The sequence below is a fragment of the Columba livia genome, chromosome 8, assembly GCF_036013475.1.
Source record: "Columba livia isolate bColLiv1 breed racing homer chromosome 8, bColLiv1.pat.W.v2, whole genome shotgun sequence".
Taxonomy (NCBI): domain Eukaryota; kingdom Metazoa; phylum Chordata; class Aves; order Columbiformes; family Columbidae; genus Columba; species Columba livia.
This window is the reverse complement of record NC_088609.1, coordinates 12,125,276-12,932,912: the sequence shown is the minus strand read 5'-3', so window position 1 is coordinate 12,932,912 and position 807,637 is coordinate 12,125,276. Positions and strand designations below refer to the sequence as shown.

Genomic DNA, 807,637 nt, shown 5'->3' with positions numbered 1-807,637 from the left:
AAACCATTTTTCCTGGCCCCAATCTCTTACCAGCTCTCCCATGTCACATATTTATTACACCAGTAATAGCTCTTCCTGCTTAATAGGCTTCTTTGATGCAAACCTTGGGCCACTTGACAATGGCTGCCTCAGACATTTTGTTATCCTTAACTTGAGGGTGATAAAAGATGAATAAAGCTGTCAAATATACTATTGATTATGTGATTGAGATGTACCCTGATCGCCCTCCTTACGCTGAGTTTCTTCCACTCTGTTCTTTTCCGGGGTTTGGGTGTGGATGGGAAGAGGAATCATGCCTATAAAACAGCACTAAACTTGCAGTCTGTCTGCCCAATGTTCTCCAGTTCCACTGTGTCTATGTCAGGAATTCAATTACTAGCAAAAATCTTCATCAAATCTCAAGCCCTGCATCCTTTCAGTGTTAAACTATGGTGTTTCTGACTTTGAGGCCCTAACAATTTCCTCACTTTTGTCTTCTTGTCTGGTTTTGGAGGGAGAAGTTTGGTAGGAAATTCATCAGGTTCCCATAGTGACTGGATTAAGCCATGGCTGTAGGTTTGTGATTTACGTACTAATAAAGAATTAAATATATCATGGTATTTGAGAGACCGGGCTTTAGCTTCTAACTCCACTACAGATTCCTCTCTGCTTTTAGCAAAAAATACTTGCTAAAGACAGAATGATCAGTTGAGTTCAAAAGCTTGCTGCTGGTATGATTAACCCCCTGAGCTTTGGGAAAGCTCTCAGCTTGCATAGTAAGAGCATAATGATGCATATCTGTACCAAGAATATCGAATGTATGAATGCTTATCTGCAATTCTATCCCAACACCAAGATACAGAATCAGGAAATGCTTGCAAAAGATCCCTGAAAGAGATCTGTGTGCAAGTGACATTAACTTCCATTCCTTAAATGCAGATATCCGAGCAAAAAAAAAAAGCCCTATAAGTATCTCCGAAGAAGAGAGCACTGGAGTGCTCAGGCAGAGCTGAGCTCCAGCGCCTCAGCGTCAGCTGGGAAGCCAAGTGCCACAAACAGCTGGGCAAGCAAAGGAGCAAGCCCTGGGAGAGGGAGCAGGAGCAGAGATGCTGCAGTGCACAACTGCAGCCAGGGACTGATTATACTCATCTCCGAGCAGGCATAGTTTGAAATGGAAATGAGATTTCCCTGCCACACCACCCAGCAGCTACAGCAAATGTTGCTCTAAGACAAGAGGGAAGCAGGCAGCATGCAGTGTGGACTTGGGTTTGTTTCATCGCTATTCAGCTCATCTCAGAGGTTCATTTAATTGTTACTCAAAAAGTCCCCTTCAGTAATGAAACATGAAGAAAAAACTATTTCTACTTTCACATCTTGACGTTGATATTGAGCTCTCCCTCCACGTGGAGACTTCAGCTTTTGTACTCAAAGCAGAGAAAATATCAGGTTTTTTAATACAAATCCCATCTTTATGGGCTTGGAAACAAAATATCGCCCGTGATGTAATGCAAAGGCCTCTGGAGCTAGGAATTCAAAAGGCCTCAGCTCTGAGCTGCAGAATAAGTGCAGCCAGGCATGTCCGAGGTTATAGTGCCTACTGAACCCAAAATTCCTATGAGGAAACCAAACCCACCTTGGCTGATGTACTTCAGTTCTCCAGACACATAATTTACAGACAAGAATCAATGCAAACATCTAGCAAACTCTTGCCTCTGCCAAAAAGAGAAATTTGACTTGCCTTGTCATCATCCTTCATCAGAGCTTGGGTTTTTTCTTTCCTTCTTTTTTATGACTTTAGGAAACTCCTGGCTTTCTCAGGCAGGACATGCATCTTCTTCTGGCACCTAAAAAAACAAACAAATAAAACCCCCTCTTGATCTCTGTTTGAATTGAGACAGAGCTACTGAATCAAATACATGCCCAGGAACAGCACAAGTCTCATATGCATAGAAAAAAGTTCTGACTTTTCACGTTGCACTGCTTTTACTTTACACTGTGGCTGGAGCTTGATACAGGTGTCACTACCCCAATTTTACCAAAAAAAACAACTGACATGAGGTAGCTGCTGTTTGAGTAGTGGCACCATCTAGAAGTAGATCAGGTGGAATGACCTGACTTTACATCTTTCAAACACACAGAGAATTATTTGGATCCTTAGCTGGACCACAAGGAAGATCTTTCTTTCTAGAGGTTTTGTTATAAAAAATATCCTGTATTCAACAATCAAAACCAGGAGACTCTTTCATTGGACATTTTTGCTGGGGTGACACTAAGTAGGTTATAGTGTCTTACACTTCCCAGTGCTCCAGTTTCCCTCCACTCTGAGCTGCTCCTTTCCAGGTGTTTCTGTTTTACTCCCGAGGTTGGAAGGAGGGGGAGAGGAGGCACATTCAGGGATTATTGGTACAACAGAGCTACCACTTCTATCACAGACAAATGATCGTACTTGTTATGATTTCCAGACCCACACAGGAAGTTAAAAGGGATTTCTGAGATCCTTTCCAATAAAACGTATCACATCACTGTAACATCCACTACATACTCCTACACTAAACTCCAACCTTCAGACTAATATTCAGGTGTAAACATTAGTCTGGATTTACAACCACAATATACACACCCACTCCCTTCATCCACTGAAAGAATAATTCAGTATTTTTATGCAGTTTTCACCTCCAAAAAATACTACTTCCCAAAGTAAAAGTGATTAATAATAATTGCACTATTTCTTCCTTAAGATACATTTCTCATATGATTTCTCTAGAGGAAAACAGAAAAATCTCTCTTGGCTGCCTCACGTTCACTTTCTAAAACATTTAAGAGATCAAACTTTAATAGCTTAAATATGAATCAAGAAAAATAAACTTAAAAATTGAGATTCACATTGCCTAATATTATGTTGGGACATATTTATACCAGTAGCAATACTGTAGTCAGCCAAGCAGGAAACAAAAACAATACATACTTCTCCAGTCACAAATAAACTAATTTTAAAAATCAACTGTTTTCAGACTACACTTTATATTCTATTCATAGAAATAGAAGGATGGTGGCTTACAGGGAATTCACACTTAAAACTAATTTAACAATAAATTAGTGCAAAACATACAGAACATGTATGGCTGTTTTACAGAAATAAGGATGCTAAATTCTGCCAAGAAGTTATTTGCTGTGAATTATTCACTTAGTTCTGGGGGTTCCTGAACCTTTATGAAGGTGGAAAGCAGAAAAAAATAAATCAAGCATATGCAAAGCAAAACAGCATCAAAAGTCAAAGAAGTCTCCAAGGGAGATGAACTTCAATGCCAGAGTAGGGTAAACAAATGGAATTATTTACAATATAACGTTATCATTCGCAACGATATTTTATTCAATATTTAATGGCACACTGAGTCTCCCTTTTAGCCTGTGGTAGACGATTTAGCCATTTTGTTCTGTCTTGCACCTGCCATGTGTGCATGTAAAGTATATAGTTTATTTAACATTTGTGTACATCACACAAGGTACTGCCTCCTGCCAGTGTGTAAAACGTGGGGCACGCAGATCTCCAGGCAGCAAGAAATCGGTAGATGAAATGATCGACTACAGACAACTCCGTGTGTCTTTGATCCCCGATGGCAGGCAGGCACAGCTGCCCCAGAGCTCTTCCTCTTGCCCAGCAGGAAAAAACCCTCAGAAAAAATTCAAATCAAGAGCCAGTGCGCTCGGTGGCACATTGGACTGAGATTCTGTTCATTGTCACTTGTCACCTTCCCTGGCAAACTGAACCATCCACAGCAGCACAGCGAGTGCAGGAAAAGAGACAGATGTTTCCATTGAAACAGATACTAGCGCAAACAGCAGAACTAGAAAATCCAGAACAAGAAAAAAATCAACCTGCTTATCAACACTTGCCATTCATTTTGGTTGGTGCAGAATTTTCTTATTGGCAAGCTGAGAAGGAAAGGGAGCATTTGTTTTTCAAGAGTGGCCTTGCACAACAGCCTAGAAAGGATAAGGGTTTTGTCCCAGCACAGAGTTAAGCTAAATGGGCTCGAGATCATGATTTTTTTGCTATACCTGGGCCTTAGTTTCACTGTCTATTGCTATTTTCTATATGCTATCACGTGGAAGGTGTCCAATATTCAAGCTGAGTTTCAAGAATCTCATCATTTCCTTCCAAATTTGCATAACCATGTGTATCAGTTGAGTGCTAAGCTTAAGCACCTCTTCGCTTAATCCCCTAATTTGCAGGGATGGCGGAGGGCGGACAAGATGGGGCGGTTCTGTTCAGCAATGCAAATCAGCCAAAGGAGGATCCCACAGGATTAGCATAATCCAACAGCTACAACTATTCAATTTGGAGAATAAGAGTGCTAAAACATATTTGCCTAGTCAATCAATCATTGTGATCGACTTCCAAAAAAAATGGGGTACAAATCAGTGTAAGTTAATGAAATCAGCAGAACTATGTCAAATGACACTGCTGAGAATGAGGCCTTGCGTTAGAAGCATCCCATTATTGCTGTGAAGTCAACAAATTATAGGAAACCACATAATTAAGAGGTTATCAAAGCACTTTATCCCATCAAGCACTATCTTACAGATACCAGGTATTACTTTTATTAACACTTAAGGAAATGAAGAGCAATGAGGGTGCTTGAAACATCACAAGGCACTTGGAGTGAGCCAGGAACAGAAGGTGACATGGGACTGCACATCCTCGCTGTTGAAGGAGGTTACCCAGGGAAACAGGAGAAAGAGTCATTGCTGGCTGAAGCTGATCCAGGGAGGGAGTGTCGACCTGCTGGAGGGCAGGAGGGCTCTGCAGAGGGATCCGGATAGACTGGAAAAACGGGCTGATTCCAATGGGATGAAGTTCATTAAGGCCAAGTGCCGGGTGCTGCACTTTGGTCACAACAACCCCCTGCAGCGCTACAGGCTGGGCCCAGAGTGGCTGGAGAGCAGTCAGACAGAAAGGGACCTCGGGGTACTAATTGACAGGAAGCTCAACATGAGCCAACAGTGTGCCCAGGTGGCCAAGAAGGCCAACGGTATCCTGTCCTGTATCAAGAATAGCGTGGTCAGCAGGACAAGGGAAGTGATCCTTCCCCTGTACTCTGCATTGGTGAGGCCACACCTGGAGTATTGTGTTCAGTTCTGGGCCCCTCAGTTCAGGAAAGACATTGAAGTGCTGGAGTGGGTCCAGAGAAGAGCAACACGACTGGTGAAGGGACTTGAACATAAGACCTATGGGGAGAGGCTGAGGGAGCTGGGGTTGTTTAGTCTGGAGAAGAGAAGGCTTAGAGGTGAGCTCATCACTCTCTAGAACTACCTGAAGGGAAGTTATAGCCAGGTGGGGATTGGTCTCTTCTCCCAGGCAGTCAGCAACAGGACAAGGGGGCATGGGCTTAAACTCTGCCAGGGGAAATTTAGGCTGGATATTAGAAAGAAATTCTTTACAGAGAGAGTGGTCAGGCATTGGAATGGCTGCCCAGGGAGGTGGTGGACTTGCCATCCCTGGAGGTTTTTAAACTGAGATTGGACATGGCACTTAGTGCCATGATCTAGTAAATGGACTGGAGTTGGACCAAGGGTTGGACTCGATGATCTCTGAGGTCTTTTCCAACCCAGTCGATTCTGTGATTCTGTGATTCTGTCTGCTGCTGCTGCCAGTTCCATCTGCAAGCAAATCCCAACTGCAAGATTTTCAAGGTTCCTTCCTAACTACTTCTGCTGGCAGCATCATCTCACAACCTGTCGCTATGTGAACAATTACACGCTCTGTCTCCTTTCCTTCCTATTGGATTGTCTTAAATAATAAAGGTGTTTGCAAATATTAATTATCTTACAACAAGCTAGGCCCTTCAGATGGTGATTGCTGAAAACACAGGCTTTGCACTGGAAGAATGAACAAACCTCACCAACAAATGCAAACCTACAGGCTGTGAACAACCCTCTCTGTGTTACAGGGGATGTCGCACTCAGGGTGACTTGACTTTCCAAACTCATTTCATCCTGGTACCGCACACAGCCTAATGAAAACAGAATTAGCTTCACTTAGTGTAGGTGATTTCTTAATAGCTGATTCACATTCCTCTAATAACCCATCCCCACCTTCCTCATCCAGGGTGCACACGCAGCCAGGCAAGACCTTAACAGAGACTCTGACACTGACAAATGCCTCTTTTTGATCACTTGGGCTTATATGAAGCTATGACATACACATCAAAATCCAACACAAAGAGAAGCATTAATTAAACCATATCAAACACAGACCTGACAAGACTATGTTACAAGTATAAAACTGCCTGAAGAATTGTGACTCAATATTTTAGTTTGTAACCCACTTTTTATATCATTGTACAGAACTGAAAAAAGGGAACGCTTTCCCCCCCACTCCCTTCATCTGGTTTATTTTATCTTTCAGCTCGAGCTGGCAAGTCTGTCTCAGCATTGCCTATGAAAAAAGGTGACATAAATTTCTCAGAGAGTTGAAAGAGAAGAAAAACTTGTAAACAAGTTACTATTCTCCTACCCTGTCCCCTCATTCCAAAGACAGAAACAGAACCACATATTTCAGAGAATGCAGTTTCTTCTCCTCTAGCTCCCAAGTCTGAGCAATGCTCCACGAAACTTATGCAGGTTTCCCTGTGATTCTTTATCTCTATAAAGATCATCCCAGATCACAGAAATGTTAAAAAAGAGCACAGCCATTCTCAAAAAGCTGGTAGGCATAGGCAGTTTGATCATTAGAGAACAGTGAGGGCTGACTTAACAAAGGTTTCCTTTGGATGTTAATCTGGTGCAAGTACAAATGCTTTAGACTAGAAGTCTTGAGACTAAAATCTCTTGTGAGATTTCTAACACTCCCTGCTCAAAGTTCAGCTAGAACCTGAAAGTCTAGGGGGTCATGAAAACTATGAAGAATAAAAATTAAACAAACCTTTAAATCTAAATATATATATATCCACATAACAGAAATCACATAACCAGTAGTACTGAACAATCATGGAGGAGTCAGCTGTGGGCAGGAGAGAAAAGACGTGGTATGACAGAGGTAACAGCTGCACTAGTAACCCACAAGTGCTGCAAAGGGCTCACACTGTATGTGGGCAGACGTCACCTCCTGTATTCATTTGTTAAGTGCTTTCCAGCCTATCTCCCATACTTTAATGGCATATTAGAATATTAAAAATGTCAGTCAGGCCAGACATTTGATATGGGGGGTCAGAGACACGACCTCAAAGCCAGAGCCTGGGAGGGTAACGCTAACGTTCATACCTTGCTGTTGCCTTTTCTCTTTGACTCTAGAAACATCCTTGTTCTTCCTCTTGATATCACACCAGGCTTTTCCTTTTTACACCTCTCTCTACGTAACCCTCTTTTGTTTGCTTCTGTGGCTTCATACATAATAAAGAGAAATAATGCCTTTTTTTCAACAGGAATTCATCACTTGTGCTTTTTGATAAAAATAGCTACTCTGACTATCTTATATTTCCACTCATATATCACTGAAATCCAAACCCACCTATCATCTGAACCTTGGCACTGTGAAAAGATGATCTTACACAGGAATAAGATGCAAAATTTTCTCATAGAGTGGTAAGAAACTTCCCTAGAAACCTCCTTGTTTGCTGCTCACTTTGTAACATTCTGCGATAGCCACAGGCTGAGGCCTTTGCATTTCTTCAGTTTTACGATGAGTTTACTACCAAGCTATCTTCAGTGTGCTGCTCCTCACTTGGATGTCACAGGGAATTAAATTTCATTCACAGCAGGATTATTATGATTATTATTATTATTATTAAGCTGGACAGATCTGAAGGAGCACAAACATCATACCATTGCTCCCGTGCATCACTTGCCCTTCTTTGCCAGTTTAATTTCAAATTTGCATCCTCACGTTACCCAGCATGCAAGCTAGTGAAGTTTGTGTGTGTCATTTATCTTACTGTTTCCCCCCAAAAAATGTGTACATTTGGAAATTTGATACTCATTACTCTTTTGGATAGATGCTGGTAGAGCTTGAAAATGCTCCACAAGACTTATCTGCATTGGCCACATTGATTTATCAGATTAATGTAACTTCTTTGAAGAGGCTTTTGGTAATAATCAGCTCTATTGTGTTCACAAAAGTAATTCTAAATGAAGAACTGTTAATTAAGATCCAGAGTTCAGATTTGGCTCATTGTTAAGACAAGGACAGCTCTGAAGTTCAGTTCTGCTTGGCTTCCAAAACCTCAAAGAAGCTCAGGGGTCCCAGAAGCAGAAGATCAGTCCAGCCTCTTCTCTTTCCAAAATACACGCAGCTTGTTCAGATCTCTGCCCTCAGCCTTCCCCCGCATTATAAGGACAAAGCAACAGGCAGCGACAACGTTAATAAGACAGCTGATTTCTTGGCACAGGTAATATAATAAAGATGAAAGCTTCCAAAAACAGGAAAATGCACAGGTAGAACAGACTAAAACTAGACGATACTAGAACATATGTGGGTCATTTCATGAACTACACTAATTGTATTACAATGTGTATAACACACTGCTTTTTCAAAGTTTCCCCCCAATTCTCAGTTAGTACTGAGTTACAGTTAGACCTCTAGTGCAAGTGGGTTTAGCAAAACTGTACCGAAATGTCTACAGACAGTGTCCTTGCAGGGGTTTTCCAGCCCCCACTGGGGAGAAAGGGCTCGGATATTATACTTGTTGCTATGGTAGCTACTAAAACTGCTGCTCACAAGAATTTTTGAATTGCTCTCTGTATTCAAACATGCTTTGAAATAAGGTTAAAAATCAACAGTTACAGCACTATTAAAGAGCCAATTACTGATTTATGTTTCCCAAAATTAAAAAAAAAAAAAAAAAACGGAACAAGAACTTAATGTCTCCTCTGCATCTCAGTTGTGTTAATACTAAATCACATGCAGTCTGTAAAGATTTTTCAGAACAGAGATTTGAAAGAGCCCTTATAAATAATTGAAATTATTTATATAATTAAATTAGAATGCACTATACCTCTTTTTCTTAATAATTTCAGACTCTGAGTGCCTGCTGTAAATGTGATCCCTAGTTGGAGACAAGCTAGATATTGAACAACACTTGCAAAAAATAAATATGAAACCAGATTTCTGGGCATTGTGTGTATTTCTGGGTGTGAAGAGGTGCTTTTCCCAGCATGTCTCACTGCACATTGGCTGCTGGAGCAGAACGTTGCACCGAGGCTCCACATCTGCCATGTGCTCATTCTCATCTTGCCACCCAACGCAAGCAGAGACCTTCCCAGGCCATCACTGCTCATTATTTTGGACTCATCTAATTGCATTTTCGGAGACACCCTCCATCGTCACACTACTCACGCAAGTCAGTATGTCAGACCACACAAGTATAGTTGTCACAGCCAAGGGTGACTATGGATCCGAATGAGTCTCTGGATAGGCAGCCACATCTCTCTAAAGTATCTCTGAAGCATTTTTGTGTCCACATTTTGGTATTAATTTCATTATTACAACTGATCATTTAAAAAGAAACATTAAAATTGGTAGACAGCCTCTCTAGGCTAGTATATCCAGGATCCTGCCCACTTCAGCCAAGACAACACACAGAGTTTTGAGATCCAGCTGAAAAGGGAATTGCTGATGCTTAGAGAAGAGATAAGGAGATTGAGAAGAACATGCATTAAGGAGTTTTCCTCTAAAACCAGCCCTGCAGAAGAGAGATAAAGCAGAGGGCACGGAACAAAGGCTGTGGTGTTCAAGGGACGGCTTTGTTTTGCATTACTCTCAGAGGTTTTTGTCTGAATTAATAAATAAGGCCCTAAGGGAAGAGGTTGGAAGAGCCTTTGGCAAGACGTTAGCCCTTCCTTAGCTGGCGAGACAAGCCAGCAGCCACACGGCACTTCTGGAATAATCTGCCCATAGGGAATCTTCTTCTTAGCTGTCATTAGTTAGAGGTGGGGTTATACCCTCAAGCATGAAGCACAGATCTAGGAATTTTAAAAGCATTAGTAATAAGAAATCCACTATTAGCATTGTTTCAGCTTGTTTTAATTGACCACAATGCAAATATATTAGAGATGTTTAAAAGATACTCGACAGGAATTCCAGAAAACAGTCTTCCCTGCTGGTATGTTTAAATCTGTTACAACGCCCAAAGAAAATTAGCTCATGTCTTCAATAATTCACACATTTATTGGGTCAGAGGCTCTTTCAGATCTGATGCTTTGCCAATAGAAACGGCAGAGATACAAATGAGAAATCAGACAGGAGCATTAGCTGTAAACCTTGAAACTGGATCTAATCCCAGCCTTCTTGAAATAAGATGTATTCTGATGAAAAGCTGGTTTCAGGCTCACTCCTTCTGAAAGCAATGAAGGTTTTCCCAACAGGTGCTCTGCATTCGGGTCTTATTAGTTATAATCGGAGCCACAGAGTCGATAATAGTCATGACAAAGAGATTGGATAAGTTACCTGAATGCAGACAAGAGTCTGACCAGCTACAGCCATGTTAAATCTTTCTGCAACATCAGTAAACAGGCAGCACTGACTTTCTAGAGCTACAGAGAGGATCATATGAACAGTGTGAGGGTGGGAGTACAGTTGTACCTTTATAAAAAATCAGCACAGAGCCTTGTGTGCCCAGCACTATAGGTGCATTAAACCCCCAAAACTTCAGCACCACACAACAATGGCATTTCTCTTGTTTCAGCTCCCTTTAATAGTCTGGTAACTGTTGAACATTCATAACAATGTATGAATGGAACCTGTCTGTTCTGTTATGAAAAATGTCTGAGTGGAACCAAATGAGATGTGCCCAGGAATCAAGCTTGTGACATAACTCTGCTAATTCCCCTTGGCCGTGGCCTTTAACATCCCTAGGCTGGTTTATATCCCAGCCAAACATCCACTAGAGATGAGGTCAGGGCCACCAAACCCACTTTACTCATGACTGTAAGTCTGTTAAACCTTTGTTTTTAGAGATGAAAAATGACTGTACTAACCCACACACTGCAGAGTGAGATACAGCTGTTATCCCACACCTGTAAATCAGCACGCCATACCCCTGGATGAGCAAAACATGTGAAGACTGAGTTAAAATCCTAGAAGGGAAACTTTCATATCAGTTGCTACCCATGAATTGTCTCTGTTGGAAGCAGTCCAGGGAATAGTTGAATTAATTCAGCCACGGTGTTGCAAAAGATGTGGATAAGCAATCCAACATCCATTTGGGAGAGGTGGTAATGCGGCACGGCACTGTTCGGAGATAATCAAATGTCAGCCTGGCAACTCTGCTGATACGGTCATTAAATGATGGGCTCAATTCCATGAACACTCCCAGGTTTTTCATCCCTTGAGATGGAAACAGCTTTACCCCACTTAGAAGAAAAATGAATATTTTGCATATATAAAGCTCTTTTATCCCCACAGACTTCACTCAATATGAACTAGATTTATAAATAGACTCCCAGCAGGTGCCTTTGGAGTTGTGATCAATTACTGGTAGTCTGGCCCTACATGTTCAGTGGAACTTGCTTGTAGACAACCTCAGTATAACCGTGAATACACACAGGGCAAAGGGTTAAGGTCCCATTGCTTGACATGTGCAAGTGTTAGGCAGGCGAGAGGGAATGTTACTTAAAAAGTTGAACAGACTGATGTAAAGCAAATTTTCACTCAGGGCTCAATTCTGCACAGTCTTTACTTCCCCATACCTGAGCAAAAGAAGACACGTTCGAGTCAAAGGAGAGGTCCAAATATAAGGTCACACACTTCTGATGCTCCTAATAAGATTTCTGACAGTATCTTAGATAGAATTATTGTGTCATATGTAGCTTTTTCCAAATAAAAAGCAAGAGTTCAATTAGAGGACTAATTGCTCCAAAGAGAAGCAGGAAGCCTCCCAGGAAATTCTTCACATCTGGGATCTGCCCCTGTTCTCATCTGTAAAACACTTGCTGCCATCCAGTTCTACTTCCCATTAGTAATAAATACACCTGAGGTGACCTGATTCGAGCAGCTGTCACTCCTGTGGACCTACAGAAGCCGAAGTAGTGTTCATCCTAGCTCTCTAAGAAGTCATCAGCACCAAGGCAGGATGTTGTAAGAGCATTAAGAGAATGCCTGGAATACCTAAGTTTCTAAAAAAAAAAAAAAAAAAAAAAGGTCCAAAAGACTAAACCCTGGGATTAAAGTCATTAAAAACAAAAGCTAAAGCTAATTATAACATGTACCTAGCATGGTCATTTCTTACAAAAAGTTTTCTTTAACCCAACCACTTGAACTAATCCACGTGCGTATTAAAGGTTTATCACTTTAAAGGGCGACAGAACAGCTTGTTTCTCACTCTTGAGTTAGTAGATAGCAAGTGGTGAGTTCTCTTGCAGTGAAGCAAGCAAGGCACATCTACTTTGCATGCATGACATACGCTCAGTGAGAGCACACTGGACAGCAGCTACATTACCATTAACCAGCATTTATAAATGAAGGTTCACAGGAAGAGTAATGAATGCCACGGCATTTCTTTTAACATATTCTCCCATTATGCAGCTATCCCAATAACCTCCCAGGAAAATGAGGAGGTCAAGGGAACAGTCAAAGTTGACAATGCTAAATCTCAAAACTACTATTATTAAACACAGCAATTCGGAAACTGAGAATTGCTGAGAGAACGACAATGTGCCAGTTAGACCAAAGGTGACTGTAAGGCCAACAAAGTACTTGAGCAGCACCATCAGCTGGGGCAAAAGAGCAAAGAAAGTCAAAATTGGTCTGAAGCAATCTACACCAATGGTATATTTACAGAAAGGGAGGAATGAGTAATCTGCCAAGTGAAAAGTATATAAAACAAAAAGCAAAGTAAAATGAAATGTTGCATCACACACATCCTCTAGCTCATAAATACAGATGCTGGAAATCACAGAAGGCTGCTGGTCTGAGTCATTTCCCAGTCTCTTGGGAAAGAAAATTGATGTACAAAACATCGAGGCTTCACGCAGAAACTTATTTATAAGGACTACTAAGAAAAGAGTAAACAAAATTTACAAAAACCATAGATGCAATGTGTGAGTGGAAAGAGTCGATTTTTAAAAGAGAGAACTCTGCTGCAAGAATTTCCAGAAGCAGATGGCTGTGGTGTACAAGGGGGTCTCCTGGCACCTTCTCTCCAGTGCTGGTTCTGATGATTGCACCTCCAGAAGGTGCTTTTTGTGGTAGAGTGCTTAGTCCTTTCAGGGCTGGTTCCTGACAATGTCTTGACGAACCAAGAGCACACACACATCCATAAACAGTAGCAATAATGCTCTACTATAGGCAAAGCAGAAATGGGGTTAAAAGTGTCCTCTTCACATTGTATCAACATGTCAAATAAAAGTTCCTTAGCCACCAGTTTTTTCCTTGGCTGTCATTTGTGGTGACTTACCACGACAATTTTACATAAGCACAAACAAGTAAAATATGTCTAACGCTTCTTCCACAGCTTGCAGCCCACTACATAACCCATCCAGTTTCCTTTTCTTTTGCAGATCCTCAGAGCAACAGGAAAAGAGAATACAATTTATTGAAGCAGGTCCAGAAGCCCCCAGATGGCAGGCGATTGCAACTGTCACAAGAAAGAAATAACAGAGCTAAGTAAAAATAAAGCTTACACAGCTATTGCTAAACTTACCAAATAACCATCCCTCTCAGGCTTGAGCCAAAAAAAGGAAGAACTATTCAGCAGCAATTGAAATGAAAACCCTAAAGACAAACTCGGAGCAAGGTCGTTGTTCACATAAAATACAGTCTTAATGTATATTCACAGGGGGAGCAGGGCAACGTGAATTCAGCATATTCTGAATTTCGGGGTCTTTCCAGAAATGCAAGTGATCTGTTAAGACTGAGTAGAGGTTCAGTTGTGCTCTACAGCCCATCTAGAATAATGATAAAGAAAGAAATGCTGAATATCTCAAGCAGGGTCATATCTTCAGGTTAGCATAGAAACTTTGCTCCTACAGAGCCAGAAGCTTCTAATGTCCACACCTGCAGAAGGAGGAATGTCAGGGGGAGGGAGGAGGCTCCAGACAAGGTCACCAAGTGATTTTTTCTTTTTAGGATGTAGGAGAGTTCATATTGGAAGGAATCTTAGAAGGTCATGTAGTCCAGCATCCTGGCCAAAGCGGGGTCAGTTATGACTGTCATGTATAATATACTGCTCTTCCACCTCCTACTCCTAGACAAAAAAAAAAATCCATGAGGCAGCCCCCAGCATGGAGGGAGACTGCTGGGGTACCCTCAAAGCAGGCTCTTTGCTGGCAGCCGGGGAGCGTCTCTTCCCTGTCTGGCACCTCAGGAAAATCCCTTTTCCCAGCTGGGACAGATCTGATCAAACTTCCAGCCGCTGGGACCTCTGAGCAGAGATGAAGAAGCTACACGGCTTCGGGATCTCCATGCATGCCCCTGTGTTGGAGTCATTCACCTGTTCCTACAAGGTAGCATCTGGCTCAAGGACCAAGCATTAACCACAAGCATTTGATGTTTTAGAGGGTAGCACGGTAACAGTTTCAATATTTTAGATTTTCCAGATATGCCCCAGAAAATTCACTCCTTAAGTGTCTTTAAAAAGAAGGGCAGGATTCACCACTGGAGATGGAGTCATGTCTGTACTGCTGTAACAGCAGGTAGACATTTGAATAGTACATCCTAAAACACAAACCTTTCATTTGCCGTTCCTTTCGATTGAAAGGCACAGGGGTTTTACAGCATGGCACGATGGATTGCTTAAACAAATGCTGACTTCTCTAATCTTCAGAGGAAAGGCAATTTCCCTTTCTTAGTGTTTGCTAAACCCCTTTGTTCAAGCAAACATTAAAAAAGACTTCTCAAAGAAAATTTCACTCTGTTCTCCCGCAACCTCTATCTTTCAGCCTGTATTTACAGCACAGAAACATATCATGTAAGATATATGAAAGTAGTTATTGTTATTAGGTATGGATCTGTATTTTGAGTTGTGGTTGTGGCAGCATAATACGTGATGGCTGAGATAGTTCAAAGCATTACTCATGCAGCTCACAATGACTCATGATAAGGACACACTGAAGAAGACATGAGATTAACGTTACACATCTCTGCTACTAGATTCCCAGATCAGTGCTCTTAACCTTTACAAATCAAAGGAAATGCTTGTGAAGCTTTATAATATTTTCAAATTAGTAACTGTGTCCCACTATGCCCCCACTCCCCCACCAGAAAAAATTTAAATTTAAATAAATGTTGTTATCCCAACAGTCAGTCAGGATATTACCTGTTCTGGGACAGGAATGGGAGGACCTTCCAAGTCTCTGGGAGTTTGGTTGAGCTTTTTCTATTTCTCCCATGCACCAAAGACGTTCTAAACCCTTCAGCGTCAATGGTGCACCAGCACTGAAGTCTGAAATCTGGAAGTCTTCAAGGATAGAAAAGCTGCTCTGCTCCCAGTCCTGGTCTGAAGATAAGATGCCAGGATCCGATAGCAGTGAACCTGCATATTCAGGAGATCTCTCAGAGCTTTCACATTTTCATGCAACTGGCACCACTGAATAAGCACTATAAGTACTAACACAGCATATCTGAGCTTACATCTGCTCCTTATTCATCCCATTATTGGCTTTAACTAAGAGAAAGGCAGAAATGAGATGTCATTTAAGATGGATTCTCCTACATTTATTAACTTGCAGCATTATCTAGGACTCACACATATTCAAATCCAGAAGATATGTGCTTGTTTTAGTAGGCCTGACATCCTGATAAGAGATGTAACACTTAACACATTAGCCAGAATGTTACACTGCCCTGAGTTTAAGACAACATCCAGGAGAAAATTCCTTCTGCAGATTTTGAAATCTCAGTTCCAAACAACACATCCTAACACCTCCCGTCATTATCATTTGAGAACGGTTAAAAAAAAACAACCCACAGCCAAATCTCAGGTACTGGATACAAACCCAACCCATATACAGCTTCTTTCCCTTGAAAACTTCCTTACCTCCAAATGCAAACAGCTTTGTTTAATCACCACATACATTTCCACCCTTCTCTCATGTAGTATCTTGGTTTACACCATTCATTCTGCAATAATGATTTCTTTTCAAATATTCATTTCCTTATTCTAACATACTATCAAGAGCCAAACAATATTCAAAATATGGGTGAATCCAACACTAATACATGCAAGTGATTCTCCGTTTTGTCTCATGTATTTCTAACTCAGTTAACAAACATGGTCAGTTCTTCCTTAGCCTGATGCTCATGTACAAGTCAACAGTGATAAGCGAAGTAACAAAATAAACCAAACCTCGAAGGAGGTAATTTCTTTCATCCAGTAGCAAATTATTACCAAATATAAAACATAGCATTTTGTTCACACTTCCTGCATTTACAGGGGGTAGCTGAAATCTCTGAATAACCAGAGCAGGGAATTATTTTTTTTAGAAAATTTGAATCTGACATACTGACACGAAGGCTTAAAAAATGATGTTTCTTTCAGAGATAAGGAGAGACAGATAACATGAGTTTGTTTGGTTTTAAGCTAAATTCATGGTTCCTCCCCTTCTATTTACCTCCCATTATAAAACTCAGCTCCCCCCAGCTACCCCAGATTTAGTGGGAGGCCAGCTGGTTCAAGACCAAGGTAGCGTTGCTAAAACACGGAACCAAATACAAGAACACCACGAAGGAGGAATATGTCGGCCTCACATTTTTTCACGTTAATATATCAAGCAAAGGCAGGATCAGATAAGGCTCTATCTGAAGTCTGGGACCCAGTTCGGCTTATACATGCCCACACTCTCAGGTGTGGACAATGTTTCCTGCACTCCAAGCCCAGAGGGGCAGAGCAGCCCCAAAGACGCCTGTTGGTGCTGGGATGAGCCAGCAGAGGAGAGATGGGACTTACTGGGGTTGTTTGTGTCCTCATGAGTGTGAACAAGCAGCACTGATGCACGGCCACCTCGCTCAGGGAATCAGCAGGGAGAGCAGACACTTGACCCTACAGATGGAACTGCTGCAGCTTCACAAGAGGTGAGGTTGCAGAGTTGTATCAAGTCAGATCAGAAGTCAGTCCAATTTCTCCATACTTCTAACCTAGATCTTTCCTATAGCTGAATTATCCCTTTCTCTCAAGATGCTTTAGTGGAGTAACATGAGCTAACAGATGCAGCAAGGTAACACTCATCTTCTAGGTTACCACTGCTACTGCACAACCTTTGCACAAACAATGGGTGCGATTCCATGCACAGCTGTAGGTAGTTTGTGTCTAGAAGAAGCAGTTCAAACCTGATCACTTGATTTGCTAACATTCCACCAAGGCTTCATTTATTATGGATGCACGGTTTATTACGAAGAGCCTTGGAAAAATGCAGAAGAGTTTGAATAACAGCTTCAAAAACCAATGTGACTTTATAGTATCCCTTAAAGCACTCCCTCCCAGCTCCCATTTCTCTTTAGGAAGCAGCAGTGTCAGAACAATTTCTTTATGTCTATCTTTATGTCTATGTCTACTTTCACAGCCAACTCTTAAATAATTTCTCTCTACTTCCAAGGGACAACCATACATTCCTCATAGAGGGACTTCTCTGACTTCAGTTATGATGCTTTGGACTTCTCTAGGGCCAATGGAGTGAGGAATAAACACAGGCCTATTCCTCTCCCCCTTCCCACAAGCCTTCATGCATCCTTTTCACACGGGGCTGAAATGCCATAGAAACCTCCCAGGTTCAGAGCATCTTCTCAATAAGACAAATATCCCACAATCTTGACATCTTCTTTACCAGGTGGAGAGTAAAGACAGTCAAGCCTTGGTTAGGGTTGAGAGTTTGCTTTTTACTGCTAATGCTGGTGTTACTTCAGTTAGATCACAAGTTCTCTATAACAGTTACCCATGCAAATGACCTTCCAATAGTTGCTGTGCCTACACATGGTCTTGCAGCCTTTCAAATGAGCTTAAATTCATGCTTTGGATTCTATCAGTTCAATATTTTTCATGTGGAAAAGGCTTTGTGGCTTGGTCCACAGGAGGACCGCGACTTCTGGGAAAGAAGATCTGGCAGAATCCTCTTGTGTAAAACCACATATTGATCCTGCAAACTGTTTGCTAAATAAATTCTCATTACTGCAGGAGATCATGGCTTTAGTTAGCGTTAGTTAAACCAGGACCATTTCTTGGACTTAGGCTGCCTGAGTGCAATAGGAGCACATCTGCAGAACATCACAGCTGTGCTGAGGGCCCTGCATTTTGGGGGAGTTACTTCAGATTAGCCTGAGCTTGATGTAAGTGGGCTAGGTGCCCATTAGTGGACAGATGAGAGGCACTCCTGGAGCATCTCTTCTGACTTAGTTTCATCGTAAAGAAATCCACTTTGTGCACTCCAAGAACCACATTGCAGTGAATGAGAATTACCTTAAAAGCTTACCAGTGACCTGAATTAAAACATCAGGGTAAATATCCACCTGACAAGAAGAATTTCTTTTCTGTATCCAAGTGCTGTTTTGATGTGATTTATAGCAATTCCAGCTCGCTGTTGTTAGTCATTATTCACTAATTGAAGAAATAATACATGTAGATAGCTGCTTAAATGAGGTCGATGGGTAAGTAAGAAGAAAAGGATGAAATCAACTTATAAATTCAAAATCTAAGGGGCCTTAAATTACTTTCATTAAAATACATTTCACTAACAAAGAAAGAAAATCAACATTTGAAACAAGTTTTTAAAGTCATGAATCTCCATTCTTTTTTAAACTTTATACTGGCTTTTAAGTAATTTTTTTTAGAAATTAGTGCTCCAGTGACAGCTGTGATCAAAGCTTCTCTTTCTGCAGTCAGGAAATAAGGTTGCTAGAGCTCCCCCAATGACGGATGTGTTCCTGGTGCTCCCACACCCTGTTCCAGCCTGCTGGCTGCAATTGATTTATAGCCTTTCTAAAACACCTTCGATATCTGTCTTTGGGTTTTGTTTAGTTATTTAGCACTCAAAATTTCATTTTATTTGTATGCATTAATAATCCCTGCAGAGGTGCTTCTTTAGCACCTTTCAGATGTGGTTTGAAAAGTAATTTACAGATGCTAATTACTGCCCCTGAGGTTCTGCTCTGGCAGCACCTTCTACCTGCTCCGTGTAGTAGCTGCACAAAGCTGTAACTCATTCAAGCTGGTGCTGGATGAACCTGGAAGACACCAGTGAGGCCTTGACCCCAAAACTACTTGCACAAGCTGCAAATGGATTCTTGAAATCAGGAAAGAAAACAGTCCCAACCATTTCTTTGGGTCATTCCCAGCACAGGTTAGAACAATCCTGTGAAGGTTTTAAGAATATGCAGTGTAATAGTTGTAGCTGCGTAGCTGGAAAAATAAAGGAGCTTGAGAGGGACTGATCAGCAACTGCAGGACAGGCTTGTGAGGGGAACATCAACTGTCTGAGGAGTAACAACGGTGTGTGCTACAGGTTGTGGTGTTGTGTATAAGGAGAGATATAGCCTGGGATGTGTGCAGCTGCAGCATACAGAGACATACAGCATGCACCGAACACAGGGCATGCAATATAAATGAACACTTTGCAAATAAATAAAATATACAACCACTTAGTGAGATAAGAAATAGGTGGAAGCATAAGAGGATTTTTCTGTATAAAGAGGAACTCTAGCTGGAACTGGTTTGGGGTTCAACTCCTTTCTATCTGCTTGATCCCAAATCCCCAGGGTTATGTTTGCTTTCTGTCACACAGACTCGAATAAAGGTTAGTTAAGCCAGTTTCCAGCTGAGCAGAGTGTCTGAACAAATCTCAGCCAGTCTGCTCCCCACTGTTAGTCCTTGGACAAACAGCAGCACCCAGGAGTGGCTGTGGGGAGCAGCAGGATGCGCAGCCCATGAGGGAGGCACCTTGGAGCAGCTGGCGATGCCACTGGTAGGTGTCACAGGACAAGCAAGCAAAGCCACAGATAACTCAGCATTTTCTTGGCCATTCGATAAACTCAAGTTTTAGAAGCAAAATTCAACCTGGAGTCAGAATATTTGCTGTAAGTGTTTTAAAAAAAAAAGTTTCTATTCGTCTATATGTTTCCAATCTATATGTATTTTTAATAAATGACAACTGTGGCACTGACATAACTGGTAGATACATTTTAGCTGCAAATGCTAAAAATAAGAACCTTCAAAATAAACAGCTCCTGTTTTCACTAACCACAAAGAACGCAAAAAAACATCTACAGAAGTCTTAACTATCAAAAGCACAGCTAGTGAAATGCCAGATTTTGCTCGGGTATATAAATAAGCAGTTATAAATCTATTTTAAATGTATATGTAATTTTAAAAAGCAAAATGAAAGCTGTCCTGACATAGTAGTGTTAGTGGATTATATCCATTACACTTATTTGCAATACAACTATATGTATTTTATGAACAGCAATTTGGTTTTGTGCTGAGATCTAAATTTGTCTATTGAAATTTATACTGAGGAGGTCACAGATGAAAAAACCCCTGAGATACAGAGGACTATTTATTTAGTTGGTACAGCATCTAAAAAAATCAGGAATTTTGCCTGGTTTCGGTGGGTTGTTTTTTGTTTGGTTGTTTTTTCTTTTTTCCAAACAATGTTCAAATATGTCAACAAGTATAAGAAAGGCTCTGCCAAAAACACAGCAAAATGCATTATGATTGGAGCTTACAAAAACTGTGTAGACTAATAAACATGGGTCACTGAGATGCATGATTTTAATATAAGTGCTCAGATCAAGCAAATGTCACTTCAAAATGGCAAAGTACAGAGGCAAACACTCAGCCTGCATGCGTGCTTGTTCAGACAGCTGTAATTCTTCCCAGGGTACAGCCTGAGCTCAATTTATCACTCTCTTCAGTTTCAAGGTGTGCTAAAAGAGGGACACAGGAGGAAGAAAAGGTCTCATTTGATAGAGCGCAGACAGCTCGGCGCAGATAGCTGGGCGGTCTAATGGCCAGAGCTGGACACCAGGGGAATGGAAAGAAAACCAAGGTTAGATGGAAATAAAACGCAAGATCCAAGAAGAAACTGAGAGGGACAGCAGTTTCACCTCAAGGTCCCAGTTCCCAGCCAGCTGAGGAGCAGCAGTGACACCTCCCAAAGGCCACGTGTGGTGGGAAGCCTCAGGCCTGACAAAACCCTTCACTTTTTCAAAGATTGGTAAAAAGCCACAGCTGAGAAATAGCTCCTACCCACATCTGTGTATCTCAGACATTCACCTCCACCCCACCATCCTGGAGATGTCCTACAGACGCCTCATAGCACAGGGCCTATTAGAGAGTGAGCAGAAAGCTCCAGCTTTCCATCCCATTTCATATCAGCAGTTACCTTTGCTTCCCATTCTTTAAATCGATCCCTTCAGTGGCAGAGCCAAAGATCCATCCTGCTTCACCACTCAGATTGCCATGGAGAAGGCACACATGTTGGTGTCTGTTAATTAATTTCCACCTCACCCAAAATCAGCTAAATGAGACTCTCAGAATACACTGCAATATTCAGCACAAGGTCTGTGTCAAATCACAGGGCTCTCTTTCTCATCTGGAATTACCACCCAAATGTAAATGCAGAACACAGACAACTTTATCATATAATTTCTGTTGCTTATCCACTTGTCTAACACTTGGTGACATGAAAGCCAAAAAAAATTAAAATCAAGGCACACTTGAGCAGTAGACACTGTGCTGTTTTCCTTCTATGAACGCATTTTTAACTGGATTTTCCCCTTAATTTCAAATGATACCTTGCAATCAGCTGAAGATAAGCAGAGGAATGCTCAATGCTCACATACAGCCTATAGTCAGTTTAGGCTCTATTATTGACACATCTTAGGTTACAGGCATTTTAACACTGTATTGTCTAGCACATAGCTTATAACTGTTGTGACAGCTGTTTTTCGGACTAGGTGTAAGAAAAACATTTTAAGCTCTTGCACACACAGAAATGTTGGAGCGGCTCATTTGATAGCGTGCTCCAAGGATGTGGCAGGGTTAATGAAGCTGCTGCTAGAGTATGGCTACACCAACAAACTGCTGCAGGGCAAAGGAGTGTGGCTCCTACAGCGCTTCAGCTGCTCCGCAGCCGGCTCTTACCTTGTGCTATAACTCTTCTCCATCTTTCTCTGTAGTGACTCGTTCTTGTAGCCAGAAGCCCAGAAATATGTTGGCATGTTAGCCACAATGCACACTTACAGAAAGGAGCAGATATTAAGAATACTTTGAAAGGTTAAGAATCACAGCATGCCTGAAAAGGGAAAGGAACTACACTGTTTATCCTCTTTGTTAGCAAGATGAATGCTTGGTCCCCTCTGAAACCAAAGTTGTATCCCACACATCGGTGTGTGCTGGAGAACCAAGGCTGCAGCTGGGAGACACTGGGGCAGGAAGTGATGTAGTGATGGAAGGAAATAAATTGTTAGGATCTTGAGGCAACTCTTCACCAAGTGACAAGAGTGGGATCAGACCCTCTTGAGTTCCATCTCAGGATCTCAGTAGGAGATGTTAAAGGCAGATGGAGGGAGCAAGAGGTGTCTGTTCTTATAATATTATTTACTCCTTCTTTGGGGAAAAGGTAGCAAATCACATAGAAATATTCCTCAGGCTATACCTGGCCCACAGGCTATACGCTGTGTGCAGTACACTTACACATCAAGCTACTACCAGTAACAGAACACTCTAAGTGCAGCACAAGAATTTACCCTCATGGAAAACAGAGTAAAGGTCTCTGAACAGGAACCAAGTGACAGATGAAGCCACCTTTTCTACCATATTACCTCTGTATTTCAGCTTCCCCACCTCTGGCACAGCTCAGCAAGGACCAGGGATGACCTGCAATGGAGCCTGGGGCAGCAGGTCCCTGCAGGGAGTCCCTGCTCAGGGCAACCAAGAGCTGCTGGTCACTTGGCCATGGGTGAGCAAACATTTCCCTTACTGCCTCCCTGCAAAGAGGAGGTAAGCATCATCTCACTGAAGAGATGATGAAGAAGATGTGAGAAGCTGAAGTTTTAAAGATTTCTAAAACTTTTTCAAGAATGAGGGTGACATACAAGTGCCAATTAGCATAAAACCCACTCATCTAAATACATGTTTTAATTAAAATCATTTAAAAACCCCTTCAAAATAATTTTTTCCTGAGGTCAATCAACATAACAGCTCTTCATCCTGACCCTACAGAGACTGCTGTATTCTTTATGCTCTCTTTGCAGTCCCACTGACTTTAACACTACTACTGCTAGAAGGAATTACTATTAAGGCAATGAAATGCTGTTGCTTTGCAGTGATCAGGTGCACCCTTCCCATTGCACCCTGAATAATAAAGCAAACTCTGTGCAGTTAAGCAATCATCAGCAATACAGGCAAAGTACTGCCCATCCCTCTGTGCTCATCCCAGCCTTTCAGCCAACTCCTCTTTTGGACCAGTTTTCCCTCCCATCTTATTTTTCACCTGGGCTGATCCCCAGTGAGGGTCACTGCACAGCTGTGCCCCATCTGTGCTGAAATACTAAGAGGTGCAAGGTCAAGTGGAAAGGCTGAGGGCTGTTTAGCCTTGTGCTGGATGCTGGGGGAAAGTCCTTGTTGTTGTATTTCATGTGTTGGCCTTGCTTTCTCATGCAACTGAAATCTAAAATGTTGTGGGTGTAGAGAGGATAAACAAAACAAAAGTTCACCTTTAACCATAGGTGTCCATTACAGACTTGATTTTTGTAATTTTAATCTGTTTATTAAACTGGATAGTTAACTTTTCTTAGGTCACATTCTGCAGGTTTTGCTATAGTACTATATCTATCTATCTATCTATCTATATATATATATGATGTTACAGTGGGATCTCTCAGGGGGTGACACTGTGGTAGCAAATGCTAGCAGGGTGATCGGTCTTTACTTTCAAAAGAAAAAGAGCCTAACACAAAAATAATACTCTTGCTGTACCGAGTAAGCTTCAGTAATGAAATTAGGACTTTAACACAAAGCTATGGAGAGTGACAAGTCTCTCTTGCAATTCTTAATTTGTGTTAACCCCTTGACTCGAGCAGGTCTGGAGCTCCTGACATTAAGTGCTAATGCATTTAGCATTAAATGTACACACTAAATGCATTAGAATTATGCCATGCTAATGGAAGCATTCACGGCCTGTCAGATAGGCCAAGTATTTGCTTCACTTGGGTGTTTACTACGAGTGAGGCAGCAATTTAGCATCAAAGCCTTGTCAGAAACTTTAATGATCTTTATTTGGAGAAATTGCATGGCACTATCCTGCATTGCATTGTTTTTTCTCCCATTCTTACCAGCTGAAGATTGGAGTTTGAAAGGGTACTTACTCTAATTAGCATCTTAGCACTAGCTCATTGACATGTCATTTACAGAGAACAAAACTTTTGTTTTGTTACATCTCTGAAGAGGTATATTTTGGATTTAAAATGCAAGGAGCTTACTGAATATTGAATACAACCTATCTTAAGCACAGTAGGAGAAAAGAGTCCTGCAGTGAACCTGCTCCTTTTGGTATTTGAGTTCAGAGGTTTAAAAGAAAGAGGAATAGAAGCAGGAGAAATTAGTATCATAGAGTGTTCAGTTGGTAAAATATTACTCCTATAATATATTATGAAGTGCACTGTCAAGCAAAAACTTGGTATAATTTTTAATACCCAGTGATACCAGAATAAGTGTATTGCAGCATGCAACGTACTTCTATAAACCTCTAAACATTGTAATTCCAATGAACAGATCTATATACTGTCACATATATCACTATAGCAAACAAAACTCCCAAAATATTCAGGCTAAGCAATTCCAGATCATATATAAACATACACAAACACATCAGAGTAACATACGCTTAGAGCATTACTCACAGACTGTAATGGGAATGATGCTTGACTTGAAAAGGGGCAAATTATTCATTACATGAACCAAGAGTTCATGGCCCTTGGGGGTGGGGAGGTTACTACCACGCTCTGCCCAACAGCTGCGGGTCTCATCCTCTCCGCTGTTGGTTTATTTATCAGCATTGCTACGCAAAAGCATCGTGCTCTAGAGAGCTCAGGTTTGCTTTTTAACTTCATGCAGTTAGTCACCTAAACTGTTAAGAATGAAGTACAAGTCATCCTGGTAGCCACAGAACATGTTCAATGTTGTCCTCTGGATTTCAGGTTACAAGGACAATGGAGATTTCACTCCAGAAACAAGCTGACACCTGATTTAGTTCAGACAGATCAGGCAAATTTCTGCGTGAGCAAAGTACAGGGCACAGCAAACATTCTGCCCGTGACATATTCTGAGGTTTGCCCAGGGCAGCAGGCGCTGAGAGCTGACAATGGATGGCATCTGGATTTTCAGAACAAACCCCCAAACGTTTCTTGTTATTCACAGCTGACAAAGCATCACTAAGACATGCTGCTTTTGATTTCTACCTGTCAGGCTACATTCCAGCCCCTGTGATGCATCCACCTGGAAAACTCAGAGAGACATTTTTATGATGGGAGAAATAAGACAGCAACCGAATCTTTGCAAATGAGAAAGCACATGGACTAGTCTGCATTGTTTCCTCCCAACAGCTTTCCTCATAAGCCATCCAACGGCAGTGCCTTGAGTAACTGAACTCCTCACTTTCTTTTCTAAAATGTTCTGTTTATGGTGAAATGCATGTCCAGGTTCAATAATTCAGCTTTAAAAGACTGTGACAGAAACCATAGAGCTTGACTGCCTTTCTTTCCTCGCCATCCCTCACCCCACAACGCCGTGACACCCAAGGAAAGTCCACAAAGAAACCCACAGCCAGGAGGAGCAGATAAAGGCAAACACAACGATATCTGGTGGGAGGACTCTACCCCACCCCACACACTCCCAGAACAGCACAGGGGAGAGATGCTCTCTTTTCTTCAGACAAACCGGCATATCTAGAGGAAAGATGATGTCAGTCTTCAGGATATTCTTTAGCAGGAAAGTATCTGCTGTGTGAAATCATGCTGTTTGTGTGCTTTATCCCTGGCCCCACCTTAAATACATCAATTTTTAGACAGACACTCACTGGGGCAGAGAGCATCTCGCATACAGCGCTTGGCACAATGGAGCTCCATTCTTGGTGGGCTCTTAAGAACAACTATAAACACGATCAGTAATAATAATCCTCACTTAAGTTACTGGAAGTATTTTTAGGCTAATGCCCAGCTTAAAAGCATAATTCATTCACAACAATGAATAGAGCCAGCAGAGCATCAGTAATAATCCTCTCACATTACAGAAAGCATACTGAGACATTAGAATAGCACGGGGCTGATAACTCTTCCTCATTACCAAGTGCAAGCTGCAATCTGTGTGAGATATCTTTTTCAACATCAAAAAGCACACAGTTCTGTGCAGGCAGGGGTAAAAGATGGAGACAGATGCCTTACATTACTGAATTTAAAACTAGGACGTTTACTACAAGCAAAGCAAGCCAGCCTTTGGAAATGGTTGGTTTAAAAAAAAAAAAAAAGGAAAGAAAAAATCTCCTGCTAGTTTCATACCATGGCAAAGAATAACTCCGCAAACTCCATGAGTCAGCACACCATCAAGTAATCTGAATATAAAAGCAAGAGCTCTGCAAAGAAGTGTGAATGCTTCAGCAATAATCCCCCTTCGTGCTCCCTCATCACTATTTTCCCTTTCATTAGCGGTCATGGTGTTTCCCATTAGCTTATTGCTTCTATACCTGCTTTTGTTTCTTCCAGGAATCTCCAGTGACTGCCTATCAAGCAGCTCCTCTGTTAGCCGGTTTCATGGCCTCAGCTTCATTCCTGCAAGTCAACTGTGTTAGTAAATACTGGGTGTGCTGGAAAAGGAGGCTCCATGTTTAAAGAACACACCAAGATTCACTCCAGAGAGTCACACCATAACATGCAACACTCCTGCTTTCCCTCCTAAGGTATCCCCAGGAATCACCCGGTATCTCTGCTCTGGCGCTCTGCTCGAAATGACTTTGTGCTCTAAGTGCAATCAAGTAACTCACATGTGCTGGAGAAATATAAAATGTTAATGGAAACAATGCAGTTGGAGAAGACTGCTGTTTTCTCCCAGTCACAGTTGGTTTCTGCCTGCTCCCTTTCAAAATTCTGTTTCTAAATAATTCATAGTTTTCATGATAGACTCTTCACCAGACAGAAAACCCAGAAATTTATAGACTAATGGCTAAACTCAGCCTCAAGTAAGTGAGTTTCAGTAATGGTGTGGCACAGTGAGATAAATGACATGTGATGATGAGGTCCAATGAGTGGGACATGTGCTAATAGAGCACTAGGTAACCATGGGAAACAACCTGCACCCAAAGGAGCCCACTGCAAAAAGAGTGGAACAAGATAAAACGAGTTGCTCTCCTTATTTGTAATACCTAGAAATTTATGCTGCATTATTTTACCATGTATGTTAGCAGTCTGTAATCTTTTTAAAATGAGCTTCACTTTCATTAATTTTTCTTCTTCCCCAGTTACCCTGGACCCCAGAAGGAGGACAGAAGTAGGAGGTCATTGGAAACTGTGGAGCTCTGAGGATGCTGTGCGGGAACGGACCAGGAAGGATAATGGGATGCAGATCCGGTCACCAGCCTGGCAAATGAGGTGGCAACTCCAGCAGCACTCAGACATGCAGCCAAGCCTGCCCTGCAGCACCAGGGAATTCTGCAGATGCTCTGGAGAAAAGACACAGGGACATCCAGCTACAGTGGGACGCTCGGCTGCTCGGCCAGGGGAAGGAGGGACCCAACACCCAACCTTGACAAACTCTTGTCCCACAAGTGAGGCAAATCCCAGCAGTCAAGAATACCTGGTTTATAACATTTCTGTGCAAGAAACATTTGTGCCAGGAAGAAATTAGGAAAAAAATGCAAATAGAAATGCTGCTCCGCATAAGAGGGCATTGTGGTTGTTCATGGCAGGTCACCCATGTTACAGAATAATTGGAAAACTCATGTTAATTGATTTGTATCATTTCTGTAAGCCAACATCGGCCATTTTTGTATTAGCGTCAAACTACTGAATCTGGGACTTCTGTTAATGGCATCTTCTTGGATATGACACCTAAACGAGAACCATCCTGCCTGCAAAAGCAGCAACAATAGACACCACAGTCAGCACTGTCACAGAATCAAGCATCTTTCAAGAGTAATGAATAGCTTTTGAGAAATGTCATGTAAGTGAGTAACTGATTAAACTTCATGACGAAAAGGAACATGAGCTGCTTTGGCTAATCACTCTCTCTACAAACCCCAGTTCTTCTTTGGGCCAATGAAGATATATCTGAACGTATATCTGAAATTAAAGTGATCTAATGTGTACCAGTAATTGCTTCCCCTCACTTTCAGCAAGAAGCTATAGATTAACTTGTTAATTCAAAATGTAGCACATTGAACAGTCTTCTCTCTGCAAGGATGGTTTCAGAAAGCTCAGAAATAAACCAGGACAACGTTTGTTATTAAATCTTTAAGATTTTCTAAAGTAAACAAGGATCTGTGCAGGTGCTCCACGACTTTCTGTTTTAACTTCCTAAAGGCTCTGGACTGAATTTGATGAGGTCAATTCCACAATCCAGACGTTCTCAGCTTTTTGTTGTTTGTTTGGTTTTTTCTCAAAGAACAAAGAGGTATGCAGCAGTAAGGGAAAATTTAAGAAACCATGTGGATTGACAAACGCACAATAGAAAACAAATGCAAAAAAGATAACAGACTTAGATGCTATCAGAACATATAGAATCACAGTATGTCCTGAGTTGGAAGGGACACACAAGGATCATCAAGTCCAACTCCTGTCCCTGCACAGGACAACCCCACAGTTCACACCACGTGTCTGAGGATGTTAGCTTTATTTCCTTTCACTTAAGAAGAAGATTCAAGCGTAACTGTCCATTACATCTTGTACTCTCTGAGCTGGATGGTTTAGAATGATACCAATTTTTGTAAGTTTGTTTGTTTTTTCCACAAAGATTCAAATGCTTATTTAGAGCAAAACTAAATTAAAGTCAATAGAAAGATGGTGACCACTGTCTTTAGTTAAAGAAGGTAGTAGTTAAACAGTGTTTAATTAACCTGCTGAATTGGAACCTATGGGATGTTGAGAGCAGAGCATGGTACTTAGAAAAGCTCAGTGAGCTGTTTAGTGTTTACTTCATACACAAATACGTGAGCTAGAGTAGCATCACAATAGTGACTGATTAGTATTTATCTTTTAGGGGCAGAAGACAAACACTGGCTGGAAGCAACCTCATCTCTGTAGTTTTAAACTGTTAAATGCATCATCAAGGATTTCTGCCTTTCTCTCCAGCATCAGCCAGTGATGGAGACTAAATGGATCATTGATTTGTTTCAATATTGAAAATTGGCCCAGGATATGAAGACTGCCCTTTTGCTGAGGGAAACATCTCAATACCTTATCTGCACAAGAACGTAAGTGAATTTCAAGCCCTGCTTGTTAACCACACACACTGAGAGAAAACTTAATCTTCCACCCCCCTTTTTCATATATCTTGATTTTCTCCCCCATTTGTCTCTGGAAATTTCTGAATTCATCTCTTCAGCTTTATGAATCAGACCTTAGAGGGCAAGAAGATGAAACCTTGATGATCTAAATTAACCCCTTTGATATTGCAGCTGCTGCTAGAAAATAGAGCAGACCTTATCTCTAGAGTTGCCAGTCATTTTGTGATATTTGCCTAGAATTAAAAAAAAAAAAAAAAGACTGCTAATAACAGTAGAATCCAATTAAAAATTCATTTATAAATTCATTGCAAACATGGAGATGACAGGGAAATGGTTAAGCAGATCAGTGCTGGCTGCACAAACTCAAACATTCTCACAATTTCTCCATGAATATCTATAAATGAACATTTTCTCTGCACCTTCTCCCTGAAATATGTCCTGAGGGTTTCTAATCATTTGATAAGCCAGTGCCAGCTTTCTTCCCAAACAGGCAAGATCATTTACGGCAAAATTTAGGAACTATAAAATCATTGTCTGCACCATTTAAGAATATACTTCTCTTTCCCTGCTTTTATACCTCACTCCTCTTGTCCTCATCTCTTGCTCTTTTGCAGGGCAAACACAATCTGATATCCAAAAAACCTCTTCTAAACCCTTCCCTTTGTCTCATGCCTCCCCTCCTCCACCCCACAGTTTAGCATTCTGCATTTGGAGCAGAATTCTCCCCTTGCTACACATTCTAATATGCCCTGATTCTTCCATTTCTACATCTGATCCCAACTGGAAACAAAAGCAATTTTAAAAATAATAGGAAAGCCTGAGGTTTGGTATGGAAAAGCTGAAATGGGCAAGGGGAAGATGTGATCTTTCTGTGATGCAAATAATGTTCTGCATTAAATGCGTAACCAAAAATAAAGCTCCCTGAGGTATATTTGCTAGTTCAGACAAGAGGAAACATCTTTAGCATATAAACACAGTGTAGATTGAAATATTGCTCTGTGTGAAAATAACCAAGGATATAATTAGCGTGGTTCTTGGACTCAAATGTATTTTTTAAAATAGTTCACTTTTCTGCTGCTTGCATTGAAAATATTGGCATATTGGGGTAGTGGCACAAAGGCAGCACTGTGTACAATCAACCATATTATGTAACTAGGAAAAATGTTAAACCTTTTAAATGCCTTAAACACACAAATATAAGAAGTTTATGGTAAAAGCTGAAAATCAGGGCCAATTCCCCTCCCACAATGCAGATGTCCAGAACTATCACGAGAGTTCGGTAATAGCGGGTAGAGGTTCACAAAGACCACAAGGCACACTAAACCTGAGCTCATATTTCTAGCCCTTTGCTTGATCTTCTGGAGCTTTAAAATAAAAATCAACAATTTAATTTCATTAAATTTTACTATAGATAACTCATTGACTATGGGGAGGGACAGGTTTAATAAATAACTACATTTTGGTGTTTATCTTACTGTAAGGCCAGTGTTGCTGGATTTGATGACTACAGCTGAATCATGTGAAGCTACAGGACTTGCTTGACTGAAGCACAAAAGTAAACGAGGTGGCTGTGCTGTCCTGACTGCTTTGGTTGATTCTGTAGGCAACGGAATTCCACACGCAAGACTTGGAGAAAGCTAATACCCAGCAACATGACTTCAGCACCTCTCAAATGAGTCAGGCAAGACCTTTGGAATCTCAGATTATAACTGCATTTCTCAGGGCTAGAGAATCTATATAGCCTGTTCCTATAAATATTCCCCAGAGGCAACCTGTTTGTATGAGATTTGAGAGAACTTAATGGTCTGTCAGATTTGGGTGAAATTAGTTGAAGGCTTCTAAAGTTTTCAAAGAGAAACAAATAGATCTAGACTGAGTATCAGGAAAAACATCTTCACTGAAAGGGTTGTCAGGCATTGGAACAGGCTGCCCAGGGCAGTGGTGGAGTCACCATCCCTGGAGGGGTTTAAAAGACACAGAGATGAGGTTCTTAGGGACATGGGTTAGAGGTGGACTTGGCTGTGCCAGGTTAACAGTTGGACTTGATCTTAAAGGTCTTTTCCAACCAAAGCGATTCAATGAGTCTATGATCATGCACACAGATGCCTCATTTTCTTACAACACTAGACTAAAAAGTAAAGTCTCTACCCTTTCTGATCACAGTCAGCCCTAGAGCCCAGAAAAACAGTCTACGAAAAGAGCCAAAACAAGAGCTTAGAAGTATGAATTGTCACAGTCAGCTCATGCAGAGTCTAACCCAGACAGCCGGAGCTGGCCATTTAAATTCTAAGACTTTTGAGTGTTTAATTATTCAAAAAATGAAGAAGGATGTGAATCATGCTTCTGTGCAATTCAGTCTGAGTCAGTCTGGTACAAGAATAGCCTGTCAGTCCAAAAGGACAAACACCCAAACAAGTTTGTGACAGTCCCATACTCACCCCAGCAAGGCAAAATGAGCAGGAGGAGACCAGTGAGTCCCCAGCACGACAAACAATCGTATTTTGACTCCTGTGAGCAGCTGAGCAGTAACTTACCTGGGCAAAGGTTATTTGGGGACATGAAATTTTGCTGATTGACTCAGGGATCTTATAGGGAACTATATGCACATGCTCACCTTCAATTTTTCAGAAACCTTTTACAATTTATATGTTGGTTTTCATAACAAAGCTACTGACTGTACACACAAGTGAGGCTGCATTACTATCTCATATATTTATATTAGATAGGTGTGATGTTCAGCCTGCAAATTGTGCATTCTGCTTTATGGTAAAGAGGCTTTTATCTTAATCACATTACTTATAAAAAATCAGTGTAATCAAAGACAACATATAGATCACAAAGGATATAAATATTATTCAAACTAATTTTTAAAAGAAAACTGGATTGTGGGTAGTGGTATCTAAATTAAAATGCCTGTTGCTAGGTAAATATAAGTAAATGTAGAGGAGACTTCTACTAGTTTTGCCATAAGAGAGACGACTACTATGGAACTGATGGAATTTTTGACCCCATTTCCAGCTGCCTGGTGCTCCTGCTGCCAGGGAGGGAATTGTGGGTGAGAATGAAGACGGAGCTGAGCAAGTACCGACAGTTCCTGTACTCCTGCACTCAGGCTTCAGAGTTTGAAAAAAAAAATTCTCCTTAAACCACTTGGTTTTCTTTGATGCATATTCCCCAATCAAAACACCTATTGTACCATCTGTCTCGCACCAAAGGGTATCTGCCACTTCCTCATTAAAAGAAAGTGGAATTATGAATGAGTGAATTCAGTTAATATAAAATCCAACCCATTTGTTCAACAAGGCACCAGGATTATGATATGACATGAATTTAATTCAGCTGTGGGTCAGATCCATGGGACTTGGTTGTGTATCTTTATTTTAATTCAGATGTAGCGAGCATCCTTGGCTGAAAGAAACTCCTTTTGCAACATGTCAGCAGGAGACAATGTATTCAGCTCCATAATTATGTACTTCGGTACAATCACATAGCATTATATACAAAATCACCACACTGCTGAAAAAAAGCCTGAAATGCTAATTAGTCCACAAATTAACATTGATTTGATTTAACGTTGAATAAGGGTTTGCAGCTTATACTTATGAGAGAACTTCACTTTCAGGCATGCTCAGACACTCATGTTTTAAATAATCTTGTGCAGTCTGTACCAGGTGCACAGTGCGTTCATTATCGATGTATAAAGAGGTATGACTTACTCAAAATAAAATCAAGCACAGAGACTCCAGCACAATGTCATCCAGCAATACAACACCCTTTGGGCCTGAGCTACCACGTAAACGCAGAGCGTAACAATCACCTGTCTTTGTGCTGCATCATGTTGGGGAAAGTAAGCAGATCGTATTTCCAGTATAGTGCCCTTTCCTGTCACTGGTGTCAGTACTGACAGGTGAAAACCAAAATAATAATCTATATTCTAATAACATTTTGTACTCCTAAGGCATCTTCATGGAAATAACTCGGCTTTCAAAGAGGACTGATGATTTCAGTCCCAAATGACTCCCATGTAGGCGCGGGAATAATGCCCTCCCCATTCTGTCCTAATTCTGTTCATTCAAGGGGTGTTTTGACAGTGACTGAAACACAGTGATGGCTTCACCCGGGGAAAATGAAGCAGAAAGGAGTTCAAAGGAGAATTTTTAAAGGGAGCTGTTGAAGCTGGGACAAAAATGAACAGTAATATGGGCTGCTCCAGCATCAGAACAGAGGCAACACTGATGATTTCAGCTCCTGCTGCTGGAGTTCCGAATCCAGCCATGCACACAGGTCACCCCGGTTCAGAACGGGGGCTGTCAGAGGAGTTAATGGGGCTGGCAGCTGCCAGTCCTTTAGTCCTACTAGTCCCAATTGCAAGGGTGTCTCTTTGGATCCCGCACACCCAGGCGCTGAAAGAGAAGCCAAGCAGGCTGGGCACAGATCATTAAGAGGATGAGCACTGCTTAACAGCAACATGCTCTGGTCCGGGAAGGGGTGAGACATCACAAGTGCCAATTTCCGTCAATGGGAAAGCAAGGTCCCTCCATGTGCTGGTTACTGCAATTGCTCTGGCTGCTCACAAGGAAAATATTGCAGAAGAACAAGCTGCAGTTAAAGAAAACTCCCTTACATTATGCTTTGGATATGGCTATGCTGCCAAAGGGAGCAAGAAGCTGCTTTCTCAAAGGTGGTGGCCTGGGGAGGCCAAGACAACAGGGTGTGGAGATACGAGTAAAACCAGACCAGTCAATTGATTTGCTCATTCTGGTGAAGAGTGCGGCAGGAGTAAAAGATGCCACGGCTGAAGCGGAAGCAGAAGAAGGAGACTGACTGACCGAGCTGGGCAAAGCAGCATCAACTTGTTTGAAAAGTTCCAACTTCCAATATGACGTGAGTTAGAGAAAATACCCCTTTAGGTTGCCTAGGTAGGAGAGTGAAAAACTAATGTATTTATCTTCTAGATCAAGGAATGGGCACAGCTGCAGACGACCAAATGAATACAACTCAAATGATCAGTTTCTAAGATCCCAAGAGCTCTTTCTCTTTTTCTCTGCAGGCTTCTGTTGGTATTTGCATTATCTTCTTTTGTGCAGCTTATAAGCACGAACATCCTGTCCTATAACATCCCAGTCCATCGCCAAAGCTACAACAGCAACCAAAACAGCCGGCAGACAGCCATTTCAACAAGCACCAGGGAATGAGGAGCTGCAACAGGTCCATGTCCCAGGGGAATAAGGCCCAGAGAGATCTCAGAGGAGCAGTAGCAACTTTTCTAATAACTATTGTCTTCACCCAAGCCTTGGGGATCCTGCTTTCCTGAAGGACTGAAAGGTTTTAGTCTGTGTGCTGAAGAAGACTCACTCATTCTGCTGTCCGGGCACAGAGGACAAATCTCATCTGCCGCTCAGCAAACTGCATCCCTCCTTCCATCTCTTATCCATGGAGGTGCCCCCCCACGACACAAGTAGCCCAGTGGAAAACACAAGGTTGTGCCAACAAGAAAGCAAATATCAGATTTATAAGAGTGTGTCAGGAAATTATTTGTCTTCCATCTGAAAATATAGCTAAACACAAATAATGTAGTTTTAAATCCTACTTGAAAACATGCTTCCTTATTTCTTTATGCTAACTCAACACTTATTAAGAAAATACGGACTGGGTATAAAAACATATTCAGTACAACAGAGCAAATGATAAAATCAGGACAAAAGAATCCAGGGATAAATTTATATTTGCTGGGATGAAAATCTAGATGCAAAATAAGTGTGACATTTTTGCTATTCACAGCTGAGGATTAATTTTATTAAATAATTTCGCAGTTTTCTGGTTCACTGAGTGCATATTTTCTGATAACTCCCCAAGAAGGAAAGTATTTTGTACCTAGCAACTAACACGAATACATTGCTTCATTCAAGCAGCACTTGACCAGCAATACACTTATTCTGTTACAGTTCATTTTTTTCACCCTGTTTGGTTCCATCTCTTCTGCATTTGCTTGACCCAGTAAACTATTCAGTTCACATATACCTTACTACACATAATGTAATTGTTGAGTGTCACAAATGAATAGCTTCAAGAGACCACCCCTAAAAATACATAAAAGGGGGTAAGTCATTATTAAAAAGGTTAATCTGCTGCTATCAGTTTGAATAGATAAATTCAGGACCTCTTTTTGTTTCTTTTAAGCAAAATGTCAGCTTCTGTAGACTGTTGCCCTCTATGCCCCATGCTAAACATGTTACAATTGCATTACCATAAAGCATTATGTAAAATAAAGTGAGATTAACTTTCAATTATTTGGGTCAAAATTTATTCCAAATTGAAACTCATTCCGCTGCAGTGAATCAGGTCAAAGAATAAAAGCTCACAAAGGCAGAATTTCAGACCTTGTGTTAACCCACAGACAGCGTCTTCAAAATTTGTGATCAGCACCCCTGGCTTCCAGATGGCTCAGCCCATATCAGGCTGGCTGTCACCTTAATGCACACACAACCTCTTCCCCTGTGATAATTTCATATGCCCCTCCCATTTGTAACAAAAAGCAGCTCATACCAATGACAGGAACTAGAAGGCATCTGATTTTTTCATTCACTACACACTATAATTGCTAATGCAGTAGTAGCTGTTGCATTAATAAACCAAATCAACCGATCAGAGAAACTTCTTCACTCTCCTCTCTCTCAACCTTACTGCAATGAGTCATTCCTTTAAGAGTGATCTACAGTTGTACTTCCTGCCAATAGACTCAGGTCTTCAAGAGCTGTTATTTACTGGATGGTCACCAGAGATTTAGAGGTGAAGTAACCTTGGCTCTGATTCTATATGTGCAGCACATGGCTAGATTTACATCCAACAAAACAATATACTTACCGACCACTGAGAATGATTTTCAAGATGGAATAACAAACTTGACATCAAAATATACGTACATCTGGCACAGAGCAACATGCACGATCCCAGTCACTTCATCCAGCCCAAGGTCTCCTCAAGATAAAGGGGTAACTATAAACTGGGAGCAGTATGTGCTGGAGTTATTGACTGAAGGCATTAGAAGGGGAATATGCTGTATTCTCTGAGCTGCATTGTCTGGCCAGCTCAGGACCAAATCCTGCCCAGCAGCTCTTGGGAAAGGCTGTGGGAGCTCCCTCCCTGGGCCTCCACCGCAGAGAAAAGGACCACAGCTCAGCACGTGGCTAACAGTAAAGGGGGGTGGGGGCTTTTTTTCCTGGCAGATGCTTAGCTGAACCCAGATCTCTTCAGACAAGTGCTCCAGCTTTCCTGGGGTGCCAGTTACCACAAACTGGGAAGTGTGAAGAGCAGAGAGACATTTTAATATGCTTGGCCTTCCATTCCTCCAGCAGAGCAAAGCCCTGACACATACTGTCCTCTGGGTTGAATGTAACTTGTGGAATAAGGGAAACATATTAGCAAAGCTGTTGGAATTACTGGTGGACAGTAATCTGCATTAGTACCGTCCACTTACAAGGAAGAGCAGCAGCACATCTCTGTGCTAGCGGGAAGACAGAACAGTCTTTAATTCCTGCAGAAGGGGCTCTTCTCAAGGCAGAAAGAGGTCAGTCATGGGACAGAGCACAAAAGAGCTTGTATTCACACAGCTCTAACTCTCAAGGGCAGTAGGTGCCTTAACCTTCACAGGTGCATTGCCCAGTTAGTCAGAAGTTACATGATAAACACAATTTTAAAGAAGTAAGACTCAAAGGAGTCCAGTATTTGTGTAAGGAGCTTGGTTCTGTCAGTGTGGCTGCATCACCCTTCTGTCCTCTGGCTGGCATTCCAAATACAAAGCCCCAAGAAACACTTCTTGAACCACAGAATTAATAAGATTGCTGGCATTTTTAAATGTCAGTCAGTTTTTACACAAGCTTTCTGCCTGTGGAAAAACAGGAGAGTCACAATCCATAATTGTCCAGCAGGAGTGTCTCTTTTTAATGAAAATGTTGAGGATTCATTTAGAGGATGCTCTGGAACGGACATCTCTTGCACTGCTGTCTGGGGGTTGCCCCCAGAGCTCCTCTCCAGCATCAGCAGGGATGTCAGCTCAGACAGATGATAAGATTAAATGTTATCTCTCCTCCTCCTCCCAGGGTAGGCATCAGCACCCCCCCCTCTCCAGGGAGATTCGGCAATGAGAGTGCGAGGATCTCCAGGGCCAAGGAAACAAGGAGGTCAGTGACTTCTCCCTGACAAATATCAGCCTTGGAGACATCGCTACATGTGCACGCTGCTGCCCCGTGCTCAGGTGCTGAGAGGATGGGGGAGCTCCTGAAGCAAATGTGCTTTTACCGCTTACCCAAATGTTGTTGGAATGGTAAAGAGAAAAGGGGAGAGTAAATTTTGCCTGGTCTTTAAGTCTCAAGTTAAAATTTGTGTACTAAAATTCTAGATATGGTGCAAGGGGGTCAGATGTACAGCTCCTCTTAACCCCAACCAAATTCATGGCTCTAAACCCCCAAATATTTTAGAAAAATTCAGCCATACTTTTTAAAAAAATCACCTGATAATTGCAGATGCTTACCATTAGTTTTCTTGTTGAATCCTTCTTAAAGTCATACCATCAGCAAAGCTCTCAAAGCAGCCTGTGAGATTATGCCTCACTCCTGCAGGGAAACACGTTACCAAAATAATCTAACCTTCTGTTTTAATTCCTCTTGTTCTCATTTTTCAAAAACCCAGCAAAGACAAAAGCCAGACAAATGGCAAGAAACAGCCAGCATCGTCCAAGTTCATCGCCAATACGGGCACAGAATATTGAATAAAAAACTGCCTATAACAGAGTGCGGACATTTAAAGGTAAATATGTATTCAAAGCCAGCTCAGAGTCTGCAGCTAATCCTGCAGCCACAGGGGTTCCTACCTGAGGAGGGAGATGCTGATCTTGATTGCTCGTGTGACCTTTCCTGCTTGTGCTCCAGTGCCACATGGTGAGCAGAACAAGCTGCTCTTGCGCTACATGAAAGCTGCAGGGTTAACCCTGGAGGCAATCAACACATTTCATCCTTGGCATGACTGCCATGGAGAATATCACACGCTACCACTGGTTATCAGGAAACCCTCTCCCATTCCTAATTTACATATGCACAAATTAATGATCCTTATAATTTTTATTCTGATAAATGGGCAAGCTCTTGTAATACATGAGAATTTAAATTTTCACACTCATTTTAGGCTTAAATCCTATCCAAATGGGCACAGTGAAGCAGTTCGGCTGCCTGTGTAAAAGAAACCACAGCCTCCATCCCCAGGCTCTCAGAGAAGCCAGGGAAAGGGGTGGAAATCAAACAGCTTCTCTTTGAAGTTTCCCCCGGAAACTTCTAGCCAAACCTCCATTTATCAGGTAAGCTAATTGCTCTCAATATAAATGCTCAATAGGAAAAGGAAATTTGATCAGTGGTTCCTGCAGTCACTTGGGAGTGTAACACCCCCCCTCTCCACGGAATTCCTTCATGGGACCTGGCAAATCACTTTGCTTGAATTCCCACACTATAAACAAGCTACTTTTTTGTCTTTAACACAAACTAGTCCTTTGGCTGTAAACTCTGGGCCAACAAAACTCCTATAGAAATAGAACTAGATGAAGCCTGCCCTAAAGACAGCTTTGCTTAGCTTAGCCATGATAAATCTGCAGCACTTGGTCTCTGTTGGGATTTTACACCATGAAAGCTGTGTCTGTCTTTGTATGGTGAAAACCGTGATTGTCTTCCCCATTGCCAAGCAGCATAAAAACTAAGTGTCTGTATCTCATTTAATAAAACTAATATTTGTACTCTGTTCCTGTACATATAAATAGGAAGAGGTTGTGCAAGGCTTCTAAAACAGCAGAGACACTAGAGTTAGCTTTTTCCTATTCATTATCATTTGAGCTTTTTCAATATCCACAGCAGCATCTCCCTACCTGACAGGCAGCTACAGCATCTAGGGAAAAAGAGAAAACACAAAAAACCACAAAAGAGGCTGGGCAGAGACAAGCCAAGGCAATAATGTTTTATAGAAAATACAAAACATTTCTGGGTTTGAATTTAGGAATACACTTGTCCCCGTTTACAGCCCAAGATCACAGCAATGATTGCTAATAGATTTCTGTGGAGAGTAAAAAATTACGTTGATTAGCTTCCAGCAGAGCCATTTGCCTTTGCAAAAGAGCCTGAAGTAAAATGAGTGTGAGAGCTTGTCCATGCTGTGTGAAGGGAAGAATTCAAATTCCACAGCGCGCTGGGGCAGCAGATCCAAACCCAGAACCTGTGACAAGGGCATCCAGCTGAGCACATGTGCACTGGCAGCCTGTTTCCTCTATGCAAACTCCTACCTACATTTCTTGTCCATTTTAACCTGGGAGGGTGTTTTAATGACGTTCTCCTCTTTTTAAATGATGGCAGCAAAATCTGCTGGTCATATAGTCAAATGCTTAATGCAAAACCACTTCTTGCCAACAGTGAAATGCTAAATACAAATAAATCTACTGTTCATGTAATTCTGCCTAAAAGAGACAGACTGATATTAATTTTTATTAACATACGTGGGAAATTGATAAAAGAGATCTCTTCTGATTGCTCCAGATATATTTTCACCTCAGTCAAATAGTTACTGACCACTCACTGGCAGAACTGGAATAGCAATTTTGCCAGACTGATGTCAAGGAAAAGGATGCTGAAAGTTTCCCAAAGAGAATTCCCTCAGCTAATGCCTCAGCAAGAAGAAAAGTAGTTGACCACATGGTTCGGGAGCTGAAGGGAACTTGTAGGATGCAGAGACATGACAATCTCATGTGGCTCTGGATGTACAACTTTGGACTTGCCTTCAAAATCTTAAATTATCCGTTTTCCCACCTCAACACTTTTGAAATATCTGTTCTTTGATTGCCTGTGAGGAAAATCTCACCCCGAAAGAACAGCTATATGCTATCTCAGAATAATAGACAAGGGTACACTTAATAATGTCTGAGAAACACTCAGGTGCCGTGGTGATAAACAGTACTGAAATGCTGAGGTAGGCAACTGGGTATTAAACACTAACAGAATGCAGAACAATCTCACTGAACAAGACCTTTTTTTAACTCGTCTTTGCTTTCATTGCAACCTGCTGCCATGCAGTGGTGGCCTCAGCCACTTACTCAGCAAAAAGAAAATAAATCAAGACTTACTTCTCAAATGTCAAAAAGTGGTAATTACGAACCTTTTTCAAAATTTGCAGAAATGCTTTATCCACTGTATGTAAGTCATGTAAAAGGCTTTTTGGCTTTACTGTTAATTTTTAAAAGAAAATATTCTTTAAAAGATGTACTCACCATAGCAAACCAAGAGCACAAAAGGTCCAACAACTGCCATAAGTGTGAAATATTTGAAGAATTATAGTTGTTGTACAAACAGTGCCAGCAACTGGAACTACTAATGTCCAGCCTCGGTTGTGTCACAGACACTGGAAGGAACCTTTGTGACAAGGAGCAGCTGAGGAGTGATCTTCATTCCTATCATACAGCTCTCATGCACTGGGATATGTTAATTCAGCCCATCTCACTCACATAAAATTTAACGATAAAATGTTTTATTTTTCAGCCTGTCCACAGAGCACAGTGAGACTCTGACAATCCTGGATCAGATGTACACACCAGCAATGCCACATCCAAGAGCTTATGCTTATCGGACAGTCCTCCTGTGCTGGTGATGCTGATGTGCTTGTCACCCTGCTCAAGAGGAATATGAGTTTGACACAAAAGAAAAATGACATTCACAAGCATCAGGGAAAAGCAAATGGTTTCTGTCCCAAAGCTGGTACAGTTGGAAGATTCCCCTTTCTTATCCCTCTCTTGTTCTTTAGCAGCCTGAGGGTGGATGGAAACAGCGCCCTACTCTAGTTCTCTTCTCCTTTGCCTTTGACTTTATCTTTCACTTCCAGCTTTCCTGCACCAAGAGCACAGAGCGCAGCAAGGAATCGAGCACGGAGAACATTCCCCTCCATGAATCAATCAGTCATTCACATGGAAGGGCTCAAGCTCAGATGAGAATGGAAAGAACAAATCTCTCAGCACTAGAGGCTCTGGGTTAAGAAGAAGGTCTAACTATGTCTTTCCTCTTTGTGTTGCCATGTGAATGGTTCTCAATCTCAATTTCTGGCACTAACAAAGGGCTTTTTGTAATAAGCCCTTTCTAAGAAGTGTTGCCTTCACACATACACACAAAAAGAAGCTAAATATTGGTCTATTTTCCATCCTACTGTCCCTGCCTAACAAGGTAGTTTGACAGGCAGTCTGACAATAAAACTAATCCAGGGTTTTTCCTTCATGCCTCCCTACACACCAGTCACTTCCACGCTCTGGAAAAGGCCATTTGTCCCCTGCTGTGCTGGTCTGCCTCCTTCCATGGGATAACCACCATGGAGACAGCTCATGCCTCTGGTTTTGCTCTCACCTTGCCTTTCACATTGATGGGGTTTGATTTTAGGCGTATTTCTGAGCTGGCTCTGGACAGGGCGCAGACACACAGGCATGCACATACATACATTGACACACACATTTATGTGCCGATTTGAGCTGAATTCTCCACAACTTTTCAGGATAAATACATACTTTGTGTTTGATTTTCAAAGGCAGCTTGTCTTTAAATTCACATTCGCATTCACAATCAGCTAAACACAACATAATAGTGTTCATGTTTATAGCCACTTCACTAGATTTAGACACTAATGCTGTGGCAGGGAATTGGGTTCAGTCAATAGTTCACTGCAAGGAAAATACAACAAAGCAGCAGTTACATGTGAAGTCAGCTAAAAGAAAATAGAGTCTGAATATGTATCACACACTCAATCTAAACTGCACAGCTAGGGACGAGAACTTTCAGAAATCTTTCAGGAAAGATTACAACAGAGCTGTTTTCAGGGAGATTAAGGGCTTAAGGTTCCCTGCTTCTAGAAAGAGCAAAAGAAAAGCCATTTATCTTGACTGGTCAGGACTACATGGGGACACAGAGATCAAAATGATAGAGAAGCACATAGAGAAAGAAAGCTGGGAAACTTGGGAGAGGAAGAAGTAGGACGGGGGTTCTGCACTGCCTGGGGCTGGTATTCCTGTTATCTTTGCAGATACGTGTGTTCAACAGACAAGCAGCCAACTGACTCTCCATTTAAAAATGGAGCCATATGTTTTCACACTGGACTGCCTGCACCCAAGCAGCCAGGCCACAATTTTGAATTTAAATGTGTCTGGCCTCCCTTTAGGACACCAGAAGAGCTGGGAAGGAAGGACAGCCAGGGTGTTGGGAGGTCAAACCCATAAAGCTCATAGAGTTAAACAGAGATGTGACTTAGATGACCTGTGCTGGAGTCCTGTCCCTGAACCAATTTTGGTAAGGTTTATTTTATTTTTAGAAGTATACGTGGTTATGGGGAAGGTCTCTGCCACCATGGGGACTGCTACCAGTTGTTGGGCTGGCTCTAAGAACCAGTAGCCAAAATAACCTCTCCAAAAACCCCCACAGTCCTTCACAGAACTGACACCAGGACACACTTGCTCTCTGACCCTTACTCTTCTGTTGTCCTTCTTCATGGACTCATTCTAATAGTTTAAACTTCAGGGGTGTTTTTTAATAATCCCTAAGATTATTAAAAATCAAGGCCTGATGTAATAGGTGGCTTTTGCAAATGTTGGTCTTTGCTCTCCTGGTTCATTCTTTTCCTACCTGCGAAATGGGAATAATAGTTATCTCACAGAGAGATGATGCAGCTGATGCATCAACACTGCAGTTACCTCACTTAGGAGGCCACTCCAAGGGTGAAATTTGTCCGAGTGTAAACACTACTTTCTGAAAACATTCTTTAGCAATGTTTAGTCTAAGGAAATCTCCCTGGCCATATGGGCTCCAATGGCCTTATTAATCTGCTTCATTAGTGTCAAGAAGAAAGTTGCATTTATTAGACTCAGTCTGTGCTTCTGTTTGCAGGATTCTCTTATGTCCCATGTACCTGCACCTCTTGCTATGGACCTTCCCAACCACACTGATCACAGAGCGACACTTGATTTCATTCACCTCTCCTTTTCTAAAGCATATTGTCAGACATGTTTTTCCCTGCAGCAAGGCTTAGTTATAAAATCATCTGGAATTTTTGACAGTGCTGTTGCATTTGCATGCTGATCAGCAAAGCATTCATCAGCCTAGCCCAGCAGAATGATCAAGCTGCAGGCTCACAGAAACCCTTTGCTGGCAGGGTTAGGAATCCCTTATTACTCTCTGAGTCCCCCTCTGAGCTTCATTTAATCTACCGGATTCAAAATCTGGCCTTTAACCTTGTTCACCCCCTCTCCCCGAGTCCTGGCCAGTATCGCAGTTCAACCTCCCCAGGTCAATGCCATGGATTTTCTGCCTCCAGATGTTTCCTTCTATTCCCCTGTGCTAACACTGGTTACTACAACAATAAGATTGGATTTCTCAGCTCATGGGTGAAGCACTGAAAAGAAATGACCATTTTAACAACTCCTGCTCACTGATGTTAAAGTGATGATATCATTTTACCATCATTCAGACCTCTTTTAGATCTTGGCACGTACCAAGCTAAACAAAACCCATTTTGATGATTCCTAACGAGATGATAAATACATATATACACAGATGCTGCAAAATCCATCTCTTTGCACAAGATTAATAAACACTTTGTTAAAATGTTGTTCTTTTTAACCTTTTTGCTGATAGAAATAATTCAAAATATTTAAAGGGAAACGAAAATTTTCCATGCCTGTAATATAAGCCTTGCCTGATTTTGGTTCAGTAGCAAATGTTCATGTTTGATTTTCTTTATATATTTTTGCTGCCTACATTCAACCACTATTTAACAGCACTTTAAAAATGTATTCAAAGCAGTCAATTCTGGCCTTGAGTTTCATAACAACTGAGTTCAGATTACAAGATCTGAACAGAGATCTGAAGACGCCCACCTTCAGAACTATGAGGCTAGGTTCACCTCCACCACCATCTCATGTAAAGAAAACCAGTCCTTGGTCCTTACAACACAGAAAAACTGGCAGAGTGCAAGTTTCTGCTGCTTTGTGCTTCCTTCAGTTTGCAGAACATACACAGGCTGCTGAGCACTGGCTTTTCCGAATGCAGCAGCTAAAGCCACCATTGGCTCCCCAGCTTAACACCATCTGCCTTTCCAGGCTACCCAGATTAATAATGTGCATGAAGCTATTTGCACATCTTTGTTTCATTAATAGATCAGGAATTTAAATAAGGGAAGATGGTCCAGCAGTCAAGCTGTCCAGAAATCAACTTGGGATTCTCCAACTCCTGTCTTCCCCCTGCTAAAGATTCTGGTCAGGCAGGGTGGCACTGCCATGGCCTAACTCTAGGTGTCCACAAGTTATTTGCCACAGGCTTTGAAAGAAAATTCATCTGCCACTGGTTCACCCTCTGGAGGAACCAGTTATTTCTCATTAACTATGAAGGGTACCCACAGCTACTTTCTAGATTAAGTCAGTGGGATGAATCTCACCTTTGTCATCCAGGTTCCTCCTATAAAACAATAATATTGTCCTACTATCAGCATGCTGGATAGGATCTGAAGTTGAATGAAAAAGGTGGGGTTAGACATTTTTTCGCACAAACTTCCACTACATCCGGTCTCTGATCTACAAAAGAAAGTAATTTCGGAAATAACGCTGGAGAAAGGACCAAGCACCGTAAGCACTAATGTAAATTTTCCTTCTTTTCGGTTGGAGGAAAAATCTTTGTTGACAAGGAAGCCTCTTGCTCCCCTGGGTGAACGTAGTTCTGGCTTTGTTCAAACTGACATAAAGATTATTGCTTGAGATCCCACTCTTTGTGCTGTGGACATCTGGGACAGTGATGAAAGCCACTGAGCTCATTTGACATACAAGAGACCACTACCACCTTGGGAAAGGGTGACAGACACCAGCTGAGCGCTTTCAAACCAGCTGGAAGTTAGAGAAACCAGTCTGTGGTTATTTAACAAACAGAACTATAATTTCAGTGGGACTGAACAGACACATAGAAGTTTCCTGTATAGAAAATGAAACCTTTAAAAGCTATGATTTTATACCAAAAATGTTAACATTAAAACAGATTCATCTTAACAGACATTTTCCCTTGGTGCTTGTTCAAAATAGCTTTTGCTTTTAATATATTTTTGTAAGACTTTACAGGTGGCTTCCATAGTAGCTGTCCTATATAATGTCTTCTGCTTTCCTGATTTCTGAGAATTGAATCAGATGCCATTTTAAGGATTGTAAAACAATACTTGTAAACAACAACTGACCCCACAAAAGAGCCCAGACTCTGTGAATCACAGAATCACAGAATGTCAGGGATTGGAAGGGACCTCAAAAGATCATCCAGTCCAATCCCCCTGCCAGAGCAGGAACACCTAGATGAGGTTACACAGGAAGGTGTCCAGGCAGGATTTGAATGTCTCCAGAGTAGGAGACTCCACAACCTCCCTGGGCAGCCTGTTCCAGTGTCTGTCACCCTCACTGAGAAGAAGTTTCTTCTCAAATTTAAGTGGAACCTCTTGTGCTCCAGTTTGAACCCACTACCCCTTGTCCTACCATTGGTTGTCACCGAGAAGAGCCTGGCTTCATCCTCGTGACACTCACCCTTTATATATTTATAAACATTAATAAGGTCACCCCCTCAGTCTCCTCCAAGCTAAAGAGACCCAGCTCCCTCGGCCTTTCCTCATAAGGGAGATGTTCCACTCCCTTAATCATCTTTGTTGCCCTGCACTGGACTCTCTCCAGCAGTTCCCTGTCCTTCTGGAACTGAGGGGCCCAGAACTGGACACAATATTCCAGCTGTGGTCTCACCAGGGCAGGGTAGAGGGGAAGGTGAAGACTTGGACCAGACCAGGCACAGGCCATAAAAAATGTTAATAGCCCAGAAACAGGCCAGGAAACCCACTGACACCTGACTTGGGAAGCACCATCCTCTTCCTCTCTTCTGGGGTAAGAATTCCTGACTTCAGCCTTCTCAACACACAAATTTATTTGAAAATGGCTGCTTGAGGTTTGAAAGCTGGTAACCTTAGGGCAGCACGGAGCTTTTAAGTAAACCTAAGTATTTCTTCATGTATTTTCAATCCCAGCAATTGACAACCTTAACTGGTGTGTAAAAGCTAATGGACCTCAGTAGGCACCCAGCTGAAATAATAACCATTCCTTGAATATAAAAAAGCAGGAACTCAGAGCATCTACAACGAGAGATTTACCTTGAAAATTAGAATTCATGTAATTGGCATGCTTCCTTCCCACACAGCAGACCCCCAACTCTAAAAACATTGGGTCCAGTTCTGCTTTCACATACTTACTCTATCACACTCAGTGGATTTATACAGGTAGAGACATGGGAAGAATCATACATGCTGCGTTTGGCTTTAATTTTAAAATAAATGAATTTTGCAGAACAGTGACAGTATTGACCTTACATATTATCCAAATAGAAATTTTAATGAAACAAGTATAACACTGAGTATAGCCATAATAGATATGCAAATATTGGTCTTTTCTTAAAGGTCTCCCTATCTGGTCACATGGATTTTTCTTGCATGTGTGGGGGTGAACACAGAGAGTACTTATTAGAAGCAGAGAAGGAAAGGACGGTTGCACAGCCATGGAGAATCAGGCCATCAATTAGATTTTCATTCTCATTTCATAAGAATTATCCCTTGAACAATGATCACAGGAGAGCTGTAAAATTTGCTCCCTTCTTAAATTCTTCTTGCTATGTGACAGTGGCACTCAAGAGCAAGTGCTGCTCCAAGCCAGGCTTAAAAAAATATGCACTTTTATCTTCATTGTGTCTGACTAAACAAGGTAGAGGTGCAGGGAGCAACATGGATGGTGACTCATCCAAATTTATACAAGTCAATTAAAAACCCAGCAAAACCACAAGAACTGTGGCTCCCAAGATTCCCAGCCCCAGGAGACCAAAATTGCATTTTGCTTACTTTAAAGCTCAAAGACACTGGAAAGCGAACAGAAGGCGGTAACTTGGCCTAGATTCATGCATAAGAGTACAAAGGTTATTAAATAGAAGGTTTGAAAAGCAATCAGAGTCACCAGCTGAGAGAGGTTTAAAATAACAGCCTAAAATTGGCAGCTTCAAAATAAAAGTCAAATAAAAAAGACCTATTGAAAATAGCTAAAAAACCATATATTATCTGGAATCACATTGTCTACTAGCCAAAACCAAATTACCTACCTTCTACATGTGCCTAACATTTTGTTAGACCTTATTGCACAAGGCCAGATGGTTAAAGGTATTTAGGTACCTAAAGATGCACAGAGATGCCTACTGGGATTTTTCACTCTTCCTACACATCTAGTTCCAGTTCTGTGATTTCCATGCACTGTTGTGACTGCACGCAGAGCAGCTGTATCACTCAGCACCTCTTACAATAAGGACTTGTGAATGAGATTCCCCAAAAGCTCCTTTCTCCAGCTTTCACTCTCTACAAAAACTCTGGGTGTACATTTCCTGGTGGAACCTGTGAAGGCCACAATGCTCCTGAAAACTTGGGTTTTAACTACCCGAAGTGGTACCTGGGTTGTCTTGAAAACCATCTTCTCCCAGTCATACAAGTGTGGCAGTTATAATGTTTCTCTTCAAAAGAGAGGAGCTACTATGTGTTAAAAGATGGGTATATTAAAAAATCCAGTGGTTATTTATACACGTTTGTATCTAGCAGGTGCATGGAGTGAATCAGAGCAATAACTTTATCTGTTATTCACAAATGACAATTGTCACTTGCAAATGATCATCAGGGTGCAGATCTTAACATTTTACAAGTCTGCTATGGACAGATGCTTGGGTTAGAGAAGAGTTTACACAGGAGTCCATTAATAACCACATCACTGATTCTTTCTCCCAGAATTTGCTTCTAAATGCTCTTGCTTCCTCCATACACCAAACTCTCCAGCCATTTCTCAACTAAGCTCTGAGTCCCTCCTGCCGTTTGCTTCCCAGTGAACATCCTGCTCGCTCGTGAGTTTTGTGGTGATGTTGCTCATTCCTCCTCTTTGGAAACCTCCCAGGGCTCGTTTCTTTTCCCTTCGGTGCTCAGTCTCATGGTGCTCCCGCTGCTCCACTATAACCTCTATGCTGACAACTCACAAATCTGCCTTTCCAACCCTACCCCATACACATAAATCTCTCCAGCACATCACCCACCATAACCCCCTGCCAGCTCAAGGGCAGCTTGGACAAAATTGAGCACCTCATTTCTTATACCCTCCACCCTCCCCCTTTCCTGCCTTTCTCCATTATTTTCTTAATTTCTCCTCCCTCCCTGCTCCCTCCCCTTCTTCCAGGCTGGCAACGTCAGCACTGCCTTTTATTCTTCTGCACCTCTTCACACGCAAGCTGACAAGATTTAATGAACTCTCTTCTCCATAATATTTGACCCTTTCTTTCAGTCATATCAACTCAAACTTTGCCTATGCCCTTTCCATCTTCACAATTTCACTCTTCTTCAACTACAGCCTCCTCCCTCCTTCCAGGCTGTTTAAGATCCATGATGTTTCCCCTCCAGCCCATGAGTCAGAACTTGGTGCTCCTTCTCTATATTGTTTCATTGACTTGTGTTGTAACAACATCCTAGTTGTGTGTCTACATCTCTGCCTATACAGACTCTCTCTTCTCCTATATTCCTTTCTGTTCCTTCAGTTTGCCAGCTGGGGCAATCCTGGCATCCTTCCTCATTCTATCACAGCACATTCTCTGTGCTTCACAGATTCCAAATAACAATGTGCCTTTGTCTTTCCAAAATAGAAAAGCCATAACAAAGGAAATTTTATTTTTGAAGTGTGTGTTGGATGGAGCTGTTTACTCTCTCCAGAAATCCTTTCCTGAAGTACAACAGCCCATGTTGTTTGGAAGCAAATGTAATAATGCTTGCAGGTAAGTTTTATTGCAAGAATTGTTCTTTACTCCTGTAAAATGAAGGTAACAACGCACCAAGACTTTTTTAGCTGCAGAACTTCAGGTGCTTGGTGTAATTCCATTAATATTTGAATTTTCATTTAAACATGCTGGTTCTGTCAAAGCATTCTTGTGTGGGAAAGGGGAGTGGAAACAAGGAGGGTGCATGAGAGTCAAAAGAAGGGCTCCAGCACCATCCCTGGGAATGTCAGCACTGACAAAAGCCACACTCGGCATCCCTTCCAAAGGCAGATTGCTCGTGTGAGGCAAGGTACACAGAATGACATCCCTTTATCGCGTGGAGCAGGCAGACAACAGCCTGGGTCTCAAAAATGTGGGTTAAAAGGGACATGACATAGCTCCTCTGCTTTGGTCAATCGAATCTTTCATTTCTTTGGCTGTTTTTACAAGATGCTGAAAAGAACACATTTAATTCCAAGGTCAAAGGGAATACTTTGTATTTACTAATTAACTTCCCGGTTTTAATTTCAGGATGAAAAACATTAGATGTACTTTGGTTTGATCCATACCAAATTTTGTTCCTCCAGATTTACTCTTTGCTTGCCAAACCAAAAAGCAAATCCTCAGCCTGCTAGATGAAAGCTGATGTGTTTTGCTCCCATTCGTCACTAGGAGTAGTTTCAGTTGGGCCTTTTCATCTCAATGGTATAAAAAAGACTTTTTTTCAGTTCTGTCTGGATCCCTTCCAAGTGTCTTTCATTTTTCGGTCTGTCTCTGAAAAATCAAAAAGGACCCTCTGCAGAAACCTATTTTCTAACCTCTCCTTTGAGTCCCTTCCCAACACAGTCAGTTCAGTGGATTCTCTGTGTTCTTTGTATTTCCCAGTAGGAAATGCCTTGAGTCTCATGTTCCCCTCAAGTGCCCTAGGAATTCCTTCTCCTTACTCAGGGCATTGAGCTGAGTTCTGTGCAAATTACCCTGTCCCACACACTAGAAAAGGGCCTGTTTTGCCCTTTACAATTCCTTAAGACTCTTCCAGAATAAAGCAAAAAATAAAAAATCTATTGCATTTGCTCAAAAAGGAAAACCAGTCAAAGCTGCAGTTCTACAGAGCCCTATAAGCCTGCAGCAATTCAAGACCTGTGAGGTTTCCCGATGTACTTAACGCACTTTTGAAAGACCAAGGCATTATGGCCATATCGAGGGGAAATCCTCTGAACCTTCCCATGGATGTCACTGGGGTTGATGGGAACCCATTTCAGTGGAAGGAACGGTGTATTAACTCTTAATGCAACCAGGTTTTAGCCCTTTTTCAAGTCGCAGAAAAAGCTTCCAAGTGCATGTCAGCCTCTCCAGAAACATCAGCAAAGGAAGAAACCCCCATTCCCATAGAACAGGCATCGTTTGTTCTGGTCAGAACAGAAGCAGAACAGCAGGGAAGAAAACAAAGCTGGGTGCTTCCACAGCTCTCGGAACACGCGTTCCCAGATCCTGCACGGGTCACAAAGCGAAAATGAAGATGTTTTGCACAGACAGGTGCAGGCACTGCTGTGATTAATCAAGCCATAATTAGGGACCTGTCGGCAGGCACTAAATATATGTTCTAGGGCTTCAACCCTCTTAGAAATCTGTGGATGGAAAACTTGCCAAGCAGGAAATTTATAAAAACAGTGAGTCTTTGGATGATGAATACATACAAGAAAAGAAACTTTCACCAGCCTATGATAATGATGTCTCTCTATTGCTTCACATTTATAATTCTTTTTCTTTCTATTTCTCTGAGTTTATCCAAGTATTTTACTATCAATTGACTACCTAGTTTCACAGACAAATTCTACACACTTCTCAGTAAAAGAGGCACAATTTCAGCAACTATAAAGTAGTGGTTTTACTGTTTTGCCTTGAGCCATGTACCTGAACGGTCTGTGGAAGCATCAGGGGGTTCAAATACACTCAGAGAACAAAACAGGTCTCCTTTTCCACTGCCCTCGCCTTACATATCTCTGCATCTAGGCAAAAGTGAAGTATCTCTATTCGACAGTGAACAGAGGGTAGAAGCTCAGTGTCATTTTATAATTAGTGCAAAGTCAAGATTTGAGTTATTGTATTTATTTCTAGGCAAATGTAAGATGAGGGCCCCCCTTCACAGCATACGACACCAACATGGGGCCCCCGCTGCAGAAAGTCATGTGGTTGGTACCCATGGGGGAAGGAAGGCAACTAAACCTTGATCAGATTTGAGAAGTACCATAAGACAGGTCTAGGGGAAGCCCACCAAATGAAATAAGGTTATCTGGGGTGTCTGTGCCAGCTAATGCTGCCCTGTTCACGGTAAAGCAGCTGTGGAGCTGATGCCACAGGTTTACAGCCACCTCTCTGACAGATTTCAAGTCTTCACATGGATATTCTCCTCTCTCAGTTCCATACAACACATTTCTGTCTCGATATGAACTAGTTCCTTATACTATAAGACATTTCTTCCGGACTGCTCTGAGATACATACGTCTCAGTTCAGCAGGTCACTGATGAACTGTCAATAGCACAAAGGTGTAAAATGATGGAAGTCAGTGCTTAATAGAATGTCCAAGCAGCAGCCTCTCAGCAGGGTTTTGTAGCAGGTGCTGACTTTCCCACTAATGCATGTTGCTAATTGGGGAGGACTCATTAGTTTGAAGCGAGCTCAAGTATGTTTTTATGAGCTAAAGTCACTTTTGCATAGACTTCTGATATTAAAATATATGCTATCGTATGTGCTGACACCATGATTTGCAAATAGAGAGGCTGTGGGTGATATGATTAATATCATTATTATATTTACACAATGCTCTACTATGTAACACTACAATATAAATAAAAAGGGATTGCAAGAACGAAAAACACTGCTCTGGACTGAAACCTAACTTACAGACTCACGACCTGGAAATTCCATAGTCTGAATCTTTGTGTATTTGTTTGTCTCAGTGATCAATTGCTCTACCAAATTTACAGCATTTTATTTCAATTGGATATTGGTTAAATTTTTTTGAGGAAGACAATGTATTATGTGTCTGATTGAGCTCAGTGTTATTAAATGCGAGGGGAAGCCATCTAATGTCTGTTTAATTGTAGCTGCCTTTGGTGAGTAATATTGATGATTAATCAATTGACCAAAGGGGACAAGCTGAGAAGGGGAATAAGGCTGAATCGATGTGCAGGAGAGGATGTGAAGTGAGATGGACTCTGAATCGATGGTGTTGCTACTTGCGCAGTTAGGCTGGCGATTGGGATGTGCCCTCTGTGTGAGCTCACGAGCAATGCAAAGAGGCTGCTGCACAACAAAGACATTGCACTGCTTTTTATTTATATTGATTTCCCAGTGAAGTGTGTCTTGGCATTAGGGATTCCCACAGAGCTAGGAAGAAAGATCAGCTTCTTTCCTCAGAGGGTCAAGAAATCCTGAGTGATGAACCTTGTCTTCTCAGAAAAAGAAGCAGGAGCAGAGGTTGGGCTCTGAGTTGCCTACTAGAAAGGAAGAACATTCAAAGGGAAGAAAATGTAAAAGTATCTGAAACTGAAAAGCTGGGATTAGGAGGGAGGAATAAATAATAAATCTGAACAAATGAAAGACTGATGAGACCAGTGTTGTTAAAAGAACCATTACCTGATATGGTAAAAATTGTTTTTGTATTTATTTAGGGATTTTGTAGTTAAGATAGGTGCTTTCTATAAACACCAAAACATCACCAGTGCACAAGCTTTCTCCACAGCCCATCATTGCCCAGCTAAGAAAGCCACCCATGAACACAGCTGGGAGAAGTGCTGTCCTCTGCTGGGAGGAATTCACATGGCTCAGCTGTCTCAGAGTCCCCACCTTCATGTTTGAAGTGTTTGAAAAAGTCCTGTAACCAAGTGATCTCTAACTCAGTGCCACAGTAGAAGGGAAGGGGGCTCCATGGGACTGTGCTTCAGTTCTGAACTACTGTGTTTTAACTCTGAAAGATGTGAAGCTGTATGTGGCTATGAAGTCGCTTCAAGGCCATTCCCTCTTTCTTACTGATGGGGAAATGGAATTAAAATCAGAATAAATGGCAAAATTAAGACTAGCTCAGGCACTTAAGCTGCTGAACACCAGTCAAAACAGTCAGTGCCTGCAGCACCAGGCTGGAAAGAGCCTCAGTTACACTAAGAAATCATTTAGATATTGTTAGAAATTAAGACATGGCTAACATTGAACTCTGTCTTGCTGCTTTCCTGAACTTACGAAAGACTTGGTTGGTTTAAAGCAAAATGTGTGGTATATTGCAGGTAAAACAGGTTTGTGTGTAAATATGCTTCCCAGAGGAGCTCATGAGAATAAGCAGAAAAGCTTGGGGCTTTTCCTAGATTCTATTCCCAGGTGATATTCAAACTCTGGATAATCCTGAGGGCTCACGTGTAACTTAAATCTTGCAGGGTTTGTGTGTTCATGCCCTGTTAGTACTACATAGAACATTTTCCATACTGGCATGTGGCAACAGACACTAAACTTCACTCTTTAAGCTGCTCTTGAATGTCCTAACACAGCTACCTACCTTACCAACTAGAACAAATGAATATGGATATTTTTCTCTCTTTTCTGTTTCCCATCTGCATGAAACATATGCCATGTACAGTGATTCCAAGAGATCAGAACAGGGTCTATAGTCCACATGCTAAAATCCGTAATAAAATATGCATGATAAAAACTTGCAGAGGAAATCGCATTTCAAACCAGGAAAAAAGCCCTTGCTTTTAATGAGGGTTTAATTAATGTCAGCCGGGCTCAGTCAGTAACATTCTTGCCCCTGGTGTAGAAGGTCATGGTTTTGAGCCCTACATTAGGCTCTGGGCTCATAACCGATGCTGACACTGCATTGTACTTCTGCTACACCGTGAGAGGTTCTGACCTTCAAACGAGGTGTTTAAACTCAAATTCCTCCTGCTGGTCTCTAGTGGTTCCTCCAGCTGGAAGCTAAAGATGTCCTGGCACTTTTTAAGCAGCACAGGGAATAGCCCTTGCATCCTAACATACCTTTGCTGCATAAAGTAGGTTATAATATACAAAGCTGCAACTGTCAGCCATTACTGACAGTTGACATTACGCACTAATGAGGCTGCTCTGTTTATTTATGTGCTGACTCCACTTACCACACAGGGAACGCTCACTGCTTTGTCATAAAATGGTGAAGGACTTTTTCTCAGTGTTTGAAGAGGAGCAATATAGGGAAGACGTTAAAATAACATTAAAAGTGTGGATTTTCACAATGAGAATACCCTGTGTATTTTCCAAGAAAAATGGTACCACTTAGAACAGGCTAATATTGTACACAAGGAGAGACAGAGGAGATATGAAAAATGTGAGGCTTATGGAGCAGATAATGGCCATTTCAAGACTTCTTGCAAACTCTGAGTTACATTAAAATCAAGACTGACCTTCAGCAGCAATAGGGTTAAAAATCTCAGGAAAATTATTCATGAAGTAGCAGTCAAATTGGTATTAATCTATGTGATCCTGTTAATCAGCTGAGTCATCACAAAAGACATCATATGAACCCATCTGGAAATTAAGATCTTTATGATGTGTCCATTCAGACCATCACATATGATTTAGAACTAAATATCAGCACTGCTCCATTTCCAGTCCTGCAAGCCCTCCTGGCCCCTGCCCTTCTCCCTCCTCCCACCACACATATTATTTTAGAACCTAAAAAGGTTCTGATTTCTGCTCTAAAGTAACTCTCTAACCTAAAGAAGCATTACATTTGCATCTTAAGGGAGAAGGCACAAATACAGTTCTTAAAAACAAAGTCTCTTTATGCAATGTATTGAACTAGTAAGATAGAAAAAGCAACAGCAAAGCCCAGAGTATCATCCTGGTGTTTCTCACATCCCTTGCCTCCCACAAGAACTTTTGCTACACCCACTTAAAAATATTAGATATCTAAGCTACTGACCATTCAAATGGAATAGAGGCTTTCTAACATGAACCTGACTGTGCTTCTGAAGCACCTTGGTGTCCCCGAATGGCAGCCACAACGGTGTGCTGTAGGACAAGTAATCCTAGCAGAATACCTTGCAGCAACAGCAAATGTTTTCTATTTACTCTAGCTTGGCTTGGAATGAAAACAAAATGGGTTAGGAAATAAGCTCCTGCACACTGTGCCCCCCACAAAACAACTTGTTGAGAATAGCTGAATACAGCGCAGCAAGCCAAAGCTTTGATTATCTAGAATCTGCTTTATGCGTGGGGAAATAAAATGCAACCAATTCACAGAAAGAAATTTAATTGGATTTATTTGTAAGACATCCTATCTCCTCCCTTTGTTCACTCTGCTGGGCCTACTGCCACTTGAGCAGAGAAAAATTGAAATGATGCCATTTACCTTTATGATATGACATCTAAGATATTTACAGAGGCTCACTTCATGAAGATGGACTTTTTTATTCTTCAGCAAATCATTTCTGGTCTTCAGGTAAGAATTTTAACATTAGAAAGGCCTGAAAAGTAATTTATGGCTCTGAAAATCAGAGAAACTTGAAAAGAACAAATGTTTTTAAAGAAGAAGGTAAGCTATAGTCCTATGGAGCCCAGCCGAGCTCCCAGCCAGCCTCCCATGGGTATACAGTCACAACGCATTTGTATGGTTGTGTTATTTGAAACCCTGAGCAGTGATAGTATTCTAACTTCTTACTTGGCTGATAGCATCTGTATAATTCTAGTTGTAGCCGGTCTTTTCTTGAAGCAAGTAAAAGGGCTTTTGTGGTTGCTTCCCACTATATTTCCTGTGATTTTATATGCACCGTTATGTTGAATCAGCTTCTTCAAAGGTACAGGGTTCGAGCACAGAGCTGAACTGCATGAACAACAAACTTAAATGTCCAATTACAGAACAAAAATTAATCCTTGACTATTTCATTGAAACTGGGCAAGTGCAAATGGCATTATTGTTGTCAGAGAGGAAACTAGAAAGCAGGTTGCCAAAGCACACACTGCAATCAGTGAGCATGGGCACCTTGTGTGGGATTTATCTCAACTAACATTTTCAGTCTAACTTCAGCAGGGCATCAAGTCTAAATAAGTTGTTGTCCAGGCCCTCGCTATACTTAGTGAAGAGAGGAGAGGCTCCTCAAAACAGTCTTAAAATGAGTGGGATGAATCATTCTACGTAGCTGCCTATTTCCTTGCACACATTCTAGAGGGAATTCAAAAGAGTGAATGAAGACCTTAATGCGAAGTCTAAACACAGCACATGTCCTTCGTCCAATATTAAAGAGATGTTATTGAAGGTAAGACAGGAAATTAACAGTAGAAAACATTGTCCTCTCTTTGTACTCTTTACTGTATGAGGAATTAAGGGTAAAAATGAAAATAAAATACAGGAAACTTACAGGATTCTCAGATTTGGACACTTGCCCCTTTCACCAGTGACTCTCAGACTAACGCTGATGGGATCACTGGGGGTTCACAGATCTCCTTGAATCCTTCCAGTGCAGTCACTTTTAAGCAATGTCCCATCCCGTTAAATTCCAGCCAGGATTTCTCAAGGCTTTTTTTTTTTTAGAGACATCGTAGCTATAGCAACAGGAACCCAAACAACTCTGTTCCCTACATGACATGACTTTGTTGGGTGATTCTCACAGTTGAGATTCAACTGTGATCAAATGTACAGGTGGCAGCTCTGCTGACCAGGGATAACACACACTCAGCAGGACCTAAACAAGCTGCAAAGTAACCTGAGGAGATGAGATCAGTGGGAGCTGCGGGCAACACAGGCCAATTCAGGAGCAGGGCCAGCCCCACAACACACGGTGAAGAAATCAATTGCACTATCACAAAACAAACATCAGAAATAGAAATTTCTTCCTCCATCAAAGCGACCAACATTAATCCTTTTTATTGCGTTCTTTTATTGAAATGTGCTCTGGCTTTTAATGTGCATAGGTGCTACACTTGTTACAGGGGACATATGGAAATGCAAAATGACTCAAGGAACTCTGCTTTGGTGACTTTTTCTGAAGGCCACCGTCCTCACCCCGCTCTCATGGCTCACTGGCACTAGCGCCAGCAATGAACAAGGCAGTGTCGTGTATTCATCTCTTGGGAAAAGATATTTACACAAGTATTGATTGAGCAGAGTGAAGGGCAGGCAGGCTGAGAGCTGGCCGCAGGAGGAAGATTGCTTTTATAGTATGGCTCACAAGCACAACACTGAAATCTTTTTTATTCCTTATCATCAACTCTGGCAAGGCATTTTAAAGCAAAGTTACAAGATCTAGCCTTTGATTGTCACAGTGCATTTCATGTCTATACGCCAAAATAAAAATATATTCAAATAAACAAAATCTCAAATTACTTAATAATTAAATGATTCATTGGTATCCCTCTAACAAACCTACAGCACCTTTTCCTCGGAAATTCTTCCGGAATGGAACCCATATTGCAGCTGAGCTGTGGGAGCACGGCAAAGAGCCTCTCTGGAAGATGTAGTCACCTCTAGACAGAATATGGGGTGAACAAATGAAAGACTGTGTTCTTTTTTCAAGAGAAGATTCTGTTCTCTAAGTTGTTTGTTTGGGTTTTTTTAAGGTTCTTTTTGTTTAGAATCAAATGGCTGCACATACAAACACCCAGGCCTGGCCTGAAGTCTGGAAAAGGGTGATTTCATTGTTTGCCCACAGCTGTGAAGAAAAGTCAGACATATATCCTTGGAAACGGGAAAAAGTGCAAAGAAGGTGTTATCTCCAGAAGGAAAAGAGAAGTACCGCAGAAAACCTGCTTGTAACAGCAACATTTCTGAAGCTGGCTTTCCAGCCCCAGGAGAATTATTTTAGCTATCTCTTGAGTGAAAATAATGCATTTGCTCCCTGGGTGTGTAGAAAAAAGGCCTTTGGAAAAGTGCATGTGCTGGAGCGAATGTGCTGGGAATGGACAGCCAGGATAACGGCTGCAGCACCTGGAAGAGCTCTGGTAGCATGATAGTCTCCTCCTGCTGTCATCAGCTGTCAACCACACCTTTCAAAATATGGAAATAAGAAATTTATTGGTATTCAGCTACAGTGGGAAGCAACAGGAGACAGAGGCTCACTCTACATCCTTTCTGCCTCTGCTGTTCTTCTCATAATGCAAGGACGTCTCAACCACCAAGATCTAGAATCAAATCCTAAACTGTACTAATCATCCTCAACAAAATGACATTTTTAAATTTTAATTTTAAAACTGCATTTTCAAGAACAAATTCATCTATGTTTCAGTTTAATGTAAATCATTTGGCTAACCTGACAATTGTTTTTAACTCATTTTTCTTCCTATTCAGGGCAAACCTGAAAATTCAATTATTCATCTGGTTCTAGCTTTCAGAACAATAGGTCTCAAGTAGCAAAAAAGCCCATTACTCAGGGGCTTTAATCTGGAGTCTGGTGTCAGAACAGAGACATACAAAAGATTGAGTGAAATTATCAAATTTTTAAAGCCCTTTTTAAGAAATCTCGATACTGAATAGTTGGTAAAGTAGGGCTGTGGAAAAGGGCAGCTGATATACTACAGAACATCCCAGAATACTACTAGCCCTTCCCAAATAAATAAAGATATGCTGGTGTCTGACATAAAAACTGCTGACCAAATCTCAACGCATTTAATTACATTGCTTCAATATAATGTCTCAATATAAATTCCACAATTCAATGGCATGAACCCACTCATTAAGTAGAAGCCTTACCCAACCTGACTCTGATGCAGCAAATAATACCAAATTGGTCATGATTACTACACAAAACTCCTGTTATGCTGTGATTAATTTATTCTTCATTCATGTTTGTAGCTAATGAAAATAACTGACACTGATAACTGACTCTAGTGAAGAACAGGAAAGGTGTGGCCAGGTCCCTGTTATCTAAATGGTCCTGGAGATGAGTTTTAATTTGCCATAAATACTTAATGTCGCATCCTTTACTATTGCATTATTCATTTTCTAGCAAAATCTCACATGGGAAAAGACGGGTATTAGCAAGGTTTTTTTTCCTTTTCCGATCAGGCCTCGGGGTTTTCTGGAAAGCAGGAAAATTTGCTGTGACTGAGAAAACTTGGCAAGAGCTCCAACAAGTACATAGGAAATATTTTTCCTCTATTGGAAAATACTTTAAGATTTTTTAGTTTTGCCAATCCAGGTAAGAATAGAAAGTAAAGTGGTGAATTATATATGAAAATAAATTCCCTTACAGGCCTGTGAAACATTTCATTTAGGTTCCAAATATCCTTAAAGTTACTTCAATAAAAAATTCAAAAGAAGTCATCATTTCACACTAAAAAAACCCAAAACCTATTCATTTTCAAAAGTATTCTACATTAACAGTTTTCAGTTTCTCCTCAAAACTTTACCATAAAAATAACTATGTTCTAATAACCTGCCACTTCGAAAACTTTCCAAGACGTTAAATTTTTGTCATATTGTGAAAATACAGAAGCCTTTACAGTGATTTCTTAATGCCAATTGTTCCTTAAAGTAACCCCAAACTCAACAACAATTTGAACCTTTCACTCTATTCTTCCTGAAATAATTTAACTCTTTAATCTTGAAGCAGCTCACAGGGAACAGGACTTGCTGGTGAACACAGCCCTGGGCAAGAAAGTGATGCATTTTTTTCATGAGGAAGTTCTTGCCTTAGTATTAAATTATCCTGACAAAAAGCACATTAGACCTAGTTCAAAGCACACTGAAGTTATTTAGAATTTTTTATATCTGATTATTGGGATCTAAATGGGCTCCCTGAAAAAATAAAATAAAATAAAATAAAATAAAATAAAATAAAATAAAATAAAATAAAATAAAATAAAATAAAATAAAATAAAATAAAATAAACCCCTGCTGTTTCCTAACAAACAAGGAACCTTTGGTGATGGAACTCAGAAAATGTATTACAGTTCAGACCTTACGAAGCACTCTCAAATCCCCTTGTCTTTCTCCTATCCTGCTCAGAATCTTCTCCTTTCCCCACTCTGAAAAATATGTGTACACAACCTTTCCTACTCTTACCCGTGTATCACAGAGTCCATCCCTGTAGCCGGTTGGCAAATCTGGGCATCTCAGTCATGCTGCCTTTGGATGCAGCTTGGAAATAAATAGATAATAACAACAACAACAACAACAAATGGAGTCCAGGATCCTGCTCCAGCCCTACTGAAATTTATTCCTTTGGAGCTATGGGTGCAGGTCTCCTGTATGATCTTTTGCAGAATAACTGACAAGAACAAAGCCCACAATTATTAACCTTTCCACTTGTTCCCATAGTTTATTGTGACAAGACAATGCAATAAGCTTGGAGGTAATCAAAAAGCAATTTTGTAGTAGTGAGCTTAAAATGACAAACCTTTCCTTTTCTAAATAAATCACCATTATTCCCACATGGTCCCCGCTTGACAACTTTGTTTCCTTAGTAACAGAGTACTTAAACAGGGTTTGTGTGCCAAGATTATACCTTTAGCCACAGAAGTGAAAGAGGAGACAATAGGACAAAAAGTGGTCCACCCACCCACCTAAGGCTGCAGTTTCAATATTTCTCGGCTGGGTAAGGCCAGGAGACAAGGATGTGCAGAACCCAGGGATGTCTCTTCCCTTTGTGCCCTTTGTGCACTTAGCAGGCTCTGTGGACTCGGCGGGATTTTCAGAGTACAGCGCCTAACCTGAATTTAACACTCCCTGATGTTTGTTCAATAGCTCACCTAATGTTGAGGTCAGCTGTCTTATAAATTATTGAGCAGATTAACAGTGTTAGGACTACAATATAAATAAAGGGTATGTACCAGACATGGAAGACATACTGTGTGTCTGGCTCAAAGACAAAAGAGTCAACAGACAGAAGAAAAGATTAGTACACCATGGATACATTTAAGAGCTTTCTGTTTTGTTTCATCAGTAATTAAATGACTGATTGCTTTCTAATAGCAAATGTATTTGACTGGATACACAAAACCTGATGTTATGCGGAACTAAGCTCAGTCCACTACTGGAGAAAATACTTCAGCCCACTCTGGCTGTCGATGCCTAATAAATTCCTAGTTCTCTTCCATCAAATCTAGACAAGGCAAGTAAACACTGAATGGGCAGGCCTTTGGAAAATTTACCCTTCTCTGTAATTAAACAATGACAGTTTTTCTAGTAACAAGTAAAGTTAGTGCAAAGCAGATTGATTTTAAGTCTTTCAGCAATTTTTTAACATATTTCCCCTCTTTTCAGCTGATGGGTTTCAAATTCATCTTGATGGAGCAAATGCCATGAAAGGCTCTACACAGCCAGCATGTTGGTAACGCTAAATCAGATATTATACAGCCTATCAGTTTTACAGCTCTAGATACAGCTACCAGCCAGGGATACACAAAAAACACTGAAGCAACGTCCAGAAAAAATCCACTGTCCAAAACACAACACCCACTTGCCTTCTGACCTGAGCACCTCAGCTGTCCCGGAGAACCAAACCACCCCAGTTTGCCAAGTGCCAAGTAACTTAACATGTTGGAAGATGAAGCGAAGAAAATTGAATGTTTCTATTCCTTACATCACCACCAACATTGAAAGGCAGTGTTGTGTGCTGACTGCAAGTAGCAGAGGCCAAGATTGTTTCTGCTGAGAAATTATCTGAATGAGTTTTAAGCCCAGATTCAAGACTTAATTTTGAATAAAGCTGGTGAGAGTGTAATGGTGATGAATTATGTCTGTTGTTTACAAGTAAATTTTCTCAGCATATGCAAAGGGATGTTTATACATGAATATTAAACTTGTGATTTATAAAGAAGTAAGGCAGTATATATTCCAGCAGACATAGCTTATTTTACATTTCAATCAAAAGCAACAGACTCCAACATTCATTATGACTTGAAGTATTACTCATAAACTTTTCTAAACTACCAGGACGAACAGAAGTATTCACCCATTTCCTTACGCTTTCCAGCAGCCATACAGCTTGCTCACAGGTTTGAATAGGTTCCTCATGATTACAAAATTCCAGAAATATTGCAGAACACTACTGGCCAAGAGGCAACAAGACGGGTGATCTGTGTAGGTCACCTGATAGTTTATTGTAATGAATGAGGGGATGAATATTGATAGTTAAGTTGCTTTCGAGAGGAGATTTCTTATCTTCTTCAATGGAAGTGTAGACATAAGAAGGATTTATGCAATTCGCTTTTGTTCAATCAGGAGTTTTCTCAAAGTGGCCCAGAAAACAAGGCTCATGACATCTGAAGAGCTGATGGTTTCATCAGTTACTGAGAATTACCAAGAACAGCTGAGATGAACCACTTTACTTAGTTTGTTATTGGCTTTCAAATAGTGACCACAACAACCGTGGGTCACCATCAGAGATACCAGCAGTGTCAGAATGTTAGTCCCACCATCAAAAAGTTCCTTTCATATATCTCCTGCCTCCTGAACACCCACTCTCCCTCTTGCATCTTTTAGTGTAAACAACCTTCAGTATTGAGATGTAGGATTAAAATCAATATAGAGTTTTGCTAGTAAGACAATTTACCTCTGTGCATGGAAAATAATGAAACCTATTCCTTTACCTCTGGAAAGTAGGTTGTCTTTTATTAAATGTACTGAAATATAAAATGTGCTAAATCTAAATTACTGGCTTAATAACATATTTGCCCAAATATTCTTGGATGAAATATCAATTTGGAAGAGGCGCCAGATTAGATTCATCAGAAAACATGTTGCAGAGTAATTTAGAAAAAATTAAAATGTCAACTTCTCTCCAATCCTCCCTCTGAAATGCAAGAAGGGACATTGTTCAGCTCAATAATTATATAGGGTTGTTCTCTTTTCCCTTCCCCCACATTATGTTCTCTTCTAATTGTCTCCTGCTACAGGAGATGGGCAAAATGATCCATTATTAAATGTTTTTGCTGAGTGCTTTGTCTTTACCCTCTCCGATCAGGAGTGAAACTGTCCCCCCAAGTACAACTCCCATCTTCCCAAACCATGTACAGAGATAAAATTCTGTTGTTCTACACACTCAGTGAGAACATAGCAAAGTGAAAAATGGTTGCAGAGTTTTTAAGAAATAACACTTTGATCTTCCATCTGTGACAAACCAATGTCTATGAAGTCTTTCAGTAAGCAAGCAGCATTCCGCAATACAGAACTCAAGTGGATAGATATATTTGCAAAAAAATGTACTGTTTGCACCAATTTCAAGAACTGCAGTGCAGATTTATACATTCCCTACTGGCAATTTGCATTAGCAATAATCAGATGAAAAAGCACGAGACTTGGAGATGAACATTTCCTTCTGCACTTAAGAAATCAAGTGTACAAAGCTATTTTCCAGCATTTTTAAAAATATTTTTTTAACCCATCTATCACAGCCAAAGGTAACTGCAAACTACATAGTTAACATGTGGCTTAGAATGCTTTTCCATCAACAGCTAGTAAGTCGACTTGGTTTACTTATTTACAATGTTTTAGGGAACAGGATAAAGTGAATCTTCCTGCTAAGCAAAGACTCCAGGTTACTACTCCTGGTGATCTTTGGTAGATTACTTACCTTACCTTTAAACGTGAATATTTATACCAAGGAACTGTACAGAGTCTTCAATAAAGAGAATGACCAGATCACCAAAGTAAATTTTTAGGCATAGAAAGAATAACCCACATTCTGATGTCAAGGTCATCAGAAAGCTTACGAACTACACTGGCCAGATTTAACATCTGGCAGGGGGATCCTGAAACAATTGGGAAAATAATAAACTGCATTAAAATACTAGGCCTGCATCTCTGTTCCTTTGACTGCAAACTACTGATGCCAGTGACTCAGGAGAGATCTCTCATCCACATATTGACTGAGCCTATTCTCACTTCGCTGATAAATCCTGGAAAGATTCTGATTCTGGGCATAAGAGTCTGAAATTTAGTCTGTGCTAGAAAAGGCAGCAGCCTAGTTTTAGGACACCCTTCAGGGTTGCAAAACTGTGCTGACGTCAACCTCAACTGCCCCATGCTGAGTTTTGCAGGCTCTTGCAGTAGGGCCTTGTCCCTCTTCAGGCAATGGGGAATAAACCGCTTATGACCAGGTATCACCCAAAGACAGAAAAACTACTAAGAAGCATTTTCTTGGCTTCCTGGCCAGAGGGAGGATAATGAATTGAAGCTTGGGTGCCCCGCTCCAGCTCTCTTAAGGCCACAAAGTCATGTATTTACCCACAGAGATCTTCTGCAAAGTTGTGCTTTGGATCTCAGCCATCACAACTGTGCTTCACAAGAAATCAGATCTGTGACAGGAACTGAAGTTTACAGACAGATCAGTGGCATCAGACTATTAATTACCTACTGTCTGTAAGCCTCTTTGAAATGCAATGTGTAAGCTCCAAGCATTATTAATAAATTCTCAGTTACCATGCTGATGTGCAGTTCAAATGGTTAGAATAAACTGTTATTCTAGTCATTATTCAAATCACTGGAATAAACTGTAAAATCCTGAAGCAGCATTACTGAGTGCCTGGCTGGAATCTAATGTCATTTACAACTGAAAATAAAATCCTGATAATACATTCTAAATGCAACTGATACGGTTGTGTCCATCTGAATTTGCAGATGCCTTGAGACAATAATTCTGAGAGATGTGAATATCCACAGCTTCAAGACTTGTTACTTTGAAGGTTCATCAAGAGGACTAGCACATGCACGTGAGAGCACACTGACATCTGAACAAACAATTTTCAGCTGGTGGGGTTAAGTCCTGGCTCTCCCTGCTGCTCCTGAACCAGTTGGGTGAGCATGAGCTGGAGGATGCTGGAGGGGACGGTGGCAGGGAAGAATCAGACAGATGCATGAGGGATGAATCACTGCAGAAACCTCTATTCTGTAGAGTCCCTGATGCCCTGAATTGCTTTAGTAATCACTTTAGTGAGTACTTCACCCTTCTGTGCCAGTATTTCTTACGCAGATATACAATTTTAGATGAATTTCTTGATTAGAAGCTCATAGTTATCCAAGTCCTTTGCTCATCAGCAGTGTGACATTCACAATCTGCCAACACACCACTCTGGGAGATTAAGTAGAATAGATTTTAAATGGTATGTTATTGACATTTCAATTATTTAAGCTTTGGTAGAAAGTGACCAGATGAGATTTAGATTATATGATCCGCCTCACAAAAAACTTCTGCTGGAGAGGAGCAGATGAAAAGAAGGGGTAACGGGCGGTTCAGATGACTATAGATCATAGCTGAAGAGAAGAGGTAGACAAGTTGGATGTATTTGCTAGGAGAATAGATCCAAAAGCGCTTTATAAAATAGTCAAAGTGATACACATTTTTTTCAGAATAGCTCAGGAAGACAAAATACCTCAAGGAGGGAGCATGAAACAAAAGGGCATTAGCAGCAAGCAAGAAATCAAGGGTGTTATCAGCCAAAAAACTATTGGTGCAAATCAACCACCAGCAAAATTAGTAAGCTAGTTAGGTAGTTTCTAATCAGGAGAAGACAAAGATTCTGGAAGACTTCAAGTGCAGGCTAGACAACCTATTTGTGAATGGGCTTATGGCACACGCTTGCCAAAGCCAGCAACAGGCAGGACCCAGGAAACCTTTCCTCGCCCTGTTTTCCCAAGGAACACAGCACTCCATTAAAACCAGTCAGCATATTACTATTACAAAAGTGTAAGATATAAATGTGTAAGATATAAGTGGTATAAAAGCCTAAGATTCCTGCTCATAGAAAATAGCAGAGGATATCTGGGGGTTACACAATGTTCTGTGGGACCTGCATCCTGGATGGAAGGTCCTGACCAGAAAACGTCCAAACCACGAAGAGTCTATCATTATATGAACCTCTCACATAACCGTCTGTCTCAGTTTGCTTAAACCCTCCTTGTAAATGCTCTGTGTTGGAGAAGGTCAAAACAGCTGGCCAGCAACATTTGTATTCTTAGTAATACTGATATTTTCACAATAGCCAGACAGGATGAAGTGGACCTTCTGAACAGGAATAAAATATATGAGGCTTTTGATTTTCATCTAATAGGGTAACATTTCCATTTTCAAATCAGTCCAGACAACTAAACCTCTTGATAATGACTGTGGAGTGGGGAGGAAGCAGTCAAGTATTCCATTTTTGTATTAATAATGATAATAATTAAAACTGTCACTGGTAAGCACTAAAAACATGACGGCCAAAATGTTCAGCTATGCATATCTTAATCCAGCCATCTAAATTCAAATCCAGCCAGATAAGCAGGGGGCTCTTTTTTAGCTGACCACCTCTGGCTTCTAAGGGGCTGATCTACTCAAGAACTTTGATAATCACCTCTTTTATGAACAACTGCAAAATCACTTGTCTTTGCAAGAAAACACTTCAGCACATGCTTAAGTGCTGATGTAAACTGGGACATTATTTGGGAAATTAAGCAGAGTTAAGTGCCTAATTTAAGCATACAAGTTAAAACACTTTGGCATAAATTATGCATTTCTGTGAAGATACTCTCACACAAACAACACATCAGACATTTTTCTTACAGTGTAAAACCTCAAGTTCAGGCATGAAGACGAGGATATTCTCTTCATTTTTAGAGAATATCTGAGGCACATTAACTGCCAGCCTAGGAAGAAAGCTCTGCCAAGAAAAAGCGAAAGATTTTCCAAGTTTTATTCCTGGGGAGAAAGTTTGTCATGCTACCTGAAGCCATGAAAAGAAAACAGTAAATATAACGAAACATTAACACCCCTCAGGCAGGATGTTTATAGGCAATTGTCTGCTGCACACACCTTGAATTGTATAATGAGACCAAGTGAGTTTTACTACCTATGAAGTAGAATAATCATCCTCAAATGAGCTGCCTGGAAAGTATTAGTGAAGTATGAAATTTAATTTATATGTAAAAATAACAAAACAGGTTTGAGTATTAAGTAGATCCTTATTGACAGGACTGGAAGCAATGGAAACCAACTAAAAATTGCCTGTCTGATTTATCACAAGAGAGAGTGGGATCTAGGAAACCACTTTTTCACTTGTCTACAGACCCTGAAACAATTTTTTTTTAAACTTGAATGTTCCTTGATTCATCATCCATAGGGCACCATGAAGTTTCCATTAGGAGCTGTTTGCAAACTTTTCCCTACCTCAAAACTAGTGAATTCCTCTTTGGTCTTAGTTCAAACTGAATTCTTAGAAGCCTTAAAACAGGGTTCATAAAGCAGAGAATTGACTGACACCTCGAGGGGCTCAGTCTCAAGGGAGTGCAGAAAGCTCACCTGGTATCTGCATCTGGAGAGTCAGGAGCGGGTCACAGACAGCAACTCCACACCAAACCAAACCAAACATGACAGCATTATAAGACACTGAAAGAAGAGCGTAAAACAGGCATTGGGCATCAATATAAGACAGATTTTGGCTACAGGACTGGACATCACTTTTACAGCTTTCTCCAGAACAAGGACTGGGATGCAGGGGTGAATAAATGAAGGGGTCTGCGTGTGACAAACCAGTAGCTCAGAGAGGCTGATAAAGATCGGAACAGACTTTTTAGCAGGGCCTGTTGCAATGGGACAAGGGGTGATGGTTTTAAACTAAAGGAGGGGAGACACAGGCTGGGCATGAGGAAGAATTTTTTTACAATTAGGGTGGTAAAACCCTAGCCCAGGTTGCCCAGAGAGGTGGTGGATGCCCCATCCCTGGAGACACCTCAGGCCAGGCTGGACGGGGCTCTGAGCAACCTGATCTGGGTGAAGATGTCCCTGCTCATGGCAGGGGTTGGACTGGATGAGCTTGGAAGCTTCCTTCCTATCCAAACTAGTCTATGATTCTATCATTCTATGTTAAACCACTCTTCTCTTTTACCTTTTCCCTTGGTCTTTCCCTTCTGAGGTTCAGCCAGTTCACTGTTCAGCCAATTGGCTCAACAAACCAGACCTCCTTCCCATGTTATTGAGAGGCAGAGATTCCTGAGTGTGAAGAGTTTCAAAGGTAGCAAAGCAAATCAACCATTATTGCTCAATGTAAAGATGGATGGATGCAGCTCTGAGGGTAAGTAATAAATCTGGAGCTCAGTCACATACCCCTTACGAGCCATAAGAACACAGCTTCCCAGACCTTGGTCCTGCAACTCTACCAGCAGTACCCTTCCCATTAGACTCCAGAAGAAAATCTCTTGGCTTGCACCACTGGAAGAAGACACTGCTAGGTTTTACCTACTCTAACAGAAGGGCCAGACACTGATAACGATGACATGATTAACCAGTGGTTAATTATGGTGTAAAGATGGCAAGTTATGCTGCTGCAAAATCATCCCTTTGTAAGCATAAAGAAATAAAACTTTGTGCTGGACTGGAAAACAGATGTCTGATACCATCTCTCCTGTGGGTTCATTCCAGAGAGCATAACTAAGAAGGGCATCTCTACATGGAGAGAACCAGGCCAGTGAATATGAAAAAGTGGGCAAATTATGACATTTTGCCGCACATGTGGCACTCTGCACGATTACTGATTCCTTTAGAGGAACAGAAAAGGTAGAACCTGAATGTTTTGTGAGCTGGGCCACCTGTCATGAGTAAAGATCTCCTACAGCCCAGAGAATTTGTTTTCCTAAATAAATGTGCAATCATCTGTCTTTTTAAATATAACTTCTGTGACACACAGAGGAAAATCAGAAAGGGATGCTGAAAGCTTTCCATGCTCTATTAATTTTATTATGTAAATCCACTCCCCAATTGATATTTTCATTCAAAACTACCACAAGATCCATCATTATTCCTCAATGTAAAGGGAAGCAAAACAAGTAGTATTCAAGCAAGTACTCTCATTTGGATGATTATTTTAATACAGCAGTATTGTCTGTAGATAATATTTAAAGCATGTTTGCATAGCAATTCTAGGCTACTCCTTCCCAGAGGCTGTTTAGCTTTGTCAATATTTATTACTATTGCTTTTGTAAATACAATAGAAAGTAGAAATGTTTGACTTTAATGTAATGAGCAGATTTTGAGAAAAGGACAGCAAAATCACTTTTTTGCTTTTCGAGTTGCCTGTCTTCATACTTAATAATAAGTGACAAAAGGAAAGCGAAATGCATGAAAATTGAAAACCTGTGGAAATATGTGCAAATCATCCTCAATGTTTTAACAACACTTCTACTGCCACAGGTGAGTAGGAAATAGTTGCTTAAAAACTGCTTTTAAGGTAATTAACGTAACACACACCCATCTAGTCCTATGGACATACAGACAAATGTATATATTTCATTCAGCTGCTACATTCCTTAAATACTTGGAAGAAGTGTTCCACACTGGCATGGTCTGGGAATTGTACTTGGTCTGAAGGCCAAACACAAGGTTTGCCTCCACTGCAAATACTATAACTCAATTAATCAGACCTAAACAAACATAAAGATGAAATTAATTGGAATAGGCAATAAATCAAAGCTAACACAAACTCCTTCTCCTTGTAGAAATGTATCAGTCATGTTTTCTCAAAACTATTATCAAATTATGGTTTATAGTACCAAATCACCTAGCATTTTCAGGTAATTTTTTTTACTAAACATTCCAAAACCACAGAAATAATTAATCACCAAAGCAAAGAACTTTCAGACCAAAAAAGACAAAGTCGGGCAATCAAAGCAACACAAAAGGGATGTGATTCGCTCCACCCAGGAACAGACCCATGTACCAGTTCTGTGCTGTCTGTAACAACCTGGGGAGTCAAAGTACGACTTCTGAATCACATCTGATTTATTGAAGCATAGTATGACACAACATCCAGGTTTACAGTTTCCTACTGGAATTTACCACTACCTGCCAAAGACCATATCAAGATATCTGCCCAAGTGTCATGGCTCTGAGGGCACTAAAATCTTTAATGGCCTTGACAGCCTCACCTGGAGTTTCCACCCACACCCATGAGACCACAAACTATTTAAGCTCCTACCTGAGGTTGGTAGCTCCTCATGTTGAAGGAGCAATGGTTTCTAGTGTGGCTGCAGTTGTTTCTGGCCTTGGTGCTTCTTGATCCAGCCATCAACCTGTAGACTACCTTCCCGGCTTGATTTTGACCTTGGCCCTGCCTTGTCACTGTGGATCCAGGTAGGAAGAGCTTATCCTGACCTGTAGATTGACTTTCTGGCTTGATCTCAGGCCTGGTTTGTCACCATGATGTCTCATGATCTGGGCCTCTCATTTGATCTGCTGTCTATCCTATTTGTCTGGCATAGGTGTGGTGGGATGTGGCTTGGGCTGGTGAAGCCTCTGCCTTGCTGGTTGTTACTGGTCTTGGTTCCTCATCCCTCAAGTAGCTGGGGGCTTTTGCTGTTACCTGACAGAGCAGGTAAGGATGCTGTAATAAAACATTCATGATGGTAATAATGATGTATGTTTAAATTGAAGTATTTTCTGGTAGCAGATTGGCTGACACTAGAGACAAGAGGGTTTTGTTAATATCATCACCAGGAAGAGGAGTTTGGAAAATGGAAAACTTTAACCCCAGAGCCAAGGAAATAAAATACACTGCCTCCAATGTTGGGATTGCTGTTTAGAAACCTTACAGGACAGTTATTCAGAGCTGCTGAGCCAAGTAGGGCGTGTTTGAGGGCAAACCTGGAAAACTTCATATTGTATGTGGGATGGGAAAGGTTGTTTCTCTGTCAAACCTGTCAAGGCTGAATCAAACTGATCAGGAGCATAAAAAGGGGCTAGGATTCTGAGAAAGTCAAAAGCCTGCCTCCAATGTGACATTCACAGTCTTGATGTGGTTGTTTAATTTTTAGGGTTCATAGAACAAAATTTCAGTTGGGGGTGGAAGGAGAGTTTTTGAAAAATTACCTGCAAAATCATATGTCCCCGTTTGGCACTGGGCAACTCAACACTAACAAATTTTTCCGTAGTTCTGTTTTCAGCCAGTTGAGTAGGGCTTAGTTGCTTAGAGTTGCATTTTGTTTATCCTTAAATGCTATGAGCATGTTCTGGGTGTCTGGATTTTATGGCTTAATTATTTTACTATGGAGCAGCTACAACAGTGTCTATGTCTTAGCAAAAGAAAAAGGCAAGTAAATTTTCCAATTATCAAGGCAATGTAACACTTGGTGTATATCATTATGAAGCCGTTAACAAAAATGCTACATTTTCATTAGCTAAAAGGCTATTTATTCCTAATGAGTTCTTAAAGACTAAGGGCAAAATTCTGCTTTCAGTTACACCAGTGTAAATCTGTAATCCATTTGAGTGCCTCTGGATTTATATTGGTGTCAGTGAAAGCAGAATTTGGCCTAAATGCTCTTGGATGTGACTTCGTAATGTTTCCACCTTAAGAAAGTAATTATTCACCAGTAAGGACCAATCAGTAACAGTAATACTGGTTAACGGTTGGGGTCGATGAGCTTGAGGGTCTCTTCCAACCAAAATGATTCTGTCTATTGAAATACAAACTATAGCCTAGGATGTGTAAAGTAAGAACATATTTCAAGACTGCTTTGCAGCCTAGATGCTGATGCACATGTGGATGACAGACACAGAAACAGAAGCTGGCCAATTTCTAGGGCTTCCCTTTTAAAATAATAGTAACCAGCAAGCAGTTGACTAACAGTTGGAACATGTTCTCGGATAAGTAAGAGACTCCTGAACTGTTGTCTACCACAGTAAAACCCCTTTGGCACAACAGTCAGTCTTATAAAACATTTCAGAGATTTTTCTGAATTGTGGCCTTTAAATTGGAGGAAATGCACATTGGGTGACAGTTTGCCACTGGCTTTAGTGAAGCAGGAATCTCTCCTTATGAGATTTATATTAAACGATGGATTTATACAATGATGGATTTATACAATACAGCAAATTACAGGTGTATAAGGGCCTTACAGGCTATAACATGTCCATTAAAGTCAAATATGCTATAACAATGATGCTTACATGACTAGATATACTTAGATATACTTATATACTTAGATATTTCAAGTGTAGAAATTTTGAAAAATGAATGGAAATCATAATTTTGAAAAGCAAACGTCAAACAGGGACAGAGAATCAGTACAAATTACCTGAAAGTAGTTCATGTACTACCTCCTGCACGTGAATACGGCTCTGCCAGGGGCTGACTGCAGGAACCTTCACAACAAAGTATTTATTGATAGCTAGTGACATGTACCAGATGTGGTATGGACTAGTGATCTGCACAGCAAACTTTCTGGTTTTGTCACCAAATTTCTATGTTGCTTTGTAACTGTAGCATCTTGTACCTGATTACACAAACGCTATGTCTGGTCTCTTTGATTTATAAATCTGACTAGTAAATTAACTTTGATAGCTATCAGTGGTACTTTTGTATCCTGTGCTTTTCCTGCGACTCTTTAAAATATTTGGAGTAATAGCTAAGATTCTAGGCCAATGGTTCCTAACTGATGCAATAAATTTCTCCCTAATTTAGCATTATATAAAAAAAGAAGGGTACTCAAGCTTTTATAGCTGCAAAGGTAACACGTATAAAAACACAACAGGAGTTAATATTAAGGATTCAAAAATGGAAATGGGCCTGAGCTGAGAGATTGATCCCAATGTAATTTCCATGAAGCCTACAGATTTGATAGGTTAATGTATTAAAGAGAAGCTGCAATGGCCAAGATTTTAAAAATCTGTAAAAAGATCAGCTTTCTTATGGTGTGAACACTGTATTTCACAACAACGTTTGTTAGGAAATCTGACTCTGCAGATGACTTCAGGCATATTTGCCCACCCTGGGACTGCGGGTTGCATTTCTGGGCACTTGCAGAGGATAACACAGCCATGTCTGACCTTCCAGCTGCCCTCATAGCTCTAGTCTTTCTGAAACTTTTTGGAGGCAAAGGTAAGTTCTGTTTGCTATATTGTATTCTTGTACAGTAACAGTAGTAAGTGTAATAAGAAATTAAGTTCTTGCTTGCCCCAGTTTTTAAAAAACAGCAGATTGTTGCTAACACATGTTTTTCCTATCATCCATGATTGATTCATCTATTCCTCTTATCTACTTTCATCTGTGAAACTATTTGCTATCAGTAAACAAATAATATAAATATAATTAAATACAAAAGGGAGATGCCTCATATTGTATGAATTATTACCCAGGAAAATATTATACTAAGCATGAATAAAACAATGTTTACTGTAAAAGAAGCAGAAACATGTAGATGTATAAACATTTCTCAGTATTAGCAAAAGTATGCTTTCTCACTCTCATTTTCTTAGTTGAATCCGACTCTATAATCCTATAAGCCACTAAACCCTGGAGAGTATAAAGAAAAGTAGAGTCACTGAAGGGTAGCATTAATTCACATTACATGGCAGACAGCTACAGGTAAAATATTAATTTACAATGAAACACAGCCTTGAGAAATCTGAGTCCAGCCTGAATATCTGCACGGAGCTGCTGGGGGAAAAGCCTTTTCAAGTACAAGTTAAGAGAGGAGGTTCCTGTAGTGACTATGGCAGCATTTCAAGATTAAATGCCCCAGAATCTTTCTTCCAAAACGTTTTTACGTTCTCTTGTTTTGATCAACAAGAACAAAAAGTTGCAAGCAAATAGCAAGAGACTAATATGATGATACCACTGAACACACTTTGGTTCTTGTCAACATCAATCAGCTCTGCAGTTTGTAACACAAGTATTTTCATATTCTTTGGAGGTAAAGAGGCAATTATTTCACTTCTCTGCTCTGGACTGGAGCACAACTAAAGGAACTGATTTTCCTGGGATATACAGGAAGCCTGTGACAAAGCAATGACATTAACCCAGAACTCTTGGGTATAGTCCCTGGCCTCTGAACTATTTATTCTTCCACTCTGGGTTTAAAGGGTAGGAAAGCAGATCTGTTTCTTTGATAGTCCATAAAGGAGTAAAAGGGAACCCAGTACACGGGCTCATGAAGCTTAGTCATTTGTGTTACTGGATGGTTTGTACACTTCAGCACATGTGTTAATCTGTCGCAGGTTTTCAGTCTCTGCTGAAATTCTTTGTTTCCACTTGCTTCACTCACTGCAGCAAAAGCCAGTGGAGGAACTGTGCACCCACTGCTGATGTGTAATGTAGACAGGGAATGAATCCAAATCATCTTTGTGTCTGGGGTATCTGAGTAAGGAATAAACAAGGACTCTGGTGATCCCTGGCTCTCATAGGTCGCTACCTGGTACTTGTGTATGGGGGTTTCAAGTCCTGGGAGAACAAGAGCCACTGCGAAATTGGCTTTTAAATTCAAAGTGGGGAAAAAGCAGACTCAAAATGATGATCTCAAAGCCATGGGGCATAAAGCTCAAGCCTTAACTGTTTCCAGGTTGTGATGAATATGAATGTCACAGCAAATTTGCAGATAGTCTTTGGAGAGCATAAGTGAAAAGTCAACCTTGAAAGACAGTCCATGAAAGTGTTACTGAGGACCTTATTAGTGAGCAAAAGTGCTTTAAAATCAATATAAAATGTCAATCATAACAAACAGACTTCAGAACTCCACTTGTGCCTGACATTAAAAGTGAAGCTTGGAATCAAACCACCAAACTAATTGTGATTTAACACTTTGGAGAAGATTTGGCCCCAGGCCTCTCAAGTCAAAGACTAGTGCAACAAATATTCTCTTCCATATATTGTTCATCTTCCTTCTCCACTCAGTTTAACTTCCAAGCCTCATCTGACCTTTAAAAGGCATTCATTTCTTCATCTGTAACCTTAAAGAACTTGCAGCAGTTCTGCGTGGGCTTCCAAATGCCCTGACCACTTTGTCAGAAAGACTTGTTCCAAAACATCATTCCAACCCCTTCTAGTTTGTCTTCTTAGGCTTATTTTCCCATTAGTCTGTTGACCAGATTAAAAAGCTGGCTCCACTGACAATACTCCTTCCAGAAGTCCACGAAATGAAACCTGCTATTTCCCACAAGGATCCCAGCATATTTCCTTTAAAATTTCAGAGGGAAGCTGAATCCTATTATTGATATGCCACTGATTTATATAAGGAAGCCTCAACACCCAGATATAATTTATCTTAGCCTAGTGTTTGGAAAATGAAGCATTCAATATTGTGCCCTTTGACAAATGTATATAGGCACTAGATCCCAGAGGTAGCTCTAACAAATGGTTTTATTCTTGCACCATTCTATTATAGAAATGCCTGAATCCAGCAGCTTCACAGAATTGCTTTTGTAGGTTCACACTAAGTAATCTCACTGCTTTTGGGGAGAATTAAAACCAAACAACTAACCCTCAAGCTCAAAAGCTGCAAAACTCATTTATTTTGAAACAAAATAATTAAAAGAAAAAAACACTAACCATAAAGACTTCACCTTTAGAGTCAAACAGCCTAATTGAATTTGTCCCTGGAAATCTTACAGATTAAAACTAGGGCTTCCCTTCTGAGTGAACGTTCCACCAAGAAGTGAGAATCTCTTTATTTGCCATATGTCTAATCTTGCCACAAATACTGCATGACTGTGTTAGACTGACTTAATGGCAGCTCTATCAATAAAACCCCTCTTGACCTAAAGTAGCAGTTCTGCTGCTGCCATGAAGTGCAGATGCTTGTTGGAGGTGAGGATGTGGGGTGAAGTCCCAGAGCTGTGTCTGGGCCTGGGAGATGCTATGAACAGTTGAAACTTGGATCTCTTCTATGCCAAGTGGCTCATGTTGAGCTAGGACAGGGTGGTCTAGGACAAATTCACAAGTGGCAGGACATAGTGAGTTGTTTATGAAATGCAGACTGCAGACAGATGTACAGGGATTGCCATTAGGATGTTGACATTTACAGCTGGAAGTTCTTTGTGTTACCATGGTATTTGGAGTAGCCAGGGCACTGCTGTAGCTGTGCGTACATGTTCCTCAGAGGACTCTGGGCATCTGCTCATTAATGTCCAGTTGCTCTTGGCTTCACAACAGCCAGGCGGTACGTCAGAGTCCCCACATGACATGGCACCTGGGGGATGAAGTCACCCTTCCTTGCCTGCCATGGGGTTTTCCAGCCTGCAGCTTTAGTCATCAATAGACACCACAGAAAATTCTCCACTGGCTATAGCCACACAGAAACACTGACAGAAGAGAACCAGCCCTGCCTGTGTCCTTCCTCAGCTCCTGCTGACTTGCACGTGACTAAAACTATGAGCTTTCCCAAAGACCTTATTTCCTATACACATATGCTTCCTGCACAAGGCTTGAAGGATATAAAAGTACATTGCATTATCAGTCCAGAGAACAGGACTGGGCTCAGAAATGGAAGCTGAGCTTACTGTGCAGCACAGCAATGTGTCTAACCAACTGGCTAGCTTGAGCAGAGCTGCTTGACTCTGCCTTGGCGTTATCACTAAATTCTCCAGACAGACTCAATGCGCCTCTGTGGAGATGACATCATGATATCAAAATGAAATGAGACTATTTAAATGCAAGACTATCGTGGTCCTAGTACAATGTGAAAATGAAACTAACTCAATGTAACCCCACAGGGAGCAAGTTACAGTTTGAGAGAGAAATAAAACAATGTAAATGCATGTTACACTGGACTTAAAGAGCCCACTGAGGCCAGGGTCTGTTGCTGAATTTGTTTGGGCGTTCAGCTTAATTTGTGCCATATATCTTGAGCTGGATGCATTGTTTTACTGAACAGCTATTAACTAAAATTAACATGCATGAAAGTATGTTAGCGTTCAGGCAGGGTTTGACCTAAGCCATGAAAAGCAAAGACACTGGAAGTCTGACATTTCATTCTTAAGTGGGAAATGTCACTGCAACAACTCAGTGATACAGAATCACACAATTATGAGTATTCTAGCATAGTCAAAGAAAGATGTTGACAAACTCATTGGAAACTAAAATGGGAAAATATAAATGATAAAGGAATGTGAGGAATTCAGTCTGATTTGAGGTGATCAGGGTAGGGAGGGGGAAGCGAAAATGCAGAGTCATCACCAAGCCTTTCAAGGGTGTGAAATAGAAAAAAAAACTAGTTCTCATCCTTAGGAGAGCTATCGAGGTGTAATGATGCACAAGTGAGAATAAGCACTATCCATCTGATTACCAGAAACAGTCTTGCATTAGTGAGATCTGCTGGGCTGTGACAGGGTCTCCCTTGGAAACAGGAGGTTTCAGCTCATCTGTACTGGGTGTGCTGGGATTCTTGGTACAGATATGTAAGTTCACGTGCTGCTTAGCATAACAGCAGTGACATACTCATGAAGCTGCAGCTACCCTAAACACTAGCAACAGAAATATATTAAAAACTTGGCTTTTTGACCGCTATGCTGGAGGTGATGTTGTGTTCATGAGACACCCTGAGGTCTCAAGGTCTGCCCAGGCAAAATTTCCAGTTGGAAAAGGGATGTAAGAGGCAAGGACATCCTCCCACTGCAGCACAGCCATAGCTCACCTTTTCCATATATTCAATAATCAGAAGAATGCAATTAGATACCAACTTCCCAAACCTTAAATGAATTAATGAGCAACAGATCTACAAGGCACAAAAAGATTTTATTATAATTTTTTGAAGAAGAACCTGAAACTTATCAGAAGTCTCACAGGAGTGAGAAGGGATGCTAAAATTTCCCCTCTACTTGGAGACAGAGAGAGACCCGACTGAAATTACCTGGGTCACCCTAGTTCTTTTATTGACATGCATTACTGCAGTGACAGTATACAGATGTTCTCAAAGAAGTATTATAGTTCATAAACCCTATAGTGTCAACAATATTCAGGTAATCTGTAATCCAAATAACCAGGAGTATTTCAACATGTCCTTAAAGAGCACTTAATCTATAGCTATTGGCCTTACTATAAAGTCCCAGGGAAATTCTGGTTTAGAACTATATGCAGCCACCATACATTTAACTCCACTGGAGCAAGAATTGTATCAGCTACCCATTTAATAAAAAGAATAATCTTAAAAAGATAGAAAATCAAACAGAACTCAATTAGTCTAGATTAGGGATCAAAGACATGCTACATGTTAGAGCAGGTTTTAGGATATAGGAGAGTAAAATAACATTAAAACTGTTTGTTGTGCAGCATCATCGTTATGAAACTCTTGACTGCAGAGAACTAAAAAGAAAAGTACAAGTATACAAGGAAACACAGCAGGAGCTAAAAGCACCGAACTGTGGAAAAACCAAAGAAACAGAAGCAAAAAACCACACAACACCCACAAAGCAGCCTTTTAAGATCCAAACCAATTATGATTGCAAAGTATCATGCTGACCATACTTAAGGAACTTACTAAGGGCTAGAAAACAAATGCAACTGAAGGCATGAAGAGACTCAGGAAAATATCTAAGTTCTCAGCTTTCCAGAGAGCAGGAATACGGAAGAAATAAACCACACCTAACCAGACAAAGCCAACCAGCAATGGAAAAATGCATCCTGTACCACATGCAGTTGTTTGGCATCTGGAAGAGCTTGATAAAACACTCTGGAGTTGGAGCAGCAGGTCAGTTTGGGTCGTGTAGCTTGCTGAGCACTTGTTTGCCTAGACCTTAGCCTGAGTTTGTGACATGATTTCCATGCCGTACCCACAGTTCTTCTAAAGTAACACAGCAGACCAAGATCCAAGAGAGAGAATTCCAAAACCAGTGAGTTGAAGTGATTGCCTGTGTCCTCAGATATCAATGGAAAATTAATAGAAACATTTAAAACTACTGTGCTGCAGGCTGGGGCCCACCAGACCCAAACTCTCCAATTCCACGTTTAGGTTCCAGGTCCAGCAGCCTCCCTCACAGCCAGCAAGGCCCGTACCAGGTACTGGGAGCCTGTTCCCAAGCCATCAAAGGTTCGGACTCCGGGAAGATTCTGATCTCCGGGTACGTGACAGTTACAAATGATCTGTGCAGGCCCTTTGACAGGTTGCTCACTTGGTAACTGATGAGCTGGTGTCCCAGAGAGCAGAGCCCATGTATTTAGCAAACGACAGAACCGCTATGTTGATTGAATCTATGTGGATAGTAAAGAAAAGCAAATACAGGCTTTACACTAACTGCCCATGATGGATAGATCCATCTTGCTGTGTGCTACTCTGATTCCAACGTATTCACTCAAACTACATATGTAATTCAAAATTTTCCTTGAATTTATTCTTGTTTACAGGAACTCTGAAGCACTGTGCTTCCAAGTGCTTGCAAATGACTAAGTACTATGCCCTGCTCCAGGGAAGGATGTGAGTCCATATCCTGAATTAAGTCTGTAGCACACTCCTGCTAACTGCAATAAATAAAGAGTAGGCTTTGATTTGTCCATGTGACAGTGTAAATCAAAGGAAGTAGAGGGAACAAGCCCCAGCTATATGGCATGTATAAAATGAGGAGGGGTGAAGATTTTTCTTTGGCCAAAATCTAACTGGCTTTGAAAGAGTAAAAAGCTCAAACCTCCCACCTGCAGGGACCTCTGACATTTCACCTTTGTGTTCCATGAAGAGTGTGCAAATCCACGTTTTACTGTAAAAATTTATCACAATACTGAGGTTTTAAAAAATTCTTTATACTAAAAGAGCGAATTCTGCAAGATCTTTAGGTTTCCTAGATGGCTAGTTTTGGATCTTGGAAGCCCGCCTGTGGGGGGATGAGAGAGAGAGAGAGAGATTCCCTTTATTTTTCTTTTCATAAACTCTTTCCTTTCTACAAATCACACACAGCTTTATGAGGCACCTTTGCAGCAGAATCTCTGAAGCCTCAGGAAGCCTGAGCAAGCTGTAGTTTTGCCAGAGCTTTTTGGGGTGGGTTGGTTGGTTGGTCGGTTTGTGGGCTTTTTGTTTGTTTGTGGGGTTTTTTGTATTCTCTGTTTGGGTAATTTTTTTGGAAGCAAAAAATGCTAATTAGATTGTCTCAGTATTGACATTTTCTTTGTTGCATTTTTTCTATTACCCTTTCACTAGGCCAGCCTCATGGACTGGAGCAGACATGTAAAAACATGATCCCATTGAGTCCCATGAGGCACTGCAGTCCAAACCTATCAGCATATTAAACTGAAATGTTCTATATTCAATTTTCTCTTAAAAGACACAGGATTTCCTATGTTAGCCTTTTAAACTAACAAAGACAGAGTAACCTTATCTCATTGAAAACACAAAACTATTCCTATCTGCTTCCAAGACTAGCTTCAGAATTCAGACTTGCACGGGCCAACCTGCCCATCAGTCTCTGTGACTTGGGAAAGGTCGCTCTCTTGGTGAATGAGTTTTCTGACCTTCTAAAGATGGGGGAATCAAGTTCAATAAGCAGCTTCAACAGCAAGCCTTTCATCTCTGACCTCCAGGCTAGATTACTGCAACTCATTAGACTGTTACAGTGAAACATGCTAATAGATTGCCCATTTAGAGGCACTGATGTCTCAGCACCTGGGGTGAAAGTCTCTATAGGAAGAGTTCAAGATGCCGTTGAGTCACTTGCAGCCACTGCCACACTCCATGGGTTAAGCCACTTCATCTCACTGAGGCTCTTAGCTGTCAAAGCTTTTCTTGTTATTTTAAAACAGAAGCAGAAAAGAGTAGCTATCTGGATTTACCCTTACATTTCCCAAGCAAGCAACCAAGTTTAAAGAAGAAAAATAGGGATTAGGAAAAAAAGGTGAGATGGAAGAAGCGTGAGAGGAAGATGGAGGTCACAAAGCAGCTCTGCCTCATGTCAGAGAGGGGCTGTGTGTGGCTCCTGCAGGAGAGGCCTCAGCACAGGCTTTGCTCCCTTGTTCCAGGAACCAGAACTGTGTACACAGTCTGTAAAACTGACACCAAGTTTAAATAACTGTAAGGAGCATTTTACTGATTAGGGAAACTTGGAACTACTATAACAAAGGGTTTATATGCAGAGAAAGTGATACATGGCAAAAATGCATTTTTATTAGTAACTAAAATTAAGGAAAAGTAGTAGAAATGTTGGGTGGGGGCAAGTGTCTCTAAAGTAGTCATGCTCTTATTATGGTATCTTGACGTGACACCTGTGACCATCAGCAGCCATGTGCCTTCACATCTATGCCTGACAGCTATGCTGGCAGCTGCTGGCACTGAGTTACAGCATATCAATAGCAATAAAACGAGAAGTTTAAAGCCCCCCAAATCTGCAATTGCTCAGGAAACTGCTCAGTGTATCAGATATGAGTGCACAAGTACCTTCTGAACACTTCTCTTTGATAGTGCTGTGCTCATTTTATTAGCTGCCCTTGTTATCCCCATCAAATTCAAGATCCTCCTTCCTAAAGTCCTATATATATCAGCTCATGATAGTCATTAAGAAACATCCTCCAAGATGTGATGCCTCTTGACATGTATGTCCCACAGGCACTATGAAACACTGAAGTGATAAAACTCAAAGTCCCATGTTAAGAGATGGAGATTTCTTCAGGGATAGCCTGATAGACTGAGACCTGCTCCCCGAGAAAAATCATGAAGTCCATAGATCTCAATGGCTTTCATAACCACACAGGAAACTAATTTCAGTGGATCCTCTGTCTTGCAATACTGACAACAAAGATAAGGAAAGGTCAGCATGTCAAAAATAAGTTAGTATTAATAACAGAATGACAAAATAATAGAAATAGAATGACAAAATAATAATAGAATGACAAAAGAGAGCCATGAAGAATTGAAGCTGGAGCCCATCTAAATACTACACCCCGAGACATCCATGAGAAGTTCTTCAATGCCATACAGGGTACATACCCTGTGTAATATGTGTGTCATATTAGCTATGCACACAAACACCGCCAGCCATTAAAGCCGCAGCCAGGGCAGAGGCAATTGAGGTAACAGAGGTGTGGGGATAAATGACGATGCCGGATCAGCAGCATTCATGGCAGCAGTCGCTACTAGAGATAGGGTCCCACTCTTGGCACAGCCCCAGGACACCCCCCAGCTTCAGCTACAATATAAGAATTTGTCCTTTTAATGCCAGAGGTCACAACCCACCATATTGTCCAAGACTGTGTCCATCATAGTTAATCACAATAAAGAAGGGTTTAGAGAAAGCACTAAAGCCTTCCACAGACTTATCCAAACCCTGGCTTAAGGGTTAACCTGTGATCAAATTGGGCCACCACACATGACACCCTTAATGAGTGTGCAGTATGCAAGGAATACCTGATACCTGTGATTCTGACACAGCAGCAGTTACTTCATCTTGGTTAAAAAATAATACACTTCATCTGGGGACAAGCAAGCTTGTCACCAAATCATCATAATTAATTTAACCACTATCATTACAGCTGAACTTTCCAGCCCAGTCAAATGAAGCAAGTCAATTCTTTCTGTGTACTTTTTTTGGATGTTTTCCTTCCTCTGTGGCTAATTATTGAACATTTTTTCTAAGCCCTAATTCATGCCTCCTTCCTGCTTACTGAAGATAAAATGTCATCTGTGCAGGAGCTCATAATCAGCTGATGCTGACAAGCAGAGGATAAAGCACGAAAGGAAGAATATTGTTTTAAGGAGGGAGAAATCCAGATCTAACTACTGGGACCTTTGCCAGAGATTTCAGTGTGAACAGAATAGAGGCCTCATTGTCAACAGCGAAAATTGGACCCTGCTGCTTCTCAAGGGTTTTGTTTCCTTCTAGCTTGTTGGCTGAAAAAATTGTGAAATGCAGACCAGTAGAGCCTCATCTGTATTACCAAAGTAACCGGAGGGTGATACAGCTGGGGATATAGCAAAGAAGTGGGGAAAACTCCACCAAATACAGTGCTAGACAAAGATCTGATTGCTTCAAGAATCATTTGCTGTTCTGTTAAAGTGCTTAAAGAAAACATAGTAACTTTCTCCAGGCTCAGAATCTGAAGATACTCTTCATATACCTGGCAGTCTGAAATCCAGTTGACACATGTTTGGCTCCTCCAAACCTCAGTTATTTCCCTTCACCCTTGTAGTTCATGAATTACCTCACATGGAGTGGGGAAAGAGAGAGAACACCAAGCACTGAGACCACAGAACAAAAGCAGAATCCTCTCATTTCACCATCTCCTGAACAAGTAAGGCTGGCTGATGTGAAGCAACCGCTCTCTCTTCCTCTATTATCCCTCATACTCTAAAACCACAATTACAGAGAAGAAAATACAAACAGCCTATCCTAATATTTTCATTTTCTCCTCACCTCAGATATATATCCATCCTACACATCCACAGCTGGTGCTGCGGTCACCCTCAGCTCCCGGCTCATTTCCCTCAGGCAGCAGCTGCTCACTGCTCACTGACAGGTTGGAGAGGAAGGAAAAAAGCAAGTCCCAGGCTGTCAAGAACACAGGTGAAAGCAGATTTCTCATCTCCTTAGAGCACAGATCCTGCTTTGGTCATTAGACAGAGACAAGCATGCCATCAGCACCAAAATAAAATGTTCTGACTTCATTTGTTATCCTACCGTAGGAGGAAAGCAGACCACATTTGCAGTGAGGGCTCAAAACTGGCTACTACAAGTGTAAACCCAATGGTGCATACTTAATTTTTGCATGTACAACTTTTCACTCAGTCACTCCTTTCTGATAATTTCTATTACGGGAAAGTAAGGCTTGCCAGACAGCAGCTTTTGTTAAAGTTACCTGCTACCCAGATAAAGAACAACCAAAGACCTCCAACAGAATCACCTGAGATTCACTGGCTCACAAGGATGATGTTTCAAGTTAACTCTAGGGAAGAGTTATTGCAGTTAACACTGAATGAAAGTGAAAATCACCTTGATAATTTACTAAAGCCAGACTAAAAATGAAGGTGTTACAACGGATCAGATTCCAGATCAGCTCAGGCAGCCCAGCTGCCATCTCGTGGCTAAAAATCACACTGCGGCAACTTTGCTACAGTATTCCTTCCTCATTTACTCTTTCATTATTTATCCCACATATGTATGGAATAAATCTGACGACAACACATCCCAGGTAGGAATAAGGAACTCAGGTTCACTAGAGTCCAAATATACAATTCAGATCAATGTTGCCAGAAGGGAAAAAGAGATAAATTTAACTACATCAAGTGTAATTTGCAGATTAAGATTGCAGAGAATGGGAGGAGGGGAAGCATCTGGGTTGGGGCAGGAGTCATCTGAATTTGGGTACTATTCTGTACACACTGATCTGACAGAAGAAAACCAACTTCAATACCTACATGAAAAACATCCATTAAAAGTTGGGGGAAAATATTCCATTTGACAATTGGGTCAAATACCCAGTCCTCTATGCAATTATGGAAATTAGGCAGTGAGGGAGTTAAGAAATACCACTTTTCCAACAGACCCTTGCATCTTTTGTAGCCTCAGGTTGACCTCAACAGTCATTTGAAAAGGTCTAAGAAGAACCTGCAATTAAACTTGCGTAGGAACTTTAGAGCTTCCTACAAGGTTTATCAAGTTTTCAGACCATTTAGCGCTTTCAGGAGCTTCTGTTGCTCACGCATGCATCACCTTACAGCCTTTTTCACATTGACTCAATGTTGAAATGTTGGTTTGCTCACCCTACTTCTGTGGTACTTGATGTATTTTCTACATTGGATTGTGTAGCAAAGGCGTGATAAGAACTTGAGAGAAGCTGGAGGGACTTGACCACGTCACTCACAAACAGGAAAAAAAACAATTTGTATCATTTTGATGGAACTCACTTTGGAAAACAGCCTTTTCACTTTGGGAAACAGTCTCTACTTGCCATTACAAACAAAAGACAGAACGACCATAAGGCTGACCACAGTATGTCCAAATACAGTTACAATAAACACATCTTTGCCATGAAAATCCACATGCGAGTGAAAGCTGAAGCAAAAAGTAGGCAGGTCAGATCATACAGCACATGCCACAAGCACAAGTTTTACTTCCACTTGTTAAGTGAATGGTTTCTAAGATGAGCTTCTGTGTACCTGTACCTCCCCTGACTTTCACAGGAAGGCAGCAGCAAAATGACCAGATCCCAAAGAATTATTACCTTTTGCTTTGCCTGTTCCCTGCACTTCCAACTGGAACCACTGTCCTGGACAGTTACCTGGAGCTGTGTGTTCTCAACCAGGTGGCTTCAGCTACAAGCTTGCAAGCGGAATGCTACAAAATAAATTTGTTTAGCACATATTTTGGTGTCTATCGTCAAATAGTGCTGTCAGTCAGCAGTGTTTTTATCAGATTAAGATATAGAAGACAACCATATCACAAAGTTCTTCTTCAAACTTGTATTTTCACCTGTTTTGCTGGTCAACAAAACGAGACTGTGTTAAGGATATTATATAGGTGACTAAGTTACACATCAGGTTTCTATGAACTGTTGTCCCACCAAATGTTGGTTATGATTTGCTAATTAATCCAGTACTGTCAGAATCCCATTTTAAATGGAAATATTTTAGTAAGCTGTAACAAAAGGTTTAGGAACATCATTTTTAGTAGGTGATTGATATCAACAGCCTGAAAAATGTTTATGCTTAAAATATAATGACGACTGCACATATCCTTTTTAACTTCAATGCTCTAGTCAATGTATTATAATTGAGCTCTACTGAATTACTTTTCTAGTGGATAAATACTGTACACGCTGTAGTGTGAAGCGACATCATGTAATGTATACTAATTAAGCCATTATATCTGTAGAGAAGATCGTATCTGAAATATCAAATTAGCAAGAATTAAACATCTCAAAGGATTAATGAAATGTTATGGAGCCATTCACTTCCAGGTCAACAGGTTCAATTTCAGCTTAGTTTAATAGTTATAATGAATTTATGTACTGGAGATAACAATTCTCTGTATCCATTCATAAAGCAGGGTAGGAGCCCCTGGTTTGTACCAAGAAAAGCAGCCTTTAAGCAGCACAGCCAGAAGAAGGCAGGCAGGAATGAGCTAGGCCTGGCTTTGGCACGTAGCCTCAGGCTCCAGGAGATCAAACAGCACATTTACTGGATGCCTGCAATTCGTGTAGGCAGCAACAAGGGACAGCAGAGACACCCAGCTCTCTTTACACATCTGCCAACCATCGCCAGCCCAAGCAATAGAGTTATCACTGGCAGAACATCCAAGTCCATCTTTTACTTCACTTTTTTAAGAGCAGATTCTGCTTATCCTAATTCCCCTCCCTGCAACTCTTGCTACTTCTAGCAGAGACGCATGCAGCATAAGAAAACGATGGAGTGGGGGCCACGAGAAAGGAAGAATTGTAGCCAATTTTTATGCAGCATTTATGACCATAAATACACAACAAACCCTGATTCTGTGGTAGAATCACAAATTTGAGATTAAACTATTTCTGAGATTAAATAACCACCATGTCAACAGATTTAGGCATCAGCTCCTTAGAGATGATGGACAGTAAACAAACAATAACCAGTTTGCACATACAAGAAAGTAGTTAAGAAATAACTACATCAAGAACAAATAGGTATCTTAGTCAAGTATGCATAGAGGTACATCCAACCTCTGAAGATACACATCAAAATGTGAAAAACTATAAATGTAACAATCACCCAAAGCTTATCCCTTGCATGTGCTCCGCAGTGTCTGGTTTCAGACATGCAGACATTACCCAATGTGCCGTGGGAAGCTAACGAATGATTCCCAAAGCCGAAGTTCAACCCCAGAGTTTTTCCACTGATCTTCTCTGAAGCTTTGCTAAAATCACTGTCCTACCAAGCTTCACTACCTCAAATAAAACTGTTACAAAGTCCACCTATGGAGGTACTGCAGAAAAAGTTCATTATTTATGAGGTACTTCGAGGGATCTGGAAATGCAAATTATTAATATCAGTCCTTACTGGGGGTGACTAAACCCTGCTCTGCAATATGGATTGGAAACATAGAGAAGCCGCAGTGTATTGCTGACAGGGAAGTCTTGTCGTGCTGCCTCTACTACCAACCACACTTTGTGATCATCCCCTTCAAATGCTCCCAAGATCTGGGAAAACAACACGGATTTTCAGCACAGAGAATTTTGATGGCAGTGAAATAGCTTAAAACAGACTACTATATAGAAAATAATTTTCAACCAGGAGTATTGTGATACAAACACCACACTGAAAAAAAAACCCTGTGGCAGCCTACACAAGATATGAAAAAAGCATCAAGCTTGCAGGATTGTTCTCTTTTATTGACTACAAACGGAATTCAAGAACAAAGAGCATTCTAACTGCTGTTTGCTTTGCCTTCCTGGCACTTCTGTGTTAAGAAACCAAAACAAAATAAAGAGTAAGCATGACAACCCCGAAGTTATAATGAGCCATTTTTATTCCAGGACTGCCTTGAATGAATGTCCCCTGCTTCTCAAATCTCTCAACACTCCCACAGCAGTGAATGCATTACGAGATTAAAGTGAAATTTGTACGATATATTTAGTCCTTCATTGGGAAGCTGTGAAGTACAACATACAGTATTGGTGGATAAAATGCAGATGCATTTTTATCCATCTCTTACCTTTTTGCACTTCAGCCACCATTCTCCCCCTCGCACAACACATGCCTTTCAAGAACTGAATCCCTTCAACAACACTTCTCAATATAATTTTCCTGTGACAGACATACTAAGTTACACAACTGCTATCTACAGTGAAAGTTTCTGCAACGAAAAGCTTGCAATCATAGTATTTCCTAAGGGATATATTTTAAAAATTATATTATTAGAGTTTTTATAGATTAACTATACATAATAATACATCATTATATGCACACACAACTTGAAATTATTATGTTATTTAATTTTAAAAGTGCTATTTTAATATGACTTGCTAAACCTTTGGAAAGCAACATTTTTTTAATTCTTCTGTTCAGGAAAGAAAAAAATACTTTAAAAATATAGCCAGATGTAACGTATTCAGTAACAATGTAAGAAAAAAGTGCCCTCCAAGAGGCAGAGGAGCACAAAGCATTTGCAGTGTTGGACAGTCAAGAGAAGCAGAAAGGAAACCCACCCAAAGCACTTGAGAAAAATATTACGGATAATTCTAGATGTAAAAACTGAAATTTTCAACGTCCCATTTTGGACTTCAAAGTTTTTTAGTGTAGAGGCCTAACTCTTGTGTTTGTGCATGTTCTTTGTATATATACACACATATACACGTGTGTATGTGCATATGTAAGGTTTTTAAGGAGAGAGATGTTAGATCAGTATAGATGGAAAAAGTACTTATGCCCTTTGTCACTCCAATCTAAGTTACCACCTCTCCCTTGAAATCTTCTCTCTCACATCACCATGATCATGGTTACAAGACCATATATGTTCAAATCGGAAAAAATCTCCCTTGGTGAACTTAAAGATTGTATTTCCAGCATTGCACTGCAGTATTAAAGACACTTAAAACAGGCAGTAGAAATCTGAAACTTGCATAGTTTCATACTTCATCTTGAATGTTATAAAACCCATTCTATGTTCTCCTTAGTCCTAACAGACACAAGCATCATGCTGCATGTCAAGCGGGAGCCCTGGGTAACAAAACAAGCTTTGACACTGGAGCAAGAGAGAGGCGGCACTGCTGGGGTCTGGGTGTTGCCGTATAAACTATGATGTCCGCAGGGAAATCTAAATGGTGTATTTTTCTGTTTACCTTCAGGTGACAATGTCCAAATGCTTCAACACATCACTGAATGTCTGTTAGAAAAAACTCCTGTCACTAGGAATAAGAATGGATGGATGAACAATGGTCAGGCTGGACCTTCTGCCTCTTGCCAGGAGTAGTGAGTAGAGATTTAAAACCAGCTTGCAATATGCAGCCAATCTAGACCTATATGATCAGACCTAGCATCATCAACATTGCAGATACATCAACTTACCTCTGAGTAAAGACAAATTAGATAGTTGCTGGTGTTTCTCAAAGGACCCTGGTTCATCGAATGAAGTCCGTGAAGGAATTATTTGTTTCACAATCTCTTTTTCCAACTATGTTCACTAACAGCACTGAATAGGTTATTTTTTTTTTTCCTTTTTAAAAGCTTGAATTCTGCTTTAATTGAAGAAATTATAAGTTTGCCCCTCTCCATATATAAAAATGTTTAAAAATACAGTGCACTGTAAAATATTTTTAATGTCCTCTTCATGTAAAATCCTACCATACATGAAACAGATTTTTGTTTTAACACCAGCAGCAAAAAAAAAAGTAATGTACTTCTTAACAGATAAAGGAATGGGATTTCCCTTTTTTATTTAAATTCACTGCCGCCTCTTTCTGTGTCTTTCTGGAAGATCAACATGTCAATATTTTCATCAACTGCAAAGCAGGGATAACTCAACAGATACAAATAAAGATGAACATGCTGGCTGTACTGGCCAGTCCAGCACAAAAGGCAGAGCTTTACTTCTACTGTGCATATTGGTCTTCACAGTATAAAATCTGTCACATAGGGAGGTTGGGGGGATGCTGCACATTAGATGCTAGTTTCCTGAAGAAAAGTAATCTTTTAGGATAAGGTACAGCTGCAAAAGCTGTGTAGTCAAGAAACTTTTTTGTATTTGTCTACTACATGATGTATTTCCACGTTCTATCCAGACGGATATACCCAAATCAAATGTTGCTGCCCTCTGATGAGGCACCCTGATCTATTTTAAAAAGCCAACAGCCATCCTTGTGAAACATTCTAGTCCAACCAACGGTGGGTCTTATGCAGTGTTTTCTTCAGAAGAATGACTCGCTTGAACATTATTTAGCTCCTTTTTTTTTTTTTAAATTCAACTTTGTGTAACCCACTCAGGTCACTTTGAAGAAAAATGTTGAATGAATCCTTATTCTAAAATGGCTTAGAAAGAAGAAAAATCCCAGCAGTAAATCCACCTAATTAAGTGGGGTGTATCTAGCCCATCAGCTATTACTGCATCTACACTTAATATTTTTAACCATACTATACGTGGAACAGGCGGTAAGCTCTCCTCATTATTTCTTAAATGAAGCTGAACAGATCTAACCCAAATTCCAGCAAGATAAACCAGACAACTTAAGCGATGAAAATTGTACTTTTTTCCTGTGCTTTAGGGACGCTTCTGGCTCATCCGTCCTCTGATCAAGGTGAGCCTGATAAAGCTGAAAATTACAGTGTGACTGGATTGTATGAGATTATCTTTCCCCTGAGAAGTGATTTATTTTAATAACTCTTGATGAATAAGAAACTTTCTGCTTAACATTGCTGCTCTTCTAGTGTAGGCACAGTTCCTTACTGCTTTGAATGAGAGATCATATAAAAGAAACATAGAATATGAGTGGCCATGTCTTCTTTATGGTTCAAAGACAAATTTGTGTTATAAGATAGACCTTCAGGGACCACAAGTTTCACACAAAGTGAAAATTATTATCACTAGTTTGTAGGTTTAGCTGCAAAAGTTACTGGCATATCTTCTGCTTTTTGAGTGTGAGGAAAATCCAGTTTTGGTTTTGAGAGATCTCGCTTTGTAGAATTTTGAGTTGCTCGATCTTTAGATGAGTCCAGGAGATGTTGCATGTTAAGTCTGAAAATGAGGCGAGGATCTGGTCCAGAAAGAGATGGGCAATTGCAGCTCTCTCTTATTTTAAGAGCCTGTGAATACATAAGAAAACAAATGAAGCCCATTTGAATAAGAAAAACAAATAAAAGGTCTCAGTCAGTGATTTCACTTTCCAGCAAGGTCTGCATTTGCACATAAAGCTTAGTGAGTATAGTAATGAGTCTGAGCTGTTGCTGAACAACTTTTCAATAGAAAACAAGAATTCCTGAGAAGAAAAGCAGCAATATGGTAAAACAATGGGAAAAATGAAAAATGAAGACAATTTTTTCACAGTCTCTCGAAGAATGGATACTCTAAAAGGTACAGCATAAATGAACAGGAAGTTTTTCAACTATTTTATGTGATTCTTGTTCACATTGGTACCTTTTACCTTTTAATTTGCATTCACATGTAAATGAAAATGACTGCATCAAGATAAAAAGGGCTGTGAATAATTTAATTCATCCGACATATTCTATATTGAAGTAATTATATATAGATGTCTGACTCAAAAAAGCAGGGAAAAAATCTCCAATAACATAATGGACATTTCACTGTTTGGCACAGAGATCCAGATGGTTGATCAGTATAGTTAAGGTCCAGTTACACAAAGTGATCTCATCTCCAAGAAGCATTTGAATACAGAGCTTCCCAGTGCTCTGAGAAACCAAGGTGGAAAATTATCTGGATAAAAAGATTAGTAGTAGGATACCGAACTTTAAATTTCTCCTGGTCATTGAGTAAGTGCCATTGAAGCACAAGGAAGCCAAAGAATTTCCCAGAGAATTAAAATCCCACAGGGCAGGCATGCCCCCCCTGACCATTCTGCCTTGTGGGCGATCTGAAAGGAACAACAATGGATGGATTTCATTTCTCAAAGGCACCGTGGAGAAACTGATACAAACCAGAATGAATTTAGCTGTTTTAAAGGATGCTTAAACTGGTGTTCATTGTAACAAAGCTGAACATACTTTAATTAGTTCATGAAAACAGGCAGATCGTTTTAGAGCTAACAATAGATACCATACAACTTTGCAAGTGGCTGTACACAGATCTAGTATCCATGGGTTTTCCTAAAAGATCCATTTAAATTAATCAATAAAAGTTCCTATTATCATATAGCAAAATATTATATGTAGAATTTCAGAGGGTTCTACACCTCCACTGAGAACTATTTTTTCAAGATTGCAAAATGAAACACCAAGAAAATATCAAGTCAAAAACTAGCCTGATATTCAGCATTAATCAATGGTCACTGTGGTACTGTCACTTTTACACAATATTATCTGTATCTTGACCTCAATTAGCATAAAATTATGGGCAGATTAACATTCAGTTCAAATGTTTATTTTGTCCCAGACCTCACCATAACCGTGGATTCCTGAAAAGTAACGGCCACACATGTCCTGCACTGTAGCCGGGTGCCTCCTGACCAGTTGGCGACTGGTCCAGTTGGGATTGTTGGTGGAACGTGTGGGTTGATTCATTTTTTCAAGATGGATTAAACACGAAGAAGAAAGCAACACAGTTTTCATAGTGGTCCTACCACTGCACTTAAAAACCAGTCCAGAAACTGTAATCTGCTTTATATATACTACATTTGGCTGAAATAGCAAATCAAATATTTCAGTATGCCTATGCCTAAGAATTTGCCCATCATTTTGAAACAATCTGGTATTGTTTCACAGGAAACACTGAGAACATCTTACTACAGCAGATTTTAAGAGAAAAGCAGAGTTTCTTAACACATTTCTTTGTACAAGGAGGTATCAAAACATATTTCTCCTAACTTTTCTATGGTGAACTGATAAAGAATTTGCTGTAAATGCCTAGAAATGAGAAGAAATTAAATTTAACAACTGGTTTTGGAAAAAGGTCCATTCCAGGAATGTAGCAAGAGTTTCTCCACTCTTTCTTGCTGAAATATAACATTCAAATTACTGAATACACAAGTCTGGATTAGACACGCAAATATTTCTCTTGTCCAACTTTTAAAAAATATGAATAAAGCCTTCAGTATTCGTGGGGTTTTTTGCTTGTCTGTGGTTTTGTTTATTTTGTGGGTTTTGTTTGTTTGGGTTTTTGTTAGGGTGTTTGTTTTTTTTTTTTTTTTACAGCATGATTGTCCCTGTAGTCACCAAATGCAGCTGTTCTGCTGAACACTCTTCTGCTTCAGTGACCAATTAATTTCTAAACCGACATTTATGACAAACCAAGAGTTTTGTCTTGTTCTCTTCCAGAACATAAGCTGCTGCAAGACTGCATTAATGTCAAGCAGCATTATTCAAGGCAAATGGAAATATAAAGATTTAGGCTGTATCCTGGAAAAGGCAACGTAATCCTCTTTTAAACTAATTTAGCAATTTTACTTCTCTGGTTTTCATGGCTATAAAATGCCTGGCCTATTTCCATGGTTTCACTTATCTAAGATACTGGAGTATTTTAGAATTTACAGAAAAGGTACAAAACAATAATTCAGAGTTAACATTTTTACCCTGTGGATGACTTCGTGCTCTTGCTAGAGGTAAAGCTGTCCAAGGGGGTAGAATGCTTTTATACACCACCATCAACTCATACACCATTAAAAAGACTACGGCAACAAGAACAGAAATTAAGCTGACATGTCATCTCACTGTTAAAGACAACTACGGCCACACGCTCCAATGAGAGTGGCCTTTGTACTTATGTTTGTGACATGCAACAATCAGCCCTAGTCACAAAGTGCTCTTTCCGTGGTGTTATTTTGTTTTGTGCCGGTAGCTCTCTAATATCATTGAAGTGCCAGTAACGGGCTGGTGAGCTTACCATTCAATTTTTCCTGCAAGATGAGCCAGCCCAACATGAGCAGCCATACTGTACTTCCAAAATCACCTCCAACTTTCAATCTGGTAATTTAATATTGCTCAAGTAAACTGGATTTTGACAATTTGGGTAATAGGACAAGTAAAAGCATTGATATTATAGTAAAAACATGTCTCATTGACTGCTTATACTGAAGAGTATTCTCAATAAAGATGGATAGAACTGAGACACGGTTAACTAGCTAGAGTGAGTACGTAGATTCACCTGGGAGTACTTTAACGCCGTTCTTTTCAGGTTAACCTTAAGAGAGAAGTACTGCTGTTCAGAACAAAGACCACCTGCATACTTACTGGTTCAGAAGATCTCAAATAAGATATCAAAAATACTGCTTGTAAGTATAATAACAAAGGCAAAGCTGTTTTTCTTACCAATACAATTGCAGGAGGTGACTGCAATGTGCTAGAAGGGGGAAAGGAGTAAGAACTAGGGAGGACAGCCTCATCCTAATGCTTACATATAAAACCGACCAGCAAAGATGAACAGAGAAACAAGCAATTTTTAGGCCGCAGTCTTAATCCTTCAGGCTAACTGCTGCATCTTGACCCCCTGCAGTCCTTTGGAGTGCATCCCACCTCCCAGGCTGTCAGTTCTCTCAGTATAAAAGTCACATTCTCTTGTCCACAAACCAGGCTAAGGGTTAGAGTTGCTCGTGTCCAACCTGCGATTACCTGGCAGGGCTGACTTAAGCTCTGACCTTGCAATTCTGACAAAAACTAAGAAATAGTGCAAGCATGGAGGGAAAAAAACAAAACAAACAGAAATGCTGAGTTGCAAAATGAATTACAATTAGCAGGCATAGGGAAGACAACAGGTTCTACAAATGAAGTAATAGTAAAAAGATGATTAATAGAATGGGCAGCTTTGTTACTTGATGGAGAAGAAAGGCAACTTATACATAATGTTAATACTTCAAATCTTTCACTACTTCTGTTGACGCAGAAAAGAAAAATTGTGACATAATATTTAACAACTTTACAACATGGTTAGAAACACAACTCAGTATTTTTTATTCTTATTTTCCGTTTTCACATTGATAGGGCTTAATTAATACACTCCAGTACTAGAACTATCTGAAATAATCTTCAAATCATAAGCAAAGGACAAATACAGCAACCTATTTTTGAAAAGTAAGTGAAATAAATATATCTTCATCTAAAAGGCAGCAGACTGAGGAATAAGCAATAACTACCCAAGCAATAATAAAAATAATAAACAGTAAATGTGGATTTGACAAGAACAGGTCTTGTCAAAGTAATTTTTATTTGACAAGTTAATTGATCTAGCAAATGAAAGAGAAGCAGTAGAGGTGACATATCCCAACTTAGTATTACTCTCTAAATGTTCTCAACATGGCATTTCCACAAGAAAGTGTGGGAAATAGGAATTACAGTGAATCAAAAACGGAATCTGAGCCAACAACCTGATGCCAAAAAAGCAAATGTCACGTCAAGATGAATTTTTGTGTCACAGGCAGGGCTCAGTAGATAACCTTCTGCTTTATTCAGTATAGCGGAGCCTTCAGCTGACGTAGAGTGCTCTATTTCAACAGCATATTAGGAAAAGGTAGAAAAACTGTAGCAAGTCAGAGAACATTAAAATAAAAGGTTCAGAGGTGAACAAGAAGATCATATGAGTTCTCTCTGGCAGTACACTTCCAAATTTTTTCTCTCCAGGACAACACTAAGTATCCTTCCTGCTACTACAAAGTTATTTTAAGATTTATTTTTCTGAAAAGAAAATGCATAGGTGTTCGTCGAGCATCTCACCACCTTCCATGTAGGAATTCTATGAAATTTCAGTTTCTTATTTAACAGTATATTCTGTTTTCCTAATTTACAATTCAAATCTCTCCCAGTCTGAAGGGAAAATCCTTTAAAAACCATGGTAAATCTTTTTAATTTTATTTCCTTTGCAGGACAGCACCACCTTGTAACTGCTTATAGGTCCCTTATTAACTAATTCCTCAGCTTGGCTGTAGCTTCAAACTGGTTCAGAAAACCAGATGCAAGATCTTTAAAAGACAGGGAGCAAATCAAATGAGTTTTAATTATGTGAAAACATAATCCCTGTGATATTCCTGCTTTAATTTACATTTCCTGACACTGTTATTGAGACACGCCATTTCATTACCTGAAGGAAAATTCTCACTTTATATGTTCACATCTTATTGTGAACTTGCTTAGAAGTCTGCAGAGAAACATCCATGTGGCCTGAGAAAATCTTATCTCTATTTCCCCCAGCTATAGTAGTTTGTCTTATAATAGATACTATATTGTCCTGAAAACCACTTCAGCTTCAAAACCATCAGTATATGAAACACAACAATATTTGTATCATTATCTTTAATATAAACCATTCTATTGAGTCAAGTACAAAGGCAAAACCCAGCAGAGGGATTATTTTTTAGGATTTAAACCCTTGTTTCTTGCTCACGGTAGATTTGATACTGAGTCTAAGAAGTCCAGTTTCTTCAGAGAGGTACTAGAGAGATAAAAGGCCCTTTTCAAAATTTGAGTTCACTCCATGGGCTCTGAATGTCTAATGGCCATTAATATATGGTAAATATACTGCTCTAAAAGGCTTTAAGCATGTGAACAATGAAACAAAAAGGCACTGATATTGAATAACAACCAAGCGCTGGGATTCCATGGCTTCAGACAAGAAGCCTCCAACAACACCTCTACATACCTTCTTTCATGTTTATTCCACTTTTGTACTATCAACCTCACTTATCTCGTGACTGTTAAAAACAGGAAGCCTTTGGCCCCAGCTTTCTCATCTTAGTCCAAAGAATGTCTAAGGTAAAAGGCAAATGAAAACACCCCCCACTCAACTATCTTTTGGAAGAAAACTTCCTAACCTCCACTGCTCTTGGAGGTGAGAATGGCTATAAATACATGAAGGTTGCTCTGCCTGCTAAACTAGAAGAGATAAGACAAATAACGTAACTGCCAGTTCTACAGAATTGCTCAGTTATTTAACTGATTTGCTCAGTCTGGGGGTAGAACATAAGCAGTAATTTATTTCATTACCACTTTATAAGCCAGTCAGTAACTGTATGAAAATAAAGGATCCTGAACTCTTTATGCTCAATCTAACTAAAATTAAGGCTCCGCAACAAGTATAGTTTTCCATTCAGCTGCTCCAAAGTGTTAGAAAATCCATCAATAGTCTCACAACCTGTCTTTGCAAAGTACAGAATTTGTGTATATGAATTTAAAACATTCAGTCTAACCAGTCTCCACTCTCCTACCCCTAATGTAGATTTTGATTTACGCCATTGTTTAGAATATTCACCACATTCATTCTCATCAAAGGGTTCATGAAAATCTTTTTTCCTCCTTTGAAATCAGCAAACACCTGAACATTTTAGTGCTCCCTCTGCCAATAAATCCTCAGCTGTCTTCAGAGTTTGGAATTGAGAAAGACTTAAAGTGACTGAAAGTTTTTAAAAGGAAAAAAAAAAAAAAAAGAAGGAAGTACCAGTTGGTTATAAGAAAGGGAATTTCCAAACACAGCTTAGCTTGCTGAAAACCAGTGCTGTTATGAAATGCTTTAGCACTATCTTTCAAAAAGAAAAAAATAGGCAAAACCCAATCCATACTATTTTGCTGTAGTTAGAAACCCCACTATCTAAACAAACAGTAAAAAACCTCAGATTACTAAACTTGGAACAGTTCTCTGTTCTACCAGGGAGTAGCACAGCAAATTAGGAGAATCCCCAAGTGGGTACCCACTTGGCATTCCTCTGAGAGGAATTCTGAAAGAACAGTGAATTAGCTCAATTTCCTTGGCGTGGGGTAAAATCTGCTCCCTAACGTGACAGAACAGAGATGTGAAGAAAAAAGCAGGCTGCAAAATCTAAAGAGACCCATCATAAGTAGGCCTATTAGGAAATCTTCTACGGGAGATCTGACCTTCTTTTGAGGCGCAGATAATGGAGGTGTATTCAATCACACATCAGTGAGAGAGACAGGACAGGCTGGGGCGTTCTTGATTTGAAAGCTCAGAGCGAGCTATCAAAGCAAGAAAAGTTGAGACAGTTTAGGGATCCTACTTGAAAACCGGCTTCCAAAGTGACAAAAAAAGAGAAAAGAATGGATGAGACCTGTGACACTGTCACATCTACACTAGGGAGGCTATTCAAAAGCAAAAATACTACACTTCAACCAGAAACAAACAAATAAAACAACATAATTACATTTTACCTGTGCTATCTTAAATTTTCCTCATTTAATAGAACTTTTAAGGTTGAGAACTTTGTAACGGAAATTTTATGGAAGGATAAAGAGAAAGGTAAGTACGATGCTAAAAGAGTAGATTGTAAATCAATACCAAAGTAGCTTGTGAATCAATACCAAACTAATTCTGGCAACCTTCCTAAAAGAAGAAGACACATCTCTGGACTCTGCTTACCTCTGGGATAAGCCGGTCTAAGTGCTCAGCTCTATTTTCATGAGAAGGGTGTGTGGAGAGCCACTCTGGTAACTTGGGCTGCCCTTGAACGGTTTCTGCTAATTCCATCTGTTGCCAAAATACGCTGCTTGCTCTTACATCCACACAAGCCTGGAAAGAGAAAGGAAACGTATACAGCACTAGACTTCTTAACTAATACAACACGCATTCTAATGTATAAGAAATTACAAAAGACATCTTTAATTATTAAATTTAAAGGCCTCTTTAGGTGGTCACCCCTCATACCTGACAGGAAAATATATGTTCTAAAATATCTAATACAATAAAAAAACCTCATCCTGATAATCACTGGATTTATTCCTTCTAACACCTATGTAACTCCACCAATCTTAAAATCCTTATATCTGAATTAGACAATTCAGGAGGAAAACAGATTCACAGTTTCTGGCATGTAATTGTTCTTTAAAAAACTCAGCTGCTTATTCTATTTGCTAGACACAGGTACCGCAGAAGAACAAATTAATCACCTCCACAGATTTAGGCAAATTTACAGGAAGAAGTTTAGCATGAAAAATACAAAGGGATAATGATACATACTCAAATAACTCTAAAAGTAAACTGCAAGTGATTACACTGCCTTTTTCAAGGGTGATCTTTGTAATCCAGAGCAGGTTAAAATAGTAAATTCTGCAGAACTAGGACGCTCCTACCCCTCTCCACAGAAGTACATATTTAACAACGGAAAGTCATGGAATACTAACTTTAAGAATGGCATTTGTATATGAACAACAGCCTCCTTTATATTTGCATTTAAGTGGAGGGGGAAAAAAAGAACAAGATTTCTTACATTAATTTTCATTTATTTAAGAGAGACAAATTCTCAGAAGGCAAGGAAACTACTTTTTTTTGTCCCTCAGAAAGACAGAAGTGCTTACCTGCAGATTATCTGCAGAAGCAGAGAAATGCCGAGATACCACTTTGCTTTTTCTTTCTGGTACGGCCCTACATCTTAGGTCTTACAAAGCAGTGAGTACACACAATAATTACACTTTTTTCATGGTTTGTATTATTCCCTTAGATAACTTTAAACTACAAATGCAGTTTCAATCCCAGAATCAAAGTTAATTTTAAAAACTCTTCCTTGAAGAAATATTAAATAAAGGAAATTTTCCTTTTGAAATATTAACACTAGGTGGTGCTGCTCCCATAGTTATTGAACAGTTATCTAGCTCTATTGCCCTTAGCTAGAAACGGAAGAGTTATTTTGGTTTAGAATTAAAATCCACAGGGACCAAAAAAAGTGACTAAAAAAACCCAAACAATGCATAGTTTCTGAGGAAATTTTGCCTTACTTTAGCAAAGCTGCATTTCTTTACCACTGTATATAGATTAAATCTTTAAATGTCAGAAAAGTATGGACATACTTTGTATTTATCAGCAAACACAGAAAATATTATCACAATATCAAGAAGTTCTTAAATTTTATTCTATTGTTACAAAAATAGATGTTACAGATTAGAATATTTTAAGTGCAGTACAACATAGGAAAGCATTCCTCAGAACACACAATAGATGGAAACTGCATGAAACACAAAAATCTAAAAGGCAATTTGTATTTTTACATGCTTACTGTTTGGCATTGTCCCCTCTATAAATATGTAGCTTTTCCTTCTAATAGTAGTAAGCCACACAGAAAGTATACTGTGCAGTCATTGAGGCACAACTTTACAGTTCAATTTTATTACAAACAATTTAGCCAGAATGACTTTGTCTTTCCCTACAAACTCTTTTATTTCCCATTATTTCACTAATCTATGTACCTTTACAAATTTGGAACCCTCCCACACACAGTCTGTCTCTGTATGTGATGTGAAACTCCCTCTGATTATAATGGGAACTGAAAAATGTCAGGTAAATTGCTGACTTAACAAACCACTTGTAGTTACCTTTGCTGCAAACTGAAGTCCCACTTTATCAGCTTCAGCCTCCAATGTTCTGCTATACGGTCTGTCAAACATAAACTGCAAAGAAGCACATCCAAGCTCTATTTCTTGGTTTTGAACATGTACAAAGCTAGAGCACTGTAGCTATTTTTCTAACCTTCTTATAAGAAATAGTGTTTATTTACCATGTTCACATCACATCTGATCAGTATTAATTTTCTTAATGTAATATTTAATTCCATTGTAAGTAGTTCATTGATCCTGTATTCAGTGGAAATTAACTCAAATTATACATATTTTCATGGCCTCTCTCATCAACCAGTCTCACAGCAACCAAAGGGTCAATGCCAACTTTAAACTAGATTTTTTTCACTTCACTTCATTTCACTCTTTTACTTCCATTAAGATTTTTTTTGGTAGCAACTATAAGTAAAAAATTCCAGCGTCTCCCTTAAGTTTCTACGACAATTGTCTATAAACCTGGTATGATCTATTTGGTATGGTAAACAGTCCAGAGCATGGAATGTAGCCATACGTATTTTCATGCAGTAATTACTCCTCTGTCATTATTATCCCCCAACACAAGGTGCAAATTGCCCTTCAGAAATCAAAATAGAAGACGTCAACCTGGGCAACTCCTCTCCCTTTTTTCTAGGGCGTGAGACTGTATTAATACACACTAAGTGACATATGGTAGTTTTCTCAAACAGTTATTTAGTCATAAATACCACCTTTCGTCGTATGTAATTCATGTAGATTTGGGAAGCCCTGTCCTAGTAAATCAGGGTATAGTAAATGCAAATCAGGACTTGTTAAAACAGCCGTCTACTACAGAAATAAGGAACATGGCACAACATTCTGCTCTGGGTTTCAATTAGGAAATATCAATTGAAGAATGGGGATTTGAAAGGTTAACGAGGCTACTGAAAGAAAAAAAAGAAACCTCTAGAGGCTTTTTCAAGCCAAATATACTAGTTTGTAAGTAAACGCAGACAAGGTCACTTTCTAAATTCCTTACAGACCTTAAACATTTAAAGTATAAATACATTTTTGTAATTCTCTGAAGATAAAGTCATTATTCGAAGTGGAATATATTTTTTCTATTGCCTTAACAAGTGGTCTGGGTCTATTGCAGTGCATATTTTCACTAAACAATAAAAATATCCGTGGCTAGTCTGTCATATATTCCTGACACACCATTTCCCAGTTAGCCAGATAAACTATCGGTTTAGTTATTAAACATTTATTGAACAGGGAAATGAAACTGGGAAGTCAACAAGATTACCCAAAGCACTAACTGGAACAGAGGCAGCAGAAGTAGCATCCGTCTCAAAAAACAATTTGGAGAAGGACTAGGAAATTAATGGTCTGAATGCACGTCTTAGCAGACCATCTAGAAAGAGAGATTTTGGACAGCAAGAAGATGGTAATAAAAACGTCAGTATTTAAACTATTAGCCCTTAGTTTTATTTGCATTTATGGTTAAGCACAAGGATATGACTACTTGCTTGTATGTCTACCCCAATACTGCCAAAAAAATATGGCTGTATTTTTAAAATAAACACAACACTAATGCAATCCCTAGTTCAGGACATACCCATGCTGCAGATTGGCATCTGAGGAAACTACCACCCTATAATTGTGGTTACTTCCTTATGTTCTGATCATTACCCAAATTTCATTAGCATATAAGTGACCTAAACGCATCCTTGGCAATTTTTGAGCTTTCTATGTGTTTCTTCTTCAGATCTAAAATTAAAACTATAAGATAATCTGAATCTCTTGAGGAAACTTGAGCTCTCTGTCACAGTGTGCTTCTAGCCAATGAAGTCTCAGCAGGGGTCACATAAAAGGGTCCTGAGTCATCCAATATATAAAACTATTCACCTGCTGCTGAAAAATGAGTTAAAAAATATTTGTGAATGTGCTGGAATTAAAAATTAGATCTTCAAACTCTGATCCAAAATCCTTGTCAGAAATTGGACAGAATAAAGACGACAGATTTGATTTTTCAAATAAATTATCAGACCTGTCTATGTATGTTAAAGAAAAGGTAGTTCCAGGTAACTCGACTATCCAAAACCACCAGTTTCCACACGAAAAACAAACCTGATGGTGTAAGGTGGACAAGAAAGAGAATATGAAGTACTGTAACTGTACGTACTAGTGCGCAGGACACAGGCAGAACTCAGAGTCACGCTTTCTGCTGTTCCAAGAATAATTTTTAGGCTTTAGTTCCCATATAAAATAACTGCTACTATAAAACCGAAGCCAATATGTTTCAGTTCAGAAAAACATGACTAAAGAACAACCATGAACAAATCCCATAAGAGAACTTAACAATTTCTTACGGCAAGCAAAGCCATTGGCTTTGGAGAAAAAAGCAGAACTGAAGATAACATGCCAAAATGCCAACCAAGAGTCACTGGTAACTACTTACAGTCAGTAATAACAAATAAAAAATAGCTAGTAAGTAAAAAAGTTAAGCCTCTGAGGACGGAAAAGAAAAACAAATACTGAAATAGAAGCAAGTACTGCAATGTGGCTTAAAGAAACCTTTCATAGAGTGGGATGTTAAAACTTTAAAAAGTAAAACAGAGTTATGGAAGAAACATCCTGAGAAAACACGCAGAAAGGTTAATTTTCAGGTAAGCGCAATAGGCAAGCATTAAATGGAGGAAATGAACAGGCATTGCACCCCTGGGTGACTAACAGAAACAAAGATTTCTACCCAGCATCTTTTGTATATGGGATGAAAGCTTTGCCAGTATTAGTAATTTATTCTGTATCACCTATGAATATGTATAATGTTACTGAAAACAAGTTTGATCAGTTTTAAACCAGCACATTACCGTACAGTATCTCATATGCAACATATCTGTCCTATAGCAACAGCGGACTATGAGCTTAAACCCAGATTCCATTTCCAATCCAAAGCACAACTCCAGTCCCCGATGCCAAAACATCAGTTGGAGTTGGCTTGCAGGAGGAGAAGAGATCCTGACAGGGAGTTAAATCTTGCTGTCTAAATTATGAGCCATCTCAGGATTGATTCACACTTTGCTTTTTCCAAATTCAGCTCTTCAAAATGCTGGCTAGCATTCATCAACGTACTGGCTTCTTAGCTACTTGTACAAATATCCAAGCTCTTTAGAGATAATTTATGTTCAGAATCCACACATCTACTCATTAGCATAAGAACTACAAAACCAGATTGGTTATGTTTTATGTTTTTGAGGAACCAGGGGAAATCTCGGGAAAAGTATCAAGAGAAACTGAGGAAACCAGAGAGCTCTTTCACTTAAATGCAGAATCGAGTTTTACAATGCAAGCAAAATTTCTTTTTAAAAGACCCATGTTTTAAAAAGAAATGGATCAATAACTGTCAAGACGCAGAAAGTAAATTAGACTGCTGAAGAAAAATGGCATCACAAAGCCTCTGAATTTCCTTTATTGGAATATATGCTGTCTGAAAAGATTATTTCAGTAAATTTTATGATAGCCTGGTTTATACTTGAAGAGTGTTTAGACTCTCAATTTTCTTATGTTGGAATCCACTCTTACCACTAACAATGTATTTAAAGAATTCCATATATTTTATTTTGTTTAGAAACAATTCAACAATTACTCAAAATTAAAACATGGCATTTCAATATATACAACTTTAAAGTGTGAGCTAAATTTCAAAAAGAAAATCATCTGGCTTAATTGGCGAGCAGGTACTCAGAGCTTGTTCAGCTAAATCAAATCATTCAGGAAGACCTAAGGTTCTTCAAGATGACAAATGAAAATTTGCATCAGCTAAAACAGATGCAGATTTATAGAAACATTTTTCATTCAAAAACATACTCAAATATTAACTTTTCCATATAATATTTCTCCTTTTGCCGTTTTCCTCAAACATACTATTTAGTGGTTCCGCCTCCCCAAGATTAAAAATGTTTTGCCGTGGAACTCCAGAAGGATAATCCAAAATGTCAGTCTTACCTCCTGCAACTTGCCCTGAATCCACTGGCCAACAACTGCCAAACTATCACGAGGACAGATGGCCCAGATCATGGTGAGAAAGATGAGTGATAGAAAATCCAAGAAGTGAACCAGGCTGGCTTTCTCTGCCTGCAAAAAGAAATGGTCCCATTTTCGTTCCTCGCTGTCAGGCATTTTTTTTTAACATAATAGAATTTAAAAACATTGTATAAAACAGCTACAGTTTTTTCTGAGCAGCCACAGAAACAGGGCAAACACAAGCTCCCCTTCTTGCACCAAAAAAAATCCACTTGGATACAAGGTACTTTCTGTCTAGAATCCACACCAACTGCGTAAATACAGCTGGAATAAATACATTTTGGGTCTCTCCCAATTTGAGTTTCACAGCTGGAGATAATATGATGCGAGTGTGCAGTCAGTGTTCTTCAGTACAAAGGCCAAGAAACACCTCAGTTGGAAGGAAAAATCTAGAAAAATATCTAGAAGTCTGTTCTTTACATTAACTTGAGAAGAGATAGACATCATTTCGACAGGAATACTAATAGGATAAGGGGACACTAGGCATAATATATTTATTTTTTATTTTCTGTTGCAGTCCTTTAATTTCAGAAACTGCGAGATCCTGAAGAAAGAAACTGAAATTCTTCTGGTTTTTACAACTCTGTTTGACATATGCAACAAATTGACCTGAGCACTTACAAGCTGGATCATCCAATACTTTTATCTATGCCAGTGGGGTGACACAGGCTCCATACAAACAACGTAAGTTCTCTTTATTATTAGAACTATCTTTTTAGATGTTTAACAAGTTAGTTGGCTCAACTGAGCCCAAGCAATTATGATGTCAACTGCTTGTCATCCAAAATCATACAAGATGCAGAAATTCTCCTGTATTTCCACTGCCTTTAAAATGTATTTACTCATTTCCAAATTAGTTTTCCAATTTTAGCAGGATCTTTATGTTTATAAGCTTCTCAGTATGTCTTCTCAAACTGATGGATAGCTAATAAATACAATTTTCTAAAATGACAAGCACAGAAAGAAACTGATTTAAAAAAAAGGAAGCACCTTCCAGCAAATTGTGGCAATCTAGAAGAGTATGAGCCACATTTCTATGCCATCCTCTTTTTTCACAGTTTTACCTCCAAAGCACAACAAAACTATTACATCCATTCTGTTCAAATGGCAAAGAAACACCCATTTCAACACATCTATGTCAGGATAAGGAAAAATTGAAGTCACCTGTCAATGCAGAATGAAGCTCCAGACATTCTGGAGTTTGGTGTTCTAAAAGTGTGTGCTACTATAAGAAAAGTATAATGCATTTTTAAATAATTTATTAAAGTATATCCACTTCCACTAAGAAGGGAAGTTGCTCTAGTTCCTTATGTCTGTGGTGTAGAAGGAAAGGCACCTCCAGACCAAGTTTGAAATGACTGTCAATAGTGAGCCATAATCCATCCATACAGCTCTGAACAAGGCACTGGCAGACGTTGTGCTAACACTGGCTATTACAGGACTTCTGACAGTTATTGAATATTACATGAGTAATGAGGATATACTGTATCGGAACACTCTCATTTCAAATTCCATTTTTCATTAACTAGAAATAGTCACACTGAAACTTTGGTTGGTAGTGACAAGAAAAACCTTAATTAAAGTAATTAGAATTAATTTCAGAATTTTAGACAGCTTTCTTTAAACACTTACTGCATGTTCCAGCACAGCGTGAGCTATTTCATGTCCCAAAATGAAAGACAGCTGATGAATATCAGAAACTGCATTTAGCAATCCGGTAAAAACAAACACTTGACCATTCTGTAAACAAAAGAAGGATGAAAATGAAGTAGAAAACTACTACTTAAGTAGAAGACTACTACTTAAGTAGAAGACTACTACTTTCAAGACTACTAAGAGTTTTTATACTGGGCTCAACTTACTGGAAGCACAAAAGCATTTACATCTGGTTCATCTACCACATGGATAAGCCACTTGAGCGTCGAGACCTGTGGGATGTCCTTATTGCTTTCAGATAAATGACCAACAACTCTCTCCACGACCTGGTAACGTGCATCTGTCTCAGGTAACATTTTACTTTCGAATTTCTCCATCCACTGAAAAAAAAAAAAATTCATTGATGGTCATGCAGAACAAATACACAGTCAGTTACAGATTTAGTGGCTACACACAAGTTGGTTAAATCTAAGTTTTAATACATAGACAAAGCAAATATATTAAGAGTTCAGGCTTTCAGACCCACAAATTAATGATTAATAAACTTAAAAGGAAGTAAACCAACCACAGATCAAAAATAGGGTAGTAAAACTTTGTCCTAAAGCCTCCTGTATCCAGCATCTTCCTAGTACAGTTAAGCTTGGCACCACAATTTGGCAAACCTTTCTATACTTTCCTGAATAACCATCTAAATTTATAATTTATCCGTGTATTTCTCTTGCAATTTGTAAGGCGGACATATTTATATAAAAGGTAATTTTAATATACCCTTGTACTTTTTCTGTTCTGTTCTTAACTCACATCTGTCAGACAGGAATACAGTGACACTTTCACAGGGGTTATAAAGCTTCACTGGCTTAGAAGGAAGTCACAGAACTCAAAGTTACAGAAATGAGCACAATGGACAGTTTAACATAAAGCAATTAAAGAAAAATGAGCTGATCCAATTACAAAAAAAAAAAAAGAAAAAGAAAAAAAAAAAAAAGAAATAGAATTGAATGCAGATAGAGTATTACCTTACAAAGCGACAGCTTAGGAGAGAGGACCTTAAACAAGTGCCAAAAAATGCTCGAATCAGCACAGAAAATGGGACAGATCTCAGCATATACCTATTATCTATGCTTTTATTGCTTCCACCAGATTTCTGTATTTCTTGTTATATTACAATAATACAGTTAGAAATGTTTGCTACATACTTGTAATGTGCTCTCTAACTATCATGTGCTCCTGAATGGTTTTCTAACAGAAATGGAACTCCTAAAAAAGACAGGGGCAAGGGCGGTGGGTAACTGATGGGGCTGCTCTGCAGGGGTCGGAGCCTGAAGTTCAAAACTTATCAAGGACACCACAAGGTTTGTTTGCCCATCTCATTAATTGGACTACTTCATTGCTACAAAAAAAAAAAAAAAAAAGAAAAAAGAGCATTAACAGTTTTAGAGTATTTTGAATTTTTCTTTAAAATCTTACCATATCGTATTCCATCTGTGACAGTTCTCTAAAATGCTCTTTTCCAAACACCAGCAGTCGAGCACGCCCAGTGATGGGTGTCTCCTCCAAGTGAGTAAAATAGAACATGACAAATAAGACTCCTAAGCTACTGACACCCAGCAGTATCTTCCATTTATTTTTTCTTGCGCTTTCTTTAAAAAGTTCCTGTTTATTAGGAGGAAGTGCCTTCCACCAATTTCTTATGCTCCTGTAAGATATAAATAGTGTCAACTTAGGACATGGTTAAAACAGGGTTTGTTCGTGTGTGCGCTTGCTGTATTCCCACCTCATGGAAGAGCTTATGGAAGGTTATAGTCTAATTGGCACCTTCTCCCCTCCACTTCTTCCCTCGCACAGCAGAAAGAAGAATGTCCCTCAGCGTCTTGGTTTACCTCCCTCTACCATGTGTAGGTGAGAATGAGAAAAGCGAAAGATGCATCTAACACCTCTGAAAATGGAAACAACTTCTAGTTGAGCAAACTCTCAGTCAATGCCTCAGTCCTACAAATTTTGCAGAGATAATAAAATGAAAACACTACAAATACATCTACCATTCTCCAAACTCATGCACACATCTTGGCATGACAGGGTCTTAGGGCAGGTGCTGAACTCTTCTCTTTAGCGACCAATAACAGAACCTGAGGGAATGGCAGGAAGATGGGCCAGGGGAGGTTTAGGTTGGACATCAGGAAAAAATTCTTCACCCAGAGAGTGCTGGAGCACTGGAACAGGCTCCTCAAGGAGGTGTCACGGCCCCAAGCCTGACGTGTTCAAGAAGAGACTGGACAATGCACTCAGACACATGGTATGAACTGTGGGGTTGTCCTGTGCAGGGACAGGAGTTGGGCTTGATGATCTTTGTGGGTCCCTTCCAACTCAGAACATTCTACGATTCTACACCAAGAGAGGAAGTAAGATAGTATTTTACCTGCCGAGAATGATAGCAAATAATTTCTGAGCTGGCTTAACAATAATCCAGAAAAGAGGCACTGGTGCAGCCTGAAAGGATGGTGATGCATGAAAAGACCTGATGATCTGAATGTTCCAAGCAGAACAACGATGTGGAAGTTGCTCTACAGAACCGATCTGGAGGGATGTGGTCTTCTCCCCCAATGGCCAAGAAGACTGGAAGCAAAACCTTCCCCAACTGTGCTCTGCATTCTTGTAAACTTCTGTATTTGAAAAATTCAAAAGACACTTCTGTCCTTTATTGAGGAAGTTTCTGTAGTGCTCAGGGCTTCCAGTCAAAAAACAGTTTCTAGTATTTCCTCTCCAATCCAGCCTTTGGCATCTATCTCGTGTATAAATGACTTGAGTTCGGCAATACGCAGCATAAGGCCTAGAGATATTATTGCATTTTCCCTGCTTGGTTAAAGAAGACAAATGTAAGAAAATACAGCTCCTGCCCGACAACTTCAGGCCACAGATGATATTCATAACTTCTTTGGTTGGTTACCCTAAAACAAAAAAATAGCAGAGAGATATTAAGTAAAACACCCAAACACAAAACTCTGAAACATTACTTCATTTAATCTGAACAGATACCCTGTGTTTGTTTGCCAGCAGTTGCACTGCACAAAAAATGTCAAGTTACAACTGTATCCTGTTGCAGTTTCAAGGTACCAATCCGCTATTGACTGTGAAAAGGTCAATGTCTCGTATCACTGAGAATAAAACAGTCTGATTTTTTTTTCTTTCGCTTTTATTACTGCCAGATCAGAATGACTACAGGTGTCCCTCTGGAAGACGTGTGCAACGTCACCCCTCTGTGCTGGGCTCCTTGCAACATCTGACACTAATATGTACTTTTAAGGAGCCATTGGGGGTGGAATGTTGTTTTTACAAAACTGGGGACCTGTCGCCTGACCCCAGCATGGGGGAAGGACTGAGAGAGATCAGACTATGAATCCTTAATGTAAAACAAAGTCTCTCCAAACTAATCCCAGAATGCAAACTGATTACTGTATTTAAAAAATTAATCTAGGCGAAGGGTAGCCAAAGAGCCAGGAATCCATATTTTAAATAAATCAATAAGGGGAGGGAGTTGTAAGAATTAGATGAATGAGACAGGTAAACTGAGGCAGGCGTCAGGTAGTCTGTAAACCCTGCAGTACCAACCTATGGGGAACAGAGCAGGGAATTTGCATCTGGGCTTTGGGGGGGATACAAGCAGGGACTTTTTGCCCTAGTCCGTGTGCCAACCTTTACGTGGAGCACCCAGCCCTGCAAAATTTTTAATAAAATACGCTTTGGTGAGAGATCCTGCCTGAGCGCATTATATTGGCAAGGTCACTTTTTCCTACATACTGAGGAAAACCGGGATGTGTTACTTTGCTAATACTTCGCTCTGGAACGCAGGGTGCTGGTCTGCTGAACCCGGCCTAGAAGCAAAAGGACTCAACCCGGCCAAACCAAGTCTCCCGCAACCGGTGGCCTCTAACGGGCGAAACCGGGCCGGGCCGCCATTAGAGCCAGCGGATGCAGCGGCCGCCGCCGGGCCCCTCGGCCTCCGCCTCCCCCGCCCTCCCGCTCAGGCAACAGCCGGACCCCGAACCGCCCCGGCTGCTGCCCGCGTCTGCCGCGACTATCGTGATACGAGCAGACATGAGGCGGGGGAAGGGAGGGAAAGCGAGACCTATCGCTCCTGAGGCGGGGGGTGGGTAGGGGAGGAGAGGGAAAGAGGGGAGGTGCGTCCGCCGTCACAGCTGGACGTCCCTGCGATCTGCCCCGGGAAAGGCCTCCTCCAGTGGACTCCCATACTCACCGCCGCGGGAGGCGGAGGAGGAGGGGTCAGACCTGGCCGACGCGGAGACACCGTCGATACCGGGGCGGGAGGCAGGTGGCGGGACGGGCCGGGCCGGGCCCGGCGCCACCACAGCGGCAGCCCCGGCTCTGGGCCGCGCGCCCCGTCCCTCAGGCGCTGCCGGCCCTCGCGCCCCCTCAAAGCGGCCGTTGCGGAGGCCCCGCCCCCCAGCTCGAGCCCCAGCGCGCGAACTGCGCGGAGCGGCTGAGGCGGCTGGAGCCGCCATTTTGTGACAGGCAGAGCGGGCTCGGTTGTGGTGCGAGGCGGGCAGGGGTTCCCTTCAGGACGTGCTGCCGCTGTGCTTTCTGCTGTGTTGCCTTTCCCCTGGCTTTACCTACGGTGTTGCTGTGAGGCCTGTGTGCTGCCTTGTGTTGCTTCACCTCACAACTGGGGTCGGCCCTGACCCCTGTGTCCCTGGGCCTGGCTCTTAAGAGGTCCTGAGTGATATTAGAGGTCCTCAGTTATTAGACCGTGTTTTAAGGAATTCTAGAACTCATAGTTTAGGAGACTATTAAGGTAGCATCTTTTAAAGATTAACCAGGTTTGTAACCACAGAATCTTCGTATAAGCAGACCCTGTAACCATAGAATCTTTGTACTTAGGAATCATACCCTATTCTTAAAATTGACATAGATTAGATTCACAATTTATTCTTTTAAAACAGGTAATGAGAAGTAACTTGAGAAACATGCGACTATTGCTAAGCATTGTTTAAACAGCTTGTGTTAGAATAGGTGTGGAATATGTTAATGAATATGTAATTTTTTTGTCAATGTAAGCCATGTATGACCAACTGGTTGGCAGCAGACCCATGGAGGGACACCCCCGGTCCGGCCCCAGCTCTGGATAAAGAAATGCTACTTTTAAAACCCTAAAACATGGTTTTAAGAGTTTGTTAATTTAGCTGCAAACCTAACATGTAACTTTTGGCCTACTTGTCTCGCTGACAGTACATCGTAAATGATGTGTTGTGAAAACCACGTTACTTACTGAAACAAAGGGTGAAGCATGGACATGTGTGGTAATGACAGGGCAGCGCAGGCTTCATACAAACCCTGGGGCTTTGCATGTAAACAAAGGCCCTCATTGCGAAAGGTAAGGAAACACAGATTTTTGCCTTCAGTAGTCGAATACTCTGTGTATAAGCACAGTCAAGTATCGTTCAGTGTTTGCTGAGATATTCATTAGTCCATCCCTTTTTATTAGGCACTTTCATGACAGTTCTTAAGCATTGATGTCCACTGGCAAGAAAAATACACAGTGACCAGTTCTTGGGAGTCCAGGCCAAGAGGGGGCTTGTGTGGTGATCAGTAGAAAGTCTGTTTTCATGAGACAAAACTCCTTTAAGACCCACCCAGCCGCCATTATCGTAAGAGGCACAAAGAGTAAAATCTGTCGGTCAATTAGCATGCCTTTAATTTCGGTGACTGTCAGCTCCAGTCACAAAACCAGCTGAGCTGCAGCGGCAGAAAAGCGCTTTGTCCAACCTAAGTCCTGTGTGTGTGTCCCAGCTGCAAAAATGCAGAACTGAGATGGAAACTCCCACGAAAGTCTCCTGATGCTTAATGTCTTTATTTCTTATACTTTGTATTTGCTTGCTTTTCTTGTCTTCTTTATCTAGAATTCTCCATGCCCAATCCAAGCATGAATGGAGCTATTTCTGCAATCCTGACTCACCTGAATTCCTGTTAAAGTCAATGGATGCTTTGAGTGTGCAAGGATGGGGCTAAAAATTGTGTTGCACACTCTGCAGGTTCTAATGTCTTCCCAAGTGGCATCATTTATAATCAGACTTTTAGAGCAGACAAGCAGCAAATACAGCACAGGTAATTACAGGATCTCTCTATCAGATACCAACACTGTCTCTCTACTTGAAAATCTGATGAACAATTATCTCCTTCAGCAAAATTGAGACAATTATAAAGCTATCTTATTTCCGACAACAGAAAAGAGCACATGAAGATAGAAAATAAAAAGGAGAACTCAACAGACCTGTGCTAAAAATTAGCACATGTGCACTGCACAGCAGCTACAGCATAGCCACATCCAGTTACCTTCTGGTTGTTCCACTTACCTTTTCTGGGTTGTTCCTTTTCTGGGTGCAACCAGAGTAGCAAAAATGTTGAGATTTCTCATTTCAAGCCTTACAAGGACAGATCTTTATTATATTTCAAACAAAACTTAGCTGAAAAGGGTTGGGTGCCTATGCCACCAGTACTGTTGGGCCCACACGTAAAAATCTCAGGGGAAAATTAGAAATGCATTTTCATTCAGTCATTCATTTAGATATTATGAAGTCTCCCTAATTGTTTCTGTGGTGCTTGATTTGTGCTGGAGTAGGAATGCAAGATTGTTATTCCTGGGGGAACAGGGATCCTCATGAAAATGCAATGTGAATCTTGTCAGGCTGCTACTGTGCATGGAATTTTAACCAGTTAAGTCCTAGTACAAGGAATTTTGTTAGAACTGCTGAAGAATAATGGCAAAAGTTCTAGAAGTTGATTTTTCCTGCTCTGATAGCAATTGTAATGACTCAAGATTAATTTTAGCATTAAGAGAGGTGATTGCAGTACTTAAAACCCTGAGGTAAATCAGTGGAAATGCTTTGGAAAGGATAATTATACCTGCATGAGGAAGAATATTTGTTTAATAGCATTATCTGTTCTAATTAAGGAGAAGTGGAGGAAAGGCCAATTTGTCATTTCTTTAACTGTTCTCTGAAAACGTGTGGGTTTTTTCTAAGGTGATTCCTCAAGTTTTCAACATTTTAAGGACTATTGTGGGGATCTTGTATCTAGTTATCATCATGCACTTAACATCACAGGCGTGCTGGTGTTTTACCATCTGAACAAAAGGGTGGGGGTGTGTTTATGCAGCAGGTGTTTTGTTTCACATCGTTAACCTAATCTGGCCATAATCCCAGTCCAAACATTCATAAAGAGATTATTCTAAAATGGGGGAAGATGGGACAAGAAGAGGATCCTCTTTGTTGTTCCAGAACAGCAGCAGGTTTGGACTATTTTAGCCTGTTAAGAGCAAAAAGCAGGCTGCGGGCTGGATGCTGCATAGGATCTGCTGCCCCAAAGCTTTCCCTAGGGCTTGCCCGCTCTCACAGAAACCACGAGGCGTGTGTCTTTAAGTGTGGGAACATGCGTTTGTGTTCACACACCTGTCATACATAAATGAACACAGGAATTTTGTGTCAATGCCTTGGAGAATACATACTTGTGTAAATAAACAGGCACGTATTTTACCGGGGGAATAGATGGAACAGAGTTTAAGAGGGTTTAAAGCTTTCCGTGAATCCTTAATTCCCTTGCTGTAGTGCTGGCTTTGCTTCTTGCGTTGTCCTCTGATCTTGAGAGGTTAAAAAAGTTTTAAACTAAGAGTTAAATGCGAATGCCCCAACCTGCTTTGTGCAGTTGCACAAAGGTAGTAGCACTGTACAGAAAGGGCAGCACTAGCCTCTTTGGAGCCCTAACATAGAGGCAGGATTTTTTTTCTCTGCTGGTGTTATTTGAGCTTTCTCAGACAGCACTTCACCAGTTGGAATTGCAGAACATAATTTAAACAACAGACGGCTCTACCCTTGTTAAAGCAAACATACCCTCTGTTTTATAATCCAGGCAGGCACTCTTTCATATCAGCCAGGGGTTTGTTTCTCTATTTACCCACAGACAGGTGCATAAATATATGTGTATTTATACCTACAGAGTATTAACACAGCATTCCAAAACAAAACAATCCCTGACTACTTTTATGCCTGAGCAGACTCCACAGAAACAGATATAAGAGTGATGTTAATCACTTGTTGAGGGCACTGGTTGAAAGGTGTCAGCCAGCACTGCCTAAAACATAAACCCACCATCACTGCCACCATACCTGCAGCACCCACTGCAAAGGGTGTAAAGCTTAAATACGACAAACACCCCATTAGAACAGGATGATGTAATCAGGAAACGGATAACTAGAAATTTCAGGGTTAGAAATTTCTAAATTCAAATTAATAATAAAAAGCATTTCAATTTTGCAAAATTTAAAGCTGACAAGGAGTTCATTTTCTCATTTTCAGTGAGAACATTGGCAGTGGACAAACAAGCTAAACATCGTGGGCTGTTACAATAAAATACTTGATCTACCATTAAGATATAGCCCAAGAGGTGGTGTGGCTGGAGCAGCAGGAGAGGAGTGAGTGCTTAGCAGGAGCAATGGGTATGTTCAGTTTATTAAAGCCCAGACCCTACAGTAGCTTTACACAGCCTTATTCAAGTAGAATGATCTAATCCAAAGTGAGGTTCTCTGAGCTCTGCACTGTAATTAATCTTCCCCTTCTTTTGATTAATTGTAGACACACACCTTATCACTCCTATTGAATGACCCTAGTGCCTTCCCAGTCCCTGGGCAGCATGCAGACTGCTGGTACCTGATGACTAGCAAGGAAATAACTGACCACAACACATGATTTCATGGGGCAGTCCTTTAATGATTAATAAAAATATGAATGGCACCACAACAGCCTCTTTTTTCAATCTCAGCTTCTAAAAGAAAAAGCAGGAGGCAAAGAAAAATGCTGAAACTGTTACCTGGTAAGATTTTTTCCAACCATTAGTCAAAATTATGCCTATGTGTTTATATTCTACTTTAATACAAAATCTCATCATTCACCTTGAAAATATTTCTTTTTCTTACAACAGATGTGAGAAAAATGCAGTAATTTTAAAAGAATGTTGAAAACTACAGTAGATCCCCAAAAGAGAGGGCACATCTCACGTTCTCATGGCTTGAACTCATAGCTTTTATCACCTCTGCATCAGCTGAGAAAGTGGTTAGGCAATGTACTTGGGCAATTTTCATTCTGATCCTACATTTCTTCAGCACTGAGAAGTAATCAGCTCCAGATTTTTATTCGAATCCATTTTATAAAATCCTACTTGCAAAATTGTGTGGAGTTAGGCCAAGTTCTGAGTTTTCCAGTGGCTCGGGAAAATTCGGCCTAGATATTAAATTCTTGCTTCATCTTCTATCAGTACTAATGTGACTGAAAACCAACCAGCTCGGAGGCTTTGCTGTAAGACGTACAAGAAGTTGTAGACCCTGCTCCAGAGGTTTTTGGGTATATTAATACTGCTGATACAATTGCAAAAATATCTGATTTTGGGGGAACGTGATGCATCCACCTCACCCTATGTATCCAAAGCCCAAGTTTTCCCAACAGGTGAGTGAACAAGAATGATTTTAAATGGCAATGGTGGATGTTGAGCCAAAAAATATTAAACACCCTCCCATTCCACCCAAAACAGACAATCTTGTCCTCCTTTATACAAACAAAGGCAGGAACAGAATCAAAGCATCTTCAGTGTTTTCCTGGTATCCTATTCAGTCAAATCAGAGACACATATTTAGCAGTTTACCCTAAGAGTAGCGCATTACTGACTGTTATTGTAATTACAAACTAATAATGTTGAAACTAATTAACAGAATAAAAGAGCTGACCCTGCAGTGCATGTGTGTAGAGGTCTCATTTTGAAGATGTGCAGATTAGACTGACAGACCTTCCAGACGTCCACACACAGCATGGAGAATATAACTGCCAGTATTTCAATATTTAACAACTAGCATTATTTTCTTTGAAGTGTCCTTTGTGGTGGATGTGACCTCCCAAACAAGTGCAGCAGATGAGTAGGTAGCAAAGAAGTTCAGTTCTAGTGTCTTGGCCAAATTCCAACTTCAGTAATGACACTCTGCTCTTCAATTCCCTCTGCACTTCTACTACAATAAAGCTCATTTCCAGCTTGTTCTGAAGCATTGTGTAGTATTTCTGCAAAGCTGTACAACACTGAAAAATATCCCTTCCCAATAAAATTGCAAGGGGAGTTTAGGTAGACTATGACCAGAGTTTGGATCTGGGCAGAACATCCAGGTTGTACTGGGATTGGGGGATCTTTGCTGATGAGTGTCAGAGCCCCGTTAAGGAGCACAGGTGGGAACAGTGCCCTGTGCTGCCTGTGTACGAACTTGGAAATGTGGGATCTCCATAACTGGTAATGCCCACAGGAATGTTTCCTAATAAATTACTATATATAAAAGCCTCTGGTGCTATAGCATATCTTATCACAGCCTTACCTGGTTATTTAGTAATATTTCTGAAATTACTTGCTGATGAAAAAGGTTCCAGCAACTTAAAAAACAAACGAAAAAACTACCCACATTAAAATAAAAAAGTCCACCAGCAGAAAAGCAGCTATATAACCCAATTATGCCAAAGAAGTATTTGGGTTTCAGCAAGTAGATATCCCAAGAAGCACTCAGGAGTATTTCAGCAAGCTGAGGCAGGGCTGCAGGGCTGGTGAGAGCATTCCACATTACACTAAAAAAAATGATGTAACAGTTGTCTTAGCCCCTAAATTGGGACTAATTTACAATATTTAGGTAACTGACTCCCAAGTTAGTTTATACCCCAAACCAAGAAAGTAATTCTCAGTAAACTGGAATAATTTAGAGCAGTCACTGTACAAATTCCTATAAAAAGAAAATAACATCTCCAAATCCATCTACTTACACTAAGTCTGTTTGCTATTTGAATTTTATGTCTTTTTAAAAACATTTTCTTCCTGTTGTTGCTTTTCTTTTTTCCGATCCTTTCTTTTTTCTGATCTGGGCAGCTATAAGCTTGGTGTTCTTACTTCATCCATTCCTTCAATCTCATCTTTCTGTTACTGTGCACCGCAACCTGAGAATCACCAGCACAGTGATGCCCAAGCCAGCAGCCAGCACCACCTCTATCACCACAGCAATAACTTCACCAGCCTCTTGATTCAGGGAAAACAGTGATGGCTTTTCATCCATGTACTAAATCCTTTCAATATCCAGAGCATCTCCATTGATAGAGACAGTTAATGTACTGTTAGAATGAAATATGGAGTCATCTTTTATATCTTTCTCAAAGTAACAGGCTACATCTGCTGTATCTACATCACAATTAGATTTCCCAGAGTCATGCTGCTTCAGGTCGATTTGGATAAGTGGGGAATAATACTTAATGGCTGCAATGTACTTGGGGTGCAGTTTGTATCGACTCTCAAACAGCTGTTTCAAAGCGTTTGCTACATGGGCAGCATCCCAGGCCCCAGACATTTTTTTTGTGCTTCAGCTGAATGTAGATCCAGCTTGTTCTAACCACTTCATCACACCTCAGGCTTTTGTCAACCTTTTCAGTGATTCTTATGCCAGGAGTGTTCACACACCAGCAAGCATCGGCTTGATTGCACTGCCTGGCTTTGAAGATGCCACTGTCCTCGCAGTCTGGACTGTAAATGCCATCGATATCTAGCAGCCCACGGGGATGGCCCTGGAAGCACTTCTCCTTTCAGGAGCATCATTTCTGCCTTCATCAGCAACACTGCCTTCATGGCGTCAACATTGAACAGTCTACCTTGTGACTGGAACCCACCAGCGTGCAGGCGCAGTTCTCAGGTCCATTCTGGGCACACACCGTCCACTTGTTGGACGCACAGGTGCAGTTGTTCTGTGCTGACGAAGCTGCCGCCAGTATCAGACCCAGCAAAACCCCCAGCAGCGGCTCCGTGTTGCGGGTGAGAAGCATGGATGGTCCCGAGGGATAGCAGGCAAGATCTGAGGCTTGAACCCATTCACAGAGCTACTCTGTTCCTACACACTGGTGTGCTGCTCCCTTTATTCAGATCCAAATCCCACCAAACAGGTTCTCTTTCTGAAACTAGTTGCAACTCCAACCCAAATCCTAGAAAAGAGCTGCATTTTGATCTCTTACTTCACAGGGAGTGGCACCAATGCTGCCTCCAGCTGCCTCCCATCCCTCTTACTTGATGAGAAAACAACAGAAACAGACAAAAGCCGACCTGAAGCTCCTATCCTGGGCTTCCTTTACGGATTAAAGCCCAAGCCACTTGCCCTTTTCCTTCTTTCGCCTTTAGATGGACTATGCAAACACATTTAAGGAATTTCTTCCATTTCTGTTAGAAGAAATCCTACTCCTCCAGTTCCATCATGGTTTTCCTCCATCTTCCATCACAGAACTGTATCATTCCACTGTATAGATTCTTATTGGTTGTTGTCTTCCTCCTTTCTACTGCCATACATTTATAAAGTAAAGCCTTTTGGAGTTTAATGTAAACCGCCTGGAGCAGCTGCCAGTTCAGGAGGAACAAGTTGCTCAGTTCAGTGGCTGCTCCCCTACACAGAGCACAGGAGCGCAGCCTCGGCTTGTCCTTTGGCATATACTCATCCCAAGGCAGCACTAGGAATGACGATTTTCATGCCTGCATTACCCTTATGAAGTTGTTACCCATTTCTGCAGAAATTTTTCAAACTAAGCTTTGAGTAATGCCTCTGGCAGTACCCTGCAGTAGCTCCCAAGTGCCCTAAGAATCTACAAAGCACAAGTTACTGTTTCCACGTGTTTTGGCAGCCACTGAAAGATCTTTCCCAGTTTGCATTAAGCAAGTCCCATTCATCTGGTTTGTCAAACACTGTCAGGCACTTCATAAATCATTATTTTAGGACCAGTAATGACCACGGAACAGTATATGAGCCATTTTCCCATCCACGCAACTTGTGCCCAGCCTTGCCGTCAGCTCCTTTTACCTGCCCTGCTTCAAATCCATGGCAGCTACTTCTAGAGATAGAACAATTACCCCGGATGCCAGTGAGCATTTATACTGCCATACACATTTACAACTAGAGCTCCATGTGTCAATACTCTCTACTGCCAGAGAAGGGCATAATCTGGAGTTAAACTTCGCAGCTAGAGCTATTTCTAAATAAGCCACAAAAACACACTGTACTTGAGGGAGTAAAGATGAGGCAAGTTCTTCAAAGTATCCCTTGCCTCTTTATAGCACTGTCACACCTTTCCCCTTCCCTCAAGCAAAAATTACAGTAGTTACCTTTCTTACAAAATAAGAGATCTACATTTAAAACCATTACAAAAATCACTAGGTATTTCAAGTTGTCACATTGACAACTCTCTGGTAATAGTTTAGTAACCTTATCCCATTTTAATTTCTAAATAATTCATTAACGTATAGGAATCTGCTCTTTTTAACAAGACTTTATGGTAAACAGTAGTTTATGTGATGTTTGCAGTCAATCACATTTGGTCTCAGCATCATATTATCATTTCACAGTTTCCCCTTTTTACAAACACTTGGAGTAGAAAAAGATAAAGTGGTTCGTCAAAAGTAACACATGGAAGGAAAACCACAGGTAACTGAACAAGATAGTCTGTTTTACCTGCTGGAGGAAGATTCTCGCTGCTGTTACCTTGATTAAAAAGTGCATTCACTGTCTCTTCCCTCCTAGGTAGCCAGTTTTACAATATCACCATCACCAAGCAAAAAGTGTAGAACAGTGACAAGAGAAGGGCAAAGAAGGGATAATTCCAAGTTTCCCTGAGAGAGCTGCATAAATTGCCCAAATAAAAGTGCTCTTTTCCATTGACTTTTTTGTATGGGTGGATTTTCCCCCTTTGTAAATAAGGAGAAAATAATTAAATAAGAAAAAAAGACTTATTTCAAAAACAAAAGTATTTCCAAGTATCTATATGGGTACATATGTATTTATATCTATATATTTCAAAAAATACATAATGCCTCTGTGACACTAAAAAAAAAAATATTACTTGCTTTAATCCATGCTAAGCTGCAATGGCACTACAAGAGTTAGTTATTTAGAACAGCAGGCTGCAAAAGGAATAATCCTGCAGGAAATGTGGAATGCATTATTTCTTTAGTGATCTCTGCTTCCATGGAAACAATTTCTCAGCACAATTCTAAATCTCATAAAACCAGGGCACTAGGTCTATGTAAACCAGCAAGACATTTCCAATTAAACAACCGGAAAGCTTTTATCTAGGCCATTAAATACTTTGTTCGGTATTAGATATGATTACAGCGTTTGCTGGGATTTAACAACCAGCTGCTGCCCATGCACTGGCTTGACGGGGCTGGGTAAGTCACCCCATGCATCCTGACGTCCCTCAGCGGGTTTGCAGTGGCAGGGGACATTCCTCCCCTTCAGACACCGGCTGCCCTGCTCTGCCACTGCTCTGTCCCCACCTCCACGATGTCCTTGCAGCTCGGGGACATCCAGCAGAACAAATTCTCTGCTAATGCAGCAGGAAAGAGTGAATCTGGCTCCTGCCGCTGGCAGAAATAGAGCTCAACCAACACACTTAAATCAAATCTGGGTAATGAATATAGTTGTTTGAAAGGTAGTTTGATCATCATCTTCAGAATTCTCCGGAGTTGCCCATGAAAACCATTATATTACTTTAGTGACCCTACAGCCAGGATCAGTTCTGAAAACAGTAAGGAAAATACTGATCTGCCACCCTGGCATTGTCACCACAAAGTACCACTGGGTCGTCTTCTGGAGACTAAAGCAGAGGGTTTGTATAATAAGAACAAATGGAAAGAAAAAAATCCGTAATGAGGTACACAGCTACTGCTCATAAAATTTAATCACTACCCAGAAGTTTACATGTAGGAACAGTTTTGCTCTTAAAGGTTCAAACCCTTTTTTTGTACCAGTGGTAACAAAGCTCCCTCCAGTGGTATTAACCTTCCTTGAATCACTTTGTTATTGTTACTGATTTGGAGTAAATACCAGATCTCATGCTCAGAGACAAGGGGCTGTTGCAAATGCGGCTCACAGCTTTCAGGGTCCCACATGTACACTCCCTATTAGCAGCCTCCTGTCTGCCATCAAGCAGGAATATCAAAGAAGCAAGCAAAAGGAAGAAAGTACTTCATATCCACGGCAACAGTGGTAACTTTTTTGGTTGCTTTTTTTTTTAATTTTTGTTTTCCTCAACTGAATTGTTCTTGGAAAGTTACTTATTACAAAAAAATAAATGAATCTGTGCAGTCCCTTCCCCAGAACACAAGGCATCCACACATCCCTGTGAAGAAGCGCTGCTGAAAGCTGGGATAGCAGAGCTGCACTCAGCCAACAAAGAAAGGATATCTGCCTAATGTTACATCTTAGGGGTATTTTTGTTTGTTCATTTCTTAATCTTTTTGAACTGTTGATTCTTCCAGTTTAAATTGTACCATTTTACTTGCTACTCAACCATTTCCCATCACCTGAGCAACATCAAGGTGTAACAGCTGCTCTCACCTGAAGAAATGGCATATTAGTCCACAACAAAGTAAAACTAGTGTGAAAAGAATAGCTATGTGGAAAAAAAAAGAAGAGCTTCCCAATAAAAATATTTAATGCCTTATATGTGTTTGGTAGCAGAACTGGTAGAATTAGTAAAATAAATTTTTTTCTTCTTCTTAGAAGCATGCAACTTCCATACTCACATTATTAAACACACAGTCAAAATAAATCATGAAAAGTAGGTTAGATATTTTCTTACCATGGCTCCTGCCAACAAAATGATCACTTAGCATCACACATGTGGTATTCCCAATTCTCATACATTATCATGTGATCATACTGGATTACGATGGTACCCACCGTTATATTTCCTCCCACACCACCCTGCTATTAAACCCTTAGAAGACCTGGAGTCTTTGTATGTGTATCAAACGCTTAGTGCTGCACCTTCTGCTGTTTTCGAGACAAACAGCTTCAAAAAAATGTTTTACTCAAAGCTTTTCTTATGTGACATAACTGTGAAATTCAATTAATATAACTGTATTACTTTAACTCTTTTTAATCATTGCACTTTGTTACCACTAGTAGGGTAATACTGACATCTACCTTCAAATGGCTGGGAACAGACCATACGTGGACAACAAATATTATCTACTTCCTATTGCTGTTAGACAAGAGGTTCAAAATTATCTTCCTACAAATCAGAACTAATTACAGCTTTCAGTACATATGTTTATATGGTGTGATTTTTCTAGAGAGTAACCTATGCAAAAACTGCACCAGAATACCTAGTTAAACTAGGAACAGAGAAAGTCATGCAATATTTTTAATTAGGAAATCCCAAAGATGACATTTTAGAATATATGCAGACTGAGTCAACATGCCTTATGTAGGGGGATACACCAAGTTTGTAAACTCCACACAGTAGTGGGACCTAAAGCTGTGCACCAGCAGATCTGCACGTCAACGACAGCAGAGAATGTTCACTGATATTTTTAAGCCCTCAGCTCTTGAATCTGCACTGGCAGAATCTCTGAGTACCCAGAGCTCATGTTTTCATACCATCAGGTTCTGCACCTTTTACTTCATAACAGAAAGAGACCAACGTTTTATGAGACATGATAAAAAAAGTCCAGTTAATACCTGTAATGGAGTTCCCTTGCTGGGATGCAACTCCAGAATGTTAAAGCTTTTCAAACTCTTCATACAAATGAAAAGCTGAAGTTAAAAATGCAAACATATAAAATCTTAAAATGCCATTCATATTATGTAGAACTAGAGATGTACACACACATGTATATATATATTTTAAATAAGAATTGAGTCCATAGTCACCTCTCTGGATATAAACTCAAGGTCTTGCTTGTTTCATGTTTTCAAATATATTTCAGACCCCTCTGAGAAATTCTGCCCAAAGTAATTCTGTGTAAATAGTAATAACTGTACACAAGTCATGTTTCCTCATGACTTAGAAAGCAAAATTTAAAGCACATTTTTTCCGTAAAGATTCACAGTGATATAGCTCATGAAACATTTCCAAGTTACAATCAAGAAACTTTTCAATCAGGATCAATTTATGACTATCTGAATATACACTTGTATGGAATTATAGCTGAAGAACTGATACAAACTAGTATGTTTTCTTCTCAAACTGCACATTATAGAGAATACTCTCAATATAGAAGTTGGTGTTTTGGGTTTTTTTTTCCTTTAAAAAGACAAATAGATTTCTGCTTGGTGCACAAAGTTTGCCGTCAATCGAGAGCTCTTGTTTCCACAGGAAACAGCAGCAATTAGAAGCGGACAAATCACAATGATCTGGCAGAACAACATAATATCTCCCTGCAGAATGGAAGACCAGAAAGATCACAACCTGTAGCAAGACAGGAATCACCATTTCCACTGGAAACAAGCACAACTGCTACTGAGAAGTCATGAAAACTTGCCAGCTTTTCCTCCCCAATATAGAAGGAGGATGGCCAAGAACAGGCCAAAAAGCTACTTGACCATAGGGATCAATGGGGAGAGAAAAATGAAAAAGGGGGGAGGGGGCAGGGGGGCGGAAAATCAGATGATGTATTAAACTACAACTGAATAAAACTTCAGACTGGATACCAGGGAAGTGTGAAATCAGTGAGCTACAATATTTCATTTTAGTTAAGTTTCTATTTTGTGAATTCATTCAAACTTAAAATATCTAAAGCATTAAGGAACAAATTCATTCAGCATTAGGTGTGTACCTGGAGGGAGCAAGGAAGGGAAAATTCCCAAACCGAATGACTTGAGAGCGGACAAACTCTCCTGGAAGACTGAGGTACAGTATCCTTGAGAGGCTGTCCTCTGTCCCCATGGCAGACTGTTGGTCAATCAATCAGTTCTGTGGCACTCATGGTTTACAAACAGTATTAAGTGCTTCAGCGTGTAGTCAGGTCACACACATCAGGAGTTTTTCAAATTATGTTTAAACCGTAACAATGACACTGGATTCTCTAACAGTAACTACTAGACTGGATAATCATTCTGAAAGAGTTCACATAATGGAGAGGAGGGGAAGAAAACGAAAAAATAAAATCAAAACTCCATCATTTTGTTTTGTTAACATCATCACATTGACAAGTCATTTGAAGGTTCATTCTCATTTTCTTCAGCATTACTCTTTTTTTCACTCTTGTATGTGGAAAGGAATAAGTTTTCTATCTGTGTCAAGAACTCTTCAGCAACGAAGCAGTTTGTTACCTTGCCCAAAGTCTTCCTCATACATTCCAAAAGCTAATCAAAAGAAAAGGAGATTTTTTAAAATTGTCATTTTTCCTGAGGGTTGTTTTTTGTCTTTTTATTCCCCATCCCCCCCTTTCTAGCTGATAAGTATTCCAAAGGGATTTTTTTTTCAATTTATTTAGGATTAACACTACAGAAGTATTCAACTGCACGACATAAATTTTAGACAGGAACAGTCACACAGGAACACATCGGTGATTTAAAACCAATTCTTTACAACTAATTACACAATAGCTAAATTCAAGAGTATTCTACCAATTCAATTTCCGATTTAAATTGTTTATAAGCGAAGTCATCTGGAGAGGAAAAAAAAATAGATGCGGGTAATTATAGTGTATGTATTTTCTGTTTATCTTTTGCTTTAGGCAGATTTTCTGTCTTCTTTGTGCAATTACTATTAGAGCTGTAATTATTTACCATTTCATAACAATTACTACACTGACTGGAAAATTAAAGTTCTCGCTTAGGTGTGACAAACGCAGCACAGCGCTACTTTCCTGACGGAACAAAGGGCTCGAAGTTCAAATTTTCTCCCAAAACACATGCAGCTCTCCACGCTGAAAGCGCACAACGTGCTGAGAGGAGACATGAACAATTTGCCTCATTCTTCTCCAAACTGAGGTTAAAACTTGGTATCTGCACATCACTGTTGTCCCCAGCTCTCTTCAATGAACATCCTTCTTTTCACTGTGTTTGTAAGTAAATAAGCTGCACATTAGATGTCATTTATTGTGATTAGTTTACATCTCTGATTTGTAAAAATGTAACATCAGGTGACTTCTGATGATATGAAACAGATTTGTATTTAAAACAACATTTAGAATTTTAAAAAGTTAAAAAATAAAAGAAGAAAACTTACTTTCTGCAAACAAGTCAAGTCAGAATCTCTGTGAAAGATTTTATCCATGGGGACACTGCTGTTGAGAGAAAAACAAAGAACAGTGCTGTAGGAAGCAGACACACGTCTTTACTGACACAGCAATAACAAACATGCAAAAATTTGAAACTGGCTATTCTTTAGAATGGAAGTAGACATATACCTGTGGCAGAATCTGTATTTTTCAATTATCCATCTCGTTTTTTCAAATACTAATTCCCACTGAGGTTCCTCCAACATCTGCTGCACTTCAAATTTGTAAGGCAGGCCTGTAATCAATGGAACGTGATTATTCAGTGTTTCTAGTTCACTCAACCTTTTTTTTTAGCTTTTTTAGTTTAAGGTGCAATCCTTTCCTTTCCCAGAACTGTTCATAATTTATTATCAACTGCAGCAGCTTGCAGCCCCGTTCCTTGCCAACGTTAAGGAGGTTGAACTAGAAGCATGACGTAGTTTGGATTCCAAATGTAATTTTGCTGGGAGGAGGGAACAAACCTGTTCTCTCCCCGCTCCACCCTCACCAATTCCTCCTACCACAAGGGAGCACACTGAAATCTACATTACAGCAAAATGGCAAAATGAATTTTATTTTTATAACTTAGTACCACTTGTCTCTCCATGTGGTTATTAAGTGAATAAAAAGATTTTGTTTTTCATGTACAAATTGGCTGGTGAAACAGCTGACTATTGTTCTAGATTTCAGAGGAACTTTGCTCCTAAAGGAAGAAATTCTTCTAGTTTATCACAGGTGAGGGAAGAGGAAGGTAGAAAGTATTCTAAAGAAAGACCAGAGAATTACTTGCAGAACACAATGCAGTTACCAAAAATCGGGGAGAAAGAAAGAGGATGTAAATTTCAGTATATCATTAACAACAACAACAAAAAACTTTTCCAAGATCATAAGGATTTAATACGATGAAATACATGCTTTCCTACTAGACCTCAAAGTGAAAAGAAAGCAATAAATACAATTTGCTATTTGAACGCATCTCAAATCTGAAGTGTTCAGTGCAGAATGCAATTCCAAGAGTAAGAATTAATCTACAGAAATATTTATGGATCATATAAAATACGAAGCTTTGTTCATTTGCGCAGTACTATGGTGCTACTGCCACGCTACAGCTTTTCCAAAGAGCAGGATAAGATACTATTTTGTAAAAAGCTGCTTTCAGGAGATAAATATTAAGTCACCTCAGACAAAAAAAATTATGCAACCATAAAATGTCTATTTCTAAGGGCAGATAAAGTTTATAATGATTTTAGCTCCCCACCACAGTGGGAAATAAGGATAAAATGAGGGTACGATCAGTGTGGTAAACAGGAATTACTGCCCAGATGGGGAGCTGTCGGCTCACACGGCCACTGCTGGTGCCTTGCCAAGGAAAACGGAAACCTCGGAGTTTGGATGCAAAAATCAGGACTTAAACATGGGGAGGGAGGAGAAGAGAGAAGAGGCAGCTACCATAACCATGTATGGTTATCATGGAATTGTCCTCAAATTAATGTCAGGCAATGAGCAGAAGACCCGATCATCAATTTTACATAACATCTTCCTAACTATTCAAAAAAGGAAAACATCCCGTTTTCATGAAATGGCAATGACACGTTTAATTTGATCTCTTCGGCTGGGATTCTGGCCAGCACAGCATTTCAGCTTCCGTATCTTGCCTTTTCCTGGACAGCTGCCAAGGCTGACCTTTTGACCTTCTGAACACTCAGGTACTCAAATCAGCATTTTTGGCTACTAAAGCAGGCAATTCTTTGCTATTATACTTTTGTGTCCTTGATCAGAGGATCTGTTCAGAATTTTGTAAGGCAGCAAAATATAAGTAATACCTGTAAAGCAGTTTCTCAGTTATTCATATGGATACTGTATGTAAATAACAGTGACCATTGTCCCAACCCTTTATGGATTGTGGGAAATACTAATACAGAAAATTAATTTTCTGCCTATTTATACCTCTATATTCTTGTCATAACAGCAAGGATTACTTGCAGGGCTACTCTTTAAGTGAAACTCCTGGTTCTGTACAGCACAAGTTACCAACATAAATATATAAATACCTATTTCTTAAGTTCAAGAGCAGACAACATTTTTCCCCTTAGTATTCAAAAGAAAAATTAAGACAATGAATAAAATATCAGTACTTACGGTAGGAACCATCAGAACTGAGCTCATCACTAATTACTAGACATGTAATCTGAGAGTATGGAAGAGGATTATTTCGGTTGTAAGGACTTATAATCATTCCAATGAACATGGCACCGCCCCTGGAGAAATAACTCTAAAAAACCAAAAAAACGCACAAAAAAAGCACATACAAGGAATACAACCTTTTTCACAACAGCATAGAATTTAAGTCAATTTATGAATGATTTAAGATGCATTAGAGCAATCATGTGTATTAACATTGTAAATACAAGGGAGGCATTAAGGTTGGGGGGTGGGGGTTGCTATTTATTTATTTTCAAGGTACAGCCCAGCAAGTACCTGGTATTTAGCTTGAGTGTCAATATCTCGTATGGAGGGGTTGGGGTCGAAGGCCGGGTGGGAATGGTACCAGCCCAGAACGCTGTACCCTCTGGCAGCCAGCGCCTCCGAGGCCTGCGTTTGGGACACCGGATCCATCTCGCACTGCAGGCCTGTGCTGAGGCTGTTGCACGGCTCTGCTGCACAAACCTGTTAAGAAAGCCTCCAGATGGATAAATGCAAGAAATCTCCATCAGTTAAATACAATTTAAAGAATTTGAAGAGTCATATATCAGACCTTCCTCACTATAGAGTTGACAGGCCAACACTTGAGCGTAACTCTAACACTTCAAGGCTACAGTAATTAACTTCAACTTTACTATGTTTAATTAGTTGCCCTTCAGAAATAATACTTACATCTATTCAAATTATATCTATTATCCTAACAGTTTTAACCTTTTACAGAAAATGTAAAGAGACAAACACTTACTTCTACGATTTTATCAGCTTCAGAGTATCTTCCACCTAGCAGGCCTATTACTTCTGCCATAGACACATGAGAATGCTAAAATGATATTAAACAATTATTAAAGTCCAAGTTGTATAATTTCTCCGAGTTTTGATCTGCACACGACAGAATACATTGGCTTCACAGCTACAAGTCAGTAATTTCTCAATGGCATTTAGAAGGAAAACTTCGGAAGCTAAGGACTCTCAAATACCCAGCATTTCAAATGGAAAATAATATGTTTGCTTCCTACATACACACTGGTATTTAGCACATTTGTATAATGATTCCATACATGATGTGATGGCAGCTCCAAAAACTGAAGCCTGTGCAATGTTGTGCAGTGTTCAACAACCACAAGTTTTGGTACAACCTGTTGTTATTAAAAAAGCCACACACATTGCTTTATAAACACTAAATCAATTTCCAGACCAGCAGAAAAACAGCCCATGATGTTTCAAAATGACAGTCTATCTTAGAAGGTAGCTTTAAGAAAATTGTATTTAAAGTATGATGGAGAGTAGTAAATAGTAACAGTCTTATTAGTGCACAATCATTTACCTTCTAGAAAAATTAAGCACAATATAAAAAAAAAGCATTAATCTTAATGGCTTTTATTGAATACCAGATTCTCACTTGTAGGAGGAATGAAGTACTGTATTTCTCAATCTTATATTGCTCATTAAAAAACCCAACACAATATATACAAGATAGCTTTTTGAAATATAAAACTTAGTTCTCACCAAATCCATTATTAAAAGTGCTTCAGAAGACACTTTCACCTGAAAAGGTTCCTGAAATGATAAATGCAATAATGACTATAAAAAGGTAACACAAGTAATGAAGTATTCTTGATGATTCACTGATAGGTACATACCTGTTTTTCTTCAGTGAATAAACAGCATGGTATCAGCTGAAAGGGATCAAAGGAGCTATAAAACGAAAGAAAATTTCTCTGAAGGTGTAGGACAGTCAGGAAACTTTCCAAGTTTCACATTGTGTCCTTGGCAGAGGAGAAATAACCTTGTTTCTCTTTCCTGGATTTTCTAATGCCACACTGGGATGACTTCCACCCAACACAGAGACTTCACCACCCACACTTGTGACTTTCAGTACAAAACCCATGGATTACAAACATGTTATTTCAGACCATAATACATATTACAGATTTCCACCATTCCAGCCCAACAGTACCCAAGACATTTGTTTAATTTCTAGATCTATGTTTGTACATGATGAACATGATCTACGTTATATGATGTAATACCTTTTTATTTGTCTTGAACCTTTAGCAGATTTTAGAGGTTTCAGTTTCTCTTCTTCTCTTCTTCTTGCGAGTTCTTCAGCAGACAGATGCTTAAAAAAAGAAAAAAAAATAAATGTTATTAAGTGCTCTTTGAGTAGTGCTTCCAAAATCAGCTCAGAATAAATTCTGTACATCAGCATCCTCTTGATATACTATGAATTTTTGCATGTTACAAGACTACTCAGGGTAGAGGGCGACAGCTGTAGCTCAACCACACAGTGTGAAAGTAACGACCAGAGGTCTGGTCCACAATATGACTGATGAGAGAAATATTACATTCCCCCAAATCAATCAAATGCAGTAAAATCACAGCCCATCTCACAAACTGTGCATAAATGCACATGTTAGTTATAACTAAGGGGAATATCTGCCATTACAATCAGTGTCCAGAATTTATCATGACCCCTCTCTTTAGGGATGAGTGTTTTCAAACTCAATTTCAAGCCAAATCTGTATTTTGCAGAAAATGTTAGAATTATTAACCAGATTTACTGAAATGGCATTATAACACCATGGAAGTTACAGATATTTATTACTGAAGGCTTCAAATTTAAGAGGTTTTCTGTACAAGAAAAATAGGATGCTTACAGTTCCTCACTTTTTGTGGAGAGAAGGACATGCTCAAGCAGACATTATATTTCCAAGTGTTCTACAAAATATTTAAACTTGTAAGAATTTTTCTAAGAACTTCATAAACTACACTATTTCTGGGGATATTGCTGGTAGTAAAATTAATATTAGGAACTCATATCACCTGCCTTATAAGTACAAAAACCCAGGAGGATGGAAAGAAAAAAATGTAAATCTTTTGCTCCTGTCCCCTCCTGTTAGCATTAGTAAGGCAGCTAAATGAAAACAAAGGGGCATGACATCTCCTACAAGACAAGGCAAAGAGCTTTGCATGCATAAAACCGTGTAGGGCCATCCGTGCTCACACATGAACACCTTTGTCAACACCAAGTACCACCCTATTTAGCAGCAGCAAGAGGTAACAGCTGCTACATTATTTTCAAATTGTTGCTTCCACAAAGAGAGGTTAAGTACCTATTACACAACTGTTTCCCTTCTAGATTTGATGCAACACCAGCTGCAAGCAATTAGCAAGAATTAATTCTGTAAGGAAAGTTTAAACCACAGAAGGGTTACCTCAAATGTCTGTCCTTCCAAATCCTTTGCATCACACCAGTTTCCCCAAGGGTCTCGCACTCGCCGTCTTCTTGTACGCTGCAACGAGCAAATAAATATGAGTCAATGATCATACTCCTGAAAAAACTGCATTTACTTTATTTAATCAGCCATAAGCACATTGCCCATAAGGTTACTGCCACGTGAAAGTAACTAATACTGTGACATATTTCCAGAAAAGAAAGAACACCCTGCAATTCTGCAGAATTAAGTAGTTCACAATCTGTCATAAAATATCAACAGTGAGGCTTTAAGGCTGTAAGGTTTTTAAGGCTATAAAGTGTAACACCTGCTTGATGCTCCATGGATCACTCTGACAGCAACAGCGCATTATCATCCAGCTCTGAATTATAGCTCAGACAACACAAAAAGCTATAAAACCAGTATGTTTACATCTAATGTATGCTACACCTCTTTATCCTTCAATTTATTTTTTTTAGTTGGATTGATTTATTTTTCCTTCCATCAGCTGACTTATTTTGCTATGAAGTACTTAAAAATGCTAAATGTGAATATGAAAATTAAATCTGGCAAGCCTTGGCAATTCATGTAGTAATAAATGAGTCACTACTAATTGTGTACGTAAGGCTCTCAAGCAAGTCCTATCATACACCTAGCATACTTAACAGTTCAAATGCAAGCAACTTAATCACACACTACCAACACACTCCACTATTTTCTGGCTAATACAGGCTAATAAATTAAGGAGAGGTAGGAAGGAAGGGAAAGGTAGGTAGAAAGGTAGGGCTGCAGGGAAAGGACAAACAACTGCACTTACGTATCTGAGCAGAAATACAATGTGTAAGAGAGCAGAAGTTAGGGCAGACACCCGTCAAATTGCAGAACTTGGATTCAGACTGATGCTTGAATTACAGAGCATTCTAATGAACCCACAAAATGAGAAGAAATTTCCTGAGCTGCCCTAGTTTGAAAACGAAAATTGAAAAGCCCTTCTCCATGCTGAATTGTTATTTGTTGCCCCCACCTCCCTTGCCCAAACGTACCATGGACTGCAGGCGCTGAGCAAGCTGGTACGCTTCCACTGTGTCTTTGCCTTCCCTGGAGCGTGCTTTATCAGCAGGCTGGGGGCGGTTATAGACAGCCTGTTCTACAGGATACGGAAAAGATACACACTGTACTTCAGTAAAGTACAAAGCCAATTGTTTCCGACACAGGGCCAAGAACGACATAGATAAATGGTAACAACAAATGCCACAAATACAGAAGCAACAGCAATAATCCCTAAACAAAAGACATCTCTTAGTGGCAATATTACTATTATATAGCCCTCTCCCACTACCACAGCAGTTTTAAGACAGGAAAACCTCCTTCCTTCTTGTTAATTTATTTCTAATAACCTCTACTTCAGACTAAAAGTATTTGCAGGCTATTCATTCTCTGCTAGATGACTGCCATTCAGCTTTGGACCAAAAATCAATCTAGGGACTCTACACCAACATCGACTTATAGGTGCATATATACTTTTAACATGTCACTCCAGTTTAACGTTTGAATCTTGTAAAAACTAGTCCTGAGGATGAAGATACGTTTTTATTATTTATTTGGGAAATAGTTATAATTCAGAATAGGAAAAGAAACAACTTGAATTCTGTCTTACATGGAGGGAGGGCAGAATTTCAGAAACAACAGGTATCACGAAAAAAAAAATCCAATACTAGACACACAGAAAAGCACGAAAAAAGAAAAATACACTCTACCAGTTGGTGTGCATAAGGGGGGGAAAGGTCTTTTGAGCAAAACAAAAAATCCATAATCTTGTAAGCAGGTTACAAACTCCTCTAGGTTTTCCAAGGTCATGAGAGACAATCTGCTGAGAAGGTTCTCCCTAGTAAGGATTAACATGTATCCTTCTGCGTGAGCCGTACGCCCTACACTGACTTCAACATTAGTGTCAAAATAGCCTACAGCCATATTCAGGTTGGAACATGACCACACTAACTACAGTCCAAAGATTCTCTTTTGCAGAACTTAAATATAACAACAATTACTATTTAAGACATTGAATGTCCAGAGAAGTTGAAAGATTATCCACATGGATGCTTGATTCTGTTTAAGTGTGGTCATCCATGCTTCAATGAAGTGAAGTTATGACTTTCCAAGACACATCTACTAACCTTACTGTTTACCCTGTAGATGAAAATACTAATTTTAATTTTAAAAAGCTAACAATCAACAACAGATGTGTTCAGCAAGAGCTGATTGGAATTTAAGTTCTGAACCGATTCCAACAAAAATATCTTTACCACAGCCAAAGTTGATTGCTCCTATTAATTCCAAGTACGTGTGGATCCGTCCAATGCAGTTAACATCGCCACAGTTCTTCAGGCCTGGACGTACCGAAGTCTTATTCAGGTATTTGGGTTTACATCTCTCCCTAAAATAAAGTACAGCATATTGTCAAATAGTAAAACAAATCACAGGGGGAAGAAGGAATTGTGTGACTTAAAGTGAGGTTAAGTGCTCTTTTCTCTCCACAACGCACACACTACACACCACTATGCAAGAGCTATCACAGCAAAAATATGAATTTCACAAAACACATGATTTGCCTTATTATTTATTATGTTTTGCTATTTACACACATGCATACTTGTGCAGAGTGAAACTTATGTCTATGCATTAAACTCTTCAACACAACTGGTGCCAGGAAGTAATGACTTACTCAGAAGTACTACAATACTGTTAAATTGATATAAGAACATCTGCATCACATTAGACTAAATAGTTCATATAATCACAGGCTTCCTTGGTGTAATAAATAAATTCATTTTCACTCTCTATGCACTTACACTTGCTTTTAAACTGATACTGAATCGTTTCAGTTCAACACATCTCTGGTCTGGAATTTGAGAGTTTCTCTGCAAGCAGAGTAAACTGTCAATACTAAGACAACTAAATGAGAACAGAGTTAACTTGGCAATTCTTTCTACAGAAAAGCAAGTAAACCAACAGAGTGAGCACACAGAACTGTGAGCAGAAAAAACTGTATATTGAGCCTGCTACCACAAATCACTAAGGGTCCTTAAAATGATTCTTTGGAGATGGAATATAAAATATCCAAGCGTATAAGCACTAATGCAAATGGATTCCTCATTGGAAGTATTTTTTTTTTGTCAAAACTATCTGTTCTAGCACAGACTATTTCTTCTAGCCGTCCTTCTGTAAAGGTAGTACTACAGACCTCATTCCAGAATTAATTTCATCAGTTACTCTGAGGAAACATTTGTTAAAATCATATATGCATTCTTACATACAGGATGACAAAAATTGGAAGAAAATAGCATAGCCAAAATAGATACAGATTGTTCTGATATGGAACACACATTTTGATAGTGCTTCAAAGTATTTTCACTGCTTAGCTTCCAGAACGTAAGAAAAAAAACAAACTGGAAAGATGCAAAAGAAGCATTAATGATGTGTGCTGTTCACTGGCAATCTTTAAAACACTACCATAAAATTTATTTTACTCTTTTTAGAAGTGAGCTATTAGTAAAAGTGTGTTTTAACTATTATACAACAAAGTAGGACACAAATCATCTTAATTGCTTATTTCAGTAAGTGAAATTAATGCATCTTACCATTGATCCAAAATATAATTCCTAATTTTCAAATAACGCTCTGGTGTTTTGGCCTGGCGCCCTTCAAAAAATTCAGGAATAGCTTGCTTTTCTTCTTCCAGAATGATGCTTCTGTCAACCTCCACTTCTTGCTCAGGTGGTTTAAGCTCCTCAGCTTCTTCTTGAGGATCGTCATCCACTTGGCAGGGAGAAGGAAAGAGCAATCCATTATCAGCCAGCTCTCTCTGCTCCTCGTTAAGCTCCTGATCAGTTACTTGTCTAGTACCACCAGATGTTACTAATCTGCCTTGTTTGGCTTTCTCAAGAAAATTATTGTGCTGCTGAAAATCCAATTTCACAGATTTATCACTGTTCAGGTGCTGAGAGCATGTTGCTGCAAGACCTGGAAATACTAACGCATCCACTGGATCTTGCTTGATATGTTGAGGATATTCTTTAGGTAAAGAAATTGCAGAACCACGTCCAACAGATGAAAAAAAACATTCCATTCCTTTCATTTCTTCAACCGGACTTTTTGAAACAACAGATAACTCAGATTTTCCAGTTTCTTGCTGGAAGGTAGAAGAAAACAGTTCATCCATGTCATCAGTTATGTCCACTTCTTCATCATCTGACAGCTTTTCAATTTTCACTGCATTCAGATTGGGGTCTGCACGGCCTCTCAAGTTTCCAGATGACCATGCTTCTACCTGCATCCCATCTTCAACAGGAAGACTGCTACCACACTGACTTTGCTCTTCTTTTTCAGAATCACCATTTTTTGCCTTAGGAAAATATAAAATAATTTTAGAAGGGAAAACCAAAACAACTCCTTCTGCCTCCCAAATTGTCTGCTGTTCAAGCAAAATAGTTCTGACTTTCTGAAGTGTTTCTCCCTCATCTTACCTTTTCAATACATTTTAAGCCATTGCAATTGACTTTTACACAGCATCATAGGTATACTTTTAGCCCAAGTGTAAATTTACATATAATTCCATTCAAAAAACACCAGACCATAGTAATTTCTTCTTAAATGCCCCTGAAGTCTCAAATGAAGCTAAAACTACAACACAGCCAAAACAGCTGTATAGTGGAATCTAATTATTTTCAGACTAACAACCAATAGTATAAGAAACTAGTTATACTACATTTATTGTTTAGTTATATCAGCAATAAACACACTGAAGTCATACTAGGAATTTGAAACCAGGTCTGACTTCATATTTACATCTGCAAATAAGTATAGACCATTTTTCTGTATATGGGAATGAATAGAGTATGTACTTTAATGGCAGTACTCTGAAAAGACAGATTAAAAATCCAGTTATTTGTACAACAGCACCCTTGTCAACCAGCCTTTTTGCTACATACAGAGATACCCTGTTTACCTTGTTCTTAAAATACTGCCGAGCATAACTCTTTACTTGTAGAACAGTACGACTTCCCATCAACTTGGCAATTTTTGTCCACCGGCGACCAAATTTCACCTGCACAAATTTCACCACAAAGCACTTTTAAGTTACTCTGACTCTAACATTCCAAGCACTGCACTTTACTATCCAAAGAAGTTTAAAAATTCATTTGCTACAAATGCACAAACAGTACAGCAAGCACATGGTAAAGATCCTCACTACTCGAATTCTAACGAGAAGAAAACTGCATCCAACACTAAGTTATTGCTATTCTAAACTATAGGTTTTTCACCCAATTCTGGCACACTGTAAATGATGCTGCCTACTAACCCCAGGAATTCTGCTGAAATGAATTTGTATTTGGCAAAGCAGCCTCCACTACATTCAGCACTATATAAACATATAATTTCTAAAGACCTTGCAAAAGTAGTTAAAGGATTTCACTTTATTAGCTGACTTGTCTAAAGCACACACTATATTTCTTGTAGCTAACCACAGCATTATGATTGTACAATTCATAAAGCTGCATATTTGATATTTTGTGATCTCCAATTGTCATCAGCCTCACATGAACAAAATCCACTAATCAAAGCCTTTTGGGGGATCTATCAACATAAATTTTTTTTTAACACGTTAGATGTACAAAAGCAGAAGCAGATAAATATACCATGGTTATTTGTATTTACTGTTATTTTGTTATTTAAGACAAACTAATGACTTCTGTTCAAAACATGACATATATAAACAAGTTTACCAGTCCTTGTTCAAACAGCTCTTTTTCTTCTGATGTCCACTTTAATGAGTAGCTACCTGATTTTGTAGGTGATCGCACCCTGGGAAAATAGGAAACAGAATTTAGTGCTTTCTTAAAAATATATATTCTCAAATCCTAGTAACTGAAGGCAACTTCTAACAGGAGGACTGCTCCCCATCTTCTGTAAAACTCAAGGTATTGCTTAAAACATGAATGTAGCTGATAAAATATTGAGAATCGTGTCAGCTTCTCCATCACCAATAAAGGTTCAAGGCAACACAGCATTCATGAGTAACAAATGGTACAGAAATACACAAAAGAAGGAAACAGAAAAGTTCAGGCAAGAAAGCCAACTAGAATTAACAGGGTTTTTTTCCCCACCATGCTACAAAAAAAGCAAACTAGTTTACTACAGGCCTGTTAGTACACAGAACAATAAATAAATGCAACTGAATCATTAAAATGTACGTACATGACTCTTCCAGTTTTCTTATGTGGGCTGCAAATAAAAAAAAAAGTGAAAATAAAAATTAATAATTGTGATGCTGTTGCATATCTCAGCAAATAAACCTTATTTTGGAAGGACTTTTCATTTCTTCTCATCTAACAGAATTTTTTTTCCAGAATATAGCTTACCTTTTCAAAGATCTTTTCTCTGCTTCCTTTTGATTGAGCCATATTTTTTCAGAAAGTGATTTATTTGATAAATAATATCTGAAATACTTGCTAAGCAAGTTGTTGAAGCATCAGAGGTATTTGTACACGTAAGAATTCTAATAATCATATAAATTACACTGGTTCATAATTATTCAGCTGTAGAAACAAGTAGGGCACTGCTTTCAAAACTGAAATACAATTTCACACACTCCTCTGAGCTTAATGCATGAGGAAGTGACATTTGACTTCAGCTGTTCCTTCCTGTTTTTGTCTCACATCTTGGCAGAAGTATGAATGTAGCCAGACAAAAATCAGACAGTAAACCAGTCCAAGTGAAGAACAATTCAGAAAAACACACAAACAAACAACTAGCTATTTTGGACCAGATCAGCTGTTCAATCAGGTTCGCTATGACACCACACAAATGGCTGCATCAGCACAATGCTGGGGGTGGCAATGAAAAAGCAGCTGAAGTGGGGGTGACACTACTGCTATTTTTGGTGACAGTGTCAGCTTCAATTCAACAAGTTTTGGAGTCATTTCTTGAAAAATCAGAAGCACCAGAGGAAGTTGCAGGTAGCTAGAGGATTAATTCAGGTGTTCTACCTGACTTCTGCAACCTAACTATAAGATGACAGTGCTTCAGTCATCTTAACAAGAAAAGATTTGTCCAGTTCCTCTGGAAACTGGAAGGTTTCTATTGTTACACAGGAAAACATACAAGCAAATCAGCAAAAGGATACTCTTCTTCCAACAACATTTTCTCAATGACAGCCCTGTTTTCTTCACTAATGCTGCTGTCCAGCGTCCATGGCTGCAAACAATACAAATATGTTTTAATATTTGAATTCTATCACGCTGTTATTTAAGAATCAAGTATCAATATATAATAATTTCTAAAAGTAAGCAGTAACCACTGTTAAAACTGAAAAAAGCACATGCATGGAGGGAAGAGAGTGGGGAAAACAGAAGTTCTGATAACCCTGTTAGAAGTACCGTTCATTTAAAAAATACTTACGAGACAGTTATCAGTTCTCCAAGATGAATCAAGATAGTGATCATGCAGCAAGCTTGAAGCTGTGTTTTCATGATCTCTGAAAAAAACCCCAGTGTTCAAAACAACGCAAACATATTCCGACAAAATGAAGGGTGTTATAAATAATTAACGGTGTAGTAGATAACAAAAAATGTAAAAGAAGATGACAAAATTGGATACTAAACTAAAATCCTATATTGCAGACTATATTAATTTCTTATAATATTCCATTACACATTGTATAAATCCACCTCAGTAAGTCACCTTTCTTAGTAATATCAATAGCAAGTCCTCACCTCACTGCAGAATGCCTGACAAACCAGTAAAACCCTAAACAGTAAAAAGTCTCATCCAGAGCAACTGAAAGCAGGAGGGACCATATAAAATACACACAAATTAAAGAAGCCACCATTTTACAGTCAAATAAAGAACTCTATTGTTAATATTAAGTGTTGGTGCTCTTATGGACTCCATCCAGACTATGCTTGATCTTTTCTGTAAATAACCACTTATTACTTTTAGAAATCCATCACTGATTAACACCATTGATCAACTTTCTTCTGTTTTAATGAAGCATAAAATCTCCTTAGTATTTCATGTAATTACTTATTTAGAAAAATCTTTGCTTCCAGAACATTCAGACTTAGAAAAGACTAATTAGCACTATATTTGCTGCAATGCTACCAAATTAAATTCACCTCCTATTCTGAACCGCTTTGTGCCAGTAGTTCAAACATCTTTTTATAGGTAAGGATAAATCCCCAAGTACAGCAGAAACCATTACAGCTCCTGCTGCTTTTGGAGTGGGTCAAGAAATGGGTCAGATCACCAGTCCCCTTTGCCCACTGTTCTATCTCCACCTGTGGCAGCAGGTGACACCCAGGACATCACGTGAGCCCAGCCACGGCCTTTGGTACAATCCCCTCACACTCTCCCAGCACCTGCAATTGCTCCATTTGTAGAGTTAGCATCACTTCCAATTCAGTTCAGTATCTGTTTACAGATCCCTTACCCGTTAATTTGTTCAATTAGTTTTCTGAACCTCCCTAAGTTCAACTTTCTGAACCCATCTGGCTCTGCAAGTTCACCACCCAGGGAACCACAGAATGTTCTGAGTTGGAAGGGACCCACAAGGATCATTGAGTTCAAGTCCTGTCCCCGCATAGAAAAACCCCACAGTTCATACCATGTGTCTGAGGACGTTGTCCAGTCTCTTCTTGAACACTGTCAGGCTTGGGGCCATGACACCTCCCTGGGGAGCCTGTTCCAGTGTCCAGGACCCCCTGGGTGAAGAACCGTTTCCTAATGTCCAACCTGAACCTCCCCTGGCACATCTTCCTGCCATTCCCTCAGGCTCTGTCACTGGTAACTAAAGAGGAGTTCAGCATCTGCCCTTCCTGCTCCCCTTGTGAAAAAGCTGTAGCCACCATGAGGTCTCAATCTCCTCTTCTCTAAGCTGAACAAACACAGTGACTTTAGCCGTTCCTGATATGGCTTCCTCTCCAAACACTTCATCAACTTCATAGCCTCTTCTGGACACTCTCCAATGGCTTTATATCTTTTTTTATCCTGTGTCCCCAGCCCTGCACACAGTGCTCCAGGTGAGGCTGGCCGTGCTGTGCTGGATGCACCCAGGACACGGGTCCCTCTTAGCTGCCAGGGACACTGTTGGCTCATGTTCAACTTGCTGTTGATCAGAACCCCCAGATCCTTCTCTATGGAGCTACTCTCCAGTATCTCATCCCTTAGTCTGTATGTACAGCCAAGGTTGCCGTGTCCCAGGTGCAAAATCCAACACTTGCTCTTGTTGACCTTCATGTGGTTGGTGATCGCCCAGCTCTCCAATTAGTTCAGATCCCTCTACAGGGCCTCTGTGCCCTCAAACGTGTCAACAGCTCCCGTTATTCAGGACAGCACCTTCTGTCTGCGCATTTGAAAGGAGCCTCCCAGCAGAGCCACCAAGTGCCCCCAGTGCTCGTGCCGGGGACCTGGTGGCAGCAGCTCCGTGTTCACCCCACCGCAATGACCCCACAGGCCCAGTTCGCAGGTCCTTGCCCGACAACGCTCCACATTTGCGCTCCCCCGCGTTCACGGGCCCTCACGAGACTCCAAGGTCCTTCCCTTCAGGCGCTCGCGGGAGCGCGGCCCTTCCCGGGCAGCCCCTCAGCCAGCGGCCGCGCTGCCCCCGCCACCCCCTCACGCAAACCCCGACCGCCGCGGCCACACAAACCCCGCCCGCTGGCGGGAAGAGACGCGCTCCCCGGAGCGACACAACCACCCCTCACTCACCCCGGCGCCGCCTCCCCGGGCACCGCCGCCGAATCCCCCTCGATGTCCACCTCGGGCTCCTCCGCCATGACACGGGCCCCACCACCCTCGCGAGAACAGGCGGCAGCGCCGCGCGGGTGACCGGGGCGTGCGCGGGGTGCCGCGCGTGCGCAGCCCCCTCAGCGAAGCTGCGCCCTGAGGAGAAGCCGGGACGGAGGCGGAGAGATGGCGCCGGGGTAGGCGGGGCGCACAGGGGGCGGCTGAGGGCGAGCCGGGCGCCGAGGGGCAGGAGTGGGAGGGGAACGGAAAGGGGCGAGTGTCAGGCGGGGATGGGAGAGCGCGGGAGCTGCGGGGGAAGTGCCGGCGTGACGGGGCAGAGCGGCCTGCGGCTGAGGGAGGCCCGAGCCCGCCCAGGCCGCGTGCCCCGTGCCGGCTGCTCCTTCGGGTCCGCCGCTCGCTGTGCGGCGGGGGCGGTCGGAACGGGAGGCCGGGCCGGGCCGGGCCGGGTCGTGTCGTGTCGTGTCGTGTGGTGCCTCAGGGCGGCGAGAAACCTGCCGGGAGATTCGCTTCTCCTCGGTTGCGGCTGCTGGAGCGCGCTGGGGCAGCGGCTGTTTGCGGACTGCCCGGGGCGCACCCGGCCCCTTGCATTGCAGTAGGCTTGATACCTGTATTTCTAACTATTGGACTGTATTTTAAGGAATTATAGGACTCACAGTTTAGGAGAATATTAAGGTAGCAACCTTTAAAGATCAACTAACCTTGTAGCCATAGAATCTTTGTATAAGGAAACCTTGTAGCCATAGAATCTTTGTACTTGGTAGTGCTACCTTATTCTTAAAACTGATATAGATTTATGACATTATTTTAAAATAGGTAATTGAAAAGTAACTGAGAAACGTGAATGGTAACTGAGAAACAGGCAAATGTTGCTTAGCATTGCTTAAAAGATATCTTGTGTTAGAACACACATGGAATATCTTAATGGTTGTCAAGAATTGTAATGTTTTTGCCAGTTTTCAGTCACTTGTAGTGTTTCTGTCAATATAAGCCATGTATAGGTCAGCGGCTGATCTATGGAGGGACACCTCCAGTCCGTCCCCAGTACCAAATAAAGAAATCCTCCTTTTAAAACCCAAAAACATGGTTTTAAGACTTCATTAATTTGCCGATTTTACGGTATCAAGCTGACCCAAGAGGGGATGCTTTCAGTACATCATGCTGCAGATTTCTGGTCTGCCAGCCTCTGCACCGCTGAGCTCACCATCGTGTCTTGCTGTTCATCAAGAAGATGACAGCAGCAGGGTGTTGTGCAGGTTGTAACACACCCATAAAAGTCATGTTTTTTTCCCAAACGTTCTTAAATCTGTTGTTTCATTTTGCAAAATGCATTTGTCTTTTCATGGTAATTTAGCTTCTAATCATATAGTGAATGAAAGTGTGGAGAACCATAAGGGTTGATTATCATTATACAGAAAATGACCACAGAGATCCTCCTGTCAACTTGAGAAAGAGTTTCTGTTTTCAGATATTACAATAATGCATATTTTGAACAAGTAAACTCATTACAACCTTTTTAAGCTGAACATTTCATCTTTGTGCTGGAGCTGATTTGAAAGTTAAATTAACAAACAGCAAATATGATTGGTTTTGTTACCTCTACTTAAAAATGCAAAATCTGGAGAAATAGTGTGATAAAGGATAGGAAGAAAAATGATCTATTTAGTCTTGGGATCTGTCAATGCCATGTCATAAGGTATAATATATAAATGACTAAAGAGGGTCTAGCCCGATACTGATTGTCAATGTAGCACATAATAGTGGCCTGAAAACAACATTGTGTTAGCAAAGTTATGGGCACACACTCCTCCTCCAGTTGGTTTATACTGAGCCTCCTGATAAGATTTATTAGCATGGGGAGTGGGTCTAGTAAATCTAGGGTAGAGCAAACCCCACACTAGTAAATTTGCAGGGAGATGCCTTCTGATCTCTAGTTAGCTCAGAGAGCAATATTGTGATCAGCATAAAGCAAGCTAATGTTACATTAGCCTCAGGAGAGCTGGTGCTGTTCAGCTGTTTGCTACCCTCCTTTTCCTCGTGTTCAGTTATAGCTGTGGAGTAGGTTGAATCAGCTCACATGTGCAACCTGGAGCAGACATGCATGACTGGACTGAAAGGGAGAGCAGATTGTGTTGGCAGCACTCTGTGCTTAAGTCTGCCCAAGCTAAACAAAACTAGTGTTATCTACTCTAGCATCTCTATGGTCTATATCCTTGGGGATACAGATGTCTCCTTACTCATAATAGATGGCTTTTTAAAAATGTGATTTTACCAAACAATGCTTAACTGAGCTATCCGTACAGGCTAATATTCACAGACACATGAAAAGTTATTTTCAATCATTTTTTAAAAAAATTTTGATTTATACTAGAGTTTAAGACTGAGGCTTGATGTGTTTAAGACCAAGGTTTTTGAAATAGGTATGAGATTCATTATTGAAGCAAACTAATCAGTACTTGCAAGTTTAACAGTGTCTTTAAGATCCTTTTTGCCATGGCCACCTATGATTGCTAACTTAGTTCTTAACTTAACTTATGCTAACTGCCTTAACATAATTGTCAATCATACTGGGCAAAAACACTATCCAGATTACATTAGAAGAGAATTCTGCTTTTAAATTTAGAAGTTTTTACTTTACATCTTCATTTTGTTATTAACATTTTCTTTTTCAAAAGTGTTACAATTTGAGCCTGATTTTCCGTCTTATTTAATTCTGCCACTTGCAATGGGGTCTTTTTGAGACTGTTAGCAGCTAATAAATTTGCTTTTTCTCCTTGTGACCAGTTTACAAGGGAATTCACAGCATTAAAATGACCAGCCTTGCACGCACAATGCAGTGGGGTATCCTTGCTGTTGTCTAAGGCATTAATGGCTGCCCCGTGGCTCAGCAGTAGATTTATCAGGTTGCTGTGTCCATATTCTGCTGCAATATGCAGGGTGGTCTTTCTCCAGATGTTTCTATCATCAATATTTTTATTTGTCCCTGACGTCAGAAGAATTTTTACAATCTCTGTGTTTCCTTTGATGGCTGCATAGTGCATTGGAGTACATCCATCCATGTCCTTAACTCCAAATCTTGCTTTTTTAGCTAACAGAACTTTCACAATGCTGAGATGTCCTCTCACAGCTGCCATGTGCAGGGGAGTCTTTTTCTCCCTGTCTTGTGCATTGGGGTCAGCATTAGCATTCAGAAGCATCTCTACCATTGTTTTGTCTCCCCTTTCAGCAGCAAAATGTAAAGGTGATTTTGACTGCCTATCCTTGACATTAACGTTGGCTTTGTGGTGCAACAGCTCTTGGGCAACATCACTGTTACCTCTTTGGCTTGCAATATGCAGAGGAGTAGCAAACTCTTTAGTGACAGCATTAATTTTGGCCCCAGCATTAAGTAAAAGGCCAACTAATGCCCCTTTATTATGCAGTGCAGCAACATGGAGAGGGGTTTCATCGGCTTGGTTCCTAAGGTTAACTTGCATCCCTTTGCGCAGAAGCAGATTTGTGATGGAAGCTGCCCCAGCTTGAACTGCCAAATGCAAAGCTGTGTCTGAAGCAGGAGTCTTTATTTTGAAGTCTGCTCCCTTTTTGATTAGAACTTCTGCTGATTCAACTTTGCCTGTTTCACACGCCAGGAGTAAAGGAGTGTACTGCATTTCATTGTAGGGGTTTATATCTGTACCTCTGTCAATTAAAGCTGCTACAATACCATGCAGATTTTTCTGTACAGCTCTAAAAAGAGCTGACTCCATCAGGTCACATGACAAACCTTTAGAATATTCTAGTAGTATTTTGAAGATGGATGGGTGGCTGCTGTTGAAGGCTCTTTCAGCCATGTTGGAATCAACACAGGCTCCAGCTTCTAGGAGCACTTTCACAGTGTTTTCAGACCCCTGAGAAACAGCATAACTGAGAGCAGTCTGTCCTTTTTCATCCTTTCCATCAGTGCAGGCACCAGCCTGTAAAAGCACTTTTGCCAGACTGCTCTCATCTTTAAGAGCTGCCATGTGCAAAAAGTTGTGCTGGTTCCTGTAGCTTCTTCTTGCCTCTTCTTTCAGGATCATCTTCAACACGTGACTGTGGTTATTCTGTGCAGCCAAATGAAGTGGTGTCTTGCCTTCCCTATCCAAACTGTACATACAAGCACCACATTGGAGAAGTTCTTTCACTGCGTCACCGTGGCCGTTCTCCGCAGCCCTGTGCAGTGCTGTTCTTCCTGTCCTGTCCTTTACATCTGTCTTTGCACCTTTGCTGATCAAATATTGCATTACCTTGAGATGGCCATTAGCGGCTGCAACATGCAGAAGTGTTTCACTCAAAGAGTTTAGCACATTAATATCATTATCTTTCAATGTTTTCTGCAACTCAGAAAGATATCCTTTAGCAACCGCATCAAAGATGCCAGCCTCAGAATGATCCTTTCTAGGTTTTGCTGCTCTCGAAAGTTGAGTTTCTTTTCTTTTTTTCTTAATAGTCCATTCTTGCTTTTTTCTTCTAGGACTGTCTTTTTTTTCCTGGTGCTGTTCACTGCTATTTTCAGACCAAACCTTATCTTTTTCGAGTAAATATCCTACCAATTGTCTTCTAGCATCTCTAATGCTTTCATTTACTTCACTGACATATTTTCTTATCTTGCTATAGAGTTGTGGCTCCACTTGCTTTAAACACGGATAAAAAAAGAGCCTGCAGGCTCGTTCACCTTGAGAAATTAGTATGTCTAAAACTCGAGAGTTCTTCTCTGTTCGTGTCCTGTAGAAACTAATGACCATCTTTTTTTCTGGTGTAAAAATACCACTGTCTATCAGCCAGTTCAGAAGATAGTCTGGGTCATTTATGCCTTCTACTAGCTCTTCTTTTTTAGTTCTTAGGACTTCAATTGCATATGGATTTGCAAACAGTCTAGTTGAATGCATGATCATGTTGATAATCAAAAAGTGAATCGAGCTATCGTTTGATGTTTGCAGTTAAATATGAAATATCAAAGCAGGCTCACATAATTTCACACATTCTTTTCATAGACCCATGAACCAGCAACTGTTTAGTCCAGTGATAAATCTTTAAAGAATGAGAAAGAAATCAAAACTCCCTCACCTTTTCTGTTTTTGTTAGAAGTCCTTTGATCTTTTCTGTTCTTCCTTAGCAACAAGTGAAGTTTAGTAACAAAACAAAAATCTCTGATATGTAAGGATATTCCACTTGGAAGACTTCTTCCAGATTTTTTGTGTATAATTAGAGAGAAAATAATTATTTTGTGAATCTGATACTTGAAGAGAAGATACTTGTTTATCGAGTTCCCCTGTGTCCCTGGCCAAGCTGTTTTTGTAGGTGCCTAAATAACCAGTCTATTAAACATGACAAAAGAAAATTCACAGCATAGTTACTGTTGCCATGATTACATACCTTCTATGATCTTAGATGAAAGAGTACACATTGCCAGCTACATAGGTGAAAGCCCTAGAATGTAATGAAATAAAAACATAGAGACGTAGATAAAAATAAACTGTATAAGCAGCTAGTTATAAAAAGTGAACCAGCCTTTCTAATATGAGCTTCGGTCTATGAGGTATATTTAACTTAAAGGCTATTTAACTTGTCATTCCTGCTGTAACCTGGAGTCTGTCTGGAACTTAATTCTTTTACATGAGGTGGATCAAGGCATGTGATTCAGCATGCAACATTTAAAGTATAATTAAATAGAGCATCCAATCTGGGAATACATGTAGTCTTCAACATGGGTGTAGGACCTTTGAATCTAGCTGTAATTAATTTAACTTATTGGTGTTAAAATTCCTTATGGAGAGAAGGAAGTAAAATAATAATAATCTACACATTTTGAAATTGAGATTACAGAGTTCTGTAAGAGCTAGAAGTAAAATGAGCCAAAAAGCCAAAAGCTTGACCTTATTTAAGGAAATGGGAAATTTTGCTGTCTGTTTCTTAGTTCAGTGCCTTTTCTGTTGGGTCGTGCTGCCTTTGTGTGTATTTTCTTTAATACTGTGTACAATGGCACTGATAAGATTTTTTTTTTTTTTTTCTATTCACTTTAGTTTTATAAGTAAGATTGCAAAGCTTTTCTATTAGAAAAAAGATTCATTGAAGAAATAGCCAGGAAAGGCAAGACTTTTAATATATATTTTGAAAGCCAGCCAATTACCAAGTCAGCAAATTTGACAGCCAATTTGAGAGCCCAATAATTCCTCTGAAATGCAAAGAAGGGCACTACACCAAGAATAGCAAAACCTTTGTCATTTAGTTAATGATTGTTAACACATAACATTAAAAACTATGGCTTATTGTAGGGAGTCAGGAGGTCTGAATTGTGTTCCCAAATCTGCTAATGACTTGGTCTGTGATCCGCAAATTATTTAGTCTTCAGATTCGACTTAACAAAGTGCTGAAGATCTGTCTGTCTCATGAGTAAATTAATAGTCCTTTCTTAAAGTTTGGTGAATTATTATCGTTTGGTGAATAATCCCTGTTAAACAGAGATAGCAAAGCTTGATTACCTTCACAGGAGAGTTTTTAGTTCCCGCTATGCAAAATGTCATGTGAGTGCTGAGCAGTATTGTTAGTATAGACAGCACAAGAATGTTTGGAACTCCTGAAAAATTTAAAACCAGAAATTATTATATTCTTTAAGAGTCTGTTACCATGGCAGTAATTTCCTGGTGTTCTGAATACACGAATTTTACAAGTACAAATGAAAGGGTGCAGTACTCCTAACTGGCCTTGAGGAGGAACATTTGAACAATATATGCAGGCAGCATCTCTTTCAGAGCCACCGTGGGCCTTTATTTTGGGAAAATAATATGCAGCAAATTACTTGTTACTAGATGCAAATCACAGCCTTCAAAATATAATTATGCATTCAAAAAAATGTTCTTCATTATAAGTATGTGACTTATGAGGAAATTCTGTCTTAAAACAAGAATCACATTTCACAATCACAAATTTTGGAAGCTTGTATGGATTTATTTTTAGAAATTATGTCTTAGAAGCCTAATTTTTTAAATTAGTATTTTAACTACTTTTAGAATTAAGCCTTTGTTCCAACAATGACTTTACATAAAGATTAAAAACAGATAGTTGAGAAGAAAAGAGATTAAAAATTGGCTATTTGAAGCATGCTTTTTATCTATATCTTTTTAAATTAGTAACTCTATTTCACATATAAATGTTTTAGAGAAGGGAAAAATATTACGGTTTCACACCTCTTCTTTAACGAAGTGCATGACACCACAAACACATGGGATCACCAGGAAGGTCTTAATTAAAAATAAGAATGACAAAATTTAATATTACTAAAGATCTAAGAAAATAAATAAGTTGGACAGAGGAAAAGGTAAATCTTTGGCTTTCTTTGTTATCTTTTACATTTATTTGTTGTTTGAGGGGCATAAGGTGATTTTTTTTTTTTTTTTTGCTAAGTACCTCACAGGCCACTTACATTTCTCCTGGCTTCTTTAGCTCCATGTATCCAAGGACTGTTCCTTATTAGATCTTACTAGATTATTTTGAAAATAAAATGATGGGGTTTGCTTCTGTCTTCTTTGTCAGATTGCACTTAAGGATTTTGTGTTCAGCAGTATAGATATATAGCAGGGATATATAGCAGATCAGCTTGTATGCATTGAGGAAATTTTTCATTTTACTCTGTAAGAACTTAGTAAGAAATTCTGATTGATTCAGCTTCAATGGTGTCATCGGAGAAACTTTACACTGTAAGTGTGCTTATTGTATTTTAATTCAGTGTGCAGGGAGTAGATTGTTGTGAAATAGAAATACTGGAAATCCTCACACAGGCCACTTAAGGTCTAATATAATTGTTAAATGCGGAAGTAAAAGTCTGTGTATATGTAAGATTACTTTAATTCAGATAGATCTATGTATACTTTGCACTGAATTTGTGGACAGGTATCAGCTGAAAACAACATGATGGAGTTTACAGCAGACCTTAGAAAGGACAGGTGATGCTATTGCCTGAAAAGATCTCTGATTTGGCCTCTGCGGAATAAGTGTCCATAAAGGGAGTGTTTGCTCACTGTTTTATTCCAGATTTAGATGATCTGAGAAAGGAGGCTTGAGCCAGTTATTTCTGACATGGAGTCTCAGTTTTGCTACCAACTTGTGTCCTTGGGCAAATCACTTAATCTGTGTGCCCTGTTTACACAAGCATTAAAAAAGGAAATTTTTCTACCTCACAGACATGTCCTAAGTGTTTATTAATGTTGGTGCAGTGCTTTGAAGTTATAGAGTGCTTTGAACTTTTTGTCCTTTGAAGTATTGTTTTCTGACTTCTCAAAGATGAACGTTTATTTCTTAAATTAAAACGTGCCCATGTTTTCTAGCTTATTTTATGTTGCTATGTCATCATCAAATATACATTTAATTTTCTCTATTTTAATTTCTCAAAGATGAAAGCAATCCAAAGTACACCTTGCGTATTGAGAAAAGAATTTGTGAGATGCTGTGGCCATGGAAGTGAGGAACCCATAGAGGTCCCCAGCTCTCCACTGAGGCTTTTCCACTGTGAGCCTGGAGCTTGCAGCTGCAGTTAGTCTGCTGCTGGAACTGCATGTAATGCAACTGAATGAGTTCCAGTAACTTCTTATGTTCTCCAGGGCATTTTCTTGATTAAATTGATGGAATGTCAAACATAAAAATAACATGGTTTCACTCACCGTGATATTTTTATCTTTCCCAATGTGTACTTTAATTTCATTTAAGACAATTGCTTGCAGTAATGCCAACTGTTTATTGAGAACATAACTCACTGTAGGATAACTAGTTTGTGAGACATAATAAAGCTAACATCATTATCTACACATCATGAGGGATGGAGAAGTATATCTGGGTAATCAAGGCATTTTCGTTAATAAACATGGCTGAGGATGAATTTTTGCCTTGAATAACCAGAAGTGTGGCCTAGCTGGTTGAGGTTGAACTATATTTAGATATAGCTAGATTGAGAAACAGCGGTGTTAGAAGTGCTCATGATGATGATTAGAGTGTACTTGGCTTATTATAACAATGGAAGAGAAGCTGACTAGTCAGAACATCTGCAAGAGAGACAAAATCTAGTGCTTAGTGTAGCCGAAAGATTAACTGCAGTAAATTAAGGAAGTCAAAAGGGAAGCTTTGGCACTGACTGATGTTGTTTGTGTTAGTCATATTTCTGTGGAGAGCAGGCTTGGGGCCTTCCTGGTGCTGAGAAATCTCTACCCTGGCTGGTATTTAAATATGAGATATTCCCCAACGTAGTGCCGTCCTCTGAATGCTACTGGCATAGACAGAACATGCGTATCATGGGGGCCAGAGCGGGGGCCTGCGGGAGGGAGGGGACAGCTGATCTGTCCAGTCTCACGTTCTGCATCTCAGACAAGCGCGCTGGGCTCCCATCTTATCCTCTCTGCAACTTCAGCCTTGGCAGGGCATAACCACCCCTGCAGAGTCCTGTGCCAGGCCTCGACTTGAAGGCGGTGCCTTGCAGAAGGCACAGCTTCGCATCTTTGTCCGCTATTTGTGGGTGCTTTCAAAATACTAAGCTGTTATAATAATTCAGGTATTTTATTGTATTTCCAATACAAGTCACAATGTTATCCCAACAATACAGTACTATTTCCTCAAGTATAAACAAATGAAGTATGTGTTAAGCGCTGCACCTCTATGATCCAAAACGTTATTTTTTTCTGAAGATTAACGTGTATTTTTATGAGGTTCCCAACCTGGGCTAACTCTAAGTGGATAATACACAGCTACAAAGTGCCACAGGTAGAACAGGTTGGCTGTCTGGATCAAACTGTAAGAACAAGGCTTGATGTACCAAACTCAGCCAAAGTGAGTATTAGGATTGGTTTTCAGTTTACAATGCATATATTGGTGAAGTTTAAGAAGAGTGACATAGAAACCTCTTTTTTGCCATTCAGATTTTTGAATAATTAGATTTAAGTATTTTTCCAAAGTTCTTCATGGAATTACTTGCCAGATAGTTTTCTGAGAAGCTGCATAGTGGAGGTAGAAAGAAAAATGAACTTTCTTTTTTAGCTTCATAGGGCTAAGGAAAAGTAATGTTCTTGTTTCGGGATATAATAAATAAAGTAAAAGTTGGTTTGAAACAGAAAAACATGTTAGTGATGATATGATGAAATTTAGGTTTAGTTACTGTAATTTTCATAGTACAATGTAAAAAAATTAACATTTCTGTGTCTAAATTATGAGTATTACTAGTCCTTTATTTCTGTACGTATTTATTCTGCAGAAGTCCTTATTGTCATAAGCTTAATTTAAATTTAAGAACTAACATTCCTGTTAATCTATTGAATAAACTTGTATAGACACTAATACTAATTTTGCTAATCAGGAGATACCATTTTCCAATTCATTGGCTTAAAGTTGTACCAGTGTCACGATTTTTTACAATAATTATCATTTTAGATTTCCTTTCAGACCAATGCTAATAGAAAGCAGTTATGGCAAAACACTAGCCCACATATCATTAGCATAAAATGTAAATGATGTAAAAGTATTAAGTTACTAAATGCTGAGGCAGCTTCAAGTCTCAGCAAAACCGAATGGAGAGAGGACTCATTTCTCCAAAATGGGCAGACTTTTTTTCCATTTCAAACCAAATAAGCCCTTGTGGTTTTGAGTCAGGAACACACACTTTGTCAGTGAAATCCTACAGAAGGAAATACTTTGTAGAAGCTCTTTAACTGTTGAAGAGCAAGATCCTTGTGACATCCCCTGTAATCTTACTGGCACCAGTACTCCCAGAAGATGGATATGGTGGTACCACTGGATCTCCCACAGAAGCCTTTTGGCCAGATTTTCTCTGTAGATGTATTTTGTGAAAAACTATTCTGCATTTATACCAGTACACAAGCAGAATTTTGTTCTTACTGATTATAAAATGCTCTAGATATGAATAGAGACTAACGTGACTTTGAAAGGAAATAATGTTTTGCCACATCATAAACCAGCTTTAATTGCTGTTATTTATTAAGTTATTACAGTTAGATGTCAAGCATCAGACATAGTACAGACATTTACCTAAACAATGTCTTGCTAATGAAGTCTACGCACACACATTTGGAAATTTTGCCCTCTCTGAGGAATCCATTTACAGTAAAATGTATATAAATTTTATTTACTATGTCAAAAGAATTTAAAAATACATTTATTTTAGTTCCATATCTGTTTTTTTTTCTGAACTTGAAGAAAGAGAAAACTTACTTCAATTCAGTGTGGAAAACAATATAAGTATTTTTAGTTCTGGTAAGAAAATTATGTTATAATTACTCTGTAAAAAAATGCAGTATGTCTTTTGAGTTAATGATAATAAGATTTAGTTTCTGAAGCTTGGCACCATCTTTCTGCTTTCCACCAGAAGCAAAAAAGATACTGTAGTCTTGTGAGTGGGAGAGCAGATATTAGGGAATAGGGGCTCATTTAATTCCCTCTTTAAATCTATTAGAGGGAAATTGAAACAGTTGGGCCTAACAGCTCCACAGCTCTCATTTCATGCCTCCATAAGATTTTTTTCTTTTTCCATTTTTCTTTTCCCCCTAGATATTCTAGCTTTGTTTCTCATTTTTCTGTTTACCTTGAAAATGGTTCCTGTATTCCCTTCTCTCTGAGTTTGGGAAGGTGGCTATTGCATTGTGAGTCCTTTGAGTCCTTTAGGTTTTTCTTGTTGCCACAATTTTACAGAGGACTGATAATAATCAGCACCATTAAAAAAACCAAACCAACAACAAAAACCAAAACCAAAACAAAACACAACAACAAAAAAACCCAAACCAAACCTGTGCAAGCTTATTTGTGACCCTTGAGTGACTGTAATTCCTACCTTACTTCTTTACTTCTCAGTTTTTCAATAGCATTGCTCACTGCAGTATGGAAAGACAAAGCAAGTCAGGATTAAAAAAGATTGCCTGGCAGTTCTGTCTTAGCTTTTCTCCATTACTTTTTCTTTGTCTAGAAGTCTATACTTAGAGAAGAAGAAAGTTGATTTTGTTTTGTTGGTTTTTTTTCAAATTAAATAGCCAAAAAAAAATTTTTATTTACGTTCTACTTGTCTTAATATTGAGATATCCATCACCAGTACATCTTTACTATTCTAAATCTCCTTATGTGTAGCACTTGTCTAGTCTTTAGACAGTTCAAATTACTCAAGGGGCTCGCTTGTAAACACTTTTTTTCCCTTCTTCCTTCTTCTGAAAAAAAGATGTGGAGGCATTTAATTTTTTTTTTTTTCTGTCTACTTTTATAATCATTCAGTTGTACTCTATGCTGATCAACTAGTTAAAATTGTCTTGGATTTTTAGTTGCATTCAGTTTATATTACACATCAAAATTAAGTTTAACTTTCCTGCTACAGCAATGCTAGAAAGTCATTGGCATGTAATTGTTTCTTTCATAGTAGTGTTTTGATCTGTTAACAATTTTGTAATTTAGTGACACATTTTGTTCAGTTTCGCAGTATTTCTCAGTGCTAGAGGGTTTTCTTAAGCTTATAAAGTTTATTCTTTAACATTATCTTTTTCCAGTTCTGACAGCTTCCCCTGTCTTCTGTTGGAATCCTCTGGCTTTGTCTGACTGTTTTCGCTCCTCCAGAATGTGTGTCTTCTTGTATGTCCAAATCTGGATTTCTGCACCTCACATTAGTTCCAGTTCAGCAAAGTATGTAATTATACATCTGACTATAGAAGGGTGCCTCAGTGAAGTGCAAGTTTGCCTTTCAGAAAGTTTAGTAGGATATTAGCACCCCCTGTCTTTTCCTGAATTGTGAATTATGTTTTAGCATTAAGGAATTAAGTGGAGCACTGAATCAGGACCTCACCTATTCTTCTGTCAGTTTGACTCTGTGACAAATACCCTTGTTGATTTGGATAGCTCCCTAAATCACAAAATCCTGACAACTCCTCCAGATTCATGGTGTTTGCTTTCCTTGGCATATCTCAAAACATCCTTCTCTGTTCAGCTGCACCTGTGATATTCCAGCAGCTCTCTTTGTTCCCAAGCCATTATGTCTTCCTACTCAAATTTCCATTCAAAGAGTGATTCATACAGCAGGGGAAAGGCATGACCTAGCTGCCCCCTCAGTTTCCATCACTTTGCAAATCACGTGCAGTCTCATTTGAACTGAAGCTTTCATTTCAGACTTCTCTTTTTCCGTTCCTGGAATTAATTATTTTATTCCTTACTCCTGTTGTCTGCACTGTGAGCAGGAAAATGTTCACTGCATACAGAGGCATTTGGTTTAAAAACCAAAAACAAACAACAAAAACAACAAAACCCCCACAAGCAAACAAACCACCCAACTAGCTTTGCTCACAGGAGCAATGAGAACACATCAGCGTGGATTATGTTTCCCCTAGAAATGCCTTTTCTCACAGCAGATGAATACCTGTAGTTGTTACCTGTGCTATAGTTACTCTGTGGAAAAAGCACAAGCTTGACTCATTGTACCAGCATCCTTTTATTTTAATAATAGCTTTCACACTCTGAATGTCTGGTTCTGATGTCCAGCTGGGGAGAATTGCACATCTCCACCAGCAGTGTTTACAAGAGCTGCATGCTCTTCTGTCATTCTTGCCCATGCTTTTGATGTCTTCTGTTGTCCTCTGTATTACTCTCCTCTTCATCCTTTGAATGTTACTGCTTTATGCCTTTTTGAGTCTCCTCTTCCACCGTTACTACTGTATCATCAGACCCACTCACAACTTCTATCTCCTTTACTGTGCAGTAGAAGCATTCCCTGTTTGAGAAAGTTTTTAAGGTTGTTGTTTTTCCCCTTGCCTGAATAGCAGTTCTGGATTTACAAGGCTCTCAGGATTAAATTGTGTTCTGTGAGACTTTAGAGACTCCTGCCAGGCGACGTGGTAGATGCTGAAGAGGCATCTACACCCGTTGTAGTCTGCCTCTAGGTGTATTTTCTGCTGCTGTGGTTCCCCAAATTATTTCGTTCAATATGTATAGCATAACAGTACACAGAATAGTAATATGCCCACTAGGGATGTTAGAAGACCCAGCTTAAGGAAAGGATAGTGATTTTTAACAAGTACTAGTGCAGTTATTGGCTACAGTAAGTAAAGACGTAAGGTAGAGAATGAACCTTCTTTTTCCCATGGGTCACAAGACATAGAGAAAGCTTAATTTCAGCTAAAAGTTAATAAAGCGTCATGAAAATCAGATCAACATGACATTAAGAAGTGAAATAAGGGATACTATAGTGACAGCTCAAGCTATATTAGTAACTTCATATTTAATTCAACAAAATATCAATATTTAAAATTTATCTGAAACAGCCAGAGCTTGCAATAGAATGCAGAGCAAACCTACTACAGATCATACATGGCCATGGCAAACTTGCTAGAAATACTGGCAAATTGAACTTAATTATAGCAGATTACATCTCAAGATTTGCACTTCCCATGCTGTTTTGGTTTGGTACCTGTATTACTTTATTTTTGAATGTTTTAAATCAAACACTGTTAATCAGCTTTTGCGCTCTGTAGGCTTGCTTTTTTGTTAGTTTATTTTACAACAGGTTGCATTAATCTTATCTAGATGTGATTTTCAGTTTTGCATGGATTGGCATCAAAACCACCAGGACGGCAGTTTGTTCCCCCTTCCCTTCTTTGACTCACTGGCATAATTTCCATCCAACAAAGCTTTTCAAAAATAAGGAAGGAAAAGGCCTTCCTATACAAGCTTCCTGTGAATCCTATCCAGATATACGAGCCTTGTGTAAGAGCTTGGCAGGCAACCCCAGCATATGCCACTTAGTGACTTCCTTATTTTGTGCTATCATTCCATGCACAGAAAATGAATCTGAAAATCAGAGTAATTTTCATTCATTTTAGAATAAGAAATTTTAAATGGTAGGTTTCCTATCTGTGCAGAACACCCACATTTTAAATTAAAAGTTTTGAATGCTGACAGCATTAGTCATAGGAAATCCTGTATGAACATCCAGCATTTAAATTGGACCTTCCCCTAGATCACACCATAGAAGGAGTTTACAGGAAAACATTCTGTTACTCTTAAATACTGCATTGATTTTTAACCCATTACATGCTATTGCATCTGACATGACAGTGCTTTTTTTTTTTTTTTTAATAGAACCCATTTCCCAATTTCTTGTGATCAAAATGATACTGAAAAACTGTATTTCTCTGCAAAAGTTTTCTGTATTTTAATAATACACTGGTAGCATTCTATAGATGCATATGTGTATGTATATACACCAGCAGATTACTACGAAGAGCAATTTGCTGTGATGGCAGTGTGTGAATGGCAGTGGCACTATCATGGTGCTCAGAGGAGGATTTACAGGACATGAACTTCAGTGCCAGCGGCGTGCTACTGCCTTAAAGAATGACTCAGACCATGATGCTGAAAGGGCAAATATGTTAATATTCACATGTTAATCATCAGCATCAAACTGTTTAGCTCAGTAAAAATGGAAGGCTAAAAAAGCAACATAACTTTGTAAACTAAACCATAACACGGTCAAGGTATGAAAGTAACAAATACAGCTGCGGTGCACAGGTTCATTTTCGTATTACGTGGGTGAACCAACTTTGATACTTTCTTTGTCTAAAGATATTATATCTCTTAAAAAAAAAACAAAAACAAAAAACAACACCTCCTTGTTATCATTTTTATTTAGTGGGAAAATCCCACACATGTTGAGTTATTGTGGAGCAGCTGGCTTAAATTAAGTTTTCAGACTTAAGAAAGGAATCCCAGAGCACAAGGTATCAAATAATGGCTAAATTCAAGATTAGGATGAGGCTTGCGATGTTAGGCATGGCAAGCATATATTGAGCAAATGAACTTAAAGAATCATAGGGTTTTTTTGGTAATGCTGTGAATCATAGTATTCCAGGGTTAGATCAAAGTACAACAATCTTTAAATATTGTTTAACATGGTTTATTACATTAATCAGAATACATTTTATGTAATTGGTCATAGGTGAGAAGCTTTAGATTATGCAAATACTGATGGATGACAATAAAAGTAATGGAAAGCCATTAAAAATTCTCAGTATTCGAGAGTTCTACTTTTATTCTGACTCTTCTTAGGAATTTCAAGAGCCCTTTGTATGTTTTTTGGAACCTTATTATTACAAATAAACGTTTTTGGTTGTATAGGCAAAAATTATATTTTTCACTGGCTACATGGAGAGTTTCTGTTTGGTTTTGACCTATGCTTATAAAACTTCACTTTTTCAACTCATAGACTGTTAGGGAATAGACTGCCTTAGCTTACTGAATTATTGGGTAGACTCAGAGAGTCATACAGTCATTTAAGTCAGAGCGTAGATCTCTGTTAAGTCAATATTATTCTGAAGATCCAAACCAGAGAGAGGATTAAGGCCAAGACATACTTCTTTGGTTTGGAGCTTTTTGGTTTTGTTTTTTAAGCCAAGACCTGGACTGCCTGGAAGTAGGGAGAATTAAGTTCAGTACTTCTCTTCTGCACTGTAGATCTCACTTGTACTTCACATGATCAGCGGTTACAGAAAAATAATGTGTGGGACTATGATGAGAGAATACCGTTAGAAAGGCTTTGGAAGATCAGCAGGCATTATTCTTCACTGGAGATGCTGGTGTTCCTAATTTGCAACAGATTTGGGAATCGAGCTGTTTAACAGGAAAAGAATAACTTTGTAAGATCTTTGCTTTCCTGAGCTTATTGCTTTGTTGCTTTTGTCATCATACTTTGTCATTGTTACCTTTAGAGATGGATTGGAAATGTAAGTGGCTTTGCTATAATAGTAGCAAATAGGTATTACAGATAGCAACTGTGAGAGCATTTTGTTAAACAAGTTGCCACATTCATCACAGGGCACATAACCATGGAAGAAACAACAATTAACATTAAGTTAAAACCCAAGCCTTTCTCTTATTGCCAATCTGGCATTTCCTGTCCAGTGAGAAACACAGAAGCAATTTCTGCACAGAAGAATGATAACACAGTAAACAAAGGAGAGCAAGGAAATAGCTTGAAACTAATTTGAGGTGTGCTGGTGTATTTTGTGAGTAAATTCAAAACAGACATGGAAGCCAATATCAGGAACATGTGCAAGATATTCCATTTATAAGACTTTGAATAATAACCTCACTGCCCTCTTAAATAATTTTAAATATATATGCATAAAGTTAGTCATCTAACATAAACAGTTTTATAAGCAGGTATATTAAGGACTCACAGTTCTTGTTCAAGTTAATGGGTGCATGAAAAAATGTTCACTGTGAAACTCAAACCACGTTTTATAGGTTTGTCCATATGGGAAGTTGAGCTTGTTTAACCAAAAGTGTGAATTCAAATTAAATTATTGAAACTGATGCAAAATCTGCCCAGGCATTTTAGTAGTGTAGTTTAAATTGGGAAGAATGAATTTAAAAGTTCTGACTCAATCTCTGGTAATTTGAAGATTGCTGGTGAGCATTTCTCTCAGAAGATGCCACATCCCTACTGCTCATACCTGCATTTATGTTCCACCTCCCTTATTGCTCCACATCATTTCAGGTGTTTGTAGACTTGTGGAGTTAACCAAATAAGGGAAGCAATACAGATTAAAAGAAGTATTCTGCAATATTCCAAAAAGTGCTACCAGCACAAGTGAGGGGGTGGAAGAGACAAAGGAGGAGAGGAAAGGTGGCTGCCCAGGCTGGCACCGGTGTGAAAAAAATGCTTACACACATCAAAGCTGAGCTCCCCATAGGCCAGGAGGCAGATCTGTCAGTGCTCGCCTGGCGGTAGAGCAGCCAGGCGCTGCTCTTTGGAGCAGCACTGGCCAACTGTTCAGCAGCTGCCCTCCGCAAATGGGCATATAAACCTAAACTGCTTTATTGGTAGCTTCTCAAAACACCACAGCTAAAGCTACTCGAGGTAATGCACCAACGACCTAATATATATCAAAATCAGTAAAGTAAGACTGTGCATGCTTGTGTACCAGTTTGAAACAATCAGTTTTAAAGAGCTAGAGCCATGTAACTTTCTTATGCAAATAAAACTTTGGTATGAGCCTAAGTAAATTCCTGATAAGAAAAAAGTCCCTTGGGACAAAGTGTTTTGCCCTTGCTCATTTTCTTTCTTTCTGCTCTGGAAACTCTGACATCCCTGTTTCCCAACATAAGATAGTATGATTTTTAAACAAGTTTTCTTTCCAATATTTATCAGTGGCCTGATTTCCAAAACTGGTATATCCGACATCCTTTGGGCTTGTACTACTTTTTTTGTGACTGTCAATCAGTATTTTGAGAAAGAATCAAATCAGTCAACTTTATTGTTACTTTCGCAAAATTACACAGAAGCAAAAAATGTCAGTAGTTGTGAAGCTTAGTTGGGGCACTTCCCTAAATATACTTAGGTGGTTTGGAGAAAGAAGAAATGGGAACTAAAATTCAGAAGTCTCTAGCCAAGTTAATATATTGAAAGCACAGATAAATCTGCATAGGGAAAAACAGCCTGCTTTTCCACAGGTCACAGCCTAATGTAGTAGGAAATTAGAGAAAGATGTGCTGCTACCTGCAGTACTGCACTGCTAAGATAGAAAATCTTAGAAGTCTCTGCTTCAAGGCAAAGGAACCTGACCAAAGACCATTAAATTCTGCTCACATTCCATCATTTAAAGAAGGAAACTTTGCTCTTAACTTTTTCCAGGGCTAGCTTTGGTCAGAACCTTGTTGCAGACTAACTGTAACCTGTGCTGTCAGTACTGAAGTCAGCTATACTTAGTGCACAGTTTTATATTGTGGTGTTTTGTTTTGGTTTGGTTTTTGTAATTTTGCATATAAAAGCACGATGTTAAATGATTAGAATATATTTAGAAATACTTTGGTTCAGTGAGGAAGCAGAGAGGGCAGACAATCTGTATGACAGCAAAGCCAAACAAGAAAACTTAGAGATGGATTTTGCCTTGAGAATTTGGGTTCTTTATTTTCCCTTCAGGTATTTGGGTCAGACACTTGGTAATTATTTAGCATGATAAAGATCATATCTTGATTAGGGCCCTGATGCACCACTAGAGGGTTCATAGTAAGTCTTGGTTTTAATTATTTCTTCTGAGGAGTTTTGAACAGTTAATGTTTGGAGTACCTTAGTGTTTGTATAGGGAAAAAAAGAGCATACATTATATATATATGATGCAGTACAGTAAAACTTTGCATACAGAAATTTGTTGAGCACTAATGTGGTGGATATTTGCAGAACTTTTCTGTTTAGTAGAAGGAGGTGTCTCCTGATTCTAATGAGGTAATCATTACACTCTGTTTTCTTCGTATCTGACTAGAGGCTCCTAAGTTAAAAAAAGTAGACTGCTGAGGCATAGGCATTTCCAACTAGCAATTTAGTTTACCCAAATCACTCTCTGAAGAAGCCTGCGCTTTTCTTTTAACGATAAGGAGAACCTGTGGTGCCTCCTAACCTAGCTACATAACTTAGGAGTCAGGAGTCAAAACTGAAGAAAACCTGAGCTATATCATTAACATGTTATGGCTTCATTTAAAAAGGAACTTTACGTGTTTGACTTCTCAAGGTGAAGATAAAACAAGAATCAGAGCTTGTGAGGTAGATGCACTAGCTCACAATTTTTAACACCATTAAAAGTTCTAGAACTACTTTTGGACACAAATGAAAATGAAATTTTCATAGTTGCCAAGGTGCTTTGATTTGTAGTGACACAGAGGTCAGCAACTTTGAGAATCACATCACTCCAAATAGGTAGGCTCCAATTTTGGTAGTGTTAAGCCATGCTTTTAAACCTACTGGTAACCCATTCAGTGGCAATTCAAAACTTCTTACCTCCATGACAACAGCAGATATCTAAAAGTCATGCCCACTAGTGAATCGTGTGGATGAGAATTCTGGAAAATAGCCGTGGGCACTGTTTTTTGAACCCTTAGTGTCCTCTGAAATAACTGATTATTCCGTGATTAAGATCATGCAGGATTGGGGAACAGGGAAGCTGTTAATCTTTTTTAGTACATTTGCATGACAGCAACTTTCATCTGAAGACTTTTCTGGCTACTATACCATCTGAGCAAAAGCTCCTGTTGCAGACATCTGTGCAGCTTGTTCCAGGACTGTTTGCTTTTGAGCTCCACCTGCTGGAATTGTGTCCTATTTCCCACATCTTCGGTGTTATGCTGCCAGGTTTCACAGGAATTTTTTTTAATTTGAAAGAGAATAAAGAACAAAGCTCACAATTCAGAGGAATTTCTACCAAGTCATCGGTGCTTTTGTTTAAGGAATCAGCCTAAAGATTCCTTGGAGAATACAAGGCTCAAAAATAATTGTGAGACTGAGGAAAAGAAATATTAGTTCTTCCTCCACTTTTGTTTACAGAGCTAGTTTCTAGGTATTTTGTAGAGATTTGGATTGATCAGGTCCGTTATAACCTATCAAGTTCTTTATTGGATTTCAGAAATAGGTCACTCACTTTATTATTTTTTGTGAATTAGGTTTTTGTTTTGTTTTCTCCTAATGTCTGTTGTCACTCCATAACTAAGAAAATTAGCAGTGCTTTCAATATTTAATCAACTTTTTATAAAGGCATTCTTCCCCATTGTAACTGTGTTTCTAGTATTTCAGAATATTTAAGGACAGAAGGGACCATGATGAACAGCTAATTTGATTTTTGTAGCTCCATTGTTCCTTAACAAAAATGTACTGCCAAGAATAATGTGCAAAATTGGAAAAAAGGGCCCTGCTGTGCAAAACCACTCTAAAACTGTTTAAGTAGTCAGAGGCTTTCATGGTAAATTATATGATGACTTTCTACAAGTTCTCTTGTAAGAAGCACCATTCTCTGTTCAGAGGATATATTATAATGTCGCCTCAACAATAACGTATATGTGTAGAATTAGGATTGCCACCAGTCCTTGGGTGCAGACACTGGTGTTGGCAGTGTGTGTAATTCTAAAGAACAAGCGCTTTCCTGGAAGTATTACTGTCTCAAAAAGCAAACCACCTTCATTTTGAATTTTTCTTTGCTTTGGTTGGAAGGCTAATACTACCTTGTTTCTGTCCCTAGCCTAATGCTAGATGTTACTAAGATATATTCTGTTTCATAATGGGTTTGTGTATGTGATTATTTCAAATATTATTTCCTTGTTGTCCATCTGCCTGTCAGCAATGTTTTGTGTTTGCTTATGATGTTTGCAACCTTTTTTTACTACACAGTGAGCTTTGCCTGAACTGGTTTTAGTTTCCTGATGTGGGTAACCCTACACTGTTACACCTAAGTCTTAGGGACAGGGCTAGAGAGGAAGAGATGGAAAATAGAGAAAGCGCTAGGCTTCATATTAAAGATAGTTATTATTTTTTTTTTTCAGTTCTGCCTTGTACTTCTCATGGACATGGTACCATACTCTGCAGTGCACTCTACCGATGCCCAAGCTTGTTAAAGCCTGAGCTGGTCCATCTACCTCCACAGTCGATGCAGTGATGCTACCTGGACTGATAACCCCAGAGCCTAGGTCAGGGTTATTGGCTCAGGCAGAGCACTGTGTGGATCCAGCTCTATAACTTCTGATTTTGACACTGGTTCAGGCTCCACACTCCACTGTGCAGTGTCCGTAAGTGCTGTGCGATACTAGATAAATGATGTAAGCCTGACGTATAGTAGCCTGCATGTCTGTAAGTTAGATTCTTTGCTTCCAGCAGAGTTGTGGGGTGAGATCATTAATGCTTATGCAGCAATGTACTTCATTGAAAGGCCTATACACTTTTTTTCAGAAAGTAATTATCAGAATGGATTTCATAGGCTTCTGCATGGGAAAAAAACCTGTCAGTTCTTTTTCCAATAGGTTTGGAGGGATATTATCTGTCTGTATTTCTTGACAACTTCCTATAAAATGGAAAGCTAAGGCATCTCTTGGTCTCCAGACTTCATTGTTAAATGGGTATGTGCTGCCTTAGACTGATATGTAAAGTGCTGTGTTTTGAGGTCAGGAAACGTAGGCAATTCAAGAATGGGGAGTCTATTAGTAACTGCTACTGTGTTCTGAAACTTATTGGTATGTAACTCTTTCCCACCCTAGAATAAGTTAGATTGTTACTGTTATTTCTGTAATGACAAGTACTTTGGATTTAAAATTATTCAGTGAGACATCATGACCAAACCCCTCTTGTAGCCCACTTCTGTTCATGGAATACAAGTGTGAGGATTTTGTTTGGTTTAGTACAGACCCAAATTCTAATTAATATTTCTGTGTCCCAAACATGTTGTTCTGATTAGAGGCTCTTTGCCTAGGCAGTTCTGTGTAGCCTGCCCTGTTTGAAACCCTGCCTTTTCTGACTTCACTTCCTGAATCCGTTGACAACACTCACAGCCAAACAAAATACATGTTCACAATGCTGTTATTTGCAAAATATTCCCTTGTGAGTACAGCTGGGGCAACAAAAAGAGAGTTTCTCTCTGAATCTGAAAGAGACCTGACCATTCCTTATAGTAGTAAGGCACATAATGCATTAAGCAATTTTAATCTCAGCAGTTAAGTAACCATTAAAACTTTGCATTTCACCACATACAAATGCATGCACGTCTTTAATTACAGTTGTGCATATGGATCACTGAGTGATCCAGTAATATATGAAGAGTGCTGAATTTTATTCTGTAGCCCACCACACTGTTTACAAAACAGATGGAGGTGGAGGGAACATAAATTTACTTTGCCTTGTCTTAGGCCTGAGGCTCAAACGAGCTGTGGGACCAAATAAAGTGTTCAGCTTAGTCACCTCTCTTCTTGTGAAACTGTATCGCTGGCACTAAAAAATGCCTTGTTTAATGGTAGGTTACGTGACTGGACATCAGTACCTCCTGAGCTGGACCAAGTCAAGGAACTCATGGCTCAGAAGCCAACCCGTTAGAGGATGCCCACTTAATGAGTTGTGCTATTACGCAGTAACTTCTTTGCCTGTGCTACAGAATGCCGTCCTTGAGAGAGAAAACACATAACTGCAACGCTAAATGTCTCTGTGTGCGTATTAGGATAGGGTGGAGCAGACTGTCACTCAGCTGCGTTTAATTAACATAGTATTTTATATAATGTATTTATTTTTTACGTAATTAGGTCATTAGGCAAAATGCTTGCTAGTAACATCAATTCCATAACCCAGCACTGTTGGGAGTTAAACATGCACCTTTGCATGTAATTTATCTCCTTGCCCTGCTTATTTTGCTAGTTGGCACTTGCTAAATCCCTGTAAAACCACACCCAGCAATGCTGTGTATTATCCCTCTGCTGTCTATTCCTACATATGGTCAAAATCAACTTACCTTCCGGGTTGCTGACATCAGCAGAATGTACTCTTGGCAAACTACAGTATCCTCCTAGTAACCCTTTGTTTGGTTGGTGTTATTACAGTTGTATTCCTCTGACAGCAGCAAACACCACCTAAACAGTGCCTACCTTGACACTTGGATTATGATGTGAAAGGAGATTACCATATTATTGTATTTTAAAGATTAAAACAACCCCTCATGATAAAATGCATATAATATGAGAGTAGGAAAAAAAAAAAAAAAATTAGAGGAAAGATACTTCTATGGTTCCTGTAAGGATGTGACCCACAGTAGTTGCAAGTTTCAGGATATCATTTTGGTAACAGTAAAGGTATTTATATATCTCCATTGATGTAATCTTGTGAAGTGACCTTAAATAAAACTCTCACTTCAGCTAAAATTATGCTTATTCCTAGTCTAAAGAGAAAACGCATTTTTAAGACTGCCTACTCTAAAAATACTAGCATTTACTAATAGCTAATTTCTAATATTTTCTGGCTGTCTTTTGATAGCATCCATTTCCTCTTAGATGTTTGGCTCTAGACAGCAAGCAGGAAAATGTCTGATCTCCTTTAAAATATATGCTTATTGAACTAAATTAATTTGGTACAGTGCTGAAAATCCTGGTATAATTGTTCCCCCCCCCCACAATGAGTTAAGTAGCAAGTTTCTAAGGTACATATTTATAGTGTCACTAAAAACCAAGATTATTTTTCTAAAAAATACAGGGGAAGTGCCAGAGAAGTTGCTATTTTTAAAAAGTTGCTGAAAACAAGGAACAGGAGTTGCTGTTTTTCAACAAGCTGCACTTTTCATGTTGCACTAGGTTCAGTTTTCACAGCTTTTCAATTGCTGAAAAGTTTAGAACCCAGAGTAACACCCAAAAGGGAACGGATCAAGATAGGGAAAGGGTTATAAAATTATTTTCCTGTTGACAGCAGTACTGTCATAAACAAAGATCACCTCCTACATGGGAAGACACACAGGAATAAAGGTAAATGTTCCTATTTTTTAAGTCTATAGCGCTTTTTTTTTTTTTTTTAAATAGAGTCACTTGCCTTATCTTCCTGAGGGTATTAATTTAATAAAAAGCATGAAAGCATGCCAGGTCAAGCAGCCAGTTGCTCCAATTATGGAGCAATTTCTTACACTGCCTTTCTACCACTCTACAACCTGTTTGACATTAGCTGGCTAAACCAGGTCACTAGAATAGGGCCAGCAAGCTACTCAGGTTATGATTGGGGAACTACAACTTCAGAACAATTCAAAAAGTTGTATTAGTTTGGTGATGAGGATCTGGCCTCTCCTTCTCCAGGACATGCCTGTAGTTACAGAGTGAGTCTAACATAATCCTTACCCTTTAGAACTTAGCATAAAGAGCATTTTCCCAACTCAGGTACTAATAAAAAAAAAATGTGAGGGGGAAATGCATTTTAATTATTTTATTTTTCTTAAATATAATAGAACCTTCTAGATTTTTTTCCAGAAACAGAAACATTAAAAAATTATACTTTATTACAAATGGTAAACTCAGAGTGCTAAAAAAAAAAAAAAGCCTCTTATTTACAAACAATACTGGGCAGTGCCCAAATAAACAACATAAAAATAACTTACAAAGTCATGAAGTAGTTTATTGACAATTATCAACTTTCATAAAATAAAATAAAAAAAAGATATGTACATACACAATTTACTTGAAGGCAGGCAGAATAGTTCTTTTTTGTTTATCAGCCTCCCACAAACCTCCCTCCCACAATTTTTTTTTTTTTTAAGGAATACTACATAAAGCAATCTACAGTTTCTATTGCAGTTTAACCTTAATACTGAATGATCATCGAATGTTAGGTCCATGCAGGTCTTGGTCAATGTTAAACGAAGATCTGACATCTCATCTGGGCAGGAACAGCACTTCTCAGAGTGGTGCTGGCCACTTCACCACTAACTCGAGCTGAAGGCTCGCCAGTCTTTCCACACATGCGCTTTGCAGAGCACAGGCAGGACTCAGCCTTTCAGCTTTTCCCATCAGCTCTATGCATCTGCCACTTTTGGTTTTTTGTTTTAGCTATACCACAGTTCTCATTTAAGACAGTCTCTTCAAAATGTTTGCAACTGTTGTGTTAGCATTAGCTGGCACCCGCTGTTGACATGGTTCATGACCTTCTGCTTAAGCTGTGCAACCTGTTCTCTGAGCATGTTGGCAGTGGATGCCAGCTCTGAGTTCTGGGCTTTCAAAGTTTTCACTTTTTCTTCCAACCTGGCAATCCTTTCCAACTTCCTTTTCCGGCATTTGGATGCTGCAATTCTGTTTCTCATACGTTTTCTCTCAGCTTTGATTCTCTCCTGTGACTCCATGTCAATAGGGGACAGGGGAGGAGTTTCCCCTGGCATTTCAGGTACAGTCTGAGGCTCTTCTTTTAAAGCCTGAAGCCTGGGATGCTGCACCGGCATCTGGGGGTTTATGTGATGCTGAGGTGCATAGCCCATGCTGTTTGTGTTGTAGTTAGGTGCAGAGTTGAGTGCGTTGGGGTTGAAGTTGCTGAGATTGGCGTACACTGGCGGCTCGCTGTGTAAATTCGTGTTGAAGCTGCTGTTGCCGGCCATAGAAGACACAGGTGCCATGCCGCTGTTAACAGGTTGAGCAGCGGAGGTGACGCTGGGCATAGTGTTCTGGTTGTGCAGTTCTGCCAGGGCTCTCACAAAGCCTTCCGCGAACCCCTCTTGCTCATCGGTAACGTTTTTGGGGCAGAGGAACTGCGTCGGGGTCGGCGTGGTGGTGATTAACCCGTTGCTGGACTGGATGATGAGCCGCTCCAGTTCAGGCGAGGCCAGTTTCAGGAGTCCCACGTCGGGGGACGTGAGGATGTCGGCGTTCTTGTTCCTCAGGTGCGGCTTCAGGTTGCTGGATGGGTCGGACAGGTTCAGCGTCATGTTCTGCTTCAGCACTTTGGCGTTATTATATCCATACCCGCCGCTCTCCGGCGGCACGAAGCTGGCGTTCAAGGCATCCTCGTAGAAAGTAGGCTCCATCTTTGCACTCATAGAACACAGTCCGCGGAGTGGCGCCGGGAGCTGCGGCAGCGCGGAGAAGCTGCCCGGCCGCCGCTTGCGCTCCGCTCCGCGCGGCCACCCGAACCCTCCCGGCCGCGCAGGGAAGGAGGAAGGAGAAATCCGAGCCTTACTTCTCGCCGGACGCGGAGAGTCCTCCCGGCGCGGGCCGGGCCCGCGGTCCCTGCCGCCGCCGCGCTGGGAGTCCGCCTGGCCCAGCGGCCCGGGACTTCAGCTGGGCGCCTCGCCGCCCTCCTGCTGCTGCTGTTGCTGCTGCCGCGGGGTCGGGACGCTGCTCCGGCGCCACGAGTTGCCGCGAGTACTTTCCCCGCCTTCCTGCGCGCCCTCCCCGGCCCCGCGCTGCCGTGCTGACCGCAGCCGCGCTGTGCCCGTTCCGCTCGCCTCCACCCGGCGGCTGGATTCGCTCTGTTGCCGCCTGCCCGCCCTGCGCTCTGAGCCCGCTCACGGCGTGCAGCCCTTCACTTATCAGCGACCGGGAGCCCGCTAAAAATAGCCCATGATGTCACCCCGCGGGCTCCCCATTGGCTGCCGCCGCCTCTCCCGGGGGAGGCGGGCCGCTGGCCGGGCCCGGTGCATAGGAGCCGGTCGCCATGGCCACCCCGCCCCTAGAAGCTTCTCAGGGCCGGCGCGGGGCCTTGTGGGATGAGGTAATGCTGGCGGCCGCTCGGGGCATTGTGGGCTGACGTATTGTTTTTGAATATCTGGTTACCGCGTCTAGAGCGCGAGCGGGGTTGGCCGCTGGCGGTGCCTCCTCAACGGCCACGTACCAACAGCCCGCCGGAGGGGCGGGGGCGCCGCTCAGCCCCCTCGCTCCGCTGCGGCCGTCGCCCGCAAGCCGTTGCCTCCCTCTGTTTGTTTTCACGTCTGTTTGTTTGTTTTCGGCCGGTCCCTGCGACAGGCTGGAGGCGGGCCGCGTTCCGCCGTGCGCCGACGTGTTTCGACCTGTCGTCCTCCGCTGTTCCTCCCCCATCCGCCGCTGGTGGTACGGCCCTTCAGGTGGTGCTCCGGGGGAGGCCTCACGTGATTTCCCCTCTTCGCCGCGGTCCCGCCGCCCGTGCGGCTTCCAGGCAGAGCCGGGGGTGGTGCTGGGGCCAGGGCGGGCACCAACCGCCGCGGGGCGGCCCCCGCCCACGCGCCCGTCCCGCCGAGGGCCCCAGCGCCTCCCGGTCCCCCGGCCGGGTGTGCCCGAGGCTGGCGGCGGCCGAGGCTGCGCCCGCGGCATCTTTCGAGCTGGGGACGACGGCTGTCGGGGGAGCCCCGGCGTGTGGGAAGGGCGTCCCGGCTCCCGGAGCACCGCCAGCGCCGCCGGCCTTGCGGAGGGCGCTCAGCCGCCTTCCCGCAGGGCTGAGGGCCTCCCGGGCCCTGCGGGACCCTCAGCCCAACGGGAGCCGCGGGGCTGGGTGTTGCGGGTTTCGTCCGATACCGCCTGATCGCTGTGGGGGTGTGCGCAGAGCAGGGCTTTGCCATTATAGTGATCGGCTTTGAGAATTCCCGGCCTCGAAAGTGTGTCAGGACAACAGAGAGGGGAAATAAAACTTGACAGGAAAAAATCTGGTTCCAGATGGGTTTCTCTAAAGTCGTCCTCCAAGGGGAGAGGACAGCGACGGCCTAACTTTAGAACGAGTGCCCTGGTATTACTGTGGAAGTACGGGTTAGCCGGCAGGGAAAATAAAGGCTGGAGTTGAAGGATCCTGGTTGAGGAGAAAAGTCTGTGCTGGCATGTTCACTCGGAGCAACAGATGGGTGATCTCTGGTTCACTGTGACTGCTCTGCGCTGAACGTCGGATGCATCAGTGTAGTACATCTCTCTAATAAAAGGGTGTGCCTGACTGTCTGGGTTTGTTTTTCTTACCTTCCCCCTCCTCACCTTGCCCTGCACACACCCTTTTCTATGGGAGGTTGTGAATTTGTGAATGCTGACGTGCAGCTGCCTCTGGAGTAAAGTGCAGCAGCTATTTAAGGACAGGCGGTGACAATATAGGTAGAATAGGGACTGAGCAGGTGAACTTTTGTATCGTGTTGCCAAGAGTGCAACAAGTGCTGCTTGCACTTGCGACAACACAAAGCTGGTACCTGCTGGTTTTGGGTGGTCCCACTTTTTATGTCAGTGAAGAACTTGGTCTATCGAGTTTGGTCTGTTTTTACAATATGTGAGGCTGACAAATTTACGTCTAGGTTTGAAAAAGCACTTTCAAATTCTCCAGTGCTATTTTTCCCTAGACATAATGACATAATTACCAGTTACAGTATAGGAAGCAAACAGAAACACAAGCAGCTGTGAAAGAGAAGTGAAGGTCCAGCTCCCCTGTTTGAAGTTGTTGATTTTTTTTTTTTCATTCTCAATTTCCCTCTGCTGTTCCCACCTGACTTCATTTGACCACATGGTGAGCACTGGTGCTATTTCATGTGCTAACTGGAATTATGCAAATAATACATGTGCTTCTTTGCACCTTTGTGTGAACAGTCTGTGGCACAAAATACAAGGTTTTGGCTGGCAGGTGGGGTCACTGTGTGCTGTTGGTCTACACACAGCCTTCACGTAGGCAGCACCTGTCTGTGTTGCGGGTAACTCAAAATACTCCACTGCTGCTGTACCTTCTGTGGCAAATAGCTTTGCCAAGCAGCAGTAGGTTACTGCATATGCACAAAAAAGTCTCTAAAATTCATAAATGCAGTGAGTGCTATAAGGAGTTGTTTAACTCCTTTTTAATCTTTACATACAAGATAAATAGAGGCCAGTGCCTGACTCTTCTGGCACACGAGCCAAGGGACATCAAATGAAACTGGCAGGTTCAGAACAAACAAGACAAATGTCTCCACAGAATTGTAGTTAAGCGGTGGAACTCCTTGGCAAGAGTGCTGTGTGGACTGAGGGATTTTAAAGTGATTAGATGAATTCACAGAAGTCACTTAAGGGCTATCGAACACAGTGCATCTCTGGCTCTGGAAATCCTAAAGCTGCAAATGGCTTGTGCCTGGGAGAGCATCCCGAGGTGAAACTGCTGAGTGCTGCCCTGGGTTTGTTTGTCTCTCCAGGTATCCACCCGTGGCTCCTGGCCGAGATGGGATATCTAGTCAGACCTGATGTGTTGGCCCTTGCTGCGTTAAAACTCCCCTAAGATAGTCTGTAAATGATCAGTCTCTGTTGTGTCAGCATGCAGTTTGACGTTTATAAAGGGCTTGTCTATGCAAGGAAGAAATTCTGGAGAAATACAATACATGAATTTTACGTAGTTTGCTGTGTGGAAGTTCTTATTGTTAAATAAAAATTATTTTAAAATTAAGCCAAAAATATCCTGGTTTTATGTTACATAGCAAGCCATGCAAATAATTTGCTTTAGTCAGTTTTTTGTGTAGACAAATAATACTAATTAAATTTGTTCTGGCTAATTGTTGACATATTTAATTTCTTAGAGTTATTTTGTTTTGTTTTATCTTTTTTTGGTGTTCCTGCATTGTTTCTTTTGTACTAGAAAGCCGAGTTCAGACTATAAGGAACATGGTCAGTGTAGCCTTAACCACTCCATTTAATATGTATTTGTGTAACCTAGAAAAATTTGCCCTTGTGGTCTGTCCAGTTCAGCCCCACCGATATCAATGCAGGTTTTTCATTAGCTTCAGTGAGTGTTGGATCAGGCTGGTGATATTAACTTTTTATTATTATTATTTTTTATATTTTTTTAAATCTGCCCATTTCAGTTTTCTACTTCCTTCCTTGAACAGAGGTGGAGTTTCAGGACTAGACATTCCAGTTTGCCAGAGACATGTTGCTGCTGGGGCCTGTAGCTATAGGGGCCACCCATCAGTCCACTCATTGTGTTAATTGCTGCTCACTTGGAGGTTATTTGGTTGAGGCTGGCAATAGACAGTCAAGCTGGTCATGAAGGTTGTGCGTAGCAGGAGAGCTCTGAAATGAAAGACAAATGCTCTTTGCTGCTCTGAGGGGATTTTCTATCTCTCTGTTCCTAATTCAGGACTGACCGGTGAGTGGGTGGTTACAGAGGTCTCAGCTGAGATTTCAGCCCTGGGTTCTTCCCCGTAGTGGGCCCTGTGAATACAGAGACCGTGATCCTTCATGGCCATTAGCCAAGGAACTGGGAATTTTGGTGACTATGCCCTGATTTATTAAACAGCTATTACTCTAGGGCTTTTTTTCCCCTTTCCTGATGTCCTTAAGTAAATACTCCTTTAGCAGTAAGAAAGAACACTTACTGACCCATTTATAAACCAGAGCCATTTACATGTCTCAATAAACTAACTTGTGGGTAGGGATTGGAAATGAACTATATACCTCTGTTGCCGTGAGAGGCAGATGCTCTGAGCAGCAGTAATGTAGATTTTGATTGATAAAGTTCTCTAATCAATCAATACAAGGCTGACTGAGGCGGTCAGATAATCTGAATAATTAAATGGCTTTTCAGGGACAAATTAAAATTTCTTGTACATACCTCATCCATCTAAATTGTATTTGGGGTCCAGGAATAAATGGGTTTGTTATTTTGTTTTACTCCTGTATCAAAAATGCTTTTGGCTTATTTCTAGACCATTTGAAAAAGAAAGAAAAAAACCCACACATGAAAAACCCCAACCAGAACCAAAAAACAACCAAACCCCAAACTAAAACAAAACAAAACAAACAAACAAACAACAAACAATAAAAGATCAATCACAGTTTCTGCTCTTTTATGTTGGAAGCAATGCTCACAGAAATAAAATGCTTGTTTCCATAGTTTTTCTTTTAAACTTAGATCTATTATACCATCTTGCTTTTTCCCCTCATCAGAGATGTTTCCACAGTATTTTTTTATGTAGACAATTATTTTCATTATATAGATTTTTTTCTTATTTTTTCCCCTGAGTTCATGCTTTCAAATGTGACATTCTGCTTCACCTCTGCATGAAGTGAATAAGAGTAGGAATTACTGGATCTTCTCATACTGCTTTTCACTTGCTTAAGGAATTACTATAGAGCAGGTGTCCGCAGTTGAGGGAGGCAAGAGTTGGAAGAGTCAGAAGGAGCAAGTATTCTAATTACTACATCAGAGTATAATAAAAGAAGCTGGGGTGAGAGGACACAGGGAGCAGCGTTTCCTTGGGCCAAGTGGAGGTAAAATAATTCATGGGTATTCTTGCTCCCAGTTCCTCCCTGTTTCCTCAAGGTGTGTTTTCGTAGTCGGCTCAAGTCCACCTCAGTCTGCAGCGCAGCAGAGGTGTGGCAAACAAGTGCCACATCATCCACCCCCAGCTTCCGTGGCCTCTCCTTTTGCTCTTTTCTCCCAGTAGGGCTCTTGTGGCCAGGTAGAAATCCAGGAACTAAATGTGGCTGAAAGCTGAGCTGAAAAAAAACAAACAAAAAAATTGAGCATACAAGAGAAGGGTGGGAATGCATTGGCTGGAGGAACAGTGGGACTCACAGCTTGAAGTAAAGGACCCTGGAACCAAATCTGTATAAGAAGACTGAGCACTAGTCTTGTGCTAGTCTTCAGTTTGCACATGAAAAAGGTTCCTCAGAACTATAGGCACTTGTAAAAGAATATCATGTCCATCTCCTCCACCCTCAATTAGTCATCTCATAACCAAGCTGTACGCGTTTAGTCCTTTTCATCTTTCTTCTTGTCAAGCCCTTTAGCCTGTCCCCCTCACCTACTCATCCCACCAATCATTTTAATTAATCTCTGGATTTCTTTGAAACTAATCGTTTGTGGAATGGAGGAAAATGAGTTGGTTAGAGAGGCAAGATTGTGAGTGATGGAGGTGGGGCAAAGTTAGGAGACTTTGCAAGACCTGTTGGGTTACCTCTGAGGCAGGACAGGAAGAGTGACTCGGAACACAGAGAAAGGCTGCAGAAGTAAGGAAGGAACCACTAAAAACATTTTCCGTTTTCTTTAGAATGCTGTCCGAGCAATTCAAACCCTGGATGTTTATGTGCAACATATGAATGAAAGATTTGATTGTCTCTAAGGCAGATAGGATGGTAGAGTGGTCTCCTCTTTACCCAATAGTTAGTTATACTAGATTTCTCACTATTATTTTTCCCATTCCCAGCTAGCTTTATAGGGGATTTCGGTGGTCACTGCAAGTGTTCAGAAGTAGGTTTTCAAATAAGTAATGAACTATATGTTTTTGTTTGAACAACTGTGTATATTGTATAATTTTTGATAAAAAACTTGACTAAATAGAAGTTAACTAAATTGTCTAGAGAGGAGTCTGAACGGAACCCCGAAGCCTTGCTCCCCGTGCTTTTTACGGTGTTAAAAATCTAAATGTCACACCATTAATGTCTCTGTGTTCATTATTTCTTTGCCATAGCATACCTTGTGCTCCAAGAAACAGAGAAATAGGCAAAGTTCCCATTCTGTGGAGCTTAGAGTCAGAAAAATCCTCTGTGCATGAAGAGGGCTGGCAGAATAACAGTTGATCCATGGCGGGAGCCCAAAGAGCAAGGGTAAGGAGCAGAGGAGGCACTGGAGGACGTGTGGCATATGGGAAGCAGACGGCTGCACTCAGCATTGTGAGCTGACAGCATGAAAAAATGTACCATACTAGTAGAAGCATATTAATGCGGAGTGGTGGGGAGACAGAAGAACACCTTCAAAAAGATATTTACTGTGTTTGAGGACAAAGATCCCTCTGGAAGTGTGCATTTGTTCAGACATTGCAGTTTCACTGTGGAGAACTGAAGGTAGCTTTCTGGCACTTTGATGCGTGAATAAACATGTATTAAAGTAAGTAGTGGCAACAAAATACATTGATTTATGACTGCCAGTTGTGACTGAAAGCTTCAGAATAACTGGATTTAACCATTCAGAGCCCTTGGTAAAATAGCTTGGTTGTGATTAGGGTCTTGGGATGGATACAAAATGCTTGGATTTTTAATTAATAAAAAATCTGGCATCCTGTCAAAGTTGACACCTCACTCTATCTTAGCAGCTGTTGGAACAGTAGGCTTCTGGCAACCTGGGATAAAGCAGCGCTTGCAACAGGAGAAGGAAAGGAAGCAAGTCTGCATGAGACCAAAAAAGCCTAGTGTAAAACACCACAGAGATGAGGGATTTCCAGTGAGCAATCAAGCTTTCCTTCTCTGTGCTGTGGGTTCAGGCTTGGATGTGGACAGGGAGTTTCTGTTACTGAATGTCACCAGTGGTTGGTGGCAGATGTAGGGACACCTGTCTGAATTCCAGTAATGTTTCTGACAGTGGTGGCAATAAACAGAGAAAGCATTCAACAGTGAAAGTAGGTCCTGCAGGTTGCTCCTTCCCAGGGATTATAGTGGCGGAGCCTGTGGGGAAGTTTACAGAGTGCCTGCTGATGACATGCAAATGCAAACATCCACCCTGGATGACAAGTCATTTGTGTTGGAGTCACAATGTGGGAGCACTTAGGGTTACCAAATAGTCAAGGATGGCATTGTAGGGAGGAAAGGGCACGGCCTGGATAGGATGATACCTCAAAGCACAAGGAGACTTAAAGACTTCAGTTTTGGAGAAGATGCTACTAAAATGCTACTCTTCCTTTATCACATCTGATTAATAATAAACCTGATCTCTGATTACAGCTGAAATATCACCCAGTGACTGCGTGGCTGCTCCCCACTGGTCTGGGCAGCCCTGTCCCCCTGTGGGATGGGAATGTCCTGGTCTTGTCCACAGCAGCCCCTTAGGACTTCCACAGGAGAAGAACCAGGATACTTGAAACCCTCAAAATTGCTGTTCTTTCCTCTTGTCTTTGGTACAAGTTGTATGCAGTTGCCAACACTGCAGTGTCTGTACGTCCCCTTGTTTCAGAAGGAAGGAGAGAGTCCACAATCAGTATTGATCCCTACCCGAGATCTTGTTTTTTCAGGAGCACTGTTCACATATGTGCTATAGGAAGTGCTGCACCAACAGCTGGCACGGCATTTGGCAGACGCGTTGGTCAGCTCACAGAACTGTTTAGTCAGACTTTAGAGAACATGTAAAATATGTAAAAATCCATAACATTTGAATATATTAGAAACAAGTTCATGAGATCAAGGAAAATATCTATGATAAAAGGACAATAATAAAGCTGAAGGCCTAAGGGCTGTGATGGCTGCGAATTGAAATGCAGCTTTTAAAAATTTACCTTTTTTTTAAAAAAAAAAAAAAAAAAAAAAAAATTTAGGCAGCACTACTAGAAAGACATTCCAAAAATGGCTGTATGGTATTTAGAGATCTGGGTACCAGTTGCAGTGTGCACATATTTGGAGAGGCTTCTGTTCAGCTGAGAATGGGCTGTGGACTCAGGTAAGTCATGTGAGAGGGATTAAGCACTCATGTTGTTAGAGTTAATGGTACAATGTAGCCTTGTTCTAAATAAGCATGTTTTGTGCTGATGTTTTCCAGTTACTGCGTTCCTTACAGTCAGGATAGGAAAAGGTGTGTGGCTGGCAAAACTGCAAGCCCGGACAAAGCAGTTCTGGGTGTGGATGCTTACAGCCCATTGCCAGGTGCTTCAAATAGGCATTTATGTCAAAGATCTGAGGTCAATTCAATGATAGCCGATTTCAGCCCTAGATGATTACATAAATATTAATAAGAACAGTGGTGTATTTCACATTTATGTTATTGGTCTGTAAAGTGTTTACCTTACCCTATAACAGTAGTTGTGGGGAATATATATCCCTTCAAGAGAACCAAGAGAATGTATGAAGTGAAGTGAAAATTTGTTAACCTCTTTAATGTAACCTTGTGAGTATAATGAGAAATAATCTTATTTTCTGTATGGCAGTAGAGAAAAACAGGAGAACAGAATAAACTCAAATGGGATATAACTGCAGTCTTGCCTGGTTTTCCTCCATGCTGAATGACCCGTAATCACTTTTTGCATCTGTGTGGTTTGGTTTCCCTGCCTGTAAAATGGGGATAATGAGACTGAAGTTCTAGAAAAGTGTGCAGATCTGTGGAGAATAAATGCTATTTAAGTGGTATGAAGTATTTTAATTTTAAAACATGCATTAAGGATAAAGGTACAGAAAAAGAATGGGATTTCATCCAAAAAAAAGATCTAGGATTAACTTATTGGTATAAAATATTTGTTACTGGCCCCATTTGCTTTTCAGATATCAACCATTGACATTTTTACTGGTTCATCAGCCTTGTAGTGCCTTTTGAATCAGACCCAGGACTGTGTAGAGCATATACTGGCACTTAGGTTTATGCCATTTTCACTCTCTGGTTACTCTCTGACATTTGACCAAATATCTGCGTTGCTATCGGCTTGCTTTTTTGGACATGATGTGAGTTTGTTTGTTTGTTTTCCTTTACATTTAGAGTCTCTGCTGTGAGAGGCTCCGACAATGGTTTGAAGTTGTGAATGTCAAAAATGCTGTGTAGGAGGAAGTATTACATGTTGGCTTCCCAGAAGGGGGAAGCTGAGGCACAGCGATAAGCACCTCTCCAGAATCACAGATAGTTTCTTTGAAGAAAAAGCCTTGATATTTAGTCCAAAACTTTGACAAGAAGACGGTCAGGTGAAATACAGGAACTCATTTGTATTACCCAGCCCTTGGGGAAGAGGGGGAGTGCAGCAGCCATTCCCTCCTCGCAGGAATGGGTATTGCCAGTCCCAAGGAAGTGAAGCTTACAGCCCCCCTTGGACACTTCCATCCAATAAATGTGCACCGAAGCTTTCTTGCCTGTTTTTACATGTATGTTACGTTTTAAAATGCTATACATCTAGCAATCATTTTTAAGGACAAGTAAGAAGTACTTTTTAGCAGACATAAATCAGCACAAATTACGATGTCGTTAGTTCCCCAAGTGCTTTCAGCCGGCGCTGCTGACATAAGAGGGAGTCCTGCCCTCTTCCTGCTCCCACGCTGTCCCCTCCCTTGTGCTGACACAGCCGTGAGGTGAAGTGTGTTGGGAAATACATCCCGTTCAAAACTATCCTAGCGAAAAACCTGAATGGCTGGGGAGAGAGGCATTTGCTTCTTTTCAGGCTGTCACCAGCATATCCTGCATTAAAGTCCTCGTGGAACCACTGTGTTACTGCAATTCACTGGTCTCCGTGGAAGCCAGGACCTTCCCTAGTTTGTCCCAGTGGCTTCTGGCTAAAAGTATTGTGCTGCAGCTGGAAACTCGATCAAGCGAGTTTCAAAACATTTCATTCATACGTGGTCCTCAGTTGAGTCTTAAGACACCTTTACTATAGTCACTAGTGCTTCATAAGCCTTGTCAACATTGCAGTGGAACAAAGGTTCCTCTTGAGACTTTGTGTTGTGTAAATAAACCTTGTGCCTAGCAGGGTGTCACTGAGTTAATGTAAAGCCCGAGAAGGGGAGGGCGTGGGAGCAGCATGCCAGTGTTAACGTTCTGTTTTCTGCACAGGATTGCAAAAGGATTGCAACAGCCCAGCCTATCTGAGCTGCTGCACGTACCGTAGACATGTCTCTGCACTTGAATTTGATATGGGTGGTGATAGAACAATATACCTTTCTGGGAAATGGTAATGGGCAGCACGATTTTGTTTTAAGGAAATTCCCCATAAACAATAGCAGTTTTCTTCTTAGAGCACTGATGCTTTCCAGGTGGCCCACCAGACAGTCAAACAAAGGAAATATATATGGCAGCATTTACTCAAGGGTTGAAGTTTCAGGGTAAGGAGGAGGAATGTAGAAAACCCCATGAACTTTAATAGTTACGCTTATATCTTTGTGGTGGCCCTGACTTCTTTTTTTTTTTTTTTGCTTCTCACAGATCAGTAATCGGGGGACAATCGACAGGAATAACCCCCCTGGTAAAAACACACTACTGTTTCTGAAACAAACAGCATTTCATATGCAAAACTGTCTGGTAAAGTGTATGCTTAGGGTGCTTTTTCAGGCCTCATGGGAAGTTTTACAAAGAGCAAGCTACCTTTTAGCAAGTGCTTTTCTGTTAGTTTCAAACTCCTCTGTTGTTGTTTTTTTTTTTTCTTAGAATGATTTTCCCAAAAAAGGTGATACAAACCGTAAGAGAAGTCTCAGTAGAGTTTACTGCCCCCCTATCCCCTTCTCTACTTCCCTCTTCCCCCAAAGACTGGGAGCTCTCAAAAGTATTTTACTATCCTGGAGATTAAAAACAGTGTCTTTAATTTGCATTTGTCTTGTAATAGCTCTGACTTTCACCGCCTTGTCCTCCCCTCGGTTGAGAGTCCATGTGTGAGCACTCCCTCTAATGTTTATACGCTCACTGTCAGGTTCAATAAGCAGTATTTTAGCAGGGCACCTTCCCACGTGAAGGAAAGGTTTCCAGTTCTTGTCTTAGCTCCTGCTCCTCCACATGCAGTGTCTTGACAAGGCACAGCAGAGAAGAAGAGAAATGAGTATTGGCAGTATCACTAAATCTTACCTGATAAATGGAAATTAACTCTAGAACTTCATTAATCCACTGGCAGCTCAGATGTAGGGCAGCTGTTTACAGGGCATTTTATAGGTGTTCCAGTTATGCGAGTTTTGCATAGTACCTATTTTAAGTTCAGGCATTTTATTAATAGTGTGTCTGGAAAATTTTAGAACTGTAGTACAGCAACACACCTCTTAGATAACACTGAAAAGAGTATGATAATCTGTTTAAGGATTCTGTATGTAAATACGGATATTGATAAAGAGAATCAAGATAAAATATAAATGTTAATAATTGCTCCTAAGACAAAGAAAAATTGGCAAGCAGCCGGAGAGGAATTAGAAATTTAACTAGTTTTACACCGCAGGTACTAGATCATACTGGTAGAGCCTCAGGTCTCGTCAGTGAATGGCATAGCGAGGACCAAAGATTTCCCCTTCATGAATGGGTACAGAGAAATAAAATTTCCCAGAGAACAGAAACATGTTAAAGAAGTGGACAGATTTTCAGCTTTGAAGTAGAAGAGATACTTTCATTTTCAGTATCTTTTCCTTTTGCAAGACTAGGAGTGTTAACTCTTGTGTCTGAGCCAAAATTCCAACCTAAGCAGAATGTACTCATCTAAATTTTCCTTTTAGTTTCATTTGGACAAGGTATTCTTTGGTGTAGTGTTGCTGTGTACTGTTACAGCAGTTGCTGTATTGGGAGCTTGGGAAGGCACCCGCATGTAAGAGGCTGCATAAAAACTAGACTATTGTAAGCTCAGAGAAACCCCTAAGTGTGATGATTAGAAAGATAAAACAATTAGGGAAAACACATCAAAGAGTCTCAGGGAGAGTTCTAAAAGGAAAAATACTGATTATATTTGTTTTGATTTTGTCTTACACGAAGTAAAATATGTGTGGTGTGTCCTGGGTCACCACCCTAAGGGGTGTGTACTTAAAGACAACAGAATCAGACTCCAAGACTTCAATGTGGCTTATTTTGGTTGCAGGGCTGGGAAGATAAGATATAATTGTACCATATACATAGTGGTGCTATCAATCTGATAAATTATACTTTCCATACACCCTTGACCACCTTGCCTACCCTCTGCTTGCTAATCTGTTTCTAGCAGGATAACTCCCAGCTTTCTGACCTTCCGAGAAACTTTCAACTATGATTTTTAAAACAGTCACAAAAATGTTCTTCTTTTTCCAAATTGCAGTTCTTCTCTCTGATGAAAGCAGTCAGAGGCACGAGATGGGTAACATTGATTGCTAAAGCTTGTGTGCAAGTTCAGGTTCAATAAACTGTGAATCTTAGAGGCTAAAATTGTTTAGAATTCCATTCTGGATCTGGGAATAAAAGCAGACATTTATGGGTAGTCCTGTTGTTCACACTCCACCAGATTCTAATACTGTTATTTTAAAACTATGTTAGATTTGTTTTTTAAAGTTTGTTAGACTTGCTGTGCCATGGGAACCAGGTTAGAAAAGGTTTGAGCTAATAAAATATGCAAAACGTGGTTTTAGGGCTTTCCTTTAATGTGGAAAGGGGAAGAAAGGTTTTAGTCAGTTACAGCAAATCCAGTAAGGGAACTGTTTATTTAACGCTCTTATAGTTATTTTTTTAATGTACCTTTTCAGAGCTTTTTAGCTGGGTTTAGTTCATACGGACTAGCATATTGAATAATTTCTACTTGATATGTGTTTTTCAGTTGTTACTCTGACTTCAGTAGTTACAGTAATTTTCTTTCTGGCACGCTGGTACAGTAGATCCCAAAAAGCTTAAGGAAAATAAATGAAGAGGACTTTGGAAATGGGGGAATATAAAATATCATCCTGATAGACTTAGAAATTAGGTAGAAAGATTGCATCTGAGTTTATTTTCCTGTGAATATATCTAGCATCTGTAAATTGATGTGGCATTAAGAATATTACAGATTCTTGTTTGATGTGGCTGTATACATTGTGATTTTTTTACTGGAGTGATGCAGCCATCCTAAGAAAATAAAAGCCAACAAGGCCTTGAGACTGTCCTGGTCAGAATGTCATCTCTATTTCTGAGTCCACGTAGTGCTCACTTGTAACATAAAAACACATCCAATAGATCCATGTATCTGAAAATGGCAGAAAAGGTGCTTCCCTGGCTACTTCATGTTGACAATAATTTTATATTTTTTTTTCCACATTGAGAAAGGTGCTGACAATAGTGCATATTATTTTCCTACATCAACAAAAATATATTGTAAAAAGTGTGAGGTATAGCAACATATGCTGTGCCAGTTAGGTGATAGGTTGACTTTGCTGGTTATGCATATTTTGCTTTGACCTCTTTAAAACCCTCCTGAGTTTGGGTCCAAGCTGCTGAAGAAAGTGTCTTGTACTTTATGCTTTTGAGTATAAACAAGAGAGTGGTCGGGACAAAATGTTCTAGGTGAAAGATCCTTGCATTTTCATTGTGTCCTGCTGCTGTCTTGATTTGGCAATGCCATAAAATCCACCTGTTTCCCTGGTGCATTGGGAACTCTGAAGTGCAATGGGTGAGTGAACCAAACATGAGAAACAGAATGGAGAATGGATGTAGGCAGCAACAGCTGCCTTCCGACCTTAAGGGCTGAGAGAATTTTGTCTATGTCAGGGATGTCCTGCTCTTGTGCATTAGGTAGGGTCCCTTTTTGTTCAGATCAAGAGTCTAATCTTTTTTGCCTTGTTGATAGAAGTATAAAGAAATCACCTTCTTTATGTGAAGAGTAGACCTAGATTCCTTTAGTTTTGATCTGATCCTCAGAAAACATCAGATCTGTTTGCAAAGCTAATAGAAGTGTAATGGCAAGAGCAGCGGTGACAAATACGTTTTTTTTTCCTTACTATCAAAGCTAAAAATGTGGTCTTGATTTTTATATACTGTTGTAACTACATAATAATACATCTAAAGGCTAGCACAGTTTACAAACACAGAAAACATATGTAACAATAGTTATTTGTGCCAAATATTTTTTTTCCCCACATACTCCATCCTGCCTTTGTTACTCAGGGCACTAATGCTGCATTAATGTAAGCAGCAAACTGCTGCATTTATCTTTATTTTATTCTTCCAAGTCATAGCAACATGCTGGAACAAAAGCCGTTGTCTATAGTAAACCCTCTGAAGTCTTCTAAGGGCATCCATCTGGATAGACTTTGTGGTTGCAGAAGGGCTGATGCTCTAAGTGTTCATTCCACTAATGGTCTCATTGATTTTTCTTTACACTCTTTGCAGGCTGCACAGAGTCTCTGTTTGAGTAAGAATTGCAGAATATGATGAATTCAAGAATTAGAGGCATGTGTTAAACTAAACCAAGGTTTCTCTATCTGTCTTTAGGATGGTTAATCAAAGAGGTGGCTCAGAAGTAGACTGCTCAGTCTCCAGTGAAGCAGATGAGAAGTGCAGTTGGGAAGCACTGTGAAAAACCAGGTGCATAAGTTTGAAAATGTTCACCCAAATCACATTATTAAAAGTAGTAGGGAAATGTCATGACTTACTGAGATTAAACAAAGACCTGCTTAGAATCTTGTGACTTCAGCTCATAAATGGATTTCATCACTCATTACAGCTGCATAAACAAATGCATGTGGTATACATGCATGTTTTGTTTTTGGAAGCTGTTGTTTTTGAAATCCCCTTAGAGGTTTTGTAATTGCTTCTAATGAGCCAGCACTCCCTAGTTCTGGAGCGATGCCTTGTGTACCTGAGCAGCATAGCACAGTCATTGCTTTTAAGGGAATAGTTTGCCTGCTTTTCTCCCTTTCTGGCAGCTGAACTGCTTTGGCAAACAAGTTATTTTAAAGGAGAAATTTAAAATATGAAACCTGGTGTCAAAACTTTAATTCCTTTTATGCAAGTAGTCTTACACTACTGCTCCTTTGGAGCTATAGAAATTTAATCCCAGCCCAACCAACAATTGGAGAAAGTCCTACACATGTCTGAGCTCATACTGAATAAGTTTGTCATGTATCTAGATTTTTTCAGTTACTTAATCTAATTTTTCATGTTGTCTGTGGCCTTATTTCTCCTGATGGGCCTCTCATGAGGAATCCTAGAAATGGATGCCCTGTGATTATCCATGGTAATTAGTACTTCTTCCATGTTTTCTTGCCAATATGTTGCAAGTGGGATGTGGCAAGATTAATCAAAGTTTGGTCTTCCTGCTGTGTTTATTACCTGAAGGCACTAATGATGGCAGCAGTTTGTGATGTAGAGCAGACACTTGTCTGTGGATTTTAAAAGTAGTACGGATCAAAACTATCAAGCCATTCCCATATCTCTAGGTTAAAAGTTGCTGTTTTCATTTAAACCTGTGCTATTCAGCATCTCAAGGAGGCAGTTATCAAAATGTCACCTCAAGAAACTAAGATGGCAAGATGTATGGGTAATTCTTTGAATTTCAGTATGCCATTTCATACTCAGAACTGAGATGCTGTATTATTCCTGAATGGATAGTGTCTCATTTTAATGTTACACTGTACATTTTTTTTTAACCATTTCTAAAGGTAAACTACTTTTTTTTTTCTTTCTCCAACGGAAAATATTCAAGGACACTCTACTTTTTTGTTGCCGTTTTTGAATAAAGATTTAAAAATCAAATTTAAAAATGGATATTGTTGGGGTGAAATGGTAATTTTCCCCTATTTTACTCACAGCTTCCTCTTTTAGCTTCTAAAAGCTAGAGTCAGGAAAGTAAAAAGAACAATATGGGACTGTTCATGGTCAGGGGTACTTAGACATATATCCTATATAGATGGATTTGGCTTGAAGTGGTTTAGTTTGTTATGCTCCCTAGAAAAACAACAGAGGTAATAAAAAAAATTTAACTTAAACCGAATTAAGCTAAAATCTTTTTCATTTTCTGTCAAGCAGCCTTAAATTTTAGGCAATTTGGGAGGAGTCTTAATTATGTGCATTCCTAAAGTTTGCTTAAACAAATTGCTGAATGTCTGAGGCTTTGAGTGTCCTGCCCCTTCTCTTCCAGTCTTCAGAAAATCCACTGGCTCATCACCTCTGAAAACCTGCCCTCTTATGCAGGTAGCTAAAAAGATGTCTGGCATTAGAGACTCATGCTCCAAAACGTTCCCTTGAATGCCTCAAAATGTCATATTAAAATCAAGTACGGTTCACCCACAAACCATCTGGCTTTACAGATCTGAAAACAACCTTTCAATTAATTAAGCTTCTCTGCTTCCTAATAAGGCCTATTTGAACTGCTCAGCGGCTGGAGACGGCCGGGCTGGGGGTCTGCACGGTGTGTGGCTGTGGCCAAGGGTCCCCGTGGCCGGTGTCGGGCCAGGCCTGGCTGGGGAGCCCTGCCTGGCCGTACCTTTGCTACACTGGCTGGGCAGCTCTTTGTCTGGGGCTGGGAAATACCTGGATTTCTCCTTATAAGGCCAGCGAGTTGCTGCGGGAGCCCCGGTCCTGCCCCAGCGCTTCCCGGCTCTGCTCAGCCACGCTCCTAAAAAGGCAGTTCCTTGCTCCCGCTTCCCCGAGCGGAGCTCCCCGGGGAGGAACGACAGCCCTCCCAAGTCAGGCATTGGACTTACAAGGAGAGCCGTGTTTATGGATTTTGCTGTTGCGTCTCAAGGAAGCTGTTGTGTTTACAAGCCCTGCTGGGGTTATCCTCTCGTTTAGTAGATAAGCAGTGAATAATGAAAAGTACAACAGAGTGTGGCATCTGAGCCTGCGAGCCTCCCCGCACAGGCACATTTCTGCAGTGGTATAGATCTCTATAGGATCCCGCGTGCACTGTTTGAAGCAGTTCAGAGCCGAAGTCTTGAAAGCCTATTAGGTGATGGTTTTATAATAGAAAGTACTCAGCAGCAATATGAGCTCAAAGCAATTCATGTCCTTTTTCCTCCCTCCCCTGGCTGCCATTCCCGTACTGCAGCTTTGCTTGTGCTTGCTCAGTTCTTTGTGGGGGCCACACTGTGCTCGTGGTTCGGTTTGGTCTGAAAGCCAGAAAAGAGTTTTCTTCTCAGATTACAGTGTGGCTTCAAAAAAGTTGTGTTAGTGGAACTGAGTGAGCGGTAGATTAAAAAAAAAAAAAGGGAAAACCCCCATAGTCATTAATGTCCCGTGCTTTTCCTGACATGAAACCAAAGCAGCTGTATTCTCCTCCTGAATAAAAACTCTTCAAATGCTGAATATTTTATTAGATATTTTCACAGGTTTAATTGAAAATTTCTGAAGGATCTGATTATTGGCTTATTTATTTCTTATGCCAAGTTACAAGCTTAGTTACAGTCTGATAGATTTTTAAGGACAAGTTTTTTACTGGAGCCAGATTTTAGAAAGGCTTGAATATGCTAATTCGAAAGGGGGTTTACACTCGCTATTTTTCTTTTCATTTAATCAACAAATCATCTGAGCTTAATATGAAAGAAATAAAGGGGAGTGTTTTTTAAATTTAAGATCTGTGAAATTCTGGCATGTGCAGTGCACCGAGTGGTCATATACTCATTTCAGAAAGAGAATTAAAATAATTCCTTTCCATGGGGGCTGTTTGGGAAAAGTCCCTGCATAGTGTCCTCCTGCAAGCGTGCAAGACATTGGGGTGCAGTTCATGGGGTTTGGACACGCTGTACTCGGGCACAGCAGTTTGTCTCTTCAGAGCCACATATTTCCTTAGTTTATCAGTCTGCTCCTGGCAGTTCTGTTCAACCTTTGGACTTTATGGCCTCTCTCAGGATGTAGCATTGGTTCCCTAATATCTCTTCTCTTGTCTTTTGCCAAGTTTCCAGCAGGCAACGAGGCTGTGACAAGCAGGGTCACAGGTGTTGAAGGAAGTTAGCAGCACAAACAATTATTATTACAAAACCAGATTCTGTGGTTACAGGGATGAAATACTGCTTTTCTTTATGAATGTCATACCATCCCTATCTTCCCTTTTTGTGAGATTATAAGGTGTTTTCTAGCTCATTTTCCTTTTGTATGGGTGCTAGGTGTGTGACTGTGGATTTAGTAGGAGGGGTTAACAATACTGATAGATTAAAAAAAAAAAAAGAATGCCATGCACTCCTTGAATGCACGTTGTTGGCTGAGATCTGTTGTATATTTTTTAATGTTGTTTTTATACTGCTGGTTCCTTAAATGTGTCTGTCATGTAAAACATGTTAAAACAAGTTATTCATGTGTTTGAATGGTAGTAAATGAGCTACATAGGAAGAACAGAGATCAGACAATAAGGAAGAGGGTGATTAGAGAGAAATATCGATGGGGCAATAGGAAGAGGGTGATAGCAGCTCTGATACTATGAGATGGCATGTCTGACCAACAGCTATGGAATTTGATAATTTAGAAGGAAAGCCCATTTACAGCTAGAGGTTTCAGACACTAAATATAGCAGAGGAACTTAACCAACTTGTGGTTGGCCAAGGGATGCTCCTGCCTCTGCCAAACAAGGTAGGGGGTAGTCAGCAAAGATTGTGTTGGAATATGGGAAATACCACTCAGTAAAGAAATTCTTAGCATTTTTGGCCGGCTGCTGGTAGTGGTCCAAACGTACACCATATGTCACGTTTTGTGATCCAGAGCTTTGGAGGATGTATGTTGTTGGGAAGACGCAGACACGAAATGATGGTGGAAGGGCTGCCAGAAGCACAGGAGTTACTTGGAATTCAGAAAGTGCCCACTTGTAGTTTTTAAAGTGAAAAGCAACTGCAAAGTGTCCTGTCTTCCATACTGAATCATTAAAGCAGCCTAAACTGTCAAGGTCTTTTAGAAATTTTAGAAACATTTAGAATTTTTTTTACTGTTAGAAAAGTACTCTGTATACACAAAGTGTTTGAATGCACCCAAACGACAGTAAATTTGAATTAACAGCCCCCATCTCTTGCTCAGTAGAGCCATTCTCAACCTGTGATTGTGTTGCTTTTCTTAGTCCAAAATGCAGCAGCTCTGCATGGGGCACTCACTGGTTTATGTACAAATTTGTAGCAGAGCAAGTCTGTCAGCTTTAGTGATGTTAATATTTTTTTATAGACCATTCTAACTGTGTTCCTTTGCCTGAACACAGTTACAGAGAAATCCAGGACATATTCTCCTTCCAGTATGTGAATTAAGTTGAATTGTAGACTCATGTTTCAGAAAATATAAACCTGCCTACTACAGAAGGTTTCACTGCTTAACCACGCTGATAAAAGTGTGAATGTTTTGAAGGTGAGATTTAGAAAAACTGGGGCATTTTCAATCCCAGAGGTGGTCTGAAGTCCCACTGTCCGATGGTAACCCTCATGTTAGCTCTGTGTGCAGTCTCAGCCCTTTGTTCATTCTCTAATCATCAATCTCCAGTTAATTCAGTGAGACGACTTGTGGAAAAAGGTGACTAAAGGTATCTGACTTTGCCGTTTAACCGTATGAGGCATTCAACTACAATTCTGATAACATGGGTTCAAGCACACTTTAGAACAAATGGGTTCAACAAGCTAATGTTGTTAAAACTGTGCACATTAAATATAATCTGTGCTTATAAATGGGACCTTTATCAGGAAACGTCACTAAGAATCTAAGGAATCTTTAATGAGTAGCTTATTACTTCCAGGGATGGGCTCTGTAGGTAGTTTACATAAAGCTAACATTTTAGTGTTTGTGTATTTGGTCAGTGAGCAAATACACTTTCCTAGTAAGTGTATTTTGATGTTAACAGTACAAGCTCATGTGTTCTAAGCTGTGAATGTCATTGCTGCTTGTAAAAATCAAACTTACAGAATTTACAGAATTAGCCATCACAGCTCAGCTTGCTTGTTATTGCTTTAAAAAAGTATGTTGGAAATCAGAACAGCGGAGTTAGTACTGGAAAAACATTTGTTGTTAACTAAATGCTGGTAGCCTGTGCGTCATTTTCATTGGTATTTCTAAGGCTGTTATAATTTCTTTTTCACTAATTGTGACTCCTTCTGGTTTGATACAAAACCCACACTCTTCAATGCTTGCAATAGACACCCTAAAGGCAAATGGACTAGTTAAAGCCCCAAATAACCTGGTCTGACCTTATAGATGACCCTGCTTTGAGCAGGAGGTTGAACTATATCTCCTGAGGTCTCTCTCAATATAAATTATCCTATGATCTTGTGATTTGTAAAAATAATTAACTCTATTTTTGTATCTCCTTTTGGAGTATCATACTTCGAAATTCCTTGAGACGCTTGCTTTTTAGTAACGGCTGTAACACTGAGCACTGTCACCCTAATCACTCCGCAGGCCTATTGAAGTGAAATGGTAAGCAGATGTCATGTTATCCTTTCAACATGGTTACTCAACCAAGTATGCCACTTTGCACACAAGATAGCGCTAGCCACAGGTCAGGGTGTTCAGTGTGTCGCGGGAGCTAGACCACGTGTGCATTACCCACTTGTTAAAAAGGTTTCATTAAGAATATTTGATCTGGCCTGCCAAAAAACTTAGCAATGTATGATTAGGCTTTTTGTTAAATATCATGGCTTTGGAATTCATTTGAGCCGAGAGGAAAAATATAATATGTCATCTCCAGGCATGTAAGATGTCTTCGTGTTCTTCAGGTTGTACAATTTATTTGCTACTTGTGTTGCAGAAGGCAAAGTAGTAAAATAGTGTCAGGGTGCCTAATACAACTCATGAGGCCTGAGGTTTTTTTCATGGGCCTTAAGTGCATAAAGGAGGGTACCAGAAGGAAGATGGCATTTTCCAGGGCTCTCATCACAGGTGGGTACAGCCCAACTTTTAAAGGTACTAACCAGTAACACCTTGAAGTGCTGGGCTGTAAACTACAGCAGACTGGCGTCTATTATGTAAGCTGTTTGGTTCTTGTGGTGAGGATGAGAACCTTAAAAGCTGGGTAGGGTACAGAGCAGGAAATGGGAGCCATTACAGCCGTCCCAAGGGAAGTGGTTCCGCTCATGAATCACAGTCCTGGTTTCACCGTGCTGCGTGGGAGTGGCGTCCTGTCACAGATGGATATTGCTGGTGTCTGGGGCCTGGCAGGTCTAACTGCTGCAATGGGAAAAGAGCAGGAGACTAGTGGTCCCACCAGCATCACACCTCCACAGCCTGCTAACCATCATTTGGGCAGCTGAAGCAGGGGAGAATCGGGACACGTCAAACCCCGTAGGCTGCTTGAATTAAGTTATATGGTCCATTGCTATTAAGAAGATGACCAGACAGTGACATGGACTAAAGTCCTTTGCTGAAGTGTTTGACCACATGCCACAGAGGCCTTGGGTTATCCTGTGGATAACAAAACCTGTTACTGTGTGAGACAGCCCAGGTTGCCAAGTCTTGCTTTCCCCTCGCCCATGAGTCACACAGCTCTGGCAGAGGCTGGAGCCCATCTCACACTGGCACAACAACCTCCTGGAGCAAACCCTCTGCATAGGCTTCTGGGCCCACTGCTGCTTTGCCGAAGAGCTGCCACACCCCGGGTTCTTCAGGTCTTCTTGTCAGGGCACCACTAACTTACTCATAACGGATACGGACATTGAAACTGAGCGGTCCCTCCCTCCTCTGCTTGGCAGGCTCTGTGGCTCCTAGAGGCTTTTGCACTGCTGGAAAGAACGTGGCCCTTCACTTTGTTCTGTCTAGTCCAAAGCTGGCTACAGGAGCTGTTTCCATCAGTTCTCAGGAAGAGAAGGCAGAGAAGATGAGACAGATCCTGGCAGTTGAGTGTCACCATTATTTATCCTTCCTAAGCTCACTGATGAAATAAATCCCCAAACTACTATTCATCCAAGGCTTTTGTTTATTTTCTGTAGCAGTACTAGCAATGGCTCTGCATTGGTAGCACAAGTCTGGTATTTGCAGTTTGAGAGACCGTGAGTGTGCACAATGGATGACATGGAGAAGGGACAGAGCCGTGTCTCCCACTTCTGTATCTTTCCACACTGATTAAGTGCATCTTCTTCCATCTCCAGTGCAAAGATACACAGAGCTGTACCACAGCTCACTCTCCCATGAGCAGATCATGTAGAGGTTTCTATTGTTCATAAATCACGGTGGAGAGAAAGCTGGGTCCCCGTGGCTTCTGGTAGTGTTGTGGCTCACCAAAGATCTTTAATCTCAGCCCTTATTTCTTGCTAAGAACTTGTCATCTTAATCATGGAGCTAGAGGTGCAGCAGCACCAATAATTTTGGGAACTTAGGTCTTTGATATAAATTTGAGTTAATTTTATGATATTAGGAAGCTGATGCAGTGGAAATTTTGTATCACCAGATGTCTTTGCAGCAACAAAGTCTGTCATTAAATCTTAATGGCAATCCACAGAAGTGCTTGCAGTTTTGGACAAATGGTAGCACTTACCAAGTATGGTTAACAAGACCTGACAGGAGTGACATAGGGCAGGACTGTTGGTCTTTTGTGGATGGACTTTAGCTTTGTCTGCTCATATATCAAGTTAGCCAAGTGTAAACTATTTCTGTTAGAGAAGTTAAGTGCTTATGGCCTGAAACAATAGCCCCTACTAAGGGCCCAAGTTTATAAGGTCAATAATTAGCTTATTAGACATACAGATGTGCCTGTGTAGGTTTTTGAATTTCATGTTCCATCTGACTTGCATCCAGTGAGTTCAGATGAGTTTTTAAAAGACAGTTCATGGATACCATGAAGGGGTTCTAAAAAGATTTGTTGAAGAAACAAAGGGGGAAAACTGACAGGAAGTCTCAGGAAGGAGCACTGGAAAGAGCATCCACACTTGGTGTTTGGAAAAGCTAAACTAGACTGATGCTTGGGCTTTGCTCACTCCACAGTGGCTCACCATACATTGTACCCTATGGGTTCAGAAGTTGATTACATGTTCAAATAGGGAAGGATGATCAGATCTGTTGTCTAGAGACACTGGTCATCTCTGCTTTTGCTAGCATCTCAAGAACAGTGCTTTCAGGTGATTTCCCCACCTGCCTACAAGCTCCGGTAAGAGAAAACAGGCACACAGCAGGGTCTTGATGATAGAAAGGTTAAAAGAAGAATCTTACAGAGAGCTGAAAGCATGAAAAGGATTTCAGGAGTTCAGGTGCAGTATCTTCTGAAAGACAGAATACTTGCAACAATTGATCTGTTCTGATGGAAACAGTTTCTTCTAGGGACCTCTCATAATAGTTTCCACAGCCAAGTACAATTTTTACTTTAAAAAGTGTGAAGATTTTCTTCTGCTTTAGGTTAGACTGAAAGCCACTCGAAACACTGACTATGCCTCAGTATCTGCCATTTTCCTGGTAAAATGTGGGACATCTTTTAATTTCTGTATAATTCAGCAGTCTTCCCAAAGTCATAGTAGGGTTGAATAATAAGTTAAATCAAACTATATGCCTGAACACAAACCCCACCAGTCTTACAAGTTGTTTTGTATTTGTTATTTTATATTTTTGTTAAAGACAAAACAGTAAAGTCAGGAGGGAAGGGAAATTGCTTCCTACCAAGTCCTAGTCGTTATTTTGAATGTAACAGTACCCTGTTCCTGGATGAGGAATACACACAAGGTGACAGGTGGATGCAGATGGAGCACTAGGAAACTGGGAGGTTAGGTCAGGCCACTGGCATCAGGAATTGGACAAGAGCTGAGGCTAAGATTCATAGTAAACCTTCAATTAGATATTCAAGCTAATGAAAGAGCAGCTTAACCTTAAAGACATCCTCTTCCTGGTGGCTTCATGTACTCCTGGGTGCCAAGGCTTGTGGTCTTATGATCACAGGTCTGCAACAGCAGCCTTAATGGAAGTGCTTTTTGTGCAAATGTTCCAAGGTGTTAATCCTTATGTTAGTGTAATTAGCTGGAAAAGCTTTAGGTTGAAATCCAAGCAGCATTTTGAAAAACAGCTAATGTTTTTGTCATTGTCTTGACTGGCAGACTGAATTCAACTTGGTTGGATGATTTTGCAAGTAAGAGATGTGCTTAGACTGACAGCTTGTACATTGTGTTGTATCTTCCAAAAGAATTTTTATAGTTTCTAGTTATAAGCTTCAAAAATAGTGTAGGTTTATAACTGAAAGACTAGCAGATGTTTAGCTGTTGCGGATAAAAGCAAGGTTTAAGTACAGCTATTAATTTCATGTGCTGGTGTCATGTAAAACAGTGCTGAAGACCAATGCATTATATGTGGCTTTTAAGGATACTAGCACCCTAAGAAATTGTTTATATCTCTCTTGCCTATTCTTTGTAACTCTTTGTAATGCTTCCAGTGACTACAACAATATACTTAGATAGAAGAGCTGATCTACCAAAGCCTTACCCTAGAAATGAACTCCACTAATCAACTGCTCATGACTCCAGCAGATGTTTCTGCTTTTCATACAATTGGAACCTCATGTTTTACTATTTTTTTCCTTCATTTTGTACTAGCAGCAAATGCCCCATTACACATATGAGCTTCAAAACCTTGTCACATGATACCAGGAACAAATTGTTAAGCCAGTCAGCAAAGTTCAGGTTTGAAGTGGTGGTCCACTAAAGGGAACCGGGTCTTAGAAGCTGAATGAGTGGTTTATGGAACAACCATGATGTGGTTTTGATGCAAGTGCCAGTACTCTATTTCAGCCTCTTCTATGAAATTTGGAAATGTCAGATGAACTCAGACCAGAACTCTTCTTTCAAAGACTGAATGGCTTTAGGATGTGGAGATAAAGTTAAGCGATACTTTTGAGGATATGATTATTATACTCTTGAAATCACAGAAATAGGATGAAAATTGTCTATATGATGTTGTTATATAAGGTTGTTACCTCTTGTAGTAGAGCGAAATCAGTGAATTTTCAGATATAGAAGAAATACAGATGTGAAGAATTTACTTTTTACTTTGATTTGTTAGTTTGTTGCATTTAACTTACCATTCCAGGTCTTTCAAATTGATAAGTGACTGGCAGATCCTTGATCAATCAATATCTTTGTACGATTTGGGCAGAAGGAAAAATAATGTGAGTAGAAAGAATGACAGATTGTCACTCCACAAAGATTCAGCTTACTCCCCTGTCAGCAAAGTCAGAACTTCTTGGTGGAAACTAAACACCTGTTAAAAGAGTACAATGGAACCATTAGAAGTTGTAGGCACCGGAGACACCATTCTCTGGGATTATAGCGACTCATTTGCAAACCATTTTTCTGTTAGCAGTGAGCAGTTAACCATGAACTTTCCCCTACCCGGAGCTCACCCACGCTGGATTGATTCAGAAGCCATGGCAGAGCACGGCTTAACAGGCACGACCAGGAAGTTTATCAGTATTCACACTTCGCCAGCCAAGCAGGATCCTGAGCAAATGTGGGATGCCATAACCAGAACTTGCTCCTTCCACCCTTTCCCAAAGTAAATATGTTAACCTACTGCTGTTGCTGGCCTCAGTTGTCATGATAAACACAAGTACAAAGAGCTGAATGAGTTGAAAGCTCTTTAAGTGAGTGGAAAAAGGTGAGAGTGAGGGTAGATAGGGGCATTGGCTGCCTCTGTGGTTACTCTTAGGATACTGGGTACTTCTGAAATATTTCTCAGCTGATAAAGATTTAATCAGTTAAGAATATGGCCAATAATATGCATTGGGCATGTTTGTAGTTGATTTCAAGCTGGTGATATGCTCTCTTCTGTGAATATCACATTCTTTCCTGTTGTTGTAAAGCCAAACTCTAACCTCCTGGTGCTGTTTGCATGTATTGAATGGAACTTGAACTTGGAGAAGGTCTAGAGTGCAGAAGGACTTCTGTCTGTGCAGAGATGCTGTAATTTGTTTATGACTGTGGATGAGATTTCTTCTTCGCTGCTTGTGCTCTCTGGGTAGAGGAGAGCGGAACTGAGAAGCCCATAGAAGGTGGGTAATAGAAAGCCAGTGGATGATCCTCATTAGAACCTGTACACAGAGTGATGGGAATGGGAGGAAGAGAATCATTAGAGGAAAGAATCATGTAAGCCAAGGGATGACAGGACTTCCAAAAGAGCTTGACTGGAAGTGCCGAAGCTGGCTGACAAGCCATGGGGAGAAAAGAGAGAGTATTGATTTGAAATTTTGGCAAGTGCCTTTTGAAACTGAGAGAAGAATGATTTTGGTGGAATGAAGACTGAGCAGAGTCTGTTGTGAACCTGGAGGAGGAGACATCCAGATGTTGTTGCAAGTGGTGAGCCCAGTGATCTTAGAAATAAAAAGAGGAGATGGGATGTGAGCGACACAAAATGGGCAGTACTGAAAAAAGCAAAGCCGGGCAAAGAACAGATTTGGGTTCTTTCAAGTTAGCAGAAGTTTAAATGAGTGCAAGCATGTCCTGCAGAGAGAAAGAAAATAAGCACTGGAGCAGAAGAAATGATGTAAGGGTGAACAAAAAGGAAACAAGGCTGATTTGTGGATCAGTGGAGAGGCTAGAGGGACGGCAGATAGGAGTGAGAGGGCCTTATTGGCAGAGAAGAAAAAGAACACATTGTGCATTATCAGTTTATCTCGTGGAAGTGATAAACCAGGTCCAATGCAGGGAGAGAAGTGGGAGGAGAAGAAAGGGAGTATTTGGGTAGCAACAGTTTTGTGGGCTGGTCAAAGCAGCCAAAAAAGACTGCAGGTTACAGCTAAATTAGAGGTGAATTTCTAGTGGTAGAAAGGTGGCAGGACAGCAAGGGATGGAAATTGGTTTTCAGGGTGGACTTTCACCAGGAAATTTCCTCTGCAAAAGCAGAGAAGGCCAGGAGGGGGAAAAAAAAAAGAAAAGGTTTAATGAAGAAGAATAAAACATGGAGAGAATCAAGCTTGTTGATGGAAGAAAGGCAAGATAGAGAGAGAGAGAGATGAAGCTGGGCAAGATGTCACTAATGCTGATGGGAAAGACAGATGCAAGATCAGTGTCAAACAAGCTGGAAGAGACTTGGGCAATGACTGAACTCGGAAGCCCAGCAGCAGAGTGGTGGAAGGTACAAAAAGCTTTCCTGAAGTCAGGCTGGGGAGTCAGAGTGTGCTGCAGGTATATTCTTCTGATGTGAGCAGAGATTCACGGCACTGTCACCCATGTCAAGCTGTAGGGTGTGGCTGAAGTGGGGCCTTCCTGCTCTTAGAATGCTGGGTGCCAACATGACCAGACCTTCTCTCTTGCATTGTCTGTTCTGACAGATTTAGTCTCATTTCTTCTCTCCATATAGGCAATCCTGTAGTGCACATAAGAGACTAGTTTTTAAAACAGTGGCTTCTCAGAGTAGCCTGCCTGTTGGTGATAGAGCTGATGTAGATCCTGCTGAAATAAATGTGAAGATTCCAACGGATGTCAGTAGTATTCAATCAGTAAGTATTTAATTCAAAATCACTTTTCCTTTGGCTGTGTTTTCAATCTCTTTTTCACATGGTTAGGAGAGTTGCACTATGAAAAGCACAAATCAAAGTGTATTTGAAGGAACCTGTCAAGAAGCAATAGCAGTGAATAGAGTTGAAATGTTGAGTGAGTCTTTTTGACTCAAATTCCACAGTGGTGGTCTCATATCTGGAGACTGTGATCAATGGTTGACCTTCTGAAATATTAATATCTAGAGAAGATAGCTTCTTACTGTGTTAAACCTACCTTTTAAAACAGACCTGGGGTGTATAAAGAGACCAAGAAGTCTTAGTAGCCAGTGAGAATAATTTCAAGTGATTTTCCAGACTTGAGTTTGCTTGGTTCAAGTAGTTTCCAGACATACAGAGATGAGAGTGAAGTAACATGGTTAGCCCAATAGAAGCATTTCCCCTCCCCATTCTGAGACAAGAGTAGTCAGTACACCAAAGCCAGCTTTGTCTGTAACCCTAATGAAGGAGCTCCTGTAGATTCTTGGAGGGGTGTAAGAAAACTCTTGTTATCCTCTGCCCTGCTTCCAGCCTTAAGGCCAGGGAGAAGGAGCCATCCCTCCTTCTGGGAAGGATTTCCAAAAGTCTTAAATCTGCCGTAGGTTTGACTTGTAATCTTGTGTGTGTGTGTCTAAAGCACATCAGCTGGGTGAACGGATTCCCTTGAGAGCGCAAGGATGGGACATCTGCTCTGCTAGTAGCCAGTCAGAGCAGTGGTTTGTGGGTTCACCAGCAGAGCTCAGTCCCTGGGGGTTTTCAGTCTGGCACCTCTCGCCACTGTGTTCATGCACTCGCTCACATACACACGGTGCCATCAATGAGGAGTCATCTGCCGGTTGCACGCCCACAGAGCACGGCAGGAAGGAAACGGCTGGGCTCTCAAAGTCAGGAGTATTAAAAAAAAAAAAAGTAAAAGTTAAAAAAAAGCAGCAGGCAGCTTGTGTATTGTACGGATTCCTCCCGGACTGAAGGAATCCTTTGCCCTGTGATTCAGGCTGAGCTGTCCGCCCCATCCGGCAGCCGCCGTGTCAGGCAGCCACCCACTTGTAACTGGGTGCCGGCTCTGCCGCTGCTGGCACCGGAGCCTGCAGCATTTCAGGGTTCTTTTGTTAGTCAAGGCACTGGCACTTCCTTTGGCATTTGTCAGTCTCCAGGAAGGCTTGTGTGTGAGTAGAGGCTTTTTTGTGTGTGTGTTATTATTTTGTTCGTTTACACTTTTGGAACCTGAAGGTTTGATTCAGCTGTCTTCCTTGCTTGCTCTCCGTTTCCTGTAGGCTGAAGGCTCTGTTTTCTGATGATTAGCCAATACCAGCTGTTCTGGCAATGAAGATGTCTCAAATCAATCCTATCCTGTCTGGCTTTCCAGGAAGAGAGCTGCCCCTCCCCTCGTACTCCACAGCCCCTGTCATCTGAGACTGAGATTTATCAGAGCTGCTTTGAGCTGGAAATTAGCTCCTTTACAACTTGTCCTCCACTGCTTCTCATTCATTTTATTGTTTTAACATTTTCCAGAAAATAATGCAGAAAACAAACCTGCTTCCTCTTTAGGGGAGTTGTGCTGTTAACCTGTGAAATGCTTATTTCCCTGGCAGGCTTCTTCTTATCTTTATAGCAGAACCACAAGATTAAAATCAGTTTAAGTTGAACTGAGATAATGAATAAAACACTGGAAAACATTTAGTCATCCTCTAGCATCCTGAAGATAAGGATTTCTACATGTAGGCATCAAAGCTGTAATGAACACCAAGGGAGGGATAGGCTCAGGAAAAATGGAGTGAGGGCTGCTGCCTACAGACTGAGGAATGTGCCTGTGTGGAACTTATTTGGGGGCCTGGGTCTATACACCTATAGTACGTTGACTTGACTTCCCTGAAGAGCTGAGCACCTGCTGCTTCCACGCATGCAAAAGTCACCTTAGAGTTGCATTCAGGTAACAGAAAAGTGGTTTTCACTTATTTTGTTTGACTTTTAATATGTATATATTAATGTTTTCTGTGTGTTTTTCCAACAGCAACACTGGAAGATTATTTTTTTGAGATATGTAGAAGGAAGACACTCTCTTAATTAATATCAGATGTTTTTTGGTGTTATTCAGCATTAAAAATAAACCTCTGCCTTTGCCAGAAGTAAATTTGGCAATCGTGTGCTCCCTGCTGCAGGAAAACAATGTCTCTCTTTAGAGCTCAGAACCAAGCTTTGGCAATGAGATGAGGCCCAATGTCCATTGATCTCAATGGAAAACCTATTATTAGAAAGATCACTGTGACCACATCCTGCCATCATTTTGTACCAAGAACCACCATTGAGGTCAGCAGGATTTTTGTGCAAATATTTATGGCAGGATATAGCCCACTTCAGGGCATTCTGAGGGTTGACGAGCCTTCGGCTGAATTGTTCCGTCTCCTTGTTGATCCTATCAGCCCACTAACAATTCAAAACCCCACCATCCAAGCTGGTGTTGACTGAAACCAAGTCAGTCAGTTTGTGCAGTTTGAATGCAGACATGAGGCAAGACTTTGGCATTGCACAATATCCTCGCCAATTGTGCCATGGACACCGAAAGAGTTGGATCCTTCTAACTTCTCGAGCAAGCAGCAAGGAGTAAATTGCTGCTGTGACAGATAGGCCTGTGGCTTTGGCAAGTGAAAACTGTTGTTAATTGAGTAACTCAAGGTTTTTGTTTTCAGCAAATGCTTTGCATATGTGACTAGTGCAGCTAATTTCCTGCTTGCCAAATTCAGTTCTATCAACACTTATTGGAACCACGAGCTCAGATAGCAGAGGGAATGCTCTCTCCTTTATCCTTTTGATATGGGGAATAAATGAATTCTTTTTAGCTTACTGTACATCCGTGTTTTCACTGGACAGCAGAAAACTGTGTCACTGACTCATTGTTTGATCTTGGGTAAATCATCTAATCCTGTCTATCCCAGTACCCTCATGTGCATAAATAATGTAATGACTCTCATCTGTCTTTACAAGCTGTTAGAATAACTTCGGTTTATATAGTTCTAGCTTTACTTCAGTCTTATCCACAATATTTTATTGGTGAAAGAAGGAAACTCTTACCCAAGTCAAAGCCAAAAAGTTTCTTATCCCTGTCTGGGTGCTGGAATAATCAGTATTCACAGGTTTTTATAACTTGTGTAAATGGTAGCATTTTAGCTCAAGTGTTTCTCATACCTGTAGAGCCAGGCTTTAAGTTTATATGATTTTGACACTGCAGAAATTTCTTTGACAAAATGACAACCTGGCATTTTCAGCGATAGCTGTCAGAGCCCAAATGGACTTGTGAAAGGTGGGAACATACTTGTACTGTGAACTTCCAAACTCTGTGCACAGATTCCCTGTCAAAGGTGAAATAGGCACAACAATGAACTTATGCTCACCTGAAAGATGAGTTACACTATTGCATGGTTCATATGAAGAGTGTATTTTAGATTGAAGCCTAAAAACTTACAAAACAAACTAAAAGCTTAAAATTTTCCCTGTGTATCAACAGCTATGAAGAGGAAAAACAAACAAACAAACAAACCAAAACACAAACCCAAACCAAACAAAGCAGAGCAAAAAAATCCTAACAAAAAAACGCCAAACCCAAAACATGACCTGAAAGGACAAATAAAGATAAAAGGGCCATCCCACACTAGCAAAGCTGCAAGACATTTTCAAGCATAGACCTGCGCAAAATGATTCTTTGCATTATAATTCTTATCTTGAGGCCCAGGACTAACATGGTTCCTGGCCTTCTCCTCTTCCTGTAGTTATATGCCTAAAGAAAATGTCACTGTAGTGCGGGGAAAAAATGCCTTGCTAATTACAGAACTTTTGGTAGAAATGTAGTTGTTTCAGAGAAACTGGTCTCTTGGAAACCTCTCTCACTTGGAGACAGAACTTCTGGAGGGAAGAAACTGCAGGATATGAGGGTGTGAGAGCGCAGGGTAGGGGTGGTATTCTCAGTAATAAGAACACTTCTAAAGGATGTGGGAGAGAAAGATTTGTCTCTCTGCCTTTTTTTTTTTTTTTTTTTACCAGACTTTTCTCTTTGGCTTTGGTGAAAAAAATATTCATTTTTCAGTGTCAGTATTATCCCAATGCAAGAATAAAACTAAATGCTAAAACCTCAGAAATGACTGCAAAATGGAATTCTTGTTTTCCAGCCAGTTCTGGGCCAGAAGAATTCTGTGTTTGTGGAGGGCTGGAGAGAGAGGTTTCCTCTCAAACAGGAAAAGTTTGATCCTGCTGCCGCACCTTAGGCCGTGGAGATGTCTGGTTCCCCGGCCGAGCTCGCTGGGGAGCACTTTGCATTCGATCCCACACAGCAGCCGTAGCATCGGCAGTAAGTGCACTCCTGGCTCTGGCTTTGTGGTTTGTGTGCTGAATTGGGTCTCAGACTAGGTTCAGTTCTGGCTTGCCCAGAGATTTCATATTTCATATTGAACAATGCATTTCATCAGTCTGTGCTTCAGTTTCCTATCTGTGAGAGTTTGCCTGCATGAGGCATCAGTGAACTCCTTTAAGTACAGGTGTGATACTAACTTGGTACAACCTGTTGAGCAAGCTAACCATTTTAAGGTTCATTTAAGCTTTTTTTTGGAATAGGTTTAAGCTATACTAAAGTAGTTAATTTTCAACTCAGAGAACATATTTTGCAAAAGTGCATCTAAAAATCTGATTGAATCAAGATAATGAAGTTGAAAGGTCCATGTACACATGTCCTTGCAGCTAAAAAAGATTTTTTTGTCTAAACTTTGTCTGCAGGAAGAGAAACTACCTATTGTCTGGTTCCCTAGACAAATGGTCACCTAATTTCTAGGCAATCCTGGAGGTGTGAGTCTACCGATAAGCCTCCAAGTTGGGGCCTTTATCCTGTGAGCTCCCCCACCTGAAAAGGCCCTATATTTGTATACTTTTTGTAGGGAGAACGAGATACACAGACTTGAGAAGGGGCACAAAACCTTATGGTAGATGTTTCTTACAAGGCTTTAATAAGTCTTCACATTGGTCTTCATCATTGCAGAGGCTAAAACAGTAGGAGGCTCCAAATTCAGTGATGTTATTCCTGCCCTTAGAATGAAAATGTGCAGGTTCAGTCTGCACAGAGAGGTCTCATCACTGAAACAAAGGGGAATCTTTTAACTGCTTCCTTCTATTATCTTGTCTTACTATCTGCTTTGCCACCAATGTTCTTTTTTGCTGGAATTAGCACCATGTTTTTTTTGTTCCCAGGAATAACAATAGCAATAATAGAAAATTATTGCTTTGCAAATTATTTCGGAAAGTACATACGGAAATCTTTAGTAGTGAAAATAGCTGCAATGGCTGATAGTTGCCACTAGCAATGAAAATGTTTAGCTTAAGGTATTGAAAAAAAAAAGCCTGTCAGGGAAGCTGAAATTTCATCTGGATAGATAGATGTGTAGACCAAGTGCATGATCTTCTCAGACACTGGAAGGATAAAGGGGAGATTGTCAATACCTTGAAGTCCTGACCTGCCTTTGTCAAGTTCTCCTTATCACAGGCACTAAGTGTTCTTTAACACAAGTCAAGCACTCCAAATGAAGAAAGAGAGAGAAATTAGTCTGAACAGGAAGCTTCAAATATTCTGAGACTAATTGAGTTTAGATAATTAAGGGGTTTTAGAGCAGTAATTCAGAGGAGAATGGGAGGGAAGGACAGTTTAATTGAGATTGCCTGTCCATCTGTGAATTCTCCATGCAGCCTTCTGTGGCATGTCCCGCTTGTCATTCATTCTGACCTAAAGGAGTTGATGTCGTTTGGATTGACCTTATTAGTTAGCAACACTGTAGGCTTCCCGTGGCGTTTTGGAGCTATTCATGTCCTGCCTCTGGTGCTGTGCGTGTGTGACAGTTGTCTGTGTTGTCTTTGACTGGAGGAAATGCCCTGCCCTGGTGCCTCTGCCCTTTGGAGACCTGATGGCATGCTCTGGGGTCACACCAAGAGTTGGGGGGATGAGGAGCAGGGTTTGAATGCTGCTTTGTAGGTTAGAAGAGAGTGTTGCATGTATATTGGAGCTAAGTCTTAATCTCTGCTACAGCAAGGCAGCCAAAATTGGAATCAAACCCCAAACCTCTGCTGCTAGGAGCAGTTGATGGTGATGATAAGCCTGCCTGGTTCAGTAGGTGAGAGGAGATGGCAGCCGAGCCTCCTAGCTTGCCAAGGGAAAAGGTTCCCAATAACTTTGCACTGACTGCCACGAAGACAACTACTTTTTTTAAAAGATGTCATTGTATACTCTGCACTTCAGGAACAAACATGCCTCTGCTAGCTGCAGTGCAGCCCCATGGATCCCGCTGCTCTGCAACTCCCTGTGCAGATGCAGCAGATTGATGTCTCACAGATCAAGCTTTCCTGCTGCCTTTAATGGGCAGGGAGCCTGACGGAGAGAGACCCAGCGTGCCAACTTGGGTCATAGAATCACAGAATCATTTCGGCTGGCTCAAGATCATCAAGTCCAACCATAACCTAGCTCTGGCACTAAACCATGTCCCTAAGAACCTTGTCTAAACACCTTTTAAACACTTCCAAGGATGGTGACTCCACCTCTGCCCTGAGCAGCCTGTTCCAATGCCTGACAATCCTTTCCAGGAAGTATTTTTTCCTAATATCCAATCTAAACCTCCCCTAGTGCAACTTGAGGTCATTTTCCCTCATCCTTTCACTTGCTACTTAGGAGAAGAGACCAACAGTGATAAGGTCTCCCCTCAGCCTCCTTTTCTCCAGGCTAAACAGCCCCAGGTCCCTCAACCACTCCTTATCAGACTTGTGTCAGTGACATTTGGACACAATAGGCAGGATGCAGCTGAGTGCAACTGTCCTGCTGCACAGGAGACGTGCTGGTTGTTGAGGATAGTGGTGAAGAGCTCCCAGCCATCGACTCAGCTGCTGCAAGAGCAGTGTTGACATAAGAATTTTGATTTAGTATTGAATAAATGGGAAATAAGATGCTAGAGCTGTGTCCTGCTCAACCATCTCTCTCTTTATCCATGTCCAACCCATAGGCAAGTGGTGTGAATTCTGATTCAATGCTGACTGGTTCCCGTAGGCACTCCAGTGATTTAAATGGGGTTGGCCCAGCACCATGCCAAATGTAACTGAGATCAAAATGCTGTTAAAACTGCAGCTGATCATTACTTAACTTAGAAAGAAGCTAGCAGACACTGAGAGGAAAGGCCTTGAAGCCTCTATGAGCACTGACAAATTGTAATGAGTTTCTTGTGCTGGGTTTGTGAATACAAACAACTTGACTGCATGCTCCACAGGCTGTTCTCTTGCCATGGGGATCTCTGAGAAAGCAATAGAGGCATCTGGAAGTGGATTATCTGGGGTTTTCTCCTCCTGCTCTTTTGCCCGTGTTGCAGTGGAGGAGTTGCAGTGAAGCACGAGGGGCCCTTTTTTGACAGACCATCCTGCTTGCACCAGGAGTCTGCTCATAAAACCAAGGAAACAAACTTTAGGATGTTTTCCTGGGGAGAGCAGGACAAGCGCTCTATACTAACCTGCTATTATCAGGTGTTTTCCTAGTGATTTTCCTTGTTACGGCCCCTCTGGGGCTATTCGGATATGGGAAAGTGGAATAAATAATCAAAGAGGATGTTCCTAGCTGCTAATTTTCAGTCAGATTTGATACTGGTCCAAGACTTAACACTTCCTTTCTTTGCCAACCGCACACTAAAAATAACATATTTTCAGGATATTGGAGACCACTAGAAACCTGTGGTATTTGGCACTTGAATATCGCCTTTCGTCTGAAAATCTCAAAGCAAAAAAGTTGGAGCGTCACCGTGTCTACTTGGAATTGGGAGAATGTGAGACATTTTTGGAGCTGTTTGAGACATAGGTAGGTAAACAGGAGACAAGATCTCGGAGTGGCTCAATAGGTCTGAATTTTCTTCTTGAGTGACATTTATTTAAAAGAAAAAGTACCTTTATCTTGGCAGTCTGATGAGTCTTCTGTCTGTGCCTCAGAGCATGGTTGGTCCTTCACGGGGCCAGGGGAGATGCACACAGTGCGTGTAATGGTGATACATTAATTGACAGGACAGTTCCCTCTGCAGAAAGGTTACAACCCCCAATAAAGATTGGGGAGGAGTTAATTCACATATTGTTGTCAGGTGGGCTTTTTTTAATTTGTGTTTTTGTTTCTTTATTTTGTTTTTCCTTCCAGTTAAGCAGGGCTTTAGACTCCCTTCCAGTAATCAGACTGTTAACTAATACTTCTGGCATGGGGAATGTTATTTTTGACAGAGGGTTTTATTTATTTTGTTTTTATTTTCCTTCTCTGTACTTTATTTTTCTCTTTGCTCTTAGTCATTGGTAACATAGATATGGTGGAAGTAACTAAAAAAATAAAGGCACTGTTTGGCTGGCAGAAAGCTAGAATAAGTCTCTTTGTGTAGGTTGGTTGTAATGTCACCAAGAGTCAGGAGGGTTCCCTGCCTGTTTTGTAGGTTGCCTCTTCTGTCCTGAGTATAAAGTGTCAGATGGGTCTTCTCAGGCCTTGGGAAAGCAGCTGCTTTTTCTCTGTTGGGAAGATAACACATAAGTGGTGGGCTTCAGCCAAAAGTCCAGTGAAAGAGCTTAAATAGAGACTGATCTGAAAGGTGGGCTGAGAGCAAGATGTAAGTTCCCCAAGGAAATGGGATTTATTTGCATCCTCTCTTGGAGTAATGGAGCATTTTTCTCCCCAGACTCAAATTAGCTGTGGAGCCTCTTCCCTCCTGAGCTGAAGCACAACTAGCAGTTTATTGTGTTTGATAGTGTTGATTGCTCTGCTCATTTTTATAATTTGCTTAAGTCTCTCAAAGCATCTCTAATTTAATCTAATTGTCAGTGATAGTCACTTGCATGGAGAACAGCCAGACGATCCATCCCACGATGGTGGTGGACATGGCTCGGCATCGAGGCCACGTCCAGTCACCGAGAGCAGAGCAGATTCTGCTGGGAATCGCTGCCTCTGGCAGCTCACCTATCAGTTGATGTTTGTGTCATGCCACGTCTCACAAAGTGGGAGGAGGATCAGGCCTTGAATTACCACACGTACTGGGGTGTTTTCCTTGCTGGGAAGGGGATGTTCTTACTCTTTGATGTTGGTGATGTGATGGCATGGAGATAACTACATGAGCCTCCTTACTGTGAGCAAGTGTTGGATTGTTTATTTAGCATAGAGAATGAAGTCACCTGCCTGATGAGAGATTTAAATGTTACAAAAATGTCAAAACTGCCTACAACTGTTTGATCTGCCAAATCTTAGGGAAGTTATCATTTCCACCCTGCTTGGAGAAGCTGTTTTTGTTATGTTTTAGCAGAGTGGCTGTACTGTGCTGTCTACCTGAACCAATTTGTTACCTTCTGCTTGCCGTATCTCACCCCATCCTGACAGATGTGAAGGAGTGCAGGTGAACTGCAGATTCTGCCCCTCCCACACACGTATTGATTATAAGGTACAAGTACCAGGTCTGGTTAGAGATATTTCACGCTTGACTCTTGCATCATGCTTAGTGACCTTCACACTCTTGCTTGCGTGGAGACCATGGGGACCTTTTGATTTACAGCATTACTATTTACATGGCTGTACACCTTGGCAAGGGCCAAATTACTATTTCAGTTCAAGTCTGTGTGTGATGAGTGAAGAGACAAATTTTGCACTCCTGTCACACTGCTGAGAGATATATTTGGTTTTGAATGTTACAGATTTCATTTGAAGTAAAAAAAAAAAGACTTTTTTTGCTTAAAGAAGAAAATGCCGTAATGAAACATTTCTGTGCCTCTTACTTCTCACTCCTGAGGAGCTGCTTCCTCAAGGAGCCTCTGTCCCAGCTTTTCCTTCAACTTCTGATTGTTCTGGGCTTTCCTCTTCATGTTAGTTATTTTTGGCTCTTGCTTGGGTTTCTTCCAGTACCCTTCTCTTCATCTCCACTTGAAGAAAAAAAATCTTTTCTTTGCATCTTGACTCTCTTTTCCCTTGGCAGGAGACAAAAGGGAAGCACTCCTTGTGGAAAAGTAACCACTTGCAGACCTGTGAACACAAAGTGAGGCTTAGAGAATCAGATGCTCTCCAGATCAGGAGACACTGTGTGCCTGGTGTAGAGATGGTGAGATAGTAGATGTTTGGGGGAATCCTGCATTGCTTCTGGGCCGGAGGAGCAGAAACAAAAGCCAAGACAGCTGTAGAGGGGAGAAGAATTCATTCCCCGTCTCTCTGTCTGCACTCTCTGGCCTTCTCGGACAGCAAGCAAGCAGGTGCCTGTCGGCTGAATTGCAGTGGCTATTGCACAAGAAACTGTAGGCTGGTGGAAAGACTCCAGGGAGCCAGCTCCAGCCTACGGACAGTAGGTTTGACTCCCTTAGTCTAGACACTCTCACAGGGATTACATCAACAATCATTTGTCAGTCTCTATTTATTTTCCAGCGGCATGGTTAGTATTTACTGGTGCTGAGATTCTCCTTATACTCCTCTATATTCTATCATACAAGATTCACTTCTAGCGGAGTGGCTACCTAGGCCACAATTTCCATGTTTGTTTGTTTTTCATAATATTAGTGATACTATTGCTTAGGAAAAGGAAAGACCCAGAATGTACCTAAACATCCACATCCTACTGAGAATCAAGAACATAATTTGTTTTTTTTTGAGAATCTCCACTTCCAGCTGATAGCTCAGGAACATCAGATGTTTTAATAAGAATTGTAGATATTCAAATACCTACATCAGATATACATATTCATATATGTACATCATATGTACATCATAATATGTATGCACGCAACGGATGAGCATATGTTGCTGTCAGATTAGGAAATAATCCTTTTGGTCTCAAAACCACCGATGAAATGAGTGTCACAATTCCAGGTTTTTACACCACAAACCTACCATTTTCAGGTACAGTAACTTGAGCAAAATTGCACACAATCCCTGGGGAATGTAAATGCAGCCCAACTTTAAACATTAATTTAGGTGCCCAACATAAGAGGCCACTGGCTCTGTGTTCTCTGTGCAGTTAATGAACAGATGACTCTAAGCTGCCTTTTGCAGAAGCTTTTCAAGTAAACCACTCTGAATCACCCTCTGGTAGAGTTTTCCTATGGCCTGGAGAGGCGCTCCGAATTAGGTTGAATAAAGTTTTAAAATAAAGCTGTGCGGGTAACTGCCTTTTTTACTTCCTCCCTTCTTTTTGCAATTAGGATTCAAAGTTCAAGTGCTGACAACATTTTATGCCCTAACTTCTGGACTCCATTCCCTTGATGATTTGACATTTTGTCAAGTCTCCATGATACAGGGAGAGGATGATTGAAGAATTTAGTATGTTGAGGATCTGATATGAAATAACCTAAGTCTACAAAATGTGGACTTCTTAGAATGTGTTTAATGCAGTGCTTGGCTTATACTAGGCAGCAGAATAATGCAACTTTTTCAAGACTGGTCTTTACTCCTTTGGATCTCTCTCAGAAGTACAGAAAGGGCATTAAACTGTGCAACTTGTTGGTTGTTGGGGAGAGGGGAAACCTGTGGAAAAATAAATCTTTAACTCAAAATGAAAATCAAGGAGCTCTCAAACTCAGAGGATTGATGTTGTTTTATTATTAAACCAGTGTGCTGTTGTCCCCATGGAAACAAAGAAACAAATATTTGGAGCTGTGTAACACCTTCCACCAAAATTCCAGTTGAGAATGTTTTGGAAAGTGTTTGTGTCAATGAGAGTCTCCTGTTCTCTGAATGGCGCCTTTGTGCAGCCGTCCTGGCCTCCCGCACGGGTGACAAGGTGAAACTCTGCACTCAACCTCATGAACGTTACTCGTCTTTACAGTTCTTTAAAAGGAATTAATTGCATCAGGAGGTCTTTGCCCAGTACAAATGATAAGTTTGAGGCCGCAGCAATGACCCAAATGAAATGCGTGACAGCAGCAGCATTTGGTCATTTGCTGTTGGTTTGGGTGGGGATTCTTAATCCATAATTTTCTACAGATCAATCCTAGCAACGTGCCAAATGATTTCACCTTGAACCCAGAATGAACTGTTCAGCAATGGAAGAAAAAAACCCGTGAAATACAACTGACATTTTGACTAAAAATTATATTTACTTTACTAAGATAATATGATCCGTCTGCTCATTACCAGTGGGAAGAGATCCTTCCATGCTGCCAGATATCTTTTACCTGAGGCACCCCATCTGTTTATATTTGCAGGCTGGGGTGAGAGGAAGAAATCTGATCAAACTTAGCAGGTGCTCCCTTTTTAAAAATAAAATGCTGCTTTGTCTTCTCTTTGTCTGCACACTTGCTTTCACCTGCAGGTCAACTGGCACATTTTCACCAGAAAGTTTTCTTGTTACCTGGTTTTCCAAACAAGGAGTAGTAAAATACATTGACTCTGGTTTTCTGTGTTGGATTTTTTGAGTGAATATAAGGTCACAACTATAATTAAATATCTCACCACTGGGAAAAGCATAATATTTCTCATTTCCAGTGCGGAAAATACTCAGCGATGTCTCATTAAGTGCAAGCCCATTTTGCAACCTTTCCCTTGCTGGAAGCACTAATCACGTTTTTCTTGTCTACCCACGTACCTATTTTCACACAGTTTATAGGAGATTAATATCTTAGAAATCTCTCTGCTCTGTTAAATGTCTTTGAAATCTGCTAGTTAGTTTGAAAGTTATTAAGGATGGGAAGGGGGAAGGATATTTACATGATGTTTTTGCACATTAGGCTAAAATGTAAATTTCTAATCTGTGAGGAGACATCATGATGAGTTTGAGTCTATAAAATTGTGCTTCCTTCTGAACTAGTGCTCATTATGCTGCATTTACTCCAAGTAATACCACTTGTCCAAGGATGCTGAAGCCCTCCCAGTGTGGAGTAAAACAAATACAGTTGCCTAAAACTTTCTAAATTTTAATGGAATTTTGGTCATCTTTCCCTCCCTAATGAACGTTGACATTATAGTCCAAAAACTACTCAAAGTTGGAAGGTTTAAATTGTAACAGGCTCTAAAAATCACCCTTTTCAAATTACAGACAGGCTAGAATCCACCAGTACGGGAAAACCTTCCTTTGCTGTAGGGCGAACGAACTGTTCAGATGCCTTTGAGGGACCACACACTGTAGTACCTTGCAGTATTGTCAAATAAGAACTCAGAAACCTTTGGCCAGATGCTATTTGAACCGAAGTCAGAGGGCATATTTGGCATGTGGTTTGTGATCCCTGCAATATATCGTGACGGGTGGAACAGACTGAACTGAGGGGCTAGGAAGTAGTGCTTTTTATTTGTAAAATCCTGCTTAAGATAATTAAAGTCGTGTAGAGCAGAAGGAAGTCTTTTGCCTGAGCTGTGGTTATCTGCCTATCATGGCCTGGCATGTCTCCTGTCTCAAAGGCGTATGTAATTCAAGAAGTGTCCCTATGAAAGGGAGAAGTAGCTTTTGTTCTCAAACCCAATGCTGTTATGATTGAGGCCACATGTTCCCTTATGGCCCCTAATCAGTTTGAGGCTGATTCCTATTTAGTTCCTTTCAACCACTGTTATTCCAGCTTTATGCTATTGTAAATTCCCTCCTTCTCATCAAGTTATGCTGGAGTGACTCTCTCATGTGTCAGGCTCTTGGTATCTAAATACTGATATTTTTTCTGATGTACTTTTGCTGCCTTATGCTGGGTAATATTTTTCTACGTAATGATTCACAGTAACTGTGCCTCAGGCAGTGGCTTGAGCCAGAAGGTTATGCAGCAAAGCTACAATACTTTAAATATCAATTTTGGTTTAAAAGAAATGTGTGAAAAGGGGAGGGGGAATGTTCTTGGGCTGAGGATAGTCTGCACAACTTGAACATGTTGCAATATGCTGAAAGATAACCCGTCATCTCATGCAGATGTTATGAAAACTCTTATCTTCTGAGGGAAGATCTTGCTGCAATTGCAGGTACTGGTTCCGAACGTTTGAGGAGACATACTCAATGGATCAAGGGGGCTGTGCATTAATATTGTATAATTATAGCTTATTTTTCACAACTGTAATTTTGCCAGAAAATGCAGTTGTTACTGCTGCCAGTCAGTTTCATCTTTAATTTGTCTGATAATTGGTGATATTTTCTTTGTTGTGAATGCACCGCTGTTTTATCAAATACTAATAATTAGATTTATAGCATTAAAAACAGTGAGTCTAATAAAGGGAATTCTTACCCAGGCTGTATGAAAGTTGAGTTTTAGTCCATTTTCTCCAGAGGGCCTTGAATCTGTATCTCCAGCTTCCAGGAATGGTCTTAATCACTACATTTTAGGATTGGGTTTTCATGTTGAAGAGAGAACATCATGTTTTCTGAATCACTCACTGGTCTCTTGCCCTCCAGGTGCATGTCAGGTCCACAGGGCTGCTGATTTATAGGTCATTCTCATTCTCACTGTCCAGCTTGATGCTTTTTGAGGTTCTTCAAACAAGGGAGGATACCAGTAGAAGGTGCTTATTGGGGCTATGGCCCAGAATATGTTATACTGCCCAGCTGGGAAACTGGTCCAGATGTACTTTCTGGGCATACTTTGATTAGGGGCCAAGGAGCCAGCACGCCAGTTGTTTGCTCCACAGAATTTAGAAGATGTGTTTGTCTGCCAAGCATTTTTTCCCCAAGTCTTTGCAGTACTAATGTGAACTAAAATAATGCACTCTACAATTGCTGTTGTTAAGCCCAGCATGACCCAGTATTTCAGCCAATGCATTTGTGTTTAAACCAGTGAACTAATGATCAAGTCCACAGCTTCTAATTGCAACCAGTACACGGTGGTGTAAGCATGATGCAGATGGCGTTGCTACCCTGTTAGCTTCCAATTAGAAAAAAAAAACAAAAAAAACTTGTCACTTAACCCTGTATGTGTAAAGTCTCAGCCCAATATCATTAATGTGTATTTGTTGATGGGAGGAAGGTACTGGAATTTCCCTTCTTCCACTTTTACTCTTCCTTCTATTAATGTGATCATTTGGAATTTGATGTTGGCTGCAGAATTTGCAGAACTTAAACATGTAATTTTTGAGAAAATCAGAGTTGCTATGGAGTAGTAAAAATTATTATTCCTCCTCTAGCCTAAGTTACTCACTTAGCAACAGTCCTAAATTAGATCTGCTGTGCCTGAATTGATGCTTCTGTGTAGCTGTTTGCCTGTTAAAAATATGATAATATCTTTTTTCTTTCATGGGTGCTAATAGTGTCTTCATTACTTGATTTTGTTGGAGACAAAATTTGTCTCAGCTAATATTATACTTTTCCTTGTCTGATTCAACTGAGTAATTATGTACGTGCCTAACTACAGTAACCTGAGCAGCATGACTAACTAGAGTAGGATTCCGCTTGTACTTGTGAGATTGTGAATATTTGGGTGGGTTGAGACTGTTGTGAGCCAGTTCATGCTTTGATGTGGTTTTTATAGGGAGGGTCAACTATATACTTTTTTGGTGTATTTTTGACAAATTAAATATACTTTCAATGAGCTCCATAAATAGAGAAAGGAAACACTTTTCAGGGGCAAGAGGGCCTTTTTCTGTGCAGTCCCAGGTGTTCAGATTTGTCTGTAATTTTGTCTGTTTTTCTGTGATGAAATGTTTTTGCTTAGTGCATATCACTGTGACTTGAGCCAACTCTGTTTAGGGCCAATCAGTGTAGATTCCCTGAGCTTTGCTGATTTACTCCACCTAAGAATCAAGCTTTTTCTGCTGAAATAAATAGTGGTTTAAACACTGTGACCGGTCTTCAGTGAGCTTTAGGAGATGACATATTTTTCAGCTGGGTGAGTCTCTCCACCTATGGTGTATCTTATTCCAAATACAGTCCAGTCATGCTGCTTTTTTTCTAAAAGCAGATTTAGGAAAAGAAAAAGTAAGCAGTGGCATGTAGGAGGAGAAGGGATGTTCAGGGGCAGCACTGGGATCTCTGCAGCTCTGAAAAACAGGCCACCGACACAGGGGTCAAAGCTGCTGTGTAGAGGCGCAAGGAAGACGATACAACACAAGCTGTAATTGTTGTAGTGAAATATCTCCTCCCCAAATGTAAAGTGCTTTGACACATTGAAAGTCTGGTTTAATTCTGTGTTTATGCAGCATCTGAAACACCAGAGCCCTGAGCGGGACTTCTGGGTGCTGCTGTGATAGAGAAAGTGAAAAATACTGAGGAAAACATGAGATTCTCTGTATTAATGACATTGTAAGACACAGGAATCTAAGAATGTGTTTGACAGTCTGTCACTGTAACCACTGAAACCGTAAAGGTCTGATTAAAACCTCATAAAGAGTAATTCAGTGATGTTTGCAGATGTAAAATAAAATGCTTTCACAGCTCAGCTTTATGAGCATGTATGGACTCTAAGAATCCTGAAAACATTCATGTATTTTTATGGCTGTTATGAACTCAAAATTATTTAGCAAATTTTGCCACTTTTCTTTTTCTCTGCAGGCTTTCACCATTGCTTACAGCCCAAACCACAAATAAAGCATTCAAATTATTGATGTGAGCTAAGCAGGAGGGCTATTGCCAAAAATAGCAGTATTCACTCAGGCTCATTCTATGTAGCTCTGGAAAAATTATTCCCATGCTACAGCAAAGATCACATTTTTTCCTTTCTTCACTAATAGCAAAAATATTACCTTTCAAGTGGTCTGTTATTCCTGCAGCTGGGGGATAAGCAGGTTGGATAAAGTTTAAGGTAGCTAAATGAGCAAGGCTTGCCGATCCAGCCTCCTGCTAATATGGTAGATGATTTATGATGCTTTTCTCTCCTGTTGCCTTCTCACCCCCTATTTTTGCCTTCAAGATGACTGCAAAATGAGGCAAACAGGCAAATGAAACCTCATATTTGACCTAACGGAGCTCTGGGAGCATTTCTCTCTGTTCTTTCCACTTTACTGAAGTGCATAACAGCAGTTTGAGCACATGGCTGGCCTCTCAGAGAGTATTTTCAGAACAGATGCTCGCAGTCCTGCCTTGATGTGACCAAAAAGACAGTTGAACAACAAGAAAAACACGGGCACTCTTAAGTTTGGAAAGAGTCCAAGTATATACATGCATAACACCTTTTTTGTCTAGTTTGTCAACATCCTCTCAAACAGATTCAGTCTGTTTGACAGCAATGGAAAGACTCTTCATTCCTGGATAAAGATCTTTCAAGAGCACCCTTGCTGACCAGACCCCTATTATTTTGTGATACTCTCCTCAGGTGTCTGCATGGGAGGAGCTCAGCTAGCACTTGGGATACAGTGTCTTTCAAGCCTCCAGAAGCAAAGTAGCTGTTTTATGGGGTTCAAACTGCAGCCCTGGGAGCTGTAGCAAATTGTCGTGGTCCCAGGCAGAGGCAGTACCAGTGGTAAAAAGAGCCCACCAGTGCTCAGACAGGGGACTTCGTAAAGCAGGTGGAATTTACAGAGAAATATAAGCGGTCCAATAAAGTGCTGAGAAAGAAGGTAAGACGTGTAAAGGAGAGTTTTCTAAAAGGAAACTGAGAGCCCTGAGTTTTGTTACGTCATTGAAGGGAATGAGAGGCAAAGAATTGATATTGTCCATTGCAATAAGTTCCCTTTGACAGGTAAAACTCTAGTTACTAAGGAAATGCAATTTTATACTTTCTTCGGTCAGTGGGAGTTAACTTTTGCACTAAGCAGTGCTGCTTTCTGCACTGAGATGAACCGCGACACAAAGATTCACATAATTTGTTAGCTGATGCTCAAGTGCCTGACTTTGTGTCTGACTTTGGAAAACCCTGTGTGATACTCAAGCCGGGGACAAATACATAATGATTAAGAACTTAGTAAGCATCACACATCAGGTTATGTGAAGTGAAACTGAGATAATTCCTGCAGTTGCTGTGTGTAAAGCGTTTTACCTCAGAGCAGCAGCAGTTCACAGTGAGGGCAGGTAAAGTGTGGGGGCTCCCAGGGCACCATGGTGAGAGCAAGAAGAAATAATGAAGAAATATTTAGAAATATTTAAAAGATTAAAAGATATTTAAAAGACTGGGCGGGGGGGGGGGGGTAGAGGAAGAAAAACTTGTTAAACTGAGAGAGCTGTGGCAATTAAGGTAGGACCTACAGAAAAAGTAGGATCCTGGGAAAGATGTGTGCTTCCAAACCCCCTTACTAAATAATGTGAAAAGAAACACAGGCACATCATTGCTGTAGGAGTTTTTCTCATTAGATCAAAAGGACAATGTCACAGCAATCTGTTGCTTCTGTAGAAAACACAGCGTCCAAGAGGAGGAGGAGACACATGTGGGCAGCAAGAAAGCTCTTGAAAAACAACTAAAGGGAGAGCATAGAAGAAACAGCTTATGGGGTGGGGTGAGAGCAGCCCCAGCACAGTCAGAGAGGAATGAGAAGGCAGAGAGTGGGTGAGGACAGACCCCTTCTGAATGTGGACTGTGGCACAGCCTCCATCTGTCCTGCATTGGTGCACCCACTCCTAGAGCTAGGAATAAGCTGTGATACCAGGGAATCAGATTGCTGTTTGTAATGGTAAAACTGCTGCTGAGAAACACAATCTTTGTTTCCTAGTGAGTGGTAAAGAAACAATAATAAATGGTGTTTACAGGCCTAAGTTGTTTATCCTTCTTTGCAGCAGCACCCTTTTTCTCTACAAACTGTTTTGCCTGTGCCATCCCAGCCTGGAGGCCCCATGCACTATATGCATGGGTGACTTACCTTTCTTAAGCTCCAGTAATTCACAGCACATACCAAACAACCTCCATATTAAATAGTCACCACATGAATTGATACTAATACAAAGCTACATCCAAGAATTCAGGAACTTTCACCATGACAACCCAGTAGAGTTTCAGTAATTAACACCTTCCTGTTGTGGAGATTCTCCTGGAAGACTATGGAGTAACATAAGTCTAGAGGTGGTTAAATTGTTTATTCCAGTTTAGGCATTAATCTGAAAATGTAAATTAGCTTCAGAAAGTAGAAGATCTTCAATCTTGTTTAATTCTTGATACAACCATCAAAAAGACACTGTAGCCTCACATATCTTCCCATCAAGAAACAGAACAGGAATATCTGATGAAAAAGAACATTTTTTTGCTGCCTGTTCTTCTTGCAGAGAGTTAGTAGGGAGACAACAGAACTGTTCAGGATCAGCCGTATTGTGCTGCCTTAGCTACAGGGCAAGTACTCAAATATCTGCAATATTAGCATAGTATGAAAAGCAGACAGAAAAGTCAGACCAACTTCCAGACTCCAAGTTTGCTGTTAGATTAATTCTCTTGTGTAGTTGACACTTTCCTTTTGACGGCCTTGATATTGGGGATGGCTCTCCAGCTCCAGATGTCTGAGTTTTGTGCTGCTGGTAGAGTCCCGTTTCAGAGAACACTCCTGCTTAAAAACCTGGGGAGCACATGCACAAATGTTAGAATTAAGTAGAGAAATGTATTTTTATTTCAGCACTGAATTTCCTTTGGCAGTATTGGCCGTCGCTCTTGGTATGAGATGACTGACTGCTCTACATGAGGGTTTTACCATGGTCCGAACCCAACTTTAACGTGGTCCATGTCAGAGCCAGGAGAGGTCACTAGCAAAGGTGGGCTATGTGTTCTCCCTGAAGGAACAGTATATGAGCCTGTGTGTTTGTTTTAGGCACATTTAAGGTGAGAAAAAAGAAATCCAGAGAAAAAAAGTAGCTAAATCTTTATGTGTGTTTTCTTTTCAGAGGGAACACCTGTCTGGTGTAATACTTCATTACATGTGTTCATGAGAAGTAGGAAACCAGCTCTGTTTACTTCAACTTCATTAGGGGCAGACCAGCTTCTCAAATGAGCACAAAGTTTCTTTTTGTTTTTGCCAGCTCCAAACAGATAAAATTACTACTTGGTAAATTCCACATAACCTTTAAGGCTTTCAATCACAGCAGTAAATGCTACTGTGCCCCAGCTCCTGCTTTTACTGAATTGTATTATAAGCACCTTAATTATAGTCCATGCTGTCTGATGGGCCACGGAAAAGGTCGTCTTCCAAAGAACGTATGATAACAAGGGTGGAGCGATACTGGTCATTTTTCATCTGTTGGGAAAGAAAGGGCTTTGCAGAGAAGAAGATTAATAGTAAACAATGTCAATCTAAATATATCTCAGACACAAAATGTCACATTCCTGCAGGCTTGCCTTCTCAGGAGGTGCTGGCATTAACCATTCTACCGTGGGGATAGCTGCACAAAGACATACTCCTCCTGTTCAGAGCAGAGCTAAAAATGAGATATGTTTTTGTTGTCATTTTACTGTTGAAGCTGCCGCAGTACAATGAGGTCTCTTACTTGTGCTGCTTTTAGCAATTGAGTTCAGGGCTTCCAGGTTGAGATCTAGTTCAAGGGCAGAGAAGTGAACAGAAACATTTGCGGTGACTTCACGGTGGTTTGAACAAATTCTCCACGCTGCTGCACAAGAGAAGAATAAACCCCGGGTCTTACAGATGGATTAGCCCTCCCATTATAGCCCCTGTCTGCCTCTTCACTTATTTAATTATTTTATAGGTCAGAATAAATATAAGTTGCAGGCAGCTTGCTTTTAAAGTCTCTGCTGTACTCAGGGCAGCAAAGCATCTGGCAGGACAATCTCATTTCTGCCTTGCGCTGTTAACGGCGTGGCCCTGGGCCCTTGGGTAGGCAGGGAATCCTTATCACCTTGGCAGGCTTCCAGCTCCAGATAATAATCCATTAACGTCTGCCCCGCTGGCATTCTTGCCAAATACAAGGGATATCTTTTAAATAAACATTGGCAGTTCCCACTCGGAGGAAAGAGAAAGGGAGTAGAGGAAAAACAATCCTTGACATTTCAGTGACTTTGCAGGGCTAGCTGACACCTGGTACCACCCTTATCTGCGGGTGTTTATGCAGAGCTGCAAAACACAGCTTCTTCTGTTGGCTCTTTTGCTTTCTTTAAATAGAACTGGAAAGGCTTATAATGATAGGAGTAACTTTCTTGGATAGGCACTCTTTCCTTTGCTATTTTTTTTTCCAGGCTGGGGAGACCCCTGTGTTAACATCTGTGCTCCTGTCTTCCTCTCAACTACAGCAAGCAGAGCACAGCAGGCTTTGTGCCTCGTACTTTGCCAGTAAGTTTTTTCCCTACAGTTTTCTTCCCTAGTGGAGAAGATACAATGCAGATTTACTTTCACAAGGGCTCTTTCCCACCTGACTTCCTATCTCTTCATCCATCAAACCAAACACACACATTGACCTGCCAGAAATCAGAACAACCGGAGCTCACTCCATTCTCAGCGTTCCTTGGGAAGTGCTTTTTCTGTTTGTTTCAACCATTTCACTTTCTTTCTCTTTAGCTGAACTGTCAATGGCAGCTTGAGGTTTATTTTTCCAGCTGTTATATTTTGCTTAATAGCAATAAAATGACTTGTTTGGATATTTCACAGTGTCCATAAATGAGCTATCTAGTTTGGTCTTTTTTTCAAGTCCAGTTAAAATCTGGAATAGAATTGATTGTTCCAGAATGTGTTTGGAAGACAGTAAAATATTTATTGTTCGAAGAATAACGTAGGGTCAAACCTAGAGTTTGCTACCCAAGTCTGGAACTGGATTTCACTTATGCTTGTTTTCCCTCGATTCACTGATTGCGCTGATGCTACCTTAGTGTATATCAGAGGTAGCTAAGGGCACAAACTCTTTTATTCCATCTTTATAACAAGTTAATTAAAAGACTGGACAGTAGTTTCAATGATTGGAAGTCTGGATTGTAGGGATATTTTGGTACTTAATTATCTCCTGCTAATGACTTGGACATGGTTTGCAACTACTCCCTTGCCAAAATTTCCTCAAACTTTATATTGCATTTGCATCACTGTATTTTGCTTTCCCCTTTTCATCTGAGTGGTTGAGCCGATTCCTATCTTTCCCTCAGTTTCAAAATAAACACCATTCCCACCCATGATTAAACTTCCAGGCAGGTTAGCATTATTACTGAATTTTCTGATGTGCAGCTACAAGTTTCCTCCAAGCCTGTTCCTTGTGTTTGGGATGAGGCAGAGAGAGGAACCTGCACTGCTAAAGGGCACGGACACAAACTGACAAAGTGCAGGATGCATTTTCTGACCAGATCCTCATTTGGGGGCATTAAGCTTTTATTTCTCAACACTTCGCTTTTTGAAGCATGGTGACATTTGAATATGTGAATGTGTTTTCAATGAAGATAACTTAATCACCAGCACTGGGAGCTTTTCTATGTCCTAATGAAAATGGAACCAATCTGAAGCTTCCCAAACCAATCTTTGCTGTATTTTTAGTTCGATATATTGCTCTACTGCTGCCCAGCCTGTACATGATAAACCTTCTGCTATTTCCTGCTCAGTTATTTAATGCTGGAGCCAAACTTGTTTCAGTTCCTGAAGTAGAACCAAGCAAAGCAAATGTGGTTAGAATGGAGTTAACTGGAAACATTCCCAAAAGATAGCAGATTTACTCCCAAGGACATACTGACACACCTACAGTGGAAAAGAAACAGCATTTGCAAATAATAACCACTTCACTCTGTATAGATTCTGTCCAGACACTTGCAGGCCTCTGTTAATAGTCTGTACTTGAATTATGAAGAAGACGCTGTAGGCTCTTCACAAGAAGTCTATAATTAAAAATACTGTTAAGCATCTTTGCAGTGGAAGTTATCCCCTGAATTGCTGCAACATTGCAGCTGAAGTGTAAAAAGGGGGCAAGAGAAAAAGTGTATAATATTGAGAGTCTGCTTAAAACAGGGAAATGCATATGAAGTAAGTGTAGGTCCCTAAACTGGATGAAGGTGACACATCTGTCACTCTCTTTCATTATTTTATGAGGCTGTACCAAACCCTAGCTGCTGGAACACGTCATGTCTCTAATTTTACTAGTCGGGAAGATCCTTAAATGCAAGTGTGCATAGGTAGAGAGAAAGGAGGCAGCTGCAATTGCCATGTGGGCTCACAAAATGCTTTGGCAGGCATATTTACCAGGGAGGAGCACTCTGGGGTGGCTTCCGTCTAAATCCAAAGCTGGAGCTGTTAATCAACTGTAGATTAGTCAATGAGGGTCTTCTCCTCCAGGGGAAACAGTACTGTTAGTCCCCCTGACGTATGGGAGCGAAGCGTAAATAAATACAAAACCACTACATTCAGTAGAACCTGTGGATTTGTGCCAGGTGTATTCAGCTTTCCTGAAAGTAATCCTAAAAAGTGCTTTGTAAAGTACTGCAGTGGATTTCTGCAAAACCATCACTAGCACCTGATCTCCTTGGATGATAAAGCTGGCCAGACAGAGAGAATGTTTATCATGATTTGCTAAAGAAATGTCTGAAATTCTGCTCCAGTAACGTTTCAATCTGCTCTTCAAATCAGAAGGGTAGAGGTATGGAAAATAACATCCTGGATGTTTAGTGAAAATAAAAAAGCCGAATACAGTGCAGAGGCCCCAGCTGGTTGTGTCTCCCACTGCTGTGCCTCCCCCTCTCCCCAGGGAACAACTGCAGTAGAGGTGAAACATTTACTATACACTGGGGAATCCATGTAGGAGTTAGTCTCAAGGAACAAAATCAATAGCAGATCTGGCTTCAATAGCTCTTCTTTTCACAGGGTTAATTGTTTTAATAAAGGAATGCAATAATAGAGATGCTTCGCTTCAGACCTCTCTTTTTTAGAGGCTCTGTAAGTATTTTCTAACCCAGATTTCAAGAACAACAATGTGTAGCTGTGCTGGAACAAGTGCTATTTTTAAGTTTCCTGTGGTTTGAGAAATTGTCATATTTCTCTGTCTGAAAGATCGAGGGATCCAGAAAACCAGTTCTGAGTTTCTGGTATAAATGCTGAATGAATACAAAAATGAATAGACACTGATTTTCTGCACTGTAGCAAATGAAAGAAGATTAAAGATCTCAGCTATGCTAATGTCGATCCAGAGCAGCTCCTGCAACTGCAGGCTTCAATTAAATAAAGACTATTTAACCTAGTTCAGGAAAATCCCTCCACTACTACAGAACAAGTTTTTCCACTCTTACGGGTCACGACCATACACGGAAGCAACCCACGCCGATAACCTCTTGCACAACTGATAGTGAGTAAGAGTCTTCAAAGAGTGAGTCTGTGCACCTGCTGACCTCTGCTCCGGCTGGCAGGCCTGTCCAGGTTTAAATGATGTAAACTGTGCGTATCTGAGTCTCGCCATTTGTCTGTTGTACACAAGAAATGTCTTTTTTGGTGCAAGCAGAGACAGTTCATATGCAGAGAACTATATATCTTAGTGTATGTCCCGCTGGACATGGGAAGATGCTGATTCCATGGTGCTCTGACCTACCTGCTGCTTTGTGGATTTTGTTATGGAATGGTTTCTGGAGCTCTGCTGGCTCTCACTGCTATGGCTGTTCCTGTGTGCATGTCATTGATCCTGGCACAACGTGTTAAGACTACCCAGTAGAAATACTTGCCTTTTTTGTTCTTATAGCACCATTGGTGGTATTAATGTGTTTGACATGCTCCCTCTGACACAGCCTTTCTTGTTTCACAGCCAGAAGTGCCTATGACCACCTTTCTTCTTTGTCTCTCCTGCCCATGTAGTCATATGCTCCGTAAATGTCAAAAGATATGATTAAATATGAAAGAGATGCAGTGCCAGTACTTGTGTATTGGTACAGGGAAAGAAAAGGATAGAGAAGAGGTGAGAGTTTTGGTTTTAAGAAGATTGAAACATTACAGGAGCAGAAAAGATGGCATTTATATTAACGTCACAGTCTCCTGAATAATAGAATTCTGTCATTGCTTGGAAACTTAGCACTTGTGCAGGGACGTATTTCGCTCTTGAGTAATTGTGTACCATCTCAACAAATGAGATCTCATCCAGGAGATCATAAGGGCTCCAGTATGTTTGTTGACCACAAGATTTCTTTCCAGCAATGCTGCTCGCACAGGCCTTCCCAGGCACCTCTGAACCAACTCACATTGAGACCAGGTGTCACCTGTGCACGGTGCCTCTGCCAGCGGGGGGACTCTGGCAAGGTGGCGATGGGAGCCCATTGCTCACTCTTGTATAGACAAGTGAAAGCACCTGCGTTGCTCCTTGCAATTCAACAAGTTCCCGGAGGCATAAACCAGACTTGGAGACATTTTTTATCTTTGCTTGATATTTTCTGTTTCCTCACCTCAATGAACTTCAAGCACTGACACCTTTCCCACATCCTCTGAGTGTGGCTGGTGTCTTTAAGACCTTCAGTAGTGGAGCACAGCAGCAGTCTCTTCTGGTTCAAATGAATTTGTAAGAATCCAGAAGCCTTCCCTGGGTGACATTAGACCAAGGAAACCTGCAGTGTGGCTCTGCCCATCTGGGGGCATAAGGCAGTATATACACAAAACTCTTAGCAGGGACTTTTGTATGAGAAACATCACATTTTATGCCATACAATGCACCGATCCTAGAAACTTTAAAAATATGATGTGGGAATGGTATACAAACGAGCAGTTGCATGGTTTATAAAACTCTGGTGTGGCTTTACATCGCAAAATGACACATCTGGCATCTAGCTGAGAGAGCTTTTTCACTTTTTTTCCCTGCCGCAAAGTGCTTTCTCCAGGGAAAAAAATAAAAGCTAAATGGCCCAAAATAACATGTTTGCAGTATTAGTAGTATATGGCTATCTGTGCCATGTGAAAGTGGAGCAAATATCACATATACAATCAGCACATTATGTTGTTGACCAAAACAAAACTGGAAAGTTTGAAGAATAACCACTGGATAATGCCGGATTACCACGGTGTCTGGTTTTCGGAGCCTCGTTCTCTTCTTTGAGAGTTATTATGCCAATGTGTGAAAGAAAAAACTAAGTGGAAACCAACAAAGATATAATTTTCCCTCCCTTTTTTTTTCTCCCTTTCTTTCCTGTTGGTAGTGTTTCTATTTGAATAAAACTCACCCATTCCAGTACCTAACTACTATTTACGATTGCTTGCCAGCCTGGGAAGTTGTTATGCAGGTTGCCCTTAAATAGCTTGTGTTTGACTGCAGAGCACCTGTTAGTTGATTGAGAGACAGTAAAATTCAGGGCAAAGGCTTCCTAAACACAAAGGATCACTTGTGGAAAAAGACCTTGTTGATCTTGGATGAAGTTATAACCACTACCTGATGGCTTTAGTGAGGCATTGTATGGTGTACTAAGTCTGTACATGTGTTTCTGTGTGCGAAAAAACAGCACCTGAGCTAAACAGAAAAGAACAGAGCTAAGCCGAGTCTCCTCCTGATGGTCTTTCTTCGGGTGTATTTTATGGAGCACTTTTGAAAGGACTTTTTGTGTGAGCCCCTTGGAAACTCTTTTCAAATCCCCTCTGCAGAAGCGCCGCAGCCTGTGGGCCACTTTTCTGCTCAGAGCTTGCATCTCATTGCTCATGTCTTTCGAGCACGGACCTTGGTCCGTCAGGTCAGGTGTTAGAGAACCTGCAAGGCTGGGAGGTGGAGAAGCTTGAAATAAATGAGAATTTTTACAGAAAAGTGTTCTGTCTTTATCCCAGCCCATGTTTGTTCAACTATTACCACACAGCGCTGCACCCTTAACTTTGCTCCACACCTCCTGTTCTCTGTGCTCTCCAGAGGCATTTATCCCTTCTCTCCGAGTCATCTTGATGTTCTGACTCATTCACTATTGTGTTTGTGGTTAATTTTATGGGGCGAAGCAACTGGGATAACCTTGGGAAGATCAAAACAGTGTACTTTTAAGTGACACATGGTTACAGTATTAACTTTCAAATACATTTAGGAATAATATTGACATTCATTTGTTCTTTACAGGAGCATGCTTGTTTTGAAAGACAGACAAGCAGAAACTTTTCATGATAACATAGTTCATCTATGAAATAACTTGTTCATTTTCAGAAATTTTGTTTTAAAAGAGCTACTCTGAACTGCCAGGATTCATGAAGCTGTTCTCCAGAAAGCATCCGTCTAATCCAAAGCCCACTACAGCCTGTGAACATCTTTTTATGTCCTTTCGACATGGTTTCCAGTAAAGGTCGTAGTTACAAAACATTGTGACACCTCTCGGTCACTCTGGTTTGTATCTGTGGGATATCCTCAGGACCCCTGTTTTTGTGGTTCAGCTGTAGTCTGTTGGAATAACTTTGACTTCCTTAGCAAGAGTTGTTACTGCAAAGCTTGTCAAAATTTCTACTCACTTTCAGAGCTAGAAAATTTGGTGAATTGGCGTAATATAAATAGCAATGCCCGAAATGTTTGTGATGAACAAAGCCGTACCACTGTGTTGCTGGCAAACAGCTGTATTCTGAACACTTGCAGGATCTTTTCAATAACTGCCGTGTCCTTTCCCAGCAGCTCTTGGAAAAGTGAGATTTGCCACTGGACAGGGCAGCCTGCACCATCCATGGTGCCTGCAGGAGCTGGGGAGGAGCTGGGTGTTATTGCTTACCGTTCAAGTTACTTCATACCTACATTTTAACATTTCAGCCAGAAATTAGTTATTTCTTAACCACTGTGCCAGGCAACACCCCTGCAATATTGCCTGCTTTGGGATTTACCACCCCACCACACACACACAATGCCTTTTACCCCACTCCAGATGCCACAATGAGCACAATCCATGCACTTGAAACTAAGGCATCCAAGCTCAGGGTGAGGGAAAGCCATGCAGAACACTGATCACATGCAGCAAGCTGATCTTGTGCTGCAGGTTTTGTTTAAAACCTGATCATTTGTGCAGGCTGGATTCTGAAACATTTGGTTTGGAGCTGGACAAGCAGAACCAACAAACTGGATGATTGCCCGGTGCCAAAGGCAGAGAAAGAAGGAGCCTCTCATATCATTCAAGTACTTGACTGTTTTCTCCAGTAGGTATTTTTTCAGTTCCCAGCAGGCCATTGATACCAGAAAGTGCAGCAACAGCAACCTCAGTGGTGAAACTGCCGATGTTACAATCGGAGAGAGATAAAGTGAAGTATTTGTTGGAGTGGCAGTACCAGGAAACGGCTGAGACATCACATGACAGAGAATGTGCACGCTGTACCAGAGGGACGGATTTACTTACAGCCCAGACTTCACCAGACTTGACCAAAGGCAGTTTTGGCTCGTTATTTGAATTACCTGACCCACTTGCAGTAGGAAGTCATTACATAGATAGCAAATACCTACCCCACCCTAGCAGGCAGACAGACACTTTGCCAAAATGGTCTAGCTCAGCTTTGCAGATTATAAAATATTGTGCCTTTCTAGTTAAAACTGTTGTTGCAAAGACATGAGAAGCTGCTGCTGTTCCAGTAAACTGCTCCGCTCCTCGACATTCAACGAAGTGGAGAAAGCCTCTAGGATTTACCTCTTACCACCACCTGGAACACAAATTATACGCAAAGAATAAGTCTGAAATTTTTCCAAGGTTCAGATCTCGTCTCCCACTGGTGAGAAAAGCTCCCAGGCCCTTGGCAGGCAGAGCAGTGGCCTGTGTCAGAGGATACCAATAGTAGCTTTACAAAAGCATTAATTTAAAATGTTAAATAGAGACCTCAAGATAGTTTTTCCTTGACTTTTTTGGTTTATTTTCTTGCTATAAAATCTGCAGCTAAATTAGCACACATCACATGCTTGGTGATTAATTATTGTTAATTAATGGATGAGTTTATCATTTTAAGCAAAGTGCTTGAAACACTGCTTACAAGTTATCATTAAAAACAAAAAAATCGTATGTCTATTATAATAATTTGTAAGTGTAAATTATTTTCCCCATAAATAGATGAGATTTCACCAAAAGCCATGGGCTACACCTTTAGCGTAACCCTGCAATTCATCACCAGGATAAGATTCTGATCTTGCTCACACCAGAATACAGTTGGAGAAAGTCCATGAGAAGACAGCAGATTTATACTTATGCAGCTATGAACAGATCTGGTCCAAAATAGATTTTAAACTAAGAGGGCATCTTTCAAATTAAAGTGATGATGGCCTTTGCTTGGGCTGTAGGAACAGGTGATGGTAGAAAAGGAAGAAGTACTGTTAAGTCTTTTGCTGCACTTATATCTCCATTTAATTTTGCTTATATTTTATAAGACTTAGGTGAGGCTTAGGTGAGACTTCAGATACTGATAGTCACGTATTGCTGCTGGTTTCTCTGTGCACCACACACCTCCTGCCTGGGTTGAAGAGGCTTAGGAGAGACCACAGCTAAGTTTAAAAGGATTTATACTCCTGTTTTCCTGGATCATTAGTCACGTATGTGTGGTGTTAAGGACAGTGTGTTGCATTGGGCTCAACAGGGGATTTTAATGCACCGATGCAAAGATTCGCAATGGACATACTGCTTTACTCATTCGGATATTTCTTTACTCATTCTATGATTCTAAGCCTTAATTCAGAGACTGCTTTGCCTGCCTGGTGAGTTGGGAGGATTGGGTGTCTATTATTAATAGTAATGGGATTCATATGTACCCCTGCTCTTTGAGTGGGGGGATGGAGTTGGGGAGCTGGAAAAGTGAAAAGTATACGTTTCTGTGCTTCAGTTGGTACCTAAGACCTTTCTTTGGATCTGACCCTGAATGCTGAAGTTTCAGTAAAGGCAGGCTGTGTTTACAATTCCACTGAATTTCCTTAGGGAAATAAATAAAATTAAACTTTTTTCATTTGACCCTGTTATTAAAGTAGTAAGCCCAACACCAAGCTGCACTGGAGGCGCAATGCTCCACTGGAGCCACACTTCCCTTGTTTCTGGTCTGTTTATGAATGCCCTTCATCAACTAATCACAGTTTGGCACAGTATTAAATTTAATCACTGAACTCCAAAATGTTGTATCCTGTCTACCTACTCCATGGTTCCATTTAGATGGAAATTTTCTTTCTCATTTAAAGACTATTAAAGCCCTGCCTTTCTTGTGCAGAACAAAAGGGTATTGTTTACTTTGTGTTTTGTTATTTTCGTATTCAACAAAAGATGATTATTCTGTCTCAGTGCTGAGATCCCTGTGAACATGTAGACCTCCTCTCTTCTTGCTTTTCTTTCCTCTGGTTGACTACAATATAGAAAAATTTCCTTCCCACAGAAGCTGATGGTTGAAATGCACAAAAGCAAATGTTATTTATCTAAAATTTCAAGGTTTTCTTAATGAAGCTATTAATTAAAAAGCTGATGAGAGGCATAATTGAGTCAAGAAAGAATCTTACAAGGCACAGCAGCAGTAGCAATGAGAATAATGCACATTTATGAATAAGAATGTATCTTTCATGATATAAAAACGTTTATTTCAGTCAAAACCTTATGACCTTTTAAGAGCAAACCCACAAACACGTAGTTGTTTGGATTCTATTATTGTCATTATTGTCTATTATTGTCATTATTGTCATTGTAACCCAGGGAGAGAAGCTTTTCTGATCCTCCACCTTGGCAGCCTGTGGGGAGGAGAGCCGGGTTCTTGCTTTTGGAGAGCGAGCAGCCCCTTCACAGCGGGATGACTTTCAAAAGACCCATTTATTGAATGATGCAAAGTACAAATTATGACTCACTCTGCATAGGTTATGTTTGTAAAAAACAGCCTATATCCACCTTCCTAGCACCTACACAGCTGCATAATGTATTTAGTATCTCCAGGGTTCCATTAACCCTTTTAGAGGCTTAAAAGTGATGTGTAATACAACCTAAACAAACTGATGTTCTTATCTAGTAAGTAAAGATTTTCTGCTTTATCGGGGTGGACTAGTGAACAGCAGATTTTCTTCTCTCTGGCCAGGATTAGGTCACAGAGTGGCCCAGCAGGCTGGTTTTGAACATTTGCTCCTGTTTCAACAGCCCTCATAAAAAATACATTGATTGCTGGTGTCGTTTACTGATATGTGGCTCTGTGTTTTCCAGGCCTCAACCAGATGAACCAGGTGCTGTTCAATCTCCGAGTTCTCTAATGACCTTGCAATGATACTGTAAGTAGTCATTCATTATAAACAGCTTTTAAAGCAGAGTTTTGGTGCTAGCCCAACACATTTTATTAGTTGAAACATTTCCTAGCATTTCCCACTTGTATTGCAACCTGCTTTCTATTGTAGATTTAAGCATGGGAGCAGTTTTATTGTATTTGCAAGGCCTTTATAGGGACAGAACCACCTCTTCGCCTTCTCCACCCATCTCCTTTCCCATCTCCCCACCTTTCAAAGAGAGAACGTCAGGAAGTTTGGAAACTCAGACCTAACTCCTATACCTGTGTCACTGAGAAAGATCTGTTACATCACTGGAAATGGTGTGAAGCCACTCATTCCTGTATTTCAGCTCTTCTTCCTCTCAGGAAACCCTGACTTTAAGGGAAGGAAAACCCCAAATGACCCTTGTACGTGTGTGTCATTGCAAAAAATGGTGGTTGCTTAAAAAAAGGGTGTTACCTTATGTGCGTGGCTTCATTTCTCCACCTATTCCTCTGCTGTGCATGGTACAAATAATAACAGCTCTTACAGGACTGGCCATATGGGGTGCACACTAAGAAATAAAGTGTCTCTTTCTTTGACCCCTCGTCTGTAGTCCTAACACAGCAGAATTTTCCTTGTCTGGTAATCTGGCTGGACTAGAGGAGGGATTGACTGTACCTTCTCTTATTACGGTGGGTAAATAAATACTGCAAAAAAGCCTTTCTCCGATGTTGAATCAAACCCTGAAATTAATTTACTTCCTCTCTGTTCATAAATATTGTGTGTCAGCTTTCTGCAACCACAGTATGCTAACCTGCTTGCTGAATTCCTACAGAAAGGAAGCGGCAAAATTGCATATAAGATTATTTACAGCAAACTGAGGTGAAAAATGAACATTGGCCAGATACTTGTCTGTGTCTTTACTCAGGGAACACTTATTACCCTGTGACTTTCATGGTCGATCACATCTAAACATAAAACGTGAGTTTCAGAACACAGGTAGGGAGCAGAATGGCATTGAGTATGAAGATATATATGCTGTTGTTTTAAGTCCATCATAAAACTTAGTGAATAGTGATGAATAATATATGCATTTAAAGGAAATTGCAGTCTGCTCCTGTTTAATCCTTGAAAAAAACCCAAAAAAAGCAAATTCACTTATGAATTCTCTGTAATGGTTTATTCTTTGAGACAGAACAATGGAGGCTTGGTACGAAACTCACTTGAATCAATAAAACGACCCTCATTTTATGCCCCAGTTTTGTAGCCTACAGAGAAGTCTGTTATGGCAGCTGCCACTTTTTACTAACACACCAGGGTTCGGACCAGGTTCCTCCAGAGCTGCAGCGGTAACGGCTCTTAAGTCTGGCTGAAAGAGTCTGATATTCCCTGTGGATCAGGCACAGAGCTGGACCTGTAACACACACTCACCTGGGCGTTACGTCAGTAAGTCTAGTATGTGCTGTTCCAGTTGTAGCTCTTGTAAATTAAACAGAGAAATAAGCTGCTTTTTCGCTTCGTGCCACTGCTGAAATATGATCCAAGACTCAGGTAAGATTCCAGCTGTGATCTTGCTCCTTGGTTATGAACATACATTTATGTTCTCAAGACATTAGAGCTCCTTCTACACGGGCAAAAATTGTAAAAACAAAATGAACAACGTTCTCTGTGTACAGTAGAGTTATTTAAAGTGCCTGAGGGTTTGAACATAAGCAGACGCTGTGTTCGCATACAATATAAGCAAGACTTCTGGGTTTTGGCATTTAAAATGACAATTAAAAATACAGCAGGCATGTTTCAGCAACTTTATGGGATGCCATAAACATCCAGAAAAGGATTCCAGACAAAAGTAAAGATTCACAGTAAGGATTCTTTTCTTCTTTTTGTGTCCTACCTCGGTTTTTAGTGTGATGTTTTGTGACACACCATGAAACTAATGAAACAAAAGCAAAGGGCAGGAGGTGTCTTGCTCATTGGAAATTATTGTTTGACGGAAAATGCTCCTTTGGGACAGTCAAAGTTTAGTTTACAGTGTATATGGCTCTGTTCAGGTAATTGGTTCAACTTCAAACTCAAGATTTTTCTAAAAAGTCTTGAGGAGGAAAAGCCCCAAACAAGTCCATAAGATGAAAAACACTTCTTTTTTCTCAACACAGAAACAGACACAATAGACTCAAAGTCTCTCCCTGGCACAAGTTCATATACCATGATGCTACCTGAATTTTATTGGGTGTATTTACCACAGGAACGATGCTACTGCACAGTCAGGCAGCTGTTCCCACTGTAGCCTCCTGACAGCCTGCCATGGGTTGCGAAATTTTGCATCATATCGTACACCTTTAAGCAACATAGTGTTTACAAATTTATAAGGCACCTCCTGTTGTGAATGTGTTTTAGGCGTTAAGCTAAGGTGAGAATAACCTGAATCTCAGGTTGAAGATGTAATTACAAGGCCTTGCTTCCTCAATACTTTTTTCCTGCCACTTGTAAACCTTTGACAAAAAGAGTTCCTCAGCTTTTTTTTTGTTGTTGTTTTGTTTCGTTACCTGTGTTTCTCTTTGATCAACTCCGAAACCTCCAAAATGCTTGACACTGTTGTCATGATATTGAGTGGAATTTCCCCTAGGATGGTCAGCTCTTTCCCAGCCTTAGGATGGAAGACAGCTCGTGGCTTGCTTTTAGGTGGTTCTGAAATCCGGCTCCTCTTTGTGACACTTTAGCAATGTGTTGAAACCACATAACCATCAACTGACCCACCCACTGATGCTCAACCAAAACAATTAACTCCCAGCTTTCCTGGGTTTCTTTCAGTCCCCTCCTCACCATAGGAGTCATATGTGGCTCCTCTTTTTTTCTTTTTTTCTTTTTTTTTTTTTTTTCCCTGCCTCTCACTTGTGCATTCTGAAAAGTAAAATGTGCATTGTATAGTTTTTGGGGTATTCACAGGGAATTAACTTTCTTCCTCCATGTGGGAGCCAAGGAACAGTTAGTCTCTTCCTTCTTGTCACTGCACACCAGCATTTGGATTGTTTTTTAAGAGCTGGAACAAAGCAAGAATTAGGTTCCTGCCACCCCTGAGTTAAGCAGTGCTCTGCATTAGTGATCGGGTGTCTTGGTCATGGCAGGAAGAAGTAAGGAAACTGTTTGCTTTATCCTCTTTAGTGCATGAATGAATCCACAGGGACTGAGGAGACATCTGCCAGAAAAGAGGGAGATGAGGGTATCTCAGGGCTACATTTGTTGCCTGTGCATGTGCTTTTGGTTTCGTTTCCCTTTGCCCTCCCCCTTACCAAAATTCAAGACTATGTGGCAGCTCTTATCTCAACCCTTTTGTATTGTTTTAATTAGGTGATAATTTTACAACCTGAGGGATTCAGAAGCAATCCCATTCTCCCTTCCAAAATTGCTAGTTGTAGCCTCTTTTTCTGGCCCTGTCACAGTTGCAATGCCATGCTGTGAAACAAAATTCAAAGGTCCTTTTTCTTTGTTTGCTTTTTCCTTTGCATTCCTTCCCTTTCCCTTGCATTCCTGCTCAGCATAGCCCCAGCAGCTCTTTTCTCCCATAATCAGGCACATCCCCCATGCCTCCCACTGAATTCTTTACCTCCCTCAAACATGACCTTGGGCTGGATCTCACCCCTGTGCAGGTACTCGGCACAGAGCAGAGGTCAAGTCCTTTTAAGAGCTCTTTCAGAGGCTTAAGGGGACATGAGATAGGGTGCAATTTTAACACTCATCCTCTGGGCAGGATAAATTTGATGTTAATTGTAGTGAAACTGCTGTGGTGGATAGTCTTTCTAGCTATGAGTGATGTTGTGTGCTTATGCCTTTGCAATAGCAGCTATGTGACTTCTTCATTTGTACGATCAACCTGAAACTGGCTTGTTGAAATAAGGTTATTGCTGCTATCACAAAAAGTCAGAATGAGCCAAGTAGTTGCAGTACATCTCCAGAATGCTGTCTGGAACTCCTGTACCTTCCTGAACCTTGCAGATAGCTTCTGCAGTGCTGGAGAGGTGAAGCTCATCTGAACATGCGACAGATTTGAATAATCTCTTTCACCTGTCCAGCAACACAGAATTGTTCCTTGCCATTCATTTACTCGTGCTTTGCCCAGACTAGTCATGACCAACAGAACTCCAGCTGTTTGGGCAAGTGTATCACAAGCCACTGCACCTCTAGTCTTAGGAAACTTATTATGCTGTTCAAAACAATTCCTTGCACTCTGACATTTACTCCTATGGGTATTCGTAGGCTGTTTTGGCTGCCCTTACTTGTTGTTTCACCTGGCAATAAGCCTTAAGCTCTGTCCTCATAAATCATTTCCCCTCAGCTCTTTAGCTGTCTCTGCTCCTAAATATGAAAAACCCAGGCTGAGCCGACCCTTTCGATGACTTCTCCTCACCAGACTTTATTGGTGGCACAAAACCATTGCTCAAGCCATGATTTCATTCCCGTCTTATTGCATGATCCTTCACTGATTATACTGACCTAAGGACCTCTCTCTGGGTATCTCTTCCATGTTCTCCTACATTCTCTCAAGACTTGTCCCACCTCTTCACCCAACTTTAAAACCACTCGTTCAGGAGCTGTTGGGCAGGGAGCTGGGCCACGTCCTTACCCGCCAGCTGGCAAATTCTGGTATTTTTGCCCCTCCTGTGGGCACCTGTCTGCATTTTCAGAGCAACTTGTCTGGACTTAACGTGCACGAATTTCAGGAGCTTGATGATGAGGCCAGAATGTGCTGTTGATTAAGGCATCTTTGAAGATATTTGGATCTTAAAACAAGCTAATTGGCACAGAATATCACCAGGAAGAATTCAGGAGAACCCTGAAAAAGGTGCTTTTATGCAGTTTTTCAGGACACTTGCAGTCACTACAGCAAGGACTGAAAATAATTAAGACTTGTGTAAAGTGCAGGAATTACTTCAGTCTGCAAATGAGGCTTTGATGTTTAGGGAGAAGAAAGAAACTTCTTGTGGGCAAATTTGTCCATAGCTGCCTGTTGCAAACTTCCTTTTATTCTTTTGTTAAACTTTTGGTGGTGTTTACAACCACAGATACCAGAAGGACCAGAGAGATCCCTAATCTGGCCCAGCAGACTATCCTGCCATCACGTGTGGAGTAGAGTGGTGTTCTCTTTTTAGCTGGTAAAAATTTGGAATTTGCAAAATGATCATGAAAGCAAGTGATAGAAGACATTTATTTTCCTAAAAACTAAAAAAAATTAAACAGGCCTCAAGTCTGTGCTGCATTTCTTTCCTACTTGCACATTCATTTTAAGTCCTCCACTCTCACCTCATTTGTTACTGTGTTAAATGTGGCTGATTACTGCAAGTGCGTTTTCTTTCAGGACTCTTTCTTCTCTGGTTTGGAAGAATTGTCCATTTGCTTTGCAGGAGAAGAAAAGTTTGGCTCTAAGTTTGGGATGGCTTATTCCAAATCTACTTTTGTTTCACCTCTGAACTACAGTCTGCCCTTTAAAATTCTGAACATTTATGGTGATCGTTCTGAAGACTGAATTGTCTTCTGACATGAGGAAGAGGGTCATATATGAGCGTGAATTAAGTTAAATTGTATCTGGGAATTTGTATTTGGTCTTACTTAATGGCTTAGTTCAATTATACTACTTGTTCATTTTCTTTACATAAACATTAAACCCATACAATCTTTACATTTTCTCCTCTAAAATAAAGGAGATTCTTATAAGAAATGTAACTCTGCGTATTTTCTTTTTTTCCATAGAAGTGTACACATGGACTTTTAAATTTTGTTGAATCCTTTAGTCGTATTTTTCCTCCTCTGTTTACATCTCTTCACACACAAGGCAAACACAGCTGAAGAATTCCGAGTGTAACGAGAAAAAAGAAAAATCTGATTCCTGCCCCAGATCTTCAAAATCATCAAAGTGTTGTATGTCTATTTATGCTGTTGTAGAAATAGTCCCTGGTGTTCAACAAATTGCATTAGGGTTTTCAAAACCATGGAATCATTTTACGTAACTTCTTTTTCTAGGTCCTAAAGTGAGAAAGAAGAAGAGATACATTAATTCACTTGGAAGCGATGATCTTTCCTTTCTACTTGGTTAGTAGTTTAGTAAAAGTTTAGCTGTATAAACACTTATTCACCATGAAAGGTTAGTCATTGCCATGCTTTCTAATACTCTGTTACTAGCTTTTGTATTCTTTTTCTGGGCCTTTCTCACCATGTCCATGAAGTCCTTTCTCACAAGGTCCATGAAGTCTGACCTCTCTTACTGGCTTCCCATGTTCGTTCATTCTATATCGACCATGCAAGAACAATGACTACTACAGATATGAATTAAGTACTGAGGCAGCCATGGCACTTGCTGCACATTTGTCAGACCAAATCAGAAACAAAGCTAAAATCCTTTCCAAAAGTGAGGTTGAACATTTAAAATGCACCAGAGATCTCATTGGAAATGTCCATATTATCGCTACCCTCTCTTCTTCAAAAAGCATGAAGACTGAAGCAGTCTGTCTGATAGAAACAGGTTCTGCGCTAGTATTGCGTAAACACATCTGGAAACACCCCAGTTTAAGAATAGACTGGGATCTGCAAAAATACACCATAATCCCTCATGAGGTGTGAGCATCTTATAGGGAGAAACGTGGGACCAAGCTCATAACCTTTGTGCTGGCTGTGTGAGACAGCTTCGCTGCTGTGAAACATGGGAATCTTTGGTTTAAGGTTGATCCCATGATTTGCTAAATGGCCTCATGCCCACTGACTCAGGGCAGCGTGTATGAAGTGGGTAAGCAAAAGCTAATTACCTCCCATAAAACATCTCTCCTCTTGAATCTGGATGGGCCATTTTGTCCCATGACTTGTCTCTTCACTTATGTTTGATCCAGCCTCCACAGAAGCTAGTAAGAGCTAATTTTCTGATTTTTTTCGTAGAAAGGAATTGGACCCTGACTTTAGCAGGTTCATTTCTCTGAGCAGCTGGTGTGCGAGCTGTTGCTTAACGGCGCAGTCAGATCAGGAACTCTGTAAGAGCCACAGGCTGATGGGAAGTGTCTTGGTCCCACTCAGGAGAAGACACTGGGCGGACAGAGTGGAGTTGGCTAGTCCATCCTCTCTAACAAGCAGAATCACACTTTTCTGTGGCTTGATCTGCAAACACCTTCTCCCCAGAGATGGTGCATTTGGAGCACCAAGAGTTGAGGGAAGTATAAGAGGGTTTCTGTCTGCTTCCCAGACCATCCCTAAGCAAAAAGAAGCAATTGAGAAGTCAGCTGATATGAACATAGAATACATTTAAAAAGCAATGACATTTTTTGAGTGAGAATGCATTTAGAAAACGTCAATTTTTCTTTTTTTTTTTTTTAGACCATGTTTGTAGTGTGAGTTGTGGACACAAAAGTATTTCTACTTCATACCTGTAGCTGAAAAAGGAACCATGTGCCTCAGAATGTCAAAATGTGGCTTTAATCTGCTTCGCAGCTTGTTTTGTTTTGTTTTTCTCTGTTTCATTTCCCTCTGTGGTGTTAAGCTCTGACCCTGAAAGGTGAGGAAGTGAAGGAAATGGAAGAGTGAAATTTGGGGAGTCTGACACTAAAAAGCCAAGGGAACCACGAGGCAGCCTGTCTGGTTGTGAGATTGAAATGTAAGTGGACTCCTCAAATTAATTACTTTGGAACCCACTTACTTATGTATGTGGACTCCCTTAAGCATAAGTCTTACGTTATGTCACCGAGATGGCATTTGGGCTTGATTTATGTTGGCACAAAACTAGCTATAAAGTACACATGTGTGCCCATAGTAGCCCCTTTTCAAGCAGAGCATGTTTATAGAAGCAGGAAATGTGGCTGGAGCAGAGGACACCGAGCCCCTGCTGTGTCAACAGCATCGCAAACCCCGGTATCCAGCATCTGCGCGCTGCCTTCGTTTTCCATGGATTTCCACTCTGTTGGTGACTTGGAACACCGTTACCAGAGATCAGTGGTTGGTTAATAGAGCAAAAATGACATATTAGGTGAAATTTACTCCACTAAAGATGTGTATCTGAACAAGAGCTACAATCCACATTTTAATCTTTTTCTTTCCTATTCTATCTAATCTGTGGCTGGTATTTCACCGTGATAATCTCTCTCTTTCTTCCCCCCTTGGAGAATGAGGATGCACTGTATTAATGATATCTGATTCTGTAGTCATATAATTTATTTTTTAAAAGGTATGTGCTTTCCTGTCTGAATAAATTTGAAGCCTTCAGGCCATGTTCAGGGAACTGTTCTTTATAGCATATTAGAAACTGTTAAGTATATGTATATATGTAAGCACCATTCAAGATTTCTTTAAGGAGTTAGAAAGAAAGCCAGAAATGAAGATTGAAAAGAGCAGGGCATTTTTGGTGCCTGAGAAAACTGTATTATTTGGTGCCTCAGACGCATTTATTTGCCTATTCACCTTTCAACCTGTTTGACTTATGAGGTGCTATAAATAGGCACAAATAACCTTCTTTGTGATCCCCTTGGATCTGCTGTGCCTGTAGTGACGTAAGAGCACGTTTATACTTCAAGAATGCAGCACCCTTGAACATCTTCCCTGTGACAGCATGGAACCCTTCCCAGCAGGGGAGATGTGAAGGTGAAACGAGCTGGGAGAGCCCTGTCTCCTCCGTCTGGGTTGACCTGAAGGCAGAGTAAACGAGCTACACACTGTAGGAGTTCCCTTTTGCAACATCCCTTTCTTCAGACTTTAAAGAAGTCTGTAACAGAGACAGTGGTGTTGTGTACACAAAACTGTCTCCTCTGAGTTTCGAAGGAGAACTGATGCTGCAGGAGGAATCCTTTTTTTTCATGTGGTATACACCCCCCTTTTTCTCTCCCTCACCTGTGAGAATCCTTATATTGGTATTTAAACCATGCAGGAGATTTTTTTAGGGCATGTCTTATATTCAGAGCTGGAAGAAAAAGAGCTTTGTGTTTTCTTGGAGGGACCGAGAGGAAATGCACGTGGATCCCTAAAGCCTAACTTCTAAATAAGAAATGCTGTTTGACAACAAAGATACCAAAGTCTTTTAAATGGGAGTACTCTGCCTCTTGCATCTTCAGAGCTGAGGGAAGGTGTAAGCACTGCTTGGAGGAGCACGGCCTCAGCACAATAAACTATAGCGTTAAGCAAGTAATTTGGAGAGTTTGGTCTGTTCTCAGATCTTATTGAAAAACAGCAGTAACTGTGCATTGCAGTTCGTGCTCAGTGGATATAGGTAATCTCAGAGACAATTTGAGTAGGCTATAGGAGTGGGGATATTGAATTACTCGCTGGAGAATGACACTCCATTTGGAGGTGGTATGGGAATGTATTTCCATCTGGGAAATAATGTTCCCACATCAAGTGTCTTAAGACTTACTTATTTACTGATTGCAAGTCAGATAAGTTTGTCAAAACATTTGTAACCTACAGTATAAAATCCAGACCCAAACAACCTGCACTTGGTGTTTTATTACATGAAATATTTCAAGTCTGATTGCTGAATAAAGCCCTCCATCACCTGCCATGGTCACTCATTAGAGTGGCACTGAAGGCAGTAGCTGAGATGCTGTGTTGGGTTTGGGCTGGGATATCTTTTTACCCCTTTTGTTAGAAAACTACTTGCAGGGAAATGTTTAGTTTGAATTATTCTCCTTTGCTGTTTAATTTAGGGGCATACTGTTGTGTTTGGGACAATATTAGAGCAGAATAACAGGCACACTTATCAGAACGACTGGGAAACAGATACTGTAGTGGGTGTCATGGGGGAGGGTTTTTTAGCTTCCCTGGACTGGTGCCCAGCACAGGAGTAGATGGTAGGAAAAATCTTGTTGGCAGAGAATTACATGTTGAGTCTCTGCGGTTGTGAGCTGAAGATGCCTCACAGAAGCCTGTAATCTCTGCTCTCAGGAACAGCGGCACAGGCAGCACGGCCTTCAGGAGCTCTGATGGCAAAAAGGGCTGCGGTCGTCTGCCTTGCCAGAGCAATGTCCCTGCAGCAGTGTAGCCTTCAGATGCAGAAGGGCCTGTTTATTAGCAATTAAAACATTTCTTTCTCACAAGTAAGAAACACAAAGTTTCCAAAGTTTTGATGAATAAGAGCTGCTGGCTGTAGCATTTGGTTTGTGACGTTTGTAAGGACTCTGAAAGCTGAGAGGTCTCTGAAGGTGCATGTTAGAAGATTGCTGGACACTTATTTTTGTCCCTTAACTTTCATCTGAAATGCAACTCACAGTGTGTAGTGTCCATGTGTATTTGTGTAGTGAGAGTGTACTTTTAACTCTGAGTTTTGTAATAGCCCCTAACAAATTATCATATTTTATAATCTTCATGCATACCCACTTTATTTTTTTCCCACGTGTGTACTTAAAATTCGTTTATGTGATAAATGTAGAGCAATCAGAACAGGATATGAAACAGGAACCGCTGGAGTGAGCGTGAGTAGGACACAGATGCAAAGCGTTCAGAAGCACACGCTGCTTGCTGACGTTTGTCAGTAAGGGAACAGCCTGGAGCCCCAGCCCAAGCAGATGTGTTGCAATACACAGAGGAAGAGATCAGTCCCTTGATGGCTTCTCCTGAAGATTTGAGGTTATGCCAGCTGCTGCTCCGGCTGCCAGCCTTCGTCTCTTCCAGCCTGGATCTGGAACAAACATTTCTTCCCAGCCATGGGGTGTTCACATTTTGGTTTCTGTAAAGCCGAGACTTGATGTGAACCTGGACAGAGGAGAAGCAGCTTCTTATAACTGGACCTTGCCTCTATTTGCGTAAGAGTTACCAAGAGGAAGAAAAATATCCATGTTCTTTTTATACACAAGGTGCAGAAGATTTGCAGGCCACGCTGCAAGTTTAGCCCAGAGCATCTTACACTACAATTCATCTCCGGTCTCTGGTCCCACGTAACCTTTTCCTTTTCCCCCTCTTCCTTATCTCTGATACCCTCATCTGACCCCTCCATTCCTGGTTTCACGGTGTCTCCTCCAGAAGCTGGACAAATTGACAGATCTGTCAAGAGATGCAGGAAGGGAACCAGGGGTTATCTGGGTGTGCAGGTTATCTAAGGGGTTGCACTCAAGAATCAGTATCTGTAAGCAGTACAAATTATCCCTAGCCGGAGACAAGTAGAGGCTGGGCCGGGGAGTTCATCAGGACCAGCTGTCTTGTGGGTACGGGTGAAAGATGAGAAGTCTGAAAATAGTGGTAGAGTTGCCCTGAAGCCAGAATGAGGTGCCTGTGATTGAGAAACAAGGAAGGAAAGATATTTTTTTGGTATGCATTTGGGGCCGTTGAATTAGCTTCCTCGGCAAGGAAGGGCTTCCTGGAATTCTTCGACCAGTTTTATACCCAGAAGGGAATTGTTTGGCACTGGATTCAATCTACATGTGGGATTTGACTTCAGTGAGAATGCCCTGTGACAAACCCCCTCAAAATATGATCGACAAAGGTTTCCTCAGAGGCAAACTCCGTGTCTGCTTCCAAGTCGGGCTCCTGTTTGATCATTTCTCAACTGGGTTTGTCAAAACTTTGCAACATTTAGTCTTGCTTTTCCTTGCAGTGCTGAGTCACTCTCTGATTTGAGTGAAAATTAAAATGTTTGTTACTGTAAATTTTGCTAGCCTCTGTCTGAAATCCAAGTGAAAAAACCCGCAATGTCAGTTTGTTCAAAAAGGAGTTTTTAGAACAATTTTTACCCTCAGTACTTTTATATGTAACACTTGCACGTATTTTGTTTTCTCTGTCATTTGTGGTCTCTTTAATTACACCATGGGAATCTTAACTGTGGTGGGATCAGACACAGAAAAAGCATGACCAAAGGAAAACAGAAGTTTTATTGGCTTGAAAGAGTTTTTTCAACGCAAGAGGTGACTCCTCTGAAAAGGAACATGATGTCCTTCTGTCTGCTAAAGTTTTTCTCAATCCTGTAACAGACTGTAGGAGTTTTATGTCAGCCTGAGCTCTTTTGGGCTGTTGTATTATGCGCTGTTTGGGGTGTGTAGAGAAAACTGATCTTTAGTAGCTCTTTAGAGATTGAGGTTTTAGCTCTGAAGTTCCTTTTTTATGTCCCAGTTCATCCTGGTCATGCAGGAAGCATATAAAAGGTGGTTGGAACAGATTGGTACCCATGGAAGTTGGATGTCAGTGCAGATGTGTAATGCACCTTCCTTCTCTGAGCAAAAGATGCTCACTTCAGGCAGGCAGAGCTTCTATCTGCTGAAATCTTAGAAGATTTCAGTGAGAGCTGACTCCAGGAGATATGCTGGGGAGCTCTGAATGTCAAATGTCAATCACAGTTGAGCTGTCAATCTCAGCACCTTCAGTGGTGGCAGAGCTGGAGCTTCATGGCTGCAGCAGAAAGCAGGACACAGGTACATATGCACCACAGAGTTTTTGCAGTGTATGGGCTATTGTGCAAATATAACCAATGCCGTAATTTTAAGGATTGTACTCATGCACACAGGGGAAAATTTAGTTTTCAAAATACTTCACTGGTGATGAAACACAAGCCAGAAAGAACACGGTTGGGTTTTCTGATGTCAGTGTGGGCTGACGGAGCTGGCAATAAGAAAAATTATCCTTCAATTATAGGGTAAACAAGTTTCAAAGAAGTGACTGAGACATAACTGGTATAGAGCCTTATATTGCTATTATTATATTCTCCTCTCAGAAAAAGATGTGTTTAAAAGTCCATAAACTGTTCCCTTGCCTTCTCCCTTCTCTGTTGAAAAATTAGTCTCTTTGTCACATGTAAGAGCTGCACAAGTAACAGGAACAAAACATGTAGGTGTTATGAATAAAGTCTGTAAACATTTGTTAAGCACATCAAGTTCTGGACAAATTCATAGTGTAGCTATTCTGTTTCATGTGCTCAGGTGATAAAGAACACTGCAGAACTACCATCAGTAAAAAAAAATACTTGCCTTGAATCAAATTGTGACTCAGAATGATAACGTCACTGAGCCATGGGCTATAGTGAGACTATATGACCACTGTTTCTAACCACTCTGCAATTGGAAGGGTTTTTTGTCAGTGATGCACAAGTTCAGATAATCTCTGCAGGGCTGAGACAAGAATTAAACTCCACTTTCATCAGAAAAGACAGTAGCTGATAAACCACACATTGAAAAATGTTACGTTCAGTGGTTCTTCATAGGGAGGGCACTGTTAATGACACAGAAGCACTTCATGGTAAGAAGTCTGTCCCCTCAAATGTCAAAAGGGCATGGAAACACACTTTTTCAATTTTCACAATTTTTTCTTCTAGATAATCTTTCTGACTGGCTTCTTTCTAGATCTTCTATGACCTATGATATGCTAATGGTATCGTGTAATTATATGATACAATAATGATAAATACTAAATAAAGATGAAGTATTAAATGTTATGTATTCATATATATGACGTGGCGCCATTTTTGGCTGTGGTACTTGCCATCAACACGTATGTCCAGGAGGCAGCACCCAGCCCTTAGGCACTGTTTATACACTGGGGAAGATTGGGATCTTCTGGTCTTGGGCTTGAAGGCACCCACTAACATTGTAATTTATATGCTCTTCCACTCCAGTTTGGGTCTGCCTGCCTTCTCTGGAGGGACTGTAAAATGCCATTACTCTGAATGATTCATTGCCCATGTAAGAAGGGAGGAATTCAAATCAGATGGGGAACAAAGCACTGGGAATAGGGGATGGGGCTTCTGGTGATGAGAAAAGTGGGAGGAGATGAAATCACTGATAGGGAGAACGGGGTTCCGCAGAATGGAAGGATATGGATGTAGTTAAGTGGTTCATTCCTAAACTGATGTCTCTGTCGGGAAGAGATGCTGCACTTCTGGCTGTGTCCATGCAGGCCACAGCAGTGGCATTAGCAGAGCTGTCACCTCCATGAGTTGCTGGACACCCATTGAGTTATTTGCAGGAAGCAGGAACCACTGGTGACACCTGGCACATATCACCCTTCTGCGTGCTCTCCGGTTGCACTGACTGTAAAGCTGAGATGCCCAAAACAAGATATCTGCAACAGGAAAGATCAGGGGAAAGTAGTTGTTTGAGGGTGTTCTCATTATAGAGCTATCTTTTTTTAATGGATACTACATCATATCTCTTGTGCTGTGAACTGAACCGTTGCCCGCTATTGTTTGCCTTCACTACAACTTGATTACAAGATGCAGTTTTGACCTCGTCATGTTTTGGATTTGCTCCTGACCTGCTTATCATTCTAAGTAAGGGTTACTAGAGAGGGAGGGCTGGGTGCTGGCCACTGGTGCAAATGCTATCATGACACGAACCAAGGGATAAAATGACCTATTTGTTTATTTTATTTTAGCATGTAAGCATTACCAGACTTGTCTATGTCAAGCATCCACAAATCTGAGATAGGCTTTTGCAAGACCTTCCTAAAATGCTTTTTAAAAAAATCAGAGTGCTCCCTATTTACCTTTTTGTTTGCAAATCTTGAGAATGCAGATGGGTCGCACTTTAAGATTTCTTCATGCAATCAAGTTTGTGCATTTTTTATTTTACACATAATTATATACCCCCAGGAGCTGGATCTTGTTCAGCTTGCAGAATAAATCACAGCAGCTGGTAAGACTGTACCAGATTTAAAAAGTCCAGAGAGGAAATATCACACATTTGTAAAATGCCTCACTTGCACTAGTTTCTATTTATTTATGTATTTACATGTTTATTTACTGCAAAGGTAGTGTAGATGTGCAAGCTGTTTTGTTTAGATAAAATCAAAACATGTCCATTTCTGAAAGCGCGAGAGTTAAATCAGATAGATTCTCATCAATAAGTTTAGACAGATTTACCATCTTTCAAACACAACTCGTTTAGGAGGGAGAAGGTTAAAGTGGAAAATACCTGCTCTTCCTTGTGCAGTGAAACTGGAAGCAAGCCAGGCTGCTGCCCAAGCTGGTCTTGGTGTGAAGTGCCTCCTGTCACTGGGGCAGAGGGAGCTCTGACCAAGCTGTCCACACTCTTTGGATACTGAGGAGCTTTCCACATCTCTGACTGCCCCTATTTCTTGATTTCTCTCCTTTCTGAGAAGGTCCAGGATGCTTCTTGAATATATTCTCTATGTTTTGAGATAACTGGTGAAAAGGAAACTTATTGATTTTTTTTTTTTCTGTTAGTTGTTGGGGAGGTCTTTTTTTCCTTCCAGAATTCACATGACTCTCAGAAGTTGAGGAGCAGATAGGTAAGCACTGAAAACAACCGCAGAAGAGCGAGCCATCTGGTGTGTGGAGGAGGGCAGACTCCTACAGCTCTGATCTCAGCACTAATGTGCAGCATCTGCACGGGGCTGGGGATGGTGGTAACGGGGATGTGTGGCACAATGAGCCACATGAGGAGCTGGCACCAAAACCCCTTGGCTGATGGAGTGCCTGATGCCCAGGCAGATCTCCAGAGCAGCCTGAGAAGCAGAAACAGCCCCAGGGCAGTGCGAAGAGGCCTGGGGACACACATCTCTGTTGCAGGTTCTTTACTGGTGTGTAACATTCATGGGCAGTGCAGCTCTGCACTCACGCCATGTTTTACATGTTATTGTGTTTGTTCCCTGTAAAAAAGCGCTGTAACAAAAAAATCAGAAGTGGTTGCTCAGCCCAACTGAGTTTCAGCTTTCTCCGTCAGCCATCCTGACAGGCACAGTGTTCTCCAATGAGCTGAGGGGAGGACAGAAATTCCTCATGACCACCCTAGTGGGAGCTTCTTCAGGCTGTGCCAATGCCAGGGAAAATGGGTTTCTGGTGTTTGGTTTCCTGAAAACCAGATGTCTTGTAGATAAACCGGCCCCAGAGCTGTTGGGCTGTGCTCTGCTTTGCTGTGCAGCAGCACAGCCAACCCTGAGATGAACCTGTGAACTCGTCTCACACATCCCTTGGTCAAAACCAATGGAGCTTCTGAAAAATACTGCTGCTTTTGCTATCTGTTCTGGGGTTGTGTTCAGCCCTCGTGTTACAGCTACTTTGAGAGAGACCTTGTCTTGATGGGGGAGAAACTGATGATTTCTGAGCTTGGGATAAGATGAATTACCATAGAGTCAGCAATAAAACCATGAGTGCACATCAAGCTGTTAGGCAGTGACACCCTACTCTGTATAAAGTCTTCTACCTGATGTTTTACTTCCCTCCCCTTCTTAGTGAGACTAATTATATTATCTAAGGATACTCCTAAAAGCTTAAGTAGTTCTTGTTTACTGCAAGCTTCAAAGACATAAATGGCTATAGAGTTGCGAAGTATTATTATCTGCCACTTTGGAAAGATGCTCCATGTTTCTGGGATATTTAAAGTGAAGTAGAAAGTTAGGCTGTTTATTCTGCAATTCTGGAAAAACAAGTCTCTATAGAAACTGCCACTTCAGAGGTATTTACATTTCTCCACTATGAAGCATCTTCAGAAATAGCATTCCCAGAAATAGCAAGTAGAAGTTGTTACATTTGGTGTAATAGGATAATATTTACTAAAGAGTGTGTATGTTCTAAGTATTATTATGGAGTTGCTGTATGAACCGTGGATCCACTGAATATGTTGTAAGAGACTCAAATCTCCCCATAGGAAAGATAAGATAGTGACATGTAAAAGTAGTGTGTAAAAACTGCTTTGTGCCCTCCCTGGTGATAGGTCTGCACTTGAAAGAGAAAATTGAATATAATGTCTTTGGCAGAGCTGGTTATTTAAAAGTTAATTTCTGAGTAAGGTAACAAGAAAAACACCAACATTTTTAGCTTCAGATGGGGGCCTGCCTGTATATGCATGGGCTCGCAGTTAGAATTTAAATATTTGTTACTCCTACTTAGCTTTGCAGTTTCCTTCATTTAGCTCTCCAGTTGTAATGCACCACATTAGTGTATTGCTTTATAGTTATCTATTAGTGAAAAAATATAATTAGGGTAAAGAATGTATGAATTTGCTGTATTTGCAATGGTGGTGAGGGAAGGAGATTTGGAAGGGCTGCTGGGCAGCGTATTGTGAATATGTATCCCTTCCTCAATCCTGTGTTCATCTTTTTCAAGGAATAGATTGAACATCACAGGAGCTTTAGTTCTTTATTTCTTGTGTGGCAGCCCACCGTGATGAATGAGATTACAACACACAGAAAAAACACCAACTGCCAATGTCTGCAAGCTCCAGCTGAAGCTTATAGACAACTTGGGTTCTTACAGTTGCATATAGTGGAAACTCTTCCTAGGGAAGAAACTCTGGATGTGGTATCATGTCCTTATTCATCACACTCTCGCTCATGCAGATCACAGTGACTGGAATATTAAAGAGGAAAATTTGGTACTGGATTAGGGGAAGGGGCCACCCTATCCATGTCCTCCTTTGAGGGGACCAGTCATCATAGATACTTGGGGAAAAGAAGGTAAGAAACCGTGAATGAGGCTTTCCTTCCTGGGATACCCTCCCAGTGTCTTGCACTCAGCCCTTTTCAGGACTTGCTGAGCTGGAAGTTGCATCCAGCCTGCTGCATTTAGTAACCACGTAGGCTTAGGTGGGTACAATCTTACAATAAAGATGAGACAAAGGAATCACAGTCCAGCTGGAAATGGGACGGTACCGAGTACTAAGCACATTCTGGCTGCCTCAGGAAAGCAGATTCCCTTGGACGTTTTTCTTTGAAAACACATCTGAAAGCTTCAGATGCCTGAACATCACTGATATCTTCTTTGTCAGCCAAATACTTTGAAAAATGTTAACCAAAGTCTTTAATAAGTCCAGTAGCAGTGGAAGTCTATGCTCCAGATGCAAATTACTTACTCCATTGATAAATAATGGCTGAAATTGTTCTTGGTACCAAAACATTTTATGAAGGCTGCTGCGGGTTCAAAAGTAAAAAACCCCTATGCACCAATATCATCTTTTCAAGGTAGTAGTTTAAGTCAATTAACTGACAAATACAACTCCCAAATAACAGCCAATAAAAAAAGAAAGGACCAGCCTGCTTCTTCCTAAATGGGGTTAGTTCTCTGACAAATGACTGAATTATAGTTTTGAATACCAATGAATGCAGAATATTCATGCTGTCTTGACCCATTTACTGGATCATGGTGTCTCTCCCATGCCTTTGTTTTGTGTTGTTTTTCTTGCCCAAGACTTCTTGGAAGCCTTGAATGCAAGACATAATAACACAGATCCTGCCCTGCTAGCCAATTGTGCAGTCTTTTGTTTCAAGCACACAGCACGCACCCAGACTTGCTCATAAAATATCCATAGCAAAATCATGTGATGCCTGTCTGTCTTATACATTTTTAAGAGCTCTGCCCTAAATCCATTAGAAGACTGTGAGGCATGAATAGAAGAATAATCCATCCTACCATATGGGCAAGAAAGGACTTGGGACCAAGTACATACATACAAAACGAACCATGTGAATTTGCTGACTTACAGAGTTCTCCTATGAGAAGTCCTTGCAGTCCAGTTCCTTTGTTTAAATTCCTGAAATGTATTTTGCATTATAGAACTGATGAACTTGGTACAAACTGTGCAAGAGTCAGAAGATGGTGAGAACCGTGTTTACTGATAGAAGGTGCTTTCTGATTTGAGGACAATCAAGTTGAGGAAAAGGTGTCGTAATGCTAAAAGTAATTGCTTCTGAACTATGAGGGGGTTGTTCTTTTGTTCTTGCTCCAGAAGTGAACCTTGAAAATTCAATTCTATACATTGAAAAAAAATGGCCTTCACTATGTTGCCCTTAAGAGAGAAGGAGGAAACCTAATGACATCCCACATAACCTGCTGGGTGTTCAAAGGAGAAAGGAATTAGCCACGCAGATTGAAAGTGAATTGGTTGTGTACATCCCTAAGGCTCTTTTTAAGACTGTGTCCTGCACCTCTTGCCAGGAGTCCTCTCATCTGATTAGTTCTGTAGAACTGCAGTGTCTTTAATTTGGAAAATTTACACTCCACCTAAGTCTAGGCGCCAGATCCTTCCTTTTGCTGTTCAATGTCTTGCATCTTGGAATCACTCACAGGTGCCCTCAGAGGTATATTTCGCTTTTTAGCCATGTCCAGGATCATTTGTAGTGTTTCAGATGGATAAATGGGGCCCATAAGCAGCTGGTTTTGCTCCCAGGGGAGCTGGGAGGGCACTGGGAGGGGATGGACATGGCGTTATCAGGAGCAGGGAGCTGTGCTCCTGCTCCTTGGTCCTGCCGAGCAACACAGGGCCACTTGCACTTTCCATGGCCCTTCCTCCTTAGACAATGCGTGCCTCTGTCTTTAGGCAAGTTGCAGAAATAAATTACATTGTATTTGTTGTAAAAACTTTCAGTGGTAAGGCTAAATGCAGATTTCCATCATTCAGCAGCTGTGTGCTCTGACCAAACACAGCCCCACTCAACCTTTACAAGTGGGTTCCTTGATGGGTCCCAAGAAAGCAGCACAGTGTTATCTGAGCGGAGAGTTGGAGAGAAAAAAGAGGCTCTGGCATTTAGGAACTAATTTCTGTAGAATCTCCTTCCATGTGCTTGGGTCTCTTGAATTTGAGGTGATGTACACAAGTCCTCCAGTGCTTTTGCACCCTTGGACCCAAAAGCCATGTGCTCTGTTGAATGAAGAAAATAGAAAAGCTTTATAATGCAGTCAAGAGCCTTGACTCTGTGAACTGTGGAACTGCATGACTTTCCCATTATGAATTCATCTTAGTTCAGAAATGGCTTACATATTGACCTTGCTTGTTGTTGGTGTCTCTCTTCCGAGCTTGCTGGAATTCCTGAGTGAATCAGTGTTTTCTATTTAGAAACAGATTAGAGGACAAAACAGCCTTCATGTACTCTAGGACTTCACTCTGAAGAAAATCCCTTTGACAGAATCTTCAGTAACTAACTTCTCACACAATTTTAAAAGCAAAGTTTACTGTAAATATTCATTTGGGATTTTTCTGTCTTGGTCATATGCTTTTTAAAATGGCTTTTTACTAGAATTGCCTTTGCAGCCTCTGATTATCTTTTCTACTTTCAGTTTCCCTTCTCTACTGCCCTGGTTGTAAGTAGGCTGTGGTTTTCTCAAAATGTAGCTGTGATGTTTACTGTGTTTTCTTATACAAGACCTGTGTTTAACAAAAACAAACAAACAAGAAACAAAAAAACTTAAACAAAAAACAAATAACCAACCAACCAAACCTAATTATTCTCCCTATGCATTTAATTTACTATTATTAAGACAAGCTTAACAGAGACAGTGTAATTGCTTCACCAAGAGAATGTGTTCACAACATACCATACTTATGCATATTTTGAGATTTTAGTAATATTCTTATTGCTACAGGGTCCCATTGTGTAGGATGTCTGCATGCACAGATCAGTTTGAACACATGGTATGCAAATACTTGACCACAACTGCAGGTGATGACGTCTTCACAATCACAGTCTGCCTCTTTTGTTTGTTTGTTTATTTTACAAACAGCAACCTCAGTCTTGTGTTTATGTTCTTGGATCCCAGGTCATGTCAGGAAGTTTATGTATCAGATGGGAGCCCACCCTCCTGCTTTGACTGGTGGTGAGGAATTACAATTAACAAAGTACCATGACTTTCTGCACTCTTTTCAGAAGACAAATGTTATTACTTTAATACGTCATTCTCTGCGTTTCTATTTTGATGTCTACTCTGATTTTGATTTCATTTTCAAATGGTAAGTGTGATTCTCTTCTCTTCTCTTTACATTTTAGAATACTTCATGTTGCTTCAAGAACTTCTTGTTCGGTAGGTGACCTCAGCTGCTCTTATCCTCAGCTTGTACTAAAATCAGCAGTACCAAATTTGTTTGCATTTCATCTGGGACTATTAAATGTGCTTAGAGAAGTTAGATTCCCAAACCAAGAGCATGGGATGTCTTCATTGCTTTTTTCTTCTGTGAGCTGACTTCAGTTTCTGCCCAGTGTGCCACAGTGCTCAGAGCTCTCTGGAGCTGTGCGTTCATCTCTGGAGGCTTGAAGATCAACTGGCCTTTCGTACTGCTGCTGCCATCCCAAGAGATGTGAGCTCACTGGTGTTCGCTGGACCACTCAGTCGTGGCAAGGAGGTAGACTTTGACACTTTGCATGAGATTGGTTTGTTTGACCATGTTTAGCCATCTAAAAACTATCTAGTCCGAGGCAGATGTCTGGTCTCCATCTTCAGAGAGTGCTTCTCCCATCCCTCTTGGAGACCTTTCCTTGTGGTGATGTGAGTTGTCACCTCAACATGTGTGTTTGACTACAGGGAAAGCCTCAGCTGGTCTCTGGCACCTCATTGTCAGACTGGTACAGGTAGGTGAGAGAAAGCCTCCCTTTTATTTAGAGGAAAAAAGAATGATCTTGCGTGCCAGATGTGTACATCCAATGGTGGGAACAGCAACATCCAGAGCTGCCTCCTCCTTTTGGTGGTGAATGTGGCATTTCTGGACATTCCAGTGCAGGTATGAATCAAAGGGCAGGTTCTGCCCCTCTTCCTCAAACAGAGCGATCCTCTGTTCCCTGGGAAGTGCTACCCTGGCAGGTTCCTGTTCTCCATGAGTAAGCAAAGGCCAGGCAGATGTAAGTGTGGAGAACTGTGTCCCCGTGTGCTATGCTCTGGCATTTTGGTGCAAACCCTTTTGCCTTCATTTTGCTTGCAAATCTGCGCTTGCCATGTGGAGCCTGGCAGCTGCCTGAAACCAACCATTTCCTTCAGATCTCATTTGCTTCTAACAATCTTGAACTTGTTGACCTATGTGCCTATTAATTATTGATATAATGTTGCATTATTTAGGCTTGTTTCAGCAGATGGATACATTATTACCAGACAGACATTTGCCAGACAGGCTGATAGATAACATCCTAAAAAAAGTCTCAAGTTCCATTTGTACAATAAAGGACTGTAATTTCATTACTCTTCTCTCCCCATCCGCCCCACACCCCCCTGCCCCCGCATCTTTCTGCCAAATTAGTGCTATGATACCTTGAAACCTTAATAGAAATCTAAGTATAATAATAACTTGGACAATAGGCTTAATCTTGATGTTTTTGGAGCTGTGGTCCTCATGTTGGTCAGTCCTCAAAAATACAGAGGAAGTCTCTTAACCAATGTGCTGAAGCTGTTTTTCTTAAGATACAAGAAATTGGTTTGTTTTTTTTTCAAACCCTTGCCATGGAAAGGAGAACTAATTTCTTCCTGGTTGCTACAAGCTGTATTGCAACACTCCAGAGACTCAGGCATAGCTTGATGTGCATCTCCCAGGGAAACCTGCCTTGGACTTTTTCCAAGCCTCGCTGCAGTCATTTTGTCTACAGATCCAAGAAAAAGGCGTATCAAAATGAATTAGCTGTAATTTAAAACACGCACGCTGAGCATTTCTGAACCTTTGGAACTGCAGTGTAGCTTCAGCTGAAGCAAGAATGAAGGAACACAGTTCTTTGTGTCAGTCCCATCAAAATGACGAGTGCAGTGTGCAGTCACGGCTGATGAGAAGTGGTGAATACGTGATAAGCTCGTTGACGTCTGCGTGCTGCCCTCCCTCTTTCCTCTTTCTCTGCTCGTCACGCTTTGCTCTGTTGCAACCAGGTTCTCCTCTGATGTCAAAATCACTGTACATACAAAAGCAGAAGAGGCAAAAATAGAGGAAGGAAAGCAGACAGAGGAGGAGGAGGACAAGAAATGCAGTTTTGAGTGTTAAAAATCTGATGGCTTGTTTGTTTTTGAGGGACTTCCTCAGGAGAAACGGTCAGTTCTGGGGAAACAATTTCAGAAAGACTCAGCTCTTGTTTTCAGAAGTGTTCTAACACCAACTTCCTAATGTCATGTGGGTACTTACTGCTGCAGTTAGACACACTGGGGGTTTCAGAGCTGTGTAGCCTCCTGCCACCTTGGGTGCCCATGGTGATTTTTTTCATCATTTCTGATTCCCTTCTGTCTCACTTATGATTCACTGCCCGGGGAAGCTCGCTTAGTTCAACCCCACCTTGACTTGTGTAACTGGCCCTATCACTCAGGGCCATCTCTCTTCTAGACTCTCCTCGCTATGCAGCCACACCAGCATTTTCCCTGGTTTTCATGAATGCCAGCCACATACGCTACGCTTCTGCAAAACCAGAACCTCATCCTCAAAGCCCGTTTTAATCCTTTCATTTCCCCCGGTTCAAGCACATCCTTTCCCAGAAGTACAGCCTTTTTCAGCAGGAGGGGGCCTGTTCAAAAGAGATCCTTTAGGTTTGTCGAAAAATGTTAGCAGACCTGGACAAAACAATAAATGAGGAAACCTGCACATGTTTCCCCACTGCTCTGCGCTGTATTGTGGGTCTTGGTCAGCATCTTTGAGATGCCCAGTTTTCCCTGAGCTCATGGCTTCTCCCCCAGTTTACAGAGTCTGTCTTGCTGACATTTTGTTGTTCTTTTTCCAGACTAACCCGTGAGGGATCATGATCTCTCATCTCCTTTGTCACGTATCTCCCTTGTCCAGTCTGGCCATCAGTGCTATCAGGCAATCCCAGCCTTCCACTAGACAATCAGTTCCCACCTCTTCAAAGTCTCCACTTGAAAAATGGTTTTCCTGAATGGTAAACATCCCTTTTTTCCCCCCAGTAGTCCTCCATTTGAATAGCTGAGCCTCAGAGTTTAGCAGCCCTCCCTTCTAGTCCTGGATAAGATGGAAGAATTTATCCTGATGCACGGTGTGGGTTTTATCTCCATGTAGGGACAGGGAAGTAACTGACTCCCACACTCACATTGAACTTCAAGTCTGACATGAGTAAATGTATAAAATGCAAGCACCTAACACTGAATTCACAAAATCTCTGTAGACTTTCTATATTATTTCAGGCTAGTTTACTGAAATTAAATTACATAAAAGTCATACATACCAGCACATTATTATGTAAAACTCCCCAAAACAAGTGCTGTGATTTTTACTGTGTTGAACAAATAAAACATTAAGTATAATTTTTGTTCAGGGCCATGTGTTAGCTTTTAAAAACAAAGAGGAAATAAATGAACCAAATCATACAAAACATATGTCTGCAGAAAAATGATAAAACATACCGTATCTGGACATTTTGTAAGTGTGGTTTTAATTCTTGCTGCTGTTGTGACTAGAGGCTTTTGCTGTGCAAAAAGGCTATGCTGTGTTCCTATTACAGTACAGGATGATTTTTATTCAGACTGCGTCAGGAATAACGTAATCCTCTTGCAATAATGTGGTGGGTCCCAAGTCCTTCAGCTGAGACACCTTCCTGGGGAATGCTGGAAAGTTGCAGAATGACACCGTTCAGTCCTGCTGACTGTGATACGGGCCTCCTATCAACTGCTGTGGATATGAAGGAAACTGGCTTCACCTTTGGTGTACAAAAGCCTAAACTTTGCGACAGAGAAGGCTAAAGAAAGGGTCAGTGTATGACCAGCTGAATTTAAGCAGTCTCACAGCAGAATTTTCACTGTGCTTTTAGAGTTGCTTTGTTTAAAAAGCCATATGAGAAGTGGTGTGGTTCTGGTCTCCCTGTCATGTGCAGATGGCATTTTGGGAAGAGAGGCTGTGGCGGTGGCTCTGACCATGCCAAGAAGACTCCCTTGCAAAAAATGGGATAGAAAGGCACTTGTGTCTCTTGGCCTGTTACAAGTCATGCCAGGATTAAGCAAAAGGCACGCTCGGAAGTATTAACAAGGTCCCTTTGGTTGCTAAAGGCCTGTCTGTTCCCCAGATTCATCATTCTCTTACCATCCGTTATCATCTGCATGAACGTGTCTTCTAGAGCTGCTTCTGCAGCCTGGGCCCTGGCTGCCATGGGCTGCACAAGTGCCTGTATCCTGCAATTCCACTGTTCTTATTCTTGTCATTCCCTGGGTAGGGCAGTTGTGGTGCATTCTGTCAGTACTCAGGGCATGGGCCAGAAGTATAACATCTTAATTATTTTTTTTCTTGTTGAGCATGATTTCATATTGTAGCTACACATGTTTAGCTGTCAGCTTGATGCGTGCAACAAAAGGAAAAACAAACCAGTAATAAACAGAGAAGTTGCACAAGCCAGTCTTTAAATAATGGCATTGGGCGGAACACGTGAAATGGGAGCTGTGGCTGCAAAGCAGAGCACTGCTTCCTATTCCTGCTATGAGAAAGATGTAAATTACAGCTGTTTAAGCTCATGCAGCCACCAATGGCAATATTGAAAGCCTGAAGATGCCTCTGGATCCCTCCTGGTCCTCCTGTTTCAGGTAGACTAAGAAGTGAAGAACAGAGCCCCAAGCCTTGTCCTCTTCCACTGAAGACTGGTTTAATTCCAGTGTACCGAGCAACAGCATTGTGAATTTGCACTGGTATTTTCTACTGTGACAGTCACTGATGCTGCACAGGGCTTCAAGGTCCCAAGTCACGAAGAACTGAGTAATCAGGCACTGACTTTTCAACAATCCTTTTAATAGCTGTGGGAAGAGATTTCTAAATATTCGAAGAAATCAAGCCTTAAAAATGGACTCATGGTATTAAAAAAAAGTGGAAACATGGCTTTTAAAGATCTTCCATCATTTCATTTTTTTAAAGGTCTTGGTTTGGATTTGAAAGGTAGTGACTCATTTTTGTAGCATTTTATTGTATCACATGAAATACTTTTTTTGGTGAAGGCAGGTTAATGTAACCAGTACATGCGTATTCATCTATTAGTACATTTGTGTTTAAATCAATGAGTAGTTTAAATGATTAATACCATTCCAGATTTCTTTAAACATCATCGGTTAACATTGAGCCACAAATATCTTCTTGAAAAAAAAAAAAGATCTTCAGATATTTGTTTTTGAGACTGTGGTGGTATATCGTATACCTGAAATACAAACACATTTAGAGTGGCAGAATGTCCTTATGGTTTTTTTGTGTTATAAATGTTTCCAAACTTGTTGTAAAACCTTGATTTTGAAGCCTTGAATTCCACAGTTCTGTCCAAATTATATAAATCAATGAAAAGAAATACTGAATTTTAGTGTTTCTTGCAGAAGTCATTGATGCAACTTCTTCTGACTTCAGTTATTTACATGTTGGTATCACAAATTCTGGAAAGAATGAGAAAAATTGGTTCTTCGGGACAGAGGCAAGAGATATCTGAAAATACCGTGTGCCAGAGTGATTCTCCTAACCCCCAGCTTAGGCTTTGCCATGCTTTTTCCTGGGGTCTTCTTTAACTTGGGCAGTGAGTTATTGTGATCAATTATTCTGATGACCCCAAGCTCTCCTCTTTCTGGAGGCCCTCGAGTGCCCTTTCTGTCGTGAGATCACACGCGGCCCCTGCAGATGGCAACACGTCAGAACGACCTTCATTCCCCAGAGCAGAAAGGGACAAAAGTACTAAACATGATGGGTGTATGAGACAGAACTGCTTTCAAACCCAAAAGATCTTGGTACCTCTATTTTAGGGTATTTTGTCTTAATAGACGCATTGGAAACTCTTGTCCCTAACATGTATTTTTGCAGAAGCGTACTACACTTAATGATACTACAGTAGTAATCTCTAGGGCTTTCTTCCTTCACAGATTAAAGTTATAACCTCATTTTGGTTGTGAATTTATCTGTATTATCACCTAGGGCAAACAGTGTTCTTCATCAAAATGCTACCAACAAATTTGTTTACTTGAATCTAGACATAAACATGACCTTTGAACTTTTTGAGGAAGAAGCTCCTTTTTCACATGTATTTTTCAACAGAAAACACAACAGCTTGGAGTCGATTTTATCCACAATTGTTTGCGTAATCATTAACATCTTTTTTTAATGAAATAGTAATGTTTTATGGGGGGTGGAGGAACAATTTTCTGGGCAGTTCTGTTCTGAACTAAACCCATCTGACATAGATATAATCAAGATTTTACAACTACTTAAATGGATCAGTGCAAGAGGGAGTCATTTACACTGCCCTGGAAGTGGGGAGTGGTGCATATGCACCATCATCAGAGATACTTGATTGAACCTCGAGAAGAATGCTATTAAGCTTTTTGCATTAATTATGCTTAAAACCATCCCTCTAGTGATACTAGGGCTAATTTTTAATTGATACACTTGAATCAATTCCTTCATGAACAGACGGTTGTTCATTATGAACTCGTTTTTACGCACGGCCACTCTCAGAAAGCAAGTGAATATTGTTCCGTCAGCAGTCAGGTACATTAGAGAAGCGATTGCTATATGTCTCTTTCTGATATGTTTTGATGGTGCTCATTTCTTCTGGCATGCTTTTAGCTGCCCATGATTCAGATGTGTCAGCTACTATAGCTGTAAGAAAACACTGATGATGGATTTATAACACCCAGGCTTCAACTTACTTACCTGAAAAATGGCTAAGTATTTGCTTTTGAAGCAAAATTGGTTTTATCCATACAAAGAACATGCTTCCTAAGTTCCCTTATCTGTATTTTAATGAAACATTTTATCCTGGTTGTAATTTATGACTGTTGTCAGATGAAGTTTTCTCAGTGAGGCATAGTTGGGGTAGGCACTGAATTTAGGGGAAGGAATCACCTTAACCTCTTTAAAACTGAAGTCGTCTTGTAAGGCACAATGGTTTGAAGCTGTCTCACTGTCTATATTAAGGAGGAGTTTCTCTAGGCAGAGTGATGCTGGAGCTCTGTCAGGGTAGTGGTTGTCCAAGGATGGAGCCAATGAAATGTACTGGCTTTCTTGTTCTTGCTGTTGTTGTTGTCATATTGGTTTTAGAGCAGCTCTCATCCGAAATCAGGTCTCAGCGTCCTAGGTGCTGAAGAGGTGTGAAGGAGAGCACAACCTCTGCACCAAAGGTTAACAATCCACACAGAGACAGGTTAGAAGAATCAAAGGATTAGTAAAAAATTGCAATAAATGCAGACAGAGCTCTCTTCCTGCTGGATGAATTCCAGCAGTGAGATCAGATATCAAGGCTCCAGCCCTGCCATCCTCATTCAAATAGAAATTGTGTGGTACTTCTGAGCAAACTATTCCAGCATAAAACCTAGTGGATTATTAAATAATGAATTGGATGTATCTAATATTTATTTTCCACCTATGTTCTTCCAGTGGAGGAGGAGCTCCCTGAGACAGTGTCAGCTCTGGGCCATTCGTGCTAGATTATTTGAAAGCTTTACTCTGTCTCCTGAGAGGAAAAAATAGTCTGCCCAACAATGATCCCACTGGATGAAGTCAGGAGATATCAGTTCACTTTTCAGCCTGACTACAGATTTTCCTGTGTCCTTTGATTAGCTATTCAACCCTGTTCTTTCTCAATCTACGGTCTGCAAAATGTGAATGACAGTATTTTCCTCACTGACAAGGAACAGTCCTCTGCTCGGGTACTATCTACTAAACTCTAGGATAGATCTGGGATATAGTCATGGACTGTTTTTTCTCAAGAAAATAGGGTCTCCCATGTGCGAATTAAATGGGATATCTCTTCTATATTTTGATGGCTGGCTGGATTAGGGAGGACAAGTAAAAGGGCCTGCATTTTTAAAGGATTTCTATGCTGCGAAACAGTTTAAGTATGTTGAAGTTACATAAGATCATCCCCTATTGATGTTGGATGGAAGGAGTCAGATTATTTGGCTTTGAAGTACGTCAGAAAGTGGCTTCTTCCCCTCCCTTGTGCAGCAACTGCTGTAATATTTCTTCCATCCCACAGGGAGAATTTAGCTTCTAGTAGAGACTACCCCTGGAGCACCTTGAAGTGCATCTCTAATAGGGCCACAGGGATTTTGTAGCATATAATTCAAAACCAGAAACTCTTTCCTTATGGACAGGTTCCTCGACACACCCTGGGCTGAGGGCAGACAGCTGTGGTTTTTCCTTCAGTTTCAGGAGACTGGATTAACCTTCCTTCTGCAAGTCAATAATGGAGGTGTTTAGCTCTTGTCACCCCTGCTGCTGCAATGGGGGTGACAAAAAAAGAAGTTGCTGAGCACCAAACAGGCAGAAATCAAGAAGATCAAGATGCCCCTATGTGCTGCTTGAACCATAGATTTAGGATTTAATCTTAAAACTTATTCTGCCCTTGGCCTCCGGATTGAAGGTACCAGTTACAAGAGTGGTTTTTGTGGTGTTGACCTCTCTGGAAATATGGTGGAAGCAAAGGCCACCTGGCCATGGTCAGAGGGTGATCACCAAAAGCCTCAGAGAGGCTTTTGGTGATTACTACACTGGTCTGGATGTCCATCCATTGCTGGTGCAGCAGAAGAGTGAATAAGGAGCTATTCCCTCTGTGAGAAGACTGAATCATAGAATGTCCTCAGTTGGAAGGGACCCACGAGGATCATCGAGTCCAACTCCTGTCCCTGCACAAGACAACCCTACAGTTCACACCATGAGTCTGAGGGTGTTGTCCAGTCTCTTCTTGAACACTGTCAAGCTTGGACTGAAAGCGTTTGGGGTCCTGACACCAGGTGACAGGGCTAGCAGGGAGAGCAGAGCTGCATCCAGGTGCTCAGCAGTGTAAGATGCTGCCTTGACTTGCCCACAGAAGGAATTGAGACCCGGCAAAGGGAGCAATGAGAGACTCACAGCTGCAGAGGTGCAGAACCCTGTTCCTCAGCCCAAGGGGACAGCAGAGCCCAGAAAAGGCTGCTGCCATTTTGGAGAAGCAGAAAGAAACCAAATAAAACCTCTTCCCCCTTCATCTCCCACCCTTCTCCCCATAGACTGGGCCCTGCCAGCCTCCTCCAAGGGGGCCCCAGACACTTCTCCACTGGGCCGGGAGTTCCTACCTGCTCGCTTGTTTACAGTTCCCCAGCTCAGACCTGATGTCTGCTCTCTCCTCTCAGCTAACCAGCAGCCAGAGGCCTCGAGGCCTTTGGGTTGGTGCCATCAGACTCCTGTGAGCTCTGGCGCTGGTGTTCTTCCCCAGACAATGACTTCAGTAGCCTCCAGGCACCCCAGAACCTCCTAACAAACATCTCTCATAACTGCCTTATTAACTGATTGCTGTAGTAAGATAATAATTAACACCCTTACTTGTGTCTTAGCTCAGCCAAAAATATTCTCAAGTGGACTTAGAAATGCATAAAATGAATAAATGATTTATGTTTACTATTTTTAATGGAGCTACTTATTAGCAACGCTCGAATACAGAGCACCGTCAAAACACTCCTGATTCCGTTACAGATTTAGAAGATGGTAATGAAAAGCTGTAGGGAATAAAACAGGGAAACACTCCCTGAGCCAAATTCTGCTCTCAGTTGTATTTAAAGATCTTGCTGAGTTGAATCCTAGAGAGGATTTTGGCCAGAAAAGTATTGAAATGTAGAGAAACCTCTGTCATCTACTCATTCCGGCTCACCTGTTCAGAACCTGTACCAGCCAGAAGAATAGTACCTACCCTGTAAGTATGGACACAAAAATGCAAGTGCAGGACATTTGTATCTGCAGCAGATCAGAAGGGCCGTATTTACACACATCCTCCGCATTGCTGACTGTACGAGGCAGGAGCCGGTGGGGAACTCAGCTGATGAGAGAGGAGAGAGAAGGAAGATGTGCTGAAATTTTTGTGGCACTCCTTTACAGACAGAGCAATGCCAGTACACCAGGGCCTGGGTTCACTGAGGAGGGGGGGAGGATGTGTGAAAAAGTGAAAAAATCTGGTGGGATGATGAAAGATTTCTTATGAGGGCACTTGAAATAAATTCTGTTTTGCTTCTACTGTAGCAGTTGTGTGGGCCTCAGGACACAAGCCATAGAGTGCCAGCATCTCTGACCTTGATGAGAAGTAGGAAGGGTCATGTAGCAAATCTTGGCTAATTTATGTTGTTTCTTACAGTGATAAGAACACTAATTAGGAAGATATGGTGGTCTTTAGAGAGAGCCTTGATGGAGGAAACATGGAGCATGAATGCTTGTGACTTGCACTGTTGCTGAGTGACAGGAGATGCCACCCTACATCTATGTCCTCTACACAAAAGTGAAGGCGCTGACCTTTGTGTTAAAGGTCCAGGTGTATTTAGGAGCCTTGACATATGGGAACAGAGCGTGTCAACTCTTCACAGTGTGTGGGTTTAATTTAATTATTCAGCCACAAATATTTTTCGCTATACTGTTCCTGAAATTAAGAGATGGGAGTCCATCACAAGCTCGTGACACACGACACACACAATTCCCATATTTGCTGGACTGACAATCTAAATCACGTCATTTTATTCCAACTCAGAGAGAAATCCTAAGCTCTGCCTCCCCCTTACTTTTCAAGATCTTCTACTGATCCATACATACATATCCACCTTGTGCGTTTATCCTGAGGTATGTATTTAGTATTGGAATATTTGTTTTTGCATGCACTCTATCCTGCAAACTCTAATAGAAGACTTTTGCAAATGCCATTAAACACCTGCAAATATTTTCTTGCTGTTTTTGCTCGCACCTGTTGTGAGAATTAATAATGTTTGTCAGCTGAAGTTCCCCAAAAGCATTTAAAATGTCTGGGTAGCAGCACCATTAAAGACATCTGATTTTTTTTCTAGATGGACAGGATTTCAGCACTGTCTGAAAAATCAGGGCACTTTAAGGTGCTGGAGGTGTCAGATCATTAGTCTCTGGAGATGCTAGAGAATTCTCCAAATTACCGTTTTTACACTAACGTGTAAATAAAGCATCCTGTGGATATTATCAACATTTCTTATGCAGTCCTGTCAGTCAGTCACATACAAGCTAAAGGCTACAAAACTACACTTGTCGTGAAGAAATACAGTATTTTAAGATAGCTACCATACCAACCTCTCTGATGTGTCTTAAAATGATGTATTGCTCTCTTTTTTTTTAATTTCCAGAAATAAAAATGAGTTTGCTTCAGGGCAGAGACAGTCTAAAAGCTTGTGCTAATAAATCTATGCAAGTTTACTAATGCTTAATACATATTCTGCTTCAAGTGCTTCTTAAATGCATTATCACCTTTAAGTAAATACAGTGGAAGGCTGCCAAATGCCTGGATGCTATTCTCCATAAATGTATGCATTTATATCATTAATGCAATGAAATGTTTAAACTTTCATTGAATTTTGCTAACTGATTTGCAGTTTGAATGGTAGTAATTTTATGCATTTATCAATTACCATTTAAGTAGCTGCTATAATATTTCTGTTTAGGCAGGCAAAGCACACTCATCAAATTACTTTTCATCTAAATTAGATTTGGGCAGAAGTATTTGAGTAGTCGCAAAACACACAACAACATCCAAGGCGTAAAGAGTTCAGAGTTGCTCATTCCTGGTACGAAACAGTATTGAGCCTTGCACAAGTATTTTTTGGGGTGTCTCAGGTTCTCAGGCTGCTGGGCAAATCCTCTGTGACACACTTGTGATACAAGTGGGTCTGAATGGAACCTTGTCAAAATTATTATCAATCTATCACATGTTGCTGTTATGCTGAGAAACTATGTCTCCATTGTGTGGTATGCTGTCACAAATTCAGAAGACGACCTTTCACTGTGTGAGTTGGTATCCTACAGATGCATGGCTGTACAGGGTTCAAGGTAGCAGTGAATTAAGGCTTCTGTGTTTTGTGTCACCATGCCTGAGCTGTAGACGCCTCCTGCTCCTTCTGCTCTTCTCAGCTGCTGGCTGTCACCCCCAGCTCCTTGCTGTGTCCTCGCTGCTCTTGGTGCTGTCCAGCATGACGTACCAGGCATGGCAATAACCATGGTTTGAGGAGGGAAGGAATGGATTTGTGTAGGGCCCGCAGCTCTGTTCGGGCTCTGCTGCCATGAGGAGTGGCTGGAGAACAGGGGCTGGAGAACAAGTCGTATGAGGAGCATCTGAAGGAACTAGGGTTCTTCAGAACCCTAGTGGCTGGAGAAAAGGAGGCTGAGGGGAGACCTTCTCGTTGTCTACAACTACTTGAAAGGAAGTTGTATCGTGGAGGGTGTTGGTCTCTTCTCCCAAGTAGCAAGAGATAGAACAAGAAGAAATGGCTTCAAGTTGCGCCAGGAAAGGTTCAGATTGGATATCAGGGAAAATTTGTTCACAGAAAGGGTTGTGAAGCCCTGGAACAGGCTGCCCAGGGCAGTGGTGAAGTCACCGTCCCTGAGGGGTTTAAAAGACACATAAATGAGGTTTTTAGAGTTTAGTGCTAGAGTGAGGTTATGGCTGGAGTTGATGATCCTGAGGGTCTCTTCCAACCAAAATGATTCTCTGGTGCTCTATTCTGTGTTCTATGACAGGGAGAGCTGGTCTGTAGCTGTGTGACACAGGTGGAGGGGATGCTGCCCCATCTCCAACCCCTATCTGGCTGGAGAGAAGGAGACCATAGGCCACAGCTGTGTGCACCCACCTCTCCTAATAGCACTGGCATGTTGGGCTCTGGTCATTACCAGGAGAGAAAGGACATGAAACTGCAGTGGCATTAAGATGAGAATCCTTTGGCATAATGTTTCACCAGCTCTTTTTTTTTGTTTTGAACTGTTCTTCCTCCAGCTAGGCAGATCTGGAGCTTTCATGTGGACTAGGTATGTCAAGCTGAAGGAAGATTTACCTATAAAATGGTAGCAGGGATGAGGATCAGTAGTCTGAGCACTCTCAGCTCCGGTAGATGTCAACACACAGCAGCAGACTATGTTTGCAATTTTTTAAAATCAAGCATTACCTGTTTAGGAGCCTACCTGGAGGTAGACATTATAGCAAAGTAATTTTAAAAGAGTTGTGTATTGTCTTTTTGAATTTATGCTAATTTACTAAAAGCTTTTGGCAAAATATTAATAAATATGTTAAGAACAATCTCTAATTTATAAGTCAGCTCATCCACATTAGCAGATGATAATTCCTCTTGATTTTTTACTATAAGAAAAAAAGACTATATAATAATCCTGTATATTTTTCTGCCTGTTGTGCTCAAGTTTCAAGTTTAGAAACAAGAGTGACTAATAAGAAGGTGGTGATTGCTTCATTAGTATGCACTGAACTGAGTACACAATATAATTATATATTTCAGTTGTAGTTAGGACATTTAATTGATTTGTTTTAACTAAATTAACAGGCATCAGGAAAAAAAAATGTGGCAGATTTTGAAATGTTTTCCACACAACCAGCTGGGTTCAGCTGAACAGAAATATCTGTCTTATTTCTGGATAATGTTGTGAAGATCAAAACCCTTGCTATTGAAAAACTTTTATGAAATAATCTTGCATTTCTTCAGCTCACTCCTTTATATGACAAACATTTACCAGTTGAATTTCACAGAATTCTTATGAGATGGGTATGGATACTTCTGGGGAGAGGAAGAGTGGCTGGAGAGCAGACAGGCAGAAAGGGACCTGGGGGTACTAATTGACAGGAAGCTCAACATGAGCCAACAGTGTGCCCAGGTGCAATGGTATCCTGTCCTGTATCAAAAATAGCGTGGTCAGCAGGACAAGGAAAGTGATCCTTCCCCTGTACTCTGCATTGGTGAGGCCACACCTGGAGTATTGTGTTCAGTTCTGGGCCCCTCAGTTCAGGAAAGACATTGAAGTGCTGGAGCGGGTCCTGAGAAGAGCAACAAGACTGGTGAAGGGACTTGAACATAAGACCTATGGGGAGAGGCTGAGGGAGCTGGGGTTGTTTAGTCTGGAGAAGAGGAGGCTTAGAGGTGAGCTCATCACTCTCTATAACTACCTGAAGGGAAGTTCTAGCCAGGTGGGGATTGGTCTCTTCTCCCAGGCAGTTAGCAATAGGACAAGGGGCATGGGCTTAAACTCTGCCAGGGGAAATTTAGGCTGGATATTAGAAATTCTTTACAGAGAGAGTGGTCAGGCATTGGAATGGCTGCCCAGGGAGGTGCTGGACTCACTGTCCCTGGAGGTTTTTAAACTGCGATTGGACATGGCACTTAGTGCGATGATCTAGTAAATGGACTGGAGTTGGAACAAGGGTTGGACTTGATGATCTCTGAGGTCTCTTCCAACCCAATCGATTCTGTGATTCTGTGAGTGACAGACAAAAATGACTCAAACAGATGTTTCCCTGCATTGCCAAAAGAAATAGGCCTAAAATGCAGATTTCCTTTTATTAGACTGGTTAATTGGTAACTCTGCTACAAGTTCAGCAAATACAAGCATTATTTAGAAACCATTTTCTTCCTCCTTTTTGGTCACGTACTTCCCTCTGATTTTTTCCTGGTTTTGCAGCCTGGCTCCGTACTTCTTCTTGATTCTGGGTTGTTCTGACAAGATGACTTTTCACTTCCAGTTTTTAGCATGGAAGCAGAAATGCTGATACAGCACGAGAGATGCTCTGCACGCAGTGTGGCTGCTAGACACTTAGTGAAACCATTACAAGGCCTCTTCCGTCATTTTTTTACCAGCCTTTTGTCTTGGGAGGAAAGACAAATAATGAAAGGAAAGCTCGGAAAGTCTGTAAGTTGAAATGCATCTATGGTATTTACATCCATCTGTGTGAAAATAATTTGGCTTTTCATTTTTGTTTCTATTGATCACACACCTTTTTTAATTTTTCCTGATTTTAGCTCACCCCTTTTACAAAAATAACCAAGAGCCTCAGAATTGACCCCACACCACTTGTCCTGAGAAAAATGCTGCAAATAAGCTTGGAGACAAGACGTGCCTTGGAGGCAGCGGTGGTTTGCTGCTCATGCATATCTGTAGTAGCTGACTGTAAGGAGCAGCTCAGAAACCTCTGGTGTGAGAATGAGGTGGGGCAGCTGAAGGTGCTGTGGTTCCTACATTTATTCTGCTCTTACATTTACAAAAACAAGTAGAATTGAGCATGTAGCTAAATGCACACGGGATAGGAGAAAGAAAAACTGATGGAAAGGCAGTAGCTGGGCACCCTTCTGGTAAAACCTGTTCTGTTTTTTAGGAACAGCTCATGGTCCACTGTTTACAAACAGCAGTAACATCAATGTACAGCATGAATGACTCATATTGAAACAAAACAAAATGAAAAAAGAAAGAAAAATCCCCAATTTGCCACTGAGTTCTGACACAGGGCACTAAAAATAGGCAAATTCAGAACGAAAGTTACAGCCCAGCAAACAGCTCCCTTCTATTAATGAGTCACGGAGGGACTTGGCACTAAATGGGTTAGACACAGATTTTTCTCTGAAATGTTTTTCTTTGAAAAGGTGGTTTTGTTTGAACTATAAATTTATTCAGGAACTTGTCAGAAATAATTTAATTTCATTTAGGTATCTCGAGGCAAAGAGATCATTTGATAATGTCAATCATTTCACGTCAATATTTTCAGAATGTACGCTGCATATTTTTATTTCAAGTGATTGTTCATATTTATATATTTTTCAGTTGCTTCAAGAAATGTTTAGAATTGAGGTTGGCAATCAGGATGAGCTGGATTCATTTGATCCAAGGGAAATAATTCACCGGACACATCATGCCTTTCTATTTTTAATATGGGGAAAACCAAAATTCATTGCAACTCTGATAGCACAGATTCAAAACCTATGGAAAAATATTTGCTTTAGCAGTGGTGTATATTAGCACGAAGTCTTGAAATGTATGGTTTGTTCTAAAAACCATTTTGTGTTAAGTGTGTTTGCATTGAGAGCGTTGGCTGGATCGTTATGGTTCTGTTTAGGAATGAAAACAAGTTTTGAAATAACAGCTTTAATGAAACAGTAATTGAAGTTGTTTTTTCTGAGCTGCAGGAGAAAGCAGAGTTCCCAAACACCCTTTCAAGCACGGGACATTCTGAACTCTCCAGCCAAACCGAATGAAAGTCGTGGGGGACATGTGGAGAAAACTTGTACATGTGCTGTTGATTTGCACATGGGCTCTGAGGCTGTAATTTGCTTTTCTGTGAGCAGACAGCTCGACATTTCAAACTTGGCAAAGGGTGGCGGGAGCAAGGGTGGGTCCTGCTTGGGCAGGGCAGCAGCTGCCTCTGGGCCTGGGGTGCAGCAGGGAGATCCTTCTGGATGCGGTTACAGCTACAGCCCAATCCATAAAGCTGCTCAGCCCCAAAATGTGCGTCCTGGTTCCGCTACCCCTTGCCTATCTTCAAATAAAATCCTATTTTTCAGACATTTGGAGTACTTGTTACTATAGCACAACAACAGGATGCACAGAAGCTTAGCACCTTTGAAAATATGGCCTTATACACTATGTCATATTTCCATTTCCAACAGTAAAATGAGGAGATGGAAACTTTTGTTGTTTCTTGCCTTCTCCCTTTCCATCAGGTTGGGTTATTGGCTATCTCATGCTAGCTGTTATGAATCCAACCTCCGTTTATGTCTGTAACTCAACTATATATTTTTAATTAATATATATTATGCTTCTGCAGAAAAATACAGCAAACAGGAAAGGAATTACATATTTGGATCATCAGCACATCAGGATGATTCATAGCAAGGAAAGAATTGGTCCATTTTACTACCCTTTCTATGCCTCATTAGCCAAAATTCATAGTCTCTAAACTATTGAAAGTATTTTACATCTTTAAAAGCAGCACTGTTGTAAAGAAATTTTCTGAAGGGAAATACATGTAGGTAGTTGCTTCTTTGCACTCTAGGAAATTCAAACTTTGCATTTTGGTGCCACATGGCAATGGGAAGTAAAAAGGTCTAAAAACAGAAAGTGAAAGCACATCGGCACATTTTTCCTTCAAACTTCAAAAGCACAAATAGCAATCAGATCTCAGTTTTTCACTTCTAATGAGTATTGATTCCACAGCCAAAGAGTAAAATTAAAGAACAGTCCCATGTGCTCTTTTAAAAGTTTGAAGTTTATAGACTTTTTTATTGTAGGAAACCAAGAATCTGTTTATTATCTGTTTATTGTAAGGCAAAACCACTTTCAAATGAAATGTCTTTGAATCGGAAAAGACTGAACTTCAAATTAAATGGGAGAGTTTGAATGCACTATGGAACTCCTACTTTCTGTTAGCAGAATACAGGAGTTTCTGAAATCTGAAGAGAAACTGATAAAGGAGTAACAGCAATAGTAGTAAATTACTTTAGGTTTGGAGCAATGGATGTGTGTGGAGAGTGTTAGAGAAACCATTGAAGCAGGTGAAGTGACTTTCCTCTCCTGGAAGAAGCTACAATCTAAAGACAGAGTCCATTGGGAGTGGAGCACCATCCTTATGAAGAAAGGCTGAGGGAGCTGGGTCTCTTTAGTTTGGAGAAGAGGAGACTAAGGGGGGACCTTATTCATGTTTATAAATATATAAAGGTTGAGTGCCATGAGGATGGAGCCAGGCTCTTCTCGGTGGCAAACAATGATAGGACAAGGGGTAATGGGATCAAGCTGGAACACAAGAGGTTCCACTTAAATTTGAGAAAAAACTTCTTCTGAGTGAGGGTGACAGACACTGGAACAGGCTGCCCAGGGAGGTTGTGGAGTCTCCTTCTCTGGAGACATTCAAAACCCGCCTGGACATGTTCCTGTGTGACCTCACTTAGGTGTTCCTGCTCCAGCAGGGGGATTGGACTAGATGATCTTTTGAGGTCCCTTCCAATCCCAAACATACTGTGATACTGTGTGATTAAACATATGAAAAGTTGTCTGTTTCTTTGCCCGTGTAAGTAGACCTGGGGAAGCAAACTGCAGCATCAATTAGTTGTAACTTCAGTAGTGGCCTGTGATTTTGTGCATAGCTGATAAGCCAATCTCAGTACTTCCCTAGGAACATAGTAATTCATCCTAAACATGGAAGGAACAACACAAATGACATGAACAAAGGGGTTAGATGGAGCACCAGGGATCCAGTAGCATTGTAACACTTGGGCAGGTTCCTCTCAAAGCCAGTTTTATAAACCACTGAGTCTTTCATTGCAGAACACGGTCTACAGGTGCACTTAGATAAAGTACCTGCAGCCCCAGACCCTCTAAAATCTACTTGGCCCACAGCTAGCAGCAATTAAGCCACTTTCTGTGGCTTGTCCCATCTTGTCACATGTACGTTGTAGGCCGAGAAGAGTATGGTGAGAGATCTGAGCTTCTTGTAACTCATTATGTTCAGAGGAGTCTAAGAGAGGAAGGGCTGTCACAAGAACATCTGGCATAAGAACACCGTGTTCCTTAGAAGAAGATACAATAAGCCTGAATAGTTGGGCTCCTCTATTGCAGAAAGCAAACTGTGGGCTGAGTTTTGCAGGCTCGTAATGGCCAATATGACCCTGTAGTATATTATCACCCCTGCTAGAGAGACAGTAAGGCCAAGACTGCTGCTGAGAACCCAGGGATTAAAAACCTATCCAACAGGTAACATACTAATTACTGGCTCTCGCAATGTTACCCTTTGCTTCTCTCTGTCCTCCAGGAAAATGTTATTTGCGTCAAACCCTTGGGTTTGTTGTTTCAGGAAGGAAGGGTGTTTGTCCACAAGTGAACCTAGTCGAGGTAACTCTGCTTTTAAGGTCTTTGGATAAAGGCTGAGTTCTTTTTTGAGAGGATCTCTTTACTGATCGTTTCATTTCCAATAGCACCTGGCACAAGGGTTACTGGAAAAGGCTTAACATCTTGTTAGCTCTGCTCATTTCCAGGGAACGTTGAGTCTCCCTGTTATTGCAGTGAAATTTGGTGGAATAATAATGTCTCCTTTTGAGCCCTTCCTGAAAGTGTTATGTGTTGCTTCAGTAGTTAATAATATCAAATAATCATATCAAATACTTCTGACTGAGAAAAAATATATATTTCTGGAGACTACTGAGACACTGCAGAAAGGCACATATATTTGCATTGGAAGGAATAGTATTAATAGCTCATATTCTTCCTAGAAGTATAACATTTGAGTGCCTGCTGGTTTTTGTTGTTTAAATCAATGTAGTAGTCTGTATGGGTTAAGCTTCCTAAGTAAGATATTAAGTGTGATGAAATTAAGAAATGCATAGCCAAGGACCTCAATTTGTGTTGAGAGATGAATGGGTTCTGTAGGAGAGGAAAAATACACTTTATGTGAGGTGGGCTCATGATGTATTTTGCATTTAGCATAAACAGTCTCCTGGCTACTCTGTTGCACAGATTCCTAATCTCATTTAATTCCATTTACTTTCCTCTTGTGGGTAGCTATAGCACCTTTTGCACCAGCTTTAAGGGCTATAAATCCTGCATTCATATAGTCAGCTACTACTTTCCCTGGGGGCTTGAGGGAAACCTTAGATGTTAGAGCACGTGAAAAGGGGTGCTGTGACCTGAGCTCAAGAGTTAATCTGATGAAGCCCTGAGCCGGCCGAGCTCTGTGCTCAGTTGTGGTGTTGAGCCAGGGAAGGAACAAGCCAAGGAGCATATTCTGGCATCAGCTCCTGGAGGTTACAAGAACCTTATGTATCATTTTATGTATTTTCTTTTCATGTGTATATAATCAATTCCAGTGGCGAGGCTTGTGTTTTGGTTCATACAGCCAAGCCAGGCAATTGACTTGGCTCCATTTTCAAACCTCTTGGCTTGCTAAATGTCAGAGCCTACGTAGGGCTTCTTCTTGTACTCCAATCTCATACCATTGGCCCCAATTATGTGTGTTCCCTGAGAGTACATGCATGGCCCTGAATACAAATCAAGTTAGGAGCCAAACACAGAGGTCAGCAAAGCAAATATTTTTGTCTCCCCGAACTACCTTTCTTGCCTCCTGGCACAGCTGTTTGCAGCCCAAGCTTGACAAGTCTTTTGAGTCCCATGTGCTGAGAACTGAAAATGAAATAAATTAATAATGCTAATAGTGTAAATGCATTTACAGCCTCTGTTACAGTTCCCCAGTGACTTAGTGGATTCTTGCAGTTCTGCACCTAAGAGAAACTATAAATTCTCAGGAAGAAGGAGGCATGGAAGTTGTTTTTTGTGATGGTTTCTTCAGAGTGTTGATTATCTTAGATCTCCTTAAATAAGGTGGTGGAAAATACAAATTCCTGCAAACAAAAGGGATCAGTTCCCTGTGAGATATTATTTCTGCTAATACCTAGGGAACAGTGCGATGGTAAACAAAAGAATGTTTAGAGAGTTAATATTAAATGCATTATCTTTAGGTGAGCCTTACAGGTTTTGACTGAAGAGACTGACATGTGCAATTTTGCAACAGTTCTATTGGAGCATGGTCAGAGCTGCTATTCCAGTTGCAGCTGAACCAAATCAAGAAACTATCACTCTCAAGATGAGCTAGCTCAAAAAAAAAAAGAAAAAAACCAACCAAACAATAAACTTACTAAAAAGTATTTGAGCTACACTGGATCATTCTGACAGAGCCAGATTTGGGAGTGTCCACACATGTGGTTATTTGGCTCATGGAAAAGGGTGGTAACCCCTAATGGGGGGCAGTGGATAAACAGCTGTGGGCAGGCAGGGTGGGAGGGGGTAACCTCTTAACCTGGCTCAGCTGTGGCTGGAACAGCACATCAGGCTGTGCCCTTACACAATATTGGGATTTCTTAATAGACAAGTTCTTAGATTGAAGAGCAAGCTGCTGTCCAAGCCTGTGATGGGTTGTGGTGCATCCCAAAATGTATGTATAAATATACATTCCGCAAACGTGTGTTCTAAGTGAACATTCAGTCCTTAAGAGCACCAGCACATAATACTGGCTCCGATTCCTCCCATAGCCATCGTGGTTGGAGCACAGTGTGTTCCAAACGGCACATTTTGCTGCATGAGTCTCAGCTGTAGATCTTGAGCAGAGAGAGGCCTCTATTAAATGCATCTGTACTTGTGTGTCTTTGGTCTGTATCAGATTCTCCTTAGGTTTCTTAAACTGCTTCCAGACCAAGCTCTCTTATGCCCCCGCTGCTCCATGATATTCTTAACCCTCTCGTCACCTACTGTCCATCAAACAGGACAAGACACTTGCCTGAACCCAGTGCTGTTTTGCCTTGCAGGAATAGATATTAATTGGTTAAGTGTGAAGTGCACAAGCTGAAAATAAGGCACTGCCCCACGAGCCTCTCTAAACATGAGGAGGAACGAAGGGCTGTGGTTTGCTGAAAGGTCATGGTGAGCTCACGCCAGCAGCAGGACAGAGTTTTGGGCAGGACTCTTGCTGGGTGGAGGGAGCTGCCTGAATCGTTCCAGGGCTGAACTGTCGAGAGGCTGAGCGGAGGGGAAAGCCTGACCACACCAGAAGAGAGTGTGGGGGGGAGAACTGGATATGAGGACTCCAAGTGTTTGGTTGGTTTAGATTTGATGCAAAGAGATGGAAAGGTGTGGTTTACCGCTCTTAATACCTTTGATTCATCTTTTTTTGCCCCAGAAGCATCTAAAAGGCTATGACAGAGTAATTATGAGACCAACTGTATGCTTTATCATGAGGTTTTTCCTCAGGCTTTTTGTCCCATCCGCTCTCAATCCCTGCTGCACCGCAGAACCACAACGCCTGTGGTTATGTGGATCATGGAGACCCTGCAGCATTTAGATGTGACCCAACTCCTGAGAGCCTTGGGCTGGAGGAGGACTTGCTGCCAGGCCCTGGGCTGCCCTGAGAGGAGCTCGGTGCTCTGCTGACTTCTGCTATGTCTGGGAGAAGGTGGGGTAGGGAAGATCACACGTCGCGCTGCCCAGTTGACTTTCAGGCATCTCCCTTTGTCTGCCGAGCTGCTTTCAGTGTCAGGAAGGTCACTGTGCGGCACTGGGACTTTACCTTGAGGTGCAGCCACTGGCACCATGTCTAGAACTCAGCAGGTCTCTAAAATTCACAAGATTCGGCATCTGTGCAGCCTTAAAACCCACACCCCCTCTGTGGTGAAGTGGTCCACTGGTACCATCCTCTTGTACCCTTCTGTTTAGGAAAGGGCTGTCTGCCCATGACAGAAATATTTGTGAGTCTCCACATTTCTTTTTTAATGGTATGGACCTCTGTGGCATGAATTACTTTTTCAGAGTGCATGTTTAACTCTGCCGGGATAGGTCTCAGGAGAAGGGTGAAAATAAGACTTTAAATTTCATATTCACTTAAAGTTTGTAAGGTAAAGCTTGTGGATTTAGGTGTTGCTGCAGAAGGGAGATGACCCATGGAACACCTCACTCTTCCCACCTGCGAGTCCTGCCCTGGTAGCCCCGGCTCTGCAGCAGACAGGCTGCGGCAGCCTGCACCTCCTCCAGCACAAAGTGTGGGTGCCAGACACGTTTGGTTTCTTTTTTCCTAAATGCTAGTTTTGGTGATGCTTAGAAAGATGTATTGTTCAACTATGCTGTGCTGCAGGACTTCCTGGTACTGGCCTTGCACAGGAGCTCTGAAACCTACTGGACCCTGCTGAGAAAGGAGGATTCTCTGGAGTATTTGTCCATGAAAAATGGGGGAAGAGGACTGTGGAGCAGCTCTTGAGAAAGCAGGAGATGAAATGAACAACCAGGTGGGAGGGGAAACCAATATTGGATGTGTTTGAAGGCCCAGAGAGGGAGCAGATATTTCTACGCATAGTTCTGAATGCTGGATGTATGTTTAGACCTGTGTAGAGACAAGATACAATGTTATACAAAGCTTGTATGGCTTTCCAACTTGAAAAGCTGAGGTCCAGCTTAACTTAATTTGATTAGAATTGTTTCATTAGAACAGACTTTATCCCTGCCTAAGATGAAGAAAAACATGGTCTTTAGTTGTAGAGATACAATTTTATAGGATCAGATAGTCACCAGAGTGACTTAAGAAGGGCATGGAGATAGATCCTCAGAGTGGTGGGGGGAGCAAATGATCAGAATAAAGCAGAGACAGTTTATTTTCTCTGCAGGGTGTCAAGTGTATGTAGTTCTTGGCATAAGTTCTCTGAGTGACCTTAGCCTAGTGATATAAATTTTAATTGCAAATTTAAATGGTACTGGGACCAGATGGGTGAAGACTAAAGGAACACTGTTAGCTCTGCCCACCTCCTCTCTGTCAGAACTTAGCTTGCAGATTGTGGAGAACAGCTTTGAGAGAGGGCTAGGTGGAGGATCATTTGGTTTAGGGATACCAGTAGAAGGAATACACGTTATCCCCATCCATTTGTTTGTAAGTGGATTAGTGCTGTGGAAAGGCTCTTAATGAGCTGCATGGACCATGACAATGGGTTGTGAGGGCTGGGTCTGGCCTAGGGGAAGCTGGAGGTGTTGGTACCTTAGCATGGGCAGCTGAGCGCTGAGACTAAGGACATGTTTGCAGCTGTCCCAAAGCACAAGCTGGGTTGTTCTGCCATCCAGCAACACCATTTTTCAAAGACACAGTAAAATCCCTTTCCATGCTAGTTAGCTACTTTTCTGTGGCTAGTTCCTTCCAATGAAAATGAAATACTAGAAGCTTTGGGAGAAGTTGTCAAGTATCTGGTGGGGTGATGATCAATTAAGCCACCCCACGACTCTTTCTTTGCTAGCAGTTGCAAGGCATGAGAGTGTCCTATCTAATGTAACGTTTTGAAGAAATGCGTAGTTTTATTTCCTACCTAAAACTGAATGGTGGTTGCAGCTAATTTCACACAGCAAATTAGACAAAATCCCTGAGCTACTTCCACTGTCTGAGCTCGACAACAAATGAAAATAGCTTTTTGGAGGGTAACTTGAGAGTTACTTGAGAGGGTTAAATGTGTCTCACCGATGCACTCAGTTTGACAGGCTGAGGCACTTTGTCTAGATGATAGATATGAAAAACTAATATCTCAGTTTTCAGAGGGGGTTCTGAAGCCTAAAATCGAAACCAGATGTGCAACAAAAAAGAGCAGTGTATATTACAAAGTGTTGTGAAATAGCCCAAGGGAGGCAAGTAAGCAAAAACAGCCCTGTCTCTTAGTAACCTGCAAAACAAAACAAGGAACAGCTTGGTTGGCATCTGACGGGGCAGGTTTTGGTCTTTGCAGTGAAAAAGGAAGACTGGAGAAAATTTGGAATAATCCTGGAATTTTTGGTGACCCAGAAACACCTTTCTTTTCAACAGAGAGGTTACCTGATTTCTCTTCTCCCCTAGACCTCCTCTCTGCAAATGTACAGCAGTTGTGACACGCCGGTGCGCTCTTCTGTCTTTCCTATCCTGCTACAGCCTAATGTGGAGTGGAACAGAGATCTCCCTTTTCTTCTTGCCTTACCTCTTGCTAAAGTCACACTCATGAAAACTGAGGGCAAAGTGAGTGGAAAAGCTACCAAGTCAAAATAATTTTGAAGATTTTGCACAACTCTAAAGGACGAGTTCAGTTCCTCAAATGTGGAAGAATATCTAAGTGTGACTTGTGTGTAGAAATGGAAATAAGTGTTCCATAACTACACAGTTAAACAGATAATTAATACTTTCCAAAAAAGTATTTAAATCAGTTTCTAGAAATAGTGCTCCTTTTCATTTGATTTCATTAAGTTTCTTAATTAAACTAGTGCATTCTCTTAACCCCACAAATGAAAAATTCACAGCTCAGGTCCCAAAATGTGATTAGGTAGATACAAAATTCAGTCCTGAAAGCAAGAGGGGCACTTTCTCACTTCAGTGAGTGCTGCCCCGAAAACTCTACGTGTACAGCTGTATACATCCAGAGAGTGAAAACATCATACAGATGCTGTGATGGGAATGGGCTTCGACCTTCAAACCAGCCGGTTTAATAAGGAGCTTATTGTGCTCTACAATGTCCATTGTAGCCGTTTGCCAAGAGAGATCTACAGGTACTAGTGTCTGAGCAGATTCTTTCTGAAAAAATCCTTTCTAGCTTAGGCAAACCTTGGCATATTCCTGGAATCAGCTTGACTCCAAGACCTATAGCTTGAAGCAAAACCACAGCGTGCCCCGAGGTTTGTAATCAAATTGTGGGAGCTAGAATTTGTGATGGAGAGGGAAGGTGGGTGGATTTGACTTGGTTATTTTTAGAGAGGTTGAGGCTGCCAAGCAGCCAGGTTTTGCGTTTTCAGGTTGGTGTTGTTTTCAGTGTGTGTTTGTTTAGTTTTGCCCTTTCAAAAATATATTTGTATTTTTTTATTTTAACATAATTTATTTTGGAAAATGCTGTTTTGGCAGAATTAGAATTTGGGGGGGAGTTCCTCTTGATGATTTTTTCTGCAGAAAAAGTTGATACTACATGAGATTGAAATAGTGACTTTCATTTTGACTCCTTGTTTCAGAGTTTAGCTCTTTTTAGCTTCTAAAAATTACTGGACTATTAAAGATTAATTATAGATATGAATGGTTTGACATTATCAGATAGAAGTTCTTCATGAACTAACTTTGATCCTTTCAGCTAAAAATAACTGAGAGTTTCCACTCTGCAAAATATTTGATATGTTGCTTTTCTGTCTGATTAGCAGAGAAGCAAATGTCAGTGTCAGAACCTTCCATGGGATAAAAGTTCCACTTTTTGGCTACCTTTTGTAAAGCCTTTAAGTCTTCACCAAGGTGCCTGGATTTGAACCAGTATCTTCAAAAGAAAGCCTGGTTTTATTAGTCTCAGGTACAAAACTGGAAGGCAACAAGGTTGTGTTACTGACTCCTTTCTCTCACACTGAACTTGTACTTTTGAAGCTTCTGACAGCTGTAGGACATGAGGCCTGTTAGAAAGATGCAAACAATGTTGAAAGCAATAGAAAGAGATCTCATGCGATATTTGAAAGAGGGATCACTAATCTGGTCCTGTTTCATGGGATCCATGGACACCATCAGGGCTCAGCTCATTTTCCACTCAGCATTTTCTTTCTCTGGTGTCGCACGGTGGCAGAACGTGCCCTCTGGTGCTGCCAGGTGTCCACCAGAATCAGTATAACAATAAATTTTATCTCGAACAATGCACCAAAAGGAAAGCAACACACTGAAACAATAAAGCAAAGCAGGGGTTGAAATGGTCTAAACCAAAGAAAATCCTAAATTATTAAAATGTTGTGTATCCTTCCCTATTGTCTCCTGCTGCCTGTGCTGTTCCTGATGAGCAAAGTTTCTGCCAGAGGAGCCCCTGGCCCAAGTCCCTCAGTAGCAGGCATTGAAGTAAATCAGTATGTTTTGGGCAGAAATACGCTGTTCTTTTCAAATGTATCATGATGCAGAACATTGTTTTCCTGATGAAGAGGAGATGGACTGTTTTCAGTGTCCGAACATTTGGGCTGGTGTGCGGGGAGGAGGGACACAGGAGCTGGAGGGGTGGGTGTGTGGGTTTTGTACATCAGTACCAGAGTCTCCAAAGAACCATTTCTGTCATCACAGAGCAGCAACAGAGCAGAGATTTACCTCTCGGTAGCGGGGTGTCCTGATCGCTCATCATGCAGTGCTTTTCGTATTGCCTCGTATAACTCTTGCAGCTGGTTTTCCTGCATGAAGAGGAGAGTAATTCTTAGATTAAAAAAATAACGTGCCTGAGAACTGCATCCACCGTGAGGTGTTTGCCAGTCTGCTGCTTTTGCTATTTACATTTAAACTGAAAATGATACTACTTGTAAAATATTTAAGTCCAGTCAGGCAGGTGCAGCTGGCGTTGCTGTGTACACTCCTTTTTTTTAACTGTGGAGAGAAATGTGGGCATGTTTACCATTATCAGTGACTGAGATCCACAATGCTTAATAAATTAAAATGGTTCTTTTCATATTGCAAATGCTTTTAAATTTGACTTGCATTGGCCAATGAAGTCCATTAGTGCCTGAATAAGTGGTAATTAGTGGTAAGAGTTGCAGTCATTAGTGTATCTTAGCTCCCTCTTTGTAAATCACAACTGGCAGCTGTGGGATTCTTCAGCAGCCCTTGACCAGTACCTGGGCAGGAAGGAGAGGGCTCCATTGGGGCATTTTTGAAGTGGCTGTTTCTAGTGCTCTTTTTGTTGGGTTGGAATGGGGTGACCCATCTGTGCTGAGCAGCTCCTTATAGAGCATGTGCTCCAAGAAACTAGGAGACTTCAAGAGAGGGAATACTTTGTGAGAGATGGCAAGTCTAGCAGTCCGAGGATATTCACATCTCTTTATTTGGTGTACAGGATGCATTAAATTCATTGCAACTCAATGTAAAATCAGCCTGCTCCTGTACAATGTCTTCTATGTTCCCTCACCAGGCTTCCAAATGTCATGGGGTCTCTTCTCCCCCTCAGCTGAAATGTTGGGAGTAGGGGGTGTTAGGGAAGACATAGGGATGCATTTACATAAATACAATTTTCTCTTGAGGCAGCTCTGTCTAAATGGAGTATTAACATGCACATTTTATGTGGGACTCTGCAATATTTCAACTATGATAATGTCTTTGTTAGTCAGGCAAGGAGATGCTTGAAGCTGTTGTGCATCCGTTGTGCTCTTGCCACTTGTGCTTGAGCGTCAAGGATTTTTCAAACTGGAAGGCTTAGTTTAAACATATAGTGATTAGTTTTCTCTTCTGCATTTGAAAACCAAGTATTTCTGTCCTAAAACCCCATTTTCAAGGGGTGGCAATCCTAGTTGCTCTGTTACGCCAGTAATTGCCTTAACTTTATACTGATGCTTTAACTTCAGTATCTTTCGTGATACTGTGCTATCATTCATATTTCCAAGAAAGATCAGCAGAGAGATAACCAGACCTCATGACTCAATGTAAAATTACTTATCGGATTTAACACCCATAAGTTGGTTTTGGGGCTTCTTGTGGATACCTGTCCCATCTGTGAGAACATGCAGAGGTGGACAGACACGGCACTTGGAGTCACTTTGCAGCTGTGTTTTGTCACAGGATGAAAGTGTGTGAGATACAGATCAGATACAGCTGCTGAAAAACAAATTGAAACAAAGAGAATGGCTGCAGCCAGAGTTCATAAAAGGGCTCTATATGCCTTCTAATGTAATAAGCCTTTATTCTGCCTGGCTAGCCCTTTGAGTAATCGTAAGAGAAAAACTGATAACTCTTTTTAATAGGAAAGAAGAACATGTATTTTATTCCTAACGGTTTTAACAAACCTATCCATGATGAATTATGTATTTTTTGTAACTGCACTCTCTACAGCCACAAATTCTTGCAGCCTCTTTCCAGCTGAAAGCTCCAATGAAAGACTTCTCCAGATAAAGGCCAGATGATTTGAGCCATGGTTTTTGTAGTTAGATTAATTCAGTTACTCTGATTTCTCTGGACTGGAGATTTCACAGACCAGATGGGTTAAGAGTACAGTAAATGAAGTTACAAAATATTAAAAAATAGTAATTGTGGAGCCATGTGCCTCAGCTTGTACTAGCTTCCTTCCTTGATTTTTATTTTCCAGCTTTCCACCATCAGCTGTGGCTTTTCATCTCTTCAGTCTTTCGTTTATATAACACTGAATCCAGAGGGGTTGACAACTTCCCTTCATTCAGAATAGGTGTAAAAAGCAACCGAGTTCTTTTGGGAAAAAAGGTACAAAAGGAGCTATTACCCCCACAAAAGCATCATTGATCACTAGGCTGAAATTCAGCTGTGTGGGCAGAGGGGATTGCTCAGGGATGTTGGGTGACCCTGTGAGCAGCCTGGGAGGCAGCAGACAGACAGTCAGAACTGGAGATAAGAACTGAAAATATGGCCATGAAAGATGCTGAGGATAAAGGTTTGTGTCCATGGAGGACAGGAGGATAACAGGCTTTTAACTGGGAGCAAAGAGCCCGACTCCAGTTGATCTAGTCCTGTTTTGTTCTGGGAAACTGGATCCCATAAATAAGATTGCCCTGGAGAAATACCTGACACTGTCCTGTGAGTAACAGAAACGTCTTAAAAGACTCTGAATATAGGCCAAGTATGTGGGTCAGTAGAGAAACTACTATTCATATTTGGACCTGCCTATGAATACAATATAATATCCAGCTGTTGAAAGTACTAAGAGAAGTTGCAGAAAAGTTTCGTAGGTATAAAATGCCAAAGACTCTGCCGGGTGACGTTGCTGTTGAAACTGCAACTTTATTTTCATCTCCCATGAATTCTTTGGGCAGCGTCTTAAAAGTTCCCATTTGGCAAGGTTATAATAAGTCTGGTAAGTAAAATGGATCCGCTCTCTGAATAAAAACTGTGCTGAATCATGGCATAAAACTGAAATATGAAATAACATATACTGAAAGTGAATTTTGCTGTGGATATTTTTCTGCTGACTTTCAGATTCTAAAAATTATCTCTCTTTCCTTGCTGATTTGTGAAATCCACTTCTGTCCTGGGAAGGTTCCCACTTCCAGGTTAGAGGATCTGAGGAACTTTCACTGGGTTTGACCATGCATGTTGCAGGCGAGCTGTATACACATGCAGACCTGGGCTTTTGGAAAGTGTGAGTGCCCTATCCACAAAACACTCATTGTAAGTTATTCTTGCCTCGTAAAGAACATCTGTTACAGAATTAAGGATGTGATGCACCTCTTGTAAAAAGAGAGAGGTGGAAAAAGGTTGCAGAAGTCACTGATGCTCTGGGAAGGGCATTCATTAGAATTTCTCAGCAAGTATAAGCAATGAGTGTTTTGGGAGATCTAGGGCTGAGCTCCATTTTGGACCAGGCCCATAGCATCAGTGGGAGCTTTCTGTTGGTAGGGTGGAGGACTTTGATTTCCATCAGAGCTGTGGGGTCTTGTTCCTTATTATAAAAAATGTATCACACCTCATTCTCTACTGCATCCATTGATGCAGGACACAGGCTGTTACTTACAGCCGAGCTGTTTCTCTAAGTTCTTTTATGATCCAAATCAATAAGAAAACAGGCAACATGTAATTCTGCACTCAAAGAAAATAACTTTTTTCCTGTAGATGCAATTTAGACAGTAATTGGAGTTAGCTAAGCTTTGAAGGTGCAGCTGGAGAGAAAAGTACCATGTAGAAGGATGTAGTTGAGTCAAAGAAGTTTTTCCAGAGGACACAGGGGGCCTGGAAGTGGAGAAATTGGACATGGAACCTTCCAAACAAGGCCAGAGTGCAAGTTTATTGCAGTGTTCAACATCCTGCATGGCATTAGTGGCTGAAGGTCATGCTGATGGGCCAAAGTTTGTTACCTGCCATCTCTGCATGCATGAGAAGGGTGACTGGAAGTGGAATTAAATCCCCTGTGTTTAGATATTAGCTCTATATGAAAGTTTTGAAGATCTGCAAATAAACCCTTACTGGGAAGTCAGAACAAATGGAGAAAATGATGTGCAGGGGAGGTCAAGTCACCAGGGCGAGGTGACAGGGTGAGAGCAAGGTCCCAGTCAGGAGCCTTGGGTTGGTCCCAGCCACAGTGCACACCATCTTTCATCCTGCCTGAACGAAGTGGAAAAAAAATATTTCACAATCCTTTGTCGCAGAGCTGGGTGAGCTGCAAGTCATGGGGTCAAAGCCATTTATTCAAGGAACTTAAGCTGAGGACTCCTCAAAAGCTGCTGAAATCTCACGGCCTTTCCTTCCTTAAAGGAGTGAAGTCCTGCATCCAAACTAAACATGGACGGCTCCTTCCCCACGTAATCTTGAGCGCCGCCCAAGACCTGCTTCCTTGTTCTCAGTGCTGTCTTCTGTATCTGAGAGATTCTTCTGCTCTTTCTGCAGCATCCTTTAAGCATAATGATCTAAAAATTTATCTTTCACCATGAAAATCTTAAATTATTGCAGTTTGTCAAAGTTTTTAAAAGCAGCAGCATTAATAATATTTGGTCTTTCGACAGTTTGGCTGAGTCCCTCACTGCTGGTGTTGTTGTTGGTGTATCACTGTCAGTATTTTGAACTGAACTATCTAACAGCTGTCTTGGCTTCCTTCCCCACTAAAACAACTGCTGCTTCACAAAGAACACAGATAATTTTGTCTTCCTTCATATTAACAGATCAAGAGAGGCCTTTGCCAATACAAACTTGTCTTTTATTTTTACTGTCTGAGAGAGACCCTTGGTAGAATTTGTTGTTCTCTTTTATTCTGTACTTGGAGATTAGCTGACATCTAATCTTTTCATTTCAAGGGATGCTGAGTGGGTGGGACATCTAGAAGGCGGATAAAAACTCTCACAAAAGAATCAAAGTGAAAAGGAAGCCAAAGGCAAAACAAAAAGCCCTGCACAAGGCACCAAAATGAAAGGGCTTGTTTAAAGGCAGAACAGTAACAGCACAGTCTTCATCTAGGTTTTGAAAGGCAGTAAGATGAGGGACGCTGCACTGAGATTAACGTTCAACTCCCATCATGTCCACAAATTCCACGCTTGCACGTGGGAAGGAGAGCAGCATCTTACACCAAATGGGAAATGCTGCTGTGCCTGCTTTAAAAGCCAGACCTGCAGAAAAAGGTTTGCAGGATCCACATGAGGCCATTTTCCTCTTGCTCTCCAAAGCCGCTCTGTGTGGTGACAGAGATTCACCACAGAGGTGTTCATGGTATAGAGCCTGCGGAGCAGGATATTGGGGTGTTAGCAGTGACTCCAGCAAGACTAAAATGCAAACCTCTGTATGGGTGGGCTTGTCCTTGAGCTTCTGGTCCAGCTGCAGGAATCCTGGTTTGGTGAGTAGTTTAATGCTCTGTGGGAAGCCAGGACATGGCACTTGGCACCTGCCATGGAGATGCTGGTGACAGAAGGTCAGATGTACGCACAGTCAAACAGGAGGAGAGAGGCCTTCCTGGTGTGAAACTGCTTACTTCTGTCATCATGCTAGGTCCAGTTTTTAGTAAATTCTTTTGTAGATCAATTGATTTTGGATAAAAGTAAGACTGTTTCAATTTGAAAATAGTGGGGGGTGGGTTAGAGGAAAATTTGAAACTCGAGTGAAATTTGGGGATTCGAAGTAGAGACAATACTTGGTTTTTTAATGCCACTAAAATCACAACTGTCAAATGAATAGTATTGAAGGGCTCATCCTCCAGAATACCCTAGGAGATTTTAGGTGGTGAATCTCCCAGTGACTCGGAGATCACTTAAATTCTCTGAAAAAAAATCTGCTAACCACCTTAAAGACTTAGCCTGTGGTAGCTGCACACTATTCATTTCCAGCAACTTGGTCTTTCAAACACCTTTATTTCTGCTTTGCTAGTCTGTCAGGGAGAACTAAGGTCCTTTCCAGAGCACTCTCAGCCTCGTGTTGTGTCACAGTCACCTCACCAGCCACAGAGTCGGCTGCTGTTGCTTCCTTTCACCTGTTTCTTCTAGAATCATCCAGCCAAAAATGTGGCGCTCTTTCCAGATGTTTCCCTAATGTTGCATCTGTGCAATAAAAGATCACTATCTCTGGGTTGTTTGGACTGGTTGATGGTAACCGTATGTTTCAGTGCCCCTTTGGCTTTATACCAGTTTTTAGTGGACTTTGTTGCAAACTGGACAGATTCATGTCTGTGTTACCCACTGGGGGTGGGAGTAGCAGAATAAGAAGCTTTTCAGTATCCAGGGTGAAATCTTGATTCTGAAGCCAGAAAGGTGAGAATTTCATGCAATCTGATTCAAATTTAGAATTCCAAATTCAGGCTTGGCCTTGCACACATATACATGCCTTATTGTGCATACCTATGTACATACAGAGCCACTGGGCTGTTTAACTGTGAGGGTTACCTGTAGCAGAGTATTATCTCAAGTTATATTGTTGGAGTACTGATGGAAGAAAAGCAGTAGGGCAGTGTGGGGGAAATCTCTTGTTTCAGAACAGTTAGGCAGGTAAACAGTGACACTCCTCACTCCCTTACTCCCACATGGATAATGAGCTGAACACATACTATGAGTAATTTGTTTTTTAAGAATTAAAATTGACCCCAGATTAGAGCATCTACACCATAATGTGCTGTTGAAGAAACTGCAGGCTCATCATTTGAATTTGGGAAGGTGTCTGCATTTCTATAAAATGTAATGAGCTGAAAATATCTGGGGAAAGGATCTTATGTGAAAGATGTAAGAGTTTATTTATAAGGGACTGTCAGAGGGCACCTGGACAGTATGGTATACTCTAAAGACCTATAGAGATTGCAATAGAAAGCATTCTACCCCTGCTCCCTTACGCCAGCATCTGGCAAGCAATTCCTACTTATTTGTCAAGCAACCTCAATGACTTAAAGTTGCACAAGTTATAAAAGTCTACCTGCAAACAAAAAAGCCATCTGTTAAACTGGTGGACTATTCAGTGAGACGTTTGCTTTTGTGTTCGAGATGTACCTTTAATGACAGCAGCTGGGTGAACCTGACAGTCGCTTTTCATGTCTGTGTTACCCACTTGTGCGTGTGTAATACATAAGTTATTTCTTTACATCTGGTGTTATTTTTGCACACCTGGTTAAGATGCCCACCTATGAGATTAATATTTATTTAATGACTAGTGTTCTGTAACAAGTAAGCAACATGTAGATCATGTGATGTAATCTGTGTAAAGAGCAGTATATGTTAGCTGAGTATGTTGGTCACCGACAGGTCACTCTCTGACTGCAAACAACACACAAAACTCTGGCAGAGTTGGTTTTCCTTCCACTTAGAAGACTCTTATGACAGCTTGTGTGCCAGAGCACTATTGTTGGCACATTGTGACTCTTTAATGGCTTTATTATAAATAAAAGCAAAATATATTCAAGATATAATTCCTTCTGGAAGTCCATTGGTGATGGTTTGTTAAATAGACATTTCGCAGCAAGGTCAGGGTTCTTTACAATATTTGTGTGATACCAAATACCTGAGGCTTCTCCAAAGACTGTGCCAAGTGGAAGAATTAATGAAACTGCTCTTCTGCCTCTTCTCTGTGGGCTGTGTCTGGTGCAAGCAAGGGACTTTAGGCATGGCCAAGATGTCTCTGTTTCAGTGCTTCATCCCTCAGCAACAAAAAAAATATATAAGGGGAACTACTGTCCCATCCTCTTGCACCAAGGACTCAGATTTGTCAGGGTGAATGAAAGGGAGCTGTAGAGAGGACCTGGGGAGGGGAGGTGGCGGAAGGAGAGCCAGCATCCATCATCTTCTTGCCCTGTTCCTTACCACTGTAAATCCTGCCTGCAGCGTGTTCACTCTGCCGGGTTCTCCCTCCTGAGAGCTGGTTGTGTGAGCACAGGACTCCAGGCACTGCTGTACAGGACCTTCCTACCATTTGCTATTTCCCCCAGGCTTCTTCATGCAAGTGCGATAAATCCAGCTCAAATCACTAACTTTGTATTTCCATCTCTTTTTATGTGCTAAAATTGAGGAAGCTGCTTCTGGCCCAGCACTGAAATGGATATTCCCTTGTCAAAGCTTCTGCTTCGCTTTCAGGTTCATTTCTAAACTCTATCTCAAGTTGACAGTGGAAGCGCTGACATGATCTCTGCCGTGGTGGTCTGACTGAGGCGCACAAGGCATAACTGGATAAGCATCACTTGAGTAGTGTGCATGAACATGTTTTAGTCTTCCAATGGTGTCTAATAACTTGGGTTTGTTCCTTATATCAAATGCTTAGGCCTGACCTTTCCAAACTACTTATGTAAAATACATATATTGAAGCTTTTTAGAGCTTATTACCAAGTTGAAAGGAAGCAAAAATTGCTAACACTTCAGCTGGAAACAGGAATGAGCAATATAATTGTTTCTCTTACCTACGTAAATATTCAGGTGAAACAGTAAGTTATGATTAGCTATATTTGTTGACAAACACTTAGATTCTGGAGAGTAGTTTTTATTTTTTACACCTTCCATGAGTGTAAGTTTCTTCCCAAACTAGCAAGATCCTAAACAACTTAGGTGCGTCCAAAATTTCTCTTGCAAATCTTGGGTTAGAAACACTGAGTCATGAGAGACTTCAGGGGTTGAGTGGTTTGAAACAAGATCAAGAACTCTAAGACAAGTTAATTAAATATACTGAAACCTCTTTGTTCCAAAACCTGCTAATCCAAATGACTCGGCCAGCTGAATGGTGATGTGTGATCCCCTCTGCCACTCCTGCTGCCATGGCTACATTTTGTCTTAAGTCAAACCTTTGGCTTTAAGGAAAAACAGAAAAAAAAAGAAACGCAGCACTCTGGTGTGTCTGACTACATACTAATATTAGCAAACAAAACCTTGAAATAGCATCAACGTTCATTAATCTGAACACTGTTCTAGTCCAAAAATGCTCAGATTACTGACGTTCACTGCAATTTGCTTCCCAATGCCACTATCAATAGCAGTCTTAATACCAACCTTTGAATGTACTAATTGCCTCAAACTGCCTTTAGGCAAATAAATAATTCTGTGATGTAAGATGAGGGAAAGGAGCTGAGTTTCCCAGTAGGTGAACTTGGACATTTTCCAGTCAGCAGTTAAGTATATGCCCTCATTTAGCTGTATACAGATGTTCTGCTAGAGGAGTTGGGTAATGCAGTTTATGCCCATAGGTGGAAACTTCAGGCAAACTTGGGCACTTTGGGCTGTTCTTCATCTGGTGAAGTCACCAGAGCTCAGCAGGAACCAAGAGCTCTTTCAGCTGACACCATCCACTGCTTTGGGAATGTGTGAGCTGTCACCGACCTCAGAGATCAGCTCCATCTGTACGGTAGGTTTCATGGCTTCATGTATACGCTGAAGGTATGAGGACGTATTCCTTGTGAAATTAAAAGTTTCGAAGGAGCATCTTTTTTTAGTCTTTGAGAAAGCCAGAGCATGTCCTTGTAAGATGTTTGCACATAATGTAAATTTTAAGACAATGCTAATTGCTAAATTGTGTGCTGCTTTGTCTTCAGAATGTCTTAGCTCAGCCTAAGAAAACAATCTCTTATATCTACAAAGCCAACATTATTAATTTCTTATATGCAACGGTGTTTGTCCTAATTAGCATCTGTAAAGTAATTCTAGACACCCACATAAAGAAAGTTAATTTAGGATTTTAAGAATTATTATTTTTTCCTAGTGCTCTCTCAGCTACATAAATAGATCCACAACATAGCTAGTAAATTTAGAAGGGGCAGGCGGGAGGACTTGGTTGTGTCTGGGTCAGCTGTGGTTGATGTCCTGGCTTCACCATGGTGGATTCCTCAGGACGATGACATGGCCCTGTCCCCACATGCTTCCCTGTTCCTTCAGAAACAGAACATGTTTGCTGCTGTCCCCTTCCACCTCCCTGAGAAATCTCAGACCTGCTCAGAAAGGACACAGATTGTCATTCATCACTCAGGTTTCTCTTAGGAGCTGTAAGTCGGTCAAAAATTGTAAACAGGCTGAAAAAGATAAGGAATGCATGTGGTAGTCCTTATAGTTTTATTCAATGCACTCCAAAACAACTTTGTGGTCCCATTTTTTTCTAAAACTCTGGAAACAGGAAGACCTGATGGTTTTGTTAAGCCTGATGGTTTTGTGACACCATTGACTGGTAGACAGTTTTTTTAAAAGTACACCAGGTAAAAGTACACTTAGTAAAGTGTAATTTAAATATCGATTGCTAGTTTCTCTCTGCAAAAAGACATACTAACTGGTACTTGTCCTCATCTCTTGTTTCCTCCTTGCAGTACATAAAAATGATGAGGCGCCTCGCTTCAGCAAATGCTTCTTTCTGATTTCTGTAGCTTGCTGATTTTTTTTTTCTGCATTGGCTTTTGAGTCTTGCATCCCTAAACGGAGCATCATAGGCGGTCATGAGTCACCGTACAGGAACTAAATGTCAAAGTTGAAAGAAAGTTTACTGCCACAGTTGGTGTGAACAGTGTGACTGGCGGTGTGTCATTCTCATAGCATGGATGTCTGGGCAGTGGAAAGCGAGGTTGCCCCCCTCTTCGAGGAGAGCATAATTTGACAGAGGTGTCATTGAAACCACAGCAGCTTCTGCCTTGACGATCTTTAAAATGTACATTTGAGGGATTCAACAGACCTTGAAAACAAATGGGGTGACCTAAAAGGATACGTAGGGCAAAGTGCCCTCAAAGTCAAGAGATCAGTCTCCATGCCACGGCATGACTCCGAGGACATGCTCGTGCCGCAGCAGTATGGCCGGTTTTAAACCCCGCAACAGCTGCGGAAGGATAATTGAAGAGATCTCAAATTTGAGGTGCCATGAAGAAGGCAAGGAAGGCTCTGCTGGGCTCTCTCCTGTGGCCTCCTGCTGGAACGGTATGTGAAAATTGTCTGTCTCGGGTCCTCATCTGACCTGCTCTTAAGAGAAACCGCTATAGCACTTCATGAGGAGAGCTAAAGGATCGTGGTAGAAAACTCTGCCCTGCTCCTGTGTTAGGAAGTGACACTCAGGACACTTATTTTGGCTCATTTCCTGCCCTAATGTCACCCCTGCCATCCCGGTCTCCCCTTCCTGCAACTCACAGTGTTGAAAATAGGAGAAGATGGAGGAGTCACTGTGGCCTTGCTGATGGCAGCAAAAACTGGGATTTTTCTGCCTCTGACTTGCCCAGGTAGCTCCAGCAAATGGTTTTAGTGTGCTAAAGCTCTGGTTTGTCTTCTGAAAACTGTGGAGGGTTTTTTTCAAACTATTTTGAGATCAATGGCTGAAGCCTGTTATTTCACTATTAAGTGCTACAAACATAAAAAGTTAAAACATAAAAGTTAAAAACAAGAAGCAGAAACAAAAAAAAATCACAAGAATTCGTTGCTACTTAAATTGAGACTTCCTGGGAGCAAGGATCATCCTTTCTTAACTCTGAGCAAGTGTTGAGTAACAACTGTAAATTGTCAACAGTGTTTTAGGACCATGGTTTCAGGCTGGGTTGTGCCATTGTGATGGCAATGCAGCACCTTTGATTCCTGGGGGCATTAAAGGCACAGAGCATCTTGCAGTTTAAATATGAGGCTTTTCTCTTATCTGGCTCTAAATCTTCGTTCCCATTCAGTAGAACTCCATAAATAAATAACTTAAAAATCCCCAACAACTGACAAACTGCCCTCTTGGTATTTTTAGGTCTTATACAGGACCTTGTTTATAGACTGTTATTTATAGATTTTTTGATATGCTCCCAGCTAACCTGCCTTGCTGGCTCTTTGCAGAAGGCTCTATGGTACTACAGTACATAGCGGCACCCCTGGAAGTGTCAGCATTCCTCTGCAAAGCTGGCACTTCAGCAAGGACATGCTAGGTACATGACCCAGCTCAGGAGGTACGTATTGTCCTACATAAAGTGCCAGTGCTGAGCCTGTTCCAGTTTTATTAATTCCCATTCCCTACACACAGCCTGAACATTATTATAGACCAGGATTCATTCTCCTCCTAATTTGTGCCTTCTGGTTGTAGTCTGTAGTAGAGAGAAGAACTGGGAGCACTGCAGTGTAGGAGTCTGAGTCTGTGGAATGAAAATCAGAGCAAGGAGGAGAGTCCTCTTTTGCTAGAGTTCCCCAAATCAAAAGGAATTAACTGAATTTTTAAAAATAGGAATGCGACAGGGTAGCACTCAGGCCAACAGCATCCTGACTTGTGTCAGGAATAATGTGGCCAGCAGGACTAGAGAAGTGATTTTGACCATTGTACTTGCTTCTGGTGAGGCCCCACCTTGGATCCTTTGTTCACTTTTGGGTCCCTGATCATAAGAAGGACATTGAGGTACTGGAGAGAGTGCAGAGGAGGTGACAAAGCTCGTGAAGGATCTGGAGCACAAGTCTGAGGAACAGTTGAAGTAACTGGGGATGTTCAGCGTGGAGGAAAGGAGGCTGAGGGGAGACATTATTGCTGTCTACAACTACCTGAAAGGAGGCTGTAGCATGGAGCGTGTTGGTCTCTTCTCCGAAGTAACAAGTGATAGGACAAGAGGAAATGGCCTCAAGTTGTGCCAGGGGAGGTTCAGATTGGATATTAGGAAAAAATTCTTTACATAGTGGGTTGTCAGGCATTGGAACAGGCTGCCCAGGGCAGTGGTGGAGTCACCATCCCTGGGGGCATTTAAAAGGTGTTTAGACAAGGTTCCTAAGGACATGGTTTAGTGCTAAAGGTAGGTTATGGTTGGACTTGATGATCCTGAGGGTCTCTTCCAACTGAAATGTTTCTATGATTCTATTCTATGATTCATGGTTGGGAAGCATTTTGGTAGCAGAGACTTGGAGGATGCAAATGGGAGAGATCTGTGATTCTGAAATATGTTCCAAACTCGGCCCTTCCAAAGACCACTCGCGGTTGTGCTTTGTGTGCTGGTTGTTGGCTGCTTTGCTGGAACTCAGCTCGGTCCGAATGCCCCTGGCCTCTGAGGGCATGGAAGGTGCCAGGTTGGAGTCTGAGCATTGCTGACTTGCAGCAGCTGCAGCATGGCTTGGATACTGTCAGGATATTCTGCTTTGCTGTCAGACGCTGAATGTCACATTGACTCTTTGGGCATTTCTGGCCAAAACCAGCAAGGAAGCGCTTCTGGGACTGGGTCCTTTCCATAGACTCAGCAGGACTCAGCTGCCGTGGCACCTAGAAGGCTGGAAGAGCCATGGCTAATGGGAACAAGGGTGAGGTTCAGCTGTAGGAGGCACGTGTAAAAAGCAGCTTTTCCCAAAACTCGAGAAAAGGTCAGTGTGGAGCTGGCATTCCGGGACAGTCCCACTGCTCGTAACTCATGTAACTCTATCCATGTGAAGCCATTCCTAGCTTTCAGCTCCTTCCCAGGGGAAAGTGAAACTGTTTCAACTAAATACCTGGACATCACACTTACTTTATTGTAGACCACTTGCACTTTCACCTCTGTCTCATCAGACCCTAAAAATAACTAATTTTTGCCTCCAAACTCTTGATATCTCTCCAAGCTGTGCTCTTATTGCTTTTGGACCTCCAACTCTTGTGAGTCATATCTGCAAATTACAAGAGTCGGGTTTCAGTGGTGACCATCTCAAATTGGCCGGCCATCTAAGGTGGAAAAATTCACCATTAGTTCATGCATTTTTATTTGGTCTGTGGTCTTTTTGTTGTGAGTCTTTGCCATTTCTCTTTTTAAAGTGTAACAGAATTGCAAGTAAGTTTACTTTCAAGGCCATTGTAAGGAAAACTTTCCTTTGCTGATCTTTGAGGCATTATTAACTTGCCCTTAAAACAGAAAAATGAGTTTCGAGTTCTCTGATTTACCTAAAAGCGGTGGAGTTTGCAGGTAACAAATAATACGTGGAGCCTGTATAGGCCTTGGCAGCTGAAGGGCACTTGGCCAGGGCGGCTGTGCTGAGTGGGGGCGAGCAGCATTGGCAGGCACAAGCTGTGGGAAGCGTGAAGGTGCCTCCAGCTGCTGCCAGGAGCTCGCGGGGCCACCGAGACAAGCTGCAATTGCCATGCGGAAGGTAACGCAGGAAACATGACGTTTCCCGGAGCAGTGGCGGGGAATGGCAAAGAGCGTCCTCTACGAGCTCAAATTTACGAAAAGGAAAAGCATTTTGTCAGCTGCAGCTTCTGACAGAATGAGGATTGTCGGTTTCTGCATTCAAAACCAAATTTCCTTAAATTGGCAAGCGGCTACTAGTGCTAATGTGAACAGTTCATCCAAACTCTGAGAGAGGGAATTTACACCGTGCTGAAAACAGCAATGAAATCACACGGCTTCCTTCCTTGCTGCAGCAAGCCTTTGTACTGTGCTTAACGTGTTTGCTGTTCCAGAGTAGATGGGTGACTGCTAATACCGCTTGTCTGGAAGATATGAACGTAATATAAGACAGCTATTCAAAGGCTACTGCTGTCTCGCAAGTGATTTATGGTACGCAGGAAAGATTCTGATGTGTCATGCTGCAGGGGGAAAGGAAAGCGGGTCCGGGGTCATGAACAAAAAGGAATTTGCTTATCCAATTTCCGTCTCTTTCTGAATTTGATCGGAGCTCACAGTTGTCAGGCTGTGTTTAAGTCTCGGCTTTACCAACGCCTCCTTAACTGTGGAAGGTCAAAACCAATTATTATTTTGCCTCCAGGGACTTTCCTTCTTCAGGGAGACCTTACAGTGGATATTCTTTAAACCCTTTTCCTTCCAATTAAGGCAGCAAATTCCTTTTTTTAGAGCGTTTTTCAGGGGGTGGTGGGACAGTAATCGGGAGACTGATAGATTTATCAATAGCCTTGAAAAACAAAGCCAGTGTGTCTCAGGAAGCTTGAAATCTAATTCCTTTCAATGACTTTTCTCACTCTGAACTTTAAATCTGTCATTTCATTATACCGGGAATGGAAAGCCCCTAATTTTCCCAGGCTACAGTTTTCCTCTGTTTTTTAACCCTCAAATACCATGTGGATCTATGCCCCTGAGTACCTGGTGTTTAAGTTTTTAATGGAGATGAAAATGTTTCAGTTCACTTTTTGGTAGGAGTTCACAGCTTTCAGGACTGGAAGCAGTTGGGAGAGGCTGTGCCTACATCAACAGCTGTAGTCTGAAGTAATTAAGAAGTCTTCCAGATCTTCAGGGTGGAAAGGGAGAACATCCTGAGATGTTTTTTTTTGTTTGGTTGGGTTTTTTTCCTGTTTTGGACAGACTTGTTTTCAGTTTTATAGACAGTACCTCCTTCTGCTCCAATCCATTCACACCCACTAAAGCCCATGTCAGCAGATGGCTTTTTTGAATTCACATATGTATCACGGGCTGCTGTCATTATTCCTTTACCCATTGGAGGGGTTAAATGTACTGTTTTCTCTATATTTTGAATGTACCATTTGTTGTGGGAGAAGTAGCAGCAGATCAGACAGAAAAGAATGGCTCTTGAAAGAGAAAATTCAACTGTAAGGTCAGGGGAGGGAGGCTACAAAGGGGCAGTAGGAAGAGGAAGCGATACTTTGGAATTGCAGTAGGTATAATAAGTTGCAAAAATACTTTGTAGTTGCTGTTTGTCTCAGCATGAACTGCAAAAACATAGTAGTTGGTATGAGGTGTGACCCTTGCACTTCATCAGGTACTTCTCCATACTGTAGTGTTTAGGTAGCTGGGATTATATTGACTGCACTGGCTGGTCCTACGAACATACTGCATTGTGCCTAGTATTAAAAGATGTCTGTTTTTTGGAAGCTGGTAGATTTATGACCCTTGATTAAATGCATTCACAGCTTCACCGAAGAATTGCAGAATGATGATCATGAGATTATAGGGCAGCTGCAGTCTTGTGGGCTGAAAATAAGGACACGAATTAGGAGATGTGAGTCTTGTTCTTGATCTGTCATGGTCTGTTTTGTAAGATCCTGGGGAGGTCACTTAAAATGCTTTGGCTACCATTTGATAGGTCTGGTTTAGATGTCTACATTTGGAGGACTCAGCTCAGTCCTTTGACTGTGTTACCCACAAAGAGAGTGCGGAGTGACTGGCTCAGATCCTCAGGTTTCCATCCTTGATGCCTGCATTTTATCACATAATTCCTGTCTGCTGTGCATAATGGGGCTGATGAGTTCCCTGTTGGTCAAGATACTATTTAATTGTTTTATAAAGGGTTAATCTATTATGAATGTCTCAATCAGTCATTACATACAAAGTTGAATAAGTCTAGGGGGTGCTGATAGATGACTCGCAATTTACTGTTCCTGTGTGCCACATGTGTATAACGAGGGTTAGCCAGGTATTAATCCTTTCTAAAACCTTTATAAATAAAACTTGAATGCTGAGCATGGCTGAAATGCTCTTAGGTAGGACCCTGAAAGCAGAAGTGTTGAGTCTGTTTGCTTTCGACACGGCACCAGCCTTTAGCCCTGAGATCACATCTGGGCAGACATCACAGCAGCAGTGCAAAGAAATATTTTGCTGCTTGAAAAGAATTATTCCCTTCTTACCCAGAGTAAAGGAGATCATCCAGATCTAATAATAACTTGCTAATCTCACCCCACTGGACTAGCGCAGATAGCGCCACGGAAATTTCCTTTTCAACTGCTGGGAGAGCCTGTCCCCAAAAAGGGCTTTTCTTTTGATAAGGTGTCTCTCCTACCCCGTACTGCTGAACCAGCCTGAATCAGCACGTCACCATGCGAGTGCAGGAAGATCCTGATCTCAGCCGCTGAGTCACATGAATAACTGGAATAGTTCTGCAAAGCAGTATTAATTCCCAGAACCTCTCCAAGCATATACCAGCAGGCACATGCTTTTGCTCCAGCATTACTTTACAACTCTGTGATGTGGTGCAAAGGACACTGATGATACTTCTAATTGAGATAAAGCAGTTTACCTGGTGTTAGAGTGTTAAACCTTACAAGTTTATTGTTGACACTATCCTGTTTCCAAGAAAACTTAAGAATAAGCCACGACATAGCAGAGCTATTAGGGTTAAGCTCAAATCAACAGTGCCATGACTCAGAGCTTGTAGTCCTTTCAAACCAAGTGCTGGGGGGAGAAGTTTATTACTATTAACCATTGAGTTGCTTGTGGTTCATGCAGGCTGTTTAGTCAGCAAAGAGATCTGAGGAAATTCTCTGCGTTTTTTGATGTATTATACTTCGGCAAAAAAAGTCTGAGTTACAAGAACAGTAAATCAACAGTGCTAAGGTTCTGGTTTAGCCAAGTCCTTAGACTACATGCTTGAAATTTGGGCAGAGATATGAAATTCTTTACAGAACCTTTCAGCCCTTAAACTTGTATATGCTGCTTGTATGTTAAAGAAATGAGCTCGTCTCGAACAGGGAAGTGAGGGAAGAAGGCTCTGCAGCAAATGTAGAATCCAGGTATTGCTCCAAAAATTGTACTGAGGTGCGTGGGCTGTAACCGGGGAAATGGCATAATAGGAAAGCAAGTAGAGGGCCTAGTGGTTAATGAAAAATTTGAGAGCTTTTCATTTTAAGCTGTATTTTATGTTATCTGAATAATAGTGATAAGCTGACCAGGCACACAGGGGAATGAAGAGGAAACACCACTTGTACTTCCACCTGTTGCTCTTGAATATATAATACACAAACACAGGATAATCTACTCTACAGTCCAGCACCACTGATAACAGAAACTGATCACATGGCTTTAATTGTTCTAGAATATTAAAGTCAGAGTTTGTGCCATTTCTCTGCAAAACATTAGTCCTTCATAAAACCTTATGCAGTGTTACTCTTGACCTGTTATTCAGACTGAAACACAGGAGGTTCCATCTGAATATGAGGAGAAACTTCTTTGCTTTGAGGTACCGGAGCCCTGGAGCAGGCTGCCAGAGAAGCTGTGGAGTCTCCTTCTCTGGAGACATTCAAAACCACCTGGACATGATCATGTGCGATCTGCTCTGGTGAACCTGCTTTAGTAGGTGGGTTGGACTGGATGATCTCCAGAGGTCCCTTCAACCCCAGCCAGTCTGTGATTCTGTGGATATCTATGCTTTGTATTTTGCCCACAGATTAAAATGTGCCACCTTCCTGTGCTCAAAGGCAGGACCTTTCCCTGTGGTGTATCTGAAATGAATGCTCACCAAACCCAAACATTATTTCTGACATCTGTTACTTGTTTGGATGGCAGAATTTGTGATAATGGTCAGAAGAAAGTATACAGTCCAGTAGCCATGGAAACCTCATATAGTTTTTTCTTGTTTCTTTTTCTGCTTTTCCTAGTGAATGAATTGCTGCTGGATCCAGCTGGATGGCAGCCCGAGGGACGACAGCCCTCAGCCCCAGCACAGGGCAAACCTAGGCAAAAGCAGTGAGCTTTCTCTTTCCCTGTTCTCACCGAAGTACTATTTTCATTAAGCAGCTTTAGTAGTTCAGTGCCTCAGGAAGAGTGACCACGCATGCCCTGGTCTCTCTGGTTATGGCTAGAAAATAAAATAACCCAAACACAAAGCAGAGTATGATGACTCATATCCACATGATTCAACTCTTTTCCCCCATGCCTACATCTCATGCAGTTGGTCTCATCCAGACAGTCTACAGGGAACATTCCTTGGCCTTCGCTGTCTCCCAGGGGTGCCCAGGCACCTTCTGAGGGAGCGCTGGCTGGGACAGTCCTGAGTTCTCAGTATAGATCCAACCTGTGCAAAAGCTGGGAGCAGGGAAAGCAGCTGGTGCCAGCAGTGGTTTTGGTTGCGTGACAGGGACAGGAGAACAAGGCCAACGCTGGCAGTCTTCTCCAAATGCCAGTTTGCCAAGAAACACCTCTCAAACCAGGGAGCCCATAGGTAGAACAAGGACAGCCGGGATTTTCAGGGACTATTTGAGGTCACCTTATGGTACCTATAGCTATAGGATCTTGATCCATTCTTGCTGCACAGAGATGCCGCTGCAACTCAGCTGCTGCCTTTTGGCATCCCACTATGCAATTCAGGTGGTTTGGCATATCTCATGCTGTCTAGGTATTGTGCAAGTGCTTGCAGCGATGACTTGTATACTGTATCAGCACAATGCATAGGACAGACACACTGTCTGCTGCCAGTGAAATGTTTCTCAAATTTGATTTGTGCCATCATATTTTGCAACAAAGAGCACTTGCATAAGGGCTAAGGCCAACACCATTGTTGGTGCTTATACCAACTTTTCTGCTGATTTCAGTGGATTCAGTATCAGGCCCCCAATATTTCCCTTGTGACAGCAGCAGTGATGCTGCCGAATGTGCTCAGCTGCCCTTACAATCACTACTTTCAAAAAAGTATTTGTTATTTTGACCCAGCATTATTTTCTGAGAATCTAGTCAGCACCTTCACCCAAATGAAACCAGTGTGTGGTTTCACTGTTGTCCTCTGAAGGAACCAGATGAGTCCTAAAGCTGTACAGCTACTTTGTGTGATATTAATGCTTGTATTTTGTAGCTGCATCAAGGAAGGGTTAAACAAACATGTATCATGGTTCTGTTTACATTTCACTTTTATTTGTTTTCTCCTCGGACAAACAGGAGATTGATAGGAAAATAATGATTTTAGGGCTACATGGTTCAGGTAATAGATCTGGCTGTGCAGTAAAGCTCAGTTTATGTTCCAAAATGGAGCAAGACAGGTATTTATTATAAGAAAGCCCCCAGAGTGCAATAGTTAGTGCAATGCTCTTTCTATAAAATTTTACAACCAGTTTATAGAATTTTGCTGAGAAGATTGTCAAGATGCAGTCTTTATTCACTCCAAATCTCTGTGTGGCTTCTAAATATCTGTAACAAGTATGCCTCTAAATGGCCTTGTCCCTGGTCACATGGGAGGTGTGTCATGCCAGAACTGATATCATCATTGGATTATCCCACTTGTTAGCACTTTGAATCTTCATAATGCACTTTGAAGTCTTCAGAGGAAGAGCTTCATGGGAATATTTGGAGAGCCTGATTCAGTTCTTAATTGGACTGACTCATGTTGAGTCACCAGGAGATCCATTAGCTGCGTCTTTAAAATCAAACACTCGACTTTTTAGAGGAGTGTGGGGAAATCAGACATCCCCAGCTGCTGCTGAGGTTCCATAGGATCAGGATATCGGCTTCCATTGTGCTCTCTGGAAAGTGCCAATTTCTAGTCAACCAACCAACATGGCTCTGGCAACCAAGGCAGCCACTTTCTGCCTTCTTCTGAGACCCGGTTGACCAACTGCTTGCCAGGCAGCTTTTGAAAGTTATCTCCTACTCCCTGGCTTCAGCATCACAGGCGTCTATTACACACAGAGAGTTCACCACACCCACACCTTGCCATAGTGCAGGAAGTACTTGGCCAACAGAAGCAGAGCTAAAAATGCAAGAAGCATTTTCTTCTACACTTCTAGGAAAGGCTTTTTACTCCATAAATAAGCTCCTTGAACAAAACACCAAAAGGCAGTGAGTAAGGCACCTGATGACTAAAATAATTTAGGTTGTGGGAAGCAGCAGAATTTGATGTTGATTAAAAATCTGAGTGGGATCCACTTCACTTAACTTAAGCCATCTAAAGTTAAATATTCAGTCTAAACAAGCCATCCAACTCTTGATCTGTTGTCAATGAGGACAAGTAGGTACTCAGAGATGGTGACTCATCCTGTCTGTCTTTCTGCTGGGCTGAAATGAGTTGCCCTTTGAAGTTGCTTCCTAACATCACTTCCTAATACTCAACAAAATATGTAGAGCATCTGGGGTGGATAGTTTAGAATTGCTGATTGATGTTAGACAGCTAAAATTGGGTAAGATAAAGACTAGCACTGATATATTGCTATGTGCAAAGGACTATATTTAATAAAACAGCTGTTTATAAGGCCAAAGTCTGACTTGTACAAAAACAATCATGGAAATTACCTAAACTGTGTTTAATCAGCCAGGTCCTGGAAATAGTCATACTGGCAGATATATGGATGTGGGATAGAGCCCCTCCTGCTTTGCCGGTATGCTGTGGATGCCAGCAATTCTTCACTGAACCTTGTTCCAGACGTGCCCATGCATGGAAAGTGTCTTAGCAACTTTCTTTTCCTTTATTTTGCAAACTTATGTTTGATGGAGTGAAAAAAACCAACCCTACAAGGTGTTTGTAGAATTGGAGGTAAAGTACTAATGCTACAGCCTCACCTGAGGTCTGATTTTGGTTCTTCATTTTGATAGAGTAAAACTCTAAAAGTAAGAAAAAGGAGTACTGACTTAAACATATTAAAAACACCCCACAAAACAATCTAAGTGATCTGTGACAACTCTCTCTGAACAGCAGGAGGTTTGACTTGAGAGTAACTGTGGGCTATTAAATATTGAATGTAACAAGAAGAATATTTCCTTTGTGTTTCTTATGACATTTCTTTGGTTAATTATATCATGCGTCTATTGAATATGTAAAACATGTTGCTAAAAATGTTCCACTTCTAAAATTAGTAAAAACACACCAGAAAATTGGATATGTTATGAATAATACTAGAAATGTTACAAATAATGACTACTGTGGAGCCAATGGGCGTACTCCCACAAGTAAAAATTATCGGGCATGAATAAGAATTCAGGATGACAACTAAAGTACTTCAAATCTTTGAAACGTTTCACACACTTTCACCCTAGAGACACCTTGCAGTGAAAGGAGAGGAGAGATGCAGGACCTGATCCTGGACTCTTACATCAAACAGCCCTTTGCCATTGACTTCAGTAGGTCCAGGATCAAGCTGTATAATTTGCCTAAGGTTGAACTGGGTGTCAGTGGCAGGAAGAGCTCAGGCTTCTGGCCTCCAGCCTCTGTGCTGTCCATGAGAGCACACAACCACTTAGAGTGTTATCTTTTAGCATGGTGGTGACCATATAAACGACTTCTGCCTTTAAGTTCCATACCATTCTCATGTTAACATGGCTAGAAATTTAGGAAACAGCATTCATAAATATATACATACACACATATATGTGTACACAAAGACCCATATATATGCTGAAGAGCTAAACATGGAATGACCTCCTTTACCTAAACCAGCTTGAGGACCTTGAAGACTAAGGCTGTTTTAAGGCTTTCTGGTGGCCACACTTGTCTCTCCTTGGACCCTAGGAGAAAGAGTAGTAGAGCTGAAATCTAGCTGGAGTAGTAAGTGCTGAAGCAGACCAAGATGGAAGGGCTTAGGGGACAGTGTAGAAGTTACTGCCCTTTTTTTTTTTTTTTTATCACAGAAGAATGATAAATGTGTAATTCTAGAATAAAACCCATTATTTGAAAAGGGATTGGCAGAGCTATACAGCAAGGGGAAGGGACAGATCTGGCCTTGGTTTCAGCTCACATTTTGGACCAACTCTTGCTATCGTGTCATTCGGTGATGTTTGGCATCCTGGTGCTCGCACATTGTTATTTGGGAAGAAAATCAGCTGGGCTGACTGACAGTATGCTGGACATGTTGTCCTAAGGGTAATATTTGCTGTGTAAGGTGAGGACTTGATGTAGACAGCGTGCTTGTGTTCTGCCTGTGCCTGCACAGGCGTAACTCCCGTTGATGTCGACAATTGTTTGTGAAAAGGTGAAGTGAAGCCCCAAGTTATTTCACTTTGTGCTATCAAAATTTTATTTGGAACTAATAGCTGTATTTCTGACGACTGATCAAGTCTGATTGAAGTCCTTCCATAGACATTACAGAGCTTTGGGCTGGACCCTAACTAAGACCAGATTTTTAAACTTATTACCATATTGCAAAAATGTTCTGTGTTATTTGCTTCTTGTTGAGTAATACTCAATTTTGGAAACTTTTTTTTTATTCCTGTAGTAGAATGAGAAATCTGGAAAATCATCGTTTTATGAACAGGATTGGTAAAAAAAAATGTGAGTGATACTATAATTTCTTACATGAGAAATTAATCTATCAGAACCCCACAGCATTGGACAGCCAAAGAGCAAGATGTGTCAGGAAGGAGAACCAAGCTTTTACTGGGTTGTATCCTCATTTTAGGCAACAGTGCCTTGTTGCTGTTTTGTTCTTTGCCAAATTTTCTTTTTATCTTGCATTAGTTACTATGCTCAGCTTTCTGCAAAAAAGAATGTATAACATGGAATGATACCTGAATGGTTAGAAAAATACTTCGACATCATATCTTTGTTCGTGCAGATTATCCTTGAAAAAAAAGGTGCTTCTAGGATTATTTTAGCCAAGTTTTCTAAGGAAACAAGACTCACGACCAGTATGTACGTGGCAGGCTGCTATACTCTTTCTAGTAAGCCTTGGTAATTTTGGCTGGTATTAACCAAATTTGACTGGGAAGTGGCACTCAAATACATGAAGTTTCTATAGATTTTGTGCAATTAGCTGGCTAATTTAAGAATAAGGTGTCTTCTCAATGTCATTTATGAGGGAAATGCAAATGCAACCTGTATATCAGGGTCCAACTGGTAAAGGCAGAGTGGGAAGCAAGTTTATTTTGTGGAACTACTTAGAGATGAATCAGCTCATCTCTCTCTAAAAGGAAATGCATTGTATTGGCTAATTGGGTGACTTTCGATTCATGACAGAAAGGTGCTTTCTAAGAGGGCTTAAGTGAAGAAGATGCCACTCCATACTGGTTAAGACTTTGCACATGGAAAAAAGTAGAGGTCTAAAAATTAAAGAGAAAGATCCAGCTGCAAAGGCACAAAGACACAGAGGTGGCGGGAGAGGGTAGGAGTGGAATATGTCAGAGGTGTGGGCAGGACCTCCTGGCGTCTGCGTGAGCTTTGGGATGCAAAGCTTCACCATGGTTTCAGAGCACATGAACAAACAAAAGGATTAAGTAGAAGAGGTGTAATGTGCAGAAGAGGGCACAAGGAAGCTGATCTTAACATCGACATTTTTCTATGTATGCTGTGTCCTTTAGGAAGCACTGCACAAGAGAGGTGTAATTGAAGAACCCTTGTTTTGTGGGCAGAAGCAGAAGTTGATACAGAAAGGGACAGGGGCCACTTCCAGTTAAGAATGGCTGGGTCCCTCTGGGTCAGAACCCAGGATATTTTTTTTCCCCTGAAATAACACAGTCCCTTTCCTTCCTTTTTTACACTTTATCTAGACCCTGTCCTTACTGAATGCAAAGGGAGTTTCCATTGTATTTCTTCAGCTTTTGCCCGTCTTTCACCTCCCACTTTCTTTCAGATACCAGAGAAGTTCTTTTTAGAGCTTAATTCTTAGCAAATGTGGAGGTTTATCAGAACTGATTCTTAGTGCTAAATTAATATGCTTGCTCTGTCCCTCTCAGAGTTTGTGAGAAGAGTAATGTAGGATGTGAACACACAACATTTCAGCTGAAATGCTTTGGTTTCACACCATATCTTACCTTGCTTTAACCTGTTGCTGTATTCATGGCTAAGGCCAAATAGTAGCTATCAGCTGTGTCTTTCTCAAGGAAATCACCATAAGTGTGTTCCATGAAATAACTTCAAACTTCACTGAAGGTTTTTTAACTTACTGACTTTAAGACCTGATCCTGCTTCCACTGTCATAAATGACAGAACTCTCCTGATAGGGAAGCTGGCCACAAAATTGAAAAGTCATTGTAAATGCTTTAATACCGATGGATTTAGGGATTTCCTCAAGCACTTTATAGTTATGTTCCCAGCTTTGTCTCTGCTTCACTGTCGATTGTCTGCTGGTCTCCATAATCCTCTCTGAGCTCTGTCTTCTCTTCCTGCTGACAGATAAAAATTTATTGTTGCTAGCTTTAATGTGCGTGACGTATTGACATCTCATTCCTTTCATGTAAATGTAGGAATGTGTTGGTGTTTTCTTTTAGTCTTGAATTGTTTAAAGATAATTCATTCAATTGATTATTCAGTTTCCATTAGCAACCTAACATCTGAGCTTTTGATTACTCTAACCTTCCTATTTAATTAGTTAAAGCTTGCTCATCACTTTGAAAATTGATAGTAATAAATATTTCCACAACATGATTATTTTATATTTGCTGAATGATTAGCATCAAGATGTTTTTAACCTGCTCTTTATATCCAATGATGAAGTAATATCCCTTGTCACTTACCTACAGAAAGCAAAGAAATAGACCAAACCCATTCTTAGAGTAATTTCTTTAACATCATTTGACTTTTAACAGAGAGGGATTTAGGTCTGTGCTGCTTATAATTGTCTTTGCTTCACCTTTCTTTTTGCTATGGATCCTTTTCAAGTGGTTGCTTAAAGGGATCCCAGAAAGACTTGGGCATCGTGCTGCCAATGGATTTGTCTGTAGTAGAACCTGCTTGCCTGTGCCAGGAATGTATTTGTGGTGCACTTATTTTGATTTATGCATTGGAAGATTAAAATTCAGTGCACCTTGGTTGATTATAATTACAGAATTATATCTCTTATCCAGCAATAGTAAATGTGGAAACAGCTGTCCCAAATTGGTCTCTGCCAGGAGAAGGAGAGCAGGCGGTTATCTAGATATCACTGAAGCTGTGTGAGACACTGAAAAACTAAGCAAATCCCCTCAGAACTTAATATTTTTTTCTTTTTTAAGGCATAAAGAGATGTAAGTTTATTATTCAATAGTAGTCAATAAGTGATTTTGAGATTTAGTCTTGTGAATGACTTGTATTCTCCATGACTATTGCTTTTAAATGTTAGCTCTTATCATTACTGCTTGGTATTTGCCACTTAAGCCACCACGTATTGTTTCCTTATCGCTAACTGGTTAACTCCCAAACCCACAAAGACTCATTGCTTTAGAAAGGCTTTTTTTCTGAGGCTGATTTATGCAAAGAGAGTTGTATGAATACTTATAAGGATGCTCTCTTTGAGCAGTAACTCTCTGTTTCAAACACGTAAAAGCTGAGGATACAGTTGAAGCAAATTTAGTTTGTATCGTGTGTACCTTTTGGTTACGCTTGACCAAGTTATACCATTGTTGCAAGAGGTCTCAGTAAGAGAAATATTTGAGTTTCTAGTCTACACTAATTGTGAGACATGGAAAAATTATGATAATACTAGAAACAGGGAGTTCTTCAGATTCAATTTTCAAGAAGACCATTAGAGACCTTTTTCTGATATAATTTCCAATCTTTTCCTACTCAGTTTTGACAATAAATATCCCTTGAGGACAGCAAACATGAATTTATTGAGAATCTTGGATGAGGACTTTTAATGATTTCATTTAAAGAGCTCTTCATTCAATTTTTGCAATCTGTCCGTCTCTTTCTTCAATTCTTTATGCTTTTACTCAAAGAATTCTCCCTTCCAATTAACTGAATGAACCTTAAAATTAAGTAGGGCTGTCACAGGAAGTAAAATGAATATGACTGATTTTTATAATATAAATTAGAAGCAATTACCAGTTTTCTATCTTCATGCTTGCTTGGAAAATTTACACTTAACCCAGCAATACGCCTTAATTAAAGGCCTATCTATCCATCTATATAACCTTCTCTTTCCAGCCAAAGTCCTTCTGTGAGCTGTATTAAATTTACTATGGCTTCGTCTCTTTATTAATAACCTTTTCGTATATTTTCAATTAAGTTTCTGGTCACATTATAGCACTGAGGTAAGAGCTCTCTCTGACCTTTAATAGGATATGGATAATAGAACATCTTTGACTCATGTTCTCCTTTCGTAGCACAACCTCCCACTTTTACTAAAAACATCCATGGAATCTATAGACGGCCAAATGTGCATGTTGCATCCAGAAAGACAACACCAGACTGCAGTAAAATTGGATAGGCACCCATTTGCAATCTCTGAGACTAGAAAGTGCTTAAACAACCTCAGTTTTTCTTAGTTTTATGGCAGACACCAGTGGGAAACTGTGAATGACTCTTAACATGAGATAAAAATGTTTTATTTTGACTGATATTTTCCCTATGGCAAGTCATGCTTCTCCACATGTGAACACTCAGCAGTGCACTGTGGGGCAGAGGCTGCACTTCCTTCCACATGATTAGGACCACACCATATCTGAATTCAGATGTTAATGTTCTGGCATTTGGACACTAAGTAGAATTGGCAATTAATGATATAGAATAGTAAGGGATGTTTCTACTCCCTTCAAACCCAAATTATTTCTGGGTGGGAAGGGTGTATTTGGTAACCAGCCAGAGTTTTGTCAATATGAATATCTGAACCAGCTGCTTTTCTTGCTGTTCTCTCATGGTTGGATTAAGCTGTTCTTTATGTCTTTGTCTTTTTTCTTGTAACCTTAGCTCATGATACTCTTAAGAATTTTACAGCCAGAGGCATCTATCACATATTTCTCTCTTCGTAGGTGACTATCATTTTACTTCATTGAGTATGAAAACCCCAGCTCCTCTTCAACTCCATCTTTTTGTTCCTGAATTAGCCTTTCCCTAATTTAGTTCAACAAATCATATAACCAGCTCAGCTGAAAGTTGCCAAAGCAGAAAGGGACATAATAAGTTAAATTTTCCAAGGTGACATATCTCTGCACTGATTCTTGTTAATATTTCTGTTCCTGTGGATGTCTGAGTGTTTAAGAAACCTCATCTGGCATGTCCACATAAAGTGGGGTCTAAAGATCAAAGCAGTAAATTTGCCCCTGATGAGGCAGAGCTTGATATTTCTGATGGAGAACTTCATCCGTGCATGCCAAGGGAAGAGCTCTGGGACGGGCTGGGCTCCGGGCAGGTTTGCCACTCCTGAAGCAATGTGACTCAGTTGTTCCCACATGGATTTGTCTTATTGACTTGAATGCGTGTTTCACTGAATTACTGGCTGAACCTGCTGGTAAATGTGCTGTATCAAAGCCGTGTGGAGCAATATCTTCCCCAGGCGGGTGCTTGGCTCTGAGCAACGCTTTGGAGGTAGCTGAGATCCACAGATAACGCTCAGAGAGGTTGCGTTATTTCCGAGGCAGTCCAGCCTGGCTTTACATGCATCTTGCCCTGGAGCAGCAGAGTCTAACAGTCACTGTCTGGGCTGGTTCAGCCTTAGTCAGCAGGACTCATGCTTCATCACTGTCCAAACTGAAAACACATTAATCATCATCATCGTTTGTACACCTGTCACGATATCGCCTTCAGCTCTCCCAGTATTTCCAGACCAGTCCACCCATTTCTCAGCTTCTTCCACAATTATTTCCGTACTTCCCTCTGTGTGACAGCCCATGTTCCTGGTATGAACTCCTTGACTTTTTCCACCAGGCTCTGAGTCTTTGCATATTTAGTCTCTCTTAAATACACATTTCAGCTTGTTTTTCTGTGGAACCGAACTTAGTTCTACACAAATTAGGTTTTGCGCCCGTTCTCCTACCTGTTTTCTAATTCCCTATTGGTACTGAAATTGTGGGTTGAGGAACAATCTCTTGTTTACATGCAAAGCATGAAAATACATGCTAAATAATTATGTACATATTTTTCAATTGCTTTCATTGTGATTTTTATTATAATTGTTTTGGTCTTACAATGGAAAGTGGAAGCCGAGTGAGCCAACTTACCAAAGGACTAGACCCTGAATTTCCTCATTCCTGCTCAAGCTAGAACACATGACTGTCTCCTCTGTATGTTCTCCCCTGGAAAATTTTTATTTACAGAAACAGAAGTTCGGAATTTGTATAACTTTGTAGCAGCACTTTCTGCAGTATGTTCAAAATACCTTTTTTTTTTTTTTTTTAATATTCAGGCTATGCCAGCTACATTTCTGCTAAATCATAGTGAAGGGTATTACTGTGAACACTGAATACTTCTCTGCTGTTTTATTTCCCACTGTGAGTTTGCTGTAGTTGCAACCAGGCTGTTCTGTTATTGGGTGTAGGAGGCAGTGGCATAAGAGAAAACATTTATTCTAAAATGTGGTGCACATTGGAAAGAGCCTCCAGAGCCACTTGTCTGGGAATTGCATTCACCCTTGTGTTTCAGGGGCCGTTAATGAAGTGTAGTCCTAATTGCAAAGGAGGGAAGGGACTGTGAAGCAGATCTCTTTCTATGAATGAGGGCACAGTAGGGCAAAGCCAAGGATGGAGCTGCAGTGAGCAGTCCTGGTGCTCTGGGACTGGTCTCCCGTCACCCCCAAAGCAGCAGACTCATCCCCAAGGTGCTGTTGGCTTTGTCGCCGCAGGCTGGAGGGCAAGTGGATCCCAGCATGGCAGTGCCGGGTGCTCTGGAGCTGTAGAGAGAGGCTTCACTGAGAGGTGCTCCATCTCCTCCTGTCACGTGCTGACAGGGAGCTGGCAGCCCACTCTATTTGTCATCACTTTTTTCCTCTCTTCAGGTAAATCCACCTCCCATCCAGTGGCTACTTGCAAACCAGGGCTGAACGTGCCTGAAGGAGAGGACAGAATTGTCTGGGAGACAGACATCAGGATTTCCTCCCCGCTACCCTTCATCAGACTCTGCCAACTCCCCAGGTCAGCCCCTAACTATCAATTTGTTTTCCTGGATAGAATTTTAAAAATAACTCTCGAAGAAGGGAAACCTTTCCCGTAGCTTTCATTTCTGGAATGTAATAATTTCTGGGTCTTACTTCCAGAACAACAGTTCTGCTTACTAAGAGGTGAACACAGGGGTCTAAGGGAACGAACTGAGCCCTGACCCTCTGTCCAAACACTTCTGCATGTGCTTCTGTGTTCATCTCCTTCACCCTGCACAGGAGACATTGAGAGGGACTGAAGACCTGGTAGGAAGAGCCTGGACAAATTGTGCAAAGTGACACATCCTCTGGTTGCTCAAAGGGACACCCTGGAATGCCACAGTGCTGAAATGCCATAGTGCTGGAATGCCGAGGATCTGTGGAAAGAAGTTAAAGAGTAGCAGAGATACCAGGTGGCCTGGAAGGTGGGACACCAAGCCGTTTTGCAAGAGGAGGGCTTGGGCTGGATGAAGAGCCTGAATTTGCTGGAAATTCAGGAGGTGTACGCACAATATTCAGGTTTTTTGGGATTTAATCCAAAATCGTTCCACATTTTCTGTTTTTCAGTAAGCCCTAGTTCTCATATCATCTCATTATGTGAAGCTTTCAGTCTTCAATTAAAAATAATTCAAAATAATTCTACTACTTTTTCAGGTCAGCGAGAAATACTTCAGACAGATAATCCAGGTTGAAAGGTTGAAAGCTTAGTGGGCAAACTGCATCCCTTTGGGGTAATATGCGGGTTCACACATTGGCATTCATTGTATTACTTTTTTAGAAGTCACCAAGAGCCAGTCTGAGCTACAACATGTATTTGGGTTTTTAGGCCATGCATTCTACCTAAAATGCAGTAGATCTGTGAGAGGAAGATAGAACAGCCCAGAAATGGCATCATTTTGACACATGGAAGACAGTGATTCAGTTATTTCACAGGTACATGGACTACTGCAAATACACAGCTCATAAAAATCTTGACAGCATTTAAAGAAGCAGTTTGATAGTGTCAGTCCCCATATCATCATGCCAGCTGGTCATTTTGTTTTGCTATATAAGCAAAAGGCTCAAGGAACAGGTAAGCACTTGGTTGGCCCGAGGAAAAATAACTGTCTTTAGGAAAGAAGCATTGTGCATAAAGCTTTAATTGACATTTCTTCATCTGGATTTGTTCTATGAATGAGGTGAGTACCTCAGTCCCTCAGGGTGCTAATCCAGCACTTCTTGCTGACCTTAAATTGATCTACATAATTTAAACCAAACTGATGCACAAGTGACAGAATTTCTGCTGAGGTAGTGCAGTATGTGCCAGCACTTTTAATATTAATTTTTTTGTGCTGCCTATTTAATCTAGTATCTGATGTGAATGGAAGGGAAAAAAATGATGTGCAACTTATTCCTTGCACCAAAGTCTTAGAGAAGCAAATGTAAATGCACAAGTATGACACAAACTCCCCTTCTGTTAACACACACTCACACAGACTTGTTGGAGTTGCCAAAAGTGTAGTTAGCCAACCTACAGCATGTATACATGTAATTTACTGCAGGGAGGGGACAGGTCTAATTTATGCACTTGGCCCTCAGACCATAGTTTACCTCAATACTTTTCAATGTGCAAATTCTGTAAATCTTACCGAGAGAAAGAATGTCAGCTCACGCCAGGCTCCAGACATGCTGAAAATGTCACTTGCACAGCTGATGACTTGTGTTTAATTTGCTGTCGTGGATGGGCCTGAACCAAACTCTCTTGTTCCAAACATCTCTAAATTTAGGAGGTTTTGGCATCCCAGTCCAGATATGAGTCAATAGTTCTCTGTGTTCCAAAGAATAAGTATTAGGTTGCAAAGGTGGGAGTCGTTATGTAAATGGGATAATATAGAGGAATATCCATATTAATACTTCTGTTATGCCTTGGAGCTAGAGGTTTGCCAAGGCTTAAGTGGACTCAGGATGAGCTGGACACATCCAATTAATATAAATAATATGGCTTTTCTTGAACAAATGTGTCTCCTTGGTGCACATTACAGCTGTTGAGTGTTCCAGTTCTGCTGCATCTGGTCGTTGGAGTTTTAGAAATGTGTATTCTAGTGTTGAATCCCACTCTTATTTCTGATTTTGTTCAGTACTAAATAAATGGGTTCTGATTTTCACTGCTTCTGTCAGCAAAGTAAAAAATATTGATGTGTGTCATTGATGGATATACAGGCCCTAGACGAAAAACCTACAGAATATGAAATTAAGAATCATGTGTCCATATGCAAAGTAAGTGCATTAGACCTCCCATCTCTTTCCTGATGTCACTACTCTATTCAGAGTTTCTATATCATGTAAATGTCTGTTACAGCTTCTCTCAGTGTAACACCTGAATTTCCTCCATTGATGCCGTAGCTGGTATCTAACATGTTCTGCTGCATTTCTCTCTTGTCTGGAGGGAAACCATCTGTGTGGTTTATCCTGGGGCTCGGGTGCCGGCTCAACCATAGTAGGTGGAAGGTGAATGCCTTGAGCTGTGCACTTGTACTTTGTGCTTCGAAGATGCACTGTGCGTTTTGGTCAAGTGTGCAATTCCGCTCAGTTTTAAGGAAAGGAGTCTCCACCGTCATCTCCACCTCCATTTGCTGCATGGGGCCCCTAACTGGAATTGCTCTTTCCAGTCCAATGGTCCCTTACTGCTGTGAACCATGCTGGTTATATTGCGGTGGAAGAAGCAGTTTGTCCCTTTTTCTGTGCTGTCTGAACTGCTATGCATGTTGAATTGCTCACACATGGAAGCAGTAGGCAGTATAATAGAGTGAGCACAATGTACAACATGCGGATCAGCTTAGCCTGTTGGATCAGTGACACTTTGCAGCAGAATACAAACTGCTTATTCTTTTACACAGCTGTTCTCCCAAGCATTTTAAGCATACGATAGCCCTCAGCGTGCAGGAGATTTACGTATTTCACTTCCATTGACATGGTAGAAAAGACCCTCCTCACTTGCAGATTTGTTCTTTTAATAGGCATCCAGCACAAATGGGAATTAAGTACATGTGTATGTCCAACAGAGAGCAGACCAGAACCAGCTGTAGGCACAAATAACTGCTTAGGAGGCCCATTTTTTTGTGCTGATTTGGTAACTCACAGGACAGCCAAATCTTCCTTTTTAGGAATGGGAAGAACAGGAAAATTAGAGGACCTCATCTTCAGATTGTATCACCCGTGGAAGAGGAGAGTCAGCAGGGAGAGAACTCTCCCCATGAGGTTCTCCTCTCCCTGCTAGAGCAGCTGGAGCAAATCAGGTTCATCGTGGGCAAACGTGAGCTCATTTTGCCTCTCCTCCAAGCTGGCAGAGAAGTCGGGGTGTTTCAGGCTCTGAGTCAATGCTGTGATAACTTCCTCGCGTGACTTTCTAATTGGAGTTGGAGATCCTTCAAGATACTGAATGTCTGTGGCACAGACATGCTTCTCGCTGTCTTCGTTGTCTTATGCTCCAAACCTTTTAAAATCATAAATCTAAGTCCAATGTATTGCAAATGGTAGAAGGACAATGTGGATTTTGGGAGAGAGAAGTAATGCTCTGTATGCCTTCTTGCTCTTGGGAGTTGCAGAAGTGAGTCACCTGCATTGGATAATGACAACGCAAGCACAAGGAACACAGTCCTCAGCAAAGTCCTTTTGGAATTAGCCACACAAAAAGTTGAATCTTAAAGACAAAAGGCAATGGTATTAGAAGGAACGAAGTGTCAATGACTGGAGACCTTAATTTGATGCCAATGATATCTCAGAGTAAGCAATTTCCCAGAGGACTGTCGGAGATGTGAAATGAATTGTAAGAGCTGCTTCACAGGCATTTGTGGGCACACACACCTGCTTACAGCAAGGGAAAAGACAGTGCGTAAATGTCTGGAATATTACATAAAAGCTGTCTGGTAGACTAGGCAGAGCAATTAAAATCCATCTCGCTTAAACGAACCCTGAGTGCAGGTCAAACAAATCTAATTTTTATTGTTCCTTAAGGAGATGTCTGTGTAGGAGACAAAAGTGGGATGCAGCCGTCAGGTTAAAAAATCAAGATGCCTTTAAAAAATTAAATGTTCACAATAGTGCTACAGCAAGCTAGATAAATGATATATTACAGCGATGGTTTAAAACTAATTGATGACTAATGTTGTAATGCATTTGTAGCTACACTGATCTATTATATATCTTGGCCAAACTGAAGGGACACTTCAAGGAGAAAAATTGCTAACTGTTTTAACCTGATGGAACTTGGGGAAAAAATAGTTACTTTAAGAGATAAATGGAAAGGTTGTAACCTCCTAATGTACATCCGGGTCTTGCAATGCAAAATCAAATTATCATTAAACAGAATGAGATCTGTGATGGAATTAAAAGAACTACAAACCAGCATGGAATTTTCCATAGAGAAATACAATATCCCAGTTTGAGCTGGGACCATTAGCTAAAAAGCTGCCTGGCTAAAGAACTGGTGTGACGAGTTGGTACGGAATTGTTTTGCTCTAAAATAAAAGTTAATTTAATTGGACACTGCAGGAAAAATGTAAGCATATTTACAGCAATTTACATATGTAAGACATTCTAGAAACATTACTTAATTAGTGTATAAATAATTAACAATTTACCCTGAGTAACACGTGTCTCTCATACTCTTGGAGGGGAGACAGGAAGCCTCATTTTCCCATCTTCATTTTTGTCATGCCTGAGGCTCATGCCCGCTGGGTTTTACCCTTACAGTTGGAATTCAGAGAAGATGTCAGTCAGGCTCTGCTTATTTTCACATCTAATTCATGCAAACCCCAGGTTTCCTCCTGAGGCGGTAAACTGGCCCAGATTTGCTTCAAAGTTTGGCCTGAGTTCAGTGAATGACTCACTTTAACTAAGGTACATCCATCTTCCTGCCTGAAATGCAATATGGGAAGTTGTCAAAGAGCAGATACCCCCATAGAACCGGAGCTTATAGATTCACCACCTTAAGAACCAAAAGGAATAGCTTGTTTTATCCCTGGCTTTCCCGTGACCCACTATTAAGGACATTGAGTGGGTGTAATAATAATATCTTTACTCAACCCTGGGTACCGATGTGGGTTTTTGCAAGCTAAACAGGCTGCAAAGGGCTGAGATGTGTTGCTGGGAGCTGGACTGGGAGGATTCGCAGGCAGTGAGCCCCCGTGGTCTTAGCTCTGTGGAATAAATATGGGAACAGGTTACAAATGAAGAGAACATTTATGGGTCCCTGCTAAAATATGGATTACCTTGAAAAGGCTGGGATTAAAAGGCCAAAAATGCCACTGCGATCCTTAGCCTTAGTCTCAACCTCTGCATTGATTCCCTTAAATAGGAATGTGATATGTGAGAGCAGGCTCACAAAGGCAGCCCTGACTACAAGCGACACTAATTTTCTTTTGGTTGAGAATAAGTTAATGTAGCACGAACATGACCAGCCTGTGATACTGACTGAGAGCAATGTATTCCTCCATGAGAAATTATCTTTCCAGTGGGAAGGGAAATGCTTGCAATACCAAATTGCAAATATTTTGTACTCTGAAGGATTTGATGTTCCAAAACCTCCATATATTTTAACTGCTGTATATTCAACTATGTCCTTTGCATTCATTCACTTTCGAAGCCAAATACACTGGCAGCATATTACAAAAATAGTTCCCTAACTCAAGATGGAGCAGCTGAAGTCTTAAGTCCAAAGATCTTTCTTTTGAAGTGAGACATTAGTCTTGGGTGAAAATTTTAAGCTATGTAGATCAGGGCATTGGTGTCAGTTTTCAGCGTTAGAAGCTCAGTGATACAAGTACTATGGAGCTGACTTAGAACGTAGATTTTCTCAAGGGATGATAAACAGGCACATCCACAGCTCTATCTGGGATTTCTTTCCCTCCACTAACGTATGTAAAATAAACTACGTCTAACAGATATTTTTCCTTCCATGTCAAGCTGACTTCCTAAAGCTTAGTTCTGAGTAAATAATTTGTGGATGGGCATTTTTTTTTAATGCAGAAAATGCATACAAAATAGCTTTAGATGAAAATGTTAGCTGCCAGCTAATTTAAAACCAATAAAGTAAGAGAAAAAACCTAAGTAAACTTGAAGCACGGCACTAGCTGATCAGATCGACTGTAATAGGTGGTCGAAAGTAATAGGTGTATTCTACGGAACTTGCTTCATTCAATAAAAGCTGCTTCTCCCACCTCCCAGCTCTTCAAAGCTTACTTTAAGATTTTTGGGGGTAGAAATTGGAGTTACAGCAGTAACATCCCATGATATTTCCATTATTAGAATGTACTGTAGGTAAGGAAACTGTTCTCCTGTTTGGATCACACTCGTAAACAATGATCCCGACAGTTCTTGGAGAGGGTGGAGTTACGTACCCAGTGTCATACTCCTCCTATTTTTGAAACAATCAAACATAAAATAGCCTAAAATAAGAGTGAAGTTACCATTTATTTCTTTTCTTAATTGTTTATCTTGCTTTCTAACAACATTTCCTAGCTGTGGCTGACAGAAATGGCAAAAATTTACAGTATTTCTGATTTTTGTTGTGTCTTGCTTTCAGTTTTTCAGACTGGTCAACGACTCAAAATGTTAATTACAGCTGTGATGGCTTTATCATTACTTCAGAAAGACAAACTGTAAAATCCAAAGGTTAGCAAACAGAATGTGAGCTTAAAGAATGCTTAAAGCCGTTTTCTTCTGCTGCTTGTGCTTAGCACTGGAAGAGACTCTGCATCGCAGCTGGCTTCTGTGCACAGATTATATGTTTTAATTTACAGATAAGCATTTGATCCATTTGAGTTATGCTAAGGTTTTAGGATTGTCAGATTAGTGTAAGCATGCAAGTAGTAAATTTAAAATGTACCTCTGATGGTTCTATATGTTTATTGTCTTTTTCCATGTTCTTTCTAGTGTTATGTCAATAGTCTAAAGGAGTTTGTATTGTGCTGCACTGAATATTCTGACTCGTAAGAGAGCTCAGCATTGGGTACATTATTTATCAGCTCACCGCTGACAAAAGCTATCACATTCTTCTTCCCTCTTGACCCAAACTTGATTAATCTTTCCATAATTTTGGCTCTGATATGGTTTTGAAACAGTGTTGGTTTTCCCAGGAAGCCTTAAGTAAGAACCAAGGCATCTGCTTCCTGCTGTTTGGGAAGCTCAAACAAGTACAGAGGGAATGGAATAATCTCCCCCAGACCTCTGACAGCATCACATTTCCACTGTTTGCATCTCTTCCCTGCCTCACAGTGCCCGGTACGTGTAGCACTGACAGGAAAACCTGGGGAAACTCCTGTTTGCTGGGCCATGACCTATGAAGCTGCATGACTTTAGGAAAGAGCAGGTTAGCTCCAGGAGGAGGGAAGTGTTACAGCTCTTTTTTCTCTGATTCGGCACAGAAATCAGAAATTTTCAACATCAGTGTGTATACGCTGATTTCCATGTGTCATGCAAAGCAGAAATCCAAACCACTATGTGAGATCAGTCATGTCCAAAATATTTAAAGCTACCTAAAGTGTTGGAAAATTAACATATTACATTTTTCTCCAGAGTCCTGAGTGATGCAGACATTCTGTTAATCATATATTACAAACTCAGGCAATACGTTAAGTTTGTAAAATAGATTTATATAACAAAGGTTAAGCAGAATTAACTGGACCCACAAATGTCTTTCTACTTACAGCTGTCTAAAACTGTTTCATTACATTTCTTTGAGTTTTGTCCTGTTTTGCTGAGACCACCTACTGGCAATGTATCTGTAAGGAAGGAAAAAAAGCAAGAAATTCTGATGTGTAAGATGTACAAACTAAATCCTGTGACGTTTTTGAATGTTCCTAAATGCCAGACTAAAACATCCCTCCAACGGTTTCTTTTACAGACTTTCCTTGTTCCAGAAGCTTGGCTTGAGTTAGGAGGAAAGCCCATAACTGTCCCTTAAGAGTCAAATTGCATCAGTCCGGGTAAGATGTTGGGCCAAATTCTTTAATGGTGTAATTCCATGAAAATCAGAAATACTACACCAGGGCTGTATCTGCCCCATGGTAGAAAATTATCTGCCTAGAGTCAAGACTTTTGGAAACAGTATCATATTTTAATTATAAGCAGACAATTTGCTTTGGGTTGTATACAGAGCATGAAAATATAACTGCTATAGGAACTAGCTACATATATGGTGATTTTATCCCTGTTTCTGTGGCTGTTTGGTTTGTGTATGATTTGCAGGTGGCAAAATGATCCTACAAACATTTTTTTAATGTACTTGAATGAACCCCTGTCATATTTAAGATTTTTAAATATTGCAGTGCTGGATTTAGAACATCATTTGTACATTTTGCAATGAGTTCATCAGAAAGGCTGTATGTTGTTTATAATCTGGGAAGTCCAGATTCCAGTTAACAATCTTACCCTTGAAGAACCGACAATTATATTTTTTATGAATTAACAAATGCTGATTGTACTTTTTACTCCCATGACCGTGTTCAGTAGTTTCGGAATTCAAAGGGCAAAACAGGATCTGCCTTTTGTAGAAAGTCCCAGTCACGGTGACAGGACACACTGCTTGAAGTACTGTTGAGTCTTCTTCAACCCTTCTCCACGCTGACTGCATTTTGGCATCACTGTATGATATTTCACCACTGTAACAAACTGCTTCATGTAAACTGGTCATATTCAATGGAAAAAAAGTCTTGAAAGGATGTTGCAGAAAAATCTTTAACCTCTGTTATTTTTCATGAGAAGTAAGGTATTGTGAAATTTAAGGAGCTTGACAGATTTTCACAGCTTGGCTTGTGAAATTCTTTTCCAGCTCAACAGATTGTGATTTCACGATCTTGCACATCTGCATTTTGCCATGGAGTTATGATAGAGGATGTCTCTGGCAACTCAGAGCAGGGCAGCATGTCTGCTCCAATCCACTAGGAGTCCTGCCCTCACTAAAGCACCTTCTGTTCCACCAGGCAAAGGCCGCACGGGTGGAGTTAGCCCTGACATCAGTGGTCTCAGGAATTAATTGAATATAAATGTTAATAATAAAGTCATATTTCTAATAGTTAAGGAGGGTAAAGGGACATGCAAAAGTTGCAGGGCAATCTGTCCAGTGTCTTCACAGACCAAATCTGTCTTTTCCTTCACCTACTCTGTGGAGACCTGGCGGTCTTCCCAGATGATGAAAACCTGACTTTAAGCCGGAATTTTTTCAGCATTCACACCACAGAAGGAGAGTTTATAAAGGTGGCTGGCAAGAATCAGGTGCATTTCCCCTTTCTGTATCACCATATGGCAACAAAGTCATCCTATTTTCCCACTGGGATCACACAGCGTCACAGAACTTCACTTATTTGTATGGTATTGGCAGTGTGGTTTCGAAAGAAAAATCCCTGTGCTGTCTGGAATGCTCAACTGTTGGGTACCAGAGTCAGAAAACATCCTGCCTGTCGTGAACATTAGGAAAACAGAGCAGCCCTGACTCCAGTGCCAAGTGGTTTTTTGGAAGTCTGACTCCTCTGAGAATAGAAGAATATTGGTATCCAGCCAAGAGGGCGGGCAGCAACAGGCCCTGGGCAAGACACTGGAATTTTGGTGGAGCCTGAAATATTGTGTGGTTCTTTGTATCGGCTTCTGACTTTTGTATTAAAAGGTGAGCTACTCGAAACGTAGGAAATAGGTCACGAATTGGTAAAATCTAAATTATTTTTCTAGCTATATTTAAAGCTGTGTAAAATGGGGATTTCCCTTTTCAGCTGCTTTAGTATCTAACAATAACTTAACATCTCTGTTAAAAACAGAAGAAGTTGCCCAAAGGAAATTTCCTTTTTTTCCTATTGTACACTCAAAAATTCCGTCTTGTCACTGTATAGTATTCAGTTGTTTTATACTTCCCCATTTCCCTGTTTGAATGAATAGTCCGAGTTTCATCCACAGTATTCCCCAGCTTCTATTTCCTATACCAGTGTTGTACTGCTGCTTAAAAACGAGATTGAAAACCACCCTTAGATGATTGTATGAACTGCCTAAACAAGTACATGTTACATGGTCCTTTATAAATATTTTTTTTCCTTCAATTGGTATGCTAATCAATACCTAAGTAAGTGGAATTTTTGAATGTTCAAAGATCCATTTACTCCTCTATAAGTAAAACAATTTGCTTATCTGCTTGTTTTGTTTTGGTACAGGGTTCGGTTTTAGAGGAGGTTTTCTGCATAGAAATTATTGAAAATGCCACACGTAAGTGGGAAAGTTACAATAGAGGAGATTGCATATAGAGATAGATTTTATATTATTCATTTCCTCTTTATCTTAAATTTAGAAAGATTTGAGAGATAATAGATTAGGTCCTTTTGTGGCTTTATTTCCAGTGTTGCAAAGCAGTTCAATGGCCAGCATGGTCTCTAAGATTCCTGTATCTTGGAAAAAACTAAGATCATGTGAAGTTGTCTTAGCGATGCTACTGAATGATAGTGCATGAGAATGTGTCCCGACAATCTCTCTTGTATCTGTGTTGAAGTTTGGCACTGAGACTGTGTAAGAACTGGTGGTTTTTTTGGTTTTGGTATTTTCTTCCCCCCTGTGGTGGTAGTTTCCATTATAATATGTACCCACACTTTCTGATTTGAAGCCCAAAATAAAGTCCCAAAGCTGTATCTATTCAGCCTCTGGGGTTGAAATGCAGCCCGGTGGACTGAAAGATCTTGTCTGGTATATCTGAGAATCTGGTATATTTGAGAATTCACCTTACCTATTTTTTGCAAAATGCCCTGTCAGCCTGCAAAGCCAGGCCCAGAATGGCTGTGGTGGGCAATTCAGTAAAACATCCTGCATGTGGTTTTTTCCGGGGGCATCTCACATGTGCACTCCTGCAGTGATGGTTCACACTAACACTCAGCAGCTGCAGCCACGGAGGCCAAGAGACGTTTTTGTGTTGATCTCAGTGAAGCGGGACTGTATCTTTATTTCCTCAACAAGGCTGGAAAATGTGCATTCTGTCTCTTTCCCCTTCGCACACATATTTTCTTTTCTTTATAGAACAAGTCGTTTGTCTTTATCTCACCATTCACCTCTCTCTTTGATTGCAGTTAATGGAATTGTCACCTTTATGCACTCATGTTCCATTTCTCAACCTGTCTGGACTTTGGCCTCCAAAGGTTACCACTGCTAGTGAAGTAATATGATTAAGTGAGTCTTTTTAGACAGATTTATGCAAGATTTCTTCCCCAGCAAGTGTCACATCTAGTCTAGTTCTGCAAAAGAGAATATTTCAAAGATGCCAACTGTCATCTAAAACCAGTAAATCGTTCTGCTGTGGTGGTTGAGAGGACTGCCGGCCAGCTCAGAGCAAGGCTGATTTACACTACCTGAAGCTGTATCCCTACAGGCCTTTGTTAATACAGGAAAAAAAGAATGTTCCTGTCTCACAGAAAGCACATTTAAAATGTAATTTTCATTATTTACTCTGTAATGAAAAGACAAAAGGGTATATTTTAAGTGAATCTGTCCAGAATCTTGGAAAAAGAGGGAGGTTCTTTGAAGCAGTAATATCTGAAGTAAAACTACAGCAGCCACACTCTAAACAGAAAACGTAGTCTTGTGTTCCATTTAAGGTACATATGGCTACAAGATATTTTCAAGTTTGTAGAAAGATTTTGAAATTACAGGATTCACTGCACACATATCTACTCTTCCTGCATTTGATACAAGGCACAAATTTATCATCATTATTCTGTGCTAATATAACACCTCTTAACCCTCAGCTTTCAGAATATTTCAAAGGAGTAATGAATTAAGCCTCATATGATCTTGGAAATATGTGATAAACTAAACTTTGATTCTTTTATAAAAAAAAAAGCATTTTCACGACTTTGATTTTGGAGGCTGGAGATCTTGTAACTGTTCTTGAAAATACCTTCATTTGTCACCCCCTTGGAAAGAAACCATGTGATTGCTAGAGAAGTGTAGTGAGATGGAAAAATGTATTAAGGAAAGTCTGTACACTTGTCTGTACTTAAGTTTTTTTTTTAATGCTATTTATTGGAGAAAAAAGACTTGGATAAATCAAGGTACTAATGTGATATAGGTGTAAAAGAGACAAAATTGATCCCTGTCTGTAACTAAAAGGGTGCACAGGGAATTATTATTAGCACTGTACAAGTCAATAGCAAGAAATCACTATGAACATCACACATTATGTTGGGCTATGATCACTCTCATGTTCAGAAAAGATGAATTCTGACTGAAACAAGTACAGAGAAAGCTGATTAGATAATCCAAAACTCGCTGCTATGAAAGAAAATCTAATGATTAATGTTTAACTTGGCGAAACAAAAGAAAGGATTTAAATGGTGTCTACAAATACACTGTGGAAGGAAGACAAGAATTATTTATATTAAATTGTCACCAGTCTGTGACTGGTGGCACAGAAATAATGAAATTTGTTTTTAATGAACAGAGGAATAAGATTCTGGAACAAAACAGTGAAGAAGGGAGAGAGTGGGGAGGGGAAGAGCAAGAACTATAAACTGGAGCTCAGCATATGTATGGAAAGGTTTATAGGATTTGATTGTCAGAGATAGTAGAAGCACACTCAGGTCCATTTCTCTGGGCTTCATTTTACTGCTTTTCAGCTGAACAAAACATTTTGGTCTATCTATAGTCACAGTACTTTGGTTTGGGCCACTGAACTAACGTGAAACAGCTTGTTTGTGCCTCTGAACTTTATACTTTCCACTGCACGTTTCCTTGGTCGAGGCGATATCCTTGTACCACGGTTTGTTCCCAGGGGCCGGGTGTCTGACTCAGATCGGGGTGTACACGTCTCCAAAGAGACATTCACATCTCGGCCCAGGAGGTGCAGACCTCCCGGAGAGCAAAGCCGAGCGTGAGAGCACATGCTCCCACCCTGCAATGAGCTGACTTGGAATTACAGTCAGGAGAGTGGTATTTAAAAAAAAAAAAATCTATCAAAGCAAAACATTTGGATTAATGCAAGAAAACTCCAAATACTTCAGTCTGGGTCTGATGTCCTTTCTTACCCAGCCTGGACACACAAGGTATTCCCAGTGGAAAGTCAGTTTTCACCCAGTTTTGTAGAAGTGGTGATTTCCATCAGAAAATCATTCCAACGGAAAATTACTAACTGGTTCTAATACAAAGTGACTAGTGAAGCTCTCAAAATGATTCAATGGCAAAGCTGGAATGAGAACCCACAGCTCCCAACCACGAACCCTGTGCTCTGACCACAAGACAACACTCATCTTTCCCTGAGCAAGGTTGTTCCTGCAGAATTTCTGCCTGGGCCTAAGTGGGAAAACTCTGGACGTGTTGCAAGACAGCTTTTTGCTATAATATTTCCTGCTGTAGAATATTTGGGGGATAACAGGGAAAAAAAAATCCGTGGTGGCTCCCTGGGGCATCTTGAGAAGCGTTGGGACACGGTGGGAGTGTGAGGGTTTCCACCCGCTCCTCCCTGCGTGGGTCAGTGAGGGACGTGGTGCTGGCCCATTTTCAAGGGATGCATTTGAGTGGGTTCTGCTGCCCTGTCCTGCATTTTCAACAAATCTTAAATGAAATCGGAGTTTATTCCTCACATCAGGAATTTTCCACCTTTTCAGGTAAAACTCCCAAATGGAGTAACCCACAGAGAAAACTCATCTCATGGCTTGCTGCCCTGTTTTATTTATTTAAGAAGCAATTATGTATTTATGGGTCAAGGAGGGGGATGATTCAGACTGTCCTTGGTCCAGACATACCCTTCTGCTTGATTCCTTGTGTTTATTCTTCCCCTGGCGCTTGGTGTGGCTTCTTACACTGCTTAAAAGTTAAATGCTTCTGAACCCCCCAGTATTTCTGCAATCTTACAAGGCAACGGCGCTGCAGCTGAGAAACACGACTTAGCAACGTCTCCTTTAACGAAAAGACCCAACCCCCTTCCTTGTTTCTGTTTTATTCGCTTTTAAATAAAGGAGAAATACGATTCCCTTTCCGAGGCAAAAGCACTGGTATCAGTTGAATTCCTGACAGGGCACAGCGCTCGCCGGGCTCTCCAGGGCAGCGCAGCTCGACAGCTCCGCCTGACACACAGCAGAGCCCGGGCCCAGCTCCACACGCGGGCCCCCAAATGCAAACCAGATGCCGGCACCAGCCGGCGCGGCCTTCAAAGGCGAGCGGGGGAGGTTCGGCCTCTCCCGCCTCTCCTTCCCCGCCCCACCGCGGGAGGGGGGACGGCAGCGCAAGCGCGGGGGGAGAAGGAGGGCGGTGGGCTTCCCGGCAGCGGCCGGCGGTCGGGAAATTGCCCTGTCAGGAAAAGCGCGGTTTCTGTAGCCCGCTCCCTGCGCAGCTAATATAGTGTTTGAGTTTGGACAAGTAAGTGACTGGCAGTCGCCAGGCCCCGGTGGCCGCCGGCCGGGCGGGCTCTGCTCAGCCCCCGCGCGCCCCCTCAGCCCCCGCGCGCCGCCGCCGGCCGTTGCGGCCGTTAACGGTGGTCGCGCGAGCAGGCGGCCTCGTCAGGCACCGCCGGGCTTCCCACCCAGCCCGGCCCCCTCTCTAGGGCTCCGCGGTGACGTTCAGAAAACTCCTTCCCCGTTCGTGAGGTGCTCGCTGCTGGTTGAGAAACTCCGTCGCGTTTGCGGTGTTGAGTTTTAATTAAAAGCCCTGTGGTGTCTGCGTGTAACACCCCCCCGCTGGCTTTTTCCCCAGGGAACCCCCCCCCTCGCTGCGCCCCCGGGCTGCATGTGGCTTGTTCAGGGCGTGTGTTGAAACCGTTCTTAGTCGCTGTCAGAGCCTGGTTTTTGTGTAGCTGGTGGAGCATTATAGGATTTACATTCTCATCTCCCCGCTTGGCTTCCCAAAGTTTGCTTTTACTGATGTTTCTCAACAGCACAGCCTATATATAACGCCTGAATTTAATGAGAACGGGTCTGCCCTTTTTCACAGGCCCTTGGCATTGACAGGCCCTCCTCGGGGGGTGTGCGGTGCCTGGGAAGGCACTGGATGTTTTGCAGGGCTGGTGCGGGCACATGGCGGCCTCCCCGTGCCTCCTCCTGCGGACCTTGGTGTAGGAGTCACCATCTTTCCTCCTGCCTTTCCCTCAGCTTTAAATGGCGGCACTTGGGTGACCTGATGTAGGCAGAAGGGACACCATACATCACATACTTGCTTAATCCTCCAAATCCCTGGGAGGTTTCCATAAATGTGTTTCTTGCCCTTACTCAAGTTGGTGGTTTCCAGCCTTGTATCTCTGGCACTGGTATCCTCTCGCCTCCTCCTTCCTCCTCTTGCTCGCACTGTCCTTTTGCAGCTCCGCTTTCTCACACCTTTGTAGCACCGTCTTCTCTACGTGGCAGTTGCTCCTGCGTTCTCATAAAGCTTATGGACTGGCATGCAGCCCACCCCAATAACCTGGTGAAATTTACTTGTGCTTGGCTCCAGACACCCCTGGAATGGCTGTCTTCCTTGCTAGTGATGTGCTCTGCACCCCTTAGGAACTGGTGACCTGGCAGATTCTTTTTCATCTGAGGTGCCTGGGATTTGTTAGCTAGTTTAAGAAATTTAGCGTCAGTGCTTCTTCTCTGGAGAACACTTAAGAAATGAATGGAGAAAGCAGGGCTCTCTCCTTTCTGAGGTTCTTAGAAAGTAATAGACAGGTTACTGTGAAGGTGGTCTCGTTTTTCCTCCTCATGTATTTCCTCATCCTTGAAGACCATTTGCTTATTTTATTGAAATGAACTTTTTCTTTTTTTTGTTTTCCTCCTAAATGTACTTAAATATAGTACAAAAAACATTGAAAATTTAAAGTGTCTTTAAATGCTAATGTTCCCCTTCAGGAATATGTACTGGCATATGGTAAGAAAAAATAAAGCCGCTTGTTTTTTTTTTTCCTAGGAAGGGTGCCTGGGATAGGAGGATGAAAGAGGAAAACAGGGGGAATCGGGTTCTTGTGGGTACAGCTGTTCCCAGCTGTAAGAATCAGGGCAGAAATAAATTTATAGTGTCAGGAGAGACTAAATAAACTAGTGCTATGCTGTGAAGTTTTTATGTGTGTTCTTAGACACTTTTGTTACTCTGTCCTGTGTTTCTAACAGTCCTCAGCTAAGTTATAATTTTAAAATGTTGGTTCTTTTGAAAATAATCAATCTCTTCCCAAAAAAGGGCACTTATCTGTTTTGTTTCTTGTACTTCCTCAGTGAGTCTGTTTTCTCTCTTTCCATGAGCCATTCTTCCTTTAAGTGTTCTTTTGATTCTGTTAGAGGTTGATCTGTTTCCTGAGTAGTAGTCGATTTACAGGAGAGGATCAGAATAGCTCTCCTGTGTGTTCCTGTTTTGTATCTTGGGCTTTTCTAATGACGCACATTTCAATTTTTCCCTGGTACCTGCCACTTGAACATCAAAGAGCCTGGTGTGCAAAATCACAGTAGTGGCATGGCCTTGGTAGAAAGGTGTTTCTGAGCTTCATTTTCAAAGGAAAATCTCTGATCAGCATTGTCTGGTTTTTTTGGCTCTTGTTAATAACTTCTGGTTGGTGTCTTGAGCTGCCTTCAGTGTCCCCTCTGTATTTCCATATGTGAAAGGGAAAGTACTCAGACTGTTCATAAAATGAAGTTTGAAAATTTGTGACCTTCAGCTGTTTGAGGCAAGCAAGCTTACCAGTTCTTGACTTCTGAGATGTTTTGAGAACACAATTGAAGGGAATTTACAGAGAGGTGTTGGCCTGGTACCCTTTCAGGCTTGTTTGTCTTTGTGGGAGTTTGAAATTATGAGACTGGGAGGATCATTAGAAGACAGATTTTGCATTGATAAAACCAAAACAAATAAACAAACCCTCCCCAGCTGTGTATGTAGGGAGAAGAAAGAGAACTCGCTGGCTTCAGAAGTGATTCTTCTTTCACTGTGGAAAAGAAAGAGATGTAGACGAGTTACGTATGTATGGCCTATCTAGATATCTGATTTTTGTGTGGAGTTTTCGTTTATTTATTTATTTATTTTAAACTGAAGCTAATGTGTAGCCTCCCTTCCTCTTAAATAGTCATGGCAGAAACTTCAGGTCTAGTGTTCTTGGAATTGCACCCCAAATAAATGTTTAATTTTAAAATGACAGATTACTTAGGGCTGTCATTCTTCTCATGCTGTTACTATGCAAGAGTGAAAAAATACAGTAAACTCTGAATTTGGCTTATAGACACATGTTTGCTTCTGGGCTGAGCATCCTGAAAGATATGTTTTACAGCATGTCTTTAAAAATTGATTTCGCTGTTGCATTTACTACTGGCCTAAGTGTTCCAGTATCTGCCAGGAATAATTATAGACAGTTGGTTCAGATGATGCTTAAATGTGTAAGCCTTGATGGGAAATGCAGTGGATATTGGCCAGAATGCTAATTTTGATGTTCTGTCATTTCATAAAACTGTGAACTCAGAATAAATTATTTTTATACTGATCTACTGATACGTAATCACATAGCAGGGCCAAATTCAACCTTGATGCAGAATTAGAATCTATAGATGTGGTTGAAGTTAGAGTATCAGCACTAACCTAAAATGTGTAATTTGGTATCCAAAGTAGCATAATGACTTGATTTACCCCACATTCCAGGTACCCTGCACTGAAGCTCATGGTGCCAAGGCCGGTTTGCTCCAGGAATGCAGTTTAAAGCTTGGGTGTATATGGTTAAATGAACTGTAATTGTACCTTTTGAATTGTATTCTACTCCAAGTTATATTTTATAATTTTAACAGATATCTTGTAAATTAACCTTATTATGCTAGGGATGTGTTCACTGTATGCTTGTTTGTGTGTTTTGGTGTGGTGTTTGTTTGTTTGTTTGTTTGTTTGTTTTTTTAATTATTAGTTCTCCATTTCCATTATAGCTGAGAATGAAAAAATATAAAAGTCACATTACAGGAATCTTCCTGTTTTTTAAAGGCAATGAACAGAGATTATTCTTTCTGCCCAGCATGGAGTACATTAAAGTGATAGAGATACAGGAATAAGAAGGATCTTCCTTAGCATTAGATTAATAAGCTGATGGATCCAAACATTTGGATCTATCAGTCATTTTGGAGCCTGTTGCCTCCTTTCAACTAGTCATGAAGTTGTTACAGCTAGAATTTATGGAATAGTCAGATGGCATTATTTTTCCCCTCACAGTCAATGTAAACAAGATAGTGTCTTCTTTCAGAGCTTCTTTCTGCAGTGTCATTTGGGACACGTCTGTCTGCCAGATCGTTAGCACAGCCTTTAGGGATGCATGCAGCTGCAGTGTCAGAGGAGGGAATGGATCTAAATAGGTTGGTGTCCCTGAATTGTATCGATTGCTGTTTTCAGGCTGTGGAGAAGAAAGGATGCTGCTGTTCCTTAGGCTTTCCTGCGTGGGAATTGTGTCTTGGCATAAACTGATCAGCATTTCCTCTCTTTGACAAATTGTAGGTTATGCAAGCATTCAAAATCCTGCAGGCGTGTGAGCGCACCTGTGATATTCGCAAGCGTCAAGAGTTTAATCCTGAGCTACTAAGGTGGCTGGGAGTTTTGCCACTGATTTAATAGATGCAGGATCAGACCCAGCTTTGGAAGTGAAGACCCAGTCCAAGTAGGGCCAAGAGAGCCCCAGAGGAAATTGATCTGTTGGGTTTCTCCAGTAGCATGTGTCTTCTCATCTTATTTTGTGTGTTCTCGTGGCTCTATGCTCAGCCTTCCTTTTTCCTGAGAACTCCCCTCTGCAGCTGTTTCCTGCTGTTACTGGTGTTACAGAAGCAATGAAGCACAGAGAAAGTGAGCTGAACTTGTTTCTTTTGTGCACTGTAGTTACAGGCTGGTGAATAAATGGGGCAGCCCAGTTTACCGCTGTCACGTTGATAACCTAGTGATATTGCTGCTCTGTCTCTGGTCTCAGAGTCTCGGCCCAGGCAGCCTGGCTGCTCTGTGAGGCATGCTGTGGCATTGGTCTGGCACCCGTGCAATGCAGAGCCTATTGGGGCATGCAGCAACTGCGTGGGTGCCTTGATCTTCCTTCCAAAGAAAACCAGGGTGAGCAGTAGCCTTAAGTCTTCTCCAGGCATGTAGTCAGGAGGAGCTCCCAGATTCCTTTGTTTAGACACGCTTTGAGGGCCAGTGTTTTGGGAACTGCTTGCAGTTTGAAATCCCTGGCGTTCCATAGCTGGACATCTCTGTTCCTGCCAGTTGTCACCAGCATTTTGTTTTTCTGCTGCGAGGATCTCTGAGCAGTACTTGCCCAAAGTGGTCTTGGGATCATTAGTTGCTGCTTATTAGTACTTGCTACTGCACTGTATTATGATACTTATTATTGCCACATCTATGAACAGAGAGCAGAAAAATGTCTTTTGACTTAGCTGGCCATGTTAATGTTATGAGTTCAGCTCATCACCCATGGTCTGTAGGTAGCTGCAGTGAGGCCTTTTGGAAACGATTCAGAATGCAATGTAATGACTGTATGGAGAAGGTAAAACTGAGCAATTTTTTAATCTCTCCTCTAGCTCAGGAACTGGGGCACATCAAAACTAGCAAGTGGCACGCTCAGAGCAAATGAAAGTACTTTTTCTTGCATTGTTTACACAGAACTTTGTAACTTGTTACTGCTGTAGTTTGCACTTGCAGAAGTTTCCCTGGATTCAAAAAGACCACAAACAAATTAGTAGAGGAAAAAACCTTCAAGGTCTGCTAATCCTAAAGATAAAATTTCTGACTCAGAAAGTGCCTCTACTATAGATAGCAGGAGGAGGAAGGTGTCCTGGGGAGGTATCACTGGATGAAAAGGGCAGGCATATGCTTTTCTTATGGCTTCTGCTCTTTGTGGCACGACACTGTACTAATTGGACCTTTCATCTAACCCAGTGCAGCCATGCTCTTTAATCGGGGTCCAAAATGCCGTTGTTCTTATTTGATCAATGGTACTGTGGGCTGTATCTGCTAGTATCAGTTCAAGAGAGGAACTGGAAGGCAAGCATCATTTTTCTGTTTTAGTAGAAATCACTTTTAGAGCAGATTATAAAGGAAAACGACTCTGTCATACATTTAAGATATTTGTTGACACTGGTCATGCTGACATGTTTTGCTGTTCGTGAGATATCTCTGTAGGCAGTAAAAGCTGAAAAAAAAAATTGGATCTTTTTCTTAGAATAATTTGCGTAGTCATTTTCATTTCTCTGCTAATTAGTTACACCAGGATAAACTGGAATGTGCCTTGCTTTATATCAGAGCAGGTGGAAGTACTTTGGCCTGAAGGTATTTGAAATACAGAAGATAGAATTAAAGGGCAGAAGGCAGCAATGAAGTAATGGCTTTGTCTTGGACACTGAGAAAGGGAAAAGAAAAAGATATGGAGAGACATTACAGAAGATTAGTACACAGTGAATTATTCATAGAGAGAAACCAAGATACTAGAAAGTGGTAGAATATCATCTGTCCTGTGGTGACATTTATTGAGACTATGTTACAATGTTGGGAAGGGTAATATAGGAAGGTTTTGGTGGAACAATCTAGGTATTATGGTCTGATTCTGTTGTACTACTAAAATGAGGTCTCTTCCACTATTTGCAGCTGCTTTTACTTGTTCTAAGATACAAAGAAGCTCCACAGAATTTACCAGAGAATGGATGAAACTATCAAGAAGTCTTTGGTGTTGAGTGAAGAAGCATACTTTCTTCAGCTTGGTTTTTATTTATTCCAATTTTGTTGTTAACACAGTCCTCACATTCCTAAGACAGGTATCTCCTGCATGTACGTGTTTCTCTTTTGGGAGGGGAAAAGGAGAGATGAGGTGTGCTTTTGTTCCTTGTTTTTGTTTTGTTTGCTGTTTGGTAGCTGAAAAGTAAATGCTTGTTGATAGTTATAGCATAGTCCCTTGGGCATTTAAAGGTATTATTCTATATTAGTGCTGCCCTTCAACGCAGCGTTAGAATTCCCCATCTGCTCACACTCTCCCACACACACATGTGCCGCCTTTGTCTGTTCACATCCAAACAGGAATTAAAGATCCTGGAAGAGGAAAGGGAGTTCACTGTCTTCAAGAAGAGGTTTACCATTCTACCACCACCAGTTTTGTTAGTTTTTTGTAATACTGGAAAGCCAGCAAAGTTATGAATTTCCAATATAATGTCAAAAATGCTTATTTTGTTTTATATCCTACAGTTGAAAACCAGCTTTTATTTAACATATTTAGATCTTTTCACACTAAGATTGTGAAGCCTAATTTGAGCCTGTTAATCTTTTTCCCAGTAATCCATAGCAAAGCACAGCTGCGCTACTAAAAACATACTGTTTATCCATGATCTCTGGTCTGCGCAGGCTGCAGTGTTCCAAAGATCAAAGGTTAAAACAGACATGCCAGTCCTTTGTAATTCCTTGTATTTAAAGCACACGACACCACAAATTCTATACTTGCTGCTGATAAATACTTCTGCTGAGCTTCATCCTGAGTGCATGTGATTTTGCAGCCTTCCTGTACTGTAGCTTTAACGGAAAGGTACGTCTGGGTGATTTGATAACCATGAAGTAAAGGAAGACTAGTTAGTTGTAATGAAACAATCATCTGGTTACTTAGTCATTTCTTTTAAATTAAACAATGTAGAGGATTTTCTTTTTTAAAGAAATATTTTTGCAAATGACAGTTTCACCCCTCCTTTTTTTTTTCATTGCTTATGTGGGAAAACTAGCACATTTGTTTAAGGATAAACTGGGAAGTCTGTGGTTTCCAGCACACACATTTTGAATAATATTTATACAGACTATTATTTAATGGGCCATATAAATATTTATCATATGCTGCAGCCCTTTGATCATAAACGCTTGTTTGAAAACCCATTCTGTCCCTGCTGAGATTTGCGAAGAAAGAGGCCATTGCTGTTTTAGTGCTTGGAGGGAATTTTGGCTTCTTGTCCTGTCTTAGCAGTTGTAGTCATGGACTAACACAGTCAAGCTGGAGATGTCTTTTAATTTTTTTTTATTTTTCCTCTCTTCCTCTCTTTCTGTTTGCAAATTCAAATAATAAGTTGTAAAAATGAGGCCTCAATGCTGCAATGGATAGGTAAAGCTGTAATGAAGTTTTGGAGGCCTTTTTCTTGTCTGCAGGAAGCCAGGTTTCCTGAGTTAGATACTTCAGGGGTGTAGAACGCAGTGGTATTATCACCACTGCTTTCCACCACTCTGGAAGTCCATAAACATCAAATGCATCAAATATTTTTGTGGTTTGTTAGGAATATTGTGCTCAAGGAATTGACCTGTCTGACTGGACATTTAGGACTTATTTCAACTGGTTTTCTGGTTTGCTGTTTTCTCATTATTGTATTGACTGCAGAAGCTGTATGCTAAGAATCCAATAGATTAACAAATCCAAACCACGGTTTCATTTGCATAATAAAGTTTTTTTGCACGTGGCAATGAAGGTTGGAGTGCAGACTCTGAAACAAGAAGGTTTTGCTGGGACCTTCTTCTACCTCTGAACTCCGTTGAAGAGTTTCTTCACTTCTGATTTGGAGCTTCCTCTTGTACCAGAGGAATCTTCTGTAAACAAAACTGAATTAAAACATTCCTCTTTAAATTCTTATTGAAGTACTTTGGCTAAATATTTTCCACCAGCCTCACTGCTGAGTTCTTAAGTTCTCAAGAAATACCTTTAAGCACAGTCCCTAACTGGTGACACTGATGACCTAGAGATGACAGTGCTTTTTGTGGATCCAGCTGACAAGTAGGTGGCATACCAAGTGATTGGTATTCCAGAAAAACCCTTGGCATCAAATTATGTTTTTGCACGCAGATCAGATCCTATTGCAGAGACGCTATGCTTTGAACAGCCTTGGTAACTTAGTGCTTGCCGTGCTTGAAAAAAGGATTAATATTTACTTCTAGCCTTCTTTTTGGTAAGAAATTGAAGTATTGCTTTGTAGCTCTAGGTGAGCTTTACTCAGAGAGAAAATGGTTAAGATAGGTTTGTAGTTCTTGGTTTTCGACTCTGTCACTTAATTCTTTCTTATGTCCACTGCTTTACAGAAATAAGATAGTTGATATGCATAGGCTGATACGTACTTCTGGAGCAGTATAAACAGACTCTGCTTCCTGCGCAGTCACTCACACGTGCTCATCCTGGTTGCTTAGTAAGGAGAAAAAGAAAGTAAACATTACATGGGCTGATTGGGTTTCAGGTTTCAAATGTTTGTGGGAAGAATCCAATGCAAAGCTATAATTTTAAGTGCTGAGTAGGAGGTACTATGAGCTTAATTCTCTAACATCTGTTAAGCTTGTTCTCTAAGTAGCAAAAACACATTAATGAGCTAAAATCAAGGCTGCCATACAAGGAAGAGGGATAAAAATGTAGAATAATACTGTGTGTGTGAGAAGGAGGCAAAGTGTAAAACACTCCTTTTGCTATTTGTATTCTGTGAAAAGTAAGAAAGGTTTGTTTATGTTTTTTTTTTTTTAAATATGCTTTACAGTTTTTGGTTTGTTCTCTTCTTTTTATGAGTCAGCAGCTAAAGGCAGTGCCGATGTAGGGAAAAATGGAGAAATTAGTGAGATAGTATCAGGAACAGTCTTATGGAATTTCTTTATAGTAACATTTCTTGCAAGTAGCTAGCAGCATCTGCAGCCAGCCTTTTAAGCTTTGAGGAGATGGAGTGCAAAATTAAAAAGTGAACATCATCTGTTGAAAATCATGTCTTAAAACTGCTTTTACAGCCAAGGGCTAAGGGGAAGACGCTGAGTGCTGTAAGTATCCCCAGCTGACAGATGCAGTATTAATCACTGATACCAGGAGATTTGTCCTCTCTGCGACTGAGGCACTAGCTTTTGTTAGTCTGACCAGGTCATCAAGCCAGGGCCAAGAAAACACAGCGAGCTTTCTTGCCAATATTCCTAGGTGTTAGACTCATGGCACACCATTATTTTTAGCTGATTGCTCATCACTTGTACAGATGACCTTGCTTAACAAGATTAGCATGTATTGCACCTAATCTACTGGGCAGAATTGGAATGCTGAGAAAGTAGCTAGTATTTCCGTGAGTACCACAATATGCTCTGTAACTGAGTTTTTTGTAGTTTCTGATAGCGAATGATCTGTAAAACTTCCTCTTGTGACCACCCCACCATGGTGCATGCAGAATGTGGTATGATAACTGCTTTGGTTTGCACTGGGCTGCTTAGGAGCTTTAGTAAGGGACCAGGACTCCCTCATGTTAATGCTGTCCAAATGAAGAACAAAAAATTGGTCCCTGGCCCCAGCAGCAGTAGTCTAAGCATGAGATGGCAGATTGAGGCGAAATGATTGTATGGGACAGATTGTGGTAACAGACCTCAACAGATCAACCACATTTCCATGAACCATTTAAGGGGTCAGATGAGGGGCAGTTGGGTAGTTTTCTTTAGCCAAGGTGTTGGCTTATGCTGCTTTAAGTACAAATGAAACTGTCCTAATTCAGCTCTTACACTGCTTAGTTATTTTCTGGGACGATGCCTGGAGTTTTCTGATGTAGGGGACTGACTTTTTTTTCCCCCTTTTTTCTTTTTTTATTTTGCCTGATAGCTCTAACTCTAGTGATAATAGATTTGTAGTAGCCATCAACAGCAGTGGTTACAAGCCAACCAAATATGTGAACAGCCAATATGTGAACATTGTGCCAATACTGTGTTCAAACTGCCACCCAAGGATGGATCTTGACCTGTACTCAAGATCACAGAGTCATAGGATAAGATCTAAATCTTCGTAGAATCATAGAATGCCCTCAGTTGGAAGAGACCCACAAGGATCATTAAGTCCATCTCCTGTCCCTGCATGTGACAGCCCCACAGTTCACACCATGTGTCTGAGGGTTGGTTTTGTTTGTTTGTTTTTCTATTCCTTTGGAGGGCTTAAGATTGAGTAATGTTTACCAGATTGCCACTTAGTTATTTTAATTATCAGCATCACAGCACTATGTTTTTGAAGGAGAAACTGTTTCCAGATTTTGCAGAAATTCAGCCTGACTTGCTGTCTCAATCAGCAATAAGATGCCATTCACTATCTGGTTGGCTCTATGGGAGGGAGCAGGTCTTGGCTCCTCGCTTGTCTTCTGTGCAGGTTCAGTAGAACCAGGCACACCACCCCTTCACCGCTTCTGGAGTATAAGTTGTTTGCATTGAGGCAATGCTGTATCAGTAGTGGTTCTTGCTGTCTTGTCCAGAGGTGGATCCAATTTAGCAGGCACCAGCAACTTCCTAATCTACCAGAATTCAGGAAAACTTAGGAGTCTCTGCATTGAATTTTCCCTTCTGTATAAAGCACCAGCTCCCGATTTCTGCTGCTTTTGGAACTGCACTCTTCCCTTCCTACCTCCTTCCCTCTTTTTCCCATTATGCAGGCACGATACAGTATGACTACATCTCAGTTCCCTGATTGTATGAGTGCATGCATGATCTTACATACCAAATTAAAATCTGCTTTTCAGGAGCTTCTGTGCCATGCAACTTACATACAAACATTTGAAGAAAGAAAGTACAAGCATTCCAAGACTTGGAAACTAATTAAAAAATACCAAGTGAAGACTTGCTGCAAAAAAGATTTATCAAGCAAAGTGTCTGCACAGCATCTCTCATGTCCTGTTCAGCACAGCTTTCTATCATCAGGCATTTTATCTGTTTTTAACCCCCTTGTTTTTTATTTTCCCCAAACAGATTTTATTAAAAAATGCACAGTGAGAAGCAGGCTCCAGTAAAATACTACGTTGGAATTGATGTTGGGTCAGCAAGTGTTCGCGCAGCTTTGGTGGATGAGTTTGGGACAGTAGTGGCACATGCAGATCGGCCAATCCAAATTTGGGAGCCCCAACCAGACCACTATGAGCAATCCTCTGCAGACATATGGGCTGCTTGTTGCTCAGTCACAAAGGTATGCAAAGGAAAATAAGATAAATGTTTAGGTTGTTCTTGAAGATTTGAGAGTTTAAGGCCTTCCAGTCACTGGTCTTTAAGATTCAATTCTGTGCATTCTGTATTAATGTATAACCTGTAACCATCTGTGTGCATTAAAGGCACCTTTAGGATATGGCTGCACTGGAGTCACAAAGGAGCGTTTATTGTAGAGAAATTCTAAACTGGTTTGTGGATGGTGCCTAACATAGTGTCTCACCTGTGATCCTCATTGTAAAGGGATCCACTATTCTAAGACCAAGATAAATTGTATACATTTGTGGATAGTATCACGAATAAAACCAGATGGTAATAAACCTTACCATAAGGGAAAATTGTACCCTCTGATCCAAGGATCTGCCTGTACATGCTGGTGATAAAAGTAAATTAGTGACCTTGCTTGCCAATGCACATTTGGGCCATTTCATCCTTAATAAAGCCCCAACCTGCTCTATGTTCTAAGGTTGGCTTTTAAAATATTCATGGTATGCTTGGTAATTTGCAGATGGACAGTTCACCCATTCTCTTGTTATTGATCAGCCTTTTCAAACATTAATGAGCTTGGCTCTGCAGAAATGCCCTGAGATAAAGGAGATGAGGGGAAGGGGGAGGAAGAAAAATAAGGGAGTGACAGAACTGATAAGGAAAACCAGCTCGATGTTAAAGCAGAGCAAGTCTCTTATTCTGCTGATTTGATTTTTCTCATTTTGAATTTCTTTGTTCTTGCTCTGGACCTCTGTAAATACAATTTCTGTATTTAAGCAATAAAATATGGTCTTTGAAAGTACAGCTTTACAGAGCCAATAAGAGACCCGCACTGTAGCTAAAGTCTAGTGAAAGTCTTCCATTATAGTACTAACTAAAACAATGATATATTATTGAAGGTGAGAAGTGGCAATTTATTACTGTGTTACATTTTAGGTGTCTTGCAGCTTGGCTTTTAATACATGTGGGTGTTGTGGGTTTTTTTCCAGTGCTGCTGGAAGCCACGAAGTTCAGACATTTTGGGTGGTGACTTTTTTTTTTTTTAATATTTTCCCAGAAGTGTGCTATCTAAACTTTTGGTAGCATAGTTTTTGAAAAGATTTGTATTGCAGAGGTATTATCACTGCTATGGGCTTTGACCTTGGGATAGTTCACTATTGCAAGACAAAGCTGTGGCACAGTATTACCAAAGAAATTCTAGAAGATCAATTTTCCACAGGTGGAAACTGAATGAAGTAACATGGAGACACTTGGCCCTAATCCTGTGTCCATGTTTCACATGCAGATCAAGTCCAAGTTTTCAGAAAAGAGAGAAAATTAACATTACTACTTTTCTACTACCTTTATTTTCTGATATTTTTGTGCTTCCTGCTTTCATCTGGGACTATGGCCAGTAAGATTAAAAAGCCATTAAAGAACTTTTCATGGACCTTTGAATTCAGCTTTGAAAAAGAAAGAATTTTTGGTAATTTGGCATATTTTTGATTAGAGGTGTTAGAGAATACTGAATCTCAAAAATTTAGGAGTTTGAGCTTGCATTTCTAACTTGTAACTCATTTTCTGTACTTGTTAGTTCACATGGTACCTGCATATATATGGACATATTTTTATTCATGTGTGTTTTGTGTGCTTGCAGAAAGTTGTCTGTGGAGTAGATGCCAGCTGGATTCGAGGCGTTGGTTTTGATGCTACGTGTTCCCTTGTTGTTGTGGATAAACAGTTCCAACCTTTGGCGGTCAACTGTGAAGGTAGGACTCCAGCACAAAAATCGGTGTTACTGTACATGTTTTTTCACTGATGTGAGTGAATGTACAATTTCATCTAAATGCCAAGTTACGGGGTTGAGTCTTGGAGAGAGAGATCATAGAAAATCTTTTTTACAAGTGGTTTTTGTTCTGATTTTATTATTCTAGTTCTGCTACAAAATTAAATTACTTACCTTTTGGCTAAATGTTTGGCATCCTAAGATCAAAGTCATTAACCCTGGCTCAGAAAGACTCCTGCTTATAGAAACCTATGCTCATTTTTCTTTTGTGCATTTACTCCTCCTTCAGACTTTACTAATCATGACTTTCCTGGTGTGTATAAATACCCATCCACACTGGCTGAAGGAATGCTAAAAATGTAGTGTTAGTATGGTTTAACTGCTTACTCTGTCCTGGAGCTGCAGGCAAGAGGTTCAGCTTGTGTATTTTATTGCACTGGTTTTTTGTCTTTGTCTAGGACAATGCTAAACTTCAGAAAAAGTCTGAGACCTTTCTCTAAAAAACCTTTTTTTTTTTTTTTTTTTAAATTAGTTTTTAAGTAGATGATTCAGAAGAAAAAGTCTGTGATGCACTTTTTTTTTTTCTCCAGTGAATCCTATTTAAGATTAGGTGTGTGCTAAATCAGTACTTACAGTGCCATAATCACAATTCTCTTGGTGTTGCCTTTCTATTCTCAGGTCTGTTTGTCATCTCCTCCTATCTTTCTTATACGACCATCTTTGCCCCCAAAATGTCCTTCACTAAATTTAGATGAGGTTTATTTACTTTTCCAGTTTGAGAGTCTCTTACGATCTTTTGAATGCCTGAGGATGTCTGGGGCTATTTTGATCTATTGAGTCAAATTCATTTATCATTTTTTTATTCTCCAATATTCCCAAGAAGTTTGAGTTTATGCAGTGGTGTTAAATAAAAAAGACAAGAATGCACTAAATACTGTGACACTGATATGGGCATGCGTTGGTGTGGTTTCAGGCAGTCTCACAGTTCTAAGGTGTATTTCAATCCATGTTAGAAATAGTGGTGTGCCTCATACTTCTGCCTTGTCTTAGAGTATGTTTTCAATATTATGCATGAGTTGCTGTGGCATGAAGTTGAGTGTGCGGTGTACTTGGCAAGAGAGGAATCTGAAGTGTCATCTGGATTGCTGTTCCACCTGTCTAGCAGGTCCTCTGTAGGTTAATTTCATAAAATGTTCTTTACTACTTCTTCTCATGTGTTATGCACACTTGCTAAAGGCTTATTCCTTCTACGTCGAAAATAAAAGCATTTCAACAAATTACCCCTCTGAAACTGTGTTTCTGAAAGGAAGTAGGGTAGTTGTCTTGTAACAACGGAAGAAGAAAGAGAATCCCTGTAACTATCCAGCTAGGTGACTAGCTGAGTTATTTACAATTTATAACGTAATTGCTCAGATTTTGTCACATTTTTAGTTCTTAGTCACCAATATGCTTCTTTATAGTTTTAATGAAATACTTTGTCAAGAAGTTTGGGTTCTTTGAATGAAATATAATCTAGAAGAGCATAGTGTTTCAAAGTTCTTGGGTGCTCACAAGCCTGATTTATTTCAGTTGGCGTTCTCAGTGCTCAGCATGTCTCAAAGTTGGCTCAGAGGACTAGAAATTTATCTTTAGATATGCACTGCGGATTATTAAAGCAAATAGAACTTGAGTTTCCTATGTAGTCGTGTGAAGCAGGTTAAAGTCTAGTAACTTACAGTATTGAGGTGGGGTTAAGCCAGACTTTTTTTTTTTCCCCAAGGACAAAACTACAGGAATGTTATTATGTGGATGGACCATCGTGCAGTCAGTCAAGTTGACCGCATCAATGCAACGCAACACAGGGTCTTGAGCTATGTAGGGGGAGTGATGTCTGTGGAAATGCAGCCACCTAAATTGCTGTGGATAAAGGAAGTAAGTACATTGTTGTGGTCTGACCCCAACTGGCAACCAAGAACCTCACAGCTGCTTGCTCACTGCCGTCCTCAGTGGGATGGGGGAGAGAATAGAAAAATTCATGGGTTGAGATAAAGACAGTTTAATAGGATAGCAAAGGAAGAGAGAATAATAATAATAATAATAGAATATACAAAACAGGTGATGCACACTGCAATTGCTCACTGCTCATTGACTGATTCCCAAGCCCATTCCTGAGCAGTGGTCACCCCTGGCCAGCTTCCCTCTGGTTTATATACTGACCATGATGTCATATGCTATGGAATATCTCTTTGGGCAGTTGGGGTCAGCTGTCCTAGCTGTCCTGTCTGGGTCCCCTCCCAGGTTCTTGTGCACTCCCTGCCTTCTCATTGGCAGGGCAGGATGAGAAGCTGAAAAGTGCTTGACTGCTCAGCACCAACTTAAACATCAATGTGTTTCAACATTATTTTTATTCTAAATCCAAAACACAGCACTATACCAGCTACTAGGAAGAAAATTAACTCTAGGACATACATCTAGGACCATTGTGTATTTTTGGTAATGATTAAAGCCCTTTGTTAATTTCTGAGAATGAAATTTCTTAAACAAGTCTTCAGCCTTAGTGTTGAAAGGTGTGTAAAGTAAGGCTAGCCTAAAGTTGTGATTAACATGTTTTGAGGTTCTTTTTTTTTTTTTTTTCATCTCAATTATTTAGTAGTATCTTTGATTATATTGCGATTTAGTGTTTCTTAATTGAAACATTTCATATACATTTTTTATCTAATTCTAAGCTTAGGTAGTTGCAGGTAATGAATGAGTCCTCAAAGTATCCAAGGATTTAGATACTGAGATGTATTTCCTGCTCTAAATAGGGGTGTAGGTGCTATTTCTGGGATGGATTGATAGCAATTTGAAAATAACACCTTCTCAGCATTGGGTGTCCTGGCCAGAGGTACTGACTTTGGGACATTGCATCTGACAGTGAGAGGATGTGTGATGTCTTTGGCTGCTGGTAGAGAAACTGTTCGGTGAGAGCTTGAATTTAGTTCTGTCCATCTGTAGAAAGTAAACCATCTGTAGAGGAAAGGTGCTCTGTTCATGATGTGGAACTCTACCTGTCTCTTGTGTTTAAATTTTGTGTCTTACAGAGTGACATATGGCCTTATAATAATAATAACTGTCAGATAGAAAGGGAAATGCCTGCCACTTGAATTTTTTATAACCTCCTCCAACCTGGCTTTTACATTTGGTCTTAATGATGATTGCTGTCATTTTAGCAAAGCCCAAATGTAAATGACTTGCTGCCAGTTCCAAACAGCCAGCGTCTCCTGTCCTTAAAAACATGAAACATGATCTAGTAACAAGGTGCAGACAGAGGAAAGTCAAAGGAATTAACTGGCAGAAGTAGGTACTGACAGATTAATTATAATAGACAATAATTAATGTAGTCTTTAGATGCTATACTGAAGTATGAATATCCACCTACTAGTTTTTTCCTTCTTGACCTATAACTATCATCTGTCAGTCATTTTAGAAATAATAAAAAGTAAGCCTTAAAAATCTTAAGTGAATCCACTGTGTTTAAAACATTGCAAGGTCTGGAATATGAGTACCTGAGTGATCAGCAAAGGCTAGATTATGGGATCTCGAAATGTGGTCACCCAGAGATGTAAGTCTATGCTATGACCTCAAAGCATTCTGACATAATTGCTGTAGGATAAAGGGGAAGGCAAGTATTGCAAGGCTTGTTCCCTCCATGAGCAAACGGGTAGGAAATAGAACTCAACTTACCCTACATGCCAGCCAGCAGCAGAGATTACCTGGCAGAAGGGCATTACAGAACAGGGCTTGTTCATACGTCTCATTTCAGCTCCTGACGTACCAGCTAAAGAGATTATTGTCCTTAAGAGACGTTTTTTTTTAACCTCAGTATCTGCTTGCTGAGCTGCTCACGTGACAGTTCTGCATCCTAAGTGCACTAGAAAAGACATCATGTTAAACTGCTTAAGCTCACCCTACTTAACTCAGGCACCTTAGCAACATCCACAGAAACACCTCAGCTAACTCATGAGAAGGAAAATAACATATATTATGGAGTCGGTTGTAATCAGTTGAGATGTGAGTATGTAGTGTTAAACTTTTTAGCTTTGGAGAGATATGTGATTGAGTCTTTGCTCACTGCTTCTGTACTTGTTGCAAAGTAGGAGGATGAAAGGAATCGTATGAAGAATGACTGTTTATTTTCAGTGTCATTAACAGTGATGCACCTACATATTACATGCCTTTTAGGGCTAGCAGCAAAGGTTGATGTTAGCCTCTGACAGCTGAAATTCAGCCTCATGTAATGCAAATGTTCTCTTTGCCAGGGAAGGCAAATTTTACAGTAACTTGGAATGTCAGGTTCTCCAAATGAGAGCTGAAAATCCAGTTTGCACATACAGTGTTGTTTAGTGGAGTATCTTCAAGTGGTCTGCAAATAATAAATTACTTAAGTCTCTTTAGATTCTTTGTTATTGGTATTTTATAGAAGAATAAACTACAACACAGGTATTAAAGGGACAGGTCTATTTGACAGTATTGCTAAGTGTCGAGTGATTAGGCTGTCCCTTGAAGAAAGGAACTGAATTTCTGTTACTTGAAGAATTTCCATTTAAGGAATCGAAAGAGTTACTAAAGAATATGACTTTTCAAATTTACTCTGAATTGTTTGGAATTGATGAAGAGGGAGGAGAATGGGGGGAGAGCTAAGGTGACCTAACTCTGCTTTTTCATTCCCATCATCATTTTTTTTATTAGGATTGAAGTCGAAAATGACCTCACTGACTGTGAGGAATGAGCTGACGTCATTATACAAGAAGTAGATGCTGGCCCTTATCTCTTGTGGCTTTCCTGTTACACTTGACTTGTATTTATTTGCAGAGGGATGTTGCAGTTTTTCTTCCAAGTCACAGGTTACTCTTATCCACTTATTTTTTACTTTCTTTTCCATATAATGTTTTCACTTGAGGTATTCTCTTGATCTCCCTCTGTATATAGAATAGAGATTTAACCAGAGACGAGGCTTCAGGGCATAATCTGTTCTTCTGTCGCTTCATCTCTATCCCATTTTGATTTTGAATTAAGAAACTAATGTATGAAGGTCATAGAAACTTATCTATGAAGGTCTTTTGAGATCTTTTGTTTGAATTGTATTGCCTTATATTCAGTTTAATTTGATTAGTGCCAAATCATTTTACCCTCTAGCGCCTTGTGGTTAGTCTACATGAAATTCATTGGGTGATCTTGATGTTTGTGATTACAGGTAGGTGTTCAGATGACAAAGCCATCACTGCAAGTGGATTTTGCATGTCAGGGACAGTTGTTTACAGTAAATGATCAGCTGAATGCAACTACTGTATAGCCTGTGGGGCACTCTTGTTAAACTGCGCATCTGTGGTCCACTGAGGAGGAACATTGTATTTCTCTGCCTGTGAGGACCATGTGGTGATAGAGAGAGTCTAGTGTTAGGTCTGTAATGTAAAACGAAATTTGTATATTATTTAAAAAAAAATGCAACTTATTTCTTGTGGTGCTATAGCTCCATGTGCCTCAGGGGTTTGAAAATACATGCACGTGTCCTAAGACAGTGTCTGGGTGGTACAGAGAGTGTGTTGCAGCAAAGAGTTTTCTCCACCTGCAGCTGTAGACTTACCCTAAGAGGTTACTTCCAAGCCTCTTGACCCACCCCAATTCCAGCCGGAAGATGAATCTGATAATTCAGTTAATGTTTTACTGATTGATTTGAGTGCAACTGGTAGTTGCAGAATTTATCAGTTTGCAGCCTTGGCTCTGGCAGAAACAGAATTTCTGCTCAGAGCATGTCTTGGGTACCTCAGAACAGCTCTATCACATGGCTTGGCAGATGATCAAAAGTGTGGGAGATCCAAGTTCTAAGTCCTTGCTTTGTCTGAATTGAAATTATGCATGGGACATAAGTTTTTACATCCCTATGAGTGTGTGCATTAGGTCTTCAGTTGTCATCTTTCTTCCTTTCACATGATGTATATTTGTTTTCTGTAATTTAGGAGAGGAGAGATTGATATGCTACATAGACTACTATTACATATTGCCTGGGTGACTGAGATTAATATTTGGGATTGAACTGGGAAAAGCAGACAGTTCTTCAGTGGATGAGTCTCTTTTTGGATTTTCAGATGACTTAGATTACGTCTTGATGCGGAACTTGAATGCTCACACCAGCTTTGTTTTTTACTCTAAATGGTAAAACTTTTTTTTTTTTTGCTTCCATCTGTCCCTCCTGGTTTTAATCTAGGTTTCTAACACACCAGTTTGGGATGATTTTTACATTTGTGGGTTTTGGCTGATAAGCAGCCATGAAATTCAGACTGATACCCTGTGCTAAGTCAGACGTCTTGCTTCTAGTCTGTCTTTAGTTAACCCTGTGGCCAACAGGGATCTGATACAAAGGCTGTATATAATGGCATTTAAGATAATTTTATTAATATTTAGTCTGTATTAGCAATAACGAAAGACAGAACCTCTTCAATGTTTATATACACATTTTACTTCTGGTGGAAAAATATGTTTTCACAAACATTAGATGTCTGAAGATCACTTCATCTTACAAGAAAATTATATACTCAGTAAGACTAGAAATCAAAGGTTTCCTGTACAGAAACAGCCTTCCTCAGCAAACCAGTAAAATATGGATGTGAAAGCTCTTGCAGCTTTGCTAAGGAGAACAGGTCTGTAGGTGTATCAAAAAAATCACATGGGATGCTGGAGCTCATGTGAAATTCTGCCTGTGTGTGTATTTTCAGTCCAATTAAGAAGTGACCAAATACACGTGACACAATACAAAATTGTGCAGTGTGGCTTCGTGATAATCTTCTGAGTTGTCAAGGAATAAATGGGCAATGGAGGCCTTTCATGTGCTCTGTGTCAGTTCTCCCATCCCTCACACTCCTAAACCTTCTTGTCTAGGAAGACATTCTGCTTCATAATTCATAAACTCTTTGCCCCTGGGTATTTGGGGTTATCTGTAAGGATCTTACAAAATTTTGTTTTTTGAGGTATAGCTGTTAAAAAATAAACAAGCAACAACAAACCAAACACAAACAAACAAAAAACAAACCAAAAAATTGAAAACCAAAACCAACAAAAAAACCACAATCAGAGAAAGAGATGAAGAAAGGGGTCTCCATAAGTATCCCTGGAAAATAGAAAGATTGAATTAGTTTCTTTACAAGTGAATTTGGAGAGTGAGTTGCAGGATGTGAATACAGCATTGGGAACGTTCCCAGATCTTTTCCACAATCCTTTTAATGTGGTCACAGATTCCTGACTGTGACTGAAAATAAATTAGAATTAACTTCAGTGAGTGTCGAAAACATGGAGACTTTTAAATTTGCTTGGAAAAAGCATCAGGGCATGCTATGATTTTTTTTTTTTCTCTGTACTAATTAGTGATGACAAAGCAACAAGATGGCAAAGAATGAATCATTTGGATGTTCATGAAACAACATTTTAGTGTCACTAACATGTGGCTTTTGGGAATTCTTGAAGTAATAGAATAAGGATCCAAGAAGTACCTTTGAAACAGATTTGTTTGAAGAGGACAGTTAATGCAATTTGTTTTCTGATTAACAGCCAAACTACTGTTGCTTTTTGCAGACTGTCAGGTATGTTAACATACAAAGTGGCTTATATTATCAAAATAGTCAGGCTGAATGACCTTTGTGTTAACTATGTAACACCTTTGCATTCACATATAAAGTTAAATTTGATGTTAATAGCAGACACATACGTCTAGGAGGTAAGCTAAACCCAAGTGATTAGGAACAGACACCCAAAGGTTTTTCTCTTTAAGTTAAAAAGTTTTAATTGAAGCATTTCTTTTTTGAACTCAGTAGAAACCCAGTGAATTTTAGAAGCTTTTGAAGAACTAAATGAAGACATTTTTTACATGGTACAAAACTAACAAATTTGTGCTTTTTTTGTACTTAGCCAGTTGAACCTTAGTTTCTGGAATTCATAATGTTCCGTTTTGGAGATAGGAACAAAGAACAGAGCCTGGCCCAGGTGATATGACCCACCTCTTGCTTTCTGAACCACTAACTCTCTGCAGAGTATAGTGTTAGAAACTCTCTGTAAATGATCTCTCTTGGTAGAAGAGTTTTTTTTTTTTAGGATTTTGGAAATGTCACATGGCTATCTGGATCTTACAGGTATCACTGGAGGGTTATCCAATTCTTCAGTTATTTCCTCAGCTGAAGAAATAAGGTAGAATTTATTTTCAGATAGAAACTTGGGCATTCGTACTGCTTTTTGTATTGTTATGCATTTCAAGGAAATTTTGCAGAGGAGCAGAGTTTGAAAAGATAAACTTCTGTTAATTGTTCATGTGATTTCTTGTGTGTGCTGTGATGGCGACTGTAGGGATGTCGTGTGGATTTAAAGCTGATGGTTACTGTTTAATCCAGGCTGTTGAGAGCCCCCGAATGTCCCAACTGTGAAAAAAAGCTTCAGTGAAATCTTACAGGTCAGGCTTAAAGCATGTGTCATATTTCAGTCATTTGGAAATAGATTTGAAAGCTTTGTTCTTGTGCTAACAGAGCTGTTTGTTTTTTTTCCTGTACTTATAATTCAAAAATGTTAAATTTAAAATGGTTTATATTAGAAAGCAGGGCATTCTTCAAGCAAATACTATTTTGAGAAAGTTGTCTATTGACTTTGAGACTTCCCTGATACTGATGGGGAACTGAGGGAGCCCATGTTAGTCCACTGAAACATGTGCCTCCATGAACTCTTTATGGGAAACTCTTTTCTTGTGATCGGTCTGTGGTGGTGGAAAGGCTCAGTTCTTCAGGCTGTAAATCACTGGGAAGTGAGGAGAGCAGTCTGGATGATCAGAGTATTTGGTCTGGAAAAAATGCCATTTTTACATATGTGGCACGTTTCTTAATTTCATTAAAATAAGGACATGATCATGCCCGGCCTCTAATATCTGCATTTCTAAATTTTTTTTTGTTAGAACTTGCAGGAATCATGCTGGGACAAAGCAGGCTACTTCTTTGATCTTCCGGATTTCTTATCTTGGAAAGCCACAGGTGTCACTGCAAGGTATGTTAATTATAATGGCATGATTTTGTCATCTTCATCTATTTTCTTATGTGTGCTTCCACTTTAATTCATTTTGACTGGGCATACTGTTATATACGTCCGTCTGTAATTCAGCCTGCTCCAAAACATCTTGAACCTATCTCCTGCTTCCATTGTGCATTCCTGAACACAAGTTATTCGTGTGAGCACAGTAATTCACAGATTCAGTATTTTGGTACAACTGTCAGTTAATTGGTCTTGTACTCCATTTTGAAACATAAATATGATTGTTTTAGTTACCATGAAATATGCTTCTAACAATTCTTTAAAATCTGTTTTTGTTGATAAATGTTTTGACTTTTTTGAGAATTGGAAGAAAAGACTTCTTTGCCATGTGGGAGGCATCTGGTGAAATCTTGTTTAAAATGGTAACTTCGCTGTAAAATACAGCAGCTGTGTTGCTTCCTAAGCGTCCTAGAATACTTGCTGAGCAGTTTTAACAAAACTCCTTTAAAATCTTCATTTAGAACTAGCACCCTTTGATCAGGAGACCAGAGGAAGGAAGGTGACTGCTCTGGTCCCATGAACTGTATAAGGTTGCAACGGATCAAGCGCTCCTCAAATTTAGGCACAGTCATGTGTGAGAAAATTATCAACCTGTCCTGAAGACAACATTTTTCAGGTGGTCAGGGGACATGATGACCCAGAAAAATAGTTACTTTATTGGGTTACAGATTCTTGCAATTTGTCTACTCACAATTCTGTTTAATAGGATGGGGGAACATTTTTATCTGCTCTTACATATGGTAGGAGTGTCTTTGTTCTACCCTTCTTGCTTGGCTAGGGGCCCTGGTCAGATCTCAGTTCCAAACACGGTTTTAATTTGGCTTTTTGGCTAGATGATGATTAATAGATGGGATAAAATGTGTGAGCAAATAATGAAATGTTCACGTGTACTAATGGTCACCTTTTGCTAATGGCTGAAGAAGCTAAAATAGAATATGGTCCAGGTGAGCCTGGAGTCAAATATTATTTTGAATTTGTTTTTAAAGGAAGGGAAGCAATTTCGGAGAGAATGGTGATATATTTGAAAGAGAATTCTTATCTTGCTTGAGCAGAGGGATCTCCAGCATTGATGAAGAGAGTTCCTACTTTTCCCAGATCTTCCCAGATCCGTATCATGTTCTGCTTGTCTTATTTTTAATAATGACAGCTGTACCATATAAAAGAAATCCCTCTCTCCGCCTCTCTTAACCTCCAACCTAGTGTAGCTGGTGAGAGCAGATGTAAAAGAACAACAATGCTTTCCTGCAGACTTAAAAATGTAACTGCCATTATGACTTACTCTTTAGCTGTTGGGATATGAATGATTGTATTGTAGTATAGGAATTACACTAGCTATGCAGCTATACAAGTTGCAGAATTAATGGATCGCTGCTAACAACTGGTGCTGCAATAGTGGGGAAACTGGATGGAAATGGAGATAAGTGTGCTTAGTACAGTACAGCTTTTTGTCATCTTCTCTTTACTTGTTCCTGAAAATTCCCATCTGCTGAGACATTCACGAAACTCTTGCATGTACCTGTCCGTGGTTATAGTTTTTGTAGAGGTGTTTGGGAAGGGCAGGTATTTTCTTGGGTGTGTTGTTAGTGCCCAGCACTGTAGGACCCCAGTTCTTCCTGGGAAATTTTGTTGCAATAAATATTACTAATAACACTGAAAGACCAAATAGATATTACAAACTAATACTTATATTCTCTAATGCTCATCTAACCTGTACAGAAGTACAGTCTGAATTCCTGAGATTAAACTTTTCAGCCTCTTCTACAACCTTTTTGTGCAGCCCAAATGTATGGCAGGAGGTTTAAAAGGAAGTCGGGGCGGGGGGGGGGGGTATAGATGAGCTTGGAGTATCTTAATAGAGCTCCTGTCTACTGTCCCTCATGGATGTCTAATTTAGGGGGCAGTGTTACTTGTAGGTGTGGGGATGGAAGAAAAGGATGGGGTAAGAGTAATGTCATGGACTTAGTGTAGGGGTGCCGTCAGCTGCTGTCAGGCTGTCCTGGCTTGCAGTGGGCTTCAGGACAGTCTAAACTCAGCAAAGCTCAGGTTTTGCTCTGGAAGTAGGTCTGAAAAGGAGGGTTCAGTGCTAATGATGGCTCCTTGGTCCTGCCTGGCTTTGGCTTATCTGTAACTTCCTGAAGGTGGGGCAGAGAATTAATCTTTCTCTCTCTCTCTTAAAAAAAAAGCTACAGGAGATAATATTCAGAAGTTGAGGTGCCTGAATTTTTACTGGCAAGTTTATTTTCTTAGGAATGACATTTTGATTTTTTTTAAAACCTTTTTGATTTTATTGATGAATATTCTAAGGGAGAAAGGAATGTTGGGAAAAGACTTTCTGGACAAAGTCTTCCCCCACCCTTTGGTTGAGAATCTTCTTTTTTGGATAAAGTCGTTCCTTGTACATATTCCTTTGCTGCTTTCATGTGCTCCCCAAAATCAAACCCGTTTTTTTGCTCTAGTGGAATGTCTTACTTGGTAACAAGGAGGAAGAAAGACAGGAAAATAAGGATGAGAAAGGTTTTTATTGGAATCAAACCTTTTCCCCCCCCCTTCCTGTACTCTCCCCTGTGCACACCTCTTTCTTGGTATTTTCCTTGTAGTTTGGTGAAGTAATTTGTCCTACATATGCTTATAATACCAGGGAAGTGTGAATTTATCAAGTATAAGATTCTTACCACCTTTTCTCCATTTGAGCACAAAGAAGCCTATTCACAGGGCAAGACAAGTCATTGTGAATCATACATAACTTGACTCTGATAAAAGAAAGATTTATTTTATTAAATTTGTTTTGGTGATGGGGATTTTTACTCATCAGTTGTAAAGGATAACTTCCAAATCACTGATTCCCATTGTCCTTGGAAGATTGTTGCCTGTAATATTCCATATTAAAACCAGATATTTTTTGTTATTTCACATTTGGGTTGATGAAAGACCATTGAATTATTCTCAGTGATCCAGATGGCTGAGTATTCTGCATTAAAAAAAGTTACTGACAGCTCTTTAGTTAAAAAATTTAAAACTTTGGAACCTCTCCTGCTCCCCAAGATTACAACAATAAACATTGGTTTTGCCACTTGAATACCCAGTTGTCTTACTTCAGAAATACTGTTGTGGAGAGGAAGAGAGAGCTGTATTTTTCACAGACACATTAGCAAGGCTTTTCAGAGGCTCAGCACTTCTACTTACGGTGAGTGTGACTCACTGCTGTCTTCCACCCACCATCTATAACCTCTGATAACTTTTCCTTTATATGATGTTTTGGGTAAAGCTGTCGTAACAAAATCTGAATACCTATCTGCTTTAGTTACAGATTACTTTATTATGGATGGAGAATTCTTCTCAGAGATGGACATCCGCAATTTTATTGTATTTCTGAAGTCTAGTGAAGAATTACATTGCAAATAATATGGTTCAGCCATTAAATTGGGTAGAATTCACACAAAAATTATTAAAGGTCGTGTGTATTTAGATTTAGCATTCTTCAGGGCCACTTCCCATCATAAGTAACTCACTGGAAAATTAGCTAGTCTCTATTGGATTTACATGGTTTAAGGTGAGCTGTAATGAAAGAGATATTAAACCTGTGGAGAAGGATTTGGAAACACAGGGAAGAATGTCAGCCTGACATTGAGACAGAGAGTGCCCAACATCACACTATAAGCTACCTCCCAAAAATTACCAAAAAAAGTTGGAACGAGATGAATATTTGTGCTAAGTAATTGTGTTGTGGGGTTTTGTTTGTTTGTTTGTTTGTTTTCTTTCCCTTACACTCTATATATGTTAATAGTTGGGGGAAGGTAATGTGTTATTTAGTAGAGACTTCCTGTGGAAATACTTTTCCCGTCGGTCTTCAGCTGCTAGCCATCGTGACAGGGAAAATGGTGTAACAGAGATGTTTCATATACTCCTGGGGGATCTTTTGTAAATGATCTCCTCCCAACAGATCTCAGGATGATGCGTTTCTCCAGAGAAAATCAGTTTCATAGGACTGAAATTCACATTGTTACGATAAGAACAGGCTGCAAAGTGAAAGACAAATGCTTGCAGTCATCAAATGCATTTCTGTGAACCACATAACTAATATCAGGCTATATCTGCATGAGAATGTGATATCCTTTTAATATAGTGTATTTTCAACAGGAAAATACCTTGACTTTTTTTTTCTATCATTTATGAGAAAGGGGCTAGTTTCTTGGCTTGTCCACATTTAAATAGCTGACCCTTTATGGTAAGCAGTGATTAAGTCCTTAAAGTTTATTTGTGAGCTGTTCCAGATTCTTATCATTAGGGCTAGAGGTGGCTGTTGCACTGATTTAAGTCCAGAGAACTCCTCTGATGTTAGCGGGGTTGATGCAGAGTACGCTGATGTAATAGTCTGGTACATTGCTGAATTTCAGTAATGGAAGTTTGTACTAAAACATTAAAGCTAAGAAGGTGCTTTTGAATCTGAGAATCTGGATTCAGGTCTCTGCTCTGTTATGCCCCTTGTGTCATTTGGAGAAGTGAATTCAATGTACATCTTCAGAGGTGTTTGGGCAGCTGAATTCCTTTGAGGATTTGATTATAGTTCTTTGTCTGTTAAACTGGTACATACATACATGATCATGAGGTTGCTTGCTTTTACCACTGTGAGGTATTTCATCACTGTGGTTAGTAGTGTTCTCACTGAATAATTTATCCAGATAGGCTGGAAACTTTGAAAATAAAGAGAGTTTGGAAGAGGAGCCTTTATTTAGAGGCACTGTTGAGAAAGCAAACTGGTGCGAGTTAAATGATTATCTGAAGGGTGCCTGTGTATTTTTAAAGGATTGGGCAATCCTGGTTAATGAGATGTTGTGACTGGAGCAGCACAGACACCAGTTTTTGGGGCCATCTGCCCTTCCCTTCTGTCCTAGCCCTGCCATGACTAATGTATATCCTTTGGCGGCAATTCTTGCATTTGGCTGCTTCTTGTTTATGTTTTGTGCCTACTTCAAAAGATGTCTGATCTAAAAATTAGACCTCTCTCTGTAAATAAAGGGGCTAGGAAATATTTCAGAAAGCTTTCCTGATTAGCACTGCAACCCGTGTGGCGGTGACAGTATCCTGAATTGCACTTGGGTTTTGTGTCCTGTTTATGAAGTGAAACCCAAGACTTCAGACTTGCAGACTTGATTGGAGAAGTCTCTGGAGAAGGGAGAATTATCTTGAAGGGCTGGTTGGGAGGGGAGGGATGGTGTTTTTGTGGATTGGACAACCAAAGTACCATGAATTTCTTATAATGGAGCCAAAAGCAAGTGTCCCTGTGATGATATCTTTGCCAAATGAGAGAATTCCACGTCGATCAGGCTTTCAGTGAATTCAAAACACGTTCTTTGGAGACTGGTGGTGACACACAGACTGACCCAATGTAGGAAAATATGAAATGTGTGGCTGTAAAAGTTATCAGGACTGTGAAGGGCAGGTGCAATGTGGGCTATTACTGTTAGGATTTTTTTTAAATGTAAAAACGACATGTCCTTGAGTCTACAGAGTAAACTGAAAGAGTTCTGTGTGCTAAATAAGAGAATGGTTCGCAGGTCTTGTTAATGTTAGCCAGGAAGCACACAGGCAAACAGGAAGCTTTAGCTATTGTTATTGTACAAATGCCCTTTACAAAATATTAGCAAAAGAAGCTTAATGTGTTTTCCACCAGAACAGGAGCCCTTCGTAGTGTCGAACTGTATCTGCACAGTGAAGAAAAACTGCATTGTCCCTTTTCAACAGCTTTGACATACGTTGAGAGATTGCATTTCGGAGACTTGCATTCAGATCTTCAAATATTTACTACTTTGGTTATTTCTTTTAAGATGTTAGGATTGTTAATTAGCTGTGACAGTATCTAGCCCTTAGTTTTCTATTGTGTTCATTTGCTGCTTAAAAAAAAAAAAAGTCAGCTAGGTCAGTATAGAAAAGGATTGGGGGCAGGCGCAGTAGTAGATGTATTACTGGCAACTTGCCACAGAGACAGTGAACTCTGAGCCAACCATGAAGTCATTTTGAACTCAGGGAGTCTCACTAATGCAAGGCGATGTGTCTTAATTTGACAAAGCAAAGGCTGCTTGATAAGCAACCCCTGCTAGAAATGCTGTTAAACGGGGGTGTTTGTAAGTTTAGATTGTGGACAAGAAATGTGGTGATATGAAAAGAATCATCTTGTTTTCAGGTTCTTAGTCCCCTAAGCCCAAAGGCGGGCTTGGCTCTGTTCTCCCCTGCAGTTCAGGCTGTGCAGTGGCTTGATGTGAAATTTGAGAAACATATGTAGTTTTCTATTTCAGGAAAATGATCTCAGGGATTGAATGTGTGTTTTGTTGGCTGTTAAGCTCTGATCTTGCCTAGTGTGGTAGTTTGAGAGTCTGTGTATATGTGAGAGTGTGTGTCTGTGTGATGGTTAAGACATTCTCTGGTGCTTAAAAAAAAGATAATAAAACAAAACAGGGTTCATATATTCATTGCTGTTAAAGGTCTTCAGTCTCAAAATGCCACATCCTACATCATAAGAAGCCTCTTAAATAAATATACGGTGTGTATCAGAAAATGTCCCTGTCTTTTATTTTTCCATAGTAGTCATTAACATTTAGTTGAGCTGATGAGTGGTACACACAGTTTTCTATCGAAGCAAAGGAGCTGTGTTTAAACAACCCTTTCATTGTTGATCCTGTGCAGAAGCAATATATATATATATATATATATATATGAACGCTGTAATAATCAGCTTCACTGAGGGTCAGATCATAATCTCCCCTTAATAAAGTTTGTAAAGAGGTGGGTTGGAGTCTTTGAGATCTGACTTGCTGACGAGTTAAATAAGGGTGGCACTGGATAACTGTGCTTCACTGAACTGGGGTGGGCGAGTATCGAAGGAGTTTGTGGAGTTATCACCCTAACTTCTGAGGAATGACAAGACAGAAACCACAGAGAAGCTTGTGGTCTTTCAGTTATCTTAATCTTGTTTTTTACAATGATTTCAGTTCTTTTCAGATGTAGGCTGGCTGTTCAAGGACTGCATGTTTCTTTTGCATTAACTTTTGTGAGTGCCCTCAGGGATCTGACCCTCTTGCTACAAGACATCGTATAAACAATCTTGTCATCTTCTTTGAACTCTTCCTTATGTGAAACACTGTGGAAAGCCCCATGCAAAGCCCTCGTCCCTTGTGAGATCAGGTCTGTGTTCAGCAAGAGCTGTGTAACAATTGCTTTCTTGCATAAATTTGAATGTGATGAGAAAATAGCCATGTTTATGAACTCCTGGGTCACTTACAGGCCCAGCAGTGCTTCAGTGTGCACATATAGAATGCATATATTCACAGTAAATTCTTAAAAACCACCCCCTGAAAACAATAACATTCCAGGAGTGTTCTTATCCAGTGAAGGAGAAGAAGGCTATGTAGCATGAAGTCCGTGCATTATATGTGTACGTATAGTGCTCAAAAGTATTTAAGTCAAATTTTTTTATTCCATAAGGGGCTCCTCTTTTTTGTTTTTTAAAAAACAACAACAACCACCTTTACTCTTCTGTAATATCTCGCATATGAAAGAGTCTTAAATTCAGCTTTAAAAATGCTGCTCTTAACTAAGAAAGTGGCATTATTATTTTATAGATGGGAAGAGAGCCATATAATTTGAAGGGTAATGTTCTTTTAAGTGTTTAGCTGGGCATCCAGCTTTCTGTCTAACATTCAGTTAGAATTAGGTGTCCTGTTCCATAGGCATTTTCACAGATCACACTAGAAATTATTTATTCTGGACCAATTCTTCCTCCAGACTTCCCAAACAAACGCTTTTCACCACCAGGGTGTTCCTCCTCTCCTTTTCACTGTAATACATGGCTGTAACAACAGTCTTGGCCTGGAAGGCAGTTTGCTTACACGTTTGCTTTATTTTTGTTGGCTGACTCTCTGAATCTGTTTAATGTTAGTAACTTTTCACTGGAAATTCTCATCGTGCTTGAGGATGACGCTGGTGTCAGGGTTGATTTACATTACCTCTTTAAAGTAGCATTAGCTTACAGAGGACTTTCTCTCGTATTTGTTTTAGCATCCATATTATCCAGAGCGGAGCCTTTTAACTGTGAAATGTAAATAACCTGACCACGAAGACTTCAAAAGAAAATGGTTCTTTGTCCATGGCGGTGATACCAATTTTGCCAGCTCCGTAACCTTTAAAATAGTGTACTTGTATGCCTGACCTGTCATCTGCCTATAAAAATAATATTAGATAAATGATACGGTGCTTTCAAGAATGTGTCTAAAGAAAGCAGACACTTCTGCATAGATGTTCTGTCATTTCTGCCTTGTGGTAGAGCATCTGCTGCTTTAACTATAAGTAAGATCTGATTATTGATTTGGTATAAGTGCTTGCCTATGTCTTCTACTTGCATTAAGACAGTGAACACTTTTACTGTAGCTTGCAAATTGATGTTGCCAGATAGTGAGCCCAATATTATATAAATATATTATGTGTTGTACAAAATCACCAAGATTTGTTTTTTCCTTCTCCCATTCTTTATTCCAGCCCCATTCCATTAAGCTGCTCATTAGATGAAAGGTTGTAATTCAGTCTTCAGTGGATGAAATGAACATGTACTTACAGAATCAAAGACATTCCAAGGAAGATTGTTTATTTTCTTACTGCCTTTTTTAATTAAATTTCGATGGTAGGCTTCTGACTGTCTGACTTGAGAGAAACAGATGAAGCAGTAAGGATTGCAGTGTGATACAGCAGAGATGTCATGCTGATTGATTGTCAGACCTTGCGTGCATGGGAAAATTATTTCTCCTGTGGATAGGATCATTGAAATTTCAGATTCCACCATGGCTGTTAGTTTAATTTTAAAATGAAGTGGAAGTTCTATATTTTACTCTTAGTTGGCTCCAGATAACATTTGGGTTTTATATATATTTGGTTCAGATTGTTTACATTCGGCTTTAAACTACCCCCGGAGCTGCTAATCTTAGTTAAAGCCTCTGTTTGTCCACTTCATTTTAGTTCAAGTGCTCCATCTGAGATTTGTTAGCCTGAGTTATGAGCTTGCTGGGGTTTTGCAGCGTAGATGTATCTTTGTCCCTTCCTGAGAAGTGATTTGGAAACAACTGACATTCCTCAGAGCGCCTGTCCATGTGTCACCTGCCAGGCTCAGCTCAGAGCCCTGGAGCTGTGGCTCTGCCGCTGTTGTTCCCAGGCTCTGTGTGCCACTGCTGGAGCAGAAGGGACTTAGTGGTAGGTGGCCCTGCAATTGCCTCTCATACCCGTGCACAAGAAATTTTTGTCAAAGTGGGAAGGACAGTAGGAAAGACCTTCATACTCCCCACCCCCCAAACCCACTTGCATTTATGCATATATAGTACATGTTATTAGGAAGAAAGAAAAAACTCCAACTTCCATTTGCTGTGGTTTGAAACTTACAGTTTTCAAACTTACAACTTTGAAAGATACTCTTCTCTCCTTCCAACCTCATTTGCCAAGGTTAGTGCTTTCTTCTGAGGGATGAGGCTGGGTCTTCACAGTAAGGTGCTTTTATATTTAGTTAAATGTGATGAGAGGGGGGAAACATGCCACAAAATACCCAGGAAAGATATTATTTTCCTATAGTTTTCGTCTTCTAAGATTCCCTTCATTAAGCTGTACTTAGGAGCTTTCGATGCTGATTTGTTGTTGCATCTAATAAAATCTCTTTTGAGAAAAAGTAATATTATGATATAAGTTTACTTTCAAGAAACAGTGTGCTTCCTGTCTTAATTGAAAAAGTAGGTGTGACGTTGTCCTTAATTCCTTGAATACAGCATCTGTATATGAGGTTAATGCTGTATAGTGCTTTCATCTCCCTGGAAAGATGGGAAAATGGGGGATGTGGATGAGCAAGTCACACTGACAACTCTTCTTCATATTTGCACTTCATGAACAGGATCTTTCATATGTCTGGATACTGCTTGTCTGTGATATGTTTAGTTTGAATGTGTCTCTCAAAGACAACTTGGAGTTCTTTAGTGTTCACCATTCCTCATGCTGATGCCCCAATACCACCAGGTATGAGTATAACAGGAAAGCTCTCTGGAGGGATTCCACTTTGTTTTAGACTTCCTGATTTTGTATACTCTACCCTGTAACAACTCTCCATTTTGTGTATAAGGACAGTTCATAAACAGATGTTGAATCCCAGTATGGTGCCTGAAATTTCCTGCTGTTTCTGAGCTGCCTGTAATAACACAGATAATCTTTATTTACACTGGTTAGCTGTTAGCTTCACTGGTAACCCAAGTGAATTTCCTCTTAACTGTTTGTTTTTCAGGTTATGTCTCTTCAAAAGATGTGGATCAAATGGCAGTTATACCTACTAAAAATGTTGAGTCAAGAGATTTCTAATTGCCTAACCTATCAAGAGCCACGTTAATTATAGTGGATGCTCATTTGCTTTGGCACAAAGAGAACAATAGAGAGAAAGAAGGGGGGACAGTATAACAAGTGATGTCCATAATGGTGTAGCACAAGTTGCCTTGTAACTGTGATATCTGTGCTGATGGAAATCAGGCTGATTTCTAAGGCTTCATCTGTTATTTTGTTTACTTGTTGCTTTATCTGAAAAAGGTTTCTATTTGTGTCTGTATGCACACATGTGTGCATAAAATAGGGAATACAGTCTTACCTTATTAAATTTGAAACACTGCTTGGAGGAATATTGCTCAAGAAAACCACATCAGGCCTAGCTTTTGAAAATGCAGACTGGTTTTGAGAAAGCATTTTAATATATTGAAGCCTCAAGCGATGTACCTCTCTGCTCCTGAGAGCTCTACCTGAAAACCTCCAGGACTGAATAATTTAAGGCTTGGGTTTTTTTAATCTTTCTGCAAGAAATACTAGTCTGATACTTTATTTTCTTAAAGTCTGAACTCCACATAACTTTTTTTCAGAACTGTTTATCCTCACTCCAGACATGAACCTTGGAAAGGTGGCAGAAAAAACAAACAGCTGCTGTGTTTTTGGGCAGTCTGCATTCCTTTAAACTCTCTGAGATCAGACTTGTGCTGAGATTTTCAAATTATTTGTCTTAGGGCTTAACCACTTTCACTCCTGCTTAAAAGTCAGTGAATTTGCCATACCGGTGCTTGTGAGAGCTGTCATGCAAAACCTTAATGATTCAAGAGCTATGAATATATGATGTGTTCTTAGGGCTTTTTATTATTGTTTCATTCCAACTTCACCTGCCTCCTTAATCATCTTTCCATTTTTGGACTCCAGACATATTTTTTAACATGCATTTTACTTAAGATATTCTAGGAAATTTTGTTTTCATTCTGGTTTGGGGGTAAACTTGATGCATATAAAAATGTTATTAGTGGATGAAGGTGGAGGTAATAAAAAAAGACTGTCACATTCCCAAAGCCCAGAGTCGGAAATTATCTTCTCCAAGCTTGGATTTTTTTTCTTTGCAAGACAGGGAGGGGAAGACAAACCATCGGTCCTGTGGCAGTGTTTTGTGCCTTCTTGCTGAGGTCTCCAAAATGTGTTTTTTGGGGCTTGATATAAGAGGTGGAAGAGTCAGGACAATGTGGGCTTGTGTGGTCAACTACTAAAAGAGTATTTAATGGTCAGGGCCTTCACATGGGTTTGCCTCTCAAAGAGACATGAGGGTGCTTCTTCTACTTGTGCCTTACGAGTAGCCTGAATCCCAAATATGTCTTGCAGTCCCTTTGCTTTCTAATTCATGGAACTTCCTTGAATAAAGAGATTGCTTGTACCAGATCACTATTTTTGTGATATGGGTTAAGTATACTGGGCAGGATGCTCAGACCAAGCTTGTGTTTACTAGCAACTAGAGTTAATGGAAAAACAAAGCAGTCAGTCCAGTTCTGAAGGGCTTTTCGGTTAACCATATTAATTCTTCTCTTTGGGCTTTTTTCCAGCAAAGCACTTAGGCACGTGCTTGAAGTTAAAGCATATGCTTAAGTGCTTTGCTGGTCTGGGTCCTTTATTTGCTGTCCAAGCATGTTGGTATGAACAGACTGTTGGTTGTATGGATGTTTGGGGAACTGTTCTTACACTGTTCGTTCTTCTCTGAACTTTTTGTCCACTCAGGCCCAGAGAAGCTTTCAGTATTACACAGATAATTTGCAAACAGCCTGTAAGTTATTAATTGAGATTGATTGGTAAGGATTATAAAGAAATTGCGTATTTGGAAAAATCAAAGTCAGTCCACCCAGAGAAGTTTTCATCTGCTGTCTTGCTCCAGCTGAGCAATCTGGCTGGCAGCACTTGTCATAGGACAAGAGCATCTTCAGACAGTTAACGTACTGTGGATTTAGCCCGCGGTACAACACATTATTCCTTCTTCCAGAAAAAATCTCTTTAAATAACTGCTGCCTTTTAGGTGGCACTTGCTATTATTTTTTGATCTGGATGTAGATTTGTTTCTTTATTTATTTCTATTTTTCATTACTGCAGCTCAGAGTTGTGTATCTCTGATTACTGCAGGACAGCAGATCTTGTGCTGTCCCTCCTCATTCTCACACCATCCATGGCAAGTCAGGGCAGGAGAACTCAGTTAAATTCTGACCTTAGGATTTCTGCTGTCTCTTGTAGCAGTGAAAATTGACCTTTTCCCTCTAGAGCCACCTTAGAACACCAGTGAGTTAATTTTCTTTGTCAAGGTGCAAACCACTTTACGCTAAGGAAAATGGCTTAATGTACAGCCTGATATTGCTGACTTAATTGCTGGAGTTAGTAAAGACTATATAGAATAAGTCAAGCACAATCCTGCAGTTGCTTATGCAAACACGTGACTTATATAAATGCTCCAGTTGACGTCAAAGACAATATTTGTTCAGGTCAGATTACTCACACCTAAGTCTTTGTAGGACCAAGTTCATAGATAAATAGTAGTTTGCAGGATTGCATTGGATTTTTTTCTTAATTTCTCTTGCATAAAAATTGTACAGCATTTCTATGAAGTAATCTTTTTACTTCTATCACTTATTTTGTAAAACACACAAGTATGGAAATTCTTGGGTTTTTTTTCATTAAAAAGATAAAAAGCATTAAAGAGAGAATAAAACATTCTTTATTTTTTTCAGGTAGCTAATACAGGGATTTTGAATTGACTTTTTGTCCATTCTTCTCTGTGCTTGCAGCATTTGCAAGCATTTGTATTTTCTGCAAGTATTGCAGTATAATTCAAGTATCAAGAAAGGCTAAGACAGAGATTTTAGCATTGTTAGAACTCCATTAAAGGGTTCATTAGAGTTAAGAGTAGTGGTAAACACCACCCTTCTGGTTCAACCATCACCTTTCACAGCGTTTAGTGTCAGGCAAGCTCAGGCATCACCCGCCTTCCCTGGGAGGGTTAGCTCTGGCTCTGAGAGCGCTGTGGATGTTCAGTCCCAGATTAAGTTGTTTTTAGGATTTAAATGAGTGTAAAAACCATTGATGTCCACCTTCCTTTTGTAACAGGCAAAAGCATCTGAAATGAGAAGAGTAACATCTTTCCCAGAATCCATTTGTTTGTTACAAGTCGAAGTGCAGGTTCATTTTGTCCAGTCACTTCTCTTTTACCATGGCCACAGTAATTGTTTGAGAGTTAGCAAAAGAGGAAGGAGTCCTAGAATTCGCAACATGTTAACATCCTTCTGGGGTTAGTTCTTTTAAATCATGCTCAGTTAATGAGGGCTTATGTTCGCTTATATTCCGCTCTGTTATTATGAGTGCAAGCCATCTAGATATCCATGTAATATAGTCTCTTTTATTTAAAAAAAAAAAAAAAAAAAAAATCCTGTTAATGTTTTGGTGCCAGCAGTACCCATGCCCTTTTTCAATTCCATGCCCTTTTTCAATTGCATAATGATTGCTTGTCTGTTTGAATGTCTTTATTGCTGTGTTCTGAGGAATAATGACACCTGATTTATATACTCTGTAGCCTTCCTTATTTTCAGTATTCATCTCCCAATCCTCTCTCTACTTATTTACATAAGATGTTTTTGCTGGTTTGTTTTGTTTGTTTTTTTCCCCATTCTTAATTTAGTGGAAATTTATGTATGCTTTTACTCCCATTACCTGTTTCAAAACTCCGTGTGGTTCTATTTGGCGAGGTTTTCTTTGGTTTGCAAAATCACACAGCTATCCAAATAATACTGTTGATCTCCTTGCCTTTTCAGATTTGAACAAAAATTTACCTTCTTTTTTTACATGAGTACAATTCCAAAGGACTTTAAACCTGAACCATTATTAAATATACACTGATACTGTAGTATAAAATATTAAAATACAAGCGTGCAGTACAGCCTATGATGTATGTGAAATAAGCCGTCTTGCTTTTCCTTTGTTTTAAATGACTTACTTTAAATCTACCATCAAAAACATTTTTAAAAATTGATACTAATGACTGTAAATTTTGACCCAATCTATCTAGTATTTAGGAACGACTTATGATTTTAAGATTATACATTAACTGAACTGATTTTTGTTATTGGAGGTAAAAACACACCTCATTGCCTATGTAGGAGTCTCTGATGTGAATCTTTGATTCAGGTGCGCATGGCTGCCGAATCCTGTCATCCTAACTTGAGACATACTTAAAGGTGGTTTGCCTAAGTAAAGGAGGGGGGCTCAATATTGAGAGTTCAGCATGTGAAATCAGATCAGTCTGCATCAAAATGTAGTTATTAAAACTTTTATTGCACTACTCTTGGCAATTCCTCTGCTTCTGTTCTGGTTTCACTTAGGGTTTGTCTGGCCACAAGTGCTTGATAGCCTGGGTTCCAGTTCAGCATCATCTGACTAAGCTGATAAAAACATCCATTAAATACACTGTCATTTCTTCAGGACTTTATACTCACACATACATTCAAGTAATGTGCTAAATTAGCCTCTCAGCCATTTTGATGTCAGGAATAGATACATTATTTACTCATAAATTAGTAAAATGTGTCTTTATAGTGAACTTGTGAAGAGATTTCTGGACTAATAGTTTTCTCAACATATCAATGGTAGGGTTGTAAGAGTGGGTTTTTTCTCACCCCTCTAATTTTACTCAATTCTATGAAAAGAGCATAAACCACACTGTGACGTGTAGCATTGCTCATGTGGAGATTTGCTTTACTAGTCAGTGCATAGGGTCAGTGTCCACATGGCTGCTGGCCAGACTTTGCCCTCAGCATCGCGCCACACTTTCTAAACCACTGGAAAAGTCCAGTGTTTCCTAAGTCTTTGTGGTGCTTCAACGTGGATGTTGATGGTACATGTCCCACGTTTACTTTTCACACAGGAGAAGGATAAAATGTCATGGAGCTAATAACCACAATCTTCCTCTAGCCTGCTGATGCCAATCCTCTGGAATAATAAAGTCTATTAGAGCATAGGTGAGACATGTGAGGATCTGTGTGACTGCAGCACCGACTGGTACCGACAGATGTGGAGGTGATGCATGTGTGAGTGTGAGTAGTGGTGTGCTACCGTTATTGTCCTGGGAGAAATTTGTCATGCCAAAGGGAGTAATTTCAGTCCATCAAAAGCTGTGTGGTGGTGAGGGAGCTTGCCTGAAACCTGGCTTTTTTTTTTTGACATTACTTGTAGTCTTGGCTAAATCTTTTGACTAGCTTCATTGAGTGTTTAATGAAGCCTTGAACTATGGTAAACGTGCTCAAGATGAGACTTCCAGAGGAAGGCTGTGTACTGGCTCTGTACAGCAATACTTTCCATTTTAATTGTCTAGTAGTTTTAACTGCCTGAAGTAGGTAACAGAAGATATGTTTTTTAAATACAAGATCTTAGTTGAAATAGTTATTTGACTTCCTATTGCAGAGTGGTTTACTTGAAATACTGAGCTTGAAAGAGTGTATTCTTCTCAAGAAATTGAACTGAAACACTGCTGATGTTGCATAATATCAGGAGGTATGTCCAGAGGGCAGGCTGCCGGACTGGAGCAGCTTGATATGTGGGCTTTATTTCCAGTTTTGCTTTTCATCTGCCTTGCCATTTTCGGATTATTTTTATAAACTCTGCTCTGCTTATTAAGCTTTTAAAACTTACAGTGGCAAAGAGATTCAAATTTATATATGTGTGTGCTTATTGTTACTCTCACATTTAAAGATTTAGACTGTAGCTGTGCATAGGAAAGTTTTAAAGTGTTCAACATCATAGAATCGGAATGGTGTCTTTCTGCCTGGGTCTCTAGACTGAGTCTCTGGAGTTCAAGATTCAATTCAGGGGTCTGAATGGGGTTTACTCTTTGACCCTTGGCCAAGTCACTCCATTTCTTTTGCCTCTGTTTGCCATCTTCTAAGGGAATGGATTAATATTTCCAGTCCCACATGCTATGTCTGATTTGTCTAGACAAGACATTTTTGTGTCTAGGACTGTGTCTCATTATGTGTTTTTCAACAATGCCGAAGACAATGGGCTTGAATCTTGGTTGGTTGTCTGTAATATAATACAGAATGAAATTAATAAAAAACCAAGCAGTCTCCTGACTGCTTCCCATTGCCTCATGACATGGTGAGGCGTATGTGGGTGGATACAATATTCTTATTTTGTATTTTCTGGTCCAACTTAACATGTTTAGCTAAATGCATCACTGGTATGAATCCACTGAAATTACTGGATGTACACAAGGGACTAATCTGACTCGATATGTTGCATTTGAGATGGGTGGTTCCTTTCAGATCGGATGACATAACTTCTTCTAGGAAAACTGAATTTCAGAGTCTAGGCCTTTAAATCTTTTGCTAGTGTGTTCCTAATGAGAAACACACCTTTTTTTTTTTTTTTATTTGCACTGTGTTCCAAATAGTAAAAGCAGCATACTCTCATATTAGTTGGTGTGATTCATCATCTGTTGTATGACTTTTTCATTTGCAGTGTTTGATGATACATTTATTTATATTTTTTAAAGGACAGGTTTAAATAGATTAGAGCAAACAATTACAGGCAGGTACATTTTCCCCATCCAAAGTAAATATACTTATGTGTGTGAAAATACATGTGTCTGTGTGTATATTTATGAAAAAGTAAAACATGACAGCTGTCTTATAATAGTTACATATCAAATTCATCCATTCATGTCACTAGCAAGATATACAAAAGTTACATTTTTAAGGTACCTTATCCAACACAGCGTTTTACTTGTGTGGGTTGATCATTAGGATCTGAATGTCACTGAAGTGGTTTTGCCAACAATATGTCATTAAGTTCGAGGTTTATCTGTGTAATACAACATCAGCCTCACACCTCTTCTGGAGTATAGGAAACATCTACAGTTTATATTTCTCAAGAGACTTCTGTGCTTATTGTAGTGGTAATTGGAGGTCACCCTTAGCTCTGGTTGAGGTGGTCAACAGGTTGATACTAGAATTAAAAGTACTTTGCTGCTTTGAAACCTTGTACTGCTATGTAGTCTTTGAAAATGATCCTGTCGTTCTTTTTTTTCTTTCTGTCTAAGTGGCACTCAGGGTTTAAATATAATGTGGAATCTTGTCAGGGAGTGGCTGTAATCAGAGGAGATTAATTATAGAAGTGGGTGTAGAAAATTGCAAATGTGAATTGTATTTTTTGTGCAATAAAATCCATGCCTTTAAATAAGCACTGTATTTGCTTAGAAAATTCCGTGATTAAAAAGGCAGCCAAAAACATCCTAAGTGTTAAAGCATGAACACCAAATCCTAAAGTGAGGTTCGAGTTAATTACTCTTTCTTCTTTACAGAAACAATTGTTTTTTACTTACTAATTGAAAGACTTTCCTGCTCACGGGTTGTTGCTAAAGGCTGTGACTGGGACCTTTGCGCGCCCATGAGGTGGTGTGTGCTCAGAAGAGTCAAGAGTCCTGCTGCTACATGCAGTATCCTCACAACAGACCTAAAAGCCCCTGGTAATATGTCTGCCTTGAAATGCTTCTGCAGTATTTGTGAAACCTGCTTAGCCAGTGCTTTTCTTCACGTGGTGTGACCTTTGACAGAGCTGGAGCTTCTGCTTATTGCATAAGAAAAGCAGTTGTGGCCACATCTGCTGTTTTACCTGCCTGGGGACAGCTGCCCCTTGAGGCATAGGGACCATTTTTGTGCCTGGATCTGTAGTGCAGGTCTCCCAGAGCATCGATGAAGTGTCATCTAATACCTCACAAGCTTGAAAGAGAAAATTTCCGTTTCATCTGAGTGGAAACTGGGCAAACCCCCAATAGTTCTTACAGTGCCCTGTGTTTTCTTGTCTGATAAATCAGTTTTGAAGTCCTGGTGTAATGCTTAGGCCTGTTGGTCAGAGATTTGATGGATACCAGTCCCTCAAGGGCCGTGATGTACCTGAAGTTTCCCAAGAGCTTTCATCTTACCTAAAAGAATACTTTGCTCTTTCACAGAATGTGCTTGGCAGGGAGATATAGGGTAGTGGAAGGGAGACCTGGTTTACATTTTTAGGTAGAAGCTTTGCCATCAGTCCAGTGAGACTTTTGACTTTCCAGATGTGAAGCCAACAGAGCTGCTGATAACAAGTTCACAGATTTGCACACCAAAATTTAGTCTTGTTATTGTCAAGGAGTCTTTTAGGACCATACAAGTTCACTGAGTCAGCAGTGTTCAGAAAAAATGGAGGGAGTAGCGTATCTTGTCAAACAAGTACTTTAAGCACAAATTTTAAAGAATACCTGTAAAATCTTTAGGCCAAATTTAAGTACTTCAATATAATTTTTTTGCACCTAAAAATTTGGCTTGAAATGGTTTGGAAAGGTATAATAGAGTCAAATTCAGTAAAATCCAAATAATTTTTGAAACATTAACTCTTGAGCATTGAGATATAGTTTAATTCTATTTCACCTGTGAAATATGACAAAATTGCTATTGACCTTGGTGTTAACAAATACTGGCATTTCATTGCGTCATACAGAAGGAAGGAAATGAATCCTAGAGTTTTTTATATATACTTATCTGTATTACATGTATCTTTTTTCTCTCAAGATTTCAAATCAGGGAGACAGCCTTGCTTTTGCTGTGTTACTTCTTAAAAAAAACCTGAAATGGCAGTCAGACTACGTTTTATTATTTGTGATGAATATAAGTGTTATCCAGAGCATAGAAAGGATGAAGACAGTAGAATTGCTTACATCGAATACCATAGTTTTCTTGCTACCTTTACTGGCCTGGTTTAAGTCCTCAGACATGCAAAGACTGAACTTTGCGGCCTCTGAGTACAACTGGAATGTGTCTGCTAGTTGTCCCAAACAGGCTTCCCCACCTGCCTTTTTTTGTTTGGCATGTTTAATGTTTTGTTAGGAGAAGAAAACCTTTTTCAGGCAAGAGTCATATTGCACTGTGGTAGTAAGACAATGGGTTTGGGCAGGCAGGAATTTCATAGACTTTGGGTCAAAGGCAATAATAATAAAAAGCTGTGTGTTGTAAATATTAGGAACTTGGGATTTGCACAGTTGGGTGGATGGAACAGACCCTGACATGTTTTGGTTTGTGCATATGCAATTAAAGAGCTGTTGAATAGGTGAAATGAGCAGAATGCAGACAGGGTATGTAAAATAGAGCACACCCAGACTTACTTGGCCCTGTGGTTTAGAACTAATCTGCCTGAGAGATCTGTGTAGTAACTGAGTGACAACAGGTGCAGCTCTTCTAACACTGCTGGGAGCTCAACCCACTGCTCTCTGAGGCTTTTTAGTAAACACTTAACATGGGCAACATCTCACACATTTTATACGTTTTAAGACGAAATGACTAGGTGTCACATTTTTCTCCTGTTACTGAAGAAGTATTCCCTTAGGACAAATTATCCTCCTCTTTTCCCATTCACCCCAAAGCCGCTAAATATACCAGGAAGGCAGAGACATTGCTGTGACAGATATGGATAACAGTGGTATATGTGGATCTAATAATGTGGTTCTATTTCAAAGGTCATGTACTAATGTACGTGGCATTAGCCATAATGAAGCAGAGAATAATCATGTTTCCTTTTGCTCTGTGATAACCTTTGCTGTATTTCAGGCTCTTGCAGTACCAGTGCCCAGTTCTGCTTGATATAAACCTTGGATGCTGGGAGTATGTGTCTCAACTTTTTTGTCTGGAACATTTTTGCAAAAACCACTGTCAAATTGTGACTGTGTTAGAGTGGTGAATTGCTCATTTTTTTAAAAAAACCCTCGAGACTGTGGGGTGCATAATTTGGGAGGACACTGACAGCTTGGTCCAGATGTAAGCATGTGGAGAAGTTCACTTGAGCAGAACCTAAGCCCTGGTTTTCTATTTGATTTCAAAAATCTGTTTTAAATTTGAAGCTTGCAGAAGAAGAGAAAAAACATGTTTGATGCTTGACAGTCACACTCCATTGTTTCAGGTCTCCTTCTTGCCTTCTGAACATCATACAGCTTTCTTGGTTCTTGATTATTCTTTGTAGCTTTAAATAAATAACGCAACAGAACACAGAAAGTTACTTTAGCCTACTGCATGCTGTTTCTTTTGGGACCTGACTAAACGCTATCCCAACATCTGTAGGACTTTGTTTTTTGCAGCAGGTGGACTTGATGTCAGTTCATCGCTGCTGCATCACTCTCGTGAAAGTGTTCAATTGAGCATATTTTGTGATTAAACTGTTACACTGTTAATGATACCTGCAAAATTAGTTATCTTAAGGAGTTTTAATTAATTCGTGAGCAGTTAGGATGAATCAAGCAGATCCACTTGCTTTGGAATCAAGAGCAAAGCTTCCATTCACTTGCGGATGGTTAAGACAGGGTTCTCTGCCATTAAAGCTGGAGATTGACTCATTTTCCTGTCTAACTAGTATTGTACCAGCCCTCTTGAATGGGAGGTCACATATAAATGCCTTATGGGGTTATTTTTCAGCGAAAAAAATGCTTCTTATGCTAACTGTCTTTGTTAGTAGGCCTGTTACATTAGTCTATACTCATAACTAGGATGACTTCCAGAGACCGCTGCAGTTATGGAATCCTCCCCCTTCCACCCCCCAGCTGTATTTTGTTGTCAAAAATAGCAAGTGTTCTCCCAGGCAGGGCAGAACTTTTGCAGATTTGGGGGTCGTGTCCTTGCTTTATCCCTTTTGGAGTGTGAGAGTTGGTGTCAGCAAAGAACAGACCAGAGTGTAAAGCCCTGGCAACATTTAAGTAGGTATGGAGAAGTTTTTTGTGACGTGATCTTTTAGATACATTTTGATGGTGATAACTAAGTGCAATATTTCCCATTTTTTATTGATTGTATCTGATCTATTTCTCTCCAAGAAGTACAGCAGTGTGAGATAATACTCAGAATGGGTAGACAATGCGGCAAGAGCCATATATCAACTGACTTTGAACACCAAATTTACTTTTGCCACTAATGTAGTTGCCCTGGATGTTTTTGAAGGTTAGTGGGGACAAACAGTTGCTTCCAGACAGCATTTTGGGAATTACCAGTGTGTGTTCAACCACTACAGACTCCCTGAATGTCCTGGTTTTCTTATGAGGACATAGCTGTTGGTGGGATTTTCAGAGTGCTGACATTCTGATCATACAAGACTTCAGCACATCCACAGTCAGTCCTTAGGAAGAGATGTGCAAAAACTCAGAGCTAGACAGTAATAGAAAGAATTGTGTAATATGTTGTGCCCAGCCAAATCTACTTTGTAATGAATGTGGCAGAGATTTTTTTTTTTTTTGAGGCTGTTTTATGCAAGAAAGTCCTATAGTTCATTGTAGACTAGAATTTGTAAGAAATGCTAGACATAATCATGTTCCTGTTGAAAATCTGGTTTAAATAAAATAAGTTTTCCATGCAAAAGAGAGGCAATCTTTCATTTCATTGTATGGGGAGTACGCTTGAGGAAAACAGTCTTCAATTTAATGGTATTTCAGCCTAGCTAAATCTGGTCTGTGCTTCTGAGGGGTTCTGCACCGTCACGTTTGCTTAAGTGCTGTATTAGACCAGGGAGCTGGGAGAGGACTGTTGCCTAAGTGATCGCCTGTTAACTCAGCACCTTTGGAACCCAGTTGATCCTGGTAGTGAAGTATGAGAAACATTTACTTCTATCCCTCTGGTTCATCCAGCTTTAGCTAGTGCTAGTGTGGTGTTTATGGCCAAATAATTGAGGCAATACTGCCAAATGGTTTGGAAAACACTTAGGAGTTGCTGTGAAATACAAAATCTTCTATAGTTGAGACTTTCTTTGTTGAAGTAATGATTTGGTTCCATAGCTTCCACTTTTCCATAATGTCTTTCTGGATACCGTTTTTCCAAGTTGAGTGTCCCACTGTCACTTTCTTAGAGTGATACTCTGGAGGAGAATTTCTGAGCAGCTACCTGTAAAGCTAATATGTGTATATGCCCTTCGTATTCAAAGCTGAAAAACCAGGAACAAATTACTCTTTCTACATGTACATACAGCTCTCTTAAGACATAAAAATCGAGCAGCTGAGTAAGTGTTAGAGGACCTCATCAAGTAAGTGGTAGGGATTGGAGCTGAACACAACCAGGTTCTTTTGAAGAATGTAGTGAAGTTAATCCGTCATTGCAGGCATCTAAAATTTTTTCTTGAGTTATTATCTAAGAGACCAGAATGCCTTTCTATAGTATAATACATTCTCTTAGCTATTAAGGATTTGTATGAAGCTCTATTGTTCAATTAAACATGTAATTTTTACATGACAATTGAGTAGGAGCAAGGGTGGAATAAGCAGCTGAAATCCCAGATAAGCGTAACTACTTGGGCTGCATTTACAAGGGTTTTAAGGTTCTCATGGGCATGAAAATAAAAACCTACCAACATAATCGGTTAGTGTTTTAGCTCAGATTTGAAGTTGGTCTTCTTCTCAGAACCTTCCACTTACAGATCTGCCACTTAATTTGGGAAGAATTCACAGTCCGTGCTTTCTATATTGTGTTAAAAATTCAACTAGAAATCATCTTTTTTTTCATCATCTTTTTTTCTGTAAGCACTTTGCATTTATAGATCTACACAAGAAGGATGAAAATGCTCACAGCCCTACAGCCATTTCATACGAGAGGATGTTCAGTCCAGCCATATCCAGTAAGAGAGCTCCCTTATGCTGGAATTCAGTGGATTGGCAAGGGCTGCTCTGTCCCTGTTCCCACTGTCTCAGTGGGACTATATGTGTAATGTGGTGTTCCTTGGAGTGTTCAAAACATGCTCTTCAGAGTCCAGCAAGGCTGCTCCAGTTCTTCTTTGGGTAAGCACAGAGACTCAGGAGCTGCTTTGTGATCTTTGCAAGTGAGGAGTTGTGACATTTTGCTCTCAGCCTTAGAGCAGTTCTAAGGGTGTGGCAATAGTTCATAGCATCCATCTAATTAGAAAAATACATGGTCGGTTCTCATGATAAATTGTCATTATTTGGTATTTACCATATTTGGGAAAACTTGATGCATTATTGTTTCACTCTTCATGTCTAAATTTTTCCTGAAGTGATGAAATGATGTTTATTTCAAATATTTTTCCTTTTAATGAGAAGTTTGAGCTGATTTGAGGTAAATGTTTATTTTTTCCCAGTATTTTCTTCAGCCAGGAATTTATTTATTGACCCAGTTTTTGTCGAAGGTCCTAACTAGATTTATGTGCTGGTCTTTTAAATCCTTGGTAATTGGAACTTCTTACATTGACATTGTCATTGCTGTAGTTACAGGTCATGTGCTTTCCTGTTGTCAAACCGCACACCGAATTGTAATTGCCTGATCTAAAACTCTTTTTTTAAAAAAAAAAAAAGGGCGAGAGGGTGTTCAAAATTGTTTGAAGAGTAACCCTGTAATAATGTCCACACTATTTCTAAGGATATAAATAGCTATCTCTGTTTCTTTTTTTCCCTCAAATGTGTAATATTGATAAATTCTCTTGTTAGAAAGGTGCATTTTTTGCTCTTTGTGACAGTAGGATTGTGAATGAACATCACCAGTCCTCTGGTTGTAAAAACATGGTCACTCCAAAAGAACAGAAGGAAATGAAAGATGATGCCTTTAAAATATAAATTTCTGTCCTGCGTGAGAAGATGGCAGTATGGGCAGTCCATATAATCATCCAGTCTGCTCAGTGTCACATAAAAGGATGGACACTGAGAACAGAGCCTTTACCTGTCCCACCTGCTGAGAAGTATGCCCTTGCTTGTCCATCCTTGTTTCTCATTGTCAGCTCCCAAAATGTGGTGAATCCAATGTCTAGATAGTTTTCCATCTGCGTGGAAAGGCTCTTCCTCTTCTTATTTGACTTTATTGTGTGTACACGATCAGTGTCTAGAAGCCTTTCCTTTGATTTGTACGTAGTAAATAAAAATAGCTTCTCTGTTTGCTGATTTCTTTGCTAGTTTCTATTTCTGTGTTTTAATGGTAACGTCACATGTGATGCTGCATTGTCACACTGAAGTTCAGGATTAGCTTATCAGGAATTAGACTTAAAAGAAGAATTTAATATCACACTCAGTTGTTTCATGGCTGATGCTGTTTCAGCATGTCACTGAATTGTCATCGGCTTCTGCTGAAACACAGACTTAATGACAGCGGTACCTGAACACGTGCTGTGCAGAAGCTCTATTGAATGTGGTTTTCCTTGTACATATTCACCTGATAAAGGCATTTTGTACCTGCGATGCCATTTAACCTAATTATCAGTGCATATATAATCTCCCATAGTTGTAATTTAGCTTGAACATAAGTAATACAATGTTTTTCTGAGGACATACAGTGTGCAAAACATTGCTATTTAGGTATCACAGTATCACACAGTATCACAGTATGTTTGGGATTGGAAGGGACCTCAAAAGATCATCTAGTCCAATCCCCCTGCTGGAGCAGGAACACCTAGGTGAGGTCGCACCTGGAAAAGCAGGAATCTTCCTCTGAGCTGCTTGCTGAAGAGCGGTTCTGTTCATGCTGTGCTGTCTTCTTGGCATATACATGGCCTGTTATTTGACTGATGTATGCAATGAAGTGGCCAGACCATGGGCTGTTTCAGCAGAGAAGAATCTTAAACATAAGGTCCTTTTAAGGTATCTCAGGATATGCACTCCAAACAGTAACCATTTTTTTTTTTGATGTTAGCATTATGCTTGGAATTTTTGACCAGTGAATGAACAGATCATTTTGCACAAGCTTCTTTCTAGTCACACATTGAAAACCAAGTGTGTTTGTTTGCCTGATTCTATGCCCATGTTATCTCTTTTCTAGGTCCCTCTGTACAGTAGTGTGCAAGTGGACGTACACTTCAGATGGTGGTTGGGATGACAGTTTCTGGAAAATGATTGGTTTGGAAGATTTGGTGAAGGATAAGTATGAAAAAATAGGTATATCAGCAGGTTGTTTCATTATGTCCACATAAAGTTATGTATATATAAAAGAGATACACATGTAAAAAGATATAAGTAGATCTTTTGCTGTATTTTTGTGAACGTCAGCAGAAATGTCAGCAGGACTTGATGAAGCTTCAGATGGATTGATAACAAGGCTGGATGCCCATAGGTAACAGCTTTCCTAAATATGCTTTTTACTTGATATTCTCTTGAGAAACTGTTTAAATGATGTATCTTCTACCCTTCTGAAGGGCCTAGCTAGCCTTTCAGTACTGCTTAGACTCAACAATAGAGGAGTAAATGGGATCCTCAGCAAATGATTACATGAAGGAAGCACCTGATATGGGTATATTGGATGACAGGCTATGAAAAATAGCCACAACATAATAATTTATAGCTGTTACTGATAGCGTGTTTTGTGACTTGTACCAATCTCCCTTATAGTATTTTTTTTTTTTTAAAAAAAGTGCTACTTCTGCTTTTTATTGTCTTCATACTTTTTTTTTTTTTACTCTCTTAGAGCCTAAGTTTAATTAGAATAGTAGCCTTGCTAATAGCAAATCCTACAGCAGATATTCATTAAAAGTCCATAATGTTAATATACCAGAAAATTTCCAGGATAACTATATTAGACTTTCCCTGTTAAGTTAATGGACTTTTAATGGATGTCCTAAGCAGACATGTCATTAACAAGAATATTACCCGGCATGAATTAAAGTATGCTCATTCATCAAAGTTAATTATATGAAATTTCTTTTGATTTTTTTTTTTTTTTTTTTTTCCCATGTCTAGCACTCTGGACAAGTTTGTACAGCAGTTTAAATGCAACAGCATGAAATGGAAATGGCGTAGGGAGAACTGTAGTGAAGTGAAATGTAATGAAATCTCTAAACTTTTCTGACTATCACAAAATAGGCTATAAGTCATTTCCAGATTAACAGAAAATTGTACTTAAAAGCTTCCTTTAACAGATTTCAGCTTTTCTCCCTGCAACTGAAACTGCTTATGCAAAAGTATAAAACTTACTAGGAGTCTTAGGCTTTCAGCTTCCTGAGGTTTTAATTTGAATACAATTCTTACAGCATCTGTTACATGTGGCTTTTAGCAAATCTTCAACAAATTAACATGAGGCTTGCAATAAATATATGTTTTTACCAGAAAAGCGAACATCTTGGCAGCTGGTAGTCTCATGGAAGAGTATTTTTAAAATAAATAATTTATGAAGTGTAAGCTAAGGCTTTGATACAATATTTATGCAATGCACTTCAAGGACAGTGCGAAGCAATTTGCCATTTTAAGAAACAAAACATGCATGTTTTAAATGATGAAGTAGCCATTAATAAAAAGGGCCTTTTCTTGTGCTGGAAGCCTCATAAAACTAATCTATATATGGCTCAACATTTAGCAAGACAAAAATCATTAGTTTCTAATATCAGGCTTACATTTTTGTTGAAACATAATGCTTACGAAATAAATCAGGAAATTAACTTCAGTTGATAGGTGGTTCTTGCAAGACAAAAATGTTTCCCTGAGTTAATGGAGAGTGTCTGGTTCCCTGGGCAATTGCATTGATTTTTGAGAAACGAACTGTACAATACCTGGGTGCATCTCCACTGGAATTGGAGGAGCAGAAGCTGAGCTCCAGAATTGCACCAAACTGTAGGCTTGAAGCTTCTAAAGAGCTTTTTCTCACCTTGAGAAGACCTTAGATTTTCAGATTCATGGGCTGATTACCTTAGGTGTAGTTTTGCATAATAATGCAGAAACCTGGCCTTGGGTAGAATATATGCTTCTTTTCATGGCCATTTGTCTAACCTTGCCTTTTTTTAAAAAGGATAGAGTTACATGCATTATATTTAGCTGTGTGATAAAATCACAAAAAAGCAGGAGAGTGACCTTCATTCATTCAAACCAGGTAGCAACTACTCCTTCATTCCTTTGAGTTTACCTTGTAAACTGCAGCTGTTGAAGCCTCTTGGAAGAGTTAAGATTCAGAAGGAGACAAAAAGGCACCAAAACAAAGCACCTCACTCGCTGCCCAGAAGCTACTCAACAGTGCTGAGCTCTCTGCTGTGTGCTGTGGAAGTGCTTTAATCTTATCAGTGTCCCTGTACATGGGAAAATGTGAAGGGTAGTGTTGTTCCAATGAAACTTGCGGGGGGGGCTTCCTTGTTTTGATGAGTGGTCAGCGTTGTTGTACTTGGGAGGAGCACTCTGAATAAGCGCAACTTTGTTTGAATTAATCAGAACAGTCTAAATCCACCTACCAGGAAAGTGCCATTCAGCCACTTGAGCAGCATTGGTCAAAATGCAGCTGGAATGTTTTTTTCTAGTGGTAGACTCAGTCCTACCAGCTCCCAAGGTGTTGGTGTTGGCGACCGGGCACCATCGCTGCATGGACCTCCTCCTGGGAGCCTGCAAATGCTATGCTGAGCCCAGCGAACACAGGATTGCTCCTTGCACAAGCTCAACTCAAGCTATATTTGCAAGATTGCTTCAGGGTGCTGTCCTATAATTTAAGTCTCAGCTGCTGTTAACTTCAGCACATTATACAAAAGGAAGGCAATTTAAGTAACTCATATGGACAAACAGTCAGTGTGCGCCAGGAAGCACATTGTAGTGTGCTAGAGCTGACAGAAAAGAATTTGAAGCAGGAGACTTAGCTGGCTTGCAGATTAAGGAACTCGAAACTGCCAGATAACCGAGGTAGGAGTAGGTTGAAGGGAGATTGTACATGGTCAAAAACTCCGAAAATGAAAACAAAACCAAAAACTGAACAAGTCTGAAATAATTCTACTGGAATTTCCTTTTCTGTTCTCAAGCTTGTCCAAAGTCCATGTAAGTCTGCTCGAGATTTGTTTAGCTCAAATACAGGGATGTATTTTAATGCCTGCACGTTCCCCTTTAAAGAGAGATGAGAGTATTTTTCTCACATATCTCTCCTGAGAGATTAACAGGCTCTGAATCATCATTTCTTTCTAAACAAAACATCTTAAGATAAAATTAGTAAAATTTTCTTACTGTAGCAAAAGTAAATATCTAGTTCACCAGTTTATAATAGTTAGAAAAGCTATGTGGTGTGTGGTTTGGTGTTTGTTTTTTTTTTAATGTCTGGTGAAATCAGTATTGTTTCTAATCAGAGGGAACTATAGATGCATAGTTATGACTAGACTTTTTTTTGAAGTACCTTTCACTTTCGTGACACTGGAAATATTTACCGAAATTACCTGAAAACAACTTCTTTAATATACATGTTTCTTTATTCTGATAAATACACTTCTAAATATCACTTTTTAAATGTCTTGCCCTTTAAAAAGATATTTACTGTAATCAGAGTGGTGCTTGTGGTTCCAGGTAGTATGCTTCTTTTAGTTTCAGTTTAACTTAACGTATGACCTTGTTGATAAGGGAGACCCTCACTCACATATGACCTTTAGGATCTTCCACAAACCCTTCGCACACCAAGGTGTGGGTTCACATATGAAAATTCCCAGGCCTTTGACATTTCATGTTTCTCAGAGTAGACTAATCTTTCAGGGAATCCACTTAAGTTATTTCTGGTCCCTTCTGTACATCATGAATTTACTGATCGTGTTTGTGAAGCTAAAGAGTGTTATCTGGAGATACTACAAAATTTATTGATGCCATTAATTTGCCCACCAAGAGAGTAGAAGATGGCTTGTATTCAAAACCACTGTGAAAGTGTTGTGTACTATAGGCATTAGCATCTATCTGCTGTGGTGAAAGCACATGATGAGTATCTCTTTGTGGTATTATAAAACTTACAAAGACATTAACAATTCTGTTAAAATTTCATGTACTATAGACCTCTTAGGGTACTGGAGCATATAGTCCATTTGGAGGAAAATGCTTGATAAATTTTCACCACAGCCCTCTACTTCAGGGGCTACTTAAGGGACCAAATAATGATTTTTTTATTGAATGGTAATATTTTGTTCCAGGTCTTTTTTTGTTTCAAGATGGCATTTGTTTCAAGAGAGCATTGCAGGTACTGCAGAATATGTTTCATTGTTCTTGTAGATTGTGTGTTGAAGACTAAACTACTATCTTTTTTAAAGGGATATTTTTCACCTTCTTTCTTCTGTTGTGGAGCAGCACACTGGTTTTTAGTTAAGTATTTTTATGAAAAGCATGCTTAATGCTTGGAAATATAGCCCTTCAACATGATGAGGATTTCATAAACCCATTTCCCGGATTTTCCTGACTAGGAATTTACAACCACATGCTCAAAAGTGAATAAATACACAGCTCACACATGTGGGATCATTGTGAACACCTGAGGCAAAGCTGAGAAGAGTATTTGGATTGTTTAAATCTTAGAAGTTTTGTGGAAATTCAGTGCTTGCCTGAACTTTGAGTTCTTGAAAGTAATATGCTAATGAATATAACTCTTGCATGGACAGATTGTGATAGCAGTAGATACGGTTTTGTAGACAACCATCGTCAACAATCCTGTTCACAAAATGATAAACTTTCTTAAACCACGCACTGGTCCTTATGCATCTCTACCTAAATCCCACTCTGGATGTTTTGCCCACTCATTCTTAGCCACCTTCAGAAAGAACGCTTCCTATTTTCCACAGATTGCTTCAGTCCATCTCCAGTATGTATGTATGTATGTGTGTGTGTATATATATTTATTTATTTAAAATTTTGACACTTTTTTTCCACTTATGTATGGTTTGACATGACTCTACAATGTGTTTATGGTTAATGGTATTTACTCCATACATCAGTATGATAATGTCACCCTCCCTGTCCCAGCACTCTGACTGTTGGTAGGGTACCGCCATAGTACTTTGCTGTCTCTTGTCTGTAACTCTTCCCTTAATTCCAGGATTATTGGGGACTGGAAGCTTTATGTTTTCGTATACCTGGTCCCTTGTGAATGCCATTTTTGAATGCCCTGAAAAGAAGGATCTGTGGAATTTTAAGATTGGATGTTCTTTCCTAATGCTTTTTCATTTGTAGTACTTATCCATAAATTAGTAACAAAGAAAACTGTGTATGATTTGGGACTTTGATGAGATAGCTGTGACTCTCTTGCCTGGTATCTGCCATCATTCTTACTCTGCTGGGTTTTCACACATAGGTGCAGCTCTGTGTTCCTTTAGGCATTCAAACAAGCAACAAAACAGCAGGCTGCTTATTACTGAACGTGTTATTATACGAATGGTTATATTCTTGCATCTGCCAGTGTCTACTTCCACGTACAAAACTAGTAAAGATAATGGCATTGTGTACCTCATTTGTTACACTTGAATATTGTATTTTATCAGAAGTAGTCAATTTTAATGCTTGGAAGTTCTACTCATTTATTTACATTTAGGCTGAAGATGGAGGATTTGGTCAATGTTAATTTACACTACAGCAGTTGTGAGGGGAATGGTCAATCCATTAGTTCTGCCAGTTTTCTATCTCTTCCAAGGTCTTTGATGCCAGATGCTCTGGAGTATATTAGGGATTTCCTGGAAAGCTGAGAGAAAGGGGTGACGATTTTTTTTTTCAGGTCAACTTGTAGCTGCCAGTTCTTCATAGAGTTTGATTGTAAAAACAAGCTTTAAGCACCATACTTTGCAAATGGTAGAGAGTAATAAGTAAAAGGGTTCTTCTAAGTATGGGGTCCCTTTATCTGTCTTGCTTTGGTCTTTTGCTATCCCAAATAAATTACAACGTGTTACAATTTCAAACAAAATTAAAAGGATTAACTAGAGGATATTTACACTTACGTGCTGTCAAATCCATGGAATTTACAACTGAAGAGTGTTCCAAATATGTTAACATTTTTCTGTCTTCCTGTCATTTCAGTCTGTCCAAGAGTTCTGTAACTGAAACTGGCACAACGCTAAGAGGTTTTAGGTGTCTCCTTGCTCAGAGCTTGAGGCATTATTTCATAATATATGATTCAGCAGTAAGAAGTTAGAAACATTTTTTTCTCAGCAAAGCTACACGTTCATGTGATTTCTTTTTTATTTTATATTTTTCCATCTTGAGATCACTTAATCACAGGAATTGTTGAGGTTAGAAGGGATCTCTGGAAGTGATCTAGTCTAATTCCCCCTGCTCAAAGCAGGGTTATCTACAGCAGGTTGCTCAGGGCTGTGTCCAGTTGAGTTTTGATTATTTCTGAGGGTGGAGACTCCAAAATCTGCCTGGCCAGCCTGTTGCAGTATCTTTACCACCCTTCTCCAGTAAAACCATTTTTCCTTTTGTTTACATGTAGTTTTCTGTATGTCAGTTTGTGCATGTTGCCCCTTGTACTGTTACTGGGTGCCACTAAGAAGAGTCTTGCTCCATCATCTTTACTCTCTCCCATCAGATATTTGTATATACACCTCCAGACCTTCTCTTGCTGGGCTTAAAGTCTCCAGTCTCTCCTTGTGTGACATACCTCTGTCATCTTTGGGGTCCTTCTATAGACTTGCTCCAATATGTCCATGTTTCTCCTGTACTGGGGAGCCCAGTATAAATCACAGCACTTCAGATGTGGCCTCCTGAGTAGGGAGCAAGGGTCACCTCCCTTTGCTTGCTGGTGGCATTTGTCCTAACGCAGCCCAGGAGGCTGCTGGCTGCTTGTACTGCGAGGGCTCAGTGCTAGCTCATGATCAACATGGTGCCCACCGCACCTCCCAGTCCTTTTCTGCCAAGCTGCTTTCCAGTTACACCCAGCGTGTCCTGGTGCTTGGGGTCCTTCCACCTTACGTGCAGAACTTTGCTTTTCCCTTTTTGAATTTCACGAGTGTCCTGTTGGCTGATTTCTTCAGCCTGAGATAGTCTTTCTCTTTCCAATAACTGTTCTTTAATAGGCTACACTCGGATAGCTCAGATTTCTTCGCAGTGTGTGCAGGGTGACATTTTCCATTACTCTTTCCACTGCGGGGAACCATCATTCACCCTGCTTATCACCAGACTGAGTCCTGCTGGCGGATGGTACCTTTCCATTTCTTCTTCCTCCCTGCTGCAAGAAGTGGGGAGAATTGTGCGGTATTCTTTCATCCTCAGGCTCTGTCATAGATTGGATCAACAAATACTAAAAGCTTAGCGCTTTCAAAAAATAATAATTATAAAAATTCCCACTGTCTGCTTCTAGAGTTCTGATCTCACGCTCTGTCTGGGGAATCGCGTTTTCTTCTACTCTAGCAACATTGTGGACTTGTGAACTTTCTCTCTAGAATGAAAATGAGGAGCTTTTTCTTTGAATTTCTGTTTTTAATAGTCATAGAAGCAGCTTTGAGCAGACTTTGAGCCTGTTGTGGTTGTTTAGTATTTAAACTTCTCAAATATTATCCCTTCTTATTTTTTCCATTTACAGTTCTTAGAAAATAAATAAAACATTTCTCAGAACAGTTCTGGGTCATTTCTTCTTTTTGCCTGATTATTCCTCTCCCTGGTACTGATTTGTTTATCAACTTTTTTTCCTTTGCTGGGATCACTTTTAAAATAGAGATGACTACTTTATGAGTCACGATTCACAAAACCAGAACGACTATTTCAAATTATTTGCTGACTTCCTCCAAGTCGGAGGCCATTGGACTCCCTAAAATTAGTGTTTAAATACTTTAAAGTGTATCTCAGAACCAATCTTGATTTTATAATTTCCTGTGATGGAAAGCCCACTTCAGACTTAAAGGTTCTTGATTGTTAGTTCCTGTCATTTCTCAAAATTAATGAAGTAATTAAAAATACACTTTATTTTTCTTCTGAATTTTTACTTCCTACTCCTGTCTGGCAGACTGCAGTGACATGCTTGACCTGTACACACTGAAATTATTTTCTACATTAAAGGAAAACACTGAACTGCTTGAGGTTTTTCACCAAAACCCTTATGTGAATTGTCATCTTTCTCAATCCTTGTAATTGCTCTGCTGACTCATTTCTGAAGCCTTTATAATGCATCAGTATCTTCCCAGTAACAGGATTAGAACAGGATACTGTGTAAACTTGGAGGGAATAAGATTGTGCAGGTATCTGAAGCTCAGCTGAAGGATTCAAAAGCATCCTTTCAGCAGCTGATTAGGTTATTTTTGGTCTGTTATTTCTTTTGGTTTTGAAAAAAGATGATTTGTTTCTTCAAAGAGGCGTTGCTATCATATGAATTATTAAAAAACATCCAGTAATAAGAAACATTCCGTTAAGTAGTAATCCGTAATTAATACAGACTAGATTGCCTGTACAATCTTAGTGATGTACTGTACCAAACCAAAGTCTGATTGCTCCCAGCTCTGAAAGTACAGCAATAGTCACGTCATCTACGTGGATGATCTTTTATTTAGAGACACTATTAGGAATATGGTAAAGTTCCAGAAATGTGAATTATCAGCCTATTGAAATTACTGGTTGCAAGCAAAAACGTGAGATCAGGTAACTGAATATGGATGCAAATACATTGCATCTAGTTACTTACAAAGACATCCAGATACATGTATTGTACATCCACATGTACGTAAGCACAGCGACTAGTGAACCAGGCATTACAAGAGGGGTTCATTCTGCACTAGTTTGCTGAAAATCTAGTAGTGAAAACTCAGTCACGTCCATCAATGTACACGCCTAATGATCCAATGATGCAGAATGCTTTTTTCTTTTTCTTTTGACCTTTAACCAGGAAAGCTTATTATTTATACATGAAGTAGCTCTCTTTCATTTGGACAAGAAAGCAGTAGTCTTTGTTGAAGTGGGTACCTATGGTCTGCAGACCAATTTACTTTTCAGCTTAATGAATCAGGATCTGCCTGCACACAGGTTACTTGCTTTTGCCAGTATTTAGCCTAATATGTCTGCCTTAAGTAATTACATGCTAGGTAGTTGAGATGTAGTTCAGCCAAAAGCAGGAACTGTATGGGAGAGTGGGATGGAAAGGACCCAATTTAGATTCGCCTCAAGCTACTGTGGCAGCTCAGAGAGACAGAGATGAATTTTGAACTGAAGAAAGCCAAAGTGATTTTGTTTAACCAACTGTTTTTCTCCCTTTTAAATAGGCTGGCCTATAATATCACAATTTGTTTTGGTTTTCCTGAATGAAAATTTTGAAGTTTTTAACTGCCAAGCAGGAAATTTTATGGAGGTGATTTCCAGGTTAAAAAAGCCCTGAATCTGACTGTTTAACACCCTTTAACCACTATGCAGTCAGTCCTAAGAAAAAATTAATATTATAATTTTATAGTCTGCATCATTATCCTGCTTCCTTCTCAGTGCTTCTTTTGCTAGTCAGCTGGGTTAAAAATTGTAGAACAATCACCAATACATATCTCAGTTAAATGCGAGTGTTGTGTGTAATTGAAAGAGGTATTTGGTGATGTATTGTGGGTGAGATAGGGTTGACACAATGTATCAGAAGAGTTATAATATTATTTATTCAGATTCCTTGCATATCTCAGATGCTTGGCATTGTGGGGATTATTAGAAAACAGAAAAACTGGAGATTGTCTAGAAGCTTTGTAATGAACAAAGCATCGAGGGGGGAAAATCCCTTACATTGTTTGTTACAACATCCATTTGGACTGAGAGTGCTTCTTTTGACTAGGTCCTGTTTCCTTTGATGCTTATGTATCATCATTTTGTTTAACTATGTATCTTCTTCAATGCATGTTATGTATTACTTATTAAACAGGATATTTTTTGTGTGTATTGTTTTTAAAATTAAAAAGCATTTAGATTGCCCAGTTTGGGGGAGGCTGTAAAATGAAGACAGGATGGACCGTTTGGTTGGGTTTCTTTCAGAGACTGCTGGGATTTCAAAAATGGATTGATAAACCCAAGTTCAAGTTTGCTTGTGTCAAGTTAGTGAAGAAAAGGGACATCTCCTTTTGATTTGCTTCCCATGTATTTTTATTCACTTACACAACCAGATACAAGCCCATGTGAAGTGCAGCCACATTCTGCACGATGGATGAAAAGCTGTTCTCAGTGAGTATGTCAGAGCTGAGTCAGCTGGGCCTCCTGCTGCGCTCCGCTTTTGTTGTTTTTAAAAAGGTCTGTGTCCTAAAGTACCTAGTTCTGTTAAATATTAGTAAGCCAGTACAGTGAATTTTGATTACTAAAGTTGACTGAAGATGTATTGTCTGTCTTGTGTGTTGCGTCTGGTAAATAGCTGCTTTCTGTGGTAACAGTCTAAAAAGCTAGAGGGTCATTGGTACCACATAAATTCTTTAAACAAGACCTGATCATAGCAAATTCTAACATTAGTCTTCGAAGAAGGATAAAAGAGGAGGAAGGGATTCAGACAGCTTTTTCCTTTTGTAAACTCACTACTTTATAGGGGAAAAAATAGCTAGAAATAGCCTGTCTCGTACAAAATGAAAAGGTTGTGGATTAAGGCATTGCATTAGTGAACCAGCTGGATGAATGTGAAACAGAAAGTTCTCCAGCTTCAGACATTATGGGTTTGTTTGGTTAAGTCTAATTTTGGAAGTCATTATAGCAAAGGTAAATGACTTGCACAAGAGACTACTGTAAACAAAAGACTGGATACATTTACTTTGGCAGGAGCCTTGAGAAGACTCGGTCCTTTCAGTGCCGCTTTTCCGCAGCCCCTATACGACTCAGCACCTGCCTTGCTGCGCAGGCGGCTCCCGCTTCCCTCCCTCCCTCCCTGACAGCCTCTTTGCCCTGACAAGTGGGATTTCAGGGGGGCAATACCTGCTGATGAAATGCTGCTCTGTAGTTGTAGAATACCTTTATTTTTTATCTTAGCTGTCTCTTGACTTCTAAAGCCACTGTGTTTTGCTCAAGAATCTGTTCACTCTCTTCCAGTCTAGTACGGGAGTATAATCTGTTTCACATTCTCTACTCTTCAATTGTGGCTCCTCTTTGGTTGCATTTTGTGTTTTTAATTTTATCATTTAATAGCTTTATACTTACACATTCTAAGCATATTCTTGCTTAGCTGAGTTTTCTAGTCTTTAAGTGAAGAGTAAAGCATGAGAACTACAATTGCTCTTCCAGGTCTCTACCCTTCAGTCACGGCTCTGCCTGTTCCACTCCTCCTTACTCACACTTGCATGGGCTGGGAGGCAGTTTCCATGATGACAGAAAGAGTGCCCATGCAGAGCCTTCGTCTTCCCTTTTACAAAGCTTCTTGTGAACATACCGAGTGGCTGTAGCAGAGGTTTCACTGATTTCTAAAGCTGGGAGGATGAACTCAAGGGGCAGAGTCGGTATTTTCTCTTTACTTTAGTCCCCTGCTGGCACCTCTCTTCTGCAGTCCCTGGCTGTTGGGTGACCCGGGAGACCCCTGTCACAGGTGACTTCTGGCTGCTGTCATTTCCTAGATTGTTGGGAAATACTTCCAGTCAAGGAATAACTGTTTAACTTGACTCCTAAAACAGATGGAGCATACTCCACTGTTAGTTAATTTCTTTTTTTTTTTTTTTTTTTTTTTTTTTTTTAAAAATATGAGATTTTTATGCTTCATCTTCAAATCACAAGAAACCCATCCCTGCACGTTCTCACACACTTTATGCCCATGGAGGATACAATGCTGCTCATCGTTCTGATATATAACTAGTACCAAAGGAATATATAGGGTCATTTTGTACTGCTGCCATAGAAGAAAGGATTATCTTTATCTCTGAAATTGCTCCCTTAGTGCTCATTAGCTAAAAATACAGTAACTGAGAAGCTAATAGGAAAACATTCTTTTTAATAGTAGCCCTGATCCTAAATGGAGTTTAACCACATAATAATTACACACTAGAATGTTTGACCAATATGACTGATATAAACAAGCCAACCATGGAACTGAGTGCCTGGGAAGAGATTTTATTTCAGATTAATTTAATCTCGTTCTGTATATACAAGGTATTTGTATGCTTTCAGGTCAGGTGGCTGATTCTGAAGAAAAAGCTGTGGTTTTAGCTGCTTGAACTCTTTTGAACTTCCTTCCACCTGCAGGGTCTTTGAATGTCAGGAGAAGCAGACAATTTTGTTTTTACAGTGTTATTCTCTGATGTCTTAAAAAAACAGAAAGGTAATATAGACATTGTCTTAAATATAAACTTGTTGGGGAAAAAATGCAAGAGATACACCTCTTGATAAAGCTAGCACAATGTTTTGACTTTACACTAAGAATTAATAAAATATAGATTTTTTTTTTTTTTTTTTTTTTTCCTGTGAGGAGTTAGTCTAATATCATTACTTCCTCTGTATAAGCTACTGGAGTGATGGAAATGGTGAGTTTTGGTTACTGCCCCAAACTAAATCCAGTCAAGTGAAAAAGTTTTGGCTATACATACTTAGATTTCTAGTCTGAGATTCAGCCTAGCATTTCAGAGGCAGCGGTGTGGCTGTCAGTAGAATAGAAACTCTTGGAAAAACGAACGTGGAGAAGCTGTGTGTGCCGTCTGATCACAGGGTGCTACATGCACTGCGTCCTGCAGCATGTGGGCACCTTCCTTAAAGTGAAGAACCAACATGATTTACACCAAAGCCGAGGATCTAAGTGATACGTCAAACTGAAGACCTGTTTTCCACCCATGAATTTAGTATCATAACCTTCTTTTCATCTAAGACTAAAACAGTATAACTGTATTCCTAGAAGATTATGCTCATGAGTATTAGTGTGTTCCTGATGTGATACTCTATTCCTCTTAATCTCTATTGTGGAGGATGTTTTATTTCCTTTTTACACAGCAGAATGTGCTTTAGGTATAACATTCTCAATTGACTTGCCTGTGAATAAAGGTGTTTATTATTTTAAAAAGGAAATTTGTCAACTCTGCACAGAAGATTTGTTGAACTGAATAAATGCTACAGATAGGTACTATTAAATGAGCACAAAGTCTCAGACTTAAAGCCATGGTATTGACAGGGAGCTCCTGCTATGCCTTTTACTGCCTCTCACCCAGCGAATCTTAAGATAAATAGGAAAATTTGTGTGGTTCCCAGAGCTGTCAGGCTCTGTGGTTATACTCAGCAGCCAGAGACAAGGCTGTTGGGGACTGTCCTTAAATTCTGAAAGTTTAATGAATCTAGATTTGATTTTCTGAGCTCTGAGCAATCAGCTGCAACAGGACGAATTTGCTGCTTAAGCCACTTTCTTTTTCTGAATTTCTGTTACTATAGCCACCTTATTCCTAGTAGAAGCTGCTGGAAGGGATGGAAGTGGGAATAAAAATTGGTGCCTGCCTTGTGCAACAGGTGCAGTTTGCAGTTGTGAGCGTGGCCTGAGCTGACTCTTGTTCACATGCAGAGAATGGCCACAGGCAGCCCAGGCAGCCGCTGCCGCAAGAACTTGGGATTTCTGCATAAGTATTTCATATCTCTTGGAAAGATGCCAAGCGGAATTAAATTGCTTGTGGTGAAATCTTTCTCTGTGGCTAGGTAGGACATTGAATACTTTTGAACTTTTAAATTGCTATGGGACAGCCTGATCTAGTGTGGTTGCATTTAATATACAGACAGACTTCTTAATCAGATAGAGTTCTTTGATGCACTTTTTGTTTTAAATATACCACGCTAACTTGAGGGAGAGGAAAGGAATTCTTGTAATAACATACACGTTTGTTTTTCTGTTTAGTAAATTGACAGGTGTTTGGTTTTTCTTGTGTCTGCCCAGGAAACCACGTCTTGTCTCCTGGAGAGCCTGTTGGAAAAGGTCTAACACCAGAAGCTGCAAAAGATCTCGGTCTCCCTGAAGGGATTGCAGTAGCGGCATCGCTCATTGATGCACATGCTGGAGGACTAGGTACTCTGAAAGATATTTACTATTTTTGGAAACAGGAATGTATTGAATTCATTTCAAAAAGATGTGTTTCTCACAGCCTGTTTTGTATCTAGCAATTTGCTCTCATGCTGTTCTTACAAAATAGCACAACTAAAATAAGAAACCCCTCACAATAACTGCTAGTTTATCTGCTTGTAGAAAAGGGCTATCACTGTTTATTGCTCTTCAGCTGGCTTTGCAAATTGGTTATTAACTTCTACTAGTTTGTGAACTGAAACACCAATGTGTTGGCATGTCAATGTCCTGTGAGTTTGCGTCTTCTGTTGCTCAAAACTTTAGGGGTAGGCAAAACATAACAAAAAACAAACCAAAACAAAAAAAAAACAACCAAAAAAACCCAAACCAACCAACCAACCAACACCACCACTAACAACAACCCGCCCCCGACATTCTAAGGGAGAAGTTTCATGTCTGAGGCTGTTCATAGTTTGTTGTCTTTCTTAGTTTTATGAAGCGATTCAGGCTTTGTTTAAATAATACAATAGAGATTTTTTCGCATACACTTATGCCAGCATAATGTGGGATAAAACTGCTGCTTTTGGTCTAGGGAGTTAGAATATGTAAATACTGTGTATCTAAACTAGCCAAGAGGAGTAGAGGGGGAACTGACCTCTGCACAGCATTTCCCTTCTGTAACTTCAGACTTTTTTTCTGTAGCTGGAGTGAGAGGCCTGATGCTTAGAATTTTTTTCTTTTCCAGCACAATATTCAGATATGCTCTTTTTCAACTGTGTTGAAATATATTGGGTGAGGCTCAATTGCTTCAACTGTGCTGTTTGGCATTATCTAAATACAGTCAATAAGAAGTAATTCAATGTAATTTTTCAGCAGGAAATGGAGGCTTTTTAGTTTGATAGTTTAGAAAAAAGTCTTACCTCAGAAAGTTTCAGTGTTATTGAAACAGTACTGTTCAATGGAAATCTGTTGCTCATCAGAGTATTTTTCTCTAGATCTAAATGAAGTATGATTTGATGCTAAAGTACCAGTTTTGTGTCAAATATTTTGTGATATTTTGTATCTCGTATTCTTCCAGAAGTTGTGGCCTGTAACTTTTTAAATGTTTAAATCAATTTCCTCTGCCTCTGATAACTCTTTCTGATGAGATTAAGTAATCAGGTAGATTGCTTTTCTTGTTCCCCCAGAAAGGATTACATAAAGACTGACTTGTAGTGTCATAGTTGTAGTTGTGTTCCTACTGTTGTGAGTTACTTAAAAATCTCTTTGTGTCAATTAGTATCATAATTGCATAAAAATGTGTTCAAAATTATGTGCCCTAGCAGTTTTGTATTCTTGGAAAGGGTGTCATAATAAGCTGGCCTGAACTAATGAACCTGCTGAAAAATTGGATTGTCACAGGACATGTGAAAATGACAGTGGAGGGTCCTTGTTTAATTGGCATCATTATATGATTACTGGATTCAGAGCACAAAAAGTTTGCCCAGTAAATTTCATGTGCTGGAATCAATGAATTGAATTTAAAGAAGAACAGAGAGCTGTTCATTTTCTGTAGTCTTCTGTAAGGAAACCCTAACACTAGAAATATATAGCTCCTGGCATCCAGCAGAGTGAGACTTCAGTGGATAGAGACAGTCTGCTTCTGCCAGTCCTGTTTATCAGAATCTGTTTTCCCAGATGGCACCACAAACACTAGCAGACTACTGAAACCACTGCCAGGAGAGAAGGAATATATAGGTTATTTTTGGAGAGGGAGAGATGCCTTATGGGGGGAAGTGTTGGTAACGCAAATGGCAGAACCTATATGCTAATCACACAGTACTGGACCAGAGCCTGGGAAAAGAGGAAAATCTAGGATAGAAGTCATCCTTTTCAATCTGGGAAGGGTAATAAATAGATAGGGAAACTAGTAGAAAAGGCAGTAAAAAGGAGGATATTTGGATTTGGATAGCGAAAGAGACAGCAGGAGCAGGAGGAGAGCTGGAAAGTGCAAATGTAGGTAAAGAGAATTAGTAGTGTAGCTACATCTCAAATACTAAATAGTTCTCCTTCATCCAGAGCTGTTAAGAGGAAGAACCTTCATTTTTTTCAAGTCTAGTTTAACCTACAGTGTGTAGAATACAGAGGTGAAAATCCTGAAGGAAAAGCAGAAAAGCGAAAGTAGAACATACATAATAGAACTAGGAAGTGAAACTGTGTTCTGATCAACAGATATTAAGTATCGCAATGCACAAAAACATATTAATCTTTTAATAATGATAAAAGGCACACAGAGGAAAAGAAAATAGATTTGAAACAGTGAATTAAAATGTGAAAATATCGGAAATAAATAGTCTGCAGTTCATGGAAAACTTTTGTCTTTAAAAGGTACTGATGTGTATTTAGTGCTTATTCTGTTGTGATCTGTATTGAAATGTTGAGGTTTACCGTTTGTATGAAGGTTACGACTTGTAAATTAGTAAGCATTAGATTAGTTTGTGGGACATCACCATCCAATGGGTGTCCCTGTTTTATTCTTGTACACGTTTGGCAGGTTGTTTTAAAAAGAAGTCTGTAACAGCAGAATAATGAAAAGGGTTCTTTCGTATCCTGCAGGCTAAACCAAAATGACCCAATGGAGGTCTTGTTTTCAAGTGTTAGTAACTTTTGACGCACTGTTCAGATCTGCTTTTGGCTGGATATAAAGTGTGTTTTAGCAGGATAGGTTCCTGAAGTTTATAAAGGCTTCAAAGTTTTGAGTAAAATAAGATAAAGAATTGTGAAATATTTATGGCTGTGGAGATCATCTGTCAGTCCATCTGATACCTATTATGGAAAAGTAAAAACTGAAAGCTGAGTAGTTGTGTCTTATATTTTGTACCAATTTAAAAGAGCCTACAGATAGCAATGTGAGTATGGGAGGCCAGTCTTTTGGGACTAGCATCATAAAAATAACGTTTGCATTGCACCTTTTAAAAAGGCATCAGCATTGTTTCAGCAAGAGTAGATAATTTATTGTACAGTATCTAAAATACTTTGTCTCTGTGGAAGAGATCCAAGAGCGCGCATGCTAAGCATTGCCTGCTTTTCTAAAATCTCTCCTGCAGTTTGTGTGATATACAGACTACTTGTTCTCAGTCTCTCTTGAGAATCTTTGAAAGATGTTGAGTCTGCCTCAGAATATGAACAATTCCAGCTAAGTTAAAGGTGAAAGTGACTTGTAACAGCAATTAAATTATTTTTAGCAAATAAAATATCTAATCTTTCATTTTTATGACAATGTTTCAGACTTACATGCTGTCTGACTTCCATTAATCACAAAGAAGACGACTCTAGCAACTCTGAACACTAGTAAAGCCACTGACAAAATCCTACTGATTTCAAAAAGGCCAAGAATGCATATTCTGCAGGATGCGTGTTTTCTGATTGGTTAAAAATATCTAAACACGAGGCTCTTCAATTTTGTATTGTTTATGAAAATACATTTGCAACATATGCTGACAATTCAGTTTAATAGATTTGTTCCCTCTGAAGTGCGAACAATATTTTTAAGTCGTTCTAAAAATTCTATTACAGTGTCGCCTAGTACAGGAAAAGGCCTTTTAGAAAACCCTATCCAAAATTCTTAATACAAACTCGTGCATGTCTATGTTTTAACAGTGGGGGAAAAAAAAAAAGCATAAGAGGTAGAAGCCATGCTTTTAGCTTTCTGTTTTTCCTTTTTTCCTTACAAATAGACTCTGTGTATGACAGCTATGCTACTATGTAGTTACAAGCTAGCTAGGATAAAGAGACATAAGGACAGAATGGTAAAGACTGTAAATTTTTGCCCTAATTTTCTGATTATTTAGATAACTTCCAGCCATGATAATATTATGATAACCATGGCAATCATGGACCCCAGCAGACCAGTTTGATAGCAGAATCTTGCAATGGTGAGCTAAACAAGAAGGTGTTAATGCAACGTAGCCTACTAACCACAGAATCACAGAATGTCATGGATTGGAAGGGACCTTGAAAGATCATCTAGTCCAGTCCCCCTGCCAGAGCAGGAACACCTAGATGAGGTTACACAGGAAGGTGTCCAGGCGGGTTTTGAATGCCTCCAGAGTAGGAGACTCCACAACCTCCCTGGGCAGCCTGTTCCAGTGTCTGTCACCCTCACTGAGAAGAAGTTTCTTCTCAAATTTAAGTGGAACCTTTTGTGTTTCAGTTTGTACCCGTTGCCTCTTGTCCTATCATTGGTTGTCACCAAGAAGAGCCTGGCTCCATCCTCGTGACACTCACCCTTTATATGTCTGTAAACATTAATGAGGTCACCCCTCAGTCTCCTCCAAGCTAAAGAGACCCAGCTCCCTCAGCCTTTCCTCATAAGGGAGGTGCTCCACTCCCTTAATCATCTTTGTTGCCTTGCGCTGGACTCTCTCCAGCAGTTCCCTGTCCTTCTGGAACTGAGGGGCCCAGAACTGGACACAATATTCCAGCTGTGGTCTCACCAGGGCAGAGTAGAGGGGAAGGGGAACCTCTCTTGACCTACTAACCACCCCTCTTCTAATACACATCAGATGTCATTGGCCTTCCTGGCCACAAGGGCACAGTGCTGGCTCATGGTCATCCTGCTCTCCACCAGGACCCCCAGGTCCCTTTCCCCTACACTGCTCTCTAATAGGTCATTCCCCAATTTATACTGGAACCTGGGGTTGTTCCTGCCCAGATGTAAGACTCTACACTTTCCCTTGTTATATTTCATTAAATTTTTCCCTGCCCAACTCTCCCGCCTGTCCAGGTCTTGCTGGATGGCAGCACAGCCTTCTGGTGTGTCAGCCACCCCTCCCAGCAAACTTGCTGATTGCACACTCTATTCCCTCATCCCAATCGTTGACGAATATATTGAATAATATAGGCCCCAGTACTGACCCTTGAGGCACTCCACTAGATACAGGCCTCCAACTAGACTCAGCCCCACTGACCAGGATTTTCTGGCTTCTTCCCTTCAGCCAGTTCTCAGTCCAAAAGGGAACTGTCAGAAGTGGGATTCGAACCCACGCCTCCAGGGGAGACTGCGACCTGAACGCAGCGCCTTAGACCGCTCGGCCATCCTGACTTGCAACACCTGGTGTTTTTTTACAACATTCAGCAAATACTTTCATGATCCAAAAGAATATTACTTGTTGGGCTGCTGCATTTTGCAGCTGAAGCTTGGTTGCAGGTCTGCCCTGTTCTGTAAACAAGCTTCTGGCTCCTCTCTGGTATCTCCTGGGTATAAGTTTCTGCTGCAGGCTGAGTCCTTGCTGACTTTGTCCTTTGTCCTGTCCTGCACGCAGAAGCTCCTCAGAGCCAAGCACAGTTCTTCTAAGGGAAGGAGTAAGCTTCCTTTAAATGGTTCGACATGGACAGAACAGCAGCAGCTAAGACAGCAAAACCGTCAGCCTTTGAGTCTCCTGCCAAGTTACCCCTTTCTCCAACTCATCCCCTGACAAAACACATCATATAGTATATGCATGATAGACGGTGAACAAATAAACATATCTGCAGTCTACTGTACTGCCTTTCTCAACAGGGCAATCTTTTATTTTGCATGTTAGTGTACTACCTAAGAGAATAAAGGTCAGCTTATAGTCAAAATAACATTTAAAATTATTGTGATAAACATGAATATAGAAGAAATCATCTTGTGTCCTCATATATCTGGAATAAAAATGCATTTAAAATAGCTTTATTTTTTGACTAAGTAGACCTCTTTGTTTTGTGGCAGTGGAGTGAAAAACTTGGCGATTATTTGTGTGTGGAAAAGCTCTGTTTTGTGAGGGTTGGCTTGCTTTTCTTTAAAATAGAATTTTCATTTTCTTTTAATAGGAGTAATTGGAGCAGATGTGAAAGGCTATAACCTGCCATGTGAGAACGAGCCAATTACATCCCGAGTTGCCATGATCTGTGGAACATCTTCATGCCACATGGGGGTAGGTTGTATGTGTAGCCCTCATTTGTATGGAATATACTAACTAATGTTTTTGAAGGAAAAAAATTACTTTGTCCTTCTCACCCTTTTCCTTGATTTTTTTTCTGGTAACGCTATCTTTACCTTTGGATATTAATTATATATTACCATGCATTTGCTACTAAGCAAGAACTTTAATAGTAGTAGAAATCAATACTGAAAAATTACATGGAAAGTAAAAACCGTGATGCTAGAGTGGCTTAAAGAGCAGCCTGAAATCTGAGCCAGAGACTTCGTGCTTGAGTTATCTGTGGCAAGCCTGTCACTAATGTGTTACAGAATAGAGTCTTTGGAGGAGTGCATGTCTCCAGTCACAGCCCTTGTCCCCCACCTCTTCACTTAATCAATATAAATCCTTCTGCCTCTGAAAGTCACCATCACATATAGAATTATGATACGTATCATGACTAGAAAGAAAGGAAAACCCCAATAAGCAATTTTCACTTTGCTAATTTTTCTCAGTGAATTAATACAAAAGCTTTTTCTGAGATTGCAATTAAAATTTAGTGTCTGCTTTTGAAATTTATACCTTTTTAAAATGTATGAGTCTGAAAGCATTCCATTTAGATAAGTACCCTTTTCTGCCACATTTTTTATTTAAAACTCATTTCGGTCTTAAATTTAGACTGATGATAACTTGAATTTTTTCAAAATGAGCAAATGGCAGTGGAAGTGCTAGAGGTGTTAGAGAGGACTAACATGCTTGTGGAGAGAGCTCCAGTAGAGAAAAAGAAAGGAAACTGATAATAAAACATCAGGCTTAACAGTAACTTATGTTGTCTTGGTAGTAACAGCATGAATACATGGTGATCTTGAGCATGAATAAATGGTGATCTTGTCACATGGACTGTAGTTCAGAAAAGCATTTAAACACATGATTGAATTTAAAGATGTGAATAATCCCAGTATTGTCAAGCAGAGCATTTAACACAAGCTTACATCCTGTAGACCAGTTCGAATATGGTTGTATTCCTTCCTAAACAAGAGTTTCAGACCTCGGACTCCACCACTCTTAGCATATTCTGTCTCTGAAAAATTACATTGATATCTCTTTTTCTGCCATAGTGCAGGTGGGACACCCTGCAAATCCCAGCTCTGGCGGAAGAAGTCGCCCTTTGAGTCTGCTGCTACTTTTATTTCCATTTTTTTTTTATGGAGGTTTCTGCCGTTTCAGAAGAAGTTGTTTGCATGAACTCTTCCTAACCTGTTCGATTTAGCTGAGTTAGTGTAAATTATTAAAATGTGTTTGGTTAATAGAGGCAAAGTATTGGACTGAAACAAGCTGAGAAGCTCTCAGACAGTTTCCCCAAAAGGTGTAAGGGCAATGCTGAGCAGCTGGAAATGGGCCAGCTGGCTCTCACTTGTTCCTTTCACATAACTAGCGTTGGAGGAGCACACGTGTGTGGTTATTTATTAATTTTTCAATATATTTCTGTTGGTAAGCTCCAGTGTAGACCCAGTTCACAACTATAGTTTGTTTTTCTTCCCCAGCTAGAGCATGGCATCAGTATAAACTTTGTGTGCATACTCAATGAGCATGAGAGATGTGGCTCCTTTAAATATCCTAATGTGACAAAAGTGACATGGAAAAGTCCATGTTGATGTTGTCGATGTTCTGTTTGGTCGTTAAATCAACACCAAAGTCATGCACAGACTACACTCCAAAGGCAAGGTAGAACCTTTTAAGGCTCTTTAATCACTTGAATGCAAACTGGTGAACAGATGCTTGTGCAGTTTTTTACTAGATTGAAGTAGATTTTTATTTAAATGTAACTACTCAGCATTTTATAGTAATTTCCTTAACTGCCTGCCTTCACTCATCTGCTCAGAGGTATAACAATTTCTAGCCAGCAGACAATAAGCAAATTCTAGACTTCTCTGGATTTAATCTGTGAAAGGGCTTTGGTTTGCTGTTCTTTTTTCTATTACCTGCATAGACTGTATGAAGTGAATGTAGAGCACACAGAGCAGTTGTATTTGTGTTTAAATGACACTTATATGCAGCTGCATTTGGCTGAAATTAGCTGTTCCTTTTTTTAATTAGGGCTATAAAATGAAAGTATATTATACTTGTGTTTTGATAGAAATATATATTTTCTCTCTCCATGTGCACCAAAGGACCCTCAGGGCTACAGAGATTAATCATCGAGTTTAATTTAATGCAGTGGGAGAGAGACCTGTGTGGTCAGGCGGGCATTAAAAAGTGCCTTTGATCTGCCTCAGGTGCACTGAGCCCCAGTGAGCCAGCAACAATAATACCTTTGTGAGGTGATCAGAGACAGGAGAGGGAGAAAATGGCCTGTGTGGAAACTCAAGGCCGTCCTTTGTTGTGGTTCTGGCAAACGAAAGAGCCAACTGTCAGGAGAAATTCAGAAAACAGAAAGCAGGGTGAAAGTACGGCTGGATTTTGTTCAAGGAATCGTAACAGGAAACTGTTCAAAGTCATCTGCTGTGCCTTTCTTTCCCTCCCCCCCTTCTTCGTTTTTTGGTGAGAGTGGGGGCACTGCCATTGGCATGTGTGTGTTAGTACAGTATTTCCATTCTCTACACCAAATACTCCGTGAGTCACAGAAGCAGGTATTGCTTGAACACAACATTTACTTTAAGAGTTACTGCTCCATGACCCAGTTTTCATTACCTTAAGGACTCTCGAGATCTTGAACAAAAGACTTTGCTAATCATGCCTTTGATATTTTAGGAAGTACAAATGTAAAACCTAATTTTACTCATGGCTATAATAGTTTAATTTGTGGTAGAACTACCATTTTTGAGTGAGGATATACTTTTGGAATTAACCACTGACAGTTTGGGGTAATCGGACACACACAAAGCATTTTGTGTTGCTGTTGAGGTACTTGAGTAGCTCGTGAAAGAAGCAAAAAGCATGTTGTAATTAGGTTACTGATCCACGTCCAGGTCTGAGTTGGTAGTTGCTCAAAGTCAGTGCCACCTCAAGGCTCATCCATTATCCATGAGGAAAAAAGAGAAGTTGGTTTTCTGAATATTTTGGGGCAGTTTTTCATTTACATGATTCTCTGATGCCTCCTTTGCCCTGGTGAAAGTGATCAGCAAAATTTGCATTTGGAATGGCAAATAAGCTGTCCTTCTACTTGTGAAGGATTGTCCCTTAGTTTAGGGCTGGAATTCGTTTGTTGCAGCTTTGATCTCTCTCTGCAGCGTAGGTATTCTTTTCAAGTGATGGACACTCAGAGGCTGACTGTTCTGAGTGGGCAGCTGCATGCCATCCTGTTTTGTAGACAGTGTCTTTAAGCTCCAGCACCCACATTTAGTTTTGGAATTTTTAGGAGACTTTCCTACTGTAGCCATGGTGACTACACAAAATGTGTGAGTAGTTTGTCACAGTAAAATAGCAGCAGGTTTGGGGCATTGAAATAAGAGCTTGCATGTTATTCCTAACTGGTAGTTTGCATGGGTCTAACAGACATGCCCTAACTTCTGGGAATAAGTTAATTGGTTTCCCTAAAAGCTTGTCTTCCTGCCAGTGTCTTGTGGGTTTTATGGGATATTTTAAAGGTTTCAAAAATCTGTTTTCTACTGAAACCTTTATGTGATCAGGGGGATTTCAGGTACAGATACTTGCACTGTCTTGTCCCAGTGCTGAGCACAAGCATGCTTGCCCTTTTGCAGATGTGTAAAACCACCAAGAATTGAGTTCACTGTTGGGTGCCAGCTAGCAAATAGCAAAACCGAATATGAACCAGCAGTGTGACATGGTACTTGTACACAGAAATTTCCTAGTATTCCTTGAGCAAGTACTCTAGCAGTATTGCTGCTTCTTTCTGGTAGATAAATCTTGAAGTTTCCTGTACCTGATATCAGCAAAGCACTCTTCTTGTGGGCACTAAATTCACACAATAAAACTTTTTTTTTTTTCCTTGCAGTAAAATGTTTCACTAGATTGCACGTTTTTTTTTTTTTTTTTTGTCAAAGATAGTACAGGTTTGGGTAAACTTACGTGACACTCGACAGACTGGGACCAGACTGGGACTGGTTTTTGGTAGCCAGAGGTTGTGAAAAGAATTTTAAGTAATTTAAAATGGTAAGCAGAAATAAATGATACTTCTGGAGTAGGAATATTAAAGAGTTCTGAGGGTTATGAAGTCACTAGGGCATAGTGCCTTTTCCCCCAGACGGTGACTTTTATGGAGGACAAGGGGGACATGCATGCAGAGCTGCAAGATCCAGAAATGTGGAAGCCCATTGTGAGAGAGAGCAGGGATCTTCTTTTGCAACATCTCATCTTCTCTTTTGCTATTTGCTCTACGCAGTCCTTGCTAATTTTGTATGTGTACACGATATGTGCTATTTATGCATATTGAATAAAGCAGGAGAGATCCACATAAAATAGCCCTGTTGATAAAACTCTTAATTTCTGCCTATTTTGCGGTGAATTAGGCTTACTTTGAGATCACTGTTCTGCTTTGCACTTGTCCCAGAACAGTTGTTCCATTATGAAAATATTTGTCATTCTTGCTCTAACATCTTCTAGGATTCACAGGAAGCACCCAGAGCAGCTTCTAATGGGAACATTTGCTTGATTTCAGTTTACTGAGGCAGGGAGGTCCAAATTTGCTGGCATTTTGAGTCCCAAATTTACATGTTCTGTGTTCTTATCCAGAGTCTCTGATATTTTTTTTTGTTGTCTTCGTTCGGTGGTCTGATCTGTGTGCTTCTTCAGTCATTCCTTCTTTATCAGCTCTCTGTATTCAGAACTTCTTTTTGGGGGTTGTCAGGGAATCTTTTCAGGTTTAGATGGAGTCTCTTCCTTTGTATCTGTTTTTGTTACTACTTTGACTCTTGTCATTGGGCAATGACTCACCTGAATGGTGTGCAATTATTTTTTCCCCTGGTGATATTGTGTATGTGGTTTGAAGCTTATAATTTAGTCATTCTTTAAAAAATTGGGAGGCATAGGTAATTTATCTTCTAACTTTGCAGATTTGCTACATGGGCTGAAAGACAGAGCTTGAGCAGCAAAATGGGCAGATCATTTTGCTGTCCCAGTGTTTACTATGGATTTTTTCAGGAAGAATATCCCATTTTCTGTTTTACCAAGCCTGACTAGTCTTTGCCTGTTTTCTGCTAAAGGAACTTCAGCCCAATTTTTTTATTCTATATTTGTTCATTTGATTCTCGTGATGACTGGCAAACACAATAGAACTTCTTTGCTCCACAATATCCGCCCAAGCTGCCAGCTTTGTTCACACAAATAGAGTGCAAAGCACGTTTCCACCCCCCAAGCATGCACAGTACGTGTCCTTCACAGTACATCCTGGAGTGGAGACTGCAGAGACACACTGGCTCAAAGCGTTCTCATTGCCTGATCTCTGTAATCTCGGTGGGAGCCAGACCAGCAAGTGGATTCAGTATATTTTGGCTCCGATACGAGAGTCTCCTCTTCAGAACACGCCACGTTGTTCAAGCAGCAGACTTTTGAGTCATTACTGCACAGGGACTCCTCAGCTGCTTGAAATCATCTGTGGTGAGGAAAAAACTTGCAGGGACTAAATAGACTGGTACTTGCTTTGCCAAGTATATTTAATGTAGCGGGATGGCCCTAAGCAATGTGTTTCTGGAGAGTGAGTTGGGGGACTGCGTGCAGCACTTCAGCCTCGCGCTTTTCAGTCACGGCCGCACATGCATCCCTGGTATGAAACGTGCAGTCTCCGAGGGGACGGGGCCAGAAGCCCAGGGCAACATCTCTGAGCGCCAACTGGCTGTGACCCAGCATTCGGCAACAACGGCAGTTCGTCCTTCTCCTGAGCAGGAAAAGGGGGCTGGGTTTGGGAGAGTCAGACAGATGGGGAGAAGGGGGAGGAAAGCAGTAGAAAAAAATAAAAATAAAAGCAGAACTATTGAATGTAGGGTAGCCTAGACAAGTTTTTGAAATATTCTAGGAGAGCTTTATGAAATTGATAAGCGCCTGCCCTCTTGATTTTTTTAATATTCCTCTCTTTTGTAAGGCCTGTCCTGCACATGAGTCACAGAGCTGGTGTCCTTCGAATGGGAGAAATAAATCAGTATTGCAGGAACCTCTCCTTTGCTCTGTTCTCCTTCAGTTCAATTCTGCTGGCTTATATATTGCATCTGGCAGCAGTCACAGTGCTGACTTCCTAGCTAATGAAGACATTTTACACTCAGGGAGGGCTGCATGAAATGAAAACCACATTTACTTCACGACTGTTGTTACAGGTTGCCCGTCCTTAGCGTATGCAGATTTAGCCTTCTGAGGAAAAGGCCGCAGAGCCTATTTAGGTGCCTTTTCAGCCTGTGGCCTTAGAAAGGTTATGTATCCATAAAAATGCCATCGCCTTCAACTTGTCCCTTGAAGAAGTCTTCCACACCCTTTTTAAATGGGACTGTCTCATTCTATGTTCTAGCGTCCTTGGTTTGAAAAATAAACAAACAAAGCTGTAATAAACTCTTTGCTGGCGTTAATTTGACATTGTGTGCTTTGTTTTGTTTTTAAAAGGCGAGAAGTAAAATATTTCTGCTAGCTAGTTACATAAAAGATTTTTGCTTTTCTGACCTCATTATATTAATAAAAGCTAGGAAGACTTCAGTAGTGGTGGGAGATCATGTGCAGGCAGCCTCCAAAACCCAAAGCTCTTACTTGCAGAACTAGTAAACCACAAAGCTTAAGATCTTGAAATGTAAATAGGAAGTTGGGGAGTTTACTTTAGAGCAGGCAGTGGTGAGTCTGTATGATGTTTATTTCTGCTTGCCTCCTAGCCTTTCCTAAAGCTTGGCAGAGATGAAAGGGAGGCTTTCTCAGTAAATGAGTTATTAAAAGTTTCTGTTATAAGCAAGATTCCTTTGTTCCTGGCCTCACATAATTCAAAGCTCAAGGTATGCATTGGTGACTGGAGAATGGGACATTCCTATTTAGTGTATGCCCGTGAGAGACATCCAAGGCTCACACTCAATTTCTTTGCTGATAAACAGCCTGTTCAGGGGAATGTAGCTGAAAGCAATACAGCCCCTGTTGTACATAAACTAGATAATGCTTAGTAACATTTCCAGAAAACTATACGGTCAACTCTCCTTCTCTTTTGTGAACATTTGAGTTCAAAGACTCAAAGAATAGAAGTGGACAGAGTGAATGCTTTGAAAAATGTTCTGCATGGAGCCTATATGTAGTCTGGTACTCTAGAGATGTCTCACTGACATCAGTGAAAACACTTGCTTTGAAAATTCCAACAGACATGGTGGTTTCCACGTTGCAGTGAACTGCAAACTACCCTGCGTGACTCAGAGCCATGTATTAGGGTCTTGGATTCATAATACTGGACCTTTCTGAAGTGTCTTCTCTTCAGTTGTCTTGGGGTTCTTTGCATCAGCGAAAGAATGGAGTAAGTGAGTAGGAACTGTTATTGCAGTTTTATTAGGTGAGAGACTGAGGCGCTTCATAGTTTGTAATTGTTGTGTTTATACTTTTACAAACTGCACCTGTCCAATGCTTTGGGAGTGTGTGACATCTGAGTTAGAAATTTCACCTTGTATGTTGCAAGGTTTTTCTGCATTATAAAATGACATTTACACACTACAGACAATAGTGTATGGCATGGTGTGAAAAACGATGTGTAAACCAGAGATCTGTTTTCTTCCTTCCTTGGATTTTCTTTTATTTTTGATATGAGCACAATGGATATAAGGGCTTACATTGGGCTTCCTCCGTGTCTGACTATTAATAGGGCTCCTCTCCTGTTCCTTACTGCTTTTTTTTGCCTTAGAAAGAGGGAGCAAGAGAGGCTGAGCTTCCAACATATTTATGTTGACCCTAATAAGATTCTGACTGCCAGAAATATTGGGCTGCCTAATTTGAGCCTCTCTACTTAAAGCACAAGGTTACTTGTTAGTAGATCTAGCTCTAGAAGCTAGCACCTTGCACCTTTATTTCCTTACTATAACAGTTCTATATTTTAATAGGGTGTGGCGATTTCATTTCTTCTGTTGTAGGAAGGAGATTGTATTCCAGATTCTGTAGCAAAGAAAGTTATAAGATGTTGTTCCTTCGTTTGCGTTCAGATAGCATAGCATCACTCTGTTGCAGGAGATAGAATAAAGCAACTTAATTTTGATTCATTCTTTATGTATCCTTATGCTCATTTTTATTCACAGAAGTCCACCAACAATGGAAGGCCACTGTCCATCAACAGCAGTGGCCCTCCATTGTAACAGAAGATTTTTTATTTATTTTGCTATACTCTTCAAAGTGATTATATCAGATTTGATGGGTACAACACTCTCATCAGTGCTGCAAACTAACAGACTCTGAGTGCTTCTCTCTGGATCCAGAGAATGTATTAGCCTGAAGCCCACAGACTTGAGCAAACCCAAGTGTCTCCCAGGAGTGTTTTGTTCTGAGGAGAGTGGGATAGGGGATGTCTCTCAGATCACAAGCATAATGAATGGCCTTTCTAGACCCCTTGTTCATCTTGTTTTTGTGGGTAGCCATGAATGTATTAAACAGCCTGGTTATTCTGTGTGTCCAGATCTCACAGTGGAAGAAAAGGACTCCTTTTTGTGCTCTTTTTCTTAGAAGAACTTAATTGCTCTGTAGAAGAAAAACTGAAATACAAGTGAAATGAGATAGGATGAGAGATGCCCTTGATCATCAATTAGGATGTCTCTGGGCCCTGACATAACTAAATAGAGTTTTCATGGGAATACAATAATTGTAGAAAAACAGTGTAATTGTTTTCTGTTAGTTTTAAAATTTTTGAATTGACCCTATTTGTAATGAGTAGCATGGAATTTGGGAACAAAATCCTAGATTTTGTTTAGTATTGCTGGTTTGCTGGATGATTCTGTCAGATTGTTGCCTTTCCTTAGAGTACCCACTTGCAACATGAGCATCAAACTGGAGTTGTGCAGACAGAGATCTTGCCAATAACAGGTGTGATATTTGAGTGCTGGATATTAAAGACTCCCTAGTCCAAGGTTATACAGATGCAATGGCATTTCTAAGTGTCTTTTTACTTTCCATAACAGCATCAAATCCCCCAGTCAGGCACACTTCATCAGTATTTGGGCAGTAGGCCTCTTACTAAGGTATTTTTTCTCTTTTCCAATTTTATTCAGCATCTCATGAAGCAGTAGTGCATCGAAGTTTCCTTTTGCTGGTGCAGTGGTGGGAGTGAAGGGGCAAGACGTTAGATGGAGTAAGGTTTATTAGGGAGAAAGTAAAACTTTTCTCATAGAAGCATTGTGGAAGCAAAATGAGGAGAAGCGTTAGCTGCTGCTTTGCTCCTGGTGTCAGCCGGGAATCACAGTTTATGCTGAGTTCATTGTTTATAACTGTGGGTGAAGGCCTGAGGTCTTCTCTCACTGTTTACTTTGTCCTTGGGAGTTTGTCTCAGTAAGTAAGGGCTGAATAAACACCGAATAAGGTTCTCAGGATTTACCCATTTAGTTATTCAGATTTTTAAAAATATGTTTAAAATAGTGTGTGGTAGCAGATCCCAGATAAAGTAAATCTGCTTCCAGTGACTCAGGGGTATTGCAGAAGGTGATTTATTTTACCTGTATGATACTATTGTTGGTATTGGCCTTCACTAATATAGAAGACATACTTACCTAATGGTGAAAAACAAAACTAAATCTCTAAAATGAACTGTATTAGGCAATGAATAAATGAGGAAGGCCTTAAGGTACATGGAAAGGGCATCCAGAGTAGATAAATACAACAGATCTCATTTGAAAAGATTTTGGTTTTCCTTGATACTTTTCCACTGATTGCTGTAAGAACAGAACTGCAGGTTTTGAAGAATAATTTTCCCTCAGAAATTATAGGGCTGGGAATAATACCTACTTGCAAGAAACCCTTGAGTTTCCTTTTAAAATGCCAGATCTGAGATTTCTTTCTCACAGTTGCCTTGAACTTCTGTCACATCAGCTACTAAGTCCCAAGTTCTTCAGGACTGTCAGCATCTGATACAGTGAGTTGACTGCATTTTGGGTTATCAAGACTTGGACTACTTAGCATGCGTATTAGGGATAACTATGAAAATACTCTTCAAGAGAAGACAAGGATCTTACAATACAATCTCCAGGAAAGGGTATGCAACAGGATAGCTCATATCTTGCTACAATTCACCATTCTGCCATCTGCACTGACCTTTGGGAAAAGGTCAGTGCTAGAAACCTCTTATGGAGACCCTCTGTTCCTGTGCTCCCCAGCATGTCACACTGCCATCTTCTAGCTGCAGTGACGAGGACTGGGCCTGCCTTGGGCTGCACAGGGTTCGGCTGAGGGTCTTTGGGCGGGGTTTCTTGAGTATCATTTGGAGGTGAAGTTGGTTTTGTGTCTGGGCAGTGAGGTGCAGCATTCACCAGTATTTGTGGCACAGCTCTTACATGTGCACAACCCAAAAGACTGGGATGAGGTCTCACTAGTCTGCTAAAATAAGATAGTGCTGCAAGTGGTATCGGAAGTGTGTTTGTTTAAGAACTAGAACTGAAGCTGAAGGGCTGAGAGCTAAAGGAGTAATTCTGAGACATTTAATAAACTCCAGTGTTCCTGTAAAAGATTTCTACTGATCTACAAATAAGCATTATACTAGATTTCTATTCTAATGCACAAATGGAGCCTTTTACTGAGAGGCTGCTAATGTTCATGAAAAATGTACTTAGTTTGCAGTCTCAGTCAGTCACTTTTGAAGGCTTAGTCTCTTGTTTTGGTTGGAATTAAGAACAGAAATTTGCTTGAACCTCAACTTACTGGTGGCTGGGAGGACATCCTGGGCAAGAATTATTGTATATTTACCCTGTTCCTGTGCTCTTCCCTGAGTCATCTGTTACTGGCCACTGTTAACAGCAGGCTAGCTGACTATATGGATCTTTGGTTTGACTTTTTGATTTTATTTTTTTAAACATTGAGAAGAGTTAGTTCACATTATGATGAGCTTTCAGGAATTTAATTTGCCATAGCAGCAAATTAGAGTGTTACAAAGTGCATATTTAAAATGACCTGCAGATAGTAGTCTGTGCTGGAAGATTTATAATCTTCACATAAACTGGGGTTTTGTGACAGTGAGTATCTATCATTGGAAAAGAAGTAAAAATAAATGGGTGGTATAAATTGTGCTAGCTTGTTTGAGGCCCTGTATCCCCAGTGAGCTATTGTTTTGAGAGGCACAGAAGTAATTGCTGTGAGTCATGGACCAGCGTTGCTTTGGAAGGGTACATAATAGCATTTCAGCAGAGGACACAAGTAGAAGCTATGGTATAACCAGACAACCTTTCAGTCCATTTATCAAAACACTTGTAGTTCTCATATCAAAGAAGGTGACACAGTAAATATGAGAAAGGTAAAAAAAAAAAAAAAAAGGTTAATCTGTATATCTGTGTCCACACGTTTCACTAAATAAAACAATAAAATGAATCAATGCAGAACTACTAGTGCTTAGGTGCTTAGCAAGAAGATTCTGAGTCCGTCATGAATGTGGGCTCTTTTTTTCCCTCTTTTGGATCTTGAAAACAATTTAATAGATTAAAGATTTTTTTTATTATTATTATTTTTTTTCCAATTTATGTAAGAAACCTTGACCTTTGGGAATACAAAGAAAAGGATGATATACTACTGTGCACTTGTTGTATACTTTCCCAAGCCGAAACATAAAATATGCTTCGTGTTAATGGATAGTGATAAAAGGCAGAAGCAAATGTATGTGAACATTCAACTTGGAACAGTCAAAATTCATCTAGTGTAAAGGTTTTGTTTCAAAGCTGAGCAGTTGGTCAGAGTGCCTGATCAGACATTTGAAGTTCTTGCATCTCTGATTTAGGCAGATGGAAATGGTGAGTGTTGAATGAGTCTGGAACAATTACCTATGAATGCATTCTTCTATAACTTCTTCCAGAGCTGAAACTCTCAAGTTGTCTCAGGCTTAGTTTCAAGTTTGCTTCTTGGAATAAACACAGGAGGTTAACCTCACACCCAAGGAATAAAAACTTACAGGGGTGCAAATTTTCTGTTGAGGACACCAGTGTTGTTTTTCTCTGCCTGAGGAGAGGAAACTGGGGGACAGTTCTAGAGGTGAATGCTGTGCTTGGACAGCTTGCTCCCGTTGTGATCTCCTGGAGACCTGTCGCATAAATGACTCTGAATGACCTAAATGTTAATCTGAAACTACTCTCTAAATTGTCCTGGCTTCTCCTTGTACTGATGCAGAAGCTGTTTGATCCACTTGCCTCAGCTCCTTTCTGGGGACAGTTCTGAGTTCTTGAGTCAGTGTCTCAACCATCTGAGAGTTCCATGTAAAAACACCCTCTTCTTTCTACAAAGAGAACAGCATCATTCTTCTGCAAAGAAAACAAGTGCATCTACCCCTCTAACATCTTTTAATTTGTGATATCTTTTTAGAAGATCATCTGTTTGATCACAAGCAGTCTCCCCAGCCCGTTGGTCTCAGGAGTAGTTTTCTACCATCTTGGACTTTTTGCCTGTTGTTCAATTTGAAGGATAGATCTTATTGCTCAGATTTTCTGATCCTTGGTTTCAGTTTTACCTGAACAGTGGTTGGGACTTGTCTGTTGGTAATAGGAGTCTCAGGATCCACCTTCCAAGGCAGTAGAGCTATCTAACTTCAAGCTGCCATTCTCTTCTGTCACAGGTGAGGTTAGTGGCTCTGATTCATATCTATGACTTGGAGTTTTTTAGTGCTTCAGGGTGGATTACCCACGTGAATGCAAACATGAGAGTCTGCAGCTCACAGTGGGTCAGCACAGTCATCACTCGGTGGTCAGGAAATGGCTGGCAGGAATATGCTAGTGCTCTGTGGATCTCACAGAAGGTGAAGTTTGTGTTTGTTGCAGAACATTGATTCTTATATTTCCCCTCTCTAATTGTTTGTCTCATGAAGTGGCTACAAGTAGCATGGTTTGGTGATTGCTTAATGCTCCTGATATAGGTACCATTAAGCCATGCTTCTCTTCTAGCTTGTGCTTTGAAGTGGCCAACTTCCAACACTCATGTCCTACTATAGCTCCCATCTTTTGCAAACAGCAGGCAAATTTCAGCAAACAATTGAAACCTGACTTGAAAACCACATTGTTCAGATGTGTTCCTCTCAGCTTCTGTGGCCAGTGTGCTCCTGGGTAAAGATAAGATGAGGTGGCTGACAGATGCATCACGTCTCCTAACACTTCCTTGCACCCTTTTTTTCCATGGTGCATCATCTGCTTTTAAACAGTGGGTCATGGATCATGTGTTTGTGATATCTCTGATCCTCCTCACAACTCCTTTATTATGGCACAGAGAGAGATAACGAGAATATAGGTTGTAGGCTGTGTCTTATGCTTTTATCAAAACAGTACGGGGAGGGACAGGCACCATATGTACAGCTGGAGAAGATCTGTTTGAATGGGAAGGTGCTACAAGGACATTGCTGGTCACCTTGTGAGAGTTCGGTGGTCAAGTATCGTATATTGTTTGGATTTCAGTACTGTTTCTAAACTGGAGCACACGCTCTGATTTTGTTCTGTCCTTGTGAGGAGAAAATTATTTGGGAAGGTTTAATGCAGCCCTAATGCAGTGAGCCAAACTTGACTTTCTTACAGTTAAGTTTCCTTGCCCTGATGAGGTAGGCAATATATAGTGAAATCAAAACATATACTCACCCTATTTGATTTAATCATGCTTGAAATTTTTCTTCTCTGTGTCTGTTTTACTAACATATTTTCCTGGCTGAAAAGGAGATTTACAAAAATACATTTTTTGGCAGAGAAGTGATACTTTTTATTTCACCGTTTTTAAAAAAGATACTAGTAAGGCAAACAAAATGAAGAGGATTTTGCTTCCAATACAATTTTAATTTTTTCCTGTTTTTGTATTCTGCTTTTGAATTTGGAATTTTGAGTGCAAAGAGAGGAATTCAAAAGTGTACAGTAGGAGAGGTAGGTACCAGTTTTGCACTGTGTTCTCCCCTCAGGAAAATGGTGGGATTTTATAATGTGAAAAATATTATTCTGTTTAAGACAAATCTCAGTTATCTGGCTTTGCTGGTTAATATTTGAAGACTGATCTCACTGCAAGCTTCATTCGCAAGATTAGTATTAAAAGAATATATATAAATCCTTTTCTGTGATCAAGTAATGAGAGTACAGGTAGAGGAAGAAATTACCTGAGTAATCTGTAATGTGTATTTGCACCCTGTGAGCAACTCTGCAGTCGCAGTCCTGGCCCTGGGTTCCCGTGGAATGTGTGAGGTTCCTGGGATCTGTCACACGGTGCACCACAGAAGGTTGATGAGCAGAGGTGGTTTTGCTGGGCAACTGACCTCCTAGTTTTGCCCATAATAATTTATTTGTGCGGCTGTACCCTATGACATACTAATACCATACATACCATTGGCTGAAAACTGATGCAGTGTATTGAAAATAAAGTGTAAAGCACCCCCAGCCAGCTCAGATGAAGAGGCTGGACCTGGCTGCTGTCTGAAAATGGGCCATATACAGAGGTCTGTTGCTCTGTTAGGGGCTACAGGGAGTTAGTTGAGCCCCATAGCATCCATTCTCAGAGGTTTCCTCAGAAATGCAATTTCAAACTGGCTTCTGGTGGCAGACCTCCAGAAAAGCTGCTTTTACAAGTGCAGCCTGTGACCTCTTGCATTCCCTGCTCTTGGCAGGGGCCTGATCTGTTGCATTTTAAAAGGTAAAATAAAATACAGCTGCGTAAAACAGGCTGGGGTTTTTTAGTAAATTTGGTTTTTGTTGTTGGTTTTAAGCAACATTTTAATTGCTATGTTTAACTCTTTTAAGAACCAGGATCCTCTGGATGAGGGGAGAAACTCCTAAACACTGCCTCATAGTTTCTGCTGGTAGATTAGTTTTAAAGCAGTAAAGGTTTGAGTATGTGGTTGTCCCCCTTGAGTGAGGAGCATGTCTAGTAAGGTCATGTCCAGTTCTCAGTTTTTGAAGTGCACCTGAGGAGCTGGTGTGTTGTTCTTAGACACAAAGCGCTGACTGCAGGGGCTGTCTTCAAAAATTGTCATCTTCCCTAGGAAATGAAAAACGTAAACATGCAGGAACATTCTCTTCTGCATCTGAATATATAATGTTCTGTCTTTGAAGAGATGTCTGGCACATGTATGGACATTTGCTAGCATTCTTAATTATAGACACACGAAAACTAAAGCCAACATACTTCCTAGGAGTGGGTGCTCAAGTCCGCATTTCAATACCTAAATAGCTGGCTTCATGTTCTAAGGTCATGAGCCAGAAATCAATGTGAAATGAGGGTCTTTTTTAAAAATCAGACTACTTATTTAAGTGTCTAAATACAACTATTAGTCCAAATCCTCACACAGTGTAAATCAACATACCTTTGTGGAAGGTGGTGGTTAAGGTTGAGTTGAGGCTTTGGTTCCCAGGGATGGAAGCACTGGTCCAGGTGAATTTCTCTTTGTACACTTAAATATAAATTAAGTACAAGTTAAATAACTAAAATTATTGTGATTCATCATATTCTTTTACTAAAAAACATAAGATTTAAATAATTTTAAAATACCTTTCCTTATTTAACCTTGCATAAAAAATCTCACAGTGGAAATGGTTAATAATCTTAGTCCAGTTTTCCTCTAATTAGCTCTTGCTAGATATAGAGCTAGTTTGTGTAGTATATAGTCCCATCGCATAACTCACCTGAAATATTTTCGGAGATGAGGCAATCAGGTTACCCTGGGAGTGTGGTTTCTTTACTGGGCATTAATCACATACCTTGTTTGGTCTGTAGTTTGTAGACCAGTTAATTTTTTATGGAAAATGTAGAAATTTAGAAATAGTTCTGCATGCATGTTCACATTTTGCTGCCCTTCTCATAAGGGTTACTATTTGGAATAACAGCTAACAGTAGTCGCTCAGAATTAATCTGTGTCTCCTACTTTCATGTTGTACTGAAAGTTTCGTCTGGAAAATAACTAAAAAAGGGATTGAACTGGAATTCTAGCTTCAAAACTTCGTGAGAAATTTTAGATCTCAGTCTGCATTTTAATGCATACTCTCTGTATGTTTCTAATTTTGGTAATTTTTACTTAAGGATGTTATGGTGGTTGTGATCAGTTTGATTTTTGTCATACAAGTTTGTGATATTACCAAGTGCAGAATAAGCAGCAAAATAAAAAAATATATTTGTTTTAATATTGTTATACGTGTCTTTTGTGGCTCTACTGCACTTGGAACCTTGCTGAGCTGCTGGACTGAAATGTGCTGGACTTGTGTTCTTAATGTTACCATGATGTATAAATAAGCAATATTATTGTCTTCTCTCTCAGCCTCTCAATTACATTTTCTAGGAATAAACTCTCTTCTGAGGCCCCTCAGGCCCTACAGCTGAACAGGCACATTGGGCTCTGCCAGAGCCGCAGCCCCCTGAGCAGTCGCCCCTCTCACCTCCCAAGAGACTGAAGGCACTGAGTAGACCCGGCTGACTTAAATACGTGGCTTTCCTACAGCCAACACAAAAGAAACCAACTTGGGCAAAACAGACGTACTGAATACATGTCAATGCTTCAACTTTCCCCCACAGGCCACTCTCTGGCCATAAGTTTACGCTCTGGGCAGTGCCCAGAACCCTTTGATTCTGTTGGGTGGTTTTATCACTTTGGATATCTGCCTTCCTGTCTGTCCTTAACCATGCTTGATTCCACAGAAATCTTATCTTGCAGTATCTTATACTGCAAAAATATTGAATGATGTCTTTGAATATTTTTTGTTGTTGTGCAACCTCAATAGATATTGTTGGGCAATTTTGTTTCGCTTCTATCTGTTCTTACCATTCTCCTAACTAAATGGATTTAAGGTTTGTGAACTTTCCAGCTCTCTGCGTTCGGTAAACCTGTGACATAGCTTGGCAACAAACCGTGGAGTCCACGTTCAGCAAGGTATCAATTAAAGTGATTTCATCCCATAAGCTAGAATTCTTCAACTGCATGTAAACAGATTACCAAAATCATCTGTGGACAGATGTGTTGAGGCAGAATCCCAAAGTCGACATTCTCTATGTTTTTGCCACTTAAGTAACTTCCCTGCTTCCAGTGGGATAAAGTTAGCTCTGTGCAAACATTTTTGTGGCCTAGTCTGGATATATCATTGCAGAGCAACCCTGTCACTGTGGGTGGCCCCCGGGATGCCAACCTGTCACATGGAAGGGAGCTCTGTGACTTGCCACCACAAACTATGCAGCTACATAGCAAACCCATGATGGCCAGGGGACATAAGCTTAAAATATAATCAAACAAATTACTGGTGGTGTATGACATATAGGAACTGGAATATTAATACATTTTAATTTTCTTTGTGTTCTGTGGAACATTTCTTGTGTTCCAAGACCTTATGTTCTTAAATATGTTTTACATCAGGCTAAAGTTTGAATGCTGTTATGTGTTTAACATGTAATTACTGCTAATAATAAATATATATTGACTGTACTTACCATAGGCTTAACCTAGGGATTTGCCTCCACAGTTATGGGGAAACTTAGTTTTAAACTCATTGAGTGCTTGAGAAATAATGCCAGGATGGCGATTTTAGAGTAGGCATCAGTTTACTGAAAATACAATTGCATGCCGCGACTCCACCCAGTTAATATATATGCCACCAGAAAGTGCTTTTATTAAATCACACATTCAGTAGCTGTTACCATGACCCAAGTTTGAACCAGAAACCTAGAAATGAAACATTCTTGAGTTTCCCTTTGATTTCTCTCTTTTTTTTTTTTTTTTTTTTTTTTTTAAATGAATCTCTTTCATTCTTTGTCAGAGAATTGTGGTCGAATTGGTTTGTAAGACTCATCTGTCAGCAGAAGCAAAATGATACAGTTTTCTTAATACAGGATTTTATGCATCAATGTAAACCCCCGGAGTTGAATGAATGTCGGTATTCTCAATCTACAGTCAGTCAGAAAGTTTGAAAGTTAAAAGTCAGCAGAGAAGTTAATGAAAGTATTTGACTTGTCAATGATCAAAGTCCAGAACTGTAAAGAGCATTTATTAGTTGGTGACTGATACAGAGCTTTTCCTTGTTTCTTTCCCTGCTTTCCATTAGTATCTTAGATCTTTCTTCATACCTGCCTTAGCCTAACAAAAGCAGCTGTTATTCTGAATCTCTGGCTATAGAAACTGATAAGTGAGGTGATTTTTAAACAATTTTTCTGACCTAGTTTTTCATTAGCAAATATTTACTCTAAAAACGTTGTGACAATAGAATGAAGCAAAGCTTTTTTTTGCTTTCATGTAGGTGACTGTAAGTCAAGAATAGTTCCACTGAAATTTGATTTTTCTTTCTTATTGCATACTGCAAATCAATAGAAAATCTAATAGTGATACTAGAATGCTGCCAGATATCAGAGGCCCAATATTAGAAGCAGAACTGAAAATGGAAGAAGATGGATATATATCAGTATACCCTGTTAATATAAAGATTTAGTTTTCTGGTAATAGCCAAATTCTCCAATAGCGTTATTGTAAGGAATTTGTGTAAGCCTCCACCAGCAACAGATGGTGTCAGCTAAGGAAGAAAATTCTGCTGAAACTCCTGCTCTCACCAGTGTGGCCTGTTTTATCTTGTCTCTGATTACCGTACCATTTACATAACACTGCGGAAGAAACAAGCATGTGGCTGATCATTATGGCTAGTGTAGCAGAACAAAGCTAAGGAAATAAATCTCACACTGAGACTTGCTCATTTTATGGGATGGCTGTATGCCTAGGTGATTCTCCTCTGTGTTCTGTTCCACTTGTACCAAATGAGAGTATTGAAAGCTGAACTGACTCCTTTGATTCACTTATATGAGCTGTAAGTTAGCCTACAAGTGGTAAGCAGTGCTTTTTTCCACAGAGACTTCTACCAGAGAGGTGGATTTTGGGGGTTTTTCTACCTGTTTTTGTTTTAGAGGGAGAGGCAAGTGGCAAGGGCTAAACTAAATTAAATGTGCTACAGAGCTCATATTAGTGCCATTTAGGAAGGTCCTGTCATACCTTAGCTTAGTTCTATATAGCATTATATGTTTTAAAGACATTTTTCATTTCTGTGGGCTGCCAGATGTGCTGCTGATACCTTCTGATCTTAAAGAGTTTGACATTGATTTTCCTAGCACACGCCAGGGTTGAAATCTGGTCTGTAACTCATCCAAATGATCTATTCATAACAAAAAGTGCCTTCTGGCAGTTGCACCACAGCTGAATATTGTTAAACTGAATTCATCATTTCATTTGTTTCTGATTGCTCTATAATGTTTACATATCTTACATATTAGTATGATCTTTTATTAAGCACGTCCTGAGGTTAAATCCTCCCAGATAGAAGTTTTTTCTCCTTTTTCTCCCTTTCAGAAGGTGTTGAACTCTTTTTCTCTTCAGTCTCGGAACTTGGAATCTTGGAACTGCTTAATGCTAATCTCATCTGAAAGGATGGGCTGAGCAAGTAGGAACGTGTGTGTTGGGAAGACACAGAAAGGTGGCATTTTCCTACACAAAATAATTCTTCCCCATCCGCAGATAGAATAACAGTGAGGTGGAATTTCATGTCTGAGTATAACACTTCTGTAAGCGTCCCCATGGATGAGGGCAACATGTTCAACTGAAGTATTTATAGATGCTGCTTATGACTCAAAGTGTGAATAGGTTCAGATTCTTCTCATCTCCCATCTCCAAATTCCTGCAGCAGTAATTGTGCAGAAATCATTCTAATGCCTAGTAAAGGATATCCTCTTTATGTTTCAGTTTCACTGTATATAGAAAATAACAATAGGAGTGTGTCACAGGATGAATTTAAGTTAAATAGATGGCAGAAAATCTGAGGCTCCTTTTGAATACGTATTTTAACTTTAAAAGAAGGATGACATCTCTTATTTGCTTTAAAAATAAAAATCAATTGCCCATAAATCTAAAACAGATGTTGTTTTTCTACTAAAAAGATTAAGGATTTTCTTAAGCTCATTAAAGGAAAAAAAAATAGTGACACCACATTGATCCTCCTATATCATCACAAAGATGTCTGAAGGCAATAGAAAGCTATGAAAAGGACATGGTATTAGTCTAACAAAAATAGCTCTGAGTCTGGCAAATGGTGCTTATCCTTCTGGGTTCTGCGACAAACTTTGTACTGTTTCTCCAACCTTACGCTTATGTCTAGTCATGTGTTTTAGTGGGATTGGGTGGTATGTATACTCAACCAGAGTTTGGACTTTTTATTATGAAAATACAAATGCCAGCTGCTGCATGGCTTGAAGAACTTAAGCTTCGTCCAAATTATTTCAAGAAGGGGAAATGGAAACCATTTGCTCTTTCTTAGGCATACATCTATGGAAGAATGTTCACCCTGTTGATTCTCAAACATTGTGAATCTGTTTGGGAAGGACATTATTTCCCAATTTTCTCACTTTCCATGTGCATCAAAACCCAGAGTCTGCAACATGTGAATTAAACTTCTGAAGTGGAAGGAGGAAATAGGAAATCTGATGATGCCATACATGGTACCAAAAAAGCCCAGCATGACCACCAGCATCCTTTATTCCAGTTAAAAGTTCCCACAGCAGAAAAAATTGGTAACCTAGTACCCCCCAGGTTATATTCATCAGTGTGGCAATACACAGCTCCCTCATTTGCTCTGTTTATGTGTTGAAAGTTTACTGGAATGCCTACAAACGGTACTTTGGTAGTAAGATGATAAGAAAGTCTTGGTGTAATCTGAGAAGAACCAGCATGGAAATACCCCGTCCTGTCAAATATCTGTGGGTGTCCGAAATACTAGGCCAGAAGTACTGTCTCTAGGGAGAGTTTTGGTTTTTAGTCAATTTAAACCTTTTAGTGTTATCAGACACATAGGACAGTTTGGTAAATTGTGGACTAATGACAGAAGAAAGTTCGTGGGGTGGTGGTTTTTGTGCTGTTGTTGTTGGTTTTTGTGCTGTTGTTGTTGGTTTTTGTGCTGTTGTTGTTGTTTTTTAACTTTGTCCTTCTTGATGTTTAGAACTTCCTGTGTGTTCACAAACCATCTCCATGCCTTTAGTATCCTCAGACTAATTGGTTTCTTCAGATGACACAGCAGCTGGATTTTAAGTTTGATGTATCTAGTGTAGCTAGATTCTTCCTTCAGAAATCACAGTGGAGTACAAAATACTGTAAGTTTGCTGCATCAAAAATATTTTGAGATGAACCTTTACCAGCCCAGGCCTCTTCTGCCCCAAATGTTCCTTCCCACCTGTAGAGACACGTGTTGTACCCACAGCTATAAGACGGGAGTGAGACGGGACGCTTGTGTTCTTGGCATGCTTCCGTCACTAGTTCGGAGCAGATGCCAACTGAGAATTTTGACCTTATGCTGTGTTCTCAGTCAGGTCAGTGGTGTGGAATTGGTCTAAAAATCAGGTTATATTAGGATTTGCCTTCTGTTGCACTTCATTTTGTTATTGAAATCATAAAAGGAAGGCTTGCCCCATGGAGGTGTTGAAAACTCAAAGCTGTATTAATTTGTAGTTTTAAGAGAAAACAAAACAAAACCAAATGTCTTTGCAATGTTTTTGACGTAGCTTCGTCCACTTGGAGTCATAAATGCCTTTTTAAATTCAGTGCAGCTATTCTTGCTCTTTAATGGGTTTAGCTAGCCAAAGTCTTACGCAGATATACAGACACATGTGCACACATACATCTTTAGCGAAAGTGAAGTCGGCATGTTAGAGCTGATAGTGGAGAACTGAACAAGATTCTTGTATTTGTTGTGTACATTCCTAAGAGAAATCAGGATTGCTTGAAACTGTGGTGGTGAATTTTGAGAAAACAGTTTTTGTTGTTTTGTTTTCCTACTTAAATTCATGACAAGAATCAGCTGTAATGTAAGTTTATGGCTTGAGCAGACTATTGTTTGTGCAGAAACCTCCCTGCTGGTGTATTTACTAAACATGTGTGATGCACAAATGCCAGTAAACTGCATCTTGGAGCATATTCCCTTATTGCTCGCAAAAGCTGTCTTGAAAGTTTGGCTTGTTTAAATATAGAGAGAATGTGCATCAAGTTTAACAGGAACAGCCTGGAATTTTTTACTCCTTCTCGAAACTATTTTGACGTGAAAACTGGGCCTTATTGAAATCAATAGGAAACCTCAAGCATCCTTTAATGGGTCTGGAATTTTACTGATGAAGAGCAAGGTCTAAATACAAAAAAAACGTTGTTCCATACTTTCTTTTTTTGCTGTTCCAGCATTGCAAACACACAGACTTATTTGTGAGGGAATTCTGTTGTTTCCTCCTGTTGGAGCACTTTCCGCCTTCTAGAGAAAAACACTTGCAGATTTAGCCCTTCCATTAACATGGACTAGTGGGAAGTGGACTCATGCAATGGTGTAGGACTGTGCTGCCGGCCTGTTTTCCCAGCAAAATCCTGGCCATGTATACCCTGAATCTATATACCTCTGTTGGTCCTGGAAGCAAAAACATGAATCATGCTTCAGAGAGAAGACGAGTAGCCTGCCAGGGAAGTGGATGAGGTGTCTTCTCCAGCCTGCGCTGCAAGAATTATTGTGTTCAACCAGTGCAGAATACGTAACTGGTCTTCGTAGCAAGTGCCAGGACTCAGGTTCCACTGCCCAATTCCCCATCACATGCTGGGCCTTACTTGCTAGACTCGATAGCATACCTCCTTAGGCTTGCTTTCTGGACCAGAAAGGAAATCTAGCAAGTCTGTCTAGTCTATTGAAAGTGGAACAGCTTTAGAAGAGGAAGAAAATGCCCTCCACCCTTAAAAACTGGTAATTCGCATCTTCTGAAGCAGAGAAAGGAAATGAACCAGTGTCCCCTACATCCTGAGTGGTCTTACCACTAAAATATTGCATTGGAGCAGGATATCACTGTATATGTGAGTGTTATAGTTGTATGCAAGTGGTGGAATACATCCCTGTTCAGGATTTGGATGGTAGCGCTTAGATATTTGCCTTGATGAAAGGGTTCACAGGTGTGAAGGAAGGAGTAGTTTGTGTAAAGCTAAGCCTAAGTAAGGGGCAGAATCTAATGTTTACCCAAGCACATGTTTCCTGCTGGCTAATAGGCCAGGTTTGTAGCTTCTACCCAAGGCACCTAACTCTCCTGTTCATTCTAAGTAAGGTGTTTTTCTGGAGAAACAGGACACTTACTCTCTCTCTCTCTCTGTGAAATACTGCTCTTGTTGCTGAAATTTCTTACTTTCTGCATGGCCAGACCCAGCTGTTCTACAAATGGGAGTGTGGGGGGGCAGTTGTGCAACCAGGAGCTGCAGCTGTGTCATCTCATCTAATAATGTGGGGACATATTTTTCCATATTCTCCTTAGAGTAAATCTCTGCCCATACATCTCCACTCACATTGGTAACTCCAGTAGAGGTGCAGGAATCATTTCAGAATTGACCTCTGATAGCTGCCAAACAGGAGTTGCAAAGTACCTACTTCGACAGGTAGTCTGATTCACTAGAGCTTTCTCTTGCATTGACAGGTCAGTGAAACTCCCATTTTTGTGCCTGGTGTTTGGGGACCTTATTTCTCTGCAATGGTACCTGGATTGTGGCTGAATGAAGGAGGTCAAAGCGCTACAGGAAAATTGGTAAGAGTTTGGAGACACAACCAGATTCCAATAGAGGAGCTCTGCCAGAACTGCTGTCATTCGGGAGAGCTCCACTTTTAATTCAGCCAGAGCTCCCCCTGAAACACCTCTGTAAGGTCACAGGAGAAGCCATGTTGCTGAAAGCAATGAACAATTAGTTGATTGTTACGTCTCTTACAAAGCATTCATTTGCATACTGATTGGGGATTATATATGGGGCAGAACACTAAGGGCATGTCTTCCTTCTATGATGATGATTATTGTTATTATTTTACAGGCAAATTGGCATCTATTCTTTAGCAAGAGGCTAAGATAGACTTTGAGGTAGAGAAAATTATATTTATTGTGTTATATAGAACCATTGTGCTCATTGGTGGGCTTAAATTAAAGATGTGTTCTGTGGACAGAATAGTAATATTACCCTGTCTAGATAGATACTACATATATTGTCACCTCAGTTATTTCTGTGAGTGCGGAGACTCTGACTGTATTTGGTTATTTTAATTTATGAATAAAAAATAAAACCAGACTTGATATTCTAAAAAGGAATTTTCTTACTTGCAGAGAGGCAGTCAGAACTAAAACATTGAAGGCAAATTTAAAGAAAGCCTAGATGTATAAAAGGGTATTTAGGCAGACTTTAGCTGCTTAAGTTCAAAAGTATCAGTGAAACCTCAGTGGCTGCTTAAACTTAGATCCTTCTAAAGCTCCCTGTGTGTCTCCCTGCTCAGTCTGTGGAAATAGTGGCTGCCCTTAGAGCTGAGAGACTAACGTCCTCTTGAGAAACTACAGGAGACAGGCCCATTCCTGTGGGAATCCTCTGGAAGCTCAGCAAACAAGCAGGTGGGTTTGGCCGTTCACAAATTGCAGGTGTAATTGCTGTCTTACTCAGACCTAGCACCACCCACCTTCTTCAAAGCGCAGTGATCAGAGCACATGTCCAGGAAGTAGTGGATTAGGGCATCACTGCATTTCTGCATTCCATATGAAAGAGTCATGGAATGAGAAACAGAAATAATCCTGCATCAAGAAGCCCAGACACACCCTGAGCTGTGAATTGGTGTTCCCTCCTGTGCCCTCTCCTCGGCCACGTGAGTCTGGCATTCCTCTCTGTGGTGTCACAGCTTCAGCGGGAGAGTCATTCCTCTTCCTCTACTGCAGCCTCCACCTCTCACCCCATCTCCAGCCCAAAGCTCTGTGGTAGCAGGTGGGATGTGCATGCTTTAAATTCTTCAGGTCAAGATGGGGCTAGAACCAAAGTGTCTCATTTTATATGTAACTGCCACAACTGGAAGTAAAATTTAATTTTTGCTCGTGACAAGATCACTTTAAAAGGAAAATAGCAAACCTTGTGTATTTCTTTGTAAGAACACTTTTGAGAGGAGAAATCTCTTTGCACTTAATCCAGAGCGAGTGAGGAAACTTAATCAAGCACTAGAGAGGATACAGCAGTTCAGTGTTTTCTGTTGGCTGGTTCAAGGTGGGTCCACACTTAAAATGTACCATGAGGGTTAGGGCATGTCAGAAATCCTTTCTGTTCTAGTACCAGAGAACGAGATGTTCTTATGTCATTAAAGAAATTGCTGGAAAAAAATTATAGTCTTGTTAGGACCCATAGCAAAAGTCAACTCTGTCAGGTATATTAGGGAAGCTGTCTTATTAAAACATTCTTAGAATATCTCATGTGGTTTTCTTGAGGTTTTATGTACAGAAAACACATAGGGAGCCATAGGAGGAGACGGTGGATGTGCATTGTGTGGAGGGTAGTTTGCATTTATTATCTTTGTAATTTCAAAGATCTAGTCTGGTTAAGGTCCTGCTTGCTCATACTTAAAGCTTTTTGAAAACAAACAAACAAAGGATGTGTTTGGGGATTCTTTTCATTGCTTGGTCTGTGCCCAAAGGTGAATTGTTTTCACGAAATTTGAACAGTCTGTTGAATTTGTTACAAGCAAAACTGATATACGTCCCTTAAATTTCTAATTGATTGTTTTTATTGATACAGCTGTGAAAAAGTCCGTTGGATTTTGAAAACTGGTTCAAATAGAGTCCACAGGAAGAATTAAGAACTCATCTTGTTTTGAAAATGCCTTTTTGTCTATTAGATGGGCTTTTGCACTGGATTTTCAAAGTTTATAGGAAGAAAGATCTTGCAAAAAAGAGACAAAGGATGGCATGACATCATTACAAACTGTGAAATAAAGAACAGCAGAAAATGGTGTCTAGATGCAACCCTCCTGTGGCCATGTCATGAATTAAGAACATTTAAATATCTAACATCGTAACTTCTGTAACATTTTTGTGTAGTGTTTTCATAGCACACAAGTAAATTTGATATTTATTTCTGAATTTATGAGCTGCTCCTGTGTTCTTTTGAGATTATGCAAAATTGCAAAATTCAGGCCAGACTTTGTTTCTAATGCTTGCACGTTTGAGTTTTGTCTTTGATGCAAATCTCAGAAAGAACAGGCATGTGTTATTTTTATTGCTGTGTTCAAATGTACATGCTTCATTATGTTTTGTTACACTGGTTAAGGACTAGACTGATGCTGTTAAAAATTAAAAACCTAATATGAATTGCTGCCAATAGGCATTGCCAAATATACTCAGTGCTCTTGAGTAGCTCTAGTTTTGCCTCCTTAGCTTTTACTGTCACCTCTGATGGGATATTATCAACAGGCCACAAAACCTGCTGAATTATTGTCTTAAAAGCCCATGTTATTCTACCTGATACTTTATTTTGTGAATAATGGTAGCCGCTGGGAAGTGAAAGGACCAGGTGATTTATAAGTTTAGTATAGACAGAGCCTATATTGATCTTTTTTTATAGCAATAATTGCTTGTCAGGCTATACATTTAGTTTCCTGCAATGAACATATGGAGCATCTCTCAGGATGACAACACACCTTGTATTTTATTATAACAGTGTGATATAGAAAGCTGCAGGGATTTGGGCCAAGAATATGCTCCTGGTAGAATTCCACTGGGGATATGTATGCAAGAGAATGGGAGACACTGCAGGATGTGCTGTCAGGTAGTTTTGGAGAGGTACAAAGTCATCCTTCCAGCTTGCTCTTCTGTCTGAGGAGCTGCATGCTTAGCATTTTGCCTGCTTTTGGTTCAGCTTTGGTTGTTTTTTCTTTCAGTTTTTAAGCTAAATCCTGAATCCAGTAATGTCAGTGGGAGTTTTGCCATTGGCTTCGCTAGGGCTAGAACGTTACACCTCATTAGTAATTTAGAAATTCTTGTCTTTCTAAAGTTATGATATTGCATTGCCCTTTTCCAGAACCAAATTTTTTGGATGTAATCACCAAAAATGTTGCTTTCCTCCTTTTCAGATAGATCATGTTGTCCGAGGCCATGTCGCCTTTCCAGAATTACAGTCAAAAGCTGCAGCCAGGTCAGTCTTCTTATTCCTCTATCACATATCTGCCTTACAAATTGATGATTGTGCTGCTGTGTCCTTACTCTGAAACAGAGAAATTAACAGTCTGATATTGGGTTGGAAGTATTGACAAAGGCTTGCCAGGTGATTGCTCAAAGATGAAAGCTTTAAATTCCCCTCAGATACCTTCAATGTACCTAAGTTGTGATATTAATTTCCTGCTTTTCAACTTCCTTTCTATCTAGGACGGGGTATTTCTTGATACTGTAGTATCAGCCCTGTTCAGCAGACCTTTATTCCTTGGGCTAATGTTGTGTCTTAATTTGTAAATGGCAGTATTAAGCTCCAAGAATGAGATATAGCTTACTTAGGAAGATATTATTCAATATTTTTGGAACAGTCATCTAAAACAAGGTAGAGCCATTGTATGAAAAAGCCCTGCATGGCAGCACAAATAGAACAGAGAAACCCAGGATGAGTTTTCAGACGAAACTTAAGATATAAGAGTGAATTGGAGGTAACTCCAGGATTCCTTGAGCAGGAGGCTGCGTGCAATGTGGAATTTTAGTTTGGTCTGCTTCACAAGTGGATGAAGACAGTCCAGACACTTCTGTCAGATCTGGACTTTCTCAGACTATTTTGGCTTGGATTCCTTTTAGGATGGTTCATGTCACTCCCAGAGAGATCATAGCTCAACAGTTAGGCACATTGGATGAAAATTTGGTTATCTTTTAATTTCTTTTTCCTCCTTGTATTAAAGAAAAAAATGGCAAACTTGGCATTCTGTCTTCATTTTATCACTCTGGCCTAAACGGCGTCATTCAGTCCTGACAGATGTATTAAGTGCATGCAGTTGTGCAGTTATTTTCAGTCCTCCCTGGAGGGATAAAGCTACCTGGTTTCTCTAAATGACACTTCCACGCTTTGTAGTGCCCAGTGTCTTATTTGTTTGTTAACAGCCTGGCCAGGATTCCCAGAAATGTATTTGACTTATTCAATATGAAATAGATTCGTGCTTCCTAGGGTTCTCTTTGTTGTTATTTCAAAAAGGAAATCAGGAAATAAATGCATCTGTGTATGTTTGGGATAAGGATTGATCTGGGTTTTTTTCAAAAATTTTGGCTACCCAGCCATTTTTCCGGTGCCCCCATATGAAGCACAAACATTAAGACAAGCAGTTTAGTCTGTAATAGCAGGATAAACCTTTTGTGTGTGTGTGTGTGCTGGATAAATTAGCATACTGTGCTCTGCTTGTGTATACTGGGTCTGACGCTGAACTGACTGACCACAACTGATTTTGTAGTGCAAAAAACTTGGATTGTGAACAGGACATTAAATGCAGAATATCGGGAATAGGACTACATGATACGTGAGTGTATGGTGTCATAACTTTTTATTGGAGTCTCCTGCAGTTAGTAAAGCTGTGGAGGATAACATTGATAAAAAGAGTTATTTTATAAGAAGGATGATGCTCAGTGGTATTTTTATAACACTTTCCAGATATTACTCTCCTAATGAAATGTTTGGAAAGCTATAAATTTAGTAAACAAGACTCTTATTAATTCTCCCTATCCCCTTTCTTCTTTTCCTTCTCAAATATTCGTTAAAGAATTTGAACAAACCAAACATGAGGGACTTTACAATTTGAACTGAATTTTTCTTATTAGTTCTTAATTTCTTTCTACACATAGAGCACAAGCTTCAGCCCTATCACAGAGACTCGGAGCAGTAGCTAAACAAGTGCAAGGCACAGTTTTAGTCAACAGTGTTGGCCTAAACTTTCGATTATGTGTTAACTTACATTAAGTTGTATACTTAATAAAAACATAGTGTCTTGTTTTGGAGGGACTGTTGTTGATGATTGATAGATTATGTGCCTGGAGATCTCAGCAGAATATTTCAGAGAATCTAGTTTATTATATTCAGTATATTTTCTGTAGGGGTGTGTTCAGCCATTGCAAATAGTCATTGAAAGAAAATAAAACAAGAATTCCATACTTAGGTGTGCAATTGCATATTACATTTACTTCCTGTGCTAGTGCAGTGCTAGTGCAACAGTGCTAGTGCAACACTTTGAAGAGTTAGGCTGGTTTTGTAGTGACAAAACGCACAAACATATCTGGATCATTAGAAAAACAACATCTGAGGCCACAAATCTGTGCCTCTTGCCTCTGTGCCAGGCTGCCAGCGCTGCTAAGAAGCAGGTTTGGCAGTGGGAACCGAGCAGCTCGTTGCAGGAGTTTTATCCTGCAGACTTCTGGTCCTTTGCTTCTACCAGGAGCAAGAGTGCGCAAGCTGCATTTACTGCTGTTTCAGTAATTTGTGGTAACTCGGGAGGGCGCAAGTGGCTTGAATGATCTTGTAAGAAAGCAGCTCCTGCTGAGCACTGGTGCTGAAGACCAGTCTTGTGCAACTCTCCCAGTACTATTCCCATGTTCTCTTTTCCCTTCTTTTACTGGAAATGGAGAGGGTTGAATTACATGAGGGTTTTCTGGACAGCTGTAAATTTAGCATTCGATCTAACTAATTGACATGGTCTGTGAGCAACAAACCTCAAGTGTTCTAATGTAGTTCAGTGAATTGCAGAAGCTGCTGTGTATATACTGCTTTAATTCTTCAATCTGTGTATTGTGTAGGTCTGACATCTGGCCATCACTGCTACATTAAATCCTGTAGAGGTAGGCTACAGTAGGGAAAAAAATGAAATAATATAATCATTTATGCTTTAAAGTTTAAATACTTCTGTTTCACAGAATCACAGTTTCTAATCTGGAGGGAAAAAGTGTCTTAACTGACAGCAAAGATTATATGTCCTTTGGTGCTTTGTGAAACACTATGTTTTGGGACAGGATTTCCTTTCCTTCACTTCTCAATGCCATTTCCTCATGCAAAGAAATGGCTCCTGAAAAAAAGCAGTGAAGTGATACACACACTATCTATCAGCAATTTTGGGATCTTCCAAGCAGAACATATTAATCATTTTTGGCAGTACCTCTAGATGTTTCAGAGCCCTTTTTTCTTTTAGTTTTAGAAATCTAAATTTTTAGATATTTTTTCCTGAAAGATACCTGCTGGCATCTTCCACGCTTCCTGAACAGGTTAAATGCCAACCTCTTGTTGCTTTTTGAAGTTATGTCCTTAATATGAACATAACCCTGGTAAAACTTGCATTGGTTTCTTATTCTCTAGTTTCAACATAGCTCCTTTTTAATAGCAATAACTTGTGCTCAACTCTGCAAGTCAGATCCAGCTGCTGCTGGTACCCTCTAATAGAATTGAATAGAAAAAGCTCCAGAGAGCTGATGGCGTAATACTCTGTATAACACAAACAGGGTAGAAACTAGAACTGGCAAGTGCTTGAAGGAATTTGTCAGTCACTGAGTCCAAATGTAGTGCCTTGAACCCATATATATTTGTAGGAAAAAAAAAAAAAAAAGTAAAAGGTGAGGGGGGGGGGGAAAGTGTAATTCCAAGGTTATGTGGGTCTTAAGTATATTGGGCTGACTTCAGCCTTTTTGTACAGCCCTTGTGTTCTGTCAGAGCTGCACAAATGACTAATCCTTGCGAGAGTAATCAAGCAGGAAGGAGATCAGATACCAGGTGGGATGTCTGGTAGGTCTGTGGTTGAGTGAAGCTTTCCTTTCTTTTCCTTCCCAACAGTCAAGCCGTGGCTTAGACTGGAAATAAAATGACTTTGTCCTTAGCATGTACTGCTTATAGTGCAGTCTTTAAGGATGTAGAAAATAGGGCCACTTTTACAACAAGGGGGGAAAAATGATTGTGACCTCAAAATTATCATAATTCAGGTCCAGGAAGACACATAAAGTACATTTTAAAGTAGGTGAATAATGATGTGAATTAGTTATTTTAATGTCTTCCAAGTGTACTTCATTTTGAATGATATCCTCTGATAGCATACACATGGTAAGGTATAATTGAAAAAACATGCAGCTGAATGGTTGATTGCAAAGTATAAATATACAGCTGCTAGCAGGTCAGAAGTCAAACTAGTAAAGCATATGCCAAATTCCCTTAGGGATCTCATTAGTGCATGATTGAATATACATGTAGAGGCTAAATGAATATCACTGTTTGGGTCTACAGTGGATGAGACAATGACTAATCAATTGTAATTAGGGTTAGATGCTATTATTGACCCACATGTCTAGAATTAAATGCCCCGCTTGGAGGTTTCTGAGGGGTTGAAAAGTATATATATGAATCTTTATGATAGGATGAGTGTTTGAAAAAAATATTCTGAGCATAATTGCAACATTTTTTAAATGGAATGTCATTGCAAGCCAAAGCACTGAAGAGTTTACTGTTAGTCCTAAAATGACTGTTGATCCAGGAAAAAAAGTCTGTTGGATGTTGTAGATTTGGGTGTAGTATATGAACTTGCATACAAATTTAGGTCTGTGTTCGGCTCCTCCCTAAAACAGCAGCCTCTTGCTTTCTCTCCTCCACCCTTAGTGCTGCATTTTAATCATAACACATAATGAAATAATTATGGTTTAAAAAAGGAAAGCTGTAAGTCTAATGCTATTGATAAATCAGGGAAAATTTTAAACGTTTGTAGAGCAATTGAGTTTTCTGCCTCTCAGCTTTTTCTCTAGGCTCTTCTTTCACAGTGTCAGCACCTTTCTGTTAGTGACAAGCATCATTAGCCCCCAAAATATCAAACAGCTCTGGCTCATTAGTGACCGGGATGAGGCAATGTACAAATTCAAGATCACAAACTGAGGAATTTGGGAAAATTTGGGATTTGGCATCTTTGATGGGTTTTCTGCATTTGATGATAGTACAAATGTTTTATGTTTGATGAATAACCTCCTCCACTCTTTTTCCAACTTGTTTTTTCCTAGTGCTCACAGTATATATACATACTTGAACAGTCACCTGGATGTAATTAAGAAATCTTTGCCTGTGGGTTTCCTCACTGTTGATCTCCATGTTTGGCCAGATTTCCACGGTAACAGATCTCCCTTAACAGATCTGACACTAAAGGGCATGGTAAGAAACAGCCTGTCTTTGCAAAAAGGTCAATATAGGGTAAAAAAAAAAAAATACAACTTGGAAGGGGCTTTTTTCCAATTTTGAGCGTACTCCTCCTTAGCTATTTAAACTATCCCATAGGATTTGGATTTCTTGCAGCATTTCGAAGTGTGCTAATGTTTCAGTAGAAAACCAGAGATCATTGTAGTTCAGATATCACTACAGCCACATTTATTTTCTGGAAATATGTGGAGTGTTGTGTGTCTCCCAGTATCTTTCCGAAGAATCACATTTCATGACTATCAGTGCTTGCTGTTGTTACTCACTTGTCTACCATATTTTGCATATCTGTTGCAATGAATTTCAACACAAATTTGGGTATGCTTACCTGGGAAAGGAATTAAACATTCCAAGGAGAAATTGCTTGATTTAAGCAGATAAATGTTTAGTAAATGTGCTCTGTTAGAGTTGCGGGGTAGTGTATTTCAACAGAAACTGAGAAATGCCTCTGTTAAAAATGGGCATAGGTGCTCTCGTGATTGGAAATATGCAACCGCAGTGCTTCATACATCTGTTCAAAGGTAAACCTGATCTGATTCTGGCTTGTGGTTTTAAAAATGCTGCTTTTGGAATTCAGAAGGCCTTGAAATACTGTGTTCTGTGCAAAGAAACTTTCAGAGCATTGCAATGTGGAACCAGAAAGAGCAGCTTTTGGAAGCTCACCAGAGAACCTGTGCTGGCGAATTTCAGCCCATCTTTACATTTGATCACAGCACACTGCACTGCTACTCAATGCACAGGACCGCAACAGAAGCTGTAATCTGATGGTATTAAAATACCTGGTGAATAATGCAAAAATATACTTCAAAATGACATATTGTCCTTGAAGTGAGTATCTCAAGCTCCTCACCAGCACCAAAACCTGCTGTCTTTCAGGTTGAGGTAGGAAAAGGTAGACATAAACACTGCAACATGTTTTGAGCCACAAATGAGGAAAAGAGTAGAAAAAATAGATGGTTTATATAGTTTTGAGTCCTAATACTACCTGTATGATTTTATGAAAGTATTATATGCTGCAGCAGAAGCAGAATTTCCTGGTGTGATGGCTGTATACAAATGTTTGTAACAGCAACAGCAGTTTTTTTCTGCCACTATTATGGCTGCATTCAGGTCTTGCCTGTGCTTATATTAATCCAGAGTAACTACAGTGCAGTATTGATTTATGTCAGAGAAAAGAGGTTAAGATAGAGTCTTCATTTATTAATTGTTTTTCAGTATTAGGGTGCTTAGAAAGGAGGGGGAGAAATGCTTTTAGAAAGTTATTTTTATGTAATAGCATTTTCATATTATTACATTAAATACATTCACAAGCAATATCTGAGTCATAACATAAAACTGTCAGAGTTAATCTATCTCTAATCCCATACAATATGCTGTTTGTTCTTTATTTCTTTGCAAAGGCAAGAACAATTTATGTGGTCTTCCCAGATCGGGAATAGCATGTTGAACATAATATTGTGTGTACAGCTCACAAAAGCAGGGCTTAGAATTAGCACTTTGAACTTGTTACAACAAGAAACCATAGAAAATAAGAGAGTTTTACTTTGGCTGGATTTGTACAGTTTCTTTTTGATCTTTGCGCAGGTTGTTGGACTAACACTGTCTCGGGGTCTGGATGAACTTGCCCTTATCTACTTGGCCACGATTCAAGCCATTGCTGTAAGCCATTTTAAGTGCATAAAAGAATAAATGAATTGTGTCATGTTCTGTGGCAGACTGGTCATTCCCTTCTGCTAAACAGATTTCTAATAATAGATGAATTCACTTAAGGAACTTCTTAAAGGAGAAAGATATTGTTTACACTCATTGGTGACTACTCCCTACTGTAGGATAATTGACAGTGCCCCTAAAATGTTTTCTCCTTATGGCAATTCTGTAAATTGAGCTTTTGCCTCTAGTGCAGCCGTGGGGGAAAAGGCTGATGCTGTAATGGACAGAGTGAACAACATGGGCTGTCTAGAGGGAAGCTGAGAGGAGAAAAAAAAACTTTGGTGATTGTATGAAGGAACTTGCACTCCCCTGAAATGCTTGAGCTTCACACTATTCCTAAATCTGTGGATTCTCCCCTGCTTGCCTGTTACATGAGTTGGAAGTCTGTACCACAGCGAGTCAGGGTGGGTCTGTGATTCAGTCCATAACGCTACAGACAGAATGGACCTGAGCTCGTTCCTGCCTTGATTTCCTTGCTGCAAGGCAAGCAGTTGCCTCCTGTGTCGGGTCTCCAGCCGGTGCACATGTTCCTGCAAAAGCAGACAGGGAGACTGTCTTCATGAAACGTCCGCAATGTTTGCTAACATGCAGAGCTGGGTAATTTTGTTGGAATACTTTTGTTTCTGCCCTGATTTTGTCTGGAACCTGGGATTTCCACTTCATGAGTAGTTCTACTTTGAAGTGAAAACAAGGTCAAAGAAATTGTTTTGGAACCCTGGTGCAGGCTATTTTCAATGGAGCTTGCTATGCCCAGGCACTGGTGATTGAAATTGTCATTCCTTTGACATCTTTGTTGGTTGGTCGGTTGGTTGGTTTGTTGTTTTTTTTTTAATTGTTGAGGTGTTTTTGTGAAACAGTTTGATGAATTGGAGAGTTTTCCTGACAAAACTCTGTTCAGTTGGAAAACTTCCAAACTCCTCTACTGGTTAAACAACAACTTCGCTAGGCTGGGTCAGCCATCTGGGATATAGAGGGTGGGCGGCTGCTGTAAATTTACCGTGAATTGTACATCTTATGTGTTAACCCTCCCTCTTCAGCAAATAACAAGAACTTAACCCCAGCCTGGAATTCATTGTTGTGAGTTTTGATCCTTTATAAGTTGAATGTAGCTTGGTTATACCTGATGCTTCAGTATAATCCCACCATTTAAATAAGAATATCTAGGAGAGTTTAAACAATGCCAGCGACTGATATTGCCCCTGAAAGAAACTTTCCAGTATTGAACAGGTGCTCCATTATTATATCGTGCTAATGAAGTGGAAACGTTCTCTGCTGGAAATCCTGGGAAAGTCACCTATTATCTCCTTATATGATACAACTCAAATTTTATTGTAAAACTCAAATACTGTGGTGAAAGCTGAATTCAGCCTCTGCATTTCTTTGTGACAGATAATTGTGCTGATCGTGAGATATAAAAAGGTCATACCATAGTTTTCTCTTCATTGTAAGTTAACGGAAATTAATTTTTCCTAAAACACTATTGAAACAGTAACTAAAGAGTAGACAGAGTAGACTTGGTTTTGACCTGATATATTTACTAATTGCTAATGTAATACCTAGGAAATGTAATTTTCCTCCCATACTCCGTCACTCCCAATTTTAGCTTCACTTGGTTCATGACAGTCCCAATCCTGTACCATTAGCTGTCTTCAGTGGGTGCAAGATAAACTTTAAACCTAAGTAAAAATCTTGTAAAAAGTGTAAGCCTACCCACAGAATGTTAATCTCTAGTTTTCTTTTCAGCAGGAGACTCTTTTTTCTTTTTATATAAAATTTGCATTTCAAGCCCCTCAATTTGCATTTTCTCCAACCCAGGATTAAATTAGATCCCCTCTACCCACAGTGAAATACGTCTGGCTTTAATTTAAATTGCTATGTGAATACAATTTTCCAGGCAGGTAAACACAAAATAATTTTCACAGCATGTTCTTTCTCGGGGTCTTTGAGTGTGTATGTTGTGAGAGAAGTTGTTAATAAATTTGAATTTCAGAAGTAGTGAAAGAGAATATCCTTTTACTTATTCATTGCAAAATGCAATGCAACAGTTAGACAGATGAGAACATGATCAGAGAGATAATGGTGGCCATCAAGCCCGTTCTGAGGAGACGGAATCTTTTTAGAGCAGTTTATTTTTCCATAATTAAAATTGTGGCTGTGTGATTTGGAAATGAGCCCTCTGTGTCAATAGGGAAGCAATGGATTTAGCCAGCTGCTGTTGCGGCTGCTAAAGTTGCTCATAACCGCTTGCCTGAAAAACCAAAATACATTTGACAGCCTCTCCAGAGCGGTGCCATTCACAGGAAACATCTCCAGTCCAATGAAACTCAATTTTCAGTAGCTTTTGTTTGAAGAGGGGTTTACTGTGGGCTGCAGACCTCTTAATGGACTTGCAGCATAGCATCGAGAAAACTTAAACGATGGTTTGTGAAAATTCTGACCAGATTATGTTTTTGGGGAATCTGCCTACAAAGAGTCAGTTCAAGCAAAATTTTGGCTTGAATTTGGCATTTTGTCAAGTCCGGGTTTGAAAATTAACTTCCAAGGTATTATAAAGAGCTGGGAGTTAGGGTTGGATAAATAGTTTGTCAAAGAAATGGAAAATGTTCTTGTAAGAGGAAAGAGGGAGAACGTTGACTTCAGTCAGTAGTTGGAGGCAAGCAAAGGAAACAATTTTTTAATGGCAAAACATTTGTTTTCATCATTTGCAAAGTGGAACACTGAGCTGTTCTAATTTGTGTTTCTCAGAATGGAGACTATAATTGAAAAGTGTAAAGCTGTGCCTATGTTTTAGATGTTTCAATTAATCCAGGCATGAAATGGAACATTTTATTTTGCATAGGGTAAAGGCCAAGATAAATAGTTAAGCCAATAAAAAATTCTTCAGGTTTTCCTTTTTGCTGGAAAGACAGAAAATTCAGGGGTTTATTTGCTCTTTTTGTTGTTGTGTTTTTGTGGTGGTTTTTTGTTTGTTTGGTTGGTTTGGTTTGCTTGTTCTGTTTTGCTATTTGGCTTCAGAATTGAAACCTCTATACTGAGAGTGATTTTCAGATGCTGTTGTACAAAGTAAATAAAAGTTTTTGCTGGGGATGTCTTTGCCATGTAGGTTTCAATTCTGGCTCTGGAAATATTTTCCATGCTGTGCTGCACTTGGTCACAAACATCCGCTCATCACTGCCATCAGTTTTCCTGGTGCCCGTTTCTGTGTCTTCTCCTAATCCCTGTCTTGGCCCTTGTCGGTATATCCCTGTAAGTCCTGTTTCCCTGTATTCCTGTGTACCGGTACATCTTCACTTCTTCAGCCAGCCCCGGGGTGTGTATTGCGTTATACTTTGCCTGTGGATTTCCCAATTCCTTGTGCCGTCACTTTGATTTTTCTAGTTCTTAATTACAATAGCTGTTACTGGCTGGAAGTGAAGCAGCAGCCATACCCCTGCAGGGCTGTTCCCAGCCCTCGGGTTACTGGTAGGGACAGTTACTGTATCATTCATTTGGCAAATTGCGCTTTAAGATCTGTTCCTGTGGCAGCTCTCCTGTGCTCATCTGTTTGTTTGTTTGTTTGTTTCCCTTTTTGAAGTTAGGAACAAGACATATTTTGGAAACTATGCAGGCTGCGGGGCATCACATCAACACGCTGTTTCTGTGCGGTGGACTGAGCAAGAACCCTCTCTTTGTGCAGATGCACGCTGACATTACTGGTAAGTTGGAGGAAGTGCGAGGAAAGCAGTGTAAACTACTTTATTTTAGGTGGCTAAATATTTTGTCTTTGGAAAAATAAATACTTTCTTTATAGAGAAATGTATTTTGCTCATTAGCCCGAAAGTGTGTAATGAAACGTTACTTCCTGCAAGACTAGATTTCCTGAAATGTAAAGACATTTGAAGAACACAAAGATGTGGTACAAAGCTCCATACTTCATATTGTTAGAAAACAGACTTCTGGAGAAACGTCTAGAATGGTTTCTAATCTGCGGGTCTTAGACTTACAGGTCTTTTTTAGAAAGTGCGATAGAATAAATACAAAAATGTTGTATGGAATTTTAAAAACCAATATGTATAAATTACATGTCAGAGATGTTTCTCACTATCAGATTTTTTAAAAAATAATTCTAAACATTCTATAGAAATTATAACATTAATTCAGCAGAAGTTAGTTAGATGAAGACAATGGCCAGTACATTTTGTGGTTTTAATAAGATTTAAAACTAAAACCGCTGTTAATTTAATCCTTTTTGAATTCTGTTGGACTTCTGACACCTTCTGCTCATGCTGGATGTTGGATCCATTATATAGAACAATAATTGTTTGAATTACTGTCACCTCTACATCATCAATATGGTTTAGGAGATAATTTCTGGATCCTTACTCCTGCATGATGTTCCATGGGTGGAAGGTGTTGGGTTTGTGGTTCGTTGCAAGAGGAGGCCTCAGGCTTGCACCGTGTTTTTGGTCTCGCTTTAGCCTGTGTGTGTTGGACATCTTAGCACACCTGTGAGTCAGTTGAATATACTTTTAAAAATGTGGTAAAAATAACAAGGTTCAGTATAAAGGGTTTTAGAGAAACTTTGAATGATGTGTGTTTTGGGTATATTTCAAATTAAGACCAGTCAAGCTGTTGTGAATAAAGTGTAAGGCTCAGATTAGGGGCATTTGGTTTGGAGATCTGATTTGCCCTGGCATTAAACCCCACTTCATAAACTTGATGGAGGAGGAAAGATGAAAATATGCTTTATGTACTTACCTGAGATGAAAACAGAAATGGAGAAGCAAAAAGCGTTGTGTCTATTGACCGTAAAGTTCATTGAATTTGTTGTATTCAAAGTGACACTTTCTGTTTGTGAAGAATGATGTTGTCAGTGTGTGCCTTTCCTTGTATAACTCACAGGTTTTAGGTGAATTTCAGCTATGTGTAGAGTTGGAATGCTGGTTCCTGACGTGGAAAATAAAAGATCTGTGAAAAGGTATTCTGATTAAAATGTAATCAGAAGTTCTTTGACTGTAACTAATGGCCAAGTACAATTCAGTACAAAAAGGCCTTTTTGCAGCCTGGAGTTCCCCCCCATTTGCAAAATCAGTGACTGACAAGGGATGTCAGAGTTCATCTAACTGAAATGCTCTTGGTTGTGTTGAACTCATTAGAGCCTATCAGATAAAATAACTAACATTCCAGGATCAATCCCCCATTCTTTCCCGTAAAGAAAAAAATCTGAATATATTATTGTTAGCTGCAAATGCCCATGACTCAGCCATGCAGACATCCAATAGATGATTTTGCAGGTCACTTAAAAAGTATCTTAATCTTGTTGTTTTCCTGGTAAGAATTCTGTATTCATTCTGATGATGTGGGAAATCTGCAGTAAATTTTAGGGCACACTGAAAACTGCTTACTGCTTCAATGCCTGGCAAACAGCCACGTAGCTCCAAGCTTGAGTTTTATTAGTAGGTGGTCTGCATCTGTTTCAGGTTGACCCAAGGCCTGAGCTGTGTCCATCCTGACCAGAGGAATGCTCAGGTGACTGATCCTCCTCTCATGTTTTTAGGATGAATTTGTTGGGTCAGAGAAATTATGGGGATGCTGTAATTATTCTAGTTTACTGTTAATAGTCATTCCAGCAATTAAACAACAGTGTCTCACTGTATCCTCTTTCTTTCCCTGTCACTGCCTGCGCTAACTTCAGGAAGAAAGGGCATAAAGACCATTGTGGCACCTTTATGTCCTTGAAAGCTGATTGTAAGCAGCTGGTGGAACAGTGCAAAGTTAGCATAGTGTGACTGAATGCCTGGGGTGCAAGGTGAATTTGCTTTGTATCAATAATTATTTCTAATATGAAAAATTTTATTTCTCATTTTGATGAGTGTGTATTTGCCTTTTTCTCTGTGGGAGTTGTTGATGGCTCACTTTAGATCTTCCTACAAATTTCGGCTCCTTCTAATCTTAGAGCTGGCTCTCAGGAGCAGCATTTTTTGGGACATAATATCACTGAGGCTGCTCACAGAATGAATTACTCCTCCCACCACTGTGTTTGCATCATCGTTCGTTGAATGAAATTAGCTCAGTAATGGAAATTTAGACACATGCCAAATAATGTAGGAATATTAAATTTTTTGGCTTAGTAAGGGTGCACATCTAAAGTGTACCTAGGAAAGTATTTAGACTTATGCTATTTTTTATTTTTTTAAAGGAGAATTAAGAAAGCAGGCTGATTTTTATTTGGTTTACTGTTTTTTCTTGCTGATTTTACATTAATAATACAGGTCTTAGAAAACTTCGTGTGAACTGAGCAAAAGTGTGTTCGTAATAGTACCCATGGGTGAAAAAATAAGAATTTTTAATTCTACTTCATAATATATATTGAGTTTGTTTTTCCAGTGTTTTCATCTATATTGCACAATTCGGAATACAAGATTGGTCTTATGATTTCATACATAGCTTGTGAAAGTTTACTACTCATATTTTCATGTCTTCCAGCAAAACCAGCCTGGCTTTGTTGTCTATATATTTAAAAACAAACCCAAACTTTTTTTGTTCATTGCAAAAGGAATAAAAAGGGTACCACCCTGTTTTCCCCTTGAGGTCAACTTTTAATAGGCACGTGGGTTTGGAAGGTGTGGGTAACAGGTTTATACCAAGCCCTTTAAGATAAATAGCCAGGGTCAAAGATCTGGGTGTTTGTTCTCTGTATGCTTTACATTCTGCATGAATGTTTTGCTTAAATTGTTTTAGTTAAATTCAGCATTTTTCTTGGAACCTGAAACCACAGAGCAGAGAGATTTGCATTAATGTGCAGTAGATTGGAGCTCTGAATGGAGTTGTGAACATGGTTTTCAAGTCCTTTTTTTTTCTTTAATTATTTATTAGTTGTTGTGCCTCCAGTGCAGTACTGCTCTTGTCTTCCTAACAGAGGCATGTTTTTTTCTTGTATAGGCAAGCCTGTTGTCCTGTCCAAAGAAGTGGAGTCTGTTTTGGTGGGTGCTGCTATTCTGGGAGCTTGTGCTTCTGGGGATTTTGCATCTATACAGGTATGCAGTGCCTGATTTTGTTTGTTTGTTTGTTTCAATGCATTTTACACTTTGACATTTGGCACTGTGCACAGATTTAATTCAAGTGGAAAAGTTTGTACCTTCTGCACTGCCAGACGAGGCAGCATTGCTTTCTCTCCACATTCTTTTTAACTCCCTATGTTACTTAGGTGTACTGAAGATTAATTTGACTTCTGACTGTAGGGACATGCAGGTAGAAGCTGCTGTCTATGAAGTTAGGCCATGTCATTTCACAGACAAAAAAGGGAATTTGGCAAAGCTCTGATCCTGCAAGAAGGTCACACTTTCATCTCAGTTATATTTGTCCTACTTTCCTTCCTTCACATTGAGGAATGTTAAACAAAAGAAACCACATAGCACTATTTACGCAGTAAAAAAATGACACACCTCTGCCTCTTGTCTTGCCCACAGTGAATGCAGAGTTAATCATGAGGATGGAACTTCATGTTTATTCATGTTATTTCAATCTATTAGCAGTTCTAGAAGTAGCAGTGAGGCTTTTTTGTTCAGTGGATCAGCCAAAGCATGACTTAGCTGCAGTACATAAACAATAGCAGTTTAGAAGAAACCTGACAAAGGGTCAGTATGCCCAAAATCATACCTATTTTCCCAACTGGCAATTCCACTAGTATAAGACGCGTCCACTCCTCATGCTACACAAGGACACTGAAGAGTATACTGCACCCAGTTGGACAAAATTATGGATCAGGATGGTCCCTAAATACATTTTTCTTTATAACATCAGGCACAGATACTTGTAGTTGAAATTTTGCACAAAAACATATCTGAGTGAATCTTCTGAATAAGGGAGGTCAGCTTCTCAACCTAGTTAAACTGATGCTGTTCCACTGAAATCAATTAGCAGCTCAGCATCAGCTGAGGAACTGGGCTGTGTTTGGTATTTTTCCAAATGTGAAATTTCCAATTGTCAGTATTCTACAGTGCAGCGTATAGGTTAGCAGGAAGAGTAGTTTCCTCTCATAAGACTTTTTCCATTTAAATTAATCCCATTGCTAAAAAGGTATAGCAGAATATATATCTGTATTTAATAATTCCAATGCTTGTGAGGAAAACTTGTTTCAATGAATGTAATTTCAGTAGCAGCTTTTGATGAGGGGACGTCCTATTTTATTGCTGCTCTTCTGCTAATTTTCTGCCTTCAAATACACCGATACTGCATTCCAAATTTAAGATGTTTTACAGTATTATGCAGTAACTGAACATCTCAAAACTGATTTTATTAAGTCTGTCTTCATAACCATTAATAAAATCTAATGCTGAGAAGTTTTCTGTGATGTGTGTTTATATAATTTTCCTATATTCATTTACCCTTAGTTTTTATTCCTGCTCTCATATATCACAATATTTCAGAAGCATATCCAATAATGTCAGAACATATGTGTGTATTTTATACATACACACATACATATATCAGTCTGCATAGCATGCTCCTTCAAAAATCTTTTTCAGTGAAACTAGATCCTTTGAACCAGCTATGTTGTAGACTTAATAATTTAAAAAGTGTTTGCTCTTTTATTGTAATATGTCAGGAGGTTCCTGCCTCTTTGATTATGGGAATGTTTTTGGCTTACCCTCAGTACAGTGCGGGTTCTGTGGGTGTTCCTGGAGTAAACTTCTACTAAGTGCTTACCTGAGACTGCCGGGAGCCAGACTTAGGAATCCATACGTCCCATCTCTGCTTGGATCAAAAAAGTTAATACCAGTACATAAAGACAAAAGAATAAATACAAATTGCAATCAGTGCCTTAGCACTGCATAGGGAGTCTGATTTCCCAAACACAGCCTCTGCCTTTTTCAGTGCTTCAGCAGCTGTTTGTGTCACATCTGGTTCCAGGGGTTTTGCCAGACACCAGAAGAGTTCCTTTTGTTTCACAGAGTTCCAGGTCAAGTTCCCTGCGATAACTCTGAAACAGAAAAAGGGAAAGTGGTTTAGAAACTACTGCTATTACACATCCCTCTGGGCATTTGTAGCATACTTCTTTCCATCATAGTGCCTCTGGCGATCACTGTGAGCCAGGCGAAGCCCTGAATCCTGTCCAGGGTGCCACTACTTCCCTGCAGTGTGAAGAAACCACCTGTGTGGGTTTGAGGTGGTTTGGGGAGTGGGGCAGCCAGGTCACAGCCACTGCTCTCTCAGTCCGTGTTCTTTTCACTCAGAAAATATGGACACACAGAACATCCTCAGAATCTACCAAGGCATCACTTTCTCAGAGAGGAAAGAAATTGTAACCATGCAGGTTAATTTGCCAGATTCTGCTGTGGTTTTTAAAAGCTCAAGCCCATTGAAGCTGCAATTTCATCTTTAGGTAATTCCATGAAGGAAAGATTTATAACCACCATCTCTCATGCCTGGTCACCATATGTTGTTGCTTCAAAGAATGTCGTCTTCCTCGTTGTCCTCTTCATCTACTCTCCCTGAATTTTTCTGCTCTGTGGTAAAACTGAATTAAAACTATTGATCTATGCAAAAAGAAATTAAAACATGCAGTGTGGTAAGTTCTTCCCCATTTCATCTTTTGGTTATTTAGGCTCTAGAATCTCTGGAAAGGGGAGAAAATCTTCACAATTTCTTCTTGCAATTTCTATTATCTTCTCATTTGCCCCTACAAATGCTACACCCTTTTTCTTCTGGTGGTTTTGTTGTATCTTGATTCTTGTGCCTGGCTGGGTCACAGGAGACAGTCCTGTGTAAAATAGTGTGACATAAGGATTTTTGAAATATACACTGGATTTTTTAATTTTTGTAATATATGCTGCATTGAATGAAATAACCTTAACATTGCTGTCGTATATGGGTGAATTTTTTGGTTCTAACCATTCCTTTAATGCTGAGCAGCAGGGTCCTGGTTTTCAGTGTGACTGTTTCTATAGTAAAAATATAGTTTCCGGTTTCGCAAGCCGGCAATTCCTTCTCAGTGAAAATGTTCAATAAATAAATGTCAAAGTTTCCAGTATATGCTCATTATTCTGCCTCACTTGTGTGTAATTGAAAATGGGAAGAAGGTGCTGTTTGATTTGGCAGTCATCCAGCTCTTTTTGTTTTTTTTTTTTGATAACCTACTCTTTGGGACAAAGCTGGACTCCAGGGAACAGAATTATTGTCTTATAAAATCCGGCAGCCCACTGACTATTCCTTAATTGCATATTAAAGCAATTAATAAAATTACCTGAATGAAACCAGATTACCAGATTTATTTTGCATTTGCTGTTTTAACATGGGTCATTGTTACAGGCTGATATGGAAGGGAAGAAACTTTGTATGATTTTCTATGATACATTTTACTGGTAACTTTCTGTAATCAGTTCTTTGTAGTCACTTTGGTGTAAAACATTGAGCTAGAAATCAGAGTCTACATGACTGCAAGGTTTTTCTGGTATAAAATTGACTTCTAAGGGAGGCATAGTCTTGTCTTTGTTAGTTTTGGTTGTTCTGCAAGTTGGTGATATATCCTGCAAAAAGATAGGTGAAAGCTTTTTCAGAGTGGATTAGAGACATATGAAAAATACCTGGATTCTGTAGAAAGAGGTGCTAGGGAATTCCCCAGTGTGAAATAGCTGAATTGTTTAGCAGTAGTAGCACTTAAGTCAGTGAAGTCCCCTGAGGATAACAGAGGGCATATCTATTAGTGAGATATATCACAGCCAGGAATTTGAAGTCACGATGCTGCAGGTAAAATGATTCACTTACAGCTCTGGGCGAAAGGAATTCAAAAGAGTTTTGTTTGTGCACCGCTTGATTATGCTTAATTTAATGGACATCACCTCTCAGTTGTGTAAGGAAGTTGTTGGGTGGTATAGCATAGGGGATGAAATCAAATAATAAAACCTGCAGATAACTCAGGGTTTATAAAGATCCGCCAGGAATAACGTGTGATATGCAGTATGTTGGCCTCTTAACAACGAAAATGTTACTGTCCTGAATGTGAAGAAGTTCTTTAGTACAACGGTTAGTCCACGAACTCAGTAACGGACCAACTGGCAATTGTGAATTGACAACATTTCATTAAAAAAGCCCATAAATGTACTGGGACATACTCAAAGTTTCTGCTGACAGAACTGGAGGGGATGAGGCCACTTCCATTTCCGGATTCGGCAGTCTCTGGTGTAATTTTGTTCCACTTGGTTCAAGGGACATGCCTCAGTCCATGATCTGACCCTCTGTTCCTCTTCCAAAGCATTACCTGTCAGGTCCTGGATTGAAATTAATAGAAGTGTCTTGTTGATTTCCATATTTTCAAAAGCAAGAACTGAGTGAAAGATCATGGAGTCGATAGTTTTTTCCTTAGAAATGGTAATAACTTGGGAAATCAAAAGAGGAAATAAAATTACTTCTCCCTGTTGAGTTAGGGAATTTTGCCTTCCCTCATCTCATTAAAAATTTAAAGCACTCTTGTTTTTGAGCAGGGTGAATTAGTAATTAAGTGCTATAATCAACTTATGTAAACATAATCTTGAAGGAGAGCACCTAATTAATCATGTTGTTGGCTTGCCTTACCTAATTAATGCACCTTTTAGTAAAGGTCTTCCTGCTGTGTTGGGGTGGGTTTTTTTTTCTCCTGTTCCCTTAATCAGAGGATTTTGGAAAGGCAGAGGAAGGAGATGGTTGTTCTTAGGCACCATGCTGTACACAAGGAGTGTGTGAAGATGCTGTGATCTTGTCTTCCTTTTCTTCAAAAGCTCCACATTTGTACATGTGGAGTTTAAGCCCAGGGTTTAGCAGAGCCCATCCTTGGGCAAGGGTAGGTGACAGCTCTTGCTTTTGTATTGGTTGAGTGTGACCTCTTCATCTAAGTGATTTAAAAAAAAAAATCCTTCCTGGATTGTATATGATCAGTCTCAATTGACAGGACATAGGTTCCGTTAAAAATTAACTTTAAATTTCAGTGCATAGCTTATATATCTACTGTTAAAGACAGTGTTCTAATGGCAAAAAAGTTCAGTCTTCCCAGTCCATTCGCTTGTTGTTCTTTTACTTATGACTGGCAGCAAAGTTTTTGAGGAATGTGACAGTTCATGATATGGACTCCACTGCTTGCTGAGAACCAAACTGTTTTCCACGTAAACATCTGAGATGTTTGATGACTGTGGAGTGTATTTGCAGCTAACCAGGCCTGGACTCAAAGCAGTGACTCAGCAGTAGCAGAACTCTATCTCTCTACCTCTTCCCTTGGTGTTTTGACACTGAAATACATCTTTGCCTAATTGAAAGAGGGTTTTTTTTCTTGCATAATAAAGTTAGATTCAATATGGCATGCATGAAACCACCAAGATACTGGCAATGCCTCTGGCTTTTGTATAGGGTCAGCTGCCTTCTTACCAGAAACCTTTAGAGAAATATAGATGAGAGAGGAAAATTAAAAGGCAGTGATTTGATGGCCTCTGTCCAGTTCCTTGTGGCCTAGTGTTTATGGTACAAAGAGTGCCTTTCTAGTTAGCATATTTTGGCCTTACTGTCAGAAGTCTTTGCAGTAAGGGTAGAAAGCAAATGAATCACAACTACTCTTTTGCCCTAAGGATGATCCTTCTGTATTAAAGCTGAGAAATACAAATGCTTGTCTGTCTGTGCCAAGCACAAAATGAGCTTTCAATCAGTTTTGAGAGTGTGATTTCTAGTTTTTGTTTTTCCCCACTTTTCAAGCCACAATAAATATGTAGAAGCATTTCTACTTTCTTTCAGCTGACTTTGGTGGACAGGATTTCTGTATGGTTGGAAATGCGTTCTTGGTGGGAGTTAAATCACACATACAAGCACCACCACTTAGAGAGCCAAACAGCTGAGATGTGGCTGTAGTTGATAGCACAATGTTTTCACAAAAGTGCTAAGAAAAGTACCCTCTGTCTTGTTGCTGTTTACTGACATGTGATACTGGTTGACATCTGTTGCCCTTCTCATTTGAGGACTGTTTGCTTTACTAACTTTAACATTTCCACATTGCTATGCTGTCAAAGTGTAGACACGCAAATCTCCTTGGAGTCCCCAAGGTCCTTTTATGAGAAGCAGAGCTGCCATCATTTGATATCATCCTGCTGACTGCCTTTTATATTGGAGTTGGGAGGAATTATTCAGTTGCTGCTAAATGTTCTTGGTGGAGTGCAATGTCTAATGCTATATGTTGTCATACGTTTGATGTATTATCAGATCAGTACATGCTGTACAGTAGTGTTTGGTTCATTGTCACGCTGGGTGATTTGTATTTGTTTTATATCACTTGAAATTATTACAGGTAAAAACTTGTCTAAGAAATGTCAAAGTTTGTTGTAGCAGGTCATATCGCTACTGAAATGACAGATGATAGTCCATAATCATAATGCAAAATTCTCAGTTAATGTAAATCAGTATTGCTCCAGGTTTTCAGAGGAGTGACACCAGTTTACTCTGGTGCCCTGATCTAATCAAGCACTTAGGTACATCATCTGACTTTCAAGTAGGCAAGAAGCTCAGCTGAAGATAAGCAGGACTGCCCCTGTGCTGAAGTGCTTTACTGGATCAGAGCCCAAACAGGGATCTGACACACAGTTCATGGGTAGATGACACATCTTGAAATGATAAAGGCTGTTACAGCTCTTGCAATTGGTTCATATTGTTACCCATTCAGAAACAAGCTGTGGATGCTATAGGTAATAGGATACAAAGGCAGTGTCTTTTGTGAAGTGCTGTCCTTTTGTGGAGACTCCATTTTAAATGTCATCCAGTACACACATTCAGATTTGGAATTTCTCAGTAACTCCTTAATGACAGGGAAAGGCGGCTGCAGTAAGTCAGTGTAATGTATTGGCTATAACAGAGCTACCCATTTACATTAGCTGAGTATTTGGCACCAAAGTACTAAAGTTGGAGGCAACAATCTCAGAAATCCAGTACTTGTGTAGCCATATTACTTTTCTAAAAGTAGGTGGTTTCATGAAATAGCACACTAATGAAATTAAGCATGGCCTTTTATTTGGGCATCAGTGGAAGAAGATGGGCACTGTGTGTTAGAATATCACTGTGAATTACCTGTTCATTAATTCTGAGAGTGGTGATATTTTGTTACTTACTTTTTACATGTATAAGTCTAGACTGGAAAGGTCATAAAGACCTCTCAGATACTTGAATGACCAAAAATATCTATTTAATCCTCTGTTTTTATGCTGAAGGTGTAGCCAGCTTTGTGCATTGGCACAGCTCTGTTGCCTTCACCTCCATTCTGTACCTTGTGTGCTCATACCTGTTTACTGTGTTAGAAGCAACTGTATGTATACAAATACAGTCTCTCCTGTCTGTAGGCTCAACACATATATGGTTATGCCTTTTAGCTTTTAATAAACTCATGTCAGCTGATGTTGGCAAAGAATAAGATTTAGTGTATTGTTAATCTGCAGAAGTTGAGACTCTTACTAAACCAATGGTATTCTTCTAATCTGTCAGTCAGCACAAGACCTGGCAAGCAAGAGAAAATACGCAGCCTAGAATAGTTCAGGTTCTGCTGCTGCATATTTTGTAACAAACCATGAAATAACTATGGTGGAGTTTGCTCGAGGAGATGTACAATTACTTGATTTTTTTTTTCAAGCAGACTGCGATTAGGTTGTAGATGTAGTTTAATAATATCACAACCTTAGAGCTTTTCTAGCTTGCTGGCCCTGTCTGTTCTTGAGGAAAACCATAAATATGAGGGAACTGTTAATATGTCTTTATAGCAGACAGATACTTTCTTTAAAATATACTGTGATCTATCTCCTTTCTATTTTAAGGACAGATGTTACCCACATACTTGGAGACATAGCTGAAGTCATTTGGACCTTGGACTCCCCTTCTGTCCAGGCCATTTAAGCAGGGAAACGTGTGACAGCAATATTTTGTAGGAAGGATGAACACAAAGGAGGATACCACAGATCCTTTGTAACCGTCAGCAGTCAGTAAGGTCCTTTTCAGAGCATGTCTTGCTTAAATGATGTTTGGGATGTCAAAAAGTTAAAATCTTTCTGCCCTCATGTCTTCAATAGCTGAGCAGAACAACCTTCAAGTTATGCACTGGAGAATTGGAAACTCAATCTGGGTACATGGTGAGATTAATTTTCCATCTGGGATTTGCACTCTTGCTATGTCAGCACAGGGGATCAGACTGTTCTGCAGCAAAGCGCAAGCATGTAGAGCCGCAGCACTAGCTGTCTGAAATGCTTCAGGTTTTTTCACAACACTTTTTTTGAAGGACATTATGATCACTTGGCCACGGGATTTGATGCCACTAGTTTGTATCGCTAGAACATAGTTTTACCACCCTATAGTTGAAGAAGTTTTATAACTTGCATATACTATGTTGTCCTTTTTCCTAAAGATGTCTAGAGAGGTTTGTTTCTAAAAATTTGCCCTATTTGTATAGTTTAACAAGACTTTGTTTACTGTCTGGGCATTACCAATACATTTCATTTTATTGTGGTTAACACTTAAGACATTTCTTTATTCCCCTCCGTAGAATCATGGATCTGAAATGGTAAGAGAGAGATCTCATGACCTTTATTAGTTTCATTAGCAATAGAAGGCAGTTGCTGTATAAGCATACTGGCTTTCCTCATCCTCAGAGTTGGAATCTAATTCTTATTCTCCATTCTTTGTTCAGCTAAGTCATAGGATTTGTTTCCTTGGTTTCTTAGATATAGACATATAACGACTATTCCCAGCCCTTACTTGCTTTCTTGTTTTGAAGCAACTTTTCATATCCACTGTGCTTCATGAAATTGCTTCATAGCTCTGTTTTGTTTTTATTGGGACAAGTGTCCATGTAATGATCAGCAAAACCATAATTGTCACTCTTGAGGGAAATACAAGCAGAAGGGCTAACCAAGTGGGCGTGGAAAAGCATAAATTGCAAATTTTTGCACAAATATTGCTCCACATGAGGGTTGATGAACACTAGAAGAACACAAATAAGGAGAACGGCTGTGCCCTTATCTTTCTGTGCCTTAGAAGCATGTATAAGCATCAAAAGTGAGGTGGATTGTCATCTACAGGGGATGTACTCCATGTATAATACTCCTACACGTTGCATTCCCCTGAGCATTACTAACCTTCAGTACATAAATGCGTTTTGACCCACCTAAAGCCTGTTTGTGTGTGTACCTGCTATAAGCTGCTGTTTTCTGCACAGCTTTCCAAGAGTCCTTAGGTAGAATAGGTAGAAATTTTAGGGAGGACTGTAGATGTATGTAGTTTTGATGGAAGCACATTGTTTTGTCAGGGAAGAGTAAAGTGATGTGGCAATGCCCACCTGGCTCAGCAGAGTGAGGAACGGTTAGATCTCACCATGTCACTTCTTTTGGAGCTTGGGAAGCACAGTGGACCCTCCAAGGTAACAGTCTGAAAAATAACCCCATTTCTAATCCATATTTTCTCCTCTGAAGAATCTCTCCACAACAAGAGTATGTGTGGAAGGCTCTACCACAAAGCCCAGCTGCTCCCTCCCAAAATTTTGGGGAGAAGGATGATAATCTGTCACATTTGGAAGGTCCCTTCATTGCCCAGCCCTGTAGCTCAGGTCTGAGTTAAACACCTTCAGCAAAATGTTGCTGAGTCTAGCAGCCTTGTGTCAGACTCGTTTTGCTTTCGAAATGTCTGGCAAGATTTGATTTTTGCCTTATTTTCCCAGACTAGTGTCCTTCTATCTTGTGTCCTGAAATTATGGATTTCTGTTAAGTAGTTTAGCTATTGAATCCTGTATCTTTAGTGCTCGAGTGTCTTAGGCAGATAAATCGGGTATGTGTTCACCTCTCAGTTGGAAGCTGGCACATAGCTTAGGTGAAAGAGAAATGACCCTAAAGATGCTAAGCTGTTTGAAGCCCTTCTGATAAATGGGATCTTTTTGTGATGAGCTATCCTCACTTTCTTTGGCTGGTTGGCCTAAAAACTTTGTATATACAAGCACATTACTCATTGTTTACTGGTCGTGGTTGTAAGGTTGTTTAATTTTGCAATAGTCCCATCTAAGGGGTGATTCTTGCATTGCATGAAAGGGAGACTAAGTGAGCTTTTCATTTGCTTTGTATAACTTTGTCCCTGTGGAAACATTGGATAGCCAGCACATTTGCCATAAGACCCAAAGTGCCAGATTTGTGGCTTTCTGGACATGGAAGTTCCAGTCATTCCAGAGAAGAATGAGAGGACTGGCATGGAACGAGACTAAAAGAAACATGAGAAAGAATATAGGTGTGGGGGAGAATGGGGCTTTTCTTTTTTGGCACTAAATCTCAAATATCCCCACCATCTCCCTCTCCCCTGCTCCCACTCAGATATTGTTTATTCTTTCCACCTGTGTTCTTGCCACCTTCTTGTTCATGCGTCTCTTTTGTTTATATTTTTCCACTTCTTTTTTCATCTGTGGATTCTTTTTGTTCTACATCATCTTATTTTTCTTCTGTTGTTCTCTCTGTCCCTTTCCCTGCTCTTTCCATATCACAGTCTCTTACCTGCGTCCTCATGTAATCAAAAGCAAAGAGGAAGAGATGGCTTGTGGCTCATTCAGTTCTGCTGCCTCAGTTCTGCTCTCAAGCTCTGTAGTAAAGCCTTGTGGTATATGCAGTGTTTTACGGGTACAGCAGATCCACATGGCACTGACTGGGCTGGGCAAGCATTCTTGGAGTGGAAAAGCAAAGATTTATGATGGCATTGATCACAGTGCTAAAATAAACTGCCCTCCCTTCGCCAGAGGAATACAAGTTTGTAAATGTCAGTTTTTTATACACAAAATGAAGGCCACCGACTAAGGAAGCCAGCTGCCTAGTTTAGGCGTTCAAGATCTGAAAATGGCAAGTCTTCAAAATCAAAAAGACTGATAAAGTCATTTATATTACAGCAAACCATGTCACAAGTCATTTGACTTTTTCTCTTACAAACATCATTTATGTCTCAGGCCTTCTAAGGCCCAAATAACATCTGATACTCCTTAGGCTGAGCCGGCTTTAATAGGGGTAGGTTCCTGTTTCCACTTACAGCGTACCACTTAGAACTCTATTTGCGTCGTGTTTACAGGCTATAACTGTTACTTATTTGTCATTTTTATGGTAATAGAAAATATTGTTTGTCTGTGATTTAGTCAAAGCCAGGCTGTTGAATAGTTCCGTGTCCACAGGAGCAGCAGAGAAAAAGTGACCCGAGATGGACTTCGACTCTTTACCTCATTCATTTTTCTCACATGGCTTCAGTTGTGCAGGTCATGCAGGTCAGTGGGCATGAGTGGGGATGCAGGTCCCTTGCCGTCCGTCCCAACCAGTGCTGCAGCAGAGTGTTGCTCCATATTTCTCACACACTTTGCGGATGAGCTGCATGCAATTTTTCTTCCCTTTTGCTTTAAAAGAGGCAACACTGCAGTGTGCACTGTCTGAAAAGACACAGCTTTGCCTTTTTTTGCCCTTTCTTTTTTTTCTGGTCCTCTCATTTTTCTTCATCCCCTCCCTTCCGCTCCCAGATTTCTGTTCAAATGTTTTTACCAGGTGCTTCAGGTACAAAAATAGTTAATTGCAGCTAGAAAATATGAAAGGTGCATGAATTCTCAAGTCTCATTAACAAGGCCTATACAGACTTGAAAGGGGAAGGTGAACCATAGCCAAAGGTCAGAAAAGCTTTGTCCTGCTCCAGACCTTGCAGGGAAAGTGTTCAAACACCCCCAGCCTGAACAAGTATAAATAACCCCCAGGGCTCACTGCCTCAAGTGACTGCACCTTAATTAGGCAGCAGGGCTCTTCTTCCCCCTAGTGGCTGATTACACAGGAACTGTTTTGTGCAAGCATTTCATTGGGCTGCCTTTTTAACTTTCCAACCTAATTTTCCTTCCATCCACTTTTTTTTTTTTTTTTTTTTGCTATGTTTTTTAACTTCCTCAACTTCTCCTAATGTCATCTGCCATTATTTGGCTTGTGATTTCAGGAAGCAGGAAATTATGCTATGGATCAATAATACCTTGTATCTGCAACACAGCAGTAGGATTTAAGGTTGGAGAGGTTTTTGCACATATTCCACCCATGCAAGCTAGCTAGATGTTTCCTGCAATGTTCACAGTAAGGGCTAAGGAACAAGAGCTTTTCTTTATTTATCAGCATCCCTGTTCGTATTGTGACTCCTGGAGTATGAACAGATATGAATATCCAGAAATGTTAGACACCTCAAATCAGCTGGCTTGTTTAATGTCCTTGAGATAAGAACTGAATTGCCTGGCTTTACAGATCAAGCAAATACCATATGAAATGCAGTGTAGTACTTCTTAGTGACAGTGGGGAAAAAAAACTTTATTTTCCCATGCAGTTCTTATTAGCAGCCTAGTAAAGGGAGATAATGCATATATTGGGTAAAACTCATCAGCTGTGCTAGTTCAAGTCAGACATAAGCCACTGTAGTGTCAAGTTCTTCTGAGGTTCCCTTGGTATAAATAAAAGCAGAATTTTGCAATAAGAAGATAATGTATGTTATCTAACTTGAGCATCAGAGTACATGGTTTTTATTCCCAGTTTTGCCACTGACTGTGACTTTGGGCAAGTTGTTTAACTTTGTTCTTCTTCCAGCTGATTTGTGAAGCAGATCTAGTGATGTTTAAGTAGCTCATAGACTGGTTTTATAGCTATATTAAAGGTGATAAAAAGAAAAGTGCAAAGGAAATCTATGATGACACTAATGGTGTTACTCTGGTAGATTAAAATAAGTAAGAAAGGAGACTGACAACCCAGTTGCACATTAATGGGATCATCCTTTGACTTTTGAATGGGAAACCAAAATCTTACTTTAGAATTGCAACCAGTTTATTATGTGTCGTAGTTTCCATTGCTGTGTATATAAAATGAAAGTTGGCCTATATAGTATGACATGACTACAACTCGCAAGTTTGTATCAATTTCTAATATTTTAAGTATTCATGACTTTTCAAGGTTATGTTATACATTTAGAACAAATGCACTTAATACGCAGAATTCCTGTTTTTAGAAAATATTTGAGGGGGCATGGGAGACCACATCCTTTAAAGCACAAATTCACTCCGTTTGTATTAGCAGTACTTTAGGAACAACAAAGGCATTTTCATTCACAGACTTGTACCTTTACACATCCAATGCTGTATCTAACACGTGACTGAGAGACTGGGGGTTCTTTTTGCTCAAGTATGGAACCTTTTCCAAGCTACAGTTGAAGGCATTTGCTGGAGACTTCTGAAAATTGGTTGTTATCCTTTTTTGACTGCAATGGGATCATGATTAACAGAAACAACAGATGTATCTTGCATTGCTGAGAATTTTTTTATTTGCATCTGAAACTGGTTTGTTTGGTCAGTAACCCAATGACTGCAATGCAAAACTTTCATCAGGGTAAGACCTCCTTGTTACAACTGTATCCTTTTTCTTCCATGTCTGGGTTGTATTTTTTTTAATTAAGTTACTGAGCTGTAGAATGGCCTGCATTCCTTCTATTCCTGTAAAAGTGAAATGACTGACAGCTTTTCAGTGGCACATGGTCATTTACTGGAAGAGGAAAGGGCAAGATAGGATCCTACCAAATTTTTCACGCATTATATATAAGAAAATACTGTTGAGCATGAGATAACTGTCTTGTCAAGCAGTCTGTTACTGATCTAGTCTGATTTTATGTAGATCTGCACAAATTAAGCTAAGACAAAAAATCTAGCAAGAGTAGAATAATGTGTGAGTTTAGAAAAGTTGTATAGTACAATTAAGATTTTCATCAGATAAAAGTAATTTAATTTCCCTCCTCTCATTCTGTACTTGTCACAGCCAAAGACATACCTTTGAACAAAAAAGAGCTTTTTTTTTTTTTTTAATTTGCTGTATTAAGCAATTTTAAAAGTACAAAATTGCTGCTAATGGGAAAGCAAAATGAATCTGGGATTTTGAGCTAGTGCAGCATTCGTGCAAGTAATTAGCCTGTACAAAAGGAGCATTCATCTTGAAATGACAGATAAGCACTAAGGACAGGACTGAAAACTGTAAATATGTTAGCACTTTAAGTGAGAGCACAGCTCCAGCACTTGTTAGACTCATCAGCTGCTGTAAACAATATGGATCTTTGAAATGATCTCTGCTGAGATCTCTGCACTTTAGATAATGATATAGTTGTTCATTTTTACTTCTTCTGTTTTCTTTTTTCTGTCAGAAAGTACTTTCCGCAAAGAATAGGCTTGTGCTGCTGCCAGCACACACTTCTCTTTCTCCATGAGCAGCCCCAGCGAGGGCTGTGGAGTCACTGTGGGGAGCAGAGAACAAGCCTGCGGAGCTGGGCTCTGCCTCTCCTGATTGATGCACAAGCAAGGAACAGTATGTACAGCCGCAGCACAACTTTCCTCTCGTGGCTGTGCCTCTACCCAGGGCCAGGAAAGGCTCTTTGAGGTCATCCAAGCTTGGTTCACAGTTAGGACACTTCAAGTACAGTTATAAAAGGCATGCTGTTCAGGTGGTGGTGGTAGCAGTTTCTCTAGTGTAGCTTTGCAAAGGGTTAACAGTGACTGAGCTGTAACAATGGAGGGTTTCATGTTGTGCAGACTGCATACAATAGAAATTAATTTGAAACCAATAAATGCACTTTGCAAAGGACACTATAAAAAGCTTGCATACCACAATAACTTGCAAACACTCACTGACCTCGGTGAGGTTCTGACTGGTGACCTACAAGTTAAAAGCTCCATGAGCCATTTGAATCTCAGCTATTCATCTCTTCTCTCAGCTTGCTGTCTTTAAATGAAAGGCCAGATCCTCAGCAGCAGGAATTGGCTCAATTCTTAGGATCGGCTGAATCGTGAAGCACAAAGTATTTTTTCTTCAGTTGTGTCCCACATTGGCTAGATTTCCCTCCTAAGTGTTCGACATTAATCTAGTAGTTTTATTGATTCCTGTGGAATATATGAGAAACAGAGGTGCAGAAGGCTTGCACGACTTGTCCAGGATTAATATTCAGGAGCTGAGGTATCCAGCTGCCTTCCTTAGAGTCACAGAAGTTGTGCTGGGAAGAGCTTTCCCCCATAAACGCTTTAGGAGCAGTGGGTTAGAAAGTTCTCAGGAAAAGGGAGTGGAGGGGCTTGGAAATGGGAGCCTCAAGATGCAGCTCACTGGGGGCTTTGTGAAAAAGGGGAAATGGGCCGGGACAGCGAAGTAGAAGCAGGAATGGTAACTGGCTCGGTGGTGCAAGGCGAGAATGTCTCTCCGGAGGGATTCAGTGCTGTTCACCCTTCCTGCAGATAAAAAAGACAGCTTGTGGACAAGCTCACAAACCCTCTCACCTACCCAAAATTTGGGAGTGAGGAAGTGGAGTCTGTCTAGTGTGCTGTACTCTGCAAGCTCTCAGCTTTAAAGATAACCCCTGGGGCAGGACGGTGCTATATTAGATCTGGGGCTGTGAGCCAGCCAAACTCTGCTGCCACTTGATGACTCACTCACTAACTGCACTTTTAAATCTAACTGGTGTTTTCAGACACAACCAGCTATTATTTTGGGCACAGTCAATTATAAAATGTGCTCTTTTTCTATTTACCAAATGAATAGAAATGCATTCTTAGAAGATCTCCTAAAGAAAAAGATGCCTCAGATAGATACCTTTAAAAATTCCTGCTGGCAGTGCTGGGTGGCAGGTTTAGATTTTGCTCATTAAAAGAGGTAGTGTGATATTACTGTAATCAAAGGCTCTTTCATGGTTCTGGGGCAAGTGGGGCTTAATAACCCTTGATTTTGGTTTTGTATAGAAAAATGTCAGGCCTGACAGGTAGCTTACAGTGGTGATGAGTGTGACTTTTGACATTTAACAAGAATAGTTTATTCCCAATAAATTTGTGTAAGTTGGTGCCTATAGGTTTTTCTATGCAATAAATGTAATTGCAGTACACGGATTGTGCGTATGAAGAGGTTTCTGCTTACAGAGATGTTTTAATGCTAAAGAGAACTGTATTTACAGTTTCCCAGTGGTTTCTGAGAGATAGAAGCCAAACTTTTTGGGAGCAAGGGGAGCAGAACAAGTACTCTCATGTGATTAGAGTTTCTTTGTAGAAATCTCTCTGGATTCTGTGTCCATGGGAATCCCACAGTTGAGATTGAGGTTCTTCTTGCTGCTGTTAGAGCACATATGGCAACAAACTGGCTGTCCCATGGGTCACACCAGGCTTCCCAGGTTTTTAAGGAATCAAGAGCTTTCTAAAACTTTGTAGCAATATGTATCCAGCATTTAAAGTGCTTTTTTAGGAACAGGACTCAAAGGACAGTTTTAATGGCAGAAAAACAAATAGGAGCAGTAGTTTCTCACCCCTGCTCATTTTCAGAGCTGGAGAAGAGACGGTGCCCCTGTTTTTAACAAAACAGGACAATATCATCAGCAGGTCAGTTTCCGAGTTTAGTCATTTGCAGCCTCTAATTTGGGAAAGAAAAATAACTTTCTGGAACAGTATGCTAGAAAGGTTGCTAAGTGTTCATAGCCATTGTGGCACTGGAGCATGGCAAAGAATGCATTTGAAAGATGAGAGGAAAAGGAAAGTCTCCTCAGCCAGTGCTGGAAATAGGGAAAGAATAATTAGATGGAGAAGAGTGAAATGATGCAAATAGTTTCATTTTCTTTGTGGAATAACCTTAAAGCAAAGTGTCGGCAGAAATTGTTTCTATGACAAAATCCCAGCTAGATACCCCTAGAATTCTAAAACCCACCAACTGGCGAAATGAACGGAGAGACGCGTGCAGATTAATTAGGTTGAAAAAATGTTTTGACAGCATAAGCGAACATATGGAAAGAATTGAGAGAACCTGATCGAGTTCCCCATGTGTAAATGATGCCTTAGCTGTAGCTCATAAAGCAAATACAGATGCAAAAAAGAGGAAAAAAAGCCCTCTTTCCTATCCCCTCCCCCCAGTAAACCCCAATCCATTGCCAGATGGCAAATAAAAGTTTGAACTCAATGACTAAATGCAAGGAAAGCTGTATGTTCAGCATGAATGTGAAAAGAAATCAGCTGAATAAATCTGAATTTTGCACCTTGAAGGAAGTGGTGCAGTTAAACTAAATATTGTGTCAAGTACACAGCAGAGCGTCAGGATATCCTGTGCGGATGCTTGTTCTTCAGCTTCTGCGTTTATGCTCCCCTGTCCAAATGACTCCTCCTGCTTTCTGTCCACCTCATTTCTTTTGTTGTGCAAGTTAGTGTGGAAACACATACCTGCCCTACCTGCCCTGCCTGCCCTGAAGCTTTTATCACCTCAAGTGGAGGGTAAAAGGGCATATAATGCAAGCAGAAGGCCAAAAAGAAGTCAAAGAAGCAAATAACTCATTCCAGGTTGTGCAGCAGAGCAGCACTCCCAGACTTAGTTCACTCCATCAGTAGCAGCGATGAATATGGAGAGGTCTGATTTAGCTCATGGCTGCAGGGCAGTGCCCTGCATCAGGATCTGCTGTAGGAATCTGCTCTCTTGACTCCCAGGTGAGCTTATTTTCTGTGAAACAGAGCTGCCTGTCAACATAATGTTTCCAAGCCTAAAAAGTGAGTTAAATCAATATATAGTCATGTGGTTTATATGGACAAACCTTCTTAGTCTGTTGTGACAACGATGCTCTGTGATTTAATGAATTTATTCCACCTTGCGGGGGTGAGAGACCAGTGAGGAGGCAGAGTGTGCCCCAGGTTGTAGAAACCAGCCTGGTGGGCAGGCTGGATAGACCTCTGTGCTGCTGTGGTTGCTCCTTATCCCTATCTGTGTGAGCTGAATTTAAAGCTATCTTGGATTGTCATACACAGACGTTGTGAAGTGGACACATGCTTCATGAATAATCTGTCCAAGCCCATGTCAGGGTAAGTGTGGCTGAACTGTGCCCCAGCTCTGGTGCAGACTGCTCAGGTGGTGCCCACAAACTGTTGATTCATGGCACCCAGTGCCAGCAATCGGTGAAACTGAAACAGGAGCTAAACACTTGGGCTCTTTCCATTGCCTGGGTAAGCTGAAACCCCTGCTAAGCTGTCAAGTTTGCATCCAAGCAGCTTTGGCCATGAAGAGGTGCCAGCAATGGAGCCCTCACAAAGCAAACTGCTTAATTATTTGATAGTCAAAGGCAACTCAGGGGAGTGCGGAGTCAAATCAACAACAAACCAACCTATATTTAGTAGCAGTGTGGCTGGAGCTTAGACCCAAACATAGTTTCCAGCTGATAGATGATGTGGCAGTCATAGCTGACCCTCATCCCATGCTAAATTTGGTCTGCGGAATAAGTAATTAATGCCATCGCTAGCATGACAAGCCACCATTTACAACAGCTGCATTGCCACTGCCGCTGTTCTTGTGGCTTTGTCTGTGGGCTGGCCAGCTTGGCTGAAGCACAAGCTCTGGGTGACCCTGAGCTATGGTGGCCACAGTCTGACAGTCCATGGAGCCACTGAAGCAGAGTAAAAGTAGGTTGACGTGGTACCTTGTCTTCATCTACGCTTGTCTCTACTGTTATGTGATCTCTTTTCCATTTGTTCGTCTCTGATACTGAGGAGTGAACACCGTGCTCCTGTGGTACAAGGCAGATTGAGTGATATGTTAATGAGAGAAGATGGGCTGCAGTAGGACTGAGAGCTCCCTGTACCATCCACAGAACAAACTTAGGGACAAACCTGGAGTTTACAGACTCCGTAGACAGGCCAGACCAAACCTGGGGGAAAGCAATGGGCACAGCCTATTTCAGAGAGAGGTAACTGAAAATCAAAGGAGTAAATTATGTGTCCCAAATAGCTCAGGGAATCTGTTGCAAATGTTGTGGATCCTGATTCAGAGCCTGAACCAGGAACCTACCTTGTTTCAGTATTGAGAATCCATCCAGTTGGCCTCTGGCAGCTGAAGTTGAGTGGTTTAGGGGTAGAATAATGTTGGACTTCTTCTAAGCTACCTATCTGATTTCCCTTCACCACAGTAACAGTCTTTAATAAACAAACACGTAAAATATTCCACTTAGATGTGCCAGGACTGATATCTAACGCATGGATAGTGAGGTTTGCAAGGCCAGTGACTTTTCCTCGAAGACAGACTTGAACTGAAGTCCTGAGCTGGTGTCCTGCTCACTGGACCCCTGTCCTTCTGTCTTCTCCCTCCTTCTCTGTGGTCTCACAGACAGGCAGAAACACTCACTCTCTTTGAGGTTTGATACGAACACAGAAATCGATGTTGGAACAGAGCAAAAGGAAAATACAAGCTTGTGTGAAATTTTCCACCTTTTCACTAAATGAATGAAAGCCAAATTTTCACACTTTGGTCTTAGGTGTGAAATTTTTGCTCAGCTCTCATATTTATCCATAATGTGTTTTAAAACTTGGCTTGCTCCATTGAGAATACCAGAGAGAATTGAGTTACAGATTTTGGGCTTTGTGCATGCTGCCAAGATCTGCCCCTATAACTCAAATAAATGTAAGGGGAGAAAACAAAAACACTAGAAAAATACTGTATATGGTCCATCACATGCTTTCTTTATGCAGTCATATACCACTAAAAAGTAATGTTCTGCTAGGGCTCCGTTACATAAATGCATCCATGTAACTCCTGTAAGCATAGATAAGATTAATTTTTCAACTCCAGGCTATCAAGTAAGCAATCCCTAAATAATAACCTATAAGAGAACAGCAGCCTTGCTTGCAATTCTTAGAAATTTTAAAAGTATTTCTCCAACATCAGCATGTCAAGAAATCTATATCTGAATATATCTGTGACTGGACTTCTTAAATGATGTTAGTTAGCATCTGTTAGTCTCAGGTTATGTGTGTGGAATAGCGATGAGTGAGAGAGAGGTTCTTCACTCTTGAAGAACAGTAAAAAATATTACATATAACATTATTTACTTGATTTGTTATGAGAACCTAGAAGTGTAAAGGAAGTCAGCCTGTTAGTTCGAAGATACTTACACCTTCTGAATTCTGCAAATCAGAACAAATCTGGTGGGGAAGGATGTTCCTACGTGTCAGTTTGTTGTGAATAGGGTAACTTTTAAATTATTTTCCTGTGATGCTGGATCTGGGACAGCAGAGCTGTGCAAAAACACCAGTCAAGTCTGGCCTGAGTGGGAGTCTGCGTGATGTTTTCAGGGTAACAAACTCAAAATTTGTGTTTCAAAGCCCTGTATGGTTCAGAAACTGAGACTCAATTTCTCTGCACACACTCATGTCATTCTCAGGAATATGAGAAGCACATTTGTTGGTATGGATTTCTCATGACGTTTGGCTGTAAGCGTCGCAGCATTTGATCACTTGGGGCTTGTATTGCCACAATAAAAATGAATGTTATTTCCTACCTTTGCATAAGTACTAAGATGAGGTGAATTAACAGCTTCATCTTGGGAAGAGTAGTAAGCCATGCATCTCATTCCAGCTTGTTCTGAGATTCCTGAATTAGTCACGTTATAACTTAGAGCTCCAAACTGGTTTACAACAGGGTTATTTTTCATCATTCCCATCACTCATAGGCCATTCATGGTGCAACAGAACCATGGCTGTCACTGGACAAGCCATAAAGCAGCAGCATTCTCAGAGAATACTTACTTAATTTGTATTTGAGTGCCTCTCTTGGTTTTCATGTTGTCTGCAGATCCTCCCTGCCAGCGGCTGGCACAGTGTTGCTGTAGCTGGACCATGGTATGGCCACAAGATTTGGGGAGCTTTGCCGTCTGCTTTTGTGTGTGCAGCCCAAATGCTTTCAGCCACTGGAACTGGACAGTGAAACTTTAGGTGATATGTGGTTGTTTTCACTGTTCATGCTGGGTAAAAGTCCAAAGCTGTCTTGGAATTCTTGATATAAATGGGGAAAACACAGCTGGGAAATTGTGTTTTGCCTTAATGCCTCATCCATTTAACTTTAGATACAATTTTTAAAGTACCTAAATAAAGCAAAATCGTGAATTCTTAAGGGGACTGATCCTCCCAGCTCATTAATTTCAATGGGATTTAGTTAATTGACTTCCTTACCTGAGGCTAATGTCCCTATATTGGATTTCTCATTCGATGTATACTTTTAGGGGCCTGCATTCCATTAATTTCCAGTAACATTCAGTCACATCAGTCCTTGAGTGACTGCTGAAAATCAGACTCAGGGACTGTTCCCGAGTGGTGTGATCTTCCATGGCTCCCTCTGTGGTCCTGAGGATGATAAGCAGGATCCTGCTGGGATGCCAGGAGCTGGGATTTCCCTGGCTTTCCCAGGGTTTTCCCAGTTTTTTTCAGGGTTCCTGGGAGATCTGCTACCTGTTGAGGCCCCCCGATATCTTAAATTCATCTGCTGCCCTGGATGATGCTGAAGAGCAGCATTCAGCCACCAGTACCAAATGAATTGGAACGAGGACTGACCTTCCCAGCTGGGTCACCCTTCCAGCAAATGGCAGCTCGTTCTGAAATACTAGTTGGCCCTGGAGAATTTGGTTCCCTGGGCCTGTGATCCTTCTGTCCCGGGCAGGGTAACCCTGTTTGACCAACTCTCTCCATGGTCAGCAGAGTGTTTACTGGCTTGTATCTGTCTCAGCTTTGACACTCTAACAAAAGGTTAGAAATTATGAATGCATCCCTTTATTTCTGCTCCACAGTGCCTCTCTTTTTTTCTGTGTAAACCCTTCACTTGCCTCTTGCCCAGCCTTTAGAAATGATGATCAAATGTGAACTTTTGGGGTTTATTTATAGCATAGCCTTTATGGATAGAGAGAAAAGAAATGATTAAAAAGCAATTTTACAAAATATTTTGTTTTAAGAGAGAATTCATTGTGTTTAATTCACTGTATTCATTGTATGTCTAGACTGGCAAAGAAGATAGAGCGTCATTCAAGTTAAGATTGTGAAATTCTTGGTGACTGGAATTATGGATTTGGATGTCAACCCTCAAACAAACTATTTCTGAACAGCAGTATTATCACTTTACTATATTTAAGGCTTTGTTGCAGACAGAACAGTGCACAAGGTTGATCTGATTCAGTAATGCGATTCTAATGTTCCTTTGTTTCTGATTTCATTATAAATTCGTATTTTCAATGTTCTGTTCCCTTTTGTCCCCAGAAAATTGTTGAAAAGACTCTCCTCTGGGAGTAAAGTTTTTGTTCAAACTAACAATGACCAAACTGACTTTAAAAAACAAAAAAACACACAACCAAAATGCAAATTAAGAGAGGGAAATAATTTAGGATATTTTTAACAACGCAGAATGAGTGAGTTGTTGAAGATTGCTGGCAACAACATGTTATTCCACATGACCGCGGTAATTGCTGTGAGACCTTAATGCTGTGGATTCTCAAAGAACTGTGTATTTCCAGTAGATTTAAAAATATAAAAGTATTTACCTGATAAACTGGAAAGTTTGCTTGGGCATCTTCCTCCTTAGCTAAATGTGTATAGATAGGTGAACCAGCAAAAGATAAGCAGCAGCTAAGCCCTGTTCCCTAGTTTAGGTCAGGCTTTGAGGGAGTAGTTTTCTTTAGGAACCTGTCCTGCTGCTGGCCCCATCGTAGATTCTTTTAGGTTGCAAAAGACCCTTCAGATCATCAAGTCCAACCATCACTTCAGAGCAGCAGCTCGCTGGCTGCCCACAGAGGATGGGGTCTCTGTGCTGGGGGTTTCAGGTCTGGGAACACTTTACAGGGAGCTCAGGAGGTTTTCATCAGCCCTGTGGAGACTTGGCTGGTGGAGTCGGCATTGGTGTCTCTTCTGTCTTGAACCAGCATGAAGAGACCTGGAGTTAGATGAGTAACAGCATAAAAATAAAGCCTGAAGATATGTTTATCTGAAAAGGCTGGCTTATTTCCCAAAGAAGCAGTGATGCATTTTTCAGCACTGGAAGTTGTAAGAGGCCCCAGAACAAAGCAGAACAAAGCTGTGTAGAGTCTCTATGGCGGAAGCAGAATGTGTCCTGGGAACATCACTGTCTGTGGCTGTTCTCTTAACACTGCCCAGAACAGGGCAGCAGCAGACAGGCCCTGTGTGTGTGCACAGAGGGGGTGAGTAGCAAAGTTTGGCCCTCCCTTTCATTTATGTGACACCTGAGAAAAAAGTGGATTTGTCTTAGTTTGGGTTTATTTTTGTGTGCCATCTCCAGGGCAACTCAAAAAGAGACGTAAAGCAGCGAGCAGAGAGCAAGGTGACTCTTCCCATTAGTAAGAATGCTTTAGGGACTTGGCCTTTGCCTTATGTTTTCTGTAAAACATAACTATCTGTAAAAGCAGTATTAATGTAATAGAGGGAATTGTCTTTTACTTTGAGGTTTTATTTTCTGTGCGCTCATTCTTTTTTGGGGTAGCCTCTAAATACAGCTGGCCATGTAAGGGAGCAGTAAAAGACAGGCTGTTGTAAACAGGAGCAATGCTTGAGCTAGTATCACCTGTTAAAGAACAGGGAATAAATGCCCATTTCTCTTACTGGGAAATACACCAACCTTTCCATGCCAGTATTTTGATCTGGCTGGTGTGCAGAGACTCTGTGCCAGCAGGCTCATGTGTCCCAGAGGAAAGAACACACTATCTCACTGGAAGTGTTATTTCAAGGGTGTTTCTTGGGAAATCAAAGTCTGATCAACTTCTGCACATATGAAATAGTGTGAGTGAATGAGTGCACAGAACTACTCCCTGCTGTTTCATCAGAAGCCCTAGCAGAGTAAAATCCTGACTGCGCCATCACTCGCTGTGCTTTTTACTTCAGTAGAGCTATGTTTTTATCCGGTATTAACCCCCTGAAGTTGACAAATGTAGAAGGTAGGTGTTCCACGTTCTAGTAGTGTATTTGGACCAGCATTATAAAAGGACACGTTGATGCTGAATGATGAAGCACACATGTCCAGAACATGCCAGGTAATACTGCAGGTTTAGCCTGGCAGGCAAAGCTGGGGCTGCCAGTGGCGCTGGCACACGAGTGGCATCCTGGGCACCTTGTGGCTGGCTGAGCAAACACTGCTGTGCACAGGAGGAGTATCTGCTAGCTTCAGGGGCAGCCCACTTACCTCCTGGCATTTAGGTCATGATCAGGTTTCTTAACACAGGGAAAATGGAAAACTAGGTACAGTCTGCCAGTCATCTTGCTTATCCTCAGAGCCTCCCTGCCTGTCCTGGGCCAGTGAGACTGTGCTTACATTCCTCACGTACATTGTAAAGTTCTAGTAGATCCTCAGCTGTAAAATGCTGGATTAGTGGGAAGCAAAGATTTTACTGCAGCAGATATTACAGCCTCTTAAATCATCCAACCCTTTTAAGAATTCAGCCATAGCAGTTGACTAGATGGCTTCCAGCAGCAACACAGGCTGAGTGTTCTCCAGGGGTCATCCCAATATTCTCAAAGTGTTGTGCTTTAGGCACTAACATTAAAACAGATTTAGGGTCTTGCCTAGAAACTATGAACAGATTTAGTCAGACACCAATTCCTGCATCCTGATCTTTTATGTTTGACACTGTTCCATCTGAAAGCTATTGCTTTAATGCTCCTCGTGAAATACCTTCCACTGAAAACAGCCTATGCCTGCTGCCTCCACCCTTGCCTGAGAGCTTGACTCTCTGTTAACATTGGTGATTAGTGTCTTGTTCCAGCAGGATTGCTGAGGAGATTCCACAGAAAATCAGAATCTCACAGAGCTCAGAAAAGGAATCAAATTATTTGGTTCTCTCCTTTCCACATGAGACTGTCCCAGAGACTCCTTTTGCAGGGGATTCTGCAAGATCCCTTCGTCTGACTTGGCTTTGGCCAAAAGCGGTGCAGGATCAAAGTCTATCTCTGACACCTTTGTACTGGAATGGGAGGGCAGCTGTGGGCTCTGTAACAGGACTTTGCAAGTTACACTTTGCTTCTGGAGCGCGCTCGAGTCCTCCCTTGCTGCAGGGAATTGATACTTTATGAATGTGATTAAGGCATCTCATGTAAAATATCATTTTATTTGAGAAATATCCTCTCCAGGGATGCAGTGTTGAACATTTCCTTTGGTTAATGTAAATAGTAAAAGATAAGTTTGTTCTGCCTTGGACTCCGAGTAAGAAAGAGGAACAGACTTTGGTTTACTGAGGGGTCTGCTGTACTTTATTCTCATGACTACTATATAATGAGATTGAACATACTTTATGCCATCTGGCTTGTTCAGCCGAAACAAAATACATCAGTAATGTTCTGATTGGTTTTGAAACATCTTGTTCTTGTCAAAAAGTATTTTAAATCCAACCAGGCTTTTCCAATTTGTGTTTGTCTTTTACTAGGAGGCCATGGCGAAAATGGGGAAAATTGGGAGAGTCGTGCAGCCTAACCACGAGCATAAAAGGTAATCCCAACTTTGTGAGAATTTGCTGAAAATGTCTCTTTATAGCCTCGGTTGAATGCAGTAGTATTTATCACCCAGAGTTTTTAAGGGTTCTCTGGGTATCCCACTCTTTCCCCTAGCTGAGCGCAGTCATGTGCTGTCAGTGATGTGAGCCTCGCAGCTTGTCACCTCAGCCCCTGCCAACCAACGCCACCGGCGGCGCTAGGGACGGGCTCACCGGTTCGAACCTGCCAGGCGATGGAAGCGCCCTGAGCGGAGTTTCCAACCCGACCGCGGTTCCCGGCTCCCTCAGACCTTTTCATAATTCCGCGTGTGCTTCGTCCAGCGAGCCGCACAATCCCCACACGCCTGGCGGACGGGGGCGAGTTGGGGCCCGGGGGTTGCGGGGCCGCTCCCGCCGGCGGCGGCTCCTTCGGCGGCAGCGGCGCACGGGCACCCCCTGGCGGCGGCGGGCGGTCCCGCGGGTGCTGGGTCTGCCGCGAAAGGCGCTCCCGAAAGCGGGACGGGGTCAATGTCCGGGGAGCCGTGAGCTCTGGGGCTCTGCCAGAGGGTAGCAATGGGTAGAAGAGCAGAGAAGGCCCAGGGTTTACCCGTTCCCATCGCCGAGGACTCTGGAAGAAAAACTGTCTGAAAATCAAAGCTGGCTATAGGGTAAGCAAAAGGTATAATTATAACTCGAAAATCACTTGTTTGGGTGGAAGCTCTGCTCTGGCAGCATACAGCATTCTGATCCTGTTAAAAGTTGTAATTAGGAAAGAGTCAAAGCTTCTTTGATGCTAAGTGAAGGAAGTAAATGTGTATTACGGGGATTTAAATCTTAAAATCTCAGGCTTTGTTGAAATTAACTTTCTCATACAGGTTTTATGACAAGAAATATGAAGTATTTTTGAAACTTGTGGAACATCAGAAGGAGTATCGCTCTATCATGAACAGTGTCTGATCCAGAGTCACGTAATCAGGGAACAGCAAGGGTAAAGAATTTCCAGATCCTTATGATGAGGGTAATCTTTTCTTACTGTAGTATCCTTGGTAAAAATATAATTTTATCATTTAAGGTGTATATTTTAATGAGAAATAATTTAATGAGAAATAAAATGCACCCACTTCACTGTGAAGCACTGGTTATTTTTTGTCAATAATCCCTGCACCCCAGTGAATAATCATTTGCTACAGTCAGAGAGGACAAGACAAGCAGCCATAGGTACCCCGGTGCCGGTATTTACAGACTGGCCACAAGTGGGAACAGCACAGGGAACATCACTTACTCAGATTGAAGCGCTGCCCTTTTGTCATGCTTTTCACAGGTAACTACACCTGGTATCGCACATAGTCCTTTAGATTTTAATATCTGCTACAGCTAAGACCTAAAACATGATTTCCATTGGATTTTTTTTTTTTTTTTTTTTACACTCTGATTACAGTACTTCTTTGGTAGTTGATACTTGAGAATCACTTTTACAGCTGTGCAATCTTTTTTTATTTTCTGTTTTCTTCTGTTTTCTGTTCTCTTTTTCTCTGCCTCCATTCTTCCAGCACAGTTGTTTGGCTATCAATAATTTGTGCCATTTTGTCTTTTGCAAGTAGCTCACCCTCAGGGCACATTAATCACTGTGGATGTGAAATGGGCCACTGTTGACACTGAAAGACTAGGCTGAGCAGACACAGTTGCTGAAAATATGTTCATAATGCAGGTGCATTCCTTCCATCCTGCCAGCTGCCTTGCGGGGAGTCAGCCCTGAAACAGCCCAGCTCTCCCTGCCCGTTCTCATCGCGTTGCTGCAGCCAGACCCAGCTCAGAGCGTGTCTGTCTGTACAGCTCGCCAGCTGCAGAGCTGAACTCTGCGACCGCAGGTACGGAGAATGCAGAGGGAGAGAGAGTTTTCCCTCCTTAGACTTGCATTTGTCAGTACTCAGAAACCTTCCTGGCTGTCTGCTGGCCAAATTCAGGCAACAAAAGGCTTTTATTTGTTCCTAGGTGATTTTTGAAGGCTGTACTGGACAGTTAGTCCTACAAGGTTCTGCCAGGCTCACAAGCACAGGTCACGGCATAACTGGGCTGTGGAAGTGAAGAGTTTGGACGCTCTGGTTGCATACAGCAAAAATGTTTCACCTCTGATAGTACAAATTGTTTTGATTTTGCAAGATCCAAACACTGGCAGTGCCTTCAGTGAGGTTCTCTCAGAAATTCTTTCTCTGCCGTTTGTCTGTTACTTCTTCATCAAAGATACTGTTCTGATTAAAAAGCAAAACCAGGGACCCCAACTAATTAAGAAGTGAGGGGTAACAGAAGAGTGTACTCAGATCAAACACAGCTCTGTTATCAGTCACAAAACGAGAACCCTTTTTTCTCCGAACTGCAAATTGCCGCCCTCTCGGTGAGCCTGTATTATGCAAGAAAAACAACCCACAGTCCCTTTCCATGGAGTCGGTATTTACAGAAATGGCCTCCATCTTTATACACTTAGCTTGATAGAAATACCGTTCTTTAGTATTGGCATAGGCTGTAATTCCCAGTTAAGTGCAAACAGAAGTTACACAATAACAAAACTACACTTAGAGAACTTGGAAAATAATAGTTTCTGGGTTTTTTCATGTTAGTAGTCAGCACTCAAAAACATCTGGTAATTTTTTTTAAGAAACAATGCACTTCCTGCCTTGTCGTTCATGGAAAAGCAATTGTTGCCATTTCCAAAGTACCCATTGTTAAGAGAAACAGCTTTACAAGTTCAGGGACATAATTAAAGACAATGAAAGTTGATGGGATTAAAATGAAAAAACATCATAACAAGAAGAGTACAACAAGCAAAACAACAACTGCAGCATTATGGTATATCATAGCTTACAATTCAAGGGCACAATAAAATATGTCAACTGAAAATACAAAGAAGCAAAAAACAGTTGGAGATCAGTGTACTGTGAACAATAAATATTCTTAAATTTTAGTATATCTATTTTAATATACAATTCATATGTAAAAATGAAGTCCATTGACTCTAAATACATAGCAAATGTCCAGATTGTACAGGGACAGATTGTCTGGCACTGCAGCAGCATTTTTAACTCTTTGCAGCTCAATGCAGACATGCCGCACACCCCAACTTCAGCAAACTTTCTGTAAACTTCCTGCTATTTTTATCAGCATCATAAGTTTGGCCTGAACTGGTACCAAGTCTTACAAGGAAATCACAAGGAGTGTATGAAGTCTAGAAAGGAAACAAACAGTCATGCTGACTTTGTTAAAGCTTAGATGCACAGAGTTCAAGGAAGCTGTGTACCTTGCCTGGGCTTACACGAAATAGTTACATAAAGTTTTGTTCGCATTTCTTGCATGATTGTTAATGCTTTTCTCCTCTTGTATTATTTTTATTCTAAGCCAGTGTTACTACCAGTTCCATGTTACCCTTTTTAAAATCAGGACTGCACTCATTGAAGGTCTGTAAAAAATCTGTATTCCAGTGGATATAGAATCAGCTGGGATAACACAAAGCATGGATACAAGATTTTGTAGTGATACTATCTAACATTCCTTGCATTATACAAGACTTGGCAAATTCTACTGTTTGTTAAGTTCTCAAATTAATATGTTATTCAAATTGAGCCAAGATGTAAAATGTTAAAGCTCAGGAGTTCTACAACTCTTCAGCTGCAAGTTGCTTGGCATTGTGATTTTAGGCTCTGTTCATAGCTTCAGACGTTTTCAATTCAGGCACTTTGTATGAAGATAAGTTACAAAACATGTGCAGCAAGAAAGAGTCTAGCAAGTGTACAGTGTAAAACCAGCCTTCTGAGCACTTGCACATTGAATCACTTGGCCATGCCAAGTAGTGCTGTGTCCTGCTTCAGCCTTTGTCAGCAGCAGAATGACAAATCCATCATAGGCTGCCCCAAATCAAAGAGAAGCCTGTCATCACCTGATGAAGTTTGATCGAGAAATCCAAGTTTGAGTCAGTCAGGACTCTGACAGCATGCTCTGAGCTGCGGACCTTGCAATATTTGCCCCATTAGATGCAATTTGCTGACAAATATTTATCATGCAAATTAAAAGAAGGGAAACAACTGCCATGTCATCAGCTGTTCCAAGCGTACTACAGAGAGGCTCGGGCTTTGTGTCAAATGAAGAAGACAGGCATATGATTGTTCCGAAGGAGCAAACAGCAACTCTTAGAAAAAAAATCCATACAAGACCGCCCCAGGTGAAGATTCCACGCAAGGCAAGAGTCAGGAATAACGGCATGTCGTAAAGGTAATCTGCAAACTAAATATTCAGATAAGTTATGCTGTTTTGTTTTCTGATCCCCTGCAGTTCTTTCAGCTGAATGTGACTCTTAAGTGCTTGCAGATTCACATCTATCGAATGCAGAAACTTTCTGTGCTGTCCAAATCCACCTACACTGTTAAGTTACTTTGCGGTATCTAGAGAATATTCCAAAAGGAATCCCCACTCCTCCAGCACTTCAAAAATAAAATATTATGCTAGACATTTAATCCTTTTGAAAACTGGGCCTTAATGGCTGCACTGAGTATATGCCCATCTTTAAAACCTGACATCAAGTATAGGCCACAAGTGCTTGAAAATGAGGCCTTAAGTCTCACCTTGGTGTGGACAGGAACCATAGGACTGTGTGATTACTCTTCATTAATGCTAGTTTGTTGGGTTGGAAAATAATATTCCTCTCCACAGTGCTTAATTTAGTCCGTAGATTGAACCAGACTCCACAGTCTTTTCAGGCTCCTACCAGGATGTGACAGGAGAGTAAGATGTGCTTTGGTGATATTCTACACCCTGTCAGGAATGGGCCTCACTCGTGCCTTCAGCCCTCATCTCTCAGTTGTTTCCACTGCCTGTCACATCTCTGTGGGAATCCAGCTGGGATTCCAGCTTTAAGAAAATGCAGAGCCAGCATGGACTGTTTGAATTTGCCAATATCTGGGGAAAAAGACCAGCCCCACTCTAAGCTGGAATCTGATTTGAAATTTTGGAGGCAAGTTAAAATCCTGCAGTTCCAATCCGAGTTCAATTTTGAAAGTTCTAGCCTGAACCTTTACTAGAAGTTGCGAGACCCAGAAGTGGGTGGTCACACTTCCACCATGGTATTGCCCATAATTGCATAAAAAGGTAATTTACATAATGATAGAAACTGCTTTTCATTGCTAGGTCTCTTTCAGTCCTCTCTGTATTATGCACTACTAACTGGGTAAATGTAGATCTATTAACTACTTACATGTCGAGGTTGCCCTGCGAAACGCTTGTTGTAATCTCTGATGTCGTGCACAATTTGTTTACTTGGCTTATCTTGTTGCTTCTCACAAGAGATGTTATCCAGAATAACCACCTTCATAAGAAAAGATTGGTATTAGCATGGTGTATTTTAACCTCCATTCTAAAGGTTCATGTTCTGTAGGACATCTCTTCATAGTTTCTCTCTTGCAACTGGACCTTTGTCCAGCTGCAGCAGTTCCACAATAGCAAGAATATTTTCCTTTTATGACCTCCATCCATCCTTCCAGTAAAACAGGCAGCCTCAGACCGGTGTCAGGTGAGATTAGGAATTTTCATATTGCTTTTTATGGAATGTTCTCCCAGAGAGTAAATAAACTATACAAAAGTAAAATGCTGGAGGCCTGTTCAATTATTTTGCAGAGTTGCCTGACATGACATGTCAAATGACAAATGAGAATGGCTGCAGGGTCATTCAAATCTAAATAGGTTTGAAATGCAACAGAAAATTGGAGGATAAATAAAGTTGAGCCTAAGAGTTGACACTTGTAATTTTGTATGTAGATGCAGATGTGAACAAGGGAGGTAATTCTTACCTTTTGTCTGCAGAGAGGGCAAGTTATGGCTGCTAACCAGGGACTGTGTTTCCAGTATGTGATCAGACAGGCACCTACCAAAAAAAAAAAAAGATATATGCAATTATATTTCAAACATATTTGAGGATATTTAATGTTTACAAGGAAGTTATCAGTAATAAACCCTCTTCTTTCTACAACTCTGTAAAAATGAATGTCATTCTTTGCTTTCATTTTAAGATGTGGTTTTACTCTGCAAAGTGACTGTAAAAATGGAGCCTTAGCTCTCTTATGTAGGTACACGCAGAGGTACATGAACCTCCTAAACACGACTTTGATTCAGTTTCTTTTCCTGTCAGTAGTGTCTTATACCTGGAGCTCCCCTGGGTGAGGTCGAGGCACACAGCAATACAGGCACCCTCAGAGCACGGCGCTGGCTCCTGCGGACAAAAGCAGCGCAGCTGCATCAAGGTGGAGTTCCCCCAGAGCCTGTTCAGCTTTTACTGGTTATGAGGGTCAGTTACCGCAGATAAACCAATGTGCACAGCCAGGGGACAGCCTGGTGGTGCAGACTTCTGGTGACACAATATGTATCTTGGTGTTAAAATGTTGTACATTGTACTTTGTCCATTTGCCTTTTTTTTTCTTACTGTATTTCAACTCTGTTACCCTTCTGAAACTGTGTAGCTCTGAAGAGTGAGTTGCTGCTTTCTGTTTATTCTTCTTAACCTAGATGACTGCTAGCTGATTTCCAAATGCAACGTCATCTCTTCATATATTAAGGTCTCAGGTGTGAAAGAGGACAGAATCTGAGGACAATAAGATCAGACTGCGCATATAGCTGATAGCAGCAGTTGACATACATGAATGTCAGTGCTGGCAGTAACAGCAGAAACAGCAATGCATAAATAGCAGCTAATGCGAAGCAGCCCAGCTTGACTTTCAGCTCTTGGGCGCAGTGTGCAATGTGACAGGTCAGGAAAAAAATCTCTTAACGTTGGAACTGATGAAATTTGACAAGGACCCCAGTGAAAACAGAAGCAGAACGCTGTGCTGCCATTTTGATGGAATTGCTTTATTGAATTGAACAATGCTCTTTGTTCTTAAAAGAAAAAAAAGGCAAGTAGTTTCTTGTAAGCAGTATTATAACAGGAGCCCTCAGTGTGGGGGTTTTTCTGCACCCAGACTTTGTCTGTTGTCACTGAAAAGGGGAATATTGGAGAAACTGTGTTTGAAATCAAATATTAAAATGTTCATGATGCTATAATATCAGTTACATCTTGTATACTAAGACTAGAGATGTTAAATTTGGCCCAAAGGTGTTTTTCACAAACCTCTCTCTGACTTGTGCTTTATGCTTTTGTTTCCATTTGAGTGCAGGGTTTTTCTTTATGACTCTTCTGTTTTGTTTGCACATACAGAGCAGTTGGCTGGGCACATGGCTGTGTTTATATCTAAATCCCCACATGGTATCTATAAACTCAGTCTGGCAGCCAGCTTGCAGCTTTCACTTGACCTTTTGTGTTAGACAAGGATCATGCCTGACTTGAGGAACTGCTTTGACCCACTGGATCCAGATCCTGTATCGTGATCCACACGGCTGTATCGCTGTGCCCATGGTGACAGTGGGGCGCTGATGGATTCCATGGTTCTTCAAGGGCCTTCAAAAAAGAAGCCCATGCAAATTAAAATTTGCTGTATCCTTTGTTTAGTAGAACAGGAAAAGAAGGGCTCCTCTGAAGTTGACCTATTTGTGCGTTGGTGCATTTTTCATAAACCAGACCAAATCCTGTTTAAATCCAGCCTGCTGCACAGCCTTCCAAGGGAGTCTGTAGATTTCTCTAAAATACCTCTGTGGTTATTGTTAATTAGAAAAAAAAAATATTGCTCAAGGATTGCTTTTCAGTTGAACTTCCTGAACATATGGTTCAAACTGAAGCTGAAAACGAAAACCTCAGGACAAACTGTATGAATTACTACTAATAATAAAATCAGACATTTTTTATAAGTCCACATTAATCTTCTTTAAAAGCACTGGGTTGACCACATTTTTTAAATAAAACTTTTACCAGATTGGAATTTGTTAAGAGAGCTCAGCATTGCCTTAGCTCTGTTCCACAGGGCATCAAGAGAAGTTTTATTTCAGTCACAACAGACTTAGATCTAGGCAGAATGGTTTTGATAAGTCCAATGTAAAGTTTTATTGGTTAAAGACATGAAAAAGAGACACGTTACAGAGGCTGATTCTACAATATAAACATAGTCGTAACATATATAATGCATTGCACAGAAATCAGTGCTTTGGAGTGTAAACGATGATGTGCTTGAGGAAAGTAAAGCCTAGCTAAATATATACAGCTAATGGTAACAATATATACCAAGCTTGTATATAGTATTTCTCCTCTACATATCTTAAAATAAAAATAAAGTTCATATCATTATGTCTTATTCACAGATGAAAAAGGGAAAATTAACCAGGCCAGAGAATGAGTAAAGTTGATGATCTTTGTTGTTATGTCTGTCCTTGTACTTGAAACTATGACTTCTGTGACATTATTTGAAACACATTTTGGGGCCATATGCTCACTATTTGTCCTGATGTGAGTTATCCTTTTCCTGTATGTTACAAAATGTTGTTATAAAAACAGAAACAACCTAAAGTATTAAATGGTGTCACTCATGAGGTAGATGAGCCCTATGAAGTGTCCCAGGCTGTTGGTGATCCACTGGTTTGATGTTGTTTCAGAGGCTGTAGATAGCGGCTGCGGTGAGGAGTTGTGCTGCGTGAGCATCATTTCAATCTAGAGAAAAATGACACTTCCTAAAGATAAAAACGTGCTTTTATTGCACCAGCATTAACGACACAGTCCCTTGTTCTCATTTATGCTTGGGTCATTTTATAATACTCTTTGTGAAAAAGGCTTGTAAAGTTAACTTGCACTTGCTTTAAGGTCTCTCTAAAATGCCAGAGCAGTAGAATAAGAGCTTCATGGTTCTGACCAGTGTCTTGCTGTTGCAGTAGCAGATGGTGCTGCCTGCCTGCCCCTCTGCCAGAGATCACTGAGCTCATGCTGCACAGGAGCCCTGAAATACCTCTAGGGGTGACAGCAAGGAAACTGATAAGCTGCTGAGGCAGTGAGGTTGTGAATTTCACCTGTAAATTCACTGATTTATCTCAGAGATCTGAGAAAAACAGCGGTCAATCCAAGTATGCTGGTGGACTTATCCTGCTGCATTTCAAGCAGGTGCAAAGCTCACACAGGCTCTAGTGATGCAGAATGTGGGCTTTAAAAATCCTGAAATCCCCTTTATAAATGCAATTATGAACATAACTGCTTCCACTATTCTGTGCTTCATCCTTGTATTCTTTGAAAAATTATTTAATTTTTTAAATCCTAACCATATTGGCTTAGCAGCCTCAAAGAAGGCATTTAGCAGACACATTTATCTACAGAATTACAGGTTTACTAATTACTAAAATATTACTTTATCCAGTGACTGTAAGTGCACTGGGTTAGGACAGGAGACCACAGCACAGGCAGCCTCGACAGAAGGACCCTCAAATCTGGATCTGTCCCTTTCCTGTTAAGACAGATTAGGATGGAATAAACAGTTACTGAGCATCCATCATGATGAGATGTCTTTGAACATTTTTCCCCTTTGTGACCACACAGGTTTACTTTAAAAAGCTAAACAGATTAAGGTTTATACATGACTAGAAACTCACTTTTTTAATTGTTTGATATATAACTTTCACTATTTTTTTGTTTAGAAAGCTTTTACAGGACTACAAAACAAAGTAATTATGCCTTCTTGCTCTAGATCACATCTGCTTTATTTTAGGAAAATGTTTCACATGGGAAGCAAGCCTGTGGAACAGAATCAGACCTGAGCCCAGTGTGGTTTACTCCCAGTTTTCACCGATATAAATACAGTCAGAGCCTATGTTATGGGATAGCTGGGGTTTTATGCTGTTGAGTATTGACATAGAAAAAGACAAGCTGTCTTCCCTAAAGTGAGTTCATGCTTGAAGATGAGGCTTCAGTCCGTTACATCTCGAACTTTTACAGTCACAAACTGCATGATTATTAGACTCTTGATTTTTATAACAGGCTTTTTTTTTGCATAGTTGAATTCAAATTGTGTGTTTTCAGGTGCATTTTACCCATTCCATGAGGTTGTGTTGTAACTTAACAGCATCCTGTAAAATAATCTGTTACCTCTTGTTGTCTTAAGATTTCCTGGGCATTTCACAAGTGGCATCTTGCAGATGCAAAAGCATTGAGTGAATAAAAACACTACTACTGATTTTTTTGGCGGCATAGAAAGATGAGACTACTGTTTCTACTAAGAGAACTTAGATTAATTCCAGGGAGAAGGGCTTGGTCCTGGTTCTTAAACAGAAACTGAGATTGTGCTCAGAAGAGTGCTTTATTCAGTGTGAGCACTGCACTGTCAATCCAGAAAACTTACCACAGAATAGATGTCCACAGTTGGTTTCTACTGGGAAAGTAGCTGTCTGGAGACAGATGGGGCAGCTGAAGTCACTGTGATTACTACATTGCCAAATTTGGAGCAATTCCTGGAAGGAAGCAGTAGAGTCTTCAATAAATTAGTACTTTGATTGACATATTCAATTCATTAATAATAATTTACTATGATTAGCAGAGAGTCACAGAAACCAAGTATAGATGTCACGCAGAACCAATCATTACTTCAGCAGATAATGAAAATTAGGCACAAAGAAATGCTTTGTGTAATCCTACAGAAAGGACTGGTGTCAGAGGTAAAATTATGATGCCACATTTCTGCTTCCAGTGATACATCCCAGCACCACTGGGTAATATTTATGTTTTGAAAGCCAGTCGAGTTTGCACCACTGTAGCTGTCATTGTTAGTCAGACAGCACCCAAAGTCCACCTCAGTAGCTTTTGGATCTTTTTCCTGCTCCTTTGGAATCATGTCTATTACTTAAAATACCGAAATAGTGTCTGGTGCATTCTCTGCCTTCCTTGGGTGCCAGAATGGTATCCTTAGTGTGTATCATAGGCTATTTAGCAAAAAGACTCCTTTATTTGAGTAAATAAATTGTTTCCAAACAATCCTTCCCTTTGCTTAGCAACATCTATAATTAAGAATAATACTGTGCTTTGTTTTTAGAGTAGCAAGATAAGAATTCTGTAAGCTACTGAAATGCTCAAGAGGCATTTTCAAATCCAAAGTGGGCATATTTGTGTTACCATGTTTCTGGAGTACTCTGCACTATATTCATCTGTGCCAGGATTGTTTGATACAGTGAGAGGTAAAAATAAGTTCTTCTTACTTGATATTGATTCCTCACCACATTGAAAGTTTTTGCTACCTTTATTATGGTGCATTAGATAATCTGTAATGGATGACGGACCTGCCTACTTGCTCTGAGCATACCATGGAAAAACTGTCACTTGACCATATGTTCAGTTGCCATAACCACGAGATCTGTCTTTGAAGAAAATGTAATAGTAGTGTGGTTTGTGTCCTTTCTCTCTTGAGATAAAGTTATTTCAATGTTTCTATCAGTCCCAGGAGTAGAGGAACACTTCTGAAATTGGGAGGCAGCTTCCAAGGAAGTTCTTCCACTTCAGGGCAGAGTCTTGACTGTCCTCCACTGCCTAGGCATGTTTAGCGAGGTTCAACAGGAGATGACATCAATTACGATTTTACTTGGTGCTTTGGTCAAAAAATGGTGAACTTCATGTTTCGTAATGACCACAGAGGTCCAGCATTGCATGGAACAGGTATTATTTTTTCATTACTGAAGTAAGGTGTTCAGATAAGATGACAGCATACTTTGAGATTACAGTGTTGCTGTTTGATTCCTGTCCCTTGTTGCCCAACTTGGAATGCTTATTTGTTTTTCAAACACCCAACTGGCATTTGTCTACATGACAGATCAATGAATACTCTTCCAAGTATTTGACCTATTTATAGAAGTTTTTATAAAGAGAAAATTCAATAGATACCGTTTTTTGCATGTCAAATACTGGAAGATCCAGACTGACTGTGAAATTTCAAGCTCATTTGACAACAGACAAAGGTTTTATTTAAGCAATTAACTTTTTAATGTAATAATTCAAAGAAAGAAGAGTGTAGGTCTGCCAAATGAGTGATCAGGAAACTGGGTCTCCTGCCAGAGCCATGTTCACCAAATTAGTAAATTCAAATCAGCACCTTTAATACCAGTCTCTCCTTCCTATAATGAGGATCTGTAAATAAAACCCGGAGGCTTTAAAACAACGTGCCATAATTACTGGGAAAAGTCTTTCTCCTTTACAGTTTGTGAAGTTATAGATGTATTTGTTCCTGAATCTCAACAGAAAAACTTCAGATGCTGAAGGCATTTGCATTGTTTTCAGATTTTCCTCTTTATGCACCGATCAGATGCTCTCCTGCTGAGATAACAACCACACTATCACCCAACAAAGCTGGGATGACTGGATACAAATAACTGAAACATGACTACGAGCAGACTCAAGTCCAGTATACGGACAGGTGAGCCCCAGGCAAGCAGGTTTTAACACAAGGCCTCCTAAAATCCATATGGCACATCACATTCCTGTATTTTGACTTCCCATGCAGTACTGATGGAGTCTTTGCAGATTCAGAAGAGTATTATTTCAACTGATAAAAGGTGAAGTAGTTTTCATCAGCTGAGGAACTGCCCCAGAGCAGTTGTGTTTATAAACACTGTGTACATGACAAGCCAATTAGCTATCTACCCTTTATTTTTGCAGACTAGTAGCACACACATTTCTTTAGCTTTGACTCATACAACAAAGGGAACCAAATGTGTTTCTGATTATACAATAGATACTGAGTCAAGGGAAACCCAGCATTCCCAGACCATAACCAATGGAAATTTTGAAAAGCTCTCTTGCCCTCTGCAACCTCAACAAGTTGAAAGTGCTCATGTATTTTGTATTAGAACATGTTGTACAATAATTAACTTACTACATGACTCCTACGGGACAAATTATTATATATATTTTTTTTTCCAGATGACTCATCTTCTGCTGACTTAATGAGCAATTCAGCAGAAACAGAGTTTGTGCTGGTCAGAAAATAGGAAAATGGAATGTTGCTGTGTTGCCGTATGATACCAGTTCTGGCTGCTGAGGTAAATTACCACACAAAGGGGCTACCAACTCATCGGCTGAGGCCAAGTTGCTGCTGAGGGCAAAATGGTGCAGGGCATTTGAGTTAGAGTTAGGACTCTATGGATTAAAGCAAAGAACCAGAAAATGATTCTGTACTAATGACAGTAGGTGAAGAACACAGGCATGTATACAATGAAGAAGAATCATTCAAACTCAGTACCATGACACAGCATTTTTTATTTTCTTGTAATCTCTCTCCTACTGAATGAAACAAGGTGGGAAACTCGACCAGCTCTGCCAGGATGACTAACAGGTGGCAGATTCGGAGGAAAAAAAATACGCCGTTCTTTACATTTACTTCAGCTCTTGTAATGGATGCTAGAAATTTCTGAGTTCAACAGGTGCTGTGCATCAAGTACTACGAAATGCAAAGGTAGTACGTCTGACTGAGAAAGTTCTGGTACCATAAATTGTTAGAGAATGAGAGAGTGTTCCGGGGAAGTGTCATTAATGTTTCTTTATTCTTCTGTAGGCATCCCTTGCTGCAGGGAGGGCAAGATGGCCCTCATCTGACCTGGTATAGTCATTCTTACATCAATAGAGCATTTTTGGGGAAAGAGAGACTTGGAGTCACCTTCAGCAAAGATATCAGTGGCTTTGTCTTCTCCTGAGTAGACAGGCTAGGAAAGACTTGCCAAATCTTTCATTTATTTTTAATAGATTATATGCACATAATCAAATTTCTGATTTATGTAGTCCAAGCCCTTGAAATGGTGTTCAAGTTGTCTTTATACTAGTTAAAAGGGGACCTCCCAGCTGGATCTGATAGAAGGAGAAGACAGATGGTATCTGACATAGCTCTAAGTCTGCCAGAATTAATTTACCACTGCCAAATTCTTGAGCCAGCCTTTGAACATTTGAACTAGCAGATTGAATTAGAGTTGAAGTAGTGATTATGGCAGTTAGTATTTTGTGTCACAAGGCTGTGAGTTTTTCATGGCATTAAATAGCCTTAGCAAAATAAAATATTTAGTGTGACTTTGCCTAAAATGTCAGACTTTTAGAGAGCTTCCTCTCATACCGTAGTTCTACATGTAATTACACACCGTAATTAAAATTGTCATTCCTGTTAAGATCTTAACTTCGAGAGTGCCCATAAAAGTTACTATTTTGTAGCCTTGTATTTGGATCTTGCTGCCTATCACACCTTTGAAAATTCCAGGCCCAAATAATGCCATGCCGATACTGTAAAGCAGCTTTGGTGAATAAAAAGGGGACTATGGAAGTAGTTTTCTATGTAGCATATGGAAATTATACTCCTGTACCAAGAACATCTCTGCTGTGGGAGAAGTGGGGCAAATTTGCACTGTTTGTCACCAGAAACATCATCTTCCAGTAACTGTTGATGAGCTACAGTCAAGTTAGGGAGTGCCACAATGTATAGTACAGGAAACCAAGTTTGGAAATTCCTTCAGCATTCATACAGGTCACACTGGCGAGGTTTGAAATGAGTCTGTTCCCAAGTTTAAGAGACAGAGGGAAGCTCAAGAGTTCCCAATACTTTACAACCACAGTAATCCCTTTTTGTTATATGAAGGAGGATACCCAAGTCAAGATTTTCTGTTTTATTTTCTTGATACTATTTTGAACACCTAATGGTATCTTTTGTCTAAGATTAATCTCCAAAAGCCCTAAAATATTGGTTGTTTAGGCCATATGTTCTTGGGAATCACACTACACACAGAATGGTAAGGTTAAATGTATAGTCCAGTAGGAGTCAATTTACTTGGAAGAAATGGAAAAAAAAACCCCACAAAGTTCAGAAGCAAATTATTCTGAAAAACAGACTTAGAATCCAAAGATGCAGAGAAAGCTTTAAACTCTGACACCTCAAATTCTGAGTGCCACGATTCCTATCTTTCGAGAATCTCCCCCGCCAGCTAATGGACATAAAGTGCCTCTTTATGCAAAAATGCTGAGGGAAAATGTACCCACCCACTTCAAGAAACATTAGCAAGAAGACAGTAAGTTGAATGTACTGTGACATACATGCTCATATATGACACAAATGGCTTTCGAAAACTTGAATTAGGATTATAGGAGTTGCAGTGGATAACCATGTACAGTGCTTCGTGTCAAATTTTAAATTTGGTGGTTGGCAAAGACCATGGGAAGTTTACATGTTTGTTTTTTTTTTAAATATAGTTTCAAGTTTTTCTAAAATGGTGTCCTTATGTTTATATTCCTTTCTCAGTAAGCACCACAGGTATTATTGGCTTTTGGGATCAGATTTGAAAAGAAATTCTCAATGTAGGTACCTCATTGGGGGCCAGGCCTTGAAACTGTTCAAGCCCAGAAGTTCCCTATGTGACAATCATGTTTTGGAGAAAAAGCAGACCTTTTCAAATCTAGACACATCTTTTGACTTATAATGATAACTGAGCATTTCAAAAAATAATTCTAGTAGAAATCTCCAAAATCAAGCCTCTTGTACTAAACCACAGCAACTAGACTTGATGCATTTTTAATTCTTGCATGCAGAAGAAAGGTGTACAGTAGTGATCAGACCGTTGACTGTGAAACCAGAAGCTCCTGGCTATAAACCTTTATCTCTGTGACACAGCTCAGCTCACAACATCTTTCAGTTTTACCACAAGGAAATTTAGTTTTAAAGCATCAGGGATGAGTCCATTCCCATCAGCATGTTTGAAGAAAAGGAATTAAAGTTTCAAAAGCACTTATCAGATTCAAGTGCTAACAAACATTTATTCATTTTTCCTTGAACATGTGACATTGTTTAGAAGGTAACTTGCTTTGAGGTTTAAACTTGTTAGGAAGGCATGATACAATGAGACCTCTTGGTCAGATTCCTTTGTGAGCAGCTGCTCTATGTCTCAGTTACAAGGCCAGTTAAGATGATCAGGGAGAACACACTGGACAGCTCATTATTTGACTATACATATTTAATCCAATCACAACCAAATTAAATATATGACATATTTTAAAGGGAAGAATTGGTTCATGCAAATTCTCCAAAAGTAATCTAATGATTAAAAGTATAAGTAAATACTTCAATTATTTATTCACAATCATTCTAACGAACACTTTCTACCATGGTTTGGAAGACCTACATAAAGTTGGACTTACCATTCCTCTTCCCAGAAATGTCTGAGAGGAGCTGAGCAGGTTACACCTGCTGACAGTGTTGGTGTGGAATCATTCATTAAGGACAGCTCTGCGTCTGTGTCAATTATTAACTTAGTTGCCCAATGGCAAGGGTCTGTCAGGTTTTCTGAACTACAGTCATGAAAGAAATGTGGTGGGGTTTTTTTTCCCCTCAAATAAAGGTAGTCTGAAAAAAAAAAGGGGGTGGAGGGAACAAAATAGGAAAACCCAAACAAAACCAATCCAGCCCTCTCTTTCTAAAACATCTAAATAAATATTTCCCCAAAAAAGTTTTTTAACATAACTGAAAAGATACCTGAACGTAATAAAAAATTTGCATTACTCTTTTTAAATATTAACTTGATCAAGGGCACACTGCAGGTATTTTGATCACCTGACAGAGTAGCAGCTTATCAGTACTGTTGTGAAACAGCCTTAAAAACCTGCCGGAAACTTACAATACTTTGGATTTGCATAGCTGCAGAGTTAGATTGTGTAACATAATATTGTCCAATTACTCAAGTGAAGTGTACAATTGAATCAGAAAGTCTAAGATGCTAAAATAATTTTAATAAATGAGCATTTATGCTTCATAAGGTATTTATGCTTTGTCATGCTTTGCGGTCCTTAAGAAAGGCTTGATTTCTGTAAAGGTGTTCTCCAGTTTAATGCAGAAGAATTAATAAGGAAACCTATTAAGGGCTCCGTTTTGTGCAGTGTTAACCATCCTGATCCTGATTCAAGAAGGCACTGAAGCACATGCCTAATTTTCAGCCCTCAGGTAACACATAATCTCTTATGGAGGGCTGGAGTGTGAGTCAGTAATATGGGAATAGAAATATGCTTTGAACATAAATAATGCCCCTGGCTTTGCTGCTGAAGCACTGATAAGCCAAACAAAGTACTTTTCAAAGACTAATAACTGGACGGGATTTGTTGCATAAACAAAGCTCCTTGTTAGTCACCAGCCCCCAGGGCATCTTCCTCACTTTGTCACAGATAAATTAGCCACAAATGAAATACTGTATGTGATTTCCTGCTCTGAGAACACAGGCATGCTCGCATGCCAGTGTGATAGCTGTCAGTTATTATTTATCCAAACATATATACAAATCTACAGTGTGATTTATTTCCTTATTAAAGGCGCCAAACTGACAGATGCAGAAGCTGGAGCCATTTCTTTATCCTGAGAACTGACACAGGGTAAGCAGTGCCATCCTCTCCAGGCTCTTCTGTAAAACGCTTCAACCCAGTGAACTCCTCAAATATCTGAGCATAGCTCTTGCTCTCCAGCCTTTTCCCAACTACTCTGCTTACCATGTTAAATTCATAAATGCTGCTAACATAGATGGTGGTTATTCCTGTGATTTTTTGAGACAGGTATGTTTATACACTGGAAAATCAGTTTGAATGTATTAAATCTTTTTTAGCTAGGGCACTTAAGCATTTGGTTAGTACTTACTAAAAAGGGATTTGAATGGTTTTAATACAGAGGTGAAACCGCCTCTAACTAAATAACAGCAATTTGACCATACCTGTTTGCCAGAGGAAGACACTTTAAATAAAAGCAAGGTTCCCTTCTCATTGCTCCAGAATATTTTGACAAGTTAATAGACACAAGAAAATCTCTTAAACTTCTGTGAATCCATATGTTAAAACAGTAAAACTCTGCCCAAGGCCAGCCATTCCTATTGTTTTGCTAGCTTTTTTGGTCCCAGTACATGCCTGAAAGTTGTAATCCTGGATCCATTTTGTCTAATTGTGGGTTGGGCTTTTTTGGTGCTAGATCTTTGGTTGAGGCCTCAAAGCATAACTACAGTGCAAGTAATACTGTTCACTAAGTTTGTCATTTTGGCTTTGGAGTTTGAGCTGGCAAACACATGCCTGAGTTATTTTGTGTAGATGAATAGTCCCATCAAAACCAAAAAGTCTATTCATGCCAACCACTTGTATTATTGCACTGTTAATTCCCAGTTTTACAAATGAGATTCCTTAGTCTACTCCACAAAAGCCTGCCCAACCAAAAATTGGGCCTGAGAAGTGTAAAGATGGGATTGAGAAGCATAAAGATGTGAAATAACACTTCCTGGCAGTGTTTTGGAGCAGGGCCTATGTGATGGTATTTGACACAAACCAGGGGGTTTTCAGCTGAGATGGAGTTTTGCATTATGAGCTCTCTGTGTGTCCCAGCTGTGACCTAATTCCAGGCTGGGATGTGAGAGTGGGGCTGCTGGCTTCACAGTGTTCTGCTAAAATGAGGAGCTAAGCCCTCAGAACCGCTGTGAACCCGGTTCCTCAGAAAGAGCAAAACATGTTAGAGCAGCTGTCAGTGAAGAGCATCAGGAAAGCAAGAGAGAAGTCTCTTTAAATAGAAACATAAGTGAACAGCTAGTAAAATCAGACAATCGTAACTTTTATCTTAAAAGATTATGCAAGTGCAAAATGTAATTTTATTAGAAATGCCAGTAAAAATAATTGTAACCTCCTTGGCACTGCTTAGAAGGAGGAAACTATTAAAAAGAGGCTTAACTCCTCCCTGCTGAAGAGTTGGCTTTCACTCCTTGGAATATGCTATATCAAGAGAACCTTAAAATTTGAAAGAAAATGTGTCTGAAACTATTAGTCAAATTGATGCTTATTTTCAAAGGGGAAAAAAAATGAAAAATGATATTGATATAAAAATTATGGGAAATCTGAACTCGGTTTTGACAGGTGCATGCTAACTTTCTTATTCAATATATAAATGTTGTGGTGAGTATCATAACAATTCATCTTTTGCTTCACACACCTACAGCCACCCTACTCTGTTTAGCTATGGTTGGGTTTTAGACATTTCTGTGTTATTTAATAGCAAGTGATAGCTATGACATTTTTACCTGTTGTTTCTATTTTTGAACACAGACTTTTCTTCTTCAACTAGAGAATACCATTTAAATACTCCATTTAAAAATACGTCTTTTAGTAATTTGTCACATCAGCTTACAGATGTTGAGAAATAACTGTGCTTTAATAACTTAGCTGTTAATTTGGAAATGAACAAGTTATTAACACTTTATTCAGTGAACCTTGTATACTGATGATAATGTTTCTGAACATTGGAAACAATGGAACACAGAGTTTAGAAAATGATTTTGTATTTGGAGAGCTTAGAGATATTACCATAATTAGCTTATCTGTGCAAGACTACGTGCCAGTACCTGGCACAGAATCAATCTAAAGGGATTACTCCTTTTGTACTCCTGAAAAAAAAACATGCTCATGAGCTTACGCACAGGGTAATCCTGGACTGTGGTGAAAACTGGAGGTATTTGGTGCATAACAGTAAATAAGTGCAAGGATATTCTCAGGATCAGCAGCTACAGACCAAGTGGCCTCGTTGGGACACAAAACCACCTGCCAAGCCAGTGCCTTACTCAAATGAAGTCACAACATTGTGCTGCCTTTTCAATGCACCTGTATAAACAGGATTTGAAAACAGATGAATGTGGATTTGTTTGTCACAAGTACATCTCTGCAACAGTTCACATCCCAGTACTGAATTGTGACTGGCACCAACTGTAATTGTAGCTGAGAAATTTAAGACATGTGAACCTGTAAAGCCAGGGGCTGCTACCATGACAGTGCAAACAGTTCCGTGATGTCAATTAATGTCAGCTTGCTAATACTGGAATTGCCAAAGCCCACTTTCACTTGTGACCTTGTTCACTGAAAAAAAAAAAAAGATAAGAGCACCAAAATAGAAGTGCAGATATCTGCGAGAAAGTAAACAAAAAGCCAGAAATAGAAAAGCACAGATATGTGGTTGACCAATGTTAGAGAAACAACCGAGGCAGGCGGGAACATGCCAGGAGGGAAGGTTACAGTGACAAAGTGAGGTCTCATTGAGGAGAAATTATGTCCTAGAGTTTAAATATTTTATCCTGCTCAAGTCACCGTTCATAAAAGTTCCTGATTCTCAGAGGTTTCACTGAGATAATCAAGGTAGGTCATTCTTTGGAGATGTGAACTATTTATTCTCCTGCTGTATGAATACAAAAGGTACAATTACAAAGATCTGGTGACAGTCTTTTTTATAAATGTAGGTAACTAGTTTTCCACCTCTGACCTGCTTTGTTTCCACTATAACTTTTAATGGAATTTAACGAGATACCATTACTTCTGGCTCTGTGGTATTATTTCCACCTTTTCTCTACCTTCCATTATACTAAAGCTGGGGTAATCCGTCAGCCTCTGCATTCATCTTTTCCAGCTCTTTCAGGAGTGACTAGGTAAGGTAGATCTCATATATTCCATCTACTACTTTTTGACGTTGCAAGTGAATTGTTTTCCTAGGAGAACTTAGAGACAGTGGACTGGTCAGAGGCACATTTATAATCTAAAAAGAAGACACCTCTCTGCAAAGCCTGTGGTTCTGAAAAGTACTAAGGTGAGTAAATTAACAATTGCTTCAAATCAAGTCCAAGCAGCCTCTCTGTCCACGCAGCTCCTCCTTCCTTTTCTTCCTCCAATATAAGATAAACTGTCTAGGGGGACTCTACCAGCTATTGTTTATTTGTCGTATGCATGAGATTAACAATAGCTTCCTACTTTGCAGTTTAATATTCTCTATATTAAAATGCGATCTGCATAGCTTATGTTAGCAATATTGTTAAAGTAACAGCTGTTTTAGTTTATCAATGACTACTTCACTGACATATGATAAACCTTAATTAATATTTTTATAAGTACTTGCTATTTTTTCCGAAACTACTATAATAAACTAAATATACTAAAGTAATAACACAATAATTGTGTTATCATTATTCTGTTGTTATTATTACTATTACTATATTATTATAAAAGGTGCAGATGCAGTTGTACACTATATACACACTCATTTTAGCATATGGGCTTAAGGTATCTCCACCTGAAATTTCGTAAACAAGGATCCCAGAATTACTGCAGTCAAAACAAATTTAATTTCAAGACAGACTAGAAATGGCAGTCTAAGCCAGTTTTAATGAGGTGACTATTTCTTACCATCGTTCAGTTCGTGAGGATCAAAGAAAATATTGAGTTAAGATGTGCTAAGAAAAGTGTAAAGAAGAGCATAAGTTGCTCAGGAATTCCAGGAATCCCACTTGCTTAAACAGTCTTATTAAAAGTGAGTGTTCTCATAGCTGAATGGCTTCCACAAAGAGTCTCAAGTGATGAACGTATTTCTGTCTAATGTGAAAATACTTGAAAGATGCTTATTCCATGTGAAAGTATTTCCACCTTTCAGAAAAGCCTGAATACAAGACTCCCTTGATGAATATACTCTCATACAAGGTATTAATTTTCAGAATGAATATACAAAATATCCAGAATTCCTACTCTTTTGATAACAAATAGATTATAGTGACTTTCATCTCAGCCAGACAAAACATTTCTGAGTATTCTACAAAATAGACACTACAGTTATATGATAAAAATTTTTACATTCATCATCATGACATTGCTCCCATTTCCCTCGGGGCGTAGTTGACCTGGAAAACATCATAGAGCATCCTCAGCAAAAAACACATCACAGCACAGTAGTCAGTCTTGTTGGCTGTGAAATACAGACATACCCTATATAGTTGTCCTATTCCCCCCCTTACCTATAAAACACTAATAACAGTAGCTGCTGCCCTCACCAAAAATCATATGAGAACATCGACCTAAAACACTGTGAAATGGTTGGCTACCCCAGTAGGATTTCAGCCATCAGGACTGTCTCTTTTTGCTGTTCGTGTTTTTATCCTTTTCTTCAGCTGTTTTTTCTCAGAAATAAGGAGGTTGCCAGTGTCATGTGCCCAAACAGCTCCTTTTCAGATCATGGTAAGATTTTCTCTGTACCTCAACCACTCCCCGCTCTGGTAGTTACTGCTTTCGTAAATAAATTGGAAAGCAATCATGGAATAAGCCGTTTCTCCCCCAGCCCTGTTCTTACACCCGAATGGAGGAAGCAATGGGTTGGGGAGGCTCTCACAGCTGACACGGGTCTCTTGGGTAACTTTTTTTCAGGCCCTGAGGGTACATCAGAAATCACAAGACTGTGAGTGCTGACTGCCAGTGACCTGCAAAATCTTGCAGTTTTTGGAAGCCTGTTCCATCTCCTGTGTAATCAGGAAACATAAACCTGTGTGCGACCAGCAAGGTACTGATAATCTTCAGCCAGGCAAATAATGCAAGACCCCATTAGTGCACTTTTTCTTCATATTTTTGATTTTTAGGTGTTCACTTATGCTGAATAATCTTTGTCTGATTGTAATAACTTCTAAATTGGCAACATTTAGAGAATAAACAGCCAGTGCTTTTTCACAAAAGTCTAATAACTGCCAACACACATACAGCCTGATTCAAAAGGATGCGGCAGTGTATATGGCAGGAAGATGTAAGAGATGATGACAGGACATGAAGGGACATGTGGCCCAGGGAATACAGCAGGTACCAAATCGGTTTGTATTGTGTGATAATTAACTGCACACATTTTGGCATTTGATTAGCTTCTAGTTTCTGCCTCTGAAAAATTCATACATGCTTCAGTGCCACACAACATCACAAGGCTTATTTGATTGTTCTAAAGCTTTTGTAAAATGCTTGGGAAGTACAGATTTCCATTAATCCTGTCAGCCAAGCTACTACATATGACTTAAAAACTGAGGATCATGTTTCATCTGTCTTCTAGTGGCAAGAAAAGTGCAAGTTACATAACTAACCACCAAGTGTCACTGTTCGGTATTTCTACATTCTGACGTCTTTGTTCCCAAGCGCTTAGAAAATACCTTTTACGTGCCGATCTCTAAATGACGATTTTCCAACAAGAATAAGAATATTGTTACACTACAAGAGACATGCGTATCTGCCACACAAGGTACGGGAAAACTCACGTGTCTGGATATGCAGCGTTCTTGAGCAAGTCATCAATTGATGTCTGAGCCAAATACTGTTCATATTACTGGATATATAATAAAGTTCAATTGAAGTAATAATTAAAACAACAACAACCACCAAAACCCACACACATACACAAAACAAAACCTTAGGAATTGGATTTTATTTTTAAGCCTAGCAATTTAAATATTGTTGCAAATGCCATTCTTTTTTGCTAGGCAAGGTAGACAGCCCTTACTGAGAGACTGTCAGGTGCTTTGTCGAGAAGGAAAAAGATGTACTATCAAAAAGAGTGAACACATTTTAAATAACTTCCTATTGCAATAAGTAATTCAACCTGACTTAAAATGCAGCAACAGTGGACATTGGTGAAAGAAACAGGCAAAGGTTTTCCAGAAATCCAAGTCCACTCTCGAGCCTTTATCAATTCTGGACAGCACTGTGAGGGGAGACAGTCATGTAAATAATGTCTCTGTCATCCATCACAATTTTAATTCCTGTGAGTCAAAGTAGAATCAGTAAAAGAAAATTAAAGCATGTATCTTGAAGCTGTGCGAGCCAGCACAAGCAGGACACATGAACAACCACAAAACCATGGATGAATTGCAAAAAGTAAATTTATTTTTGTTACCTTACCAACCAGAGGGTCCCCAAAGCAGCACCCAGGCAGAGGTACCCAAGTGGGGACACAGGCGCTGCGGGGCTCAGCCCATGTGACAGGATCACCAAACCTGCTGCTTTCACCTGATTTCAAGGGTTCACACAAGGTGTAGTTTACTACTCTGCTTCGATCTTGCTCACAGAAGAGCAGGAATCTCAGGTATGCATCTAACACAGAGGTTCTACTTTTCAAGCGCACAAAACAACAATTAGTATGATATGTGTTTTTCTACATCTCAGCTGCAAGTTGCTTGACTGTGTTTACAGTCCTCCTCACCAATCTTCCATTATGTTCCCACATTAGCCAAAAAAAGAAGAGTATATGATGCCTATAACAGCTACTCAAGCTGTTTAGTCTGCTCAGGCTGACCTAAATGCTGATGTGTTTAATGCCATCCTGCACATTGCAGTAAAAACAGCAAGTGTAAGAATCTTCATAAAACAGAATTGGTTAACAAAAAAATAATGGTTCAAATCAATTAGTAAAAGAGGCAGTTGGAGAGAAAAGTCACTGAAGTTCTTGTCACAGAGGGGGCTCTGCCACAACCTAGCTCCTCGGCCCCACACGACAGACATGACCATTGTGTATGGTCACAAACCTTTGCCAGAAGATGCGGGGATGTGGTGAGCTTATGACTTCCAACCACAAAGCCTCCTGACAGCCAGAGGTGAGCTGCCACGAGCATGACTCAACGTTCTCTGCTGCTTCTCACTCTCTTGGGCTTTGGTTAAACTCCTCCCGAGCAACCCCATGCAATTATTTTTTTTGCAACTTTCCTTTCCCGTTTGGTATTTTACAAGCACAAACCTTTTTGGACAAACCTTTCCTGACCATACAATTGCAAATACTGCATTCTTATAGCCATTTGAGACCTGCCAGAAGCACAGCTCCTTGTGCCATCCCACTTGGGTTGGCCTTTGGTAGAAGCAGTTTCTACTACCCTGTAGCCTTCTAATTAAAATTTCCACTTGCTTATGAGATCAAAAAATGCATTCTGCTGCTGCAAGGATCTCAGCTTAGGTAATAATATTTTCATTGCACAGCAACAACATGGTCATGCAGGGAGCATAAACCACCCAGAACCTGAGGCCACCTGCAGCTCAGGATCAGACGTAGCCACTTGGAAGTCCAAATCAGTGCTGAGGCACAAACCCAGAGCTTGTATGTCCAAGGCCACCTGCCCCCACTGACCAGGGACACCTCAGCAAACACAGCCATTTGGGGTGCTGTGGTGTTGGGATTTAGGGGTTGCTAAATGGTCTTTGGGGTGGACATACTCCCCTATGGAGGAGTCACTGTGGACCCCACTGTGCCCATGGATTTGCAGCTGACAGGCACCCTCCTGGGAGTTGCTAATGGCAGAAATTAAAGTAAAAGTAATGATGCTTCTAAAGCTTTTGTAAGATGCTTGGGAAGTGCAGACTTCCACGAATCCTGTCAGCCAAGCTACTACATATGATCAAAAACCTGAGGATCATGTTCTACCTGTCTTCTAGTGGCAAGAAAAGTGCAAGTTACATAACTAACCACCAAGTGTCGCTAATCAGTATTTTTACATTCTGACGTCTTTGTTCCCGAGTGCTTAGAAAATACCTTTGAGATGCGGGCCTGTAAACGGCCACTCCATTGAAGCTCAGCCCTAGGCCTTGAGCAGAGTCCCAGCCATGCCTGTGCCTAGCCACGGAGTCCACAGATCTGGACTGTGACCTGTGGAGCAAATTCCCAGTGTGACCTTAGAACTAACCAGTGATGATGCAACTGTGCCTTACTCTGGTTGACCCTGCTGGGCCCGACCCTGATCAGCAGGTTGCCTTCTGGGCTTCACCTTGCAGTTGCCTCATCACCATGAACTTGACGGATGACCTGAACTCACAGTTGAACATGGCTGGACCTGCCCCACTCACCTTTCTCAGGTTCTGCAGATTGAGGTCTGGCTGGTGAAGCCCCTTCCTTCCTGGCTCTGTTCTCGCTTTTGACTCCATGTTCCCCGGAAAGCAGGCAGCTTTTGCTGCTCCTTGGCTTACGTAGCATAAACCCAGGAAAGAGGAGTTGCCTGTAAAAAGTGTAGAAAGCAAGCAAATGTGTAAGAGGTTGAATCTGCAGAGAAAGCACATGTGAAATCAACAAGCTGAAACACAAAATTATATGTTCCTGTGAAATGGGTTGTAAGAAACTGGGTAGAGGTTGGTAGGAAGTGACCAACACTAGGATGTGATACTTCCTGAGAAGGGAAAGGACACAAAATAATATGAAGAAGAAGCAGTAAGCAAATGAAGAGGGGTAAAAGAAAAATTAACAAAAACTAGTAGAAATTATAAAAGAGGACTAATATTAAAAGGCAAAAATGAGCATGCAGAACAGTACAAATCCTAGCACAGAAGTCTCTGGAATTTTAGACCAAAATCCTTTTATTCCTTATTACATTTTTAATAATAATAATTTCCCATAATCTTCCATGGCAACCAGATTTCTTTAAGAACCTTTGGTGAAGGAAACAGTCAAACGCTTTACAGAAACCCAAGTCCACTCTCGAGCCTTTATCAATTCTGGACAGTGTTATGAGGAGAAATAGTCATGTAAACACTGTCCACGTCATCCACCACAACTTTAATCTCTGAGAGTCAAAGTACCATCAGTAACAGAAAATTAGAGCATGTGTCTTAAAGTAGAATAGCCAAAAAAAGAAGAGCATACAACGCCCAAACTGACTATTAGGGTGACCTAAACACTGATGTGTTTTAATGCTATCCTGCACATCACAGTTACAACAGGCAGTGTGAGAATCTTCATAAAACACAATTAGCTAACACAAAAAAAGGTTCAATTCATAAAAGAGGCTGTAGGAGAGAAAAGTTGCTGAAGTTCTTGTGCTGAAACAGTAGAGGGACAGAGTAATCGCATCTTCTTAGTGTAAGGTGCTTAGACTTTTCTCTGGAGTGTCTGAGACAGGGTATTATAGAAGACAAGATCTCTGTGGAGACTTGGAGCTACCAGGGGTCATTGATCCCCCTCGCTCGTGGGTGAAAACTGCCAGCCGTGAGACACCGAGGCTGGTGGAGTTTGTGTTGTACTAACACTAACCTTTGAGGCTGCGGAGAAAGGAAAACACCCGACCATTAAAAAGAGGTTTAACTGCCACAGGCCTTAATGCCACCTGCGCTGTTGGACAGGTGCACATTGCCTCACCTCCTGGAGAAGCATTACAATTGTTGCTCATCAGCTTTGCACGTAAGCACTTTCCATCCTTCACCTCTCCAAAAGAATTGGGTTTTGACTAATTTAACGTTGGTATTTAAAAAAAATAAAAAATCCGTATCCTGGTCTAAAAGCAACATTTATAGCTGGTACAGGTGCACTGACCTATCTACACCTTAGGCACTGCTTAACCTGAACCGCGACAGCAGCCCTTCACGCCATGACCGCCCCGGCCTGCGGCAGCGGCTGTAACTGCCAAAAGCCGCAGCTCGCCCCGCGGGCGGGAGGCAGCGGCCGCCATGTTGGGACGGAGCGGCATCTCCTGCGCGGGCTTGGGGCCGCGAAGGGAAGGTAGCGGCTGCACCCACTGACTCCCCGGGCCACTTTTCACCCCAGAAGCAGGTGACGCGTCCCCGCTCTGCCCACGCCCCGCCCAGAGACCACACGGAGCACAGCAGCGTCAACCGCTGAAGTAAACTGCCATTGAGAGGCGTACCCCTTCCTTTAACAAATGCCCCCGTGATTGGCCCGAATAGCTACCCCCCCACTCCGTGATTGGTCAAACGCGCTGCCGCTCCTGGCGTTTAAAGGCATGGGCGCGTGCTGACGTGTATATCCCCTGAGACCCGCCCCCGCGCGGAGGTGAGCAGCGCGCGGTGCCGCGAGGAGAGGAGGGGGGCCTGTCCTGGCGCGTCCCGTCAGCGCGCGTGGCGCTGGGCGTAGGCGCGCTCGGTGCTTCGGGTGCTTACGCAGCAGCCCTGAGCGGGGGCGGCCGGCGGTGGGAGGAGGCCGCTGCCATGGAGGCGAAGCCGGCGAACCCCCAGCTCTGTGACAGCCTCATTCTCTGGGTAAGTGGCGCGGGGTTCCCTTCTACCTGCGCACTACACGGCAGCGCCGCTCGTTCCCCCGGTGTCGCCTCCTCGCTGTCCCTCAGGAGCGGCCTTTCTCGGCGGAGAGAGGCTTTTTCTGTCAGACGCGGGCGACCGGGAGCGGGACGAGGGCACCTGTGGGCCCCACGCCATTGCCGTGGTGACGGGGGCGATGGCCGTGGGCTGGGCCCGCCAGCTCTGTGGGGCGGGCGGGGGGGTCAGCAGCCCGCTGGCTGGGGCTCCTGTCAGGTGTTCTGAACGGGAGAGAGCTGCCTAAGCCACAAGAGAGCAGAAACGAGGAGGCTGGCCCTGCACGATAAACGAGTGTTTTTACGACCAGTGAAACGTTCGTGTAAACAGTCTTGAAGTGTAGATGTGGTCTTTTGAATATCCTGTAAGGCAAAGTAGTGGTTTTCCAGCAGTGGCTTTAGTATGGAAACTGCTCAGTAATTAACAATAGAAAGAAATATACACAATTAATTTGAATCGAGTTGACAGGAGAAGAAACCTCAGACCGTTTTATCCTAGCTCTCAGTTGGTTAAAGCATTAATTGCAGTTGGTTGCAGCACACCTAGGTGTGGGTGTTGCCTGTGCAAGAAGCACATATTTGTTCAGTTCATCAGTCAGGCTTGCTTACTTTTTATTCCTTGTTATTTTCAAGTTTCTTCTGCTTCATTGTCTGTCAGTCTGGTCTTGCAGATGGAATATTTCTGATGAGAGTGAGCTCTGTTAAATAGAACACTTGCATCTTGGCAGAGAAGGCCACAATTTTCTGTCATGAAGAGTTTATCTAGAAATAGTAGATGTTTTGCTTATGTGGAGTGTAAATCAAAGAAAGAGGAACATGTTTTGGAAGCATTGTGGAGATCTAGTAATGAAACTGGCAAAGGTGATAGTGACGACTATCAGAGTAGGTCTTCCTTTTACTTTCTCTGTGACAGTACATCAGTTTTAATGAGTTAAGGTCTGTAATAAATTATTGAAAACCATTTTCCTCCTTTCTTTTCCTCCCTCTATTTTCCTTTTGGTGACCTTGTATGATCCCCATGTTTTGTTGGTCTTTAGAACTTGACTTGTCTTTTGCCTGCCTCTCTGGAGTTGGAGATCTTTTGTCATTTACTTGCATCCTTTTCTTTCTTTTTTGGGGCTCTTTAACTTTGTGTTTTTCTCTCAGTAGTCGTGTAAGAATTAATCCATCATGATTCAATTAAAAAATAAATCGGCGCATTCCTGAACTCTGTCTCAAAATCGTGTCAGCAGTGCTGAACTCTTTTATAATTTTCACAATTCTTCCTTAAAATATTTTAAGCCTAATGCTCATTTTTAATAATGAATCTTAAAGAGAATGCTAATGGAACTTTAACTAGCCTTAAACTGAAAGGTCTTTATGTAGTGTCGTTACTGTAAATGAACATCCAACTCTGTGCTCAGGTTTTGTATAAAGCACTCAGCAGATTAATGTTTTGGCATTTAACACCTACAGCTTAGAAGAAACTGATTGTTAACTCTAGGACATGTTTAAAACATTCTTTCAATTTGAACTTCAGACTGAACAGAGAAAAGAAGTTTTCTTCTGAAACTGAGCATATTTGGGCGGGAGGGGAACGAAGTGGTTTATATCTGAAGAGGGTTCTGTAACTCTGGTTCTAAAGATTTCTCAATGTACTTACTCATTAGCATAGCAAAGACATGCTCATGATTTCTGTATTCAGCTACCAGTTGATTTTTTTTTTTTTTTTTTTTTAATTTTAGCAAATTCTATATTAGAAAACATCCATTGTCTAGAGAAGAGAAAACAGGAATAAAAATGTTATCTTGGTTCTGCAGCCCAAGTGTCACTGAAATTAAAGCTTTGAGGATGTTACAGGAAAAACATAATGGAGTTATATTAAATTATAGGGGAAATACATATGAGTTTTCAAGTAAAATTGCCTTAACAGATATTACTTAAGACTGAACTCACAAGTCTGTTGCAGAAATTATGTTCTAAGTCAGAAGGACAGAGTAGGGTTACTATATATGAAGTGAACCTGAATATTTTCTGCCTCCTGGTTGGAGTGGAGTGATACAAGTAGCGGCAGTAGGCCTTGCAATGCAATAGTGTCTTCTGTGTTTAGATGGCACAACAATAGGGGTTTTCCTTACTGTAGTAGAGCAAAAGCTTCTTGAATGTCATTTGGTACTGTACTGCTCAGATGCTGCTTCTGTCTTTGTCTCCTCACTAGAGACGAGATGTATGGTGACATCTTAAACAGAAAGCTTTTTCCACAATAAATGCACCCCTGTTTGGCATTGGCAGCATTGGTAATGTTAAATGGCTGAGTTATTCTATTAATATTCTCGTATTAAGCATGAGAATGTTTGTTGTTAATTTAAAATCTTTGACTAACTCTATAAAATGTCTCTCCCTAGTATGTGTTATCTGAGTATAAAAATGGAGAGCCTCAGCTCTACATCATGTGGATTAAATGGAAGGCATACCTTCCCAAGAATTGGATAGGTTGATTTCTACTGGAAAATGGGAACAGTCGTGTTTAATCTGCAGCTGTTTGGTGGTAGAGCCTTCAGCAGATCCAGAGAAAATGCTTTAAGTGTTATGTGATATAGAGTTAAATTTTCAAATGTATATTGTGAGCATAGTAGCGCTATGTCTGAGAGAAAAATATTTGCTCCTCTCATAGCAGCGTCAGGGTGCATTTAAGCTAGGTTCATGAAACAAAGACATGCTCGTGCATGTCCTTGAAGCTATATTTAGTAAAACTAATCAAATTTGTAAAAAAGATTAGGAGTGCTACATAGTCCTTAAGTCTATGGCTGCTTCTACCAAACTCCTCCCCATGCCCATTACCTTTGTTTTTGTAAGTACACTAAAAATATGTTTTGAGGAAATGATTGAGCTGACACAGGGTTTGGGGAACCCATAATTAAAACTACTCTCAAATTATTTCTAGGAGCTTATGTAGTTTTTAAATATGAGTCTATACTAAATTTGTACTAAATATATATATATATATATATATATATATATATATATATATATACTAAATATATAAATATATACTAAGACTCTCAGTGCTGCTTTTTGCTTAATTTTTTTTAGCCTTGTCTATTCTGGGAGGTATTGACATACATAAAGCAGTTTGCATGATGCAAAGTTTTCTAAGGCTTTGTTTGCCTGCTTTTACAGGCTTGGATGAAACAGTAGTACCTGTACTTAGCAGTTTCTTTGATTTACATACAGATGGCAGCATCACAATATTGTGCCATAAAACTCTGAATTTTGGTGTGCTCAGTCTTGACTCACAAGTTTGTGTGCCCACTCTTGTGTTGGCAATAAGGCTGCTATAGTATTAGAAGCCAGTGCTGTCAGTCACAGCTGCTTCAGTTTGTGGCATTCTACTTAATCTTTTATGTAACCTACCAGGGATTACTATCTTCTTGCTTGCTGTAACACAGGATTTAAGACATACTTTAATTGGAAAAAAAAAAAATTAACCCCCCTGCTCTGCATATTTTTATCTTCTTGGCTTGATTAGATTCTTTTTGAGGCAAGCAAAGAAATATTCAGAGCATATGATCACTCTGTATAAAAAGAATGGACAATAACTGCCTCAAATTCTGCCAGCTAGAAACTGCTTTTCCACCATTCTGGTCTGAGTATCTACTTTTCCCAAACATGCTTGACAAGGTCATTCACCAGTGGCCTCTGGAAAAGCTTAAGTTTCACAGGATGTTTGGGAAAGCCCTCTCATTAATAGACAGGTAATTTATGACTTTCTCAACAGAGTAAGTCTAAGAAGTCAATTTTCACATTGGACAGAGATTATAAGGATCAGTTCTTGCTTCCATTCTGTTCAACATGAACATTTTCTAATAGTATTAACAGCAAACTTTCTCCTTTCTATTTTATTTATAACCATAGAGGATGAACTTAGAAGAGCTGCTGATGAGCAGCTAGTTCTGGAGTACCCAAGTGATGAACTGACATGCGTGTGGAGGTGGCTCTCTGACCTAGAACTGTTAGCTTTGAGCTGACTGTATTTTGGGAAATAAAATATTGAACTATAATATCTAATTCCGTCAGAATGTTAGATATAACTTGGGGATAGTTTTAAAAAAAATACACAATATCCAAAATGGAGAAACATTGTTAACATTGAGGTAATGCCATCCTACAGATTTTCAATGCAGGAAAACCAGAAAACTAAAAGTTACTATCCTTATGGGAAGTGCGGAAGAGCTTCTGTGGGAGAATTGGTTAAATAGATGAGGAATGTTGATCTTGGGCAAGACACAGTGGGAGGATGTGGATATGGTAAAGGTCATTATGGACTTGAGCTCCTGGAGAAGGCATCTGGGGAAGAGTCTGTTCACCATCTGCACAGCAAGCAGGGGAGCTGAGGTGAAGGCAGCAGGTGACAAAACTCTGACAGGAGGCAATATCCTGCAGCATGTCTGGATGCTGAGTCTCTGGCTGCAAAAAGTCCCTCAGCCAAGTTCATGGAATAAAATTTGACTGAGGGCTGTTAAATAGAAATGTACCATCTGTGCTCCAGGGGTTCTCCAAGACACAAGTTCCTGGAGCCTGATATAGTATTTTGCAGAATTTGCAGTTGCTTTTTATAGTCTATGGGATGATCTGAGCACCTGGGTACCACCATGTTTTAAGGCTTTATACATGAAGCAGTCAGAATTGCAGGCAGAAATTAGCAGGGCAGCAGGAGAACTGCATATAGATGTATAATAAACTAGCAGGATCTCTTAGCAAAGCAATTTTTCAATTTTTTTTAATAACAATATTGCAATACTGGGTGTTCTACGTAAAGATAGGGACACATAATAGGGCAAAAAGCCCCTGCTGATATCCCCCCAAAATCCCAGCTGCAATTTCCCTCCCCTATTCCCCACTGGTTGGGTACTTTAGGGTTTACAGACTACCCTGATGCTTGCCTCAGTTTACATACAATACCTTTCCCCCTAAATTAACTTGTAAATGCTGGGTATATATTCTGGGAAGAGACTGTGTTTTACATTAAGGCTTCTTAGTCTGATATCTCTCAGTCCTTCCCCCCTGCTGGGGTCAGGCACCAGTGTATTCTGCTATTTTTGCATAATTTTGTCCCATTCTTAACCCCCAGACAATTTCAGGGGTCTCTGGTGTCATGACTTTTCTTACTAACTATAACTAACTTACTGTAGTAAAAGACTGGATTTTTCCCCTTGCCCCTCAACTTTTGCCACTTGTTCTGATACTGTATTTTGTTTAGGTAGTTATGTGTCCAGAATTAAGCAGTCTAACATAATTTGAGGGATGGGTAAATATGACTTTAGCTTCCCAGGTTAGTATCCGATAGTTTGATTTACAATAGAAAGACTAGTATAAAAAAAACCCCATGGTAATACTTTTTAAACTACTAGTCATAATCAACAGTGTAAGCATTGAGGTAATATTGGGTTGGCTTAAAAAACAACTAATTCAAAAAGGATTTCAGCTGCTTCAATCAGAAAGACATCTTGCTAAATGCTTGTGCCTCATAGAGGAAAAGGAAAATGACAACTAATATCCTGTATCTGTCTACTGAGTGAGAAACACAATGTTTTTCCCTCTTTTAGTTGCAGACATTCCATACTGCTGCACCTTGCAGAGATGTTCAGGACTTGACTAATGGGGTTGCCATGGCGCAGGTTCTTCACCAAATGTAAGTTCATACTTAAGTTCAAAGAAGAGGTATTTAATTTCTTGATGTTTTCGTGTTTGACATGCATAGTTGCTTTCTCCCACCTGAAGTGTTTTTGTATAGCTAGATAGAAGCATAGAGCAGACAGTTTATAGCAGAAGTTAAAATATACCTTGGATATTGTTTTGGGGATGATATAATGCTGAATAATAATATGATAGAAGGAGGAGATATTCTAATCCTATAGTATTAAGTTCATACTTAAGGGTAGTTGGACAAGAGTGATTTTTTTTTTTTTTTTTTTCCCCATGAAAATTCAATGGCACTTTTATTATTAAAAAATAATAGTGGGTTAATCAAAAGCAAAATCATTCCTATTCTATTGGTGTGGTGACAAATGGTACTGGGCTGCATGACACACTAGTTCTAAAATTTGTAGTGACTTCAGAGGGTCATAACATGAGTTTTATTGAAAGAGTATCATGCTACAGGTTTATCACTGTGATGTCATTGTTGGCTCAGATAATAGAGAAGTCTGAACTACCATCTCTTGTTCAAACTGTGTTTGATTACTAAGCATTTACTTAGAACATACACCACCTCCCAAGCAAACAAAACAACAATAAGAAAAAGCCTAGACTCAGAAACTCCCCTGTCTGCTTGAAAAGGTTTTGAATGTACTGTGTAAAGACAAAGCTCACCCTTGGGAAGAATTGGTTTAGGATTACCTAGTGAAGATTTGCTGACAGTCACTTCCCATGTGTTTGTGGCTTTGGGCAAACATCTTTACAACAGAGCTAGCTAATATGCAGGTGGGTATAATAATTGTCTTTTTTAGGTGCTTTGAGACCAGTAAATGATCCGTATGGAGTAAAAGTTAAGACATTGATAGATATGTTGTGATTGTACTGCTTGGCAGATCAGTGTGTGTAAACACCTCCCTCAGGGTCTCATCCCTGTTTATTTTGGTGAAGTGAATATGTTTCTGCCCAGGGGAAGCAAAGACATACAAAAACATGAAACAATGGCACTTTAAAATGCTTTTAACCTTGATAAGTTATTTTTATGAGTTGTAGTGACTGTTGGAAAATCTGAGTGTATGAGACTAGGTACAAAACTGAACATCAGCACTGGTCAAAAAAGGATGTTTTTGTACAGCATTATGATCACTTTGTGAGGTATAAACATTCAGCATGTCAGCAAATGACAAAGGCCTTCACATCCTTGTGTTCCTCGCTGTAGCAAGCTCAAGCATGCACAAAACTTCCTCCTGCCCCGGAAGGTAGTGTCTTAATTCAGCTGTCAGATAGAAATTTCCTGTGACATAGGTATAACTTCCAGTCTCCAGGAGTTTGTGTGTCATTAGATACTGTAGTCAAACGACTGATGATTTAATGCTGGGAATCTGGTATCTTCATTTATTTGTGTGTTTGTTGATGTTTAACCATTTAATTTTGTTTCAGAGATGTTGCTTGGTTTGATGCATCTTGGCTAAATCGCATTAAGGATGATGTTGGTGACAACTGGAGAATAAAGGTATTTCAAACAAGAATTAGCAGAAGTTTGTGGGGTTGGATATTGTCTGTCCTGAGAATATCTTGCAGTCCAAAACCTATAGAATTAAGCTCAGACTTCTTAGGTTCTTTTAAAGGAACTTGAACTGTCGGTTGATGGTTTAAGTGCCTTCCAGCATTGCTTCATGAGGGTTTTCTCTTGTGGTATTTCTCTTCCCCTGTCATTACAAGCTCCTCTGATAGAGCTGCTATGTGAAGGTATTATTATAGATCATTATTTTATTTCAGCAAAGTTAAGAATTTTAATATAAGCCTATAACCTTGTCTTTCATGTGCAACAATTAGGCCAGTAATCTGAAGAAGATTCTACAAGGAATTATGGACTACTATCATGAGGTAAGGAAAAAGCAGCATTTTGCTGTTGTTTTTCTGATCATTAAACATCATGATTATTGTCCTCCTTAGCCTAGGTGTGGTTATTTTTTCTCTTGTCAAAGTAATTTATTTTAAGGATTTTTTTGTTGGCAGGAAGTATATGATAATTACCTGGTTAAGTGGGAGGCCTGAGTGAACATAAAATTAATTTGAGTAAGTGTATTTTAGGTAAGACTCTTGGAGTATAATCTGGAAACCATGTCTGTGTCATTGCCCAGGTTAATATTATAAGGCCTGAGGTGCAGAATTCTGTTGACTTGTGTGTGTACTTTCTTATTTGCTTTTCTGTAGTGAAGTTTTAATCCTTTTCTACACAACAGCTTTTGCACCCCTAGTCTAGGTTTGATGGTAGTTGCTTGGAAGCTGGGAGATAAGTTACAAATCCCCTGGACGTAGTAAAAATTATAGTTTGTTCTCTCTCATGCAGGGTGAGTACAGTAGCCGTTAAAGGGTGCTGAATTTTGAGTTAAAAAAAAAAATGTGCTGAATTCTGCATGGTGCTTGATTAGAGTGTATTAAAGGGTATGATATAGGAAAACTTGCCAGATCATCTTTTGGCTTCCTGGTCTTACCTGGGATTAGTTGTGATAGCAGGTGCTGAGCCCTTCTGTATTGCCAGGACTGGGGGTCTCTGGCCAGCCCAGAAGTAGAACATCTTCAGGCTTCCAAGGAGCTTTCTGAAGGCTTGGGGAGCAACTGAATTTGGAAGCATTTCATTTTTTTTTATGTTGGTAGAATTAATTAGTTCTTCATATTTGTGGTCTGGCCTAACAACTTTTAATGAACTAGTTTTGCTTTCTCTTGTATAAGTGGTCAGTTAACTAAACTACCAGTTAATTGACTTTCAAAACTTGTGGGTTTGCCACAACAATCTTATGGAACTCTTACTAAAGTGCATAACTTCATTGCACTAATTAATTGATAGGTGTTTTGCATATATTTTTTTAATGCTGTCTATTTTAGTTTAAATGTGAACTCAGAAAATTCTGTGGTTCCAAGTATGGGAAAGGTCTTTGGCTGCAGTGGATTGAGCACCCCTTCCCCAAACACACGTTTGCACTGAGGGCTGGAGACAGACATTGGGCAGGGGCTTTGCTGGCTCAAGAGAGGCTCAGTGTGTGACATCTGGCTTCCATGTATGAAGCCCTCTAACAGATGAGTTAAAGACATCTGTTTTGTCTGGACATCTTCAGATTTCCTGATCTGATACTGCTATTTATGTGCTCTGTCATAAGCCGATATTTTAGTGTATATTTCCTCATTTAATGTTTAAGATATTTCCCTTCCACAAGTTTTATAGTAACAAACTTTATTAGTAGACCATTTTCTCTGGATGATGTGCTGAGTCTGTATTTCTTACATGATACAAAAGCAGGAGTCCACTTTTTCTCTTCCCCCCGCCCCCTCCCACCTTTCTTTACAGTTCTTGGGTCAGCAGATTTCAGAAGAGCTTATTCCAGACTTAAACCGGATATCAGAGAACTCAGATCCCACTGAACTGGGCAGGCTTCTGCAGCTTATTTTGGGTTGTGCAGTCAACTGTGAAAGGAAACAAGGTACACGCTACCTTAATATGTTAAGCAACCAGCAGACTGCCTCAGGGGAGTGTTAAGGTGGAAGAAATGTATAAAGTTTTTTCTTATTTATCAAAAAAGTCTCTGTGTTGCATGCCTGTTCTCAAAGGGGAGTTCACTGAAATGCACCAAGTCTATGGGAAATGTCTGTGAATAAAACTCAAACTTTGTTCAAGGTAGATTTAAAAAGATAATCTGAAGGGTGTTTGGATTATTCATTCTTGTTCTGAGACCCAAAACTTACTATTCAAATACAAATCAAGCACATTAAATTAAAAACTTACATTAGAAAATGTATTTTATTTATCAGCAGAGGCTTGAGATTGAATTGATTGAGTTCCTTAAAGAGATGATAATATGTTATGCATACCTACTATATTATTAGATAATAATGTTGCTGGTTAATGTTTGTGCTCTGTATAAAGAGTGCTATCTGTTGTGAAGGGGCTTTGTAGGAACAGTTTCCTCTGTATTTTTGTGCAAATGGTATGTCGTATTACTCAAGCCATCAAGATGAACATGGCCAGGAGTCACTACAAATTCTTTTTCACAGAGCACATAGAGAAGATCATGACCCTTGAAGAGTCTGTTCAGCATGTTGTCATGACTGCCATTCAAGAGGTGAGTAATAATTCGTAGCCTAATGCTCTCAGTTGAGAAGACGAATATCCATTTGTTGATGTTTGTGAATCCTTTCATCCAAGCAAAGGTCTGGAGAAGGTCTAGAAATGGAGAAAGTCTAGAAATGGAGAAGGTCTAGAAATAATACTGTAATTCCTGAGTAAGAAGAAAAGCCCTTTAGTTGTGGGCAAGCTTGCTATGTATACATTGTTGTACTGGAGATCAGTGAGAGCTGTGTTAATGTTGCTGTTGTTCGCTTAGTGGCAGGCAATTAACAAGACACAAAGAAGTGTGATAACTATTGAATTAGTTAAGTGAAGTCCTGTCCTCTGGTTCACTGTGTTTTGGCTTGACTGGGAGGTAGCAATAACTTCAACAGATCACAGGTTCATCCAATAAGATGTTACTTGTAACTTGATGAATTTGGGAAGTGGGGAAGGTAAAAAAATTCATTATAGATTTGTTTAAATCCTTTATGAACCATGAGGTGGTTTTGCTTTATTACTTTTATTATTAATCTGTTTGCATATGTTGAAGGACATGGTGCTGCAAGGACATGGTGCTCAATACAGTTGTTACTTAGCAGACTGTGAATTTAGAGATATTTAATGTCTAATTTTAACCCTCTTTTCCTGTGGGCTCTTTCTGTAGCTGATGAGCAAGGAAACAACGGGTCCTTCCACAAGTGATGCATCAAGTGAAATGGAACAGCAGGTAACTGCCTAATATTTGTTGCTAATAAATTATTGAACAATAAATTGGTATCTTGCCCTCCCTTAAATAAAGACAAGGGCTGTTCTTCCTCTCCAGTTCTAAAAGTTAAAAAACAAACCAAATCCAAAATCTCAACAATAAATTGTACTCTTTTGTTTTCTATCTGGACAAACTGCTTGGTTTATTTTCTACGTGGAGCTAATCTGATTAGAGCATCCTGGTTCACCAAATGCAAAGCAACATACTGATGTAGGCAGAGAATATACAGTAAAGTAATGATAGTTTTCAGTGCTAATTAAGCTATTTCATAGCTTCTTTAAAAACAATGCAGTGACTGCTGTGTCATCTTCCTGGATGGTGTAAAACTGGCCAGTGCAAACCTCAAGAAGAACTAGGGGTTCATCAAGGCTCAGCCATTTCAGGCCAGACACTTCAGGGTTAGTTTTTTTTAGGGTTGATGAATATCCTTGATAACCTGAACACTACGGATGTTGTACATAAAATGAAGTTGTCTGTAAAAGTACCTGCCCCTCAGTCAAAGGCCATTTGATTTAATATGCAAGTATTTTAAAATTGTGAGAACATGAGTATTCCTGTGTTTGGTTTGCCATGCTTGTTGCTTAAGATGTTGTGTTAAATCTGGATGTTACTCTGAGTTTCAATAATTCACTTATTCCATGTGGTAGTCACTTAAAATGCAGCTGAAATGAACAGAGATCCCGATCTAATAGTGTGTGTGTGTGTGTGTGTATATATATATATATATATATATATATATATATATACACACATATATATGGGTTTCTGTGTCAGTGAGCGCAGCTAACATCCTTCATAAAAAATTGGTACAACCAGTTGAGACATTTTGGAAGTTAGAACTCTGACTACTTTGGATATGGGCCAGAATGATTGACTATGTTATTTTTTAAAAGCTTAAAAAAGCTTTGGAAGATCTTCAGGAAGCACTAGCAGAAAAAGAAGAGTTGGCACAACGATGTCAAGAGCTAGACTTACAGGTAAGAAACAGCAAGCTGCTTATTTTTTTTTCAATATGTAGTGGTGCTGCTATTAAGATGCAGAAATTCTGAAGGGCAAAGGTAATTTTGCATTTCTATAGGTTTCTCTGAGAATTCTTAGCTGTTTGTGGGGGGAAAAGCAACCATTCTGTACTCAAAAATGTAACTACTGTAAGCTGAGGTCCTGTGCCAGCTGCTAACTGGAAGGTGGTTTGGTCTGCTAGCTTTGTGTTTAGCCTTAGTAGTAGGTAACCATCAAAACAATATTATAATAACTTTAAAACCTGCCCATTTGAGTTTTAATTACTGCTTCCTCTCATCTTATGAACTGTGTTCAAAAAATCCAGTTAATGTAATAATCAGTCTTTAGATTTAACCATAGGAAAGTGATGCTGTTTTCACTAGGAGCTGATGAAAGACTGAAATTTGAAATGTATTAAAAATCTGCTAACCTTTTGTTGTACACAGTTGCAACATGGAGGATATTTCAGGAAATAAAACCAGTGGAAATGAATAATTCTTTGCTGATGTTTTCAGACCTCACTAATATGGGCCTACTTTTGTTTTTAATGGATATAGAAGTTATTCAAGTCACTTTTTAGAAAGAGGAGAGAGGATTTCATAACAATAAACAGGAACTTGCATTGAAATCAGCTTTTTGAAGAAAAAGAAAAAAAATCCATTTGTTATCACGAAGTCTGATTTCTCTTTTATGGGACTAAAATCTGAGAATAGGAAGAGGTTTACCTGTTAAGGCAGTTTATCTCAGGTTGAATCTGTGCAAAGCGAACATTTGGGTGCCATCTCCAAAAAACCAAAATGGGTGACATAAAAAACCCATAAGCACCACAAAACCAGAGCCCAGATTTACATTTCTTAAAGGTAATGATGCCCGAAAAAGTAGAATACTCACATATTCACGTACGAAGCAGCTTGTTCCCAGGACGTTGTTAAAATTGAATTGATACTGCCTCAAGAAGAAATAAAAGTAGTAAGGCTTCCTAGTGAAAGCAGAGATCTAAAAATGCTTGAAAGCAGAATCTGCAGGAGAAAATGATTTCTTATAAGTGGGCAAGAGCATTGATTTGACAGCTGAACTCGCAGATTAGTCATTAAACTTCAAAAAGTGTGTTCACTGTTCAAAAGCTTCACTTCTAAGGGTGCTGGGATAACAATTTACTTGCACTTTCTGCTTCCATTAGAAGAATTAATTTGTCTCAATAGAGAAGGCCCAGGCTTTGTCTTGTCTCCCACAAACTTATCTTCTGAGATTTCTGTTTTGATTAGTGATAGCTTACAGAAAACCAGTTGCTTTTACATAGTATGGGCCAGGTGAAGGCATGAAAAGTCTTCCAGGGAAAGGTAGTGCTGAGTATAAACAGATGAGTTAATGACATCATAATTCTTTAATACTGGGAGGTGTTTTAGTCAAGTGACATCTGGCGTGGAAAAAGGAGTGAACCTAGAAAGCACATTCTGATGACGTGGTAGATTAATTCCTACTTCATTTTTTACATCAGTTTGACAGATTTGTAAATGATGATCACAAACTGTTTCTTAATATTGCATACTCCAGGTTATATCTGATGTTTAATCATGTCACCATTATGTTTTTTATTTTATTTCTTTGAAGCCATAGTATTGACTGACGCTTTTTATTTAAACTAATTCTTAATAAATTCACTTGTAAGGTCTCAGTCTTCCTTGATATTTTCCAAGAGTAAAAGAAAGGTAGGTTTTCTGTATGATTCAGGAAAACATAACCCAAAAAGCATATTGTCCCTGTTTAAATGCCAGTTAACTAACACACGCTACATGCTCTTATGTTTGACAGGATGTTAAAATTAACACAACAGCTTTCACTAGAAAACCTTTAAAGGTTCTATCCTCTTAATCCTTTCCCATTTTTATGGCTGTTAATGGTACTTACTGTTTCAATGAAATGTTGTTCTCATTTGCTTAAGCTGTGAACACTTCCAATATTAAACTTGTTTGATAGTTGCAAGAAATGCATGCCCTGTATGAAGCTGTTGAGGTTTTTTTGCGTGTGTGCTTACTGGCTTATGGCGCCTGAAACCGCTTCTTGCGCGACCATTCAGTGCTGAGCGCACGGCAGTGCTGTGTTAGTGTGCTGCCCAGCGCCATCCTGCTGCTGATTGTGAAGTACCAGCAAGATGGAGAGCACCTTTGCACCGATCCCTACAGTTTTCTGTATGGTGTCCGTGGTATTCTTTTCAATGAAGCTGCCAGTTTCTCTCCATATCACATTGTCTGCCTTTCCTGTGGTTTCAGTTCCAAAAATTTGTCTGTTTGTAGAGGGACTTTTCCTCTAGTACTTCATAACTGTCATTCACTAAAGCATCTGTATGCTTGAGTATGCTCATGTAAATTACATTCTAAAATTTCTAAATGCTCAGCCTTTTTCATAAACTAATTTGGTGATGTAACTTGCTGTCTTGCTTCAGTTCTTCCCAGCTGGACAGGTCTGACAATGTTGACGCTGTTTTATCTGCACCAGGTGGCTGCCCTCCAGGATGAAAGAAACAGCTTGGTGTCAGAAAATGAGATTATGAATGACAGGCTAGAGCACTTAGATGACTCTATTGATGATCCAAATAATGTGGTTGCAAAGAAGTATTTTCATGCACAGTTGCAGCTGGAACAACTGCAAGAAGAAAACTTCAGGTATGAAATGATTTCTCTCAGAAATCCCTCAGCTGTCATGTCAAATATATCCTGAGAATTTCTGGTGCTCCTTCACGATTTTCCACCTCAATATCTTTTTCTAGGAAAACTTTCTAGTACTGTATAAACACTTTAAAGACAGCCCTTACCTTTGAAGTGTAACTGTTAATTGTAGAAATTACTACTTTATAATTGCCATAGTAGCCATTTGACACTTCAGAAAATGTGATGGAAAGCAGACAATGTGTGCCAAAGTGATTTCTGTGTAAATAAAACAAACCCTTAAGCTCCCCTTCCCCCAGCCACTATTTCTTTACTGCACCGGTTTCTTGTAAGTATTTATTTCTCCATGTCATCCCTATGGGTAGGGAAAAAAAACACTTTTCATGTAATCTCTCAATATTGATATGGTAAATTTGCAGCATACAATACATTGATTTAACAGGTAGACAGAATGTTCCATCCTTACAGTACTGTTTTCTGGCTACTTAAATCAATAGGTTTCTTTTGTCTTGCTTTTAATAGTTCTAGCACTAAATTAAAAATGTTTAATAACAGTAATAACTCCTAACAGAGTTCCTGTTTTTGATTTGGTAGGCTTGAAGCTGCAAAAGATGATTATCGTGTCCATTGTGAAGACCTAGAAAAACAACTGATTGAACTGCAACATAGAAACAATGAACTAACCTCTTTGGCAGAAGAATCCAGAGCCTTGAAGGATGAAAATGATATTCTTAGGTATGTTATAGAGGTAGCTCCTCACATACACGTTAGAAGGATTTAATGATTAAATCAAAGGCTTTGTATTTAACAAGACTTTTATCAGAACCATTACTTCTGCAGATAGATCTTATCTGATTGAAATACAAAATAAATGTTGGAAAATGACCTTCTGAAAAAGCAGAGATGGAGTACAAGCTTTCAGGCATAACCTCTATTGTGTGCATAAGAATAGCAACAAGGAATTGTTCTGTAAAGCAGGATTGATGAATACAGAAATTGTTCTTCATGTGGGATGGAAGGTGAAGTTCTGCAAGAATTAAGCCATTTTTATGGGGGAGTGTGTGTGCATTTTTATTAAGGGGACTGTTTTTGCAAGAGGCTGCCTTTTCTAATGTACAAAAGCATATATGCAGCTAGAACTTCAACGTAACTTTTAGTGTCTGCATTCTTGGCTAAGTTTAAGTTAGCAACATGATGAACAAAATGAAGATGAAAACACGAGCTTGATGAGAATAAAATTCCACTCAAGAAATATCCGAAGCAAATCATATTGAAAAGCAGGTATGCTATTTTATTCATAAAATAGCATGAGTAAAACATGGAAAGGAACATGGTTTCAGGTGTTTAACTTATAGTGGTTCTTAAATAACATCTGAAACAAATCTTAACTATAGATTTTCTTACATAATTTCCTTGTACTAGCTTCTAGTGATATGAGATGGCAGATATTAAACACAAATATTGAAATTCATTTGTATTTATGATCTGAATATTTTCTTACAACATATATTTGTGTTAATGATCAGCTGGTAATATGTGGTCATTCTATGCTAATGATTACTTTCATAGTGCAGTTATGTTCTAATTGTGTAGGAGTATGTATGACCCCACAATGAGAACATCTGCGTGTTTTTCCTTACTGGGTATTATCTAGCACAGGATGTTGTGCTGCCTTTGCAATGCACCCCACAGAATTTGCTAGAGATACTTGATAGACTAACGCTTGCTTGTACTTCTGGAATATGAATGTCAGTCTTACTCCCACTTAAACCCTGTGGTGATTTCAGTTTTCATAAGCAATCTTTGCAAAATTCAAGTTTGCATTGATTATGCATTGTAAAATAAAGCAGTAAGATTTAACTGCACCTTGCATCTCCCCTTGAAAATAGCTTCAATGTGCATGAAAGTAGAATTCAGCCTTTTTTAATCTTCTGAAGAAACACACTCATTCTTCTAATTCCTGTTTATACTTTAAGGAGTACTGCAGACAAGGCAAGTAAGCTGGAATCAACTGTTGAAGTTTATCGTAAAAAGCTACAGGACCTGAATGACTTCCGCAAACAAGTCAAATCTCTGCAAGAAACAAATATGATGTATATGCACAATACAGTCAGTCTGGAGGATGAACTGAAGAAAGCCAATGCAGCTCGTGCCCAGCTAGAAACCTACAAAAGACAGGTGAGGCTGCATCTACACTGAAGATGTTACTTTTTCCTCAGAAAGTCATCTTACCTAAATAAAAATTATTTTAATTGTTTCAATTAAAAAAAAAAAAAACAACAGCTTAATAGCCCATGGACTTAACCTGTATTGTCCCCTTAGAACTTCTAATTTGTGAAAACTCCTTTATACTCTGCCACTCACTTTCTGTTTTTCCCTGTTTATTAAGTTAACAAGATTAACTGTAGTTGCCATCTCAGCTGATTGGTTGTCCATGGTTTGCAGGCTTTTCTTCATTACTTTAACTGAGGTAATTTGTGGGCCTGGGAGAGGTTGTTCAGCTATTACTCAGACCAGCTGTATGTAATATTCTTCACTTCACAGAAATTTATTTTAAACTGTACAAGTTTTATTCTGATTTCCCTTATTTCAGTAGTAATGAAGTGATACAGGAGTTAAATATATATGTAAAAGAGGGAGCAAAACAAAACCAATACTAAAGGAAAACAAACAAACAACCCTCCCCCCCAACCAATCAAAAAAAAACCAAAACAAACAAACAAAACCACTGCCTGGTATTAGTCCACTCCCACAGGCTTGGAGAACCAGCTGTTTATTTTGCTGACCTGGGCAGGAGTGGAGGCTTTAACATGGCTTTTAAAGGTAGCAACTTAAGATATTAATGTGCTGAATATAGTCTCTTTATGAAAAGGTCCAGGAGCTTCATAACAAGCTGTCTGAAGAATCAAAAAGAGCTGATAAGCTAGCATTTGAAATGAAGCGGCTTGAAGAAAAACATGAAGCTTTGATCAAAGAAAAAGAGGTAAATCTCTCTTGAACGAGAGTTTATTTGAACACCTAATGAATTGCTCTCAATTGCTTTGTTTGAGGAAAACCTTCCCAGAAGTAGTGCTACCATAAAAATGAAGCTTAGGGCCGTGTGTGTGTATACACATATAAAACAAAATATATCTTAAAATGTGTGTGTCTTACTACTACACCTGCTTAATGTTATTTGGTCTTAAAGTGGTGCAGTCTGACTTAATTCTACTTCAAATACATCTTCTTAGAGGCTGATAGTACAGTGTGATACATTAAAAGAGACAAATGAAGAGCTCCGGTTTTCACAAATGCAGCAGGATCACCTGAGTCAAACAGGTATTGCTTTACTTTTGGAGGCTTTTCTATGTATATTAGTGTTTTCTTTAAGTTTACTAAATTAAACTTCCCATGCAATTTCAGGTGCATCTCATGTTAAAAGCCATGAGAATCTTGCTGCTGAAATTCTGCCAGTGGAATATAGGTAAGGTGAAAAGGTTGAGGTGGTTTGGAAGCTTTTATAGGCGAGGCATAATGTTGTTTTTTACAGAATCACAGAATGTTAGAGATTGGAAGGGACCTCGAAAGATCATTCAGTCCAATCACCCTGCTGGAGCTGGAACACCTAGATGAGGTTACACAGGAAGGTGTTCAGGCAGGTCTTGAATGCTTCCAGAGCAGGAGACTCCACAACCTCCCTGGGCAGCCTGTTCCAGTGTCTGTCACCCTCACTGAGAAGAAGTTTCTTCTCAAATTTAAGTGGAACCTTTTGTGTTTGAATTTGTACCCATTACCCCTTGTCCTGTCATTGGTTGTCACCGAGAAGAGCCTGGCTCCATCCTTGTGACACTCACCCTTTATATATCTGTAAACATTAATGAGGTCCCCCCTCAGTCTCTTCTTCTCCAAGCTAAAGAGACCCAGCTCCCTCAGCCTTTCCTCATAAGGGAGATGTTCCACTCCCTTAATCATCTTCGTTGCCCTGCGCTGGACTCTCTTCAGATTTTTTGTGAAAGGTTGGTTTTTTTGACAACCTGACTCTGTATCCTACTTCTTGCTTTCCCTCCATGATGCTTCTCTGGACCCCCATGTATCAGTTGATAATTCACTGACAGAATAAATAAATAGTACACAGCAACTAAGACAGAACAGCCAAAGGCTAGGTAATGTTACTTTTGAAGTCTGGCAGAGTGAAATATGAAGGCACAATAAAATCTGAGTTTGGAGCGACTTAAATTAAAACTTTGTTCATATCTCTTAAGCTATTGTGGTGTTTGAAAATTATAATTTAACTTTTAATAAAGAATCACATTGTTACTCCAACTATGTCCTTAAGCAAAACTTGTTTCTCTCAGTTTAAGGTTGGGGGAGCAAATGGGAGTATTACATCCTATTCTTAGTCACCTATTTCTTAATTAACAGTGACTTTTTTTTGTTGTTTCTGATTCAGAGAAATGTTTATTCGGCTGCAGCATGAAAACAAGATGCTTCTATTAAAACAGGAGGGATCAGAAAACGAACGTATTACAGAGCTCCAGGAACAGCTGGAGCAAAAGCATCGGACAGTGAACGAACTAGAAACTGAGAAAAGGTGATGGGTGAAACAGCATCTTAAGATATTGCAAAACGTGATTTCTGTACTTTCAGAGCACCTATGTGGCTTGCATTTGTAATGTAGCACTCTGCAGGAAGCCAGTTATGCTTTTTCTGTCACCAATGTAATCATTAACAACAGGTCATGAAGCAAGCAAGAAGGAAAGTAGCATAAATGTGGTGGTGTGAAATGTGGTACATCTGGGGCTAGTGTACTCTGAAGGAAGGGTTGCTTATAGGACACTCTTCTTAACTCTGAATGTTTCTTGGTAGACCAAGAATGGATGTAAACTCATTTCCAGAACTTCAAACTAATAATGTTGTAACACTGGGATATGGTCTGAATTTCTCTCATTTAATGAATGCTGAAAGCAGTTTCCTACAATATGAGAATTTTATGTAGTTAAGTTTTTTTAGAACTTTAAAATTATTCTAGGTCTTTCATTATAAAATGTTTAATAAAGTTGCCATGTGTTTGTTTTAGTAGTTCAATTCAAGCTAAATGCATTTGTAATCAGTTTCTTTGTGGTTTAAGTCAAGCTGGGTTAAGCTGGGTAAACTGTCTGAAAAATTACAATCCAGACATGAAACAGAAAAGTCTAGTTCTCTTATTACCTATTTAGATAGGTGATAACGATATTTTCTTCCTAAAAGGCTAAATGAAGAGCGTATTGGAGAATTACAACAGCAGATGGAAGATCTGCAAAAGACTTTACAGGAACAGGGATCCAAGTCTGAAGGAGTAAGTGAAAGTTCAAGCTGCTTGACCTTAAAGACATCTTGTCAGTTTTGTTTAAAATCCTTCAGCATAACAGTAAGTCATTTATTTAGATGCACTGCTTCTTTTTCAGTGTGTCTAGTATTGATAACTACTAAGAAGGCAGGATTGTGGTTTAGTGGCTTTTTTTCTTTTTCAATTTAGTTTGAAAAGCATTGCAGTAGTAAGAGTGAGCAAGCTCTGAAGCCCATTTGGGTCACCCAACCCACCCCTGCAACATGAACAAACATACACCTTTCAAAAGACCTTACAAGCAAATACCTTAAACAATTGATGCTGTTCAATGCCTTCTAAAAACTCTCCTGCATGAAAACAGCTCCCCAAGTTTGTGTAGCAGAGACTTGGCTCTGCTGTATTCAGTGCAGATGAATTTAGTCACTATAGTATGAGAATCCATGAGACCTCCACACCAATTGCATTTCAGTTGAAAAGTTCTTGTTTTATGTGATTCCTTCTCCTTCTTTAAGGAACTGTAACTTTTCTGACTTCCACTTTACTTTTAAAAATCTCTAGTTTTATCGTTAAGTGGTGGTATAGTGAAGAGGATAGTGTTAAAGGAAAAAGGTGCTGGAACTGGTATCTGTGCAGTACAAAAAGTGAATGCAGTTACAAAAAATGCATTAAAAATGCAGTTTTCTTAGGATTTATTTGGTTTGACTTATTTAGGTGTGCTAAGTATTCTTGGCTGATTTGTAAGAGCACTTCAACATTTCACAGTATGAAATACTGACATGTAACTCAGTTTTAACTCTTTTCTTCTGTAGTCTAGCAACCTGAAGCAGAAATTGGCAGCACACATGTAAGTAAGCCACATGCATCCACCATAGCTTATTTATGCTAAATAATTTGACTATTATAACACAGAAACTGCTTAAGTCTTTGTAGGGATGTCTTGTTTTTCTAAGCCACTTGATTTGAGAATCCTGTACTTAGGGGGTTAAGTGTTGTAGTTTTGTCAACTCTGATCATGAGAATCTTGTAGTACTAGTATCCACTTAACTGTCTCTCTGTCACCAATAGCATTTTAACTGTTCTGACTCAACAACGGCCTGCTAGAACCATCCACTGTTACTGGCCTGAAAACACATTTCATTCTTCTGAAATACTTCCATCCTTTCAGCTGATGTAGGTCCTGCTAAGGAGATGCTTGAATGTTTTTTGGTTGTTTTGTTCTTGTTTTCTAGCTTTAGGTAAATGAGACTCAATTCAGAACTCACAACTTTTTATGGTTCTTTTAAAATACCTGCTAATATTTCTATTTAAACTTAAAAGAATTGCCAGAGTTTAAAACAGTTGTTTAAGCACTTTGACCATCAAGTTTCAACTTTCAGCTCTTAAAACTGTGCACAGAATTATTTGTGAACTTTATCCTTAGTCCAGACTTTCATTTATAGGGAAAAATTAAATGAAGTTCATGATGAGTTACAGAAGAAAGAAGCTGATCTTGCAGAACTCCAGCCTGATATTAGTCAGAACCGTAAGTTGTTTTGTGTGGTGGTTTGGTTGTTTTGGTTGTGTGGTTGTTTTTGGTTTCTCCTTTAAAGAGACTCGCATGTTCCCTCTGAAATTATTCCTGTGGCCACTGGGCTATGGGATACTTGTCAGGATAAGGCTTTCTGCTGCGGTGCAGCTTTAAACCTGAAATGGGGGCAGGGGAAGGGGTTTTTTGCACATGGTAGTGGGCAGGGAGAGGTTCCTGGAGGCTTAGTTTTGTTGAACAGTGCTGTTCAAAATGGGAATTCAGTGTCAAGTGGGACCTTATGGGTACAAGTGAAACAAAAATAGGAACTTAAGAAATTGTGTAGTAGCTAAAATGTTGGGGGGCGGGGGGGCGGGTGGTTAAAGAGAACACAGAAGCCTTGAAAGTACCATGTTGATTTTTATTATGTATGTCTTTGATAATTTCTGTAAATAGCCCAGAAGATTGGAGAGCTGGAAGCAGCTTTGCGAAAAAAAGATGAGGATATGAAAGCAATGGAAGAAAGATATAAAATGTACCTTGAGAAAGCAAGAAATGTGAGTGGCCTCTTACTGAATGTATACATTACTTCCTGTAAGTTGTAAACAGATTGATTTGAGTCCTGTGTGTCTACCTCCCAATTAAAATTAGTGGCTGCGTGTTGCGTTTTCAGTTAAATTGCCCAATTGCTGTCACTTAAGTGTATGAGAATGGGTTTTAGGCTAAAGCATGAGATGTATTATTCCTTTGCATCATTTGATATTGTCTGTTGTGTGGTGTCACAGCCTAGTTCTCATCGTAATTACCTGACTAGTGCTCAGTCTGTTTTCATATTTCTACCGGGAGCAGATGAGATGCAGAGCTGTTGAGAATCAAACCTGACTCATAATGGTTTTTTTTTTTGCTTTGTACAGGTGATAAAAACCTTAGACCCTAAGCTAAACCCAGCATCAGCAGAAATTATGTTGCTCAGAAAACAGATAATGGAGAAAGACAAAAAAATTGAAGCACTAGAGGTAAAAATTTACATATATGTAATAATAACTTTAGTATATTCTACTGTCTCTGATATTAGATGCTCAAGTTACTGTTTCTTAATGATCCAGTCCCATTCAATGCTGCATTCAATTATAGAAACTGCACAGACTGTCAAACCTAGAGATTTTTATTTTGGCTTAATTAACCTTGCAGCCTAATAGAAGTCTGTACTTTTCAACAGTGCTTTTCAATATAGAACTGAAACTCTAGTTTGGAATCTTTGTAAACCCTCTGAAAAATCTGTAAGTGAAATACTTAAGACAAATAGTTTTGCAGTGTTATGGTAACTTGTACAGAGCTGCAGAGTCTGGCCTTTTTCAGTAGTACTGTATCTTTGTTCATATGAGGGACTCAGTGTTTGAGCAATGACTTGACTTTAGTAGACCTCTGATCAATCAGTGGCTTCATGTACTGGAGTTCTTGAATCTATAAAGAAGAGTAAAACCTATTAAGTCAGTAAACTGTGGCTGAAATCCTGAAAGGACTGTCGATGGGAGTCCAAGGATAAAGAAACAAAAAAGAAATGGGAAATGCTGCATTCAGTTCTAATAGCAGTATTGATAGGACTGGTTAGAATAGTTACCTGAGAAAATGCAAAATTCCTCAACATGAGTTAGTAGGCTAAAAGGTCTGACTTTATAAATGCCATGGCCGCAGATTTCTTTTACATACTAGATAAGTATACTATATTGCAATTAAATGTAGTAGCAATTCAGTAACACAAGAATGTTCAGCCGCTAGAGGTACATTCTTGTCTTTGACTTTCAGGTAAAAAAAATATGAAATTATTGATAGACTTTCTGATACACTGTAGACTTTCATGCATTTCTCCGCACACACAGACACCCCCTCGAAGTATGTTTCCAAGTTAAAGTGCAACTTGTGTAAAGTTTTGCTGCCTCTTGAAATGGTCTAAACTTCTCTCATAGTCATTTATGGAAATATCTTTATTTACACTTCTAAGCCTTCTAGTTATTTTGCATTTTTAAGCATTTCTGCTGTATGTGTTTATTTCACTCAATGGACTCAATAAGTTTATGAAGATTATTTTTGTGTTTTAACTGAGATTTTCTTCTCTATTGTCTGCTTGCAGGCTGAATACAAACTTGCTAAGTTACGTGATTACGAGGAAAAGCTTATTGTAACTGCATGGTATAACAAGGTGGGTCAAAAGTTCACTTGTCTATCTCAGAAATCACAAGAACACATTTTGCCAATTTTGACAGTTAAATCTTACATCGCTTTTTTTTCTTTCGTAGATTCATTATAAGCTTAGGAGAGAAGGCTAACAGTTTAGCTACTTGTGGCACAAGGGTCCACCTTGCAGATTAGCACAGCCTCACACATAAAACAGGGAACTAAGGAGAGGAGAAAAGCCTTGAGGATTGCAGTTTAAAATGAGATCAGTCTTCCACTTGCTAATTCCGACTTTAAGCCAGAAGGCAAACTTGAGTTATAGCTGGAATTTCCAATCCTGTTCATGTAACTTAGGAGACACCACCATCATCATTTTTTATAGCAGTGTAAAGGAAAAATATTATAAGTAATCTATTTTTTTTTAAGCTTTTGTTATGTTTTCTGCTTGTCTTGTGTGCTTTAGAACAGGAGACTTAGAAGTAAGTATAGGCCATGACTTCCATGTTAGTAATATACTATTTGCTGCCACAAGTTTCTTCTTGGATTTAGCAGGTTAGATTTCTGATTGTTCAATGGCATTTGTTGTTGGAGGTTTTGGACTTGAGACAAAGGAATGCTGTGGTTCAAAAGGTTTCCAGACTCCTGCTGTAGATGTTCAGTGTCTTTAGGGCAGTATTTGTAGGGAAAAAAGCTAAAGCGTCTTCTCATCCTGCAGCAGCATTGCAAAGGTTGTTAGAATGCTTGATGTTAGGTTGCTGTGAAAAGGACTGGAGGAAGTTCTTAATCTCTACATGAAGCAATGTTTAAATAGGATTTCATAAAGACTGGAATGAGAAATAAAAAAAATAGTAAAATTAAATAGCTTACTTAATAAAGGAACAACTTTACAATAAGCTAAAATTAACACATTCTATATGAATGTGAATGAGTCTTTTTTTTTTTAGCATTGGTTCGTACCTTTTATGGTAGCAAGAGGGCATATAAGAAATACAGTAAAAGAAATTCTGTGTGCATCCTGAGTAAGCATGAGCTTTGTGCATGTAAGATGACCTTTTTTTGGTCCAGTTTTTGCTATAGTGTAAATGTTGTTTCACTTATTTGCAGAGCCTAACTCTACAGAAGCTAGGTATGGAATCCAGACTGGTTGGCAGTAGCGGTGCTTGCAGAGACGGTCCTGGACGCTCCTTCCTAGCTCAACAGCGTCATGTCACCAATACCAGAAGGAATCTCACTGTTAAAGTACCGGGTGCAACATCTGATTAAGCCAGAAGGACCATGAGGAAAACCTATATGCTAAAGTGTCCTTAAATGCTTTATAGCTTCCACTTTAACTACTTGATGCAAAAGAAGGTTAAAATGGTGGGCAACTGCAAATTCAACATCAGAACTGATCAAGTGGTGATAAAGTTGATCAGTGGTGTGTCTAAAAGGTAGTACTTAGCTTTCCAAGTAGAAGTAGATTTAATAACTGCAGTGTGTATTTACAAGCACAACTTAAAAGATTTATATTTCCCTTCAGAATATATTGTAAATATAGAAATTGGCACTATATATTTAAAACTTTATTTAATGGGTTTGGGCTAGAAAGTTGACTTTTATAATGGGAAGTTGTTATGCAAAAATGTACTTCAGGAAACTGGCAGTACTGGCTGTTTTTGCTGGGCTCTTCTGAAAATTAAAAGATTGGTACGATGTTTTAAAAAATACTTTTTTTTTTTTTTAGAATACAGTTTTAAGAGGAAGAAGATACTTGCATTTATAGAAAAAGATTAAAAAAGGTTAGTACTAGTTGACTTGTTATATAACAGAAGACAGGATTTGTTTTGTCATCTCAAGTTCATTTTAAAAAATTGAAGGTTAAGTTCCTGCATAGATACATTAAGGAAAACCTCTCTTTAAGATGTTGAATCCATTAAAGCCAAATAAGCTGTCTTTCCCTGTGTAAGAAAAAAAGCTATGATAATAATTCAAAAGTCTGGGCATGTTTTAAAAGTCTGGAGTATTGGTACCCTGCCTTTCCTTGCAGAAGGGGGGTTAGGTGGGAAGGAATCCTATTTGTTTCCAGCTATTTATACAACCCTGTGTATAGAAATTAATTTTCCTTTTTTTTTTTGAATGTAGTGTCACTTTAGTTATTGTGAACTAATTGGACTGGGTAGGTGAATGAAAGATAATTTTGCTACTTGTTGGCAGCGAGAAAAATGTATGAACTGTAATAGCTTTGCAGTATCTAGACTGAAGAAGATGAAATGCAAATTGATACCAGAAATCGTGGTGCAGGGAATTGCTATCTTTCACCAAATTTGTGTTGCTATTTACCAAATGTCTTATTTTTGTTGTAAACTATATTTTTAGGAAACTTGTTAATCACAGAATGTTAGGGATTGGAAGGGACCTCAAAAGATCATCCAGTCCAATCCCCCTGCCGGAGCAGGAACAGCTAGATGAGGTTGCACAGGAAGGTGTCCAGGCGGGTTTTGAATGTCTCCAGAGAAGGAGACTCCACAATCTCCCTGGGCAGCCTGTTCCAGTGTTCTGTCACCCTCACTGAGAAGAAGTTTCATCTCAAATTTAAGTGGAACCTCTTGTGTTCCAGTGTGAATCCATTACCCCTTGTCCTACCGTTGGTTATCACCAAGAAGAGCCTGGCTTCATCCTCGTGACACTCACCCTTTATATATTTGTAAACGTTAATAAGGTCACCCCCTCCATCTCCTCCAAGCTAAAGAAACCCAGCTCCCTCGGCCTTTTCTCATAAGGGAGATGTTCCACTCCCTTAATCATCTTTGTTGCCTTGCGCTGGACTCTCTCCAGCAGTTCCCTGTCCTTCTAGAACTGAGGGGCCCAGAACTGGACACAGTATTTCTGGTGTAGTCTTACCAGGGCAGAGTAGAGGGGAAGGAGAACTTCTCTCGACCTACTAACCACCTCCCTTTTAATATACCCCAGGATGCTGTTGGTCTTCCTGGCCACAAGGGCACAGTGCCGGCTCATGGTCATCCTGCTGTCCACCAGGACCGCCAGGTTCCTTTCCCCTAAGCTGCTCTATAATAGGTCATTCCCCAGTTTATACTGGAAGCTGGGATTGTTCCTACCCAGATGCAATACTCTACACTTTCCCTTGTTATATTTTATTACATTTTTCCCCGCCCAACTCTCCAGCCTGTCCAGGTCTCTGGATGGCAGCACAGTCTTCTGGTGTGTCAGCCATTCCTCCCAGCTTGGTGTCATCAGCAAACGTGCTGATAGTACACTCTTATTCCCTCATCCCAATCGCTGATGAATATATTGAATAATATCTACCCCAGTACTGACCCCTGAGGCACTCCACTAGATACAGGCTTCAAACTGGACTCTGCCCCATTGACCACGACTCACTACCTGAGTCCACCTCACTGCCTGATCATCCAGACTGCACTCCCTCCGTTTAGCTGTAAGGATGCTGCAGGAGACTGTGTCGAATGCCTTACTGAAGTCAAGGTAGGCCACATCCACTGCTCTGCCATCATCTATCTGCCTTGTTATGTCCTCGTAGAAGTCAATGAGGTTGGTCAAGCACAACTTCCCCTTGGTGAAGCCACGTTCACTGGCCCCAATGATCCTCTTATCCTTGATATGCCTTGAGATGGCACCGAGGATAAGTCGTTCCATCGGTTTCCCAGGGATGGAGGTGAGGCTGACTGGTCTATAGTTACCCAGGTCCTCCTTGCCCTTTTTGCAGACTGGAGTGACATTTGCTTTCCTCCAGTCCTCAGGCACCTCTCCCATTAATGTCCATTCTTCTTTGCAAACGGTCTAGACCAAATTCGTTATACGTGTACTTAAAGGAAATAAAATTGCAGCAGCCCTTAAACTTAATACTTGAGGGTGCTGTACCAGTCTGTGATCTAATTTAAAATTCAACCATATGCATGAAGGAAAGCCTATATCTATCTTCACCATCAAGGCTATCTTTGATTTGAGAGCAGGGTTCAGCTTTGCAGAATATAAGTTTTGAATGGTGAAATTTGAGTAGTCTTCCATTTTGTATGCCCCTCAGTATGGCTTGTTCTTTGATTTCTTTCTTCCCCAGCATCTTAAATTCTTAATTGGGCATTGCATGCATTGCTAGAGAAGTGGGAAGTATCCATTTTTAGTACTTAGCTAGTGTTGTTTCTTAGTTGTGGTGATGGTTTTAGTGCCATACATTTAGGCATTTAAGAGCTTTCTTCTTTTAAAATTCTGTCTACACAAGGGGTTGTTTAAAAGCCAGTCTCATGCTAAAATGTGGTATCAGTGGAGAATACACCAGGCAAACTGCTGTTGGGCAGTTTTGTCTGTCAGGTTGTGTTCTTGAGGATTCTGTTCTTCTTTGGACTATCTTTTGGGTTTTGAGGTCTTTTATTGCTGCAGTGATATTATTGGGGTTTGTATTTTTAAGGTACAATTGCTCGTTTGATCTGCTAGTGGGGAGCGAGAAGGTGCTGAGCGGTGCAAGATGCTTGCATTTCTGAAGCCTGGTAGTTAGATGTGTTCTAGTGAAATGTGAAACTGTCCCTGATGGTGTTGAGTGGGTCTCTTAACCCTTGTTCTTTACAGCATGGAAACTTTCATGGGCATCTTTCAAATACTCATCTAGTTAGTAGTCTTGATGCATTTGTTGTACTTCTCACAGTAGTTGAGCTGTGTCAGTAGTCATATCAGGTAAAGAGTAGTGTAAATTTGGAGCAAATGTCTTTATATGCTTCTCAAAACTGCAGACCCTGGGACCAAAAATGACCAAGAACCTCCCTATCGCTTAATTGGAAGCTTGTCTTCTGCCTAGTGATGGAAGAATTTGATTACAGAACTACAGAGAGGGAACAGCCTTTTTCAGGGCAAGGTTGCCCCCGATAGTCTTGTTTGGGTTGCCAAAAATCTGGTTTTCAGGTACTAGATAAAATCTTACGTATTTGAGACGTTCTCCAAACTGTTAAACGTTAAGGTTGTGAATATAACTTCAGTGTTTCTTTGGTATTGACAACCTGTTTAAGAGTGGCTGTTTTATAACTGGTTAAACTTAGGTTACATCCTATGAGTGAGGAACTGATCTGTAGAAGTTAATGTTTCATCATAAGCCACAATGTTGTATTCACTTCAGCTTACCTGGCTGTGCAGAAGGGAGCATTAGAATAAGTATCATTTTAATGTTAACTTCATTCATATCAAACAAAAAAAGCTACATATAACGTTGCTGTGTTACAGCTGAGATGTATGCAACATATAGCAGCAGAACAATATCAATACAATGTTATTTGATGCAACATGTACCACTGCTGAGGCAGGACAAAGAAAGAGGCTACTTTTCTCTGCAAGATGAATTTGTATCATGCCCAGACAGCACAGGTAGGGACAGATTGAAATTAGGCGGTGAAATCATTAAATACTGCTGAATTTACTCAGCATTATTAGTAACTTTAGCCAGTTTCCAGTAAAACGGGTAAAATAGATCCAAAGAAACAAAAATATTTTTGATTGACATATCACTTAATATTTTTTTTATATGAGATTAAGAATAAGCACTATGGAAGTGTTTTGTAGCAATAATACAAATTTAACTAGTAGGTTCTTTTACTCAAGGTGGATCAGGCAGCAGTTTTGAGAAGATTCTTTTGCAACAACTGTATTATAGTAGATGTAAGAAACATTACCTGAAAAGAAATTTTCACCTAGCTGATTTTTTTGTTCTTTAAAAATATATATATATGGGTACCTTATTTTCTGCAGCATACACTTACTTGGAAATAAGTAATTTAAGCAATACTGATGTTTTATTTAGGTAGCCGTACATAGTTTAGTAATTATAAAATGGAAACACTTATTTACAAGTTGTTAGTGTCTAGTAAAGTCATTTTCTTAATTTTCTTTGCTCTTTTTCCCTTCCCCTCACTAGTCAAGCTGGAGTTAAGGTTTTCAGTGTATCTGTGTCTACATATTCTGTTTAAAACAAATGTAAACACTTGGTTGCATAGAATTCAAAAAATTGCACTAATTTTAAAATTTTGGTTTTATTTTCCTTTGGAAAGAATTATTTTATATTCACTTAAAGATTTTTAAAATTAAGTCTCAGGTGTCTTTATTCCAAGCAATATATTTAATAGTTCCTAGCTGATGTAAGTATCCATATTTCTGGGCAACATATGAACTGGATTTGCACATTGTTATAATTACACCATCTAAACTGTCATGTTACATGTGTTTGGTCACAAGGTGCTGTGTTCAAATGCAGAATGCCTGTGTGGAGCCTGTGTCTGTGACCCTGTGTTGCTTTTTCCATGCGAGACAAGGAACCTGCCACACAATGTGATGTTTAGAGCTCGCTTTGTCGGACCGGGCTAGCTTTATAGCAAAGCTGCCCTGTCCATGTGCCTTACAACAATGTGATTGGTTGTAACTCGTGCTATACAATAACGTGATAGGCTGCATGTACTGTCCATGCGCTGTGCATGCATGTGTCCGGCGATTGCTCACTCATTATTACCTTCTAATGGTGCTCCGTTAGTTTTTTTTTTGTCTCTGGCTTCACCGCTCAGCCAGGGTGGCGACAACTCCATCCCCCCAGGGCAGAGGGGGCTCTGCCACTACAACCCCGTTTCCTTACGCCTTTTCTGGTAGCTTCTTCAGAGCACTGCAGCAGAAGGTTTGTATGTTTAGGCGAGGAGTGGCCCTGAGAGGTGCACAAGTCCAGCCCCAGTGCAAAGGGAGGTGAGGTCAGCTGTGCATGGGAGATGGTTTGTGTGGAGGAAATGAGATATTCAAGAAGTGCATGTGCAAAATGGTCCTGTGAAATGTGCTCTGCTCAGAGTACAGCTAACCCAGTGGAGACCTGGGAAGGAGGGGGAGGAAGCATTTGAATCTAACAGCAGCCTGGGAAAGGAAATGGGACCCTGAGCCAAGGAGTGGAAAAAAAACAAGGCAGATGACACCTGCAAACTGAAAGTGCTTTGAGAGTGATGCTGCACACAACAGAAACTGATCACTGCCCCCATGTCCCATTCCCAGTTGATTACAGGCAGGAAGCCCACTTCAGCCTTCCCCTTCTTTCTCCTTCCAAGGAAGGAGAAGAAAGAACATAAGGCTTACAACTTTTTGATTTCTGCTGTGAAGATGTGGCAGTCCTTTGCCAGGAGCAGGTCAGGAGGGCAGCTGGCAGGGGGAGAGAAGGGATGGACAGCTGTGGTTGGGGAGGTCTCCTCTTCTAGTGGGAACATGGTCAAGTCTCCTACATTATATAAATAGGTTTGTTTGGTTCCCATTGTGTTTTCTCACACCTCCACCTTACAGATCTGTGAAACAAGAGCCTGAAGTGCCAGAAAGAGCACCTTAGTTCAACCTCTTCTTTCCATCTGCTTGTGCCTGGCACACGAAATCAGAAAGGGAGGGGGGGGGGGTGGTGGTGCAGAGCTTCCCCACCAAGCCCTGTGCTGGAAGGAGCTTCATGAGAAACCATGTTAACCTGCTATAAATTTTCTTTTCTGTTGTATGGCTATGCTTGGCCGCAGGGTGTTTCTGCCCTTTAGTGGGCAGGTCTGTAGGGCCAGCCCACCATTCCCTGCTGCCTTCTCCCTAAACTCAAACAAGAAAAGACAGATTAAGACAAAACAATTTAAAACCTGCTTAGGCATTAATGCTTACATCTAAAAAATGTTTTTAATTCCTTTAGGAAATGACTTAGTTCTCAGAGACACTGGAAAACAATTTCTATCCTCAAGGAAAACAGAGGCAAAAATTACTTCAGCAAAAACTGCAAATGAGCAGGAAATGATTGCTTTCTCCTAGCTTCTCAGCAGGTGAGCAGGAGGTGAAGGTGCATGTTATCAGTGCTGTGCTATGCCGGGGGTTCCTGCCATATAGCCCCACTGCTGGGAGCTATAGATCACCATGCCCAGGGGCCTTGCCAGGGTCCAATGGTGCAATTATTACCAAGTTGATGCATTTACTGGTGTGAACCATCACTTGCTGATCCCGGGACTGTTTCACCTTGCATGTTATGGTTTAAAATGATGAAATTTGCTGCTGGTATTTTCCCAGGGACCCTTTTCTTCACCAGGCTATTGACTGCAGTGGGCTCAGCTGTGCACTCTGTGTTGCTGGAGCTCACCCCTCTGGCCCCCGGGCACACTAGCCACTCAGTGATGCCGGGCAGGTAAATGGGGAAGATTTAGCATATTCTAAGAGGCAGAACTTATTACTTTTATGGCTACAAGTACAGATGATTTATTGAGGGGTCTGTCAGAGTGGAGAGCACTGTGCTCCATGGGGGTGTCACAGTCTTGTTGCTGTGCAATGCCAGGTCCCGGCCACAGGCTTTGATGGTTTCCCTGCTAGTCTGCTTGTTCTGTAAGGGCCAGTGATTTTCATCAGTTCTGTAGGAACTGCCTTTGCTGTTACAGTGCCAACCTCTCTGCTACCAGAGAGCAATGCTGCAGGGACATGGGTTGGGTGCTGTGTGGCTGCCTCTGCCCGGGTGGGCTCGCAGCCCCCTGTCCCATTCCTGAAACATGGGGCAGGGCAGAAGGCTACAGCCAGTGCTGGAAATGGCCTGTAGTGGTCTTCACTTTGCAGAATGCTTCATGACAAAAGTGTTTTGGTAAGAATTTCTTGATGCAAAAGAAATAGATGAGTTGGAGTGACTTTTTTTTCTAATGGATTACAAGTCAAGTTTAATAAAATCACAAATGGTTGGCAATTAGTACTTCTATGAATATTATAAAGCAAAGTCTAGTAGTGCCCTTCTACAACTCACAGCCACAGCCTGAACACTGCAGTCTGTAAAGTGTTGCTCCATCTCCTGCCATTGGGAAGCGTGGCCATCCATCATGAAAGCAGGAAAGGCCCAAGCCCCTCCCTGTATTACAGTGTGCTATTGCAAGACTAAAAGTGCCATGGCAGATCCCAGGCTGATCACCTTTCCCCTGTGATACAGAGTGTGAAGTCTGCTTGTAAAAGAAATTATTTTGCAATTGTTTGGAATAAACCAACAAACTGCCCAGCCTCTCCTTGCAGCAGGGCAGTCATTGCCCTCACTCAGGGGAGCAGCTGAGGCTTGTTTTCAGCATCCATGGCAAATGCCTTTCACTGTGAGGACGATGGCCAGGACTTCCTTACCGAGGCACAGCACAGATCTTGTAGGGTTTTGGGCCCACAGCAATGCCCACTGTGTGCTGGAGGCTGAGTGTGGTGTCCGGGGGCGCCTGGAAGGTGAATTTCTGGAGCAGAGCCGTGAAGAAGAGGAAGAGCTCGGTGCGGGCCAGCAGCTCACCCGGGCAGGAGCGCTTCCCTGCGGAGACAGTCACCCATGGCTTCCTCAGCCTGCGCTGGCTGCCCGGCTGCTTTTGCTGCCACAACAGCCTCTGCCTTCCCTTAGCACCACAGCCCAGGCACGCTACCCCCTTTCAAGGATGTGTTTTTCATCCCAAACTGGGTTCCCTAAGAATTGCATTGGCGCTACAACAGGGGCTGTGCCCCCAATGCAGGACTTTTGAGGGCACGTGTGTGTAACCGTATGGACAAGCATTGAATCCTCCTCTGCTTGGATAAGCTGTGCTGACATGTATGGTCTGGACATGCCTACGCTGGGAGTTTGATCTACGCCAAAGAGAGGGGACAGAGAATGTGTGTGATGCCAGTATGGGAAAGAGGGGTGGTAAAAAGAATGTCCTCTGTGAAGCTATTGGCTGGGTCCCCTGTGATAGCAACAGTGAAGCCTCTAGTGAACTCAGCCATGTGGGAGCAGGAGCCCAGGGCAATGCTCTGCTTGGTGAAGGTGTTTCTAAGGTCTCTGGCAATTTTATGGTATGCTATTCACTCTCATCTCTCTTCTATGCAGGTGAAGAGAGACAGGAAAGAGCTCAGAGTGTGGATGTGGTGCTTTGGCGTATCCATGAGAGCATGGCTTGAGCAGCAGCTCCCAGGGTGCAGCCAACATGTGTCCTTTCCATCACTCTTTTCCCCTGTGTCCTCACTGGGTAGTGGGAAGCCCCATGCCAGTGCATAAGCACAGAAGCACCAACTTGCAGGAAATCTTACCTATAGAAAATGGTAGGAAAGATTCTCTTTTCCAGAACTGACCATCCTTCAGGAAATGTCCAGGGTTGAAAGTGTCAGGGGTTTCCCACTTGTTCTTGTCAAACATCATGGCAGTTAAATTTGGGGCCAAAGCAGTTCCCTAAGAGGAGACAAAGAAAAGTAAATTGCATGTTTTTTGTTACTGAAAGTAGGTGAGGCATCTTTATATTCATTTTTATTTTTCTGTGTTTTCTCCTTGAAGAACATCCATAGTCAAATTCTGCTGCAATCATTTGTCCAGCACTCCATGGAGTTCCTTCTTGTCTGTTCAGAGAGGCATCGCTTTTATCTGCTCTAGTCTTGGGCCCAAGTTCCTGTAAAAACTGGAAGAATGGATCTGTGCCTTAATGGTGTGTGCAGTTGGAGTTTCACCCCCATCGTTCTGCACCACTCAGTGTGCTGGATAACATTGTTTGGTTGGCAAAAATACATGTTCAATAGGAGTGAGCTGTGGCCAGGGCAGAATAGCTCTGTCTCTACTCCTGTCTGTACAGGGACAGACCTGGGCTGGAGAAACATTCCTGGGGAATGGGGAGTTTCTTGCTAAAGTCCCACTGATCAACAGTGGGGTTACCTTAGGTATGCGGAAGCCATCCACGACTGTGTCCTTCACTGTCATTCTTGGCACGCCTAAAGGCACAATGTTGCTTTTCCTCTGCACTTCGTGGATGACGGCGTTGGTGTAGGGCATGTTGCTCCTGTCGTCCAGGGCTGGCTGCCGTGCCTGCCCGATGACCGTGTCGATCTCTGCTTGCACGCGGGCTGGTGGGAAACAGTAAGGACCAGATAAAGTAAAAGAAAAATTAACAGAAAAAATCCCCACCACCACCAGAACCAAAAAAAACATCAAATTTTGAACATCACGGGGTTGTTGCTGTGGTGATTCCCCAGGTACTGACCTAGGACACCTGCCACTGTTTGCACCTCTATTGTATGAGTGCACAGATGTTAACCATTTCTCACTGAAAAGAGGGTTTGACAAAGCCGTGAGAGCTAAACCATGGGAAATTCCTAATAGTTTACCTTGAATTTCTGGATACATGGCCATATACAGCAGAGCCCAGCGGATGGTTGTTGAAGTGGTCTCAGTCCCAGCAAAGAGCAAGTCGAGCACACATGCCACAAGGTTTTCCTCCTGGAAGGTGCCATCACCGTTGTCCTTTACAAAAAAAAAAGTGTTAGTGTTGCACAAACAGCAAGGGCTGTGCTGACACCAGGCTTAGTCCACTCGAGCACCATGGTTTTTGGCAGAAACTGCTGGACCCCTGCACCTCCATCCTCTAGATGGGCACCCTGAACCTGATGTCCATCCTAAGCTCATAACTGGCCACACAGACATCTCAGATGGAGAATTTGGGCTCATTTCTCATCCCTCTGGATTTCTAAGCCCCACTGCGGAGGGGTTTGCTCTGCGGTGCTGACCTTGGCTATCTCCTGCAGGTAGCAGTCGATGAAGTCCCGGCTCTCCGAGGGGTTCCAGTCCTCCTTGTGTTTGTCGATCCTCTCTTTCACAAAATTTTTCAGCAGTCTTACCTTTCTAAAAATGGTTTGGTGGGGTCCAGGTAAGAACTTCATTATGGATGGGAAAACATTGTACAGCTTTGAAGAGAAAAGGAGATAAACAAATTATGTAATGGATGGAAAAGCCCTTCTGATATCAAAACCTAAGGAGCCTGCAGTGCCACACTGACTAAATTGCTGGAGTTGCTGGAAATAGCTGAGCTCCAGGAGAGCTAGACAAGGGATTGGTATTCCTGTCACAGAGAGACTCATGCACTACCTGGCATTACAGCAGGCAGGTTGGCAGTTAATGGGCAGGAAAGGGGATGTTGGGTGAGAGAAAGTGACATGGAAATTGCAGAGCTTGAAAACTATGGCTCTGCAAAACTGCACACTGTACATGTTCATACCTGGGTCGTGATGGCCCCATGGAGGTGAACAATTTCGTCTATCAGCTGCAGTAATTTTTGGAAGTCCTCGTCATGGTAGTCGAAACGATTCCCAAAGGTGAGGGAGCAGATGATGTTTGAAATGGCTTTATTGATTTTCAAGTGAGGGTCAAAAGGCCTTCCTGCAGAAGACAATGATCAATTTTCTTCAAGTCTTACCAGAAAAGCACAGAGAAACACAGTTGTCAGAGGTAAAGTATTCAACAAATAGGAGTGAAATGCGCCTGATGGGCACTCTTCTGTGTCACTGCATTTCCAGGACTCCTCACCACCCCAGGATCTGGCCAAGCTTGGCTGGGCAGCCCCATTGTGCAGCAAACATCCCACCCTTGGTCACACTTCAGTCAGACTGTGGAGAAGTTTGTTTACACTGGAAAGCCAGGTCTGCAGAAGAGCAGACATGAGGTGAATTCATTGGAAACATTGGTGCTTACACACACGGGATGTTCTGGAGATCTCTAAGAGAGCAGCAGGCTGAAGCTGAGCTATGAATAATGGTTTGGGGTTTACCCAGCTGCATTTACCTGTCAGTATGAAGGAAAATGACCTGTGGAATGGAACTGGGATGGTGGCAGGGTGCTAGCATCGCTTGCAAGGTGAGTTATTTCTCAGCTTGCAGTGACCTGTGATAGTATAATGGGCCATACTGGTTTCTGGCCTTCTTCTCAGCTTATAAGGGTGCTAGCATCGCTTGCAAGGTAAGGTATTTTTCAGTATGCAGTGATTCATGAGTGAAATTGTAATTGGTCATACTGGTTTCTGCCTTCATCACAACTTATGAGGGCCATGGCACTTACCCTGCTCATCCCCAAACGCATCCACGAGGTACCGGCACTCCTCCTGGATGCGCTCCTCCAGGCTCTTCTTCCCCAAGCCGAAGTTTCGGAGGGTGGACAAGGTGAATCTCCTCTGCTGCTTCCACAAGTGCCCATTGGAAGAGATCAGTCCTGCCAGAAACACGACACTGTGAGCCAAGGCAGATCCCTCCACCCAGGAGAAAAAGCTCCAGGGCTCTATTTTATCTCCAAATGTGTTGGACCTCCAAAAGGTAAATTATTTGATTTTACAGCTGAGATCTGTGTCCTAAGGGAGAACTCACCCCTGTTGCTGAAGATATCCCCATCAAGAGGCATTTTTGGGCGATCCAGGAAGTTTTCTCCTTGGTTTACAAGAACTTCCTTAACCAGATGCAGCCCATTAACGATCACAAATGATGAGGTGCCCATCTCAACACTGAAGATGTTCCCATATTTTTCAGTAAGCTGGGAAGGAAGGAAATAAATAGGAGGGCTTGGATTTGCAATCATTGTGTCTGTTAGGATGGGGATGGCCTGGCTGCAGACGCAAGTGACAATAAGGGAAGCTGAGAGCAGGAGGGGAGGCAGAGTGTTTGCGCAAGTGTCTGGTTTTCTGCATATGATTTTTTTTCTCTTTATTCAAATAATTGCTCAGGAATTGTTGTTTCTTGGCCATAAATCATGCAAAACTCTCCCGGTTCTGTTTTTCAGTCCTCTGTTTTTCCATCTTTTGTGTCTCTCTCTTCACAAATATACTTCCAGTCATCGATCAGACCTAAGGGGCACCTACAGCTGTGACAGCATCCGTCGTGTCAGGCCGTGCCCTTTGCCAAGGGATTGCTCCGCAATTGTCCCCTTCTACATGCCTGGGCAAACTTCATCCATGTTGCTGCCGACTGAGGGCAAACGTCCTGCCCATCCTGGGGTGAGCTCCTGCGAGTCCTCCTGGGCCATGGGGTTTGGGTTAACCCCCTCCCCACATTGTAAAGGTGGCAGAGACACAACCCCCTCCTTCCCCTTGCCCATAGTGCACACCACCCCCTTACCTTCTGAAACGTCACCATGGGATTGTTGAAGTTCATCAGGTACATGTGCCCCAGGATGGGGAGATAGAAGGGTTGTGGAGGGAAGTCCTTGGGCTTTCTGTGCTTCATGTAGTCAGCAACGAGCAGGAAAACAACAAGGAAGACGAGGAACACCTGGATGGAGATGCTGTCCCAGAGGAAACGCAGCATGGCTGGATGGTGGGGCTCTGCAGGGAGGTGTCCTGCGGCAGGTCAGGGCAGGTCGAGATCATGGGGCACCACAGAACCCCAGGGGCAGGGGCAGATGGGCAACGTGCTGGCACAGCTGTGGGCACAGACACAAGACAGTATGGAGTGGCTTTTGCTGACCTGGTCTGGAATCTGCGTCCAGAATCCTGTTTTGCTAGGTTGGAGTAAGAACAGTTTCATTAAACCTCTTCCAGATAAAACTCAAGCCTTTCCTCTGATCTCTTTAAAAAAAACACACGACTAGAAATCTTATACTCTTGTTTCCACCTCCCACCACTGTTTTAGAAAGCCCCAGGGAATCACGTCCTTGCGTAAAGGACAGAAAGGAGCTTTTTGGGGCAGGGATTAAAAACCTTCTGGCAGCCTCGCTGTGCCATTCCCGTGAGCCCACGGCTCTCCACAAGCCCCGCTCTCTCCTCCCTCTGTTTCTCTCACCGCCCGTGTCCCAGCGTTGCCTTCTCTGTGCGGGGGAGGCTCCAGCTGCTCCAAGCGCCTCTCACTTTCCTTGTTTGAAAAAGCGTTCGCTGGGACAAATAGTCATTGAACAAGTCGAAGGTCAGCAGAGACATCAGAAAGAATGTTGCGCAAACCTTTCAGAACCCATCTGACTCAAGACTTTCAGTTTTGGTGCATCCGGTTTGTGTAGGGAGGAAGTAAACAGCCATCCAGGGTCTGCAGCCGTTTCCAAGCACCGTCATTTCCTGGTCTGTGCAGACAAGTGCACACAGAGCAACCTGCCCCTGCCTTTTCTACACCACACAGCACATTCAGCAGCCCTGGTCTAGGTTTTTTCCTCCTGGACGTAGCAATGATTATTCTTTGCTGTTTCTCATGCAGGCTGAGTACAGTAGCCACTAAAGGATGATGAATTTTGCATTAAAAAAAAAAAAATGAAGCAGAATTTTGCCATTTGCTGACAATTGCCCTTCCATGTTGGCAAGACTGAGGCTCTCTGGCCAGCCCAGAAGTGGAACTTCTTAGGCTTATGAGGAGCCTCTTGAAGGCTTGGGGAGCAACTGAATTTGGAAGCATTTTAATTCTTTTTTTTAATTAAGTTGGGAGTGTTAATTAGTTCTATCATATTTGAGGACTTGCCCAAGAACTCTTAACTTAGTACTTTTACTTGTGTAATCAGTCAGGTAACTAAACCACCGGTTAATTGACTTTCGACCTCCAGTGTTTTGCCAGACCGATGTATGGTACTCTTCCTAAAGTGCATAACTTCATTTCTGTGAATAATCTATAGGTCTTTTGCATATACTTTTTAAAATACTGTCTACTTTGATTAAACGTAGGTGTATTCAGAGGAACATCTGTGGTTCCAAGTATGGGAAAGGTCTTTGGCTGCAGTGGATTGAGCGCCCCTTCCCCAAACACACATTCACACTGAGGGCTGGAGACAGACATTGGGCAATGCATTTGCTGGCTCAAGAGAGGTTCATGTTCCATATTTGAAGTCCTCCAACAGATGAGTTAAGGACATCTGAGCTGTCTAGGCATCTTCAGATTTCCCAGTTTGATAGAGCTATACATCTATTCTCCCATATGCCAATATTTAAAAATGTTTCCCTTCCACAAGTTTTAAACTATCAGACTTTAATAATAGACTGTTTTCTCTAAATGAGTCCATATTTCTTACATGATACCGTATTTTCATGTTGTACAAAAGAAGGAGCCCACTTTTTATCTATTTTTTTTTTTTTTAATTTCTTTACAGTTCTTGGGTCAGCAGATTTCAGAAGAGCTTATTCCAGACTTAAACCGGATATCGGAGAACTCAGATCCCACTGAACTGGGCAGGCTTCTGCAGCTTATTTTAGGTTGTGCAGTCAACTGTGAAAGGAAGCAAGGTACACACTACCTTAATCTGTTCAGCAGCCAGCAGACTGCCTCAGGGGAGTGTTAAGGTGGAAGAGATGTAGAAATTGCCTTTCTTATGCATCAAGAAGTCTCTGTTGTTGATGTGTTGCATGCCTGTTCTGAAATTGGAGTTCACTGAAAATCAGAAAATCTGTGGGAAATTTCTTGTGAAGAAAATTCCAACTTTGCTCAGGATGGGTTTGAAAAAGAGTCTGAAGCATGTGTGGATTATTCACACTTGTTCAAGTATGTGACAAGACCTAAAACTCACTATTCAAATGCAAATAAAATGTATTATATTATAAAATTGTAGTAGAAAGTGCCTTTTGTTTATCTGCCAAAGCTCAAGACTGAACTAATTGAGTTTTCTCTCCCCTTACCAGAGCTGATGCTCAATGCTCTGCTGGCTGAGGAATCCTCAGAGTGAGTCTGTTAGTGCAATTCCTGGGTTGTCTGAAATGTGCATCAAAGCGTGTTTGGAAAGCCAGCTGGCAGGCTGCACTGAGAATAAAGATGCAATTACTTCTATCCATTCACTTTGATTTATTAACTCAATTGCAAGCTTGTTGGCTCTCTGAAAAGCTTTTATATATATATATATATATATATATAAATATATATATATATACACACGTATATAGATGTATGTAAGAAAAGGGAAATACGTGAATACAGATCTCTGGAAATTTCATTGTTCTTTTAGGCTTAACATAAATTTTTTCCCCTAAGAGAATATAATCTCTTAAGATTCTCTACCGTATTACTGGATAATAATAATGTTGTTGTTTAATGATTGTGCTCTGTATAAGGAGCGCTACCTGTTCCGAGGGAGCTTTGTAGGAGCAGTTTCTTCGGGATCTTTGTGCAAATGGTATGTCATGTTACTCAAGCCATTAAGATGAACATGGCCAGGAGTCACTACAAATTCTTTTTCACAGAACACATAGAGAAGATCATGACCCTTGAAGAGTCTGTTCAACATGTTGTCATGACTGCTCTTTAAGAGGTGAGTAATAGTTCACAGCCAAATGCTGTCAGTTGAGAAGACAAATACCCATTTGTTTGTCTTGGTGAATTCGTTCATCTGAGCAAAGCTAGGGAGTATTTTAAGTGATTGCCTAAATTATCTAGGAGGATCAGGACCAAGAGGCCCAGAACTCCAAGCAAGGGTTTTTGATTTTAGTCTCACATACCCGAACATGTAACTAGTGGACGCAATAAATGCTTAAGGTTTCCTGTTTCACACAAGAAATGCATCTAGTTGCAAACCACTGATGGTACAGGAGTGAGGTTAGGAAGTTTCTGTTCCAGTGCTGTAGTCTTGGACCCACAGTTAAGCTGATCAGAACTGTTTGTGAGACTACACTGTTCTGACAGACCATCCCAGCATCTGATTTACAAACTCCCAGCTGCATCTCTTCTATTCTTGCCACGCTGTGCTCCCCCTGCTATTGCAGTTTGTTCTGAGCTCACAGCTTGACCGTCACGCATGTCTCTGAGCTTCAGGACCGTGTAGCAGAGTGTGGAGGGAGGCAACACTAAACACTGATTGTGTTGAAGAAAATGTGATATGTAATTGCACCCTCATCAAGTTAACAGTGGTGTTGTTAGTGGACTTTAAAACTTGGATTCAAATTGACTACATAATCTTTAAAGCTAAAAATACCCTGTTGGGAGAAATGAATCTATAAGCCTCTTGTTCATTGTATTCTGACTAATCAAACCTTCTTTCTGAAGAGGGGCTAAAAATAAAGCTGTAAATCCTGAGTAAGAAGTAAAGCCTTTAATTGTTAACAAACATACTGTGTATATCTTTGTACTGGAGATCAGTGAGAGCTGTGTTGGTGTTTCTATTGTTTTCTTAATGGAAAATAACATGACACAAAGAATCCATTAAATTAATTCAGTGAAGTGCTGTCCTCTGGTTCACTCTGTTTTGACTTGACTGGGGAGGCAGCAATAACTTCAACAGATCACAGGTTCATCCAACAAGATGTTACTATTAACTCTGGGGAAGGAAAAAGAAGGCATTCTAGATTTCTTAATATATTTTATCAACCAGGAGGTGGGGTTTTTAAATTATTATTATATACAACTGGTGCTCAGTAGACGGTGAATTTACAGATATTTAACCTGTAGGATTCAGGAAAACATAACCCAAAAAGCAGACTGTCCCTGTTTAAATGCCAGTTAACTAACACATGCTACATGCTCTGTTGTTTGACAGGATGTTAAAATACAACAGCTTTCACCAGAAAACCTTTAAAGGTTCTATCCTCTTAATCCTTTCCCATTCTATGGCTGTTAATGACACTTATGGTTTCAATGAAGTGTTATATTCTCATTTGCTTAAGCTGTGAACACTTTCAATACCAAACTTGCTTGGTCCTTGCAAAAAGATGCATGGTCTGTATGAAGCTGTTGAGGTTTTTTCTTTTGCCTGTGTGCTAACCGGCTTATGCCGGTTAGTGCCTGAAGCTGCTTCTTGCGCGACCATTCAGTGCTGGGCGCACGGCAGTGCTGTGTTAGTGTGCTGCCCAGCACCATCCTGCTGCTGATTGTGAAGTACCAGCAAGATGGAGAGCACCTTCGCACCGATCCCTACAGTTTTCTGTATGGTGTCCACGGTGTTCTTTCAAATGCAAGTGCCAGTTTCTTTCCATATCACGTTGTCTGCTTTTACTGTGGTTTCTCTTCCAAAAATTTGTCTGTTTATAGAGGGACATTGCCCATTTCATAGTGGTCATACACTAAAGCATATGTATGCTTAAGTATACTTACGGAAATCACATTCTAAAATTTCTGGACACTCAAACTTTTTCATAAACTAATTTGGTGATGTAACTTGCTGTCTTGTTTCAGTTCTTCCCAGCTGGACAGGTCTGACAATGTTGATGCTGTTTTATCTGCACCAGGTGGCTGCCCTCCAGGATGAAAGAAACAGCTTGGTGTCAGAAATTGAGATTATGAAGGACAGGCCAGAGCAATTAGATGACTCTCTTGATGATCCAGATGCTGCAGTGACGAGGTATTTTCAGGTACAGCTGCAGCTGGAACAACTGCAGGAAGAAATCTGAGGTATGAAATGATTTCTCTCAGAAATCCCTCATTTGTCATGTCAAATCCATCCTGAGAATTGATGGGGGCTGTGCTGTGCCAGGGGTTCATGCAGCCAGCTTCGGTCCCGCTGCCAGGAGCTGCAGCTCCCCATGCTCAGGGACCTTGCCGGGGTCCCACGGTGCAACTGTTACTGAGTGGATGCATTTACTGGTGTGAACCACCGTTTGTGAATCCTGGGACTGTTTCACCTTGCATGTGACGGTTTAAAATGATCAAAATTTGCTGCTGGTATTTTCCCAGGGACCCTTTTCTTCACCAGGCTGTTGAGTGCAGCAGACCCAGCCGTGCACTGTGTGTTGCTGGAGCTCACCCCTCTGCCCCCTGGGCACACCTAGCCAGGGCAGGTAAACAGGAATGATTAAGCAGATTCTAAGAGGCAGGACCTATGACTTCTCTAGCTGCAAGTACAGATGATTTATTGAGAGGTCCATCAGAGTACAGAGCACGGTGCTCCATGGGGGTGTCACAGTGTTGTTGCTGTGCCACGCCAGGACCCGGCCACAGGCTTTGATGGTTTCCCTGCTAGTTTGCTTGTCCTGTCAGGATCAGTGATGTTCATCAGTTCTGTAGGAACTGCCTTTGCTGTTACAGTGCCAACCTCTCTGCTACCGGAAAGCAATGCCGCAGGGACAGGGGTCGGGTGCTGTGTGGCTGCCTCTGCCCTGGTGGGCTCGCAGCCCCTGTCCCATTCCTGAAACACGGGGCAGGGCTGAAGGCTACAGCCAGTGCTGGAAATGGCCTGTAGTGGTCTTCACTTTGAAGAATGCTTCATGACAAAAACATTTTGATAAAAATTTATTGAGGCACTTGAAACAGACATGTTGGAGTGACTTCTTCTTACGGGATTACTAGTCAAGGATAACAAAATCAAAAAACATTAGTAATTAGTACTTAAAGTAGGAAAGGCACAAGCCCCTCCTTCATTTACAGTGCCATATCACAAGCCTAAAATGCCCTGGCAGATCCCAGACTGATCACCTTTCCCATGTGATACAGAGTGCAAAGTCTGATTGTAAAAGAAATCATTTTGCAATTGCTTGAAAAGAAACCAACAAATCCTCCAACCTCTCCTTGGAGGCGAGAGGTTGTTACCACCACCCAGGGGAGCAGCTGAGGGCTCATTTTCAGCATCCCTAACAAAGGATTTTCCCTGTGAGGACAGTGGCCAAGGCTTCCCTACCGAGGCACAGCACAGATCTTGTAGGGTTTTGGGCTCAGCGTGATGCTCATCTTGAACTGGAGGCTGAGTGTGGTGTCCGGTGGTGCCTGGAAGGTGAATTTCTGGAGCAGAGCCGTGAAGAAGAGGAAGAGCTCGGTGCGGGCCAGCAGCTCACCCGGGCAGGAGCGCTTCCCTGCGGAGACAGTCACCCATGGCTTCCTCAACCTGCGCTGGCTGCCCGGCTGCTTTTGCTGCCACAACAGCCTCTGCCTTCCCTTAGCACCACAGCCCAGGCACGCTACCCCCTTTCAAGGATATGTTTTTCATCCCAAACTGGGTTCCCTAAGAATTGCATTGGCGCTACAACAGGGGCTGTGCCCCCAATGCAGGACTTTTGAGGGCACGTGTGTGTAACCGTAGGGACAAGCATTGAATCCTCCCCTGCTTGGATAAGCTGTGCTGACATGTATGGTCTGGACGTGCCTATGCTGGGAGTTTGATCTACACCAAAGAGAGGGGAAAGAGAATGTGTGTGATGCCAGTATGGGAAAGAGGGGTGGTAAAAAGAATGCCCTCGGGGAAGCTGTTGGCTTGGTCCCATGTGATGGCAACAGTGAAGCCTTGTGGGGGCTGTAGCCCAGGGCAATACTCTGCTTGGTGAAGGTGTTTCTAGGGTCTCTGGCACTTTTATGGTCTGTTATTAACCCCTATCTCTCCTCTCTGCAGTGTAGTGCTTTGGGGTGGCTGTGTGAGCACTGCTTGAGCAGCACCTCCCAGGGTGCATCCAACATCTCCACTTTCCATCACTAATTTCCTCTGTGTCCTCACTGTGCAGTGGGAAGCCCCATGCCAGTGCATAAGCACAGAAACACAACTTGCAGGAAATCTTACCTATAGAAAATGGTAGGAAAGATTCTCTTTTCCAGAACTGACCATCCTTCAGGAAATGTCCAGGGTTGAAAGTGTCAGGGGTTTCCCACTCGTTTTTGTCAAACATCACAGAGGTTAAATTTGCAACCAATCCAGTGCCCTAAGAGGATAAAAGGAAATGTGAATTGCACTTTCTCTGTCACTGAGATCAGGTGAGGCATTTAATTTTCAAGTCTAATCTCCGTAAAAAATATCCATATTCTGCTGCAATCATTTGTCCAACACCCTTGCATGGGCAGATTTCATACTTCTTGTATGTTTGGACGCGTGATGTTTACAAACACATATTTTTCCCTCATCAGCATCACTTTTATCTGCTCTAGTCTTGGGCCCAAGTTCCTGTAAGAGCTGTGAGATGGGATCTGTGCCTCAACGGTGTGTGCACTGGGGGTGTCATCCCACATGGCTCTGCACCACTCAGTGTGCTGGAGAACATTGTTTGGTTGGCAAAAATACATGTTCAATAGGAGTGAGCTGTGGCCAGGGCAGACTCACTCTGTCTCTACCCGTCTGCACAGGATGGACGTGGCCTGGTGAGACGTGCCTGTGGAATGGGGGGTCTCACTGATCAACAGTCAAAGGAGTTACCTTAGGTATGCGGAAGCCATCCACAACCGTGTCCTTCATTGTCAGTCTTGGCAAGATGAAAGGGGCAATGTTGCCTTTCCTCTGCACTTCATGGATGACGGCGTTGGTGTAGGGCATGTTGCTCCTGTCATCCAGGGCTGGCTGCCGCGCCTGCCTGATGACCGTGTCGATCTCTGCTTGCACGCGGGCTGGTGGGAAAGAGCAGGGATCAGACAAGATACAAGGGAAAAAAACAACCAAAAAATCCTGTACTACAATGTGGGTTTGTTGCAGTGTGGATCCCCCAAGAACTGACCTGAGATACTTCTTTATGAGAGTGCAGTGAGAATAACAATTTCTTGCTCAAAAAGAAACTGTCTCACTAATTTGTGAAAGCTAAAAGTAAGGAAAAGTGCTGACCTTTTTATAGTAGTACCTTGAATTTCTGGATACATGGCCATAAACAGCAGAGCCCAGCGGATGGTTGTTGAAGTGGTCTCAGTCCCAGCTAAGAACAAGTCGAGTGCACATGCCACAAGGTTTTCCTCCTGGAAGGTGCCATCACCGTTGTCCTTCACAAAAAGATATATTAGTGATTCACGAACAGTCAGGACTGCCCTGACACCAGGCTTAGTCCAAGTCAACCCCAAGGATTTTGGCAGAAACTGCTGGCCCCGTGCACCTCCATCCTCTAGATGGGTTCCCTGAACCTGATGTCCATCTTAAGCTCACAACTGGCCACAGAGGCAGTTCAGATGGAGAATTTGGGCTCATTTCTCATCCCTCTGGATTTCTAAGCCCCACTGTGGAGGGGTTTGCTCCGCGGTGCTGACCTTGGCTATCTCCTGCAGGTAGCAGTCGATGAAGTCCCGGCTCTCCGAGGGGTTCCAGTCCTCCTTGTGTTTGTCGATCCTCTCTTTCACAAAATTTCTCATCAACCTCCAGTTTTTAAAAAAGGTTTGATGTGATCCAGGGAAGAACTTCATTATAGATGGGAAGGAGTTGTACAGCTTTGGAGAGAAGAGGTGAAATTCAAATTGAATAAAGGACGGAAAAGACTCTTCACTTGTTATAAGCTGAGAAGCCTGCAGTGCCAAACTGACTAAATTGTTGGAGTTGATGGGAAAAGCTGAGCTCCAGGAGAGCTGGACAAGGGGTTGGTATTCCTGTCACAGAGAGACTCATGCACTGCCTGGCATTACAGCAGGCAGGTTGGCAGTTAATGGGCAGGAAAGGGGATGTTGGGTGAGAGAGATGACAAGAGCATTGCAGAGCTGGAAGAAAAGGGCAGAAATAAATTATGGGAATAGCGAATGACAACCAAGTTTAGTGATTAATAAGCTACAGGATTTGGGGCTGACTCCACAGGACAAACTATAGCACTGCAAAAGTCCACTATGTCCATGTTGGTGGCAGGAGGCTGTACCTGGCTCATGACACTCCCGCTTTTGGTAATGCTCTCATCTATCAGCCGCAGCAATTTTTGGAAGTCCTCATCATGGTATTCAAAGCGATTGCCAAAGGTGACGGAGCAGATGATGTTTGAAACGGCGTTATTGATTTTAAAGTGAGGGTCGAAAGAATTCCCTGCAGAAGACAAAGAGAATGATCAATTTTCTTCGAGTCTTACCAGAAAAGAACAAGAAAACACAGTTTTCAGAGGTAAACTATTCAACAAATAGGAGTGAAATGAGTGGTCTCTGATGGGCACTCTCCTGTGTTCCCAGAATGCCTCACCACCCCAGGATCTGGCCAAGACTGCAGGTTAGCTATGGGCATTCACCAGTCAGTCTGAAGGAAAATCACCTGTAAAAGGGAGCTGGGGTGCTGGCAGGGTGCTAGCATCTTCTCCAAGGTGAGGCATTTCTCAACATGCAGTGACTCATGAGTGAAACTGTAATGGGTCATACTGGTTTCTTCCTTCATCACAACTTATGAGGGCCATGGCACTTACCCTGCTCATCCCCAAACGCATCCACGAGGTACCGGCACTCCTCCCGGATGAGCTCCTCCAGGCTCCTCTTCCCCAAGCCGAAGTTTCGGAGGGTGGACAACGTGAATCTCCTCTGCTGCTTCCACAAGTGCCCATTGGAAGACAGCAGTCCTGCCAGTAACACGGCAATGTGACACAAGGCAGATCCCTTCACCGAGGGGGAAAAAGCTCCAGGGCTCCGCCTGACGTGTACCTGTGTCGAACCTCTGCTGGGTCATTGATTTGACCTTACAGCTGAGATCTGTGTCCTAAGAGATAACTCACCTCTGTTGCTGAAGACCTCCTTGTAAAGGGCCATTTCAGGGCGATCCAGGAAGTTTTCTCCTTGGTTTACAAGAACTTCCTTAACCATCCGCAGCCCATTAACAAACACAAACGATGCCGTGCCCATCTCCAAGCCGAAGATGTCCCCATATTTTTCATTAAGCTGAGAGGGGGATCAAATAAATTTGAGTTACATTTGCCATTAGTGTATCTGTCAGGATAGGGTTGGCCTGGCATATGACATAAGAGAAAATAAGGGAAGCTGAGAATAGGAGGCGAGACAGGGTGTTTCTAAAAATGTCTGCTTGTCTGTGTATGGTCTGTTTTCTTTCCCCTTTTCCCAAATCACAGATGAGGAGGGAGTTTACTGGCCATAAATCAAGCAAAGCTCTGCCAGTTTGATCATCCAGTCCTGTGTTTTTCCAGCTTTTGTTTCTCTCCCTTCCCAAATACCCTCCCAGCGCCCAGTGAGACCTAGGGGACACCTACAGCTGTGACAGCACCCATGGTGTCAGGCCTTGCCCTTTGCCCAAAGGCTTGCTTCACAGTTGTCCCCTTCTTCATGCCGGGGCAAACTTCATCCGCATTGCTGCCAATTGAGGGCAAATGTCCTACCCGCCCTGGGGTGACCTCCTGAGAGCCCTCCTGGGCCATGAGGTTCAGGTTAACCCCCTCCCCACACTGCAAAGGTGGCACAGACACAGCCCCGTCCCTCCCCTTCCCTACAGTACCGACCACCCCCTTACCTTCTGTACTGTCATCAAGGGATTGCTGAAGTTCATCAGGTACATGTGCCCCACGATGGGGAGAGAGAAGGGTTGTGGAGGGAAGTCCTTGGGCTTTCTGTGCTTCATGTAGTTGGCAACAAGCAGGAAAACAACAAGGAAGATGAGGAGCACCTGGATGGAGATGCTGTCCCAGAGGAAACGCAGCATGGCTGGATGGTGGGGCTCTGCAGGGACGTGTCCTGGGGCAGGTCAGGGCAGGCTGAGCTCAAGGGGCACCACAGAACCCCAGGGTCAGTGGCAGATGGGCAACGTGCTGGCACAGCTGTGGGTACAGACACAAGACAGCATGGTTAAGATTCCTACTTTCCCAGGTTTCAGTCAGGGCAGTTTGATTAAGCCCCTTCCAGATAAAACTTAGCATTTGCTCTGATGGCATTCAAAAAAAAGCAAACACAAACCAAAACAACCCATGCTCTTCTTTTCCCCTCCCACCTCCTACTGCTGCTTTATGAAAGCCCACTGATCCTCATCCTTGCGTAAAGGACAGAAAGGAGCTTTGTGGTGCCGGGATTACTTCCTTTCAGCAGCCTCACTGTGCTGTTCCCACGAGCCCGGGGCTCGTCACAAGCCCCGCTCTCTCCTCCCTGTGGTTCTCTCACCACCCGTGTCCCAGCGTTGCCTTCTCTGTGTCTGGGAGGCTCCAGCTGTTCTCAGCTCCTCGTGATGTCCCCGTTTATAGAAGTTCGTTTTCTAGCACAAATATCCCCAGACCAAGCCCCAAGTCAGGGAAGAGAGCTGAGATAAGGTTGTGCAAACTCTCACAACCCATCTGACTCAAGACTTTCAGTTTCAGTGCATCCGGTTTGTGTAGGGAGGAAGTAAACAGCCATCCAGGGTCTGCAGCCGTTTCCAAGCACCGTCATTTCCTGGTCTGTGCAGACAAGTGCACGCAGAGCAACCTGCCTCTGCCTTTTCTACACCACACAACACATTCAGCAGCCCTGGTCTAGGTTTTTTCCTCCTGGATGTAGCAATGATTATTCTTTGCTGTTTCTCATGCAGGCTGAGTACAGTAGCCACTAAAGGGTGATGAATTTTGCATTAAAAAAAAAAAATGAAGCAGAATTTTGCCATTTGCTGACAATTGCCCTTCCATGTTGGCAAGACTGAGGCTCTCTGGCCAGCCCAGAAGTGGAACTTCTTAGGCTTATGAGGAGCCTCTTGAAGGCTTGGGGAGCAACTGAATTTGGAAGCATTTTAATTCTTTTTTTTAATTAAGTTGGGAGTGTTAATTAGTTCTATCATATTTGAGGACTTGCCCAAGAACTCTTAACTTAGTACTTTTACTTGTGTAATCAGTCAGGTAACTAAACCACCGGTTAATTGACTTTCGACCTCCAGTGTTTTGCCAGACCGATGTATGGTACTCTTCCTAAAGTGCATAACTTCATTTCTGTAAATAATCTATAGGTCTTTTGCATATACTTTTTAAAATACTGTCTACTTTAAATTAAATGTAGGTGTATTCAGAGAAAAATCTGGGGTTCCAAGTATGTAATAATTCATAGCCCAATGCTGTCAGTTGGGAAGACAAATATTCATTTCTTGACATTTTTTAATCCTTTCATCCAAGCAAAGGACTGGAGAAGGTCTAGAAATAATACTGTAATTCCTGAGTAAGAAGAAAGGCTCTTTAATTGGTGACAAACTTACTGTGTACATCTTTGTACTGGAGATCGGTGAGAGCTGTGTTAATGTTCCCATGGTGTGCTTAATGGCAATTAACATGACAGAATGAAGTGTGATATTTATTCAGTGAAGTCCTGTCCTCTGGCTCACTGTGTTTTAACTTGACTAGGGGGTAGCAATAATTACAAGAGATCACAAGTTCATCCAGTAAGATGTACTGCTAACTTGGTTCATTTGCGGAAGGGAAAAAAAAGAAGTAATCTTATTTTAGATTTGGTTTAATATTTTATGAACCTTGAGGTGTATTAAGTTTTGATGCATTTAAGGGATGCAAGACCATGGTGGTAAATACAATTGGTACTCTGTAGACAATGAATTTACAAATATTTATACTCTAATTTAACCTCCTTTTTCTGTGGCTTCTTGTATCTCATGAGCAAGGAAATAATGGCTCCTTCTACAAGTGAAAACAGAGACAAATGAGAAAGACAACACCTACTGAAGTGGTAGATTACTTTGTGCTTTGTTTCTTACATCTGTTTGCCTGATAGACTTGTAAATGATGACCACAAACTGCTTCTTAATATTGCATTCTCTAGGTTAGGTTGCAGAATAAGTTTAATCAAGTCCAGTTATACCTTTGTTACAGATCCACTGCCCACCTCATCGTAATGAATCTTAGTTTTTTAAGGTGGCTATTAAATCATGATGATTTGTATCAACTGTTAGATAATGTCTGAAACAATGGAAAAAAACCACCCTAATAACTTCCTCCTTTGGGAAGAATTACCCCAAGGGGACAACAGTTCACAATGACTAGAGGAAAACCTGAAGAACTTTGCAGAATCAGAAGGGTTGCAAATATTCAGTATATGGGAAACTCATTTGGATCATAAAGGATATATAATTGTGAAGTGGGAGGCTGTGAAGTTGAATTTGTAGTAGATACAGGGGCTACCCTATCCCTTTTAGATTTTACCCTGAAAATTCCAGGACTGAAGATAGAGTAGTAATACATGGGGTAGCGGGATGGGGAGACAGAATTCTGAGTAAGCTGTTGTTGGTAATAATTTGGAATAAGAGTGTTTGGGGCAGGTTCATATTGGCAGAGGACTCCCCAGTGTGCTTATTAGGAAGGGATCTTTTACAGACCCTGGATGTGGAGTTGAGATTGTCACCCAAGGGGATAGATCTCATAATCATGGGAATGCGTGTGATCACGGGAAATTTGAAAGATGAGTTTAAAATATCAGAAGCATTAAAATCAGTACCTACAAAACTGTGGAGTAAAACTAGCACTGATGCAGGGTTGCTGGTTTCAGCTAAACCCATAAACATAAAAACAAAGGGAGGAACCTTGCCAGCTTTGAAACTGTATTCTATCCGTCAAGAGGCAGAGAAAATAATTTAGAAGCAGATAAACTGATAGTTGGCCCAAGGGATTTTGAAAGTATGTCTGTCGCTCTATAATACTCCCTGTGAGAAAAAACAAACTATATAAAGCTGGGCATCTGGAATATCGGTTTGTGCAAGATTTACAGGAAATTAAACAGCATGTAGAAACACCACACACAGTGGGACCTAATCTCCATGTCATATTCTTTCAAGTACTGCATTGGGCAAAGTATTCTACTGTGATCTAACTGCTGCTTTTTTAGTATTCTGTTAGAGGGCAGCCAACTTCTATTTGCTTTTCCATGCAAGGGGCAACAACTGACCTGGACATGACTCCCACAGGATCCCCTAAGATTTTTTTGCAAATACTGAAAAATGATTTAAAAGATGTAGAATTACAAGAAGAATCTGTTCTTGTACAATATGTAGATGATTTGCTGCTAGTAAGTAAGGATGAAACTGCTTGTATGATAGACATTGTACATCTTTGTACTGCTCTTGCAGAAAAAGGACATCATGCATCTCCATCCAAACTCTAGCTGTGTCAGAAAGAGGTCAGACACCTAAGCTTTAAGGAAAGGGCAATGGGTGATAAATCCAGAGAGAGTAGAAGCTATAATTAAGCTCCCATGGGCAATCACAAAGAAACAGTTACGAGGCTTCCTCAGAGCTGTAGGATTTTATCAACAATGGATTCCTGGATCAGAAGAATTAACAAAACCCCTGACAGAGGCAACAAGAAGGAGAACCTATAAGGTGGGTCCTGGAGAGAGAGAAAGCCTTTAGAGCAATAAAACATCCTCTGGCTTCTGCTCCCACTCTTAGGATCCCAGATTATACAAACCCCTTCAACTTCTATGTGCATGTACACAAAGGGACAGACAGTGTGGTAGTAATACCAAAATTAAGACCTCACCAGAGACCGGGCACATGATATTCTGCTCAATTAGATCCAGTTGCAGCAGGATCGCCAACCTGTATCAAATCGGTAGCAGCAGCAGCTACAATATTAGAAAGAAGTCATCCCCTCACTTTAGGATACCTGATAACAGTTTCATGTCGGGCATGAAGTGGAAACACTGCTGAAACAGTATGCGACCCAAGCGTTATCTCCACAATGGGCACACCAGTATGAACTAATCCTTCCAATGGCAGACAATGTAATTTTGAAAAGGTGCGATACTATGAATCCAGCAACCTTAATGCCCTTACCTGATGATGGAGAAGAGCACCAGCAATGTGAGCAGGTGATACTCGTTTCAAGTAAATCATTAACAGATTTAACTGAGATCCCTTTACATAACCCAGATCTACTTTTATTTGTAGATGGTTCATCCTACTACCATCATGGATGATGATGGACTGCATACGCATTAGTCAGCCAAGGACCAGTAACAGAGGCTGATCCTCTCCCATCAAGGATGAGTGCACAAGGTGCAGACCTGGTGGCCCTGGCATATGCAGCACATCTGGGAAAACAAGTCAACATCTATGCGGACTCTCAGTATGCCTTCAGAGTATGCCATGCAACAGGTATGTTGTGGAAAGAATGAAGATTCTTCCTATCCTCATGAAGGAAAGTATCAAATTGAGAAGAAACAGGCCATAAGTCCAACTTCCCAAACTGTTGTGTTTCATCATCTGGCCAATACAAAGGACACCATGGAAATCAGTGAAGGGAATGCATTAGCTAATGCAGCTACAAAGGCAGCAGCCCAGTGACCCCTGAAAGAATGTACAGTTGCCATTAAAACGATAAAACAGAGCAATTGGCCAGATTTAACTGACCCAAAAAACATGTACGAGAAAGACTGTTCAGCAGAAGAAAACGAGCAATAGGAATAGTGGGAAGCAAAACAAAATAATGATGGAATATGGACAACTGGGGGAAAACCCATACTGCCAAAGAAATACGTATTTACAGTAGTTACGTGGTTCCATGACAACACCACACAATGCATCGGTATCTACCGTCTACCTGATCATTGCATTGGGATTAAATCACAATGGGACTGTACTTTATCCATTAGAACACAGAGTGTGAGCCCAATATAACAATAACAAAGGGCAGACTGTTGACATTGATGCTTGTGTGATATGAGAACAGCAGAGATTTATTTGTGAGAGTAACACCATAAAAGCCCAACACATTTTTCTTGACACTGAACAAGATATTTGTCACTTTGAAATACATCCTGAGGAGACTCCAAGAACTGTACTAATATGTAATGGAAAGGGATGTGTGAGAACCCTTTTTAATTTCATACTCATAGATAACTTCACTGTAGAAACAAATAATCACTCGAACACTTGTGTTCGTAACTTTACTAACATAACAGGTTGTCATTTCAATTATTCAGCTCCTGTTAGCTGCTACAGTCCAATTATACCTTAGTTACAGATCTACTGTATTTCCCCATAAGAATGAATCTTACTTTATTAAGGTAGATATTAAATCATGATGATTTGTATCAACTGTTAGATAACGTCTGAAACATTGGAGAAAAACCCCCTAATAGCTGTCCATCATGATGTGGAAGAAATACATTGTGTCACGGAAAGGATAAATAAGGATGGAGAACACTGTTGGTGGGAAACCCTTCTTGGACGGTCACCAATAGCTATGGGAATATTTAATCTGGTACTTCATCCAGTGGCAATCCTGTTGGCTGTGGTTGTATTATGCTTGTTACTTGTAATAGCATTATGTGTCAGATTATGGGTGATAATTAAACACCCTGAGAGGCTTCATGAGTTCTATTTGACATTATAAACAGGGATGCTTAAAATAAAAAAAAGGGAGGACTGTTGCAGAAAAAAATAAATCAAACTAACTTTTAAAGCCTTTTCTGTTCTTTTAGCTGTACTTTCTTTGTGTGAGTAATCTGTTTTAGCATGAGTAGCCAAACTTAGAGTAAGGGGCCAGGCCTGCCCGAATTCCAGGCTGCATACTGTGAGCTTATCCAGTAAGAGACAGAGAAGCCCCCAGACCCACAATTACCACTGGACTGAAAGGATAGCACGTGAAGGATGCGTAACAAGTGGGTATATAGATTGTGAGGGAGTAAAAGCACAAGCCTCTTTTGTCTTGGGGTCCCTCCCCTTGAGAGGTACCCAGTCTGGACAGTTTATTTGCTGTACCTTTATTTTATTCATTAAACTGTTTTTTTTTTTAAGCACAGACGTCTGATAACATGCTAAAGGAAACCTAGGGATAAGAACATTTCTTGAACAGCTGCACGTGATGATCTGATGTCTAATTTAATAATGACACCATGATATATGTGGTGAGCTTTTTGTTTGTTTTGTATTTTAAAATTTTATTTATTTAAAGCCATAACACTGACTGATGCTTCTCAGCTAAACTACTTGTAAATAAATTCACTTGTAAGGTCTGAGTCTTCCTTGATGATTTCCAAGAGTATAAGAAAGGTAGGTTTTCTGTAGGATTCGGGAAAACATTAACCCAAAAAGCATATTGTCCCTGTTTATATGCCAGTTAACTAAAACATGCTACACACTCATATGTTTGACAAGTTATTAAAATTAACACAACAGCTTTCACTAGAAAACCTTTAAAGGTACCACCCTCTTAATCCTTTCCCATTTTATGGCTGTTAATGACACTGTTTCAATGAAGTGTTATATTCTCATTTGCTTAAGATGTGAGCACCAGTTATTCTCCGTATCACATTTTCTACCTTTATCATAGTTTCAGTTACAAAAATTCGTCTCCTTGTAGAGGGACTTTTCTTTTGCCATTTCATAATTGTCATATAGTAAAGGATCTCTATGCTTATGGAAATCACATTCTAAAATTTCTGGACACTCAAACTTTTTCATAAACTAATTTGGTGATGTACAGCTGTCTTGCTTCAGTTCTTCCCAGCTGGACAGGTCTGACAATATTGATGCTGTTTTATCTGCACCAGGTGGCTGCCCTCCAGGATGAAAGAAACAGCTTGGTGTCAGAAAATGAGATTATGAAGGACAGGCCAGAGCAATTAGATGACTCTCTTGATGATCCAGATGCTGCAGTGACAAAGAAGTGTTTTCGTGTACAGTTGCGGCTGTAGCAAGTGCAAGAAGAAATCTGAGGTATGAAATGATTTCTCTCAGAAATCCCTCATTGTCATGTCAAATCCATCCTGAGAATTGATGGGGGCTGTGCTATGCCGGGGGTTCATGCAGCCGGCCCCGGACTCGCTGCCGGGAGCTGCAGCTCCCCGTGCTCAGGGACCTTGCCGGGGTCCCACGGTGCAACTGTTACTGAGTGGATGCATTTACTGGTGTGAACCATCGGTTGTGAATCCTGGGACTGTCTCACCTTGCATGTCATGGATTAAAATGATCGAAATTTGCTGCTGGTATTTTCCCAGGGACCCTTTTCTTCACCAGGCTGTTGAGTGCAGCAGGCCCAGCCGTGCACTGTGTTGCTGGAGCTCACCCCTCTGCCTCCTGGGCACACCAGACACTCGGTGATGCCAGGCAAGTAAATGGGGAGGATTTAGCAAGTTCTAATGTCTGTACCCAAAACTTCTCTAGCTGCAAGTACAGATGATTTATTGAGGGGTCTGTCAGAGTAGAGAGCACTGTGGTCGATGGGGGTGTCACAGTGTTGTTGCTGTGCAATGCCAGGACCCGGCCACAGGCTTTGATGGTTTGCTAGTTTGCTTGTCCTGTCAGGATCAGTGATGTTCATCAGTTCTGTAGGAACTGCCTTTGCTGTTACAGTGCCAGCCTCTCTGCTACCGGAGAGCAATGCCGCAGGGACAGGGGTCGGGTGCTGTGCGGCTGCCTCTGCCCCGGTGGGCTCACAGCCCCCTGTCCCATTCCTGAAAAACAGGGCAGGGCTGAAGGCTACAGCCAGTGCTGGAAATGGCCTGTAGTGGTCTTCACTTTGAAGAATACTTCATGACAAAAACGTTTTCATAAGGATTTATTGGTATGCATGATAGAACTGTGTTGGAGTGACACAATTTTTTTAATTTTTTTTTTTTTTTTAATTTTAATTTTTTTTTTTTAATGGTCACAATTCAAGGATAAGAGAATCTAAAACCGTGGGATATTAGTAGTCCAAGTACAAAAGGCCCAAGCTCCTCCTTCATTTACAGTGACCTATCGCAAGACTAAAAGTGCCCTGGCAGATGCCAGGCTGACCATGTGATACAGAGTGAGAAGTCTGCTTGTAAAAGAAATTATTTTGCAATTGCTTGAAAAGAAACCAACAAATCCTCCAGCCTCTCTCTGGAGCCAGATGGTTGTTACCACCACCCAGCTGAGGGCTCATTTTCAGCATCCCTAACAAAGGATTTTCCCTGTGAGGACAGTGGCCAAGGCTTCCCTACCGAGGCACAGCACAGATCTTGTAGGATTTTGGGCTCAGCGTGAGGCCCAGCTTGAACTGGAGGCTGAGTGTGGTGTCTGGTGGTGCCTGGAAGGTGAATTTCTGGAGCAGAGCCGTGAAGAAGAGGAAGAGCTCGGTGCGGGCCAGCAGCTCACCCGGGCAGGAGCGCTTCCCTGCGGAGACAGTCACCCATGGCTTCCTCAACCTGCGCTGGCTGCTCGGCTGCTTTTGCTGCCACAACAGCCTCTGCCTTCCCTTAGCACCACAGCCCAGGCAAGTTACTCCCTTTCCAGGATGACTTTCGTATCCAAACTGAGCTCCCCAATAACAGTATTAGCATTACAGAATGGGCTGCATTCCCAGTTACACGACTCTTGAGTGCACATGTGTGTAACCATATGTACAGACACTGAATCCTCCCCTGCTTAGATAAGCTGTGCTTGACACGCACAGTCTGGATGGGCCCATGCTGGGAGAAGTGGTTGGTTTGAGTTACGCCAAAGAGAGTGGACAGAGAAGGTGTGCGATGCTGGCACGAGAAAAAGGGGTGGTAAAAGGAATGTCCCGGGGAAGCTGTTGGCTTGGTCCCCTGTGATGGCAACAGTGAAGCCTCTAGTGACCTCAGCCACGTGGGAGCAGGATCACAGGGCAATGCTCTGCTTGGTGAAGCTGTTTCTAGGGTGTCTGGCATTTTTATGGGTTGTCCATGTGAGCACTGCTTGAGCAGCAACTCCCAGGGTGCAGCCAACATCTGCCTCTTCCTCATCTCAGTGCCTCAGCACCAAAGCACCAAAATTCAACAAATCTTACCTATAGAAAATGGTACAAAAGACTCTCTTTTCCAGAACTGACCATCTTTCAGGAAATGCCCAGGGTTAAAAGCGTCAGGAGTTTTCCACTCGTTCTGGTCAAACATCACAGAGGTGAAATTTGTGAGCACACTAGTGCCCTAAGAGGAGAAAAAACAAATAAATTGCACTTGATTACTGAGAGCAGGAGGAGCCTTTTTATTTCCAAGTCTCCTCTCTGTTAGGAACAGCTGTAGTCAAATTCTGCTAATTCTTGTCCAGAGACTCAGTGATGACAGACCCCTGTTTTTCCCTCTTCAGCATCACTTTTATCTGCTCTAGTCTTGGGCCCAACTTCCTGTAAAAGTTGTGAGATGGCATCTGTACCTCAACAGTGCGTGCAGTGGGGGTGTCACCCCCAGCGCTCTGCACCACTCAGTGTGCTGGAGAACACTGTTTGGATGGTAAAAATACATGTTCAAGGGTGGCCGGGGCAGAGTCGCCCTGCCTCTACTCCTGTCTGCACAGGATGGACCTGGGATGGTGAAACGTGCCTGGGGAATGGGGAGTCTCTTGCTAAAGTCTCATCGCTCAGCAGTGGGGTTACCTTTGGTATGTAGAAGCCATCCACGACCGTGTCCTTCACTGTCATTCTTGGCACACTGAAAGGGATGATGTTGCCTTTCCTCTGCACTTCGTGGATGACAGCATTGGTGTAGGGCATGTTGCTCCTGTCGTCCAGGGCTGGCTGCCGCCCCTGCCCGATGACCGTGTCGATCTCTGCTTGCACGCGGGCTGGCGGGAAAGAGCAGGGATCAGCCAAGGTACAAGGGAAAAAAACAAAACTAAACAAAACCACCTTGGAACAGCGTGGAGTGATAGCTGTGAGACTGACATGGGAAACCTGACACAGTTTGCACTGATCTTTTGTCTGAGTACAGGGAGATTAACCATTTATCTGTCATTAAAAAAAGGGTCTTACAAAGCTGCGAGGGCTAAAATAATTTAAAAGTGCTGATAATTTAATTATTGTACCTTGAATTTCTGGATACATGGCCATATACAGCAATGCCCAGCGGATGGTTGTTGAAGTGGTCTCAGTCCCAGCTAAGAACAAGTCAACTGCGCATGCCATGAGGTTTTCCTCCTGGAAGATGCCATCGCCGTTGTCCTTCACAAAGAGATGTGTTAGTGATGCACGAACAGTCAGGGCTGCCCTCACACCAGGCTTAGTCCAAGTCAGTCCCAAGGATTTTGGCAGAAGCTTCTGGCCCCCTCCACCTCCATCCTGTTCATGGGTGCCCTGAACCTGATGTCCACCCTAAGCTCACAACTGGCCACAGAGGCAGTTCAGATGGAGAATTTGGGCTCATTTCTCATCCCTCTGGATTTCTAAGCCCCGCTGCAGAGGGGTTTGCTCTGCGGTGCTGACCTTGGCTATCTCCTGCAGGTAGCAGTCGATGAAGTCCCGGCTCTCCGAGGGGTTCCAGTCCTCCTTGTGTTTGTTGATCCTCTCTTTCACAAAACTTTTCAGTAATCTTGAGTTTCTAAAAATGGTTTGGTGGGCTCCAGGGAAGAACTTTATTATGGATGGGAAAGAATTATACAGCTTTGGAGAGAAAAGGAGAGAGGCAAATTGAATAGAGAATGGAAATAGACCTTCTGTTACCAAAACCTGAGGAGCCTACAGGGCCTAGCTGAGTGAATTTCTGGTGTTGGTGGAAATAGCTGATCTCTGGTAGAGGTTGACAAGGGACTGGTATTCCTGTCACTCCAAAGAGACTCATGCACTACCCAGCATTACAGCAGGCAGGCTGGCAGTTAATGGGCAGGAAAGGTGGTGTTGGATGAGAGAGTGGCATGGACATTGAACAGCTGGAAAAAAAGGCAGAAAGAAATTATGGTAATAGCGAATGACAATAAATTTTAGTGCTGAAAATGCTACAGCTATTGAGGTTGACTGCGGAGGAGAAACTATAGCTCTGCAAAAGTGCACACTGCTCGTGTTGGTGGCAGGAGTCTGTACCTGGCTCATGATGGCCCCATTAAGGGTAAGGGTCTCATCCAGCAGGTGCAGCAGTTTTTGGAAGTCCTCATCATGGTATTCAAAGCGATTCCCAAAGGTGACAGAGCAGATGATGTTTGAAACGGCGTTATTGATTTTAAAGTGAGGGTCGAAAGGATCCCCTACAGAATGCAAAGAGAATGATCCATTTTGAGTCTTGCCAGAAAAGAACAAGGAAACACAGTTATTAAATATAATCTAGTCAACAAATAGGAGTGAAATGAGTGGCCCCTGATGGGCACCCTCCTGTGTCACTGTGTTCCCAGGACTCCTCACCACCCCAGGATCTGGCCAAGCTTGGCTGGGCAGCCCCATTGTGCAGCAAACATCCCACCCTTGGTCCCACTTCAGTCAGACTGTGGAGAAGTTTGTTTACGCTGGAAAGCCAGGTCTGCAGAAGAGCAGATATCACGTGAATTCATGGGAAACATTGGTGCTTACACACATGGGATGTTCTGGAGATCTCCAAGAGAGCAGCAGGCTGAAGGTGGGCTATGATTAATGCTTTGAGGTTACCCAGCTGCATTTACCCATCAGTCTGAGGGAAAATCACCTGTAAAAGGGAGCTGGGGTGTTGGCAGGGTGCTAGAATCTTCTCCAAGGTGAGGCATTTCTCAGCATGCAGTGACTCGTGAGTGAAACTGTAATGGGTCATACTGGTTTTTGTGTTCATCTCAGCTTATAAGGGGCCATGGCACTTACCCTGCTCATCCCCAAACGCATCCACAAGGTACCGGCACTCCTCCTGGATGCGCTCCTCCAGGCTCCTCTTCCCCAAGCCGAAGTTTCGGAGGGTGGACAAGGTGAATCTCCTCTGCTGCTTCCACAAGTGCCCATTGGAAGACAGCAGTCCTGCCAGAAACACGACACTGTGACACAAGGCAGATCCCTCCACCAAGGGGAAAAAGCTCCAGGGCTCTGCCTTATGTGCAGCTGTGTTGGACCTCTGCTGAGTCAGCACTTGGGTTTTGTGGCTGAGATCTGTGTCCTGAGGGAGAACTCACCCCTGTTGCTGAAGAGCTCCCCAGCAAGAGGCAATTCAGGGCGATCCAGGAAGTTTTCCCCTTGGTTTACAAGAACTTCCCTAAGCATCCGTAGTCCACTAACGATGACAAATGATTCCCTGCCCATGTCCACGCCAAATATGTCACCGTATTTTTCAATAAGCTGGAAGGGTGAAAAAAAAATTACAAGGAGCTGCATTGGCGATCAGTGTGCCTCTCAGGACAGGGATGGCCTGGCAGGACACACAAGTGAAAAAAAGGGAAGCTGAGAGCAGGAGGGGAGACAGGGTGTTTGCGCAAGTGTCTGCTTGTCTGCGTGGTCTTTTTTCCTTTCCTCTTTTCACAAATCACAGATGAGGAGTTGAAGATTATTTGCCATAGATTACACAAAACTCTGCCAGTTTGATCTTTCAGTCCTGTGTTTTTCAGCTTTCGTTTCACTCCCTTCACAAATATCCTTCCAGTGCCCAGTGAGACCTATGGAGCTCCTACAGCTGTGACAGCACCCGTGGCGTCAGGCCTTGCCCTTTGCCCAAGGGATTGCTCCACAATTGTCCCCTTCTTCATGCCGGGGCAAACTTCATCCACGTTGCTGCCGACTGAGGGCAAATGTCCTTCCCACCTCGGGGTGAGCTCCTGGAAATCCTACTGGGCCATGGGGTTCAGGTTAACCCCCTCCCCACACTGCAAAGGTGGCACAGACACAACCCCGTCCCTCCCCTTCCCTACAGTACCCACCACCCCCTTACCTTCTGTACTGTCATCATGGGATTGTTGAAGTTCATCAGGTACATGTGCCCCAGGATGGGGAGATAGAAGGGGTGCGGAGGGAAGTCCTTGGGCTTTCTGTGCTTCATGTAGTCAGCAACAAGCAGGAAAACAACAAGGAAGATGAGGAGCACCTGGATGGAGATGCTGTCCCAGAGGAAACGCAGCATGGCTGGATGGTGGGGCTCTGCAGGGACGTGTCCTGGGGCAGGTCAGGGCAGGCTGAGCTTTCGAGACACCGCAGAACCCCAGGGGTAGGGGAAAATGAGCAACGTGGTGGCACAGCTGTGGGCACAGACACAAGACAGTATGGAGTGGCTTTTACTGACCTGGTCTGGAATCTGCGTCCAGAATCCTGTTTTGCTAGGTTGGAGTAAGGACAGTTTGATTAAACCTCTTCCAGATAAAACTCAAGCCTTTCCTCTGATCTCTTTAAAAAAACCACACAACAAGATATCTCACACTCTTGTTTCCACCTCCCACCACTGTTTTAGAAAGCCCCAGGGAATCACGTCCTTGTGTAAAGGACAGAAAGGAGCTTTTTGGAGCAGGGATTAAAAACCTTCTGGCAGCCTCGCTGTGCCATTCCCGTGAGCCCACGGCTCTCCACAAGCCCCGCTCTCTCCTCCCTCTGTTTCTCTCACCGCCCGTGTCCCAGCGTTGCCTTCTCTGTGCGGGGGAGGCTCCAGCTGCTCCAAGCGCCTCTCACTTTCCTTGTTTGAAAAAGCGTTCGCTGGGACAAATAGTCATTGAACAAGTCGAAGGTCAGCAGAGACATCAGAAAGAATGTTGCGCAAACCTTTCAGAACCCATCTGACTCAAGACTTTCAGTTTTGGTGCATCCGGTTTGTGTAGGGAGGAAGTAAACAGCCATCCAGGGTCTGCAGCCGTTTCCAAGCACCGTCATTTCCTGGTCTGTGCAGACAAGTGCATGCAGAGCAACCTGCCCCTGCCTCTTCTACACCACACAACACATTCAGCAGCCCTGGTCTAGGTTTTTTCCTCCTGGACGTAGCAATGATTATTCTTTGCTGTTTCTCATGCAGGGTGAGTACAGTAGCCACTAAAGGGTGCTGAATTTTGCATTAAAAAAAAAAAATAAAATTCCTTTTTTTAATTAAGTTGGTAGTATTTATTAGTTCTATCATATTTGAGGACTTGCCCAAGAACTCTTAACTTAGTACTTTTACTTGTGTAATTGGTCAGGTAACTAAACCACCGGTCAACTGACTTTCGACCTCCAGGGTTTTGCCAGAACAATGTATGGTACTCTTCCTAAAGGGCATAACTTCATTTCTGAAAACAGGTATAAACATTCAGCATGTCAGCAAATGACAAAGGCCTTCACATCCTTGTGTTCCTCGCTGTAGCAAGCTCAAGCATGCACAAAACTTCTTCCTGCCCCGGAATGTAGTCTCTTAATTCAGCTGTCAGATAGAAATTTCCTGTGACATAGGTATAACTTCCAGTCTCCAGGAGTTTGTGTGTCATTCGATACTGTAGTCAAACGACTGATGATTTAATGCTGGGAATCTGGTATCTTCATTTATTTGTGTGTTTTATGTTTAACCATTTAATTTCGTTCCAAAGATGCTGTTTGGTTTGATGCATCTTGGCTAAATCGCATTAAGGATGATGTTGGTGACAACTGGAGAATAAAGGTATTTCAAACAAGAATTAGTAGAAGTTTGTGGGGTTGGATATTGTCTGTCCTGAGAATATCTTGCAGTCCATAACCTATAGAATTAAGCTCAGACTTAGGTTCTCTTAAAGGAACATTGCTGCATGAGGATTTTCCCTTGTGGTATTTCTCTTCCCCTGTCAATACAAGCTCCTCTGATAGAGCTGCTATGTGAACATGTTATTATAGATTATTACTTTATTTCAGCAAAATTAAGAATTTTAATATAAGCCTATAACCTTGTCTTTCATGTGCAACAATTAGGCCAGTAATCTAAAGAAGATTCTACAAGGAATTATGGACTACTATCATGAGGTAAGGAAAAAGCAGCATTTTGCTGTTGTTGTTTTTCTGATCATTAAACATTATGATTATTGTCCTCCTTAGCCTAGGTGTGGTTATTTTTTCTCTTGTCAAAGTAATTTAAGGATTTTTTTGTTGGCAGGAAGTATATGATAATTACCTGGTTAAGTGGGAGGCCTGAGTGAACATAAAATTAATTTGAGTAAGTGTATTTTAGGTAAGACTCTTGGAGTATAATCTGGAAACCATGTCTGTGTCATTGCCCAGGTTAATATTATAAGGCCTGAGGTGCAGAATCCTGTTGACTTGTGTGTGTACTTTCTTATTTGCTCTTCTGCAGTGAAGTTTTAATCCTTTTCTACACAACAGCTTTTGCAACCTGTCCTGGTTTTGTTAAAAACAAGTTTCTCTTTCAGTGAATTTTGCCTGTCAGCTAAAGCCTTCATATTAACTGCATTTTCCTGGAGAACCAGACACATGTTTTGGTAAACCTAGCAATGGAATGCAAACTTATTGATAAGCATGGATGGACATCTCGCGAGAGGGGCAACGAGAAACCGGTGACCAAGAAACTGACCAACTGTGTATAACATTCCATTCACGTGAATACTTCATATAAAAGTGGGAGATCATGAGGATCTCGTCCATTTTCCCTTTTGCCTTTGCTTTTTCCCTTTTCCTTATGGCCGACATTAGGAGAGGACCTTGCTAGTCGTCCCAGCGAACTGAGGCCTAGTGAGAGACTGAATCCAGCTCCGGTTGGCTGTAGAGCCCAATCCAGGACTTCGGGTGCCGGCTCTGCAGTTGCTGAGACTTTCAAGATTGGTTTTGTATATTTTGTATTATTTTCTCTATTCTTATCAGTAGCATTAGTAAAACATTGTTAATTTTTCCAACTCTCTTCTCTCTGTCCTTCTTTCCCTCCCGATCACCTGTCCTGAGTGGGAAGGGGGGAGAGGGAGGGGCAAAAAGGGGGAAGTGGGGGGGAGAGGGGGTTAACAATACATCTGCCAGGGTTTTATTGTCACCCCGCAATCTTAACCCTCGACAGAACCCTAGTCTAGGTTTGATGGTAGTTGCTTGGAAGCTGGGAGATAAGTTACAAATCCCCTGGACGTAGTAAAAATTATAGTTTGTTCTCTCTCATGCAGGGTGAGTACAGTAGCCATTAAAGGGTGCTGAATTTTGAGTTAAAAAAAAAAAATGTGCTGAATTCTGCATGGTGCTTGATTAGAGTGTTTTAAAGGGTATGATATAGGAAAACTTGCCAGATCATCTTTTGGCTTCCTGGTCTTACCTGGGATTAGTTGTGATAGCAGGTGCTGAGCCCTTCTGTATTGCCAGGACTGGGGGTCTCTGGCCAGCCCAGAAGTAGAACATCTTCAGGCTTCCAAGGAGCTTTCTGAAGGCTTGGGGAGCAACTGAATTTGGAAGCATTTCATTTTTTTTTATGTTGGTAGAATTAATTAGTTCTTCATATTTGTGGTCTGGCCCAACAACTTTTAATGCACTAGTTTTGCTTTCTCTTGCATAAGTGGTCAGTTAACTAAACTACCAGTTAATTGACTTTCAAAACTTGTGGGTTTGCCACAACAATCTTATGGAACTCTTACTAAAGTGCATAACTTCATTGCACTAATTAATTGATAGGTGTTTTGCATATATTTTTTTAATGCTGTCTATTTTAGTTTAAATGTGAACTCAGAGAAAATTCTGTGGTTCCAAGTATGGGAAAGGTCTTTGGCTGCAGTGGATTGAGCACCCCTTCCCCAAACACACGTTTGCACTGAGGGCTGGAGACAGACATTGGGCAGGGGCTTTGCTGGCTCAAGAGAGGCTCAGTGTGTGACATCTGGCTTCCATGTATGAAGCCCTCTAACAGATGAGTTAAAGACATCTGTGTTGTTTAGGCCTGGTTGATACATGGTAGTGCTCTGTATAAAAAGAGCGCTACCTGTTTTGAAGCAGCTTTGTAGGAACAGTTTCTTCTGGATCTTTGTGCAAATGGTATGTCATGCTACTCAGGCCATTAAGATGAACTTTGTCAGGAGTCACTATAAATTCTTTTTCACAGAACACACAGAGAGGATCAAGACCCTTGAAGAGTCTGTTCAATATGTTTTCCTGACTGCTATTCGAGAGGTGAGTAATAATTCACAGCCTCATGCTGTCAGTTGAGAATGCAAATACCCATTTATTGGTCTTTGTAAGTAAGAGTGGAATTGGTAGTCGGCTTTAAAGCTTAGATTTCAATTGACTACATTGTCTCTAAAGCTATAAATGCCCTGTTGGGAGAAATGAATCCATAACCCTCTTGTTTGTTGACTAAACAAACCTTCTTTCTGTAGAAGGTCTAGAAATAAAACTGTAATTCCTGAGCAAGAAGTAAAGCCTTTAATTGTTGACAAACTTACTGTGTACATCTTTGTATTGGAGACAGGTTAATATTCCCATCATGTGCTTAATGGCAGTTAAGGTGACACAAAGAAGTGGGCTAGCTATTGAATTAAGTAAGTGAAGTCCTGTTCTTTGGCTCACTCTATTTTCAACTGACTAGGGGGTAGCAATTGCTTCAATAGAGAGGAGATTCATCCAGTAAGATATTACTGTTAATGTGGTTAACGTGAGGAGGAGTGGGCCAAAAATACCATCATCTTATTCTAGATTTGTGTAAATACTTCAGCAACCATGAGATGTTGTTTTATTATTATTATAAATAATATATTTTGATATATTGAATGGATGCAAGGCCATGGTGGTAAATACAACTGGTGCTCAGCAGACTGTGAATTTACAGATATTTAATCTCTAAATCAACCTCATTTTCCGGTGGCTTCTTTCTGTAGCTCATGAACAAGGAAATAATGGGTCCTTCCACACGTGAACCCACAAGGACAACACCTCCTGGACTAGTAGATTAATCACTGCTTTGTTTTTTACAGCTGTTTGACTGAGAGACTTGCAAATGATGATCGTGAGGAAATGGTTTCTTAATATTGCATACTCTAAGTTACATCTGATATTTAATCTAATTTTGTCACCGTGATATGTTTAGGGGATTTTAGAACTGTGTTTATTTGAAGCCCTAATATTGACTAACACTTCTCAGTTAAACTATTTCACTAGTAAGGTCTCTGTCTTCCTTGGTGTTTTCCGAGAGTATAAGAAAGGTAGGTTGTCTGTAGGATTCAGGAAAACATAACCCAAAAAGCATATTGTCCCTCTTTAAATAGCAGTTAACAAACACATGCTACATGCCATTACGTTTGACAGGATGTTAAAATTAACACAACAGCTTTCACTAGAAAACCTTTAAAGGTTCTATTGTCTTAACCCTTTTCCATTTTATGGCTGTTAATGACACTTATTACTTTTATAGCTACAAGTACAGATGATTTATTGAGGGGTCTGTCAGAGTGGAGAGCACCGTGCTCCATGGGGGTGTCACAGTGTTGTTGCTGTGACACACCTGGACCCAGCCACAGTCTTTGATGGTTTCCCTGCTAGTTTGCTTGTCCTGTCAGGATCAGTGATGTTCATCAGTTCTGTAGGAACTGCCTTTGCTGTTACAGTGCCAACCTCTCTGCTACCGGACAGTAATGCCGCAGGGACATGGGCCGGGTGTTGTGCGGCTGCCTCTGCCCCGGTGGTCTTCCAGACCCCTGCCAAAACATGGGGCAGGGCTGAAGGCTGCAGTCAGTGCTGGAAATGGCCTTTGTTGGTCTTCAGCTTACACAGGATCTCATGACAAATAAGTTTTGGTAAGGATTTATTGATGCACAAGAATAAGATGTATTTGAGTGACTTTTTTAATGGATTACTAGTCAAGGATAACAAAGACCAGTTAGCAATGAGTACTTGCATGAATGTTTTAAAGCAAAGGCTTGTAGTGCTCTTTCACAACTCACAGCCACAGCCTGAACGCTGCAGTCTCTAAGTGTTGCTCCTTCTCCTGCCAATGGGTAGCGTGGCCATTCATCATCAAAGACGGAAAAGCCCAAGCCCTTCTTTGATTTACAGTGCCTTATCGCAAGATTAAGTGCCCTGGCAGATCCCAGGCTGATCACCTTTCCCCTGTGATACAGAGTGCAAAGTCTGCTTTTTAATGAAATTATTTTGCAGTTGCTTGGAAAGAAACCAACAAACTGCCCAGCCTCTCCCTGCAGACAGGCGGTCATTGCCTCCACCCAGGGGAGCAGCCGAGGGCTCATTTTCAGCATCCATGGCAAATGCCTTTCCCTGTGAGGACAGTGGCCAAGGCTTCCCTACCGAGGCACAGCACAGATCTTGTAGGGTTTCGGGGCCAGTGTGATGCCCAGCTTGAACTGGAGGCTGAGTGTGGTGTCTGGTGGTGCCTGGAAGGTGAATTTCTGGAGCAGAGCCGTGAAGAAGAGGAAGAGCTCGGTGCGGGCCAGCAGCTCACCCGGGCAGGAGCGCTTCCCTGTGGAGACAGTCACCCATGGCTTCCTCAGCCTGCGCTGGCTGCCCGGCTGCTTTTGCTGCCACAACAGCCTCTGCCTTCCCTTAACACCATGGTCCAGGCACATTACCCCCTTTCCTGGATGAGTTCTGCATCCCAAACTGAGCTCCGGAATAATGGGATTAGCGTTACACCACGGGCTGCATCTGAATTGCAGGACTTTTGTGGGCACGTGTGTTTATCTGTATGTACAGGCACTGAACCCCTGCTTGGATAAGCTGTGCTTGACACGCACGGTCTGGATGTGCCCATGCTGGGAGAAGTGGTTGGTTTGATCTACGCCAAAGAGAGGGGACAGAGAAGGTGTGTGATGCCAGTATGGGAAAGAGGGGTGGTAAAAGGAATGTCCTTGGGGAAGCTGTTGTCTGGGTCCCCTGTGATTGCAGAAGTGAAGCCTCTAGTGACCCCAGCCATGTGGGAGCAGGATCCTAGGGCAATGCTTTGCTTTGGGGACCGTGTTTCTAGGTTCTCTAGCATTTTTACGGAGTGGCCATAGGAGTACTTTTTGAGCAGCACCTCCCAGCAACACCTGCCCTTTCCATCACTGTTTTCCTCTTGTCCTCACTGTGTAGTGGGAAACCCTGTCCCAGTGCAGAAGTACAGAAACACCAAATTCCAGCAATTCTTACCTATGGAAAATGGTATAAAAGCCTCTCTTCTCCAGAACTGACCGTCCTTCAGGAAATGCCCGGGGTTAAAAGTGTCAGGAGTTTCCCACTCGTTCTGGTCAAACATCACAGAGGTGAAATTTGTGAGCACACTAGTGCCCTAAGAGGAGAAAATCAAATTCTTAATTCTGCTGCAAATATTTGTGGAACATCCCATGCATCATCAGTTTTTCCTGCCTCTTCTCTGCTCAGAGGCTCAATGATTATGGACCCAGGCTTTTCCCCTCATCAGCATCAATTTTATCTGCTCTAGTCTTGGGCCCATTGTTTGGATGGCAAAAATACACATTCAATAGTAGTGAACTGTGGCGAGGGTGGAGTTGCTCTGTCTCTACTCCTGTCTGCACAGGATAGACCTGGCCCGGTGAACTGTGCCTGGGGAATGGGGAGTCTCTTGCTAAAGTCTCATCGCTCAGCAGTGGGGTTACCTTTGGTATGTAGAAGCCATCCACAACTGTGTCATTCACTGTCATTCTTGGCCCGCCGAAAGGACTGATGTTGCCTTTCCTCTGCACTTCGTGGATGACGGCGTTGGTGTAGGGCATGTTGCTCCTGTCGTCCAGAGCTGGCTGTCGTGCCTGCCCAATGACCGTGTCGATCTCTGCTTGCACGCGGGCTGGTGGGAAAGAGCAGGGATCAGCCAAGGTACAAGGGAAAAAAACAAAACCAAAATCACCTTGGAACAATGTGGGGTGGTTCCTGTGAGGGTCCCCCCAAGACTGACAGGGGTAACCTGCCTCTGTTTGCATCTCCTTTTTGTGTGAATACAGGGAGAGTCCCAGTTTCTCTCTCACAAAACAGAGGGTCTTACTAAGCTGTGAGGGATAAAATAATGAAAAAGTGCTGATAGTTTACTGATTGTACCTTGGATTTCTGGATACATGGCCATAAACAGCAGAGCCCAGCGGATGGTTGTTGAAGTGGTCTCGGTCCCAGCTAAGAACAAGTCAACTGCACATGCCATGAGGTTTTCCTCCTGGAAGATGCCATCACCGTTGTCCTTCACAAAGAGATGTGTTAGTGCCACATGAACAGCGAGGGCTGCCCTGACACCAGGCTTAGTCCAAGTTAACATGATTGATTTTGGCAGAAGCTGCTGGCCCCCTGCACCTCCATCCTCTAGATGGGTGCCCTGAACCTGATGTCCATCCTAAGCCCATAACTGGCCACAGATGCAACTCATATGGGGAATTTGGGCCCATTTCTCATCCCTCTGGATTTCTAAGCCCTGCTGCAGAGGGGTTTGCTCTGCGGTGCTGACCTTGGCTATCTCCTGCAGGTAGCAGTCGATGAAGTCCCGGCTCTCCGAGGGGTTCCAGTCCTCCTTGTGTTTGTCAATCCTCTCTTTCACAAAATTTCTCATCAACCTTGAGTTTTTAAAAACGGTTTGGTGGGCTCCAGGTAAGAACTTCATTATGGATGGGAAAGCATTGTACAGCTTTGGAGAGAAAAGGAGAGGCAAATTGAATAGAGGATGCAAATACACCTTCTGATATCAAAACCCGAGGAGCCTACAGGGCCTAGCTGAGTCAATTGCTGGTGTTGGTGGAAACAGTTGAACTCCAGGACAGCTTGACAAGGGATTGGTATTCCTGTCACAGAGAGACTCATGCACTACCTGGCATTACAGCAGGTAGGTTTGTGGTTTATGGGCAGGAAAGGTGATATTGGGTGAGAACGACAAGCACATTGCACAGCTGGAAAAAAAGGGCAGAAAGAAATTAGGGGAACAGCAAATGACAACCAAGTTTTGTGATGAAAAACCTACAGGCTTTGAGGTTGACTCCACAGGATAAACCCTGTCACTGCAAAAGTGCACACTGCCCGTGTTGGTGGCAGGAGTCTGTACCTGGCTCATGGTGGCCCCGCTGAGGGTAAGGGTCTCGTCTATCAGCCGCAGCAATTTTTGGAAGTCCTCATCATGGTAGTCAAAGCGATTCCCAAAGATGACGGAGCAGATGATGTTTGAAACGGCGTTATTGATTTTAAAGTGAGGGTCAAAAGGACTCCCTGCGGAAGGCAAAGGGAATGATCAATTTTCTTCAAGTCTTAGCAGAAAAGAACAAGAAAACACAGTTGTCAGAAGTAAATTATTCAACAAAGAGGAGTGAAATGAGTGGCCCCTGATGGGCACTCTCCTGTGTCACTGTGTTCCCAGGACTCCTCACCACCCCAGGATCTGGCCAAGCTTGGCTGGGCAGCCCCATTGTGCAGCAAACATCCCACCCTTGGTCCCACTTCAGTCAGACTGTGGAGAAGTTTGTTTATGTTGGAAAGCCAGGCCTGCAGAAGAGCAGATATCATGTGAATTCATGGGAAACATTGGTGCTTACACACACGGGATGTTCTAGAGATCTCTAAGAGAGCAGCAGGCTGAAGGTGGGCTATGAATAATGGTTTGGGGATTACCCAGCTCCACTCACTCGACAGTCTGAAGAAAAATCACCTGTAAAAGGGAGCTGGGGTGCTGGCAGGGTGCTAGCATCTTCTCCAAGGTGAGGCATTTCTCAGCATGCAGTGACTCATGAGTGAAATTGTAACATACCATACTGGTTTCTGCCTTCATCTCAGCTTATAAGGGGCCATGGCACTTACCCTGCTCATCCCCAAACGCATCCACGAGGTACCGGCACTCCTCCTGGATGCGCTCCTCCAGGCTCCTCTTCCCCAAGCCGAAGTTTCGGAGGGTGGACAAGGTGAATCTCCTCTGCTGCTTCCACAAGTGCCCATTGGAAGTGAGCACTCCTGCCAGAAATATGGCAATGTGAGCCAAGGCAGATCCCTCCACCAGGAGAAAAATCTTCAGGGCTCTGCCTTATGTCCAGCCGTGCTGGGCCTTTGCAGGGTCAGCGCTTTGATTTTATGGCTGAGATCTGTGTCCTGAGGGAGAACTCACCCCTGTTCTTGAAGACCTCCCCAGCAACAGGCAATTCAGGGCGATCCAGGAAGTTTTCCCCTTGGTTTACAAGAACTTCCCTAAGCATCCGCAGCCCATTAATGATCACATATGATTCACTGCCCATGTCCACGCCAAAGATGTCACCATATTTTTCAATAAGCTGGGAGGATGAGCAAAAAAACACAAGGAGTTGCATTTGCAATCAGTGTGTCTGTCATGACAGGGATGGCCTGGCAGGACACACAAGTGAAAACAAGGGAAGCTGAGAGCAGGAGGGGAGACAGGGTGTTTGCGAAAGTGTCTGCTTGTCTGTGTGGTCTTTTTTCCTTTCCTCTTTTACCAAATCACAGATGAGGAGTTGAAGATTATTTGCCACAAATGACACAAAACTCTGCCAGTTTGATCTTTCAGTCCTGTGTTTTTCAGCTTTTGTTTCACTCCCTTCCCAAATATCCTTCCAGTGCCCAATGAGACCTATGGAGCTCCTACAGCTGTGACAGCACCCGTGGCGTCAGGCCTTGCCCTTTGCCCAAGGGATTGCTCTGCAATTGTCCCCTTCTTCATGCCGGGGCAAACTTCATCCACGTTGCTGCTGACTGAGGGCAAATGTCCTTCCCACCTCGGGGTGAGCTCCTGCGAGTTCTCCTGGGCCCTGGGTTCAGCTTAACTCCCTCCCCACACTTGAAAGGTGGCAGACAGAGCTCACTCCATCCCTTTGACATAGTGCCCCCCACCCCCTTACCTTCTGCAGTGTAACTGCTGGATTGCTGAAGTTCATCAGGTACATGTGCCCCAGGATGGGGAGATAGAAGGGTTGTGGAGGGAAGCCCTTGGGCTTTTTGTGCTTCATGTAGTCACCAACAAGCAGGAAAACAACAAGGAAGACGAGGAACACCTGGATGGAGATGCTCTCCCAAAGGAAACGCAGCATGGCTGGATGGTGGGGCTCTGCAGGGACGTGTCCTGCGGAAGGTCAGGGCAGGTTTTGCTCACGGTGCACCAGGGAACCCCAGGGGCAGGGGCAGATGGGCAACGTGGTGGCACAGCTGTGGGCAAAGAGACAAGACAGTATGGAGTGGCTTTTGCTGACGTGGTCTGGAATCTGTGTCCAGAATCCTGCGTTGCCAGGTTGGAGTAAGGACAGTTTGATTAAACCTCTTCCAGATAAAACTCAAGCCTTTCCTCTGATGTCTTTAAAAAAAGCAAACACACACACAAAAGCCCCCTGCTCTTCTTTCCTCTTCCCACTGCTGCTTTACAAAGCCCCGGAGATCCACATCCTTCTGAAAAGGACAGAAAGGAGCTTGGCAGAGCCAGGATTGAAACCTTCTGGCAGCCCCGCCAAGCTGTTCCCACAAGCCCACAGCTCATCACAAGCCCCACGCTCTCCTCCCCGTGGTTCTCTCACCAACCGTGTCCCAGTGTCGGCTTTGCAGTGCGGGGGAGGGTCCAGCTACTCCAAGTGCCTCTCAGTTTCCTCTTTTGCAAAACTTTATTTGCTAGGACAAAAAGTTATTAACCAGGGCCCAGGTCAGCAGAGCCATCAGAGATAAGGTTACACAAACCTTTCACAACCCAGCTGACTCATGACTTTCAGTTTTATTGCATCCGGTTTGTGTAGGGAGGAAGTAAACAGCCATCCAGCGTCTGCAGCCGTTTCCAAGCACCGTCATTTCCTGGTCTGTGCAGACAAGTGCACGCAGAGCAACCTGCCCCTGCCTTTTCTACACCACACAACACATTCAGCAGCACGTGTAGGCATTCTGATACTCACTTGGAAGCTGGGAGAGAAGTTAGAAATCCTCCTGGATACAGGAACGATTACAGTTTGTCTCATGCAGGATGACTACAGTAGCCATAAAAGGGTGCTGTATTTTGGAAAAAACAACAACAAAAACAAACCAGATTGCTGTATTTTGTATGGAGCTTGATTACACTTACATAAAAGGTATGGTATAGAAAAATGTTCCAGATCATCTTATCCTTCCTGGTCTCACCTGGGCTCAGTTGTGATATTGGGTGCTGAGCCCTTCTGTATTGCCAGGACTGGGGCTCTCTGGCCAGGCCAGAATTAGAACTTCTTAGGTTTCTGAGAAGCTTTTCAAAGGCTTGGGGAACAACTGAATTTGGAAGCGTTTCTGTTTTATGTTGTTAGAATTAATTAGTTAGCACATATTCGTGGTCTAACCCAAGAACACTTCATGTTCTACTTTGATTCCTCTTGTATAAAACGTCAGTTAACTAAACCAGCAGTTATTTGGCTTTCAAAACTTGTGGTTTTTGCCAGAACAAAAGGGCTGCATCACAATTAGCGTGGGCAGCAGGTGGAGGGAGGTGATCCTGCCCTTCTGCTCCCCTCTGGTGAGACCCCACCTGGAGACCTGTGTCCAGCTCTGGGGTCCTCAGCACAGGACAGACATGGACCTGTTGCAGAGGAGCCCCAGAAATGATCAGGGGCTGGAACAGCTCTGCTGGGAGGACAGGCTGAGTGAGACAGCTGGGGTTGTTCTGCCTGGAGATGAGAAGGCTCTGGGGAGACCTTGTTGTGGCCTTGCTGTACCTAAAAGGGGCCAATAAAAAGATGGAGACAGAATTTTTAGCAGGGCCTGTTGTGATGGTGCAAGGGGTGATGGTTTTAAACTAGAAGCGGAGAGATCCAGGCTGGACATGAGGAAGACATTTTTTGCAATGAGGGTGACAAAATACTGTCTCAGGTTGCCCGGAGAGGTGGTGGATGCCCCATTCCTGGAGACATCCCAGGCCAGGCTGGACGGGGCTCTGAGCGACCTGAGCTGGTGAAGATGTCCCTGCTCATGGCAGGGGTGGCACTGCCAACCCAAATGATTCTCTGATTATCCAATTATTTTCTTGCCACAATGTGTTTCCTCTGCAATGTTAATTTGTTCTGAATTGGATCATAGCAGTGATCCAGCTCACAGCTCGACCGTCACTCTCCTCTCTGAGCTTAAGGGACCGTGAAGCAGAGTGTGGAGGCAGGTAAGCACTAAACACTGACTTTGTTGCAGAAAATGTGATGTGTAATTGCACCCTCATCAAGGTAACAGGGGCACTAAATACAATTGGTGCTCAGAAGACAGATATTGAACCTCTAATTTTACCTTTTCCTCTGGCCTCTCTTTTGTAGCTCATGAGCATGAAAAGAATACATCCTTCCACAACCGAAAAAGCAGTGAACCCAAAAGGACAACACCAAAAGAAGTGGTACTGTTTTTTTTTTCTTAAATCTCATTGTCAGATAAGCTTAGAAATTATGATAACAAACTGACTTTTATTTATACTGTATACTCTGGATTATGTGAGATGTTCAATCTACTCGCACAACAATGATGTTTGGGATTTTTTGTTTTTTTTTTCTTCACTTTAATTTTACTTATTTGAAGCCATAATATTGACTAACAGTTCTCGGTTGCACTACTTCTTAATAAATTCACTTGTAAGGTCTCAGTCTTCCCTGATGATTTAAAAGAGTATAAGAAAAGTCGGTTTTCTGTAGGATTCAGGAAAATGTAACCCAAAAAGCATATTGTCCCTGTTAAAATAGCAGTTAAATAACACACGCTCTTATGTTTGACAGGATGTTAAAACTATCAGCTTTTACTAGAAAATCTTTAAAGGTTCTGTCCTCTTAACCCTTTCCCATTTTATGGCTGTTAATGACACTTACGGTTTCAATGAAGTGTTGTTCTCATTTGCTTAAGCTGTGAACACTTCCAATACCAAACTTGCTTGATCCTTGCCAAAAATGCATGCTCTGTATGAAACCGTCGAGTTTTTTTTTGTGTGTCTTAATGTCTCATGGTGCCTGAAGCCGCTTCTTGCGCAACCATTCAGTGCTGAGCGCACGGCAGTGCTGTGTTAGTGTGCTGCCCAGCGCCATCCTGCTGCTGATTGTGAAGTACCAGCAAGATGGAGAGCACCTTTGCACCGATCCTTACAGTTTTCTGTACGGTGTCCATGGTAACTTTGTGAATGAAAGCGCCAGTTTCACTCCCTATTATGTTGTCTACCTTTATCATGGTTTCAGTTCCAAAAATGTGTCAGTTTACGGAGGGACCATTCGTTTGCCCATTTTATAGTGGTCATATGCTAAGACATCTGTATGCTTAAGTATAGATATGAAAATCACATTGCAAAATTTCTACATGCTCAACATTTTTCATTGGCGAAGTACAGCTGTCTTGCTTCAGTTGTTCCCAGCTGGACAGGTCTGACAATGTTGACGCTTTTTTATCTGCACCAGGTGGCTGCCCTCCAGGATGAAAGAAACAGCTTGGTGTCAGAAAATGAGATTATGAAGGACAGGCCAGAGCAATTAGATGACTCTCTTGATGATCCAAATACTGCAGTGACAAAGAAGTGTTTTCATGCACAGCTGTAGCAAGTGCAAGAAGAAATCTGAGGTATGAAATGACTTCTCTCAGAAATCCCTCATTGTCATGTCAAATCCATCCTGAGAATTGATGGGCCTGTGCTGTGCCGGGGGTTCATGCAGCCAGCCCCGGACCCGCTGCCGGGAGCTGCAGCTCCCCGTGCTCAGGGACCTTGCCGGGGTCCCACGGTGCAACTGTTACTGAGTGGATGCATTTACTGGTGTGAACCATCGGTTGTGAATCCTGGGACTGTCTCACCTTGCATGTCATGGATTAAAATGATTGAAATTTGCTGCTGGTATTTTCCCAGGGACCCTTTTCTTCACCAGGCTGTTGAGTGCAGCAGGCCCAGCCGTGCACTGTGTTGCTGGAGCTCACCCCTCTGCCCCCCGGGCACACCAGCCACTCGGTGATGCCGGGCAGGTAAATGGGGAGAATTTAGCAGGTTGCAAGAGGTGGGACCTAAAACTTCTGCAGCTACAAGCACAGCTGATTTATAAAGGGGTCTGTTGAGTGGAGAGCACTGTGGTCAATGGGGGTGTCAGAGTGTTGTTGTTGTGACACGCCAGGACCCGGCCATAGGCTTTGATGGTTTCCCTGCTAGTTTCTTGTCCTGTAAGGGTCAGTGATTTTGATCGGTTCTGTAGGAACTGCCTTTGCTGTTACAGTGCCAGCCTCTCTGCTACTGGACAGCAATGCCGCAGGGACATGGGCTGGGTGTTGTGCGGCTGCGGCTGCCCCAGTGGGCTCGCAGCTCCCTGCCCCCCTCCAGAAACATGGGGCAGGGCTGAAGGGTACCACCAGTACTGGAAATGGCCTGTCGTGGTCTTCACTTTGCAGAATGCTTCACGACAATGATATTTTGGTAAGAATTTATTGATGCTCTAGAAAGAGATTGTTGGGTTTTTTTTAAATGGATTACACGTCAAAGATAACAAAATCACTAACTGATGGCAATTCGTACTTGCATGACTGTTATAAAGCAAAGGCTGTTAGTGCTCTTCTACAGCTCACAGCCACAGCCTGAACACTGCAGTCTGTAAAGTGTTGCTCCTTCTCCTGCCAGTGGGAAGTGTGGCCATCCATCATGAAAGAAGGCCCAAGCCCCTTGTTGATTTACAGTACACTATTGCAAGCCTAAAAGTGCCATGGCAGATCCCAGGCTGATCACTTTTCCCATGTGATACAGAGTGAGAAATCTGCTCAAAAAAGAAATTATTTTGCAATTGCAAGGAAAGAAAGCAACAAACCTCTCAGCCTTTCCCTGGACCGGGGTAATAATTCCACCAACCCAGGGGAGCAGCCAAGGGCTCTTTTTCTTCATCCATGGCAAAGGATTTTCCCTGTGAGGACAGTGGCCAAGGCTTCCCTACCGAGGCACAGCACAGATCTTGTAGGGTTTTGGGCTCAGCGTGATGCCCAGCTTGAACTGGAGGCTGAGTGTGGTGTCCGGTGGCGCTTGGAAGGTGAATTTCTGGAGCAGAGCCGTGAAGAAGAGGAAGAGCTCGGTGCGGGCCAGCAGCTCACCCGGGCAGGAGCGCTTCCCTGCGGAGACAGTCACCCATGGCTTCCTCAGCCTGCGCTGGCTGCCCGGCTGCTTTTGCTGCCACAACAGCCTCTGAATTCCCTTAACACCATGGTCCAGGCACATTACCCCCTTTCCTGGATGAGTTTTGCATCCCAAACTGAGCTCTGGAATAATGGGATTAGCGTTACACCACGGGCTGCATCTGAATTGCAGGACTTTTGTAGGCACGTGTGTTTATCTGTATGTACAGGCACTGAACCCCTGCTTGGATAAGCTGTGCTTGACACGCACGGTCTGGATGTACCCATGCTGGGAGAAGTGGTTGGTTTGATCGACGCCAAAGAGAGGGGACAGAGAAGGTGTGTGATGCCAGTATGGGAAAGAGGGGTGGTAAAAGGAATGTCCTTGGGGAAGCTGTTGTCTGGGTCCCCTGTGATTGCAGAAGTGAAGCCTCTAGTGACCCCAGCCATGTGGGAGCAGGATCCTAGGGCAATGCTTTGCTTTGGGGACCATGTTTCTAGGTTCTCTAGCATTTTTACGGAGTGGCCATAGGAGTACTTTTTGAGCAGCACCTCCCAGCAACACCTGCCCTTTCCATCACTGTTTTCCTCTTGTCTTCACTGTGTAGTGGGAAACCCTGTCCCAGTGCAGAAGTACAGAAACACCTGCCTTCCCTTAGCACCACAGCCCAGACAGGTTACTTCCTTTTCAGATGAGTTTTGCATGCTAAACTGAGCTTCCCAATAATGGCATTAGTGTTACAGCATGGGCTGTGTTCCCAGTTGCAGGACTTCTTAGGGAACGTCTGCGTAAGGGGAAAGAGGGGTAGTAAAAGGAATGTCGTTGGGGACACTGATGGCCAGGTCCCCTGTGATGACAACAGTGAAGCCTCTAGTGACCCCAGCCACGTGGGAGCAGGAGCCCAGGACAATGATCTGCTTGGTGAAGCTGTTTCTAGGGTCTCTGGCACTTTTATGGTCTGTAATTCATCTTAATCTCGCTTCTGTGCAGGTGAAGTGGGAAAAGAAAGAGCTCAGAGTGTCGGTTGTGGTGCTCTGGAGTGGCCATGTGAGCACTGCATGAGCAGCAGCTCCCAGGGTGCAGCCAACATCTGTCCTTTCCATCACTATTTTCCTCTGTGTCCCACTGTGCTGTCGGAAGCCCCAATCCAGGACCTCACACTGAAGCACCAACTTCCAGCAAATCTTACCTATGGAAAATGGTATAAAAAACTCTCTTTTCCAGAACTGACCATCCTTCAGGAAATGCCCGGGGTTAAAAGTGTCAGGGGTTTCCCACTCGTTCTTGTCAAACAGAAGAGATGTTAAATTTGTAACCATGCTTGTTCCTTAAGAGGAGAAAAATAAAAATAAACTGCACTTTCTCTGTCATCGAGAGCACGCATGGCATTTCTATTTTCCAGTCTCCTCTCCTATAAGAACAACCATAGTCAAACTCTGCTGCAATTATTTGTACAACACAACCCGAATGGTCAATTTTTCATACTCATTCTTTTTTTTCAGAGGTGCAGTGATTATAGATCCGCATTTTTCCCTCTTCAGCATCACTTTTATCTGCTCTAGTCTTGGGCCCACGTTCGTGCAAAAGCTATGAGATGGGATCTGTGCCTCAACGGTGCGTGCAGTGGGGGTGTCACCACCAGTGCTGTGCATGACTCAGTGTGCTGGCAAACATTGTTTGGATGGCAAAAATACATGTTCAATAGAAGTGAACTGCGGTGTCTCTTGCTAAAGTCTCATCGCTCAGCAGTGGGGTTACCTTTGGTATGCAGAAGCCATCCACGACCGTGTCCTTCACTGTCATTCTTGCCACGCTGAAAGGGATGATGTTTCCTTTCCTCTGCACTTCGTGGATGACGGCGTTGGTGTAGGGCATGTTGCTCCTGTCATCCAGGGCTGGCTGCCGCCCCTGCCCGATGACCGTGTCGATCTCTGCTTGCACGCGGGCTGGTGGGTAAGAGCTGGGATCAGCCAAGGTACAAGGGAAAAAAACAAAACCAAAATCACCTTGGAACAATGTGGGGTGGTTCCTGTGAGGGTCCCCCCAAGACTGACATAGGTAACCTGCCTCTGTTTGCATCTCCTTTTTGTGTGAATACAGGGAGAGTCCCCATTTCTCTCTCACAAAACAGAGGGTCTTACTAAGCTGTGAGGGATAAAATAATGAAAAAGTGCTGATAGCTTACTGATTGTACCTTGGATTTCTGGATACATGGCCATAAACAGCAGAGCCCAGCGGATGGTTGTTGAAGTGGTCTCGGTCCCAGCTAAGAACAAGTCGAGTGCACATGCCACGAGGTTTTCCTCCTGGAAGATGCCATCACCGTTGTCCTTCACAAAGAGATGTGTTAGTGCCACATGAACAGTGACGGCTGCCCTGATACCAGGCTTACTCCAAGTCAACCCCAAGGATTTTGGCAGAAACTGCTGGCCCCCTGCACCTCCATCCTCTAGATGGGTGCCCTGAACCTGATGTCCATCCTAAGCTCATAACTGGCCACAGAGGAAACTCATATGGGGAATTTGGGCCCATTTCTCATCCCTCTGGATTTCTAAGCCCCACTGCGGAGGGGTTTGCTCTGTGGTGCTGACCTTGGCTATCTCCTGCAGGTAGCAGTCGATGAAGTCCCGGCTCTCCGAGGGGTTCCAGTCCTCCTTGTGTTTGTCGATCCTCTCTTTCACAAAATTTTTCAGTAATCTTGAGTTTATAATAATGGTTTGGTGGGCTCCAGGGAAGAACTTTAGTATAGATGGGAAAGCATTGTACAGCTTTGGAAGAAAAAGAAGTGAGGCAAATTGAATAGAGGATGGAAATAGACCTTCTGTTATCAAAACCTGAGGAGCCTGCAGTGCCACACTGACTAAACTGTCGGAGTTGGTGGAAAGAGCTGAGCTCCAGGAGAGCTTGACAAGGGGTTGGAATGAATTCCTGTCACTCCAGAGAGACTTATGCACTACCCAGCATTACAGCAGGCAGGTTGGCAGTTAATGGCCAGGAAAGGTGATGTTGGGTGAGAGAGATGACAAGAACACTGCACAGCTGGAAAAATGGGCAAAAAAAAATTGGCAAATTGACATTGTGCGAGGAATAGGCACTGACAAGAAAGTTTGGTGATGAAAACACTGTATGTTTTTAGGTTGACTCAACAGGAGAAACTTTGGCACTGCAGAGTGCACACTATCCATGTTGGTGACAGGAGTCAGTACCTGGCTCATGGTGGCTCCGTTAAGGGTAAGGGTCTCATCCAGCAGGTGCAGCAGTTTTTGGAAGTCCTCATTATGGTAGTCAAAGCGATTCCCAAAGGTGACAGAGCAGATGATGTTTGAAACGGCGTTATTGATTTTAAAGTGAGGGTCAAAAGGACTCCATGCAGAAGGCAAAGGGAATGATCAGTTTTCTTCGAGTCTTAGCAGAAAAGAACAAGAAAACACAGTTGTCAGAGGTAAATTATTCAACAAAGAGGAGTGAAATGAGTGGCCCCTGATGGGCACCCTCCTGTGTCACTGTGTTCCCAGGACTCCTCACCACCCCAGGATCTGGCCAAGCTTGGCTGGGCAGCCCCATTGTGCAGCAAACATCCCACCCTTGGTCCCACTTCAGTCAGACTGTGGAGAAGTTTGTTTATGTTGGAAAGCCAGGTCTGCAGAAGAGCAGACATCATGTGAATTCATTGGAAACATTGGTGCTTACACACACGGGATGTTCTGGAGATCTCCAAGAGACCAGCAGGCTGAAGGTGGGCTATGAATAACGCTTTGGGGGTTACCCAGTTGCCTTCACCTGTCAGTCTGAGGGAAAATCACCTATAAAAGGGAGCTGGGATGCTGACAGGGTGCTAGCACCACTTGCAATGTGAGGCATTTCTCAGCATGCAGTGACTCATGAGTGAAACTGTAATGGGTCATACTGGTTTCTGCCTTCATCTCAGCTTATAAGGGGCCATGGCACTTACCCTGCTCATCCCCAAACGCATCCACGAGGTACCGGCACTCCTCCTGGATGTGCTCCCCCAGGCTCCTCTTCCCCAAGCTGAAGTTTCAGAGGGTGGACAAGGTGAACCTCCTCTGCTGCTTCCACAAGTGCCCATTGGAAGAAACCAGTCCTGCCAGAGACAAGATACTGTGAGCCAAGGCAGATCCATCTACCAAGGAGAAAATATTTCCCAGCTCTGCCTTATGTGCAGCTGTGTTGGACCTCTGCTGAGTCAGCACTTGGGTTTTGTGGCTGAGATCTGTGTCCCGAGGGAGAACTCACCCCTGTTGCTGAAGAGCTCCCCAGGAAGAGGCATTTCAGGGCGATCCAGGAAGTTTTCCCCTTGGTTTACAAGAACTTCCTTAACCAGGTGTAACCCATTTATGAAAACAATCCATTCAGTGCCCATCTCCAAGCTGAATATGTCCCCATACTTTTCCGTAAGCTGTGAAGATGATGAAATAAATAGACGATATTGGTATTGTGAAGAGTGTGTCTGTTGGGCCAGGGATGGCCTGGCAGGGGACAGGAGTGAAAACAAGGGAAACTGAGAGCAGCAAGGGAGACAGGATGTTTGCACAAGTGTCTGCCTGTTTTGTCTGGTGTTTTTTCTTTCCTGTTTTCCTAAATCATCGATCCGGAATTGGTACTGATTTGCCATAAATCACGCAGAACTCTCCTGGTTTGATTTTTCAGTCCTGTGTTTTTCTTGATTTTGTTTCTCTCCCTTCCCAAATACCCTTCCAATGCCCAGTCAGACCTACGGGGCACCTACAGCTGTGACAGCACCCGTGGTGTCAGGCCTTGCCCTTTGCCCAAAGGATTGCTCCACAACTGTCGCCTTCTTCATGCCGGGGCAAACTTCATCCACGTTTCTGCTGAGAGCAAACGTCCTGCCCACTTCAGGGTGAGCTTCTGTGAGTCCTCATGGGCCATGGGGTTCAGGTTAACCCCCTCCTCAGGCTGACAGGATTGTGTAGCTGCAACGCCTTCTATCCCCTTGCCTCTGGTGCCCCCAGCCCCTTACCTTCTGCATTGAGATTTGGGCATCACTGAAGTTCATCAGGACATGTAAGTGCCCCAGGATGGGGAGATAGAAGGGGTGCGGAGGAAAGTCCTTGGGCTTTCTGTGCTTCATGTAGTTGGCAACGAGCAGGAACACAATGAAGAAGATGAGGAGCACCTGGATGGAGATGCTCTCCCAGAGGAAACGCAGCATGGCTGGATGGTGGGGCTCTGCAGGGATGTGTCCTGGGGCAGGTCAGGGCAGGCTGAGCTCACAGGGCACTAGGGAAACCCCAGGGAGAGGGGCTGACAGGCAACGTGCTGGCACAGCTGTGGGTACAGACACAAGACAGCATGGTTAAGACTTCTGCTTTCCCAGGCTTCAGTAAAGACAGTTTGATTAAACCCCTTCTCAATTAAACATCAAGACTTTCCTCTGATTGTATTAAAAAAAGCAAACACAAACCAAAACATCCCTGCTTTTCTTTCCCCCTCCCATCTCCCACCACTGCTTTACAAAACCTGACTGATCCATGTCCTTGTGTAAAGGACAGAAAGGAGCTTTGTGGGGCTGGGATTAAAACCTTCTGGCAGCCTCGCTGTGCCGTTCCCATGAGCCCATGGCTCATCACAAGCCCCACTCTCTCCTCCCTGTGGTTCTCTCACCGCCTGTGCCCCAGCTTTTCTGCCACGGTGCCAGGGAGGCCCCAGCTGCTCCTCGCTGCCTTTACTGTATTCATTTGCAGGTTCATTCAGTAGTACAAATAATTATCAACAAAGCCCCAAGTCAGCAGGAACATCTGATAAAAAGTTGCGCAAGCCTTTCAGAAAATCTTACACACAAGTTTCATTTCATTGCATCTGGTTCATATGTGGATGAAATAAACAGCCATCCAGGGTCTGCAGCCGTTTCCAAGCACCGTCATTTCCTGGTCTGTGCAGACAAGTGCAAGCAGAGCAACTCAATTCAGCCATGAGGTTGTCCCTGCCACCGCCTTTTGAATCTGTGCCCAAAGCCGGAGGAAGCAAAAAAGCAAAAACAGGGGCTGAAAAGGCAAAGCAGACATCCAGCTCTGCAGGCTGTGACCCTTCAGTGGTAGCTGGTAACTGGCTGTGCTGAATTTTCCCATCTAAGAGTGGCTCTGGGACAGGCAGTTGATCATGCATGTACACCACATGCATTTATTTTGATATATGCAGTGAGTTTTACTGCGAAAGAAGCAGGGGCATTTGCAGCAGCAGTTTGCCTTTGCACCAAGCGGCTCTGCAGCCGTTTGCAGTTGTTGGCTGCCACCTTGTGCTCCAGGGGATGATTTGGGTTCATTTTCTCTCTTTCAGGGACATAAGTTGTGGCTGCTGAGGTGGTCCAGTGCTGAGACAAGGCACTGAGATGCAGCAGCTATGCCATACATACAAGAGCAAATCTGCTGCATAACCCTAACACTTGAGTAAACTGAAAAAGTTAAACCACTGTTTTATTGCGGACATTAAAGAAGAAAAACTGTTTTAGAGGAGAAGCTCTGTTTTTGTCTCTGGCCTTCAAACACACTCTGGTGTGAGCCTGCAGAGATTTATCTGTTCCCCTTCACTCACAAGAGATGCTCCACTCACAAAATAAACAATTTAATGCCTCCTGCTTTTATAGTATGCAATCATTACATTTTCAATTGGTGGCAGTGGTGTTCTTTTTAATGTAATGATTAAAAAAAAAAAAGGAGGAGATTTTAACCGTTTATTCTCTCCATGAGTAAGGAAGGAAACACTAAAGTAGCAGGGAAAGGCAAATTTGAAATAGAAGAGGGAACAGATCAACAGTTGGTTGCTAAGCCTGTGCAAATAACACAAGCTGTAGTCACATACCAGAGGTCAGAAGTACACTAGAGCAAATAAATAATGGAGAGAAACCAGTGCCTAGTCCTGAATGGCTTTGAAAACTTCACAGTTGAAAAAAAAAAGTCTACAGATCTTTTATGTTTTCTCTTTTAAAAAGAAAAAAACAATCGGGAGCTTCTAATGCAAAACATTAATTAAAAACACAACAGGATTAAAAAGATCAGTTATAAGGGCGGCTCATTGACCAAATCCGTGTGCCCAGCGCGGCAGGGATGTGATGTGCAGAGGACTCTCCCACGTGGCAGAGATCTGCCACTGCACAGTGACTGCTTTGTACCGCGGCGAAGGCAGTTATGCCAGAGAGGGAGGCTAAAGCCAGTGGAAATGAAACTTGATTTAATCCTGTTTTCCTGTTAACTATTCAGTATTCTACATATGTGCACATAGAAAAGTCACTTATGAAAGGCGAGAAGAATCAATTATCTGTGTTGCGACTACATTCCAAAGAAAAGCACACAGGAGATGGCGTTTCTAATTATTAGTGCTTGGTCAAATAAATGGAAAGAATTTCTACAAGTTGAATATTTAACTATTTTCCAAAGAGATCCCAGTATGGGCAGATTCAGTGTCTCCATCACAGAGGGGCCCTACCCCGACCCACCTCCTTGGCCCCACACTATGGACATGCCCATCACGCACTGTCACAGACCTCTGCCAGATGCAGAGGGGAAGTGGCAAGCTCCTGACTTCCCACCGCAAAGCCCTCATGCAGCTGTTTCCTTTCTGACAGCCAGCGGTGAGCAGCTGTGGGCACGACCCTGGGATGCATCCAGCACAGCATGGCCAGCCTGGCAGGGAGGGGATTGTCCCTCTCTGCGCTGGGGTGGCCTCACCTGGAGCACTGTGTGCAGGGCTGGGGACACAGGATAAAAAGAAAGATCCAAAGCCACTGGAGAGCGTGCAGAAGAGGCTACAAAGTTGGTGAAGGCTTTGGAGGGGAAGCCATATGAGGAGCAGCTGAAGTCGCTTAGTTTGTTCAGCATGCAGAAGAGGAGACTGAGACCTTTTGGTGGCTACAGCTTCCTAACAAGGGCAGCAGGAGGGACAGACGCTGAACTTCTCTTTAGTGCTCAATGACGGCACCTGAGGGAATGGCAGGAAGATGTGTCAGGGGAGGTTTAGGTTGGACATTGGGAAAAGATTCTTCACCCAGAGGGTGCTGGACACTGGAACAGGCTCCCCAGGGAGATGTCACGGCCCCAAACCTGACAAGTGTTCAAGAAGAGACTGGACAATGTCCTCAGACACATGGTGTGAACTGTGGGGCTGTCCTGTGCAGGGTCAGGAGTTGGACTTGATGATCCTTGTGGGTCCCTTCCAACTCAGGACATGCTGATTCTATGACCCTTCTGCTGCTACTTATTCTGTTGGGCTTTGGTTAAACTCCTCCTGAGCAACACCATGCAATTATTTTTTTGCAACTTTCCCATTTTGTATTTTACAAGCACAAACCTTTTTGGATAAACCTTTCCTGACTATACAATTGCAATACTGCATTTTTATAGCCATTTGAGACCTGCTGGAAGCACAGCTCCTTGTGCCATCCCACTTGGGTCGGCCTTTGGTAGAAGCTGCTTCTACTACCCTGTAGCCTCCTAATCAAAATTTCCATTCACTTATGAGATTAAAAAGGCAAATTGCTGCTGCAAAGATCTCAGCTTAGATATTAATATTTTCATTGCAAAATAGCAATGCAATTATGCAGGAAGCATAAACCACCCAGAACCTGAGGCCACCTGCAGCTCAGGATCAGACGTAGCCACTTGGAAGTCCAAATCGGTGCTGAGGCACAAACCCAGAGCTTGTCCGTCCAAGGCCACCTGTGCCCCCACTGACCAGGGACACCTCAGCAAACACAGCCATTTGGGGTGCTGTGGTGTTGTGACTTAGGGGTTGCTAGATGGTCTCTGGGTGGTGGACATATTCCCCTATAGAAGAGTCACTGTGGACCCCACTGTGCCCATGGATTTTCAGCTGGCAGGCGCCTTCCTGGGAGTTGCTCATGGCAGAAATTAAGTAATAAGGCTTTTAAATTCTTGCTTTTTGTCAAACTGATAAGGGGAGGAGGCAGAGGATGAAGGGCAGAGCCCCAAGGGTTGTCCTCATTGCGGTGTGCCCTTCCCACCAGCACTAGACATCTGTGGCCCATCATTTTGGCCCAAACTCTGTGGGGTGGATGGGAGAAGGGGCACTTTCCAGCTTGCAGAGGGCTGAAGTGGGGGGCTGAAGTGGGGCAGCCTCACACCTGCCTCAGTAGCGAGGGAGCGCACAGATCTGGAAGGGCTTGGGGCAGCGTGTGAGGCTGAGTGTGAAGGCAAAGGTGAGTGTGGCTTCCGATGGTGCCTGGAAGGTGAACTTCTGCAGGAGGGCTGTGAAGAAGATGAAGAGCTCGGTCCTGGCAAGCTGCTCCCCAGGACAAGACCGCTTGCCTGGAAAAAAAGCAAAAACAACCCAACAGACTCCTAAGCGAGCTTGAACCACCTCTCACACTCCTCGTGCACACAAGGCATTGCACAGGCTGCAAGAGCTTTTCTTTCTTGAAAGGTTAGGTGGCAATGTTCACCCACACATCTTGCAGAAACCTTCCCCAGAAGTTTACTGCTGAGCAAACTACAATGGCTGTTCTGATAGGTGAAGACAGGAAACTCAGTGAAAAAAAACCAACACATTTATGCAGCTTGTGCAAGAGGAAAAAGCCTTATTTTTTCATCCTGTGATAACAAATTCATTTCCCTCCTGCTCCAAGCAGTCAGTATTAACTGTTACTGGGATTTTCACTGTGGGGATGGGCTGAAAGCCAGACAAGGAGCTGCACCCCCTATTCTGGAAGGGGTGTCTTGGGAAATAAAAAAAAACATTGCAAAAAGGAAAACCATCTCCCCATCCATCATCTTACCTGCAGAGAAGGGCAGAAAAGCCTCCCGTCTCCTGTACTGGCCATTTTCCAGGAAATGTTCAGGATTAAAGGTGTCTGGAGTCTCCCACACGTTTTTGTCAAACATTATCGAAGTCAGGCTGGTCATCAGGGTGGTGCCCTGCAAGATGTGGAGAAGATGAATGATTATGCAATGCAGAAGAGCTGATGTGTTGTCAGACTAGCATATTATTAGCTCTGTTCCACACAAAATGTAAACAACTTTTTTTTAAGGGCAAAATGTTATTTCCTAAGGTATGTAATTAAATGAGGGTGAAAACCATCAGATTGTTCACTTCTGTGCTTCTATAATTGCAGAACAATGTGTATACATCAATACCTGCTACCTGGGTTGCATCAAATTATACTTTTAATAGATGATTTTTAATATTCTGTGGAATTAACAAACCCAAAATACCTTCTTATGTTTCTTGTCCCTCTATTCCCATAATGCCTGGAAGGCACCTTGTATAAAATTTAAGGGATAAGCCTTGTAAAACTGAAAGCTATGACCAACACTGTAGGATCTCATAATTCTCCTCCATAAGGAGGTGAGACCCATAACACCGCTACAGCGTCTGTCAGGAGACCTTGTATTTTCAACATAACTGTGGTATCTCTACAAGATCCTGCTGGTTAGTTCCCCTCCAGGTGAGATGTGGGACTTGGGCCATGAAGACCCTGCTCTGGTGGGACAAGGGAAAGGCTGGTGGTCTCCACATACTTTGGGCACGTGGAAGCCGGCCAGGGTGGTGTCACTGGTGGACATCCTGGGCACCCCCAGTGGCACGACGTTGCCCATCCGCAGGACCTCGCTCAGCACCGCGCTGCTGTATGGCATGTTCTCCTTGTCGGCCATGGTGGGCTGGCGGGACTGGCCGATCACCGAATCGATTTCGAGCTGCACTTTCTCTGTGGAAAGAAAGAAATAAAAAGGCCTGTGCTCAAGATGTCCCCAGTAAGGAACGGGGGCATGGGCATGTCCAATACATGGTAAAGCTGGAAGTAGCTCTGTTTTCTGAGTTTCACTTATCTGGTTTTGGGCTTAATGAAGGACCGATCAGTGGCCCTACCCTGAATGTGGGGGTACGTGGCCATGTAGAGCAGAGCCCAGCGGATGGCGGTTGCCGTTGTCTCCGTCCCGGTTAGGAAGAGGTCCAGGGTGGAACACAGGAGGTTTTCCTCATGAAAATATGAGTTGGTGTCATCCTTAAACTTGGGGAAGAAAAAATGGCAATGAAAACTCTTATTATGGAGGAGACGCTTTCAAAAACCCAGTCCACAACTATCCATTCATAAGTCGAGTCCTGCTGCTCTTAATAGTTTATCATCCACCACCTCTGGACTTGGAATTTCTAACCCTTACTTTCACTGAATTTCAAGCCCCGTGGAATGCTTTGAATGACACTGTTTGCTATCGAGTGACTTCTGAAAGCAGGTAGCGTTTTTAAATGTGAAGTTTCACAATAGCAAACACAGGCCTGCGAGCTCTCATAGAAATGTGAACACATTCCCTGAACGCCCTCCTACGCCATGTGACAGAATGAGAAATTGAAGAGACAAAGTGTAAATATTTTCAAATGAAAACAAGATCTGTGTGTTTTCAAAGTGATCAAGCTCCTGTTGCTAAAAGTTTGATGTGGAAGAGGTGGGAAAGAGAAGGCAACATGGGAGACGTGGACTCCTCTGACAAAACAGCTTTGAGTCTCATCTGCTCATTTCTTGGGTTAAGCTTTAGGTGACTGCAGATATTTCTCTCTTACCTTTTCTATTTCCTTCAGGTAATAGTCAATATAATCTCCTGCCTCAGACTGGTGCAAATCCTCTTTGTGCTTTTTGATCACTTCCTTCACAAAATATTCAAGTTTCTCCCAGTGCCTGAAGATTTTCCTAAAGGGTCCTGGTAGCCATCTCATGATGGAAGGAAAAGCATTATACAACTGGTGAGAAAACAGAGCAAAAGAGCATTTCTTGAATTAAAAAGAAAGCATGTGTCACAGCTGAGATGACAGTACAATTTATTAGCTCTGCTTGTTACCAGGAAAAAATCAGTTATGCTGCAAAGGCCGATTTAGTTACAATGATGTAAACAAATACAAACAAGGTGAGAACTAGCCAGATGTTTTGTGCTGATCAAGTTCTCTAATATGGCGTGGTCAAATCTGTCACCTAATGTGAGGTGGCCACCAGAGTCATAAATCAGTGTGGATGCAGAGGAGCCCCTTAGTGCTGGGGTCCGTGGGGGAGACAGACATCAGACATGGCCCATGCTGTGTGCCTATGTAGAAGCTACGTGCAATCTGTCCCCAAATGCACCTAACTGAAAAATGTTATTTGAAAAACTAGTTGGGAAAGGGATGGGGGAAAAGGAGGGAATTTTCACTTAGAGTACTATTAATTGACTCTTTTTGTAGAAACATAGATATTTTAATGGTATTTCCCTTGCTCTTCAGTTACAGCAGGCATAAGATTGGTTTTACAATCCTGTGATGTTTTTTCTCCATGTGCCTCAATAATAACTTCCTTCCTTGCTTTCCTGATGGATTTTGTGCATAAACCCAGTCTAATGTAAAACAATACTCATGGTTATCTCGCTTATAACGTGACTCTCTTTCTACAGGGAAAAGCAGATTACATTGGTGCCTCAGAAACTCCTTTTTCTGAGCTCTCACATGTAGCTGAAGCTAGAAAAGCATCCAACTGGCTTTACCTGGCCCCAAAAACTTCCAATGAGCAACAGCGTTTCAGCCAGCGAGTGCAGTAATTCCTGGAAACGGTTGTCATGGTAGTCGAAGCGGTTCCCAAAAGTTATGGAACAGATGATGTTTGAAACAGCACTATTAATTTTGTAATGAGGGTCAAATGGTTGTCCTGGTGGAAAGATAATGAAAGACAAGTTTACTTTTTTTCTTTTGTAAAATCTTATTCAAAACCACATTCTGTGCCAGATCAACAGTTCTGAAGTTGGGGTGAGACCTCATCTCCTTTTCACTCAGGGTGATGCTTCACCCCATGGTTCTGGAGTCCCCACCACCCCCATCACCTCCGTCATCCTGCTGGAGGCTGGACATTGTGTGGCACAATGTCCTTTCTCCGAGGACATCCCCTCCCATCTCCAGGCAAGGCTACTGGCAGACACTGACATTGGCACAGAGCTGCCAAAGCAGGGTTTGAACTGTTTTTCAGGGAAAACAACCTGCAGGATGTCATGCTATGGCTGTCAGGTATACATGCTCCAACATGGTTTTGGTGCAAATTTCAGACACCAGGAGAGGGTCCCTCAAAGCCTGGCCTGGGGCAGGGAGCTCAAGACTAACACATTGCAGAAATGCCCACTGCACTGGCCTTTAACTGCCCACCACAAAGAAATCAAGTGAAATGGGAGAGAGGGGAGAGGGTGAGGATTTCAAGTCTTTGCAGCCAACTATAAAATCCATCAATAGCTCATATAGCCCAGAGGCGTGATGCACGTAGCTCCTAAAAGAGCCAAGTGTGGTGCGATGTTCATCACATGTGCATTCCTTGGGAGAGCTGTTGAGCAGACACCACCATCTCCTGGTGGATACTGAGGCAGCCTGGAGAGCTACAGGCCATGGCATGAGAGACGAATGTCAGTAATGAACCCAGTCCATCCCTGAGCAGCTGCCGGTACGCTGGGGAGCATCGCTTTGAAATGCAAGCCACTCTGCACTGCTGATCTCCCCTCTCTTCAAGAAAGTAATTATACTGGGCTGCTGCTCAGATACTAGAGTGATGGACATGATCACTATTTGTCGTTACTAATGGGAAGAAAGGCACAAACCAGCAGCTTAATTAGTTTATTGATTAGGACTACAAAGGACTATAATCAATTGGCAACATGAAGTATTTGGCCTGTTCAGCGCAACAGCAATTAAAATGGAGCAAGTTCAGTATATAATTTCACAATTCCTATTTAGATCTTTCTTTTTACTATATATAGCTCCATAGAATTAGCTAAACCCCATCTGCTTCTATTTAAAGCTGAAGCGCAACATCACCCATGTACCAACATACAAATTATTCTTACTAATATCCCTCTGGCAATTCTTAAAAGCTGGACCATAAAAGAGCAAGGCACACACTTCATCTGCACATGATACAAAAGGAAAGCCTGACTAAACAAGTTTTAAAATACTTCTCAAAACCAAGGACAAGCAGAGGTTAATTCAGCCTCTGAGCATATATGCCTGAAGCAGGAGAGCTGCATTGATTCCTTCACAGAACACAGGAGAGACTTTCTTAGCCATATAAACATGCAAGTTTTAATAAACACCTAACATGTATTTACTTAATATTAATAAGGAAGAATTAAAATAGTAGACCTGAGGTCTAAAGTAAGTGCTAAAAGGTGCAGTCTGGAAGTATAAGAGAGATTTGAGCAACTACGGAAATGTTTTGCTTGTTAGGAGCTGCATCAGGGTTTTACTTCTCATTGTACATTTAGCTGGAAGCTTTGGGCATGGTGCTTAACCACCCACCTTTCTCCTCCTCTATCGTCTCCACAAGGTACCGGCTCTCCTCTTGCACTTTTTCCTCAAAACTTACAGCAATGCTTTTCAGCGTTGCTAAAGTGAACTTTCTCTGTTGCCTCCATATATGCCCATTTGATGATATGAGCCCTGTAGGTGGAAAAAACAAGTGAACAAACCTCACTCTGTGTCACATTGGAGTGACAAGATACAGAAATGGTCATTCACCTTGAATAAAAACTGCAAATCAAAGCAAGCTAACCTCATAGCCATTGAAAAACTACAGCTTTGCCTAGGAATTAAAATTCAAGAGTAACTGGCTTATGCTAAAGTTCTAGCTTTATGGATTTGCTTTAATCTGCAACTTTGTCACTTTGCGTGGGAAAACAAGGTGTAAGCCAAAATAAGTATTATCACGCTGTTGGCAGAGCTGCAGGCAGGAGCACTGTTCCCTGTCTCTGGAGCTACATGCAACTGGGAGAGAAAGAGGAGAAATTAAAACCAAGGGGAAAACTCTTCAAGTGTATTGATCCCTAGGCAGCTTGCATTTATTTCTCCTCTTTCATCAAGACCTGACTTTGATCCCAACATCATCCCTAAAGCCCAGAGAGATTTAAATGTACACCTGTGAGATTATTAGACTGAATTATGTTCCTGCCTTCTTCTGTGCAGACTTTTATGAGTGGAGTTACCAAGGGCTGAATTCAGCCCATTTCTTTAATGCTAATTGTTATCACTGCAAATAGATGAAAAAAATGGTACCAAAGTTCTGGAAGCTGTGCTTACCAAAGCCTCTAAATATTTCTTGGAGAAGTGGAATATTTGGCCGATCTGCAAATATTTCAGCTTGGTGGACAAGAGCTTCTCTCACCATTTGGTACCCATTGATTACCACAAAAGTCAGGCTTCCAAACTGCACGCTGAAGATGTTCCCATACCGACTGATAAGCTGAAAGAGAATTCATCACCCTCTGAGAGTGAGAAGATGGAGATTTTCAAAACTTACCTGGACAAGACCTCACGCAATGGCATTTAACTTTGAATTTAGTCCTGCTTGGAGCAAGAGAACCTAAGAAAAAACCAAGCCCAAGTCTGCAGGTCCCGTCCAATCTAAACTGTTCCATGAAGGTTGGTTGTAAAAAAAGCTAGAGAGCTGTAGTGTGAAAGAGAGGTGGTTTGCTTCTATTTGTTAGCAGGTATGACCTGGGTTTCACCAGGCAGTTGGATCAATTTGATTTGTTCCAAGGACATTACTTTGTAACTGATGGGCATCTGCTCCATCCCTTTTCTTTCCAAGAAAGGTACAAGAAGTGAAGGCACCACTTGGGTCACCATGCCCAGGCTCTTGCTGCTAAGGGCATAACACAACAAATAACCCCTTTCATCGACTTTGTGTCTAAAGTAGTGCCATTTCTTGGTCCAGCTATCCCATTTAGCAAGTGTTTCCAACTGCTTATGGTTTAAGCCTGAATGTATTTATGGCTGAATTACAGCCATTTTCCTTGCATGGACTTTGCTGGCATTTAGTGTCTTCTGGGAAGTGTTCAACTCCCTGATGCATAAGAGCGAAGGCTGATCACATCATATCTTGGGCCTCACTCTGCCAGGGAGCTCAGACCCCAGCCTTCCCCAATGACTCCCCCAGGGGACACCCGTACGTGTGCTTGTGGCCTGTGAAACCCAGGGTAGATAGGCTGGTTTCAGCCTGCTAACTAAAAGCAGGGGATGAAGAGTCACCAGAAAGGATATTTGCAACCAACAAGTAAGAACCTTTCCTTGCACTTTACCAGAAAAAGCCTATTCAGCACTTATAAAGTATATCTCTTTGTCTTTGGTGGGAGTTGAAACTCTGGAAACCTTTCCATAGCAATCACTGCCTCCTTCTGTGACACAGAAGAAGCCACAGGGATGGTTAAATCAGGGTCTTAAATATACCCTTCAGATGTAATCAGGCAAATAGTTGGGCTCTGAGCAAAGACAATGACAATACCATTTCCAGAGGTGATGTTCACAGTCCAAACAGTTTGCTTCTCACACAGCATTCACCATCCCTCCCCCTGCCTGGCCCAGCCACTCCAAACCCTTCCTGGGCTCCAGATGGGAAGAAACACGTAGGTCTTCCTCCATTATGGGCTTCTTCCTCCATTATGGGCTTCCTACTCCCACGGAATTCAAGGTGGTAGTAAGAGCTTATACCATGTACGGTTATCTCTCATACATGGTTATTATACAGCTAGTTCTTCAAAGGCTGCTCTTGCTTTCCAGGTTAGGTGACAAAAGTCACTGAAGAGGTAAAATATTGTTAGTAGGAGAAATGTCGATGGAGCTCTTACCTTCAGCAGTGCAAGGTGGAGGGGCTGCTTAAAGTCCACATAGGTTCCCATGAGAGGAAAGAGCTGTGGCCCTGGAGGGAAATTCCTGGGACGTCTCTTTTTCACAAGGTCAATAATCAAAAGAAACATGACCAGAACCACCAAGAGCATCCAACCATTCACCTTTTCCAAGAGAGAAACCAAATGAGGCCAAAACTGAAGCTCCATCTTGGCTGATGAACTCACGAATTTTCATCCAAGGAGGGGACTTGATGCTGGTGTTACATCTGCTATAACAGGAAAGGACTGTAAAGAAAACAAAACAAGATAAAAAGATGATAGCTTACTGGGGACAGGACTTGCCATGGGCAAGCTGCTTTCTCATGTAAGCTAGTGCCAGACCAGCTACTGAAAAACTAAGTTTAAACATCGGGACCTCCAAAAACAACCCCAAAACCTCAAATGTTTTGCCAAATGAAAGGAATCTTGCAAGCCTTTATCTTTACATCTCTGTGAACTCCCTAATTTTCACATGGAATAATATTCCTCCCTTCTGCCTGTAACAAGGAGCTCCTTTATACAGACACCTAGCTGGGATTATGAGCATTACACACAGTTGAGGTTAGGTGAAAGCAGCTTACTTGGCTGATTACATATGGTGGGCATTGCATAATTTAAAAAACGGTAAGGCATCTGAGGTGATGGACACCATCCGAGTCGCTAAGGGGCTGATCCTGTTAAGCACTAAGCATCATCTGCTAAGGGCTGGATGCTTCAGCGCCCATCAAAGCCTGGCTTTGCCAGTCATCAGGTGAAGTTCAGACAAGGGAAGCATTGCGAGAGCCCAGGGTTCTGCCCAGCCTCTTAAATGAGAGTTAAAGGAGCTTAATATTGAGAGTGAGAATGTAGGCTCATGCGCTTGCCAGATAAAGGAGAGATTGGAACTTATGCATTTAAATCTCCTGGGTTTTCTGAAAATCGCCTTTGAATAAAGCTTCACGTTGTCCCACGGGAAGGCAGCAGTGGACCGACAGTGACCTCTGCGACCACAATCAACCTCGCATTGCCTGCCAATATTTTATCCACAACTTGTATCCAACTCATTTTTTAAGAGATTTACTTTGTAATCAATCTGAATTTATACCAAAGAAAAACTGTCAATAATGACTTTTCAAATTATTTGCCTAGAAGTTATGGTGAGAAGTTCAAAGAATGACAAATTTGGTAAATTTTCACTGTCTTCAACACTTTTCAGAAAGCTTCAATTTTTCAGGAAAAAAGCAAATTTTTCATAGGAAACAACAACTGGGAAAAAGCCTTGGTATTCTCTTGTCTTTCACCTCTTTTAAAAGCTTTGCTGTCCATGTCTTTCCTAACCTTGGTGACTGTAGTGCCAGCAGAAGCGCACACAGCCTGTACCACAGACCTGTAGCTTAGTGATTGCATGAGTCCTTCTTTAGCGTAATGCTCAGCTGCAACTCAACTATTCTTGGTTTGAAATATTACTTGCAGCTTTCTGGATGGTATTAGACTCCAAATGGGGGTGCAGTAATGGGAGAAAAATCTCACATCACTGGTGTATAACTTATATTTTACAAGTCTCTGTAGCACAGCTGTGAGCAGCAGTGGTTGGACACGCTTTGATTGTCCCCGTGCCAGTGCAGCCGTGATGCTCCTGTACCAGTTACACGAACACACCTATTCCACCCTTCCCAGTGTGAGAAGCCAAGCTTCCCTTACCAGAGGCTAAATCAGGATAGTGGGCTCGTGCTCTTCATCCTGGCATCAGGGAGATGACTCGGTTGGTGGAGGTGTCAGCCTACAGCATGCTCAAAGGGACTGTGATAATAAGGCGTCAACTTCTGCTAGCCCAGTTTCACTCCTCTGTTCTTCACGATGCCATATGATTTGTCAGCGTGCACACAGAGTGCAGATCCCTCTACCACTTGTGGCTGCTGTGAATCGGGCTACGTGCAAAGCCAAGGTGTTAATGTGTTCTTCTGGGTGGTGTTGTGGGGGTGGATGCATCGTGGTTGACAGGAGAAATGTTATTTTTAGCAGGAGGAGCACATTTTGCATGTACTCACATGTGTCTTGTCAGTCAGAAGCCTCAAGCCTATTACTTTGCCTTGAAGCTTCATATGTCCAAATGCATCTCATCACAAAGTCCTTAACGTGCCAGATTACTAAAAATTAGGAAAGAGCATTCCAGTTATTACCAGGGCTCTCCTAACCTCGGTAGACAGTAACACCAGCATGTTACCAAACTGCATTGCAATTATGCCATTTTGGGTCTCAGGCTTTAATCAAATCGGCTCCCAGCACATGGTGATGTGAAAATCCCCAAAGCACTGGGGAATTAATATTTTTGCAGTGCATGGACAGTACAAAGGTTTTGGACAATTTCTATTTTTGCAATTTCTACCAGACCCTTAGTTGCAAGATCCTGGTCACCTGGCAGATGAAGCTGTGCCTCTGGCCACTAACACAGAACATCAATCTTCTGCAGTCAAAATAACAAAAAAGTGAATTAACATGTGATAAGGATGTACACCCACAGGATAAACCCACCTTCCACAGTTCCTCCTTGAATACCTTTTCTGACCCCAGTACACAACTTTCTGGCTACCTCACCTGAGCTCATGGATACTGAGTAGATATATTGTGCCATATTGCATGGACACAGACACATCACTGCTTGAATATTAAGGCATCTTGAACAGCCAACAGACAGAAATTGGCCCATATGCTTTGTACCTTCTTCTCTGGCTAGATGTCTAACTGTGTGCAGAAGGTTTTGAAACACAGAGAGAAACATTCTGTTAAAAATGCAATTACCATTTGTTTTTCAAGATATACTATCCCATTATTTTTTCCAGAGAAGCGAAATTCAATAAGGTTACAACAGAATGTAGTCCAACAGTTACCGTACTTTCAGAGCATTATTTAAGCTACAGAATTTCTTAATGATTAGAAACATATGTAGGAAAAATCACATGCAAAATGAGAATGAATGGAGACGTTTTCTCCCCACAAACACTTTTTTTTCAGGCAAGTAACAGCTCATCCACCACTGCAGTTCTATCCACCATGTTGGAGGTGTGAGGCCCCACCCACACAAGGAGCTGTGTGCTCAGGTCACATCAACCAACATGCTCCAGCGAAGTTCAAGGGACCCATCCTGATTTACACCACAGGATATTTTGCTGCTTTTTTCTTCCTTATGTCAGACCCAAAGGAATGATGCCGTTTTCACCATGGGCAAGCTAGTGAACAGCAGTCACCACCACATTGTGCGTGTTAGACCACATTCTGGAGGGCGTCCACACAGGTGTAGCTGCCATTTAATCCAGCCCAGGTAAGTCATGATGGACCCAGAGGCAATGGTAGCTTTGGACACACATTTATTTTTAGGATTTGCTCTGCTGGATCAAACGAAATCTACAGGAGATTTCTAACTGCAGAAGGTGAGGAACGGAAAGTGCTGGGGCACCTGTACCTCCCAGAACAAGCTCACGAATTACATGTTTGAATCCTGTCCTTAAGCCTGAGTTCCCTGCTTGGGCTTATTTCACTGGGACATAAGTGCTCCCCATGGAAGCTTGGGGTTCAAATATCTCCAAGGGTCTGACTCTAAACCCCAAAATCAGGAAGCCAAATCCATATTTACTGTTGTGCATGCATAGTGAATACTAAAGTGCCTTCAATTTTTCATCTTCTCTCTCTTCTACCCAAAATTAGACGCAAATATTCTCTGGGTTTTCCTGGGACTCCAAAAGGCCTCTCACCTCCTGACCACGTTTCCAGCACTAATTAAAGCTATAAGGCAAGCAACTGTCACCATGAATGGGTAAACTGAGGCATCACAGCTTAAGCCAAGTGGTGCAAGTAGAACTACAGCATCCCATTGTGCAATCCAGAAACGATCCCAGAAGACAGGATTATTTGATGACCTTCTGTAACAGATCAAAATGTCCCTTTTCTGCTGTAGAAGCCAGTGGTAGCAAAGGGATTGCATTCAGATTTGTCAGCTGGGTAATTAAATATAGGTAGCAGAAAGTGCTGCAGGGAGCACTCCCTGTGCCCTCAGACTCCTGACCACCCCCTGACTTTTTGGTCCTTGGGCCAAGATTTATATTCCCCTCACAGCCAGAACCTGCATTGCCTTTGCCAGCCCCACGCCACCTCACATGGCAGACCCCATCCGGACATATGAAATCGGATCCTGGGGGTGCCGGGTGCTCCCCTGCGAGGTGGCCGCACTCGCTGTGCTGTCGGTGGCAGCCGCCCACGATCCCCCCAGCAAGACTCTGCCACCGTCTGCCGCGACCTGGCAGAACCGGGGCTGCAGCCACGGCTGTTCACACGGGGCGGCATCCTGCATCTCAGCTCTGCCTCCGACTCTCCACAAACCTCTAAAATCCTCTCTTTCTAAGATGCACCTTTTCAGTATTCACAGAGAAGAGTACAGTCACATATTCCTCTCAAAGCCACAAGGACTTGACTAGAGCTAAAATGTCATTTATGTACGTATCACAAGCATTTTTCTAGGCACAGATGTCTTTCTGGTGCCAATATGCTGTTTATGTACTTATCTGTCACAAGCACATGTCTACATACATATGCCCTGCTGGCAGAGGCACAGAGCATTTTGAAACTCTTATTAGACTGCTAATGAATAATACGCATACAAAGGAGAAAACAGAAGGTGGATCTATCAGGAACAGCCTCTTTCTTAACTACCTTTTAATTGTATGAGAGGAAGAAAAGAGATGAATTTTGATATGTTGGCATCTGTGAAGGCCTGCTTAGCAGCGTCGAACGCCATAATTTTAAAAATGGATTTTTCACAGGTTTGGGTATTGGGGGGGGGGGGTGGTGTATTTTTTTCCTTAAAAAAAAAAAAAAAAAACCACAACAAAAAACCACACAAAATTTTGACACTGAGAGTATTGCAAATCCTGGTGCCAATGATGTACGATAGTGTGATTGTCACCATGGAATGCTGAAAAGCCGGAGCAGCTGTTTGGCATATTGACAGTGCGAATTCGGAGCGTTTTAAATGCAAATGACGGTATTCAATTGATCGCACGAAAACAATGGGTCATAGCCTTACCTTTCCTTGGCTACGCTCCGAATAATCAGTCTGCAAATCCATGCACAATAGGGATATTGTACACGTTCTGGGGATTTTGTTCCCCACATATATGCGGGTCCGTACAATGGCAGAGCTGAAAAAGCAGTGCTACGGCACTGTCCTGGGCACCAGGTTGGGTTAGAGTGGAGAAAGGGGCACAATTTGCTCCAAATCTGCCATGTCCTAAGTATCAGCCTGTTTTTCTTCACTTCCATCCTTTTTTCTTGCTCTTTAATCATTCCCAAGGGTGGCTGGCTTTCTGCCTGACTTGTCTCCATTATACCCTGCTGCAATCAATATGGCAAGCAGGAATCAGCAGGAGAAGGCATGTTCTGCTCTCAGCGAGAGCCGGTGGGAGGGAAGGAGATCAGGCCAGCCAGCTGCAACCCCAGCCCGGCAGGCAAACCGAAATACAGCCAAAAAAGCCACCACCAGATGCATGGGTCCTGTTTCCTTTGCACTGTCCCCTGCTCGGCACCCATTGGCAAGTAAAGGTCTTCATCCCTTTCCCACTCAGGCAGGAAAACTTGGTAAAGTTGCCACTGAAAGCAACTCTTTTTTTGCAGTGGTGGAAAGAAAGAGTCCTTCCAAAGCAGAAAACTCAGGAATGGGGCAGCCGAACTTTCACCCTGCGTAGGACCGTTATGTATGAATGCTGCTGAGCATGTGGGAGTACTCGCATTGGTTCAGGTCTCCAAAGCTGGCCATGCTAAATTAAAGGCAGCCACTGCCGCTCCTAGTATCTCTAGCCATAGCTTTTTGTTTTCAAGACCCAGATTTCTTTAAAAGCACATTCAAAGAATGTGCAGGAGTGCTGTGGGTAAGGATATCACCCAAAGAGTGCTATCTGCCTGTGGTCTTACCCTGCAGCATGCACATATGACATCTCCCTCCAAGAATTTTAACTTGCTGAATTTCTTTCCTTATTTTGTAAGCCAGAAAAAGCTTTTCAGGGTTCCCAATCCTTCAATCCTGATTGCAGCTAAACTGTACCAGCGAGAAGTGCTCTTCTGTCTCCTGTGCTTCCATCCACCCTCCTGGTATTTCAGTCATGAGCATTTTGGGTCAAGAACCGTTTTTTGCATCCCTGGCTTGTGTGCTCTGAGACAGCTCTGCATGTCTCTGCAACACAACCAATGTACAAATGGCATCACAAGACGTGAGATGCCAATGCTCAGGATTTGCATTCAGGATCATGAGGCTGAGTTGAATACCACAAATGACTGACGTTCATGAGCTGTCTGAATGTGGGGTCCTATATGGTGGGCTCCTTGTACCAGAAATCAGCTTCTCCAGGGAGTTTGCCAATTATAAAATGTTTGATTTTAAATGGGGAGGTTGATGATGAGTTGGAGGCTGGAGACCACATGGCTCACGTCATCTATTTATGGAGTTCTGTTAGGAGGCTCGACAATTTTTCCAGGCTTTCCCAATCTTTTCCAGCAATCCTGCCTGGGTATGAAAATCAAGTGACTTCTCTGTACAGCTAAATCACACCTATTTCAGTATTCAGCCTTTCAGTCTCTGAAGGAAAGCAATGAATAAAACCCAGCATTATTATTCACTTTGCCTTTGTAAGATAAATCTGTTTACCTATAAAACAGACAAATTAAAAAACAATCAGCCAATAGAAACAATTAGTTACCATGTAGGCATGTGATTTGCTTGGCCTCTGGAACAGGGTAGCGTTTTGCTTAGTTTCAACTCATTGCTGATGGATGCCTGATGAAAGGTCTTGGAGACTATGTACTCAGCGAAATACTGGGGAGACAGAAAATTACTACTTCAGAGACATTGCTCAAGTCAACACTGCAAGAAATTCATCACCAACAGCATTGGCACCACACACGAGCAGGAGCATATGGAAACTGAACTGTAAAAAGTAGCAAAGAAAGTGAACTAAGGGAATATCACATACCATGAGCACGGGGGAATGCATCATTACCCAGAGGGAGAAATGTTCTTATTTAGCAGGCTTTTGTTCAGTTAAAGGAAATGCTTGTATAGGGGGATTTAGCTGTGAACACAGGGTCTTTGTTTTCTGGGAACAAAGGGAACCAAACCAATACAGGTTGGTAATGGATAAACTTTCTAACGAACTATGCTGAGCTGGAAGGTAAAGCCTTGAGCTTGCTAACAAACATGCAGGACCAGCCTTTTGTGCCTACAACCCCGTGGCCCAAAAACTTGATGTTGGAAACAAATTTACAGCTCATTTCTGCTTAGCTCCAAGTGGCCAGAAGACCACTCTAAAGTAAAGCCACCTCCAAGACCAAGAGGAGGGGCTGCTGTAAAAGGCTGCTCCCCCTCACCATGCACATGTCTTAGCAAGGTGGTCTTGTTAATTACAAACCTTTAAAATAAGTAGATGTTGCATTTAATCTGGAAGGCCAATGCTTGCTATGAGTCCTGGGGACGTCCTCCTGCATGGAAACCAGGAGTTGAGGTCTCCTTCGTCCCAAAGACTTTCCGTGAGCCCTTTTACATGGAAGGTGGAGCACAACAGCCTTCAAAGTCTCACGAACACACAACAGAGTGTTGACCTTTATGCTGAATATGACAAAAGCCCTCGTTGTTTACAAATAGCTCAGCACACCTGGAACGAAAAAGACGACACCCTGTCTTTAGCTAAATGGAGGGTCTGCTCTCATTCTACCAGAAGGGGAAGGGTAACAATGAAAGCACTCCACAGTCATCCCTTGCGATGACAGGACCAATAGGATTTTTCCCATCTTCCTCCTGACAGCAAACAGTAGAAGCCAAGAGTCTGGTGGAGAGAGAAGGAATAAAACCAAAATGTCTTGCAGAAGGCTAGAAAACTTTCCCAAAGCATTTTTCTTTAAAATTAACCACACGATTTACAAGCTTATAATTAGTTCTCCCCTTCCTTACATAAAAAAAAGAAATTTACAAAGTGTAGATTAACACATTTTGGATATCTTCCAAGCTCCTGATTACCCTGTATAAAGGATTATTTTGACAAATCAAAGATCACTTTTTGGGTGGCCTAGAGAGACACAGATTCATGCTCTCTTTGTGGCAGAAATGATACCTTTTTGAAGGGCGCTCACTTGTGTCTCTCAGGCAATTACACAGACAAATCCAGTCCAGCTTCTAAGTGTAATAAAATACCAGCTGGTGATTCCTGCGAATTTTTTTCCAGATTGGTCAAACACGGGCTGGGGACTGCCTTGGGTACCTTAATCTCTATCTGGTAACTACTCAGAAGCTACTCAGAGGTTCTCCAGTGAAGGGAACACTTGGGAGGTGCTGCAAGACCATCTTCAGTTGAGGTCTTTATTGAGAACAGGCAGATTATTTGGTGGTAATTAATTCTTCATTTTAAATGTATGTGCTTCCTACCACAATGTTCTTGTGCTTCTGGATTGCCTTATAACTCTTTTAAAAGATGTCTAGCAATTGAACAACACCTGGGTCACACTGGAGGAAAATGCCCCTGTACAGGTGACTGAACAGCATCGTAGTGGACAGCAGGTGAGGTGGCAAAGAGCAACAGTTGGGCTGCCCACTACCCTTCTGGTAGCAGCGAGTTGTACTTTGGTGTAGCAAAAAAGCAACATGCCCAAACTGAGCCATCCCATTGACTGAGAGCAGCACTACCGGGAATGCTCTGGTGTCACCCACCTTTGTGGTACCCACCTGGACACCATCCATGGGCACGCTGCCTTTCTCACCAGGATCTACCCACAGGTCCAGCCGTGCTGCAGCCATCGCCGTGCACCAAACAAGAACTCCTCGTGGCCTTAAAGTGTATGGTCATGTTGATGGATTAAAGCACGTATTGGAAAGGTAAATGGGTCAGCAGAAAAGGTGCCCAGAGTAGTTCAGAAAGGCAGTTTAAGAACAACTCAAACCAATATGAAGGAAACAATTGTCTTAGGAAAAAAAAAAATAAATATATATATATATATATATATATATATATTCACTTTAAGGCAATCTTTGTAAACAGGTTGAACAAGACTATGAGGCTGGAGGAACAGATGGGAAAATGGAACAAACAGATGGAAAAACTATTTCTGAAAAAAAAAACCAAAAAACTATTCGTAAAGCTATAGCTACTATGAGTGAATGCTTCAATGTTAGGGAGCTGAAGCACCAGAAAATTCATAACAAGGCCACAAATTCATACATCTGAGATCAATAGGATGGCAGGTGTTCATTAGCCATCACTGGTTAATATATTAAAGAAAAGGAACATGTTCACTTTGCTTTCTGTCATCTAATCACAAGAAAGAAATGGGCCTGACCTCACTAACACTGGTAGAAAAATGCTACAGACAAGAAGAGGAGTGAACCCTGTGGCTCAGTCCACCAACTTCACAGGCAACTAAAGCCACCTCCATTAAATACCTCCTACCCATCCGGCTGTCCTTGGTCAGCTCTCTGTCGGGAAGGTCAGGAGAAAAACAGTGAGGAAAGGTCTTGTGCTACATCGATTTCAGGAGGAAACCCGACTTGCAGCAACCAAGCTGCAATGCATGAGATGGGACACAACCTTGCAGGAAAATGTGGATCTTGTGTTTTAGTCAAAGAATTGTCCAGAAATAATCCAGCCCATCCTTCACACACTGTTCCTATGTGAAGATGAGTAAGATACTTACAGCAAAAATTTCTGGCCATGGACCAGGTATCCAAAAACTCTTCCTGGAGCAGACAACTTCAGCGACCTCTGAGCAGTGACTTGCATTAGCAACAACAAAACACATTACACAAAATGCTAACTTACTCCAAGGGCTCAGGAGATAAGCAATTTGAGCTGGGCAGGCCATGTTAATAGGTACCGGTTTATGATCTTGGCTTTAATCCCTCTGAATTGCAGCTGTGAGAAGGGACAGCAGAAGTGCTCCAGCTCACTGGGGAGATGTGAAGACCGAATTTTTAACCGAATGCATTCTGCAGCACGGAGGTAAAAAAGGATGTTTGCTTTCAGTGCAGGGACCAGGATGGGGATACAGCTGTGGGGTCCCACCTATCAACTGTGTTTTGCTCTCCTCCTTCTTTCAGGTCATTTCTTTTAAGTCAATGCAGGGCTTTTAAGGACTGTGTCCCATATCTGGGTCTTAGCAGATTTGCCCACATGTTTTCCTGCGCATGTTTCTGGGACCCATAAAAGCATCTTTACTGAGCGAGTAAATTGCCCTTCAAGGAGGGACTGTCAAAGACGGGTGCTAATGTCATTAATAGGTTACAAGGGGGAAACAAGAGAGAATTTGCTACAGATCCTCATTTCCATAATCTTGTCTCGACATCCTTGTTTGTCAGTTCTTAACCTCAATTCCTTAACCTCCAAATCTGTGGTGTCATTGACCTTGGGGATTTGTCTTCAAGCTGATTTCAAGTTTTAGGCAATCTAAATTAGGCTGCCCGTGACAGAAGACAAAACTTGGTCTTTGCACCCCAATGTGAAAGACAGGCCCAGAGTGCAAGTTAAATCTTGCAATCATTTTTTCAAACCATCTGCCCATCTGCAGTCCCAGAACAATATCATTTCGGTGCTGCCTTCCCTCTCTCACAGGAATAAAGAAATTACCATAAACAAAGCAGATCAAGGGTCTATTTAAGCCAAATGCAGCCAAGACACGTTCCTTCAGAAGGGAGCAGGAGAAAAAAAAGAGCTACAGGGGAAGTTTCTTCCTACCTCTCATTAACTCCAGCTTGGCCAGCAATGCCGGACACAGAAGTGTAATTTGGAGTGGATGATGCTGTGTCCCTCTCCATGGGCACTCCATTTCCAGGGTATTTCTGCAGCAAACAAAAGTGATCACCACAAAGCATTCTGGCCAAACAAAAAAAAAATAAATAAAGACAAAAGACTGCAGAGCTGCTCCCTGACTGTGCAGAGGAGGGAGAATACAAGAAAATAGGAAAATTAGGCTGGATACAAAGAGCTTTTTGGTCTCTCAGACCTTTTTTGCATTGCATACGGCAGTCAAACCAATGCCTGAATCATGCTATTTATTTCAGGGTGTAAAGCCATTGTGAAAAGATGCATTATTTCCAGGAGTGTGCTCTGAGCTAGAGAGTCTGCGGCAAACTGGCAGGGCAGCTTGGCACAAGGATTTTCTGGAGCAGCAGGTAGAGATGAACAACAGGAACTGGACCAGTCCCCACACGACAGGGAAACAGGGGAGGTAGAGAGATTAAATAATTCAGCATCTAGGTTGACATGATGCACGGAAAAACACCACCAGGAGTCACGAAGCTAAATGCTCAAGTATCTCTTCAATGGATCAGAGAGCAGGTTTTGGGGACAAAGAGAGCAAAACGGGCACATCTGCGTTGGGGAGCAGCTTGTGCAGCCGCAGCGCGAGCGGCAGCGTGCGGGGCCGCGTGTGCTGCAAAGAGGCTGCCCTCAAGGTGCCGAGAGGGGGAAGGAGATCTGCGGGAGCCTCAGCCTCATTATTTTTATGTTCAGCTGCCTAATTACTACGTGTCAGCTGTCTGTTGGAAGGAACGATGTACTGCAGCCTCTCGTTTGGGAATTTATAGTGATTAATGGGCCTGGAGGGAATGACTAACGAGGAAATGTTAGAATTAGTAAATACGCATCAGCGTGCAATGAGTAAATCGTGAGATGTGACAAACAAGCACAAGTATGTGAAAGGTGTAAATGTTGCAGAGGAAAGCCTTTGGGAGGCCTCGGGGACCCACAGAGACCGAGAGGAACAGGAGGATGGGAGCAACAGAGGTGTGGTCCCATGAGCTGACAACAAACTAAACAAGGATCCTCCAAAGCCTTTCAGACAGTCCTGGAGGAACAAATTCAATCCAACACAGCACTGCAACAGGACTGCAATCCTGCTTCCTGTTCACGCTGTTGTCTCCTGCAGAGCACAGCCGTGAGCCCAGTGTGATGGCACCACGTTGGACAATTGTGGTGAATGAGCCTACATTGGCACCTGGGTCTTTGAATATACTTGGGAACTGCAAGACCTAAACCACTTAGTTTATCCAGTTCATGTGCAGAAATTGCTTTCAGTTTGGCCATTTCAGAAGCATTCTACTAAATAACAGCTCTGCCGTGTGCCGGAGACCTGTAGCTGGTCCAACACCTGTGGTGCACAGAGCATCATGGAGAGGCCTGCATTTTGGGGCTACTTTCCTGTATGTTCCTGTATGAGAGATATGTATCATTCCTAAGAATTACAGTCCGTAAGTGTCCTTGATTTGCTGGCACTTTAAAACTTTAACTCTTGGAAAAATTCTACTAATTTCAGTAAATTCTTTTAGAACCTGTACAATCATTCCAAGAAATAGAGTTATGGAAGAAAAACATCTCTCCCTTCCTTGGTCTAAAATTTGATAGAGTTCATAAGGTAATCACTGGTCTGCTACATCTGCCTATCACTAGCATTTGCTGGCAGGACTACTCCCTGAGCAGCCTAGTGTGAACCTCTGTGTCGATGTTTCTGTCTTTATAAGAAGCAGCAGCTAGAACCCCAGATTCAAATGTTCTTGAGTTTCGAGTAATGAGAAATATAGAATTATACCTGCCCCAGAATTCTGAAATTGGGTCTTATCTGCACCTATCAGATCAAACCTCTCACTCCACATGGTTTTCCCATTTTATTTCAAGCACAGCAACATTATTCAAATTTCACCCAATTGAAAGATGCAGCTGTTTCTATTTTCAGTGAATTGCTGTTCGAGAATAGGGAACAAGCAACAATTCTGCCCTGTGTTTGGTTATCAGCAATATTCTGTCTGTAAGATATTTTTCACTCATGGGAAACAGAAGTCAGGGGAGCAATAGTTTAGGTGCTTCGGCCCTTTAAATACTGCAGAACAGCTGTAATGGTATGTTTTCTCCACAACAGACATTTGCGAAAGCTGAGACAATTTTCAGAGAACTCAAACTAGATCACAGATAAGGCTAAAATTATGGAATAGATAATTTTCCTTTTCCAACATGCCTAAATGCAAAAAAGAAAATTATTTATAGGAAAAAACCTCACCAGGCAAAATGAAACCAAAAAACCCCAAATGGATCTCCTTAGTGAAAATTAAATAATCTGAATACCTCTTGTCTCAGTTAGTCTATAGTGTCTAAATCCCATAAAATAGGCCATGAGAAAGGAGTGAAATAATCTCTGATAGTATATTGTCATTCAGTCTCTGTATTAGCACATACTTAGCATGCACTCTGATTTGCCAAAAAAACAAGACGTAGCAAACAAAGGAAGTCACAAATCCCAGAAAAGAGCTCAGATCCCTTCATTTTAAGAGCCATGTGTATACCCAGCTACATAAAACTGATCAAATCAGATCCAAACGAATCCATTATGCAGGGCAGGAGCTTCAATGTCCACACCCTGGCTGGCACAGGTTAGCTGTTCACTAGCTGGTCTGGAGGACTATGAAGCCAAATGAAAGACCATGATGGGTTAAAGGAAGACTGAATGCATAAACATGGTACGTGAAATGAGGTTAATTGTCCATGCAGCAAAATTGCCATTGAGCTGGGGGAACACATACTTCCTGACTTTCAGGACTATGCTTTACCTATAGAGCTATGATGTCAAAAAACCTCTCCAGTGAAATTCATAGGGTCTCATGTCTTGGAAAATGCAACTTCATTAAAAATGGTTTTAAAACTGTTTACTTTCACAGGATGGATCTGAGTCCCAATCTCTATGTCATGTAAGCAGACCCCATAATACAATCTGTCTGTTAGTTGTATATTACCTATTTTTTTTTTTTTTTCACTGATGGAGCATCCACTCCAGCTTTCTGCACTGGTGTCTTCTGGTGTCCCACTCGTCAGTTTCACTGAAGCACAGCCAGAGTTACTCCACCTGCCCTCCCTCCTGGCCACAGCGTTTCGCAGTTGGAGCCTTGTGAGCTGGAATCTCCTGCTTTCCTGGGCTGCTGCAAAGAAAATTATTGAGAAGTAAAACAGAAAGGACAAAAAGCTAACTATTTTAGGGAGACAAAGAAAGGAGAACTGCTCAGAGAATGACTGTGAACTCCTGCAGGCAGCAACAGGATCTCTCCGTCTTTAAAAGTGCTTTAGGGCTTTGAAAGCAAAGCAGAACCACTAGTGCTGTCAACTTCTAGCTGCCAACTGGATAGCAATAATTTCTAGAATTATTTTTTTTGAAAATATTTTTTTTCAAGAACTTGACTCGCTGTTTGTAGAGCTCAATATAAACTGAAGTCAGCCACAGACCAAACAACTTGTTCATCAGCTACTTGACTCCATCCCTTCCACAGACCCTGCCCAACTGGCACCGAAGTCCTTCTTAGGTGCCTCCTAAAGCAGAAATGGCAACAGGAAGGCCCCTACAACCACTCCCTTCCATAAAAAGCGCTCACAAGAGCTAATCTGGTAAAATGAACACCTTCTCCAGTGCTCCCTGCAGGCAACAGGAAGTATCTCATGGACCCAAACATGGAGCAGCCCAGCACTCTGCCCCTTTCTCTGGGAACAATGATGTAAGCCATCCAGTCCCAGTCAGCAAATCAGGACTCCATAGGTCTATGGCCTCAGCCAAATGCCACTTCCCATCACTCGTAAAGGTTTGAAGACCACTGCACACCATGTGAAAGGAGAGGTCATGTCCCATGACAGGGTACAGGACTGAACCATGTCTCTCGTGGTCTCTGGTTTCACCACTAGCAAAAGCAGTTCAACACTTGGTTGAAACAATGAAAAAATAAAACACTCAGTTGAAACATTATGTATACTCTAATTACAATTAATCCATCCCCAAATGAAATACTTAAGTTCAATCTTCCCAATGATGGCTTTATTGCGGGGCTGCAGATACAGAGAGAAAGGACTTTTATTTTTCAATGGCAAAATCTGATGTTTTTGAATCTAGTTTTTCTGTTGGAAAATGACAGGATGGAAAATCCACAGCTATCTCTACTTATAACACATCATGGTTAGGTGTGTGTGCATAGCACTTAACACAGCATAAAACATAACATAGCACATAACACATCCAGGTGGGTGTGCATATGGCACGGGTGCAAAAAGTAAGTTTTAGAGACAAAGTTTGAGGACACAGAAACTATTGGAAAAGGAGGGTTAAACAGCATTCAGATCAGATGGTACAAAGAAAGCTGCATTCTCTTGATCTCGAGGCAGGTTAAAATACAAAACAGTTTGCAGGTGACACTGAAAATACCAGGAAGTCCCTTAATTTAATACTGGGTACGGCTAGGCCTGGTACAAGGAAAAAAAAAAGAAAAATACAAAGTCATTTGTGCTGGGAAGACAATATCCAGCCCTCAGCAGAGATAAAGTAAAATCCCAGTTGATGTTTCTGAGCTGGAAGCAAGTGCAACTGGTCAAACACACCACACACTCCCCCCCTCCATCTGAAAATGACACTTCTTCAAAATTTTCAAGGAGCATGAAGATTTCAACAACAAAAACAGCAACAACAGAGTTCCCCATATGCTGCGTTGTTTATTTTTTTGAGGGAAATTGTTGACTGATTTTCATTTTGCCACATGTGAGAGAAAACACTCTACTATCCTTTTATTCAAGAAAAACTTTTAATATTCCAAGGTTCTAGTGTGATTCAGAAGGGAACTGTTTCTAAATGCCAACCTTTCCTGCTGGGGGGGAAGAATACCAGTTTCTGGCTTGGTTTAGGCTGGTGGCAGATTTATCTTCCCAAAGCAAGGCAGGTGCCTTGGGCAGCAACAGAAAAAAGTGCCCAACCCTCAGCCAAAATAGACCTAAATACCACCCAAACCCAAGGTATTAAATTTTTTAACAGACCACCTAAAAAGGCAAAATTCTTTGTCAAACGTTCCAGCAATATCAGAGTTAACACAGACGTTTCTTGTGGCAAACACGGGGAATTGCCTGAAATGGCTCAGTTATTGTTCTGGGAACCGCTGGCCAAGTCTGACCTCTCCACCTAACACCTGGGTGTAATTTCCAGCAGCCCAGCCGCTGTTTCCAGTGAAATCAAAGCTGATACAGCCGGTGACTTCTAAGATCCCTGATTGGGAGATCTCAGCTGTGGTTACCAGCTGGGCTCTGCAAGTGTTATTTTCCAAAAAACCCATCTGCCACACTGAGGCTCCAGTAGCCAAGAATCTGCTACTTACTACCACAAAACTGCTTCAGATTTTCAGAGAGGTAACTACAAGCATTTACATTTTGGGAGGGACAGACAAGGTGGATTCTAGAAACTGTCACTTTCAGTGTTGAAAGGAAGTTTTCATCTTCCTGCACTGGTCCAACGCTGCCTTCTTCTCTGCTGCTCTCGTTTTTCCGTAGGTGCCCTTAGTTTTCCCAGGACTATGGGCCATCCCACAGCTTCTGTCTTTTTCAAAATTTTGCATCTGTTTTATGTGTTTAATTGCTGCCTTTGACTTCAGCCTGGCTCCTCTTTCCTCATATTCATGCTTAGAGGCAGAGACAACCCAGCTGAGATTCACATCTCCATGGATGTTACATGTCTCTGGGGTTGATGTCTGCACTGGAGCTAGTGGTATAGATTCCCTTTAGCATCAACAGAGAGAAATGAATGGCTAAAGCATGATTTATCTTGCCTACCTGAGGCATCTGAACTTAGCAGGAGGTAATTCCTGGATCACAAGCATCTCTTTTCCTCAATTAGCAAGCAATGGAGCAGTCAATGTCAGGAGAGATGACTCCGGTTTCACTGAAGGCAGTTTCAAGAATGCTCTGAATGTGCCTTTCATTTGGAAGGATCCTGTCCCTTCATGACCTTTCTACACCCCTTGGCTCAAATGATTCACAGGCACTTGCCTTCCCAGGTGATGCCACCAAGGTGCATGTACCTGGTGGGGGATTTTTGCAAGGTCTGGCAAATCTACCCACCATTATTGCCAGGTTATCTGGTGTGAGTTTTCTCCAAGAGGCCACATGAAAACTGAACAACCATCAACAACCCTATTTGATGAGTACGGTCATTTACGCACATGGAGCTAAACTGCAGAATGAAGGTTTGTTGGTAGAAAAGGAGATTTATCATGACGGATGAAGGGCATTTTTAGCTCAGGAGGCAGCTGGTTTCCCCGTGGCCAGATGGCCATAGGGTCCAGGCCAAACTTCCCATCTTGACCATGCTCCAGTGTGATGATTACAACTGACTGAACTCAGAGTTTGGCCACCATATGAATATTAAACACCCCAGAATGATTTCTGAAGATTATTAGATTAGTGTAGCACCCGCTCAACATCTCACCACTGAGCCTAGAAAAATTGGAAGCAAAAATCAACAGCTTTAAAACAAAGGCAGCAGTAAGAAGCACTCTCTAAGAACGAAACACTAAGCTGTTCAAACTGGACCAGGATGGAGATACTGGAGCTCACCTAACATACAAGGAACTTTCTACACGTACCAAATCTGAACTCAGATCTGGATCTTGATTTTACAAATGTGCACTTTATGAATAAAAGTGTTTTATCAAAATTGTCTCAAGACCTTCTGGTTCTCCACATTTGTCCTGGTACTGAAATTCTGATGCTTGAGCCACCTCTGCTAATTACTTACAGAGATGGCATATGATTATCCAGAATTACACCCAAAACCACTGCAGTAACATTCCGCTTGAGCTCCCTGTGTTCCAAAACAGATGTGTGAAAACCTGTGAGCAGTAGTAATCATTAGGTTACTTGAGTAAGACAGTTGAGTGCGGTGGCATCTTGGGAACTTCCTGTCAAGTAAATTCCTGTTTTGGGAAGGGGCAGGAGGAGGGGGAAACCACATCTATCTGAAGGGGGTAGGATGAAGGTCTGGTACCTCTCTGCTCCATCATGTGATGTTAATCTGGAGCCAGGTATCTGTCAAAGCTGCCAAAATCTTTGGGTATCCTAGAGACAGCCGAGAGATATCGTGCATGAAAATGAAGTCAGCTCTGAAAATCAATCCTGTGCACGTGACAGAGCCTGAACACACAAAACCCACGGCACCAGAAACCGCTTGCCTTCCTGCAAAAATGCAGACCTTATGTCCATGTATAATATTTACTTCAAGAGCTTAAACACAAGGACCTGATGAACCATGCTAGCACAGAAAAGTAGAAGCAAATAGGAAGAGAAATAAAAATAAAACCCAGCTGAATTAATTGTGCTGACCTGGTAAGCTACGAGGGTGACAGAGGCATATAAAAAGCCTTATAAAAACCTATATAAAACATACATAAAACCTTAGGAATGAGTAGTCCTACTAACAGCCTGTACTACCACTAAGGCCTGCCATCCCGGTAACCGATTGCTGCAAATGGCATGCCACAGTTCCTCAGTGCAGCCCAGCCCGGGGCTCACCCATGGAGGGAGGATCTTCCTCAGTGCATCTGCACTTCGTTAGTAGTTTGTAGACTGCTAAATGAGCAACAGAGCCCAGCATGAATACACATTGTCTGAGCTCGGCTGATCACACTGTGTGATAAAAGGGAGTGTTAAAAAAAACTGCTGTTCTTCAGTAAACATTGGAAAAGAAGACTGAAGATTCAAACAGCTTGGACAACTGAAACAGGAGAAACAAGCTAAATATTTCCAAATATGGGCTACCTTACTCCAGTATCAAGCCAGGAGAACCTTGGGGCATGCAAACCAACCGAGCTGCAACTCCCTGGATAACAACGCCTTAATTAAAAGCTAAATTGCACATACATAAAAAAACCCCATAGGGCTCACTTCAGCCACAGAGGTCATGAAATTGCAGGCAATCGTATGACAAACATTAATCCAAAAGGGTCCAGGGAACAACTGCTCTGCACACACTCACTCAACACAAGCCACAAAAACACTTCGCAAAAATGCCATAATGAGCTTAAGGCTTTTAGTGCAAATAAATAAAGCCACAAATAGTAACACCAAAGGAAGAGAGAAAAGAAACCATTGAGGGCTCTGGTCTTCTGTAGCATTTGTTCAGTGAAAATGCCAAATTAATTCTAAGAGGGAGATTATGTTCAGTGCCCACCCCCCCCGGCACCCCAACACCTCGCTGCCCTGTTTCACTTCCCCAACAACTCCTGCTAATCTGATCTGGAGGAAAAACTCTTCTCCACTCCAAATCTGGCACTCGTTTTACCTTCACATATAATCAAAACATGCCAACCAGTACTTGAGATGTTTTTCTTTAATACCACTAGGAGCAATAACACATCATGTTCAACATCCCATCTCCAGCTGCTTTAGAGAAAAGCAAAAAACCCCAAGTCAGTCACTGAACTATGCATGGGGGGCGCAGGGTGAGGAATAATTAGCAGATTTATGTCATTCCCACTTTCAGCTCTGGGTTTTATTTCCAGAGGTGCTTTGAGTGCTGACCAGCACCCTCTGGTCCTGATGCTGACCCCCTTGAGCAGCCAAGCTTCCCACACGTGCCGTGGCACTGAGGATGAGCACAGATGGTCCCACGATGCTGTTGGATCCGGGAGGTCAGTGAAGGGTGATTCATCTCTCAGAGCACAGCAGATCCCGGGGCTCAGCTGGTGTAATTTGGGGGCAACCCAGATACCGCCACGGATATCTGCTGAGGATCTGCTCCTCTGTTTCTGCACTATTTTTGCCATTAAAGAACAGCAGCTTACAAGAACGGCAGTAGAAAAAACCTATTTCTATAGGGTGCAGCAGCTGTGTTGTCCCCTTTGGCATGCACTGACTTTTGGTGTGAAGGAACATTCCCATCTTGGTAGTGCTGACCCACCAATGTCATGTTGTGATGCACAACCTGCCCTCACTGACTCTAGAATGCTAATTTTGACTCAATAACACCTTTTAATGAACTTTGTGTTTTCATTTGGAAGAAACTCCAACCCAGAGCTCAACATGGTGCTTGGAGATGGTGGGGTTGCCCATAGTGGGGCTCCTCTTAGCAGAAGGTGCTTGGAGATGGTGGGGTTGCCCATAGTGGGGCTCCTCTTAGCAGAAGGTCCTTGTTTGCCCAAGTCCTTTGCCCAAGTTAAATACAGCCTTTCCCAATGGCTCACTGCATCTCTCAGGTGTGACACGGAGTGACAAGTTCTCATCCCAGGGGACAGGCAACAGAGAAGTCTCATGGAACGAGTGGTCCCAAGCAACTCCACGTACAACTGCTGCCTGCAGCAGGGAACACATAGAGATTACACACTCAAGGGGGAAAAAATAAATAAATCAGATTTTGCCAAAAATTCCCAAGCTTCACTGAGTAGAAGGGCATAGCCTTGCCGGGAGCAGGAAATGAGCATGTACTCTTGGGATAAAAAAATGCTCTCTCAAACAGGCCACAAAACAATACAATTATACACAGTTTGCCAGTAGAAATGCACTTGGGACAATGCCTTCCAACTCTCCCCTCTTCACCCGCCACCATGTGCACACTGTGGATGTGGGGTTTTTCACTTCAGTTAACGAAACAGAAAGGAAGGAGCCCCAGCAGCACCAGTGTCAGCGCCGGATCCGGAGGCGGCATGGAGCGATACAGCTGGATTTTCCTCTGACGGTCCAGCCGGCGGGGATGTGGTCACACAGCTGTAAGTGAAGAAGCTGTAACTATAAACGGGTGCTGTTCTCCATCGCCTGACGTCAAGGGAAGCTTTGCTGGCAAGCTGTGGAGCAGCTCTCCCACCCCACACAGCCCCCATGTGCCCAATGTGAGATCGCAGCCGTCTCCTTCCCCCGGGTGCCGCATACCTCCGCCCCGAGCTGCTGGGGTGAGGGATGCTGCCAAAACCACCTTGCCCAAAAAGCCACTTTCTATAAGAAACACCTTTCTCTGGACCCCAAAGAGAAGAAGGGGGGTGGTGTGTGTCCAGGGGACCCAGGGCAGGACTATTGTGTGCTGCCCCGATACACGTGATGCAAAAGAAACTGGCTCCCCGCCAGCTTCATCTTCTAGTGCTTTTCAATCAACATGTGTTTTCGGGTTGTTGCCACTCTTATTTCTATTACTGACAAGGGACATGACACGACATGGCACCCTCCAACCACAGGGAGGGAGATGTGATCTTTGTGCCCCTTCCAGAAAAAAAAAAAAGGCAAACAAAAAAATAATTCCTTACAGGCATGTGCCATTCCTGCTGCAAACAGTCAGGACTGAGCTGGAGAAAAGGCGACGCCAGGAGAAGCAGGTAACCCTCCTACAGCTGAGACGCTGGATTTAAAAAAATGCCGTTCCTGGCATATCCTTAAACAAACCCACAAGAGAAGCCAAAGCAACCCCAAACTTTTCCCTTCAGCCTGTAATTTTCAGAAAACAAACTGATCCTTTCACTTTTCCAAAGGAGTGAAGAGAAAGGCAGAGAACTAGAAACACCCTTTATAGAAATATCAGCTGTTCCTCCTCATTCCCACCCCCAGTTCTGTTTTTTGACAAGTTAAACTGAGGCCATAACTTATTCTGCTTTGTTCGACAGGGCTAATCACACGTGACTCTAATCACTCATGATGTTTTATTGATTTTAAGCACATTTAATCAGAAATTGGCTCTGAGTTAGATTCCTGCTAATTACTGAGAAGCAGCATTTTGAATGACTTCACAATTGGACTGCAGATTAGAATGGACAATATGTACTAAAATAATGATTCATGCATTCAGCTCCCTGGATTTATTTTGTTTATATTGGATTTTTTAATCTTTAAAGACATAATTCTGCATATGGGCAAGCAGCATCTAAACCCCTTAACAAAATGGGTTTAATTTAACAGGCAAGGCTTTGGCCAGAGACGGGATATGTAGGGAACAGTTTATCCCCTGCAAATGCAGTTCTTTCTCTGAAGGTCACCGCAGGTGCCTTGTCCATGGTGACAGCAGGCACAGGTGGTGGTAGCACCACCGGGAGGTGGGAGGTTGCTGCATGGGGTCCCTTTGGTGTCCCCCCTCTGCATATGGCTCGTGTTTTGGGGTGCAAGTACAGCTGGGCAGAGGGGTGTGCTGCACTCTACAGGATTGGGCCCCTGTGCTGAATCCTGCAGTTGTTCAGGGTGAGCTTTTCTGGTGTGCTGTCCCTGTTCCCAGCCCCAAACCCTCCTGGAAATGCAAATGGCTCATTAAGGCAAGAGGAGCCCAGCTCCCAGAGGTACCCGCAGCGCAAAACCACCCCAGCTGAATTCAGCCACCATCAGCCCATCACCGCTTCTGAACAAATCTTTCAACAACAGAGGGTTGAGGAGTTTATATTTCCATATTTCTCAACCTAAAAACACCTTCTCATTAAAAATGACATCAATACTGACCACAGCCTGGTAACAGATTTATATTTTTTAGCAGCCATGGGTGGCTCATCTCCATCAGTGCCTCGGCTGGAGATCCATGGCAAAGCAACTTCAAATACTGCAGTGACTTTGTCTGTGCTCAGAAGCAGCTGTGGCCAAGCTCAGACCATTTCTCAGCTCTGCAAAGCTCCCACTGTCTCCCAGCAAACACTGATCCACCAGCAGCAGGGATGCTGGTTGCTGGCAGAGAGGCCAGGCTAGGGACTACCAGCTATCTGACCTGGTATGAAACTGTCCTCAATGAAAACAGAAACTTTGTATTTCCGTCCATGCTATTTAATTTTTGTTGGAAAACAAGAAGCCACACTGGGGGAGACTCCTGCAGTTTTCAGCTAAAATTTTCAAGTATTAAGTTATAAATTCGAAATTTTTCATGGAAAAAAAGGAACTTCCCCCCCCGTCCCCAACACAGCTCTACTAGGTACACTTACTGCAATCTTGCCAGCCAATTGCTTTCAGACAAAAACAAGCCCAAATTCAGAATGATGCACAGAATACTCTGCAATAACCGGTATCTAAAAAGCAACAGCTCTGAAGTCTCCCTTGCTGCTCCCACTCCTTTCCACAGGTCCATGACACTACAATTCAGTGTGTGGAATTCGCTCATGAATGATGTGAAACCTCAGTTTCACAGAAAGCTGGGAAATTCACCCCAGAATCACCACCGGCCTCCCAAGGAAACAACCTGCAAATCTGTACTAATTCATCTGTCATTGATGAGTAGTAGAGATATGTAGTCTTTAAATGTTGTTGCGCTCCTTGAGTATGTCATAGCAAGACTCTTCCCCTCATGTAGGACTCAGATAACAGTAAATCCAGTGTGTAATTCTGACTCCTTCCTGCTTCCCCACCTCCCCACAACCCTCCTTTACGTAGCCAGCTCCGGTGTTACCACATGGAAGGGCACGTCTGACCTCAGCATGCCAGGACAAACCTCCTCCCAACGTGAGCTCAGGCATGCAGAGGAAGGTCACCTACCAGTACAGCTGAAGATAAACGAGGAACAGAGGACTGATCCCCTGAAACATTTTTCCTTATGAAAGCTATGCAGAGGGGATTCTGCATCAACGACAAAACTCGCCGCATCCAGAATCACCGGGTGTAGGTGTTCACAGCCCCAAGACGTGTTGCTTTAGCAGTTTTCTGAATGGACAAGAGTGACACAAAAGCCAATCTGTGTTCTTCCACTCACTGGTTGACTTCAGAGTGTTTAGTGAAAAGTACAGGCTTGAAATTATTCTGAAGTTACAGCACCTACAAGAATTTACCAGATGGAAACCTGAAAAAAGATTACTTCTCAGATGCATTGCTCATTTGTTCAGAGTAATTAGTAGATGTAAAACCAAAAATAGACCTTTTTCCTTTGATCCTCTCCAGTTGGATTCTGTGCGTGACAACTCAGAGCACGTCTCAATATTCTCCACTGAAACTGCTGTAGTTTTCATTCAAAACTCAACCAGTGTTTCACATCTCACCTACAAAAATGCAAATGAAGATAAGCCCCATCAAAGGACACCGACAAGCACCAACCTGTCCCAACTCCTCACATTTTGCATCCTCCTGGAGGAAGGAAATCACACGCAGGCTCACTTACAGAATTTGGAGTGTCCCAAGGATGAGCCTTTGCTGTTCTCCTTAGTTTTTTTATTCACCTATTAAAGATCCACCCTAAAGAGAGCAACTAAGGTCCTTGCAGCCTCCTAAAGTCCATGGCAGCTCTCTGACACCACTAACTTTGGGATTAGTCTTTTCTATATAGCCTAGGGAAAGGGTGAGGAAGGAAAGTGGTTTCCAGGAGATGCAGATGTAGAGTAGATGGGGCCAGGGCAAAGTGGAGAACAGGGAATGCGAGAGTCACACTGTTGCGCCGCGGAAATACAGCTCCAAATACAACCAGGAGGAATTATTTCCTCTACCCAAGCAGCAATTGTGCCGAGGCTGGTTGGCAGACGGCAGAGCTGCTTGCACTGGGCTGGTGGGGACACAGTCATGTTTCCAGCCGTACGTTTACCAAGCCTCATTCTTTATGCTGAGCATTAGCAATGAAATCCTACATTAGAGATTAGAACTAATACTGTACATTATTTCCAGCAAGGGATTAATTAAATTTCAACATTTCTGAGAGGCAACTGGTACAAAGGAAGCCATTCATTTCAGCAAGATCCAAATTAACAAATTTCTCACTTGTTTCTAAACTCGCTCCATGGTGGAGTGAAATGTAACCTGGGAACTGCCTCTTAAGAATGCTTTAAAATGCCTGACAATAACACGGGTTATCTACCTCCAAAGGTGCAGTGTGCCAAACACTACTCCTTCTTCTCCAGGTCCCACTGCTGGTTGTCCTCCCTGCACCCACAGATCCCTCTTACTGAAACAGCCTCTGCTCTGCCCTAGGAGCAGATCCCGCATGTGGCAGCGATGTCCCACTCAGCAGCCTGCCCAAATGACCTCTGCAGGGCTTTGTTCCTGATGTTCCTTGGGTTGGGGGGAAGCATGGCAAAGTCCATGGCTTTCTCTTCACTTCTTTTCTTCACTTCCAGAAGTGAAGAAAAGCCCTATTTGAGGTTTTAGGAGGGTGAGGGGGGGTGAGGGGGACAGGACCATGTATTTTGCTCCAACTGGCTATAAACAGGGGGTATGGAGAAGATCCAGCAGGGACAGGGATGGGACAGTAGAACTGATGTGTCCTGGAGTTGTGAAGTGGAAAGCCAACAGACAACGTCTTCAGTGGGACTTTTTCCCAGGAAAATGGAATGGTTATCATCAGAAAGCTGCAAAGCTGAGCAAAGTACAGGCTTCACTAGGACTTCATACCATCAAAATTCCTCACTGAGTTACACATCGTCAGCCCTTGTCTGTAGTGCTCATGGTCATATGCACATTTCTAAGGAGAGACTCAGGGACTTCCATGCTGTTCACCATAATGTAGCATTTTCCACGGTTTCTTGGCTTTTTCCAGGGCAGCTCAAATAGCTGGGGCTGCCCCTAGCTGCCCAATTCCCTTTCTCACAATCTGCTGTTTCTTGTTTGGGCATGTTTAAACTCGCTTTCTTCCTGTTTGCCTTTATTCTGCTTTTCATCATCAAAGTCCTGATTGGGCTGATGAGGGCTTTTGAGACCTGGAGGGGTTCCACGGCTCTGGCTTGTATTGGAAGGGGGCACTTTCCCATCCGCCAGCCGAGTTTCAACATTCTCCTTGTCTTGCTGAGGAAAACCAGGAGCACACACACAGCCTCCCGCAAAGACTTACTCCATTTCCAGCGAGATGAAACTGTAACAGGGAAATTTTGACCAGAGCAACAGAGTAGGCTGGACTGGAGAGCTGCTGCTGATGTGCTTGGAGTTGAGACCTTCAGCCCAATGACCATTTCTGCAGCTCATCCTCCATAGTGGGATGGGACACTTCACGTTCACACGCTGCTTCCCCAGCCAGAAAAGGCTTTGTGTAAGCAGAAACCTTTGAGTAAACAGAGAGAGCACTGTAGGTTGAAGTGGCCATTTCCAAACCAGTACCAGTGCCATGACAGCAATGTAAAGAAGACCATAAATCTATTTTTTGCCATTCACAGTTTCAGTGCAGGTCAAACTAATCGAAGTAAACCAATGTGAAAACCAATCAAACTTACAAAAAAAGGATTGCATAGACATCAGCATGCCATATATCATACTCTAAGTAACAGGTCTGGTGTCTTTCACCATTCGGAGAAGAGTTTGCTCCTGGTCCCTCTTATGAATCAGGATGTGGCCCAGCCCCACCTTTGCATTTGCAAAAGTGAAACCCATCGGGCAACGATCTTCAGGGCTCCCAAATCTGTGTGATGCAGGAGAGGAAGAAACACTGACAGCAATGTCAAAGGCAGGGCTGGGCCCCACAAGCGCCAAAATCAGCACTGAACTCTTCCCATCACCCCCTCCACAGTTGCACTGTCACAGCCCAGCCATGTAATACTAATTGTAATTACCAATGTACCTCATGTCCAGTGAATATTATGGTTTAATAGGTGACATTGTGCAATTAAGCACCAGCGGCGCAAGGTAAACATTCTGCAGTGCCAGCAATTTTTGCAAGAAACCACGAGATGGCGATGCAATAGAAATTTCCATAGTGAAAAACAGCACTTCGGGGTTACAGACCAAGGACTGAACCTCCCGGGTGCTGAGCACAGCACCAGAAAGCACAAAGCATGTACAGAGGAGTGGAAGTTTTAAATTATTTTGATCCTTTTTTGAGGGCATGCATGTGCTTTTTGTGTATTTATTGTGTATTTTTAAAGATCTGAAGCACAGCACAGTTTCCATTTTTTTTTTTAATATTAGCAGCTGACTTGAAATCTCCTGTTCAAGCAGCAGCTTGATCCTGCTGTGAATAAGCAAGTCTGCATGAAGTGACAATAAAGTGCAGCCATCTAGAGCTTGCTGCGTAAATGTCATTTAAAAAAGGATCTTTCCTTTGCCCTCTTTCCCAAGAGATATGTCCATCATTGGCAGTTCCACTGAAAGAAATTTTGACACAAAGTGAAAAATTAATTAAGGTTTTTAATTAAAATACAGGGAGGCATGGACAATGGAGAGTTGGCTGATGCAACGCACGCTTTACCCTCTGAGCTTACCCCTTTCCCCAGGATGGTGTTACTGGGATGTGTAAGGTCAATGAATAAGTGTGACCTGAATGTACAAGCTGGCTATCAAGGTGGATCTGAATACTGCTACTTTAAAAACCCTGCTTTAATATCTTATTTTTGCTTTGCTTTCTCTCTTACTGAAAACATCCACCCATAGGTAGATGTGTGCTCCTCCTTTATTTAAGAAACAAATATTTAATGTTGCTATGGACAGGCTTCAGGGTCTGGGGTTCTACATGGCACTAATCCCACCCTGAGGGACTTGACAGGGTTGTACCTGTCCCCCTGCCACCCTAAATTGAGTGGTTCATGGCTTTGCTGTTAGGGATGGGGTCTCCAAGAGCAGCATATGAGGGCCTGGAAACCTCCTTCCCACCCTCTCCTGGTGCAACGAGGCCCTGTGGTTGCTCCTGTGATTATTCTCAGCACTGTGGAGTAATATCAACAGTTTTATACAAGGGGAATTGAAACGACAAATATTGAGCTGTTTTTAAATGTCTGCGAGACAAAAGACACGTGTTCAACACCTCCATCCTCCCTCTGAAAACCTTTGGTGAATGAATACACTGACCCTAAAGCCTCCAACCAATGGTGGGCTTTTTGATATGATGTTTTAGGGCAATCCCATAAAAAAAGTTACCTGTTTCTTCTCTGGGTCTCTGCTCCGCCCCCAGCTCCTGCAGCACAAGGCATGGCTCTGGGTGAAGCTGCTGTGAAGGCAAAGGGCACAAGCTGCCAGCTGTCCCTTCCAAATTACCCTGTTTGTCCCCAGAATCAACCCTTACCTGCTCAAGGAGCAGCACCTACCTCCCACTTCAGCATTACATAGAGACAGGGTGACAACTTCCACCTTCCCTCTCCAGGGGAGCAATATTTCTACTGCCAAGCCCAAATGTGGGGACCGGTGGCTGTGTGGGCTAATTTATCCGTGTTTTATGGCACCCGTTGAGATGAATGAGGATAAACCACCAAATTTTGAGCCCACGATTCAATTACAGTTCACACAAATGCAGCTTCAAAGTGCCTTTGTGACAATTTGCCCTACAAATCACACGTCTCCTTTGCAAATCTACCCTTTAGATTCCTACTTGAAAAGGGGATGCAAGACAGTTCGCAGAGATTCATTTTTCCTCTAGTTTATATATAACTTACTAAGCTTTTTATTTTTCTAAATGAGCTTACTATGTCCAATTTAAGTGAAAATTTAATGATCCCTGCAGTAATTCATTTAAGGATACAGCTCCCATAAACGCTGTGACATAAGTCAGAGCATAACTGTCCTTGTCCACAGCACAATGATTAATCAACGTTATTAAAATTAGGATTGACTAAGGAGATTTGCATAAAATAAGAAGACTCAGAGCCTTCTCCAGGACAATAATGTATCTGAGACTCAAAGTCTGGGGCTTTCCTCCCCACTTACCCAGGCCTTTTGGCTCTGTGCAGCTTGGTAGCATTCAAATCCAAAGTGGCTGGTTCTGTTCACACATGTCCTAAAACAGGTTAAAAACCATTAACATTCTTTAGCATAGACAAGCAGGTTGCACTTCACTTTGGGTAGGAAGGAAATGTGGGAAAAAACCTATATTTCTGGCAATTTAAGTGGTGTGTCTCATTACTTTGGTCTAGGGCTGTTTTCTGGATGAGGCATTAATTGGAGCAACCACCTGGAGATATTTTATACTATTTAACATTATTTTACATCATTCTATGCTATTTTATATCCTCTTCTCCCCCTTGAATTTGGTAGGGCCCTACACGCCCATGTCACACCATGGCAAATGCTCAGAGCAGCTCAGCCCCCTTTGCAGGTCAAGGAAAGCAAAAGAAGCCCGAGCTGCTGGGGACATGTCTGTACCCCCAGCTCCAGGGAGCAGCACCTCAGCACAGCCTGGGCCACCGGATTGCCAAACCGAGCAGACCAAGCCTCCACAGACCCCACATTACTGTCATGATGGCCCTATATGTAACACCAGCCAACCAGGAGGGACCAATTAGATTTCTGGATCCAATTAGCAGCAGCTGTGATTTGTGTGCATCACTCTGTACATATGGCTACGCTGAACTTTCCCTCAGTTTCAAATGTCCCTGTGTAGCACAGGCAGAATGAGAGGAAGGACCATTTGTCTGCATTTTTTTTGTGAGCCTTTATGATGATGGACGAGGAACCTTTTACATCATTCACCAACTTGCAAACAAATTAGCTACCTTCATCACCTTCCTCTGATAGTGGAGCTGGCAAGAGACGGCCCGATGAGCTGCCAGGGAGCGGGTAATGGGTGCGGGGGGTGTACAAGTGTTTCATTGGACATGAGCAACTAAGTTTGCTGGAAATAAAATCTAAGTGAAGTCAGATGCTGAGGGCTTAAGTGTCCATGCATTAACCAAGATGGTTTCCTTCTTGTGCAGCAATTTGGGCTCTGGCCATTTAGGGCAGGACAGGAATTGTTACTCATTTTAACGGATGGTGGGCATCCAAATCCCTTTGGTAGGATTGAAAAATTTCATCCCTAATTTCTATGTGCTTCAGTCCCTCACATGCAGTCAACTCTCACAGGGCGCTCTGGGAAGCCTGATAAAAGTGTTCCTGGTATTACCCATGATGATCTTCAATTTCCTTGAAGAGATCAGAGCAGGAAGAAAATAAAGGTAGGTCCAAGGCCTGTTAACAAAATGACAGGCAGATGAACAGAGCTGGTTCCTTCTTCCTCATCAGCTGTTTCAGCCCAGAAACAGAAGATCCCACTAAGTGCCACCAGAAGCCCCGTGCTCAGGACTGTGCGTGCAAGGAGACGGCAGCACTGGCAGATGCAGGAGGGGACAATGCAGATTAGTGCAGGTCCTGCTGCTAATGAGCCTGGTAAGGGCAATGATGCTGTGATCACCAGGAAGCAAGACTGCGACAAATAACTGGGAGTTAATGACAAGATGTTCTGCAGCATCACCCAAGAGGTCAGTCCCTTTCTCCTCCATCTGCAGGGCTTTTACTGGTAGGTGTTAATAATGGAGTGGATCACCAGCTGCAAAGGGAGAAGATAAAACCATTGTACAGGATGTTTTAAAAGAGAAGTTGTCTAGCTGGAATTTATCTGTTAAAAAATAAGGCAGTGTTGGAGAGACCCCTGTACACATGCAAAGCCTTGGCAAAACTGCCCTTGAAATGAGGCACTGGATCATTTTATTGCACTGTAAACAATTTGGTATCTCTGTCACCTGCAATGTCTGGAAATGAACCCTTTTACTCCACAGCCTTTTAGCAGCAAGTAGGCAGCTCTTGGGGACAAGCACGAGGAGGCACTGGATGTAAATTAGAAGAGAAGAAAAGGGGCTGAAGGTTGCATGACATCTCTGCAGAGCAGAGTCTCTGAAAAAAAAGTTTCTCCCTATTTGGCTGAAAAGTGAAAGGGACAGACATGGTGGTGGCAGCTCCCTGTACCTCCTCTTGCAGGTGGTTCCACCTATGTTTCCTTGGTGGGGAGCAGGTAAAGTCAGGCAGCATTATCTGTAGAGGGGAAGTATAAACTGGGTGATGTTTTCCATAAATGTGGAAAATTAAACAAAATTTAACTTAATCCCTGGAAGATGACAAACATGTTTGAAAACCCAGCCCAAAAGCCCAAGTTACAGTGGCTGATCCACAGAGAGGCAGAAAGGTTTTGTGGTTAAGGCACTTTGCTGTGATCTGAAAAATCTGGGTTTAATTCCACCAGTCACAATCTCCCTGCCATGCCCTTGGACAAATCATTTAGTATCTTTCTTCCCAGCTCACTATAAAATGAGGGTGACAGCTCTTCCTTTTCAAATGGAGAGTCCTTACCTTGAAGAGTTTGCAGTTGTGGCTAAGTCTACACATTGTGGATAGAAGCGACAAGTTTCAGGAGCACATCACCTTGATAATGGTAGCAACGCTTTATTCTTCTTTGTAGAATAAGCTGAATTCCCCACTTGAAAGCAGAATATTATATCCAACAATCCATTCTGTCGGTCAGGATTTGAAACTGATTTCTGTATTAAAAGAAAATGAAGCACAAAAATGGCTTAATTAGCTTTGTAGACAGCCAGCGTGAGTACAGAACACCCTGAGCGAGGGTCCGCTCCAGCCAAATACCGTCCTTTAGGGAACTTGGCATTCCTTCCAGGCTGTGTGTCAAGGAGACTGAGTAACTTTACATCAACACAACATGGATTTTCCTTCTACCAAACTACTCTGCAATCTGTAATTTTTAACCTCACAAGTTTGAGATTGTACCTTAACATTTGCAGGAAGCAGATGGCTTCTGCATACTGCCAACCTGTTGTTACAAAAGCATCTTCCAAGAATTGTTTTCTACCCACAGTCGCTAACCATAATTAACCTTTCATATGATTTAATAAACAGGAAAAAATATTTGCCATCTCATATTAATAAAGAGAGCTCTTCAGGACATTTCCCCCCCTCTTCTAGAACATAGAAGCTGCCATAACTCTTTTTGTGCACTTAATTCTATTGTCTTTCAAACTATTTAGGGATGCAGCTTACCTATGCAGATTAAAGTGATGAAAGACAGCGTAACAGCGGATGTGCAAAGCACTTTCTAGCATGGCACAAAACAACCTCTTATTTGAGGAAAAAAAAAAACCAAGACCAAGTAAGAAGAGTGACCGCTAAGCCCGGGACAGGACGGAGAGCAGAGCTCACTGACAGCCCCAGCGATATCAAGGGAGCCAGTTGCATATTACACCTTTCCCACGCTCATAATTTTAATGTCTTTCAGAGTTTTAAGTGATAATAATAGAGTCCTGTACTGCTTTGACCTTCTTAATATTCGGAAACTTTACTAACGGGTCATTTTTGGATGGAGGGCTCTCTATATATACACACCATAGGGACAGATGCCTCCAAAGTGTCTAGGAGACAGCTAAGTGCAAAGAGCTATTACTACCGTGATTTCACTAATGAATGAAAATGAAGATGTTGGCTAAGACTTTCCCCCATATTATGGGGGAAATGAAATGACAGACATAAGTAAAATGCTGGCATAGGGGACCAAAGCACATCTCTCAGTTCCTGATGGGTACTTGCTTTGGCTTAGGACATCAAAGACTTTCTGAAGAGCCCAAACTATGAAGAAAATATTCTATGGCTTAACCAATTTCCATAATGGGGATTAGGGAACACTCTCCCTGCTAGGACAGTAGAACTTTTTTTAAATTAATGTTTATTTTAACTGTTGAAAGATCATCATCCATTAGTATGATAATGCACCCTTGAAATTACAAATACAATTATAACTACTTGGCTATAAAAAATAAAACAAAATCATATACATACAAAGTCTGAGCTGCAGTCCAGGAACCAATTCCAGGAGATGACCCCAGGCTTTCTGTCTTGTCCCTGGTTTTGCTGGTACGGCGGAGTTCAATGAACGGCACTGCGCTCCCGTTTGCTATCGATGTGCTGCCAAGAGTTCAATGGATCAACTTGAATGAAGATGGATGCACATCAAATTAGTACAAGCCTAAGGAAACTGACTTTGTAGCTGAAAGCCAAGAATGGACAAATCATTAGAAGGAAAAAAAAAAAGTTATGTTTTCTGAGGCTAGGAATTAAACAAGAAACCCAAAGATCCCAAAGAAGAAAGGTTTTTTTTTGTTTTGTTTTTGGTTTTGTTTTGTTTTGTTTTGTTTGTTTGTTTGTTTTTTTACTAAGGACAGAACCTCTGTCTTTATATGTATAATACGCACCTGGAAACCACCAAGCAGTTGCAGCATTTTCTCTGCATCCTCTTACCATCTCAGACAGTGGCTAATAAATTTGCTTGCCCGGAATACAGCATAAAACCACCATTCGCTTAAAGCTGCGATTTCTTTCATGATTTTTGGTAATTAATTCTTCAGTTATATCAGACTGTTGGTACACTCTTTATTCTGCTTTCTTTTGTGATAATTTTTGTCCTAGCCTTCGTTTAAAGGAATTTTTTTAGTGTTCTCAGATTTCCTCTAGATTAGAACAGGTTTAAAAAAAATTATTCCTATTAAAAAATCATTTCCTCCAGACGCTGTAATGATGAAACATGCATTGTGATATCAATAAAAATGTTTAAAAATCCAAATAAAGCTTTTACTTTTGTAGATCGCAGTGAGATAAAGGGTAGAACAAATACAGGATTGGTTATCTTTTAGATAACATCTTATATTTTTGTATGATACCTTAAGGTGCCCTCACCAAGTCTGGTGCTGCAGTTGCCCGTGGAGGGCTCCTTCCTTTTTTAAGCCCCAAGCCCTGTTTACCAATTTACAGGGTCTGACTAATTAAATTTAATTTTCTTGCTTTTTCTTTCCAATTCAGTTTAAGATGGAGGCTGAGGTTTAGCCTTTGAATTTCTTTGGCCTTCTGAATTTTCTTTTTCCTGAGCAGTGTCTGGATAATATTTTAATTTTAATTTTAATATAAAGAGGTTTTCTTGCTGTTGTTTCTTGTTTTGCCTTTTTGGTTCGTTACATATTTCTCCCCAACCCCACAGGATAGGTTAAACAGTCGCTCTGAGCCCTTTTTGGATTAATTGGATCTAGCCCAAATCCATGGAACAAACATTTTGCTGCCCCAAGAGCCCCGAGGATCTGTAATCTGCAGCTCCTTTCACCACCCTGGCAGCCGTTTCAAGTCGGGACATGTTTGATGGGTTTTTTTGGGAGGACACGTTTTCATTCAGGAGATGCTACAGTAAAATTAGAGTGAGGTCTGCGGTGGGCTGTGTCCCAAGGAACAAAGCCAGCTTTCTCCTCCAGTTTGGGTTTCTTTTCAACACTTACCAACTTTGTCTCACAACACCCTTGAGAAGGCAAATGCGCTTTTTGTTCCTTTATTAACAGGCGAGAGAACGGAGACATTAAAATCCCAGTTTTGCAGCAGGAGGCAGCCCTGGGGGGACGCCCCGCGGAGCGAAGAGGGGGCTTGGGGAGGATGCCCTGGGTACTCACCTTACCCACCCCAACCTCTTCTCACAAATTTATTCCCCCCAAATTTGTGAGCTACAAAGCTTTGGGAGCACTGCTTCGGTGGGAAGGCAGAGGATTTATCTGCCAAGAACATCTTTGGGGAATTATTTTTTGTTCCTCCCCAGCCTGTGCATGGCCCTGCCATGGCTGCTGCCCCTCACCAGTTTTAAAGTATTTATTCCTATGGATCCCTGTGGAGGAAATAGACTCTTTTTATCCCTTATTTCAGACAGCAGCTACAAGAGAGGAAGATTTAGGTCACTTGCTCAAGTTCCCCCTGGAAGTCTTTGGTGGAGATTTGCACCCTGGTCTCCAACCTCACGCTGTTTTTCATGACCATTGCTCCCGTGCTCCCTGGCTCCGCTTCAGCCTCTCTTCTCTCAAAGCAGGGATAGGGAGCATCACCAGCCGTCACCATTTTATCCTGAATCTCATTACATGGTATTAAATTATGTTTCAAACTCTGTCTCTTTGAAGTGGTTTCAGGTTATGGCAAACTCTACTTTCATTAAAAGGAAAAATTAAGTTATGGACAAAACGCTTCAACAGGAAGACTAGAAACTGTAATGCTACGATAAACAACTCAATGTTTTTAAAAAAAATCTGCTGCTTCGAGGGTCATCCCGTGATTTACATGGAGTGACTCATGATTTTCCAGCACAGTTGCTGGGCAGACCTTAAAGATCGCCGCCTATGTGGGAATACTAATTTTAAAAAACATTCGGCTCCCCATCAGATGTTGAGAAGCACGGCGCGTTTTCATCTTTCCTGCACATTAGCCAAATTAAATCAAAATAAGTATCAACGAAAATATTGCACAGGACATAAAACCCCATCCATTTGCGCTCTATCCATATGCTGCTTTACGAGACGCTGGGTTTCACTCCTGCTCCTGCTCTCGGCTGCCAGCGTTGAGAGCGCAGCAAGGCGTGGAGTCCCCGATGTGCTTTAGGCATTCATCCCTGTAATACTGCACCCCGGGGCCTGCCTGCCTTTTTGTTCTCAACACACATCTTCGCCAGCCTTATTTTTGCCTGCAGGCAGCAGCCGTGGCGGGGCTAACGCCTGCCAGCCTGGCTCCAGCTCTGGCCACCGGCTCGGGCTGCATTGCCGCTGCGGGATCGGCCAAAAGATGGATTTCTGCCAGCAAAAAGTACAGTTGCTAAAAGGTGCTTCGTTCATTAATTATCTTTGGGACAAAGCAAACATTTACATGCCTGGGAAGTTGTTTCTTAGGGATGCTGGCATGTTCACACCAGGATCCGTCGCTGTACATCTGCATCGAAGATGCCGCCGCTCCTGATGTGTGTGCAACCTGCCTGCAAAGTGAAGCACAAAACACACGCAAAAGAAACCACAGAACAGAACTCAGGATTTAAAGGTGCAACCAATTTGTGTCGGCTCAGGAGCAAGAATAGTGATTTCTGCTTTTAAAACCAGGGCAATTTAGGGTAATGTGATTAGAGATTCAACATTTCCCCCTCTCATTATTATTTAGCTCCCTGATTTGAATGCTCAGGTTTGAGGGAACGGGGATTGCTTGGAAATTACACACACAGCCAAATTTCTTCCTTCCCCTTTGACAGGGCAGCACTGATGCTTATTGTTCGTTTCTAGCTGCATTACACTGTCCTTGATTTTTGTTTCAAGCAGTCTAATGGCATGATGTCAAATCCTGCTAATTGGTTTAGGATTAAAATGCAGGGCCACATCACTCTCTTGATTAACCAGCAGCAAAACTGCTTTTGTCTAACGATCGTTTCAGAGGAGAAAGAAAATAAAGCTTACAAAGGAAGCTTCAGGCTTTTGTCAGTAAAAATACATAGGAAACTGCACTTTTTTTTAAGGGGAAAAAGAAAAATTGCACTGCTAGGCCCGCTAAGTTTTGACTTGTAGCAGTTAAAAAGCAGCCCTGTGGGGAGAGAATGCTTCCTAAGGAGCAGAGACTGTGCTTTTATTCAGCATCCGGCCACTCACTGCGCCACACTGGCGCATCCATGGCTGGACCTTCTCAATATCTAACAAATCAGCATCAAAAAAATCAATGGAAAAGTCTCAGCCCTACTTCTGGCCTCCGCAACACCCAAACGGCTCCAGCCACAGCTGAGTTTGCAGCAGGATAAATAACCCAGGACCAAGGAATGGCTGTGGTAGCTGATGCAGTGCCAGGGAGACGCTGCGAGCTGTGGGGACCAGAGCGGGATGGTGGGGCTGTGGGGAGGGGGTTTGTACCCTCTAGCATCCCCATTGCTCACCCCATGGCCACAACAATTCTGCAGCCTGAGACAAGGCTGGGTTTGCCAGGGCCGAGCTCACCTGTTGGGTGATTAGCACAGAGTTGGGATTAGTAGTTTTTTGCCCATGGCCGTGATGATTGAGCATTACTGGGAGGGGAAGGGGGGGATGCATGGTTCAAATTAAAACGGGGATGGAAGAAATACTAAACCACTACTTTATTACCCCACTACTAAAAAAAAAACCAAACAAACAAACAAGCAACAAACCCACAAGAAACACCAACCCTGTCAGCCCCCAAAGATTCTCCCTGCTGCACTGTTTAATCTCTTTGGCTCCTGTTTTCCCTGACCAGCTGACGGATTTAATTTCCAGGGAATTAGATGCCCGATTCAGGGTATTGTTTTGGGAGCTGCGCACACACACACTCCTGAAAGTCACCAGCGGACCCAGCACGCTCCCAGCCCAGCCCTGCTCCGCCGGGAGGTGAAAGGGACTTTATTGGAAGGTTTTGATGCATTTGGCATGTCTTTGAACCTGGCTCCCCCAAAGGGAGAGAATTAACTCAGGCGGAGAAAGAAAGAGGAAATAAAAGGGCTCTTCCCATCTGCCCAGTTGCATTCAATGGGGAGCTTTTTAAAAGGTATAATAGAGGTTTGTGTGTTCCTGCTGAGATTTGTTCTGGTCAACTTCTCCAGGCCACTCAGATGGGGCGGCAGAAAGAAATTATGGTGTTTTTTTATTTTAGTTATTTTATTCTGCTGCCATAAGTTCACACCCTGCACACACATTGCTCTCGCACAAAAGCAACTCGAACCAGCCCCACTGAAAACAAAAGTGGGTTTTTCGCTGGGTTTTCACCACGGCGCAGTTAAGCCCAGTGTTCCTGAGTGTGGCATTGAGGCAGCCAAACCCCAAACACCCTCACGGGATCCAGCTCAGGTTTTCCTGGAGAGTATCTCTGGGACGCTGGGGATTTGCAGCATCTTGGGGCTCAGCCCAGTTTTACAGCATCCCATCAGAGCGGTAAATCACCAACTGCACTCCAGAAGTTGTCCAGCTCTTTACCGTACTCTGTAACTTGTTGGTGCAACTACGAAAAGCTAGATCAGATGCAAACCTGTCTTTTTTTAATGTGATCTGGTCCCAGCACAGACAAGATGACATTTAACAACACTAAACACTTGAGATGGGTCCCCATGTCAGCACCCAACAGGTACAAAAAAAGCCTGAAAAGTTCTTGGCTTTCATAAAAGGCTTTCTGCTTTGCAAACTATGACAGAAAGAGTGGAAATATGTTTTGTCTGCTTTTCCCTGACTCTGGGACTCCAAAGCAGGAAGATGAGAACATCCTGCACACATGTTAATTAGTCATTCCTTAAAACCAAATGTCACAGTGCTCATATTTAATTCCAAGAACAAACTGATGAATATGTACGTATAGTTATATTTCATTTACATACTCTGGGATTTGTTAAGAAACGCCTAATAAAACCATCTAAAATGAATTAGGTCTTCCCCTACCAACATTTATTTTGAATACACCTATATCAGAGGAACATTCCCAATACCGTAATAGATTTTCGCAGAAACAAAATACGTATACTACATTTCCTAAATGCAGATAGTGAGTTAAAGCAGCCACCCTCTAAATGGGATTTGATTCTTGATGTAGCAAACACACAAAAACGCAGTTTGAGCAGCGAGGGGGAGGCAGTGGTTGGGTTTACAGGAGTCCAAAGAGGCTGAAGCTCAGCACTCAGGAGGCTGTAAGAAATTTTCCATATAAGGGAGACACTAAAGGAACTGAATTATCTCCTCAAACCCAGCAGGAAAAGAAAATCCTTTTGAGACTTTTGCATCCTCTTATTTTCAATTTTCCAATTCTGCATCTAATACCATTAAAAAAAAAGTCTTTGCTCAGAGCCCCCATCCCTGCAGTGGGGTGGCAGCCAGGTGGCTGCACCCAAAACACACTTTCCAGCCTGAGAGGCCTTTCAGGTTTGTTTTTTTTTTTTAATTTTCAAAACAATTCAGTTTATAGGAAACAGACTGTTGTTCTAGGTTTCGTTTTTCTTTTCTTCTCCCAACTGCCCTGCACCCTGCGAGCTCTGCGGGCACAAAAGCGCGGCTGCTCGTCCTGGCGGGCACATCATCCCTTCACCAGGTCTTGCCACAGGAATTCAGCTCACACTCCCACTATGTGTGAGCCTGGAACAAATCTGGCTCACTCGGCCCGCGCTGGCTGGACTCCGCAGGGCTAAGAGGAGTGGAAAGCAGTAAAATCTCCTTTCAGTCTATAAAAATCTGCAGAGATATTTGGAATGTGCAGAGGGAGCAGATCTCCCGAGTAAACCACAGTAATGATTAAAATAGTCACTTTTCTGACCATAACCGCAATTTAAATACTGCGGCTTTTGTTTGCAGAATAGCTATGGTTTATATTCTAGTGACAGTCACACAATTCCAGGGGTTGTTTTCCGAGTTAGTGGCAAAAACATGTGGTTTGAATTTAAAGTCTTAAAGTTAGAGGATCAACGTTACTCGAGCAAAGATATTGCCAGTGTCTCTGCAAGTCATAATTTTAAATCATCAGGAACCTGAACACTCCTCATTAAATGATTAAAGGGAACAGTAATGAAAAAGCTAAAAGAAAAGATAAATACACAGCCATATAAGCAGGAACATCTATTTTCAAAGCAGAAAAAAATATTGCCATCCTGACAAAGGGCAATAAACATATCCAAATAACTCACTTCTTTTTTTTTAGCCGAGAATGCAATCTTAATAAAGTAACAAATTTTAGATGGCAGGGTAGGATTACAGCTCTCCTAGACTAGGACTAGAGTTTTCCCATAAACAGGTTATTAATGTGGGTTCCGGTCACAATTAAATCTGCATTTAAATTCCACTTTCTAAGAACAAAATGATCCCTGAGATCAGCTGCTTTGATAGTGAAGTTTTCCATTGGGGTATCAACCCCGTTTCTCTGCTGTGAGCTCTGCATTTGCATTTTCCCCAATAGCAACAGCCTCAACTCGGCCCTTCCAGACCTGAGCCCATTCCCTTCTTCTCTCCCAAAAGACAGCTGGGTTTGGTGCGGTATTATCAGTAGACAAGGGAAAGGAGCAAAGATATCTTCCTCCCAAGCCCCAGTTGCATGGTTTTTGTCACTCATTTGCCCTCTCTCGGTGTAGGAACATACCTGAGCTGAGCTGCTTTTCCCTCCTCAGACAGGTCATGGGCTGCCCAGTACTCCAGAGCCTTTGTGACCAGTTTCAATAAATCCTGAAATGGGAAGAATCGTGGTTAAAAAAGATGTTGCTTGTCAAACCTTTGGTATGTTGTTTTTACAGGAATCACATTGGGTGGGTTGCAGTTTTGGCCTTTCAATACCTGTTTCAGAGAAAATAAAAGTGAAGAAATTTTTAAAAATACACAATATAAAAAAATGGGTAAATACACTGAGTGAGACATTACGTGGTATACATGAATCCATTAGGCTTGCTTTAGGACAGAGAGCCTGACTATATCAATATATTGGCAAGAATGCAAGGGTTCTATTTGAAATGCAGAAAATAACCCAGTGAGTCATCTTCCACACGCTTTGGCTTGAAATCCTCTCCCATTTTCGCTTTGACCCAGGAGGGCACAGCACGCAGCCTGAAAATAGGCAGCGAGATGACGTGGCTGCACCGCTCCGCTCCTGGCAGGGACGTGCACCGATCCCATCCGCGGGCGGTCATGAAGGATGCTCAAAAAAAAGTCTGAAAAATGCTGCTATCATAGGAGTTTCATTATCACATCATGTGTTTTTAATTAAATTGTATTCCACCACCTAACAGAAATAAGCAGATTATAAGAATACCTCCCAAACGAAGAGACAGTAATAATAATAATAACAACAATGACGACTGATGTCACGTAAAAATGCAACACCCAAAATCACTGCGTTTCTAGTCCACGGGTGAAACAGCCATGTGTGACCTCAGACTACAAACTGAATCAAGAACAAAGTCAGAACAAGAAGCTGGAGGCACATGCATTAAATATGAAAATGAAACTTTGGAATGTAACATTTGCAAATGTAAAATAGGACGGCCAGCCTTAGGCTCGGTTACAGATGACCTGTCCATGGCATCTTGTACAAACTGAATCAGCTACTTACTCCCCAAAATGGCTTTTTTCTAGCAGATTTTCAGGGCCAGGCCATTTATTCCAAAACAGGGTTGCTGTGGCCTGCACTGAAAATGTCTTAATGCAAACACCCAAAGGGAGAGAGCTGGACCAAACAGCTGGGTCACCAACCTCTTCCAGGTGAGTTTCCAGGGCTCTGCTCTCCCAGATGCATTAACAAGCTGCTTTTAGAGGAGGCCAGAAGTGCCCACAGCAACCTATGGTCACCAAGAGACATGGCAGGTGACAAACTGCTCCACAAAAATCGAGTCCTGGGCACTTAACTCCTCTGCGGTGACCCTGTGCAATTACGCTGGATACACCCTCCAGTCCACCATGTCCCTAAATATGAAATGCAACCCCAAGGAGAGAGCTTGTGCTCCTGGTTTTGTGTTAATCAGTCTGACAGTCCTGATTCACCCTGTTCTGCTCCTCCACTGCTGAGCACCAAATCCCCGGCTCTCACCAGCACACGCAGCTGTTGTTCAAGTTAAAGAAAATTTGAACTTATGTACACACATATGCATACACACACACACACACACACGTACATATCGATACAAAAGATTGTAAGCAAAAGTGGTCTCAACATCTTTGATACTAAAAAGCAATTCCTCATCAGTATTTCACACCTAAGCATGACCTAGATAGAGGATTTCAATGAGCACAACACGTGGGACCCATATGGGTAATTTCTTCTTCATCCTACCAGTTTCTTGTCCTTACCCAAACCTGACTACCTCATATAACCCATAGGACCTTTGTGATGTACCAACATAGTATGTTCATATTTAGGGTATCAGTGATACTTTTTATCCATCTCATGATCCCCTGTGTGTTACCAGCCTTAAAGCACCCATATGTGGTGCCTTAATAACACAGCTGGCTGGCTGTGGTATGTCTGCAAGGGCAAACTTTCTCCTCCAGCCTGTGATCCCTCATCTTGCCAGCTTTCCTTTTGCTTCATGGGTTTTTCTATTAAAAGGAATAAATTGTTGATTTTTTTTAATAATTAAGTCCTAATATCTATATATTAAAATAGAGTGGGGTTTTTTTCTTTTGCACATTGGAATGAGTTATCTCGGAGATGTGTAAAATCTGCTTCTTAATTTATCTTCTCAGTCCAACAGGCAGGCAGAGTCATGCAGGGGCCACTCCGACCAGAGGGCTTGGTCTCAGCCTCAGCTTTACGTAGAACATTCCCTTTTTACTCTGCATCCATATGCACGCGAATGACATGTATAATATCGATGCCTGCTAAACAGTAGCAAGTCCTTCAACACATTCACTAAAGAGGTTGTTAAGTAATAATTCCTCCCCTTCGATGTGCTACCACACACCCTCCCTTGGACAAACTGTATTACAGAAAAGCTATAAGGAGGCAACACACTGGAATGGTTGGTTAGAGGAATATTGCTCATATAGGCAAAACATAACATTTTTAATCCCATTCTCATTTCATTTTTAAGAAAAATATATGATCTCTGTTTCTTGGCATATGAATCATGTTGAAATGGAGCCATGACTCATGACTCTGGACAGCTTTTTCACAATGGCTCACATATTATGGTATCAAATTCATGTACAACTCCTGCGTTTGTATCTCAGAAGAAAAATAAAAGGCAGTTAAATTATAATGCAAGAACTAAGCCATAAATGGATGTTGCATTCAAGTAGTCTAATGCTTAAGAAGGGTAATGACAATTTTTTTTTTGCCATTCTAGATATTTCACCTTTGCAACAAGCACGACCGTCAATTGTTTTGAGAGAGGTCAAAACTAGTCTGTCTTTTTTTGCGAAAGGAACTGCTCCTCGTGGAGTTGTACAGGAATTGACACGATAAACCTAAATGGCTCCTTTACAACTGTTAGGGTTTTCTGTAAACACATGCTGTCCTGCCAGCCAACCAGCTTCAAAGCCGGGTGCTGAGCACAGCAGATGGTCGATCTTGCCGATACACACGCTACTAATTCATATTTCAATACTCAGCTTTGCTGCCTAAATGAAGCCACTGCATCTTACAGAGTTTTAAAACTTCCAATAACTGGCAATTTTGAGGGGTTAAATGTGACACAACAGGAAGGCTGCAAAGAGAAGACAATGAGCTCAAATAGGAATGGACATTTTGGAGGTTGCTGTTGCACTGTTATATATTGTAAAAACATGAGTCCTGCCACCAAAGGGACACCATGGCACGGTTGTGCTGTATTAATAGAGGAATAAATAAAAACAGAGAAACCAGCCCTGCACCACTCACAAGCCACCATCCTGCAGGGTGGGTAAAACAGAAAAGGTAAATGGTGATGAAAAATAAGGCTACTTGCAGCAGTTGTGGTTATACCATCTTACCATCTGTGTGGCCACGTCAGACAATAAGGACTTTCATGTGGAGGCAGGTTTTCAGGAGGGATGCAGGACAATGCAGTATCTCAAACAGATGCCTCAACCCTCCCTTGTACCATCTCAGCTACTGCTGCTGTGTGCAGGAACACATTCTGGCATCACTTTGGCATTATCCATTTGGCCTGAAGTCCTCACACTGCTGTATTAAATCCTCTCCTCCTCCATGGCTGACAGCTGCTTGCACCAGAAAGACAAAAAAACCAAAAAGCTAAAGAATGGGAGGAGTAGTGACCTTCTGCATGAGTCACTGCCCTCCTTGCAAGGGGTTTGCTTCTTAAATTTCTCTTGTTATGGTTTTATCCAATGTTGCAACTCCTCCACTGAACCCTGATAAGCTGGGCAACTTCATCAATTCAACATTAAGTAGGAGGAGAACCTCCTTCTTAAATTCATTTAATCTTTCTCCCAAGGGAGAAACATAAACTAATAACCACTCTCTCTTTTTATTTCAATTTACTTACTTTCTCTGCCAGAGACTGAGCTACAGAGATATTTGTAAATCCACAGTTTATTTCTCTGGTCATAACAAAGAGTGAACAGTTCTAATAAATTGTTAGAAGGGAAAAGGGAACCAAAGTGGCCTTAACAAAGAGAGGACAGCCATTGCTGTCATACACGATTTTGGCTTTCCTCGGTTAAAGAGTCTCAAATGTGTAGTTGGGTTTATTTTTAAAAGAAAAGAAAAAAAAAAAATAAGAAAAAAGAGGTCTCGTGTATTATTGAAGGCCAGAAAACTAAAAGCAGGAATTGCTGCAGAAGGCACTCACACCGTGGCTAAAGAGAACATAAATCAGCAGAGAGACTTGTAACAGAGTCTTACAACTTAATCACTAATCAAAAAACACTAGTATGCAGTTAAGGAGTGTCCTTTGATAAGCATGCTGCAGTATATGAACTAGCTCTATGCAGATACACACACAGCATTGCAATGATACAGTATATTGTTATACCCTAGGCATAAATGCATGGTGTGTGTTATATTCATGCAAGGTAATGCACAGGACTCTGTGTTGCCATTTCAAATGAAAAATCTACTTAAGGTAAATCAGATAACTCTGTTCCATTTAGATTTCAAACTTCTCCCTAGCACACCTGCTACCAAGCAGGGGGAGAAAGGCATGGGGAGCATTTCTAAAGCGGAAAGTGGAAGCTAACGAGAAACATTCACTATTTGTGCCTTATCCCCGGCCCGGCTGCTGCGGTACTGGGCTCTGAGCCATGCTTGGTCCACGGGATAAGGAAACATTTCAATGGGCAGTGGCACCATTTCTGATGGATCGGGGCATCTTGCCTTTCAGACCTTCTTTTGGTGACCTAACCCACATCCAAAGTGTTTTAAACAAGACTTATTCACATCTTACACATCCAGCTGCAAACTAAATCCTGCCACTTGCAGCTCGAAAAGCATTTCCCCACATTCAGCTGCTTCTCACCGTGTCTACAACTGAGAGCAGCCGTTGGCAAACGCAGCTTTACTCACATTTGGGGTTACTATGGCCACAGTACTCAACAGCATGGGTGCCAGGAACCACATTGTTGAAGAAGACCTAGAGCAGAGCAGGTGAACAATAATAAGATGGATTAACCAGACAAAAGACGAACGGCAAAGCAATGCAAGCTCACCGCACAATTCCTCACAGCTTGTCTTCTTTCTCCTGCAGCCAGGCTGTTTGGATCACAAATACGTTTTCTGAAATTCTCTTACTTTCTGGAAAATCCGCCCAGGAAGTCTTGGCTCCCTGCAAGCCCCGGGGGAACTCAGGGTGCTGCTCGGGTGGACAACTGGCTGCGCTCCCGCCTGGAGGCAGAAACCACAGCAGCAAAAAACCCCAAAACCCACCAAACAGATTTCATGAGAAGAGCAGGGGAGTAGGGGGAAATGTGTTAGTTAACTTTGTGTGGTTGTTCGAGCCACTTCCTGACACCCGAGCGAGTCATCTGAATTTAACACATTTCTCTTTTGCATTTTGCAGCTCACCTTTAGGAGAGCACAAGGCGGAGGAGGTGGGAATATATGGACTTCAGCCCTTCCCATCAGCTTCCCCCTGTTACTTTCAAAGATTTTCTATTTAGAAAGGAATGCTTTTTTTTTTCCTGCTGTTCATGCATTACACATACTTCCCAGCCAAAATATTTTGCTTGTATATTTTTTTTAATTTAGCCTACACTACTCAAAATTGCTCTAAGAATAATTAAAGAAAATCACTTTCCCTGTCTCTTTGATTTACCTGAGTTTTTATTTCTGAAGGGTTTCTTCAGAAATAAGCATTAAAGAAAAGAGATCAACAATTAAAGAAAATAATAGCCCCATATTCTACTCCTTGTCTGAATCTAATGAAAATGTTAAAACTCCATGGATATTTATCCTTATGAAAAACATATGAACAAAACAAAACCCCAAGTATTCTGGTGAGATTCTGTAAACAGGACAAAACATTAACTGCGGAAATATATAATTTAAGACCTTTACTTCCTCCTAGCTCTTTCCAGGCACCAAACGAGCTTTGCATGCAGATTTCGTTTCAGCTGGGTGGAATCATTCTCGTAACTGTTCTCCAAAGCCCAAGCTCTGAGGTCAGCCCTGCTCCTTCTGTAATGGGATAAATATTAACAAGTGTGACTAACCCATTCCTTGCACCCTTCTTAAATTTTCCAGAGTGTGTCAGCAAGCATGAAAGCCAGAGATCAAAAAACATGAGGATTTTATTGTTAGAACCGGACGGGATGAAGAATGTAATACAGGCAAAATCCCAGCACCTCGGAGAAGCCGGTCTACAACACCACCAATGAAAAAAAGATAATTACTGGACTACAAGAAAATTACTTTGCCCTCCTGCCCCAAAATAAGTAAATTTTCTCTTGCCCCCTACAATAACGTTTTACAAGTGCTGGACCAACGTCCTAAGAGTAAACTTGGAGTGTCACTGTGGGTCCTGGAGCACCCAGGAGAGGATGGAGGTGGGGAGGAAGGTGTCTAATACATTTTGATGACTTCTCAGCAGAGGCCTTGGGGTTCAAAAACTTGTGCTCGCTCCTATCTTTCCCTTCAGAGCTGCTGCTTACGCAGTTTCATGGTGTCACAGATAATCTTCCCATACAATGCATCCTCCTGAGAACCAAGCTGCCCTCCACATTGGGAGTTTGTAAGAAAAACACAGGTCTGGTTGTATCACCCAGATATTTCTAGGGGGAAATGCCTCTTTATAACAAATCTGGTATTAAACAAAGCACCTAGAGATACTTATAACTATTTCAGTTCTATGCTGGTGCAGGAGCAGTGATGCAGACCCTAACTCAGAGAGATGTTAGGACAAACAAGCCAAGCAGCTTCACCCATACTACATCAAGATATAAGAAAACTGTAGATTGCAATTCTGGTTAGCAAAGCATCAGGAAAGGAGTGAAAGAAAATAAGGAGTGTTGCAAATATAATAAGCATCTATCACACCGCCTTCCAAAACTGGACCAGTTCTGTGGACATCGGGAGAGCAAGAGGCCTCCATAAACCCTGCTCCTACCAAACGTTTGTCAAAACCAGATTATGCTTCTGTCCAAGGTCAGGTCTTTTACTGATGGAGCCAAAGGAAATTCAAAGCCAACTGGAAAACAAAACAAAACAAAGCACAACACCACCAAACAAAGCACACAAACCCCTCCAAACAAACACACACACATCCACAAAACAAACAAACAAACAACAAACAAACAAAACAGAAATTCTGTTCACAGAAGAATTTAAGCCTGAAAGAGGTTTTATTCACATGATCACCCAAAGCCTGGGTTCATATGATTCAAAGCTGTTCACTCTTACTGCACAAGCCTCTTACTTTCTAGAACGTGTTTAATTCTCCTCCACATTCTCTCAAACGAAAGGTATGCCTCAGATTTCAGCACCTCTGTTGCATCTACTCCACTGGCCCCACAAGAAATCACCTTACTCAGTTGGGGTTTTTTTCCCCACACCTGGCTTTCTTCTCCTGCAGCATGTCAAAATGAAGAGCATAATATACCAAAGAACATGCATTTTTCCCCTCCATCTTTCGAAGCACTTTAGCTCTAAGACCAGAAAATGGGTGTGCATATTTTGTGTCAACTGGGTTTACAAGTGGTAAGGTTGAAAACTAAAGTGCATGAATTGTGACTTTGACCTGCACAGCTCCTGTTCCACAGCCTCGTTTCACCCTGGTGCAGCGATAGCCAGAGCTTCTGAGAGCAGGAAGGGAACTTGGAATGAATAGAAAGGAGGAGGAGGAGGAGGCGGCAGCATTTATTGACTTCTTTGTATCTTATAGAATATGACATCTGCCAGACTATGTGCAAACCTTCTGCAGACACTGTGCAGCAGAGGTGGATCTGCTCAGAGACAACAATAAGAAAACTTCATGCAGAAACCCCAGATCTAAAGCCTTTATGCTTTTCCAGCCTGGGAAACATCTGAATTTGGGTTTTTTTCACTCAATAGCTCCTGATCTCCTAGCAATTCCCATCTGTTAATGCCAGATATCCAGCTGAAAGAGTCAAAGAGGAGACACCTGCAAACCAGTGTTAAATTCTCTGCAGAACTCGCCATCCCCATTGCACAGCAGTAAGACTTTCAGCAGCAACACAAAAGGAGCCGTGCAAGAGAGGCCATAAGGAAAAGTCCCAGGAAACTTCCTGTAACTTTTAAAGTTTGCCCAGTTAAACTGTGGTTCCATTAAACTCTCCTTTGCCTGGCACATGACTGGCTGAGTTATTACAGAGAACAGCTCTGAGCAGTTAAAAGCAAGAGCAACGTTACAAATCTAAGATCTGGTAGGCAAAAATCTCTTGCAAAAGACACAGCCCTACGGAGTTGTAGCCTAACCAAACAGAGAGAACCAAATTAAATGCAAAAGCATATTGTATATTATCTTAATTTATATATGAGATTTTAGCTCCAGATTTCTGGATTAAATACAATACCATGTGGCTCCATTAAGCCGCACTGGCCTTTCAGAATATTATTGAAAGAAATAATATATAACAGTTTGAAAGGTTTTTGGATGCTTGGTGGCATCATTATGCAATTTATTAATATGTGGGCTGAGTGACTAATGCCTCTGAGGATGTATTTTTAGCTTTAAAAAAGTGTGCTGGGGGGCCAAGAAGGAAAACCAGTTACAAATGGGTTTGTGCTAGGAGCGTGCGATGGCATGCATCATTCTGTGTGTCCTCCATCAGCCCAGCACTCAGAATAGAGCATTTATTTCACTTACAGCATTTCAAAAGGGGCCCAGAGACCCCAGCAATTGCAATTTGGTAGAGTTTGGGTATCTAGCTCCTTTTCTGGCATCTTTCCTCCACTTTTAAGGCTTAAAGGGACAACTTAGATCATCTAGTTTAATGCTCAATATAAATCCCCAAGAAAATAATTTCACACATTCACTCGCTAATTGAGCCTACTACTATATGTTTCACCAAAATCATCTGGGCTGGCCTCCAGTTCTGATTTCAAGATGCAAAAGGATGACAAATCCCCTGCCCCCTTCAACAGTTTGTCCCAGCAGCCAGCCCCCTCTCCCTTCCCAATCTCTCTATTTTGCCTGTCTTAAATTTCCAGCCATTGCATCTCGTTATGTTTTCCCCCATTAGACTATAAAGCTCTTTTGTATGTGGTATTTTCTCCTCCAAAGGCATTTACTGCAAAGAGTCAGGTCGCTGCATGATCCGCTTTTTTGCTAAGTTTACCAAATTGAGCTCCTTAAGCCTCCCTCCGCAAAATTTCCTTTTCCAACCCTCAACTCATCCTTGTAAAACCGAACCATAGGCCGAGAGTTTACAGCCTTTATCATGAATTCAAGTCCCTGAATCTCAGGTTAATAAAGTCTCTATTTTTTTTAATAAGGCTTCTGTGAAACTACTAGAAATAGTCCCGCAGGATGTGTTATTTGGAGGTAACTGTTTCCACATGGGCTGGAGGTACAGCTCTGTGAGCAGATCCTGGGGAGAGCAGTGGAAGGGCTCTTCCGTCTTCTCCTTATCCTTTTCTGCAGCCCTTTTTAACACTCTCCCAAACCGCATTTCAAAAACCAGTATTTTTCCTGAAGCATCAATCCCGGCGGACTTTTCCTAGACCTCTGGGAAGAAGCAGGGTGATTTCACCTCCCCGTGCACACGTGCAAAGCAGCTCTTGAGGAAGCAGCCCCGTGCTCACTGGGGCTGGGAGTCCCTGCAGAGGCATTGACAGGGTCCTGGCATGTCCCACTCAGCAAACCACTCCTTCTTCAGGCCCAAAGAGACATCGATAAAATCTTTCAAAGTTCACCAGAGCCCCTCCTTCCTCCCAAATTAATAGGATTAAAAACAAACCCTGGGTTTTTTCTTCCCTATCCTTTTCCAGCAGCAGTGTCCACACTTTGGAGCTGTTTCTTGCCATTATTAATTGGTTTAATTGCTGTTTGTTAAATGACAGTGGAGGTTCACAGGAGGCTTGGCTCTAGGTCTTTGAAGAAAAAAAAAACAGTATTGCCAAAAATTCTGCAAAATGACAAGACACAGTGAGTTCCAGGCACTCTCCTCAGGCACTGGAGCCATGGTTCACTGCTCCACAGCTTCTGGATGGGATAATAACATGACTTTTCATCGGTCGTGTCTGATTTGTATGGGAGACTACCCGCCAAATGAGGAGTTTAAAAAGAGATGCCAGCTCAGTTTCCATTCAGCCTTTACATCCCACAGGGACAAACATGCTGTCCCAAACTGAAACCAAAAATTTCAGAGGCAGCCATGACTGACAAAATATTCGAGTGAGGTCACTGTGATCTGAACCACTTTTAAACTTTTTTCTTTGCTTGATTTTTTTGATTTTTGTTAGTCAGCTTTCCTCCCAACATACATCACTCACTTCATTTCAGGCCACTGTCCATCACGCAGAAAAAAAAAGTCATCTTTGAAGGGAAAGAGTATTAGTGAATGTTTCCTAATGGCCATCACATGCATCACGTGTTGTGAAACCTCCCTGTGACTTGAGAGCTCCTCTAACCTATCTTCACCATTTGGCTTCAAAAAACCTTTTTATTTCCCTCTCTGATGAAAGACCACCAGTTTAAAAGCAAGTGTCAATAAGTGATACAACTAGAGTAAACCACCTAATGAACTGACCCTCCTTTCTAGCTGTGAATTGTCCACAAAGAACGTATAGAACATATGGATTAGAGAAACTTGCCACTGGTTAGTGACTCAGCATCCTGAAACTGGCTTTACACCCACAAGGTAACGTAGGCTTGTGTAAGCAGCCTGCAAAGTCTATTTAACAATAGGAAATTTTGCAGACAGGTGTAAAATGTAAAATTTCCATATGGCAAGCACAATTCCTCTAGTATTCTTAAAAATATCTATGCTAGGCAAAGCCTAAGAGCTTGGTTGTTTTGGTGGAAGCAGGCAGGAAAGGGTAAAAAACGCAAATACGTTTGCATGGAAAGCAAATAAAAATAATCTTTGAGGGGAAAGAGTATTAGTGAATGTTTCCTAATAGTCACCATTCACTCTGTTCATTCTTTGCACTCAGCTTGCCAAAGGCAAAAGGTTTTAATTTTGTTCATGGTCAATGTAATGTTTAGAGTTTCATCTACTTGAATGATTCTTTGGGGACTGGTTGCAATAGCTACATTTTGGGTTTAAATTGCATTTTTTTAAAACTGCAACTGAATCTTACCAAGGAGTGAAACTGGAAAGGATAAAATTAGATTCCTGAACCTCCATCCCTTTTTAGAACCAGACATGAAAATACTGCATCCAATTTTGTTAAATATTTTTTCCACATCTGGTCTTCAGTCAAAACCATAAGAGAAGTGCTGGAAATCTCACAAGAAGCCTCGTACTCTTGTGATTTCAAGTCCAATTTTTGCAGCCACAGGAGATCTGTATAGTTGAGATAAGAATCTGAAGCAGAAGCCAAACCCAAACTGTGAACCTCCTGAGGCTCACCCTACCCACAACAGCTTATGTCTTTACCCATCATTTGCAGCAGATGTTCTCTCCAATTCTCCAGTGAGATAAATTCCATTAAAAGTTTCAGGAGAAAGATTATAAGATACATACAATACAAAATAAAAGTGTCCAAAGCAGCTCATCATGGCCCATTAAGCTATTGTTAAAGACCTTTCTACAGCAGCATCTATTGATTAGAGCAGTTTGCTTCTCCTTACTACTATTTTTTCCATGTTGGGCTTTGGGGGCTTTTTGATCTAAAGGCCACTGACGTCAATGAGAGTATTTTCATTGTCTTCAGCGGGCCTCGGATCAAGCCCTTGACAAACTGGTTCTCCCACAGGTCAGTCCGCAGAGTGTGGGTTTCTGCCAGCAGATTGTCCCTAGAACATTTCACTGTAGATTTACAGTCTTTATAAAATTTTTAAATGAAGTTCTATAGTTAGATTCATATGGTATATCATAAATTACAGCAGACTCTGCAAGCTTGGGTTTGAGGGCTGGTTGTTGGGGTTTTTTTTAATTTGGCTCTCAGGGAATGTATAGTTTTTTTCCACAGCAACTTTTCTCCAAATGCAAATTTTACCTGCTTTCTGCTGTTTTGCAACAGAATGTGTGCATTTTTCACGGCCAAAGCTCTCTAAGGAAGGCTGCACCTGTGGCAGTGGTGTGGTGTGAGCAAGCAGGGACTCTCCATCTGCTGTCTTGATGCTAGTTGCAGGCCATGGCTCTGGGCTCTCCTTAGTATTAGTCAGACTAGTGAAAAAGAAAAGCAAGCCAAAAGTTTCAGATTACTTTTCTCCCTTAAGGTGTAGTTAAAGTTGAAAGTTGATTTTTGCCTATCCGAGGAGCAACTTACATCCAGCTCTGCCATCAAACCCTTGAGGAACAAATCCCTGGGGCAAGGGAGGATCTTCGTACAGAGCCCTCAGACACCAACACCAGTCTGAACTGGGACCTCTGACCTCAACACCTCCTTCAGCGGACAGGCAATGTGACAACAGGACACAAGGGACAGCCCTCAGACACTCAAATCCTAATTCAGATTCCCCATCACCAGAGCTTAAATTTAAGAATTCAAGCAGTGTTACTGTGCCCATCTGCAAAGTGAGAGCAATAATCCTACAATACCTTCTCAGAAATGCTGTGAGGCCACGAACTCTGTCTACACAGAGTAGTACTGTTCAGTAGTAAATGAAATCTGTTTTCACTTCCAAGGCTATGGCATAAATTACTATAGGCAGAAATCCAGCCTAGCAGGCAATGAACTGGATGTGGCCCACTCAGTTTCTTCCATCTTTAGCTTTGATTTTCATTGTTCTGTTTCATTAACAAAATTTCCATGTCTTTTTTTCCTCTCCCCTCACCCCCCACCCCCCTTGTAATTTTTCTAAGCTGTTAATTTGCCAGCAGAGAAAATGGCCTCATAATTGTATATCAGCTCCTCCAAAGCACCCGCAAGAATCTGAACAGTTTTTTAGCAGACTCAGCGTTTCCCTCTTTACTTCTCAGCCCTCCTATAAATAGAAAAAGAGGCTGAATAAAGTCTGTTGTGTTTTCACTGGGGGACCATAATCTGGCCACTTGTTTTCTGCTCAAAATGCATTGCATTCTGCAGGCCCTCTCCTTAAAATCAGGACAAGTCCTCCCAAGTCAACAGGGCTGTGGCAATTGGCACCACTGGTTCTGAAGGACAAAAACATCACCACAAACCAGGCATCAACTGAGAATCTCTTGATTCATCCTATTATCTCTTTTATTCCTTTTTAATTTTAAGGAAGGATATTGATTCTGCTTAGGTCACCTCTACAGAAAGAAAAGTGGGGAAGATGCTCAGGAAAACCATAAGGGACAGCAAAACGGTTCAGGTGACTTTTCCAACCCTGCCCTTTGCTTTCCCACGTTTCCAGTCCCTAAATCCTACCGGGGACCAGCTCTACTCTTGTCCCCTTCCCTGATCACCCATGTCAGAAGCTGCTTTTACACTGCATATCAACAGATGTTTTGCCACCACTAGCTGACCCCTTTGATTCATGATTCATTTGAAAGAAATTAACAGCAATAAATTTGATTCAAATCCTGTGGTGCCTTTTCTTCCCTAGCAGCAGAGTTTGTGATTGTGTACGAGTGCTCCCACTGGAAAGAGAACTGGAAAGATAAAAATAGATGAGATGAAAGAGAGATTACAGGATAAAGTGATGGCCACTTACCAGCCGAACAGGATTCACTGCTGAAGGCTGACAAAGTCTCTTCTGACTTTGCAGTTTAGCAGCAAAGAATCTGCTCTGCAATTTTTGTTCAGCCAAGCTTTCTTGGAAGTAACACCTGATCATCTAGAATTTCCTTGGGGCCCTGGAAGAGAGGACGTGTGATGCCATCCTCTGCTGGAATGGCACCGTGTGTTCGACCGGGGCACTGGGGTCTGACGCAGGTTTTAGGGAGTAAGGTGAGAAGGGTGGCGTGTAAACCAGTACCTAATGCATCTCCTGCCTGACATGCCTCCTTCCAGATGTCACTGAATCCTCAGCAAGGATGTTTCTGCAGGGAATTAGGAAAGGGCACATAGCAGGACATTATTTGCCCGTACCTGAACTCAGCATTTCCACTGTGGTTTGGCTTTGCTCATCATGAAGACCCCATTTAATCTCTGGTTTTGAGATACAAACACTCAGGTATCAGAAAGGTTTAAAAATCAGCCCAAGTCTAAGAAGCAGAAATAAAGCTCATTAGTTCTTCATCCACAGGGAGCCCCTTTGCTTCCATCTCATACGAAATGCCATACGACAACCGCCGTCAAAGGCATCTCAAAAGAGGAGATCAATTTTATAGCGGTTTTACTCTTTGAAAGCACAAACAGGCTCTCTATTAGGCACTATAATTTATCTGACTCTGACCACTGACTACAGGTCTATGAAATATATCTAAATGGTTTGCATGGAGCCAGAAAATTCAACCCAAGTATATATGGCACATACATAACAAAGCTCTCCAAATCTGAAAATGCAGAGTATCAGCATGTGCTCTGGTTTTCCAGACTGATTCAGGAGGTAGGTAGTCTTAGCTGAAGGCTGTGGTTTCTAAATTGGACATGGTTACCTAAAACTATTGGAAATCTGAATTGCCTGTCAGATGTCTGGAATAAATGGACTCAAGAGGCATAAGAAAAAACACGTGGCCCAGTATTTTTCTCTTTCTTAATGTCTTTTGGAAACTGTTTAGATCTCATCTGGGGCTTGTACGGTTTCTTTGTTTAGTAATTCTGAATTGAAATTCTTTATAAACGTTTGTTAATTAAAAGGTAAAAACTTGATGGCTGCAGATGGAGCCCTTCATCCTGAAAGATGCCTGTACACTTTCCAAAAGCATATTCCTGCTTTCCCAAAAAGTAAATGATCCTTTGAAAGCTACACAGAGTAGTTATTTACCTCAAATTGACCCAATTTAAATTCCAAAACGGACCATTATGGCCTGACCCTGTTTCTAACTCTGCCAATAGCTGTTGTAGCTGGGCTGTTGCACAGATACCCCCAAGGCGGACTTGAGGCTGCACATTTTAGCAAGACCACCCAATACAATGATGAAGATGATGAGCAATAATTTCTTGTGAATTGCAGCCACCTCTGGAGTGAACTATATCACCTGGCTCCATGAGCACAGCTGTATCATCCCATCGTGCAATAAAACCAAAAGGGACGCAAGAAGCCACCTTTCTGCAGGCATAGTGGCCTAATCTGAACAGAAAAGGCAGGATTTGGGATTAAGTGTTTCCCACCAAGATGTGGCCTTGGTTCTTAAAAGAGCAGAGGAAAATATTCGGCTTTGCCACATCTTGGAGATGGTACACAGCTTCCTGTGTTCACGTTGGGGTCTCTAAACCCCATTTCCCACAACCCAGCAGCATTGCCACAACCCTTGTTGTTTACTCGATAAAGTCAACAGAGCCAACCAGCAGCTCCTTGCCCCACACTATTTCCCTGGTGGATCTTCCCACTTCTGATGTTTACTAGGAAGCTCCCAGGATGATGCAGATTTTTTGAAGTTTTTCAACTATTTTTTTTTTTTTTTTTTCTGATGCCTTTTGAGCAGTTCTGATGCTTGCTCAAGTGCAACTTCTTCATTTTAAGGGCTAGAGTACAACATGTGGTAGGTTACGAGTATGGTCAGAAAAATACACACTCCTTCAATGTTTTTTGCCTGAATCTTGTTCTACAGTGTCCCAGTGCTGGACCAAGAGACCTGATCTCTTTTTCATCTGAGAAGGATGCACGCTGGGGCCTAGGCTGCTGGAAATGGCATAAAGGCCTAAAAAAATGACTTTTTCCTCTAGGACACCCCTTCCTCTTCAGGATTTGGCATACAATGGAAAAGGCAGAGAGCATGTGTAGGCTGTCCAGGCAAAACCTGCAGCTCCACTCAGCAAAAACATACAGTAGTTGGTGCAGATGAAGTTACATTTTCTGAAAGCCCTAAACTATACCAGCTAAAGCAGAGTTAATGGTGGCATATCTGTGTCATTGGAAAAAATACTGCCTGTACATTTGCTATTTCTGAGGCTAATAAGGAATCTCCATCCAGTGTCTGCTTTTGCATAGATCTGTGTGCGCATATATATATATACATGTCTATGCAGACTTTGCAGGGTTAAACTGCTGGGGGTAAGAAAGGACATCAACTCTTGGAAGGATTTTGACACCTCCCCTCTTTCCCACGCCCAGCACTGAGCTTGCCAAAATGTTATGGTCTCTTTCAGATCCGCATAATTAAAGTGGTGATGAAGAATTTCTCACCAATATAAAACTGAATTATTTGTTGCCTAAAATAGAGTCTTGCCCTCTCCAGGTTGTCGGCTGGTGTCAATCGGCCTGTTCTGGGACATCAGATTTTGCTCCTTGGGGATACCACCAAGAGCATCAGGACAGCATGGTGCAACCTGTACAGGTCCAAGACTGGGAAGAGACCACCACAGTGACTAGAAGAGTAGCAGTCCTTCTAATACTCTTTTCTTGAGGAGTTTTCCTGTTTGGGCAGCAATCAGCTTCCCCAGGAATGGCTCAGGGAGCTGCACAGCACAGGGAGGGCGTGGGGGTGACTGCGGGGAAGCCCACACCATTTCTCTCTCAGTTTATCAGGCAGCCTTGGTTCATACTTGCCAAATTTTGCAAGGAGCTGGTAGATTTATGAGCCCTGGGAGCACAGCCGGCTCCAGCTGATGACCCGCGCAGCAGAGGAGCTGGGGGGAGCTGAGAAGGGGAGCGACATTGGATTCGTGGCCGGGAGCAGCCGCCCCTTCACTGCACTGCACGGATGAAACCAAGTATAAAAATGGAACAAAAAAAGGAACAAAAGAGGGAGTGGATTTGGGTGCCCTCTCCTCAGCCTATAAATTTTAAGGGGTGAGAAACGCTGGTCCCTGTGCACTACCAGACTTGCAGCAGCAACCCCCACGCAGGCTGGGGGTTTGAGGAGGGTTGTGCATGCAAAGAGGGGAGGAGTGGAAGGGATAAAGCCAAATACAAGAAAAACCAACCAACCAACCAAAAAAGAAAAACAGGAGGAGAGAAATCCTGGAGGACTTACAAAAAAAGAGTAACTTGTCCACAGGGTGTCACTCTTGACCCACATTTGGGCCAGCACTCAGCCTTGTCTGTGGCAGCAGGAAATTAGACATATTTAGCTCCCCAACACACCTCTGAAAAGGCAGAAGCCTCCAAAAAAAGGCAGGCGGTCACCTTTGGGTGTGCTGCCCTGTTCACCCACCTGCCCAGCTGTGCTTGGCACTGCTTACCCACCCAGCCCCTCCACGCCCGTGTTGCACTTTGCTTTGCTCTGCTTGGAGGACGGGGTTTGCACGGGGGGGTTCTCCTCTGGCCAAGCTTACAGCGCGGCATGAAAAAAGGGATAAAGAGTAGAAGAAAACACTCTTTCTAGAGTCAGACTCTTTCTCACCATTCTGCCCCACACTTCTGCCATCTCCCCACAATGTTTCAGAAGTATTTTAGTTGAAGTTCTCCAATTGTTCCATAGTGTAAGTCTGCTCCTTCCCTCTGGGAAACCTCCTGTTTCCCAGGCACTGGCTTACTGAACGTGCTACATTACAGCTTTATGGCGAGTCCTGAGCTGGGTTAAATTAAGTGCTGATAATCCCTTGCTTTCAGTAGCTGTTACTCAGCAGAGATTGTAGGGGTTCTTCAGATGAGGACTGAATTACCACCTTGTTTTTTGGGTCAGGCTGTAGGCTTCTGCAGTCAGGAGGGCAAAGTGGGGGTCAAGCCAGCTCTGGGTGTAGCCTGCAAAGCAGGGAGAGCCCTGACCTTTTGCGTGACGTGGCATTGAGCCCAGGCAAGGCAGCACTGCCTGTGCGAGCCAGAGGGCTAACATTAGGTTTCCCAGGACAGGTCGGGGGGATGCGGTCAGTCACCGGGCTCCAAGGGGCTGGGGGTGATGTGGATACTGGGGTCAGCAGCGCAGCAGCCCAGGTACAGGCTGCAACTTTTATAAAGCATCAGCAAAGCATGAATTACAGCATGTCCTCCTGGCAAGGTTCCTGGAGCAGAGGACACACCGGCAGGAGTACTATCTCCTCTTCCAGGGCTGCTTGGGACAGGATTTGTGTGTAGTGTGTACGGCACACAATTCATCACACTATCATTTACATAGCATGAGCTCAGCACTGCAGCACTCTCTGACATTTTGATATATTCTGCCAGGGGCTTGGCATCTTACTGGGAGTATGACACAGGATACATCCCAAAAGCGATGCTGTCCCCTTGCACAACTCAACCCTCTGCTTGGAGGAGGTGCTCCCGAAAGGCCTACATCCATTAATCTTACCTGTCTGTACCTCCCTTGTTTCTGCAGTGACTTCACTCGTCTGCGCCAGGACAATGTTTTTAGGTGTGCTCAGTATAATTTTAAACACTTCTTGGTCTTCTTTCAGGCCATCCTCCTTAATGGGGCTATCCCAAGCTTTTATGGAAACACCCGCAATATGTAAACACAAACGTATAAAACTCTGTAATGTGAAAAATCAGCTTCATGAAGCTGTACAAGAATGCAGCCACGTGACTGCAAAACTTCATTTACAAGTATCTAAATATAGATCATACCAAGCAGCAAACCCAGACTTCAATTTAAAAGCGAGGGCACAGGGGAGAGTGCAAAGTCAGCACTTCTTAAATAAGAAGTTCTTCTTGTACTAATTCATTTACAGTGGCATCTTCCTTTTGACACAGCAAATTTGCATCACTGAATCCTGATCACAGAGACATAAAGATTTTTATGGGACTTGGAAATAGCCTCAGTGCAGGCGCTGCTGTGGAAGAGCTGCACCACTGCCGACCTCCGCATCCAGACAAGGGCACGCTGCAGCTTGCACCAAGTGAACTGCGCAGGCTTTACTCATCCATGTGCTTTTATTACATCCCATTACAATCCCCTGGTTCCAGTTTGCTCAAGTTGCTTCCCAGCACCGGCGGTCGTGACTGCTGCCCACAGCCCTGGGGAGCACGACGGGCTGCTGAGCACCACACAAGGGGTACAGAGGGTGTGCATGCTGAGCGGTGAATAGAATCATAAAATCATACATCATTTTGGTTGGAAAAGACCCTCAAGATCATCTAGTCCAACCATAACTCTGACACTAAACCATGTTCCTGAGAACCTCACCTCCATATCTTTTAAAGCCCTCCATGGATTGTGACTCCACCACTGCCCTGGGCAGCCTGTTCCAATGCACAACAGCTCCTTCCAAGAAGAATTTTTTCTTAATATTCCATTTAAACCTCCCCTGGAGCAACCTGAGGCTGTTTCCTCTCATACTGTCATTTGCTACTTGGGAGAAGAGACCAACACCCTCCATGCTACAACCTCTTTTGAGGTAGCTGTAGAGAACGTAAGATCTCCCTTCAGTTTCCTTGTCTCCAGGCTAAAATACTGGATACATCCTCCATTCCACCTGCCTGCACCTGCAGCTCAGCTGTTTAGGATGCTGGGGATATCCCATGCACCATTGTATGTTTGTCTATTGCCATTATCTCGGCTGCCATTAGGTTTTACAGTAAATTTTTTAAAAAACATTCTTCTAGCCTCACAGTTTCCATAGAAATACATTTAAATACATTTTAAATTTAGGAAAAGTCAGCCATCCTTTGAAAACCACTAAAAACATTGCAGAGAGACAGTGACAAGTGTCCTGCCTCATGTACCCTGATCAAACAGTAGATCAGTTCCGCGGGATCCAGCGATACTCCAGATTTGCACCAGGACTAAATTCACATTAGGCAGCCACAACCCCAACTGCCAGGGTTTGAGCAGAGACCTGAAGGGGGAACCAAGGCTCTGAAAGCTGTAACTCTAATGGCCTGAAATTAGCTTGTTCGGGGTTTATGGGATCCACCTCGTAAGCCGTGAGGGCTGTGTTCAACTCACAGCCAAGAGGGGATCCAGCTGCAGGTAACAGGAGATGTTTTGGGAAACATCCTCCCCTGGACATCCATCCCACTGCAGGGCGAGTGGTGAGAAAGGCTCAAAATGGACCCAGCAGGGAGGCACTTTTCCAGCCTGAATCCTCACCTGGGCAAGCCAGGCTATTTAGGAACAGGATTTAGGTCTTGCAGCATCAATGGGACCTAAGTAGATGCTCCAGCGAACCCTTAAATCTAAACCTACCACAGAGTCTGCTTGATGAATTCCTGAACATTTTCCACTGGAATAATCAGAAGATCACACATTTTCTAAATATTGCATGAGTTGGCTAGTTGCTTGAATTTCAAATTTGGGGGCAAAGATCTATGTTATTATCCACAAATTCCCAAATTATTAAAGAGCATTTTTCACACTCTCATTCTTATTTACTGATTTCCTATTTAATAGATATAAAGAACATTAACTGGCATTTGTTTTCAGTCAAATGCTGAAATACTGCTTTTTTTTTTTTCCTCAGAAGAAAAATCAAGTCACAACTGTTTATGTTTGATGGGACATACAATGGGGCACCGTGATGTTCTCACATCAGGGCATCCAGCTGAAGCTGCTGGACTTTGGCTCATCGGTGCGATCCCAAACCAGAACACAGAGCTGCAGCACCTTGATTGCCCCCATCAGATCTTCCGCTAGCAAACCTGAGATGTTCATGGGCAAAATCTAAGTTTGCACAGAAATTTCCTTCTCCTTCAATTAAAAAAAAAAAAAAAAGGGACAAAAATCAACGTGCTCTACTCATGATGCACAATGGACAACAGTCAGAACCATGGCCAAAAGGTAAGGGACAAAGCAATGTTTCCTCCCAGCCAAGAAGGATGAGGAGAGGCTCTTACCCCTCCTAAAACACCAGCAATAGAGGAAACTGCAGCTCCTTCACGCTCCAAAGCCTGGATTCTCCTCAGCCATCCAGCAGCAACACATTAATTACATATATATATATATATATATATCCAAGAACGACCTGGTAACTGCAAAAAAAGTAACTACATAATTATACTTAACTACTGCTTTTGTTGGACTCGTTCTGTAATTACAAAGTAGTGTCTAAGGAAAACCAGCCCACTGGCTTTGCCACGAGGAATTAATGCCGGTTACCAACATGACGGTTCCGCAGTGCCAACGCTAACATTGGCACCCAACCGTGTTATTCATCTACGGGTTGTGGCTCCCTGATAATGAGTGCTCTGCCTCACATTACACGTCCACAAGCATGAGAAACAAATTGCATCAAAAAGCCAACTGAAAGGAAAACACGAGGAGCATATACCCATCACGCGTTACAGTTCCTCTCCCTTGATGTCTGGTTTTGGCAAAGGGTCCGAGCTGGCTCAGCTCTTGCTCTGCAGGGCAGGTTTGGGGATGAGGAGCTCTGCCACCCATGGGTGTCAGGTACACTTTGCTTTCCCCATCCTTTGGAAGTGATTTTCTTACCATTGCTCCTCTCCAGGCACTGCCTGACCACAGAGCTGCAGTGATCCTGGGTGCCACAAGAGCTGGAGCAAGAGTCCACTGATAATAATAACACCTTCAGTATAACATAGCAGCAGGATTTAATTCATGGCACATTTTTTACCTTTACAACACAGATCTCAGCTTTAATAATTCTCCGTGTCATTTTTCATCCCTGTATCTCAAGCCGTTGCCCAAGCGGCTGCTGGCGGGTTTGGTGCCACGTCCAAATCCCTCTTCATCTAATTCACTTTTGTAGTAGGGAAACAGCTGCCTCCGTGGGGTCAGTTCTTTGTCATGGGACTATCTGCCTTAGTGATCTCTTCCATCTGACCCACAGAAAACACAGACCGTGGTTATTTACAACATTAGAAATTATGAGGTAGCTCATGGGTCACTTGCCCCCAGTTTGTGGCACAGAAAACACAAGCAAAAGCTACTTTGTGTTCACATTGGTTCTGCTTTTGCATGTTAAAAACACCACCAGGAAGTTATATTTAACACTGTGTTATTTTGTCAAGCTAGAAGAAGGGCAAAAAATAGTTACGATGGATTTGTGAAATCTAAAACATGTTTAAAATGGGACTAGAAACTACAGCTGGAGGGTCAGCCTTTCCACTCTTTCCCAGCATGTTTAGCGTGGTGATTCACATCTCCTCTCACCGGGCAACCACCATGGTCATGAGGCCAGGACAAAGTAGCAGGTGAGTACAGGAGCACCAGGGCCACTGGTGGTCCCAAAGGTACTGGTTTGGCACTAGTGAGAAACTGATATTGGTCTCTGGCCCCAGTTATTGTAGTACCAGGACCCACCTGCACTAAACAAAAGTTCCACTGGTGAACCCCAGCCAGCTCCAGCTGAAACTTCTTGGCCCTTAAAAACAAAGTAAGACTCACTAGTCTAATTTAGATACATCAATCAGACATGTAGGCTTCATATCATTAAAAGGTGCTAAAGGCAGCCTGCAGGCATCCTCCACCCAAACCTCTTTCATATCCTACCTTGATGCTGGTGGGAATGAGGGTTCCACAATCTCTCCTGTCTTTGCCAGCTGTGCCAGCATTTTCATGAGCACGATAAGAAGTTATGTGCAACTCAGTTCTGGACCATTTTATTTCAAATCTGGAACAACAACAACAAAAAAATCAAAACAAAAGGGATCTTCAAATACTAAAATAACACCTTCTTTGCTTCAGCTGAGGCAGCTTCTGGCCATCACTGCCTCTTGCCATGACACAGAGGTTCCATCTTCTGAGTCACCAAGCGGAGGGCATCCACCTCAGAGACATCCCACAACTTGAGAGTGCACTTCTATTTCAGGTTAGAACTATGGATTTAACTGTATCCCATCATGTACCGTACTTGATTCTTCAACACCCAATCTCTTCCTTATTTCAGCATCCCCACATTTTTCATTTTCTTTTCCCATCACATATTCACCAGGTGCTGTACAAACAAGTGTAGATTTAAAGTGTCCCCATAACATTTCACTTATTCTGTGACTTAATAATAAAAAGAGCACTGAATAGAAAGGCTAGAGTTCAATTTCTGGGCTCTATTGCCATTTGCAAGCTGCACTCTCCCACAGCTCCTCGCTTGAAATACAGCCACCCATTCAGCTTTACGCTAGCTCTGGAGCAATAAAACTGCACTTTGCCAGAAGAATTTTAAATTGTTCTATACCAATGCAGAGATCTTTAAAAAACAAATTTAAAGATGTTAAAAGTGAGGATGGAAGTGAAACTTTTGGATTTTACGCAGTGGGTCTGCAAATTCTCAATCTTTACAAAGAAAATTTTCATTTGTTTTCAGAACTGAAAGGGGACATTTTTTTGGATGAAGATTTTTATTTTATTTGCCTAAAGGCCCCAGAAATGTAAAACCTGGTAAAAGAGAGTGCTCATTGTAGGCGACAGGCAGCAGGATGCGACCCTCTGCTCTGCACCAAGGGGAACAACATGAGGTCCATGCATCTCACTGGACAAAGGAGGTTTATTATCTGAAAGGTGTCACAGTGCAATGCACATGGCATGGAAGGGGCACCTCTGGTGTCCCACTGCCTGTGGCTTGTCACTTCTCTGCCAGGTGCCTGTTTTATTCTGTGTTTTGTCTGCCTGGGATTGCGAGTCCCTGGAGGAGAGCCCACTTCTGCACAGTGCAGAGCACCGCAGAGGCCTCCCTGCACCTGGGTTTCTAGGAGCGAAATTAAGTAATTACAAATTGTTACTCTCATTTTTTTAGCAATTTCGTGCTGAAGTTCTGCTTTTAGTCAAAGCTAAAGGTCAATGATTAATTCAAAACTTGTATTTTCCCCAAAACTGTGGGATGGGGAAATAATGCTGAGGCAGTGAGCCCAATTCTGCTTCCCATTATACCTTTGTAACCTGAAATAGCTCACTCCATTTGCATCAAGCCTCTGCCTTCTGATTTCTTCTGGCCTTTTCCAGGGTGTTTACAGGGGCTGTGGCTGAAGCACTGGCTTTCTGTGGATCCCAGGCCCTGCCAAGGACCCATGCATGCATCACCCTCCCTCACGGACCAGCTGAACTGGACACCAGCACTCACAGCCCTGGAAGCATCTTCTCTGGGATTCAAACTCACCTGAAATCCTTTCGCCGCAACTGATGATGTATTATATCAGATGATATGGTGATTTAGATCTCGTCGGGTGGAGGCACTGGAGACAGAGCTACCTGTGAGAGACCACATACATTTTAGTGGAGTACAGATTTTACAATCCATTATAATCACCATTGTATTTTTATCATTAATGTGTCTTGAAAAATAAGATGTTTAGCTAAGCTTACTAATTCCTTGAAACTCAAATCATTTAAGCTGTCTAACCTTGTTCAGGATAATTATTTCTATCCATTATCCATCATGCTAAAAAATGACAGCTCTGGGACAAGGAGGCTTTTCAAGCAAATGTTTTAAGACAGTGTTTTAGGTTGCAGGCACTGGCAAATGTTAATTAAATTAGATAAACAATGACTCAGAGTAGCTGTGCTATACTGGAAAGAAAGATGGGAGGTAATGGGGGAAGGAGTTCAGCAGCTCAAAGGTCGAAGCAACTTCTTTGGAACCAAGAATATGTCCCTTGAGTAAACACCTTGCCTGAATTCAACAGGATCAAAAGAACTGGTGTCCTTTTGCTTTTACGCCTCCAGACAGCATTTGCATGGGTTTGCTGAGCGTGTCTCTGCGTGGCACGTGGTGCATCTTACCTGTCCAAGCCATCCTCCAAGACTAACTGCCACCCTTGCCACACAATCACAGGAGGACCACGGTTCTCGGTCAGCATCTCCTTCCTCAGGCAAGGTCAGTCCTGAAACTGCTCATCCAGGCTGAGTGTTGAATCATCCCATTTGGTGGAACTTGTCGACTGTACTGAATTAAGTAGCTACAAGAGCAAGGTTCCCAAAATGACCTCCAGGTCTGGAAATGCATTTCCTGACAGATGGATGTGCCACAGTTATCCTTAATCTGTGCAACAACACAGATGAATATTACTTATTAATACTTAATACAACAGTTCTTATCATCCTGTGCAACTGCTCTTACAGCATATAATAACATTTTGAAAATAAAAACATTTAAGATTTCCTACTGAGGACTTCTTAGACTAAAGATCCTGAATCAAATACCTGGTTTTGAGTTTTCCACCTACCCAAACAGAGGAGGCTTAGGATGAGAGATCGGGCTGGGAAAGTGCGTGACTTGCTGCAGTGAAGGGGTTCCTGGCATCCTGGGCTGACCCTCTCTGAGGTCCTGCAGGGTGGTGGGGCTGAGAAGGAAGAGAGAAGAAAGTCATGCTGCACTCTTGAAGCAACTTGTTTTAAATGGGGAATACAGGCCACCTAGAGAAATTTATAAATGTCATTCTTTTCCAGCTTTTAGCTCAAGGCAGAGGCTCTTATGTTTGCTCTAGAAGTCCCAGGGTCCCTTACTGCTGCCTCTTCCCCAGGTGTAGCAGGAGCTGATGGACCCTGCACTCTGCTGGCTCAAGGACCATCACCTACCCGTGATAGTATGCACATCTGGTGCCTACAAAGAATAAATAACCAACACCAACTCTTGCTGTGGCTGGGGAGCAAAGGCCTCGCAGTGAGTAACAAGCCATCGGTGAGCAAGCCAGCCAGCTACTGGTCTCCCAAATGAAACACAGAACTGCTCAACTATTCTAATTCCCGTACATCTCAGGTCATGTTCCTTCAAGCGTTCAGCTGACTCGCATTTCTTTCTGGAAGCAGCGGTACTGCAGTCTCTCATCAAGCATGGTCCCTGATGAAGGACCTGTGGTGCCCTCACCCTCGGCATCCCCACAATTCAGCCAACGGTTGGGTTTTATACTATGGAGATACTGATCTGTCCAAACTTTCTTCACCTACTCTGATCATTTCAGCTCCTTGGGGACACACACCTCCATGCCACTGTCCAAGTAATTAGTTGCTTCACTGGCTGCATTCTGAAATTCTTCAGTGATGGGTCCCCGTCTGACATCTTATGACAACTGAGTAGTAAAGTAGGGCACGAGTTTAAGAAATATGTAATTTGGACACCACTTACTATTAACTGTTTGCATGCCTTTTGTTTGTTTTTTTTTGCTTTAAAGAAATTGTTTCCCTTCAATGTAAATACCGAAGGATGAGAAAAAGTTTGCAAACTGGCAACTTTACAAAGCAATATGCAGTAAATCTTAAGATTCCTTCAAATAACAAGCCCTGAAGAGGCAATAAGGTAATATATGTCCTTACTGCAATGCTATATATTACAGAAGTCTAAATATGAAGCCAACATCCAAAATTGCTAGTCTGTCCCATGGTCTTGGGCCAGAACCATACGCAAGCTAATTAATTAATTAGAATTAAGTCAAAACAACCTCTCTTCACCCCATGTTCCCCCTGCCAACAGAGCCGAAAAGAAACAATAAATAAAACTTGAAGGTTTAAACACAACAAAGACTCCTCTGCAGGTTTAAAAGGATGTCAGCAAGATACAGCACCACAGTGGTTAAATGTCGTTGAAGATTTGACTGCCTTTGGTCTGGGATTTGCTCTCGCTTGAGAGCTGGTCAAACCAATCTTTCCAAAACACTGACTTCTGAACTTTTGCCAGAGGTGCCTCTCTCCGGTGACCAGGCAGGCGACATGTTAAACCTGTCAGTTCAGAATAAGCAGAAAACTCTGCACCCGCCGTGGGGAGGGCATTTAAAGGCACAGGGTTTCCTTTGGTGGGTGAGATGCAGGGCTTGAATAGGTACCATGAGGCTTACAAGCATTTGAGGAGAGCACCAAAGTGCTGCTGTGATTGCCAGTAGGCTGGTATTCATCCCACTGGGGTGGAGAGCGCTCCCCTCGCTTTAAAATCTGTCCTTTCTAAAGAACAGAGCTCTACTCTTGCAGGATGATGCACAATCTCGTTTCAGCAAAGTCTAAAAGATAAAGGGGGAGAAAGAATAAAAACTAAGTTGCTTCCAAAAGGAAATAAGAGACAAAACCTTACAGTTTCTGTGTTCGTGCACAGGCCACCCCAGCTAAGGTTTCAGGTACTTTGTGATCTAAACCACTCCTGACCACACGTTCAGCCTTCCTGATAATTTTGAGGGCCCTGCAACCATTGGCAATACAGGTTGTGGTCACATTACTGCAGTGGTCACTTTAGAATTTTATAAGAGACAAGCAGTCAACAAGACCCACCAACAATCCTGATTTTAGCACCAGGGTTTGGAACAAGAGTCACAAGCAACTGGTGCTTCTCTTGAACAAAACAGTCCTGGTGTAACAGAGCAAAGGAGTGGTTTTTTGCTCCTTCAGACAACCACCTCTAAAGAAGTTCCCTCTACATACATTAGTAAACTAATATTCACCATGAAACTCTGCTGTCTGATCAGAAGCCGAATGCTGCTTCTGCTGTAACTTATGGCCTAGCCCAGCACAAACTGGACTCACAGCAGACACAGAGCTGAAACAACTCTGCTGCCACCAATCCAAGCTCTTCTCCCATCAACAGAAAGGAAGATGATCCACTCTCATACTCCCAGGTCTCTGTATTTATACACTACTTATATTGAGCACTGTCATCTCACCTGCGAGGAGCAGCATGAGTCCAGAGCAAAGTCTGAGCCTGTATCTTTACCCTGAGGTACAAAATCAGCCATGACTTACCTTCAGCTCTTTCAATATGTATATATCATACAACTCAAGGTAAGCGGTCTCAGTGCTGGCAAGGCACAGAAAACAAACATCTCTATTTTTCACCATATGCCGTCATGCCAATACCAGATTGAGGTCCCAATGCTGAGTCAAGATAACGTGAGAGATACACAACAGGTAGGTAAAGCTGAACCCAAGTGAGACAGGAGATGCCAGTATGCAGAAGAGCAATTTTGGAAGCATTTACAGTTAAAGCACACATTCACAATTAAGGTCCTATTTAAAAAATAGGAGAAGACTCCACAAATACATTCAGCTCTCTCATAGCAGCAATTATCACTTCCAACCATCCCCAGTTGGCTGGGAGACTGCATCCCATCGTGGCAGATACTGACCTGGCCTTAGTTTTTCACACCTTGGTCACTTGGCTGTATTACAGCAAACCGATATACCTGGGCATGGAGCCTGCAACACTTAGATAACTCCAAATAGTACAAAATGTTACAAAAAACCTCCTCAGTGACACTGCCACAAATACATCACATCTATCCTCAACTGTCTGCAATAGCTTCACAATTTTAATTTGGAGACATGTTCAAGTTTTTGACCCTTTTCTTTCTGATGCTCCTTGGCCTGAAGTTGGGATATCTGAAAAAGTGTGTGAAACTATTGGATAAAAAACCATGGTCAAGAAACATTCTCTGGCACAGTAGAAGTCTTTACAACAGGAGTAAAGCTTGTCTGTGTGGAGACCGAACTTTTGCATGAGCATGGTATTAACTTGCTTAATCACAGATGATTGTGTGTGCTGTAAACAGGAGTCATCCCCCTCTCTCAGCCGAGAAATCTTGTAATTACTTGATAAATATGTAGTATAAAAATAAATAAATCAGAAAAGCTCTGCAGGGAGCCACTGAGCTCTCCTCCAGCACAAACTGGGTTGCAGGTATTGCTCTTATGGGCGTTCACAGCTTGTGCAGACCCTTACCTCATTTGAAACAGATGCAAGTAAGCAAATAAAAGAGTTACAAGCTGACAAGACAGCAAGATGAATTCAAAGGGTGTTCTCAAACTACCTGTTTGTAACTAGAGTTTGCTGAAAGTAGATTTTTTTTTCTTTTCAGATGAGTAACAACTAGATCACTATTTTTGTTTAAATGCACTCATCTTAGAAAATTCAGATCTTCCTCCTTCCAGATCTGAGGATTTTGAGCAAAGATCAGACAATCCTGTGTGTAATGTCAGGAAAACTATAGACACTAGCAAGCTGTAGGTGAATCATACAAAACCCTTCATATTTACACCTGAATTCTTGATATGCCTGAACAATGTCAGTAAAAAAGAGAAGTCTTCATCTTAGATTTCCAGCACCTGTCTGACAAAAGGAGCAGAATACTTTTTTCTGACAAGCTTGGCAGACTCATAGAGGACTCCCTTGGAGATATCATGAAGTGCAATTTTTCAAAGAAATTTGTTTTTGTGAGCTCTAAGTGTGTGTTTGGTCAGAGTTTTGGCAAACAACGCAAGCTAGTTTTGGTCCTATGTAAGCCTTTTACGTCATGCCCTAGAAACAACAACAGCTGTTAATTATTTATCAGCTGACGAACATTGGCCTGTTAATTGCAAAATATTATAAAATAGATTAGGCAAAGCTTGATACATATGCAAGCAGGGCTTTTTGTTCTGTTTTGTATGTGACTTGATTAAATAAACAATTTTAGGTCTGTTTAGTTTACAGGGACTACTTCCACCAGTGATTTAATCCCAAAAACTATAATGGCCCCACAATCTTTTGATAAGTTTGCTAAAAACTGGAAGATCTTTCAGACCTCAAACTTTTTGAGCTCCTATCATGATTCTAATCTGTCATGAAGATGAGCTCTCTAGGATCTACAGTGTATCCTGTTTTGAACCAACACAATCAGAGCTCCTTTGGAAGGGGAAGCACAAGGGTGCCTGAAGACCACAATATTTAAGAGGTTGCTCTCTCTGATCTTCTTCCAAGTCTTAGCCTTTACATGATATTCTTGTCATTCAATATTATTTGATGGTGCAGCAGAAGGCCACTCTAGATACTGACTCACCTGCATTTACAGGTCCTACTGGCTCCTTTCTTGGTCTGTTGACAGAAAAACAATGATTGGCTTCATGATTTCCAATTTTCCTAGTGCTTCCTTTGTGCCAGTGGAGTATGTTCACCCTATTGCATTGGCCCAAATATATAACAGTCTCTTCCACATACAAATAACTGTAACAGGGCAAGGAGACAATATATATGAAACATTTTTGAGAAGCTGTTACAGGGCTACCCAGTGAAGGACCTAAGAGCAGGATTTCCATATGTGTGAGCAAGGGTGGTCTCTTATCAGCACTAAAAGAATCTGCACCAGTTGCCCATGACCCATCACATTGGCCCTGTTCTCTTGTTGGCCTTCTAACATCAGCAGTTTGGGGGCTGACCAGGAGAATCTTGCTCTTACACTCTGATCTTTGATGTACAGTCTCTTCTGCTTTTTAAGAAGGAAGGAAGGTGATTTTTCATGGCAAACTCAGACATCCCAAGAGGCTGGCGCTCGTTGACTGAGATGCAGTAAGGTGGATCTTACACAGGTGCATATTTGAGTAGGCTGATTGAATTAAACGGAGTCTTGGTGATTCACAGCAGCTGAGAAGAACACTAGAGGAATGGGATGGAGAGGATTTAGGAGCTGTTTCAACTGCAAAATCCTTCAAAGTTTGGTTCACAGGCCTGCAAAGCAGAGAACAGCCTGGCAGTGTGTGCATGCAGATCAAAAACACGCCTTCGGGTGGTGAGAGACACTCCCATCAGGATTTCATCTTATTTGCTGGACTTGTGCCACTTACAAGTCACTGCATATTCCAGCAGTCAAACAGCTGGAAAGGGCACAAGACTGCGGGGTCCAACCAGCAGATTTTATTTGCTGGACCAGCTTCTCTCACTTCCATTGCATTTTAGTACTGCAACACTTTGGGTCAGCAAACTCCAAAGAAAAACTTCTAAGCCTTTCAGAAAATCATACCCATCCCAAAGAAACAAGAAAAACCCAAACCAGATGCATGCAAGCTTGGTTTTAAGAAACAGGGAAGGATGGGATCAGTGTGCTTGTGGCTTTTTACTCTAAATAGCATCAGGAGGTCCTACAGTCCCTGAATTAAAAAGGAAATATATTTTCAGTGCAGGTTGTGGGACTGAAAGTTTATACACTAAAGCACTATGCACATTTAACAATTTGAAAATGAGACAGCCCTGCACTGCACAGCCAGCCACACAGAAAATAAACAAACCCCTTGGAGTGATCCTCCTGGAAGGCTGCAGCTCCAATCCAGAGCAAGAGGAAGGTGTGACTGCAGGGAGGCTGATGGGCCTCCAGCTGGGACCGAGGGCTGGGGGAGAGCGGCCAAGCCCAGCGTGCTTGCCACAAAGCCCAGGTCAGCCCTGACTCAACAGAGCCTGCTGGAAGGGGGCCATAATTTGCAAAATCGTTTAAATGGTTAAATGGGCTACACATGTGGCACAGTGCTCCTGGATGATGAATTTACAGTGCTGTATTCTCTTTAAATAATAAATGTTGGGGTTGTTGGTTTGGTGTTTTTTTTCTTTGTGTGGTGTTTTTTTGTTTGTTTTGTTTTTGTTTTTTTACAGGGCTTGTACAGCCTTATAAAGTGTCTTCAAGTCCAGAAAATCCCCAGTTGCTCTAAATCTATCACCATCCTGACCACTGGGCTTTGGCCATCTAAACCAGAGCAGAACTGGGGCAAAAATTAAAGCATATTTATAAAAATATCCACCTTCTGAGATACCTCTAAACTCCTTCCTAACAGCATCTGATCTAAGAGGGGCTTGAAGTCCAGTTTTTATAGGTACTGCTTAGATCTCTGAATGCTCCTCATGTTCTTAATCATGTCTGCTCCAGAGAGGAGGCTATGAATAATTAACTATGCCTCCAACATTACAGTCATAGATTACGGTGGTGGTGACTTGTGGACTGCCATGCGCAGCATAAGCCATTTAGGAAACTCTGTTATCCACTTTCCCTTTATATTTGTCTTGCAATCACTTACTGCTTAAAAGGGTAAATCTTTCATAGCTTTAATTAAAGCATTTAAAATAATTTACACTGAAATTGTATGTGCTTGGGTCTGTCAAAATTGATGCTTTAATAACATGTCATCCCTTTTTTCGATTGCCCTGAAATCTGTTAAAATTACCACTAATCTAATTGGGAACAAAGTTGTCAAATGCATGCAGCTCTGACAGTTTGTCTTTCTGCAAACTGCCGACAGATTGCAAGTTACGCATGTGTTGAGCAGATGGGTAAGTTAAAAGGAACACAAAAAAAAGCAATTTATTAAATCACCTGGAACCAGCAGCTCCATTCCAAAAATAGTGAGAATGAAATATAGCAAGAGCTAGGAGAGTTGGCACTGGAATATGCCAGAAGGTACCAGTTACAAAACAAGATAAACATTTTGAGAAGCCTCAGCTGTGTTGCAGAATAATGAGGCGTTATTTAACCCGATATAGATTACCAGCAGAAATTAATTTAGGGTGCAGGGTTTTGTGAGAGTGTGTGTATGTGTTGTTGGTTTTTTTTTTTTTCTTTAAGGTTTTTTTTTTTTTTAATCCATGTGTTTTAACTCCTTCATATCTGAAAAACAAGTCCCCCATCCCTCTCCCTTGACCCCAGGCTTCCCTGCGGAGCTGCTGGACTCCCTTTGTATCCCCGTGGCAGAGACAGCGGGTGCCCTCTGCTTCAGCTTCCTCTTACACCCTTTCATGGGCATCTCCCCCAGGTTTGAGAGGGGCCAAGGTTGTAGCTTCCTCAGGGGTGACTTGGTAACTAACTTGCTTGGGCTAAGAAGCCCCATACCTGCTCAAAAATACATTTTTGGAAGGTAACGTGAAGAAGAAGGAGACAGAGATGGCACCCCGTGGGGACAGCTGGCCCGTGTGCCCTTTGTAATCCCTTCCCCGGACCTTCAGCTCACCATCCACTGGCCTTGCTGCTCTTCTGCTCCCTGCCCACCCTCCATGTCCCCCAGCTCTGTGCCCCCACACACAGGACATGGAGACAAGCTCTGCAGCCATCGGCTGGGTGCAGTCCTCCCACGTGCATCTATCTGCCCTGGGGACACACACTCAGCTGCATTTATACAGCACTGAAGAGAAAACAAGCTTCATTCTTGGTTGCTCCGTAAGCACTATTCTGTTGGGCAGCATTTATTATTAAAGAGCAAGACTAAGATTAAAAGAACAGCGCAGAAGCACTAGATAACCACGATTCACCCGCTGAGGCCACCACGGAGGCCACCAGGATAAAGATGCATGTGTGCTTCCCCAGGTTCAGTGCCAGCTCGGAGGGAGGGATGAAGGCATGAGGCTTCACAGGTGCATGTTCATTTTTGGAGGAAGGCCTGAAGTGCCTTCTCTTGGCAGCAGTGAGGGGTGTCATGGGCTGGGAGCAACGGCAGGGAGCAACTGCTGTGCCATGAGGCCCTGTGATTTTGTGCATTGCTTTGCCAAAAAAACCTGCATCAAATCCTGCCCACAGCAGCCAGATGGGCAAAAGAGAGGGAAGAGAAATAGATCCTGAGATACCACATCACCTTGAATCAACGGGATGCTCACTCGTCCCACAAAAAGAGATGAGCTCCCACAACCACAAAGTACATTAGGAAAGAGATCCTCTCAGCAACTTTATGAACTAACTTTATAAGCCACAGAGCCAATTTAAATGGCTACAGGATCATTTCAGCAAATAGAGATGCACTGATTTAAACCAGCTGACAATCTTTGGCCCGTAACACAAGGTAATAGGTACCCCTTCCCAGCGAGTAGTGAACTGGTGCCACTTCATACATCCGTACAGGGAGGAGAAAAGATCACAAAAAGAATTACAAATAGGAGGTTACAAGCAGAACTGCTTTCTTTTTTTTTTTTTTTTTTTTTTTTAAACTAAGGAATAAGCATTTTGTTGCCTTCTTTCCCATAGAAAACTCAAGAAGAAAGTCTGCCTAATTTTTTACAGTTTAAAGACTTCTTTACCTGGTGGCATACAGATGGATAAGCCACTGTCCTGCAGAAGTGATGGCATTCCTTGTGTAAAATTTAGATTTATAAGTCTCAATGAACAAGAAAGATGAAAATCTAGCCCAAGGCAACATTACTGCCATCAGGCAAAGTATGATCCTTAATGCAAGATTAAAAGGATATAACATAAACCAGCTAAGCAGCATGGTGGGCCAAGTTCCGAAATTGTCTCTGAATAGCTTAAACTGTAACTAACCCCATGAAAGCCAACAGGAAAAAAAATAAAAATCAAAGCAGAGTGAAAATACTTCAGATATTTCGTGCAAGGTTGGGTCAGCCCCTGCATTCCTGATGGGATGGAGACAAAGGTGTGATTAAACAACATTTATGCCTCCACGTCCAGACGCTGGAGCTTTGCTGATCTCTGCTTGGCTGCTTCTGCGCAGCTGGGCTGTAGCAACCAATGCAGGGAAACCACATCCCCCCCTCTCTGCCTTGTCCCGGGCTCCTTCCCCAAAGCTCCTTCACTGGCCCACATTTTCCATTTTCCTTTCACCGAAATTTAAATGGACATTTTTCTCTCCCCCCCCCCCCCCGCCCCCATATCCAAGCAGTCATCGTTTAGAGCCTGTGATTTATTTAATGGTGGTTTTAACCCCACTTAGAAATAGGCTGCTTTCATGATTTATTGATTCCTTCTTCCCCTTGTTAATTTGACTCATTTCTTAGGAAATTATTCATAGTTAATCATGGTAAGAATAAAATTAGTTATGGAGCCCACCTTGTGGCAAAGGGAGCGTAAATAACTTTTAAAGCAAATCATAAAGAAAAACATGTTAAAGCAAAAGAACACAGAAAAAAGTGAAAGCTGGAATATACATAAAATGATGATAATCCAAAGGGGGCAGTAAATGAAGCCTCTCCACTGTCACTGGTTATAGGAGGGTACAAACTTACATGCCATAGGAGCATGGCTTTTACAGCAGGCTCTCCTCAATTGAATTTGCCATATCTTCTGGGAAACACACCATTTGGAAGATAAAATCTCCCAACACTCCACCACCACTGCCACCATTCAGAAGATTAAAAAACCCCGCCAACTCTGTTGTGTGCCTTTTGTGCCCACTAGAGGAATGTAAAACCATTATATTTAAGTATCATAATGGCCAACATATGCTTTTTCTTAGAAATGACACCACCATCTGGATTAAGTTCTCCTGATCATTTCAGACAATGTTACGATTATTATTTTTTTTTTCCCCTTCAGGAGAGTGAACTGCCCAGAAAGTAACAGTCACAGATGGGGAATTTTTGCTTCTCCTTTTCCACCACTGGCACGCTTGAAAAACAATAGTAAACTCTTTATATGTACCTAAACCATTCCATTTCACTTGTTAATTGATCACAAAAGCCTAACTGGGCACCCCAATATCAAGCCTACAAGACTCCTATTGCCTTTGGCTGTACAACTTCACTATTACAGTTAGTAAAGTACATAACTGGTGCGATGATAAAACTACATCATGTTACTGTTTGCAGCAGTTTTGTCCCCACAGCCGTACTGGTCATTAAATATTGCACCAACTGGTACAGAGAAAAAGAGATGCAGGCTTAACCCTTCACCATCAGAGGGTTTTTAAGCACACTGGTGTGCAAAGGGAAGGTGTTCTCACCCGAGTGACTCCTTACCAGCCCCATGGCTATTGTCGTGGACATAGGAGACCTTCTGGGCCACCACATCCAACTGGCGGTAACTGGAAATGGGCACGCCGGGATAATTGATGTGCTCAATCTGACCATGCACAGGTGGCAGGGAGACGGCGTACAGCAGCTTCTCGGGTTTGCTAGTGCCATCTGTTGCCACAGGAACATCTGTCGTCAAGGTCACCCTGTCACCCTCTGTTAAAGTTACAGGTTTGGCGAGTAGAACAATGTCACCTAAAAAAAAAAATGAAATTAGTAAAAGGGGAAACCAATGGGAAAGAAATTAAAAAGGGGAATAGTCCTTATTACACTCCAGACCAGAAAGAAAGAATAGGATAAAAGTCAGCCCTTCAGAGGAAGGAGAAAAATTGTATCAAAACAGCTTGGGAAAATATTTTTGCTTTACATTTCAGAGGCAGACAGGGCATTTACGAAAGAGAAAGCTGCAGAGCTCTCATTTGTTTTCAAAGACACCCCATTTTGAGTCCCACTTAAAGGCCAATATTAGGTGGAATCACATTTTTATCTAACCCCAGCCCAGGTGAGTTTATAGAGGAGCTTACATTTATCTGGCTGCATGATTTGCCCAAAATATTGAAGCTGGCTTTGATTTTCTGTTCAGGGAGAAAGAATGACCCACTTGTTTAGAAAGAACAATTATGTTAATAGATCCAAACAAGCCAATGGACAGAACGCGTTAATGAACTAAGCATTAAGCGCAAATGCTGTGTTTTAAGCCGATAGTGATGCTGTAACCTCAACAACAGAGGTTGTGGCTTCATTTATTTATGAAGAGCTCCACCATATCGCCAAACGGTTGGGGCAATTTAAACATTCACAAAGGAGTACCCCCAGAAAACTGAGGCTGCTGGAAAACAGATCAACTGGTCTTCTCAATGATGTACCTAGTCATAACCACTTCATCCTTTCCTATCATAACCCCTCTTTGTTTTTAAAAACACCTCTGAATCAGGGTGGCAGCACAACAGTTGACCTGCCAAAGACAAAAGCAGAGACAAGATTTTATCCAAGGATATTGCAAAAGCAAGAAAATAATGTCAATCAGTTTCCGTTGCTGTCAGTCAACCTGCTGATGATAATGCACAATAATAGCATTTCTAGCCTGGACTCCACAGGAGCTTTTTTCTGTTTCTTGCCTTATTATTAAGTTGCTAACTGACTTTCAGAAACAACAGGTTCCTATTAAATGGAGAAGGCTGCCAGCAATATCTGAGAACAGTGGTTGTCAGGGCTTGGGGGTTTTAAAAAATTATTTCCACAACAAAATCTGCACCAATTTCCCTGCTTTCCATCCCATTTGACAGCTCACTTTTGCTATTAACCCTTTTAACACCACTTCTCCACTGCAGCTATCATAGCAAACGAAAATCATGAATGAGACTCGATGCATTCAAGAAGTGACTATTACCTGAGGAAATCATGCTAAGGAGACCGCAGTCATTCAAAATACAATTAGTTAGCTTGCCTTCATATAGCAAAGATGTTCATTATGTTTGAGAAAAATCATCAAAAAGGAAAATTAGCATCCTCTTCCCCAGCACAACAAACATTATCAAAACTCACAAACCTGGAGCATTTGGCATCAGAAAAATCGTCTCGAGAAGAAGTTGAGCCTTCCAGCTTTGGTTGCATCTTTGAAGGAGACTAAACATGTATGAGATCTCACTGAACAGGGACTCCTTTTGAGATTGTTCCCAAAAGTGGTCTGAGATCAAGGATGAAAGCAGAGCAGAGAGGACCTAAAAAGGCAAAGGATGGAACGACACTTAGGAAGCAGCCAGGGACGCAGGACATCAGCCTGCTGCACACTTTGCTCAATTGTTACACAAATCCACAGGCAAGTGCATGCTGGTTAAGCTGATACAGTACTTGTGTTGGCTCATTTTCTCTACGGGAAACCCAAACAAATAAGATAAATTAAGGAGGCAGCGGTGAAGCAGGCAAGTGCAGCTAACCCAACTTCACTTTTTGCCCATGTGTAACCAAGGGCTGGGTTTCTCTTAGCAGCTTAGAAGTCTTTTGATACTTGTATTTTTTAGATGCTCAGCAGAGGACAGTGACAGGATTACCAAGGTGGTCCCTTTTAGAAAAGCTCTCTCTTACTGTCTGTCACCTTGCTGCACTGACCCATTAACACCACCTGTAAACAGGAATCTGCCAAACTTAAAAACCCCAAGAGCCTTTCAAGAATCAGAGCTTGACCTCTGCTAATTCCACCAGATCTGCTCCAGAGAGATGCAGTGATGGGAGATTGCCCCAAAACCTGTGACATGGAGAAGATCTACCTGATTAACCCTTTGAGCAGCAGGTTACCCACTCCCATTGCTTAATGCTGGGGGGAAAAACAGGTTCCTCGTGCCCCTGATTATGAGTGCAAGGATGAAGCTTTCAAGCCCATACTTAAGCCGCAGTGCTCTGAGTACCTGCTGAACTGGGATGTCAGCCATCAACTGGTTTGGTTACTGTGAGGCAGGTATTACTTAAAAAAACATTTCTAAAAAGTCGCTGGGTTTATACAGACAATCAAAAGAATAAATAAACACACATTTAGTCTTCTAGGCAGCTCAATTCACTACTTTTCTATTTGTTTCTTTTTCTCAGCCTGATACCCACCGTGGTCAGGGAACACAGTGCAAAACGCATGTGACATACCACAAGAAAACACGTACATCTGAAGTTGCTCATCTAGCAGCAACCTTGGGCCTTCATGTGTTTTTTTTTTTTTTTTTTTTTTTTAGATTCTAGGAAAAAAAAAAACAACCCACAAACGACAAAACTACACATTTTCAGATTTAAAGGAAAAAACAGACTTCAGCCACCAGGAGACCCCGTGACCAGCTGCACCTTGAGCGGTCGGCAGCATCCCCCACGCGCTCCCTGCCTGGCGTGGCAGGCAAAGCCGCTCAGATTTTTGGATTCACTTGCTTAAACATCGTGGGCTTGAAAGTTTGACTTGAAATATAACGTTAGTGGGTTTGTGGTAAAAGCAGCAGAGAGGATAGGATGACAGGCAGGGCAGAGGGGACTGATTGAAAGCAGGTGTGGAGGAGTAAGATGGGAGGAGAAGAAAGAAGGAAAACATGATTGAGTAAGTAAACTCAACATTATTATGCATATTGAAAAAGAGCACCCATATATAGAGCTCCCACCTGTGCTCACTTGTTTTTAATGTTGTTTTTGAATATATAACAAGAGATGGGCTTTAAAACAGAGGTACCAAAACAAGGCACAGTGTGGCCCGTGCTGCTCCCCCAGAGGTGGCAATGGGAAGAGGAGTATTGGCCAGATGTTCTCCATCGTGTTTAACTCAGCACTGGGAGGTACTGGGCTCCTCTGGTAAGGATGGTACAGGAGAGGATGGAGGTGGGAGGGCCCAGACAGACTTCAAGGTGGGCTTGGTTTCTGGCTACAGTGGAGATTTTCTATTTGTATCTGTATACATACATGCAGGGACAATAAATACAGTGGAGACTGATGTTTCACCTAGTTTTGCCTCTTAAGGTTCCTCATCAAGTTCATTTGCCTCCTGCACAGAGTACAACCTTCTTCACTTACCTGGTAAAATACATCGAACAAAAAAGCATTCCCCCCTTACGAGGGTGAACGAAATGCCCAGGAAGGTAAATTACAAATTACAGTACATTATTGACCATAGGAGGCTGTTTTAGGGAGAATGGTGAACTGCTCCCTCCTTCAACACATTCACACACCTTCACACCATCCCAATTCCATACAGCTTTGCCTAGTTTTTTACTACATTTTCACTTGATTGTACATATTATTGTCTTGTTAACTGCAAAATTTTCTAGGGCACTGAAAAGGAGAGAGCATTAATACACACTGAAAAGTCCTGGAGCTCAATTAACACACACCAGGGGTTTCAAGGGGAGGGGAAGGAAGGGGGTTCAGCTCCAATTATAAAAGGCAAACTTCCTTAGCTTTTTTTTATTTTTTTGGTAATATCAGCTAATTAGACTTTGACAACCAATTAGCAGATTTTTAGCTTTGCTGAGAATCAAGATAGCGCTGAGAAAGGAGAAGGCAAGTAAACCAAACACGCAAAATGCTCCTCTTGTACCAAACAGGCTGTCCTTAAAAAAAAATATCCACAGGGCCAGATCCTGCTCCAGGATTTACAGCCCCTTCAGCTGCCTGCCACGCTGGTTACTTGCAGGTGTAAACTGGGCCTAGGACTTGGCCTGCAAACTTAAACTTGCCATAACTCATATAAATCTGCAGCGGAGAAGCCCTGTTCAGCCTCCTTGCAAGGTTACATTTTAACTTTTAATAACCTTTTTGCCCCTCTTTTTTTTTTTTTTTTCCTACCAACCATGAAGTACCCAGATGATTATTTAGGATTAATGGATTATCAAAAGTGCCAGTTGGCACACTCCTACTAAAGAGAGGGGGGAAAAAAAAAAGGAAAAAAGTGTAACAAATGCAGCTGTTTACTAATAAATAAAGCCTCAGCTGTAACAGAAATAAATTAGATGCATTTAATTGGTCAACTGCAAACCTCCTCTCTTTATTACAATGCTGCTTCTTGTTATTTTATGATGTCAGGGTAGATGGCAGACTGACAGAGTGTTTATGAATCACAGTTTGCAGATGGCACTCCTGGTTTTTCAGCAGTTATGAGCACAAGTAGCATGAGGACTCAATAGAGGGTTTTTGCCAGGGAGGACCCCCTGAGAATTAGCTGCCTTCATTTCTCTGGTGCCAATCTCCCCCTGACAGGAGCACTATTTCACAAAACCTACATTCAATAAATTACACCCGCCTGGCAAGAACTTGGAAATATTTAACACTCAGAGGACACCAGCGTCTCAATTTGATTTCTATTCATTTCCAGAGGACGCCAGGCACTACTTGGAACAGCCTTCATTTGTGTGCATGCGCATGTGTTTTCCCCCCCACACTCAGCTAAAAAAAATAAAAATATATACATATAATGGTATTTGCAGCCAGGAATATCTTGCCCTGCGTTCAAAATGACTTCAGGTCTCCCGAGGACAGTTTACGGTCTCCTGCCCTGGTCCTCCTGAGCTGCCCTGCCTAATGACAGCTTTGTAATCCAGTTGGGAAATAATCTCACATGGCTGCACTCGGAGCTCGTGAGCTGTAAAACTTCTGGATTGAACCTCCTTCGCCTGGTCACTTCACTGAGCTACAAGCAAATGCGATGAGGGATGTGGTCATAATTGTCAACAGATTTGTAAATTTGTGTCATTAGTTATGCGCATAATGGATTTTATTCTAATGAGCTTGTTCATAAGAATGCCAGGAGGACTTGGCCCCTTTGGAGGAAATAAACTACAAACTTTGCCCATGCATTTTAAAACACATCAGTGCCACATAAAGAGGAAAAAAATGTTCCCTCTCCTTTCAGGGAACTGCAGTTTTTACTTAGGTGAACCTGATGCAATAAGCTATGGCTCCTTTTACTGCTGTAGCCTCATTCTCTGCCTTTGCTGGGATTTCTCATGGATACATGAACATTTTCAGATGGGGACATGTCTTTTTCCATCCATTGACTAAAACTGAAAACTATCATGACTCTTTGGGCTCAAGATACTGCCATGGAAATAACAAAGGCAAGTCCTTGTCCATACCCTGATTGAAATTTATTTCAGGACACAATGCTGTCAAAGCTGCCACGGCCTGAAAACCAGAGCACTTCCCACTCCAAATCCAGCTAGAAACCCTGTGGTGCTCAGGGGGGAGTCAGCAGGACCTGCTTCAGATGGAAGAACAATAAAGTGTGTTACTATTAAATCAGGATTTTATTGTATCTACTACTATTAAATGTATTCTTATTAAATCTAGTTATAGCATTAGATTTGTTCTCCAGAGACAAAGAATGAGGCTTCCAAGCTTGCTTTTTGGGGAAATCTACTCCTGCTTTTCTAATAAACAACCTGGATGTTTTTATTGACTGCATAAGCTGAGCAAAGCAGCAGACAAGCCCATGGAAACCTACTGGCACCTTTGCCAAAATGATGTTCTCCGCGTGCCCAGCAGAGCCCTCTTCCTCTGCTCTCCCTCCTCTCTCTCTTCGATTCTGCTTTTCAGCCAACCACATATAAAAATCTTCGGTATGTGCCAAGTACTACAGATGGGTCCATTGTAGCACACCCTAATGTTCATAGCTGACACCCAGGTGTTACACTTTGTACTTGCTCGCTAGCCAGACGGTGGCTTTATGCCAAGGGGAAGGCACAAAGCACTCAGATACCATGCTGAAAAGCTACATAAGAAAGACTTTAAGAAGCAGAAGAGCAGGTAAGAGGCTATACAAAAGCAAGAGACTGGTTAACCCACAACTACCTCCCTCTGCCACCTCAGCCTCCTGTCCCGTCCCCATAAAGCTCAGATTTATTATCGGGTTACACCCAAGCATCTCTGTTCCTCTGACCTTACCCACAACCAGACCAGCTCATTTCAAACCTACTGCTGACCTAGAAGTTATTTCAGGTCTGGCTAGCAATAAAGAGACTTATTTAAAAGGCACAGGCAGATCACAGGTTCATCACACCTGGGTTATGGACACTGCCTGCATGGGCTCTGAGTGTGTAAGGAGCAGAGTTCCTAAAATCACACCAACTCACTATCTACATGTAGCCAAGTGGCCTTGAAAGCATCTGAGAGCCCCTCCTATTTCAGCCACTGGAAAGGGTTAACACCAGTATCCTATTTTCCCTTCCATTTTCCCCTCCCAGGAGCCTACTCCCCTTCCAGCCTAATTTCCTTCAGTTTAATTAATTTTCAGTAATCACAAGTCTAGACACCACAAGCAGCAGTTTCACACCCCAGGTGACACGGTAACGTTTGTAGCGGACAGGCGAAGGGACACAGCACGCTTCCACTCACCAGCCCCCCGCACAGAGCTAGAGCTGCCCATGTCTTGGCTAAATCCTTTTTGGAGAACAAACAATTTTTTTGGAGAACAAATGCTTTTAAGGATTCAGGTGCAGGGAGCTTTTCAACCATCTGGCTGGCGGAGGCTTCCCAGCTGTCTGCAGCGGATGCGTTCAGAGCAGCACGTACGAGCAGGGTCCAACACTTTCGAGATGTGCCAAACCTGCAGCACATGTGGGGAGCAACTGTGCAGCACCAGCCTGCTCCAGAAAGTCTTGGATCGGCGGTGCGTGGGCTCTAAAGCCATGCAGAATACATATGCTGCGGCCCACGCAGGATTTCAGGAGGTTGGGCAGCCTTCACTGACTTTATCAGAGGTGCTGGTCACACATCACACCTGCTATACGGCCCCATCACACTACACCTTGGCTATTCTGGATAAATCCGGAAGTGCTCACTCCTTAGATAAAAAGAGGAGTGGGCAAGAGCAGCTCTGATGGCCCTAAGCAAGTTGCCACTATTTGCCACCCACAGCAAAGTAAGAAAAATTACAAGGTATCAGGAAGGCAAGTTAGAAAATAGTAGCGATCTCTTGGAAATACATAGAGAAGGATCATTTGAGAAATATGCAGGGAGAGCAAGACTGCAGTACCCCAAGCAGAACATGAGCTTGGTGTTGTCACGAGAGCATAGAGGAGCTGAAGTGGGCAGGATGTTCCTCGGTGCATTAAAACCAGCATCTTTTCCAACCCAGAATGACTTATAGCCACCAGGTTGAGGGACCTTCTAGGGCTGCCACCATATCTGTTGTTTTTTTTAGTTATGCACTTCCATGTATTAATATTATTTCACATCGCCATGCTAGCTGTCACTGATGGCTCTCACGCTATTCCCCGCTTGTCAGAGCTCCAAAAAAACTCAGTGGTGTTTGAGGGACCTGCATGTTTTTGGGATGAATATTGAGAAACAACTGGGGATCCAAAGAGAGAACTAAAAAACACCACCCTAGTAGCTGCTGCTTACACAGACACTCCTGACCAATTTTTAGCCCTATAAAAAGCACATTTTTTAAAACACATAAAATTGGACCAACTGATAACTAGCCAACTTTCCATATAATTTTTCAGTCTAACTCCAGTACAGAAACAAAAAGAATATTAATGAAGGCACTTGACAGAAAGGACAGTTAGTTCATGCATGCATTAGTGAACAGTTATGGTGTGTGAAAAAAAAAGCCTTCCTCTCCTTTGGTTGTGTAAAATCACCGCTAAAATAATATATTTCCTCCCCACTGCTTCGCAGTCTGAGATTTAGTCCTGGTATTTACTGAGTGCAGTCTGCAGGGGTCTCTTCTCACCCTGTTTCCATGCGCTTCCACCTTCCCTAGAACCAAGTAGGACGAAAAGCCAACTGGCCACCACCTACCGTGCTTGGCTGTCAATGTAAAGCCCAGTCCTTATTATAGACTCTTGCTCACAAAGGTGTTTGCTCACAGCGGGGATACAGTAGCTGCGTCCTCAGCCCTCACAGCTCCCACAGAACCTATGTATTCAGGTCAGTTGCACAAAGCCTCCCTTAGAAGATCCCTTCCTTCCTCTTCTGAAATGAATGACTCCACAGATCTGCTGGTTGGGCACTTACCTTCCTATGGTGGAGAAAGTAAATATTTAGCACTGGAAATATGTCACCTTGTTTCTGAAGATTGAGAATAACACCTTGGGCTTCACCGAGCTGGGTTCAGCAGCATCCAAGACACTTGCAGCACTGTAGCATGACCCAGGATGAATAACGGCATCCTCACCCACCCCATAATATTTTCCAGTTTCTGACCATTATGTTGTATTTACTGAAACACAACCAACTGACTCCTGAAAGGTTTTGTGGATATGTTCTCAACAAACAAAGCAAAGCAACATAAATTAAATCTATGGGACAGAGCACATTTAGGTCTATTTGGGCATTATGAGCTAGATTTCCTAATGCACTCAGGATGTCCAAAAAAATGGAAGTTCACTTTTACAGTCGCCTTCCTCCCCTCTCGTGCTCCCCTCTGCTCCCCCTTTCACTTCAGTAGATTATGTGAGACTCATTACTTTTTATAGCTCTGAACAAAAAACATAATCTGACTGTTTCTTGCTAATATTAGGCAATGACATAATGCCATTTGCAGAGGTGTTGCGCAAAGATGTTGACTTTTACTGGCTTCTGATGGCAGGGCTCTCCACTTTATATTCTGTTTTATGTAAGCCTCCTCAGAATTTATTGACCTCAAAGGATTTCTCGAGTTGCTTAATTATAAAAGGAAGAAGACAGCACAGTGGCTTAGCAAACCAATATAAAAGTCAGCTAAAATGTGTCATTACAGAGACAGGAGACATATAGCAAGAAGCAGTTTCTAGGGTCCGAGCTCAAGGCAAAGCTTTTCCTCTGAGTTATTCCCTGGCAGGGCTGGGATGCTGCAGGGTGATGCCGGAAGAGGACTTCTGGCTCGCTCTAGTATTACGTAGCTGTGTTGTGTTAGCCTCAGGTGGGATAGGGACAGAGGCTCTGGGCACCTCTGAAGCCATGGCGAGAACTTGAGAAAGAAATCCCGCAGGGGACCTACCAGAGCCACCTAAACATGCAAGAAAGTTTCAAATAAAAACCTATGTTTGGTGTTGCTGCTTACCCTATCAACCTGGGGATTTCATTCAGCCCCAGGAAAACAGAGAAATAAAAGCCCTAAAGCCACCACTACCTTCAGCTACAAACCTGGGCATATGGGGAGAGTTGGACTGAGCTCATCCTCTGCAGCATCTGTGGTCTCTGCTTCTGACCCAGCACTGGAAATGGCTTTTCTCAGCTGCTTCAACTTCCAAAACTATGTTCATGGTGAGAAAGGGAAAAAAAAAAAAAAAAGGGAAAAAAAAGAAACATGGAGACACTGGCGAAAAAAAACAAATCAGAGGCAGTTGCTACCTATTTAGTGAGAGGAATGTAACGATTCTAGCCAGACTTCCCCAACCTCAGTGCATCTCAACATTGCAAAGAGGTTACTCACTTCACACCCTCTCTTCTCCAAACTTAGAGCGTAATGCCTCAAACATCACCCCTGCTCCTCAGGATGGAAGCTGAAGTGCCTGAGAACACAGAGGCTTCTCCAGGCTGGTGTTGGAAAGGCAACAAGGAGAGAGGCTGGGCAAAACTCAAAACTTAGCTAAGAATAGCAGCAATAACGGGTGAGGATAATTAAAATATATGCAAGTGCTGCAAGAAAGACTACTGGCTTTTCTGCACGACCTGCAGCAGGAATGGGACTGAGGTGTTGGTACAGCACCCAGCACACGGCAGTGGGCAGCAGCTTCTCCCGAGGCTCCTAGTTTATTTTAAAGTGGTAGAAGCGGGAGCTCAGAGTGTTTAAAGACATTATTTTGGTCTCTCTCACACCACTTGGTACGCGGCCCATGATCGTGTCCAAAAGAGGCAGATCTGGCTGGAAAGACTGAATGCTGCTTAGTATTTTCCATGTTATATTTTCACATCTTGGGGAAAACTGTGGTAGCGAGGGATCTGTACCTAAGCTTTTCTAATTCATGTGACCATCACTTACTCGGCATGACACCACAGGTCTCACTTCTCTTGGCAGCAGTACAGGGCTCGCGCTTTCATATGGATGAAGTATTTTTGAGCAATTTCTCCAATTTATTAAGCATGAACAGGCTCTTCTTAGCATCAAGCAGACAGAATTTTTTAAAAACATTTCAACAAATCTGCTCCCACAGGACTGGGACAGAAAGCTTTGCCACATACGTGCATATGATTTTTTTCTTAAATTGTCCTTCAGCTTCATGGGTTTTGATGAAACTGTGAGTCAGATTCATGACTCTGTGCAGAAGAAGAGCACACTCCCAGCTCCATGGCTTGGTGGAAAATGGTAATACTGGCACACTTCCTTCCCTTACTAAAGGGCTCAAATTTGCTTCGTGGACTGGGAACGCATAAACGAGATTTGAGATGTGAAGCTCACCTCCGACGGACTAGAAAATAACATGGAAATTAAAAGATTAAATAAGGGGCATCTCCGTGGGGTTGCTCACACTAGGAAGGAGCAAACACGCTGATCCAGCAAAGCCATTTCACATACATGAGAACAGAAATAGCAGCAAGAAACAGTCCTGGGGTAGACGATGAGAGGGAAATTACAAGAAACAGGGGAAGGAAAGAAAGCATAAGAAAAGCAGACCAAGGGAACAGGCAGAGAAGAGTAGGATGAAGAAGACACAGTAGCAGACTCAGCTCTTGCAAGGAGAGGACCTAGCTGGAGAGCACAGGGGAGGCTGCAAGCATTTCAGCAAAGGGGCTCAACACCTACAGACCCACCAGCCCCTAAGGAAATGCTGGTAGGAAGCAGGGACATGTGTCCATTTTATAATTTCTCCTTGTTTACTACTTCTATGAAATTTTTCAAAATACACACGTGATGCTCTGGGAATGGAGCCAAATCCATTGCAGGAGTTGATGCCTCTGCACACACCACGGGCTGCTGCTCCCCTCTGGAGAGAGGCAACCACACTGGATTTTTCTGCTTTCCCCTGCAAAAAGGACCCCAACAAAGGGGCCTCAGGCAGCCAGGCACAGAAATGGGGGATTTCATATGTGCACTGACTTATGCCTCAAAAAGAAAGCTTGTACTTATCCTCACAACTAAAAGTTCACCAGGTATTTTGTGATAAAACAGGTTTCTCGTGCCCTGAAAATGAGGATTACAAATCCTGCTAGTGGGAAAAGCCAGATCTGTATATAAGTTTGGTTTTGATTTCCTTCTCTCTGAGACAAAAGTTTTAATTTTCAAGTCCTAATAGTTCCAGTGGGAGGAGAACAGAAATTATTTTTAGCTCTGCAAACTATTTTAGTGAGTCAAGAAATTGCTATTACCATCACCACGCAGAGAGGGCACTGACGTATTAGCCTTACTGATGGTTTTTCCCCTGTGCCCCTCAGAGATCTTTTAAAGGGTCTACAAAAGGCAAGAAGGAAAATCAATATTTTACTCTTCCTTTTTTAGACTGGATCTGGCATTTCTAGAGGGATTCAGCAACTCCACAGGATTTATTTTTCTTTCAACTTGTGAATTCTTAAGAGTAGAAACCCTAATTAAGCCAAAACACGTGTTATGGTCATGAAGTGAGTGAAAACACATCTCCTACATCCCAGTCTCACAACACGCCACCAGACCACGTTGCTTCCTATGTTCCTCAAACCAATAAACAAAAGCTCATATCCACATACTCATGACAGGGTTTAGACTTGCCATGCCATTCAAAAACCTTATGACAGACTATTTTATGATGAAAGGATGTCAAAAGGACTTTACCACTCACAGAGACAATTAATTAATATTACTCTCCATGTAGCTCCCCCTTCTTTGTTTGAAGCCTTATTCCCAGAAGTTGTGCTCTGGTTCTCTTGAAAGGAACGTGAAAATTAACACCGCCTTCAACTGGCTTTGGACCTTAGATATTAAAAAAACCCACACCATGTTCTTCCCAAGAAGATTCACTGTTAAAAATAGATTAAAGGGAATGGAGAAAACATACAGAAGGGAATAAAGGAAATGGGAGAGAATAGTAGAGTGTGAAAAAGGTGAAACTCTGGCCTAGTTGAAGAAAACCAGAATTTTGCCACTAACTTAAATACAAACAAGCCTCCGCCTGGGGACCACAAACCAGCTCTTTCTGCATGAATGGTTTCTGCTGGACAGTGCTGTGCAGCTTGTCATGGGCCTGCACCAGGCAGCAGCATGTACAGCTCTGTGATTAACCAGCTTTCAGGGATAACACATGCAATGAAAGCAAGATCTTTGTACTATGGGCAGGTTTGGAGATGCTGGTGCATAGATGCATTTCTTTATTTTTCTTTCTAAGTCTTTAAGCACTGAATGTCACTTAGATAGCTAACCTGGAAAGATGAGGGATTTCATTGTTGACTGGCATGATGTAGATGTAAAGTGTCCCTTGGACTGTGCGCTTGCCATCTGTCAGCTGCACAGTAAAACTATCCTCTAGGCTTTCTGTGTCATCATGCATGTACAGCAGCATCAGTCCTACAAGAAAAAAGGGGAAATTAAAATGAAAGCCCTGTATTCTTTGAAAACTTAGAACATAGTGATTTGATTATTTCCAAAAAAAAGAGTACCTCAACTCTCTGAAATTTAAGACAATGGTTATGATCTTAAAACCCTTCAGATCTGGTGGCCCAGAAAGCCTATCCTGCTTCCACAGAAAGAAATCCTGGTTGCCGCTGTGACACCCACACCCAGACCTGCCCCATGAGTTCCTGTGCAAATCCATACAAGTCACAGCCCAGTGCCAGCACCCAAACTGGGTGCTGCTAATGTCCCCTCACCACCACACCCTCCCACAGCCACACTTTCCTAGGGAAAGGATTTTCATTTTTCTCTTCTGTGGTTTCCCACCTTGCTGTGACTTGTAGCTCAGACCCCTCCCAAGGGGTTAAGTCTGTGTTTAGCAACCCTCAGTGGATCCTTTATTCTTACTGCTATTCCTGCAAAGGAAAGAGCAGAAGCAGCACAGCGGGGCTCTGGAAGTCATTCTCCGGTTAACTTATGAAGCAGAAAGCGAGCCAAGCTCTGCGCGCCTTGAACCCATCCCTGTCAGAGGCATCCACCACCAGTGAGATACCACCAAATTCTCCAATACATTTTGGGGGCGCTTATGAGAGAGGCATTCACGATGTGTTCTTCACCATGTCTGTTTTGCAGGGCCAGAGCTCTCCCTACATGTTGTGCTCCCTGGGCACAAACACAGCCCATGTCACCAAGGCACCCAGTTGGTGGTCCCAGCTTGCCAAACCCCTGATGCGGTAGGAAAACACAGGCAGGCACAAGCCAAGTTTAACAAGTAACCTAGAAAGTCAGTGACCGCAGGAAGATTTGAAACAATGCTCTTGGAGACCTGGTGTAGCTTCCTATCCTTACACAGCTCGTCAGCCCATTTTGTGGCAAGGTAATAAGGAAATAATGGATCAAGCTCAGAACAGGCGTAAGTGGTGCTAGGACAGTAATCAGTTTGAGTACATGCAGGCAAATACATCCAAAGTTTGCTAAAAGTTAGGTACCTGAATACACTTGGGGGAAAAAAAAAAAATGTTTTTTAATTGCAAAGACTGCATTAAAAAAAAACATTTGTAGAAATAATTACCTTAATCCACTCAAAGTCACCATGGGCAACTAATGAGATAAAGAAACAAAACCTTTATCACTCCCTTGTTCTCCAAAGATTTTTAAGATGCCATGTAAAAGCAGCATGCCCCACAGTTTCCCTTAGATTTCCCTTCCGAAAAGTATGCCGCCAGCAGCAGGCATCGCCATCTACTGAAGCCACCAGACACCCAACAGTTTGGGAGAGAAACTTAAGCCCAGTCCTCCCAGTCTCACTGATTGTGTTGCTATTCCCCACTGCGCAGCCTTTGCAGTGAAGAGAAAAAGTTCACATCCAGCCATGCCTGCAAAGGAGTTTCAGCTCACCGTTCAAAAGCTGAACAAACCTCTGGCTCTTCAGAAACCAAGAGCAAAGGATTAGTTTTCCTGGTCTTGGTGCAAACATTTTCCACTCAAATTTGAGACACACCAGCCCCCACAGGCATTTTGTCCAAGTGTCTCCTGCAAAATACGTATTTATAGAAATGTGCATTTACATAACTGAAAAGATCCATTCAGCTTTTAAGTCTTCGTTGGGAAGAGGAAACCGCAATAATTGACAGCAAACTTTGCAGAGGCTTCTCACACCTGCTTTACACCTTGCTGCAAGCAGCTTGTACAGCCTTGAACTTTAAACAGTCAAGTGGGTTGTTACCGTACGAGCCCACTGTCAGTGCTGAACAGTCCCAGGACACCTCCAACACCTCCTGAAATAGGTAAGGGGTGGAGGGTCCTCCTCGCAACTGCACCCCTCAGAGCCTGTAGACAGAAAGGCCCCCCTTTACAAGGAGGATTTCAACTCAGCTGAACTCAGCCAGCAGAATCAACCGGTTGGTGCATTTTTTAATTTCCACATGGGTTTTTCAAATTTCAAAAAACATATACTTTACATTATCGCACATGGCTTGTTTCTACACTCAAACCCAAAACATTTGTTGGCTGTGGGGGTGCCAAATAGCCCCCAGCCCGCAGTCGCTTCCTCTCCCCCTACTCCCGCACCGCTTGGCACGTGTGCCACACAGATGCCAAGCTGTGGAAGGGATTTTTTTTTTCTTTTCCCCTTCCCTGCTGCATCTGGTTCCTCAGTGGAATCTGCAGGCAGTTGCGCTGGCAGATGCCTTTGGGTGGCTGCCTGCGTCAGCTGGGCTGGGGTGTGAGGGCAGCGACAGCGCAGGGCTCCCCGGCGAGCAGCTCACAGAATCACAGAATGGCTGGGGCTGAAGGGACCTCTGTGGATCATCTAGTCTGACCCACCTGCTAAAACAGGTTCCCCTAGAGCACATTGCACAGGACCATACCCAGGTGGGTTTTAAATATCTCCAGAGAAGGAGAATCCACAACCTCTCTGGGCAGCCTGCTCCAGTGCTCTGGCACCAACAAAGTGAAAAAGTTTCTCCTTATGTTCAGATAAACATACCATGTTACAGTCTGTACCCGCTGCCCATTTTCCTGTCATTGGGCATCACTGAAAAGAGTCTGGTCCCACCCTCTTGACACCCACCCTTAAGATACTTCTATGCATTGACAAGATCCCCTCTCAGCCTCCTCTTCCCCAGCTCCTGCGAGGTCTGCATGGGGTGAAATTAAGCAAAAAGCAAAGGCATCTGGGAAAGGGAGGTTTTGCTCAGAGATCTGTTCACAAGCCAACGGTTCAAGGCGCTGCCCTGGCCTCACCTTTTCCCTCCTGGAGGTAAATCCCGTTCGGCAGAGCCGGGCCCGGGGCAGCTGCAGTGAGCGGCAGCTCCCGGCAGAGGCCACCGCAGCCCACGCGTCCCCCGCCCGCTCCCCACAGCACCGACCCAACCTCCTGTGCGCAGCCCAGCCAGGCTGGAACGAGCCCAAAGCTGGTTATGGGGTGCCAGCACCCTGCACCAGGGAGCCCACTGCCCTCCTACACCACTGAACTTCATCCCCACAGCCCTGACACAGCAAAAAGCGGCTAAACAATAAAAGGCAGCAGAGGAAAGGCAAAGTGCCATTACTCAGACCTTACTTGAGTTCAGTCGGGGAAAATCTGTGAATTCTGCGTGTCCTGCTGAAGCACTGCTGAGCTCAGCAGCTCCTGCCACCAGCATCTCTGCCACTAGGTCCATTTAATATCAGCCCACGAGCTGAAGGGAGGGTAATGATGGAGATGCTCAGCATACCTATGGGGACAGCAAGGTCTTCAGCATTCGGCATGGTCAGTCCTGCAACATGTAGGGCACCCACCTTCTTCTACCTGCTGCAAGGAAACAGTCAGGGGAGAAGAAACACAGTGAAGCCAATCATCAAGATTTCTAGAAAACTTAAACAAGAACTTTTAAAACCAGAATGATGGGCATGTGAGAGATATTTGGCCAAAAGTATTTCCCAGCAAACCCTCTGTCTTTCTGACAGAAATATTAAAACTTGCAGTGGAAGCGAGTGTTTGCCTATTGTTTATGAGAACTAGTTTCTGGAGGCCAGATGCATAGAGAAGGGCTCTTCGTGCTCAACTGCCTGAGCCTGGCAAACACACTGTGTTTACAGGGAGGCCTGAGGGGAGGCTAAGGGGGAAAAGCACATCCCATCCTTACCCTCAGTACATCCCCACGCATGCCTCTTCTTCACAGGCACAAGCCTGCAAAGTCTACAGGTGCTCCCGGATTTGCTTTCTCCTCTTTCACCCGGGGACTGCCACATATCATCACTAATGAAACCTCCGTTTACATTATACAGTCCTTTCCCACTTGCAGCATATGCTCACTGGAAAAAACCCCACACATTACTGCTCGTAGCCCCATTGCAAGATCTCTTTTTTTGCACTTCAAACCAGTCTATAATATACGATAGAGCGCCAACGCTTTCATTGACATATAGCTTGTTCACTTGGATGTCACGAGACAGCAAACAAGTGAATCTAAACAACGCAGCTAGCTAGTTATATGGCTAATTTGGTGGCTTGCTTTGATTTCATAAATAAATTAGTTTAGTCTCCTGAACAGAGAGAGAAACACAAACCGAGGATCTGAACAGCGTTGCTGCCCTTCATTATCAAGAGGGCCTTGCTCAAGTAGAAACGTCATTTGTTTTGAGTGTAGGTTTTATGTGAGTACAACCAATTTCTACCCAAATACATGAGGCACTAGTAAGTGGTATAAAGAACCACAGTCAAAGGTGTTTTCCCATTGAAATACTGGACACAGGATCTGTGTTAAGGGGTGCAGGAAAACTACAGAGGGCTGGAAGCAGAGCTGGGGTACAGACCAGCACTCCAGGGTGTCCTGCGTGCGGGCTGCAGTAACACCAACTGCTGCCAGCTCATCACTGACTACATACCAGACTCCAGCCTGAGTTTTGCGTGGGAATAAGACATAGGGGTTTTTTTTTAATCCCTCCCTTCTGGATAGAAATAGCTCATTAAATATTTATTTTTTTCAATTAAAGAGTCATTTTGAAAAAAAAAAAGTTAATATTCATCCTTTTAACGTGTGGTGGGTTCAGAGCATCCGTGCTCTTTGCACACATCAGAACCAAAGCACGGACATGAGCAGAAACTGTTTAAAATGCATCTGAACTGCATGATACACCAAAAAAATCACCCACACCAAAATCAAAGGTGCTTCAATCAAAATAAATACAAATCCTCCAAAACCTGAAAAATAGTAGTGTGAAACAGTAGTAATTTTTTTTTTTTTAAAAGTGTTTAAAATAAAGTATTTCAGGTGTTACTTAAAATAATATTTAAGCTAAAAGCTTCATCAAATAATTAGGCAAGATGTCAAACAAAATCTTTAGTGGCAAAAGATTTTCAGTCTGACTTCACAAAAACTTCTTCAAATTCTCCTCTGTCGCCATGGAGCCCATTTGCTCTATTGCAGAAGGATAATCTAGCGATCAGCCCAGTGCTCTGAAATCTGGATTTCAACATATCATCCTGGAGCCTGCTCACAAAAGTCTTTCACCTCTTTGCCTCCCACCTCTTTCTCTGTGAACCGAGGTGGTGGCACTTCTCTTCCTACAACTTGTTGGAAGATCAAACAAAGACTCAAGTGCAGAGGTACCAGGACCATAAAGACTTTTTAGATGGACCGAAGCAGCCCTGTGAGCTGAATTTGTGGTCTCACTCTCCATGGAACTGGAATTACAAAATTAATCCACTCTGTACATGGTCTGGATAAAACACCGGAGGAGTTCTGCTGTATGGCTTTTGTGGATCTGGGTTGACATAAACAGTAGAGGCAGACCCTTCCACCAAATCCTTTCCTTGGGTCACAACATTCCTATTTATGGAATCTATTACAGCACTTATTAAAAAATTTACTACTATTAACGCTGCTAAAATTGCATGTTCAGCAGGAGGGAAAGCTGTGCCTCGACACAGCTTAGGAGAACAGCCACCAGCTGGAAGAAACATCTCACCTTGAACTTCAGGCAAAATGAAGACAATTCTTTTAGCAACAGAAAAATCCACTGGAGAAAGTTGATACGAGTGGCAGAGAGATGGGTGGGCTTGTTAGCAAGGACAAGTGTACTTTGGAACACTGGAGCTTTTTAAGATCTATCAGTTAAGGTAGTTAGACCAGCGCATGGACGTGAAACAGAATGTCTCTCCATCACTGCTCTGTTGAGCCTGTTAACTTGTATTTCATTACGGCATTCATTCAAGTAAAACGTCCAGTCCCCAAATGAAAGCTTAAAAAAGGAACCCAACGCACACTGCTTCTATTGAATCCCATACTCACCAATTTTGGCAGATAAAAATGGGCCTTATTTGGCCCAATTCATGGTATGGCATGTTTTGAGGAACATGGCGCCCCGCTCACATTTTTCATGATCCTTCATGCACAACTGAAGTGCAATTTAGTCTAAAATACCCAGATTCTGCACTCAGCATTCAGAATACTTAGAGCAATATCCCACTACACCAAAGTCAACTTATTTTATGGCACTGACATCAGTGTAAACAGAAGTAGAATTAATCTTTGTCACTCATGTACTAATCAGGGAAAACCTGTTCCAGCTTCTGAAAAAAAAAAAAAAAAAGGAATTTCATGAGCATTTGGAGTACAATGAAATGGAAAAGGAGGTACCTAGGTACCTATACACACTTGCTATAAATGAAAGATGGTTGCGAATCTGGGGAAATATCATGAAGATTCACAGAGTATTTAGCTGAATTAAAAAAAATAATTCAAGAGTTTTATTATATGGACAGTTGCACAGAGGGACCAATTTCAAGCGTCCTTTTTCTGGTGTCATCCCTATTGAACGCAGGGCACCATGCCAACATGTTTACTCCAGTTATGTTATGGCTCCCATTTGACACACCAGTGGGAACGTGCTCCCCAAATTTTGGCAAAGAGGACTCCAAGAACTCGATAATGGATGGGCCATACTCTTTATAATCATGGACCATTTGTCCTAAAAATCATCCTGTAAACAAAACCGGTATGGGTACGGAAGAAGGAAAAAAAAACCCAACCAGCTGATTTTCTGTTTGTTCCTATGTATATAGCAGTAGCTCCTGAGTGTCTGGGACAGAGGGACATGACAGAGTGGGAAGCTCTCTCTAGATAAACGGAGCAGATACTCTGGCCTAAAGCTTGTAAGTTTTACTCATCTCCTGCTCCAGCCTGAGCTGCTCTTGTCCAAGTCCCAGCAAGTCCCTCCAGCCCTGCTGTGCACTATGAGGTGTAAGACATCCTTCGAAGAAAGGGAAACAACTGCCTGTTTTGTGCAACAAATCAACACAGAAAATAGTTTAAATTTTGATCATAAAGCCATGAACATTTGCAATTACCCATGACTAAACTATAGATTTTATATATTAAAACCCTGCCAAATCAATTCAAAGAGTGAGTTAAGAGCTCCTGGCTCCTGGCCCCTTTCTAAGTCCACTACCCTAATCCCAGTTGTCCTTGTGATAAATACAAGTTAACTGTTACAGAAGTAACATCAGGCTTTAAAGTTCCCTCAGTGTGTTGCTGCAAGGTCGAATCCGTGGGGTAACATTTTCATTACCTCTTTTGCTGGTGCCCTCTGTTGCGTCAAAGTTCTCCAGCATTCTTCCAAACGCCAAGCGCTGGCATTTCAAAGGACACAGCTTGTTTGGGATCAAAATACACAGCAGTTGTTGCCCTCTCCATTTAGGCCTTAAGCCTTGAATCAACAGTAAGAATCCTGGACAGAGGAAAATACAGTGCTGACAAATACGTAATTCAATTAAATAGGCAGACATTGTTTCAGCAATAGCCTTTTCCTCTGATCCACCTCTTTCACAATTCTTTGTCTTAATATTATGACCTACTTGAAACACTTGAGCTCATGAATGGATTAAAGAGGGTTTCATTTGTTTTATTTATTATTTTTACTGCTTTGCTTGGCTTTTTGCAAACAGGGGAGGCACAGCCCTCATTTAGAATTCACTGTAACATGCACATTCTTCCCTCCTCTGCTGAGAGGAGAAGGGGGAAAAAAAACAACAACAAAAAGATCACAACTGTTTCAAAAGTACCAAAACTCTTGGGTAATCCATCATCAGTGTTGACTGATTAACGAAAGCAGCTTTAGAGCACAAACATTTAAAAACTTAGATAAGACATATATTTACTGCAACAGTAAGTAGGTGGATTTTTTTAAAAGTATTTTCTCCAATTATTTTTTTTGAACTTATGGCAGAGTCTCAATATTACATATTTACCTTTTTAGCCTGCTTTCCGCTTAAATTCAGTCTTTGGTTTTAAAGGGCGAGTCCTCACACCCTCCCAAATGTGATTTCCGTATTGTACTATTTCACTGTGATAGTTGTGTATCCCTTGAAAAGCATCAATGAGGCATTATATCAACAAGGACTCAAGCTTCCATTTATCTTCAAATATTTCACAATCCGCTGCAGTATATTCTCAGTTGCAATTTTTGCTTTCAAGTTTAGCCACCATGTGTGTAGCATTAATTTCTCTGTTCACATGTAATTCATTCAGGGACTTACACCAGCTGAGAACCACATATGGAGGCCCAGATTTACAGAGCTTTTATTTTGTGCCATGGAAGCCTACAAGAAACAATTTTCTATTTGAATATTGAGTGTTTACAGAGGTCTTGTTGTTCACTAGAGACAGTGGATTATGAAATCATATTCTGCAAGAATTCTATCCAAAAAACCTGACTGCAACATTTATTAACTCCTCTTTGTTCAAGTGCTCACTGGGTTCTTATAGGGCAATTAAACATTCCTTCTTCTCTCTCAGGGTTTGTTGTTTATTATTATTTACTGCTTTTAAAAAACTGTTGGTCCAGCTTCAGCCAGTTTCTGTTGTGTCCTCCTGCACACCTTCGTGTGCCCACAGCACTGCAGCAGAGACAGAGATGAGGGGTGGGACATGGGTCTCAAGCAGACCAACACACGCTCTAAAGCTCAGCACAGCTTTGATACCACATTTTCTGGAGCTGAATTACACATGACAAGCAGTCAAGAAATTGCATGAAGGGTATTCACACCATAGATATCACTAAGTTCCCCAGTGCAGGCACCTCTACTAGGCAACTAATATTTGGGGTTGAGAACACATTCCTATATTACCACATTTGAGTCAGCTCTGAATTCAGATCTCTAAGACCCTTCTGTGGTACTCATTCAGACTTGTTTTGAGAAAACAATGACACATACTCAGTGACTAATGTCCCACATAATTAATCCTGTAGCACCTTATTTAACAAGATTTCAAGGCGAATGGAACATTTTGACGGAAAGCAAGAAATCTGCAGTTAAACCTAACCCTGACAACAATCCTTGGAGAGATGCTTCAGCATTAAGTCTGGAGGAGACACCGTGTCCTTGTGGCATTTGAGAGGGGAGCTGGGGTGGAGGCTGAGCTTCCCCAGCCTCCCATGGGCTTCTCCTCTTGTCCCCTGGGGCCACCTCCCTCCCCATCACTACCAGAGGTAGCAGAGCTGGGTGAACATGAGGTCTGGTTTTGGCGACGGCTGACAGCGTCCCTGGCAAAGGACACAAAGTGTAAATTGACTTTAATTAGGGATCACCCATGTGGCCTCCAATGTATCAGTTTAAATTAAATGTTAGCAACTGTCAATTTCTTCTTTCACCCAAGACCCAAATCCTGTAAATACAAGGACCATAACAAATCTCTGAAGCAGGCTTCAGCACACATATATGGAAAACATACTAAACTATAAATACTGTATACCATATGGCATAAGATTATCTAATTTCACTTCATAACTGGTGATAAATGACCAATCAACTGACGTGCAGAATGAAATGCCAAGCAACAATCCAGTTAGCCTTCAGATGGCTCTGAGGTTTCATCATAACCCACTGCACCACTAAAAATAAGCACAGCCCTGTTTCACTGACACAAGAGTGTGGACACAGTGGGAACCTGTGCAAGACTAGGCCTGCCTTCGGAGCCAGAATGTGCCCTCATCTCTCTGCAGATACGTTAAAGGTGAGGAAGCTGGATAAGGAGGACATCAACGGCTCCAAAGGAAAAATTGTGAGTTCTCCATCTATTTATATGAAAAAGCTATTTTGGAAAGGTACCACTCGTTCCTCAGCTCTTGCTGAGACCAGAGGTCCATCACAAAGGCTCCTGAGCTCTACCGCAAAACAAACAACAGAAGAACTTCTTGTGTACTCATTGCTATTATACCGCACCTTTATCCATTTTTTGCCTCACTACTAAAAAGATTTAATCACTGCACACACCAAAGCTCTACTGTTCTGTTCCCCATAACTGTAAAGGGCTCCTACTCCAGCAGTGAGGTATCAGTCCTCAGAAACAGAAAATCAGCACTCTGAAGACCAAGATGGAAGTTACTCTTATATTCCTGAGTTGAAAAAAAGGAATTTAATCATTTGCTGAATTCACAGTGCCAAGAGGAACCACCAGCAAACTGTTGCAGGTTGTCTCTAAGAGAAATCACAAAGCTATTTACAATGGTACCTGAACATTCACACATGGAGAGAACATGGTAGATACAGTCTACTCAGAGGCACTGGAAGTTGAATGAATGAACCACACAGAGCTTTAAAAATTAGTCCAAAGCCCAAATCAACTTATTTCAAAGTTAAACAGCAATGTCATCAGCTCTGATTTTGTTAGGAGCTTTGCTCCAGAAGCAGAGAGATCCATCAGTCCACAAATCCATTTCCCAGGAGAGTGCTGGAAAATGGTTTTGTTGGCTCATTTAAAATTAGCCTGGGTACAGCAGTTATGAATATACTGTGCAGAAAATTGTGCACTGAATGATAAACAAATAGGTTGCTATGATTTGATGCTATTTTAATAGCTGGTGATTAACCAAGTGAATGCCATTTGGTCTGGCCTTATTTGCCAAATGGTTCCTCTCTCCTACCACCTAGGTAATTATAAAGTAGCGTCCTATACAACCATGCACTACTACCATTATTTTTTAGAAAAACTGTAGCTTCTTGTAAGGTATATACTCACTTGTATCGATCCCAGCATTGATCCTCTTGTAGTCATCTGAAGGAAGAGCTTTTTCTAGCAAGCTGTATTGAGGGCTTGTCTTTGATGTGAAGTTCAGGTCCATGATGTCTTCTTCACCAGAAACATTTGAGATATTTCAAACGGATACATGCTTAAGATCCCCCGTTCACCTCAAAAGAATCTGCTGAGACAAACACAGACACCATGACTAACCAATCTGAACAAAATGCTTCCTTGCCTTGTTTATTACGGTCAACTGATGAAGTCTAGAGCTTGCCATACTTCCCCAACAGCCTGATTTCTTATGCAGCAGTTTTCAGCTTGAGGACTGCTGAGTGTCAACTTCTATACTGAACTTATTGAGACTGAAAGCCTGTAAAGGACAATGCACTACTATGTTAAACCAGAACAGGAAACAAATCCATTGCTGGCTTCTTGTTAAGCCTGAAATGGGGTTATTTTGTGTCCAACCACTAGTGCATGCAGGATCCTTTCCCAGATAAGCCCATGCTTGCTGCAGATGTGGTGGCCCTGAGGTGTTCATCCTTGCTCTCCACTGGAGATTGCCTTGAGATGATGGGTGTGCGTATTGTCAGCTCTCAGCCCAGGTAGGGCAAGTGAGGTTCACAAGCTTGTGCATCTCAGTAACAGCAGCTACAGCAAAGCTCATCCTTTCCTACAGTAAGGAACTAGAGATGCACTACTGAATCCACTTTATTATGTCTAAATATTGTTTTATCTATATTACTTGGAATTTCACCTTTTTTTTTTTATTATGGGTTATTTTTATGAGAGAGCATTAATTGGCACCTCAGCACTGACAGAAGTATGTCTCAGGTGTACAGGGCCAATGCCCTGTTGTGTCTCCTCAGGGTGCGTTAATTAGCACTACTGCACTGGCTCATATCCTTGCCCAGTTCTAATGCCAGAGGTTAAACTGTCCCCTGGCTGTGTCACCAATTTAAAATCTGAATAGCTCTTCATATGCATAACACACTTTAATGTTGCTTTTTTTCCACAGTGCTGATACTGAACAAACAAATTTCTGAGTGAGATCTCAAAGGTTTGCCTTTGCTCCAGCACTAGTTTGCTTTTACTTGACTATTTTTAAACTAGTCATTTACTCTGTACCTCACCTGAACAAAAACAGAAAAATATTAACACTTCATGTAAAAATTCCTGCTTCCTTGAAAATTGATTTAAAAAAATAAAAATAAAAATAAAAAAAAGAGGTAGTTAAAAGAGTTTCTTACTCAGTAATTTCAGTAATGATCCCCACTTTAACTTCTCCAAGTCCTTCACAAATCACTCAGACCCAATGCTACAAAATGCTTTAGAATGTACCTTGCTCTGTGCAGACAGTTCGGATCTTCTTGTGTACTTCAAAAAAACACAAGTGCAGGTAATAACGTTTTGCTGAATTGCACAAAACAGCAGGGTAATTTTTGCCTCTGTTGTATGAAAGATTAAATGGAGACACAGGAACTTTTAAAGCCAGTGCTATCAGAAGACTCCACAAATGGTACTTTATTCTACCTTTTTAAGTTGACTATCAGAGGCACCAGGCAAACATCACCTTCTGCTTCTGTGGCCAGACAACGCTGCCTTCTTCCCCAGACAAGCACCATTCCTGCCTTATCACAGAAATTTGCATTTCATTTCTCCATTACATGAGCTAGCTGCGTTTTGTGGCTGCACAAAGAGGAGCTTTGTCTCCTAACCAAAGGCAGGCAAATAACTAGCTATTGAATTTTAAAAGGAAAGAAATAATGTGACAAAATGCCATGTTGCTGGAATGCTTCTGCTCACAACCATGCCTGCACAGATGGAGCAGAGCCTTGTCACCAGTGACCTTGTTCGCTCTTCCGCACCGGTTGCATTTTCCAAGTTCCTTACTCCTACTGCAGCTCCGGACCTTCCCTTCTCTGCGGTATTACAACTTGCCAGCAGACATCTCTGAAAGGGAAGTCTTAAGCAAACCATTTAAAAAGGAAAAAAAAAAATCACAGAGGAAATTATATCACTTTGATGTGCCAAAGCGAGCTCTGTGTTGTTGTAGCATGATCGTATCACCTGCCTTTCAATGACTGGCAATTTCAAGCTGCCTCGTCATCACAGACGCTACAGAACCACATCACAGTGCTACAGAACCACAATTTTGAATCACCTGGTCATACCCAGCCATTCAAAAATCAGCCGTTCATAACGGGATTTTTTAAATGCAATTTTTGTAAGAAATTGGGATAACTATTATGTAATTTTTGAATCATTAACCACAGTAAACATGAATCCAAGTAACAAACCAGGTCATTAAGACATCTAGAATGTTGGAAGCTTCTTGACATCTCCCCAGATTTCAGGTGCAGCAGCTGAATGAGCTGTTGTGACCTGCACTGGCAGAAGGGACACAGCAGCATGAACTAGTAAAGGTGTACAGCCATGCAGGAGCTCCTGGTATATTTACTGTTCATTATCGGATGCTGATGCTTTTGCTGCCTCAGTGTTATCTCTTATGGCATTTGCAACTACACTTGCTTCACACCAGCATAACACGATACCACTTCCACTGACAAATTCATTTGGTCCATTCCTATTCTCATTTATGCTTTTTTCTATTCTCTTCCATCCTGCTCAGTGCCTGCGTTTTGCCACGACAGTAAACCCAGATTACATTTCTTCCTTTTGGGCTGCAGGAGGGGCAGGGTGAGATGCCATCACAGAGGGGTTTGTCCTCAGCCATGAGCGTATTGTGCAGAGGATGGGGATGCAACCTGTGATCCATTAGCATCGGAATACTCCAGTGCTACCGAACCACTGTGTGACTCCCTGAGCTCATTAGGGCACTTCCAGAGCCACTCTACATCCCTCTGTGGTGCCTCACCTCTACCACGTGGCAATGAACACAAATAGCTACAAGCACCACGGGCTCAAGCAGCATTACAGCAGAAAAGCACCCGTATGAGGAGCTCAGCAAGCTGGCCTGCCCACTGCAAAACAACATACCAGGTCCCAAGTATTCCCCGTTTTTACCCTGAGAGCTTCTTTAAAAGTCACATTATTCTTAAACATGGAGCCCAGTCTTAAACAGGTAAACTCCTGCAGCATAAGCAAAGACTGCAGGATCACACAAATTGTAATTAAATTGCTAAAGTAGGTCAGCACTGTGTGTATGGCAGTGCAGGGGTACTCTGGCTTTAATGATATCAAATATTTTGAGAAGTAAACTGAAAACACTTAGTCAAATTAAGTGTTTTCTTTAAGCTGTCAGCATTGCAAGCATTGCCAAGATTGGATTAGATGCAGTCTATACGCTTCAAATCCTAACAGCAAAGGATCCAAAATGGAAAGTAGTGCACAAAGGCAAAGCAAATGCTATATATTGTCTGTAAAGCAGCAGATCTCAGTTTACTGATTGGCCAAATAGTTTGGAACAGCATGACTCATCTCCAGAAAAGCAGTGTTGCTGCTGGCTCCTATGCAACCCAGTTTGTTAGAGTGTGACAGTCCCACCTGCTAAACAGTGGGTTTTACAACTGGGGAAAACAGGGTGATCCTAATTCAACCCCGGATCAGTCCTGCCTCTGCAGTCTGGCCCAAAACAATGCAGACTTAATGACAGACTTAAAAGTATATATACACAAGTGGCAATTCAAATTACATATGAAAGTATAATCATGTTACACAAGGTATCCACATGAATCTTGGGCCACTGGTTATCAATGGGCAGGGATGCAACATGACAGACCCTCCATTCTTCTGGTCACGCTGTTAAAATTCTCTGCAGCTGTTTTGGTTTGACTTTGGATCTTGCACATCCAGATGATGCCTCTCCAACAGCTACGATTTAATTCACACAGTATCACAGTATGTTTGGGATTGGAAGGGACCTCAAAAGATCATCTAGTCCAATCCCCATGCTGGAGCAGGAACGCTTAGGTGAGGTCGCACAGGAACATGTCCAGGTGGGTTTTGAATGTCTCCAGAGAAGGAGACTCCACAACCTCCCTGGGCAGCCTGTTCCAGTGTCTGTCACCCTCACTGAGAAGAAGTTTTTTCTCAAATTTAAGTGGAACCTCTTGTGTTCCAGCTTGAACCCACTACCCCTTGTCCTATCCTTGTTTGCCACCGAGAAGAGCCTGGCTCCATCCTCATGGCACTCACCCTTTATATATTTGTAAACATTAATGAGGTCAGCCCTCAGTCTCCTCTTCTCCAAACTAAAGAGACCCAGCTCCCTCAGCCTTTCTTCATAAGGGAGATGCTCCACTCCCTTAATCATCTTCCTTGCCCTACGCTGGACCCTCTCCAGCAGTTCCCTGTCCTTCTGGAACTGAGGGGCCCAGAACTGGACACAATATTCCAGATGTGGTCTCACCAGGGCGGAGTAGAGGGGAAGGAGGACTTCTCTCGATCTACTAACCACCCCCCTTGTAATACACCCAAGGATGCCACTGGCCTTCCTGGCCACAAGGGCACAGTGCTGGTTCATGGTCATCCTGTTGTCCACCAGGACCCCCAGGTCCCTTTCCCCTACACTGCTCTCTAATATGTAATTTCCCAACCTATACTGGAACCTGGGGTTGTTCCTGCCCAGATGCAGGAATCTACACTTTCCCTTGTTAAATTTCATTAGGTTATTCCCCACCCAACTCTCCAGCCTGTCCAGGTCCCGCTGGATGGCAGCACAGCCTTCTGGTGTGTCAGCCACCCCTCCCAGCTTAGTGTCATCAGCAAACTTGCTGATAGTACACTCTATTCCCTCGTCTAAATCGTTAATGAATATATTGAATAATATTGGCCCCAGTACTGACCCCTGAGGCATGCCACTAGATACTGGCCTCCAACTACACTCCGCACCATTGACTACCACTCTCTGGCTTCTCTCCTCAAGCCGGTTTGCAACCCACCTCACTACTCTATTGTCCAGACCACACCTCCTCAACTTAGCTGTGAGGATGCTGTAGGAGACTGTGTCAAAGGCTTTACTTTCATGCTGGAAATTCATGCCTGATTGAAGATATGAGCACTAAGCATCTCAGAGTTAAGGCTACAGGGTCTCCAAGTTGCCTTGCTCACCCCAGCCCTCCACTCTCACCCACCAGCTCCTAAAACACAGCACACAAAATTGGTCAGTGTCTTGGAAAACTGAAGTCTAAGGTTGCAAAAGAAATCAATGGCAAAACCAGGAATAAACCCCAAATATGCCATTTACTTCAACAACATGAATACAAATATCAAACAAGAGTAGCTAAAACATCAACAAACTATGATAAGTAGCTAAAACACAGAAGTTGTCATCACCATGTCTGGACAGAATTTTGACAAGTCCTCAGATAAATCTTCTTCATCTCCTTTGCCCACAGAAAGTTGGTATTTTGAAGATAAATTCTCAAGTCAAAAGATATACATCAATTTTTAGTTCTAGGAAAAAAAAAAAAAACACCACCACAAAACTAGACATACAAAGCAGATGCTTTTTACTAAAGCTTTTTTACATAAAAGACTATTATTTCATCATTAAGTTGATTCAAAAATGTTCCAAACAGTGGTGGTGAATGCGGTTCCCAGTGGAGACAGACTACAGGTGCATGTTGGCATCTGTTCATCTGACAGCATACAAATCCTTTAAAAATAATAAAAAGCTTCTACTTAGTTAGGGAGTGCCACCAAGCGTTACATAGGGTTCAGTTTCAAAGTTCAGCTTTAAAAATGTACTGTATTAAAATAACAAGTATCAGTTATGTAAGGAAAAATGTTTGCATGTAGCATTTGGTCCTATAAACTTAGCAGGTCTCAATGCTGTACCAAAGTGACTTTTTGTCATGCCCAAGGTCGGCTACATCTTTAAGAAAATAATAATAATTTTAAAATAGCTTTAAGAAAACCAAATTAATCTAATGGAATATGTTTTAGAGTATCCAAGACACAAAGACTCATCTTCCAAAAATGCTTGATGCAGCTAATCTTAAAGTAGATACATATTAAGAGCAACTAGGAGGCAACTACCTACAGAAGAAACTGTGAGGGAGCGGGGGCTCTTTAGCTTGGAGAAGAGAAGACTGAGGGGTGACCTCATTAATGTTTACAAATATATAAAGGGTGAGTGTCACGAGGATGGAGCCAGGCTCTTCTTGGTGACAACCAACGATAGGAGAAGGGGTAGCGGGTTCAAACTGGAACACAAGAGGTTCCACTTAAATTTGAGAAGAAACTTCTTCTCAGGAAGGGTAACAGAACATTGGAACAGGCTGCCCAGGGAGGCTGTGGAGTCTCCTACTCTGGAGACATTCAAAACCCACTTGGACGCCTTCCTGTGTAACCTCATCTGAGTGTTCCTGCTCCGGCAGGGGGACTGGACTGGATGATCTTTTGAGATCCCTTCCAATCCCTAACATTCTGTGATTTTGCGAAAAAGAGTAGCTTGGATTCTTACTTTGCTTTCCAAATATGCCAAAAGTCTCAACTGAAATGAAGATGATCTTTCACTAAACTTACATTAATAATTAAAAAAAAAAATTAAAGCAGTAACTTTAGGCCAACCTTTTATAGAAAGTCCAGCTATTGAATGAGACGATGTGACAAAAAAAAAATACAGGTCTTTGAAGGGACAAAAATCAGCTTTTGACAACTATAGCTACTTCTGCAGCTGCAGAGACAACATTTTCTTCATGTCAATCTATATTTCATTTCCTTCAGCTCAACAGCTGATTCGTTCAAGTTCAGACACTGATGAGGAGCTGAGACACAGGAATGTTTGTTTTTTCTCTTCCTAACAACGAGAGCAGAGCAGCATTAAAGCATGATCCACTACTTCTAAATCCCCTGGGGACAAATGGTGACAAACCCATCAGATTGATTAACTCAGGGCATTTTTCCTTTGTCAGTAATTTATCGAGTTCTAAAATAAACATATTTACCTTTATTTTGTGATATATCTAGCAAATTTCACACAGCTTGAATTAGTAAATAAAATGCTTTCATAAAGCTAGTGGTTTGTGATTTTGCTTGAATCACATTTTTTATCCAAAAGCACTTTGTTACAAATCACAAATGAACAAGCAGGACATCCTGAGACAATTAATGGCAAAGAGGGACAGACAGAAGTCTCAATGTCAACAGGGAGACAACAGAGGCTCAGCAGCTTTCACAGGTCCCAGTGATTTCAGTTACAATCCCTTGCTCAATCCCTCTTCGGTTGAGCTGGAGTTTCAGCCTTTTAGAGTGAAGCATGAGGTGATTTATTAAAGGGGATCTACTGTCTCCTAGGATCTTCTCTACAGACTTAGCTTAACATGTATTAAGTTACACTATTATGTGTATGTTCAATGCATTACCCGCCTGTTCCTCACAATAAAGTAGCAAATGCCCTGTTCTGCCGGTGAACAGCAAGACTGAAATTCACCCGAACAACATAACTATGTGCTACAAATGCAGAACAAGTTTAAAACATACAATTTAAATCAAAACTGAGACACCTGACAATTTAAATTACTTTTGATTCGATTAATTTTCATAAATAAGGAGAAAAAAAAAAAAAGACAGAGAGAAGGAAGGTTAAAATAATGCCAGAAAGATGAGAAGTCTGTCCTACCAGTATGTGCAATCCCTGCTGCAGCCCTGGGGGCTTGCTGCTCACCCACATAATCTGGATAGAATAGGAACGGAGAGATTATTTCCAATGGTAAGTGAAAATTAAGCAAAAATGCTACTTGTCTTCACATTCTAGAAACAAGCTACCCACTTCCCACAACAGCAATGGAGAAACCCATGTTAAAAACAATTCACCCTGACTGGTACCCTGAAAGAGACACCATACTTTTAGTCACCTATAAACACAGATCCTTATTTGATTATCACTGTCAATTGATCAGTACCTATTTGTATCTCTCTGGGGTACAAACATCTGTCAGAAAGTAGACAGTACACTAATTTTGCATTATTAAGCATATTCACCTGTGGTTTCCAGTCATGCTCAATTTTATTTCCAGTCACATTGTGTTTTATTCACTGATTTTTTTTTTTTTTTTTTTTGGTCCCCAACAGCCAATATATAGTGCCATCAAGTGAGAGTAAACTTTCCAGAGAGAATTCCAGTTTTTCATTATATTTTCAGGGTCCACAGTTAGCTAGAAATGTACATAGTTCAGCAAAAGACCAAAGAATTCAGCCAAACTATTGCAGGGACTTTCAAATGTAGGTATTGAATGCTTATGTTGTCATTTACAAGCCTGATCGGTCCATAGTCATCATGACACACCATGGAGATGCAATCCCACCAGGGAAAAGGAAGCTCCTAAGGAAATCAATGGAGATGCAGCTTCACCAGATACCCGAACCCATGGAGAAGAAGGTGAACACAAAGCATCCACAGAAACATACTCAAAAGAAAAACGTTTCCATTTTCACCAAAAATCACATTTTATATTCCTGCCGTAAAACAGATGAAGATTTTGACTGTGAGCGATGGAATTGTTGCCCTACAGCACTCCCCGTGTCCCAGGTGGCACACTGGAGCATGGACCACTTTGTGATACTAACTAATCAAATCCCTGTTATAAATAGCATTAAAAAGAATGAGAGTCATGGTACACAACCAGGTATCACAGCTTACTCTGGTCCTGCATGGCCTGCTCAGAGCAAAACTCCCCTGAATTACCCAGGCTTTAAACCTCTAGGCAGAAGCACACGAAAACAAAACAAAACAGTAAAATGACAGGGTTTATGAAAAGAGCAGCAGACGTTTCCCTCTAAGCAGGTAATTTCAAAAGATCTGTACATGGAGAAAATAACGAGGAACTGCAAAAAAGCCCAGCTTTTCCCAGTTCCGTCTACATGTTGACCCCCAGTCCTGCAAAGGCTTAGACTCATGGTTCACACCTCTATAAATGACTTTTCAAACTGCCTGTGTTCTGCCCCAAATCTTGCAGTCAGTCATTCCTGCTGGTGGGTTTCCAGCAGCCCCCAAGCTGAGAGGGGTCTCGGTTTTACTACTGACTAGTCATCAGCTGAAACTTGGGCCATATGAATGGGGCCCCATCTGACAGCCTTATTAACACAAATGATTTTTATTCTTCATGCCTGGGTAAGCCATGGGCACATGCTTGCAAGATCAAGGCCTTGGTCATTAATATCTTCAGCAATCGTTTCACCTAGAAGCCACACTCCGTCTACACAGAAATCTTTCCGGGAATCTGGTAAAAAGATTGATGAAAATTAAACATCTACTTAGTGAAACTGAAGTAACCAATATATGATTAATACTTTCCAATTATATTTCAGTACAGTACATTGCTGAGTTTGTTATTACCTGCACTCTTAACATTCCATCTGCAGTGTTAAATCCATCTGTTGCTGAAAATATGACTATATCTTCAAGGGTTTCTGAATCATCATGCTGGTACCTTTTAACATAATTATAATGAAGAGTGATATTCATTATCCAGCGGAAATTAGAAACCTATAAATATGAGGGGAGGAAGGGAAGAACTGAGGTCCAGCATTGCCCACTTTCTCAATTGATCATGTTGGCTGTTCCCACTTAAAATATTGCTCTGGACTCTGGGTGTAGCACCATCAGTCCCACTGGTGTTTCACCAATGCCTACCATGGGGGGACTTCATCCCTCAGCTTTACTCTGCCAGATGGAGGTGGGCAAAGGACCTGGCTTCATGACTGGCATCCACAGGAGGGTGTGGAGAGGGCAAAAACCTTAAGATCATACACCATCAAAGCCTGGGAGTCCTTGCCCGTAGGAGGAGGAGTGGCTGTGCTGAACCACGTCTCCTGACCACACGGGTTGTCACCCAGCTGAGATGGCAAGAGAAAAGCTCCAGTCATGTCTAGCTTTGAGAAGTACATAGTGCTGTTTCTAAACACCTGGTTAAATTGATGGAATAAGTTTATCATACTTTTATGCATATAACTTAGATGTTAAAAAAACCCACAACTCTAATACAGTAACCGCTGGTTTAAATGTGCCTGCAGGTAACAGAAGGGAAAGCTTATGCCACGGTCTTCCCTAATCTCTGCTCCCCTCCATCTCCTTCCTTCTGCCCTGCTAGGATTCCTCCTCACAAAATCAGAAGTTTCTCTCTTAAAAAAGTTTTTTAAAAAAATAGGAATTATCAGACACCATTACACAGTTATAGATAAAATATAGGCTCCACTTTTCCCCCAAATCCCACAGCAAATTGTCTAATTTTGAAAGTCTGCGTAGTAATCAGTGAAGGACAATTTTAGAGGAAGAACCCAAATTCAGCTGTGGGTTTTAAAAGCCTGCAAACAAATCTCCTTCCACCATGGCAAGTCCATGCAGATCAATGAACCACAGCAGAGGAGGTTTCTTCGTTAGAAAACAATTTCAGATCCTTACACGAGCATGAAGCAGGACTCATTTTGCTGCAGCCAGAGGGACCCTACGAGGATCCGACCACATGGTCCTACTGGCTGGGCTGGATGAGGCCCCCCTGATGCCAACCAAGTGTGCCTGGGCTTTCGGAATAGGAGGAATCTTTCTCCCTCCAGGTTCTGCCCTGCAGATTTAAAAGCCTGAAATGCATCTCGGCAAATCCAAAAGCTGTGCAAGTCCCTATTTCAAGCTCAGCAGGACTGCCTGGAGTCTAACTGGCACAAGTAACCATTGCCAGTCCTCTGATGAAAAGCCTGTACTTCAAAGGATACAGAGTCCAACTTGCAAGACTAAAACTTGAGGAAATTATTCAAACTACTGGGTGAGCCATAACATTTTTGACCTGCCACTATGAACCAAAGCAGTGAGAAGAAGAAGTTTAATATTTCTTCCCACCATACTGCTGAGAAAACACATTGAGTAAAACTGCAAGGAGATAACATGCTCTGTAGTTCATCTGCCTTGACCTTTAACTTCAGTGAGAATGAAAAGATTTCTTAATCTGCCTGCCCCAGAAAGGTTTTATGCCTCAACATCCCCGTACTGCCATCCTATATCAGATAATGAGGATAGCTTGGGGCCCTTAAAAAACCACAGACTATCCCATCTCCTCAGGAGGAATTCCTGCCTCCTGGTTTGAAAGAAAAACAAAAAAACAAACAAACAAACCCCAAAAATACAACAAAAAACCAAACCAAACATCATAATCAAAACTCACAAAACCCACACCCCAAAAACAAGCAACAGGCTACCAGCTTCTGTCCAAGGCTGTTAAGTCAGGACTGAAGCAGCTGTGACTTCTCAGCAACACAAGAGCACAAAGAGGCTTTTCTCTTTAATGTTAAAAGCGGGAGGTGAGTGGGGTCTTACCGCTTTGTGGTGGTTTTGGAGGTTTATGGATTACTGGAAACAAGCTTTCTCACATCCAAAAGAAATTCACAGGGTTAATAGCCAGCGGCACACAGCTAAAATGTGAGATTGAGAAAGACAAGAGCAAGACCAAGCAAAAAACCACTGCAGATTAACTGCAATACTTCAACGGAAGAGCTCAGAGTTTTAACAAAATCTTCAAAAAAACCCACATAAAAATTAAAGCTACTGAGCTCACTAAAAAAGCCTCAGTATTGCTTTTCTCTTACCAAGCTTTTATTATTATTCTTTGGAATATAAGTGGTGATCATTTTCTACTCAGAGCCTGACACAAATCTTACAAGTTACTAGAGCTACTTGAAAAAAAGTGAATGGGTTTAGCTTTATTTCTCCCCATAAACAATCTGCTATTGGAAGCAACGAAGTCTCTTGAACATCTCCAAGACTTCAATTGCCTATTATAATTTCCCAAATAATCCTCTCATATGGTTATATGTTCATCACTACAAGTATACTCTCATGTATTTTCTACATTCCTACTGTCCTGGCAAAATCGGTATTAGGGCAGAATTTAACCATTTAGCAGAAGAATACAGCATTAAGCATTACAGACTTTCCACAGCATACTTAAAATTCACTCTCCACAAATATTCATTTAATACTGGCATGAATTTTCCTGATCCCTTTAACATACCTGGAATTTTAGTACTTGCTAAAACACTTAGCCAAGAATACATGCACACATACAAACCCCAGATGGAATAAACTTGACTAATAATTTGCATTTGGGTAGAAAGTGTTTGTATGGCTACTTTCAAGGAATGGAAGTATCTTGAACAAGCTCTATGCTCTGACTTTGGCATGGACTTGCTTACCAAACAGTACAATGCAAGAACATTTCAAAACTACACGAAGAAGTTGGGTAATGAATGTGTGGAACAAGCTTCACAGCTTCTTACACAAACGAATTGGCAAACCTGGATTTTTCAAGCAATGTCATGAAAAGATCTCACTAAGGTAGAAAACACTTCATTAAGTGAACATCCCTGCCAGATACGTCTAAGAGCTGGCAGTGAAGAGAAACAACAGCATCATGTACAGCTCACCATTTTCAATGCAAGATGTGGGGCTTGACTGGTTTGGCACAGAAACTGCAAATCTACGGAGTCAGCAGTGAGCAAAACTGTCACCATTTGTAATGGTGAACATGCTCACAGAAGCTCGTGCAGGTCTTTGAAATATATAGCCTGTCCATTATCAAAAAGAAAAATTGCTTACATTGCTGGAAAGCACTGGTGTCCACACAGGACAAATGTCATTGAAAGGCCAAGAAAATGATGAATTTGGCCTCTTTTTGCAAGGATCATAGAGAAGGTCTCAAGTACATGCACTGCTGGGTATGCTGTCCTCTGCACTGAGGCTACAGGATGTTCAACTCTCTTTAAAATGGTCTGAAGTGGGATTGAGAAGGTGATGCCAGACTTCTGCCCAGACCTAAATTTTCACTTTTGCGCTCATTTGGTGTACTTTAACGTGAAAATTTAGGTTGCAACAAGCATCATTTGTTCTTATGCCTCTCCCAACATCTGTTTCCAAAAACAGAAATTTTTAAAAAATTGCAATAATGATTGCAAATGATGGCAGATGCTGAGTTTACCTGAAAGACGTTAGTTCAGAAATGGTAGACTTTTTTCTGTTTCACTGGTTTTTATGCTGTTAAAATTAGCTTCCCCACACGGTAAAAATTCATAAAAGGGAAAAGTAGATGTTAGATTTTTTCCCTTGTGATGGTGCAAGTTTCTTTGACAACAAGTTGTTTAGTCCCAGGCTTCCTCTGGTTTGTGTAACACGTGGAATCAGTCTTAACGCCTGCTAAAAAACACTGAGATCCATCATGTGGTATCTGACCACTAACTGATCCCACTCCGCTGCTATCAGCTCAGCTCATCAATTCACAAAAAAGTTATCTTTAAATGTTGTTCTTTGCAGTGTCTTGATGTTTATATTAATTTTCTGTATTTAGGTGTTCCAAAGAAACAAACTGAATCAGCACACATTAAGAAGGAAAAAAAAAACCAACCCATTTTATCTTTTTCCTTTTGCTCTCACTTCTTTCAATGCTGCTAAAAATCCAGAGCAACTCCGCTGATTTTAACCAATGTACAACAGTAACTGGATGTATGAAGCATCATGTTATTTTTATTTCTGAGGAGTGGCTCCAGCCATCTTATTCCTGCACTATTTCCTGCTACGTAACATCTTTCTGCATGGCCTTCAAGTCTTTTGAATGTTCTGTTATCTTAAATACATATCTGTGTTTTATATATATTTGAAAAAAGATCAGGAGAGGTTCTTGACTATCAGACAAAATGAATTCAAATGAATCCTGAAAGATCTCCTCTCCAAAATGTTGATGTTAAACAAGGCTGTAGAAGAGATCCCTTTGCACACTGACACAGGGATATCTTAAAAATACAAGATCCATCGCAAATCATCTTAAGTGTAATTTGCTGGTTTTATCTTCTCTTAGTACTCTATTAATTCCAGCCCAAAGTAACGTCATTCATCACACCATGGGTCACAATAGTTGTTATGGACTGTTAGCTGGTGTAGACAACGTACTCCTTTGCTCCATTGTTGAGCGGTACTGGGAGACTGTCACCTCTGCAGACCACAACATCCTGCCTGGCCCATCCTTGATTAAGCACCACGTGAATCAAAATCAGAAAACATCAACGTAGGTGACTCAGTAAGAACCACCTCCCCTTCTGCAAGCCTGAAGACGGTAATGCTCACCAGGAACAGCAAGCTGTCATCTTTGGGTAAGATGGTGAAGAGAAAACCCATGCCTAATGTTTAGTCTTCACCAAATATTCTTAAAACTGCCTGATCCTCAGTCATGTCACTCTCATCATGCTGGTAAGTAGGCAACTGCATCCGTGATGTTTTTTAACTGCACATTTGAAGCCTTTGCCTCCTGTTACATAAATGCAGGAAGAAAGTTACCATGTGCTCTTTCTATCAACATAAATTACCAATAACATTTTCACATTTAAGCAGATGAGACACATGTCTTCTGTTCACCATGTAAAGGCTGGATCCACTTAAAACCAACAGGAGCCTTTTCATCCACTTCAGTGAACTTTAGATCATGTTCCAAAGAAGTGACACGATTATTTTTTCACCCTCAGATATATATGGGGCTCTTCTTAGTAACCAGCCTGAAGTCTGCATAGTCTCACTGCAGAAACTGCAGAACATAAAAATCTTTTGTTTTTCCAAGGAACTTCTGGTTTTGGTGTTGTGGTTTTGTTTTTTTCTAGAATACACGCAAAAGAATTGAAGGTTGCTCAGAAAAATTATGAGGATAAGTTTTACAAGAGAAGTTGTGCATATATTTTGTAGGAATTGCATCACATAGTTGAACTCATATCTGATACAACATATCCCACACTGTGATCCATCCATGTTGGGGACCTTCTGTCACCAAGAGCGTTCAGATTATTATTTATCAGCAGTCTGTAGTGTAACCAATCATGACCATCCTTCTACTAACCCCAGCCCTATGATACACTGCTACAACCGAAGACTGATAACAAGGATTTGCATTACTTTTCACAAAGAAGTACACAGCAAAATACAAGATGCTAAACCTCATCTCCTAGATCCAATTAAAGCAGTATCTTTGGGGAGGGGAGGTGTTGCAACGTTTATCTGGGCCTGGAGGAACTATCCTGTTGCCACACTAATAATTGTTGTGTCTAATACAACAACACTTCCCTGTATCAAGGGGATTCTCACAGTGTTTGTGTCTGCAGCAGGCAAGGAGGAGCGACAGCTTTCCCCGTTTTGCCAGCATACCTGCTGCGTGGCAGGTCTGCACGAGGCTTGGGTCCTTCCCAGGCGATTTGACTTTTAGAGTAGAAACATAAGTTACATTTAAGCAGAGGGTACATATTTTCATTAAAAAATACTGCTGTTTGTAATACTATCTTTGGAGTACTCTTGGCAGAATAGATTTTAAGCAAAAGATTTCTTCTCAGCAACAGTTTCCAGGGAAGTATTTGCACATGAAACATCCACTGGATTTGTGTTACCCCAACAGCCTAAAGATCAACATTTTGTAGCAGACTGACCGCCCAGACACATTCTTTTAGACTATGTAAGCACAACCTGGGAGCAGAGTGTGCCCTCCTGTTCTCACCCCAATAGTGAAATTCTCTTGACGCGGAGAAATGTTACTATATTTTCTTTTGCAAGTCAACAAATAGCACTGTTTTAAAAACAACAAAGATCTTTAAAAGCCTCCTATTTAGAGGTCCTACACACACTTGGGAGGCTCCAGAATCACACCTGATTTTTTCACATCCTAGAAGTTATTTCAGTATATAAATTCCTTTTTGCCTGGAGGAATTAAGTGCACACAGAAACTTTGAAGGATGTGGCTTTAGGTGCCTGTGAGAACTAACTACAGTGGTACAGCTGGACTGAGCAGCGACACTATCGGTAAACGTAGGAATAGGCCAGACACACCATTGTTTACCTCCCAAAATTCTAGACATTTCAATACTTAAACTGTAAGCAATAAAGCATTATCCTACCTAATCCTCAGAAGCCTGCTGAGTTTACCCTTCAGCAGTTTGAAGGTTTGACTATTACTAAGCAAACAAACATATATCTGGTATGCAGTGAGGTAACTCCACTAGCAGAACTAGCATCAGAGAAGGACCATGTCCAAGGCATATTTTTAAAAACATTCATCTGACTTCAAAGAGTCATTACTCCACTGTCCCAAATGTACTTGCATAGGTAACATGCACTCAAAAGCACCATAAGCTCACACATGGAAGCAAGATCATATACAACCCTTCACACCCACATCTCACCCAACCTTAGGAGCATCCATCTTCACTCTTATTTTGAAAAATGGACTGCAACAGGAGAACTGCTCATGAACACATTATCAGTTGCTTGAAACTGAGCCTAGCACAACAAGCAAAACAAACACTCCCCAAAAGATTAATGCAGCGTTTGCTGACTGGCAAGCTTGCTTTGGATGTGGCACAGCAGTCCTGCCTGCAGACAGCCAGGCTCCATCGCTCCACAGACCTGTCTCCCAGCATGAGGCGCAGAGTGGCAGGTAGTAATTCTCATATCATACAAATCCCACTGAGGGAAGGATGTCATGGTCTGTGTACAGTTCTGCAAATGGGTGAACTATCCCCGTAGTGGGGGGTTAACAATGTGCAATGTGTTTTTTTCCTTTGGCATCCACATCTTCAGCATCTCAAATCATGGCTGTAAGTGTGCAAGGATGACCTGGTCAGCTTCTGATACATCAATGCAGTTTCATGTTGCATTTGTAACAGCTCCCTTTATCAGGACATAAGTCAAAACATTTTCTGTTTACAAATAAAAAAGCCCAGTGAATCTTTTGCATACATATTAGCAGGAGCATGTGAATTCCCAAAGGCAAGTCTGTGCACAAGTGCAGGTGTGTGTAGATAAACATCAAGCAACTCTTAGATGCATCAACAAGTTACCAGGATAATACTATAGAATTAACAGTTAAACACAACAATTATCTTCTAAGCTTTGCCTCAGACCATCAATAGTCTTATGCCAGTTGATGCTATTGGCAAAATTCCCATTCGAAAGGTCAGGAATTCTCCGTTAACCTCTTGAACAACTGCTCAAAGAGGGCGATACATCTGTTAGAGTAGATGCATGGAGCAATCCAATCAGTAATTAGCCAGATTTTGGCACTTGATTTTTATTAGATGCATCAGTTACATGTAGGAAGACAAGACACGAATGATAAGCTCTTGAGAACTTACACAGCCACTTGTGATGAAGATCCAGTTAGCAGGAAAAACAAGTTAGCAAGCTACCTCCCTCTCTACCTTTTATAAATAACATAAATCCAATTCAGACAGGCAATCTCAGGTACTTTGTATGGCTGATAATGGACAGGGGCAAGGCACTTCAGATTGCTGATCACAAAAAATGTGAGAAGCCCAAGTACCCAAGAAGCCACAACACCCCAACTCACACCCAGCAGCACAACACTGGCTAATAAATCAGTACAGCTTAGGTGTAGCTGGCAAGGCCTTACTACTTTTCTAGAGAATTATTAAATTTATGTCAAACAGCCAATATGTGCTCTCACCTGTAACTGAAACGGTCTTTTATCTGTGCTTCCTAATTGAATGAGGTTGTCCTCCATTTCTGGTGATGGGAGGTTTTGGTACTGGTATCGCAGACCCACACCCAGAAAATCTTTCCTGTTAGTGTCTATTTGACATGTGTCTTCTGACCCTGCGGGGCAGACCCTGTTACTAAGGCAACGTAGTTTAGTCTGGCTAACTACAGGAAACAATTCACAAAAGTCTCTATTTCACATTTAAAGAAGTGATATCTCATCTACTGATAAAGTATCTTGCAATGGACCACTCTCATATGAACATCTTGTTTAGACAATTAGCAGTTCTGGATAAACCTTCGTAACAGAAGGGGGAAGAGAGGCAATATATGTCTAAATAGAAACTGAAGTATGAAAATAAGTTTGTGCATCAGTGTCCTACAGAGAGTCTTAGAAAGTCTGTGGATGTGTATCTTCAGATACATGCTTAGGGATTCTGGGAAACCTTATCAGTATCAGTACAAGTAATTTTCCGGGGGGGGAGGTAATATTTTAAGCCAAAATATTTTATCCTGAAATAAAAGTATCTCTTAGAAAATACTGCCTCACAAGACTGTATTTTCCGCCTGTCACTGTTTCTCTGCCCTTTGCAAGGAAGATATGCATCACGGAGTCCTTAGTGAAGACTTGATTTGAGGAATTTCAGCCACTATACCAATGCAGACATCCACAGTGATGCACATGAGATAAACAAATCCCACTCCGATAATATTTTGAAGTGTTCATTTTGAGATGACATTTGAGCTCTGCTGATCCCATGAATCTGTGCCATGTGTTATTGAAGAAAGAATTAACATCACCCTAAGAAACCTAGAAAGGGTAAAAAAAGTTCTGACCTTTACTTTCACTGTTATTCTTCCTCGTACAGATTTCTCTAATATCTTCAGGTTGTAAACAATCTTAGAAAATGTTGCTTTTAAACAATTCTCATGTGAGTACAACTACTTGGATGGCTTACAGAAGACTTTTTTTATGTAAGGATTTACCACTGTTCTATAAAGGAACCTGTAAAATGTGAAACACCACCAGATGAAATGCAAAATAAGATAAACCCTTGTGAAACATCCACTCAGTATTTCTATAACAAATGGTTTGAAATCCAAAAATAAGCTTATTCCAAACACATACTGGTTGTTTTTCAATCAGTCACCTTTCCTTCTCTTGCATTTTGCAGATATTAAGGCAAATTTACCTTCTCTGCCACTATTCGACCTGAAGCAGTAAAGCAATGTCTCCAAAGACAAAATCCAGGCAGGCAGGCTGTACCTTGCTCAACTCCATGGTAAATGAAGGCCGAGATACTTCTGTCTGCTCTGTCAGGTGTGTCAAGCAATTCACAGACTTCCACAGATATTTGTCCAATGTGGGTAACACTTGACTCCAGCTGTATGTGCGGAACAAGTATTTCTACAATAGTCTCCAGTTCAGTAAACCTGAAAGCAGAGGATTTATTACACACAAGATCAAGAAGCCTCTCCTTTGATCATTTATACAGTGGTCGATGAATGAATGCATTCAGAGCCCAGCTTTGGCACACTCTGAAATATTCATGGATGCAGCCAAGAACAATAGATAGAACGTTTGTTAAGAGACCAGATCCTCTGCTGGGGTACGTCACGAGGTGACTGTGACTTCAGTGGGAAAACACCCATTTATACAAGCTAAGAATTTAACCTTTTTGCACATTGAGCTCTTCTCTGTAAACAGTACTTTACTATACATCTGTGAGCCAGATAATAAACACTTCAGAAAAATCACTAGAAGGCTTCGAGAGCTTTATGCACTCGCACAGGCTCTCAGTTGTAGCGCAGAGACCAGAAGTTAGCACTGATCACATCTCAGTAGCAACTAACCATTATAAATATCAAAGTCACACACGTTTGGACAATTTCTTTAAGCTCTGTTGTATTTCTGAAGAACTCTCTTCAGACCTCTGCATTTTATTCCACAGTACTGGGATGGCTACTCACAGCCTATTCTTGAGTAGAGATGGATACACCCACTAAGGCCCAAAACGTCAAACAGGACTCCCAGAACGTTTCCTTCTCCTGCAAATCCAATGGATGGCTACAGGATACCGCTTCCCTAGAGCAAGGTTCCCCCATAACCCCACCCCTCATCCAGCCATGGCTTGTCCCAGAACTAGGACAGCACCTGCAAGTTATTGGCACCTTGAGAGGAATCATTCATACAGCCTGAGGTGGTTTTAAGTGCTATGAAAGCTGTCATCAACTGGAGGTACCCAAGCACATCAAAGTTTATTAGGGAGTTTTCTGAGACTGTTGGCTAAAGTGGAGTTTGGGAGTGCTCTTCTCATAATAACTACCACAGCTAACCACTGAGATTTTTCAGACAGATGTAAAAAACAAAGTAGTGGACAACTTTCACCAGAGGCAAGCCTCTGAAAACCTTAGGTAACAACAACAGCAACAAGAATAATCACCTCCAACTGAGAATTAAAACACAAAATGAGGCACTCCCCTAAAAATGATTTTTCTTCGATTCAACATAGCTTACTGGGTTCAAAATGTAAGTCACATTGCACGACTAAGATCCCACCTGAAAGTTCTCAGTCTCACACTGTCTTCTTCCAAAAACAATCAGCCATTGTCAGCATACTTAACTTTGCCAGACAAGAAGTGGCAAGCAAACTTCTGCTAAGGTAAATGGTACTAACAAGCTGGTAAAGAAAAAAACATCATTATTTTACCAGACAAATCCTACAGTGTTTACTCAGGGGGGCACCTGAAATTTTGCTTACGTAAGTACTGTAGGCTTGAGCTCATGCTAAAACAATCTCAACAACATTTTAAGTTAATACATTAAACTTCTAACTTTATTCAATCATTTACACAGTAATAATTTAACATGGGAAATAAAGAAGAAAAAAATGCCTTTGTACAAGTTATTCTATTAAGGACTGGAATATTAATGTTATTGGGTACAGAAATCCTGTGCAACCATGGAAACTATTGCATAGGATCCATTCGGCCTCCAAATCTGAGACATGGCCTATGGTTGCTATGAGAAGATACAGCACACGCCCCTCAGCAGCTCCTATTAGAAAGTGATATTTAGATTCTATTGTATGTTTGTCTACACTTCATCTCAGTACAAAGTTATTTGTGGAACAGAGGCTAAGGAGACATTTTTGAAATGTGAGAGCATACCTTTCAGATTAATCTAGGAAATCAGATGCTGTTTCACAACAGTTCAGGGTTTATTTGTGACAATTTAACTGATGTCTTCCCTTCTTCTGAAAAGATAAAAAAAGGTATCATGAAATCAACTTTGAGAAGTTAAAAATTAATTTATATTCCAGGAGCATGCAAGCTCATCCTCTTCAAGCTCATCCTCAACCCAGACTAGCTGCAGACATCCTAGAGGAATGAGCGATAAAGAAACACTCTCCTGGGTTTTTAAAAAAACTCTTTGAGATTCCAGAATTTAAATCAAAAATATAAATTTAAATCTTCTGTAACCTGCTAAACTCAAAACTGTAACCATCAATTAATCGATATTATTTTCCAATTGCAAAAGCAATTACACTACGAACAATTATGCGACAAATGAAAACATCTTGATGTACCACAGTAACAAAGGAAAATCAAACAAAGGATTTCTGAAATGTTTATGAACACACAATTCAGAGAATGTCATCCACCAGCAGGGTGGGCTGGGAAGAAAACTTTCCCCATGAAAAAAAACACACAACTTACATAAACCAACACTTGTAGGTTTAAAATAATTTACTAAGTCTTCAAAGCAGGCAATGATCTATCCACCGGCTCCAGACAACAGCTCTTCCCACAGTGATTTCCCCCAGCAGCTGGGCAGGGCCAAGTGCCATGTTATCCCTCTCGCCATCAGAACAATCCTGTACATCAAGCATCAGTTTTCCAAGGTTTTGTGTCACCATGTCATTTAAAATTGCTCCTACCTCACAGGAAATGCTCTGTTTGGGAACATCGAACTGTAGTTTGGTTTCAATAACATACACCATCCATCCTCTCTCTGTGCTGATGCCTCTAGCCCCCGAAACAAGTTTTCCTGCTTCTACGTGTTCAAGATGCAACAGAAATATCAGAATATCCAACCTGAGAAAACTGAGCAGAGCTTCAGTCTTTTGAGTCCAGGCACCTCCTTTAACATGGTTAAAACATGCAGAAGATGACAGGATAACATTCCCGTGTTTATTTCCAAGAATTAGCACTTAAAGCATCCTTTCTGCTTAGGAAAGGCTTGAAATTGCTCCCAGCTTGATCATTATCAGAAGGAGTTTTGATTAATATTTTATTTTAAAGTCTATAAAAAACCAACCTAGCTTATTCCAAGCTGTTGCAGCTGCACCTTGCTCCATGTCACTCAGTGGTCCAGTGGCCACAGCTGAGCAGCTCCCAGGTGTTACAGGGTGTTAGATCAGCACAGGTCAGTAGCTCATCTGACAAGTGCTCAACAGATGGAGATCGCTACCCTGACTTGCAGACTGGCTGAGGTCACTCTGCGTGGACAGGAACACGCTACAGACAAACAGTACGCTGCAACAAAATCAGAATAGTGATAAGCAGTTGAAAACCAGACACACAGCACCAAAAATGCTTATTCAGTTGTGGCAGTAGCCAAAAAGCACAGAACCTCATAAATTATTAACTTACATAGTAGATGGCAGAGCACCCTTCTTCCCTCACTTCTGTTTAGCAGACCATTATTTTGGAAGACCCAAGCTCCATGCTCCACAGACAGTTTTCTGCTCTCTGCAAGATTTGTATGTCCTGCACAATAGGCCAAAGTGGCCCAGGTGTCCTTTGCACCAGAAAGGACTTTACATCAGGTCTGATGAACTGAGAGTGGTGCCACATCCACAGAGAATATTGCACCTCTTAGGAAAGCATTCTCTAAAATCCATCAATGCCTCCTGTTCCACGTGTGATTTTCCCAAGCACAACTACGATTGCCCCCATCCTACTCCTGCATCACACTTTGCTCTTGTCAAGGGAAGCTAATGGTACTTAAGTGCTTTCATACAAGTACATTTGGAAAAGTCTCTGTGAGAAGTACCAGTTAAATGCTCAGCTCCTGATTTACAAATGGTAGCAAAATCCTGAGCCTGGGCACTTGCCTTTAATTTACAAAATAGATTTTCTTAGGAAAAGCAGAAGTTGTGAATGTGCACAAGGTGGCAGAGAGATGTTCAAGGTTGGTAACCTGGTTCAAACACCACTACAATCACGAACGACTGGAGAAACCATGGGCCCTATTTTGGGCACACCTCTGCTGTCATATCAAAGGATTCAGATTAAAGAGCTGTCAGGAACCATTAGTTCAGATTGACCAGATCTTCCACCTTTAGAAGACCATAAACACCACTTTAAGCCAAACACAAGAATGGATAGACAGTAAGGACCACCACGGATCACTCTGCTCACTGACGATCAGCACTATGGGAGAGACAGCTTGGCTGAAGCTTCTGTTCAGAACACGCTACCAAACACAGCCTGAAGGTTCTAGAGTGTCAAATACTGTGGAGATGTGCTGAACCAGAGAGAAATGGCAGTGACCTGCAAGCTACTGTCTGGTAACCCATTCACAGCCACAGTGACGACCACTTCTCATGGCTAAAATTAACCTGTACAGGTCAGTAGGTGCCCTGCTTTAAGTAAGCCTTTGAAATCTTGGCCCATTACAAAGAGAAATACTTTCAAATCATAAAAATTAGGGACATCTAATTTAAACCAAGGGCTGTTTTCAATATTCATGTATTTTTAGTAATATAGCCTTTCTCCTACTTTCTACTGAAATCATATAATCACACAAAACTGAGTAGCTCTCAAAAGCTGCATTTATCTCCATTCCAGCCACACATATTTTGACCAAGATGACAAGAGCAAAAAAAAAAAATTACAGAAAAGCTCCCATGTTTATATTAGTGCTTAAGTAACATTCAGACCTTGCTCGGCTTTCTGATTTACCCACTGAAAATCGGCAGACTTCCTCACAGCAGTAAATAAATCTCCATTCTGGACGGCAAGATCTCCACCCTACGGAAGTAAAAATATTTTTTCCCTGTTAGATAGAAATTCAAAAATGTTTTTCATCTGGTTCCACCATTAGGCTTTTCAGTCTGGTTGGGATTTGGTCGTTCTTTTATATTTTAACATCCAGGTTCCAACACTCTTGGAAAACACACATATTCCAAACTTCAAATTAAAATGTAGGTATTGCAATTGCAATATTTGATCTATTTTCAGGAAACCCAAACTCTTATGCCTACTATCTCCTATACGTATCCTTAGGCCCTCAGAGCTACATAGGTACTATGGAATATTAGTCATGCTCACTTAGAATTTAGGCCAACAAAATCTTGGCCTTCAGAGTATCTTTTAAATGTGATATATTTACATGTGATAGATCGATGTAATATATAAAATGCATTAGCTCTTACTGTATTTTAACAAATGCTGAAAGCTAGCAATATCAAGATAGATTTATGATTTCCCCCATGCTTTGTTTTACCGGTGATAATCAAAAAAGACTGCTTGATTTAGATCATTTAACTGACTTTCTTGTTCATTTTTCAGTTAATGTTATTTCAGTATATTTTTTCTTACTTTTAGCGAAATTGTAGAGGTGCAGACACAGACACAAATCCCAAAGTTGCCTGATTGCTTATTGGATCTTTTTAGAAACATGTTGGTATCTCTCTATTCTGGAGAACATTTCACAGTTCAGTGATGGAAAATAGTTTGCACTTCATTTGTGCATGTACTAATTTTAGATTAAACAGGACCACATAAATCCTCCTGAAAAATGATGCAATTAAGTCAGACCTATTTGTAAAAAGGACAACACGTGGCTGTAATTATAATGGCTAAGCATTCAGTAACACATTGACTTATTAGCACGTTAAGAGGAGTTTGTGCAACATGCTGAGTAAGTCTTCACAGAAATAAATCTTAATATTCCCCCAGAAGCCACTAAAAACAATCCTGTGCTGCACTTCTGATCAACTTCCACAGTGATCTGCTATTTCAAAATGCCCACTTTTGCTGTAAGCACAACACTAAGCACACTCTGTGCCTACTGCCATGGTGTGAAGTAGCTGGAGTTACTCAATTTTTCTTCTTTCTGAGCAAAACTATTGTCCAAGAAGGACTGAATGACCAGCATATGCACCAAAGCTCTTGAGTATAAGTGTTTCAACTGACCAATCATCTGTGAAGATTTACAGAGCTCATACTTTAAAATCCCATGGCAGTCTGTAGGAAGATTTAGATTCCTCAGCACATTTCTAAACCACTGGCAGCCCCACAGGAGCTATCACGGCCTTCACTAAAACTACCTACGAGAAAGACTGGCCACCACCACACATGCATTCCCGTGTACTTATCCATGTCCAAAGACTATGTCCACAGCAACCCCATGACGGGGAACATCTTAAGTTTAAGATCATTTTTTGCTGTTCATAACCAAATTCAACTCATCTATACCTTAGCTGTAGAAATCCACACTGACATGTAAGCATCCCTGCTGCATGCTGCCCACAGGTCATAATTTCCATTGTGGTGACTGGTAAGTGGGAAGGATTTTGTACTTGAGACATACCTGTCAGGGCAAGCAGGGCAGACGAAAGTGTCCTGGGAAGGTGACGTGGCCCAACCCATCGAGGATGCTTCCAGGGTATGGACCAGTGGCACACGCTCTAATTTTCACATTCAGAAAAAGCCCCTGTGAACTCAGCTCCACAAAGTGTGGACTGAAGATGAGTTTTGTCTCAAATACAGGCTCAGGTCTGTATTCAAAGTGCAACATATACGCAACAAATTCCCTGTACATAGCTTTTTGGACAGCAGGTCTTCTACTATCTCCTTCACATTCAAAAGTTCATGTGCAGCAGGTACAAAAGGAGATAGGAGAACCTCAAGACCCAAAGCCATCAGGTAGGCTCGTGATGGCAACACTCTACGGTCACAGAGGTCTGGCTGCCGCATGCAAGACGGATTTCCTTTATTGCTGTGGATGATGATCTGGAAGAATGATACAGCACCGCCAATCAACTGTGGAGCATTTGAAGGTAAAAAGACAATTAAATGTAATTTTTGCCTTTCAAACCCTAGTCCTCCTGATTCGCTGCTTTATTTTCCAACATAACAGGAAAAGCTCATTTTCATAGTCGCATGCCTTCTACTGAACCAGATCAGAAAATCCCTCTCATCTCCAAAAGGCTCACTGCCTTCAGTATTACGACACTGAGTCAGTTGTTTCTTCAGTTCCAGTGACCTTTCTTCCCCTACTAGCTGGGGGGCTTGTTTTTTTTCACAGAACATGTAATATAAACATAATCAGCCCTTTCACATCATGTAGCTCTTCACTTCAATGGGAGCTTCGTGAGATTTTTTTTTTTCCTCCCGCTACACTCCAACTAAAGTAAGAACAATCCATAGGATGGAAAACAATAAATGAAAGGACCTTAAATGCTAACACACATTCAAATGCCACTAAAACTGCACCTGTGTCTTGTCATTTCAAAATTAATATAAGGCAAGGTATGTGATCCCTTTTGCTAATTAACACAGCCCTCTCAGATTCCCTTTTCCCCTCACGGTAATTAGGACAGAAAAAAACCCTCACATAGACAAAATAGCCACAGGACTCCCTTGCTTAGCAAAGCGGTTGCAGGAGAAGGGGAAAAGCTCTGTGCATGGGTAATTTTAAACACCTGATTGCCTGAAGCACGCAGGTGCAGGAGAAACGTTGCCGAAGTGATGCAAGCCTTTAACAATGCCATCACAGTTTGCATGAAAATTCAAAATCCTCATTAGTCATATGAATAATTTATCAGCTGCCCCATGAGGTGGGGAAGGAACACTTGTTGTCTACTCAACTAGCAAGGAGGTAGGTTACCAGCAAAAAGGGGAAGGAGAAGCAAAATGTTTCCAAAAAATAGAAATTTGCTTTTAAAGTATGGTCATTTCTTGCAAGAACCTTTACAGAGGTATCACAAAGAGACCAGTCTCAGAGACACAGGGTGTTCCTTCCAATGGAGGGAAAGGACTGCTCAAAGCAGTTAATGCACTTTAAATAACTGGGCTGACTTTAATCCACCTCTTATTCAGGTACAGAGTGTGCAAAATTTATTAAAAAGTACAAACCAAACTAAAAATCCAGTATTAGTAGCTACACATTCTCTAAAATGGATTTTAAATTAACTTGAGAAAGTTTGAAAGTACTGTAAGGAATAAATGTCGCTTTTAATCTTTCAAAGCGCAAACTGTAGCATTACTGTTATCTTCCCCTGCCAAGTGTAAGAAGCGTCCTGCTCTTCAGGCACCCAGCAGCGTTTCTTGGAAGGGCAATGAAAGAGTGAATGGCATAAGCCTGCCAAAAGGAAAATCAAAGCCATACCTGCAAGCTGCAATACAGTTCTAGGGATACCTTCAGACTTTTCATGTGTTTGAAACTTCGTAAAATGCTGGCGTGGTTCCTTAAAATGATTTTTACTTCTGAAAGGCAAACAACTTGCATGAAATGGGAAAGGAAGAAAGGGGGAGAAAAGACGAGGTAAACAACAACAACACAAGGACAGAGGCAGCATTAAATACAACTGGATTGTCGCAAAGCAGTCTCTTCAGAGGAAAAAAGCCTTAAAATGCAGGAAATCTGTCTAACCCTCTAACTATTCCCACTCAAGCTGCCCTGCAGTCACAGATGTTACTGATTCAGTTAGATAGCAATTCCAAGCTCCCAAAACAGATTCCAAGTGAGAAAATAGGAAAAGTCCTTGGTTGCTATTAGATACGCATTCTGAAGTAAAAAGAAGTATGGGCGGGGAGGAATTTGTGGCCTGGATTAGAGGGTCCATGGTAATTAAAGAGCAATGACAAATGGCATCTCAGCTGACCTACTGAACGTGAAGCCATGAGGTCCAGAGCTCAGGCTGCAGCAAAAATTTCCAGGGAAATGTGTCAATTTTTTTTCCTGCTGTGATTTACCGATAGGAATAAAACCCATGCAGGTCTCTGAAAATGTGACAACGGCCTACAGAGATTAGACAAAAAACTAGAGAATTTAGCAGGGCATGCTAAAAGCCTTGTAAATGATGTATTTAACTGTGGGATTAAATTCTATGGTGGGGTAGTAATTTATTGCATGATTTCTAAAAAGCAGAAGGAAAGTTATGACTTCCTAAGAGACCTAGTAGGACACATCCCTCAGATGTGCCCAGCAGTTTTCAAACATTTAACAACTGCACCATCAGTGTGAAAAGGCGGCACCAACTTGTACGAATAACAGTAAAAATAAATAGCATTATAAATCCTGCCACAGTGTGCTTCAAATGAGTGAATTAGTAGGTCACCAGGCGATGCAAATCCTTCTCATGCTGGCCTTTAGAATCATAGAATCATTTCAGTTGGAAGAGACCCTCCGGATCGTCAAGTCCAACCATAACCTAACACTACCACTAAACCATGGCCCTAAGAACCTCGTCTAAACACCTTTCAAACCCCTTCAGGGATGGTGACTCCACCACTGCCCTGGGCAGCCTGTTCTAATGCCCAACAACCCCTTCCGTGAAGAGTTTTTTTCCTAATACCCAATCTAAGCCTCCCCTGACGCAACTTGAGGCCATTTCCTCTTGTGCTATCACTTGTTATTTGGAAGAAGAAGTGGTCCCCACCCCACATAGCTCATCCCCAGGACAGCAGGCAGACAAGGAGATGCTGAACAACAAGGTCAGGCAGACCAGGTGTTGGAAGAGCTGATGACAAAATCTGAGATACCAACATCCTGGTTGTTGGCCTTACCTGCTGGGTTGCACCAGCCTTGTGCTAACACTGGATGTACAGCAGGACCTGAGGAGTGACCCCAACACTTCAGCTGCTCCTGGCTCTGCTTCTCTCCCTTTTGGGAAGCAGAGGAAGAGCAGGAGGGTTCCCTGATCTCAGGCTACCGTGTACCTGTGCAGAGATGAGAATACCAAACGTAAGCAGCCTCTATGGATACAGCCCTGAAACAAGTCTCACCTGAGGGCCAATGCTCTGGTTCAGGATGTGCTGCTGAGTCCACAACCACAGCCTGTCCTAAATTCTTGTTCCACTTTGTGGTTTCCAAGGTTGATTTGCAAGATGCTACATGTTGTTTTGAACATTTAGATTAAGTTTTTGTTTTCAGGAGACATTATTCAGAACATCTAGGTGACCTGGCAATTAGCTGGATTTGCAGTCCAATTGGAATAAACACCTGGTGACTTAATGATCCTCCTGCACAACAAAACAAATTAATCTGACCAGCCAGTGAACAAGCAGCAGAATACAGCCCCTTCCACCCAGCTCCAAACCCCATGCCATCACGCCTCCTCCAAAGCTGTTGCATACAGATAGTTTTTTACATCATGCCTGGAAAGGTCAGTAATATTTGGGCTGTTTCACAGCAATGGGGCTGGTGGGGACAAGCTCCAGAGCCAGGGGGTGTTTGCAAAATGTGCCGTTGGCAGCTCTCACCCTTTGCCAGTCGGTCTTTGAACTGAAGTAAGCCTTGTCCTGCAGCACTGCACTGCCATGCAGGCACCTGCAACTCATCCACAGCAATGCATTAAAGTTGGAGAGGTACACACCTGCAAGTCCACATGGTCTTCCAACTTTGGTACCTCTTTAGCCAACTACAAGCTGGTTTAATTTCACCACATTATTTCTCAGGTATATCTGAAACAGAAAGCAAAATTCTGCATTTAAATAGTTCCCTGAGCGCTGAAACCAGTTACACGTCACTCCCTGTGAATGTTGTTATCAGATGAAGTTGGGTCCGCAAAAACATTAATGTGCGGCAACTGCATTTCTATGAATAGCACCAGCATTTGCAATATTGCTGTATCAGTAACAGAACGCTAATTGCTTAAACACTGCAAAAACAATACATATATGTCCAGTAACAGCTTGGAATAACGACAATATTAATCAAAACTCCAAACATTTTTAGATAGCTGTAGTCAGAAGGCTTAGCTGAACTCCTTTCAGGAGAAACAAGGGCTGAATTCACTCTTTGTTTTTCAGATCACACCATCAAGGCAACAGGGAATCAGGAAGAAACTTCAGTGTGATGGATACCATCACAGAGAACAGGTAATTCTCTTAACAAATAAAGGGCTAACTTTGCTTAGGCAAAATAGGTTGGATTACAGAGAGGCAGTGGCTGAGTTTCAGGCTGCACTGTCAGGAGACACAGAACCCATCGTATGCTTCCTGAAGGCAAAGCAGGCTCTCTACAGTATATTGTTTCCTTGAAAGCAGCAAAGCTGAGGTGACAAAAGGAAGAAAAACGGATGGTAAATGAAACATATCCTTGACTAATGAAATACATGAGGGCTGGCAAACTTCAAATAATTCAAAGTTGTATTTCTGAGAGCCCACCCAACATTCATGCCTTTTTTTTTTTTTTAAACTGTCACTAAACTATCTTCTGTGCTTGAATTGAGTATTATGCTACCACTCTCTCTCATCAAATTCCTAGTTTTCTGGTTAGGGGCTGCAAAGACAGGTCTTCCAGCAGGAGCCTGTCATCCCCTGCAATCCTATGTTTGTGCAACTCAGTGGTTATGGGAAGCAGTTTGATCCTAATGCCAGGCAAGTTTCTTCCCTCATCCTTAGGCACACCAGAGCAGATCCCCAACACAACTCCTGAAGTATCAATAACACCTTTTTAAAAATTGATGTGCAATAAGAGCTGGATTTCTGGAGGGGAAAGAACTGCCAGAATAACCAGTTTGAATCCTGCTAATTGAAAGCTCAATGCAAAATTCAAGCGGAGGCACCCATTAACGTAATGAGAAGGAAACATGAAGGCTTCAGAGATACAGAGAGAACATATTCTGGACCTAAGACGCATTGAGAACACACATCTATAGAATCATCCTCCGCTGGCAAAGGGGCAATGTATTTTAGTAATTACACGCATCTTCAGCAAGGACCCAAGATGTTATTCTGTTTTCCAAATCTGCATTCATACCTCTGAAAACTCAGTGTACCCAAAGAAACTCCAGCAGTTAGTCAGATCCTCAGGCCAGGTAGTGTAAGAGAGTTTAACATCACTGGGATATCCCAGAGTGAACTGGGATCTGTGACACCTTCCACAGCCACAGCGAGAGGGCACAAAGTGCCTCATCCCTTTGGGTGAGGAAATGGACCGTGCAGTGAAGTGATGCAACCCTGAATCTTTCCCCAAAAATCAAGAAGGGATGCAACATGTACCTGCATACATGGAAAAATGCAATTTGCTGAGCACAGAGCTTGACACTGGCCATGACTTTTTACCCCTTTTGCTGAAAATAAACAGGCTGATTCAAGTAGTGAGTCAGGCATTGTTAATTCAACACACATTATTGGATTAGTTCTATATCAATCTAATAACTTATTAATACCTATTAGTTGACCTGTCATAAATAAGTTAGCATGGCCCCAGAAGATGGTTTGGGATGTAAAAGGTGATTTAAATAACAGATCGTGTCAGTCTCTGTCTTCTCTGCTTCTTTTCATTTATTCATGTGTAGAGGCAGGCAGATAATGGAAAAAGTAATTAATAGATTTGGTTTGAAAAATGTTTTGAAATTAGTGTATATTTTATTAATACAAACTATCTGTCCAACTCCAGGAGCTGGATGAATAATGGGCAGAAAATACTTCACTTACTGGAGATATAGCATGAAATTTATTGCATCAATCTTCCAACAGATACCTTTTAGCCAGTTTTAGAAAGGTGGATAAACCAAACTAAAAACAGGAGAAAGAATGAGAGAAGTGGTAATCATGCCTGACTACTTGTTTTTGTAAAAAGACCAGATTGCTACTGGAAAGCCAGATTCTCAGCTGGAGAATGATCCCTGGGCTGTGGACCAGGTCAGCCACACAGATACACATGAGAGGAGACACAGTGAGTTTGGCTGAAAGTTCCCATACGGCAGCAGTTATTTACCTACGGTCCCGAAATACTGGGGACAGCCCGAGGCACCGATTCCATGCAGACTTGTACAAGCGTCAGCAGGGAGAGCTGGCTGTGGCTTGTGCCTTTCCAACCTTTCCTGTGGCACAAACAGACTCAGAATACAGTATGAGAGAATAAGCAGGAGAGAGCTTGACACTGTTAGTGGTTATTTATTACCTATTTACTAGCAGGTAATGGCTGACCTGCAGGCTATACTGAAAAAACATTCAGTTAGCTATGAAACTGCCAACTGTTTTGGCTCCTGCTACTGAGCTTCAGAGATCTCTTGCATTGGTCAGCCTGGCAACCAGAATAGCTGCTTTGCTGCTGCTGAGGAAATCACTGTGTCAGATGAGAACAAGTTACAAAAATCAGAAAGTGCATCAACAGTATATGAACGGCAAGGCTGCTTGAGCATCTCGACTGTCTACATCATGTATTTAGTATTCAGGTGCTCAGTGAAAAAAAAAGACACGCTGTTACTCCAGAATACTACTTGAACACAAGCAAAGAAACTATCATCTAATAACTAAACATTTCTAGGCATACCAAAAATATAGTAGTCTTTGAATAACCTCTATGTTGGTGAGTAGCTGATGGCCACATTCCTGCTCAGAAACATTTGGGTTTTTCCTTGCAACCCAATGAAACAGTTGGTGAGGTATATCAAGTCCTGGCTACATCTGCTCTGCTCCAGTCCGCTCTCTTCCCAAGTCCCAAGTCTCTTCTCCCCCCTGGCTTTCTCCAAGCAAATTTGTACTTTTTCTGAGGCCCTGAACTTTTTTTCTGGGCTGTCCCTATATCCCAAGCTATACAAACAGCACAGAAGAGCTCATTTGATTTAAACCAGTGCACAAGGGAGTGTAACAAACAACAAGCTGGACAAGAGGCAGACTGCGAAACCAAAGCAAGTAAGATCACATAGCTGTATAATTGAGCCAGTCTCTGTTTCCAAATCTTATCAAGGGTCTACTTTCAAATGCAATTACAGCAAATTGTAGCTAGTGATGCCAACCTACAGAGCACAGCAGAAAGTTGGTCAGGAAGAGACCCCTGGAAGGAGAAGGTGGCTGGAGGATTCCTGGAAATACAGAAGACCCAGGCTTTGAAGTGCCCTATGAATCCTGTGTCTGGTCTAATAACTAAAACAGAGTTGGATTAGGTCTGCAGGGGCACATCCACTGGATCCCAGTTTGTAAGAAAGATCTTCCGACAAGGTCCAGCGCTCAGCCATCCTACAAGCATTCCAGATTCCAGCTTTCCAGCAGGTCTGCTGCCCAGGTTGTGCACATGCTAATGCAGATGCTGTTCAGGCAAAAAAAAAAGGGGGGGGGGGGAAGAGATGATCTGCAGGTAATTTCTCCACCCAAAAGCACAGTAAATGAACCTTAGGAAGAATATCTACACACACAGTATGAGACAGGTCACATTCTGCTGATACATGATCACAACAAGTAATACGATTGTTTCTCATTATAACACAGGCTGTTTTGTGAGAGAAAAGGTCTTTTGAGATCTGTTGCAGAACTTCACAGAGCAACTCATCTGTTGTATCAGAGTGATTCAATTCCTTGTAGTGTGTCACTGACTCAAGGCCAGACCTTTGCTAACCTTAAGTGGTGTATGATTAATGACGTCTTACTCCAGCAAATTGCTGGCTTGCAGTCTTGAACAAACCCCTCCTCTGGTCTGTTTATTGCAGAGCTTCATATTTTGCATAGGATTCTGCTTCAAGGAAATTGGGTTTCCAGTTTCTATATATTTCAACACAACCAAAAGACAAAATCTGATTTGCTTTTAATTCAAGATAGATCACATTTCAAGTATCACCAAGAAAGAAATGCCCTGCAACTCATTTTGTGATTTATGACTACCCCTTTCAGAACAATTACTATTTATACATTCATTTATCGTGTCTCTTGGTGTCACATTTTTGGCAAAGTCACCGGACAATGTAGCATGTCCCAATTCTCCCTCCATCAGAAAACATTTAGCAGAACTGGCTTTTAATAATGATACTGCCTTTTAATTTTCCAAAATGAGAATGTGGATTGTACCACTTTACTCAGCTTTTCCTTTGATTAATGGGAACGTACTTCTGCATACAGAGAATGGGGCTGCCAGTGTTCTGGTCTGAAATAATTCCAATATAAAGTTTCAAGTATTAAAAAAAGGGGGGGCAGTATAGTATATATTGTTTTAAGGTAGATTCAGAGTGAATTAAAAGCTATGAAAGGTGGAGGAAGAGATTCTGTTGGAAACAAGGCTGTTTACGAGAACTAAGTCAGTGACTGGACATATGTATTGCTTGGCTAAGAAAACAAAAAAAGAAACACTCTGCTGATAACGATAATAGATGATTTTGCTTCGCTGCTGTCTTCCATCATAAACAAAAGGCATAGGCCAACAGTTAAACACCATCTATTTTAATTAGTATTTAAAGCATTTAGTTATCTATGTACTGAGCAACTGTAACAAAACTTTGTCAGGCTGGAATGCAAAGGGAGGAGTTCTGCAAGGGAAAGCAATCTGATCTGTGCTTGGTGTCATGGCCTCCCTTTAGATATCCAAACACTTACATGCTAAATTCAGCTGACATTTTAAAACAAAAGAATGAACAGAGAACTAAAACAACTGATATGAAGAAACTAACTCTTTGGTCCTCAACTTTTCGGTGATACATATAGGCCAAACAGACCTGCACACTGGCACAAAGGCCATCCCTGTACAAACGCTGTGTCCAAGCAATAAATGAACTGATGCTAAATGTTTACAGCATATTCACTATTTGAAGCGTGAGGTATTAGGCACTTTTTTAAGCCACTGACTACTTGTGAATTATTTGTTGAAGTATTCAGTATTACCATTTGGACTTTTTTTTTTTGGTGGTACAGGATTGTGTTGGCCTCCTCCTGGATGAGCTTTGTTCTAAATGTTTGCAATACCAAATCTGATGCTGATGGAAAGCAATAGTGTTAAATAAGCCCTGCTTGACAGCAAAACAGCTGTCAATCCACTATAGTTAAACCTTAATGAGACTGTTTTTGCTCTAAAACATGTCCTAGTAGTTATGGTTTGGAAAGTGAGCCCAACACACTGCATAGAGATGAGGTCATTGACACATGGCAATTGTAAAGACCATGAAATTACTGTTTACTGGGAACTGCACCCATAATCTTAAGGAATGGAGACTTGATTAACAACTTCACTAGCAGGATAACTTGACTCTGCAAAGCAAACACAAAGTTTTAGTACAACTGAAGCCAAGAGGGGGCCCACCAGTTGCAACTGCTGGCTTAGGGCTCGTTTCCACAGTCTGCCTAAGGAAAGATCCAATGGCAATTACAGCCTCCTCATCCTCATCTCCACGGGATCCAGGCAAACAACTGTGTGCACAGCTCAGAGGAGTAAACGGGAATAGGATCCTGTGGCATTTCCTACAGAAATGCAGTTCTGAGTGCAAACCTGCTCTGAGCAGCTTGCCCAGTTATAAAGTTCTTGAAAACATTTACACATGTAGTTTTACTGCAAGAATACAAGCAACTGTGTCTTCACCAATTGCTTTTCTAGTTATGGAAGTGTTTCACTGCTTTAAACCCTGCAGCTCACCCTGCAACCTCCCCAGTGCTATCATGCACCATTTAACGCTGTTCTAATATTAGCAAACCTTTGTTTTCACAACCTGGATTTTCATCCATGCGACCAGCAGAAAGCTCATCACCAAATAACAATGAGCTCATCCCAAACACTTACGCAGGCAGTGCCAGGTGAACAAATTGTCTATTATTAGACTTTGTCATGCATCACGGGCTTTTGTTCCCTACTTGTCCCTCTTAACACTTGCTGTTGCAATGTATATCAACTTTCAGAATATCAGTCCTAGTAACAACAGAATATAAAATACATTAGGGGATTGCTCATACAAAAAGTGATTAAGTTTTGTAAAGGAAACTTTGTTGAGCAAAAAGAAAAAATAAGGCATGTGGTGATGGGACTGGAGTAATTAGCAATATCAATCAAAAAAATCTTCCCTGAATCAACATGACAAAAACTTAGACATCTAATTGCAGTAAATTCATTTATTGGCATTCAGAAATATACTAATAGTTGTGAGAAATGAATTTGTATTAGTAGTAGTAGTAATAGGAATTTTTTTTTTCTTCAGTGCGTTTCACACAAATATAGAGTGTTTGACTGGTGTGTGAAAGCGTTGATGGGATTGTGTGGGTTGGGCATATGGAAAAGGTGTAACCCAAACCCAGCAGCTTAAAAACACATATATAGATATTTAAAAATATTTAGTAGTGTGATCCAAGTGTTAGAGAAGGAAATTATAATTAACAGGTTATAAGGTATGTTATGAGGAGGTCTGGCTTTTACTGGAACAAGAACAGTCATCGCTTATGGTACAGAAATGGACTACTGTTCTTAGGAGAGATGGCTTTTTTTTTTTCACTTATTACATTTTTCTTCTGTGCAGAAAATCATACTTAAATGGATGCTTTTACAGCCACGAAATAAAGAGCTGCAAAGAGGAGCATGACCTCTGAGCAGCGGCTCAGCCACCACGTGGAGTGGGCAAAATTCCTGCCTAGAGCTGAATCACTGCCCCTCTCTCACCAATTCACGTGCCCATTTACAATAAAAGAAAGTTCCCTGCTATCCGCTTCTCACCTGCCACATCTATTTAGATGTAAACGTTTCAGGCCAGGAACTGTCTCTCACTGTGTGCTCATACAATGCATAGCATGTGAGGACTCCAGGCTGGATTGGGCTGTCGCCGGAGTGTGCTGCACACAGTAAAAAACAGACACATTCACGAGTAGTGAAACCTGAAAACATTTGTTACCTCTCTTTACTATGCAATAAATTTCTAACCTTGGTTTTCCATCACTATCAGAAAGCACTAAAGGCTAGTTCCTAGAAAACCAGGCTCTGATTGTTAGATTACTTGTTAAATATTCAAATAGCAAGCAAGCTTTTCTTACAATTAACTCCAAAAATATTGCCTATACACAGGTCAGTTTTTCTAAGAAACTTTGCTTTACTCTTCTTCCTTCCCAAATCACACGCTACAAGGATACATGTGTTATATCTCCTTCTGCACAGGACACAGTTTTGTACCATCACACTTGTACACAAAGTCTTGTGTGGTTCTGGCTGCATTTGGATTTTATAATTCTCCAATCAGAATCGAGGGGAGGAAGATTCATTGACTTTTCTTGCTGCTTATTTAAAAAATGTGACCTGGCTCCATCAGCTAAGAATCATGAAAAAATATTACTTACAAGAAAGAGGATACTGAGCAGTCTCTGCTAAAGAAGAAATGACTCTGCAGAAGCAGTTAGTTCAAATGCATCTGCTAGAACAAGAAAACAACAATAAAGTTACTTAAACATTTATACCACATTTATCTTCAAGGAAGAAAGTTATTTTTGGATCAAAACTAAGGAAAGGGCACACTAGAACCTCTATTACACTGATAATCATGAATAATAAACCTGAAGTTAGAAAGTCAAGTGTTCATTGGAATTGTTCAGCCTTACTCTGTCACCCACAGCTACCGCTGGGCACATGCCTTGGCTGCCTCTCCTGTCCCCGGCCGGAGAGGCATCAAGGGCCTCTTACACCATCCTCTGCTTTGAGTTGTTTAAGGTGTCTTTGCATCAACTTTGTCACAGGTTTGAGAGGATGATAGATCTAAACCAACCCCTTCAGAACTGAGCAAGGATCAGCCCACAAAGAAAACCCCAGCTCAGACCTCCAACAGGAAAATGCTCTGCTTTCATGAAAGTCTACACAAAAATGTTGTATGTTAACTTCAATAAAGAGATATATTCATAACCCCTTGTTTCACCAGTAATGGCTGCAGATCACAGAGTCATTTCGGTTGGAAAAGACCTTTAAGATCATTGAGTCCAACCGTCAACACTGTCAAGTCCCCCACTAAACCATCTTAACAAAGGCCAACTTTAAAACACACACACAAAAAACCACACAATTAATGGAAAAGCAAAATACTGAAGAGCCAAATAAGAAAGAGTTCAAATAGGGAAAAAGCAAAAGGAAAAAGTTGCACTTAGGTGGCCCAAGGTCATCTTGGACTACAACATTTGAGAGCTCACACAATATGAAAAAAAGGTTTGGAAAAAACAATCACCCATATAGAAGTCTGGTGAGCGCACAACACGAAGTCTCGCTGTTAGACATAACGATCCCTATTTCACGTGCAAGATTCATTCCAAGCATTTGTTATTACACATCCAAACATAAACATAAAACACATATGATAGCTAACAGGCAGGACAATTCACTAATATAGATCATCCAAAACAGATCTGACGTGGTCCCTCGTATCAGACGGCCAAGCACATCTTTCTTGTAAGATCTTTTAACACACTGTATATCCATCAGCATAAAAGAGCCATTTCTGCCTCTGGTGTTGCACACTGGTATCACATGGCCGCTGTAAAATGGGTTCAAGGGGCTCATGAATCTGCCTCAGCCACCAAAGATAAACAAATCTGGAACTCATTAGTCTTCACACGGCAGTGTTTTGGCACACGGAGGAAAAGGAGTTATCAAGACTAAATTCAGAAAGGTTGATATATGTATCTACATCTCAAAATGTCTGTTAAACTGCCAACATGCTTCACATAGTCCCTGTGAGGTTTGTATTTTTTCTTGCATTGTTTAAGCTGTCAAATGTTAATGTGTTTCTGGCTTAATTTATTACACTGATATGACAAGTTATGAGCAAATGTATTCTTGTTTACTACTGTTAATATTTTGGTTATACTCATTAAGAGCAGTTTTAAGATTAGTCTTTTTTGTTATTTTGCATAGTGGAAAAGAAGCAAAGAGTCTTTAGAGAGAACTGCATCCCACTTCAGCCTGCAGCACAGGCTTTCAAAACTGAGTTGTCCAATTAAGTATTGAAGCATCACCACAGATCAGAACAAATCCTAATGAAGGGGTGTCCCAGAGCCTCTGAGTAAACACACCATTTACCATGATCACCATCAGATCTTAGCTCTTACAAGCACCACAACAACAGCAGGATGATGGAGAATTAATTCGCTGCCTTGCCCTTACTACTACTTCTGCAGTTTAGCAAATATACATTTTCCCTAAACGACCACGTCTGTCTGCTGGCAGAATTTAGAACATCTTTATGCATACAGAGCACTGTGATGAGCACTTATAATGTCAGGCTGTCATTCACACAGCATGATGCAACATGACATAGCTCAGTCACAAACCCTATTGTGACACAAATTTAGAAGTAGGGCTGGATGAAGATATGTAATTCTGGCACAGGAATTATTTTAATATTCTGAAGTTTGTTTTCATTCTGATTTGGAAGGAAAAGGAGATCTAGAAGGTTTGAAAAGTTATCAAACAATTTGGATAAGTTTCTAATTAAAATTCCACTTGGCTGCATAATACAGTGACAGGAACTTGGAAGTCCCATATGAATGGGAGTCTTTGGGCTCAGAAGCTGATACTCTCAGGCTCAATGCTTCCCATATGTACATAAGGCCCAGAGCTGCAGCAACCTGCCCGATGGGCTGTCAGGTTGCCCATCGGCTTGGACTCCTATGGCTCCTCCACTCCATATTCCACCAGCTACCAAGTTTGCTCAGATCCTCACAAAATGAAGTGTCCAAATAACTTTCTGGGAAATTGACATCTGCCCAGGCAGGAGCACGAGACTTGACACCTATGATCTCCCTCACCTGAGGCATCCATATTTATGTCCAGGAACAGAACTACACAATTTCATTAAAATTGTTGGTGTGATCTAAAGCACATCCAAGAGTGGGAGAATTTCTATTGCCTTCAGTTGCCTTTGGGCCAGCAGGCATCTACAACACCTTGCAGGATTTACTACACATTGCAAAATTAATTGCAATAGTAATAAATTGCCCACAAAACCTTATCTCAGAAGTACTGACTTATCCAGCAGGGTTATTCACTAGTCAGGTTGAGATTTTTCTCTTCCAGTAGCTGAATGAGGCAGATTATTTGATTCAGTGTGGGTATAGAAAGAGCCAAGGCAATTCTAGGGCTTTGTGTGTAAAACCTTCAAACCAGGGCTCAAGAACAGAGTCACACTGCCCCTGCTATAACATTCAACAACTGTCTTTGCTTGACAAAGCACTAACAAAAATGATGGAGAATGTGGCAAAGAACAAACATCAGGCAATTATTGGAACGATTTCTGCAGAGGCAGGTCACTGGATTTAATGGCCTGGTAGGCTCTTTCCATCTGTAGCTCCCACCTTTCATAGTGGCACAAGGGAGAGGTTTTGTTAACTTGCCACTTATCTGCTCCTTTGCATCATCAGGAATGCGTTTGTGTGTGTACTTTAATAAACATTAATGCCTTTATGGTCATGTCCCTCCCAAGTATCTCTGAATATATTTGTCCCAAGAAAGGCAGGTAACAGTTAAGGCAGAACAGGCCTTTTTTATAGTACTTCCTCAGGTAAAAAATAGCATATGATCTCAAGGTCTTGCTTCTGTCCACAAGTGACACACAAATAATGAAGATATAGTGTTGATTTAAGTGAACTTCTATTTCCACAGGCTATGGTCCCCTTTTGGAAACACACAAACAAGAAGTCCATTCTTATCTACCACTATGCTACTACATCTTCCACTTACTATTATAGCTCTGCCTATATATTTCATTATATTTCACATAGATCAACAATCCTAGGTGTACTCCTATCGCTTATCAGACCCGTATGTATTTATTTTCAATTCTTTAGCTTGCAGTCTGAAACAGGATCAAATTCCTTGTTGCTACAAATCACTGCAGCCACCCTAAGAAAACAAGCCAATTCAAAGAGGTCTGTTTTATATAGTTTGTCACAAACACACAAATTTTATCTATTTTGGTTGTTTTTTTTGCCTGAGGTATCCTGGCATCCAGGTAACCCAGACTTCCAGATTAGGCTGATGAGGCAAACAGGCTACAGATCTTTACCTGTTTAATCACGAGAGGCATCACTCTCTCCGCAACTGCTTACAGTAAATAATCGGTACAGCTCTCCTTAATTTTCGCTGTGTGAATTGGCCTCTAATGCCGACATTCCTTCTGCCTAAACACACTTTCTCCCTTTATTTTCTTTGTTATGCTTTTTGCCATTTGTATTTTCTGGGTCACACTACACTCCATTGCATCTTTTGAGCAAAGCACTAAAAGAACTTCTATAATATCCCTGCAAGAAATAGACCCATTTCATTCATCAGCTCTACTCACGTTCAATTGTTCCGTTTTGAATGGCTGGAATACATCTGAAGGCATAAAACCACATTGTTTCATACACATAGGAAAGTCAGTGATGATGAGTAGATCTCAGCTTGCATTGGAAATACAGTACCTCTCTAACAAGTTGTCAATCTCAATTAAGACATCAACATGTCAAACTAAGAAGGTAGTGCTGCACAGCCTATTGTTGAACTGCATGTCAGGTGAAATAAGCACTAATTATACACTTAGCCAAATATGTCTGTTCAATACTACTTCAAAACTAAGGTCACTGAGTTATTGTGAAGTGGTAGTTTACACTATTTTGGATCCCACCAAATGGCAGGTGGCCACAGAAATATGCAACTCAGCATGTTCTGCTTGGTCCCCACAGCTGTGCTGCCAATCAGTTAAGGATGGCTGCAAGTAAATGCTAATTAGCTTCTGTTGATCTGCATATTCCAGCAGCCTCCCAGGATTCCCATTTTGATACGCAAGATTGCCAGTTGGGTATGTGATTGAATTAAGAACCAGAAAAGATTTTATCTTCCATGCAGGAAAATGTGGGTCTGAATCCCCAGCAGAGGCTGTTATCACTCTGATTTATGTTTGGCAGTGCCTGTCACTGGAGTGGTGGCAAAGGCTCAGTGCTAGAGGGTGCTACCTCCCTTCTTTTGAAGGAGAAAGAGCCTCCTTGTTGAGAGCAGACACTCACCATCTGGGGTCCGACTCACTCCCGGCTTTTACATTTGCAAGGCCTCCGCATGTCTGCTTCCCCACCCAGGGTCCAGCAGATGCTCTTCTGTAGGTTGACTGGTCCTCAAAAAATAGAATATTAGAGGCAGGGAAAAAAAAGGGGGGGGGGAGGGTGGGCCCAGAAAATTAATGAGCAGAAAGATTTGGAGTTGTTGGGGATTGTTTGGCACTGGTAGGGTTGCAAGAGGCAGTAAGAAAAGAGATTTACCAAGGTTGTCAATAGCCCATTAATAGTTGGCTGGTTAAGTTGGCAAGGACTGTTTAAGAAAGAAATGGCTGAAAAGTTGCACTTTTGGGAGCATTGTGTTTAGATTTTGCACCTGTACTTCATAAGGGATAAAAATATGATCTCATTACATAAACATTACAATAACAATTTTCAGAAATTTTCCTTGGCTCTGCCATTAGTGAAGAGTGGTTCCCTGTAGCGAGGAAACGGTATTTCTCAGAAACTTCTCACTGCATATGATAGAAAAATAAAATTTGTCTTCTCTCTGTGATTTTCTTCTTTATGGCCTGATCAGATATTGGAAGAAAAGTGATTATTAAATTATCACACTAAGTTTCTGTAGGCTGTTATCGTTTCTGACTTTAAAATAAGTCAAAAAAGGTTGGTAGACACATGAAACACTGTATGGTGCCTTAAATTGCTGGGAAACTGTTCTTCCTTAAGGATTTCAAGTTTTTATTTTCAAAATGATGTCATTCTCCCATTCATAAAGCTTGTCAGCACTCTGCTGTAAACGAGACACCTAAGCACAGGAGCAATAATCCAGTTCCGTAGAGTTTATAGAAGAAATGAATTGAGAATATTTCCCTACAAATTTCAGTAGCATATTCAAGATACAATATCCTGAAAACAGGATTACAACTGCTGTTTCAAAAGGTACTTGTGTACTGTATCGTAGTTGAAAACATCATCCTCTTCTAAATGCCATAAAAAAAAATAAACGGATTAAGATACAACACTTAAATGTGCCCCAAATATTTTCAAATTTGCTGTTTCTGTAGTCACAATGAATAAAATGAAAAAGTGAGGGAAACGTGTTTAGAAGTAAGACATGAGTGCTAGGAATTCCAAGTCAAACAAAATTTGCTACATCCTCTATTCCACGTGCATGTAATAAGTTCAAAGGGAGTTTTGGGCCTAATCATGAGAATAACCTACAAATATATATATATATATATACACACACACGTGTATACATATGTTTTTATACATATCTGTGAGATGAAAACCAAGCTTCCATATGGGGAGAAACAGAGAAAGAGAGTCTTATGTATGATTGCATCAGCTGATAATTTATCCTAGGGACACAAAATACAACTTATGTTTTGGTGTGTCAAAGGGATAGTTTTAAGAAAGTGGAATTATTTATAAATGAAACTGAGCACTATTAAAGCCTGGTATGCCCATGCTTTTAGCCAGGTCACTTTTTAATAGGGTCTACATTCTCACCAGATCTGTGGCCTCAATTCAACAAGGCAATGAAGCACATGTTTAACTTTAAGCATCCTTAAAGTCAATGAGACTTGTATGCTTTGTGGAATTAGGGCCTTAGGTTTCCCAAGGTATTAAAAGAATACATCATATTTCTCTTTATTATGTAAACTGCACGGGCCAGACAGTTTGGGAGGTGTTTTAAGTTTTTGCAGTGACATTGCAAGTGTCAAAGTCAAGAGCAAGCCTAAATTTTGTCCTGCAGATGCTGAAGGTCAGAGTTGCTCTGTGCTGTCCTGGAAGCATCAGACAAAATGGGTCACTTGAGCACAAGTATCTTCAGGTGGTAGTAGTCTGAAACCAAAAACACATGCTCAGCTCAGAGTATTCAAAATATGTATCTTTCTCCTCTAATACATATGGGCAAGAGTACTTTCATGCCCTAACATATTGCACAAGCCCCAAGAAACTAGGAAAGTAACACTGGAAAAGCACAAGCAAGAAAAATCTCACTAAAAGTGCAGTTGAATCTATTTGTATAGTTTTATCACTTTACCCTTGACACACTTCATAAGAAGGTTTTGAATTGCTCTGTGGCCCATTTGTCCAAAACAGACCAAGCACTTCATAGTCTGTGAAGGAGCAGTACAGTGCAACGCAACACACATTTAAAAAAATGACTTCTTTTTAACATACACGTGACAGATGAGGTATAGGTGATAAAAGGTAATAAAAAGTACTTGCGATGGACACGCTATGAAACTCATGACAATTCTTCATTTTTAACACTAAATCTACGTACAGAGAACTGATAAGCTTAGGCTATTATATTTTGGAATAAGTGATCTAATAATCAACTCTTCCACATCAAATGAACTGCTAAAATAGTGGTGGAATCTGTTTTGCAGAAGAACTAAACAGAGAAAAAAATATATTTGAACAATATATCAATGTATCATTCCTTACATCAAAACAGTATAAGTTGTTTCTCCACATATCTCTTAACACTCACACTTTGGTTTTGGCTGTAAATGCGTGGATTCCCCTAACAAGCAGAAACTCTTGTTAGCTAACCCCACAAAAACAAATCTGAGAAAGAGACAGGGCAGATATCAAGAAAATAACTTCCCATAATAAGAATTATTAACTCTTGAACCTGTCTTTCATAAGAAATAAGTTTCTTTTTTTGAGCTCTTACAGCAGGGTTCATTTAACTGTAGGACAAAGTTGCCTTAGCAGTGAGGACTGAATAGACGACACAGACTCCTGTGTATGAGCAGTCCTTGTGATGGAAACACTGACTACTGAAAACAGAATAACAACTAGAAAGGAAAAGCCTTAAAATAACAGCATAAATCTGAAAAATCTCAACCAAACCATATCCAAGCTAAAAACCTATTCAAATTAATTTCTTAGGAGGCTGGACTAGACAACATTCAAGCAGGAACCTGCTTCATTTTACAGATTTGAAGTTAAATGCTTCCTTTTCTTGGTTTCAGGGTGACTGAACTAAAAGATGGGGCTGCAAAGGCACTGGGAGTGCCTTCCTGTGGTGGCTTCATTATCTCCAGAGCTCTACACAAGCAACACATGATGTCTGCTCTTGTCAAAGTGACCAGAAATTGGGCTTTTGACAGCAAGTCAAACAAATAAATACCGATTTGCACCAAAACATATGTTGTAATCTTTCTTTTTTATAAAATTTTACCTTTTCACAGACATTGCCCCTTAAAACTGACCAGTTGAGACCCCAGATTCTCTGAACTTTGAAAACTTGTAGGAAGTTTAGTCCACAGCCACAGATCTCTCAATGAGAACAATAAGGGAGGACACTGCTGACAGCCAGAGTGTAAAACTCCCATTCTTTCCTTAAACACAAAAATGATGAAAACATTTATTATGAAACATATTTTCCATTACTGTATTGTAGAATGTAAACAAGTTCTTATGACATATGGGGCCATGTGTTTCCTTAAAGAGGTGTTATGTATGTCAGAAGCAGCATATGTACCGTGTGATACAGCTACCACCATGGTAAGCATTTGTTATTGCCTAGTGAACAGGTGCATAAAATCCCCATGTAAACAGATGTCATAGCTGCACTGACATCTCTTACTCACATCTACTCCTCTAGGAAAATCAGGGGGTTTGTTTCCCCCTTGGGTGTTTAATGTGGATGGCCTAGACTTGCATATCTGCATCTTCCTGTTTTCACTTATCTCCTTCTTGATTGCACAGCAGCTTTTAGATAGGAAAAAATGCCCAAGGAAGTGTTTTCTGTACGAGACTCCATGATAATGCTCTTTCCAGAAGTCTCCATAAAGACACTGTTGATGTGTACATCCAGTTTCATAAAGGAACTAACTCAATACAAAGAGTCCTGAAAGGCACAGCCAGATTATCTCTTGATTTTCCTCTTAGCCCTTGAAAGACAACTTTTCCCCACACACACAAAAAAAAAATACAACATCCAAAACTCACGGGCAATTCAAGTGTAGCCCACTAGAAAAACTCAAAACATATGGAAACACTGGAAGAATGTATGACCTCCACTCTTCGAGGTCTCAACTGGCAAGGAAATGCTCACAGGAGGACCAGTATGACCAGGTGGGACACAGAAGATCTCACCTGGAGACTCTGCATGGTCAGGAATCCCTGCAGATGGAGCCAAACCAAACCCTCTGCTCATGCAAGAAAACTGTCTTTCCCCATCAGAGATCTTGGAGTTACCTGCCAGTCACATGAGCTCCCAGTGCCATTAGTTTTATATTACTTACAGATCACAACCCTTAATTATCAGGTTGCCGTGGCAAGAACAACATAGAAGCTTGCAGAGCCATTTGTACTAATTCTCTGAACTCTTTAAAAGACCCCTGAGTAACATAAAGAGTAAATATAAATATGACATTTCCTATTGTCAAACATAGGCGCTCAAATTAGGCAAAAAGTCTCCAAAGCCAAGTGTGATAGAGTTTCACACAAACATGTAGGAGCCTATGTGGCAGATCCGGCTCTTTCCTTTTCTCACTCCTTTAAACAGAGATATTTGCCAGAACTCTTCAATGTAAGCCAGGGCTGTGGCTCTCTGCTGTTCTCAGTCAGATTTGTGCTTGTCCTTGCCTGGTACATATTAAAATAATAATTTTTCTTTCCTTTCACCCTTCCAGAGCAAAGTAGTCTGGTTTTGCTCACACACTAAATTTTTAATGCATTTTTCATTTCAAATTCCTCTAGCACTGTTTCTGTGGTTCTCCTTGCCTTCTTTACTTCCCCACTCCACTCAGCTATGGTTTGTTACACAAAAAAAAAAAAAAGCCATTCTTACAAAGTTATGAAAAAAAAGACAGTTATATTATCATCATTAATCTGGTCAAAAGCCCACTGGAGACAAGTCTATTCTGTGCATCTATTTCAACAGACTCCCTCAAAAGTCTCTCAGCATATACAGAACCACAGAATCATATAGGTTGGAAAATACTTTTAAGATCATCAAGTCCAACCATTAACCTAACACTGCCAAGTCCACCACCAACCCATGTCCCTAAGAACCTCATCTAAGCATCTTTTACACACCTCCAGTGATGGTGACTCCACCACTGCCCCGAGCAGCCCGTTCCAATGCCTGACAACCCTTCCTGGGAACAAATTTTTCCTAATAGCCAATCTAACCCCATCAGCGCAACTTGAGGTCATTTCCTCTCATCCTATGACTTGTTACTTGGGAGAAGAGACCAACCCCCTCCATGCTACAACCTCCTTTCAGGTAGTTGTAGACAGCAAGGTATCCTCTCAGCCTTCTTCCCTCCAGGCTAAAAACACCCAGGTCCCTCAGCTACTTGCCATCACACTTGTGCTCCTGTCCCTTCCTCAGCTTTGTTCCCTTCTCTGAACTCACTCCAGCACCTCAAGGGCTTTCTTGTAGTGTGGGGCCCAAAACTGAACACAGAATTCAAGTATTCTAAAACAACAAACACCTGAGGCTCAAGGTGGGACAGAGTAGCAGAGAACAAATTTTCCTAATGACTTCTGCCCCTGCAGAAGGCATCAAAACTTTATCAACTAAGCCACATACTCAGAGATGCCAGGAATTAACAAGTTGCTCCCACACACCTGCACAAGGCATTAACCAATCACATACACATTGTGAGCCTGGATATATCAACGTAAAATACATTAGCACCCCACCATCCACAGAGACCTCGGTGGGATCCTATAATGCACCCACATGGGCAAGAGATGCTGCCCTGCCACCTGCTCTCAGCTTGGGGCCTAAACTGTGCTGGGGGAAAAGGGGATGGCAGTACCCTTGGACAGGCACAGACTGCAGGCTTTGCAACAATCCTCCCACCTCCACCAAGTCCTGCATCTCCTACAGTGACACTGCCCAGGTGATCACATCAGCCAGCCCAGAGCACTACCAGCTTGCTTCTCCTTTTTCATTTTATACTCATATACAGTCATAGTGCTGGAAAAAAAAATCTTGCAAAAAGATGCCAAGAATTTATGAAAGCTAAACTGAAAGGATTTAAAACACACAGATCAAAAGACTGCCCTTTTCAGAGTGGTAGCTCAGCACATGGAAGACAGTTTCATGTCCTTGCACTGCGAGAAATGTTCTTACCCGCTCCCAATCAAGTTATTTCATCACACCAGTCCCAATCTGTAAGTGCAGTAACAGCACTTGTAAGGGGTGGTGCATGGTGCTGCATGGTTGGCATCAACTCCACAGCCAGACAGAACACATTGCTGCTTGGGTTGCACATGTTGAGCTTGAGGTGGCAGAAAACTTTTCCCTGGCCAGAGGGTTCTGATCCAGCCCCAGACAACTCCCTTTGGTCACCTCTCATATCTGGAAACATCTCTGATTTATTTTCAAGGACTGACCTGATCTGACACGGCTGAGCAAGAGATCAGCTGAGATGACAGCCTGGAGCCAGTGATACCGCTGCAGGCTGTAGCAGGATCCGTAGTATACCCTGGGATCGGGGAAGCCTCCTTCTTTATCCCCTGTTCCCTTGCATTTCCTTTCCAAGACACTAAGCACTGCTGCTGCAGAGAGAAAACACAGTCTGCTGTGTTACAGTGGTATTTACATTTCAATTATTTAAATAGCATTAAGAGATGCTCTACAGCCACTTCCCAAGGAAGTTTTCCCCAGTCCTTATTTCTGAGAAAAGTTACTCTTCAAGTCTGAGCCCAAATGAGAAAAATAACCATCTCATCTATACAGCTTCAATCTCTGTTCTCATTCTCTGATCACTGAAGTATGAACAAAGCCATACATGATACCAGAAAATTCATACTATTTTAAGACAGTACTTTTTAGATTCATATCAAATACAAAATCTAAAATTAATAATAAAAACTCCCCTCTGTGCTACCTCTTTGAATTTGCAAATCTTCCTCAACTATCCTGGTTTCTCCAAGAACATCTTAATTGTAAAAAATAAATTCCTCCATTATTTGTGTCAGGAAAAAATCTTTGGAAAAAAATTAGTGGCTGGAACAAACGAAGGGATTCATGCCAAGATCTGTTTTCCATCCCTCCTCTCAACCAGTGATAAGCAGCACGGTTGGGACAGGCACAGGGACTTTTATCATAATGTTCAGTTAAATACTAAGGTAGTACAAAGGAGAAAAGACATTATTTCAGAGAGGAGTCAAATAATTTCTGGTCACAGCATTGACTCAATTTTTACACTTTAAAATAGGCATAATGTAATTGCAAACTTCTATCAGAGTTACTAAAGAAAAATGGCTAAATTAATTCTATGCATCTTTTTGGATCCTAGAATGGGAGCTTTTAGGACAGGGATCTTGTTTGCACTGGTTACTTGTATTATACCTCTGATCACCCCTTAGGGTCTTTAAGGAAGACACAGTAGAAGTAATAACAAAAGTACAACTGAATAAGCAGACAATCTGCAAACCGTTTTGCCATTATAAAGCAAAAAGCAAATGGGATAAATAGCAGAATGCATTAGATACTGTAGAGTTCATAAACTACAATGACTGAGAAAGATGGAAGGATGGAAAGCCAGATACCCCCCCGATATTTGAGAGCTGGTTTTCTCAGGGGAATCAAAGTTATTATGATATATGCTAAATTGTGTTGTATCACCCAACGTCTATTAAAATGTAGTTTTAGGGACCATATTTTATTTTCCTTTGTCATTGCTGGTGTTTGTTTTCGTAAAGCCTTGCCACATAATGCCACTACTGATCAGGGTCCCTCAAGGAACTCAATTCTTCTAATCTATATTTGCTCTGGTTATTCATTTGTGAAGACATATTTCAGCCTTTCAGTTTGCAGCACATATTGCATTTCACATGGCATGAGAAGCAAAAATGTATTATTTTATTATTTGGAGCGGGTAGAGCGGGGAGAGGAAGGAGGTGTCTTATTTCCCCCCTTCCCATCTCCACTGTTCAAGCTAGTAATTTCTTCTTCAGCGTTACAGTGAGGTTTTGCTGTGTTGCCACAGTTTGTAGCCTGGTAAGGCTGAGACCACAGCGCAGACTGCTGAGAGCTTCCCAACCACAGCCTGACTTCACCACACTTCTCCCAAACAATGAATGAACCCATATCTCAATATTTCACAGTACCAACGTTACCCAATTAGTTTTGACTGAGGTACATTGATAGAAAACTGGAGAAAACGTGTTCCACTTCAGTTTTTTGATAGCTGACTTGCACCTCATGCTGTGATGAAGTGCTGGATGCTGATGGGCATAAAATCAAACAGTGCAGAGGTAAAGCTGCCTGACAGTTTAAAAAAAAAAAAAAGGCAAGAGAAATAAAAGAGAAATAAGAGACCCTTCATTTCTAAGGACTTCCGTGTCTTATCTCTGCAGAAGATTGCTACAGCTAGCTCAGTTATTACTTTCCTGGGATGTCTTGTTCGCTTCCACCAGACGGAAGTAATATAAAATTATGTAAATCAGCTTTCTTGAAGTAAAGAATCATGGACCAGTCAATAATGTTTATGCATTAAGAAAGGGCAGCTCCTCCTGGAAGAAATAACACAGGGAGCCGATCATAAGTAAACATTTCTAAACAGACAAAGGGCTGGTCCCTGCAGCACAATATATTAACATATTTCCACATAATTAGTTTGTTTTCCACTTGAAATCAGAAAACGATTCGACATTGCATTCTATGCCTCAGGATGGTGCATACAGTACAATTCTCATGTGCAGGTTCATATGTTGAATAATTAGTAAGAATTAATCTGTTGAAATTAAAGTTTGGAATATTATAGAACTCATGAATAGTGCATGGAACAATCAAGTAAATTAAACCAGAAACAGAATTTAAGAAGCCAGACAATAGCAGATGACTGCTGGCAATCTGTTTTTTAATCAGTGAGTTACAAGCCAGAGGGATGAATATTGTTACTGGCTTTGGAAAACAGTGTAAAACTGTAGCAGGCACAAGAAAGAAGACTTAAAGTCAGCACATTTTTATTATATTTGTTAAAGAAGGGCACTTCAACAAGACCTGCTAACTTAGACATGTATGTGCTCTCCCAGATGCTCAGAATGGAAAAGATTTTACTTCTGAAAGATCCTGTACTTCTGGTCTGCACTGCAAGTGCACCAAGGATTTCTGAGAGCTCCAGCTCTGTACATTTTAAAGTTCTATTTGCCTACCTGGAGCCCAAAAGGTGTAAGTTGTGGGTTTTTTTTTTTAGTTTCTTTATAAGTAACAATTGACTTGCTATATATTTCATGCAGTGTAAGTCCAGTATAGCGATTTCTCATTTTAAGAATTCAGAACAGTAATCCCTTAATTCAATTTTATTTTAAATCAATCTAATCGTTATTAAGTTGTTGGGGTTTGGGATTTTTTGCTTTACTGTAAAGAAAACACTGGTCATGTCTTAAGAATAAAAAAAAAAAAAGAAAAATGAGAGCAATCAGAAATCCCACGAAGACGAGGTTGATTCATGCTGAAACGTATATATTTTTCTCTTGAAGAGCTTTGAATCTACATGCACACTTGACTTTTTCTGTTGTGTGTGATCCTGTTAAATTGGAAGAGGTTTCCAGATCTATTTGAAAACTGGCCACTACAGTTAGCTGAAACTTCAATCTTGAAAATGAATGAATGGAGCTGGTCCAGTACATTGGCTCTGGACCAGTCTTTAAAATACAGCAGAACAATGAATAACTTGAATTCACAGCCAGCTGGTATCATAGTTGGGCAGTGAAAGTGTCAAAATATTAGTGACTTTTTTACATTTGTCAAAATCATTGCCAATATGGGAAGCATGGGCAGCTTGCAAATGTGAATCTTACACCAAAATAGTTTTAAAATCTTGCCTTAAGAATGTGAATGCAGTTCTTGGTTTTATAACGCTATCAAGAGAAAAGCAGAAGAGAATAAAATATCTTTTACTTAGAAGACAAAAGCTATTATTGATTTATCATCAAATATCAACTACTAATGTGGTTGAGTGGTGCTATATGCCCTGCAGCAATAATGGATCAAACAGCATTTCTATGCCATATTTTCTGGAGTATAACAAGTACATTCAGTCATTTCTAGAATGCAGTATGTAAAGTCTCCATGCAGAATAAGTATAAAATTTATATCTGTATATACATAGACATACATAATGTAAAGGAGAAGGAAACAGAGTTTGGCCATGTTTCAGTTACAGGAGAGAAAAAGAAAAATAAACATATGTTAGTGGTGTCTGACACATCTTTCTGCTCCAATAATTTTAAAAATGTTTGGTTTATTTTTAAAACAAAATTTTGCTGGCATTTGCTGGATGCTGCAGTTGAGATAATTTCACTGTTTTTGAAAGAAAAAAACCACCTACATGACCAAGTTACTCCACTGCAGCAGAACAGAAAGTGACTGTACTTATGCACTGAGCTTATTCTCCAGCAAGATGCTTGTTGGGATTTTTAGGGCCTACTCTCAGATTGCTGTGTACTTTCTCACCCTGACACAGAACTGTTCAGGTATCAGGATTTCAAAGGGGCTTCATGATTATCCTTCTCCTGATGATGTTCATGGCAGCCTAGAAACATTCAAACCAAGACACATCTACCATTGAATATAACAGATTTTCACTCAAAGTTGAGGAGATCTGAATCCCCTGACTATTTATTGATGACTTCTAAAGGCCTGATGTGCAAAATATGTAAACAATTAACTCTTGCGACCAGTTATATTAGCATCCAGGGAAGCAATCACTGAGCTAATGAACTTAGGAACTGCACCACTCTATCACACACAGCCAGATCTGTGGAAGGACAGTGCAAAACTCCCACGGATGCATTTGAGTCACAAATCAAAGCGTAACTTCTATAAGAACAGGAGGTAGCTCCTATTAAAAAAGACTCATTTCAAAAGTGAACAAATTATACAGATGTACACTGCTTCTGAAAAGATTAACTGCAGAGATAAAGAGCAGCTTTCTACTCTCTGCACCTAATATTCTTCCCACCTGCCTAGGAATTCATTAGTTAAGTGAATAATCTCTTTATGTTCCTTTATTAGTTTTATACTGAGGAACAGGAACCTCTGCTATTTTCCCCTGCCTTTCTGCGATACTGTTGTTTCAGCTAAGTAAGGTTTGAGCTGGAAAGTTTCCCTAAGATTTTCATTTCTCATCTTGTCTAATGCAAAGTAAAGAGTATGCCAAGTGCCACTGACCTTAACTCTCCTGAATCAAAAATATCTGATGTGATATATAGAAAACTTTGATGTGTAGATATGCTAATCAGCAGAGAAATGTCAAATTTGCATACATTTCAAGTGACCCAACAATATTTACCTTAGAGCTAAGTTTCATATTTTTCTGACAATTGCAGCATTGAACAAGTGACTCATTTAGCATATCTAAGCAGCATTATGTCACAGGGATTTACCTCAGAGTTGTTTGAAAGCATCAAAAAGATGAACATCACTGTCTGAAATTAACAACAAGCCTAATTTGATTTGACAAATGATGTTGATTTAGATAGGGTCACTAGCTATTGAAGATGCGGAGGACAAATAGTGCCTTGAAGCCTTGATAAAACTGAATATTTAAACAGTTCATTATGCAAATTTGCCCTCTACCTGTCAGTAGCGACTAAAGTGTAGGGTTAGAGTGCTGAAGAGGCTCTGTGCTAAGGAGACAACTAGTATACATGTACCTGGCTCTTCTTAAAAAAACAACTCCTTAGACATTTATAAGGTGGATGCGTATGAGCATCATCCTCCCCAGGATTGACAGTGACAAAACAGACAAAGTCTTGATTCCTAAAACTTTTGGTGTCAGTGCAGAAAACTTTACCAAGAGCGCAGGTAGTTGTGGACAAGTGCCTACTGCATATTCAAAGCCTCAATCTCCAACCCTTTCTCATGAGATGCACATCCTGGGAGCCGAGTTACTTCCATAAATGTGGCTGCTGCTCAGGGTGAGGATGCTGGACCTGAAGGTTCTGGTTGCTTTACAACCATGTGCAACATCTACACCTGTGTCTTTACCACCACTGGGCCAACTGTTACCCATTAGAAGCAGAAAGATACAATTCTGTCCAAGATAAGCCCTTAGGTTTTGAAAAAATTACCTTGAGATATTATTGCCTACTCAGGCTTTAACTCTCAAGAGTCCATGCTAAAAAGCTGAGCATATTTGATTGCACTAACTTTGCAGTTTTAGACAGCTGAGAACACAAATTGCACCATAGAAAGGAAACACACAGTAACACAGAATTTGAACTCGGAATGGATATTTAAGTGTTCAGAAGAGTTAACAATATTTACACCTTCCAAATCTGATGCACTAATAAGTAATGATTCTGAAAATAACTTAACCTATGTAACTGCAACTCCTTAAAGGGTTGTTTTGGTTTGTTTTTTTGCTGTATACACACTCCCTGTGGTTTTTCGACATTTTTAGACATTCAGTTTACCAACACACTGCATGACCACAGGCCAGCATCATTTAAAATGGTCCATAGCACACTGTGTCTGGTTATGTTATGCTTTACAAGTTGATTTTTGCAAGACACTTTCCACCGTGTTTTTGTCTGAGCTCAGAAAAGCCCACCAGTGTAAGCCAGGCTGAATTTTTATGCAATGTGTTTAGAGAAGTGTACGAAAATGTCAGTTTAAGTATTGGCAAGTAGATAATATTGGAAGAGCAGGCAGAAGCTATTTAATTAAAGAAGTATGTGCAAGCAACAAGAATAAAAAGAGCAGGTAAAAGAATATCTACTCAAATCAGATCCCAGGAAAGCTTTGCACCGAGTGAGCTCTGCCTGTGCAGCTCAGTTGTGTTATCGCTGCAGAGGGGCTGCACCCACACAGACCTATAGCCAGAAGCCCTGGCAATGTCAGTGGACAGGCCAGCCAAGCCAGACCTGGCTCATCAGCAGAGAAATTGCCATTTCTCAGAGCCCTGTGCATGAACACAGAGTCCTCACTGAGAGATGGGATTTCTCGGGGCCATGGAAGCAGGGAAATGTTTATACCACACGTGGCAGACTCAGGCTAAAGTATATGGCAGTACACTGTGTAGACTTCCCAGCTCAGGAGCTCATTAGCACTCATGAATCTAAGCCAAAAGCATCATAAATCTTTTCCCTTTCATGCTTATATCATACAATCTTATTGACTCGTTTACAGACGTTTTTGTAGTACCTTTTTTTTTCTTTGTCCAGGTTATCCCATCTCCCCCTCGCTGGTCAGACTAATTGCAAGATGACTGTATTTACCATTTCACCGGATCTGAGCAAACATCCCTTGTGAGCAACCCTGATTTGTTTATAAACTACTCTCTTAACTCTGCTGAGCTTGGAAGTTCTTGGCTAATTGCACTCATGTCCATGAAATGGGAGAAACCCAAGTCTGAAATACATGGAAACAATTAGGGCAGCAAAAACAAATCAAAACAAACAAAAAAAAGGCTTTCCCTGTAAAGAGATGTCCATGCCAAGATATCCTACCTAGAGCAACTGGCATGTGGTACGTTTGCAGATGGATCCACGGTAGGATCTAGCCACTTATATTTAGCATGCAGTGTTACTTGTTTTAGCCAGCCAACAATAGGTGGGAGCTGGAAGGAGAACCCATCACTTTTGTACAGAACTGCACCAGTATCAACATTCCTTTCACACAAATCACATACCTTAACCGATAATTGTTAAGAATGCAGCAGCTATTAAAGCAATATTGCCTTTTTCCCTTCACAATTAGAGACACAGGAAAAGTTGTCTTAAAAGAGCATAGGTAATTTTGTTATTCTTTTACATAGTTCTTTTGACATTTCGTTCACATGCAGAAAAATAAAAAGAAATCAAGTGTTACAGCCTATTTCATTATGTTGGTAATTTCCACTGCACACATTTACTGTAAACTCTGGTTAACATGCATGAAGTAATTCAGCAGTCTGAAGGCCAGAAGGGATTATTTGTGCATCTAGTCAGATCCTCCTCCATAACCCAAGCCACAGAATTTCCCTGTGTTAGTCCACTATTTGCACTTTTAACTTCTTACTGAGCTAAAATATCAAATCCTGACTTGAAGCCCACAAGCGATGAGGAAAAATCTATCCCTTTCCTAGATAAGCTGTTTGAAGATCAAAATTAGTCACTCTACTTTGTATCAGAATTGTCTTTGGACTGGACATTATTGTAAAATGGTACAGCACTCCTAAAGCAAAAAGCTGTTTTTTTAATAAGAAAAATTACTCTAAGCGAATAAAAGCACGGAAATGTCAGACATATTTGGTCTTTAGGTGTGCATCCAAAAGGAATGGTTACATTTCTATGACCCACAAAGCAGGACTAAATGATTATATTGACCCTTTCTGCCCTAAAATTACCCACAAGTTCACAAGCTGCAATGTTGAAACTGTTCCTCTAACACAGTACTGTTCAATGTCTGAACAGATACAGTATTTCATTCCTGCCAGTTTGTATATGATGGCCTTAACATTAAGGTTTCTTTCTTATAGAAAGTTATTCCAAACACTGATGATCTCCAAGGTATTTTTGTCTTTATAAAACCAAAAGTCAAAATATCTTTTCCCGTAGAAGGGTGGAGATTGAAATAACTGTTATGATGGAAAAAACTAAAAGCCAAGTCAGTTAGTTATATATTTGGATGCAGAGCTCGTCTTCACATCCTGCTGAACAAGCACCTCTGTAATCTCTGTATGGAAATGAAAAGGCTACTTAAAAACATTTCAAGGTTTGAGTTATTGCAAATGCCATAATCAATAATTGAAACAACTTCAAGGAGTGCACATTTTGTTAAGATCAAGTTCTCTTTTCCCAAACGTTGTTATTCAAATGTCATTAATTTTATAACTGAAAGTAACTGCATGGGTTTATTTTTGAAAGTCACAATATCTTCAAATTAGATGGATTCTTTTGGACTTCCCTTGGGCCATTGGCCAGATTCTCCAAGTCATGCTAGACATACCCAGTATTCACTAGCGCACATACAACCTACCACCTTGGAGGTCATTTCTGGGATATTTCAGGGTCCTTTACACTGCAGTTAGTCCAATAGCTTGGGGTTCCATCTCCAAGCATAGGCAGGGTAGGCAAATGACCAGTTACACAGGATTGAGTAACACCAGGAAAACGTGATTATTTGCCATTTTTTAAGCTCTCCACATACTTTTTGTTTGCTATAGAAGTGCAATAGTAGTAGCTCATGTAAGTATCTCATAAGGGATGAATACTGAAATATGTAATCATACTGTGACTTTACAGCCTCCTCCAAACTATTTTGTGAACTTGAAGGACAGTGATGGCTTGAGAATACAGGTAAATAAATAGCTTTTACCATCAGAATTTAGGTCTTCTTACTAGAGCATGCTGAAACCACATAATTTTTAAAGCAAAGAAAAAAAAAGATGTCTCAATTGTAAAGAGAAGAACAAGTAACTGAAGAGTACCAGGAGGATGAACAGCAAGCAGTGGCCTTAAAAATATTCCTGGAATGAATATCATTCTAGTGACTGGACTCCTGCCAAGACTTTTTATTCTGTGTTTTTAAAAATGCATAGACTAGGAGAGTCATAAAAGAATGTTTTGTCTCTGGAATATGCTGGAACAAAAGCCAGATATGATTAGACTTTGACATGGCCATTCATCATGTCCCAGGCTGAACCAGTTATTAATTCTGAAAGTATTAAATATGGAATGGGTTGAGTGTCTAACAAGTCTGCAATATTATTCAATTATAGCTAAAATGTTAGGCTGACTGAATTTTCAAAAACATTCTCCTGTATGTTAAGTTGTATGAACTTAACCAAGCAGCACCCCAGTTCTGGTCTTACAGAAACAAACCCCATGGGGATCTCTACCACTTTGCCTGACAACATGAAGCTGAAGTGCCAGGATTATTTTCATGGGCATGGAAAGGACTTCCACACACAAAGCACAAGTTCCACATAAAATTCATAGAAACCTCTCCTTTTTGGAAGCTTGTTGTGCACTGGCTCCCAGCTCCTGGGCAAACAGACACCTTCCTCTGAAAACCAATGGAGTCAGATGGCTGGAACATCATCATAAGTGTTCAGCACATAACCCATCTTTTCTCTCTGTGACCTCTGTGATGAAGTTTCTCCTCTCTACTCCTTCAGACCACCTTTGGGGGCACATATGCAATCATTTCTGCTATTTAGTTACACTATTGAACATATCCCTTTGGGAATCATAACTAGGCAAAGGGATCTCAAACCACATAATGTAAAAATAAAACTGGCGAAGTGCTCAAGTGCCTAAAGTCAGTGCACCATCCTATGGACATCCAAGGCATGTTCCTTACTTGTAGGGATGACTCCACACTAGGGAGGTGTCCTCCTCCCCATCTCCTCCTGCCAGAAGTATTTTCTCAGAATGTGAAAAGTCATATTAACACTGCCTCAGACTCCATTACCAGAGGAAAGTGCCTTCTCAACCATAAATTCCTGATACTGAAGATCACCCATTGGAAAAAGCCTTCAGCTCTACCTCTGACATTCAAAGCTTTTGTTTATTCTAGTAAGTGTGCATGTAATTTTTGACTCACAGAAACAGAAAACAAATGTTTTCTTATGCCTACCTAATATAATAAAGTAGATGGGAGAGGACAAAAAGATGTTTATGTTGTTCCACATTCAACTGAGATTAAGAGGTTCTGATATTTTTCCTCTCAGTTTTAAGACTGTGATAGTTGGAGTTTCAGTATTTCTCCAGTCTTCAGTTTTTGCCTGTGGCTGCACACAATCTACAGCATTTTAGCTGCAGTGATATTCACAACCAGTTTGACTTGCTGGTTCTGAGTACTGTGTCACCCATTTTATGATGAAAAGTGTGTTTTATTTAACCCAGTAGATACCAGATCTGTTCAGCAAATGGGATGCTATGCACAAAGAGGGAATCCTTACAGAATTTCTGCATAGCCTCTAGTTTATTACAATCAGAATAGGTTGAAATAAGTCACCTTCAAGCCAGATACGAGCAAGTACATACAAATAAACAATACTCTAACCAAGCTAGGTTAAAATCACTCTTTATCAAATCAGTACAAGTCTGCTTCTAGACAAGGCCTACTAAAATTTGCTGCACCATTTTGAACTACTTAATGCTTTTGAGCAAGCAGCTTATATACCCACTGTGTGGCTGACATTAATGGCTGAGTTGTAAATCCCTTACATGGGACGTGGTGGAAATGCCGATATACCCATTACCACCACAGGAAAGTGCTGCTACACTATTCTGTAATTACAGTTTCTTCAAAGGACAAGGATATCACTTGGTCTGCAGAAAGAAGGAGCAAAGCCAACACAAGAGTAGACTGGCTGAGTTGTCAGAAGTCCAAGGGCACAAGTACATCAGCACCCAGACCCTACAGCAGCCCAGAAGAGCAACTATCCCTTCCTCCCCTCTCCACTACTTCCCTGCTCCTTTTCCTTACTTTTTATACCCACTTGTTTTTTTGTAACCCATGTTTCCCCAACACCCATCAACACAACAGTCACACCTTCCCTCTATATAGCATTTCCATCTGTAACTCTCAAGGCATTTTGCAAAAGGCAACAAACAAGCTGCTTCCTCCGCCCAAGGTCACCCAGAAGATCAGAGCCTAGGCCAGAAACTGAATGCGACCTCTCCAGACCTGCACCACGGATGGCACATGCTGTACTACTCACAGCCACCTGTTAGGGAATACCACAGCCTGAGCAATGTCTGAGCTCTTACAGGGTGCTTAACACTCCTCCAAATCAAGTAAAAATAATGAAAACTATTTTCTGTCCATTTGAGGCACTTGCAAATTACCATTCACTGTCATATCTAAGTGCCAAACACTATCAGACACACTGACAGGCTTCAAAGGCTTCCAAGATGAGGTGGTATGAATAGGAGCCTGGCTCACTACAGTACTACAAGTATTACACAGTGGATGCTTAAGCCTTTGACCCTGTAAGTACAATCTGATTCCCTGCAATCAGTTGTAACAAAGCCTTGGTATGGAGCAAGGCAGCTGTGAAAGGGTCTTTCAGCTCAGCACCATCACATCCTGGTATGATCAGCCAACAGGAGGACAACATAAGGACACTGCTCTTACGTCATGCAACTCAAGGGCTGCAGGTGGTACCACACAATGTCCCCAGGAGTGGGTGACTATTCCTGAATAAGTCTGGCTTTCTGTCAACACAATGTTCAGATAGACCTTAGTTTTCATGAAGGCAATATTACAGACATGCTAAAAGCATTGTGTTACCGGCCTGTGTACCTCTGCTCTTGTCTCTGCATTGCAAATAGCAAAGGAAGTAAAGCTACCAGATTCACATGCATGAAGAAATGGTCTCCTACAGTCCTGTTCACTGTGGCAGAGTACCAGCATTCATCAAGATACAAAGTCTCTAACTCTGCAGACAGACATCAAGGGGCAATCAACACCAGAAGACAGGAACTCAGGACCTGCAAGGGCTGTGTGCATCACTGCTGCACAAGGGCATTTCAGAGAAACTGGCACTTGTGTGTGGCCAAGGGTAGTCCTTTATTTAGAGAAAATAAAAGTACACATTTTGCCATCTCTTAGGTCTTGAATCCATGTTCATGTAGTACTAAGGCTTAAGAAGATTCAAGGAGCTTAGACTGATGTTGAACACCTAACACCTGCTTTCCCACAAGACTTGGAATATTTTCCACTATCTCAGACATCAGCAGCTACTGTTGGAGAAAAACTACTTTGGGCGAGAACACAGGAGGAAGAAACACTGTTTTAGTTTCCGATCACAATAAGGCTGGCAAAACTCAAGTTGTAAGTAGGTCGATGTCATTGCATTTTTTTACTGACTTATTTGCCAAATAAATTCCATTATTTCCTGCTCAAAGGGCACATGATTCTTCGTCTAGTTTGTGAGAAAATTATGTTACCAAGCAAGTAGGGGCAAAAATCTCCCAGATGTTGCCAGTTATTACATATTTAGCCCTGTGACTATCATGGAGATAAGCCACTACTCATCAAAAAGGCTTATTTATTAAAGCCGAATATGTGTGTGTGTGATAGTAAAGTTAAATGTAAGGAAATAATTCTCAAAACAACAAAAAAACCAAACCTTTTCACCTGACTCAAACCATTACAAGACCTGTTCTATCTTAAAGAGAAACTCAGAACACCACTTTATTATCAGAAGAGCCACAAAGGGAGAAATGCTTTGTGAAGGCTTTCGTTATTTGTTTCATTTATTCAGAGTGAAAGCTAAGCCCCAAAATATGTTCTCCAAGAAAAATACCCTCAAAAATAGATCAAAATATTCCAAGATATTTTTCTATTTGCATTTTGACTTACAGCGCATTGTATAAGTGACAAATTAGGACACCATTTGAAAATTAAAATGCTTAAGTGTCCAAATGGAACATTCTGACATAGCTAGAATATTCCTTCTTCCTTCATGAAAGGGAATATACAAATGAGTGAAATTTCAATAAAATCAACTTGCTTTCAGGAATTTTTCAGTTCTGACAGAATTAATTAAAAAATAATCCAAAACTTCAACACTAGATGCTTCCCCTCCTCAACAGTATCTGGTCAGCTACCCTACTTGACTGCCTCTGTAACATTTCTAATCCTCTTTCCATTTCAAACACATTGATCAGAAATGCTTTTTCAGCAGTAGTAATTGGAGAACTATATAGGTCTAAAAAGAATAAACCTATGGCCCTATTACAACATGCAGCTCCCTAAAAAACATGCAAATTACATAAGAAAGATCACCAGCATAGTGTAAAATTATATTTCTATAGTATTTTGGACAAGTTACTTCAGAGATGAAAGGCAGTGCATCAGGACACTCTATCCTATCTGATTCAGATCCTAATTAGAAATGGACAAAGAGATCTTTAATTTTGTTTTCTTTTTTCCTTTCATTTAAGCCAGAAACCCAGTGACTCTCACTGAAGATTACTCACAAAGCTTGTCAATGCTTTGATGCACCAGAGCAGCACGAGAAGCTTACTCCTCATGATCCCAAGCTGACCTGCTGTTTGCTGCTGGCCATCAATCTATCGATTAAGTCGGAGCAGAGTTTCATTACGGATCACTTCTCTCCCCGCACACCCTCACAAAGCCCAAGCTCAGATTTAAATGCATCTGCTGGCATCCACTGGCTGGGTGTTTATGGACTGGAGGCTGATGCTTAAGCAAGAGATGACCAGATGGCTCTTCTTCGCTGGCTCACCAGCTTAGCTTGACCTTCAGAGCGCACTGTTCTGTCCTAGGCAGCACGGCATTGCTAAGCTTCAAGGCAGAGCGTAAGATGCATTATTAGGTCAAACACTTACTTGGCTGAAGACCATTGTGGAACTATTATGGCCAACTGGGGCAGATTGCACTGAGCAGGAATGTCCTATAATAAGCACATTAACGTTACATGTCACATGCCAAGATGTGACAAAGAGGGGTGAAGAACATCAGTTAATACTTCGCTCATCTGTTTTTCCTGGGCAGCTACACAAGAGGCTTATAGAGCTTCTGTCCATACTACATCTGACCCGCTGGAAATCAAAGCTCTATTTCCCAGCCTGAAATACTAGCCAAATACATCCAGTCTGATTCAGTTGCAGTCAGAAAAAATCCTGACTGAACTACACAGGGTTAAGCACTGGCCAAAATATCAGCAGAAGCAGGAGGTTTGGATGCTTTGAAACTCTGCTCAACATATGTCTGAAGGATTTTTGGGACTACACAAAACTGTAGTAAAAGAAAAGATTGGCAAGGCAGATGTTCGTTGTTTACTGACCCCTGATGAAACCTGCCCTTTCCTTTACCCATTTGAGATGTTCAATAGATACGTTGGTGCTGATTTCTCAACCATGTGCTGCCAAAAATCTGGTGTATTTCTACGTCCCTGAGAGTTTGAAAACAAGAAGTACACTACATTAGTGTGAAAACACACTTCCTTATGGCAGGTTTATAAGCTGATCACTGGAAATGAATTTCTTGCAAAGTAACATGTTGAAAACCATGACAGGCTCATTGACAACAAGCAAAGCCCTCACATTTCTATCTCAGGAAGAGGGTCAGTTTGCAGAGCACGCACCAAGCAATTGTTTATTGGAGCTTTTGCAGAAAAAAAAAAAAAAATAAAATAAAAAAAAATTGCCTTCCGGGTATTTATGTGGAAGAAGCCGATACTGTCACAAACACAAAAACAGGACTGTGAGAACTCCCAACTAAGCTCAAGCTTTCCTTTCCACGCCATTTTTCTATATGGCCAACACGGCAACATTAGAGCCCCAGCCAACGTGGTAACACTTCCATCTTTGGAAGAGGCCAGCATTTGCTTTGCTTGATTTTTTTTCCCCACCTGTCAAGCATGTCTTGTCCAAGAATATCTCCTAAGCAGCTGAAGAGATGGAGGTGCAGACATGACAAACACAGAATAATGAAGCTACATTCTAGAGCAACTCCTTAGAATTGCTGGGGCAGCAGCTAGCAATAACCCTCGGGACTCTCATTCATAGGAAGCCAAAACCATGGTGGTCCCAGATGGAGTAACTCAGCATTCATCAAGTCATAGGCACTATTTCTATTGCATGCTCACCCCCTGCTTCTAGAGTCACACTTATTTTATCTTCCACTTAAAAAATGTCCAGGCTTTGTCACTGCAAGCAAATAACACCCCACATAGGTAGCACTGTAAAGATATTGTAAACGCGGGATAATTTAAGATCCAAAGCCTTACAGAGCCAAGTGGCATTAAATAGCATCCTGACACCCCAATAGGGAAGCCATCAACATCACATGGGACCCATCTACTTATCTGAATACACACATCAACAACTCTGGGCTCACGCTACAGGATGTGCAAGGTTCCCACTTTCAGTATACAGTTAAGCCAGTAACATATCAACCTCTACCAAGGACCACCAATATTGTTAAACATGACACACAGGGTTCAATTTTAAGCTGTGCATGGTGCAGACAGATTAGCTTTCTTCAACGAGACTAACTAGATTAAAGGAACTATCATGTCATATATTATGGAACAACAGAAATTGAAATCCACGCTAACATATTTTACTGCCAACAAACTCTTCATTGTCACACAGTCTGGTCTCTTCTCTCAGCAGGAAGGTGAAGCAAAGGAGGCCGCACAGAGATCAGAGCAGTTTTCACAAAAAGCTAAGCTTATGGTCATTGCCATATTCCTAACACAGTACACATGTTCAATAATGTGAAATACTGCAGACCCATAAGAGGGTACAGAAGTGTGCTGAGCTGACTGGGAAGAAAGGAGCCAAGGGAAGCCTTCACAGATAACACAGCCCAGGGGAAATTCAATATCGAAGAGATGACTTGCATACCAGAAGTAGATATTCCTACAACAAGGGTTGCTACCGACTTCATTAGCAAACTCTAAACCTGTCTCTTCATGAACACCAGACAGTAACAGCTTTAGTAAAAATCAAAATCCTGATTTCAAGTCATAGGTTGTAGTCACTCTTATTTACTCAAGAATAAATCCTTGCATTACCCAAGATGGCCCATTTCCTCCGGAATCACAACTTCCAGCAAGTTTATTTTCCAACAAAGCCTCACTAACAGAATGTTGCAGGCACTTCAAGATTCTGAGTACAGACCTTGGAGAGAACCAAGCACACTGGGCAACAAGATGGTTGTTGCAAACAAAAACCCCACACAAGCCAATAGACTCACCTCACAATACCAAAGAGATACCAAAATAGCACAGGACAGATAAAATTAAAGAATCTGTACCAACATCAACTTTTCTAGTAGTCTTGTCTCAAACACAGCAAGCAAAACTCCCAGTAAAAAAAGATTTTGCACAACAGCAAGAAGCACTAGGGAGTCCCTTCCTCATTCCAATCTCAACATGTTCATCCTTTGTTTAAGCAGAGGAGCTGTCTGGTTTTAGTGGGATGGCAAACAGCTAAAATATCCAGCCCACTCCCATCACATGCAGGAAGATTAACTGTAACTGCACAAGACAAGTTTACAGAGTAACATATCTGGGGATCTCCCATTTGGCTCATGCTCTTTGTTTTACACGTAAAGTTAATGAGTAGAAAACAAAGCACATGAAAACAGATCACTGACAAAGTCCACACCAGATTTGTTGGAGAACGACATAAGCAAGTTTAGGGAATATTCCCTATTCTCTCATACCATCCTACCCTCTCTTCAAGAGATATGAAGGAAACAAGCTACAAAACACCTTAAGCTGTTGTTTTCAAGTTTTATTAATGTATTCCTACTGCCATTTCCAGCTCCCAGTCAATGTCTTTGATAGCTGACACATAGTTTCTATCACATTTTATTTTGCTAAAGGCATTTTCCAACTCCCTCAAGCCTTTCCACTCCCAGCTCCAGTGCACGCTTTTTGCCAAGATTAATTTAAATGACCTTTTTTTCCCCCTAGACCTGCTTTTTAGATTTAATGAGATCCCAGGTTTATACCTGTACTTACCAACACCCACAGGGATACAGCCCCCCCTAGAGAGCTTGTGAAGGCTGAAGTAACTAAGGAGTCACAAAGGCAAATCTTGAAGCACGTATTAACCTGTATGGATGCCACACTCCTCCTTCCTCTCTAGAAGCATCCATTGAGTTCTAGTGCCCTTTTTACATATTTTGTCTTTCTGGCATTTCTGGGAATGGAAAGAAAGGGAAAGTTGCCAGGCTTGAAACCTAACCCAGTAAACACACCTGTTTTTCCAAAACGTCATTTGCAGTACATTCACAGCAAGCAACAGCACAAATATGCACAAAATACAGTAGTAAGAATGGGATCGTTGAGAGGAAACTACAATTTTGTGATAAGAGCATCGAGTGACACAAATACCATATTAGAAGTTCGGGATGGCATTGTTAGGTTAGGATTTTTGTTTCATTTAGTGGGGTGCTAGATCTGGGGTATTTTTTGACTGAAACATATCTTTTCATGTTGGGGGGTGGGAGGGAGGAGGGGGAGGCATAATCAGCAGCTTTTATTCAGTTTTCTTTTCACTGAGGACAGTAGAATGTTTGGGAAGGCTCTTTTCAGCCCATTCCCCTTTCTCCAACCCCCATGACAGCAATTAACACCAAAATCACTCCCTAGAACACAGAAGGTCAGCCATCCAGCACCAGGGCCAAACACATGGGCTCCGCCACCTGAAAGTTCAGTCCCCTGGAAACCAGGGTCCCCACACCCACATTCTCCAGCTTCCAAGCCAGGACTAAACAAGGAAAGAACCAAGTCTTCCTAGCCCTCCCAGCTCCACCAGCCTTCCTTGGCAGGCTTGCCTCCTCCAGCTTGGTTCTCCAACACCTCTCCACCTACCACTTCTACTCCTGCTGGGCTGCAGCCTTTTACAGCAGCTGGTTTTTGATTGGCACTTTTTCCACAGATGGGGGAGGCAAACAGGTCCTTCATTAACCCTTTTCAGGTTGCTGCCAAGTGTGTGGGGGGCTTATATGTCGTTTTTGTTAATGAAGTGCCTTCTGGAACTGAACCCTGCATTCCTTGTCTGTAGATGTAGAGTTTTGCATATCTAAAGGGGAAGTAGAAACAAGATATAGTCTTAATCTTATTCATTGTCAGTAAATGAGGCAGTGAAGTGGTTGGGTGAAGAGGCAGTATTCTGAACAAACACTTTCCTTTATGCAAGCTAAAATTTAGAGATTAGCAGAACTTGGGAAACAACACATTTTGTCTCCATAGTTCTCTTTGGTTTTTATTTTGCCAAATGAGGTTCACAATAAACAGGAAAGAAGGACACAAGCAGGAACCCTCACGAATTTTTCTTTATAGCTTTCCCTCAAAGGGAATTCCATATAGCTCCGGCTTATCTAGATCCATCGGGTAGCACCCAGCATGCATTTGCAGGCAAAGCCTCCTGTGTGCTGGTCACATGGAAGAAAACTCAGCACATGCATGTGCTGCCTCTCTGACTCACGTCTTGTTTTACTGTCCTCTCCTTGCTTTGCACACACTCCTGGTCTAGTGCCCCACAGAAGAAATCAATTGGGAGAAGGTTTATTGAACTAAAAAACCCTCCTCTCTACATGGAGCTTTAGGGAATTCTGCTGTTTGTGAAGATGAGTAAGGTTATAGGGAAAAGTGTTAGAAAGTGAGCTTTAAGTGATTTAAAGCAGAAGCATCTAATTATTTTTAAACTCAGTATTTACTCCATTTTCGTATTTGTACTGTGGCTGCAACTATGCAGGGATACATCACCTACATACTCACTACTACTGCTGCCTTTGACAGCGAAAGCTGGAGCATAAATTATCAATAGAGCTAGAAAAACATTCTACCTCTTCTCAGGAGCAACCAGCTCAGGTGTTTTGCAACCAGGTGAACACACCAACCACTTGTTCTACACCTTGAACCACATTGGTGGCCACTTCAAAAGAGGTATTTGCAAAAAAGTCTGTGTGACAGAGGCACCCCAATAGTCAATAAGCTCCCAACAGACTTAGTTGTAGCCAAGACTGTTTAGCAAAGAAAACCCACTAGAAATGGCATTTATCCAAAATTATTCAGCACTCCAACCTCATAAAACACAAGTTCTGACAGCAGTTGAGGATATTATTATTGTATAACCACATAAGAATAGTGAGGATCCAGAGTGCACACACCCTCCCTCACAAAACCAAGATGTCTCCTTCACTCCAAGCACCCAGAAGAAATACCCACCCAGGGTGGGCAGGGGCTCATGCGAGGATGTTTCAAGAACAAAGTCACTCACCAAGGAACAGGTGAGGTCTTCCCCTTCCTTAGAAGTCTCCTTAGCTGGTGCTCCTAAGCTCACCCCAGCCCCCTGCCTACCGACCACAGGAAAACCTCCCTGAAAGTTCCACTTTATAGCGCCGGGGGCTCTGGCTGTGGCCCTTACAGCCTGCTCCAGAAGCTTCTCTGGGCCTGGCCACCTGATTGGCTGAGGCCCCTGTCTGTTGACCAGGGGTCCCGCCCCTCCCGCTCCCCCAGCTGGGGGAGGTGACTGTGGCAATCACCGTGTGGAGAGGCGGGGGGACAGGGACAATGGGGCAAAAAGCGCGCTAGAGAGCCCTCAACCGCCCTTTTGAAAGCTCAGGATCTCATCCTGGGGTGTGCAGCTGCCACACTTTGCCAGCCGTTATAATATTCTCTGCCTTAGGTACAATCAATAGAAACCTAAGCCATACGTGTTGTTGTAGGTACTCCTGTAAGTCATTATCACAAGTGTTTCTTTCCACCCAGTTTTGAAGGGAAGACACAGCTAATCGTTCAACAACTCAGCAAAAGCGCCTGATAAAATGTATTTGATGTCTTCTGCATGGTGACATAATACATCAAAAATCTGATTTAAAACTTTTTGACAAGTTGCCCCGGGCTTCATATCAAAATTAGCCTTGTGCTGCTGAAAGGAAGGAGGAGGGGAGACAGCTGAGTACTGTGCATTAAGAAAATAAGCAAGTATACAACAGGGTGTTCAGAGTGGAAGGGGCCCCAGCACTCCAATGGTTCCAGGGACTTCTGTTATAATATATGACATACTGTGAACAGACAGAAAATCTGTCCACTTTCTGAGGTGGCCGAAGCCTTGTGGTTAACACCATGCCAAGCCTGGATGGGAAAGCCCTGCCAGTGACTAAATACATGAACTTGGGCTTGGTGCTGCATTGATGCAGCCACATGGACTTTGGACAAGCTGGAACACAGGCAGAGTGAAGCTGTGCCTGCTGCTGATGGATGGGCAGATGAGCTCTGTGTTCATCCATCACAGCAAACAAAGATCTGCCTGTGTCACATCATTAACGAAAGCATGTAAGACACCCTTTCCAAATTTCATCATAGAACTGAACCGACAGGCTAGAGCTCCTTACAGGAAGAGTGTATGGGATGCACATTTGGACAGGCTTCTAAATGGCCAAAGCTGTGCTTTTATACTAGTCTGCATTTAGTGCAAACTCTGTGTGTTCTTTCATAAGCCCTGGGAACATACAGAACTTTGCAACTTGCATTGCCAGTGCTGGCAATGCTGATGATCACTGAATGCCAGTGCTTAGAAACCAGAACTGGTTCCCAGTTGATTTTGTTTACATTTATGTTTGAAGTCCTGCTTGTTTTGGTGCCTTATGCAGAATAATGAAAGAACCATTAACATACAGCTGTGATACACAGTCATGCTAACTTCATAACCACACTTCATTTGGGGGAATGAATATTCTTTCAGTTACGTCACTCTGGTTTATGCTGCCGAACCTGTGAATTGATGATGCTGCATTTTTTCTTTAGCTCTGTGTAATGGGAATGGGAGAACCACTCACTTATCCAAGAACCTGGACCAAGATGCTTGTGAAATATCAAGAGGTGGGTCAATTGCCTTCCCTTGATTTCATTTACCTCACTAGTGTAACACCACATTTCCTGGTTCTAATCAGGAATGGAAACATGAAAGCTGAAACAGTATTTAGAAGTTTGTTGGTTTGGGCTTTTTTTAATCAGCAACGGGAAGTATCCAACATCTTCTGAGAGAGCTGGTTCTCCTGAGGCTGCTCTACCTCAGCTTAGTTTATTCAAATGGTTTTGAATAAACATCTGGAACAGCTGAGTGCCTTATCCCATCTTAACGTTTGACACCCATCTCTAATAGTGGAGTGGACCCTAGTGGAATTAGATCCAGAAGGAATTTATCTGGCATTCATGAGTGCTGTATTCAGTGAAATTTCACATCCATAGACAAAATCCACGAATTGTCACAGTGCCCAGACAAGTTACTTGTCATTATGATGATCTGCAAGGCATCCATAGAAATAAATCAATTTGACTGAGCTTCGTCCCTCAAAGACAACGCCAAGGTTAATTTATTTGTTTTTCACTCTGAGTTGGGGGTGGACAGTCCCAGGATGAGGAGCAGTGTTTGCCAAACGCATTTCTGGGAGGATTTGCTCACCTACTGCTCTTCTGTCCCACTGAAGAGGAAAGTCCCCTTTCCCTTCAAGAATTGCTCTCTGCAATAAAGGCAAAGTACTCAGCCTTTCTCCATGGCTTCTGTCGTAATGTGAGATGGTAGCTCGCTGTTTGAGAGCCTGCACAGACATTTGTGACATTTCCTGAGGTCCCCTCACCTTTCAGGGTACTTCTAAGCTTTCTATTTCATACAATCTTGAGGCTCCATATATAGCCTTTATAGACTTCATAGCCTGTTGTACTGTCAAATCCTGTCTTACCTGAGAACAGGTTTCAAGAACACTTCCCTATATTTTTGTAAGTAACTGTTCACTGTATTTTTGCTTTAGCTTCTGAGGTTCAAACATTTGTTCACGGACATATAATAGCCAGCTGCAACTGTACCTTTGGAAACAAGCCTTAAAGGACCAGTTACACAGGAAAAAAAAAAAAAGCATAGGCAGCACAACAAGTTAGGTACAAATACAAATGTTCTTGTTCAAAAAAACCTCAGGATATTTGATACAAATTTGATCAAACAAAATTTGATATTTTTTCCTGGGAAAGCTTATAATCCAAAATAACAATGTCAAAATTCAGCCCCACATGAGATATCCACACTCCATATATTTTAAAAAATGTGGACTTGGGCCCAAAACTGTTCTTAAAGTTACAGATGTGTGTTTAGTGGTAAAATGACTTTTTATTGACAACATGTGTCATATCCATTTACATTCTGGACAGCACTCTAGTTTTGAAAACCATATGGCTGTTGTTTTAAACAGGCTGAACTCTATTCAGAATCCAGTGTAGAAAGTGTCCTAAACACCAGTTTTCTGCAGAGTTTGTTAAGCCCCGTTTACATCAGGAGTTCCATGTATATAGTGAACTGATGGCTGCTGTGGGAAGCCAAACTTAGCACCTTCATCAATAACAGCATATTTTGTCAGGCCACAAAAGGCATATTTAATACACTAAGAATATGGGGAGTTCAGACTGAAATCAAAAGTTTTCACTGTGTGCCTGTCTATGAAAAACGCTTGATTAGGAAGAAGCAGAGGAAAACAGAGTGTTAGGATGGGGTTGTGATTCCAAGCTACGAAACAAGACACGCCCCAGTGTTTGGTAAAATACTTCCAGAGATGCAAACTTCCCTGGGTCTTGTTGAACAGCAACAATAATTACCATCATTATTTATTATAATAAAGCACAAATAGCTAACAGTGGTGTCTGGTATCTGGTCAAAGTCTCTCTTCCAAAGAAGAGATTTTTCCCAGGCAACGTTCTCCCTGCCCCATACATCCTTTCTGTGCTGACTTACATGATTTCCTGGGATATCCAGTGGGAATACAGCACCTCACAAACCTCCCTCTTCATTTATTAGTTGTCATTCTAGTGTCACACCTTCCTGTCCCATTCCTGAAAAGCTACTCTATCTAAGCTACTACTCCCAGTTTATTATAACTGTCTGGAATAATCTTAAAAATTATAACTAAATACTGCAAACAGTTTTCTGGGTATTATACTTAATCGTGGGGAGATCAAAGATAGGACTGACTTTAAAAAGTCCTGTTGATTTCAAGGCGATCTTTTTCCCTAGGATGAGTGCAGAACTTGTCCAGTATGAATTTAATATTACACCACAAAAACGGAAAGGTGATTATTTTCAAACTCTCACTCAGCATGTCGCCAGGTGACTCAGCTATTTCATGTAGTTCCATCCTTCTGCAGTTAATTACAAATTGTTGGCCCCAAATCACAACCACAGAAAGAAACAATCAGTGCAGCCGCAAAGATAGAAAAACATGCTTTACAAGGCTCCCAAAGAGCCAGGAACTCAAGTTGCTTGTCTCCAAATACTCGGAGGGATAAAGAAGAAAATAAATTTGTGCAAACAAGACGACAATGCATCTTGGGGAAGCCCTGACTTCTTGCACCCTATTACTTTGTGCAATACATTAATGTTAACCTGACACGGCACATAACTGGAGAACTCAAGTTAAATAAATGAAATCAGCTGTCTGAGTTCTTTAAGACAAATGATGTTATTACAGCATAATTGTATAACCCCATATAGCTTACAGCAGCAAAAGGATGTGTATTTCACATGCCCTACTATAATTACATTCCCATTATAATTTTGCAGTTAGTTGCTATGAGCTGTGGTCATGAAAACATGCCAATTTTGTATGGGATTGAAGTCTGCCTAATTTTAGCAAATTGAGAGCTGCACAAAAGAAAAGAGATAAATACTATGTTGTTATTTTTCATTAGAGAATTGCTATATTAAGAGGCTGTGATCCAGCTGTGTTTGTTTAAATAAAAGTGTGATTTGAATACCTCCTACAGCTATGTTCCTGCCAATGAATAAAAGATAAAATGCGGCTCTCGTTGGATGTTAGTCGCTGAGTTCTAGCTGACTCAGAGATTTATTGTTTAACATAAGGAAGTGAAAAGCATGTAGAGCAGACCACACACAGGGCTCTTTTGTGTATTGTTTCAAGCCATACCACTAATAGATTTGTTCCACCAAGGCTTGCAGCAATTCAGCTGTGCTAAAATGCTCCACTTAACTGTGAAAAAAATAATAATAAAATAGTAATTATGTCTAGATGGCAATGCAGCTTAGACCAATACCATGAGTAACGTAAACAGGAACTAATAACACTCAAAGCTGTATGTTATCATCATTATGTTAATGAAATTAAGTTTTTATTTCCAAAAAACAAGCCCTTTAACATACTGCTCAGTCTCTGTATAAACACACTGACTTCCTCTCATAGTTTCATATGACTCTGAAGTTGCCGAGCTAATATCCTTCTAACAGTAGATACGTACATATCTACATATAAATATATATACAAAATGTACCGTGCACTTCAGTAGCCAGCCTGAAACTAATCACAGACAACTTGGATCTCATTGTGTGTTGGAAAAGCCTTTTACAATGCAAATAAAATGATGCATGTAAGTAGTCTTTGCTTTGTAGCTGCCGGTTTTTTAGGTTCCTTCATGGTAATATTAGATTGAGGCGCATCATTCTCAGGGAGCTGGTGTGTTTGAATGGATTTCATTATGGACAAGTGCAGGAGTGAGTGGCTGCATGCCAGTCAGAACTGACTACCAAAGGGCTTCGGTTGTCAAAGGACTGACTTGGGCTGTCTGAGTTCATTTAAATAGCACCAGCATCTCCAGTTTGGGGGGGTAAAAAAAGCAAAAGGCAAAAAGATAAAAGTCTTTTCTACTATAATCTTTGTGTTGGATTTACAACTATAATGGCTTGATAATATATATGACATGTGTACAGTTCAGTTCAGCGATGGATATTCCAGACTGGGAATAATCTGAATTATGGCCAAAAAGGAGGTAGCAACGTCCTTGAGTAAAACAGGCCAGAGAGTAGAGTATCCATAGCCAAAAGGACCATGCATAGAATCATAGAATGTCTTGAGCTGGAAGTGACGCACAAGGATCATCAAGTCCAACTCCTGTCCCTGCACAGGACAACCCCACAGTTCACACCAGGTGTCTGAGGGTGTTGCATCTTGAACACTGTCAGGCTTGGGAAGTGACACCTCCCTGGGGAGCATGTTCCAGTGCTCTAGCACCCTCTGGGTGAAGAACCTTTTCCTAATACATGGCCAGTTTGAGACTGGAACTAGGCATTTGGAGAAAAATCTTGCAGTTCTACCTAGGCAACCTGCATCTTGCACTTTATATGAGAAAACTGAGCTTTGTGCTCAATCACTACCTACTCTGGGGTGGGTGGAAGGTGTGGAAAAGGGCCAGAAACCCGAGTCCAGCCACTGCAATTTGGGCAAAGAGAAAAGTCAGCATGTGCGCAGGAGAACCAGCAACTCTTGCAGGCAAAAGATAGATTCTCTTCTTCTCACAGCACGTAGGTGCAGATGATGAACCACAATTCAGCCCTGAGCTAAAGGCACCGAGTCTCCGGGACAGAGCAGCTGACACGCTGCTCTTAGCTCCAGCCTGCGCCAAAAGAACAGCCCAGAGCCTGTGAGCATGTGGAAGCTGTAATATGTGTCTTTTGAAGATACGATCTCAGCTCATTGTACAGGGCTTTGTGCTTCAAACTCTCAAGAGTCTCAATAACAATATCCTGTCTGTTTTTTATGTAGCACCTGTCAACCCAGAGGGACCAAAACCACTTCAAAAACACTGTGTGGTTGTTGCTGTTGAAAAACTCAGGAATCACTGCTTGAGTTGCCTGCAGCAGGCTGAAATGTGGGATATTTAGCATTAAAGAAGAGCAAATAATTAGCTATGAATTATTTATCCCCTTAAATCAGCTTCTTTTTGACTTTACTGAACATCTGCGAATAGGTCTCAGCCCCACTCTTAGCTTTGATTGTTTCATTTCACTTTTTCTTTTTTACATTACTGCAAACTTTTATGAGCCATCATCTACCTAAAAACACTGAAGATAGTAGAGCAAAGATGAGTAAAATTTAAATTACCTGACTATAATTATGACAGAAGCCACTAATATGTAATGAGAAGAGACAGAATTTTTTAAATAAAATGATGAACAAAAGAAACATTGAGTAAAGGGTTGGAAAGAGATGAGCAAGACATCGAAGAAGGTGAATTGCCCAGGAGACAGCTGGGCAGAGACATTTTATGGAGACATTTTAAAAACCAGCATTTTGGAGCTCTTGGCAGCTGAAGAGGAGCGAGAGGATCTGTGAGAAACTGGAAGAAATGTGGTTGTTTGGATATGCATGTCTTGGAGCAGACATCCCAAGGGAAGCACTAATCATCAGGATGAAAGGAAGGGAAGGTATGAGTGAGATCTGGGGAGGGAGACATCAAACCTGTGGCATGACAGAAGCCATTTCTGAAGCTATGATTAATTCACAGCTTAAAAGGGATGAGTTTAAACTTTCTTCCTCCTGCTCAGAACTTGTCTATCAATGCACTTTGTTTATTTGAAATACTTGGAAAGTTTTCTGAAAATCAATTTCAGTTAGAGGTTGATGACCAAATATTTGGTTTCATGTGTTTCCAATTAGACAGAGTCTATGGCATGTGATGGGATGTCCCAACCATGTGATACTGGTGCTTTTCCGAGCAGGAGGAGGGAAATAATAGCTTGCTATGTAAGCATTTCCCACTACACATGAGCAGTGCTATATATATGCAAGGTAACTGCAGTGAAGAATCTCTCAGATGTCATTTTTAAATTAGTGCACATAAGGTTTTCTCTTAGGATAAAATTCAGAATTCCTTGAAACAAGGAGAGGCAGATTTAGAATGACAACCTTAATAAATGCTCTAAAGAGAGAAATGGAAGAAAGAATTGCTCTTGATTTCTCTGAATTTCTAACAAACATCTTCCTGCACCTTCCTGGAAATTGCTTCCTATGGAGTGCTGTCCAAGGGTCCAAGTAACTTTCTTATGTTTGCTATTCCTGGTGGTTTAACATGATCATTTTTGCTTTTTGCTGGTTTCCTAGGGATCTGCTACCAGCACAGTAATGCTGACGTTTCGTTATTTTCTAGACTTTACTGTTTCAACCCTTCAACTTTTCCCGTCTTTCTTATGCTGGCAAAGTTTATTTGCAGTTGCAAAAATACCGAGGAATTGATTTTATAGCTGTGACTGAACTTAAATAAACTGAAAGAAGCAGAACTATTGTAGAATTAAAGTAATTCAACAGTTTACAATGTGGAATGATTTAAGTTTTGACACTTATTTCCTCAGTTATCTCTCCTTATCGAAATACATCACAAATAACAGCTCAGCGTGCGAGCACTGACAGCAGTGCTACTGCCTGCTGAAGGTTAGAGCATCCTTTGCGGGGATCCCAGCAGCTGAGCAGCATCTGCTGAGTGCAGCCCAGCTGCCTTTGTATATGGGCAGGAGAGGGGACTGTGATGCTGCTGAGCCCCTGCAGCTGCCGATAACCCCAGCACAGATGCCAAAGCCAGAACGGACCACAGGTCCCATTTCACATGATGCGAAATGCCTCATGAAGACCACGAGCAAATTTGGGGTCTTTGCTGCAAAAGAATGGGATGCTATCTGCCACAGAACAGGAGCAAGAGGGAGCAGGACTGACTAGATCCCCTGAGCTGAGCATATGCAGATAAACCCCCCACTCAACTAAGATGCACCATTGCTAACACAAAAACATCTTTAGGTACTACACCTCTAGATACTACATTTAGTCTACTACATACTAAATTCATATCTAGCCGTTTTCTGGTGCTACAGAGGAAAGTAGAAGCCCTAAAGCATGGAATTAATTAAATACTACACAAATACAACACGACTCGTGTTCACCGATCAAATCTCTTCTCACCACCCATTCGTGGATAGTGAATCAACAAATCAAACACCTCCAGCTTCATGATCAACAACAATGGTTTCAAGATTGCCATTATCCTGTTTTACAATCTCTTTCATTAATTCATTAAGTTGTTCTTGAAACACTATCCTTTCGGTGCGGCCATTCCAGAACTTCTGGCAGACACAGACTGTCTTCTAATTCCTAGTCTAAAAATATTGAGGACAATATATATTAATTTGATATTGTACCAGCTTCATGTTACCTCTCCTCAGGTTGCTAAATGAAACATTCTAATGCTTTAACATAGTGCTAGGGAATACTCATCTGTTACAGATGCTTCTCAGCAGCATTTATGATAATATAGCAGAACGGGACTCCATTGTGCTGGGTGCTGCAGAAATACATTGAAAGAAACAGCTCCTGCCATTCAGAATAGAAATTGTACACAGAACTTGGGGGTTGGGGGCAGTGGGAAGGGGAGAGAGTGATATAATGGTGTATGCATTTTTAATGGACTTTTAAAATAAGGATATTATTAATTTTTCCTGTCTCGCCAGGTCTCTTTCACAGACTGATTTTTTTTGTTATTATCATGGAGGTTAAACTGTAAAACCAAAAGGAGACAGTGGCACGCAGTGCACTATGCATGATAAGATATAATAGAAAAACCAGAGCTGTTTGTATGAGGTACTGCTCCATGAGCAAAAGCCACAAGGACATAGTAGGGCCTAAGGTAAGGAAGGATCCAAAAGATCAGAGGAAATAGTGTGGACAATGAGGGAAAACAGGCTGAGCAATTTAAAGAATTCATCAGAGGAATGAGTAAGGAAAATAATCTTTATTGGTGTCATTCCTTTGAATCAGATGGACGAGAAGTCCATGAGATGGAAAAGAATTAATTCCCTGTTTTCTGGGACAAAGACTAGAATGAATCAAACCCGATCATCCCAGGCTGCAGACCTGTGCGGATAGGGAAAGGTGGTGTAGCCAAGGATAATAAAGAACAAACAGGATGGGAGAAATATTAAGGATATGTTAGGAGTTAAATCCTGTCTATAAAGCATTTCCGTTATAGCAAAATAGCCAGGAAGACATGTCCATGCTCTGAGATGGATGGTTGGAAACAGTTCAGAACTGAAAGATCAGAGGATAGCGGGTGTAAAGACAGCAGTCAATATCCTGATGGCTGGATTTAAAAATGGGCAAAGAGTATGAAGAGAGCAGAGCACAATTAAAAGAGCCCTGGGGCATCCTCACTTGGAGGGAGAAAGAGTGAGAGGACGCAACAAGGAGACAAAAAATAAACAAAAACAAGATTTAAAGAATAAGAGAAAGAAATCCTGAATGTTTCCTGTTAGAAAATAAATCCTAACCCATATGTTCTGCCCAAATTTCCGCTGCCCATTCTTCTAACGTAATTTTTCACGTGCATAAAGGTGTTCCCCAGATATTGTTTTTTCGATGTGGTTTTACAACATTATCTGCTGTACTCTGTGTAAGTGATGAATGTTTTTCAAAAAATGCCTACTGTACTGTATATATCAGTTGATTAAATGCATGAAAGTTAGGGATGGGAGATACTACCCAACAAAGATCTATTATTAATGTCCTTGGATCATCAATGCAGAACACAGCAGTCATTTTCATTGTAAGGCTTTATCTCTTCTTTCCTTCCGCAGAAATGGCAAGGTTTCTCACAGGCAAGAGCCACAAAGCAGGTTCAAGAGGCAGCCTGGCTAGAAGTGCTTACGGATTTTGGATACAGTTTTGTTATGCCTTTCTTCAGCAGAATATCCAAGGCAACAAAGAGAAAGGAAATGTGAAACCGTCCACAGCACTGGCTGAGCTGTAGTGCCAGGGGGGGAAGAAAGCACAGGGAGACGGAGAATGCCTGAAATGTCTGCAAAATGTAACTCAATTATCAGAGATCAGCCATAACAAGGAAAAAATCACATAAGGCTGTAAGAGCTATAAGTATCAAATAGTTACGTTTACTGCATTTATAAACAGATATCTTTTGGCAGGAGACTCAAAGAGGCCTCCACAAGGCACGAGAATCTGGGCTTGAATCCATTCACTCTGTGAATTAATTGACTTGGTTTGAACTCTACTGTTTTCAGTTGGAGAATTCACTGTGAACATGTTGTACATATCTCAGATATCAAATAGCAAATGTACTGAAGCCAGATACTGAACTGGAGCCAGAAATTTTTCATTAATCAGTATTGTATGCTTTCTGTGAATAGGAAATAGAACAACAACAAAAAGCAGACAAGAATGGGGAAAATATTTTTCTCTCTCTCTCTGTTTCTACACCCCCACATATGCTATTATTATTACTCAGTATTTACATTACAGTCACACCCAGTGGTTCCAACTGAGGCAGGAGCCCCACAGTGCCAGGTACTGTACAAAATAAATACATTTCAAGACACAATGGCTGCTCTCAAGAGCTTAAAGTCCAAACAGATGGGATGGATGAGAGATGTAGAAAGGTGACTGAATTGGCCAGAGGTCAGACAGTGGGTCTGTGGAAGACCTGAGAATCCTTTTCTAGGGGGAAATTCTGAAATCATTGTTGAAACCCATAAGTTTTAGGGGAGAAAACAGCTCAGTCCACAACACCAGAGACCCAGGCTTGCATCTTATCCACCACCTTCCAGTGGCTCCCCAGTGCTGCAGATCAAAATTAGTTTCCAGGCAGAGTGGGTAGCTGAAAATAACAATAAGAGATTATAATATCACACTCACAGACTTTTGTGAAAGGGCAGATTTAGCAGGGAATGGAGAGTACGGTAGCCCTCACCATCTGACAGAAAAGAGGCTGCCCCCCTCCCTGTGCTCCTTTGTAATCCATTAATTTGCTTCTGACTTACACCATCTAATCCATGCTGATACCTTAACCCAGGAAAGAATGGCAGGTTAGATTTCAGTTTCTTTGCAACTCTCCTTGGGAAAGCATAAACAGAGGAGAAGCACCACACGACTGGCATCACTCACAAACAAATGCAACCACAGCAAGCAAGGCAGAAGCTGTACATTTTGCGAAGCACCTTTTTTTTGCTCAGCAGACCCCAGCAAACCCTGCTGTGCACAACCAAGGTGGTAACTGAGCCTGTAGTTACTGTGCATTGTGTTCTCTGCTTTGGCCTCATCTCCCACATAACCTGTCCTGAATAAAGCTTCATTACTCTTTGTTTAGGCTGTGATATGTCATGGCCAAAAATATTTCTCTAGGAAAGATGAGAAAATCTGCAGGAATATAGTCTAAATATGTGAAGAATCTGCTGGAATTTGATGATGGCTTCTCTGCTTTGTCTCAGCTTTTTAAGCTACCTATTTGCAAGCCAAATATATACATAAAAGAGAAAGCATATTACACAGTTGCTGGAGGGAAGGATATTTCTACTTATACAAATGAGCAGGGGGAAATGGAGACAGAGAGAAGAAGACCATAACCGGGAAAATAAATGAGCAGATGGAGAAAACAACAAATGAGGAAATAACACCAGGCAGAGTCATGGCTGTGATTCCAGACGGCCCACCTGCAAATGTTTTATGGTGAGCATGCATAAGAAGAAGAATATTTCCATTGGCCATCTCAGTGTTTACCTCCCATTACTGGCACATCCTACTTGCCCTAAATCCTGCTGAATGCTGCAAAGAACAGGGAAGCAAGCAAAAATAACAACACAAAGGGTTTATTAATGTCTCTGTGACTTACGAGGCTGCTGACAGCAAATGGGGGAAGTCTCTCAAGGAACCCACTGACCCAAAGCTCTCCACACTTAATTCTCCCCATATTCAGACTCCAGGCATCTCATTATCTTCATCTTCAGCTCATTTGGAAATCAGAAAAAAACTCACAAAATAATTTGACTCCCTAAACCTTTGAAATTACATTCATACTTTAAAGACATGGTCCAGAATAGCCTGATCTGAAAAAAAATACAGACATGGTATTAGCTTGAGAACCAGTACCATAATGCAGTACGTATAGATTCAATTCATGTTATCTAGCTAAGGAACTCCTAGGAATAACCCCATTATTAATCCCCACTAGATAATGCATGTTGAAATACAACTGCTTTGTCTTCAGTAGGATTTTAACATGATTTAGCTCAGACTGACTTAAAAATACATCTTTTTCCTCATGAAGATATATGCAGCATTTGAGCAATTGTTTGGAGATGTCTCTATCCTGCTCTGCAGAGCTCATTTCCTGAGATTTTATAAGGACTGGTGATTCTGCCTCATCTGATCAGGTAGCAATGTCTGCTTTTGACTTCTGCATTTTTCTGGTTTATACAGCGTGCTCAGAACAGTTACAGCCTGTGCACTCCAGCTTCCTGAGCAAGAAAATGTACGTCAGCTCCCAGCACTCTTGCCCAGTAGCCTATTTTACAGATTTAGGAAGGCAGACGAACACCAAGGAAACACAGAAAGAAAACATAAGCACTTCTGCTCCCACCACAGCCCCGTATTTACATGATTGATTGGAACAGGCAGGAAAGACACCACTATTTCTCCAAAAGTTAAAAGCAGAATCTCTAAACTATTCCCACAGTTAAAATTCACTCCTGCTCCTGTTTCTGATTGGTGATGAAAATTGTGAACAAATGAATATTCAGCTTAAGAGTTTAATAATATAAGGAAAAGTTCTTGGTTACTTTGGGGAGGAGGCTTCTGTTTCATTACTTTCTTTTTTACTGTTTTCTTTGTGTTACTTTTTGTTTGTTTGTTTGTTTTTCAAAATTTTTTTCTGCCCCCAAAATTACCAGTCCTCCTCAGGCAAGAGGAATACAACTCAGTAATAACTGAACTTCAAAAACCGTAAGAGACTCTGACATAGCTATCTGTGCTCATAAAGTATGCAAACTGTATTCTTCCTTTCAGCACCCATTTAGTCTGTTCCAGAAATAAATATATTTGCTTGTAGCAAAGTCTGAAGAGAGTAAAGACAATAGACAGATGTTTTATATGTTTGGATAAGAAAGTCCATTTTCTTTCATCCTCACCTCCTATTTTTGGTCATTACATACTTTAAATAAAGTATGACTAAAATCCCTTGTTTGGCATGGGGAGATTGCCAGCTGTTGAATCCAAAGCAGTTTAATTTAATCTAGACGACCACTGTCTGGTTCAAATGAAATATGAATATTTATCATTACTAAATACATGAATTATTTACATTAGTTATATTAGCCAGAGTTGCAGCATCTTTAAAAGAAGATATGGTTGTGCCACTGTCTGTAAAGAGAAAGAAATATAAAAGTATTCTCAAAATATTTTATTTATGGATTGACCATACATAGTTTGCATAACAATCTAGTCTTGGGAATATATATATATATATATGTATATGTATGTATATATAAATAGGCCAAGATGAACTGAGAGAAGGGCAATGTTCTTGATCCTGAGGGGATCAGAATGCTGTAGGACAAAAACCAGGCAAAGTATGAAACAAGCAAATGATAATAAGCAAGAAACTGGGGCTGGGGAAGAGTCTATGGTGTAAGTGTCCATAAGACAGCAAAGAGAGAGGGAGAAAAGGGAGAATTTAATAGGATTTAAGGGAGAAGTCATAGACCCTGAAAAGAATGTTGGGTAATTCACTGAAGTACAGTAAAGTAAGAAACAAGGAAAAAATTTGAAGCTGAGAAACTTGTTATAGGTGGTGATCCTGAGAAAGGGGAGCCTTTCCATTTGGTCTGTATCGCAGGCAGACAACTGCTGATAACAGCCTGTCTAGAATTTGAAGGGAGGAGCAGGGGTTGCAGGAGTGAAGGCACCCAGGGATTCAGCCGGAATGAGAATGGCTGGAGCGCCGGCTGCAGTCACAGCTTTGTGCTAACCAGTGCTCCTCATACCGAATAAATACATTTAGTTTTGGAAATGTGGAGCCTTCTTGTGTTATCATGCAGCATACTGTATGTAGAGAAGTGTCTGGGGTCAGCCTGGTGGTACTCACAGCACGGAGGGGGAGAGATGCCACAGGAAAACAAAGCAGCATGGTAGGAACCAAATAGATAGGCAGCGCTCAGATGATGGGGAAAGCTGGACACGTTTTGCACAAGCAGAGCATAAGGTTTTGTATGCATCTTCACCCCTTTACTTTGAAAATTGGAGTGTATTTTGCTGCAGAGATGTGTAGTAACAGAACTGTTGCAGCTAATAGCTAGAAATGTCCAATGTGGATGTAACATTTTTTTCTCACAACCTTGTGAGTTTGGTCTCAGAGGACACCTTTGACTGAAGGTGAGTAATACAAACGTCCTCTAAGAGCTCATGAGCTTTAAGAGGTGTGAACACAGAGACAGCACTGGGCATACTGGCTTGACTGTAAAGGTCTGCACTTGACCCAAAACAAAGACAATGGGATTTTGCTTTGTAGTCTCTTATTTTCCATGGGAAAAAAAAAAAAAAATTCTACTAGGGATCAAAATGCTAGCATTAACCAAATGACTGAGGAGAAACTGAGGCATGAGTTGTATTGTTATGCCAATATGAAGGGCAGTTGGTGCTAAATAATGCAGAAAACATCCAGGATTTTTTTAAAATCTTAGAAAAGGACCATCACTGACTGGATAGTTAGAAAAAATGCTTATGAATAGAACATTCCTTACAGAGTTCCCTGCATTTGTTTTAGGATTTGTCTGTACTTAAAGCTAATTTGTCCTGGGGTCGATCTGAATTTTGAAAGCAAAAGCCGTTTTTGAGCAATTCCATGCTAGGCAAACCATAATCACACACTTATGTAGCCCCCACTATCTTATCATATAAAATAACATTACCGCATTATCGTGTTCAATGCTGGGCAAACCGAGTGTACTGATGGTCCCTGCTCACTGGGAGTGACCAGCACAGAGCTGGGACTGTCCCACTGAAACCATCCAATATCCTCTTTTAACTGTTTCTGCACTTTCTCATGGTGGTCATCGGTCTTGTGTTCCTCCTTTAAACATATTGCCCACAGAAGAAGAACTATGCACATTCCTGACTTACCAAGGGGCGTGATGGGGTTGAGAAGGAAGATGGAGTTGTTCTTCTCCATGTCCTGGATCCAGGAGATGATGAGAACAGTCCCAGCTAATCCACATTTTCCTTTTCTTAGCCAGTGCGTGACCTGATCAGTGAAAACATACAACACATTATGTAGCTGCTAGTAGTAACAGAACTCTAGCCTAGAAACTAAAAAGGTCAGATTAATTATCTTCTAGGTATCAAGTTATATGCCGTATATATTTCTACTAAAGGTCAATATCGCATTCCTTCATTTTATATCCATCTGCTTCATTAGGCAAGGAAAAGTAAGCTAGATATAATGGATTTTTTCGGTAATTTTAATCAACGATTTCATCAAAAGCACATTTTTCACCTGTGATAACAACATAATGGAAAACTAGATCAATATATTAATTATATCCACTGCTTTCTAAACTCTTTTTTCAAATGAATTACGGGAAGTGTTGTGGAAATTGGAAAGAAAAAATACCTATACAACTAAAAGATATTACCTTTCAGTGTCAGGAAAATGGCCTCAAAAATATGTCTGCCTATTTTTATTTTTCAAAGGCTTTCATTATTATTCTATGTAAAAGATCAGAAATTAGGAAAACTCTAACCATGAGCTCCATACAATACCAAATAAGCAGTGTGACTGATTTTGTTAACACATTACACAGAACAGTATGAAGTAACAGTGGATGGCTACATGGTAGAAATGGGAAACATAATAATAATCTGGGGAAAATCCCAAATCTTTACTTCATGGGACCTCCCCCTCAGCACACTATGATGAGGATAAATACCCTCATCATCCTCATCTTTGATCACCACAAAGAGAGACGAGCACCAGTCAGAGCTGTAGGGATGCATCTCTACAGCCAGGATGTTTTATTGTTAGGAACACAGTTTCCATGCTGCAGGACTTATTTAAAATGTCTCCCAGGATATTGAGTTCTTCTGAGCCTAGAAAGTGGGTAAGAGCTACAAACCAGCTGAGATTTCTCTGCAGACCTTAGGAGGGTTTGACAAACGTTTGGTCTCCAGGGAAAGTGGAAGCTGCAGTTCTCCCCAGTTTGCTAGCCTTGCTGTCTCTCTAGTAACATTATTATTAATTCAGATGGAAAATAGCAGAAGTATAGCTATTATAGATTCAGGTCCAGCTAAGGGAGAGAGATAGGAGTGTCTTCATTTTCTGCCTCAGTGATTCCAGTTCTGGAGTTAGGCTACACAAAGTCGACCGGAAATTCACTAGTCTGCAATCTAAGTAAACTTTACATGTGTACTATTAACTACTCTATGTTCTATTCTAGTTTCCTTGCCCCAAAAGACCTTCATTTCAGCTGCTTTTTTTCCCAGCTCTGGACATTATGGAGAAGACTGAAGACAAAGCAAGAGATGTATTCAGCTGAAAAGGAACAAGACACTACAAGCTGGCAACCCTTCCATACCAAGGTCTATTCAGCATCATATCTTGCTAATATTTCCATTTCTACTCTCAGTTCTCTCAATAACCAAAATCAACACATCATTAACATTTATTTCTTAATATACTTACATATTTTAATTGCCAACTTAAAAAGGAGAGCTGAGTCCTACATTATTTTTTTTTTCTCCTTGCAGGGCTCACTGGTTAATTCCCAAAGACATCTTGCTTCCAGGCATTCCCTGGAGCTTTCTGATGCAGGAGTCTACACCATTTGGGGAGCTTTAATTTCATAGACTAGTATCACATGATCCTGATCCTCTGACCCAAATGACAGGTCAAATTTGAAAACATCTGGGACTAGATTATTTGCTGGTTGTAGAGAAAGCAAAGATTTGACTCTAATCTTTTGACTGGGGAGTGAAAGGGGCCCTCTGCAAGTACTAAACAAATAGTTACACGAGCAGCGGAATGAGCCAGACCTGGTTCCTTATGAATTTGAGGTGCATAAAAGTCTGACTCTGAACTGAAGCTTTTCTCTATAGTGGTGTTATTTACTGCAGCTCTCACCTCTATGAATTCTCTGGAGCCTCATAAGATGTGAGTTCATGCTGTAGGCTTCCCTTAGCTGGGCAACGTAATTATGTTTTGTTCATCTATTTGGCCACTTATTTTCATTAAATGTATTAGAACCCACTTACTTTGAAACTTTTTTCATTCAGTCCCACTTGGTTGTAAAAGGCCATCAGATTAAAAAATTATTAGGGGGTACACAAGGACAGATACATGCACAGACAGCCTGATCACAGATGCCTTGTTTCCATAGGAAACCAAACTAAAAATAGACGGCTTCCTAAGTGTTAAAGATGGAATTTTTATTTGTTTTTGCAGTTGGGAACCAAACAGACCCACTATTCACATGGCTCTAGCACATGAGAAATTGGAAAGAAAAGTAACCTTCATTTTCTGATAGATGCCTCAATACATGTAATATGGTGACCAGTGGCACAACAGCCAAGTGTCCAAAGGCTGCAATCTGCTGGGCCGGATGACAGGTTCTCTATATACGAGATATATGAGACATGTGGTGGGTTTTTTTTCTGTCTTAACAATATCTCTAAAATCATTCGGTAAGCACAGAGAGCTCTGTTTGCTAGAAATGCAACGTATGATGACATCAGTCTGTGTACAATTTTATTGTTTTGGATGATCCAGGCACAAATAAGGTCTCTATTTGGTTTTTCATTCATCAGAAAATTCTAAAACAGATGTTAGTAATTTATTTCCCCACCATCAGTTGCTAAGTATCAACCTCGATGTGGCATGTGGCAGCAAATGATAGCGAGGCATAACACGACTGAGAAAGCACAGCTTTCTTTTGTAATCAAAATAATATGGTTGTTATAGCATGTGTATGAGCTGTACAGTGCAACCTTTGGCTGCATCCTCACAGAAGCTGACATTTTTACATATGTATATCTTTAATGTACTTGAGGTGTTTGAGCTGAATCACTTGGGGTTATTACATAAAGAAGTATGTAGAAGTGAGGTGAGTTTCTGAAGCGATGGATAGGAGAGATGGAGAGAGTGACTGACAACTCAGGCTATCTATGTATCATCCAGTTAAACACATAAGGATCTTAGGACCACAAGAACTGTATAAACACAGATGATCGAGAACACTGAAGGGTCTCACAACAGAAGACTATTTTTAAGGTGTAGTAACAATGCAGAAAGAATAACTTCTGTGGCATTTATATGGCAGTACGTGAGACTGTTGCATGAAATCAGCCTTCTAAACCCACTTTTCTTGGGACTGAAGCTGCAGGTGGTAAATGCTGCTTGTGCTTATTGCTACCACCACACCTCAGGTGAGATCTAAAGGTGAGCGGTTTGTTAAAAGGCAGAGCAAGCCCTTGCAGCTGTACAGAGACAGGGGTGCCTTGGCCAGTGCCAGCAAACTGTGGATGCAGCTGGAAATTTCACAGAAAGTGGTGCCATGGCATTCATTTATATACCTTCATACAATAGCCTACAGCAACGTAACATGGCATGGAGGTATGTGTCTCAAACCACCACAAAACTCAGAAATGATGGTACTGGGCCTAAGCTTAAGCTTTACTGTGACCTCTTTCCACTTTCTATGTCAGACCCACTCAAGATTCTTTATGTTGCCAGAAAACTACAGGGAACCTGAGAATCAGATTTGTGGCTTTAAAGGCAGGACAGACTTTCAGGCTCACCCAGCATGGCAGCCCCATCCCTCACCCAGAAGCCATAACAATCAGACTCCTGTGGCTACTTCCTCCTCCTGCACAGGGCAGGCACCAGCAAACACAAGTCTCAAGTGTGTGAACAACTAATGCAGCTGTGTAATCGTGCTACAGCAATAACTAATAATCTTGTGGGCAGAGGATGCTCAGGGCCCCCTCAGGCAGCATACACCTGCAGTGGGTTGAATTACAGTAAGGGAAGCTATCTTGTCACAAGGGTCCTCATCTTCATGCTGAAGCCTTGCTTTAGGTGACAGGAACATGTCCTGAAGAAAGAAAGTTGGAAGATGGAGGTAAGTGCATGACCCTTGGCGAGGGATTGAGTGGGGAGCTGGGGTGGGGAGGCCCCTGCCAGTCAGTGAGGCAGGAGAGAGGGCGCCAGACCCTGAAGGAGTGCAGCTGGTGCCCGCCGCCATCATGGCGGTCGGGACAGCACTGGCCCCTTCTCATAAGCGCGTTAAAAGTTGTGTCTGAAAACTTTTTTTTCACACTGCAGTTTGGAGGCTGGGTAAAGAAAAGGTTAGGAAGTGCTAGCTTAAATCCAGGATGGAGTTTTTCAAGGATAGGTTGTTACACACAGATTGATGCCACACTGTTGTCAACGTGCCAGGGGTAGTTTTAGCTGTCAGCTCTGTCAGAGTCTGCCAACCAACTTTAACTTGTTTTCTGACTTTTCCAAATGTTTTCCAAGTTTTTGCTAGCTGTGCTGAGGATAAGTTGTCCCTCAGATTCTGTAAATCCACATTTGTTTATTTGTTTCATTTTCCTCTCAATTTCTTTCTGTGTTTTTTCTCTTGTTTGGGGACTAAAGGGCATAAATCCCACACCTTCACCCAGCCATAATATAAACAGAATTCAGGAAAGCTGTCTCAAAAACCATACAGTTTTCCTCATCCACCAGTGGTCATCCTTGTGCCATGCACATTTTCCTCCCTCTGGCCCTACCCAAGGTTGTGAACTGGACAGTACATGCAGCTCCTGAAGAAGAAACTGTTACAACAGCTCTTTGCTGCTGTTTCTTCCAGATGAAGGCCTCTGTCTTCTGGAATGAGCATTTTTGAGGAAAAATCTTCCAGTTTGGTCAGAATTATGTGCTGTCCGTGCAAGAGACTGGAACAGGTGAGCTACAATCCTTCAACTTTTCCGCCCTTCCCCCAGCCTCTCTCTTCCCGCTCTGGGCTGATGGTGAATGCTTCCATTTGCGAAAACAAATCTCTCACTGTAAACACAGTAGTTACAGTGAAATAGCATTTAAGGAATGTTAAAAGGACAGAGGACTTCAAAGATTGAAACATTAGAAAGCTGAAATTAAGATTGTACAACTTCTGTGTATGTGTTATATTACATTTACTTAACTGCATGGAGTTTTATTCACAAATAAGATGGATGGTACAGATATACTTCTGGTTTTCCTTACAGTTTGATGTGTGGTCCCAGGCCTTATTTACTGCCCGGAGTTATTAATTTCCTCTTCAGGTCTTTTTACAGCAGTTTCTACAGTAACTTTTTACAGCAGTTTTTACAGTAACATTTATATATGTGACAAACAAGATTTAATTTATTTTCATTTTACTGCCAGAAGGTGAAGGGAAATGAGGTACTGAAAGAAAAAAAGAAAAGCATCCTAATGTAAGATTATAATTATTTTACAATACTTACCATTACATCTTCATATTAATACACTGATTTTGGGTTAGCTACAGAAAATGGGTTCTTACGACCATTAGTTTCTTAAAATGCAGCAAGGTAAATATCTGGAGCAATTGGATCACCTGAGTGACACTAGTCAGTTATTTAATTCAGTCATTTTGCTGCTTGGAATTCACTGAATGCACAGAAATAATATGTACAAAAGAGAATTTTGGATTCTGGCTACTTTCTATTTTTAATGTATCTAAAAATATATATATCTTTTCAATGTATTCATAGTTGATACTGCTTTTTTACTGAAGCTTGAATTTATTATTCAAGTTTTATGGACATACCCAAGTAAAACTTTTTATGTTCCTAGCAGGGCCCTCTTTGGCCCTCAGCTTCAGCCAGTTCGGCACTTCAATGTATCTAACCCTTGAGTCTCAATTTGGGCCCCCTGAAAATGAGGTGCATATTAGTGACCATATATCATTGACTATGTGATTTGCCTGTCACCACATGATGACTTTTGTAATAGCACTTAGAGAATCCGGACCTCAATCTTAAGTGGATTTTACTTTCCTAACACTTCCAGGAATCTCTCCCTCATTTATTACCTCCACTTTCTCAATATCTGGAGATTCAGAAGAGTCTACTTCACTATACAACCTTGATCCATCCCAAAGTAGGTCAGGGTTGTGCAAGAGACTTGTAGAAAAAAACTAACATGCAATTATGTTATTAAAGATAAAATGCATATGAACAGGGAGAGTTCAATTTCAATTGAAGGAGTAACATCGATTCCGTAATCTCTTTTCCCATGAGACCTTGGCATTGAAGTATGTATAATTTTAGTATAGTTCCTGCCTGTCACCTTTCTAAAAGGCTCATAAATAAAATGGAAAACAAATCTTGCATCACATTGACATCCCTCTGGGTCACTCCTGAGTTTGGGACCCTTTGTACCATAGCATAGACCTCTCTATCTGAGTTAATGGAGCAGCTAAAAGCAATGGCAGCTTTTACACATGCTTTCCCTATTGCTTTCCAAATGCAGTTTGCTCCGCTTATATCCTTTCCATAGCCAGCCTTCTTTCCTTCCACCTAGTGATGCTCCCTCCTGTGTTTGGTCGCAGATCCTCCTTCACTCTGCTCCTCTTTCTGCCAGAACTCAGTCATTTTTTGGTCCTTGGCTCCAGTTCTCATCTCTTCATTCAGTCTCCCTGCACCTGGAATCTCAGTTTCATTCTTCCAGCCACCAGCCTGCAGCTCTAAGCTGTGGCTCCCTCAGGCTCTTTGTCGCAGTCACTCTACATGAGACAGGCTCAGGTATTTTTCTGTACTTTGAGCTCAGGCAGGACATGAGGCCTTTCTCAAAAGGGAAAGCAGTTAGGCAACAGGGATGAATGAATGAACATTCCTCAATTTCTATTTCACTTTCACTGAATCTTTTTTCTTAAAAGGCACAGAAATATTTACCCTTGAAATACCTTCTGATTGTCTGCGTTGATCTCACTACAAACAGCTCCAGTCCTTTTTTCCTCGCTAACTTGTCAGACCTGTTTTTTTCTAACCTGTGTCTCTGAGCTGGGGCTTGTTCAGTGAGATACTGGAAACAAGATGTATCAAAGGCTGCTGGACCCTTCTAGCATGGTGTGGAAAGTAAGGCTTGTCCTCTCAAGTATGTCTTGGAAAATTTATCTGGATGAATTTTTGAAAATGAACAAGTGTAAAGGTAGTGATGGAGAACAGAGGCATATAAACAAAATGTTCCACCACAGATTTGAGGATGAAGTTGGTGGACATGAGCTGCTCTGCCATAGTTGCCTGTATACTTGTTGCTACTTCATTATAAATTAAATATAACACAGCTCTGTGTGAGATAAACTATTTCACATTTACGGATGTCTCTACAGACTCACTTGCATACCGGGGATAATTATAGTTGATATGCTGTAAATTCACATTCAAGCTTAGGTCACTGTCACTTATTTCTAGGCCTGAATGAGAATGAAGTGGCCCTACTTTGTATGTGTTGCACTTTGCAAGCAAGGTCATCGTCATTCTGCGTCCACCGAGTGTTTTATGAAGGGTAACAGATCCACTGTACATCCACATTTCTAGTTAACTCAGATTTCTTTTCCTAAACATTGCCAAGTAAACAAACACTTTTCCACCTCTCTTAGAGCCATCATCCTTGGAGGAACTTGTCATGTTGTGATCCAGATCTACGAGTGGACCTGTCTTTGATGGCAGTGGTAAGTCTAAGAAAGAACTATCAGGGTTTTCTCACTCCAAGTCATATAAAACATAACAGTAAAACATGCAAGAGGAGGTTGTACATGATATATCACAAAATGTGGTTTGGCACCAAGCACAGTAACAGTTTAGGGAACAGGCTGTTCTTTAAATAATATGCTTTTGTTTTCATGTTTTAATCCTTCATGCTCATGATTTACAGCAAAGGCTTTTTTCTTCAAAAACAAGCAGACCCACATCTAATGCATCAAACCAACACAGTATGTGGTTTCTTTGTGAAATATTTCAATAAATCATTTATCTTTCTCAGGGGTATTTGTAGAATTCACATTGGAATAGGATTGTGTTTGTTTTTTTCATTTGAACCATGGGCTGGATTTTAAAATGTTGACGTGTGCAGATGTACATGCACAAATTCACATTCATGGCTTCGAAAATCTGATCTTAAGCACATAATAGGTGAGTAAATGATGTGGGAGACTGAAGGAAAGCTTTCGTGTTCATCTATAAATATCAAAATAACTGAGACCTGTGTGGTGCCTGTCACCAAGCTTTAGAGAGGTCAAGGGAGTGACTGGTAATTGGCACGTTTTTGATCTGGTGTCATTATGTAACTAAACACATACTCAGCAGCTAATCCCCAAAAAACCGCTAGAGGTTCAAAGCTGCACTTAATATTTTTGTCTGGTTTTCTGTCTTTCTTCCCTTTCATAGGGAAGTTTCTTCTCTGACTGTCTTACTAAGGTGTTTATGCTGAAGACACTGCAATAACTATCAAGCAATGTTGACATGCCTGACTTATATTTAAAGGCAGCAGTAATAATATATGTGACCGATTAGTTCAGCATATGGTGAGAATACCAGGGGTTGGGGGTGTTGTTTGATCTTGACACTATAGTCAGCTCTCTAGTTTTCTGTTTACCATGCGTTACAAAAAATATCTGAGTGATCAATGGATTTTGCAATTCCATCAAAAAATAAAATTAGACATACTTTTTTAAAAAAATCTGCTCCGAATCATCCCTGAATTTGTCATTCAAATTTAAATTAATTCTTCTGTTTCCTTTTTATACCACTTAAAATTTCTAGACACTCCTATCTTCTTACAGGTTTAGGTCAGATTTTAGATAAAAAATTGTTGGTTTAGAGGGAAAATTCTAAAGTATTCTTAACCAACAAGTATCAGCATCTCTGAAATCAGACATTTTTATTTGGAAAAGACCAGAAAAAAGTGTTTTGCCATTTACAGTAATTTCTGCCCTTTTTTTTCTTACCAAATTATGGGCTGAATCTGTTCTACTAACAAATAATCTTGGTTTCTTCAAAACTGTCCAAAAAAGATCCTGGTTCTAATTTGCACATGTCATTTGTGAGGAAAAAATAAATTGAACAAATTTTGATTTAAAAACAGGGAAGCAAAAGAGAGAGAAGGCAAAAGTAAAATGTATTTCGTCAAGATCAACTGTTTGAAACCCACTTCTCACCTGTCTTTGAAGAAAGAACTTATTTTTCGCTAAATGTGGTGAAATGTGGCAGGGACAAACTACCTGGTCTACTGGGCAAACCTGCAAAAATGATGTTTACAGGAAAGTATAAAGTGAAGCAAGCGACCAAATAGCTTATTTGATAGACTAAAAGTGGTGATTCACCACTCAGATTGTGAAGCAAAATGGAGATTGAGCATGAATGGAAGGGAAACACTAATGACAAGAAAAGCTACTCAGGATAAACTGTGTTGGATTTAATGCAACTTGATGCATTGAGTCTCATATGAGTTTTCTCTTTCTAAAGCCCTTCATGTTGATAAGAACAGCTTATAAAAACCCATGGTGATAATACTCACCATTGTGAGTGTTGAGGGCAAGGGTGAAATCTGGGCTCTGTTGACTTCATTAAGAGTTCTGCCATTGATCTGAACTGGGTCAGGATCAGCCCCAATTAAAGCAGTAGCCTTGCTGACGAAGGACTACGTGTCAAAGGGAGGCCCAGTCACTGAGTTCGTCAATCCCGTGTGTTATATTCAGTAAAGGTCAGTAGGATGGAAGGTCTCAGATTTAGATCACTGGGAGATAAGCATGTCAGGCTGAAACGAGACTCCAGACAAACCAAGGGACAGCTTTATTTGGATATTTGCTTTTTTGTGAGTGGCTTTTGTGAGTGGTTTTGTGGCTTTTTTGAGAATTTTTAAAATGTGCTTTATCCATATTCAAATCCAGCATATACTGAAGTAGAAGAACATGATCTCCGTGGGAAGAGGTCATGGAAACAATATCTGTGCACCTGCCTACAGATCTATGCAAGCATTTTCAAAACAGACATTTTGGAAACAGACAGCTACTGCTAATCTATTATTGTTTCCATGCAGATATTTATATAAATCCTCTTCTTGTAAAATGCCACATACTCTGCTTAGCTTTAAAAACAGGCAGCAGCAGCACAACTTCAGCCTATGTAAATAAAATTTAAAACTTAAATAGCTTAGGAATGTAGCCTTCATGGGGCAACTGTGTTAGAATAATCTATTAATTATAAAATCATTAATTCAAAAGGATATATGTTCCTAACAGTGTTTGTAACTTTTTTACTGACTCTCAAACATTTTCTGCTTGATTGTATTTCATTCAAGAAAATCTAAAAATGCTATCTTAATAGTAGCCACAAACCTTTTGATCAACTATACCTGTTAATTTGAGACACAATCACGTGAACACGGTTTGATAATACATGCTGTAAAGCTGTGTTTGTGTGAACATGCATGTTTATCCATACATGCAGTCCTTAATTTTCTTCCTGCGGCCAGCACACTTTGCAATGATATTTTAATTTATTACTATGAAAGGAACGGCAACTGGTTTTTAATGGTTACAGAATGGTGACTCACAACACTGTCCCAGATGCTGTCACCGTCGCTATGAGAGCAGATTTGCAACATCTTGTCGCAGGCACACATCAGTGCTCTTGCCTGCTGCCTCCGTCCCAGAGGACAGCCCAACACCTGCTGCTGGCAGCGTGCCGGCCCTTCGGGGAACAAATGTTCTGTTGCTGCTGGGTGATAGGACAGGACAGACTCGAGATTTCAAGTGAACTGGCTAAAGGCACCCGAGGGCTCGGTGCACCCGCCCCAGCACCCAGATGGTTGCCGTTTCTGTAGGAATATTAGAGAGTGAGTGGTATGACTATAGCTGTCTCCTGTAAATAAGAAGAGAAAAAATTAACAGCACCCTGGATGGTGAGATTTCTAGAATTAGCTGTAGTTCTTCAGGAAAAAAGAACCAACACATTTTTCCAGTCAGTATTAAACTGCTGGACTAATATGTGTCTACTCTGCATTTACTCACATTAGGAACTGAGAAGAGTGTGTTAAAGATTTTTTTACATCAGAATATAAGTGCAAAAACACTTCTGGAAGAACAATGTGCTTCTCTCCTGCAGAATGTCTTTAACCTTATACAATTTACAAATCCTAGACAAAACAGACATAATTTTTATTTTTCATATGGTGCTCAGCTGCCATACCTTTATGTTGCCAGATGTACTATGTTAAGATGAGATGTAAGAAAAAAGAAGTGAGTGAATGGGTAAATATATCTTGCAAGTGTTTCTTTTAAAAGTATTTTTCAATACACCTATCCTAGAGCTTTAAAATAAAGAGTACTATGCACTAGCTCTACAGAGCCCAGGTTTCTCACTGAGGTCAAGGAGAACTAAAAGGACTCATGGCTTGGAATAAGCAGCTCAGTGCATTTGAGGATCATGTCTCTTGGATAGTATGTAACACACTTCTTTCCATTTATTACCAGTCCACATCGAGTGGGGTGGTAATAGGAATGTTATGATGTCTTCACTTCATGTGGATAGAATAGCAGACTAATAATGATGAGAGTGGCACTTTTTTTCAGCTATTATACTCAAATTTCAAGTAAGACTGTTTTTATTCTCCACTTTTGAAAAGGCTTTTTGTCTACATTATTCCCCAAAGCTCTAGATCAAAAACATGACATGTTTCTGAGAGAGGTGCAATCCAGGGTGCAATACATTAGTATTTCGGCTACTGCGATACAGTTTTGATACTCTCTTGCATTTCAGTCTTTGCTCAGGAATTTGCTCCTATGAAAACAAGATCCCCTAAAAATAAAAAGATTGATCACATATTTATAGGAGGGTGGCTTGATCCAAAGCCTCTAGACAATGGCGCTTCAATTCAATGTGGTTTAAATCAATATGCAGTGGAGCAACCCCCAGGTGTTATTTCACTTTCACTGCAGTATGCTGCACTCTTCTGTAACAAATCAATGTAATCTACATCACAATACACTGAGCGACACCCTGAACTACCAACAGGAGAATTCCAGATGACTTTCACCAATTAAAAAATTCCATTTTTTTCTCATCTTAGAGAGATTAAAGGTTGGGATATATCGCTGTAAATTGTTAGGAAAGAACAGCATCACACAAACAGTATCAGCTCTCTTTGCAGTTCTTTAAACACATGTTCCCGTGGTATTCTTTCAGATGGTCTCTAAACAAAGTTTCCAGGTAATGCCATTTCATAATAATCTTTCTGCTAGTGATCCCACAATTGGCCTCGGGCAAATCACGTTGTTTTTCCTTTGTCCCTTAACTGTTTCTGTAAAAGGATGCTAATAATATCCGCAACAGAAAGATACTGCGTGAATCTGCTTCCAGAGGACGTTGAAGATGAAAAGGCTTATTTAAATGTTACATATTGCCACCATTATTATTAAAGATTAAGAGTGCATTCTGCCTTCAGATGAACATGCGCAGCTGCTGCTATTCCTACTGTCCGTGTTTACACAAATAATGGTGCAATGGTGCTGAGATGTACAAATCTAGAGAGCATAAGTTCAGCAAGTCATCTTCACTGGACCAAAGATGTGCAGATGGCAGGCATGCAAATTGGGTGTGATCATGATTTAGAGGTGCCTATAAAGTATTTGTGTTGAATTAACTCCTTTTGGCTTCGATTTTTGTAATGATATTAATTACAATGAGAATAATGAGAATGAAAGAGTAGTAGAAATATTTATCATAAAACTTTGGCTAAATGTCCTAATCAAAAGTGACCAGAGCTGAGGCAGTCCTGGTGAGACAGACCTGGATGTGATTCAGGGGGCAAGCTGAGCTCTCATGTCACATCTGGGTCATGCTGCATGAATCTTCTCTTTTGCAAGGCTTCCTTGTAAACCGTGGGGTGTCATAGGTCCTGACGTAGGAAATGAAGGTCTGGTCAATCATAAAGGACACTTCTAATCTGGAATTTCTATTCATACTGGAAAATTATAGAGTCCATATTATTGCTCAAATATTACATTATATTTTGACATTGTTAAAAGTGTTATTTTACTGTCCTGCATACAGTTTTTACAAGGTTTTACAAGCTAATCTTTCTGACTGTGCCATGTCACTCTTGTGAAATTCAATTGCAGTTCTATAGTCACACTGCCTTTGACTAGCTCACCAGGTGTAACAATAGTAAAATTTGGTCTAATGCATAGAAACGTAGCCTTGTACTCAAAGAAAAATCTAAAGGACAGTCTCCCTAAATAGGTTGTCTTCTTCCACATTTCAATACAGACTACTTTGTTTTAATTATCTTTTTATGGTTGATTCAGTACACTTGCAAAATTGGGATCATCCAAATTCAGAGAACTGTCCCTCGGTTGTTGTTTTAAAGATACTGCATCTACTGCTTTCTGTTCAGAGTATTCTGTGAATTTAGCAGAAATGTGGCTGATCCGTGCAAGAACCAGGGTTTCAGAAGTCAAAGAAATAAACAAGTTTCTGCAGTGAATGATACCTTTCAATGCATTTATTAAGGCCGAGAATAAGTAAATCAGTAACAGGAGGTATGTGCGTCTCCAAAATCCAACCACCCAGACCTGCTGTTTTTCTAAATAAAAAGATTTAAAGTGCCTCACGCCTTGAGAACTCAACGTTGCTACTGAAGAGCTTGGCATTAAGACAAGGGCAGCCAGAGAGCATGGGCCAAGCTGACAGAGCAAGCCAGTGTCTGAGCAGCTGCCTAAGTGCTTAAAGGGCTCTCCTTGCCTTTTAAAGTTTAAGACAGAAACAAAGAAAAAATAAAATCTTTCATCAAGTCTCTGTGCTCTGGATAACCAAGGACAGATTCTGGGTGGTCCCTGGAAGGTTTCTTTTTAACTTGATAGCCGGACTCATGGGTACTTTTCCAACAGTTGTAGGAGATGGAATGATACTGAGTTAATTTCCTTTTTCTTAAATAATAGGAATGAAAGGAACAGTTAGATATCTATACAACTGCCTTTGAAATCATCACTATTGGACTTCTCTGCATGTTCTGTGCAATATTCTGTATTTGCATGGTCTGGCCCTGCTTCGGGCTAAACAGCTGATCTTGGTAACCTGGGATACCACACTCGAGCACAGCAGATCATCTGGGCTGGCTGGAGTTTGTGAAGTTCACTGCTAAATAACAGCGGTAAAATATGTGACCTGCTCACCTGGCTTCTTAGAAAGAGTAGTTATCTGCCACCTCCAAGTTTTGTTCTCCTGCACTGTAGGAACCACATACACATGGTACAAAACTATCAGGAGACTATCGCTAAACACCTAGGTGAGTAAACACCTAGCAAAAATATCGCCACTGCAAAGGCTTATGGAGTATTTCTTGTAATTTCTTTGTCTTTTATAGCAGAAAACAGTCCTTGAGAGATTTTGATTACTCATGTCATAAGAACATAAGATAAGCCTTTCTGCATATTTGATCCATCTAACCCAGCTTCTTCTCTACTAAGGGAGGCAGAAGTGAATTCTAAGGGCATAATATAAAAGCAGTACTAGAGTGATCTTGCAGTCTGTAGTTTAAGGACTTGAGGCTGCATCTGGTCATCCTGGCTAACGGATGCCAGTGGTTATATTCTCCATGAATTTGTTTAACTGCTTTTTTGAATTATCAGATTTATTATTCTTACGAACACTGATGGGGCTTAGGATTGGATCACTGCAAGAATACGCCATACATTATTTATATTCTATTTATATTTATATTAAAAATATTTCATTTCTACCTCAATAATCTAACTTTACTTCTTCTAAGATTATATAGGGGGCTGATACTGCTGCTTGAGTAAACTTCTTAACTGCTTGAGTGCAATTTTCCCATAAGATCAATGGTTCCATGCTCTCTGCAGTCTTAAGCTCAGCGTGAGTTTGACTTCCATCCATGGGTCCACAAATGCAGCAGCCATAGAACAACAGATGAGCTCACCTAAAAGAAGAGAGTTTAAAATGCAAGCATGAATTGAAAAGGCTGTGCGGTAAAAGCGAAAATATGCTGGACACTTTTAAACACAGGAGGCTGAAATGAGAACTGAGAATGACAGAGAGGGCAGGTACTGACGCTCATACAAAAAGATGTACAACTAAGGCATTTGCTATAAGTTCTCATAGAAAACCTTTTAGACAAATTAATTAAGCAATAAGATATGACAGGGTGTGAATCACTTGGTAATGATTTACGCCTATTGTGTTGTTAGGCAGAAGGCCAAAGGCCGAGTGCTGTCAAATCACCTAGGTGTAAATTATCATTTGATAATTTGAGCCCTGGAGTGCGTTATTGTAATTAGAAAGTGTTCTATCACAGAAGTTTGCTACTTCATTCCATTTTTTTCCATTATCAGCTACATTTTGATACTTAGAATTCTATGATTAAAAACAGAACTTTTTTTGCAAGATTATTTCAGACAACTGACATCCTGAGAGGCTTTAGATAACAAACCCTGTCATACACCACAATGCATAGCAAAGAAGTCAATGCAGACATGTCATCACTGTAATTTAATCACTGCGCCTTCATTCATAAAGCCAGTTACAGACAAAGGGAGGTATTAGGGTTATAGAGGAATGTGCAATTCAAAAATTACTTGGAATTTAGACACAGAGTCAATGAAGAGGAATGAGGGAGATGCAGATTACTTTCACTTTTCACATTAAATAGTGAAAAAAATGAGGAGATAATAACATAATTCTTCCAAGTCGCAGCATCCAGGCAGCTGTGGAGACCACAAGGAAAACGCAACTTAAAACCTGATTATTCAAATTGAGAGACACAAAGTTCAGCAAGGGCTGTTCAACACGAAGATGTGAACATCATCTCTGGCTTTTGAAATCCATACAATGCAAGTTGTCAGAACCTGGGGAAGGTATCACTGTTTAACTGTCTACTGGTTCTGTTCTCAGATACTTCTTTCAGCTGCTCACTAGTATTGAAGACAGGATATTAAAGCAGCAGGGGCTCCAGTTTGATTTGGTTTACCATTCTTAGGTCCTTACAGTTGTTATTCACGTTACATGTACCCAGTAGAAAAAAATCTTTTTCAAGTCTGGCATGGAACTGCCAAGTCTGGCAGCCTCTTTTTCCCTATTGTCTCGTTTATGGCCCCAACATAGTTCAGGAAAATTGTTTTCTCAAATCCAGCTATCACTTCCTAAACATTAGCCAAGGTTACAGTCAAATGCAATAGAACATTCTAATGTTCTGTCATGACTCAATGACAATAACCACCACTGCAGACTTCCTAACACTAAAGTGATTGCTCACTGATAAAAGCAGTCCCAGGATGCAAGTATCCAGGATGAAATGTCAAGGTCAATCAAGAGAACATCTTTCCAAGCGTTAGACACACTCAGAAAAAGAGAATTATACCAAGCTGTTACCACATTGGTCAGCCATGGTTTAAAAACCAGCAAGAAACGGTCTTGTAAGTGATGTAACTGTAAAACCAGAATGTTTCAAATTTGTTCTGATCAAATACTGGTGTTAAAATGACTTTTCCTGGAGTTTACTTTTAGTGTTTGCTTATTGATGGCATATGCTCCAGTTTTGTTGTGATTCTTTTTGCATCTATTTTTTTCCCCCTCATTTCATGTTGTCACAAAAGCTGCCACACATCCTATTGCATTTATTTAATCAGAAGGATCCAGATAGTGTGATAGTTGGTTTTACCATCCGTCTAGCATATTATTAGTAGGATAGGGTTTGGAAAATTGACAGAGAAACAGATGTTGGGATTATCTTATGTAGCTTGAATACCATAATGATATACAGTTATCGGAAGCTTCTATTTTCTTATTTTAGGAAGATGATTATTTTATGGAGGAAATGGCTCAACTTTTTACAAGCCAGAGGGGAGAGAAAAAGAAAATTAAAGACATGAGGAAAAAATCTAAGGAAGGAATGATGAATGTTTAGTCTGCGCCCAAAAGTCTGTGCAGAACATGTGCAATTTATGAAATTGTTCTATGGGAATAATCCTGGCTGTGCCTGTTTCCCTCACAGCTACATATGTAATGAAATAAGGGAAAATAAATCTATAGTCTCATGATTAGCATATTCTCAGTCCGCTGTAAATTGTGACAGGAAGAAGGGACCATTTTTGTTAGTTGCAGCTTAATACTGTAATAAGCAGAGGGTTCTCCCTTTTTGGGAAGGGAACAGTGAGCTTGAAAATTAAGAACTTAGACATGCTTGGTGTGTCTCCATTCCATTTTAGCTATGCTTGTCAGTCACAGTGGGGAAAAAAGATCCAGCTGATGTCCAAAGGACAAAGGTCAAAAAACTTTATTTCCATTTTTTTCCACATATACTGTCTTACTATTGGACTTCTAGATATGAAATAATAAAATTAAAGGGTTTTTTTTAAATTGCTTTTGAGTTTGGTTGCTTTGTTTTCTGGTCATCTGCTCAAATTACCTTTTAGGTAGAAACTGAGGGACAATGGAAAACACTGTGAAAAGGACATAGTACTCAGTGCTATGATAAATACCTTTAAGAGCGAATATCCATTCTTACATTTCTTTACCTCTAAATCATCTTGTTCTTGCAGATTTCAGCACTGCCTGTTAGTGTCAGGTGGGGATAAGAATTCAATATCTGGGAAGACAATTATATTTGCTCATTATCACTACAATTTAAGTCTAAATAGTTCAGGCACTCAGCTCCTTCTAGAGGTGAAATAAGTCTCAAAGTGAGTTCCCTGAGCAGGGCAGAAGCTGATTTCTCTGTCTCTTTTCAAACAACATTCATGAGAAGGGCTTGATATTTCTACCATTGACATACATGGGAACACTCTCTGATGAGAAAACAGTTGTATGTGGATTGGTGTGGCACTTCACCAAGTGCAAAGTAGATAGAAATTTTCTTACACATACATGCACATTCACAGCCGAGCACACATCCACACATCCACATGTTCTATGATTTCCAGAATCTCTTATTTACCACAATAGAATATATGGATGTTTGGTCTTCAAAAGGCACATGAAACTCGTTATGAATAGAGTAACTTGCACATGATTATGTAGTCAAGTAACTCCCTACGAAATTTACAAAGATCTTTATTATTATTACTATCAAATTTTCTCTTTTTTGTTAAAGTCATAACTCTTCATAATGAAACAAAGTTCATCACCTCCAGATTTATACTCTTCGCAAGGATTTAGATCTTTATGGATGCCTCCCAAAAATCTAAGAGGTAATAAAGAACTACTGATCTAATAAAATCAACAGGTAGTTGATGCAATAGTTGAATTTGTACTTCACTTTTTAATTATAGGGTTACAACTTGTAATATATAGAATGGCCTCTGGACATTCAACAGAAATATCTCCCTTTGATTTGCTTACCTAGCCATTCCTTTCTAGCTAATATAACTTAATTCAAAGGCAACTGGGAAAGAATGTATCTGATAGTAAAACTATTTTCATTAAGTTATTTAAGAACCCGAGTGAGGATTTTTTTCCATGCAGATTTAATCAGAAAGCCCTGTTCATCATGTTTTAAAACAACAATGTTTATTGCCAGCATTACCATAAGAATATTAGATTTATCCACGGATTAAATTATTTATTCTTCCTTCTCTGTCCTTTTATTTATTTTAAAATATGAATTTCATGGGTGTTATTGACAATGAAGAACAAAGAAAAGAGAGTCAGCTGACTATCAGCACTTCCATGTGCTCCTGTTCTGTTCTCACAGGAGCAGGCTGGTTGTACTCAGCCAGGCCCAGCCATTCTTCCAAGTAAAAAAATGTAGATATTAGCAAAAGGTTCAAACGAAAATTCTAGATCCAGGCCTTCTTTACCCTGGAGAAGACCCCATTTCAAACTTCTATATCTCTTTGTTGTAGCCTAGTCCCAGGCTCCAAATTCAGATTAATGCAGGATATTGAAGTAACTGTGATCTGAGTCTTAACTTTTGTAATTATGGTCCATCTTAGTAACACGCAGTGACTTCATAGCATCCAAGTGTCACTTTAGATGACGAATATGGAAATGCTAATAGAATCTTTCAAGACTTGTCGGGAAAGCTTCTATGATTTACCAATCATTATTATAGGAGACAAACCAGAAATAGTGGGCATTTGAAATATTTGAGAAGTGTTAGTGTAGTTTTATGTGATTAAAATACACTCCAAAAGAATGGGAAAGAATTAGCTACCAAAGATAGCAGACAAGTACAAAGACTACAGAGAAATGAATTGGGATCACTTCAAACAGATTTTATCCTTGAGGTAGATGAGCGGGAGAGCTGGATTCTGAGAATATTCTTTTCCTTGGAGAACTAACCAGAATAATCCTATAGACTTTACAGTGTTCAGTTTAACATAACCAGGAACAGTAATTCAGCATTCTTATATATAGAACAGATCTGTACTGTGAAACACTAAAGCCAGCAGTCAGCATGATATAGATTGTTCTGTATCTTTGACCTACAAGTACATTTTATAGATGAACTGGTGTCAGGATTCTGTCTGACTGTTGCACTGGCCTCGAAATGGAGCCCAGCTCCCTTGTACTACTTTCAGCAGTTCAAGCATAGAATATTTTGGGGATGGTAAATGAGCAACATCTACTCCCAGGGTAAAGCAAGTCAATTTCACAAGTTACTTTATGGACCATATGGTTATACTTGGTTACATTCAGTCACATAACATCACATAAAGCAACTTAATCCAGTATATTCAGATACCATGCAATGCAAATGGTATTTCCAAGCTTTAAAGGAGCCTTGTCTTTTCGCCTGGGGAGCATGGTGTAGACTAGAGTTCTAAGTCAAACTTCTCATAAACTTTTAACACTCCAGTCTTTCAAAAAGCACGTCAGACTCCAATTTAGTGTCATGCAACTTACTGTCTGAACGCCTGAGTATAAAAAAGGCGCCCTGGTGTTCTTCTAAAAGCGTGCTGAAAACACAAAATGAAATTGCAACCAGTAAAGGGGAGAAGCCAGAATTGGTTTACATTTTTAGTATGGTCCTTGCCAAAACAGCAAAGCATCCCTGAGGCCTCCTTATGTGGAGTGCTCAGCCAAAGCCTTCTCAGACCAGCAGGCTCAAAGGTTGCTAAGCCAGACTCTCTTTTAGATAATGTTAAGGCTTATAACTAGGACATTTTAGTACTATACAGGGAAATAGTCCTCAGTCTCAAATATGGCAGATATTGGATGTAATTATGGGGTGAACAAGACAGAAAACATTGCTGGAGAGGCAAGGAAAGAGTTAAGCCTCCTGCACTGAAAGGTAGGACTGAGTCCCAGGCTCGCCGCCCTAACACAACTTCCCATTGTTCACAGGCCTGGTGAGCTCCTGGGGTAAAGTACTTTCTTGGCCGTCGATGTCAGGAATGCTATCACTTTTGTGATATAATTTGGTTTTCTGTGTAATTATGTCCTGGCAAAAGCATATTTCTAATAGCACAGCTAGAATTTTCTGTTTAAAACGCATTGTTGACTTTACGCTGGAATGCCGTATTTGGTTACATTCCACCCTCATTATAGAGCTCTCTGTACATCCCGTAGCACAATAGTGTTATTATGCACTACCTTGGCCTTCAGGTCATGAACTACAATTATCTCTTTTCATGGCAACAATCTTTACAACCTAGAAACTGCTCCCAGGGACAACACTATATAGAAGGATTGGCATATTCATAAATAAAGATGAATAGATATTGGCACACCTCAGAGTTTTTGCCATTGATTATGAAATGTTGATTAATGCCATAATCACTACCTCCCCTCACAAGCGACAGAGGGATTTTGTGCTGGCTTCACTTTTCTGTCTTCACATCTGCTGCTTTCTCTCCAGTCCCTGGCTCTTGTCACCCATCTGAATCATCCACGTAGCACGATGACAAAAGTCACAATGTTTGGTTGCCAGCGAGAAAATTTCAGAGGAACGATTTTGAATCTGATTGTTCTCGACTAACATGCTGCTCTAACGGATTATAGCACTTTTATATGCCGTTGCTTTTTGCTAGGTCCATCTGTCTGCTCTCCAAGCTGTGCTCCTAAGATTTGACATTTCAGGCAGTTCTGATAATGTTTTCTCTCATTCAGTTTCAGTTTTTAAGAACAAAAAACTAGTCAGGAAGGTTATTTGAGGAGCAGTAAGCAAAAAGTAGGATTATTATTAGCACCGTTTCAAGCTATTAACCACAACACTTTGTATTTCTTTGCCGTTACTTAAAAAAAGATTGTCTACAACTCATGTAGAAGGCAGATGAGTAAATAGCACCTGTATTGCTTGTAACTCAAATCCAGGAATCAGACATTCAACAAACCAATGTCATCCACAGGAAGAGCTCATGAATCCTAACAGCTACTCCCAAAGCACTAATTACTGCAATATTCTCTGTCCTCATTAGATCAGTTATTTGAAAGTTCATCTTTACTTCATATAGGTTGCTTACCTGCATTTACAGTTAATGAATTACTAGTGAAAGGCAGCTGCATTTTAACAGATGTGGCCATGCAGACTTCACAGACATGATCAGAATTGCCAGCGATAGAGGTTGCTCTGCAGAAAGAGAGCTGTGCTAGAAATATATGTCAGAGTAAAATAATTAATTTACATGCATTGTCATTTTATGCAACATATGTTCATTTCTTAAATACTTGCCTTGCCAGAAGCTAAGGAACCAGCCATAAATATAAACTAAACTAGACAATGCCTGGTAAAGTTTAGAGTAAAAATTGCTCCAAGTCGTGCTGCACTGTTCTAGTTGTCCTCCTGTACCACTTAAAACATACAGTCTATTAAGTTGATCAGGTTAGTCGAAACATCTTAGACAAAAATTATTCGTTATCGGGGAGGTCTTCTAATTGTTTGAGAAGAAAATGCTTGAGGGCAGTTTGTTAGCCACACGAGCATAGTTTTTGTCTATATGAATGTCCAGTGAGCCTTAGGTATGCCTACATATTTTGTGTATCTGGTTTATTTGGGACAAATAGAACAAATGGATTTTGTCCCTTTGTTCCCTCTGCTGTGGGCAAGGTTTCAAAAAAATTACATTATCCCTAAATGCCACAGGTTGCCTCTTGTAATAGAGTCGCTAGGAGCAGGAGGAGAGTAAAATGCATAGACAAGAGGTGTGAAAATATGTCAAAGCCAGCTAAAATGAACCTGAAAGTTTTGTCAGTTGTACAGAAAAGCACAGGAGAGAAAGCTGGACTCTGAAACTATAACTGCTCAAGTAATAAGAATATTTAAAGAATATTATTTTATTTTCTACATTAAAGAATTGACTTGGGGGTGGGGGGAGGGTGTAAAGAAAGGCATGTATCAGATACACATAATAGCAAGTTAATGAAAGATTTTATTAAACCTTTCAGAGACAAGGAATTTTTAAAAGAAGGAGAGGTTGTACAGATACTATTGTTTCACTTTTATGCAGGAGTTGGCAGAAGGAAGAAAAAGGTTAGCAACCAGCAGTTCTACTTCTCTGAAGATATCTCAGTACAGCATTGTTATTCTTACAGTTTTTGTGTCCTAGCACAATAGTGTGGCATAGGGATCATGAACCCAACCCTTAAAGCTTGTTTTTCCAAAAGGCTTCTAGATCCACATCAACATGCTGGCTGTATGAAGTGGCCCAGTACTGTGATGCCCAGAACATTCAAGCCAGTTCCTTTCTAAAGTGAGAATCCATCCTCCTTGAGACTTGCCCAAAACTTTGGCTGCATGCCAGTATAAGGGGGAAAAATGAAAAAGGGCAAAAATCCTCAAGGTGTGCTCAAGTACGTGTTAGCACAGGAAACTGGTCACACTGAGAAGGAATCCCATAGGGTGGGTATGGAGCAAATCCCTTTAACATGCTGCATGAAATGCAGAGAAGTCAGCAAACAAGTATGTCCTCTCCATGGTAAATGAGAGAAGCAGAATGGAATGATAAGAAATATCCTACTTTCTCTACAAAGTCTGCATCGAACGAGAGTAACTGGCATGAAGGAATCCTCGAAAATGATAAAATAATGAACAATTGAATGAGATGAATGAAAGGGGTGAAATGCAGAAAAGGACTAGCACAGTAGGAAAAAGAAGTTGGTCTCACACAGTAGGGAGCATGAAATGCTCCCAACATTCGACAAATGAGCCAGGAGCTGCTGTGTCATCATGCCTTTCAATTTTTATAACTACATACCCACAGTGAATACAGTTTTATGGAGAAGGAAATGTCTGTGGCGGATACAAAATTGTAGAATTGTAGAATCACAGAATTGTTTAGGTTGGAAAAGACCTTTACGATCATTGAGTCCAACCACTAGCCTGTTATCTTAACATCAGCGAAGTTTATTACCTGATTCTATGCTGATTTACACACAAGAGAAACTCCAGTTCCCAGTAGGGTCTGCCATCCCTTTAAAGAGTTCAGGTTTCATACCTGAATTTCAGGGATATTTTATCTGATGAATCATCTTCACTGAAAAAATAACATCTGAACTGAGCTGACTTGAAGACAGTTATGCCCGAAGAGAATCAGGAATTCCTCCCCTATTCCTTCTTTTCATGGATAAAAGCAGAAAATAATTGTATCCCTGTTTTTACAGGATTACTATTCTGGACAAATATCATCTAAAAGGGAGCCCAGAATAATACCATTCAGCTTAGTGACAGACTACGTAGATAATCTGGAACTGAACTGAGCTCTGCGTGCCCGTGTGGCAGCAGAGGTGACAAGAGAACACCGCTTGCAGCAAGGCAGCCAAAGAGCAGTGACAGCAGGGATGATGGGAGCTGCAAAGTGCCAGCAGACTCAGCTTTGGAACAGCTTTGCCAAGGCTGCCGCACCATGTGATGACACAGATTCCGTGCTGAATGCACAGTGACATGGAAAATGTCTCCTAGTGGTGTCCAGGCTTCACCAGTTAACTCCTCTAATAGCTGCTCTCCCCTGACTTTGTCCTGTTTCACCAGCTGTTGTGCATCTCCTGTTCAGAAGGAGACACTGGCAAAGTGGAAGCATCATCAGGGAAAAGCAACAACATATGGATGAGGAGAAGGGGGGTTTTTAAATAATGAGCATGCGCGTGTCTGTGTTCAGTGCACACACAGGGAGCACCGTCTGATTGAGTTACTCGAGCTTGATTTGCCTTTTGTACCATTTTGTACCAAGGAGCTCTTGGAAGTACAGGATGTTCTGGAGGATACAAGAGTAAATGCACCAAGCACAAAGTCAGTTCCACCTGGCCATGCGAAGAAACTCTAAAGTGGATAAAATTCCTATTTGGTGAAGAGTCAGTTCAGCAATCCAGCATTACACTTCACTCCTGGTTGTCTTTCAGGGCTGAAGCCGTTCACCTCATAGAACCATGACCTGTGACTGCTGAGCAGCCTCTTGAAGTTTATTGCATGCAGCTGGAACTGTCTTTGAGCAGCCTCAAGGCCAGAGAGTTGAAACAAGTCATTCTGTGGGAATTAGAGCTGATGAAGACTGGACTTGTCTATGAATTTATTGCTTGGGATAACTGTCTTTGGTAACACAAGCTCAAACTGAGGCTTTTGGCATGCTGGGAAGGAGTGATACTCCTAGGATTCTCTGTCATTTAGGACTCTTAGCTTGTGCAAGAAATGCTTCCTTAAAGTGTGTACAGGTTCACTCAGTGAGTCTTTCTCTTCTAAACAAATACTGATTTTTACCCAACCTGGAGAACCTTAGATGTCGTTAAGACATTTTTGAAATTCAAAAAGTATTAAAAGACACGATGCAGACAGATCGTGTGCCCCACCTAAACCCTGTCCCCTCAGGAGCCTGGTTCTGCAGGTCTTGCATCTACATGAAAGGTAGTTAAAAGTAAGGTAACCATTTTTTTTGCACTTTGCTTTCTAGTTTTCTTGTATGGTAGGTGGCCTGGCTTAGCATGTGAATCCTGGTGTGCTTTATATTCTGTTGGTCGTGAAACCTTTGGGAAGGTACTGGGGCAATGAAGACTGGAGAGTCTTTTGCCTTTCCTAGGGCCTGAGGCATGTTCAAGCGTCTCTAGGCAGTCATGGGCCAAAATTCATAAGAGTTTTTGAGGTTTTATGATCTTTAAATTCACATCCAAATAGCACACAGGTTTTTTAGGCCACACTATATTTAAGGCTTTTAACAGTTTATTAGTATTTCTCCCAAGCTTTCAGTATATAACTGAGATAGGGATGTATTCCTACATTCTGCCTCACACCTGCCTATTATGTGTTTCATTAGTAAGTGCTTTCATTTTTAAAGTCTCCCATGAGATGCATACCATAGAGAGTAACTGAAATCAGGCAGTCATAACCTATCCAATTTAATGTTTCATAAGAAGGAAGCTTTAGGATTCCAGCTGGTATAGTAAAAAATCACCAGATACACCACCATAACATTGCATTGAAAAAAAGAAATCATTAAAACAATGTTAATGATGCTGGTATCTACACTGTTTTTCTATGGGGTTTCTGTACTATCCTTAGTAATATGACAGCATCAGGGGGCTGTCACTGAAATTTAGCAGAATGGTGGATTTTCTTCTTTTAGTCTGAGGGCTTTCATCTATCATCCTCATCAAGTTCAGAACAATAAATTCAAGCACACTCATTCCGTGTTAGTACAAGTTCCAGGTCCAGCAGGTAGAGAGGATGTGCCGTTTCTGTACGATGGGTACCAGTCACTGGGGTACATCTCACCGCAGACAGGTTCCAACATCTAGAGATAAAACAGTGTGGCATGGAGCCCAAACTAATAAGACTTATTGTCATAATGGTTCTCCACTGACATGGACAGAAACGGTGGAAGGGAGGACAAGGAGAGATGGAGGAAAGCCTATTGGGTCATTCTGAGAAGGAAGATTATGATATGGTGATACAGAGTCTCCAGCGCCCACATTTGTCAACAATTCATTTGTTTGGGGCTTATCTGTATTCAGATCACGACACAAATTCGAAGGGCAGTGGATCTGATTTTGCCTGTGTTGCCTGGCACCTTGTTTAACATTTGCCTCTTCTGCAAAGGAAAGTAAAAATGTATGTAAAATACTGCTCAGAATCTGGGCTTGTTTTCAATCTGCTAGTCTAGCAGAAATGCCTCTATATTGTTGTGGGGTTTTTTTCCCTGATTTACACTTGTGTCACAGCAGCAGAACAATGTGACGCTCATTTGCCCTTGCTCTACTTTTATGTAGCTTATGTTCTCATCAAACTGACCTCCAGTCTCTTCTCTGCCTATAACTGCAGGTCAAAACATCAATTTTGGCAATTGGGCTGTCCACTCTGCCATTTGGAAGGACAAGGTGGAGACAGCTGGCAGTTAGGGGAGCACTAGGAAGCATATGGTAGCTCTGTGCAGTATTGTCCAAGAGCTCATAGGAAAATCAGTCATTTGCTTCACTGATTTCTAAAATGCACATCTCTTTTTTTGTCTTTTCTCGTAAGCCTCCAGGACAGACATTGTTTTAGCAGGGGTCATTTTAGAAGAAACTCCAAATTTTGAAAAATTTGCGTTGTTAACATGAAACAAAATCTACTTCGAAATTATACTGCCCCCATAAATGACTACAGAGACAATAACGTGACTGCTAAATATAGGTAACTGGCCAGAAACAATTTTTCACAGAATAAATGCAACAATAAAATGCTAGAAAAGAGCATCTTAGATGTAAAGAATTATGTGGCTGAGCATTTTCAACTTGTCTTTTTAACATGGCAGCTGGTTGGAAGGTTAAGAAAATATGTGGCCGTACAACTTTGGCTGAGATCCTGCCTGATCTTGTGTGTTAAACACAGCCAAGCCCTGTAGTGTTGGATGGGAAACAGCCAAGGAAAATCCAGTGATTCAGTGAGTGGCATCTTCCTGCACCATTACAGCAACCCAAGTGCCAGCATGGTGCTAGGGGATAATTTTGTTGGCGGCGATGATGTTTTAATATGAGATGTACACTTGTCTAAAGATCAAATTATGATTTGCACAAAAATAAGAAAGTTTTGATGATTACTGACTTGTAAGTCCTCTCTCTCCTTTCCATTGTATGGGGCTTTCTTCCTGTTTTGTTGGCTGATGGTGGTGATCACTACAATAGAACTGATTCCTGCAAGAAGGTGGCTGCATTTCTGTAGTAAACTCTTTTTATATAAACTGCACACAAAACATCTACAGGATTTGATGGAGTGTATTATCAGAAGTTTATGCCTATGTAAGTATTTTTCAAATACTCTCTAGCAAGAGACAGTAATTTGGGAAGTTCTTTAAACAGTTCTGTGATACAACTTCTCTCCCTTCTTTACCGTGGCCAGACAGTAATTTGGGAAGTTCTTTAAACGGTTCTGTGATACAACTTCTCTCCCTTCTCTACTGTGGCCATTCATTCATTCCAGCCCCCATTACTGTAACATTTGTGTTGATGCAACTATGTGGGCAGCTTTCTAAACCAGATCAATGAGTTGACTTGAACTAAAAAATACCCTCTGAAAGTTCTGATCAAGTTGAAGTTCAGCCGGACAATGGGTTTCATTAGCACAAGTACAGAGGCAGTAAATCCCAATGATGTGGACCAGGGTGTGGTAGAGCAAGGAATCAGAAACACCTTCAAGGGGTCTTTACACCAGAAGAAACAGTCTACCACATATTTTTACCATTAGCGTAAGAGTAATATCTATGTCAAGTTTTGGAGTTTAACTACTAAACATGAATCTCTGTTCTTTGAATACCTAAGTTTCCATTATATAATTAGGAGTTTGGAGTTTGTAAAGCATATACCAATTGCTTTTGGATCCTTGGATTATAATTGTCTCCTGTAGTACCCTACATAATGCACAAGTGAGAGTGCATAAATGAACATTTTTGTAGAGGTCACGCTGTAATTTTTGTTATTTCACTTTATGGTTTCCATTTGAAATAAGATTCCATGACACATCTAAATCATTATACACAAGAGTCTATTCTAATAGTAGTAGGCTCATAAAAAATAACAAGACCAAATGATAACTGTCTCCTGACCCATATATGTATTTACAATAGAAGTACTTTAATAAAGGTAGTTACATCCTCTAGATCCCCAGACCTTTATTTGAACTCTGCTGTAGCATAATTGATGGACAGAATTAGAGTGTATATTAAGACCTGGAACTGAACTTTTTCCGTAGGCTCAGCTTCCCTCACATCACTCATAATATTAGAAAGAATCTGTGACAATCATATTAAAATGATGCCACCTTGACACAGATTAACAGACTATGCAATTATATTTAAATGCTGTAATTGGAACTTGCTGTTAAGTACCTACTGTCACTTCTCAATTCCCCTCAAGGCAAGTAAACCACTTCTTCCTTTGCTCTATGAATTTAATGCCATGTTCTGTACACAGAAAGAGCTGGTATTTCATCAAGAGCATTTTGTTTACCTCAAATGCTGTGAAAACACAGGCCTTGTGAACACTGCAGGATATAAATTCATCCTGGAAAATGACTCTGTTATATAAAAAAAAAAAAAAAAAAAAAAAAAAAAGGCATTTTGCCATTTTATGCTTATGGGGACAACCCAAGTCTCTGCATTTGCTATTTTGAGCTCAATCTTTTGTGCACAACATCATTAGGAATAAAGAACCTGCAGGTGAAGGCATAGCTGGCAAACCTAATGATACCCAGCTGCACCTTTTTAACGTCCATGGATGCACCAGGTGTTTTGGGGGCCTCACCTTGGTGGCAGAACAGCTTTTGTTCCTGGTGGTGTGTGACAAGGGAATGGCCTGTGTGATCTTCTCGACAGACACAGGACTGCAGATGGGGTAGGTAGGAAAGAAATGTTGTTTCTCCTTTTGAAATAAGGCTTGATGGGAAATTAAGAAAAAAAAAAAATAGTGGTGGAAGTTTCTTGTGTGTTCCTCAGGAAAGACCCTTCTCTGAGTGTTTTGGCAGCTTTCTGTGATTCTGGTGGCTATTGGTTATCAGTCAGTTCCTGATGTGTTTTATTAGCTTTAGTCAGGATCATTATGTAGCCCAAGTTGTGATATGATTGCTCATTTTGCTGGATTGTGTTAGTGTGGCTTAGCAACTAACATGCCTAACAGAATAGCAAAATGTTAATTGAAAGTTTGTATGAGACTCTTGCCCTTCTCATGGATGCAGACTGACTGAAGCTGGACTACTATTTTTGAGCACAGCCATGAACAGTAATGCTTTTCCTTCATGTCTGTTGCCAAAATGACCTAGACTTGAACTCTCCCAAGAACGGGAAAGAGCTCTTGTGTAGTCTCCATACTGGAACAGTCCTAGAGACCTGAGCTAATAGGTGTGATAGCCGGTATGTGTTACGTTGGTCATGCATCAATCTGCTATGTTGACTCTTGCTCACTGGAAACTTAATCTGAGATAACTAGGTCCTTTCATGCTCAAAACCAGCAGCTAAATAGTGTTAATTTAGAGGTGCTTTGAAAAATGTTGACTAGAAAAGGGTAGGAAGCAAAAGGTAGGAGTTTTTTTTTCATTATTATGACTGACTGTAACTTTACTGTGAAAATTGGTATCCTTCAGGCTGGGGTGCAATTAGATATGCATTCTTAGTGGTGTTGCTTTTCTAGGTACTGTACTTGTATTGACTGTATATGATGTCTATAGGCTCATGGATGTTTTAAAAACAGTGATCATAAAGTCATACATTGATGGTTTTGATAAATACATAGAAGACTAAAATCTGAGACTGGGCATTGCTCTACATTGTACAAAAGTCCACCTATTAATCCCTTTTCATTTGCTGTCTTGAAATCATGGATTTTTCTGTGGGCAATGAACTAAAAACCAGCACACCCAGATGCTACAGAGGGCCCTTGGCTCCTCCACAAAACATGGGTTTAAATAACATTTTTGCAGTGTGGCAAGTGCTAGAACCCCACGTTGTGACCTACATGGTGTTGGCTGGAGCTTTCTTGTGAATCTAATCCAAAAAAAGCAGCTGTCTCTAAACTAGTAAAGCTACACAAGCACTAATGATTTAGCACTGCAGCTATTCTTCAGGGTACATGATAGTAAATGCAAATACTCCTAATGGGATACAGTACTGTCATAGAAACTCCAGCATGTATATTTTCCTGTATTTTCCTCTTCTCTCATTCTTTTTGCCCTGATACTATAGAACGTATGGGCTCTATTGGCTCTCTGAAATGGTGGATGGCAAAAACAATGCAACTGAAAGCTCTCTTATGTTTTGCAGTTTTTACCAGCAGAGGCTCAATTGTGCTGCATGTGATTGCCATAATTGTATGCTAATGGCCTCATTAGTGAATCCAAAAAATGATATGAAAACATACAGCTCTTGCTGGGTCCAAATTCTGTGTGCTCTTCCAGTGCTTTTGGGTCAAGGCAAGAGTTTAATTTACAGGGAGTCCCAAGAATGTCACATTTCAGTCATCCTTTGTGAAAACTTCCCTTCACTTTGTTGGAATCCAACAACATAGTTCACTGGTGGGTTTTTTTCTAAGTGCTCTTAGCTTTCAACAAATATTCACTAGTAATTTATCAGAGTTTGCAGCATTGGCTGCTGCTTTCTCAATCAATATGTCACGATTATGTAGATTAGGTCCTGTCCTAAGTTATCGAAGTCACTATCTCCATTACTGAGAAAACTGAGGATATTTTAAGGCTGTTTTTGTTCCAATGCACTTGATAATCTAGTTTGTTAATTAAATTCTTTCCCTCGGGATTCCCTGTAGAATATGTACAGTGAAATTCTGACCCCAGTGAAGTCACTGAGAGAACTCCTGTTGTTTTTAGTGGTCTGAGGCTTCACCCACAAAATCAAAAAGGAAGAGATGCAGGCCAACAGGCTACAAAAATACTAATAGTGTCATTTTCAATCTACTGCCATGACTGAAGCTTGTGTTTCGGAAGTGAGAAGCTTAATCCCAATAGTAGGTGACAATACATCTCTCCAAGGAACTAGTGGAAGTGCTGGTGAGGCTTAGAGGTTGTGACAGGCCTGCTGTCCTAATTAATCACTTGTCAATCTCAGGATGGAGTTGGGCTATTTCATCAGCGCAGGACTCCAAACCGGGGAATACTCAAAGTGGGGGTTAATTGAAGCTATGCACTAGCTTAAAATATCACGAATTTTGGGGAGGAATGAAGCATCTGGCATAAACTTCTGATTTGCTGTGATACTTCAGGATATGTTTCTAGCAAATGTCACTGTAGTTTTAAAATTCCCTCACATGCTACCAAAGGTGTGCCTAGAGGAACAGTTATATGTGAAAGCATTTTGTATCTAGTAAAAGAAAAAATCTTTTAGGGTTTTAGTGGTTGAGAGGATAAAGGGGCAGATTTCCTGAAAACTCTGTAATGTTGGGAAAGGTATCAGTATGTGACTTGTAGGGAAATGTGTATGAAACCAGAGTTTGGATACAGTGACCTGAAAAAGGATACAGTAGCAACTGCCCGAATTTTGCTTCGAGGTTTTGGTTGTGAGACCCTGACTACCTCACAGACAGTTAATTTTTTCATGCCTTTGCGAGGAAGAATTGCTATCCCGTTGATATGCAATGGGAAATGGAAGCACAAGAAGATATGCCAAAGTCTATAGCACCTACTGTGAATTTAGAGCCTGCAATCCTGCGCCAGCCTTCTAAAAAGTAAATACAACCATGTAAATGCTCAATAAACTTTCACTTTAGGAGTCAGGGAAAGGAGCATTTTGTGTTTAACTGGCAAAAGATATTTTAAAACTGGCTATTTTGCACCATGTGCACTGTTTCAGAGTGCTGAAACTCATGTTGTGGTATGGCGCAATTCCTTTTACACCAATATACCTTGAAGATGCATACAGCCTTGTCCTTCTGTCCAGTCTGAAAACTTCAGGGGCAGAAATCTGTGGCTTAAATATCTGTTGTTGAGGTACAATTTGGATTTTTTCTGTTGTTGAGATAAGCAGCCCTAGGAAAGTTCAGATCTTGGTTATCACCTTTTAACTCAGGTACATCTCCAGTGTATGCTCCAAGTAGTAATTTACATAAATGCTGATTATTGTGCACTGTCAACTTTTTATCCTTCCTTGAAGGTGACAGTCCTCATCTGGACAGAATCTACCAGCCATATGGAAAAAAATAAGAGGAATGAGAGTGGAGCAAATGGGGTATTGCCTGTCAAGTGGTGCAGAAGCCTCTACCTGTCTTAACTCCCCTAAATCCACCATCCCTGGTAGAAGCTGGATCCATTTGGGGGAACAAACTCCGATTTATTGCACCCTTCTAGCAGCCAGCCAGAAGGGGGAGATGACAGGTTGTTTAAAACTTAGAGGGCCAAATGACTCTTAACTCCACTAATCACATCTAGCAAGAATTTTGCTTTTGCTCTCTGTTCTGTTGCCTGGGAAAAAAGTAGATGGAACTAGAAGAAGTGAAGTATGAGCAGAAATAAGGAAAAAGGACACTTGAAAACATTGGGAGGCCACAAAGAAATGGATTTTGGGAGAATTGAAGTTCTGCCAGTCCCCAAGGGAAGCTTGGAAAGGTGGCTGGATGGAGGAGTTTGCATTAAAGGTCTGTGTGTTGTATAAACAGGAGTTGGACCCAATGATCCTTGTGGGTCCCTTCCAACTTAGGACATTCTATGAAACAGATCATACTAGATCCAGTTAGTTACGGATAACTGTCAGGTCTTGTTAGGGAGTGGCTTAAAGATGAAGGACATGAATCCATGGAGCAGTTGCACAAACAGAGTTTGTTCTAAGAAGAGTTTTGTTCCAATGTTTGTTCTAATAAGAGTTCTGTTCTGATAAATTAGCGGTTTGTCATGATTTAGGAGCTTAGCATAACTAGGCCTCAATGCCTCAATAGGCCTCAGTGGAAACTGCTGGTCATCAGGAGAAATGGCAAGGGCACTGTGACCTTGACAAGTATTGTAAACAACTTTGGGGAGGTGGGAGCTGAGGAGGCACGAAACTCGCGCGGCTAGCTAACCTCAAGTAGGAGGGTCAGGCAAATGTAACCTTTGGATCTAAGCCAATCAGCAGGTGACAAGTATGCATAATTATTGTAATCTGTATAAATAGATGTCGTTGATGGTGATAAAGTTGAATCATGCTTTATCACCCACATTGAGTCGGCCTGCATGTTTTCCTCAGCCGTGTACTCGCAAGGTCTGATGGTTGTATCATGTGTACTCCTAGGAAAATAAGTCCTTTTTTCCGTCCAGGCTACTAGATGTCGTATTTCTGTTCAGTGGAGTGTAAAGGGAGTAAAATGTCACGTGCATTTAATCCATTAAAGACAGTTGTGAGAACCTATGTAATTCAGTGAAAATATTGTATATATGTTGGGTCTTGTGCCTGGCAGGTGCCGTTTCCTCTTTCTGCTGATATGTGGGTTATTTGTTGACTATTTTAGAACTCATTCTTTTTTCAGTTGAGATTTTCTGTGTTGCACTGATAAAATCATACTGTTTGATAATGAAGTTGGGAAGGAACAGTAACATAACATGGGACTTATCTAATGCTGAAAGTGGTTATTCATAAACAGATGCCGCTACTAAGTGCTTAAATTAGATAATAAATGGTACGTATCTCATGAATGCCTTTCACTCCATTTACTGTGGTGTACAGTCTGGGGTTTTTTTTCTACTTTCAGGATGTTTTAGGGATGCAATTTTCATGTGAATCTCACACAACTGTCACTGGTTCAATGCAGGCTTACAGGGATTAGTTCTTTTCTAGAAGGTCCCAGGTGGAATTTTTATTAACCTTTTGGGTAATAAACATTTATCTCATTTTTACAGCAGCATTTAACACTATCTATTTATGGCTAAATATCTGTAAATCCATTACATGAGCTGAAAATGCACCTGCTTCAGAAAAAAAGCTCTCTAGAGAACCCACAGCAGGCACTGATAATTGTAAACAAAACAAAACAAGAGCCCATAAAATAAAAAAGAAAGTATTACCTTGAGTATCATGTCTTACAGAATGACTGCTTTGAACAAAACCTCAATTATTATCAGAGCATGTGTATTAGGGGGGGGGAAAAAAAGAAAAAGAAGAGAGAAAGGAGGATGATTGAATTAGTGTGAAACTGAGGTGGATGCTCATGTGCCCAAGCCACAATGACTGCATCTGGGACATTGTATGTCTATCAATTGAGAGCATGACGTTGTGCTATTAATATATTACGCTGTGATCTGTCAGACCACCAGCTGTCTCGTTGCTCATGAATTTATAGCCCACAAAACTGCTTTGAATGCTTTTCAAATAGTAATATGGGCCAGTGGTGGAAGCAACCCTGGTAAAACCCAGACCTGCTGTAGTTTTTGCTCCCAAAGACCCTAGAGAATCAACACAGGTTTTAAAGGAGTAAGGGTAATAAATGAATGGAGGAAAATGGGCCAGAGTATTACCTGCCATCTGAAGAACATCTCTGTGTTGTGAGTACATCCAACCCAGGACAGAGAGGGTGCACACCAGGAATCAGTGATAATATTTTAAAGGGGAGGAGAATTTGTGCATATGTTGGTTTTGTTGTCATCTTAGTTTCTTAAAGGTAGGCATATGTTTAAGATCTTTGAGGAATTGGATTTGTAATAACAGAAATAGCTATTGCCATTAGAAATTTTTTTTTAAAGTGTGATTGAATCCCAGGGTCTGTTGGACCTTTAATGATCTTGAAACTTTCCAGACTAAGCTAGCTTGAAGTTTGGACAAAGCTTTGTATTGAATCAGAGCTGGTTTCTCCTTAATAGTTAATTGCTGAACTGCTAATATCGTACGTGTACATCACCTTTTCCTAAAAGGTGATATTTTTGTGTTATGGAGTACAACAGTTTGTCCTATTCATATGAATTTGGTTGCCTGAAAAGATATTTATCTGCAGCAACTTGAGGGGAGGTGTACAATGCACAAAACATTGAAGCAACCTGAAATTTTACCATTTTAGAAATAAATGCAAGTGCTTTTTTCACCTGTTGAAGCAACTATTTTGGCAATATACCTGCTAACAATGCAAGAGTCACCATTTCTAATTATCTGAACCTCTTCTTTCTAAAAGGTAGAAATAGGAATCAAAGAAATTCCATCATTGTAGCATAAGAGAAAGGAGCACTCTTTTTCACTGAGCTGATCAAATTAATTATGCTAAATAGATGGAAATAGAGGGAAATGAAACAGAATTAGCCCTTCAAATGATTCTTAAGGCAAAGCCAGAAATGAGCCCACTTCAGAGTGGTCCAGTGGTATTTATAAATCAGGATCTCGTGCTGTTCCCTTTGGCTCTGGCTGACACTGGTTTTGATTACTGGTTTGGGTTTCTGGTGCAGAACCAAACCATACGGGAGCAGAGGGCGAGAGCTGTGAAGTTCTGGGATGCTGCTACCACTAAACATGCAGGGTTTTAGAGAATTTGTTCAGCAATTACTAATGCTGAATTTTGATTTGCCTTTTACATAATGTTATATTATTTTTTCTGTGAGTGGAAGGTAAGAGCTTCCCAAGAAGTCTTATGTTTGGGTAGAATAGATAAATGTGCATAAAGTCAAATTTCTGTAGCATGTACATCTGTGGAGCAACTGAATCAAACAAATGTAATGGAGGAACAGGGAGCGGGAGGACAGTTACAAGTCTTCATTTATATAGAAATAAATTATTACTGTGTTTATTTCCAACACTGAGTTCATTCACAAGGTGATTGTGATTTATTTGAGTAGTCTTTCTGCTGCTGCAGGGCTCTGAAAATGAATTATAGAGTTCAATTCCTGATACAAAAGGCATTTGATAATACCATCAACTTAATCATGTGTATATTTGGGTTAAAATACTTGTCCTGTTGACATCAATAGCTATGTCCTCACCAGAGTTAACAATACAGTCACGGAACCAGATGTTCCCATGTTTTGCAGAGGGTATTTTCTTAGTATTCATAGATGTTCACATAACTCAAACAAAAATAGAAGACAAGATACTGCATAGCCAAGGAACAGATCAAGAGCATTTGCTTTGGTTTAGGGGTAGTTAGTTTGTTTGGTTTTGTTTCAGTTAATAAAAGGCACAACTTTCTTTTCCAGAAGTCAGTAGTCTGTCCTCCCCACATCGGCAGTGGACTTAAGTCTTCCCCTCCTGTCTTTATCAGCCAGGAAATGTGTGAGTAGGAAGTAGAGACTGAAGCACAAAGTGTTGACAGTAGCTCTCATAATTCAGTGAAGGTCACTGGTTTTGTACTCAACCAGAAAAGACTTAACATGAGAAATTTAAACAATGACTTTACTGAAGGTTAAAACTCTTTCACACTAGAAATTATTCCAGTGCATATGGAATAATAAATGCATATAAGGTTTGTAAGACCCTTTTTATCTAAAAATTCTGTCTATTTCTTAACAGCTACAAGTGAGTTGTTTTTTCCGCTTTCCAAATAGAGAGTCTCAGGCTCAGAAATGCTGTTTCACTTGGCTAGGTCATATAGTGTATCTGCAGAACAATGAAGAATAGAAAACTCTTCTTCTGCTTCCTGGATCTGACTGTACATTAACCACTACGCGAGACCAGGTAAATAAAAGGCTGATGAAAAAGTTTGCAGAGGCCTTAAAAGCTCTTTCCGTGATGATAAAGGAGAGTATAACGCAACTCTGGAAGGGATGCTGAAAATGAAACTTTCGCATGCTAAAGCAGACAGCAAGAAAACCACTGTAGTGCCATTACTAGGGGGAGTTCTTGAGACAAGATGAACTGCTTCTCAAGACAGAACTACTTAGTCAACAAGGTCGTTAGGGTGATGTGACAGTAGGGGTTTCCCCATGAATAAATGCACATATATATCTCTAGAGAGTTGTATATTACTTAATAGTGTGCTCTGCATACTGAAAATGGGAACTGCAGGAAAGACTAAAACTGAGGAGGACTGTCAATATTGGTGGGACTTGAACTACTCTTCTCCTGACCAAAAAAACCTTTGAGATGCTACTTGCTCATGGTCTGAAGCACGTCATTTAAATCTGAATTATTTGGAATGGTGTAGAAACTTGAGTGACTTATCCAGTTCAACATAAGGAAACATGAAGTATTGAGATTTATGGGAAGGTAATCAAGAAAAAGGTTTTACTGATTGTTTTTTTATATATGTTACGGGGACATGAACAAAAGCAAGATGTGGTAGTGATTTGAAATAAGTCATGTGAAGTAATGAAATAATTTTAAATAGCAATAACAAAATCTAAGGAACAAGTAAAAGTTTTCATGTTAGTTACCTCATTTATTAAACCAAGAAATGCTAGAGCAAACAAACCAATGGGGCAAAAGGTTGTTCCTCTGGAGGCATTCTGTGATACATTAACACTCCAAATCCAAGCCTCAGAAAGAAAAGAAGCTCCTGAGCTCTGTTACAGAGTACACAGTACCCGGGACTTCAGAAGTAAATTTTGTACATATTAGGAAAAAGAAAACATGGAAATAAAGCTTGTTACCAGACTTCAGCAGCCCAGGAATTATGAACACATTGTTTTTGTGCTTTCGCTATCCTGCTTCCTAATGATTTAAGTATATCAGAAACAGAGTTGTGGCTTTGGCTTCTCTATTGTAGGCACCAATGCTGTGAGATAACCCAGGTGTCTAAAATTGCCCACATGTGCATCCTGAATCAGACCTGCAGGACCTGCTGTCCTCAGAAAGGTGTTTGATAGGAAAGGCAAAGTAATGTCTACATCCAATAGCTAATTACAGTCAGATTGAAGAAAAATGGTTGAAAGGCTCTTGGATTCTTCAGTTATCTGCGGAGTCATCTTTCTCTTTAGATACTGAGAGCTCTTAGATTCATAACTAGTAAAGAAAGAGCAAACAAACAAAAAAGTTTGAAAGATAATCTATTCTTTGATCTGGAGTCTTTAACATTGTCAAAGCTTGCAAGGTGTTGGACAAAGGCATCACAAAACTGTGTGAAGAGGTGACAAAATGGCACCTGGAAATCCAGATTAACAAGTGCAAAATAACAAATGTAGGGGGAAACTGAACTGCTACACAGCTTGATTGGATCTAACTTGCCTATTATCACTCTAAAATGAGATTTTTGGAACTGTTGTGGATACTCCTGTGTAACTGTCTGCTTTTGTGGTGCAAACTGGCAAAAATAAAACATTGTTAGGAACCGAGGACAAAGCAAGGAACACATTTATGTTATTGTGCCCATTGTGTGCCCTAATCTAAATGCACTGAACTGTTCTCTGATCCATACACTTGGGTGATTTTGAGAACTGAGCTGTTCTAAACCACAATGCAATTCAGAAGAGGCTGTTTAGGTGGTACCAGTGTACAGCAGGCAGAGCTCCACATTCACAGCATCCGCTGCCGTTGCAGTCGCAGCTAAATCCTTGCAAATATACAAATGACTACGTAACTGTAGAATTGCTTCAATCAAATAAGAACAGAACCAGAAGCTTTACCTGAGACTGAACAGAAACAGACCTCACCACTTCTCAGGGTTACCGATGCTTGGTTAACCTCTGTTGCCACAGTAGCTCTGATTTGCCTTGGGTTTTCCAGAACTAGTGTTAAATGAGCAGTGGGAAAAACAAAAAAAGCTCCAAGAGAGTATTTTCCCATTTCAGTTTTCATCTCCCTAGAAGCTACTTGAGAAAAGCCATTTCTCATTGCGATTCTGCTTTATTTTATATATTCCTTCTTGGTTGTTTGGACAAACCAGCCTTCTGAACTGTGTCAACCTTCGCCTGCATTTAGAGATGTCAAATCACAACTGAATGATGGAGCAGCACTCATTTTTTTTTTCCCATTCACAGCTGCCAAGTTACTGTGTTTTAGCACCTGCACAATGAGCGTACTCTGCTCCAGCCGAGTACTGACTCCCTGACATCTCTAAAGCTCTTATTATGGGCTACACCAGAAATTACCACTGTCTTCAGAAACACCGGCTCTTCTGGTGATACCTGGATTTCCTTTGTGTCTCATCCAAGCAGAGCAAGGTTGTGTTTTTAGCCAGTGAAAATCAACTTGAATACACAAAAGCTGCTGAGGCTTTGCTGATTTGCCTCTAATAATGATCTGACCTATCTTTGAACTCCTGACAGCCATGTATTGTTGGTTTTCTTCTAAACTATGTATAATTTTTTTATAGTATGGTCAGGTGAGCCTTTAACTTGTGTAGCGAACATGCACTGAATGTATAGAAAGCATGCTGCATTTCCATACAGAATATTGTTTGTGTGATTGGACGTGGCTTATATCAAGTTTACCATTTTGTAACCAGTTTAAGTCTCTTGAGGCAAAACAAATCTTCTGCCCCCCAGCCCCTCCAGCAAGCAGCATGCATTTCTGGACAGTGCTGTTTTGATAAATACCAACCTGTGTGGCTGCTGCCGTGTGGTAAGTCTGTACGCAGGGATAAATCCCGACTTTGTGCGAATTCTCTCAAGCCTCTCACTTCTATTCAGAGCCCTAAACACAGGTGTAGTTGAAAGCCTAGTTAAGCTACTGAGAGCAGACATAGATCAAGCCACTTAAAATCTGGCTGTGAAAACAAACAAAAAAAAATGCCACACACACACAAAAACCTTAGAAAATTGTTTACTTTGAAGAGAGTTTACATAAAAATACTTTTCAAAGAAACCTTCCTGACAGTTTTGTATAGTGCTTGGATATACACTGGGTAGCAAAGTCAAAACACTTAGCAGCCTATATTTCTATTGCGAGTACCGTGCTGTATATGCGCTCTTGTCTGATTTGAGTGCTGACAAACTGAGCCTCTGCTGTTACTAATGCACTCGTACATCAGCAAGACCATTAACCTCTCCTTGTACATGCTCAGCCTGAAGTGGTTGTTGTTTATCACGCAAAACATGCTACAAATATTCTCAGCAGGTTTTCTAGTCCTGTTTTCCTTCTTCTGCTAATGAGCTCTGGTGTACTATGTTCCCCTTGTAAAAAGAAGTAAATAATAATACCAGATACTTTACAAGAAAGCAAAATAACCACTTAAAGACAGGAAAATATTAGTGTATGCTAATATTATAATCCTAATGGATTTTTTTTTCACATTGTAATCTCTCATTTTTCTGAAAGTAGCTAGAAAAGATACTACGCTTGGCAGAGCAGAAAACTCTTTCACTATTTTGCGAGAAAATGCAATTACATTAAGTTGTCATTTTTCTAGGATTTTCATAATTTTGATTTTTGAGAAAAATCCTTTTCACTAGAAACCTACAAAAATGTTGATTGAAAATATTTTTCTTTGTAAAAATGGTACCTTTGTATCATTTTGAACTGTTGCAAAATGCAAGTACGTTATTTAGTATTTTGTGAAATTTTGTAGTGTTGTTCTGATTTCCCACAGTTAACTATGAAGGCCACGCCATATTTTTCAGCCATATCACAGAACAGCTTGGAAAAAAAAAAACAACATACACAGAGGATGTCCCAGGTATTATCTGAAGAATTTCTAATTAGGGAGCAAAAAGAAAACAGCAGAAGCATAACATGAATAGTGATAAGGCTGCCTTTTTTTTTTTAAATGATGAGGCAAAGTGTCAAATTCAACAGCTGGGAGTCAAAGCCAATGTCCCCCAACCGTGGGGCATGAGGCTGCTCTCGTTGGAAGCAATGCTGTTTTTTTCAAGGCTATTGGAGCCTGGAGGGATGATTCTTGGGCTTTTGCTACTGCACATCTCCCCTTCTCCTGCCAGCAGCCCTGGCCCCACTCCCATTTCGGTTACAGCACCATGAATGAGTCTGTAACCTCAGTGGAGAAGCAGGAGAGGGGTGTTGTTAATATGAGAGGTAATTGTCGCTCTGTACCCCACCTGCCTTGGAAATGACAGAGTTCAAAGATGCTCTCCTTATCTGAAGTAAATAGTTCTCCTGCAAGCATACAGCTGTACATCCTTTAAATGATGGGGTGTAAGAAATAGTGATTGGGCAGAGAAATATATATTTATATATAGCATATCACCCTGAATTTTTAGAAATGCTCATATGGCTCTGAGTCTAAAAAACCTGGTTCAGTAGGTATATAACAAGAGTATCTTCTTTCAGTTTTTGTTGGTTGGGTTTGTTGTTGTTATTTTGTTTTGGTGGTTTTTTGTTTTTTCTTGGAAACAGTTGGTATGTCAGTCACAGGAGCTGACAGAGCCGAATGGAGAGGGAGAAATTGCTTCAGACTTTGTCCGAATGGCAGGACCTCACGAGGAGCAGGGTGTTCCCTTTGCCCAGAACTCGCTTCTGTGTGATAAGGTTTATATTCTGAAGACTCCTTCCACCTGTAGTGTCCCTCCGTGATGTCCATGATCTCAGGACTGTGAGAGTGGAACTGGGATGCAAATCTGCCGAAGTTATCCCCTTGTGCCCTCACACACACAAACACACCATTTTTAATCTTTCAACACCAGACACAATGCATGTGATTTTGATCTCATTTACAGTACTACAAAATGGAGATTAATTCCATCTAAATCATGCAGCCAAGTCAAGTTTTGGAAGTGTACCTTTAAGAAGCATATGGCAGAACAAAAATGTATTAAAGTCATCAATATTTATGGAGCAGGTAAAATGCATATTAGACAGGCTAGATGCCATCTGTCAAAATAATCTTCATTCCAACTTGCTATCCAAAATGATGAAGACTAATTCTAGGGCCAGCTCCTTAAGTCAGGTTAAAAGACAACATATTCCTGTGCCAACAAAAGTGAGGTTATCACACAAATGAATATGAAAGGGTATCCTTATGTATGGAGTCACTGGCAATTCCAGGCATGTACCAAAAATCTTGGACTCAGAACACGTCACAGAGTATCCCCCAGGCACAACTTTGTCTAAGGAATTTAGTCTTTCAGACCAGAGTGCTCATAGTTCACAAGTAATCTGGGCAAATTACACCAAAAGTAAATTAACTAGTGACTTGGTATCTCGTTTTCTGAATCGCATATTAGAATAGTAGATCCTATAAGCACATTGATGAAACAGGTTGTTTTAGGTAAAGAACAGTCTGAAACTTTCCCCTTTCTAGATTAATTCCAGGAAGTGTTGGGATTTAAATATTTATGGTCTAATCCTGCATCAGCTTATGTTAATAAAACTGCCATTAAACCCAGAGGAAGAAATTTCAGAGCCTGGAAGGGAAATTTATTTTAATCCTGTTACACACGGCTGTTTAATGTTCTCCACAAAAAGCCCTAAAATAAGGCAAAAGTGACTTGTTTTTCAGATTTTTGGGTGGATATTTGTTTCACACACATGAACCTGAAGCTCTGATCTCGTTTGCCAGATTGGCTTTAATTCTGACTAAGCTGGGGATGTGTGTGGAACTTATATCAGGGGTTTTGTGTGGTTTAGAGCTTCAACCCAAGTAACTTTTGCTTTAAGATTCTTTGGTTTTGTTCAGAGCAAAATAAAGCAAACAGTAACTTGGAGGAAAGAGGATGTGAATGACCATGTACCTGAGCAGGTTGGTAGTGGAGGAGTAAAGGGGTGCCCTTCCCCATGTCATTGTCAAGGGTAGGTGCCAAAATTCCCCTTCTCAATGTTAGAAAAGTATTTATCTCAGCATATATAATGAGTAGAAAGTATTTGAAATTATATTGGCTAAGATTAGTGTCAGTTGCTGTACTTTTCTCATTCTTAGGAAAATTCAAGTGAGGTCCTGCCATTCGGTACTTTTCTAAATATACGGAAACTTTTAAAATTACAGGAAATTCGTGTCATAGTCATTAAGCAATGGACACTTCATTAGTAAAGCTGTTATTGAGCAACACACAGCCAAAGACTCCTGAAATCAAAGGGAAACTTTTGTTTGCACCTTGAACTAGGCCTTTAAATACAAGCCAGGGAGTAGAAAATTAGGCCTGATTATTACATTTATTTCTTATGAAATGCTTATGTCCTCTGCTGTGTTCCTAATGTAGACTGTCTGATCAAGGGTATTTTTTTCTTCAGATGGACTCCCTGAGTCTATTGTATGTCATGGCAAATATCCACAAAATGTTTCTTTTGCTGATTAATGCCTTCGTTAAATACTATTTAAGTTTTAAAGATGAAAGCAGCTTTATAGTGTTCATTTTTTCCTGCTACTGGCTCCATGCTTCATCAGTGATGTGACTGGGTAGTTTGTTGTTGGCTACACAAAAGAACTTGCAACCTTTTCATTTTTACTCAAAGGCTCTATCCCCTTAATGGGGTATTAAGTGTAGTGGGGTTTGTTTGTTGTTTTCCCCACCTTCAAAAGGTGTTTATGGAATGGTAGAAAACGGCACAACTTGATATTCCAGCTCATAGGTGGCAGAGGAAAAGAGAGAAAGGTCACTGAAAGTGGGGCAAATTTGTTCTGTACAAGTAGAGGTTTGTGTTTTGATTTTTGATTCTTTGGGTTAAGCCCCTCCTGCAAAGTGCCCTCAAGTATGGTGCTTCTAGGAGAATTAAAGTTGCTGAGCTCCATCTATAACCCAGACCTAGCATAAAAATGTTCAAGACTAAGTCTCATGTAATCTATTACATGATTGTGAAAATTGCTTAACTGCATCAAAGAAGCAGGGCCATCCACTCTGGGAGAGATATTGTCAAAGAGCTTTCAAATGCAAAGTGCAATCTTACAGGTGATTTAGGCATGGGAATGCATTGCTGAATGTGTGCTTCACTAATGCTTCTGAAATCAAAACAATGGAACCATTATGAGAGAAAGAAATATTAGAACCATTTTCCTTATTAACTTTTCTTATTAGAGGATATTTAGTTGTCTATTCATCTTTCCTTTTTCTTCATTTAATCAAAGCAATTTTGAAAAGGATCCTTATTAGAAATAAAGCATCTTCCAAGGGTCAGGAGACATTTAAATTTCTTTTTTTCTTAAGCAATAAATTCAAATATTCATTGGGGAAAAAAAGAAAAGGACTGAGGGTAGAATTGTGAATGAAGTTCAATTCTGAAGTTTCTTCCCACAAACTCCAGTAGTTATTGCACAAAGGTAATATTTCTTCCACAACCAGCTCTTGCTGCTGTAGTCATCGGTGTTCTGTTATTTCCTTTCCAGACAAAGTAGTTTGAATGTCAATGTACATCTCATTCTTTAGTTAAGCTGATAGTGTGCGTTGAAAATCCCCTTAAGGTTTAGGATTTTTTTGGTGATTTGGTAATTCGTACTTCAGGCAAACACCACCATGAAAATTACCTTGCTCCAATGAAACTCTGCCCCATTTCTTTGTTATTTGTTCAGTCTGACGTTGCTGCTTCAGCACAGGAGAGGAATAATTGACACAAACCTGAGGACTATGGCTGTGAGATCCCTGACCTTTGTTGTCCTTTGAGTTTGGGGGCCATTTCCACTGCCTGTCAGAGCACGAAGGGGATGTGATGGTTAATAACAGAAGAATGGCAGAAGCCTGGTGATTGCACAGAGCTGATTCTCTCACCTGCCTCTGATCATCCCCTGGAACAGATTGATGCAGTCATATACCAGCCTCGTTTCAGATACCAGAAATCTTTATGAACCATTAATTACTGAGGGCCAAGCTCACTGACATCCATCCCACACTGTCTGAATCACTTGGATCCTCCTCCAAAGCTTTGTTGAGAGGTGAGCTGAAGCATGGCAAACTGCTTCAGTCGGCAGTGATTGAAGGGGACAGAGTACCCAGGGTTGGGGATTTCTCCTCTGCGCCAGTGCTGCCTGCCCTGAGCCTCCCACCGTGCTCACAACCATAGAGCATTAACAAGATAAACTGGGGCTGACAGGGAGAGCCAAGATCGATGTTACCTGCAGACTGTGTTGCTCACAGTCCTGCTCTTGTACAAGAGACAAGAAGGAGGCAGGATGAATGACCCAACCATAATTTTTTCAGCATTTAACTCGGCTCAGAACACAGAAAAGTCCTAATGTATCCCCTCTCCCCCTGATCTCCTCCAATTAAGGTGAAGCTTGATAAAATAGTGTTTAAAGAGTATCTTGAAGCTTGATAAAATAGTGTTTAAAGAGTATCTTTGTGGGATTCCACGACTCATACTCTGTGAGGAATATTTGGAGGCAGAAGTATGCTGGTTTCAGGGTCCTGTAAATGCTGATACAGGCAGCCAAGATGCTATTTGATTACAAAAGAACTTGCAAGTACTAAGCAGTGGCTGAGCAAGACCTTAAAGTTTTTTTGATTGCCAGACATTTGGGGCTTCTGTTAACAGCCTTCCAGATTAGTTCTGGAACCTGTAAAACCACTTCATTTAGTTATTTTTAAATAATAATGTCAATAAGAGGCTAGAGTGATTTATTACTTTTGGTTAGCAAAAGGCATGTTTGTAGCTTCTGAGTACTGCATGTAATAAATAATATGCAATAGTTCTATGGTCAGATGTATAGTTATATGCTTAGATGTGTGGGTGTTTCTGGCTGTATGCAGACAAACTGCATAACTCTGAATACCAGCACTCACTGAAGAGTTAATTTCTTCATCCAAGTCAATCCAGTACCCTGAGCTCATACAGAAGCGCTGGCGCAACGTCAGGCATGGCAGCAGAACTCTTTCACCACTGTTATACAGATTCAGTTGTGCTTCTGCCCAGAACACCTTAATGATCTCATTTGGGCACTGTGATGAGTTTTTAGCTCCAGGGTGCTGTAGCTCAGTTGAACTATTAACGATACCCCAGGTTTAGTGAAGATGTTGTGGATACACTGCACTGAGCAATGCGTCTGTGGCAGAGTCAGCCTGGGTGCAAGCAAGTTGTCTGTGTTTCTCAGTGGATGAAACTGGTGTAATATTGTCTATATTGATTTGTATTTAGATGCACACAAATACTTTCTCATTCTTCATTTATTAGAGGAATCTGTGGCTGCTGAAGCCCATGAAAGTCAAATGCCAGTAATTTAAAGTACAAAGTAACTGCAGGAACAGACACTCTAACCTACGTATTAGTAAAAATGAGCAGAACGTTATTAGTGTTTTCCAATTCAATTTCAAGCCGTATAAAGTTATCACTTCATTAAAACCCCTGAAACATCAACTTCAGAGGCTGAATTTAGCTTACACCAGTGTAAATCAAAACCACCTCTCATAAAGCAATAATTTTATGTAGGTATAAGGAAGTGTAATTTTGTCAGCTTTTGAAAGTGCAACTTTGTATCCATAGAGATAGAAGCAGAGTTGTGACTTCAGCCTTATAATAGCAAAGCTATTTTGTTTGTGACTAGGTATGGAAGGCTACCTATTGACTTTAATGTAGGAAAATGAGATTGAGGGGACCCTGACTCTGAAGAGCAAGCGACAGCAAATACTGTCCTCAGTAAGTTCCTGAACAAATCAAAGTTGCAGCGTCTGGAGTCCCACCACTTTCTTCCTCAAGCAGTTTCATTTGCTGCCCCAAATTCTCCTCTTGCTTGAACCTTCAGGAGTGAAGTGCTGGTGAAACACCCTGACACAGCACACTCCAAGGTGAAGGTTTCCTCTTTCCAGACATTAATTAGTCTGGACCTTCAGTCTCTGACACATAGGGATTCCTGCTGGAAAATAACTACAAATCCAGATTGCCAACAGCCTCTCTGCTCTTCTAAGAGCAGACTGTGGTTCCCCTATCATCCGCAAAAGCACAGAGAAGTATTGTATCTTCCTTATGTTCTTTCTGGTGATCCTCCAGGAATTTTGATGTTTTACGTAGACCCTTGTTCAGAGTTGGGATTTAGAAGCCTTGGTTTAGCTGGTATGTTTAATGGCAAATTATAATCTTTCTAGGTATTCTGAACTGTCCTGTTACACCTTAAGCATCAAAGCAGCGCTAGATAATCATTTGGAAAACCTGTACCTGTAAGAGAATGTCAGTTTCCTTCAATTATTTTCTCAGATATTTCTGATGTAGTTTCACTTTCAAACCTTGTAATCCAGGTTTTCTCCATAAAGAATTGAAGTTCCAGCAATAACAATTGTGCTGGAAATACTCTGTCTGATTGGTAGTGCTAAAAGCTACTACTGGAAATCTAGAATGGAACTTGCTTAAATGATTTCTACAAAATATCTTGCATTTTTTAATGGATTACACATAATCACTGAATAAAAAATTCTCATGGGTACAAGGTACACACAACAGCATATGTCTTACTTACATGTAAAAGCTTTGGAAATTCAGTGCACTGGATAGTCAGTGGAATAGGAGGAATCCATGAGATGGTGCAGAAGCCCCAGCGCTTCCTTCCTAGAGCATATGGCATTTCTGGTCTCCAGGACATGTATCTGTGTCTGTAAGTATTGAGCTACAAAATGTAGCCAGTCATTCTGCATATGCTGTTGCATATGAATCCTTCCAGTGGTTAAAGATGGTATAATTAGATACAGGAAAGCACAACCCTGTGCCTCATAAAGAAAGAAAAAGATCCTTTATTCTTAACATGCCTTAAATCTTTTATTTCAAGTTGTAGCTGCTACATTACCTGAGCACAGGCAGCCACTGTAACCACAGAGAATGCACCAAGTGAAATATTCAGTGGGAAATCATGGGAAGACATGAATGTGGTCTTCAAGCTCAAAACTCACATAATTGTGCTGCCCATAGCGTGTCAATTACAGTGCAATATCTAACAAATGAGAAAGCTTTTTAAAGTATTTGTCGAGTGTGAGAACCAAACAAACAAATTTTGCAATTTGTGTGTTTAGAGGCCAGGCGGGCTGCAGATAGCAAAACAAGTTTAATTATGTCCCACAGTGAAAGGTTTAAAAGTCTTTTAAAAGGGTTTACAGCACTAAAAATGCACTTAATATTTTGTATGTTACTTGACACAATAAATTACACCCATTCTGCTCTGCATATCTTCTCAAACAACAAAGTTTTGGACAGTTTGGAGGATACCTGGGGAGCAGGAAGGAACCGTCCCCAGTTGCCCCCAGTGCATTTCAGGTATTCTCACAATACCTATATCTTCTGGAGCTACTGGGAGTCATTTATTTCCCTCCCTGGTTTCAAGCTGCTGCTGCTGCTGGCATATTTGCACATCTACAGCAGTGTGGAGGCCACAAAACTTCAGAGAGGGGAGCAGTAGATGGTGGCCTTGCTGATGCCACTGCACTGGTCAGAAAGGGGGTCCAAAAGTACCATCTCAGAGGGGATTTCCCTTCTTCTTAGTCTTCTCTCCATCTAATTTCCCTCCAGAGTCAGTTGACAGCCAGTTGCTATTCCCCTCCCCTCCTCCTTTGTGTTCCAGGGAGGAAAGAAAGGTGCAAAAGGAGCGGGTACAGTAATTAGAGCATGTTTCCACAGAGGACACATCTTGTGTGTGGCACCTGCCTTGAGCAGCATCAGCTGGAACCATGGCACAGCTACACCCAGGTACCAGCTGATGTTGTGGCAGATGTGCAGACTCCCAGGCCCCCTAAAATCTAAATCTCTCCCAGCTTTGAGTTCCCACAGATGGATCCCATCTCGGATAATCTTTGTCAGGGAATACCACATGAAAAATACACCAAAGTGGTTGCAGTGCCAAAGATTCAGTGATGAGCCTTTCTACAGTGAGTGTGTCTTATCTGGAAATCCAGTCAGCTTGATTTACATCTTCTGCTTTACTGTCTTTCGATCTTTAAATTCTCTTTGGACTCTTTCTTACCCTTTTTAAGTGAGGAAGCACTTGACCTTTCTTCCAAGACCGTCTTGTCCAGTGCTGGCATATCCACTTGCTGCAACTGACTGAAAATGAGACCAACCTTTGGAAGTTTAATGGTGCCTGTTTCCTTATGTTGGTTGCTTCTATCCATAGGAGTGGATGCCTAAGTTTCAGATTTGCATAGTGGATTCATTACAGGTAGAACTGGGCAGCAAAAAAAATAGCACCTAAAGGACATACTGTCACCCATGATCCGGAGGTTGAAACATATTGCTTTACGAAGTAGTTTTCTCCATGTGATGTGCTAATTATATATGAATAGTTGTCTCTTCCTTTGGCAGAAGAATAAATTCAATTGCTGGTTGAGGTTTGTCTGTTGTAATGGAGTTGTTAGTTATGCTGTGAATTAGTCTCCGATTCTTTCATGGTTCATTTTCAATGTATCAGATGTTGGGCTGGAGAAATCGGCCTGAGGGCTGATGTTGTTCAGTGCACTGGAGAGCTGAGCTGCTTCCCCCCAGATCCCTGCAGAAAAGGATAAAAGAGGGAAGTTTGGTGAATTTTACAAGGAAGACCAGAAGAGACACAGGCAAAGCTTTTTCTCTACTGTCGCTATGGCATCTGCTGACCCAAATGCTGACTGTAACAAAAGGGTGTAACCATGTTTTATTAGAGAGTTATCACTAGATGTTATGCCATCCAGATAATTTTCACAGAATCACAGAATGTTGGGGATTGGAAGGGACCTCAAAAGATCATCTAGTACAATCCCCAATTTTTTAATTGCTTTTACCGACTGGGAGCTTGGGAAGGGAGCTAGGGAGATGAGATTTTTTGGGGTTTTTTGTCATGTTACTATTTCTTTTACAGAGTCACAACACATGAGGGGAGAAAGTGATTAAATAGAATTTAGTCCCACCGCTAATGCAAATTATAGGTTATATACAGAAATGTACAACATTGTGAATGTGTTGTTTAAAAAATATGCAGATTAATTCATAAGTAGCACTCATATATGTGATATACAGCACATACCAAGAGTGGAATGTTTAAATAATGATCTGCAAAAATATGGTTTTGAGTTAAAAAAAAAAAAAATCTCAGTCCTAAAAATGAAGGAAAATTTCTATCAATAACCACCAAGCGACAGTTGATTCACTGCAGTTAAGGGAAAAAAAAAAAAAGAGAGGTGGGCAATCTATAAATTATGGGGCTCTGGATATTTTCTGCTTCACCAAGACAGCTTCCAGCTCTGGGTTTGCCAAGCCAGAGTAAACACAGAGCCCCAGCCCACCTTCCCAGGTGACGGCATCTGCCCCACGGGGCTCCCAGTTACCCAGTCCTGAGCCAGTACAAACAGCGTTTGCTTTCCAGTGACAGTCCCACTCTGGATCAGGCAACCAACATGGGGGATTCTTAGAACAAGCATCACCGAGCTGCTGTAGCGATATGACTCCAATCCAGGGACCTCCCCCTGCCGCCTTGTCCTCATCACATTTCACAACTTCTGCCCCTAGAATTCCAAGAAATATTTTGAGGAAAGACTCTACTGTCCTCCTTAAAGAGCAAATATCTCCAAGGCTGCACTTACTGTAAGCTATAGCCTGCTATAAATATGCTTCACTATTTTTACAGTGCTGGGCATAGTGGAAATGAGCAATAATTAGGAGTAGGACAAACGGCCTTCCTTTGAACTTATTGGTTCTTTTGAATTTTGGTAAAAACTTCTTATCTTTAACCTTTATCTCTAACTCTTACCTTGGAGAGGGGCTGAAGTTTTTGTTTTGGTTTGGTTTGTTTTTTTCCGATCTCCAGTCATTCTTTGCTGAGAGAGAAAGTATAAAATTGACAGACAAAGGAATTTTATTCTGCAGCTTTTAAAGAGGGCAAGGGCATTGCAAGCAGTGGAGATTAAAAAAAAAAAAGAAAATTAAACTATAAAGAAGTACTTGACAGTGTCTTCTGCACTTATTGGAATACACTGCTCAACCTAAAAGAGGGCAAAAGGTAATCTTTGCTCTGCTATTTGCTTTAAATATGATCATGTTTTTGGCTCCCACTACATCTAATGCTGCTCGTATCATTCAAAAACACATCTCATTACCTCTTGTTAAATTTTGAGCTGCTGGAAAACCAATTGCAGTGGGTAGTGTGCCTCCGAGGTTATGATCTGCAGGAAAGATGCGAGCTCAAAATATGTTTGCAATCAGTGACAATACTGCCTGCTAATGTATTATTACACCATTTGTCTTGTTCTTAGTCATAAATATTTTGATTCTAAAGCTTTAAGGCACCTCAGCATTGGAGGATAACTTTTGTGTAGCAAGTTTAGCTGTTGTTGCTCTGATGTTTATCTCATATACGCTATGTAGTGTGCAGTCTGCAAAATCAATAAATAAAAGATGTAGACTTAGAGATTAGTGAGTGTCTTTCAAACTTTCTTCGTATGGTAAGCATAGGGCTAATGCAAAAAACATGCAGCTAATTTGAACAAGGGTGAGGGAGAAATTAGGTTTCACTCTCTAAGCCTTGTTTTCAGGGATTGAAAAGCGAAGTCCAGGTTCAATGCCACATTCTTGAAGCACCGAACAAAATCAGCCTTTGTTCTTTGGTGAAACTTATCTGCAGAGGAGCCACATTGCTTCCTGTGAAACACAGCCCCGCAGATGTGCTTTGCTGGTCATACCTCTGCTTTTGCTGCCTTTGGTCAAGTCATCAAGAATAGAGACTTTGTGCTGGAGTGAAAACGATGCTGCCTGGGTTGCCCTCTGCTGAGCCCAAGCCCTTGCTCACCAAAGGGCCGTGACTTCCTGCCCGTTCCTCCGCTGTTTGTTTATTTGTAAAGCGTAAGGGGATATTGCTCTGTGAGACCAAAGTCTTCCTCCTTCAATCCTTGGAAAAAGCAGCAGCAGGTTCCCAAGCAAGTGCAAACCACCTGAGCTGATGCTGGTAATGTGTAAATGTAGGTGACGTGCAAGCGGAGACAGTGGATGTGGCAGACAATAATTAAATATTTTAGCTCTAAGAAGCATATGATCAGAGTTCAGGAGGTAGCTGGTCTCACTTTTAATGAGTTGGAATATGAGAAAGTGAATTGTAGCAAATTAAGGCTTTAAGCGGTTGGGTTATAAACTAGAATAGAAATTGATTTTATAATAGTGTCTTGCATACTCCAAATACTCTTAAGTGCTTTATGGTTTAAATAGGCAATTCATTTTGCTATGCATTTACTCTATTATGCACCAAATATAGTACATTCGTCATTAAATCTTTGGACAGATTTTAACAGTATCTTTTCTGTACGTATTTATTTAGCATAAATTTCATTTTATAGTATTAAATTGTCCAGAAACCTAATTCACATTCATGGCCACTTTGTCTTAGGTGCAGTATAAATAGAGTCCATAAGATCCTTACCCCAAATACTCTGTGTTGATACAAGGCAAAAAGCGCAGAGACTGGTGAACACATCCAGCTTTCTATATTTGTGTCTATATATCTTTTTATTATATTGTCCCAATTAGGTAGGAGCAATCAAGCATTTTCTGCCTTGCAGATTGCAAGCCTGGGGTGAATTACTGTCTTCTCAAAGGGTTCTTTTTTTTTTTTAATAAATATCATATATATCAACTCAGAGTTTCTCTTTCATTCCTGAAATCCACAGCAACAGCTTTTAACAAATATTACTGTTTTGTCCCTTCAGGAACAGGGTCTGGAAGTGGCATCAGGAGAAAGCTGACTGGTTTGGATTGGGGTCACAGGAGTTAGACAGGGGGTGACCAGAGGACTAGAGTGGGACAGGGCAAAGGAGTAACAGAATGAGGTGGGAGGAAAATGAAACCAGAAAGACATTAAGAATGCAAAGAGGCCAGAGTCATGGAGTAAGGGAGGTTTGAGCAGAAGTTTGGGTGCATGGAGAGATGGGAAGACCTACAGGATAAGCTGGTGTTGCCACTGGGTGCAGCTAAGACAGCTGAGCAAGGAGATCTGGACTTGGGGAAACTGATGGCTGCAAGTCTGAGAAATAATGAAGTGTGGAAAGGGCAGGACAAGGGGACGTGTGGAGGTGAGGGGATGGGACTTGCAAAATGTCCCATCCCTTCATATTCATCCCCAGAGAGGGCGGCAACCTGCTGCTGCTGTCAGTGAGGTTTTGGAAGGAGAACAGGAGAGTCCAGACCCACCGAGGTCCTGTGGAGCTGTCGATAGAATGCAATCCGATGAGACACTGTACGGGGACAGGGTTTAATTGTCTTAATCTTTTTACTTGGTTTAATTTAATATCAAGGCAGTTATAGCAATGTATGTTCATAGACTACGTAAGTGTTTTGTGTTGTTTGGTACATAATTCTTTCCTATTTTTTCTAATTTTACATTGGTCCAGGCAGCTTTCCCAGCAGCGTATTCTTGGCTCATATTTGTAGTGTGACATTTTTGATAAGTATTGTCTAGGTTAATCTACCGTGGAATAATCTTTTGGAGCCCTGGTCTTCCAGCACAGACAAGCTCTAGTTAGTGCTGTTTCCCTCCAGGAAGGTGATCACTATATTCTCAGGTGAAGCAATTACAAGAAAAGGAACCTGATTCTGTGCTTGTTCATTTTAAAGACATTTAAAATGCTTTAGGCAAAATAAGACCTCTTTCTGATTCCAAGTGTGTATGAGCACAAAGGTGCTGCTCTACTTTTCTACGAAGACAGGATGAGGGGCAGAATAATTAATTCTGCCTCATTTGGAACGTATTCAGGTACTGTAGGTTTGGAAGGCTGACTCAGCATGAGGTTTATGTAAACTTCTGAATAAAGACCATGGATGTGTGCCTGCAGGTTTGTATGTGAAAACAAATACATTGAAAGTGTGCAATGTATTGTAACCTTTTTGTGACAGGGTGGCCTTAGAACGGATGGTCTTATTGCAGTACCTGCAACAAGCTTCTCTTTATTTATAAAAGCATAATTGTTGTAGTTATTAATATAACTGTGAACTTGCAGAAGTTTGAACCTTAAAAATAGTTAATGAAGATTCAAAATCCTAGTTGCTTTTTTCCGTCCTTTGATAAACAATTCTCCCTCTGCTTCCTGTGGTGACTCTTTCACATTCAAGGCTCAGGATTTGCCCTGTTACTGAAAAATATCTGCAATTTGTGGGCATCTCATTTTATGGTTCTTCTTAACATAATGTTGTATCAATGATCTGCATTGAATATTATGATGGTAAAAGCTCTGGTCCTGGTAAGTTCCCTAGCCAATATGTAAGCAAATTATTTGAAGAAAAATTATTTGAGTGGAAAAAAACCAGGTTTTAGTCAACAGTCTAGGTGAGGTTTTGTGGGAAGAAACGAGGGGAAAGGAAGGATGATCTCCACTGACTTGTCCACAGCTAGCTAACAGACAGGTTCATGCTTCATTTACTGAGATTTATTTTTTAAAATTGCTAATGGAACAACATTTTGTATAAACATTTACGTGTTAGTATATTTGTTCTTTGTGTTCTGCTCAGGGCTTCTTTAGTATCTGCTTAGCTACAAAGAGTGAGAATAATTTTTGTCCAGTGGAAATTCAACTGGTATTGTGATAGGTTTTGCATTGCCTCGAGATGGTTGAGGTTACTGATGGTGCAGCAGTAACCCGGCTCGAGCTGGGAGACAGGGAAGGTTGTGCAGATGGGAATGTGCATCCTGTAGAAGCCAGCGCTAACGGGTAGGATTACCAAAGCTCCAGTGCCATCTCCAGAAATCTGGGGTTTCTGAAACGGGAATATTGCTACACAGATCTTGACCCAGTAGCACGACAGAAAGTTGATGAGGAAGGACTTAGATTCCCCATGTTACATTCCAGTGTAAGCTGTGTTCTTATCCCTTTATTTCCTTCTTAGACTAGTCTTCTAGTCTTGCTCAAATACAATAAGCTATCTATTCTGGACAAGCTTAGCCTGTATGCTAAGTGTAGGCCTTGAAATATGCTCTTGCCTACTACATGTAGCTATTTATCTGTGTTGCCTTGTGCAAACAAGAGAACTTTTTTCTTCTAGTTCTTATTGATCCCGGTAGGTGACTTATACTGAAGGAAAAAACTGTGTGATTTATTAGTCATTGGTCCCCCTTCCTGAGGATTCAGCATCTGAAATAAATTGAATGGGGTTAAGAATATACTTAGACCCACATGCAATTGTTTGTGTGTCTTGTCTTTGCAATAAGAAAAAAACTCTGAAGGAAATTCAAAGTGTCATTAGTGTCATGCTATAAATAAACAAAATGTTACACAGATAAGAGAGTACCACATTTTCAATTCTGGAAATAGCTTGCAAGCCATTAGATGCAGGATAAAATATAGAACCACAGATTTAGAAAAGGAAACATGAAGGTTAGTGCTGAGGAGCAGAAGGAAAAACAGATCTCTGACCATGATGTCTGGGTTTTCCATTCTTAGATGAAACTGTTCCTTCCTTCTAGGAGCAGATATCAGTATTATCTGGCAAGATGATGTGCCTTGTTCCATCTGCCTTTAAAAATCAGTCTCAAGGAATCAGAAGCTGACCACAGCTGATCTGTTGGAGTTTCTCCCAGGAGGCAAATCTGGGTCCCGTCCTTCTCTCCATGAATCCTCCAGCAGCAGCTGAAGTGTCAGGAGGTGGGTTGAGGAAGGACCAGACTGCTCTGCCTTCAGCTTATTGTTGATGATTAGCGTTGATGGAGCGAGCTATTACAAGGAAGATCTTGCTCCTCCTGCATCTCAGAAATCAGGGAGGTATAACCACACTATTTCTGTGCTTTCCTTTTTTTTTTTTTTTTTTTAATATGCACACAGCAGTCAAACCACCTTGCTCTCTCTGGGATGTCTGCAGCCCAGTAGAAAAGACAGCAAACACCTCCCATAGTGAAGGGGACTCATTCCAGCCATGTGGTTTGAGTTGAATGGTAGATCTCAGAAAACATGTTTTCCATTCATTAAAAAAAAAAAAAAAAGCTACTCTCAATACTTTTTGGTGTCATCCTCTGGAGCCTTGAGGGGCCATGTGTCACACACCCTTGCTTTATAGACCTTGCTTTTATAGACTCTGCGTTTCACTCCCAGAGATTTATTGTCCCAGTGAAGAAACACACAGGCTATGTCTCTGCAGTGGAAATGTAGCCATGCATTTGCTAAGAACAAGTTTGTGGTTTACCAGAATATTTGTGTTTCCTTCTGAGGTTTCCATCTAATGAAGGGGAATTTATCCAGTACATTTATTGACATCAAAATAAGAGTTGCAGTCCATAAATAATCCCATTGTTGTTTTAGTTTGTAGTTTAAAACATTTTGTCCACAGCATTGTCATGTACTGTGACTCAGCTTGTGTTTTCGCTCACAGTGTCAGAGCAGTTTGCTGGTAGCACAGACACATATTCCAGCTGTTCCTACCAAGTAGGCTTCAGAGTACATTTTGAAAGCATTCCCAAGCTTTTCATCACTGAACACATTTGATCCTGAGCATGGAGGCAAGTTCACAGTTATTCCTTGCTTGATATCTGTGAAGACAAAAGCACAGCACCCAGACTGATTTCTGGGTTCATGCAAACTCCTGCCAGCGTAGAGCAGCAAGGATGCTGTGAGGGTCGGACAACATGCAGCACAAGGGCCACCACCTCTGTTTTACCCACAGGTGTTCAAAATGAACAAGTCAGCTTTGAAAAGCTGTCAGCACTGGTCAGAAGGGGTCACGGTTAGGCTGACATAGGGTGCAAGTTATTGGTAAGCAACTCCCAGGAATGTTCCTGGCCCTGGATCTGCTCCAAAGGAGCCTTCATAGACAGAAAGTGTCATCTTCTCAACAGTGGATCCCTGGGGCAGAAAAAGGCTGCAATGCATTGATGTATGCTCTCTAATCTCCCTGCATATCTTAATCTGCATCCCAAAACACCCACTTTTGTCTCTGTCAGTCAGAGTTATCCTTTGCAAAAAGAAGCCCCTTAGCACAAGGAGGAAGTCAGGTCTTCAGAATTAAAGCAAAAGAAGAAGTAAGTTTGTAATGGGTATATTGTCTTATTTTAATTGAAATATATAGTTAATACAAGAAAAAATATAAAAGTTAGAATTTTTATATAACTTTCTCTTTGCTAGCAGTACACTGTGTTTTGAATTAGATTTGATCATCAGAAGTGTGAAGTAGTAGATTTTCATTAGCTCTAAACTCAAGAAAACTTTCAACTCAGTGAGTTGAAACTTTTTGTTCTCCTTCTTGTTGGTGTTTTGTTTTTTTTTTTTTTTATCAGCTGAGACTCCTCCAGATTTTTAAAATCTGTTTTGAAAAATAAAAAGAACCTCACAAGACGAGACAAGTGCTACAGACTTAATCTCCAAAGGTCCTGTTTCTCTGACTAGTTAAATGAAAAAAGGCCATTTACAGTGATATGTTTTGAATAAACTGCACTCGGAGATTTCTCTTCTGTTATGTGATGCCCAGTGGCATGGATTACACAAGAGTGTAAATATATCTTAGAGTGATAGAAGTCTTATCTTGCTGTAAAATGTTCAATAATCCATGGTCACTTTTATGGATTATACTGGACTTGCTTGTAAAATATTCTTACACGCAGCTCAGCCCATCCCAATGCACTTCTGTAGGTATTTACCTTCAGTGTTCAGCCTGCTGGCCGCATTTCAGCTGGAACTGTGAAGAGGACTAGTTTGACACTCAAGAGGTGAAGCAAAGAAATAGGGCGGGTATTTAAATAGGCTTATGAGCCAGCAAACAGGAATGGTTTGCATATTAGTAGTATTTAAATCTTGTTCTCTAAACAAAAGAGGAT

At 41.2% G+C, this 807,637-nt stretch overlaps 14 protein-coding genes, 5 long non-coding RNA genes, 1 other non-coding gene and 1 pseudogene across 106 annotated transcripts; 3 read left to right on the top strand and 18 right to left on the bottom strand.

The window, feature by feature from the left end:
* Nucleotides 1–87,243: 87,243 nt before the first annotated feature.
* OMA1 (OMA1 zinc metallopeptidase) lies at nucleotides 87,244–110,022 on the bottom strand. Of its 2 annotated transcripts, XM_065072068.1 has the most exons (9): nucleotides 109,812–110,019; nucleotides 107,976–108,504; nucleotides 107,027–107,255; nucleotides 105,766–105,939; nucleotides 105,536–105,643; nucleotides 103,826–103,954; nucleotides 99,842–99,916; nucleotides 97,896–98,045; nucleotides 87,244–90,670 (listed from the first exon to the last, which is right to left on the bottom strand). In XM_065072068.1, exons 2-9 carry the CDS (start codon nucleotides 108,482–108,484, stop codon nucleotides 90,452–90,454), a joined length of 1,593 nt encoding a protein of 530 aa, XP_064928140.1. In that variant the 5' UTR covers nucleotides 108,485–108,504; nucleotides 109,812–110,019; the 3' UTR covers nucleotides 87,244–90,451. The 2 variants fall into 2 exon arrangements, with proteins under 2 accessions (XP_064928140.1, XP_064928141.1); XM_065072069.1 differs by lacking the exon at nucleotides 99,842–99,916 and having other exon boundaries at nucleotides 109,812–110,022.
* Nucleotides 110,023–114,312: 4,290 nt separating this feature from the next.
* Nucleotides 114,313–121,161, bottom strand: TACSTD2 (tumor associated calcium signal transducer 2). The gene is given in 4 exon segments (XM_021295581.2): nucleotides 114,313–116,981; nucleotides 116,983–117,184; nucleotides 117,186–117,259; nucleotides 117,262–121,161. Coding segments are annotated over 4 exon segments (897 nt in total). The 5' UTR covers nucleotides 117,454–121,161; the 3' UTR covers nucleotides 114,313–116,552.
* Nucleotides 121,162–121,784: 623 nt separating this feature from the next.
* Nucleotides 121,785–139,992, bottom strand: MYSM1 (Myb like, SWIRM and MPN domains 1). 5 transcript variants are annotated; one of them, XR_010474280.1, is made up of 20 exons: nucleotides 139,843–139,992; nucleotides 137,536–137,611; nucleotides 137,261–137,331; nucleotides 136,497–136,574; nucleotides 136,333–136,359; nucleotides 135,861–135,939; nucleotides 135,083–135,181; nucleotides 133,716–134,479; nucleotides 132,381–132,511; nucleotides 131,121–131,224; nucleotides 130,078–130,155; nucleotides 128,893–128,981; nucleotides 128,503–128,557; nucleotides 128,369–128,419; nucleotides 127,608–127,682; nucleotides 127,139–127,340; nucleotides 126,800–126,932; nucleotides 124,811–124,916; nucleotides 124,630–124,687; nucleotides 121,785–123,761 (listed from the first exon to the last, which is right to left on the bottom strand). XR_010474280.1 is itself a non-coding variant. In XM_065072024.1 (20 exons), the coding sequence occupies exons 1-20, from the start codon at nucleotides 139,908–139,910 to the stop codon at nucleotides 124,455–124,457; spliced, it is 2,334 nt and encodes a 777-aa protein (XP_064928096.1). In that variant the 5' UTR covers nucleotides 139,911–139,992; the 3' UTR covers nucleotides 121,785–124,454. The 5 variants fall into 5 exon arrangements, 4 of the variants coding, with proteins under 4 accessions (XP_064928096.1, XP_064928094.1, XP_064928095.1 ...); XM_065072024.1 differs by having other exon boundaries at nucleotides 121,785–124,457; nucleotides 127,139–127,327; XM_065072022.1 differs by having other exon boundaries at nucleotides 127,139–127,327.
* FGGY (FGGY carbohydrate kinase domain containing) lies at nucleotides 139,962–449,588 on the top strand. 42 transcript variants are annotated; one of them, XM_065072036.1, is made up of 21 exons: nucleotides 140,024–140,057; nucleotides 224,682–224,746; nucleotides 245,384–245,417; nucleotides 245,594–245,736; nucleotides 300,653–300,788; nucleotides 308,673–308,754; nucleotides 326,438–326,651; nucleotides 328,293–328,404; nucleotides 330,181–330,332; nucleotides 337,369–337,457; nucleotides 362,654–362,769; nucleotides 376,352–376,480; nucleotides 382,310–382,413; nucleotides 405,931–406,038; nucleotides 409,377–409,438; nucleotides 414,289–414,436; nucleotides 416,063–416,137; nucleotides 419,763–419,883; nucleotides 423,110–423,204; nucleotides 448,412–448,473; nucleotides 449,332–449,588. In XM_065072036.1, exons 7-21 carry the CDS (start codon nucleotides 326,451–326,453, stop codon nucleotides 449,411–449,413), a joined length of 1,656 nt encoding a protein of 551 aa, XP_064928108.1. In that variant the 5' UTR covers nucleotides 140,024–140,057; nucleotides 224,682–224,746; nucleotides 245,384–245,417; nucleotides 245,594–245,736; nucleotides 300,653–300,788; nucleotides 308,673–308,754; nucleotides 326,438–326,450; the 3' UTR covers nucleotides 449,414–449,588. The 42 variants fall into 42 exon arrangements, 41 of the variants coding, with proteins under 41 accessions (XP_064928098.1, XP_064928102.1, XP_064928125.1 ...); XM_065072030.1 differs by lacking the exons at nucleotides 245,384–245,417; nucleotides 245,594–245,736 and adding an exon at nucleotides 280,671–280,828 and having other exon boundaries at nucleotides 139,970–140,057; XM_065072033.1 differs by lacking the exons at nucleotides 245,384–245,417; nucleotides 245,594–245,736 and adding an exon at nucleotides 301,031–301,292 and having other exon boundaries at nucleotides 139,971–140,057.
* On the bottom strand, nucleotides 141,318–145,193 carry LOC110363199 (CARD- and ANK-domain containing inflammasome adapter protein). The gene has a single exon (XM_021295627.2). It carries the CDS (start codon nucleotides 144,789–144,791, stop codon nucleotides 142,521–142,523), a length of 2,271 nt encoding a protein of 756 aa, XP_021151302.1. The 5' UTR covers nucleotides 144,792–145,193; the 3' UTR covers nucleotides 141,318–142,520.
* Nucleotides 164,603–166,826, bottom strand: JUN (Jun proto-oncogene, AP-1 transcription factor subunit). Its single transcript, XM_005515947.4, has one exon. The coding sequence runs from the start codon at nucleotides 166,212–166,214 to the stop codon at nucleotides 165,270–165,272; it is 945 nt and encodes a 314-aa protein (XP_005516004.2). The 5' UTR covers nucleotides 166,215–166,826; the 3' UTR covers nucleotides 164,603–165,269.
* On the bottom strand, nucleotides 381,475–381,557 carry TRNAL-CAG (transfer RNA leucine (anticodon CAG)). The gene has a single exon. It is a non-coding gene; the product is annotated as a tRNA-Leu (tRNA).
* LOC102092395 (E3 ubiquitin-protein ligase RNF170) lies at nucleotides 448,078–476,396 on the bottom strand. Of its 9 annotated transcripts, none has more exons than XM_065072088.1 (6): nucleotides 476,195–476,344; nucleotides 474,030–474,178; nucleotides 458,740–458,848; nucleotides 454,288–454,361; nucleotides 453,696–453,806; nucleotides 448,078–449,096 (listed from the first exon to the last, which is right to left on the bottom strand). In XM_065072088.1, exons 2-6 carry the CDS (start codon nucleotides 474,105–474,107, stop codon nucleotides 448,638–448,640), a joined length of 831 nt encoding a protein of 276 aa, XP_064928160.1. In that variant the 5' UTR covers nucleotides 474,108–474,178; nucleotides 476,195–476,344; the 3' UTR covers nucleotides 448,078–448,637. The 9 variants fall into 9 exon arrangements, with proteins under 9 accessions (XP_064928160.1, XP_064928157.1, XP_064928159.1 ...); XM_065072085.1 differs by lacking the exon at nucleotides 476,195–476,344 and adding an exon at nucleotides 475,207–475,822; XM_065072087.1 differs by lacking the exon at nucleotides 476,195–476,344 and adding an exon at nucleotides 475,312–475,821.
* HOOK1 (hook microtubule tethering protein 1) lies at nucleotides 475,933–505,495 on the top strand. 2 transcript variants are annotated; one of them, XR_010474281.1, is made up of 23 exons: nucleotides 475,933–476,168; nucleotides 481,804–481,889; nucleotides 483,332–483,404; nucleotides 483,728–483,778; nucleotides 485,241–485,373; nucleotides 485,945–486,012; nucleotides 486,664–486,726; nucleotides 487,659–487,742; nucleotides 490,261–490,427; nucleotides 491,025–491,165; nucleotides 492,407–492,608; nucleotides 493,303–493,413; nucleotides 493,661–493,748; nucleotides 493,833–493,893; nucleotides 494,860–495,000; nucleotides 495,657–495,744; nucleotides 496,545–496,579; nucleotides 497,175–497,257; nucleotides 497,696–497,796; nucleotides 498,154–498,255; nucleotides 499,371–499,439; nucleotides 500,519–500,844; nucleotides 501,138–505,495. XR_010474281.1 is itself a non-coding variant. In XM_021295636.2 (22 exons), the coding sequence occupies exons 1-22, from the start codon at nucleotides 476,118–476,120 to the stop codon at nucleotides 500,675–500,677; spliced, it is 2,157 nt and encodes a 718-aa protein (XP_021151311.1). In that variant the 5' UTR covers nucleotides 475,933–476,117; the 3' UTR covers nucleotides 500,678–505,495. The 2 variants fall into 2 exon arrangements, 1 of the variants encoding a protein (XP_021151311.1); XM_021295636.2 differs by having other exon boundaries at nucleotides 500,519–505,495.
* A 149-nt stretch (nucleotides 505,496–505,644) lies between these two features.
* On the top strand, nucleotides 505,645–554,538 carry LOC135580105 (protein Hook homolog 1-like). Of its 9 annotated transcripts, none has more exons than XM_065072100.1 (13): nucleotides 505,645–507,222; nucleotides 513,009–513,171; nucleotides 515,238–515,370; nucleotides 515,764–515,803; nucleotides 516,319–516,386; nucleotides 518,296–518,458; nucleotides 528,552–528,758; nucleotides 530,403–530,512; nucleotides 531,158–538,858; nucleotides 539,143–540,011; nucleotides 541,256–541,323; nucleotides 550,374–550,450; nucleotides 551,490–554,538. In XM_065072100.1, exons 2-5 carry the CDS (start codon nucleotides 513,109–513,111, stop codon nucleotides 516,344–516,346), a joined length of 264 nt encoding a protein of 87 aa, XP_064928172.1. In that variant the 5' UTR covers nucleotides 505,645–507,222; nucleotides 513,009–513,108; the 3' UTR covers nucleotides 516,347–516,386; nucleotides 518,296–518,458; nucleotides 528,552–528,758; nucleotides 530,403–530,512; nucleotides 531,158–538,858; nucleotides 539,143–540,011; nucleotides 541,256–541,323; nucleotides 550,374–550,450; nucleotides 551,490–554,538. The 9 variants fall into 9 exon arrangements, with proteins under 9 accessions (XP_064928172.1, XP_064928166.1, XP_064928165.1 ...); XM_065072094.1 differs by lacking the exon at nucleotides 505,645–507,222 and adding an exon at nucleotides 512,362–512,497; XM_065072093.1 differs by lacking the exon at nucleotides 505,645–507,222 and adding an exon at nucleotides 512,377–512,497 and having other exon boundaries at nucleotides 512,958–513,171.
* LOC102094339 (cytochrome P450 2J2) lies at nucleotides 508,067–548,770 on the bottom strand. Of its 6 annotated transcripts, none has more exons than XM_065072073.1 (10): nucleotides 548,641–548,770; nucleotides 513,293–513,596; nucleotides 512,549–512,711; nucleotides 512,247–512,396; nucleotides 511,411–511,571; nucleotides 510,923–511,099; nucleotides 510,524–510,659; nucleotides 510,075–510,262; nucleotides 509,462–509,600; nucleotides 508,067–508,712 (listed from the first exon to the last, which is right to left on the bottom strand). In XM_065072073.1, the coding sequence occupies exons 2-10, from the start codon at nucleotides 513,479–513,481 to the stop codon at nucleotides 508,537–508,539; spliced, it is 1,479 nt and encodes a 492-aa protein (XP_064928145.1). In that variant the 5' UTR covers nucleotides 513,482–513,596; nucleotides 548,641–548,770; the 3' UTR covers nucleotides 508,067–508,536. The 6 variants fall into 6 exon arrangements, with proteins under 6 accessions (XP_064928145.1, XP_064928147.1, XP_064928144.1 ...); XM_065072075.1 differs by having other exon boundaries at nucleotides 548,637–548,760; XM_065072072.1 differs by lacking the exon at nucleotides 548,641–548,770 and adding an exon at nucleotides 513,874–514,339.
* LOC102093649 (cytochrome P450 2J2) lies at nucleotides 519,283–548,781 on the bottom strand. Of its 5 annotated transcripts, none has more exons than XM_005498905.3 (10): nucleotides 548,641–548,781; nucleotides 524,160–524,463; nucleotides 523,414–523,576; nucleotides 523,111–523,260; nucleotides 522,583–522,743; nucleotides 521,990–522,166; nucleotides 521,593–521,728; nucleotides 521,178–521,365; nucleotides 520,551–520,689; nucleotides 519,283–519,852 (listed from the first exon to the last, which is right to left on the bottom strand). In XM_005498905.3, exons 2-10 carry the CDS (start codon nucleotides 524,346–524,348, stop codon nucleotides 519,677–519,679), a joined length of 1,479 nt encoding a protein of 492 aa, XP_005498962.2. In that variant the 5' UTR covers nucleotides 524,349–524,463; nucleotides 548,641–548,781; the 3' UTR covers nucleotides 519,283–519,676. The 5 variants fall into 5 exon arrangements, with proteins under 5 accessions (XP_005498962.2, XP_064928149.1, XP_013223954.2 ...); XM_065072077.1 differs by lacking the exon at nucleotides 548,641–548,781 and adding an exon at nucleotides 537,842–538,046; XM_013368500.3 differs by lacking the exon at nucleotides 548,641–548,781 and adding an exon at nucleotides 524,801–525,054.
* On the bottom strand, nucleotides 532,152–537,402 carry LOC102088854 (cytochrome P450 2J2). Its single transcript, XM_013368490.3, has 9 exons — nucleotides 537,179–537,402; nucleotides 536,430–536,592; nucleotides 536,128–536,277; nucleotides 535,387–535,547; nucleotides 534,793–534,969; nucleotides 534,396–534,531; nucleotides 533,968–534,155; nucleotides 533,383–533,521; nucleotides 532,152–532,745 (listed from the first exon to the last, which is right to left on the bottom strand). The coding sequence occupies exons 1-9, from the start codon at nucleotides 537,365–537,367 to the stop codon at nucleotides 532,570–532,572; spliced, it is 1,479 nt and encodes a 492-aa protein (XP_013223944.2). The 5' UTR covers nucleotides 537,368–537,402; the 3' UTR covers nucleotides 532,152–532,569.
* Nucleotides 542,938–549,172, bottom strand: LOC135580104 (cytochrome P450 2J2-like). Of its 5 annotated transcripts, none has more exons than XM_065072080.1 (10): nucleotides 549,003–549,172; nucleotides 547,971–548,274; nucleotides 547,226–547,388; nucleotides 546,925–547,074; nucleotides 546,179–546,339; nucleotides 545,591–545,767; nucleotides 545,194–545,329; nucleotides 544,758–544,945; nucleotides 544,291–544,429; nucleotides 542,938–543,622 (listed from the first exon to the last, which is right to left on the bottom strand). In XM_065072080.1, exons 2-10 carry the CDS (start codon nucleotides 548,157–548,159, stop codon nucleotides 543,447–543,449), a joined length of 1,479 nt encoding a protein of 492 aa, XP_064928152.1. In that variant the 5' UTR covers nucleotides 548,160–548,274; nucleotides 549,003–549,172; the 3' UTR covers nucleotides 542,938–543,446. The 5 variants fall into 5 exon arrangements, with proteins under 5 accessions (XP_064928152.1, XP_064928151.1, XP_064928154.1 ...); XM_065072079.1 differs by lacking the exon at nucleotides 549,003–549,172 and adding an exon at nucleotides 548,794–548,907; XM_065072082.1 differs by lacking the exon at nucleotides 549,003–549,172 and adding an exon at nucleotides 548,794–548,907 and having other exon boundaries at nucleotides 545,194–545,305.
* Nucleotides 552,478–559,126, bottom strand: LOC102093473 (cytochrome P450 2J2-like; annotated as a pseudogene).
* A 586-nt stretch (nucleotides 559,127–559,712) lies between these two features.
* On the bottom strand, nucleotides 559,713–580,918 carry LOC102089036 (cytochrome P450 2J2). Its single transcript, XM_065072070.1, has 12 exons — nucleotides 578,552–580,918; nucleotides 577,245–577,487; nucleotides 576,537–576,652; nucleotides 569,776–570,060; nucleotides 568,229–568,391; nucleotides 567,452–567,592; nucleotides 565,663–565,823; nucleotides 564,716–564,892; nucleotides 564,026–564,167; nucleotides 563,677–563,864; nucleotides 562,935–563,073; nucleotides 559,713–562,467 (listed from the first exon to the last, which is right to left on the bottom strand). The coding sequence occupies exons 4-12, from the start codon at nucleotides 569,980–569,982 to the stop codon at nucleotides 562,289–562,291; spliced, it is 1,497 nt and encodes a 498-aa protein (XP_064928142.1). The 5' UTR covers nucleotides 569,983–570,060; nucleotides 576,537–576,652; nucleotides 577,245–577,487; nucleotides 578,552–580,918; the 3' UTR covers nucleotides 559,713–562,288.
* Nucleotides 580,919–582,620: 1,702 nt separating this feature from the next.
* LOC110363298 (uncharacterized) lies at nucleotides 582,621–646,169 on the bottom strand. Of its 9 annotated transcripts, XR_010474275.1 has the most exons (15): nucleotides 645,898–646,167; nucleotides 645,215–645,303; nucleotides 644,295–644,543; nucleotides 634,069–634,185; nucleotides 633,626–633,884; nucleotides 633,003–633,094; nucleotides 631,403–631,523; nucleotides 609,147–609,229; nucleotides 602,040–605,025; nucleotides 598,152–600,733; nucleotides 597,369–597,438; nucleotides 594,388–595,563; nucleotides 593,461–593,581; nucleotides 593,085–593,385; nucleotides 582,622–589,952 (listed from the first exon to the last, which is right to left on the bottom strand). It is a non-coding gene; the product is annotated as an uncharacterized LOC110363298 (long non-coding RNA). The 9 variants fall into 9 exon arrangements; XR_010474279.1 differs by having other exon boundaries at nucleotides 582,621–595,563; nucleotides 597,369–597,435; nucleotides 598,152–598,221; nucleotides 600,546–600,733; nucleotides 645,898–646,169; XR_010474273.1 differs by having other exon boundaries at nucleotides 582,622–595,563; nucleotides 598,152–598,221; nucleotides 600,546–600,733; nucleotides 645,898–646,169.
* A 7,766-nt stretch (nucleotides 646,170–653,935) lies between these two features.
* LOC135580103 (uncharacterized) lies at nucleotides 653,936–657,272 on the bottom strand. Its single transcript, XR_010474270.1, has 3 exons — nucleotides 657,126–657,272; nucleotides 654,778–655,204; nucleotides 653,936–654,048 (listed from the first exon to the last, which is right to left on the bottom strand). It is a non-coding gene; the product is annotated as an uncharacterized LOC135580103 (long non-coding RNA).
* A 1,441-nt stretch (nucleotides 657,273–658,713) lies between these two features.
* LOC135580102 (uncharacterized) lies at nucleotides 658,714–668,004 on the bottom strand. The gene is made up of 4 exons (XR_010474269.1): nucleotides 667,821–668,004; nucleotides 664,372–664,530; nucleotides 660,380–660,610; nucleotides 658,714–658,848 (listed from the first exon to the last, which is right to left on the bottom strand). It is a non-coding gene; the product is annotated as an uncharacterized LOC135580102 (long non-coding RNA).
* Nucleotides 668,005–674,314: 6,310 nt separating this feature from the next.
* Nucleotides 674,315–700,570, bottom strand: LOC135580101 (uncharacterized). Of its 3 annotated transcripts, none has more exons than XR_010474267.1 (7): nucleotides 699,263–700,570; nucleotides 696,103–696,999; nucleotides 691,248–694,800; nucleotides 689,621–689,838; nucleotides 689,241–689,406; nucleotides 688,471–688,556; nucleotides 674,315–686,733 (listed from the first exon to the last, which is right to left on the bottom strand). It is a non-coding gene; the product is annotated as an uncharacterized LOC135580101 (long non-coding RNA). The 3 variants fall into 3 exon arrangements; XR_010474268.1 differs by having other exon boundaries at nucleotides 689,621–694,800; nucleotides 696,103–696,255; nucleotides 696,912–696,999; XR_010474266.1 differs by having other exon boundaries at nucleotides 689,621–694,800.
* Nucleotides 700,571–701,469: 899 nt separating this feature from the next.
* Nucleotides 701,470–735,171, bottom strand: LOC135580100 (uncharacterized). Its single transcript, XR_010474265.1, has 4 exons — nucleotides 734,938–735,171; nucleotides 715,612–715,776; nucleotides 704,560–704,633; nucleotides 701,470–704,061 (listed from the first exon to the last, which is right to left on the bottom strand). It is a non-coding gene; the product is annotated as an uncharacterized LOC135580100 (long non-coding RNA).
* Between the last annotated feature and the right edge of the window lie 72,466 nt (nucleotides 735,172–807,637).

Bases quoted from the DNA above. Each gene is read 5' to 3' on its own strand.
- OMA1 (XM_065072068.1), bottom strand. From the start codon at position 108,484: ATGAATATCATCTGTGGCCTGAAGTTGTCGGGCAGGAGCTGTATTTTC. The intron at 105,940-107,026 runs GTAAGATTTTAA...TTTTTTTTTCAG, and splicing joins CACAGATGGAATACGATATG to TGGATGGAGAAATTCGAAAG. The intron at 98,046-99,841 runs GTAACTACAAGT...TTCTCTTTCCAG, and splicing joins GACTTCAGTTTGCAGCAAAG to GCTTGTGTGGATGTAAGAGC.
- MYSM1 (XM_065072022.1), bottom strand. From the start codon at position 139,910: ATGGCGGAGGAGCCCGAGGTGGACATCGAGGGGGATTCGGCGGCGGTG. The intron at 134,480-135,082 runs GTAAACAGGGTA...TATTTTCCTAAG, and splicing joins GGCAGTATTTTAAGAACAAG to GCAAAAAATGGTGATTCTGA. The intron at 127,328-127,607 runs GTAAGTGTTTGT...CTTTCTTAACAG, and splicing joins AAGCTGATAAAATCGTAGAA to GTTTGTGCAGCAGAGCCGTG.
- LOC110363199 (XM_021295627.2), bottom strand. From the start codon at position 144,791: ATGATCATGCATTCAACTAGACTGTTTGCAAATCCATATGCAATTGAA.
- JUN (XM_005515947.4), bottom strand. From the start codon at position 166,214: ATGAGTGCAAAGATGGAGCCTACTTTCTACGAGGATGCCTTGAACGCC.
- FGGY (XM_065072026.1), top strand. From the start codon at position 326,451: ATGCACAGTGAGAAGCAGGCTCCAGTAAAATACTACGTTGGAATTGAT. The intron at 326,652-328,292 runs GTATGCAAAGGA...GTGTGCTTGCAG, and splicing joins CTTGTTGCTCAGTCACAAAG to AAAGTTGTCTGTGGAGTAGA. The intron at 376,481-382,309 runs GTACTCTGAAAG...TTCTTTTAATAG, and splicing joins TGCACATGCTGGAGGACTAG to GAGTAATTGGAGCAGATGTG.
- LOC102092395 (XM_065072085.1), bottom strand. From the start codon at position 475,342: ATGAGCAACAATTGTAATGCTTCTCCAGGAGGTGAGGCAATGTGCACC. The intron at 474,179-475,206 runs GTTAGTGTTAGT...CACTTTTTACAG, and splicing joins CTTTCTCCGCAGCCTCAAAG to GCAACTCCTCTTTCCTGGGT. The intron at 453,807-454,287 runs GTAAGAATTACC...TTTCTTATGAAG, and splicing joins GCCCTCTCTGCAGACAAAAG to GTGGTTATTCTGGATAACAT.
- HOOK1 (XM_021295636.2), top strand. From the start codon at position 476,118: ATGGAGGCGAAGCCGGCGAACCCCCAGCTCTGTGACAGCCTCATTCTC. The intron at 493,894-494,859 runs GTAAGGTGAAAA...TTTCTGATTCAG, and splicing joins ATTCTGCCAGTGGAATATAG to AGAAATGTTTATTCGGCTGC. The intron at 498,256-499,370 runs GTAAAAATTTAC...GTCTGCTTGCAG, and splicing joins AAAAAATTGAAGCACTAGAG to GCTGAATACAAACTTGCTAA.
- LOC135580105 (XM_065072092.1), top strand. From the start codon at position 512,770: ATGGGGATGGCCTGGCTGCAGACGCAAGTGACAATAAGGGAAGCTGAG. The intron at 513,172-515,237 runs GTGAGCTCCTGC...ATTTCTTTACAG, and splicing joins AACGTCCTGCCCATCCTGGG to TTCTTGGGTCAGCAGATTTC. The intron at 515,371-515,763 runs GTACACACTACC...TCCCCTTACCAG, and splicing joins CAACTGTGAAAGGAAGCAAG to AGCTGATGCTCAATGCTCTG.
- LOC102094339 (XM_065072073.1), bottom strand. From the start codon at position 513,481: ATGCTGCGTTTCCTCTGGGACAGCATCTCCATCCAGGTGTTCCTCGTC. The intron at 510,660-510,922 runs GTCAGCACCGCA...TTTTTTGTAAAG, and splicing joins ACCTGCAGGAGATAGCCAAG to GACAACGGTGATGGCACCTT. The intron at 510,263-510,523 runs GTAAACTATTAG...GTTTCCCACCAG, and splicing joins CATGTATCCAGAAATTCAAG to CCCGCGTGCAAGCAGAGATC.
- LOC102093649 (XM_005498905.3), bottom strand. From the start codon at position 524,348: ATGCTGCGTTTCCTCTGGGACAGCATCTCCATCCAGGTGCTCCTCATC. The intron at 523,577-524,159 runs GTAAGGGGGTGG...TCCCCCTCTCAG, and splicing joins CCTTGATGACAGTACAGAAG to CTTAATGAAAAATATGGGGA. The intron at 521,729-521,989 runs GTCAGCACCGCG...CTTTTTGTGAAG, and splicing joins ACCTGCAGGAGATAGCCAAG to GACAACGGTGATGGCACCTT.
- LOC102088854 (XM_013368490.3), bottom strand. From the start codon at position 537,367: ATGCTGCGTTTCCTCTGGGACAGCATCTCCATCCAGGTGCTCCTCATC. The intron at 535,548-536,127 runs GTAAGTGCCATG...TGCATTCTGTAG, and splicing joins TGCGTTTGGGGATGAGCAGG to GGGATCCTTTCGACCCTCAC. The intron at 532,746-533,382 runs GTAAGATTTGTT...CTGTCTCCGCAG, and splicing joins TTTTGTACCATTTTCTATAG to GGAAGCGCTCCTGCCCGGGT.
- LOC135580104 (XM_065072080.1), bottom strand. From the start codon at position 548,159: ATGCTGCGTTTCCTTTGGGAGAGCATCTCCATCCAGGTGTTCCTCGTC. The intron at 545,768-546,178 runs GTACAGACTCCT...TTCTCTCCAAAG, and splicing joins GCGGGGCCACCATGAGCCAG to CTGTACAATGCTTTCCCATC. The intron at 544,946-545,193 runs GTACAATCAGTA...CTTTCCCACCAG, and splicing joins CATGTATCCAGAAATCCAAG to CCCGCGTGCAAGCAGAGATC.
- LOC102089036 (XM_065072070.1), bottom strand. From the start codon at position 569,982: ATGGAGCTTCAGTTTTGGCCTCATTTGGTTTCTCTCTTGGAAAAGGTG. The intron at 565,824-567,451 runs GTGGGTGGTTAA...TCTTTCCACCAG, and splicing joins GACGATAGAGGAGGAGAAAG to GACAACCATTTGACCCTCAT. The intron at 562,468-562,934 runs GTAAGATGATGG...CTTTTTTTCCAG, and splicing joins TTTTCTGCCCTTCTCTGCAG to GCAAGCGGTCTTGTCCTGGG.